We start from the raw sequence: 1,153,433 nt of genomic DNA, 5'->3' as shown, positions 1-1,153,433 counted from the left end.
AATTTGTGCCTCCTACCGTCTTGCTGGGGCTTCTCCTTTGCCCTTGGACGTGGGGTATCTCCTCATAGCCTCTCCAGTGCCTACTGTCTTAGGGGGTTTCTCTGACCCTGGACGTGGGGTATCTCCTTGCAGCCGCTCCTGTGACCTGAATCAAATCCCTTACAGTGGAAGTAAGAAATAGATTTTAGGCATTAGATCTGATAGACAGAGTGCCTGAAGAACTATGGACACAGATTCATGACATTGTATAGGAGGCAGGGAGCAAGGCCATTCCCAAGAAAAAGAAATGCAAAAAGGCAAAATGGTTGTCCGAGGAAGCCTTACAAATACCTGTGAATAGAACAGAAGCTAAAGGCAAAGGAGAAAAGGAAAGAGATACCCATTTGAATGCAGAGTTCCAGAGAATAGCAAGGAGAGATAAGAAAGCCTTCCTCAGTGACCAGTGCAAAGAAATAGAGGAAAACAAAAGAATGGAAAAGACTAGAAATGTGTTCAAGAAAATCAGAGATACCAAGGGAACATTTCATGCAAAGATGGGCACAATAAAGGAAAAATTGTATGGACCTAACAGAAGCAGAAGATATTAAGAAGAGGTGGCAAGAATACAGAGAAGGAAAAAAAAAAAAAAAAAAGAATACACAGAAGAACTGTACAAAAAAGATTTTCACAACCCAGATAATCACGATGGTATTATGCTCACTCACCTAGAGCCAGACATCCTGGAATGTGAAGTCAAGTGGGCCTTAGGAAGCATCACTACAAACAAAGCTAGTGGAGGTGATAGAATTCCAGTTGAGCTATTTCAAATCCTCAAAGACGATGCTGCGAAAGTGCTGCACTCAATATGCCAGCAAATTTGGAAAACTCAGCAGTGGCCACAGGACTGAATAAGGTCAGTTTTCATTCCAATCCCTAAGAAAGGCAATGCCAAAGAATGCTCAAACTACCGCACAATTGCACTCATCTCACACGCTAGTAAAGTAATGCTCAAAATTCTCCAAGCCAGGCTTCAACAATATGTGAACCATGAACTTCCAGATGTTCAAGCTGGTTTTAGAAAAGGCAGAGGAACCAGAGATCAAATTGCCAACATCCACTGGATCATCGAAAAAGCAAGAGAATACCAGAAAAACATCTACTTCTGCTTTATTGACTATGACAAAGCATTTGACTGTATGGATCACAACAAACTGTGGAAAATTCTGAAAGAGAAGGGAACACCAGATCACCTGACCTGCCTGTTGAGAAATCTGTATGCAGGTCAGGAAGCAACAGTTAGAACTGGACATGGAACAACAGACTGATTCCAAATAGGGAAACGAGTACATCAAGGCTATACATTGTCACTGTACTTATTTAACTTATATGCAGAGTAAATCATGAGAAATGCTGGGCTGGATGAAGCACAAGCTGGAATCAAGATTGCTGGGAGAAATATCAATAACATCAGATATGCAGATGACACCACCCTTATGGCAGAAAGCGAAGAAGAACTTAAGAGCCTCTTGATGAAAGTGAAAGGGAAGTTCTACATCTGAATAAATTTGAGTATTAGAGATTTAGGTAAATAGCAAAGAGACTGAACTTTTTCTCCAAAGCTGAGAGGAAGATTCTAGAGTGAAAACCAGAATATGTATTTCAGATATTTCAATTCTGTTTCAGCTTGGACAAGTTAAAATAGGTACCTGTTTTCTAAGTAGCTTATTTCCCCCTCAAATCCATCACTGGTCATTCCTGGTTGAGGGTGTTCTCTCCTTTCCAGACCCGAGGTCTCCCGTGGGCAGCGACAGGGTTTGCTGGACTCATGCCACATCTTCCTCATCGGATCCATACATGAGGGCAGAGCCTGTGACTCATTCTTCTTTGTATCTCTCCCCTAAAACTTCTTGAACTGGAAGCTCCCAAGTAAACAAGATCAGCAAAATCTGATCATTTTAGAACTTGATGTAAACCATGAATATCTGTTATACCATTCTCACTGCTTTGGTGTATAACTGGAAAATTTCATAATAAAAAGTGTTAAAAAAGACATCCAAGAAACTTCTGCTTCAAGATAGCCGACTAAGTACACGTGTTTACGTCCTTCTCTATGTATCCCAGTAACATGTCAGCAGCAGGGCTTAATTTTCAATGAAACTAATGAGGGTTAAGCTTCAAAGGCCCCCATTTACACACGCCCTTTCCAAGGTCCTGGAAGGTGCCTTAGTAATATGTTCATGTGTTTGTATTTTTTCTCCTCTATCACAGTTCTCCTTGTGTCTGGTAGTATTAGAGTGCTTGGAGTAATCTTGAGGTTCCAGTTAAAGGGAAGTTGAGTTTGAAATACAAGTTGTTAGAATTGAGTAGGAGGCTATTTATATGATTCACAGTCACTTATGTGAGTAGCATTTTACTGTTAACCATTGCTATAGAAGAATAGCTTCCAGCTATCTGCCTCCAGCCCACTGTCTGCTCTCCCAGGATTGTAACACCGAGGTGCAGGGCCAGAGGTTCTGTGGCAATATGAACACAGCCTATGTTATCTGTACCAGAAGTATGTATAGAGCCAGAAGCTATTTGTGGGAAATTATTCCAAATTTTATAATTCCTATAAATGAAACCTAATAGAAGCATCCCCAAATGTGACTACAATCTTAAAAAAAAAATTACAAGTTGTCAAGCTGGGGGGAAAAAAAATGAAAACTATCAGCAATAAAAATTTTTTTGATCAACCATAGTTGAAGAAAAACTGAATGATCTGTTCAGTTGATACAAATATGATAAAATAACTGTCACATGCAAAGAAAAGAAAAGAGCATCTAGACAAAAAGTGTAAGAAAAAAGTATTATAGAAATTATATCAGGTAGTAAAATAATAAACTTATTATGTTCTTTCTTGGGTTTTGTGATGTTTGTTGATTTTATGTTAGCATTCCAAGATGTGTAATTTGTTGTGGTTCTTTTCTCATTCTAAATAAATACTTAACTTTCATACTTATATTTGTATTCACATTTTATATTTTTTCTCTTAATAGGGACAGAAAAATTCATCTCCCATAAGGCATGGACCCCTGAAATTATAACTGGGGACTTCAAAATCCCTCTCTCAGCAACTGATAGAACTAAAAATCATAAAATGAGCAAAGATATAGAAGACCTAAGCAGTACAATCAAACAGTAGGATCTAAAGGACATTTATAGAACACTCTACCCGCAACAGCAGAATGCACATGTTTTTTCTTCAAGCACCAATAATAGACCAAATGCTAGGTCAGAAAACAAATGTTAACACATTTAAGAATTGACATAAGTATGTTCTCTGACCTTTATGGAATTGAATTAAAAATCAATGAAAGGCAACTGGAAATTTTCCAAATACTTGGAAATTAAACACCACACTTTAAAATCATACCTTGTTTGAATTTCCTGGCAATCCCTTGGTTAGGACTCCACTTTCACTGCCAAGGACCTAGGTGCAATCCTTGGTTGGGGAATTAAGATCCCACAAGCCACACTGAAACATGCACGTGCACACACACACACACACACACACACACACACACATATATATATACCTTGTCAAAGAAGATCAAAAGAAAATTTTTAAAAATAAACAAAAAATAAAAAACCACAGAACTGAATGAAAACAAAAATACAACATATCAAAATTTCTGGGTTATTGCTAAAGTAGTACTAAGAAGATAATTTACACATTAAATATTCCTCAGAAAAATGTGACATATTACATTAGGAAAGTCTCATATCAATAACCTCAAGAAGTTAGAAAAAAAGAGCAGAAATCAATGACATTGGAAAATAAAATAAAACAAACAAATGCAACAAAACACTAGTTAATAGACTTCTAGCAAGACTGCAAAATAAAAAGTGAGAAGACATAAATCATCAATATCAGTACTGAAAGAGCTTATCATTATAATTTCTGCAATCTTTAATAAGGGGCTATCACAAACTTATAATTCAACAACTTAGAATAGACCAATTCTACAAACTACCAAAGCTCAAACAAGATGAAATAGAGTAGTCCTATAATCATTGAACTTGTCACTGTAATTCCCTGGGAAAAGAAAGGGAGAAGACTTCTTTGGTGGTCCAGTAGTTAAGAATCTGCCTGCCAATGCAGGGGACACAGGTTCGATCCCTGGTCCAGGAAGATCCCACATGCGTGGAGCAACTAGAGCCTGTGCTCTGCAAAGAGAGAAACCACAGCAACGAGGAGCCCGCACACCACAGTGAAGAGGAGCCCCTTGCTCACTGCAACTAGATAAAGCCTGGGGCCAATAAGTGTTCCTAAAAGGGAGTACATCCATGAATGTTAAGAATGGGAGAGTGTTCCCTCAGTTTGTGAGAGATGTTGACAGATATCTGTAAGACAAGAAGTGAGAGAAGAACAAGGTGGGGCAAACACTCCAGCCCAGAACAGAAAGAGAGGAAGACTGTGGTGAAGGATCACGGCAGGGGTAGTTGCTAGTACTTTCTGGAGAAGTCTAGCAAAGACACAGGTTTGCTAGTCATAGTTACAAGCAGAAATGGGAGATGCAGCACTGTCAACACTAGTGTTTCCCAACCATTTTTTTCCCCCAACCATTTTTATGTCATGGCACATGTGGGAAATAACAGTATATGTAAGGGATGGTTTTAAGAAACTGATTCTCAGATCACCAAATTTCATGACTTTCTCGCTAAAACTGATTTACCTGAGAAGGCATCCTGACTTATACATACTGGTTCTTGGTCAACTCTGTTTTCACAATAGCTCTCCCACCACTTTACCAAAGAGGAACAAGCATTTCTCAGAGATTCATTGCCCTGAATGCCAAGCAAAAGAATAATTTAACATTTATTAATGCTCTATTAATGTCCCCAGTCTGTCTCATTACAACATTGATTTCTAACAAATGTGACTTTTTGTGCTAGTAATTTTTCTTTAATCAATAAGAATAATTTTGAAACATTACCTTATGCTTATGAAAATAAAAGTAAGAGACATTAAGTTTGTTTCTAGCAGAGAACTATGATAGAATTGTCAGTGATTTTCAGACGCTTCCACTTCTGGATAAGATGAAGTAACATGTAGCAGGCACACCCTCCAGCTTTAAACAGCCCCGAGCTAGGAACGTGTGTGAGGCGATGGTTTTGGCCTTTTGCTTGTTTTGAGGCACTGACACCTGGCGATGGTTTTGGCCTTTTGCTTGTTTTGAGGCACTGACACCTGGCAGTAGAGAACAATGAGCCTGAAAGGCAGGAAGCAAGGGCCTTAGGTGTTTCTCTGGCTTGTTTGCTCCAAGGAGGCCAGCTGCCACGCTGCGAGAGGCTCTATGCAGGGGTCTGTATGGCGAAGAACAGAGGAGGCTCCCGGCCAAAAGCCAGGAAAGTACTGAGGCTCTTAGTGCAACAGGTCACAAGGAATGTAATCCCTCCAGCAATCATGTGAGTGAGTCTGGAAATGGATCTTCTCCCATCAAGCCTTCAGATGCTACCACAGCCCTGGTCTTCACAGAAAGACCCTGAATAATAGTGAAAGTGAAAGTCGCTCAGTAGTGTCTATTTGGGACCCTATAGACTATACCGTCCATGCAATTCTCCAGGCCAGAATACTGGAGTGGGTAGCCTTTTCCTTCTCCAGGGGATTTTCCCAATCCAGGGATCAAACCCGGTCTCCTGCATTGCAGGCAGATTCTTCACCAGCTGAGCCACAAGGGAAGCCCCCTGAGTCATAGGCAGCCAACTAATTCATAAACCATGCTCAACTTCCCGACCTATCAGTTCCGTTCAGTTCAGTTTGGTCACTCAGTCATGTCCGACTCTTTGCGACCGCATGAATCGCAGCACGCCAGGCCTCCCTGTCCATCACCAACTCCCGGAGTCTACCCAAACCCATGTCCATTGAGTTGGTGATGCCATCCAGCCATCTCATCCTCTGTCATCCCCTTCTCCTCCTGCCCCCAATCCCTCCCAGCATCAGGGTCTTTTCCAATGAATCAACTCTTCGCATGAGGTGGTCAAAGTACTGGAGTTTCAGCTTCAACATCAGTCCTTCCAATGAACACCCAGGACTGATCTCCTTTAGGATGGACTGGTTGGATTTCCTTGTAGTCCAAGGGACTCTCAAGAGTCTTCTCCAACACCACAGTTCAAAAGCATCAATTCTTCAGCACTCAGCTTTCTTTATAGTCCAACTCTCACATCCATACATGACCACTGGAAAAACCGTAGCCTTGACTAGAGGGACCTTTGTTGGCAAAGTAATGTCTCTGCTTTTAAATATGCTATCTAGGTTGGTCATAACTTTCCTGACCTACAGAAACTGTGAAATAATCGCTATTGTTTTTAGCTGCTAAGTCTTAGAGTAATTTGTTACACAGCAATAGATTAATTCAGGAAGACCGACCCAAAAGAGATGGGATCAATTTCATTTCTAACACTGCTGGAATTGGCCAAAGAATAAGCTTAAAATTCTTTATCACATAACTAATTACACATTTTAATTCTTTTTCTTCTATTTCTTGTACCCGTTTCAACTTTTCATTCATGATAGAATAAACTGCCCTTTTTCTAAGCTGCATCTATTCTTTAAAGTTTTCCAACTAAAGTGATTAAATGTAATAAAGTAAGCAGCCAGAGATACTTGCTTTTCCATCTAATGATAGAAAAAAAGAAACAAAAACACTCCATCTGGGTAGAATTTGATAATTAGCCATACCCAATTCCTGGACATCTGGCTTTCAAATGAAACTGAACATAGTAATGTCTGTTTCCCGGGGCATTCTTTTTATTGAAAATGCGATTTATTGTTTTGGTCTTTAAAAGGATAACATCAATGCACTTTAACATATCAAGTTAACAAAGATTTGTCTCAGTTCTTTTTACATATTACCATTGTGTTACATATTTATTATAGAACATTTGTAAACTACAGAAAATTACAAGAAGGAAAAATAAAATCTCACCATCCAAGATAACTGTTCACATTTTGATGAAAATCTTTTCAGATTTGGCTTTAAAAATAAAAGGAATTTCAGAATAACAATATTTTCCCTCAACAACAAGTTCTCATTAAGGACACAATATTTTAATGGATGAAATTTAATGAAGAATGTCAAACCATTTATTCCACTGAAATTCATATCCATTTTTCATATAAAGTGTGGCTTACGACAATGGATATTTTAGCCCTGACAATGTCTGAGGAGCTCAGGAAAATATCACGTAAGGCTGGAGCAGCCCTGGCGGCACATTGAGGGTAGCCGGGCTCAGAGAAGCAACATGTGTCTGCACCCGCTCTCCCTTCACGCTGCCTCTGCTGCTGCGGAATCTGTGTGTGTGTGTGTGGTAGGGGGGTGGCGGGGGGGCTCGTGGCCTTGCACTTGAATCCTTAATGAACTGGAGCCAACTCAAAGAAGTGCCAGAGAACTGATTGTTAAATTTCAGGAGTTTTGTGAGCTAGCTCTAAAACAAAGTCATTATTAAAAATTAAAGGATGTACGCTTTCAATTAAATAAATTCTATTCAAAGCTAAGGTCATAAATACATACAAGTCATCATTTTTAATCACTTACATTTTGCTGGTGCCTGTGTTCCTGAGGCTGTTTCTGCCTACTGCATCTACATTGCGGAAATGGGGTATAATGGTGTGCTGGAGGACATCTCTTCGTCCAGTGTTTTCACCTTGGTAGTCTGGAATCCTTCAGGGTGAGAGTATTTAAATCACGGAAACAGAAGAAAGCTCCAAATTTGGGCTCACATATTTTTGTTGATTGTATACTGACAGAGAAAATGTTAACAATGCAGAATAAAATTCTTAAAATGTTGTGTCTATAACTGTTGCACTGTGACCAGCACAAAGTTCAAGGAACTATTCCTCCAGTACTCAAAAACTATCATCAAATTAATCCAAGTCACTCAGGTCACTGATTAATGACCTGATTAAGTCAAGATCCAACATATATCTCTTGTTGTTTCACTTTCATCTCAATCATTAATGTTAATGAAAATATCAGCCAAGATTCTTGCAAAACTACATTTGTTCATTATTTACAATGGTATGTTGGCTACAGATAAGAAAGGGAAAGCCGCTCAGTCATATCCAACTCTTTGCGGCCCCATGGACTATACAGTCCATGGACTTCTCTAGGCCAGAATACTAGACTGGGTAGCCTATCCCTTCTCCAGCAGATCTTCCTGACCCTTCCAGATCCTCCTGCAGGAGGATAACCAAGTGAGCTACTAAGGAAACCTACAGATACCAAAGTTCAGCAAAAATCAGTGAAACATTTGATGGAAATCAACTGGTATATGGAATTGACACTAAAGAATGATGTAAATTTTATTAGTATTTGCAAACTATGTGTTCTATACCCTTTATATCTGTAGAGTTTAAAATAAATCTGCATGTGCGTTAATATGTGTGCTTCACAAAGCTGGCTGTTAATCATTTACTAATACACTATTGATCAGAGCAAATGCTTGCGTTTGCCCCACTCACCATAGCCTCTAGCGGATCCCTTTCAGCTACACACAGACTGATAAATAGGGAAAAGAACTGAAGGAAAAGAGCTAGTGGAAAGCAGAAAATGGAGGAAGAAAAAGAAGAGAAGAAAGAAAAAAGAAAGTTCTCCCTGTCTTGTCTTTCATCATCAGTCAGCAGCTCTCTACAAGATAAGAGACAAACAATTGCACAACTGTTGTGACCTGGAGTCACAAATATTCATGGGGTTAGCTGGTGACCCTACTTTTAGAGAGCCAGGGAGCCAGCAGTCTCCAGCAACAGTGACCATGCTAACGCTCGATCAGAGGTCCTTTTAGGGTTTTTTGCTTGTTTTTCACATTAAAAAAAAAATAAAGGTATAATTTATATACAGTAAAAGTCACCATAGAGTACAGTTCTATGAGTTTTGATAAATGCATACAGTCACACAACTACCACTGCAATCAAGACATAGAACATTTCCATCATCTCCCCAAATTCACTTGAGCCTGTTTGTGACCAACCCCTCTCCCCATCTCTAGCCACTTTCCCACCCTCTTGTTTTGTTTTCCAGAATGACACTAAGACGGACTCATACAGTACGTAGCCTTTTGAGGCTAGCTACGTTCACTTAACACAGTGTATTAGAGAGCAGAGTTAGGCTCACAACAAAATTAAGAGGACGGTACAGAGATTTCCCATATAACCTCAAGTACTCCCTACATGAATCACCTTGCCCATTATTAGCATCACTCATGAAAATGTTACATAAGTTTGTTGCCAAGTATGAATCTCCAGTGACACGGCACAGCCACCCAAAGTTGGCATTTGCCTCAGGGGGCATTCTTGGTACTGTACATTCTGTGGGCTTGGACGAACGTATAGTGACATACAGCCGTAACTGGAAGATCATACGGAGGATTTTCATGGACATTAGAACTCGTGCTTTGGTTGTACCCCCACCAGGGGCCGTCCTGGTGGCTCAGCTGGTAAAGAATCTCCCTGTAATGTGGGAGACCTGGGTTTGACTCCTGAGTTAGGAAGATCCCCAGGAGGAGGAATTGGCTACCCACTCCAGTATTCACACCTGGAGAATTCCATGGACAGAAGAACCAAACAGGCTATACAGTCCATGGAGTCGAAAAGACTCGGACATGACTGACTGACTCACACACACACACCCCCTCACCGCCCCTCAAGAAACAATGATGTTTCTCCACAGAGTTGCCTTTTCTAGAATGTCATATAGCTGGAATTATATAGTAGGAAGCTCTTCCAGATTGTCTTCTTTTACTTCAGTTCAGTTCAGTTCTCTCAGTTGTGTCCGAGTTTTTGCGACCCCAGGAACCGCAGCACGCCAGGCCTCCCTGTCCATCACCAACTGCCGGAGTCCACCCAAACCCATGTCCATTGAGTTGGTGATGCCATCCAACCATCTCATCTCTTACTTAGTTATAGGCATAATGTTTCCTTCATGTCTGTTAATGATTTGGTAGTTTATTTCTTTTAGTGCTGAATAGTATTCCGTTATATGAATTATTACAGTTAATTTATTCATTCATTTACTGAAGTACCTCTTGGTTGCTTCCAAGTTTTGGCAACTATGAATAAAACTGCTACAAACATCTGTATGTAGGTTTTTCCGTGGATTTAAGTTTTCAACTCTGCTGAGTAAATACCAACATGATTGATGGATTGTATAGTAAGAGTGGGTTAAGTTTTGTAGGAAACTGCCAAGCTGTCTTCCAAAGTGGCTGCACCATTTTGTATTCCCATCAAGAATAAATGAGAGTTCCTATTGTTCTACATCCTTGCCAGAATTTGGGGTTTTCAGTGCTCCAGATTTCGTCCTTTTAATAGCTATATGGTGGCACTTGTATCTTTTGTTTTTAAGTTTAGAGAATTCTTTACATATCCTGGATGCAAATCTTTTCATTGATGTGCATTTTACAAATATTTTCTCCCAGTCTGTATCTTGTATTTTCATTTTAACAGTTTCTTTTGAAGAGAAGTTTAACATTTTGAAGTCTAAATGATCAGATGTTGGTTTTTTTAAATAAAATATGTTTTTGGTGCTCTATCTAAAAAAAACTTGCCGGTGAAATGACAGCCTTCACAATGGGAGAAAATAACAGCAAATGAAGCAACTCAGAAAGAATTAATCTCAAAAATATACAAGCAGCTCCTGAAGCTCAATTCCAGAAAAATAAACGACCCAATAAAAAATGGGCCAAAGAACTAAACAGGCATTTCTCTAAAGAAGACATACAGATGGCTAACAAACACATGAAAAGATGCTCAACATCACTCATTATCAGAGAAATGCAAATCAAAACCACAGTGGGGTACCATTACACACCAGTCAGGATGGCTGCTATCCAAAAGTCTACAAGCAGTAAATGCTGGAGAGGGTGTGGAGAAAAGGGAACCCTCTTACACTGTTGGTGGGAATGCAAACTAGTACAGCCACTATGGAGAACAGTGTGGAGATTCCTTAAAAAACTGGAAATAGAACTGCCATATGACCCAGCAATCCCATTCCTGGGCATACACACCAAGGAAACAAGAATTGAGACACGTGTACCCCAATGTTCATCGCAGCACTGTTTATAATAGCCAAGACATGAAGCAACCTAGATGTCCATCAGCAGATGATAGGATAAGAAAGCTATGGTACATATACACAATGGAATATTACTAAGCCATTAAAAAGAATGCATTTGAATCAGCTCTAATGAGGTGGATGAAACTGGAGCCTATTATACAGAGTGAAGTTAGAAAGAAAAACACCAATACAGTATATTAACGCATATATATGGAATTTAGAAAGATGGTAACGATAACCTTGTATGCGAGACAGCAAAAGAGACAGAGATGTATAGAACAGTCTTTTGGACTCTGTGGGAGAGGGCGAGGGTGGGATGATTTGAGAGAATAGCATTGAAACATGTATATTATCAAGTGTGAAACAGATCGCCAGTCCAGGTTCGATGCATGAGACAGGGTGCTCAAGGTGCTCAGGGCTGGTGCACTGGGCTGACCCAGAGGGATGGGATGGGGAGGGAGGTGGGAGGGGGTCAGGATGGGAACACATGTACACCCAGGGCTGATTCATGTCAGTGTATGGCAAAACCACCACAATATTGTAAAGTAATTAGCCTCCAATTAAAATAAATTAATTAATTAAAAAAATAAAAAAGCTTGCCTCACTCAAGGTCACAAAATGTTTTTCCTATGAGTTCTTCTAGAAGTTTTATAGTTTATAAGTTGTATAATACATTTATGTCTACCATCTATTTTTGCTTATAGGACAAGAGAAGAGTAGACTTTCCTTTTTTGTTACTGTTATTCGACATGAATGTTGTAAACTACTCACTACTTTCCAGGGTTTAGTAAATTCATGAGGCAAGAAGCTTGGAGGAAGGCTCAGGTCTAGTCTTGTTCGACTTGAACTGGAGGGAATGGGAAGGCAGGCTAAGGGAAAGACGCCAAGGAAGAGAGGCATTGCTTCCTTTTACTCTAGTTGCAGGAATAAAAGGCTTTAAGAAAATTATTAAAGCAAGAAAAGTCTTCTATAACAGGACTCTGTCTTTCCTCCTACACTAGTTCACTCTCCCCTCTTTTAATGATTTGGTAGTTTATTTCTTTTAGTGCTGAATACTAAACTAACACACACACACACACACACACACACACACATACAACCAAGTGTTACTAATCTAGTATTCTGAGGCAGAAGAGAGATCAATTATCTTTGTCAAACCATTTTATCCTGGGACATAGAATGGAGGCCACTTTAAAATACAATAGCTTCATCTTTTCTTTTGTGTGCAATTTCATTTCCCAAGTAATAGGTTTTTTTCCTTTTTAACAGAATTTTCTTTCACCTAATCCTTTAAATTGTACCTGCAACCAAACAGTATGTGAATACAAAGGTGAGCACATATTAATTCTAAAATTGATTCCACTCATTGACTGTTTCACTTTTCTCAAATGCTTACTATAGTTTATTGTTTATGTTTCAAACTCTCTTACTGATCCATGCTGTCTCAGTAAAACATTGAGAGCATAGCATTACATTAATTTCCACAGCAACTAATATCATAAGCCCCAGATTATGGCTTTGTTACTAAATGTAGCAGATGGGAGATGGAGCTGAGAAAAACAAAGCTCCCTTCAAACCATGGTGTTTTAAAAACAGTTATTAAAATTGATAGATAAGGGAATACAGTAGTAGCTTCAAAGCAACTTGCATAATCTTTACCTAAATTTCTTATTTACTTCTAAGAAATGTGCTTAGGACCAAAATCTTATTTAATAAATTAACTCACAGGAGTTATATATGAATGAAGTAGAACATTTTGGCAAAATCTCGCCATAAGGAATTACTCAGATATATTGTTTCTATGTGTGTTGCTGGTAAATCGCTATCACAAACTGGCTTTTTGGGTATTAAACAAAGATGATGCTGGACTTGCCTTTAGTAAAAGAACAAAACGGCCCCTTTGGGTACCAGAATTTAATTTGTTTCTGGCTGAGTTTGGAGAAACACAATGCTCACCATTTGTTCCTGTTGGAGGAGGCAGAAAGTTGCAGGCAAGAAAAGGGTGTGAGGGCTCCATTACTTAGAACCTTCAAATCCTGATACTAGAATTTAGGAAAAGCAGTCCTACTGAGCATGGAGCTAAAGCCAAGAGAACAGGCCAGCTCTCAGATGAACTCTTATCCTGGACTGAAAAACTCACAGAGGGGAGGACGGCACCGAGGTCAGTAGCATGCACAGGTTTAGTCTCCACTTCTGCCTCACTAGCCCCTTGACTGAAAGCTCCTAGATTTAGGGGACCAAAGACTCCTGGGTCCTTAAGGTCCCCAGGGAACCATATGGGTGGGGTTATCCCAAGCAGGAGGTGACTAAAACTACCAGAGTGATAGCTGGACAAAGTGATTCTGAAAATCAAGGCAAATAACCTAAATAATCTTGTTCAAACATATAGCTGGCTGATGCAAAAGTGATCTTTTTTGGCTTATCTTAGATAACAATAAAAATTACATCATTTGGTAGGTATAGATGAGAATTAAAATATTTTTTTGGAAAAACATATATTAATATGGTTGAAGCTGTTAGAATATAATTATCCACAGCATTTAATAAGAGCAGAAGACAATGTCTAGAAGACGGACTTTGATGGAAAAATTATAAAGTGTGAAATCTACACATACCTTAATCTCAGGGGTAATAGTAAAAATGGTGACTTCCTCCAGTGGGTTGTTAGGAAGCATGTAATATTCTGAGTCAAATGGGGCTCTTTGAGGCAAGTGGCGGCTTTAATACACCCAGAATCCCACAACACCTTTCTTTAACTTTCTATCTTCAGTTTATTAGTGTCGAAGCACTGAAATTGGTGTCGAAGCAAGGTTTTTCTAATTAATATTATGCTAATCAATGTCAAAAGAGTTTGTAATTCATGGGCTCACAGAGCTTATGCTGATGCAAATTCCATCTTGTCATTCCACTACGTACTGCAGTGATGTGAGCTTTGTACTGGGCAAAGTTTCAAAGAGTTGGCAAGAAAATGAAGGGCATGCCCCAAAGAATGTCCTGCTTCAGTCTCCACAGAGGACAAATTCTTCAGGAGCATACCAGCTGCCACAGGAAAGCAGAAGCACAGAGTTCCCACCAGTGAGCCGAGAACCCACACTGGACAACTTGAAACTACATTAGTGTCTTGTGAAAACTCACTGTCAAGTTCTTGTCTCATGGTAAAAGACAAGTAGAATCTCTTCTTCACTAGAAAGAAATGTTCATTATATGTATATACATATAATTTAAATTTGGATTTTATTGTGAAGATAGACTACATTTTTAAGATTAGTACTATCTTAATTTAAACATCTATAACATGAGCTTCTTCTTTTGTACATTCAATGACTCTAGCTTATTTTCCCGAAGTACATCACATAGTCAAACATTCCCACCAAGCTAAGAATAGGAACAAGCTGTTAGTAAGAGGGAGTGATAGATGAAAACTAGACCTGCTAAGACTGAATGATTATAAATGATCCTGTTTAAAAAGGCAGAGATTCCTCCCCCACCCCATTCCACTGTGTCATATTATCTTGTAATAGTAACACAAATGCTTCTCTGATTTATAACAAAAATGGCAGAATTCCTTAGGTCTGGGGACTTAGAAATTCTCTCCTCACCTCCTCCCATAGTGGGGTCACAGATGCAACTCTCTTGCCCTCTGACTTTTTCCAAAGCAGATAATTGATTTTTTAAATATCATGCTTTTCTTGTTTCTGATTAAGCAAAATGAAAGTTTATTACAGAGGGTATGTTGACCGGCTATTCCTCAACTCTGGTGAAGATGGAGACGGGAATAGGGCTCAACTTCGTTAGAAGCACTTAAGGCTTGACATAAGAAGAATTTCCTGAATCCAGGAGTTATGAGTCACAGAGCAGAGACGCCGAATGTGCTTCTCCTGCCCTTGGAGAACTTGCAGGAACAATAAGGCATACATTTGTGAGTGGGGGCGGGGGTGCAGAATTCGCAGGGACAGTACGGCATACGTTTTGGGGGAAGCAGGAGGTGCTAACAGGAGTAATGGAATCAGGAATGCAAAATATTAGTTACAGAATAACAGGCTGCTCAGTTGCTAAGGAATCCTAAAAATAGGGCTGAGTGACTGGCTGAGACGGGTGGAGAGGAGTGTCGAGCAGCCCAGGCCTGACAGAAGCCCTGCAGCGCTGCTGCCGAGCGGCAGTAACGGAACAGCGATGGGCACGCGAGGCTGCCTGACCACTAGCTGGCCGGCGGAGGTGTTCTTGCCAGTGGCTGCCCTTTCTTCCCACACAGGCTGACCCGATGGACACAGACCTCAGACTCACTAGAAGGGCTGGAGGCTCAGGTCCCATAGAACAGAGGTCCAGAGCTCATCCGGGAATCTTGTCCATTTACATATCCCCAATTCCACTCTCATCTACTTTTCAGATGAATTCATCAGCTTGGAAATATTTGGGTAACAGGCTCACACCCATCTTTCCACAGTGTGTAAAGCTGACTGTTGAGGAATTGATGAAAGGATCTAAGGTTGGGTTCCCCAGATGGTACAGTGGTAAAAAAAATCTGCCTCCAATGCAGGAGATGCAAGAGATGCAGATTCAATCCCTGGGTTGGGAAGATACCCTGGAGTAGAAAATGGCAACCCACTCCAGTATTCTTGCATGGAAAATTCCATGGACAGAGGAGCCTGGCCTCTGTCCATGGGGTCACAAAGTATGAGGAGCAGGGTGAGAGATTTCATTTTGGAGGAAAGTAATTTTTGTTTTCATCCTTTACAGTTGGCCTTGCCAGTCTGATGATTTCAAGTCTGATGATTCCCTAAAAATTTTTTAAATAAAATATTTCACTGCATATCAAATAAATGGAGAAACTCCCTAGGGAATCTGCCTGCACATTTGTCATGTCCTATAACTGATAGCCTATCAATATTGTGCTATTGTTTTTCACTAAGAGAAGTTCCATTAGAGATAGTGACTTTCAACTGTTCTTTCCTGCTTGGTAAAGTTAAAAAAAATTCTACTGTTGCTATAAGGAAGGACTTAGCTCACCAGTGCACTTTTCCTTTTGGTGGTAAAACACGGTAGGAATGCTGTTTGGTTCTGTGTGGACACTGGGAACATGGCAGGAAAATGGAGAGAGGCTGGGCTGGGGGGATAAGCAGAGACATCACCTGAGAAGCAGAAGCCTCGCTCTCCTCCTCTGAGCAGGTGTTGCCAGAGGACACAGCAGGTTGGGTGCAGGTTCTCAGAATTCCTTTGATGTCTTTGTCCGTTCTTTTAAAAAAAACTGGCCCCCTGGAAGAAAGCTAAGGGCTGTTTCCACAGATTTCTACTTTAACCTTGATAGCAATATAATTAGTTCATGGACTTGGACGCTCAGTTAGTGACTTTCTGTTTGTGGGGTTACACAAATGACATCCTGACCCACAAGGAAAAAAAATTCTTTCCCTAAACTTTCACTGAGATTCATTGCTTTAGTTAAGTCACTATGTTTCCCTGAAAGGCTCTATTAAATTTAAAAACAAAAAAAGAAATCCTTGGTAGAAAGAACTATTATATTAGTATCAGACAGTATTACCTTATAATATGATGACAAGTTGATAGGGTACAGGATACAGAATAGATGTTTATTTTTTTTCATTTTTAAAACTAAATATAATTTAGATTCAGCAAATGTCAGCCCTTTTAATATTCAGTTTCATAAGCATTTATAAATATACACAGCCATGTAACCACACCATAACCAAGGTGATAACGAACACTTCCATCAGAGCAAAAAAAATTCCTCTACATCCCTTGTGTCAAACCCTTCTCCATTCCTTACAACCACTGATCTGTTTTCTGATCTGATAGATTTGTCTTTTCCAGAATGTCATGTAAATGGGTACATACAGTATATAGCCTTTTAAATCTGGCTTTATCATTTGGGAAGCCCAGGAGACTCAGCAGTAAAGAACCCACCTGCCAGTGCAGGACACACAGGAGAGGTGGGTTCGATCTCTGGGTTGGGAAGATCCCCGGGAGAAGGGCATGGCAGCCCACTCCAGTATTCTTGCCTGGAGAATCCCATGGACAGAGGAGCCTGGTGAGCTATAGTCCATGGGGTCGCAGAATCAGACACTGCTGAAATTTTTATGTATGGTATAAAGTAAGGTTCACTGTGTGAAGGCACCAGTTTCTGTGTATTTTTTGCCCACTTAAAGGGCTGTTATGAACTGATTGTGTCCACCCCTGCCCCCAAATTAATATGTTGAATCTCTAACCCACAATATCATTGTATTTGGAGATAAGGCCTTTAGGTTAAATTGATTATAACCTTAATTAAGGTTAAGTGGGGTCATAAGGGTAGGGTTCTTACCTAATAGTGCTGGTACCCTCGTAAGAAGAGGGAGAGATGAGTTCTCTCTGCCAGCACACACACTTAGGACAGGTCATGTGAGCACAAAGAGAGAGGGCAGCCGCTTGCAAGTCAAGAAGAGAGTCTTTACCAGAAACTGAATCAGCTGGCACCTGGATCTTGGACTTGCCAACTTCAAGAATTGTGAGAAAATTAATTTCTGTTGTTTAAGTCACCTAGTCTGTCAAATTTTGTTACAGCAGCCTGAGCAGATGAATACAGGTGAGTTTGGGTTGTTTTTATTTTTGTAATTATGAATAAAGCCATGATAAGCTACAATAGGTAAGTTTAAAAACATTTTTTTTTGGGTTGCGTCACATAGCATGTGGGGTCTTAGTTCCCTGAACAGGGATTGAAACCCGTGCCTGCCCCTATAGTGGAAACTTGGAGCCCCTAACCACTGGGAATTTCCAGTTTTTAACATTTTACTTTAATTTTTAAAAACAGCTAAATCGTTTTCTTGTGGTTCAGAATTTTAAACAGTGATACTGTAGCAAATCCAAGATAAGCTTGTTCAGCATTTACAACTTTTTATACTGCAGAGCACCAATTCAGTGTATTGTCAAATTTTCATGGTTTTACCAATCTAATAGGTGAAAAATATTGTCAGTGTATTTTAATTGAAAATTTTGTCATATGTTTAGAAGCCATTTATATTTTCTTTTCTGGTGAATCACTTATCTCCTTTGTTCATTTTTCTATTGGTCTTTGGTTTTCCATTCAGCATTTTATTTTTAACAGTTATACTAGGTTAGTAAGCTATGTGTTTATAATATGATTGGCAAATTCCTTTTTCAAGTTTCTTTCTTTTCTTTGTTTATAGTGATTATGGTATGTACTTTAAAAATATATTTAACGTTTTTGTGTTATAATTTAGAAAGGCCTTTATCATTCTGAGTATTTTCTCTCATTTTATCACTATCATGTTGACTACTTTTTGGTCAACATTTAATCCTTTGATCCATTTGGAATTTATCTTGGTATAAGGGAAAGACATATGAGTTGATTCTCCATGGATAGCTCATGTTTCTGTGCATCTTAGGACAGCTTTTGTTCCAAACTATCTTTTCAAGGGTGTTTGTGTCGTGATCAGCCATGTATATGTTAATTGCTCAGTCATGTCCGACTCTGCAACCTCATGGACTGTAGCTCACTAGGCTCCTCTGTCCGTGGAATTTGCCAGGCAAGCATACTGGAATGGGTTGCCATTTCCTTCTCCAGGGGATCTTCTTCCTGAACCAAGGATCAAACCCAGGTCTCTTGCATTGTAGGCAGATTCTTTACCATCTGAGCTACAAATCAGTTCAGCCGCAGGAGATAGAAATAGTGTCTCCATGTCAAAGGCCAGATTTGTTTGCTTTCCAAGATGATAAATATAATGTTCCCCTCTGGATTAGATTTTCTAGCCGTCCCCTTACAAGGTAGAGACTTTGCTAAACTCAGAGTTCCTCAACCATGACACAAACCCACTGTGTATGTAGCTTCCATCTGGACCAAACCTCTGCATTACTTAGGGAGCAAGACAAACTAATGCAATTGTGAACCTCATGCTTCTTGCTGTTCCATGAAGACAAAAGAAAGTCTTTTGTCTCTGACCTAGGAGTGTCATATCTTCTGATAGCATCTATAAAAACCTGGTAGGCTAACTTGCTAGCTTACGAGAAGGAGAAAACCTCAGGCTCATCACAGTTCTTGACAGGAATTGCCTCCATTTTTTTCCAATGGCTGTTTTCCTATTACTATTTTTTTTTTTTTTGGAAGTAGGGAATAGTTCCTCTTTTGCTGACTGATTCTAGGTGACAATTGTATACTGGATTTTTGTATGAGTTCAGGCTCATTTCTGAGCTCAGATTCTATCCTCAATCTGCCTATGTTTAACATCTGGCAGAATGAATTATCACTTATACTCTTCTTTCCCAGAATTTCCCTGGAACTTTCCATATGAGTGTTCTGCTTATGAAATTTAGAATCAATTTATCCAGTTTTTAAAAAATTCCTTATATTTTATTAATGACAGTGTCAAACTTATAATTTAATTTAGAGAGGATTACAATGTTGAGTCTTCCTACGAAGGAACAGGCTATGCCTCCTTTTCATTCAAGTTTTCTTTGTATACACGAGCTCTGTTGATTTCTGTACAAGAATTTTATACCCTGCTATTTAGAGAATTTTCTTGTTATTTGTTGTAGTTTTTCAGTAGTCTTTCTGGATTTTCAAGTTTTACAGTTATAGTAACTAAAATACAGATAATCTTATCTCTTCTTTCAGCACCTCTATATCCCTTCTTTCTGTTTGGTCTAGTACTTCAAAAATAATGTTAAATAATAACAGTGGTAGCTAATATTTGTCAAACACTTCCATGAACCTATCAATTACTTTATACCTATCAAGCTATTAATACCTCATGGCAAGGAACCTTATGATTTAAGTACTATAATTATGCCTATTTACAGAAAGGGAACTCAGCAGAGAAATATTGAGTAAATTAAGCAAGGTTGGGATTTGAACGTTGATAGTGGTAGTTGAATACCAAAGTCCACAAACTTTACCATTTACTAAAGTACCTCTTACAACAGGTGTGATGGAATAAGTATCCTTTGTTTGTTTCTGACTTTGATGGAAATATTTCTGGTGGTTTCCCATTAAGTATGATGTGGGCTTCAGGTTAAGGCAGATCTACTCAATCATGCTAAGGACTGAGAGTTTTTATGAAGAATAGATGTATATTTTTTTCAAGAGCTCTTCCAGCATCAATGTAGGTAATATTAGATGACTTTTCTTATAAGATCTATTATAATGAATTCAGTTAATGGAGTTCCTAAAATGGACTTACCCTTGCATCTCTGGAATGAAACCCACTTGACCTTGGTGATTTAGTCCTTTGATGTGCTGCTGGATTCTGTTTGATAATCTTTATGATTTCTGCATTGATTTTAATAAGTGAATAGGCATGGTTTGATAGTAGAACAAATTCTGGTGTACAGAAAGAAGGGAAAGTTTTAGTTGGAGGTCCCTTAGTGAAGATGAGGAGCACTTGGGTGATGGCATGCAGAGGAGCAGGGCAGCTGTGTGTTCTCATTAAAGGAACTTATGAGGAGATGGGGGGATTCCAAAACAGTTAAAAAAAAACATTAAGTAGTTACTCTACCTACTTTATACAAATTTCTTAAGAAATGGTTTCAAATCATTCAAAGACTATGTTCCTATACTTCTAATATTCTCCTATACCTCCCATTGTATGCTTTCTATTAAAAATATTCTAGTGGGCAGCAGGGAAAATCCAGCTGGGATTCTAGCCATGTTACTAGTTACTAACACACGGATCATCATTTGATAACTGAATCAGCCCCAAAACACAGTGGCCATGGTCCATACCTCTCTGCTCTTTAGTGAGTTACAAAAGCATAAATGAGAATAACTGAGGGGCCTTGACTAGACCAAAAGGCTCATATCATCATGGTGAAAAACTGAAGAAAATACCAGAATGAGAAAAGATGACAAAGTTGACAGATGTCCAAGTAATGCTATTAACTGCCCTTACTTCCTTTTTATAACCAGTTCTGCCTAAAATAATTCGGTAGCATAAATGTTCAGGTCCTTCCTTTCACCAAGAGGAGAGAGCTCAGTTCCCCCAAGGGAATGCTCTGCTGTTTCCCCAGGGTGGTGTTTGTTAGATAAGAGATTATGGGGTCATGTGCATCAGAATGCCCTAGGTGTCTGCCAAAAAGCAGGTGCCCACATCTTACTTGGGGTGAAACTCTGAAATATGAAGCTATTAAAGTCATATCATTCTGCTGCAGACAGTCCTAGGACCTCGTTTTCCAAACAGGTCCTTAGAGATGGTTGAGGTCCCCACTCTACCCTTTGTAGAATGAAAGCAAAATCTCACATTTTAAATTCATCACAACTCAGATCCAGGGCCCGTTTCCCACAAAGATGCTTACAGACAGCCTACGATACATTTATGCACACAATGCATATACATACTGTGATCATTTCAGTATTTTTATGCAGAGAAAACCAGACAAGTTGATTTTACTGAAAGAAATTCATCTAAAGGTAGACAACTGACCTTCCAGGACCCATGCGCTTCTCTGCATAAAGCCCTTGCATCTAATCCTAGATGTCAGGGATGCTAAATGATTGCACATCTCTTCACACATTTTAGCAGGTTGGACACTGAAGGGAAAAGTTCTGTGGGTGTCACTGTGGGCCATTACAGGAAGACAGCTGTCCCTGGCTTCTGGTCAACAATCTGCAATGAAAAATGAATGTTTCGGTACTTCTGAATAGTCCACTTAGTAATTTGGAAAGCAGAACCCATCTATTTGATGCTTACTAAGCATTTCTGGCTAGTAATTTGGACACATTTATTTTCTTTGACATTGCCTAATAGAGCTGTCTACTTCCTTCATGCATGTCGATAGTGACTGACTAGAGTGTGTGCATTCTGAACTCTACATAAGGTGTGTGTGCCCCACGGATGGAAGCAGACCACTGTGGGCAGCCAGCCTCGAAAGTTAAGTACCAGTTCTTCAGGAGCTATTCAGTGGGCATATTTGTTATTTTAACCTCTTAAGTTAAATCTCAGATCTTTCAGGGCTGGTCACGAGGAGTAAAAAAAAAAAAAAAAAAAAAAAGTTTTTGTTCCAGACTGTTAAAATACATTCCAGTTTAAAAAAATATTCAATTTTTAACTGAGTGGGAAAGCAAACACAAAAAGTCAGTTAAAAGGAACACTGCAATTGCTTTACCCAGGTTTCAATTTCTGAACCTGGAGAAAGTGGTGCTAGCAGAAAAATGTGACATAATTAAGACAACATAAATAGTTTGAAAACTGGAATAAGAATCTATGATAATGATAGTGGTGAACGAGGAGGTGGAGAAGAAGGAGAAGGAGAAAAACTTGGGAGAATTTTTGTCTATGATATTGTTAGTAACTGATTAGAAACGTGTGGTCCCTAAATAAAGAAAAGTAAAAAGGGCACATAGCCAGAGACAGGAAGAATCCAAGATCCATGCTTATATTTCATCAGTCCTTAAATTCATCCAAGAAATGGCATAAATGTTGTAAAAGGAAAGGTGAAACAGTGGATTTTCATTGGTGTACTCAAGTATGTACAGGTTCCTTCTAACTACTTGAGGACAGTAATTCTAGGAGACAGGCTGCTTTCACTGTAGGGGCATGTTTGTTACTCTGATTATAAACTTTGGCACAGCAAGTCTTCCCAAACCTGTCTTTACCAATTCATACCTCCCAGTTCAACACTTGACACTGTCAGCTTAGTTTTTCATTCCAAGAAAAATGATAAAGTCAAATATGACTAAAATGGCTCTTCAAATTTAGGAAAAAAGCTATTGGAATTTTATCCAGTTTCACAGAATTTTTGAACAGAGTATTGAAAACAGAGTAACTAAAACTTAGAGATGGATATAAATATTTCAATTATCCACTGTAATAAGTGTAGCTAATAAACATTCTTATTGTTTTGGGACTTTTATTTCAAGAAAAATTCCAAATGTTAAGTGCTACATTTTAAAGTGAGGGTTCAGTTCAGTTCAGTTCTGTCACTCAGTCGTGTCCGACTCTTCGCAACCCATGGACTGCAGCACGCCAGGCCTCCCTGTCCATCACCAATCCCAGAGATTACTCAGGCTCATGTCCATTGAGTCAGTGATGCCATCCAACCATCTCATCCTCTGTCATCTCCTTCTCCTCCCGCCTTCAATCTTTCCCAGCATCAGGGTCTTTTCAAATGAGTCAGTTCTGTGCATCAGGTGGCCAAAGTATTGGAGTTTCAGCTTCAGCATCAGTCCTTCCAAGGAATACTCAGGACTGATTTCCTTTAGGATGGGCTGGTTGGATCTCCTTGTAGTCCAAGGGACTCTCAAGAGTCTTCTCCAACACCACAGTTCAAAAGCATCAATTCTTTGGCGCTTAGCTTTCTTTATAGTCCAACTCTCACATCCATACATGACTACTGGAAAAACCATAGCCTTGACTAGACGGACCTTTGTTGGCAAACTAATATCTCCACGTTTTTAATATGCTGTCTAGGTTGGTCATAACTTTTCTTCCAAGGAGTAAGTGTCTTTTCATTTCATGGTGGCAGTCACCATCAGCAGTGCTTTTGGAGCCCAGAAAAATAAAGTCAGCCACTGTTTGCACTCTTTCTCCATCTATTTGCCCTGAAGTGATGGGACCAGATGCCATGATCTTAGTTTTCTGAATGTTGAGCTTTAAGCCAACTTTTTCACTCTCCTCTTTCACTTTCATTAAGAGGCTCTTTAGTTCTTCTTCACTTTCTTCACCACTAAGGGTGGTGTCATCTGCATATCTGAGGTTATTGATATTTCTCCCGGCAATCTTGATTCTGGCTTGTGCTTCATCCAGCCCAGCATTTCTCATGATGTACTCTGCATATAAGTTAAATAAGTATGATGACAATATACAGCCTTGACATACTACTTTTCCTATTTGGAACCAGTCTGTTGTACCATGTACAGTCCTAACTGTTGCTTCCTGACCTGCATACAGATTTCTCAAGAGCCAGGTCAGGTGGTCTGGTAGTCCCGTCTCTTTCAGAATTTTCCACAGTTTGTTGTGATCCACACAGTCAAAGTCTTTGGCATAGTCAACAAAGCAGAAATAGATGTTTTTCTGGAACTCTCTTGCTTTTTCGATGATCCAGTGGATGTTGGCAATTTGATCTCTTTTTCCTCTGCCTTTTCTAAAACCAGCTTGAACATCTGGAAGTTCATGGTTCACGTATTGTTGAAGCCTGGCTTGGAGAATTTTGAGCATTACTTTACTAGTGTGTGAGATGAGTGCAATTGTGCAGTAGTTTGAGCATTCTTTGGCATTGCCTTTCTTAGGGATTGGAATGAAAACTGACCTTCTTCAGTCCTGTGGCCACTGCTGAGTTTTCCAAATTTGCTGGCATACTGAGTGCAGCACTTTAACAGCATCATCTTTTAGGATTTGAAGTAGCTCAACTGGAATTCCATCACCTCCACTAGCTTTGTTCGTAGTGATGCTTCCTAAGGCCCACTTGACTTCACATTCCAGGAAGTCTGGCTCTAGGTGAGTGAGCACACCATCGTGGTTACCTGCATCGTGAAAATCTTTTTTGTACAGTTCTTCTGTGTATTCTTTTTTTTTTCTTCTGTGTATTCTTGCCACCTCTTCTTAATATCTTCTGCTTCTGTTAGGTCCATAGCACTTCTGTCCTTTATTGAGCCCATCTTTGCATGCAATGTTCCCTTGGTATCTGTAACTTTCTTGAAGAGATCTCTAGTCTTTCCCATTCTATTGTTTTCCTTTATTTCTTTGTTCTGATCACTGAGGAAGGCTTTCTTATCTCTCCTTGCTGTTCTTTGGAACCCTGCATTCAAATGGGAATATCTTTCCTTTTCTCCTTTGCTTTTCGCTTCTCTTCTTTTCACAGCTATTTGTAAGGCCTCCTCAGACAGCCATTCTGCTTTTTTGCATTTCTTTTTCTTGGGGATGGTCTTGATCCCTGTTTCCTGTACAATGTCACAAACCTTCGTCCATAGTTCTTCAGGCTCTCTGTCTATCAGATCTAGTCCCTTAAATCTATTTCTCACTTCCACAGTATAATGGTTAGGGATTTGATTTAGGTCATACCTGAATGGTCTAGTGGTTTTCTCTACTTTCTTCAAGTCTGAATTTGGCAATAAGGAGTTCATGATCTGAGCCACAGTCAGCTCCCGGTCAGAGATAGCACTGGTAAAGTCAGTGAATATATTTCCTTAAATTTTGACTATTTTCATTTGAGCAGTAAAGGAGTTTCCCAAGAAGAATCTCCAAATCTCTTGCTTTCAATTTGCTAAGGAAGGATTTGTTTTTGCTACCTCATGAAATTATAAAAACCCTATTGTTCTCCCCCCTTCTAGATAGAGTTTGCTATTGATACAGCATCATCAGAATCTGCTAAAATGACTATATGACAACATGGAGGAGAAATCAGTTCGGTTCAGTTCAGTCACTCAGTCGTGTCCAACTCTTTGCGACCCCATAGACTGTAGCACGGCAGGCCTCCCTGTTCATCACCAACTCCTGGAGTTTATTCAAACTCACGTCCATTGAGTCAGTGATGCCATCCAACCATCTCATCCTCTGTCGTCCCCTTTTCTGCCTCCCTCAATCTTTCCCAGCATCAGGGTCTTTTCAAATGAGTCAGCTCTTCACATCAGGTGGCCAAAGTACTGGAGCTTCAGCTTCAGCATCATTCCTTCCAATGAACACCCAGGACTGACCTCCTTTAGGATGGACTGGTTGGATCTCGTTGCAGTCCAAGGGACTCTCAAGAGTCTTCTCCAACACCACAGTTCAAAAGCATCAATTCTTCTGTGCTCAGCTTTCTTCACAGTCCGACTCTCACATCCATACATGACTACATGACTATATGGAGAAGGAATAAGATAGAGTAATACGTAAATAAACCAAGGTTCAAAATTGGATTCTTGAAATGTCTGCTATTACAATGATATCATGTATATGTATATATGCAGGTAAGACTATAAGAAGATGGGTGAAAATGAAGCCAAATGATTTCTTGGAAAGTGAGACATAGGAAGAATAATTTCTAGTTTAAAATTTCCTAGTTTAAAATTACTGTTCTTGTTATGTTGTTTGAGAAAATAACTTCTTGTACAAAGAATCAGTTGACTTCTACTGTGAAAACTATAAAATGTTTTTGAAAGAAATTAAGGAAGACATAAGTAAATGGAAAGCCATCCAGTATTCATGGATTGGAAGGTGTGATATTGTTAAGACATCAGTACTACCCAAAGTGGTATCCAGATTCAACACTGTCTCTATCAAGATTCCAAGAACATTATTTTCATAAATAGAAAAATTCATCTGAAAATTCATGTGGGATTTCAAGAGACCCCAGATAGTTAAACAATCTTGAAAAAAAAAAAAAGAAGAAAGTTGGAGGTCTCACATTTCCTGATTTCACAATTTCTACAAAATCCCAGTAATCAAAACAGTGTGATTATTGGAATCATGACAGACATATAAACCAATGAAACAGAATACAGAACTCAGAAATAAATCCTCTCATATATAGTCAAACAATTTTCTACAAGGATGCCAAGACCAAGGATGCTGAATGCGGAAAGGACAGATTTTTCAATCAATGGTGTTGGAAAACTAGACATCCATATGCAAAAGAATAAAATTGAACCCTTATCTTACACCATATATAAAAATTCACTCAAAATGAATCAAAGACCTAAACATAAGAGCTAAAACCATAAAACTCTGAGAAAAAACTGGGAAAATTTTTCATGACATAGAATACTTGACAATGTAAAACTAAAAACACAAGCAACAAAAGAAAAAATACAAATAAACTGAACTTCTTCAAAATTAAAAATATTTGTGCATCAAAGGACTCTATCAACAGAGTGAAAAGGCAACCCAAAGAATGGCAGAAAATATCTGCAAATTGTATACCTGATAAGGGATTGATATCTAAATTATATAAAGAACTCTTGTAATTCAACAACAACAAAATAAAGAACCTGTTTAAAAAATGGGGAAAGGATTTGCACAGATACTTGTCCAAGAAAATATACAAATGGCCAGTTAAGCATATGCAAGAATGCTCAACATCATTAGTCATTCAGTTCAGTTCAGTTGCTCAGTCGTGTCCGACTCTTTGTGACCCCATGAATCGTGGCACACCAGGCCTCCCTGTCCATCACCAACTCCTGGAGATTACTCAAACTCACGTCCATTGAGTCAGTGATGCCATCCAGCCATCTCATCCTCTGTCATCCCCTTCTCCTCCTGCCCCCAATCCCTCCCAGCATCAGGGTCTTTTCCAATGAGTCATTAGGGAAGTGCAAAGCAAAACCACAATAAGATAATACGTCACACTTATTAGGATGGTTATTAAAAAACGAAACAAAACAGAAAAGAATACATGTTGTCAAGGATGTGGAGAAACTGGAACCCTTGTGCATTGTTTTGGGGAATGTCGAATGGTGCAGCTGCTGTGAAAAACAGTATGGCAATCCCTCAAAAAATTAAAAATAGCATTACCACATGATCTAGCAATTCCATTTCTGAGTATATACCCAAAAGAAATGAAAGCAGAGACTGGAACAGATTTTTATGTGTCTATGTTCATAGCAGCTTTATTCCCAATATGAAAGTCACTCAGTTATGTCTGACTCTTTGTGACCCCACGGACTATAGCCTGCCAGGCTCCTCTCTCCATGGAATTCTCCAGGCAAGAATACTAGATTGGGGTGCCATTTCCTTCACCAGGGGATCTTCCTGGATTAGGGATTGAAGCAGCGTCTTCTGCATTGGTAGGTGGGTTCTTTACCACTGAGCCACCATGAGCCACCAGGGAAGCCCTTGTTCCTTTGCCAGTGGTAGAAGCAACCCAAGTGTTCACTGATGGATGAATGGATCAACAAAATGTGGTATATAATGGAAGGGCTTCCCTGGCAGCTCAGTTAGTGAAGAATCTGCCTGCAATGCGGGAGACCTGGATTTGAGACCTGGGTTTGATCCTGGGTTGGGAAGATCCCCTGGAGAAGGGAAAGGCTACCCACTCCAGTATTCTGGCCTGGAGAATTCCATGGACTGTATAGTCCATGGGGTAGCAAAGAGTTGGACACGACTGAGCAACTTTCACTTCACTCCCATACAATGGAAAATTATTCAGCCTTTAAAAAGTAAGAAATTTTGACACATGCTACAACATGGATGAAGCTTGAAGATATTATGCTAAGTGAAATAAGCCAGTCACAAAAGGACAAATCTTGCAAAATTCCTCTTATGGGGTACGTAGAGTAGTCAAATTTATAGAGACAGAAAATAGAAAAATGGTTGATAGGGAGTGGAGGAAAGAAGAAAAGGGAGCTATTTTTTTTTTTTTTAATGAGTTTCTATTTTTTATAGAGTTTCAGTTTTGCAAGAGGAAAAGAGTTCTGGGGAATACCCTGGTGATTCAGGGGTTAGGACTCCAGCTTTCATTGCCGAGGGGGGACCTAGGTTTAATTCCTGGCCGGGGAACTAAGATCCTACAGGCAGCATGGAGAGGCAAAAACAAAATGAAACGAAACGAAAAGAGTTCTGGTGGTGATGGTTGCTCAACAATATGAGAGTGTTTATATCACTGAACTTCACACTTAATTCTGGTTAAAATGGAGGAAGTAAGTAGAATGGGGACCAGCGACTTGCAGCAGCAACACCCTGACAAGACGGGTGCAAGGGACACAGAGCACTATCTCCAAAGGAAAATGATACACACACAGGAAATGCTCCAGACCACAGGAATTCAGGGAGGGAACTGGGAGAGGTGGAGCTGAAGTAAGCTTTGGAGACTGAGTAGGATTTGGTTCCACGGAGATAGGAGGCATTGAGGTGAGGGAACAGTGAATGAATTAGCTGTTAACGCATGCAGTTTCTCCATCTTGGCGCCCCTGGCAGCACTGATGCTCTGTGCCGTACTGATTGTGTTTGTGGGAGCTGTCCTGTCCATCGTGGGAGGCTTGGCACCATCCCGGGCCTCCACATACTGCATGACAGTATCCTCTTCCCCACCCCAGTTGGGACAATCAAAAATGACTTGCATTTGAGAACCACTGATGTATGGAGCCTGTCTCTGAGCTAGAAAAGATATCAGTTGGATCAGAACACAAAGTCCACTCATGATAGTATCTTTCACCTTTGTATTCCAAGCGTCGGTTTTGGCACCTGATACAAAATGGATGGTGTGTGTCTTTTTTGTTCATTCCTCTTTGAATGGTGCTGCCAAAAATTTGATTTGAAACCTTAAAAAGTTGGATAGAGAAAGCCTGGAAGTAGATGGACGATTTAGGAAGCTTCTGTAATAAATGAGAAAAGAGATATAAAGACCTAAACTAAGTTATGCTAAGTGAAATAGAAAATGGATGAATGCAAGAATCTGTGTGAGGGAAGACTGTACAGAACTTGGGGGCAGAGGACAATGCATCTGGCTGAGCTGGGTTCACCCAGAAGGGCCCTGGTCTTACTGAGAAGCAGGGAAATCAAAATATATATAAGCAGAAGTCTCTAAAGAGATAACTGAGTGTTGAGTGTGAATAGTTATTGGTTATCAAATCATCCAAAGAACTACAGAAAATAAGCAAGTTGAAAAGGAAAGCACCTTGAAGGTAAAGAAGGCAAGCAAATTTAGACTTTCTTTAGTTTTCTTGCAAAAAGAAAAGAGAAATATAAGAGGAAGGACAAGGAGATAAGTACTATAAAATTCATTTTTCTGTTTTGCTGTGTTTGCTCTGAAATATCAGCCTGAGATGTAAAGATGAATAATCTCTGATTTAGGATTCTGAAATCTGCATTTAAAGCTCAGCGTATCTCTTTAAAAAGCCCTAAGAGAATAAAAACTGTTCTTTTTATAATTCTAAACCATTTCCCCATTTTCATGGAGGAAATACAGACAAAGTAAGGGCAAAATTTCAGCATGAGGGCCTCCCCGCACCCCCCCCCCTCCCCCGGTGCATAGCCTTGGACTTCACTAAGCTGGTGAGCATCCCATTGTCATTTGAGAAAGCCAGCTGCACAGTTAGATAGAGTGAGCCTGTCTCTGCAACTCCAAGACTGTAATTATGCTAAAATGGGATCCTGCAGCAGTGAATATAAAGAGAAGCTTTGGAACAGCTCTCCTACACTAAACAACTTTATGGTTGAAAGGAAGCAATTACTGAGAACAAGATGAGGCTAAGTAAAAACAGCATAACTTTCCAACTTTTCTAACTTGGTTATTGACAGAATTGTGCTGACCTCAAACAGTTTTTGCTTTTTTTCCCCTGAAGCCATAATAATTCCAGTTTTCTAGCTTGAAAAAAAATTTTTTTTTTAAATTAACCATCTCCCTCACTCAATTTAAAGCAACTTTCTATACTGGCTTAACAATATCAGTAATTCTACCAACGTCTTTAGGTTCAGTTATCCCTCCCACCAAAACCTGGAGAGACACTAGTATCCAATTAAGTCCTCTACAACTTACTTGATGCAGCAACTCTACCTTCCCAAGTTATCACTGTCCAGCTAGGAGGCAAGTTTTCTGGGGACAGGACAGATATGAAAAAAGCAGAATATGAGGTTTCCTAATTATTTTTCTTCTCTGGTGACCGAAATTAGCAGAAATAGGAAATTGCAGATAGAACAGGAATAAATCTGAGGCTGGAAACTGCAAATGAGTACCACCTACAAAAGTGCATCCATCATGTTCTCATTCTGCCCCTGCTGTCTGCAGTTGAAAACATCCACCTTGAATTCCAAATCCCCGGGGTACATCAACAAGTTAACAGACAGCAAGGGAGTGCTTGAACAGACAGACTGGGTACATACAGATTAATTAGATAATTTAGCTCTCTCAATAATCCTAGAACCCAAAGATCAACTTTTACCTAAATTACAGGGATAGTTACCACCCAGTGATATTTATCACGTTTCTGGAGGTCTCAGCCAAGTATAAGAGAACAGGAAGAAATTGGAAGAGAAATACTGAAAAGAAAGTGACAAAGGTGTCATGATCTCTTAATGACAGTGATATAAAATTTAAGGCAATCAAAGGAAAAAACAATGAGGTCTACAGAGGGATATGAGTAAGGAGGCCAGGTATTATAATAAGCAGGTCAAACCAGTAAGTTTCTTACATATCACAGTAATCAATTATAAAATATGATGTAAAAAAGATTAAATAGGAGGAATTAAAAAATAAATCAGCATATGTCCATCCAATGTAATATATACAGCCATTACAAAGAAGTGGAAGTGGATCTCCATAAAGTGATTTGAAAGATACTCGGTAAGAGGAAACAGCAAGGTCCAGAGAGCATGTAAAGTGAAGCCATTCAGTCGTGTCCAACTCTTTGCAACCCCATGGGGGTCCATGGGATTCTCTAGGCCAGAATACTGGAGTGGGTAACCTTTCCCTTCTCCAGGGGATCTTCCCAACCCAGGGGTTGAACCCAGGTCTCTTGTATTGCAGGCAGAGCCTTTACTAGCTGAGCCCAAGGGAAGCCCAAGAATATTGGCGTGGGTGGCCTATCCCTTCTCCAGCAGGTCTTCCCGACCCAGGAATCAAACTAGGGTCTCCTGCATTGCACGTAGATTCTTTACCAACTGAGCTATCAGGGAAGCCCCAGTATGTAAAGGATTAAAGTAAATAAAATAAAATTATATATATATGTGTGCGTATATATATATAATCCATACATAAAATATGATATGCATGATTTATATGGGTACATGTATATATATATACACACATCTATGAATAATCTGAAAAAACATAACCAAAGCCTTTAAGGTAGTTATCTTAGGGGTGGGGGGCGGAGCTGAAATTATGGGTAATTTTCTCTTTCTACATTCTGTATTTCTCTAATATTTTCCCATGACAATCATGTATCACATCTGAAATCCAGAAAAAGCAACAAAGATAAAACTTTAAGAAAAAAAGTCTAGATTCTTCTTGAGTTCTCCATTCGTCAGAGGTGGGAAGTACTCTGGGCTCATCAGCTAGTCAAACACCTTCCTTTCACTGAGAATTTGAAAGCTCATCTCCTTAAGTAAGATTGAAATTGAAGATGGAATAGCTCCAGAAATGGAATCAAATGTTCTAAGATACCTCACAAACCCCCAGTCCCACCCAGCATCCTGGGTGCTGCGGATGATACAGGCGAAGCAAGCCGGACCAGCCTCTCAGGAGCTCCCTGCCTGCTCAGAAAACGGGGCAGAAGGGTTCCTAAATAGACACTGGCGGTGGGGCTGGGGGACAAAAGTTCTAAGGTTTAGTTCTTGAATGAAAGAAATTGTGTATTAATATTAATAAATCAAAATTTATTTTAAAATACAGCATTGGAAAATTCTCATTTCCTCTGGTGTTTAAATGATCTTTAAAAATATTTCTTTTGGTTATGTCAGTAAATCACATTTATTCTAGAAATTTACAAAATACTAAAAAGTATGAAAAAGAAATAAAAATAATCTATAATCATGTTTTCCAGAGATAATCAAGATTAATATTTTTATATACTCATATTTCCTTTAGTCTTTTTATCAATAAAAGTAACCTTAGCTATTTTCCTCTGACAACACCTGGTGAACAGTTTTCCATGCCATCTTAAAAATATTATTATATCAAAACACAAATAATCCATAATGATACACTAATGTAAAATTTGGGGGTAAGAAAAATTAGTTCCACTAGCACAAAGAATTTTTCTGTGTTATTTACTGCTGTGTCCTCAGTGCAGAGAATGGGAGCTCAATAAACATTAATGACTGACTCTCACTTGCCCAGGCAGGTGGTGCTGAAGCTTTAAGGTATATAAGAATTATCAGGGGAGCATGGAACTCTGCTCAGTGTGAGGTGGTAGCTTGGATGGGAGGGGAGCTTGGGGGGGAATGGATAAATGTAAATGTATGGCTTAGTCCCTTTACTGTCCATCTGAAACTATCCCAACATTGTTAATGGGCTATACCCAAATACAAATTAAAAAGTTAAAGATTTTTTAAAATGATATAAGAGAATAAAGAATTATCAGGGAGATTCCCTGGTGGTCCAGTGGGTAGGACCCAGCGCTTTCACTGCAGTGACCTGGGTTCAATACTTGGTCAGAGAACAAAGATTCTGCAAGTTGCCCTGCGAGGCCAAAAGGAAAAAAGAACTATCAGGAGACTTCGTTAATGCAAAATTCCCACATCTCAGTCTGAATCAAAGATGCTGATCCAGATATGTTCAAATATTTTTATTCCACCATCTTTGGGGAAGTCCAGGAGATTCTGATGCCAGGACCGCGCTCTGGGAAACACCGCTTAGGGCTAAATACATAGAAGCAGATTACTGGATCAAAAACATATTTTTTAAGATAGATACTTTCTAAGACTTCTGCTTTATATTGTTAATTCACCTTCCTGAAAGGTTTAGCCAATTTACCAGTGAACTATATTAAAGTAGAGTCCTCTCTGCCTTTTAATAAATAAAATTACCTATTTTGCTGTCTTTTACAAACAGTATGTATTTTCAGTTTAAAAACTCATTATTGATTTGATAGGGATGAGGAAGAGGAATTAATTTCTCACTAAAAGTTTAAAAACCTAACAAGAGAAAATCACAGTCATCTGTAGTCACACTGTCTCATATAAACTACCCCTACTTACCTCTTGGCATATCTGTTTCTGGTCTTTGTTGTTTAAAGGAAAAAAATCACGTTTTCATTAAAATGGCACGTGTTGGTTATAAAGAACATACATACTATGGAAAAAGTTATGTATAAAGGTAAAAAAAAGCCCTGGGTTGCACCACCTAGCAATAATTAGAGTTAACATTAGAAAAGCATGATTTTAGACATCTCTCTATGCATGCGTTGGAGAAGGAAATGGCAACCCACTCCAGTGCTCTTGCCTGGAGAATCCCAGGGATGGAGGAGCCTGGTGGGCTGCCGGCTATGGGGTCGCACAGAGTCGGACACGACTGAAGTGACTTAGCAGCAGCAGGTATGGATCTCTATAGACAGGTGACTAACAGAAGAAGGAATAGAGAGCTGGTTGGCTGGATGGAGAGCAAGAGTAAACTTTCATAAAAACAGAGTCATACTATACATAATGGTCGTTACACTGTCTGTGTCATCACCTGGGTTCTCTTCTGGGATTCTGTTAGCTGCTCCATGCCAGGGTTTACACTCTTCATTTGAGAGGGTGTTCTGTTCTTTGCAGTGGTTTGTAGGTTGGGTCTCCACAGAAGCAGAACCTGAGGGGAGGAAATGCTTAGAAGTGGCTGCATTTGGGAGGTGACCCCAAGAAGCACTGGTGGGGGGAGAAAGAACGCAGGAGGGCAGGCCGGGGAAAGCAGAAAGTGCAGGTCTTACTGAGCGGCCAACAGGAGCTCTGGGGGCCAGCACAGACATGAAGCGCGGTCAGCATGCACACGCTAGGGAGGAGCCCCTGCAGGGCAGTCAGCTTTGCTGGGAGGAGGCATTTACTCCCCACCACTTCTGCCTGCCCCCCAAGAGGCCATGTGCATTCTGCTGCTCAGAAACAAACAAAACACTCTGAGTTGTAGGTGCTTGCCACTGGAAACCCGAAAAGCAAACATGGTAACTACGAATGCTGAGGAGGGGTGGGCAAACCCTACACTGTGGTTTGGGATATTTTTCTCCACTTCATCCTGGAGCTCGAATCACTCATGTTTGCCAGAGAGTTAACACTATTGCCCCCTGCTCTATTTTATCCATTTCTCCCCATATCCATTTCCACTCAACCTCAGTCAGAAGATGAAAGACAGATACATATGGACTCAATATATTTCTCTCCAGATTTGGGAGTATTGGTGAGACTCCTCAGGATTTGACTGACTATCTTCAGTTTTTGGGAGTGGTAGTGAGCTTAGGAGCTGGGTTTTCCCATATATCTAGCTTCTATGTTCTGTTCGAGAAGCTGGTATCCCCTCTGCAGCCCTTTATAGCTCCAACTGCCCCATTTTAAAAAGCTTGTTGTACTCTAGTTTAAAAATATATACACAAATTCTTTAATGTCCTTCCCCTAAAAGGCAGAGGTAAATCCCTCTCCCCTGAAGTGTGGGGCTGAATTGTCTTCTAATGAACAGAATATGATGGAAGTGATGCTGTGTGATTAGGTCATGAAAGGCATCCTAACTTTCTTCTCTCTCTCATCATTTACTCTAAGGGAAGCTAGCCACCCTATTGTGAGCAAGCTCAGCAGTCCAATAGAGAGATCCTGTGGGTCTGATTCTGTGAACAGCCAGCAAGGAACTGAAGCCTCCAGACAACAGCTCATGAGTGAGGCTGAAGAGGGTCTTCCAACCCCATCAAGTCTTTTCATGGAAAACCTGGAGCCAGAATCACCCAGGTAAGCTGTCTCCAGATTCTTGACCCCCCAAACTTAAAAGGAAATGTAATTTTAAGCCACTAAATTTGGGGGTGATTTGTTAAGCAGCAATAGATGAATTATAAAATTGGCTAGATTTTCCATTTCCTGGTTAGATTCTTTTGGGTAAACTTGGGGCTGGCTATGAAACTACTTTTTGCTCTCCCTTTTTTAAAATACACAATTTAAATTCACCATAATACATCTCTGGAGTTAAGGCTTTTGTCTTGAACATGGCATAATATGCTAAACTTTGCTCTTTACTCCTTTCTATTGCACATAAGTCATAAGGGACCTGGGGAATCGTTCATCATTTTATTTCTTGGACGACAGTGAAGAGGGAAGCCATCCAGTCTGTCTTTTCCGTTCTCATTTTATCCATAAAGAGAACAAGGTTGCAGGTTAACATTTTTAGTTGACAACAGGTACTTTAACAAGTTCTAGACAAAGGAGAAGGAAATGGCAACCCACTCCAGTGTTCTTGCCTGGAGAATCCCAGGGACGGGGGAGCCTGGTGGGCTGCTGTCTATGGGGTCGCACAGAGTCGGACACGACTGAAGCGACTTAGCAGCAGCAGCAGCAGCAGACAAAGAAAGCCATCGATGCCATCTCCAAGAACCTCTTCACTTTTTTCTGTCTGCTTCTAGAACTCCTCTTGGATCCTCTGGATTGTCCAGTCTCTCAGGCACCAGCACTGCTACTGTCTTCTCTCTGGTTCAAGCTGATGGGAATTGATTGCACTTCTGGATCACAAGGCTCATAGTCTCCATATTCTCTGTTTGAAATCTCTAAGAAATATTTTTCTCCCATAAAGTTCACAGTGGTTCTTAACTCTTAGAAATAGCACATGAAGGACACGGAACAAAGGGCAGAATCAGACAACTAGGGAGATTATGACTTAATGAAATGACGGCAGAGGCTTCTCACTCAGAAACCAAATTAAACAGTTACTCCACTTGAAACAACTCTTGCAACTCAGGTTTTTTTTTTCCTTTTTGCAACTCAACTTTTAAAAAATTTCTTGCAACTCAGTTTTTATAGTAACTTAAATCACTTTAAAATCAAAATCTTCTTTTGAAATGTAAGAATTAGAGAATAGGGTCTCAAGCCACCCGTGATGACTTGAAAAAAAAATCTCCATTAGAAACACAAAATCATACATACTCTATGATATGAATCATGTGAAAAGTATGTGTATATGTGGAAAAAGATTAGGAGAACTAAAGGAATGTAAACAGCTATTTCCTTTAGGCTGAGACATTATAGGTAAACTTTTTGAAACCGTGAAATCGAAATCTTTCCGGAAGAAAGAAATATAACTACATATGCTTGGGTGGATTTCTGTAAACATGTGCTACAGAATTTTAAAAAGTAAACTGGGCTGGGGTTATGAAAGAGAGAGAATGAGACTATTCTTTCATTCTGGCTGAAGGAAGGCGTCTGGGCTGAGACCGCACTCGTGCTGGGGAAAAACTCCCTCTGCTTCCTTCACTTTTCAGCTTAACCCCATTTCACTATAATCTGCTTTTCTTCTCTCTTGATAGAAAATCCCCAAATTAGCTGACGTTTAATTATTTTGTCTGAACAAAAATAATGATAGTAAAGTCTGTAAAAAATGAAACCTGGTATGTATGTCCCAATTTAAAAATCAAACCAGCTTGCTGGCATCTCAGGGGCTAAGCCTGCTGTCACCTTTGGCTCTTAAGAAATGACAGCCTGCCTCCTCCTCCCACATCTATAACTCTGAGTGCGGAAATGACCTAAGAGAGATAGCAAAGCAGGCTGTGGAGCCATCTTATGACTGGAAAAATAAGTGGGCCTGCTTATTAGGTCTGTCTGTAAAACTCTGGTCTGTTACACCCCATTCATTAAAAAGGGTAGTAAGCACCACAGGTTGCATTACAGATGCGCACGTGGTTAACTTTAAAAATGTGACTATCTCCAGAAGGAATGACGCTTGGAGAAGGGCCAGTTGCTGGGCAAGGTCAAACTGTTCCCATCTGCCCTGGGAGCTGCTGAGCACTGATCTTTTATGCCAGATTTGAGCACTGGAGTCAGCAAGGTCTTTGTCATCTCTTGGCAAGCAGAGAGGGGGTGGAGGTGAGTGTCAGACCAGAGCAGTAGATCTCTATCCAGGGCACCCAGCCCTGACCTCAGTGCTTGAGCAGAGGTGATCTCACAGAGGCTAGGTTTGTTTTTGTTTTTCATCTTTTTCACTCTTTTATCTATTTTTTAAAAAATCAGTCTATCCCCCTCCTTCAGGATTCCCTGGTGGCTCAGAGGTAAAGAACCCACCTGCCAATGCAGGAGATATGGCTTTGATCCCTGTATCAGGCAGGTCCCCTGGAGAAGAAAATGGCAACCCACATCAGTATTCTTGCCTAGAAAACCCCATGGACAGAGGAGCCTGGCAGGCTACAGGCCGTGGGGTTGCAAAGAGTTGGACACTACTTAGTGACCGAGCATGCACACTGCCTCCTCCAGAATGTAAGCTCCAAGAAGGTAGGGAATGTTTGTTCATTGCCATATCCCCAGCACAAGTATCGTAGAAAGTGGTTTGGTCAGTGACTCATTCTGGGTATGGCTAACTCTGGGGAGGAAAGGAGTTGAGGGTTGCGGGGGGAAAGCAAAGTCTGGATCATAAGAATTAGATATTTTCCAAAGATTACCAGGGCCATGTGTCAGGAATCATAATCAAGAGAAGCCAGGGATAGAGCTGAGGATCTTGCTAACATGTGGGTTCTGATTCAGTAGGTTTGGGGTGAGGCCTGAGACTGCATTCCTAACAAGCTTCCAGGTGCAGCTGTTGGTCCAGGGACCACACTTGGAAGAACAAGATTCTAAATTCAAGTCTGCTACTGACTCCACGGAGGAGCCCGGGTACCCTGTGATGAGTGGGAGAGAGTGAAGAGAGTGAAGACCTGGGTGGGTCTGTGAGCAGCTTGGGGCGAGCACAGTTGGTGAGCAGTTCCAGCTCTGGCTTTTTTAAAGCCCCTGGCTTTGGGAGAAGTAAGGTCTTTCATTTTTAAAAAAATGAATAAATAACCTGTGGCTCATTTTCTTACGTCCCATTTCATGCTGTGACCTGACTTACTACAAAGGTCAGAATCTCTGTCTTTAAAAATGCAAGTGAAAATAATTAAAAATAAAAATTAAAAAAAAAAACAGAAAAATAAACATGGTTTCAGTGTCAAAATTTCTGGAACTCATCTAACCTATCAACCCACCTCTCTTTTCACCTTCCGCTCTTTTTTCCCCTATTTTTTTCTTACAAGTATCAATATCTCTATTCTGTTATTCCTGTCATTCTCAGATTTTAATTCCAAGTTTCATGATCCTATCTCATTAGCACTAGATACTTGATTTCTTAGATCAAATGTTTCCCTGCTTCAGTGTCTGTGGGCATATGCTCTACCCTTCTGAAAAATTCTCGAGAAATTCCTCACTAGGAATAGGACTTTCCTTACCTGCAGGCCAACCTTCATCACTGCAGCTACTTATTGTGGAAGAGACTGGCTGCTTTTCCCATGTCAGTTTCAGTAGATGAGGATTTAATGGTATGACCATGGTAGGTGGGTTTTTTTTGTGCTCTAAATTTTTTCCCAAGTATTCAGTAATAAACATTTATTACTTTTATTGACAGCTTCCCTGATAGCTCAGTTGGAAAAGAATCCACCTGCAATGCAGGAGACCCCAGTTTGATTCCTGGGTCGGAAAAATGCCCTGGAGAAGGGATATGTTACCCACTCCAACTGGACTCCTTCTCGGGCTTCCCTTGTGGCTCAGCTGTTAAAGAATCCGTCTGCAATGTGGGAGACCTGGGTTCGATCCCTGGGTTGGGAAGATTCCCTGGAGAAGGGAAAGTGGCTACCCACTCCAGTATTCTGACCTAGAGAATTCCATGGACTATATAGTCCATAGGGTCACAAAGTTCAGACAGGACTGAGTGACTTTCAGTTTCACTTCACTTTTATTTACAATCTTAAAAGAGGATATTTGTTATAAACATCCTTGGTGTCTTTTATAAACCACTATGGATATTGGAGAAGGCAATGGCACCCCACTCCAGTACTTTTGCCTGGAAAATCCCATGGATGGAGGAGCCTGGTAGGCTGTAGTCCATGGGGTCGTGAAGTGTCGGACACGACCGAGCGACTTCACTTTCACTTTTCAATTTCATGTATTGGAGAAGGAAATGGCAACCCACTCCACTGTTCTTGCCTGGAGAATCCCAGGGACAGAGGAGCCTGGTGGGCTGCCGTCTATGGGGTCGCACAGAGTCGGACACGACTGAAGCGACTTAGCAGCAGCAGCAATGGATATACTATTTTATCTAAATCCTTTTTGAACTTACATATATTCCTTTTTAACTTATAAGTTAAAGATTTTTATTTAAAAAAAAACTTTGTAAATTGACCACCTATGATAAAAATGTAATAATGTCTTTAATTTAGTAAAAACAAATAACTAAGTTTGTCATTTTAGAAATTTGTGTTTGCTATGTTTCTTTAAAATACTGAACGTTAGTTACAATCGTCATAAAACTCACAAATGAACATAAAACACCTAAGTACCGGCTTACTTAAATTTTTGTGTCTCAGCTTAAGTGGTGAAATGAATTACTCCAGAGAGACTGATGTCCATTTGGCGGCCGCCCCCTGCACAAGGCCATATGAGGGGCTGTCTGACCTGGTGGTGGTCAGCATGGGCCTTGGAGTCAGTGAGACCCGGGTTTGTGTCCTCACTTATCACCTTCTATGTCACTTTATGTACAATTTTCACCATTTTGAGCTGCATTTTTCTCACCTGCAAAATGGAGATAGCAATAGTACCTAACTCAAAAGATGAATTGTATGATTGTTGTGAGGATTATGTAATATAGTCTACAACATCCAGAGCGGAGGAAACTTTACAAGAAGAATGACCCAGAGGAGAAAATGAAAGGAGAGGTCCGACTTAGGTTAAGGGGCTGCACCCTAAGAAAGTACTAGCATCTGGCTCTGAGAAGTAGCTAAGGGGCCTGGTTGGGGGGAGGGACCTGCAGAGAAAGCTCTCTGAAGTCCCCTGTCCTCTTTGCCCTCATGTCTTACCCTTCACCAGCAGCCTCGGTGGACTTCACTGGCAGCTCAGATGGTAAAGAATCTGCTTGCAATGCAGGAGACCTGGATTTGATCCCTGGGTTGGGAAGATCCTCTAGAGAAGGGAAAGACTATTTGTTCCAGTATTCTAGTCTGGAGAATCCTGTGGACAGAGGAGCCTAGTGGGCTACAGTCTATGCGGTCGCAAAGAGTCAGACATGACTGAGCAAATAAGCGCATCTACTTCTACAACAGCCTCGGTGTCCTGTTCAGAGTTCATAGCACTAGGGCTGAGATGCAGTGAGGTGACTGAACTTGAGTCAAAAGATTGAGTTGAATTCTGGCTCTGCTGTTTACAGAGTGACCTTGGATAAATTGTATAACCACAGTGGCTTGCAATTTCCTCAACTACAAAAAGGGGTTAGTAAGATCTGCCCTGGGTATCTCATGAGAGTACTGTGAGAATTGAGTTAATGTGTATGAAACATGAATTATTACATCAGTGACTTTGCTTGCTTTGCCCTTGACTTTGGATATGTCTTGAAATAAACACTTAAGTAAGTGTTTCTACTGCTAGTCTTGACCAGGACGTATAACAGGTGACTTGTGTCTATAAAGGTCATTTACATTAGGAATGTTTTAAAAGTTTACTTCATTTATTTCTTCCCTCAGGGAACTCTCTGTTCTCTCCATGATAGAATCTTTATTCATCTTTTAAAAACTGTACATAAATACTATAATCACTTTAAAGTCACTAGTAGGAAAAACAGGTTTCTTCAAGACTCCATCATTTGCTACTAAGGGTAAAAGGTGACCTTGTCTGAAATACAGGATGTAATTATTTCAGCTTCTGAAAAAACTGTTCTTTGAACAGTCCTTTGCATGTTTATTTTAAAAGAATGGCAAGCTCTGGTGAGAGGGATGCCACAAAAATAGAAATGCCAATCTCTAAAGATATCAAGGCACTTTCAAAATGATAAATAATTAATTTTCACAGCATCCTTGATATGATTAATCTTATTTTAGAGATGAAGCAAGGGACGCCAAAAGAACTTAGAGGACCTGCCCAAGGTTATAAGCAGCTGTGCCTGGAACAGAAGCCAGAATGTAGCTTGGGGCTTCTTCCAACAAAAAGGTTTAGTACATTCACTGAGCATGATCTACTTCCTAGGTACCCTGGAGGCCTTTTCATCTAGGAACCCACAATCTAGTGGGGAACACACACACACACACACACACACACACACACACACACACACTCCCCTCATATAAAGCAAATAGAAATGAATACTATAATTAGATATCAAAATGTTACAAAAGTAGAAGAGGAAAAAATTAATTATAATCATGCAGAGGGGGAATCTGGGAATGTTTTTATAGAGGAGATGGGATTGACCCGAGGCTTGGAGAATCGGTCGGCATTGATAGGTGACATAGGAGGGGAAACAAAAGGACGTCCCTCCAGGCAGGCCACTCAGGTTTGAGATAATTCCCAGGTTTGAAAAGCAAAGGACACATTCTTACAAAATGGCAAGTAGAATTGTGGTCTATGCATAGAGTTGGGATCAGATTGCCAAGGATCTTGAATTCTAAATTGAAGAGGATGGATTTTGTTAGCCAGGATCACCCATCAGTGGCATTTGGGTAGGGGAGATACAAAGTATCTGTCCTAACAGGAACTGTGGCACCAATATCTAGGGAATCAATGAGAAGAAACAGCAGACAGGAAACCAATAGTAAGTTCTAATCACTGAACAAGTATTTGTGGGATATTTTATTGTTATTGTATACCAGTTGGAATGCTGGGCACTAGGGTTACCAGTACAAAGAAGACTACCTCTGCTGCTAAAATGAACTAGTGCTTACAGAACGGGCCAAGAAGCGCTGAGAGTGGTAGCAACGGGGTGCTTTGGAAGCGTGGACAGGGGTATCTAAATAAAGGAAGGCTGGGTGGGGGGAGGTCAACTAGGAGGTTGGGATTAACAGTGCAAACCGCTGTAAATAAAAGAGGTACAAACAGGGTCTAAATGAACTACACTCAGTGTCTTGCAGTAACCTACAATGGAAAAAAATCTAAAAAGCCATGTGTGTGTGTGTATGTTTGTGTAACTGAATCACTTTGCTCACTTGAAAAGTTGAAACTTTTCAACACTTGAAACTAATACAACATTGTAAATTAACGATATTTCAATTTTTAAAAAATGCAAAAAAAAAAAAAAAAGATTCTGTAAACTCAATAACTAACTAAATAAATAATGAGGGAAGACTTCCTGAAGGAGGTATCATGCTGTGCCATGCTTAGTCATGACATGCTCAGTCGTGTCCAGCTCTTTGTGACCCCATGGACTGTAGCCTGCCAGGCTCCTCTATCCATGGATTTCTCTGGGCAAGAATGCTGGAGTGGGTAGCCATTCTCTCCTCCAGGGGCTCTTCCCAACCCAGGAACCAAACCCAGACCTCCTGCATTCCAGGCGGATTCCTTACCAGCTGAGTTACTAGGGAAGCCCAAGAATACTGGAGTGGGTAGCCAATCCCTTCTCCAGGGGAACTTCCTGACCTAGGAATCGAACCAGGGTCTCCTGCATTGCAGGCAGATTCTTTACCAGCTGAGCTCCCGGGGAAGCCCAGGTTTCACTCTAGCTAAACCAAAACATGAGTCGGGCTTGGTAGGTGAGTGAGCCATGGAAGCACAGTGAGGTAATGGCACGTGAGAGGCACAGACCTGCATGGCAGCTTCAGGGAACGAGGGGTCCCGTGTGCCCGGGGCCGAGGCTGTGTGGGTGGTAAGCGAGGAGGAAGCTGGGAGGTGAAGCCAGAGGCCAGAGAGGCTGGAACAGGAGGGGTTGTGTGTGCTGGTTAAGGGGGTGAACTTCATCCTGAGAGCTTGTAGAGGACTTCTAAGTAGAGGAGGGACTCTATCAGGCCAGTCAAGTATTATTAAAGTCACTCTGGTGAGAGACTTTAGGGCTTGAACTATGTCAGTGCCAGGTGGTAAGACTAGAGGGGACTTTATAATTTGGATGAAGAGTTCAGACTAGCATACAGAATGAGATGAAAAATCAAGGTGAGGTAAACTTTGTGAGGTAGGTCAGGCAGAGAAGTGCAAGTCACTCAGTTGTATCCAACTCTTTGCAGCCCCATGGACTATACAATCCACAGAATTCTCCAGGCCAGAATACTGGGGTGGGTAGCCGTTCCCTTCTCCAGGGGATCTTCCCAACCCAGGGATCGAACCCAGGTCTCCCTCATTGTACGTGAATTCTTTACCAGCTGAGCCACAACGGAAGCCCAAGAATATTGGAGTGGATAGCCTATCCCTTCTCCAGGGGATCTTCTCAATCCAGGAATCAAACTAGGGTCTCCTATATTGCAGGCGGATTCTTTACTAACTGAGCTACCAGGGAAAGACAGAGAAAGACAAATATTATATATCACTTATATCTGGAATATAAAAAATAATACAAATTAATGTATTAGTCAAACAGAAACAAACTCATAGACATGTTTGTTTTCTAACAAACTTATGGCTACCAAAGAGGAGAGGGAAAGGGACTCCATATTAACTTCATATTAGGAGTATGGAATTAAGAGATAACAACGACTGTATACAAAATAGATAGGCAACAACGATTTACTATAGAACACAGGGAACTATATTCAATATTTTATAATATAATAACCTATAATAAACACATAGTTAATAACCTATAGGTAATTACATTACAATAACCTGTAATGAAAAATAATCTGAATCAATAATCACAATATATATATAACTGAATCATTTTGCTGTATATCTGAAACTAACACAATATTGTAAGTCAATTATAATTCAACAAGAAAGGGGGAAAAGGTAAGGTAAAAGGCTGAATTATGGATGGATATCAAGACCTCTGGGATTTGGAAGAAATAATGCGAAGCCTGACATAGAGTGGCAGGCAGGGCTCCAGGAAGGGTTGGGGCCTGCATGGAGGGTGGTGCTCCGAGTGAGAACTCCAGGGCCGGCGGGAAGAGGCAAGGTCAGCTCCCATAACCACGAGGAGACGGGGCTGCATCCGTGGAGGGCTGATTTTACCATATGCGTGGTAGACTGGCAGGGCTAGCTTACGAAGGGAGAAAAGCTCGATGAAACAAGCAAGAAAGAGACACCAAGACGTTTGAACACAGGTGTGATCTAATGTTATAACTTGAGGGAGTTAGGGGTGGTCGGCTTTTGAAGGTACTTGGGGTAACTTGGGAGATGGAGAGCATCTCTGATTGTCCTGAAAATCTGACTGCGCAATGTGAATCCTTTCAATTCTCTAATTACATGACCATATATTCTCAGGGGATAGCCGTGAAGAAATCTCCCCACCCCCAATAACAATCTTAGAGTATTAGCCATCCCTGGCTAATCTGAACTGAAGAGCTGCTGGAAAAGAAGGACTACTTCTGGAAAGCTAACCTCCTAAGGTGTAGAGAACTAAATCTCAGTGAAGAAAGGTCCTATGCATCTCAGTGAATTTTTCTGGGACCAGTCTGTGTATTCCTGATGAATTATTGCATACAGAGGCCAATGGTGTGGCAACTTTAAACCCGAGTGAGTAAAGCAAGTCTCGACAGCCAAACAAACAAAGCTAAAGGCTACATGCAACAGCAGCAATCTGACGTAAATCACAGCAATTTTTTTTTTTTTTTTGGAATCTGTCTACTAAAGTAAAGGAGATAAAAACAAAAATAAACAAACGGGACCTAATTAAACTTAAAAGCTTTTGCACAGCAAAGGAAACCATCAACAAATGAAAAGACAGCCTACTGAATAGGAGAAAATATTTGCAAATGATATGACTGATAAGGGTATAACCAACATATATAAACAGCTCATACAACTCAACATCCAAAAAAATGAATAGCCTGATTAAAAAATGGGCAGGAGAACTGAATAGAAATTTTTCCAAAGAGGAAATGCAGATGGCCAATAGTCACATGAAAAGATGTTCAACATTGCTAATCATCAGGGAAATACAAAACAGAACCACAATGAAGTGTCACTTCATACCTGTCAGAATGGCCATCATCAAAAAGTCTACAAATAATAAATGTTGGCAAGGATGGGAGGGTGAGACCATAAATTGGCGCAGCCACTGTGGCTCAGAAAACTGACAATAGAGTTGCTGTATGACCCACTCTGGACATATATCCAGATAAAACTATAACTGGAAAGGCCACGTGCATTTCTACATTCACAGCGGCACCATTTACAGTGGCCACGACATGAAAACAACCTCAGTGTCCATCAGCAGACAAAGAGGTAAGCAGGTGCGGCTCACACACACACACACACACACACACACACACACACACAATGAAATGCTCGCTTGCTCGCTCAGTCATGTCAGACTCTGAGACCCTGTGGACTGTGGCCCACCAGGCTCCTCTGTCCATGGGATTCTCCGGGCAAGAGTACTGGAGTGGGTTGCCATGCCCTCCTCCAGGAGATCTTCCTGACCCAGAGATTGAACCCACATCTCTTTACGTCTCCTGAATTGGCTGGCAGGTTCTTTACCACTAGCACCACCTGGGAAGCCCCGTATGATGAAATACTACTCAGCCAAAAAAAAGAACTAAATTTTGTCATTTGCAGCAACGTGAAAGGACTTAAGGGCATTATGGTAATTTAAATAAGTCAGACGAAGGAAAATAAATATTGTATGGTATCGCTTGTATGTGGAACCTAAAAAAAATACAACAATCAAATGAATGTACCAAGAAAGAAGCAGCTCACAGCAATAGAGAACAAACTGGTGGTTACCAGTGGAAGGTGGGAGGGCAACATAAGGGTGAGAGAGGGGGATATTGGGTGTAAGACAGGCTCAAGGATGTACTGTATAACATGGGGAACATAGCCAATATTTTATAATAACTGTAAATGGAAAGTAACCTTTAAAATTATAGAAATTAGAAAAAAAGAATTTAAAAAAGCACTAAGTAAGAGAAAGATATGAAGTCAAGTGGATTGTTTAGAAACTGACTAAGTGAATGGATCTGAGACCTAGGAAAGGTAGGCCTATCATGGTAAGATTCTTAAATCATAGGTAAGACTTGAAGAAAGACTAATATATCAGTTATGGGCTGAATTGTGTCCCCCCAATCATATGTTAATGTCCTAATCCCCGGCACTTCAGAATTCAATCCCTATCATGGGAGGAGAAGGGACAACAGAGGATGAGATGGTTGGGTGGCATCACTGACTCAATGGACATGAGTTGGAGCAAACTCCGGGAGATGGTGAAGGACAGGGAAACCTGGTGTGCTGTAGTCCATGGGGTGCAAAGAGTTGGGCATGACTTGGAACAACAACAACAAGGTAAAACGAGGTCATTAAGGTGGGCCCTTGTCCAGTATGACTGGTGTCCTTAAAAGAAGAGATTAGGACGCAGATGCACGCAGAAGAAAGGCCACATGAACGCAAGGGAAAAATGGCCATCTACAAGCCAAGGAGGGGCCTCAGAATGAAACCAGCTCTGCTGACACCTTGCGCTTGTACTTCTAACCTCCAGAGTGGTTTACACGTTTGCTGTTCAAGTCATCCAGTCCTAGAAAATTAATACAGTGCTCTATAAAACTCATACAGTCATTTTCTCAGGGCTGGAAGAACTCAAGGGCTTGGATCAGATCTAGAAGTTCAGCAGCCTGGAAACTGAGGTAGGAAGAGAGAGACCAGGGCAGACGGAGGCACACAGATCTAAGGATCTTTGAGTGAGACGTCTCCTAAGCCAGACAAAGCGTTTAGTTTTTGCCTCCAGTCATCTGCCGCTTTTTAAAAGTAGCTTGGTTGCACTTGGGACGCCTGGCCTAAGGGTGTGAGCCTTTTGTGATTAATGCTGATGAAAGATATAAGAGAAGATGATAGTTTTACATCCTCAAACTATCCCACTTCTGAGCAGCATTCAGAAGAGTGCTTCCTTCATGAAACTCTCTCCCCTCTTGGATTGTGCGATACCATAGTCTCTTCTGTTTCTGCTGGCTACTTTTGAATTTCACTTGCTGCCCTTTTGCTCCCTTTCTTGTTGCTCAGTCACTCAGTCATGTCTGACTCTTTGCCACCCCATGGACTGCAGCACACCAGGCTTTCCTGTACTTCACTATCTCCTGGAGCTTGCTCAAACTCATGTTCACTGAGTTGGTAATGGCATCCAACCATCTCATCCTCCGTCATGCCCTGCTGCTCCCGCCTTCAGTCTCTCCCAGCATCAGGGTCTTTTCAAATTCTAATCCTCAGATCCTCAGAGCTCCACTGTGAATCCTCTAGTCTTCTGTGCCTATCTAGTCCCTTGGTTTAAACACCGTGCATAAACAGATGACCCCAAATCTACATTGCTGGTCACTCCCTTGGGCCCCTGACTCATATAAACAAATGCATAATTGATGTTTTCTCCCTGGATGTCACACAGACATCTTAGATTTTGTGAGTACTAAATTACACTCAATTTTCCTGCTCAATCTTGTTCCTTCACCCATCCTTCCATTCTTAGTTACACATTACCACCATCCACTCTGTAACCCAAGCAAAGGTATCCTTGATCCCTTCCTTTCTCTAACCCAACCCATCAGCAAGTGCAGATCATTCTACTTTTAAAACACATCCCAGGACTTCCCTGGGATGTGGTACAGTGGATAAGAAACTGCCTGCAAATGCAGGGAACAGGGGTTTGATCCCTGGTCTGACAATATTCCACATGCTATATGGGGCAACTAAGCCCATGTGCCACAACTACGGAAGGCTGCACACTCTAGAGCCTGCACACTGCAGCTACTGAGGTCTGTGTGCCTCCAGCCTGTGCTTTGGAACAAGAGAAGCCACTGCAGTGAGAAGTCCGTGCACCAAAACGAAGAGTAGCCCCCACTTGTTGCCACTAGAGAAAGACTGTGAGCATCAGTGAAGACCCAGTGCAACCAAAAAACCCAAAAAACCATATTCCAACCTGTCTGTATCTTTTTTTTTTTTTTTGCTGTGCTGGCTCTTTGTTGCTGTGTGAGGGCTTTCTGGAGTTGTGGTGAGCAGGGGCCACTCTTCAGTTGAGGTGTGTGGGCTTCCCTCTTTGCAGAGCACAGGCTGTCTGGCCTGTGGGTTCAGTAGTTGTGGCTCCCAGACTCTAGATCATGGGCTCAGTAGTTGAGCCACTTGGGCTTAGTTGCCTTGCGGCATGTACGATCTTCTCAGACTAGGGACTGAACCTGTGTTTTCTGCATTGGTAGCTGGATTCTTCTTTGCTGGACCACCAGGGAAGTCCTGTCTGTATCTTTTTTTATCACCTCTGCCAACATTACAGTGCGTGTATGCGTGTGTGCTAAATCACTTTAGCTGAGTCCGACTCTTTGCGACCTTGTGGACTTTAGCCCACCAGGTCCCTCTGTCCATGAGGGTTCTCCAGGCAAGAATACTAGAGTGAGTTGCCCTGGATCCTCTTCCAGGGGATCTTCCCGACCCAGGGATCAAACCTGTGTCTTATGCCTCCTGCATTGGCAGGCAGGTTCTCTACCACTAGCACCACCTGGGAGGTCTAACGTTACACTACAAGCCAGTATCTTCTGTCGCCTGGGCTACCATTCCCACCTCCTGCTTTGCTCAGCTACTACAACCCAGTCTGCCCCCAGAACCAGGGAGCCACAGAGTGCAACATTCTCAGCAACATTCTCAGAGTGCAACATTCTCAGCAACATTCTCAGAGTGCAACATTCTCAGCTCTGAGTAGCCTGCTCTACCCTACCAGTCTAGCCCCACGCCGCTTTGCTCTCCTCTTTGCCCACTCCCTTAAAACCCTCTTCCGGTTCCTCTAATGTGTGTATATCCTAAATTGAGTTTCTTTGAAATGACTTAGGGGCAAATCGGAAGTGGGGGGCAGACCAGGGATCTGAAAGGAGTGAGGGCATGAGAAGAATGAGAAAGAAAAGAAGGGGCAAAAACAAAGAGCACATTTTTTGGAGATTGCTGTTGTAAGTAACATGTTTCTCTTCTGCTGAGAAGAATACAGAACGCCTCCCAGTGATGTTCTCTTAAAGGAGGGGAAGCTGGGACATGTGTATGCCAGCTGTGTCCCCCACTGTTGAGGGTTGCCTGGTGAGGCGTGGGGATGGGGCAGCGGTAATATCCTGGCGTTTCTAGGCTGCACTTGTGCCATTATCAGAGAAAGTAGAAAGATGCTCAGAGGCTTGGGGTGGGTGGCTGTCTGATGGATGCAAGTTTGAGCTGTCAGGGAGTGTCCATCACAGCCGTGGTTGAAACAGAGGAGGGCTGAGAAGATGTAATGTGGGGCACAGAGGAGTCTCCTCCTTCAAACTCCTTCTTGCACTGGTGACTCTGTGTATGCGGTTCCCTGCACTGGCCTTCTTCTCCTCCCTCTTCTGTGGGTCCTGGATCCCTTCCATAGCCTTTGGTCTCAGTTTAAATTTCACTTCTTCGGAGCTGCCTTCCCTGACCTCCCAGTCTAAGTCCTATTTGCTTTGGTAGTCCCTCTCATAGCGCCTTCAGTGGCCATGCCAGGGGTGGTGATTCTGTATTTGTGTGTTTCACGCCGAATCGGTCATTCACACAAGACGGTAACTCCGACAGAGTTGTTCATCTCTGTACACCCAGTCCCTGGCAGTATACCTGGCCCACAGTAGGTACATAACTGACAAAGAATGAAGAAAAGTGATAAAGCTAAATGTGTAGCCCAGAAACCTGCCCCAAGTCTTTCTTTAGGCAGCAAAGCCAAGGAGCCTGGTTCTCCATCAAGCCTGCGTCACTTCTGGAAGAGCTCAGGCTTCCTGGGGGAAAGTTAAGGGCAACAGAGAAACAGGGAAGGATGCAACCAACACTTGTAGAGCCTCCATGCTGGGTCAAGTCCTGCCTGGGTGAAGGGGACACAAAACTTGTGAAGACAAAGAACCTGTTCTCACAGTGTGGTCACGGGGGTCACAGAAACACGAAAATGGCAAAACAATCAGAAGACAGTAAAGCATGAGGCAAATGTGAGGCCACATCATGGTGAAAGATGAAACTAGATGCTTCTAAGGAGGCTTCTAATCTGTGAACCAAAGGCATTCAGAATCAAGTAGGGCCAGGGCCAGGGTGTTGGGAGGATCTATGGGAAATTCTTGAACTGTTTAAACTCCAGTGGTGCCTGAAAATAGTTTTGCTTACAGCTCTTCAGGGCTGCCCAGCACTTTGGAAGCAGGTTTCAGAGAGAGTACAGCTTTCCCTTTCCCAAGCTGGGGCAGAGTGTTGGTTCCATTCTGCTTTCCCTGTGGTTAATGAGTAGCCATGTAGGATTAAATGGGGGCGTACTCTCTTTAGTCTAAACTTTCATGATTTAATACAGCTTTTTTTTTTTTTTAATGGCAATTGCAAAAACAAAAACAAAAAATGAGGGATAACATTGAATAAAATTTTACATAATTTATCTCTAAATTTGCAACTCCAAAAGTACATTTTTACATTACAGATACTCTGTGGCAACATTCCTTTAACTACGTATCTACTAGTACAGGAGGTGAATGGTAGAAAGACCCTGAGAACTGAACTCCTTCATCACAGTCCCAAGTCTCTTCTAAAACTACTTTTCCTAAACCACTTCTCAATGTAGTCGCTCTATTTATGCCTGAAGTGCTCAGAAGTTCTTGGGAATCCAGAGATGGTATTCTGCAGGAGTGGCAGGGCGTGACGGGCAGTGAAGGAACTGGGCTCTGGGAACCAGGAGACCTGGTCTCCAGCCCAGGCTCTGCTGCCCCCTGGCTGAGCAGACTGCCCCTCTGAGCTCAGTCTTCCCCGCTGTGAAGTGTGGCCTGGCTTCTCAGATCTAAATGCACAGGAGAAACATGAGCGGCAGGACACTGTGCTTGAGTCTCAGAGCCAGACTATCTAGATTCAAATATGTGCAAATCAAAGCCACTTACTAGCTGTGTGACTCGGGGCAAATTGTTTATCTTTCTGCCTATTTTGTCATCTTTAAATGAAGTAATGATAGTTTCTGTTATAGGACAGTTATGAGGATTAACTGACTTTCTGTACATGAATAACACCAACTAAGAACTACGTAAGTTTTTGCTAATATTGCTCATTGTAGCACTGTTTGTAACAGAAAACTCTATTTTCCATTACAAACAGTAGGGAACCAGTTACATAGACCATCAAACAAGAATGAGGGACAGCTCTGTATGTTCTTATTGAAGATCTCCAAGTCACTGGTTAATTAAAAGAGCAAGGCACAAACCAGGGAAGAGCCTGCTGCCATGTGTGTGAGTTTATCTTTAAAGAGAACACAGACTTGGGCTGGTACGTGTATCAGTTCAGTTGCTCAGTCGTGTCTGACTCTTTGTGACCCCATGGACTACAGCATAACAAGCTTCCCTGCAGTTGTGTCTGACTCTTTGCGACCCCATAGACTGCAGCACAACAGGCTTCCCTGTCCATCACCAACTCCCAGAGCTTGCTCAAACTCATGTCCATTGAAGTCAGTGATGCCATCCAACCATCTCATCGTTTGTCTATCCCCTTCTCTTCCTGCCCTCAATCTTTCCCAGCATCAGGGTCTTTTCCAGTGAATCAACTCTTCTTAGCAAGTGGCCAAAGTATTGGAGTTTCAGCTTTAGCATCAGTCCTTCCAGTGAACACCCAGGACTGATTTCCTTTACGATGGACTGGTTGGATCTCCTTGCAGTCCAAGGGACTCTCAAGAATCTTCTCCAACTCCACAGTTCAAAAGCATCAATTCTTTGCACTCAGCTTTCTTTATAGTCCAACTCTCACATCCATACATGACTACTGGAAAAACCATAGCTTTGATTAGATGGACCTTTGTTGTAAAGTAATGTTTCTGCTTTTTAATATGCTGTCTAGGTGGGTCATGGCTTTTCTTCCAAGGAGCAGGTGTCTTTTAATTTCATGGCTGCAGTTACCATCTGCAGTGATTTTGGAGCCCAAGAAAATAAATTTTGTCACTGTTTCCATTGTTTCCCCATCTATTTGCCATGAAGTGATGGGACTGGGTGCCATGATATTAGTTTTCTGAATATTGAGTTTTAAGCCAACTTTTTCATTCTCCTCTTTCACTTTCATCAAGAGGCTCTTCAGTTCTTCTTTACTTTCTGCCATAAGGGTGGTGTCATCTGTGTATCTGAGGTTATTGATATTTCTCCTGGCAATCTTGACTCCAGCTTGTGCTTCATCCAGCTTGGCATTTCTCATTATATACTCTGCAAATAAGTTAGATAAGCAGGGTGACAATATACAGCATTGATATACTCCTTTCCTGATTTGGAACCAGTCTGTTTTTCCATGTCAAATTCTAACTGTTGCTTCCTGACCTGCATACAGATTTCTCAGGAGGCAGGTGCGGTGGTCTGGTATTCCCATCTCTAAGAATTTTCCGTAGTTTGTTGTGATCCACACAGTCAAAGGCTTTGGCATAGTCAATAAAGCAGAAGTAGATGTTTTCCTGGAATTCTCTTGCTTTTTTCAATGATCCAACGGGTGTTGGTAATTTGATTTCTGTTTCCTCTGCCTTTTCTAATCCAGCTTGAACATCTAGAAGTTCATGGTTCACATACTATTGAAGCCTGGCTTGGAAAGAATTTCTAAAAGGTCATAGAAAAACTCTTAACAGTAGTTATCTCTCAGGAGGAGATGGGTGGGGACAGGTTAAGAGAGAGTTAACTTACTATTTATGCTCTTCTACATGAATTTGTTGCTATGTGTGGGAGTGTATTTTTCAAGAAATAAGTTAGTTAAAAACAAAACAAAAAATGATACTGCTTGCTTTCAGAAGATCATTTTGAGAAATAGATGTGAGATAATGTATCTAAGAGCATGGTGAAAATTGGAAAATGCTCCGACAGTTTAATGCCTTATTAAAATAAGAGTGTTTGGGGCTTCCTGGGTAGCCCAGTGGTTAAGAATCTACCTGCCAGTGCAGGGGACACTGGTTTAATCCCTGGTCCCAGGATCGAATCCCTGGCCCCTGGTTGCCTGCCGTGGAGCTACTACGCCTGTGAGCCATAACTCCTGAGGCCCTGCACCCAGAGTCCGTGCTCTGCAACAAGAGGAGCCACCACGGTGAGAAGCCCCCGCACCACAACTAAAGTGGTCCCCGCTCACCGCAGCTCAATAAAGCCTGTGAGCCGCAACAAAGACCTAGCACAATCAAAAATAAAAATACATTTTAAAAATAAGAGTGTTCAGACAACCTAGAGGGGTGGCTTGGGGTGGGAGGTGAGAGGGAGGTTGAAGAGGGAGGGGACATATGTGTACCTATGGGTGATTCATGTTGTTGTATGGCAAAAACCAATACAATGTTGTAAAGCAATCATCTTTCAATTAAAAGTAAATAAATTAAAAAAATTTTTTAAATGAGTGTTTAGTTTTCATGATCCAGAAGTTTGAAATGTACAGGGTTGCTAAAGTAAATCAGTGTGGCTTTAGAGTGCTTGCCTAACAATGGTAATGTTAACAACAGTATCAACTAAAGATAGGAAGGAGTATTGGAGTATTAGTAGCTCTGTTTGGGCTCCCCGGTGGCTCAGACGGTGAAGAATCTGTCCACAATGTGGGAGATCCTGGTTCAGTCCCTGGGTTGGGAAGATCCCCTGGAGGAGGGAATGGCAACCCACTCCAGTACTCTGGCCTGGAGAATCCCATGGACAGAGGCATCTGGCTGGCTACAGTCCACAGCGTCCCAAAGAGCTGGACACAACTGAGCAACTAACACTTTCGGAGTAATTTTAGTAACACTGGTGGTTCCACAAAAATTAAAATTTCTCTTCTGGAAATTAATTTAATCTCCATTAAATTTTTCATTTAAATAAAGGGTAAGGGTCCCTCCCCAAGTCCCAAGATTTTTTTTTTTTTTTTTTTTTGCTTTGGAGTTCTATTTGGCAACTTCGGAAAAAAAATGTTAAATTCGCCAGTATTTTAAGTATTTTCAACCTTCCTCCCAAGAGGTATAACCATTAAGAAAATGTTCCCAAATTAGATCCCCTGCGTCTTTCATTAGACATCCCATTGGTGAAAGAGATTTATTTAAATGGAAACTTAGGAAAAAAAAAAAAACAGTAAGAAATGAAAGTGGTGGTTTAGTCGCTCAGTCGTGTCCAACTCTTGCGACCCTATGGACTGTAGCCCGCCAGGCTCCTCTGTCCATGGGATTATCAGGCAAGAATACTGGAGTGGGTTGCCATTTCCTTCTCCAGGTGATCTTCCTGACCCAGGAATCGAACCTGGGTCTCCTACATTGCAGGTGGATTCTTTACCAAATGAGCTACTAGGGAAGCCCCAAGGAATGGAAAGTAAGGTTAATTTCAAAGGTGAGGATTATATGTATGTGTTTTGAAACCAGGCCCAGAGAAGAGAAACCAGGTGGGGGTGAAAATTATGGCAAACTCTTCCTTCCCCCTCTCTCATTTCCTACAAACTGGAAATTTCAAGAAAACCCAGAGTTCCTGCCCTATGACTCGATTGTGAAAAAGGAGATTCTGTAATTGTGTGAAAGTTTGATTACACACCTCATACACAAAACGGATCCACAAGACTTCTCTGCCCTGGCGTTTGAGCCTGGGCACACAGATCAGGGTGCCTGCTTTCAAGGCACGGGCCTCTTGGCAGCAGTCTTCCCGTCGTGGCTGAGAAGGCAGAACCTCTGTGGGCTTTCTCTTCCCGGTGCAATTCTGCAAGCAGGCTCTCTCAGCACATGCCCCATCTCCCAGCACTTCTGTTCTGGGGTTCCTAAGCACCCCCTGGGGTCCCTGATAACTCAGTTTCCATCCCTACAGTCACCGACCCTCAACTAGAAAGCTGCGGTGCGGCTTTGTGGACATTGCTGGTCTTACCCCCAAGCAGTTTTTTTTTTTTTTTTTTAATTTTTTTAATTGGAGGTTGATTACTTTACATTATTGTGGTGGTTTTTGCCATACATTGACATGAATCAGCCATGGGTGTACATGTGCTCCCCATCCTGACCTTCCCTCCCACCTCCCTCCTCACCCAGAGCAGTTTCCAGTCTCGGGGGCGTCCACTGGGAGACAGGCTGGAGGGCTGCTTCTTCCCTACGCCTTCCCACTCCTGGACAAGGAGACATGGGCCTAGGTGACTCAATTTTCCTCCCCGCTGCAACCGTCTAAGCTGACTGCCAAGAGCCAACTTCCCCAGCAGGGAACTCTCCCTATCATTCTGATTTCTGAGGCTTGTCTGGAAAGCAAAATGCAGAAATGCTGACAGTGTATCCACACTTTCCCACTTCTCTCAGAAAAGCTCTCTTGCAAGCAGTGGCTGGTGGGTGCAGGGACTCTGGCCCCCTAGCTGCTCTGGGCAGCCTCTCACCTCCCCTCCCTGCAAAGCCCCAACCACTTCTGCCTGCTGGGCTGTGCGTCACAGAAACCTTCTCTTTCTCTCCAGGTTTGGAGAGAAAACTTGGGATGCTTGAAGAACAGTTATAAAGCATTCCTTCTCCAGTGACACAGGAATTCAGCCACAGGAACCTGCTGGTGTTGGGAAGGGGGCTTTGAGAGAGGCGAGCTCTTGGAAGGAGGCTGTCGGTCTAGGCACAGACAACTTCCCCGGAGAGACAAGGCAGAGCCACCACCAGAGATGCCCAAAGACCAAGAGTGGAAACAAAGAAACTTCTGCCCTGGAAAAACAACTGGCCACTGGGCTCTGATTTTCATGGGGTTCTTCATGACCCTGTGACCCCATGACCCCTGCCCCAGCCCCCCATCCCAGAGCAGACATTTCTGCAGCCTGGATACCTCAGCAAGGAGACTGCCAGCGAGACATGACAGGCAGCAGGGGACAGAGGTCCAACATTTAGCTCTGTTGTCCACTTTTGGGGTGCAAATTGTGAACCAGATTCAAAAATATATAACAAGGTCCGTGTTTAGGCCTTGTGGTCACTGAGATTATGATAGCTGATACTTTACAGGGCTTTCCAGCACCAGATACTTTATGTTTGTGAAGTCAGTCTTCATATCATTAAAATAACCATTGGAAGTGGATGATTTTATTATCATCCTCATTTTATAGTTGCAGAAACTAAAACTTGGAAAGATTAAATAGCTCATGTAGGATCACATTTGGTGAATTGTACCGAATATAACTCAAACTCCGTTTCTACACTTGGAACCACCATGCTGTTCACCTTTCCCAGGACTGCTGCTGGTATAGGAATATCTAAGGTTCCTGATTTTTGTTCTAAGAGATAGACATATGAGTAGTTTGGAGGCAAAAGAGACTACTCCTAGCTTTGTTGGGTTCTTCTGGGCTGTTGATGAAAAGAACCTAATATATGGAAGAGTTGAGATGAATTTTGGTTTTGATCTGGAAATAAAATGAATAGAGGAAAGCCAGAAAATACTGAGCAGGAAAGGAAGACAGAAAGGAGACAAAAGGGGAAGGTCAAGTAGGCTTCATCCATTCATTCAATAAACGAGTGTCTCCTATGTGTTAGGCAACATGCCAGCCACTAGGAACCAGTTGTTAGTGAAAAAAGAAGACAAAATTTTTGTCTTTGGAGAACTTGTAGTTTAATGGGGGAGAGTGGCCTTTATCAAACAATCATATATGTGAATTTCACATGACAACCCCTATTTAGTGCTGTAAAGGAAAATGTCTTGAGGCACAAAATGGTATAATAGGGGAAAATGGTATATAGCCTAGTCTATCTCCTGGTTGAATTGTGTAGAGCAAAGGTTTAATGCATTGCCCCTTTCAGGGGAAAGGTAGAGTTGATTCTGATGTTCTTGAATGAATAAATCTTGCAGACATGATAGTCATATCTGTTTTTCATTAGAGGAGCTTGAAAAGGGAACTACAATGGGTATGAATTCTTGCCTTTCAACCCTCCCCAACCTGCTCTAGTTTTAACTTTACTTCTCCTGGCTCAGTGCCCCTTGTCCTTCACTGTGCATCCTAGATCACTTTCCTTTCTCTTCAGTAACAGGTTCTCACTGGGCAACGGTCTCCTGAAGCACTCCTTTTCAACCATGCCACTCTCCCTTAGCTTCACAAAACCACATGGCAGCCAGCTGAGCAACCTCAAGTTCCCTTCAACCTTTGGTTTACCCCCAGGAGGCTTACCTGAAACCAAGGCTCTAATATTCTCCATTGTTTTATTTATTAATACTGATTTGGCTTGCCAGGTCTTAGCTGCAGCATGTGGGATCTAGTTCCCTGACAAGAGATCGAACCCAGGTCCCCTGCATGGGGGCATGGAGTCTTAGCCACTAGATCACCTGGGAAGTCCTCACCATTGCTTATTAAACTCATTTTCTCTTTAAAATTATCTATAGACTGTTCAGCATTCTCTTTTTCATTGTATACAGAATATACAATTTCTTACAGAAAGAAAAGTATACAGGAAATCTTATTTATTCTATTCTCCCTTCACTCCATGTAGGAAACATTGGAACACTGGAAATTCTAAGATAAAGATGTAAAACAACTAATTATACGACAATTGGAATATCTGTGGAAAATTCTGAAAGAGATGGGCATACCAGAGCACCTGACCTGCCTCTTGAGAAACCTGTATGCAGGTCAGGAAGCAACAGTTAGAATTGGACATGGAACAACAGACTGGTTCTGAATAGGAAAAGGAGTACGTCAAGGCTGTGTATTGTCACCCTGCTTATTTAACTTATATGCAGAGTACATCATGAGAAATGCTGGGCTGGAGGATGCATAAGCTGGAATCAAGAATGCCGGGAGAAATATCAATAACCTCAGATATGCAGATGACACCACCCTTATAGCAAAAAGTGAAGAAGAACTAAAGACCCTCTTGATGCAAGTGAAAGAGGAGAATGAAAAAGTTGGCTTAAAGCTCAACATTCAGAAAACAAAGATCATGGCATCTGGTCCCATCACTTCATGGCAAATTGATGGGGAAACAGTGGAAACAGTGGCTGACTTTATTTTTCTGGGCTCCAAAATCACTGCAGATGGTGATTGCAGCCATGAAATTAAAAGACGCTTACTCCTTGGAAGGAAAGTTATGACCAACCTAGACAGCATATTAAAAAGCAGAGACATTACTTTGTCAGCAAAGGTCCATTGAGTCAAGGCTATGGTTTTTCCAGTGATCATGTATGGATGTGAGAGTTGGACTATAAAGCAAGCTGAGCACCGAAGAATTGATGCTTTTGAACTGTGGTGTTGGAGAAGACTCCTGAGAATCCCTTGGACTGCAAGGAGATCCAACCAGTCCATCCTAAAGGAGATCAGTCCTGGGTGTTCATTGGAAGGACTGATGTTGAAGCTGAAACTCCAGTACTTTGGCCACCTGATGCAAAGAGCTGACTCACTGGAAAAGACCCTGATGCTGGGAAAGATTGAGGGCAGGAGGAGAAGGGGATGACAGAGGATGAGATGGCTGGATGACATCACTGACTCAATGGACATGGGTTTGGGTGGACTCTGGGAGTTGGTGATGGACAGGGAGGCCTGGCATGCTGCAGTTCATCGGGTTGCAAAGAGTTGGACACGACTGAGCGACTGAACTGAACTGAACTGATGTCATAGTCAATTTGTGTGTCCAAGGTAACATTGATTTTCAAACTATTTTATTAGAACAAAAAAAAATTGATTAGTTATAGAACTTTAGCCATTGGGAGTTATATTTAGTTGGCAACTGAGAGAATGATTGCTATTTTTGCCACTATTATGCTGTCACTGCTCTTTGCCAAGGATATTCTTTGGGTAGATGTTGAATGGAGTCCAAAGTGGTGGGTCATTGCCTCCTGACATGGACTTTTTGTGTTTGGATTTGGGGATTTACAGCCTCCATGGGAGTCAGCAGACACCAGGGAAAAAACACACATACTATTCCCATTTTCCCCTACACACAACCAGGGCATAAAAATAGACACCAGAAGCTGAGGCTGCATGTCCATTCTTTCCTTGCAAAACATATGGGGAGCTCTGGCATGAAGGAACCTCCTCACTACAGGGTGCCTAGCCCAGTGCCTCTCCAAACCTGAAGGGGCATAAAATACCTTGTTTTCAAAAGGACATATTTCCCTCCTTTCTGGAAATGTTTCCCAGCTGGAGGTGGGCTGTGAGACTTTTTAGAATATCCTGCTGGAAGCACTTGACAGGCACTCTCAGTGACTGTCCTGACCCCTTTCAGCCCGAGCTTTCACTTTGGTTCACTGCCTCATCCTGCTTTAGCATCTTCTAGGAACAGTCTTATAGGGATTTCATTATAGAGTAATGTCAAGTGGAAACCACTGTTCAGATAGAAAGTGATGCTTTCCTAAGAGTATAAGTCAGAGTAAGTAGCACGCATTCTGTCTCTCATTCAGGCACCATAATCAGGCAGCACTATTCACCTTTCTGGGGCTAGGGCTGGGGCATCTATATTGTTGGCTGTTCAGTTGCTCAGTCATGTCCAACTCTTTGTGACCCCATGGATTGTAGCATGCTAGGCTTCCCTGTCCTTCACTATGTCCTGGAGCTTGCTCAAACTCATGTTCATTGAGTTGATGATACCATCCAACCATCTCATTCTCTGTTACCCTCTTCTCCTCCTACCCTCAATCTTTCCCAGCATCAGGGTCTTCTCCAGTGAGTCAGCTCTTTGCATCAGGTGGCCAAAGTACTGGAGCTTCAGCTTCAGCATCAGTGCTTCCAATTCAGGGGCATCTATAGTGGGAAGCAAAAGAGCTCTGGACTCTGTTGTACGGGAGCACACTCTCTACCAGGGAAAAGAGAGACTGATCAAAATGATCTCACAAATCGATGAATACAACTGTGAGAAACATTGAGTGAAAGGCAGAGGGCCAGGAAAGTAGAGGTGGGTCAGGCAGGTCCATGGTGAGCTCAGACCCATGGACATCACTCTTCTGTGCCTTGTACTTAGCTGGCCCCTGCTTTTGTCCATGTGGCTGGCTCTGGACCATGGACACAGAGTGGGGCAGGGCCTTCATGGGGAGTGACTCATCCACACAGGCTGGTGTAAGTCTTTGTTTAACATGTGGTGGATGATGCCTGACCAGCCTCTTGGATCTTATGGAAACAGAGCCTGGACACTTAAAATAAGAGAAGTGTCCTTAAAATCTTTCTTGGCAGTATTTAAATGATTTCAACAGAGGATTTGACTAGAAAGTAGAACTAAGAGTCATTTCACTTAACAGAGATTTTAACCACATCATTTCATCTGGTCCACATGCCTGCCCCAGAGGTAGATATATTTTTTATCATGCCCATTCTTCAGGTAGGGGAATAGGCAGGATTGGTGTTTTAGCTATTCATCCCTTCACTTCCTTTACTGTAAAACTTAATACACTTTATTGTCATGACTTGATTGCATGCTTCCCTCACAAGACCTTAAGCTTTATTTATGAAGGCAGCTATAATCACCCCTATATCCTAAGAACTTAGCAAGTACTGTACATTGAAATAATTGTTTGTTGAAAGGATAAACAAGTGAATAAATGAACTATTACAAAATCTGTGTCCTGGAGGAAGAAAAAGACATTTCCAGTGGGATGTAACCAAACAAAAACCAAAAGATGACTTTGTCCCAGATGGGCTGGAATTCAAGACAACAATAAACTTAAGTGTCAACCCAATTTTTCTCATGCCTGAACTGAAAATCTGTAAAAGACATGTAAAAACACACAACACTTATCTTAAGCCTCTCCCACAAAATTACTACCTCCACCTCTGACTGTTGTCAGCCCTGCTGCCAAGAGACACAATGAGAACTCCCTCCCCCACTTCAATTTCCTGCTCTGCTTCATGTCAAGATAATCTGAGTATGGCTGTTTCACATATTGGAGTTGAAACCGGAAGTCCTGTGTGGCTGTTTTAGAAACATGACTTCAACAGGATGGAGGTAAAGTCAGAACAGTATTAGCTGTGCCCTATCCACCTCCCTTCTCCTTCCTCTTTCTTAAGAGGACTCCCTCCACCCTTTGCTATCCAGTTGCTATGTATAACTCACGCCCTGCTGGTCAGCACGGCCATCCCCTTGCTTTTCCATTGGCAGGGGAAAGGCATTTAGGCCAGAAGAATTAGCAAACAGCAAGACTTCAGGGGTCATTTGGTTTTACTAATTAAACTGGGGGCTGGGTGTCTCTGAATTTCACACTGAATCAGGTGTTCACCGTTCTAGGCTTTTTGCTCCTGGATCCAAATCTGAGTAATGGTGATCTGAGAGTCAGACCCACAGCATGTCTGCTTGTGGCTGGTAGTGCAACCCGCCCAGCTGTTCTACCACCACCTCTGTGATCACTGTTCCGGGGTGTTGAGTTTCCCACCCTAACAACTGTTCAAAGAACTTTGCTCGAGTCAGTTGTGTGAAACCATTTTATTGCTGCTAAGAAAGAGAGGATTTGGGGGTAGGGCTGGATATGACATACTTCATTAATGGTGCATTAAACAGAGCGAGGTTGCTGTTCTAGGTCTCATTTGGAGCCCACCCCAACATTGTTTCTGTTTGAATGGGAGAGTTATCAAGACAAGGCTAATGAAGTAGAGAGCCACAAAAAATTTTCCAAGTCCTTAATAATCTTATTTTAAATAATGAATACTTACAGGAAAAAAAAATTGGGGTTAACATAGAAGAGGTTGTGAATTTATTTCTTCAAAGAAAAAAAACTAGCAAAACAAATACATGAATATTTAAAATGTATCTACTTCTGATTATCCGCTATAAAAAATCAACTTATACTGGAAGTGATCAAAATACTGTAAGTGGATTTAGAAATAAAATTATAGTCACTGAGCTTCTGAATAGACCAGGAATCAGGAAAGCAGCTGCTAACCTCACAGTAACTACTTGTGTAACTGTAGGCAAGTAACTTCCCTCCTTTAAACCTCATTTTCCTCATTTGTAAAATGACAGGGCTGGGTTGGATAACTGGTGCTATTTAGAGCAATAAAATTCTCTGGTTCACAGAAATATTGTAAATATCTAAAGGAAGCCAGTATAATCTGTTGTTTCCAGTGAAGCAAAGTTGGCTTCTGAGCTGTCACTTAGAAGGAATTCTTAAATCACAGACCAGTAAGTAGCAATTTCAGTGAAACAATCTGTAACTGAATTTAAATAACATTAAAAAAAAAAAATCCAATCCTACGGGAGAATGTTGAAATGCACTGGCTATTTCAACATGACTTTCTGGTAGTTGTAATATTAATAATATCATTATAATATTAAAAAGAAAGATAACTCTAGTATCATTACTGTACCACAAATAAAAGATGAAACAAAACAACCCATATTATTAGTCAACGTGGGATTCTGCTATTTTCTATGCCATTGCAAAATGTGTCATCAGGAAAAGAATAACTGCTTGAAAGACCTCTAGAAGAACTAAGGCAATTGGAATGTTAGAAACTGTGTCTCTAAGCATTCAGGAGGTAAGGCTCTTCTATAATTTTATATCAAGAGTATTTCCCAGGTGAGGTCCCTGGTGTGCCTCAGAATCACCTAGGCTGTGAAAGTGTACATCCTCAGGCTCCATAAAGATGTGTGGAATTAGAACTCTAGAAGCTGAACATTTTAACAAACCCCTCATATGCAGGAGACAAACCAAAGGTCTAGAAATGGACTTGGGCTGGTGGTGGGGGGTGGAGTTCTTTACAGAAAGTACCACAGTGACCCTCAGAAGGAAGAGACTCATCCAGATTCCTACAAATGAGAAAAGATGTTTTATGTCAACTTCTGAGAATCCAATCAGGAATAAAACTCATTAGATCCCTTTAGAACAGAAGAGACCCAGACTTGGGCGCCTGCCTGGGGCCTGGTCTGGTGGGGGTGGAGGAGGACAGTGTTAAGAGCGTGGGCTCACAAGAAGGACAAGTCTGGGCTTGGGGTCCTGCTTCTGCTTCACTCTGAGCAAGAATGCAAGCTGGAGTATCAGGACAGGCACTTAGTTTTGTTACAACTATCCCAGCACCACATGACAGGGTCTCAATAGTTATTTAGGAAATGTTTGTACTACTTTCCTATTGCTGCTGTAAAAAAGGACCACAAACTTAGTGGCTTAAAATAAGAGAACTTATTCCCTTACAGAGCGAGGGGTCAGAAATCTAAAATGGGTTATCAGGGCTACATCTGTTCTGGAGATTCTAGGGGAGAATCTGTTTCCTTGTTTTCCTGGCCCTGGCTCAGATGGTAAAGAATCCACTTGCAATGCAGAAGCCCTGGGTTTGATCCCTGGGTCAGGAAGATCCCCTGGAGGAGGGCACGGCAAGCCACTCCAGTATTCTTGTCTGGAGAATCCCAGGGACAGAGGAGCCTGGTGGGCTACAGTCCATGACGTCGCAGAGTCAGACATGCTGAGTGAGCGACAAACACAGTGGCAGCCACTGAACGACGGAGGTCAAGGACACGCAGCGGAAGTGTGGCTCCGGAGACCAGGAGACCCTGGCAGAGTGAACACAACTTCCTCTCCAGTCCCCCTAGCTGGAGCCTAGAAAGTCAACGTCTGAGCTCAGCCACCACCTGCCCTCTTGACAGTTTGCCTTGCGTGCCAGTAGAAAGTCACAGGAAGATGGTCTCAGGTTCACTTCCATACTCCGAATAAATCAAAGTGCATGCAGTCACCAGCACCAATGAGGCATCCAGAACTCTGGCATCAGGAGAGCCTGGAAAACGTAGATTTCAGTTTTCTAGCCTCTGCTGTGGGAAGCACAGACAGTGAGATTGAATGCGTGGTGAGCAGCATTCAATCAGCCATATCCAAGTCAACCATATCCAAGCCAGTCTCTCTCCAGCATCTTGTTATTTGCTGTTTGAAATACGTCCCTTAGAAGGAAGATCCCCTCCTATGATGTGCTGCCCTGTAGAGCCTGAGAAACATTCTAAAACCCTTTTAATAAAAGCATCTAGATCACAGATATTCTCTGTATTTAAAACAACTCCTTTGGAGAAATTCCCAACTTTCTTTTCTCAAAGTGTTATAGATTATGCAATATACTTTTTAACTAAACATTTTAAAATATTTAAATTTTAAAAATTAATTTGTTTATTTTAACTGGAGGCTAATTACTTTACAATATTGTAGTGGTTTTTGCCATACATTGACATGAATCAGCCATGGGTGTACATGTGTCCCCATCCTGAACCCCCTCCCACCTCCCTCCCCATCCCATCCCTCAGGGTCATCCCAGTGCACCAGCCCTGAGCACTCTGTCTCATGTATCAAGCCTGGACTGGTGATCTGTTTCACATGTGGTAATATACATGTTTCAATGCTATCCTCTCAAATCATCCCACCCTTGTCTTCTCCCACAGAATTTGAAACACTGAAAAGCTAATATGGTGGCCTAGGAATTGTGAACCACAGTCTTAAAACAGGTCTTAACACAGTAGGTGCTCAGTGAATGTGTTTCCTTTCCTAAAACAGGGGTTGGCCAATCGACAGATTTCTCATGTTAGAACTGACTCTGATGAATCAGTTAACATGCATACAGCTAATTTAAACTGTGAGACTTAGTTCTCAAATCAGGATCTGGTGGGGGTTAAACTATGATCAAATATGCACCTTGTATTAAGTGGGTTCTCAATAAAGATTCTTTCTCTGTCCTTCCATCCCATATAGTTTCTGCTTAACAGAGCCAAAGATGGAGGGACCCCTTGATTTGGGGCTGCCCCAAACACATTTAGCCATATTTCAACCCCAAAGAACCACCAAGCCTACTATGCCACAGGGTTTTGGCCACTTTAGCCTCTTTGGTATAACTTTGAACATGGTACACAATTCCTAAACCCTGTATAATAATCTATCTAAGGGTGCGTGTGGTGTTCAGTCATTCAGTCGTGTCTGACTCTGCAACACCATGGGCTGTAACCTGTCGGGTTCCTCTGTTCCTGGAGAATGGGATTCTCCAGGCAAGAATACTGGAGAGGGGTGCCATTCCCTTCTCCAGGGGGTCTTCCTGACCCAGGGATCGGAGCCGGGTCTCCTGCATGTAGGCAGATTCATACCCGCTGAGCCACGAGAGAAGCCCCGACTAACACACTATCACAATCTCGTGTGTGGTGTGCTCAGCTGTGTCTCGCTCTCTGCGCCCCCATGGGCTGTAGCCCACCAGGCTCCTCTGTCCATTGGCTCCTCCAGGAAGAAGACTGCAGTGGGTTGCCATTTCCTCCTCCATCATAATCTTGGAACGTATCCAAACAAAATAAAACAACACAAGAGCAAACCATACAGGGTCCCTTGTCTTTGTTTTTCGAGGGAAGAAGGATCTGTTTTGACCTACAACACTGGAATTATATGATGTGAATTGGAAAATGACTATTCTTTGCAGAAACCAAAGTTGCTTTTTTGGCACCTAAACACACTACAAAACATCAATTCAGTAACCTATGTCAAGCAAAGCAGGTTTTTATATTTGGATTTAAGAATATTACATTCTTAAACTAAGTCTTCCGTTACATTAAATTTACATAGATGGATGTCACCTTTAATACTACGTAAAGTATAATTTCTGTTTAATCATGTCCATGTTTAAATAGGTAAAGATGTCTTCTTAACCTCACGCGTTGGGAGGATCCTAAACTGAACACAAAGCGCGGGGTTTTCGGTGGGAAATGAAGCGCAAGCTGAGAGCACTGCCACAGACTGCCGGAGCCCCCGAGCACACTCTGGGCTGGCTGGTCGGTGATGTGACCAGCCTTCACGGCTTCCTCACAGTGTGTTTGCAAAGGCCTAGCAAATCTGGCTCTGCGCCAAGCAATTGAGGGGCACATTTTTTCCTGTGAATCGAATGAAACACCCCTCAGCACACCCACCCATGGAAGGCCCCAGGAACAGCTGGGTGGAATTAAATGGCATTTATTCCTGTATTGGTTATGGCCACAAGCCAGGAATTCTATACCCAAGACGCATGCGGCTTGCAGCACACATGAGCAGCGGTATTGATTGTGACTGGAGCACCGCTCTCACTGTGGACAGGATGTGAATGATTAATTTTTCTATTAAAGAATTCCTGAAGGATATGGAGGAACTATTTATTTTTTTTTTTTGCTCTAGGCCTGGTTTTCTTGATACCCATGTAGTTCCCATGGGTCTACCTGAGAAAGGGGAGAAATGCACAATAATGCCATACATTCAGATGACTCACACAACTAATCTGGTCAGAAATATCCTCAAGGATCTGGTCTCAGACTCACTAAGTAATTATCTAGTGATTTCATATGACATTTTGAGCACTGGACTTACAGTCAGGACTCCATATTATAAAAATATATTTTCCCTCAAATTAATCTATACGTTCTTCTTATAGAGACTAAATGAACTGTAATAGCTGAGAATTTTTTGGGGAAAAAAAAAAAAAAAAAAGACTTATGAGGTAGGGACCAGACAGTCTTACCAGATGAAAAACATGCTACAAAGCTATAGTAAGCTAAGTGTTGTGATACTGGGTGAGAAGAGATTCTCAGGTGAACAGAACACAATAGACATGACAGGGACTTCTCTGGTGGTCCAGTGACTAAGACTCTGTGCTCCCAATGCAGGCGTCCTGGGTTCAATCCTTGATCAGATCCCAAATGCCGCAAGTCAAGACCTGGTGCATGACTTTATATATATCTCCTCCCTCTTTGGCTAATACACATTGTTGTATGGCAGAGACGAACACATCACTGTAAAGCAATTATCCTCCAAATTAAAAAAAAAAGAAGAGCTGATGCAGCCTAACAAATAAAGTAAATAAATATTTTAAAAATTCCCATATGGCCTATGGGAATTCAGTATATAATAAATATTGTAATTCAAATCAGTGAAGAAGGTATAGATTGTATAGGAGGTTAAACTGGGACATTTGGGGAAAAAGAATCTTCCAAGACTGAACCAGGAAGAAATAGAAATTATGAACAACCCAGTTACAAGCACTGAAATTGAAGCTGTGATCAGAAATCTCTCAAAAAACAAAAGCACAGGACCAGATGGCTTCACAGGAGAATTCTATCAAACATTTAGTGAAGAGCTAATGCCTATCCTTCTAAAGCTCTTTCAAAAAATTGCAGAGGAAGGAACACTTCTAAACTAATTCTACAAGGCCACCATCACCCTGATACCAAAACCAGACAAAGATAACACACAAAAAAGAAAACTACAGGCTAATATCACTGATGAACATAGATGCAAAAATCCTCAACAAAATTTTATCAAACAGAATTCAGCAACACATCAAAAAGCTCATACATCATGATCAAGCTGGGTTTATTCCAGAGATGCAAGGATTCTTCAATATATGCAAATCAACCAATGGGATACACCATATTAACAAATTGAAACATAATAACCGTACGATAATCTTAATAGATGCAGAAAAAACCTTTGACAAAATTCAGCACCCAAAATGGGCATAGAAGGAACCTACCTCAATATAGTAAAGGCCATATATGATAAGCCTACAGCAAACATTATTCTCAATGGTGAAAAACTGAAAGCATTTCCCCCTAAGATCAGGAACAAGACAAGGGTGTCCACTTTTGCCACTATTATTCAACATAGTTCTGGAAATCCTAGCTACAGCAATCAGAAAAGAAAAGGAAATAAAAGGAATCCAGATTGGAAAACAAGAAGTAAAGCTCTCACTGTTTGCAGATGACATGATACTGTACATAGAAAACCCTAAAGGTAGTATCAGAAAATTTCTAGAGCTAATCAGTGAATTTAGAAAAGTTGTAGGATACAAAATCAATAATAGAAATCACTTGCATTTCTATATACTAACAATGAAAAATCAGAAGGAGCAATTAAGGAATCAATCCCATTCACCATGGCAACAAAAAGAATTAAATATCTAGGAATAAACTGACCTAAGGAGATGAAAGAACTGTACACAGAAAATTATAAGACACTAATTAAAAAAATCAAAGAAGACATAAACAGATGGAGGGATACTCTATGTTCCTGAGTAGGAAGAATCAATATTGTGAAAATGACTATACTACCAAATGCAGTATACAGATTCAATGCAATCCCTATCAAATTACCAATGGCATTTTTCACATAACCAGAGGAAAAAATTTCACAATTCATATGTAAACACAAAAGACCCCAAACTGCCAAAGCAGTCTTGAGAGAGAAGAATGGAGCTGGAGGAATCACGCTTCCTAACTTCAGGTTTTACTACAAAGCTACAGTCATCAAGACAGTACTGTACTGGCACACAAACAGAAATATAGACCAATGGAACAAGATAAAAAGCCTAGACGTAAACCCATGCACCTATGCGTACCTTATTTTTGACAAAGGATGCAAGAATATACAATGGGGCAAAGATAGCCTCTTCAATAAATGGTGTTGGGAAAACTGGACAGCTAAATGTAAAAGAATGAAATTAGAACACTTCCTAACACCATACACAAAGATAAACTCAGAATGGATTAAAGACCTAAATGTAAGACCAAAAACTATAAAACTCTTAAAGGAAAACATAGGCAGAACACTCAAAGACATAAATCACAGCAAGATCCTCTATGACCCACTTCCTAGAGTATTGGAAATAAAAACAAAAGTAAACAAGTGGGACCTAACTAAACTTAAAAGCTTTTGCACAACAAAGGAAACTATAAACACGGTGAAATGACAACCCTCAGAATGGGAGAAAATAATAGCAAATGAAACAACTGACAAAGGATTAATTTCCAAAATATATAAGCAACTCAAACAACTCAATACCAGAAAAACAAACAACCCAATCAAAAAGTGGGAAAAAGACCTAAATAGACACTTCTCCAAAGAAGACACAGATGGCTAACAAACACAGGAAAAGATGCTCAACATTGCTCATTATTAGAGAAATGCAAATCAAAACTACAATGAGATGTCACCTCACACCAGTCAGAATGGCCATCATCAAAAAGTCTACAAACAATAAATGCTGGAGAGGGTGTGGATAAAAGGGAATGCTCTTGCACTGTTGGTAGGAATGTAAACTGATATAGCCACTATGGAAGATGGTATGGAGATTCCTTAAAAAACCAGGAATAAAACCACCATATGACCTAGCAATTCCACTCCTAGGCATATATCCTGAGGAAACCAAAACTGAAAAAGACACATGTATCCCATTGTTCACTGCAGCGTTATTTACAATAGCTAAAACATGGAAGCAACTGAGATGTCCATCAACAGATGAATGGATAAAGAAGTTGTGGTACATATACACAAAGGAATATTACTCAGCCATAAAAAGGAATGCCTTTGAATCAGTTCTAATGAGGTGGATGAACCTAGAACATATTATACAGAGTGAAGTAAGTTAGAAAGAGAAAGATAAATATCATATTCTAATGCATATACATAGAATCTGGAAAAATGGCACTGAAGAATTTATTTAAAGGTCAACAATGGAGAAACGGACATAGAGAATATACTTATGGACATGGGGAGAGGGGAGGAGAGGGTGAGGTGTATGGAAATAGTAACATGGAAACTTACAGTACCATATGTAAAATAGACAGCCAACAGGGATTTGCTGTCTGGCTCAGCAAACTCAAACAGGGGCTCTGTATCAACCTAGAGGGGTGGGGTGGGCGGGAGACGGGAGGGAGGCTCAAGAGGGAGGGGACATATGTGTACCTGTGGCTGATTCATGCTGAGGTTTGACAGGAAACAGCAAAATTCTATAAAGCAATTATCCTTCAATAAAAAATAAGTAAATTTTTAAAAAAAGAGCTGATGCAGCCTAACAAATAAGATAAATAAAAAATATTTTTAAAATTCCCATATGGCCTATGGGAGTTCAGTATGTAACAAATATTGTAATCCAAATCAGTGGAGAAGGTATAGATTGTACAGGAGGTTAAACTGAGACATTTGGGGGAAAAAATTAACTACAATGCTACTTTTTAGGATATACCAGCTCTCTCCCACTCTTGTCAAATCTGGATGGATTAAAGATTTAAACATTTAAAGATATGTAAGAGACTAAAAGCATATATAGGAGAACTTCTGTGTGTGTATGAGAGAGGCATGTGGAAGTAGAGAAGCCTTTCTAACACAGCTCTAAATCCTGGAGTCATACTAGAAAGTCATACTACAGGCTTCATCTGACTCCATGAAAGTAGAATAGACAGTTCATAAAAAAAAAATTCCTATATACATATAAAAATATACTCAACCTCATAAATAAAGAGAATACTTTTTTGTTTATCAGGCAACTCTTGAAAGTTTCAAATAATATTGGTGAAAGAATGAGGAAAGAAGGAGTATTTTCATATACTCGTTGAAAGTGTACATGATATACATTGTGAAGTCAATCTGACACTATCAATCAAATTTACAAAAACACGTAACATTTCCTCAACAACTGTACTTTGATATTATGGCAAAAATATGACAAGATGTTCATTGCAGCATAGCTTGTACCAATGATTATGAATGTAATAGAGACAATCTAATTGTGTAAGGGAAATAAGCTAAATTAAGATGCATCCTTGTGATGATGCAATGTTATCGAACCATTAAAAAAGCCATGAAAAATTACAAAATACATAAATAAATGGAAAAAACTCATGCTATATAAAAATGTTTAAAACATGTAATAAATAAAAACACGATCACAGGTATACATTTTTTCAAAAATGTTATATAGGTAATATAAAAGTAGGCATATGCATATGACATTTTTTTTTTGAAGTGAAAACTGTTAAGTGATTATCTTTAGGGAGAAGATCCAGGGAATGCTGTGTGTGTGTGTGTGTGTGTGTGTGTGTGTGTGTGTTTCTGTTGGGGGTGGGGGGCAGTAGGGGTGGGAGTAAGACATGGAGAAATTAGTAGGAATTCACTATGAAAAGGTTGATTTGAGCTAAATTATGACTTGTCTTGAATCCCAAGTTAAAGATTTGGAACTAGAACTGTATGTGATGGTACACAATTGTAGATGTTTAATACATTTTTTAAAAAATTTTGAGCAAAGACATTACCATAGCTGAAAACTGAAAGAAAAATAAATGATGTATAATGAAGACTTTTCATCCTCCCAGTTTGTATCTCCCCAATACAGGGAACCACTGGTATTTTTCTAGTATTTCCTTTGGAGTTTCTTTATATTTTTATAATCAAATATCACTATGAATATTTTTGATATATTAATGATGGTTATTTTTCTTTTTATACAGAACTGGAGTTATTACAAGTACTGATCAGCATCTTGCTTTTTTTTTTCAACTTTATGTTTGGGAGACCTTTCTGTATCCCTACATACAGATATGTATCCTCATTTTTTTTAATGGTGACCCTCTGTTTTGACATATTTATTCATGTATTTCTGGCAGGGCTGGGCTTTTCCCAGGTGAGGTGCTTGGGCTTCTCCCTGCAGGGGCCGCTCTTGCTGCATAGCATGGGCTCTAAGGCTAGCAGCTTCGGTAGTGGTGGCTCATGGACCTCAGCAGTTGCAGCTTCTGGGCTCTAGAGCACAGGCTCAAAAGTTGCGGCACACGGGCTTCATTGCTCCGTGGCCTGCGGGATCTTCCTTGATCAGGGATAGAACCTATGTCTCCTGCGTTGGCAGGTGAATTCTTTACCACTGAGCCACCAGGGAAGCCTCAGTATACTCAGTTTTTGTACAGATGTACAATATTATTGTACAAATTATTGTACAAAATTATTGTACAGATGTACAATATTCCATTGTAAGGATCACCAAAGCTTATTTAATTAGTTCACTTTTGTTGGCTGGATTGTCCCCCCCAAAATTTTTTTTTTTTTTTTTTTTTACAAACAATAGAGTTCTACATACTCCAAAGAATAATCTTTAAAATTGTCAAATTTAAGTAAACAGGGACATCAACATTTTAGGAGAGATACTGGCCATGAACTAACCAATTGGCTTTTATGTGTATGTTCCAGTTAAATATTAGCCCTGAAAAATCTTTTTGCATATAATCAAATATATCTGTAGATTGTGGAGTCTATAGAATCCACAGATGTAGTCTCAGAAACAGAACTGATGGACTAACTGCCAAACTGTCCTTCATAGGAGTTATGCCAGTGTATATTCTCACTGGATCTTTCTTTCTATACAACCTTGTCAACAGAGTGTTATCAAACTTTTGCCAGATAGCTGAAAAATAGTATTTCAGGATAGTTTTAATTTTCATGTTTCTTAATATAAATGAGGTGAAACTGAACAACTTTTCATAAATGCAAGGGACATTTGTGGGGGTTTTTTTCTAGTGAAAAAAATGTTTATCTCCTTTGCCTATCATCCTAAGTTATTCTATAGGCTGATATCTTTTATTTTTTTCTTGATTTGTAGGAGCTTTGATGCAATAGGGAGATGAACTTATTGTTCAGGATTCGAATTACAATCTCTGCCCCTCAGTTAACCAATTATCTTTAGACTTTACTTCTGGTGTTTTCACTCCATGCCAATTCTTTTTCCCTTTACAACTTCTTGATTTTAAGTCAAAATTAGGAAGCCTTCTCCTACTCCAAGATTGTAATAGAGTTATCCAATGTGTTCCTTTAATAGTAGTGAAGTTTTCACATTTAATTCTATGATCTACTTGGAATTTCTCCTGCTGCCAGCTGGGAGGTATGAATCTAACTATGCTTTCAAACTGCGGTGCTGGAGAAGAGTCTTGAGAGCTCCTTGGACTACAAGGAGGTGAAACCAGTCAATCCTAAAGGAAATCAACCCTAAATATTCATTGGAAGTACTGATGCTGAAGCTGAAGCTCCAATACTTTGACCACCTGATGCGAAGAGCTGACTCACTGGAAAAGACCCTGATGCTCGGAAAGATTGAAGGTGGGAGGAGAAAGGGGCCACAGAGGATGAGATGGTTGGATGGCATCACTAACTCAATGGGCATGAGTTTGAGCAAACTCAGGGAGATAGTGAAGGACAGGGAAGCCTGGCATGCTGTAGTCCATGGGGTCACCAGGAGTCAGACACTCTGAGCAACTGAACAACAAATGTAGTTTCACTGAAGATTTCTGCAGTTTGTCTTATACAACATCATGGCCATTTCCTGTACTGGTGAATAATTTGCCCGATACAAAGTGTTGGGATGTATTTTCTACCCAGTGTCTCTCTATTCATAATTGACATTTGTAACAGACTGCCCAGCTCTTCCCTCCATTCCTTGCCACAGGCCCTAACTTTGCTTGGACAACTCGCCTGCCATGATGTGTTAGGGTCATTAACCCAAGCCTGCTGTTCTTCTTCTCCAGGACTGGCTTCAGTGGTGGCATGTGACCTCTTTCTGGTCAATGAGATGTGGGGAAGGTCTGCTGGAAGGCTTCTAAGAAAATTTTCCTCTATTTTAAACTGAGACCAAGAGGGGAAAAAACAATCCCTCTTCCTCCATTGTGTTTACTTGAGAATCCCTGGAGAAGGACACGGCAATCCACTCCAATGTTCTTGCCTGGAGAATTCCATGGACAGAGGAGCCTGGTAGGCTACAATTCATAGGATCCCAAAGAGTTGGACATGACTGAAGCGACTTAGCATGCATGCCAGGCAGTGAGACAGATGCCTTCTACCTGTGAGAGGAGCCTGTTGAAGATGAAGTCGCCTGCTGTGTTTAGCTGAGCAGGACGATAAAAAGAATCTGAATCCAGGTTGCTGTCATCGAGATACTGAATTAACCACTTGCAGCCACTCTTCCTTTGGACTTCTTGTTAGATGAAAATAAATCTTCTTCGTTGTTCAGTAGTGAGCAATGAGTTGTCTTCTAATTGGAGCATCCTAATGCAGTGGCCCACAAGTGTTGCACATACCACGGAATCCACACCACACAAACACTGAGCATCCTTGACAAGAGTTCCTGTGTCTTCGGGTTTGTTGCTCCCCCTCGCATGATACTGTTTCTGACGTGTCTTCAGGGCAAGCTCAGTGCAATGCTACTACAACAGAGTTTTGACCAGAACATTCATGAAATTGAAAAAATACCGAAAACCGGAAAAACAGGTGTATAAAAACCCACATTATTCTAGGTTTAAACATTTGACTTATATTCCAAGCTGAATGTTTTATAATTTTACTTTCCTGTATTTAATGGAGCAAAATATCAGCAATATATTCACAATCTATATCTCAAAAAAAATTTTTTTAAACATTAAACTGTTCATATAGAGGTGCACAATTTTATTCCTTTTGCCTCGGGCTTCAACATGGCTTGGCCCGGCATTGTTGAATCCAGTTATTATTTAAAATTGTGCTAGGTTCATTATTTATTTTTGCATTAATCTTGATTTTTTCAAAATGTTGCATAAGAATAGTATTTTTCTTGATTATTGAGTTGTTTGGTGCTGCCTTAATTTTTGCGCCTGAGCTGAGAAGCTCACTCACCTTCTTCTAGTCCCAGGCACTGTGGTCGCCATGTCTCTAGGGCAGAGCGTCATGGGCAAAGCTTCTAGATGGTGCGGCCTGACTCTCTGCTGTCCAACTGTTGGGATTTACAGCCCCTCAATTCTAAAGGTGACTCATTTTCCAGAAACATTCTGGGTTCCCTCCTTCTATTTTTCTCCTTGCCTTACTCAGCATCTACATGTTTGGAAAAAAGCCTCCTGCATCCTACACCCACCCCCTCACCCACCCCACCTCTACAAAGAATCTCTGAATAAACCCTGACAGCGGTTTTGTGTGTGGAACTTTGACTTATGATTTAGAAATGCGAAAGCCAGTTGTTTATTTTGGATCAAGTCAGCAGATTGTCAGACCCAAGGCAATATATGTAAAATGCTCTTTGGAAGTTAAATTTATTTTTTTTACAATAGCAAGTGTTTTTCTCTTTTCTAACCCATAGGCAACTGAAGCATTTTCTGCATTCAGGCTGGGACAGGAGACATTTTCAGATAAATTACCTCTTGCTACACTCTGGAGACATCATTCATGCTGCTGCATCGGAACTTGCAAGGAGAGGGTATTTGGCAGGTTCTTACAGTGGACAGAAAAGGAAATTGAAAGTGTTTTTCCTAATATAGTAGTCATTGAGATAAAAGGTTTGGGCAAAGCAATTTTTACATTTAGGCCCTAGATACTTTTTAAAGATGGGATTCAAATTGATTGGTAAGTACTATGGCAGAAATAAATAATCGAAATCAGTGGGAAAATGTCAATTTCTCAGTTCACAGCATTTTGGAATGTCTGTTTAGCAGGAGGCTTAGAATGTGGCCGCTCCACTGTGCAGCTTGTGCAGACATGAGAGAGCCCATGGCTCAGCTGAGACTTTGAGCTCCAGTATCTTCATCTTCTTGCTGCTGCTGTCAGACGACAGCTTATTAGTATTTAAATCAGCTCATAAATATTTCCTGGAAATTCACAGTTGCTTAAGCTTCACCACTCTTCATTTCCAGCTCCCCTTCTTTAGTCTTAGTTCAAGCCTTTGTTTCTTGGGCTGATAATATTGCAGGAGGGTGGGTTTCATTATGTGTTCATCTTCTGATATATGCGGATGACAAAGGAAGGGCGAAAGTCCTCTTAGAGAAAAAGATGAGAAACACAGAAAAGATGCAGAAGGAAATTTTACTCCATTTCCTTTGTACAAATACAATTATCTAATGATGGACCAAGGAAGTCTGTATAAAATAAGAACAGCCCCAAAGCATATGTCAGCGCAATTTGATCTGAATGAATGTTTCTGTCAAATACTCTTGAAAAGCTTTGAAACACAGATGAAACATTTCACTGGGGTCAGGCCCTGGATGCTCCCACTGGGGAGATGGTTGCATGGTTACAAAACCTCTTCTGTTCAATGTAAGAGCTGTATTTCTAATTATAAAACAATGATGACAGAGAATGACCAGTTCCATCATGATGTTCTGTATAGGTCTTAGTATTCTGCCAGAGTTCAACCCTAATACCCATATACAATCCCAGTTCTTTGAAATGAGTATGAATAAAATTTAAGCAATAATAAATGTATCATATTTCATTGAATTTAAAAGATCATGGCATCTAAGTGCCATAATTGTATATATCCCTGAGAAAGAAAAAAGTGCTACTGATTAAAGTACGACATACTGTTGATTGTAAGTACATCCTCATTTCAGAGGTGTGGAAAAAAAAAAATGAACCAATGAAATATGTCTATTTTAAAAACAGCTTGTTCTGAAATAATAAAGATCATTTGGCAGTTGTATCACTTAAAAGAATGTTGATAATAGTGCTAATCTCTTTAGCAGGAATATATACTCTAAGAAGCAATGACCTTTCCAAAATCACATACCCGAGCGATGTGAGAAGCGCAAAGAGGCAAGACTCTTAGGACAGGCCCTGAAAGTCTGTCCAGGGTAGGTTACACTGACGGAGTCTTGTCATGGACAGTCCCACGGCAGTCAGTCCTGTTCTCCAAAAGTCTCCTAGAGACAAACTCCAGACAAAAACATATCTGCCAGGCCCAGGCAATTAAGATCTCATTTTGGGCTACAAAACACCCAATCCTATTAAATATAGCCTATAAACAACTTAACCTGTGATTCAAGACCCCACAAAATCTGATCTGAAACTAGTTTTTAAAAGTTTTTCCCCCTCCAACTTTTCTATATGTAATCCCATACTTTCACCAAATTAAATTATTGAATTTTCTTAAACACATTGTGCATTATCTCAATCCTCTGTCTGCTCATACCAGAGTTTCTCCAGCTTGGCTCTACTGACACTGTGGGCTGGATTATCCTTTCCTCTGGAGGGCTGTCGTGTGCATGACAGGATTGTCAACAGCATCTCTGGCTGCTGCCCGCTAGATGCCAATCACACTTCTTCCCAGCAACCAAAAATGTCTCAGACATTGCTGAATGTCTCTGGGAGTAGGAGGACAAAATTACCACTGATTAAGAACCTCTGCCTATACCATGCAGGAATAGGGAAAGAAAGAATGCAGACTTCGGTCTTAGATGTTCATGAGCTAGAGGACATTTGAATTTGGTAGCCACTCCTTACCCATACTCTCTTTCTAACAGTATCCCATTTTCTTTTTGGGAAACAACCTTTCCCCTCTGTATGCTGACTTGATGGGTCTCTAAATCTTGGAGACAGTGTCTTGCCCACCACCTCCAATTGGTGGACATGTGGAATTGAGCTTGGTCAGTCTAGCACTTTCTCTTAGGACATGGACCATCTTGAGCAGAGTGAAGGCAAAGATGCTAAAAAATGTTGGTTCAAACTGACTCCTAAGTGAGGGGGTTGAAAATCCCTTCTCTCCTTATATCTGTCCTAACTCCTATCAGGACAGGAGTTTCTTCCTGACTTGGGTTTCTATATTTCCATCCTCTTTTTATCCCTCTAATAAATGACATTTTTTGGGTTAAATATGCCAGAGCTGTATTCTGATCCTTATCTGCAAAGGTGCCCAATTGAGACACTGCTATTGATGAGCTTTGTGTCTTGAACCAGTCTCTTAACATCTCCAAACCTGTGTTTCTCTTCTGCAAATTGAGTGTAAAAGCTTTCAAAATTGCAAAAGATGTCTACCCCATAATCTCTGCCTCTCTAAATCTAGGTTCTGTCTTCGGTTCTGGCAATGAATGAGATACCGCCTCTGCCCCTGTGGGCTCAGTTTCTCCCTCTGACAAAATTAATGGCAGGACCCAGACAATACAACAAAGCAGATAAGCCATTCTGAGTAGAAATGCTTCCAGTCGGGCAAACAGTATTGGCTGAAGCTGGCCTTTATCCTGGGCACCCCTGTACCGCACTCCCTTCTGTGCTCACTCCTTGCTAGTGGCCTCCCTCCCTCCAGAGGGAAGAGAAGGCTCTCGTCAAGGAGCTTTACGCACTCAGTGTTCTGCAGCCCCCGCCAGCCGAGGACGCTGAAGTGTCTGAGATTCTGCAGTACTGCCAGGTTAGCAGCAGAAGCAAATCCGAGAACTCAGGGTCAGCGTTTTCTGTTTCTTTTCTGACAAACAAGGTCAGGTACTTCTTTGAGCACTCCAGTTCCAATGGCCGGGAAACACAAAGAGACAAAGAGGGCAAGGTTTTCCAGAAAGGCCGGTGGTGAGGCACAAGGTGGATTTAAGTTTCCAGCTTTTGTTGTGGGAGAAGAAAGTTCTCCTCATCCCAGGCCTCGCCTTTTCAGAGCGGGGGAAAAGGAATACAGGGTGAGAGCCTCTTTTGTACTCCTGAGCTTCCTGCGCTGAAGTGCCAGGTGCAGAACTGGGTTCCCAGGGGAGTCAGATCATCATTTTCTGTTTACGCCCATTGATCCTGAGTCTTACTGTTTATCACTACTGCCAAATCTGAGCCTTGAAACAGATGAAAGAGAAGGATGCACAGGCCAGTGAAAGAAACAGATGCTCTGGATTTCAGAGTATGCGAGAAAGCAGAGGTTTTGGCCAGATGAGAACCTCAGCTGACGGGCTGTGCGTTCTTTGTCTCTCCCCTAGCAACCCCCGGCCAGTTAAGCCCTTTAAACTGGAGGCAGCCTGTGTCCCCAAACGTCTCTCTGTGTGCCTTAATATTTCTAACTCTCCAGGTGTACATATTACAGTCTTTCCTTGTAACTGCTCCTGCTAAGTCGCTTCAGTTGTGTCCGACTCTGTGCGACCCCATAGACGGCAGCCCACCAGGCTCCCCCGTCCCCGGGATTCTCCAGGCAAGAACACTGGAGTGGGTTCCATTTCCTTCTCCAATGCTAACTGCATAATTACTGCTATTTTGGCTAATGAAGCAGGAGGATATAGGTATATTAGACAGGGCTGGGTGAGCCAAAATCCTAGGCCCTGGTAAAAAACCATCCCTGTTGAGCTGCCCCTCTTTTGTTAACTTGGTAAGCATTAAACACTCTGTTGTCTGAGCATTGGCTCCTTTTAAAAATGTTTAATGAAATATGAAACACTCTCCTTGGGCAGAAGAAAAGTGAGACTTCATTCCAGACCCCAGGTTTTCTATGTGACATCTTTACCTGGAGGCTCCACTGTTCACTGGAAATCAGCATGTCCAGAGATGGACTCGTTCAGATACACACTACTATATTTATCATAGATGGCCAACAAGGGCCTACTGTGTAGTGCAGGGATCTCTGCTCAGTGTTCCGTAACAACCTAAATGGGACAAGAATTTAAAAAAGAATAGATGCGTGTATATGTATAACCGAATCACTTTGCTATATACCTGAAACTAACACACCATTGTAAATCAACTACACGCCAATATAAAATGAAAAAAAAAATTTTAAATACAGAGAAAAAAGAAAAAATGAGGAACTGGGAATAAATCAATCTTTATCAAAAAACGAGCTCATATCCTTCACCCACAAACTTCTTTTCACATGTCCCCTCTCTTGGTGAATGGCATCAGCATCCCCATGGTTTATCCAGACACCTGGAATCTACCTACACCCCCCACACCACCCTGCTCACATTCCACAGGTCAGTAAGGCCTGCCTATCTATCAAAACCATCATCCGCTCCTTATCCCTCCTCAGTTCAGTGGCTCAGTCGTGTCTGACTCTTTGCAACCCCATGGGCTGCAGCACCCCAGGCCTCCTTGTCCATCACCAACTCCTGGAGCTTACTCAAACTCATGTCCATAGAGTTGGTGATGCCATCCAACCATCTCATCCTCTGTTATCCCTTCTCCTCCTGCCTTCAATCTTTCCCAGCATCAGGGTCTTTTCAAATGAGTTAGTTTTTCGCATCAGGTGGCCAAAATATTGGAGTTTCAGCTTCAGCATCAGTCCTTCCAATGAATATTCAGGACTGATTTCCTTTAAGATGGACTGGTTGGATCTCCTTACAGTCCAAGGGATTCTCAAGAATCTTCTCCAACACCACAGTTCAAAAGCATCAATTCTTCAGTGCTCAACCTTCTTTAGAGTCCAACTATATCCCTCCTGCCCCACCCTTATTTCAGGATTTGTCATTTCTCACCTGGGCTCTGAAAACAGACTTTCTTTGACTGGTATTTAGTTCTCCATCTGCTTTCTTTCACTCTACCCTTCAAACGGCTGCACACGTTACCGTTCTAAAACGCGAACTCATCTATGGCTCTCGCCTGTCTAATGCCTTTGTTTTGCAGTGAGTAATCCAATTCCTTGGCATCGAACATCAGTGGATTCTGGCCAACTTTTCAGACTCACATTCTGCCATTTCTTTTGTACCAACCACTCTGATCATGTCAAACTACTTGAAGTTTCCTAACTGGTCCATGACACTTCACACCTTCATCCCTACGTGCATGCTCTCCATTCATTCATTCCATAAATATTTACTAAGCATTCACTAAATATACACCAGTGTGCTTCAAAGCTCCAGAGATACAGCAGTGAGCAAGACAGGCAAAGTCAAGTCTCTATTGTCTTGGGATACCCAGTGAGAGGAAAAAGGCAACCAGTCTCAGATAATATAGGAAAACTTAATGTCCCTTTCTATTACACTTTATCCTCAAATCCCAGGCTCCTCCACAATGTAAGGGCTATTTTTAGGACTTTGGTGTGTATCTATAATATTTTGATGCATTTTCATACGTACAATTGTATACACAGAAATATATAATTAACTCACATAAACACCACATGTAAAATATCCTGGAACTTTCTTATTTTATCCAACAATATGTCTGAAAGGTATTCCACATCAGAATAAATAAATCTCTATTTTAGCTACATCGTATTTTAGCATGAAGGACATATTTCTTTTGACAGTATAATGATATTTTCTTAGGAAACCACTTCCTGTACTGTTTGTCCATGGGTCTAATAAGCTTCTCTTCTCCATCTAGACCAACCTAGACAGCATATTACAGCATATTAAAAAGCAGAGACATTACTTTACCAACAAAGGTACGTCTAGTCAAAGCTATGGTTTTTTCCAGTAGTCCTGTATGGATGTGAGAATTGAGCACCGAAGAACTGATGCTTTTGAATTGTGGTGTTGGAGAAGATATTTGAGAGTCCCTTGGACTGCAAGGAGATCCAACCAGTCCATCCTAAAGGAAATCAGTCCTGAATATTCTTTGGAAGAACTGATGCTGAAGTTGAAACTCCAATACTTTGGCCACCTGATGGCTCATTGGAAAAGACCCTGATGCTGGGAAAGATTGAAGGCGGGAGGAGAAGGGGACGACAGAGGATGAGATGGTTGGATGGTATCACCGATGCAATGGACATGAGTTTGAGTAAACTCCAGGAGTTGGTGATGGTCAGGGATGTCTGGTGTGCTGCAGTCCATGGGGTCGCAAAGAGTCAGACACGACTGAGCAACTGAACTGAACTCCACCTAGAAGCCAGACTAAGATTCATATGGGCCAATTAGCATCACAGGAATGGTGCCCCTATGTTGGCCAATCAACATCATCCCCAAGACTTTTGTTGTTTGCTAAGAGAATGGTACCCCAGGCCTTCTCTTGCCTTTGTGTCTACAACCTGTGAGCCTGAAACATTCGAACCACTATTATTACTTTCAGCAGTCTTCTCCAGAGAGCACCCTGGGACCTGATTTCATCTTATAATCCAATTCTATGTGTTTCCCATATTTTAAGTATACTTTACAATTGCTGACTCACAGAGAGCATTGCATTTTGCTTCTCAGGTTGGTTTTAGATTTTTAAAAAGTAAATCTTATTACTTCTCTTATTTGGTAACTAGCACCCCTCCACCTGCTTGCATGCTCAATCATGTCTGACTCTTTAAGACCCCATAGACTGTAGTCCACCAGGCTCCTCTGTCTGTGGGGTTTCTCAGGCAAGAATACTGGAGTGGGTTGCCGCTTCCTCCTCCTGGGGATCCTTCCAACCCAGGGATCGAACCTGCATCTCCTGTGTCTCCTGGATTGGCAGGCAGTTTCTTCACTGCCTGAGCCACTAGAGAAGCATTGCTTGTGGTTATCTATGTATTATTCTTTCTCTGGGACTCCTTACAGATCAACAATAACTGATTATTATCAATATTAAACAAAATATTCATTAATTAATCATTAATATTAAACACAAACTAATAACCATCTGGCTGGCATTTGGTTGTCATTGATAAATGTTTGCTGAATCACCTACAAGCAAACAGTGACCTTGCATTCACCTTTCCTGGATGGTCCCAGAGACTCTAGCACTTTTTAATGTACAGAATTTGTGGATGACCTTGTGATTGATTACCATTCAGCAAATATTTACTTCTTCCACCAGGATTCCACGAAAACTGTATACTTCCCCTCCCTTGGCTTCTGCTTCAGTCACTTCTTCTGGCCAGTGGGATATCAGGGGATGAGATGCAGCGGAAGCTTGGCGCGCCATCTCATCTCCTGCTTTTTTCCACAAGAGCCTGCCTCAGGTAGACGCTGGTTCAAGGATGAGAGACGCATGAAGCAGGTCTGGACGCAGCCCACAGCCTGGAGCCTAGCTAATCTGACCCCAGCTTCCCTGTGGGCACACTAGTGGGAGCAGATGTTTGCTGTTGTCTGCCACTGAGATTTCAGTGGTTTGTGATGCAATATCATTGTGGCAAGAGCCTACAGAAACACATTTGCCTCAGGACCAAATGAATGCTCCACAGCTGTGTTTAAAATGCATAACCAACAAGGAACCCCTGCATAGCACAGGGAACTCTGCTGGGCGTGACGTGCCAGCCCGGAGGGGAGGAGAGGTGGGAGGAGAATGGGTGCATGTATATGCATGTATGTGCATGTATGTGCATGTATACGCATGGCTGAGTCCCTTCACTGTTCACCTGAAGCTATCACAACATTGTCAATCAGCTACAGAGCCCAATACAAAATAAAGTTTAAAAATGAATGAATAAATACAATGAGAATAACAACTAAAGAACTAGATGAGTGTTTCTTACGAATGAGATTTTTGAGTCCCACCCTAGACCTAATAACTGATCATCTTGTTCTTATAAATCTGATTTTACCAAGATCTCCAGGAGATGCTCATGCTTACTACTGGGTTACAGCATTTATCATCATGCTATTTTTGTCAACGTGGAAAGAGCAGTAGGTCGGCACCCACAGAGTTGCTACATTGGCCTACAAAAAAAACAAAAAAACAAAAAAACCCCACAAACTGTTCTGAGAAATTTGGAGCTGTAAAGAAACCAGGAAACAAAAATTTCTCACTGAATCATTTCATTAAAGGGGTGAGAACTCAGATACTTAAAGGCTTCTTGAGGTGATTTATAAACATGGTATTTCTCAAAAAGCTATCTTTTCACACAGGTACCCAGTTAATATCCCCTGTTTCAATCTGAATAAGTTAAAACTAACTGGCCTGCAGAACATTAATAACAACCCAATAGTAAGTCAACATGTACTTATTAAACAGCAAGCTCTTCCTAAAAACATCAAACACTTTGGAAGACAATGGAAAAACCAAATATGCCAAAGACCCAGCTTGATTAGGCATGATCCCTCCATGTGCAGAGATGGGCAGTTTTAAGAAAAATAAGTGACACAGTTCTTGTCTTCCAAACGCTTTCACGGTATGACTGCTATCATTTCTTTAGGCAGCCAATCATCTTTCTCCCCAGTTGTTCTCTTTGGAACCCTTGATTCCTGTCTCACGGAGAGCACTTTTTTAGAAGCAAGAGAGAACATTCTCTATTCAACCCTGAATTCACCCCGGCGCTCTCAGCCCAGGTCTCTTCTTCAGTGTACTGCCTGCCTGGAAGTCCCACCACTCAGCAACTATGCAGTGACCAAGTTGCTAAATTCAGGTTCTGCATTCAATGTCCTAGCCCTACCCAGCCAGGAACGTGGATTTTGAACAAGAAATTTCATAATGGACCTTTCAGGTCACAAGCTCCATCGCTTGAGAAAGTATTTTCAGTAGCAGATAGAATGATAAGGTGGAACTCTGCAGGGAATCTCGCTCTGTGATTAATATGCCAGGGAAGCAAGCATTGATTTGTTATTTGCTCATCTGAAGTTCACCCGCTAACCTCGGGGAACAGTGACTCAAGTGACCTTCGGCCGCTGGCAACACAGAGCCCACACTGTACTTATCTTTCTAACAATCAATGGTGTGAGCCCAGCAAACAGTCCTGTGCCCCTCCCCGTATTACTCATCCTAACAGGGTTTTGCCCTCTGAGACGTTACTTCTCAAACAGACGCTAAGCTCAAATCAGGAGGTCATCCTTATTGTCTTATATGGACAGCTCCTAATGGCTTAAAACTTTGTGAAGTGCATGGTGTATTTCTATTAACAGAATAAGAATTGTGCATTTGATGTGTGGTTCGCTACCTAGAGCTCCCTTAAAAAATGTTTCACAACCATTACACAGCGCCACAGAAACAGTAAGCTTGTGGGCTGAACATCGCTGTAACTGTAGCTCTTGGATCAATTGGTATTACTTGGCAGTTCTGTTTTCGTTACCGAGAAGTCCCATGACTGAGCATTCAAGAGCTGCCAACAGCGATCCAAATGGCATGGCTTCAGGGAACTCGCATTCACTGCTGGATCTGCTCCTGGATTGGAATCACTGCTGCCATTTGTCCTCTGAGGCAGATGCTATTGGTATCCCACCCAAATCCTCTTTTTCTAGGCTGAAGCTCCCAACCCACTGCATTTACTGCGGGTGTTGGCTGTTGAAAGCAGCTCACAGCTGCCTCTGTCTTTGGGTACCTTCCCTTAGCCAGGGGGCACTCCCTTGTCCACAGAAGCCGAAGGTTAGAGCCACCTCCCACTGGGGAGGGTGGTCTGCGACCCGTGACTGCCTCTCAGAGTGGTACACAAGTCCAACCCCGTGCCTTAGGCAGAACACGCTGAGGGACAAGTCATGTTCCAGAGTTCCCTGCAAGATAAGACTAAGGCTAGACGTCTCCTGAAACCACACCTTTCCCTAACAATCTCCCCTCCCCAATTCTGCTTCCCTTGCTCCCTTACAGACTTTCCCCAAGATTGCTCTTTCACTCTGTCAACAAATTGCTCACCCAAGAATCTTGCTTGGGTAAGAATCTCTTGCTCCCAAAGAGCCTGTCCTAAAATATCTTTCCAAACAGAGTGAGAGATAGCTTCCTTAATGATAATTGCTATTGAGAACAAGGTATCAAAACTCTTCAGACGCACTTAAAACACCACTTGAAGTGTAAGAAGTTGCCAACTGGTCAGATGCAGTTACAACAGACACAGATCTGGATACTACGTACACAGACAGATGTCTTCATTTGAATTTGAATGGAAGTATACTAAAATCCAGCTGAGTCACAAATAGGAACTCATCATTCATGCAACAGTTACAGATATTAACCATTGGAAAATTCACCTCTGATAACGGATTGGAAAAGGATGCGAGTCACCTGTCATGCTCACACATTTAGGTAATAACAGTAACAACAGAATTTTCAGAAATAAGTGACTAAATAATAAAAGTAATTTAAAAAAGTTGGTATTTATTCATCCCAGGAAGGGTACTAGGTGTTTCATCCAAAAGCCTTGTTATTTTCACTACATAACTATGAACATCCAGTGAGCATAGGGAGAACCCCATTCAAGTGTGATTCATCAAAGGCATTTGTCTCTACAGCTGCAAAACAGTTAGAAGTTAGTGGGAAACTGCTACGATGGCTGGAGCATCTTCTTCTAAATGATCAGTCCTTGCCTTTTTGAAACAATTAAGGTAATCATCAGTTCCATCTTCTAAAGGCCCTTCTCCTTCTCATCCCAAGCATCTTTAGTCTCTTTCTTTTATATTTCAATTAACACACCACCTGTTCACTAGAAGCTGTGCTTTTAGCTGAGCTACTAAAAGCAAGAAAGCATTAATCAAACATTAGCACTTTTTTGAAGTCAGCTGTAATCTACAAGTGGCAGACAGTGAAGTCTTGACACGTAATTGCCTCTACCCTTTTTTGGGGGGAACTCATTTGCCTAGGATATTTACACTCTTTGAAAGTGCGAGTGTCAGTCGCTAGTTGTGTCCGACTCCTTGCAACCCCATGGACTGTATCCTGCCAGGCGCCTCTGTCCATGGGATTTTCCAGGTGAGAATACTGAAGTGGGTAGCCATTCCCTTCTCCCGGGGATCTTCCTGACCCAGGGATTGAACCTGTGTCTCCTGTGTTGGCAGGCGGATTCTGGACGATTGAGCCACCAGGGAAGCAAGTTTTCTTCTTTCCATGGGTGGAATTCTGAGTTTTTAGGTACATAGTTGAGCTTCCTTTGAGACACTGAGGGCAAGAAGAAATGTATTTATTAATTGGTTACATGTTTCAGAGAGAGACATATGTGCACACTCTGTCTTAAGAATGTCAGGTTGCTGGTAATGAACTCTTGCAGGCAGGGAGTTGGAAGGGCCTGTGTGTCTGGGCACCGCCCCACCTCAGATGCTGCTTGGAAACCTCTTCTCTAATGGAAGCAATGTCCTTCCTGTCAAATGAGAGTCCCTCTGTGTGTGCTGGGGTTTCTATCTCAAGGATGATGGACTAGTCTTTTCCCTCTCTCTTCAACATTCTCTCCCCTGGGGTAATCACATCAGAGTACAGGATTACGAATTTTATGGGACTTCCCTGATGGTCCAGTGATTAAGAATCCTCCTTGCAATGCAGGGGACATGGGTTCAATCCCTGGTTGGGGAAAAGATCCCACGTGCCATGGAGCAACTAAGCCCACACATAGTAATTCCTGAGCCTTTGTGCTCTGGAGCCGGTGCTGACGCCCGTGTGCCACGACTGGAGAGTCCACGCACAGCAATGGAAGCTCCCCTGTGCCTCAACTATTTGACACAGTCAAATAAAGAAATGAACTTCAAAAAAAAAAAAAAAAAGATTACTCATCTGAAAACACACACATTCCCCTTCCTTGATTCCAAATCACCCACTGGCTGATTTCATGCCTCCCCTTCCAGTGAAATGTCGATGTTCAGTCTTGCCATCTCCTGTTTGACCACTTCCAATTTGCCTTGATTCATGGACCTAACACTCCAGGTTCCCATGCAATATTGCTCTTCACAGCATTGAACCTTGCCTCCATCACCGGTCACATCCACATCTGGGTGTTGTTGTTACTTTGGCTCCATCTTTTCATTCTCCTCTTCATTCTAGTGCTTTCCTGGTGGCTCAGATGGTAAAGCATCTGCCTATAACGTGGGAGACCTGGGTTTGATCCCTGGGTCGAGAAGATCCTCTGGAGAGGGAAATGGCAACCCACTCCAGTACTCTTGCCTGGAAAATCCCATGGACAGAAGAGCCTGGCGGGCTACAGTCCATGGGGTTGCAAAGAGTCGGACACGATTGAGCGACTTCACTTTCACTTTTTCACTTTCTTCATTCTTTCTGGCGTTATTTCTCCACTGATCTCCAGTAGCATATTGGGCACCTACCGACCTGGGGAGTTCATCTTTCAGTTTTCTATCTTTTTGTCTTTTCATACTGTTCATGGGATTCTCAAGGCAAGCATACTGAAGTGGTTTGCCATTCCCTTCTCCAGTGGACCACGTTTTATCAGAACTCTCCACCATGACCTGTATCTTGGGTGGCCCCACACGGCATGGCTCACAGTTTCATTGAGTTAGACAAGGCTGTGGTCCGTGTGATCAGTTTGATTAGTTTTCTGTGACTGTGGTTTTCAATCTGTCTGACCTCTGATGGAAAAGGATAAGAGGTTTATGGTAGCTTCCTGATGGGAGCTGGGGACTGAGGGGGAAACTGGTTCTGAGGGGTGGGACAGGATCAGTAAATCTTTAATCCAATTATCTGTTGATGGGTGGGGCTGAGTTCCCTCCCTGCTATTTACCTGGGGCAAACTATGGTGGAGGTAGTGAAGATAATGGCGACCTCCTTCAAAAGGTCGCATGCATGCACTGCTACACCCAGTGCCCCTGACCCTGCAGCAGGCCACCAGTGACCCACGCCTCTGCTGGAGACTCCTGGACACTCATGGGCAAGTCTGGGTCAGTCTCTTGTGGGGTCACTGCTCCTTTCTGCTGGACCCTGGTGTGCACAAGGTTCTGTTTGCGTCCTCCCAGAGTCTATTTCCCAGTCCTATGTAAGTTCTGGCAGTTTTATGGTGGTGTTAATGGTGACCTCCTCCAAGAGGGCTTATGCCATGCCCAAGTCTGCTGCACCCAGAGCCCCTGTCCCTGCAGCAGTCCACTGCTGAGCCGTACCTCCACAGGACATGCTCAAACACAGTTCTGTCTCAGTCTCTGTGGGGTTCCTGGGTCCTGGTGCGAACAACATTTGTTTGAGCCCTCTGAGCGTCTCTGGCAGGAATGGGGTTTGATTCTAAATGTGAATTCGCCCCTCTTACCATCTTGCTTCTTGGACGAGGGGTATCTCCTTGGCCACTCTAGCATTGCACTGCTTGCTGCTCATTATATCTATACTGTGGGCAAGAATCACTTAGAAATGGAGTAGCCATCATAGTCAACAAAAGAGTCTGAGATGCAGTACTTGGATGCAATCTCAAAAATGACAGAATGATCTCTGTTCATATCCAAGGCAAATCATTCAATATCACGGTAATCCAAGTCTATGCCCCGACCAGTAATGCTGAAGACGCTGAAGTTAAATGGTTCTATGAAGACCTACAAGACCTTCTAGAATTAACATGTCAAAAAGCTGTCCTTTTCATTATAGGGGACTGGAACGCAAAAGTAGGAAGTCAAGAAACACCTGGAGTAATGGGCAAATTTGGCGTTGGAGTACAGAATGAAGCAGGGCAAAGGCTGATAGAGTTTTTCCAAGAGAATGCACTGGTCATAGCAAACACCTTCTTCCAACAACACAAGAGAAGACTCTACACATGGACATCACCAGATGGTCAACACCAAAATCAGATTGATTATATTCTCTGCAGCCAAAGATGGAGATGTGCTATAGAGTCAGCGAAAACAAGACTGGGAGCTGACTGTGGCTCAGATCATGAACTCCTTATTGCCAAATTCAGACTGAAACTGAAGAAAGTAGGGAAAAACCACTAGACCAATCAGGTATGACCTAAATCAAATCCCTTATGACTATACATTGGAAGTGAGAAATAGATTTAAGGGGCTAGATCTGATAAACAGAGTGCTTGATGAACTATGGACGGAGGTTCGTGGGGATCAAGACCATCCCCAAGAAAAAGAAATGCAAAAGGCGAAATGGCTGTCTGAGGAGGCCTTACTAATAGCTGTGAAAAGAAGAGAAGTGAAAAGCAAAGGAGAAAAAGATATACCAAAGGATATACCATATTGAAAGTGCTGCACTCAATATGCCAGCAAATTTGGATATACCCATTTGAATGCAGAGTTCCAAAGAACAACAAAGAGAGATAAGACAGTCTTCCTTAATGATCAGTGCAAAGAAACAGAGGAAAACAATAGAATGGGAAAGACTAGAGATCTCTTTAAGAAGATTAGAGATACCAAGGGAACATTTCATGCAAAGATGGGCTCAATAAAGGAAAGAAATGGTAGGGACCTAACAGAAGCAGAAGATATTGAGAAGAGGTGGCAAGAATACACAGAAGAACTGTACAAAAAAGATCTTCACAACCCAGAAAATCATGATGGTGTGGTGACTCACTTAGAGCCAGACATCCTGGAATGTGAGGTCAAGTGGGCCTTAGGAAGTATCACTGAACAAAGTTAGTGGAGGTGATGGGATTCCAGTTAAACTATTTCAAATCCTAAAAGATGATGCTGTGAAAGTGCTGCACTCAATATGCCAGCAAGTTTGGAAAACTCAGCAGTGGCCACAGGACTGGAGAAGGTCAGTTTTCATTCCAATCCCAAAGAAAGGCAATGCCAAAGAATGCTCAAACTACCGCACAGTTGCACTCATCTCACACGCTAGCAAAGTAATGCTCAAAATTCTCCAAGGCAGGATTCAACAATATGTTAACCATGAACTTCCAGATGTTTAAGCTAGTTCTAGAAAAGGCAGTGGAACCAGAGATCAAATTGCTAAAATCTGCTGGATTATTGAAAAAGCAAGAAAGCTCCAGAAAAATATCTATTTCTGCTTTACTGACTATGCCAAAGCCTTTAACCGCATGGATCACAATAAACGGTGGAAAATTCTTAAAGAGATGGGAATACCAGACCACCTCACCTGCCTCCTGAGAAATCTGTATGCAGGACTGGAAGCAACAGTTAGAACTGGACATGGAACAACAGGCTGGTTCCAAATAGGAAAAGGAATACATCAAGGCTGTATATTGTCATCATACTTATTTAACTTCTATGCAGAGTACATCATGAGAAACGCTGGGCTGGATGAAGCACAAGCTGGAATCAAGATTGCCAGGAGAAATATCAATAACCTCAGATATGCAGATGACACCACCCTTATGGCAGAAAGCAGAGAAGAACTAAAGAGCCTCTTGATGAAAGTGAGAGAGGAGAGTGAAAAAGTTGGCTTAAAACTGAACATTCAGAAAACTAAGATCATGGCATCTGGTCCCATCACTTCATGGCAAATTGATGGAGAAACAGTGGAAACAGGGATAGACTTTATTTTGGGGGGCTCCAAAGTCACAGCAGATGGTGACTACCATGAAATTAAAAGACGCTTACTCCTTGGAAGGGAAGTTATGACCAACGTAGTTATGACCAACGTAGACAGCATATTAAAAAGCAGAGACATTACTTTGCCAACAAAGGTCCATCTAGTCAAGACTATGGTTTTTCCAGTGATCATTCATGGATGTGAGAGTTGGACTATAAAGAAAGCTGAGCGCTGAAAAATTGATGCTTTTGAACTGTGGTGATGGAGAAGACTCTTAAGAGTCCCTTGGATAGCAAGGAGATCCAACCAGTCCATCCTAAAGGAGATCAGTCATGGCTGTTCATTGGAAGGACTGATGCTGAAGCTGAAACTCCAGTACTTGACCATCTGATGCAAAGAGCTGACTTATTATTTGAAAAGACCCTGATGCTGGGAAAGATTGAGGGCAGGAGGAGAAGGGGACGACAGAAGATGAGATGGTTGGATGGCATCACCGACTCAGTGGACATGAGTTTGGTAAACTCCGGGAATTGGTGATGGACAGGGAGGCCTCACGTGCTGCAGACTATGGGGTCGCAAAGAGTTGGACATGACTGAGTGGCTGAACTGAACTGAACTGAACTGACTGAACTTCCAGCGAAACTGGTAAGAAGCGCTGCCTGTAATTAGAATCTCTACTTTCACCTCTCACTCACTCTTCCTCCAGGGCCAGCTTGCAGTCCCACCTCTGCACTGACACTGCTCTTGTTGAATCATCAGTGACTGCTGTGTTGATGGGCCTGCAAAGGGTAGATACTTTTCTGTCTTTGTCTCATTTGGCCTCTGGTTAGCCGAAAAGTCTCTCCTATTCTCAGCAGTTTCCTGACTTCCATGCACTGGTCATATCCTGGTAAACTGGCTCCAAGTAGGGGAAAAACCCTGATTTGGAGCATTTTCCTCTTTTTACGGTGTAAATAAACACTCCCACCATGGCCAGTATCAAGCCCTCCGTGGTTTAACAGTGGCTCACACAGCCCCGCTTCCATGGACAGACCCTGACACTACTTTTTCCGAGTTTTCTCCTGTAACCTCTTATCTGCTTCGTGCATTTTGCTGGTCGTTCCTTCACAGTCAAAATTCTAAACATTGATTTTCTTTAGGTTTTGGATCTAGGGCCTTTTCGCTTTTCCTTTCTTCACAGAAGATATCAACTATCCACATGGTTTTCTTTCCTTTAAAAATAAAAAAAAGTTGCATCTATTTTAGGCAATCACATAACGATGGAAATTGTATTAAAATGAGTTTCAAGCCTGCCTCTGTCCCCATCTCCTCTTACCCATTTAGCCTTCAGGTAAACCCTTTTGCATTCTTCCTTGCGTGTTCTTTCAGTATTTCCATTTCTTTGTGCAAATGTATGCATATGAGTATGTGTGTATTTTTATTTCTCCCTTTTCTTACACAAAAGGCAGACTCAAACACTATCCTGTTTCTTGTTTTTTCCCCTTTCCCTTTATGCTAGAGCTTTTTCTGTACCAGTAAAGATACACCCATATAATTTAATAAATACTATCTGTATGCTGACCATCACTAAATCTGTTGTAAAGACTCTTTTCTGAGTTTTAGACTTTCCGACTGCTTGCCATGCCACGCGTGCCGCTCAGTCGTGTCTGACCCCTGGTGACCCCACTGACCGTAGCCCCTCTGGTCCATGGGAATTCCCAGGCAAGAATGCTGGAGTGGGTTGCCATTTCTCCATTCCAACTGACTACTTGGCCCTTAATACCTCAAATATGGCAAGCTTACTATGTCCAAGTTGAGACCCTTGTTTTCACCTCCTGTGGCGGGTGTTGCTTTGTGGGTCACACAACCCCCGTGAGCAGGTCAGAGCGCCCTTTCGCAGCTGCTGTGAGCTCGGAGTGCTGATGGCCCACAGCATCTGGAAAACTGCCTTCAGAGGAAGCGACCCACCTTATCCTGGAAGGTATCCTCAAAATCAACCACTCACTGATACCATTTAGGGACCCATGGATCGAAATTATGGATGGATCGTCCTGGCCAGGCACAATGAAAACCGTTTGCATTGAATTGTCTCATAACAGGAGGTCCCGATAAAGAAGGTGGTGCTGCTTTTGAAAACGAAACAGGAGAAGTTTGGAGGGGCCAAAAGCAGGGAGGAGTTGCCAGCCCACAATATGTCTTGTAAAACTAACCCGGAAGAATTTGGGAGGGGCCAGATGGAGGAGGGAGGAGATGACCTGTTCTGCCCAGAAACTCTCATGCTGGAATCCATCTTGGCTGAGAGATGCGCATGCCATTAGGAAGGACCCTGAATCAGACCAATTATGGGCCAAGCAAGATGAACGGCCACACAACCTGAAACTGACTCCATCGCCTAAAACCTGAGACGGTGAACCAGGCAGCAGAGTGATGCTCCTGCGTTCCCATACCCTGCTGCTCTTGGCCCGGGTGCCCCAGGCGTTTGCTTTGGGAGCATGTGTGTCTTCGGGAACAGTTAGACAAAAGCCCACTCTCAGGCCCTGAAATGGGTCCCCGTTCCTGCAACACCAGGACAGTCTGTCGTAATAGGGGACAGACAGCTCTGTAAGGAGGTGGATGAGCAACATAAGGCCTCCTTTGTTCCATTCTTTCCCCTTCCCCAACCTGCCTCCCTCAATTCTTTCATGCTTTTCCTGAAGAGCAATTTTCCTAATACATAAATATCTCCTACAAATCAATAAATCCAAAAATCCAATGGCAAAATTGACAAAGGATGTATCAGACTGATTACAGAAAATGTTAGAAAAATGGATCATAAAACTGGAAAATATACTTAATATTATTTACAATAAAATATACTAAGAACAATTTTTGGCTTATCAGACTGACAATGATTCAAAAGCTTGATACATATTGTAATGGCAACAGCATGAGGAAATACACATCTTCAGGTATTCCTGGAGGAAGTGTAAGCTGGTGGAACTCTCTGGAGGGCATTCGACACTGCAATCAAAATAGGTGTCACCTACAGGGTGACCCAGCAATGATACTTCCAGTTGTTCATAGTAGCGAAAGACTGGACATAACTTCAGTGTCTATAAACTGGGACTAGTGATATGAATTATAACACTCCCATGTAATTGAATATAGTCAATGGAAAAGAGAGTGTAAAGATATACAATACAGCAGGAAGAGGCGAGCCTAAGACTGCCACATCTGCATACTTCTTATGCTCTAGGTTTCCTCAGCCATCACCAAAAGGAAAACCTGGATGGGTCTTTGGTCACAGAGTTCATCCACAAAAGATAGTATATAGATTTAGAACTTGAGCTTTTGGGTCAGAGCTGCCTTTTGTGGGGTCAGTCACTGGGAGCAATAACACAGTGCCTCAACTCTCAGTGGGGAAAACCATGGCACTTAGATCAGCAAGTTGTGGTGAGGATTAAGGAAGGTAAGAGATGCAAAAGAACTTGAAACTGTCCATGGCATACAGAAAGGCTCGATAAATATTGGTTACTAGAGTAACAAAATAATTAGCAGATGCACAACTCTATAAAGATTCTGTGATAAAAGTCACCAAAATATCTATTATCTGCTAAAACAAGCTCCAAAGGGAAGTTGATAACAGTGACCCTGAATCACGTCAGGGTCTGACTTGAAGTGGGGTATCTAACTTAGGGTACATGGATGGACTTGGGAATGTGAATATACATTGAAACTGTAAATAACACCTTGAGCACATGGTGAGAGATTTCATAGTAGTGCTATCAGTAGAAATATTAAAATATAATGTTAATGACATTCATAATTTTCAAATTTTAGAAAATTTGTGATTTGTCAATAACTCCTTTTAAAAAAAAGTAAAAAGAAAAAAAATAGGTGGAAATGTAAAATGTAAGATAAATAAACTTGCGAATGAACGGAAACAGACTCACAGACCTAGAGAGCAGCCTTGTGGTTGTCAAAGGAGAGGGGAGACAGGTGAGGGTCAGATGGGAGTCTGGGGGCAGCAGATGCAAACTATCATATGCAGAATGAATAAACACTGAGGTCCCCTGTATAGCACAGGGGCCTGTAATCAATATCCTACAATAAATCATAATGGAAAAGAATACATACGTATACATGTGCAACTGGGATACTTGTTGTACTGCAGAAACTAAACACTGTAGATCAACTCTGTTTCAATATAATAACATTCTAAAAAAGAAGCAGGTGAAATCACTTTTATTTATCCAATATACCCTAATATTATTTCAGCGTGTACTAAATATAAAATGCTAGTCAGAGATCACTTATTTTCTTTTTCTCATAGTAAGTCTTTAGAATCTGGTGTGTTACACACATGAAGCCCAACGCAACTGGGATGAGACATCTCAAGTGCTCAACAGCCACATGTGGCTGCCGCAGTGGGCAGCTCAGGGCTATAATGTTTATCACATTCATTAAGAGCCAATGAACAGGGTGGATGCACTTCATGAATCCTATATTATTGCTTTCTTTTTAATGAACTGAATGCTCATTTTATGAACCAAACGCTTATTTTTTAAAACTGAAATTCTACATGAAAAGAGAATTATCTGTAATTCCACAATTAGAATTGTGGCAATTGTGGATGACATTAAACATTGAATTTTAAAGGTGAACTTGGTTAGAATCTTCAAGCTGTAGAGAAATTATTAACAGTTCTGTTTATTCCCCCCAAATATTTTCTGAGAATATATAAAAACTGATATTTACATAATATAGTCTATTAATAAGGAAACAATTATTGTACTATTCACCCTGTCCTACTGGTCTTTCAGTTAATAATATTAACATATATTGGAGGAGAAGGAAATGGCAACCCACTCCAGTGTTCTTGCCTGGGAAATCCCATGGACAGAAGAGCCTGGTGGGTTACAGTTCATGGGGTCACAAGAGTTGGACACGACTTAGTGACTAAACAACAATATATTTTGGAGGATTTTCTATATTAGAATATGACACATCACTTCATGCTTGTTTCAAATAGTTGTATGGTATTCGATTAAATCAACACATAAGAATTTATCTAACCAATCTCCTTTGCATGGTCCTTTGCTTCCACTTCTTTATCCTTTTTAATTTTACTGTTGTAGACACTCCTGAGATGATCATGTTTGTTGATATCCTTGTTCATATCATTATTTAGTCGGTATACATACTTTTGCAAGAGGTTCCTAGAAATACATTTAAAATGTTGATCAATTTGTCAAATTTCTCCCCCAGAAACTTACTCATTTATATTTCCAAGAAATGTAATGTCTATCTGACCTAACCATTTACTGTGTTTTATATATTTTTTCACTTTGCAAATCCACATAATAATGATATCTCAGTTTTGTCTTGCATTTCTGTAATTGAGTGAGGTTCTTTTTATGTTTTCAGCCATCTGTTTTTACTTCCTGATACCCTATTGTATAGGTTATACAATTTTATACAGCTTGCCTACTGTATTAATTTTTTCATGAATCCTTTTTCTGTTACATGTGAGAAGTTTTTAAAATTTATTTTTAATTGGAGGATAACTGCTTTACAATATTGTGTTGCTTTTTGCAGTACAACAACGTGAATCACCCATCAGTTCAGTTCAGTCACTCAGTCACATCTGACTCTTTGCAACCCCATGGACAGCAGCACACCAGGCATCCCTGTCCATCACCAACTTCCGGAGCTTGCTCAAACTCATGTTCCTCGAGTCAGAATCAGCCATAAATATACATATATCCCCTCCCTCTTGAACCTCTCTCCCATCCCCCCGACCCCATCCCACCCCTCTAGGTTGTCACAGAGCACCAACTTGAGCTCCCTGTGTTACGCAGAAACTTCCCACTGGCCATCTGTTTCACACATGGTGATGGACATGTTTCAATGCTAGTCTCTCAATTCATCCCACCATCTCCCTCCTCTGCTGTGTCCACAAGTCTGTTCTTTATGCCTGCATCTCTATTCCTGCCCTGCAAATAGTTTCCACAGTACCATTTTTGAGAACTTTTTCTTTAATCTGTCCTTCATCTTTTTATTTTGTTTATGCAGAGTTTTTTGGGGCCTTATTTAAATTTTACATTATTATGCAATCAGATTTATCAGTCTTTTGCTTTATCCCTTCTCTCTTCAGCAGATGTTTAGTTGTATAATTTTCCAGATGTGTTTACTATAGAAATACAAAGCAAAAAAGCTCAAAGTAGAAATTTGAAAAATGTAGAAAAGGGGATATAAGAGAAAAAGTGAACACTGATAGTCCCATTATTAAAAAGTAATCCTATTTTGTTGTCTCTAGTTTTTTAATGCATCAATTTTTCTTGATGATGAGTGAACTGGAGGTAGACTTCCCCAGTGTACAACAAGATGTGGTAGAATAATATTTTAAAAGAATTAATGTAATGTAATATTAATTAACATAAATAGTTTAATGTGTTTAATTAAAGCATATTATTAAACTTACTCAGCAAAGCTTGAATTAATTAATACGTGTTTAAAGACTAATGTTTTTTGCCCCACATCTGTCGCCACACTGTAAGGCAGCATTTCTCCTGTTTACGCTGACAGATGACAATCCCGTGGGCTGGGGATGAGGGAAAAGGGGAAACACTGCCGCGTGTCTTCAAGGGTCAGCCCTGTGCTAGCTCCTCTCTGAGCTAATGGGAATGGAGTGGGGCTCAAGGGCTGAGAGTCTTGACTTGTCTTCTCAAGGAGCGTCCCAGGGCAATGATGAAGGTCTGAGGTGGTCGCATGCTTTGCCCTAGTGGGCGAGTCAGGAGGAAGGAATCTCAGCATAGCAGGCTAGTCCCGAGTCTCTGGGAGCCCAGAGTGGCCTGGAGTGTATCCACACTTGTCTGAGACAGATACAGGAGGACCTCAAGGAGGCCTGGCAGACTAACAGATGCTTCTTCGTACTGGGAAGAGTAGCCCAAGAGCAGATGTCAGCGCTGTCCCGATATCAAAGGCCAGATGGGAACTCAGCAGCCTCTGTGGACGCCAGCAGGGAGGGACGCTGACGATTGGCAACTCCAAGGAACGAGGACATGGCAGGGGACGCCAGCATGGACAGTGAGAACCAAGGACCAGACGAGTCCCCTCCATGTCCAGATGTTCTGTCAATCTCCCTCCAAGTCCCCAGGGCAAAGGTGGGAGGGAAGGAGGAAAACCCTGAGTGGATTGAGTTTACCTGGAATCGATTTGTTTCCAGTTCTGCCATCAAGTAGAATGGGGACTCAAGACAAATTGGAGCCAGTTATGGAAATATAGGTTTTCACATCTTTGCATACCTGAATTTTATGGTCAGAAATATTACAAGCACTACAAAGATAAAGCTGAACTGAGACACCAGCAAAGGCCTTTGATAAAAGCACGACTGGAAATGTTTTCCACTCTAGAAACAAACTAAAAAAAGCCTCAGTCTTAGAAGGGATTCTAGACCATAGAAAAATCTGCAGACAGAAGGAGAGAAGTGGGATGATTTCTCTTTGCTGTGTGGATGAGTATGAATGAGAGTTTTGGTGACACTTCCAACAGTTGACAGAAAAATGTAGTAGAACAGCAATATGTCACTCTATTGACTTCATTTTGATGCTCTAGGAAGCATGGGCTCGTTTGTATTCAAGATTCACAGTATTATAATGAATCTACAGGAGGAAAGAGGGATTTGCAAATTCCTAACGTTCCGGTAATTCTCACTTCTGCTCAGAGACCCAAATGACTAAGCTCATCAGTGCACAGAGTTTAGAAGGAGGAAGTGGTGGCTGCATTCTTAACCCCAAACAGGTGCCTTCATTAAAAGCAGAGGTGTTCAACACTGGCTGCTCACTAGAATCTTCCAAGATGCTTTTGCAGCTGTGGGATGCTGGAGACCCCCCCGGAGGGCTTCTCTGGTGGATCAGCAATACAGAATCTGCCTGCATGGTAGGAGACATGGTTTCAATCCCAGGGTTGAGAAGATGGTCTAGAGAAGAAAACAGCAATCCACTCCAGTATTCTTGCATGAGAAATCCCATGGAGAGGGGAGTCTGGCAGGCTACAGGCCATGGGGTCACAAAGAGCCGGACACAACTGAGTGACTACACAGTAACAATAGAGGAGCATGGAGGAGGGGAAACCTGACTTTGCTTTGCTGAGCACCAGCAATTTGGATCCTCCTGTGGAAAATACTGCTGGTTGTCCCTTTATATTAGTATGAGATTTTCCAATTTCTAGTTGGGTTCATGGTCATCTAAAACAAAGGCTGTATTTCACAATGTCTTTGCATCAAGGTCTGGCCACTTGATTAAGTTATCCTGCCTCCTCTCACCTTTTCACTGAGAATTTAGAATATATTTGGCTACTAGTCGCAGAAAACCCAGTTCATGGTGGTTTAATAATAGGGTTCATTTTTTTTCTCCCATAACTATAGATCTGAAGGCTGGCAGCCCAGGGTTGAAGAAGAAACTCAAAGATGTCAAGTTCCAGGCTCTTCTTATATTTCCACTTTGCTATTCTTAGCATAGTGGTTTCCCACATCATGGGAAATTCTAGTGAGAATTTAGTGAGATTCTAGTGAGATTCTAGTGAGCAGCCAGTGTTGAACATCATGGTAGGTAACATGATGGCTGTCACAGCTCCAAGCACCAATGTCTTTGTGTAAGGCAGGAAGATGATGGGAGGGATGGCTCTAGCTAGTTCCGTCTTTTCTAATGTTAAGAGAAGCAACTACTTTCACAAAATTGCTTAGCAGACTTCCATATATATGTATTTTATAGGCTATAATTGTGACTTTTGGCCATCTCCAGGAACAAGAGAGTCTGCTCATGAGTATGGAAGTTTTCTAGCTTCTACACTAGGAGGGAGAAGAGGGATGGAATGAATGGGTCAGCCAGCTGATAGCATCCGACCATCATATTCACCTACCGCAGCTAATAAGTCATCATTTCTGCTCACTTCACCTGATGAAATTGCTCTTGAATTTCCATAGCCACTTCTCTAAATCAAAACCACACTGTAGCCTCCAGTTTGGCAAAAACAAACAGAAAACAAACCTGAACAGTCTTTATTCATAGTGTGCATTTGCTGTAGTATTTGAGAATGTTCAATTTTGCTATAAGCGGCTAAGACACTTCAGTTGTGTCCAACTGTGTGACCCCATAGACGGCAGCTCACCAGGCTCCCCCGTCCCTGGGATTCTCCAGGCAAGAACACTGGAGTGGGTTGCCATTTCCTTCTCTAATGCATGAAAGTGAAAAGTGAAAGTGAAGTCGCTCAGTTGTGTCTGACTCTTCGCTACCCCATGGACTGCAGCCCACCAGGTTCCTCCCTCCATGGGATTTTCCAGGCAAGAGTACTGGAGTGGGTTGCCATTGCCTTCTCCATTGCTATAAGAGACAAAACAAATAAACTGGATGCATATAACTCTTAAAAGGATAGAGTATTGGGACTTCTCTGATGGCCCAGTGGTTAAGACTCCATGCTCGCAATGCAGGGAGCCTGGGTTTGATCCCTTGTCAGGGAACTGAGGAGAAGGCAATGGCACCCCACTCCAGTACTCTTGCCTGGAGGACCCCATGCACGGAGGAGCCTGGTGGGCTGCAATCCATGGGGTTGTGAAGAGTCAACACGATTGAGTGACTTCACTTTCACTTCTCACTTTCATGCACTGGAGAAGGAAATGGCAACCCACTCCAGTATTCTTACCTGGAGAATCCCAGGGACGGGGGAGCCTGGTGGGCTGCCGTCTATGGGGTCACACAGAGTTGGACACGACTGATGTGACTTAGCAGCAGCAGCAGCAGGGAACTGAACCCCACATGCTACAACTAAATATCCTGCATGTCTCAACAAAGATAGAAGATCCTGTGCACCCAAGCTAAGACCTGGTGCAGCCAAATAAATAAACTGTTTTTCAAAAAAAGAAGGATGAAATATTGATAGTAAGTAAAGGAAGAACTTTTGAAATATAGGCAAAACTCATAGGATGTTTAAGAATAGAGAATGATTAAATAAGTAGTATGCGAAACTTTGGTAGACTGCCAGGCTCCTCTGTCCTTGGGATTCTCCAGGTAAGAATACTGGAGTGGGTTGCCATTCCCTTCTCCAGGAGATCTTCCCAACCCAGGGATCGAACCTAGGTCTCCTGCACTGCAGGCAGATTCTTTACCATCTGAGCCACCATGGAAGCCGGAATTCATCAGAGGTGTTAAAAATAGATATAGTAAGTTATTAACCTATGAGACATGCAGAGGATACAAAGAATAAATAGGAGACATAACAAACAGGAGAGTGGCTTACAGAGAGAAAGTGCTTTCAGTGGGGTGAGCATGACGCGTCACTCCTAATCAGTCACCCAGTGGTGAAACCCAGTATAATTAGGAATCCCTACTAGCCCTGTGTAGATGTGCAGAAGAAAACTTGTAGCTACAAGTTTGTAACTTGTAAAAAGCTTGTAGCTTCAAGTTTGAAAAGCTGCAGCTCTGGCCTATGTACTCGCCCTGTTCCCCTTCAGTATAGTGAGTGTGTCTTTGGCTTCAGGCAGCTTCCCTCCTGGGGCTCCTGCCCCAATCTTAGCTCTCATCCTTGTCGTGACCACACCATGGGGGGAAAGGCCAATGCAGGTGAGGAGACGGGAGAGGGCTGACGGACATAACCTGATTAGCACGATCCTTTCACTTGCTTGCTGCCTAGCCTGACTCTTAACATCCCTCCCCTGGCTTCTCACCGGGTGTCTTGGGTTGACTTCGCAAGGTGTGTGGCTTGAGCCTTTTCCTCGGCACTGTGAGTGTTCTGTGGGGTGGGAGAGCTCCGCTGGGAGAGCTCCCCCGCGTGTGTATTTGGAGGGTACATTACCTCCAAGTCAGGACACTATTCCTCTGTGTTTGCCACTTCAACACAGCCTCCATATACTACCACAGAGTAAGCCTTAAATACTGCACAGCTTATCAGGGTGAACCCCAGCTTACTACCTTTCAGCGTCTCACTATTGCCAAGAGAGGTGCCATCAGACTCTCCTGCAGGGTGTTGAGGACTGGGCTCCCTGAAAAGCAGAAATGGACTTGCAGGTGAGCATGTAGGAAATATTTTAGGAAGTGTCCTTGGGAGCCTTCTACACGCCTGATCACCTAACACTGACCGGTTATTAGGTTTGGTGGCCCTTGGGGTGGGCTGTGACCTCGGGTGAGTGCCGGCCATAGGGTGCTAGAGCGGGTGTCTAAGCAGCAGGGCACAGCCCTAGAGGACTTTACAGGGTGGGTCCCTGCCTATCTTTCCATCTCATCCCATCTTTTTTTTCTTCTTCAAACACAGTTATATTGTTCAAATACACTGCTCTCTTTCACCCTCCGTGCCTTGCCGCCTTGTTCCTTCTGCTCAGGATGTCCTGTCTGTCCACTGCTTCCACTCCTCCAGAAGCCCAGACCCACAGCTTCTCAAATGAGACCTCTCACCCAGCCGCCCACGGCACCTGCATGTAAGGCTGGCCCCGCTCCAATCCCCTGTCTGCAGTTCATCTGCTGTTCTGAACTGGCCAATTGTAGAAAGAAGTGATCTGAAGGCCTTGAATGAAATACAAGTGATGAGTGCTGGGACAGGAGGGACTGAAGGCAGTCAGCCTACACGTTCTAAAATACTTCCTCTCTCTGAACATGCACCTTACCTCCCACCCCACCCCCACCCCAAATCCAGTAATGAGAAACCTGGATTCATTTTGTAACACAAGACTGCACACTGTAGCTCTAAATTGTGCTTTAAAATTTTAACAGTAGGCTAAATTGAAAAACACATAGGGAGCATTTTGAAGATGCCCTGCAGCTGGATTTATTTTATGCTAGAGCAATTTTGCTGCCTGGCTGCTTCCTGCTGAAAGCGCAGAGGATGTGCTGAAATGCTGCCACTGTAAACAAAACTAGATCAGACAGAAGCTGCTCTCTTGCACTGACAGATCTACCTTGTAAGTTGCTGGCAGCGATGCTATTTGACAGGCATGGTGCTGGGAAGCAAGTGGCTTCCAAAATAAGAATTGAAAGGGAGGAATTCCTCAACACAAGCTTGAAAAATGTCAGCACTGGAAAGGACTTTAGAATTCATGTCGTCCAGCTTCCATAACAATAACTGAGGAAACTGAGGCCAAGGAAGGTTAAGGTACTTTATCCTACGTCACACAGCTAGCTTATGAGCAGCAGCCTCAACCAAAACCCAGGTTTCCTGGCTCTCAGTCTAATCGTTATTCTACTACATTGTATTCGTTACTTTTCCTTAGCATTTTTACTTTTGTTGTGCATTTCAGAGGATCATATGTAATTCTCATGATCAAAACAACTGACTACATAGGAATGGCTATTGGTTTGTCACTGGGAGGAACAGTTAAAAGACTTACTAATTGGACTTTGTATTCATTTCTCTCCTAATTACTTATTTAATTAAGGCATTTTGCTTTCATCATAAATACAGTCACATTTGATGAATTTTGACTGTGCTATGAAGATCCAACATATGTATGAAGTGTTGTCATTAGAACTTAGGAAAACCAAATGACTAATTAGCTTTGAGATATTTAAAGGTTAACCAGGAGCAAATTCATAAATTTTAGAATTATTCTCTATTTTGTATATTAATTCACACATGCATGAAAAACCATAAGGGATCTGTGTAAATTATGATTCATTATTTCTTTATGCTTTTTTTTCTCCCCTGGAGAAGGGAAAGGCTACCTACTCCAGTATTCTGGTCTAGAGAATTCTATGGACTGTAGTAGTCCATGGGGTCCCAAAGAGTTGGACACAGCTGAGTGACTTTCACTTTATGCTTTTCTTAGTGGGGAGGTGGGGGTGGCGGGGGGAGGATTAAAACCCCCAACGTGCCATTGAGTTAAAGCAATTTGTTTGGCATTTAACATTACTTTGTGTTCCTGTGACACATTTTCCTCCCAGCAGCTCAAAGTACTTAATACATATCAACCAATAATCCTCACTACAGCACAGCTAGAGAGAGTAGACAGCAAATATAATCCTCTTGATACACAAGGCCTGGAGTCTGCTTGAAAATCCAGTGTGCAATTGACTTGGATGCTAAATGCATGAGCAGAGTATTTGTGCACTGGTTGAAAACTGCTGTCCAACCCATATATGGCTAGTTTTTTTGCTTCTGGGCTTTTTTTCAATTGAGAATATATTGCAGAGTTTAAAAACACCAAACTGTTCTACATGGATTAACATAGGCTTGACTTTCATAGGATGTTCTAGGCTATCATGAAAATCATATAGAGTTATGGAATGTGTGGAATAAACAAACCAATACTAACAATAACGGTCATCACTTATTGAGTTCCTACTCTACCTCAGGTACACAGGCAGGTATTTTACATACATTCTTCAAATCCCCAAAACAAGCCTGCAAGACAGGCCTAGTTATCCCTATTTTTCAGATAAGCAAGGTAAAGAATTTAAGTTCTATCATCTAAAATGGAAGCACCCGTTAAAGAGACTCTAGGCCAGACTCCCCTGAAGAGGGGCATGGCAACCCATCCCAGTGTTCTTGCCTGGAGAACAGAGGAGCCTGGCATGCTGCAGTCCATGGGGTCACAAAGCGCTGGACACAACTAAACAACAAAACAACTGAACAACTAAACAACAAAAACAAGGCCAGACTCACTATTTAGACACATTTCTTCACCTTTCCCCCAGTTTGCCCTGCTCTCCTCCCTTTAGTCATTCAACAAACATTTACTGAGCACATACTTATGCCAGGCAGGCACTAGGCATTGGTATACGGTTGAGAACAAAGCAGTCAGATGTCCTGCCCTCATAGAGTTCAGCTTCTAGGCTGATGTCTGGATTTCTACAATGAAGTGGTAAGAAACAGAATAGAGTTAGGTGTAAGGCAACAAAGAGAACCAAAGACACATAAAAGATGGAGATTGCCTAACCAAATACTGATCTCAGAGTGGGAAAGTCTTATCCTTTTCACTTGTTCTCTCTAGTGATTTTATTTTGGTCGCTTTTTGTATAAGCTCAGCACCAAGCATACGGAAAGGAGGAGTAATATGCTTTGTAACAAAATGGCAGGGCTGTTAACTGGTCCATTATAGCATAGAATTTGAAAAATGCTCAAGGTTTAGGTGAAACATCCCCATAGAATAAGTTGCATCCAGAAAGGTGGAGCTGAGGTGGTAACCTACCATGTCTCTTCAGCATGACCCATGTCTCACCTACCCAGTCCACAAGCCACTTTCTCTGTTCGCTGACAACATCTGCCTCATCCTCCACTCCATGCCCTAGTGGGTTGAACAGTCTCTTCCCAAAATTCATGTCTACCCATCACAGCTCTCCACAACCCTCTGTCTTTTTTTTTCTTGGAGATATTCTCTGCTGTGTTCAATCCACACTTCACGAAGCTGTAGTTCCCGTTCTGTTGCCCTACCCCCAGTTCTATGCTATCTGCAAATAACTGCAGCTTTTGTTATCTGGTCATATCTGGAGTGGCTGAGCAGCTGGTGGCTCAGTTGTTAAAGAATCTGCCTGCCAAAGCAGGAGACCTGGGTTCGATCCTTGGGTCGGGAAGATCCCCAGGAGAAGGGAATGGCAATGCACTCCAGTATTCTGGCCTGGAGAATCCTGTGGACTGAGGAGCCTGGTGGGCTACAGTCCATGGGGTTGCAAAGAGGCGGACACAACTGAGTGCCTAATATTTTCACTCTCATACAACCTGTAGAGAGGACCACATCCCTCTTTCCCCACCCCCAGGTCATCCATCCAAGGGGCCCAAATGACCACCTCCAAACTGGCTTCTAATTGTGTCTTCTCATGAGGTCAGAAATACTGCCCACGGAGCTTCCTCCTTCCCTCTTCAGAAGTAGTCCGACACATGAAAAACAACTATGAGCAGGAATCTGTGGCCCTCTCCCCCCATTAGGGCCTTGTGCTGGCATCTGTTACAGGAGGGTTCAGGGCACCGGTGGGGAAATTCACACTGTACCTTGTCTGGCATTGCTAGAGCAAGCAAAGCCACATGGAATAGACTCTGTTCAACACAGGAAGACTCACTCACCTTTATGCCTTAATTAATCCTGGCACCAATTTCTAACCTTCTCCAGAGAAAACATTTCCTCCCCAACAGAGGCTCTCAGAATGCGAACAGGAAATTTACCTTCACCAAACGTGCACAGAATCCCATTTTTGTCTAAAACTTGCATAAGCTTTTAAATGAAGCTCCTATTTCTCAGGAAAGAACACTGTCATTGTTCTCTGGGGTGTATTGTTTTGCTGTTCCTATTATACATGCATTTGGGCCTGGAGGTTATAAATAAGATTCTGCTCTAGATAAGAAGGGCAGGAAATAAAATTAGGAATTACTCTGGACACCAGGAATAAAATTGTTGCAACGATAAGTAGATTGAGCAGTAATTACTCATGGAAATGATTTTGTTTCCAAGGAGAAGGACAGAGGGCAATTTTGAAGTATAGATGGGCAGAAAACAACTTGTTTGTAAGAAAAAAAAATGTACAAGACCTGATTCCTGATTTAATGATTCTCAAAGGGTGGGCCATGACACGTAACCATTAGCATGATCTGGGAACTTGTTGAAAATGTACATTCAGGCTCTATCTTGAAGCCACTGAATCAGAAACTGGGGCTGAGGACCAGCATTCTACACTTTAGCAAACCTTCCTGGTGATTCTGAGGCATGCTACTGTTTAAGAACCACTGGGTTTAAAAAAAAAAAACAAAACAACTCCTCTTCTGTATGGAGAATATTTAATTCAGGACACCTGGTGTAGGAAAAAGCTGAAGCAAAGCAATCAAAGGTCAATTTTGTTCCACTTGGGAAACCTGTCGCCCCCAGTTCTCTGGGTCAAGGCTGGGGAAAGCCCAGATGCCCCCGCTGGTCCCTTTAGAATTCAAAGGAGGGCTTCAGAGCTGAGCTGCCAAAGACTTTGTAGCCAGACTAATTAGTCTCTAGGAACTTCCTGTAAGAGTTTGAAGGGCTGGGCTGGAAACTTGCAACTGGTGAAGTGGAGGAAAATGGACCAACAACACTGCTGAAGTACCACAAAAGCCGGTCCTCCCCAAGAAGGACTGAAGGCAGCCTGTTTCTGTCTAGCAGGCTGTGAAAAGCCATTCCTTTGCTCTGATGGGAACGGGGCTAAAGGGAGTTTCCCTTCCAGCAAGATGTGAAGAATAAACCAAATGCTGGCCAGATCTCCAGCTGGGGTCCTCAGGCCGGCCATCCTGCCTGCTCACTGGCTTCTCCCTCCTGCGTGCGTGTGTGCTGTTGCCTCAGTCGGTCCAACTCCTTGTGACCCAGCGGACTGTGGCCCGCCAGGCTCCTCTGTCCGTGGGCTTCTCCAGCAAGAATACTGAAGCGGGTTGCATTTCCTCCTCCAGGGGATCTTTCTGACCCAGGGCTAGAACCCGAGTCTGCTGCACTGCAGGCAGATTATTTACCACTGAGCCATCAGGAAAGCCCTGCCTTTTCCTTCTATACTCCCCCCTTCCTTTTTCCTATGTTCTTCTTTCCTTCAGCGTGGTCAGAGGACTTGCTGTGAAGGATCAGCTGACTGTTGGGAGTACCACCGCTGGACACAGAATCTGGAGCTTGAGTCCACCATTGTAACCTCTTGGGATAGAACTAGACGCTGTCTAATGTCTTTCAGGTTTGATGTCTTTCTGCTGAAAATCTGCCATGGTGAAAAGCTTCATCCAGTGAGAAATGCTGTTAGAGTTCTAAGACCTCTCATCTGCCTTTGACAAACTCACTAGTTCACCCACTGCCTTCTGTCCAATGACATACTTTAACACCCCTTACCTTCTCAGGACTGTCTCAATTTTGAGGTCAATGGCTTACGTTTCTTCCCTGGAATTCCTCCATCGTGCATTCATTTGTGCATTCAGCAAAGGCTTTCTGAGCACTGACTTCATACTGTGCTCATATCTTTGGGTTCCAGGACTACTGCGGGGCAGTGACATGCATCTTCCTAATTCTCCATCTTTACTTTTGTGGCACCCTGCCCTCTGCCAGGGGAGAAGGCAATGGCAACCCACTCCAGTGTTCTTGCCTGGAAAATCCCATGGACGGAGGAGCCTGGTGGGCTGCCGTCTATGGGGTCGCACAGAGTCGGACACGACTGAAGCGACTTAGCAGCAGCAGCAGCCCTCTGCCTGGGGGTTCCCTGGTGGCTCAGATGGTCCCACCTTCCCTCAGCAGTCCCACCTAACTGCTGACTGCTTAGCTAACCTTCATAGTTATGTTAAAATATCTTCTCACTCTAGCTTTCTCTGTTCACCCTTTGCTCCCAAGTGTATGAATTGTTTTCTCCTTTGTGTCTTCCAGACTTTGTTTCTTCCTTCCTTTCTTTTTTCTTTCTTCCCTTCCTCCTTTCTTTCTATAGCACATTTCTATTTTAAACACCACTATACTTTTTTCCACTTACACATTTTACCCCACCCAGATGAAATATTTAAAGGTAGAAATCACACTTTGTTCACCATGTATCTGTATGTCTAGCTCATGCTCTGGGTATAGAAAGTAATGCTGAATTAAAGTATAGAAAGTAATGCTGAATTAAAGTATAGAAAGTAATGCTGAATTAACGCTGCACTGATTTAAACATTTATGGTTTCATGCTGTTTTTTAGCATAAAAAAATTGAAAGTCTTTTTTTCTAACTTGTCCACAGGTATTTATATTTAATTAGAGCAATATTCCTAAAAGTGGATCATAAATATATGACTGTAGTTATTTAATGGTCAAAGAGAAACCAGAAGTGGATGGAAGGTAACGTGGTAAAAACGTTGCATTTGGGACTCAGTTCTAAATACATCACAGACAAGTGGGAATTTATAGCCAAGAGGCAGGATAGCCATCATTGGATGGAAAATCACTGAGGGGCAACATGCGGGGTTAAGGGCATTCTGGCTAAACTGACCTATAACCGGGTCTCTGCTAAAGACAGGCCAGGGTGAACAGACATCTCCTGGAGGATAAGGGAGGAAGGGGAACCTGATCAGATGTGGAGGGTGATCAGACATGGACAATGAGGAGCTCTTGTTTAACTGACCTAGCAGGGTTCTGGCCACAACCAGATTTTACAGCTGGGCCTAGGAGAAGGTTCAGGGGCCTGACTAACGTTTGGTCAGGAACAGAAGCTTTGTCACAACCTAGAGAAAGAACAGCACTGTACTATGCTTAGTTGCTCAGTGGTGCCCGACTCTCTGTGGCCCCTTGGACTGTAGCCCGCCAGGCTCCTCTGCCCATTGATTTCTCCAGGCAAGATACTGGGGTGGGTTGCCATGCCCTCCTCCAGGGGATCTTCTCAACCCAAAGATCGAACCTAGGTCTGCATCGCAGACAGATTCTTTACCATCTGAGCCACCAGGGAAGCCATAATAACTATGAAAAATAATCCAAGAGAGCTTGATATATCATTCTCAAAAGAAAGATGTGCCTTGAACCAATAAAAATGTGTGGTAAATCATTTATACAATTCTTTCACATATTTTGTTGATACTATGGATGCAAAAGGGAACAAAGATAAAACTGTTTTTGGGCTCATGAAGCTTTTCTTATTATTGACAAGGTTGCTGCACATGCATTTCTAAAATCTGATTAAAGATTTTGTGTTTTCTGGGGTTTTATTAATGGGGTATGTTGGCACAGAAAAGTGAAAACTCAGAAGAGATATTAATTATATTATACATATAATTAATTACAAATAATTATTTATTCTCCATAACTTAAGGTTAGATTCTCAGGCTAAGTATTAAGTTGCTAACTAGTTCATAATTTGACCTCCTACATGGTTATAGCACCTTTAAAACCTGTCACTTGAGGATATAAATCAAGCTAGCTACTGCATTAAGGTATCTGTGTGGAAAAGAGTTATTTATATGCTTCTAAAGCACTGTCAGGCCAGAGAAAGCACATGAAAAGCCTTACAGTGAATTGCTGCCTGTCAGCGTCTGTGAAAGTGTTAAGTACCATTCAAGTGCCCAGTAGGGCTCCTGCTAACAGTGTTTAATTGTCCTACCAAATAACGGTGGCAATAGCATGCCATTCCCCCAATGAGTTTAACATATCATTTGCATTTACAGCGTAAAGTTGTTATTAAGGGCAGGATATTTTTGCAAGTGCAAATGTTGCATCTTCTCTTTTCCCTCTCTTGTAGTGGCACAGTATTTAAGAACCTGCTGCTCAATCACCTATTCACATTTATTCCTGGGAGAACCATGTTCCTGCCATCAGCAAATTTCTTTCTTTGGTTGTAATGTTGCCCCAACTCATCTAGGATGATGGGCGGCAGAAGCATGGCATTGAGCACCAAGATCCCTGGAAGTGTGTGCCTCAGTTTTGCCTGATCTGGAAAGGATCAAGCCCCAGAAAACTAGGTACCCTCTTCCTGTAAGACCTTGCAGGAAGGAGAACTCTGGTTCTCACCCTTGGGGCATTGGATTTTCAATGTGCCTATTGTTTAACATAGTCAACAAAAGAGTGCGATTTCAGTACTTGGATGCAATCTCAAAGACTACAGAATGATCTCTGTTCATTTCCAAGGCAAACCATTCAATATCACAGTAATCCAATATCACAGTAATCCAAGTCTATGCCCCAACCAGTAATGCTGAAGAAACTGAAGCTGAATGGTTCTATGAAGACCTACAAGACCTTCTAGAACTAACACCCAAAAAAGATGTCCATTTCATTATAGGGAACTGGAATGCAAAAGTAGTAAGTCAAGAAACACCTGGAGTAATGGGCAAGTACAGAGTACTTGGAGTACAGAATGAAGCAGGGCAAAGGCTAACAGAGCTTTGCCAAGAGAACGCACTGGTCATAGCAAACACCCTCTTCCAACAACACAAGAGAAGACTCTACACATGGACATCACCAGGTGGTCAATACCGAAATCAGATTGATTACTTTGCAGCCGAAGATGGAGAAGCTCTATAGAGTCAGCGAAAACAAAACCGGGAGCTGACTGTGGCTCAGATCATGAACTCCTTTTTGCCAAATTCAGACTTAAATTGAAGAAAGTAGGGAAAACCATTAGACCATTCAGGCATAACCTAAATCATATCGCTTATGATTATACAGTAGAAGTGACAAATAGATTAAAGGGACTAGATCTGATAGACAGACTGCCTGAAGAACTATGGACAGAAGTTCGTGACACTGTGCAGGAGGCAGGGATCAAGACCATCCCCAAGCAAAAGAAATGCAAAAAGGCAAAATGGTGGTTTGAGGAGGCCGTAAAATAGCTGAGAAAAGAAGAGAAGTGAAAGGCAAAGGAGAAAAGCAAAGACATACCCATCTGAATGCAGAGTTTCAAAGAATAGCAAGGAGAGATAAGAAAGCCTTCCTCAGTAATCAGTGCAAAGAAGTAGAGGAAAACAATAGAATGGGAAAGACTAGAGATCTTTTCAAGAAAATTAGAGATACCAAGGGAACGTTTCATGCAAAGATGGGCTCAATAAAGGACAGACATGGTATGGACCTAACAGAACCAGAAGATATTAAGAAGTGGCAAGAATACAAAGAAGAGCTATACAAGAAAAGATCTTTATAATGCAGATAATCACGATGGTGTGATCACTCACCTAGAGCCAGACATCCTGGAATGAGAAGTCAAGTGAGCCTTATTAAGCATCACTATGAACAAAGCTAGTGGAGGTGACGGAATCCCAGTTGAACTATTTCAAATCCTAAAAGATGATGCTGTGAAAGTGCTGCACTCAATATGCCAGCAAATTTGGAAAACTCAGCAGTGGCCACAGGACTGGAAAAGGTCAGTTCTCATTCCAATCCCAAAGAAAGGAAACACAAAAGAAAGTTCAAACTACCACACAATTGCACTCATCTCAGTTCAGTTCAATCACTAAGTTGTGTCTGACTCTTTGCGACCTCATGGACTGTAGCACGCCAGGCTTCCCTGTCCATCGCCAACTCCCAGAGTTTATTCAAACTCATATCCATGAGTAGGTGATGCCATCCAACCATCTCATCCTCTGTTGTCCCCTTCTCTTCCTGCCTTCAATCTTTCCCAGCATCAGGGTCTTTTCCAGTGAGTCAGTTCTTTGCATCAGGTGGCCAAAGTATTGCAGTTTCAGCTTCAGCATCAGTGCTTCCAATGAATATTCAGGACTGATCTCCTTTAGGATGGACTGGCTGGATCTCCTTGCAGTCCAAGGGATTCTCAAGAGTCTTCTCCAACACCACAGTTCAAAAGTATAAATTCTTCAGCACTCAGCTTTCTTTATAGCCCAATTCTCACATCCATACATGACTACTGGAAAAACCATAGCTTTGACTAGACAGACCTTTGTTGGCAAAGTAATGTCTCTGCTTTTTAATATGCTGTCTATGTTGGTCATAACTTTCCTTCCAAGAAGTAAGCGTCTTTTAATTTCATGGCTGCACTCACCATCTGCACTCACCCCCCAAAATAAAGTCTATCCCTGTTTCCACTGTTTCCCGCCCCCCCATTTGCCATGAAGTGATGGGACCAGAGGCCATGATCTTAGTTCTCTGAATGTTGAGTTTTAAGCCAACTTTTTAACTTTCATCAACAGGCTCTTTAGTTCTTCTTCACTTTCTGCCATAAGGGTGGTGTCATCTGCATATCTGAGGTTATTAATATTTCTCCCGCCAATCTTGATTACAGCTTGTGCTTCATCCTGCCCAGCGTTTCTCATGATGTACTCTGCATAAGTTAAATAAGCAGGGTGACAATATACAGCCTTGACATAATCCTTTCCTGATTTGGCACCAGTCTGTTTTTCTATGTCCAGTTCTAACTGTTGCTTCCTGACCTGTATACAGATTCCTCAGTAGGCAGGTGAGGTGGTCTGGTATTCCCATCTCTTGAAGACTTTTCCACAGTTTGTTGTGATCCACACAGTCAAAGGCTTTGGCATAGTCAATAAAGCAGAAGTAGATGTTTTTTTAGAACTCTCTTGGTCTTTTAATGATCCAGCAATATTGCCAATTTGATCTCTGGTTCCTCTGCCTTTTCTAGATCCAGCTTGAACATCTGTAAGTTCATAGTTCATGTACTGTTGAAGCCTGGCTTGGAGAATTTTGAGCACAACTTTGCTGGCGTGTGAGATGAGTGCAATTGCGTGGTAGTGTGAGAATTCTTTGGCATTGCCTTTCTTTGAGATTGGAATGAAAACTGACCTTTCCCAGTCCTGTAGCCACTGCTGTGTTCCAAATGTTGAGTGCATGTTGAGTGCAGCACTTTCACAGCATCATCTTTTAGGATTTGAAATAGCTCAACTGGAATTCCATCACCGCCACTAGCTTTGTTCGTAGTGATGCTTCCTAAGGCCCACTCGACTTCCCATTCCAGGATGTCTGGCTCTAGGTGAATGATCATATCATCATGATCATGAGAGAGAGACTGACCCAAGAGACTGACCCAGTCTTTCCCGTGGTGTCCAGGAGTCTCCAGTGGAGGCATGAGTTGGCAGTGGCCTGCTCCAGGGTCGGGGGCACTGAGTGTAGCAGTGCTTGCACTCATCTCACATGCTAGCAAAGTAATGTTCAAAATTCTCCAAGCCAGGCTTCAACAGTATGCGAACTGAGAACTTCAGATGTTCAAGCTGGATTTATTTATTTATTGTTTTCCATTTATTTTTATTAGTTGGAGGCACATTACTTTACAGTATTGTAGTGGTTTTTGCCATATATTGACATGAATCAGCCATGGATTTGCATGTGTTCCCCATCCCAATCCCCCCTTCCGCCTCCCTCTCCATCCCATCCCTCTGGGTCTTCCGAGTGCACTAGCCCTGAGACTTGTCTCATGCATCCAACCTGGGCTGGTGATCTGTTTCACCCTTGATAGTATAATTGTTTCAATGCTGTTCTCTAAAAGTCTGTTCTGTACATCTCTGTCTCTCTTTCTGTTTTGCATATAGGATTATCGTTACCATCTTTTTAAATTCCATATATATGTGTTAGTATATTGTATTGCTCTTTATCTTTCCAGCTTACTTCACTCTGTATAATGGGCTCCAGTTTTACCCATCTCATTAGAACTGATTCAAATGAATTCTTTTTAATGGCTGAGTAATATTCCATAGTGTATATGTACCACAGCTTCCTTATCCATTCGTCTGCTGATGAACATCTAGGTTGCTTCCATGTCCTGGCTATTATAAACAGTGCTGTGATGAACACTGGGGTACACGTGTCTCTTTCAGATCTGGTTTTCTCAGTGTGTATGCCCAGGAATGGGATTGCTGGGTCATATGGCAGTTCTATTTCCAGTTTTTTAAGAAATCTCCACACTGTTCTCCATAGTGGCTGTACTAGTTTGCATTCCCACCAACAGTGTAAGAGGGTTCCCTTTTCTCCACACCCTCTCCAGTATTTATTGCTTGTAGACTTTTGGATAGCAGCCATCCTGACTGGCGTGTAATGGTACCTCATTGTGGTTTTGATTTGCATTTCTCTGATAATGAGTGATGTTGAGCATCTTTTCATGTGTTTGTTAGCCATCTGTATGTCTTCTTTGGAGAAATGTCTGTTTGGATCTTTGGCCCATTTTTTGATTGGGTCTTTTATTTTTCTGGAATTGAGCTGCAGGAGTTGCTTGTATATTTTTGAGATTAATCTTTTGTCTGTTTCTTCATTTGCTATTATTCTCTCCCATTCTGAAGGCTGTCTTTTCACCTTGCTTATGGTTTCCTTTGTTGTGCAAAAGCTTTTAAGTTTAATTATGTCCCATTTGTTTATTTTTGCTTTTATTTCCAATATGATGGGAGGTGGGCCATAGAGGATCTTGCTGTGATCTTACATTTAGATCTTTAATCCATTTTGAGTTTATTTTTGTGTATGGTGTTAGAAAGTGTTCTAGTTTTATTCTTTTACATGTGGTTGACCAGTTTTCCCAGCACCACTTGTTAAAGAGGTTGTCTTTTTTCCATTATATATTCTTGCCTCCTTTGTCGAAGACAAGGTGTCTGTAGGTATGTGGATTTATCTCTGGGCTTTCTATTCTGTTCCATTGATCTATATTTCTGTCTTTGTGCCAGTACCATACTATCTTGATGACTGTGGCTTTGTAGTAGAGTCTGAAGTCAGGCAGGTTGATTTCTCCAGTTCCATTCTTCTTTCTCAAGATTGCTTTGGCTATTTGAGGTTTTTTGTATTTCCATACAAATTGTGAAATTATTTGTTCTAGTTCGGTGTAAAATACCGTTGGTAGCTTGATAGGGATTGCATTGAATCTATAGATTGCTTTGGGTAGTATACTCATTTTCACAATATTGATTCTTCCAATCCATGAACACGGTATATTTCCCCATCTATTTGTGTCCTCTTTGATTTCTTTCATCAGTGTTTTATAGTTTTCTATGTATAGGTCTTTTGTTTCTTTAAGTAGATATACTCCTAAGTATTTTATTCTTTTTGTTGCAATGGTGAATGGTATTGTTTCCTTAATTTCTCTTTCTGTTTTCTCTTTGTTAGTGTACAGGAATGCAAGGGATTTCTGTGTGTTAATTTTATATCCTGCAACTTTACTATATTCATTGATTAGCTCTAGTAATTTTCTGGTAGAGTCTTTAGGGTTTTCTATGTAGAGGATCATGTCATCTGCAAACAGCGAGAGTTTCACTTCTTCTTTTCCTATCTGGATTCCTTTTACTTCTTTTTCTGCTCTGATTGCTGTGGCCAAAACTTCCAAAACTATGTTGAATAGTAGTGGTGAGAGTGGGCACCCTTGTCTTGTTCCTGATTTCAGGGGAAATGCTTTCAATTTTTCACCATTGAGGATAATGTTCGCTGTGGGTTTGTCATATATAGCTTTTATTATGTTGAGGTATGTTCCTTCTATTCCTGCTTTCTGGAGAGTTTTTTATCATAAATGGATGTTGAATTTTGTCAAAGGCTTTTTCTGCATCTATTGAGGTAATCATATGGTTTTTGTCTTTAAATTTGTTAATGTGGTGTATTATATTGATTGATCTGTGGATATTAAAGAATCCTTGCATTCCTGGGATAAAGCCCACTTGGTCATAATGTATGATCTTTTTAATATGTTGTTGGATTCTGTTTGCTAGAATTTTGTTAAGGATTTTTGCATCTATGTTCATCAGTGATATTGGCCTGTAGTTTTCTTCTTTTGTGGCATCTTTGTCTGGTTTTGGAATTAGGGTGATGGTGGCCTCACAGAATGAGTTTGGAAGTTTACCTTCTGCAATTTTCTGGAAGAGTTTGAGTAAGATAGGTGTTAGCTCTTCTCTAAATTTTTCATAGAATTTAGCTGTGAAGCCATCTGGTCCTGGGCTTTTGTTTGCTAGAAGATTTCTGATTACAGTTTCGATTTCCTTGCTTGTTATGGCTCTGTTAAGATCTTCTATTTCTTCCTGGTTCAGTTTTGGAAAGTTATAGTTTTCTAGGAATTTGTCCATTTCTTCCAAGTTGTCCATTTTATTGGCATAGAGCTGCTGGTAGTAATCTCTTATGATCCTTTGTATTTCAGTGTTGTCTGTTGTGATCTCTCCATTTTCATTTCTAATTTTGTTGATTTGGTTCTTCTCCCTTTGTTTCTTAATGAGTCTTGCTAATGGTTTGTCAATTTTGTTATCTTTTCAAAAAACGAGCTTTTAGCTTTGTTGATTTTTGCTATGGTTTCTTTAGTTTCTTTTGCATTTATTTCTGCCCTAATTTTTAAGATTTCTTTCCTTCTGCTAACCCTGGGGTTCTTCATTTCTTCCTTCTCTAGTTGCTTTAGGTATAGAGCTAGGTTATTTACTTGACTTTTTTCTTGTTTCTTGAGGTAAGCCTGTAATGCTATGAACCTTCCCCGTAGCACTGCTTTTACAGTGTCCCATAGGTTTTGAGTTGTTGTGTTTTCATTTTCATTCATTTCTATGCATATTTTGATTTCTTTTTTGGTTTCTTCTATGATTTGTTGGTCATTCAGAAGCGTGTTGTTTAGCCTCCATATGTTTGAATTTTTAATAGTTTTTTTTCCTGCAATTGAGATCTAGTCTTACTGCATTGTGGTCAGAAAAGATAACTGGAATGATTTCAATTTTTTTGAATTTACCAAGGCTAGATTTATGGCCCAGGATGTGATCTATTCTGGAGAAGGTGCACTTGAGAAAAAGGTGAAATTGATTGTTTTGGGGTGAAATGTCCTATAGTTATCAATTAGGTCTAGCTGCTCCATTGTGTCATTTAAGTTTGTGTTTCCTTGTTAATTTTCTGTTTAGTTGATCTATGCATAGGTGTGAGTGGGGTATTAAAGTCTCCCACTATTATTGTGTTATTGTTAATTTCCCCTTTCATACTGGTTAGCATTTGCCTTACATATTGCGGTGCTCCTATGTTGGGTGCCTATATATTTATAATTGTTATATCTTCTTCTTTGATTGATCCTCTGATCATTATGTAGTGTCCTTCTTTGTCTCTGTTCACAGCCTTTATTTTAAAAGTCTATTTTATCTGATATGAGTATTGTGACTCCTGCTTTCTTTTGTTCTCCGTTTGCATGAAATATTTTTTTCCAGCCCTTCACTTTCAGTCTCTATGTGTCCCTTGTTTTGAGGTGGGTCTCTTGTAGACAGCATATATAGGGGTCTTGCTTTTTTTATCCGTTCAGCCAGGCTTTGTCTTTTGGTTGGGGCATTCAACCCATTTATATTTAAGGTAATTATTGATAGGTATGGTCTCATTGCCATTTGCTTTGTTGTTTTGGGTTCGCATTTATTCAGCCTTTCTGTGTTTCCTGTCTAGAGAAGATCCTTTAGCATTTGTTGAAGAGCTGGTTTGGTGGTGCTGAATTCTCTCAGCTTTTGCTTGTCTGTAAAGCTTTTGAATTCTCTTTCATATCTGAATGAGATCCTTGCTCGGTACAGTGATCTGGGTTGTAGGTTATTCTCTTTCATCACTTTAAGTATGTCCTGCCATTCCTTTCTGACCTGAAGAGTTTTATTGATAGATCAGCTGTCATCCTTATGGGACTCCCTTTGTGTGTTATTTGTTGTTTCTCCCTTGCTGCTTTTAATATTTGTTATATGTGTTTGATCTTTGTTAATTTGATTAAATGGGCCTTGGGGTTCAAGCTGGATTTAGAAAAGGAACAGGAACCAGAGACCAAATTGCCAACATCCACTGGATCACAGAAGAAGCAAGAGAGTTCCAGAAAAACATCTATTTCTGCTTTATTGACTATGCCAAAGCCTTTGACTGTGTGGATCACAACAAACTGTGGAAAATTCTGAAAGTGATGGGAATACCAGACCACTTGACCTGCCTCCTGAGAAATCTGTATGCAAGTCAAGAAGCAACAGTTAGAACCAAACATGGAATGATGGAGTGATTCCAAATTGGGAAAGGAGTATGTCAAGGCTGTATATTGTCACCCTGCCTATTTAACTTATATGCAGAGTACATCATGAGAAATGCTGGGCTGGTTGAAGCACAAGCTGGAATCAAGATTGCCAGGAGAGATATCAATAACCTCAGGTATGCAGATGACACCACCCTTATGGCAGAAAGAGAAGAAGAACTAAAGAGCCTGTTGATGAAAGTGAATGAGGAGAGTGAAAAAGTTGGCTTAAAACTCAACTTTCAATGAACTAAGATCATGGCATCTGGTCCCATCACTTCATGGCAAATAGATGGGGAAACAATGGCAACAGACTTTATTTTGTGGGGCTCCAAACTCACTGCAGATAGTGACTGCAGCCATGAAATTAAAAGATGCTTGCTCCTTGGAAGAAAAGCTATGACCAACCTAGATAGCATATTAAAAAGCAGGGACATTACTTTACCAACAAAGGTTCATCTATTCAAGGCTATGGTTTTTCCAGTAGTCATGTATGGATGTGAGAGCTGGACCATAAAGAAAGCTGATCACTGAAGAATTGATGTTTTTGAACTGTACTGTTGGAATAGATTCTTAAGAGTCCATTGGATTGCAAGGAGATCCAACAAGTCCATCCTAAGGGAAATCAGTCCTGAATATTCATTGGAAGGACTGATGCTGAAGCTGAAACTCCAATACTTTGGCCACCTGATGCGAAGAGCTGACTCACTGGAAAAGACCCTGATGCTGGGAAAGATTGAAGGCAGGAAGAGAAGGGGATGACAGAGGACGAAATGGTTGGATGGCATCATCGACTTGATGGACATGAGTTTGAATATGCTCTGGGAGTTGGTAATGGATAGGGAAGCCTGGCGTGCTGCAGCCCATCGGGTTGCAGAGTCAGACACAACTGAATGACTGAACTGACAAATTGCTTAACATGCATGTGATCAAGTCCTTGAGCTTTTTTCCTCTGACCCTCATCCTTTCCTATCACAAATATTCACAGGGTCAGGAAAACTCCTGGGCTTGCATGTTAGCTTGAGAGCAGCAGGATGAGGAAATGGATACTTTTTGCAAAAGGTCTCTTTCTGCCCATATATATTTAATTCCAATCGTGGTTTATCTATGTGAAGGATGGTGGAAAAAAATGAAATTATTTAAGTTTCATTTCTGATATGATTCATTTGGGGTGACTAGGAAATACTGTGCAAAGAACTCGTTTTATTACAATAAAAATGTTGGTGAAAAGTGAGAATCCAGGATGTAATCTAAGCTAAGACAGACCAGAATGTCTCTTGCTCTTGGAATCTAATCTATGCATACCTCTGCTATTAGCAGGAGGAAAGGGCTAGAAAAGAAAGTAAGGGAAGAAGTGAAGAGAATAAGAATTGGACAAAGCAATAGAAGAGACATCTCCATGCTGGCCTGGTACAATCACACTTAATACATGGGCTTTAACAAATACTGAAGATCAGTAATTAAATGTAGCAGGAACCCCAGGTCTGGTGCTCTTTCAAGCAGAAAGAAAGGGGCAGGCTAAATGAAACTAATCTACATTTACACCTAGGCCATGTGGGTTGTAGATTGCAGTTCCTTCAAAGTCTCCTAGGCCACTTGGGAGACACTCTGAAGGAAATATGGAGTTTTCAGCCACCAGGATTAAGACATGGATTAAAGGAGAAGAGAAACAGCTGTTGTTGCACAAGGAGGCACACTGTGGGGTGGAGGACAGGAAGGACAGAGACCCTACTGCAGGAAAGAGAACTGGTCATTGGACAAGAGTGGGAGCAAGACTCGGACAGAGCCATGGGGACTTCAAATTTTAACAGTTTAAGTCAATTAGATCTCTAAAGACCAGGAAATCCACATGTATTTAAACCATTCAAGCATTTAGATGAGGGAAGTAAAGGCTCCAAAGTATTTTATATAGAAAAATATTTGTGACAAAACTTTCCAAAGCTATCAAAACAGAAGAAACTATAGACCATATATGAATATAAGCAACACAGACAAAATGTCTGTCACCAGAGTCCAGCAGAACTTCAGAAGAATAGACTTCATTCCAGGAGGGCAAAGATCATTCTATACTAGGAAATGCAGTAATATAATTTCCCATGTTTCTCAAAGGAGTAAAATAATTTAGTCATCACCGTTGGTGCTAAAAAAAAAAAAAAGATAAATGTGACATATTTCATTATTTTTTAAACTGTGCTTAATAAAATAGGAATAGAAACTTTGTTAATATGTTTAAAATACATATAAAAAGTCAACATCAGTGTAAATTGGTGTAGCCATTATGGGAAGAAGTATGGCGTTTCCTTAAAAAAACTAAAAATAGAGTTATCACATGATCCTGCTGCTGTTTAGTTGCTAAGTTGTGTCCATCTCTTTGTGACATCATGGACCTGCCAGGCTCCTCTGTCCATGGGATTTGCCGGCAAGAACACTGGAGTGGGTGACCATTTCCTTCTTCAGGGGATCTTCCTGACCCAGGGATCAAACTAGTGTCTACTGCTTGGCAGGTGAATTCTTTACCATTGAGCCTCGTGGGAGGCCCCTAAGATCCTACACTCCTCAGAATATACTCAGCAAAACTATAATTTGAAAAGATGCATGCAACTCAGTGTTCACAGCAGTATGATTTACAATAGCCAAGATATGGAAACAATTTAAATGTCCATTGACAGATGGCCAGATAAAGAAGAAGTGGTATATACACACAGTGGAATAAGACTCAGCCATAAAAAAGAACAAAATAAGGCCATTTGATGCAGCATAGATGGACCTAGAGATTATCATACTAAGTGAAGTAAGTCAGACAGAAAAAGACAAATATTACGTGATATCACTTCTTTGGGGAATCTAAAATGACCTTATTTATGAAACAGACTCACAAACATAGAAAATAAACTTACAGTTATCAAAAGGGAAAGGGTGTGGAGGAGGGGTAAATTGGCAGCTTGGGATTGGCAGATGTAAACTATTGTGTATAATATAGACAGACAACAAGGTCCCATTGTACAGGGAACTATATTCAACATCTTGTAATAAACCATCTAGAAAACAATATGAAAAAAATACGCATGTATGTATAACTGAATCACTTTGGTGTATACAAGAAAACAACATTGTAAATCAGATATATTTCAATAAAAAATTTTTTTAAATAAAAAGCCAGCATCACACTTAAAGGCAAGATGAAAGAATAACTCTTGCTAAATTTGGGACTAAGACATAGATGCCCACAAACTATTCTTAGTTCTTAGATAATACTATCCTATATAATTATTAATTAATGAAAAGACAAAGAAATGAAGTTGTAAGACAAGAATTACTTGTGGAAGATTTGATTATTTAGAAATTCCACCACAATGAGTTGATTAAAGAAAAATAAGAAAGTTCAGTACAGTGGGTATTACAAATGCAATGAGACAACTAATAGTTTTCTATATGTAAATAGCTACTTATTAAAGTTTTAATTTTAGGGGCTTCCCTGGTGGCTCAGACGGTAAAGTTTTAATTTTAAAAATTCCATTTACAATAACAGTAAACACAAACCATTCAGGGAATGATCTAACAAGGAATGGATAGGAATGAAAAACAGATTCACACATCTCATACTTTCTGAGAACTGTTTTTATGGTCTTTACATTTTTCGTCTATGAGAAGGCTTGACTCTCGGCAGAGTCTACGACCAGTTATAGTGAAACTGTGCCTCTTTGAGCCAGGCTGTCTCGTCATCCCATTTTAGAAGAGAAAGAGCACTGTCCCCAGAGTCCAGACCCCAGAGACCTGACTTGCTCACTGACTATGTGACCTACAGAAGGTCCCTCACTGTGTGACCTCAGTAGCCCAGGGTTTAAGAAGAAGAGTGGGTCACATGTATTGAATCAAATGTCATAAACTGGAGCTCATAGATGTGCTTCATGTGACCTGCCTGAAATCATCTTTACTCAGTAAAAACTGGGATACCTCACATAAAAATCTGCATTCTCAGCTACCTTTGGAAATTTCATTGTGACGTGACAGGCCTGGCCTCTCCCATTGGTCCAATTAGCTGCAGCTGCAGAAGCAGCAGTCCCCTCATTCAGAGCCTGGCCCCAGTGTGCAGGCCCGATCCCCTGACCCTCATGGTGACACCGCCTCGGCCTCACGAGCCTGATTATTTACCTGACCAGCTGACCCTGAAGGCATTTTCTTGCAACCTGTGGTCATTCTGTAAGGCTTCTTTCATTTTACAGTTTAATGATTTTAAAATTCTATCAAGCTGTCAGTCTAGGAAATGTATTCCTTTTCCATATTACTTAAAAGCCTGGGCATGTGGAGCTACTGTGAGTGTAGCAAGCTCTGGCTCCATGGTGTTTTCTTTCTTTTTCCTTTGGCTTGTAGCAGACGATCCTTGGTTACCATGGTGATTACCATCCCTTAATGATATAGCTGCTACCGCACTAGGGATGTAATTTTCTTTAAACGTGGTGGAAAGCGTCAGGTAACAGGAGTAGGTATAAAAGCTTTCTCCCTTATCCGTCCCTGGGTGCTACTCCGTTACCACAAAGAACAAGAGCAGGCTGCTCATCAATGTCTTTAGACAAGCCAACACGAGAGGTGCTGTTGGGACGGAAATACCTTCCCTGGGTCCCAGCACACAGGTGGGAGTCCTAAGAAAAGCTGTTTTCAACCTTTGAAAAGTGTTCCGCGACAAGTCTCATGGGACTTCATTAAAATGATCAGTTTTCACAGCCAAGGCTTTTGACTCCAACCCCCTACCCAAAACAAGCATCTCACGTCCAAAGAGGCCAGCTCACCGGCACTCAGAGCAACTGACGCCCCTTAACTGCATGCTCAGGATCCCCGGTAGGGGGGTCTTGGGGTCCCTTCTGACTAGACGGAGGGCAGTGCTCCGCCTGGACCATCCAGGCCTCACTTCCGAGGCATCGGAAGAATGCTTGCTCTCTCCAGTGAAGCACCCCAGGCTGCCTCCTGGCGACGTCACTTTCAGAGGCAGGTTGGATCTGCCCGGGGCTGATCTGCTTCAACAGGTTCTAAGGTCCATTTTAAAACCATGGCCAGAGTATAACAGAAAAGAAGCAGGCTCACAGATAGAACAAACCACAGATAGTGGTTATCGGTGAAGGGTGGGAGGGGCAAGTTGGGGTGAAGGAGTGGGAGGCATAAACTACTGGGTATAAGATAGGCTACAAGAATGTATTGTATAACATGGGGAATATAGCCAATATTTTACAATAACTGTAAATGGGAAGTAACCTTCAAAAATTATATAAAATTTTATCAAAATTTTTAATATAAAGAAGAAAAATTAAAAAAAAAAAATCATGGCCAAATAGAAAACTGGGCTAATAAGCTGAATTTTAAAAAATTTATTATTTTCATTATGATTACTAGTTTTATTGTGGGAAGAATGCCTAACATGAGATCTAGCCTCTTAGATTTTTAAGTGTACAATATAGTTGCTATCTCTAGGTACAAGGCTGTATGGCTGTTCTCTAGGACTTGCTCATTTTGCACAGCTGAAACATAATACCTGCTGATTAGCAATTTCCTATTTCTCTCCATCCTCGAAGGTGAATTCTAAGAAATGAGTGAATAGATGAGAGTCTCCTCTATAGGATTTACCCTCTCTTTTCTTCTTCCCTGCCCCTTTAAATTTCCACAGCTAAACTTTGATTACAGTAAGTCACTGAATAGATAGGCAATAAAGCAACTAGAATCTAGGTAATAGGTACACAGAGGTATCCATTGTAAAATTATTTCAAGATTTCTACATATTTGAAATTTTCCTAATAAATATTAGGAAATAAATGACCACAGTAGAGTTTATAAATGGGTGGCCCAGAGGCCATGTATGGTCCAGACATGATTTATTTGCCCATCAAGATTTTTTAAAAAAAATTTTAATGCAATGTTTTTTTGCCAGTATGAAAAGCAAAAAAAAAAAAAAAAAAAAACTGTATAAAAATTTTTAAAAATTAAAAAAAAAGTCTGATGGCCAAATAAATCATATCTGTACCTTAATTGCCAACATTCACTGGATCATCAAAAAAGCAAGAGAGTTCCAGAAAAACATCTACTTCTGTTTTATTGACTATGCCAAAGCTTTTGACTGTGTGGATCACAATAAACTGTGGAAAATTCTTCAAGAGATGGGAATACCAGACCAACTGACCTGCCTTTTGAGAAATCTGTATGCAGGTCAGAAAGCAAAAGTTAGAACTGGACATGGAACAACAGACTGGTTCCAAATTGGGAAAGGAGAACGTCAAGGCTGTATATTGTCACCCTGCTTATTTAACTTATATGCAGAGTATATCATGAGAAATGCTGGGCTGGATGAGGCACAAGCTGGAATCAAGATTGCCAGGAGAAATATCAATAACCTCAGATATGCAGATGACACCACCTTTATGGCAGAAAGCAGAGAACTAAAGAGCCTCTTGATGAAAGTGAAAGAGGAGAGTGAAAAAGTTGGCTTAAAACCCAACATTCAGAAAACTAAGATCATGGCATCTGGTCCCATCACTTCATGGCAAATAGATGGGGAAACAGTGGAAACAGTGACAAAACTTATTTTCCTAGATCCAAAATCACTGCAGATGGTGACTGCAGCCATGAAATTACAAGACACTTGCTCCTTGGAAGAAAAGCTATGACCAACCTAGACAGCATGTTAAAAAGCAGAGACATTACTTTGCCAACAAATGTCGTCTAGTCAAAGGTATGGTTTTCCCAGTGGTCATGTATGGATGTGAGAGTTGGACTATAAAGCAAGCTGAGCACCGAAGAATTGATGTTTTTGAACTGTGGTGTTGGAGAAGACTCTTGAGAGTCCCTTGGACTGCAAGAAGATCCAACCAGTCCATCCTAAAGGAGATCAGTCTTGAGTGTTCATTGGAAGGACTGATGGTGAAGCTGAAACTCCAATCCTTTGGCCACCTGATGCAAAGAGCTGACTCATTGGAAAAGACCCTGATGCTGGGAAAGATTGAGGGCAGCAGGAGAAGGGGATGACAGAGGGTGAGATGATTGGAAGGCATCACTAACTCAATGGAGATGAGTTTGAGTAAACTCTGGGAGTTGGTGATGGACAGGAAGGCCTGGTGTGCTGCAGTCCATGGGGTCACAGAGAGTTGGACACGATTGAGTGACTGAATTGAACTGAACCTTACATGGCCTGTGGGCCACCCATTTGCAAACTTTACTTCGGTCAAATAGTTTCCAATATTTATTAGGAAAATTTCTGTATAGTCAAAGCTATGGTTTTTCCAGTAGTCATGCATGGATGTGAGACCTGGACCATAAATAAAGCTGAGAGGTGAAGAATTGATGCTTTTGAACTGTGGTGCTGGAGAAGACTCTTGAGAGTCATTTGGACTGCAAGGAGATCAAACCAGTCAATCCTAAAGGAAATCAACTCTGAATATTCATCGGAAGGACTGATTTTGAAGCTGAAGCTCTGATACTTTGGCTGCATGTTGCAAAGAGCCAACCCATTGGAAAGGATCTTTATGCTGGCAAAGGTTTAAGCCAAAAATAGAAGAGGATGGCAGATGAGATGGTAAGATAGCATGACCAACTCAAGGGACATGAACCTGAGCAAACTCCAGGAGATAGTGAAAGAAGGGAAGCCTGTCATGCTGCAGTCCAGGTTGCAAAGAGTTAGAGACTCATAGCAACTGAACTACAAAAACATATCTCTGAGTCTGCCTCTCTTTGTTGTATTCACTAGTTTGTTGTATAAGACTTTTAAAAATAATTGGTGTATACTTGCTTTACAATGTTATGTTAGTTTCTGCTGCAGCAGTGTGAATCAGCTGTATGCATACATATATCCCCTCCCTTGAACCTTCCTTCCATCCTCACATCCCACCCCTCTAGGTCATCAAAGACCACCAAGATGAGCTCCCCGTGTTATACACCAGCTTCCCATTAGCAATCTCTTGTACATATGCTAGTGGCCATGTGCCAGCCTGGGGCGTGTGTCCTCCAGTGTGCATGCGGCTGAGCGCTGGAGTGTGGGGATTGGAGAGCAGACAGGGCAGGGAACGCTGTTGACCCCGGGAAGACTTCTTAAAAATTCAATCAGTTGCAAGCATTTTAAAGGGCAAGAGACTTCAAATGAAAATCTAGACTTCCAGGTTTTCTAGAAAAATGGAAAGAGATTCAATATCAGGCAGCACATTCTTGCATGGAAACATTTGGCTAGAGCTGGGGAGTGGCTGTCCCCTCCCAGTGGGACATGTCCTCTCCACTTGGACAGACCCACTAGACATGCACTCTACATTTACCTTACTTGAACGGGCCAGCTTCTCAGCTGGTGACACTGATATAGAGCAACCTGGAGGTGGGGAGAGACATTAAAGGGTGGCGGATGTGTTTATGCATGCATGCTGTTGGCAGGAAAATGCATCCTTGTTTTGTTTGGTCAGGGGTGGGGGTGGGACAAAGCCTCCTCCTTGGCCTTCTGCTCACAGCCTCCTGAGATGATGTTCATTGCCAAGCCGTGAGGCTAAGTGGGCACAGTTGCCCATAAACAGCTCTGGGTGTGGCTACATAAAAAAAAAAAAAAAAAGGTCTTGGGACTAGCTGAGCAAGACTGCATTTATTTTAAAATGTTTGCTTTCTGACTAAAATGCCTCAGTTAGTGACCAAATAAACCATATCCTATCAATTTGTTGCCATTATCATTTATCATAGAGCTTCACTGTTGGATGCCAGGCAAAGACAGTCAAGCAGAGCTCAGCTGTCCTAGAGCCTAAATGGGATCTTTGCCTATCGCAATGGGAACAATCTACCTCTTTCACTTCACTTTCTCACATAAAGGTGGAATGTGGGTTAAAATATTTCCTCAGAGGCGAATGGATGCTTGTCCCAGTGTTCAGTGTTTCTAAAAACTGATTCTTTTCCTCTGCTTCTGCCTTCTCCTTTCAGGGATCCACACTCAGAACGATGCTTCTGCCTCCAGGGCCTGTTCTGGGTTGGGAGGTCCTAGTGTGAGAACCAGATCTATTAGACTCACTAATGATTAGTCACTGTGAGTGCTGCCAAGAGTATGGCCCATCCTCTTTGGTGATGACACTAACAGTGAACTCTGCTCCCTCTGCCCTTCTGTCTCTAGTGCTCTCTACTGAGCTTGGAATCAATTTCATCTTCTCCCTTGGACAACTGTCCTTATGCAGTCTGACCCCTGCACATCTTCCAGCCTCAAACTGTCCCACTCTTCCCCTTTCTGGGCTCCAGGCCTACCTTCCAGTTCTTAGATTCTTTCTGATTCTCAACCCACCACACCTTGACCCAGCCCTGGACCACGATTCCACCAGCTCTTGGCCTGGCTGACTGCTTCCCTTTTCTGGCTTCAGGTGGCAGACTCGCCCCCTCAGAGGCCTTTCCTGACCATCATCCCTTTTCACTTATACGCAACTTTTCACATTACAGCCTCATTTTTCCATTGTTCAGTTCAGTTCAGTCGCTCAGTTGTGTCTGACCCTGCAACCCCATGGACGACAGGACACCAGGCTTCCCTGTCCATCTCCAACTCCCGGAGTTTACTCAAACTCATGTCCATTGAGTCGGTGATGTCATCCAACCAAATCATCCTCTGTCGTCCCCTTCTCCTCCTGCTTTCAATCTTTCCCAGCATCAGGGTCTTTTCAAATGAGCCAGTTCTTTGCATCAGGTGGTCAAAGTATTGGAGTTTCAGCTTCAACATCAGTCCTTCCAATGAATATTCAGGACTGATCTCCTTTAGGATGGACTGGTTGGATCTCTTTGCAGTCCAAGGGATTCCCAAGAGTCTTCTCCAACACCACAGTCCAAAAGCATCAATTCTTTGGTGCTCAGGTTTCTTTATAGTCCAGCTCTCAATTCCATTGTAGGAATTCTCTAATTTCATTTACTTGCTCATTTCTCGTTACTGACTCTTCCACTTCAATGCAAGCTTCACAAAAGCAAGGCCCTTGTCTCTTTTTCACCACAGAATCCCTCATTCCTGGGACAAGTGTTTAATCTATGAAGGTCTGCACCCAGAATGGTGAGGGAATTCTATCAAGAGGCTGCAGTCATTAAGGCAAATGCTTTCAAAAAATCAAGTCTATACACATTACTATGAACAAAGCTAGTGGAGGTGATGGAATTCCAGTTGAGCTATTTCAAATCCTGAAAGATGATGCTGTTAAAGTGCTGCACTCAGTATGCCAGCAAATTTGGAAAACTCAGCAGTGGCACAGGACTGGAGAAGGTGTTTTCATTCCAATACTAAAGAAAGGCAATGCCAAAGAATGCTCAAACTACCGCACAATTGCACTCATTTCACAGGCTAGTAAAGTAATGCTCAAAATTCTCCAAGCCAGGCTTCAGCAATACGTGAACTATGAACTTCCAGATGTTCAAGCTGGATTTAGAAAAGGCAGAGGAACCAGAGATCAAATTGCCAACATCCGCTGGATCATCAAAAAAGCAAGAGATTTCCAGAAAAACATCTACTTCTGTTTTATTGACTATGCCAAAGCTTTTGACTGTGTGGATCACAACAAACTGTGGAAAATTCTGAGAGATGGGCATACTAGACCTCCTGACCTGTCTGTTGAGAAACCTGTATGCAGGTTGGAAAGCAAAATTTAGAACTGGACATGGAACAACAGACTGGTTCCAAATAGGAAAAGGAGTACATCGAGGCTGTATATTGTCACCCTGCTTATTTAACTTACATGCAGAGTACATCATGAGAAACGCTGGGCTGGATGAAGCACAAGTTGGAATCAAGATTGCCAGGAGAATTACCAATAACCTCAGATATGCAAGATGACAGCACCCTTATGGCAGAAAGTGAAGAAGAACTAAAGAGCTTCTTGATGAAAGTGAAGGAGGAAAGTGAAAAAGTTGGCTTAAAGTTCAATAGAAAACTAAGATCATGGCATCCGGTCCCATCACTTCATAGAAAATAGATGAGAAAACAGTGGAAACAGTAGCTGACTTTATTTTTTCTGGGCTCCAAAATCACTGCAGATGGTGAGTACAGCCATGAAATTAAAAGACGCTCACTCCTTGGAAGCAAAGTTATTACCAACCTAGACAGCATATTAAAAAGCAGAGACATTACTTTACTAACAAAGGTCCGTCTAGTCAAGGCTATGGTTTTTCCAGTAGTCATGTTATGGATGTGAGAGTTGGATTATAAAGAAATCTGAGTGCCGAAAAATTGATGCTTTTGGACTGTGGTATTGGAGAAGACTCTTGAGAGTCCCTTGGACTGCAAGGAGATCCAACCAGTCCATCCTAAAGGAGATCAGTCCTGGGTGTTCACTGGAAGGACTGATGCTGAAGCTGAAACTCCATTACTTTGGCCACCTGATGCGGAGAGCTGACTCATTTGAAAAGACCCTGATGCTGGGAAAGATTGAGGGCAGGAGGAGAAGGGGACGATGGAGGATGAGACAGTTGGATGACATCACCGACTCAATGGACATGAGTTTGAGTAAACTCCGGGAGTTGGTGATGGACAGGGAGGCCTGGCGTGCTGCGGTTCATGGGGTCGCAAAGAGTCGGACACGACTGAGTGACTGAAGCGAACTGAACTGAACTGAATACACATTACTGGTTCTGCCTTTAACAATGGCCTTTGACTATTTGTAATTTCTGGATGGCAATATTAAATTAAATCACGGGAGAGGAAGGCTGAGATTTGGTGGTATAACCTATTTCCTTAATGACTGTGGCATTTATAGCAAGGCTATGACTTGTGACACAAGAGACAAGGTTGCCATCTAGCGTCAGATGTGTAGTTGTGTGGCACTGCAAGAATGAAATGTATAGAAAGTGAACTTCCACAACCTGCTATAACACAGACCAGAATTTACCAACAGAGCACAATTCTCCACAGCATGTCTCTTAAGGGGCCCTGAATGTTCCAGTCTCATGGGCCTCTGCCAAGCTGTGATACTGTCTTTGTTAGCCACTAAAGAAATTCCAAGCAGCCAAGAGAGCTGTCGAGCTCAGCTTCACAAAGTCGCATAATCTCTAGACTGTGGTTTCTTAAATGCCACTTGCCTCCTCCACCAACATGTGCTGCTTAGAGAATAATTGAAATTAAAGAGAACAGCAATCCACTATCTCAGCTGCTTTTCGTCCTGGTGACATAGGAAGGATGCATCCTCAAGGCATAGGAACTCATGAACCATTTAGACCCTTAAGTGGTTGCAACCAAGCACGAGGTAGGCTGTGATGAAAAATCCTGGTAGCCTTAAGCTGGGTATTTCCCATTTTCCAGCCATGCTGAAGAATCTAAGACAAAGGGAAGCTGTGAAAAGAGGCCAGGTGAGGGTGGCATGAAGGAAACTCATTTAATAAAGAGACTTGGTTACAGGCTCCTAAAATACCACTCCGGGAAAATAGGTTATTAGAAATGATGGAAAATGGGTGGTGAGATGAGCTGGCGGATGGGAATAACCATGGCAACCAAACTATTCGTTTTTTTTTTAAATTTCACTTTCCTTGAGACTAAAACTAGATCAAGTGTAGGTCACTGCAAAAAACTTCAGCAGTAGTTTATGTCTCCTGCTACAAATTTCGCTAGCTTTTTTCTGGGCCTGCGAAGAAATGCTCTCCTAATACTGAAAACGTGTCATATATCTTTTGTTCTAGTCATATAGTCTGTGCTCTATATATTATCTTAATGCATATAGTGTTCTTTCTTTGTTTTAAAGTGTATTTTCTAAGAGTAAATAAGAAATAGTTCTGAAATTACAAAGCCAAAATTAGAATAACTTTTGGAAACCATCTACTCAAGCAGGAAAATGCAGGAATCTTTTTTTTTTTGTCATCCTAAGAGATCTAGGCTCTGTTCAAATCTCTACAGTGATAATACCTATCCTTCTGAAACTATTCCAAAAACTCGCAGAGGAAGGAACACTCTGAAACTCATTCTATGAGGCCCCCATCACCTTAATAACCAGATAAAGAAACTACCAGAAAAAGAAAATTATGAGCCAAGCTCACTGATTAACATAGACATAAAAATCCTCAACAAAATACTAGCAAACAAAACCCAACAATACATTAATAAGATTACATACCATAATCACGTGGGATTTATCCCAGGGATGTAAGGATTCTTCAATATATGCAAAACAGCCCATGGGATATACCACATCAACGAACTGGAGATGTTTTTATGGGGGCTTCCCTTCTAGCTCAGTTGGTAAAGAATCTGCCTGCAGTTCAGGAGACCCGGGCTCAATCCCTGGGTTGGGAAGATCCCCTGGAGAAGGAAATGGCAACCCATTCCAGTATCCTGCCTGGAAAATCTCATGGACAGTGTTGGTCCTTTAATGGACCAGAACCTGGTGGTCCGGAGCCAACGATAAGAAAGTAAGAGAGAGAAAGAGGCTGATAGCGCTTGTTGGTCCTTTAATGGACCGGAACCTGGTGGCCCGGAGAGTAAGAGAGAGAAAGAGGCTGACATCCCCTGGTTTACGGAAAGCCAATAGAGTCCTGTTCTTAGGGCTCGCGCTGCTGCGCGTGGGCACCGGGCGCCCTCTCGAGTGGGAGAAGGCACAGTGTGCCTTCTCGAGAGGGGCTTAGAAGCCTGGGCAAGAAAGTGAGCTCAGCGGGCCCCCGCGCTCCAAGGAATTAGCCAGAAATAGAGAGAGAGAGAGAGAAAGACAGAAAGAAGGAATAGAAAGAAAGAAAGAAAGACACGGGGACCAAAGCTCTGATGGAGCAAAGGTGTTTTAATCAACATGGCGTGGGCATATATACTGTCTTACAAGGTGGTTATTCTCAGCAAAGACAAAGATTAAAATTCCAGACTTACAAAACATAAGATGATCCCTATCAAAGAGAGAGTTGCGAACAATCACCTTTTCATAAGAAGAAAGAGGGTACTTATCACTGTAATGGGAAATGCCTGGATTCCTCAGCCCCGGGAAAGGCGTGCCTCTCCTCTTAATTCCTGAATATTCAGGAATCAATAAGGGCCAGAGGGTTCCTGACAGATCCAAAACAGCACACAGGAAGCCTCTGGTTAAATGCTTCCTGACAGGACAGAGGAGCACGGAGGGCTGCAGTCCATGGGGTCGCAAAGAGTCGGGCACGACTGAGCGACTAACACTTACTTCACTTACTTAAAAACCATATATTCATCTTAATAGATGCAGGAAAAGCTTCTGACAAAAATTCAACACTCATTTATGATAAAAACTCTTCAGAAAGTGGGCAAAGAGGGAACTTACCTCAACATAATAAAGGCCATACATGACAAGCCCACAGCTAACATCATTCTCATTGTGAAAAGTTTAAAGCATTTCCTCTAAAGTCAGAAACAAGGCAAAGTCCACTATTGCCACTTGTATTCAACACAGTTTTGGAAATCCTAGCCACGGCAATTAGAGAAAAAAAGAAATTAAAGAAATCCAAACTGAAAAAGAAATAAAACTGTTTGCAGAAGGCATGATACTATACATAGAAAATTCTAAAGATTCTACCAGAAAACTACTGGAACTCATCAATGAATTCAGCATAACTGTAGGATACAAAATTAATACACAGAAGTCTCTTGCATTCCTATATACTAATAACAAAAGATCAGATAGAAAATTTAAGGAAATAGCCCCACTTGCCACTGCAACAAAAAGAAATAAACATACTTAAGGAGGTAAAAGATATGTAATCTGAAAACCATAAGATGCTGATGAAAGAAATTAAATATGATGCAAACAGATGGAAAGATATACTGTGTTCTCAGATTGCAAGACTCAATATTGACTCAAATGACTGAGACTCAAAATGACTATACTACCCAACGTAATCTAGAGATTCAATGCAATCTCTATCAAATTACTAATGGCATTTTTCACAAAACTAGAACAAAAAATTTCAAAATTTGTATGGAAGCACAAAAGACCTCAAATAGCCAAAGCAATCCTGAGGAAGAAAAACAGAGCTGGAGGAATCAGGCTTCTTGACTTCAGACTATACTACAATGCTACAGCCATCAAACAGTATAGTATTGTCTCAAAGTCATAAACATAGCCCGATGGAACAGGACAGAAGCCCAGAAATAAACCCACACACCTATGGTCAATTAGTCTGTGACAAAGGAGGCAAGAATATATAACACCTTGGAGAAAAGACAGTACTTTCAATAAGTGATGCTGGGAAAACTGGACAGCTACGAAATTAGAATATTCTCTAACACCACACACAAAAATAAACTCAAAATGGATCAAAGACCTAAATGTAAGGCTAAACACTATAAAATTCTTAGGGGAAAACATAAGCAGAATACTCCTTGACATAAATTACAGCAATATCTTTTTTGATACATCTCCTAGAGTAATGAAAATGAAAATAAACAAATGACACCTGATTAAACTTAAAAAGTTTTGCATAGCAAAGGAAACCATAAACAAAATGAAAAGACAACCCACAGAATGGGAAAAATATTTGCAAATGAAACAATAGACAAGGGATTAATCTCCAAAATATATAAAAAGTTTATGCAACTCAATATTAAGAAAGCAAACAACCCAATCAAAAAATGGGCAGAAAACTTCAATAGACATTGCTCCCAAGAAGGCATACAGATGGCCAAGAGGTACATGAAAAGATACTCAACATCACTAATTATCAGAGAAATGCAAATCAAAACTACAGTGAGTTATCACCTCACAACGATCAAAATGGCCATCATCAAAAAGCCTATAAATACATGCACCCGAATGTTCACTGCAGCACAATTTACAACAGTCAAGACCTGGAAGCAATCTAAGTGTCCATCGACAGATGAATGGATAAAGAAGATGTGATATAAACGAAATAATGCCATTTGCAGCAAAATGGATGAACCTAGAGATTATCATACTAAGTGAAGTCAGACAGAGAAAGACAAACATATGGTATCATTCATATGTAGAATCTAATTTAAAAAAATGATACAAATGAATTTATTTACAAAATAGAAACAGACTTACAGGTATCTAAAACAAACTCATGGTTTCCAAAGGGGGAATGTAGGGGATATGGATAAATCAGGAATTTGGGGTTAACACACACTACCATATATCGGGTTGGCCAAAAAGTTCATTTGGATTTTCCCTACCTAGCTTACACAAAAAAACCCTAATGAACTTTTTGGCTACTCCAATATAAGATAGATAATCAGCAAGAACCTATTGTACAGCACAGGGAACTCTACTTAATATTCTGTGATAACTTATATGAGGAAAGAATCTCAAAAAGAATTAGTATATGTATTACTGAATCACTTTGCTGTATACCAGAAACAAGACAACATTATAAATCAACTACACTCCAATTAAAAAAAAACAAAAACTCTGCAGTTATAAGGAACTCACTATTCCGTGATGTAGCAATTCCATTATTAAACTAATTGCTGGAAAGTCCCTTCTCTATTTCCATTTATTCCCGTAACTGATATTTATTTAGCACCTACAATTGTGCTGGGTATTTCAGATTTAGTGGCGAACAAAATGAACTCAGTCCCTGAATGTACATTAGTTAAAATCTGCTTTACTATATCTTTGCTGTGGGTACAATGCTGGCAACAATGTAGAACAAGGCTGATGCTTTTTTTCCTATAGGAGAGTCTTCTACAGTTTGTAGACAAGCTTTAGAATTTTCCCTTACTAGCACAAATCGTGGAGTCAGGGAGGATTTCTCAGCTGCAAGCAAACAAACTAATGAACAAAAGCCCTGGCAAAGCATGCATCTATTTGAGACAAATGGAGCAGCTCAGTAAATTGAAGGGGCAGTGGAAGAATCAGGTCTGGAAAGAATAGTAAAGAGGCAGCTTTGGGAATCCAAACAGCAGAAACCAATGGACAGTCTTTTCAAGGTGCTGCTATTGTTTCAGCCACAACTGCTTTAGTCTTTTGTCTCTGCTCAGGGATCAAATTATAAGCAGAGAGACTCAGATTGGTCTGGCTTGGATACCATGCTCACTCCATGCTGGGAGTGGCAGTGGGAGCTCTTGATATTCACAAAGAATGAAGCAAAGTACATTCCTGCAAAGAAAGATAAAGGAACTGCTGCCAGAAGAGGACGAATGGGTGCTGGTGGTGAAACCAACAAATGACCACAGAGGTTACCATCGTAACCACCTGGAATGCTCAGATGCTCTGCTGTGTCCAACTCTTTGAGACCCCATGGACTGTAGCCCACTAGGCTCCCCTGTATGCGGGACTTTTTTAGGCAAGAACATTGGAGTGGGTTGCCACTTCCTCCTCCAGGGGATCTTCCTGACCCAGACCTAGGGATCGAACCCACATCTCCTGCATTGCAGGAGAATTCTTTACCACTGAGCCATCAGAGAAGCCCTAACCACTTGGAGACAGGGATGCAAGGAGGAACCTGGAGCTCCTCTCTTAGAAAGGAACATGTGACTGCAAAGCCTGATAGATTTATCTCATTTTTTATTAATAATCTCAGGTCTGCCTTACCTTCCATATTTGATGCTCAGGATCACCTAGATGACTTCTTCCTTGTTGGTTTTACTCCATCCTGGACTCATCATCCTGGGAACACAGGAGGAGCCTGCCTGGCAGTCATGATGAAAACTCAGATTTACCTTTTGAAACCCACTGACTGGGTCAAGCCCAGGCACCAACAGTGCCTCAAACTTTCCCCTTACTTCCAAAACAGCAAATTTACACACCAAGATTGTGATCCTCATCCATTCGTCATTTCCCTGTTTTACCCACAAGCATGCTGTAGAGCATTTTGTGAATGTAAATGAGCTTAGTTGGTTCCAAGTGCTCGTTCTTGGGAATCCAGCAGTGTTGATAAAAGTACACACAGGAACATTCGAGATTTTTTTCTGGAGATTAATGTGAAGACTAAATATCTGTATACTATTTTGTTGCTGGTTTTGTTGTTCAGTTGCTCAATCATGTCCAACTCTTTGTGACCACATGGACAGCAGCACGCCAGGCTTCTTTTCCTTCACTATCTCCCTGAGTTTGCTCAAACTCATGTCCACAGAATCAATGATGCCATCCAACCATCTCATCCTCTGTTGCCCCCTTCTCCTTCTGCCCTCAATCCTTCCCAGCATCGTGGTCCTTTCTAATGAGTAGGCTCTTTGCATCAGGTGGCCAAAGTATAGGAGCTTCAACTTCAGTATCAGTCTTACCAATGAATATTCAGGGTTGATTTCCTTCAGGATCGACGAAGCTTTAACTGTCTCCACTATTCTAGCAGATCCCAAGTTTTTTTGTAGATGACTACAGTATCCTAAATCATGTTTGCTGGTTCCTTCTGGGACTTGAAATAGAATTCACTTGGTGTTGTAAATCTACCAGTGTCATAAAGTCTCTTAAAGCTGCCAGATGTACTAACTCTTGTATTTACATGACCTAATTTCCTTCTGTTTTATTTGAATACCAGTGTCGGCTATGCCAAAGCCTTTGACTGTGTGGATCACAATAAACTGTGGAAAATTCTGAAAGAGATGGGAATACCAGACCACCTCATCTGCCTCCTGAGAAATCTGTAGGCAGAAGCAACAATTAGAACTGGACATGGAACAACAGACTGGTTCCAAATTGGGAAAGGAGTACATCAAGGCTGTATATTGTCACCCTGCTTATTTAATTTTTTGCAGAGTACATTATGGGAAATGCTGGACTGGATGAAGCACAAGCTGGAATCAAGATTGCTGGGAGAAATATCAATAACCTCAGATATGCAGATGACACCACCCTTATGGCAGAAAGCAAAGAACTAAAGAGCCTCTTGATGAAAGTGAAGGAGGAGAGTGAAAAAGTTGGCTTAAAGCTCAACATTCAGAAAAGTAAGATCATGGCATCTTGTCCCATCACTTCATGGCAAATAGATGGGGAAACAGTGACAGACTTTATCTCCTTGGGTTCCAAAATCACTGCAGATGGTGACAGCAGCCATGAAATTAAAAGACTCCTGCTCTTTGGAAGAAAAGTTATGAGCAACCTAGAGAGCACATTAAAAAGCAGAGACATTACTTTACTAACAAAGGTCCGTCTAGTCAAAGGTATGGTTTTTCCAGTAGTCATGTATGGATGTGAGAGTTGGACTATAAAGAAAGCTGAGCGCAGAATTGATGCTTTTGAACTGTGGTGTTGGAGAAGACTCTAGAGAGTCCCTTGGACTGCAAGGAGATCCAACCAGTCCATCCTAAAGGAAATCAGTCCTGAAAATTCATTGGAAGGACTGATGCTGAAGCTGAAACTCCAATACTTTGGCCACCTGATGGGAAGAGCTGACTCACTGGAAAAGACCCTGATGCTGGGAAAGACTGGGGGCAGGAGGAGAAGGGGATGACAGAGGATGAGATGGTTGGATGGCATCACTGACTCATAGACATGAGTTTGAGTAAACTCCAGGAGTTGCTGATGGACAGGGAGGCCTGGGATGCTGCAGTCCATGGGGTTGCAAAGAGTCAGACACGACTGAGTGGCTGAATGGAACTGAACTGATACTTCTTTGTACTATGGAGTCAGGGCAGAGCTGGCAGGAAGTCAGAAGTCAGTTCCAGCTGTGCTTCCAACACTACTTAACACACTGTGTGTGACTCTGGGCATAACCTCTCTGTGTCTCAGTTTCCTCATCTGTAAAATGAAATGAGTAGATGAGAGGATTTCAAGATCTTTCTCACTTTAAAACCATGACAGGAAATGACAAATGATATGATTCCATATGATGGTCCTGATAAAAGGATAAGGCAGTGACTTAATTAGCCAAGGACAACATAACTTTCATATTTAAATTCAAATTATTTTGAGCCTAACAGATTTTTCTAAATGCTCAAGATAAAGCAACCATCAATTCATCTGAAATAAATATGGTATATCTGATCTCAGTATATCTTGTTTCTATTTCTCCAGAAAATTGGCAAAAGATCTCTCCAATATTTACTGGTAGCAGAGAAATTCAGTCTGGGAGCTGGCAGCCAGATCCCATGGCTCTGATTATAAAATCCATACAGCCTACTAGAATTACTCTGAAGGTGTTACAGTGGGTTCTGTTTGAGCCTCTGTCTTGTAATGGCTGGATCAGAATGCCTCTTTTAAGAATAAACAGTGACTTCCTATACTCAACACAACCTAACTTGAAATATAAGTAAGAAGGTGGAGCTTGAGAAAGGTAAGAAGGAAAAAAAGAAAAAGGTCTTGGATGAAGGGTGTCCTGTTAGTTATATGTGTGTGTTGGGATCTGGTCCAAGACTCCTCTTAGGAGCCCACATGCTTAGAAATGCTTCTAGAAAGGAAAGCAAAGACTAGCGTGGGGCAAATATAGCCCATTCATTTCTTGTCTTGAGGTACTTGTTCATGTTGAGTATATGGATCCAGGGAAGCCAGACACACAAAGGAAAGCAAAAGGCACACGAATCAGCTGACTGGGTTCTGGCCTTGAGTTTACACCTTGAAGGACAGCGTTTGAATCAGACTTCCTCTCGGAGGACCGGGGCACTGGCTGAGGGGCCCAAGAGGAGACTGGGTTTGGAATTCCAAGGTGGCAGGCGGGGCTCAAGCTTTGAGAGCATGCAACCAGTGCAGATGCATGGGGCCTTCTGCTCAGAAGGACCCCGTGCCTCAAGTTTAACTCTCTGTGGTTGCCATCTTGAACTTTTTAATAACTTAATTTTGAATTTGTTTTATAAGTGAAGTTGGATGAGACAACAGAGCATGAATCAGGGACTTGGGGCCTCAGCTCATAAGTGATCTTGCTTTTCACCACTTCTGGCTAACTGCTTCATAGCTGCCAGCAACCACAGGTTGGGGCCTGGGTGTGAAGCAGGAAGGGCTGATGTCAGGCAAGCTCACGCCACACAGGGGCCACCTGTTGAGCTGTGGGACTGGGTCACACCCATGCGTCAGGTGTCCTCAAGCACGATGGAGTGCTTGCAACATCAATCAGCAAATAAAAACACCATGACAAGTCAAGAGAGGGACCGCAAAAACAAAAGGGAAAAAGCTTTTTCTTTTTTTCTATTTTCTGGCTGCACCTTGCAGTATGCAGGATCTCAGTTCCCTGACCAGAGATCACACCCATACCTCCCACAGTGGAAGCACAGTGTCTTAACCACTGAACCACCAGGGAAGTTCCTTTTCTGCCTTTTAAACAAGAAGACTCACCTTTTCATTTTTCACTGGGCTCCACAGATTATGCAGCCAGCACTGGTAAGAGGGCAGGTGATAACTGTCCAAGGAGTGAGTTAGCCTGACATCAGTACACAACAGGAAGGCAAGGCGAACACCAAATCCATTATGCAGACCCCATGAAAATCATAACACAGTTCTAGTAAGAATGCCACTATTATCTTAATTTGATAGAGGAGAAAACTGAAGCATGCTTAAGTACTTGCCAGTGTTTGGCTGGTGATGACAGCTGAGACTCGGGCAGGAAGCCTGCTTCCCGTGCTCCATGGAGCCCTGAGCTGAGCCGGGCTGACACGCTCATCAATGAAGTATTTCACGTGACTTTTCCAGATAGCTAAAAAAGGAACTCTCTACAAACCAAAACTTTTTGTTTTAATAATTTTGGGAGAACATTTGCCTTATATTTGTTACTTACTTCCTGCCTTATTAATTAATAGATTATCCTGAATACTTGGTTGTTGTTCAGTTACTAAGTCATGTCCAACTCTGCAACCCCATGGACTGCAGCATGCCAGGGTCTTTTCCAGTAAGTTGGCTCTTCACGTCAGGTGGCCAAAGTACTGGAGCTTCAGCTCTAGCATCAGCCCTTCCAGTGAATATTCAGGGTTGATTTCCTTTAGGATTGATTAGTTTGATCTCCTTGCAGTCCAAGGGACTCTCAAGAGTCTTCTTCGGCACCACAATTCGAAAGCATCAATTCTTCAGCACTCAGCCTCTTTATGGCCCAGCTCTCATATCTGTACATGACTACTGGAAAAACCATAGCTTTGACCTAAGTGGACTTTGTCAGCAAAGTGATGTCTTTGCTTGCTAATATGCGATCTAGGTTTGTCATAACTGAACATAATCTACTCTTTTTCAAGGATGACACAGTACCCTCATCCTAAGATAACTTTATTGAGTACTTTTTACGTATGTGGTGATCTTTGAAGACTTTTTTCTTTTTTTACAAATGTTAACTCATTTGAATCCTCATAACCCTATGAGACAATTATAGATGAAGAAATCTAAGTTAAGAGAGGTTAATAAACACACACACGTATCCATATATATATGAAATAGATAACCAACAAGGACTTACTGTATAGCACAGGGAACTATACTCAATATTTTGTAATAAACTATAAGGGAAAAGACCCTGATAGGGAAAAAGACCCTGAAAAAAAAAGACCCTGAAAAAGAAAATACACACATACACATATAAAATGAATCACTTTGCTGTACCTGAAACTAACACAGCATTGTAAATCAGTTATACTTCAATTTAAAAAATTTTCTGTTAAAAAAAGAGAGGTTAAGCTACTTGTCCCACTTCACCCAGCCAGCTGGTCACAATGGAACCCAGGCCCCCAGGCCCCAGAGCAGACCCTCTGAACCAGGGAAGGGCAGCAGCTTGATACTGTGCAGGGTAGAGTGAGGCTTTCTAGAGCTGTGTTCCCGCCCCTAATATCTTCAGACCAAGGGGTTATTTTACGTCGTGTCAACTTTTCAGGATATCTGCCTTGTTTCTCACTGTCAGGCAGTTGGCTGATAATTTTAGCTGGGTTTTGTTTCCAGTGCTCATATTTATCACCTGATAAATGCATGGAGTGCCTACTAAGTGCTATGTTGTATGGTTCCAACGTCCTCGAAGGGAAGAACTAGCCCATGTCCCAGCACTGTGTGCAAACTAGACTTTAACGTGTGCTGCACGGAGAGACAGATGCCCCTCTAATCAGCCTTGTGGACCTTATTGGTTGGCCTTGCCAAGGTGATCTGGGGTGCTTTGAGGTCTTTTGTTGGTTAATGTTCATTTGTTTCTTGATTTTCAGTGAAGTTTTTAATAGTGCTGGTAAGTGGCATGGCAGATATTGTTATCTGTAAGGGGAAAACACTTGGTATGAAATCTTAATTAGGAAAGCGGCTTGACAGAATTCATTTGCAGGGTAACTGCATTATTTTCATGGTCTTTACTGAATAGTGTTACAGACAATTTTAAGTGGAAAATCAAACTCCACTGGGCTATTCTGAATTATTCTTCCCTTACAGCTCAACTTGCCTGTAATACTTAGAATAATAAGCCTGAAGCTGGAAGGTACTTCATCTTTTCACCTGTATATCTACCTCCCAATGTCTTTACCTGGAATGTGTTAATTGTTCAATGGTGTCCAACTCTTTGCAACCCCATGGACCTGCCGCTCCCCTGTCCATGGAATTCTCCAGGCAAGAATATTGGAGTGGGTAGCCATTCCCCTCTCCAGCCGATCTTCCTGACCCAGGGATTGAACCCGGGTCTCCTGCACTGCAGGAGATTCCTTACCATCTGAGCTTGTCCTGACCCTTGCTCATACCCAAATATCACATAAGGCATATCCTAATTCTGGCTTTTATTACTATTTTAAAGTTTATAATCCAACTGGCCATAACTCTATATAAAGGCTTGAAGACCACTCCAATCTGATTCTTTTCTATTAACCTCATTTCAGTTCTTGGCCTTCACAGTCTTCTCAGGAAATGCTTCTACCACACCTGAGACCTTATTCTTCATGCCTGGCCCCATAATGGTATGCTGATTGGCAATCAGTTAGTAAGCCTGCGAAGGCTTGGCAGTTTCTGGGTCCTAAAAGTTCAGTCATCATGGAAATATCTAGAGCCTTCTGTGTGCTTTGGAACATTGGCTGATGTTTGGATAGGAGGAAAACAGGCAAGAGATGAGTAAATTTCTTGAAACATCTTCATCTGTTTTTAAAAGGCAAACAAATTACTCTAGACTACCACCTAAGTCAGAGTTTGCAAACTGATGATCCACAGGTTGGATTTGGGCCTTAGACATGTTTTGTTTGGTCTGTATCTTAAACTACAAAACTTTAAAATCAATTACTTTCATTTAAAAAATCAAGAAACTTCACCAAAAATTTTCCAGACCCCTAACTTCCTTTGAAAACTGAGGAATCTGACAGCACTGGACCCATGTTCCTGCATAGCAGCAGTTACTTAGCGTTGGGTAGCACCTGGCTGTTTTGGACAGCACAGGACTGTCCCCTTTCCTCATCCATTTGCTACCCAAATCGCTTACTTATGTTACTTGCCTGTGCCCTGGGGGCATTTGATTTTGTATATCCCCTACTATGAGTTAATGAAGGCTGTAAGCTCAACAGTTCAGGACCACAGCACCTCTACTTAATTTTCTGCTTAGTCAATATAACCTTAAAAATTAATATGGAAAAGTAATACATGCTCATAAAAAATTAAAACCATATGGAAGTGGAAATTCCCTGGTGGTCCAGTAGTTAGGACTGGCAAGAGCCTGAGTTCAATCCCTGATAAGTGAACTAAGGTCCCACAAGCCGAGCAGCATGGCTCAAAACAAAACAAAACAAAACAGCCAAAACCCCACAAAAAACAGAAGTGTATACAGTAAAAAGTGCACGTCTGGTGACTTCATTGATTCAACTCCCTTTCTTCACTCTCCAGAAATAATATTGGTAACAGTAACTTTTGTATTCATTTAGAAACATTCCATGAATGTGATGTTTAATCCAACTGAAGTTATCTACTTTTTGTAAAACTGTATCTGTATATAAATATTGGGTTCTATACATATGCAAAGAGTGCTATGGTATAGTAAAGTAATTATCTGTACAATTAACAAAAAATCTTGCTGAAATGTCCAAATATTAGAAAAAAATGTTTTGTTTTAAATTATCTGGCTAATTGCCTTAATTAGTCACCCTTTCAGCTCTCTCTCTGTGGAAGGATTCCATCCATTTATTAGACATTCACTCATTTTCTTCTGTGTCCAAGGTGCTCTAGTAGGTAAAGTGGGAAATGCAGAGATGAACTGAAAATAAGATCAATAATATTAACATAAGGAAGAAAATGACTACTTTTTTCCCAAAGAAATGAAATGAAGATATTAGACATACATGCCCTAGTTCAGTGGACCAAATCTAAGATTTGAGGGATTGCAAAAATCCCAGGAATAAGCCAAAACTGGAAAGATGGAGCAAAAGAAGTTCAGCTATGTAGAGAGAAGATGGGTGATGCAGACTTGGTAGGAGGTGGACCAGGAAAGCACTGAGCAGGGAAGTGAGGCACAAGGATGCTCAGAGATGAAGCGTGACTTGCCAGGGTGCAGACATGCAGGCATTGGGTCTGTGTTCAGGCAGGTAAAAACCATGCTGGGCATGACGGCCATTCCTCTTCACTCCCTAGTAGATTTCAATGACAATTTTACTAAAATGAGAGAGCTACTAAAGTAGAAATAAAGTTAGAGATGTGCTCAAGAGAGGTTTAAAGAAAAAGAAATTTTGCCTTTGAAGTCTTGTATCTCAGTTACCTGGAGACAATTTTTTGTTGTTGTTGAATATTCTCCTTGAATTACAGAATAGTAAAGGCTGCCAATCTTTAAGGAAAAAACCAAAGCCCATACAGTTACCTCAAGGCTTTTTTCTCTTGCAGTTTTTCAGATCAGGCAGTTGGGGCCTCTTGGAAATAGAAAATACTGTTTGCTACAGATCTGTGGTTACTTGTGGATGGAGCACTAAGAGGGACCCACAGCATATCCAGAATTCTTTCTAAAGAAGTATCACTCTTCAAAAATCCTTAATTAAAAAAAATTCTTAATTTTGATCTCCAGCAACTAGATGCTTTCATATGCTCAACATGGATGAGGAGTTTGAATTACGCAATTCTAGTTTTGACATATATAGTGGCTACCTAAGATACTAACACTGGATAAAGCTTGGTGAAGTCTACATGAGCATCTCTGAACTATTTTTGCAATTTCTTGTGACTCTTAAACTATTTCAAAATATGAGGTGTTTCCCGCGCCCCCCCCCCCCCCCCGCATGATATGACATATAGGGCCTTAGACCAGGGATGGAAACCCTGAACTGCTGGGAAAGTTCCTAAAGTTATTTTTCAAATGGTCACGTGACCAATTTTCATTTTGCTTTAAAATGCTGTATCTTTTGTTTTGAATGCCTCAGTTAGAGGTTCTAGCTTAAAGTCTTCTTAAATGATTTCATTTATAATGCTAACTGAAATATTAACAAAGTTGTTTGAATTATTCGAGCAAAAATATCTGTTATTAGAGGAAGAGCCTTTTATTTTCTCTGAGCCACAGAGGCTTGGGTTCTTCAATGAAAAACTTCACAGGCTAATAGGGCAGTCTCAATTTCTCTTTGCTTTGCTTTAGAACTTCAGGTATAAATAATGAATGTCTTCACAATAATCCCATTAGTCAATACTTTTGGATATTTTGTCTAAGTAGTATATGAAGAGAGCTGTTTAAAACATCAGCAGTGCCATAATTAACAACTATTCATATTAGTTTTCCCACCAGGATTTTCTATCCACAACACATGATTATACCAGTCTATACATATGTTATATTATATAATAAATTACATAAAGCCAAATAATGCCTAATTTTCTTAATTCTGTACATTTAAAGTGCTCTAAATCCACTTAGAAACACACAACATTCCTTTAAAAAATGTAATGCTTTGGTCTTCAAAATAGGATCCGCATGTTCCAGGAGATGTTCAGGTTGATTCACACTGTCTAATTTGAAAAATTTCGATGTGATCCAAAGCAGTGGTAATATCAATATACCTGGGCCAATGGTATTCAAAAGTCTTAGCCAACATTTCTCCACAAGAATCTCCATAATAAATTAAGAATTTTTTTCTGATATTCATATTTCTGGTAGGTAGTGACTGTTCTTTGTGAGGGACACATATCAGTAATTTACATATTTCTATAATTTTGTAAAAAAAAAAAAAATACTATGACCTTGTTAGTGAATCATCAAAGTAACTGCTCATCTTTTGCATTCAAGAAAACATGTAATTTCTAGTTAGAAAGGATCTTGATGTTATCCAGTCCAAATGACAGCCTATTGCTTGAATTTGCTTTTTGAAATTCTTACTAAGCATTCCTCCACTTTAGAATTTCATGCCATGATCTGCAGAGCCCCAGGCTCTCAGAGGCAGTGTTTCAAGGGCTACTATAGAAAGGAAGTGGGTGGGGGGGAACTGGGGAAAGTGAATGCTAACCTGGCAGAGATCCAGTTTTCCTCATTCACTCAGTGAACAAGAGCAGCTGGGTTAGCATCTGATTCACTTAATCAGCTTCTGCATCCGATTTAATTTGCAGAAAAAGTGTTCCATTGCTTAAAGAAGGGACTCTTGAGCTGAGTCTTAAGGATGTATAGGAGTTAGCCATGCAAAAATATGGCATTTGGATATAACCATTCTTAAATAAGCTACAGAGGAGTAATGTCAGAGAAAATGGCAGACTAAGGAACTCCAAAAATTCTTTATAAAAGGAATAAAAATTTTCAGTCGACTTTCCCCAAACTCTATATATAAATTCAAGGCTTGCAGCAATCTGACGAGTGTTTATTCAGGAAAAATGGCTCAGTCTCAGTAAAAACAGTGAGATTTGTGGCATTTTAACTTGCCTTCTTCCAATCCCCCTTCTCTAGCTTCATGGTAGCCTTGAAAACCAATAGCCTGCAATCATGTTGATAATTAGCCACCTGGAAGCCACTGGAAGTCGCAGAATGGAGTTGGACCTCTTTCAAAGCCTCATTTCCAAAGAATTATCATCGTCTAACTTTTGTCTGGTGGTCTCCAGAAGATCCTACTTGCAAGGCTATCTATATCTGACATGACTTGGTGTGGAATTCATCTACTGGGAAAAGCATTTTCCACAGGGGTGTTTGTACAAACAGTTAGTGGCAATTGTTTAACTTTTTGACTACCGGGGTGATAGATGAAATTGGGATAAACAGTAGGCTAACTGAAAAGCTTTAAAGGAAAATATAGGGAGAAAGATGTCCATAGGGACTTTGAAAAGCTCTAACATATTCCTAAGAATCTAGAAAGTCATGCATGTATGGGGCTATTTATGCCCAGAACTCCATGCATGCCGTGGCAAGGCCTAAGAAGGCCATTAGCTTCAGCGCTGGATAACCTTGAAGGCCTGCAGAAATAAACAGTGAAGGCTAAGGCAGAGTTGTTAACTTCCTGAGTGAGCATTGAAGGCATGCTCCAACACACAGGCAGCCTGTTGGCAAAAACTGGGAGATTGTTTTGGTTCCAGGTATTGAAGGAAATCTCTGCCCAATAATTAATTACCTGACTGCTAAGGTAACTGAGCAGAGACTGCAACAACCACATACAACAATGAACACAGACCTTGTTTTTCAGAAGAGTCACTGAAACAAACAAAGAGCAACAACAAATGCTGAAAGGGGAGAGAATCTGATTTCCAGAGTGGTCACAATTTATTATTTAGATGCTCCAATTTTTAACCAAAAATTTACAAGTATGCCAAGAAATAAGAAAACATGGCCCTTTGAACAGGAAAGAAGGTAGCAAATAATAGGAATTGTCCCTGGGGAAGCTCAGATGTTAAAATCACCAGAGACTTCAAATCAGCCATTAATAAATAAACGTGTGAAAAGATGTTCAACATCATTAGTCGTTGCTGCTGCTGCTAAGTCACTTCAGTCACGTCCGACTTTGTGCCGCCCCATAGACGGCAGCCCACCAGGCTCCCCCGTCCCTGGGATTCTCCAGGCAAGAACACTGGAGTGGGTTGCCATTGCCTTCTCCATCATTAGTTGTTAGAAAAATACAAATCTAAAGAATCATACCCATTAGGAGGGCCATGATAAAAAAAGGTAATAATAAATGTTGAAGAGAACGTAGGGAAATAGAACCCCTCATATATTCCTGATTGTAATGTAAAATGGTACAGATACTTTGGAAAACAGTTGAAAGGTCCTCAATAGCATTACTGTACAAACCAACCATTCCACTTCTAGGTATATACACAAAAGAATTAAAAACATATACTAAAGCAAAAATTTTACATGAATGTTGATAGCATCATCATGCATAGTGGCTAAACAGCCCATATATTCATCAACTGATGAATGGATAAACAAAATGTGGTATATGCATATAACAGAATATTATATAATCATAAAAAGGAAAGAAATACTAATATATGATACAACATGGATGATCTTTATGATGGTTTTATATGTCAACCTGACAGGATCACAAGGTACCAAGATACATGGCTAGACATTATTTTCACATGAGTCTGTGAGAGTGTTTCCAGGTGAGATTAGCATCTGCATTGGTAGAGAGTAAAGCAGGTTGTCCTTCTCGGTGTGGGTGGACATCATCCAGTCTACTGAGGGCCTGAACAGAACAGGAAGGCACAGGGAGGAAGAAGTTGCTTTTCTGCCTGACTGGTGAACAGAAACACTAGTCTTCTCTTGACGGTGGTCTGAAAATTGCACCACTGACTTCACTGGTTCTCAGGCCTTTGGATTCAGACTGAACTACCCCGTTGGCTTTCCTGGGTCTCCAGCTTGTAGATAGTGACCATGGGACTTGGGACTTCATTTATATGACATGTTCAGAATAGGCAACACCAGACAGACAGGGAGTAAATTAATGTTGCCAGGGGTCATGGAGTGGGGAGGGCAGAAAAGGGAATGGGGTGTGATTCTGATGGGCATGGTGTTCCTTTCTGTGGTGATTAAAATGTTCTGTAATTAGACAGTGGTGATTGTTGCCCAACCTTATGAACTGTATACTTTAAGAAGGTGAATTTTATGATTTGTTAATTATATCTCAATAGCTCAGTCAGTAAAGAATCTGCCTGCAATGCACAAGACCCAGGTTAAATTCCTGGGTCGGGAAGATCCCGTGGAGAAGGAAATGGCAACCCACTCCAGTATTCTTGCCTGGAGAATCCCATGGACAGAGGAGCCTGGAGGGCTACAGTCCATGGGGGTCACAACAGTTGGACATGACTTAGTGACTAAACCACCAATTATATCTCAATAAAAAATAAAATAAGCTCAACATTCAAAAAACGAAGATCATGGCATCCGGTCCCATCACTTCATGGCAAATAGATGGGGAAACAATGAAAACAGTGACAGATTTCATTTTCTTGGGTCCAAAATCACTGTGGATGGTGAGTGCAGACATGAAATTAAAAGACACTTGCTCCTTGGGAGAAAAGCAATGACAAACTTAGTGTATTAAAAAACAAAGGTATCACTTTGCCTACAAAAATCATAGTCAAAGCTATGATTTCTCCAGTAGTCATGTACAAGTGTGAGAGCTGGACAATAAAAAAGGCTGAGCACCGAACAATTGATGCCCTCAAACTGTGGTGTTGGAGAAGACTCTTGAGAGTCCCTTAGACTGCAAGGAGATCCAACCAGTCAATCCTAAAGGAAATCAACCCTGAATATTCATTGGAAGTACTGATGCTGAAACTCCAATACTTTGGCCACTGATGTGAAGAGCTGACTCATTGGAAAAGACCCTGATGCTGGGAAAGATTGAGGGCAGGAGGAGAAGGGGACGACAGAGGATGAGATGGTTGGATGACATCACCGACTCAATGGACATGAGTTTGAGCAAACTCTGGGAGATGGTGAAGGACAGGGAAACCTGGCAAGCTGCAGTCCAGGGGGTCGCAAAGAGTTAGACATAACTGAGCAACTGAACAACAACAACATATTGCATGGGCTTCCCAGGTGGCACTAGTGATAAAGAATCTGCCTGCCCCTGCCAATGCAGGAGATGCAAGAGACACGGGTTCAATCCCTGGCTTGGGAAGATCCTCTGGAGTAGGAAATGGCAACCTGCCATTTCCCAGTATCTGTCTGGGAAATCCCACGGATAGATAAGTCTAGCGGGCAACCGTCCATGGGGTTGCAAAGACTGGACATGACTGAGCACACACACACACACACACACACAAAACATAGACCACACTAAAATTATGTTAATAATGTGAGAAACTTTGCTTTTCAAACGTGACCTTATGAAAAAGATGAGTAACGAATGGAAGAAAAGAACAATAAGCATTCAATGAAGAGCATTCCTTGGTGGTCCTGTGGTTAGGACCGTGCTTTTACTGGCAAGGACTTGGATTCAATCCTTAGCTGGGGAATTAAGATGCCACAAACCTTGTAGTGTGGCAAAAAAACAAACCCCACAATAACAACTGCCCTGCCCCACCACCCTGCTCACAAATCCTGTTATACTGGCTAAAATAAAGGACTGGCTGTGGGTAGGCTGAAAAACACCCCCTCACAAAAGCTATCCACCTCCTAGTTCAGGGAACCTGAGACTGTTACCTTCCTTGATCATAAAAGGGGAAGAGTGTCTTTGGAGATGTAATTGAGTTGATGACCTTGAGAAGATTAACTAGGTGGGCCCGAAATGTCATCACAAGTGTTTCTATGAGAAAGACGCACAGGGAGATTTCACAGACAGAAGAGGAAGAAGAAATGTAACCACAGAAGCGGACATGGATGATGTAGCCACAGGCCAAAGAATGCAGGCAACCAGGAGAAGGTGGAAGAAGCACGAAGCAGACTCTCTTCCAGCTGCAGAGGGAATGTGGCCCCATGAACATCTTGATTTCAACCCAGCAATACTGATGTGGACTCTGGCCTTTAGAACTATGAGAGAATAAATTTCTATTGTTTTAAGAGACCAGATTCACAGGAATTTGTTTCAGTAGTCATAGGAACTAGTACATTGATCTCATCGAATGGCATAATCACTTTGGAAAATAGTGACAGTGCCTTAAAGTGTTAAATATGCACTGCTAGAAGATCCAATCATCCCACTTGTAGGGAAATGAAAGTACATATCCATACAGAAGACTAGTACATGATTATTCACAGAATATAGTTCCAAACTGGAGACAACCTCAACATTTATCAACAGGTAAATGTGTTAACAAATTATGGCATATACATACCATGAAGCCAACTATTGATGTGTACTACAATGTGGATGAACAACAAAATAATTATTTTGACTAAAGGCCAGACCTCGAAAAAAAGGGTACACTTTATAACTCCATTTATATAGAATTCTAGAAAATGCAGACCAATCTATGGTGACAGAAAGTGGATCAGTGGTTACCTGTGCAGGGAGGTGGGGCTAAGAGGGCATGAGGTGATAAATATGTTTATGATCTTCACTATGGTGCTGGTTTCACAGATATATAATCAGACAGAACTTATCAATTTCTATAGTTTAAATTTGAAATTTATTATGCATCAATAAAACTGATAAAAAAGTAAGCACATGCCAAAGGTCACACACAGGGAGCTGTGGTTACAGAAAAATGAGTTTCCTGGAGCTGATGACCCAGAGGTTGGAACTTAATTCTTTATTCAGTCTGGTAGTCTTGCCACTCTAATTTTGGGAATGAAGGCTGCCTTGACCAGGGTTAGAGTTTGGAGCTCTAATGTTCTAGAAACAGAAACACATTTGGAAGACTGGTCTAAGAGCCTCAGACATCCTGGGATATTTCCTATCCCACCTGATGACTGGTCCTTGAAGATGCGTGTGCCAGCACCCCCTGGTACGTGCAGAGTGGTGATCCAGAGAGACAGACGACACAGGCAGGCCAGTGCCAAAGCTGGAGCCATGGAGGCAGAAAACCAGGCTACAGGAGATGACTGGGGGTGCAGAACACGACAGTAGAGAGGGTAGAGAAGGGTCTCATTTGTCTGACAAACCTTAATTTGTGAGTGTGATCTCTAGCACTTCAGGGGCAAGAAAAACATCTAGAGGTAATCAGGGCACTTCCTGTCATTTCCTGAAGTGCTTCAAATATCCACAAATCATACTGATGTGTCCCCAAAGCACCTACTTAAAATAGCAAAGAAATAGTTTAGGAGATAATTTAGTGGATTGAATGCCAGAAGCACATTCTTGAAATATGCATTCCTCTTTGTATATGCTTGACTTCTTTTTGTTATTATGAACCATAGATTCTAGCTGAAGTGATTTGTCTAAAGCTCTGAGGAGGTATCTAGTAGGCCAGCAATGTACTGTTTCTTGTGCTATAGAGTCTGATACAATTCAACTGTGGAAACACATGCTATTTAGCTTTACAAGGTATTATTTTGACTTGCAAAACTGATTAGCCTCTTCAGCTCCAAGCTATTGATCATTTAAATCTTTTCACACCAAAAAAAATGAATTGGTTCTTTTTGTAAAATGTATGACAAATGCTATGATTGTGTGGGTTAGGATAAATCAAGCAACGTACTGGAAAATAAACCACATTAAACATAATTTAGTCTTTCATTTAAACAACAAACAGCAATGGTCTCCAAACAGCCATGTATTTGTTATGAAAGCAAACTTGGGTCTGCTCGCCTGGGAGCGGTAAGCCAATCTATTGCCACTGGGTTTTGGTGAAGCGAAGTGCAGTGTTTATTGTAGGGTGCCAAGAAAGGAGTGCAGACAGCTAGTTTTCAAAAGGCCCAAAGTCCCCAATGGCTTTCAGAGAAAGGTTTTTAGAGACAGGGTGAGGGAGAGGGGTTGTGAGGTATGTGATCAGCTTGTGGATATCCTTCTGATTGGTTGATGGTGAGGTAATTGGAAGTAAACATCCTCAATATTCAGGTTCCAACCATTCTGGGGTCTATCTGCTGGTGGTCAGCATAGAGTTAACTTTTCTCACCTGGTGGGGGTTTTAGTATCTGCAAAACAGCGCAAAGGATGTGGCTCAGAATATTATCTGTAGCCCTTGAGGAGGAACTAAAAGTCTGACTGTTTAATGGCTAATCTATTATTATTTTGTCTTGCTTGACTATTTTCCTTTCTTTCTGCATTTTCTCATTACTCTGATAAAATGTATTCTTTGAAACTCAGGGAAGGCCTAGGAGGCTAAAGTTTTTCTACAAGAGGCAGGCAGAGGACATGGGGAGAGGTCTGTCCTGTGAAGCACGCATAGGGTCATTCCTGGTTACGTACTGAAAATTAAGCCTGGTAGCTATTGTAAATCTATCAGTCAATTTTAATTTCTCCTGAATGGGCTTATCATTCCATTATTTCATGTGATATTTCTAACTGGTAACCATAAGTCATTTTTTATTATACTAAGGATTCTGGTGGTGATGAATGCGACAGTTGCCCTCTGGGTCAGTAAGATGGATTCAGGTGTTGCCAGGTGCTTGACTAGTTGAATGTGTCTCTTTCTGCCTTTTATAAGAGAGAGTTCAGTTCAGTTGCTCAGTCGTGTCCGATTCTTTGCGACTCCACAGACTGCAGCATGCCAGGCCTCCCTGTCCATCACCAACTCCCAGAGTTTATTCACACTCATGTTCATTGAGTTGGTGATGCCATCCAACCATCTCATCCTCTGTCGTCCCCTTCCCCTTCCACCTTCAATCTTTCCCAGCATCAGGGTCTTTTCCAATGAGTCAGCTCTTCACATCAGGTGGCCAAAGTATTGGAGTTTCAGCTTCAGCATCAGTCCTTCCAATGAACACTCAGGACTGATCTCCTTTAGGATGGACTGGTTGGATCTCCTTGCAGTCCAAGGGACTCTCAAGAGTCTTCTCCAACACCACAGTTCAAAAGCATCAATTTTTGGCACTCAGCTTTCTTTATAGTCCAACTCTCACATCCATACATGACCACTGGAACAACCATAGCTTTGATTAGACAGACCTTTGTTGGCAAAGTAATGTCTCCGCTTTTTAATATGCTGTCTAGGTGGGTCATAACTTTTCTTCCAAGGAGTAAACATCTTTTAATTTCATGGCTGCAGTCACCATTTGCAGGGATTTTGGAGCCCCCCAAAATAAATTCTGTCACTGTTTCCACTGTTTCCCCATCTATTTGCCATGAAGTGATGGGACCAGATGCCATGATCTTAGTTTTCTGAATGTTAAGTTTTAAGCCAACTTTTCCACTCTTCTCTTTCACTTTCATCAAGAGGCTCCTTAGTTCTTCTTCGCTTTCTGCCATAAGGGTGGTGTCATCTGCATATCTGAGGTTATTGATATTTCTCCCGGCAATCTTGATTCCAGATTGTGCTTCATCCAGCCCAAATGTAAGAGAGAGTACATTTTCTTAAATCAGACAGATTTCTTATTTCCATCATTTCCAGTTAGTCACTGAAATAGTTGTTTATTGGTAACTTTCAATAAAAATGATCATTGTCTTTATTTTTTGCCCCTATTTTATGTCTCAGTAGTCACTTTAAGTACTTGAAAGATATCTTCAAACACAAAGTACAAAATGGAAGATTTAAATTGTTTTTAATCTTGAGAAATCCAGAAAAGCAAGTCAAGAGCAGTGTATTGCCATAGGATTGGTATCAAATGGGTGATTTTGATAATTACCTCTGTTATTTTCTAATTTGCATAACTTACACGGCAAAAAAAGTTTGAAAATAGAATATTGTATGTATTTTTTGGCATGTGGACCTAGTTGAACTTTTGGTGCTCATGGGGCAGTTCTTTACTTTGTTACATTTAGAGATTTCTCTCTTCCAACCAACTCATTTAATGAGTGGTCCTGACCTGTGATGTCGCTCAGTTGTGTCCGACTGTTTGCGACTCCATGGACTGTAGCCTACCAGGCTCCTCAGTCCATGGAATTTTCCAGGCAAGAGTACTGGAGTGGGTTGCCATTTCCTTCTCCAGGGGATCTTCCCAACCCAGTGATCTAACCTGGGTCTCCCACATTCCAGGCAGATGCTTTACCGTCTGAGCCGCCAGGGAACCCCTGAATGGTCCTAGAAAACCCTTAATCAGCATCTTTCTCTTCTTCCTCAAGGCTTCAGAGCTCTACGCTTTTGGAGCCCCCAGGAAGCAGAAAGCCAATTGCCTTCTCAGAAAGACAGAAGCCTGAGCACACCTCCTTAAGCCTATTTATTTTTTCTTTCTTTCTTTTTTTTTAAGACCTCCAATCAAAGAAACTGAAGTTCAAAACAAAATCAATTGAAATTCTTGATTGAAATGAGATTGGGATAATAGTCTGTAATCTAGAACTGCTTTGTAAGCAGAACCTATTTTAGTGTCTGATTAGTCAGATCATTCACTCACTGCAGTTTTTTATCAGAGCAGAATAACCTATCTCCTGGATGTGAAAAACTAAACAAAGAAAAAAAGGTGGAGGAATAGATGAGTTAATCCTAGGAGACCAAAAATACACCTTGAGAGACGATAAATATTTCAAAGGCTGGCTTATACTCTTTTGTAGCAAGTTAATAAAGGGGCTGCAGTGCTTGGCTCCAGCAGCCGACCTGTGCTAGCAGGGTTTTCTCAGCTGAGAGCTGTCTTCTCTGGAGGACTTCAGGTTTGTGCCCTCTGGCCCACTACAGGTCCTGGTCTCTAACAGTCCCCTGCGAGCTGATCTGCTTGGCAGCAGGGACTTTGGCAAGTCCCAGCAAAGATGTCAGAAAGGAGCCATGAAAACATCTAACTTGGGATGAATCTTTTTGCTAGGTCGTGTCTGACTCTTTGCGATCCCATGGACTGCAGCACGCCAGACTCCTCTGTCCTCTACTATCTCCCAGAATTTGCTCAAATTCGTGTCCATTGAGTTGGTGATGCTATCTAATCATCTCATTCTCTGTAGCCCGCTTCTCCTCCTGCCCTCGATTTTTCCCACCAGGGTCTTTTCTAATGAGTCAGCCTTGCCCATTTTATCCAGTGAGTCGGCTCTTCGCATCAGGTGGCCAAAGTATTGGAACTTCCGCCTCAGCAACAGTCCTTTCAATTGCTGTTAAAATTTCACTTTCTGGCTGGAAACTCAAGTAGTTCTAGACCGGCTATCCTCATCTCTAAGCCCTGAGGGTTATGTTAAATACCCTGCCTGTGACCCTATCCATCCTCCAAAAGGAGTCTGGGTTCTAGTTGGTGACCTCAAATTACTATCATGAGGTTAACCCTTTATCATTCTTTTCACTAATCAGAACTTTCATATTTTAGCTCTTTAGCCCCTAAATTCTCAGTTTTGCTTTTAACAATCTATGTCTGACTGATACTTTGCTTGAAGGATAGAAAAAGAATTAATCACAAACCTGATGATTGAAAGGGGCTAGTGTCAGCTACAACGCAGAAAATCATCTGCTGGTTACAGAAGGCATCTTGGTGCAAAAACCCCAGAGTCACAAAAGCAATCTCTCTGGACCTCAGTTTCTTCATCTGTAAAATGAAGAGGTAGACTACTTAAAGTTTTGAGTTTTTTCTGATTTTAAGGATGAGCAGATTACTTTTAAATTAGGATGTTAGGGTCTCATATTTGCTTGTCATCACTCTTCTTCTCTCATTTTTATTGATTTCTCCTGTATTAGAAAATGACTCTTTATTAATTTGGTAGGCATTTATTAAACCTGATGTGAAGAGCCAACTCAATGGATGGAAGATAAAATGGTTAGATAGCATCACCAACTCAATGGACATGAATCTGAGCAAACTCCAGGAGATGGTGATGGACAGGGAAGCCTGGCATACGGCAGTCCACGGGGTCACAAAGAGTCGGACATGACTGAGCGACTGAACAAAAGCAAATATTTATTAGATGCCTAGACTAGACCAGGCACTCTTATGGCTGCTGAAAGTACAAAGACCTTGCCCTTAAGGAGCTTGTGGTCTAGTTAACAGATGCCCTTGTCCTTTCTTCCCCCATCTCCTGTGTTAGTAAATTATTATTATTATCTATCCATCTCATTCAGGATCCCTTCTCTGTCTCCTCTGATGGTTCCCCTTCCTTCTAGAATGTTTAATTAACACTAGGTATCAGTCATCCCTCTGTCCTTATTTCCCAACACTTCTCTGCTAAAGGCCATTAAATATAAATCTTCAAAAAAATGCTTATTCCCTTGATTTTGCTGACCTTTGGACCTTAAGCTATTCTGTCACACCAACAGTCAGGACAATAATGCAAGGCACAGACACGGAAGTTCTAATATTTTTTTACCGAGAAGATTCATCACATCTCCCTCAACCTGCACTAGCCACTTCCACTTCATTCTTAGCTTTCAGGTTTTAAAATATTTTTACTTATTTATACTGTTTTTGACTGTACTGGGTCTTTATTGCCGCTTTTCTGCTGTTGTGGTGTTCAGGGTTCTCATTTCAGTGGCTTCTCTCGTTGCAGAGCACGGGCTCTAGGTGGCCAGCTTCAGTAGCTGGGGTACTTGGGCTCAGGAGTTGTGGCGCATGGGCTTAGTTGCTCCATAACTAAGATGTGGGATCTTCTTGGACCAGGGATCAAACCTATGTCTCCTTCACTGACAGGCAGGATTCTTTACCACTGAGCCCCCAGGGAAGCCCCTTGTGTGTGTGTGTTCGTTGCTCAGTTTGTGACCCCATGGTGTAGCCAGCCAGGCTCCTCTGTCCGTGGGATTCTCCAGGCAAGAATACTGGAGTGGGTTGCCACGCCCTCCTCCAATGAAGCCCCTTAGCCTTTAGCTCTGTCTCCACTTGGGTCTCCATCCATCTCTCACACTACTCACTGAACCTGATTTCTGTACTAGCTTCCAAGGGCTGCTGTAAGAAATGACCACATACTGTGTGCTTTAAAACAACAGAAATGGATTGCCCCATGGTTCTGAAGGCCAGAAGTCCAAAACCAAGGTGTTGGCAAAGCCTCCCAGGACTCCTGGTAAGGCCCTTCTTTGCCTCTTCTGATTTTGGGGGGTCACTGCCAGTCCTTGGTTCGCCTCTCAGACGCATCACTAAAACCTCCACCTTCATTCTCACACGGCCTTCTCACCTAGGTCTCTGTGTGTGTCCAAATTTCCCTCTTCTTATAAGGACACTGGATTTAGGACTCACTCTAATTCAGTGTAACTTCATCTTAGCTTTATTACATCTGCAAAGACCCTATTTGTGTATCTCTCTGTCTCTCTTTTTCTCCTGTTGGCTATATCCTACTGGCTCTGTTGCTCTGGTGGAATCATTAATAATATAGCCTGTAACAAACATTTATTGAATGAATTAATTAAATGCAAAATGAACAAGTAAGTTTTCTATAGCTAGGGAGTGATTAGTGCCTTCCACTAATAGATCAAGCTCCTTTAACATCAATTTTATCAATTTATTCATTCTTCCAAGGCATTGACTTTAAACTCATTGTTTGGATTGCCATGAGCTTATAGTGTGAGTACTCTATCTTATTATGTGGTAAGATCTAGTAATTTTAAAAAATGATCTACGATATTGAAAAGACATGAGGTCAACCCAGGCTTCATTGTTTACTAAATATGTGATGTTGGATGCATTATGTTATTTCTCTGAGCTTCATTTCCCTCACCAAAAAAATGCAAGTCACTTCAAAGAATCATGAGGGATAAATAAGACAATATTTCTCAAGTTCTTAGCTGAATACATGAAGGTACTAAGTACCAAACAAATAGCCTCTTAATATTGTTTCTGCTCCACTCCAATATGAACTCCCCATTTTAGTCAAGTTGATCTGCTCACAGCTGAGATCCATTCCCAGTCTCACATCCTCCTAGAAATGCTTCCCCGCCTTTCCCTCTTCTTTCTCTTTTTTCCTTCCTCTTCTCTTTTTTCCCTTTCCTCTTCTTTCCTTCTTTACCATTTTTGAAAACTACATTCAAACCTGTTTCTATCATCTCAATCCTCATTAACCCAACCTGCTTCTCTGTGGACAGCATTTTATTTATACTGAAAATGTTAATTTCACTTTCAGGGAAAAGGAATAGGTGTGTTTCTCCAACACATCGGAAGACTGTGAAAATTAGAGAAAAAAAGGCACAACAGCTATAGACTTAGGGACACAAAGAATAATACTGTGTTGAGTTTACTGGATTTTCTTTATGTCCCATATATCCCAAACTTGGAGATGAAGAAACAAGTAATTTAGAAGTGCCAAAGATGCAGAGAAAAACAACAACAACAACAAAAGACTATATCCAAAGGACTCTTTATCCAAGGGACCAAGAAAGGGGATATCTGGCAAGACAGAAAACTTCTAGACAATAACAGCTTTACTCCAGCCAAATACCACAGAAAACACTAGGGCTTCACTCTCACCAAAGCCAGAAAAGGGCAAATGGGGCGCCTTGGCTTCCACACTTGTAAGGCTGTAATGAGACACCCAACATTCCCAGGGGCTTGGTGTCAGAGAAGGTCAGCTAGGGAACCTGGGCTTCCACCCATCTCCCTTTCCCTGCAGAGGTCTCAGAGGAGTCCTAGAACAGAGTTAAGACTTTCATCATTACCCAACAGTAATGAGGCCATTCCTGTTGCAGTGAACATGTGAAAATAAAAATGAAAAATGCAATACCATTTGTAAATGCTCAAAAAAAAAAAAAAAAAAAAAGAAAGAAAAAAGAAAAGAAACACTTAGGTGTAAATCTAACAAAACATGTATTGGGACACATCATGAACATGGATTAGAAGACTTAACATGATAAAGATGTCAGTTTTCTCCTACTGACATACATGCATAATTCCTTCAAAATCCCAGTAACGCTTTCTGTAGACCAAGACAAAATTGTTCCAAATTTTATGCTGTGCTTAGTCGCTCAGTCATGTCTGACTCTTTGCAACCCCATGAACTGTAGCCTGCCAGGCTCCTCTGGCCATGGGGATTCTCCAGGCAAGAATACTGAACTGGGTTGCCATGCCCTCCTCCAGGGGATCATCCCAACCCAGGTCTCCCACATTGCAGGTGGATTTTTTACTGTCTGAGCTGCAAGGGAAACCTAAGAATACTGGAGTGGGTAGGCTATCCCTTCTCCAGGGGACTTCCCAACTCAGGAATTGAATTGGAGTCTCCTGCATTGCAGCTGATCTACCAGAGAAACCCCCTCTAAATTCTATATGAACAGGTAATTGAAAAATTTTCAAAAGGAACAATAAAGTGGGAGGAAACGTCTATCCAATCTCTAGACATTACATAATGAAAATAACCAAGACAATATGACGTTGGAAGAGAGATAAACATAGATCAATGGAACAAAATAGAGAACTCAGAAATAGACCTACATATATATGCCCAGTTGTTTCTTGACAAAGGTGCAAAAACAATTCTGCAGAGAAAAGATAGCAAAACAAACTTCTGGCACAAGGGGATATTCATAGGCCAAAAATAAACAAATGAGAAGAGAAGAAATTTGACATAAGTCTTATGCCTAATACAAAAAGTAACTCAAAATGGATAATGACTTAAATGTGAAATGTAAAATTATAAAGCCCTAGGAAAAAAGCATAGGAAAAAATCTTTGGTACTAGGAGTTGGCAAAATGTTCTTAGCTTGACACCAAAAGTATGACCCATATAAGACAAAAAAAAAATGGATAAATTTGGCTCCATCAAAATTAAAAACTTTAAGGAATTCCCTGGTACTCCAGTGGTTAGGGCTTGGTGCTTTTGCTGCCAGGGCCGGGTTCTAATCCCTGGTTGAGGAACTAACATCCTGAAAGCCTCAAAGTGTGGCCAAAAAAAAAAAAATTTTTTTTTTTAAATTTCCTCTATACATGACCCTGGTAAGAGGGTGAGAAAAAAGCTACTGACTGAGAAAAAATATTTGCAAACTGCATATCCAAACAAAGTGGTAGTATCTACACCATGACAAGAATTCTCAAACTCAAAAAGAAAACACCAAACAAAATAGATTATTCATATATTGTTGGTAAGAAGGTAAAGTACATTTACTCTGGAAGGCAAGTTGGCAGTTTCTTAAACTAAATGTGTAGCTACAATATAACCAAGTAATCCAACTCCTGGGTATCCCAGAGAAATGAAAAGTATGTTCTTAAGAATATACTTAGCAATAAAAAGAACAAACTGCACTATTTTTTTAGTACCATATCCTAGCCCTATTTGCAGGACAGGAATAGGGACGGACTTGGGAACCCAGTGAAGCAAGAAAAGAAGGTTGGGACAAACAGAGAGAGTAGCACTGAAACACATACATTGCCATGTATGAAACAGACGGCTAGTGGGAAGTCGCTGGGTAACACGGGGAGCTCCCCCGGGGCTCTGGGACCACCTAGAGGGGTGCGATGTGAGGTGGGGTGGGAGGGAGGCTCTAGAGGGAGGGGACATTTGTATGCTTACAGCTGATTCACATTGTCGTACGGCAGGAAACCATACAACACTGTAAGGCAGTTATCCTCCAATCAAAAAAAAGGAAAAAGAAAACTATTGGTACTCACAATGACCTGGATGAATCTACAAAGAATTATGCTGAGTGAAAAAAGTCAATCTCAAGTTGTTACATATTATATGATTCCATTGAAACAACATAGCTTTAGAAGTGGATTACAGATTAGTGTCTGCCAGGAGTTAAGGAGGAGCTGACATCAGGAGGAGAAGGAGTATGTCTACAAAAGAAAACCTGAGGGATGCCCGTGCTCACGGAGATGGTGGAAATGTTCTGTATCTTGACCATATCAATGTCAGTATCCTGGTTGTGATTTTGTACTATGGCTTGGTAAGATACTGACATTGGGAAGAAAGGGTTTTTCTAACAAATGCATGTGAGTCCACAATTATATAAAAATAAAAGGCTTAATTAAAAGAAGCTATTATATATTTTAATATCTTCCTTATTGTCTACTATTGGTTCCAAATAAGATCATCTTGGCTTCCTAATAGGTTTTAAACTACTAAGAATAAGGACTATCTCACCACTGTGATCTCTGCCATGGAGTTTGCACAAAGTAGGTGTTAAGATAGCTGGGTGAATGAATATTGTTGAATGAATGCTCCGCTGTGCCTAGGACAGGTAGTTACAAGCATAAGACTTCATTTCTCAAGCTAGATGGAGGGAATCTGGATAATAGGTATACTTTTAGCACTGACAACATCCCTGCCATTACCAAGGAGAAGATACAGGAAACAAAGCAAGCCAGAGCAGCCCTAATATCCATGCCTAGATAATCCATCTTCAACCCACCTGCCACCCCACTGAAATGCTGAAGGAAGAGATGAGCTAAAGTATATATCTCGATAATCCTTCTCCTGCTTGGAGAAGCTGTGAAGAAAGGTGTGATATAATATAACTCAGCAGGAAGTTTATAAAAATCCAATGTTACAACAGGGCGTGAGTGCACGTTAAGTCACTTCAGTTGTATCTGACTCTTTGCAAACCCCATGGACTGTAGCCTGCCAGGCTCCTCTGTCCATAGGATTTCCTAGGCAAGAATACTGGAGTGGTTAGCCATTCCCTTCTCCAGGGTGTCTTCCTGCCCCAGGGACTGAACCTGGGTCTCTTGCATGCAGGCAGATTCTTTACTGTCTGAGCCACCAGGGGTGCCCAGAACTGAACAGAAGTGTCTGCCATCTCTTGCTGTGCCGTCTATGTGCTTCCCCAGTCTGGGTGAAGACCCCTAAAGGGGTTAGCTGAGCTGGATATAAGCCAAAACATTTTTAGGACACAATTAATAATAGTCTTTCTTCTGATCCATGTTCCTAAGGTTCAACTTAGGGAAATCAGGTCTTGAATCTTTTTATGTTTGTTGTTGCTGCTTAGTTTTTAGTTTTTTATATATGTCCATATTACATTAATAACTGTCTCAACACTGATGAGAGTAAAAATACTAATTGGATCCTAAAAGATGTAATGGCTAGTGACAATCAAATCAATAGAAGTGCACCTACATCGTGGCTAGCGGCATAGAGAGCTAAATTAAGATATAATTAGATGGGCATTTATAGATTAGATATTAATTTGTCTTTCATTAAATATTCCATATTATAGGACATTAATGAAGATGACTAAGACATAATTTTTTTCCTTTGACGAACTCACAGACTGGCAGGTAGACACATAAAAACAATTACAACACTGTAATAAAAGCTGTAACAATGGTGTGTTCATAGTGTTATGAAAACAAAGAGAAAGGAGAACCTAACTCAACCTGTATGTTCTGGCTAGTTTCTAAGAGTCACAGAATCCTGTGGTTTTAAAAAAAATCTGAGTTTGTTTCTCATTCCAAAATGGTCTCTTTGCTTAACTGTGAGAAATTACAGGACACCATGCGGATTTATTTATTTATTTATTTATAGTTTTGACCATGCGGCTTTAACATTTACAATCTGGCATTTCTAAAATCACCTGAACCTGCCTGAGGTCCAACTATTTCCAGGTACTTTCCTGAGAATCAGTGGATGAAGGTAAGAGCAAACATTTGGAGCCAGACTCCTTGAATTAAAATCTCAGCTCCGCTGCTTGTTACAGAGAAGGCAATGGCACCCCACTCCAGTACTCTTGCCTGGAAAATCCCTTGGACGGAGGAGCCTGGTGGGCTGCAGTCCATGGAGTCGCTAAGAGTCAGACACGACTGAGCGATTTCACTTTCACTGTTCACTTTCATGCATTGGAGAAGGAAATGGCAACCCACTCCAGTGTTCTTGCCTGGAGAATCCCAGGGACGGGGGAGCCTGGTCGGCTGCCGTCTATGGGGTCGCACAGAGTCGGACACCACTGAAGTGACTCAGCAGCAGCAGCAGCAGCTGCTTGTTAATGGCCAAGTTACTTAACATCTTGAGACTTTACTATCCCCAACTGTAAAGTGGAAGTAATAATGATACACTATGCCTTGCTGAGTTCTGAAACCACTCATGCTTTTAAATGCTATAGCATTTACGTCATTGCATTCTTATCCTATTACTTTCATTTACACGACCTTTAGCTGTATAATAATAATAATCCACTCAACTGTATGATAATGGTGATCCACAATTGGCTTGATTTTCTATCCACTATGTAAGAGAAATTTCAAATTTCTCAAAATTTTCATGCAACTTATCATGACACTATGCAATTTTCTAAAACATACATACCTATAAACACATTTGACCAGAAGCAAATAAACTGGAAGTTGTAGTAATTAGAATTCTGGCAGGAAATGGAGAGTATAACGCATTTGGGTAATTTGAGGAGAGTTTTCAAAAAGGACTATTGGGAACTTCCCTGATGGTCCAGTGGATAAGAATCCATGTTCTAACGCAGGGAACATGGGTTTGATCCCTTGTCAGAGAACTAAGATCCCACAGCACGGGGCAACTAAACCAGATACTGCAAAAAGAAAAGCCCTTGCTTGGCCGCTGGAGAAAGCCTGTGTGCCGCAGCGAAGGCCCAGCACAGCCAAAATTAAAACAGTAATAACCAAAAATAAATAAATAAAAAGGACTATTGACACAGATGCGGAGAGGGTATAGGAAAATCACAGAGGATAGTGGGGTGGAGTCATGGCAGGGAGCTAGTGCCACTCTTTCAAAAAATTTTTCTAAAATTGGAGGATAGTTGCTTTATAATGTTGTGCTAGTTTCTGCTATACAACAACGGGAATCAGCTATATGTATACACATGTCCCCTCCATCTTGACCCTCCCTCCTACTCTCCCATTGCACCCCCAGGTCGTCACAGAGCACCCCGCTCAGCTCCCTGTGTTATCCAGTAGCTACCCTCTAGCTAGCTGTCTCATACACAGTAGTGCACATATGTTAGTTCATGGCCACTCTTAAACCTGAAGGGCAAGGAGAGGGAGCAGCTCTCAGAATTCAGAGAAGGCCATTTGACAGGAGTTATGACCTTTGATGGGCTTCTCTGGTGGCTCAGACAGTAAAGAATCCACAGGTGATACAAGAGATCTAGGTTCAACCCCTGGATTGGGAAGATCCTCTGGAGGAGGGCATGGCAACCCACTTCAGCATTCTTGCCTGGAGAATCCCCAGGGACAGAGGAGCCTGGCGGGCTACAGTCCATGGTGTTGCAGAGTCGGACGTGACTGAGTGACTAGGCACAGCACAGCACATGACCATCGACAGGCCCACGGGACCCAGCAGAAAGATATGTAGGGGAAAGATACCCTGATCTCCCTTTCCCCTCTTGGTGATCGTTACAAGAATCCCCCTACCATTGACCAAGCCCAACAGCAGGCCTGACAGCAAGAGAATCATTGAGGCCATGCATACAGGTCAGCTTCCCAGAGCACAGAGCAGGGCTGAGATGAGTACAGTTCTGGAGGGCAAATGATAGGAATTAATGTAGAAGACTATTTTATGGTGAGATTCTATCGCAACAACAAAAATAACACAATGAGACAAAAAAACAAACTCAAGATTGGTTGACAGCTGGTCCCTAACTGGACTCAAACACAGAGAAAGATTTTCAGAGGCTGAGAAGCCTCTAGGAAGAGCATCCTCCTAAATGCTCAGGTCAGATGTGGCCCTAAGAGACAGTCACCAGGAAGGTCTTCTCCAAACGTACAGCTATGGGACAAAGGAAAATAAACGGAGAGGACTTCCCCAGAAGGCAGAGCCAGGGTCAGAGGAAAGTAACTCGACTGCCTAAGCACAAGGGCCTCATTCTTCTTCTTACTGTCCAGCAGGATGTAATATGGACTGTGAGTTTCTCATCTGTACCTTATCAAATGGGAGTTTTTTAAAGTTGCAGTTATCCTGTTTCTTCCTCCATCATCATATACTGGGTGGATCTGGATCAGATATCATTACTTCCAAACTTAAGTTTACCAAGTCATACGGAACCCCAGCCAGAACTATTGAAGAGGACTGGGGCGCACATGGAGATACTGGACTTTGACCTGAACACAGCTAGAGTTGTCCTCCTTGGGGGAAGAAGTAAATGTATTCTGCATGAAATGAATATGTGAAAATAAGGAAACATATGAATTATGCACGGCCAAGGGGATGGACTGAGGTGGACACCCTGGATGGACGACCAAGAGCCTTTCACAAACACCCTTTCCTTGCCTTTCTCTACTAAAGAGACAAAAAGCTAAAAATACACATCTTTCAGGCTCCCTTGCAGCTACAGAAAACATAATTGTGGTACTGAAATGTAGAGACTTCTAGAAATCCCTACGGTTGAGTTATTGTCCTCTTTCCTTAGACTATAAACATGATGCCTAAAGTTGGAATGGTTATCTTTTGACCATCAGGATGAATTTCCTGTGCTAAAGATGATAGAGCAAAACAATAGGTGAAGCTTGGTTTTCTTCTTACACTTAGCAAGATTTTTGGCCAATGTAATTAATGACTCACCTCATATAATGACTATGCAGTTGGTGCTTTTTTTTTTTTTTTACCATATAGCTCTTTAAAAGTCATCCATTTTTGAATTAAGATTCCTTTTGTTGTTTTTGTTGTCTTCATAACTTTTTCACTCCAAATGCATTAAGCAGATATACAGTAAGAAGTGACATTTTGACATTACAGCTTCAGACAAAGACATACTCTGATAAATCCTAACCATGAAAATGTTAAGTCACAGAATATCATATAAACCGATGGGAATATAAAAGTTACTTTTTCAAGGCTGTTTTCTAGAGGCTGTTCTGTCTTTCCTTACATGCTCTTTCTCATGCTCTTAAGACAGATACCTTGGCTGACACGTCAGCCTCAGCAGATGTTGTTCTGTACGCAGAACAAACGCCCTTATCTTCAAAGCCTTACTATCACTTTGCTGAGCTGTTACTGAATGCCAGATAAGTTCTCAATAAATATGCACTCTACATTTCTCTCAGCGTGCATGAGCTCTCCCTGCGCTCTCATAATCCTGGGTGTTTGTGGGAACTAATTCAGTGCAACACTGTAAGGTAGCCCAAATGTGAATTGTGCACCACACTGAGAGGGTTAAATGCATCACAATAGGGAAAATGCTGAGAACAATGACTACCGCATAACACAACCGGCGGCTTCACAAGTCCTGTGGAGCCACACAGGGCCCTGTGCTCAGAAGGGTACCATGCTGGGTTTAATGCTCTGTTGCTGCCATCTTGAAATTCTTAACACTTTTATCTTTAAATTCTTGTATTGTAAACAAACTCTGATGGCACAGTAGAGCGCACACAGGAGCAGAAGTGGTACTTGTAAATTTGTGTCTCCTCCACTCTTTGCTGCCTCATGTGCATGTTGGACCTGTGATACCCCATGAGCACAGAACTCTTGTGGACCCACCCATTGTGCACGGGAGTTGATCAAGTCTCAAAGCAAGAACAAAGTAAGCATGTTACTTCTACAATGGAGTAAGTGATGGCATTGACAGCGTCAGGAGAACATGCTTTCTGTTTGAACCAGAATTTTCTTTATGCAGAAAGAAGGGAAAGCCATTCTAAGAAGAACAACCAAGGAGCTCTATGGGCTTCCCTGATAGCTCACTGGTAAAGAATCTACCTGCAATGCAGGAGACCCCAGTTTGATCCCTGGGTCAGGAAGATCTCCTGGAGAAGGGATAGGCTACCCACTCCAGTATTCTTGGACTTCCCCTGTGGCTCAGCTGGTAAAGAACCTGCCTGCAATGCGGTTGACCTGGGTTCGATCCCTGGGTTGGGAAGATCTCCTGGAGAAGGGAAAGACTACCCACTCCAGCATTCTGGCCTAAAGAATTCCATGGACCATATAGTCCATGGGGTTGCAAAGAGTTAGACATGACTGAGCAACTTTCAGTTTCAAGGAGTTCTATCATATCTTTCTTCTTTACTGGTATTAACCAGCCAGACTAGGAAAGGAGTACGTCAAAACTGTATATTGTCACCCTGCTTATTTAACCTATATGCAGAGTACATCATGCGAAATGCTGGGCTGGATGAAGCACAAGCCAGAATCAAGATTGCCGGGAGAAATATCAATAACCTCAGATATGCAGATGACACCACCCTTATGGCAGAAAGTAAAGAGGAACTAAAGGGCTTCTTGATGAAAGTGAAAGAGGAGAGTGAAAAAGCTGGCTTAAAACCCAACATTCATGGCATCTGATCCCATCACTTCATGGTAACTAGATGGGGAAACAGTGGACACAGTGACAGACTTTATTTTCTTGGGATCCAAAATCCCTGCAGATGGTGACTGCAGCCATGAAATTAAAAGATGCTTGCTCCTTGGAAGAAAAGCTATGACCTACCTAGACAGCTACCTAGATACTAGGGATTCCCTGGTGGCTCAGATGGTAAAGTGTCTGCCTGCAATGCAGGAGACCCGGGTTCGATTCCCGGGTCGGGAAGATCCCCTGGAAAAGGAAATGGCAACCCACTCCAGTACTCTTGCCTAGAAAATTCCATGGATGGAGGAGCCTGGTGGGCTACAGTCCATGGGGTTGCAAAGAGTCAGACATGACTGAGCAACTTTTCACTCACTCACTCACACCTAGACAGCATATTAAAAAGTAGAAACATTACTTTGCCAACAAAGGTCCATCTAGTCAAAGCTATGGTTTTTCCAGTAGTCATGTATGGATGTGAGAATTGGACTATAAAGAAAGCTGAGCACTGAGGAATTGATGCTTTTGAACTGTGGTGTGGGAGAAGACTCTTAAGAGTCCCTTGGACTGCAAGGAGATCAAACTAGTCAATCCTCAAGGAAATTAATCCTGAATATTCATTGGAAGGACTGATGCTGAAGCTGAAACTCCAATACTCTGGCCACCTGATGTGAAGAACTGACTCATTTGAAAAGACCCTGATGCTGGGAAAGATTGAAGGCAGGAGGAGAAGGGGACAACAGAGGATGAGATGGTTGGAGGGCATCACCTACTCGAACAACATGAGTTTGAGTGCCAGGAGTTGATGATGGACAGGGAAACCTGGCATGCTGCAGTCCATGGGGTCACAAAGAGTTGGGCATGACTGAGCAACTGAACTGAACTGAACCAACCTACACTGAAAATTATGACACAGGAAAGAGAAGTATAGGGCAACCTATAGTTGCTTTTCCTTACAGTTTTCCTTCCTTCAACTGAAGCCTTAGGTAGAGAATGTTAATAGAACATGTAAGTATCAAGAAGCAAATAAAAAGAGTTGAGTTAGTTTTGTGTAGTGTTCCACAGTTCCGGTATGTACAAAATGCATATACATGTATAAACTACAAAATACAAATGGTGTAATTTCAGTAATCCCGTATACAAGTTAAATGCCCTTATATTTGCATTTAAAACTTGCACCACACAATATAAAAATGAATGGCAATAATTTCACATTTTAACTTTACTAATAAATGACCTTTTAATAGAGGGGAAAGAAAACAGAACTTTTCTGAGAGAGCTTATTCTATCTAACTTACTTCGTCTAGCTTAAGATCCAAATCCTGCAATATTCGTGAAAATACCAGATTCTCTCTCAAATCTGATGTCAGTGTGGAGGAAAGCAGAGAAGCAAGAGCCATAGGCTGAGATTATATAGAACCTGGGAGAAACCTGACTCCCTGCCCTCTGCAACAGGGACGATCACTCTCACGATGGATGTCACCTTGGATGTGGTGAGAGAGGCGGGGTAGATCAATGGTTGCTGTCTTACTTCTGTTGTTTTAAATTGTCCTGGGGCAGAGGCCAAAGGGGTACCATAAAACTGGCACAGGCACCCCAGTCTATTGGTAGGATAAAAAGTTTTGAATTCTAGGTTCTATGCCCAAAGTCTATGACTCGAATGAATTTAAGGCTTTGGTTAATAGCCCATGAATTGAAGCCTACTACATTACTCTAATGAATAACACAGTCAGGAAACACCTAAGTACAACTCAACTTCCTTGAACCTCTAAAATTCACACCAGCAGAAATAGGTCTCCGAAAGACATGCAGCCACCAGAATGGCCTTCCATTGTAGTTCTAGGTTATTAGACAAGGGAGATCTTCAGAAAGCTGGACAGGTGATCATGAAAATCTATGAGCAAAGGAGACTCCCCCAAGATCAGAAGCTGGGGCAACTGGCACGTAGACCAAGGGCAGCCGGCGCACAGCGTGCTCAGTCGCTCAGGTGTGTCTGACTCTTTGTGACTCCATAGACTGTAGCCCACCAGGCTCCTCAGTCCATGGAATTCTCCAGGCAAGAACACTGCAGTGGGTTGCCATGCCCTCCCCCAGATGATCTTCCCAACCCAGGAATCGAACCCAGGTCTCTTGCATTGCAGGCGGGTTCCTTACCATCTGAGCCACCAGCGAAGCCCAAGAATACTGGAGTGGATAGCCTATCCCTTCTCCAGGGGATCTTCCTGACCCAGGAATCAAACCAGGGTCTCCTGCCTTGCAGGCAGATTCTTTACCAGCTGAGCTACTCCTTGCTACTTCTGTCCAGCAGGAGCGAATATGTGCTATAGTCCAGGGACTTCTGTGTTCTCTCTTTTCCCAAATGAGAGTTGTCACTGAAGTTATTCTGTTTCCTCTCTGCTATTAAAGTATTATTATTTAAAAAATAATATTAAGGAGTTTCCTCTTGGTCCAGTGGCTAAGACTCTGCACTCCCAAGGCAGGGGGCCTGGGTTCCACCCCTGGTCAGGGAAGTAGGTCCCACACGTTGCAACTGACAGTTCACACACCCCAGCTAAAAGATCCTGCAGGCTGCAATGAAGACTGCAGCTCCTGTGTGCCACTACTAAGACCTGGTGCAGTCAAATAAGTACAGAAATATTTTAAAAAATAATATACACAAATATTGTTTATACATAAAGAGTTTCTTGACTTGGTTAAACATGGAGAGCTACATGTGAAGGGGGACGGTACAGCACCCACAGAACCTGGACGTGGAGCTGGTGGACGCACACAGAGGACATGGTTTAACTTCCCCTGGCTTGTTACCACCCACTGCCACCATCACAGAGGCTCACTGAGACTCTCCTGACGTCTTCTTTAAGAACTATTTACTTATTTATTTTGGCTGAGTCGGGTCTTGTTCTTTTTCTTTGTAAGATCTTTGTGCATTTGTTTGTTCTGACCGCTCTGGGTCCTCACTGCGGTGCAGGCCCCTCTCCGGCTGCAGAGGGGGCCCCTCTCTAGTTGGTGAGCAGGCTCCTCACTGAGGGGGCTCCTCTCGTTGCAGAGCGTGGGCTTCAGGGTGCGTGGGCTTCAGTGACTGTGGTACGTAAGCTCCGTAGTTTCGGCTCCTGAGCTCTGGAGAACAGGCTCAATTATTGTGGCACATGGGCTCAGCTGCTTCTTGGCTTGTAGGATCTCCCAGGAACAGGGATCGAACCCTCGTCTCTTGCACTGCTGGGCAGATTCTTTACCAGTGAGCCACGAGGGAAGCCCTCTATTGGTGTTTTGGCCAAAGGGGCTGCCTCTTGGTCTACAAAGCTGCAATTGAATGGCTCCGCCACCCTTTCCCAAGTCCTCAGAGTTGTAAAGGCCCATGGGGCCTATGCCTAACTGAGGAAAAGAAGCTTCCCCTTACCTGGGCATAAACGTGGCACTGCCTACATCCTCACCTCTCAGGGTGTCACAGAGAGGCCCCTATAGAAACAGGGCCTCCGCCAGCAGCCGCTCTCTCCATCAACTCAGCCCCACATCCATGGGGCTGCCCAAGGAACGCCACTGAAATTCTAACCCTTTACCCTACAGCTCCTTCCCTTTGGGACTTGGGCGCCTGCTTATTTCCTTTTTCAGCCAACAAAACAAAGCAAGCCTTCTGGCAGGCCTGCCGTACCAGATCAGCAGACAAGTCTGGTCCTGTCTGAATCCCAGTTATGAGTCACTGCAGAAAACAGACTGACCTGAATATTCATATACTCTATTTCAAAAAGCCTTAGGATCTTGGAGTGATTGAGCAGAAAACCAAGATTACTTGAAACTGACTTGCCATTTAATTTTTAGGGTCATCTATTGGAATTGAGCAGAAATAGTAGAGGAATATTATTTACTAATGAGCAAGGGGTATTTTGCATAACAGCAAACAGGATTTTTCATTTCAACTGAGGCCACAAAGTTGAGAATAATTCATGGCAAGTAGACCCATGTTTTTAGTAGAGGGGCTGGACCATCTCTACAGGACTTAGTAAGAGGTGACTCCAAACTGGCCCTGCTGCCTCCTCTAGGTTTAGTGAAAAGGACTGAGAACAAGGATTTCTTGGAAGTTCGGTGGGCGCTGGACTCTGTGGCATGGTCTCCCGTTCCAGCGGAAGGGAGACAGAGTTACCCCCTCCCAACTCCAGCCAAGTGAGTGGGCTCCTCTGTAATCCCTTATAAAAAGCTGTGGTCCTGGAGTAGCCCCTGGTTAGAGTGTTCACAGAAGACTAGGCTCTGGGCCTTGACCCCTGCCTGTAAACCTCTAAGGTTTTAGGTTCTCTGGGCCTGTCCCTGAAGCAGGCAAGGAGAACTGCTGCAGTGGAGGCAATGCAGGCTGTCCTTCCCTAGAGGGACAGTAGATCCCCTGGGCCAGAGTGACCAGTGTGAGATATTCTACTGGAAACAGGAGCTAGGGAGGTGGGGGTAAGCAGTTGTCTGGGGAATGCACTGCCCACATCAGTGCATACACAGTGCTCGTGTTATTTGAGGGCAGAGTTCCCAAAGAACCTCCCAAAAGAAGGAGCCAGCTTTAGTGCATCTGCCATGCAAGGGTCACTAATACCATGTTACAACAGCATCTGTCCAGTCAGTGTTTATCCCTTACCTATCTCCTCTCCCTGCTATCTCTTCCAGCCTTGGAGGAACCAAAGGGTGCATACAGAGTAGAAGAAAAGTGGAGGAGCCACGCTGGGGAATTGTGAAAACATGAAGTAGACCAAGCCCCTCTCCCCACTGTTAGTCTGTGGATGGTGGCAGGGAGAAGCTGGAGAGACCAAAGCTTTCATTTTATCTTACAGGATTTGTTAACACTGTACTAGAAAATAAAACCTTTTTAGCTCTGAAAGGGACTGCACATCTATGGGATCTGCTTAAGCTCTCATCCAGGGGATGAGCAGGGAAACCTGATGGGAGATATCTGAAGATCCAAGTGGGAGAAAAATAAAGGTGCTTCCTGCCTGCACCTCCTGGAGTCCACAATATTCCACAAACCTTTTACATTTGGAATACTGGGAAGAAACCGGAAGAAGTAGCTAACATGCACAGATTTCAAGTAAATGCCACACTGGAGATGAGCGGAATTGATGTTTGCGATGTTGTATTTCACTGTTAAAATTACAGCATTAGATTGTGCTGCATGCTAAGCCACTTCAGTCGTGTCTGACTCTTTGTGACCCCATGGACCACAGACTGCCAAGTCCTTCTGTCCATGGGATTCTCCTGGCAAGAATATTGGCGTGAGTTGCCATGCCCTCCTCCAGGAGATCTTCCTGACCCAGGGATTGAACCTGTGTCTCTTGCGGCTCCTGCATTGCAAGTAGGTTCTTTACTGCTGAGCCGCTGGGGAGGCCACAGAGTTAGATCACGAGGCATTAAATATGGCTCTTTCTCATTGTTTCTATCAATGACAACCAAAATTATTTCCCACTTCAACAATTCATTCCTTGAAGAGGAAAAAAATCTAAGAACTTGTTTTTTATACTTAACATTATATCATAACTATTTTCTAAATTATTTCATTTTCTTTGAGTGTAATTTTAAATGACTAAAAAAAGGAACATCCTAAAAAAAGATATTTTGATTACTAACCATTTTTTTAAAATAAATAACAAAGCATGTGGATAGGACTTTCCACATATTTTAAAGCTTAATTTCTTTGGTTATATTCCAAGAACCAATGGAACTCTTAAGTCTCATGATTATTTCACTTCAAATTTTTGACAAAATTATAACTGATTCCTATTAATTATGATTGAAAGTAATTTTTGTACTGTGAATTTTATGGCCTTTCTGGTTAGAAAAGGCAGTTTAGTCCAAAATTGTTCAATTTAAAAAATTTTCCAAATCAAGAGCTTGTAAAGTAACAATTTGTTCTTTGTGTCTTCAACTTTTGATTTTTAGCAATACATTATTTTCATATTAAATGGCTTGTGTTTATTTTCCAAAAAAACACTAGCTTATTTTACTCCTTATTTACATATTGTATGTGCTACATTAAGAGTAAATTGTCTTTAAAAATATTTTGTGGTTAAGAATGCTCACTTGGTAGAACAGCCATTTCCTTATTGTTGGCAATTTGTGAGATTTTATCATAGCATTCTTATAGTATTAATAAAAGACTCAGAGTTGCTTTAAGAATTCAAAGTAATTTCAATTCATCAGCTAGACAATTCTATGGAAGTAATTCATGCTACATATGAGAGAGACCGAGTGATGAAGTAATCACTTATTAAAATTCCCTCATATTTAATAACAAAATAATATTAAATAAATTATATGAGCAGAATAAAATGTGTTCATTATTTTGCTTATAAATGTATTTATAAAACAAATAAGGTTTCAGTTGTCCGAGAAGAGGAAAGAGATTAGCAATAATAATAAACCATGCCTGATCTAACCCAGTGATGCATAAATTTTGAACAGTGTCCTTACATAAGACTAATATTTAAGGACCTGCATTTAATATCGTTATTTTTAGTGTGTGCAGGATAATGCAGATAAAGGTAACATAATTTTAAAGTTTAACTTGAATTTTTGGCACTATATCTTTCAGCAAAGAACACTGGACTCTTTCCCCAGTTGCCTTTGGCAATAAACCCCACAGTGACTGATCTTCATGACCTCATCCTGGAATTTGGCTGGAGTGACCAGTTTTAATCAACCTGAAAATAATGCCTCTTTGTCTATTGGGAAACAAACGGCGACAGACTGGCTCTTTCTGCTATAACCATAGCTCATCTGACCAGCTTTGTCCATGAAAGCCTCAGAAAAGTATGAGACACAATTCGAGGAGTTAGTTGTGTGTGAAAATCTTAATGAACTCAGTCACCTTGTAATTTATTGGCCAAGAAGCAGCTGTCTGAACAGATTAGCCATTAAATCTCCGATGTGGGGCTGTTTGACCTCAATTTGCATGTTTGTAAAACCCGATTTTGCAGGATGTGGTCGGCTCTCTGAGTCAAGCGAGGAGCCTCTGAGCACTGCCCACTCCTGTCACAGTACCAGGCTCCAGAGCAGACGCCGAGTCAGTCATTAGAAGGAAACAAAAGGTGGCACTGCGTTCCTTTGTTTTACACAGCTTTCTTATATTAAAGTAGTCTTATACAAGTAGCATTTGCTCACTGGCTACTTTTGTTCTCTGAGAAGCTAAATCAACATTTAGCTGAATGTAGCGTTCAGCTACAGCAATGGGGAGATCTGTGGTGGGTAATAAGAACATCTTATATGGACTTTACAGTGTATTTATTTCTGAATATAGATATGACTGTTGTTGGGATTCAGAAAACTGAAAATAAAATAACAAAGACAGTCAAACAGTGTTGCCAAAGGAAATGCTTAGAAGAACCAGGCAGGTAAAAGTTGGGTTGTACAGGAGACAGCTAACGGACCTCCAGGATTAGTAACAGCATCCTGCTCAGAACACACACTGCACTTCCCAGGCTCCCTTGCAACCATGTGAAGCCATGTGCCATGGACTGAATTGTGTCTCCCAAATTCACAATTTGAAGCCTAATATGCCCCCACCCTACCCCACCAGCACCGTGTGACTGTATCTGGAGAAAGGGCCATTAGGAGGTAATTAAAGGTAAATGAGGTTCTAAGGGTGGGCCACTAATCCAACAGGACTGTAACCTCTAAGAAGATGAAGAGATCTTTCTCCACCAGGTGGGGACACAGGGGAAGACCCATGTCTACAAGGCAAGAAGAAAACTATCACCAGAAATTAATTCAGCCAGCACCTTGATCTGGGACTTCCCAGCCTCCAGAACTGTGAGATAAAAAATTCTGTTATTCGCACTGCACAGCCTGTGGTACTTGGTTACGGCAGCTTGAGAAGACTAAGATACCACGTAATAAAGTTCTGGCCAACGATGTATGAGCAGAGATGACAGGTGTGACTTCTGGGTTGTGCAGTTACAGAGAATGCACACACTTCCCCCTTCCTTTTCTCTTTCTCATCAGCAGGACCCTGTTCCTGGCGGTAGTCAGAGATCGTAGGTCACTCAGATCAGGACCATACTTCAGGGCTGGCTGAGCAACACCACAGAAGGGGCCTGGGGCTCAGACACCATGGGTCTGTCACCCTGGTTCTGTACTATTCATGCTAGAACTACATTGCATGAGAGAAAACCCAAATCATCCCATTTAAGTCACTGTTACTTTGGTCCTTTTGCTTCATGAGCAGAATCTATTTCTTTTTTTTTTTTTTTTCTGGAGCCTAGCACAGTGTCTGGCAAATAACCGTCACTAATTGAACACTTACTGTTTGCCAAATACCGCGCTAGGTGCCTTTAACGACCTCACTACACCCTTCGATACTATATCACCTCAGTTCTGAGCGTGAAGAAACCGAGTCTGAGCGTGAAAGCATGTCCTGTGGGCTATTAATTCCCAGGCCTGTCTACCTCTTGGTCACTGCGCGGTGATCAATAAATAGAGGAAGAACGGCCAGCGAGGCTTGAGGTTCTCTCAGAGAGCACATTACACGGTAACCGCAGTCCTGGAGGGTGCTTGGACTGCTGCTGCTAAGTCGCTTCAGTTGTGTCCGACTCTGTGCGACCCCATAGACGGCAGCCCACCAGGCTCCCCCGTCCCTGGGGTTCTCCAGGCAAGAACACTGGAGTGGGTTGCCATTGCCTTCTCCAATGCGTGAAAGTGGAAAGTGAAAGGGAAGCTGCTCAGTCGTGTCCGACTCTCAGCGACCCCATGGACTGCAGCCCACCAGGCTCCTCTGTCCATTGAATTTGCCAGGCAAGGGTACTGAAATGGGTTGCCATTGCCTCCTCAATGCTTCGACAGAGAACCCTTTAAGAGCCCCAGGACCACTCAGATCCTCGCGGGCCCCGCCCACCCCACTCTGAGGCCGGAGAATCTATTTCTTAAATCACATAGTATGTAAGTCAATTGAAAGGAATGGTTAAAGTCTTAAAAGCATTAAAATCCAAGTTTTAGGGAACAAAGTACATGCCAAAACAAAAGTAAACAAAAATATGTGTCTTAAGATAGACTGAACTAGTTTTCAGTTCTGGCTATCAATTTTCAGTCTCTTTTCTGGAGCCTGGAAAGAATCCTTAGAAAGATGGTACATCCCACCCTGTTCCAAGCTGTTCAAAGCATCCCTCTCACACAGCCCAACAAAGGTGACTCTGCTTGTCAGTCCCTGCAAGATTTAGATGTAGGGCTGGGAACACAGTGTTTAGGTCCCTCATTATTGCCTGTTGATTAACTGTGAAGACAGGAAGTTGAAAACCAAGGGCCATGGGTTTATGAGATGCCAAAAGGAGTTTGAGGGTCGATTGGTGAGAGTGTCCCTGGAGGGGACTAACATAGGACCACCTCTTATTGGTGTATAGATTGTGTGCTGCCAACCGTAAGGGAGCCCATTCACGAGGAAGTCAGAGATCTGCACGTTCTGATACTCTCCCAACAAATGTTAGTGAAGAGCTTCGGAGTTAAAGTTCTCTTTCCCTAATTTGCACACTGTTTCAGTAACAGCTGCATTAGCTATATTTTGGATGTGACAGGCTGGTTGGGGCTAAAGAGAAAAAAATGACCTTCCCTTTTGTAAAAATCAGTGAGGTTTGCAGTGTCAGGAGGGCATGAGTTTTAGAATATGCAAAGGAGTACCTTGTAGATCTTGAGACAGTCATGCGGAGGGGGAAGCCACCACAAGAAGACCAATGACATACAGGTGATAAGCGTGCTTAATTAGAAAGGTTCCTATATTTTCAGTCACTGCATAGGAAACCCCAGGCGTCCCAAATGGTGCTAGGGGGTTGGGGTGGAAGGAGATTTCCAGAATCCTATTTCAAACATTTAAAAAAGCTTATTTTATGTCAACATATTGTAAGAGTAGCTGTTGCATGTTTTGGATATTTCCAAAAGTTAAGGAGACAAGAATAGGGAAATGGCAACGCTTTGTGAAATTCACTGCTATATATATATATATTTACATTTCTTTTGATTTTCTTGCAGTTTTTTCCTGCTATATATTTTAAATATTATATGGCAGTTTATTGCAGAGGTTGTTATCTGGCTGCTCAGTCAAATTTGGCCTTGTAGTCATATTTTGCTGACATAGTATTTTTTAAAAATTGCAATTAGCTGTCAGTCTTTAAACAGAAGAAATTTTACAATAAAATTGGGAATTGAGGCTTTCTTCTTTGAAAACTGGAAAATGTGACAATACTGAGCTCATGCTCCCTTATGAAAATAATCAATGGAGCTGAATAAAGGCAGGCTCTTTTTTTTTTTTTTTTAAACTGAAGTGTAGTTGTGTAATGTTGTGTTACTTTGAGCTGTACATTAAAGTGAACCAGACATGCATGTATCTCTTCATATACATATATACACTCATATGAAAAGTGAAAGTGTTAGTTGCTTAACTGTGTTCGCCTCTTTGCAACCCCATGAACCTACCCCGTAGCCCACCAGGCTCCTCTGTCAATGGGATTCTCCAGCAAGACTACAGGAGTGGGCAGCCATTCCCTTCTCCAGGGGACCTCCCCAACCCAGGGATAGCAACCTGGGTCCCCGCACCGCAGGCAGACTCTCTACTGTCTGAACCACCAGAGAAGCTCCATATATTCATATATGTACACATATGCTTTTCCATTATAGATTATTACAAGATACTGAGTACAGTTCCCTGTGCTATAAAATGGGTCCTTACTGTTGTTATCTATTTTATACATAGTACTGTGTGCCTGTGAGTCCCAGACTTCTAAGTTAACCCCATCCTCTTTCCCCTTTGCTAACCATAAATTTGTTTTCTCTGTCAGTGAGTCTGCCTTTGTTTTGTAAATAAGCTCATTTGTATCATTTTTAGATTCCACTTAAAAACGATATATGATCCTTGTCTTTCTTGGTCAAGGCAGCCTCTTTTTGATGGAGTCTCTATTATTCCGGCCACCACAGTTCCCAGCTCCTCCCATCCGGCATCATTTATATTACCTGCCTGTTCCTATCAGCACGGGACTAGACTAGCCCTGTTAGATTTCATGTAGGGACTGTTTCCACTGCAATGGGGACCTATTCTATGGCTGATAGAGTATGTGCTCGATAAAGAGTCATTGAATAATGAATGAATGAATAAACTGATCCTGCTCAGGGTTCACTACAGTCTGATATCAGTGACCATCATCAGGCTAGAATAAGTTATGGTCCAGTGTTTTGATCATCTTACCTGAACCTCTGCTTCCAGCCAGAAGAGAGGCAAACCTTTGAAGCCAGATGTCATGAATCCAGCTTCAGTTCAATTCAGTTGCTCAGTTCTGTTAGATTCTTGCGACCCCATGGACTGCAGCACGCCAGGCTTCCCTGTTCTTCATCAACTCCTGGAGCTCACTCAAACTCATGCACATTGAGTCAGCAATGCCATCCAATCACCTCATCCTCTGTCGTCCCCTTCTCCTCCTGCCCCCAATCCCTCCCAGCATCAGGGTCTTTTCCAATGAGTCAGCTCTTCACATCAGGTGGCCAAAGTACTGGAGTTTCAGCTTCAGCATCAGTCCTTCCAATGAATTTTCAGGACTGATTTCCTTTAGGATGGACTGGTTGGATCTCCTTGCAGTCCAAGGGACTCTCAAGAGTCTTCTCCAACACCACAGTTCAAAACCATCAATTCCTCAGTGCTCAGCTTTCTTTATAGTCCAATTCTCACATCCATACATGACTACTGGAAAAACTATAGCTTTGACTAGATGGACCTTTGTTGGCAAAGTAATGTCTGCTTTTTAATACGCTGTCTAGGTTAGTCATAGGTTTTCTTCCAAGGGGCAAGTGCTTTTTAATTTCATAGCTGCAGTCACCATCTGCAATGATTTGGGAGCCCAAGAAAATACATTTTGTCACTGTTTCCACTGTTTCCCCATCTATTTGCCATGAAGTGATGGGACAAGATGCCATGATCTTAGTTTTCTGAATGTTGAGTTTTAAGCCAACTTTTTCACTCTCCTCTTTCACTTTCATCAACAGGTTTTTTAGTTCCTCTTCACTCTCTGACATAAGGGTGGTGTCATCTGCATATCTGAGGTTATTGATCTTTCTTCCAGCAATCTTGATTTCAGCTTGTGCTTCACCCAGCATGGAATTTCACACGATGTGCTCTGCATATAAGTTAAATAAGTAGGGTGACAATATATAGCCTTGACATACTCCTTTCCCAATTTGGAACCAGTCTGTTGTTCCATGTTCTGTTCTAACTGTTGCTTCTTGACCTCCATACACATTTCTCAGGAGGCAGGTCAAGTGGTCTGGTATTCCTATTTCTTTCAGAATTTTCCATAGTTTGTTGTGATCCACACAGTCAAAGGCTTTGGCATAGTCAATAAAACAGAAGTAGATGTTTTTCTGGAACTCTCTTGCTTTTTTGATGATCCAACGGATGTTGGCAATTTGATCTCTGGTTCCTCTGCCTTTTCTAAATCCAGCTTGAACATCTGGAAGTTCACGGTTCACGTATTGCTGAAGCCTGGCTTGGAGAATTTTGAGCATTAATTTACTAGCATGTGAGATGAGTGCAATTGTGTGGTAGTTTGAACATTCTTTGGCATTGTCTTTCTTTTGGGATTGGAATGAAAACTGACCTTTTCCAGTCCTGTGGCCACTGCTGAGTTTTCCAAATTTGCTGGCATATTGAGTGCAGCACTTTCACAGCATCATCTTTTAGGATCTGAAATAGCTCAACTGGAATTCCATCACCTCCACTAGCTTTGTTTGTAGTGATGCTTCCTAAGGCCCACTTGACTTCACATTCTAGGATGTCTGGCTCTAGGTGAGTGATCACACCATCGTGGTTATCTGGGTTGTGAAGATCTTTTTTGTACAGTTCTTCTGTGTATTCTTCTTAATATCTTCTGCTTCTGTTAGGTCCATACCATTTCTGTCCTTTATTGAGCCCATCTTTGCATTCAGTGTTCCCTTGGTATTTCTGATTTTCTTGAAGAGATCTCTAGTCTTTCCCATTTTATTGTTTTCCTCTATTTCTTTGCACTGATCACTGAGGAAGGCTTTCTTACCTCTCCTTGCTATTCTTTGGAACTCTGCATTCAAATGGGAATATCTTTCCTTTTCTCCTTTGCCTTTTGCTTTTCTTCTTTTCTCAACTATTTGTAAGGCCTCCTCAGACAACCATATTGCATTTTTTTTTCCTTGGGGATGGTCTTGATCACTGCCTCCTGTACAATGTCACGAACCTCCATCCATAGTTCTTCAGGCACTCTGTCTATCAGATCTAATCCCTTGAAACTATTTGTCACTTCCACTGTATAACTGTAAGGGATTTGATTTAGGTCATACCTGAATGGTCTAGTGGTTTTCCCTACTTTCTTCAATTTCAGTCTGAATTTGGCAATAAGGAGTTCATGATCTGAGCCAGTCAGCTCCTGGTCTTATTTTGCTGACTGTATAGAGCTTCTCCATCTTCTTTGTTCTGAGAGCTTAATCAATGCTATTTTCTCTCCCCGGCCCCCCCTGAGATCAGGGAGACAGTTTTTGCAGTAATACCCGACGAGCTTGTGGGACCTGGTGCTGCTCTTCATTTTTACTGAAACCTTTATTTTCTGACAGCCTGCAGTCCTATATTTAAGGTCTGAGCTAGGTGATTTCTGGACCAAGGCCTTATTGTTTATGTATCTTTATAAAGCTGCTTTAGATACTTTGGTCAAAAAAAGATAACTTGCCTGGTGACCTGATTTTGCTTATCAGCTTATTCAACAATTCTGTGATTTCAGTTATTTCCTCAGGAAACTGTGTTTGATTCCAAATGAAACACTTAAGTGTTTTATCTGCAAATAACACACAATGTGTCCCAAATGTATGGACTTTAATTTATGAGTCATTTAAGAAAAAGCACTGTTAAAGGAAAACCGGGGAGGGAGGAGGAAGGGAAGAGCAGACAAGAAAGGAGAGGTTGAGGTTGTTTTACCGTCTCAGCAGAAGGAACGGGGAGAGGATCCTGAACTAATAACTTAATCTTGAATTACAATGGGGTATACTGGTGTAAATACAATGGAAAAGCTCTTCTAAAATTAAAAGAAAATCATCAGTCCATGCTTTGGAGGTGAAACATCTCTGATTTTGGGGCCATTCTGTTTTGCTCAGTTGCTGTGGATTTGCTTCCTTGTAGAAACAAGGAAGAAATCCCTCTAGAGTTCTGCAGGCTGGTTGGTGGTAAACAAGCCAGGAAGGATTTTATAAACTCCTCCCAGAAGGATACAGTATATAAAAGAAATAACATTAAAATATTAGTAGCCTCATGGCCAAGATCGTTTATGTTCCTACATGCTAGGCATATCATTTTCTGGTAACTATTAATGGCTCTCTCTATACAATTCACGAAACAAGAAGCATTTCCTCCTCTCACCTGAGTGTGTTTCCGGAGCCTTGTTCCAAAGCCCAACATTTAAGGGAGAGAAAGGCATTCTTCTCATTATGAGAGCATTTATTGAGACTCTCTGGTATACTTACTAGCTAGTCAAGTGAGAGGCAGAGAGGGGTGATTCGAAAGGGGACAAAGGGGCAACAGACAATGCAGAAGAATCCTATGATGAAATAGCCCCCGATCAAAAAGCTAGTCTCTGAGGGCAAGTAAACTTACGCCTTTCATTCATCCAGTTCATTCACTCATTCCTTTATCCATTATTTGCTAAACATTTATTAATGTTAAACATTTGTTAAACATTATTAATTCATGTTGTATTTAGGCAAATACAACATGAACAAAATCAAAGACCTAGAATTGACTAGGGAAACAGTGCCTTGTACATAAAAGTATTCAATAATGGTTAGATATTATGTTTACTGGCTTCCCAGGTGGTGCTTGTGGTAAAGAATCTACCTGCCAATGCAGGAGACACAAGAGACATAGGTTCGATCCCTGGGTCGGGAAGATCCCCTGGAGGAGGGCGTGGCAACGCACTGCAGTATTCTTGCCTAGAGAATCTCATGGACAGAGGAGTCTGGCGGGCTACAGTCCATGGGGTCACAAAGAGTTAGACATGACTGAGATGACTTAGCACGCATTATGCTTACTAGAAAATCAAAAAGTTAGTATCATAGGGAGCTTCTACAAATTAATGAGAAAAGGAAAAACACAGAAAGTTGAGCAAGGATTATGGAAAGACAATTTAAGAGGAGAAAATCCTAATCCTCAATAAACATATAAAAATATGTCCAGCTGCACTGGAGGTCAGAGGAAAACACTGATTTAAACAACAAGATATTGGTTTCACACATCAGGTTGGCAAAATTTTAAAAGGCTACTGAGGATGGGGAGAAATAACTGCTACAACTTTGGGGAAAGAAATCTGGAGGGACCCATTAGAAATAAAAGTATACATATCTTCCTTGGGCTATGGTTCATTTTGGCTAGAACCAGGTGAGTGAGTGTTTGTGGGGAAAAGAACACAGGGTGAGAACTGGGTATGTGCTGGGGAGCTTGTATCTGCCATGGGAACCCCTGGCAGAATCTTACCTGGGGAGTGGAAAGTGATGAAGATCAGATGTAGAGCTTCAGAAGGATGCTCTGGCTGTGGTGTAGACAGTGATGGACAGTCACAGGGCTGGAGACAGGGAGATGAGTAACTGGCTGTGAAGACAAGTCCAGACATAAGAAAATGAGGGTCTGAAATGACAGCAGTGATCTGAAAGGAGTGGGTACTATCAAAGCACTCAGGATGCAAAGTCACAGGCCACCCACACAAATACCCAAAAGTAGGGTGGTACAGTGAGAGACTTTATTTTTGGGGGCTCCAAAATCACTGCAGATGGTGATTGCGGCCATGAAATTAAAAGATGCTTGCTCCTTGGAAGAAAAGCTATAACCCACCTAGACAGCATATTAAAAAGCAGAGACATTACTTTGCCAACAAAGGTCTGTCTGTCTAATCAAAACTATGGTTTTTCCGGTATTCATGTATAGATGTGAGAGTTGGACTATAAAGAAAGCTGAGCGCTGAAGAATTGATGCTTTTGAACTGTGGTGTTGGAGAAGACTCTTGAGAGTCCCGTGGGCTGCAAGGAGATTCAACCAGTCCATCCTAAAGGAAATCAGTCCTGAAAATTCATTGGAAGGACTGATGTTGAAGCTGAAACTCCAGTACTTTGGCCACCTGATGCGAAGAGCTGACTCATTGGAAAAGACCCTGATGCTGGGAGGGATTGGCGGCAGGAGGAGAAGGGGACAACAGAGGATGAGATGGCTGGATGGCATCACCGACTCGATGGACATGAGTTTGAGTAAGCTCCGGGAGTTGGTGATGGACAGGGACGCCTGGTGTGCTGTGATTCATGGGGTCGCAAATGAGTTGGACATGACTCAGTGACTGAACTCAACTGTGTGTTGGTACAATGCAGATGTCTCAGGAGGCAGAGATAGAACAGACTGAAGAAGTTCGGGAAACAAGTCTGCCGTAGATCAAATTGTGAGATAGCTCAAACTTACATTAAGCTCTTCCTCTTACCTTTCTGGTCTGAGCCTTCCTGCTATCCTGGATTACCCAGAACTCTGGACCACAGGGCGACCCTCAGGAGCGCTGCAGGCTTAAAAAGTCTCTAAGCTTTAAGCTGTGAGCTGCTACAGGGCCGGGATTGCATCCCATTCTTTACTGTGCCCCACCCTCTAGCTTATCTGTCACACAGTAGGTGCTCAATGAGTATTTGCTTATTTTGTGCTCTCCTTTATTTACTAAGATAATTGACTAAATCACCGAAATATACAAGATAGCAACTTAACATGTGACCTTCCTGGAGTCCACTTTAACCCAAAGAAATGGACTAGTGGTGGTAAAATTTCTGGGAGATGGAGAGCTTTTGGAATTGATGTCCTCCAAGACTGTTAAATCACACAGCACAGGCAAAAACCGGTATTAACTAGGATTTTTTTTAATGGCAGGAGAAAGTGCCACATTTGGTTATGAGAATCCAATGAAGTAATCTACCAAAAATGTAAGGTAGAACAGAGATTCAAGTCTGTCACAACACTTTCTGGCTCCACACAAGTCACATACAGACTGGCCGAGTCTGGGTATATTTGAGGACTCTGGTTTAGGTATATCAATCTGGTACCCAAGCATGGGAAGTTTACACTGACAACTCTCTAGCTTGGTCTACAATTTCAGTATTTCATATTGTAGCTGCTTTGGGCTTTCCACAATCCATACCTGCTTCAGGCTGATGAGTGACTCATTTGACTGTCTCTTTCTCTACCCCTTTGTATTCTCCCAGCACCACTGGGGCCAGGCCGGCAACGGTCCTCAGTGGGTCCACACTGGTGTGCACTAGTCTCTTTCATGTAAGCACCAGAACCAACTCCTGGAGTGCAGTTCAGTTCAGTCGCTCAGTCGTGTCCGACTCTTTGCCACCCCATGAATCGCAGCACGCCAGGCATCCCTGTCCATCTCCAACTCCCAGAGTCCACCCAAACCCATGTCCATTGAGTCGGTGATGCTATCCAGCCATCTCATCCTCTGTCGTCCCCTTCTCCTGCCGCCAATCCCTCCCAGCATCAGGGTCTTTTCCAATGAGTCAACTGTTCGCATGAGGTGGTCAAAGTACTGGAGTTTCAGCTTCAGCATCAGTCCTTCCAGTGAACACCCAGGACTAATCTGCTTTAGGATGGACTGGTTGGATCTCCCTGCAGTCCAAGGGACTCTCAAGAGTCTTCTCCAACACCACAGTTCAAAAACATCAATTCTTCAGCGCTCAGCTTTCTTTATAGTCCAACTCTCACATCCATACATGACCACTGGAACAACTATAGCCTTGACTAGAGGGACCTTTGTTGGCAAAGTAATGTCTCTTCTTTTTAATATGCTGTCTAGGTTGGTCATAACTTTCTTTCCAAAGAGTAAGTGTCTTTTTATTTCATGGCTGCAATCACCATCTGCAGTGATTTTGGAGCCCAGAAAAATAAAGTCTGACACTGTTTCCACTGTTTCCCCATCTATTTGCCATGAAGTGATGGGACCAGATGCCATGATCTTAGTTTTCTGAATGTTGAGCTTTAAGCCAACTTTTTCACTCTCCTCTTTCAGTTTCATCAAGAGGCTTTTTAGTTCCTCTTCACTTTCTGCCATCAGGGTGGTGTCATCTGCATATCTGAGGTTATTGATATTTCTCCCAGCAATCTTGTTTCTGGCTTGTGCTTCTTCCAGCCCATTTCTGGAGTACACCATTTCTCATGATGTACTCTGCATATAAGTTAAATAAGCAGGGTGACAATATACAGCCTTGACATGCTCCTTTTCCTCTTTGGAACCAGTCTGTTGTTCCATGTTCAGTTCTAACTGTTGCTTCCTGATCTGCATATAGGTTACTCAAGAGGCAGGTCAGGTGGTCTGGTAGAAACCCAAGTAAGACGGTAGGTTTGCGAGAGGGCATCCGAGGGCAGACACACTGAAACCATAATCACAGAAAACTAGCCAATCTGATCACAGGGCCACAGCCTTGTCTAACTCAATGAAACTAAGCCATGCTGTGTGGGGCCACCCAAGACAGACAGGTCATGGTGGAGAGGTCTGACAGAATGTGGTCCACTGGAGAAGGGAATGGCAAACCACTTCAGTATTCTTGCCTTGAGAACCCCATGAACAGTGTGAAAAGGCAAAATGATATGACACTGAAAGAGGAACTCCCCAGGTCGGTAGGTGCCCAATATGCTACTGGAGATCAGTGGAGAAATAACTCCAGAAAGAATGAAGGGACGGAGCCAAAACAAAAACAATACCCAGTTGTGGATGTGACTGGTGATAGAAGCAAGGTCTGATGCTGTCAAGAGCAATATTACATAGGAAATTGGAATGTTAGGTCCATGAATCAAGGCAAACTGGAAGTGGTCAAACAGGAGATGACAAGAGTGAATGCCGACATTCTAGGAATCAGAGAACTAAAATGGACTGGAATAGGTGAATTTAACTTAGATGACCATTTTATCTACTACTGTGGGCAAGAATCCCTTAGAAGAAATGGAGTAGCCATCATGGTCAACAAAAGAGTCTGAAATGCAGTACTTGGATGCAATCTCAAAAATGACAGAATGATCTCTGTTCCTTTCAAGGCAAACCATTCAATATCACGGTAATCCAAGCCTATGCCCCAACCAGTAACACTGAGGAAGCTGAAGTTTAATGGTTCTATGAAGACCTACAAGACCTTTTAGAACTAACAGCCAAAAATGGTGTCCTTTTCATTATAGGGGACTGGAATACAAAAGTAGGAAGTCAAGAAACACCTGGAGTACTAGGCAAATCTGGCCTTGGAATACAGAATGAAGCAGGGCAAAGGCTAGTAGGGTTTTGCCAAGAGAACCCACTGGTCATAGCAAACAGCCTCTTCCAACAACACAAGAGAAGACTCTACACATGAACATCACCAGGTGGTCAACTCCGAAATCAGATTGATTATATTCTTTGTAGCCAAAGATGGAGTAGCTCTATACAGTCAGCAACAACAAGACCGGGAGCTGACTGTGGCTCAGATCATGAACTCCTTATTGCCAAATTCAGACTTAAATTGAAGAAAATAGGGAAAACCACTAGACCATTCAGGCGGGCGGTTAGAGTGTCTAACTAGAGCGTCTTCTACAAGGCTGTGTATTTAATGCACAATAGCAGCTCAGCAAATGTCTTTGGGTTTCAGTTAGAATAAACCATGGAAGAGAGGAGAGCTTCAGTGTCCTCTGACTGGGTTCAAAAGGAGCTGCCTCTAGAGATAAAGCAGATGTTGAAATCACAAATATATTGCTGGTCCCCAGAGTAGCCAAGATTTGGCCTGCAACATCCTCCACTTTTATATACCTCATTCACATCATCTACTCAGAAATGAGTTCTTTGATAGTCAGTAACCATATGATCATCATGGTCATATGGTAACAGCAAGCTATTTGCTATTTACGGGTCAAGCAATATGCCTCATATTTATATGTTTTAATTTTATTCTCACAACAACCCAGTAAGCGGAATCATTAGTCTTGCTTGATCATTAAGTTAAGATTAGAGAGGCTACATGATTTGTCCAAGGTCGCTGGACTGGTAAGTGATGGAATCTTCTGGTCTGTAAATAAAACATGTGCTTGAGCCACAGCAAGGGGCTGTCTGTTGCCTCTCCCCACCCCCATCCCCACTCACATCTACATGCCAGCATGGCAGGCATTCTTCTTGGTGCTGGAAAGGTGAAGAAATATGAGTGAATCATTTATAGTAAAGTGTCTTTCATGTTTAGTGACAAAGGAATGTATGTAAGTGCTATGGAAAATCGAGGCCGAGATACCGAAATTAGAAGGGTGTCAGGAGTAGGGCAGTCTTTTCAAGGGAAGAGATCAATGAATATAGTGTTGGAAAACAGTAGGAGTGTTACAGGTAGAATACGGAGACAAGATTTGTTTGGGGAAATGCTAAGCATTGAGTTTGAATCCTGATTTATCTCTGCACTAGCTCTAGGGTTTCAAAAAAGTTACTTAAACTTTTTGAGCATTGATATACTCATTTTAAAATGAAGCAAATAATTTCTTATGCAGGAGTCTGATGAAAGCCAATGTGAAAACATAGGTAGAACACCTAGCTTGTTGCCGGGTATGCAGAAGGCATTTGTAAATGGCGGTGATGGTGGACAGTCGTTATTAACATGATCGAAGGAGGAGGCTTGTGGTAGAGCCCCTGGACAGGTGAGCCTGGTGGGGGGCTGCTGAGTAACTGGAGGCAGGAATAATGAAGCCTGGACTCAGGCAAAAGGAGAAGGGGAAAAGGGGCAGATTTGAGAGAGATTTCAGAGGTTGTAGGAGAAATGGAATAACCTGGGGATTGGCTAGATTATAAATGGAGGTAGAGAGAGGAGACATCTTCCAAGTCACTGCCTCAAATGCAGGGGTGGGGACCGCAGAAGAGAACAGATTTGAGCACATCCATTGTTTAAAGCCCACTACTCTGTAGGGTCAGGAGAGTCTTAAACCCAGTCACTTGGTGTTGACAAAGTGACTCTGAGAAGGGGCTCAGCATGATTGTTGGGGCTGGGAGGAAGATGGTGCCACATATTTCTAAGCTCTAACCTCATGTTCCAGGTAATATTTGTGATATTGAAGAAATGTTAGCATACTGAGACAGTAACCCCCCAATTATTTGCAATGACACTGTTTCCTTAGTTATAAAGCATCTTTTACTCTCAGGAAGATTCAGAATTAAATACAGAGACAAAGTTAGGATATCAATAATTCTTGTCTTAAGGGACTTGTGCATATTTGTTACTTGAAGTACTTGCTATAAATATTTAAGGGAACTGAGCCTATTAGAGTAAATAAGTAACCTTGCTTCCAATATAAATTTGTAGTTGAATTGTTAATTTGTGACTGGTGACTTTAAGTTGGAAAAATATAAGGATATGTTATTAAGTTTAAAAATAGGATTAGAAATCTTAAAACATTAAAGAGTATGCTTAATAGCCATGTATAAGAGTAATTTACATTCTTAAAATAGTTGGCTTGTTTGTTAGATAGTTGAGATACTTAACATGGAAATGAAATGTATAAATACAGCTTAAAATGTTTGATGGTATTTCTTTTTTTAATTAACTCAGCTTGTACATTAATTTAATATATTAATCAAGCCTTCCTTAAAAGTCATGTTAAAATTTGTTAGCTGTAAAAACCAAATGATAATATTTGTAAGTGAACTAAAACCTCAAAAAAGGCCTAGACTTTCCATTTTTAATATTAACATATAACTTATTAAAAAATAAAGTTCCTAAATAATCTTTCCTATTTGCAAATCCTCTCAAGGTACCAAAACCACATATAACACACTGACATGATATATGCCTAAGTTAAAAAGAACATTATGTTGCTCAAATAATATATATTTATATTGTATATATAAATATTTCTCTATCTAAATGTATATATTAAATATAAAGATATAAATAATATATAAAATATATGTTAATATGTACCTTATTACTAATAATGTATTCTAATATAACAACATATTCTCAATATATACTTTGTGTATACGTTTATATATTCTTTTTTCCTCTCATAGGAATAGCAATGGTACACAAATACTGCACACTAAGGGTTGGATGATCTTGTCTGAAAGCTCTTTGCCAGTAACCCAAGCAGAGAACAAGGGGATTTTGCTCCGTGAAGCCTAATTGCCTGCTGAATAAATAAACAGATGCAGTGCTGTACACTCAAATGAAGGTAAATATTGACCCTGACACCATATGTTTGCTGGGTGCCAACTGAAGTGTGCTCGCAGGTTTGATTAGTCAGGGGGTCCACCAGCCAGCAAGCAGGGCCTAAGTCACTCAGAAGCACAGTATGGGAAGAGACTGAAGTGTCAACAAGGCTCTCCTGTTGGTGTTTTAATCCACCGCTCTTTCACCAAAGTCTACTGGCGAAATCTGAAATCCAGAAAAGAAAAGTAGGATGGATATTGATTGCCCAATCTCTGCTGGTCCCCTGGGAGCCTTTGTTAAATCGGATTGAGGACGAGCACATCTCTGAGTTATTTCATCCTTATCTTAAGCAGGAGTGTCTTTACTCTAACGGGCCAGACCCGTGAGTGCGTAGGAAACAACAGCATGCACAATGGCACAGAGCCCCTTCCCGCACCCTCACAAGGAGGGTGATCCTGGCCCTGATTCTGTCACAGGCTTAGAACCTAAGTGAAGTTCATCATGTAACGAAGCCTGGAGAAAAGGGCTGTGAGGTTTTGAAAAGCTAGTTGCCACAATTTCCAAGGAACAAGGAGTAACTTCTGGAGCACCCCCTCACCCACCGTTGTTTCTGTCTCCCTTCCTGCTTCCCACATCCAGAGTGGCCACAGAAAGGGCAACGAGAGGGCGGGCTCCCGGCAGCCGCAGTGACTTCTGCAGGGGAAGAAATGCCTTCTTTTCTCCTCATCCTTTTTCAGTTAAGAACTCTTAGTAATAGATACTCCAAGAAATGGAATTTGCACATTTTAAAGATACACAAAATCATAGAAGCTAAATATTTTCGTTTAAAAATAGATAAAACTTGTTTCCAAGAAATGGCATAGAGCTCATAAGTAAGTGGTCCTTGAAAAATAGGTATGTAGGTTGATTATTTGGTTCCTGGCTATCCCATACAGTTAGAAACATGGGTGTGAGTTTCACACAGGATTACATTTGGCCACCTTTAACAAAAGGCAAACAACCCCAAAAACAAATAACAAGGGTTTGAACAGGTGGATATGCTGAGAAATCCAATAAGACAGAATTGTCAGAGAAACTGAGTCTCTACTCAAGAAGAGTGCATGTGTGCTGGCTTGCTAATAATGAGTGTAGAGAGCCTTGCACTGGCAGCTGCAACCTCATGATGCCTATACAACAACACATCCTCCAAGCCCAGAATACACATTTTTTTTCAAGCATGAATGGAACGTTCTCTAGGATAAATCACATACTAGGTCACAAAACAAGCCTCAACAAATTAAAGAAGATAGAAATTATTTCAAGCATTTTTTTCTGACTACAACAGCATGAAACTAGAAGTCAACCACAGAAGGAAAAAATGGGAAAAGAATGAACAGTGGAGACTAACAACATGCTACTGAAAACTACTAGGTCAATGACAAAATCAAAGAAGAAATTAGAAAACACCTTGAAAGCACAGCATCACACAGTTGATAAGATGTGACAAACGTAGGTCTAAGAATGAAGTTCATGGTGATATAGGCTTTCTTCAATAAAAGAGAAAAATCTCAAGTAAGCAACTTAAACTATCACCTAGTTTAGTTATTAAACCTAGTTCAATAATTAGAAAAAGAAGAAAAAACAAACCCAAAAGCAGCAGAGGAAAAGAAATAATAAAGATCAGAGAAGAAATAAATAAAATAGAGATTAAAAAATAGAAAAGATCAATAAAACCAAGAGCAATTTTCTTTTTTTCTTGATATATTTTTTTTTTTTTTGAAAATAAACAAAACTGACAAACTTCTAGCCAGGTTCACCAGGAAGAAAACAGAGAGGATTCAAATAAACAAAATAAGAAATGAAAGAGGAGAAATAACAACAGATTCCACAGAAATATAAAAAAAATCATAAGAGAATACTATGAACATTTACATGTCAACAAATTGGAAAACCTAGAAGAAATAGGCAAGTTTCTAGAAGCATAAAATCTGCTGAAACTGAGTCAAGAAGAAACAGATAACTTGAACAGATCATTAGTGAAATACAATTTTTAATAATAATAAACAAAACTGTGCAAACAGAAGCCCAGGACTAGAGGGTTTCACTGAGTGGTTCTGCCAAACATACAAAGAAAAATTTATACCTATACTTCTCAAACTATTCCAAAAAACTAAAGAGAGGAGGGAACACTCCCAAATTTATTCTGTGAAGCTCCCATCATCCTGTACCAAAACCAGAGAGACAGAGAGAGAAAGAAAGAAAATGACGGGTCAATACCTTTATGAATAAGGATGCAAAACTCAACAAAATATTAGCAAACACAATCCAACAATACATAAAAAGGATCATATGCCATGATCAAGTTGGATTCATCCTATGGATATGGTTCAACTTAAGCAAATCAATCAATGTAATATGCCACTTTTCTATTTTTTAATCGCTTAACAAAAGTTAAGACAAAACCCATATGATCATCTCCATAAATGCAGAAAAAAAAAGCAGCTGAAAAATTTCAACATCCCTTCCTAAAAAAAACTCTCACCAAAGTGAGTATAGTAAGAACATATCTCAATGTAATAAAAGCCATTTATGACAAACCCACAGCCAACATAACACTCAACAGTGAATAGTTGAAAGCCTTCCTACTAAATTTAGGAACAAAACAAGGATACCCACTCTCATCAGTCCTATTTAACATAGTACTGGAAGTCCCAGCCATAGCCATAAGATAAGAAAAAGAAATAAAAGGTATACAAATTGGAAGGGAAGAGGTAAAACTTCATGTAGTGTGCAGACTACTTGATACACTATATAGAGAATGCTGAAGTCTCTACACAAAAACTATTAGAAGTAATGAATAAATTCAGCAAGTTATCAGGTTACAAGGTTAATATACAGAAATCTGTTGCCTTTCTTTACATTAGCAAGGAAATAACAGAAAGAGAAATTTAAAAAAAATTCCACTTAAAATCATGTCAACAAAAAATTCCTAGTAACAAACAACAAAAGATGTAAAAGACCTAAATGCTGAAAACTACAAAACATTGATAAAGGAATTTAAAGCTGATTCATGGATATGAAAAGATATCTCAAGCTCTTGGATTGGAAGAATTAATATTGTTAAAATGGCCATGCTGCCCAAAGCAATGTATAGATTTAATGCAATCAAAATAACCATGTCATTTTTCACAGAACTAGAAAACACAATCCTAGGATTTATATGCAACCACAAGTGGCTCAGAACTGCTGAAGCAATCCTGAGAAAAACAAAGCTGGACACATAAATCTTGCAGACTTCAGACTATACTACAAAACTAGAGTAACCAAAACTCCATGATATTAACACAGAGACAAACATATATATGAATGGAGCAGAATAGAGAGCCTAGAAATAAAGCCACACACTTACAGTCAGTTACACAAAATAGCTGTGTAACTGACACAACTATGACCAAGAAGGCAGGAATACACAATGGAGAAAAGACAGTTTCTTCAACAAGTGATACTGGGAAGCTGGACAGCTATATGCAAATCAATGAAATTAGAACACTCCCTCACACCATAGACAAAAATAAGCTCAAAATGGCTTAAAGACCTAAATATAGTACATGACAACGCAAAACTAGAAGAGAAAACAGGCAAAATATTTTTGGACATAAATCTATGTTCAACATCACTAATTAAAAGAGAAATGCAAGTCAAACTATAACAAGGTATCACCTCACATTGGTCAGAATGGCTATCATCAAAAGGTCTACAAATAATAAGCGCTGAAGAGGGTGTGGAGAAAAGGAAACCCTTTACACTGTTTGTGAGGATACCAACTGGTATAGCCACTACGGAAAACAGTATGGAAGTTCCTTGAAAAAACTAAAAGTAGAGCTACCATATGGGCCTAAAATTCCATTCCTGGGCATACAGTCAGAAAGGATGAAAACTAATTCAAAAAGATACATCCACCCCAATGTTCACGCAGCAACATTTACAACAGGCAAGACTCGGAAAGAACCCAAGTGCCCATCAACAGATAGCTGGCCTAAGAAGATGTGACACTCACACACACACACACACACACACTCACACTGTCACACACACTCTCTCACACTCACACACACATTCACACACACTCTCACACACACACACACACACTCTCACACACACTCTCACACACACTCTCACACACACTCTCACTCACATGCATATACACTCACACACACACAGTGGAATACTACTCAGTCATAAAAAATGAAGCACTGCCTTTTGTAGCAACATGGATGGACCTAGAGAATATTGTTTAGAGAAGTAAATCAGACAGAGAAAGACAAATACTGTGTGATATCACTTGTATGTAGAATACAAAAAAATAATACAAATTAATTTATATACAAAACAGAAACTCAGAGACATAGAAAACAAACTTATGATTACTAAAAGGGAGGAGGGAGGGAGGGACAGACAAATTAACAGTATGGAATTAACAAATAACAAACTACCATATATAAATAGATAAGCAAGAGGATGTACTGTATAGCACAAGTTATTATATATTCAATATCTTACAATATCTTATAAAATGAGGAGGGTATCCAAATAGACTAGGTGGTAGGTACTATGATGAAACTCAAACAGGAATCTCTCCCTTCCTTAAAAACTTTACTCTTTGTGATGTAATCTGCTTAGCAGGGTCTTCAATACTTACTCTCTTTTTCTGACTGGCATTATTTTGATATATGAGGTAGAATAAGAGGGAGGCTGCTGGTTAAGAATGAATTGTCCCCTTTTAAAAAATTATTCATAGGTAACTAGAAATAACTTTATTTTTTTGAGAGGTAGATTCTAAGGCAATGATTCTCAAAGTGTAGTTCCCACCCAGCACCATCAGCATCACCTGGGAACCTGTGGGAAATGCAATTCCTCAGGTCCCATTTCAGACCTACTGAGTTCAAAACTCTAGGGGTGGGGCCAGAATCTGTATTTTAACAAGTCTTCCTGGTGGTTCTTCTGCATAGCCTTCAGGGGTTTAAGTAATTAAATTATGTATGTCAATGTTTTAAAGGTATTTTTTCTTTTTTCAAATTAGTTAACTTTCTGAAGTTTGGAAAATGCAAAAGTATAAAAAGATGACAGAAGACATAGATTGTTTAAATACATCTTCCTGAAGGGAATATGGAGCTTTAAACAGAATGTGGTGTCTGGCATTTTGGAGTGCATGTTTCAGCCAAGGGTGGGGGCCTGTTTAATGTATAGTGAGACTGCTTCTTCCAGGATGATATTCCTGCAGTCCATCACAGATGGTCTACATATTTTTATAAAATTATATCTACTCTGAATTTGTTTGTCATTTGACTCATCTACATGGGCTTATTATGACAGAATGTCATCCTGACCAAAGAAAATGTTTTCCTAAAAATCTCTGAAGAGAGATCAAAGGTTTTGACACGAGGCTTTAAATAGAGTATATTATGTTATGCAGATGTTGAAAATCTATATGATTTTCCTGGGGAGAAAAATATGTTTTAGTAGTATCTTGTTAATTTGTATCTCTGGATAGACAGCACAAGTTTTCCTCCAAAATCCTGTAGATAGTGTATGTTCAACTTTTTGAGACATTACCAAAGGGTTACCCAAGGTGATGCCATCTTACATTCACACCAGCAGTGTATGGAAACACAAACTGTCCCCGCCCTCGCCAATGCTTGTGCTGGTGTAGTGGCCATTCCCTTAGGACTCTAACAGCGTTTTATGCTGATCTGAATTTCACTTTCCTAATGACAAGTAGCACTGAGCATATTTTCATGTGCTTATTTGCCATCTGTCTATCTTCTGGTCCAGTGATTCCACTCTTTCTTATTTCAAAAGAAATAAAAGCACATGTCCACACAAAAACATGGATCCTTGCTATAGACTGAATTCTGCCTCCTCCAAATTTATATGAAAGTGAAAGTTGTGTCCAACTCTTTGCGACCCCATGGACTATATAGTCCATGGAATTCTCCAGGCCAGAATACTGGAGTGGCTAGCCTTTCCCTTCTCCCCGGGGTCTTCCCAATCCAGGGATGGAACCCAGGTCTCCTGCATTGCAGGCAGATTCTCTACCAGCTGATCCACAAGGGAAGCCCAAATGTATATGCTGACGCGCTAACCCCTAAGATAACTGTATGTGGAGACAGAACCTATAAGGAGGTAATTAAGGTTAAAAGGGTCATATGGGTGCGACTCTGATAGAACAAGTTTAGTGTTTTTGTGAGAGAAGATACACAGAGCTCACGCTCTCCCCAATAGCTCCTCACAAAGAAGAGGTCAGGTGAGCATGCAGTGGGATGGCAGCCACCTGTAAGTCAGGGGAAGAGGTTTCACCAGGAAAGAATCATGCAGGCATCCCGATCTTACTCTTCCATCATTCAGAACTGTGAGGAAATAAGCGTCTGTTGTTTGAGCCACCCAGTCTATAAACTTTTGTCTTGGCAGCTGGGGCTGACTGTTGGAAAATCAGTCACAGCAGGATTTGTAGCATTTATATTATTTGTAATAGGAAAAAACTACAAACCACACGAATGGATAAGCAAATTGTGGTATACACATGTTCAAAGCAATACTACTGAGTAAGACAAATGAACGAACTATTGATATACACAACATGGATAAATATACAAAAATTATGGTAAGGGGACTAAGGCAGACCAAAAAGAAGAGTTGGCACTGTTATTTCATTTATATAAAACTCTAGAAAATGTCAATAGCTGATTGTGACAGAAAGATCCGTGGTTGTCTGGGAGGTGAGGTGTGGTGAGGAGTGAGAGGGAGAGATTACAAAGATACAGAAGCCAACTTAGAGCATCACAGACAGGGTTACCAGATGGACCCTGAAGATGGTTTCACTTATATATAAGTCAAAACTTACAAACTGTGTACTTCAAATACACACAGTTTACTGTGTGCCAGTTATAGTATTTCTGGACCAAACGTGAGTCTGCTAGCCTGGCCGAAGTAAAACCAATCTCCTGATTGGTTTGTGGTGAAGGAAAGTTTGATGTTTTATTGCAAGGCACCTAACATAAAGCCAAGGTTAGGAGAACCAGTGGCTCATACTCAAAAGTCCCAGTGGCTTTCAGGGAAGGATTTTGATAAAGATTAGGTGAGGGAGAAGGCAGACCTCCTACTGATTAGTTAGTGGTGAAGTAACAGGGTGGTGTTTCAAAAATTCACATGATAAATCTTCTAGTTCTAACTGGTCTGGAGTCTAAACGCTAGTGGTCAGCAGTTAACTTCTTCCACCCTGTAGGAGTTTTAGTATCTTCAAAACAACTCAAGGATATGGCTCAGAACATTATCTATAGCCCTCAAGGAGGAACTAAAAGTCCTTGACTTGGTCTCCAGGCTAAACTGTTATTCTTTTGTCTCGCTTGACTGTTTTCCTGTGTTTCTGCATTTTCTCACTTCTCTGATTAAATTTTCCCTTTGGAACTTGGAAGGCCTAGGAGGCTAAAGCCTTTCTCAAGGGGCCAGGAGACACGAGGGTGGGGACTGTTCCCGGGAAGGCCCCCCAGTATCCCACTTCATTTCAGTAGCTCAATAGGCTATTAAACAAAGAAAACCTGTGGCACTCCTATTTTCTCCGGGCAACTCTGTGTTAAGTGGATTTTCTTTTCTCCATTTTGATAAATAATGGAAGAGAAAACACCTCATCCAGAAAAGGCTGTCATATATACAAGACTCCACAGCTTTGAACTTTCCCTTGTGAGGGCCTAGAACAGAACTCCATCCCACCCCAAAAAGCTAGCTTTTCCATTACCACTGGAGGTAAAGCAAACAAAATCACAGTACTAAAGAATATAAAACTGATGGCAGTAAACTCAAAACTGGCAAACAGATCAGGACACTTGGGACTTATCTTTTGTTTTTTCAAGCTCCAGTTCAGTTCAGTCGCTCAGTCGTGTCTGACTCTTTGCTTTGCGACCCCATGGACTGCAGCACACCAGGCCTCCCTGACCATCACCAACTCCCACAGCTTGCTCAAACTCACGTCCATCGAGTCGGTGATGCCATCCAACCATCTCATCCTCTGTCCTCCCCTTCTCCTCCTGCCTTCAATCTTTCCCAGCATCAGGGTCTTTTCTAACAAGTCAGTTCTTTGCATCCAGTGGCCAAAGTACTGGAGTTTCAGATTCAGCATCAGTCCTTCCAATGAACATTGAGGACTGGTTTCCTTTAGGATGGACTGGTTGGATCTCCTTGCAGTCCAAAGGGCTCTCAAGAGTCTTCTCCAGCACCACAGTTCACAATGGCCAGGTGTGGGAAGGCCCACAGGGACCACGGGGCACCTGAGTGGACAGCCTCGTGGTTCCAGGCCCTGGCTCTGCTGGCTCTATCAGTTTCCCCAGGGAGATCTGAAGGCATGCTCTATCTAGGAAGGGGCAGGGTGCACCAATTCTTTGGCGCTCAGTTTTCTTTACAGTCCAACTTTCACATCCATACATGAGTACTGGAAAAACCATAGCTTTGACTTTGTCAAAACCATAGACGGGCCTTTGTCGGCAGAGTGATGCCTCTGCTTTTTAATATGCTGTCTAGGTTGGTCATAGCTTTTCTTCCAAGGAGCAAGCATCTTTTAATTTTACGGCTACAGTCACCATCTGCAGGGATTTTGGAGCCGAAGAAAATAAAGTCTGTCATTGTTTCCCCATCTATTTGCCATGAAGTGATGGGACCAGATGCCATGATCTTAGTTGTCTGAATGTTGAGTTTTAAGCCAGCTTTTTCAAGCTTAGGTGGCTCTATTGGATATTGTGGGAAAGAATCAATCTTTCAATCACATTTGGTAATTTGGGTGAGGAATATTATATGACATAAAAGCTTCCACAAGAAAATACACTAAAATCTAGAATAATAAGATGTCAGCTCATGGGAGGCAAAACTTTGTCAGTGCAATCCAAAGCTGGACACACAATTTGGTTAGAACTTAAAACCTGCTTCAATTTGACAGTGAGCTTGAAAGACAAAACAGGGTTTGATTCTTAGCTTTAGGTTAAGTTCACACCAAATAGAGTGGATTTATTGCCCTTTGGGGGTTGTGCTAATTCATGTTTACAGAGAGGCTTTCTACAGAAGGTTCTTTGTAGCAAATCACTATGGGAGGAAATTCCTTCCAAAGTTGCATTGTGTATTTCCATTTTACTGTGCTGCGGATGCCAGGTTGTTGTTTTTTTTCTTCAAACTAGTAACGTCCTAGGCTTTAAGGAAATTTTTCACACTTGTGCTCCTTACCTTAAAAGTTGTAGAGGAGAGAACTCAAAACTGTCTGACGCCCGAACTCTTGCTCTTTCTAATAATACTCAGGATAAAGTAGAGAAGCTTTCCGGCAGGGCTGCCGTCAACAATGCCCGAGTTCTCCCTCTTGCTTCCTCTAACTTCCACTTGCATTAACTCACTCCTGGTTCCCAGCTGGAGAGCACAGATCGCACCTGCTCGGAAGGCCGGCGGGAGCCCGGTCTCACCCGCAGCCCAGCCTGGGTTGCTTGTGCACGGACAGGAGTGCCCACCAGGGGGCACTGCAGCCTCGGCGCTGCTGTGCCCGCCCGTCCTGGACAGAGCCAGAGGCGCGGAGGGCGTGGGACTGGGAGCGTCGCGCGGCGGGGTCCGCGTGGAGCCGCGCCCTGCCCCTTCCTAGATCACGTCTCCAGATCTCCCCGGGAAACCGATACAGCGAAGAGAGCCCGGGCCCGGGGCCGCGAGGCGGAGCGCTCACGCGCCGCGCGGTTCCCGTGCGGACCTTCCAGCACCTCGCCATTTGACCATCTCTGCTCCGCCCTCCATCCCCAGCCGAGACCCCGCCCCAGAAGGGGCGCCCCCTTCCCGGCCACTGGGTCCCGGCTCGGCTCCGGGGCCTTTTGCAGACACCCAGGCCCGGCCCAGCTGCACCTGGGCCGCTCCCGCCCGGGGCGCCACCCGTCGCACCGCCGAGAGAACTTTCCCGGGAGCCGCCGCGGCCTGGCGAGCCCCGGGGCACACCCCGCTCGCCCGCCGGCCGCGTTCCCAGCCGGGGCGCCGGCTCCTCCGCCCACCAGCCTCGCGACTGCCCGCTTCTCTGAATTTCCCGGGGAAGCAGCACCCCGCCGCCCGGGCAGGGAAAGCTTCAAGTTGGCCACGCACAGACCCGTGATGAACTCTGGGATCCCCAGACGGGAGCTGCGCCCCGCAACGAGCTGACCTCCACTCGCCGGTCGCGGTAAGGAGCCCGAAGCCCTTTCGGACCCTTTTCCGGCTTGTCGGTGCCGGTGGGCCGGGGAGGCGGCGGTCGCGGGCTGAGTGACCACCCTCGCCACTGCCCCTGCGGCGGGGCCGGGGCGTCGTGGGGGCACCCCGACACAAAGGAGCAGCGGAGTGCTCCGCGGCCGGCGAGCCGAACCGGGCGCTGCGGGGAGGGGTCGGAGCTGGAAACGCGCGCCCTCTGGGGACCCCGGAGGCGGAGGCGAGGCCGGTGCGCAGCCTCTGCGCTCCGGCGGGCGTAGGTGGAGGGGGCCGCAGGGCTTCTAGGGGCTTCCAGGTCCGAGCAGGGCCCGCAGCGCTCGTCCCTTCCTTTCCTTGCCCCTTGACCCCTTTGACAGGCGGCTTTTCTCGTCCCCAGGGCTGCGGGAGGGGCCGCGGCGCCCCCGCCTTCGGAGGAGCCGAAGCCGCAGGATGCGCGCGGACTCGCCGCCGCCCTCCGCGCCCAGTTCCGCCGGCGCTTCCCCGGCCGCTCCCGGGCGCTGACGCTTTCCCGGGCTTCCCCGCCCTCCTTACCTTGCGTCCGCGCCGCTCCGGACTCCGCCGGTAACGGGTGCTCTCGGCCTCGCCGCGGCGCGGACAGTCCGTTCATGCCTCGCGTTTGAGGGCAGGGGTGGCTCAGCGGCTGGGACGCAGCTTTCTCCGCTGGCCGAGGCCCGCCACAGCCGACATGGGCTGTTTCTGCGCGGTTCCGGAAGAATTCTATTGCGAAGTTTTGCTTCTGAATGAATCCAAGTTAACTCTCACCACCCAGCAGCAGGGCATCAAGGTAGGCACGGGTCGGGGGCGTGCGCCGGGGGAGGGGGTGCGCAGCCCGGGGAGCTCGCGGGCCCGCCGCTTTGTCCCAGCGCTGTCACCCGGGCGGGGCGGGCTGCGGGGCGTCTCCGCACGGTGGGAAGGCGCTGCAGCTAACCCCCGCGCTCAGGTGCGGGGTGGACGTGTCAGGCCGAGTTAACTTTGAGCCCTTCATGAAGCAAAGTAAGTTTGACGTCTGGCGGGATCGTCCGTGCACCAGCTCTCAGCTGCAATCCACCGTCCTGCAACTGAGACCCAAACTCTTACCTACCCCGTTCTCCTCCCAAAGCAGCCAGGGGCCCCAAAACTCCCAAAGAGGCGCAGAACTGAATACACAGGCGATCCTCGGCTTTGTTGAACGACTTGTTTTTTCCTTGATAGGATTACTGGGAAAGTAAAACAGCTCACTCGTTGAAACACATTTATTAGGTGGTTGTGATTGTGTCGCCTGTGTTTGTGGTTGGGTAATGTTACGTTTGGCCGGAAAATAATTTCCTTTCCCAAAAGCAACCTGGTTTTAGCCCCGCGTTTAAGTAAACATCTCTCCAAACGAGGTAATAAGTTTGCGCCTCTTTGTAGGTCATTAAAATGCAATTACCTCTGTTAAGCTTAAGAACCCAAACAAAAAGGCTATGGGAGCTTGCAGACGTCCACTTCCTTAATTTCGATGGGCTCGTGTTTACGGTTGACAACCTAAAGGACGCGCCTGCGCGCTCGTTTTTTGTCTCGCAACGAGGTAGCTACCTAGAGATGATCGCAGTCCCGTGTGTTCTGTTGTTTTCTCTCTCTCCTTCAGTTTAAAATCACTTCGGCATTTTAGAGACCTTAGCTGCTGAGTCTGATGAGGGGAAATCGTCCTTCCCCCGCCTCTCTCTCATGCAGCAGGCCGTCTGAAAAATAAACTAACGGCTGCCAATTGTGTTGTCCTTGTCTTGTCATCTCAGAATTTAATCCTAATGGCGTAGACTCTGGGCATTTCCTTGTGTGAATTAGTTTTTACATAGTTTGATACACACTACAGTAACTGTTCTCCGTCAAAAGTTTCAGCTTTGTATCATTCTTCGTATACAGAATTCTGATTTTACAGCTTTTATTTGTCAGAGAAAGGAGGTAAAAATGATCAGTTAAAGCCACAAGATAAAGTTAACCGTTTAGGAAATTGTTTTGAATATTGTTTGCCCTGTAATTGTAATAGGCAAAAGTCAATCAGATTCTCAGTGTTTCCTTTTAACCTCAATAGAAGACTCTTCGGGCAAGAATGTTCATTGTATACTTTTAGTTCTTTATGTTGCAACTCCCATTCCCCACCCCACCCCCCAACATGAAATCAGAGAAAGAACTTATAAGATGATGTAATATTCTTTGGTGTGCTGTGCAAATAAAATAGGCAACACTCACAAAAACATCATACATTTTTGATAACACATAAATTCTCTTTGGCTTTGAAACAATTAGAGAAAGATAACTCATGATCTGATACTAAAACAACAAAGCAATCTTTCTGAAGTCTAAAGTCATCTGGTATGTGAGCTTCCTATTTTATCATGAAAGCCCTATTCCTGTCAGCTGTGGAGCTTGTGCATTATTCTGTCAAGAGAGCAGCCAAGACTTGGGATCAAATAGAATAATATTGTCAAAGAAACATGAATCAAAAATCCTAATCCATAATTACTTTTTATAACCTGATGGTGCTTCTCTTGTTTTACAAATAGGTGGAAAATTGGTGAGTGATTCAAAGGCATTCACAACTTTATAATGGTGTTATTTTGGATATATGCCATTTAACTAAACAATAATTTAGGCATGCTTTTGTTGGAAGTAGTCATTTTGCAGCAGGCATGCCCTCTTTCAGTGTCACAAAGCCTGCCACAGTTATTTTGATGGCCATATGCGTAACACAGATGTCTGCTGAAGTTAACCACATTATCTGAGGCTACTGTGCTACCATAAAATGCATGTGTTAAGCACCTATCTGCTTGTGCCCGCGTGCCCAGCTGCTCAGTCGTGTCTGAGTCTTTGCACCCCGGTGGACTGTAGCCCACCAGGCTCTGCTGTCCATGGGATTCTCCAGGCAAGAATACTGGCCTGGTTTGCCATTTCCTTCTCCAATCTGCTAGTGGTATGTACTAAATTAAACACACACATATATACTTACAAATGGTATAATGTATGAACAGCATCTTACATGATATCCAAACACTGAATGAATAGTATGTTTGTGTATATTATTGTTTTGTACATAGGCATTTTCTTTAACTCCTACTTTAGTTTGTAAATGAAATAGTAAACAATTACTACAAAGTCAATAGCCAATAACTACTATTAGAGTGTTTTCCTTCCAGGATAGTATTCTTGATAATTTTGATTATCACTAACTAAAGTTAGTTAAGCATATGACATTTTCCCCTGAAATTGAAATAGAATTTTTTTCAAAGCTATTTTCTAATATTTATTTTGAGATGAGCCTTTTTCACATTCTATCTTAGATGAAGACATCTAATCTTGTGTTAAAATTACATATTTTAACCCTTAATGGAAGGAATTTTACTGATTCCTAAACAGTTCCTTAAGAATTTGCTTGCATTACCATTATAATAATGCATTATAAATTAAAAAGATCAGTTGTAGTAAATTGAAGTAGAAGGCATAGAAAGAAGCTTTGTAAAACATTTTTCCCCCTCTGTGCTATTTTGAAAAACACTGTGGATTTGTTTAAACACCAAGTGACTCATTGAAAAGTTAATTATAAAGTGATTTTTTTTTTCTGCCACTCCAAAGTTTTTCATTGACTTTAGGCAAAAAAAAAATCAACATATTTGTTCCCATGGGAAGCATTTCAGCCTGAAGACAATAGTTACACATCTTATATGTTCAGATTCAAGTGAAAATGAAGTCACTGAGTTCTGTCTGACTCTGCGACCCCATGGACTGCAGCCTACCAGGCTCCTCCATTCATGGGATTCTCCAGGCAAGAGTACTGGAGTGGGGTGCCATTCCCTTCTCCAGGGGATCTTCCCGACCCAGGGATCGAACCTGGGTCTTCTGCATTGCAGGCAGACGCTTTACCATCTGAGCCACCAGGGAAGCCCCTTGTTAAGATGAGTAGCATTTAAATGGAAAATAATTTTCTGTTTCAAAAATAATTAGAAAAATAAAACCTGGTGTCATATTCATACTAATAAGATATAGCTGTTTGCCTTAAGTTATTTTAGAGGTAACCTTACCTCATCAAACAGAAAGTCTTTTGCGTGCAGATTGTAGTTTGAGCCCTATCCAAGAGTTAAAAACCCAAGTTTATATAAACTGAATGTTATTGGTTGTGCGTCAAGCCACACAATAGCTTTTAGCTATTTGTTCTCTGCTGCTATCTCTGTTGTTTATTTTAGTAGGAATTTCTGCTGTGGTTGGTCTCTTAGTTTTTTGAGCAGTGTTTGTTCAGGAAAACTTTTGTTTTGTCCTTTGTAGTTTTCTGTACTGGGGGAGGTAGAAATCTTTCTTTTTGTTCTCTTGGAAAGCAAAACTTGAATGTGACTCAGACTACTTTTATTACTTGTCATTTGATTAGCAAAAGATTTTTAGGGAAAAAAAAAAATCACAAGGTTTTATGATTTAGTCCACAAAATTGCTGCTGCAACTGTGAACTAGATTAGTATTTTCATTTCAGCAAGATTTTAGTCCTCTGAGTAGTAATGTAATAAACACTGAGGTGCTTGTTTCTCCCTCAGTGTATTTGACTAAATTAATGAAACCAATATGACAGTAAGGTGGAATTTCCTTTAACTTTAAAAAAAAAGTGCTCTATTGAGATATATCATCCAATTCACACAGTTAAACCCATCCATTAACTTTTAAATGAAGTTACTTTCTAAATCATCCTGAGGTTCCTGAGGGAATGTTATGAATCAGTTTTGATACTTTGATCAGAAACTTCTTAATAAATTAGAAAAGCAGAACTTGGGGACTTGAATTATATGCATCTCTCTTACCAACAATTGTTTCTTACATTCCATTTAGATTGGTAAATAAAACATCTAAGAGGACTGAGAAAAGTGAAAAGCAGTAGTTTTTGCAAATCGTATTATATCCACATATACCTATATCTTTTAATACCAATGACATAAGCTACACAGTCAAGGACCTTCTAAACATAGGTTGAAGCAAGTAATAGTACCCCAGCATTTCTGGTAATACAAGATTGACTGTGGGTCTTGACTGGTTAGTAAGTTACGTGTGACTGGGATAGTACACCTCTTCCACTCTGCGTCTAGTTTTCTAAGCCTCAAACATGATATCTGTGCCGTAACTGTTTAAGATGAACTACTATATAAATGCTCCCTCAAAAATTAAAAAAAAAAGATTGAAAGTATTTTTTTCCAGCTTGATTGAGGTATAATTGACAAATGAAATTGTCACGTTTAAGGAGTACAACTTGATAATACCCGTATATATTGTGAAAGGCTTCGCACCATCTCACCATTGTTAACACATGCACATCTCACACCTTTCTCTTTATTGAAAACACTTGAGTTCTACTCTCTCAGCAAATTTGAGTTATATATTATAGCCTTATCCCCTATAGATACCATGTTATACCTTTAGATTTTCAGACTTAAATGCCCCCTCAATTTTACAAGATTTTTTCCTTGAAAAAAAAAAGATTAAAAATGCCATTTATTATCCATGGTTTTAAAGTGATTTAGTGGGGAAAGCGTTGTTTGTTACCTTTAGCAGATAATGACTAGTTATCCTTTTCTAGGGGCCTATAATTTTCTTGATTGATACTGGATCACACTTTTTGCAGCCCCATTAATATAATTGTCCTTGAATTCTACAATATTAAGCTTAAACTAACTTTAAGTTAGTTTAATTTCCAGTAGTCAGTATGGATGTGAGAGTTGGACTATAAAGAAAGCTGAGCACCGAAGAATTGATGCTTTTGAACTGTGGTGTTGGAGAAGACTCTTGAGAGTCCCTTGGACTGCAAGGAGATCCAACCAGTCCATCCTAAAGGAAACCAGTCCTCAGTGTTCATTGGAAGGACTGATGCTGAAGCTGAAACTCCAATTCTTTGGCCACCTGATGCGAAGAGCTGACTCCTTTGAAAAGACCCTGATGCTAGGAAAGATTGAAGGCAGGAGGAGAAGGGGACAACAGAGGATGAGATGGTTTGATGGCATCACCAACTCAATGGCCATGAGTTTGAATAAACTCCGGGAGTTGGTGATGGACAGGGAGGCCTGGCTTGCTGCAGTCGGACATGACTGAGTGACTGAACTGAACTTTGAACTAAATTTAAACTAATGCACAGCTTTTGTTGTTTTTGAGCATGGGTGGTATCTTAAATTATTCAGGCTGCTATAACAAAATACTACAGACTGGGTGGCTTATAAACAAGAGAAATATATTTCTCATAGTTCTAGAGGCTGGAGGTCTGAGATCAGGGGTTCCAGCATGGTTGAATGAGGGCCCTCTTCCAGGTTGGAAACTTATTGTGTCTTCATGTGGCAGAAGGGGCTAGGGAGCTCTGTTGGAAGGTACTAATCCCAAAGCCCACACCTCCTAAAGACCGTCACTTGGGGCTTAAGTTTCCAACATATGAATTTCAGGAGGACCCAAACATTTAGACCATAGCAGATGGTGATAAAATTAAATCTAAGTTGCAGGGTCAGAAGTTCAGACTCAACTTTCCATTAGATATATGGACAGTGGTTGGACAGTGGTGGTTTTATTATAAAACGAGATGGGAAACTCATCTTTTGTTCAGTGGTTCATGTCAGGTTGTATCTTCGTGGGGCCAGATAGTTCTTTGTTGTGGGATGCTGTCCGCTCCATTGTAGGATAATTAGCTGTAGTTGTAGCCTCTACCCAGGAGATGCCAGTCACACTGCTTGCCTAAGTTGTAACAAGGAAAAAGAACCCCAGATGTTGCCAAATGTCTCCTGATAGGTGAAATCACCCTCAGGTGAAAACCACTGCCATGGAAGGTAGTAGCTTCCCTTTTTCTTCTGTATTTGGTACCCAACCTTCCACACTATATGCAGACTAACTTTCAGATGCCTTCTTTTTTCTCTTTTGGAAGAGAGTTATGTGCCTCATAGGTTAGTGAAAACAATATGAAATCTGTATCTTTAACTTGCTTAATATTCTTAGACTAGCATGCAGTATACTGGATTGATGAGCTATATCATCAGACCACTGGATTTACATATTGGTACCACTGATTACTTATTAGATGTGAGGCCTTCAGAAAGTTACTTTTCTTCTCTGAATCTCAATTTCCCCATCTGTAAAATGGAAACAAAATAATACCCACTTCATGAATTCAAGGTGCCTTGCATGTAACACTCAGAAATTGTTGGTCTTGATTTTTCCTCCTCCTTTCCTTGTCCTCTTCTCCTTCTTTGAGTGCTTCATTCCTGTTTGCATATAAAGTCCAACCATCATTGTTTGCATTAATGTTCTACCTGACTAGACCTTCAGCAGTTCTGTGTACCCAGATGACTTGCTCTGTGGGTAGAACTGCGCAGTTTTCCAAACGTATCTGACTTTCTTGCACCTTTAGCTTGGGATTGCTGCTGAGTGGTACCCTTTTACCTTTCCTTAAGTACGCACTCATCTGAACTCATCCTTTCAGACCTAAACTGAGCATTCCATCTGTTAGAAAGCCTTCAAGGCAGTGTGCCCTGGCAAAGCCAAGTGCTTGTCTGTGCCTTGCACACATCCTGCTATAGCACTTATCACACTGCAAGCATTATTTCTAGATGCTCCTGTCTCCCAGAGAAGCCTGAGAGCCCTCACCTGTGATCCGCAGCAGCTAGAGCTGTAAGCACATGTAATAGACGCATATTCCCTGTAATTTGAATAGAAGAACGAATGGAGTATTACCACTGGAATAGGCCATGTTGAAAATCTTCTGGATAATGAGATTCCTTTGCCGTTTTATTTTTACTTGAAAAGATCCTAGAATAAAGTGAATCTTACTGTGAGAAATCCTGTTGCCAAGGTACTCTAATTTTTACATTGATAGTGGGTAGAAAATGAGATGGTGCAGTGAACTGAGTGCGCACAGGACATTGAAGATCTAGCTGATGAGCAGATCTTTCAGAAAACATGAGTTACACCATTTTTGTGTTACAGAAGTAACTCCTGAATCTTTCCTCTCTCTCTTCTAACACTGTCACTTTCCCCTTACAGCTTAGGAGTCTTGTGGAAGAAGGGCCTGTTTCAAGACGGGAGAACAGATCCTCACACTGTAGTTGCTTTTTTCCCTTGTCTCTGATTCTGTAAACCATTGGAGAACAGTGTCCGTTGGTCTCATAGTGTGGGTTTACACGATTGGGGACCATTAGCATAATTTTTAATCTAGCTGTACTGCCAGTTTTAGCCCTAAAGCTGCATAAACCTCACCTGACACTACTCTGAGGCGTAATGGGAAAGACAGGGTCAGAGTTAAATGCTGGGTTTTTATGGCAAATGACAGGTTTTCCATTCTGATGCACAATGGATTTTTCTGCAGGCCTGTTATAAACAGGACAGGTCAGATGTCAGACTTGCCAGAACCCTTCAGCTTCTCCGGGAGCTTCCCTGGCGGCTCTGGCGGTAAAGTATCTGCCTGCAGTGCAGGAGACCTGGGTTCGATCCCTGGGTTGGAAAGATCCCTTAGAGAAGGGAATGGCAACCCACTCCAGTATTCTTGCCTGGAAAAGCCCATGGACAGAGGAGCCTGGTGGACTACAGTCCCTAGGGTCGCGAAGAGTCGGACATGACTGAGCAACTAAGCATGGTGGCGCTGCAGCTTCTCTGGATTGACTTCCTTGGCCGAGCCTTGTCTCTGATATTTTAGCCACATGTAAAGCTCGTCCTTAGTGCTCCAGTCAGCCTGCTTTGGGTGGTAAGAGTAATTGCCATTGGCTCCTGCATCACAAGATTTGCTTCTAAGTCTCATATATTAAATTTACCCAGGCCCCTGTTATCAGTCGTTTGGATCTAGACTAGGTGTGTTAAGGTCAGGGACCAGCCTGTTTTGTTTGTGACTCAAAGCCTGTAACCACAGTTCGGAAAGTCTGTACCATTCTCAAAAATGTGGATTGCATTCCTTGCCCCCTGAACCATGCATTTCCTGTTGTGTTTTTTTTTTTTTTTTTCTTTTTTAAAGTGAAATAGTCCCTTTTCCTTAGTGCCGCCCATTGTTAATCCTTTTCTCTGTAACTGAACACTCTGAGTCCCCAGAGGCTGAGATGGCTCTTGTAAGTAATTTACTGAAGTCAAGAGGGGGCCTGGCAGTGGTTTCCAAATGGGTGAGAAATTTGTTTTCAAGGATATTGACGTGCCAAGTGGAGATGAATGCAGGCTAGGAGACCTGAAAGATGCTGAGCGCTAGACCCTATGGACAGTGCCTGAAAGGTCAGATGTCAGAGGAGGAATGAGCCAAATGAGACCAAGGCGGGGAACCAAATGTGGCCGCAGATTGTTGAGAAACACCATGTTCAAAGCACGCGAGGCAGCTCTGTCAGTGATGCTGAGCACGCCCGGCTTTGTAGGCATGGTGTCCCGGAGGTTGCTGAGAAAGTACCTTGTTTAGAATACATCTTTGCATAGGAACAGTGACGTGAGTGGGGGTCAATTTCCTGAGCTAGCCCACGGAGACTGTGAGTTTTTATTTTTTTATTTATTTAAAGAAAATCCAGCCCCCCCCCCCCCACCCCCGCCAATGTGTGTATGTGGCTGTGCTGGGTCTTTGGAGAAGCCCCCCTGTTTGAGTTTTTAAACACTTGGGTCCCACCTTGCCCTTCGTTTAGAGCTGTGTTTGAAAAGCAATCTTGGAGCCTCTCCTGCCTTAATTGTCACTTGTCAAAATTGGTTTTTATCCACCATTCTCACTGCTCCCACTTTGTACTGGAACCATCCTACTAACTGGGGTGCTGGGTGGTCATTTTTGGGCTCCCCGCTTCCCCTGCCCTGCCCTGTGTTTAAATCCTGAAATAACTGATCTTGTGATGGACCACAAGACTCTTCTTTCCTCATCCGTGAGCTGTAGGGTGGGAAAACTGCCTCATGGAATGACTACAAATTTGAGGAAAGAATTTTAGGCACATAGGCTAAAAGGTGCTTGTGTGGGCAGGCGAGTTCTTTACCGCTAGTGTCACCTGGGAAGCCCCCTAAAATGATAGCTGTCATTATGTGTGATCTGTTATTTGCCTTTTTTCCCCCCTCTGAATTCCAGTTTAGGATATCTTACCCACCAATCCTGCCCAAAGTGGTGCTCGATCTCTGAGAGGCATGGATGGGTTGGTTATTAGAAGTAGGGAAACAGATTGGTTCAATATCATAGATACCAGTGACTTCTCAGATCTCTGTATTTTTACTCACATTGTCCCAGCTACCACTGGGATGCTGAAACTCCGCATCTGTAGCCTTTGCATCAGGAAGGCCCTAGTGAGCCTTCCTGCCTTTGATCTGACTTGAGTTTCTGACTGCCTGCTGGAGGTCACAGTAGATGTCTCAGCCCTCCTGTTCCCTCCAGACTCTCTCTTCTGGTGCTGCCTAGTCTGGTGAATGAGGCCACACTCAGTCTTGATGAGTTAAGATGCTTTGATTCTCGGTTACAGAGATTTCATTGAAGATTCTTTTAACATGAGATTTATTTGCTCAGATCAGGTTCCCAGTTTCTCGTTATCTCTTCTGTGCTCTCATCCTGGGAATCAGGGTATATGCAGGTGGTAGCAGATGGGTAAATGGTTCTAGAGATGATACTTGTATGTGGCAGTATGTGAGATGGGAGTGGAGACAGGCTCTGTTGTAGGAGGGAAGATTCCTTCTCCCAAAGTTCACCAGCAGACTTGCCCTTGTGTCTTTTAGCAAAGAGTCTTGTGGCCGTTCTTGAACCACAGTGGCGATGGGGTCACTTTCAGGGTGACATATTCTGCTTGGGGTTGGGTAGGGGTAGAATTCTTTCCTAAGGGAAAGGGGAAGGGGTTCAGGCAGGAGGGAAGGTGGTTAGGATTCTGGCATCTGGGCTCTTCTTAAATTTCCACATCCTTCCAGATGTTGGAGTTCTACCACTTCAGTATGTTCCACGTTCGTCTCTTCTCCCTCCTCTGATGCCTTCTGCCCTGGTCTAGATTGCTCTCAGTCCTCAGCTGGATGGCTGCAGTAGCTTCTCAATCTCTTTGGCTTAGTTTATATTCCTGGGCACGAGGGCCGCACCCTGGCCCTTCATGATGGGACCCCACGTCTATCTGACCTTACTCCCACCAGCTGCCATATCCTTGTCATGGATTCTGCCCAAGCCAAGCTGCTTTCTAGTCTGAATTCTCTACCTTCGCTCTCACCCTGGTCTTTTTCTGCTTGGAAAGCCTCATCCCACCTCCTCTTGTTTGAGTGACGTCCCCGTTCTCATCAAGCAGGGTTTTGCTCAGGTGGCACTTTCTCTGAAGGCCCTCTCCTAATCTGAATTAAGCCTGCATTTCATTGCAGGAGTTTCTGTACTTTCCTGCCCACCTTGCCCTGGGAGCAATATCATAAGATGACGAGGGCGTGGGTCTTGGTCATAGGTAACTCTTGTTTCAGGTCTCCCTTCCGTGTGTTAGTACTTAACCACGGTCAAGTCACTACCCTCAGAGTCAGCTTCCTGTTCTATAAAATTAGGGTCAAATTCTCCACCTTATCCTGAGTGTTATGCATAACCCTTAGCCCCATGCCAAATGAGTGGGAGCTGTTGTGATAGACATGGAAAGCCTTGAGGGAGGGAACTGTATCTCTTTTAAGGGATCCCCAGGTCAAGCTGAGTTCCTGAGGAATCAATGAATGATTGTGGACTGGCTGAATTAATCTGAATAAGGAAAGGTACTTCCAGATTGATATAAGCAATGGATCTGAGAAGGAAAAGACATCTTTTCACCTTGACACTTTCTAGGTTCCCTGGGTACAAGTGTACCTACTTGACTCCTAGTTTGTTATTTAATTTTTAAAAACAGTTTTATGGAGATATACATGACATACCTTATAATTTACCCATTTAAGGTGTGTAATTTGGTGGTTTTTCATGTATTTATAGAGTTGTGCCACCTTCATCAAAATGAATTTTAGAACATTTCATCACTTCAGAAGAAATCTTATTAGCAGTCACTCCTCCATTCCTCCCAACCCTCCTACCCAGCTACTTCAGCCAGGCAATGCTCCAGCTAGGCAACCACTCATCTGTCTATGTAGATTTGCATATTCTGGACATTCCTTATAAATGGATTCATATAATATATGGTCTTTTGTGCCTGGCTTTCTTCACCTTGCATTCACTCATAATGTATGTATCAGTATTTCATGCCACATTATTGCTGAATAATAGTCCATTGCATAGATATACCATATTTGTCCATAGATATACCATTTGTCCAGTTGATGGATTTTGGCTATTACAAATAATTTTGCTATGAAGATTCATGTACAAGTCTTTATGTGAACATAATGTTTTAGTTTCTCTTGCGTATATGCCTAGGAGTGGAATTGCTGGATCATAGCAGCAATTAATAGTTTGAGGAACTTGCGAACTGTTTTCCGCAGTAGCTGCACCATTTTACATTCCCACCAGCAATGTCTGAAAGTGAAAGTGTTAGTTGCTCAGTCATGTCTGACTCTGTGACCCTCTGGACTGTAGCCCACCAGGCTTCTCTGTCCGTGGGATTCTCCAGGCAAGAATCCTTGTGTTTCCATTCCCTTTTCCAGGGGATCTTCGCGAGCCAGAGATCGAACCAGATCTCCTGTACTGCAGGCAGATTCTTTACCGTCTGAGGCACCAGCGAAGCCCAGCAATGTCTACGGGTTCCAGTTTTCCCCACATTCTCACCAACACTTGCTTTAATCTTTTTGATTATTATTAACCTTTTGGATGTGAAGTGGTATCTGTCATTTTGATTTGCATTTTCCTGAAAAATTAGTGATGTGAGCATCTTTTCATATATTTGTTGGCCATTTGTATATCTTCTTTGGAGAAATATCTATAGTTTGTCGATTAAAAAAACTGAGTTATTTTCCTTTTTATCATTAAGTGTTTGCCATGTGTGTATAGTATGTTGTTGTTCAGTTGTCCAGTCGTGTCAGACTCTTCTTGACCCCATGGCAAGTTTTTTTTTCTTTCTGTCAGATACTTGATTTGGAAATGTTTTCTCCTATTCTGTGGGATCTGAAAATTTTTTCATGATAGTGTGCTTTCATATACAAAAGTTTTAAATTTTTTTGATGAGTCCAATTTATCTTTCCTTTTGTTTTCTGTGTTTTGGGGATCATATTTGATTTTTCACTTACTTACTTACTTTACTTACTTACTTTACTTTACTTACTTACTTACTCAAAGGTTATGAAGATTTACTTCTGTTTTTTTTTTTTTCTAGGAGTTTTATGGCTTTAACTCTTACACTTAGGGCTATGATCTTTTCGTCATTCTTTTGCATGTGGATATCCAGTTGTCCTAGCTCATTTGTTGAAAAAACTAATTTTTTTAGTTATCAAAAATCAGTTGACAATAAATTAAAGGTTAATTTCTGGACTCCCGGTTTTATTCCCTTGACATACCTATCTATATCTCTTGTTTATTTTTACTAATTCCTTGGTAGGGTAGATGTGTATAATTCAGCAGAAAAAGCACTCCCAGTTAAAACAAATTTGACATTTAATATTTTGAGCAAAATGTCCTGTCAACTTCCTGGTGGCAGTAAAACATTGTATATTTTATCCACTCTTAAATCCACGGGAGCTTAGAAGAGTGGCAGGCGCATGGTGGTGCTCAGTAAATATTCGTCATATTTGAAGAAGGATTGATAGGAGGATTGTTTTAGTCATGCTGTTGTTGCTTTTGTAAATTGAAGCGTAGGTTGTTGAATATTTAGATTTCTAAAATCTTTTCCGTATAAGCTTTGAATGTTGCTGTTCATGTTGTGTGAAGGATTTGCCTTTGGTCCTTCCAGACTGTTTCTGTAAACTACTTGATGGAGGGCTGGAAAAGAGTATTAGCATATGTTTTATGAATAACTTTGTCAGTCTTGCTAGTTAATGGTGTAGTATGTTAGGAAAGTTAATGTCATTTAAATAGGTATGTGGATTTCATCTATTACCTTGCAACACACTGAGAAATTGCTAGATATTGATCCTGAGCAGTGTAATATGCAGTGTTCTCCCCTCTGGGAAAGTAATGTAGATGGCTGGAAGGTCATCACTTTTGAACGCCCACACCCTCTCTCATCCTCATGGCTTTCTTTCAGCCTTGAACTTCCAGGATTCCTAGTGTGACTGTGAGTTAAAATGGCTGAGGAAAGTGGTAGCACATCTTAGTGGTATTGAAACTGGTGTAATATTACACCATAGGGGATGTTAGTCCAGTTCCATGAAGCCACAGTTGCTCTCTAGGTTTTAACCTGCAATCACACTAGGAATCCTGCTTATTTAACTTGTATGCAGAGTACATCATGAGAAAAGCTGGGCTGGATGAAGCACAAGCTGGAATCAAGATTGCCAGGAGAAATAGCAATAACCTCAGATATGCAGATGACACCATCTTTATGGTAGAAAGCAAAGAAGAACTAAAGAGCCTCTTGATGAAAGTGAAAGAGGAGAGTGAAAAAGTTGACTTAAAACTCAACATTCAGAAAACTAAGATCATGGCATCTGGTCCCATCACTTCATGACAAATAGATGGGGAGACAGTGTAAACAGTGACAGACTTTTTTTGGGCTCCAAAATCCCTGCAGATGGTGACTGTAGCCATGAAATTAAAAGATGCTTACTCCTTGGAAGAAAATCTATGACCAACCTAGACAGCATATTAAAAAGCAGAGACATTACTTTGCCAACAAAGGTCCGTCTAGTCAAAGCTATGGTTATGTATTGATGTGAGAGTTGGACTATAAAGAAAGCTGAGCACCGAAGAATTGATGTTTTTGAACTGTGGTGTTGGAGAAGACTCATGAGAGTCCCTTGGACTGCAAGGAGATCCAACCAGTCCATCCAACCAGACCTCAGTATTCAGGAGGTCAGTCCTGAGTATTCATTGGAAGGACTGATGTTGAAGCTGAAACTCCAATAATTTGGCCACCTGATGCAAAGAGCTGACTCATTGGAAAAGACCCTGATGCTGGGAAAGATTGAGGGCAGGAGGAGAAGGGGATGACAGAGGATAAGATGGTTGGATGGGATCACTGACTCTATGGACATGAGTTTGAGTAGGCTCTGGGAGTTGGTGATGGACAGGGAGGCCTGGCGTGCTGCAGTCCATGGGGTCACAAAGAGTCAGACACGACTGAGCGGCTGAACTGAACTGATTCAAACACTTCACAAATCCCAGTAGATACGCAGGCTATAGGCAGTTTCCTCTGTGAAGAAAATCTCAAGTATCTAGAATCTAGATAAAACCACAGCCGTGGGTGACAAAATCTTTCACACAAACTGGTTGCTATGTGTTACTGCTTTTTTCTGCCAGTCATTCATCCTTTTGCCCAGTAGTTTGACTGTCTGGTTCTCTGCACCAACCCTGACTGTCCTCAGTTGAGGTCATATGTCCTCAGTTGGTGCAGCCCTGTGATGCCTGCCCCCAAAGGCGGCAGACACCAGGGGGAGGATGTGGGAGGGATGACATGCGTTACAAGAGAGTGACTTTCACTTACCCTCGGAAGGTAGACCAGGCACGGGCATGTAGAGTCATCTGATGCAGCCCTACCATCCGGCAGCTGAGGGAGCGGGCACCCAGTGAGGGGCAGAGGTTTGCCAGAGCCCAGTGCGAGGTCCCGGAGCCCTGCCTCGTGGTTTCCCGTCTGCTGATTTCTCCGTGCTCACCCGCCCTCGGTTTCTTTGCAGCCTGCAAGGAACAGCTGGGAGCTGATTATAGGGGAAGAGGTCAGAACTGATGGAAAATCATTTAGGTTTGCTGCCAATCTTGTCTCCTCTCATGCTGCCAACCCTTCCCGTTTCCTCCCTCTCCCCCTTAAATCAAGTCCTTCTAGGCCCGCATCTGGCTTGAGTGCCTTCTGCAGTCTCGGCATTTGGATTTGTGCAGCTCTCTGGGTAGATTATATGAGGGAGAGACTCTTTTGTCTCAAAGAATCTTTTTTTTTTTTTTTCCCCTTCCAATTTGGGAGTTTGCTTATGTGGAATTTCTTTTCAGAATGATACTAACTGCATTGCATTTTATTTTTTTTTTGACTTTCTGGAAGATGCTTGTTTATTTCAAAGGCCTAGAATAATGTATGGTTAATGGCCATGGTTTTAGAGCTCGTATCACTCAGAGTTTTTCCTTGGTTTCTGTTTTGTAAAGTCTTTACCTTGAATTCTTATAGCTCCATTCTGGTATCGCTCCAGGAAAGAAAATTAAAAACTGATTAGTGACCCTTCTTATTGCCTGAGGGAGGGTGCAAGAGAGGAAAGTAGAATGGTAAAATTGCTCTTTCGTTGAAATGTTTCAGATGGGCCAATCATCAGGAGGCTAATAGATCTTTCCCCCATAACGATTATTTCATGCATCTGCTGCTGTTTACAAGGGCACTTTGAGGTTGTGCAAATTTTCCGGAATTCCTCAGGGAGCTGGCTTCTTTTTCTTTCAGCTTGTGTTCTTACATAATGTTCTGGGGTAGTTATTTGAAGATAAATAGGTTTTGAGTGTGAGGGTATTTGGTGGTCTGGACCAGTGCTGTGTGTCTGTAATTTTAAATATGGATTTGTGAACTCACTTTTGTAAGAATTTATTCAGAGCTTGTGTACCCAGTAGCACCCAGGATTTCTGGTGGGGATGATGAAATAGAGGGAAGACTAGCCTTTTTTTCCTTCAAACATAAGTATGGGTATATTTAATTCTATCAAATGCATAAAAGATAGTAATTACACAGCCACAAGTCTTTTGTTCAATAATGATTTGATTCATAAGGATTTGAATGAAATTTACATAATTTTTACATCCATACTGTTGAATTTTTAAATACTGTAAGTAAAAAAGCCCCTTGAATAACCAATTCTTATGTTTCCTATTTATCCCTCTATGTATCCACACTTTAAAGAATTACAAACTGAACATTATACAGAACATGTAAGTCATGTTTAAAAACCTAAGTTTTAAAAATTGTTGTACCCCAATACGATTCAGAAAAGTCCCCATGCTGACAAGTGTGGTCCTAGGTGGCAAATTGGAGGAAAGGATGAAAGAGACAGAAGCAAGTTTTCTGTCTTAATATTTTACTAACCCTGTCAGTTAAAAATGGTGATGTCATGAGAAATGACAGTTTAGGTTTAATATGAGTAATGGAGTTTGCTTCACAGTTAAGAGAAGTTTAAATGGTGAAAATAAATTTAAGTTTTAGGTGGAAAGACAAATATTTACTTATAAAAACAGAATTCAATACAATTCATAAATAAGTACTGGATTATATAGTGGAGATGAGTTATAGACATCGTTATAAGAAATGATGTTTCTTACATACTGAGGTGGATCCGTTAATCAGGAAAGGTATTTTAGAAGAAGTGAATATAGATTCACCTGAAACCCTTGAGGCTAGATATGTTTGAAGGTTCAAGATCTTTCAGATTCTAGCAAGGTAGTATGGTATATAAATGATCCATTATGCAATATCCCTGGCCAGGTTTAGGGTGATACCTCTTAAAACAAGCACAATATTTTGCACAACTCATCATTTGAATATTCACAATAAGTGGGGGTAAATAGAGACTGTAATGTAAGTTGCCTTCTTCCAGATTTTGTCTCTGTATTAGTTAACTCTTATCTATTCATCTTTCATCTTGTCTGACTGTTTGCAACGCCACGGACTGTAGCCTGCCAGGTTTCTCTGTCCCTGGAATTTTCTAGGCGAGAACACTGCCATTTCCTTCTTCAGGGGATCTTCCTGACCCAGGGATCAAACCCCTGTCTCCTGCATCGCCAGCTCTGGCAGGTGGATTCTTACCGCTGGCGCCACCTGGGAAGCCCCAGGTGTGTATCTATTGCCGTGTGCCAAGTTACATCCAAAACTTAGCAACTTAGAGCAGACATTATCCCGTACAGATTCTCTGGGTCCAGAATCCAGGCGCAGCTTCACTGGATGATTCTGGTTCAGGTTTTTCTGAGGCTGCACTCAAACTGTGCCTGAGGCATCAGTCAAAGGGAAGCGGATGGTGGGTCTGCTTCTAAGCCTGTTGGCTTCTAAGCCATGGGCTTGTTGGCAGGTCATGGTTCCTCACCATGTGAGCCTGGGTGTCCCCACAGCGTGGTAGCTGGCTTGCTCCAAAGCAAGTAATCTTAGATGGAAAACCCAAGATGGAAGCCCGAGTTGTATATAACATCTGTTATTATGCTTATGTGGTATTTTGTTGGTCATACTAGCCAATCTTGGAGTGAGAGGGGACTGTATAAGGGTGTGAATACTGGGAGGCAGAGATCTGTAAGAGACATCTGGAAGAGGGACTGCCATAGTTACCAAGTGAGTTTTGGCATCAAACTTTAGATAAAGTTTTCAGTTTTTGTATCTTTTTGGGTTCTGGACTGTGAATTCCTATAGACTCTGGTGTCCTCAAAGTGATGATTTGTGAGGATGAACTGTGGCTCTGAAGGCAGTCTAGGACTGCAGGATAGCGTGAACATAGAGTAATGACTTTGGTGGAGGAAGACGAGGAGGGTCTAGGGAATACACAGACTTACGGTCTGCTCTGTGCCAGGCACTGTACCTGACATGAGGGATAAAAAGGTGAAGTAGGTGGCGCTAGTGGTGAAGAACCCACCTGCCAATGCAGAGGACGTAAGTGACGTGGGCTCCATCTCTTGGTCGGGAAGATCCCATGGGGGAGGGCATGGCAGCCCACTCCAGTATTCTTGCCTGGGGAGGCTATAGTTCATGGGGTTGCAAAGAGTCGGACACGACTAAAGTGACTTAGCAGGCAAGCAGACAGGCAGATACATTATTAAGCATCTGGAGCTAGAATTTTGATTTGAGAAAATCTAGAGTTTTGCTTTGAAGATATCCGTATTGTCTACAGTGAGAAAGACAGCATAGTTAGAAAGCCTGCATCGTGAGAGAATATAGACTCAGAAAATCTGCATTTCTCTGCCAGCTCCTTGATTTCCTATCTTGCAAAAGTCAATATTGTGGAGCCGTAGTTTTTTCTTTCCATTTGTGAAATTAAACTGCTGGTTATGTTATTCCATCAACATCAAAGTACTGTGAGGCTCAGTTGTTGTTCAGTCGCTCAGCTGTGGCCAACTCTTTGCGACCCTGTGGACTGCAGCACAGCAGGCTTCCCTGTCTTTCACTGTCTCCTGGAGTTTGCTCAAACTCATCCATTGTGTCAGTGATGCCATTCCACCATCTCCTCTGTCACCCCTTTCTCTTCTTGCCCTCACTTAGAGTTGGGCTCTTTGCATTAGGTGGTCAAAGTATTGGAGTTTCAGCTTCAGCATCAGTCCTTCCAATGAATATTCAGGGTTGATTTCTTTCAGGATGGACTGGTTGGATCTCCTTGCAGTCCAAGGGACTCTCAAGAGTCTTCTCCAACACCACAGTTCAAAAGCATCAATTCTTTGACTCTCAGCTTTCTTTATAGTCCAATTCTCACATTCATACATGACCACTGGAAAAACCATAGCTTTGACCATATGGACCTTTGTTGGCAAAGTGATGTCTCTGTCTCTGCTTTTTAATACACTGTCTAGATTTGTCATAGCTTTTTTCCCAAGGAGCAAGCATCTTTTAATTTCATGGCTGCAGTCACTGTCTACAGTGATTTTGGAGCCCAAGCAAATAAAATCTGCCACTGTTTCCACTCTTTCCCCACCTATTTGCCATGAATTGATGGGACCAGGTATTATGATCTTAGTTTTTTGAGTGCTGAGCTTTAAGGTGGTTTTTCCCCTCTCCTCTTTGACCTTCATTAAGAGGCTCTTTAGTCCTTCTTTGCTTTCTGCCATAAGGATGGTATCATTTGCATATCTGAGATTATTGGTATTTCTCCCAGCAGTCTTGATTCCAGCTTGTGATTCATCCAGCCTGGCATTTCACATGATGTACTCTGCATGTAAGTTAAATAAGCAGGGTAACAATATACATCCTTGGCATACTCCTTTCCCAATCTGGAACCAGTCCATTGTTCCATGTCCAGTTCTAACTGTTGTTTCTTAACTTGCATACAAGTTTCTCAGGAGGCAGGTGAGGTGGTCTGGTATTCTTAAAGAATTTTCCAGTTTGTTGTGATCCACACAGTCAAAGGCTTTGGCATAGTTAATACAGCAGAAGTAGATGTTTTCCTGGAATTCCTTGTGAGGACCAAAGGAAGATAATGGCTGAAAAAAATCTTGAAAATTTTAAGGTGCTCTGGAGTGTTGATTATTATTATATTGTGGTCCTGGCATTTATTAACTAGTGACCTTTGGCCTCAGTCTCATCACCAGTGAAATGAGGGTAATAATACTGTCTATTTCACATTTGCTGTGGTGTTTGAATGAAATAAAACATGTAAGAACTGAGAATAGTGTCTGGCACATGATAACATGAGAAATAACAAGTAAATATTAACTATTATTATTATGTCAGTATAGTACTAAGTGTGGTACAGTATAGTACTAAGCCTTATATTGATTAAAAGAAAAATGAAATGATGATTTAGAATGTCCTTAGAAAGTTTGAAATCATGAGAGAAATTACAGTTTTCCTTTAAATGCTTTTTTATTATTTGTATTTGCTGTCTGATTTATTGGGTTGGACAGAGATTACTTTGAAAACAACTGCCAGCTTCCTTCCTCCTTCTTTTCCTCTCTTTGTCTCTTTTTTTTATGTTGACCTTCATGTACAGCTTTTCACATTTTGAAGGTCATAGCTGAAAATAAATCCCTTTGCTTTTCCGGTAACCCAGTAGTCAGATTGCCTGTCCAAGCAGAAAGAACTAAGTTCAATTTAGAGCTAAGTTCACGTGATGAAGATGTGTTTCAAAAATGAAGCTTAGATATGGAAGCCTGGAAGAATTTACTCATTAAAATTCCTTGTTGGATTAAATTATGAGTAAAAAATGAGGACTTGCAATTTTGTTGATTTCTGTGATAAAGACAGTCTGTTATGATTTAGTCTTCGTAAGAATCTGAATAGCCTTCTTTTGTGGATCATGAGAACTTGCACAAATCATTATTTTCTGGAATCTTTGTCTGGCAAACCCTGAAGAACTTTCCCTTAGAATGCTTTTGTGCCATTACATGCACCCAGGGAGAGTGAGCCGTGAGAGTGTCATGGTAACATCAGTATTGACACGGGCATTTTGGTGACCCCCAAACAACAGCTATAAAGGAAGCCAGACCCCAGGCTGACAGCATATCAATTGCTTTATGCCACAAATTTCCTTTGTGAATGGTGGTGAAAGATCTTTGGCTTTTTTTGTGTTTTCAGGTTAAAAATTCTTGAGATTTCCCCCTGCTTGAAAATGCTGAACCGTATGTGGGTGTATGCTTGCGTGCACACACGAGTGTGTTTGTGCCAGAGGAAGAAAGATAAATGGCCTGGTGTTTACCATTTTAATATTTGGGTAGTTCTATTTAAGAGTAAATGCATGTAGAGGACAGACTTGTTGCCAAGGGAGACGGGCTACTGGGGAAGGATATATTGCGAGTTTGGGGTTAGCACATGCAAGCTATTATATATAGAATGGATAAATGACAGGTCTTGTGTATAGCACAGGGAGCCACATTGAATATTAATAAACCATAAATAAAAGAATATGAAAAAGAATATATGTATATAACTGAATCACTTTGATGTAGAGCAGAAACTAACACAACATTGTAAATCAATTATACTTCATTAAAGTAAATTAAAAAAAGAGTAAATGTATGATATTGCTCTCTAGAAAATCATTTTTCTTACTTTTAAATGTTTTCAAAAGATGATCAGTATGTTCTGAAACAACATTTTCTTTAATATGAGAATTGTGGCTACTGAAAACAGGTATCATATTCATCAAGATGGACATTGCTATACTTTAAAAAACCGTTATTTTGAAGAATTTCATTGTGAATTGATTCTTGCTCTAAAATGCTTCTCATTTAGTATAATTGGAAAGTTGAAAATGACAGGTTTTTTTTTTTTCCCAAGGGAAGGGTGATTTTATGTGTCAACTTGGTTACAGATCACTGCGTCCCCCTTTGCTTTTCCACTTGCTTAAGTCAGTGCTGAGTTGAGCAAAGCCAAGTTCCTGACAGGCTGCTGTGGTTTCAACACATGCCTCCCTCTGTTTTGCCTTTACCATAGGTATCTGTGTTCACCTTTGTCCTCAAATGGTTAGATAATTGTGTGCTTTCTGCCTGAGGTTGTGGTAGCAAAGTGACAACAAAATGTACCATTTCCCCCTACATTTAGCAAACTCTGCTGCTCTGAGTGGAATCCATGGCTTATTAGACATGCCAAGTCACTAGCTTTCTAAGTATGTTCAACTGAAAATGATGAACAAAATGACATAGACTGGCATGTTTTGAGTCTCGCTGCATGCATTTGTCAGAGTTTGTCTCCTATTTGTTGGCCAGTCTCTTCATGGAAGATTCATTGAAACCACTTTGGTCAATTTGATTGCCATTTTCTTGTGTTTAGGCTGTGTTAGATTCCTCTTGCAGGAAGAAAAAAGGAGTAAGAGCCAGTAAGAACTCAAATAGTTAGAAACATCTGTAAATTTTATATCAGTTACTAATAGATTTTGCACTTCCTCATAAATTAAAATTTTGGGGCTGAGAATAAATCATATACAGTCCACAAGTATGTTTGCTATTACATGAACCTGATATTTCTGGTTGTGTCAGTGCATGTAGGGGTAATTTTTTTTAAAAAGTCTTCAAAATTAATGAGACAACCTTGATTGAGAAATAGTTTCCTTACACAGGAACTTTTAGTTCTTAACTGAGTGAAGGATGAAGAAAGGATTCTGCAGACCCTGGGTAGTGAACATGTTAATTGCATATTCGACACAGGCATTTGACCATAAGTATAAATAGCCGAGTTTCCTTCTAGCTCTCAAAGTCTGATGTGTTGTGTCCAATGTGGCTTTCGTGACAGGTGCAAGTTTTCATTTCTATCAGTTGTGCCTGTGGTTTATCTAGTCTGGAGCTATAATCACCTTTTCATTACCCAGGCTTCACATATTACTATGGCTTGTTTGGTTCGCTGCATATAGTGGACAGGGCTCAGGAAAATCAACAAAATTTCCTGTTTTCAGCAACCTGAATGATTTGTTGGGGAAAGGAGAGTGGAACGCTTTGTTTTTTCTCAGACTCATGAGCATTTTGGACTTTCGGTTACTTCATTTTGGCGGGGGGTGGCGGTGGCGGGTAGGGAGTGGCAGAGGGTTATTATTTTCTTCTTTAAGGCTACCTCATAGATTAAGCCCATATGCCATTAAAAGTTGCCCATAAGAAAAAGTGAGCCAGTCCATTCAGTCGATGTTTTCACAGTACTTGTTATGTACCCAGATAGTTTACACCATATGAAATGTCTGATACCTAGTCGTCTTCAGTAAATGTTACCTTTTCCTTCTCTTTGACAGTAGTCACCTGTTGTGGGGAATACAGAATGGAGTATGATATTGAAGTGTGAGACCTGAAGGGTCTCATGGAGAAGTGTCTTGAATTTGACTTTTAAGGATAAGTGGGCTATAGATACACAGAAAGTGAGGGGTTGCCCTGTTGAACTGGGACAGTGAGGAGGCTGGCTAAACCTGGAGGCAAGGGGAAAATGCTTTAGGTTTATTTTTAAAGAGCATTCTTAAAAGACAGTGAAATAATTAATCTTAAATACTCTGCATTCTAAGGCTTAAAGGTCATGAAGATGTTAGGAGTCAAGTCTATTCGTTTCTCACACATGCAGCCTGTCTCTGCCTTGGGGCTCAGCTCCTGCTGTTCTTTCTGCCGAGAATGCTTTTCCCTAGAAACCTGCCTGGCTTAACCTCACCCTTCAAGTCTCTGCTCAAGTGTCTCCCCTCTGAGACCTTCCTTGAGCCCTCTGCATACATTTTCACTAACCCCTTCAGCTTTATTTCTCTTCACCACATCTACCCCCTTCTAACATAGTGGATCATTTACTTGGTGATTTTGTTTGTTGCCTCTTTTCTCCACTAGAATGTGTGCTTCAGGAAGCCAGGAGTTTTTTTTTAAGGATTTGTCCACTGAGATCTCCTCAGCATTGACTACAGCATCTGGCATGTAGTGGGCTCACAGTAAACACTTATTGAATAAACATCTCTTTTTACATGGGCTAAACTCATTTTGCTTCTGGCTCTAATGATGATGTATTGTGAGTGCCCCCACTCTCCTTTTAAGGATAGGCTCCCAACAGCTTCTTCCTTTTGGAAAACACCCTGACAGTAAGGGAAAAAGGTCTCCGTGGTACTGGATGAGCCACTGAGAAGCCTGTGTTTTAAAGACAAGGTACATTTTACTCAGAGTCCATGAACTTAAATCAGCAGTCTGATTTTATGAACAGTTACGTAGCTGAATTGTAATTTTTGCATCTATAGCAAAGATAGGCCTACTGGGATGGCCATACATGCAAGAAAGAAAACTCAGTTCTAAAAATGCATTTATTGTGGGGCTGTTTATTGTAAATGCTGATAGACCTTCCCTCCCATTTAACTCCTGAGTACTGAAATAGGGCAGTCCTAGGAAAAAGTAAGAAAAGGCTATTTTTTATAAAAAGATTCCTCCGTGTCTTCCTACATTGGGGAAAAAAGTAAAATTTTTTTCATATTAAATAATCATCCCTGTAGGGTGACTGGGTTGGATTAAGTCATCACTAAAGTCACTTTCCATCTTGAAAGCTGTATGATCCTCCTCTGTCTAAATATTCCACTCTGGCCGGTTTGTTTTATACACCACTGTATGAACTTGCTGCATGCATTCCTTAGCTTAGTGGCTTAGTTTATGATTGTCTGAGTACTCTAGAAGGGGGATTTCTGAATCCAAATGCTTGGAGATTTTTGAGGTTCTTGTTTCATAGGGCCAGATATTTTTTAGATAGGCTGCACTTTAAGATAATGGCTAATGCTTAGGTTATTGAGTTAGCATAGCTGTGATCTGTCCTGATCTGCCCTTGCCAGCCATGTGCTGAGTTTACTTGGTCCCTTGCCCTTCATTTCTTTCTACCATTCTTACAGGGTAGCGATGAAAATTAGCTGAGAATGCACCCTGGCTGCTATTATTATCACGATTATTTTATTTTGTACTTTTAGAGTTTCATGAACATAGAATATTAGCATATAAAATGTCCTTGTCAATTTGATAAGGAAAATGTGGAGTTTTTATAGTTTTTGATTACTTTTGAGTGCTTTTTTTCATGTTCATGATTATTTACATTTTGGGTTTTTTTTTTTTTTTTTTTGATGTTTCAAACTACTTTATTTCGGTAATGATTTTTTCTAAGTTTAAATCCATATTGTACTCACTACTCACTTTACATGTACTTGGTGTCCTTAAGATCACCAAACATAGCACAAAGAATGCACAGGTGGTTTTTGAGATACCATATGGATTTTTAAAACATGTGTGTATAATATGTGAGGATTATTCTGTTTTGGTAAAAAATTGTTTTTAGATCAAGTCTATCAATGGTTTATTAAATAAATAGATACATTTTTAATTTTAAAAGAAAATATCTTGCCAGTGGCTTGGGGAGTGAACCATTTTGGAATTTGGGCTCATAGCCTCATTCGTGCACTCAACAGGTAATAGCACTGGCTAATATTCTGACTACAGCCTCATCAGAGAACCTGAGCCAGAACCAATTTATTAAAAATGCCAATTCAAATCTGTCCTCAAACAGGGAGATAATTTTGAATGAAATCAGTTTCTCCTATTAGGAAATGTGAGTTTTGCTTTTTATGTACTTACTTTTGTTTTTTTCCCCCACTCTTGTGCTCTGAACCTCTTGCTGAGGCCTAGACATTTGTTGTTTTTTCATATCCAAAGATTCTTTTCTGGGATGAGAAGTTACTTTAGCGTAAGTTCACAGCTCATTAAATTAATTTAAGAAGCAACTGCTTCAGAGGTCCACAAACCAATAATTTACACTTAAGTGTGTGTTTACGTCTGAGAATTCATAGCAGGGGGCTAAAAGGGAGATTAATGAGCCTGGCAACTCCCTGTTAGCTTGCTCACCAGACCCCTCACCAGCAATGTTTCCACAGTGTTGCTGTTTTCTGGGATCCCATCAAGATGCCCTTCAGAAGATTAGAGACAATTGACTCTGCCTACAGAAATGAACCAGGTGGATGGAAGCCTGGGCCAGGCCTTTGAGAGAGCCTTCTGCTGCCCAGGTGGTCACAGCAGTGACCACCTTATGTGGTCACTTTATGTCAGGGCAGCCTGTGGACTTGAGGTTTTCAGAACACAGGTTGTCTGTTCCTAACCCTGCCTTTCTCTCCTCCTCAGGCCAGTGGGGCTGACCCCTGATTGCACAGTACAGTCAGTTGGAGGGAGTTTTGAAAATAATCAGATTTAAGTGGTCTGGGTAGGATCTGAGCTTGGATAAAGTTAAAAAACCTCCCCTTTGTGATTCAGGTGCACCCCATGACCAGGAGCCTAAGCCACAATCTGTTTCCAGACTTAGCCTTTCCAGTCTCCTCCCCTACCATTTGCCTTCCTTCAGTCTGTATATTTAAGGGTTGCTCTAGCAATAGCTCTGTCCTGCACTTTCAAACTTCAACCTTGGACTGCTTGCCCCTTTAAGTGATTTATTTTGGTGAATATTCACAGTCTGTAATCAGATACTGTAAGGGTACCTTGTTAGTTTGCTGCCCTGTTGGTCTTTGAATTTAATGATCTGTGAATTTCTACTCAAACAACTAGACTATCCAAGTCTCCTCTGTGGCATAGCCCCTGGTGAGAAACTCTTGGATTTGATATCTTAAAACTTCTCTCTGCGGGTGCTTATGTGCTGGTATAAGATTGAGATGACTTACTTCCTTTTTATTATTCCTGTTAAAACTTGGGTGGGCAACTTTTACATTGCTTTTTAATGTAAGTGAAGGTGGAACATTAAGAATGTATTTCATGAGTTTTGAATCAGTTACTTAGAGTTAATCTGAATTTCTGATTTTTCTCTTTAAGTGTGATTATATTCTAATAAAGCCTACAGTCTATAGAACTGCTTCATATAAAATCTCATTTACAGACAATGCATATTTGAAAATGTAGAAACTCTTCAAATCTACAGTTTGGAGGACTTTGTGATAAATGTCATATTTTTTGGCAACTCAAAGGAAAAATTTGCAAATTACTTGCACAGTGTCTTTAAAATATAGCCACTTGATAAGAAACTGTTAATATTAATGGTTCTGGGCAAAGTCTGACACTTACCTTCTATTGGCAGTTCATTACCTTTTTGAGATACTTAAAGTGATGGGAAGGCTTTGGAGCCCCGAGGGAAGCTGGGGTGACCTGTGGGAATGGTAGTCTTATAATAGAGCCAGGGCAGGGGCAGGCCTCAGCACACCGGCCGCCCTTGCTATGCGCCAGTACCCTCCACCCTATTATCACGCCACGAGTCCTGCTCAGCCATTGGTTGGTGCTGCACAGAGCCCCTCCCCCAAGCGACCAACGTCAGTGAGACGGTACTGGTCCTGCTCACCCATTGGTTGACACCACAGTGGGCCCCGCCCACAAACAACCAACTGTCAAGGAATGACCCTTAGTGAGGGGATTTAGTCACCGGAGTGGTGGTCTTCGGGTGGACAGTGAGGTAAGAGGAGGTTCCTAGCCTTCTCCCTGGGGCTCTTCCAGTTCACCCGGCCTCAAGCCAGCAGGTGAGCTGGGGGCAGGGAGCAGACTGTGTCCTGCGTCCTACAGGGCTCCAGAACCCTCGCCAAAGCCTCCAACTGACTGGACTCAGACCTTGAGGCGATGGTGAACCTCCCCCTCATCCCATCTCTTCGACCTGTTGGCGGCAGCCTGGGGGACCTGGTCCCTATCATATGGGCGGCCTGAGGAGCCTGAGGCTCCTGACTCCGGTTGGGTCCTGGGCGCCTGGCTCCCTCAGCGATGACAGCTGGGCAGGGTCTGGGAACCTGGCCCTGAGGAAGCCACCAGCTGAGACCTGCCTCCTCTTAGCCAGAAGGAGGACCTCTGAGGGGAAAGTTGTGCCTCACTCGGGGCCTCACCCTTTCTTGTCAGGACAGAAAATAACATTAGTTAAGAGATTTACAGAAACATCATTACCGGACTATGAGAGGACCTCTAGAACAAAGGATCTGGTACCAAAAAGTTTACAACCAACCATGCTCCTCCCTCACCTTTCCTGGCAAAGGGCTTTGCTGAAAGCTTTTGGGGAGTTTGGGGTTTTTAAGGCATGAGCCACCTGTCTATTTTCATGGCCCTCAATAAACCTGTCTCTGCTCCAGACTGCAACATTTTGGTATTGTTTGGCCTCACTGTGCATCGGGCACACAGACTTGTGTTTCAGTAACAGTCTGGGTGGGCTCAGAAGAGCCCCTGTGTTGGACATGGTCGGCCTCAGGTACCAGGACTTCATGCATCTACCTTAATCCCTGGTTGCATCTGGATCTGGCCAAGTCAGCAACCATGCGAGTCAGCCTAGAGATCTTTCTGAGCAGAGTTTGAGAGGAGATGCCATCGGGAACCTCCAGGTTAGTGAGCTTCATCCTGCACATCCTTATGTGCAGGACCCTCAACCATCCCTTGGGGCACTAACTGACGTCTGAAGGGCAAGCGGCCTTTAAGCCTTTCTCCTCCATGTCTGGATGGTTAAGTCTTTGCAAGTTAGTGCTTTTATGCCATCATTAGTCCCAGTGGGATGGGAATTCTCTTCTCTGGGCTTTAGTTTTCTCTGTCAGTTGTGAGGCCCGTGTGTTTTGGGGCACATGTGGGCCTTCCAGGTGGACGCACACACTAAGGTATCCAGGTGGCAATTTTCTCTTTTTTTAAATTTTTCTTTTTTTTTTTTTCCTCAGTCTTTTTAGCGGGGACCCGCTGGTAGGCTCTGTTAATGGTGAAGTCAATGTCAAGTAGGGTGGCGGAAGGGGAAAGGATCTACTACCAGTCTTTGTTTGTTGTCTCTTAACTCAGTTGTTTGCTTTCTTGCAGGAGAATCACTCTCTGATCTCACTGAGACTTTCATCTATTCAGTCTTCCAATGTTATATCTATAGTATCTTCCTTTATTGTCCAATCAAAGTAACTGGAATCTATAATCTCAATTTTGAGATCTGTCCTATATTTTTGATCCTAAATATGGGGTTAAAAAGAAAGTTGATATCAGAGATTTATTTTAAAACTTTATTTCTATAATATGTCCTGAAGTTAGTGCTCAGTCCAATCCCTTACATCTTTCACAGTCAGCCTGACAGTTAAATTCGACAATCATTAATTGGATTAAAACAACCTGGAAAATTCAATTACCCAGAAAACTCATTCCTTGAGCATCCTTTTAAATCAATATTGGGCCATATAGATGAGCTGGGAAGTCCTTGTACTCCTTAAAATAATTAGTTTATGTGTAAGACTTTTAGAATCTATCAAAATGGACAGTATTTATTAATTTTTAAACTAGTAAAATGTATTACTGAAGGTTTGATGTCCCATTGGAAATAATTTAGGATCAGACAGGAGTAATTTGTTGTACTGATATTTTATGTAAGGCTTGAGCAATTTTATTGTCTGGGTTTACGAGGCTGGTGCTTCAGGGGCCATTTATTTCTTCACTATGTGTTTGCAGGGTTTAACATATGATGCCCATTCGTGGGTGATAGTGTCTTTGTTAGGTCTTAGCGCAAACAGCGGAGAAGGCAATGGCACCCCACTCCAGTACTCTTGCCTGGAAAATCCCATGGATGGAGGAGCCTGGTAGGCTGCGATCCATGGGGTCACTAAGAGTCGGACATGACTGAGCAACTTCACTTTCACTTTTCACTTTCTCGCATTGGAGAAGGAAATGGCAACCCACTCCAGTGTTCTTGCCTGGAGAATCCCAGGGATGGGGGAGCCTGGTGGGCTGCCATCTATGGGGTCACACAGAGTCGGACACGACTGAAGTGACTTAGCAGCAGCATTGCAAACAGCTGTGCTTCATACAGACAGGCCTCACAGCTGAGAGGATGCACGGCATTGCCCCATCCTGTTTTGCCTTTTAAAAATATAAAGCGCTAGGGCTGAATTCTTTATTAAAGTAGCTAGAGATATGTGTGATAAAATGAAATATCTGAAATGAAAAGACTAATTAAGCCATATTAAAAAGTTAATTATTTGGCTAACAATGAGCTTGGCTAACAATGAGCTCACAACTTTATTTCTGAGACAATAAAGCTTGGAGAAAAGGAGTAATGTTCTAGTTAAAAAGAAGTCAGTACACATTACTCACATTATTTTCAGAAATTCTACAAATTTGAACACCTACCATGAACTTGTGAGACTGAAGTTTCCTGTCTTGAGTGATATATAGTATTTTATATATATATAAAATCATTATGTTTTACATCTGAAACTAATATGGTGTTACGTGTTATGTGTCAATTATACCTTCATAAAAAAATTACAACTTCTGAAACCTGAATTGAAAGGCAAAAAAATAACATTAATTAACAAAAATTAACATGGCAAACCAAGGCTAACTTTACTATAAAAAATAATAATATTTTGAAGTGTTGCCTCCTCTTCAATATTTTGAAAGAATTTGAGAAGGACTGGCATTAAATCTTTAAATGTTTGGTAGAATTCACCAGGGAAACTATCTGGTCTTGGAGATGGACTTGTCTGGATTGTCATTTGTCAGCTCTTGCTCTGGACTTTTCTTTCCAGCTTCTCCATGGTTCACTTCTGGCTTCTTCAGACTGCTTTGGCATACTTCTGCAAGTCTTTGTCCAAAGCAGTTTCCCTCTTTGCACTCAGATACTTCTAATTCAAGTCTGGGTTGGTTTTAACTCTTTCTAATATACTTTTTATTCAGGATAATGTTTATATATAATGTACATAAGTATAGTATATATGTGTATATATATATACACATATATACAATATTTTTATTGAGGATAACCTAAAAGGATTAGAAGGCAGTTAAGGAAATTTGAGAACTGTATCAGACATACCTGCTTCCTATATGCTGGTCTTGTGGCTGCAGATAAGACTCCCTTCTCCTTTCTTATTGAATCCCTGGGCACCAGTCAAGTTTCATGTGCTCAAAAGAAACTCAGACATTCAAAAGATGTCATAATTATTCTTGAAGAGATACTCTTGTATTATAAAATGGAATATTTAATGCCCAGTCTGAATAACCGCATATAAATTACTTCACCGGGTCGGAATTTCCCCCAAGAACAGCCAATCTCTTGATTCAGACAGGATTCATACAAGAGTGGATTTCAGCCTCTGTGCTGGGTTGCAGTCTTCATCCTTGTCATAGGGATAGCATGTCCTGTCATCTGCCAGGTAACAACAATTTGCTTCCTATTTTCTGGCAGTTGTAGCCCTTCTCTTCTGATCGCCATTGGTTAGAGCTTTTGAATGACATGGAGAAATGATGGTGAGTGATTAAAATACTTTTTGTGTTGCTCTTTCAAATATGATTAAATTGAAGTGAAGAACACCAGGTTAATAAAAGAGCTTTCTCTTCCTAACTTATTAAGAGTTTAAAAATGAAGAACGAATGTTAAATTATATAAAATATTTTTAAAACCACCAATTGATTTCTTTATTTAAATTTTACTAATGTGAATTGCACTATTATAAATTTCTTAAAATTAAAGCAATTTTATTTCTGAAGTCCTGCTTCCCTGGTGATTCAGATGGTAAAGAATCTGCCTGCAATGCAGGGAGACCTGAGTTTGATCCCTGGTTCTGGGAGATCTCCCAGAGAAGGGAATGGCAACCCACTCCAGTGTTCTTGCCTAGAGAATCCCCTGGACAGAGGAGCCTGGCGGGCTGCAGTCTGTGGGATTGCAAAGAGTCAGACACGACTGAGCAACCAAACACACACACACACACACACACACACACACGCACGCACGCACGCACGCACCTTATTGCTTGCCATTGAGTATAATTTGCAAATATTTTGTTTAGCGTAACAGCACTGTTCTCCCCACCCCTTTTAGGGGAAATTGCCCAGTATCCTAACACCCCTTTAAATGTTTGATAGAATTTGGGAAGAACCCCTTCTTGGTGTGGACTTGATGGGACATGTTGCCTTTTTCACATTATGAAAGCATAGAGATACGTGGCTGAAGCTTGAATTTGCAAAGACAGACAGACAGGTTAGAAAATTTTCATAGCTCTGCTTGGTTATCTAGAGTCCAGCAGCAGTAATGATGTGTGTCCTGCCTTGGCAGGGCAAAGGCAGCAGTAGAGGTGGAGATGTCAATAGCAGCATCCTAAATTCAGGACTTGATATAGGTAGTGACTTCTGCAGCTTGACCTCCTTTGTGATCACTCGGTGAGCTTGATTCTCCAGGTTTCCCATCTATTCTGTAAGCTGTCAGTGTGCTTTCAGAAAATTGCTTCTCTGCTTAGGTTTGCTAGAGTTGCTTTCTGTAGCTTGCAATCAAGAATCTGACTATTTAATAGCATAGGGGATGGACTTGGTACAAGTCCTATTATTGGTGAATGGACAGATCTTGATTCAAGTTGTAGTTCTTTCATAACTGGCTTTGGGCAAGTCGCATAACCTTTCTGAACCTCATTTGTTCAGAGGACATTCACCCAGAATGTCCTTATTCTTGCAGAATGGTAGAAAGAAATGAAAGATAATATATGCCAAACGCGTCATCCTTCAGAGTAGGCATTTGATGCATTATCAGTAATTAATATTATTTACAGAATGTTCTGTAACAGGTCAATGATCCCTTCTCCATAATTCTGAAATCCAAAAAGTTCTGAAAACTTTAAATAACTCATTTGATTGTAAAACCTGACCTGACTTGCAAATATTTGAAGAAAATATTAAATATGATGAGAGGCAATTAAATTTTTTTATCACATTATTATAAATATTTACTTTGGCTACAGAAAAATTGTAGCTGCCCAGACTCTCTAAAGGTGTGTGAAATATAGTACACATGCCCCATAGTGTCTTTCTGGGGAGTTTGGAATCTTGAAGCACATCTGGCCCCGTGGGTTTTGGATAAAGTTTTTGTGAGGGATTGTTGAGTTATACTGATTCACAGTCAGAGAGTGTGTCAGAATGGTCTGGGGAGTTTTTTTATTTGTTAAAAAAAAAAAAAAATCACTGTCCTCTAGTGATGAGGACATGGGCACTTTCCTCTCCTTTCCCTTTGCCTCATTTGTGTGTTCATGTGTCTGTATGTGTAGGGGAATGGTTTCTCTGGCTGTTTCTGCCAACATCAGAAAATTAGTTGGGGACATTTCAGTCTTTTTTCCATGCTTTGTAATACATTGCATAATGAGAGACTTACTGTTCTTTGTGTATGTTAAACTATCTGAAACTAGAGGGTTTTTTTGTTTGTTTTTTTCTATTCTTGAGGTTATTTTCTGAGTATGCCAATTTTTAGGGATGTTTTTTTTGTTTTGTTGGTTCCCATAAAAATCATCCATTGGTCAAAGAATTTTCAGGTGGTAACATTATGGATGAGAAAAGTAAGTATCTGTGGTCAATTTCTGTCTTTATTGTTACTTTAACTTTATTTTACAGAACATCATGTGTAAAGTTATAACAACTAAGTAATATTTTGTTGAAATAAAAAACAAATAGGGAGAGAGGAAGCATTGTATTTAAACATAGATAAATAATATACTCTGGGAAAATTTTCTTACCCTTAAAATAGAGAAATTCTGTGGCCTTTAATTTCCTTAAAACAGTCGTCTCAAAAATTTACTGTGTCAGTGCTTTGAATAAAAGGCAACTCAAATAGCCTGTCTTAAATCTTGAAGAATTTCAGTAACTAATCATATGTTGGCAAAAGTGATTGGTTTTAGATTTGGACAGATTCCATTAAGCAGTTATTTTGACAACTCTCCTGTTAATGCTGGAGAAATTGTTGTGCCTTTGGGCGAGCCTGAGAGCAAAGCTGTCTAAGTCAGTATGAGAAATGCTGCTCATAGCTTTTCAGAATGGCTAGGTTTCATCTCAAAGTAGAGTGATGGTCTCTTCATGCAGTTTGCCATTGGCGAGATCTCTTGCTCCCTTTGAGGAGAAAGTAGGCGTGATGAGGCTCGTGAACATTCCAGTGTTCTTCCCTGCTCTCAGTTATGGGCAGACTCCCAGGATGCGGCAGTGTGTGGTCTCAGACTTGTTTCCTGCCGCCAGCTCTGCTGCTCTTTTGGATGCTTCTTCAGCCTGGCCTTTATGTTCCTCGCCTCTTTCTTTCCCCCAAATCAGTACTTAGAAAAGGCAGTTTTAGGCTTTCATATAGCTTTGAGAAGTATTTTGATGTTATGCCCTAACTTTATTTGCAGGACACTTTTTTTTTTTTAATAATAAATTTTAGGTGTTCAGGATATGTGGGGGGGATATATTTTGACACCGCCAATGGTTTTATCAGTTTATTACATAAAAGGAAGTGCTTAACAAACTTCTGATTACTTTAAGAACACATTTCCAAATGTTTGAGGGGAAATATATGTGTTCTTTTGCCTGCATTCATGTCCGTTGAAAGCTGAGGGGCTGCTGCGGCTTCCCTAGTGTGCTGGCCCCTCGGAGAATGAGTGTCTGCAGAGAGTGAGGGGCACTGCTTTAGTGCTGGCCCAGTGTGCTCTGCCACTTAGGTAAAGGTGTTCATGCATGCTCACACCTACTCTCGCCTGCACACACCTGAGCCCCAGGTAAGGATTTTCAGGGAGTACATCACAGTGGAATGGTTTCCATATTTAGCCCTTGATGCAAAATTAGACTTAATTTGAAGTCAGAACTAGACTTTAAAATGCCTTTAGAAAGGCTGCCCTACCAGCTGTTGAACATGGCCCATGTTTCCTCTTGCTTGGGACCTATCATTCTATGTTCAACTCTGCATCAGACAAATAAGAAGGCGGCTTTGTGTTGTAATAAAAAAGAAAATGCACCTGAACCACTAAGATCAGACTCTGTTTTGAAGCACAGTTGAGAGAGGCATTGCAGAACTGAAGATGCAGGAACAGGAGTGGCCCCTGGAATTTCCTTGTTTCTCACATTGATCTAGTTCATTGTGCTAAAGTCAAATGCTGAGTACTCTCAGACCCAGCCAACCCGGCATTCTTAGGAGTGGCTAACGTTGTGTGGATACTAATTCCTTTAATCATGAGAGGAAAAAAACATATTTACCAAGTTGTGACATAGAAGATAGCATGGCTTGACAAATGAAGGTTGTGAAGTATCAGAGTAAGTATTCGGATGGATTGTAGGTTTTCTCTCTCTGGACCGTTTTGAATTCAGAATAAGTGTGTATGTGTGCATGCTCAGTTGTGTCAGGCTCTTTGCAGCAGCGTGTACTGTAGCCTGCCAGTCTCCTCTGTCCATGGAATTTTCCAGGCAAGAATACTGGAGTGGGTTGACATTTCCTTCTCCAGGGGAATCTTCCTCACCCAGGGATTGAACCCATGTCTCTTGTGTCTCTTGTTTTGACAGACGGATTCTTTACCAACTGTGCCACCTGGGAAGCCCCTTTAAGGACTATTCTTGTAGGTAAAAGTGAAGGTGGCAGGTTTTTTTGTTGTTTTTGGACCCAATAAATGTGGATTCAGAATCTCTCAAATGTGAAATTGAGTTACAGATGAATTCTTACTGTCCTAAATACACTGTAGAGTAATAATCCTTTTCAGTTTCCTCTGAGAATTGGGTTTGTGACAGGAAAGATGAAGCATTAGGAGTAGTGATTTTTTTCCCCCCCAGTCCATATGAAGATGTTAGTCTGAAAGACAGGGCTGGAAACGTGGTAGTACTAGACAGATGGGCATTTTAGCATCTTTCTCTAAAGAGATGGTAGAGAACAAAGCAAGTGTCAGCATAGAAATTGGTCACTGGAGTCTGTAGGCTTGATAGCTAATATATTGAATGTCACTAGGGAAATATTAGTCTTGGCAAGGCTATGGGGTGCCCTTCTTTATTGAATAAAATTAGTTAGGTTGCTGAAACTCATGAATCATGAATGAAATGTTAGAGCTAAAAATGGCCAGTAAATAACAGTGCTGAACACACATAAAGGTCATTTCCAGGTTCTTGCTGTTTGCTGTATGTGTTATAGTCAGTGTTCAGTGGGCCAGCAGCCTTTTTGTTTTAACTGAACTTTTGAGAGGATTCACATGCAGTTGTAAGAAATACTACACAGAGAGATGCGGTGTCCCTTTATTCAGTTTTGCTCAGTTGTAACTTCTTGCAAAACTATATAGTCCAGTATGACAGCCAGGGCATCAACATGGTTGCGGTCAAGACCCAGGACCTCCCCAACACCACAGAACTTTCTCTCAGTGCCCTCTTATAGCCACAGCCACATCTTGGCTGCTTCTCTGTTTCCTTAAACTCTCTGCCACAAATCTCCTTCTATAATCTTATTTCACAAAAATGTTCTATGGAGTCATTTGGATAGGCTTTTCCATGCAGAGTAAGTCTCTGCTGATCCAGCCAGGTTTTCCATGTATCAGTGTTTATTACTAAGCAGTATTCCATGGTATAGATGTAACCATAGTTTGATTAACTTTCCATCTGCCGAAGGACACTGGGTTATTCATGATTTTTGACTTTATGATTAAAGCTGCTACAAATATTCATAAATACATTTTATATATGAAAATAAAATTTTATTCCTCTGGGATAAATACTGAAGAGTGCAATTACTGGGTCATATGGCAGATGCATGTTTAGTTCTTTAAGAAGCTGCCAAACTGTTTTCCAAAGAGGCTTTACCCCTTTATATTCCCACCAGCAATGTGTGAGTGACCCAATTTCTCTGTGTCCTCATCAGCATTTGGTGGTGTCACTATTTTTATTTAGCTATCCTGTTTGGTATATAGTGATATCTTATGGTAGTTTTTGGTTATTTTGAACAGATAATTGTTCTTTGTAGGTTTAATTTGCATTTCCCTAGTAGCTAATCATATGGAATGTCTTTTCATATACTTATTTGCTACCTGTGTGTCTTCTTTGGTGAAGTGTCTCTTTTTGTCTTTGCTGATGTTCTAAATGGATTGTTTGTTTTGCTACTGTTGCATTTTTCTAGTGCTTCACATATTCTAGGTATTAGTCCTTTCTTTGGATATGTAGTTTGCAAATATTTTATCTCAGTCTGTAGCTTGTCTTTTCATCCTCTTTACAGGATGTTTTGCTAAGCAGAAATTATTAATTTCAATGAAGTCCATAGAAGTTTTTAACTTTCATTCTTACTTTCTATGTTTAGTCAAAGCCAGCCCTGAGGTCACGCCTTTTGTCCCTTCTTCACACCCGAAGCCTTTGGAGACACAGTCAATCATTCCCCAGTAGTGGAGCTCCCTTCTAATGGTCCTCATCTTTCATTCAACAGTTTCATTCAGAAAGTCAGATTAACTCCATTAAGACAAAGGTGACTTACAGTGAACGACCCCTAGGAGATTGCAGGCTAGTGTACAGGTGGGACGGCATCCCATGGTATCCTTCCCCTGAACAAGCTTCCCAACCTGCACTAGCCCACACCTGCACAACTCTGTCTGGGCTAGTGATGAATTTACTTCAAGGCCCTGAGGAAGATGGGAGCATTTCCCCCAGTTTATGTAACATCTTCCTAATGGCTCCTTGACATAAAAATCTGTCATAATTCTAGTATCTCTGTCATCTTGATATGGAAATCTGTTGCTTGTCTTTTTTCATTCTGTTGGAGATCTTCCTCATTCTTGGTATGATGAGTGACTTTTGAGCAAAACTTGGACATTTTTGTATTATGCTGTGAGATTCTGGATCCCATGTCAACCTTCTGGTTTTGACCCCACTGCAAAGGGCAAGTGGGGAAGTTGTCACCTACTTAACATCTGTGTTTCCAAGGGGTTCTTAGGAGAAGGGGCAAGAGGATTGAGCCTAGGGCTTGGCTTTAGTGTTCCACCATTACTCTGGGGCCTTAATATTTCTTTAGCATCTTCTGTGCAGTGGTTCTCAACCCTGTCTTCCAATTAAAGTCACCCAGTGAAGCTAAAATCAGCAACTGTACATGATGGTCTTCTGCCCTGAGATTTTAATTCAGTTGGTATGGAGTGAAGCTTAGGCAGTGGTATTTTTAAAAAGCTCCCCAGTTAATTGTAATGTGCAGCTGGAGTTGAGAGCTACCTTTCTGGAGACGAAAAGAACCTGAATGTTGACCATAACATTACGGCTTCTTACATTTTTAAAAGCCTTGGCCTCAAACTTGAAGTTTGGTTTATATGCATTCTCAGTGGTGAGTGGGAAGGAGGGAAGGTGTGAAAAGTTACAGAATAAACTTGACCCATCTTCCTGGAGTGCCAGTTCTGCCTGGTAGAATAATCAGGTTTTAAATTACCTTGCAAAAAAAGGACAAAAATCAAAACAGATTTTTTTTTTTAAAGAGCAGAATATAAAATTTTCATGCATTTTTAAAAGAAAAAACCAAACTAGGTAGGATTCTAGAGAAAGCACACACTAGTGGTGAGCCGCCCCAGCACCACGGATGGGCGTTGGCAGGGCTCCCTTATTGGGGTTACTTTGGTGGAATTGTTTTGAAATGCATGGTGAAGGCCTGGGAGGCAAAATACTGCTGTCTCTGAGAGATGTTTATAACTCATATTGTTGGGTAACCTAGGTGACTGGACTTATGCGATGTTTTATAGTATGAATCATGTTTGTTCAGAACAGTTTACCCCTTTTCATCATCTTTAGGTGTCAAAAGTATTCGTCCCCCTGAATATTTTTTTTGGTCTGAACCGCTTCTGCTCATTCTTAGAGCGTTAAAGCAGGGGATTATTGGATAATGAACACATTCTCAGCCTTTCTGTTTCCGGCCCTCATCACTGTCAGTGGAGATGAGCTCCTTTCTGTATGGCCACAGCGTGTAACACAGGCTTAACAGTCTTGTTGGGGACCTTTGCTATTTTGTGGGGATCCTTCTGACAGTTGAAGAATGCCATTTATTTCTGAATTGAGCACTCATTCCACACTAATAATTTTCTTTGTGGGAAGTTCTTGCAAAAGATGGGTGCTTCCTCTACAAGCTTGCTGTGGCAAAACTTACAAGTGTGTACATGAGTTGCTCTCTTTATCACATACTCAGTGAAAAATGAATGTTTTCTCCTCTTCACATTTTAACCTGATTTTCTGGCAGTAATTCAAAACTTGGTGGAATCAAACTCATATAAATTTCAACACTATAGAAACCATATAAACTTTCACCTCAGCATTTCTCCATTAAAATATAAGTTGGATACTTTGCCTTTACATTGAATCATGGACTTTTTGGTGATTGACAGTAGTTGTTTCAATTTATTCCTGAAGAATGAGCAAATGAAGTTTTGAAGAGGCAGCTCAAGTGGTTAAGAGCATAGGGACCATGGGCAAACTGGCTAGTTCTAATACCACCTCTGTTACTTGCTGGTTACTTAGCTTTTTTGTATGTCAATTTCTCCTTCTATAAAATGGAAGTAGAATTTTTCTGAGAATGACATTAGTTAATACATTGAAAGCTATAAAACAGTTCATGGTGTGGATGAAAAATGCCTGCCATATCAGTCAACAAAGAATGTTACAACTACCAAGCCAGCATTTACTGCAGCCATCCCCAACTGTGCACCTCGAGGGGATTCAGGATGTAGAAAAGTAGGATACTGGCCCTGGATGGTTAAGATGCATATCAAAGGAATGATTTCAATCAGCCCAGACTCTTGTATCTTCCCATACATAGAAAAGGGCTAAATTCATTAACTTGAGATATCTGGTTTTCTTTAAATAACAGTAATATTTTGATGGTCTGACTACCTGATTTTTGTTGCAAAAACTCCTATATATTCTGGCTCTTCCTTTACCTCTGCAGGGCAGTCCTCCAGAGCTGTCTGAGAGACTGTCTTCTGGGCTTAAGTCCTCAGTTTTGTCTGCCAAATAAAATATAATTCTCAGTTTTCAAGTTTTGTAATATTTTTTTGGTTGACAGTGACATATGTAAACAAGTGCTCAAATAATTGAGCCATTTTTATTGTTTAAATGGACCTTAAAGTACAGGTGGCTACAGTTTCTGCACACTAGACATATATATGGGAAAAATACCAATTCCAAATTGGGTGACAGGTGAATTTGTGCTTGTAGCTTCCTATGCCTGGGACGTTCTCCTCTCATGACTAGTGCACACTCAGCTTAGATATACCTTCCTGAAAGGACCATCCTTATTATTCTGCTCATTTCCTTCCTAATAATACCACTATTGATATGTATTTCTTTACTTGCTGTTGTCCATCTCCTCCACTAGAATATAAACTCCATGAGGGCATGTCACAGGCTGACTTTACGTTAGTCTGGCCTTCCAGCCTTGTTGTATTCTTTTGTTCAACATTGGAGACCTCCAGAATCTAGAAATAAGTGAGTGCTCTATAACCTTCCCTCCAGGCTTTTGCTTCCAGCTGTTAGCAGGAAAGCAATTTCTGGTCTCAATTCTGCCAGGTTTGCAGTCACTTACTAGAAAGCAGTTCAGCAGTTCCAGAGCCAGGTATTGTTTTGTCGCGCTCTGCCCTTGGGCGCTCTGAGCTTCCTCTAGTACAAATGCAATGGTGATGTTCTGATGATGAGGCTAGCGAGTTGTGACTCAAGCTGAGCAGGATAGTCTCTTGAAGAGTGAAGAGAAGCAGGACAAGAGTTCCAGAATCTTGAGCTCCACACTATAGGTGTCAGATTTTTGACTTTGCCAGGTTTTTGGTGCCTTGTTCTTACAGAGATGGTGGACTCTGTAGAGTTGTAACCAACCACAGATCTTAGACACCACTCATTTCACAAATCAAAATTATGTCGAGCAGCCCCTTTACTAATGAACAAGCCTTTTGTTGTATTTTAAAATAATGATACTTAAAGTGCTGAGCAGGAGTGTGAACTCGCAATAACAGAGTTCGAAATGCTAATGACTGCTAGGGTGTCAATAGCTAATATGTAAATACACAGTGTGCATTGTTTATACCAAAGTTTTCTTAAATTTCAGGAATTGTAATAGATGGGGCCTTCTCTGTTTCTTTTCCTACAGTATCTCCATCATTTAAAATAGTACTTAGTACGTGATAGTTGTTTCATGAATGAATAAAATTATTTCTGATAGAAAACTAATCTATATTCTGAACAACCAGTGTACAGACTTTTGGACTTTGAGGATTTGTGACTTGAAAAATTAACCTTTTAAAAGAAATCCATGAATATTTTAATTGAATATAGATGATTTGGTTATCAATCAAGTATCTAATTTGCTTAGGAGGCCATTTTATGAATATGGGAAACACATCCATTACCCATCCATATCTTAAAAATGCTGTGAAAATGACAGAAAAAATTTTTTAAAGAGAAAAAAATCTGAAAATTCTTTGCCAGTCCAGTGGTTAGGACTTAGCACTTTTACTGTGGAGGTCTGGGCTCAATCCCTGGTGGGAGACCTAAGATGCCACAAGCCATGCAACACAAAGATAAACTTTTAAAAAGAGAAAACCCATAAAATCCAAGAAATATATAGAATGCTACTGACAGATTAAAGCTATAGAGTAAGTTAGCAGCTCTCTAGGAGAGCAAAAATGGTCAAAGGGAGCTAGGATTGTTGTAGAGGTAGAGCCCTTTCTGGAGACCTACATCCCACAGAGGGAAGCAGCAGAAGCAGGTCAGCACCCTGGGGTGTTCATTGGAGATGAAGGCAGAACTCAGAGGCCGGGGCCTTTCCCAAGTTTCCGTCGCTTTTGCTCCAGGCTAAGTGGGCCAAGTGGTCTGTGCGCCGGGATCCTCCTGTCCTGTCAGAAAGCTTGGGGCTCCTGGAGGGTAAGCTGTCCCACCTCCCTGACAGCATTCCTGCTGCTCCCAGCAGTTGCCACTGGAGTGCTGGTGGTTTCTCAAGATTTCTTCAGGTACACAATGGAGATAAAACAGCTATCTTAAGGATTTGGAAAGTACTGAATAAATGAATGAAAACAACCCAGCATAGCACGTGGTGCTCGTTATGTAAAGAGCCCCAAGTTTGTATGAATACAGAATGGTCTATATTCAGTATGTAGAAACAAGTAAAGTGGTATGAGGACACTGGCCTTTCTCAAGTAGAGAAACACATATGAGTGAATTAATTTAGCTTTTTTCTGAGATCATTTTATGAGCCATGTTTCTTAACATAAAACTAGGATCATGTTGTCATAAATCATTTAGTATAAATAGCATTTGAAAATAAAGTTACAAGATTTATAGCTATTTCAAATAAACTCTCAATACATCCCTAAGTTTTTCTAATTCATTTGTTAAAGAAATATATCTAGATCCGATTATGCAGCTATTTCTTCAAGTCCCTGAACAGAAGAATGTCTACAAGAGAAATAACTCTCCTTTGAAAATCTATTGCAACAGAAACAATGAAATATGCTAATCTGATTTTTGGTATTATTTTGTTTGCAGTTTTAATGAAGGAAAAGATACGTGTTCTCAGGGCTCATTGAAGCTTTTACCTCCAAGAATATTCTTTAAATTCTCTTTATTTACTAGTAATTTGATCCAAATCCAGATGATATTCAAAATACCCCTCAGATGTTTTTAAGCATACTAACTTCTGCTTCAAGTCCAATTACTTTAATTAGGGCTCTTTGACTCAGTAGGCATTTCTTGCACCTCTGTGCTTTGCGATGGACTGAGAATACACCACTGAATAGGACAGAGTCCCTACCCTCTGGCAGCTTACATTCTGTTAGAGGCAGTACACAAACAGATGATTTTAATAAGGCCAAGGAGGCTAGAATACCTAGAATATGACTTTCTCAGGGAAGGAAAGTTAGGAGAATTCCACAGAAGGTCCAATAGCATGAAAAAAGATGAACTATGGCATAGCCCTGGGGAACACATGCAGGTGACAACAGTCAGTTCTGATTACTAGAACATGAAGCCAAGTGTAGACCACCTATGGGACTTCCATGGCGGTCCAGTGGTTAAGACTCGCCACTTCCAACGCAGGGGGTGCAGGTTTGACCCCTGGTTGGGAAGCTAAGATCCCAAATGCCTCGTGGCCAGAAAACCAACAGATAAAAACAGAAGTAATGTTGTAGCAAATTCAATAAAGACTTTAAAAATGGTCCACATTAAAACAAAAAAAAGTAAAGATTAGATGGCCATAAATGGCTTGGGGAAGCATGTGGGCCTGGAATGGGAGAACCTTTATGCTCTGTGTGCAGAGTTATGGAAGGTCATTTGAAGGGTTAATTAACTGAATTAATAGCCTTAATTCAGTTCAGTTCAGTCCCTCAGTTGTATCCGACTCTTTGAGACCCGACGACTGCAGCATGCCAGGCTTCCCTGTCCATCGTCACTCTGAAGCTTGTTCAAACTCATGTCCATCGAGTTGGTGATGCCATTCAACCTTGTTGTCCCCTTATCCTCGCACCTTCAATCTTTCCCAGCATTAGGGACTTTTCCAGTGAGTCAGTTCTTCACATCAGGTGGCCTAAGTATTGGAGTTTCAGCATCAGTATCAGTCCTTCCAGTGAATATTCAGGACTCATTTCCTTTAGGATGGACTGGTTGGATCTCCTTGCAGTCCAAGGGACTCTCAAGAGTCTTCTCTAATACCACACTTCAAAAGCATCGATTCTTCGGCACTCAGCTTTCTTTATAGTCCAACTCTCACATTCATACATGACTACTGGAAAAATCATAGCTTTGAGTAGACAGACCTTTGTTGGCAAAGTAATGTCTCTGCTTTTTAATATGCTGTCTAGGTTGGTCATAACTCTTCTTCCAAGGAGCAAGCGTCTTTTAATTTCATGGCTGCAGTCACCATCTATAGTGATTTTGGAGTGCCATGCCCCACCCCCCGAAGTCTCCCACTGTTTCCCCATCTATTTGACGTGAAGTGATGGGACCAGATGCCATGATCTTAGTTTTCTGAATGTTGAGTTTAAGCCAACTTTTTCACTCCCCTCTTTCACTTTCATCAGGAACTTCAGTTCTTCTTTACTTTCTGCCATAAGAGTGGTGTCATCTGCGTATCTGAGGTTATTGATATTTCTCCCAGTAATCTTGATTCCAGCTTGTGCTTCATGCAGCCTGGCATTTTGCATTATATACTCTGCATATAAGTTAAATAAGCAGGATGGTGATAAACAGCCTTGAGTTGCTTCTTTCCTAATTTGGAGCCAGTCTGTTGTTCTGTGTCCAGTTCCAACTGTTGCTTGTGGACCTGCATACAGATTTCTCAGGGGGCAGGTCAGGTGGTCTGGTATTCCCGTCTCTTGAAGAATTTTCCACAGTTTCTTGTGATCCACACAGTCAAAGGCTTTGATGTAGTCAATAAAGCAGAAGTAGAGTGATGAGGCTACTGATAGACATTTAGGTTTTCAGTGGATCTGGCAGGGTTGTGTCAGGGAAGTGAAATTGAGATTCAGAATTAAGGAAAACCAGGTTCAAAGCCTTGATGGCTCAGTGGTCAAGAGTCTTCCTACAACCCAGGAGACACGAATTTTATGCCTGGGTGAGGAGGATTCCCTGGAGAAGGAAATGGCAACCCACTCCAGTATTCTTGCCTGGAAAATCCCATGGCCAGAGGAACCTGGATGGCTTCAGTCTAAGGAGTTTCAAAGAGTCAGACATGACTGAGCGCATCTAACACATTCCATGGGGTTGCAAAGAGTCAGGCATGACTGAGCAACTATCACATAACACATACAGGTTGAAATTAAGGAGAACGTGGAGGCTTTGCTAGGAGACTTTGCAGTGGTCCAGGTGAGAGACAATAAGAACTTAAACTGGTACTGGGAGATCTGTTTGAAAAGGAAATGGGGGTGAGTTTTAAAAATCCTTAGGAGATAAGACTTGTAAGTTTTGGAAATTGAGGAAGGAGGTAGAGGTTAGGATGATTCCAGATTGCTGGCTTGCTAGACTGATGGTGGCTAGGGTACCCTTGGGCTATCCATGTTGAGTTGAAAACACTGTGGACATCAAAGTTGCCATCTAAGTATATTTTTGTAGCTGGAGAAAAGACTTCAGTTCAGTTGAGTCTCTCAGTCGTGTCCACCTCTTTGTGAACCCATGGACTGCAGCATGCTGGGCTTCCCTGTCCATCACCAACTCCCAGAGCTTGCTGAAATTCATGTCCATTGAGTTGGTGATGCCACCCAGCCATCTCATCCTCTGTTGTCCCCTTCTCCTCCTGCCTTCAATCTTTCCCAGCAACAGGGTCTTTTCCAATGAGTCAGTTCTTCATATCAGGTGGCCAAGTATTGGAGTTTCAGCTTCAAAAAAGTCCTTCCAGTAAGTATTCAGGACTGATTTCCTTTAGGATGGACTGGTTGGATCTCCTTGCAGTCCAGGGGACTCTCAAGAGTCTTCTCCAACACCACAGTTGAAAAGCATCAATTCTTCAGCACTCAGCTTTCTTTGTGGTCCAACTCTCATATCCATACCTCACTACTGGAAAAATCATAGCTTTGACTTCGGGAGAAAAGACTTAGAGAGCCTTTAGTGAAAGGTGAGAGAATCGTGGAAGTGGATACGACTGTACTCCAAGGAGAGCTTGGAAAGAGTGAGAAGGGGGCAGGAGAATGGGAGGGATGGAAGAGAATTGACCGAGGGGTGAGAAGGCAGAGAGAAGGACAAAGGCAGTAACAAAAGAGAACCATTAGGGACAACAGTGTTTAAAGAGTGGGCAGAGAAACAACAGGAAAACACAGAGGGATCCAGAACTAGAACATCCAGAAATAAGAAACTTATGTTACAGTAGTCACAGGAAGGAGAAGTCAGCGGTAGCAAACATGGCAGAGAAGGCCAGCAAGACACAGGCTGAAATGTATTCAGTGGGTTTGACATCTAGAAGAAATTGGTGTCTTTTGTGGGAACCAGGTGTAGTAGATTGATGGTGTCTGGCCTTGGCTCAAGAAAAGGAGGGGCCAGGAGGTCAAGATGTAGAAGGCCAGAACACCGGTATTCTTTCTAAAGAGAAGGAAGAATGCAACGAGGAGCAACTGGAGGGACTTCCATAGAGGCTAGGGAGACTTTTATTTTTTTAAAAGAATTTGAGTGACTAAGGCTGTAAAGAAAGAGTGAGCCAATGAGGACAAGATGGTGATAGACAGGAGGGGACAACAGACGGGAAGAGGAGGTGAGAGGTGGTGTCAGTCATACTGCGGAAGGAATGGAGTCCATCAAGAGACAGTCCGTGCTCTTAGATCAAAGGTGTGGGGGGAATAGAATTATTATTATTTTAACAAGGGAAAGCAGAAAGATGAGATAAATAAATAAATAAAGACATTTCATTAGAAGGCCAATCTGTTGTGAAAGTTTATTCCTCATATCTTTAAAGATGGTAATTAAGTACTAAGTTAATAAAAAAGTTAAAAGGTACAAAAATCATTGCTGCTTTTAAATTATTTTATATCATAAGTCTTATGAGCTGTTTTTTCCTACTAAGTAATCTCTGTAGAATCCCATTTTGATAAATTACATGCAATTATTGATCATCTCCTTTTATAAAGAACAGTACTATATCATCCGCTTTGTATTCCTGGTAAGATGAACATGATAACTCATTGCCGCACCACAGCAGAGACTTGTTTGTGGGTGATGATATTAGGTGCTCTTTATGTGATAGCCCAAGCTGTTCATGGTTTGTTAAAATGGGACTTGGAACTTTATTGGCAGCACAGTTGTAATGAAATGTAAATATCATTCCTGTGGACCTTCAACCTCATGTTTTTATTGCTTTTCTGAAAAGAGGAATGGATGTTTTTAATAAATACAAAGGCATTTGTGCATAGCATATTCAGCTCATGAGTTTTTTAGGTACTTACTGTGTTGCCCAGTACAGTGCTTGTCTGGGAGGAAGTTGGAAGAAATTGCGAGGCATCTGCCTGTCCTAGAAGGAGCTGTCAAAACAGAATGTGGGGTGGAAAGTTCCACTGAGAAAGATAGCTAGGATCCCAAGGCAGGAGAGCAGGGGAAGGATGGAGAGGGGAGAGTGTTTTAGGGCCTTTATTCAGGGAGATTTATGCAAGTAGTGGGTGATAAGGAAAGATAAGTCCAGTGTTTATATAAACATAGAAGGTCTACTAGTACCTCATTGAAGGTCTTCAGACAACTGGTCTACAGGCTATTAAGCAGGACAAATTATTTGGAGAATTGGAGTGAAATGTAAATGAAGTTTTATTTTGTTCTCAGTCTATCAGGTGTAGATTCAAGGTCTAGCCGTGGAGTATTTGGCAGGTGATCCAATGGTTAGGTTTTTCCTTGTGAGAACATAGACAGTGCCCTGTGACCACATGTGCAGACTCTGTTCTGATGGACATGGGTATAGGGCAGAGCTGAGTGGTCAGTCTGGGTGTTTGTGAGTCTTCCCTGCAACAGAGTCTTGCTGTGATGGACCTAAGTTCCATCCTGACCAGCAGTTGAGATTGGCCTGTTGCATCTCTTCTTTCAGATAGATTTCTAGGGCTTACCAGGAGGTTTGTGTGAGACTTAAGATTATTTTTGTAAATCCCCTTCCAGGCGTTCACAGGACAGCAGGGGTGACAAGACAGAAGAACAAATATCAATATGCAAATAGCTCTCTGAAGTGTGCCTTCCTTTCTGAACTGCCTAGCCTAATTATTTGCCTCTCCAGATTCATTCCCCATCCTAATCCATTCTGTGCTCTGGGATGCTGATTTGTGTGTCAGTTCATTTACCTTCTGGTCTCCTTGGTTCTGGTCAATGGAAGCCTCTATCAGGGTTGAGCCTGGAGGGCAGGAGAGTGAGGTGAGAATGTCTGTGCCCCTCAGCTCACCAAGTAGCCCTTTCTACTCACAGTTCTCCCAGGTTTTTAGCAACGCCTTCCTTTCCTTGTTCTGTGGAGCTCCGTGCGGAACAGCTCCCAGTGCTGGCCCACCCCAGGGTACTGTATCAACTCAGGTTGCCTCCTCTGCCTGCATCTTTGTAGACGCTCCTGATTAATCCGAGTCACTCTGTTGGTAATGTTCTTTCCTGCTGGGACCCGACCACTTTCTTTTCTTTTTCTGGAAATGATTATAGGCAGCTTACCCAGAAGGAGAGATAGGCTGCAATGAATTGATGTGGGAGACTGAGGCAAAAGTAGGGAGTGGCAGGGGACAATGGTCAGTACAGTTTTTGTAGCTGAACTCTGACTTTATAAGAGATGCCTGGGGCAGAGTAGATGCCAGATGAATTTTCTCCTAGCTCTCCCCAAAGGTTTCCTTGGTTCTTAGTCTTTTTCTGGCTCACTCTCTCCAGGGTCCTTGGATTTGTCCACCAGCAACACTGTTGAACTTAATTTCTTACTGCTTAAGTTCTCTGCCTGCAGTCTGTAGTTTAAACTTGTAGATGGCTTCTTCCCAGAAGAGTGCATTTTTTGTTGAATAAATGGGGAGATGAAGAACAAAATTTTTGCTTTGTACTTTGTCCTTTCAGAAGTCTTTGAGCTGAATATTTTGAAATCTGACATTTTCAAAACCAAAACCTTCTAGGAAAAACATAAGACATATCCAAATTGAGGGATATTCCTCAACTCAGTGCTTCTCAAAACTGTCAAGGATATCAAACTTAAGGTAAGTCTGAGAAACTATTATAGACCAAAAGCTAAGAAAATGTGATCACTAAATTTAATATGATGTTCTGGGTAGAGTTTTGGACATTAAGGAAAAACTAGTGAAATTTGGATTTTCGGAAATTTGCTCATAGAAATGTACCAAAGTTGATTCTTTAGTCGTAACACATACACCATAGCAATGTCAGATGTTAGCAGAAGAGGTGACTGGGTGCCAGTTTTATGGGAACTGTTTATTATCTTTGCCACTTTTCTTTAAGTCTAAAACTATTTTAAATAATTCCCTTAAAAATCAATCTTTAATATCTAAATAAGTTGATATTAAATCAAATACTTTAAGACATTTATGTGATTTTTTTTCTCTGCTGAGAAAGATAACATTTGGACCCAAAGTGAAGTATAGAGTTCATGAATCTTGTGCACGGTTCAGGCCTATTAAGATCCCTTATTTTTGTTTGGAATTTTTATTCATAATTCAGCGAACATTTATTATTACCTGTTTTGTTGTTGTTTTTTTTGGCCAGGAACTGAACTGGGTTATAGAAATAAGAGTAATAAAGACACATATGATTGGAATTGAGAAATAGGTAACTTTTGTGTTGTAGATATTTCCTTAATTCTGTATCTCAGATTTATTTTGTCTCAGCACATAATACTGTATACTCACATTAATTGCTCAAAGTTCTATGAATATAAGAGTATATTTTAAAAATTACACTTAGACCTAATAAAAGTATTATTTTATAGTTTATGTTCAGTTTAAAGAATGAGGCTAGATTCAGGGATTAACCTTAACCTTAGAGATTGAAATTATGAATTGGGAAATATTTCTGTTACAAATTTATTTGAAATAGTAATTAGCACAAGAAGGTACTTTAAAGTCTGAAAGAATTTTTAGATATTTCCTCAGAGTTAAGGTTTAGAGAGAAGGTGTTCTTTAAAAATCAGAAATTTTGTCAGAAACATTAAGATGATAGGGGGTAAAGAGCTGCGTTGAGTACAGTACATATGAAAGAAAAAAGTCTCCTTTCTCCCTCTTTGAGTTTCTCTTTAATTTGTCTTATTTCTAGTGAGAACATGCTCAGATTATGGTGTCTATCAAGTAGGAATTTGGCAATAATGTCAGTAGTACCTCTGAAAAGCTAAATAGTATTAGCAGTGATTCCAGATCAGTAGGATAAAACTGAAATTTAAGCATTACAACTGTGATGTGAACATTCATAAATGTTCTACATATAATAAGTTTATGCATAAAATAATATGTTCAATACTACCTTAAGTCCGTGCTGAATTTATTGTTTTTTGAAAAGTAAACTTTATTATTCAATATATTTTATGAAAGTTTTACTCTAAAAACTTGTATGCAAATACAGCATAAATAGTTTCAGTGGTTAAAGTGAATATTTGATTGAAGAGGGAAAACATTAACACGAACTTTTAGTAGAAATTGCTGAATGTGCATACAACTTTGTTAGGTAATAGTATAATTTTCAATTGTAAAGTTAATATTTAAAATTTGAGAGTCAGTAATCAAATAAAGATACAGATAAAGTCATCTACTACTTTTAGAAAATATATTAAGCAATTAGATTAGATTTGGAATGAACCCTCAGACTTGATATCATTCATACTGCCTTTATTGTTTCAAAAATTGAGTTGTCTTAAGGAAGGTATTGTACTGAAGAGAGGGGTAAAGACCATTGTTGTTAATTACTTTAGGGAACTTAAGTTGAAGACTTGTGTGTTGTTCTCCAAGGTTTAATTTTGAGCAATGTGAACATTAACCCCAGTGCAATTGATAAACTGAAGTCAGTGTTCTGCTTGACTTTTAAAATTAATGGTCTGCTGGTTTTATAAACTTAATAGTCTAATTAGTTTAGCATAGCAAACAACCCAAGAATTTAAAAGTTTACCTTGATAGCCTGGCTTATTAAGAAAGAAGAAAAAATGTCAACATGGTAAAATATTTTTAGAATTGGATTTTCTTAATTGCTTATGTTACTAAAGCTGAGTTTGCCTTTTGGTGGTTGTTGAGTCAAAAGACAAAACCAAGTCAAAGTTTGAGAGAAGGAAGGATTTATTCATTGCCGCAAGTAAGAATAACATCAGGGATCTTTCCCAAAGCAGTGTCTCCTCAAACAGAAAAACTGGGAACGTTTTAATCTAAGGGTACATCCCTATTCATGAAGGGGCTTGAGCGGAAGGCAGAGTCCAAGGTTTAGTTGATTATAAAGTCAGGAGGATCAGAAAATGATGGACATCATCCTTTCTTAGGTTCCAGTTGATCTGGGTTGAGCCAGATCAACTCCCTCTCTGGGGGTGGAATTTAATTCTGCTGTACAGCTCCTGATAGTGCTTTAGGCTAATCTTTACAATTGGTATAGAATTGGGAGTCTTTGCCACTGATTTGCTATCTTTGCTATTGTTACTTCTCTTGCCTGATAAGACTGATTCTGCATTCTTTTGTTCCCTTAAAATAATTATCACTGAGACCTGTTTAAGGACAAGCTTTGTGGCCAGGCTTAAATCACACAGTGGTTTAGGCCAAAAATGACTTATCTTAGGTCAAGAAAGCCATGCCTGGTTTTCTTCCTCTGGGGACCCCCCCTACCTATCTGTTTACACTTTTACAAATGTATTAAATTTCCATTGGATCTAGTCTGGACAAGAATTTTTTAAAATAAAATGTGGTTTTAAGTTATCACAGAGTTCAATATATACTTTGAAATTTGAAACATGGTATGTTGAGATAGAAAGGGAAGATGGTGTATCATATAAAGTTCTTTTAAAAAAGTGGTATGTGATACATGACTTTATATTTAAGATAAACTCATCAAGGCTTTCAAGGACATTTTCCCTACTTACCCTTGAAACTAAAGCAGGGAAGTAAGTGGTTTTTAAAGTTGACTTAAAACTCAATGTTCAGAAAACTAAGATCATGGCACCCGGTCCCATCACTTCATGGCAAATAGATGGAAAAACAGTGGAAACAGTGGCAGACTTTATTTTGGGGGGCTCCAAAACTGCTGCAGATGGTGACTGCAGCCATGAAATTAAAAGACACTTGCTCCTTGGAAGAAAAGTTATGACCAACCTAGACAGCATATTAAAAAGCAGAGATGTTACTTTGCCAACAAAGGTCCGTCTAGTCTATGGTTTTTCTAGTAGTCATGTATGAATGTGAGAGCTGGACTATAAAGAAAGCTGAGTGCCGAAGAATTGATGGTTTTGAACTGTGGGTGTGGTATTGGAGAAGACTCTTGAGAGTCCCTTGGACTGCAAGGAGATCCAATCAGTCCATCCTAAAGGAAATCAGTCCTGAATGTTCATTGGAAGGAATGATGCTGAAGCTGAAACTTCAATACTTGGCCACCTGATATGAAGAACTGACTCATTGGAAAAGTCCCTGATGCTGGGAAAGATTGAAGGTGGGAGGAGAAGGGGACGACAGAGGATGAGGTGGTTGGATGGCATCATCAACTCAATGGACATGAGTTTGAGTAAACTCCGGGATTTAGTGATGGACAGTGAGGCCTGGCTTGCTGCAGTCCATGGGGTCACAAAGAGTCATACAGGACTGAGCGACTGAACTGAACTGAACTGAAGTGGTTTCAAATTTGAAACCCAATCATTGTTATTCTAACAATATTAAGATTAGAGAGCATAATGAAGTTAGTGCTTTTGAAATAAGCTATAGCAGATAGTTGGCTGCCTCTGGCTATGCAGAAAGGTGGAAGTTTCTCTAATCAAGGACTCAGCTGAAAATCTGAATTACTTATCTCTGGTTTTTCTTACCCTGTTGGACCTATTAGAGAATGTGGGGGTGGGGAGTGGGGAGTGGGGGGTGGCGGGGAGAACAACTCTGGATTCATTTTAAGAATATGTATATATACATAAATATTTGAAAAACAATTTTACTGAGGTATAATATACAGTGAAATACACAAATCTTAAGTATATAGCTGGGTGAATTTTTACATATAAATAAAATATGTAAACACTGCCCAGATCAAGATGCAGAATATTTTCAGTTTCCAAGGAGGGTCCCTTGTGTCCCTTTTCAAACAGTACCTCTCTCCCCTTTCACTGACCTGCCCGGAAGTAAACCACTATTCTGACTTTCAGCACTGTACCTTAATTTACCCTCATTTTGACATTTCATAAGTAGAATAATAAAATATGTATTCTTTTGTGTGCAGCTTCTTTCACCTAGCATTATGCTTTGGGATTCTTTCATGTTATTGCCTGTAGCAGAAGTTCTTTGCTTTTTTCAATTTCTGTGTGATATTCTATTATATGAGTATAATACAATTTATCCATTCTGTTGACAGTATTTAGCTATTAGTATTTAGTATTAGTATTAGTTATTAGCATAACTATTCTGAACATTCTTATACATGTGTGGATGTGTACTCACTCATGTGTATAGCTAAAACATAGGATTACTGGATCACAGAGTAGGTGTATGTGTAGCTGCTAGTTTTCTGAAGTGGATATACCAATTTATGCTCCAAATTGCTCCATATGCTTGCCAAATCTCGGTATTATGTCTTATAAATTTTTGCTGTTCTAATGGTTGATTTTTTTCCCACCCTGTATGATTGCAAGTGGGTTTAGTTTTCCTAATGATTAACCATGTACTCACCCCATCAGGATTTCAGATTAAGAACTTCATTGTTGGTGATAGTTAACATATCTGTCTCTGGGTGATATTCTCATCTCTCCTAACTTATTTACAATTCTGTGGAATATTCTTTAATCTAAAAACTAAATTGTAAAGTTAAACACTATGGCCAATCCTTCTTGGAAAAGATAGAGAAAGAAGTGAGGAGAAGCAAATAACATGGTGTATATGTATGTATGTGTGTGTGTGTGTAAGTTGGACTTAAACAGTGAGGATGATTCATTACCTCCTCCTTGATGGAAAGGATCCGGTGTTATTCATCCACACACACATACACCTATCCCCCAACCCCCCCAGTGGCTGCCTGATCCTTCAGGGGAATGTTGCTATCTTGAGGACTGGGGATTAGTTTCTGCTGTTGGCAAGTTAGGTACTCATTGTTGGCAGGAGCTAGGTTAGCTTTCATGAGAAGTTCTTGTGTGGAATCCATTCATCGCCTCTGCTGCTGTCACCGTGGCCACTTCTAGTCTGTCTGTTGAGGATGTCCTGGAGTGGCTGGTGACAGAGGCTAACTGATACCTGAAGATTTGTACTTTTATTTACTTGATTACTGAGGGGACCTTCTTCAGTGGATGCCCTTTAGTGTATATTCACATTGGAGAAAAACATTTTTCACATACTATGATCATCCCGAGAGGTCCATCCATACACTTCTTCCCAGATCTCCTTTTATCACCTCTCCTAGTACTGTTTTTTTTTCTCCTCCGCCCTCCGCCCTCCGCCAAGTCCCTGACCATCCGTAAGGCTTCCCTGATAGCTCAGCTGGTAAATAATCCACCTGCAATACAGGAGACTCTGGCTTGATTCCTGGGTTGGGAAGATCCCCTGGAGAAGAGAAAGGCTCCCCACTCCAGTGTTCTGACCTGGAGAATGCCATGGACTGTATAGCCCATGGGGTCACAAAGGGTCGGACATGACTGAGTGACTTTCACTTTGACCATCCAAGGTAACCATTAGCCCTTGCCCATGACTCACCATAGATCCATAATTCTGGCTGTTTCTCTGTGTTGATAAAGTGGACGAGTGAAAGTAGTAGGTAGTCTGCTAGGACGACTTCTCTTCACAAGGTATTTCAAGGATGTTCTTTACTGGAGATGTGAGACTGCGGCAGTCCACTTCTGCTTGGTGCCAGATACTGAGGAAGTTTTCCTTCTCAGTCAGCTGACCATAAGGAATTCTCCATGAAGCTCTAGGTAGGGTAATACAGTAAGAGCGGGCATTAGAGGTGTCTGAGCTCATGTGATTTCTTACCTTGTGTAGACCTGATTTAGCCCAGTCTCTTTACACCATTGTCTTTTGATGATTGATTGCTTCTCTGCAAGCCCAACTTTATAGCCTGGTGAGTCAGATAACATTCAGATCATTACAGGCAGCTCAGGTTACAGTCACTTGATATCTTTTCCTCAGGCTCTGCTAAAGCCTAGTTGCAAGCCAGGCGTATTTTCTTAGGGCATGGCTTTGTTCCAGAACCTTAGAGATTTGTGCTGTGATTCTCTGGATTTTATTGGATGCAACTAATTCAGCTTGCTGCATCTTAAGACCCAAGTGGCATAGCAGTTGGTACTGAAGACCAGACATGCTGCATATAACCACATTTTGTGCTGGGCCCTCTAAGTAAGTTACTAACTCTCACCACTATAAGTAACCTATAAGTGTGTATCAGTGTGGTGAAAGTCACTCCGTCATGTCCAACTCTTTGCGACCCCATGGACTATACAGTTCATGGAATTCTCCAGGCCAGAATACCAGAGTGGGTAGCCTTTCCCTTCTCCAGGGATCTTCCCAACCCAGGGATCCAACCCAGGTCTCCCGCATTGCAGGCGGGTTGTTTACCAGCTGAGCCACCAGGGAAGCCCAAGAATACTGGAGTGGGTAGCCTATCCCTTCTCCAGCAGATCTTCCCAATGCAGGAATTGAACCGGCATCTGCTGCATTGCAGGTGGATTCTTTTCCAACTGAGCTATGAGGGAAGCCTGATAAGTGTGGTAGACATTGTCTTTAGTAAAATGTAAAGTGGCCCATGAAGTGTTGTGCTTCTTTCTTTTGACAGTAAGAAGTTCTGGGTTCAGCATCTTGCATTTCACTTTGGAGGGGATATTTCAACATGTTCTAGACCACTGTATTCTCAGAAACTTGACTGATGTAGCAGCCCTTGAATTTTCATGGTGTTTTTCACCATGAAGCTTGGGCACGTTATACTGAAACACCAAGGAATTTGTTGTGTCCTGTTCATCAAGTCTAGTCTGCATGGTGCAGTCAGTTCAGTGGACCAATTGTGATGATCTATATGGTGTCTTAGACTAAGCACAGTCTCTGTAGAGTAAGTATGGCAGAGCGGAGAGTTGTTCAAACCCTGAGGCAAGTATGTTGAAAGTATATTCTTAACCTTGACCCAAAAGAAAAGCAAATGGATTCTTGTGTTCCTTGGGTATTGCTAAAGCATTTTCCTGATGAGTAGCTTCCTCTCAGGTGCCAAGAGCTAAGTTTGGTCCAGAGAAGGTACCTCATTTGGTAAAGCCAGTTACACTGGAGCTGCTGTTGATGAGTTTACAGTAACCCACAGCCATTCTCTAAGATCTCTCTGTTCTCTGCATAGACCAAAGAGGTAAGTTAAACATGAATGTGATCCTTGAAAATTTCAAGTTTTTGGTAGTGATATTAATCTCTACAGTTTTCCCATGGATGTAATATTTTCTTTGGTTTACTGTCCTAATAGGGAGGTCACTTGGTCATTCCTATCACAATAGCCTATACCCCATGGTCATGGAGCCATTGTGGAAAATGTGTCAATGGTCAAATAAGTTTATTCAATAACACATTCAGAAACTGAAAAATAACCATAGAGTGGGTCCATGAACTTATTGGACTCATTGTGAAATGCAGGAGGCCAAAATATGTTTCACCTGACTACAACAAACTTAACTTTGACTGTTAGACAGTGGTATTTTAGGTTACTAGAATTTAGTGGAGCTCTAACTTTTCAAAAGTGGAAAGGTAAAGATTGCTGCCTAAGGGAATCAAAGCAAGTAGAATGTGTTTTGGTTATGCTTGTTTTTCCAGCTCCAAGATCATTTAGTGTACGTCTAAGAAGAGTAATCCTAGGAGTCGGTAAGGGCTAGCAGGTGAAGGAGTGGAATTCATTGTGGGCGGTTGTCTTTGCAAAAGATAATTCCTGTAGAGCTTGTAGTTGTGTGAGGAGGTGGTTTGGAAGAGTGTTGTTTGTTTTCACACATTCTTAATGCTTTCTAATAAGGAACCAGAAGCGACCTTCATTATATTGAAAATTGAGTTTCAACTGTGAAACTCAACTTGTGCCATACATGAATACATTTAGCACTCCACAAGCAAGTGAAATACCATTTGAAGTGTGAAACACTCTTATGGAAAAGATGTAGCTAGGTGTTTCTTTTTCTCATGAGAAATGACTAGTCCATAAAGAAATTTCAGAATTATTATTTTTTTACTCAGGTAAAAATCTAAATACAGTTGATTCATCTGAATCATTGAGCTCTGTGAATTGCACTGCTTGAATTCAGCCACTTGTGCTGCATAGAAACTGTCTTTGAAATAATTTTTGACTTCTACTAACTTACCTTACTAGTTGCAAATAAATGTGACTACTTTTTGCTTCTTTTGCAAGTTGATAAAATTGATTGGTAGTGGAGATGAAATTTGAATATAAATTTATATTCATTAAATTCATGTCTTTATGTGAAATTCTAGAGAAGAGGAAAAAACCCTGTAACCTAAGGCATCTGTTGGTGGTGAGATTTCCCTTCCTTCCACATCTCTCTGATTCCATTTTAGGTTTTTTGCCCCTTTATTCTTTTGTTTGTTTTGGTTCCTATTCTTAAATAAAATTTAAATAACATACTTTGTTCTTTAGTCATACATGATAGTTTTTCTTACTTAATGGTACTATGCTGTGCTTATTAATGGCGTTTTAAGTCTGAGACTTATAGACGACATAGTTAAAAATGGAAATAAAACAGGTTTGTAGTAAAATCTTGACATATAGTTTGCAAAGACTTCAACATCAATTCAGCTAGATTTGAACTAGATTAAGTATGAATCATGGAGTATTTTCTGTTCACTTGTGCAAGGTTGCTGTTTGTTTTGGAGTCCTAATTAGAAAATGGGATTTTCATCAGAAGCTTTTTCTGGATGTTTTTTCGTGCAGGGTAACTATATGGCAGAGGAAAACAAACACCAGTACAAAAACCACTGCTAGACTGATAGTTGGCTCATGTTCCCCCTTTTGGGGGAGTGGGTAAGATTTTGTCAGACTGAGATGAATGTTTCTTCCATGTCCTTCCTTACCCCGACTCCCACTGAGTTTGTCCTAACGTGCCTCCTCCCTGTTCTCCCTGGCCCACTGGTAGTGTGTCGCTTGTCAGGGAGTGGGGTCTACAGTAACTTGCTTTATCACTGTCCCTTCCAGGTTGTTTCTCTTTCCTTCATATATTCTCCTCTCTTACTTTGTCCTTACCTTCAACTTAATCTGTTCCTGACATCTGGGTCCCTCTGCAGTGTAGATTTTGACAGTTCACACCACTCTCTTCCCCTGTAACTGTCAGCGTTAATGACTCCAACATCCATTTGAATCATAATAACTGACATTTAATGAGTTCTTGTTCTGTGCCAGGTACTATTTTTAAATCATGTTTGTATGAAAATCAGTCCTCTGAGGTGTAGGTACTCTCCTTATTCCCATTTCACAGATGAGGTTATTTGCTCGAAGTCAGAACTCAACTAGTAAGTGTGGATTTTGAACTCAGGTAAGCTGATTCCGGAGTTCGTATTCTTAACCAGTACAATCCAGGACCTTTAAAAAGTGCTGATGCCTGAGACACTTGCCCAACTGATTAAGCAAGAATCTCTGGTGAGCGGGAGCCAGGTAGCTGTACTTAAGTCTCCCCAAGTGACTTAATTGCACAAAGTTGGGAACCTGTTGCTCTATATCTGCACCACTTAGTATGGTAGCTTCTAGCTGCATGTGTTTATTTAAATTTAAATAAGCTAGGTTAAATATAGTAAAAGCGCAGTCCCTTTATCTCCTTGGCACACTCCAGTGCCCCATTGCCCAGCGTGGCTGTGACTGCTGTGTTGGACAAGGTGGATTTAGACTGTTTCTGTCCCAGCAGCACTCCTGTTGGACAGCGCTGCTCTGCACTGTGACGCCTCTCACCCCTCACACTGCCTGCCTCCTCGACCCCGTGACCTTCACTCTTCTTTATAGTGGCCCACTGACGTGGCTAAACCCTGACCTTGTCATCTCCTGGAACTCATCTGCTTTGCAGAAATCTCATAAATCCCTCTTTGACCTGAGCCTCCAATTCTTGTTTTCTTTCCAGCACAACCTCTCCTCCTAGCCGTTTCCCAGGTTTTTCTTCTTTTTTCCAGGTCTTCCTGCTTTTTTCTATTCAGTTCTGGACCACATGATCAGTCACGTCCTGGACATTCCCTCCGTGTCTTCCGTTTTCTCTGTCCTTTGCTGCTGCACCCATGGCGGGCAGCTCTGATGCTGGACACAGAGCTCTCGACACTCCCTGGAATACCTCCCCCAGTGCTGCTGGAGAAAATCATCCGTCTGCAAACAGACGTTGAGTGTGGCTCATTTGGAGACTCATGTCTGCACAGCAGCCCTTTAAGTCATTCCTATATAGTTCCCTCTCTTCCTCCATAGTGGCTCTGACTGACCTTCTCACCCCTGGCACCCCATCGCCCACCGGTGCCAGCCTCAGCAGATGCCCCCACCTCTCGCCTGGAGGCAGAGCCACAGAGACTCCTGTGCTTCCTTCAGCTCCACCTTCACATGCCTTAGGACCTGCACCTATTCTTCTTCCCTTCCCTCATCTCAGGAGAGACCTCACTCTTTTCTAAGGCTCACCTCTCCCGTGGGTCACCCAGGCCCCATCTTGCTATATGGGGGTTTTGCCAAGTCTCCGCTCCAAAAATGTGAAAAAATAATGATACAAATGAACTTATTTACATAACAGAAACAGACTCACAGACTTAGTAATAACATTAATGAATGAGAATGAGGCTCTAGCATGATTCTCTATGGGGAATAAATACCTTGTTTGGGGATAACTTGAAACACATTCTTGATCTGCATGTGTGTGCTTCTGAATGGAGAGATGGAATCCCTAATAGATATTTGGGAACTCACTATCAAGATTTACTTTCTCCCTGCACAAAACAGCTTAATGCTTCGTTAATACCACTGTCAACGTTACTTGTTACCTATTGTCTCACTTTGCTGATGTGCCTTGAGCTCAACCGCTTGCCTCGCACCTGCCTCTAGCTGCCTCCCCACTGTCCCTGTAGACTGATTCATGGGACTTTCTGGATGTTTTTGGTTTTATCAGCAGCCAGGAAACATTTAGGACTACTGTGTTTTTAAGTCAAACTTTCTAACAAAATGACTTTTCATGAAATAGGATTTGGGCCCATTGTTACTGATATCTGAAAATGCTTACTTAGCAATTCATGGGGACTGTCTTTGTTCTCAGAGATATAAAGAGAACTAAATAAAACATGAAAGCCATGGCTTTTGAGGTGATTATAAGCTACTTTGAAAAGAATATATGTGTACCACTTAATTCTAATACAGGCACTAGGTGGTCATTGAGCAAAGGTGGGGCATTTTACAGAAAGTTTCATGAAGGAGGTGACTTGAGAACCTTGAAGGACAGGTGAGAATTTCAGCGGGCAGAGACGAGAGTGAGGCTGGAATAGTCCAGGGAGAGGTGCACCTGAGTCGTGGCGGTAAGAAGTAAGCCACATGCTGGCTTGTGTTGGATATTTCAGTTTGATTGCTACAAGGGTATATTGAGAGACACATTGAAGGATAATTTGAGCCACAGAGTAGAGTGCCAGCCTAAGTAGTAAAGATGTGGTAAGTAGTAGGGAGCCTTTCTGGACTTTTGTCAGAGGAAAAGTGTGAAGATGGGATGCTGGGAAGATGCTCTGGCAGCAAGAAGTAAATTGAAGGGTTTACTGGAGGGTGGAAGCTGGGCATCTGTGGCTGGTTGACTAGCGTAGGGAATACTGGGGCTTTCTCTTTTTAACTCTGTTGAAGTGATGGGAGGCAGGGGCTGCCCCTTGGCTGTGCCCCACTCTGATCTGAGACTTGAAACTGTGGCCTTTGGCTGTTCAGCTTCTTAGACTTAAGCTTTTCTTTAAATTTCTGCTAGTTCAGTCTTTCTGTCACCACTCTTCTCCACAAGTATTCAGTTATGTTTTAAATGGATACTCAAAGGTCAAGCAGTGAAAAGGAAGAAGAAGAGAAGCCATTTACAAAATGGATTATCAAAAGCTGGATGAAGGTCCAAAAGCATGTTTGATAGGAGCAGAGTAACCACATGTTCTTAGCTGAACCCAGTTAATGGCTCCAAGATGCTTGGAAATTCATGCCTGTAGGAGATGGATTTGAGGCAGTGGAGAATCTGTAATTAAAACATTAGTACTTGCCTAAATTTTGTATTTTAATAAGTAGAGATGAATTATCTACACTGCTTGGTGAAGTGTTCCTCAATTTTTAAACATTCAACTGATTCCTTTCGTATTTTGTATTCCTTTTGTATTTTTCTTATCTTTTTACCCATTGTTGCTTTTCTGTCATCAGTTCAAATGTCAACAAAGTGAAAGAGGCAAGCAATGTGGGCCCCCATAATGGATCCATTTCGAAAATGCTGGTGTGTGTGTGTGTGTGTGTGTGTGTGTGTGTGTATGTATGTATGTTTAACCATTCTTTTGGTTATTCCAGCTTGCTTTTGTGGCGAGATGATGCTTCTTGTAGCTTTCACTTGCTTTGCTATTTGCTTAGTGTTTCCTGACAGAACTATGTGTAGGCCTTTGTGGTTCTATCCATATTGCTCAGAGCACTGTTGGTTTACAATGCACTGTTTGTGCCCAACTTTGGTTTGGGGTTTGTTGTTGTTCAGTCACTCAGTCTTGTCCAACTCTTTGTCACCCCATGGACTGCAGACACCAGGCTTCCCTGTTCTTCACTGTCTCCTGGAGTTTGCTCAGACTCATGTCCATTGAGTCAATGATGCCATCCAACCATCCCATCCTCTCTCACACCCTTCTCCTCCTGCCCTCAATCTTTCCCAGCATCAGGCTCTTGTTTGGGGTTAGGATCAGATATATAGCTGGCTATTTGGACTGTAACTGCCAAAATGCTAAACACTGGGCAGTCACTCTCGGGTCCTCCACTTTGATGTTAAAAAGCTGTAAAGATCACTGGGGATTTAAGAATTTTTCGAGATATAGCTCTCCTTTCAAAGCTGTGGCCTGAGAGGCCTCAGAGAGGATTTCAGTGGCTAAAACTTGTGTTGTCTGATGGAACAGGCAAATGATGATATGTGAGTTTTCTTTCACTAACCTTTATTTTTGGTTATTTTAGGTGATGACTATAAAATAACAAAGTGTTGGTAGATTTGTATACTTCTACAGTATAGTGTACCCTGCCGTGTTTCTGATTAAGAACCTCTGTGGCTAGCATTTTTTTATGAGAACCAGAAGGAAGTATCTATTCTCACAGTTTGACTTCTTTCAATTTCTATTGATTAAACTTTAAGACATCAGATGAGTCCTTTTTCTTTTGGTTTCTTTTGTTAGGTGAAAAGTATCTAATTTATCTAACTTTGAAGGATCTTTCCTATCAGATGTTTGATGGAAATACAGCACATAGTTATATCTCTGTGAATAAATGATTTAGGATCCCAAAGCAATGGAAATCTTGGAAAGAGCAAAAATAATTGTGGATTGTTGGGACGTAGCAGTCTTGTTCCTAGTGTTCCTAGGAACCTAAGTTCTCTGTGCAAATGAATTGATCTTCCTCATCCTTATCAGTGAAATCAAAGAAATGTCTGTTAGCTCTACAAAATACCTTCATAACATCTAGATAACTGTTTGAAAAACTGGAGACTGTCACCTAGCCATCCATGTTGACTCAAAAAGGTGACTATCACATAGAATATATTAATGAACTGCCCTCATGTACCCTCATTTCCCCTGCAACAACCATAAATCAGTTTTACCTCATTCATACCTCATCCACTTCTCCCCTTCCTGTTATATTTTGAAGCAAATCCTAGTCATCATAAGGTTTCATTCACAAATGACTCAGTAGGTATGTATTTCTAGTCTAGTGTTCAACAGAATTTTCTGTGATGACAGAAGTATTTACTGTCTTTCTGTATTTACTTTCTGTATTTACTGTCTTTCTGTAGCTATTGAGTACTTGGAATATGGCTAGTGAGACTAAGAAAATAAAATTTTTCTTGTGTTTAATTTTAATTAGTCGAGAGTTAAGTATCCACATGTGGTTAGTGGCTATGGAACTGGAGACCATGGCTTAAGAAGGTAAGAGCTCTTTTCATGTAACATAATCCTGTTATCTTGCCAAGAATTTTAATAGTTATTCCTTAATATTATCAAATATCCAGTCAGCATTAACATTTCCACTTATTTCATAGGTGTGATAAATCGTGTATGTAATAGTTTGGATCAGAATACAGAAATAGTATATTGCAATTGGTAGATGTGTGTGTTTTCAAAACTGTAGGTTCTCTTTTTCTAATTTGTTAGTTATTTGTTGAAAATATGGGGTAATTTGTCCTTTCTAGATTCCGTGTCCTACTCATAGATGATACGGTCAAGGTTCAGGTGTGTAAGCTGTACTCAGAGCCAGGTTTGACTCCAAATTAAGGTTCAGAGTGGGGCTGCTGGGTCCAGAGTTTGAATTCTTAATCACTCTGCTATATTCTGTGGGCTTCCCTGAGGGCTCAGCAGCTAAAGAATCAGCCTGTGAAGCAGGAGACACGGGTTTGATCCCTGGGTTGGGAAGATCCCCTGGAGAAGGAAATGGGAACTACTCCAGTATTCTTGCCTGAAAAATCCCACGTACAGAGGAGCCTGGTGGGCCGCAGTCCAATGGTTTGCAAAGAGTTGGGCACAACTAAGCAACTAAGCGCACACCATGCTACAGTCTGTATTTCCCCTTAAACACGGAAGGTGAGAAATTCATCTTGGCTGCCTCTTAGAAACCTGAACATGTTTGAAATTACAAACTTAAATTTTACCAAGTGACTTTCCAAGGCTATTGGGAGAATGAAACCAGCTATGCTTGAAAACACTTGAGGACCCTTAACATAAGAGACTGTTAGAGAAAGTGTTACTTGTCTATGAAGTCAACTGCTTACTATTCCCGGATTCCTACTTGTGTTTTGTATGTCAGTTACTTTAAAACGGAATCTGTTCCTACAGGCCGCATTCTGAATATGACATTTTTAAGTTCCTTAGTATAGAAATTCTCTAAGAAACTTGTTTAAAAACTTTTCTATTCAGAGTGCCTCGTGCATTTTCTAGATTGTTTTTCTCATCTGGGTTGGGATTTGTCTGTGTCAACAAGATGGAATGCTGAAATGCACTCCTGGGACTGAATGCCTCTGAAGTATAGCAACTTGATAACAAAATCTGAGTGTCTATGTGTGCTGAAATTTTCCTGTTTTGTATGCTGATCTGATAACTACAAGTCTACATGCTAAATCTCTGTCAATCTTAGTGGCTGCTCTTCCCTCAAGACCACCCTTTCCTTCGTCAACCCAGGTGGATGTGGAGCCTGCTGCAACTCAACACACCAATGAGGAGTGGGTGCCTTCAGCTCTAATTCTTTTCACATGTATTGGATTAAATTGCTACCAAAGGCAGCACGTGGGGACATTGGCCTGGCTGATAAACAGGTCTGGAAAATGTGCCCAGTGCAATTGCTACTCTATGAAACCCCTTGCCAGTCCACCCACTCAGGACTTCCAGGCATCTCAAAGCCAACCTGCTTAGAAATACATGGTAATCAGTGCTATAGAGAAGTTATCAGGAAACGTTAGTGATAAGGTGTTGTGTGTGTGTGTGTATGTGTGTATGTATGTATGTGATAAAGTGTATTTCATATGTCTTTCAGTTCAGTGGGAAGAAATATAGAAGGAGAAAGAATAGTGAAAAGGAATGAAGTAAGGGAAGGAAAGGAAATTGGCAAGCCCTCTAGGACAGCATTTGTTATATCCAGTAAGCGTGCTCGTTTTCCTGCACACTGTATGCGGTATTTCTCTTTGTTGCCTAGCATCTTGTTTAAAAAATTTATTTATTTTTAATTGAAGGATAATTTCTTTACAGTATTGTGTTGCTTTCTGACAGACATCAACATGAATCAGTCGTAGGTATACATATGCCCATTCCCTCTTGAACCTTCCTCCCTTCCCTCCCTTCTTCCCACCTCCCTCCCCATCCAACCCTTCTAGGTTGTTAAAGAGCCCTGGGTTAAGTTCTCTGAGTCACACATAGCCAAATACTCACTGGTTATCTATTTTACATATGGTAATGTTTGTTTCCTTGTTATTCTCTCCATATATCCCACACTCTCTTTTCTCTCCCCCAACCGTGTCCATAAGTCTGTTCTCTATGTCTGTGTCTCCATTGCTGCCCTGCAAATAATTTCATCAGTACCATCTTTCTAGATTCCATATATATGTGTTAGTGTACAATATTTGTTGTTCTCTGTCTGATTTACTTAACTTTGTATATAGGCTCTAGGTTCATCCACCTCATTAGAACTGACTCAAATGTGTTCCTTTTTATGGCTGAGTAATATTCCATTGTTTATATGTACCACAGTTTTCTTTACCCAATCATCTGTTGATAGACATCTAGGTTGCTTCCATATCCTAGATATTATAAATAGTGCTGCAGTGAACATTGGGGTACATGTGTCTTTTTTAGTTTTTTTTCTTTAGGGTTTATTCCTAGGAGTGGGATTGGTAGGTGTGGATCATTGAAAAAGCGAGGGAGTACCAGAAGAACATGTATTTCTGCTTTATTGCCTATGCCAAAGCCTTTGACTGTGTGGATCACAATAAACTGTAGAAAATTCTGAAAGAGATGGGAATACCAGACCACCTGACCTGCCTCTTGAGAAATCTGTATGCAGTTCAGGAAGCAACAGTTAGAACTGGACATGGAACAACAGACTGGTTCCAAATAGGAAAAGGAGTACGTCAAGGCTGTATATTGTCACCCTGCTTATTTAACTTATGTGCAGAGTACATCATGAGAAATGCTGGGCTGGAAGAAGCACAAGCTGGAATCAAGATTGCTGGGAGAAGTATCAATAACCTCAGATATGCAGATGACACCACCCTTATGGTAGAAAGTGAAGAACTAAAGAGCCTCTTGATGAAAGTGAAAGAGGAGAGTGAAAAAGTTGGCTTAAAGCTCAACATTCAGAAAACTAAGATCATGGCATCCTGTCCCATCACTTCATGGCAAATAGATGGAGAAACAGTGGAAACAGTGACAGCCTTTATTTTTTTGGGCTCCAAAATCACTGCAGATGGTGACTGCAGCCATGAAATTAAAAGACGCTTACTCCTTGGAAGGAAAGTTATGACCAACGTAGACAGCATATTAAAAAGCAGAGACATTACTTTGCCAACAAAGGTCCATCTAGTCAAGGCTATGGTTTTTCCAGAAGTCATGTATGGATGTGAGAGTTGGACTAAAGAAAGCTGAGCGTCGAAGAATTGATGCTTTTGAACTGTGGTGTTGCAGAAGACTCTTGAGCGTCCCTTGGACTGCAAAGAGATCCAACCAGTCCATCCTAAAGCCAATCAGTCCTGGGTGTTCATTGGGAGGACTAAACTCCGGGAGTTGGTGATGGACAGGGAGGCCTGGTGTGCTGCAGTCCGTGGGTTCGCAAAGAGTTGGACACAGCTGAGCGACTGACCTGAACTGAGCTGATAGTGGTTTTATTCCTAGTTTTTAAGGGATCTCCATACCGTCTTCCCTAGTGACGGCATCGATTTACGTTCCCATCAGCAGTGCATGAGGGTTGCCTTTTCTCCACACCTTCTCCAGCGTTTATTGTTTGTAGACTTTTTGACCAGTGTGAGATGATAGCTCATTTGTAGTTTTGATTTGCATGTCTCTAATAATGAGTGATGCTGAGCATCTTCTCATGTGTTTATTCACCATCTGTATGTCTTTTGGAGAAGAGTGTCTGTTTAGGTCTTTTTCCCACGTTTTGATTGGGTTGTTTGTTTTTCTGATACTGATTTGTATGAGCTGCTTATATATTTGGGAAATTATTTCTTTGTCAGTTGTTTCATTTGCTTCTATTTTCTTCCCATTCTGAGGGTTGTCTTTTCACCTCGTTTAATAGTTTCCTTTGCTGTGCAAAAACTTTTAAGTTTAATTAGGTCCCATTTGTTTACTTTTGTTCTTATTTCCATTACTCTAGGAGGTGGGTCATAGAGGATCTTGCTGTGATTTATGTCAGAGAGTGCTCTGCCTATGTTTTCCTCTAAGAATTTTATAGTTTCTGGTTTTACATTTATGTCTTTAATTCATTTTGAGTTTATCTTTGTGTTTGGTGTTAGGGAGTATTCTAATTTTATTCTTTTACATGTCTTTGTTACCCAGTGTCTTTAAGGAAATGATCTTTAATGGAAAGGGTTACTTTACTGATAAACTTTTTTAATCTTTTTTTTTCCCCATCCCCCCTCCCCCCTCATAAACTGTTTTTAAGAAGTGAAGTTTTTAACAATTCTTATTTAAGTGTCTCCCAAGAATACAGTTTTCTGACAGTTTATATTTTCCAGTTGCACATATCTTTGGTGTTTTATGAATTATTTTGTTTGATTCTGTAGGATGGAATTGATACTTGACTTTAAATAAACATATTGGAAAGATTTTTGACATAATTAATTGCATATTCAATCTTGTATACTGTCTTCACCTAAGCTGATATACAGAATTTTAGATTACTGTCCAAAATTATTTTTTCAGTACTTTTTTTAAGATACCAGGCTCTGTCTTTAGAGTGTCTTGTTTTCTTAAGGCATATAGTTATGGATGAACAATATAGTTTTTAATATTTAAAATGACTTCCTTTCATATTTTGAGCCATCAACAAAGATATTTATAATAGTTTACATGCCTTGTTCATTTGTGAGGTCATGAAGGAGGGATTAGAGAATCCTATTACCATGACATTTCAGTTGACAGCTAATGCATCAGAGCTGCATTTGATGACCTCCAATATTAAAATCATTTTCTGTACACACACAGACACACACACACACACACACACACACACACACACACGTATTTTTGTAAACTTCTTAAAGAATTGGTTGTGAAGGAGGTAAGGTAACTTCCTTAGTTTCAAGTAGGAAGGTTAATGCATTATACTTGAACACAATTATATGTGGAATTTTTGAAGCCTGATAAAGATTTATTCAGTAAATTCAGTTGAAGTTTCATTTCAGTTCAGTTGCTCAGTTGGGTCCGACTCTGCGACCCCATGAATTGCAGCACGCCGGGCCTCCCTGTCCATCACCAACTCCCGGAGTTCACTCAAACTCATAGCCATCGAGTCAGTGATGCCATCCAGCCATCTCATCCTCTGTCGTCCTCTTCTCCTCCTGCCCCCAGTCCCTTCCAGCATCAGGGTCTTTTCCAATCAGTCAACTGTTCGCATGAGGTGGCCAAAGTATTGGAGTTTCAGCTTCAGCATCAGTCCTTCCAATGAATATTCAGGACTTATCTCCTCTAGGATGGACCGGTTGGATCTCCTTGCAGTCCAAGGGACTCTCAGGAGTCTTCTCCAACACCACAGTTCAAAAGCATCAATTTGTCGGCGCTCAGCTTTCTTCACAGTCCAACTCTCACATCCATACATGACCACTGTAGGCATATAATAGGGCAAATATCAACACCTACAAACCCCAGCTAGATCACAGCCTTTACCAGCTCATGCTCTCCCTACATTTGATGGTTAGTTTGTACTTGGTTATTGATTTCTTTATCTAAAATGGGTAATGTGATTTTTGGCAACATGGCAGCCAGATAAAACATGTCACAGTGGAAGAATCCCTGAAAGAAGTGTAATGCTTTTCCAGGAATGCTGTCTCTGTTATGTGTTTTCCATTTTCTGCTTGTTAATACTTTGCAAGACTGCTGCTCTAACACTTGAGAAAAATGAACCGAATAAACTTCCTTCTCACTGAGAAACTAAAACAAGCTCATGGTTGTGCCTTCAGAAGAGGCCAAATTATACCTTTCAGAGAGTCAGGAAAGCCACAGGATGGGTCATGGTCAAATGCTGCCCCAACGGTTCCTGAAGTGTGATCTTTGGACCTGCAGCAACTTACCTTTCAGAAGGTAAGTTGAAGGCTTCTTAAAAACCAAAGTTGAAGAGGTATGGTCATTTTTTCATACTGAACATAGAAAACTGAGAGTGGAGGCTGGGATCATCGCTGGGTGTGGTCAGGCAGCTTTAGAATGCTTGTGCCTTGGGATCATTGAAATCTGGTCGTTTTTATGAGGAGGCATGAAGTTAGGAGCCTAGGCTCTGAATGACATGGCCTGTGTTTGAATCTTGTCTTCATGATTTGCTGGCTGTGTGAGCAAGTTACCTGACTTCTCTGTCTCAGTTTTTTCTCCTTTGAAAATTGGGGTAACAGTTCCATCTTCAAGGAGTTGTTGTGGGAATAAAATGTGATGATCCTTGTAAAATGATCCAGAAGAGTGTCTGGTCCCATTAAGTGCTCAGTAATTTATGGCCATCATTAGTAGTAGTAGGAGGAATAGAAAATCAGGTTAGAAGGGAAAATGTAAGATGGAAAGATAGGGCAGAAGAGGCAGATCTGCAGGGAAGAGTCATAGGGGCACTGACTGGAAGGCGCTCTTGGGAGAGGATGGCTCTCATCAGCTCCTGGGGACTGCCCAGGGAGCAGGAACCTCAGTGATGCTGAAGAATGGTTCTGAAGCCTGTTTGGAAGGAGTAGGATTTGTAAGAGGCTTCCCTGATTCTCCCAGGTTTCTGGAGCTGGCTTTAGTCGTTACCATAGCATAGAGGGTGGGCAGAGCACAGGGCACATCCAGGCTCCCCAGGGGCATCCTGACCTTAGCAGATCCATGAGAAAAGTGACAGTGACGGCTGGCCTGGAGGACACCTTGTGGTGAAGCAGCATGTGCCAGCCACACAGAGGACAGCATCCTGTCATTTAATTCTCAGAGCCCTCCTGTGAGGCGATTCTGATTACCAACTGTGTTTTTGAAATGGAAAACCTCGTGCTTTGGGAGGTTGGTTTTCTGAAGTTACATGTTAAGGAAGTGGTAGAGCCAGGATTTGCATCAGGTCTGTCTGATTACAGAGCAGGGGCTTCCAGCTGTGGGGGAATCATGCCAATTTCTCCCCCTTCCCAGCAACTGGTGAACCACTTAAGATCTTCTCTTCCTGAGGTAGGGATGTGATGACCTAGACTTAGTGCCCCAACACTGTGGTATCATGGGAGGATCATAACAAGAGGAAGGTCATGGTGAGTTAGTCTCTATCGTTTGTTCTTTTCCTATATATTTGTTTGTTTCACGACTAAAGTGTCAATCTTGCAGCTATAAAATTGTGAGACTAATTTTAAGAATATCATAACTCATGTATCTATGCATATTTTCAGCAGATTTTGTACATATAATGGTATTCTCGTTATTGTTTAAAGAAATCAGTCTCACTTTAGATTTATTTCTTGTTTTTTAACTAAGAAATACTATGTTATTCATTGTTACTCAATGTGTTTACTAAGACTAGTCTTCAGATAATTTTTGGATTTTTCCCAACTTATAAGTAAGTAAGTGTTAGTCGCTCAGTCGTGTCCGACTCTTTGCGACCCCATGGACTGCAGCCCACCTGGCTCCTCTGTCCATGAGATTTTCCAGGCAAGGGTACTGGAGTGGGTCACCATTTCCTTCTCCAGGGGATCTTCACAACCCAGGGATCGAACCCGGGTCTCCTACATTGCAGGCAGATTCTTTACCAACTGAGCTACAAGGAAAGCCACCCTCAAATGATTGTTTGCAAATGTTGAAGATATTTAAAAAATGTGTTACATTCTCAGAAGGAAGTTCTAGAGGAAGCACTAAACTATGTAGTGCTATAATAATGTAATAATCATGGGAGTTGTTTTGAAGTGGATCATGTTCATTTTGAGACGTTCATCCTGAAACATTTGCAGTTATTCATTGCTTGATGTCCAGAGCAGTGGGCTTGTCACTAGTGTCTGGGTAGATTCTCTGCCCTTCGTCTGCTCATCCATCTGCCATTCTTTCCTGGCCCCACCTCTGTGCTCCCTCACTGAGAGTGGCTCTTTCCTTAGTTGTGTTGTGAACAAGCTCAGGTTCTTTCATCTTTCGAGAACTTGCAGCTGTCACCACCCTTTCCTCCCTGCCTCTTCTTTTCATAGACAGACTTCTCAAACTGGTGACTGGAGAGAGAGGTGAAGAGCCAGGAGAGAGACGTGTCAGGAAAGCCACAGGATGGGTCATGGTCAAATGCTGCCCCAGCGGTTCCTGAAGTGTGATCTTTGGACCTGCAGCATCAGTGTCACATGGGGACTTGTTAAAAATGCAGGTTCTTGGGCCCACCCCGGACCACCTGAGGAGGAGACTTTGGGGGTGGGCCATCCATCTGAAAAGACCAGCAGTGATTGCGATGCAACCTAAATTTTGAGAAGCACTGTATTACAGAGAGGTGAAGTGAGATGTGGGCCAGAGACCCCCACTGGCATTCCCGCGTGGGCACTTCTTTGTTCCCCTCGCTTGCCCCTCAGTCCTGTGCGGCCTTGTTCCTGTCCCCAGCACTTCACTGAGAGTGCAGGGAGCGGACAGACCCCCCTCCCGGCTCCCCGTGCTGCCGTGAGCGCTGGTGCCTGGGACGAGCCCCTGACCTGGCACGGGGGCTGGCTTCTGTTCTAGCCTCCTCCTCTTAAGCAGCTTAACTAGTCTGGGTGACTTAACTAGTCTGAGCCCTCGTTTCTCACTTGTTAACCACTAAAGGATCTCCTCAATCGGGTCTAAGGTTTTCTGTTTGCCTGTAAACACTTATGTATTTAGAATTTATAAATTAGCTTATATGTATTTGTTTGTTACTCTGTTGGTAGCTGTTCAGATTTAAGAATGTTATCTCTGGTTACCAAAACTGAATTTCCAGTGTCTGTTTCACTGGAGCCAGTTTATTAATGGGGCTGTCTGTGGGGCATTGACTCGCCTTGTGAGGGAAGCTGACACCTCATTTCAGACACATCAGTGGGAGACAGCCCTGATGCAGAGCTTGTGTTTGGTTAGCGCCTCATCCTTTGACCAAGGAACATAGCCACTTTTGAAATCCTTCTGTTGCATGATTCCTTCTCTTTTCTTGGCACCTCCATGCAGTTACCAGGCCTGTTGGTTTCTCCTCCAGCATCTCTTGCATCCATTTATTTACTCCTTCTCCTTCACAGTTTCCCCTCTGTCTCCCTCTCTCCATTTAACAAGTGGTTCCTAAGTCCCTTCTGCCTGCTAGACAATGCCCCAGTGCATCTGGAGGTAAACTGTGAGCACAGCAGGGAAGGGGGCAGATTGCTTGACACTGGAGAGCACTAGAGCATGGTTGGCAAATATTTTTTCTAAAGGATCAGGTAGGAAATGTCTTAGGCTTTGTGGGTCATGAGTACTCAACTGTTCCACTCTGCTGTAGACTGTATGTAAAATAATGGGGCGCCTTTGTTCTAATCAAAGCCTGGGAGGGGGGTGAGTTGGGGGAGCAGATTTGGCCGATGCACCATAGTCGGCCAGCCCATTGTGGAGACTGACGTAGGCCATAAAGAATACACAGTAAAATACATGTGTGTGTCTTTCTGTGTCTGTATCAAGTTGTGATAAAATGCTATAAAGAGAGTAAAGCAGTGTGAAGGGAATGAGGCAGGCTGGGGTGTGAAAGTGTAGGGAGTGTTCTTTTCTACCTAGGCAGTAAGAGGAAGCCCCTTCATCTGGAGAAAGTGGGGGAATGACCACAGAACCTGTGATGGGAGAGGCTTTCTGGTGGCGGGAACCCGATGCGGGGACCCTGGCGTGGCCGTGTGCTGAGCTTGCTCAGGGAACAGCATGGGGGCCAGACGGGCTGAGGTGACAGGGGCAAGGGTGGGCAGGGGCTCTGGGACAGCTGCCAAGGGGGTGTTGGCAGGAGCTCACCAGCAGACAGGGAGGAGGGGCTTTCCGGGAGAGGAGACGGCCTGTGGAGGGCCTGGGGGCCTGAGACGAGGCTCTGCTGAGGGAAAGGAAGAGATTCGGTTTGCCTGGAAGGCAGGATAGATAGGATATTTGGGAGTGAGAGGAGCAGTTTGATAACTTGGCGTTGAGACTGACTGAGAGAGAGCTAGCTTCTTTGCTTGAGCGGAGACCAGTTAGGCGGCCACTGAGGTTCAGACTGGCTGATGGTGGTGATGAGAGCCACGGATAGATTTGTGTCTGAAAATTTTGTCCTGATCACCAAGTGTCTGACTGGTGTGGTGGGGTAAAATGAATCATCAGGAAAATGCCAGCTTGTGGGACTGGGTCAATAGATTCGAATATCTAGAAGCATCCAAACCTATTTGAGTGATTTTCCTCATATTCCTCATTGTCTTTGGTTTTATAGATATGGTAAAAAATAAACAAATAACCCACTCCCAAACCCCAAACAAAAATAAGGTAGTGGTGATATTTTTCTGCCTATGAATCTGTATTCAGTTGAGTTCAGTTCAGTCGCTCAGTTGGGTCTGACTCTTTGTGACCCCATGGACTGCAGCATACCAGGTCTCCCTGTCCATCACCAACTCCCGGAGTTTACTCAAACTCATGTCCACTGAGTTGGTGATGCCATCCAACCATCTCATCCTCTATTGTCCCTTTCTCCTCCCACCTTCAATCTTTCCTAGCATCAGGGTCTTTTTCCAATGAGTCCGCTCTCTGCATCAGGTGGCCAAAGTATTGGAGTTTCAGCTTCAGCATCAGTCCTTCCAATGAATGTTCAGGACTGGTTTCCTTTAGGATGGACCGGTTGGATCTCCCTGCAGTCCAAGGGACTCTATAAAGAGTCTTCTCCAACACCACAGTTCAGAAGCATCAATTCTTCGGCGCTCAGCTTTCTTTATAGTCCAACTCTCACATCCATACATGAGTATTGGAAAAACCATAGCCTTGACTAGATGGACCTTTGTTGGCAAAGTAATGTCTCTGCTTTTTAATATGCTGTCTAGGTTGGTCATAACTTTTTTTCCAAGGAGCAAGAGTCTTTTAATTTCATGGCTGCTGTCACCATCTGCAGTGATTTTGGAGCCCAAAAAAATAAAGTCAGCCACTGTTTCCTCTGTTTCTCCACCTATTTGCCATGAAGTGATGGGAGCAGATGAGATGATATTAGTCTTCTGAATGTTGAGGTTTAAGCCAGCCTTTTCACTTTCCTCTTTCACTTTCATCAAAAGGCTCTTTAGTTCTTCTTCACTTTCTGCCATAAGGGAGGTGTCATCTGCATATCTGAGGTTATTGATGTTTCTCCCAGCAATCTTAATTTCAGTTTGTGCTTCATCCAGCCCAGCGTTTCTCATGATATACTCTGCATATAAGTTAAATAAGCAGGGTGACAAGATACAGCCTTGACGTATTCCTTTTCCTATTTGGAACCAGTCCGTCGTTCCATGTCCAGTTCTAAATGTTGCTTCTTGACCTGCACATAGATTTCTCAAGAAGCAGGTCAGGTGGTCTGGCATTCCCATGTCTTTCAGAATTTTCCACAGTTTATTGTGATCCACATAGTCAAAGGCTTTGGCATAGTCAATAAAGCAGAAATAGATGTTTTTCTGGAACTCTCTTGCTTTTTCAATGATCCAGTGTATGTTGGCAATTTGATCTCTGGTTCCTCTGCCTTTTCTGAAACCAGCTTGAATATCTGGAAGTTCACGGTTCACGTATTGCTGAAGCCTGGCTTGGAGAATTTTGAGCATTACTTTACTAGCGTGTGAGATGAGTGCAATTGTGCGGTAGTTTGAGCACTCTTTGGCATTGCCTTTCTTAGGGATTGGAATGAAAACGGACCTTTTCCAGTCCTGTGGCCACTGCTGAGTTTTCCAAATTTGCTTGTATATTGAGTGCAGCACTTTGATAGCATCATCTTTTAGGTTTTGAAATAGCTCAACTGGAATTCCATCACCTCCTCTAGCTTTGTTCGTAGTGATGCTTCCTAAGGCTCACTTGACTTCACATTCCAGGATGTCTGGCTCTAGGTGAGTGATCACGCCATTGTGATTATCTGGGTCATGAAGATCTTTTTTGTATAGTTCTTCTGTGTGTTCTTGGCACCTCTTCTTAATATCTTTTGCTCCTGTTAGGTCCATATCATTTCTGTCCTTTATGGAGCCCATCTTTGCACAAAATGTTCCCTTGGTATCTCTAATTTTCTTGAAGAGATCTCTAGTCTTTCCCATCCTATTGTTTTCCTCTATTTTTTTGCACTTATCACTGATGAATCTATATTATGTTTACATTTTCCTGGTTGAAAAAAAGAGCATAGATGTTTAATTCTTTATATGACTGAAACAATTTCTAACTGCTGAAGAAGGGGGGTCTTTTTGTGAGTTTGGTGCTTGGGAGGATTCAGACTCTAGTGGAGGTGCTTTTAGTTTCTGCTTTTCAGAGATGGGGATCTCTCCCCTGCTCTTGGATCCACTTTGCAGGGCCTTGGCTGGGTCTTCGCGAGGCATCCTGTGTTCCGGCCCCTCATGCCCAGTCAGTGCAAAAAGCCACCCTGTGTTTTTTCCCCTGATGACAACGTGGTTCTTTTTATTCTATGTTAACTTAATGGAAGTAAAAAATCCCATTCTAGGCCAGGATTTAGTAGTATGTTTCCTGAGGTTGTCTGTCACATATGTTTTTTCCAGTTCTTTTCTCTGTCAAAATTTAATGTTTGGCTTTGCCAGGTGGGATGTCTGTCATCTCTTACTTTTCATTTTCTTCGACTCACTGTTAATTTTGTTTTGTGGTCCTTGAGATGACCTGAATTGGGTGCTGAACAAGCTGTTTCCATATATTTACAGGGGAAACTGATGGTAACAACATCGATATAGAATAATTCAATGTGATACCCCTCCAGGCTGATGAGGGGCCCTGGCAGGCAGCCAGGTTGCCAGAGAAGGATTTATGCAAAAGCTGAGCTGGTGACATGTGTCCTGGAAAGAGTGGGATCAGAATTGCTGTCAGTATTAGCAGTCAGAGAGAGAATCTCACACAGCCTCCTGTAAGTACAGGAGAGTGTGGGGGAAGAAAAGAGGACCAGAGGAAGTCAAGCAGTTTGGGGGAGACACATCTTTCCCGTATGGCCACTCTGTCCATTTCTGAGAACAGGGACTGCAAACATAGAATCCTGGATTGTCTCCACTTTGTCTGTGTACGTGTGTTTGTTTAATATTCATCAACACCACATCTCCTGGGGCTTGGTGTCACAACCGTTATCCTCTGTCTGAGGCTGGCTGCAGCTTCCCGTGGAGACCAGCTTGTGGCTCCTTAATTGGCTGTGGGGTCAGCAGTGCTGACATGCACATTTCTACCATTGTCCCATCCCCCTTGCTTGACATCTTCCCACTCCCCAATTCATTTCCTATAGGGGAGGGCCCAGCAGAACCAGGAGGAATTAGGGGTCTTGCCTGGGAAATGCAGCCTGCTCAGGGATGTAGCTCCTTAGTCTGAGTCTTGTTCCCAAACCTTTAAGCCTTTGAGGGATGCCTTCACTTTATATTATTATTTTGAAGCATAGCTGATTTATAATATTGTGTTGGTTTCAGGTATTAAGTTGATGGAGGGAGAAACAGTTCTGTAGTTAGGCCTACTGCTCAGCAAAGTGCTACTAATGATTTCAGTACTCTTAGCAAGTCAATGGCACCCCACTCCAGTACTCTTGCCTGGAAAATCCCATGGATGGAGGAGCCTGGTAGGCTGCAGTCCATGGGGTCACTAAGAGTCGGACATGACTGAGCGACTTCACTTTCACTTTTCACTTTCATGCATTGGAGAAGGAAATGGCAACCACTCCAGTGTTCTTGCCTGGAGAATCCCAGGGACGGCGGGGCCTGGTGGGCTGCCATCTATAGGGTCGCACAGAGTCGGACATGACTGAAGTGAGTTAGCAGCAGCAGCAGCCTTTGCAGGCATTGGGAACGCTATAGTATTAAATGTGAGTTACGCTTAAATAGTACCCACTACTTCCCTGTTTTCCATGTACCACACATTGTGCATGATCTGAATCTATGAAGAACCTTTCCCCAAACTTTGGACACTAATCTCTTGATTGGTATGTTGTGTTGCTTTTAAAAGAGTGAAGGAAGAAAGCCTTCTGCTATTTGTGAAGAGCCACAAGGTCCTGAGAAACCTGTATGCAGGTCAAGAAGCAATAGTTAGAACTGGACATGGAACAACTGACTGGTTCAAAATTGGGAAAGGAGTATGACAAGGCTTTACATTGTCTCTGCTTATTTAATTTGCATGCAGAGTACATTATTCGAAATGACAAGCTAAATCACAAGGTGGAATCAAAACTGCCAGAAGAAATATCAACAGCCTCAGATATGCAGGTGATATCACTCTAAAGGCAGAAAATAAAGAGGAAATAAGAGCCTCTTGATGAAAGAGGGAAAAGCTTGGCTTGAAACTCAGCATTCAAAAAACTAAGATTATGGCATGCTGTCCCATCACTTCATGGCAAATAGAAGGGCAAAAAGTGGAAGTAGTGGCAGATTTTACTTTCTTGGGCTCCCAAATCACTGCCAGTGGTGACTGCAGCCATGAAATTAGAAGACACTTGCTCCTTGGAAGGAAAGCTATGACAAACCTAGATAGTGTATTAGAAAGCAGAGACATCACTTTGCTGACAAAGGTCCATATGGTCAAAGGTAGTTTTTCCAGTAGCCATGTATGGATGTAAGAGCTGGATCATAAAGAAGGCTGAGTGTCAAAGAATTGATGCTTTTGAATTGTGGTGCTGGAGAAGAATCTTGAGAGTCCCTTAGACTGCAAGAGATCAAACCAGTCATTTCTAAAGGAAATAAACCCTGAGTATTCATTGAAAGGACTGATGCTGAAGCTGATGCTCTAGTACTTTGGCCACCTGATGTGAAGAGCCAGCTCATTAGGAAAGACCCTGATCCTGGGAAAGATTGAAGGCAGGAGGAGAAGGGGGCAGCAGAGGATGAGATGGTTAGATAGCATTATTGACTCAGTGGGCATGAATTTGAGCAAACTTTGGGAGATAGTGGAGGACAGAGGAGCCTGGTTTGCTACAGTCCATGGGGTTGCAAAGAATTGGACATGATTTAGCGATTGAACACAGCAACAAAGTACATAAGCAAAACTGCAAAAACAATCGTGCTTTTTAAACAAAATAGGTCAGTTTTTAAGAATAAGCTTTTATTGATTTATATGGCTGCACCAGGATTAGTTAGGGGCACAAGCTGCATGCAAACTCTTAGTTGTGGCATGTGGGATCTAGTTCCCTGACCAGGGATGGAACCTGAGCCCCCTGCATTGGGAGGGTAGAGTCTTAGCCACTAGATCACCAGGGAAATACCTCCAAAATAGGTCAATTTTTAAAAATCTGTAGTTCCACCATATCTGTGTATATTTTCCATTCCTAATTTTACCTGTTGGTAATCTCTGCTATTCTAAGAGCTATCAGGGCTTAAAATATAAATTGTAGTGGCAGTCAAACAGAAGAGTTAGAAAAGAAAGAATGCACAAAGAAGAGAAATGAAAGACGACCAGAGGGACTTCCCCAGTGATGCAGTGGATAAGAGCCCACCTGCCAGTGCAGCAGACACAGGTTTGATCCCTGGTCTGGGAAGATTCCACACAACATGGAGCAGCTGAAGTCCATGAGCCGTAACTGCTGAGCCCACACCCTGGAGCCCAGAAGCTGCAACTGCTGAAGCTTCTGCACCTGGAACCTGTGCTCCAGAGCGCCAGAGGCCACTGCAGTGAGAAAGCTGTGCACTGCGGCACAGAGAGCCCCCACTCCTGGCAGCAGTGAGGACCCCAAAATAAATGAACAGGCAGAGAAGTTAAAAGGTAACCAGAAATGCAAAAAACAAAGAACAGTGCTGGGACTAGGGAGTGGAAGGGGTGATTTCAGAGAGGGCCTTATGTCATATGGGAGCAACAGTACCCACATCTTTTGTAGGCCAGAGTTTTATTCAGACTTTATTTTTTTTAATTGAAGTATAGTTGATTTACAATGTTGTGTTAATTTCTGTTGTACAGCAAAGTGATTTGGTTATCCATACACATACATTCTTTTTGTATTCTTTTCCATTATGGTTTATCATGGGATATTGAATATAGTTTTCTGTACTAGACAGTAGCACCTTGTTGTTTACCATTCTTTATATACTTGTTTTCATCTGCTGACCCCACCCGCCCAGTCAGGCCTGGCGATGGACAGGGAGGCCTGGCGTGCTGCGGTTCATGGGGGCCTCAAAGAGTCAGACACGACTGAGCGACTGAACTGAACTGACTGGTGCTCTTGACCGTGGAGGCGGGACAGCACAGTTGCCAGCATGAGCCGCATAGCCACTCGGCCTGGGGTCAAGTCTGGTTTCTTCCTGCCATATGTAAAGGCATTAGAATAGTTACTCTCTGCACCTTAGTTTCCTCATCTCTAGAATAAGTTGTTCTGATAAAATCTGATAATATTCAAAATGGGTAACAAAGCCTGATGCATACTATATGCAGGATGAAGGTAAGCGCTTTATTACTTAGCTTCATCCTTCTTTTTTTTTTTAACTTAAAAAGCATGATCTATATCTCTTCTTTTATTCACCTAAAAAAGAAATGAATTTAGCCAGGTATCAAAGTGTGCCTTTAGTATCTTTCAGTGCTGTGGAGCCTGGTTAGCACCAGAACACACTGTGCCTTTGTACAGCCTAGCATTATATGACAGGAGTGAGACCGTGACTGTGTTTGTGGTGCTTTGTGCTTTTCAAGAGGTTTTATTTGATCTTCCAAACCAGCCTATGATGTGGGTTGGACAGATATTATTAATGCATTTTGCAGTTGAGGAAATCGAGTTTGCCATGATTCAGCAGACTTACCTGAGATCACATAGCCTTGCCTAGAGCTGTGAAGATACTCAGTATTCTGCATCCCTTTGATATTACAAATAATCCTGTGGACTACCTGGTGTGGGAAAGTCTTCTCACTTTCAGCTGAGGGAGGGGGTCCTGAAAACATCCCCTGTTGTGTAATAGATCTGCTCAGATCCATCTACACTCTCCTTTCCTGTAGAGTGACACCCATTTTCTGGCCAGTCCCTGGGATTAGAGATGCACTGTCGGGGGTCACTGAGTAGATAAAATCAGGAAGTGGGTGTGGTGAGTTGTGCAGTGAATGGAGCAATAAGCTGGAAGGCAGGAAATGTGATCTCAGTGTCTTCATTGTTTAAAATGATGCCTTGGTGTTGAATGTTCTCTGAGTTTATGCATGAGGATTTAGGGCTGGAGAAGTTCAGTGGCAGTTTTGGGTCATCCAGCTAGTTAAAGCAGAGCCAGGACTAGATTGGGAGGATTTGTGATGAAAGGATTAGTTATCAGGACTGTCAGAACTCTCGCCAACCCAGGAAACCAGCTGTCACCATTTGTATTCCTTTATCAAGAAAAGCTTCAGTGTAGAGGTGTCCAATAAAAATATATTGTGAAACACACAAGTAATTTAAAATTTTCTAGTAGGTACATTAATTAATTAATAACATTTTGTTTAACCCAATAGATCTAAAATATCATTTTGACATATAATTAATATAAAAATTATTCTTTTTATATTGCCTTCAGAATCCAGTGTGTATTTTATACTTAAGCACCTCTTGATTTGGACCAGACATACATGAAGGATTCAGTAGCCGCATGTGGCTATGGCTCCATATTGGATGCATAGCTCTCAGGGCACAGGAGCTGCTTAAATGTACATTGTTCAGGCTGCTTTGAAACAGAGACCATGCCTCGTGGCCCTTGTTAACGTTTCACTGTGCGTTTTGGTTAAACTCCCTTGGAATGGAGAAACTGAATGGACTGTGCTTTAATAAGTGCCACAAAAGAATTTAAGTTTGTAAGACCTGTGATTTAGGAGTTGGTGATTCTCATTCTTGTAGTACATTTGCATTTCCTTTTAACGTATTAACTATTTCACTGCCCCTCCTCTGCCCCCACCCCCCCAACACAAAATCCAAGGAATTGAGAAGTTTTATTAGGTGCAGAGTACATCATGAGAAATGCTGGGCTGGAAGAAGCACAAGCTGGAATCAAGATTGCTGGGAGAAATATCGATAACCTCAGATATGCAGTTGACACCACCCTTATGGTAGAAAGTGAAGAAGAACTAAAAAGCCTCGTGATGAAAGTGAAAGAGGAGAGTGAAAAAGTTGGCTTAAAGCTCAACATTCAGAAAACTAAGATCATGACATCTTGTCCCATCACTTCATGGCAAATAGATGGGGAAACAGTGGAAACAGTGTCAGACTATTATTTTGGGCTCCAAAATCACTGCAGATGGTGACTGCAGCCATGAAATTAAAAGACGCTTACTCCTTGGAGGAAAGTTATGACCAACCTAGATAGCATGTTAAAAAGCAGAGACATTACTTTGCTAACAAAGGTCCGTCTGGTCAAGGCTGTGGTTTTTCCAGTGGTCATGTATGGATGTGAGAGTTGGACTGTGAAGAAAGCTGAGTGCCGAAGAATTGATGCTTTTGAACTGTGGTGTTGGAGAAGACTGTTGAGAGTCCCTTGGACTGCAAGGAGATCCAACCAGTCCATCCTAAAGGAGATCAGTCCTGGGTGTTCACTGAAAGGACTGATGCTGAAGCTGAAACTCCAATAGTTTGGCCACCTCATGCGAAGAGTTGACTCATTGAAAAAGACCCTGATGCTGGGAGGGATTGGGGGCAGGAGGAGAAGGGGACGACAGAGGATGAGATGGCTGGATGGCATCACCAACTCGATGGGCATGAGTTTGAGTAAACTCCGGGAGTTTGTGATGGACAGGGAGGCCTGGCGTGCTGCGATTCATGGGGTCGCAAAGAGTCGGACACGACTGAGCGACTGAACTGAACTGAACTGATGGTTTATTCAATCATTTTTCAGTTGGTGGTCCCCGAAGCTGGGGGATTTTATTTTGCCACTCTCAGTGCAGCGGTAAATATCTTGGCTATATAGCTGGTGCTTTTCATGTCCGTGAAATAGATCCTGCAGAGTCCGAAAAGACTGTCACTCTTGCACAACTCATGTTTATCATCCTAAATGCTATGTGTGTTTTTATTCTCTCCATCTACCTTTTACTTATCTTTTATTACACTTTGTCATGTTCACTCTTTTACTTTCTTTGGTCCATGGTCACATTTCTGCTCCGTTTTCTACCCACCTCAGCATGAAAATGGGCATTCTTTGCTTATCCATTTTTTTTAGTGGTTCTTTCCCCACTGAATAGTTTGAGAGCTGCTATAATTAAAAATTCCATATTAACAAACAGAAATTAGAGAACCCCCGGTTTGAGTTTTACCTAGCCAGTTTAGAATTTTTTGTTCTTATCCATTTATTACGTTTCTTCTTATTGTATGTCTCACAATAAACATTTATGCTATAAACTATAAATGAGTCCTATTAGCTTTATGCTTTATCCACAATGTGGATACATTGTGCCACTTCTGCCCTCTTTATTGTCCTTCATATCTTGAGTTCTGTCTCCAGTTAGAGCACAACCTCCAAGATTTCCTCAGGTCGAGTTCATTGGTTAAGCAGTGTCTTACTTTTTCATGCTCAAAAAAGGGTCTTTGTCTTTTCTGACAGGTGAGGAACAGCTGGGTTAGGCTTTTTCTGTTCAGTGAAAGTGAAGTTGCTGTCGTGTCCGACTCTTTGCGACCCCATGGACTGTAGTCTACCAGGCTCCTCCGTCCATGACATTTTCCAGGCAAGAATACTGGAGTGGGTTGCCGTTTCCTTTTCCAGGGGATCTTCTCAGCCCAGGGATTGAACTCTGGCCCCCCGCACTGTAGGCAGGCGCTTTACCCTCTGAGCCACCAGGGAAGTCCCTTAGTAGTCACTGTTTAACTGTGCTCTTGTTTGCAGTACTGCAGTCAAGAAATGTGATGCTCATCTGATCCTTTCTCTTCTGCAAATCCTCTGTTCAGCTTGTTTGAGTGACTTTATTTGTGGTCAGTCGTGTCCGACTCTGGCCCCATGGATGGTACCCCACCAGGCTCCTCTGTCCATGGAGTTTTCCAGGCAAGAGCACTGGAGAGGGTTGCCACTTCCTACTCCAGGGGCTCTTCTTGACCCAGGGATGGAACCCTTGTCTCCTGTGTTTCCTGCATTGGCAGGTAGATTCTTTACCACTGAGCCACCTGGGCAGCCTGAGCGGTTTCTTCCTTAGTCTCTGACTGCTGATGAGAAGCCTGAAGGGTACAGGATGGATAAAGCAAGTGTGTGAGTGTCAGCTGCTCAGTTCTGTCCAGCTGTGTGTGACCCATGGACTGTAGCCCACCAGGTCCTCTGTCCGTGGGATTCTCCAGGCAAGAACACTGGAGTGGGCTCCCATTTCCTTCTCCAGGGGCTCCTCCCGACCCAGGGGTGGAACCCAGGCCTCCTGCACCGCAGGCAGGTTCTTTACGACCTGAGCCACCAGGGAGCCCATAGATAAAGCAAAGTTGAGTTTATTGCTTACTGCAATGAGAGAGACCAATGACTGACTGTTTTTTAGAGGAGGGAGGACAAAGATGCGGGGTTTGTGAGGTTTGTTAGGGTCTGATTTTAGGTAGCCTGTTCAGAGCAAGGACATAGAATTAGATCAGGTTTTTGGTAAAACAATTTAAGACTGGTGGGCTGAGTAAGGGATATTGACTCTAATAAGGGTTAGTTGAGCCATCTATTGTTTAAATAAGTGGGTTTTTGGAAAGTTCCTAAAACAATAAAATTGTTTATAGCTTCATCTTCCTCGGTAAGAGTTTCTTGAAATAGTAAAGTTGCATTTACATAACTTAATAAGATGTATGCTTGCAGATGATTTCCCTTCTCAGTTAAAGTATTTCACAAGCCTAGGCATGTGTCATCTTTATTCCTCATTAATACTGTGTGCCTTCTCCATCTAGAGAATTATCCCTTCTTTCACCTCAGGGAGGTTTTCTTTTGTTTTGTCCCCTCCCACTTTCCCTTGCAGTTTATTTCTTCTCTGTTACTCATCTAGGAGAGCCTGTTTTCTGCATGTTCTGTCTTCTGATTATGTCTTTTATGTCTCTGTTATTTTCACTTATGCTTATCTGATCTTTCTGAATGTTCTCAGTAGTGATCACGCTCTTTCCCATTGTGTCTGTTGAAATCTTAATTTCAGAAGTCAAGCTGTTTGATTTCAGAAAGCCTTTTTTTGGTGTGTTCTAATAGTATCTTCTTTAAAATCCCCATTACCTTTTCTCTTTTATTATTTTTCATTTGTTTTTAATAGACACTGTTCTAGTTTTTCATCTTGGGTTCCCCCACTCAAGTGGCTGAGCCTTCTTACTTGCTATAATTTGAGTTTGTTTTGCAGTGGATGCCTCATTCTCAAATAGGCTAAGAGGGCTCCTGAACTGTGGTAAATCAAATACTGGAAGGTAAAAGTGTACGTGCGTGTGTGTGTGAATAGATGAGTATAAGCCAAGAAACTGAGACTCATCAACCGCGGTATCTGGAGGAGCTGCTAGATGCTCTAGTGGTTACCTCACCAGCATAGGGACCCTGGGGGTCTGCTGGAGTCACTAGAATGAGAAGCCCCTCCCAGGACCAGTCACCATGTCTTCTGAGATAGAAGCAACTGAGATTTCTGGCAAGGTCATTTTAGGGAGCTTTAAGATCTGTGGTTAACTAGGTCGATCCTTTGGCTCTAACACAGATTTTGAGAAACGCTCCCTAGGAGATTTGAGAGAATTCTGGTCTCACACCCCTTTTCTCACTTTCTCGGTACAGTGTGAGAGCAATTTGGAGCACGGTTTTAGAGCCAGACAGCCTAGGTTTCAATCCTGACTCTGCCATTTACTGTCTGTGTGCTCTTGGGGAAATTTACTTTACTTATGGGTTCTAATAGTCTTGTCTCTAAAATGAGGAAGATGATAACACCTATGTCCCTGAGTTGATATGAGGATTAAATGAGTCTCCTCCTTATGGGAAGATGTGGTGTTCTTAGATCAGTGTCAAGGGCTTGGCAGATGGGAAGTGTTAGCTGTAGTATCACCTCCAACTCACAGGGCTGCTGTCAGCACTGAGTTAGTTAGTATGTGTAAAGTGCTAGTATGTGCCAGTAAAAGTTAGTGTTAGCAGTTTTTTTGTGTGATTTTGGCTTATGTGACTTTGAATTATTATGACAGAACAAAATACTAACAAAGCCTCACTTTATCATTTTTTGATAAGTTTAAAAATATTTTGTTTATCTTCTTTTTGTTTTGGCTATACTGGGCCTTTATGGCTTTGCATGGGTGTTCTCTGGTTGAGGGGAGCGGAGGCTGCTTTCCGTTGCAGTGCTCACGAGCCTCACTCTCTTGCAGAGCTCCAGCCCTCGCTGCGCGGTCTTTAGGAGTGCACGCGGGCGCTCATTGGTTGGGGCCCTTGGGCACGCGGGCACGCGGGCTGTCAGTGGGTGCTGCACTCGGGCTCGGCCGCTCTGCTGCATGTGGAATCCTCCCGGACTGGGGATTGAACCTGTGTCCCCTGCACTGGCAGGCAGACTCTCGTCCACTGTGCCTCAGTGGATAAAGGGAAGTCCCCACTTTATCTTTTAAATTTGAAATTTCCCCCAAATTGAAGAAATTTTGTCAAAAAATCATATAATCTTAAAGTTAGAAGGCCGAGTGAATTTTAAGTATAAACTCTTATCCTCTTCACTCATAGATGCAGTTAACATGTTACAACATAGGCTTTATCATTATTTTTTCTCTCTTACTGAACCATTTGTAAGTTTAAAACCTGACTTCTTACCTCTGAGTGTGTTAGTGCCAATTACCTATAAACAGGGACCCTCTTCAGCACAATCTTGGCACTGCTACCAATATCAGGAAATGAGATATAGTCTAGCTACTTAATCCAAAGCCTCATTCAAATTCTGTCAGTTGTCCCAACATTGTCCCCTCTAGAACAAAATAATCCAAATCAGATTATTCGTGGTATTTTGTTAACATGTTGTTCAACTCTCCTTCAGTCTGGAATGGTTACTCAGTACTTTCGTGACCTTATTTCTGAAGAGACTACACCAGGTGTTTTGTACAATGTCCCTCAAATTGGGCTTGTCTCATGTTTCCTCAGTATTAAATTCAGCTTAAATATCTTTGGCAGGAAAAACACTGAAGTGGTGCTATATTTGTTGCATCCTATTTTAGGTAGTACTTGATGTCAATTGTCCCACTACTGGTGAAATTAAATTTGTTTGTTTGATTAAGGTAAAGACTGTAGATTTTTTTCACTGTAAAGTTTCTTTTTTATTCTTTGTAATAAGTATTTTGTGGGGAGATATTCTGAGACCTTGTAAAATATTCCATTCCTCCTCTGGCTTTTCACCCACTAATTTTAGCATTGCTGATGCCTCTCAGTTGAATCAGTCATAACCATGATGGTCATTTTCTAATTCTGTCATTTTTTCGGCCTTTACAAGTTGGCATTTTGTTATAAAGAAGTGTTTTGTCTTCTGTTTATTCATTATTTGTTTCTGTTTCACATGAACTCAGGGATTCCTCTCAGAGGATTATAATCTGATATTTTCACTTACAGTGGTGTTCAAATTGTCCCTCATTTGATTGGTAAGAGTTCCCTTCAAACTAACACTTCTGTTCTTTTGGAAGGGCCCCATCATTCTTTGAGCACGCCATTCCTTTCTATAATAAAAAATCATTTCAGGTCTTTTACTTCCCTGTCAGAGCCTTGACTTGGTCTGTTTTCTAAGGAGTAGAGAATGTTATTTAGAACTGAAGTTCCAGGCACGACATTGGTCATTGCCTTTCAGGTGTCACTGCTCCCATGCCCGCTCAGTGGGAAGGTCTAGAGAACTGGGGTGTATATGCACACACACACACATATATTAATCTGAAAATACTAAACCATGTATTTACACCACAAGATTCATTCTTGTTTTCTCCTTTGTGTAACTCCTTTTTCTAACAAGAAATCTGGCTCCTATTTTTCACAGTATGCTGCTGCTGCTAAGTCGCTTCAGTCGTGTCCGACCCTGTGCGACCCCATAGACGGCAGCCCACCAGGCTCCCCCGTCCCTGGGATTCTCCAGGCAAGAACACTGGAGTGGGTTGCCATTTCCTTCTCTAATCCCAGAGGGCACAGTCGTGAGCAAATCATGGCGGTGGCTTGAAGCCACTAAGCTTGGGGGTGTTTGTGACACAGTGATAGACAGAAATGCTAGATGAAAGTCTGAGAAAAGTCCATCAATGTGAAGAAGCTTTTATATATGAAAATTATACATAGTACCTTGAAAAATACACATTTTATGTTATTTAATGATTAGATGTAGGTTTAAGAAAATCTTTTTTTCTTACAAATTTCTTCACCTAGGGTGAAGGCAACTGAGTCAGAAGCCTTCCTGTGGTGGTAACAGTGCTTGACCTGAGAAGCAGTTACCACTGGTGCCTAAGGAAGGTCCCCTCCATGCCCCTGCTTCACTTTATCCTAATGGGCCTGAGCTGAAAAAACTTAATGTTATTTCTGCTTTTTCAGAGAACCTGAAATCTATTCTGTCAAAAATATTGAATGAAAATATAGTGACTTTTTATAGGCCTGAGATTAAAGAATGTTTTGAATGCTTCATTTCCCCTTTGTGAGGGAGTAAGCTGTTTGTCTAGAATGTAATAGTTATCATTCTGTGCAGCTGGTAAAAACTTGCCTTTCTGGTTGGTAATGTCATGTTAATCTGCAAAGGTGTTGTTACTCACTTGAAGAATCCTTTGTTCTGGTTGAAAGTCTTACTGATGGTATTTTCAAATAAACTTGTCCTGCCTGGGAGTCTTTTTCTGTGATCATAAGCCTCTTGTGGCTTTGTTCTTTCCAGAATATTGTTAAAATGTCAGTAATGAAAGTAATCTATCGCTATTTGCTGAAATTTAAGTGGCATATAATTTACCATCCAGAAATATGTCACAGGCATTTATTTACTGTCACTTGAAAGGTAAATTATTCAATTCTAACAATTAAATGAAGTTTTCTGAATGGAGTTATAAAAGGCCAGAAGCTTCCTTTACTTCTTTATTTTCTTCTTAACTGCTTCGTATTGATAGTTTTTGTTTTACTGATGATAGGAAACACAATTCTTGTCAGATTTTTTTTATTACATAAAGAAAACTGTGTATGTTTACATTTTATACATTAAAGTTGAATATCAAGCCCCAATTTTTTTTGTATCATATAAATTTCAAATATAAAATACTTATACCAAATTCAGAGCCTATTAATATTAAGTCTTTTGAAATTATATTAACACCAAAACAAATGTATATTTTTGAAATTAAAAGTAAACTAAGTAGCACTGAGGTTGGCAGGATGCCTGAATCCATTGTCTTTCTTCATGCTCGTGTCTGATGGGTCAAGAAAAATGGAGATCTTCATTGAGAAACAGGAAGAGACGTTTTCATAGGCCACCATATTTCTAATACTACATCCTTCCCTTCCTTGTTTGTTGGCCCTTAGTATTTATTCAGTAATCTTTTAGGGAGTTCCTACTGTGTGTGGATTATTGGACTCACATGCAGAGGAAGAGGTGTGTAATTCTCAGTACCTGCCTTCAAAATTTCTACATATTGGTGGCAAAGTTAAGAGAAGAATCAAATGACTTCAATAAAGGCAGAATAGCATAAGTCTCAGAGATGGACAAAAACAAGACACTTTGTAGGTCCAGTGCAGCTGAGGTCATAATGAGGTTGAGGGGATAAAGACAGGCCTTATGGAGAAAGTGGTATTTGTGCTGAGTTTTGAAGGCTAAGTGGAGTTTTGAAGAGGACAGAGAGGAGAGAAGATGTTCCACAAAAAGGGAACTGTACAGACAAGCCCACAAGATGTGGGGAGACCTCATGAAATTTCCTTTTCTGTTATTTGTGTTGGCACTCAACTCGTTCTCTCGAAAGTCTCATTAGTTGATGTTCCTTATCAATGACAATATTTTAATTTATTCATCATTCAGAAAATCCTTGGGCATGTTGCCAAGTGCTTTGGTTGTCGTATCTTATTTTGTGGCATCTCTGTTGATTTTGTCATTTTGGCAGAGATTCTTCTAGAAATTTTCAGAAAGAACTGGCAGGGTGCTAAATACAATCACATTTATGAGTTTCCTTTGCTAAATACTGAAGGAAGTAAAGTTAAAAAAATAAGTTTATATTAAACTTCAGATGAAATGAACTGTCTCCCTTGGAAGATATGTCTCCAGCGGTTCAAGTACTGGGGGCACATGACCTTCAGACTCGTATATGATGGCCTAGAATAGTTAGGTTTGCCTGCTCAGAGGGCTCAGAAAAAATTAAGAAGATTAAAAAGTCTTGAAGTCACTGTTTTGGCAGATGGGACCATGAATTGTTGGTGTAAACGTGGTCAGCATGTTGACAACTCACCATCATAGTGTCCTATCCTCTACATTTCCGTACTTAATACCTCATGGCATGTGAACCAAATCTACAAAACAATTATAGCTGTGAGCAAAAAAAAAGATAATGACTAGTTTCTACTAGGTATATTTTTCTTAAAAGATTTTTTTTTTATACAAGTAAGACATGTGCATAATTATCAGACATATGTACAAGAAAAAACTTCTGATGAAAACCAAGTCCTTCCCTGTCTCACTTTCTGGAAGTTTCTTATTGCTCCATAACCCTCTGGCTTCTTTGTGTTTCTTATAAGCCAGTCACCTGTTTCCTCCATAGAGGTGTTCTTAGTATTATATTCCAGGTGTGTCTGACTTTCCTCTGGCATTCTTATTAGTGTACTTTTTCCGTCTTATCAATGTTAATCACTTGCTGGCATGTAGTAGGTCCTCAATAAATGTTTGATTGAATGAGGTTATATTCCTTTCATAATATCCTTGATGATACTTACTTGTCCTTTTTTAGTAATAAATCCTGAACTGGCCTGTTCTTTGCCCAGGGTATTTCTGGTTTGTTCTTTGGCTCTCGTCAGTTCTCTAGCAGTTCTTAATTTCTTTATTCAAGAATGATTTTTTTGGAACTTGAAGACTTTGAATTCGAACTGCAACATATAGCCCACAGGCAGTCTCTGTGAAGGACCCATATGTGAAGAATGAAATTATCCATAAGTGTAAAAGCAGAAGGCATTGCAGTGGAATACAAACGACGGGGAGGGGAGCTGGAGGGGGTCAGTGGTGCAGGATGGGCAGATATGTAAGCTGGTGGTGTCATCTCACCCCAGGAGCTAATGTACTGCTGGCATCCAGGTTTTCTGAGTCTTGTCGTATTGCAGTATGATAATGAGAAGTTAAAAGTTTTTCATGTACATGTTTGCTTGAAGAAGTGACAGAAGTATAGTATTTCTGAGGTCCACCTTTCCAGGTGCATGTGCCGACACACCTGCAGTGTGCAGAAAGCTGTAGAGGGAATCATGGAACGTCACGCTTTTCCTTTGGTCAGCTCTGGATTCATTGCCTAGTACCACATACTTTCCTTGTGGTTTCTCTGTACAGGATAACGTATGCGAACGGGTAATATTTGTGAAGTATTTTTAGCACCAGATTCTATGTAAATGCAGGAGTGTCACAGAGGATTGACAGACTTACATTCTGGTTTTTGGGAATGATCATTTTGGAAACAGTGATTCCTGTGTGAAATTTTTGCAATCTCCATATACTTTCCAAACTTCTAAGCTGGTTTTCCAAGCTTGTCTTTGTGTATTTTCTTCATTAGTAGGGCATTTTCTCTTTTTTATGCTTTTTGAGTAGCATAAAAAGGCTGTATGTGAAAGGATATGGGTGAAAAGGCTAACATTTCTTGTAGAAATAGAAGTATAAAATGTTTTTATATAAAGGCAGCCTTAATTTATATGTATAAAAGATCTGTCCCATTTCAGTGCTGTAATTTTAAGCATCAATGTTTCTTCTTTTGTTCACAAAGCACTTCTTTACCTGCTTGGGATAGAAGAATTAAGTGAAGTTCTGTGGTTCTACCTGTTCCTGTCTGTGCCTGGATAGAAGAATAGACCCAGAGAAGAGATTAGTTCAAGGTGGAGCACTGGCTTGAATGGCAGCCTTCTGAAACTATTTTGAATAGGAAAGATGCATGTGCATTTTCCATAGCCTCTTGGAAAATAAGCTGATCTCAGTTAACCAGAGATTGTTTAAAAAAATTCCTGAGGCAAAAGACAAGTGTAAAAACAATTGAAAGTGAATACTGTAGCCCAGCACCAGGGCAGGAGAAGCATGTTAAGAAGGTTGTTAAGAAGCATGTTAAGAAGGTTGTGATGGACTCCAGGTTTAGTGGCTGTGATGCTAGGATGAGGAGAAGATCCAGATTACTGTCAGGTGATGTCTACAGAGCCTGCAGTGGAGAAAATCAGTTGCTTACCAAGAGGTTAACAGTAGCCAGGCAGCAAGTATAATAGAGCAACTATAGAATAGCTAAAGTTAAGCCTCTGTTAGTTTCCTCTTGCTTCATAACAAATTACCACTAATTAGTGGTTTAAACATAGACCTATTGGTTTTCTTACCATTCTGAAGGTCTAAAGTCCAGGATGGCATGAATGGGTTCTCTGCTCAGGCTCACAAGACTAAATCAAGGTGCTGGTCTCTTATCTGAAGGATCTGGGGAAGAAATGACTTTCAGAGTTTTTCAGGGTGTTAGCAAAATCCAGTTCTTGTGGTTGTAGGCCTCAGGTTCCCATTTCCTTCCTGGCTGTCAACTGGGGCTTACTCTCAGCTTCTTGAGGCCGTTTAACATGGCCCCCCTCCATCTTTCAAGTGGCAAGGACCTATGGAGTTGTTCTCATGCTTTAAACATCTCTGATTTCCCTTCTGCCTTCCTCTTTTGCTGTAGAATGTGCTTTGCTTATAAGGGCCCAAGTGATTAGGTCTAACATAATCCAATAATCTTCCCATTTTAATGTAAAAATTATGATACATAACACAATAAGAAGGTTTATATTTGGTCATACTTACTGGTTTCAGGGATTAGAGCAGGACTATTATGTTGCAGGGGAGGAGAGCACATTTTATAACTTCTATCTGCCACAGAGCCCAAGTTGAATTTTATAAGACCTACATGAAAAAAGTATACAGTTTCCTTGATGGATATAAAAGAAAATCATATAGGTTTCACTTTGTAAATATCATATCATTACCTCCCAGGTTATCTAGTCTGTCAATTCAATTTATCTCCAGTCAGATTCTTAACAGAATTTTTTATTAAATTGGCAAGTTGGTTCTAAACTTCCTGTAGTAGAGTAAAATGTCTAAAAATTGGCAGAGAAAAATTTGAAAGAGAATGATAGAAATCAACAAACTATATTAAACTAAAGTTAATAAAATCTTGAAGGATTGGTCTAGGAGTAATCCATGGCATAGAATGAGGATTCGTTTAGTAGATGATAAATTTACTTCAGTCAAAAGGGAAATGAAGGCCTTTTAGGTAAATAGTGGTGTAGTTGTCTATCCATTTGGAAACAAAATTAGACCCTCATCCCAAGCACAGAAATAGTTTCCAGATGGAGTGAAGAAATAAGTAAACTAAGTAAAATTGTATAGGTATTAGAAGTATTTAAGGGAATTTGCTTATAAACTTCAATTTAGAGAATAACTAACCGAAGTGCTAGGAAGCATTGGAAAAGACCACAATGCTGCGAAAGATTGAAGGCAGGAGAAGAAGGGGACGACATCACTGAGTTGATGGACATGAGTTAGAGCAAGCTCCGGGAGTTGGTGATGGTCAGGGAAGCCTGGCGTGCTGCAGTCCACGGGGTCATGAAGAGTCAGACGACTGAGCAGCTGAACCGAACTGAACTGATTAGTGTCTGGAAAATGCAAATTAAAATAATTAGTCCTTTCCTGTTTCTTGCTCAGTCAGATTGGAAAAGTTTTGCTCAGTCCAAATGTTGGCAAGGGCATTGAGACATGTACTGTCCTCGCATGAATGGTAATGGTCTTTTTGGCAGTGCCCATTTAATTTTAAGTAGGCCTATCCTTCGAAAGAGTAATTTCCCTAGCAGATTTTTACTGTAGTTAAAGACATAGGTACATGAGCACCAAGAGACGTTTTCTGGATGTGGCGTTGTTATTATATCAGAAAATGCCTAACAACCTAAAGATCCTTCATAGCAAGGGTTTTTGTTTATAAATTATCTAATGGATTTTGAACAAAAGACCAATTAAGTTTAACCAAAGTAATTTGTGGGATTTGTAAGAAGCACTGTCTTCTCCCAGTGTGTGATTTTATCACCTCTTATCACCCATTTTATATTTAATCAAAAACATTTCCCTTATATTACAATCTATTTTCTCAAAACAGTGCAGTGTTCTCATCTTACATGAGTATGTGTGAAATGGTAATTCTCTGAAGAAAGCCCTGCTTCATAATGTGTAACATCTTGGGAATTTCTTGTACCTGTCAGTGATGGGAAAAAAGGAAGAAAAAATCTATCTGTAGGTATACCATCAAAGTAGTTTCTTTTCGAGATTAATGAGTATATGGAGTAATGTTTGCTGATTAAATGGTTATGTGTGAATAATATTTAATATACTAGATGATAATCTTTAAAGAATATGTAGTGGGAAGGGGGAGAGATTAGATGTTTTAGATAGGTATAAGCATTTACCAGACAAGGGAAATATTTTCCTTATGTCTGTGTTTATGTGAAAAAGATTAAGTCTAATATCTAGACAAAGACATTTTTAGAACATTAACTCTGGTGGTTTTAATTATCGGATGGTTAGATAAGGACTGAAAATGAAAGCCTTGGTGATAGTGGCCAGGATGGTAGAGTAGGCTGACCCTGAGCTCACTTCTTCCATGGGGACATCAAAATTACAGCTATTTACAGAATAGCTGTGGGAATGACCTGAAGAGTTTCAAAGAAGATTTCCACAAGTGAAGATGTAAAGAAGGAGCCACAATGAGATGGATAGGAGAGACAAAGCTTCAGTATAATTAACACCCAACACCCTTCAGAAGGTGACCCACAAACAGGAGGATAACCACCATTGCTGAATTTTTCCCTAAAGATCAAGGGGTGCAGCCCCCACTTTGAGCTCCCCAGCCCAAAGTTTTGCATTGGGAAGGCAAGCCCCCAGAATATCTGGTTTTGGACACAGGAGAGCTAAAGGGCTATAGGAAACAAAGACTCCACTCTTAAAGGGTGAATGCAAAGCCCCATATGCTTTGAATCCCAGCACAGAGGCAGTGATCTGAAAAAACCTGGAGGAATCACACTCCCTCATTTCAAACTATACTACGGAGCTACAGTAATCAAAGCAATATGGTACTGGCACAAAACAGACGTGTGAATCAATGAGCCAGAATAGAAAACCTGGAAATGAACCTGTGCCATGAGCAATTAATCTATGACAGAGGAGGCAAGAAAATACAAGATGGGGGAAAGACCGCCTCGTCAATAATCTTGGTTAAACTGGACAGCTACCTGAAACAGAATCAAATTGGACTACTTTCTCACAGCATATACAAAAATAAACTCAAAATGGGTTAAAGATGAAAATGTAAGACCTGAAACCATAAAACTCTTAAAAGAAAACATAGACAATATGCCCTTCAACATTGGTGTGAGAAATATTTTTTGGAAATATTTTCTCAGGTAAGGGAAACAAAAGCAAAAATAAACAAATGGGACTGTATCAAACTAAAAACTCTTCACAGAAAGGAACTTATTAATATCAACAGAATAAAAAGACAGCTTACTGAATGAGAGAAGGTTATTTGCAACCAATATATCCAATAAGGGTTAATTTCCAAGGTGCATGGGAAACTCATACAACTTAATGTCAAAAAAATACAAACATCCCAATTTAAAAATAGGCAGAACACCTGAATAGATATTTTACCAAAGAAGACATGCTAATGGCTAACAGACATGTGAAGAGATGCTCTATATTACTAGCTCTGTATCACTAAGGGTCAGGGAAATGCAAATCAAAACCACAATGAGATACCACCTTACACAGAATGGCTGTCACAAAAAAGGCAACAAATAACAAGTGTTTATGAGACTATGGAGAAAAGGGAACCCTTATACATTGCTGGTGGGAATGTAAATTGATGCAGCCACTATGGACAATAGTATGAGGGTTTCTAAAAAAATTAAATATAGAACTGCCATATGATCCATCAGTTTCACTTCTGGCTATTTACATGAAGAAATCAAAAACACTGATTTGAAAAGCTATACGGACTCCAGTGTTCATTGCAACATTATTTACAATAGCCATGATGTAGAAGCAACCTAAGTGTTAATCGATACATGAATGGATAAAGATGTGTTGTGCATCTATACACAATAGAATGCTAGTCAGCCACTAAAAAAAGAAGCTTTGCTATTTCTGACAATATAGTTGGATCTAGAGGGTATTGTGCTAAAAGCAGTGAGTCAGACAGGGAAAGACAAATGCCTGTAGAATCTAAAACCAGAATAAACTAAGACAAAATGAAGATAGACTTGTAGCACAGAGAACAAATGGATGGTTGCCAGAAGGGAGGGGGTGAAATTGGTGAAGGAATTAAGAGATACAGACCTCCAGTTATGTAATAAATAATCACAGAGTATATTAATGTATATACATATGTATATGTAATTTAGAAAGATAGTACCAACAATCCTACATGCAGGACAGCAAAAGGAGACACACATGTAAAGAACAAACTTTTGGACTCAGTGGGAGAAGGTGAGGGTGGGATGATTTGAGAGAATAGCATTGAAACATGTACATTACCATATGTAAAATAGATGACCAGTGCAAGTTTGATGCATGAAGCAGGGAACCCAAAGCTGGTGCTCTGGGACAGCCCAGAGGGATGGGTTGGGAGAGAGGTGGGAGGGGAGTTCAGGATGGGGGACACATGTATACCTGTGGCCGATTCATGTTGATGTGGCAAAATAATCACAATGATGTAATTTTCCTCCAGTTAAGTAATCACAGAGATGTAATATACAGTACAAGGAATATGGTCAATAATGTAGTAGTAACTGTGTGTGGGAATAGATGGTTACTAAACTTATCATGGTGATCATTTCATAATGTACTCAAATGTCAAATCATATAGTGTCCTGGAAACTAATATTGTATGCCAACTATATTTCAATTAAAAAATAAAACATAAAACCTTATCAAGGAAAATTAGATAAAAATTATAAAAAGCTTTGGCTCTGTGTGTGTGAAAGTCGCTCAGTTGTTCTGGCTTTTTGTGACCCCATGGGCTGTATAGTTCATGGAATTCTTCAGGCCAGAATACTGGAGTGGGTAGCCTTTCCCTTCTCCAGGGGATCTTCCCAACCCAGGTTTCCCGCATTGCAGGTGAATTCTTTACCAGCTGAGCCACAAGGGAAACCCAGTTAAAAGTTGCTGTTTTAACTTTATGTATCTTCTGCATTAGTTGTGGGAGTAATGATCCTGGTGAAAATTGCTTTTTAAAGTGAGAGAAGTATGGGATTTTAACCAAAGTAAATTTTTTTGATGAATTTATTAGATGCACTTCATATAGGCTATTATCTTTATTAAAATAATAATTTTGTCTTGATATTTTACAGTCTTATAAGAAAAGCATCTCATTAATTTATAATATATAACAATTTAAAATTGTTTTTCAGAAGTATTTATTTAATACTTAAATCTCTTTGTAATTGAGGCAAAACTTAAAGAGGGAACTATGGGCTAATAAAATTGTTTCCATGTGAGCAAAGCTAATAAAAGATGAGAACTGTGGCTGTGTCCCACTGAGAAAGACAAGACACCTTATTAAAAAAAAAGACACAACCTGTGAATTATTTTTGCAGAAGTCAACGAAAGGTTCCATTGTCCTTGAACACGTATTTCGTCACATAAACCTTGTGGAGGTAGATTATTTTGGACTGCGTTACTGTGACAGAAACCATCAGACGGTGAGTACAGTGACTTCATATTAAATTTTCTGGTTGTAAATTTCATCATATCTCTGGCTTTTCTTGTAACTGACAAACTTAAACATGTTTTCCATTGCAATTTCTTTGCGTTTTTCCCTCTTCTGCCAGAAGTCTATAGAGTTGTAGGATTCATAGTTTGTATGTGTAGATTTCTTTATAGGTGGCTTGCATGGTTTCTGTTTTTTACAGTTATAGGGAGTACTTTTCTTTTGTGTTGTTAGGAGGACTGAATTAGCCATTCAATGTGTTAGGAGCCAAATGACTAATGTCTTGAAGTGATAGGTATTATTGCTTTTTAAAATTAAAAAAAATTTTTAATTGGAGGATAATTGCCTTACAATGCTGTGTTGGTTTCTGCTGGACAACAACACGAGTCAGCTATAAATATATACAAATCTTCTCCCTCTTGAGCCTCCCTTCTACCCTTCCCCCCCCAAAATCTCACTCCTCTAGGTTGTCACAGAACATCAGGCTAAACTGCTTGTGGTTATTATTGCTTTATAGGAAAGTAAATGGTTAAAGAGTATTTAAAAGAAATACAGTGTAAAAAGGTGCCTATCTAAGTTTTGTAAGTTGGACAAGGAATTATAAGATAAACTAAGTAGAGGTTTTCATTCATAAACTTGATAAAATAAGAGTAATAAAGGCAATCAAGCTTTTGGTGTTGGATGTCATTTGTTCAGGAGGATTTAACTCAAGATCTTCCCGACTGGTTGAATGGTAGAGAGTTATTAACAAAGTTAGCAAATTGGTTAGTGTAGATTCTATTTGGTTATAAGGTTGAAAAGCTCTCTAGGATGATGAAAGAGAAAAGATTTTGGAGGTGAGGGTTTTGAGATATGAAAGTATATTCATTAATATGACTTTCGGTTTAAAAGTCTAAGATCTTAACCTGAGCTAGAAAGTCTTATTATTCTTATAATGCTTATATGCTTACCTTAAAAATACCATATTTGACCTTTCTTTTTTTATATGCCTGTTGAAATAGATTTTCTCTTCTTTCTTCCTCAGTTCTCCTAGCCTCCATTGAGTCATCTGGGTCTGGGGTCTGTTCATTGTGGTTCACTGTTTATCTGAGTAGGGTTTCTTTGTTTTGTTCCCAAGAACATGGTAGGATGAGAAGAGGCAGGCAAATGGAATGCTGTTGATGGCAGTATGTTCTTGAGCTTTTTCCCTAACAAGCTTGTTCTGTTTCACAAGAAGATTTCACAAAGTAGGAATAAAAAATTGGGTGTGTTACTTAGCTTTCCATAGGAAGGAATTGCTTTCTAAGGGCAAGTGGTCATTAATATGTGCTTCAAAGGGAATGGACATATTCAGAAGGTCACTGAATTCTGTCTTGTATGACTGTAAGTCAACATAGCAAAACTGTAAATCCATACTGAGAGATTAAATTGAAGGCTATAGAAGATATCTTGTATTACATTCATATTTTTGAAATAGCATTTTTCCTAGCAGAGGGAAATTCAGTTTCCTGATCTTATCTAGTATGTCAGACCTTGCCTGGAAAGATTGACTGTCTTGCTAAAATTGTATAGACCTTATCTGTCTTTTTTTTTTTTTTTTTTTTTTAACATTCCAAAGAAAAAAATGTGAAAAGCTAGAGACTTTCAAACAATGGCTTGTATCATTGCAAAAGAATTAGGAAAAAAAAAAAAAAAAAAAAGAATTAGAAGGTGGTATTGATAGTTCAATATTTAAAGTTTTCTAGGGCTTGTTAAGATCAAAATTTATTTTTCCATTACCTTTATTTCTAAGGGTTGACATTTGTGATACAGGTTTAGGAGAAAATACATAATTTGAAGGAGAGAACTTACTTAAGGCATATTTTTTATGTGGTAAAAACAGATGTGTAAATCACATGATTTTTTGGCCTTCTGAATTTGTTTCTTTCCAGTAAACTCAGAAAAAATAGAAGTGATTTGTAAACATGACTTAGTCTTTGCATGTTCAAACGCATTGTCTTGTTTTCCTTTTAATTGTAGAAGTTGTGAGAATAAGGTCATGACAATTTACCCTTCCTTTAGGTAACTGTTTGATCAAAGCCTGTCATTTCTACAGGGTTGGTAGAGTATGTCTGGGAAGGAAGACATGATTTTGTTCCTGATGTGCTTCTCTTGGATTTTGAGATAGGTGTTGGGACCTCTCTTGGGAAGAAGCACAGGCAGCCTTGTCACTCTAGAAGGGCAGCCCCCCAGCTGTAAGTTTTTGAGGGGATTGTCAGTAAACCTCACTTCTTATTTCCTTATTTACTCTCTATACTAGTAGAAACAGCCCTTCGTATCCCATAGTTATTTATGGTAGATGAGAGTTGAAGAACAACCTGATGTTAGAATAGCACAGGACATGGTAAAAAGTCTTTGTCTTAAAAACAGAGGAATTATTTCTGTGAATATGCCTGAATTACTGTCCATTAGATTGGATTTTATTTATTGCTTTACTCTTTTTCTGTGCCCAGAAGTTTATTTTAATGAACAATGCCTGTGTAAGGATCTTGCATGTAATTAAGACCTACATAGAGAAGACTCTGAGGTCCTAATGGGGACCACTTTGATCAACTCTTGAAGCCAATACAAAGAGATTGGGAAGAGGAACTGAGGGTGAAAGGAAGAAAGAGGACAGGAAAAAGATATGGGAGCATCAAGGAAAAGCTCTCCCTCCCCCTCGGTCCATCAGGAGTGGATCATGCTTTGGGGCCATGCCTGAACTTTGGCTGGGGATGGGGGGAGTAGAGGGCTTTCCTGTGGCTCAGACAGTAGAGAATCTGCCTGCAATGCAGGAGGCAGCCTGCAGCACTGCTAGTCATCCAGGTGTGGTCAAAGTGTAAGGATGCATCTATGGGTGAGTTAGACTGGCAGTGGCTGCACAACTGACAAGGAAAGGTTATGGAGGGCTTTATGCCCATCTCAGGGAGTAGGTGCGTGTTGCATGAGAAGGTGGGCAGCTACCCTAGAGAATTGGGCAGCAACAAGGGGGCTTCCCTGGTGGCTCAGACGGTCAAGAATCTGCCTGTAATTCTGGATACCAGGGTTCAATCCTTGGGTCAGGATCCCTGGAGAAAGGAATGGCTACCCACTCCAGGATTCTTGCCTAGAGAATTCTATGGTCAGAGGAGCCTGGCGGGCTACAGTCCATGGGGTCGCAGAGTCAGACATGACTGAGCAATTAGTACATACATACATGCCTGATAGATATGTCCCTGTGACAGGTAGACCCCACGTTGCAGGGAACTTGTTTTCTCTCCTGGAGAACAGGAATAACCAACAGGCCTCAATCCAGATGAATCAGCCATCGCCATCATTGTCATCAATACACCAGCAACTGTTGAACATTTTCTTACGTTCATTACATACTCAGAACAACTGTTCAAGTTAAATATTGTTACTCTACCATCAGAGATGAAAAAAAGGAAGCTAAAATGGTTAAACAACGTCCCCAAGGTCACATAACCAGCAAGTGTTAAGATCAGAATTCAAACTCAAGTCTTCATGTCTTCAAGATCTTTCAGTTATTCAGTACAATAATATCCTGACTGGAATGCACGTAAGATGAGGAATTCTGAGGAAAGGGAGTTTCATGCCTGGAATATTAAATGAAAAAATTCAAATTTTATTAAACTGTATATTCCATGGAACCAAGTCCTGGGAAATTTATGTAGCAAATGCCTAGATTTAGGTGTTCTATATGTGTAAAGAGTACTTGTTGTTGTCCAGTTGTTCCGTTGTGTCTGAGTCTTTGTGGCCCCATGCCAGGCTTCCCTGTCCTTCACTATCTTCCAGAGTTTGCTGAAATTCGTATCCATTGAGTTGGTGATTCCATCCAACCATCTCATCCTCTGTTGCCCCCTTTCTCCTCCTACCCTCAGTCTTCCCCAGCATCAGAGTCTTTTCCAATGAGTTGACCCTGCGCATCAGTGGCCAAAGTGTTGGAGCTTCAGCATCAGTCCTTCCAATGAGTATTCAGAATAGAAATATGCCTTGTTAAGGCTAATGTCTCTCTGAGGTATAGCTGACTTGATTTAGAACACTCTAGGCTTCCTGATTTCTTCATTTCTCAGGAGGGGTCTGTAAAAGAATCTTGGGATAATAAAAATAGTTGTTCATGAAGACACATTTACTGAGACTGAATTAACACAGTGCCTCCCGCATTACCTCAGGCTTTCTTTTAGATGCACCATGGAGTTCATGTACTTGCAGTTTCTTTTTCTAAAAATAGCAATGGTGAAAGCAGCTAACCTTAGCCTGGATCTAGAACCTCCTTTCTGTTCTACTCTGAACTGGGTTATCAGGTTCATTCTTAATCCAGACTGGTCTGTGTGGAATATGTCCTTTTTATATCTGGACCTTGGTTCGACTTAGAGAAAATTTCCAGCCTTGATGGAAGCTGGATGTGAGGCAGTCTGTCATAAGGATTACAAGAACACATCAGTTTTGTCTAATGAGCATGCCACTCCCTAGCTGTAAATATTTAAAATTCTCGTCCACTATTAACCCTCAGTCTTGAACAGCAGAACTGTCAGGAGAGTGGACGCCCTCCAGTGTGTTGTAGGCCTGCCTGTCGCCAGTTGAGTGGCTGCTCGTGGGGACACCTTCCTGTTTCCCTCAGAGCCCGTGACCAGCAGCTCCACTTGGTGCGGCTTCAGTTCACGTGGGTACCAGCGCTCTCTGCTCAGTGTCCTAATCCCCAGCACCTGTGGCTGTGTCACTTCATATGGCGAAAGGGACTTGGCAGATGTGACTAAATTCAGGATCCTGTGATTGGGAGATTAACCAGGTGGGACCAACATAGTTACGTGTATTCTTACACATGAAAGAGAAGGCAAGAGAGTCAGAGGAGATGTGACAGTGGACACAGAGGTCAAAGTGGTGCATTTACTGAAAGGAGGCCTTGATACCAGGAAGGCAGGTGGCCTCTAAAAGTTGAAAAAGGCAGGGCAAGGATTCTCCCCAGGTTCTTCCAGAAGGAGCGCAGCCCTGCCTACACTTAAGTTTTAAGCCCAGAGTCTTAGTCAGTTTGGGCTGCTTTAACAAAGTACCGTAGGCTGGGTGGTTTAAGCAAGAAGCATTGATTTCTCACAGTTCTAGCGGTTGAAAGTCTGAAAGCAGAGTGGTTGGGTTCTGGTGAGGGTCCTTTTCCAGGCTTCAGGCAGATGACTGCTGAAATTATACCACGTAATTTCACATAATGGTATAAGAGCTTTCTTGTTAGAGCACGAGTCCCATTCCTCCCTGACCTAATTACCTCCCAAAGGCCCTACCTCCAAGTACCATCACCCAGGTGGCTCAGTGGTAAAGAACCCACCAGCCGATGCAGGAGATGGGGGTTCAATACCTGGGTCGGGAGGATCCCTTGGAGGAGGAATTGGCAACCCTCTCCAGTGTTCTTGCCTGGAAAAACCCCATGGACAGAGGAGCCTGGTGGGCTGCAGTCTATGGGGCCACAAAGAGTTGGACATGCCTGAGCACACACGGATACATATGGGATTGAGGCTTTAACATGTAAACTTGTAGTGGACACAGGCCTTCAGTCTCTTATACCCACTGAGATCATTTTGGGCTTTTGGCCTTCAGAATTGTAAGATAATAAATTTCTGCTGTTTTAAGCCACAAGTTTATGGTCATTTGTTGTAGCATCAAAAAGAAACCAATGCACGTGGCTACTGTGGGGAGAATTTTATTTTGCTTGCTCAGTGGAAGCATGAGGGCTTTCTTGTTTGGGTTCACTGCACTAGGCAGAAACCTGAGACACTGTTACTTCTCTGGGTAATATTAGCATATATCTTCCTGCAGGTGCCCAGAATTTCTGTGATTAGGACTGCGTGTGTACATCCACAGAAGTCTATGAGTACATTAGTTGCTGCTTCAAGGATTATCTACATTCCTTATTATGAGGGAGGGAGTGAGATCTGTTCAAGATAGGCAGAGAATTGGGATTTTAATATAGGCTTATTCACTTTAATAGTTGGGCAAGTTTGAAATTACTCTGAAGCTGAAAGGCAACATGAGCTGCCTTTGTTGTTATAAATGGAGTGTGAAGTGGTAGTGGAACAGATAACTGCCTTAGGAGCCACAAGATAGGTTGAGTCCTATGTCTGCTTTTAAGAAAGGTCAAGTCACTTCATTTTTCTCAATACTGAGATGCTTTCCTTGCCCTGACATTCAAGATTGTTGTAGGATCAAATTAGAGAACACTTGAAAGCTCGTTGTATATTATACAGTTTTAAACATTTTGAACACTTTTCCTGTTGAAACTAGGATGGAGGACTGGAGGAAAGGAGAGAAAATCAAATAAGCTCTGGACACCTCTGGAGATTTTTGAAGATCCGTTTTGTTGATATTGAAAGCAGTAATAAGAGTAAATGTGATATCCTATTACTACTTCTGGTTTTAAAATTAATAGTTATAATCATGTCCAACTTGATTTTAAATATTTATTTATTTTGCTTATTTGGGTATGTGGGTCTTAGTGTGGCATGTGGGATCTTTAATCTTCACTGTGGCATGCAGGATCTAGTTCCCTGACCAGGGATGGAACCTGGGCCCCCTGCTTTGGGACCCTTGAGTCTTAGCCATTGGTCCACCACAGGAGTTCCCATATTCTATTTTAATGTTAGTGTGAGGCTTCTCTACAAAGTACTCCTTCAAATGCAGATTTTATCTAGTTAGAGCTTTTCTCAGAATATAGAATTCAACCTGCCGGATCTGGTCCTGTAACTTTAGAAGTCAAAGGAGGAGGGAGACACCTTGCATTACAGATTCAGCCAGCACATGAATGCCCTTTCCCCCAGTGAACTCTTCTCTTCACTGAGACAATAAAAGCAATCAGATGGAAACTCCCCAGCTGCTTAACCCTCTGCACACACTTCAGTTCAGTTCAGTTCAGTCGCTCAGTCGTGTCCGACTCCTTGCCACCCCATGGACTGCAGCACGCCAGGCCTCCCTGTCCATCACCAACTCCCGGAGTTTACCCAGACTCATGCCCATTGAGCCCATGATGCCATCCAATCATCTCATCCTCTGTCGTCCCCTTCTCCTCCTGCCTTCAGTCTTCCCAGCATCAGGGTCTTTTCCAATGAGTCAGCTCTTTGCATCAGGTGGCCAAAGTATTGGAGTTTCAGCTTCAGCATCAGTCCTTCCAGTGAACGCTCAGGACTGATCTTCTTTAGGATGGACTGGTTGGATCTCCTTGCAGTCCAAGGGACTCTTAGTTGCTTCTTAATCATCCTTTTCCCTCCTCTCAATGGAGGAGCAGCAATGCCTCTCTTGTGGATTTTGCTTCTGCATCTGCAGCCTTCTCCTGTGTTCCCTTTATTCCATCAAGATTTGGGCATGTTCAAAAACACCTTTCCTTTTAAAAACACCCTTCTTCCACTTTCATGCACTCCTTTACTGCCATATTGACTCCCTCTGTGTCACACCTAAACCGCAGAAAGCTTTGCATAAATTCATTGCCTCTACTTCTCAGATCCCATTCATAAACTTGAACAGTTCAGCTTTGATACCCATCCTACACTGAAATGGTGCTCAGGTTAGTCATGAGTTGCTATATCCAGGTGAAACTTTAAGCCCTTATCTTCCTTAATCTTTCTATTGCATTGACTCAGTTCTTGAAATCTTATTTTGCTCTTCTGACAACACATTCTCCTTGTTTTTCTCTTTTTGAGTTTTCTTTTGTTTGTTCCTGTTCAGTCTTCTTTAGCATCACTTTTCCTCTGCCTTTTCCTGAAAACGTTTTCTTCAGTAGCCCCCTGACTTTATGAAGAGCATCGTGAACAGTGCAGTGGCCTGGGATGACTGATGACAACACATCAAGCGTACCTGGCCGGGGAGGGGAAGACATGACTTCAGGTTCTTCATGAGTCCAAGGGCCTGGAAAGGAACACCAGAAGTGTCTTTATAGGAATCCTTACTGAAGCTCTCCTTTTCCTGCTGTTGGTTATGTCACTCCTCCTATGTAATTTTATCTGCTGTATGATTTAAATTACTATCTAAAGGCTCAGTTTTTCCTCAGATTTGTATCACAGACTCAGACATCTCAAGGCATCATACTGTACAGCATACAGACTCTGCATTCAGACTGTCTGGGTTCATATAGCCTTTACTACTTGGAAGAACTGTGAGGCATTGGGTGAATCTCCATGCCTCAGTTTCCCCACTTATAAAGTGGGGATAGTAATAGTATCAAGTAATAGTATCGAGTAATAGTATCAGGGGTGGTAGTTCAGAGTAAAGGAGTCTGTAAACACCCAGACTACTGCTTTAAGCTGTATGGTCAGTGTGGCCTAAGTGTTAGCTCTTCTTCTGTCCTTCAATGACCCTCAGGTCCCTCCAGCCCCACATATTCAAAGCTGAAGTCATCATCACACCTCCAGACCTGCCCTTTTTTTTTTTTTTCAAATGTTCTCGAGAGTAATGATTTTCCAGGTTAAAGAAAAAAGCTATGCACCTTTGTAGAATTTTAGGTTGAGAATGAAAATTTTATCCTACATTTAAATAGATACAAGTTTTTGGTTTATCATAAGCACTGACATTGTAAAATCTGTTGCATTATTCTTGAGTGAATCTTAAATGTATAGTCTTAAATGTATATGTCATGGTAATTTTGGTACTGATCCTTAACCTTTAAAAAAGTTTTACATTAAAAGTCAGAGAATTTTCTTTATTTCTTTTATGTTTTTAAACTTTTATTCTACTTTCTTCATAGAATTTTCTCTTATTATATTTTATTAACAAACTATATTTATCCATAACAATGTTATATATAGAAATTGAAATTTTATTTTATTTTTTCTATATTGAGTTATTTTAATATTAATTTATTGCTCATGTCATTTAGTAGCTACACATTTTACCATTTTTAGAAATTTAAATTTTATTTATTTATTTATTTATTAGAAATTGAAATTTTAAAAGTTTATTTCATGAAATCTTAAGGCTTTATTAATGAGCCTTAAGAATATTTATTATTACTATGGCTATCAAAACAGCAAAGTATTATATATTTTAATAATTCTTAAACCTAAAAAGTAAACATTTACTGGAAGTGCATCTTGGTAAAATACTGGACTGCTTCTTCTCAGTTGGTTCACATACCCCTGGATGATTATAATATATTCCTGGTGTGAGACAGGGGTCAGCATCAATTTTATTCCTATTTCTCGTCTTTATAAGGATGGGCACGGAGTAACCTTATCTACTGAGGGAGGTAGATTGAAAAGGAAGGAGTTTTGATAAAGGAAGATCACTCAGTTCTTTGAACTCTCCTGAGTTATATGCTTCCCCCCACCCCCCCAAAAAATCACATAGTGATCTGTCATCTAAAATTATTTTCAGTAATCTGTTAGGCATCTCAAATGCACTGTAGTCATCACCATCCCCTCTCAACCTGCTCTGAGAACAAGGGTATCTCAGTCCACTCATCAGGTTATGCTTTAGTTTAGTTTGAAAACAAGGGATTCAAAACTTACTGAGTGGCGAACAGTTTGTAATCATTGGAGTAATTCAATTTCACAGTTTCTGGGAGATATATTAAAAATGCTTTACCAAGATTTATCAAAGCAGTATTTATTATGTTTTTTCTCTTTTACTTAGAGGCACCTGATGGAATCCATTTTGATTTGAAAGGATTAGGAAATTAAAAATTGTTCATTTTAATGAACATTTGCCAATATATGATTTTTGGTAAAATGCTTTTATATACTTGCATAGTTATATTTTCATCAGAATTGTGGAGCTGCAGATTTAGTTCATCCAATTTATGAAAAGAGTCCAACTTTTACTTTGGCAAAATCAGTTATCAAACCACTCAGCTAAACCAGCATGTATTCTGTCTTTTGTCAGTTTAAATAAAAATGTTAACATGTGTCCTGTGACAAGTATTTCACCTTGGGATTTGGTTTCTGGATGAATATAGACAGATAAGGCATGGTGTTTTGTCACTTAGATGTGATGGATTTACCGGGGCTTTGATTTGTTTTTTTTCTTTGGATCTCTATCTCCTGACCTAGCCATATTTTTATGTATTTTGATAATAGCTGGATGGTGGAAGTTGCAAGATCATTAAACAAAAATCACCATTCCTTTTGCTGTCTTGTTCTATAATATACCTGAGTTCAGAACAACCTTGCCAAGGAGCAAAATACCATACTTCTCTCACCTTGTCTAGTCCTCACCAGAAGGACATGTAAGGCTGGGAAAGAGAACACCCTGCTCTTCTGGTTTAATAGTGTTTTATTGAAGGCAACTTTGCTAACACTGGTATTTAAAAATATTTCTGTTTTTCTGCTCAAGGATTTGCCACATCCTGGGGCAGTGTTCGCTAGAGAATTTGAAAGGGTGAGAGGTGCCTTCCTACTGTAAATGGGAAAGGAGTGTTGTGAAAGGGGAGGGCAGTGGGGAGAACTGTGCCAAGTAGATCAGGTCTAGAAAGAGTGTGTGTGTGAAGAGAGCAAATCCTAAGAGTTCTCATCAAAAGGAGAACCGTTTTTTCTTTTCTTTTTATTGTGTGTGTATGAGAAGGTGAACATTAGCTGAACCTGTTGCAGTCATCATTTCACAATATATATAAATTACACCATCATGTTGAATGCTTTAAGTTAGTTTGTGTGTGTCAATAATTATTTATCAATAAAAGTGGTAAGAAAAATGTTTATGGAAATTGAGGATCCTGGAATTAAGCCCCTTAAAACTATCTGTTGTCTGTGTACCCTTTAGGATGTTCTTATGGTTGTATAAGAGGTGCCTGCCCTTCTTCTTGAATACCGTGGTGAATGCTGCTCTTCAAGCTAGGGTGTCATCCCTAAATCCATCGTCTCCCTTCTCAGAGCTGACGAGTCACCCAGTCTGTCAGTTCTTAATAACTGATGTGACTGTAATTAACCTTCCATAGGATCCTGTTGAGGGTGAAAAGAACCACCGTTCCTAGCTCCGCGGGGAGAGCAGTGTGTCAGCAGGACTGTGGTCACCTCTTAACCGTCCAGCCCCAGTCCCCAGCCCTGAATCCTGGCTGAGGTGCCAGCATGGTTTCTGTAGAAGTTTTCTTCCAAGACAGGATTGGTCGTCCTGTCTTTGCTCTTGCTCCCTCTCATGTTTTCCCCCTTGCAGTTGTAGTTTTGTTTCAGAAATACTACTTTAAGAATGTCTTCTCTGTGGCTTCAAATTCTTTAATGAATCCCTAAGGAAAAATTCAGAAATTCCTTAACAAGGGTTACAAGATCCTTTAAGAAATGTGGCCCTTTGTTGTTCTAGAGCTTTTCTTGCACTGTAGTTCTTCTCTTTAGTCCCCCAGCCATCCTCCACCCAAACCTGCACTGCAGGTTCATGAACACTGCACTCAACTGCCTGCAGCTCCTTACCTGTGCTGTAGTGTCTCGTGATATCCCCTCTGCTTCTCTGGCTTGATACCCTTCTTGTCTTTCATGCCTCGTTTTTAGGTGGTGATCCTGCTCTTCCTTACCATCTGATTGAGATGTCTTTCCTAAAGCTTTCTCTCATCCCCCAGAAATGCCCTAGGCTTACTCCTACCATGCATTGGAAATTTTTGTTGTTCAGTCGCGCAGTAGTGTCAGACTCTTCATGACCCCATGGACTGCAGCATGCCAAGCTTCTCTGTCCTTCACCATCTCTCAGAGTTGCTTAAACTCATGTCCATTCAGTCAGTGATCCCATCCAACTATCTCATCCTCTGTCATCCCCTTCTCCTTCTGCCTTCAATCTCTCCCAGCATCAGGGTCTTTTCCAATGAGTTGGCTCTTCATGTCAGATGGCTAAAGTATTGGAGCTTCAGCTTCAGTATCAGTCTTTCCAGTGAATAGTCAGGATTGGTTTTCTTTAAGATTCATTGGTTTGATCTCCTTGCAGTCCAAGGGACTCTCAAGAGTTTTCTCCAACACCACAGTTCAAAGGCATCGATTCTTTAGCTCTCAGCCTTCTTTATTGTCCAGCTCTCAAATCCATACATGACTACTGGAAAAAGCATAGCTTTGACTAGATGGACCGTTATAGGCAAAGTAATGTCTGCCTTTTAATGTGCTATCTAGGTTTGTCATAGCTTTACTTCAAGGAGCAAGAGTCTTTTAATTTCATGGCTGCAGTCACTGTCCACAGTGCTTTTGGAGTCCAAGAAAATAAAGTCTGTCCCTGTTTCCATTGTTTCCCCATCTATTTGCCATGAAGTGATTGGACTGGATGTCGTGATGTTAGTCTTTTGAATGTTGAGTTTTAAGCCAGCTTTTTCACTCTCCTCTTTCACTTTCATCTATAGGCTCTTTAATTCGTCTTGGCTTTCTACCATAATGGTAGTGTCATCTGCATATCTGAAGTTATTGTTATTTCTCCTGACAGTCTTGATTCCAGCTTGTGATTCATCCAGAGCGGCATCTGCATATAAGTTAAATAAGCAGGATGACAATGTACAGTCTTGATGTACTCCTTTCCCAATTTGGAACCAGTCTGTTGTTCCATGTCCGGTTCTAACTGTTACTTCTTGACCTGCATACAGGTTTTACAGAAGACAGGTAAGGAATGCTACTTTGTGTTTTTCTCTTAAATAATATTTCCCACCTGATTGAAAACTCCTTGATGATGGGGATTATGCCCCATTTCTTGCTCTATTACCACCTCTGCCACTGCCAACTGGGTGCTCTCTCACCTGGACAGATGGCAGTTCAGAGAAAGGGCACTCTTTGACAAGAATGCTTCTCTCTTTGCTTTTCTTTGTTTGCTGCCTCCGTTTCCCACTGTTCTTTGAATTTATTGCCTTGGGTCTCTTGAGAAAGGACGTTGTTGAGGAACTTTTGTTCATTTTAACTAGACTTCATAAGTATATTTATATATGTGTATATATATACACACATATATATATATATAAATGTTACTGAGATATTAGGAAGTTATGTTGAAAGTATATGGACTTGCAGGAAGTTACAGATGAGTGATATTCTTAGTATGCTGGAGGTTACTGAGTTCTATTCAGAATCTTCCTCTTTTGTAAGCGGTAGTATAGTATGTAGTAGAAGGAGGTGTATGAGACTTTGAGTTCAGGTAATGTCACTGGTGGCTATACAGTTGTGTTACCTATGATTTTTTTTTTAAGAATGTGTTCATAATAAATAGTATTTTTAATAAAATAGGTTTTTCTATTTCCCTGTAGTTTATGAACAGTTTCTATTAAGGAAGGAAGTGATACGATTTCCCTGGCAAGTCCAGTGATTGAGACTCTGCTTTCCAGTGTAGGGGACTGGATCTCTGGTTTGGGAACTAAGCGGTTTGATCTCTGGTTGGGGAACTAAGATCCCATATGAAGCGAAAGTGTTAGTCGCTCAGTCATGTCTGACTCTTTGCAACCTCATAGATGTAGCCCACCAGGCTTCTCTGTCCACGGAATTCTCCAGGCAAGAATACTGGAGTGGGTAGCCATTCCCTTCTCCAGGGGATCTTCCCAACCCAGGGATCAAAGCCCTGTCTCCCATATTGCAGGCAAGTTCTTGAGTCACCCGGGAAGCCCAAGATCCCATGCGCCTCAGGGCAGCTAAGCCGGCACACTACAGCTGGAGAGGCCCATATGCCGGAACTAGGGAAAGCAGCAACAGTAACCCAGGGCAGCCAAAAAAGAGAAAAAGAAAGGAAGTGGTGATGCTTTTCTGGAACCAGTTTCTGTTTAGAGTGGGTCTGATTTCTTCTGAGTCCAGTCACTTGCTGCATAGTGAGAATTCAGGAGCTGGCCTGCTAGAAAGAATCCCAGCAGAGCATGCTCTCTTTGTTGTGTATGTTGATTTTTTTTAAAAAAATTTATTTTTAAAAAATTTGTTTATTTATCTTTTGTGTTCATCAAGTCTTAGTTGCGGCATGTGGGATCTTAGTTCCCTGACCAGGGGTCGAACTTGTATTCCCTGCATTGCAAGGTGGATTCTTAGCCACTGGACCACCAGGGAAGCCTGTCTCTTTATTTTTTTGACGTGGTTTCAAAAATGCTTTTGAAGGACCTAGATTTTTCTAGGGTCAGCTCCATGGTGCATCTGAACCTAACCCTCTTGTAGTTCTTTTTCCCCCCATTCCTTTTCCCTCCCAGATGGTTGATCATAATAGACACAAATGTGTCTTCCATGGGTCATGTACTCTTAAGAGGATTTGATTGGGATGTGCCAGCTTACTGATAAAATGTAATGAAATAGTTTATCCCGTGGCTTCCATATATTTGTCTTCCAGATTGAGTAAGGTGAAAGACTAGATTCTATCTTGCACAGAGTTCTTTCTTCACTAATGGCAAGTAGTGTCTTTTTTCATCAAAAATAGATTAAAAGGAGAAACAGTTGAACACAGTAAAGGTACAAAATACTTTAAAATAAAGCTATCAGAAATGGTACTAACTTCACTATATATACACACCCATATACATTTGCATATGTAACGAAGTATGCGGGTATGCTGTGTTTTTTGTCAATGAAACAGGTGTTGTGTGATCAATTTCTGTGATCCACACCTTCTTAGTTGTTTAAGTGCATGACAAGAATATTGCCGATTTCATTACCATGAACATTTTATTAGACTGTCTTCTACCTGGTTGACTCAGAATGAGCTATGCAGGATGAAATTTCAGACGATTGATTGATTGGCTAATGGGGAAGCAGTGGTTTTAGAGTTAATGTTTCTAGACATTTTTCTGATTATCATAGGAAACAAGGTTTTTTTTTTTAATCTAGTGTTCTGATACAAACCTCTGATAAACTGACCTTGATTTAACCTTATTCAGAATCTTAAGAGGGTTTTCTTCATGAAAAAGAGATTTGATTGGAATGTGCCAGTAGCTTACTGATAAAATGCTTTATTTCCTATATTATTTTATCTTGAGATTCATTAAATTTAAAATATATTGCATGCACTAAAAGCTAAGATGACCAACTTGGTTATCAAAATGCTCATAGCTTTGGGACTTTGAAATGGTAAATATTCATGATGTGTGAAACAGCATGATACATAACTGTATGATCTTGATTACATAAAAATGGATGCTTAGTTGTGAGAACACACAAGTGAGAGCTAGAAGGACACATCAAATGATAAACTGCGTATGACTATGAATGACTGTTTTTTTGCTTCTTGTGTTTTTTGGTTTCCTATTATGCACATGTTAACTTTTAAGAAATAAATGTTATTTTTAAAAACCTTTAAAAAAGAAAAAAGCTAAGATGACTAGTTTGACCATTTTTGTATGACCTATTCCAGTAATAGAGGTACTCCAAAAATTGTTCAAAGTTGGGCAGGTACTTTCTTTGGGGACAGAGGCAAGATTTACCCACTTTCTCTTTTGGATTGTGAAATTTCAGAGTAACTTTTTTGTTAACAAAAGTATGCCCTTTAAAAGCTGATGATATATAGGAGCTTAATTTTTTAAGCAAAAATGATGCCCACCACTTTTTGGGGTTGCAGGATATTTTACAGAGAATATTTACTCAGAAAACTTTTTGCTTACAGTGTGATATCCTTATTCTTGTTGATGTCCCAGACCTGACCTGGGACTGTGATGAGATAAGAGCAAATGCTGTTTCTCATTTCCACTGAGTTACGCAGCAGATTCTTACTGGGTGACCACTGTGTCTCAGCAACTAGGATGCCGTGGTCAGCAAAAGACAAGGTCCCTAGTTTATACTCTAGGGAGAGATAAATTGTAAACATGTGTTCAAATATCACGTAGTGACAAATGCTTTAAAAATAACATAACTTGTGCCAGAGTGACTGGGAGGCTCCTTTTGTTGAGTGGTCAGAAAAAGTCTCTCTGAGATACCATTTAAACTGAGGCTTGAAAGTCAAGAAGTGAGGGGCTGTGGCAGGCAGAAGGAGCAGCTGTTCAGTGGCTTAAAACAGGGACAAATATGAAGTCTTCTAGAAGTGAGAAAAAGGCCAGTGGTGCTAAGCATCATCGTGAGAAGGAGGCTGACGGGTTGACAGGTTTGACCAATAGGAGGTCAGCCTGTGGTAGCCGCGGTATGTGGGAACCTATTGGAAGTTGAAGCTAAGAAGTGATAGCATCTGACTGAGGAGCTGGATTTGGGGAGTGGGGACTCAGTAGTCTGTTTTGAATGGGTAAAGTTTCAGATGCCCAGTGGACATCTAGGTGGAGATGTTAGGCAAGTAGCTGGGTTCCTGAGAGGACAGTGTCACATTTAGGATTCCCTACGTTTTTAGAGTTGTAAGACTTCAAAGTTTTTAAGGTCATTTAGGGAGAAACAGGGGCTTCCCAGGTAGCTCAGTGGTAAAGAATCCACCTGTAATGCAGAAGGCGTGGAGGTGTGGGTTTGATTCGGGAAGATCCTCTGGAGGAAGAAATGGCAACCCGCTGCAGTATTCTTGCCCAGAAAATCCCATGGATGAGGAGCCTGGAGGACGACAGTCCATGGGGTTGTAAAAAGTTGGACATGACCTGTTGGTCCTTTAATGGACCGGAACCTGGTGGTCCGGAGTCGACGATAAGAAAGTAAGAGAAGGAGGCTGATATCCCCTGGTTTACGCGGAAAGCCAATTGAGCCCTGTTCTTAGGGCTCGCGCTTCTGCACGTAGGCACCAGGCGCCCTCTCAAGTGGGTGAAGGCACAGTGTGCCTTCTCGAGAGGGTCTTAGAAGCCCGGGCAAGAAAGTGAGCTCAGCGGGCCTCCGCTCTCCAAGGAATTAGGCAGAAATAGAGAGAGAGAGAGAGAAAGACAGAAAGAAGGAATAGAAAGACACGGGGACCCAAGCTCTGATGGAGCAAAGGTGTTTTAATCAACATGGTGTGTGCATATATACTGTCTTACAAGGTGATTATTCTCAGCAAGTTCAGTTCAGTTCAGTTCAGTCACTCAGTTGTGTCCGACTCTTTGCGACCCCATGAATCGCAGCACGCCAGGCCTCCCTATTCATCACAACCTGCCGGAGTCTACTCAAACTCATGCCCATCGAGTCGGTGATGCCATCCAGCCATCTCATCCTCTGTGGTCCCCTTCTCCTCCTGTCCCCAATCCCTCCCAGCATCACTGTCTTTTCCAGTGAGTCAACTCTTCGCATGAGGTGGCCAAAGTATTGGAGTTTCAGCTTCAGCATCAGTCCTTCCAATGAACACCCAGGACTTATCTCCTTTGGGATGGACTGGTTGGATCTCCTTGCAGTCCAAGGGACTCTCAAGAGTCTTCTCCAACACCACAGTTCAAACGCCAATCAATTTTTTGGTGCTCAGCTTTCTTCACAGTCAAACTCTCACATCCATACATGACCACTGGAAAAACCATAGCCTTGACCACACAGACCTTTGTTGGCAAAGTAATGTCTCTGCTTTTTAATATGCTATCTAGGTTGGTCATAACTTTCCTTCCAAGGAGTAAGCGTCTTTTAATTTCATGGCTGCAATCACCATCTGCAGTGATTCTGGAGCCCCAAAAAATGAAGTCTAACACTGTTTCCACTGTCTCCCCATCTATTTCCCATGGGATGATGGGACCAGATGCCATGATCTTAGTTTTCTGAATGTTGAGCTTTAAGCTAACTTTTTCACTCTCCTCTTTCACTTTCATCAAGAGGATTTTTAGTTCCTCTTCACTTTCTGCCATAAGGGTGGTGTCATCTGCATATATGAGGTTATTGATATTTCTCCCGGCTATCTTGATTCCAGCTTGTGCTTCTTCCAGCCCAGCATTTCTCATGATGTACTCTGCATATAAGTTAAATAAGCAGGGTGACAATATACAGCCTTGACCTACTCCTTTTCCTATTTGGAACCAGTCTGTTGGTCCATGTCCAGTTCTAACTGTTGCTTCCTGACCTGCATACAGATTTCTCAAGAGGCAGGTCAGGTGGTCTGGTATTCCCATCTCTTGAAGAATTTTCCACAGTTTATTGTGATCCACACAGTCGAAGGCTTTGGCATAGTCAATAAAGCAGAAATAGATGTTTTTCTGGAACTCTCTTGCTTTTTCAATGATCCAGCGGATATTGGCAATTTGATCTCTGGTTCCTCTGCCTTTTCTAAAACCAGCTTGAACATCTGGAAGTTCTTGGTTCACGTATTGCTGAAGCCTGGCTTGGAGAATTTTGAGCATTACTTCACTAGCGTGTGAGATGAGTGCAGTTGTGCAGTAGTTTGAGCATTCTTTGGCATTGCCTTTCTTTGGGATTGGAATGAAAACTGACCTTTTCCAGTCCTGTGGCCACTGCTGAGTTTTCCAAATTTGCTGGCATATTGGGTGCAGCACTTTCACAGCATCATCTTTCAGGATTTGAAATAGCTCAACTGGAATTCCATCACATCCACTAGCTTTGTTCGTAGTGATGCTCTCTAAGGCCCACTTGACTTCACATTCCAGGATGTCTGGCTCTAGGTGGGTGATCACACCATCGTGATTATCTGGGTCATGAAGATCTTTTTTGTACAGTTCTTCTGTGTATTCTTGCCACCTCTTCTTAATATCTTCTGCTTCTGTTAGGTCCATACCATTTCTGTCCTTTATTGAGCCCATCTTTGCATGAAATGTTCCCTTGGTATCTCTAATTTTCTTGAAGAGATCTCTAGTCTTTCCCATTCTGTTGTTTTCCTCTATTTCTTTGCATTGATTGCTGAGGAAGTCTTTCTTATCTCTCCTGGTTATTCTTTGGAACTCTGCATTCAAATGGGAATATCTTTCCTTTTCTCCTTTGCTTTTCGCTTCTCTTTGTTTCACAGCTATTTGTAAGGCTTCCTCAGAGAACCATTTTGCCTTTTTGCATTTCTTTTCTATGGGGATGGTCTTGATCCCTGTCTCCTGTACAATGTCACGAACCTCCGTCCATAGTTCATCAGGCTCTCTGTCTATCAGATCTAGTCCATTAAATCTATTTCTCACTTCCACTGTATATTCTCCCCAGGTCGGTAGGTACCCAGTATGCTACTGGAGATCAGTGGAGAAATAACTCCAGAAAGAATGAAGGGATGGAGCCAAAGCAAAAACAACGGCCAGTTGTGGATGGGGCTGGTGATAGAAGCAAGGTCCGATACTGTAAAGAGCAGTATTGCATAGGAACCTGGAATGTTAGGTCCATGAATCAAGGCAAATTGGAAGTGCTCAAACAGGAGATGGCAAGAGTGAATGTTGACATTCTAGGAATCAGTGAACTAAAATGGACTGGAATGGGTGAATTTAACTCAGATGACCATTATATCTACTACTGTGGGCAGGAATCCCTTAGACAAAATGGAGTAGCCATCATAGTCAACAAAAGAGTCTGAAATGCAGTACTTGGATGCCCTCTCAAAAATGACAGAATGACCTCTGTTCGTTTCCAAGGCAAACCATTCAATATCACGGTAATCCAAGCCTATGCCCCAACCAGTAACGCTGAAGAAGCCGAAGTTGAACGGTTCTATGAAGACCTACAAGACCTTTTAGAACTAACAGCCAAAAAGGTGTCCTTTTCATTATAGGGGACTGGAATCCAAAAGTAGGAAATCAAGAAATACCTGGAGTAACAGGCAAATTTGGCCTTAGAGTACGGAATGAAGCAGGACAAAGGCTAATAGAGTTTTGCCAAGAGAATGCACTGGTCGTTGCAAACACCCTCTTCCAACAACACAAGAGAAGACTCTACACATGGACATCACCAGATGGCCAACACCAAAATCAGATTGATTATATTCTTTGCAGCCAAAGATGGAGAAGCTCTATGCAGTCAGCAAAAACAAGACCGGGAACTGACTGTGGCTCAGATCATGAACTCCTTATTGCCAAATTCAGACTTAAACTGAAGAGAGTAGGGATAACCACTAGACGATTCTCAGGAAAGATTGAAGATTAAAATTGCATACTTACAAAACATAAGATGATCCCTATCAAAGAGAGAGTTGCGAACAATCACCTTTTACCCTATGGCTTATAAAAAGGAAGAGGGTACTTATCACCGTAATGAGAAATGCCTGGATTCCTCAGCCATGGGAAAGGAGTGCCTCTCCTCTTAATTCCTGAATATTCAGGAATTAATAAGGACCAGAGGGTTCCTGACGGATCCAAAAGAGTACACAGGAAGCCTCTTGTTAAATGCTTCCTGACAATGACCAAGCATGTACATAGCAGCAGCAGGGAGAAATAGACTATAAATGCAGAAGAAGAGGGGCAGGGCTGCCGTATATATCTGGGCTAACCATGTAATTCTGGCCTCTGGAGTTGGGCACAACTATGTATAGTGGTCCTGAGCAGGGTACCCATGTCTACTTCATTGGATAACCTCTTAGGTTGGCTTGGCTTCTTTGTAACAAATTATATGGTTCCTTATATTCAGTTGCTTGAACAGAGTTTAAAAACAAACTCTAGTTCAATTACTACAGTTTCAAAGTATGGCAGATTTAAGATTTTATTTCAAGGTAAATCATGCTGCTGCTGCTGCAAAGTTGCTTCAGTCATGTCCGACTCTGTGCGACCCCGCAGACGGCAGCCCACCAGGCTCCCCTGTCCCTGGGATTCTCCAGGCAAGAACACTGGAGTGGGTTGCCATCATGATGCTTCACTTACCCACATGTTAGAAGTGTATAGGTAGCAACTTCATTTATCCAAAAGGTAGACAAAACTTACTGAAAAAAAACTAACGTTTCTTGAGTGATAGTTGCTCAGGCGTGTCCTACTCTTTGCGACCCTATCCATGGGATTCTCCAGGCAAGAGTACTGGAGTGGGTTGCCATTTCCTTCTACAGGGGATCTTCCCAACCCTGGGACTGAACCTGGATCTCCTGCATTGCAGGCAGATTCTTTACCATCTGAGCCATCAGGGAAGCCCTATAGCACTAAGGTAATATCTTAAAGTCCATTCAAGGATTCAGGACTTCTCTCATGAAATCTGTCATGCTTAAGACACTGTTTATTTTTATTTTAAAAAGAAATCCAAACTCATTTGTTGTTAGATATCCTGGCTCCTGAGAGATTAGCAACAGCTTATGGATGCAGTTGTGGAGAAGCACAACTGGAGATAGTCATGGCTTGACAGGAAGGCATGTCCAAGGGATGATCTGTGGGCTACAAGGAGGTATAATAGTTGGTCACTATAATCCAGCATGGTTCTATTAGTAACCAGAAAACCAACTCATATCTGACTGCTTTATTTCTGATAAAACTAGTATGTTTAGAATTCAGAAAGTTATACAGAGCAGTTGATATATTTGTGGATTAAATGAAAAAATGATGGTTAAATTGAAAGATAGTTTAGTTGACTACGCCTTAAGCAGAGAGAACTGATTTTTGAATGATATCAGTTTAGAAGGAAGTCTCTAGGTATGTGCTAGGGGTTACAGCATTGATACCACCTCCTAGGATAAAGCTGTGGAGGGCTAGGGCATGCTCGTCAGGTTCACAGATGATTTAAACACAGAGGAAACAGCAGGCCTGTTGAATGCAAGTGTAAGGATCAAAGAGACCTTGATGAATTAGCATGTGTTCCTGTTAATCATGGCTCTGTAACATTCACCTCAAAATTGAGTGACTTTAAATTAAGGCGGATTTCCCTGGTGACTCAGTGGTAAAGCATCTGCCTGCCAGTGCAGGAGACACGGGTTCCATCCTTGATCTGGGAAGATCTCACGTGCTGCAGGGGATCTGAGCCTGCGTACCACAACTTCTGAGCCTGTGTTCTATATCCCAGGAGCTGCGACTACTGAAGGCTGTGTGCCGTAGAGCTTGTGATTCCCAACAAGAGAAGCCACTGCAGTGAGAAGCCCGTGGACCAAAATTAGAGAGTAGCCCCTGCTCACCACAACTAGAGAAAAGCATGCGGCAAGGAAGACCCAGCACAGCTAAATAGATATATACATGAAGTTTTCTCTTTCAAAAAATATAAATACATTAAGGCAACTCTAGGACTTCCTTGGTGGACTAGTGGTTAGGACTGCATGCTTTCACTGCTGAGGATATGGTTTCAGTCCCTAGTCAGGGAACTAAAATCCCACAAGTCACATAGCACAGTCAAGGGAAAAAAAAAAGCGACTCTGTTCTTGAACCTGTGATGAGGACAGGGCTTGGTAGGGATAGCTTATCTCTGCATCACTATTTTCAACTGGAGAGGCTCAAAGACTGGAGGCTGCAGTCATCTGAAATCTTAGCCACGTGTCTGACTGTGGATGTTGGCACTGGCTTGGGCTTGACTGGTGATGGAACACCTACATGTGGACTTTACATGTTGTTGCTTGACTTGTTCACAGGGTAGAGTTTGGGTTCCCAGAGCAGGCATCCACAGGAAGATAGGGAGGGATGGGCAAAGCAGTATCACCTTTTATAACTAAGCCCAGAAGTCAGAGAGTGTTACTTTGGCTGTATTCTGCTGATTTGAAGTGAGGAACGGCCAGTCTGTATTTAAATGGAAGAGAGATTAGATGATCCCACTTGATGAGAGGAGCATCAACTAAATTTTCCCATGTTTTAAAGCATGAAAGTCTTGTCTTCCAGCCAAAAATTATTTATCTTCTTCCTACATATAAAATGCACTCACATCCCTCCCAAGGCCTTTCCAAATCTCATTTAGTATGGCATTGGACTCAGACTTAAGGTACAGGAGTTCATCAAATCAGACTCTTTGGGTATTGTTCTTCAGTACCTACAGTTCAGTCTTGTGAATATAGTTCCTCTTGATCTGAAGACCTGTGAATTAGAAGGTAAGAAGTATGTATCTACATACCCCAGATCATCATTCAGCATATATTGATGGGACACACATGGGATAGGATAATTGGTATTTGTTGTTGTTTTGTCACTAAGTTTTGTCCAGCTCTTTGCAACACCATGAACTATAGCTTACCACGCTCTTTTGTCCATGAGATTTCCTAGGCAAGAATACTGGAATGGGTTGTTCTTTCCTTCTCCAGGGTATCTTCCTGACTCAGGTGTTGAACCTGTATCTCCTGCATTGGCAGGCAGATTCTTTACTGCTGAGCCCCCGGGAAAGCCCATAATTGGTATAGACAGTTTCATTTAGAATGAGGGAAAACAGGAGGCACATAGCAGTTAGTAGGCCATAACAGTTCTGAAATCTAGCCAGGAGCATGCAGCCGTTTCTTTGATTAAAGCTTGGTCTTAACTGCTTGTGACAGTTGGCCCTGCCCTCTGGGCTTTGGGTTCTGTTCTCTGAGTTTTCCTTCCCTTTCTATGAGAAGTAAAGTGTGTTTGCAGCTGAGTAGTATTTTCAGTCTGCTTTTTGCCTGATGAAGGTTGGGTTCCAAAGGCCCCTTTGTGTATGATCTCTGTCCTTTCAACTAAAGCTGATATAATTTCTTTAAAAAAATTTGTGTATTTGTTATGAATCAATTTATAATCAATTCTATTTGACAAAGGCCATACAAATTACTATTTCTTTTTAAAAAGAATTTTTATTTTGTATTGAAGTACACCTGATTAACACTGTTATGATAATTTCCGGTGAACAGAAAAGGACTCAGCTGTGTATATATATGTGTCCTTCTCCAGGGCTTCCCTGGTGGCTCAGATGGTGAAGAATCCGCCTGTAACTCAGGAGTCCCAGGTTCTGTCCCTGGGTTGGGAATTGTCCCTGGAGAAGGGACTGGCTACCCACTCCAGTATGCTTGCCTGGAGAACCCCATGGACAGAGGAGCCTGGTAGGCTGCGTTCCATGGGGCCACAAAGAGTCAGACACGGCTGAGTGACTAAGCGCATGGGCACAACTGATTGACAGTGCTGGGATACTTCCAGGTGAACATCAAAAATGATTCAGCCATGCATATGCGTGTATCCATTTCCCCACTCCCTCCCATCCAGGCTGCCACATCACATTAAGCAGAGTTCCTGGTGCTATACAGTAGGCCCTTCTAAATATAGCAGTGCATACACGTCATCCCAAACTCCCGAACTGTCCCTTCCCCATCCTTCCCCGCCAACAACTGTTAAGTTCCTTCTCTAAGTTTTTTTCTGTTTTGTGAGGAGTTCATTTGTATCCTTTTTTTTCAATTGGAGGAAAATTGCTTAATAGCGTCATGTTGGTTTCTGCGATACAACAGTGTGAATCAGTCATAAATATACACATAAGCATCACTAGGAACAACGCTAGTGGAGGTGATTCAATTCCAGTTGAGCTATTTCAAATCCTAAAAGATGATGCTGTGAAAGTGCTGCACTCAATATGCCAGCAAATTTGGAAAACTCAGCAGTGGCCACAGGACTGGAAAAGGTCAGTTTTCATTCCAATGCCAAAGAATGCTAAAACTACCACACAATTGCATTCATCTCACACACTAGCAAGGTAATGCACAGAGTTCTTCAAGCCAGACTTCAACATGATGTGAACCGAGAACTTCCAGATGTTCAAGCTGGATTTAGAAAAGGCAGAGGAACCAGAGATCAAATTGCCAACATCTGTTAGATGTTTGAAAAAGCAATAAAGTTCCAGAAAAACATCTACTTATGCTTTATTGACTATGCCAAAGCCTTTGACTATGTGGACCACAACAAACTGTGGAAAATTCTTCAAGAGATGGGAATACCTCAGGTGGTCACCTGACCTACCTCTTGAGAAATCTGTATGCAGATCAGGAAACAACAGTTAGAAGTGGACATGGAACAACAGACTGGTTCCAAATAGGAAAAGGAGTATGTCAAGGCTGTATCTTTTCACCCTGCTTTTTTAACTTATATGCAGAGTACATCATGAGAAACGCTGGGAGGAAGAAGCACAAGCTGGAATCAAGATTGCCGGGAGAAATATCAATAACCTCAGATATGCAGATGACACCACCCTTATGGCAGAAAGTGAAGAAGAACTAAAGAGCCTCTTGATGAAAGTGAAAGAGGAAAGTGAAAAAGCTGGCTTAAAGCTCAACATTCAGAAAACTTAGCTTATGGCATCCAGTCCCATCACTTCATGACAAATAGATGGGAAACAGTGACAGACTTTATTTTTGGGGCTCCAAAATCACTACAGATGGTGACTGCAGCCATGAAATTAAGACTCTTGCTCCTTGAAAGAAAAGTTATGACCAACCTTGACAGCATATTAACAAGCAGAGACATTACTTTGCCAACAAAGATCCGTCTAGTCAAAGGTATGGTTTTTCCAGTGGTCATGTATGGATGTGAGAGTTGGACTGTAAAGAAAGCTGGGCACTGAGGAATTGATGCTTTTGAACTGTGGTGTTGGAGAAGACTCTTGAGAGTCTCTTGGACTGCAAGGAGATGCAACCAGTCCATCCTAAAGGAAATCAGTCCTGAATATTCATTGGAAGGACATATTTGAGGCTGACACTCCAATACTTTGGGATCTGATGCGAAGAACTCATTTGCAAAGGCCCTGATGGTGGGAAAGATTGAAGGCAGGAGGAGAAGGGGACGACAGAGGATGAGGTGGTTGGATGACATCACTGACTCAATGAACATGAGTTTGAGTAAACTTTGGGAGTTGGTGATGGATAGGGAGGCCTGGCTTGCTGCAGTCCATGGAGTTGCAACGAGTCGGACACGACTGAGCCACTGAACTGAACTCTCTCTTGAGCCTCCAGCCCGCCCTGCCTCCCATCCAGCCCGCTCGGTTCTCACAGAACACCAGGTTGAGCTCACTGTCTTATACAGCAGCTTCCCACTGACTGTCTGTTTTACACATGATAATATGTCATGTTAGATGTTTTGAAGGCTTAAGTTTTATGGTTACATTCATAATTTCCTGACAGCACTCTGGATTTGGTCTTTGCCCAGGAGCCATTTCTTAATTGTAGCATCATTTGCCATTTGATAAGTCTAAAAGTGAGAGAAATTTATTTTCAAACCTGTTAAATCCTGGTTGATATTTCACAGTCAGTTTTTAGCATATCTCTTTCCTCTTAGCTTTCCTTATAGGGAGCAAGAGAAGTCAGTCAAGACTTTCTCCAGTCTGCCTGGAAATTTCTTTGTCTGGATCATCCAGTTCAATAGGTGCATCTTTTATTTTCCATGATGCCCCAGGCAACAGTATTGCTAAACTTTCTGCCTGAAGAGTCAGGTCTTTCTTCCTGCTTTCAACAGGTTTCTCTTTGCTTTCCTTTAGCCCTCCTTGGGGGCTTCCGAGGTGGTGCTAATGGTAAAGAAACCATCTGCCAATGCAGGAGACTTAAGAGAGGCTGGTTCGATCCCTGGGTCAGGAAGATCCCCTGAAGGAAGGCATGGCAGCTCACTCCAGTATTCTTTTTTTTTCACGTCAGACAGGTAATGTGCCGATGTCGTAACAAGGTTTGGAGGGAGGCACATATCACGCAGTAGCGTGAACACCCAGTCATCATGCTCATGAACTACAAAAGGATCTCACTCCAGTATTCTTTCCTGGAAAATCCCATGACCAGAGGAGCCTGGTGGGCTACAGCCCATGGGGTCACAGAGGCAGAAGTAACTGAGCGACTTCACATGCGCTCATGTGTCGGGGCCCTAAGGCTTCCACTAATACTTTCCTTAAGGTCCTTCCTGCCACCTCATCATCAAAACATACAATGGAGAGTGACAGGAGTGGGGCCAGGTCAGGTAGGGCCTTACAGATCATCATAAGGACTTTGGGTTTTAATTTGAGTAAGAGGGGAAACAACTGGAGGATGTGGAGAAGAAGAGTAAACTGATCTGATCTGCATTTTTAAAGCATTCCTCTGAATGCTGAGGTAGAACCTGTAGTACCATTAAAGGAGTTAAGAAATGAATGGTGATGACTGCTTGGCTCTGGGAGCGGTAAGAATTTGTCAGATTCTATTTGTATTTTAACGTAAGCCAGCAGTATTTGCAGATTGATAGAAGAGATAGACAGTAAAGAGGCTTTGACTGCAACAAGTGGAAGAGTTTTGTATCATTTACTGAGATGGGAAAGACTACAGGAGAACAGGTTTTTCTGGAAGGGAGTAGAATCATCATTTCCTCTTTGAACATGTAAAGTTTAAAGATTCTAATAGGCATCTAAGCAGGAAGTTAGTTGGCTTTGGGGGCAATTCTGGTCTGGCTATGTTTGAGAGGTGTCATGTATAGATGACATAAAGCCAGGAGCCTGGTTGTAAGGTGTGAGCCCAGGACAATCCAGCCTTTCCTGGTTAAGGAGATAGTGAACACCCAATAGAGGAGGCTGTGAAGTTGTGGTCAGTGAAGCAGGAAGAAAGGCTGGAGGGAGAGAGCATGTGACAAAGGTATTTCGAGACAGTGGTGACAGCCCTGCACCTGTCAGTAGGGCTAACAATGGCTGCTGGCACTAGAGTGGGTTCCCAAGAGGCTGTGGGAAGCTCAGCCCTTGAGTGAGCTGTTATGATCAAATTTGGGAAAAATAGATAATACTGGAGAACAGCTCATGTAGCAGATATATTGCACTTGAGTGAAGGCATGTGATAGAGTGGAGATGGAGTGTATTTTGGATACAGGCATGTTTGAGTTTGAATCTCTGTTTCCTAATTGACCCATTGTGGAACTGTAGGCCACTACTCTGTCTCCACCTATAAAATGGGGATACAAGTACTTTTCTTACTTGTATAAAGGTTGTCAAAATGTTAGCATGAAAAAATAATATGCAGAACATCTAGTACAGTGCTTGGCACATAGTAGGTATGCAGATCATGTAAAATACCATTGGTTTCATTTTTCTTTTTTTCAAATTACAAATTAAAGTTTTCCATACCCTTAAGGTACTGGACCCAGCATCAGGAAACTTTAATGATTCCCTAACTCATTTACAATAAGATCTTGAATACATCACTAGGCCTTTCAGAGACTGAAATACCCCATCTGTAAATAGGGACTCATAATCCAAGCTCCACACTTTTTTTCCCCCCTAAGTGTTCACTAATCTGAGTCTACTCTGCAAATTACCCCCCTAGCCTACATGAAATTCCCAACACTTCCCTTAAGTCCATATTTTATAATTTGGGAAATGATTTCACATTCATCAGCTCCTAACAAGCCCTATCAACTAATTCATCTGCCCAGTACCCTGATGTGAGGAAAAGTCAAACTTCTGTTCTACTTGAACCTTTTCAGTTGAACTACTTAAATGACGTAATTAATCCAGAAATGGGCTTAAATAGTTCCAGACACATGGTAAGGTCAATAAAAGCAAGCTGCAGATGTTAAAGGGGCTTGCCAGGTGGTATAGCGGCAGAGAATCCACCTGCCAGTGCAGGAGATGCAAGAGATGTGAGTGTGATCCCTAGGTTGGGAAGATCCCCTAGAGGAGAAAATGGCAACCCACTCCAGTATTCTTGCCTGGAGAATCCCATGGGCAGAGGAGCCTGGCTGGCTACAGTCCATGGGGTTGCAAAGAATCGGACACAACTGAATGAGTGAGCACACACACAGTTGTTAAATCTCAAAGTAAATTCTAAGATTTTTTTGTTAATGGTCCATGTGTTACGTCTCCTAAATTGCGTCTCTGCAAATCCCGAAGTAGATAGGACGTTGCTGGGTACGGAGGGGATGCGTCCAGCAAGTCACCACTAAGTGGCGGCCGGGCAGGGGTGGGGGGCAGCGATGTGGTGAGAGCAGAGTATAGAACCCACTTGCCTACCAGGGATTTGTTTTAAAGTACGGAAGTAAAATGGGCAGATATGGGCTCAAAAGTGTGTGTGTGTGTGTGTGTGTGTTTCAATATGGGAGAAGTAAAATCATGTATTTGGCCAGGAATGATTCTGTGGAAAGGGAAGCTTTGATGGTACAAGGAAGAGAGCACAAAATTGCTGGTACCATGTTCCTGAAAAGGTGGGAAGGGATGGGCTTCAGTGGAGCATGGCCATTCCCCCACAGCAATAGCAGAGGAGACAGGGCCAGCACGGATGCAGACAGGCTGGGAGATGTTGTGAGAAGCCATACGTGTTCTCACCTGAAGACTTCAGTTTTCTCAGTGAAATAAGAAGGGTCATCAGCTGAGAGTGAGAAAGGCGGAAGAGAAAATATGGAGCAGTTATCCAGGCAAGTGAAAGAATAATATGTAGTAGGATTCTGGGGGGTGTTAGTGGTTCCTAATAATGACTTTAAAGTGAGCCCATCTATGGTTGTGTAATTTGAGTCTGCAGTTACAGTTAGCCTCTCAGGTGCTAGCATGGAGAAGGCGGAGAGTTGACAGGTGTGTGTTTGTTTTTTTCCAGTGGATATATGGAGGGAAGATTGTGCAGGGGAATTGAGGACAATTGTGAGTGAACAAAGATAATGAATCATGAGCAAAGTGAGGACGTGCATCGGAACAGGGAGGAAAGACTATGCAAAGGTAGTAGGAACTGAGTTGTATCCTGGTGGAGTCAGAATATGTGAGGGAGTGAGCTGGGAAAAAAGAAGTTGGGTAGTCAAGTGTATGAATCTTGAAATTGAAGTTTTGCATTCCTGTTCAGACAGTATTCTTGAAGAGTGGCTTGGTTCAAATCTAAAATAAAAGGAAGTTCAGTTCCTTGGGTCTGTTATTCTGTATTTTGGGGCAAGTTGTTTAATCAGTTTCCTCATTTGCCAGAGGGTAATTTTTGTAGTTTCTAATTCATAATTAAAGGGACTAAATAAGTGTGAACATGTAAAGTCTTCAATAATGCCTGGCACATGGTAAGCATTTAGTAGGTGTTAGCTGTTACTGTTGTTAGTTCTCTAAGCCTTAGTTGGTGCCAGGGTCCGTGGGAAAGAACTGAGGAATTGTTTCTGGGGCCAGTGACACTTCTTGAGTAGTCAGATGGTGCAATAGAATCCACTTTTGTTGAAAAATATGGCCCAGTTACGAACTGGCCCATCCCGCTCCCCATCCCCTCATGATGGCTTAATGACAAGTCTTGGTTTCTGTCCCTGCTATGAGTAGCTCTGTAATGGTGGTTTTACCTGAGGTTCCAAGGCTGTGATTGATACCAAGCAGCAAATTAAAATCAGTCCTGTGAATGTTGCTTGGAGGGCCTGAGATGTGTCTGTATAGGGACACTGGGACATGGGCATGGAAAAAGCCAAATAGCCATTGTCGCAGCCCTGGATTTCTGATAATGTATATGCAAATTATGTCAAGTCCTGGAACGCCCCAGGAATGACTTGCAGTGTCATTGTTTTAGATCTTTTTGGCGCCATTGTCACTTACAGATTGCTAACTCTTCATACTCCCTTAGATCAAGAAGTTATTTTGTTATATTGATACAGACTGTGTGCTTTAAAGCCTTTTTTTGGATCTACAGGAAACATTATTAAATACCATTGTGGTATTCTTAAATTCTTCAAAGAAGAGTCAGTATTATACTCAGTGTGAAATAAGATGTAGCAAAGTTCTTCTTACTCCATGCTGTCCATGCATTATCTAAAATGTTTTAGTCTTTATTCTATTAGAACTCCAGAAGACTCCAAAAGAACAGTTGTCAAATGAAAGGTTGGATCCTGAATTAAATATATATCTTTTGAAGTTTAGGATATTGATTTACTGGACAGTGTTAGAGTTTTAAAATACAATTCAGAGACTGTTACCTAGGAAATTGATAAAACTGAGACATCATCAGCCAAGGTGGGTGAAAAGATGCTCGGGCATTTAGCCGACTGTGAGAGTAGTAAGGAACTTGAGCCCATCTGTCATTTCTCTTTGGGTTGCATAAATGCTGTTATTAAGATCGACAGGGCTGAAGAGGTAAGACCCTCTAACTATTGGACTCTTGTACTCTGGCAAAGAGTCATTGCCAAGGAGGGCTTGTCATCTTCACTCCTCAGTGACTGGATATTGGGATTATACAGAGGAGCCTGGCGGGCTCCAGTCCATGGGGTCACAAAGAGTCGGACATGACTGGCCGACTGAGCACAGCGCAGCACATTGGGATTGTGGTCTGTTAATGTGCTCTTGTGTTAGGAAGCCCACTGTAGAAATCAGGATGAGAGAGCACGGTCTGTTTTGGTTAATTGTCACTTCATCTTCCTCCTGAATAGGATCCAGTCCAGCTTAGGAATATATACAGAACTATAGGATATGTTTGAAATAAGTGAGCAAGAGGAGGTGGGGGAAAGGAAGGGGGAGAGTGAGTGGTGGATTTTCTTAGAGAATGAGCTGCTTACATGTTGAGAGAGGATGAGAGAGATGGGGCAGACTCTCCTCCTGACTGTCTGGGTAGCAAGTACAGTTTAGGAAAGCTGTTTGGTAGCCCAGCATTGCAGTGGACCCTACTCGGCCTTCATTCCTCTTTTTTCCCGCACTCAGCACAGACAGAAAGACTGAATGGGCCACTTTTTTTTCCTTCTTCTTCTTTCTGGAAGTCTTTTAGAAACACATTTCTTTTTTCTTTCTTTAAAAAATGTTTATTTATTTATTTGCCTGTGCTGGGTCTTAGTTGTGGTATGCAGGATCTAGCTCCCTGACCAGGGATTGAACCTAGGGCCCCTGTGTTGGGAACATGCAGTCTTAGCCACTGCACCATCAGGTAAGTATCAGGAACATTGTTTTTTTTAACTGCATAGTTATAAGCTATCAGATGGCACTGACTTCAGTAAGTCCTCAGTTGTAAAGGACTTGGAGTATCTTGTTCTGTGTTGTCACTTAAAAATAGACCCATCAGCTTTAAGAGCAGTTGAGCTGTTAGATAACACTTCTGTAAAAACTTAGGGCTCTGTCTCCATTTCTGTATTTTGGGAAAGTTTTTTATTTGTGAGCACACTGTCCAAAGATTTTCTCTTCAGTGATGCCTCCCTGTGCTTAACCTTGAAGAGCTCCTTTTCTTTTTGCATTTGTCTTACATGTATTCATCTTATACAGATGAGTCTCACCACATTATACTGTATCAGTAACTCTGTGTGTCTGCTAGGCTGTGCGTGTCTCACGGTTAGGGAAAGCTCTCAGTCATTCGTGTTTCACTACAATCCTCAGGGCAAGATTTGACATGACATATAGAGAATATATGTAGTGGGCATTCCATAAATGGTGAGTGAATAAGTGTTATCCCAGTTTTAGAGCCTACATCCATTCTGGATATAGGTGAATATTCGAATGTAGACCCTAAAGCTGAAACTGGAATGCTGTGTTATTAGCAAATTCTGTGCCCCTTTTTCTCGCTGGTTATGGAGCAGCTGCCTGCTGTGTTTCAAGGTGATCACGCATGTGCTACATTTGATCTCTTGTTGATAATGAGTGATGACAAGGGCCATCATTGTATGGCTGCTTTGGTTCCAAGGTCATTTCTTTACCTTGGTTGAGTGTAAGTGGGTTTTACACTTTAAGATGCTAGCTTATGGAAACTGGTGGCTCATGTTTATTATGCGTGTTCTGGGGCATTTATCATCGTGTGACTTCTGTAATCCCAGGTTCTCTTTGGATCAAATGCCACACATGTGTGCGTATGGATGTATACCAAGCAAATTTAATGGCAGTGGGCAGCCTTTGGCTGAGTCTTGACTCTTCCCTTTTTTGCTGCAAAATTGTAATTTCCAAGTCCTCTTAGACCATTTTGCTTTTTCACTTCACAAGGAAAGATTTATTTTAAAAGTGTACAGATTACCATTAATTTGGAAATTTTTAATAGGTTAACCAGTCTTTCCTATTACATTTAGCTTAAAATTTCCTTCCTGTTTTCTTTCTCTGGCTTTTTAATGCCTGAAAGTCATTCTGGAGGGAAGAACAAAGAAAGAAACAAAGATTTGGTTTGAGGAGTCATGTTTGTGAAGTTTGTTTTTGGGGGGTGATTTTGTTAGAAGGACAGATTGAGACTCTCTTGCAATCCCTTTTTACTAGTTCTGAGATGAGATTAGACGGACTAGTAAGACCACAGCCTCTGCGCTCCCCCCTGTTTGCCCGAAGCACTGAGCACAGTGCCAGTTCAGTCACGCAGCCGCGTCCCTGTCCATCGAGCCGGTGCTGCCGTCCAGCCATCTCATCCTCTGTGGTCCCCTTCTCCTCCTGCTTCAATCCTTCCCAGCATCAGGGTCTTTTCCAGTGAGTTAATTCTTCACATCAGGTGGCCAAAGGATTGGAATTTCAGCTTCAAATAAGTCCTTCCAATGACTATTCAGGACTGATCTCCTTTAGGATGGACTGGTTGGATCTCCTTGCAGTCCAAGGGCCTCTCAAGCATCCTCTCCACCACCACAGGTCAGAAGCATCAATTCTTTGGCGCTCAGCTTTGTTTGTCGTCTAACTCTCACATCCGTACATGGCCACTGGAAAAACCATACCATTGACTAGATGGATCTTTGTTGGCAAAGTAATGCCTCTGCTTGTTAATATGCTGTCTAGGTGGGTCATAACTTTTCTTTCAAGGAGCAAGAGTCTTTTAATTTCATGGCTGCAGTGTTTTTGAAGCCCCCCAAAATATGCCATCTTTATGCCATGAAGTGATGGGACCAAATGCCATGATCTTAGTTTTCTGAATGTTGAGTTTTAATCCAACTTTTTCACTCTCTTCTTTCATTTTCATCAAGAGGCTCTTTAGTTCTTCTTCACTTTCTGCCATAAAGGTGGTGTTATCTGCATATCTGAGGTTATTGATATTTCACTTGGCAATCTTGATTCTAGCTTGTGCTTCATCCAGTCCAGCATTTCCCATAATGTACTCTACATATAAGTTAAATAAGTAGGGTGACATACTTCTTTCCCAGTTTGGAACCAGTCTGTTGTTCCATGTGCAGTTCTAACTGTTGATTCTTGACCTGCATACACATTTCTCAGGAGGCAGGTAAGGTGGTCAGGTATTCCCATCTGTTGAAGAATTTTGCACGGTTTGTTGTGGTCCATAGTCAAAGGCTTTGGCATAGTCAATAAAGCAGAAGTAGATGTTTTTCTGGAACTCTCTTGCTTTTTTGATGATTCAATGGATGTTGGACAGACCTTTGTCAGAGAAGTGTAAGGCCTAAAATTAAGGCCTAGTATTATATATGCCTTGACATCTGGAGAAAACTGGGAAAGCCTCTCATGGCTCAACTCCTAAGTCTCCTTCCAGAAGTGCTCCTGTGGGTAGGGTCTCCTTGCCAAATAACCCTTCAGAACCCCAGCCAGCTGATATCCTGTTTTTTCGTCCTGTGAAACCTGGAGCAAAGAAACCTCTACAGACCTTGGGGAGAATAAATGGGTGGTGGTGTAAGTTGTTTGTGATAACTTGTTATGGCAGCAATAGAAACCTGATGCAGGTGTTTATGGTTGTATGTGTTTTCCTCTGTTTTATCTTATTTGAAAAATCCAGGGAGAGTCAAACCTTTTTGTTTAACATGATTGGCAAGAAACAATCTACCCACCTAATGTTTCCATTTTGTAGGAAGCAGCTTTATCTAGGGGAGAAAGTCTGCTCTGTGTCCAACACGTAGCTGAGCATTTGGATTGATTTTTACTCTATTTGAATGAATCAGTGTTTCCCTGGGAACCATTTATTTTTTAACACCAAAATCACACCTTTAGTCATTGTGGACTCCAAAAGCGGTTCACTGATTATGACCTCTTCTTCAAATACCTTGCGTTAAAAGTAAGTTTTTCTAGACCTTTAAAAATTAAAACGTGATAAGAGCAGGATGATGAACATGTGTTATAAGTTGCTACCCGTTTATATTGATGTCTATGTGTGTTAGTCGCTAGCTCGTGTCCGACTCTCTGCGACCCTATGGACTGTAGCCCGCCAGGCTCCTCTGTCTGTGGGATTCTCCAGGCAAGAATACTGGAGTGGGTTGCCATTCCCTTCTCCACGGGATCTTCCTGACCCAGGGATCAAACCCGGGTTTCCTGCATTGCAGGCAGACGCTTTAACCTCTGAGCCACCAGGGAAGCCCTTTATATTGAAGGCTAGCATATATATTTGTCAAATATATAAGATGAGGCAGAAGGCTTCTTTTTCTTTCAGTGATTTTATTTCACAAAGGTGATGGGTAATCAAGTTTATTTATATTGATTACCTTTTGAAAAAGTAGGAAAATTTGAAACAGCTTTGTGAGTGGCAAATAGTGAGGATTATGTATACATGAATAGAGTTAAGTATTGTGATAAAATCTGTAATAAGATGATTATGATACTCATTTAGGATGAATGATTTTTTATTATATGTAAATAGGAATAAAAGGTAAGGGGATTATATAAAATATTATAATAACTATTTATAATTACTGGTACTGTTACATAGCAGAGTGAGCATTTCTGCCCTTGTGGAGGGGCAGGAAAAGGGGTGCTGGGCAAAGAGGTTCTCTGAGGCTCCTTTTGTGGTTTGTTATTCTTGACTGAGGGTAATCAAGAGAGAGTGAATGTTTTCACTGGACAAACACAAGAGTGCTAGGAATAAAGTGGTTCAGGTTGGACCAGCTCCTACCTCCATGCTGTGAGAGTTGCCCCTTCTTCATCCAGGAACATGATAAAATGCAAACTGTGGAAATTGGTTAGCTTGGCCCTTGGAACCACCAACATTTGGCAAGAAGAGTCGGGTAAAGGTTCCACCTTGCTGACTGCCCTGACTTAACAGGCGCTGGAATCCCTTTGACTGTGTCCCTCTGTGGGAACTCTGGGTGCTTCTGCCCGCTTTGTACTTGGTTTGTTCCTCCTCTGCTCTTCCTCCAGATGAGGCAGGTTTGTTTCTTTTTCTTTCAGTGATTTTATTTCACAAAGGTGAGATTTAAAGGAAGGCCTCTCGACAGGGCCCCAAATTCTCCCGTTACTGTCTAAAATTCTGTCCTCCAAAGATTAATTTGAATTAATAAGCAAGTATCTTAGACTGGCTAATGATACTTATTAAGAATGACCTTCACACCTTAATGATAATCATCATGAGCATGTGTTGCATACTTAGTGTGAGCCAGGGGCTATTATAAAGACTTTGCGTGACGTAATTGATTTAATCCTTCCAGCAAGCCTGTGAAGAAGGTTCAGAAAGAGATGTCCAGTGCTTGCATGCGTGCTAAGTCTCTTCAGTCATGTCCGACTCTTTGTGATTCTGTGGATTGTAGCCCACTAGTCTCCTCTGTCCATGGGACTCTCCAGGCAAGAATACTGAAGTTGGTAGCCATGCTCTCCCCCAGGGGATCTTCCCAACCCAGGGATCAGACCCATGTCTCCTGAATTGGCAGGCAGGTTCTTTACCACTGGGCTTCCCTGCTAGCTCAGTTGGTAAAGAATCTGCCTGCAGTGCAGGAGACCCCAGATCGATTCCTCGGTCGGGAAGATCCTCTGGAGAAACGATAGGCTACCCACTCCAGTACTCACGCTTCCCTTAGTGGCTCAGCTGGTAAAGAATCCACCTGCAGTGCAGGAGACCTGGGTTCGATCCCTGGGTTGGGAAGATTCCCTGGAGAAGGGAAAGGCTACTTACTCCAGTGTTCTGGCCTGGAGAATTCCATGGACTGTGTAGTCCATGGTGTCATAAAGAGTCAGACATGACTGAGTGACTCTCACAATTCTTTACCACTAGTGCCACCTGGGAAGCCCCAAGATGTCCAGTAACTGGTTGCAAGTTATACGTTGCTGAATGAAGGGAGAGAGGATGGAATCCAAATGGGTCTGCTCTGGGACTTGTATGTACCCTCACCCATTGAACTGCGCCTCCTCTCCTGGATACTTAATGAGGATTTGATTAGATTGCTTTCTTCCCTACTCCTGGCAGAGATACTTGTCAGGGATGGGACTGGAAATGAACAGAGAAGATTTTAGGGAGAGACATGTCTCTAGTGGAGTTGCTGTGGGGATGCTGGAAAGAGATTTGGCTGCATTCTCTGCAGCCAAAAACAGTAAGAAACTCACTCATTATCATCTTGATGTTACTGATCTTATAACCAACACAAGAATTCAACTAAGAACCCAGCATGTACTGTTTCTCTTCTCTGCTTCTCTCCAAACACTGACATCATTTCTCTTTTAATGTTCTAGCAGCAGAAAATTCTTATGTATGTTTGTGTGTATATATCATAAATCAAATGTTTTACTTATTATTTAAATGTAATTTAAAAAATAACATTTTGCAAATATTCTTGAAGAGAAGGCCAATGAAATACAACTAATTTCTGCAATTACTCTTTTTTTCCTCACACCAGTATTGGCTGGATCCTGCAAAAACCCTGTCTGAACACAAAGAACTGATCAACAGTAGGTATTTGATTTTAATTTTGTTGAAATTTGAAAATGATGTAATGTCCATGATTAGATGAGTGCAGAAATGGCTTTAAGACCACAGGTGTGAATATTAGCACCTCAGTGCTAGAATATGGAAATGGGTGTTTGTTTATACATTGCTTGGTCTCTGCAGACTCTGATTAGGTTTGTGTGGATAGGGACTCTGAGGAGATGTGAGTATTGAATTTGGCTTTTGGGGGCACCTGACCTGGACTTCTGTCTGTGACTTTTCCATTGTTTTTGAAATTTCACCTTCAGACAGAAAAAGCAGAGAGGCAATGATTTGAAAAGCAAGTGGGCATTGGATATATTAAAGTGCTTGAGTTTCTTGTGTTAAAGAGTGGTATTGCCCTTCACATTATTTACTGGCTCAATAATTAAGGAGTGCCCTCATAACCTGAAAGATTGCTATGAGTTCAGAAAGGATCCATCTATTTTGGTTTTGACTTTATCAATATGAATCCTACTAATTGGCTCAGAAATCTAATTAATGTTATATTCATTAACATTAATTTTCATGACTCAGATTTTTATTTATGAATGTACACATGCCCACACACTTGCAGCCCTTAAGTATGTAGAAGAGTAGTTATTTAAAAATCATATTTATTATTAAAATTATTAGTAAAATGTATAACATAAGATGTACCAAGTTAACCATTTTGGAGTGTACAGTTCAGCAGCACTAAATACACTCACATTGGTTTGCAGCCATCACCACTAACCATCTCTGAAACTTTTTTGTCTTCCCAAACTGAAACCATATCATTAAACTATTTTGCTGAATTATTGCTGATAAGACCTAGAGGAGTCTTCTGGCCTTTCTTACTCCATTCTGAGTCTGTACTTTTCCTGTGTGTTGACTCATTCCTTGGGGTAAAATGGGTCACATGGTGCCCTATGGACCCCACGGGCAGGAACAGAGCTGTGCCTCCGGAAGGAATTGGGAAATAAGAACTGCAAAATTGTCAGGAACTCAGCACGTACCATTTCTCTGAACATCAGCATCACTTTTGTTTCTCTCTGTGGTCTAGCTCTTTTTGCCCCTCCGTGTCTGTGGTGGAAAGCTCCACAGTTTCCAAGTTATAGCTCTAGCCACAAGCAGAGGTGAACTGGCTGTCTCTGAATTGCAACTCCAAACTCTTGGGAGGGTGTTTGGCCAGTTTGCATTAGTAGCTCACTTCAGTTCACTCAGCTGTGTCTAGGCTTTTCCAAGGTCAGTACAAACACAGCTGGTAGGGGGCCAGCATTCTGGATGAGAATGGGCAACAGGTTTCAGAGATGGGGCTGGTGGCCTATGAGATGACAAAGCACCCTCAAAATATATACCTTAGACATCAAGTTCTGCCTCCTCAGCCTACTCAAGAGTAAGTCCTAATCAGAAAGGGTTTGCGACCTGCCATGGATGAGAAGCTGCTCGGTATTGGAGGGATGACCAAAGCCCTGACCTTCTGACTTTTCATTCCACATGCTTCCTGAGTGAGCAAACTGCCTACTGAAGGCTGAGAGGAAGCAGGAGGTCCATGTGATTAGATGTGAATGCAGATAACTTCCATAAGGTAGCCTGGTATGAATGGTAGATGATCCAGTTTAACAAGCCTCATCCCTCAGGATCTAGAAATCTGCACTTTTCCAAAAGATTCAGGTAGAATAATAAATACAACAAATTCTTGTCCATTTCAACCACTTACTTAAAAGATACTAGTTTAAAAATTAGAAAAATTTTAGTATTTTAAGGCAGATTTCTATGCAAATGTGGAGAAAAATGTAAATTATTTGATTTAAGGTATATTATTCAAGTGTTCCTTTAAGAGCATTTGAAGTATCTGTTTCTTTCCATGGTATGAAATATTGTGTTTTTAATAACTATAATCTGTAATGCAGTTATAACTTTCTCATCCTAAATGAATGTCATCCTGTCAGAAACTTGATGTACAGGGAGAATAAAACACTGGTACTACAATTGACTGGAGGAGGGAACGGCGCCCGCTCCAGGGCGACGGAGCCTGGTGGGCCGCCATCCATGGGGTCGCACAGAGTCAGACACGACTGAGCGACTTAGCAGCAGCTGTATACAATTGAATAACACATAATTTTTTATTTTTTAAGATAGTTTGATAATTAATGAAGGAGAATGCCTCTCACATCTCCAGCAGATAAGTCAGAAGTAATATCTGTAAAAATGACAGAATATTTGCTAGTTACCAGAATTCTGATTGGTAGGTTTTGATTTAGATATCCTGAGCTAAAGGGAGGCTATTATCATTAAAGGCCTTGAAATCAGTCTTCACAGAAGGTAGATTAGAGGTAGATAGAAGCCACTTTTTGGCTTCTGTTTTGCTAGAGTAAAACATTATTAACCTACTTTACGTAAATGATTTCTTAAAGATAGACCTGGAAAGACATAGATCAAGATAATAATCTAGGAATTTGCTTCATTGGCACCTGATTTTTATAGTCAGTTTCAGATTAAGAAGCTGAAAAATACCTGGATACACATATCCTTGCTCCAGAATTTCCATTTCTTTAGCCTTCAGTTGATCTACAAAACAGTGATGTATGTATGAAGTATTTAATTTGTTTACTCTGAAGGTGTATGATTTTTTCCCCTGAGAGCCTGTGTGCAGTAGTTGCCAGCAAGCACTAAACTCTGCTACTGCTGCTGCTGCTGCAAAGTCACTTCAGTCGTGTCCGACTCTGCGACCCCATAGACGGCAGCCCACCAGGCTCCTCCGTCCCGGGGATTCTTCAGGCAAGAACACTGGAGTGGGTTGCCATTTCCTTCTCCAATGCATGAAAATGAAAAGTGAAAGTGAAGTTGCTCAGTCGTGTCTGACTCTTAGCGACCCCATGGACCACAGCCTATCGGGCTCCTCCATCCATGGGAGTTTCCAGACAAGAGTGCTGGAGTGGGGTGCCATTGCCTTCTCCGCACTAAACTCTAGGTAATTGCAAATGTGGTTCTCACTTTTGGGATCTTGAGTGAGTTGCTTTACCTCCTTGGAGCTTTTCCTGCCTTGCATATGTTACCAGATGCTTGCTGGGAATCAAATGTTAAGGAAACATTTTTGAACATTATCAGATACAATCAGATAGTAACTTGTGTATTTGGATGTGAGACATTTTATATGTACATGCGTAAAGGAGGGCTGATTTGGGCCAAAAGTCCTTAGAGAAAATTAGTACAAACTGAATGTTTTTAACTATATGTTTTTCAAACTTCTGCTTAACTGCTTATCACCAAGCACATTTGAACTGGCTAGGCTTGGTCAATAGTGTGGAATCTGTCATGTTCCGGGGAATAAAAGCAGCTCTAGAGTCTGGACAAGGCCTTCTTCCCTTTGTACACCATCTCAGCAGCATCTGTGCTCCTCCCATCCCCAGATATGTGAACGCTTGTGGCCTGCAGGCACAGGCAGACCCATCTGCTCAGTAACACAGAGCTTGATTGACACAGACAGGTTAGCAGAGGATGGACTTCCTAGCTCTTCTGAATATTTAATAATCAGTGCCTCCTTGACATCTGTGTTTAGGGGTGAAGTTATATTTGTCAGAAATAAAAACACAGTGATAAGTATACATAGAAATTGAACATATGGAATCAACTGTAGTGATAAGTTAGAACAAAGTTTCTTTTAAAATTTAGTTTCTATAAAAGCTCCAACATAAGGAGGGCCTTATACAGGAAGGCATAGGCTAGGAGAGAGAGGTAGGATGCTAGTGGTTGTCTTCTGTGTGCCATAGCATGTGTGTGTCATAATAATAATAAATAATAACATCACCTATATATTATAAATGTATTATGACTTTGTTACCTGTTGTTCTATGTGACTTCCTCTCCCTGGCTTCTAAATTTGTGACTTTATTTACTTAGTTAAAAATGAAAATACACTGTATGTCTGTTGTACCTTATCAGAGACTGCTCACTTAAACAGTTGCACAGTACCATGTATATGTCCTGTGGTTGATTTAAATAGTCTACCTGCTATGTATGTATGTATGTTAGTCGCTCAGTCGTGTCCAACTCTTTGTGACCCCATGAACTGTAGTCCACCAGGCTCCTCTGTCCATGGGATTCTCCAGGCAAGAATACTGGAGTGGGTTGCCATTTCCTTCTCCAGGGAGTCTACCTGCTGCTGAGCATTTAAATTGTTTCTAGCTTTTTGCTGATTTTAGGGAGTACTTTTTGCAATAGTTAGTGGTAGGAGTGCAGTGAATTTGGGGGTGCATACATCTCTTGGAGATCCTGATTTCCTTTCCTTTGGATAAACACCTAGTAGTGGGATTGTTGGCTTATATGGTAGCTCTGGTTTTAACTTTCTGAGGAACTTCCATACTGTTTTCCCTAATGGTTCCATTAATTTATGTCTCCGCCAACAGTGTACAGAGTTCCTCTTACTTTACATCGTCACAGCACTTTTGTCTTTTTGACAGTAGCCATTCTCATAGGTGTCCATTCTTATAGGTGTGAGGTAATGTCCTGATATGGTTTTGATTTGCATTTTCCTGATGATTAGCGACGTGGAATATCTTTTCTTGTATTGAATATCTTTGGCCATTTGAACGTCTTCTTTGGAAAAATATTTATTTAGTTTCCATATTTTAATTGGGTTATTTGTCTTTTGCTGTTAAGTTGTGTGACTTCCTCATATATTTTGTATTAACCCCTTATCCAGTATATGGTTTGCAAATATTTTTGATGAGTGTAATTTTTAATAGTTGTGTTATACTGCAGTACCACTTTGGCAAATTTATAATGTGAAATTTAATTTTTATTTCTTATTTTAGCTGGACCTCCATATACTTTGTATTTTGGTATTAAATTCTATGCTGAAGATCCGTGTAAACTTAAAGAAGAAATAACCAGGTATAGTACTGACTTTGCTTTTGACCAGTACATGTATGGCTTATACAAAAGGCTTTATTTAAAACAAATTGGAGTCAAATGTTGGGATGGTGTCTGCATGTGTTTTGTAAGCGTTTCCTGTGAGGGTTAAATTTAAACTCGTGTTGCATGAGGCAGTTCAGCGTCTGATGGTAGATGTGCTTGAACAATGACATGGACCTGGGTGACTTGATAATAGATTCTGCATCTGCTGTGATGGGATATTTCTGTATCGTTACTGTGAAGGATACAGTCAGCCTTTGTAGTTATGTAAAAGTAGCCATCGGTTCAGTTTAGTTCAGTCGCTCAGTCGTGTCCGACTCTTTGTGACCCCATGAATCGCAGCACGCCAGGCCTCCCTGTCCATCACCAGCTCCCGGAGTTTACTCAAACTCATGCCCATCGAGTCGGTGATGCCATCCAGCCATCTCATCCTCTGTCGTCCCCTTCTCTTCCTGCCCCCAATCCCTCCCGGCATCAGGGTCTTTTCCAATGAGTTAACTCTTTGCATGAGGTGGCCAAAGTACTGGAGTTTCAGCTTCAGCATCAGTCCTTCCAATGAACACCCAATGAATGTGTAAATGGAAGATACAAATATATTTTAAAATTTATTGAAGTATAGTTGAATAACAATGTTGTGTTATTTTCTGCTGTACAGAAAAGTTGATTCAGTTATTGTTGTTGTTGTTCACTCAGTCGTGTCCGACTCTTTTTGGCCTCATGGGCTGTAGCCCATCAGGCTCCTCTATCCATGGGATTTCCCAGGCAAGAATACTGGAGGGGGTTGCTATTTTCTCCTCCAGGGGATCTTCCCAACCCAGGGATTGAATCCACATCTCTTACGTCTCCTGCATTGGCAAGCTGGTTATTTACCAGCTATATATCACTAGCATCACCTGGGAAGCCATGATTCAATGATACATATACGTTTATATTCTTTTTCACATTCTTTTCCACATAGTTTACTACAGGATATTGAATATAGTTCCCTGTGCTGTCCCTGTGTGCTAAACAATGAGTAGGGCCTTACTGTTTATCCATACTATAATATACATAATAGTTTGCGTCTGCTAATCCCAAACCCCCAATCCAACCCTCTCTGCCCTTCTTCGCCCTTGGCAACCACAGTCTGTTTTCTGTGTCTGGGAGTCTGTTTCTGGTTTGTTTTAAATTCGTTTATGTAGGGACGATATTTTGATGCTGAGCTTGCATATGTAAATATAAACTTGAAGAGCTACTTACTTCTCTTTAATTGTTGTAGCTTAAATATTAGCTGTTCAGAGATTTCATTCATCTCTATAGAAAATGAAAAGATAATTGCTTTTAGTATTAAGGGAGAGAGAAAACCCAGTATTTTATAATGCATTACTTTACCTTTGTCACTGACTATCTCATTTCAGTTAAGGCAAAGTTTCTGATTGGTATTGATGATATTGTTAAAACAGTCTATGCCAGCATTTGAAAGTGGCTTATGAGGAGCAGACAATAGCGTTCTGTTTGCACTTATTCCACTAATGACCTGCCTACGTGCATTCGTGTGTGCTCAGTCATTTCATTTGAGTCTGACTCTTTGTGGTCTCATGGACTGTAGCCCGCCAGATTTCTCTGTCCATGGGATTTTCCAGGTAAGAATACTGCAGTGGGTTGCTGTGCCCTCCTCCGGGGGACCTTCCCAACACAGGACTCAAACTTGCATCTCCTGCATTGCAGGCGAATTCTTTACCCACGGAGCCACCTGGGAAGCCTGACCTGCCTCCATGTGGTAGCAAAAACAGAAATGTTTTCCCTGACTTACCTTTAAATGGTCAGTTTTCCTAATGAACCCATCCGTGGCTTGAGTAGAACCCAATGTGTTGTTCAAAGAACTGGAAACCATGCCTTTGGTAAGGAAGACAGTCTGTGGTTTTGCTTCTGTTCCATCCTTTTCTCTTCTTCCTTAGAAGTCTTATTCCTCAGACGTCCTTTTGTCTTGATTTGTCTCACTCTCACAGAAAAGAGAGAAGAAGGTCAGCTTTGGGACCTCTGCTGTTCTGCTCTCAAGTACTGTAACTAGGCCTCTTTGTAGAACTGTGTTGACATCTGCTTTCCAGTCTTCCATCGCTACATTGTTAACGAGTGCTTGGAAAGGCAGGACTGCTCTAGGCTTTCTCTGAGCAAACCTCTATGGGAGAAGGGACACTGTGCTGGGGAGAGGTTCAGGTGAGGGTCCTATTTACACTAGAGTTTCATGAATAGTCTTTGCAGTCAAGAGTGATTTCTAAGTTGAGGTTTATGGGGAACCTGAGTCCAAGTGATATAGAAGCACATTTGTATCTGTAAGTGATTAGGGACTTACAGGGCACAACATATGAAAATACAAGGGGAGTTCTTCATTTTGATGTTATCAGTGACTTCTCTGTGCCTCCGTTTCCTCACTTATAATATTGTCTCATGCTTTCTTGGTGGCTCAGAGGTAAAGAATCTGCCTGCCAATGCAGCAGACTCGTGTTCAATCCCTGGGTGGGGAAGATCCCCTGGAAAAGGAAATGGCAACCCACTCCAGTATTCTTGCCTGGGAAATCCCATGAATAGAGGAGCCTGTTGGGCTAAGGTCCAAGGGGTCGCAAGACTCCGCCATGACTTAGCATCCAAGCCAGCACTTCCACCACCTCTCTTGTAAGGTTTTTATAAGCATTAAGTGGAACAGTGTATGTGAAGCTCTTTTAAGTTGGTTGTGTTGGCTCACAGTTCAGTGAGTAATAAATGCTAGCACTGCTCGTTTGTTCTCTCTTTTCTCTGCCAGTTCAGTTAGTTACATGTTAAGTGAGGGTTAGAGTCCAAAAGAGTGCTTGATTTAGTGTTAAGGGAGAAAAAGAGTAGTGTTTTCTAATAATGCATTACTTCATATCTGTTCACCAAATACTGGTGATGTGTAGAAACTTCCTTCCAGAATCTTCTAATGGCTCATTAGCAGAATACATGGATTTGTTTGTAATGTACAACCCCACAATATATTGAATGCAACCTTTTTTCTCTCAAGTTTTAGACCAGATCACATAAAGAACCAGATGATATAGTTAGCTTACAGTTAGTGGCCATGATCTATGATAATTTGTTTTTATTGTGCAAAAACATACAGTCAAATTTAGGTAAGTTAAGTATGCATTTAATGTGCTACTATTATATACTCACTCTTGTTTAGTTACTAAGTCACGTCTGACTATTTGCGACCCTATGGACTGTGGCCCACAGGCTCCTCTGTCCATGGGGTTCTCCAGGCAAGAATACTGGAATAGGTTGCCATTTCCTTCTCCAATATACTCCCTCTTAGTATATCCTAAAGATAAAATCACTGATTTGCATGAATATGTTAATTTAAATGGTTAGGTGTAATAGACCTTAAAAAGGGAGTCAATTACATGAGATAATTTTGGCAAAAGCAAAAAGGAAACCAAAAGACAAAATCCCCCAACATAAGCTACTAAAGGTAAAGCATACTTGGGTCTGCATTTTCATCTTGAATTTTTATCTTGCTTCACTTCTTTGGAAAATTGTTTCAACCTACTCTGTATTGGCTGTTAGGTTTTTTAATTTTTGTTTCTTCATTTTCTCTCTTCTGTTTCTTTTTTTTTAAATTAAATTTAATTTTAAAAACTGGAAGTGTAGTTGATTTAGTGTTTCAGGTGTATGGTGAAGTGGTTCATTTATACATACATACATACATACATACATACATATGTGTGTGTATATATATGTGAGTGTATATATATATATGGGCTTCAGACGGTAAAGCGTCTGTCTGCAATGCGGGAGACCCAGGTTTGATCCTTGGGTTGGGAAGGTCCCCTGGAGAAGGAAATGGCAACCCACTCCAGTACTCTTGCCTGGAAAATTCCATGTACTGAGGAGCCTGGTAGGCTACAGTCCATGGGGTCGCAAAGAGTGGGACACGACTGAGCGACTTCACTTCACTTCATGTATATATATATCTTTTTCAGACTCTTTTCTGTTAGAGATTATTGCAAGGTACTGAACATAGTTCCCTCTGCTATACAGTAGGTCTTTGTTGTTTATCTATCTTGTATATATAGTTTGCAATTTGCATATGAAAAATAGCTATAGTAAACACACTTTTACTTATTCTTTCTATATATAGTTCTTTCGAAAAATCACACAATTTCATACATATTGTTACAGACCTCTTTCACCATCTAACCCATTTGTTATACTCCTGCCCTTGTGGATGGCCATCCAGCTTGTTTCATTTTAAAATTATAGGTAGTGCTGCATTAAGTACATAAATGATTATGTTAGACAAAGTATTCCAGAAGGATATTATATTTAGAGGGAAATTTTTTTTTAGGTGAATGAGATACATTAAAAAATAAGGTTCCAGACTATGAAAAATATAGTTAATAGAATCGCTTCAACTTGGAGTACCTACTGTTTGCTCTAAGATGTTTTCTGGTATTAAATGAAGTTGGGAGATTCTGAGGTCATATATCCTACCCTCCATTTTTATAAAAAGTTCCTGAAATGTCAGCCAGCTTCTTCTTAAACATTTTTAAGAGAGGAAACCTTACTGCTTCACAAAGCAGTAGGAAGTTCAATAAGAAAGAAAAGATCTCTGGAACTTCTGTCATCAGCACTAGGTATTCTTGCTGGGTTTATGCAGAATAGATCTAAACTCTTTTTGTCTTTTTTTCTGTTCTTTAAATACTTTGTGTCCTCAGGGCATCTGTTAAACTTATTTTCAATTCTGATTCAAAATATTATAACAAACTTCCATGTATTATGTATCCTTCATAACTCTGTTTTCTGCAGATTTTATCAGCATAATGCACATATTTGTTAAGAAGGCAGGCTTTGGAGTCAGGTTGGGTTTTGCAGCCTTACTCTGCTATTCACTGGTTGTGTTATCTTGAGAAGATCACATAACCTTTTAAAGTCTCAGTTTTCTCATCTGTAAAATGGCATTATTGTATTTTTTCTAAAAGATAATAGGAAGAATATATTAGATATTACAAGCAAACTTGGGGGTGTGTGTGTTCATTCACTCAATTGTGTCTGACTCTTTGTGACCTCATGGACAGAGGCCGCCAGGCTCCTCTGTCCGTGGGATTTTTCAGGCAAGAATACCGGAGGGAATTGCCATTTCCTATTCCAGGGGCAAAGTATCAATAACCTCAGATATGCGGATGACACCACCCTTATGGCAGAAAGTGAAGAGGAACTAAAGAGCCTCTTAATCAAAGTGAAAGAGGAGAATGAAAGGCTGGCTTACAACTCAACATTCAAAAAACTAAGATCATGGTGTCCGGTCCCATCACTTCATGGCAAATAGATGGGGAAATAATGGAAAGAGTGAGAGGCTTTATTTTCTTGTGTTCTAAAATCACTGCAGATGGTGACTGCAGCTATGAAATTAAAAGATGCTTGCTCCTTAGAAGAAGAGCTATGACCAATCTAGTCAGCATATTAAAAAGCAGAGACATTACTTTGCCAACAAAGATCCATCTAGTCAAAGCTTATGGTTTTACCAGTAGTCATGTATGGATGTGAGGGTTGGCCCATAACGAAAGCTGAGCATCAAAGAATTGATGCTTTTGAACTGTGGTGTTGGAGAATACTCTTCGAGAGTCCCTTGGACTGCAAGGAGATCCAACCAGTCCATCCTAAAGGAAATCAGTCCTGAATATTCATTGGAAGGACTGATGCTGAAGCTGAAACTCCAGTACTTTGGCCACCTGATGTGAAGAACTCCTTAGAAAAGACCCTGATGCTGGGAGGGATTGAAGGCAGAAGGAGAAGGGGATGACAGAGGATGGTTGAATGGCATCACTGACTCAATAGGCATGAGTTTGAGTAATCTCCGGGAGTTGGTGATGGGTAGGGAGGCCTGGTGTGCTGCAGCCCATCAGATCGCAAAGAGTCGGACACAACTGAGCGACTGAACTGAGCCGAACTGATTCCAGGGGATCTTCCTGACCTAGTGATTGAAACTGTGTCTCTTGAGTCTCCTCCATTAGTAGGTAGATTCTTTTACCACTGCGCCACCTGTGTAAAAATGGAAGTGTTTAGTAGATGGTAAGGGTAGATAAAATGAATTATGTTTGTAAATTACTGATTAAAAAATTAGGGAGGAGGACTTCCCTGGTGGCACAGTGAATAAGAATCTGCCTGCCAGTGCAGGGAACAAAGGTTCCATTCCTGGTCTGGGAAGATTCCGTTAGCTGCAGGGCAGCTACGCCCATGCGCCACTGCTGCGGAGCCCGCATGCCGCTAGGGCCCTCGAGCCACCACCACTGAGCTCACCTGCCTAGAGCCTGTGCTGAGCAGCAAGAGAAGCCATTGCAATAGAAACCCTCACACTGGAACCAAGAGTAGTCCCTACTTGCTGGAACTAGAGAAAGCCCACACACAGCAATGAAGACCCAGTGCACCCCCAACCCCACACACACACAAATCAGGGAGGAAAAGACCATCTTGGAGCCCTGAAGATAGGTCTTCCAGGTTAAGTCAATCCATTAATCAGAACATCCTACTACTGTCCTCTAGCGTGCATTTCTTGAATTTGTACATAAACACAGGATCCACTCACTGATTCACCCTCCATTGAGTAATATGTGGAGCATTGTTGTCCAGTGCCCTGAGGACCAATGAAATTTAGTAGTGACCAAGAGAGAGCTGTGGTTTCAGTCCTCTGGAGAGAAAAGACAGAGAATGAGTGAGTAAATGAGTCTGCCTGTTGCGTTGCTGGCAGACCTTGTGGCTTCCCCCTGTGGCTCAGTGGTGAAGAATCCACCTTCAGTGCAGGAGACTCAGGAGATGTGGGCTCAATCCCTGGTTGGGGAAGATCCCCTGGAGAAGGAAATCTCAGCCCCCTCTGGTATTCTTAACTGGAAAATCCCATTGACAGACTAGCCTGGTGGGTTACAGTCCATAGGGTCACAAAGAGTCAGGACACGACTGAGACACTGATCTTGTTGCCATTGAAATTTTAACTCTTCCTAAAAAAGAGAATCATGTTAGTTCCAAATAACTTGTTCATGATGAATACTTGTTCATGATGAACAGCTTCTAAAAATAAGTGTTTGTTTTTTAACATTTTATTGTGCTTTGTTAGAGATTGACATTAAGCTTGTCAGTGTATTATTATTATTATTATATCTGGTAATCAATATTCTTCTCTTTGTGAAGGTTAGTGTGTTTTAGCTTCTTTATGGGCTGAGTGACCTTCAGTTTAACATTCACTTCCGGGGTCCCTGTCTCCTTCTAAGTGAAGGTAATGGTTCTCAACACATTAGATTGGAGGCATGGATCACATTCCAGTATGGATGCAGAAGAAATTTGTGACCTTTAAAAGACTATCCAAATATAAGGTGATATTACAACTCTTTGCTCTTGTATTTTTATCATCAGTTTTAAGCTGCAAAAATGTTATTCCCAGTCTTTGCCATATTCCCTTGATAGTCAGTGGGCGAGTCTCCTGTTTTTCTTTTTCTTAAGCCGTGCATGCTGTTTCCCCCCTCTCACGTTTACTATTATGTTGTTATTTAAACATTCCCCTCTGTCCAGCACATTGTTTTATCCAGAATGATTAGGCTTCTCTGCTGGATTCAGAGAACAATCCTCCTGTGAAGGCAGGCAGACCACTTCTCTCAGGTTTCTCGGTGTCACGTTCAGCTGGCACCAGAAATCAAGCTTCTGCTTGTCCCCACATCTTTCAGTTTACTCAGCAGGGTCTGAAGTCATGGGAAAGTATGCTTCAAGCTGCACTGGTATTCTTTAAGCATTCTTGGTTGTCTTTGGCCCCAGAAATCTCAGAACCTCCTGTTTGGACTCCTCAAAGAACGGTTTCTCTCTGCCTCTTCTTTAAGCAAGTTTCCTTTGTGTGGTCTCATCCCTGACACTTGCTGAATCATCTATGGTCCTTAGCAGCTTGTACATCTGGGGTGTCAAGTCAGCTCTTTTCTATGAACATCACATAAACAGAAAACTGTGATGCCAATATTTCAGGTCCTTCTCTTGTGTTGTACTGGTTGTAGTCTTGTGATGAGGGAGGTTGGGGTGAAAGATGGAGGACCCCCCACTCCTGGGGCTCTTAATCTCACTGGGGTGACAGTGCATATACACAAGTGAAGTGAAGTCACTCAGTCGGGTCCGACTCTCTGCAACCCCGTGGACTGTAGCCTACCAGTCTCCTCAGCCCATGGAATTTTCCAGGCAAGAGTACTGGAGTGGGTTGCCATTTCTTCTCCATATGCACTAGTACAGTGATTTATATTAAAAGATAACAAGTAAATGCTTTATGCAGACTCTGCTTTGTACCAGAATATGTTCTGGATCAGCATTTTTTTCCAGTAAGGGTATAATATAACTCAGGTTATCATATAATTTGCTGTTCAAACCCTAACACTTGGAGCATGATGAAAAAAGTTCTTAATAATGGAGAATGTATAACAGGCTTAAGCTAAAACTGTCCTAGGCAAATTGGGATTTATCTGGTTAAAACCAGAGATAAACAAGGACTCAAGCATCCAGTCATAACCTTAATCAGAATGATGCAGGAGGGAAGACCTAGCAACTCTAAATCGGTAATTTAAATAAAGTGAAGTGAAAGAGAAAGTCAGTGTCTGACTCTTTGTGACCCCATGGGCTATACAGTCAACGGAATTCCCCAGGCCAGAATACTGGAGTGGGTAGCCTTTTCCTTCTCCAGGGGATCTTCCCAACCCCAGGGATCGAACCCAGGTTTCCCTCATTGCAAGCAGATACTTTATTTATTTATTTTTTCCATTTATTTTTATTAGTTGGAGGCTAATTACTTTACAATATTGTAGTGGTTTTTGCCATACATTGACATGAATCAGCCAGGGATTGACATGTGTTCCCCATCCCGATCTCCCCTCCCGCCTCCCTCTCCATCCCATCCGTCTGGGTCTTCCCAGTGCACCAGCCCTGAGCACTTGTCTCATGCATCCAGCCTGGGCTGGTGATCTGTTTCACCCTTGATAGTATACTTGTTTCAATGCTGTTCTCTCAGAACATCCCACCCTCGCCTTCTCCCACAGAGTCTTGCAGGCAGATACTTTAAATAAAATGAAATATTATATTGTACAGTGAGTCTCATAAATGGACAAAATTAGTTATGTATAATTAAAAGTAAGCCTTGAGATAAGAAAATGTTTAGATATAAAAATATGATTTTGCTGTATCATAGGTTTGTCTTATATGAAACTAATATGATGCTTCCTATGATAGAGATTAATGAAATTATTAGTTAAAAATAGTTTACTTGTCTTCTTTGATTTTGGTGAATTTTTAAAAAATGATATGGCTTAAAGATCTCCAGTATCTTCAAAAGGCAAGCTCTCTAGGGAAGTTTGAATAGATATCCTTTTTTTTCCTTTTTTTTCATGAATTTCTCAGGGGCAACAAAGGATGTTAATTTGTCCCCATTTTCATCCATCTGTCTTTCTGTTCATTCCTACACCCATCAAGTCACCAGGTATTTACTGAGTACTTGTTGTGTGCTGAGCCTGAGATACTGGAAATACAGTCATCGGTGGGATGTGGTATCTTCCCCTTTGTACCTGCTTGTTTTTCTGTTTCAGCTCTTTGTTTTCTCATCTCTTTGGTTCTCTTTCCATTTCTCTCTGAAGCAAAGTCTATAGAATTATGCCCCTCAATTTATTTGGCAAAAGATTTTTACTGTTCAATCAAATGTTGTAAAAGTCTTAGTACAGCAAGACAAATATGCATCTATGACCCATTTACTAAAAAAAAATACATCTCGGGAAAAGAGATTCCAAGTTAGCAATTGAGGAAGGAAGTAAAACTAACACAAGTTTCCAGTAATCTGTAGTAATTCTGGTTAAATGTCTCTATATTTTTGCATTTCAGTTCTGCTAATGTTACTTTACTCTGCTTTTCTCCTCTTCAAGAGGAACCCAGATGATTATAACAAAGTGGATTTGATGTCTAAGATGAGCATTCAGGGAGTGGAAAGTGTTTAAGTAGGGCTGGAAAAGTGATTGCAAGTTAGATAGTGGGGGTAGCCATTGGTAATGGCAAGAGATGTGGCTCAAGAAATAAGCAAAAGTCTTACAAGCTATCTTAGGGATCTTGAACTTTATCCTGAAGGCATAGGGAAGTCTCTTAAGGTTTGTTTGTTTTGTTTTATTTGTTTTTTTTTAAATCAAGGGAGTAACATTATCCCATTTACTTCTTGGAAAGGTTGTTTGTAAGAGAGATAAGTATGATTTGTGACAGGGTTGTGAAAGTTTTAGAAATCTCCTGGTTAGTTACCCAGACTAGGAGTTGGTGAACAGTGTATAGACTCCAAACAACAAATTTTGTGATTGAATGTGGGTGCCACGCCTTACACATTGCTCTGGGTTTCCGTTACTTGCGTGTCTTGAGGACTGTGGTGACATTAACTGAGCAGTGGGGAAACTGCAGGGTGTTAAGCAGGTCTTCACTCAAGGCTTTGGGTACAAATTTGAACAAATCCTTTACAATTATGCAGTGGAAGTGAGAAATAGATTCAAGGGATTTGATCTGATAGACAAGAGTGCCTGAAGAACTATGGATGGAGGGTCGTGATATTGTACAGGAGACAGGGATCAAGACCATCCCCAAGCAAAAAAAAATGGAAAAAGGCAAAATGTTTGTCTGAGGAGGCCTTACAGAGAGCTGTGAAAAGAGAAATGAAAGGCAAAGGAGAAAAGGAAAGATATGCCCATTTGAATGCCGAGTTTCAAAGAATAGCAAGGAGAGATAAGAAAGCCTTCCTCAGTGATCAATGCAAAGAAATAGAGGAAAACAACAGAATGGGAAAGACTAGAGATCTCTTCAAGAAAATCAGAGATACCAAGGGAACATTTCATGCAAAAATGGGCTCAATAAAGGACAGAAATGGTATAAACCTAACAGAAGCAGAAGATATTAAGAAGAGGTGGCAAGAATACACAGAAGAACTGTACAAAACAGATCTTCATGACCCAGATAATCACAATGGGGTGATCACTCACCTAGAGCCAGACATCCTGGAATGTGAAGTCAAGTGGGCCTTAGAAAGCATCACTACAAATAAAGCTAGTGAATGTGATGGAATTCCAGTTAAGCTATTTCAAATCCTGAAAGATGATGCTGTGAAAGTGCTGCACTCAATATGCCAGCAAATTTGGAAAATTCAGCAGTGGCCACAGGTCTGGAAAAGGTCAGTTTTCATTCCAGTTCCAAAGAAACGCAATGCCAAAGAATGCTCAAACTATTGCACAATTGCACTCATCTCACACACTAGTAAGGTAATGCTCAAAATTCTCCAAGCCAGGCTTCAGCAATACATGATCCATAAACTTCAGATGTTCAAGCTGGATTTAGAAAAGGCAGAGAAACCAGAGGTCAAATTGCCAACATCCACTGGATCACTGAAAAAGCAAGGGAGTTCCAGAAAAATATCTACTTCTGTTTTATTGACTATGCAAAGCCTTTGGCTGTGTGGATCACAACAAACTGTGGAAAATTCTTAAAGAGATCAGAATACCAGACCACCTGACCTGCCTTCTGAAAAATCTGTATACAGGTCAGGAAGCAACAGTTAGAACTGGACATGGAACAACAGACTGGTTCCAAATAGGAAAAGGAGTACGTCAAGGCTGAATATTGTCACCCTGCTTATTTAACTTATATGCAGAGTATATCATGAGAAACACTGGGCTGGAGGAAGCACAAGCTGGAATCAGGATTGCCGGGAGAAATATCAATAACCTCAGATATGCAGATGACACCACCCTTACACAAGCTGGGAGCTGACTGTGGCTCAGATCATGAACTCTTTATTCAAATTCAGACTTAAATTGAAGAAAGTAGGGAAAACCATTCAGGTATGACCTAAATCAAATCCCTTACAATTATACAGTGTAAGTGACAAATAGATTCAAAGCTGTATACTGTCACCCTGCTTATTTAAGTTACATGCAGAGTACATCATGAGAAATGCTGGACTGAATGAAATATCAATAACCTCAGATATGCAGATGACACCATCCTTATGGCAGAAAGCGAAGAACTAAAGAGTCTTTTGATGAAAGTGAAAGAGAAGAGTGAAAAAGTTGGCTTAAAACTCAACATTCAGAAAACTAAGATCATGGCATCTGGTCCCATCACTTCATGGCAAATAGATGTGGAAACAGTGGCCGACTTTATTTTCTTGGGCTCCAAAATCACTGAAAATGATGACTGCAGCCATGAAATTAAAAGACTGTTGCTCCTTGGAAGAAAAGTTATGGCCAACCTAGACAGCATATTAAAAAGCAGAGACATTACTTTGCCAACAAGGATCCGTCTAGACAAAGAAAGCTATGGTGGGGAGGGGGGATCGGGATGGGGAATACGTGTAAATCTATGGCTGATTCATATCAATGTATGACAAAACCCACTGAAATGTAGTGAAGTAATTAGCCTCCAACTAATAAAAAAAAAAAAAATAGAAAGCTATGGTGTTTCTAGTAGTAATGTATGGATGTGAGAGTTGGACTATAAAGAAAGCTGAGTGCTGAAGAATTGATGCTTTTGAACTGTGGTGTTGCAGGAGACTCTTGGAGAGTCTCTTGGACTGCAAGGAGATCCAACTAGTCCATCTTAAAGGAAATCATTCCTGAATATTCATTGGAAGGACTGATGCTGAAGCTAAAACTCCCAATACTTTGGCTACCTGATGTGAAGAGCTGACTCATTTGAAAAGACTCTGATGCTGGGAAAGATTGAAGGCAGGAGGAGAAGGGGATGACAGAGGATGAGATGGTTGGATGGCATCACCGACCCAATGGACATGAGTTTGAGTAAACTCCGGGAGTTGGTGATGGACAGGGAGGCGTGGCATGCTGCAGTCCATGGGGGTGCAAAGAGTCGGACATGACTGAGCAACTGAAGTGAACTTCTAGAAATTATCAGAGTAACATTTAAAATTCTCTTACTAAAAACTTTGTTGTGAGCATTTGGTAAAGAAATACGAAAATAAAAAAAAAAACTAAAAAAAAAAATAAAAAAGGAGGAAAAACACACACACACACACATACACACACACACAAAAGAAATACTTACCACAACTGACTTTTATAGTTAATTTCCTGTGCTTTCTCCCTGTCTTTCCCAATGACAGCAAGAATCACCTTACAAAGAAAGAGAGATCACAAAAACCAGCCTAAAGTGAGAGAGAGAGAGTGAGTGCTAGTGACCGAGGATGGCATTGACTGTTAATTGTATTGGTTCATAAACCTTTCGCCTCCGTCACCCACTGGGAGAAAGCCTGAATGGAAGGAGAAGGGGAAAACCTTAGCTTATGGTTGCATAACATCCTGATTTGGAGAGTTCTGGGGTCATAATTGCTACTGGGTTCCAGTTCTAGTCCTGCTACATAACTAATTATGAGATCTTGGACAAATTTTTTTTTCATCTCTTTGTGTCTGTTAACTTGTTCATCTGCAAAATGGAGATAATAATGGTACTAACCTCATTTTAAAGTCTTCAGTTATTATATGTGGCACTGTTATTATAAATGGTTTTCTTTCAGCAGATGGTATGAGCAAAGCCTCAGGTAATGGGCAGCATCTTAATAAATAGGAGGACTAATGGAATTATAATGATGTTTCTCTCCTGTATCCATGATTTTAGACTCATTAGGGAACACATAGCATGTTGAGTGGGTCCTTGTAATACGTTCATTCTAAGGAGAACATGTCATCGTGGTAGCATCAGTGGCAGTGAGGAGAATGGTAAGAATGGCTTGTATGTAGCATCCATATCCGCCTGATGAGGTATAGATACTTCTTGGTCTCACTCTTACCATTGAGGAGCCTGGTTGTTACATGAAATAGCCACTTAAGACAAACAGCTAGTGAGTCCTGGAGCTGGGGTGCAATCCAGCTGGTTGAACTTGAGACCCTTCGCTCCTTAGTCACTACCCTGATTGCCTCTGCAGTGTGTTTAAATAGTCCCTGTTCCCTCAGCAGCCCCCTCACAAAAGAGCAAAAATCAGCTACATTTTCATTAAAGGTGACAGGTTTCAGAGTCTGAACCTTCAGATCACAGTAGTGGAAGAGATCATTAATCTCTCTTTTCTGTTTCTTTTAGGTATCAGTTTTTCTTGCAGGTGAAGCAAGATGTCCTTCAGGGCCGACTGCCCTGCCCCATTAACACTGCTGCTCAACTGGGAGCATATGCCATCCAGGGTAGGTTTCATTTAAGCAGACTTGCTTCAGAGGTCTTGAGAAGGATGTTTGAATTTTTCTTGTTAAGCAAGTTTATAAACTAGATGACATTTTGCTAAAATTCCAGCTTTAATCAGCATGCCTTCAGAAGAGGTAAAAATGAAACTGGTTGCATATCCCTGATAGTAGGTCCCATGGAGTTTTAGTCATAGGAGTGGCATTGATTCTTGAGTCAGTGGAGAGTCTGAAAATCTGTTCTGTTCTACATTCTGCCCAAGTTGATCAATCCGTCATAGCTGCTGTGCCTCAGAGACCCCGCTGATTCCGAGCAGCTGCTGTGAGGACCCCACCGGGGCAGGGCCATCTCCGGTTCAGTGTGTTTTGCAGTCAGCACGCGTTGTCCGTTAGCTCTTGGCATCAACATGGCCGCCACATTGAGGGGGCAGCTCCAGGTTGCATTGTCGTTTTGGGGGCTGAAGCTGAGGCTGCCTTCTGTTTATAATTACTGAGCCTCTTCAAGGAATCAAGCTAGGTGTGGGGTGATGAGACACCATGTTCCTTGCCTGTGTAGGTCTTGCAGACCAGAAATAGTCTAGAGAAAATATTCCCAGAAAAATGCTGTGTAAATGAACTGGGGAACTGGGTTGGGCTTGGAAGCTGGATTAATGTAGGAAGAATTTTTATAAGTATAACATAGTGAATTCTCTGGTTTCATTTTGTTCTTTGTGTAAACTGTAGTGGGGTTATGTGCAACATCATATTCTATTTCCATGACCATTATTTGGGGCAAATATGTTTTGAACCACATGCTTTATCTCTTGGTGTCCTTGTCAGAGAGAGGATCTGGTTGTTTTTCACCTCAGGCATTTCCATTATGTGTGCTTTAAATTCTGTTTATAACATTGTACTTCATATAAACTGGTAAGGCTAAGTTAAATGAAAATGATAGCTGTAGTCTCACAGAAAGCAAAAATGTTATGTTTTTTAGATAAGATTTTGTTGATATTCTCTGTATATGCTCATCAGAGTTGTTTTAAACTAAAATTAGTTACCTTATATAAATTTATTAATAAAGCATTTGAAGAAAATGTTTAAGCATGATAGAAATACTTTTATTCCTGTATTTTTAGGTATTCCATTTTCCTAAAATGGAAAAAAATTACATTTTCTTTCTTTTTTAGCTGAACTCGGAGATTATGATCCATACAAACATACTGCAGGCTATGTGTCAGAGTACCGATTTGTTCCTGATCAGAAGGAAGAACTTGAAGAGGCTATAGAAAGGATTCATAAAACTCTAATGTAAGAAGCACATTTTGTTAACAGTAATCAGCATGTTGTACATTAGAGCCTCAGAACTTCATTTTATAACTGAAAGTTTGTATTCTCTGACCATTATGTCTTTGTTTCACATACACACATCCCTTCCCTTCCCCAGCCTCTGGTAACTGACATTCTAGTCTCTGTTTTTATGAGGTCTCCTTTTTTAATTCCACATATACAGTATTTGTCTTCATCTGTCTTATGTCACTTAGCATTATGCCCTCACAGTGTATCCATATACTTGAAAATTGCTAAGAGATTAGATCTTAAATGTTAGCACAACAAAAAAGATAGCCACACTATGGTGGTGATCATTATACAATATGTGTTTAAACATATCAAATCAATGTTATACACCTTGAACTTACATAATGTTTTGTGTCAATTATATCTCAATAAAGCTGGAAAAAAAAAGAATCCCACTTTACATTGCATCAACCATCATCTTATACTATTGACAGGCTTAAGAAAAGTTTCTTATTCTATGTTTGAACATTTTTCTTTTTGAAGATTTTTGGTTTTTTTTTTTTACTGCTTATAACACTAAAATGCTCATAGGAAACCCAGACAATTTAAAAAGGAAAAAAATAAGTGTAAAAGAGTAAATCCTAATACTTAAAGTCAGTATATTTTTAGTTAGTGGCCTTTCATAATTTCCCATAGAGAAAATTTATTTTGTATGAAAATTTATTTTATATAGAAAGTTTATTTTATATAGATTTATGTATGTATGAAATGAAATACATAAATGTATGTATGAAATGAAAGACATAAATGTATGTATGTATTAAATGAAATATATAAATGTATTGATGTATGTATGACATACATAAATGAAAGCATTCTGTACACACTATATTTTACAATTTTATATTTTTTTTCAGTCACCAGTACCTTGTGAAATTAATTTTTTTAAACTATGAGTAGATTTTATAACCACAAAAGCCTTCATGTATTCTGGATTTTCTGTCTTAAGTATGTAAATTCTTCACAGTTACAAGCAAACCCTTATTCAGTCTTTAGCAGTGAATCTGGAGATCATGACACCAGTGTGGCTTTTAACACCACATGCAGTTCTGAGAAGTATACACACTCCACTAGTAGGATTTTCAATTAATGACCTGCAGCATTGAAGTTATAATTTAATTATAGGTATTTTGTGAAATTTCCTATACTGATTAACTTTGCCTTTATTGCCTCTTATGTAACTTTCCCTCTTGAATTTGCTTGGTTTCAGAACTACCATACTTAAGAGAAAAAAATGTAGAGTTAATCTGGTCAACAAAAAAATGTTTGCCTAAAGGATTTGTTTCAATCAGTAGCAGCAGAAGTTGCAATCAGAGAAACCAGGCTCTCCGCCTTGTATTCTAGCCTTGTTCTAGAGTCCTGCATTTTAAGGTTTCACTGAAATGAGTGCTAAAAGAATGCCTGTTACAAAATTATGAAGGGCAGTGTATTTGGCACATTCTGAGAATACTAATTGTTCTAGGAGTTCTCAAGTACAATTATGTTTTGAAATTATCAAGGAGCTTTGACAAAGCACCTTGTCTGTTTTTTGTGATGGCATTGACAGCCTGGTGGTTACTCTTAAGAGGCTAAAGCTCAGTCAGTATTTGGTAGCTTTTTTGTATCTAATTTGTGGTAAACGTTCTTCATAGATTTCAAAAGTATTACTTTGCTGGGTTTTCCAGAGTACCATGGCTGAAACATGGGATTGCCTTGAAGTATTTTTTAATATTTAAAAACTCCTTTTGTTAATCATTAAAAATCTCTTTTCTCACTCATTCTCTCTCTCTCTCTCTCTCTCTCTCTCACACACACACACACAGAGTTCCACTTATCTGTGGAGATTCTTGGCAGATGCTTATCCTCATTAGGAATGAATGCTGTTTTCTGTATATTATCACCGATGAAGAGCTGGGGAAGATTTTAAGAAAAGTGACAAGCACTTTGTACTAGGAAAGTGACAGATATTTTTACAGTTTCTGAAGAACTGCACATGTGCTCAGGACATGCTGCTGGGCCTGGCTGCTTGTTGGGGAGCCCACTCCTCCTCCCACCACTGCTCTCCTCTGCTTGCTTCCCGATGGAGAGCTGCTGGAGCGTGGAGACATTTTACTCTTTGCAAAGGGGTGTGCTTTTTAATTTGAGTGCTTGTATGCTCAATAATCTCTTTGGGACTTCTGAAACTGAGACATTTTAATTATGTGGAGCTATTGGAATTGGCTATAATGAGCAAAACTAGATTTGGTAAATGAAACTTACAAGTATCACCTCAAAATATAAAATTTTGCAAAAAAAAAATAAATAAATAAAATAAAATTTTGCCACCAGGAAGGCAGGAGGCTTCTTGAAATATGAAGGCTTAAGTTTGCATTAGCACAAAGGATTATTTATTTTCCACTGAATATAGTGAAAATGGTTTATATTCCCTGTGAGTGCAGTAGCTGTAAGTAAAGTAAGGCTGTTTTGTTTTTATGCTGGGTGCAGGGGTCAGGCTCCTTCTGAAGCAGAGCTGAATTACTTGAGGACTGCCAAGTCCCTGGAGATGTATGGTGTTGACCTCCATCCTGTCTATGTGAGTAACATTTAATTAACACAGAATATTTTAAGCTGGTGACATTTTCTTAAAAAGTCACTGAAACTCCCAAAGGAAAGCAGCAGTCCTGTTGTTTAGTGAGCAGATGATACTTTTTCATCTGTGTTTTTGAACATAAAGAATCTTCTGCGTTGTTTAAATCCTAATGAGTTTTGCATAAAAGTCTGTGATTGTATTTCCGTGTGTAGAAAACAATTAACTGGCTTGAAAACACAATCTGGATAATAATTCCAGAGGGGTTAGCTAAATGTCAAAACAGTTTTAAATTAGTCTATAGTTGATTATATTAGACAGGAAACAGGAGTATTTTCCAAAAATAGAGGTTATGGCTGAAAAGCATTCATAAAATCACCTGCATGGCAAAGTAGACTTTAGGTAACAGTACATGTATAACTATTGGTGGTTTTATGTTGGATGTGCAGGTGTTATCAACATTAGGGTCTGCCTACTGTAGTTATTGCCATTGTATAAGTAGGAACATTTTTGCAGATTGTCTTCTGTGGCTGATGAAAGCTTTCTGAATAGGATCGGTGGACACTTTCACTAAATCTGCACTGAGTTTTCTGGATCAGGTCTTCAACTTTGAGACACTTTTCTAAGGTTACCAATTGGTTCTTCTATGCCCATGAGATTGGAATGTCATTGTCTTTGATTTTGTGAGTTTAGTTAGCAGTAAACAAATTTGATTATTTGAGAAAATGAATCAGATGTTTCATTTACATGAAATGAATTGCTAAAGAGTGTATGTAGATTGAATGCTTGTTAATTGAATTATGGACTCAGGACTCAGTTTTTAAGAAATCCTGATGATACTTACTGTAATGCAGGCACTAATTGATGTGTTCATTTTGTAATATGTCTTTTGCTCATAAGAGTCTCAGAGTTTCCCAAAACAAATCATTTCATATTATTTGTAAAAAACTAGAAGCATCCCTGTGTATACTGTTAATATGGCAATAAAAGTTACATATTTGGTAGAAGTAGTTGTTCCCTGATAAATTATAATCTAATCTCATTAAACCATTAAATGCTCCATCCTCCTGTCCTTTAAAACTACTTCTAAAACTTTGTGGAATAGTTCTCTTTTTCTCTTCTTGCCACATTAATCTTGTTAGGTTTTCAGTTTTTTAAAAAGTATATTTTATAGGGAATGTATAAAGAGAGTCTTCTGTAAAATACCTCTATATTTGCGTAATGTTTATCCTAATTCAAAAACCACATTTTCTGTGGGAGGTGGAAATTTATGGCAAATTAATCAGATTCATTAGTATCTTCCATACATTGCTTTAAAATTGAATTGAATAGAACTAAAAATAGGCTACAGCTGATTTTCTTTGAAAATATATTTATCTTATGTTCCTTGGGAATTTGGCTTTGCAGGCTGTTATTTGACTTTAGAATCGAAAAAAGATGAATACAAACTCAATTCCCTGACTGATATGCACTCTGTGACATTTTCAATTAGAATCACATTTTCTTACTTGGGATTTGTTATTGCCCAGAAATGAAAGGTTTCCAGTCTTTACGAGAAGAGATCGTATGTAAAAAGTTTTGAGCAGTCTTAAGTCACGAATGAAAATAGAAAGGCATATGCTGGAGACCTCAGAAAATCATGCAGGTGACTGACTGAGGTTTCTGGGGAGGATGGTGGTGAACCAGGCCTCGTGATTGTCCAGATCGGAGAGTAAGATCAAGATAAGTCCCTGAAAAGGGCCCTTGAGGGCAGCCAGTGGTTGTCAGTTCTTGGCTGCTCAGGAGAATCACCTGGAACATATATGTGTTTTTGTTACCTGAATTCCATCCTTACAGATTCCCATTTAACCTGTTATGATGGTACCCAGGCAAGAGCATTTTAAGGTCCATGGGGGAATTCCAGTTAATATGCAGCTGGGGTTGAACACCACCATAGAAGCAACATGAGTGAATCAGTCAGTGGCCTGATTGGTAGGTGGTCCAGGTTCTTTTAATGAACTGAGGTGACCAGTTAGAATACACTAAGAACAGTTTTCTTAAAAACTTTGGGGAAAAATGAGCAGCAAGTTAGCTACTATGATAGCTTAACTAGCTTTCTAAGCTGATGTCTTTGAAAAACCAGATCCAGTATTTATGCAACGGATAATGTGCATATGGCTAATTACAGTTTGACAGAGAGTCTTTACATGAATAAATTTATGGTTACAAGCGTATGTTTGTTTTTGCAGGGAGAAAACAAATCTGAGTATTTTTTAGGATTAACTCCAGTTGGTGTTGTTGTCTATAAGAATAAAAAACAAGTGGGAAAGTATTTCTGGTAAGTTTAACTTGAGGGCAGAATTGGTATTAAAGTTGTGCACTGTATGTATTGGGCTTATGGAACTTGAATGTCATTGAAAGTGTTGGGGAAAAGCAAACAGACATTTCCAGTGGTTGATAATAAATGAGTGAAATTGGGTAAAAGTTTTCTTCTGGTTCATCTCAGTGTATATGTTCTCAGTAAATTTCAGGTATTTTGATCCTAGACTCTCTTGTCCCTGGAGGCTGTATATAGTAGGATTTCCTATCCATTCCAGTGTGTGCTGGGGAACTGTGGGCCGGACTGCCCTGAGTTCTGACTCTAAATGAGGAAGGATCTGAGCGAGATTGGGGAGCCCGTAGCACTACACTGTGTCTGGAAAGGCCGCATTGCCAGGGCCTGGGGATGCCAAGCTCGCCTGCATACAGTGGAGAAGCCCAGCAGAGTGAGAAGGAAGTGTGTTTAGGAAGGTGTCCAGAGCAAAGGATATCCAGGGAACTCTGTACAGCCTATGTAGCAGCCTAGGAAGGGGCCAGTAGGAGCAGTCTTTTTTTTCCACTGGATACTTCTCTGAATTTCTGATTAATTCTTAAAAGCAGCAATAGCACCACCATCTGCTCTGTTTTTCAGGCCTCGGATTACAAAGGTTCACTTCAAGGAGACCCAGTTTGAACTCAGAGTACTGGGAAAAGATGTAAGTTTGTGCTTAGTGCTTGGCTTCCCTGAGACGGGAAGCTTTGTCTGCTCATTGATAACTTAGAAGACCGAGTAAAGTAAAATTGCCATGTTTTCTTCAGCTCCGGCCACATGGAACCAGGTTAATTGACTCATGTAAACAACTCCTTTTCAAGGAAGGGAAGGGGAAGTGAGTATAAATGAATGAGTTGGTAATGGAGAAATGTCACTTCAGTTTTAACTAAGGGGGAAAAAAATAACCTTTCTAGGGCACAGGAGAGAATAGGAGGTGATTATCATTATTCGTTCTTTAGTATTGTCTGTGAAGGTGAGATTCATGTAATCAGAAGGGTGCAACCTTAATGCAGGACAAAACATGTCCTAATTTTGTCTCAAAGTCAATTGAACAATCTATAGGAAGTCACACTTCTGTTCTTTCCCTAGTTGAGCATGGTAGGTAAACCAGATGAGAAATTCTAGATGCTTTCAAGGGAGTGTAAGCCAAGCGTGCAAAAATGCTGACCGTCCTGCTGCAGCTTGGCAGAGACCTCCAGGACTGCTTGGGTAGTAGGTACAGGATTTGTTAGAGCCTCAGGGTGCTCTCGTGCCTTGACAAGTAGTTTTAAGGAAACCGGGCAAAAGAAGACAAGAATATGAAAGCTTCCTTTTAATCTCCCTGTGAAAATAATGCTTCCTTGAAGTGCTGTTACTATAATTCATGTTTATGGGATATGCAGGTGAAAATATGATGTAGGAGAATCCACCCTTCTGTCTCTTTAGTACTAACTTTATGCTGAACAGAATTTTTAAGTGAATGCTATTGAATTGACTTTCTAATAAGATACTTGTAAAAAGAGGTAAACACAATCTGCTGATGCAGCCACGAACTAAGACACAGAAAGAAAAGTGGCTGCAACCGCAGTTGGAACATAATATCTGGCTTAGGGTCCTGCATGCAGCAGGTGCTCAGTAAATACTTGTCACCTGGTCAGTGAACTGATGGACTGGGATGGTGGGCTGCCAAAGCAGAAAACTTGGTACTGCTGCTTGTTCTGCTCGAAAAAAATGCAGTGATCGCTCCCAGAATTGTGTGACGTGCTATCAGAGTGTTTAGTGGGAATGTGATAGCAGGAATTCCCTGGCGGTCCAGTGGTTAGGACTCCACACTTCCAACTGCTGGGGCCTGTGTTCAGTCCCTGATCGGGGGAACTACAATTAAGACCTCACAAACTACATGGCTTTGAGAGGGGAAAAAAACAAAACATGATAATAAAATGGTAAGACTTTTTCATGGAAACATTGCTATTATTCAAAGTCATTTTCCCATTGAGACCTAACATTTTTGTGAATGAGGTCCTTCGGTGAACTCTTTGTACATTATTACTACACTGCCTTATAATGCCTTCTGCCGCCTTGAGATAAATGTTTGGTAAAGTTGCAGCTAACTTGAACTTTCAATTTCTTACATTTCTTCATAATTAGGCGAAAACAACAATAAAATTGGTGTCATTGTGCGATTTTTTATTTTTTAATGGCAGTCTCCGGGGGTGGCCTGGTCTCCTACACACACAGCTCCGGCCCTGTGCCCTGGCACTTCTGAGAAAGCTTGACCGCTCGTCACTGTGTGTCCTGAGGCCCCGTGTGCTCCTGGCTCTGTTAGTGGCTGTGGTCTTTAGTGAGGTGACAGAGCAGGTCCCGTGTAACTCATGCTTGAATCAAAGGGATTTAAATTTTTGTTTCACACATGAAAAGAGGCTTAACATCACTCATTATCAGAGAAATGCAAATTAAAACCTCAATGACGTACCATCTCACCCCGGTCAGAATGACTGCTATCCAAAAGTCTACAAGCAATAAATGCTGGAGAGGGTGTGGAGAAAAGGGAACCCTCTTACACTGTTGGTGGAGATGCAAACTAGTACAGCCACTATGGAGAACAGTGTGGAGATTCCTTAAAAAACTGGAAATAGAACTGCCATACGACTCAGCAATCCCACTGCTGGGCATACACACTGAGGAAACCAGAATTGAAAGAGACACGTGTATCCCAATGTTCTTCGCATCACTGTTTACAATAGCCAGGACATGGAAGAACCTAGATGTCCATCAGCAGACGAATGGATAAGAAAGCTGTGGTACATATACACTATGGAATATTACTCAGCCATTAAAAAGAATTCATTTGAATCAGTTCTAATGAGGTGGATGAAACTGGAGCCTATTATACAGAGTGAAGTAAGCCAGAAAGAAAAACACCAATACAGTATACCAATGCATATATATGGAATTTAGAAAGATGGTAACGATGACCCTATATGCGAGACAGCAAAAGAGACACAGATGTAAAGAACAATCTTTTAGACTTGGGGGGAGGAGGTGAGGGTGGGATCATTTGAGAGAATAGCATTGAAACATGTATATTATCATATGTGAAACAGATCGCCAGTCCAGGCTCGATGCATGAGACAGGGTGCTCAGCGCTTGTGCCCTGGGATGACTCTGAGGGATGGGATGGGGAGGGAGTTGGGAGGGGGGTTCAGGGTGGGGAACACATGTATACCCATGGCTGATTCATGTGAGTGTATGGCAAAAGCTACTACAATATTGTAAAGTAATCAGCCTCCAATTAAAATAAATTAAAAAAATAAATTTTTGTTTTATTAAATAATACACTAACCAAAGCCCACCATTTCCTGAGTATTCTGGCTTTGCAGAGTCTTGCTCCTTTCTCTACCACGGCATCTCTTTGTGAGGTGGTGATTTATATGTTAGAATAAAGTTGATTAATATGGAGGCCTAACTGTTAATCACAGATTAAATAAGCCCCCTGAAACCTATTACCTAGAACAATAATCACCATCAATTTGAAAAATGATTGAGGGCCTTATTCTGCTGGTTTTCTGGTCGACTGCTCCAGAGACTTAACTACGTGTGTTAAGTGCTGTTAGGGCCAAATTCAAAGATTGAGTTCCCAAAAGAATAGCAATGTCCTGTAGATAAAATATTTTCCTGGGATCGCACTGTAGCACTAATGCTGTCCAATTCCACTTTTAAATATTAACCGTGCCCAACATAACACATTAACATATTTTAATATTAACAATATTTAATGTGTACTTATGATCTGTCTATATATTGCTTTGCAAATAGCAAATAGCTGTCTGTAACTAAGTACTGGTTTTATAAAAGTTTATCCCTCTGACAGGTTCGGAAGCTAATTAGTATAAATACTTTTATGCATTATTTAAGCTTCCTAATAGGTACTATGGTTTAAAGAAAAATCTTACATGATGATTGTAGAAATCTGGGAGTTACACTATGAAGAAGAAAATTTAAATTATCTAGTAACTTAGATTTCAAAGGTAGTGATTATGATTATTACTTTGGTACACTCTCCAGATTTTTGCCCCATTAGAGTGAACATTTAATATATGTATATAGGCATGTATATATGTTTCATCTCCATGTGGTTTTGTACACAGTTTTTATACTTAATAGCATATCACAAATATTTCTCCTTTTATCATATATATTCATGTTGTGCCTGCATAATGTTCGGTTATGTGTTTTTTCTTAATGTTGCAGTTAACATTTTTTTCCTCTTCTTATATCTCATAACTTTTTTTTGCTGATAGAGGTGAAAGCTATGGAATTTTATGTTTATTTCAAATATGGATGTTTTGTTGAATTCTTTTGTTTTAGTCAGGAGTTTTAATTTGATACATACACATTTTATAGCTATATAGTTATATCAGTCACAGGTAAAATTAGTTTATACTCTTGTTTCTGTTATTTAATAAAGTTTTGTATTTTATAGTATTGGTCACAGCGTCTAGAAGAGTGTCAAGTGATCTAGCCATATAAAGAATTCTTGGTTGGTTTTTTATTTTAATGAAAACACCACTATTGTTTTACAACATGTATGTTAGCTCTTGGTTTTAAGAATGTGTTCATTACCTGAGTTTACATTTTTTAAAAGGTTGGATGAAATGGTTGATTTTCACTGAATGCCCTGAGAGCCAAGATTGCTGCTTGTTCACTCATTCAATAAGTAATGCTGATTTCAAAAATCCAGACGAGAGAAGATAGTGACTTGGACCAGAGTCATAATATTTCAAGTGCTGAGAAGCTGTTGGATCTGGATGCAGCCACATGGTTTTATGGATGTGGGGAAATATGACTTGGTGACTTAAATGTGTTTGGCACCAACTGCAGCAAGAATGGAGCTGCCATCAAGGGAGGTGGGGGAGGCTGTAAGTAGAGAGGCTCGGGGGGAAAATCAGGAGGCCCACTGTTAACATGTTGAGTCTCAGATGTGTGGTCGATGTCTAATTGGGGACCTTTGGGAGACATATGGGAGATAAAGTTAACATGTTGAATCTCAGATGTCTGGTAGATGTTTAAATGGGGACATTTGGGAGACATGTATAATAACATTCTTTATATTAATAGGAGGTAAAGTTGTTTCTGATTGGTAGCGGATTGAATGATTTGTGAAAATAGGGAGGAGTTTAGGATCATACCCAAATTTCTTGGTTTCATTAACAGGGGAGAATGTAGTCTCCACAGTAGGCCCAGAAGTTGGCATGTACTAAGCACATTGTTGAATAAATGGGGAAAGAAATGATGCTGTGATTATATTTACATGTAATACATCGTGGAACTGACCTCAGCTAAACCCACCCAGCGTGACAGGATGTAGAACCAAAAGGTTTCTGGCAGCTCTGGCCACAAGTAATTAGAACAACTTGGCTGAACTCTCTGCCTGCTTTTGGAAGAGGACACGGGAAGTGATGGTAGCCAGGAGCTGACACTGTTCGTCAACAAGCCCAAGAGGTCTTGGTTACACAAGCTAGGCATTCCTTTCATGCTTTAATTAGAACTACAGAGTTTTATTTATTTATTTTTTCTATTTTAATAAATTCTTTTTTTTTCTTTAAATTATTTATTTTACTTTACAACATTGTTTTGGTTTTGCCATACATTGACTTGAATCCGCCATGGGTGTACATGTGTTCCCCATCCTGAACCCCCCTCCCAACTCCCTCCCCATCCCATCCTTCTGGGTCATCCCAGTGCAACAGCCCCGAGCATCCTGTATCATGGACTGGCGATTTGTTTCACATATGATAATTTACATGTTTCAGTGTCATTCTCCCATATCATCCTACCCTCGCCCTCTCCCACAGAGTCCAAAAGACTGTTCAATACATCTGTGTCTCTCTTGCTGTCTCAGATACAGGGTTATCGTTACCATCTTTCTAAATTCAATATATATGTGTTAGTATACTGTATTGGTGTTTTTCTTTCTGGCTTACTTCACTCTGTATAATAGTCTCCAGTTTCATCCACCTCATTAGAACTGATTCAAATGTGTCCTTTTTAATAGCTGGGTAATGTTCCATTGTGTATATGTACCACGGCTTTCTTATCCATCCGTCTGCTGATGGGCATCTGGGTTGCTTCCATGTCCTGGCTATTATAAACAGTGTTGCGATGAACATTGGGGTACATGTGTCTCTTTCAATTCTGGTTTCCTCAGTGTGTATGCCCAGCAGTGGGATTGCTGAGTCACATGGCAGTTCTATTTCCAGTTTTTTAAGGAATCTCCACACTGTTCTCCATAGCGACTGTACTAGTTGGCATCCCCACCAACAGTGTAAGAGGGTTCCCTTTTCTCCACACCCTCTCCAGCATTTATTGCTTGTAGACTTTCGGATAACAGCCATTCTGACTGGCGTGTAATGGTACCTCATTGTGGTTTTGATTTGCATTTCTCTGATAATGAGTGATGTTGAGCATCTTTTCATGTGTTTGTTAGCCATCTGTATGTCTTCTTTGGAGAAATGTCTGTTTAGTTCTTTGGTGCACTTTTTGACAAACCATTAGCCAGACTCATCAAGAAACAAAGGAAGAAAAATCAAATCAACAAAATTAGAAATGAAAATGGAGAGATCACAACAGACAGCACAGAAATACAAAGGATCATAAGAGACTCTTATCAGCAACTATATGCAAATAAAATGGAAAACTTGGAAGAAATGGACAAATTCTTAGAAAAGTACAACTTTCCAAAATTGAACCAGGAAGAAATAGAAAATCTCAACAGACCCATCACAAGCACAGAAATTGAAACCGTAATCAGAAATCTTCCAACAAACAAAAGCCCAGGACCAGACGGCTTCACAGCTGAATTCTACCAAAAATTTAGAAAAGAACTAACACCTATCCTACTCAAACTCTTCCAGAAAATTCCAGAGGAAGGTAAACTTCCAAACTTATTCTATGAGGCCACCATCACCTTAATACAAAAACCTGACAAAAATGCCACAAAAAAAGAAAACTATAGGCCAATATCACTGATGAACATATATGCAAAAATCCTTGAAAAATAAAAACCATATGATTATCTCAATAGATGCAGAGAAAGCATCTTTGACAAAATTCAACATCCATTTATGATAAAAACCCTCCAGAAAGCAGGAATAGAAGGACCATACCTCAACATAATAAAAGCTATATATGACAAACCCTCAGCAAACATTATCCTCAATGGTGAAAAATTGAAAGCATTTCCCATAAAGTCAGGAACAAGACAAGGGTGCCCACTCTCACCACTACTATTCAATATAGTTTTGGAAGTTTTGGCTACAGCAGTCAGAGCAGAAAAAGAAATAAAAGGAATCCAGATTAGAAAAGAAGAAGTAAAACTCTCACTGTTTGCAGATGACATGATCCTCTACATAGAAAACCCTAAAGACTCCACCAGAAAATTACTAGAGCTAATCAATGAATATAGTAAAGTTGCAGAATATAAAGTTAACACACAAAAATCCCTTGCATTCCTATACACTAACAATGAGAAAACAGAGAAATTAAGGAAACAATTCCATTCACCATTGCAATGAAAAGAATAAAATACTTGGGAATAAATCTACCTAAAGAAACAAAGGACCTATATATATAAAACTATAAAACACTGATGAAAGAAATCAAAGAGGACACAGTAGATGGAGAAATATACCATGTGCATGGATTGGAAGAATCAATATAGTGAAAATGAGTATACTACCCAAAGCAATCTATAGATTCAATGCAATCCCTATCAAGCTACCAACAGTATTTTTCAGAGGACTAAAACAAATAATTTCACAATTTGTATGGAAATACAAAAACCTCGAATAGCCAAAGCAATCTTGAGAAAGAAGAATGGAACTGGAGGAATCAACCTGCCTGACTTCAGTCTCTACTACAAAGCCACAGTCATCAAGACAGTGTGGTACTGGCACAAAGACAGAAATATAGATCAGTGGAACAAAATAGAAAGCTCAGAGATAAATCCACGCACCTATGGACACCTTATCTTTGACAAAGGAGGCAAGAATATACAATGGAGAAAAGACAATCTCTTTTAACAAGTGGTGCTGGGAAAACTGGTCAACCACTTGTAAAAGAATGAAACTAGAACACTTCCTAACACCATACACAAAAATAAACTCAAAATGGACTAAAGATCTAAATGTAAGGCCAGAAACTATGAAACTCTTAGAGGAGAACATAGGCAAAACACTCTCTGACGTAAATCATAGCAGGATCCTCTATGACCCACCTCCCAGAATATTGGAAATAAAAGCAAGAATAAACAAATTGGACCTAATGAAACTTAAAAGCTTTTGCACAACAAAGGAAACCATAAGCAAAGTGAAAAGACAACCTTCAGAATGGGAGGAAATAATAGCAAATGAAGCAATGGACAAAGAATTAATCTCAAAAATATACAAGCAACTCCTGCAGCTCAATTCCAGAACTATGGAGTTTTAAAATTTGATTTTATTTGAGAACAATTCCAAATTTATGAAAAGTTGCAAAGATTAAAATGCTACAAAGAACAGGGTTGTATATTGTTACTTACATTCATTTGTTAGCATTTTACTCACTTTCCATTTTTGTTATTTCTCTACACATGCATACTACCTTCTGAGTGATTTGACTGGATGTTCCATGTGTCATTTGTCTCTAAATACTTCAGTGTGTATTTCCTAAGAATAGGAATATTTTCTCACGTGGCCATAGCATAGTTATCAACTTAATAAATTTATGTTGATAGAATACTTCTGTTATCTACTTTTTCTATATTTATATATAGAAATATACTTTTTCAACTTTGTTGGTTGACCTAATAACATTCTTTATATTAATAGTATTTTCCTGCTCCAGTGTAGAATCATCTTAGCCTCCTTTAATCTAGAACATTTTAGTAGCATTTTTGTTTTTTATGATGGATGGGGGATTTTTTGAAGAATACAGTTCTACCCCACTTTTTGAAAATACAGTTGACCTTTAAATATCAAGGGGTTTGAATTGCATGGGTTCACCTATAGATGGATTTTTTTCACTAAATAGATACTACAGGTACTTCTTGATCTGTGCTTAGTTGAACATGTGGAAGCAGAACCCTGGATCCAGAGGGCCGGCTGTGTAGGGGTTGGCACTGCTAACTCCCTATTGCTCCAGGGTCAACTGTAGACTTTCGTATTTGTCTGATATTTCACTGTAATCAGATGAGATTCTGCATTCTCAGCTGGAAAGCAGCCCAGGTGAAGTTGTGACTCTCCTGGGGTGTTACATCTATCTAACATTGACTTAGGACTCTTTCCTGATTAAATCTTTTACTATGATGCTTGCAAAATGCTGATTTTCTAGCTCTCCCACTGCCTTCATATTTTATTTTTAATTGGAGGAAAATTGCTTTACAGTGCTGTGTTTTTTTCTGCTGTACAACTTTAATCCGTCATAATTATGTGTGTATGTGTATGTATATATACACTTATATCTTCCACATTTATCAGTCAGTCCTTGACATTCTACTGTGAGAGCCTCACCTTCTCTCTTTTTTATTTATTTCTGTTATCAGCATGGACTTATTCCTATTTTTTCCAGTGGTTTCCAATGCACTACTGTACCTAGCTATTCTGGTGTTGTAATTGTCCTAGATATGGCCAATGGGAGCCCTTTTGACATGCCTCCTAACATTGTTTTGGTCATTTTCTCCCTTTTTTGGCATCTCATGGTATTTCAGGTACATCTTGTACCTACCCTGCATTTACCTTGTTATCAGTCATTTCTCCAAAGAGCCCTGGTTCCTTTTAGTGGGGGAGGGTCAAGATCTGGGTGTCAGTGTGGTCATTGCTACTGGGATGACTTTGCTTCTGGACTTTCTAGTGGACAATGCCAGGGAATACATGCATGAATATACATATATGTACAGGTATAAATACATACATTCATACACATGTGCGCAAATGAACATGTTTCTACATATTTTAGAAATCGTAAATTCATGCCATACCTCCAATTTCCATCCAGCTCCACAGGGCTTGCTCTTCTTTTCCTCATTTCATATTTGTATAGCCTTTCTTTGCCTTTGAGAACCTTAGCTCCCGACAGTAACACATTTACTTGTTTGTTTGGTCTTAAAATTACATCTCAAGCAGTGTCAGAATTCCTTTGTGCACACCACTAAAATTGACAGGTTTTTTTTGTTTCTCTCTAGTTGTGGCACCCAGGCTTAGCTGCCTCTTGGCATGTGGTATCGTAGTTCCCTGACCAGGGATCAAACCTGTGTCCCCTGCTTTGGATGGTGAATTCTTAACCACTGGACCACCAGGGAAGTCCCTGTATACAGTTTTGTGCTTTGTCCTTCTTTTAGTAATACCTCCTAGAAATCTCTATATCAGATCATTGAGAGCTTTCTTATTCTCTTGTACAGCTGCATTTACTCCATTGAGTGTCTATAAAATCATTTACTCAACCAATCTCTTATGCTGGGTCATTTGATAGTTCGCAATTATGTATTTTTCCTTCAGTCAATAACTTTGTGCATATGTATTTTTATATTGTTGGAGGACTATCTTCGGGGTATGTTCTCAGGAGTGAGAATGCTCAGTTAGAGGCTAAGTGTGAATATTAGGTATTGCCTTATTCCCATACCCCAGCCTTTACCCACAGTTTCTGTGCCATTGTACATTTCACCTGCAATGTATGAGTGAATCTGAACTATTTGTATTTTCCTGTAAAGGTTCAAATGTGTGACTCTATTGGTAACATTTGGATCCTGAGGCCGTATGACAGTTTGGCTTGGACTCTTTCAGACTCAGTGATGAACTATTTGTGGTCAAGTAGCACAATGTAAGCCCAGAACTCTCACTTCTCTAACTTTGGACAATTTCCTGAACAACACTGAAACTCCCTTTTGTCATCATTGAAGTGAGGATGATAAAATGGCTTACAGGGTTGTTGTGAGGTTGTACTGTGAATGAACCCAGTCCAAAGCTGGGCTTGTAGTGAGCACCTAGTCCATGTCTCTGTGTTGGAAGTGTCTTGCCCTCATGCACTTAGAGTTTTGCCCAGGAAAGGGCTCAGCAGCACTTGCTCTTGAAAGGTGAGTAGCTGATGCCACAGTATTAAGGGGAGCTCAGGTCTTTTTCAGGCCCATGGACTTTCCTTTGCTTCGTTTGCTACTATGTATGTTTTTCCATAATTCAGTGAGCCATTTGTTTGGAAGGAATGTCTAAATTCTGCTATAAAAATTTTCTACATTAAGAATATCAGTAGATAGTGCCAGGTATGCCTTCATTTTAACAAGCTTAAGTAACATTTGTTATTAAATTCTTTCAAACATTTGTAAGACTGGCAGTAAGGATTAATTTTCATGAAAAAATGAAACCTGCAAGTATAAGAAAGAAATGCTGACATTTAGGAAATTCTACAGTTTCTTTAAAGAGCAGATGAAGAAAAGATAGAGTAAAAACAATAACAAAAGCAAGCCATCTGGAATCCTGGATTTGCATCTGTGAATTTTTTCAAATAGGAAGAAGAGTAAGCTCAACAAAATAGTTTTCGAAGTTTACTGAAACATGATATAAACATTCTCTAATGTTTTGGCTCCTATTTTCTCCTTTAAATTTCTGGGAGGAAAAGGAAAAAGGGGAGATGCAACACAATCTAACACATCCCTTCAAATTCTTTAATATATATTTCTATGAACTAGAAAGAGTTATAAACAATTATTCATTAAGCAATTAATTCTTTGTAAAAGAGGTAAAAAGGTTTTTCATGTTTAGTATATAATTTGAAATACTACCCACATAGAAGACAAAAGAGTTCTGGAATATTTTTGCCATTTTTGTTTTTTTATTGTAAAATACAACATATATGTAGGAATGGAAATTAATCTTATTCTTCCAGTGCTCTGTTGAAATGCACAGTGATTTTTAATTCAAACCATATTATGTGCATTTCAAAAGGAATTTTAAAAATAACTGATGTGTGTGTAGGGGTGTTTCGTGTACAAAAGCCACAGTTCTAGAAATAAAGTTTTTGCTCATATAAATCAGGGAAAGACCAGCTACCTTAGCAACTCTTGGAGAATCACAGTGCAAAATTATATCACAATGCTCATTAAAAGGTCTGAGCATTTAACCAAACCTACTTGACTGTAGAACTCTTTTTATGCCAATATCATGAGACATTAATGTTTAAGAGTCACTTTTTAGAGAGCACTCTGTAAAGAAAAAACAAGATAACGTTAAAAGAACAAGATAAATTTTACTCGGTGTTTTCAAATTTCCTTCTAACTTGCCTTTCCAACTAATAGCAAGATTGATAGTTTTTTATTGCAGAACTTACTTGAATTCTTTATCTGGCTTTGCACTTGGAATGATAAAACAGTGGAAAATATGGGGAAAGTGATTAAAATATTGTGCCCACTGTCTCACATACACAAACATAATTTAATTTTACATTTAGGTTCACCATTTATAAAGATAAAATTTTTCAAAATACTTAAAATTTTGTGATATTTCTTTGATATTTATTTTTAGTTCAAGAATAAAGTTTTTTCCTTTCTACCATTTGCCTTCCTTTGCTTTATCAGTAATTAAGTTCTTTCAGTCATTTGCTATTAGTCCCCTGGTTTTTATTTTGTCTGCCTAAAGTAGGTTCACAATTGCCAAGTACATATAAATCTTATAGAAGTCGAATGTTTAAAAAAGATCCCATAGTACTGTAGTCTTGTAATCTTTGCACTTCTTTTTAGCCTCTCCTCTCTGTCTCTGTGGATCATTGATAAGGAGCTTCTCTGCTGTAGGCCTTTCCAATATTTATGTAATGATTGCATTTTACCACTGTTAGAAGTACTAATCTCTTCTAAGTATTTGATCTTTGCAGTGTCCCTTAGGTTACTTCAATTGACCTTGGAGATGGGATGAATATGTAATGACAGGATTGAGAAGATGTTTATCCCCGCAGTTCTAGGGAAGCTGGGGAAGGCAAACTGTCCATTTGTGGTTGCTCCCCAAGGCAGGAGCGAGGGACCAGCTAGAGTAGGGCTCTGTGTGGTGAGGCTGTTGGGCACGGGAGAGGCAGTGAAGCTGGAGCCCAGGGAGAGGTAACTGCGGAGCCTCTTACAGCATGAGCACCTCCATGACCCTGTCAGTAAACTCAAGGCACTTCAGAGAAGTCAGGCTCAAAACAGATTGATTTCTTCAAAGTCGCAAAGCGAAACAGCCAGCAAAGATGGGTAAAGAGTGAGAAAAACAGAGGGAGTTAGGTTGGGAATTCATCCATTTGATCTGGGTCCTGAATTCTTACAAATGATGGGATTGGGACTTTGAGTCCCGTTTACTTAGAGATCCACAGTATGATGAACTCCCATGTGTTATCTGAGTTAGAGGTGACTTAAGCTTGGTCTGTTTATAAAATAAAAAGAAGTAGATTGAGACCATAGCTTTGCTTCTGGCATGAAATGACTGGAGTTATGAAGGTATTTGAAAAATTTTGCCAAAAGCATGCATTGGATTCTTGGATAAAGTATTTTAGCAATTGGTTGGAATGAATTTCTGAAGTTAAGCAGCTACTTGTGTTTATATGAACGAATGGAAAGGTGCTAATTGTCCATGTCCTTTTGGAAAAGGTTTAGCAGGTAGGGAAGTTTTAAAAAGAAAGACATTTAAATATCACGTCAGTTACATTCATGTCAGCAGTTATTTTAAGTGGCAAAAATATATAGAATTTATTCAGAATACCTGGCTCTTTTTTCTTTTTTAATTTATTTATATCAACTCACCTTTTAGTATTTGGATCATTCTGCTAGCAGTGGGACAAAATCCAGGCAGCTGGTGTTAAAGCCCTGTATGAATGGGGAATGAGTTTATACTTGTCATTGCATGGGGCAGAAGTAATTAGGGGGCCTGCGGGAAACTCGTTTGTTCCTTTAATAAGTTTGTATCCAAGGAAATTTGCTGCCGCTGCTGCTAAGTCACTTCAGTCGTGTCCGACTCTGTGCGACCCCATAGACGGCAGCCGACCAGGCTCCCCCGTCCCTGGGATTCTCCAGGTAAGAACACTGGATTGGGTTGCCATTTCCTTCTCCAATGTGTGAAAGTGAAAAGTGAAAGTGAAGTTGCTCAGTCGTGTCCGACTCTTAGTGACCCCATGGACTGCAGCCCACCAGGCTCCTCCATCCATGGGATTTTCCAGGCAAGAGTACTGGAGTGGGTTGCCATTGCCTTCTTCGCAAGGAAACTTGGGAAAACCCAATCTTAAAATCTGGTTGGATCATTAGGTGATGATAGTTTTAAAAAATATATTAGATTTCCTGTGACCAGGTGTCTATGTGAAAAGTAAAAGAATGCAGATGTTTCTGTAAAGAATAGAGTGAATACCAGTCCAAGAAAAGTTTGAGGAGATTTACTTTATTTTCAAGTTTAAATGCTTTTTTTTCCCCTGTATTTTTGGAAATCTAGGTAATATATGTAATTAAATCACTTCGTGAAAATTCGATTTAATATGTCAATTCCACCTTATTTTTGGATGTTCTTGGTAAAACATGAAGGTGTCTCTGTCACAGAGTAGTCATCAGCAGCCACCATTTCATGTCAGTGACAATGCCCAGCATGTTGGTCCTATCTGATACACTTAGTGCTTCAGTTGCTGACAGAGAGATATATTGAGGAAGGTGGTAGTTGGGGCAAGGGAGGAGGAGCCTGGGGCTTCCCAGATAGCTCAGCTGGAAAAGAATCTGCCTGCAATGCAGGAGACTTGGGTTCGATCCCTGGGTGGGGAAGATCCCCTGGAGAAGGAAATGGCAACCCACTCCAGTATTCTTGCCTGGATAATTCCATGGACTGAGGAGCCTGGCAGGCTACAGTCCACAGGGTTGCAAGAGTTGGACACGACTTGGTGACTAACCACCAGAGGGAACCTGTCTTATACTGGCTTTTTTTTTTTTTTTTTTCCCACAAGACATGCTGCATCTTACTTCCCCAACTGGGCATAGAACCCATGCCTCCTGCAGTGGAAGCACAGAGTCTTAATCAGTGGACCACCAGGGAAGTCCCGTGTACTGACTTTATCTTATTTATCCTGATACACAGCCAGAAAAAATTATCTTAAAGTTAATGACCTGTGCATTATATATTGGATAATCCAGTGACTGTTATATAAGAAACTCTTAATAGTGGTTGCCTTTGGGGAGGGGAATTGGGGACAATGGTGAAAGGGAGATTTAGTTTTCGTTGTGTAACCACTTTGGTAACTTTTGGTGTTTTTACCACGTGTATGTATTTAAAAAGGAAAAGTGAAAGAAGAAAAATCCTCTCAGCATCTCCATCTCCTGACAGGACGCTTGGTCTCCCTGCTGCCTCCAAGGGGCTTCTGTGATTCCTCTGTGCCCCTTTACCACCTCCCCTCTGGTTTCTTTTGCTTTTGAGGCAGACACATTCTGAATTCATTGCCTTTTCTTACTCATCTCTACTTTTTAAATCCTTACTCCTTTCATGAAAGCCACTGAAGATTTCTCCCCATAAAATGCAGTGACCTCTTTTCAAACCCCGTGACCTTTCTGGGTCAGTTGAGACTTGCCCTCTCCCCCAACCTCTCTGACACCATTGCCTCCTGGTCCATATTGACCTTTCCCACTCCACCTTCATGAGCATCTTCATTGTGATCGCATCATTATCTGTGCTCTCTCCCTGAGCAGACTGTTTTACATTCTCGGGTAAAATCACCTATACCAGAGACACGACCTCTCTCCTCAGCCTGCCCTTGATATTTACTGGCCCACCAGGCATGTGGAGTTCCCAATTCTATGGGCGCCTCAAAATCAAAATAGCGTGAGCTATCGTCCATTCCTTTGCCATCCAAATCCCCAGTTCTTTCCACTTGCTATGTTTTAGTACTTTGCTGCACCCAGCTCAGAAACTTAGACTTGCCTAAGTTCCTCCCTCCACCTCACGAAGTTTGGAATTGCAGGTTGTCTTGCTGTAACATGCATAGATTGGCTCTGTTTCCATCACACTGTTTCATTTTGCAAATAAACTCCTAAATTGGGCAGCCTCATTCTAGATGGACTTGGGAGAAATTTCCTGCATATAAATGTTCTGTCCTTGCTAAAAGGATGTGTGAAGGGGGAAGAATCATTTCAGTTATTCCTCCGCATTGACAATTTTGTGTTTATGAATCCATGGAAACCTTATTCCACGGGCATTTCTGCATTTGTGACTTGAGTTTGATTTTTATTTGAAACTAAATTAGTAATTATGTAACTTCACAGAGCTTGTGGTTTATTATTATTTTAGTATGGATACTGTATTTTGCTTGGTTTTCTATTAAGTCACTTAAAAAAATAGTATATTTTCCTGTATAATTCAAATTACATCTATATTGCCTCTGTTTCTTATGTATTAAAATATATAAGTATAAAATAGATATTGTATATGTATAAAATAGATAAGGAACTACCAGATTAAAATAATTGTTAAAATTAATTGCATATCTAGTATATGGCACTTTACATCTGTCATGACATTTAATTTCTTTCACCCAGTAGTTTGATGCAAAAGGGAGTAAGTTGCCCAGATTACACTGCAGTGATGGTGTCGCCCCTCCCCGCAGCCCCTCTTCAGATTCCGTCATTTTAGTGTGGCCTGTACGTCCCTGAGAACATACAGTTGGGAACCCGATCTCTGCGTGTCTTCCTTCTGGGGAGCTGGTCTCCATGGTCGGTGTTGCCCCGCGCTGGCGCACACACTGTTGGCAGAGAGCGCTCGGTGCTCCCGTGCCACCGCTGGGCACTCGTGGGCACGGGTGACGCAGGAAAAGGCAGTAGAGGGGATGGTGCGGAAATTTACATGGAACTTACGTCTTGTAATTCTATCAAGACATAATTGTTCTTTTTTCTTTTTTTTTAATATGTTAACAATGATTTCTCTGCTTACTTGAATTTTTGGCACCTAGAAGGTGGCTGTCATCTGAAAAATGTTATGGTCTGTAATTTATATTCTCTCATTTTTTTTCTCTCTTAGTGCAGTGAAACCTCATTCTTTTTTGAAGCTCGAAGTAAAACTGCTTGCAAGCATCTTTGGAAGTGTAGTGTAGAATATCATACATTTTTTAGGTATGTTCCTTTGCCAAATAAATGAAAATTGTGTTTGCTTTTATAACAAGAATTCTATCCTTAGAAGAAATTTAGAAGTGTTTCTCTTTTATTAACTTTTTTACATGCACATGTATGTAGATTTTTTTGCTTGTTTATCAAGGATGACTGCTTTTTAGATTTCTGTAAAAGATAGCTTTGGTATTGGTGGGAGTTAAGTGTTCTGCTGTGGACACACTAAAGTTGAAATGCCTAGCCTGGAAATATGCAATGGGTGGCTGGGTATGCAAAGCTTACAGAAAAGACCAAGGTTGGTCATGTAAATTTTGTAGGCAATAAGCCAAAGGGATGAGGTCACCTGTGTAAACAGTAGAGAGGAAAGGGACCGCGCCGTGGGACCTTCCCGGCGCTCAGAGGACAGGAGCGTGGGGAAACGGCTCCTGTAAGGGAGGCAGATGTTGTGATGAATGAGGAGCTGGCATCCACCTTGTGTGCTCCTGGGAGGTCACTTAAGATGCAGGTAGAGACCTGACCACTGGGTCGTGTGGTTACTGTTTGTTTCACATTCTTATGGTGTAAAGATAAAATTAAATTTTATCAGGTAATATTATACATTAAACTATTTTTGGTTTTTAAATTTAAAACTAGATTAATTCTTCCCCTTTTTCCTTTTTGATTTACATAGAACATTTTTTTCCAAATAATACTATGCTAGAGGAGTAGCATTATAAAATGATCCACATCTTTTGAGGAGTTTGTATTCAGAAAGGGATGTAGCCCAGAACGTCTGAGACATTACCTCTCCATCACTGGGGCTGGGCCAAGAAACTCCACTTGGAGCTGTGTGTTGAATGTACGAAGTACGTTGAACTATGTTGAAAGTTGAACTAAGTATGTTGAAAGTACGAAGAAGAGTGAACCATGACATTAGATATGATTAACTGCCATGAGAACCTTGGCTTGGGTTGATGAACATAGTGACAAAGTTCCCAAGAGAATTTAAGTAGAGAAATTAAATTTATTCACAGCAAAAGCTTCCTTGTAAGGGTGATGATATATTTAATAGTCTTCAGGAAGTATGAGTATTTTGATATTATACCTGTATAAAATACTAGAATGTGGTTGTTGTTTCAACACTTAGCTTTGAAATGATCAATTACTATTTTTTGCCAATATGTAGACCGAGTAAAATATTTCAACTATGTGTTAAGCAGTATTGCACTGTTACGTATTTCTATGTAGTTTTTGCTCAAGTGTTACATAAGTATATTTGTAAGTCTTTTACTAATTTTCTTTTAAAAATTCATTAGAATGCCAGAAAATGAAGCAAATTCATTGTCAAGAAAACTCAGCAAGTTTGGATCCATGAGTTATAAGCACCGGTATAGGTAAATGGCATTTTTTTCCTCTGGGGTGTGTGGATGTGTATATGAATGTATATTTAACCATCCAGATGCATGCATACGTATTAAAGTTTGTGATCTGATTTTTTTCTGATTTTTTTCCACAATGCCAATGATTTTGATAGGCAATAACAGTTTATTAAACTTTCTTGACAAAAAATGATTTTCTAGGTTTAATGATTATTTAAAGAGTACATTAGCTTGATTAAGTATAGAGTTTTTAGAATGTAGTAGAGCTTACTATCTTCAGAAATTCATTTTGATCGAATTATCAGTTATCGCCAATTATGTTGTGATTATGAAACAAAGCAGATGTTCTGAATAGTAGTTTATTGGCATCCTTAGGATATTCAGTTGATTCTCTGTTGTAAATACAATCTGTGTATCATGGGTCAAATGTTTTCTGTAGTATAATGCCTACAATATAGTAATGCTAACAAGTATATGTTAACTTTATGGAGCAGTGTCAAGTGCCATGTATTATGCTAAATGTATCCCATTTATTGCTTCTTTAATCACTGCAGTCTTACTGATGTCATCCTCATACTGTGTGAAGAAACTGAGGCTCAGAGACAAGTCACTTTTCAGAGAAACCAGCCAGGAAGTGTTGACTTGGGCTCACTATCTGGCAGTCTAACTCCAGACAGAGCCTGTGCCTTCACCGGTTAGTCAGACTGTTAGCACATTGCAGGGAAAGCCCGATTGTCAAGCAGCCAGGCAGGAGCTTGTGAAAATGGAAAATTTCTATGTTTTGAAAAAGATTTGTTTTGTTTCAATTCATTCTATTAACTGGAGAGCCTGTGATGTCGAAGGCAGGATAATAGGTGCCCAGAGCTACAAAGAATAAGATTTCACCACCTTTGCCTTCGGCTTCCCTAGTGGCTCAGATGTAAAGAATCTGCCTGCAGTGTGGGAGACCTGGGTTCGATACCTGGGTTGGGAAGATTCCCCTGGAGGAGGGCATGGCAACCCATTCTTGCCTGGAGAATCGCATGGACAGAGACTGTAGACTGGCGGGCTACATGGGGTGACAAAGAGTTGGACACGACTGAGCAACTAACACCTCTGCCTTAAGATAGCTACAGTATTATTCAGGCAGTGAGATGGTTCCAGGCCCTCTAAAACCCAAGCAGGGTGCAGAAATGGGACTTGGGAGGCGGGACACTGTTCTGTCAGTCCATTTGAGACATCTCCAAGTGAAATGCTTAGGAGATTTAAAAATCAAACTGGGTCAAGTGTTTGCAAGATATGCCAGATTTTAATTCCTTTCTTTTACGAACCACTTTAAAAAAAAAATCTTGCTTTGAAACCAGGGATAATCAATAAAGGAGTGATTAATATTAAATCTTCAGTGCATTAATCTTTACATATTCACTTGGATGTTTTCTCATTTGCTGACTTAACACTTAAGTAGTATTATATTATAGATGTTCTTGGTATTTGTAGGAAAATATTTATTGAAATCTAAAAATTTAAACTTTAAGTTATCAAGGTTTTTCCCTAGATAGTGATATAATTACAGGAATTTAAGGAGAGAGTATTTACTTCTATATTAAGGAAAACAGCTGATAGTCAGTATTTGGGCTGTTCTTCCCATTGGGACATAACACATTTCAAGGGCTATCAAGTGAATGTGTACACCTGTCTCTTTGTCACTGAATGAAGCCAGTGATAAAGCATCTGTCTTAATATTCACAATGTCAAAATTGTAATTATGCTGTTTAACATACACTGTAGCTGGTTTCCACAAATTTACCACACCTGATTTTTCAAATTTATTGAAATGCAAATGCTGTCACTCTGGGAATTACTATTAGGAAGTTATTGGATTTTGCATATTAAATATAATTTCTTCCACAAAAATAATTAAAGGTAACCTTTGCAAATTGGAAGCTCTGCTAAATCTGTTCTTATTTTGTGGCCAGTGTTAACTGCTTCATAAATCTTAATGAAATTCAAGTCTCAGTGTCTGTATGTAGGAACCACCAACATTATGCATTTCCTGGAAGAAGGTTGTTTCATCCCACTACCCAGAGTCAGGCTTAGGCAGGGATGGGTCTCTGACTACTGGGTGGTCACCAGTACATGACTGTTAATTGTCAAAAGTAATAACGGCCAACCTTTAAAAAACACCGTATGCTCGTGCCTTTGTTTTGAGATGTTCTAGAGACATCCTAGAATGAAGGGAGAACTCTGGGAACAGAAACTCCTTCCTTTACCCTGTAGGCTTTCAGAGCATGGGGAATCGTGAACGGCATAACCAGTGTCTGTGGTGTGTGAGTGTAGCTGTCTATGTGTGTAACTCTACCTGTGTTTACAGTGGGGTGTGTGTGTGTAGGAGTGTATGATAGAGAAAGACAGAGTTCTAGTCTTTACTTTCTCTTTTGCATCTTAGGGCTTGCACAATACCAAGGAGATTCCAACATCTTTGAGAAAAACTAGTCATTACTTTAGAGGGGAAAACTTAATTTTAGTGGTATGTGACAGGCAATCCTTTCAGAAATTCAAAATTAAATTTTGGGGAAAAGATTGAGCTGAAATCTGACAGTCAAAGTCGTTTATTGCTTTATTATCAGATACCAGTAATCTGAAATAGAGATTGATTAAGTCTTTGGTTAAATATTTTGTTATATACTGCTCTCTCTTTCTCTGAGCCCCTTAAAAGCTAATCTTGCCTCTACCTGTTGTAAGTTTGTAGAGGACTCCTGGTTTGGATGAATGAATGAGTTGTGTGGAACTTACACTCTAGAAATGAGACTTAGACCTGAGAGGCACCCCCCCCCCCGCCCCCCAGTGCCCTGATAGCCTTCTTGCTGCAGTTTTTGAAGCATGAAAGAGACCCAGTTCTCCTGAGAACGCACTGTGTCACGTGCTTTCATGTGTTACTTGATTCAATACACTCAGTGACCCGTCCAAGGGGACTTATCCTCGTTTGTGTAGACAAGACATTTGAGCGCCCCCCCGCCGCCCCCCCCCCCCCCCCCCAGTCTAAGGTAACTGGACTAAAGCCCTTCAGCTAGTGAGCAGCAGAGTTGAGATTCGAGCCCAGGCGTCTTCTTCTCTTGCCTCTACCCAGCCAATGGCTGTTTGTAGCCTCACTTTGGAACTGAGGCAGGCTGCTGGCAGGGCCTCCCAGCACGGAATGGGAGTATGTGTGCCACAGGGCGAGGGGCGGGCACGTGGGTGGCACGGGGACAGAGCTCTGTCCTGTCACTGTGGACAGCCACCAGGTATGTAGGGACGCTTGTACCAGCACTGAAAATCTGCATTTGCCCAGTGCTTTTTGTTACAAGGCAGTACTGAGAATACCATACAGGGGTATTTCTGCTAGGAAATAAGATGAACAATAGAAATACAGACGAGGAAAATGAGGTTCTAGATTAACGAAATAGCCTCCTGAAGACCACACGTTTCTGGTAGAGCTGAGCTTTGAACCAGGCTTGTAGCTTTAAAGTAAATGTCCCTTCTCCTGAGCTGCCAGGCCGTGCCACCCTGGCCAGCTGGAGGGTAGAAAGCTTATTCCAGTCCTGGGTCCTGTGCAGCCTCTGCCAGGTCAGCTTTTGTCCCTGGACTTCAGTTTTATTAGTCTTGTGATATGATTTTCTCATTTCTCCTTTATTCCTGAGAGACAAGCCGTGAGGAAAAATTGAATAATAGAGTAAAATCTCATTATCAAATGCCTCAGTAGTCCACACATTAGGTTATGTTTTTAGGGCAAATATTTTTTCCTCCATGCAATGAAGTACAGACTATTCAAGTCTTAGATTAAGTCTGTTGCAAGGAGATCTTATCTTCAGACTCCAAATCATTTATAATAATGGAATTTTGCTCTCTATACAGAATTTTGAAAAGATTTTCAGGGGAGAGATGTTGCTATTTGTATTACCTTATGTACTACCTTTAGAATAGCTAAAACTGTTGAAAGTTCTCAAATAATTTTTAAAAATATATTTACTTGTATTTAGTTAGTAATTATGTGATTTTTTGTGATTGACATTGTTCTGGAAAATTTAGAAACATTCCTACTTAACATTCATAATAAGCCTATAAAGTCGTCATTGGTATTATTGTTGCTTTAGTAATAAGGAAGCTGAGATACAGAGAGTTTGAGTAATGTTTCCCGGGGTCAGAGAGCTAGGATATGACATAGCTGGAATTTGAACCCACTGTCCAGAGCTTCTTATTAACAATATATTAATATGTAACAACAGCGAAATTAAAGTTGATAAATGATACTTTTCTTATCAAATAACATTATTAGATTTCTATATAATACATTTTCACTATTTATGCAGGGAAATATAGTTAAATTTCAAGTGAAAGCAAACCTCTTAACTCTTTGCCCCTCAACTTGCTGCCCTCCCCCTGGTTTTCATGAAGTCTTGAATGTGGAGTATATATACTCATGGATAGAAACTCATTTTCACTCCACATAGTAAGTCACATCCCCAGTTAGCCTGATGAGAAATTGCTTGTTATGAATGTTTCAGGCCTCTATTTCTTATAAAAATGAATGGGGTAGTAAGGAGGGGAAGTTTTCACAGACGTGTGTAGGAGGTAAATTTGGCTTTTTTCAGTCTCATTTGGTCTCTTTTGGGGAGAGACCAATATATATCCTGTGCTTCTGCTGCTAAGTCACTTCAGTCGTGTCCGACTCTGGGCGACCCCATAGACAGCAGCCCACCAGGCTCCGCCGTCCCTGGGATTCTCCAGGCAAGAACACTGGAGTGGGTTGCCATGTATCCTGTAAATGTAGGATAAATAGGTTGAGGCCATTAAAAGACTTTTTCCCATTAGATGGTGCTTCTTATAGTGAATCAAAGTAGTCACTTAGAAATGCATTTTCTCTGTACCTAAATGACACTTTCCTTGAAATCCAAGAGTCATTTATTGGTTCAAATTCAACAGCTGTGGAATAAATTTTTAGTAGAATGAATGTTGACTAAAATTCAGCAAATTAAATTACAAGGTTCCTTAAGAAGTTTAGTTTATCCCCAGGGAAAGCTCACGCTGTTGCCTCCTCATAGACTCCTAAGGAAGTAGTGCTGTGCTGGGGGATTCTGGCTGCTCTGAATCTTCTGGGTACTTGCTGGCACAGGTGGGGTGGGCTGAATCAGTGGCTGGTTGTGTCACAGGGCTCAGAGCACGGTCTCACCAAGTGCCCCAGTGGGAGAGGCTCTCCGACCTGCCTCATAAGTACAGCACGAGGACGTGTCGATTCATGTAGAATCTTTGCCCTCAGTACTTGAACCCAACACAGTTTTATTATTTAGTTCTAGAGCTGACAACATCCGCATCCTCAGTTTCTAGCCCATCATTCTACTTAAATCCAAACCTGATTCCTCCTCTAATAAATTCTTTCTTTCTTGGTTCTCTCTCTGAAAAATCTTCCTTATGTCAGCTGAGGGGAAAAAAAAGTGCAACATGAGAGCTGTGAGTCAGGCTTTATTTGGTGCTTGTAGAGAGAAGACTGGGGGCTGAGCGATGGTCTTTCAGATAGCTCTGAGGACCTGCCCCTAAGGGAATGTGTGTGATCAAACACACATCTCTGTAGAAGCTTGCTGCTAGTCACGAGGAGCAGATGTCTCCATTAATGATCGTAGTGCTTTTCTAGGTTTGAGAAGATGCAAGAGATCGAGTTCATAAAATATTCTCCTGAGAACGTCTATCTGAAGGCCTGTTCTGCCATTTTTTTCCTGGAGCACAGAGTGCCTCAGTCCCAGTCTCTGTCCTGAATCCCTTTCAGAGTATGTTGACGGTCAGCAACTTTAGTGGCTAGTGGCTTCATTCTTGCAGAACCAGATGATGGGTGACATTCTTTAGCTGGCGCTTGTATCTCACCTAAATCTTTCCTGTTGGACTTTGTTACTTCCTTGCTTAACATTGCAATGAGAATCATTTGAAGGTCCTGTATAATCTACGTGAGTCTGTTTTTTTTTTTTTTTTCTTTCTCTCCATACACTGCAGATATTCTTTATGAGCTGTGCTTTAATTTTGTGGCTGTGTGGTCTTACCTGTGTTACTCAAAATGTTGTATTTTCAAGTGGCAGGACAGCACTACAGATGAGTCGAGATCTTTCTATTCAACTTCCCCGGCCCGATCAGAATGTGTCAAGAAGTCGAAGCAAGACTTACCCTAAGAGAATAGCACAAACACAGCCAGCTGGTAAGTCACAGAGCCCCCAACTCATCAGTGTAACCTTGCATTTCCTTTTAGGCTGTTGGTATGGCATATACTTAAGTGGTGACTGTAGCCTTGAAAGGTTTTAACTGTTAACACTAGAGTTTTCAATTTGACCCAGAAAATGTCCAAGCAATCAGAAATTATTCATAAGCTGACAGGTAATCAATTTGAATCACTGTAACTTGCTTAATGACTATACAAAATAATTCATTTTTTGAAGGGGTTAATAAAATCACAACTGAGCGATTTCTTAGTTTGGTGTACCTGAGATTAGAATTAAAACAAAGTCTTAGCAAAATTCATTAAAACCATACTGCTGGTGTAACAGTCTGTGAACAATTCAGTTGGTTTTCTATCGTCATTGGTTTCATTGTGCAGTATAATAAAGTGCATAAAATATACAAACATACATACCTATGCATGTAAACATAGATGTGTATGTATGTATGAGGGCTTCCCAGGTAGTTCAGTGGTCAAGAATCCACCTGCCAATGCAGGAGACTCCGGAGATGCGGGTTCTGTCCTTGGGTCGGGAAGATCCCTTGGAGGAGGAAATAGCAACCTATTCCAGTATTCTAGCCTGGAAAATTCCATGGACAGAGGGGCCTGGCAGGCTGCAGTCCATGGGGTCGCAAAGAGTCGGATATGACTGAGCATTACACATACACATGTGTGTGAAACTGAAAATCACTCAGTCGTGTCCGACTCTTTGTGACCCCATGGGCTATACAGTCCGTGGGATTCTCCAGGCCAGAATGCTGAAGTGGGTAGCCGTTCCCTTCTCCAGGGGATCTTTGCAACCCAGGGATTGAACCCAGGTCTCCCACATTGTAGGTGGACTCTTTACCAGCTGAGCCACCAGGGAAGCCCAAGAATACTGGGGTGGGTAGCCTATCCCTTCTCCAGCAGATCTTCCCAACCCAGTAATAGAACTGGGATCTCCTGCATTGCAGGTGGATTCTTTACCAGCTGAGCTACCAGGGAATCCCCACATATGTGTATATATATGTGTACACGTGCACACACGCACACAGTTTAACCTATTCTGTAGCCCCAGAAGTCCCTGCTATTTGCTTGATCACATCCTCACCATCTCCTCTTGTCCCAACTGGCAAAAACCCCGATCTGACTTTGTGATAATTATTTCCCTACTTTTCACTATATTTTTACTGCTTATGTAGCCTTCTCTGAACAAAGTAGTTTATTTTGCCTGTTTTTAAAGTATAATATAAATGAAATCGAGGGTGTTCTTTTAAAGTGCATTCATTTTTCTTGTATTGAGTTTTCTGTTGTATGACAACTTCTTTATTCATTCTACTGTTGATGTACATTGGGTTATTCAGTTTTTTTGTTTTTAATGCACACCACTTCTTAATAAAGCCACCTAATCCATCAGTTTTAACCTGTGTTCAATGCTCAGAGCTCACAGATTTTATTCTATAAAGTGATAGTACTGACTTTGGTTTATGGTTTCTTACAGATCACCCTTGTCTAACACTCTCCACAGGCTTTTCACATATATTATTTCACTTGAGCCTCACAGTAATCCTGGAAGGGAGGGCATGGCAAAGTCTGTGTTTCCATTTTATAGATGAGAAAGAACTGGTCCCAGTAGCTAGACAGGAGTGAGGCTGGGATGAGAGCCCAGATCTCCTGGGCCTTTTTGCCATATTGTATGAAATGAATGGAATTTTTAATAACAGTAATTAATGTCTGAACATTGTATGACAGCTGGCAAAGCATTATGACAGCCGTTGTTTCTTTTAATCCTCGTACCAAGCCTATGAGGAACATGTTTAAGTTTGCTCCACTGCTGCTGGCTGTGAGAATGTCACCTGACTTATTTAGAGTTTCTAGAGTGAAATTAAATCTGATTGTTGGTCCCCTCCTCTCACTGGGCTGAGCGGAAATTAAATTCTTTCTGATGTTTCTACAGTGGCAAAAATTAGACATGATTTAATTTTACAATAGATCACCGTGCCACATAAGTAATATCATTATCCCCATTTAGCTGTTGAGGAAACTAAGATTATAAAGGTAATTTAGCCAAGATTACATAATAGGCAGGTGACTTAGGACAGAAATTTTAGCCTTGAAATTTAATATCTTTATCTTAATATTTTGTGATTATCTTTGTATCTGATCAGTATTAATCCTTTGGATCAAGTGCGGTGTGCTATAATTGATAAGCAACTTTCAGATCATCTTGTATTTCTGAAACACCGGGCCTCATGAAATTATTCTGAGACCAACTGAGAATATCAAAAGCATTCCTTGTGTCAAATCAACATTTCATTCCACTTGAGATGCTGGAATCACACATGCTTTTTACACAAACCTGCTCAGGTTGCTCCTTTTCCTCTCCTCTTGTGCTCTTAGAAAAATATCTGCCTGTACAGCACTCTGTTTGTCTGTCTGTCTCTCCTTGTAAGCCTAAATTCCAAAAGCTGATTATTTTAGGGACAGAGGATTTGTCTGTTTGTTTCTTTGCTGGCTTGTGTAGAATCCAGCCAAGTGCAATTTTCACAAACCTGCCTGAATCTGTGTTGAGCCTCATGTTTTCTCCCTTTCTCCGTAGTGTTGCATTAAAACACATTCCTTCTAGGGTGAGGGCTTCCCAGGCTCAGTGGTGAAGATCCGCCTGCCAAGCAGAGACGGGGTTTGATCCTTGGGTTGGGAAGATCCCCTGGAGAAGGAAATGGCAACCCACTCCAGTATTCTTGTGTGGGAAATCCCATGAATAGAGGAGCATGTCAGGCTCCATGGGGTCACAAGAGTCAGACAGGACTTAGCAACTGAGGAGGAGCTTGAGCTGGGATGGGGGCTGAGGAGGTGGCCACGCACAGCCCAGAGTGCTCTAGGACAGCCTCTCAACATCAGGCCAAGCATCTTCATAAAACGTTGCACTTGTTATGCTTTTATTATTATAAAAGTACATGCTTACTTTAGAAAATTTAGGAACCTCCAAACCTCCCCATTCAAAAAAAATCTTTCATATTCAGTTCCATTCTCTGAATGTTCAATCACTAAGTCATGTCTGAATCTTTGTGACCCCATGGACTGTAGCAAACCAGTCTCCTTTGTCCTCTACTATCTCCTGGAGTTTGCTCAAATTCATGTCCATTGAGTCAGTGATGCCGTCTAACTATCTCATCCTCTGCTGCCCCCTTCTTCTTTTGGCTTCAGTCTTCCCCAGCTTCAGCATCTGCTAGTGCTGACACTATTTTATATAGCCTTCGGGTCATTTGTATATCTTTTCTGCAAAAATGATATAGAAGTGTTTTACAACCTACTTTTTATTTAATACTGTTTCATGAAAATGTTCTAACAAGTTTTAAGTGTTCTTGATACAACACCATTTTAATGTCGCTATGATTTTCTGCTACACAGATGCATAGACATGACATAATTTATTCAACTAGTCTTTAGTTTTTGGATATTTAAGCTGTTTCAAAACTTGAAGAATATAAATATAACTAAAGTGAATATCTTTGAAGTGATATCTCTAAGTATTCATGCTAATTTTATAACAGTGGTATCTTTTTATTAAAAAAAAAAAAAGTGAAAGTCACTCAATCATGTCCGACTCTTTGCGACCCCCATGGACTATACAGTCCATGGAATTCTCCAGGCTAGAATACTGGAGTTGGTAGCCTTTCCCTTCTCCAGGAGATTTTCCCAACCCAGGGATCGAACCCAGGTCTCCCACATTGCAGATGGATTCTTTACCAGCCGAGCCACAAGGGAAGCCCATTCAAAAAAAAAAAAAAAAAGAGCCATACAATGCTGTGTTTAAAAACTAAGACTTTGACTGTATGTACCTATCAGTTTTGCTTTTCAAGCCTGTATGCTGCAAAACTGTGATGTGTTCTGTGAACCCAGGGGTGACCCTGCCCTTGAGACCATGACTGGAGAAGGACCATTTAACAATGCCATTGATGCAGTGTTAACTTTAGTTGCTGTCATGCACAAATGAAGACTATTGTGGGGGCAGGGAGAATGCTGTTGTATGTGTTTTTGAATGTTGTATATTCTTTCTCCTCTAATTCAAATGTACTCTGCTTTGAGCCTCAGTTGAACCCAGCTGGTGGAGACCCAGTGTCTAAGGTCATGATGGGGTTTGGACTTGGAGCAGATCATTTGAAGAGGTCGCTTTTGTCTTCATGTTTATCAGTCACTTTCTGCTCCTTATCCTATCTACCAGGTCCCTTGAAGCAGGGCAGTTCTGTGTGAATCTGGGTCCCTGTGTGTAGAGAGGGGAGAAGTCATGGGTGAGGTGGAAGCCTCCTATGCTGAGAGTCAAGCCTGCCCTTTAAGGCTCTGCTGCTGAGAGGGGTGGAGGGGAGGCTGCTGTGAGGGTGTGGCCTGCAGGTCACTAGGTCACCCAGCCCTCCAGCGTCCACCTCCTTCCCCACCAAGCCCTTTCTACTGCTCCAGGCAGCTCTCCCAGGCCTGTCGCTTCTGATTCCCATACTCCCAGCTCCAGAGCTGCCTCCTCCTCCAAAGCTGCCTATTCCTGAGACTCATTCATGGGTGGCTGGGCAGGAAAGGAACAATTGCTTAAAACAGTAGGTTTTTATTATTATTATTCTTTTAACTAACCAAAGAAAAGCAAAAGTTTTACCTTAATTCTTGTCACAATTGCTTTAATTTTAATTTGAAAAATTTGACAATTAAAATGGTAGAAAGCTTATTTTAAAGCATAGAGAACGTTTATTTTATTAGATTGTACTGTGTTTCACAAAAATGGAGCTGTGGTTTAAAGGGGAGATAGATTAAAAAAAAAACAAACAACTCTTTAAGACCAGCTATGAATTTTCATAAATTGAATTCTGGTGTTCTCTCTAAAATAAAACTTTAGAACTACAGTTCCAAGAGTTATCGGCATAAATTCTCACCTCTTATTTAACATTTATAGGCACTAAAAAACAAGTTAAGATAGAAAGGGAATTTTAGCTTTTTGTTAGTTTATATCATTAATTTCTTTGAGCCCCTTTTTTGGGGGGGTGGGTGGGGCAAGAATACTGGAGTGGGTTGCCATTCCCTTCTCCAGGAGATCTTCCCGACCCAGGTTTTGAACCTGGATCTCCCGCATTGTAGGCAGACGCTTTATGACTTGTAACTGTAGAAGACATTCTTTTATTTCTTCTGAAGTTAAAGTAGTTCAGTCAGATTCAATCACTATTCCTCTTAACCGGTACCTGAGTTCTCTGATAATTTAAAAAGTCTGTTTGTTCATTTCTTGATCAGGAATAATAAATGCCCTGGTAGCTCAAAAGCCATTGTGGTTAGAATCCACTGAGATTAGGCCTTGGCACCTCTATGAGGAAGTGCATTCCAGAGTCAAGAGCCCTGCACCCGGCCTGCCTGCTGCCCCACCCAGAGGAGTTCAGCGCCAGGGCAGGCATCCAGAGCATTCCTGCAGATCTGCCCGGCAGAGGCGTTCGGGGTAAAGCAGGAGGCCAGATGGCAGGAAGGAAGTGCATGTTTGTCCAGCCCTTTCTCTGACAAGTTCTTGGCACCTCGCGTAAGTGGGTTCATGTCATAGAAGAGCTTCTGCTGTAAGAAGGGCAGTAAAGACAGAATGTTTAGCTATAATCCGTAATTAGCTATTTGAAAAGTAATGGGTGAAACCATTTACAGTGGATAAACAATGCTGCGATTGTCTGGTGCAGCATTTTGAGTTTTTAAGGATATCATACTGATGAACAGAGAAATGAATAGGTGCAGTGTAGTCCTTCAGGCAGTTGAAAAGCCGGTTCAGGTGACATTTTGGCATTCTGGAAGTCTCTGCAGACACAATGCAAAAGGGATCATGACAATGACTTGTGAGTGAGGACGGTCTGGAAACAGATAGCTCTTGCTCAGGCCAAGCCAGTGTTTCTTTGCAGGAAAGAGGACTCAGTGTTGCCAAATCTTCCACTGTCTTAAGGGAAGCATGGAATTTGGGTATTTATAGAAACTTTCCAGAGTTTTAAGTATTGGCAATTAATTTCATTTTGAAGAAAGTCTCTGTGTGCTAAATGAAACCTTCCTAAAGGGCCACTATGGCTTGAGGGCTGCCTCTTCGGAACCTGATTGACAGAGTTGGTATGAATGACCGGCCCACCTGCCCTGGGGTCTCTGTGGTTTCTGCAGCATCTCCTATAGGGTCCCTAAGTCAGCTTCTACAGTCCATGACTCCCCGCAGGAGCACTTTGTAGCTGGTAGGTGAGTTGGCCAGCTCCAGGGGTTGATGGTGCCACACAGCTCTAAAGCCCCTAGCAAATGATTCGCATGTGGGAAGCTGACCGACGCTTACTGGTGCCCTGAGCTGGTGCAGGCCAGAGCAGGAGAGACCGAGAAATGCAGGAGAGCAGCCCCGAGCAGGAGTGACAGTGAAGTACACTTTCACCATTTTGGTGCAGGAAAACTCCCTGGGCTGCTGGGAAATGGTAATGTCAAGAAAGTAATAATCACTCATTGAGCCCTTGCTCTGGTTGACATGTGCCAGATGTGAGGGCAGCAGAAGCCCAGCTTGACTTGTGGTGATCAAAAATATATTTTATTTATTTTTATTTTTTTTTCAAAAATACATTTTAAAATAAAATTTTTTTTAAGGCAGTCGAAAAGCCAGCTATGTGAGTAGAGACTGGTGTATCAGACTTAGCTCCATCTTGTAAATCGGGGTTCAGCCTCAGTCATTCTTGGACTAGTTGTGTGATGTTATGAAGTCACTTAACCATCCTAAGCCTCAGTTTCTTTGTGGGTCCAGTGGTGTTACCTCCTGCCTCACAGGTTGTTGTTGTGAGGCTCCTGCCTCACAGGTTGTTGTCATGGGACATAGCATCATGTTGGGAATGTGGAAGGGCGCTTTCCACATTCTTTAGTTTCTCTTTCAAACTTCTCTTTAGTTTCTTTCTCCTAAATCAAAAGCAGTCTTTCTATACATAGTGGGGACCAGTCTGTGAGTCCACCTGGCAGTCTTTGAATTATATTTATCATATAGCATCAGTTTCACATACAAAGGTTAATATCATATGGAGGAGGTGTGGCCTTTTGGGAGTGATGTGTGGACAGAGTCATTGAAGTTCAATGAATGGGCTTCAGAAAGAAACTGGTTACCACTGGATTGGCACCAATTTATTCTGGAAGATTAGGTATAAACAATATGAAGGAAGTGGGCAGGTCAAAGTGCTCCCTTTGGGGGCAAATATATTGCTTCCTTCTTCCCCTGCCTGCCCAAAGACCTCTGGGCACCCAAGGGCAGCTGTTGTCAGGCAGTATTAGGAGCCCAGAGCTGGGGGTTGTCCTACTTACCCTGTTCCTACTCCTCAGAGTAATCATTTTTCTCCACTTATTTTTAGCCCCTACTCCATGCTCACCGTTCTCCAGGCTGTCTAACCCCCTGGATAGTCTATGGCTGTGAGTTGAGAATAACAAACTCCTTACAGTGAATCCATAGTAATGAGATTGTATGCTGTTTTTAAGGTTCACATAGTTAATCATTTCATCCTCTGTGTAAGGTGGTTTTCCCTACTTGCGGTGATTAGGCACTAGGCCTACCCAAGTGCATTTTTCACATTGAGCCGACAATGGAAACAGAAGATAAAGGGCGAAGCTGAAAGGGCTCGGAGAGGGAGTCAGCGTTGGTGAGTGAAGAGGAAGTAGCAGCCACGGCTGTGGATCTGTGATTTCATAAGTCAGGTCACAGCCTCAACATGTTGTTAGGTGAGCAGCAGCCTTGCTTCTGCCGTATGAGCAGGCCCGTGGCCACGTTTGTCGTCACGAGAGACTGGGAGCTACCCAATGTCCACTAGTAGGGCACTGACCTGATAAAATAATAGATGTGTACCCCTGGGAAATACCATCTGTCTTTTAGAAGAAATCTGAGGGCAGGATTTGAATTTGTGTTGGCCGACTCTGTAGTCCCTCCACGTCTGCTGGAAAAGGTCAGATCCCCTGAGGAGCTCCCCAGGCAGAGGATTGTTAATAACTAATAGTCATTGAGCATCACTGCATGCCCTGCAGTGTACTGGGCACCCTGCAAGTAGTATTGCCCTCATTTCTTTTAGAAGATGCTCTGACTCACAGTGTACAGGTCAAAAGTCAGAGGCAAGGACTTGTCCAGCACCCCAGAGCTGGATATGAACCAGGTCACTGTGGAGAGGGAACAAAAAAGAAAGTGATAAATTGGCATCGATATGAAATGATTTCCAAGATACAGAATAAGCAAGGGGGGAAAAAAAGGGCAGGGGTAGTGGGTAGCAGCAGGCAATACACTCCCATTACATAAAAATACGATCAAAAATAGAAAATCAGAAATGGGAGACAGATATGTTTACTCTGTTCTTTAATAGTATTTGCATTTTTACCATGTTGTATTTGAAAAAAGCCCTTCAGATAATTGTCATGAGTGTCTTAAGTTCACAGTAATTTCAAATGTCCATTCAAGTTTCCAACAGATAGATTCTTGAAAAGCTCAGATGAGGACACTATTGTGCTAGGATGCATGCATGATAATTTATGAAAGATGTAATAGAACAGTACAAGATGGATCATCCAAGTTCAAATGTTAGGATTACTACTGTGCTGTAACAGATACAGCCCAGGTCTTCAAGGCAAAGGCACTAGACATGCTTATAGCTGTGCATTTAAATGTAAGCCTTACCCACTACAATATTGTAAAGTAATTAGCCTCCAACTAATAAAACTAAATGAAAAAAAAAAATAAATGTAAGCCTTAAAGTATAGGAAATTGCACTGTAGATCATCAAGTCAAAGGAGGAAGACTTATGTAGGACCCACATATGTTTCTGGATTAGATGAAATAGAGAATAGTCACTTGTGTTGTAGGCAAGGAAACTGAGGCCCGAAGAGGTGAAATGATTTGCAACTGTAGCAAGTTCTGGAACCTGGAGGTTATCTGGATGAGAATCAGTAGGCACTGTCTGGGAAAAGATTGATAAAATTGATAAAAATAGCTCTCACACCTACTGGGCACTTAATAGGCATTGTGAATTTTTGCATGTTTGTCCTCTCTAGGTCAGCTGAAGACAGGAAGGGAAGACATTAGTAAAAATTCTCATTTAAGGAAATTAGAAAAGGCGTTCTAACCCAGAGTGTAACAACTATGTGGGTAGTTTTGGAGATGATTTCTAGAAAATTTAGGGGAGTGTTAACTTTATTTTAGAGAAAGTGTGACTATGACTTTCCTCCTTCAAACTGGTAAGTCAGAATTAGGTCATCTATTGGGGGGTGGTCCAAATCTGTGAGCCCACTTTCTCTTCACCATAAGAATTCCTGCAACTGATGATATAAGCCTTTGCATTGAGAAGGCATGTGGGACAGTGGCAGGAAAAAAAAATGTATCTGATTTGAGTAGATTTGAATTCCTGGTCTAACTTGACTGTGACTTGTAACACATCATTCAGCATGGCTGAGCTTTCATCTCATTGTCCATGAAGTGAAGCAATTCTTTTGGTAAAAAGCTGTGAGGAAGGTAGGTGTTACCCTCATCTTACACATAAGGAAACTGTAGCTCAAAAACATTGAACACTTATTCAGAGTTACACAGATAGTAAGAGCAGCAGCAGAATTTGAACTGAAGTTTTTAGAATATAAAGGCACATCCTTGGAAAGTAAATGGAAAACAAAAAAGTGAAAAGTATTTTGAAAATAAGTATATGTCCTCTATTTTTCCACTATTGTGTGAGATTTCTTTACTTCACTAGATCTGCTGTTTCAGCAGGTATTTTTGAAGATAGTACATTTATAGAGTAGCAGCAAATCATTTTGTTTTTTATATCATCAAGTTGTTTACAGAAAATATTTAAGTTCTTTGGGACATTTTACCTAGCAAAGAGGGGAAATGACAGTAACTGTGTTAATTGCAAGGAACATTAGGTCCCAGAGTCTGGGGTATGTTTGTTCAAGGTTGTCTTCCCTTGTTGACACCCTTTTCTATTCTGCCTTGAAGCTAATGTTTATTTTCATTCTGTAAAAAATGTCTTACTATATGGAAGACTGGTTAGATTTTCTCTAAAAAGTTAATGTTTCCACTCTTTCTGGGAGTGTTTAGCATTCCATGCATAGCTATCAAAATTAAAAAAGCAACCAAGGCTAAAGGTATACTGTATATTCCAGTTAAATAGCATAGCTTTAGTGAGTTACCATAAATGACATTTTTGTTCCCTTTACTTTCTCATTCAACAAGAATTAATTGAACACTTGTTTGTCGTAAGACTTGTGATGTTGTAATTAATAATAATTAATCATTTGGCCTTCCAAATGATGGGAAATTAATCATTTCCCCATTTCTGGCACAGAGCTCCTTAAACACTTGGAATTTGCTAAGTGATAAGAACTTTAAACGTGAAAGGAGCGTCATTCGTTACTCATAACAAGCCCCTTTTCACCACGTCTGAGTTTATGGTGATGAGATGACTTCTGGGAAGCCCCAGACAAGGAGGGGTGCTAACTGCCAGGGGAACTAAACGTGAACAGAGGGTCAGAAACTTCTGTCTCATCTGGTGATGTCTCGGGAGGGGAGAGACACTGGAGGTTGAATCAATCCCCCATGGCCAGTAATTTCATCAATCATGCCTATTAATGAAGCCTCCCAAACCTAGAAAGGATAGGGTTCTGAGGGGTTGGTGAACATATAGATGTAGAAGTGGGAAGAGTGGTGTACTTTCAGCATGGAAGGTCTCTGTCTCTTTCCATGTATCTTTGCCCTGTGCCTCTCTTCATCTGACTGTTTTTGAGTTACATCCTTTTACATGTAACACATCAGGAATCTAGTAAGTAACTGAGGTCTGAGTTCTGTTAGCTAATTTAGGAGATTAATTTTAGAAGGGGGTCTTGGGAGTCTCTGATTGGTAGCCTGTTGGTTAGAAGCACAGGTGACTACCTGGACTTGCAACAGGCATCTAAAGTGGAGGCAAGAACCTAGAGCCTGTTATACAGAGTGAAGTAAGTCAGAAGAAGAAACACAAATTCTGCATAGTAACACATATATATGGAATTTAGAAAGATGGTACTGACTAACCTATGCGCAGGGCAGCAATAGAGACACAGACATGGAGAACAGACTTGTGGACACAGCAGGAGAAAGAGAGAGTAGGACAAATAGAGTAGCATCGAAACACATGCATTCAGTTCAGTTCAGTTGAGTCGCTCAGTCGTGTACGACTCTGCGACCCCATGGACTGCAGCACGCCAGGCCTCCCTGTCCATCACCAACTCCCGCAGTTTACTCAAACTCATGTCCATTGAGTCAGTGATGCCATCCAACCGTCTCATCCTCTGTCATCCCCTTCTCCTCCTGCCCTCAGTCTTTCCCAGCATCAGGGTCTTTTGCAAGGAGTCAGCTCTTCGCATCAGGTGGCCAAAGGATTGGAGTTTGAGCTTCAGCATCAGTCCTTCCAATGAATTTTCAGGACTGATCTCCTTTAGGATGGACTGGTTGGATCTCCTTGCAGTCCAAGGGACCCTCAAGAGTCTTCTCTAACACCACAGTTCAAAATCTTCAATTCTTTGGCGCTCAGCTTTCTTTATAGTTCAACTCTCGCATCCATACATGACCACTGGAAGAACCATAGCCTTGACTAGACGGACCTTTGTTGGCAAAGTAATGTCTCTGCTTTTTAATATGCTGTCTTGGTTGGTCATAACTTTCCTTCCAAGGAGCAAGCATCTTTTAATCTCATGGCTGCAATCACCATCTTCAGTGAGTTTTGGAGCCCAAGAAAAGAAAGTCTCACTGTTTCTACTGTTTCTCCATCTATTTGCCATGAAGTGATGGGACCAGATGCCATAATCTTAGTTTTCTGAATGTTGAGTTTTAAGCCAACATTTTCACTTTCCTCTTTCACTTTCATCAAAAGGCTCTTTAGTTCTTCTTTGCTTTCTGCCATAAGGATGGTGTCATCTGCATATCTGAGGTTATTGATATTTCATCCAGTCCAGCATTTCTCATGATATACTCTGCATATAACTTAAATAAGCAGGGTGACAGTATATGGCCTTGAATCTATTTGTCACTTCCACTGTATAATTGTAAGGGATTTGATTTATGTCATACCTGAATGGTCTAGTGATTTTCCCTACTTTCTTCAATTTAAGTCTGAATTTGGCAATAATGGAGTTCATGATCTGAGCCAGTCAGCTCCCGGTCTTGTTTTTGCTGACTGTATAGAGCTTCTTCATCTTTGCCTGCAAAGAATATAATCAGTCTGATTTTGGTATTGACGTCTGGTGATGTCCATGTGTAGAGTCTTCTCTTGTGTTGTTGGAAGAGGGTGTTTGCTATGATCAGTGCATTCTCTTGGCAGAATTTTATTAGACTTTGTCCTGCTTCATTCCGTACTCCAAGGCCAAATTTGCCTGTTACTCCAGGTGTTTCTTGACTTCCTACTTTTGGATTCCAGTCCTGTATAATGAAAAGGACATCCTTTTTGGATGTTAGTTCTAGAAGGTCTTGTAGGTCTTCATAGAACTGTTCAGCTTCAGCTTCTTCAGCATTATTGGTCGGGGCATAGACTTGGATTACTGTGATATCGAATGGTTTGCCTTGGAAACGAACAGAGATCATTCTGTCGCTTTTGAGATTACATCCAAGTACTGCATTTTGGACTCTTTTGTTGACTATGATGGTTACTCCATTTCTTCCAAGGGATTCTTGCCCACAGTGTTAGATATAATGGTCATCTGAGTTAAATTCACCCGTTCAGTCCATTTTAGTTCGCTGATTCCTAAAATGTCGATGTTTACTCTTGTCATCTCCTGTTTGACCACTTCCAGTTTGCCTTGATTCATGGACCTTGATTCATGGAGAAGGATAAGAGGCTTATGGAAGCTTCCTGATGGGAGAGACTGACGGGGGGGCGGGGGGAAACTGGGCCTTGTTCTGATAGGCAGGGCTTCTGGTGGCTCAGAAGGTAAAGTGTCTGCCTACAGTGCGGGAGACCCGGGTCCAATCCCTGGGTCGGGAGTATCTCCTGGAGAAGAAAATGGCAACCTACTCCAGTATTCTTGCCTAGAAAATCCCATGGACGGAGGAGCCTGGTAGGCTACAGTCCATGGGGTCGCAAAGAGTCAGACATCACTGAGCAACTGCACTCACTCACTTGCTCAGTAAATCTTTAATCCAGTTTTCTGTTGAAGCAGGGCTGTTTCCTCCCTGTTAATTACCTGGGGCCAAACTGTGGTGGAGGTAGTGAAGATAATGGCGACCTGCCTCAAAAGGTCGCATGCATGCACTGCTACACCCAGTGTCCCTGACCCTGCAGCAGGCCACCGCCGACCCCTGCCTCTGCCAGAGACTCCTGGACACTCCCAGGCAAGTCTGGGTCAGTCTCTAGTGGGGTCACTGCTCCTTTCTCCTGGGTCCCAGTGCACACAAGGTTCTGTTTGTGCCCTCCCAGAGTCTGTTTCCCGGGTCCTGTGTGAGTTCTGGCAGCTCTATGTTGGGTTAATGGCGACCTCCTCCAAGACGGCTTATGCCATGCTCAGGTCTGCTGCCCTCAGAGCCCCTGCCTCTGCAGCAGCCCACTGCTGACCCGTAGTTGACAGGAGACACCCAGACACAGTTCTGTCTCCGTCTCTGTGGGGTCTCTGGGTCCTGGTGCACATAAAGTTTGTTTGAGCCCCCTGAGAGTCTCTGTTGGGTATGGGGTTTGATTCTAAACGTGATTCCGCCCCTCCTACCGTCGTGCGGGGGCTTCTCCTTTGCCCTTGGAGGTGGGGTATCTCCTCACAGCCGCTCCTGCTCCGCAGAGCTGCATATGCATTACCGTATGTAAAGTGGGTACGCAGTGGGAATTTGCTATATAACACAGACAACTCAACCTGGTCCTCTGTGACAACCTGGCGGGGTGGGCTGGGATGGGAGGTGGGAAGGAGGTTCAAGAGGGAGGAGACAGACGTTATACCTGTGGCTGATTCGTGCTGATATAAGACAGAAACCAATGCAACATTGTAAAGCAATTATCCTCCAATTACAAATAAAGACGGGGGCAGTCTTATGGGGCTGAGCCCTTAAGCTGTTTGTTCTGATGCTACCCAGGTAGATATGACTGAACTGAACTGAACTGAGAAATTATCTAATGTAATACTCATATCCACTATATAAGAAGTTTGCTATATCTCCATTTTATAGATGAGAAAACTGAGATGCAAAGAAATTTGATACGTTGTCAAAGATCACACAGTGGGCTAATTGGCATAGCTAGAAATGAATCTGAGTTTGTAAGACTTGTATGCTTAACCACTTTGTCAGACCAAAGAGGTAAAAGACATACCAAAATCAGGCACGTTGTGGAGTGGAGCACTTTCTGTTGTAAGTGTCCAGGAAGATAGTTTGCTTATGACTAAAGGTCTGGTCTATGATGCTGTTATGAAGGACGCAAATTCTGAAGGACTGGTGGCCTGGGACAGAAGATTTCAGCTCCTGACTAGGAGGGGATGCTGGAGGGTTTTCTCAGGGTTCTGTAGACCCAGGACGTTTTGATAGACTAAATTTCCAGATTCTCTTTCCTGGAAGGAGCCTGCCTGTGATAATAGGCTTGCCCCTTCCCAATGGACTTTTTCCCGTTTTCCAAAAGAAAAGTAGTCATTTTTCCCACTCAGAATCTGTTATACTGTTTTGTGTTTAAATGTTCAACCTCCTGGGCTGATGTTGGAAAAGTAAAGTGACCTTGATTATCCAGTGACACATCCTTGTATGTCATTTTCTCACTTTGAGTTTCCGCAGAATTGATGAAGGACCCAATTGATTTGCCATCTAATAGAGAATTTGAAATACTTTTAGATAACATATCACTACTTGTAGAGTTATAGGTTTACATGTAACTTGGAAGTTCTTTGGGACACTGGTGATGTCCTTACGACAGTACTTAACAGAATAATATAAACCTCTACTTAATGTGAACAAGAAAATCTATTGAAATAAAAATAAGACTAGAATTGTTGCTAAACTGTTTTATTTTAGCACAAAATAATATTCTTGAATGGGTATGATCCAGGTTAATCATGGAGAAAACAAGACTATCCTGTTTATCTTATTAAGAATTACTTTTCAATAAAAACTTACTTTTTACATTTAATAATTACTTATCATCATTGATGTGGTATAGCATGCTGTTAGTAATTGTAATGATAACTTGGTTTAGAAAAAATATTTACCATGTCAAGCTTTATGGTCATGGGAAATCTTTTACTTTATTTCAATTTTTCTGTCATAAAAATAAGATATAGTGATGAATAAATACTTTCAAGCATAAAACATTACTTTGAGATATATTTTTGCAGAGGAGATGAAATTGAATTGCAACTATAAGGAGAATAAAAGATTGCTGTGAAATTTTCAACTGATAAGCTCATTTCATGTATTTTTGTTTGCTTATTTTTGTAATCAAAAATATTTTTTTAATTGGAGTATGATTAATTTGCAGTGCACTGTTAGTTTCTGTTGTGCAACGATGTGAATCAGCTGTAACACACACACACACATATCCCCTCCTTCTACACCCCATCCACCCCTCTAGGTCATTTCATGTATTTTTAAAATGAATGACTGTGGATATCAAAGTTCAATGGTATTTTATTACACTGGATATATTTAAGAGAGTCATGAAACAATTTCATTTAATTAATTTTTTGTTTAATATTTTTTATGAAGTACTATTGATTCACAATGTTGTGTTAATCTCTACTTATAGCAAAGTGATTCAGTTCTGTGTGTGTGTTCTTTTTAAAAATATTCTTTTCCATAATAGTTTATCATAGGATATTTAATACTGTTCTCTGCTATACAATAGGACGTTGTTTACTCATTATATGTCTTCAAGTTTGCATCTGCTAACCTTAACCTCGCCTACTTCATACCTCCCCAGACCCCTCCCCGTTGGCAACCACCAGTCTGTTCTCTGTGAATAAAGAGACTCAAAAGTTACATCTTTTTATTAAAAACTTTTAAAACATTGTTTATTTTAATTTAATATTGTGTTAGTTTCTGTCATACATCAACATGAATCAGACATAAGTATAAGTAAAAACAGTTACATTTTAAAATGTCGGTATTTACTATATGTTGCAAATGACATCCTTTTGATACTCTTTAAGCTTCTGATGCAAAATGTTAGATACCATCTTAAAAACATGCTCTGAGTGAATCATTTTCCAAATTCTTTTAGTGAGTACTTGTGTAAAAAGTTTGAAGAACACTGAGTTAAGGCCTCCTAGATATGAGCTCAACTATGGAAAAACCAGACAAACCGAAAATGTTCTCAATTTTGCCTTAGCAAAATAAACCTTTTAAAAGTGATCTTTACATACAATTATACGTATTTTGTGTTTGTATATACTTTATATGGGGCTTCCCAAGTGGCACAGTTGTAAAGAATCTGCCTGTCAATGCATGAGACACAGGGGATGCAGGTTCGATCCCTGGGTTGGGAAGATCCCCTGGGATAGGAAATGGCAACCCACTCCAGTATTCTTGCCTGGCAAACTCCATGGATAGAAGAACCTGGCGGGCTATAGTCTATGGGCTTACAAGGAGTCAGAAGTGACTGAGCACAAACACCCTTTATATACCACTGTAATGACATCAAATAAAACCTCTAAAGCAGTGGTCTAGCACACTCTTCTGGGGAAGGCAATGGCACCCCACTGCAGTACTCTTGCCTGGAAAATCCCATGGACGGAGGAGCCTGGTGGGCTGCAGTCCATGGGGTCTCTAGGAGTCGCACACGACTGAGCGACTTCACTTTCACTTTTCACTTTGATGCATTGGAGAAGGAAATGGCAACCCACTCCAGTGTTCTTGCCTGGAGAATCCCAGGGACGGGGGAGCCTGGTGGGCTGCCGTCTGTGGGGTCACACAGAGTCGGACACGAGTGAAGCGACTTGGCAGCAGCAGGAGCAGCAGCACACTCCTCTGGAACAGAACCAACTTTGTGTCTGGTGTGGAACTGTTCACCTGCCCTAGACCAACTGAGCATAAATGAGGGGCCTGAGAAAAGATGGCTGGAGAAGGTTTGCTCTAAACCGTGTGGCCCTGCTGGTGGGGGGGCGGGGGTGGGGAGCTGGTGGCCGCCGGGGAGGGGGAGTGGGAGAGCAGCGCCCGGATAGGATGTGAGCATTTATTCAGTTCTCCTCCGTCATACTGTGCTCTCATATCCCAGGAAGAAAAACTTGGAGACTAAGAGCTTTGCCACACCTCTTGCTTCCAGACAACCATTCACAGAGCCGTGTCGGCACTGGCCCTGGGACGGCTGAGAGGAGAGATAGGCACCCCTCTGCTGTTAGCGTGGCTGGCAGCCCCCCCAGCATACACAGGTGTGGATCACAGGTCCTCCAGATAGTACAGCCCCTTTGTTCTACTCTGAGGGCCTAAGGAGAAAACAGATGCTCGGACGTGCCTGTTTGGGTTTTGAAGCAGTATTCTGACCTACAAAGAAGGATGTTGGTGCCCACCTCTTGGTGTGTGTGCCTTGGTAGCTCGGGCAGAGGATGAAATGCCTTCGTCTCTCCCTCTCCCAAGCTGACCGTGTTGGTCACGAGGGAAGCAGAGGGGTCCAGGAGCGCGCTGGGTCAGGGAGGGAGAGACTGGGAGCAGACCAGCCAGGGGAGGGATCTTTCCTGCACAGACGTATTTTCCCAGCAGCTTTCTCATCCACACCCACTCTTTATTATCTACCCTCCAGCTTTCTAGCAGAATGCTTTGTTTGATCTTGCAGTTGACATGTAGCAAAATCAGTCTTAAAAGTCTGTATGTTTGTTGTAAAGAGGTAACTGTATTTAAATACCACCCTTAGGACTTTTGAATGCAGAAACATAAAGGCAGGGGTCTGGCTGCCTCTTTGGGATGAATGGGCTGAGGTCAGGCATTTGAACTTTAAAGAATTAGCCACTGTACACTGAAATACTTTTTATTTTCCAAATCATGTGTTTTGAAATTTAATTGCATTGTACATAATTTAATGAATATCAGTTTTGGCAAATATAAAACCTTTCCTGATGATAGGAAAAAAATATATATATATATAAAGTTTCCATGGCCATTTTACTGTTTGTAATTTGTGATGTTAGAAAAATATATTTTGCCAAGTTGTTCTGTCATCTGCCATTTTTACCCGTAGTACCCAGTTTATAAAGTTCAAAAACCAAAGCAAGGTGATTTTATACTATCAGTGTGAGAACTAGAGTTAAAATATATTTCCAGTTACTGAGATTCTTAATTCATAAATTAAGAATTAAGAATTCATTCTGAGTTCATCCTCCATGCCCACTCTAAATTCAAAGCAGTGGCAACATCTAAGTAACATCAGACATTTAAACTAAGTTTGGCAGTTATCAAATTGAGCTATGAACTTTGGTGGTGGTGGTTTAGTCGCTAAGTCGTGTCCGACTCTTGTGACCTCATGGACAGTAGCCTGTCAGGCTCCTCTGTCCATGGGATTCTCCAGACAAGAATACTGGAGTGGGTTGCCATTTCCTTCTCCAGGGTATCTTCCCAACCCAGGGATCGAACTCAGGTCTCCTGTATTGCAAGCAGATTCTTTATCGACTGAGCTATGAGGGACCTTGTGAGACTCATAATACTATTTACATATAAAGTGTTTTTGTAATTGAGCATCCCCATGTGAATTCAGTACCTCATCTTGAAATCTGGACATCACAGGGTGACTTTTAAGAATCTCCCCCAGATCAAACAGCTAAACAGACCCTGCGAACGTTGGTTCTGTTTCTGACGGCTGCTCTTCCTGCATGGAAGGCGAGGGTCGCTTAAGATGAGGGCACTGAACTGTGAACAGAGCCAGACTGCACAATAGCGTGGTCATGGTCCGCTGCACACGGGATGAAATCATTTGCATGTGGGGTGTTAAAGGATGAACAGATGAGCCCATGGAACGCCGAACAGTGGGCTGCAGTGCTGCCTGGCCCGTAGGGAATCGTGTGGGCCCATGCCACACTGTAGCGTTTAACAGCCCAGAGACAAAACAGTCACAGATCATGAGCTAGATTTGGCTCCTTAATAAACTGTAGCAGTCTCCTCATAAACTTATTCTTCTTCCTGTGACCAAGTCTCATGAGTAAAACCCTTGGGCTTTTGGGGGAGGGGGGTTACCACACCATGTGGCATGCGGGATCTCAGTTCCCTGACCAGGAATGGAACCCATGCCCCCTGCAGTGGAACGACAGAGTCTTAAACACTTGACTTCCAGGGAAGTCCCAGGCCTTTGTCTTTTTATGTGAATGATATGTAAGTTGAACTGGATGCTTCTAATTCTAAATGACCTTGCTAGACTTAATATGTTACGTAAAACAAAATACAGATTTACTTAGGAGCCTTGGTAATCATATGTGGATAACTGACTTTTGTTGTAGGTCAACTGCTGCTTTCTTTTAAAAGACTAGAAAAGAGTAGCATGCTATAGTGGAAGGCTGCGGTAAAGCCCTGAGAAGTAGCCCAGGCTTGTAGGGTATGGCTGCGTGTCGTCTCGTCTCCTGCATTTTCCATCCTGCCACATCCAGATTTTTTTTTGTCTTTGTTTTGACACTTTTTAAACCTAACATTACTATCCTCAATTTTCCCTTCTAGTGGGAAAAAAATAGCAGAAACAGAAAGACATGCTCTATAATAACAGACCGTCACTGAATACTCACCATGTATAAAACACTGTGCTGGAAACCACGGGGCCTCAGTGATACACCCTTCATTTTATTAAGAGTTTGAGGCCTTATTCACTTTTATTAGTAATTTTATTGTGTGTATTATAAATAGTTTTTGAAATACATATGTGGCCATTTGTGTTTCTGGATATTTTAGATGGAAAACAACTGTTTGCCCTTCTCTAAAAGAAAGAGTTGCCCCACATGGAGTGATTTGTATAGTGAAGGAAAACTGCCCTTAATGTTTTATTTCTTGACATGAGAAGTAGTTTAATAGTGGTTCACTTTATAATAATTTGTTTAACAGTTCACATATGTATGTTATATTCTTTTCTGGTGGTCTGTTATAATTTACAATGAAAAAAGAGTGTTGAAAACAATTTCTCCAGTCTCAAAATTTCTTCTGGAACAATGCCTAAAATTCCGTTGTTATCAATTAATTATTTTAGTTAATATTTGGCTTCTTTTTGTCTTTAAAATGCAACTGTTTTGTGACCAGTTAATACATGAAGACATGAGCCCTTTAGTGTAGTTGGTTTGTCAGATCACCACTTCTCTGTAGTTCAAGAATCTGAGCTTATGTAAGAGGGCTGGTTCTGGAAGGTAGGATAATGAGGGGAGGAAGAGTTTTGAAAAGGAAAGCAGTTAGTGCACGTCAGCAAAATGGAAACTCGGTAAGCCTAAAGGATACATAACCATCTCTCTCACCTTTGCAGATTTCAGTAAGCAATATTTAATTGCTTAGCTTTCTTCTTAAATGATAGTATGATAAAAAGAAAAACCTCACTCATTTGACGTAATTAGGACAATGGTTAAAATACAGTATTTTTAAAGTATAGTTACTACTTTCAAGTGCGTATTTACTAACATAAAGCTAATAAGTATTGCCTACTTAGAGTTTTTAAAGAACCCTAAATTCATGAATAAAAAGAGTAATTTATAATTAAGGTATGGATATTACATGAATGGATACTTAAGAAAATCTCCCTGTAAGTTAAGGCTTGTAAGTAGCTTTTTTTCTTACAGTTAGTTTTCCTAGTAAGGCTTTTTACACTTCAGGCTTGTCCAGTTCACATACTTACAGAGGAGGGAAATGCATATAAATAGATTTTTTGGGGGTTAGTAGTATGCTGTTTTGAATATTAAAAAACCATAAATTAAATTGGATTACCCTATCTAGTTACTATGTGTTTGACTGTGTTATATGACTGTTATGTTAGTAAAATAGTCTTGTCAGTGAAGCAGTTTATTTTGAAGACATTTGCCTATTGTGTTAGTCATTGTCTTAGAGAGCTTGTGTGTGATTTTTTTTCCCTGAAATTCTTTGAGAAAACCATAGATCTATGCTTGACCTCAAAAATTATGACTTAGGTATTGTGAATAACCAAATGTTGGTTTCTTTAAGGAAGTACACATACATATATAGTTTGAAAATTTTCTATTTGAAAATATTCCTAAGTTTTTGGCCTGCCTGTTTATTAAGCTTTTGCAAGCTTGGCAAAGAGACTCAGTGAAAGTGATCAAGCAGCCTCACTTTCCCCAAGGGTGTTAGACTAAGAAAAGACTGCTCAGCAGTATTACGGTTACCAGGGCTAGGGAGAGGAAGACTGAGATAAATTGGGAGATTGGGATTTACAGATACACACTACTATGTGTAAAATAAATAAATAATAAGGAACTACCATGTAGCACAAGGACTCTCCTCAGTACTCTGTAATGACCTACATGAGAAAAGAATCTAAGAAAGAGTGGTGTATGTATGTATAACTGATTCACTTTGCTGAACAGCAGAAAGTAACACAACATTGTAAATCAGCTATACTCTAATGAAAATTTTAAAATCAAACCACAACAAAAGACAAACAATAAAACACCAAAAAAAAAAAAAAAAAAAAAAAAAACCCCAAACCAAAAAGGGACTGACTGCTCAGTCAAAAGTGACAAGACTTGAAGCAAACCCAGGTTTATTCACCAGCTAGCTGCACAGGACTTCAGTTTAAGCGAAGCCTGCTTTCACTCGCGGCTCCTTCCACTGCTGTTATTGCCAGTGGCATTTGGGCTGGTTTCCTGCTGTGCCCCCATCTTCCCCCTGCCTGGGAGACAGCCCTGTGAATTTCCTTATATATATAGGATATATATATATATATATATATAAAGATGTGTGAATTTCCCTTATATTATAAATTAGTAATACCAGCTTAGAACAATGCTGCATTTAAAAAACAGGTATTTAAAACTATAAAAAAATATTGATATGGGGACACATCAGCTGTCTGGGGCACAAGTGCATTAATCCCTCTTGTCACTGTCTCAGGGCCATGTCACACGGAGTTCCCACTTTTGAGAAGCAGCTCCATAAATCTGCGCCTGCAATTTTGGGAATATGCCCTTGTGATTTTTATTAAGGGTTATGGCAAAATAGACAGTGACTGGCCACTCCAGTGTCTGATAGCATTGGGAGTTGTTCAGGGGGAGTTGGTTGTGTCCCGTTCATCCGACCATACTCTTCTCTAAATGCCTGAATTCTGAATGTTGCTCCCATGTGAGCTTACGTTTAATGCCACGTATCTTCAGGTTCACCTTTTCACTTCAGGATTCCAAAACTGGAACAAAATTCAGGTATTGAATCCATGTCAAACTGCTCATAATAATAGTTTATGGAGCGCTTATTTGAAACCCCTATTTGCTTTCTGTGTCTAAGGTGTATCCATTAATGTTTATCACTCCTAATGAGTAGCCAAAGCTGCATCCCAGTGTCCTGGAGAGAATTGCCAACTTCAGGGTGCTCACGCGTTTCTCTTGTTATCTCTCAAGGTTGGTTGCCCTTGACAGAGAGTTCTTCTCTTAGTTGACGATTACATGTTTTCCTCATTGGACATTCTTTTCACTTGTCTTCCAAAGAGTCTGTTTCTCCCAGTGTACCCTTAATTTAGACTGGCTCCCGAGGATGAGGCACAGGTGGCCATGGAAGGCTGTGCATTGTGGTGGTTTTGAGCTAATTCTCAGGAGCCAGACTGGTGGGTTTTAAAGCTGGGCCCTCGCTCATGAGCTGTGGGACCTTGGCAAACTCCTGTTCTTCTTGTCTTTAAAATGGGAAAAATCTTAGTATAGTAGAGGATTATTTTGAGGATTATACGAGTAAATAGACCAGAAGTACTTAGGAAAGCTTGGTGGCTCAGATGGTAAAGAATCTGCCTACAATGCAGGAGACCTGGGTTTGATCCCTGGAGAAGGGAATGGCAACCCACTCCAGTATTCTTGACTGGAGAATCCCAAAGACAGAGGGTCCATGGGGTCGCAAAAGAACCGGACACAACTGAGCGATTTTCACTTGGGACAGCACCCACCACATAGTAAGTGCTCAGTAAGTATCAGCTCTTATTGGTATTACAGACTTACCTTAGAACTTGAAAACTGTTAGCGGTGATTGTACTTTGGATTGAAGGACTTGACCCGTGGACATACAAGGTGGCTTTCTGAGGAAGACCCAGCTGCCTGCCACACAGCTGAACAGGGACTGCAGGCATCCGTCCTCCCGGAGGAGGGGGCTCGTCATCGGCGCCTGTACCTCTCACCCCTGCGGGCTCATCAGCCTCTCTCCCAAGAGTGGGACCCAGATTTCCTGGATGGGCTTGGCTGCTGTGCTGGATTTGATCACAGTTTCCGTTGTTGTGTCTACTGGGGGTGCCCTCTGCTGGTCCATCTAGCATGTGTGCAAATCTGGGGAATAACAGCTTTTAAAAAGTTAGTTTTAGCCTTTTAGGGATGTTTACATTAAAAAACACATTTGAAAACGTTTTTTTTTTTAAATGTGAGTGATACAAATCACATCTATATGAGTCTGTTTTTGCCATTTGCATTATGAGTTGGTGTATTTTCAGGTCTGAAATATTTGGGGTAGGTTTGATTGAAAATGAGGGTTGTCAATGGCGTGCCAAGAAACAGTAATTTTTTCACAACATAGTTGTCAAAAACCGATTGGAATGGCTTACATTCCAGTATAATAGTACTAAATATCTTAGATTCTTATTTAACGGTTTAAAGAATATCGGTGATGTGGGAACTTTGTAAACACTGAAGTCTCAAAATGTCCTATTTTAAAATGATGCCATAACCTAGACCTCTTGGACATTGTTATGTTCAGGGTTTAGTACATTTCAGGAAATATTATCTCAGATTTATTGAGCAATTCATTATGTATTTAGAATTATATTTTACCAATACAGTGTGCCATGATGTCCCTAAGTTTACATTAAGAAATGTTTTTTCTGTTTCTTTTGTGTTTTTCTGACCACTGCCTCCTTTTTTTTTTTCTTCTCCACTCTCTTTCTTTCCTCTACTTTGCTACTAGGATCAAACAGCATGAATCGGGTAACTGCAAATATGGAAAATGGAGAAAATGAAGGAACAACTAAAATTATCGCACCTTCACCAATAAAAAGGTCAGTCAGTTAACTGAAAGGACACACTGCTATCTGCTGTCACAGAAATGCTTTTTATCTTTTGTCAAGGTTAAGAAGCACTCTGGTAATTAACTGGTACTTTTAATGAAAATTATCTGTGGGCCAAAGAATGCCTTAAAATGCCAGTAAAATGTAAAGAATCAGGAGGTGTCCCTCTCATTTGAAGGAAATGCTCCTGCTGTCGCGTAGCACGATGAAGTTATAGATAGTCTGTGGTCTGCCTTCTCCACAACACAGCGAAAAGCCCTTGTGATTTTTTTAAATGGCATGATATAATGGACTAACTCAGAGGGACCTGGGAAGTAAAGTAGATAGTATTCATGTTTAATGTACTGCGTTCATTATAGCAGTGCACTGAACTGTGGCCCTGGAAAGAGGGTTTATAGCGTTTAGAGGTGCAGGGTTTCAGAAGGCAGTGATTGCATATGTATGATGTTATCATGGTCCTCTGCATCAATTTTCCCTGCAGCATCCCCCAGCGGAAGGACCTTCTCTTAATGTGTTATGTGGATTGTTTCCCTGAAAGATCAGCCTTGTTCTCTCTTCAGACACTGTTTCAGCGTCACTTTTTCCTATCTCCAATTATGTTCATGGAACAGGATGTTGCACATACAATGAGCTCTCTATAGAGAGCACAGTTTCGCTATAGAGAGTGCTCCATATGCATTGTGGAGAAGTCTAAGCAGTCGGAAATATGTGACCTTGAGAAACTTCTTAGATCATCTACTCCATCTTTTGTTAGTAAATAATGGTGTTTTCATTCAATTAGAGTGTTCCTACTTGGAGAAATATAGTGTATGATTTCTCAGCAAAATAATTCTAAGTTGTGAAATTTCTCAGAGTTGCAATGTTTTCCCCAAGGTTTTGCCTTCATTTTCTTTTGTACAGATTCATCCTGTACAGATTCTGTTTTTGGAATGATAAGTTCTTTGCTTTCATGTACGCTTTCTTCCTCTTTTCTCTTTTTGCATTCTTGTTTTAATTGGTTGATAACTGCTTTCCAATGTTGTGTTGTTTCTGCAGTACAACAGCAAGAACCAGCCATAAGTATACGCCCTCCCCTGTGGGCCTTCCTTCCCGCTCCCTGCCATCCCATCCCAGCCCTGGACTGGGCTCCCTGTGTTACATAGCAGCTTTCTACTCGCTGTTTTATACTAGCATTGCTTGCACTTTCATTTACTGTGCTTCTCTTAGCCTCATAGTTGTGGCTAGAGAGTCAGCTGAATCTGTATGTACAGGGTATGCTTATGGTAAGTCTGACATAAGAACGGCCATCTTGCATGAAATTCAGATCCCAAGCCTTTTTAGAGCGTATGGAAGGCGTTCAGTCCACTCCACAACTGCATTCTTGCCGATAGGACTGATACCTGAAGGACTGCCAAGTTTTCCCACTCAAGCTCCGGATGAGAAGCAGCTCAGAGACGGCATTCAGTTAATTTGCCCCTGAGACTTCATTCTGCTGCTGCTATCTCAGTTCCTCTTTCATCCCCTACTGCACTGCTCAATCTCCCTTTCTCTTTTCTCTCTGATTGATTAAGCACACTCAAACTTTCTACTGTATCTTTCTACATACCATATTTATTACTTTTCCTTCTTTCAAAATTAAAGTTTTACTTTAAAAATTTGATCTTCCAAATGTTTTTAAATCTTTTTAAGAATAACATAAATAAAATATACCTACTGTCTATCAACACTTGTGCTCTTTAACACGCGTTTGTCAAATATCTAATTTTTTAGGCTTTATAACTCCCTAGATGAATATCATATACTAGGGTACAAGTTTATTTCCATTTTTTTAAATGACCTTGTCATTTTTTCTCTCCTCTTTCTTTGCTGTTACAAAGAACTCTATGACTGTATTCCAGGACAACTAAATAGAGGATTCCTCAGTGACCTGGGGTTAAACGTGGATTGGGAGTTAAGTAGCTCTGTCTTCCTCTGAAGTGGAGGCTCCCAGGGAAGTGAGAGGTGACACACCCTCTCGCCTCCCCTGGGGACGGGAGGCTTTTGATGAGCCCCTGCCTTGTGTCTCCCAGTGTTTCTCAAACAGTTTGTCTAGGTTGAATAACAACTCAGTTATATTTACATTCTTAGGACAGAAAGATGATACTAGGTCAGGAAATAAGATTTGAAAGTCATTCTGATTTGGAAGGATGAAGCCAAGATACGGCGGAAGCTGGGGGCAGAGAAGGTCAGTTCGGGTGGCTTGAACCTGCCCAGAGCTGACCGGCCTGCACAAATTCAGACCCAGATCCAAAGCCAGCGGTCTCTGACCACTGCTGAAAGAGGGAGCCAGCCACACGAGCCAGAATATTCAACTTTCCTTTCTTGTCAGCCTTGTGTTTTTGGCTTGCTGGTTCCCCCTATTTTTTATCCTGCCAGAATTCTCCAGGCCAAAATACTGGTGTGCGTATCCTTTCCCTTCTCCAGGGGATCCTCCCAACCCAGGGTTTGAACCCAGGTCTCCCTCATTGCAGGTGGATTCTTTACCAACTGAGCCACAAGGGAAGCCCAAGAATACTGGAATGGGTAGCCTACCCCTTCTCCAGCAGATCTTCCCAACCCAGGAATTGAACCGGGGTCTCCTGCATTGCAGGTGGCTTCTTTACCAACCGAGCCATCAGGGAAGCCCCTTCCCATACTGCAGGTGGACTCTAGAAAGCTGCTTTTAACAATTGATGACTTGGCATGTAGTTGACTTACAGCAGTAAAACTAGGAAGAAAGAAGGGGCAAAGAGACCCCCAAGGTACAGCTGGAAAGTTTATTATTATTATTATTTTTTAGGCAGTCACTTTACATTTTTTCCTGGAATAAGTCACAGGTATGAATAAAAACACACATTTTAAAACATTTGTTAAATGATTTTACTGAAGAAATAAGTATGTGAGTTAATTTTCTTTATTTTCTAGTTAATTTATTTTCCACTCTTTTTTTGTTTGTTTTTTTAAATTAAAGCTTTAAGAAAGCAAAGAATGAAAACAGCCCTGATACCCAAAGAAGCAAATCTCATGCACCGTGGGAAGAAAACGGCCCCCAGAGGTAAAGAGAATCCTTGCTTTTATAAAGGAGAACAGTATAAATGTGGTTGGCAGTTGCAACTTGTTAAACAATGGAATTTGCTTTGTGGCTGGTGATGACTAACTATGGACAAGGCAGTCAGATTCCTAAATCAGCGTGACTGAGAACTTCTGAAGTAGAAGTCAACAGGATGTGTCCTAACGTGAAACTTTCTCCTGGAAAGACAGAAAGGAAAACTTGCATATACTGAGAAACTGTCTGAGAGGTGGTGAGGATGCTTAGGTGGTCATTTGGATACTTGAAATGACATATTAATGATAATTTCCCCAATTGCATCATTCTTGTTAAAACTTAAGTTGAAAACTACCATTGATGAATAGTGCTTTTCGTGGACCTTTATTCCTAGAAATAAATAAATATTTAGTTAATTTTGTTCACAATTACCATACCAGGGACAGAGCTGCTTCTTAATTTATTGATAAGTTGAATGATGGTTCCAGGTCTGACCACACGATGATTCAGATTCTAACTCTGCCTCTTTTCTGGGTACTTGGCCGCTTAACTAAATATTCTGTAGTTCTGTTTTCTTTTCTGTTAAATGGGTCTAATAACTGTACTTCAGTGACTAGGGTTGACCTGGAGATAAAATGAGATAATGAGTATAAAGCCCTCAGCTAGCATGTATAGATTCATCGCAAATGCAGATTGTTGTTACTATTGCCATCATTTGTGTGTGCTCATTTCTTTCGAAGTCCAGTGAGACAAGCCCATTTCTGCAAAGTGAAGACTTTCATGATTTATTTTACTAGATCTTCTTTAAATAAATCTTGTCAGGAAAGAGAACCATGTGCCTAAGACCCAGTATTCCCCTGAAAGTAGAGAATGTGCAGTTGTGAGCACTTCCCTAGGTCCAGCTTAGGGTATTGCTCCTCTAGGCCCTCTGCAGACATCCTTGACCATTCCTCTTCCACTCCAGCGGACTCTATAACTCCCCCAACGACCGCACGAAATCCCCCAAGTTCCCTTACACACGCCGCCGAAACCCCTCGTGTGGGAGCGACAATGACTCTGTGCAGCCCACCAGGAGGAGGTAAGCGGAACAGCCGTCGGTTTTAAATTTTTCAGCAGCAGTTCCAGATCCCAGTCGCAGTTTAACCAGGTTATTCTCATAGTGTCATGACTGTTTGTCCCTTCACAATAACAGAGAGCTTATGGGTTTTTTTTTTGTTGTTGTTTTTTGTTTTTTTGAGATGAAATAAGCTAGAGGTCCTGAAGCATTCTCTTAAAAAGCCAGAGTTTCAGAGGATGATTTCATAAAATATTGATGGGAACTTACTCTCTGTATTGTAGTTAAGACTAAATCTTTAAAAATATATATAATATTTTGAAAATATATATTATATAGTATGTATAATATGTATATATAATATATATTGGATTAACAATATACATTAATATGTAAAATATTTAAATGTTTTGACCTGAGAAGATAAGATCTTCATGACCCAGATAGTCACAGTGGTGTGATCACCCACCAAGAGCCAGACATCCTAGAATACAAAGTCAAGTGGACCTTAGGAAGCATCACTACAAACAAAGCTAGTGGAGGTGATGGAATTCCAGTTGAGCTAATTCAAATCCTAAAAGATGATTCTGTGAAAGTACTGCACTCAACATGCGCGCAAATTTGGAAAACTCAGCAGTGGCCACAGGACTGGAAAAGGTCAGTTTTCATTCCAATCCCAAAGAAGGGCAATGTCAAAGATGTTCAAACTACCGCACAATTGCACTCATCTCATATGCTAGCATGGAGAAGGCAATGGCACCCCACTCCAGTACTCTTGCCTGGAAAATCCCATGGATGGAGGAGCCTGGTGGGCTGCCGTCTATGGGGTCGCACAGAGTCGGACACGACTGAAGTGACTTAGCAGCAGCAGCAGCACATGCTAGCAAAGTAGTGCTCAAAATTCTCCAAGCCAGGCTCCAACAGTACATGAACCGTGAACTTCCAGATGTTCAAGCTGGATTTAGAAAAGGCAGAAGAACCAGAGATCAAATTGCCAACATCCATTGGATCATCAAAAAAGCAAAACAGTTTCAGAAAAACATCTGTTTCTGCTTTATTGACTATGCCAAAGTCTTTGACTATGTGGATCACAACAGACTGTGGAAAATTTTTCAAGAAATGGGAATACCAGACCACCTGACCTGCCTCCTGAGAAATCTGTTTGCAGGTCAGGAAGAAACAGTTAGAACTGGACATGGAACAACAGACTGGTTCCAAATAGGAAAAGGAGTACATCAAGGCTGTATCTTGTCACCTTGCTCTTTTAACTTATATGCAGAGTACATCATGAGAAACACTGGGCTGCATGAAGCACAAGCTGGAATCAAGATTGCCAGGAGAAATATCAATAACCTCGGATATGCAGATAATACCACCTTTATGGCAGAAAGTGAAGAAGAACTAAAGTGCCTTTTGATGAAAGTGAAAGAGGAGAGTGAAAAAGTTGACTTAAAGCTCAACATTCAGAAAACTAAAATCATGGCATCCAGTCCCATCACTTCATGGCAAATAGATGGGGAAACAATGGAAACAGCGAGAGACTTTATTTTTTTGAGCTCCAAAATCACTGCAAATGGTGACTGCAGCCATGAAATTAAAAGATGCTTGCTCCTTGGAAGAAAAGCTATGACCAACCTAGATAGCATATTAAAAAGCATTTAATATTTAATCATTTAATGTTGGAGACACTACTTTGCCAACAAACGTCCATCTAGTCAAAGCTATGGTTTTTCCAGTAATCATATATGGATATCAAAGTTGGACTATAAAGGAAGCTGAACACTGAAGAATTGATGCTTTTGAACCGTGGTGTTGGAGAAGACTCTTCGAGAGTCCCTTGGACCGCAAGGAAATCCAACCAGTTCATCCTAAAGGAAGTCAAGCCTGAATATTCATTGGTAGGACTGATGTTGAAGCTGAAACGACAATACTTTGGCCACATGATGCGAAGAACTGACTCCTTGGAAAAGACCTGATGCTGGGAAGGATTGAAGGCAGGAGGAGAAGGGGATGAGAGAGGATGAGATTGTTGGATGCCATCACCAATTTAATGGACATGAGTTTGAGCAAGCTCTGGGAGTTGGTGATGGACAGGGAAGCCTGGCATGCTGCAGTCCATGGGGTCACAAAGAGTCAGACACATCTGAGTGACTGAACTGAACTGGGAAGACAAGATCATGTTTAGAGAGATATCTCTTAGGTGAGGCTGAGTTACTGGCTCTCAAGAGACTGGTATTGTTGCTTAAACTTGAGTAAAACCCCTTTCAAGAACGGAGAAAGTGAGTCTTGTTACATGTTACCCAGCAGGTCAGATTGTCCATGTGAATGTACGTGTGTGTTTGTGCTTAATCAAGAAAAGAGAAATTCCCGTACAGCGGTTTTGAACCCTCTCTGCAAAGCAGGCTGGGCAATATGACAGGTCCAAGAGAGGAAGACCTAGAAATCACTTACTAGTGAAATTCATTTTTATTTCTGTCTGATGGGGACTATGTTTTACTTTGGCTGCCTACATGAGTGGTATTTTATAAGTGACTTGTAATTATGAGATGAATAGATAGCATCACCAACTACATGGACATGAATTCAAGTAGGCTTCAGGAGATAGTGGAGGACAGAGGAGTCTAGCGTGTTGCAGTCCATGGGATCATGAAGAGTCGGACACAACTTAGCAACTGAACAACAATGACAATAACCAAATTATGAGATGTTCCAGACATGTTTTCAGATAACCATCAAGATTCTTTCTGTATGCACTGTGGATTTAGAAAGCAGAGGTGCATCTCCTTTCTCTGCCCTTGTTGGTACTCACGTGCTGGTCCATCCCTGCTTGATTCCTTCTGCTTCTGTCAGTTTCCTAGAGTCTTCATCAGTAACTTGAGTTCTCAAGCCAGGTCCACTTCACCAAAATCCTTTGAAAGTTAAGAAAAGAAAGATCATCATCGTCACCCAGCAGGACTGAGAAGGGAGAGCCAGATCATAACCCATGATGATTAGACAGAATAATGAAAAAATAGCTGGCATGTACCATGTTCCAAGTACTGAGCAGTTTACTAGCTATGTATTATCTCATTTCAACCTTATGATACCCTACAGAAGTTGATGTAATGTGTACCTCAGTCACCAGGCCTTTCCAGCAGAGAAGGATTAAGGCAGGGATCAGTGCATGGGTGTGAGCAGGACTGAAGAACAGAAAGACCAAGAGTCTGTGGCCTGGATGCTGTGCTGCCCCTGGGCTGCAGGAGTAGCAGGAGAGATGGGGAAGTCACCCAAAGATTCAAAGCCGCTTCTGCCTTTGAGCTGGCCCTGGGAGCCTGTGCCTGGCGCTGACACCGCCGGGGGCACCACCACTGTAGGAATGACTCTTGCTGCTACTGCTGGAGAAGGCACCACCACGTCTAATGCTGTGGAAGCCTCACTTTTAAGGAATGCAACAGTAAGTGTACAGGTGCTGCCAGGAGCAAAATTGCCTCCTTTTTTCTCCCACCTTCAAGTCTCACCTGAGCACCTAAGTGGTGAAGAAGCCTAGGAAGATGTAATTTTCAGGCGTCTCGTCTTGGCAATACATGGGAGACTACAGCTAGGTCTGGATGGGACTGAGTACCAATGGAAAAATACCTGGCCCAGCTTTATTATCTCACTTTTATAGATGAGAAAACAGACTTGAGGAGAAAAGAGTAACTATTCCTTGCACACATCCGGAATTTGGGTCCACGTCTGTATGTCTGAAAAAGGCAGGGCTGATGAGTCATCATTTAAAACAGGCAGGGGAATAGATTTTCTGCTCTCCTTTCCCTTCCAACAGTTGGTTCAACTTGGAGAACACTTAAAAAACAAGTCAACATAACTGGGAAACACTATAAAGTGCATTTGTTTGTATATGTGTATTGAGGAGTTGTGGGTAGTGGGAATTACTAAATATTTTAAGAATCTGTGATGGTATGATTATTGTTAATAGATAGGTTTTTATAGATTCTTACCCTAAATTATTAGTGTACTTTTCTAGCATTCCCTAAATAAAATACACACACTGAGCAGATGGTCATTTTGATTTTAATGTTTAGAAGTGAATTTATCAGGTTTTTACATTACATATCAAAATTTATAGTATTTTTTCCCCTAAACTAATTTCTTGAAATAGTGGGAGCACACACATTCCCAAATCCAGACTTAATAATGTTCATACTGAATACAGTTTCCGCTGGCTTCCTGTGCAATGCAGAGACGTAATTGTGGTGAGTGGACACAGGCTCCTTTCATGGGTACCATCCAGGGGAAAGACAGTTTTGATTTTATAGAGTAGAGAATCTTTGTCTGAGCATCAGGGCCTCTGTCTGGTTCTGGTTGAAAAGTCTCTTATTGGGCATATGTGTTTTGAGGAGACTAGACATAGCTGACTGTTGGCCTCAAGAGCTGGAGCTTTCTTTGTTTCTTTCCACTCTAAATACCCTGTAATTGTCCCTGTCCTTCTTAGTCTTGTTTTATCGTCACACGTATTTGCCTTGCCCTTGAGCACAAATCCCTACATAGCTGAATCAAACTCTGACATTTAAAACTGAGATTTGTCATCAGCATGGAGGAATATCATGGACTTAAATTTAATAATGGAAAGTTCTTCTCTGCAATGCCTGGCCAGAATAACATGTTTTGCAAAACATATCAAAATTTTCTATTTTGCTAGTTGTTTGTCATTAAATGGATAAATCTATCAAATTCTGGTGGAGCCTAGAACCCTGGTCCTTAACCTTTTGGGATGATGAAACTCTGAGAGACTGATGAAATGTTGGATTCCTTCCAAAGAGGGGGAAAGTACTTAATTAAATACATGTATAAATTTACCTTTGCCAGCTCAATTGGTAAAGAATCTGCCTGCAATGCAGGAGACCTGGGTTTGATTCCTGGGTCAGGAAGATCCCCTGAAAAAGGAAGTGGCAAGCTACTCCAGTATTCTTGCCTGGACAGTGGAGCCTGCAGGCTATAGTCCATGGGGTCACAAGAGTCAGGCATAATTTAGTGACTAAACCACCACTACATAAATTTTCATAGAATTTTTCAACATTCATGGAGACCCTGAAGCCTGCTTGTTTAAGCAGTCTTGTTTTAGAACAGAAAAGCTATTATACTTCCTGGTCAATACAAGTTTATTTTTACCTCTATCCATATTCACACTCAAAAATGCTTATTGAGGGCATCTCTATGCAAGGCATGTGTTAACCAGCACTAGAGAAAGTCCCTATAGGGGCCTTGGGATGGAGTGGAGATGGGGAGTGTTCATAGAAAGGCTGAAAGGTCAGTGTTGTCAAGCACTGAGAGAACAGAAATGTGTGCGAGATGAGCCCAGAGAGAAAGACAGAAAGAAAGACAGACAGAGAAGTCAGACCTCACAGGACACCTGGCCTTTGTTGTGGATTTGAGTCATTATTCTGGTAGTTTTTCTAAGGGAGTGATAACACAGTTGCGTTAGTACTGGGTAAAAATGATGCTTACTGTTTCTGGGAGAAAGGTGGTAGTGGACATAGACCAGACAGCACATAGGTCCTGGAGAAAGAGGATGGGAACTTGTACCAAGGTGGTGATGTGGAGATATGAGGAAGTGGATGGCTTTAAGACCCTTTAAGAGGTAAAAGCAGTGGGATGAGAAGGATCAGAATGAGGGGTGAAGGAGTGACAGGTGTCAGCATGAAAACCAGACTTGTATAATTTCATGGATTGAGGTGTGATGCACTGAAATAAGAATCACCTGTATATCACAGGCTTAAAAGGGAAAACTGAGTTTGGTTGTTGATAAGTTGAATTTGTTATACCATTGAGAAGTCCAAGTGAGGGATTTACATGGATTGTTGAATGTAAGTCAGGAGCTACATTGGCTATCTGGACTGAAATATAGATTTCTTACAGATGTTAATTGAATATGAAGTAGAGTTGAGGTTGTCTAGATAGATAATATAGATAGAAGGCAAAGACAAGCCAATGACAGTGCTGTGAGAAAACTTCAGCATCTATTTGCCTTAGTTGAAGAGGATTAACTTGTAAAAGAGACAGAGAGATTATATCTATGTGAAAACTCATGGAACAGCATACTGGTTTGAAATTGGGAAAGGAGTATTCAAGGCTGTGTATTATCACCCTGCTTATTTAATTTATATGCAGAGTACATCTTGCAAGATGCTGGATGAAACACAAGGTGGAATCAAGATTGCCGGGAGAAATCTCAATAACTTCAGATATGCAGATGACACCACCCTTATGGCAGAAAGTGAAGAGGAACTAAACAGCCTCTTGATGAAAGTGAAAGAGGAGAGTGAAAAAGTTGGCTTAAAGCTCAACGTTCAGAAAACTAAGATCATGGCATCCAGTCCCATCACTTCATGGCAAGTAGATGGGGAAACAGTGGTTGACTTTATTTTCTTGGGCTCCAAAATCACTGCAGAATGGTGACTGCAACCATGAAATTAAAAGATGCTTGCCCCTTGGAAGAAAAGGTGTGACCAACCTAGACAGCATATTAAAAAGCAGAGACATTACTTTGTCAACAAAGGTCCATCTAGTCGAAGCTATGGTTTTTCCAGTGGTCATGTATGGATGTGAGAGTTGGACTATAAAGAAAGCTGAGCACTGAAGAATTGATGCTTTTGAACTGTGGAGTTGGAGAAGACTCTTGAGAGTCCCTTGGACTGCAAGGAGATCCAACCAGTCCATCCTAAAGGAAATCAGTGCTAAATATTCATTGGAAGGATTGATGCTGAAGCTGAAATTCCAATACCTTGGCTACCTGGCTGCCGAACGTATTCTTTGCAGTACATTGCAACGAACTGACTCATTGGAAAAGCCCCTGATGCTGGGAAAGAGTGAAGGCAGGAGGAGAAGGGGATGACAGAGGATGAGATGGTTGGATGGCATCACCAACTGAGTGGACATGAGTTTGAGCTTCCTCCAGGAGTTGGTGAGGTGGATAGGGAAGCCTGGCGTGCTGCAGTGCATGGGGTCGCAGAGAGTCAGACACAACTGCGTGACTGAACTGAACTGCACTCATTCCCAGAATGCTAGAAGCCAGGCTTCTGTCTCCTAGGCATGACAGTAGAGAGAGACTGTCCCTATAAGATATGGAAAGATACTAGGGAAAAGGTCTACAGATAGGCGCTTTCAAAAGATTCTCCAGTGAAATGGTGAGACTTCCCGTATTAGCTGTGCAGTGCAGTGAGGCTGTGTGTTACCATGCACTGCACCATCCAGAGGGTTCCAGTCTTCTCAGTGTCTAAAATATGAAAAAAGCCATAATCACCCGGCGTTTCGGGATAGCTTCTCTTTGGAAAGACAGAGACTGAGCCAAGAATTAGTAGTATGTGCAGGGGGAACTCACAGGAAATAGTACAAGAAACAAAAATTTCTAAAAAATATATACTTATTACCTTTAGAAAAGTGAAAACTGTGGTATTGAAAGAGTGAATAAGAATTTTTAGATTTTAAATTTGTGGGGTAGAATTTTAAATAATTAATTTGGAAGATAAAGTTAAGGAAATATTCCCCAAAGTAGAACCAAAACAAATCCATGGAAATAAGAATTATTATGAACAAACCTGACTATCAGCCATTTGATTAATGAAATTTCTGAGGGAAAAGACCCAAAAATTACAAGAAAGGAAACTAATAAAGAAATAACATAAGAAAATATCCCAGATTGGAATGGTTTAACTTTAGACAGAACCCACTGAGCATTTGGCATAGTAAATTGAAGAGTAAGATCGATACCAAGATCATTAAAACATTATAAACCAAGAGAGAATTTTAAAAATTTGGCATCAGAGAGGAAAATGGGAGAGGAAAAAACACAGATCATGACAAATAAATATCATCGCCTTGGACTGCTTCACAGCAAAAGCAGGGAAAGAAGATAATGAGGCATTGCCTCCAAATGCTGAAGGAAGATTAGTTTCAATTCAGGATTCTATGCCCAGATAAACCGTAATTATATGTGTATAAAGAAGACATTGTCAGAAATTTCATTCTAAAATATATATATACATATATGTGTCATATATAGAATGTATTGTGTATATTTAGTGTATATACACACAAACACAAATATATATATGTATATATATAGCTCAAACTACTGCACAATTGCACTCATCTCACAGGTTAGTAAACTAATGCTCAAAATTCTCCAAGCCAGGCTTCAACAATATGTGAAACATGAACATCCAGATGTTCAAGCTGGTTTTAGAAAAGGCAGAGGAACCAGAGATCAAAGTGCCAACATTCGTTGGATCATTGAAAAAGCAAGAGAGTTCCAGAAAAACATCTACTTCTGCTTTATTGACTACACCAAAGCCTTTGACTGTGTGGATCACAACAAACTGTGGAAAATTCTCAAAGAAATGGGAATACCAGACCACCTGACCTGCCTCTTGAGAAATCTGTATGAAGGTCAGAAAGCAACAGTTAGAACTGGACATGGAACAACAGACTGGTTCCAAATTGGGAAAGGAGTACATCAAGGCTGTATAGTGTCACCCTGCTTATTTAACTTATATGCAGAGTACATCATGAGAAATGCTGGGCTGGATGAAGCACAAGCTAGAATCAAGATTGACGGGAGAAATATCAATAACCTCAGATACACAGATGACACCACCTTTATGGCAGAAAGCGAAGAAGAACTAAAGAGCCTCTTGATGAAAATGAAAGAGGAGAGTGAAAAAATTGGCTTAAAGCTCAACATTCAGAAAACTGAGATGATGGCATCTGGTCCCATCACTTCATGGAAAATAGATGGGAAAACAGTGGAAACAGTGAGAGACTTTATTTTTTTGGGCTCCAAAATCACTACAGAATGGTGACTGCAGCCATGAAATTAGAAGACACTTGCTCCTTGGAAGGAAAGTTATGACCAACCTAGAGAGCATATTAAAAAGCAGAGACATTACTTTGCCAACAAAGGTCCATCTAGTCAAGGTTATGGTTTTTCCAGTGGTCATGTATGGATGTGAGAGCTGGACTGTGAAGAAAGCTGAGCACCGAAGAATTGATGCTTTTGAACTGTGGTGTTGGAGAAGACTCTTGAGAGTCCCTTGGACTGCAAGGAGATCCAACCAGTCCATCCTAAAGGAGATCAGTCCTGGGTGTTCATTGGAAGGACTGATGTTGAAGCTGAAACTCTGATACTTTGGCCACCTGATGCGAAGAGCTGACTCATTTGAAAAGACCCTGATGCTGGGAAAGATCGAAGGTGGGAGGAGAAGGAGATGACAGAGGATGAGATGGTTGGATGGCATCACTGACCCAATGGAGATGAATTCGAGTAAACTCCGGGAGTTGGTGATGGATAGGGAGGCCTGGTGTGCTGCAGTCCATGGGGTCACAGAGAGTTGGACACGACTGAGCTACTGAACTGAACTGATATATATATAGTGTTTATGGGCTTCCCAGGTGGCGCTCGTGGTAAAGAACTCACCTGTCAATGCAGGAGATGTAAGAGACACGGGTTCAATCCCTAGGTCAGGAAGGTCCCCTGGAGGAGGGTGTGGTGACCCACTTCAGTATTCTTGCCTAGAGAATCCGATGGCCAGAGGAGCCTGGCGGGCTACAGTACATAGTGTTGCAAAGAGTCAGACATGACTGAAGTGACTTATATATGAGTGTATATATATGTGTGTTTGTGTGTATCTGTATATATATATATATAGCTGCCATGACAAGAGGCCATGAGACCTAAGACTATGGGATTCATCAAAGGTGCAAAAGAAATTCCGTGGCTCATGGTGAAGGGACGTCTATGCAGCAGTGCTAGAAAGCAAACTGTCCAGTGTGAGCAGGACCGCAGAGTGCTCCAGAGAGAGTGTACATGGAACTTGCAGATTGTCTGTGTATTTATCCATCTCAGGAGGAGTTGTGCAGCTCTCTCAGAGATGGGGTAAAGTATTAGTGAGAAGTACGAGGAAACCTAAGCAGGCAACTTAAGTAGAAATCTCGGCAGTTACCATGTCTGAGAAAAATTTAAACCTATACACGAATGAAACTGTGTTCCTGAAACGCTGTTTAGATCAGTCATCTGTGAGCAATAGTTATGTAATTGTGTTTACAATGAACAATTCTGTCAACATAATGTTATTTGATATAATTATGTTGGGAAAGTAGGAGAAGGAAAGTTGTGAATGTGGCATTAAAAGAGTCATGTCTGCCCCGACTGGACTGTAAAGGCACATATAACAAAGGATAAGGACACGGAGACCAAAAAGCAAGAAAGAGACCTCTGTCAAGAAGTTTGGCTTTGCAGGAGAGGAGAGAGACTGGGCACAAAGTCGTGGGGGATGTGGAGTCAAAGTAGGTGTGTGTATGTTTGCATAGGAGAGACTTGAGGATGTGAAAAGCGGGTAAAGAAACTTGGCTCTGAGGACAAGTTGAATATATGTGAGAGACAAGAGCCGGTTGATGACAGTCACCGAGTAGGTAAAAGGTGTGGGGCCTGCACAGCACAGGTGAGTGGACTGACCTTACTTGTAAGGACACTTCCGTCAAAGAGAGGGTGATGTTGGTGAGTTTTATTTTTGGTAACAGGAAAAGGAAAGAGTTCCCATCCAATGGCTGGCTCCTTTTTGCTTTGGAAGGAGAACACAAAGTCATTTGCTGCAGCAGTGGTGCAGTGAGTCAGAGGGCTGCAAGGTGAAAGGAGTTTGAAGGCACTTTGAAGAAACTGAGAGTTCTTAGACCAGAGAAAGGTGGTTGGATTGCTGGGCCATGTTGTAGATCTGAGATTATGCACATGGATTTGTAGTGTAGTTGACATGAGTTTGAGTAAACTCCGGGAGTTGGTGATGGATAGGGAGGCCTGGCGTGCTGCGATTCATGGGGTCGCAAAGAGTCGGACACGACTGAGCGACTGAACTAAGATGCCCTTTTATGTAACCTCATCTAGCACTGCTCGCCAGCTTTTGAGGGCTGGCCCAGAGAACCTGGAGAGTTGGATTCACCCAGCCTTGGAGTTTTGTCATAAGAACTGAACAATCAGAGGAAGTTTCAAGTACTGGCATGCATGTTATTGTGATGATGAAAATCCAAACTGAGTCAGGGAGGAAATAAAAGTTAGCTGACGGAAAGTTGCAAGGTTGATAGACAGACAGTACTACTGAGGTCAAAGAAAGGTAGAATGGAAGTCATTGGACAAGCAACAATGGTAATAGCCAACATTTATTGAGTGCTTAGAGTGGGCCAGGTCCTACTGTGTGCATTTTAAATATATTAATTCATTTTATCCTCATAACAAGCCTGTGTTGAAAGTACTATTCAAACTGAGGCTCAGTAGAGAAGTCTTGTGTTTAAATCACACTACTTATCAACAGATGGGACGGGATTCACCTTTAGGACTACAGAACTCACACATTTAACCGGGATGCCCCACTGAAGCTGTTTGAAGGTAAATAGGAATTGGTGTTCAGGGAGGGGAGATTGAGGTTAAAGAACAAGGTTTTTGCAGGTGGTTACAGATAATAAACTCCACAGTGTGACCCTGATGGGGTTGCTGAGTTACACTAAAGGGGTCGTTAGGGAAGATGACAAGGTACATGGAGGCTGGGATGCTGGAAAGGGCATTCAGGTGAGAGCTGACCTCAGATTATGGCAGAACTTGGCTTGGTGGATCGTGTTACAGAATTGGGTTTGTTTGCCTAACTTGGAGCAAGCCAGACATTGAGACGCCAAGGTTTGCAGCAGAGAAATCGTTTATTCTAAAGATAGCCAAGCAAGTTGATGGGCGAACAAATCCAAAACTTGTCTCCCTGAAGATCAGACTTAGGTATATTTATGGGATAAAGAGGCAGGGTGTGTGAGGTGTGGGGAGAGGTGATTGGAGGTAAGAAGAGGGAGGTAATCGGTGTTTCTGCAAGAGTGGTCGAGCTTCATGGTTCTTCATGGCAACTGTTCAGAAGATGGCAGAGTTAGTGTGTTCTGAGGGTAGAGGTTTTGGCCCTCTAGAATCAAAAGATCATCCATCTGCCACTCACACAGGGCCAGTTGAATGGTCAGTGGTTTCAACCAGTTTGAACTGGGCAAGAACTAACTCCACGTTCCTGAAAAACAATCTAAGCAACCATTACTGTAGTGACCCATACATCGGAGGTGTTATCCATAAGGAAGCTAGGGAGTGGTTAGTTTAAAATCAACTAAAAGCAAATGAGGCAGGTTAGGTTTGGTGGGCCTAATCAGGTTAGTGCTCTGTTTCAATTGCAGATCTGGGCACTACAATTGAACTCTGTTATTGGATGAGTGGAACTTAACAGATAATTACTATTGCATCTGTTAATTACTTAATGGATACTTATGCACACAGATAATGGTGCATAAGTACTTGTGGACTGTTTGTAGCCCCTGCTAGCCTTGGCTTCTTGAGGCCAGTTGGTGTCGTTTCTGGGATCTGTTGTAGAGCTGGCATGTCTGTGTGACTCACGCGTTTGGTGACTGACGTGAATGGATGACTGTGTAGCGTGCATTAACTGAAGTAAAACTCATTCTGGTATGCTTTCCTTAGCCAGTTGAAAATTCATTCTCCTGAATGAATTCTTTTTTTTTTTCCCCCATAGGAAAGCCCACAACAGTGGTGAAGATTCGGATCTAAAACAGAGGAGGAGGTAAAAAAGCCAAAATGGAAGGAGGGTCAAGGGAGAGGGAAAGGGCTTAGCAGATCAGCACAGCTCAGACCTGAGGCAAGAGTGTGGGAAATGTTTGGTTTTATTAGTGACTGCTTTAAGGATATTGTACGTTTTTAAACTTTGAAATAACGATTTTGGCTACAACTGGTTATCAGTCTTCCATTCCTTAACATCTTTAGGAGTTTCTTTTTTTTTTTCCTGCTCCTTTTTGTCTTAGAGGAGCTATCTCCATAATCTCTCTCTCTTTTTTTCTTTTCTGTTCGTTTTCTTTCTGTTTTTCTTTTTGGTCACACCACACAGTGGCATTTGGGATCTTAGTTCTCTGACCAGGGATTGAACCCATGCCCCCTGCAGTGGAAGTGTGGAGTCTTAACCACAGGGCTGTCAGGGAAGTGTCTTGCTTATCTCTTGTTACAGTAAAACCATCCAGAACTGGGTGGTTGAATATAACAACAACCATATATATCTTTAATGAGTCTGTTGATTGAACAGCAGTTTGTTAGCTAGTTTAACTGGTCCTTGGCAGAATGGCTGTCAGCCTGGGACCTCTCTCTCTCCATGATCTCTGCGCCTCGTTAACCTAGGTGGCTGGGAAGAAGCAGAAGCTACCAGCCCTGTTAAGGGATAGTCCTAGAACTGGCAGAGTATCCCTTCCATCTCCTTCTATTGGAAAAATCAGTCGTAGGCCCAGTACAAATTCAAGGGGAGTGGAAATAAACTCTCCCTCTCTTCGTGGGGGTAGGGGTTTGACAGGACTTTGAGTCCATATTTAGACCACCCCAGGGGCTTTTCCGCATCAGAGTTCTATTGAAAATACTTGATTCTGTGGTCTTTTCTAGGAGCATGGTGACATTTACTTTAGTCTGCTTCCACATTTCTATAGACATTCAGATGCCTAGCTGAATTGAGAAGCTGACTGTGAGAGGGCTATGACAACTACTTATGTTTGAGTTGGTAATTTTATTGCAAAATTAAAGAACCTACATGAACCTTTCTGAAATTTTTCATTTGTCATAAATATGTTTTTTTTTTTTTTCTCTTATTTTCTTTTCAGGTCACGCTCACGCTGTAACACAAGCAGTGGTAGTGAATCAGAAAATTCTAATAGAGAGCACCGGAAAAAGAGAAACAGGTAATGTTAGAATATGATAGTTAACAGGAACTCTGAAGTCAGAGGCTGCCACTGATTGTAGAAGCTGTGTCCTATGAATTTTTACACCTGATTTTTCTCAGCTGTAAATAAGAAGAAATCTGGAATGATTCTTAAGTACTATTTTAGGAAACCTCAGCTCTTTGAACTGAGTTTCTTTGTAATAAGATGATTAAACAGTTTGACAGTGATGTCCCTTCTTGTTAATTAAAAAAAAAAAAAAGCAATGATCTATATTTAGGTACAGCATGTAGTGAATTTGCCTAAGAGTGGTTAGAAATTTTATCATTTGTAGAGACATTTCTCCCTGAAGTGTCTTTTAACATGACATCATTATCCTTTGCCCAACCAAAAAGCAAGACACTCATAGTTGCATAGTTTTAGTCTTATGTATATGTAAATGCAAATGTGTTTATACTTGTGCCAGGCACACACAATTAGGTGGGTAAATGCAATTAATTCATATTTTTAGGACTTAGTCTTAAGAGCTTGTTAGTAACATGATTTGACATGTAATCAATATTAGTGATGACAATGCATTGATTTAATCAGTTCTTCCTAATTCTGAAATATTTATTTGAAAACAAGTAATCCGTGATGAAAGAAGCGCAGGTTGGGGAGCTGAGGGATATAGTTATTGGTTACACAGTTTCTAGTCTGGTGGTTCTCAGCTGGGGACAGTTTTGTTTTCGCTCTCTTCCCTGAGGACATCTGGCAATGTTTTGGGATACTTTGGGCTGTCACAACTGGGGGATTGCTACTGACTAGGGATGCTGCTGGACATCCTACAGTGCACAAGACAGCACTCCACAAAGAAACATCTGGCCCCCGAAATGTCAGCGGTGCCACCACTGGGAAACCCGTTCTCATCTGATGTCGACTCTGGCGTGGCTGCTTTTTCTGGGTTGTCTCTTGCTGAGGACGTTGCAGGAGATGATCTCCAGGGTCCTTGTTTCGTGCTCAGAGCCCTGTGCGTGGCATGCATTGAATTTGCCTCCCTGTCTAGCTACCGCACCTATTTGATAACAGCCCAGACAGCCTTGTGAGAGTAGACCACTTTCTTAGGAAAACTTTCTATGTCGAGCCTTCTTGATAGAGATGAGCTCGCAATGTGTTAGGACACTTTTCTCAAGGAAATGATCCCAGTTTCTTCACCTATAAAAACCCGAGTGTGGACGGTAGCTCTCCCTCAGGTACCCTCTTCCCGCTCTAAAATCCAGTATTTCTGCACAGACAACACGAAACAAACGGAAGAACACCTCCCCCGTTTCCATGGACCTTTATCAAGCCAGTGCCTTAACAAATATATTTCTGTTTTGCTTGGTGTGTTCTGAGTTCGTGCATGCTAAGTCACTTTAGCCCTTCTCTTTGTGACCCTATGGACCAGGACCTGGTCCTCAACTTCTCAGAGCCAGCCTATTTAAAAACAGTGTCTTTTTGAGCCAAAAGTGCTAACGTGACATTTGCTGTTAAAATGGAACACTATTTAAAGGTTGCCAGCAAATTCCTAAATAGCTCATTTCTGATCTAGGGGCACTGGCTTCAATATTCCTAATAGGTGTTTTCTGCCTCTACCCCAGATTCATCAACAGTTTTTCAAATTGCCTTTTTTTGTACTGTATAAATGGTATATTTTAGAACGATGGTGGTTCTGAACGTTTAAATGCTAAAGTACTTTATAAGGCTCTTAATGAGAAACTGCTTTCAGTGCACACTGACACAAAGACTTGCAAGAATAATTTCTTTTACCTGCAGAGACCCTGCCCGAGGGCTACACAGGGTGGCAGTACCTGTAGAAGATGAGGTCTGGAGTCTGGCTCTGAGAGGCATAGCAGAGAGTGGGCGAGGGAAGCAGCTCATCTTGCAGCGCTGACCCCCACGCCTGAGCGTCCTGGTGGAGGCACAGCGTGTGGGGTGGTGTCGCAGATGACGCCGTCGGGGGCCACGACCCATGACGCAGTGCCGCCACTGCCCACTCCATCCCATTGCAGCCTTTACCATCTCGCCAGAACCCACTCCTTCTGCCTTGGGATGCGTGGGTCTGAATATATGAAGGGTTGTCTCATGATGTCTGACTTTCAACTTTGGGAGGAGAAAATGAATCTCTTCAACCTCAGTTGCCTTTCCTTATTTTCATCGGCAGGGTGACCCAGCCAAGCTCTCACCCGCGTCCTTTGTGCTTTCATTAAAGGACTCTGGTAACCCTAGAATGGGGCAAAGTGGGTCTTGAACATACTGATTTTCTGCTTCCTGCCAGCAAGGTCTCTAAATTCAGCTCCGGATGCTTTCTCACTTTGGAAATCAGAGCCTGCACCCGACGCCCCATTTTCTTGTCTCTCCATGGTAACTGTAGCCTGGGGCAGGAGGACAAAGACTGTGCACATTAGCTATTCAAGCACTGTTTTGAAGCCCATGATGTGTCCAGTGGAGCTCTGGAGAGACTCTCCAGAGAGACTTTCTGGAGACTGTGTGTGGTCTTCAGGATGTCATTTCCTCTGCCACTGCTTCTTGCTGGGTTGTTGTTGTTGTGGTTGCTTGTTTGCTGTTTAACCTAAGGAGGGTCTCTCATTTTAGGTTGAAGACAGTGCTGTGTGCACGCTGTGTTTTCAGCGTCTGTCCGCTGGGCTCAGGCTGCTTTGCTGTCCCACGGGTAGCAGTCTCAGCGTCTCTCGTTTTGTGTGAAGAGAAGCGCAAGCTGACACGACAGTGTCACAAATCAGCTTCATCAAAGCAGTGGTCGTGGCTTTGAACAAACATGGGAAAAACCACAATCCACCCTGACTCTGGAAGCCTAGTATTAGAAACAAGGATGTTGTTTAGACTCAGTTTTAGGAAAATATGACTGTAGATAAGCAACCTCCTCTGTTAGTTTTGGGCCTAGAGCTAGTGAGGCCAGATGGGTGAGGACTGTGCGATAACTGCAGGGTTTCATTCCACAGAAATTTCCAACAGCAGAGACTTAAGCCTCCTTTGTTTGGGAAATTGTTTATGTATTTCTTAATCCTCTTTCACTTTAGTTGTCTCTTTACTGTTTTCATAATCTGCATGGGTACCTGCAGTTTTCTAGATTTTGAGGTTTGAGAAAATAGTTTCTTCCTCTCTGTATAATTAGCTGGAAGTTGGAGCAGTTTCTTGTTACAACATCTAAGATGTCAGAGTCCTTATTTTCCCCTCAGTGTCTCTACGTACACTTTTGTCATCATCTCCCTTCTCTTGTCTCCCTTTTTTATACTATCTCATTATTTTCCCTCACCCAGTTCCCCCCTACTCTTTTCTTTTCTTAGCTTCTTTCTCACTCTTTCTTTCCTGTCCTCTCTGACATCTGTCTCTGTTTAGGAACCAGTGATAAAATGTCAAAACAAAAAGCAAAAACAAAACCCTAAGGGATGGGTCAGGGTTTTGGTTCTGCCTTGTCCTGCTGTTTGACCTTGGGCAACTCATTTAATCAGTGTGAACTTAGCTTTCTCATCCGTAAAATGGCGTGCGCACCACCTGATCTGCTTTCTCCAGTCACTGCAAAGACTGACTGAGCTGTGAGGTGCTAGCACTGTGGCGGGCAGGGCTGGGTATCTAATGTTGGCGTTGCTGCCTCTTCTTCGGCTGTCCCGACCTCTCCTACACCCTCTTTCTAGCCTTTTCCACTTTTCTTTTAACTTTGTCCTCCGTTTCCCCATCTTCCCTAACTTTACACATCTGTATTTTCAGACCACCTTTTTTTATCCTTTGATTGATGGGTAGGCTTTAGGGGTATCATAATCTCAAGAAATTTTATATAAAATTCTCCGTTTCCAAGCATACAGTTTTCTGGTGATGAGTCTGTAGATTTAATCAGATTCTTAAGAGGGTATCTGATCTCCAAAAAGTTATAAAGTGGTCATTATGATCTAAATAGTGAAAGATAGATTGATATCGGGAAATGGAGTTGATATTTTAGTTCACTGGTAGGGTTGAAATCTAAAAGGCTGCAAATTTCTTTTGAGATTACTTACTTTTCTATACTGATTTGTGAAAAAACCGGTTCAATTAAATTAATCAAATTAGAAATCTACCAAGTACAGAGAAGCATTAAATTAATGATCGTTGTGAGTATCAGATTGTATTAGTTTTTACTAGTTAGAATTTTGAATCTTACATGTAAAAATCAGAAGGGTCAGTTGGCTCCTCTTTGAACCCCTGGGATTTGAACCCCTGGGCTGTGCTTGGGACTTGCCACAGAGTATGCTGAAGGAGCACCTAAGAAGTAGATCTATCACAGTGAAGCCTTTCATAAGCCAGCTTTCCCTGAAAATACCTTGAGCTTAATAAAATATCCTTCACATTCAAAGGAACTGGTCTGCAAAATATCCTTTGTGCTGTTGATGAAAATCAGCTCTCCTTTAGGCATTCACTGGGATCTGTGGATTACTCAGTCATTAGCTTTGATGTGTTGCTAGGCTTTTAGGATTTGAAGTGGGAGATTTGGAGGAGTTAGGGGGCAGTGAGGCAGAGAACCAGTCTGGTGTTTTTTGCATAAGCATAAAAGTGGAAGTAACTCTGGAGCCTGGTAAGAATTAAAAGAGTAAGAAAAATGAGAGAAGCTGGGGGTAAGAACAGGACTAGAATAAATTGGCAACAGGGGACCATTTGGACCTTTCCCAAATTTCATTCTGAGCCGTTTGCATCATAATCACATGAATTATGTACATGAGGTAATATGTGTGCACATGTGTGCATGCGTGTGGGTGAAATAGAGCACAGAACAAAGAATGAGGGGGCCGTGCATTATGAATCTGTCCCTGTTTTGAAGAGCTCCGTGCCTAGAAGCTGGTTCCTTCACCCTCTGAGTTTTAATTTTCTTACATGCTAAATGGGATCATACCTGCGCTGCCTACCTCATGAGGTTTGTGAAGATCTGAGATAATGGATGTTCTTTGAGAAGCAGAAAGAGCCCTGCATCCGATTGATGAGGATGTTCAGTGCTGCTCAGCGTTACCTGAAGTCCCCACTGTATCTACAGAGTGGGGGCAGCTCCCTTTAACAATAGAGAAGCCAGTGTTTCTAACATGTGAGTTTATCCTGCCACAAATGTTGTTAGAGTTTCCTCCTGCTTTTTAGGTGTCTCTTAGAATCTGTATCTGAATAATGGATTAAGATGGTTTGAAGTATTTTAAATGTGTTCCACGAAGTCTTTTATATTACTTTTCTGAGAAAAGTAAGAAACCATCCTCTGTGGCCCTGCAGCTGACAGGGACGATACGGCTGAGGCAGGTGAATCTAGATCATGGCCTTGGTAGAGTTTTGTTGTTGTTGGAATCATAAAACCAAACATTACTGTCCCTGTGCCTCAAGGGGAGAGTATGTTCTGGATGTTGGCAAACTGAAACCCAAGGGTGTTTATTCCACATGGCTTGAAAACAGGTAACTGTTTCCTTGCAAGCATGCTTCCCGCCTGGTTCTTGTCCCTGATGGAAGTGTCTGGACTGCAAACCAGGTACAAATTGTGGGTCTGGAGTGGGCGGTTTGTACAAAGCCAATGGAAATGATGTTCCCTGTGCTACACACGTGGCACTGGGTTCAGATTCCACTTTGTTAAGCTGCATTAAGATTTAAACATTTGATACGGATAATTTAGGGATTCCAGAGCATAGTCCAAATTGACAGAGACGACGGTGGAAGCACAAAGCTACAGCAACAGAGAAATGTTCTCGGAGGACTGAACTCGAGGCAGGTTGAATGCTTATGAAAACCCAGGGAGAGGTGAGGAGAGGAAATTGTGCAGAGGGCAGCCCATTTTAGGAGGGAGAGCATAAGGTGTAAGTGGAAGAGACTGAAGCACCTTTAAGAGCAAATAAGATTAGTTTATTGATGATGGGGGGAGATGGGAAAAGCAAATGAATTTTTTGCTTGCTGGTCTTCAGGGAGTATGTTGACAGATGCCTGGAACCGATATAAATTTCCCTGGGGAAGAAAAACTACTGAAAAAAAAAAAAAGAAGATTGGTTTATAGCAGGTGATCCCAAAATGAGAGCTGTTGTTGAGAAACACAAGTCCACAATCAGCTGGGAACTGGAGAGTTGCTATTAGCGATGGAGCGGCCATGTGAAGCAATTGTCTGGAGAGTCATGCTGTATCTGAAGAGTAGATGTTTGTTTCAGAGTCTGGCTGCCTTGTAAATGCAGCACAAAGTGTAAGACATGGAGTTTTAAATCTGGAAAGGATCATCACAGTAATTCAGTAGATGAAGAAACAGACTTACCAAAGAAGGTTCAACGTTTTGCCCAGGGGTCTCTGAGTCAGATAACAACAGAGCTGGAACTAGGCTGAACTCAGGAGCAACCGGCATTGCTCCTTATCATTGAAAGCGTCATTTTACATTTGCTCTGTAAGATTGCTCAGGTTTTGTATTAAACATGGTCTTTTATCTCAGTGAAGGAGAAATGAATTAAGAACTGGTATAAAGGAATGTACTGTTAGGAATGAAACTGCCCTGGTGAAGGTAGAGGACAAAGTAAAATCCACGAAGATTTGTATAAGAATTCATTTGGTAATGTGAAGAATTTTGCAGAAGAAGCAGAACTATAATTGGGAAGATGGAAAGAAGAGACTAAGAATAGTCATTATCTTCATTATTGTTATCAAATGACTATATGGCATTTCATCTCCACAATCTTTTACAAACTTTAATTAAGTGTCAAATGCAGTTAAAATCTGAATTGCATGGATAGCCTGGAAAAGTAGGGTGTTGAAGTTTGGTGAGATATGAAGGAAGTATATCAGAACTCCCTTATTCTGAAATATTACTGGAGAATGCTCTGATCTAGAGCAACTCTCTTCCGTATACATTAACTAAAACACAAAAGCCGAGACTTCCTCGGTGGTCCAGTGGTTGAGACTGTACTCCCACTGCAGGAGCTGTGGGTTCCATCCCTGTTGTGGAACTAAGATCCCACATGCTATGTGGCGTAGCCAAAAAAACATAAAATGATGGAGAATTAAAAAAAAAAAAAAGCCTTCTTATGGTTAGGCTTCTTAGTCTAGCTGTTAAGTCTTCTTAGTTGTACTGAGGAAATAGACAAAATATGATATGTAGAGTTATGGCCTTAGTGGATACAGGAAATAAATGTTTAGCATTTTTGAGGTTCAACTTTAAATATAACATTTGGAAATGAATATATTCCCAGTAAAAATTGCAACGGACTCTTTCCCCCCTTAACACTTTCATGCCTGTAAAAAGTCAAAATATAAAACATTTGACTTTTCAAAAGGCCCTATATCAATATAATGCTTACAGTGTTTTTATTCTTCATAATTTAAATTCCTACATTAAAATTAAAATCTGTCAGTTAATATCCTTGGGACCCACATGTTCCGGAGACAGATGCCCTCTACCGGGGATGCAGCTTCATAAATATTCTAACAAGGAAATCAGCAAAACCCAATACTTTGTGTGGCCCACGACTCAGGAGAAATGAGACTCACAAGGCAGAACCATTATAGGATATGTGTTGTACATGTAAAGATTTCTTTAGTTACTTATGCATAAACAAAACAGTTAACTTCTGCCTCCTAAGGACTTAGTATTACAGTATTCTTGCCTTTAAGGGTAAGATTTTTTCTTTCCAAGTAACATCTGTATTTTCTGGAGCAGGTCAGTGATGGAAGAAATGACACTTTCACTCTTGTAATGAGGTACCATTAACCAGAGGCCTTTTGTAAGGGTGTAATTTCAAACTTCATTACGGACTAAGGCAGCCACACCGCCCATTACTCAGGAAAACGTGCTTTTGTTGTCACTGTGCAATGGGCCTTACATTTTTAATGCTCCTTGTTAGAATATTTATGAAGCTGCATCCCCGGTAGAGGGCATCTGTCTCCGGAACATGTGGGTCCCAAGGATATTAACTGACAGGGTTTCATTGCCCTCACTTTCGACTTTTTGATTAGGAAAATAGAAGTTAAAGGTATAGGCCACGGACTGAAATTCTTTCTGATGTAGTTCTTATTACTAGTAAAGTACTGGAAGGAGGAGTTTTCATTTTTGTTTTCAGAGAAAAGCCTCAGCATGAAGGTAACTAGCTAGAGTCCACAACAGAAGAAGGAACATATACTCCTTGTGCTTCCTTTGAATTGTCTAGGGAATGTTCCTCTAGCAAAAGTATGTTTGCCTCAGTCAGGTTTCACCCTTGCTGGTACACCTGACCCCTCAAAAATATTTAAAGGTTCGGACTTAACTGATTAAAAATAAAATTAGTGAAATTTAGTCCTGTCCATGAACTATGCAGTGATTTAGTTCAGAATGGAAGCTGCATCTAAAAGACTTCAGGCTTGGGAGTTGCATGGACCTGGTTTTATGTCTATCCCCGGGCAATAGGTGTGGGTTCCTGCGAGAAGGGAGATATCTCCTTGCCAGCCTGACTCCTTCCCACTGACCATCTCTTCCTAACTGTGGACTCCTCAGTCCTGGGCTGTGCAGGACACTTCTCCCCCAGCAGGCCTGGTTGGTCACTGGCCGTCACAGGGTACACGGAATGCCTCGCAGGTGTAGGTTTTGGCTATGGAAATACATATGCATGTGTGTTTGTATGTGTAGTCAAAATATGAAAAATAACAGTGTTTGTTTCAAAGAATTATTAATCATCATATGACTTTGAATTGTATATTTTCTCATATTTTTCTTTAGCTATTTCTCATATTCGTATATCTTCTCATATTTTTCTTTAGCTACTTCTCATACTCAGATTAATAACCATATATCTTCAATTTTAATTTCCTTTGCATATATCATGAGAGAGGGAACTATGTTCTTGAATTTGTGAAAAATACCATGACTGTATCCTGTTAGTAGTCAAATAATAGAAATGAAAGCTTTAGTGAGGAAATATATACAGTTCAAAGACTTGAAGTGTGTTACAGATAATTTTTTACTTAACACAATTCCTCTTTAATACAGAGAAATGTAAATAGCTTTTTCCTTTTAAGCTACTTTGTTTCTGTTTTTTTTTTTTTTTTTTTCAAGGCTCCAGTTTGCTTTCCTTTGTCTCTGTTTAAGTGGGATGAATATTTGTCACTGTCTCCTGATCTGCATTATAAGAAATACAGATATCCATCCCACCGTGCTGTAACAGGGCAACCAAAAGACATCTGTTCAGTGAAAGAAATGACTCCAGACCTGTCTATTCTTTTCATTTCTGTTCTGAAACAGTTATGCCCATGTAGTCCCAGTACTGGGATGATTACCGTGTGATGCCATCTGCTGTCCCATGTCTTGGGAGCAGCAGTGTAAGAAACACCCTGGAGTGGCTTCCTCAAGAACTTAATTCAGAGTTAAAGATTCAGATAACAGTTGTTTGATTTTTGCAAGAAATACTCATGGCTTCACAGCATCAGTGCATTCTAGATGTTATTTACACATGAACCGAGCACTTGCTTTAATTTAATACTTGTTTCCCCCTCTCCCCTGTAACTCCTCACCCTTGTTTTTAGAAAGATTTGATGTATCTGCAGACTTAGTGTGGTCCATGATGGTTATTCTAGGTCCATTCAGTATCTTCACACTCATAATTGGTTGCCATTACTTAAAAAATTAAAGAGTTCATTTAAAAAATATCCAGATTTGTAGATTATCTTTTAAAAACTGACAGGGTTGATAATGTCATCCCCTGATCTCACATGACAAGTGCCTGTGCCCCCAGGCCCCTCTCCCCGCAGCTTGGCTGTCCCTCATTCTGTACTCCCTGCCAGGACCCGGCCACCCTGAGTGCTCAGCCCTCATTCTCTCTCAAACACGCGAGCGGCGTAACCAGAATGTTCTCTGCCTGCCCCGCTGCCAAGGCATTATGCCACCGTATCTAACTGTTTGAGTTTCTAGCTTTCGATCTTAAAAATAGGGAACTGTACCTGGTACTTAATGAAATTTTGAAGAACATTGCAAAGGAGAACTATTCATTGCTGTTTTACTTAGATGTTTTTATAAAATGATTTTGTTTCATGATTTAAGATTGTTTAGCAGACAGTACTGTTTCTTTAGTCAAAACCTAAATATGTTTTAAATGAGTATTTGTTTGACACATGTCTCTTGACTAAAAGAATTTAAACGGGACGAAGCCTGAAAATAACCAATATACATTTGCATATTTGTATATAAATATTAATATATCAAAAATATAAACACTACCCACTTATCTACTTATGGGTATATTAATATTTAATACATTCTTAGCTTTGAGTGATTATAATAAAATTGCTTATTCTCAAATAGCCTTTCATTTCTTCAGTTCAGTTTAGTCGCTCAGCCGTGTCCGACTCTTTGCGACCCCATGAACCGCCAGGTCTGCCTGTCCATCACCAACTCCTGGAGTTTACCCAAACTCAGGTCCACTGAGTCAGTGATGCCATCCAACCATCTCATCCTCTGTGGTCCCCTTCTCCTTCTGCCCTCAATCTTTCCCAGCATCAGGGTCTTTTCCAGTGAGTCAGCTCTTCGCATGAGGTGGCCAAAGTATTGGAGTTTCAACCTCAACATCAGTCCTTCCACTGAATACCCAGGACTGATCTCCTTTAGGATGGACTGGTTGGATCTCCTTGCAGTCCAGGGGGCTCCCAAGAGTCTTCTCCAACTCCACAGTTCAAAAGCATCAATTCTTCGGCACTCAACCCTCTTCATAGTCCAACTCTCACATCCATACATGACCACTGGAAAAACCATAGTCTTGACTAGACAGACCTTTGTTGGCAAAGTAATATCTCTGCTTTTTAATATGCTGTCTAGGTTGGTCATAACTTTCCTTCCAAGAAGTAAGCATCTTTTAATTTCATAGCTGCAATCACCATCTGCAGTGATTTTGGAGCCCCCCCCCCCCCGCCCCAAATAAAGCCAGCCACTCTTTCCACTGTTTCCCCATCTATTTGCTGTGACGTGATGGGACCGGATGCCATGATCTTAGTTTTCTGAAACTAAGTTGAGCTTTAAGCCAAGTTTTTCACTCTCCTCTTTCACTTTCACCAAGAGGCTCTTTAGTTCTTCTTCACTTTCTGCCATAAGGGTGGTGTCATCTGCATTTCATTTCTTAATAACTTCTAAATAGCTTATTTAATAACTTTTTGATACCTTTGACACCTTTGACCTTTGTGATAACTTTGATACTTTTTGACAGCACATTTAGGATGAACTGATAAAGGTAACACATGTGTGGGTGTTAACTTTAGGTGAATGTTGTTTCTTTTCAGAATAAGGCAGGAGAATGATATGGTTGATTCGGCACCACAGTGGGAAGCTGTGTTAAGGAGACAAAAGGAGAAAAACCAGGCGGACCCCAACAACAGACGATCCAGACACAGATCTCGCTCGTATGTGCTCCCTCTTTATGCCTTAATTCACAAACTCAGGACTTTCGGTAGCATGCGGATTCCGGGGCACATTGGGCTGTCCCTTTTGAGGTCTTCTAAAGTGATTCAGCTTTATGATGATTATCCTACTATTTGTTTGTCATATTTACTTTGTTTATTGTGACACTCATCAACTGCATCTGAAGGGGTAGAAGTTGGAGCACAGCCAAAGCAAAATGTCATAAACACAAGGCTATCAAAATCATGTTTTATTTTGGTTTTTAAACAAAAGTGTATATTCAGCTGAGTAAGTAGGAAGTCTCCTTTGTTCTGGAGCCAGACTGTTGGTGAAATACCTGCTGCTTCTCTCCTCTGAAGCCTGGGTCCAGGTTGAAATCGCTGTGACTAACTTCCCATCAAATTACCATTTGTGAGCAGTTGTCAGTGAGTGAGTCATTATGTCCCAGTCTTGAGATCGGCCTGCTCCTTTTGTAGCTAGGCAATGCCAAGTGTGAGCACAATTATCCCATGATGATGAGGTTGCCAGTCCCCAGGTCAATTTTCTTTTGAACTGATCATGTTTACACTTAAATATTTGCATCATCCAGATTTAGACTCCCCACTCCCACCTCTTGCTCTGAAGCATCTCTTTCTTTTTTTGATGGGCAAGAAGTAGATTTATTAATATAGGGCACTTATGAGAGATATAAGTGGGCAGGCAAGGGGACTGTGCTCCAAGAACTAAGAGGGAAAGCAGCTTTATTTATTCTGTCTATGGGTACACACTTCATAGACTGAGTATGGGCCACCCCAGAAGGTGAGAGGCCCCAGGAGATGGGCATATCCCATATCCCATAGAGAGAATGTGACCCATTTTAGAAGGTGAGAGTGAGTGGCCCCCAAGCGTGCCTTTTTAAAAAATGCATACTTCTAAAATTTATCGTTTATTTGGCTGTACTGGGTCTTTGTTGTGCAGGCGTCTGGCTGCGGCGAGTGGGGGCCACACTCCAGTTGCAGTCAGCTGGCTTCTCATTGCAGCAGCGTCTCTTCTTGTGGAGCGTGGCCTGTAGGGCGTGTTGGCTTCGTGCTCGTGGCTCCTGCGCTCTGGAGCACAGGCTCGGGAGTTGTGGGCACAGGCCTGATTGCTGCACAGCGTGCGGGACCTTCCTGGGCCAGGATCGAACTCGTGTCTCCTGCTTGGGCAGGAGACATGGTTTACAGCTGAGCCATCCCAGGGAAGGCCCAGAGCACACATTTTTAAAATGAAAAGTGAGCTGGGACTAACTACCTGTATCCCTTTATGATCCTGGGTAGTTAGATGTCTCGTGTTGCCTACATGTGGGAGGAGAGACAGTGTCTCGGGTTTTCTTTATTTTCTCAGTGAAGGAATTACACTGACTGAGCTTTGAGTGATACATCCTTGCATTCCTGGGATAAACGCCCAATAAACCTACTATCCTTTCCATATATTGCTGGTTTCTATTTAATATTATTTTGTTAAGATTTTTTTCTACATGTTCATGAGAGATTCTGAATTATAATTTTCTTATAATATTTGTGTCAGTTTTTTTTTTTTTTTTAAACAGGGCTATGCTGGTCATTTAAAATAGTTTAGGAACGTTTCCTTGTTTTCTCTATTTTCTGAGAGTATAAAATTAACAGTATTCTTTCCATAAATATTTGACATAATTTACCCAGGAAACCAACCCTTCCATGAATTTTCTTTTGTGGTAAGTCTTAAATTACAAACTGAAATTCTTTAACAGATACTGGGCTGTTAAGATTGTGTCCGCTTGTTATGTGTAGGTTTTGGTAGTATGTGTTTTTAACAGAATTTGTTCCTTTTATCTAAGTTGTCTTTTAATACAAAATTTGTTTATAATAATACTTTTAGTGTCCTTTGAACATCTGTTGTGATATTACCTCTTTCATTCCTGATGTGGATAAATTGTTTCTTCTTTTAATTTTCTGCTTAATTTTGTTTTCTAGTTTTTCAAAGAACTAACTCTGGGTTTTGTTGATTTTCTTTGTCTGTTAACCTTTTCATTGATTTCTACTCTTTATTACTTTCTTTTATGTATTTTGTCTTTTATTTTCTCTTTTTTTCATCTTCTTAAGGTGACACTGAAATCCGTGATTTCTTTGACCTTGTTTGTTTTTAGTGTAGTGTGTTATTTAATTTCCAAGTATTTGGAGATTTTCTACATATCAAATTACTATTAATTTCTACTTTAATTGTATTTTGGTTAAAATCTGTAAGATTTCAATCATTTCAAATTTATTGAGATCTATCTTAAGAGGTAGCATATAGTCTTTAATGATGAATGATCTGATGGACTTGAAAAGAGTCATTCTCAGTTGTTGGGTGTAGTCTACAAATGTCAAGTAAATCTAGCTAACTGAGAGTATTGTTTGGATGCTCTGTGACTTTACTGATTTCTTTGTCTACTTTTCAGTCAGTCATTGAGAGAGATGTTAAAATTTCCAATACTTGTGGATTTTTCTGTTTTACCCTTTAGTTCTGTCAGTTCTTGTTTCAGGTTATTTTGAAGTTCTGGCATTAGGTACACACATATTTGTGGGGGAAAAAAAAGTTTATTTTTGGTCTACCTGATAAATTGGCCTTTTTATCATTATGATGTCCTTTATTCTGGTAATACTCCTTTCTCTATGTCCATTTTACCAACAAACTTTTGTGTGTATATGTATGTATGTACTTATATAGCCATTATACTTTTTTCATCCTCACTTTTTACATGGTATATGAAATTGAAAGTCACTCAGTTGTGTCCGACTCTTTGTGACCCTATGGACTATAACCTCTGTCCATGGAACTCTCCCAGTAAGAATACTGGAGTCAGTAACCATTCTCTACTCCAGGGGATCCTCCTGACCCAGGGGTTGAATCCAGGTATCCCACATTGCAGGCAGATTCTTTACCAGCTGAGCTACTGCTTTCCAGGCGGCGCTAGTGGTAAAGAACCCACCTGCCAAAGCAGGAGACATAAGAGATACAGGCTCTATCCCTGGGTTGGGAAGATCCCCTGGAGGAGGAAATAGCAACCTGCTCCAGTATTCTTGCCTGGGGAATCCCATAGACAGAGAAGCCTGGTGGGCTATAATCCATAGGGTCACAAAGAGCTGGACATGACTGGAGTGACTTTTATTTTAGGCCTGAGTATATCTTTATGATTAAAGCCCATCTCTTGATCTCTTGTAGATTGCAGTAATTTGTCTTAAAAATTTTTTTTAAATCTAGTATGACCATCTATAACTTAAATTGAGTGTTTAGGATACTTATGGGTCATATAATTATTAATATTTGGGGTTTAAACTTTCTTTTAAATCTTACATGATAAAAATACCAGACCAGAGAGAGGGTTATCTCAGAACAATGCAAATTGTATGAGAGAATCCTGTTAATAGTATGACATGTACCTTTCTGGAATTTAGTTTTTAAAACAAACCATAAAGAGACTTCACAAATGTTTGTGGTATGACTTCTAATTGAACTTGATTATTTGACTATATAGCTGATATAGCCAAAGTACAGTTAACAAAAAATATCTATTTGAAGAGTAATTCTTTCAGAAGTTGCTCTGGCTGCTGAGTTAAAAGCAGATTGAGAAAGGAAAGGAAGCAGGAAGAGCAATTAAAAATTTTTTTCAGTGGTCCAGGTGTGAGGTGGTTTTAACTCACAAAAGATTGTGGTGGTAGAAGTGAAGTGGATGAATACACATTTTGGAAGGAGAGCTAACGGGTTCATAGTGTGAGAAATAGTGTGGATGAACTTTGGCATTGACAGATTAAGTGAGTAGCCATGCCTTTTTGCATACTTCATCCATGAGATGGAGTGAGGTGGTCTGGTATCTGTGTTTTCTGTTTCATTACGTTTGAAAAACCAAGTTGGCGATCAAATGGAAATGTCAGGTAGGCTACTAGATAGAAGTGTTAAAATTCAACAAGATTATTCATTACTTTATTTAGGACATACTGGGCTCTGCCTTCTATTTGAGTCATGACATTAAAAACCCAAGGTTTGTTGACAATTAAGACAATATCTGATTGGTGCTGTTGTTAAGAACAGACCTATGTCTACATTCTGGGCCTCTGAATGTTAGGTTATTACCTTGTCTTCATGAACTTCTTAGTGTCCATGTATACAACAGATGATACCATCCTGAAGAGATTTTGCTGAACATTAAGTCACATCACATATGTCAAGTGACAGCATAAATACTCACAATTGCAATTAAAAGTTCTCCGGGTCTCAATGTATCTGTATAAACAAGTTACTTGATTTTTTTTCCCTTTGAAATGGGGAAGAACTGAGAAAAAAGAGCAGGTTGAGGACACTCATATTAAAACTAGAATTTGAGAATTTAGGAATCTCTAGGAACCACTACAGCTTTTCTTTTAGGTGAAAACATAGAGCAGCATCTGAAGAAAGTAATTAAAACTGTTCTTTAGATGTGTCAATATTTGTAAGTATATGTAGCATTTAAGATATTTAGTACATCACATACCTGTCAGTTACTCCCCTATTTTTGAATCCTGTTGTCCTGTGTGTCAATTGCCCATGTAGAGGTATCCACTGAGGATTTAGAATGTTATAATACATTGTTCACACATGATTCACTCATTGTTTTTTTAAATCTCCAATGAAAAACTAGAAACTTGTGTTCATTATTAAATACCAGAGATACACAGTTGTATAAAATACAAAATCCTTTCTCCTAAAACACATAAACTGAAATATGATTGGATATCATTTACTTGAATGTGGGAATGGTCCTATCAATTTATTTTTCAGCTTCATTGCCATGACATCGATGTTTACATATCATTGGGAAACTTATGAAACTTCTTTTCTGCATGGGTGAATTTTTTTATTCACTGGGATATTTGGAAAAGGCATGGAAGTTGTAACAATAATATCTCACAGGTTCAACTTGTGTGTGCACGAAGGCTCAGGCTCCCTCTGGTGGCAATAATGCCTTACTACTTCTATTGAAAAATAACGTGAAAGATGAGGTTGTCAGGGTGGAATGATGTTCCCAGTTAAACACAAAACAGAAGTCTGATGCCTGAAAGATTTAGCATGAAGTCCCTGGAAGTGACTCCTGAGTGATCTTCAGCAACTAGGTTTCTGGGCTCTGTGCCTTCCTAATCTTTTTGAATTCCAAGAGGAGGAGAGGGAAGGAGAAGATTTAAGACATTGCACAATCATGTCTATTCTGACCACTCAGGAATTTGATGAACAGTTACTGAGTTAAGTGCTCTGAATGTTTTAAATAAAGATGTTTTATAAAATTGATTTTTTTTTAGTAACACATTTTCAGCTCTAAATTTCCTACTATGGCAGTGATCACAAAAATAAGTCACATGCTGTCATATGTATTATTTTCAGTATACTGTATTTGTATACTATACAAAATTTGTATTATTTGCATACTATACAAAATATAGTATATTATCTACTATAATATGGGCTTCCTTGGTGGCTCAGATGGTAAAGAATTTACGTACAATGTGGGAGAGCCGGGTTCAATGTCTGGCTCCCCTGGAGAAGGGAATGGCAACTCATTCCAGTATTCTTGCCTGGAGAATTCCATGGACAGAGGGGCCTGGTCAGTTATAATGGGGTCACAGAGAGTCGGACACAACCGAGTGACTAACACTCTACTATAATATATAGCACATATTCTATGTTATACTATTTTCTAGATAATATAATTAGAGTGTTTGGGGGATGTAGAAGAAGACTATATAGAAAAAAGAAAAATTATTTCTATGATGTCTTATCAAAGAAATCTCTCTGAAAGGTAAATATTAATTTAAGTTATTGGTATAAGGTGTGTATAAGGGATGTTTTTGAAAAATACTGGGCTAATATTAGACAGCATGTGTGTGTTTTATATACATTGTAATATACATTGTACCTATGGAAACTCATGGTTCTATTTTCTTAGAAATTTATTTGGCGAGTTCAAGTAAAACACCTGCATAACTAAGGGCCTTTAAGTTAAGAAAAATAGCTGTTAAAATTCCACAGCTTTCAGAATCCACAAAACAATGTTGAGCGGCACATCATGAGGTCATTGATGAAATGCATGCATGATGAAATCATTGATGAAATGCATGCAAATGTCAGCATAAAAATTATTCAGTTCTCATCAGCATGTAACCTGTGTTTACATTTATTAAGTCACAGGTCATCTAGCAATTGGAGGATATTAGCATTTTTTTCTTTTAGCTGTGGGATTTTCCCCTGCCTTAACACTTCTGGAAAGTGCTGGCACTTGAGAACGCAGTTTGGTTAAATACATGACTGTTACATGCCATAGCATTCAAACATGCAGACCAAATTTCTGAATCTTTTAGGACCAGTATTTATGCCTGGGAGGACTAATGTTCTTTTAAGGTAAGTGCTCAGTAGCTCAGTTGTGTCTGACTCTTTATGACCCTACGGACAGACTGTAGCCCACGAGGCTTCTCTATCCATGTGATTTTCCAGGCAAGAATACTGGAGTAGGTTGCCATTTCCTCCTCTAGGGGATCTTCCCAACTCGGGGATAGAACCTGAGTCTCCTGCATTACAAGTGGATTCTTTACCCCTGAGCCACTGGGGAAGCCCCCTCTTAAGATAACACTTTTCCAGTTTTTCTGCGATGGGAATGAAAGGCATTTCTTGTGGCATTGCAGCATTAGTAACTTTTTAAAGAAGGGAAGTGTCACTGATTCACAGTGTTGGGTTGGTCTGAGGTGTACGCAGAGCGATCAGTAGCGCGTCTGGGTTTTCAGATTCTTCTCCCGTACGGGCTGTTACAAGATGCTGAATGTGGCTCCCTGTGCTGTGCCGCGGGTCCTTGTTTATTTTATATGCAGCAGTGTTTATATGTTAGTCTCAAGCTCTTAATTTATTCCTCCCCCCAATAGTAATTTTTCAAAATTTTTAATTGGAGGATAATCGCTTTACAGTCTTTGTGATGGTTTCTGCTGTATAACAGTGTGAATCACCCGTAAGTATAAAACCTGAAAACACCCTTATTTTTTTTTTCTTTTCTGATAATTAAGGCAAGAAATTCTCTTGGCTAAAAGAAAAAAAAAATCAGACAACATAGGAAAATGTAAATAAGAAAATACAATTAGGTGCAATTCCAACACTCAGAAATATCTGTTATCTGCTTTTTGTATTTTGCTCACATTCACCATTTTCCACCACTAGGCCTGGGGTTGGCAGTCTTGGGGAATGTGTCTTCCTTGCCCCTCATTTTGTCATTCTCCTCCCCTCCTACCTCCTGCTATCAAATTATAACATTTCCTTCATTCTTTTTAAGATTTAGTTAATTCCTGTTTCAGTGGCATTCTCTCCAGCATTATTCAGTACCCACATAATGGAACTTTATGGCCATTTGGCCTCTTCCTTCCTTCACCAGACTTCGGCTGTTGTACTGCCGTGTCATACCTTTGACCAGTGGTTTTTACCCTGGGATAGTCTTTCCTCCCAGAGGACATTTGCGAAGTCTGGGGACATTTTTGGCTGCCTCACTAGAGGGTGTTACTGGCATCTTGGTGTCAAGGCTGTAGGTACTACTGATCATCCGACAGTGCTCAAGACAGCCCCCAACAACCACGGATGACATCTGACCCCAGGGTCAGCAGTGCGGAGGTCAACATACCCTGCTCTGAAGACAGTCTCAGCACTGCACCGTCCTGAAACAAGTGTGATTCCCCGCAGAATTGCTTCCTAACCTAGATGCCATGTAATACTGACTTCCTGTGAGAATCAGATGCTGGTGTATAATTACAATGGAACCGTCTTTCATCTTTCTGTATATAAACAGAATAATAGTTTAGTGCTTTTCAATATTAGTACCTTCTCTGTGGCAGTGTGGCTGACTGGGCTAATGTATTGTCTAGTGAGCCAGATCAGCCACATGTAGGAAAGGCAGATTCCATATAGGAAATTCTTCCAAAGAAGCATTTTAAGTTTATTAAGCATACAATTTTATTTTTGATAACAAACTCTACCTTTAACAATACCATATTTTATATGTCTGAGACCAAGGCTTTGTTCCCTTTCTCTTATCTTCTGTGTTTTGACTCCTTTTGAGTGAATTAAAAGCTCTACAGATTTTTTTTTTTCTTTCTCTACAAAGGAAAAAACTACTTAGTTCAGTTGCGAGAAAGTAGTTTATTGTATTCTGTGGGCTCAGAAAGACCTAACAGAAAGTCTCAGAGGTGCCCTTATTAACTGGGAAAAATGAAAGCAATGATAATATCATATGCTGAAAGTGATATTGAGCCCAGAAATGCTGATACAGATTATAAATTTAAAATTCCACAGGAGAGCGTATCGGTGGCTTTATTTACCTGCAGGCATTTTAATTGTTAGGGTTTAGGTCTTTTCTTTGGGCCTTTGTTAGAACTTGGTTCTCTTGAAAGGACTGATAAAAGCTTATCATTTTCTCACTGGGGCAAAAAAAAATCATTCTGTGGCAACAGTTGCTGTGATCATAGATTTCTAGTTCTTACTGCTCTTATGGGGACCCTGAACACCGGAATGCTGGCTTTGAATTTATCATTCTAGAAAGTTAAACATGGTGGTACAGTTTCTATTCAAGTAGTTCTTAGAGAAGAAATTTGTACAGTCTACAGACGGGGTGGAGAAGGGCATGTGGGAAGATGGCAGCACGGGCCACAGACGTGTCCCAGTACTTGTGAGCCCACATCTCAGCCCAGAAATGCAATGTCAGGTGCAGTGAGAAAGGGCAGCGAGTCAGTGGCACACAGTCTGCCAGCCTGGCTGTCCCACCGTTTTCTTTTCCCTTGTGGTGTTGCTTCTACTATGTAATCACAGATCGCATCGGGACTTTTCCATATTAATACAATCAAGGTGAATTCTTTTGATATAACTGAGTAGTTAGAAGGACCAGAAACAGAAGCCTCAAATCAGTCTTCATTGTAAAACCACCACTGGAGAGTGTGTAGATTTGCCCCGCTACTGCTAAGCTCTTCATTAAATGGAGCCCTGGTTGTGGCTGATTTTCATGTCTTTTCTTTTTTTTCAGTCGACTAGCAGATAAATTGTCTGGTATTTTCGTACTAACCGTCCCACATTAGCTCTCCTTGTTCAGCCTTTCCTTGTCTGGTATCAGCTGGCAGAGAAGAACTTCACGGTCTGGAAACCAGTAATATTGCGGCTTTGCTGAAGTTAGAGATTAGATCATTGGACGAAGCATGTGTGCCGAGACGAGTGTTGTTCTTTCTATTTATAGGAGAAGTCCTGATATCCAAGCAAAAGAAGAGTTATGGAAGCATATCCAGTGAGTACTGTTTTTAAAACCCACATGGTTTGAAGGCACTTGTAAGGACACAGAGAGGCAGCCCCGGGTGAAGCCTGCGAGGTGGGCTTCACGGCCGTCACTGTGGGGGGCCCGGCACTCCATGGTGGCACCTCAGCAGGCAGCCCCGCCACCTCTCCCGAGGCCAGTCAGCCCTGCCTGGGAATGAGCCTCAGATGGGCCCCACTGTGCAAGTAAATACCAAGGAAAGGACGCCTGCTCCGGGAGAGAGAAGCAGATCCTTCTAGGGAGATAGGGGATGCTGGAGAGTCATCTACATCCTGAATAAAGAAAAATTGCAAGAGGGTAGAAGAGCTACCGAAAAGGTTTTCCTCCCATTTTTTCCTTAAACACATACCAGTTTCTTTGGTTTATTTTTTTAAGTTTTATTTATTTCTATATTTTAGTTTTTGGCCACAGCATGTGGAATCTTAGTTCCCTAACCAGGGATTGAACCCATACCCCCTTCATTAGAAGGCAGACTCCCAACCACTGGACTGTCAAGGAAGTCCTAAATGGACCCTAGTTTTCTTAATCTTCATTCCTGGCTTATATCTCTATTAGTTTTATTAACACTGCGTTATAAGACAAGATTCAGTTCAGTTCAGTCGCTCAGTCCTGTCTGACTCTTTGCGACCCCATGGACTGCAGCACGCCAGGCCTCCCTGTCCATCACCAACTCCCGCAGTTTACTCAAATGAGTCAGCTCTTCACATGAGGTGGCCAAAGTATTGGAGTTTCAGCTTCAACCTCAGTCCTTCCAATGAACATTCAGGACTGATCTTCTTTAGGATGGACTGGTTGGATCTCCTTGCAGTCTAAGGGACGCTCAAGAGTCTTCTCCAACACCACAGTTCAAAAGCATCAATTCTTTGGTGCTTAGCTTTCCTTAGAAAAGAAAGCTTTTCTTTTTGTTAAAGAAAGCTGAGACAAGATTAGAAAGGTGAAAAACTCACCTGCCGATTGTAAATGGTGTTAGTGTTTATGTCAAAACTTTCATTCTCTTGCTCATTCCCTTCTAGAAAAGAGCTTGTGGATCCATCTGGACTGTCAGAAGAACAATTAAAAGAGATTCCATACACTAAAATAGAGTATGTCTTTGAAAATCTATCTTAAAAAGTTTTATTAATATTTGTAACTGAGTAATCCATTCTTACTCTTCAGAGGTGTTCCTTGCGGTGCTTTGTCTTTACATTTTAACTGAAATTAAAAATAACTATAGAGGAAGAAGTAGAAAATGGTGTACTAAATTAATTATTGTCGCTCTATCCTGAGGTCACTCTCTCCTATAGCTGCCTGTTTGTGGGTGGCCCACTTGTCCTGGGTGTTTCCCACTAATTAAGTACAGCAGTACTGTATGATCTTCATTGGCTGAATCCACAGATTCAGACTGTAAAGGGGCATGGGGGTTTTCAACTTCGCTTAGGGCTGGTATCCCTAACCAAGCATTATTCAGGGGTCAGCTGTATGATAAAGTTTTATTTTCATTTTATGATGGAGGTAGTTTCCTTTTGTTAACTTATGAAATGAAAGCCATTTAGGCTTTCCAAGCTCAGAGAGATCAGGTTTTTAAAACGCTCAGTTATTACTCCTTCGCAGTTAGAATATTAAGGAAAACCCCAAGTCGGTCCCATTCTGACTTCCGGTTTCTCTTTGCTTGCTCAGGACGCAAGGTGACCCAGTCCGCATCCGGCACTCTCATTCACCGAGAAGTTACCGCCAGTATCGCAGGTCCCAGTGCTCGGATGGAGAGCGGTCTGTCCTCTCAGAAGTGAAGTAAGTGGGCAGGTGTGAGTACGCCATCACCTTCACGGCTTCAGGGTAGCAGAGTACAAGGGAACTGCAGTGATAGAAATGTTCTGTATCTATGGACATGGAGTATTTGGAATGTGGCTAGTGTGACCTAGAAACTAAAAACCTAATATTTTTAATTGTGATTAATTTGAACGTAAGCAGCAGTGTGTGGCTGGTGGCAACCATATTGGATAGCACAGACCTAGACTGTAATTATACTGAATTATGGCCTTTCCAAGGGCTTCCCAGCTGGCCCGAGTGGTAACAAAAAACCTGCCTGCCAATGCAGGGGATATAAGAAACACAGGTTTGATCCGTGGGTCAGGAAGATTCCCTGGAGGAGGGCATGGGCCTGGAGAACCCCATGGACAGAGGAGCCTGACGGGCTGCAGTCCATGGGGTCATATAAAGTCGGACACGACTGAAGTGACTCAGCATGCATGCATTGCCCTTCCAAACTGTGCACTGAGGCTTTTAGAAGACAGAAAAAAGGCATGAGCTATTCTATTTTGAATAATAAATGCACCCATATTAGAAATTGGCATAACAGTTTCTTTTTGCATTGATGGCATTTCATCTTTTCTTTTACTATAGCAAATATTATGTGTTACAGTAGTTCGTGTTGTTTAGTTTTTCTTTTGAGAAAAATAGCCATATTTCAGCTTAATATGATAAATGCTATGTTTTAAATGAATGTGTTAACAAAATAATTATGCATCCATTTATGAAAGTACTGTCTGTGTGTTAGTCACTCAGTCATGTCTGCCTCTTTATGACATCATAGTCGGTAGCCTGTCAGGCTCCTCTGTCCATGGAATTGTCCAGGCAAGAATAATGGAGTGGGTTGCCATTTCCTCCTCCAGGAGTTCTTCCCAACCCAGGGATCGAATCCGGGTCTCCTGCATTGCAGGCAGCTTCTTTACCGTCTGAGCCACCAGGGAACCCCATGGAAATTTGTGTACTTGATATTGCTGGGTAGGAATGTTAACCATTAAGCTCAGAATTAAGACTTAAAACTGAAATAAACATTAACAAATTGGGAGATAGACTAGCCCATCAGAGAGAGATATAGGTCAGGTTTTGTTTTTTTAATTTTTTGTTTGCTTGTAAAATGTAGAACATTGTTGTCCATAGCTCCACAGCTGGGTTTTTTTTTTAAATAAAAAAGAATACATGGCCAGTAAGTATTTCTCTAGGAACAAATCAAAAAGCCATTTATATACATACCACAGTAAGAAAAGCACATACTTATAATTTATTCTTGGTTCTTCTACTTATTTGCTGTGATTTGAGGTAAATTACTTAACCCGTTGAACTTAATTCAAAAACATTTATTAAATGCCTCACTGTGTAAAGCACTGTGGTAGTAACTATAAGGAATGCAAGATATCTAAAACCTGTTTACTTTGCTATAGGCTTTTTCCAACTCAAATTGTGCTTCTAGGTACTATCTCAGTCATTAATTCTAAAACTCACTCTCTGCAGTTCAAAAACCGATCTTGTACCTCCACTTCCTGTGACCCGTTCTTCAGATGCTCAGGGTTCTGGTGGTTCCACAGTTCATCAGGTAGGAAATAATAGGTTTTAAGAGGGTATGGTATTGATGACGAGGTTCCATGTTTTAAAAAATAGCATGTATAAAATGTGGAAGGAGAAGAAGGAGGGGTGTGTGGTCAAGACAAGGCACACCTGGGAAGTTCGAGGTTTATAAACAGACGATGTTTATAATGGACCAGTATCACCTTGATGTTTGCAGTGGACTGTTTGGATCATGGATCCCTCTGAAAGGCAATTATAACTACTGTCTTTTTTCCCATAAAAATGTGTGTAAGCATTCATTTCAAGCACATAAGCATACAATTCAGGAAGTTCATGGACAACCTAAGAACCCTGACTTCAGCATATCTATCATTCACTATGCTTAACTTGATTCATTTTTGTTGTTAATGACTTGCTGATGCTGCTCTGTGCGACCCCATAGATGGCAGCCCACCAGGCTCCCCCGTTGCTGGGATTCTCCAGGCAAGAATGCTGGAGTGGGTTGCCATTTCCCTCTCTGATGCATGAAAGTGAAAAGTGAAAGTGAAGTCTCTCAGTCGTGTCCGACTCTTGGCGACCCCATGGACTGCAGCCCACCAGGCTCCTCTGTCCATGGGATTTTCCAGGCAAGAGTACTGGAGTGGGGTGCCACTGCCTTCTCTGGTTAATGACTTGAGCCAAGGACCAATTTTCTCTTGATGCTGATGAAGCTGTTAAAGTGCTGCACTCAATATGCCAGCAAATTTGGAAAACTCATCAGTGGCCACCTCCAAAGAAAGGCAATGCCAAACAATGTTCAAACTATTGCACAGTTGCACTCATCTCACACACAAGCAAAGTAATGCTCAAAATTCTCCAGACCAGGCTTCAACAGTATATGAACCGCGAAATGCCAGATATTCAAGCTGGATTTAGAAAAGGCAGAGGAACCAGAGGTCAAATTGCCAACATTCGTTGGATCATCAAAAAAGAAAGAGAGTTTCAGAAAAACATCTACTTCTGCTTTATTTGCTATGCCAAAGCCTTTGACTGTGTGGATCACAACATACTGTGGAAAACTCTTAAAGAGATGGGAATACTAGACCACCTGACCTGCCTCCTGAGAAATCTGTATACAGTTCAAGAAGCAAACGTTAGAGCTGGACATGGAACAAGACTGGTTCCAAATCAGGAAAGGAGTACATCAAGGCTGTATATTGTCAGCCTGCTTATTTAACTTGTATGCAAAAGTTAAACATCATGAGAAACGCTGGGCTGGATGAAGCACAAGCTGGAATCCAGATTGCCGGGAGAAATATCAATAACCTCAGATATGTAGATGACATCACCCTTATGGCAGAAAGCAAAGAAGAACTAAAGAGCCTCTTGATGAAAGTGAAAGAGGAGAGTGAAGAAGTTGGCTTAAAACTCAACATTCAGAAAACTAAGATCATGGCATATGGTCCCATCACTTCATGGCAAATAGATGGGGAAACAATGGAAACAGTGACAAACTTTATTTTTTGGGGGTCCAAAATCACTGCAGATGGTGACTGCAGTCATGAAATTAAAAGACGTTTGCTCCTTAGAAGAAAAGCTATGACTAACGTAGATAGCATTATTAAAAAGCAGACATAACTTTGCCAGTAAAGGTCCATCTAGTCAAAGCTATGGTTTTTCCAGTAGTCATATATGGATGTGAGAGTTGGACTATAGAGGAAGCTGAGTACCGAAGAATTGATGCTTTTGAACCGTGGTGTTGGAGTGGGAAAGATTGAAGGCGGGAGGCGAAGGGGACGACAGAGGATGAGATGGCTGGATGGCATCACCAACTCGATGGACATGAGTTTGGGTAAACTGCAGGAGTTGGTGATGGACAGGGAAGCCTGGTGTGCTGCGGTTCATGGAGTCGCAAAGAGTCGGAGATGACTGAGTGATTGAACTGAACTGAACTGAACTGAGCAAGGACAGAAGAAGCCTGTGCCAGTTTAGGTTAGGTTCCCTAGGAAGAGATTCTGTGATGGAGGTTTGCATGGGGGAGGTTTATTGAAAAGTGCTTTTAGGATCAAAGTTGTCGGGGCATAAAAGATAGGCAAGAGTTTCACTGAGTGGTAGAGTCCCAGGAAAGGCATCAGATGGTCCCGTGGGGAGCTCTGGAGCCAAGATGGCCCTTCCGATTCCTCCCACCTGGAGATGAGGGGGCTGGACCTTAAACACTCACCATGTAGCGAGTGACTGGATAAAGGGTGCCCTGGGAGGGGGGCCTGACTATGGCCTGACCACCTTCAGTCCAGGGTGGGGCTCAGTTTTGAGCTGTATGGCAGCTGTCTCTCCAAGCTGCTGGGGAATGACTGCCTCAGTCTGGAATAGAGATCTGCGTGGTTAACCACAGCTTCCACTAAAATCTGCCTAATTTTTGATTAATCTGGGAGAGCTAATAGGTTGTCCAAACAATTCAAGTCGATAGCAATTAAAAAAAAATTACATTCATGACTAGTAGTTTAGACTTAACCTTCAGACAGGACCTGCACTGGTGTCTCTCCACACACCACTTGTGTGGCTTTGAACGTTGTTTAACTTCTAAGACTAAATTCTTTGGAATGTGGATAATAACTACCTCTTGAGGTTGCTAGGAGGATTAATAAGCCCTGTTATTTTTCAGAGCTCCTTTTTTTCTTGGTCTTAAATTTAAGTTGGCTTCAATACAAATGAGAATTTCATTGTATTTCTGCTTTTCTAACTAGACTGTCTAAGTCACTCAGTCATGTCTGACTCTTTGCGACCCCATGGCCTATACAGTCCATGGAATTCTCCAGGCCAGAATACAGGAGTGGGTAACGTTTCCCTTCTCCAGAGGATCTTCTCAGGGATCAAACCCAGGTCTCCCACATTGCAGGCAGATTCTTTACAAGCTGAGCCACAAGGGAAGCCCAAGAATACTGGAATGGATAACCTATCTCTTCTCCAGCAGATCTTCCTGACCCAGGAATCGAACCAGGGTCTCCTGCATTACAGGCAGATTCTTCACCAACTGAGCTATCAGGGAAGCCCCCAATCACCACTTAGGAATCTCAAAAAACTTACATGAAATGTTGAAAGAATAGCTGTCACTTTGCTGCACACGGGAACAACTCCCATTCATCTTCTGATCAATGGCACTGAATCTAAGCTTGTCTCTGGGACACCTTTGATTCTGAATTCAACAACTGTCTAGTGAGCACATCTAAGGAATGACAAGGCACTCACTGGAGCAGTCAGCAAACTAGAGCCCATAGGATAAATTAAGTTTGCAGCCTGCTTCTGTACGGTCCAGGAGCTAATTACTTTTGTTTTTAAAGGGTTGCTTGCAGGGAAGGAAAAACAGTATGCAATAGAGACAGGTGGCAGTCTATGACCTGGCCCTTGATAGAAGATGGTGACTCTTGGCCTTGACACATAACAGTGAACAGGTGAAACAAAACCAAAAACTTGGTAAGCACTGTGAAGAAACAAAGGTCTGAGTTAGAAAATAGACAGGTGACTTCACTTTAGATAGATATGGCAAAGGCCATCTCAGAAAGTAACCTGGAAAGTGGAAACCCGCAGGTGAGGAGGAACCAACCACGTGAGAACTCGTGGAAGGCTGATGGAAGCAGAAGGAAGAGCATGATAAAAAAGTGCTGAGGCTGGGAAGGGCCTCGGTGTCTGAGGTCTGAGCACAGTGAAGGCGGAGGAGGGCAGATAATGCAGAGCCTTGGACGCCGTGGGAAAAAGTTTGTTTGGATTTTGTTCTGTATTATTCTTTGTGCCAAAAGGAAATTGCTGATCTGATTGCCATGTGGAAAAAGGATGCAAGTGACATGGGGAAGTGGGAAAGTTGCATTTCCTAAGTTCCACGATGATGCCAGTGTTCTGCCAGTGGCCTAGCCTGCCTACACCTCATCTCACTTTTTTATGCAGGAGGCTGGTTAAAGTGGGATAGATTTGGGACTTTGATTCATTTCTCTTACGGTTTACAGACAGAATGATAGGTTCAACGCTTAACAAAAACGGTAGTGATTCTTCTATCTTAACTCCATATTCCCCTGCCCTGAGTCTCATGCTCTGGTGTCCTCCTCCTACCTCTCTGGTTATCTAAAAATCTTCTATCCCAAACAGATGTTTGACTCCAAAATTAGCTTGATTTGATGCAAAATTGTACAATCAGTGCTTCTTTGAGTAAAATTAAGCCAGTCCCATAACAGATAAAAGACAACTTCTTAGAGGGTGGCTTCAGTCCAAAGGAATCCCAAAATAATAGAATTCTGCAGTGTAGCTCATTATGTGTGGGGAGATACTTTGGGGGAAGTAAATATGCTTGTTTAGCCCAGATCTACTGACAGGTTAGGCCATCTGCAGAGAAGGCAGGAGCAGACAGGCTTGTTAGGCAGGGGGCGCTGTGGCCGCACCTCTGTTTCCCAGGGCCTACACCACAGCTGTGGGAGGGGCACGCGAGCCTCTTGAGCTGCAGCCCTGGGTGTGGCGCTCAGGGCCCGGGTCCTCAATCACACCTCTCCCTGAGGGCCCCCCCTTTGAGGGACCCCACCCCAGCCACCAGGGAGCCCTCAGTGATGAGGACACCCAGGGCATTGTGTTGGAGGGGTTTCTTCGGTACTACTGAAAATATAATCAGGGAAGATTAAAAATTATCCCGAAGTCCCCTCTCTTCATCTCTCTGCCCCTCCTTGGAAAAGAGGCCTGAGAGCCTCTCAGTGGAAATGACACTTAATTGGGGGAATGGATTGAGATTTATGCCTAATTTTCATTAACAAAATTTTTTATGCACATGTAACTTTTTAAGATTTAAACACATATTGTTTATCATAATTATTTAAATAAAGGGAATACTTGTACAGCCTGGTATCACACTTTTCCTAAATATAACTTGGTGTCTTAGTTATTTCTAATGCGTTAATAAAATTTACTTGGCTGTAGTTTCTTCTCTGAATCTTACTTTTTTTTCCAAATATTGTTTTCCAGAGAAGAAACGGGTCTAAAGATAGCCTGACTGAAGAAAAATCTCAGACATCTACAAGCAATATGGCTGGAAAACACACAGCAAAAACAATAAAAACTATCCAAGCTTCACGCCTCAAGATAGAGACTTAATCCCAGTGAAGGGCTTGGGATGGGGGTGGGAAGGGTATGTGTGCCACCTTTACTTTTAAACTGTGAATTATAATTATTGAAATATCTTGGACCTGCAGAAGTGTTTCTTCAGAAGAAAATAATGGAGTCTATTGCATCTTTTAAAGGTTTAATTACAGTATATTTGTGCCTAAGGGCCTTTTTATTTGGTAACTGGAAAGATGGTAGTCTTATAAAGCCTTTTTCATTTGATGCTGTTTACCTTCCTGGAAACTCCCAAGTATCTTGTCTGCCACAACCAAGACCAGAGGCTTCAGATCAAAGTTCTGGAATTGTGGACTGTGGCCAGGTAGCTATGCAGCAGTACACTAAGGGGGACGAAGATTCTTCCCTAGTCTGGGTAGATCTCTGCCTGGGCACAAGTGCATGACTGAGGGATCACTTTCACACTGCAGATATTTTTATTCACGTTAATGTTCTTTGTAATACTGTATTTTGTGGCATTAAGTTTCACTGGTAATTTGCAAATGTTAAAAAAAAGTGCTGCTTTTAATTTCTAGTGTCCTTGTCTTGTTATGTGCGGATTTTACTTCACCTCAGCTTATGAACTCATGACCTTCAACCTGAAAGGTCTGCCTGGCTAACTCTTCCAAAGCACTATTTCAGACCTTTCCTCTTGGCAGATGAATGCAGTCTACAGGGAAGACATACAGGATCTTTCATCTCCCCCTGACACAAAGGACAAACCTCGTCGTGGCTGCCATCAACCACCCATGTCCTTCCTTTTCTCCTGTCACTCTACCTATGGTCTGGAGCCCAGCTCCTTCAGCCTTCTCATCCCTTCTGCCTCATGTATTCAACAGATTCAACCTCTTCCTGTCAGCTAGACTACCATCTAAAGACAGCCAAATCTCACCACCAGACCCTTTTCAGCTACCACTTTGTTCTCTCCCATTTCATGATTCTGGAAAGGATTCTTGGTAGCCAGTGTGCTCAACTCATCTCCTAATGTGCCATCTCAAATACGGATTCTTCCCCACTGTTCCACTAAAGCAGACCTCAGACATTACCTTCATGTCACCAAACCCCAAGGTTAACTTTCAGGCTGTGCTCCATTATTTTTACTTTAATGCATTTCCCATTGCTCCTGCCATTCTGTCCTTTCCAGCTCCCCCTACTCTACCACATCGGCAATTGAGCCTCTTAAATCTGACCCTCATGGATCACACTTACTCCTGTGGCCAAATTTTATTCATATAGCTTAGACTACAGACTTCTCTGGTGGCTCAGACAGTAAAAGCATCTGCCTACAATGCGGGAGACCCGAGTTTGATTCCTGGGTTGGGAAGATCTGCTGGAGAAAGGAAAGGCTACTCACTCCAGTATTCTGATCTGGAGAATTTCATGAACTGTATAGGCCACAGGTCACAGAGTTGGACAAGAGTGAGCGACTTTCACTTTCTTTCAGACTACAGACCAGTGTAGTACCAAGGAGTCACTTAGATTTCTAAGGCGATTCAAATAGACTAGCTCAAAAAGCAACTCCTCCAGCTCATCTGTGAATGTACAAGACTACACACCTAGCAATCATTACAGACACATCCTTCATTACTAACTCCTGTCTGCTGTAGTTTCAACGATCCCTCTTCCCTAACTTTACCACCGCCCTTATCCAAGGTGGTCATCTCTGGCATAGACAGACTATGGCATACAGTAGTAGCCTCCAGTTGGCCCACAGCACTGCTTTTCTTGCAGACGTACATTTCCATCATGGCTTTCCCATGCTTTCAACAGAGCCTTACCGTGATCTGTCCCCTTTTATCTTTCAGTGAAAGAATGTTATGTTCTAGCAGTTAAATCGTAACACACAAACCTCCAAGAAGAACATTATTTTATTTACAGTCCCACTGCTTTATATGTACATTTATGGGCTGTCCAAAAGCACTATTTTTTAAAAGCAATCCTGGAAATTTTAAATACTCTAAGCAGCTCCTGAAGATCAAGTTGTCAAATTCCTCACCAAGGACAGCCTAAAAGAAAAAAATAAGGCACTCCATTTGACAAGTGAACATTTACTTCAAGACTTATAAACTCAGTACATACTTCTTTCCTGCATTAAGTCATGCACTTCTGGACTTCATACATCACCATAAAACATGCTTGAGGTCTGGCCAAGTGGTCTTTAAAATTTCAGCTGCTACACATAAAATCATGTAAAGATTTCATGATAAATGGCACGAGGGTATCCCATTTGCACTTAACAATCTGTTTACAGCAGTACTAATATTAATGAACAATTAACAATTTTAAACTAATACCCACCAGAGAAGGACCCCCGATCTAGAAAGATAAAATTCACGTTGCTGTTAACTGCTGTTATGACAACAACTATCAATAGTTCAAAACTATCACCCTACCTTAGGTCAACTTTGCACTTCCAGATAGTTAAGTATTCGGCTGGCAGCAGTCTATGCTTCCAGCGTCCATCTTTCACCTGAACAAAAATTAAAGCCGGTTAAGAGAAAGGTACACTTAACTTGGCAGAATCAAAACCACATGTGTAAATAATATGAGTATATGTTACTTAAGCAGCTCCTACACCGAAGATATCAAATACAAGGGTAGGAAAAAAAGCTGCGGAAGTGTTTGGTTTACGCCTTTTTTGACACCACATCCACTAGTTTCCAAAAGTGAATGGGCAACACAAAGGCGGTAAGAATACCACGTAAGGAATGCTGCGTGGCGCCGAGGTGCTAACCCTTCACTGTTCTGAAGGCAACTAAGCCCAGTTCTACATTTTCGTCTACGACTCAGAATCTAACTGGGTAAGGAAGGCTTAATTACTCTATTAGATGACTAAAACATTAAAACCTCGAGGCAACTGATCCTTTCTGTAAGAACATGAAAACTCACCTGCAAGGATGGTGATACTCATTTCCGCCAAATTCTGCACCATGACATAGTTATCAAGTTATCTACACCTGAAATGGCACTCTCGCGTGGACCTGATTTCACACCGCGACATGGTCGGCATACGTGCTGTACACGGTGAAGCCTTTCCCTTTCACACGCACAAAATCCCCGCATTAGAAATTCCCTGACACACAGTCGATAAACTCAAAAGCCCCCACCCCCATCGCCCCGTCTCCTAGCATGGAAAAGAAGACTCGGGGCCGCTTGGAGCCTCCTGAGGTCTCAACAACGTGGCGGAGGCCAAAGCAGGCCGCTGCCCTCTACGCGTTCAGGTCCCGGGAGCATCTTGCCCGGTCCGGTCTCGGCAGCAGCCTCCCAAGACTCGGGGAAGCCGCATGGTCCTGCGCGGCGCCCCGGCCCTCAGAGGCCTGGCTGCGGGACGACCCGAGTCACGCGAAGCTCCAGCAAACGAACATCCCCGCCGAGAGCCGAGGCTAGAAAGGATGCGCCCCCTTCCCACAATGCTTTTCTACGACTGGAAGGACCCACTGCTAGAGGCGTGCGGGGAGGGCGGACTGCACCATCGACACGCGCGCCCTCGCGAGACGCCGCCGTGTGGCCGGAGGGCGAATTGCTCAGTGATGGGCAGAGGGGCGGGGCGGCACCGGCAGAGTTGTGCGGGGCGCGGCTTCTCAGCCCGCGCGCCGGAGGAGTCCGGCGAGCCGTTCCTTCTGCGGGAGGGGAGGTTTTTCTTCCAGTGTGGATGCTCAACCACCCCTCCTCCCGGTGTCAAGAGCACGCGGTCCGCGCTGAGCTGCGGGTGTAGTCCAGAGGACCGGAGACCTCGTGTTCTGAGGGAGGAGAGACAGCTCACCGTCTCCAGCTGAGGAAGAGTAAGGTCATTAATTCCAGAAATATTTATTGGGTGTATACTGTGCTTCATGCTCTGTTCTAAATGCCTGAGAGCCAGGTGTGAATGAGACAGAGTTCCTGTCTCACATTCTGTTTCTGTGAGAAAGACACGAAACAGGTAACGTGCATCCCGTAAGTAAGTTCCTCAGTGTAAGTGCCAAGACGGAAACAAAGGAGGCGAAAATGTGATAGAGCCGCGCAGTCCGGTAGGAATCGAGTGCGAACCACGAATGTCGTCTTAAATTTTAGAAATGCACGTTAAAAGGAACAAGTTAAATTCAAAGTTGCAACCGGTGATAAGTATTATCATTTAAACATGCAGTTACTATACAATTATTAATGATATACATTGCATTCTTTTGTTCCTACGAAGGCTTCGAAATCCAGGGTATATATTTCTAGTACATTTCAATTCAGACGAGTCACTTTTCTGGTGCTCAGAAGCAGGCCCTGGTCAGCGGGGCTGGAGTCGTCGGAGGAGCGCAGGCTGGCATCAGATGCGGCGGAAGAGACAGGCGGGAACAAACCATATAGGGCTTTGTACCTGTGGTAAGGGGTTGGGATTTTATGCTGAAATTTAAAATTGATTTTTAGCACTGAAGGAAAGTGGAGGCGGTTCACTGGTTTCTTGCTGACAGCCGTAACTTCCGGAGGGATGGAGACTGTAGTGATTTGGACTATGTGGTTTCCTTGCACCTCAAGTCCTAGCAGAGAAGCGCCAGAGACTACAGCCCAGCACCTTTCTTTGTTTCTTTGAAGCTTATTGCAGGAAGAAGGAGAGGGGGAGGGAGGGAGAGAAAACAGGAAGGAGGGAGGGAAGGAAGGAATGAAAGGAAAAGAGGAAAGAGAGAAGTGAGGACAGGAAAAAAAAAAAAAAAAAAAGAACAGAGAAAGAGGAAAGAAAAGAAGGAAAGGAAGGAAGGAGAAAAGAAAAGGATAATTTAATGCCTGAAGTCCGGTGGTCATCCCACACGGACTAGCCTGAATGATAACATCACCACTGGGACAACAGGGGCAGGGACCATGCAGAAGTAAACATGTAATGACCATAAAAAGGTAAATAAATCTAAGACCTTCATTAGGAAGTCTGGGGAGAGAAAGGTTGGAGAAAGAGAAGGTCTCCTCAAAGAGTGTTATTTGGAGACTCTGAAGGGTACAGTTTGGGGATTATGGCGTATTTCAATCTTGCCTTCCTGCTAGGGAAAGTCAGTGAGAGGATATTTCTTTGGGCTGGAGGAGCCAGCCAACCCAGGTTTCTGTCCAGCTCTTTGACTTTTGGCTTCCCTGATGGGCAGATGGTAAAGAGTCTTCCTGCTGTGCGGGAGACCCAGGTTGAATCCCTGGGTCAGGAAGATTCCCCTGGAGGAAGAAATGGGAACCCACTCCAGTATTCTTGCCTGGAAAATTGCATGGATGGAGGAGCCTGGCAGGCTACAGTCCGTGGGGTTGCAAAGAGTCAGACACAACTAAGCGGCTTGACTTTCTTTCTTTCTTTGACTTTTGTGCTTTTGGGTAAGTGACCACCTCTCTAAGCCCAGGGTTCTATTTTATGGATAATACCTTTGCCTGTGGACCACATGCGTGCATGTGTGCCTGCTCCGTTGCTCAGTCATGTCCGACTCTTTGTGACCCCATGGGCCCACCAGAGGAGCCCACCAGGCTCCTCTGTCTATGAATTTGTCCAGGCAAGAATTCTGGAGTGGGTTGCCATTTCCTCCTCAAGGGGCTCTTCCTGACCAGGGACTGAACCCGCATCTCTCGTGTCTCCTGCACTGCAGGCAGACTCCACCTCTGCACCACCTGGGAAGCCCAGGTACCACATCGTGGTTGTCCAGTCATGTCCAACTCTGCAACCCCACGGACTGCAGCCTGCAAGGCGTCCCTGTCCTTCACCATGTCCCAGAGTTTGCTATGTACCACATAGATGAAAGATTTAAGCAAGGTTTGTTGAATCAGTTAACACTGTACAGTACATAGTGACACCCAATTAATGACTCTGATGAGCTATACTCTCCTTGTTTACTGCCATCCCAAGTATGGAAACTTACTGGGTTGACGTCTTAAGGAAGGGGGGTACAGTGCTGCTATTTTTCTTTTATTGTCTTGACATTTTGTTCCCACCTCATTCTTTCTCATCAGTCCCTTGTAAATCATCCCTAAACCCTGGATGGTTCAAGAATAGAAGGCATTTGTTTCCATTACTGGATTAATGTTAGTGTCGGGAAATTAATTCTAAATTCTTCATCTTCCCGTCTGCTTCGACCTCACATAGCCTAGGAAGGAAAGCTTGATAATTCAGCCATCGCAAGCAGAAAGGACGTGAGAAAAAGATAGGGGATATTTCCTACGCTGTTGGAGTGGAGGCATTATGGAAAGATGTACAAGCTACCTACAGTGTTAATGCAAGCGTGGAACAAACTCAGTTTCCTTGTTCTGATTGGTAGGCAGAATAATGGTCCCTCAAAGGTGTCCACATCCTAATTCCCAGAACCCATGAATATGTTCCATTATGTAGTAAAAAGGGGGCTTTACAGATGTGATTAATATGAGGGATCCCGCAATGAGGAGATAAAAAACGCAGAGAAAAAAAGTCAGAGAAATGTGACCGAAGAGAATGCAGGAGAAGGACTCAACCTTCCATTGCTAGCTTTGAAGATGGAGGAGGAAGATCTTTGAAGCCAAAGAGTATGGACAGCATCTAGAATCTGGGAGTGGCCCTCATCTGACAGCCAGCAAGCAAACACGGACCTCCTGTCTACAACTGTGTGGACTGAATCTGCCAACCCTCTGAGTGTGCATGAAAGCAGATTCTCCTCTGGAGTCTCCAGAAAAGAACATAGCCGTGCCGATGCCTTGATTTTAGTCCACTAAAACTCATGCCAGACTTCCTACCTACAGAGCTGTGATAATAAATTTGTGTTGTTTGAAGCTGCTAGATTTGTATTAATTTGTTATGGTGGCAAGAGAAAACTAATAAACCCTGTAAGGGTGGAGAGTGAGAAGTGGTCTGTTTTTCTTCCCCTGCTCCTTGTCCTGCTCCAATTTTCTCATCAGGAACACAGCAAAATGTTGCAGATAAGCTATGCACATTTCATTGTGAAGTGCTTAATCCATATAGGATTGACATTTTCTTTATGTTGGGAGTTAGGGATCTGATAGAAAATCCAATAGATATTAAATTATTTGAATACTAAATTTAAAATCATTTGTAATTTTCTTGGATTTTCTCTTTAAACAATCATATTATCTATGGAAGTGTTTTTCCTTTCTACTTATACTGTGTGTGTGTGTGTGTGTGTGTGTGTGTGTGTGTGTGTACATGCCCAGACTGGGACATGAAGGATATTGTTGACTAGAATGATAATAGACGTCCTTGTCTTGTTCACAGCTTTAAAGGAATGCTCGTAAAGTTTCAGCATGTATGTACGACATGTATGACATTTTATGCATTTTATCATTTATTGGGTTAGAGAAGTGTCCTATTTTTAGTTTGCTAATAGTTTTTTTTAATATATCATGAGTGGATGTTGAATTTTATTCAATGTTTTTTTCTGCCTCTATTGAGAGGAACACATGGTTTTTTCTTATAATGTGTTAATGAGGTGAATTGTGTGAATACATTTGCTAGTGTTGAACCAGCCTTACATTTCTGGGAGAAACCAAACTTGTCATTTCAAAAACTGTTCTGTTTAGAATTACTGCATTTATGTTTATGGACAAAAGGGGATTGTGTTTACCTTTCTCATACTGTCTTTGGTAGTTTTTTCATTTGTCTGTGTATTTAGATATCTGCATATTTATTTTTGGCTGTGCTGGGTCTTTGCTGATGTGCGCGGGCTTTTCTCCAGTAGCGACAAGCAGGGGCTACCTGTATCTGCGGTGCTCGGGCTCCTTGCTGTGGTGGCTTCTCCTAGCTCCGGGTTTACAGGCTTCAGTAGTCGTGGCACGGGGGTTTAGTTGCTCTGTGTCATGTGGGACCTTCCCAGACCAGGGGTTGAACTGGTGTTTCCTGCAATGTAAGGCAGATTCTTGACCACTGGACGACCAGGAAAGCCCCTCTTTGATAGTTTTGGTTAGAATTGTACAGATTGTTTGGGGCTTCCCTGGTGGCTCAGACGGTAAAGCGTCTGCCTGCAGTGCGGGAGACCCGGGTTCGATCCCTAGGTCGGGAAGATCTCCTGGAGGAGGAAATGGCAACCCACTGAGGAGCCTGGTAGGCTACTGTCCATGGGGTCGCAAAGAGTCGGACATGACTGAGCGACCTCAGTCGCTCATACACATAGTTACTTCTTCTTCTTGTTGGGCTCAGTTGCTCAGTCATGTCCGACTCTTCGCAGTCCCACGGGCTGTAGCCCGCCAGGCTCCTTTGTCCATGGAATTTCCCAGGCAAGACTGCTGGGGCAGATTGCCCTTTCCTACTCCAGGGGGTTTTCCCAGGCTGGGAATCGAACCCTTGACTCTTGCATTGGCTGGTGGATTCTTTACCATTACTCCACCTGGGAAGCTCCTAGATATCTACTTAATATTAGTAACTTGTCTCTGAACAAATTACAGATATTCTATGCAAAAACATTTACTGGGAGCCTATTTCCCTTTGTTTTTAATGGTAAAATTATAATGAGTTAGTTCTTAACCCAAACTAGTTTTAAAAATGTAACTAAAATATATTAAAGAAACCTCTATTAAATAAAAAACTGTAACAGTAGGCTGTAGCATCCATAATATTCCTTCCTGATCACCAGCCTATACAGTTATGAACAAATAGTTGCTTTGTCAGCAGTAACATAATCTCTTTTATTGTTACTGCTTTTCTGCTTGGTTTGCTTCTTTCTCCGTTAATCTTTAACATTTCCTTAGCTTTTTTGGTTCTCAGAATACAAAACTAGGGAGGAAAAAGGCAATAGGAAATATGAAAGGCACTGTAGAAATGTGGCAGAAAATGACTCACAGTGAGGGTGGTACGGTACTTTAGTGCTTCTTCCATCACCAATGGCATCTGTATGGAGTATCCCTTTCATTAAAATTCAGTATGCCTTGTGATTTGCTGAAAGATGAAGCTGGGAACATTTTTGCAGTTGTGTTTGTGATGCTACTCAGGGCATTCCCCATACCTTTGTTGTTATTGGTAAAAATGTGTTTTGGGTCCTAATAATATTTCTGTATAAATAGTTGAAGTTTTTTCAGTTTTTAGGATTTATTTTTAACTGGAGGGTAATGGCTTTACAATGTTGTAAATGTTGGTTTCTGCCATTCCACATGAACCAGCCATGAGCACACATGTGACCCCTCCCTCTCGAACCTTCCTCATAGCACCCCCCCACCCCCGTCCCACCCCTCTAGGTTGTCACAGAGCCAGGATTGAGCACCTGTGTTTCGCCGCTCTGATTCGGCCTTCCCGCGGGCCCTGCGTTTTGTCTATGGTGATGTTTATGTCTCAGCGCCGCTCTCTCCCTCCCCTGCTGTGTCCACAAGTCTGCTCTCTGTTCCTGCCCTGCAAAGAGGTTTATCAGTACCATTGTTCTAGCTTCCATCTATATGCGTTAATACATGATATTTATTTTTTTCTCTGACTTCACTTTTTTGCTGTTTTGTATGATATATGTGTTGTATGATGCTGGAGTACTAAATACAAGAGTTAATTTATTGGGAAACCATTAATCAGGAAAATGTTCTGTGGAATATGCCTATACAGTACTGGCTTTATAAAATTACTTGGAGACTTTTTCCTCTTTTTGTCTTCTCTGAAGAAAGTAATATAAAGTCAGCATTTTTTTAAGTAAAAAATAAACCTCACTTTAAGAATTATCTGGATCTAGAATTTTCTTTGTAGGAAGATTTCAAACTACAGAATCAGTTTCTTTAATGATTGAACCATTCAAGTTTTATCTTCTTTAGTCAGTTTTGTTAAGTCATTCTTCTGAGGAATGTATTCATTCCACCTCCATTCCGCCGCGTTTTGAAATTTGTTGATCCAGGAAGCATAGAGAGTCCCAAACAAAATCAAATGAAAGATGATTACACCAGGACACATTTTTAATTAAAATGTCAAAAAGTAACAATAAAGAAAAGATATTAAAAGCAGCAAGGGAAAAGCAACAAGTTACATACAAGGGAACTCACCTAAAGCTCTAGATGACTTTTCAGCAGAGACTCTGCAGGCTAGAAGGGACTGCTACAATATATTTTAATGTGATGAAAGGGGAAAACCTACAACCAAGAGTACTCTACCCAGCAAAGCTTACGTTCACATTTGATGGAGACGTGAAAAATTCCAAGGATAAGCAGAAGCTTACAGAGTTCAGCACCACCAAACCAGCTTTACAAGAAATGATGAAGGGGTTTCTCTAAGGGAAAAACCAAAGTCCACAACTAGAAACACAATTGTTGCAATAGAAAAAATAGGTAAAGGCAAATACACCATAAACATAGTTAACCAACTATGTGAAAAACTCATAGGGAGGTTAAAATACAAGTAGTAAAATCATCTAATCCACAATGAATAGTTAAGGGATACACAACCAAAAAGTTGTGAGATATGATGTCAAAAACAGTAATTGTAGGGGAAGGGGGGTAAAAATGAAGTCAGCCCTTGGATATCTGTTAAATTAGAAGTTACCCCTCAGATCATTGTTACCAAAATATGCAAATAGGCCTCTTTTTGGAAAGACTGGGCAGGTTTCAGCCTGCTGCTTCTGTGCTGGGCCTGAAGGGTTAGCCATGCTAAATCCGAGTGAGCCCTTTAGGGACTGTCTTTTAGAGCCCTGTGGCCTTGTGGGGCTCAGGGATGCAAGTCCCACTGGTTTTCAAAACTAGATGTTTTAGGTACTCATCTCTCAGGTGGAGGTCTTAAAAGTTGGAGCAGCAGATTGGAAGTCTCAATCCTTTATTCTTTAGGGAGAAGCTGGAAGGTATGAGCTCCCTCCTGGTTAGGGGTTGCTGCACCAGGGCTGGGATTATGGCAAGATTGTTTCTTAGCTTCTACTTGGTTTGATGTGGGTTTTTTCTCATTTGCCCAGTGAATAGGAGTCTGGTATTTTCTGGATTTTCTTCAGAGGAACTTGTCTTGTGTCCAGCTGTTGATTCAGTGTCTCTGGGAGGTTGAGGTGAGGAGCCTCTTACACTGGCATTTTGAGCCAGATCCTGAGACTAAATTTCTGATGTCAATTATTAGAAATTATTTTTCTAGCATTTCTCTTTGGTTCTTTTTCAGAGATGTAGGTTACTTATGATATCTTTTGTTCCTTTGTTATGTACCCCATTTTATTTCTCAAAAATATATGTGAGATTTATATTTAAATATAAACACACTCATTCGATATTCTCAAGGTCAGAAATTAAAGTAGTCTGTTTCAACTCACTGTCATATGTTATATGTTTTCTTATAGGTTGTGGTTTTTTTTAAACTGTAAGCATATGTTCTTTGGAAACTAAGCTGTGGTAATCTCTTGGGTGTGTTCCTCTAGAAAAGATTTATGTGTGGTGTTGCTGGGCATTTGGGGTACTTTTATCCGGGCTTCCCTGCTGGCTCCGTTGGTAAAGAATCCACCTACAATGCAGGAGACCTGGGTTGGGAAGATCCCTTGGAGTAGGAAATGGCAACCCACTCTGGTATTGCCTGGGAACTCCCATGGACAGAGGAGCCTGACAGGCCCCAGTCCACAGGGTCGTAGGAGTCGGACGTGACTTAGCGACTAAGCCACTGCTGCCCGGGAGGCCCTGTCAGACCGTCCCACCCGCTGCACACAGCATCGGCTGCGCGCTCCCCTGCACCAGGGAGAGCTGGTGCTGGTCATCTTCTCGGGAAGCGTTTCCCCCATTTATCCTTCTTAATAAAAAGTGGGATAACTGTCTCCACTATTTCTCTCTGTAGGGTGATTCACTCCCTACACCCTGTCCCATTCACTTACTATATGGGTGGGTACTTCTGTTTCCCGCTTGCTCAGGCCTTATGTCCTGTCCCCTAACTTCCAACTGATCCTGTGAAGAGTAAGCTGTAAGCCACCAGGGATAGGTCGGTAGATGTCCCAGGCACATACCAGCTCCAGAAGTTACTTTGGATTCATGCTATCTTTTATGTGTGGCCTCTGAGGTCTTCCCTTATTTTTCAGCCAACTCAGCCGTGCATTTAGAAAGATATTTTAAAATATTTTATCCAGCATTTTTAATTTTTGGAATTAGGGGACTTCTCTGCATATCTCCTGCCACATTGCAGGCACAGAAGAGTTTGCGTTTCTTCATCAATTTGATCCTTGAAAAGCCATCCAGCTTAAGCGTGTCAGAAGGCTTATCACTAATCCTGCTTTTTCTACTAACAACCTACCTGTAAAGGTAATAACTCTTCCCAAAATAATTTATAATTTAGAGCAATTCTCACAGAGTCTCTTTATTAAAGTAACTTGGCTAAATTTTTTGGCAACTTCACAAAATTATTCTGAAGGTCATTTAGAGCAAGAAACTAATGAGAATAGCCAGAAAAATTTAGAAAAAGAAGAGTAATGATGGAGGGCTAACTCCTTACCTAACTCTAAATATTAATATATATTCTGATATTAAATATTACAACATTCTCAACTTCATAAAATAATTAAGGGTTTGGCACAGGCACTCACCTATCAATGAAATGGAAGGTGTAACTCATAAACATTCATTCTGTATGTTAAATTTTAGTCTATCTTAAAGCAGACGTCACAAATCGGCAGAGATGGGAGAGCCTTAACCCACGTGTGTCACTGACCGGAGTGATCTGTCATTTGGGAAATAAAAAGAATATTACCTGATATAAATCAAAATAAGTCCTGTATAGTTTAAAGAATTAAATGGGAAAAAAACAAATAATAGAAAGGCTAAGTGAAAATATTTGTTTGGCTGAAGAGAGGACTTCCTGAGCTTAGCGTGTGGCTGCTTCTGGAGGAACCTGATTGCGGCGAGTGGTGGCGTATAGACGTCCCTCACTTTCTGACCAGGAGAGAGTGTTACCTTTCAAAATAGTAATCTTTATTTTAAAAGTAAATGGAAGGAGTAAGAAGATAATTTTGGTTTGGCAAAATTTAAAACTCTTTATCTTACATAATTAAGGACTTCCCCAATGGATCAGTGGATAAAGAACCCGCCTGCCAGTGCAGGAGATATAAGGGATGTGAGTTTGATCCCTTGGTTGGCAGATCCCCTGGAGGAGGGCATGAAAATGCACTCCAGTATTTTTGCCTGGAGAATCCCATTGACTAAGGAGCCTAGCGGGCTATAGTCCAAAGGGTCGCAAAGAGTCAGACACGACTGAGCAACTAAGCATGCACACACATCTTAAATATTAAAGGGAAAATTCCTTGTATCTATGGGCCAAATTCTTATAATAGATGTACTTTAACAGATATAATACTTAATAAAGTATTCATGTTAATCCATATAAATGCTGATAACCCAGTAGGGCCAAAACCAAGAAGAGATGTTTCACAAAAGAGAGGCATGAATTCTGAAACATATCGAGAAGTGTTAATACCTTAAGGAATTTTTTTGAAAAATACTTTTGTAACCCTATTCATTTGTATATGTAAACTAAATTTCCAGTTTTATTTTCTTAAATTCATTTTTTTAACTAAAAGCTAGGTATGTCTATGTTTAGAGAAGCTTTGTCTCTTTCATTTTGTTCTTATTTTAGGATGTGATTGGGCCTAACTTTTTTCCTGACAGAGTTTTTATTTTTCATTTACTAATCATTTTGCTTACTGTGTTCAAATGATGTGTTTGAATAAGATGTGGTACATCTTAACTTGGTTACCAGAGCCTTTATGTGAAATCTCTTCTGCATCACCATTTTAGAGAGCTTACAGAAATATTTTGTTTGTCAATAACAGTGATGCTGCAAGTGGTAGTTTTCCGTCGCTTGGAACAGTCCAATTCTTCGTGGCCCCATAGCCTGTAGTCCACCCAGCCTCCTCTGCCCATGGAATTTTGCAGGCAAGAATATTGGAGTGGGTTGGTATTTCCTACTCCAGGGGATGTCCCCACTCCATGATCGAACCTGTGACTCTTGCATCTCCTGCATCGGCAGGTGGATTCTTTAGGACTAGCACCACCTGGGAAGTCTCATGATACTGCAGAGAGACTGTTAAATGAATGCTACAAGAAATTCCTTAAGCAAGCCTGTACCGCCAGGTGGCAGTACAAGCCAAGCACAGAAGCTTCACTGTGCTTTACACACGCATTCTCAGTTGTTACACTTTAATTGGCATGAAATTAGCAATCAGATATCCTCATTGGAGTAGAATCACCCTCTTCTCCAGGTGTTTTTTAAAACCTAGGTTTTTATACAAGTTTTTCGGAGGTGATACTTCGATTTTTTAAAAAAATATCTGGTCACGTTGCATAGAAAAACCTGTTTTAATATGCTACTTTGAGTAGTTCAAAAGACCATCTTATGTATTCCAGTCTGGACACAAATGAAACACCTTTCAGTGGTAAAATTCCCTGTGCCACAGAAATGTATGTCCTCAGCCAACAAGGAAAATAAAGCTGGTGCTTTTAGTCAGGCTCCAGACTGCCAGGAAATATACATAGCAATTGGAGTTGAATTATTAATAGATACTTCTTTTGTCGGTTAGACAGCTCAGTCTGTCTTAATTTTTTTAAGTCAGGTATGACTTGGTTGCAGTGCTTAGTCACTTTCTGGAAATAAATAGTTGCTAGATAAAAATAGGATTTTTTATTTTTATAACTAAATATATGTGGCATGTGTTTCATATCCATACATTTACAAGGGTATCCTTAGGAACATCTGTTTCCAGATTAGTAACTTTCCTCTTTGGTGGTGCTAGAGTCTTTCTTTGGTGTAGCAGACAGCATTGGAAGGTCCTCCGTGAGACGCGTGCTCCTGGGAGGCACAGGACAGTTCCAACAGCACAGACCCCCAAACCTGGGTTTCTAATGAGTGGCTTTAGTTGTATTAATGTTAATGTTTGTTTTAGCCACTGAAAGAGAATTCTGAGCTGCTCGATTAGAGATTTGAAGCCTCACAGCTGAATAAATTAAATCCCTGAGTACTGAGGCTCAGCTTGAAATTGATCACACAGACCCTCAGTTAGGAATCTATGAAACATCATGGCGAGCCCAGGAGGAGCTGAATGATGGGAAGAGTCTGAGGGTTCTGATCCTTCAAACTTTAAAAAAGGTAAGAAGTAATTTCAGTAAACTCTGGTCTATAATAACTAGCATGGTTACAATTCCATAATGTACTAATAAGTGATTGGTGTGAGTCCTTAAAAGCTGCATCACTTGCTTATGAGAAGAGTTTAACACCCATCACAGTGAAATTTCTTTTTTTAGTAAGGCATCCAGACCTCGAGAGCTGGGGTGAAGAACCTAGCAACCTGAATTTAAACAAGACACAGCTAAGTCCCTTATTATGTTCCTCTGTCATTGTGTACATTGATAAGTAATTTAATAGCCACCAAGGGGATGTTGTTTAATAGGTTGATGTCCAATGGAGGGATGTTTCTAGGAATGCCCTTGGCCTTTTCCTTTAATCTTTTTTATTGTTGGTCTGTATGAAGATGTTGAAGGCACCCTTATAAAATTTGAGATGATATGAAGTTAAAGAGGGTAAATTAAATAGTCAGACAGAATCCTAAAATCTTAGGCTTGTTGAACTTGCTGAGTGTTAAAAGAATGATTTTGAAGAGAATATATGTAAAGTCCACTACTTATGCCCTAAAATCAACAGCATGTATATAGAATAAGTCATAACTTAGCTTTAGTATGCCTAGAAAAGACAAAAGGGAATTTGCTGGCAGTGAATATAATATAAATCCATTTGTACCATGGCAATCAGCAGTGTAAATGTAAACTTAGGTTTTATTAATCAAAAAGTGCTATGGCAAAGCAGAGATGTTCCCTCTTCCCCAGGCTGCACCATCCTGTCTTCACTTCTAGGTGCTGTCCCTCAGGTGGGTCATAGGCAGGCTCGGGACTGTTGGGGAACGAAGACCAGCCAGGTAACCGGAACAGCAGAGGCTGTGTTATAAAGGACGTGGCTGAAGGAACTGGGGGCTAGAAGGTGCAGCCTCAGAAGATGGAGTGATGCTGGCTCCACGTGTTTGAAAGTCCGCCCCGTGAGAGGGGGATTAGATGTGTTCTGAGTGATCCCAAGGGATCAAATTAAAATCAAGGGGTGGAAACCCTGGAGAGGCAGTTTTGAGTTTCATATAATGACTTTCGAATGGTTGAAAGCAAGCCCAGGTGGGAACAAACTGTTGAAGAGATGGTGATTTCTTCATCATGAGGCTGTTCAAGCATGGATGGGTAAGAACTTAGAAACATCTTAGCAACTGGTAGACAGTTAAATGCATTTAAAAATCCCTTCCGAGGTGGTCCAATGGTTGAGACTCCACATTCCCAATGTAGGGGGCACGGGTTTGATCCCTGGTCAAGAAACTAACATCCTGCATGCCATGTGGTATGACCTTAAAAAAACATTCCTTTCAATTCTGAGAGTTTATGGTTATTTTCTTAATGCATATTTTCTTAAGCTAAGAAAAGGCATCTTTAAAAGATTGAGCAATATTAATTTATCCCAATAATCCTAATATCTGTTATTTTTTCTTTTTAATGTCTTTAGTCAGCAGAGACAGTATCAGAATTTTAAATGTGACTTTTATTCCTGTTGTCTCAGAGATATGGTCAAAACCCCAATGGCAAGATAAACACAGTAGGTGCCAAGTACTTCCACATCCTAAAGAAATCACCTGAGCAGACTGTATTATATGGTTGGGCAACCAGTTCAGCCTGTATTAGCCCATCGCTAACCTCTAGGGTTGGAGCTTAAGCACTGGTGATGAAAACTGTTAAGAGTCATTGGCATGCTCTATAATACCCGTCCCCACCCCGAGGAACTGCTGGGAGAACCTGGTATGTGTGGAAGTTTGGGAGACTCAAGGACAGTGACACTAAGAGAGACCGCGGCTGGAGGTGCCCCTGCCTGCAGCGGCTCAGACGAGAGCGATTTTGTGGAAGCAGCTCCACCATCAGGCAGCAGGTGTGGCAAAGCTGCCTGTTCATTTTAAAAGGTTTCCCGGAGGGTGCACTGCCAGCAACAGAGGGCTGGTGGGGGAGACGGACCAGAAGTCAGTGAGAAGAGATTCGCTGCCTAGAGAGCCAGGCCACTAGGTGCAAAGCCGGGCTCTGCTGCTTGTTTGCTGTGTGATCATCGGCAGAGGTGGAGCAAGGAAGGTAAAAGAACCTAAGCCCGTGCACCTGCCTGCCCAAGTCTTAGGAAGATGGGAGCCAATTTGCATCAGAGAAGATTTTGGAATTTGGACAGCAAATGAAAGAGGCTTTTAAAATACCCAAGTAAGACCATTCTTGCAACTTAGATAAGAGAACTGTGGGACCTTCCTAAGTTCCCATTCAACGGGAGCAAAGGAGTCCAGAAAGCAGGTGTGAAGAGAGTGGAAAAGAGGATAAAGCTGTTCTCTGTGTGCATCTTGAACAGACCAGCTTAATAAATAGGTGAGCTGGCTACAGCAATGACTGGAAATGCCAGCTAGATTCTCGGTGTGGTTTTGTCACCAAATAGCAGTGTCAATAACAGGTCACCCTATGTCTCTGGGTCCTAAATTTCTTCATCTGTAGATCTCCAGTTCCTTTTAGCTTTGTAGTGCTGTTTCCATTTTATTTCACAACCAAGGTTTGGTGTCTGTGTATCTATCTATCTAATTTGGTATTGATAAATATTTATTTATATCCAGAAGTTTTTCCAGAGAAGATTTAACTGACTGAACTTTGATGTTTTTCCCTATTGGCCTGCTGACTGCATTTTGTGCCTAAATGTAGTGGTGAGATTATCTTCTGTGTATCTGGTTTGTCCAGTAGCTTTCCTCTCTGTTAAGCTTAGTGTAGATAAACTGTAGTAAGATATGGCACTGTGAGCACAGGCACTTTAAGCGTCTTACCCATATTAATTCTGCTGATGCAGTATACCTGTGATTTTTACATTTTATAGATGAAAAGGCACAGGCAAACTACATTCAAGGAAGTAAAAGGAATGGTCAGTTAAATGCAATTAAAAATTAAAGAATTCCTCAGATCTCTTGGAATTGATGAGATAGTTCTACATTTTCTTACTCATGTGTGCAGAAAAACTAGGCTTAGTTTGTCCTTGAATTTTAAGTCTCTTCAGAACACAGCTGCTGTCTAAGGTAATGTAATTATCTGTAAATTCCTGTCAGAGTCTCTGACATGCCCCGAAAAGGGTTGGCACAAACAAATCATTTCTCTAACCAGTTGGGCTATTTAAAATTATACAGTAAGGTGTACATTTCAGTTCAAATGAAAATGAGACACTGATTAGAACATCATAAAGTAGTCAGAATGAGTGGGCAACATATATCTTAATCTACTCAGTTCTTTGCTGGAATTCCTAATGCCAACGATTGCCCCATTTATGGCACTGAAGTCTGTAACCTGAAATGTCTTTGCTGTTTGTGTCCAGTTTAGATTTAAGTGATTGCTGAGTTTTCTTCTGTATCCACAATCCTTTGATTCAGCTCACAAGAGACATCATCTTTAAATCCTAGGTATAAATTCATCCATGGCAGCTTAAGCCTCTAAAATCTCAGTATTTAGAGCATCAAAAACCCTGTAAGAAAGCCATGAGAATATTTGTCTGTTACTGAGAGAGAATGGAAAGTTAAGTATAATAAAGTACCTTTCTTTAAAAAATACATGTATGTTCATTTGATTTCCTTTTTGTTCCCTCATAGTCAACAAGAGTCCAAAATGCAGTACTTGGGTGCAGTCTCAAAAACAAAAGAATGATCTCTATTCATTTCCAAGGCAAACCATTCAATTATCACAGTAATCCAAGTCTTTTCCCCAGCCAGTAATGTGGAAGAAGCTGAAGTTGAATGGTTCTAAGACCTGCAAGACCTTCTAGAACTAACACTCAAAAAAGATGTCCTTTTCATTATAGGGGACTGGAATACAAAACTAGGAAGTCAGGAGATGCTGATACCTGGAGAAACAGGCAAATCTGGCCTTGGAGTACAGAATGAAGCAGAGCAAAGGCTAACAGAGTTTTCCCAAGAGAGTGCACTGGTCATAGCAACATTCTTGTTGGTCACTTCCAACAACAAAAGTGACAACTCTCACATGGGCATCACCAGTCAACACCGAAATAAGACTGATTATATTCTTTGCAGCCAAAGCTCTATACACTCAGCAAAAACAAGACCAGGAGCTGACTGTGGCTCAGATCATGAACTCCTTATTGCCAAATTCAGACTTAAGTTGAAGAAAGTAGGGAAAACCACTAGACCATTCAGGCATGACCTAAATCAAATCCCTTACAATTATACAGTGAAAGTGACAAATAGATTCAAAGGATTAGACCTGATAGATAGGGTGCCTGAAGAACTATGGATGGAGGTTTGTGATATTGTACAGGAGGCAGTGATCAAAACCAACCCCAAGAAGAAGAAATGCAAAAAGGCAAAATGGTTGTCTGAGGAGGCCTTACAAATAGCAGAGAAAAGACGAGAAGTGAAAGGCAAAGGAGAAAAGGAAAGATATACCCATTTGAATGCAGAGTTCCAAAGAATAGCAAAGAGAGATAAGAAAGCCTTCCTCAGAGATCAATGCAAAGAAGTAGAGGAAAACAAAAGAATGGGATAGACTAAAGATCTCTTCAAGAAAATTAAGATACTAAGAAAAAAAGATACTAAGGGAACATTTCATGCAAAGATGGGCACAGTAAAGGACCAAAATGGTATGGACCTAACAGAAGCAGAAAATATTAAGAAGAGGTGGCAGGAATACACAGAAGAACCATACAAAAAAGATCTTCATGACCTAGATAAGCACAATGGTGTGATCACTCACCTAGAGCCCGACATCCTGGAATGAGAAGTCAAGTGAGCCTTAGGAAGCATCACTATGGACAAAGCTAGTGGAGGCGATGGAATTCTAGCTGAGCTGGTTCACATCCTAAAAGAGGATGCTGTGAAAGTGCTGCACTCAGTGTGCCAGCAAATTTGGAAAACTCAGCAGTGGCCACAGGACTGGAGAAGGTTAGTTTTCATTCTAGTCCCAAAGAAGTGCAATGCCAAAGAATGTTCAAATTATCGCACAATTGCACTCATCTCACACGCTAGCAAAGTAATGCTCAAAATTCTCCAAGCCAGGCTTCAACAGTATGTGAAGCATGAACTTCCAGATGTTCAAGCTGGATTTAGAAAAGGCAGAGGAACCAGAGATCAAATTGCCAACAGCTGTTGGATCATAGATAAAGCAAGAGAATTCCAGAAAAACATCTACTTCTGCTTCACTGGCTATGCTAAAGCCTTTGACTGTGTGGATCACAACAAACTGGAAAATTCTTCAAGAGATGGGAATACCAGACCACCTTCTCTGCCTCTTGAGAAATCTGTATGCAGGTCAAGAAGCAACAGTAGGACCTGGACATGGAACAACAGACTCGTTGCAAATTGGGAAAGGAGTATGTTAAAGTTGTATATTGTCACCTTGCTTATTTAACATATATGCAGAGTACATAATGAGAAATGCCAGGCTGGATGAAGCACTAGCTGGAATCAGAATTTCAGGGAGAAATATCAGTAACCTCAGATATGCAGATGACACCACCCTTATTGCAGAAAGTGAAGAGGAACTAAAAGAGCCTCTTGATTAAAGTGAAAAAGGAGAGTGAAGAAGTTGGCTTAAAACTCAACATTCAAAAAACTAAGATCATGGCATCCGGTCCCATCACTTCTTGGCAAATAGATGGGGAAACAGTGGAAACAGTTGATAGACTTTATTTTCTTGGGCTCCAGATTCTCTGCAGATGGTGACTGCAGCCATGAAATTAGAAGATGCTTGTTCCTTGGAAGAAAAGCTATGACCAACCTAGACAGCATATTAAAAAGCAGAGACATCAATTTGCTGACAAAGGTCCGTTTAGTCAAAGGTATGGTTTTTCCAGTAGTCATGTATGTATGTCAGAGATGGACCGTAAAGTAATCTGGGTGCCAAAGAATGGATGCTTTTGAACTGTGGTGTTGGAAAAGACTCTTGAGAGTCCCTTGGACAGCAAGGAGGTGAAATCAATCCTAAAAATTCATTGGAAGCACTGATGCTGAAGCTGATACTCTAAACTTTGGCCACTAGATGCAAAGAACCGACTCGCTGGAAAAGACCCTGATGTTGGGAAAGATTGAGGGCAGAAGGAGAACGGGATGACAGAATCGATGGTTGGATGTCATCACTGACTTGATGGACATGAATTTGTGCAACCTCCAGGAGTTGGTGATGGACAGGAAAACCTGGTGTGCTACAGTCCATGGGGTCACAAAGAGTCGGACACAACTGAGCAACTGAACTGAACTGAGCTGATGTTCCCAGAACTGCTCCATATTTGTGGTGGTTAAGGGATTGTAAAGAGTGATTATATATAGAGAAGTAAGAGCACTGAATTCTATTTATGAGGTCAGATTATCTTCTTTCTGCCTTATTAGACTATGGCCTCCAAGTCTAAAGATGTAGTTCAGTGATAATGTGGGACAATTGTATATGTAATAAATTGGCGGATAGCAGTACTCTTGCAGGCTTCTGGCACTATTACTTTTGCAACCCAGCATATTTCCTCTCCTTTCCTACTTCTTGAGTGCAGATTCTACTTCCTGTCTTCATATAGGGATCAGCACAAGAACTAATAGAGTCTTAGAGCTTCATTCACCTGTCTATGTGGTTGGTTCAGATATGACACATGACCCGAACAAGGCCAATGAGAGCCCTTGTCTAGGAGACTGTCCTATAATGCAGTCAATAAGGAAAATGGATTTTGCTTCTGTGTTCCTGAAACTGGAAGGATGTCTGTGTCTCCATCAGGCAGGCTCACTCACATGGATGCAGTAGGTTTCCCAGAGAGTGAGTGGTGCGTGAAGTCCTCTCGAGGCCCAGACCAGGCACCGGCACTTCTCTACTTCTGCCACATCCTACTGGCCAAAGTACAGGGCCAGCCCTGACTCAGACAATGAGGAAATAGTCGCTGCTTTTAATGGGAGGAGTTGGAAGCCAAAGGCATGAGCATAGGCAGGCATGGAAAAATGTGAGCACAGCTAATTTACTAAAAAATTGTTATGTGTGTTTCAAAAGTTTAGAAATTTCCTCAAGGTCACATGGCTAATAAGCATTAGAGACAGGATTTGAGCCTTAATCTTCTGACTGAAAATCTTGCTCTTTCAATGTTTGTCTTTAGTCTTGCTGATTGATCCATGCAGTCCAGATGTCACAACTTTATTAATAGTTTCTAGAGTCCTATTCTTAGATCACTTTTTAATGACTTGTAACTTATTATGACAAGTTCCTTATTATAGTAAATGTATTAACTTTCTATGAATAGGTCTTCTTGAGCCATACTTATAAGCATTTTTATCCATATTTGTATCCACAAGAAAAGGAAGTTCATATTTTCAACTTGCATCACAGCCATGATTTGAAATACCAAGTGTTATTTTTGGAGAATAGATAAAATAACTTGTAGTGTATAGAAAATTTGACCTTGGAGTACAAAATGAAGCAAGGCAAAGCCTGACAGTTTTGTCAAGAGAACACACCAATCATAGCAAACACCCTTTTCCAACAACCCAAGAGACCACTCTACACATGGACATCACCAGATGGTCAGTACCAAAATCAGATTGATTATGTTCTTTGCAGTCAAATGTGGAGAAGCTCTATACAGTCAGCAAAAACAAGACCTGGAGCTGATGTGGCACAGATCATGGAACTCCTTATTGCAAAATTCAGGCTTATATTGAAAAAAATGGGGAAAACTATTAGGCCATTCATGTATGACCTAAATAAAATCCCTTATGCTTATACAATGGAGGTGACGAATAGATTCAGGGAATTAGACCTGGTAGACAGTGTCTAAACAGCTATGGATGGAGGTTCATAGCACTGTACAGGAGGCAGTGACCAAAACCATTCTAAAGGAAAAAATAATGCAACAAGGCAAAGTGGTTGTCTGAGGAGGCTTTACAAATAGCTGAGGAAAGAAGAGAAGCTAAAGGCAAGGGAGAAAGGGAAAGATACCCAACTGAACGCAGAGTTCCAGAGAATGGCTAGGAGAGATAAGAAAGGAAAGAAAAGTGAAGTTGCTCAGTTGTGTCTGACTCGTTGCGACCCCATGGACTGCAGCCTCCCAGGCTCCTCCATCCATGGGGTTTTCCAGGCGAGAGTACTGCAGTGGGGTGCCATTTCCTTCTCCAGGGGATCTTCCTGACTCAGGGGTTAAACCTGGGTCTCCCGCATTGCAGGCGGGCACTTTACCCTCTAAGCCACTAGGGAAGCCCTAGGAGAGATAAGAAGGCCTTCTTAAATGAACAGTGCAAAGAAATAGAGGAAAACAATGGAATGCGAAAGACTAGAGATCTCCTCAAGAAAACTGGAGATTCCAAGGGGACATTTCATGCAAGGATGAGCATGGTAAAGGACAGAAACTCAAAGGATCTAATAGAAACAGAAGAGATTAAGAAGAGGGGTCAAGAGTATACAGAAGAATTATACAAAAAAAGGTCCTAATGACCTGGATAACTATGATGATGTGGTCACTCATCTGGAGCCAGACATCCTGGAGTGTGAAGTCAAGTGGGCCTTAGGAAGCATTACTATGAACAAAGCTAGTGAACGTGACGGATTTCCAGCTGGGCTATTTCACATCCTAAAAGATGAGGCTGTTAAAGTACTGCACTCAATATGTCAGCAAATTTGGAAAACGCAGCAGTGCCACCTGACTGGAGAAAATCAGTTACTTTCATTCCAGTGCCAAAGAGTGTTCAAACTACCATACAGTTATGCTCATTTCACATGTTAGCAAGATTATGTTCAAAATCCTTCAAGCTAGGCTTCAGCAACACGTGAACTGAGAGCTTCCAGATGTACAGTTTTGGTTTAGAAAAGGCAGCAGAACCACAGATCTAATTGCCAACATTCACTGGATCATGGAAAAAGCAGAGGAATTCCAGATATATACTTCTGCTTCATTGACTATACTAAAGCCATTGACTGTGTGGATCACATCAAACTGTGGAAAATTCTTAAACAAATGGGAGTACCAGATCATCAGTACCCATATGCAGGTCAGGAAGCAACAGTTAGAACCAGACACAGAACAAGTGACTGGTTCCAAATCGGGAAGGGACTACGACAAGGCTGTATATTCTCACTCTGCTTATTTAACTTACATGCAGAGTACATCATGCAAAATGCCAGGCTGGATGAATCACAAGTGGGAATCAAAAGATTGCCAGGAGAAATATCAACAACCTCAGATATGCAGATGATACCACCCTTCTGGCAGAAAGTGAAGAGAAGCTAGATCCTCTCATGAGTGTAAAAGAGGAGAGTGAAAAACGACGATCATGACATCTGGTCCCATCACCTCATGGAAAATAGAAGGGAAAAAAGTGGAAGCAGTGACAGACTTTATTTTCCTGGGCTCCAAAATCACTGCAAATGGTGACTGCAGCCATGAAATTAAAGACACTTGCTCCTTGGAAGAAAAGCTATGACCAACCTAGACAGCATATTAAAAAGCAGAGACATCACTTTGCCAACAAAGGTCTGTATAGTCAAGGCTATAGTTTTCCTGGTGGTCATGTATGGATGTGAGTGTTGGACCTTAAGGAAGGCTGAGAATCGAAGAGTTTATGCTTTTGAATTGTGGTGCTCTAGAAGACTCTTGAGAGTCCCTTGGACTGCAAGGAGATCAAACCAGCCAATCCTAAAGGAGATCAGTCCTGAATATTCATTGGAAGGACTGAGGTTGAAGCTGAAACTCCATTACTTGGGCCACCTCATGTGAAGAACTGACTCACTGGAAAAACCCTGATGCTGGGAAAGATTGAGGGCAGGAGAAGACAAGGGCAGCAGAGGATGGGATGGCTGGATGGCGTCACCGACTCGATGGACATGGATTTGACACACTCCAGGAGACAGTGGAGGACAGAGGAGCCTGGTGTGCTGCAGTTCGTGGGGTTGCAAAGAGTGCAACAGGACTTAGTGGCTAAGCAATAGGAACAATATAGTAATACTTAGAGATAATTAGCGCTTCCCTGGTGGCTCAGATGGTAAAAAATCTGCCCGCAATGCGGGAGACCTGGGTGGATAGTGGGGGAACACTTAGTTCAGGCAAGTGAGAAGCTGGAAGTTGATGAGAGCTGTTCAGAGAGAAGGCTGTCAGCAAACGGAAGGAAGAGACAGTGAGCCTCAATCCTGGAGGATTCTGAGGAGAGTGGTAGTGGGAGTGGCTGTCCTTTAAGCTGAGAAATCTTAACAGTGAAAGGTGAAAGCGTTAGTCGCTCAGTCGTGTCTGAATCTTTGCGACTCCATCGGGGCTGTAGCCTGCCAGGCTCCTCTGTCCATGGAATTCTCCCTGCAAGAATACTGGAGTGGGTTGCCATGCCCTTCTCCAGGGGAACTTTCTGTCCCTGGAATCTTTCCGACCCAGATATCCAGCATTGCAGGCAGGTTCTTTACCATTTGAAAGGCCCCATGCATGTTCCAGAGGCAGCTCTCTCAGGGGTTCTCACAAGGATGGAGCACAAAGAGCCTGGTGTTGTGCTCTAAGACTGTCCCATGTTGTGCCTCTACCAAAATAATTTAGCTCAAACCCTCTGTGAACGCCTACTTTAGAAGTCTGGGTGTTAGAATTCTTCCTCTAGAACAGTCCTAAGGGTGTTGGTGGAAAGGGATGGCCACACAGGCAACTTTGCCTCATGAAATTTAATGATTAAAAAGCATGATTGCTGTGAATAAAGGAAGATTAGGAAGATATAGAAACAAACAGTGTATAGAAACAAACAAGGTATAGAAACAAATAGTGAAAACTGAAAGAAGACAACGGTCAGAAACTTTCTGCAATTTAAATAAGGGCTTCTCTCGGAGGGAGCACTAGTGAGAACAACTGAAGATTTGCGAGCATTTTGGAGCTCATTTGGTTTGTTGTGGGATGACTGGAGCTCACACCTGGGATATGGGCATAAGAAAGGGAGTGTTCAGATGGTTTAAATGAGACGGGAGAAAGGGAAGGAGGACAGGTAAGAGGCATCTCTGGATTGGTGAGAAAGAAGATGGCTTTATGACTTATAAACTGATTCGTTGGGGTAAAGGGGTAAAGGTATGATTTTTAAACATTATACTAGCCTATACCTTCACCTTCTTTTCATTACTTTGATAAACATGCCAATCTCATCCCAGAATAGGTTCTGATTTTGGAATCTGGTGGTCAGGAAAAGACAGGATAGCAAAAGAACTGTAATGTGTTCTTCTTGGAGGAAACAACAGGGATTACACTCTGACAAGTTTCCTAAGTGATTTATTTTAAGAAGGTTTGTGCATTCTGTGTTTAGAAACACAGAGAAACTTTGAATGGAGAATCAGTTTCCCCTCTTGTCTGTTAGTCTGCATTCTGGCACTGGGTGACTGCCTCAATCAGGGAAATTTGGCCTGCAGTCAAGGCTGGAACTCAGGGCTGTGGGGCCTGACATTCCTGTACCCCCCATCTGAGACTTTATATCTACAGTCATCTGACTGTAGACTCTTTCCCCTCAGCTAGAGGTGCAGGGTTCTAACTATGAGGGTGAGAATTATGTAAAAGCCTGAAGTCAGTTTTCAGTATGAACCATTTGAGACAATAGACTACATTTTATGTTATAAGGGAAAAATAACCCAAGGAAATTAAAAGAAAACAGATCCATGGCCATATAGGACTGTCTCAGAAAGATTAAAATTTTTTTTTAGAGTTCAGGTAGGCCAACTCCATATAATCATTTTAAGCTTTTAAATCACAAGTTTGAGCTGTAAGAATGTCTTTGTTGGTAAATACAGAGGAAAGATAAGCCACTGGAACCATTTATCTTGCATTTGTTCAAAGCACTGAGTAAATTAGAGCAAATTTTAGAGTTTGGAATTCTTCTGTGATGTGACAAAAATCAAAGAGTTGTTGAATTTGTATTACATGTATATTTTGCAGTGATTGACCTTTCTTCTAAATCTGTAATTTAAAAGGGAAGGAAAAGCAACCAAACATGAAAGCAGTTTCACATTATTTACTTTCAAGTTCTGGTTGAAGGTATTTGAAAGATCAGGATGGTTTTCCATCTCTGGTGTTTTGGACATGCTTCCAAAAACCAATGTAATCTTCTAGATTGCATAATCTTCTATATTATTATTAATATACATGTTATTCTTTACAAAGTTATAGATAACTGCTGCCACCAGTTTTGCTGTCGGCAAAGGGGCATCTTTCTGTGGATGCTTCTTTTTATGGTTTCAGTTTCTGAATATTTATGTCATAAGCCAACTTTGCTTAAATATTTTTGAGTACACTTTTTATTTTGGAATAATTTTATATGCACAGAAAATTTACCAAGAGTGTAGCAAGTTCTCATATACACGTCACCTATCTTTTCCTAATGTTTACCATCTGTAAGTGGGTGGAATGGTGGCCTGCAGAATCCATGTCCATATCCTAAACCCCAGAACCTGTGAATGTTACCTTATTTGAAGCATCTTTGCTGATGTAATTAAATTAAGCATTTCAAGATGCGAGTGTTCTGGATTATCTGAGTGAGCCTTAAATCCAGTGACAGAGGTCCTTATAAAAGACACAAAGGGGAGGGACACACGGGGAGAAGAGGGCAAGGCTCATTTTGTCACTGATGTTCCCTTTCCGACCTAGGATCCTATCCGGGATCTCAAATGGTGCTACCTGTCAGGTCTCTACGGTCTTTGTTCTGTGCCAGTGTCCTAGTCGTTTTGTTTTTCATGACCTTGATGGTTTTGGCAGCACTGGTTGCATATTTTGTAGAACATCCCCCACTGTGTGTTTGTCTACTCTCTCTTTTCACGGTTAGACTGGATTGTGAGTTCTGTGAAAGAATGCCATGAAGGTGTAGTGCTTCTTTCATTACATCATGTTGTTTGTTGTTCAGTCGCCCAGACGTGTCCAACTCTTTGCGACTCCATGGACTGCAGCATACCAGGCCCTCTGTCCCTCACCTTAGTTTGCCTGAGTTCACGTCCATTGCATCAGTGATGCTATCCAGCCATCTCGTGCTCTGTCGTCCCCTTCTCCTCCTGCTCTCAATCTTTCCCAGCATCAGGGTCTTTTCCAATGAGCTGGCTGTTTGCATCAGGTGACCAAAATGCTGGAACTTCAGGTGTAGCATCAGTCCTACCAATGAATATTCAGGGCTGATTTCCTTTAAGATTGACTGGTTTGATCTCATTGCTGTCCAAGGGACTCTCAAGAGTTTTCTCAAGCACCACAGTTCAAAGGCATCAATTCTTCAGCGCTCTGCCTTCTTTATGGTCCAACTCTCACAACCGTACATGACCACAGGAAAGACCGTAGCCTGACTATTATGGGCCTTTGTCAGCAAAGAGACACCTTTGCTTTTCAGTACACTAGGTTTGTCATAGCTTTCCTGCCAAGAAGGAAAGAGGCACATTTACTATTACTTCTTAAAGGGTGTATATATCCACATGACTTGCCCCTGCTGATGTTAATCTTATCATTTAAATGTGGTAGAGTTTTCCAGGTTTCTCCATTGTGAAGTTACTATTTTCCCTTTCTATTCTCTATTCTTTGGAAGTAAGTCTTTAAGTCCAGCCCACACTCAAGTAGGTGGGAGATAAACTATACCTCCTTGGAGCAGGGAGAGGATGGTAGGTATTATGTAGAATTTTTCTGTAAGAAGTATGCCTTCCTTCTGTCTTCCCTGTCTTCAGTCATTTATTTATATCAGTATGTATATATATTTAGTCACTCAGGCATGTCCAACTCTTTGTGACCCTGTGGACTATAGCCTGCCAAGCTCCTATGTCTATGGGATTCTCCAGGCAAGAATACTGGAGTGGGTTGTTATGGCCTCCTCCAAGGGGTCTTTCCGACCTGGGATTGGACCTGCATCTCTTACGTCTCCTGCATTGGCAGGTGGGTTCTTTACCGCTAGCACCACCTGGGAAGCCTGTATATCAGTATAAATGCACTTATATTTATTGTATCATCTAGTTCTACATTGTGATCTAATACAACAACATTATTTATTTATTTTTTGCCCAAATTGTTCTAGCTTTTCTGGGTCTTATTGTTGTTATTTTTTTATTACATTATATGGTATTGATTTAAGTTTTCTTTTTGTTCCCTGGACTATTGCTGCATAACAAATTACCCCTAAGCTTAGTTGCTTAAAACAACAAACGTTATCTCAGGGTTTCTGTGGGTTAGCAGTCTGGTTGTGACTTAATCGAGTGCCTCCGATCCCTCACAAGTGTGCAGTCAGAGTGTCAGTGATCTTCTGAAGCCTCGACTGAAGAGGCTGACACACATGTTGTTTGTGCTCCTTGGGTCCTTGCTAGCTGTTGCATGCAGACACAGGCAAGGAACAGTCATAGACCACTCACAGCACAGCACCTAGCTTCCCTCAGAGCAGGGTGGGCAGGGGGAGGTGTGCTAAAGGTGGAAATCGTCATCTTTCTTGTAACCTGATCTTACAAGTGGCAGCCTGTCACTTTTGCTCACATTCAAGGGGAGGGGACAATAGAATGGCCTGCATGCAAGGAGGTGGGATCACTGGAGCCCATTTTAAAGGCTTCCCACCACACCCAGAATTCCGCTGTTGTAGTTGTTTGCTTTACTTCACTAGGATGGACAGAAGCAGAAGAGAAGGGGGAATCTTTGAAAAGCAAAACCCCACTGGATTAAATGTTTTGTTTGCAATAACTTTGGACATTGTATCACATACTGTGTGATATCTATCTCATTATTATTCATTTGCACATTTGTTTTTTCATTCATTAAGGAGTATGCAACAAGTAACTCATGAAAATGCAGTGTGGCTTGTGACATTTCTGACCCCCAGATGTGGTCTACCTAAAATCTTTGGAAAGTCTTTCTTTCTTTCTTAACTAGATAGCACCTGTGCACTTGTAGGTCGTTTAAGCCCAAACACTAAAGTGCCACTTCTACTAGCCGACATGTGAGCAGAAGTAGAATTATTAACTGTAATCAAAGCTAAATCGAAGCTAATTGTAAATCGAAGCTAAACTTTAAGTTGTTCACATTGAGTTCATTAAAAATTTCATAATGAACCTAGGGAATTATGAAGAATTACTGACAATAACACCAGTAAGTCTTCCATTTGAATTCAATTCACATTTAGGTCCTTAATCATTAAATAAAATCATTTATTTGTGTCTTCTAATTAAAAAAAATAATTCATGCTCCCTGCAGAACACCTGAAAATGAAGAAAAGCCCAAAGGAAGAAGTTAGCTGATTCCAGAGGTTATGTTCTTAATTATTACTCTATACTTTTGAAGTGAGCATGCGCACTCTGGGCCTTCGTTTCTGCATGGGCGAAATATAGGAGTAGTCCTAAATGTAGATGGTCTCCTATGTCCTCTCCTTGGTTGCATGTATGATAGAATTTTATCATATGCATAATTAACTTACTCAACGTCAAGATTTCTCTAATTCAAGAGTGAGAGCCAGAGAGTAAGAGGCAGAAGGAGTCCTTGGGACTCTCCAGGCAAGAACACTGGGGTGGGTTGCCATTCCCTTCTCCAGGGAATCCTCCCGACTCAGGGATCCGACTTGCATCGCGGGTCTCCTGTGCTGGCAGGTGTGTTCTTTACCACTAGCGCCACCTGGGAAGCCGTTATGTAATACAGGAGACTTAAATAATCAGTAGTCAGTGCAGGTTGGTCAAACAAAACCTATGGAAACAATGCAAAAATGATCTTACTTAAAAACTATTTTTATCATTGACAATGGACAGAAGTGTATTGTTTAGATGACCAAGTAAGTTAGTGGTTATAGATTCACCTACACTCTTGAAGAGTTGAAGAATTAATTGATGTCAGTAGTGGAACATGTATAGGTGATTAATTAGGGGAGCCGAAAAAGCATCTTACGGAGCTGTAAAAAAGGCATACTATACTTTTTAAGCAGTGTAAAGTATTTTAAGGATACATGATACTGTATATGATTTTCTTCACTTAACTGACTTTAAAATCAAACCTAGAAGTAAGATGTGAATCTGTTTTAACAGATACCTACTCAAAATGGAAAGCTACAATTTGAAAGCAAAAGGTTCATTCTGGTCTCACAAGGAACTGGACTATGACCAAAAATCCATTAGGATTCAAGTAGCAGTTTTCTGGATCTTGTTCTTTATTTCTCTGCTTCTGTATGGGAACTTGCCTCATTCTTTTTTTCATGCAAACTTTCTTTGCTTCTCTGTGCCTGGATGGAAAATGGCCATTCTACAGAATTTTTCAGACCAGGCATGCAGTGGAGAATGACTAGTGTTTCTGAGATTTAATTCCAAATATTCTGGAGGATGTGCAATTTCAGATAGATTTGTGGGGACCAAGAATGGCTGTATGCCCACTTTCCAGGAGAAGCCTTGGGGAAGGAATCAGACCCAAGCGGAGCTGCCACACGCTGTATGTCAGCAGCCAGCCACAGATGGCCTCACAGAGGTTCCTGGATCCCCTAAACAGGGCTCAGAAGCAGAGGGAAGAGTCACTGAACTCCCCAGGGCCCTGTGGACAGAAGTGCGGGAGGCCTTAGCGTGGTAAGCGAGGACCAGACAGGGCATCAGATGCCTTAGAAAGTAACCAACAGCATGATGCTGTAGATCCCTGGAGACTTAGATATAACCCAGGAAAGGAAAAGTATGAAAGGAAGAATGCCAAACCAACAGATTACATTTTAATCCCTCTAGTGACATGAACTTAAAAGGTAGAGTGAACCGTGGAGAAGATATATGTTGATAGCACACCTGTTTTGAGATGGTAGGACTTGCATCTGATACACACGGGGACCTGGAATGTCTGATTCCTCATGCAGCCTATTTCTGGACTACAGATTGCAGATACCTTCCAGAAATAGGGTCAAAGTCCCTTTGGGGGCAATGCTCATGAACCCATGCAGAGATAAGGTAAGTGCTCAAAAAACACCAGTGATCAGAAAACTGGACTGTAGTGAGGAGGCTCAGTAAACCCTTATATCCCTTCTTTCTCCAGACCTCCGGAGTCCAGAGATCTTGTAACAGAGGTTTTGGGAATGGAGTAACGGGAATGGAGGTTGAGGGGTCTGATCACACACCTGTCGCCAACAAATGTCATCAGCTTTTCACTTCTTGGGTGAAGTGGGCTCCTTAGTTCAGTAGAAGTAATGGGCTGGTTTGGGGGGCAGGTGGCAAAGGGATTATTGATGGGAGATGGGAGTATTTTATGGATGACCTCAGATAAGGAGAATATAAAGGAAAAAACTCACCCGGGGCGCGTTTTTACCTCTTCGCCTTTGGGCTTCCTTGGTGGCTCAGTGGTAAAGAATCTGCCTGCCAATGTGGTTGAGATGTGGGTTCAATACCTGGGTCGGGAAGATTCCCTCAAGAAAGAAATGGTAACCCACTCCAATATTCTTGCCTGGATAATCCCATGAAGAGGAGCCAGGTGGGCTACAGTCTATGGGCTGGCAAAAGAGTCAGACATGACCTAGTGACTAAATAACACCACCACCACCTTTGGGAACTCAGAGAAAATATCACTCCTACGGTCAGGGACCACTTGTCCACAGCAGTATTCATACTTCTGGGATTTGGATCCAGATCTGAGCCTGTGAGGGGTGTGTGTGTGTGTGTGTACACACGCACGCACGTGTGTGTATTTGAAGGGGGCATTTGGTGAGGGTGAGGAGTGATACCTGCATGTGGAGTAAATTTGCTTTGCGGGGATGTAAATATTTAATTCAGGAGGAGGATATGGTGGAACAATACCGTGGAGATTTATTATTTTATTTCTTCTGGCACATCTTTCCTCTTCCCGTTGGAGCAGATGGCCAGCTCTGAGCTCATCACCCCGGGAAGGGAAGTGACAGTGTAGGAAGAACCTCTCTAGAATTGTGTTCCCAAACCCTAAATCCTTAGGGAATTAAGAGTATTTTGGGGGTGTGGACAAGATATTTAGAAGCCGTAGGAGGAAGAGAACAGGCTTCCCCCGAGAGTGAAGAGAGATCTCCTCAGCTGGAGGGTAGAAGGGGAACTGGTTGAGCTTCAGAGAGGGGCTCCAAGCCCTGGTGCCTGAGTGCGTTCTGGAGGGTGGCCGTGGGATGCCCGGCAAGTGGGCCCGAAACAGCCTCCCATGTGTTCCTGTGTACCAGGGAGCCTTGAGGCAGCAGTTGCTCACATGTGGGGCCACACCTGTCCTTCTTGTCCTGTGGCCGTCTGTCCATGTGGTCTCTGCATTCTCTCCGTGATTTACACCAAGCAGTTTTCACAGCCCCGTGTGGTGAGGTAGAGCTCCCAAGTTTTTCTCTCTGCCAGGCTAGAGGAGTAGCTTATGTACCATGCCAGATACAGACGTCTGTTGGGGGCAGTCATGTCCCGCCTTCCTCAGTGTTTCTCAAGGTTGGTCTCTATTTGAGACCCTGATACCTCTCTGAGGTCTCACTCACTCTGATAACCAGGTCCTGGGACCTTCAGGTTCTTGGGTTCTTCCTCATCAATTTTCCTCTGCAGAAACCTCGGTGAGGCTCAGAGAAGCGTAAGAACTTGCTAAAAGGGAAAAAAAAAAAAAGTTTTATGGAAATACAGTTTACATGTTCTCTTACTTATATTGGGAATTCTCTATGAGTCACCCCCACCCCCAAGCCCATGGATTCATGACAGTGAATTATGGCCAGAGGTCTCTGGGTACCTCTCTTTGTGGCGAACTTGAATTTTTCCACAGTAACAGCTCTTTGAGCAGTCCAAGGGAGTTTTTTGGAGGCAAAGAGTTCAGGTTCTGAGACAGACAGGTTTTTTCCTACAGTATATCAAGATATGGCATTATCAAGCTCCACATCATTCCTTCTTCTGGACTTAGTATGACCATGGTCTGCACCAGCCTTGTCACGCAACGCATAAAGGAAAGTCACATGCTACTTTGGTCCTAAAATCAACATTTAAAGCAACAATTTACAGTGACAACTACCCTATAACTTTCTCAGATCTTCAGCTGAGCTTCATGCGAAGTAGATGACCCGTATTTAGGGACAGTGTTGTACTTTAGAAGTTTCTTTAAATTCTGCAATCATGTTCAATGTGGTGCTCACACTATGAGAAGTAAATTAAGGGAAGAGCACTTTATGTCTCAGATTAATCTCAATTTGGGCTGTAAATGAAATTTACACATTTACTACATTTATTATAATCCTCTCTCTTGGTAGAGAAAGTGCAGACAGTGTTAGATGTGGTTGAAAGTACAGAGAAATACCCAGGAGCTTGATCTAAAGGGGTATGCAGTTCTGCTCCTGAGATAACAGCAACTAGAAGGGAAAGACAGTATAAAGGTCTCCAGTGGTCTCATGCCATCTCTTGGTTTGGGATTCACTGTGGCCTCATTTTTGGGGCTCGTGTATTGGAAATATGTCTTCTAGTGCTCCAGGTCATGTCCTCCCAGGTAGTGCCCAGTAGAATAGAGTTTGTCCTTGTTGACAGTTCTAGAACATCTCCTTGGGTTTCTCATTGGACCTTGTTGATTCACATACTCATTCTAAGTTCATTATCACCACGAAGTGGAATGGATGGTAACAGGAAGGGAGTAGAATGTAATTCTTTGATTGATTATGTTTTAATTTTATATTTTAATTCTAGAGTCAGGGGTAGAGTTAACTCTACCTGTTCTGTCTGTAAGAAGACAGAATGAGGAAGAAGTTGGTTTCTCAGAGGAAAACTTTGATAATGCAATCTAGAAAAAGGTGAATGGATACTAGGGTAGAGAAATGACATCCTTTTTTAAAAATAGTATTTATTTTTCAAAATAGTTTTATTTATTTATCTTTTGACTGTGCTGGGTCTTTGCTGCTGCGTGGGCTTTTTCTCTAGTTGTGGGGAGTGGGGGCTCCTCCCCAGCTGTGGTGCATGGACTTCTCATGGCAGCGACTTCTCTCGTTATGGAGCATGGGCTCTCGGGCATGTGGGTTTCAGCAAATGCGGCTCCTGGGCTCAGTACTTGTGGCTCCTGGGCTCTCGAGTACAGGCTCAGTAGTCTTGGCACATGGGCTTAGTTGTCCTGGGGTATGTGGAATCTTCCCAGACCTGGGGTCAAACCCATGTCCCCATTGGCAGGTGGATTCTTATCCCCTGTACCACCAGGGAAATCCCTAAATATTTATTGATTTGTTTGACTACTCTGGGTCTTAGTTGTGGCATGCAGGATTTTTTAATTGCAGCATGCGAACTCTTGTTCACATGTGGAATCTTGTTCCCTGACCAGGGTTGAACCTAGGTCCCCTGCATTGGAAGTGTGGAGTTTTATCCAATGGATCACCAGGGAGGTCCTGAAAATGGACATTCTTAAAAAGCTTTAAAATGTTGGAAATTTCTAGGTAGAAGAATGATATTCCATTGTAAAGCTTTAGACAGTTGGTGAAAGGGAAGTAAGATGGGAAGAAGTCAGTCAAAGAAGCAGGGGACTACATCCAATGGGTTTAAGTTCAAGAAAATAGGGTAAATTGCATCCTGGGTCATGCCTGGGAGTGGGGTGGATAAAGCATAGAATTCAGAGCAGGCAATGAGGAATGAACTATTGGGTCCCTGTTTGAATTTTGGTGCAAAGTTGTTTTGTGTTCGTCTGTCAGTCCTAAGCCATTTCCTTTCTGGAGTGTTTCCAGAGGGCCTGAGACTTTAAGGGTATCTCACCAGAAGAGCTGGAATTTAGATGGATGGTTTTCCTTAAGCAGGATAAAAAAAATTCCAATGATTATTAGTAGGTTATAATGCTTTTACTTTGCTCTTTTACTGTCTCTCTCTTTCTCCTAATTAGGGTAACTACTAGAAAATCATGTAAAACAAGGGCAAAATTAGGTCCTCAAAGATCATTGGAGCTTTTTCCTGTATTTTTTTTTTTTTTGGCAACACAAAAATGGAAATGACCACAAAAATGGAAAAAATTGGAAAATGACAAAATTGAAGGCATATTTCATTTGCTTGGAGCAAAGACCAGCTTTGATATAGAGTATTTATATCATTTATTCTGAAAACAATTATGAGCTGATTTATTTGTTACTGAATTATTGTTTAAAACCATTAAATCATCCATTTGAGTTACTATAGAGTTTCTCAAAAGATGTATAAGATGAAAACAAGAACATTTAACATTCTGTATGCTACCAGGAGAAACAGTTTCATAGCACGATCTATACTATTATTGCCTTTAGAAACATATGTTATTCTTGTGTTGGATTGTCAGCAACTTGGACTGAGGACTTTTATAAGCAAAAATAAGAATGGAAGCTTCTTTTCTGTGAGAGTGTTGGTTAGTCTTGCATTTGTTTTGAAGATGTAATAGCTGCCATATGTTAGACCTATTAAATGAATGATGTAATTTAGGCTTCCTGTTGTCCTGCCAACTGCTCCATGCTGCCTCCTCACTTTTAGCGTGTGTTACTCCAATATGTCCATATATCACGCAGCAGTAGCTTCTTACACAATCATGTTAGTCCTTGGTCCCTTAACCCCATATATCACCTGTATAGGCTCCAGCTCCTTTTCTCCAGAATTAAAACTAATGAAAAATAATGGTAGACCTTGGCAAAGAGTGTGCTTGAAGGATGATAATCAACCCAATATTCTAGCTTGTGGATAGAAAACCGAGGAGAGGCTTGATGCTTAAGACAAAAAATACGATGTGTGATTAAGAGAATTCAGCCTTCTTCACAACATGAAAGATGAAAAACGCTTTATCTTTTGTGAAACATTAGATGGTCTGTTTCTCTACTCGAGTGAGTGAGATGTTATAATGAAGATGATGAGAACAAAAATAAAGTCATTTATAATATAGTGTATGGCCCTTTTCTTGTGCTACCTCTGATAGCTCCTCTCTGGGAAGATAAAGTATCTCAGTCTAAGTATCTCAGATATTTATAGAGCTATAAACTATATATTTCCCATTTTTATAAATGGGGAAACAGAGAGCCAAGATTGATTATTGACGTGCCTCAAGTTGCCATTTATTTATCATTTATTAAAAGTAAACATATGTATTAAAAATTGGAAAAAATCTATTATCAATTATTCTATAGGTTTAACTGAAATCTACTTATCAGCCTAAGTTGCAATGTGCTACAAATATCTTAGGACTGTTTCTGTTGCCATTTTCCAGTGAATAAATTGGTTAGTGAGACTTTTTTAAGCCTTAGAAAGGAGTCTTAGAATTTGCCAAGCAGCTTCAAAGACTTATGTCTTTGTATTATGTCTGATGTATTAAAATGTTAAGACTGTTTATTTTAACTCAGTATCCTAATATACTTTCAATATGGCAGATCTCTTTTTGCTACTTTGCGGCTTCATGTATTTCAATGTTTTTCTATGTTTTTTCTTTAAACTTAGGAACAGATAATTTTCTTTAATTTACACCTTTTGAATTGTCCAGCAGGACCTAAATTAATTCTTTCCTTTGCTGGGAAAGCCTAACAGTTGTACTCTTATGTAACCTGTTGGCTCCCACATGTCATCTTAATGAACTTCCCCATTTCCTACTGTTTTACAATCTGTCCCTTTGGCATCTTAAACTTCCTGCACCCTTCTTCCTTTGGTAAGCGTATTAGTTTGCTTGGGCAGCCATAACAGAGCACCACAGCTTAAGTGGCTCAAGCAGCAGAGATTAATTATTTCACAGTGTTGGGCTTCCCTGACAGCTCGGTTGGTAAGGAATCAGCCTGCAATGCAGGAAACCCTGGTTGGATTGCTGAGTTGGGAAGATCCGCTGGAGAAGGGATAGGCTACACACTCCAGTCTTGTGGCTTCCCTTGTGGGAGACCTGGGTTCGATCCCTGGGTTGGGAAGATCCCCTGGAGAAGGCAGTGGCTACCCACTCCAGTATGCTGGCCTGGAGAATTCCATGGACTGTGTAGTCCATGGGGTAGCAAAGAGTTGGACATGAATGAAGGACTTTCACAGAGTCTTGAAGTACAAGATCAGGTGTCAGCAAAATTGCTTCCTTCTGTGATGACCATGAGGAAAGGATTTGTTCGAGGCCTTTCTCCTCAGCTTGTGGATGATTATCATCTCCCTGTATCTCTACATCATCTTCCCTCTGTGTGTGTATCCACGTTCTCTCCTCTCGTAAGGACACTGATCATATTGAGTGGGAGCCTACTGTCATGACCTTATTTTAACTTAATTACCTTTATAAAGACCCTATCTCCAAATATGGTCACATTCTGAGGTTAGAACTTCAATATATGAATTTTGGAGGGACACAATGCAGTCCATAACAGTGTGAAAGAAGAACATAGAAATGTTCGATGTCACTTGGCATTTCTGGGATAGTGAGATTCTTTGGATCTCAAATATACAGATCTGAATCATCAGACAAGAAACATATGGATATGCTGCATAGTGATATTAGTTTTCTAGCAGTCGAAAAGCTAAACTTGGTGAGGGGTGAGGTTTACCCCCATGCTTATCAAGAAAACAATGCAAGTGGAGTTAGCAGAAGTGTGGAAAGTAGAGATCCTAAAACAGAAATGGGGAAGGAGAGCCTCCAGAGCCTTACATACCAAACGGTAGTGAAAGTTATTCTTTTTGATAATGTAGAGGTATTTTAATTCAGATTACAACACATTCATGTAAACCAGCTCTCGCCCATCACAGCATTTCAGCACAGTATTATGTTGAATATATGCTACCTTGTGGGAGTCAACAAAGTAATTTCTCTATTTTTTCAAGTCTTTACATGTAGCAAGAGCTCTCTAACTCATTATAAATGGTCAAACAGACCAAACCTATTTCTCTGGAGTTGTTATGCAGATGAGATGAGACTGTCAATAGTTTTGACTTTTAATGCCATGATCTCCTCCTCTGAATTAGAAGTTGTGATTGTACTAGAGATCTGAACTGTTTTTCATCATGACCCCATGAAATGACTTAGGGGAACCCTGGTGGGTGCTGAAATTCTAGAAATGGAAGTTAGCCTGAGGGTTGATCCTGGGGATTTTGACTCAGTCAACTCTATTGCTACGATTGCTGGTCTTCCAGATTAATTTTGGGGACAGCTCAGGGAGTGTGCTGAATGGGGGAAGTGAAGGGTGGAAGGGGGATGTCCCAGCCTTATGCTTCGTGAAGATTGACCTGGTCTCTTAAAGGATCACTCTGGATTAAGAATGCCAGACCAGTAGGATGAACCTGCTTCTATAGTGGTCATAGTCAGAGGAGGATACAAGGAAGGAAATGGGGACACCATCAGTTCCACGTAGCTGCTTCTGTGAAAGGTTCTCAGAAAGGCTGGCATGTCATATATTCAAATTTAAAATGTTTCCTAGAAAGTATACATTTCTGCGTACTGACCATTTTGCTTCAGTTGGTTCTGGATATGGATTATATTACATTTGATGTTTTAGCAGGATCTCAGCATTTCTTTTATTAATCTGCCTGGTGTTCTTTAGAAGTCACATTTTTGGAGTTTCACTTAAAATGGTGAATTTACCTTAGAAACAATGGGGATTACTGTCGAGTATTTTCTAAGTGGAATTTTCTTGAGCTATTATAAAGAACAGTAATCACTAATATGCCTAAACTGAGAAATTTCGCCAATAGGTAAAAATTGGTTGGCTTACCTCTCTTCTCAGAAAGTATTAGTGATTTCCTGCGGGAGGAAAGAAGTAGAAGAAAACCCTCCCTGAACTCTTCCCTGGTTTCCTGTTTTATTTCCTGTGTCCTAAAGAGAAATGCATCCTGTTCTCCTTTCCCAGTTTATCATTTCCTCTCTTATACTCCATCCCTGTACACCCACAGGGGCTGATTCTCACTTCCACCATTTCTGTTGTGCACTTCATTTATTTCTATAATCCTTCCACACGACTCAAAACAGTATATATGTGTGTATTCTTAGAGGTATCATCTCACTTGTGTTTTAAATTATAACACCAAGTGGAATTTTAATCAACCTTCCTAGGTCAATTAAATAAAAAGTTTTGGTATAAACCAAGAGTTGTAGTTACTGATATTTACTGAATTTTCAATAATGGGAAAAAGACTATGATTGTACATGATAATTCTTCATCTTGCAGGTTAGGGAATAGAATGATCAGAAGGCTCTCTCCTGTCAGTTTTATCCATGATATGAAGAGGTCAGTTCAGTGTGTATATTCTTCAGATTCTCAAGCGTTTTGCTTAGAGGAGGACCTGAGCTCCTTGTGCAAGTGTATTCTCAGGCCTTGGTTATGTGGTGAATATCTTGGACTCTTGTATTGACATTTTGGAGCCTTTTTTCCTTTTCTTTTCTTTTGAGAAGTAAGTTAGGCATATGCTAGAGTCAGTGGCTGTGTTAAGCTATATAGTTGGAGAGGAGACTCAGTAGTATTTGGAAAGGTCTTTTAGTGAAAGCCTTAGGAAAGTATCTGCTTATTTATTGGATCAGGGACTAAGGGTATTAGCCAGAAGGTTGTTGGAAAAATTGGCATTTATTCCTCTGGATGCTTATGTGAGGGCAGAGGGCTGAAAGGAAAATATTTACAGGCATGTTGATTGATCTGGGAGTGAATTGGAAAGCCTTGGTAAGGATAAACTGTTTTTAATCAATGGTAACCATCCTCAAGATGATAAAAACATGAGGAAGATAGGAGACAATACATCTTTCCTTTTTTCTTTTAACATATATTAATTTTTTTAAATTGAGAAATGCATTAAACATTGATACATCCAACCTCTGATTGAACCTTCAGACTTATCATATATAGGGGCTATTGAAGATTTATTGCACAATATAAAATTAAGCATATATAGTAAACTTGTTAGTAAATGACTTTTGCAGACAGGAGACTGCCACAGAGAAAAGTTGCACAACAGAAGGGGTTTTGGAAAACATATTTAAAGACATTCAAAGATGAGTGATGGGAACTGAAACACAAAAAGAGAAAAAATACTCTTCAATAAATAGATACACAGAAAATGTACTTTCTGAAATGAATAGATGTTTTGTTTTTTTTTTTATTAGTTGGAGGCTAATTACTTCACAACATTTCAGTAGGTTTTGTCATACATTGATATGAATCAGCCATGGATTTACACGTATTCCCCATCTCGATCCCCGCTCCCACCTCCCTCTCCACCCGATTCCTCTGGGTCTTCCCAGTGCACCAGGCCGGAGCACTTGTCTCATGCATCCCACCTGGGCTGGTGATCTGTTTCACCATAGATAGTATACATGCTGTTCTTTTGAAATATCCCACCCTCACATTCTCCCACAGAGTTCAAAAGTCTGTTCTGTATTTCTGTGTCTCTTTTTCTGTTTTGCATATAGGGTTATCGTTACCATCTTTCTAAATTGCATATGTATGTGTTAGTATGCTGTAATGTTCTTTATCTTTCTGGCTTACTTCACTCTGTATAAGGGGCTCCAGCTTCATCCATCTCATTAGGACTGGTTCAAATGAATTCTTTTTAACGGCTGAGTAATATTCCATGGTGTATATGTACCACAGCTTCCTTATCCATTCATCTGCTGATGGGCATCTAGGTTGCTTCCATGGCCTGGCTATTATAAACAGTGCTGCAATGAACATTGGGGTGCACGTGTCTCTTTCAGATCTGGTTTCCTCAGTGTGTATGCCCAGAAGTGGGATTGCTGGGTCATATGGCAGTTCTATTTCCAGTTTTTTAAGAAATCTCCACACTGTTCTCCATAGCGGCTGTACTAGTTTGCATTCCCACCAACAGTGTAAGAGGGTTCCCTTTTCTCCACACCCTCTCCAGCATTTATTGCTTGTAGACTTTTGGATAGCAGCCATCCTGGCTGGCATGTAATGGTACCTCATTGTGGTTTTGATTTGCATTTCTCTAATAATGAGTGATGTTGAGCATCTTTTCATGTGTTTGTTAGCCATCTGTATGTCTTCTTTGGAGAAATGTCTGTTTAGTTCTTTGGCCCATTTTTTGATTGGGTCATTTATTTTTCTGGAATTGAGCTTCAGGAGTTGCTTGTATATTTTTGAGATTAATCCTTTGTCTGTTTCTTCATTTGCTATTATTTTCTCCCAATCTGAGGGCTGTCTTTTCACCTTACTTATAGTTTCCTTTGTAGTGCAAAAGCTTTTAAGTTTCATTAGGTCCCATTTGTTTAGTTTTGCTTTTATTTCCAATATTCTGGGAGGTGGGTCATAGAGGATCTTGCTGTGATTTATGTCGGAGAGTGTTTTGCCTATGTTCTCCTCTAGGAGTTTTATAGTTTCTGGTCTTACATTTAGATCTTTAATCCATTTTGAGTTTATTTTTGTGTATGGTGTTAGAAAGTGTTCTAGTTTCATTCTTTTACAAGTGGTTGACCAGTTTTCCCAGCACCACTTGTTAAAGAGGTTGTCTTTTTTCCATTGTATATCCTTGCCTCCTTTGTCAAAGATAAGGTGTCCATAGGTTCGTGGATTTATCTCTGGGCTTTCTATTCTGTTCCATTGATCTATATGTCTGTCTTTGTGCCAGTACCATACTGTCTTGATGACTGTGGCTTTGTAGTAGAGTCTGAAGTCAGGCAGGTTGATTCCTCCAGTTCCATTCTTCTTTCTCAAGATTACTTTGGCTATTCGAGGTTTTTTTTGTATTTCCATACAAATTGTGAAATTCTTTGGTCTAGTTCTGTGAAAAATACCGTTGGTAGCTTGATAGGGATTGCATTGAATCTATAGATTGCTTTAGGTAGAATAGCCATTTTGACAATATTGATTCTTCCAATCCATGAACACGGTATGTTTCTCCATCTGTTTGTGTCCTCTTTGATTTCTTTCATCAGTGTTTTATAGTTTTCTATGTATAGGTCTTTTGTTTCTTTAGGTAGATATACTCCTAAGTATTTTATTCTTTTTGTTGCAATGGTGAATGGTATTGTTTCCTTAATTTCTCTTTCTGTTTTTTCATTGTTAGTATATAGGAATGCAAGGGATTTCTGTGTGTTAATTTTATATCCTGCAACTTTACTATATTCATTGATTAGCTCTAATAATTTTCTGGTAGAGTCTTTAGGGTTTTCTATGTAGAGGATCATGTCATCTGCAAACAGTGAGAGTTTCACTTCTTCTTTTCCTATCTGGATTCCTTTTACTTCTTTTTCTGCTCTGATTGCTGTGGCCAAAACTTCCAACACTATGTTGAATAGTAGTGGTGAGAGTGGGCACCCTTGTCTTGTTCCTGATTTCAGGGGAAATGCTTTCAATTTTTCACCATTGAGGGTGATGCTTGCTGTGGGTTTGTCATATATAGCTTTTATTATGTTGAGGTATGTTCCTTCTATTCCTGCTTTTTGGAGAGTTTTAATCATAAATGAGTGTTGAATTTTGTCAAAGGCTTTCTCTGCATCTATTGAGATAATAATATGGTTTTTATCTTTCAATTTGTTAATGTGGTGTTTTACATTGATTGATTTGCGGATATTAAAGAATCCTTGCATTCCTGGGATGTGTAGAGTCTTCTCTTGTGTTGTTGGAAGAGAGTGTTTGCTATGACCAGTGCATTCTCTTGGCAAAACTCTATTAGCCTTTCCCCTGCTTCATTTTGCACTCCAAGGCCAAACTTTCCTATTATTCCAGGTATCTCTTGACTCCCTACTTTTGTATTCCAGTCCCCTATGATGAAAAGCACATGTTTTTTTTGATGTTAGTTCTACAAGGTTTTGTAGGTCTTAGTTCTAGAAGGTCTTGTAGGTTTGTTTTTTTTTTTTTTTTTTTATTAATTGGAGGCTAATAACTTCACAACATTTCAGTGGGTTTTGTCATACATTGATATGAATCAGCCATAGAGTTACACGCATTCCCCATCCTGATCCCCCCTCCCACCTCCCTCTCCACCCAATTCCTCTGGGTCTTCCCAGTACACCAGGCCCGATCACTTGTCTCATGCATCCCACCTGGTCTGGTGATCTGTTTCACCATAGATAATATACATGCTGTTCTTTCAAAACATCCCACCCTCACCTTCTCCCACAGAGTTCAAAAGTAAGGTCTTGTCGGTTTTTCTCAAGGTAGATGAGACCTAAAAGAGATGGTTTTTCATTATACGGACTGGAATACAAAAGTAGGGAGTCAAGAAACACCTGGAGTAACAGGCAAATTTGGCCTTGGAGTACAGAATAAAGCAGGGCAAAGGCTAATAGAGTGTTTTCCAAGAGAACGCACTGGTCATAGCAAACACCCTCTTCCAACAACACAAGAGAAGACTCTACACATGGACATCACCAGATGGTCAATACCGAAATCAGATTGATTGTATTCTTTGCAGCCAAAGATGAAGAGGTGCTATACAGTCAGCAAAAACAAGACCAGGAGCTGACTGTGGCTCAGATCATGAACTCCTTATTGCCAAATTCAGACTTAAATTGAAGAAAGTAGAGAAAACCACTAGACCATTCAGATATGACCTAAGTCAAATCCCTTATGACTATACAGTGAAAGTGAGAAATAGATTCAAGGGGTTAGATCTGATAGGTAGGGTGCCGGAAGTACTATGGACCAAGGTTCGGGACATTGTAGAGGAGGCGGTGATCAAGCCCATCCTCAAGAAAAAGAAGTGCAAAAAGGCAACATGGTTGTCTGAGGAGGCCTTACAAATATCCAAGAAAAGAATAGAAGCTAACGGCAAAGGAGAAAAGGAAAGATATACCTATCTGAATGCAGAGGTCCAAAGAATAGCAAGGAGAGATAAGAAAGCCTTCCTCAGTGATCAATGCAAAGAAATAGAGGAAAAGAACAGAATGGGAAAGACTAGAGATCTCTTCAAGAAAATTACATACCAAGGGAACATTTCATGCAAAGATGGGCACAATAAAGGACAGAAGTAGTATGGATCTAACAGAAGCAGAAGATATTAAGAAGAGGTGGCAAGAATACACAGAAGAACTGTACAGAAAAGATCTTCATGGCCCAGATAACCACGATGGTGTGATCACTCACCTAGAGCCAGACATTCTGGAATGTGAAGTCAAGTGGGCCTTGGGAAGCATCACTATGAACAAAGCTAGTGGAGGTGATGGAATTCCAGTTGAGCTATTTCAAATCCTGAAAGATGATGCTGTGAAAGTGCTGCACTCAGTATGCCAGCAAATTTGGAAAACTCAGCCGTGGCCACAGGACTGGAAAAGGTCAGTTTTCATTCCAGTCCCTAAGAAAGGCAATGCCAAACAATGTTCAAGTTATCACACAGTTGCACTCATCTCACATGCCAGCAAAGCAATGCCCAAAATTCTTCAAGCCCGGCTTCAATGGTATGTTAACCATGAACTTCCAGATGTTCAAGCTGGATTTAGAAAAGTCAGAGGGACCAGAGATCAAATTGCCAAGATCTCTTGCATCATAGCTAAAGCAAGAGAGTTCCAGAAAAACTTCTACTTCTGCTTTATTGAATACACCAAAGCCTTTGACTGTGTGGATCACAAGAAACTGTGAGAAATTCTTCAAGAGATGGGAGTACCAGACCACCTTACCTGCCTTCTGAGAAATCTGTGTGCAGGTCAAGAAGCAACAGTTAGAACTGGACATGGGACAACAGCCTTGTTCAAAACTGGGAAAGGACTACGTCATGGCTGTATGTTGTCACCCCACTTATTTAACTTATATACAGAGTACATCATGCAAAATGCTGGGCTGGAGGGAGCACAAGCTGGGATCAGGAGTGCTGGGAGAGATATCAGTAACCTCAGATATGCAGATGACACCACCCTTATGGCTGAAAGTGAAGAGGAATGAAGGAGCCTCTTGATGAAAGTTTAAAAAGAGAGTGAAAAAGCTGGCTTAAAACTCAACATCCAATAAACTAAGATCATGGCATCTGGTTCCATCACTTCCTGGCCAATGGATGGGGAAACAATGGATACAGTTGACAGACTTTATTCTTTTGGGCTCCAAAATCACTGCAGATGGTGACTGCAGCCATGAAATTAAAAGATGCTTGCTTTTTGGGAGAAAAGCTATGACCAACCTAGACAGCATATTAAAGAGCAGAGACATTACTTTGCCCACAAAGGTCCATCTTGTCAAAGCTATGGTTTTTCCAGTAGTCATGTATGAATGTAAGAGTTGGACTATAAAGAAAGCTGAGTACTGAAGAATTGATGCTTTTGAACTGTGGTGTTGGAGAAGACTCTTGAGAGTCCCTTGGACTGCAAGAAGATCAAGCCAGTCAATCTTAAAGGAAATCAGTCATAAATATTCATTGGAAGGACTGATGCTGAAGCTGAAACTCCAATACTTTGGCCACCTGATGCAAAGGACTGACTCATTGGAAAAGACCCTGATGCTGGGAAAGACAGAAGGCAGGAGGTGAAGGGGGCAACAGAGAATGAGATAGTTCGATGGCGTCACTGTCTCACTGGATATGTGTTTGAGCAAGCTCTGGGAGTTGGTGATGGACATGGAAGCTTGGCGTGCTGCAGTCCATGGTGTCTCAAAGAGTCAGACATGGCTGAGCGACTGAACTGACCTTGAGAAAAGGTAGAGACCCAAGGTGAAAGTGTTAGTCGCTCAGTTGAGTTCAGTTCAGTCGCTCAGTCTTGATCAACTCTTTGAGACCCCATGGACTGCAGCCCCACAGGCTCCTCTGGCCATGGGGTTTCCTAGGCAAGAACACTGGAGTAGGTTGCCTTTTCCTTCTCCAGGGGATCTTGCTGACCGAGGGATGGACACCACTTCTCCTGCATTGCAGGTGGGTTATCCATTTTAAACATAGCAGTGTCTAAGTGTCGATCACAAACTCCCTGACAATCCCTTCCTCCCACCCTTCCTGATAACCATAAGTTTGTTCTCTTTCTCTGTCACTGTTGTTCATAGATTTTTTTTTCTTGAAATTCTTTCCTTTCTTTAGTTATCTACACCCTCTGGTTCCTCTTTTCATCCCTAAATCCCTTCTCTTGCCTCTTTTCTAGTTCAGTGCCTGCTCCTAATCTTCATAGCTATGCTCTCTGTCCTACTCTCTTTAATGTATTTTGCTAGTGATGTTGCTTCTTCACAGTCTTCCATCAGTTTTCTGTGGATCATTCTTTGATTTTAAATGACCAATCCAGTATTCTTTCTTAGTTACTGACCCTTAGTGCCAACCTCCAAAGTCCACTTCCTTTCCATGCCATGTTTTTGTACAAAGCTGATCATCTTTTTTATCAGCCAGAAAGTTGCATGATGCTTTTAATACACCCACAGAGCAAAAATCCTCTGACTTATCCCTGATTTGCTTCTTTGGAGTCCGGCTTTCTCTGTAGTTCCTGAGTCAGCTTTGCTTCAAGACTTTGGATTTTTGGTCCAATGGGAAGAGTCATTTTTCCCCAGTAAATAAGTACCTGTACTCACTATGTCACTTATCTACCAAGGTTCTAGTCTAGTGATCCTATACCTGCCTGATTTCACTTAGACAAATTTACTCTAGATGAAATTTTGACTAATAAATTTAGATTTTGCAGTCTCACACTGATATGCCAAGCTCACAGTTCTTTTCCCTTCCACTTAAATCTTGGTAGTCTATTTCTCTTACATAATATTGGCATAATATTATAGGCATAATATTTAGGCAAGAGTCACTACTTCTGTGGGTCAAAGAGTAGAACCTATGGAAATTTCTGGCTCTAAGTTAGAAGTCAATGGGCAAAAATTGGTCAGGAGGGTAGGGAAGGCGTTTGCAACTTTTAAGATTACCTGTTGCTGGCAGCTGCCACGTGTAAAGCTGGTACACTTAATGCCTCTTCTGTTTACATCTTCCTGCTTCATATGGCAGTTACCACCCTACAGAGCAGGGACAGTCAGGTCTTGAGACCTTGCAAATAAGAGTGAAGGAAAAGGATATTGGATGGAGAGAAACAGAAGGAAATTAAACCAACTTCCAGGGTTTCCTTGTTTTAGGTTTCAGGCAAATAATTTAATAAGCCTGATGTGCTTTCCTTTAAATATACCTTTGAAAATTTGCATAAATGAATTTCTGCAAATGAAGTGCTATTTCCAACATGCTGTTTAAAACTTGCTCTAGTATATTCCACTGGGTTACAAAGAATGCATAAAACATAATTACACTTTTAATTTCATAGAAGCTGTACTTTTTTAATAGCAATTTTTAAAATTTATTCCACACTTGATTTTATAATCATATATCAAATAATTTCTTTTCTTCCACCAGTCAATAGCTATATTAAAACTGTTTTCCTGAAGTTGGCTCAAAGAGAAAAAATCTGATCTTTCTTTTGGTTGATTTTCTGTTGAAAGTCAGGATGAGCAATTTATGCTTGAAGTGTACTCTGTAGCCCAAATCAGGCATACTGCACCAGATCCTTAGCAGATTTTCACTTCTCTTTGTGCTGGTATGTTTTATTCTTTCATGCCATCCAATTTTGTCTCTGATCCTCAGGAAAAAACTCATTAAAGGGTTTTCTTTTCTTTTTTCTCCCTTTTTTTCATTTCCCTGTAAGGAAGAGAAATTGGTGGAGGTAATGAGAAATGTGTAGTATTGTATTTACACGACACTAGGTCGGCACTTAGCTTGATGCTTGACTAATTCACAAAGCACGATCAGAAACTCACTTAATTCAGAAAAATGTATGGTTTTTGTTTTTTCTAGCATTTTAAGTATATTTCCTAAAACATTACTTGTGGCAGAAGAATCAAGCTAGGAATTACTAGTCATCAGTAACACCAGATATTCCTTAGTGTTGGCAGAAAAATTCAGGAAAGATACCTTAAAGACCTATACTAATTCAGCTTCATTGAAATTTTTACATTTTAGAACTTCAGATTAGATCCTGTTGTTTCTATAGGTTAATATTTGGCTGAAAAACCCTCACCACATTTCATCCAACAATGCAAAAATTAAAGGGTTTTGGTTTGGTCCGTCTGTTTTCTATTTCTGTGGCATACTGCTGTTAGAGATAACATTTAATCCATCTCTAAAAGTGCTATTTATAAGACAGGTGAAATTCTATTACTGCCAGTTTATAGAAGCATGAATTTCATACTGGCAAAAGCAGAGCTGAATGCAGCCAGCAGGTAGCCCTGTTTTCTGATTGTTTCATCTTGCAGGAAATGTCACCAAAGTATAAATTTGCTGTTTTGCTTAGAAATTATATGGTGTGCCTGGGTAGAGTCCACAGTGCATAACATAAAGGCTTGGAACAAATCACTGGGGTCTGGGGAACAAGTGAAAAGGAAATTTCATGTTGTAATCTAACTCATCAGGATTCATTTACTCCTTTATTAATAATGATACTAGTGAATCTTTTATTAATATGACACTAGCAAATCTTTGGTTGCAAATAGAGATATGTTATTTTCATGTGGGATCTTTTTCTAATGTAAAAAATGTAAGCCTCACTTTATGAGCTATTCTCAGGTCCACCTGAAAACATCATGGGTAATTATTTGCCAAGTTCTGACAGATTTCCATGTTTCTCTCCGACATAGTCCATTCTCCTATGGAACCCCAAATAATCTTAAAAAAAAGTTACTTCAGGTCATATCATTTGCTGAAAAATCCTTCAATGGATTTTAGTCCTGTTCAACTTGGAATAAGATATATACTTCATACCATGACCTAAACCGGCATTCTCATTTATTTTGGTCTTGGGATCCCTTTGCACTCTTAAATATTACTGAGGATCCTCAAATGTCTTTGTTTATGTGAGTTATAGCTATTTAGATTTGTTATATTAGAAATAAAAACAAAATTAAAAATGGAAAAATGTTTATTTAAAAACAGTAATAATATGCAGTAGTACATATCACACTTTTAATGAAAATAGCTTTTTCAAAACAAAAAATTATTGGAAAGAGTGGCATTGCTTTACATTTTTGCAAATTTCTTTAATGTTTGGCTTAACAGAAGATGGCTCAATTCTCATATCTACTTTTTCATTTAAATTCTTACAGTAGTAGCACATATCCATTGCTCAGGCCCACTTCATTCTGGTCTCTGCAGAGGAGTCTTCTTTCTCCACCCACCTCTGCAATCACCCTATATCCCATTACTTTGTTTTACTTTCCCCATAGCATTTAAAATTATAGAAAATTATATTATATATATATATATCTGTTTATTTTCTGTGTCTGCCCACTCCTTTGTAAGCTGCACTTAGACAAGGTCTTCATTTGTGTTATAAACCATCATGTATTAATAATGGTTTTCTATTGTTTCTTAACAAATTACCCCCACATCTAGCAGCTTAAAACAGCAAACATTTATTATGTTATAATTTCTGTGGGTCAGGATTTATCTGGGTGTGGTAGAGATGAGGGCTTCTTGCTCAAGATCTCTCTTGAGGTTGGGCTGAAGGGTTTGCTCTTGAGCTCACTCCTATGGCTGTTGGTAGACCAGGGCCACCTCCCTTGCGTGGCAAGCTGACTTTCTCTGGGATGACTGGTGGGAGAGAGAGAGAGAGGAGAATATGAATGAACCCAAAACAGAAGCTACAGTATTTTCATAATTTAATTTTGGAAGTGACATCCAATCTCTTTTACCATTTTTAGTCATTAGAAGGAAGTCACTACATCTAGTGACTCAAGGGAAGTGGGTTACACAGGATGGATAACAGGGAGTAGATATTCTGGGGAAACTGAGAAGCTGCCTACCATTAGCTGTATCCTCAAGGTCTAGTGTTATGTCTGGCACATAGTAGGTGCTCAGTACATACTTATTGAATGCCCATAGAGTACTCAGTCATATAGAAAAGGAAAGTGGCAGTCACTCAGTTGTGTCTGACTCTTTGCGACCCATTGACTGTAGCCTGCTAGGCTCCTCTGTTAATGGAACTCTTAAGGCAAGAATACTGGAGTAGGTGACCTGAGTAGGGAAGCCCACTCAGTCATATATTTATTGCCAAAGACTGTAGCTTTGTTTTCTTAGCAGAAGGGGCTTATTTGCTGTGGAAGGCTTTTCAAATCCATCCTATTATGGATAGATGACTCCTCTGGTTTGTTGTATCATTTAGGTAGCTGGTATAGGCCTACACTGGGGCTTCCCTGGTGGCTCGGATGGTAAAGAATCTGCCTGCAATGTGGCAGACCCAGGTTTGATCCCTGGGTTGGGAAGATTCCCTGGAGGAGGGCATGGCAACCCACTCCAGTATTCTTGCCTGGAGACCCCATGGGCAGAAGAGCCTGGCAGGCTGCAGTCCATGGCATTGCAAAGAGTCTGCCAGGATTGAGCAACTAACACTTTCACTTTCATAGGCCTACATAAAAGGGAAAATGTTAATTTCTTCTGTGGGATAAGAAGACTTGCTGATATCTTCTGTGGCTTAAAGTGAGAAATTGGGTGAATACATTAGTCTAGGGACTTCGATGTATTCCTGCAGGGGAAATAGAACTTCCTTGCCCAATAATGTACTTTTGCCCATTCTTCTTGTATAAAATGTTGTCATTTAGAGAGCTTCTGCTGTTGTGGGGCCATTGTTTCTCTTAATGTCTTCATTTGGCTTCTCTAGGGCAAGGAACACATGAATTGTCTGGTTGGCTGTATTTTTTCTAAGATTCAGTAATTCCATATTCACTAATTCTACCCACGAACAATTGTAATCATTTTCTAAATAAATGTAATATGCTTAATTAATTTATTAAATAGAATTTCTGTAGAATATCTCCATGTATCTATACACTGTAGTACTATTAGTATTTTATTTAGGTCTTTTGAAGGAAATTATAGCTAGTCTTCACTTTGAGTCATGGTATAATAACTTTGCTTTTACACTTGTTCCCAGTGCTGTGTACACTGGTTACATATTAGTACAGATCAGTCTTTTCAGTCTTTAAAATTGTTTTCATGACACTTTACTGAGACTACAGCAGGGGTAATTTCACCAAAACTGGGAAGAGATACTCTGCCCACAAAGATTATGTAGGAAAATACATGGAAAACAAATGCCTGACATATATACTCAGTGTTCATGTTTGTAACTCTCTTTCCTCAGCTGAAATTTGGTGGAACACCCCCATTTTCAGGTTAGAATGTTCTGTTTTTGTAGGCACATCCAGATTTTAATTCAGTCTCTATTTGCAACCTGCTAAGCACTGTCCTTAAAACAAAGAAGACAATAAGATTTGGCTGTCATTCTATTAGCTACTTCCAATCTCCATGTATTGAAAATATCCCTGGGGAGTTACAAGTATGACAAAACCCATAAAATACAAGATTGTTCAGCCTGTGTGGTCATCTGCACAAAGTTGCCATCAAACATCAAGATTTTTCACAAATTATGGAAGTGTTTTGAACCCCTGATTGTTGTGAAAGGAGAGGAAGTCTTAGTGAGAGTTATTAATGTATGGATAAGTTACTGAGGGTATTTGTAGACTCTTTAGGCTGTCTTAAATACTGTTTCAATTCAGTAAATCGATGATTCCCATGAAACAATATTTTCCAGAAATATTATGGGCAATTGGTTACTTTTTATGCTGCTTTTCAAAAAAATACAATTATTCATAATTTCTAATTATGAATATGCAAGTAATTGTAGTAGTCATATACTTACTAACCACACACTGAGATTTAAGAGATGTTCATATTTTGCATATTTTTTGTAGACTCTGTTTTTCTTTTTAATTAGGTTTTACTGTCATAGCTAAAACTCTAGGCTTAGCTCTTCTTCCATTTCACTATTTTAAAATTATTCCATTTTCATTCATATTTTTATTATTATAAAATGCATGGTTTTGCTTTGTGTTTATTAAAAAATTTTACATGAATGGTTTCATATTATATATATTAGACTTGTTTTTATGCTCTTTTGCCATGTCCGTGAGAGCATGCCCTGGGTAATCTGCCCAGCCCAGGACAAGGAAAAGCACAGACTTGGAATCTAGAATGGACGTGAAATCATACAGCTTTGTATCAAGCCTGGCCATGCTGGGCCTTTAGCTGAAGCCCAGATGACCCTGCAGACAAGTGAGCAAACAATAAGTGCCATTTTTGTTTATTGCTGAGATTTTGTAGTTGTTTTCTATGCAGCAGAAACTGACATATATTTTTACTATATATTTTATTAGGTATAAAAGCATGCAGTGTATTCATCTGTATTGTTCCATGTGGTTAAGTAGTTCATCCATTTCCATTCATTTTTTTTATGAGAGAGATTTAAATTTCTTTACTTGATTTTTTTTTTAATAATGTCTCTGGAAACTATTGTGTTTATATCATGGTATTTTATTTCTGTAAACCGAAAATATAGGTTCCCAAAAGCAGGTATTTAATGCTAGGTGCATTGTAATTCCTTCTGCCAATGGACCCCTACAAATAAAAGACAGGATAGTTATGAGTTAGGAGGTGAGGATTGTCTCATATAATTCTCTAATTAAATACTTAAAGATCTCAAGTATTGTTAATTCATGACATAGTTTACTTGGTATAATAACCAGAACAGCCAAGAGAAGTTTAAGACTATATTATAAAATTATTAGTACAGTTAGAAAAGCCATTCACTGTAATGTGTGGTTGGTGTACCTTTGCAGAGAAAAAAGCATTTAGAAAAATTTTACTAATAAAAATATATCTTGTACCACAGATGACAGTGTTTCTGAAATGTAGGAAGGCATTTCAAATATTGAGTTTCCTTCTCAGTATGGGTAACTAGGAGGCTTATAGTATCAAAATTATGTTTGTTTTAATCATGCAGTTATTTTACATTTGAAACAACAGATACATAAAACCTACCGCTCAGACCAAGATATGAGAAAGCTATTAGTGAAAAATGAAAAATGGACTGAAATGAGATTGGCCCCTTTTGGAATTCCATACTACAATTCATGGGAATAATAGAAACAGAATCCAGTGAATCAGAAATCTTCTAGGAGGTATGCTTTAGGAAATCTCTCTGAAGGGAACATTCATACCTGTAAATTTTAAGTAGATCGTAACTTCTCAGAAACCTTTATTTTGGAAAGGGATGAAGCTCATCCTTATTGTTTTTACTTTTTTGCTCTCGTTGAGGAGGAGAATGGGAATTGGCTAGATGACTGCCATCATTTCAGTTTTTAGACTCTTGAACTAACAATAATAGTTTTCACACATTGACTACTTAGTGTAGCCCAGAAATTGTGCTGTTTTTTTTTTTTTTTTTTTTAAGTAATCTTCATCTTCAAAAGAGCAAGGTAAGGATTGATGGGGCCCTTTTGCAGATAGTGAAACTGAGGCACACAGAGGTAAAATGTCTGACCCAAGGTCCATTGCTGTAAGTGAAGGAGGTTATATTGAACTCACATCCGTCTGGCTCTCTGCTTCTAATTGTATACCCATGCCCCCTTCTAGTGGACAGCATGAACTGAGTGGCTGTTATATGTAGACAATATATCCTATTATAAAGTGAACAGAGGAAAGCAATTCTGTTTTTAGGCCTCTTTCCTTGTTTGAGAAAAGCTGTAGGATGTCACTGTCTACACCTTTGAATTATAATGAATCTCTGTAGAAATATGCAAGTATATTTCGTCTGAGATGAAAAAGCCTTGAGTTTGGTTAAATGACTCTGTAACTTTGAGGAGATTCAGAAATGGGTTTGCTAAAGGAGATTCCCTGACTTTTTATGTTGACTGTAGCAGAACTGTTGTCTGGCCCCAAACATTTTTCCCATCATGTCCTCCAATTTGGTTCAGGTTTGAGGTAGAGAAAATGAGTTTGAGGCAAAATAGGCCTGTCCTTTGGTTTAAGAAGTCATGAGACCTAGTTTTGGCCAGAGGATGTGTGATGGGGCTCCTGGAAAAGAATCCTTCTCCAGTGAGACAAAGCTACCCTTCCACATGCTTCTTGTCTTTGAATGAGGTGGAAATGTGATGTTTGGAGCTTCTGTATTTACTGTGAGACCGTGAAGAACAAGAGAACTATAGAGATGCAGCTTAAGGTTATCTGATTATCAGTACTGACAGCTGGAAGTGTAAGCTGATGATTGAGTTGGCTCTTGAAGGTAGTCATATATTTTTTCATCTTTATTGTTGATAAAAACTATACCTCAGCTCTTCTGTTTATTAGATGTTCATAAAAAAGCTCTAGATTATATTAATTCAAATATCAAATTGTATATGTAGGTATAGTATTGACATATAAGTTTACTATAAACTTTCACACAATAATCCAACTAAATATTTATTGGTGATCAGGTCAGCAGATTCTTATCTTAGTGGTCTTTCCAGTCACTGTACAGTTTTAAGTCACAACTGGTAATAAATCATTTTAATGTGACTTTTCCTATGAGGCAGTGTGCTGTGCTGAGCTCTGCTTAGCTGCTCAGTTGCGTCCAACTCTTTGCGACCCCGTGGACGGTAGCCCACCAGGCTCCTCTGTGCAGGGGGATTCTCCAGTCAGGAATACTGGAGTGGGCTGCCATGCCCTCCTTCAGGGGGTCTCCCGCATCGCAGGCCGATGCTTTACCGTCTGAGCCACTAGGGAAGCCCAGGAATCCTGGGGTGGGTCACCTATGCCTTTAGATACTGGGGTGGGTTGCCATGCCCTGCTCCAGGGGATCTTCCCAATCCAGGAATCAAACCCAGGCCTCCCGCACTGTAGGCAGACTCTTTACCACCTGAGCCACCAGGGAAGCCCGGTGCGATGCAGCGCAGCGGGTGCTGCTCTCAGCGCATGGCTGCCACAGTTACTACGGGCGGCGGTCCTGCTCAGCCTCTGGTCGGCACCGCAACGGGCCTCTTGCCAAGCAACCAGCTGACAGGGAGGGACCTTCGTGGGTCCATTCGGCCGGGGGTGGGCGGAGTGGTGGTCCTCAGGCAGAGAGGGAGTGAGGTGAGAGAGGGATCCTGGCCTTCTTCCAGGGGCTCTCCAGTTCCCCGGCCTCTGGCCAGCAGGTGAGCCAGGGGGCAGGGAGCAGGCTGGGGGCGGTGTCCTGCAGGGCTCCAGAGCCCTCGCTAAGGCATCCCACCGACTGGACTCAGGCCAGTGAGGCGGCCCCAAACCTCCCTCTCGTGCCTACCTCTGCAGCCTGATGGCAGGGCCCTCTGCACGGGACGCAGCTTGCGAACATGGTCCCCACCACTCTGGCGGCCTGAGGAGCCTGAGGGCCGCTGGGTCCTGGGAGCCCGACTCCCTCGGGGATGACAGCTGGGCAGGGTCTGGGGACTGGCCCTGAGGGAGCTGCCAGCTGAGACCTGTCTTTTAGCCAGGACCGGGACCTCACCCTTTCTTGTCAGGACAGAGGATGACTCTCGTTTTTTAATTTATTTTTTATTGGAGGAATAATTGCCTTATACTGCTGTGTTGTTTTCTGCCATCCAACAGTGTGACTCAGCCGTAAGTATATAACCCCCTCGAGCCCCCTCCCCGTCCCCATCCCACCCCTCTAAGTGAGCTCCCGTGCTACACAGCCGCTTCCCACTAGCTGGCTGTTTTGTTTGTTGTTCAGTTGCTCAGTCATTTCCAGCTTGCTCTGTTTCACATATGGTAATGTATATGTTTCAGTGCCACTCTCAATTTTTTCCACTCTCTCCTTCCCCGGTTGTATCAACATATCCCAAAAACATAGAGAGACTTGTAAGAGTAACACTTCTTTGGTAGAGATGACCATGACCTGACCTCTGGAACAAAGGATCTGACATCAAAAAGCTTGCAACAACTAATTACGCCCCCTCCTTCGCCTTTCCTAGAAAAGGGCTTTGCCAAAAGCTTTCCGGAAGTTTGGGGTTTTTAAGGCATGAGCCTCCTGGCTTGTTGCGTGGCCCAACAATAAGTCTCTGTTCCTACTCTGACATGTTAGTGTTGCATGGCCTCACTGTGTGTTGGGCATAGGAACTTGCATTTCAGTAACACTAGAAGTATAATATACTCTTAAAATCTAGACCTTTAGTTGAATTTTGCATTTGGTTATATTCAGAATTGCCAACTACATTTTCCAATAGTCTTGATACTGCAGGAGCAAATAAAATGTCAAGATTTTCTCTTGACCAACAGAGATCTCAGGCCTGTATGGGACCCTTGGCCTTTTCAGGAACCTCCGCTTTTTTTTGTTTGGTGAAGTCCAGGCAGCAGTCAGTATTTACTGAAGGAAGTTAAGCAGAAGTAAACCTAAAGTGGATTTATGGAAGGCATGGTTGTGTTAGTGGAATGGCGCATGCTTATGAGAGAGAGAGACAGAGGACGAGAGACAAGAAGTACTGTGTGTTAGATCACACTCGTTAAAAGAAGAGGCCGAGACAGAGGCTTAGCTGTGTGTGGGTTGATGAGGAAGTGCTTTTCAGGACAAAGTAAAGGAAGCAGGATAAAGAAGGAGAAATTGAGCAATGATGAAGTGTTGGTAAAGTCTCGCCTTAGTCTGATTCACAGAGTGCTCTGAATCTAGGTTCAGCCTAGAGCTGTCCTGCCTTGAGGCAAGAGGACCAGGCTGTGAACCCCATATTGACCAATCACTGGCCATCCTCTGGGGTGGATATATTGGGGTGATTATGATTTAATTTCCAAGGCATCTCCTGCTGAGGCAGTGCTCTGGAGAAGTAGCTTTTCTTCACTTCATTTATTTAATCTTCCACTATCCTCTTCCCAAATCCCCATCCAATGAGGTATAAGGTCACAAGTGTAAGCTGTTAGCAATAGCAATTTCAGGAGTTTAGAGATGGGAATTATTAATCAAGGAATTTATGAGAGGCATCCACAAAATCTATTGCTTTTTACTTTTGGGCAGGAATCTGAAGTTTGAGGAAAGAGTTAAATTCAGTTCAAAACATACTTACTGAATGCCTGCTATGTGCAAGGCAATACACTAGGGCAAATGGGGTTACAATGTAAATGATCTGTTGCCTTTGAGAAGTGCACTGCATAAGAAATAACTAAACATACAAGCAGTATATCTATTCCTGAGATTGGCCTCTAGTTTCAGATTTGGTAATTTGTAAACTCTATAGGGCATTCCCTGGTGGCTCAGACGGTAAAGCATCTGTCTACAATGTGGGACACCCTGGTTCGATCCCTGGGTCGGGAAGATCCTCTGGAGAAGGAAATGGCAACCCACTCCAGTACTCTTGCCTGAAAAATCCCATGGACAGAGGAGCATGGTAGGCTACAGTCTGTGGGGTCACAAAGAGTTGGAAGCATCACTACAAGCAAAGCTAGTAGAGGTGATGGAATTCCAGTTGAGCTATTTCAAATTCTAAAAGATGATGCCGTGAAAGTGCTGCACTCAATATGCCAGCAAATTTGGAAAACTCAGCAATGGCCACAGGACTGGAAAAGGTCAGTTTTCATTCCAATTCCAAAGAAAGGCAGTGCCAAAGAATGCTCAAACTACCACAAAATTGTGCTCATGTCACACACTAGCAAAGTAATGCTCAAAATTCTCCAAGCAAAGCTTCAGCAGTATGTGAACCATAAACTTCCAGATGTTCAAGCTGGATTTAGAAAAGGCAGAGGAAACAGAGATCAAATTGCCAACATCTGTTGGATCATCAAAAAAGCAAGAGAGTTCCAGAAAAATATCTATTTCTGCTTTATTGACTATGCCAAAGCCTTTGACTGTGTGGAACAACAAACTGTGGAAAATTCTTCAAGAGATGGTAATACCAGACCACCTGATCTGCCTCTTGGGAAAGCTGTATGCAGGTCAAGAAGGAACAGTTAGAAGTGGACATGGAACAACAGACTGGTTCCAAATAGGGAAAGGAGTACGTCAAGGCTGTATATTGTCACCCTGCTTATTTAACTTATATGCAGAGTACATCATGAGAAACTCTGTGCTAGATGAAGCACAGCTGGAATCAAGACTGCTGGGAGAAATATCAATAACCTCAGATATGCAGATGACACCACCCTCATGGCAGAAAGAGCCTGCTGATGAAAGTGAAAGAGGACAGTGAAAAAGTTGGTTTAAAGCTCAACATTCAGAAAACTAAGATCATGGCATCCAGTCCCATCACTTCATGGTAAATAGATGGGGAAATGATGGAAACAGTGACAGACTTTATTTTGGGAGACTCCAAAAATCACTGCAGATGATGACTGCAGCCATGAAATTAAAAGACACTTACTCCTTGGAAGAAAAGTTATGACCAACCCTGACAGCATATTAAAAAGCAGAGACATTACTTTGCCAACAAAGGTCTGTCTAGTCAAAGGTATGGTTTTTCCAGTAGTCATGTATGGATGTGAGAATTGGACTATAAAGAAAGCTGAGTGCCGAAGAATTGATGCTTTTGAACTGTGGTGTTGGAGAAGACTCTTGAGAGTCCCTTGGACTGCAAGGAAATCCAACCAGTCCATCCTAAAGAAGATCAGTCCTGGGTGTTCATTGGAAGGACTGATGCTGAAGCTGAAACTCCAATACTTTGGCCACCTGATGCAAAGAGCCGACTCATTGGAAAAGAACCTGATGCTGGGAAAGATTGAAGGTGGGAGGAGAAGGGGTTGACAGAGGATGAGATGGTTGGATGGCATCACCGATTCAATGGACATGAGTTTGAGTAAGCTCCAGGAGTTGGTGATCGACAGGGAGGCCTGGCGTGCTGCAATCCATGGGGTCGCAAAGAGTTAGATATGACTGAGCGACTAAACTGAACTGAACTGAAGTTCCTGTAAGGTTACCTTCTATATTGTAGTATTCCTATAAAGGTAGTCAAGTGAATTTGAAAACGTCTGCTTTAAAATTAGATATAGATAAATTCTCACTCAGATTATGTCTAAAAATTATAGCCTATTAGTTGATATTAGTACCAAAAAACTGAGTTTACCCTTCAAAAGTTTAAATATTTCCACTCATGTGAGAAGAACAAAATTACATACTTTTGGAAGTGGAAGTTTGGTATTTTTATAGTTCATGTTTTTTTTTTTTTTATTTTGTTCCACTGAGTGAGAAGAAGTAATTGGCCTTTACGTGTTTCTCAGAGAAATCTGCTTTACTTTATTCTCTTCATTGTGTATACAAGACATGTTTCTGCTTGGCTACTACATCAAATATCTTGATGGTTATACAGAAGACCTTTTTTAAATTGAAAAAACTTATTAGTGGTTTTCTGGGAGCATTCTGACTGGTCATCTAACCTTGAGGTGGAAGGGTATGGTATATATACAAGGAATTTTTCCAAGCTGTAGAAAATTTAGTATTTTTTCTATGACATCAGGCAATAATAAACTGTTGTATTCCCTTCATTTTTCCAGGTCAGATTTTCTCCCACCCTGATCCACTGCCAAGAAACTAGATATCAGTCATTACTAAGGTTCTTTCCCTGCCACCTTATTCACCCAGAGGTTTTAAGAGTTCTTTACAATTCAGAACATTATATTCCTCAGTCTTTGCATGTGTGCATGCTCAGTCGGTTCAGTTGTGGCCAATTCTTTGTGACCCTATGGACTGTAGCCTGACGGGCTTTTCTGTTCATGGGATTCTCCAGGCAAGAACACTGGAGTGGGTTGCCATGACTTCCTCCAGGGGATCTTCCAGACCCAGGAACTGAATGCACGTCTCTGTGTCTCCTTCACTGCAGACAGATTTTTAACTGATGAGCCAGGGAAGCCTCATTCCTTAGTCTTTAGTCTTTTTTAATTTACTTTTTATTTTATATTGGAATATAGTTGATTTACAATGTTCTGTTAGTTTTAAGTATATAGCAAAGTGCTTTAGTTATGCATATACATATATCCATTCTTTTTCAGATTCTTTTCCCATATAGGTTTTTAAAAAATTTTTAATTGGAGGGTGATAACTTTACAATATTGTGGTGGTTTTTGCCATACAGTCACATGAATCAGCCACGGGTGTACATGTGTTCCCCATCCTAACCCACACTCCCACCTCTGTCCCCATCTCATGCCTCAGGGTCATCCCAGTGCACCAGCCTTGAGCACCCTGCCTCATGAATCAAACCCGGACTGGTGATCTATTTCACATATGATAATATACATGTTTCAATGCTATTCTCTCAAATCATCCCACCCTCGCCTTCTCCCACAGAGTCCAACAGTCTGTTCTTTACATCTGTGTCCCTTTGCTGTCTTGCATATAGGGTCATCATTACCATCTTTCTAAATTCCATATATATGCATTAATATACTGTATTGGCGTTTTTCTTTCTGACTTCGCTCTGTATAATAGGCTCCAGTTTCATCCACCTCATTAGAAGTGATTCAAATGCATTCTTTTTAATAGCTGCATAATATTCCATTGTGTATATGTACCACAGCTTTCTTATCCATTTGTCTGCCAGTGGACATCTAGGTTGCTTCCATGTCCCGGCAATTGTAAACAGTGCTGCGATGAACACTGGGGTACATGTGGCTCTTTCAATTCTGGTTTCCTCGGTGTGTATGCCCAGCAGTGGGATTGCTGGGTCATATGGCAGTTCTATTTCCAGTTTTTTAAGGAATCTCCACACTGTTCTCCATAGTGGCTGTACTAGTTTGCATTCCCACCAACAGTGTAAGAGGGTTCCTTTTTTTCCACACCCTCTCCAGCATTTATTGCTTGTAGGCTTTTGGATAGCAGCCATTCTGACTGGTGTGAGATGGTACCTCATTGTGGTTTTGATTTGCACTTCTGTGATAATGAGTGATGTTGAACATTTTTTCATGTGTTTGTTAGTCATTTGTATGTCTTCTTTGGAGAAATGTCTATTTAGTTCTTTGACCCATTTTTTGATTGGGTCGCTTATTTTTCTGGAATTGAGCTGCAGGAGTTGCTTGTATATTTTTGAGATTAATTCTTTCTGAGTTGCTTCATTTGCTATTATTTTCTCCCATTCTGAGGGCTGTCTTTTCACCTTGCTTATAGTTTCCTTTGTTGTGCAAAAGCTTTTAAGTTTCATTAGGTTCCATTTGTTTATTTTTGCTTTTATTTCCATTACTCTGGTAGGTGGGTCATAAAGAATCCTACTATGATTTATGTCAGAGAGTATTTTGCATATGTTTTCCTCTAGGATTTTATAGTTTCTGGTGTTACATTTAGATCTTTAATCTATTTTGAGTTTATTTTTGTGTATGGTGTTAGAAAGTGTTCTAGTTTCATTCTTTTACAAGTGGTTGACCAGTTTTCCCAGCACCGCTTGTTAAAGAGATTGTCTTTTCTCCATTGTGTATTCTTGCCTCCTTTGTCAAAGATAAGGTATCCATATAGGTTTTTAAAGAATATTGAGTAGAGTTCCCTGTGCTATACAGTAGGTCCTTGTTGATGATCTCTTTCATGTATGTGTGCTTCCCTGGTAGCTCAGCTGGTAAAGAAGACCCGAGTTTGATCCCTGGGTTGGGAAGATTTTCTCAAGAAGGGAATGGCTACCCACTCCAGTATTCTGGCCTGGAAAATCCCATGGACAGAGAAGCCTGGTTGGCTACAGTCCATGGGGTCACGAAGAGTCAGACATGACTGAGCGACTTTCACTTTCACTTTTTCACTGGGTGGCTCAGACAGTAAAGAGTTGCCTGCAACGCAGGAGACCTGGGTTCGATCCCTGGGTCGGGAAGGTCCCCTGGAGAAGGAGATGGCAACCCACACCAGTATTCTTGCCGGGAAGAGCCCATGGACAGAGGAGCCTGGTGGGCTACAGTCCATGGGTTCACACAGAATCTGACACGACCGAGTGACTAACCCTTTCACTTTCATTTTCATTTGTGTGTGTGCATGCTAAGTTGCTTCAGTTGTGTCTCACTCTTGGCAACAGTATGGACTGCAGCCCGCCAGCCCAATCTCTGTCCTTGAGATTCTCCAGGCAAGAATACTGGAGTGGGTTGCCATGACCTCCCTCAGGGGATCTTCCCAACCCAGAGATTGAACACACGTCTCATGTCTCCTGCTTTGGCAGATGGGTTCTTTACCACTACGCCACCAGGAGCATGCACATGTTAACCCCAAGCTCCTAATTTATCTTCCCCCGACACATTTCCCCTGTGGTAACCGTAAACTTGCTTTTGAAGTCTGGGAGTCTGTTTCTGTTTTGCAAATAAGTTCATTAGTATCATTTTTTTTAGATTCCACATATGTGATATCATGTGATATTTATTTTTGTCTGACTTACTTCACTTAACATGACACTGTCTAGATCCATCAATGTTGCTACAGATAGCATTACTTCATTGTTTTTATAGCCCTCAGTCTTTAGTCTTGACTACTCATGTCCTTCTGTGCCAAGACTGGGCATAAGATCTTTCCCCAGAGTTTCCATGGACATGATTCTTTCTATTCTATGCCCACTGCTGTTTCACAGGTTGCCTTTAAGAGTCCTCAGAAAGAGGTGCTTGGATCATGTGTGTGGAGGTGAGCTGTGGTCCCCCAGCTCTTTAAGAGGAGCTGTCCTACTTCCTTCTCCCTCTACCGCAAAGTCCTCCACTTTCTCTTCAATAATTCCTTCTATGAGTTTGATTTTGCATGTAAAATCCAAGAGGAGGTGTTGTCTGCTGGGTGCCCAAGCTTCTGTTTTATATTTGGACACAAAAACATTTGCGTCAAGGCAAGGGAACATATAAGCTTAGAAAACCTCCTTGGGATGGAGAGAGGAAAATACCTGTGGATGGGAGAATAAAAAAGCACATACTGATATTTAGATAAATTATTCAGCCTCTTTATTATTATTCTTTTTATTTAAGAGCTTATTATTTTTTGAGTAATTTTAGTTTTAAAATAAATTGAGAGAAAGGTAAGAAAATTACCCATTATACTTCCTTACCACACACATGTATAGCTTCTACCATTATCAATATTATTCACTAGAATGGTACAATTTTTTTTCTTTTTTACCAAATATAACCTTATATTATAGGGGACTGGAATGCAAAAGTAGGGAGTCAAGAAACACCTGGAGTAACAGGCAAATTTGGCCTTGGAGTACAGAATGAAGCAGGGCAAAGGCTAATAGAGTTTTGCCAAGAGAACGCACTGGTCATAGCAAACACCCTCTTCCGACAACACAAGAGAAGACTGTACACATGGACATTACCAGATGGTCAACACCAAAATCAGATTGATTATATTCTTTGCAGCCAAAGATGGAGAAGCTCTATACAGTCTGCTAAAACAAGACCGGGAGCTGACTGTGGCTCAGATCATGAACTCCTTATTGCCAAATTCAGACTTAAATTGAAGAAATTAGGGAAAACTACAAGACTTAGGTTTATACAGTGGAAGTGACAAATAGATTCAAGGGATTAGATCTGATAGCAGAGTGCCTATTGAACTATGGACTGAGGTTCATGACATTGTACAGGAGACAGGGTTCAAGACCATCCCCAAGAAAAAGAAATGCAAAAAAGCAAAATGACTGTGTGAATAGGCCTTACAAATAGCTGTGAAAAGAGAAGTGAAAGGCAAAGGAGAAAAGGAAATATATACCCATTTGAATGCAGAGTTCCATAGAATATCAGGAGAGATAAGAAAGTCTTCCTCAGTGATCAATGCAAAGAAATAGAGGAAAACAATGGAATGGGAAAGATGAGGTCTATTCAAGAAAATTAGAGATACCAAGGGAACATTGCATGCAAAGATGGGCTCAAGAAAGGACAGAAATGGTATGGACCTAACAGAAGCAGAAGATATTTAAAAAAGGTGGCAAGAATACACAGAAGAACTATACAAAAAGGATCTTCATGACCCAGGTAATCACGATGGTGTGATCACTCACCTAGAGCCAGACATTCTGGAATGCGAAGTCAAGTGGGCCTTAGGAAACATCACTATGAACAAAGCTAGCGGATGTGATGGAATTCCAGTTGAGCTATTTCAAATCCTAAAAGAGGATGCTGTAAACGTGCTACACTCAATAAGTCAGCAAATTTGGAAAACTCAGCAGTGGTCACAGGACTGGAAAAGGTCAGTTTCCATTCCAATGGTCACAGGACTGGAAAAGGTCAGTTTCCATTCCAACCCCAAAGAAAGGCAGTGCCAAAGAATGCTCAAACTACTGCACAATTGCACTCATCTCACACACGCGTAAAGTAATGCTCAAAATTCTCCAAGCCAGACTTCAACAATACATGAACCATGAACTTCCAGATGTTCAAGCTAGATTTAGAAATGGCAGATCAAATTGCCAACATCCACTGGATAATAGATAAAGCAAGAGAGTTCCAGAAAAATGTCTATTTCTGCTTTATTGACTATACCAAAGCCTTTAACTGTGTGGATCACAACAAACTGTGGAAAATTCTTCAAGAGATGGGAATACCAGACCACTTGATCTGCCTCTTGAGAAATCTGTATGCAAGTCAGGAAGCAACAGTTAGAACTGGACATCGAACTGGTAACAAATAGGGAAAGGAGTACATCAAGGCTGTATATTGTCACCCTACTTATTTAACATATACAGAGTACATCATGAGAAATGCTGGGCTGGCAGAAGCACAAGCTGGAATCAAGATTGCCGGGAGAAATATCAATAATCTCAGATATGCAGATGACACCACCCTTATGGCAAAAAGTGAAGAAGAACTAAAGAGCCTGTTGATAAAAGTGGAGAGGAGAGTGAAAAAATTGTCTTAAAGCTCAACATTCAAAAAATGAAGATCATGGCATCTGGTCCCATCACTTCATGAGAAATAGATGGGGAAACAGTGGAAACAGTGTCAGACTTTATTTTTCTGGGCTCCAAAATCACTGCCGATGGTGACTGCAGCCATGAAATTAAAAGACGCTTACTCCTTGGAAGAAAAGTTATGCCCAACCTAGATAGCATATTAAAAAGCAGAGCCATTACCTTGCCAACAAATGTCCGTCTAGTCAAGACTATGGTTTTTCCAGCAGTCATGTATGCATGTGAGAGTTGGACTATAAAGAAAACTGAGCACTGAATAATTGATGCTTTTGAACTGTGGTGCTGGAGAAGACTCTTGAGAATCCCTTGGACTGCAAGGAGATCCAACCAGTCCATCCTAAATGAAATCAGTCCTGAATCTTCTTTGGAAGGACTGATATTGAAGCTGAAACGCCAATACTTTGGCCAGCTGATGTGAAGGGCTGACTTATTTGAAATGACCCTGATGCTGGCAAAGATTGAAGGCGGGAGGAGAAGGGGATGACAGAGAATGAGATGGTTGGATGTCATCACTGACTCAATGGATATGAGTTTGAGTGAACTCCACGAGTTGGTGATGGACAGCGAGGCCTGGCATGCTGCAGTTAATGGGGTTGCAAACAGTTGGATACAAATGAGCGACTGAAGTGATAACCGTACATTGACCCACCTCAATTGCCCTAAGTTGATAGTTTACCTTAGAGTTCACCTTTGGCATTGAACATCCTATGGGTTTGGACAGATGTATGTATATATGTAAATAGATCCATAATTATGATATCATATAAAGGATTTTTACTGCCCTGAAAATCTTCTCTTCTCTGCTTATTCACCCCTCAACACCAAGAACCACAGGTATTTTTACTGTCTCCATACTTTTCTTTTTCTAGAATGTCATAAAGTTGGAATCACACTGTAATAGCCTTCTCATATTGTCCTTGCTCACTTTGTAGTATGTATTTAACTTTCCTCCATGTCTTTTTATATCTGAATATCACTTTTTTAAATGCTGAATAATATTACATTGCCTGAATGTTCCACAGTTTATCCATTCACATACTAAAGGACATTTTGGTTGTTTCCAGATTTTGGTAATTAGAGTAAAGCTGCTATAAACATCCATGTGCAGGACATGGATGTTTTTATGTGACACAGGTTTTTAGTTCCTTTGGTTAGATATTAAGGGACACAACAGCTGGGCCAAGTGGTAAAAGTATGTTTAGTTTTGTAAGAAATAGCCAAACTGTCTTTCAAAGTATCTGTACTATTTTGCATTCTTGTCAACAATGAACAAGAGTTCCCACTGGTCCACATTCTCACCAGCATCTGATGTTGTCAGTGTTCCAGAGTTTGGTCATTCTAATAGGTATGTAGTTGAATTTCATTGTTGTTTTAATTTGCATTTTCCTGATGACTTATGACGTGGAGCATTTTTTCATATGCTTATTTTTCATCTGTCTATCTTCTTTGGTGAGATGTTTGTTAATGTCTTGGACCATTTTTTAGTAGTTTATTTTCTTATTCTTGTATTATTTTTCTTCTTAAAAGAGTAAAAAACAAAAGGCATATTGATGTTTGATGTTTAATTGTTGGTATTTATTCTTTCAAAATGTATTAGGAATCAAAGATAACTGTTCTAGTCAAATGTCCTAACCAAAAGAAAGTTCTTATTTATATAACTTCTTTTCTGAAGAAGGTTAGAGAAGTTGAGCTAATAAATCAACTCAAGGTAGAAATAAAAGGATAAGAGGAAACTCTGTCTTGATGATGTGCGACCTTGCAGAAGCAGGATCAGTCACAGGCAGACCTATCATCTGTGCTGCAGTGGATCCTGGCGGGACTGGGGCTGGGAACTGGCAGAAGCAGAAACGGCTCAACTCTGGCACAGTCCTGGACCGCTGTGTTGGCCCTCTCTCTGTCCTGGTTAGGTAATTCCATTGGCTTTTCAGTGACATGTGTTTGCAGAAAAAGCATATAACATGGAAACCCAAGAGAGAGTGTACCTTTGAAAGGAATTTAAGGATATTATGAGAAATCATTAAAAAAAAAAATCAGATGACTTCTAAAGTTTCTGTGAAGTTTGTAGATGACTGTAATCCCAAATGGATAAGGTATGCAGAGTTAAATTTATTCTTTAGTTCTAGGTGTTTTTTGACATACCATTACACTCCTTCATTGCCAAATTAAAGAAATAGAGAAATCTGAATCTTAATAATTTTCTCTTGATTCCTAATATCCTTTTTTGCTGAAAGATATGAAAACCTTTGGGTAAAAATTGAGATCTTAATTAGATATAGAGATTGTTTACATGTATTTAAAAGAAAAATATTACCACACAGCTAGATGATGAGAACTTCTTATCATGTGTTTTCTCATTTTTCCTGTGAGTTAAAGTGCCTTGAAGAATGTGTATTATTAAAATAATGAATTCTGTTTAATTATTTTGTGTTCAGTATCTAGCAGGCTTTCCTAGTAGATGTGATTTCAGTTTTTCTTACCAGATTAAACAGCTGCTCTGCTTTTTCACAAAGCAGTGTGTTTATATTCCAAGATTTGTGATTTGATAGCTTGACTAGTCTTGTACCATTCTGTTGTTGCTAACTAGTTGCTTATACAGTTGTTGTATTTTGCAGGGTAAGACTGGAATTGGGACTTTAAGAAGTCTCTAATTCAGTGGTTCCCTTAAAATTTCCTATAGTTCCTTTAAAAATATTCAGATGTTTATATTCAAATATTCAGTTTTGAATCACAATCTCCAGGCACCCAATAATCTTGTCCCTCACTACTCTGTCAGAAATGGTACTACCTAAATTGTCTTATAAACCACATAGTAAATTGACAAGTATGGGGATACTGTAGCTTTATTTCTCATTTAACTGGACTTTTAAATATATGAGCAGAGAATTGTAAAATGAGAAAATGGCCTTAAAAAAAGACAGTTTAGTTTTAAAGGTTTCAACTTCATGACCTCTTCCTATTTGAAACAGAAGATCTTAACATATTATGAGGTTCTATGAAATCTTTCATGACTAATTGGAATAAAAATGCTGTTGTCCTCAATTGTAGTCTCATAAGACTGCCATCAGTCACCACAGGATAAAATATAGACTTACCCTTTTGTTTATGATGTTTAGTGGATGTTTTTGTAATATTTAGTATTTTTTCATCATTTATGTTGACATTTCTGCCAAGAGTTTTTTTTTTTTAATTTTTAACTTTCTTTGAATAAGATTTTGGTAAAATAAAGTGCAGAATGAAGATAAAGATATTGATATCTATTTCTAGAGGAGAGGGCTTCTTTCACAGCAAAATAATCTTAAAGTTTGAAAGTTTAAGATTTTATAATATGGACAAATTGTTAACCATAGCATTGATTTTTTTTCCCTCTAAGTGAGTAATCAGATTAGAAAAGATATTTTGTTTAGTTTTTGAATTCTATACATGTAATCATTTTATGTATTTCTGTACCTTCCTTTTACTGTTCAGTGATAGGGTTTTGAGATTCTTCTTTATTTATCCCCTAGTATATACCTCACTCCTTTCCATTGCCATAGGCATGGCAGAGTGTAAATATTCAAGTTTATTCATCTGTTCTACTGTGGATGGAAATTTGAATTATTGTCAAAATAATGTATTGTTACAAACACTATTGCTGTGACTATTTAAAAAATATTTATTAGTGTATAAATACCATAAAATTCACTCATTTAAAGTGTATATACAGTTCAGTGGTTTTTATTACATTTATAAAATTGTGAAAGTCTCACTAAAATTTAATTTTAGAACATTTCATCATGCTAGATGGAAACCCTGTACCTATTAATAGTCACTTCCCACCCCCACCTCACCTCTCCCTCAGTCCCTGGAAACCACTAATCAGTTTGCTTTCTATTTCTATAGTTTTGCCGTTCTGGACATTTCACATAAATAGAATCATGTGATATGTGACCTTTTGTGTTTGACTTCCTTCGTTTAACACATTTGTTTTCAATATTCCTCCTTATTGTATGTGTCAGTACTTCATCCTATCGCCAAATAGTAGTGCATTCGAGAGACCACATTTCGTCTGTCTTTTCCTCAGTTGATGGATATTTGGGTTTCTGCTGTTTGTGTACAAGTTTTTATGGGGACATAATTTTTCATCAGTTTCACATGTAGATACCTAGGAGTGAAATTACTGGGTTACATAGTAACTCTATGTATCATATTTTGAGGTACTGCCAAACTGTTTTGAGAGTGTCAGTATCATTTTATATTCCCATTAGCAATGTATGAGAGTTCAGTTTCTTCACCTCCTTGCCAACACTTATGATTGTATATCTTTGGACTGGTATCTCATTGTGTTATTTCCCAAATGACTAATGGTGTTGACCACTTTTCCATGTGCTTATTGATCATTCATATATCTGGAGAAAGACAGTATATTCAAACTCTTCTCACATTTTAAAATTTGACATTTGATTTTTATTGTTGAGTTGCAAGAATTCTTTATACATATTATATATATTTTCTGGAAACAAATCCCTAATCAGTCATATAATTTGAAAATGTTTTCTCTCATTCTGTCGATTGGCATTTCACATTCTTGATGGTGTCCTTTGAAGCATAAACATTTAAAATTTTAATACAGTCAAACTTATCTATTTTTTTTATTGCATATACTTTTAGTGTTACATGTAAGAAACCAAAGATTTCTTAATTCAGAGTCTCCAAAACAATTTTAAAGTTCCAAGGACTTATACCTAGGTTTTCCTCTAAAAACTTTATAGTTTTAACTTTTAGTCTTTGATCCATTTTTGAGTTAATCTCTGTATGTGGTATGAGATAGGGTCCAACTTCATTTTTGCATATAGATATTTGGTTATCCCAGCATCATTTGTTGAAAAACCCCACCGAATTGTCTTGGTACCTTTGTTGAAACCAATTGAACATAAATTTAAGGGCTTATTCTAGTTTCTCAATTCTATTCCATTGATTTATATGTCTGTTCTTGTGCCAGTATCATATTTTAATTACTGTAGCTTTGAAATCAACATATATTCCCTTTATCTTTCCACATTAGATTTAATAAACCTTGGGACTTCCCTGGTGGCTCAGCTGATAAAGACTCTGCCTGCAATGTGGGAGACCTGGGTTCGATCCCTGGGTTGGGAAGATTCCGTGAAGAAGGGCATGGCAACCCACTCCAATGTTCTTGCCTGGAGAATTCCCATGGACAGAGGAGCCTGGCAGGCTACAGTCGATGGGGTTGCAAAGAGTAGGACACGACTGAGCGACTAAACACATGGTAAACCTTATTTCATCTCAAATGTTTTACATTTTAGCAGTATAAAATTATGAAATTAGTAAATAAAGCAAAAATGAATGATGCTTATAATACCACCAGCCAGAGTCACTACTTTAGGACTTCCTTTTGGTCTCTTTTTAAGCAACATTATAAATTAGTTTTCAGTTGATCCACATGCAGTGTGGTAAGTGGTGACCTTATTTTTCTTCCAAGATAATCTTCATGATGTTCTTGTGTAATATTTAAGCTTTTTTTTTAGTAACATAGATATAATTGAAACACATAAACGTCTATTAATGACAAAGTGAGCTTTCTATTTGCAACTTATTTTTATGGTCTTCAATTCTGTTTATAGGGGGAGACAGTTTCTAATAACCTCTAAGCCATAAATTTCTAATGGAGTGGAATAACTGTCAGAGACAAAGTCAATACTTTCAAAGTTTACACTAATATTCTTTGAAATTAGAAATTGACCTTTTTTTGCTTTCTTTTTTTCTCTTTAAGAATAAATACAAACGAGTTTAGAAATTTGGAGTATATATGACATTTGAAATACAAATCTTTTGATCTCTGCTGAAAAATCATGTGTGTTGTTGTTTGTCTTCTTCCTTATTGATAATAGGTTAAAACTATAAATAACTTTTTTCTATAAAATATGGTTAAAAATTAGCACGATTGTTGTTTTAATGTTTAGTAGCATATATTGTTCAAATTACAACTTGAATAGAAGTGAAATATTTTAAAACTAAACACTAAGCAATTAAAAAGTTAACACTGTATTCTCCCACAATGCTTATGCTTAAAATTCATACTAACTTGCAGTGACTATGCATGTGAGACCTATTGTATGATAATTTCTTTTTTCCACAGAGAACAAATTGCTGACTAAAAATCAAGCTGCTGTACTAACTCTATGAAGTAGCTATGAAAACATTGCAGATTTTAAGAGTTTTTTTTCTTTTTTCTCTAGTTTTATTGAGAAATAATTGATATATATCACTATATTAGTTGAAGACATATCAAGTGATGATTTGATTTACATGTATTGTGAAATGATTTTTGTATAAGTTCTTGTTAAGATTATTCGGTTACACTTATTGTGTTCAAGCCATTTGGCAAGTTGTTGTTCTATCTGGGGTTGCTTGATAGGAAAGGTGGATGTTCCACATTAAATAGTACAGAAGTTTCTAACTAATTCCATGGGATCTATGTGCAGATTGTTGGATTGGCACATATTCAAGATATTTGCCACTTTTTAGTTTCCATCACCATAGTCTTTTCCATATTTGCTGCCATGGAGGTGGTATAGTATGGTATATAATGAAGGCATTGGCTCTGAAGCCTGTAGGGGCTCAAATCCTAGCTCCGCCAGTTGTTAGCAATGTGACACTGGACCAAGTATTAACTTTTCTGTTACACAATTTCTTTTCATCAGTGAGATGGATACTTTTAAAAAGTTCTCATGGGTCTCATGAGAAGATAAAATGAGAAGATGCATGCAAAGCACTTAGCAATTTCCAGTGGGCAATAAGGCACAGTTCTCAGAAGGTTTTTGCCTACACTTTATCTTTTTCTACTCTTAAGTGGTCTTAGCTTTGGGAAAATGGAAGGAAATACCTTCTTCCCCAGATCATGGAGATGGAGCCTGAGATCTACTTGATTCTTAGGAACAGCGGGCTTGTACAGTCTTGTGAAGTGAAGAGACGTTGAGGGAAGAATGGAAGAGATGTATTACAACACTAGGAAGATTCAACCCAGAGAAGGAATATACTGATTTGTGAGGAGTTACCTTTAGGGAAACAGCATCAGTGTGAGCCTGACATTTCCCCTATTCTGGTTCTTATCTGGTTCACCTTCTTCCTTGATTTAAGATGCTCTATGCTTTCGTTCAACAGTTGACCCTTGGAGAATGTGGAGGTTAGGGGCATGGAGCCCCCAGAACCAGTCAAAAATCCATGTAAAACTTTACAGTCATTCTTCTGTATCCACAGTTCCACATCTGCAGATTCAACCACTGAATCACGTAGTAATGTAGTATTTACTGTTGAAGAAAATCTGTGTATGAGTGGACTTGTGCAATTCAAACCCATTTTGTTCAAGGTCAACTGTACTTTGCTGTTTTTTTTTTTCCCCTTACTCCTGAAAGTTTACACATTAGCTGGTAATCAAGGATTTTACAACTGTGAAATTGTAGGTTTCCTTAATCAGAATTCTTACATGAATGGTCATAATTGGACTCAGATCTTCTTTGGGAAATATCATCTAATACAATAATGCTTCTGTGTTATTGTCATTTCCTTTACACTATAGGCAGTGACCATCAATCCAGAGAAAGATGCTTTGGGTAGATAGCCTGAGATAATTGCTTAGCATGGAACTTAAGGAAAAGTATGTCATTATAGGATATTTGGGTATTTAACCACTTTATGAAAATACCATATAGTTTCAATTCAATTCAGTTCAGTCACTCAGTTGTGTCTGACTCTTTGCGACCCTGTGAACGCCATGCACGCCAGGCCTCCCTGTCCACCACCAACTCCCGGAGTCCACCCAAACTCATGTCCATCGAGTTGGTGATGCCGTCCAACCATCTCATCCTCTGTCGTCCCTTTCTCTTCCTGCCCTCAATCTTTCCCAGCATCAGGGTCTTTTCCAATGAGTCAGCTCTTTGCATCAGGTGGCCAAAGTATTGGAGTTTCAGCTTCAGCATCAGTCCTTTCAGTGAACACCCAGGACAGATCTCCTTTAGGATGGACTGGTTGGATCTCCTTGCAGTCCAAGGGACTCTCAACAGTCTTCTCCAACACCACAGTTCAAAAGCATCAATTCTTTGGCACTCAGCTTTCTTTATAGTCCAACTCTCACATCCATACATGACCACTGGAAAAACCATAGCCTTGACTAGACGGACCTTTGTTGGCAAAGTAATGTCTCTGCTCTTTAATATGCTGTCTAGGTTGGTCATAACTTTTCTTTCAAGGAGTAAGCGTCTTTTAATTTCATGGCTGCAATCACCATCTGCAGTGATTTTGGAGCCCAGAAAAATAAAGTCAGCCACTGTTTCCATTGTTTCCCCATCTATTTGCCATGAGGTGATGGGACTGGATGCCATGATCTTAGTTTTCTGAATGTTGAGCTTTAAGCCAACTTTTTCACTCTCCTCTTTCACTTTTGTCAAGAGGCTCTTTAGTTCTTCACTTTCTGCCATAAGGGTGGTATCATCTGCGTATCTGAGGTTATTGATATTTCTTCTGGCAATCTTGATTCCAGCTTGTGCTTGCTCCAGCCCAGCATTTCTCATGATACACTCTGCATATAAGTTAAATAAGCAGGGTGACAATATACAGCCTTGACATACTCCTTTTCCTATTTGGAACCAGTCTGTTGTTCCATGTCCAGTTATAACTGTTGCTTCCTGACCTGCATATAGGTTTCTCAAGAGGCCGGTCAGGTGGTCTGATATTCCCAACTCTTTAAGAATTTTCCACAATTTATTGTGAGCCGCACAGTCAAAGGCTTTGGTATAGTCAATAAAGCAGAAATAGATGTTTTTCTGGAACTCTCTTGCTTTTTCGATGATCCAGTGGATTTTTTAAAAATTTACAAATATTTCTAAGTGCCTCAGCTAGGCCACAGCAGGAGGGAGACTGTGAAATTCAGACTAGTGAACAAGATCAACCCAACAGTAATAAAGTGCTCACAAAGCACTTTATTAAAGGCATAAAGTACATATCCCATTTATATCAGTATTTTCACAATTCCTTAAGATTGAGGGCTCCTTGTAGGAATCTTATTTGAATTGGAATTTCTTTTTTTTCTTTAATTTTATTTTTAGTTTTCTTTTTCCTGGAGAATTCCATGGACAGAGGAGCCTGGGGGGCCACAGCCCATGGGGTTGCAGAGTCAGACAGGACTGAGTGAGTAACACACAAGCAGGCCCAGTTTTTAGTTGGAGGATGACTGCTTTACAGTGTTGCGTTGGTTTCTGCCCATCATCAGCAGGAATCAGCCATAGGTATACATAATGTCCACAGCACAGAAAACTATCAACAAGGTGAAAAGACTACCCTCAGGATGGGAGAACATAATAGCAAATGAAACAACTGACAAAGGATAAATTTCTAAAATAAATGAACTCATGTAGCTCAGTACCTGAATTTGGGTTTCTGTGCTCAGTACATGTGTGCTGTGTGAAGGAATGAGTGAATGAGCAGACTTAGGTCAGTTTGGCACCACGCGTCTCTGAAGAGAGTTTATGCCGGTGACGTGTTAAGTCAAGAGTGACTTGAGTCTTACCTAGTAGTTTATGCTGTTCACTTGGAAAGCTCTGATGCTACTTTAACTTTCTTGAATCAACATTAGATATATTGAGGAATGCCATTATTAATGCACACCTTTCCTAATGATTGCTCTCTAGACAAGAATCAGGATTTTTCATGAATTGCTACTTTAAAGTCAGTCTTTATCTTGATTAAATTGAAATATGCAGTTTTAAAACTAAATTCTACATACCTGTGATAATGTAAATTACTTTCCAGAAATAATTTACTTACATCAACCCCAACTGATCCTTTCCATATTGAGAATCACACTGCAGAAGGTTTTTAATTCTCAACTCAGTGGTGTCAGACTTGGCCATGTAACAAGCTTTAGCCAGTAATGTGAATGCGAGTGATGGGTGCCACTTCTCAGCAGAGACTTTAAGAGCCATAACGTGGTTCTGCCATTATTCTTTCCTTCTACTACAAAATTCTTGTGTCTCAGCTAGAGTCTGATCTTCAGTCTTGATCTTGTAATGACGATGAGAAGAGATGCCCATAGTGAACATGAAAAGGAAGTAATTCCATTCATGTTGTTGTCCTGAGATTTTAGGGCCATCTGTTATCACAGAATAACTTAGCTAAGCTGTGTGATACAATGGCTTTTAATTAAAGCACCTATATGATTTATTGTCAAACCTGCACACTTTTGAGAGTTAAAGGAGGTTTTATGACCAACTTGTATAAACTGGTCCTGTCTCAACAAACAGAGGCTGTGCAGTCATCCTATTTCTATGGAAAACAGAGTGGCGCATGGGATAGTTCTGTACCTTTCTGTGACACTCTTACTCTCCTCTGTTGCAGTCACCTTGTTGGAGCTTACAATGAACAGATTTTGCTTTCTTGACTGACTCCCTTTTTTTGCTGAAGCATATCCTTCAAAAAGGTGCATGGGACATTCACTAAAAAACTTCTGGAGTCTAAACTGACTCTGTTTTTAATTTTCACACTTCCTTTATAGTTTGGCTTGGACAAAACTTTAAGTAAAAAAATATTTTCCCTTAGGTTTTGAAACATCGCTCTGTTCCGCTGTCTTTAGCATTCAATATCGCTGTTGTGAAATTCGATATCATTCTCATTTTCATTCTTTTATGTTGACAGGCTTTCTTTCTCTGGAAACTTCTTCTCATTGTCTCTGGCATTCTGAAATTTTGAAATGATGCATATTCTTTCATTGCTCTAGTCACTCAGCAGACTCTTTCAAACTGTAGGTTTTTGCTTTATAATTCTGGAAAAATGTCTTGTGCTCCTTCTTTGAGCTGTTCCATTGTCCTTGCTTCCTCATTTTCATACTCCTTTCATTCACTGGCCATCCTAGATCAACTCAAAGAGGATTTTTGTGGGTTCTTTTAAACCATTGTTTTTATATTTTCTGACTTTTTAGTTTTTTGTTCTGGCTTCTTGGTAATATCTTCTATTTTAACTTTCAACTACTTGATTTCTTTATTTTGGATATTTTATGGTGGCTAATTCCCAAGAGCTCTTTCTTACCCTCTGGTCATTGTGTAGGCTACTCATATTGTTTTATGAGTGCAATATCTTTTATTATGTCACTGGGGATATTACTTGTAACTTACTTGAATTTTGCTCTGCATCTGGCTTGCCTGTGTCTTGTTTTACCTTGCCACTCTTTTTTTTAACAGTTTATTTATTTTTGGCTGTGCTGGGTCTTCGCTGATGCGTGGGCATCTCTCTCCTTGTGGAGAGCAGGGCCACTCTCCAGTTGTGGGGCCGGCCTCTTGCTGAGGTGTCCTCTGCCGCTGGGGAGCACAGGCTTCAGTGGTTGCCGTGCGAGGGCTCAGCTGCTGCGGTCTCCTGGGCCCTGAGCGCGGACTCCAGTAGTTCTGGTGCACGGGCCTGTGGCTCCGCTGCACACGGGGTCCTCCTGGACCGGAGACCCAACCCGTGTCTCATGCACTGGCAGGCGGATTGCCCACTGAGCCACCCTCAGCTCTTTATCTTTTTCTTTTGTTATGGAGGCAGATTGATCAGGAAAGGATTGACTTAGCACACCTGAGGTAAACCCAACACATTTCACAGAAAGTCCTACCTTCAGAACTGGTCCTTGGCTGACTCTTGGAGGATAAATTCTGAGCCCCTGGAATATCCTACTTGATAAAATTAATTTTGTCTGCCTGAGACCTTGGGCCACACTGAACCAATGTGATCCAATAGTTTGTGCTAAAACTGATCTATGTTGACTGCCTGGTCTTGTACTGGAGAAGGGAGACTGAAATCTCAGTAGCTGAGGTTATTCATACAGGTACTGCTTGCCTGCATGACTGACTCCCAGTAAAAACCCTGGATACCCAGGCTCCAGTGAGCTTCCCTGGTTGGCACAACTCTACATGTGCCACATACTGCTGGGAGAATTGGTTGTATCCCTATATGACTCTACTGGGATGGGAAGTCTGGAAACTTATACTTGGCTATTCTTGGATTTCACCCCATGTACCTGTTCTCTTTACTGATTTTAATATGTCCTTTTATTGTAATAAAATATAGCTATGAGTATAACAGCTTTTCTAGTATTATAAGTCCCTCTAGTGAATCACTGAGCCTGAGGGTTGTCCTGGAAAACCCCAGCACAAAAGTGATTCTTACTTAACTCTGCATATTTTTAAGTAAGTGACTAAAATGCCCAAAGAGTTCTCAGATCATGAAGACAGGTTTCTTCATTTAGTTATAAGGTAGTGGTTCTCAAAGTGTTGTTCAAGGACTCCTGAGATCTCAGAGAAACTTGCAAGGAGTTCATGAGGTCAAAATTATTTTCATATTAAATATCAGACAGCTGTTTGCTTTTTCACTGTGTTAACATTCACACAGATGGTGCAAAGCGCTGGTGGATGAAACTGCTGGAACCTCTTGCCATGAATAAAGGTGATGGCACCAAGCCATACCATTATTCACCTCCACAAGTTATTGTACAACATGCTAGTTTCACTGGAGGTTAACCTTGGTGAAATAGCAAAGTTTATGAATTGAGTACACATTTTTTAACATTCTGTGTAGGAAAATGGCAAGTCTGCCTAGGACATTTCTGCTGCACACTGTATATAGTGGCTGTCTCAAGGGAGAGCATTAGTGCCATTATTTGAATTGAAAGTTGAAGTGATTTTTTTTTTCATGGAAACCATTTTTATCTACAAGAATGAATGATAGACAAGCTATGATCATTCAGAGTTGGATACCTACCAGACATTTTCTTAAAAATCAATAAAATGAGCCTGTCACTTTAAGGAAAACAACTCACAATATTTGTTGCCAATGATAAAATTCAAGCTTTCAAGAAATATAAAAGTTTGGAACACTTAAATTGGCCACGGGGAACTTGACAGCTTACCAATACTTATAGAGTTTTCTGATGATATCTGTGGTAATGTTAACAAATGTGATTTTTTGGATATTGTATAATGAAATGTGTCAACATTTGGAAGACCTCTATAACTCAGTGAGCAAAGATTTTTCTAAATGATAAATACATGATGTTACAAAATCAAAAGATACATTCAAAGTGCAAGATAGACCAATGGACTTTAATGGAACAGAGTACAAAAAGTTCACTGGTATAATTTCAGATTCTACCTAAAGATAACCTTTAGAAACTACTGATTTTCAAGTGGTGGTGGAGTTTCAGTCTGCACTTATCCAAAAAGGGTACTCAAATACTTTTTCCATTTTCCGACTATATATTAGTGTGAGGCTACAGTTTCTTCATATACTTTGACCAAAAAGTTGCAACAGGTTAAATGCAGGAGCAGATGTGAGAGCCCAGATGTATTTTATTACAACAGACATTAAAGAGATTGTTCAAACTACCACTCTTCCACTAAATATTTTTTGTTTTAAATAATTATTTCTCATTAAAAATATGTTACTTATGTTATATGGTGAATTTGTTGTTGTTATTTTGAAATAAATTAATAAGTATTTTTAAATTCCCAAATTAATTTCTAAAATGTTACAATTTGGTACCTGTAATTTGCATAATTTGGAGCTATCAGTAATTTTTGTGACTATAAGGACCCAGAATTTGAGATGTGCTACTACAGGTCTTAGAAGGAGGACCTGGTCTTTTCATTGGAATGCTCCCAAATGTTATTACTTGTCGATACATTTGTCTGAAATTGTTCATTTTCTCCCAGAGAGGAATTCCTCATTTCTTTGACTTCCGGCTATATGGTGGCATTTTGGGAGTGGTTCAGAGAAGGGGGGTTGCACATCCCTTAGTCCACTAGGGGACCTTGTCATCCTCTAGTTTTATCCTATGCCACACATCTCTCCTCCATTCTGTTTGGTGGCCATAACTGTGAGGCCTTTTTGACTTTATTTCTCCAGGGAATAATCTCTGCTCTCCTGTCGGGTTGGGAGAAAGACAGTAGATAAATGCAGTGGCTCCCTTTTTGTTAATATTCTTTCTTCCTTAAGGTTTTCCACAGTGACTGCATCACTTTACATTCCCACCAACAGTGTGAAAATGTTCTCTTTTCTCTTCATCCTCACGAACATTTGTTATTTGTGGTTATTTGTGTTCTTTTTAATGATAGCCATTCTGACATGTGAGGTGATAGCCGACTGTGGTTTTGATTTGCATTTCTCTGATGATTAGCAATGTTGAGCTGCTTCATCTTCTTTAATCATCTAAAAAGTCCTTTCTTAGATGCTGTTGATCCCTCTCCTCATATCTTTTTAGGCATATAGAAGGGTAAATAATGGCCCCCTCAAAAGATATCCATGTTCTAGTCTCTGGAAACTCTGAGTGTTCCCTTACATGGTAAAGACTTTGCATGTATGGTTAAATTAAAGATCTTGAAATGGGAGATCATCCTGGATATCCAGGTGGGCCCTAAATATAACCACAAATGTCCATTTAAGAATGAGGCAGAGGGAGATTTGTTACAGACAGGAGAAGGGGATGTGATTATGGGGGCAGAATTAAGATGATGCAGCCATAAGCCAAGGAACTGTGGCAGCCATCCTGAGCTGGAGGAGGCAGGACCAGCTTCTCCTCCAGGGTCTCCAGAGGCTGTGCCAGCATCCTGATTTCTACCCAGTGATACTGATTTCATATCTCTACATTCTGGAATCATAAGGGAATCAATTTCTTTTAAGTCACTGAGTTTGTGGCAGTTTGTTATTGTAGCTTCAGGAGGCTAACATAAGACATAGTTGTTTAAGTTGGCTTAAAACTCAACATTCAGAAAACTGAGATCACGGCATCTGGTCCCATCACTTCATGGCAAATAGATGGGGAAACAGAGGAAACAGTGTCAGACTTTATTGTTTTGGGTTCCAAAATCACTGCAGATGGTGATTGCAGCCATGAAATTAACAGACACTTACTCCTTGGAAGGAAAGTTATGACCAACCTAGATAGCATATTAAAAAGCAGAGACATTACTTTGCCAACAAAGTCCGTCTTGTCAAGGCTATGGTTTTTCCAGTGGTCATGTATGGATGTGAGAGTTGGACTGTGAAGAAAGCTTAGTGCCGAAAAATTGATGCTTTTGAAATGTGGAGTTGGAGAAGACTCTTGAGAGTCCCTTGGACTACAAAGAGATCCTGCAAGTCCATCCTAAAGGAGATCAGTCCTGGGTGTTCATTGGAAGGACTGATGCTGAAGCTGAAACTCCAATACTTTGGCCACCTCATGCTAAGAGTTGACTCATTGGAAAAGACCCTGATGCTGGGAAAGATTGGGGGCAGGAGGAGAAGGGGTCAACAGAGGATGAGATGGCTGGATGGCGTCACCGACTCAATGGACATGAGTTTGAGTGAACTCCAGGAGTTGGTGATGGACAGGGAGGCCTGATGTGCTGCAATCCATGGGGATGCAAAGAGTCGGACACGACTGAGTGACTGAACTGAACTGAAGGAATGCAGAGGAAGAAAAAAAAGAGTTTGTCCTTTTCTCCTCCTTGAGAATTCCAGACCCCCAATCTCCACGTCGAGAGTCCCAGACCCCTTTCTCTTCCTTGGGGACCCCCAGACTTCTTAACAACCTGCCTAGCAATTGACTCTCTCAGGATGAGATGGTTGGGTGGCATCACTGACTCATGGACATGAGTTTGAGTAAGCTCCGGGAGTTGGTGATGGACAGGGAGGCCTTGTGTGCTGCAGTCCGTGGGGTCACAAAGAATCAGACACAACTGAGTGACTCAACTGAACTGGTGCCATTTTAATGGGATTTTTGCAAGTTAGTCTAGGTAAATGCATGTGGTCTTCCAGCTACAACCAGAAGCTTTGCAATAAGTTTCTAATTGCCATAAGGATGAAGCAAGCAGGGGAGGATTGAAATTTTTCCAGACTAGATAACTTTCTGATGTTTTGGAATGACTCAGCTGCCTCCAGGGGTAGGGTTGGGGGTTGGGCTTTAGATTTCAGTCACTTGTTTTTTTGGATTCTTAAGAAAGGAAGCACATCCAAATGACTGTAACTTACCTGGGATTTTTAAAATAGCCAACAACAGGCATGAATTCTTGATCCAGCCCTAGAACTAGGAAGCCTTTGGAATATAATCAGGTTGGAGTAGGGGAATGAATTGCATTTCACATTTTCCATTGCCTGGGTGTGAGAACTTTTACAACTCTCCATTGAGACATATTACTTCTTTCTACGTGAATACCTTGTGAGCCTTTATGCAGTTTAAATAAAGAAAGGGATTGCGGCTTCCTCGCCTTTCCCTGTATTTGATGTTAATGATGCTTCCCATTACGTTGTCGTCTGCATATGAGCCAAAGAGCATGGAAAACTGAAAGGGAATAGTCATCAGGGGAGGTGAGGGCTGTAACAGCAGAGTGTAAGCATCCTGAGGACAGTGAAGGGACTGAATGACGGAAGTGAACACTGGAAGGGGTATCTTCCTTTTACAGACAACAAGTGTTTAGGTGGCACTCACAAAGTGTAAAAATCTCAATACAACAGCCTCTTTGGAAGCAAATAGTAACCTTCACCTTATCCTTGCTCTGATTTTACTTGGGTAATCACAACACATAATGTAATGCATTAGTATGGTAGGTACCTGAAGGAGTATTTTCCAAATAACTTGAGTTTCTGGACATAATGAGAAAGCAAAAAATTTAGCATCCAGAATTTACAACATTATAGCCTATGAAAAGACTGTTATTCAAATTGTCTTGATACATTATTAAAGAAATAAATCTCAGAATTTATAATAAAGTTGAGACTCAGATATTTTGTACAAATTAGATTTTTCTTTTCTTCACATGATTAGAATTGCTTGGGAATTTTTAGTGATAGATATAGGTTTTTAAAGAATAATGATGAATAAAAGATGACAAATAAAACCTAAATTGACAGGGTAAGCCAAATAAACAAAATTATATTAGACAGAAGCCAGAAAATGACCATTTTAGGCAGCATGCCCACTGGGCTGTAATTAGGTTTAATGCTATTTTTTTTCTGATACTTCAAAAGCTGTTGGTGGTCAGTGAAAGTTTAAAATAATCAGAGAAAAAAAATAATAAAATAATCAGAGACATATTCTGCAGTAATAAAGTTTATTTTTGCTATACAGAGACATAAATACAGATAGTCAGTCAATTCATTTGCTTAGTCGTGTCTGACTCTTTGTGACCCCATGGACTGCAGCACACCAGGCGTCCCTGTCCTTCACCATGTCCCGAAATTTGGTCAAACTCATGTCCATTGAGTCGGTGATGCCATCCAACCACCTCATGTTCTGTTGTCCCCTTCTCCTCCTGCCTTCAATCTGTCCCAGTATCAGGGTCTTTTCCAATGAGTCAGTTCTTTGCATCAGGTGGCCAAATTATTGGAGTTTCAGCTTCAGCATCAGTCCTTTCAATGAATATTCAGGACTGATTTCCTTTAGGATGGACTGGTTGGATCTCCTTGCAGTCCAAGGGACTCTCAAAAGTCTTCTCCAACACTATAGTTCAGAAGCATCAATTCTTCAGCGCTCAGCTTTCTTCACAGTCCAACTTTCACATCCATACATGACCACTGGAAAAACCATAGCCTTGACCAGATGGACCTTTGTTGGCAAAGTAATGTCTCTGCTTTTTAATATGCTGTTTAGGTTGGTCATAACTTTTCTTCCAAGGAGAAATGTCTTTTCATTTCACAGCTGTAGTCACCATCTGCAGTGATTTTGGAGCCCAAGAAAATAAAGTCTGTCATTGTTCCCTCATCTATTTGCCATGAAGTGATGGGACCGGATGCCGTGATCTTAGTTTTCTGAATGTTGAGTTTTAAGTCAAATTTTTCGCTGTCCTCTTTCACTTTCATCAAGAGGCTCTTTAGTTCTTCTTTGTTTTCTGCCATAAGGGTGGTGTCATCTATATACCTGAGGTTATTGATATTTCTCCCAGCAATCTTGATTCCAGCTTGTGCTTCATCCAGCCTGGCATTTCGCATAATGTATTCTGCACATAAATTAAATAAGCAGGGTGACAATATACAGCCTTGAAGTACTCCTTTCCCAATTTGGAACCAGTCTGTTTTTCCATGTCCAGTTCTAACTGTTGTTTCTTGACCAGCATACAGATTTCTCAGGAGGCACATCAGGTGGTCTGGTATTCCTATCTCTTGAACAATTTTCCATAGTTTCTTTTTCCATACAGTCAAAGGATTTGGTGTAGTCAATAAAGCAGAAGTGGATGTTTTTTCTGGAATTCTCTTGCTTTTTCAATGATCCAGTGGATGTTGGCGATTTGATCTCTGGTTCCTCTGCCTTTTCTAAATCTAGCTTGAACATCTGGAAGTGTATGGTTTCACATAATGGTGAAGCCTGGCTTGAAGAATTTTGAGCATTACTTTACTAGTGTGTGAGATGAGTGCAATTGTGCAGTAGTTTGAGCATTCTTTGGCATTGTACTTCTTTGGGACTGGGATGAAAACTGACCTTTTCCAGTCCTGTGCCCACTGCTGAGTTTTCCAAATTTGCTGGCATATTGAGTGCAGCACTTTCACAGCATCATCTTTTAGGATTTGAAATAGCTCAACTGGAATTCCATCACCTCCACTAGCTTTGTTCATAGTGATGCTTCCTAAGGCCCACTTGACTTCCCATTCCATGACGTCTGGCTCTAGGTGAGTGATCACACCATCGTGGTTATCTGGGCCATGAAGATCTTTTTTGTATAGTTCTTCTGTGTATTCTTGCCACCTCTTAATATCTTCTGCTTCTGTTAGTATCATCTGAAATATAGATAATACTGCCTAGTAATAAAAAAAACTGCTTCCCCCAAATGAATGACTCCCCTTAACCACCATGTCCTAGTTTCTTGACAACATTCAAAGAACTACCTAATATCAAGAACTGCATTGTTTGAAAACTTACCAAACACTGGTTAAGCTGGATAGTGTTCCTGATGAAAGTAGGGAAGAAAGATCGAAACTTCAGGGTTGGGGAGATCATGGTTGAATAGTGTGTGGAGTAATGAGGGTGTATGTTAACAGACGACTAGAGTACCAGATCCTTGGCTTAGAGAATCCATGGTTTCTTTCTTCTACTGTCTACTTGTTCCAGAGAGATCTTGTGTTTCCAAATAGTTCTCTCTGTGTGTGTATGACTGTATGACAATTGTGGGGGCGGCGGGGGGGGGGGGGATGAAGAGAGAGAAAGAGATGGGGAAAATGACAACAAGAGAAAGCAAAATGATACAATTTTAAAGGAAATGAGAAGTGAGCAACACAAAAGCATGGATATTAAAATGGAGCAAGAAATAGCATTAATAATAATAATAATTTAAAAAGTCAACCAGAAAGGTCTACAAAGGCCCTTATATTTATGTCTGATATTTTAAAAGCTATTCAGAAAAAGGCCAGTTGTATGTAAGATGCAAACATTTGTGGCTCCAGAGGTACAGATATATCCATGAGGTTGGGGACAGGCAGGAGAAGTTCTGATGGAGATGGCATCTTGTGATGTAATGAATGATATTCTCAGCAGAGTTCTATGGTACTCTGATACATTTTTCAGGGTTGTTAATTATCAGTGGCTTCATATCCAACAGAAATTCAGCAAAATCACTCCTACCAAGGGCTGTTACACTACAAACCATGTATACAGGTAGATAGAAGAACCAGAATCTGCTTCTGAAGCTGTTGTGCTCTGGAAAGAAACACATAGAGACAGATGAGCCTGCTCTGCTTTTGTGGCTCTGGGCTTCTTTGGTGCTTAATAGTGATGAAGGAACTAAATGTATTTACTTATATGGAGAAGGAATGACTTTCCACATAAGACAAAGAAAAATGGAAAATGCTCATTATATACATTTAAGCAACCTAGAACTTCCTCTTTCTTCTTCGTTAATTATATAATTCCAGATGTGGACTAGACTGGAGTCTTTTTCCTCTGGATGAGTGGCTCATAGAGTATGGATAAAATATAAATAATGTTTTGTGATCCATCTTGTGCTCCCGAGACAAGACCCAGTGGTCCAGAGCCACCATACTGCACAGCTTCACAGGCCATGGCATCATCTAAATTCAGGTTATGTGAATCACGTCCAGTTGTGCTACTTAGATGCGCTAGGAGGACCTTTGTCAAAGTAAGAGTAGGTACAAAGGTTAATGTTTTTCTCCATTTCAAGCAGGGTATAAAGCACATTGGAGAAGGAAATGGCAACCCACTCCAGGATTCTTGCCTGGAGAATCCCATGGACAGAAGAGCCTGGCTGGCTATAGTCCGTGGGGTCCCAAGAGTCAGACACGACTTAGCGACTAAACCGTAAGGCACATGGATGTTAGGTGAGGAATGCCTGCCTAAGTAGACTGAGTCCTGCTTTGTCACGAGAAGAGGCAGCACTTCCATGAACAGGTGGTAGAGGTGGGACAGCGGCACAGCCCAGGGCCAAGCCCAGTTGCTACAGGCTTTGTTAGAGTGATGGCTGTTGGAACTTCCTGGAAACACAATTTTGGAATTTAAAAATGTAACTTATAGAAATAGAAATAACTGGTCAACAATTTCACTTATCAAATAATGAAGGAACGAGTAAGATGAAAAGTTGATTATGATAGCACTTTGAGAAAGTAGGCATTTATAGGGAATTCAGTAAGAGAATCTTAGAATGAGAATGGTGAGTGCAATTGGAAACTGGTTAATGGTCTAAAAGGCAATAAACATATGAGTTATATTTTCTACCAGGAAGAAATACTTTGGATAAAATTTTTTAATATTCCTTTTACAGAATCAGTTGGGCACAGTCTTAACCTTTATTAGGAATTGCAAGGTGTCCTAATCACAGTGGAGCTGATTTAAGATTGGATGCTGTTAGGTTTTTAATACTAGTTTTTAAAAATTTTATCCTAAATGCATACATAAAATATTGTGGGTATGAGAGAGAGTTCTTAAGCACATCAACTCCTGTTGTCCCAGAACTTACCTCTTTGGTGATATAATAAGAGTAAGGACAAGTGTACTACTTGAGTGGCTGAACACTCCATAGGTGAGAGACAGGGAAAATGATTTTTCTCTGCTTATAAGGGGGAAGGAGACAGCTATCCCCCTTCTCTCCTGAAAATGTCTCCTTGGAAACAGAACAGGCCTAAATCCTTACTTCAACTCTTTCGTTTATAAATAAAATCTCTCCAGGAGCCAGGATGCCTTGTGTCTTGGCTTTTACCACCCAAGAAGTATCTCCAAGTTTTGGGGCTGTTTCCTCCTTGAAATTTAAATACCTCAGAAGGTAACACTCCAGGCTGGGCAGTAACTGTTTGGGGTCTTTTTGGATCAGAGCAGTTAACTCCATCATTAAGGAGACAAATAGTTGCAGATCTATGTGAAAAATGTTTCTAGGAGAAATGAAAGCAATTTTTTCTTCCTAAGATTTTTCTGTCTTTATTTTGTATACATTCCTGTATCTCAGGAAGTTGGAGCTATTTGCAGGAATAAATACTGTAGACCAGTGGTTCTTAAAATGTGGTCCCTGAACCAGCAACATCAGCCTTACTGGGAAATATTTTAGAAATAAAAGATTTTCAGATGTTAGATTACACCAGATTTACTGAATTAGAAGTACTGGGTTCAATAATCTGTTTAATGAGCCCTCCAGGTAATTCTGATGCAGGTCACAGTTTGAGAACTGCTGCCATGGACCATGTGCTTATGAGCTAGTCCTACTCTTCCTCTTGATTTCCTACAGCTGACTGCTCCCTGCCATACATTACTAATTCTTTACCAACTTATGAAGTCTATCTACTGCTATGTTAAGATCTACTCATTATAGTGAGTTTAGTGGTGACCCAAAGATCAGATTTACATGTGGGAGGCATTTTGGTGTAATGAGAAGGTTACGAGATCCCTGTTTCAGAAAGGGTTTAAAAACTGGATAAGCAACCACCTATTTTGGGTGATTTAAATATAGATACCATCAGCAGAGGGCTGGCCAAAATGACTGAAATTTTTCAGTTTCCTCAAGGCAGACTATTTGAGAGACCAACTAATAAAAGAATTTCCTGATTGAAGAGTAACTGAGCAGGATTATCCCTTGTAGATTCAGCATGCAGAAAGCAGACATTCAACGTATTTCATTTTATATTGCGTAGTGCATCGCTAGTACATTTAGGAAATAATCATGCCTATTTACACATGCTTCATAGATACTTCTATGCTTTTAATTGGTTGGAGTTCTGGTGTCATCTGTCTTGATGCCAGAATTGTTTAAGGTGTCCTGTGGTGTCTGCCACTTGCCTTCTACTGTCCTCATAAAGGTGACATCAGAATTCCCTTTATCTGTCAGCAGTGTAGCCTCTCACACAAAAGTGAGTTCAGTCTTGTAAGACTGTTCAGTCTTGTAAGACTTGTTCAGTCTTACAAGTGAGAACTCAAGGGGCCTAACAGAAACTACCCATTTGCTCAGAAATCTGTCCTTCTGGAAAATTAGTAAATGATATCAGATCATATAAAATTCAGTTTCTAAAATCCCTACATGATCTCTTGAAATTCCCTTCCCAGCTTTATGAATCTAAGCAAACAGAACATGTGGGACCCATTACCAACATTTCCAAAAGTTTTGTTATAGTTCCATGAATGTAAATCTGATTTGCTTGGCTTTCATGAGAAAGATCATAAAAGTTAACCCACAACAGAGAAGAAATGCATGGTAAGGAAAATATAATTGTCAGCATGTGTGCTTTTGGGCTGCACCATTAATGTTGCACCATGTGCCAAAAGCACATGTGCCATAACAAAAATGCGACAGAGAAAAAAAGAGACCTAAATTTAGGTAGCGCTCGTGCTCATGCTCAGGGGCTCAGTCGTGTCCGACTCCTTGCGACCCTGTGGGTTGTAGCCCGCCAGGCTTCTCTGTCCATTTTCCAGGATTCTCCAGGCAAGAGTACTGGAGTGGGTTGTCATTTCCTCCTCCAGGGGATCTTCCTGATCCAGGGATGGAACCTGTGTCTCCTGCGTCTCCTGCATTGGCAGGCGGATTCCTTATCACTGAGCCACCTGCAAAGCACCATATTGCCTAAAATGAAAGAGGGAATAATCCAGGTTAGTATAAATACTAACACATGAACCATAAATGCTTCCTGAGAATGTTTCCTGTTTCTCGCAATATGTGCGAATCACTCACTTTCATTAAGCAGAATTGTTTTTATGGACTGCTGAATTATTCCTTGCAGTACCATATTTTGTTGCTTCTGAGATTGGTTTGGAAGGGAACAGTCATTATCTTAAACATTGCCAGTGTTTATCCAGGTTTCTGTGGTAAATTTGTTGAGATTTTCAAAAGCTGTTCAAAATATGAATATCCAAATATGTGCAAAGTACACAATTTTTTTTTCCTTTTCTCCATGAAGGCTTGCTCTTGGGAGGGCTATTAAAGAAAACTTCTATTAGGGGAAACTTCCCAGTTATCATTTCTCCTATTCACTTTCCAATTCTGGTATCCATGCTCTTTTGATTTTGAGACTGTTCAACACATCAAGTTGTGGAGAATGACTTTAGCTCTTTAGTTTAAGGGAGCTTTTAGTTTGACTTGGTAGGCATGCAATACCGGGAAGAATAAATCCAATGATATCGCTACCAACCATCTTAGTTGGGAGAAGTGGTCTGGCCATATCTCCATTAAAATATGGAGAAGATTTTTGTGTGACATGACCTTGCTAGGTTAGGTGTACTTGCTGTGGGATGGTGCTTTACCTAAATGCAAATCCTTTAGTGTCCTTTGGATCGTGACATGTGATGCGAAGGTCTTGTCACTCACTCCAGACTGGCCCAGATCTGCTCCTAGAGCTCTGGTGTTCTTTCTTGAAGGTGTTTCTTTCTAAGTGAACCTGGAAACCTGCCTGGTTGGATGATGCTACTATACACTTCCTGTGTGTGTGTGTGTGTGTGTGTGTGTGTGTGTGTCCTCATTCCATGATCCTGGCTGAAGATTCAGATGCAGCTCTTTGAGAACTCCTTTGCTTTCTATACCCAAAGACAGAACACAGAATCTTTTTTATTTTAATGGTTTAAGAACTAAGCATCACAACGGGGAAAGAAATGAGATAATACCATGAACAAACTCCAAGAAGTTGAAAATGTTTAAGAAATCTCATGAAGTTTCTTGGCTCCTGTAGGCCCTTTTGTAATTCTTTATTTTTCATTGTCCATCTTGAAAACCAATTCTATGACAGCAAGTTTGTGTGTATCCTATGTACTAAGAACCCAGAAAACAAATCATGATATAGCAAAGGAAAAAAAGATATTGGTTACAGAACACATTTTACTAAAACAAACTCAACCAAAGAGCAGAGGGCTCATAGATTTGGCTATCAAATTAATATGTAGAAATCAAGTCTCTGTGTAGTAAGATTTCTTAATTAAAGCCGAGCCTAGGAAATGTAAAACAGAACCCATTTCTTACTGAAACGGAGCAGAATGTAACCTCAGTTGGTAGCTAAAAATAAAAAGGGCTGAGGTGATGACTGAGGGTGTCTTTGTCGATTTCAGCGCCGTCATAACCAAGATTTACAAATGCCACATTCTATATTGCCCCAAGGAAACCAGGATTATCATCTTCCTGTCTGTTCCATTGTCCTTCTGACTTGTGGAATTTGTATACTTGTCTACTGTAATTATCTATCCTTTCTCTCCAGCCAGTACAGTTTCAATGGCTCCTGGAAGGAAATATATTTCTTTGTGACTGTCTGGCACAGAGCAGTGTGTCCTTAAAGCCTCATACTGTGTTCTTCCTTAGGAAGAAAACTAATAATGCTAAATATAAAGTCAACTACAGCACAGTAAACCATTGACATTTTATGGTTCTGAGTTTTTATTCTTGGCAGTTGAAATATGCTTGGTAGTTAATTTTACATCAGGCTGCATCCCAAGAGTTTGTGTGTGGCAGCTTTAAATAGAGAAAATGAGTATTTTTAAAACAGCCCAGCAACTATTGGTATGAATCAAGTAATTTTGGGATACAAATGGATAGTGAATAAAATCTGTTCCATAATTTTGTTGAAACTACCTGCATCTGACATGAAAGTGGGCACTAAATCTGGAGCACATTTTCTTTGGCTCTGAGGGTGCCAGTAGGACCTTTTCCTCACTGAAGGACACCCCGCACTAAGCTTTTCTGTGGATTCCTAACATCACCCTACTGCCCAAGGTAGTGAAGTAGGGGGAGGCACCAAAGACTAATTTGACTTCTGATCTGGGGCATAAAAATAGAAGCTAGCCTGTAAGGAGTTGTTTGGATTAAATGAGAAATGTGTGTAAAACATACCACAGAGCTGGAGCAGCCTACTTAGCAAATGTCCTAGACATGCTTGTACCAGCTCTGTCCTTGGGCCGTTTATGTAAAGTTTCTGAGTCTCAATTTCTTTACCTGTAAGATTTAGAATGTGTGAATCATACTGAATCATTAGGTTTTAAGGACAAAGGGCCCACATGGAGTGAAAGCGCTGTTAGTCCTCACCAGTCCCAGCGAGTGTAGCTCTTCTGTGCTGGTTCCAGAAATGTTACCATTCAACCATTTCATTGGTAGGATAACAGCAGAAGCAACTTTATTTCATTATGTATTTTCACCTTGTCCTCCTGCCCTTTTTGTCTTACCTCCCTTTTCCACCCCAGGAAACTGCCTAAGACAGATCTCATCATTTTCATTCAGACATTAGAGACAGTCTCATTTTCAGCCATTAGAAAATCCAATCTTGTCTAAATGCAAACATATATCTCTCATTCTGAGAAACTTGTATGCAGGTCAAGAAGCAACAGTTAGAACCGGACATGGAACAATGGACTGGCTCCAAATTGAGAAAGGAATACATCAAGGCTGTTTATTGTCACCCTGTTTATTTAACATATGCAGAGTACAGCATGCAAAATTCTGGGCTGGATGAAGCACAAGCTGGAATCAAGATTGCTGGGAAAAATATCAGTAACCTCAGATATGCAGATGACACCACCCTTGTGGCAGAAAGCAAAGAGGACTAAAGAGCCTCACGATGAAAGTGAAAGAGGAGAGTGAAAAAGTTGTCATAAAACTCAACATTCAGAAAATTAAGGTCATGGCATCCGGTCCCATCACTCGTGGCAAATAGATGGGGAAACAATGGAAACAGTGACAGACTTTATTTTCTTGGGCTCCAAAATCACTGCAGATGGTAATTGCAGCCATGAAATTTAAAGACACTTGCTCCTTGGAAGAAAAACTATGACAAACCTAGACAGCATATTAAAAAGCAGAGACATTACCTTGCCAACAAAGGTCCGTCTAGTCAAAGCTGTGGTTTTGCCAGTAGTCCTGTATGGATGTGAGAGTTGGACTATAAAGAAAGCTAAGCGCCAAAGAATTGCTGCTTTTGAACTGTGGTGTTGGAGAAGACTCCTGAGAGTCCCTTGGACTGCAAGGAGATCCAACCAGTCCATCCTAAAGGAAATCAGTCCTTAATATTCATTGGAAGGACTGATGCTGAAGCTGAAGCTCCAGTTCTTTGGTCACCTGATGCAAAGAGCTGACTCATTGGAAAGACCCTAATGCTAGGAAAGATTGAAGGCGGGAAGAGAAGGGGACGACAGAGGGTGAGATGTTGGATGGCATGATTGACTCAATGGACATGAGTTTGAGGAAACTCTGGGAGACAGTGCGGGACAGGGAAGCCTGGTGTGCTGCAGTCCATGGGGTCGCAAAGAGATGGGACACAACTGAGTGACTGAACAACAACAGTCTCTCAATTAAAAAGCTTCCCCTTTCACAGCTTGCTCTTGTGAAACCTATGGTAGGCAAGGGGAGCACAGTAGCCAATAAGGTTACACTTCCTCAGCTTTCCACAGGTTTATCCCTGTCCTCAAGGCTTTTTGTGCTTCTTCCCCTGTGAGGGGGACGGATGGGAATGGATAGGTGAATCTGAAGGGGCTGGAGCTGCCCCATGCTCCTCCTCTCCCGTCACCCTGGGGAGTTCTTCGAAGCTTCACCGCAGGGGATCTTCCCTCTGCACTTCCTCGGTGCAGGGGGGGTTTTCTCACTGATGCGGTTAGGCTCCCCGCAGGTCCAGTCCTTGGGGTCCTCTGCAGCCCCCTTTTGGTATAGCGCCTGCTCCACTGGAGGATGTGTGCCTGCTCCCGTCAGCGGCTTTGCTCACCCTCAGTCGGGGCCAGCCGACGTCCCCAGGTGAGCGTGGTCATCCCAGCTCTGGCCCCCTGGTTCTGCGGAGGACAGCCAGGTGCTCTCACGGACTCCTTCCCACACGCTGTGCTGGAGCCCCTGGGGCCTCTTGCCCCAGGCGCCGCGTCCCTGTGGTCCTCACCTTCCCCCACAGGCTGGTGGAAGGAAGGTGGGGGGGGGCGGCTGATCAGGGATGACAGAGCCAGCGTGACGGGAGTTCAGCGTGAATGCCCTGATAGCTCTGTTTAAGTATGTCAACTCTTAGTGTATATGTACCACAGCTTCGTTATCCATCCACCTGCTGATGGGCATCTAGGTTGCTTCCATGTCCTGGCTATTATAAACAGTGCTGCAATGAACATTGGGGTACACGTGTCTCTTTCAGATCTGGTTTCCTCAGTGTGTATGCCCAGCAGTGGGATTGCTGGGTCATATGGCAGTTCTATTTCCAGTTTTTTAAGGAATCTCCACACTGTTCTCCATAGTGGCTGTACTAGTTTGCATTCCCACCAACAGTGTAAGAGGGTTCCCTTTTCTCCACACCCTCTCCAGCATTTATTGCTTGTAGACTTTTGGATAGCAGCCATCCTGACTGGTGTGTAATGGTACCTCATTGAGGTTTGATTTGCATTTCTCTGATAATGAGTGATGTTGAGCATCTTTTCATGTGTTTGTTAGCCATCTGTATGTCTTCTTTGGAGAAATGTCTGTTTAGATCTTTGGCCCATTTTTTGATTGGGTCATTTATTTTTCTGGAATTGAGCTGCAGGAATTGAGCTTGTATATTTTTGAGATTAATCCTTTGTCTGTTAATCCTTTGTCTGTTTCTTCATTTGCTATTATTTTCTCCCATTCTGAGGGCTGTCTTTTCACCTTGCTTATAGTTTCCTTTGTTGTTCTCAGCCATTAAAAAGAATTCATTTGAATCAGTTCTAACGAGATGGATGAAACTGGAGCCCATTATACAGAGTGAAGTAAGCCGGAAAGATAAAGACCAATACAGTATACTAACACATATATATGGAATTTAAAAAGATGGTAACGATAACCCTATATGCAAAACAGAAAAAGAGACACAGATGTACAGAACAGACTTTTAGACTCTGTGGGAGAAGGCGAGGGTGGGATGTTCTGAGAGAATAGCATTGAAACAAGCATTCTATCAAGGGTGAAACAGATCACCAGCCCAGGTTGGATGCATGAGACAAGTGCTCAGGGCTGGTGCACTGGGAAGACCCAGAGGGATGGGATGGAGAGGGAGGCAGGATGGGGGATCGGGATGGGGAACACATGTAAATCCATGGCTGATTCATGTCAATGTATGGCAAAAATCACTACAATATTGTGAAGTAATTAGCCTCCAACTAATAAAAATAAATGGAAAAAAAAAAAGTATGTCAACTCTTAACACTCTGAGTTATAATTCCGATTAATGTTCCTCTGTTAAATTATATAGTTTTCTTAGCAGCTTTATTTGCTCTGAGAGGTCACAATTAGATCTGTTTTTTGCTTATGTATCCTAGTATGTTTTCAGTGTCCAAAGGGGTAGTATTATATACTTTTTCTTTTTTTTCCCCCTCAATAGCTTTGTTTTGGATTTGACCTAGATCTTTTTCTGTTGCTCATATTTATGTGAAACTAATTTTCCTAAACTTTTAGAAGTTATGGCTCTATTACTCAAGGTAGTTTTCTTAGTTTTTAGTGCTCCCTTTAGTTTTTATGTTTTTGAAGTGTTAGGGCATATATTCACTTACTCTTTGAGATTTCCTGGCTGTGTTTCCCTTCCCCTACTTACCTGGGTCCTCTCTTCCATTTTTCTACATTGCCCAAATTTTTACTGAATTTTTACCTTATTCCAAGAAGTTTCTGCCTACTGTGGGGGTTTCTCTCAGAAGGAAATTTTGGCTGTCTGATCTTGACAATTCATGTGACCCATACCGCTTCAGTCTTTTTCAGACGTTACTGTAGGGTGTCTTGCAGCAGTCATCAGCCATTTATAGTTTGTTTGTTTTTTTTTTTTGACTGCACTGTATCTTTGCTGTAGCACATGGGCTTAGTTGTCCCACAGCATGTGGGATCGTATCCCCGACCAGGGATAGAACCCGCATCTTCTGTATTGGAAGGCAGATCCTTATTGGAAGGCAGAACCGCTGGACCACCAGGGAAGTTCCCATCCACTGTTGAGTTGGTCAAAATGCTCCCAGTCTTGGGTGCTGTTTTCAAATTGGCTGGTCTTGTTCCCCAGGGAATACCTGTACACTGTTTTGCTCTTTCATTTCTTAGACCCACAGACACCCCATTTCTTCTCTCTGTCTTCTCCCACATAGACACCCACGCCATGTGGATCTTGTGGATGCTGTCACTTTATTGTTACTGCTTTATTTAGGGATGTGGGGGTCTTTTTTGGGGTCTTTTTTGTGGTTTTTGTTGCAAAGTTGTCTTGTTCTCCCATCTAGTTGATTGCTCTTTTTACATTAAGATTCTTTACAAAAGTATTTTACTATATAAACATGAAATGATAGCCCTAGTAAAATAACAAATTAGATTCTTTTATGAACAACATGTTATGTTATTCTTTAAAATCAAGTGTTGTGATTCAATATAAAGGATAATGTTAAATTATTTATTCCCCAGTTCAATAGCCAGTAAGAACCAATGCCTAAATGTTTCTTTCATTAAGTCTGTTCTATTATAGAATTATATAAGTTGTCAGGAGTAGTGCAGGAGCCTGAAGCTAGGAATAGTGGAGCTGTTACCATCCCTAGGCTGGAAGCTACAAAAGCAGGGTGTGTGTGTGTGGTCGGGGGGAGTGGGTATTAATACTTCCTTGAGAGAACCAATGACTTTCTTTTGAGGGACACAGTCAAGTTGAGGAGACAATTCTCCTTCCAAGGAGAGAATTAGGGACATAATATCCTGACCATATTGTCTTCTCTTTTCAATTTTTGCTTGAGCATCCTTACTGGCTGAACACAAAATGTGTGAGTGCCTGTGGGGTAAGACTAGGGTGAAAGGAGAGATAAGGTGCCCGTATTAAACAAATATAAAATAGCCAATATACTATTTAATTGTCTCATTGGATAGAACTGTCTCAGGCTAAACTTGTATCCCCGTGTTATATGATACATTTGTGGCTTATAAATATGTCATGTTGATTTAACAATACAGCCTTCCCACTACTGAAACAGAAAGACAGCACTCTTCTTACCTGTACACTTGGCTGTTAACTATTAATAGATGAGGGTGAACTTATATTTTTAGCCCTACCTTCTCTCTCCTTCGAATATTATTCATTAAAAAATAAACCAAGGTATTTGGAAATAAAAGGCAAATTCAGAAAATCCAATTATTAGTTTATGAAAATTTTAAAGATCTTTTTACCCACCAATTTATATACATGCTCATAGCCAACTATGTCATGAACTTATTCTAGTATTGAAATGATAATACTTTATCCCAGCTCATCTTTGTTGACACATAATGATGACATCAAAAAGATCTTTTATCTGTTGTTACCATGATGATTGCTTAAGTATATGTATTTCTCAAGACACCTTGGGTTATGCAGCTGGTACCAGATCGCTCAAATCTCAGTGGCTTAAAACAGGAATACACCCAGTGAGGTCCAGCAGTAGACCTCTGCTCTTCACAGTTATTCGTGGTTCCCAAGTAAAGTGCGTTACCATCTCATGATACTTTCATTTCATAATGCGTTTATCTAGTCAGCACAGCAGGTGGAGAACTCTGAAGGGTCTCGTGCCAATATTTAAACATTCCTGCCTGGAAAAGGGCATGCAACACTTCCACTCATAACATTGACTAGAATTAGTTTTTAGACCCTGCCTGACTTGATGGACATGAGTTTGAGTAAGCTCCGGGAGTTGGTGATGGACAGGGAAGCCTGGTGTGCTGCAGTCCATGGGGTCGCAAAGAGTCAGACACAACTGAGTGACTGAACTGAACTGAACTGAATCCCAACTATGCCTGGAGGTACAGTATTATGTGTCCAGGAGGAAGACCTGGGTATTAGTGAGCATTGATAATGTCTATCAAAGTATGAGTTTCTCTTGTGTTGCAGGAGATCAAGACATCTTGTGAATTGCCATATATATATATTTTTTGTACATTCTCTTTGGATACTCAGCCTCTAATCTTAACCCTTTAACACCTGGTACCAAATTTCTTTCTTCCCCAGGTCAGCTATGGTGGAGCTTTACTCAGAAAGCATCCTAAATTCTGAATCTGTCTTAAGATGATCACATACTTCAACTTGAAGACTAAACTTGAAACAGACTACAGAAGACAAGGACTCCTTTACTCTAGACACATAAGGTTTTAATGAAAATGACTGTGAAGTACAGTAATCTAGCAACTATGAGAGATGTCACCCAGAAGATGAGAATGATTAAGAGATGCCACATGTTGCTTTTCTTCACAGAGGACACAGAGGACTATCCAAGGTATGCATTCAATACACATACCCCTAGGAGTAGGAGGAGGAGAGGCGATGCATGCTCAATCATGTCTGACTCTTTTTTTGGCCTCATGGGCTGCAGCCCACCAGGTTCCTCTTTCCATGGAATTTTCTAGGCAAGAGTACTGGAGTGGGTTGCCTTTTCCTTCTCCAGGGGATCTTCCCGACCCAGGAATGGAACCCACAACTCCCATGTCGCGTTCATTGGCAGGTGAATTCTTTACCACTGCTTCACCTGGGAAGCCCCTTATGCACAGCCCTGAATGATCTCCAAATTACAGAAAATGTGTTATTGTTAACTTCGGTTTCTTTGAGTCATCACTCTGCTTCTCAGTACGAAGAAAATTAGTTCCTCAGGAACTTTGACTCTCTCTGAAATAATTTGTATATTGATTGGGAGAACTGGTTACTGTATTTTTCCAAGTTCCTTTCATCATTTTTATTATTGTGTAGGCTGTGAAAATATTAATATGAAGGGACATGAAGATTAATATGTATAAATCTATTTAATATATTATTTATTATGTAGAAGTCAATACTAAATTGGATTTTTTGGTACTGAATCAATGCTCAGAAAGATTCAAAACTTTTAGGTCAAAAGGTGAAAATCCTCCTCTTCATTCCACTGAGCAGGGATACTAATTCCTAGGAAACCTTTTGGTGATAAGACATTTCCAAAGTGTTAATTAAGGAGCTGGCCCGTCCAAGTAAGTCCTTTGATTTTTAGTTTTATTGGAAACATCACAAACTATCTTGATGAAAACAACTTTCTTTTGCTTCCCCAACAGAATTCTTAGATTTCTGACTTGGCAAAGTGCAACCATTTTCATTACTTTCAGATCATTATTTATATAATTCTGTGCTAACCTTCCAGCATTTTTTGCCTAATGGTTCTTAAAGTCAACAGTCTGAGCAATTTGGGGAGATATTGTCAGTGTTGTGTGTTGAGGAATTAAGCTTTGATGAAGACCATTCCACCTCTATTTTTGCAATGCATGAAGAGAGAGAGTGGAATGGTCACTGCTAGGGTAGAAATCGGAAATTTTATTTATGGGAGCTCTAGATATGCACTTGGTAAGAAAAAACTAGCAACAAAATCAATATAAAGGAAATGCTGTCTTTCTAAGCTTGCTTGCAATTTCATTTTACTTTTGAAATATTAGATTTCAAAAATAATATTTTCTCATTATTGAAAAGTTAAATGCTATACAAATATTTAACAGTAAGTGAAATTCCTGTACCACCTCATTCTTCAGAAGTAACTCTCATATATAGTTTGTCTATATTCTTTATACTCTTCCAGAATTTAGTTTTTATTTTTTATGAGATTCTTTTCCTCTTCCTCCTCTTCGCTCTCCTCTGATGTCCTCCTCTTCTCCTCCTCTTCTCCCTCTTCCTCCTCCCCTTCATTCTCCTCTCCTTACTCCTCTTCCCTATATCTCCCATTCTCATTCCCCACTCCTCTTCTTCTCTTTCTGTCCTCTGAATTAACACCTGTAGTATTGCGGTTCAAAGATTCTGAACTTTCAGAATTTTAGTAGACTGTCAGTAAATGTTTTTCCAATTGATATGTTATTAATTACTCTGCCAAGTAAAGTTGTTTCAAGCAATACTGTCTATTATCTATCATTGGTCTTTATAAATCTTTATTAATTCTGTTTTAATTTAAATTTCTTTTAATTGTTAGGTTCAGCTCCTTTTTATAAGTTTATTGGCCCACAGAATTTTTTCTACAAGTTGCCTGTTGATATGTATCTTTTCCCTATTTGGTTATTTGCCTTTTTAAATACAAACTTCTATATAATGTTAATAGGCTTCCTAGGTGGCACTAGTGGTAACAAATCTGCCTGCCAGTGTAGGAGACACAAGAGACACAGATTCAATCCCTGGGTCAGGAAGATCCCCTGGAGTAGGGAATGGCAACCCATTCCGATAATCTTGCCTGGAAAACTCCATAGACAGAGGAACCTGGTGGGCTACAGCCCATGGGGTTGCACAGAGTCTGAGCACACAATATATATATATTAATTTGGTGATTAATATATTAACAAATACATTATATATATTATTTATTTATCATATATTATATATTAATTTGTTAAATATTATATCATATATTAATTTGTTAATATATGATATAATAAATTATATCATATATTAATATGTTATATAATTATATATTAAGTTAATATATGATATATCATATATTAATATATTAATTTGTTAATATATGATGTATTAGCTTATTATATCATATATTGATTTATATATTAATCAATATATATCATTATATAATATGTTAATTTGTTAATAGATGATATATTAACATATATGATATATAAATATGTTGCATATATTAATGTATATCATATATTAAATGTTTAATATTTTAATTTGTTAATTTGTTAATATATGATATATAAATGTTACATATATTAATATATATTAGAGATGTTAGACTTTTGTCTTTTCTGTGATTTATCTGTACTTTTTTTCTGATCACTCTGCCTTCTTTATTTTGAAATGGTATATTTTGCCTTGCAAAAGTTTCAGATTTTCATGTGAACATATGTGTCTATTATTTTATTGCTTCTAGATATCATATCATGCTTGGAAATACCTCTTGAATTCTAAGTTTATGACACATATTAGCCATTGCTTCCTTTAGTTTTTTGTGAATTTACTTTTTTGCCTTGTATGTAAATTTTGGATATAAGTCATGGATTCACTTTTCCAATTTGCTGTCCTTTTCCAGATGACTGGTTCATTGTACAAGCCTCTTCTTTCAGTAGTCCATTTTTCTCTCCACTGATTAGAAATACCATCCTTATCAAATACATTTACATATACTTGAGTCTATTTTCTTGTATTCTGTCTATTTCTGTGCTGATCCTGGGATGTTTTATTATTGTAGCTTGAATATATTTGAATATTTAAAGGGGCTTCCACTTTCCTTTGTTCAAGTTATAGACCCAAATTTAAAAGTACAATGGGAATGTTGATTTTTATAACACTGATTTATAGATTAATTTGATAAAAAAGATACCTTTAAGTAAGTGAATCATTTACCCCCAAACAAAATGAAACTCATTTTTCAAGTCTTCTTTTATGGCCTTCATTGGAATTTTATACTCTTTTCCTCATCAGTTCAGTTCAGTTCGGTTGCTCAGTCATGTCTAACTCTTTGCAACCCCATGGACTGCAGCATGCCAGGCCCCCCGTCCATCACCAACTCCCAGAGTTTACTCACACTCATATCCATTGAGTCCGTGATGCCATCCAACCATCTCATCTTCTGTCATCCCCTTCTCCTCCCGCCTTCAGTCTTTCCCAGCATCAGGGTCTTTTCCAATGAGTCAGTTCTTTGCACCAGGTGACCAAAGTATTGGAGTTTCAGCTTCAACATCAGTCCTTCAAATAAACATTCAGGACTGATTTCCTTTAAGATGGACTTGTTGGATCTCCTTGCAGTCCAAGGGACTCTCAAGAGTCTTCTCCAACACTATAGTTCAAAAGCATCAGTTCTTCAGTGCTCAGCTTTCTTTATAGTCCAACTCTCACATCCATACATGACTACTGGAAAAATCATAGCTTTGACTAGACTGACCTTTGTTGGCAAAGTAATGTCTCTGCTTTTTAATATGTTGTCTAGGTTGGTCATAACTTTTCTTCCAAGGAGCAAGTGTCTTTTCATTTCACAGCTGCAGTCACCATCTGCAGTGAATTTGGAGTCCCCCAAAATAAATTCTGTCCATGTTTCCAATGTTTCCCCATCTATTTGCCATGAAGTGATGGGACTGGATGCCATGATCTTAGTTTTCTGAATGTTGAGTTTTAAGCCAACTTTTTCACTCTCCTCTTTCACTTTCATCAAGAGGCTCTTTAGTTCTTCTTGACTTTCTGCCATAAGTATGGTATCATCTGCATATCTGAGGTTATTGATATTTCTCCTGGCAATCTTGATTCCAGTTTGTGCTTCATCCAGAAAATGCAGAAAAATCCAACAGAAAATTGGATTAAAGATTTACTGAGCATGGCCTCCCCCCATCAGAACAAGACCCGTTTCCCCCTCAGTCAGTCTCTCCCATTAGGAAGCTTCCATAAGCCTCTTAGCCTTCTCCATTAGTGGGCAGACAGACTGAAAACCACAATCACAGAAAACTAACTAATCTGATCACATGGACAGCCTTGTCTAACTCAATGAAACTAAGCCATGCTGTGTAGGGCCACCCAAAATGGATGGGTCATGGTGGAGAGTTCTGACAAAACGTGGTCCAATGGAGAAGGGAATGGCAAACCCATTCAGTATTCATGCCTTGAGAACCCCATGAACAGTATTAAAAGGCAAAAAGATAGGACACTGAAAGATGAACTCACCAGGACAGTAGGTGCCCAATATGCTACTGGAGATCAGTGGAGAACTAACTGCAGAAAGAATGAAGAGATGGAGCCAAACTAAAAACAACCCTCAATTGTGGATGTGACTGGTGATGGAAGTAAAGTCTTGATGCTGTAAAGAGCAATACTGCATGGGAACCTGAAATGTTAGGTCCATGAGTCAAGGTAAATTGGAAGTGGTCAAACAGGAGATGACAAGAGCGAACATCAACATTTTAGGAATCAGTGAACTAAAATGGACTGGAATGGATGAATTTAACTCAGATGACCATTATGTCTACTACTGTGGGCAAGAATCCCTTAGAAGAATTGGAGTAGCCATCATAGTCAACAAAAGAGTCCAAAATGCAGTACTTGGATGCAATCTCAAAAATGACAGAATGATCTCTGTTCATTTCCAAGGCAAACCATTCAATATCACAGTAATCCAAATCTATGCCCTGACCAATAATGCTGAAGAAGCTGAAGTTGAATGGTTCTATGAAGACCTACAAGACCTTCTAGGACTAACACCCAAAAAAGATGTCCTTTTCATTATAGGGGACTGGAATGCAAAAGTAGGAAGTCAAGAAATACCTGGAGTAATAGGCAAATCTGGCCTTGGAGTACGGAATGAAGCAGGGCAAAGGCTAATAGTTTTGCCAAGCGAATGCATTGGTCATGGCAAAAACCCTCTTTCAACAACACAAGAGAAGACTCCACACATGGACATCAACCGATGGTCAACACTGAAATCAGATTGATTATATTCTTTGCAGCCAAAGATGAAGAGGCGCTATACAGTCAGCAAAAACAAGACCTGGAGCTGACTGTGGCTCAGATCATGAACTCCTTATTGCCAAATTCAGACTTAAATTGAAGAAAGTAGGGAAAACCACTAGACCATTCAGGTATGACCTAAATCAAATCCCTTTCGATTATACAGTGGAAGTGATAAATAGATTCAAAGGATTAGATCTGATAGACAGAATGCCTGAAGAACTATGGACGGAGGTTCATGACATTGTTCAGGAGGCAGTGATCAAGACCATCCCTAAGAAAAATAAATGCAAAAGGCAAAATGGTTGTCTGAGGAGGCCTTACAAACAGCTATGAAACGAAGAGAAGCAAAAAGCAAAGGAGAAAAGGAAAGATATTCCCATTTGAATGCAGAGTTCCAAAGAATAGCAAGGAGAGGCAAGAAAGACTTCCTCAGTGATCAATGCAAAGAAATAGAGGAAAACAATGGAATGGGAAAGACTAGAGATCTCTTCAAGAAAATTACAGATACCAAGGGAACATTGCATGCAGAGATGGGCACAATAAAGGACCAAAAGGTATGGACCTAACAGAAGCAGAAGAGATTAACAAGAGGTGCCAAGAACACACAGAAGAACTATACAAAAAAGATCTTCATGACCCAGATAATTACAGCGGTGTGATGACTCACCTACAGCCAGACATCCTGCAATGTGAAGTCAGGTGGGCCTTAGAAGTGTCACTACAAACAAAGCTAGTGGAGGTGATGAAATTCCAGTTGAGCTATTTCAAATCGTAAAAGATGATGCCGTGAAAGTCCTGCAGTCAATATGCCAGCAAATTTGGAAAACTCAGCACTGGCCACAGGACTGGAAAAAGTCTGTTTTAATTCCAGTCCCAAAGAAAGGCAATGCCAAAGAATGCTCAAACTACCGCATAATATAATCTGGTGTCATGAAACATACAGCTGAAGGTATTTAGATGGAAGTGAGAAAGGAACAAGCAACAGAGAGGCTATCCACCTCAATCCCATGCTCAGGGACATAAGGACTGAGGGAGAAAATCAGTTTTTTCCTGCACAGTCATGACAGAGGGCTCTGCAGGAAGCAACGCCTTTAGGGCAATGCTGACTATGCTGTGTGTGTACATGCTCAGTCGTGTCCAACTCCTTGTGACCCCATGGGCTGTAGCCCGCCAGGCTCCTCTGTCCATGGAATTCTCCAGGTAAGAAAACTGGAGTGGGTTGCCATTTCCTCCTCCAGGGAATCTTCCTGACTTAGAGACGGAACCTGTGTCTCCTGCTTTGGCAGATGGATTCTTTACTGCTGAGCCACAGGGGAAGCCTAGGACCATGCCAGATTTCCTTTGGAGTAAGAAGATAAGAGAATCAGAGAAGGGGCTGGGAATGTTTGGGATCGTGACAATAATAGAGTCCCAAAACTCTAGTTAGTAAAAACATTCCTGGTGGGTTGGGTGAAGAGAATAGATGAGGAGCTAGCAGAATGTTATGGGGTTTCGAAGGTAGGAGATGAGGGTGTACCTAGCCATCTGGGGTTGCAGAGATAACATACACCTAAAGGCTATAGTGAGATTCAAGGCAGGATATGGTAGCAGCCTGAGTGTTTGGGGCAGGAACAATTGTGTGCTTGAAGCTCCCTCTTGATCCTGTTGACAGAGGAAGTGGATCTTTTGCCCTGTATCATAGGGTTGCATTCCCCTGAACTAGAGCACAGTCTGCTTTTGATGGGATAGGCTCTGCTTTGAACTTTGAATCTAAGTGGAATTGGGATTCTGGGGGAGCTTGTTGTTAGTTAATGTTGAAAGACAGCCACACCCCCACCCCAGCATCTTTGTCACTGTCTAGGTCGAAGGCATTGGAAGGATAGGTCTCAGATTCTGTGAACAGCCCTCCTTGATGCCTGATGTGGGGATAGGGTCATAAATGACTCTTGATCTGCTATTTGTCAGAGAGTAGGTAAGCTCTTCAACATGCTTATATAGGCATTGTTTAAATTGTCCCCTGAAGACTTAAATGGAAGGTGAGATTTTATGTGTGTGTGTGGTGGGGTGGGGTGGAGGGCAGTGATGTGTGAGCTTGGATAGCAGGCAGTCTGTAGCTTTAGTTCAGATATGTTGTTTCTACACACTTTACAGAAATGACAAATCATCTGTCTTTAGACATCTTTCATTCTGGGTGTGTATGTGTGGGTGTGAGGTTGGGATGATATATGAAAAAGAGGTACTACCTTCTAATTTTGTTTGTTTTAAAGATCCTAATGATGGATTTTCCCAGTTAGGTTCATACAAAATAAAAATGACTCATGGCCTCTTACCATCTTCAACCTTGTCTCATTGTTTGTCCTTGGATGTACAGATAATACTTAAGTGGATGCTTTTTTTTTCTTCAAGGTTTAACCTGACACTGGTATTTTCCCTTTTTACTTAAGGGATGTTATCTTGTAAAACAAAAACTGATCAAGATTATGGAGATGGATTTCAGTTCTCAACATTTCCCTGTGGTTGTGTCCAAATTTCATTGTTTATGGAAGAGTAGATATTATTGGAAGTCTTTTTTATAGATTGTGGTAGTACCCTAGTATTATTGTAGATGAGAGTTTTGTAACTAACTCAGGTTCATTTTGTTTATTTTAATAGACTTCAAGGAGGGTGGTTCTATACACATTTTCTCGTGGTGCCATCTTCTAGCAAGTCCTTGCTTGTGTGTCTTATTCCTGACTACATAACTGAGTGTTGAGATTTCAGAGGCTTTCATTTATGTCACTAGAGTATGTGTTGACTAAAATAATTATATTAATATCAGTAAAGAACCTGAATAACTAGGTGATATTGATGTTTGCACCTATTCATGCTGTGCATACACATTTTTAATTGAAGTTCAAAACCTTTTAGTGCATAGCATCATGAATACTGTGACTGATTTGAAATATTTAAAATATTTTCAAAATATTTTGAGGGTAAAATATTTTGCAGTTTTATTTGTTTTCTGCTGCTGTGTAACAAATGACTACAAGAAGCTTGAAATAATGTAATACTTTACCATTTACCGTATAATAGCTTACCATTCTGTGGGTTAGAAGTTCAGTATGGAATGCCTGGATTCTCTACTTAGAGTACCACACTGTGTTGGCCTGAATGAGTTATCTTCTGGAGACTCTGGAAAAATCTGTTTCTAAACTCATTTTTGTTGGCAATTTTTTTTTTTAAGACTGCGCTGTGGGGCTTGTAGAATCTTAGTTCCCTGACCAGGGATCAAACCCAGGCTTCCTGCAGTGGGAACATACAGTCCTAACCATTGGACTGCCAGGGAAGTCCTGGCAGAATTCTGTTCCTTGCAGTTGTAGAATTGAGGTCCTCTTTTCCTTGCTGGCTGTCAGCTGGGGGCTGCTCTTAGTTCCTGTGGACCACCTCTTTCATCTTCAAAGCCCAAGTGGTAGGTGGAATAATGTTCCCCATCCTCCTCCCCAGCCTCAAAGATCTCCATATCCTAATCCCTGAAACCTGTGAATATGTTACCTCATAGACAAAAGGGACTATGCAGATGTGATTAATTTCAGGTCTTGAGATGGGAGATTATCCTCAATTGTCTGGGTAAATTTGAGTAATCACAAAGGTCCTAATAGGAGAGAAGGCAATCAGAAGGCAGAGGCAGAGACAGGAGTGATGCAGCCAGGAACCAAGGGGTGCTGAAGCCTCTAGAAGCTAGAAGAGCAAGGGACAAATTCTCCCTTGGAACATCCAGAAGGACCAGCTGCTGACACTGTAATTTTAGCCTCTTCAGACTTAGCCTAGATTTCTGACCTCCAGAACTAATATAAGGGAATAGATGTGCATTGTTGTAAGTCACTAAATTTCTCATGATTTATTACAGCAGCAGTAAGAAATGAATATAACCTGCAATGGGAAATTTCTCCTCATTCACTCTCACTCACAATTTGAAGTCCTTTAACTTCCTCTTCTGATACCAGTGGATGGAAACTCTAGTTTTAAAAGGGGTTCACATGATTAGATCCAACCCACCCATATAATCTCTTAAATTTAAGGTCAACTTATTTGGGACCTTAATTATCTGCAAAATCCCTTCAGAGCAGAATTTAGATTAGTGTTTGAATAACTAGGAGAGGATGTGTGCACACCAAATGCCAGGAATCTTGGGGGACTGTCTCAGAGTTCTGCCTACCACAGAGATTAAAAACTTTAAAATATTTGAAGTATTTAAAGTATTTGAATCCTTCTCAAATACTGTCTTTTCTTACTTTAAGGTTTTTTTTTTTTTTTTCTGATCACAAAGCCTATTGCTTTACAATGCAATAATATTTTTTAGAAAGTTTCCATGGCACTAATTTAGTCAAAGGACACATGCAGTGAATTTACTTTGGAGACCTGCCTCTGGAATTTTTCATGACTACTCTTTCCCTCAGGGCAGAACTCATGATTCCTTGATGTGTTTTTCTATTCTAGTCATTATTTAAATTTCTCAGAGTTACTACAACCTGTAATCTCCACTTCCTTGATTTATTTAAGTTGCTAATGAAGTACATAGTGTATTGTTGATGTTTATTGAATGAATAGCAGTCTCTGTTCCACTTTGTCTTGTGGCTGTTTAGTGGGGTGTTTTGGCCTTTTCGCAGTCATTTTAACTCTCAGCTATCTCAGGCAAATAGAATTCTTTGTCTCTGCCTACCTCTATCACTTACCTATCCTAAATAACTTTTTTTCTAATTATCTTAAAAATTAAATTCCTTTTTTGGTTTGTGTTTCTTAATAAGCATCATTTCATCTTCTTTGTTTACTATTTTGCATTTTTTCCTATTCCAGTGAATTTTTGTGAATGGCAGGGAGTGTCCAATGAGAGGAAAATTACCTTCATTAGATGTTCCATCATAATTTATAAGCAATGTGTATCTCATAAACTAACATTTTATTAGGAAAAATAAAATCTTGTGCCCTATGAAAAGTTAAAAAATGAATTACACTTCTTTAAGAGACTGAGTGTTTTTATAAATATCTTCTTAATAGTCACTGTATAGTATTTTGTTTTCCACCTGGGACCAATGGAGGGACTCAGGTTAAAAGAAAAACATCATAAGGTTTTCTGAATGTGCCAGATGCTTTCCTTTAAACTTCTTCAATATTTCATGAGGAAAATTTCACAAAAAAATATGACATTGATTTATCAGCTCTGTCTGGGGCCTAAAAACATGAAGATTAAGAATAGAAATGTCTGAATAGTAGAATATAGTGAGGAGGTTTACTTAAATTAGTTACCTCTAACCAGGCCATCAGTGATCCTGCTCTGATGGAGTACTTAAGCACAAACACATTTCATTTAACGTGAAACCTAATCTTGCTAATTCGCCAAGAGAAAATGTCAGATTAGTGACTAATTTGCTTCCATCAAAATGTTTATCAGAACCTCATTATATCAGGGTATATGTAGCAAATATCATGGTTTCTGTATTTTTTAACATCCCAGTAGTACATCCTTGCATTATCTCACCAGTTATACTAATTGATAAATCATAGTGTGAATTTCCATTATACACATTTGAGAATTTTTAGTACTAAATCTGTAACTGAATAAGAAAATAGATAAAGAAAAAGCTAATTTATTATTGATGGTTACCTTTCTAAGTATTTTTATAAATCATATTTTGAGAGAATTCTGGGTCAATTGATTGCAATGTATGTGTTGAATTAATCCTTTATTACCACAATAATGCTGCATAAATACCCCAGCACTTCATGATTTATGCAACAACATGAAATTATTCTTATCTCAAAAGTTTATATTTGACTGCAGAGAGATCCAGCCCAGAACAATTAGGCAACTCTTCTTAAGGCTGCTAATTGGAGTTAAATCAGTTTTATGTGCCTTTCATTGTTCTTGGACCAGTTTCTGCTCCAGAGCACTTTCCTGTAGCAAAGAGCAGAAACTCTACAAGCATCATCCTCTGAGGTTCCTTTGGTCATGGTCAGTTGCATGGCCAAGCCCAGAATCCATGGATATAACAAACCCATGGAGGAGTGGGAAGGATAGGAGTAATTGAAGAGGAATCCAAACGATCTTGTAATTTTTTGTTCTTTATGAGAAATTATATGTATGAGAAATGATATGTGAGATGGAAAGGATCCGTATTTGTGAAATCATATGCAGATACACTGAATCACTAAATATTATCCCTTCTTTTCCATGGCATTCAATAAGCTTAAGAATAAATTTAAGTATAAATTTTCAAGTCCTTATTTTAGGACCTGAGATAAACTTTTTAGCAGCTATTTGCTTCATTTTTGTTTGTTTATTTACAGATGTAGGTATATCTTGTGGCTCAATAGAGCCCATACTTTTTTTTTTGTCTTATTTTTTCTCTAAGAATGAACGTATCTCAAGCAGGAGAGAAGAAATGGAAGAATGGCTGCTTCTCTAAACTGCTGTGCTAGGGCAGAATCCATATCTGTCTCTATTCCCTGCTATGTCTCTACACTCAGCCCAGTACTTTGCTCTTTGTAGGCTCTCAATAAATATTAAACTGATTACCAACTTACAAGAAAGTCCTCTTGTGTCCCACCTCTGTTTCTGCTTCAATTTTTGGTAATATGTACACTACCTGCGAGTTTTAGAACTAACACCCCAAAAAGATGTCCTTTTCATTATAGGGGACTGGAATGCAAAAGTAGGAAGTCAAGAAATACCTGGAGTAATAGGCAAATCTGGCCTTGGAGTACGGAATGAAGCAGGGCAAAGGCTAATAGAGTTTTGCCAAGAGAATGCACTGGTCATAGCAAACACCCTCTTCCAACAATACAAGAGAAGACTCTACACATGGACATCACCAGATGGTCAACTCCAAAATCAGATTGATTATATTCTTTGCAGCCAAAGATGGAGAAGCTCTATACAGTCAGCAAAAACAAGACCAGGAGCTGACTGTGGCTCAGACCATGAACTCCTTATTACCAAATTCAGACTTAAACTGAAGAAAGTAGGGAAAACCACTAGACCATTCAGGCATGACCTAAATCAAATCCCTTATGACTATACAGTGGAAGTGAGAAATAGATTTAAGGGACTAGATCTGATAGACAGAGAGCCTGATGAACTATGAACGGAGGTTCGTGACATTGTACAGGAGACAGGGATCAAGACCATCTCCAAGGAAAAGAAATGCAAAAAGGCAAAATGGTTGTCTGAGGAGGCCTTACAAATAGCTATGAAATGAAGAGAAGCAAAAAGCAAAGGAAAAAAGAAAAGATCTTCCCATTTGAATGCAGAGTTCCAAAGAATAGCCAGGAGAGATAAGAAAGCCTTCCTCAGCGATCAATGCAAAGAAATAGAGGAAAACAACAGAATGGGAAAGACTAGCTATCTCTTCAAGAAAATTAGAGATACCAAGGGAACATTTCATGCAAAAATGGGCACAATAAAGGACAGAAATGGTATGGACCTAACAGAAGCAGAAGATATTAAGAAGAGGTGGCAAGAATACACAGAAGAACTGTACAAAAAAGATCTTCACGACCCAGATAATCACAATGTTTGTGATCACTCACCTAGAGCCAGACATCCTGGAATGTGAAGTCAGGTGGGCCTTAGACAGCATCACAATGAACAAAGCTAGTGGATGTGATGGAATTCCAGTTGAGCTATTTCAAATCCTGAAAGATGACGCTGTGAAAGTGCTGCACTTAATATGCCAGCAAGTTTGGAAAACTCAGCAGTGGCCACAGGACTGGAAAAGGTCCGTTTTCATTCCAATCTCTAAGAATGGCAATCCCAAAGAATGCTCAAACTAGCGCACAATTGCACTCATCTCACACGCTAGTAAGGTAATGCTCAAAGTTCTCCAAGCCAGGCTTCAGCAATACATGAACCAAGAACTTCCAGATGTTCAAGCTGGTTTTAGAAAAGGCCGAGGAACCAGAGATCAAATTGCCAATATCTGCTGGATCATCGAAAAAGCAAGAGAGTTCCAGAAAAATATCTATTTCTGCTTTATTGACTATGCCAAAACCTTCGACTGTGTGGATCACAATAAACTGTGGAAAATTCTGAAAGAGATGGGAATACCAGACCACCTGACCTGCCTCTTGAGAAACCTGTATGCAGGTCAGGAAGCAACAGTTAGAACTGGACATGGAACAACAGACTGGTTCCAAATAGGAAAAGGAGTATGTCAAGGCTGTATATTGTCACCCTGCTTATTTAACTTATATGCAGAGTACATCATGAGAAATGCTGGGCTGGAAGAAGCACAGGCTGAAATCAAGATTGCCGGGAGAAATATCAATAACCTCAGATATGCAGATGACACCACCTTTATGGCAGAAAGTGAAGAGGAACTAAAAAGCCTCTTGATGAAAGTGAAAGAGGAGAGTGAAAAAATTGGCTTAAAGCTTAACATTCAGAAAACTAAGATCATGGCATCTGGTCCCATCACCTCATGAGAAATAGATGGGGACACGATGGAAACAGTGTCAGACTTTATTATTTTGGGCTCCAAAATCACTGCAGATGGTGATTGCAGTCATGAAATTAGAAGACACTATTCCTTGGAAGGAAAGTTATGACCAACCTAGACAGCATATTAAAAAGCAGAGACATTACTTTGCCAACAAAGGTCCGTCTGGTCAAGGTTATGGTTTTTCCAGTGGTCATGTATGGATGTGAGAGTTGGACTGTGAAGAAAGCTGAGCACCAAAAAATTGATGCTTTTGAACTGTGGTGTTGGAGAAGACTGTTGAGAGTCCCTTGGACTGCAAGGAGATCCAACCAGTCCATCCTAAAGGAAATCAGTCCTGGGTGTTCACTGGAAGGACTGATGCTGAAGCTGAAACTCCAATACTTTCGCCACCTCATGCGAAGAGTTGACTCGTTGGAAAAGACCCTGATGCTGGGAGGGATTGGGGGCAGAAAGAGAAGGGGACGACAGAGGATGAGATGGCTGGATGGCATCACCGACTCGATGGGCATGAGTTTGAGTAAACACCGGGAATTTGTGATGGACAGGGAGGCCTGGCGTGCTGCGATTCATGGGGTCGCAAAAAGTCGGACATGACTGAGTGACTGAACTGAACTGAACTGAACTGACACTCCCTGAGAATACAAGTTTTGTGTTCTTTATTGTGGTAAAATGTACATACCACACAGTTTACCATTTTAACCATGTTAAAATATATAATTCAAGGCCATTAAGTACATTTTATGAGAAGAATTTCACAAAAATGATGACATCACTGTATGAGTCCTGCCATGACCATCACAACTATCCAGTTCCAATACTTCTTCATCACCTTAGATGGAAATGCTATCCACGTCAAGCAGTTGTGCCCCATCCTTCTTGCGCAGCGTCCCTGGTGAGATCGAATCTGTCTCTGTCTCTGTGGATGTGCCTGTTTTGACCTGTCATACAAATGGGCTCCTACATATGTGGCTTTTTGTGTCTCGCTCCCTTCACTCAACAAAGTGTTTCAAGGTTTATCTATGGTGTGTAACATGCATCAGTATTTCACTCCTTTTTGTGGCTTTTCTGTTGTATGGCTATACCATATTTTGTTTATCCATTCATTAGTTATGGAATTTAGGCAAATGATATTTTATATACATGCTAATTGATTCTAGATGTTAGATGAAGTCTAATAGGGTAACAGTCTCTTATTTTTCTCCATACGTTATATGGGGAGGAATTCTTTTGCAGAACTTAGTTGGAAAGGGAAGAAGAAAAAACTGGAAGACTTCTAGAAAAATAATATGAACACAGTGTAGAGTTAATTCATGCCCAATTAAACTGTGATTTTTTTTTAACTTCAATCTAGATTACTATGATCAGATATCATAGTCATCTGACAGCAATTTGGTAGGAAATCAGGAATCAGCAGCTGGCTATTTTAATTGTGACTTTGATCTTGCATTTTTCCTTATTTGCTGTGATGTATCCCTTAATTTTCTCTGTAATAAAATAATAACAATATTCGAAGAGTACTTTCTTGCGTCTTCCCATGCTTTCTGTGCCAGTGCTTTCCAGCTTCGTCCTGCTCTCTTAAAATGTTTTAAACCCCAGATCATGTGAGATTCTGATTTAAGACTTAAAAATATTTCGCTCCTGGCAGGTTTATTACTCAATTAGAATCTGAAAGGGACTGCAGGACTATTTGATTATCCATAGAGTCCAAGAAGAGTTTAAAAGCTTGGGGAAAATAAGATATATGAATAAAATGAAAGGAATTGGCATTATGTAACCTGGAGAAATGAAGACTGAAATCTTTAATACATGAAGGACTATTATATAGAGGAGGATAAATGATTTTTCTCTGTCTTCCATGAGAACAGAATAAGACGAAATAGATTTAAGCTATGGCACACAGGATTTAGCTTCGAAATAAAAAGCTTCCTAACTCTAGGGAATGTAAGGCATTTTGTCAGTGTCCTTAAAAAAAGGGATTTAAGAAAAAGAAAGTGGAAGGAATACTTTTATTGTTAACATTGTTAATTAAGAGATACTCCTTGTGAATGTTTAGAAGAGGATAGAGATCTGCTTACTTGGGGTGGTCTTGGCTCCTAAAGAAAATAGAAAGCCCCATGCTATCATATTCCTTCCCAATAGCAGTGTCGGGCATAGTACTCTGCAGGCAGGACTTCTTAATAAAATGTAGTGAAATGTATAGGCCCTCTACTTAAAGACCAGAAAACAAAGGTAGTATAATAACTCTATGCCCTAAGATCAAGCAGCTGGCTGCTATTAGGATCAAATTCACACGGTTATTTAAGACAAAATGTAGATTTGAGCCAGAAAATACATTTCTACCTTTTTTATACCTAGAAAGTGAAAGTGAAGTCACTCAGTCATGTCCAACTCTCTGTGACCCCATGGACTGTAGCCTACCAGGCTCCTCCATCCATGAGATTTTCCAGGCAAGAGTACTGGAGTGGGCTGCCATTTCCTTCTCCATTATACCTAGAACATTGGATGAACAACCCTGAACTACAGACACAGGCGTACACCCTCCCTGCTATATCCTGGATGCTTGTACTATTTCTAGATTAACAATTCGGGAAGCTATGAATTGGTTAGGTGAGTCTGTGACTTGGTTCTAGACAGCAATATACATATAATACTGAGAAGTTTCTTTTAAAAATGATTAAAAATAATATATTCAGTATTTATTCATTGAGCTCCTATAGCATATGAGGAGTCGGACACTGAAGCGACTTAGCATGCACGCATGCATTGGAGAAGGAAATGGCAAACCACTCCAGTATTCTTGCCTGGAGAATCCCAGGGACAGAGGAGCCTGGTGGGCTGCCGTCTATGGGGTCCCACAGAATCGGACACGACTGAAATGACTTAGCAGCAGCAGCAATACATGAGGCATTACACTGAGTCCTAGGCAGTGCATAAAATGGAGAAGATGTCTGTGAAATAATGTGGAGATAAGCTGTCCCTTATTTTTTCCCAATGACTTAAACAGAAATTGTTTCCTAATTTAATTCTTTTTGTAACCTGATCAATGCCCAATTATACCACCCTGAACACACCTGAGCATCTGCCAATATAAAAGCTAAACATCAGGAGAAGGCAGATAGGAAAAAACAAATGGGAGCAGCTTTATGTTTTCTCTGAAGTATTGGGGTGCAGGTTTATAAACTCCACATCTGTTCCCTCTCTGGCATCTGCCTCTTCTTTTTTTACCCACGCTTGGGGACCAACCCGCTCTCCCACCCCTGCCCTGTACACTGCTTCCCTCATGCACTTGCCGTATTGCCAGCTCCTGTACAGGCTTACAACCTACATTTTCATTCTCTTGTCTGTTCAGTTAGCATAACTTCTATGGTCCTAAATGGAGAGTAATTAAAATGGCATTTGAAGATCTGCTGTGATGGTGTAGAGTGGGCCAAGGCACTTCAGGGCAGAGTTCCTCAGACTAGAGCCTGGGACCTAAATTTGAGGTATCAAGTCCAGAATTTTGTTTTAACTTCTATGACAGGAGTAAAGTGATAATAATTAAAATCTGCTATAGAATGAGGAAAACTTTCAAGGAACACCGACAGCAGGCACTGAGAAATAAAAGAGAAAAAAATTGTTAAAAATGCTAGTTACAATAAATGTATAAACCAGTCATCAATTATGTATAATTGCCAATAACATAAAAACACAATAGCAGTGATTCATCATTAAATACGCCAGATTAATTTTGCATAGATTTCAATTGAAGCTATTCATGTGATTCAGTTTTCACAAGTTCTTGGTTTTTTAGCATGATCTTCTGTCTGTTCAGAGCATATAAGACAATAGACAAGATGGTACCCTCCCGTGGAGTACCCACTGATATATAATTATTCACACCGTTTGGTTACTATTGCATAAGTAATGCTGGTTAAAAAAAAAACAACCAGCATATTTTTCTGATTGCCTTAGCTGCCTTCCTTGAAGGAAACATACTGGTTTTCAGGACTGGCTAATCTTGGCATAATAATAAATTGTTGTTAATGTTGAGAGAAATTTAATCAGATTACTTTCATTTTGGCAATTTCAGGATTTCTAGGTTCCACCTCCTGCCTCCCCAGCAAAAACTGAATGAGAATATTGGATTCTCTGCTCATTAGATACTTTGCTCAAGCATTACTTTTTTTTTCCCCAAATAAGATTTAACCAAACGATAATCAGAGATAGTTTCTCCCTTAGCCATCCTGCTTTGTCAGGCACTGTTTTTAACTTTGATAAAAGTAGTATTAAGTCTGTATTTTGATTTTAAGTTTAAAAAATTAATATAGGCACTAAAGGAATCACACAAAACTTTTGTTTTTTGAATTAACTTTTATGATTAAGGAAAGAAAAAAAGCAGTTAATGGCTTGACTATCAGCTAGGTCCTTGCTGACCCAATTAATGCAATTTCTTTAACCTACTAGTCTCTTTTATCTGTACTGAGCTGTGATTGTTTTGTCTGTCATCAATTTAATTTCTTTTCCTTTCCCTTGAAGGAGTTATTCCGGATTCTTAGCAGCCTTGCTGAACTGCAGGAGAACCAAGGACTTTTATGTATTCAAATTCTTAATTGTAAACATTGTGACAAGCATTGGCAGACTGTGATTTGGCAGAATTGGTGTGACGTCATAGAAAAGAATTTCCTTTGTTTTATTTAAAAGTGGTTTCCAAGTTTTTCCCCAGTAAGTCTGGCTTCTATCTTGAGCTCTAAGAGAGCCCTTTACCAGATGTCAGAACCAAGACATCATCTTTGACTTCTAAGGACTTTATCCAAGCTGACCTGGATTACTCCCCTTCATGAACTGAACACAAACTTCTTAAATAACACTCCATTTCTCCAGGCTAATGTTCTCCCTTTTTGTCCCATTTATCTTGCCCTGTCTATCCTCATCCTTTGTCTTAGGCAGAACTTTCTCATCTCAATTCCCTCAGCATAAAAGTGACTCTCAAACACTATTATCTCCTTAAAATATTTTCAAAAACTGGTATTGCTTCCCATCCTAATATCACCCTCTGTAAGCAGGCAAGTTACAGGTTGATGAATCTGATGTAAGTTATTGGGAAAATCCTAAAACAGAATATTAAATAAGGGTTTGTTAGCACTTAGGGAAAAAAGCCAGTGATAAACTGTGAGGGTGTTCATGAATTTTCTAAGTATGAATGGCAAACTAATCTCTCCCTTATATAGGTTCCCTGCATTGGGAGGTCAGAGAACCTGTATAGAGCATTTTGATTCCAGCAAGATACTTGAAGTAGTTGCTCAAGATGGCTTCGTGGAGACGATGTAGAAAACAGAACTGGGTGAAATGGCCCCATCTGTCAGAACTGCTATGGCTGCTCCATGAAATTATCTAATTTAGGAGGTGATTTTTAGAGCTGTGCCACAAGACTCTTAGTTGACGTAACTTCGATAAGCATTTTGATTTGTACTTTGGGTGAGTCATGGAAGGACCTTTTCTATTTCCTGTTTGATTGCCTGATCTTCAAAACCTCACCTCAGAAGTCTTCTGTCACCCTCCAATTTGATTCAGAGATCTCCTTTCTGTATCACTGTAGTAATTTTTCATAGAATCTTCCACATTATTCTGTAATTCCTTGCTTTCCTGCCTGTTTCCTTTGGGAGGCTGTGAAATTCTTCAGGGAAAAGACCAATCTTATTTAACTTTATATCCCACAGCGTTTGGTACTCAGTAAAGTATTTTTGAGTAGGTGAATTTAATGTCAAATTTAGCGTTACTTTCATGTAATACAAAAAAGAAAGTAATATAGTTAATAACAGGATTAAGATTCAAAAAGAGTTGAGTGACTAGAAAAATGGCTCCACTTTAATAAAGTCAGTACCTTGACTCCGTTGATTTTACGGACCACTTTTGATTGTCTCTTAACCTCTTGGTGTTCTATGTTTCCTCCCACAAAGCTTAATTTCATGGCTGATCATCACTCCCTTGCCTATCTTTTGCCTTGTCCTTTACAAAACCACAGTTCAGTTCAGTTCGGTTCAGTCGCTCAGTCGTGTCTGACTCTTTGCGACCACATGAATCATAGCACGCCAGGCCTCCCTGTCCATCACCAACTCCCGGAGTTTACTCAAACTCATGCCCATTGAGTCGGTGATGCCATCCAACCATCTCATCCTCTGTCGACCCCTTCTCCTCCTGCCCCCAATCCCTCCCAGCATCAGGGTCTTTTCCAGTGAGTCAACTCTTCACATGAGATGGCCAAAGTATTGGAGTTTCAGCTTCAGCATCAGTCCTTCCAATGAACATTCAGGACTGGTTTCCTTTACAATGGACTGGTTGCAGTCCAAGGGACTCTCAAGAGTCTTCTCCAACACCACAGTTCAAAAGCATCAATTTTTTGGTGCTCAGCTTTCTTCACGGTCCAACTCTCACATCCATACATGACCACTGGAAAAACCATAGCCTTGACCAGACGGACCTTTGTTGGCAAAGTAATGTCCCTGCTTTTTAATATGCTGTCTAGGTTGGTCATAACTTTCCTTCCAAAGAGTAAGCGTCTTTTAATTTCATGGCTGCAGTCACCATCCGCAGTGATTTTGGAGCCCAAAAAAATAAAGTCTGACACTGTTTCTACCTTCTCCCCATCTATTTCCCATGAGGTGATGGGACCAGATGCCATGATCTTAGTTTTCTGAATGTTAAGTTTTAAGCCAACTTTTTGACCCAACTGTCTTGGGTGGCCCCACAGGGCATGGCTTAGTTTCATTGAGTTAGACACGACTGTGGTCCTGTGATCAGATTGGCTAGTTTTCTGCGATTATGGTTTTAGTGTGTCTGCCCTCTGATGCCCTCTCGCAACACCTACCGTCTTACTTGGGTTTCTCTTACCTTGGACGTGGGGTATCTCTTCACGGCTGCTCCAGCAAAGCGCAGCCACTGCTCCTTACGTTCCAGGAGCGGTATCTTCTCACAGCTGCCCCTCCTGACAAAACCACAGCCATGGGTAAATCTGGCTCTGTACATGAATCCGTGGATAAACAGGACTGCAGACTAGTCTCTCTCTTGATGCCACTTATCTTTTTGTATGTCCCTAACCTCTTCCCTCTCCAAGTCTGTCAAATGACTATTTTGGACTTTTTTTCTCTCTCCTCAAACACTATCACCTCCCTCATTCTTAGTCTCAGCTGATGACCTTCCTTCTTTTTCACTAAAAAAATGTAAGTAGTCTGATGAGGATGTTCAAATCACTCATCATGTCCTGTGCACCCACGTAGTTTGCCTTCCTTTATGTTCCTAGAGATAAACTGTTACAATCAGACATAAAACTATCATATACACTGTCTTCCACCTCTTTCATTTACTGAAGAAAATCATCCCAGGAATTATGGGATTTCTTACAATGTGTTTTCTTTATTCACTTTTCTATTATGTCACATTCACAAGAGTATAAACATAGTCAGATGTAAATAAAAGACATTTATCCTCTCATTGCTAAACAAGTTAAGCATTAGGTTGTGTTAATAGTAAGGAGAAGAAGTAATCATTTTTCTATTTGTTTTACAAATATTTATTAAGTACCTCTTAAATATATACTAGTAACTGTCATAGTTTCTGGAACTACAACAGTGAACAAAACAGAAATCCTTGACCTCATGGAGTTACATTCTAGTGTATTTTATTATACATTGTGTGTATACATATAGCTGACTCACTTTTGTTGTGCAACAGAAACTAATACAAACTTGTAAAGCAATTATACTTTAATTTTAAAAAATGGATTCAGATAAGAAACATTAAAAAAAAAAAGAGGGCTTCCATAGTGGCTCAGTGGTAAAGAATCTACCTGCCAGTGCAGGAGATCTGGGTTCGACCCCTGATCTGGGAAGATCCCACATGCTGCCGAGCAACTGAGCCTGGGAGCCACGAGTACTGAGCCCGGGAGCCAAGAGTACTGAGCCCGGGAGCCACGAGTACTGGGCCCTGGGGCCACAATTGCTGGGCTGGGGAGCCACGAGTACTGGGCCCTGGAGCCACGCGTGCTGGGCCGGGGAGCCACGAGTACTGAGCCCGGGAGCCACGAGTACTGGGCCCTGGAGCCACGCGTGCTGGGCCGGGGAGCCACGAGTACTGAGCCCGGGAGCCACGAGTACTGGGCCCTGGAGCCACGTGTGCTGGGCCGGGGAGCCACGAGTACTGAGCCCGGGAGCCACGAGTACTGGGCCCTGGAGCCACGCGTGCTGGGCCGGGGAGCCACGTGTGCTGGGCCGGGGAGCCTTGAGTACTGGGCCCTGGAGCCACGCGTGCTGGGCCGGGGAGCCACGAGTACTGAGCCCGGGAGCCACGCGTGCTGGGCCGGGGAGCCACGTGTGCTGGGCCGGGGAGCCTTGAGTACTGGGCCCTGGAGCCACGCGTGCTGGGCCGGGGAGCCACGAGTACTGAGCCCGGGAGCCACGAGTACTGGGCCCTGGAGCCATGTGTGCTGGGCCGGGGAGCCACGAGTACTGAGCCCGGGAGCCACGTGTGCTGGGCCGGGGAGCCACGAGTACTGAGCCCGGGAGCCACGAGTACTGGGCCGGGGAGCCACGAGTACTGGGCCCTGGAGCCACGCGTGCTGGGCCGGGGAGCCACGAGTACTGAGCCCGGGAGCCACGAGTACTGGGCCCTGGAGCCACGTGTGCTGGGCTGGGGAGCCTCGAGTACTGAGCCTGGGAGCCACGAGTACTGAGCCCTGGAGCCACGAGTACTGGGCCCGGGAGCCACGAGTACTGGGCCCTCGAGCCACGCGTGCTGGGCCGGGGAGCCACGAGTACTGAGCCCGGGAGCCACGAGTACTGGGCCCTGGAGCCACGCGTGCTGGGCCGGGGAGCCACGAGTACTGAGCCCGGGAGCCACGAGTACTGGGCCCTGGAGCCACGTGTGCTGGGCCGGGGAGCCACGAGTACTGAGCCCGGGAGCCACGAGTACTGGGTCCTGGAGCCACGTGTGCTGGGCCGGGGAGCCACGAGTACTGAGCCCGGGAGCCACGAGTACTGGGCCCTGGAGCCACGCGTGCTGGGCCGGGGAGCCACGAGTACTGAGCCCGGGAGCCACGAGTACTGGGCCCTGGAGCCACGTGTGCTGGGCCGGGGAGCCACGAGTACTGAGCCCGGGAGCCATGAGTACTGGGCCCTGGAGCCACGTGTGCTGGGCCGGGGAGCCACGAGTACTGAGCCCGGGAGCCACGAGTACTGGGCCCTGGAGCCACGCGTGCTGGGCCGGGGAGCCACGCGTGCTGGGCCCTGGAGCCACGCGTGCTGGGCCGGGGAGCCACGCGTGCTGGGCCCTGGAGCCACGAGTACTGGGCCCTGGAGCCACGAGTACTGAGCCCGGGAGCCTCGAATACTGGGCCCTGGAGCCACGTGTGCTGGGCCGGGGAGCCACGAGTACTGAGCCCGGGAGCCATGAGTACTGGGCCCTGGAGCCACGTGTGCTGGGCCGGGGAGCCACGCGTGCTGGGCCCTGGAGCCACGAGTACTGGGCCCTGGAGCCACGCGTGCTGGGCCGGGGAGCCACGAGTACTGGGCCCGGGAGCCACGAGTACTGGGCCCTGGAGCCATGCGTGCTGGGCCGGGGAGCCACGAGTACTGACCCCGGGAGCCACGAGTACTGGGCCCTGGAGCCACGTGTGCTGGGCCGGGGAGCCACGAGTACTGAGCCCGGGAGCCTCGAGTACTGAGCCCGGGAGCCTCGAGTACTGAGCCCGGGAGCCTCGAGTACTGGGCCGGGGAGCCTCGAGTACTGAGCCCGGGAGCCACGAGTACTGGGCCCTGGAGCCACGTGTGCTGGGCCGGGGAGCCTCGAGTGCTGGGCCCAGGAGCCACGCATGCTGGGCCGGGGAGCCACGAGTACTGACGCCTGCACAGCCTAGAGCACCTGCTCCCAACAGGAGAAGCCGCCCCAGTGAGAAGTCCCACAACCAGGGAAAACGTGTTTGCCGCAAGGAAGACCCAGCAATGCCAAAAGCAAATGTTATTTTTTAAAAAAGAGCATAGGCTTTTGGAGAAGGAAATGGCAACCCACTCCAGTGTTCTTGCCTGAAGAATCCTGTGGACGGAGGAGCCTGGTGGGTTTCTGTCCATGGGGTCACACAGAGTCGGACATGACTGAACCGATTTAGCATAGCATAGCATAGGCTTTAGAATCAGAGAGGCAAGAATTTGAATCTTGGCTTACTTTGACCTTACTTATTTTCTTTGAGCCCCATTTTCCCCATCAATAAAGTATGGGCACTAATACCTACAATAAAAGATCATTTACTTACACTGTCGGGACCTGACTCATTCCAGATTAATATTCCTTACTTTAGGTATCTTAATTCCAAAAGAGCACAGTGATTTACAAAAGACATTTTGGTCTGATAGTTTTGGTATATAATATGAGACTTCAACTATGATATGAAATAAATAAATTTAATATGCATTGATGTCTTACAGAATCATTTTTATGAGTTAAATACCATGCAAATTACTAAAGAATTCTGTGTATCTGTAGATGATTCAAACGAAAATATTTGTTTATCTGTGAAAGGAAAATATGTATCACATAAAATATAAAGATTTAATGATATAAACATTGTATGTATAATCAATTTATTTTGCCTACCACATTTTTATTACAAAATCAGAATTTATAAACCATATTCATTTCCTTAAAAAATGGCTAAAAAGCACCTGGGAATTTTTTAGGCACAAGATTTATTTTAAAACATAAAATTTGTTCCTAATCTGCAGAAAGAAGTTTCGTAAGATCGCTGATCACTAGGATTTGCTCTTTCTGTAGCAGCCACAGGAGAGGTGGAGGAGGACATGGCAACCCACTCCAGTGTTCTTGCCTGGAGAATCCCAGGGACGGGGATTCCTGCCCCTGGTGGGCTGCCGTCTGTGGGGTCACACAGAGTCGGACACGACTGAAGTGACCTAGCAGCAGCGGCAGCACAGGAGAGGATGATACAATAGGTCTTCGGAAAAGATCAGGCAGAGCCCACTGCCTACTTGTACTTTCCTTCATTTTCAAGCTTCTCTCCCTTCCTGTGCATTTGGAGTAACTTCTGCTCACCAGTGAATATATTTTGTTCCATGGGATTTATGAAATTTCACAGCATCAAAGAATTATTTTCTAACCTTTCTTTGTGTTCCACACTGCCTTGTCCATTTCATCATCACCTTCCTGTCGTTTACCACCTTGCAGCAGTTTCTTTACTATTGAGCCACCAGGGAAACCCAAAAAACACCAAAAAAACAACTTAACTCAGCAGAGCGCATTGTAGCAAGTGACCTGTTATTATATAGCGTGACTAAAAATGGGCAATCATGAAAAACATTCTTTTAAAGTATAAATTATTATTTGAATGCTTACAGACTTTCAAATAAATTATCTTCAGTTATACCATGTACAGTTGATATGAGGAGCTCAAAAAATAGTAATGTGTATGAAGACTTCACACAATGTATCGTGTTTCAGTCACTAAGTCCCTACTCTTTGCAGCCCCATGGACTGCAGCATGCCAGGCTTCCCTGTCCCTCACCATCTCCTGGAGTTTGCTCAGACTTACGTACACTGAGTCAGTGATGCAGTCCAACCGTCTCATCCTGCCGTCCCCTTCTCCCCCTGCCTTCAGTCTTTCCCAGCATCAGGGTCTTTTCCAATGAATCACCTCTTCGTATCACACAGTGTGTATAGAGCACAAGATAACTGCTTAATAAATTACTTTAATTATTATTCTTGTAAAAGCAAGTTAGTGTATGTTTAGAGGAAAATTCCTAGGATTATAAAAGGATCAGTATAGTATGAGGCTTTTTTAAAAAGCTATCTTAACCGTGTGCATACAGTTGTATAGTCATATTTCCTTGAGTCCTCCGTGCATTATACATATTAACTGAGGAGCTTCTAGTTGATAAGAACCATACCAGTTTATCTTGGTTTTTTCCAATCTCTAATCAAGCACTAAGAATCTTGTAGGTGCATTCTGTTTGCACTGGATAAAGCTAATTTAAGTTTTCTTTCAGCTGGAGAAGATTGGGAGCTTCCAATGATTCTTGGAAATTATTAAATTAGGATTAATGATTATCTATACAGAGAATCTATATTGCATGGATTAATATTAGACAAGTTCAGGGATCTATATTATTCATTCATATATTCAGTCTGTCATCTTCAAATCACTCAATAACATTTATTGAGCATTTCTTACACCTTACTAAGTATACTAGGTTTTGAAAAATTAAAAAATAGCTTTTAGGCTCTATTATGATATATATTTGTGTTGGAAGACTGTATGTGAGACATGTGTGGGGAGTTTAGTTTATATGATCTAAGGAAGGAGACTAGATTATACATAGTTTTATCTTGAATATACTTACATACAAATGCATGCTTGTTTTAGGGTTTTTTAGTTCAAGTGATAGGAAACCCAATCCAAACTGGCTTTAGCAAAAAAGGGAACTTAATTGGCTCATATACCTGAAAAGCCCAGTGTATGTATTGCCTGAGTACCACTAGATCTGATGTATTGATGTAATCAAAATCAAATCACTCTTTTAATCTTTGTTTTGCATCCATCTGGAAGTTGACTTCCCTCTCAGGTAGGCTTTCTTTTAGAGCTGACCTTTAGAAGCTCATCCTTAAATCTTCTGTATTGCAGAAAGGAAAGAATTCTCACCCAGTGCCCAGGGCCAAAGGCCTGGAACCTTCTTACTGGACATATTTTCTTTGCTTAACCAACTACTGTGTTTGGGGTAGGTTGATGATGTTCTGGATGGTCCCTCAAGGATCAAATGTCCACCTCTAGACTTGAGGATGAAGTTGGTTTCATCTGAACCATTTAGTCTGAGAGCTGGTAAGTAGTACCTGGACCTGTTACTCAAGGAAGCGGGAATGCACGATGTGGAATCACACAAGGGTCCCCAGCACAGACCCTGTGACCAGTGTTCAGTCTGATGGGGTTGATAAGAGAGGAGGATGAGCTTCAGATTAACATTAATCTTAAATATTTTGCCATTTACATTGGTGATCAGACACCCTGTCTAGAAAAACTATCACTATACTTTCACTTTCTTTCATTGTATTATGAAACATTTCCTATTTTCAGTGTTTCAGGGGAAATGTATTTTTAATTCTTATCATAAGGGATTTTCCTATTTGCAAGTTATTTATATTGACACAAGATCCCTTTCCAGAAGCTCCAGGTCGACATTGAGGTTTTGATATGCATACCTGAATGAAAAGTGTTCATCTAAACATTCTTGTTCTTTGTGTAGACAGATGTGTCACTATCCATGAATGTTCATTTCAGACAAAGAATTTTCCCATTTTTACAGTATCCGTGGTCCCAAATCTCTCTCGAAACTGCTAAGGACACAGTCCTTATTATTTAAAAATAGTAATTACAATAAGAGCAAAGCAGCACAACAGAACTCCCCATCTACCTTTAAAGGTGTATTGTGAAGATGCCCATTTGGTTATTTTTCGAAGGAAAGAAATGTGTACTTGAATTCAACATTATCTAAGAATCCTATGCATACATTGTAGGCACCTTCACTCTACTAGATACTGTGAATTTAGAAACTCATATGATTTTCACAATGGCACCCCACTCCAGTACTCTCGCCTGGAAAATCCCATGGACAGAGGAGCCTGGTGGGCTGCAGTCCATGGGGTCGCTGAGTTGGACATGACTGAGCGACTTCACTTTCACTTTTCACTTTCATGCATTGGAGAAGGAAATGGCAACCCACTCCAGTGTTCTTGCCTGGAGAATCCCAGGGACGGGGGAGCCTGGTGGGCTGCCGTCTATGGGACGGCACAGAGTCGGACATGACTGAAGTGACTTAGCAGCAGCAGCATGATTTTCACAAAGCCCAGCAAGGTTGATCTGATCTCTGTCTTTCGCAAATCTCTGATTGCTCTTGACCTTGTTTACATTTGTGAAAGATGCAGTAAAATACTGATTGGCATTGGTGTATTTGGCTGGATCTTACCAACTGGTGGATACCATCAATGTTGTCAGCAGGATTTTCCCTTGGATGTGAAATTCTGTTGATTTTTATTCTGGAACAGTTCTTCTCAGAAAGAGGATCTTCTGTTTCCTGCCTGGAGAAGGCTAAATCTAGGAGTACTAAATACTACTAAGTCTGGGAGGCAGAAGAGCTTGGGAGTCTCACTGTTTTATGATGCAGATAGAATGTCATCCTCCAGTTTCCAGCAGGGCAGCACATCTCTCCGTCCTCTGTGCTCAGTGTTCCAGTCAAGGGCCCTCCGGTTCAGTAATTTGTTGGAGGTGGGAGATAGTAGAAATTTTCCGACTGACTTCAGTGATTTCTACTTCCATTTCCTAAAACTTTCCACGATTCTAGGATAAAAGTGGCTTGCTTCTCGTTTGTACCATGCTGTTGTAGACTTCATCTTCCCACCACTGCCTGCTGAGTCATTTCACCATTTCTCTATCCACTTTCTGTTTTCATATACTAATTGGTTCAGGATTATAGAGATCCTCAATTGTAATGAAGTGAAAGTTTTATTTCTGTTTTTTGTTACCTGTGTTTTTTGTGAGTGACTTTTAAAAGAAGAGGACAAAAATATTTTTACTATTTTGAAGACAGATGTCATCTAATTTATAACTCTGTTGACTTCATTGTCCTCATCTATAAAATGAGCTAGATGGCTTCTAAAGATGTAATTCCATCATCATTATTGTTTTTATATTAATATATGTGTGTGTATATTAGTTACATTTCTAGTTTATTGATTTAGGATAAATTTTTGTTGAGGAGGCCTGAAAAACGAAAACATCGTATGTGTTAACTAATTTTACTTCAGATGTATTTATTAATACAGTTGATTCCACTATGTTATACGATGTCCTATATAAAAGCAATTAGTTAATTGAAGCTTATTTTTTTCTTTATTTTTAGTTGGAGGATAATTGCTTTACAATATTGTATTGGTTTCTGCCACACGACACAGAGGAGCCATAGTTTTTTTTATATATATATCCCCTCTCTCCTGAGGCTCCTTCCCCTCTCCCATCCCGCCCCTCGATCGTCAGAGTGCCAGGCTGAGCTTCCTATGTTGTACAACGGCTCCCACTAGCCATCTTTCTCACACGTGGCAGTCTGTATGTGCCAGTGCTGCTCTCTCAATCCATCCCACCCTTGCTTTCCCCTCCCCTCTGTCCACAAGTCCATTCTCTATGTCTGCTTCTCCGTTTCTTCCCTGCAAAATAGGTTCATCAATGCTATTTTTCTAGATTCCATATTTGTCTGTTAATATATTTGTTTTTCTCTGACTTACTTCACTCTGTGTCACAAACCCTAGGTTCATCCACCTCACTACAACTGACCTAATTTCATTCCTTTTTATGGCTGAGTAATATTCCATTATACATATGTACCACGTCTTCTTTATCCATTCATCTATCAAACGACATCTAGGTTGCTTCCATGTTCTAGCTGTTGTTAAGTAGGGCTGCAGTGAACACTGGGTACACGTGTCTTTTTGAATTGTGGTTTTCTCAGGGTATATGCCCAGTAGCGTGGTTGCTGGGTCATATGGTAGTTTTGTTCCTAGTTTGTTGACAAACCTCCATACTGTTCTGTATAGTGGCTGTATCAATCTATATTCCCACCGGCAGTGCAGTAGGGTTCCCTTTTTTCCACATCTCCTCCAGCATTTATCATTTGTAGGTTTTTTTTTTTTTTTTTGATGATGGCCATTCTGATTGGTGTGAGGTGAATACCTCATTGTAGTTTTGATTTGCATTTCTCCAATAATGAGCGATATTGAGCATCTTTTCATGTGTTTATTGTCCATCTATATGTCTTCTTTGGAGAAATGTCTGTTTAGGTCTTCTGCCCACTTTTTGATTGGGCTATTTTGTTTTTCTAATGTGAGCCATATGAGCTGCTTATATATTTTGGAGATTAATCCTTTGTCAGCTGTGAAGCACATTTTTTAAATGGAGCATCATCAACAAAGCAGATCAAAGCATACAGGAAGGGAATGTGATTGTTTACTAATCGCTCTAGCATAAGATCCTTAGAGCTTTGAAGGAAGTGACTTTCCAAAGTGCTAAACTTAATTTTAGATGATAAAAAAAGACTTAGTTTTAAAATAGTTCAAAAATACTAACTTTATATGAAGCTCTAACATTATTTTTAGGTGAGCCATTTATTCTATGATTCACATGCTAACTCATGAGTTAGAAAAACAGTGATTTTTAAACCAATTTTAAAAGTTCTAGGCTCTTCCATTGTTGAATCTTGGCATGTAACAGGTTCATTTTGGAAATTTACTCTTAATAAACTAATTACAAAAATAATACAACTTAAAACAAATTTCAACCTATATTTGGAATTTGAGTATAATGCATAAGCCCAGCCAAAGGGACACATTTCTTATTTATATGTTTCTATTCTCTTTCCTCTCTGCCGTCCTCCCTCCATTTTTCCCCTTCTCTTACCAAATGCCTTTAGTTCTATTTTGTCACTAAGAAAAAATTTCTTCGTATCTGGCCAAAGGCCAAAGGTGAATGCCAAGCAAACTCAGTCACCTCTTTGAGGATTAATGATGAGATTTTTACCCAGCATGCTCTAGGTTTGCAGTGTTCGTTTTGCCAAGGTAAATCTCTGGGCAACCCAGTACTTGTTTGGGAGAAGACTTAAGAAAAGTTTAATCATTTGTGGAGTTGGTTTTTTGACAGGTCATCAGAAAACTGCTTTATTTAATCCAGATTAATGTGTTTAAGTAAGACTAAGGAAATAAAGAAAACTGTCTTTGGCAACAGGTTTGGGCAACAGGCAAATACAGGGAGTTCTTGAGAGAGCAACCAATAAGCATGTGCATCTCTGGGAAAAAAAAAATTCCATGAACGTATAGAGAAGCCATTTCTTCACTTATATGGATGTCAAGTGTGAATTGTTTCTAGACACAGTTGGATACAGAGGGAAAAATTGGGACCTGGCCTAGTTTTGCTTTGCTTTAACCTTTTATTTTGTATAGGGATATAACTGATTAACAGTGTTGTGGTAGTTTCGGGTGAGCAGAGAAGGGACTCAGCCATACATATACATGTGTCCATTCTTCCCCAAACTCCCTCCCATCAGGGCCTGGCCTAGTTTTATCATATGACCATAATCTCCAATAGCAATAACATCAATAAAACTAGGTTCACAGAAAATCCTTCTGGAACCGTTAGTGAAGACCTTGGAATAAAAGAGTAAAAGTGGAAATCAAATTACATGCAATATAGCTAGGGGAATAAAAATTGAAATGCAGGTACTTACCAAAAGCTAAATGGAGAAGAAGGAAATGGAAATTTTAAAAATGTTTCGAATGGACATGTGCTCCTACATGTGATGTCATCTAAAAGAGAGACCAGCTAAATTTGGTCATCTCTTAAAGTTCCAATGACTTATATTTCCCAGGAGTGACCAGGCCCTGAGAATCTGACTCATGATTACCAAAATACTTGCATGACTGAGGTAGACCCAGAATGATGGTTTATTTATTAACAAAGGAAAATATAACTACTTCGTGGCCTGGGCATACACGTGAAAGCATGATTAATGCAGTCTTTCCCTGTAGACAGACCTCCTTAAGACGCTTCAAACCATGGGAAAAAATACAGTGACTTCAGGAAAACAGTTATATCATCAATCTGTTCTTTGCCTAGAGTTAAACAACTTCAGAATCAGAGTTTGCTGGTGATCCAGGACTCAGAAGAGGGAGTTTTAAATAAACTCAGTGCACAGTGGCACCAGTCCAGACATATGTGATGTCTCCATCTCTTGAGAAGAATGGTTTTGCCAGATGGGCCAGGGCAGTCATGGTCTTATGGAAAATGCTTCCAAGATCCACTCAGCAACAGAGCTGCTTTGCAATGGGATTGAAATAAGTATAAGTAGACTTCTTTCCCGTTTACTTGGGTTTTCAGAACTGCTCAAACCTCATCCTTGAATATACTTCTATTTAATAATGGAGTGCTTCCGGCAATAGTTGTACTTCTCCCACTATCACTCTCTAGTACCCATCCATCTCTTTCTTCAACCAACCAAGCTGGAGAATTAAATGGTAGTGTGACTCAGACAGTAAAGAATCTACCTGCATTGCAGGTGACCTGGGTTTGATCCCTGGGTTGGGAAGAGCCTCTGGAGAAGGAAATGGCAACCCACACCAGTATTCTTGCCTGGAAAATCCCATGGACAGAGGAATGTCACAGGCTACAGTCCATGGGGCTGCAAAGAGTTGGACATGACTGAGTTACTAACATATACACACAGAGTAGAAGCCATCACCCATACATTTCAGATCATCACTGATGTTACCACACTGGCTGGTCCTCAGAATTGCAGTGTGGCTTGGTTGAATATAGGAATAGATGTTCCAGCATATTTCATTTGTTCAGTTCAGTTCAGTTCAGTCACTCAGTCATGTTCGACTCTTTGTGACCCCATGAATCGCAGCACGCCAGGCCTCCCTGTCCATCACCAACTCCTGGAGTTCACTCAAACTCATGTCTGTCGAGTCGGTGATGCCATCCAGCCATCTCATCCTCTGTCATCCCCTTCTCCTCCTGCCCCCAATCCGTCCCAGCATCAGGGTCTTTTCCAATGAGTCAACTCTTCGCATGAGATGGCCAAAGTATTGGAGTTTCAGCTTCAGCATCAGTCCTTCCAATGAACACCCAGGACTGATCTCCTTTAGGATGGACTGGTTGGATCTCCTTGCAGTCCAAGGGACTCTCAAGAATCTTCTCCAACATCACAGTTCAAAAGCATCAATTTTTTTTGGCACTCAGCTTTCTTCACAGTCCAACTCTCACATCCATACATGACCACTGGAAGAACCATAGCCTTGACTAGATGGACCTTTGTTGGCAAAGTAATGTCTCTGCTTTCATTTGTTACTTAGTCCTTATTCTTTACTCTGTAAATCAGAAAGGTATCATGGTTGGTGGCGGCGGGGTAGGGGGTGGGGAGCGGGGGCTGGGGTGGGCGGCACTCTATGATTAAAGATATCTGTTCTTCATCTCTTGAGTTTGCATTTGTTTGTATTTCAGGGTCTTTCTAAACCCATTTTGAGGCTATCAGCATTCCATTTTAATCTGAATCCTCCATATCCTCACTCTGATCAGTACTCTAGAGTGATATTCTTGGTCCTCAGGAATTAGTGTTAGCTCAGAGACATAGTGCAGTTGTACAAAAAGTTTGAGATTCACATTCCAGTTAATGCTATATATTTCTGTATAAATGGATAAGATAATAGAAAGAGATGACATTTATTGAGCACTTATTATGTATCAGACACTGTTCTAATTCTTGTTTCTAAATATTCTAGATGTAGTACCTCTTTCATAAAGAAGGTATCAAAAAGCCAACCTTTGGCATAAAGAATATTTTTGTAGGCCCACTCAGGGGCACGTAGAGCGGATGGGCAAGTCACATGTTAAATCTACCAAGTATTCCTATCTTGTGAAAAGAGAATTCCCTTCAGATAAAAAATGGGTCTGCAGGCTGAATGGCCAAAAGCAAAACAAAGTATAGAGACCTGCGTACACACAGGTCCACCTCATTCCTCTAACTTCTGTGTGGTGTTCTACTGATCTGATATTTCATAGTTTATTCACTACTGTTCCATTAACAGATATAGTTTCCTTATTGATTGCTGTTTCAAACAATACTTCATAAATATTTTTATATATCTCTGAGCATGTGTGAAGACTTTTCTAGAATTTGTATTGAAAGAAAGTTTTCATTATCAAATTTGTTCATATTTCTCCTCTATGTTGGAGGGTCTGAGACCCCACATCTTGTCCTACCTAAAGAGAAGATTCAAAGTAACCATAATGATGAACCATGGCAAGAAGAGACAGGGCTGTTCAGGAAAAATCAATGAATGGAAAATGAAACTCCTCCAAATAAATAAATGAATAAAAAACAACATGAGAAAAACAGCAACAAAACCAAACATCTTAACCAACAACCTTGTTCTATGAGTGAGTAGCAATGTCATATAGATACCAGAAAACTAAAAAAAGCTAGAATAGACAGATAATGTCCCCTAGAATCTGAGTAGGGAAAATTAAAACTTTAGAATAGACTCTCAACTTTTAAAATACAGATTTTAAAAACCTTAGCTTTCTAAGCCAAGTATATATAGCATATGGTTTTATATGGCCAATGCCCTCATCTCTCTCTCTTTTTTTCCCCTCTGAGAGTACAGAAAAACACTGTGTTTATTTCGGAAAGCTGTTTCAGCTCCAGTGTTGATTGACAGCAGTAGATACAAGGATTAATAAAAGAGATGTTCAGTGAGTCCCCAGCACACCAGCTAAAACAGGTCACATGGCGAGGTGAATCAGGCAGGTCTCAGCATCACCCCATGGGGTTTTGAAGCTGTGACTGAGAGTCAGAAAGGAGAATGTGTGTTTTCCCAGAAACACCGGTGTTTTTGACTTCTTTCAACCTAGACTGCTTGGTGGCATGGCCAGACTGCTGATGAGGTCTGGAGGGGAGAGTATAAAGCTAAAGTCAAAAACCCTACTGAAGTGAATTTATTATAGTTTTTTATTTTAAATGCATGGATGTTTCATGGTGAAAAATTTGAAATGGAAGATGTTAGCATAAAGTGATATGCTAGCCCTCACTCATATTTTAGCAGGTCTGCCTGATTTTTCAGTAAGGGTCAAAATGCCAGGAAATTTCATGTTACTCATATTCGTACTCATATCTTATTAATGATATTCTAAAAAAAAAAAACTAAAAAAACCAAACACCCCAATTAAAAATCTCATCCTAATAATGAACATCAATTGCTATATAGATAGCAGAAAACTGAAAAAAAAAATAGGTTAGATAATATTAATTTGATATCTCATATCATAGTAATACCACAAACACTTTATCATATTTTCCAGTAAAGGAGCTTTTATACATAATTAATTTTGATCTCATCCTAAATAATCCTAAGTCATCTGTTCACATTGCAATTAATAATGTTTTTCTAATTTTGTTGATGACTCTATACCTTTGTATATTATCGTTATTAATATGAATTTGTAAGGTCCATATTCAAAAACCACTGTATCTTCTTCAACTTGCCACTGCTTTTCTTGTTAAGAAAACCGAAAATTTTTTCCTTCATCTAGTGTAGGCTCTTGCTTGACATTTAATTCAGTTGTGTAGGCTCTGGTGAACTTATTATTTAGAGTTCAATGTTAAGATTCCCTCATCCCCCCCCACCCCTGCCCTCCTGCCTTCACCCATTAATCGCTGTTCTCTTTACAAAAATACCTAGCAAAAATAGCATGTATTATGGGCTGAATCATGTCCCCTCAAAAACACATGTTTGAAGTCCTAACTGCTAGTACCTCAGAATGAGACCATATTTAAAGATAGAGTCTTACAGAGGTAATTAAATTAAACTAAGGCTGTTAGGGTGGGCCCTGATCCAGTATGAGTGCTGTCCTTATAAGAGGAGAAAATTTGGACACAGGTACAAAGGAAATGCAGCTCTAGAAAGCTAAGGCAGCACAGATGCTTAATTCCCCAGACTCTCCTGCCCAAAACTCCTCACACATTCAGTCAGTTCAGTTCAGTCGCTCAGTCGTGTCAGACTGTTTGTGACCCCATGAACCGCAGCACGCCAGGCCTCCCTGTCCGTCACAAACTCCCGGAGTCCACCCAAACCCATGTCCATTGAGTCAGTGATGCCATCCAGCCATCTCATCCTCTGTCATCCCCTTCTCCTCCTGCCCCCAATCCCTCCCAGCATCAGGGTCTTTTCCAGTGAGTCAACTCTTCATGTCAGGTGGCCAATGTATTGGAGTTTCAGCTTCAGCATCAGTCCTTCCAATGAACACCCAGGACTGATCTCCTTTAGGATGGACTGGTTGGATCTCCTTGCAGTCCGAGGGACTCTCAAGAATCTTCTCCAACACCACATCAATTCTTCAGTGAAGCATCAATTCTTCAGTGCTCAGCTTTCTTTATAGTCCAACTCTCACATCCATACATGACCACTAGAAAAACCACAGCCTTGACTAGACGGACCTTTGTTGACAAAGTAATGTGTCTGCTTTTTAATATGCTGTCTAGGTTGGTCATAACTTTCCTTCCAAGGAGTAAGCATCTTTTAATTTCATGGCTGCAGTCACGATCTGCAGTAATTTGGGAACCCCAAAAAATAAAGTCAGCCACTGTTTCCAGTGTTTCCCCATCTATTTCCCATGAAGTGATGGGACCAAATGCCATGATCTTAGTTTTCTGAATGTTGAGCTTTATGCCAATTTTTTCACTCTCATCTTTCACTTTCATCAAGAGGCTTTTTAGTTCCTCTTCACTTTCTGCCATAAAGGTGGTGTCATCTGCATATCTGAGGTTACTGATATTTCTCCTGGCAATCTTGATTCCAGCTTGTGCTTCTGCCAGCCTAGCATTTCTCATGATGTACTCTGCATATAAATTAAAGAAGCAGGGTGACAACATACAGCCTTGATGTACTCCTTTTCCTATTTGGAACCAGTCTGTTGTTCCATGTCCAGTTCTAACTGTTGCTTCTTGACCTGCATACAGGTTTCTCAAGAGTTGGGTCAGGTGGTCTGGTATTTCCATCTCCTTCAGAATTTTCCACATTTTATTGTGATCCACACAGTCAAAGGCTTTGGCGTAGTCAATAAAACAGAAATAGATGTTTTTCTGGAACTCTCTTGCTTTTTTGATGATCCAGTGGATGCTGGCAATTTGATCTCTGGTTCCTCTGCCTTTTCTAAAACCAGCTTGAACACCTGGAAGTTCACGGTTCACGTATTGCTGAAGCCTGGCTTGGAGAATTTTGAGCATTACCTTACTAGCGTGTGAGATAAGTGCAATTGTGCGGTAGTTTGAGCATTCTTTGGCATTGCCTTTCTTTGGGATTGGAATGAAAACAGACCTTTCCAGTCCTGTGGCCACTGCTGAGTTTTCCAAATTTGCTGACATATAGAGTGTAGCACTTTCACAGCATCATCTTTCAGGATTTGAAATAGCTCAACTGGAATTCCATTACCTCCACTAGCTTTGTTCATTGTGATGCTTCCTAAGGCCCACTTGACTTCACATTCCAGGATGTCTGCCTCTAGGTGAGTGTGAGTGATCACACCATCATGATTATCTGGGTCGTGAAGATCTTTTTTGTACGGTTCTTCTGTGTATTCTTGCTACCTCTTCTTAATATCTTCTGCTTCTGTTAGGTCCATACCATTTCTGTCCTTTATTGAGCCCATCTTTGCATGAAATGTTCCCTTGGTATCTCTAATTTTCTTGAAGAGATCTCTAGTCTTTCCCATCCTGTTGTTTTCCTCTATTTCTTTGCACTGATCACTGAGGAAGACCTTTTTATCTCTTTTTGCTATTCTTTGGAACTCTGCATTCAAATGGGCATATCTTTCCTTTTCTCCTTTGCTCTTCACTCCTCTTCTTTTCACAGCTATTTATAAGGCCTCCTCAGACAGCCATTTTGCTTTTTTACATTTCATTTTCTTGGGGATGGTCTTGATTCCTGTCTCCTGTACAGTGTCACACATTATTAGATTTATTTGTCCAGTACATTTTTATACACAGATAAAAGTTATAATATAATTATTTCTCTTTCCAAACTCAACATAACATGACACACAATCTTCACTGGAATGTGTTTTAAACTTAGACCATCAAAATGAAATTGTCTTTACATAGGATTATGTATCATTTTAATACTGTCAGATCCCTCACTCTCTGGGACCCAAGGCAGATTTTGCCTCCACTGCATATATACTATAGAGTCTTCTGCTAGCATGAACATTCACTTTCTTCAGATTCTTTCTTTTCTACTTTAGTGGTGGCTTGCTATTTATTCATACTTTTGAGGGAAGCCTAGTATGACATGGCTGATTTGAGAATGTCTCTAAATTCACAGGGAAAAGATAATCACTATTATTGTCACTACCAATACAGCTCTATTTACATCTCTTGATATTTAGAAATACTTTATTCTCATGTCCTTTTGGCCACTGGATTAATTTTATAGTTTGCTACTCTGGGCAGTCCGGACAACTTACCTTTAATATCAAAGCTGTTTGCTTTTCTCTGTTTATTTTTTTGTCCATGTAGCATGTCATGTCCCATCAGCTCCAGACCAATTTGAGTGCATGAATGTATGACAGACAACTTCTTGTTACAGGTCATTTTTTTGTGCCGTATTTACCACCTAGATGTGAATTGGAAATAGGATAAGGAGATTCTAAAGCCCTTAGTTTTTTTTTTTTGTTGTTGTTAAAATAAAATATATTTGATAGATTGTTCAAATGAACACATCTCTTTGGATTAAAAAAATCCTTCACAAAATGAATTCTATATTCTTCCATTACTTAGTTTTTGAGTTTACATCACAACTGGATTATACACACACACACACACACACACTTATGATTAATGTGGTGAACACGTAGAATTTTGGTGTGTGACTTATGAGTGATTACTGATTCTTCACTATGCGAAGATGGAAGATAGCATGTTCCTGAGTGATATTTGCAAATATAAAATTATATGATTTCAAAATTTAATCTCTAAAAAATGCATGTATGCAGATTAATAGGATTTATAACCCTCTGCAACTGGGTCTGTGTTTTGGCAAGAAATAGTTTCCTTGTGTAACTAGTAGCTGCAGATGGTCAATAACCATCCAAGAGATTGAGAATTATTAACATAGATTTTCACAGTACCTTGTAGGTGTCATTCTTGTTATAAATTTGTATGACACAATAGGCCATGATGATGGGTTCACTTCAGGCTTCTCTGGGACTAAATATTTTGAAAATGATAGAAGCTGTTATATGTAGTCAAACGGTATGCTTTATCAACTTGAGTAGTACTTCTCTTTACCCAAGAAGATACCTTGTCAGGTAGAACTTCTTTTGTTGAAAAAGAAAATTAAAAAAGAAAGAAAGGTCAAATATAAAATATAATTCATCTGTTTATGTTTTCATGAAGAAACAAATGTCATTAGCCTGTGAGTTTTGTGAGCTTTTTACTTACTGGTTTCTTATGTATTTTACGAAAGATGTGGTTTAATGTTTGTGTTTGTGCCTGGAGTTGAATGTATCTGTGGTTTAATATGGGAGAAATCTAAGAGAATTATTGTAGAAGGAGATCAAACTGAAAACATCTAAATTTCCTCTTGTCTTGACTCTCTTATGTGGCTGAATGTGTATATATATATATAATATATGTGTATATTTCAGATCAGTGTTGGAAAAGGAGGAAGAATGTCATCAGCAGGCAGAAAATTTTGAGAATTTTTCAAATTAGAGAGAATGCAATCCTGAGATCCTGCAAGTTGAGAGTGACCTAACATAAAGGAGAGTGAGGTGAAGGAATTGCCCTTGTAATAATTAAATAGGAGCTAAATCTGAACAATGGAGCAATTCAGTCCTTTCACTTACCCCACTAAACTAAATGACAGGCACAAGTGAAATTCAGCGTCAGGGTAAGCCTGAAATGTATTTTCAAAATAAAGCCTTTAGGGGTCTGAGTGAAAAGGAGAGGAGATCATGTGGTGACATGAGATGCATACAGGCACAGAGGGAAAAAACAGAACAGACTGCTCTGCCAGGAGTTTCAAGCTCTGAAGTGCTTCTCTGCCAAAGTACACATCTTCCTAAGTTGGCAAGGGGTACAGCAGATGGATACCCAGCCTGCCTGCCCACCCATGCCCAGGAGCCTTGAGGGGTGTTGTCTGCTTGACCCGCCCTAACCGTTTATGTGAAAACCAAAAGCAGTCTTTTCAATTACAGTTGAGGCCTGCTGGAACATTGGAACTATATCACTGCAGAAGTAACCTATGCCAGCTATTAATGGACAACCACCCATCCCCAGATAGTTGATGAAAAACAGTAGAAGGAGCAAGATGAACTAGCAGGACTACTGATCTAAGGTTGTAAAATAAATATTTCAAGAAATAGATGAAAACTTAATAAGAAACACTTAAAAATATCTTTTAGAGAAAGTCAAATGGCTATTATCCATTAAAAGAAAAGCAAAGAAGGGGAAGGATGGGAGGAAAAAGAGGAGGAAAGTGGGAGGAAAAGGAAAAGATTGTTATGAAGATGAATAATAAGAAAACACAAATTGGTCCTAGAAATTAAAAATCGCAAAGGCAAAGTTGAAATAAATGCAAGAGTTGAAAAACAGAGTGAAGGCCTAAGTTAGTGTTCTGGACAATAAAATATTCTAAAATTTGGAGAGAAAAGAGGAAAAGATGAGAACAAAAATGAGTTAAAGGTTAAAACACAAGAATTTTAATTCTTAATGTTAAATACCTATAAAATAGGTGCTTTAGGAAAAGAGAACATAGGAAATGGAAGTGATGAAAAGGAACTAGAGGGATTTCTGTTGAGCTGAAGGTTTTGGGTCTTTAGATTAATAGAATGCCCTTAAATAGCTGCACTGTAATGAAGTTTCTGGTCTCCAAATTCAGTTTCTAGAGAAAATCAGTCAGTCAGTCAGTCATAGAAACAAATGGTTAAGAAAGGAGTAAGAGTCAAATTGTAATCAGACTTCTAGTTAGCAGCATTGGATGGTGGGGCAGTAGTTTAAGGAGGCTTTTTTTCTGTCTGTGAGCAGATGGAGAACTCCTATGCCCCTTTTATGCCCACTTAGAATAATTTTAGTCTAGCCCTGTTTCCCCAAATTTACTGATCATCCAGTCACCTGGGAAACTTCTGAAAAATTCAGATCCATAAGCATTCTAAGAAATATGGGTGAAATAGATCCAGGGAGTGGTTTATGAGTCTGTATTGTAAAATGCTTCTCAGTTGGGAAATAACTGGCTGAGCCCCTAGACACTGATGACTCAGCTCCATTAGCTGTTTGGTCCACGTGGGACTCAACTCCATGGACGTGAACTCCGATCTAGGGCTAATTCGTCCTTATTCTAGACCACAGTGCTGACTCAGTGTATTCTGTCTGAGGTCATATGTGTCTCATGGGGCCAGAACCCAGGCCACAACAATAATATTCATGGCTTCTGCTTTATTTTAGACTAAACATGTCCTAGATGACAAATTAACAAAAGACATGAAATATTTTTATAAATGCAACTCTATTAGAAACTGTTATTGTTCATTTCTGACCCACCAATCATTGACGGTTTAAGTTTCATAGATTGGATGAAAACAGTTAAACTGCAGCTGTTCAATTCACATGTAGTTAATTAGGTCCAATTAAATTAAAAATTAAAGATTTATCAGTTAACACTGCAGAATTTTCTTATTCATAGAAAAGTCCCTAGAGTTGCCTTTTACTTCTGTCGAATTTGTCATTAAGACACAGTGTCTTACACTGGCCATATCATCGAAAGTCACAGTAAGTAAAGAAGCAGCTTTTAGGATGTGGTACATGACATGAGAACTGAGAAGTAGGGTCAGGTACACAGAGGAATCAGAAATCCATAATCTTGTCGGATCACTCCAGTTTTAGTAGATCTTATTCACACTGTGGGTGATTGAATCCACCACTCTACTTGCATGTTTAAACACAGAGCATGCAGATTCTATGCAGAGAGCCCCTAAGAGAAGGTATGCCATTCCTACAATTGAATGCTGCAGTGTTAGGTGGTATGAAACTCAAGTAATTTTTTTAAATGTATTTATTTTTAATTGAAGGATTATTACTTTACAATATTGTGTTTGTTTCTGCCATACATCAACATTAAGTAATTTTTTTTCACTTCAAAGAGTTATTGTGAGAATTAGGAAAGAAAATGTTTGTGGGCAAAAGTGCATTGTGTGGTCCAAACACAAATCAGATGAGAACTACTTATATTAGCATTATTTTTATTGTTATTGAAGCACTGGAGGACTTTTGAAGCCTCCCTCTTTTCTTTCCTGTTTTATTTTCTTATTACACTCTAATACATGACATAAATCCATCAAAAATTTTCATCATATTCCCCTGCTATGACTCATTTCCACCCTATGACTTACCTCCAGTATGCTTCTTTTCTCCTTCTTCCAGTCTCCTTTTAAAGCTTCTTTTTCTGACTTTGTTTAATATTAAAGGATAAGGAAAAGTATGAAAATTGAAACATTTATGTAAGTCAGTTTTATTGGTAACTATTGTCCATTATGGCTGAACTGAGCCTGTCATTAGTTTATGAGGGTCCTGCCTAGATGGCAATATTTTCCCTGGAAGGTACAGATAGCCATTCATTTCTTTGATACACCTAATGGTTAAATTTTATTTTATTTTCATTTCTAATCAGGAAAGAGGGCTAAAATAAAATCAGGCTCCAAAGAAATTTCTGTGTTCAGCTAAGCCTATGTTGGAGTTTCCAAAAGATCATACTCCTCTTAGGTCTAATAAGTTAGAGGGAAATTTTTATTACAGTGCCTGGAACTTGTGGTGAATGTGATTAAAAACTGATTAAAGATCTATGAAAAGATGCAATTTAGATACTGGCTGTGATTTTAGAACTTAATAAAAATCATGACCTCGGTGCTGCTGAATTTCTTTCAAAAAGTAAAGAATATATTTGCTTTACCTCAGGAAAAAACAAACAAACAAATAAAAATGTAGTTTATTTGAGAACTTTAGAGACAGTCCCTGTGATCAGCTCCTAATGACTGTGTGTCCAGAGAAGAGGAGGCTAAGTGATCCTACTTTAAGCTTTTAGCCTTTAACCTTTTATGGTATTTATTTTATATATCTTAAAAGGTTAGCATGACATTATTCCTTTTCCTTTAAATTGAAGATACATTGAGTGCCATCAGTATACTATAGGAATATAATACTAATTTTATTAGAGAAAGAGGTGACATTTACTTGGTCTTCATTTAGAGAATAGTTTTGTAAATTATTCTTTTTAAGAGGGCAGGAGAAGTCAGGTTTTCCTGATAAATTTCAAGTTAGATCAACACACTGGCTCATCACCAAGAGATAAATTTGCATTGCATCTTATATATATTTATTTCATTATTGTTAAGAGAAAACTATTAAAAAATAGTCTGGTCACATCTTCCAGGTAATGAATGGTCACCTTGACTTCACTCTTGGCAGTTTGTCATTTGAGCTCTTGTATTTGAAAAATGTGTGGAACTGGCAACATCACTGGTGTGCAACTCACTCTGCATTTCCGTAAACTTATCAGAAGTGGATTCGATGTCCACAGACATATGTTAGAAGGAGTTTTTAAACTGTAGTACCATGGTAGCTTCATGATAGAAGCAAAATGATGGTGAAACCTAAAGTAAGAGTAGTAGCATAAATCAGGAGATGGAGGAGGGAAGGGAATTGGGAGACCTTCATGAAAGGAAATCAGACTGAGCCTGAGTCTTTAAGGATCAGGAACATTTCCACAGGCTAAGAAGGAGGTGGAGGAAATGTGAATTTCCAGCCTAGAAGCTGGAAAAAGGTGCTACCCAAACGGGAACTAGAAATCAGTTGAGTAGGGGTGGGAAACGGAAGAGAAGTGGGTGTGGTTGTAAAAGGACAACGGAACGCTTGTAGTGATGGCATTGTTAGTAGCTTGACTGTGTTGGTGGATATAGGAATCTACATACGTGATGATATTGTGTAGAACTACACACACACATACTAGTGAAACTGGGGAAATCTGAATAAGGATTGGATTGAATCACTATAAATATCCTGGTTTGATACCCTATAGTTTTGTAGTTATCTAAGACTGGAGGAAATGAAGCAAAGTGTATGAGAGATTTCTCTGTATTATGTCTTTTAACATTGCATATGAATCCTCAACAGAGAAGGCAATGGCACCCCACTCCAGTACCCTTGCCTGGAAAATCCCATGGACGGAGGAACCTGGTAGGTTGCAGTCCATGGGGTCGCAATGAGTCAGACACGACTGAGCGACTTCACTTTCACTTTTCACTTTCATGCATTGGAGAAGGAAATGGCAACCCACTCCAGTGCTCTTGCCTGAAGAATCCCAGGGATGGGGGAGCCTCATGGGCTGCCGTATATGGGGCCGCACAGAGTCGGACATGACTGAAGTGACTTAGCAGCAGCAGCATGAATCCACAATGATCTCAATGATGTTGAAACAAAAACAGTCTATGTGGGGCTGAAAATTGGTTTACATGGCCATATACTTGAGGGCAAATACAGTGTCATACATTTTTGCACTCCTAACCTCTAATGTGGTGACAGACATATGATAGGTGCCCAATAAATTATTGTTAAATTAATTAATGTGGGGAACAGAGAGTAAGGAGTCAAAGATGGTTGACATTTCTGGACTGAAATACTGGAAAGATGGTGATACTTATAAAGACATATAAAGAGTACAAGGTACAGATTTGAGTTAAGGTCTCACTCTCTTTTGCTTTCTCTCTCCCTTTTCTTGATGCATTGTATTGGAAATTTTAGTGGGATATCCAAGTAGAAATACCTAGAAAGCTGCTTCAAGTATTTTTATTCTTTTTAGTGTTCTTATTAAATAACAAATGTTCTAGGTATAAACTCTATGCTTCAGGGCTATATGTATCTCATTACATTTCTTGCAAAGGACTGAGTTAAGCTTTCACAGTTCATTTTCTAGTCTGTAATACTGCATATTCAACCTGACAACTCAAATTAAAATGTAGTTGATTATCACATTCCAAATAGTCTTCTCATTTTATAGCTGTAATATATTTATTGGTAATAATCTTAATCCAGGGGCTTCCCAGGTGACTCAGTAAAGAATCTACCTGCCAATGCAGGAGAGGTGGGTCCTATCCCTGGGTCTAGAATATCCCCTGGAGAAGGAAATGGCAACCTACTCTAGTATTCTTGAATGAAAAATCCCATGGACAGAGGAGGCTGGTGGGCTACAGTGCATGGGGTTGCAAAGAGTTGGACATGACTTAGTGACTGAGCACACACACAATCTTGATCCAGAGTTTAAATTCTTAACCCTTAAGTCAGAGGGCTTATCAGATGTTTTCCCTTAAATTTAAGGAGTTAAGTTTGCTTTTAATTAAATCAGTTAAAAAATGGACATAAGAATATTTTACCATGAAATTATAATATTAATCAATCAGTCCAGTTCAGTCACTCAGTCATGTCCGATTCTTTGTGACCCCATGGCCGTCAGCACGCCAAGCCTCCCTGTCCATCACCAACTCTCGGAGTTTACTCAAACTCATGTCCATTGAGTCAGTGATGCCATCCAACCATCTCATCCTCTGTTGTCCCCTTCTCCTCTTGCCTTCAACCTTTCCCAGCATCAGGGTCTTTTCCAATGAGTCAGCTCTTCGCATCAGGTGGCCAAAATATTGGAGTTTCAGCTTCAGCATCAGTCCTTCCAATGAATATTCAGGACTGACTTCCTTTAGGATGGACTGGTTGGATCTCCTTGCAGTGGACAAGTATAAATCTAGTTATATATACTTTGGTTAAATATTACTTTTAGCACCACTTGAAAGAAATTGTTGATTGTAAAACTAAGGTACAGGCTCTAGTATGACAGTCTACAAAGGAACTTTAGTAATCATCTATTTCTATGATCATAACAATCATAACAATCTTGAATAGCGGTCAGTATTATTCTTGACAATCTCTAGGAGTTTATATTACATATGCTCCTTCAGCCAGCGTTCTTGAGTTTTATCACCTGGTTGGTCAAAGGAGTTCTTTCTTATATTGAAATGCCATGACTTCTATTGGCAGAGACATATGTAATTCATCTTTGTGCTTCTGCAATCTCCTATTGTGTTAGGCAATGAGGCAGTGGCCCACATTGTGTGTGTTTATTGTGTTTTGTTTAGACCAGTGTCTAAATAAATGCTTTGATTTTATCCCATTTCTTCTCTGTCTAGGTCTTTTTTTATTTTTGGTTGCACTGGGTCTTCATTGCTGCATGGGAGTTTCTCTAGTGTCGGAGAGCGAGCACTACTGGTTATCGTGGTGCACCGGCTTCTTATTGTAGTCGCTTCTCTTGTTGCAGAACACAGGCTTAGGCACCTAGGCTTCAGTAGTTGCAGCTTACAGGCATTACAATGCAAGCTCAGTAGTTGTGGCCCGTGGGCTTATTTGCTTGGCGGCAGGTGGAATCTTCCCAGACCAGGATTGAATCCTGCATTGGCAGGCAGATTCTTATCCACGGTATCACCAGGGAAGTCTGTGTCTAGGTCTTTTAGAGAAAAAAGGCATAAAATCTGTCCTGATCGTAAAGATAATAATCAAGTCAGCTCTTAGTCTTCTCCAAGTTAAAGCTGGAATTAATTTAACTTTTTCTCATAGAACCTAATTTCCTTTCCTAATTAATCATCCTTTCCATTTTCCTCTGGATCTGCTTTAGCCTTCACACATCCTTAAAAATTTGTCACCAGTTGGACACTCTATTCCAATAAGAACCTCATGAATTTAAACATATCAGCTCGATTATTTCACGGCGTATGTACATTATTCTTCTTCCTCCAGTTTTGTTAGGCCACACAGCCCTGTGACTCTTTCTGCCACACTGTAGACTCACGAAAAATATTTGTTGAAGGACTGAATTTGCTAAAGATTTGGTCACGTTAACAGACTGTTCTCTGCGAGAAAATACTACCAGTTTGTGACCCTGTCTGGTCTCACATCCTGTTGATGTTAGTGAAAACAGTTCTTTCTACTTTTACACAAAGGGCAAAGGAAACTTATTGATAGACAAGGCTGTCAGAATCACCCACCTCTGACAGAAGTGCATTCTATCAGGCCAGGCTTACCTACCTAATCCTGTCCTCATGATACCTTCTTAGCAACAGATGCCTATGGTTGGATTCCTGATAAGCCTATTACATAAAGCCTGTGAAGTGTGATCAGGTACATCAGAATTCTGGGCTTCCTAGGTGGCTCTAGTGTTAAAGAACCTACATTGCTGGAGATATAAGAGGAGCAGGTTCCATCCCTGGGTCGGGAAGATACCCTGGAGGAGGGCATGGCAGCCCATGCCAGTGTTGCTGCCTAGAGAATCCCATGGACAGAGGAGCCTGGCCAGCTGCAGTCCATGGGGTCTCAAAAAGTCAGACATGACTGAAGCGAAGCACGCACATCCGAATTCTAAGAGTGAATGCTGGACTTACTCTAATACCTTTGTGCCATATTATAATATCATGTTAACTTTTTTGTTTTAAACAAAGGTATTATTTAGATTTTTAAATTTCCTGAAAAGCAGGAATTGTGTTCCGCCTTGGAACCTTGGGCCTTATACACGACATGCATATAGTAGGCATTGAAGTATTTATTGAACCAAAGGCTAAGGAACGATGTTTTCAACTTATGATAGTTTTATGAAAGTAGCATATTTTAAATTTACTAATAATAGCAAACAATAAATATTTGCCCACTGATTTTTAAGGTGATATTTTTATGCTATTGATATAGCAATTTTGGAAAATTATTATTTTAGCATTCCTGGGTTCTATTTATCTTATAGTCTGTCATTACACCAAATAGATTTTCAGCATTTTCCCAGTGTTTTTTTACACCAGGAGCTAGTTGACCCTTAGTGAGATCATGGGCTGTTCTCAGGAAGTCACAGAATCTGTAGCCCAGTGCTCTGGGCAGCTGTTTGGAGAAGAGGCACTAAACTATGGGTGACCCAGCATTTTTTACCTTTAGCCTCCCCTTGGGCACGTCCCCCTTTCAGATTTGATGTGATACTAAGAGGGAGACCAAAGCTACTGCAGAATCTGTATGATGAAAAGTGAGCTTATTTTTCTGTGGACAGTTGATATGAGTCATGGAAAACCCAGGGGAGTTCACAGGATGAAAAAGTTTAAGAAGTCATGAGGTGACCTCAGGCTGATGCTCATTGAATTCCCTTGACAAAAGATCCTTAAATAATACAGAGCAGTTAGCTGTTTTTAAATGAGTTCAGGGAAAACAATTTTCCCAGGATGTTTCATTGGAGACCAAAAGGTCACTCACATTCTGTAGTTACTAGTCATGTGCAAATCAATCTTTGGTTTAAGTGAGGACTGAATCCAGGGAATCTGGAATTAGAAGGACTAGATTTGTCCTGTTAATTGATTAGTCTTATTAGTTGAAAACTAATTTTATCATCAAGGTTTACAGTATGTCAAGTAAAACATTCAAATTTCTATTATCTTTAGCAGAAGTTCAGGATAATTCTAAATGTCTACAATCTATTAACAGTTGGCAGCATACTCGATTTGCATTTGTTGTATGCTTTTCTCTGTATTTTACATATCTCACAGAAAAGCTTCACCCAGACTCATGAACTCCACCATCCTCATAGTTAGAGTTTTCTTCTGACTTAGTTTATGCCTATTCCTTGAGGAAATTATTAGTAGCCTCCTGCCTATCATTCTCAAAAATGTTTTATAAAGAATACTTATTTGAATTCTAGACTGATGAGTCTTTGTTGAAATAACATAGACATTTTACCCTCAATATGCCTAATACTGAACCAGTTGTATTCTCAGAACTCCTCTCTTTCCTGTATTCCTTACACTTGTAACACTCCCTATCTCCTGTGATCTCCATCTGCCTGTTCTTCCTTCCTTGAAGTTCATGGCCCTCTACTCTTCTCTGAGTTGTTGCTCAGAAGCTTTCTGAGTACTTCTCCCCATTCTTTGAGGATTCTGGGGGGATCCTTGCTCATTGTCTCTTCCACATTACTCCCACCATCTATCTGAATTACTTTAATGTCCATGTATGTTGTTCTTATTGTTCATTTGCTAAGTTGTATACTCATAGACTGTTTGTGATCTCATGGACTGTAGCACACCAGGCTCCCTTGTCTTTCACTCACTCCCAGAGTTTGCTCAAATTCTTGTCCATTGAGTTGGCGGTGCTATCTAACCATTTCATCCTCTACTGTCCGTTTCTCTTTTTGCCTTCAATCTTTCCCAGCATCAGGATCTTTTCCAATGAGTTGGCTCTTTGCATCAAGTGGCCAAAGTATTGGAGCTTCAGCTTTAGCATCTGTCTTTCAATGAATATTCTGAACTGATTTCCTTGAAGATTGACTGGTTTGATCTCCTTGCTGTACAAGGGACTCTCAAGAGTCTTCTCCAGCACCACAGTTCAAAAGCATCAATTCTTCACCACTCAGCCTTCTTTATGGTCTAACTCTCACATCCATATATGACTACTGGAAAAACCATAGCTTTGATTATACATGCATATAACTGTGGCAAACACTGTTGGTTGCCTGTCCCAAACCATCAACTATTCCATTATCTTCCTAGAAAAATGAATTCTGCTTTTGTTCATGTGGAAGTATGATTAGCTCCAGGAAAGAAATCATGATTAGTCTAACTAGTGATTCTCATTCTTGGTTACCTGTTGGGATCTTCTTGGGAGTTAAAGAAAAACGCCACTGCTAGGAACAGTTTCAGAGTTTCTGACATAATTGGTCTGAGACAGGGCACAGATGTTAGTGTTTCTAATTTGCTGTTTACTCTGCAGGTAATTCTAATATGCAACCAGGCAAGACAGCCATGGCTCCAAACCCATTTTCCATTGGTCCAAAAGTATGCACATAGCCAAATATGGGGATTTCTGCTAATGTTTTCTGGAAAAGCTTTGCTTTCATGATTAAAAAAAGAATTCAAAGTCTCCTTTGCCCTTTACTTTCCATCTTTTTTGGATGCTGTCCTGTGAGGACACTTGTAGTTGTTTAGACATCTGGACATGCTGAACTGGTAAGTCAACCTGCTGAGGATGGCAGAGTGGAAAAGGATAAAGAACCTGGGTCTCTGATGTCACTGTTGAATCTATGAACCAGCTGGAACCTGACAGACTCTAGACTTTAGGTTAGGAAAGTGATAAATATTCTTAGATTAAAGTCATTGTCTGTCAGTTCTTATGTATTTTGTTGAAAGCATGCTTGTGATAGAGTGCTCCAGCTAACCACCTAGACCAGGAGTCAAAAACTTTTTTCTGTAAAAGGCCAGATGGTAAAAATTTTTAGCATTGTGGGCTGGTAGTACTGTTGCAACTACTCATTGCTGCTCTTGTAGCACAAAAGCAGCCACAGACAATATATGAACAAATGAATGTGGTTGTGTTGCAATGAAAAGTACTTATAGGAACAAGCAGACAACCAAATTTGAACTGTGAGCTGCAGTTTGGGGACTTCTGCCTAAACCATCATTAAGAAATGAGAGGGTGTCAGCTTCTAGAGGGCTAACCACATCTTTGATATTTTTCTGGCAAGATAAGATTAGCTCCCTTTGTGGAGGAGTATAGGAAATAACTGAAGAATTTGTAACTGAGTACAAGGGAGGCAAACAAAGTTGAATTATTAAGAGCCAGATTCAGAATGTAAAAGAGAACACCATTTGGAGGCAAGAATCTTAGAGAGGATTACCATGGAAGTTTTCAGTTCAGTTCAGTTCAGTTGCTCAGTTGTGTCTGACTCTTTGCGACCCCATGAATCGTAGCACGCCAGGCCTCCCTGTCCAACTCCCAGAGCTTACTCAAACTCATGTCCATCGAGTCGGTGATGCCGTCCAGCCATCTCATCCTCTGTCGTCCCCTTCTCCTCCTGCCCCCAATCCCTCCCAGCATCAGGGTCTTTTCCAAAGAGTCAGCTCTTCACATCAGGTGGCCAAAGTATTGGAGTTTCAGCTTCAGCATCAGTCCTTCCAATGAACACCCAGGACTGACCTCCTTTAGGATGGACTGGTTGGATCTCCTTACAGTCCAAGGGACTCTCAAGAGTCTTCTCCAACACCACAGTTCAAAAGCATCAATTTTTCAGTGCTCAGCTTTCTTCACAGTCCAACTCTCACATCCATACATGACCACTGGAAAAACCATAGCTTTGATTAGACAGACCTTTGTTGGCAAACTAATGTCTCTGCTTTTTAATAGGCTGTCTAGGTTGGTCATAACTTTCCTTCCAAGGAGCAAGCGTCTTTTAATTTCATGGCTGCAATCACCATCTGCAGTGATTTTGGAGCCCCCCAAAATAAAGTCTGACACTGCTTCCACCTCTCTCCCCATCTATTTCCCACAAAGTGATGGGATCAAATGCCATGATCTTAGTTTCCTGAATATTGAGCTTTAAGACAACTTTTTCACTCTCCTCTTTCACTTTCATCAAGAGGCTTTTTAGTTCCTCTTCACTTTCTGCCATAAAGGTGGTGTCATCTGCATATCTGAGGTTATTGATATTTCTCCCAGCAATCTTGATTCCAGCTTGTGCTTCTGCCAGCCTAGCATTTCTCATGATGTACTCTGCATAGAAGTTAAATAAGCAGGGTGACAAGATAGAGCCTTGACGTACCCCTTTTCCTATGTGGAACCAGTCTGTTGTTCCATGTCCAGTTCTAACTGTTGCTTCTTGACCTGCATACAGGTTTCTCAAGAGTGGATCAGGTGGTCTGGTATTCCCATCTCTTTCAGAATTTTCCACAGTTTATTGTGATCCACACAGTCGAAGGTTTTGGTATAGTCAATAAAGCAGAAATAAATGTTTTTCTGGAACTCTCTTGCTTTTTTGATGATCCAGCGGATATTGGCAATTTGATCTCTGGTTCCTCTGCCTTTTCTAAAACCAGCTTGAACATCTGGAAGTTCACGGTTCACGTATTGCTGAAGCCTGACTTGGAGAATTTTGAGCATTACTTTACTAGCGTGTGAGATGAGTGCAATTGGGTGGTAGTTTGTGCATTCTTTGGCATTGCCTTTCTTTGGGATTGAAATGAAAACTGACCTTTTCCAGTCCTGTGGCCATGGCTGAGTTTTCCAAATTTGCTGGCATATTAAGTGCAGCACTTTCACAGCGTCATCTTTCGGGATTTGAGATAACTCAACCTGAATTCCATCACCTCCACTAGCTTTGTTCATTGTGGTGCTTTCTAAGGCCCACCTGACTTCACATTCCAGGATGTCTGGCTCTAGGTGAGTGATCACACCATTGTGATTATCTGGGTCGTGAAGATCTTTTTTGCCCAGTTCTTCTGTGTGTTCTTGCCACCTCTTCTTAATATCTTCTGCTTCTGTTAGGTCCATACCATTTCTGTCCTTTATCAAGCCATCTTTGCCTGAAATGTTCCCTTCATATATCTAATTTTCTTGAAGAGATCTCTAGTCTTTCCCATTCTGTTGTTTTCCTCTATTTCTTTGCATTGATCGCTGAGGAAGGCTTTCTTATCTCTCCTGGCTATTCTTTGGAACTCTGCATTCAAATGGGAATATCTTTCCTTCTCTCCTTTGCTTTTCACTTCTGTACTTTTCACAGCTATTTGTAAGGCTTCCTCAGACAACCATTTTGCCTTTTTGCATTTCTTTTCCATGGGGATGGTCTTGATCCCTGTCTCCTGTACAATGTCACAAACCTCCGTCCATAGCTCATCAGGCTCTCTATCAGATCTAGTCCCTTAAATCTATTTCTCACTTCCACTGTATAGTCATAAGGGATTTGATTTAGGTCATGCCTGAATGGTCTAGTGGTTTTCCCTACTTTCTTCAGTTTAAGTCTGAATTTGGCAATAAGGAGTTCATGATCTGAGCCACAGTCAGTTCCCGGTCTTATGTTTGCTGACTGTATAGAGCTTCTCCATCTTTGGCTGCAAAGAATATAATCAGTCTGGTTTCAGTGTTGACCATCTGTTGATGTCCATGTGTAGAGTCTTCTCTTGTGTTATTGGAAGAGGGTATTTGCTATGACCAGTGTGTTCTCTTGGCAAAACTCTATTAGCCTTTGCCCTGCTTCATTCCGTACTCCAAGGCCAGATTTGCCTGTTACTCCAGGTGTTTCTTGACTTCCTACTTTTGCATTCCAGTCCCCTATAATGAAAAGGACATCTTTTTTGGGTGTTAGTTCTAAAAGGTCTTGTAGATCTTCATAGAATCGTTCAAGTTCTTCAGCGTTACTGGTTGGGGCATAGGCTTGGATTACTGTGATATTGAATGGTTTGCCTTGGAAACGAACAGAGATCATTCTGTCATTTTTGAGATTGCATCCAGGTACTGCATTTTGGACTGTTTTATTGACTATGATGGCTACTCCATTTTTTCTAAGGGATTCCTGCCCACAGTAGTAGATATAATGGTCATCTGAGTTAAATTCACCCATTCCAGTCCATTTTAGTCCGCTGATTGCTAGAATGTCGACATTCACTCTTGCCATCTCCCGTTTGACCTCTTCCAATTTGCCTTGATTCATGGACCTAACATTCCAGGTTTCTATGCAATATTGCTCTTTACAGCATCAGACCTTGATTCTATCACCAGTCACATCCACAACTGGGTATTGTTTTTGCTTTGGCTCCATCCCTTCATTCTTTCTGCAGTTATTTATCCACTGATCTCCAGTAGCATATTGGGCACCTACCAACCTGGGAGTTCCTCTTTCAGTATCTTTTCATTTTGCCTTTTCATACCATTCATGGGGTTCTCAAGGCAAGAATATTGAAGTGGTTTGCCATTCCCTTCTCCAGTGGACCACATTCTGTCAGACCTCTCCACCATGACCCGTCTGTCTTGGGTGGCCCCACAGGGCATGGCTTAGTTTCATTGAGTTAGACAAGACTGTGGTCCGTGTGATCAGATTGGTTAGTTTCCTGTGATTATGGTTTCAGTGTGCCTGCCCTCTGATGCCCTCTCGCAACACCTACCGTCTTACTTGGGTTTCTCTTACCTTGGATGCGCGGTATCTCTTCACGGCTGCTCCAGCAAAGTGCAGCCACTGCTCCTTACCTTGCATGAGGAGTATCTCCTCACGGGCTGCCCCTCCTGACCTTGAATGTGGAGTAGCTCCTCTCGGCCCTCCTCACCCACGCAGCCGCCGCTCCTTGGACGTGGGGTAGCGCCTCCCGGCCGCCACCCCTGACCTCAGACGCGGGGTAGCTCCTCTCGGCCGTTCCTGCGCTGTTGCACCCTGGCGCTCTCGGTCGCCGCCCCTGACCTTGGGCGATGGGTAGCTCCTCACGGCCACTGTTCTGCGCGGTCCGCCGCAGCCAGGTCACTAATAATTCTAGATGTTTTGTGTCATGGGTATAAAGAGAAGGAGACATTACCTCCATCAGCAATACACTTTATAGGACTTTTTGAAGCCTCAAAATCTATTTTGACTGAGAATCTCAACATTAGTTATATGGAGAAAGAAAAATTTGCTAGAGTATATAAAAGATGGTGGGCTTCCCTGGTAGCTCAGCTGGTAAAGAATTTGCCTGCAATGTGGGAGACCTGGGTGTGATCCCTGGGTTGGGAAGATCCCATGGAGGAGGGCAGGGCAACCCATTCCAGTATTCTTGGCTGCAGAATCCCCATGGACAGAGGAGCCTGGTGGGCTAGAGTCCACTGGGTTGCACAGAGTCAGACATGACTGAGCAACTAAGCACATAAATGATAGTGAGATGCCAAAAATCGGTCTCTGTGCACTGGTACTGAGTCAAATCGCAGAAACAGAGTTTTAGGTGAAGTAGCAAAGGATAGCTTTGTTGCTTTGCCAGGCAAAGTGGACGCAGTGGACTCTTACCCTCAAAAATTGAGTGTCCCAACTTGGGAGAATTTGATGAGAAATTTTATAGCAATGGTTCAAGGGTGGGGTTGCTGATAAGCATCAGGGTGTGTGCAAGGCCTCCTTTAATATGGCCTCAGGTGGTCTCTTGGTGTGCTTCTCTGGAATGAACAATGCTGACATCTTCCACTAGTTGGGTGTTTTAGTTCTACAAAGAGGGTGAAGATACTGTTGTGTGTGTCACTTAAGGTGGAATCAGGACCCGCCCCGAGGCTGCACTGTGGTTTCTTGGCTGGTCCTTGCTTGTCTCTACGTCCCCTCCTTTCCCTGATGAGCAGCTGTATGAAAGGCTTCCGTGCCCAGGAGCCCCACAGGGTCCTGTTTGGTCTCAGGAGGACAAAAAGGTCTAGGTAGGGTCCTGATTTATCAGGCTGGGCTTCTGTGGGTCCCCTAATGGATGAACAGGCTTTTCATCCTGTAGCAAATTAAAATGGGCTTCCCAGGTGGTGCAGTGGTAAAGAACCCGCCTGCCAGTGCATGAGACACTGGAGCCCCGTGTTTGATCCCTGGGATGCTCTGGAGGACGAAATGGCAACTCACTCCAATGTTCTTGCCTGGGAAATTCCCTGGCCAGACGAGCCTGGTGGGCTGCAGTCCATGGGGTCTCAGAGAGTCGGACACAACTGAGCACACACAACAGCAGATTAAAACAATGGGGCAGTTTGTTTTTTTTTTTTTTTTTCATTTATTTTTATTAGTTGGAGGCTAATTACTTTACAATATTGTAGTGGTTTTTGTCATACATTGACATGAATCAGCCATGGATTTACATGTATTCCCCATCCCGATCCCCCCTCCCACCTCCCTCTCTACCTGATCCCCCTGGGTCTTCCCAGTGCACCAGGCCCGAGCACTTGTCTCATGCATCCAGCCTGGGCTGGTGATCTGTTTCACCCTAGATAATATACATGTTTTGATGCTGTTCTCTTGAAACATCCCACCCTTGCCTTCTCCCACAGAGTCCAAAAGTCTGTTCTGTATTTCTGTGTCTCTTTTTCTGTTTTGAATATAGGGTTATCATTACCATCTTTCTAAATTCCATATATATGCGTTACTATACTGTAATGGTCTTTATCTTTCTGGCTTACTTCACTCTGTATAATGGGCTCCAGTTTCATCCATCTCATTAGAACTGATTCAAATGAATTCTTTTTAATGGCTGAGTAATATTCTATGGTGTATATGTACCACAGCTTTCTTATCTATTCATCTGCTGATGGGCATCTAGGTTGCTTCCATGTCCTGGCTATTATAAACAGTGCTGTGATGAACATTGGGGTGCACGTGTCTCTTTCAGATCTGGTTTCCTCGGTGTGTATGCCCAAAACTGGTATTGCTGGGTCATATGGCAGTGCTATTTCCAGTTTTTTAAGAAATCTCCACACTGTTCTCCATAGCGGCTGTACTAGTTTGCATTCCCACCAACAGTGTAAGAGGGTTCCCTTATGGGGCAGTTTTTGCCATGAAATCTGTTCTTTCTTTGAAAGAGGCACAAGCTAGCTTTAAGTCATCAATTTGCAACTGTTAGTTGTGAACAAATTATTTCATCCCTTTATGCCTCTGTTTAGCCTTATCTGTAAGATGGAGATTAATGTAGCGCATACTCAGAGTGTTGTTGTAAGGCTTAAGTGAAGTCACGTGGTGAAGCCTTGAGCACAGTGGCTAGCAGCTGTTTAATGCATGTTAGCTGTGATTTAAACCATTATTGGTTTTAAGCCCTTTGTATCTGCTACTGCGTATCTCCCCCTGGATTGCCCCATAGGTACTTCTAACTCCTGCTGCTTGCTGTCTCTCTCTCCTTCCCACCATATGCTCTTCATTTTTGCTAATTAGGAAAATGCCTTGGGCGTAGCATAAAGACATGTGGTGTGCCATGTGAAACTGTGTATTTGGGCTTGGATAGACTTAATTCATAGAATAAGCTGTGTGTTGTCTCGTTATCCAAGGAATCAAATAAAAACTGACCCCAACGTATTGATTAAATTTGGTATTGATAAAATGCAGACATTTTATCTGCATCAATATCTACCTATTGATAAAAATGCAGACATTTTTATCCTTTTGCAATTTAATGGTCCAGAATAATTCTGTTGCCAGTATTTTCTGATAGAAGGAATTACTCTTCCAGTCAGTGCAATCATGCTATTTATCAGAAGAAACTTTGGACAATCAGAATGGACTTCAGAGCTGTGTCCTGAGCCATCTGGCCAACACTAAGCAAGAAACTTCTTTGTCCTTTAGAGACTGAACTTTATCCCCAAGCACTAACAGAACTGGAGTAAATGTTAGAATTACTCAACTTTGGTATGTGAAGAATAACTTTCTGTTTATGCACATGAGGGGACATTTTATAAAGAAAGGAAGCAAGTATAAGCTGTTTGCTCCCTGCCTCACTGACCTCTTCATTTTAACCTTGCTCTTTTTAGTTGGGGGATGTTTTTACTCTGTTTATTGATATGTGTCATTGAATTCAAAACCTTTGATGTAATTCATTCATTTATTCAATATTGACTGAATGCCAATGGTCCTGTCACCATTTTAGGTGCTAGAATAGAAAGACATTTTTGCCCCAGTGGAGGCTGAGCCCTGGCCTTGAGATATGTTGAGGAGGAAGAAATTTTCATCCTAGGAATTGTCATCAGACAGATTAGCAGGAGAAAGTCAAGCAGAAGTTTAATAACATGTATACATGGGAGAGGCCCAGAAACAAGAAGTGACTTACCAAGATGGCCGAAACCCTGAGCTTAAATACAGTCTTCAGCCAAAGATAAAAGAGGATATTGGGAGTAGTGGTTTGAGACTTTCAAAGGGGAGGAAGGCAATTCACATGGATATGAAAAGCCAATATTTGGTAAACAAGTGTTTTCTGGGCCACATATGTAGACACATGAAGCACAGAGATGAATTTTAACAAACATATTTTGCTGGATTCCTCCCTGTCTATCACATTCAAACTATAGTGATCTGTGGTGACAGCTCCCTTCCTGGAACAGGTCCTCTGTCTACATTCTTTTGGGCAGTTAGGATGAAGGTGAAAAGAAACACTTCCTGAGTCTTCAGCTTCTTAAAAATAATCAACCTAGGGACTTCCCTGGTGGTCCGTGGTTAAGAATCCACCTTGCAATACAAGGGATGCAGATTCAATCCCTCGTCTGCGAACTAAGATCCCACATGCTGCAGAGCAACTAAGCCCCTGTGCCACAACTAACGCCCGAGGCAGCCGAGATGAACAAATAAAATAAATAAATATTAAAAAAAATCAACCTAAATTAATCCTTGTGCCAAAGAGATGCATTTTAGGGTGGCACATATTGCTCCCCTACTGGTATATGGTAGAACAGACCTGGGGTGCAGCACAGAGTAATGAGGCAGGAAAAAAGTTATTCCAAAGGGAAAACTTGATGTCAAATCTACATTTCTTTTTCTTTTTTTGTTTTGCTTTCCAAAACAAGTCACATATTTTTACTGAGTGCTCCATAGTGCAAAGAACTAGTAATAGTGAAATATATTATGTAATTTAGTATGAGAGACTATGATGTGTGTGTGTGTGTGTGTGTACATACACATGCGTGCGTGCTCAATTACCCAGTCGTGTCCGACTCTTTGCGAGCCCATGAACTGTAGCCCGCCAGGCTCCTCTGTCAGTGGGATTTCCCAGGCAAGAATATTGGAATGGGTTGCCATTTCCTTCTCCAGAGAATCTTATCAGACCAGGGATAGAACCCTTATCTCCTGCATTGTCAGTCAGATTCTTTACCACTAAACCACCTGGGAAATGCATGTCCATGAAAATGCAGGGAAAGGGGAGAGTGGCTGATTCTTGTTGATGTATGACAGAAAATCACAAAATTATGTAAAGCAGTTATCCTTCAATTAAAAAAATAAAGTGGCAAAAAAGAGAGGGGAGGGGAAATTCTGTTGAGGATCTGTAAGAATGTATTCTGGAAGGCATTCTTCTTTACAGCTCTGGAAATATAAACATGTCAGACATAGACGTGGAAATTGTTTCAATAGGACTAGAATCTACATTTCTTAAAGTGTCAAGAATGCCATAAAACAAATACCAGTTTTTCTATCATGCTTCTAACACTTTTCACTATAGCATTGAAATATTCCGAGCACCTATTTAACTCAGAAGCTATTATTCAGTCTTTTCTGCATGAAGGCAGTAATGATTCCTTGTAATACAGTTTATTATATGAAATTAGTAAATTCTTAGATCTCAAAACATACTATGTACCATAAAATCATGATATAACATAGTTAATCTACATTTTGAGGTTAGCTCAGTTCCCCTCAATTATCATTATAAAAAGGTTTCACCTTGAAGAAAGAGCAGCTTAATTTGTAAAACAGTCTATATGCTGCCTAACTTAAACAAAGACAGAAAAGCAAGAGGATGGGATGTGGCTTTGATGAAACACTGGCACAGAACACAAAGCAGCAGTGAGTCCTAAAGATAATTGCATTTCATTCTAATAATTACAGGTGATATTAAGTGTTTTAGGAAAGAATAACAGGGATGAATCAAGCCTGTCTTAGGCTAGCATTTTGATGGGAGTTTTTAAGCATTTCTAATTCCAAGTTAAGGAACACAAAATGTGGTATTTTTGGTTTTTGGCATGAATGCCTATGTTTATGGATACTATTTCTATATGTAACATGTATATGTTTATAGTATAACCATGTTCCTTTTCAAACACTTTATTAAACCACCTTCTTTTCCTTACCTTAATCGTTAGGCTTCCAGATCTCCTGATCCCGTACCCTAGCCAGTCAATGTCTTTCTCAGGAATTTTAGAGACGGGAACAAAGACCATTCTCCCTCTCTCATTCCGCATCGCTGAGGCTGTGAGATGTGTACTGAGAGAGTGTTGGCATCCACATTTCTTATCACATAGAAGATGAAACACGAGCCCAGAAGAAAAGAACACAGACGAGAGTCCTTGGTTCCAGTTGTCCTCAGGTTCTCTGCCAGACTTCTGTTCTTGAATTGTGTAAGACACCCTGCAATCCTGATTTCCTCTTTTTGGTTCAACTAGTTTGAGTTTCTGTCATATGCAGCCAGGCAATTTCTGACTATTGCAATCCTCACGACTACCCTGTGTGAACGCTTCAGTGACTGCAGGCTCTTCCCTCAACTGCCTGAACTCTGTTTATGTTTCTGCCTTCACACTCTGCACAGAGACCTTCCCCAGTCTCTCCTTTTATGAGGTTCAATCCTTACTAGCATCCAGCTCAAGTTCCACTTGCCGTATATATCTTTTCCTAGTTACCTGGCCATCCATTGTATTATCGACACTTTTTTTCTCATTAAATGCTCACTGATATTTTTCCTCAAACTGGATTTTAAACTCCTTGAGACCTGAGACAATATAACCTACCTTTGTGTCTCTCCAGTGCCTTAAACATTATATGTGCTTGATTTTGATAAAAATGATGTTGCCAACTGTTGTTTTATAGTTCTATGATAATTTTGAAAATACAATTTAAGTGGAAAATGAACTTAAATATAATGAACTCATGTTTGCTGAGTATAATTATTTTACTATTAGATTACATTAAATAGCAATAGTTCTTACAGGAATGTGCTTTATATAAAGATACTACTGTGTGATGTATGCACACACTGCTTAGCAAGGAGAATGTGTTTTGGGAAATAGGGCTGCTTACAATGTCATATAAGGCTGTGTAACGGCTGTCAACACTGTGAGTTCCTAGCATTTTATGTTGACAATACTTTCTCCATTCTCTTAAAATGACTTGAAGTCAAGACTGCTTCTGGGCCTGCTTTCTTTGATGTGTTTTTTTAAACAATGACAGATCAATTATCCCAAACCACAGAGATGTTTATATGGCCATTCTTAATGTCTCTGTATTTCCACCAATCCCTGAATTGTCTGCCTAGCTTCATCCTATGTTTCCACATCTATTTCTTTGAGGGTAACATCTGCTGCCTTACAACTTGTATAAATACAGCATCCAACATGCCTTGCTGTCCTTGGTGAAGTCCAACTCGATCACTTTCAAACATTTTGTGAGCCAATAAGAGTTAAAATCTTGACCAGACCCAAAATAATTGGTGGATATAAAGACTGCAGAAAGAGGAAGCCATGCAGAACGTACTAGCTATAGGAAAGCAAGCAACAGACTCAGCTAAGGGTTTTTTCAGTATGTCAGTTGTTTAGTCGCTAAATCATGTCGGTCCAACTCTTGGGACCCCGTGTACTGTAACCCACCAGACTCCTCTGTCCATAAGACTTCCCAGGCCAGAATGTTGGAGTGGGTTGCCATTTCCTTCTCCAAGAGATCTTTCCCACCCAGGAATCGAACCTATGTCTTCTGCATTACTGAAGTGAATTCTTTTACCACTGAGCCACCAGGAAAGTATGTCAGTATGTGTCTCAATTCTTGTTGGCTTAGAGCCTGTGTAGACAATACTCAGAGCATGGGGAAAATGTTCAATGATAGAGAACTGAAATAGAGTGTGTACATATATTAATATAGGTACATGTGATCTGGGAAAGCATTTCAGAAACAATTTGCTTTATTACAAATTAAGTGTGGATAAATAGCATTAAACCTGATAACATGAATAGAAAAAAGGAGAAATTAAAAGTAAATGTACACTCAATAACTTACAAGTTTGCCTTTTTTGTTAAATGCAAATGGAAGATTCAAAACTCAGGAGGTTGCTTTAGGCTTGTGCAAAGAAATGAAAGATGTTCAACATCGCGAATCATCAGAGAAAGGCAAATAAAAAATCACAATGAGATACTATCTCACACCTATAAGAATGGCTATCATCAAAAAGATCACAAATAAAAATGCTAGCAAGAATGTGGAGAAAAGGCAACTCTGTTACACTGTCAGTGGGGATGTACATTGGCATAACCACTACGGCAAAGAGAATGGAAATTCCTCAGAAAACTAAAAGTGGAACTACCATGTGATCCAGCAATTCAACTCCTGGATATCGATCCAAAGAAAACAAAAACACTAACTTGAAAAGATACATGCACCCCAGTGTTTGTAGCAGCATTATGTACAATTGCCAAGACATGGAAGCAACCTAGGTGTCCATCAAAAGATAAAGTGGTAAGAAGATTGGTCTTTTCACACACACACACACACATACACACATGAATATTACTCAGCTAAAAAAAAACTTTTCAAAAACACAGATGGACCTGGAGGATATTGTGCTTAGTGAAATAAGTGAGAGAAAGACAAATACTGTGTGTTATCACTTATATGTGGAATCTAAAAATTAAGACGAATGAATATAACAAAGCAGAAATAAACTTACAGATAAACAGAACCAACTAACGGTTGCCAGTGGGTACAGAGACACTGGGAAGGCACAAGATAGGTTTTGAAGATTAATGTGTACAAACTTCCAAAGTGAATGGTGAACGTGTTAGTTGCTCAGTCTTGTCCAGGTCTTTGCGAACCCATGGACTATAGCCCACCACGTTCCTTGGTCCATGGGATTCTCCAAGCAAGAATACTGGAGTGGTTTGCCGTTCCCTTCTCCAGGGGATCTTCCTGACCCAGGAATGGAACCCGGGTCTTCTGCATTGCAGGCTGACTCTTTACCATCTAAGTCACCAGGGAAGTGACTTACAAAACTTCTATGTATAAAATAATGTACAAAGTTCTATGTATAAAATAAATAAGCTGGCTGCCATCACCAATCTAGACCAGGTCATGGCCCCAGCAGCCCACTCCAGGTCTCACAGCATCCTGGACTGTCCCAGGAGTGAATAAATAGCTGTAAGAATGTACTGTATGGCACAAGGAATATAGCCAATATTTTATAATCACTTTAAGTGAAATATAATGTATAAAAATTTTAAAGCATTGTGTTGTACCCGGGGGCATACAGACTGAGTGTTGCTCTGTGTGCACTCTCATTGCTGGGCCAGTACAGGATGATGTGAGACCTGGAGTGGGCCACTGAGACTAGGACCTGGTCTAGACTGGTGGTGACAGCCAGCAGGGCAGCTTTGGGAAGGCTGCAGTACTGAGACTGGGCCGGAACCCGGCTTAGGAGCTCATCCCTAGGGCTTTAGCGTAAGTATTAATCCTCTGGATGGAATGCTGATACAAGAACTGCCAGCACTTAGGTACATTTTGCTAATACTTACAAAATCAAAGTGTACACATGCACCTTGCAATAAAGCGTAATAGGGAATTACTATCATTTTTTTCAAAGAGTTTAGAATCCATGGGTTTAAAAGCTGCTACAACATTGCAAACAGCTACAGGCTTAGAAATACAAATTAATTTTAATGATTGCCCCAGTGGATGGAAAAGAACATTGTTTTCATATGTAGCATCAGATGAACCAACTACTAATAAGGATGACAAGTCTAAGATTGACTTTTCCTTTTAATTGAAAATATGATAGGGTCTATAAGCAAGTATTCTGAATTATTTGCAAATTCAAAACCACTTTTGGTTTCTTGTACAACCTCCATTTCCGGAACTCTTAGAGGAAATACTTAAATGCCATTGCACTAATTTATGTTTCTAATTAAACTGAGATGCATAAAGCTGATTTGCATGAAGAATTAAATCTCTCTCTTTTTATTTTTTATTGTGTTTGCCTTTTTGAAAAATATATCTTTTAAAAATGTGTCTATTTAGGCCCGGCAGAGAGCGCGGCCAGAAGCGGACCGGGGCCTTCTACCCCCGGCCCTGCAGGCCCTCCGGCCTCTGGTCGGAGGTGAACCGGGGCCCCGGGCCAGTCCCGGGTGTGCTCTGCTGCGCGCTCGCCAAGGCGGCCCAGGACCCGAAGCGGCCGCGAACCTCTCCCCGCCCCACCCCCAGCGCCGCGACCTAATGGCGGCGGGCCCTCGGAGCCGGGATCCTGCCGACCGCTGGGCCTCTTCACGCTGCGCGGCAGGGCTTGGGCTCGGGCGAAGCCGCCTCCCGGCCTCCGAGAACGTGGCGCCGCTGGGTGTCGGGCGTGGCGGGACTAGAAGAATGGCGGCCGCTCCGACTCCGCGGAGGCCCGTCGGGCACGGGAAGGATTGTGACGCCGGCGCGCCCGCCCTTAGGCCTTGGGGCCGCGCGGATCCGCGGCCTGAGGTGACCGCCGCGTCCCGGTTGGGCGAGACCTCGCCTCGTCCGGACAGTGAGGGACAACGGCCTTAGCGGGCCCGCGAGGCGAGCGGAGCCGCGGTCCATGACGAGCGGAGCGTTAGCGGGCCATCGGACGGTGACCGTGATGTCAGAAGACGGAAGCGGCAGAGTAACGTTCCCCTGCGGCCAGCGGAAGGTGCCCATGGCCCAGCGGCAGGATTTACCGGCCGCCGCCAGAAGGCCTGTGTATGTAATTCGGAAAAGCTGCCCCCAACTCCCCCGCCACCCCGGCCTTTCAAAAGAAAACCTTCGCTGCGTCTAGGCCTCCCAGATGTAAAGCGGTTGCCGCCGGATGATAGTTAGAAAAATCACATGTCTTGTACATACCCATTTGTTTAAACAAAACAAAACAAAAACTATAGAAAAGAAACGAAATGGAGTTGTTTGATTACCTCTGGAAGCAACTTCCGGAGCCAGCGAGGTCCCCCGTTTGTTCAGTGGGTTGGAGGACATGGAATGGAAGACTTTGAGGAGGAAGAAGAGAAAGTTCTATGACAGACTGGTCATACTCAGAAGACGTTTTCACATAACCATTGTTTTGTGTGTGCATTTCATTCCTCACTACTGTATATATAAGTACTTTTTGGAAATATCTTTCTAGATGTTCTGAAGTGCCTGATATACGTTAAAAGTCGAGATAGTAAAAAGACATTTTGTAAATACCTTTTTAAAACTAATATGAAGTGTTGGGGGGCGGGGGGGTTGGCCAGACCACGTGTTTTGTGCACTGGTTGGGGGTCCCGGGTGGTGGGGGAGAGGAGAGGGAAGTGCAGACCTCTGTGTCAGTGTTTTTATGGTGAGGCAAGGTTAACCGTTGTCTTTTCTGTTCGTGCATTTTGTTTCATTTTGCTGTATATGTAGTGTATATAATGGACAAATGAATCCAAATTTACAACATCTAGTCTTTGTAGATGTTAAAGAGGTTGGCAGTGTATGACAAAAATAGAATTAGTAAACAATACATTTTGTACATTTTGTGTTAAAAGTTTCTAGGAAAGATTGTCTTCTGAAAATTTGAGCATTATAGCCCCCTGGGTATGGTGGAGAGGGGAGAGAAGGGAAGGGTCTTAGGCTAGAAAACTCATATTTTGAAGACAATTTCAGATTATAACTGTTACATGTGGCAGTTTATTCAAGACTGCTCTGTATATAGTGGACAAATTAAGTCCTTATTTAAAACATCTAATCCACCTAGATGTTTAGAAGTGCCCCACGTATGTTAAACGTAGAGGTAGTAAAATATCACTTTGTATTTATCTTTTTGCTCAAATTCATAGGAAGTACTGTCTTTGGGAATGTTAAATGTTAAACCAGCTCTGTGAGCAGTATACTGTTGTCTTCACTTGTTCAGTGGTTTGAAGGAGGTGGGAGGGTAAGAATTACAAAAGGTAATACGCAAGTTGTTTCTCCCTGGGCATTTTCAGATGAAACCATTTTTTGTATGTTATGTGCATTTTGTTTTGCTGTGTATCTAGTGTATATCATGGACAAATGAGTCCTAATTTTGTGACCTCTAGTCTCTAGATGTTAAAGAGGTTGCCAGTGTATGACCAAGTAGTAAAATTAGCACATTTTGTACACTTTGTGTTGAAATTCATAGGAATGCTTGTTTTTTGTAAATGATTGTTGATATGAATTTATTCAAACACCTCTAAGCGTTACACATGCCTGTACTTGTCCCCTGGATTGGTGATGGAGAGAAGGAGGTGAGGGACGGAATGGTTCAGGCCAAAATGGTCATGTTTAGAAGATACTTCAGTTTTTTTAAGTGTGTTTATTTTTGGCTGCGCTGCGTCTTTGTTGCGGCTCAGACTGCTCTCTGGTTGTGGCGCTCGGGCTTCTCATTGGGGTGGTTGCTTTTGTTGTGGAGCGCGGGCCCGAGAGCTCCCGTGGGTTCCGGGGTCACTCCCGGGCTAAAGCGCAGGCTCAATAGTCATGGTGCCTGGGCTTAGTTACTCTGCGGTGGTTGGGTCATCTCGGACCAGGGACTGAACCTCTGTCTCCTGCTCTGGCAGGCGGATTCTTTGCCACTGAGCCACCAGGGAAGCCCTGAAATTAAATCTTTTAAAGATTTTCTTCTGCAAGAACTATTGGCTCTAGATATACTAACCTTTACATTTCAAAACAATTTTTTTATCCCAATTTTGACACAGTCTATGAAATACTCTTAATAGTTCTAATAACAGTTATGTGAGCTGAGAGATCCTTCTCACAATTAAATGTTGAAAAAAGTGATTTGTCATCTTTTACTTGCCAGGAACACTTTATGTGACTTTAAATTGTATCAATTAAAAATAAAGTATTCTGATGACCTGATAAATAAGTTTGCAGAAAACTGATCCAGCAAATCTTGTAATCAATCAAGATATTACATTAATAAAATAGTATTATAAAATTATGTACCAAAATATAATTTTTGTATCATTTGTAAGTTAATGTTGTTACTCATCTATTACTATATCCTTATTATGTTTATAAATAATATATTTTTAAAGGAAATAGCTTTATATTTTAGTAACTTTACAGTTTCTTCCTTCTTTTTGAACAAGGGACCCTGCATCTTTATTTTGCACTGGGTTCCACAAATTTTGGAGCTAACCTTGCTCCCCACAGTGGTGACTCCTCCACTTCAGTATACTCGACCTCTCCTGCCTTTAGGACAATCCTTGCTTTGAACACAAAGGATTGAAGATACTTTGGCTTAACTCCCTAAGAGTCAGTATTAGGTCACCTTGTTTGTTAGTTTTTCTTTGATGACAACTTCTTTCTTTTGAACATTGTCTCCTCTATACCTCAGTACAGGTACCTGCGTTTTTCTGCTCTTTTCTCTAGCCTCACTCCTAACCCCTTTCCTATCACTGCCCCTCCAGGACAAAGGAAAGAAAATTGAGACATAGTCAAATGTTGCTATGAGGTTGATTATAGCAAATGTGGCGGTTTAGAGAGACTCAACTTTGAAGTAGAACCGTCTGGTTGAGTGGAACAGGTTCTGAAAAGGCAGATTATTTTGCTGTAGAAATCTCATAATTACTTGGCTTTGTTCCCAAATATATGATTTCTAGTTGTTTACCATAGTGTTATTCCTGTTTTTCATCATCATAGACTTTTGAGCTGGACATACGGCTGCCCAAAATAAAGGCTACATTTTCCAGCTTCCTTTGCAACTGTGTGTATCTCTGGTACCAGGTCTGGTCAATAGGATGTATGCTAAGATTTTAGCAGCACCAGGTAAATTTAGCAGGACTAGATAACTGGTGCATACTTCTTGCCCCTTTGTCTAGGATTCTGCTTGAAAAGTGAGTGTGACTTCTGGAAATCTAACTTAGTAGGAGGATGAAGGGATAATGAGCAGAAAACTAGACTGTTCTGCCATCAACCCATAAAAGCAAGTTTCTGTGATTTAGAAAAAAGCATCCATTCTGTAAGTCCTTTATTGCCAGATGCAGGAAAACTGTCATAATAAATTAACAAATCAGTTTTGAATATTATGTGAATGGTATCCTAGAGTTGTGCAGTGCGCCTTTTCCATGACAAAACACAATAGCTTGGTCAAGGAGGAACCTGGATCCCTGAGGACCACAGAGAAGGAAGTTATAGTATCTGCCCTAATACACCTGCAGGTGGACGTTTATGTGTGAGAGAAACAAGCTTTCTTGTTTAAGCTACAGTTAGTTTTGAGTGTCTGGTATTTGAAGCTGAATCTAAAACTGGTATGATGGCCTATGTATGTTGCTTGTCATTTTTTCATGTTCTGTGGCACAGTTGTTGCTCAAATCTTAGTGTTGATATAAATCACCTGGATATCCTATTGGAGTGCAGGTTCTGATTCAGTGGGTGTGGGCTGAGGTATTTCTAACAAGCTCCATGTAGATCACCATTTAAATAGGAGATATTCTTGAAACTACATTTACTGCTGTCTCTTTGTGGGTGAGGGAGACATGTTTTAACCAGTCATTGTTAAAATGTAGATCATCGACAAATTTTCTCAGGCCTGATGAGAAAAATACCACATAGTACATTGCTTCATTTCCATTTAGAATCCTTGGGAGAATATTTCTCAATGTGTAATCTGTTGATCTTCTGTATTTAAAAAATTAAAAAAAAAAAAAAAAACACCTTCATAGAGTAAGTGGAATTTGTTAGAACGGTCATACTCGTCTCAAGGCAGCTATGAAATGAGAACACCTGAGGATGAGATCTTGGGCTCCATATTTTTTAACTAGCTTTACAGGTAATTTTGAAGCATTCTAAACTTGAGAACTATAAGCTCAAGAGAAAGGAAACGCAGGCAAATGAAGCTATAAGAGATCTGGCCAGCAAGACTTCTAGGTGTATTTACTGCCTTGAAGAAATGCCATGAAGAAGTGGTGGGAATAGAAATTAAATGCATACTAGAGACCAGGAAGTCCCTTGGAGCCAGAGAGAATGAGCATGTCTATGGAATGTTGATACAAAACCAGCACAGGTAAATCCCAAAGGAATGTTGGCCAAATGCTTGTCACTGATGTTGAGAACTAAAAGACTGAAACCATCATTTTGACATTAATGTAAGGAGACCCATGTGTGCCGACAGATAGGTTTATTTTACTTGATATCTTGGGAACACAAAAGAAACTAAAACAAAAATTTAGAACTGAAAATTTTAACTCCAAGTAGCAGATTTATTCTACAGTTTGTTGTTGGGCTTCACTTATTACAGTTGAAAAATTACTCCTGGAAAACGCCTAACAAATCTACATTGTGCACAGTTTAGAAAAGAGATTTTGAAGATCGGGTTTAGAAAGAGGAAACATTTTGAAGTTTTTACAAAACATAAAATGGAAAGAGAATTTTCTCTGTAATTCTATTAGGCTTTGTTCCTAATGAATGTGGAAGTGCAATTCATCTTTAGTAAAACTTTAATGAGAGACAGCAGGAGTCTTGCCTCATGCTTTTTCAGTATGGAGCTTTTTTCAGTATGGACCTTCACTAATCCCCACTCTGTCCAATCCACCACCAGCTTTACACAATGACCCTCTAGTGAATGAAGTAGATATTTTGAACTGTCTCATTCACTCCAGTCACTTCTCCAGAACTTGAATCCAACCTACAGCATGTATAAAACTGGTCCAGTCTGGTAATAGAGACCTTATTCCTTCCCATGGATATTTTCACTCTTAGGAAGAAGATCCAAATTTATCTCCTCATATATTTTACCCATTGTATGTCAAACTTCTGAGGGCTGCTTCTACAGGACACCCCTTTAAATATTTAAAGAGAGCAATCAATCTACCTTCTTTCTTCAGGCTAAACATCACCAGTACCTTTGCATTTAGGTTGTAGAGAACAGAGGAACATTTATCACCTTTATATAGCTACTGTATGTCTATTAATACAACTCAAGGTCATATTAGTTTCTTTTTGGAGGGAGAGTCACATGTTGACTTATATTACATTTGCAGTTGAGTAAAATATTTATGCCTTTTCTACAAATGGTTCTGTAATATCACTGTCTCACTGTCTTGTACTTTTGCAGTTTGGTTTTTGAATTGGTTGAATTTCATCTTCTTTTGTTCCATCCAGCATTCTGGCCTTCTAGCTTTTTGCCTCTTATTTCTGCCATTCACTGTATTTGCTTCTCTTCTCAGCACCATGGTCTGTAGATGTGATGAACAAGAGTTCCATATTTTTAAACATGTCATTGGACAAGCAACATTCTGTGTTCTACCATTGGAAATCTCTTTTTAAGGCTAGCAATCATCCATTAATTAGTCTCTGATGTCACTTTTCTAGTTATAGATTATCCTAAATGTCCTAGTATCTGATTCACATTTCTCTAACTTGACTAAAAAAACCTTGGGGGAAACTTTATTAAATTCCTTTATACTATCTGGATGCATTTTCTATCTATAACATTTCTATCTATAACATATATAACAAGTCATTCCTATGAGTCCATCAAAATGTTTTTTCTAAATAACAATGAATTTTTAAAAAATTGACTTGTTTTTCGTGAAAATCTTTACTTTTCCACCAGGATGGAGGCGTGGTTGATGGTGGTGTGCAGGTTGTGAAGGGCCCTGTGACTCTTGCTAAATTGTTATGGCTGTTTTGGACACAGCAGGAGACTTCTGCTGTTGAGCAAAGAAGGAGCATAATTATGGAGCTGGCCAAAAAACCCAAATGAACTTTTTGGTCAACCCAGTACATCTAAGTATGATGTATGGGCTGGTGGCTGCCCAAACCCTGAGAGAAGCTAGGTAACCAAGGATCTGAAGGAATGAAGCTGCATGTGTAGTGTCCATAAAACACCAGGAGGGAATGCTGAAGCCCAGGCCGTCAGTTTTTTGTTAGGGCATATTTTCCTAACTACAGTGATGGTATTGAAACACTGAGGAAGCTCCTTGAGTATCAGAGTGGAGGCAACTCTTCATTCTTAAGTAAAAATCTCAGTCCTTGCAACTGCCTCGTTTATTCTACTGCTCTCATTGTGAGCAACTTTGAACGTTCATCTGTCCCCCTTTCTGTGTAATACATTCTTAGATATTTTTAAATAGTTTCCATGTTTTATTCAAGCTGAGCATTTCCAATTTCTGTACTAGAAATGTTCACTTAGTGTTATCAGAAATAAGGGAGTAATTCCTTCTGCAATAGAGTTTATTAAAAAAAATGTGAATTCAATTTTCATATTTTATTTTCATCTTATTTTTTGAGTCACTAGATTTTAATATATTAAAAACTTTCCCCCGAAAGGATCATTTTTAAAATTAAAAAAACAGCAGCAAATTTAAAAAGTATGAATGATATCTCCCTAAATTTTCTTTCTTCTGAACAAAGATTTTCGTGAAACAAAATCTCCATTAATTAAACCAGTGGAAAATAAAAAAATTATGATTATGTTACTAAAACAAGCTTGTGTCTGCTTGCTCACCTCACAGCAGAAGTAATCTACTGATACCAGGTTGTAATGGAGGAAATTAGAGGTTTTTTGCAGGTACCAAGTAAGGAGTATACAGGTGGCTCACACTTAAAGGACCAAAACTTCTCAATGGTTTTCAGAGAGGATTTTTAAAGGCAACATTTGGGGTGAGGGTTGCAAGGAGGCAGGACTTTCTTCTGATCGGCTGGTGGCAGCCTGACAGAGCGGTGATTCAGGAATCTTAATCAGCCTTCTAATTCCAACCAGTCTGAGATCTGTGTGCTTGTGTTCAGCCTCTAGTCACCATCCAATCCCTGGGTGGAGGTCTTGGTTCTTGCAGAATGATTAAAAGATATGCATTAAACTGTTACATATATCCTTTGAGGAGGAACTAGTGTCATTAATTTTCTTATTTAACTGCTTTTCCTTTGTTTCGGCATTCCCTCACTTACCCAATTAGTAGTTACTTGAGTAGGCTTTCTGGAACTCTGGGAAGGCCTTGAAGACTAAAGCCTTGTTCTACAAATGACAGACAGGGGACACAGAGGAACTTTTATACTTGGGAGGGCCCCAGAAGGTCCTGCTTGGTTTCAGTTCCCTGTTTCTTTGATAGTCCTCAACCTGAGGGAAACGGGGGGCAAGACAAAGAAGGAGCTGCTGCTGCTGCTAAGTCGCTTCAGTCATGTCTGACTGTGTGACCACCGGGCTCCCCCATCCCCGGGATAATACCTCGCAAATTTGGCAAGGGAACTTGGTTTTATGGGGACTCAGTTTCAATTAATTAAAATGGCTTTAGCATCACAATGTATTTGGTTTCAGCCTTAGTTTTCTGACATAGAATATTAGAAGGAAAATGTGTGCATGCTCGGTAACTCAGTTGTGTCTGACTCTTTGCGAGTCTGTGGATGGTAGCCTGCCAGACTCCTCTGTCCATGAAATTTTTCAGACAAGAGTACTGGAGTGGGCTGCCATTTCTTCTCCAGGGGGTCTTCCCAATACAGGGATCAAACCTGTGACGCCTGCATCTCCTGCATTGGCAGGTGGATTCTTTACCACAGAGCCACCTGGGAAGCCTTTTCAACACACAGATTTTGCAGTAGATTCTGCTATTGTCCCACTTACCCCAATGGAAGTAACTAAAAATCTGCAAAGATGGGCACAAGAAAGGACAGAAATGGTATGGACCTAACAGAAACAGAAGATATTAAGAAGAGGTGCCAAGAATATAAGAACTATACAAAAAAGATCTTCATGACCCAGATAACCACGATGGTGTGATCACTCACCTAGAGCCAGACATTCTGGAATCAGCCATAGGTGTACATATATCCCCTCCCTCTTGAAGCCTCTCCCATCTCCCTCCCCATCCCACTCCTCTAGGTTGATACAGAGCCTCTGTTTGAGTTTCCTGAGACAGACAGCAAATTCCCATTGGCTGTCTATTTTACAACCAGTCCATTCTAAAGGAGATCAGTCCTGGGTGTTCATTGGAAGGACTGATGTTGAAGCTGAAACTCCAATACTTTGGCTACCTGATGCGAAGAGCTGACTCATTAGAAAAGACCCTGATGCTGGAGGGATTGGGGGCAGAAGGAGAAGTGGATGACAGAGGATGAGATGGCTGGATGGCATCACCGACTCAATGGACATGAGTTTGAGTAAACTCCGGGACTTGGTGATGGACAGGGAGGCCTGGCATGCTGCAGTCCATGGGGTTGCAAAGAGTCGGACATGACTGAGCGACTGATCTGAACTGATCTATTTTACATATGGTGATGTAAGTTTCCATGTTACTCTCCCCATACATCTCATCCTCTCCTCCCCTCTCCCCATGTCCACAGTCTGTTCTCTATGTCTGTTTCTCCACTGCTGCCCTGCAAATAAATTCTTCAGTACCATCTTTCTAGAGTCCGTATGTATGTGCTAGTATATGATATTTATCTTTCTCTTTCTGACTGACTTCACTCTGTATAACAGGCTGTAGGTTTACTCAGCATGGCCATCTCGCCAGGCCCAGGTCCTGGAGAAGCTGTGCTGTTAGTAAACATTTTTTCCTGCTCACTTCCCACTACCTCTGACTTGTGACTGTTAGAAGAAAAATGGGTTGGAAAAGTAGAGACACAGGATAGTAAACTTAAAATGTTTTTTTTTTTTTTTTTTAAATAGTCAATCCCTTGCTTTAGCCCATGTTTTCTGCTTAATTATTCTCCTTTCCTTCTTTCATTTCTTGACTTTTGCCTTTATTCTTCTTTGATGTTTTTCCAGTCTTATCAAATCTATATGTTTTATTTTGTTACTGCAAATCATTTTTAGAAGCAGAGAGGTATTAATAAATAACACCATAAAATCTCATTAGCACTATATCACTTCTCCTTCACTTAGCACTTTATCTCAATGCCACGTTTTTTAAAAATCACAATTTCAAATTCAATACCAATCATTTCAAGTATTTACAACCTAATTGTAAAATCTAAGTGTAGATTAAAAGCAAAATTGATTACAAAGAAGTGGTGACTTGAAGTCATTATATTTTATACTTTTAATTTTATTTTAATCAATAGATATCATTCACCAGGGAATTATACATTTCTAGTCTTTTACCACCTTTATTAATCTCTTGCTAACAGTTGATTTCTTAAAAACAAATTCTTGCTGCAGTGACATTAGCATTAATTCCATGTTCTTTCTCACCCAGTTTTTAATGATGCTCATTTCTTTGTGATATGCTTTTCCTAAGAAATCTGGATCCTTAGTATTTTTCGCCCTTTGAGTGAAGGAGGTCTTCTAGACTGTTATCTGCACATTTCTAGGTCTGATCACTGACCATGGTCCATGGGTTGGTCTTTCAAGGAGACCTTTAAGAGCCTAGCTGAGGCTTCTTAGCTTGGGAGCTCCAGCCTGTACTCACATTTCCTCAGCTGCCCATCCTCCTCATTTACAAAACCCTGACTTTATTTCAAGAACACTGGTCCTGCTTAGGAGACCTATCAATAACTGGAATGTTTGGGCCTTATTTGGATCTCAGTTCAAACTCTAAATACACGACCTACACACATGGACATAGATACACTCATTGATACATATTTATGAGGTAGTTGGAAATATTTGAATACTAACAGGATATTTGTTGTATTAGTTCAGTTCAGTCACTCAGTCGTGTCTGTCTGTTTGCAACCCCATGAACCACAGCATGCCAGGCCTCCCTGTCCATCACCAACTCCTGGAGTCCACCCAAACCCATCTCCATTGAGTCGGTGATGCCATCGAACCATCTCATCCTCTGTCGTCCCCTTCTCCTTCTGCCCTCAATCTTTGCCAGCATCAGGGTCTTTTCCAATGAGTCAGCTCTTTGCATGAGGTGGCCAAAGTATTGGAGTTTCAGCTTCAACATCAGTCCTGCCAGTGAACACTCAGGACTGATCTCCTTTAGGATGGGCTGGTTGGATCTCCTTGCAGTCTAGGGGAGTCTCAAGGGTCTTCAACACCACAGTTCAAAAGCATCAATTCTTCGGCGCTCAGCTTTCTTCACAGTCCAACTCTCACATCCATATATGACCACTGGAAAAACCATAGCCTTGACTAGATGGACCTTTGTTGGCAAAGTAATGTCTCTGCTTTTTAATATGCTATCTAGGTTGGTCATAACTTTCCTTCCAGGGAGTAAGCATCTTTTAATTTCATGGCTGCAGTCACCATCTGCAGTGATTTTGGAGCCCAAAAAAATAGTCAGCCACTGTTTCCACTGTTTCCCCATCTATTTGCCATGAAATGATGGGACCGGATACCATGATCTTAGTTTTCTGAATGTTGAGCTTTAAGCCAACTTTTTCACTCTTCTCTTTCACTTTCATCAAGAGGCTCTTTAGTTCTTCTTCACTTTCTGCCATAAGGGTGATGTCATCTGCATATCTGAAGTTATTGATATTTCTCCCGGCAGTCTTTTTTTGGGGGGGGTGGGGGGGAGTACGGAGTTTATTTTATTATTCTGAGTCTGCGTTTTGTTCCTTAGATGTCCCCACTCCTGGATGGAGGTGACTCTTGTCACCTCCCTGGGTCATTGTCCCACGGGCCTGCTTTTGATTGTTTTCCAGGTTCAAAGTGCACTGAGAAGGCTTCACAGTTTTAATACTTCCTAGATGCTCAACTGAGGCAAAGTGACAAAATGGACCCCCCACCCCCGCCCGCTGAAAAAAAAAATAAACCCCAAGCCCCAGGCAGCTGCTGCTGCAGCCGTTATGAAAAAATAATACAAAGTCTTCTTAAAAAATAGATTACACAGAAAGAACCCAAAAGATAGAGGGGTGTGGGGAGGGGCAGGGGCTGCTTCAGCCACTGGCAAGGAGCCTGGGGAGAGGCCCGGAGAGGGTGCTGAGATGAACTTCAGGGGGCTGGGAGGCCAGGGGACTCTGCCCAACCCCCCTCTGCGGCGCCCCCCAGCAGCTCTGGCCCCCAGACCGCGGCTGCCCTCCCTCTCCAGGGACCCTCCCTTCACCGTGAGGCCTGGTACTTGCTTCTCACTAAAGTGGCTTCAATAAAGAAAGGAAAAGACCCGAAGCGAGTCAGAGCTGCTGTCTGGCCCCTGGGACTTACGCCCCATGGGAGCAGACCTCTCTCCCTTTGGGGGTTTGGATAATTATCTATACCTGCTGCTACTGAGGCAACCCCCTGGGGGGTTGACGGACCCGAAACTCTCTTGTCTGCTCCCGGGAACACGCGCCGGGAACACGCGTGATGGGCCACTGTTGGGGGGCGGCCTGTCCTCCAGCCCAGCCTCAGAGGAGCTGCAGACAGCGGAGTGTGCATGGGGGTGGGCCGCGGGAGGCGGGGGCACGTGCGGGACGGGGCGCAGCTCACACGGGCCCATGAGCTCTGCAGCTCATGCAGGCAGAGGCGGGAGGGGGCGGCCCCACCAAGACAGAGGTAAGGCAGGGTGAGGTGATGGTGTGTGTGCGGCCAGACCAGCTCTGGGGCCAGGGGCAGAGAAGGGGCAAGGCAGGGCCTGGTGCGGGGGAGGGTCAGGGTGCCCGCCGCCCCAGTGAGGGCGACACACCCGGGCCGCCTCCTGTAGAGGAATCCGGTGTCCCAGCAGTCTTGATTCCAGCTGTGCTTCATCCAGCCCAGCGTTTCTCATGATGTACTCTGCATAGAAGTTAAATAAGCAGGGTGACCATATACAGCCTTGACGTACTCCTTTTCCTATGTGGAGCCAGTCTGTTGTTCCATGTGCAGTTCTAACTGTTGCTTCCTGACCCGCATACAGGTTTCTCAAGAGCAGGTCAAGCAGTCTGGTATTCCCATCTCTTTAAGAATTTTCCACAGTTTGTTGTGATCCACACAGTCAAAGGCTTTAGCATAGTCAGTAAAGCAGAAATAGATGTTTTTCTGGAACTCTCTTGCTTTTTTGATGATCCAGCGGATATTGGCAATTTGATCTCTGGTTCCTCTGCCTTTTCTAAAACCAGCTTGAACATCTGGAAGTTCTCGGTTCACATATTGCTGAAGCCTGGCTGGGAGAATTTTGAGCATTACCTTACTAGCGTGTGAGATAAGTGCAATTGTGCGGTAGTTTGAGCATTCTTTGGCATTGCCTTTCTTTGGGATTGGAATGAAAACTGACCTTTTCCAGTCCTGTGGCCATGGCTGAGTTTTCCAAATTTACTGGCATACTGAGTACAGCGCTTTGACAGCCTCATCTTTTAGGATTTGAAATAGCTCAACTGGAATTCCATCACCTCCACTAGCTTTTTTTGTGGTAATGCTCCCTAAGACCCACTTGACTTCGCATTCCAGGATGTCTGGCTCTAGGTCAGTGATCACACCATCATGATTATCTGGGTTGTGAAGATCTTTTTTGTGCAGTTCTTCTGTGTATTCTTGCCACCTCTTCTTAATATCTTCTGCTTGTTTTATTAGGAACTTCTTTTTTCAAGATATGATAATTGTATTGTGACTTTGTTTTTAAAGGAGTCTTTAAAAGACATATATTGGTATTTAGTTTGGCTTCCCTGGTGGCTCAGTGGTAAAGAATCTGCCTGCCAATTCAGGAGATGTGAGTTCGATCCCTGGGTCAGGAAGATCCCCTGAAGAAGGAAGTGGCAACCCACTCCAGTATTCTTGTCTGGGAAATCCTATGGACAGAGGAGCCTGGTGGGCTACAGTTCCGTGGGGTTGCAAGGAGTCAAACACAACTGAGAGACTAAACAGCAACTGTTATATTTATAGATAAAATAACATGAGAACTGGATTTACTTGTGGGTAACCAAAGAAGGAAAGTTATGACCAACCTAGACAGCATATTAAAAAGCAGAGACATTACTTTGCCAACAAAGGTCCATCTAGTCAAGGCTATAGTTTTTCCAGTGGTCATGTATGGATGTGAGAGTTGGACTGTGAAGAAAACTGAGCCCCAAAGAATTGATGCTTTTGAACTGTGGTGTTGGAGAAGACTCTTGAGAGTCCCTTGGACTTCAAGGAGATCCAGCCAGTCCATCCTGAAGGAGATCAGTCCTGGGTGTTCATTGGTAGGACTGATACTGAAGCTGAAACTCCAATACTTTGGCCACCTCATGCGAAGAGTTGACTCATTAGAAAAGACCCTGATGCTGGGAGGGGTTGGGGGCAGGAGGAGAAGGGGACGACAGAGGATGAGATGGTTGGATGGCATCACCAACTTGATGGACATGAGTTTGAGTAAACTCTGGGAGTTGGTGATAGACAGGGAGGCCTGGCGTGCTGCAATTCATGGGGTCGCAAAGAGTCGGACACGACTGAACAACTGAACTGAACTGAACCAAAGAAGGAATGGGAGAATGGATGGTGTACAGATGAAAGGAGATTGGGCATGAGTTAGTAGTGAAGCTTAGAACTAGTTTCATGAAATGGAGTTTAGGTTTATTCGTCTTTTCACTGTGTTCTTATATAAGTTTAAAATTACATTTTCCACAGTAAACAAATATATGTCATTATGTTTAATGATAGCAAAATTTAAGAGAATAAAGATAAAGCATACAACCTCATTCCCATGGCAAAGTGCTCAGGGCCAGGGTCTCTCACCAGCCTCTGAGAGTTTGTATTGAACACCTTACCTTGATTGACATAGATGAGTTTTATTTCCCTTTTTAGTGATTGATTTCAGTAGAACAAGTGATATAATCATTAACTATGAGGTGAGAGAAAGTTTGCTGAGGGCTCCAAGGAAAGGTTGTGTTATACTTAAGAGAGAGACACTGGAGAAAATGGCCCCTTTTCCCTCTGGATGTGGTCATGGTTGGATATGTTGTCTGGAGCTATTGTGGCTATCTTGTGATTATGAAGGACCCAGCCTGAGAACAAAGTGGGAGAGAGATCAAGGATGAGAGCTGAAGATGAAAGTGCCTGGGTCCTAGATGATGCTGTTGAGCCACTGAAACAGACAACATTGGATTTTACTTATGCCTTAATTTCTTGTTATGCAAAATAGTAAGTGTTCTTATTGTTGAGCCATTTCTAATTAGAGTTACATATTTTTTTTCCTGCTGAAAGTGTTCTAAGTAGACTATGTGCACACTCTACAGCATAGACATTGCACTCTATACAGATATATAACCTAAAGATTAACAAAATATGACATGTAGTGAAATACTAAATAGCAATGAAATGAGCAAATTATAGCTCTACACATCAGCTTAGTTGAATCTTGCAAATGTACATTGAGTGAAAGATGTCAGATGTAAAAATTTCCATATAATGATGTGATTCCACTAAATAAAAAAACTAAAAATATATTGTTTAGGTACAGACGCCTGAGTAGAAAGAGTATAAAATAAAGCACTTGCATGAGAGCCTGGCTTCCTTTGCAGGGATGGAAGAGGGAGCAATAAGAGGGTGATGTGAGGGCTTCCAAAAGACTGGCAGTGTTCTGATTCTTTGCCTGGGTGGTGCTTTCACAAGTTCCTGCTTTATTATTATTGTTTTTTAAAATGTACATTTGATTAATTTGCTTTCCTGTATGCATTGATAATGGGGCTTCCCTTGTGGCTGAGCTGGTAAAGAATCCGCCTGCTATGAGGGAGACCTGGGTTTGAACCCTGGGTTGGGAAGATCCCCTGGAGAAGGGAAAGGCTACCCACTCCAGTATTCTGGCCTGGAGAATTCCATGGGGTCACAAAGAGTCAGACATGACTGAGCGACTTCACTTTCACTTTTATGCATTGATAATACTTCAAAAGAATTTTTTAGAAAGTCCTTATGAATGATGGTAGTGTAGTAGAAAATAAACAAGATTGCTACTCATCTTATTTGAGTATGTCATTGCCAAGGACTCAAGTTTCTATTTCTAGAAAATGGGAGAATTGAACCACAAGACTCATTTCTTACTGTAATTTTCTATTTTTCCATGATATGTCACTTTATTCTACCTTTTCTTCTTTCAAGTGTATTGGCTGTTGGTCTTGAGTACAGACCATGTGAAACTTGTGAATTTCAAGGTGCCATAGACGCTTCTGTAGTAAATTTAGGTGTGAAAACTACATAGTCTGTTAGAAAACTGTCAACTACATCTCTGGACAGGGCTAGAGGGAGGAAGTTCAGTCTTGTTTAATTGACTGCCTTCAGTTCTCAAATTGCTTTCTCTGTTTCATGTTATTCTGAACTGGGTTTTGATGATCCATTAAAATAAATCTCTTATTCTGTGTTTTCTTGGCAGGATGATATTTTGGCACAATCTTATAGCATCTGTTTCAGAGAGTTTCTCTGAGATGCTGTCACTCTCTGAGAGATTCACTGAATATTTAGGGAAACATTTGCTAAAGAAGAAAAGAAAGAGTACTTGACAATGTCTTCTGTAATACTGATTTTTTAGCAGAGTGGATTACCGGGGTTGAGAACTGGAAAATGTGAGGAATGATCTGAGTGCATCAGTTTTACTACATGGATTACATTTCGTTGGTTCATCCACCCATATCAGCGATTTCTTTTTTAATGGTTCAGGTTTAGGATAGTCTCCTCTTGCTGTGCTCTGCTTAGTTGCTCAGTTGTGTCCAACTCTTTGTGACCCTGTGGATTGTAGTCCCCAGGCTTCTCTGTCCATGGGATTCTCCAGGCAAGAATACTGGAGTGGGTAGCCATTCTCTCTTCCAGGGGATCTTCCCATCCTAGGGATTGAACCCAGGTCTCTTGCATTACAGGCAGATTCTTTACCATCTAAGTGACTGGGGAAGCCCAAGAATACTGGAGTGGGTAGCCCACCCCTTCTCCAGGGCATCTTCCTGACTCAGGAATCAAACTGGAGTCTCCTGCATTGCAGATGGATTTGTTACCAGCTGAACTACCAGGGAAGCCCAGTCTCCTCTTAGCTAATGATAAAGAATGAAGAGGTTTTACAGGTGAAATAAGGTAAAAGAAAAGAACTTCAGTTTGTTTAAAAAAAAAACCAAAACTTTGTTCATCGTTGGTCCTGGTATTGACAGGAAAAGAGCACTGGACTACTGAGGGGACTGGAGCTTTGCCATTACGGAGGCTGTTATACCTTCCCTGAACTCTGACTATAGCCTTGGCTGGAGCCCTGAGTTACAGAAAGCAGGGCCTTTGTTTCTAATGCGCCCTCTCAGTTCCTCTCCCCTTCCTCTTTAGAGTTTTATCCAGTTGCTCACTGATATTCTAACACTCCTGTTAAAATTCCACATTTTCAAAATCCATGTAGAGCAAAAACAAAGACATGAACCTGTTCACCAAATCCTCATCACTCCAAATTGTCACGTCACACATTTATGTTATTGCTTAGTCCCTAAAAGCGTTCAGATTTGGAATTTCTAACTTATAGAATCAGAAGACATTAGGGTAATAGCAGTATTTGACACTTCTTAAAGTAGAGAGCGCTGGAGAATTGATGCTTTTGAACTGTGGTGTTGGAGAAGACTCTTGAGAGTCCCTTGGACTGCAAGGAGATCCAACCAGTCCATCCTAAAGGAAATCAGTCCTGAGTGTTCATTGGAAGGATTGATGTTGAAGTTGAAACTCCAGTAATACTTTGGCCACCTGATGAGAAGAGCTGACTCATTGGAAAAGACCCTGATGCTTTGAAAGATTGAAAGTGGGAGGAGAAGGGGATGACAGAGGATGAGATGGTTGGATGACATCACTGACTCAATGGAGATGAGTTTGAGTAATCTCTGGGAGTTGGTGATGGACAGGGAGGCCTGGCATGCTGTGGTCCATGGGGTCAAAAAGAATCAAACACAACTGAGTGACTGAACTGAACTGAAAGTATAAAACAGTAGAAATTATACATGGAAACTCATAAGCATAGAGTAAATAAAAGGAAGTGGTTTTCATGCTAGAAATAGACTCACAGCTCTAAAATAACATAACTTTAAAGTTAGATTAAATGAACAGAAAATACTATAGTTGAAATTATAATATTTTTAGCATGTTTTTACCATTTGTCTCTAATCAAATGTTGTTTCATTCAGCTGTCAGATTAAGAAAGCTCTCCTAACTGGACCATAGATCAGTGGAGCATAGCACTTATTATTTTCTTTTGGGCAAAAATATAGCATTTTGTTGCTGATTATTAACATTCATTTTCCTTTTCAAACTTAAATCCAGTGAACGCTGGTTGCTGGATGGGTAAAGTGCACTCCTAAGTGGGTATAATTTCTATCCTGCTTACAGATAATCTCCCAGAAGCAAAGTGGTACAGCTAGGGAAGCACTGGACTAAGAGCCAGGGGGCCTTGATTCTGAACTAACTGCCTGTGTAAAAGTCATTTCACCTCTTTGAGCCTCAGCTTCTTATCTGCAGTGTGGCGAAAGATTGAGATAAATGATCTCTGGGTTTACGGTTGGGAGTGGAGAGCAGCTTGTCAATGAGTAGAAGCCTAAACTATGACTAAGCCAGGACTACTGCCAGATGAGTGCTTACGGGTAACATTTTATGACTCAGTAAAATGGCAACCCACTCCAGTATTCTTGCCTGGAGAATCCCATGGACAAAGGAGCCTGGTGGGCTACAGTCCATGGGGTCGCAAAGAGTCAGACACGACTGAGCAACTAACACAACACACACAAAATATTTAGTATTTAAATTGGTAATGCTGGAGGCTATTTGGCTTAAACTGATTTTTAAAATCACTTTTCATTGTTTATATAGCTGAAGGATCACTTTTTCAGCTTCAGCAATACGTGAGCCATGAACTTCCAGATGTTCAAGCACGCCAGGCCTCCCTGTCCATCACCAACTCCTGGAGTCTACCCAAACTCATGTCCATCGAGTCGTTGATGCCATCCAACCATCTCATCTTCTGTTGCCCCCTTCTCCTCCCACCTTCAATCTTTCCCAGCATCAGGGTCTTTTCCAGTGAGTCAGTTCTTCGCATCAGGTGGACAAAGTATTGGAGTTTCAGCTTCAGCATCAGTCCTTCCAATGAATATTCAGGACTGATTTCCTTTAGGATGGACTGGTTGGATCTCCTTGCAGTCCAAGGGACTCTCAAGAGTCTTCTCCAACACCACAGTTCAAAAGCATCAATTCTTCAGTGCTCAGCTTGCTTTATAGTCCAACTCTCATATCCATACAGTTTGAATTTCAATAGAAATGACACTAAGTTGTTCTTCAGTATATTCAAGCTAGTTATTTTTTCACTGATTTCATATGAGAATATAGTTTTATCCACTCCTTTGTTAACTCTTGATATTTGAGTCTTGAAACTTCTTGTCAATGCTATAGGTTAAAAAAAGTGGTATATTGATTTGCTTTTGTGAGTTTTTACAAAAATATATACTCTGGATACTCAGTTTCTTTGATATCTAATCCAAATTCCCCCCAACACTGTTTGCATTTTAATCATGTTTAGATATCTGTTTTTATTTAAAATTTAGTTAATATACATACAGAAAAGTGCACACATATGTGCAGCCTGATATCTTTTCAAAAAGTGTAATCATCATGCAAATCAGAAGCAAAAACTTCATCAGCACTCAGAGGCCCCCCTATAAACCTCTCCAATTATTACCCACATATCCCTTCCTCAAAGTGAAAGTCATTCAGTTGTGTCCGGCTCTTTGCAACCCCAGGGACTAGTCCATGGTCTTCTCCAGGCCGGAATATTGGAGTGGGTATTCTTTCCCTCGGAGAAGGCAATGGCACCCCACTCCAGTACTCTTGCCTGGAAAATCCCATGGGTGGAGGAGCCTGGTAGGCTGAAGTCCACGGGCTCCTAAGAGTCAGACACGACTGAGCGACTTCACTTTCACTTTTCACTTTCATGCATTGGAGAAGGAAATGGCAACCCACTCCAGTGTTCTTGCCTGGAGAATCCCAGGGACGGGGGAGCCTGGTGGGCTGCCATCTATGGGGTCGCACAGAGTCGGACACAACTGATGCAACTTAGCAGCAGCAGCTTTTCCCTGCCCCAGGGGGTCTTCCCAATTCAGGGATCGAACCCAGTCTCCCACATTGCAGGTAGATTCTTTATCAGCTGAGCCACATGGGAAGCCCAAAGAATACTGGAGTGGGTAGACTATCCCTTCTCCAGTGGATCTTCCCGACCCAGGAATCAAACCCGTGTCTCCTGCATTGCAGGCAGATTCTTTACCAACTGAGCTACCACGGAAGCCCCCTCTTCCTCAAAGGTAACCACTATTCTGATTTCAATCACCATAGACTAGCTTTTATCATTTACATAAACAAACTTATGGAGTAAGTTTGAATATATTTTGATGTTTAGCCATTATATATTTTATTTAGTCAGATATGTTTACCTTTCCTTTATGTCTTTGTAACTTGTTTAAGAAAACTTCTCATCTGAAACTCAAGTTGTCTTTTAAATAGATTTGCAGTTTTAATTTCCACATTTAGTTCCCTAATCCATCTGATCTTTTCCTTGTATGAAGTAGGAATATAGATTTTTTTCTTTCTGAAAAGCAAAATGTACCTGAAGTGCCTTGAACAGTGTGCTTCCCCAGTGATTCATGACATGCCATAGGACTACCTATTCTGTACTGTTACTTTATTTGTATATCCTTGTTAAAAGAACATGCTTTTATTATTTTTAATGTTTTGTTAGATGTAGCACAAAGTTCTCTCCTAACACTGTCTTTTAAAAAAAAATTCTTGATATTCATACAGCTTTCCAAAGTGAATCTTGTAGTTAGTCAAATTCTTTGCGACTTCTTGTTGGGATTTTTGATTGGAAATGCGGACTTCCCATGTGGCTCAGTGGTGAAGAATCTACTTACCTACACAGGAGACACGGGTTCGATCTCTGGTTCAGGAAGATCCCCTGGAGTAGGAAATAGCAGCCCACTCCAATATTCTTTCCTGGAACATTCCATGGACAGAGGAGCCTGGCAGGCTGCAGTCCATGCACACATTTATTTATAAATTATTTAGGGAAGAAAAATATTTTTTGAAATGTTGAATCATAACCATGAGTTGGTTTGCTTTTCTAATAACGTTATTCCTAGGCATTTCTCATTGTCTTGTTTTTTTGCTCTGAGTTGCACGTGTTGTCTTTTCTCTGGACGCAGGCATTCCCGTGCGCTGTCTCTCTCGTGTGTGGGCCCGCGTTCCCGGATCACGGCCGCGCGCGGTGTCTCTCTCGTGTGTGGGCCTGCCTTCCCGGATCACGGCCGCGCGCGGTGTCTCTCTCGTGTGTGAGTCCATGTTCCCGGATCACGGCCGCGCGCGGTGTCTCTCTCGTGTGTGAGTCCATGTTCCCGGATCACGGCCGCGCGCGGTGTCTCTCTCGTGTGTGGGCCCGCGTTCCCGGATCACGGCCGCGCGCTGTGTCTCTCTCGTGTGTGAGTCCATGTTCCCGGATCACGGCCGCGCGCGGTGTCTCTCTCGTGTGTGGGCCCGCGTTCCCGGATCACGGCCGCGCGCTGTGTCTCTCTCGTGTGTGAGTCCATGTTCCCGGATCACGGCCGCGCGCGGTGTCTCTCTCGTGTGTGGGCCCGCGTTCCCGGATCACGGCCGCGCGCTGTGTCTCTCTCGTGTGTGGGCCCGCGTTCCCGGATCACGGCCGCGCGCTGTGTCTCTCTCGTGTGTGGGCCCGCGTTCCCGGATCACGGCCGCGCGCGGTGTCTCTCTCGTGTGTGAGTCCATGTTCCCGGATCACGGCCGCGCGCGGTGTCTCTCTCGTGTGTGAGTCCATGTTCCCGGATCACGGCCGCGCGCGGTGTCTCTCTCGTGTGTGGGCCCGCGTTCCCGGATCACGGCCGCGCGCTGTGTCTCTCTCGTGTGTGGGCCCGCGTTCCCGGATCACGGCCGCGCGCGGTGTCTCTCTCGTGTGTGGGCCCGCGTTCCCGGATCACGGCCGCGCGCTGTGTCTCTCTCGTGTGTGGGCCCGCGTTCCCGGATCACGGCCGCGCGCTGTGTCTCTCTCGTGTGTGGGCCCGCGTTCCCGCATCACGGCCGCGCGCGGTGTCTCTCTCGTGTGTGAGTCCATGTTCCCGGATCACGGCCGCGCTGTGTCTCTCTCGTGTGTGGGCCCGCGTTCCCGGATCACGGCCGCGCGGTGTCTCTCTCGTGTGTGGGCCCGCGTTCCCGGATCACGGCCGCGCGGTGTCTCTCTCGTGTGTGGGCCCGCGTTCCCGGATCACGGCCGCGCGGTGTCTCTCTCGTGTGTGGGCCCGCGTTCCCGGATCACGGCCGCGCGCTGTGTCTCTCTTGTGTGTGGGCCCGCCTTCCCGGATCACGGCCGCGCGCTGTGTCTCTCTTGTGTGTGGGCCCGCCTTCCCGGATCACGGCCGCGCGCGGTGTCTCTCTCGTGTGTGGGCCCGCGTTCCCGGATCACGGCCGCGCGCTGTGTCTCTCTCGTGTGTGGGCCCGCCTTCCCGGATCACGGCCGCGCGCTGTGTCTCTCTCGTGTGTGGGCCCGCGTTCCCGGATCACGGCCGCGCGCGGTGTCTCTCTCGTGTGTGAGTCCATGTTCCCGGATCACGGCCGCGCGCGGTGTCTCTCTCGTGTGTGGGCCCGCGTTCCCGGATCACGGCCGCGCGCTGTGTCTCTCTCGTGTGTGGGCCCGCGTTCCCGGATCACGGCCGCGCGGTGTCTCTCTCGTGTGTGAGTCCACGTTCCCGGATCACGGCCGCGCGCGGTGTCTCTCTCGTGTGTGGGCCCGCGTTCCCGGATCACGGCCGCGCGCTGTGTCTCTCTCGTGTGTGGGCCCGCGTTCCCGGATCACGGCCGCGCGGTGTCTCTCTCGTGTGTGAGTCCACGTTCCCGGATCACGGCCGCGCGCGGTGTCTCTCTCGTGTGTGGGCCCGCGTTCCCGGATCACGGCCGCGCGCTGTGTCTCTCTCGTGTGTGGGCCCGCCTTCCCGGATCACGGCCGCGCGCTGTGTCTCTCTCGTGTGTGGGCCCGCGTTCCCGGATCACGGCCGCGCGCGGTGTCTCTCTCGTGTGTGAGTCCATGTTCCCGGATCACGGCCGCGCGCGGTGTCTCTCTCGTGTGTGGGCCCGCGTTCCCGGATCACGGCCGCGCGCTGTGTCTCTCTCGTGTGTGGGCCCGCGTTCCCGGATCACGGCCGCGCGGTGTCTCTCTCGTGTGTGAGTCCACGTTCCCGGATCACGGCCGCGCGCGGTGTCTCTCTCGTGTGTGGGCCCGCGTTCCCGGATCATGGCCCTTCCTCTGAGCCCCTCATGTACACGCTCTGTGTGGACATGTCCCCTTGCAGCCTCGCGGAGGCGCTGTCACTGTCCCTAAGCAAGTGCTCATGTTTGTGTTTTCTCTCTGGTTGTTTTGGATTTAAGTATTGTAACTAGGCAACCATATGACACAGATCCAAGATTCTGGAATTCCATGGGAAGCTATTTCCAACCGTGGCTTGGGTGGACAATTTGCTTACCAGGTCCTATATTCCCACAGGAAGCCCAACTTTGGGCCTAGGCATAGTTAAGAATTACATCACTTTGGTTTTCCACCACAGGGATGAGATCTGTGAACTGTTAACACTCCTCCTCATGTTGGTGTTGAAATACAGACCCCATCGTTCTGTTTACTCCCAGGATCTGCCAGGATCTCCCAGGATACCACGAGTTGCCAGAACTCAGCCTAAAATGACTACATTTCTGACACATGGGTATTTCTGATTATTCCTTTCATCCAGCTTATTTATATAAAAATAAATATAGTTTATATCTTTTATTTAGTATTTTATTATTGGAATGGAAGAGAGGACTTAAATCCTTAAGTGTACTTAATATGTCATCTTGACTTAAAAATATGTATGGCTGATTCATGTTGAGGTTTGACAGAAAACAACAAATTTCTGTAAAGCAATTATCCTTCAATAAAAAAATAAATTAAAAATACATAAATAAATAAATAAAAAGTTCCTGACTGCCCTCTCCCCCCAAAAAAATCTCCACAGTGTTCCCCTCATACAGACATGGAAAGAAATTACCTACAGGATTTCTGCATAAGAACACATTGTGTTTCTTACCATAAATCTTGTAACCGAAAGTTTTTTCTCTGTATAGGTAGATTATGGCCCAATTTGCCTCTCATTTCTAGCACCTGTAAATACAGTGTCTTAGATGTCCTGCAGTTAGTGAAAATATTCCTTTTCTTCTTTTGTCTCTCTTGACTATTAATCTTTTTTGAAGTGACTCTCTCAACTATTAATTTTATATTTCTGCATTATATAAATTTTTTTGTAGAATGAAGTGGCATATAAATAAAATGTTCATAATTATTATTTTATTAGTATGTCTATCAATAATGATAGATTATGACCTGAAGAAATATAAAAATGGTATTCCTCTTTGAATATGTAGAGTGTGATAGCTTTTTGACTGTAGGTGCTGCTTAAAAAGTGCTGATTGAGTGAAGAATTAAGCATGGGGAGTGTGACTCTCTCCATAACCCTTTACTTATTCTTCCCAGTTTCATCTATATGTCAAGCAGGCCGAGGGTAACTGTTATTGTAGAGGATAACATCATGTGGAGCTACATTTTCCTTACTAGAGCAAACAAAAAATCCAGACTCATTGTCAATTTCATTTAGCCTTCTTCCTCATGTATCTCCATTAGAAACCTGATTTGTTTTTTGTCACTTATTATAAAACATTTCTCAAAAAATTATTACATGCTCAAACACTATTGTGGGCCTCACAAAATGAACAGACATAGTCCTTGTCTCAAGGACCTTTTGGGTTAGTGGCGGGAGAACGCGTGTTGGCAGGTGGTTTAAGCTTCATTGGGCAGCTGTGCGGGCAGAAGTGGTCCCCTGAGAAGCCTGAAAGCACAGAGATGGAAGGGGCAGGGGGAGAAGGACAGTGGTGCTCAAGTCACTGCGTAGGAAACTGTCAACCTGGGGCAGGTGAGAGTTCAAGGGGATTGGGTCTTTAGGCTAGAAACTGACAGGTCCATGAGCAGAGTTCAGAGTTCCAAGGGCAAGAGTTGAAAGACTGCATTTGTCAATAAATGAATAGCTATTTTAACAAATTCTAAAAGATGATAGTAGGGTGTTGGAGGTCAGCAGGATGCCACAGGACATGCAAGGTAGAGGCTAGAGTAAAATCTTTGGAACAGTAACACAGGCACTACTGTCTTTGGTCTGGACCTGTCTCCCTGTCTGTTACACAGTTATGGACTGAATTGTGTCCCTGAAAAAATCATCTGTTGAAGCTGTAAACCCTCAGTGTGACTGTATTTGGAGATAGGGCCTTTAAGGAGGTGGTTAAGATTGAGGCCATCAAGGTGGGGCTCTAATTCAACAGGACTGATATCCTTGTAAGAATAGAAAGAGATGGAGGAATGTGCACACAGAGGATAGTTCATGTTAGGGTGCGGAGAGAAGGTGGTCACCCGGAAGCCAAAGAGAAAGACATGAAACTGTCCTGTTAACACCTTGATCTTGGGCTTCCAAATTCCAGAATTGTGAGAAAAGAAATTTCTGTTGTTTAAATAACTCGTCTATGATGTTTGGTTATGGCAATCTTAGCAAACTAGTATATATATGCTGTCTGCCTTTTTCTTCTTAAAATAATTAATCTGCTTCCGACAGTAGGTTAGTCCTTAATATCATCTGCAACATCTTGCACTTAGTCTTTTGCATTGGTTACCAACAATCATCAAAATGTATTTTTTAAGAAGTTATTTAACATCCTATTCCTGCCCTTCCTTTGCTCCTACCAGACGGCGTGTACAGTATGGTCTGAGAGCAGGGTCCCACACAGTCTGGGGACCCAGCTTCTTATTCTGTGCAAGCACTGGAGGCATTTATCTGCTTAGGTCTCCCTGTCCTCATTGTAACATGGAAAGAACCTGTCGCTTTCCATTTCACATATTTATTATTTCTTACTTTGCATTTCTATTCTCTACCTTTCTTTATCCTTCTTTTTTTTCTCCTTTTTATTTTCTAAATATATCTTTGAGAGCAAAGGAAAAAGTGGTATTCTCCAGTCTGACAATGGATACTTTCAAGTGTAGAGAAATTGTCATTTGTTAGAGGAAGTCATTTAAATGACATGAAAATACATCTATTTGGGACTCTAAAAAATGCCATTCTTTGACAGTTTTGGGAAGTCAGAAAAAAAAATCAAATAAAATATATCCCTGCTTAAAGCTTTGATAACATTGACAGCTTCTGCCAAATCAATACACAATGAAACATACACACAATGAAACAATTCCTTTCCCCATAACATAATTATTTTGTATTAATAGGTTATTAATAATGAATTAGGCACTGTCTAGAAGTGTCTTTTTTTTTTTCCTGACCTTAACCAGTAATGTTTCCCTGTAACTTTAATTTATTATTTCTAGCTCTTTCTCTGGATCTTGGCATAAAATATGAAATCTAGCTTCTACCTGACACTTCTTCTAACGTCTGAAGATGATTATATGATATACCAAATGTGCCATCACAGAGCCTATATTTTTGCATCTTGGCTAGAATGTCATGAGAGAGTTAATCATGTGCCTGGCTGAAAGTTAGATATCCATTCACTTTAATTAAATTCACATTAGTGAGATGTGTAGGGCCCCAGAGAATAATGTCCAAATTCCTTAGCTGGCATATACCTCACTCTCCTGCCCTAATCCATCTTGCACTTGCTGGTGCTTCCATTAATACTTGTGCTCCTACTTCAAGGACATGAGGCTAGGACTTCCCACCCCCTAGAGTAGTTATTTAAAAAATATTTCCCCTAAACATGCCATGTATTTCCACATCCGTGTGCCTTTGCATATGTTGGTCTTTCTACCTGGACTATCCTTCTCCTTTTTTGCCATTATTTTTCACAACACAACTCAAATTTTCTGAAAATATACCTCAATTCTCTGAGGAAGAGTTTATTTCTCTCGGCTCCCAGATCTTGACACTTAGTTCCCGTCCTCCTCCTTTCCACTTTTAATGTGACTTAGTATCTGAAATTTCTGAAGGCAGGAACCATCTCTTCTTTAATCTTTGTTTTCCTTGTTTGTTGAGTTGACCCTCGGTAAATACTGTTTGGACACATGTTGCCTAGAGAATGAAAGCAAGCTCAGACAAAGCTTAAAAACTAGACATTTTTAGAAGACAGCTAGTCTGATAGAAAGAAAAAAAAAAGACAACAGTGGAAGAAGTTGCCAGTAATGCAGGAGAAAATGTTTGGGAACATAACTAACAGTCTCAGATGATTCTATGTCCATGCACAGAGTGTTCAAAAGGAAATCCATTGACTCAGTCCAAAGGTGTATGGTAGCCATGACCATGTTTACTGCCAAATGGCCTCCCTGCACACCAACGCCTGCTTGCTCATTACCCTCTGGGAAGCACAAGCTTGACAAGGCTTGGAGCTATGCTGCCCTGAATCACTCACCCCCATGGTGGGAAGTCCCTGCCTCCCATCCCTAAGTATTAGCACATGTGCCTGTATTATGATAGCCCAACTTGTACCTCACCGTAGCTGGAATTCTGCTAATCATTATGTATCAAATATATTATTGATAGCTCTCTTTTTCAACTTCTCTTCATGCTGATTTCCTCTTGTTTCATCATGATTCCTGTCTTGCTTCTCTCACCCAATTTTCTCTCTTCCCTTTTATCTGCCTTTCCCTCTTTAAGTTCACCTAGATCAACAGCCTGACTGTAAAATTGAGGTGCTACTTGGCACTTCAGGGCTCTGAGAATGTGTCAATAACTGACACGTATAAACTTCTTCCCTTACTTCTTGCCCTTCCCTCGCTACCTCCGTGTCTCATTTACCTACTCAGGTTATAGGAATATCCGTGAGGAGGAGCATTTCCCTTACCACAGCCAACTGAATAAAGGAAGAGACAATAACCTAGACTCTTGTAAAGCAATATCTGTGCTCCAGAATAAAATCAAAGGCCTTGGGAAGATAAAAAGCTGATTTACTTCCATCAAAGAGTTTGATCAAAACTGGACAATCCAGAGGTACCTAGACAGTGAACCTCATCTCCAGAGTAGCCAGAGGCACAGAAGAGTCCTTCCTTCTCTCAGCATATTCTCACAGCTGCCTGTCTGGTTGGCCTTATGTGTAGGTGGCAGAGACTGCACTGTGATGACCTGGTATCCCAGACTGAAAGAGTAGGACTTCTCTCTTCATTCAAGAAAAACCACCAGGGTTCTGTTTTGCAGTGTGATTTATCTGTGAATGGAAGGAATAGAAAGCTGTATTCAGCAGGTAGCAAATGAACTCTAGAACTTGGTACACATGATCCAGATGCATGGATCCTTAGAGAGAGCATGCCTGGGGTGGAGGTGTCAGGAAAGAGAAAAGGATATAGTGTTTGCAAGGAGGAACTTAAGGTAGAAAGAGATGGGGAGATATCCTTCAGCACTTTTGTACCTCAGCCTGACCTTGGGATAGAGTTAGACCATTGTCTACCATTTAAATTATTGCCCAGAAACATGTCCCACAAATATAGATGTGAGCCATAATAATACAAATCCAGAATATCTGAAATGAAACCAAGACAACTAGACAGGATTTGAAAGTTTTTGAGATTTCAAGTGCTAGTAAGGTTGAGGAACAAGGAGAATGGGGATGTTCTTACATTATTGAAGGGAATGTAAATTGGTACGTTACTTTGGGAGGCATCTGGCAATATTTGGTAAAATTGAATATTTATGTAGTCTTCAATCCAAACATGTCACTGCTGAGCCTCCACCTTAAAGTAGAGGTTGGCAAACTTTTACTGTAAAAGATCAGATAAATACTTTCAGTTTTGCATGTCATATTTTATCTGTCACAGCTACTCAGCTCTGCAACTGTAGTGTGAAAGCAACCATTCATTGTTGTTGCTCAGTTGCTAAGTCATGTCCAGCTCTTTGTGACCCCATGGACTACAGCACATCAGGTTTCCCTGTCCTTCACTATCTCCCAGAGCTTGCTCAAACTCATATCTATTGAGTCGGTGATGCCATTCAACCATCTCATCCTCTGTCGTCCCCTTCTCCTCCCACCTTCAATCTTTCCCAGCAACAGGGTCTTTTCCAATGAGTTGGCCCTTCAAACCAGGTGGCCAAAGTATTGGAGTTTCAGCTTTAGCATCAGTCCTTCCAGTGAATATTCAGGACTCATCTCCTTTAGGATGGACTGGTTGGATCTCCTTGTTGTCCAAGGGACTCTCAAGAGTCTTCAGAACCATAATTCAAAAGTGTCAGCTCTTCTGTGCTCAGCCTTCTTTATGGTCCAACTCTCACATCCATACATGACCACTGGAAAAACCATAGCCTTGACTAGATGGACCTTTGTTGGCAAAGTGATGTCTCTGCTTTTTAATATGCTGTCTAGGTTTGTCATAGCTTTTCTCCCAAGGAGCAAGTGTCTTTTAATTTCATGGCTGCAGTCACGGTCTGCAGTGATTTTGGAGCCCAAGAAAATAAAATCTGTCACTGTTTCCCTTGTTTCCCAGTCTGTTAGCCATGAAATGCTGGGACCAGATGCCATGATGTTAGTTTTTTTGAGTGTTGAATTTTTTCACACTCCTCTTTCACCTTCATCAAGAAGCTCTTTTGTTTCTTGATGCCATAAGGGTGGTGTTATCTGGATATCTGAGGTTGTTGATATTTCTCCTGGCAGTCTTGATTCCAGCTTGTGATTCATCTAGCTCACATTTGACGTGAGGTACTATGCATATAAATTAAATAAGCAAGGTGACAATTTACAATCTTGACCTACTCCTTTCCTAATTTGGAACCAGCCTGTTGTTGCATGTGTGGTTCTAACTGTTGCTGATAAGGTGGTCTGGTATTCCCATCTCTTTAAGAATTTACCACAGTTTGTTGTGATCTACACAGTCAAAGGCTTTGGCATAGTCAATAAAGCAGAAATAGATATTTTTCTGGAACTCTCTTGCTTTATCTATGATCCATCAGATGTTGGCAGTTTGATCTCTGGTTCCTCTGCCTTTTCTAAATCCAGCTTATACATCTGGAAGTTCTTGGTTTATATAGTGTTGAAGCTTAGCTTGAAGATTTTTGGAGTATTATCTTGCTATCATGTGAAATGAGCACAGTTGTACAGTAGTTTGAACATTCTTTTGCATTGCTTTTCTTTGGGATTGGAATGAAAACTGACCTTTTCCAGTCTTGGGGCCACTGCTGAATTGTCCAAATTTGTTGACATACTGAGTGCAGCACTTTAGCAGCAGCATCTCTCAGGATTTGAAATAGCTCTGCTGGAATTCCACCACCTGCACTAGCTTTGTTCTTAGTAATGCTTCCTAAGGCCCACTTGACTTCACACTCCAGGATATCTGGCTCTAGGTGATTGACCACACTGTCGTGATTATCCAGGTCATTAAGGCCTTTTTTGTATAGTTTTTCTGTGTATTCTTGCCACCTCTTCTTAATATCTTCTGTTTCTGTTAGGTCCTTGCTGTTTTCTGTCGTTTATTGTGTCCATCTTTGCATGAAATGTTCCCTTGGTAACTCCAGTTTCCTTGAAGAGATCTCTAGTCTTTCCCATTCTATTGTTTTCCTCTGTTTCCTTGCATTGTTCACTTAAGAAGGCTTTCTTATCTCTTCTTGCTATTTTCTGAAACTCAGCATTCAGTTGGAAATATTTCCCTTCCTCTCTTGCCTTTTGCCTCTCTTCTTTCCTCAGCTATCTGTAAGGCCTCCTCAGACAACCATTTTGCCTTCTTGCATTTCTTTTCTTTGGGATGGCTTTGGTTACCGCCTCCTCTACAGTGTTATGATCCTCTGCCCAAGGCTCTTAAGGCACTCTACCAGATCTAACCCCTTAAATCTATTTGTCACCTCGTCTAAGAGATTTGATTTAAGGCAAACCTGAATGATCTAGTGATCGTCTCTACTTTCTTCAATTTGAGCCTGAATTTTGCAATAAGGAGCTTCATGATCTGAGCCATGGTCAGCTCCAGGTCTGCTTTCTTTTTGTTTTTGTTTTTTTTTCTGACTGTATAGAGTTTCCCCATCTTTGGTTGCAAGGAATATAATCGATCTGATTTTGGTGTTGCCTCTGGTGGTGTCCAGGTGTAGAGTCATCTCTTGTGTTGAAGGCAACCATAGACAAAATATACACAGATAAATATGGCTGTCTTCCATTAAACTTTATTTACAAATGCAGATGACAGGCCAGATTTGGCCCAAAGACATAGCTTGCTTACTCCTGACCTAAAGAATCATTTAATTATATACACACAAGATAAATACATAGGAACACATAAGAATGTTCATAACTTCATTGTTGGCAATAGAGCAAATTAGAAATAAACTAAATGTCCATCACTAGAAAAATGGGTAAATGGGTTGTATATATGTGCAATGAAATAACTGTATCAGACAATGAATAAATACAAGCACTCTGTATATTTCTTCTTTTAAAAATATTTATTTGGCTGTACTTGGATTTGGTTGCAGCACTTGGGCTTAGTTGCTCAGCAACATGTGGTATCTTATTACCCTGATCAGGGATCGGACCTGAGGTTCCTACATTGGAAGGTGGATTCTTAACCCCCGGACCAGCACTCTATATCATCATGGATAAATATCACAATGTTTAATCAAGAAGTATGCAGACAAAGTGATATAATTTATTTGAGTTTTACAAAATAATTGCACAGATTGTTTTAAGATATGTATATGTATAATAAAAGCATAAAAAGATTTATGAGAAAGACAAGCACAAAATTTAGAATAGTGATAACCTATGGCAGGGATAAGTTTAGAGATTTCAAGGAAGGGCACACAGGGTACTTAAACTGAAGTTTAATGCTCATGGAGGATCTACAAATGGTGTGTAAATGAGTGCTCATTATATCATATCCTAGACCTTTTTCTTTGTCTCAAATATTTTGTAATTAAAAAAATTTTTCTAGAGTTTTAAATTTTGAATGCCTTTGTGTTAGACTGCAGGTTTTGACCCCTTGTTGATAGACAGCTGCAATTACTTGAATCTTAATGTCTCATTCAGTGGTGCAACCTACATGCTCCATCCATGGAGCCTGTTTGACAGCACTTTTAATATGATAACATTTGTGTTGGACAATGAAAATGCTTTCACTAGCCTTGGTCTTCCAGCAGCACTTTTATTTGTAATTAAAATAGGTTGCTATGGATAATTGCTGGTTGAGAGGAGAAAGTGTTGTCAAGATTCTGTTTTGTTTTTTCATTTATTTGTCTTTATGTACTTTACCATTACTTCAGTTTTCTAGCCCAAATTCTATGGTTTATTTGTTGTTATCTGCATTTCCTCTTTGAACATTCTAGTAAGAGATCCACCAACAATCTTTGTCCCTTATTTCACATTTTAGATGGGTGAGTTTTGGTCACCAAGTCTCAAGTTAGGTGACTTTCTAGTTCTCCAGAGAGGATGAGAAAAATTGGAAATGCCTTCTACATAGGGAATTGATTAAGTTCAGATTTTTCCCACACTGGAAAGAAGCTGATTTGGATTCACAGTCATGATATGAGTCAGCTGCAGCTGGGAACATGTTGTCCACTTACAGTGAGCTGTTCCTTGCTTGGGAAAGGTGACAGACTGACCGAGCAGGAGAGAGAAGTGCTGGATTTTAGTGTTCAGGAATTGTTTCCATGAAGACATTCCTTGGACAGCCATTCACTTTTGCATGGCCCTTAGTCACAGCTGTCTGGGAAGGATTCTTGTTTTTGTCTCTGGGCATATATGACAAATAGTCTTTGAACTTGATAGCATTGAAATAGTCAGGACAGATTCTAGCCTACTGATTGTTGACATAGAAGTGAATACCATCAGGGCATCTCTCTCTCATATGTATCCTATAAGGGGAGGGCTGAGTTACAGTGAAAACTGGAAGTATATAGTTTGTATGGTTGTTGTTTCAAAATAGTGAGAATTCATTTCAGTATGTTTTGGCAAGCCCTTATCCAGCACACTGTCTTCCACTTTCTCCGCAGCTGCTCACTGCCATACATTTCTGATCCAAAATACAAAGCGGTCCAAAAAGTGTAGAACACAGTGAGCTGATCTTTCCACCAGGGAAATAACATTACAGGAAATACTAAATTGTTAGAATAAGACTTTTGTGGGAAACTAAATATTTCTGGATTTATAGAGATGATTGGTTCCCTACCTCTCTCAACAGCAGTTTATCTTCATTATTTAAAATTTGGGACCAACAAATGTGTTTTCCAACAAATATAACTGATATCTAATACATTTAATGTGGCTCATGAAAGTTGAAGTGGCAGCAAATATTGAGTTAGAAATTTTTAGAAATGTGAATGAGGGCTGCATGTATGGAGTATAGCATGTGAACTTAAACTGGTAATAAATGAAGGAGCAAAGTCTAGGAACATCTCAGCAACTCATAAGAAGACATGTTTGTAAGACATCAATAAGAAATATGTTTACTTCAAACATTACATGAATACTAAAATTTACGCAATAACTAAAATATGTTATCAAAATATTCCTTGTCAAGATGCCTTTCTTTAGGGTATGTACAAAAATAATTTAAAATTACCACATCAACGCTGTCTTCCAAAGAGTAGTCACCTCTTAGAAGAAGGAAGAGTACAGTGTATTGGTTAAGAGTGTAATGTTTGGTGCTAGGGTCCAAACTCACTATATAAAATCCCTGAGTAGTTTCTCTCTGAGATTTAATTTTTGAATCTGTAAAGAAAGTAATTGCCTCATAGATTTGTTGTGAGGATTTAATAAGATAATATAAAGCAGTTACAGTAACACCCAATCTGTACTCAATAAGTGATATCTGTCATAATTACATTATATAATTGATATGCAAATAGTAAAACTAAAACTGTTTTTCAAAGCTGATAAATATCCCTCTATAATGTAGCTCAATATTACCCATCATTTATCATGTCACATTGCTTTTTAATATTATAAAGGTAGACAATTTACTTCGGTTCTTGATTGAAAGAACACAGAATCTGAATTAATGAGATCTGGATTTAAAAGGTTTTTTTAAAAAAAATAAGTTTGGTATTTAGAATCGCCAAAGATAGTATTTTAATTAATTTTAAGGAAGAATTTTAAAGTAACTAATGTGTACGAACAACTGTAAACTATTGTGGAGGAGGGAATAAAAAAAATAGTTATACTTCCATAGTTATACATAATTTCTTTGAATTTATACCTTTTTAAATGCCCAAGAGAAGTTTGTTGAGAAATTTAAAATGTAAATTGTGTTTCCAAATCTTACTAATCATCACTACCCCGGGAGAGTTAAAGTTCATCATATTGTAGGGGAAAAATTGGATTAATAGTAAAGAGACTGGGATTTTCTTATTTTTCTTAGAAGAAATTTTATGTTTCTTGGTTGGTTGGTTTTGGTTTTGATCTCTCAGTTGGTGACTATAAAACTCTAGAAGTAGACTGGAAGAGAAGCAGAGATAATTTTGGAGGAAGTTGGGGCTGCTCTTGGCACAGAGTCAGTGGGAATTTATTTTTCAGTTGGGGAGGAGAGTCAGGAGGATATGCAGTGTCCTCTAAACAGATGTCAGCCCCTTAGCAAAATGGGTTCTCTACAGTCAGTACTGAGACACCACCCTCCTTCTTCACATGTGACTCTGCTGGAAAGAATGAGAGCAGGAAGGGAGGAAATGACTGATTCCATGGGACAGCCGAGACGTCTTTAGGGGACTGTGGCCTGAGAAACAAAGCATTATGTGTAAAATGAAAAGCTAGATATTTCACGGTTGTCTTACTTGGATCAAATTAGACAGTATGAAAGTGCTTTAAAATCAAAAGCTCCATGTATGAATATGAAGAACTTCAGTGTCAGGCCCACACAGTACTCTACAAACTTTCGTCTTTTGTGATGTTGGCAGTACTCTGTCAAGGTTCATCTGAGGATCTTGTTTTTTGGGAGCAGCTGGTGGCATAAATTCTATGCCCATTTTGTTGTGAAAGAAAGTGAAGCACAAATAAAATTGAATTAGAGTGACAAAAATCTCACCAATAGCTGATTAGCAGAATTGACACTTTCAGGTTAGTAGATTACTCTGCTCATGGCTCTTTCAAATTTAGTTTGTCTCACACAAATGTGTATTATGCCATATAAAAATCTCTTTTGAGAGTCTCCTCTGCCCCAGCCTCAAACATTTGGTTTAGTGGGGTTCAAACGAAGCCTAATCCCAGGGATGAGGGTGTGTCCCACATCTGTTTTGCATGTGCCACTGGTCTCTGGTCGCAGTGATTGGCTCAGAATTGGATACAAGGTACAAGGTGAGCCAGTCAGAGTTAATGACAGAAATCTGGTGATGCCATCTAAATGAGTTGGCTAAACTGGTTCAGGTCTTTTCTTTCTTTCTTTTTTTTAGAGACTTTGGCATAGAATAAAGCAGATACTGAGGAAAACAGGGCTGTGAAATAGAGACACAGTGTCCTAATGATATCATGTAAAACCCTGGATCCAACTATCCTGAAGCCAGATTCAGACCTCACATTCCTAATTATATGTGTCAATGATTTTATTTCTGTGATTAATTTATTTTGAGATTGGTGTCTGTCATTTCCAACAAGTATACCGTTATTTTAAATTTTTTAAAATTTTCCTCTGTTCCATTTCTTCTTTCCTTTTTCATTTTCCTTCCCTTTCCTTTTCTTTTCTTTTTTTTCCCTTTTGCCCTTAGTTTAAAGGTCTTTAGTAAGAAACTAAATACAATCAGATCATACAAGGACTTGAAAATTAGGATAACAGTGTTGGACTTTGTCATTTATACCCTGAAGTTTTTTAATTTTGGAAATAGCGTGATAGGGATGATCCCTCTGGTAGAAGTGCATGGTAGACATTGAAGAATGAAGAGAATGCATTTATGAACAGAAATTAGGGTGTTGTTCAAACTTACAGGGAAGAGTTCTGGCTGGCCTTTGATCATTATTCTATTAGAATAGAGATGTAGGGATAGATGTAAGTAATAATAAAAATATTTAAAGCCAGCATTAGTAGAAATGGTTAACTAATGAAATAAGGGAGATAAAGGAGAGGTGAAGATGATTCCGAGGTTTTGAGTATATGTAACTGGGATATTGATTGAAGAAAGGATTGTTATCAATTGAGAAATTGGAGAGTAAGCCAGCTGAAGGCTGCAGGAGATTTTATGTTGAGTTTTATTCTTGCTGAATATGAGTAGGAAGTCATCCTAATCAAAGTATCTTTGATACTGTGGGCCAGAACTGAGTCAAGGAAAGTAATCAGGTGAGGACAGATGTCTAAGACGTTAGCTGTGGGAACAAATACAACCACAAGGAAAAAGGAAGAGGGATGAGAAAATAGGAGAGAGGTGTCAAAGCTGAAAAGGTAGGAAGAAACCTAAGAGTTCTGTTGCTAAACCAAGGAAGATGCAAATTTTAAGACAGAAAAATTGACGGTATCAAATATTTCAGAAATGAAAAAGACTGCTATCTAGGCAATCTCCATCAACTAGGCAGGTTGGTTTCTCATCCAACCTGTTTATTAAGTTTTGGATAACTTCATAAATTAACTTTTAATAATACTTCATCAATAACAAATGCCTAATAGAACAGAATGAAACATAAACAAATAAAAAAACTGTTGAGCATTCATAAGGTCTCCTGATAGAGAAAATATCTGTAAATTAGTAGTAGACAAAAATTCATGGAAGAAAAGATCATTAGACTTGATCATTTAAAAATAATAACTTGAATAAAAAAATAATTAAAAAAATAAATAAAAGTAATAAATTGGTGAATGCACAAAAATTACTGAATAAGAAAGTATGTGTGGTAAAATATGATAGTCAGTTTTATAAGAAGCTAATGAAAAAAATCCCAAGAAAAGAGTACACTTAATTATATAAGTAATAACAGTAAAAAGACAGAAAATTAAGTATGGCCTATTTACTTGTTTCTTCTACTGTATCCTCCAGTTAGATTCTAAGTTCCACGAGGGCAGAGCCCATTTTCATGCTCTTAATGTTTTCAACTCAGTATTTATCACAGTACATCTTGGGATGGGATGGGGATGCTGCTGCTGCTTCTTAGATAGGAATGCAAGAAGGGAAAGAGTTTGGTGTGACGATGAACTCGGGTCACCTGTGTTGGCTTCGTGCTACAGTGGGACATCTAAGCTGAGGTGTTCAGTGCACATCCATCAGATTCTGGAACTCTGGGGAGAAGTTCAAGCTGGAGATACAGTTTTGAGATCATCAGCATATAGTAGGTTACTGAAAATATGCAATCTTTACCACCCAAAGGAAACTGTACAGAGAAGGGACTGGGAAAGAATGCCAAGGAAAACCAGCCTTTAAGAGAAAGGAAGAGGACACAAGGAAAAATATGGCAGTCTGTTTCCAGAGTTCAGGGAGGAGACTGCTTAGGGGTGTAGGGTATGTTTCACAAAAGGATGCATAACAGGAACATAGTGAATGCTCGAAAAATGTTAACTATTTTTTTATTATTATTGAAGAGTATAGCAGGATGCTTTATTAATATGTTATTGAATTCAGCTGGGGAAAGAGTGGAGCTGCAAAAGGAGACCCAATTGTCAAAGCTTTGTTTAAAGCTGAAGACAGGGAAGAGGAGAAGGGAGGACACGAGAGGCTAGTGCTGAGATGAAAGTGAGGTCGGAGGAGAGGAGGATGATACTTTAGCCCCATTACTGAGTGCTGCCTGGCGCCCGGTCTTGATCTTAGTGCTGTGACTGACAGTCCCACCCCAGCCCTACAAAGCACTGTGTTTATCCACATTTTACAGTGGAGGAAACTCAGGGAAAAAAGTTCCAGTAACTTGCCTCACATTTTCTGTTACTAAGCGGTGAACACAGATCTGACACCAGGCATTTTGACTCTTGAATCCCTGTGCTTAACCCCGTCTCTGTACAGCCTCTTAATTATGTGAGCAATCATAGTAAAATATTTTTCTCTCTTTTTTAAAACCAAATCTGAGTGTAGAAGTCTGTCTCCAAGGTGATCTTAGTGCACACTGCTGTTGTTTGATAGCACAAACTGCTTTGCAATGAATTGAAGACACCTGCAGGGCTGCAGATGTAGAATAATGCGGTCAAGACATCAGGAAAAGCCACAGAGCCTATTTTAGAGACTGTTTTTATCCCACACAGGGGATCTGAGCAATGACTCCATCACATGTGACCATGACTCTCATTTATCAGATGGGAATGCAAATCTCATCAGACTTTTTAAAGTGAGAAAATTCAGAATACCCACAATTGAAGTAAATGTCAATCATTTTGATTTTAGTGTTATTTGGTATAATTCTCAATAAAAATGTGAAATGATATTAAACATTTTATGGTAAGCATCTGGGTAAACTTTTATTAACAAACAAGCTTTTAAATATTGGCAGTTTTTCCTAAAATAATTACCAGAAGAATATTAAGAAAAATGCCTTTTGTGAGATTAAATTAATATAGTTATTTTTGTAAGGATAAGATAAGATAGTGCCTTATGGAATTGATCCCTGGGAGAGGCACTCTTATCACAAAAGGAAAAAAAAAAAGTTAGTTTTGCTCTTCCACAAAGTGTTGGATTGACCGTTGTTTTTATTCTGTTGCTAAGTCGTGTCTTACTGTTTGCGACCCCGTGATCTGCAGCACCCCAGGCTTCCCTGTCCTTCACCATCTCCCAGAGTTTGCTGAAACTCATGTCCATTGAATCAGTAATGCCATCCAACCATCTCATCCTCTGTCACCCACTTCTCCTGCCCTCAAATCTTCCCAAGCATCAGAGTACACGAGACTCAGCACTCAGGAAATTCTCATTAATCATTTTGTTTTCTCCACTGACCATACCTCCCCGCCCCACCATCCGCCCCACCAAGTAGCTTCTAATTCTCTCCATGAGCTCTTTTTTCATGCAGGCTTACTTAATTATATTTTATCCTAGCCCTTTCACTCTCTGAAGCCAACTGGCATTCCAGGGTATCAAAACATTTATGCTACATAATGTATGTCTCTTTAGGGAGGGATTTTTTGTCCTATTAAGAAAATTTTAAGTTTTCTCCATATTATAAATGTTTCTGAGAAACAAATATTTGCTATTCATAACAAATCTCTTACTATAAATAAGATAAAATGAAGGTAAAATACATTATATTTTTGTGGTATCTATGATTCTTTCGGCATACAACCCATCTGAAATAGACTGAATAACGGACTCCCAAATATGTCCCTGCCAAGTCCTTGCAAACTGTGAATGTTGCCTTATATGGCAGAAGGGGCTTGGCAAATGTAATTAAGTTTAAGATCTTGAGGTGGAAGGTTACCTAGGTAAGGAACCTTGTAACAGAGACTCTGGAAGAGTAAGGGTCACAGTTGAAAGTGATGTGATGATGGAAACAGAGAAGGGAGTGACGTGCTCTGAGGCTGGAGGAGGGGATGCAAGCAAACAGGTGACCCCCAGAAACTGAAGAGAGATGGGAATGAACTCTCCTTGCAGAGCATCCAGAAAAACCAGCCATGACAAATAATCTGCGGTGAGAGAGCGACTTATTTTGGGATCCTTGGGTCACACAATATGGTTGTCCACCATAGCTACATGACCGAGCCCCAGGAAAAACCCTGATTGCCAAGGCCAAAGGGAGCTTGTCTGGTTGGCAGTACTCTGTACAGTGTGTATTGTCACATATCTTTGTTGGGAGAAATAAGTGCTGTTTGCATGACTCCACTGGGAGAGGACCACTGGAAGCTCATACATGGAATACTCTTGACCTACGTGCCTCTTCCCTTTGCTGCCTTTTAATTTAGTGAATTATTTCAACCTGAGAGTGTTCTTGGGGAAACTAAAATTTGCCTCTGGTGCCAGAAGTGCACTTGAGGACCCCCAGCCTTGCATTAGGTGTCAGAAGCGAGGGTGGTCTTGGGTGCTTTTTCAGTCTTTGCACTGGCTCCTAACGCTCCTGGCTCATTGATGTTGTCTGCTTAGTTCAAGCTGTGCTGAGGTTTGGACTCTTCTGGGATGCTGTCTAAGGCTCAGTAAACAGCTACTCTCTTTCTGCCTTTGGGACTGATTGGAAGAGTTCTTTCTATCTTTGCTTTCTGCTGTCATCTCCCTGCCATGTAATTATAAGCATAGAGAAGGTAGGGAAATATTGGAGGTGATGGGGAGTGATCGGTTAGTTTTAAAAAATGCTGTACAGCCACATTTCTCTTCTAGAAAAATAATTACTAAAACTACAAAAAGAATCCTACAAAATACTCTTTCTTTTCTAGGTGGCCTTCTCATCCTCCTACTATCCACCCACCTCACCATGGGTCTGCATCCTGAATGAACGTGTTCCTCAAAGACTGTAACTCCCACACACCAAGCGGTATCTGGCTGTGTGGGTGAGATATTCTCCAGCCTCTCCAAAGCTGTATAGACAAGTCTGGCTGAAGTTACTGCTACCATCATTTGGGGCGTGCTGTTTGTTCCTACAGAAGATTTTCCATTCACTTCTTGCCTGGGATAAACCTCTGTTGCCTAAGGAAGTAGACAGTGTGAGCCGGGTCCTGCCATGAGCTACAGCCACAGCTTCCTCCTCCCGAGGGTCAGTGAGAAGCCTCCGAACTGCTCATGTCATGGGGGGAGAACAGTCTAAAAAACCCTAGGTCTTTTTAGGTTCTGTGTGACTCCACTCCATGGACCCTCTGGTTTCTGAGACCGTCTCAGTTCTCCCTAGTTTTAGATTAGTAGCCATGGTTTCTATATAGGAATGCAGTCTACCATGTGATGTGATGTCCATCTTTCCCTCAAGCAAGCCAAAAAGAAAAAAAAATGGTGCAGGTGTTCTTAAGTTCTTAGAAATTCTAGGATTGAGCAATGCCCTTCGTGGATTGGCTGACCAACAGGATATGGGAATTTAGGAAAGCTGCAAATGAGGAATCTTTCATATCAGAAAAAAACGGATCTTGGACTACTGGCAGTGATGGTATGGATGAGAAAGAATGTAGTCATTTCATCCTTGACCAAGACGGTAATATCCTCTCTCGATAAAGGGTTATAGGCAATGGATTAACTAGTTAATGGGTTAACTAATAGAAGAAACCAGGGAAATGTCCTAACAGATTTACCAACCATTAGGACTGCAGCAGTTGTAGCACCTGAATGAAGTCCTTTTGAAAACTGACCACTCAAAGATTGCTCCGTAATTACCCCATTTCTTTTCTTTGGGCTTCCTTTTCCTAAATGGAAATTGCTACTAATGGAACTAAGGAAAAGCATTCACATCCTCTCTGGGACAAGACTGAAAAAGGCAGTCTCCCTTTCTTGAGTGGCGAGCGTGATGGCCAACTACAAGTATCAAAGATGGAGAGCCACGGGTGGAGGGGGAAAGTGGACCAGCAGGTCTCATGGACCTGCTTGCATATATTCATTTCCATAGATCCCATTTCTACAGAGTTTTAAAGGGCTGGTGATTTTATTTTTAAATGGTAAAGAAATTCCTTCAAAGGTATAATCAGGAGAAGTCAGAGTTCTTCTGGGCATGAAAGATTGGCCCAGCCCTAGGACAGAACCATTTACCTCGTGGGACCTTGTCTGGTTAGAGGAAGTCCTAACTGACTCCTGTGAGTGATCTTCCTGCTTACTCAGGAGGGTGAGGCTTTATTCACTTGGCTTTGGGGCTTAACCCAAATCACTGACTCAATGGACATGAGTTTGAGTAGGCTCTTGGAGTTGGTGATGGACAGGGAGGCCTGTTGTGCTGCAGTCCATGGAGTTGCAAAGAGTCAGACATGACTGAGCGACTGAACTGAACTGACGTGGGGCTTAACAGGATAGAATCCAGGAACTGACACTGCCAGCCTTGGCATTAGTGGCTGCATCATTAGTGAATTATTTGACATTTTAGCAGGCACTGGCATGTGAATTTGGGGTTTTATATACCAGATATCAATATTTTAGCAATCTTTGTAAGAAGTCCTTTTCCTTTGCCAAATATTTGAGAGGAAAAATTCTCCTGAAAAGTTAAAATAAAAAAATTTAAAGGAGAAAGCAACATTTTATTGCTTAATGGAAGGAAGAAACTAATCTGAAAGTTTGGACTTCTGGAGAAAAGTGCTAATCTTTTTGAGTCCTATTTTGCACATTGCACATTGCTAATTCTTATACCCATTTCTGACTTGAGATCTAAGTCTAAACTTAGACACTTTGAATTACTCAGATAATGGATGTGACTGTATCTCCGTAGGATGGCTGTGGTATTTTGAGTATAGTGTTGAATTATTTTGATCATTCATGTTAATACATTCATTCAGTGTATTGTGATGCTCTCTTTCTCATCCACACTCATGTTTCTCTGTGTCCTAAAGAACATTTGTGTCTCAAGAAATTATCATAGTTATTTTTGTTGGAAGAAAGGAGCATTAGAGGACTGTCTATAGTCACCCTAAATTTGAGAAACTATGACTTAAACGAAAGTTACACAGATTTCTTTGTGGAAAGACTTCTCCAAAGTCTTCAATACACTACGTATATGCTTTGAATCTCTATCGCTTCCCTCTCTCTCTCTCTTTTTTTTTTTTTTGTGGTAGAATATCTGTTAATGTTATTCAGGATACTTTTCCTATAAGGAATTTGGGAAATACTACTCAGTTTAAGGATTCAAGATGCAGTTGGTTTAATCATAGCTAGAGGATTTTGGCCTCTCACCAGATGACTTGTGAAAGTAAAGCCCTAGAACAACTATTATCTCCTTTTTTGGAAGGTCATATGAAAGAGAGATATCTATTTGTCTCACAGTGCATCGTATACCCTCTTAAAGGAAGAGGAAAATGATCCGGGGGACGCCTGAAGGGCCCTGTAATTCTCTGGCTTTAGAATGCAGACTTTTAGAACATTTTATCAATTAATATACCTTTGAAAAGGTTAAACTAAATCTTAAAAAGCGTCTTTGTTATCCACTCTTTTGTAACAATTTCTCCAACAAAGTAGTGGTTAAAACAACAATGATATTGTATCAGCATTTGCATGAGTCAGCACTTCAGGAGTGGTTTAGCTGGATTGTTCTGGCTAAGAGTCTCTTACGGAGTTGCAGTTAGGATATAGGCAGAGACTTCTGTCATCTTCAGGCTTGACTGGGCTTGAAAGGTCTGCTCCTGAACGGTTTACCTATGTGTCTGTTGGCAGACGAACCCCGTTCCTCACCATGTAGGCCTCTCCTTAGCTGCTTGGGTGTCCTCAGGACATCACAGGCAGCCTCATCTGCTATGAGTGCTCTGAGAGAAAGTGAAGAGGAAGCCTTTGCCCTTTTAAGCTCTAGTCTCTGAAGTTGTGTACTGTCACTTCCGCCCTATGCTATTTTTTAGAAGTGAGTCACTAAGTCTGCTAAATCAAGGGGGGAGATTTAGGTTTCAGTCATTTATGGAAGAAGATCAGTGAATGGGAGCATATTTTAAAGCCAATACAGAAGGTTGAAATAATAAGGACATGAGAAAGGGGCAAGATAGGGCAGTGCCAGAATTATTTAAATTATTTAGTTGTGACATTGTCAAGGGTCTGCATTCCCTCCACCTTCTGTTCTGCCACGTTTGGTGCCTTGACTTTGTGCTCCAGTTAGACCCACACAGAGTTGCCGGATGATTGTGCAAGCAGTGGCTGCCATATCCAACCACAACAGCCAGCAGGAAAAACGGTTTTGTCTTTCTTGTGACATGGTTTTTGAGTAAGGAAACCTTTTCTGGAAGCCCTCAATGATTTCCTGTCTTAACTACCTGACCAGAACTGTATCACCTACTTAAATCACAGGCAAGAGGAGTGGCTTTGCCATGACTGGCTTACGTAAATCGGGATGCGTTCCTGGGCTAGGGATCAGGAAGCTTGTCCTCAGGTGGACACTGAAATAAACTGAGTTTCCTTTGCAAGAAAGAGGGGGAAACACTACTGGGTTGGCAATAAACTGGTAGTTAACTTTGGATCCTTGACCTCCTTCCATGACCGTCTTCTAATTACCACGCCTTGTGAGCAGGACAACAGCGCCTCTTGTGTGGAATGTAAAGGATTATACTTTAGACAGAAGGTCAAGCCCAGGTAGCCCCTCAGTAACTCTTGATATAATGCTCATTCTAGTTGAAAGGGGTAAAAATTCAGAAAATATAATCTCAAAACACATCTTTAATAATATGCAGTGTTGGTGGCAGAGAGGGGTCAGATTAAAGTCATCACTGACAAGGGAATCATATCATTGTTGGTGAGGTGAAGTGGACTGTTTCTTCTCCTTTTGTCTTAGTGACTGATAGAGTAAATTTGTCATTGTCCTTATGGGAGTCTAACATCTAAAGGGAAGTTTGGGGATGTGTATTACAAGGTCTAGTATTGCGTGGATTGTCGTACATTTGCTCCCCCGCCTTTTCACACCCTCCCTTTCTTCCACTGCTCTTGCTCAGTCAGAAACTGAGCAGGCCACTGGGGCTGCAGGCCAGTGCTCTGCTCTTGCCTCTCTATTATCCTGAGCCCTGCAGAGCTATTCAGGGTGATTTCAGCATCGCTCACCCAAAGGACATCTCCTCAGCAGGTTGTCATGTTTCATCTGTGCTCTGTTTTAGTCATTTCATGGAGTTTTTAAAATTGCTCAACAATTTCTCAAGACAAATTCAGGGGAACAGAAGAAAGAAGAAAGAGTAGAAATAATCTTCTCTTGGGAGAAAGGCTAAACTTGCTTAGGTACAAAGATATTTGATTAGATACTTTGCATTTAGTAGTTTTTTGTTTTTTGTTTTTCCACTCTTTCTCTCACTCTTTCTGCCTTTCTTCCACTTGTTTGGCTTTAAGGGCTCTGAGGGCTTCTGCTTCCCCATCATTCAGGGGGCGAGTGAATGACTGGGAGTGGAAAACTCTGTCTGGCACACAGAAATTGCCTTGACAAATTGAATAACAGCAGATCCAAGACACATAATTAATTCCTTAAAGACTTTGCCTGAACTGAAAATGTATAAAGATTGGTGTGCAGATTTCTCATTTCCTACAGAATGCTGTGTCAGTCACACACATGCTAAGAGAAAGAAAGGAAGATTTCTATTTAAAATCAACCTGACAGTGATTGGGGAATCTAACTTCAAAGTGTCTAAATATTTGTGGCCAGCTCAAGCTCTTCCTTACCAGCTGAAGCTCCCAGGTAAAGAATCAGCCTGCAATGCAGGAGACCTGGGTTCAATCCCTGGGTCAGGAAGATCCTCTGGTGAAGGGAATGGCAACCCACTCTAGTATTTTTGCCTGGAGATTTCCATAGACAGAGCAGCCTGGTGGGCTAAAGTCCATGGGGTAACTCACAAAGAGTTGGACAGGACTGAGTGATTAACACTTTGTAACCAGCTCCTTAGATGTGGTGAGGAAAGTCCCTTACTGGAGGCCAGGCCTCTGCAGAGGTGGTGACAGAAGTTGGCTCCAGAGGCTCTCAGGCTGATTTCATGGGGGGTGGGGTTGGGGGTGTGGGGAGTGGAGACTCAGGGACTCCCTAACCCATTGGCTTTCCCCTTTGAAAATGGATGGGCAAAATTCCTTAGTATCCTTCTGTTTGCCTTTCTTTGGATCATATATTTGCTCTAAATACCATAGCACTTCATAAAATATTCATATTATTTCACAATTACATATAATATTTTGTCAAGATTAATTTGGAACCAAAGGCATTGTAGGGCCCCCTAAGAAAGTTAAGCTGCTGGCAAAGACAGAAATAAATGTGTAATATAAAATGTTAGTACCATTTGCTGAATGTTCCTTTTCCTTTTGTTGTGTAGATGGTGGGAGCACCTCTACCATATTGGCCCTGATTGGCTCGAACTCTTGATAAGAACATCTATGTCTGTCTGTCATTTATCTCTCTCTCTGTAATGGAAAATACACTTATAAATGAAAATATGCATATAAAGAGTTCTGCATAAGATATAGCTCTAGAATAAGTTTTGTTTGTTTGTTTTTAACTGGAATACATGCTCCAGTGAGATTTTTCAGTGACTATGTAAGCTGGGTTCATTTTAAGGAATAAACTTCTGTGTTTTAACCTCTACATTTGTTCATTCTTAAACGGGCCACCTGAGAATGAGCCTGTGGTCTATGGGTTCTCTGTTCCCTTTTTACAGTTGCCTCCCTCCACTTTACTGATCCTAAATTTGACCATGATGCCTTGCTCAGGACTCAAGACTTATATATCAAGGTGTCAAAGGGAGAATTTGAGACTTCACAGCTCATAAGGAAGCATTATGTGAGGAAAATAAAGAGAAACTTCTAGTGGAAAGATCTGAAAGGAGAAACACATTATTTGCTTCAGGCTTCAGACTCAAGGGAAGACTCCATACCTTCCTTCTCCATTTCTTTTAGAACTTGAATTCAGAATCAGTTGATTAACCCAGAGACACAGATTAATATATGCATTTCAATTAAATATAAATTCAGACTTTTTTTTTCCTGACAAAAATGGTCTGTTTTGCCTAATTTGAAACTAAGAACTTTGCCATTTTCCTTTTAAGGGTATACAGTTTCTATAAATTAAAATAGCTAAATCTGAAGCTTCAAGATTTTGAGGAATATATTTAAAGCATGTATATTATATGCCAGAAATCATAACATTTTCAACTATCTAAATTTATGATAAAAATTCTAGATGTTAAAAATCTGTGGCATGTAGATAGTTTGCAAAATTCTTTGAGGGGATATTTGGGCAAAAGAATTTGAAGACTACTGCCTTAGAATGTCATATTATCTTAGGGTGGGGCAGAACAGGAGGAGTCCATCACAAAATTGTCAAGAAAGGAAGTCTTTGGCATTTACACCTTCTCCTCTCTCCACTCTGCCTTTCCTTTGAAGCTTTCCTCACAGAGATCTCTGGCAGCCAGGACTCCCCAGTCCAGGGCCCCATAGCACCAGACATTTTCATAGTCCTTGCACTTCCATCCTATTCTGGGTTTCATTTCTATAGAGCCCCGACCTCCAGGAGCAGGGATCTAAATGTTTAATTCACTTTTTATTTATTTGTTTCAGTTTATTTCTTTGTTTGGTTCACTGGGTCTTAGTCACAGCACAGGGGATCTTCAAACTTTGTAGCAGTATGTGGGATCTTTGTGCAACCTGAGAACTTTTAGTTGCAGCATGTGGGATCTTGTTCCCTGGCCAGGGATCAGAACCGGGCACCCTATTGGGAGCTCAATGTCTTAGCCGCTAGACCACCAGGGAAATCCTTTTAAATGTTTCTGCTAGCAACGTTCTATGCGGTTCTCTCTCTTTCCTGGTGGTTCTGGAAAAGTTACTGTCTATCCGTCTGTCTCTTTATCATCTATAACTATAAAACTCTCATAACTATATAGTATATAGCTCCTTATATCAGTCAGAATAGGCTCCTGCTGCTTGCAACCAAGGACCCTGCTGGTGATATTTTAAAGGTGAAGACGGGTGCTTTTTTCTGCTTGTGTGTTTCTTGGCTGTCAGCAAAATGACAAGCACGGAGCAGGTGCTCAAAACACATTTCTTACCTGAATAACGAGCTGATGCATAACAAGGTGTTAGTGGGTGATAATGACTTAAAGAGGTGATACTTCTAGCAATATTAGCCTTTAGAAGCAGGCCCTTAATGTCCCAAGGCACTAGTTGCAACCCATTAATAGGCCCTGAAATCAATTTAGTTGCTTGCTGCTAGCATTTTTTAAAATGAAATAGACTCAGTTATAACAAAACAATGGAAAACAGAGTGTATCAGAGGTAGGAAGAACAAGTATTATTTCACAATTATTTGTCTTGATTATGTTTACATTTTGTTTATATGTGCACCTGTGGGCATATATTAGGTTGTGTTGTTACTACGGGCCAGAAAGATTTGAAAACCGTAGTCGTAGGGTAGATGTTGCTATTGGTCATTGTCACATCTCCTGGCAGAAGATAAGAGGGAAGGATTGGGAGACAGGGTTCTGAATTGCCTCAATAATTATCTGTATCGTAAAACATAAGATAGGCCCAAGATAAATGTGAATATTCACTCATGCTCTTTAAGGAGGAAAGAGAAGGCAACAGTTCACAGTTAACCTCTCACTCACTTTCCCTTCACACAAATACTTTTTAAAACAGAACATATTTCTCATTCCTCTATTCTAGACTACAAAGTAGCTATGCCTATGTGAAAGGCTAGTAAACTAGTAAGCTCTGATGTTCAGTTCTCATGAACATTTTCCATATTATATAATCAGTGTATTTTCACATGTAAAATATTTATAGTAATATGCCAGTGTATCTGTACCTATCTTCTGTTCCCCTTCAGCTTAATTCATTTGTGCACTTTAGAACTGAAACAAATTTTGCATGTGTGTGTGTGTGTGCATACCTCTGATGAAAATGTACACCCAGGTGGCCAGTCTTATACTTCTGACCTGTGTCCTTGGGCAAGGCTGCCTGAAGTTTGAGAAGGCTGTCTGCAATGAGGGGACTGGGAAAGATTCTAAAAGAAATACACACACACACTCAAACACACGATAGCAACCATGGAGCTGCAGTTGCAGAGAGAAGCTCTCGTACCCAAATGCTCTTGAGCTCCAGTTCCCAAGACGAGGCTGTGCTTCGTGTGTGTCTGTGATCACCTCTTGCAGTGTTACCCGGGCCACTCCAGCCATTTTTCATTTGGGCTGCTGTCTTAGGTCAGGTTCCCTTGAGACTGATGCTGAAGCGACAATTCATGTGCAGGTAATTGACTGAGGAAGTACTCCCAAGAGAAGTTGAAAGGACGTGGAGAAAGCAATGTAAGAGAAGAGGAGAGTAAGTTGTGATTTCAGTGTGTGGAAGGTAGCTTCACCTCAGAGCTCTCTTGACCTGAGATCAGAAAGTTGGCCTTTCATTGCCCTGCACCATCAGCCGTTGGTTCAAGGCTCAGAGGGATGCAAACTCCCAAGCATGTCCAGCTTCCTGATTGTGCAACTCAATAGCTGGAGAATGTCTTTGAAAGAATGATCATTGATGAGGCCACAGAAAACAATCAACAAGAAAGCCAGCACAAAAGGGGTGCAGAAATGGCCAAAAGGATCCGAGGGCATCAGCCTGGAGTGATAGTATTTGCTAGCCCTGGTTTGAGTGGCTGGTTATCTGTCTTAAAGTGAAAAAGTGAAAGTGTTAGTTGCTCAGTTGTGTCCAGCTCTTTCCAACCCCGTGTGCTGTAGCCAGCCAGGCTCCTCTGTCCGTGGAATTCTCCAGGCAAGAATACTGGGAGGGTAGCCATTCTCTTCTCCAGGGGTCGAACCTGGGTCTCCTGCATTGTAAGTGGATTCTTTACCATCTGAGCCACCAGGAAGCCTATGTTTACAATTAAAAGGACTTTTGTTCATGCATGGACATAGTTCAGGAGAATAATCAAAAAGAGCACAATTTTTACAAAAATGGAAAGACCACTCTCTGAGAGCAACTTTAGGGCACATTCCTAAGTTCATATCAGAGAAAGTTACATGTTTAAACTTCTTTTTTTTTTGTGGGTTTTGTCATACATTGATATGAATCAGCCATAGATTTACACGTATTCCCCATATGTTTAAACTTCTTAAGCTTCTCTAACCACCTAAGATGGAAAGGTTCTGCCTTAAAGATGTATTCTGTAAGCAGAGAGGAACAGAAGCCAAGAACTCACTTTTGCAGTAAGTGTTTCAGCTAAAGACATACCAGTCCTTATGCTCAGAAGGCTCTTTATGCTGATCCTTGGATCTGAAGTGGGAATATGGCCCTTAGCCTAGAGCCCACTTTTGCACCTGATTGTCATTTCCATTTAAATTTTTTTTCTACCAATGAACTCAAATCTAAAAGTACTATTGACTACTGAAGAATCTTACATTTTTATACCTATGGATGGTTACATTCCATTTATCTCCTAATTCAAACTGGGCATGCTTTTAATTTTTAGAGTAAATCTGTGGCTTGACTTGAATTTATGATACCCTCATCCATCATAAGGTAACTTTAAGTGGTGATGTTATTTCAATGTGAAATATCTTATACTTCCCTTATCTTATCCTACCTTTTTGTCTTTTGTAGTAATAGCACTATCCCTGTAATCAGAGTCAGAGATGGGAAAAGAAGACCTTAGAAATTGCCCCTTCTCTACTGTGAAGAAGAAAATCTTGTTTTCAGCACCCATCCCTTCTTTTCCACCCTAATTTCTATTAGTTTCTTCTTTTGGCTTCTGGTTCTATGTCTCTTCTGGTCGTTTAGTGTCCTCATCTTATTCCCTGGTCATATAGCGCACTGAAATATAGACTCACCCGTCCCCCTCCCGCCTCCCCCCCACCCCCACCGGTAATCTGGGAAGTTGTCTGTTTGAATCTTCTTAAACTTCCTTTTCTCCCATCAAAATTAACCTATCCTGAGTTCTGTTTATACAAGGTTGTTCTTTCTGCTAGGTGATAGCTTGATGGTCTTGTCACCTAGTCTATGGTAATAGATTAAAGACAACATGCTAATTCTTCATCTCCTGAAAACAGCTGCAGATTTTAAGGGGAATATTCTTATGACTCCCTCAATAATGAGGCAGTATAGGAGAAAGTAAAATCTTACTTTTGGAATTAAATGGACATTGGATCAAATCCATCACTCTTCCTTATTTCCTAAGAGATCATCCATAGTTACTTAACCTCTCTGAACCTGCCTAATCTACCTTTTCACACCCATAAAAAAAAAAGGATACTAGTACTTTTCTTCCATATTTTTGGAGCTATTTACTTAAAAATGATAAAGAGTACCCAGGTTAGTGTCTGATATACAGTAGGTGTCTTACAAACTGTAGCTAATATAGTAACAATATTGTAAACCAAGTTATAAAACAATATTGTATTGTTTTATATTTGTATTGTAAATACAAATATTATAAAACAATATTGTATTGTTTTATATTTGTATTGAAATACAAATATTATAAAACGATATTGTAACTTCAAGTAATGCTGGTAATCTTAATGATCAAATATTTCTTAGATACTCTGTATAGAAGGAAAGAAATAAGTTGTACCTCTTAAATTAGATTCTCCTTCACCTATGCAGAATACCAGCTCTTCTCTAGTCTATATCTATATCCATTCATTTACTTATTAACTTATTTATGTACTTCCGTGGTCGCAAAGAGTCAGTAATGACTGAGCGAACAGCACTTTCACTTCCACTAGGTGCAAAAGGCCAGGCTGGGTCCTCTGAAGGATGCAAGATATGTGGTACACAGGAGCATCTTGGCATGTAATTGAGTGTGGTTTTTTTAAAATAAAAAGTCTAGGTATTTTGGATATTAAAAAGACAAGAAAGAGAATATCTCAATCCTCTCTGAAGTTTGTCCTTGAATGTCCAGAGTCAAACAAAAGAGGCACATCTATATCCTTTAGGAAAGTTCTGTGAGAGATCATTTTCAGAGATATAGAAACACTAGACTATAAATCAAGCTCTAATGGTAAGTAGGGTCAGTATATGGACACAGTAATCTGTATCAGACCAGTAGTCAAGGGCATCAGATGAACAGAGAGAAGAACAAGGCTCTGAGTGGGTGAAGTGAGGAGGTTCAACAAGCAAATGCACGTCTGCTTGAAATGTGACCAGAGAGACCCTAGCCAGTCTGCTGTGGGAGTTTCAGTCACTTACAGGGCCACACCAGACTGGATGGCAGAGTCAGAGAGAAGAGGCTGATGAGCAAAGAGCAGAAGAAAAAGGCTGCAGCGTGTTGCTATAGCAACTTGTACCAACTCATAAGCTGGGAAGAAAATTAAAGTGGCCAAAAGGTTTAAGATCTGCTCTAGTTTAAATACTGGCTATTCTAGCATGAAATTTACAATTTCAGAGAAGCTTAATGTACTAGATTTACATCTTTACAAGGCAGATGGTGCAGTGCTTTCACCCAAACTCTGGAGGCAGAAAGAAAGGAGATTACATTTTGTCCTTGCCTCCTATCAGCTGTGTACCTTTTGGCAAATTATTTGAGTTCCCACAACTAAGTTATGTTATGTGTAAAAGAGGGTGAAGACTAGAATTTGTTCATGGGATGGTTTTGGACACTGAATGAAAGGTTGTTTGGCTATGTCTTAGCACAGAGCTTGGCACAGAGTAGCTAGGCAATGAGTATAAATTATTTTGAGTTTGGATTCTACATGTATGTCTAGAGGTCTCCTCAAGCTTATATAATCTGACCTGTCATATGGTTGTACCTATTTTTATGTCTTTAGCTTGTCATAAAAATAACTTTTAGACCCTATGACTAAAGCCAAAAAGAAGTCAAATTGAGCCTGAAGAATAGCAGCACACTTATGACCCATTTAATCTCTTTGACATCTCATTTTCTCTCCTACTTGCGAATTATTTATGTGATCTGTACTTTGGGGAAGAAGTCCAAACACATCTCTGTCTCCCTCAGACTCCTGGAGGATTGGTCCAAGGTCCAGAAGGATTTCTGCCACATAGTGGATGCTTACTCGGGGTTTGTCTGGATGGATGGCATTGGAAATGTGGATAATACCCATGCAGATAATTGGGTTTTGTTGGGTTGAACTAGTGAAGAGGTAATGTTTCTGGGGAAACGCATAACTAAAAAATACAAAATAAAGAAAGTAAATAGGTCCTTATTCATCATTTTACTCAGAAAAACTCATCAAGTAGCATCTGTATGGCAGACACCACTCTGCACACTGGAGGTACTCAGAACAGTGGGTAAGGGGATGGTTTCTAGAATAAGGAACCAGTGTCGCTGCAGTGCTAATCAGAACTGACACTGATGGTGATAAAGTAGCATTCCGGAGATGCTCTTCTCTGCCAAGTGATGCCTGCTGCCAGGTGATACCTTCCTGAAGTATCCAGGACCAAGAAGGGGCTGGGTGATGGGAGGCCATTTGGGGGATGCCCAACAGGAGCTATATATGGACTTATTAAAAATTATAATTTAATATTTGGAAACTTGTATTTTAGAAACCTGGGTACACTAATGTATTCTGGCAGTGAACAAGATAGACAAGGTTCGTTCCTCATGGGCTTTCTTTTCAAGAGTTAGCGATCAGAGGGCTCATCTCCTGGGAGAACTTTGCGTTTCTTACAGTCCCAGAGGCCAGGTTCCTCAGCTCCCCAGCCTGGGGCTTTGATGGTGCCAAATAGCATCATGCTGAGACCCACAAAAACTTCCCAGGTGTGCTAGTGGTAAAGAACCCTCCTGCCAATGCAGGAGACATAAGAGACACAGGTTTGATCCCTGGACCAGGAAGAGCCCCTGGAGGAGGGGATGGCAGCCCACTCCAGTAGGCTTGCCTGGAGAGTCCCATGCACAGAGGAGCCTGGAAGGCTACACTCCATAGGGTTGCAAAGAGTTGGACATGACTAAAGCAACTTAGCCTGCACTAGACCCACACGTGGCAATGTTCTTATCCTTAGCACCTTTCATATTTTTTGAATTTTAATTTTGATACCATTTATAATTTACTTCAAATTTCTTTTCATGGAGAAAACCAGTTATGATAAGTATGTGGGTCCTTCTGAATTTTTCAGTTCTTAAGGTCTTTTTTGTTGTGAGGACACTCTGCTAACCTATCCCTCATAATAAAAACAGGAGACAATTAATTCCCATACATTGACCCTTTGTGATATTCCCTGTGAGAACTCTGATTATAGAAAAAAAGATGATTTAACTTAAACTCTTATAGAAAAGTGGCAAGTATTTTTTATTCAGTCTATATTTGTAAACATTTAAAATGCTTCCATGTCAGGAACTTTTTAAAATGATTGTCATTTTTTGTTGGTATCTGGAAAGAAAATTCAGGGAGGTAAATGGGCATTTTAACCATTAATTTCACTAGCTGAAGATAATTGAATTTAAGGAAATGAAAAATATAATATCACTCTGAAAGTGAAAGTGTTAGTCACTCAGACATGTTTGACTCTTTGAAACCCCATGGACTGTAGCCTGCCAGGCTCTTCTGTCCATTGACTTCTCTAGGCAAGAATGATGGAGTGGGTAGCTATTTCTTCTCCAGGGGATCTTTCTGACCCAGGAATCAAGCCTGAGTCTCTTGCATTGCAGGCAGACTCTTCGTCATCAGAACCACCAGGGAAGCCCATTCTCTGTCTGCATGCTCAGTCACTTCAGTCGTGTCCAGTTCTGCGACCCCATGGACTGCAGCCCACCAGGCTCCTCTGTCCATGGGATTCTCCAGGCAAGAGTACTATAGGACTGGGATGCCATGCTTCCTCCAGGGGATCTTCCCGATCCAGGGATCAAACCCATGACTCTCATGTCTCCTGCATTGGCAGGCAGGTTCTTTACCACTAGCACCACCTGTGAAGCCCAAAGCCCACTCTAGTCTACAACAAATTCAGTAATTTATATTCTCTTGTAATTATATATTATGTGATAACAGTAAATTACATTGTGCCCTTCTGAGACTTACTAAGTCAGTCCTATGCATGGAAAGAAAGAAGTCCCAAATAAAGCTGTGGTCCAGACATTTAATCCACAAGAGGTGAATTTTATGGTTAGAGTTGCAGGAATGATAACGCAGTGATGGCAGAGCTATCTGTATCCAGTTGTGCCTCCCATTTTCATCACAAAACTGTCAGATGAATTGTTACTGCTAGATCTGTTATCTGGCATTGACAAATAAAGACAGAGAACACAGCTTGGCATTGAGGCTCTGGGTGGAATTTGTATTAGAAAATGAAAACTTTGACATGTAGATGGGATATATTTGATATGTAAACCATTAGAAAAATATAAGTGGGGATTCACACAAAAGTACATTCCTGCTGTAACCTGCTGTTCAAGTATCCCTCTTCTCTTTTGGTGGTTTTAGATCATGAAGTCCTAGAAGCCTAACATGTTTGCTTCACATGGGGAGAGCAAATTTACACACCAATCCACTTCCCATAGTATCTTGAGCTGCGAAACACAGTTATAGAGAAGCAAATCTTATTCCACTTTGTAAGTGCATGAAGTAGTTCTTCTTAATACTCACTAAATCCTGTGATTAAACAATCATCAATATAAAAATTGAAATTGTTTCAAACACTAATAACAAAACCAAGCCCAGATGTGCAAATTAGTATTTTATTTGTTGTTCTGCATTGATCTAGGGAAGAAAGCCAGCTCTATGTACATCCTGCACCATCTTAGTTTCTCACAGTAATCTGTCCTCTATAAGAACAGATACAAGCTCAGCTTTTAATAGCAATTTTAAGAAATAAAACATTTCTCTGTTCTTTGTTTTTAAATTATAGGCTCATCATATTATATGTTCTCTAAAATTTGAAATTAGTTGAGATGTGTTAGCCTAAGTATTTGTCCTAAACAGTATGTGTGTTTCCTTTTTGTAGAAGTAGGTGTACTAAATGGCTTTCCTGTCCTCTCTCTTGTCTTTCTCACTCTCGATCCATCCCTCTTCTTCCCTTTCTTTCTTTTTCACTTTTAAACCAACAAGTATTTATTTATTGGGTACTCATTATGTAAGACTTGGTAGTCTATACTTTATTATTATAATATGCTAGGATGAGGTGAAAATGTAATAACTAATATTTATTTAAATGTTTATTACATTTTGGTTATTGCAATTATGGGGAATAAAACATGTTTCTGTTAAATCACAGGGCTCAGTACTTACAGATGGGGAAGGCAAAATTGCGTATTAATTTTTATAGGATTTTTGTACTTCTGTGGCATTATTCACATTCCTAAATAGGCACTTTTTACTTTGCAGTTCAGTTGAGTCTTTAAGGTAAATTATGCTACTGCTTTGCCTAAAACTCTCCATGGCTCTCTATTTTCATCTTAGTAAAAGCCAAAGTTTTCTCAATGGCCTCCAAGGCCCTACACATCCTGTCATGTTGCCTCTCTGAGTTCATTTTTACTATTTTTCCCCCAAGGTGATGGGATATGGCTAAAGTTGTATTAAAACTTTGAGTAAAATTCATAGACTTGAATCCCTTTCCTATTAACAAGAAAGAATTCAAAAGGTTAGTAAACATTTGATTCAAAAGACAGCAAAAGCAATCAGGCAATCACATTTTACTGATATTTGATTAGTGGGTATGTTGGTAATTTATATTTTCTTCTTTGTACTTTTATGTAATTTTCCACAATATCATTTATTAGATGTAAAATTAGTAAGGAAAAAATTTTGTCAATGCAGAATGAGATATTTAAGTTGGGAAAATGGGAGAGCAAAGTTAGAATAAACTCACTAAGCATGGAAAAGGAGAAAATATAATTCAATTTGTGGAGTCTGTGCCACTGTTTTGGTCATAATGGCATTGAAGTAATTAGGGAGAAGTTAGGATGCCAGAACGGCAGTCCTGGGGAAAGGTTGTCGGCTAGTATAAACACAACCCAAGAAAACAGACAGATAGATAGCATGTTGAACATGGGAGGCAGACACACAAATTTTATCAAGCATAGAAAATTAGATTACAGAGAAGAAACATGGGAAAATATGTTTGGGTTGAGGAACAAGCTCAAATCATCTTTAGGAAAAAGTCAAACAAGAGTTCACTTTTGGTATCATATATAGTGAGTTATAGTATCATAATGTGCTGGCAGAACACTTTCTACTCTCTCAGTACTGAATTAGTTGTCAAAACACTAGTGTTCCAATCCTTTTCCTAACGTTTACCAACTCTAGGACAAAGGGCAAATCATTTAATCTAACTAAACAATAGTGTCCTTATTTTAAAATTGGTGTACTAATATCTGCCCTTCCTATGTCATAAACTGTGGTGAAAATAAAATCTTATCAGTATAGGAAATGCCTTGAAAACCACAATGTGTTATTTAAATATAAGATTTCATTTATTATTAATAGTATTTACTAACACCTTTTAGAACCAGGTTTGAATCTAACAGAGTAACACCTATCCCTCAAGACCAATAAGAATTTAATAATAGTAAATGAAATGATGACAAAATTCATTGAATATTTAAAAAATAGATAGTATTTAATTGTGGGATCTTGGGCTGTCTGGGACTAAGAATAAGGAATCATATTGTTACCCAAAGAGCTATGACTTTCTTTCCATGCCCCTGTCCCCACCCCAGTGCCTAATAGATTTGCATTCAGTTTTGCATTATAACAAAATCCTTAAAAAGTACACAGGAGTATTTGCTCAAGATTTTTCAGTAAAAAACAAAGTGTAAAGGTCAGTCTGTTTGTTAATTGAAATTAAACGAGGCTAATCTTTGTCAAATGTAGGGAATACATGGAAGGTTATGGGAGGCAGGCCATGAAATATGTAAGTCCATCTTTAGAAAGTGAGCATATACATTGATTTAAGTGGTTGGTAGCTTGTCCTGTGTTGATTACCTATGTAAACATACACTCTGGATGTCAGTTGTTTCTGTGTTATAATGCTGGTGATTATCAAATTTGTTCAGATCTCTAGTCTCACGTTCCCAGCTGGAACCTGTTGGACAACTTCATTTAGAGGTTTCATAGGCATCTGAAACTTTAACATACCTAAAAAAAGAATGCTATTCAAAAAGACCAATTCAGCTGCTAAGCAGAGAACAGATTTCAGGGCAGGGAGCCTGGGAGGACCCAGGGAGACTGGTAGGAGGCTACTGAAGAGATCTACATGCAAAGATGCTGGAGACTTGGGCTAGGGTCATAGCAGTGGAGACAAATCAAAGTGACCACAGTACATTCCAGAGGTGGAGGGCAACTGAGAAATGAAGGATTATAACTAGGTTTGGGCTTAACAACTGAGTGAATGGTGTTCATGTATAAAGACGAGGAAGACTAGGTAAAGAACAGATTTCAGAAGGATAATCAAAAATTCTTTTTTTAGGTATGTTAAAGTTTTTGGTTGTCACAGATGGGGTGTGCTACTGGCATGTTCCTGGGGAGAGGCCAGAAACACTGCTCACATCATACAGGACACAGACCAGCCCTCTGTGACCCAGAATTATCTGGCCCCAGTTGGCAGTGATGCCTAAGCTTCAATGCCCTGAGATAACTCTCTTCTTCCTCCCTGTCACACCCATAGCACTGTCTTCCTTACCTGTTTTCTCCACTGCCTTCTGGCTCTACCTGGCAAATTACTGCCCCCAGGGGTTCTCTATTTCATAGCACTGAAACCACCTGATATTACTGATAGTTGTTTTTGTTTCATCTCTGGCACTCCCACCTAGAATGCATACTGCATAAGAAAAGAAGCATTTCTCTCTGCAAGCATGGAGAACAGTGCCTTAATATTTGCTGGTCCCTGTCCACCCCCCTCCCAACTCCCTGCCCCCAGCATCACTTATTTTTACTACCATCAGTTCCTGAGCTCCACTCTATGCATCTGTAAAGGGTTTGCTGAGGTTTTAAGGATAAGATGAGCATATCTGTTCCACATATCACTGGGTAACAAAATCAGCTGAAAGTGTATCAATTTGTTTTTAGGCCCCATCAGGTTGTCTTCGAATTAAAATGACGATTTCTGCAGCATCCCCGGAATCAGCACCATAAAGCAGCCTCAGAAGGCGTGACAGTGAGAGAGTCATTTCCTAGGCAGGTTGATAAGAAGTCTAGGGGTCCCCAAGGAGAGAGAGGTCTGGAATATTCAAGGAGGAAGAAAGGACAAACCTTTTTACTGTTTTCCTCCACATTCCTTAGGATTATACAACAATGATGTATCTTGCCTGAGGACAGTCTTTGGATTAAACCTTCCGGCCAACTCTGTTATTTTAAAATGTAAATTATGGGAGTAGGTCTGGTGAGGTCTTTACAACCTCCAGACATTCTTTGGATTCATTGGAGAGCATATAACTCCATGGCTAACGCTAGCAAGGGGGTACTCTCTCTGCCCCCTTCTGATGTCTATGTCAGAAGCTTTCTCTATCTCCTTTATACTTTAATAAAACTTTATTGCACAAAAGCTCTGAGCGATCCAGCCTCGTCTCTGGCCCCAGATTGAATTCTCCTCCTCCGGAGGCCAAGAGCCCCAGTGTCTTTGCGTGATTCAGAGACAACCTTTCAATAGCCAAAGCCATGCCCCAGAACCTTCTACTCAGTGGGTGCTCTAAGAGCTGTGCACGCAGATTGTTTTGCCTAGTCATCTTCTGCCTGAGTGACGACTTTCCTGGTGATTAAACGTCTTACAGTGTTGTTGGAGAGGATCTGATTTCAATGTACCATGATAACTGTATAAATATTGTGATGACTCTTCGTTTCATGAGGATGACATCCCCCTCCTGGCCTTGAGATGACCCCACGCTGGCCGTAATCTGAAGGCCACACCCATAGGGCTGTCAGCTGTAATATATCACCAATTATGCTTTCATTGAAATCACGCAGGCAGCAAGAATCATCAGTACAATAGAGAGCTGGGCCAAGGCCTGACTTGCTTTGAATCAGTAGGTTAATTTGTCTTTGGAATTAGAAAACCATGTTTCAACATATGAGTGTCTCTGCTTTTGGAAAGCTGCTGATTTTCCATTTGGTTTGACTTTAAATGATCAAATTTCAAGGAAAAGCACAGCTGAATCCCCGAATCTCACCAAATTTAGTTTTGCTGTAGCAGGACCTCATGCTAAGAAAAAAATAGAAAAAGAAAATCCCTCAAGGTTATGCTGACAGAAAAGCTAATTAGAATAAATTCATTCTAAGCCTTAATCACAGAACTGTCCATTGAAAAGAGCAAATTTTGAAACACTAAAATTGCTTATCATAAACATAGCTATTTAAATAGATTCTCTTCAATACCCTGTACTTGAACTAGGATTAACCAAGAGTTCTTATTTGGAAAATTTATTTTTATTACCATATTATTTACTAAAGCTGATTTACAGGTTAAAGTCATTGCACTTTTTAGACCTTTCTGTAAAAATTCCTCTCCCATCCCTTTATGCCTCATGAGAGTTAGATGATTGTGAAATGAGTTGTGAATGCTCCGGTCCCCTGAAAATTAAATGGGAAATCCCAACAACTTAGTTTTAACTGTTAAAATGAATGTATTTGCACATATAATTTTATTTGGCTTTAATTTTCTATTTTGATGTTCTAAACTTAGTGTACAGTTCTCGTGTTGTAAGCAGTCTTTCCTTTGGAAATATGGAATAAAGTTTTACTGGAAATCTTTCAGAATGATTCGTGAATGCCTGAGGTAGTGCCCAGAGGAGAAAGAAAAGGAAGGATTTACCCATTTTGTCTTTGTGCCATGAAACAATGGCTTCTTCTCTTTAAAGCCCTTAATTGTTTTCTCTACTCAATGTACAGTGTATATAGGATCTGTCAGCTGTCTGAGTATTGCTTAAGTTAGTGTCTTTGTATTATTTCCCTATTTAGTGCTGAACGTTTGTAATATAATTGCAATTAAAGCAAAAAGCCATCCTGATGACCCACAGAAATTAGTTGCAGCTTACCCTTTGTTTAGTTTTCCTGGGCTTTGGATGGACTCTTCATCTAGACAGGAAGATCTGGCTGCAACTATCACACAACAAAGCAAATCCTCTGCCTTGCTGGACTTCCTGTGTGATATCATGAGAGCTGGGCTGGTAGCTCAGTGGCAAACATGGGGAATCAATAAAACCGTTTTTCCACTGGAGTTCTAGGTTTTCTCCAATTCAATGATGGATTCAGTTAAGCAGTATTTTCCTTTCACATAGTAGAAACTTCATAGTGCTGGTGGGCTAGACTTTCATTAATGAAAAAATCCAGTAACCTTCAGATCCTAAGACACCCAAATTTTACAGGGCTTATAGAAGCCCAAACCAATGTCTTGAATGGCTGCCCCATGACAGCTGCTCTCTAAGCCTCTTCTTGTGTTTTCGGAGTTATTTTCTTAAAACATGCAGAGAAAGTCAAGTTTTAAAATAAGATTGTAGGCACTCCACATGTTAAAATCTTAACCTATGTTTCCTTCAGGCATTCTTTTCCCTATTTGTGTGTGGTTTTTTACTTTGCAAATAAGAGAGCAAATTGAGTTTTTCTCAATGTATTGCAGCCCCTCTTTTTCTTAATTTTTAATCTAAACAATGTATGCACCATAGTGAAAAATGAAATTATTTAGACTTGCTTATATTGAAAATTTAGAGTGTATCTTCAAGTAATTTTTTATATGTATATAAATAAATGTAGGCTATAAATGTGTGAGATCATTTTGATGTTATAGTACATAGATTGTTGACCCTCCATTCTGAGATGTAGCTTCTACCCTGTTTCATCAAATCCATACCATTCAATGTATTTATCCTATAGGGTCCCAGGCATGCTATTCTGAGCACATTGTTACTAGTAACTTAAGTGAGTACCCTCTATTATTATATTTTTTCCCTTCTTCTCTAATCTTTCATTCCTTTCCATCTGTCTCTTCCCTGTAGGTATCTGCAGTAATGTATTTACTTTTTTAATTTTATCATGCAAATTTATTAAATTTTTAATAAAAATAAGATACTTGAAACAAAATAATACTTTAATTCTGGTTCCTCCCCTATTAATTTCTAACCTTATAACCTAGAGAAAGATCTTTTTTTTTAAATTAAAAAAAAATTTTTTTTTATTAGTTCGACGCTAATTACTTCACAACATTTTAGTGGCTTTTGTCATACATTGACATGAATCAGCCATAGATTTACACGTATTCCCCATCCCGATCCCCCCTCCCACCTCCCTCTCCACCCAATTCCTCCGGGTCTTCCCAGTGCACCAGGCCCAAGCACTTGTCTCAGGCATCCCACCTGGGCTGGTGATCTGCTTCACCCTAGATAATACACATGCTGTTCTTTCTAAACATCCCACCCTCACCTTCTCCCACAGAGTTCAAAAGTCTGTTCTGTATTTCTGTGTCTCTTTTTCCATTTTGCATATAGGGTTATCGTTACTATCTTTCCAAATTCCATATATATGTGTTAGTATGCTGTAATGTTCTTTATCTTTCTGGCTTACTTCACTCTGTATAATGGGCTCCAGCTTCATCCATCTCATTAGAACTGATTCAAATGAATTCTTTTTAACAGCTGAGTAATACTCCATGGTGTATATGTACCACAGCTTCCTCATCCATTCATCTGCTGATGGGCATCTAGGTTGCTTCCATGTCCTGGCTATTATAAACAGTGCTGCGATGAACACTGGGGTGCACGTGTCTCTTTCAGATCTGGTTTCCTCAGTGTGTATGCCCAGAAGTGGGATTGCTGGGTCATATGGCAGTTCTATTTCCAGTTTTTTAAGAAATCTCCACACTGTTTTCCATAGTGGCTGTACTCGTTTGCATTCCCACCAACAGTGTAAGAGGGTTCCCTTTTCTCCACACCCTCTCCAGCATTTATTGCTTGTAGACTTTTGGATAGCAGCCATCCTGACTGGCGTGTAATGGTACCTCATTGTGGTTTTGATTTGCATTTCTCGAATAATGAGTGATGTTGAGCATCTTTTCATGTGTTTGTTAGCCATCTGTATGTCTTCTTTGGAGAAATGTCTGTTTAGTTCTTTGGCCCATTTTTTGATTGGGTCATTTATTTTTCCGGAATTGAGCTTCAGGAGTTGCTTGTGTATTTTTGAGATTAATCCTTTGTCTGTTTCTTCATTTGCTATTATTTTCTCCCAATCTGAGGGCTGTCTTTTCACCTTACTTATAGTTTCCTTTGTAGTGCAAAAGCTTTTAAGTTTCATTAGGTCCCATTTGTTTAGTTTTGCTTTTATTTCCAATATTCTGGGAGGTGGGTCATAGAGGATCTTGCTGTGATTTATGTCGGAGAGTGTTTTGCCTATGTTCTTCTCTAGGAGTTTTATAGTTTCTGGTCTTACATTTAGATCTTTAATCCATTTTGAGTTTATTTTTGTGTATGGTGTTAGAAAGTGTTCTAGTTTCATTCTTTTACAAGTGGTTGACCAGTTTTCCCAGCACCACTTGTTAAAGAAGTTGTCTTTTTTCCATTGTATATCCTTGCCTCCTTTGTCAAAGATAAGGTGTCCATAGGTTCGTGGATTTATCTCTGGGCTTTCTATTCTTTTCCATTGATCTATATGTCTGTCTTTGTGCCAGTACCATACTGTCTTGATGACTGTGGCTTTGTAGTAGAGTCTGAAGTCAGGCAGGTTGATTCCTCCAGTTCCATTCTTCTTTCTCAGGATTACTTTGGCTATTCGAGGTTTTTTGTATTTCCATACAAATTGTGAAATTATTTGTTCTAGTTCTGTGAAAAATACCGTTGGTAGCTTGATAGGGATTGCATTGAATCTATAGACTGCTTTGGGTAGAATAGCCATTTTCACAATATTGATTCTTCCAATCCATGAACACGGTATGTTTCTCCATCTGTTTGTGTCCTCTTTGATTTCTTTCATCAGTGTTTTATAGTTTTCTATGTATAGGTCTTTTGTTTCTTTAGGTAGATATACTCCTAAGTATTTTATTCTTTTTGTTGCAATGGTGAATGGTATTGTTTCCTTAATTTCTCTTTCTGTTTTTTCATTGTTAGTATATAGGAATGCAAGGGATTTCTGTGTGTTAATTTTATATCCTGCAACTTTACTATATTCATTGATTAGCTCTAGTAATTTTCTGGAAGAGTCTTTAGGGTTTTCTATGTAGAGAATCATGTCATGTGCAAACAGTGAGAGTTTCACTTCTTCTTTTCCTATCTGGATTCCTTTTACTTCTTTTTCTGCTCTGATTGCTATGGCCAAAACTTCCAACACTATGTTGAATAGTAGTGGTGAGAGTGGGCACCCTTGTCTTGTTCCTGATTTCAGGGGAAATGCTTTCAATTTTTCACCATTGAGGGTGATGCTTGCTGTGGGTTTGTCATATATAGCTTTTATTATGTTGAGGTATGTTCCTTCTATTCCTGCTTTCTGGAGAGTTTTAATCATAAATAAGTGTTGAATTTTGTCAAAGGCTTTCTCTGCATCTATTGAGATAATCATATGGTTTTTATCTTTCAATTTGTTAATGTGGTGTATTACATTGATTGATTTGCAGATATTAAAGAATCCTTGCATTCCTGGGATAAAGCCCACTTGGTCATGGTGTATGATTTTTTTAATATGTTGTTGGATTCTGTTTGCTAGAATTTTGTTAAGGACTTTTGCATCTATGTTCATCAGTGATATTGGCCTGTAGTTTTCTTTTTTTGTGGCATCTTTGTCTGGTTTTGGAATTAGGGTGATGGTGGCCTCATAGAACGAGTTTGGAAGCTTACCTTCATCTGCAATTTTCTGGATGAGTTTGAGTAAGATAGGTGTTAGCTCTTCTCTAAATTTTTGATAGAATTCAGCTGTGAAGCCATCTGGTCCTGGGCTTTTGTTTGCTGGAAGATTTTTGATGACAGTTTCGATTTCCTTGCTTGTGATGGGTCTGTTAAGATCTTCTATTTCTTCCTGGTTCAGTTTTGGAAAGTTATACTTTTCTAAGAATTTGTCCATTTCATCCAAGTTGTCCATTTTATTGGCATAGAGCTGCTGGTAGTAGTCTCTTATGATCCTTTGTATTTCAGTGTTGTCTGTTGTGATCTCTCCATTTTAATTTCTAATTTTGTTAATTTGGTTCTTCTCTCTTTGTTTCTTAATGAGTCTTGCTAATGATTTGTCAATTTTGTTTATTTTTTCAAAAAACCAGCTTTTAGCTTTGTTGATTTTTGCTATGGTCTCTTTAGTTTCTTTTGCATTTATTTCTGCCCTAATTTTTAAAATTTCTTTCCTTTGCTAACCCTGGGGTTCTTCATTTCTTCCTTCTCTAATTGCTTTAGGTGTAGAGTTAGGTTATTTATTTGGCTTTTTTCTTGTTTCTTGATGGAAGCCTGTAATGCTATGAACCTTCCCCTTAGCACTGCTTTTACAGTGTCCCATAGGTTTTGGGTTGTTGTGTTTTCATTTTCATTCATTTCTATACATATTTTGATTTCTTCTATGATTTGTTGGTTATTCAGAAGCGTGTTATTTAGCCTCCATATATTTGAATTTTTAACAATTTTTTTCCTGTAATTAAGATCTAATCTTACTGCACTGTGGTCAGAAAAGATGACTGGAATGATTTCAATTTTTTTGAATTTTCCAAGACCAGATTTATGGCCCAGGATGTGATCTATTCTGGAGAAGGTTCCGTGTGCACTTGAGAAAAAGGTGGAGTTGATTGTTTTGGGGTGAAATGTCCTATAGATATCAATTAGGTCTAGCTGGTCCATTGTGTCATTTAAGGTTTGTGTTTCCTTGTTAATTTTCTGTTTAGTTGATCTATCCATAGTTGTGAGTGGGGTATTAAAGTCTCCCACTATTATTGTGTTATTATTAATTTCCTCTTTCATACTCGTTAGTGTTTGCCGCACATATTCCGGTGCTCCTATGTTGGGTGCATATATATTTATAATTGTTATATCTTCTTCTTGGATTGATCCTTTGATTACTATGTAGTGTCCTTCTTTGTCTCTTTTCACATCCTTTATTTGAAAGTCTATTTTATCTGATATGAGTATTGTGACTCCTGCTTTCTTTTGGTCTCCATTTGCGTGAAATATTTTTTTCCAGCCCTTCACTTTTAGTCTGTATGTGTCTTTTGTTTTGAGGTGGGTCTCTTGTAGACAGCATATATAGGGGTCTTGTTTTTGTATCCATTCAGCCAATCTTTGTCTTTTGGTTGGGGCATTCAACCTATTTACATTTAAGGTAATTATTGATAGGTGTGGTCCTGTTGCCATTTACTTTGTTGTTTTAGGTTCACGTTTATACAACCTTTCTGCATTTCCTGTCTAGAGAAGATCCTTTAGCATTTGTTGAAGAGCTGGTTTGGTGGTGCTGAATTCTCTCAGCTTTTGCTTATCTGTAAAGCTTTTGAATTCTCCTTCATATCTGAATGAGATCCTTGCTGGGTACAGTAATCTAGGTTGTAGGTTATTCTGTTTCATTACTTTAAGTATGTCCTGCCATTCCCTTCTGGCCTGGAGGGTTTCTATTGATAGATCAGCTGTTATCCTTATGGGAATCCCTTTGTGTGTTATTTGTTGTTTCTCCCTTGCTGCTTTTAGTATTTGTTTTTTGTGTTTGATCTTTGTTAATTTGATTAATATGTGTCTTGGGGTGTTTCGCCTTGGGTTTATCCTGTTTGGGACTCTCTGGGTTTCTTGGACTTGGGTGGCTATTTCCTTCCCTATTTTAGGGAAGTTTTCAGCTATTATCTCCTCGAGTATTTTCTCATGGCCTTTGCAGTAATGTATTTACAGGTACTCAAAATATGCATGTAATTGTTAATAATATGCTCTGTTGTGTTTTAGTCTTTACACAGATAACATCATGCTTCCTCGTTTTTACTTTTCTCATAAATTCTCATTCTGTGTCTAATTTTTCTATTTGTTACTGCCCAGTGTTTCATAGAATGTACTCACTCCTCTTTAATTATCTTTTCCCAGAGTTCTTCCTGCTTCCCACTACCTTAATGGCCATTGTGTTCGTGTGCAAGGACCCTCCATGCACATACTCCCTATAGACCTAAGTGAGAATTTCTCTGACATGTATCCCAGGAGTGTGTATACTGTGTGAGGCCATACATATCGCTCCATTTTCTGGCTCTCATATATTTGTTGAAGTCCATCAATCCACTAGTAATCATCACCTCGCTCTTGTTCTCTTTGCTGCATATGTTTATTAATTGTGTGCTCCTAAAATTTTATTTTAGTGGAGTCTTAGAGAAAGACTGGAGGGAAATGCATGTGCACAACCCAACATTTGAACTGGAGCTCAATCTCCTTTTCAATGCAATTTAGTTAGCTTTGTGTGGTACAAACGTGAGGAACAAAAGAGAGATGAAAAGGCATTCCTGTTGATGGTAAGCTGTGTGCAATTGGCCATAACATTTTCTTTTTTGTTATTGTTGCTTTGTTTAGTTTTTACACTAAAATTTTTTAAAATTTGTATTGGTATAATTGATTTACAATGTTGTATTAGTTTCAAGTTTACAGCAAAGTGAATCAGCTATACATGTACATATAACCACTCTTTCCCCGGATAGGCCATTACAGAGCATCGAGTGTGCTATACAGTAGGTGCTTATTAGTCATGCTTTATATATAGAAGTGTGTATGTGTCAATCCACTCTTCCAATTTATATCCCTCTTGTGTGTGTGTGTGTGTTAAGTCACTTCAGTCATGTCTGACTCTTTGCAACTCCATGGACTGTAGCCCGCCAAACTCCTGTCCAAGGGATTCTTCAGGCAAGAAATACCTTCCCAACCCAGGGATCGAATGCACATCACTTTACATCTCCAGCTTTGGTAGGCAGGTTCTTTACCACTAGTGGCTCCTGGGAAGCCCATATCCTCCCCTTACCCACCCCAGCAACCATAAGTTTATCTGTAACTCTATTTCAGTTTTGTAGATAAGTTCATTTGTAGGCTTTTTTTAGATTCCACATATAAGCGATATCACATGTTATTTGTCTTTCTGTCTGAATTACTTCAGTCAGTATGAGAATCTCTAGGTCCAGCCATGTTTCTGCAAATGGCATTATTTTGTATTTTTATGGCCATAAACTTTTCTTTGAAACCCATTACCTACGAAGTAGGATGCAGACTAAAATGAAAGATTGTATCTAGCTAAACAGTAGGTGCTAGCAGTGACCACTGTTTCATAATTTAGAGGCAACAGGTTGACTTTCAGTCCAAAAGCATGACAGTATTTCTGAACCAGAACTCTGTTGCCTAACCTTACCCCCATCCCAAGCCTGTAGTCCATTAGGATTCCATTCTGAAGTTACTGTTTTTCTTCAGTGCTACAACAGACCGGGCCATGTAAGCCTTGTAAAGTACGACTATTTCAGTAGTTCATTTGCCAGGACTTTTCTTTCTATTTCAAATGGTTCTGTGATTGCTCTAACAAGCTACCTCTGGGAATACTGCTATGAAGTAATCAGAATTATGTTTTGGCGGCCTGTGATGTGGGTGGTTCTGAGACAGGCGAATCCAATTTATACTTAGAGCTGGATCAGGACTTTATAAAAAGGTGAATGAGTATCAGATCTGCCTACATCTCAAGAGCAATGCCCATGGCCACGTCAGCACTTTTTTAAATGAGAGTTTTCTGGGTAGAATCTGTCAGGGATGACTTCAGTTGGATTTGAACAGCCTCAGTGAAAAATAGCCAAGCAAACCCCAGATGACAAGGCATTCAGCTATATTTCAAGGCACATAACCTCCTTTTTTCCCATTCTTCATATCAATTAAATTATCCAAAGTCCAAATTCCTATTCTACAGTATTTAGAGCAGCTGTCCTACTTCAATCCCACTCTGCCTTGCCCAAATTGGACCTCAGCAGCTCGTAATTGCATCTCACTGAGATTAGTGGAAGTGACAGCTTGTGGAAGCATTGTGATCTTGGGGACTGAGCATTTGATCTGGGGTCACGATTCTCCTGACTGTTACCTGCAACCTTCTTATCTGTTCACCTGAGATAATGGCAATGCAAGTCTCCCTGAAATGTTAAAATTTTTTCATGAAGAACAATAAAATAATGTATCTGAGAGTTTAAAAAGTTTGCATTTCAAGTGCTATGGGCTGACTTGTGTCTCTGATGTTCCCTTCCTCCAACTTCATATGTCGAAGTTCTAAATCCTAGTACTTCAAATGTGACTGTGATTGGAAATAAAGTTTTTAAAGAGTTAAGTTAAAATGAGATTGTTAGAAAGGGCCCTAATTTAATATGATTAGTGTCCTTATAAGGAGAGGAAATTTGGACACAAAAGAGATACCAGAAGTGGCAGCTGGAGCAGACTGACACAGGTGCCTTCTAGTGCATTGGAGTATCAGTCAGGCATGATGGAGTCTAGATTTCTTACTGTTTTCTACATGTTTGCTCTCTTTAAAAAGGTTTCTTTACTTATGGCTTTAACAAGATGACACAAGGATTAGTTAAAAACTAAAACTGCTCTGTGAAACAAACTTCTTATTTTGCATAAAATATTTAACTGTAGCAGACATAGCAGCAAATGATAGATGATGAAGAGACAGCCTTGGCCCTAACAGTCAGTTCCTCACTGTGGTATTGGTATAGGCTTTTGCCAGGGGAGATTTTGGCCCAGCCTCTGGCATAGTCCTGCTCTGGATCTTCTTGTTCAGTTGTCCCATTCCGTATATCCCATTTGGATTACCTACAATTTAAACTATCCTCTTTGCTTCCAGCATCAATGAGGTTATTCTTGCTGGTGATCACCTACAGGATTTCCCACTCCAGTTACCTCTCCCTTTCACATAACTAGCTGGGGCACCATATTCTAATATGTCTCTGCTTGTGTTGCCAGTCACACTGAATTAACCCGAAGAAACTTGGTCATTGACTCAACTGGGTTACTGAGCTGCTCGCCTGAGAGTTCAGTGAGGATCTCTTAAGAGTCTACAACTATGTGGTCTAAAGCTCAGAAGTTACAGCAACCATGCTTTCCATTGTATGCAGCCCAAGCGGTGAACAGAGCAAAGCTGAGAAGCAGGGGGATTCCTAGCAGTGTTCGTGTCCTCAGTTCAAGTTGTTCTACATCTCCAGCTGCATTCTTAAGCCTGAGTTTTGTAAAATACTCTGATATCATTATAAGCTTTTCCTTTTCACTTAACTAGTTCAAGTTAGTTTTCACCATATATTTACAGAACAGCCTAATTAATACAGTGTCCAGCGTACCTACCTTCAGTGGCTCAAAGTTTATTTCTCAAGGTGTAGGCTTTCTATGCTAATTACACAGACTTGTATTTCAAATATTATTTCAATTTCTGTCTAAAACTTTTAAGCTACAGAAAAAGAAACTATGATAAACACAGCTTTGCCAAGAAGTTTCACCTTGACTGACCCAGGGTGCGGCAGTGGGGAAGTTTTAATAGGCCTTTTTGGCTTTAGGCAGGAAAAGGATGATCTGGATGTGGTCTGTGATGAGGCTCCATTTCTTGGCAAGAATGTCACCTCTAAAGATACCCAATCCTACTGCTCTCTCCTGACGCAAAGCGATCACGGAACTTTGTAAACTCGCTATCATTCCTGCAGCTTGTTCAGGCTCTATGGTAGAAACAGAAGTAAAATCTGAAAAAGACAGATTTTTACCTCCGAGGAGTTTTCAGTGTATGTGAGGAGACAGACAGGTAAACAAATAGCTACAGTGCCACCTGGAAGGTATTGTCATGGGGCAAAGGGGTAAGGAGGAAAGGATTCATTTGTTTGGCGTGGTTTATTCGAGGAAGGCCTCATGGAGTGGGTAGTGTGAGAGAAGATGGTAGAACTCTCAAGACAGAGGAGACAGGTGGCAACACATGCGATGGCGATGCAGATGGCTCAGCACGGCCGCTGCAGGCCTGAGTTTTGCAGGACAGGAAGTGAGAGGCAACAGGAGATGAGACCGGGGAGTAGGTCACACGGAATCCTGGGCCTTCACACCCCTGCAGTGGGAGCTGGAGCTTCCTCAGCAGATCTGTACTGCTCTAGCTTTCAGTGTATATAAAAATCTCCTGAAGCATTTAATAAAATTCAGACTCCTGAGTCCCATCCCCAGAAATTCTCATTCACTAGGGTCAGGGTGGCAGCCACAAATCTGTACTTTTAAAAAGATCCTTAGAATGACTAACATGTTGTTGGTTCCTGGAGAAATACCCTGAAAGACACTGGTATAGAGGATGGGAATTCATGAGAGGGTTTTTTTTTTTTCTTCTTTTTTTTAAGTGGGAATAGTATGATTAGCTTGTCTTTTAGGATAATCAGAAACAATGGATAAAGGATATGAAAGGAATGACAGCCTCCATGGAGAAGGCTGCTGCAGGGCCTCAAGGAGAGCTGACCAGGCTGGAGCAGAAGCAACAGATGAGAGAGCAAAGACCAAGAGGCAGGCAGGAAATAGAACTGATAGAGAAAAGTGATAGATTATCCTTAGGGAATCAACACACATGCGGGTATCTGGTTGGATGGGTTATGTCAGTAACCAGAATCGGCAACATAGAGTAAAAGCAGATTTTGAGAAAATATTGTGATTTCAGAAGTGGAATATTGAATTATACAAAATATGCCACTAGTTCGTTATTAGGGAATGAGAGCCGACTGAGTAGAATAGTTAAGAACAAAGACCACCTGGGTTGACATCCTGACTCTACTGAAGTATATTTAAATGTCAGAATGATATTGGTTAGTGTTTCCTCATGTTGGTTGGTTAGACTGTGTTTTCTTTTCTTCTGCTTTAGAAAGTGGAGAGACTTGATACTCCAAGTTCTCTCCTGGGATTGTGTGTGGGAATTTTATGTCATTGAAGACCACAGGACCTGCCCCTGTGGGGCAGTTTTGGATTCATGGTTAAGAGGAAGAAGAATTGACGAACTGGTATCAGGCTTGACTCTTAGTTCTGGGCCCCACCATCACTGATGGCCCGTGAAAATCAGGGGTTCTCACACCTGCAAGAGAAAAGCAGAAATTTCCTCAACTGGTGAGATATTACCTCCAACAATCAGAAGTATAATAAAAGTTAAGTTGAATGTTTCAGAACTGATGGGTTAACTTGACTGTTTCTGAACGTGGTTTCTGAATTATAACGTTTTATCTATAATGTAAGGAGATATACTGAGTAGGGGGGGAAACACTGGGAGCAAACTTCTATAAAATTAGAGCTTGCAGAGTATGGTGTCCAAGAGCCATTATGTAAATTGCTGGTATATTCTGAGTGGTAGAAACCATAATAAGCCTCCCAAGTTATCTTAATTTTACTTTTTTTCAGATACATTTTTTGAAAAGTGACCCTCTCAGCAAAAATGCAATGAGGAAAATATTTTCTTTGTCTTCTTTTTCAATGACAGCTTCAGATCTAAGGGAAAGCATTTTCTATTTATCTCTTTTCCTATACATCTCATAAGGCCTATTATTAAAAGATGTTTTTTAGGCAACAGTTCAGTTCAGTTGCTCAGTCATGTCCAACTCTTTGCAACCGTATGGACTGCAGCACACCAGACTTCCCTGTCCATCACCAACTCCCAGAGCTTGCTCAAGCTCATGTCCATCAAGTCTGTGATGTCATCCAACCATTTCATCCTCTGTTGTCCCCTTCTGCCTTCAATCTTTCCCAGCATCAGAGTCTTTTCCAGTGGATCAGCTCTTCACATCAGGAGTTTAAAGTATTGGAGTTTCAGCTTCAGCATCTAGTCCTTCCCATGAATATTCAGGACTGATTTCCTTTAAGATGGACTGGTTGGATCTCTGCCTCCTGTACATTGTAATGTATAGGACCTTGTATGTTGTCATGTACACAAGCATTGTAATGTTCATAACATTGTAATGTCACAAATCTCTATCCATAGTTCTTCAGGCACTCTGTCTATCAGATCTAGTCCCTTAAATCTATTTCTCACTTCCACTGTATAATCACAAGGGATTTGATTTAGGTCATACTTGAATGGTCTAGTGGTTTTCCCTACTTTCTTCAATTTAAGTCTGAATTTGGCAATAAGGAGTTCATGATCTGAGCCACAGTCAGTTCCTGGTCTTGTTTTTGCTGACACTGTAGAGCTTCTGCATCTTTGGCTGCAAAGAATGTAATCAATCTGATTTCGGTGTTGACCATCTGGTGATGTCCATGTGTAGAGTCTTTTCTTGTGTTGTTGGAAGAGGGTGTTTGCTATGACCAGTGTGTTCTCTTGACAAAACTCTGTTAGCCTTTGCCCTGCTTCATTCTGTACTCCAAGGCCAAATTTGCCTGTTACTCCAGATCTCTTGACTTCCTACTTTTGCATTCCAGTCCCCTATGATGTGAAGAATGTCTTTTGGGGGTATTATTTCTAGAAGGTCTTGTAGGTCTTCATAGAACCATTCAACTTCAGCTTCTTTGGCATTAGTGGTTGGGCATAGACTTGGATTACTGTGACATTGAATGGTTTGCCTTGGAAACAGAGATCATTCATCATTTTTTAGATTGCTTCCAAGTACTGCATTTCAGACTCTTTTGTTGACTATGAGGGCTACTCCATTTTTTATAAGGGATTCTTGTCCACAGTAGTAAATATCATGGTCATCTGAATTAAATTTGCCCATTCCAATTCATTTTAGTTCGCTGATTCCTAGAATGTCGACATTCATTCTTGCCATCTCCTGTTTGACCACTTCCAATTTGCCTTGATTCATGGACCTAACATTCCAGGTTCCTATGCGATATTGCTCTTTACAGCATTGGACTTTACTTCCATTACCAGTCACATCCACAACTAGGTGTTGTTTTCACTTTGGCTCCATCTCTTCATTCTTTCTGGAGTTATTTCTCTACTCTTCTCCAGTAGCATATTGGGCACGTAGCAACCCAGGGAGTTTGTCCTTCAGTGTCCTATCTTTTTGTCTTTTCATACCATTCAAGGGGTTCTTGTGGCAAGAATACTGAAGTGGTTTGCCATTCCCTTCTCTAGGAGACCATGTTTTGTCTTAACTCTCCACCACGACCCAGTCCATCCTGGGTGGCTCTATGTGGCATGGCTCATAGTAGTTTTTTTTGAATTGTACTATTTTAAAATTGAAAAGGTAAGAGGAGATTTAGAAAGAGAGATTAGAGTCCAAAGAACAGCTCTTTAATAATGTGATTTCAGACATTCTAGTCAACCCAAGGGTAGAAGGACTTTATGGTGTTAGAGCTCATGTCTAAACCCATTTGAAGCATCCTGCTTAAATCGCTTTGTTAATGTAGAGAATAGAAGACTGTAGAGTGCTTCAGGCAGTCTGCTCTGTGACAAGTGGCCAGAAACAAATCTACACTGAGATAGGCCTATAATAGGTCATAAGGTACCAGGTAGCCTGTACCTAACAAGTAACTCAGAACGGAGGCAGACGTACCTCTTCTCTTCAGCCCCCAGCTCCATGCAATCCTTGGAAGTCTTCCTGCAAATGTTTATGCTACCTGCATATCTGATTTGCATAAAAAATGTTAGGCCCCCTACACTAGCAGCTCCAAACGAGCTAATCTAATCTAACAGGATTAAAAAGCCTGTTACACCACCAAAGTTTCTCCCTAGACAGAGCCAACCTTGCTGAAGCCTATTACGAAGTCCACAAATGAAGAAAGAATTACAATGGAAAAACCCTGCTTCTTAGGATCAAAACACTGGATAGCTGAATATTCACTTAAAAATCAAGACCCATAGATGTCAATCAGTGAAGGATTTTATACACTTTTTTCTTGGACTTGTGAAATCTTTCTTTTTCTCTTTCTTCCAGATTTGGCTCTCAATCTTAGCATAGAGCATACATGTAGTGTTCATACAGATGACTCATTTTAGCATCTTAGCTAATAAGGAGAGCTATGTAAGGAGAGCTTTAAAAAACATGGCTTGTATTTTCACCTGTGTCTGCAAATGAGCACGTTTTCTCCTGGGACTTTGGGACACCTCAGATAGACTGCAGAGACTGGGCTGTGGTGCAAGCATATTATTTTATTTATGTATCGAACTCCTCATCAACATCTAGGCCCTCAGTTTACAAACAGATGAGATTGCACCACCACTCAGAACAAAAGTCACCAGCCCAAACAGTGCGGTCCTGTCTTTAATCTGTGTCTTTGTCTCTACCTGAGACACTCTCTGGGTTTGTGGAGAGAAAGTTGGGCACAGATGGGAGGGATGGGGAGAAGACGTCTAGGTCAGGAGAACATGTGCGGTTTCATGGAGTTACTAGGACTCTACCTGCTCTCTCCCCCTCGTTCCTGTGGTTGGCAGTATAATGGTTCCCTCGCAGGTGTTCACATCCTAATCCCTGGTCTCTGTGAATTTGTTACCTTGTGTGATGAAAAGGACTTTGCAGATGTGGTGAATCCTGGATTATCTGGATGATGCAATCTAATCTCACAAATCTTTGAAAAGGGAGGCAGAAGAGTGGGTCAGGAGACCAGACTCGATCAGTCATTGCTCACTTTGAAGATGGAGAAGGGGGCCATGAACCAAGAAATGCAGGTGGCCTCTGAAAGTGGTGACCAGTGCTCAGTATACAGCCAGCAAGAAGTTGGGGACCTTGGTTCTGTAGTTGAAAAGAACTGAATTCCTCCAACAAGTTGAATGAGCAGAAAATGGATTATCCCCTAGAAAGAAATACAGCCTGTGGACATCCTGCTTTTAGCCCAGTGAAGCCTTCTAGACTTCAGACCTACATAACTGTAGGATAATAAATTTGTGTTCATTTTAGCCTCCAAATTTGTGGTGATTTGTTACAGTAGTGATAGAAAATTAAGATATTCCTGTTCCTTCTGTTCATTTTATGATCACACCCATTTGCTGTCCTCAGTTATTTTTCTGGCTTGTCAAACAACATTTAAGATTAAAAATAAAATTAAAAATAAAAATAAGATTAAAAATAATAATAAAATAATAAAAATAAAAATAATAATAACAACCTTTGTGCTGTGCTATGTTTAGTTACTCAGCTGTGTCTGACGCTTTGCAACCCCATGGACTGTAGCCCACCAGGCTCCTCTGGGGATTCTTCAGACAAGAATACTGGAGTGGGTTGCCAAGCCCCCTCCAGGGGATCTTCCCAACCCAGGGATTGAACCCAGGTCTCCTGCATTGCAGGTGGATTCTTAATAGTCTGAGCCACCAGGGAAGCCTATTGACAACTTTTAATGAGTACTTAAAATGTGTCAAGCATTATGAAATATATTACCTGAGTTATGATATCTAACTTTCACAGTAGCAGTTGAGGTAGGTATCACTATTTTCCCAAGTTTGCAGGTGACTAAACCAAGACTTGGAAAGGTTACTAGCTCAGTGTCAGATTGCCATTTAATAAATGATATGACCTAGATATCAACTGGGAATGCTTTATTCCTCTGTTTCAAATAAGAATGACTGGAATGCTGACAGTTTCTCAGCTTGTGAAAATCTGAAGCCCTTCCCAGAAATTTGGTGGAGTATGACTTTCACATTCTTTTCAATAGCTAATGGAAAGCATAAGAAATTTGAGAATCATGAGGTTTAACTACTTCCTTTTGAAACTTGCCATCCTATATAAATTAAACGAAATCTCACTTCAAATTCTGCCACAAGTACAAGCATTTATTAAATAAATATTCACTAGCATGCAGGGCCAACATAGTTCATACAAATATGGATTAGCAAGTTCCAATATTTTATCCTTTAGATGCTCCAACCCACCTTGTACAAAAGGTTTGCTCAAGCAGATGTAACTACATTCCAGAGACAAGATTCTGTTACCTTTAGAGGTAGCACAAGCAACTATCAGTCCTCTTAAACTAATGGTAGAACACACAACTTCTTAGAGGTTAAAGCATGGATGTTGTGATGGTTACTTTCATCTGTCAACATCCTTACTGGGCTACGAGGGGCCCAGCTATTTGGTCAAATATTATTCTGGGTGTTTCTGTGAGGCTATTTTTGGATGAGTTTAACATTTAAACTGGTACAATGAGTGAAGTCCCATCCCCCTCTACAATGTGGAGTCATCGTTATCTAACCATTTGAAAGCCTGTGTAGGTTCACTCTTCCAAGAGTAAGAGATAATTCTTCCAGCCTGACCATGTTTAAAGCTGAAAAACGAAATGGAAAGTCGCTCAATCATGTCCAACTGTTTGCGACCCCATGGGCTATACAGTCCATGGAAATCTCCAGGCCAGAATACTGGAGTGGGTAGACTTTCCTTCTCCAGGGGGTCTTCCCAACCCAGGGATTGAACCCATGTCTCCCTCATTGCAGGCAGATTCTTTACCAGCTGAGGTGCAAGGGAAGCCCAAGAATACTGGAGTGGGTAGCCTATCCCTTCTCCAGTGGATCTTCCCAACCCAGGAATCAAACCGGGGTCTCCTGCATTGCAGGTGAATTCTTTACCAACTGAGCTGTCAGGGAAGCCAGTTCAAAGCTGAAGTCATTTTTTTTTCTCCCTCTGGGCTAGAAGGAAAACACTGGCTTTTCCTGTATCTCAAGTCAGCTGACCTTTGGACTGGAACTGTACATTGATTCTCCGGGACCTCCAACTTGCTGACTCACCTTGCAGATCTTGGAACTTGCCAGACTCCACAATCATATGAGTCTACCCTTTATAATCCTAGCAAACTCTGGAAAATTCTTAAAGAGATGGGAATACTAAATCACCTTACCTGCCTCCTGCAAAACCTGTATGCAGGACAAGAAGAAACAGTTACATCTGAACATGGATGAATGGACTGGTTCAAAATTGGGAAAGGAGTACATCAAGGCTGTATATTGTCACCCTGCTTATTTCACTTATATACAGAATACATCATGAGAAACTCTGGGCTGGATGAAGCACAAGCTGGAGTCAAGACTGCCAGAAGTATCAACAACCTCAGATATGCAGATGACATCACCCTTACGGCAGAAAGCGAAGAGGAACTAAAGAATCTTTTGATGAAGGTGAAAGAGGAGAGTGAAAAAGCTGGCTTAAAATTCAACATTCAGAAAGCAAAGATCATGGCATTCAGTCCCATCAGCTCAGTTCAGTTCAGTTCAGTCACTCAGTTGTGTCTGACTCTTTGTGACACCATGAGCTACAGCACGCCAGGCCTCCCTGTCCAACGCCAGCTTCCGGAGCCCACCCAAACTCATGTCCATTGAATTGGTGATGCCATCCAACCATCTCATCCTCTGTCATCCCCTTCTTCTCCTGCCCTCAATCTTTCCCAGTGTCAGGGTCTTTTCAAATGAGTCAGCTCTTCACATCAGGTGGCCAAAGTATTGGAGTTTCAGCTTCAACATCAGACCTTCCAATGAACACCCAGGACTGATTTCCTTTAAGATGCACTGGTTGGATCTCCTTGAAGTCCAAGGGACTCTCAAGAGTCTTCTCCAACACCACAGTTCAAAAGCATCAATTTTTCAGCACTCAGCTTTCTTTACAGTCCAACTCTCACATCCATACATGACCACTGGAAAAACCATAGCCTTGACTAGATGGACCTTTGTTGGCAAAGTAATGTCTCTGCTTTTTAATATGCTGTCTAGGGTGGTCATAACTTTCCTTCCAAGGAGTAAGTGTCTTTTAAGTTCATGGCTGCAGTCACCATCTGCAGTGATTTTGGAGCCAAAGAAAATAAAGTCTGTCACGGTTTCCACATCGATTTGCCATGAAGTGATGGGACAAGATGCCATGATCTTAGTTTTCTGAATGTTGAGCCAACTTTTAAGTTTAAGCCAACTTTTTCACTCTCTTCTTTCACTTTCATCAAGAAGCTCTTTAGTTCTTCTTCACTTTCTGCCATAAGGGTGGTGCTATCTGCATGTCTGAGGTTATTGATATTTCTCCTGGCAATCTTGATTCCAGCTGTGCTTCCTCCAGCCCAGCGTTTCTCATGATCTACTCTGAATATAAGTTAAATAAGCAGGGTGACAATATACAGCCTTAACATACTCCTTTTCCTATGTGGAACCAGTCTGTTGTTCCATGTCCAGTTCTAACTGTTGCTTTCTGACCTACATACAGGTTTCTCAAGAGGCAGGTCAGGTGGTCTGGTATTCCCATCTCCTTCAGAATTTTCCACAGTTTATTGTGATCCACACAGTCAAACGCTTTGGCATAGTCAATAAAGCAGAAATAAATGATTTTCTGGATGATTCAGCTTTTTCGATGATCCAGCGGATGTTGGTAATTTGATCTCTGGTTCCTCTGCCTTTTCTAAAACCAGCTTGAACATCTGAAAGTTCACGGTTCATGTATTGCTGAAGCCTGGCTTGGAGAATTTTGAGCATTACTTTACTAGTCCCATCACTTCATGGCAAATTGATGGGTAACAATGGAAACAGTGACATACTTCATTTTCTTGTGCTCCCAAATCACTGCAGATGCTGACTGTAGCCATGAAATTAAAAGACACTTGCTCCTTGGAAGAAAAGCTATAACATACTTGGAGAGCGTATTAGAAAGCAGAGACATTACTTTGGCAACCAAGGTTCAAGTCAAAGTTATGGTTTTTCCAGTAGTCATAATGTGAGAGTTGGAACATAAGGAAGATTGAGCACCAAAGAACTGATGCTTTCAAAGTGTTGTTGGAAAAGAATCTTCACAGTCCCTTGGACTGCAGGGAGATCAAACCAGTCAATCCTAAAGGAAATCAATGCTGAATATTCATTAAAAGGACTGATGCTGAAGCTGAAGCTCCAATACTTTGGCTACCGGATGTGAAGAGCCAGCTCATTGAAAAAGACACTGATGCTAGGGAAGATTGAGGGCAGAAGGAGAAGGAGATGCCAGAGGACAAGATGGTTGGATGGCATCACCAGCTTGATGGACATGAGTTTGACCAAGCTTGGGGAGATAGTGAAGGACAGGGAAGCCTGGCATGCTGCAGTCCATGGGGTTGCAAAGAGCCAGACATGATTGAGTGACTGAATGGCAATCCCTTATAATAAATTTCTTTTCACACACACACGCGCACACACACACACACACACACACACACAGCCTATTAGTTTTGTTTCTTTCATGAACTCTGATGGATATGAGTGCCATCCCTAATGGGTGCAGGGTATGATCCTCTCCAAAATCTTATGTCTTTTTGTATTAGTTTCAAAGTGATAAAGTACCACAAACCAGATGTCTTAAATCAGCAAAAAATTTATTCTCTCATTGTTCTGGAGACTAGAATTTGAAAATCAAGATGTCACCAGGGCCATGCTCTCTGTGAGGCTCTGGGTAGAATTCTTCCTTGCTGTTTTCTAGCTTCTGGTTTTTGATCCTTGACATTCCTTGACTTGCAGCTATATAACTCCAATCTTTGCCTTCACCTCCACATGGCAGCCTTCTTGTGTACATCTCTCTCCTCTTTTTATAAGAACACCAGTTATTTTGGAAATGGCCCACCTTACTCCAGCATGACTTTATTTTAGCTTACATCTTCAGCAACCCTATTTCCAGTTAAGGCCACATTCCAAGATACTGGGGGTTAAGATGTCAACATATCTTTTTAGAGAACACAATTCAATCCACAGTCCTTATTTATGCAATATTTCAACCAATTGATATATAATGAAGACCTTTTAATTTTACCACTGATTTCCATTTTTAAAAATGTATTGTGCAAATAAAGCCTTTAATTTCACCCAACAAAATCTAGTTTTGATGTGCTAATTATTGATGTCATACTAAAAAGCCTCAGATTAGACCACTAATTCATGGTGCATTAAGGTCAATAGTCTGCCTCTGGAGTTGAAATTTATACTAATTGGTGTATATACAATATTGCAGAGTCTACGCTGAAGGAGTTTAAATCTTAGAAGTTATAATGTTCTGTCTCTTTTGCTCGATATCAAGTTCAGCTGGACATACATATTTCTCTATTAAGAAATTCACTCCCAGAAAACACATTTTGCATCTGGTCAACTTTAAGCTGGTTCTCCCTATTTTTACTCACTCTTTCTAGCAGGAAATAAAGTTGTTCTTCTTGTCTCCTGCTTCTGTTGTTCTTGAGCATGCACTTAGGATCTCACTCTTTTTTCCTTAGCATTTCTCAAAGCGTATCCCTTCCCCCCAGATCCACTGTTATTCCTGAGAAGAATCCTCATGACTCTATTTGTTCATCTTTTCCACATGAGCATTTTAACCCAGGTCTCTCTGACTTTAAAGCCTGAGCTTTTAGCCATGATATTGTACTGGATCACATGTGTTACCCTATTTAACACCAAGAACAGTATGACTATAAAACAAGTACAAGAGAGCATGAAACCACTCGTAAGACTTGGGATATTTAGTTAAAACTTGATTGACAGTGATTAATTTAACAGCAGTTATATTACTGGGTTTTAGAGGAGAAATGAAACATAAACAAAATAATTTTGGAAAAGTCCTTGATTTTGTATTTAAATGGTAGAAATATGTATGTTTGAAATAACTTCAGTATAGTTTCAAGCAGCATGTCAACAAATGGAATTTAAGGAAATTCTAGTTATTGCTTTTTGAGCAGATGTGTAATTTTGGCTAAACCTCCATGCTTCACTTGCTTTCTCTGATGCTGGTAAATAATCTCTTTCCCTTAACTAGTATGAGTATGGAGATTCTATAACTATACCTCAGTGTATATTTATAATTCTATCTATGTGAGAGATACATATACATATATTTGTATATTGCAAATATGCAATATTTTTTGTAAACTATTTGCTATTGCTTAAATTATTCCCACTCATGGCTCCCACATATTTATTAGAGTCTAAGTGAATTACATATACCTATGCTGAGACCCAGTGTGCCATAACTATTTGCCCCTTAAACAGAAATGTTTGTGTATCTTTCAAAAAAGCCCAGTTTATTCATTGGTCTGCCACTCAAATATTTTGTACTTTTCATTCAAGTTGCTAGATCTATAGGGATAATAACCATCATGAATTCAAAATTGTGGTAAAAAGTTGGATGATACTTCAAGTTTAAGATGGCTTTGTGCTTGTAGTATGATTATAAGAATATGCCTCCGTAATCTCTCTTCAGAGGCTGTCATACAATAGGAAAAGCAAATTCAAGTGTCATCAGGGGCCAAGCAGCTAACACACAATAGAAATGGACTAGATGAGGGCTCTAGTAAACCTGGTTATGCATGATCCTCTCAAAACCAGCAATTGTCTCTAGTCTCATCTATAAGAGCCCAGAGTTGCCACTTAACCTAGTATTTTTTAAGCACAGCTAGAAATCTATACTTTTGTGTAAAATTTACAGACACTACATTATTGGCTCAATTTCTTTAAAAAATAAAATCCATCTGTGATTTTGGTCCATTTGTTGTGACAAAACCACCAGGTTGCAACTGGTATTCTACACTGATAATTAAAACAAAAAGCAAAACTTCCCCGTTGGTGCTCTATCCATCCTCTCTGCTTGGCAAAGAAATCTGTTAACAGTTGAATTTAGAATTTCTTAAACATATTTCAACAAAAATCTGTTTTTCTTTTGTTGAGGAGGGTGTATGAGGACATGATATCCATAACTTTTTTTTTTTTTTTTTTAGTTATTTGGTATTATGCATTTAGAGATACTCTGGGAACAGAAACCCTCTGCATGATCTCTGACTCCATGTTTCTATAAAGCTGTCCTTCTCACAACAAAATAAGACAAAGACTCAGCTCTCTAAGTTAAATTCTCTCTGAGTTTATGGTACCAGTGGTTTTTAAAATAGTGCCTTTTTGTTCCTCAGTGGAAAGAATAAATAAACCTCTGTAACTTTCTTTCCTGAGCTTTAGGGACTTGGGTTAGGAGCAATGAAGAATCACCACTTTAACAGGTACAGGGTTTCTTTTCTGGGTGATAAAAATGTTCTGAAACTAGATAGATGTGATGTTTATACAACATGGTAAATGTACTGGAAGTCACTGAATTTTACACTTTGAAATGCTTTAACTAAAGAATTTTGTTATGTAAATTTTGCTTCAATTTAAGCAAAAATGTCATTGCCACAGGGCCAAGATGCATCATTATCATTAGAGAGGTTTGCAGTGTCAGGTAAGGATGCTGTGTTTTCTTATTTTATTTTCTAAGTAGATAGCTCCATTTCTTAAGCTCTTATATAATTCTTAACCTCTCTAATATTCAACCTCTCTAATATATGTGTGGTTTCCGTAGTGTAGTGGTTACCACGTTTGCCTGATACGCAGAAGATCCTGGGTTCGATGCTGGGAGGAAACTGGTCCCCTCGTGGACTTCTCTGACAGCTCAGCTGGTGAAGAATCCGCCTGCAGTGCAGGAGACTCAATTCGACTCCTGAGTGGGTCAGGAAGATCCACTGGAGAAGGGATAGGCTACCCACTCCAGTATTCTTGGGCTTCCTTTGTGGCTCAGCTGGTAAAGAATCGGCCTGCAATGCAGGAGACCTGGGTTTGATCCCTGGCTTGGGAAGACCCCCTGGAGAAGGGAAAGGCTGTCCACTCCAGTATTCTGGCCTGGAGAATTCCATGGACTGTATAGTCCATGGGGTCGCAAAGAGTCAGATACAACTGAACGACTTTCGCTTCACTCTACTATTCAACCTAAATTTTTCTTGTAGATATTTAAACATTTCTGATCTATGTTTATAGATGCTGTGAACTGAATTGTGACCCCCTTCCCCCCCAAATTCATGAGTTGAAGCTTTAACCGCTAATGTGACTGTATTTGGAAATATTACCTTTAGGAGCTAATTAAGGTTAAATGAGGTCATAAAGGTGGAGACCTGATCCAATAGAATTGGTGGACTTTTAAAAAGGAAAAGATTCTCTCCCTCTCTCTCCGTCTCTCCCTAACCCCCACGCATGTGCTGAGAAAAGGCCATGTGAGCAAATAGCAATAAGTGGCCATTCTTAAACCGGGAATAGAGCCCTCACCAGAACTTAACTATGCTGGCATACTGATCTCAGACTTCCAGCCTCCACGCTGGGAGGAGATAAATTTTTGTTTTTAAGCCACCCATTGTATGGTATTTTGTTGTAGCAACCAGAGCTAAGCCTTTAAATTAATGAGAATTAACCAACTTGGTGCTCTGTGACAGTCTACTGGGATGAGGTGGGGTGGGGTGTGGAAGGAAGATTCAAGAGGGAGGGAACATGTGGCTGATTCATGTTGATGTATGGCAGAAACCAAGACAACATTGTAAAGCAATTATCCTCTAATTAAAAATTAATTAAAAAAAGAATTAACCAGTAACCACTGGGCTAGAGTCAAGTGTGGACAGACATAGCTCCACATTTAGATTCTTGCCCACTGCTTCTTAATAGAGATCAAGCTCTGAGCCTTTGGAATGGGAGCATTGATTCTAAGACCCTCGACTACCAGAGAACTAACCCTAGGGAGTATCAAATAGTGAGACCTCACAGAAAGGAAACCACTTGAATACAAGACCCAGCAACAAAAATACAAATCCAATCATCAGCAGACAGGGTTACCACCTTACTTAGCCTTGCCCATCAGAGGAAAAAAAAACAAAAAAACAAAAACTCAGCACAAATCTCACCCTCTATTAAGCTCACACAAACCACTGGACCAACATTAGCAGGGCAAAAACCAAAAGGAAGAAAGAATTCAACCTTCTTCAAGGAAGGACTTCAACTTTCCTTGAAGCCTGAGAAAAGGAGACCTCAAAAATAGTAACTTTAAAAAAAACAATGAAAAGGCAGATAAATACTGCACAAATGAAGGACCAAACTAGAAACAGAGAAGTCCAAATACAAGAAGAGGAAATAAGCAAACTACCTGAAAAAGAACTCAGAATAATGAGAGCAAAGATGATAAAAACTTTGAAAACAAAATGGAGAAAATGCAAGAATCAATTATCAAAGATCTAGAAGAATTAAAGAATAAGCATACAGAGACAAACAACAGGATTATGGAAATTAAAAATACTCTAGAAGGAATCAATAACAGAATATTTGAAGCAGAAGAACAAATCAGTGAGCTGGAAGATAAAATGGTGGAAAAAACTTCTGAAGAGCAGAATAAAATAAAAAGAATGAAAAGAGCTAGGATAGTCTCAGAGATCTCTGGTACCATATCAAATGCACCAACTTTTAAATTATAGGGGTCCCAGAAGAAGAAGAGAAAAAGAAAGGGTATGAGAAAATTTTTGAAGAGATTATAGTTGAAAATTTCCCCAACATGGAAAAGGAAATAGCCAATCAAGTCCCAGAGGCACAAAGAATCCCATATAGGATAAACCCAAGGAGAAACACACCAAGACACACACTAATCAAACTAACAAAGACTAAACACAAAGAATATTAACAGCAGCAAGGGAGAAGCAACAAGTAACATACAAGGGAAACCCCATCCGCTTAACAGCTGATCTTTCAGCAGAAACTCTGCAGGCCAGAAGGGAATGGCAGGATATACTTAAAGTACTGAAAGGGAAAAATCTACAACCAAGGTTACTGTACCCGGCAAGGATCTCATTCAAAATTGATGAAGAAATAAAAAGCTTTTCAGATGAGCAAAAGTTAAGAGAATTCAGTACCACCTAGCCAGCTTTACAACAAATGTTAAATGGATTTATATAGCCAAGAAATACAAGAGGAGAAAAAAGACCTACAAAATCAACCCCAAACAATTAAGAAAATGGCAATAGAACTATATATGTATCAATAATTACTTAAAGTGTAAATTGATTAAATGCTCCAACCAAAAGACACAGACTGGCTGAATGGATACAAAAACAAGATCCATATATATGCTGTCTACAAGAAATCCACTTCAGACCTCAAGACACATATAGACTGAAAGTGAGAGGGTGGAAAAATATATTCCATGCAAATGGGAAGCAAAAGAAAGCTGGAGTAGCAATCCTCACATCAGACAAAATAGACCTTAAAATAAAAACGATTACAAGAGATAAGGAAGGACACCACATAATGATCAGGGATCAGTCCAAGAGGAAGACATAACAATTGTAAATATCTATGCACCCAACATAGGAGCACCTCAATACATAAGACAAACACTAACAGACAAAAAAGGAGAAATTGACAGTAACACAATAATAGTAGGAGACTTTAACACCCCACTCACACCAATGGACACATCATCAAAACAGAAAATTAATAAGGAAACACAAGTCTTAAATGATACATTAGATGAGGTGGATCTCATTGATATCTTCAGGACATTCCATCCAAATGCAGAAGAATATACCTTCTTCTCAAGTGCACATGAAACATTCTTCAGGATAGACCACATCCTGGGTTACAAATCAAACCTCAGTAAATTTAAGAAAATTGAGATCATAGCAAGCATCTTCTCCGACCACAGTGCTATAAGACTAGATATCAATTACAAGAAAAAACTGTAAGAAACACAAACACAGGGAGATTAAGCAACACATTTCTAAATAACCAACATGTTACTAAAGAAATCAAAAGAGGAATTAAAAAAACCCTAGAAACAAATGCCAATGAAAACAGGACAACTCAAAACCTACGGGATGCAGCAAAAGCAGTTCTAAGAGGGAAGTTTGTAGCAATACAATCCTACCTCAAGAAACAAGAAAAACATCAAATATACAACCCAACTTTACACCTAAAACAACTGGAAAAAGAACAACACACCCCCTCCAAAAAAAATTAGTAGAAGGAAAGAAATCATAAAGATCTGAGCAGAAATAAATGAAAAAGAAATGAAAGGAACAATAGTAAAGTTTAATAAAACTAAAAGCTGGTTCTTTGAGAAGATAAACAATATTGACAAACCAGACTCATCAAGAAAAAAAGAGAGAAGAATCAAATCAACAAAATTAGAAATGAAAAAGGAGAGGTTGCAACAGACAATGCAGAAATACAAAGGATTGTAAGAGACTATTATGAACAACTATATGGCAACAAAATAGATAATCTGGAAGAAATGGACAGATTCTTGGAAAAGTTCAATCTTCTAAGACAGGAAGAAATAGAAATTATAAACAACCTAATTACAAGCACCGAAATTCAAGCTGTGATCAAAAGCTCCCAAAAACCAAAAGCCCAGGATCAGAAGACTTCACAGGAGAATTCTATGAAACAATTAGAGAAGAGCTAATGCCTATCCTTTTAAAACTCTTTAAAAAAATTGCAGAGGAAGGGATACTTCCAAATTCATTCTGTGAGGCCACCATCACCCTGACACCAAAATCAAACAAAGACAACAAGAAAAAAAAAAGAAAACAACAGGCCAATATCACTGATGAAAATAGATGCAAAAATCCTCAACAAAATTTTAGAAAACAGAATTCAGCAATGCATCAAAAAGCTCATACACCATGATCAAGTTGGGTTTATTCCAGGGATGCAAGGATTCTTCAATATATGCAAATTATCAGTGGGATACACCATATTAACAAATTGAAAGAAAAAAACCATATGATGATCTCAATAGATGCAGAAAAAGCCTTTGACAAAATTCAGCACCCATTTATGATTAAAACTCTTCAAAAAATGGGGATAGAAGGAACCTACTTCAACAGAGTAAAGGCCATATATGATAAGCCTACAGCAAACATTATTCTCAATGGTGAAAAAGTGAAAGCATTCCCCCTAAGATCAGGAACAAGACAAGGGTGTCCACTTTCACCACTATTATTCAACATAGTTCTGGAAGTCCTAGCTACAGCAATCAAAGAAGAAAAAGAAATAAAAAGAATCCAGATCAGAAAAGAAGTAAAGCTCTCACTGTTTGCAGATGACATGATACTGTACACAGAAAACCCTAAAGATAGTATCAGAAAATTACTAGACTTAATCAGTGAAATTAGCAAAGTTGCAGGATACAAAGTCATACACAGAAATCACTTGCATTTCTACATACTAACAATGAAAAACCAGAAAGAGAAATTAAGGAATCAATCCCATTCACCATGGCAACAAAAAGAATTAAATATCTGGGAATAAACTTACCTAAGGAGACAAAAGAACTGTACACAGAAAATTATAAGACACTAATGAAAGAAATCAAAGATGACATAAACAGACGGAGAGACATTCCATGTTCCTGGGTAGGAAGAATCCATATTGTGAAAATGTCTATACTACCAAACACAATTTACAAATTTAATGTGATCCCTATCAAATTACCAATGGCATTTTTCACAGAACTAGAACAAAAAATTTCACAATTCCTATGGAAACACAAAAGACCCCAAATAGCCAAAGCAGTCTTGAGAAAGAAGAATGAAGCTGGAGGAATCAACCTTCCTGACTTCAGATTATACTACAAAGCTACAGTCATCAAGACACTATGGTACTGGCACAAAAACAGAAATATAGACCAATGGAACAAGATAGGAAGCCCAGACATTAGCCCATACACCTATGAGTACCTTATTTTTGACAAAGGACTCAAGAATATACAATGGGGCAAAGACAGCCTCTTCAATAAGTGGTGCTGGGAGAACTGGACAGCTATGAAGAATGAAATTAGAACACTTCCTAACACCATACACAAAGATAAACTCAAAATGGATTAAAGACCTAAATGTAAGACCAGAAACTATAAAACTCTTACAGGAAAACATAGGCCAAACACTTGATGACATAAATCAAAGCAAGATCCTCTATAACCCACCTCCTAGAGTAATGGAAATAAAAACAAAAGTAAACAAGTGGGACCTGATTAGACTTAAAAGCTTTTGCACAGCAAAGGATATAAGCAAGGTGAAAAGGCAACCCTCAGAATGGGAGAAGATAATAGCAAATGAAACAACTGACAAAAGATTAATTTCCAAAATATACAAGCAACTCATACAACTCAATACCAGAAAAACAAACAACCCAATCAGAAAGTGGGAAACAGACATAAACAGACATTTCTCTGAAGATGACAGATGGCTAACAAACACATGAAAAGATGCTCAACACCACTCATTATGAGAGAAACGCAAATCAAAACTACAATGAGATATCACCTCACACTGGTCAGAATGGCCATCATTAAAAGTCTACAAACAATAAATGCTGGAGAGGATGTGGAGAAAAGGGAACACTCTTGCACTGTTGGTGAGGATGTAAACTGATACAGCCACTATGGAAGATGGTATGGAGATTCCTTAAAAAACTAGGAATAAAACCATCATATGACCTAGTAATTCCACTCCTAGGCATATATCCTGAGGAAACCAAAATTGAAAGAGATACATGTATCCCTTTTTTCATTGTTCATTATAGCTAGCTAGAACATGGAAACAACCGAGATGTCCATCGACAGATGAATGGATAAAGAAGTTTGGGAATATATACGCAATGGAATATTAGTCAGCCATAAAAAGGAATGCCTTTGAGTCAGTTCTAACGAGGTGGATGAACCTAGAACCAATTATACAGAGTGAAGTGAGTCAGAAAGAGAAAGATAAATACCATGTTCTAATGCAGATATATGGAATCTAGAAAAATGGTAGAAAAATGGTACTGAAGAGGGCAGCAATAGAGAAACAGACATAGAGAATAGACTTATGGACATGGGAAGGGGGGAAGGAAAGGGTAAGATGTATGAAAAGAGTACCATGGAAACTTACATTACCATATGTAAAATAGATAGCCAACGGGAATTTGCTGTATGGGTCAGAAAGCTCAGGGGCTCTGTACCAACCTAGAGGGGTGGGATGGGGAGGGAAATAGAGGGCAGTTTAAAAGGGAGGGGATGTATGTATACCTATGGCTGATTCATGTTGAGGTTTGACAGAAAACAGTAAAAAAAAAAAAAAAAAAAAAAGAATTAACCAGTATTCTCTTTCTAACAACTGCTATCTCAGTGTCCATAGAGAAACATACAAGGGAGCTACATTTCAAGGCAATGGAGAGCATCCAAAGTTGACAGGGAGTGACTGCATATCACCTGGTGACTTGGGACATTAGCTTTTAGACACTGTTGAACAGAACTTATGGTTTAGGTTATACCACGTGTAGTCACACGCTTTTCTAAAGGGCATTTGTGATCAGAGTTGCACTTGATATGATGTGAGGGTAAATTTGGGAAATGATGAATGGTCTAAGTGGACTTTTAAAATTATTTTCAGTGCTTTGTCCATGAAGTCTCTGTGGAATTTCTATGCAGTTAAGTCAGCTTTCCCGGTATCAGTTGGTGTCATTGGGAGGATATAGGAACTTAATGATGAAATAGCCACTGTTTTGCAAGGCTAGTAGTATTAGGCAAAGCCATAACTACTTATTCCTCCCACGTCTCCTCTTTATCCTTCCAGGCTGCCCAGTATTGGTCATAGCGGCAACATAGCTGCTGCTTGGAACACTGGGCAAGTCTGATTCCCTCACGAGGACATGGTCCAGCTCCCAGGGCTGCATGCTGTCTTTCACGTACCAGGGCGGGGTTTAATGCTGCTCTTCCCCTGGTGACTTCAGCAGTTAAGAGCTACAACCTTACTGTAGATTTTCAATGTTAAAGGAGAGAGATTACAAGGAAGTTATCTATTTGGTTAGCTTTCCATATGGGTGTTCCCAACTAGAAGAAGATTGCCAAGAGTTTAGCATGGCTACATTCTTCTGCAGTGTAAGTTGGGCCATGTTAGTACATGTAAAAAAAATTTTGTTTTGTTTTGTTTTGTATATTTGGCTGTTGCTTGAGGACTTTTTTAAAATTAATTTTTGTTGGAGTATGGTTGCTTTACAGTATTGCTAAGGACTTTCATTGCTCACATTGCCTCTACTTCTCTGAGCCTTATAGCTGCCTCTTCTATCCTGGAGTGTGAAGGAGGAAACACCTTAACACTGAGAGAACTCCAGTGATCCTTCACACCCCGAGGAGGGGATCATGTTCTCTGTCCCTTTAGAATGAAGCACACACAACCTGTCTTTCAGAACTGTTTACCTTGAATATATAGTAATAATTGACTTTTAATGTTTTGTTTAAAATGTCACTTTATGAGCTTCTCTTAAATAGTCAAGATAACTGGATGAAATTATTAATTTCTTGTCCAGACTAGTCCTTTAAAAGTGTATGGCTTATATATACTGTAATATTTGCTGAAAGAGCTTCTATTTAGTAATACTATATGATTAAATGAGATTGATAAACTTTTCAATTTTTTTCTTCCAGTTATATTAGGATAAAATGGACATATATCACTGTATAGGTTTAAGGTACACAGCATAATGCTTTCACTTATATACATCATGAAATGATTACATGTTCACAATAAATCTAGTGAACATTCATCATCTCACATAGATACAAAAAAGTATTTTCTTCCTTTTAATGAGGACTCTTAAGATTTATTCACTTAATTTTCATATACAGCATAGGGGAGTATTAACTATAGTCATCATGTGTATACTACATAACTAGTACTTATTTTTCTTATAACCAAAAGCTTGTATCTTTTTTTAACCAATTCAGCATAATTAAGATTTATACAATTTTCACACAACAGTTCTTTAGTTTAAATTTAGATAGATACTATCGTCCCATGATTCTAACACTAAAAATATAAACAGAACACACTGAACATGCTTATTCTTATCACTTCCTTTCCCCAGTAACTCATTTCTGCTCTCTCAGACAACCGTCTGGACTCATTTCTTTACATCCTTCTGGAAAGGATGTTTCTCATCCTTTTTTTCTGCAAGCCTTTTTCCATCACCACTCTGCTAAGGAGGCTTTGAAGACATTTCTTCCTGATTATTGGCTCCTCCTCTAATTTGAATACACAGGTATATTGTGTATCTGTTTTCATACTCTACATATAACTGTGCTCCTTACATAAAAATATTAAGATTCCTCCCACACAAGAACCAATTTTTACCCCTTCAGTGGTGATATGATATCACACCAACAAGAATGCATATTCCATACCTGTTTCATGCAAATACAAGCAAATACAAATGCATTTTATTTTCCTCCTTTCAAACAGGTGGTACCATACTACACACATACTAACCTTTGCTTTTTTTTACTCAAAATATCTCATGATAATATTTTTATAATATTATATTTAAAATATCCCCATTGTTTTTAATGGGTGCATAGTATTTAATTTTATAACTTTAAACTAATTTACTTAAGATAATTTAAATTTATTTAACTCCAGTGATGGATGTTTAGGTTATTTCCAATTTTTTCTGCTTTAAAAAAAAATGTTACAATGATTAGGATTATACACATCGAATATTGGGGTCTGTGGTAGATTAAAGATGTCATGATTTCTCTGACGCAGCAAAAGGGACACAGATGTAAAGAATAGACGTTTGGACTCCGTGGGAGAAGGCGAGGGTGGGATGGTTTGAGAGAATAGCATTGAAACATGTCTATTATCATATGTGAAACAGATCGCCAGTCCAGGTTCGATGCATGAGACACGGTGCTCAGGGCTGGTGCACTGGGATGACCCTGAGGGATGGGGTGGGGAGGGAGGTGGGAGGGGGGTTCAGGGTGGGGACATATGTCCACCCATGGCTGATTCATGTGAGTGTATGGCAAAACCACCACAATAATGTAATTAGCCTCCAATTAAAATAAATAAATAATTTTTTTAAAAAAGATGTCATGACTTCTCTGACAGTCCTCCGTCAGTAAGTGTGGTCTGTGCCTCATGCCACTGAATCATGGTGAACAGCATGACTGCTTGGCCGACACATGACGGTGGGGATGACGCTGTACTGTTTTCTGGGATCAGAGCTTACGAGACTTCTGTGTCTTCGAACGCCTGATGATGGAGCTGGTGGCCAGGGCGTGGGGAGGCCCAGACAGTCCCCGTGGAGTGGTCCACCTGGGGAAGGACTCAGGACCCTCGTGGTAGTTCCAACTAAGTTTCCAGCTGAAAGCCAGCAGCAGCTGGCTGGTCAGGCATGGGAACCATCCTCGATAGAAATAGCAGATAATGGAATAAGGTTTTTATCTTCAACTGCTCATCACCATTTGACATTAATTACAGCTATTTCTTGAAATATTCACTTCCCCTTGATTCAGTGGCACTGCCTTCTCATAGCTTCTCTCTTACTTCTCTGGGTACCATTTCTCAGACTCATTGTTTTATCCTCTTCCCTTCAAGCTTGTGATGTTAAGAGTTCCATGAGGCTTTGTCTTAGACTGTCCTCTTCCTCCTCCTCCTCTCCTTCTCCTTCTTCTTCCCTTTCTCCTTCCCTTTCCCCCTAATATTATGTGCAAGCAAACTCATATATACTCAAATCTTCAACCATTGGAAAGAGACAATTTCCAAATGTACACTTTCAGCACACACCTCTTTTCTGATGTTCAAGACTGTGTTTTCAACAACAAAATACCCACCTCAGTCTCTCTACTTGGGTGTTTTATTGATATCTCACATACAGCACATATAAAGCTGAATTCACATCTTAATTTTCCCCCAGTGTAATGGCACTGCTAGCAGAGAGAGAGACTGGGAAATCATCACCTCTCTTTCACTCTCCACATTTACTCTATCACCAAATCACTTTGTTTTTAACTTTTACTGTTTCTTGCATTTTCTACTTTTATCTGTCTCTACTACTCATTCTGCACCTAACCACAGCCACTTCCACCTGAACATTACTGCAGCCTTCTAACTGGTCCCTTAGGGTTCATTCTTTCCTCCTTGAATTTGTTTTCACTCAGAAGCCAGTGTAATCTTTTGCAATTGCAAATAAGATCGTATTATCCCTTGACTAAAAGCTTTCAATAAATATGCTCTCAGAATCAATATTAAGATGTTTAATATGTCTTCTAAGGCCCCAAACAATCCACCCTTTTGATTGCCTTAGAAAACCTATTGTCACCTTTCTCTGCGTTGGATGCAGTGAACTATATTGGTTGTCTCTTGATTATTAAATATAACATGCTCATACCTGACTCTCTCCATTCTTATATATGTCACAATAATAAACATATAATTGTGCAGTGAGTAGTTTTATGTCTATTGTCTTTTACAGGCTTTAAGCCCAGTTTGTCAGATTCCCTGCTCTATTCCCAGAATGTGACACAGGGTTTGGTACAAGGAACTAGGAAATAAAAGTTGATGTATCAATGAATAATGTTTTCTTTCTCCTGGCTTTTAATTTATAAATGTGTGGAAAAGATACAGCATGGTCCAGATAGCCTACTTCTCTAGAAAATTGACAGCTGTTTACAAGTCCATTCTTAAAATTGGGCCGTCATACATCCAATATTGCTGCCTTGAGTAAGAGAATGCTACTTCCTGGGGTCTTGCCTCAGAAGGACCGTACCTTCCTTGGGAGCCTGACTGTGTTCTCCTTCATGCCTCAGAGAGAGCGATAGCCTCCTTTTTGCATAATGAAATAGTTGCTAATAGCAAGGTGAGCACACTTAGCTGACTTCCCTGTTATCTGATCTGTGTTGTCCTTGGAAATATGTCAGTGACATTCTGTTTTCTGTACCAGCATGCCCCATCATCTATCAGCCTACCAACTCCTGGAGACATTTATATGCTTCATGCATGAATAATTTGACTATCCACAGGGAGTTTAAATTCCTGTCCAAAATGTAAGACATCTCACCAACCTTATAATTTCCAAGTGAATTCATTGTAAACAGAGGCTTTATACAAAGAATTGCACTTAGTGCATTATGTTCTGGTATAGTATGACTTAATGCATCTCTATTGATAAAAATATATATGCTTTTAAAATTATACTCATAATTGATTAAAAATAAGCCATTTCCCTAACTGTTTAGGGGAATATAAAAATATAGTCATTATTCTGTACAGGTAAATAAGAAAATCATCATGTGTAAGTGTTCTACTTGCACCATTCAATTAATTTCCGTTTTTTAACTTGGTATTTGAATGGCATAATAGCCTATGTATTATTTATTACATATGTCAAGACAAGAATAATTTTGAGGACTGTGCTTCCCATTGCTAATAAAAATTCTTGTGGGATATTTAGGATTTTACTGGGCAACATGATTAGCATTATCTTAAATCAATACTTGTTTCATACCAACTGTATTCTCCTTAGTGTTATTCGCCATGTTCCTATATGTAGAACAAAACTTTCTTAGACTGTAGTCTAAGAAAACCTAATGAAAAACATTTCAAGTTGTTTTTTATAGCAATATAACAGCTGATATGTTCTCATAGATCTGAAATTTAATCGTAAAATGACACAGTTATGTTTGGCTCCTGTTATCAAATATAATGCAATTAATAATTGATATTGGGGGAGAGGCATAGAAGATAGAATGGACATAGGAAAGGATGGATCATAACTAGCCCTGGAGAAATCAAAGCCTTCCCTGAGAAGATGATGAGTCTTCCAGGAATGTCACATCAGTTTCTCCTTGTGCGTAACACTCCCCACCTCACCCATCTTGTGTCGTTACTGCACCTGTCTAGTCCGAGCATCCCGAGTACTAGCCCGGGGCGCAGACCCCCGCAGCCCCTGCTCGGCCCAGACAGAGGTTAGAGAGGGAGCACTGCCCGTCTGGCCGTCCCAAGGGCAGAGCCCAAGCCCACCGCCAGAGCGGCTGCTACAGGAACGCTTCCTGTTCCCTGCCCCTGAAGCCTCTGAACTCAAGGTGCCTTTGACCCTTTCCACTTTCAAAGCTACTCCTTTCAAAATGCATTCCAGGCTGTGATCTTCTCCAGTATTTCTTCAGAATCTGTTTTCTTTCAAGGATTCCTCATCATTTTTGTTCTTTGCTTTCAGAACTTTAAAATTTTTTTCTGTCACTTTTAAGGATTTAGGGCAGAAGTGTCACAGCCTTGTGTTCTCAGGGCACCATCTTGATCCAAACTCCAGAGCATTCATTATTATTTTGAGAGCAGTGAACCACAAAATTATGTGTAAGACATGTTACAAATGTTTCCCAAGTGTTTCTGAAAGATTTTTTCTTTAAGTTTTTACATTTATATAATGTGTCTGAATATATTAAGCGTTTTCATATGAATTATCCTTTCCTTTCCTAACACAACTACTTTTCACCTTGCTGTTTTTAAAATGATGTCTGTTGTATGTTGGGTGATGCATAAGAAGTACAGTTAAAATATGAAATACAAGCCTTGCTGGATTTTGCTCTGGAAAATAGGCAAAAAGATATTTTCCTATGTGTTAGTTGGAAAACTGAGTTTAGGACAGAATGAAGGAGGGAGACACTGGAATCAGAAAGGCCAGCTAGTAGATTTCCACAGAAATATAAGCACTAAACTGATGAGACCCAGGATTAAAGTCAAATAGAATGGACAAGAAGATATGAAGAAATATTTCAAGGAAACACATGATAGTTCTTGGCGATGTTGGATGTGAGTGATGGGAAGAGGTAATCAAAAAAGATGCAAAGGTTTTCATTGTAAAGAAGACAGAGGTGTCATCTGTGAAGACGGAGAACTCTGAGGGAGCGTGTCCTATGCCCCGAGTGACACACTCACACTGGGACCTTGAACTAATTCCTATAAGCCTTGAAGTCAGAGTAAGGTGATTTCATCTTGGACCCCGTCCAAGGAAGTTTATTCCTGGAAGTCCTAGAAAGATTTCATTACAACATTGCTTTTCACTTACAACATGATTATGCAACTTGGATGTAACAGGAGAGTCACAAGTGAGGCTCCAGAGCACTTGCTTGCCCTGTAAAGAAGCCCAAACACCTGAAACCTGAAAGAAATTTTGGTGAGCCTATGAAGCCAAACTGATGAAAAGTTAGACTGCTAATAAAAATGTACAACATGAGCTGTACATTGATCCTGGGTTAGTTTAGGTTTATGTTCACTGCCCAAGGAACATTACCAGTCACTGTTAGTAGTAGGATGACCTGATTAAAAAAGACTGGGCAGATAAAATTGCCTGTGGGATGGTAGATATTTTTGGACTTCTCAGCAAGATTCCTGGAACCATTCTGTTTTCAGCATGTCCGGGTTTGACCTCCTCTTGCGGTCCTTGGAAAAATAAATACCACCAGGTATGGTAGGGTAGGAGAGCAGAGAGCCAGCAGGGGCAAGGCTGTTCCTGGCTCCAGATCCCCAGCAGGTCTGTGAACACATTAACATTACCCTTTTAAGATCTGTCTTCCAAGCTTCATCCCAAAGGCCTCTAAGGTGCTTTGGTTGCCTAATTTACACTAAACAGCAAGAGGAAATGCTCTGGGGCACAGCTGCCTGGCACACTCTCTTCTCTTACTCAATTATTGCCTTTTTTTCTTTGGCAAAAACTTCCATTCTAAAAGCAGTTTCTTCTTTTTAAGCTTGTTATCTTTTTCCCTTTGAGTGGTTGGATCTTTTGCTGCAATGTTTCAATTATACCGCAGGTTTTTTTGGCTAGCTAGAACTGGTGTCTGTCTTCCTAGTACAGTGGAGTCCCTTTTAGAGTATTTAGCAGTCAAAGACAAAAATTTCTGCTCAAAATGACTTCTTCTTAGATAAAGACTCTCCATCTGAAAGAGATAAGAGAACATGTTATCTAAGCTGTAATTCAAAGTATTGGGAATCACCACTTTAAACCCTTTTTCTGCCCTAAGAACTTACATGTCTGAATCAGGTCCTGGTAGATATTATCAGAAGCCCACATGGGCAACACATGGATCTACCCCTAAGGCTGTGAAGTAGGAGGCAGAAAAACTTAGTCTTTTCCTGATTTCTGTCATTCTTTTTTCAAAACTTGTTCTTTGGCTGATCATCCATATGTTACCTTTCACATTGCTTCAGCTTTCTTGGGAAATGGGAATGAATATATAGAAATTACTTTGAGAATCCCGACTTCCCTGGTAGCTCAGCTGGCAAAGAATCCGCCTGTAATGCAGGAGACTCTGGTTCGATTCTTGGGTCAGGAAGAACCTTTGCAAAAGGGATAGGCTACCCATTCCAGTATTCTTGGGCTTCCCTGCTGGCTCAGATGTTAATGAATCTGCCTGCAATGCGTGAGACCTGGGTTCAATCCCTGGTTGGAAGCTCCCCTGGAGGAAGGCTTGGCAACCCACTCCAGTATTCATGCCTGAAGAATCCCCAGGACAGAGAAGCCTGGTGTGCTACAGTCTATGGGGTCGCAAAGAGTTGGACAGGACTGAGCGATTAATCATACACCCACACTGTGATGATCATTATAACATAAACAGGTTCTATGTATCTTTGCTGATGTTCAAAGCTCTGGAAATAAACATCTTGAGTACAAATGTAAGGTTATATGGGTCATTTTGCAGTAATGATGGGAAAAGCTTGTTTATGAGTGGAAAAATTCAGATCTAGTCTTTTAAATATATTTGGTTTCAGCTAAGTTATTAAATCTCTTTGAAGTCAGTTTTCCGCATATACAAAATAAATGATTCAGACCTTATGATTTCAAAAGCCCCTACTAGTTCCCACATTCTTAGGAATCTTTGATAAAACTTATTATATGGAATCCCTTCATGAGAGTTACCCTTGCTGTTGTTCAGTTGCCCAGTTGTCTGACTCTTTGCGACTCCATGGGCTGCAGCATGCCAGGCCTCCCTGTCCCTCACCATCTCCTGAAGTTTGCCCAAGTTCATGTCAATTGCATCGGTGATATCATCCAGCCATCTCATCCTTTGACACCCCTTTCTCCTTCTTCCTTCATTTTTTCCCAACATCAAGGACTTTTCCCATGAGTCAGCAGTTTGCATCAGGTGACCAAAATACTGAAGCTTCAGCTTCAGCATCAGTCCTTCCAATGAGCATTAGGGGTTGATTTGCCTTGAGACTGACTGGTATCTCCTTGCTGTCCAAGGGACTCTCAGTAGTCTTCTCTAGCACTACAGTTCAAAGGCATCAGTTCTTTGGTATTCTGCCTTCTTTACGGTCCAGCTCTCACAACCATACATGACCACTGGGAAGACCATAGCCTTGACTAAACGGACCTTTGTTGGCGGAGTAATGTCTCTGCTTTTAAACACACTGTCTAGGTTTGTCATCGTTGCCGAGAAGCAATCATCTTCTGATTTCATGGCTGCAGTCACCATCTGCAGTGATTTTAGAGCCCAATACGAGGAAATCTGTCATTACTTCCACCTTTCCCCCCTTCTATTTGCCATGAAGTAATGGGGCCAGATGCCGTGATCTTAGTTTTTTAATATTTAGTTTTAAGCAGGCTCTTTCACTTTCCTCCTTTACCCTCATCAAGAAGCTCTTTAGTTCCTCTTTGCTTTCTGCCATTAGAGTGATATCATCCACATATCTGAGGTTGTTGATGTTTCTCCTGCCTATCTTGATTCCAGCTTGTAATTCATCCAACCCGGCATTTCTCTTGATGTGCTCGGCATATAGGTTAAATAAATAGGATGATAGCAGACATCCCTGTCATACTCCTCTCTCAATCATGAACCAATCAGTTGTTCCATATAGGGTTCTAACTGTTGCTTCTTGATTGGCATACAGGTTTCTCAGGAGACGGGTAAGATGGTCTGGTATTCCCATCTCTTTAAGACTTTCCACAGTTTGTTATGGTTCACACAGTCAAAGGCTTTAGTGTAGTTGATGAAGCAGAGGTAGATGTTTTTCCAGAATTCCCTTGCTTTCTCTGTGATCCAGCGAATGCTGGCAATTTGATCTCTGATTCTACTGCCTTTTCTAAACCCAGTTTGGATGTCTGCAAGTTCTTGGTTCACGTAATACTGAAGCCATGTGCTTGTGCTTCGTCACTCAGTTGTGTCTGACTCTTTGCGACCCCATGGATTGTAGCCTGCCAAGCCGTAGCATGCAAGATTTTAAGCATGATCTTACAAGCATGGGAGATGATTGCAATTGTCTGATGGTTAGAACCTTCTTTAGTACTACCCTTCTTGGTAACTGGGATGAGGATTGACCTTTTCCAGTCCTGTGACCACTGCTGGGTCTTCCAGATTTGCTGACATATTGAGTACAGCACTTTGATAGCATCATCCTTTACTGTTTTTTTTTTTGTTTGTTTGTTTGTTTTTAGGTAAGAATTTTAAGAATTTAATCTGTAACCTAGATTCTTTGCCAAATTTGTGATGGAATTATCAATCGAATATAATTATTGAGATTTTCCAAAGGTCTTTGTTCAGGTACCAGTAAAGGATCAATCTTAGGACAACCCTTGAATTCTGAAAAAGAACCATTTTGTAACACATCTAACACATCTGTTTTCTTTTTTTTTTTTTTCATTTTCACATGTCTGAAGTTGGGATATCTTAAAAATTAACAGTGTTTTCTCTTTGTCAATCTATGGCATCTTTAGGACTTGATGAAATGTGAGACATGCCCTGTTGTTCTTCCTGCATTTTCTTTTTAAAATAATTTTGTTTATTTTTGGCTGTGCTGGGTCTTTGTTGCTGTGTGGGCTTTTCTCTAGTTGCAGTGAGTAGAGGCTACTCTCTAGTTGCAGTTTGAAGGTTTCTCATTTGCTGTGGCTTCTCTTGTTGCAGAACACAGTCAACAGGGCATGCAGGCTTCAGTAGTTGTGGGCTCAGTAGTTGGGCCTCCTGGGCTCTAGAGCACAGGCTTAGTTGGTCCAAGCCATGTGGGATATTTTCAGATCAGGGATTGAACTTATGTCTCCTGCATTGGCAGGCGGATTCTCTATCACTGAGCCATTAGGAAGGCTCCTTTTCCTGCATTTTCATGACTTTTTCTGACTTTCCCTCCAAACTTCCTTACCATAATCAGCAAAATGCTTCCCAAGGACTCTGGCCACATTTCAATTGTATTAAGAAAGCTAATGCTTAAAAGAGAAACATAAAAGATAAACAGAGTTAAAAACATTGCTAAATTAAGGTATGTATAAAAGGAGACTTGGAAAACAGGCTAGTTTATAACCATATGAGACTTGGACTTTAGATCTACTCCCTGGACTCACTACACATGGATTCTTATAATCATATTTGGCTCTAAGTCCCAAACAGATTATATCTATCAGCCAATTATATCTATCAGCCAATATGTGACAAACAAGAGTCAAATCCAGAAGAGATGTTCACATATAATCTTATGAGACCAGGAGGAACTGGGAGGGATTCATAATTCTAGAGATAACCAAAACAGAATTACATCAGTTGTGATACCATCTTATGGTATCCAAACTAGTGAGGGTATTATGCAATGCCAAAGTGCAGATGCTCAGTCACTACCCTAATCATTCTATGTGGGCTCCTCTGAGTTGGAGTCAAATATTCTGGGATTGTCTCTTGAAGGAAAGCAAGTCTCAATCTGTCACCTTCCTCCATTTCTTATTAGACATTAGCTACATTTCCTCTAAATTTAACATGTCACTTTCCTGTTATCCATGTCCAGTTAACTGCTTCAGGTTACCTTTGATCAGGATGTACTGGTTATAACCCCACCTCCTCAAGGTAATAAGTATTGCATCTATATTTCCCCCACCATTTTTTCATGTATGGATATTAGTCACTGGTGAATAACTAAAATATAGGTGACTAGGGAGCCTCTTAAGTACCACCTGGGGAATCAGTCATTGTTTAGAAAATCAGGGTTGCAATTAGTTCATTGTGTAGTAACTTCTGCTTTACTTATGTATTCACTAAATAACAATCGATTTTCTCTCAACTATTTTACAAGCTTCTTGTTTTAACTTCTAGATGATCCTTAACCCTCTGAGGTGTCCTAGCTCCACATCCCAATTGAATTATGTGTGATAGAGTGTATATTTTAAGCCTTGTCATCTCAAAACATACTCTCCAAGCCTTCCCCAAGTTCCAAAGTGTAAATTTAGTCAGAGAAGAGAGAAAATGCAGAAAGAAAGGAAAAAAGTCAAGCAAAACAAAACAATAATAGTTTAGCTATTAATATTAAGTTAAGCAAGGACTGGTAATTCCTCCAGAATACGGATAATATTCTGAGCCATGTCCTTTGAGCTGTTTTGCAGATACTGAAACTGCCACCAGATGCAAGAGGTTAATTGTTTGCTGCCCACAGCAAGCAGACCCCAGATGGGTTAGAAACAGAAGGTTGATGATGTCAACTCCTAATTGCCTCACCATCAGCCAATGAGAAGAATGTCCATGAGCTGATCATGCACCCCACAGCCCCCCGTTCCTCACCTTATGTTTCCCTGAAAGCCACCAGTTTGGGTCTGAAGAGCACTAGCTGCTTGGACTCCTATGGTGCCCTGCAATAAATGGGCACCTTTACAAGCCAGTGTCAGTAGATTGGCTTTACTCTGCTCAGCCAAGAAGACCCAAGTTTGGCTCAGTAACAATGCTGCAAAAGCAAATGACTTTTGGGGGTTATAGCAAATATTAAAACATATTGTGCAGTCATAATTTAAAGAGGGCTACTCAGGGCTGGAAGGAAATATGAAACACACAAGGCACACGATTTGAAGAGAAAGCCAAAGTTCCAGATTCTCAGAGAGTGTGAGCAAAGGAAACACGTTCTGCTTAGACAAATATAAGGTTCTTGTACTTAGAAATGCTGGGTAGGATATGTAGCTCTAGTAACACTGGCTGAATGGCAAAGTACAGACATTTTCACTCTACCCATCTGAGCAACAAGAACAATCAATTCACTGTGTAGCATAACAAAGTATTTGGTACTTAAATACCTTAAGTGAATGACTTTCAGTGAGGGAACATATCTGAATAACTCTTACTATATCCTGAGAATGTGAAAGTAAGAGTGATGTTAGAAATATTGAAGTCTTTGGAGTAAGAGCATGTGATTGAAGACCTCATTTAATGGGATCTTTCCTGTGGACCTGCTGGTGGATGTGGAGTCTGGAGCTCTGGCTGAAGCCCTTCCCACATTTGTTGCACTCGTAGGGCTTCTCTCCAGTGTGGACTCTCTGGTGGGTGAGGAGTTTGGAGCTCTGGCTGAAGCCCTTCCCACATTTGCCACAGTGATAGGGCTTCTCCCCAGTGTGGACTCGCAGGTGGATGCGGAGGTCTGAGCTCTGGCTGAAGCCCCTCCCGCGCTCGTAGCACTGGTAAGGCTTCTCCCCCGTGTGTGAACAGCGGTGGATGTGAAGGTCTGGACTCTGACTGAAGCCCTTCCCGCACTCCCCACACTTGCAGGGCCTCTCCCCTGTGTGGATGTGCTGGTGGGTGTGCAGGTTGGAGCGCTGACTGAAGCTCATACCGACTCCCCACACTCGTAGGGCTTCTCGCCAGTGTGCACTCGCTGGTGGATGTCCAGTTTGGAGCTCTGAGTAAAGCCCTTCCCACACTTGTCGCATTTATAAGGCTTCTCACCTGTGTGGACTGAGTGATGAATGAGCAGACTTGAACTCCTGGTGAAGCCCTTCCCACACTTACTGCACTTATAAGGCTTCTCATCTGCGTGGACTTCACCAGCGGACGAGGAGACTCGAGCTCCTTGTGAAGCCCTTCCCGCACTGATCACATCTGTAGGGCTTTTCTTCTGTGTGGTCCCTCTGGTGAAGGACTAGCTCTGAGCGCTCACTGAAGTCCCTACCACACTGTACAGTTTCTCTGTACACATCTGTACATTTTCTCTGAAGGGCGGATTTTCTCACCAGGGTGACCACCTGGGCTGGTACATGTTTTCCCACAGTCTTGATGGCGACAGGGCTTCTCCTCTGTATGAGCTCTCTGATGATGATGACTGGCCACCTAGGATTTCCAACCGCAAACATCTTTGTGGTTATAGTCAAAGGGCTCCAAGGATTCTTTCAACTGGCCAGTATGGCAAATTGTCTCCCCTTTGAACAATGGCAAGACCACTTCTTTTACATCAGCCACAAGTTTATCTTGAAGGTTCTCTGAACAATGCTCAATGGGAGGACTTTTTCCCTCTGTCAGTTTCCTCTCAGTGCTTTCTTCAGGTACAAACAGACTTTTGCTTTCCTGAGGATCCTGGGGCTCATTCTTACAGAATGAGGAGTACTGGGTGGCCATTTGGATTGGGACTTTCAAAGATGAATATTCTTCACTCTCCATGTTTTTTTAAATCATCACTCTGAAGAGTCACCACACTGCTTGTGGTTCCTGGAAATATGAGAAGATACTTTTCTCCACTTCTGACAAGTAGAAAGATCCAGTTCAGGGTTACTTACACCTCCCTGTGAACATTCACAATTTAATTCTGACTCCTCATTACTGTACTAAGCCACCTTTTCCAAAATTTGCCAGCAGGAAAGCTCTTGAGGTGATAGATATCATAAGTACTTTATCTTCATTTTCCACAAAATTTTCATTCAAGTCTCCCGCTGAGACCAAGGGGCGGTAGTTCTCCAGCATCACAGCTCTGTGCAGCTTCCTGAGTGCTGAACAGAGTCCAGCAACCCCAGTCTTGCTTGGTGAAGTCCACAGAGGCATCCGTGAATGCTACCAGTTCCTGAAACTTGGTCATTTTCTCCTTTCAGGAAGGACAGATTCCTCTCATGTGGAATCCGATACCTGGAAGCGCAGGATCTGTTTTGAATAGCTTTACCAGAATTCCATCGCATCCAGTAGCTTCATTATAGTACTGCTTCCTAAGGTCCACTTGAGTTCACACTCCAGAATGTCTGGCTCTGGGTGGCTGACCACACCATCATAGTTATCCGGTTCATTAAGATTTTTTTTTGTGCAGTCTTTCCATGTATTCTTTCCACCTCTTTTTGATCTCTTCGGCACCTAATAGATCTCTACCATTTCTGTCCTTTATTGTGCCCTTTATTTGAGCAACATTCTTGCCTGGAAAGTCCCATGGATGGAGGTGCCTGGTAGGCTACAGTCCATGGGGTTTCAAAGAGTCAGACACGACTGAGCGACTTTACTTTTTGAGCAACATATTCTCTTGATATTTCCAATTTTCCTGAAGAGATCTCTAGTCCTTTGGCCCCTGTTGTCTTCCTCTATTTTTATGCACTGTATATTGAAGAAGGCCTTTTTGTCTCTCCTTGCTATTCTTTGGAACTCTGCATTTAGTTGGATGTACATTTCCTTTTCCCCTTGCTTTTTGCTTCTTTTCTTTCTTCAGCTCTTTGTAAAGCCTCCTCAGATAATCACTTTGCCTTCTTGCTTTTCTTTTTCTTTGGGATGGTTTTGTTCACTGCCTCCTGTACAATATTACAGACCTCTGTTTGTGGTTCTTCAGGCATACTGTTTACTAGATCAAATCCCTTGAATCTATTTGTCACCTCCACTGCATAGTCATAGGGGATGTGATTTGAGTCACACCTGGCTGGTCTAGTTGTTTTTCCTGCTCTGTTTAGGTTAAGCCTGAATTTTGCGAAGAGAAGCTGCTGATCTGAGCCACCATCAGTCCAGGCCTTCTTTTTGCTAACTGTATACAGCTTCTGCATCATTGGCTACAAACAATGTCATCAATCTGATTTTGGTATTGACCTTCAGGTGACGTCCACATGTAAAGTCGTCTCTCGTGTTGTTGAAAAAGGGTGTTAGCTGTGACCAGCGCGTTCTCTTGGCAGAATTCAGTTAGCCTTTGCCCTGCTTCACTTTGTTATCCAAGGCTAAACTTGCCTGTTACTCCAGGGACAGTTAACCCCAACCCCCTCCCACCCCCCACCCCCCACCCAAAGAAGCTGGACACAGCTGCTCCTGGGACATATGAGACAAGAAAAGGTGATCTGGACTTGGTGGGGAAGATCTGGAATGTGGAAAATCCAGATCATGTAGGTAGAGAAGGTCAAAAGAAATAAAGTAGAAAGAAACCTTACTTTAGGCAGGATAGGGAGTGGGGAGTTACAGAAACAAAAACCATGGACTTCAGGTCAGTGGTTTTCAAACTTAAGCCTGCATCAGAATCAAACCCCTGGAGGGTTGTTAAAACACAGATTGCTGGCTCCACCCCCAGAGTTTCTGATCAGTGGTCTGCTGTAACACCTGAAAGTGTGATTTCTACCACCACATTCACAGTGACGTTGATGTTGCTGTTTCCAGAGACCTCCGTCGAGAGCCATGTAAGTAAATTTCTCACTTTTAGGAGCTGTAACCTGTAGAAGAGTGTTTTAGCTCTGAAGTAGAATCAAATAGCAGAGGAATGAATGGGATATTTTTTCATGTCCTTTATAGTTGATTCCAAGATTGGTATTGGAAGGGACTGCCACTGGGGACAGTGGCTGCTGTCACCTCTTATTACTTTTATGTATCAGTACTGTGGGAAGATGGGTAGTTACTCATTTCCTCTGCTGCCTTTCCAGAGGACAATGAAAAATAGTCATGCATTTATTTATTTTTCCATTCAACAAATATTTTATTTAGTTCTTACTACATCCCATTCACTTTGCTAGAAGCTGGGGATCTAGTTATGAAAAAGAGAATAGACCAATATGTCTATTCATGGAGTTTGTATTCCAGACTGTAGTAAGGAGAACTCAGTGCAAACAATTCCCGTTGTCCAAGGAAGAAAGTTTAGTAATCAGATATTTATAAGGTTCACCTGCTCTATACCTAGCACCCTAATACACACCTGAGGCTCAGTTCAGTTCAATTCAGTTCAGTTGCTCAGTTGTGTCTGACTCTTTGCCACCCAATGGACTGTAGCATGCCAGGCTTCCCTGTCTATCACCATCTCCTGGTGCTTGCTCAAACTTGTGTCTGTTAAGTCCGTGATGCCATCCGACCATCTCATCCTCTGCCATCCCCTTCTCCTCCTGCCTTCAATCGTTCCCAGCATCAGGGTCTTTTCCAATTAGTTCTTTGCATTAGGTGGCCAAATTATTGGAGCTTCAGCTTCAGCATCCGTCCTTTCAATGAATATTCAGGACTGATTTCCTTTAGGATTGACTGGTTGGATCTCTTTGCTGTCCAAGGGACTCTCAAGAGTCTTCTCTAACATCACAGTTCAAAAGCTTCAATTCTTCAGCATTCAGCTTTCTTTATAGTCCAACTCTCACATCCATACATGACTACTGGAGAAACCATAGCTTTGACTAGATGAACCTTTGTTGGCAAAGTAGTGTCTCTGCTTTTTAAATGCTAGGTTTGTCATAGCTTTTCTTCCAAGGAGCAAGCGTGTTTTAATATCATGGCTGCAGTTACTATTTGCAGTGATTTTGGAGCCAAAAAAAATAAAGTTTGTCACTATTTCCATTGTTTCCCCATTTATTTGCCTTGGGTGATGGGACCGAACACCATGGTCTTAGTTTTTTGAATGTTAAATTTTAAGACAGCCTTTTGACTCTTCTTTTTCACATTCATCAAGAGGTTCTTTAGTTCCTCTTCACTTTCTGCCACAAGGGTGGTGTCATCTGCATATCTGAGGTTATTGGTATTTCTCCCAGCAATCTTGATCCCAGCTTGTGCTTCATCTAGCCTGGCATTTCTCATTATGTACTGTGCATATGAGTTAAATAAGCAGGGTGACAATATATAACCTTGACGTACTTTTTCCCCAGTTTGGAACCAGTCAGTTGTTTCATGTATGGTTCAAACTGTTTCTTCTTGCCCTGCATACAGATTTCTCAAGAGGCAGATAAGGTGGTCCGGCATTCCCATTTCTCTAAGAATTTTCCAGACTTGTTGTCATCCACACAAAGGCTTTGGTGTAGTCAATAAAGCAGAAGTAGATGTTTTTCCGGAACTCTGTTACTTTTTCTATGATCCAACGGATGTTGGCAATTTGATCTCTGGTTCTTCTGCTTTTTCTAAGACCAGCTTAAACATCTGAAAGTTCATGGTTCATGTACTGTTGAAGCCTGGCTTGGAGAATTTTGAGCATTACTTTGCTAGCGTGTGAGATGAGTGCAGCTGCATGGTACCTTGAACTTTCTTTTGCATTGCCTTTCTTTGGGATTGGAATGGAAACTGACCTTTTGCAGTCCTTTGGCCACTGCTGAGTTTTCCAAATTTGCTGATATATTGAGCACAGCACTTTTACAGCATCGTCTTTTAAGATTTGAATTAGCCCAACTGGATTCCATCATCTCCACTAGTTTTGTTTGTAGTGATGCTCCCTAAGGCCCACTTGACTTCACATTCCAGGATGTCTGGCTCTATGTAAATGATCACACCATCATGGTTATCTGGGTCATTAAGATATCTTTGTATAGTTTTTCTATGTATTCTTGCCACCCCTTCTTAATCTCTTCTGCTTCTGTTAGTTCCATACCATTTCTGTCCTTTATTGTGCCCATCTTTGCATGAAATGTTCCCTTGGTATCTCTAATTTTCCTGAAAAGATCTCTAGTCTTACCCATTCTGTTGTTTTCTTCTGTTTCTTTGCATTTATCACTGAGGAAGGCTTTCTTATCTCTCCTTGCTATTCTTTGGAACTATACATTCAGATGGGTATATGTTTCCTTTTCTCCTTTGCCTTTAGCTTCTCTTCTTTCCTCAGCTATTTGTAAGGCCTCCTCAGAAAACCATTTTGCCTTTTTTGAATTTCTTTTTCTTGGGGATGGTCTTGATCACTGCTTCCTGTATAATGTCACAAACCTCCAACCATAGTTCTTCAGGCACTGTGCCTATCAGATCTAATCCCTTCAATCTATTTGTCACTTCCACAGTATAATCATAAGGGATTTGATTTAGGTTCATTACCTCCACCATAGTTTGGCATCAGACCAAACAACAGGGAGGGAACACAGTCTTGCCCATCAAAAGAAAATTGGATTAAGGATTTACTGAACGTGGCCCTGCCCACCAGAATAAGACCCAGTTTCCCCCACAGTCGGTCTCTCCCATCAGGAATCTTTCATAAGCCTCTCATCCATATCCATCAGAGGGCAGACAGAAAGAAAACCCATAACAGAAAACTAACCAACCTGATCACATGGATCACAGCCTTGTCTAACTCAATGAAACTATGAGCCATGCTATGAAGGGCCACCCAAGATGGATGGGTCATTGTGGAGAGTTCTGAAAAAACATGGTCCACTGGGAAGGGAATGGCAAACCATGTCAGTATTCTTGCCGCAAGAACTCCATGAACAGTATGAAAAGGCCAAAATATAGTACACTGAAAGATGAACTCCCCAGGTCACTAGGTGCCTAATACGCTGCTGGAGAAGAGTAGAGAAATAACTCCAGAAAGAATGAAGAGATGGAGCCAAAGTGAAAACAACACCCAGTTGTGGATGTGACTAGTGATGGAAGTAAAGTCCGATGTTGTAAAGAGCAGTATTGCATACAAACCTGGAATGTTAGGTCCATGAATCAAGGCAAATTGGAAGTGGTCAAAGAGGAGATGGCAAGAGTGAACATAGACATTTTAGGAATCAGTGAACTAAAATGAATTGGAATGGGCAGATTTAATTCAGATGACCATATCTACTACTGTGGGCAAGAATCCCTTATAAAAAAATGGAGTAGCCCTCATAGTCAACAAAAGAGTCTGAAATGCAGTACTTGGAAGCAATCTAAAAAAAATGACAGAATGATCTCTGTTTGTTTCCAAGGCAAACCATTCAATGTCACAGTAATCCAAGTCTATGCCCAACCACTAAGGCAGAAGAAGCTGAACAGTTCTATGAGGGCCTACAAGACCTTCTAGAACTAACACCAAAGAAAGATGTCCTTTTCATCATAGGGGACTTGAATGCAAAAGTAGGAAGGCAAGAGATTCCTGGAGTACCAGGCAAGTTTGGCCTTGGGGTACAGAATGAAGCAGGGCAAAGGCTAACAGAGCTTTGCTGAAGGAGCACACTGATCATAGAAAACACCCTCTTACAACAACACAAGAGAAGACTCTACATGTGGACATCACCGGATAGTCAATACCAAAATCAGGTTGCAAAAAATCATATTCTTTGCAGTCAAAGATGTACAAGCTCTTTCGTGTCAGCAAAAACAAGACTGTGAGCTGACTGTGGTCCAGATCATGAAGCCCTTATTGCAAGATTCAGACTTCAGTTGAAGAAATAGGGAAAACCACTAGAACATTTAGGTATCACCTGTGGCTAGGTGAGAATAACAAACTCAAGATATGTGATAAACTAAATTTAAGATCAATAGGTTAGAGGGGAGAACCATCACATAGGCTGAAGAACCATCGGTTTGGCTTTTAGGTTCTGCTCTCTGGTCTATCATGAGTACCATATGCTTAAGATGAAGCCAGTACCACAGAGCACCACACAGCTTTATGCCCCATGACCCTGCTTTTTTTGTACTTCAAGGCCAAACTTGCCTGTCTTTCCAGGTATCTATTGACTTCCTACTTTTGCATTCTATCCCCTATGATGAAAAGGACATCTTTTTTTGGTGTTATTTCTAGAAGGTCTTGAAAGTCTTTATAGAACCATTCAACTTCAGCTTCTTTGACATTAGGGGTTAGGGCATAGACTTGGATTACTGTGATATTGAGTAGTTTGCCTCGGAAATGAAGAGATCATCCCGTCATTTCTGAAACTGCACGCAAATACTCTATTTCAGACTCTTTTATTGACTGTGAGGGCCACTCTATTTCTTCTAAGGGATTCTAGCCCACAGTAGTAGATATAATGATCATCTGAATTAAATTCACCCACTCCAGTCCATTTTAGTTTACTGATTCCTAAGATGTTCATGTTCACTCTTGCCATCTCCTGATTGACCATGTCCAATTTACCTTGATTCATAGACCTAACATTCCAGGTTTCCATGCAATATTGTTTTTTACAGCATCGGACTTTCACCATCAAACACATCCACAGCTGGGTATCGTTTTTGCTTAGGCCTAGCCACTTCATTATTTCTGGAATTATTTCTTTCCCTTAGTAATTGCCCTCCACTCTTCCCCAGTAGTGTACTGGACACTTTCTGACTTGGGGTACTTATCTTATGGTGTTATATTTTTTTGCTTTTTCATGCTGTTCATCGGGTTCTCACGGCAATAATAGTGGAGTGGTTTGCCATTTCCTATAACCTTTGACTCTGTGGATCACAACAAGCTGTGGAAAATTCTTAAAGATATGGGAATATACCAGACCACCTTGCCTGTCTCCTGAGAAACCTGTATGCAGGTCAAGAAGCAGTAGTTAGAACTGGACATGGAACAACTGACTGGTTCCAAATTGGAAAAGGAGTACGTCAAGGCTGTATATTGTCACCCTGCTTATTTAACTCATATAGAGAGTATATCATGTGAAATCTAGGCTGGATAAATCACAAGCTGGAATCAAGTTTGCTGGGAGAAATATCAACAGCCTCAGGTATGCAAATGATACCATGCTAATGGCAGAAAATGAAGAGGAACTAAACAAGCTCTTGATGAAGGTGAAAGAGGAGAGTGAAAAAGCTGGCTTGAAACTCAACAGTGAAAAAACTAAGATCATGGCATCTGGTCCCATCAGTTCATGGCAAATAGAAGGGAAAAAATTGGAAGCAGTGACAAATTTTATTTATTGGACTCCAAAATCATTGTAGATGGTGACTGCAGCCATGAAATTAAAAGACACTTGCTCCATGGAAGGAAAACTATGCTAACTTAGATAGCATATTAAAAAGCAGAGACATCACTTTGCAGGAAAAGGTCCATATAATAAAAGCATTGATTTTTCCCATAGTCATGTACAGATGTGAGAGTTGGGCTATAGGGAAGGCTGAGGGCCAAATAACAGATGCTTTCAAATTGTGGTACTGGAGAAGACTCTTGAGAGTCTCTTGGACAGCAAGACGATCAAACCCGTCAATTCTCAAGGAAATCAGCTCTGAATATTTCATTGGAAGGACTGATGCTGAAGCTGAAGCTGCAAGACTTTGGCCGCCTCATGCAAAGAGCCGACTCATTGGAAAAGACCCTGAGGTTATGAAAGGTTGAAAGCAAGAGGAGAAGCAGGGGACAGAGGATGAGATGGTTGTAGGGCATCACCAACTCAATGGGCATGAATATGAGCAAACTCCAGGAGATAGTGAAGAACAGGGTTGCCTGGCATGCTGCAGTTCATGGGGTCACAAGGAGTCAGGCACAACTTGGCAACTGAGCAGCAACAACAAAAGTGACCTCTTGGTTTCACATTGTGTGGGTGACAAGCACTCATTTGTGTGTTCTAAAGACTCCTGTGATTATACTTGGTTCTCCCAACCTGCTTCCCAGGGAAACATGCAGGGTGATGTCCATTTGGAAATCTAGCACATGTGCTTTGAATTCAGCAGAAATATCCTAGTACAGCTGTGTTTTGTCATTGGGCAGCAATATTTAACTAGCATGTTTCTATAAACAGAAAAAAAATTTGAGGTAAAATTTACAAAGAGACTAAATTAAAACATAGAGAAACAAAAGGAACTTAAAATTAAGGAATACCAAAGCTAGCAGCAAACTTAAAAAAACCATCTAACACACATTAAACCAAAACTATATGTTGAAAGTATAATAATCAGTTGATCAACCTTTTACTACACCACAATATCTCTTTTTGTCAGAGGGAAGCTAAAAAAAAAAAAAGACTTGAGCATAAATGTTCTTTCACTTCTGAAAAAAGTCATTAAATATTTTGTATTTTGCTATCATAAATGGTTAAATTTGAATGCCTTGACAATCTACATGGTGATTATTTGGTATAAACACTGTCAGGTGGTCAGGTAGTTGATCTAAGAGTGGACTGTGTTCCTTCTGGTGTGGAGACCAGTTAAGTGCTTGGCTCTGGAATTCAGACTGAGGTCGGCAAAAATCCCAGCTTTTGTTCTTAATCACCCACCATAAGGCAACTGTCAGAAAGAATTCATGCCTTTGGAGCCTCACTATAAGGATGTGAGTTTGCTTCTTTAATTGGCTTATTACATATGGAAAGGGTATTGGGCTGCAAAACAGGGTGGGGCCTACTGTAGCTCTGACAGTAAGTGTGAACTTAACTCTCTGGGTACCTACCCTTTTCTGTAAAGATCTGGATAAAAGAAGAAGCAACTATTTACATTTCCTTGAAAGTGGGGATGACACAGCTAGATTCAGTAGGTTGGGCAGATGGCATTTTAAGTGGAAACATCCCAGACCCTCCATTTTCCCCCCTCCTTCCGTGGTAGGTAGACTAGCATACCAGTAGCAAGAGAGGGAGGGACAGGACAGAGGGGCTCAGCAAGTTAACCAAGCCTCGCTCATCCATAGTCTTCTCTTGCTCAGGTCCTCCCCAATAACACAGAGGAAGGAGAGCAGACAAAACAGAGTTTTTGTCCTTTTACAAACATTCTTACAGCTGCAGATCATTTTCTTTCACCTTTCTTTTCCACTCCAAGCTGTCTCTGGTGTTCATTTTAACCTGATTTTACCTGCCTGGATGAGGAGGAGAGACCCTGTGTGATTTGTCCTGTTCTGCAGTTCCTATGGAAGGACTTGCATGTGAGGTCAGGGTGGCCTGTGTTTTGCTTCTTAAAGATTAATGCAATCAGCCTCTTCCAAGAATGTCCTCAAATCCCCTGAAGGTTCTTAGATGGTGCAGTTTGCATTTAGCTATTTACATTAGCAAAGACTGTTGTACAAATAGGCACTGGCAGCCTGTCAGTCAGGGCTCTGCTGGCTTCCCTTCAGAGAAGGACTCAGAAGTGTGAGTTAAATGAGCCCAGCAGGCACTTAACCTCTGGGTCTGGAAAAATCCTGACTCACAGAGTGATTTGGGAGGTGGGATGGCAGACCCATTTGGTCAAGAAGCTTGAAGCTCCTCAAAACATAACTTAGTAAAAATAGTGATGATTAAAGATAAGATGGAGCTATTATTCTGTGCCAACAACTGTCTAGTAATCCTCAGAGCAATTTGCTGTGCATTTTATTCCTGTTTTAACACGTGGAAACTGAGGCACAGAGAAAATATCTTGACTGATGTTTCAGAGTCCCAGACTATGAGTGGTGGCGTGGGGGGAAATGCATGCACTGTTCCCAGATCCTGTGCTTTTAGCCATTATTCCACATGACTCAGAAAATGTACTTGCTACCAGTGTGTCCGTTGGTCCAGACAGTTTCTGGAACAATTCAGTAATACTTATGAAAATAAACACTAATTAACTAATTCAGCAATTCCACTTACATCTACCTTAGGGAAATACACTCATTCATTCACCATGAGGCTTTGGTTATACCACTGTTTGTGTAAGCAGAGGTGCTAAATATGCACCAGTAAAGTATGGATGGATAAACTATAGTTCTTACGCTGTGGAATGGCATATTGACATTATAGAATGAAGCACAGTATGGAGACATCTTTAAGACCTATTGTTGAATGATAAAACAAGTTGCAGAATGAAGCAAATGGTATGATAGCACTTATGTTAAAAAACAAACACAATCTTGCCTATTTTCTCTGCATATATATAGGTGTGAAGGTATCTGGAAAGATACCAGCTGAATAATAACAATGGTTATTACTGGGAAGGGGCAGAAGGGAAGGTAAAAGAGATTTTAATCAGAGGGGCCTGGCCTATGTGTAAAGTGTTCTCTTTTTTCATGTTTTCTTATTCATTTTCGTTTTCACATCTTTATGTTTTACTTATGCAATTAAAAATAAATATAAATTGACAGGTGGATAAACATATAAATAAATAAATTTTTTAATGTATGTACAGTTGTGAGAGTTGGACTATAAAGAAAACTGAGCACCAAAGAATTGATGGTTTTGAATTGTGTTGTTGGAGAAGACTCTTGAGAGTCCCTTGGACAGCAAGGAGATCCAACCAGTGCATCCTAAAGAAAATCAGTCCTGAATATTCATTGGAAGGACTGATGCTGAAGCTGAAACTCCAATACTTTGGCCACCTGATACGAAGAACTGACTCATTGGAAAAGTCCCTGATGCTAGGAAAGGTTGAAGGTGGGAGAAGGGAACAACAGAGGATGAGATGGTTGGATGGCATCACCGACTCAATGGACGTGAGTTTGAGTAAACTCCGGGAGTTGGTGATGGACAGTGAGGCCTGGCATGCTGCAGTCCATGGAGTCACAGAGTCAGACACGACTGAGCAACTGAACTGAACTTCAGTTCTGGAAAAAAATCCAAGAGTCACAAAATGGTGGGGCTGGAAGGGATCCTAGAGATTTTTGTCTCACCAGTGAAGACAGTGGAGCTCTGGAAGATTATGTAGCTTGACTGTGGTCCCCCAGAGAGGCCTCATCATCGTGAGCATCATATACATAGCGGGGGTTACACCCCTCCCTCTGAGCCCAGCCACTAGTGCTCCATGGGCACGTGACCCTGCAGGGTGCTGCCTCACAGAGCCACCCAGACGTGGGTCCCATGCTCAGTAGCCTTGTGTATGTGCTCTACAAGTCCTGAGCATAAGCACTGTTGAGCTCCCAAATTAAGCAGCCTTTGGCCAGATTGTTCACAGACTTTGTGACAATTCTCCCACATGCATATTCAACATGAAGGAGAGTGTTTCTATATTTGAAACTACATTTTTTTTGTTTGTTTTGGGTGATTGTGTGGCTTGGATTTTTGTTTTTAATTCTTCTCTCAGAATAAAGAGAAGGAAAAATCCTACATTGCTTTCAGCTTGTGCAGCCTCCCCAGAGGTGTGAGATATAAACAGTCTGTTTCCTGTGTGGCTTTCCCAAGGGCACTGAACATGTGATGATATTTAATTGGCTGTTCCATGTCTTCAGTGCCTTGATACAACAGCAGATACGATCATGAAATAAGAAAGAGCATCTGTGGCTGAATCACAGAGAAGGGGAGCAGCTCGGGAGAAAAGAGCAGCTTCCACAGGCAGCTCAGGCCTCAGAGAGATGATATGAGAGGAGACGTTTGTGAGATTATTTTCCCCTTTTAAACAAAGCAGCATTTAAGAAGTCTGAGTTGGGAGGGACCACACTTGGTTACTTGTTCATATATTCTTCTCCCACTACGATGCAACCCAGGCATGGGTATGTTGGCCTGCTTTTAAGGAATAAACCTTGGTTGTTGTTTTCAAAGGAAGGGATAATAATAATAGTAACTACGGAGTATTTGTTTCTAAGTGCTTGTTTCTTTGTTTTTTAATAAAATTTATTTTTTAGGGCAGATTTAGATTTATGAAAGTTTGAGTGGAAAGTACAGAGATTTCCCACATTCCCCTATTATTAACATTTTTCATTCATGTGGTACATTTGTTACAGTTGATGAGTCAAATCGATATATTATTAACTGAAGTCCATAGTTTATATTAGGGCCCACTCTTTGTGGTGTATATTCTGTGGGTTTCGACAACTCTATAATGACGTGTAGCCACTGGTACAGATTCAGAAGAACAGTTTCACTGCTCTAAAAATCCCCTGTGCTCCACCGGCCTGCTCCCCACCACCAAACCCCTGCAGCCACTGACCTATTTACTATGGCTCATAGTTTTACCTTTTCCAGAATATATCCTTAGAATCATACAGTAGACCTTTATTTTTAAGATTAGGGTTTTTTTAAAGGTAAATTCACCCTTTTAGGCATATAGTTCTATGAGTTTTAACAAATGTGTACAGGAGTATAAGCACCACCACATTCAAGATATAGACTGCTTCCATCACCAAGCAGCTCCTTCATGGCCTTTGCTGTTAATTTTCTGATGTGCACTTTCAGTCCTCTCTACAGACCCTTGTGGAAGTGCTCTTGTCATAGCCATTTAATAATAAGGGATCTAGAAACAGAGAGGTTTCCTGATTTGCTCAGGGGCATACAGTTACTAAAGAGGTAGGGCTCGTATTTGAATCTTGGTGATCTGATTCCACAGGCCATGTTTTTTACTGCCTAGTTATAATGTCTTAATGTCCTACCTGTATGCTCCAAAAACAATGAATTTGTATTGTATCATACAACATAGTATTCAAAAGAATCTCCTAGTTCAGTTCAGTTGCTCAGTCATGTCCGACTCTTTGTGACCCCATGGACTGCAGCACCCCAGGCCTCCCTGTCTATCACCAGCTCCCAGAGTTTACTCAAACTCATGTCCATTGAGTCGGTGATGCCATCCAGCCATCTCATCCTTTATTGTCCCCTTCTCCTCCTGCCTTCAATCTTTCCCAGCATCAGGGTCTTTTCCAATGAGTCAGTTCTTTGCATCAGGTGGCCAAAGTATTGGAGTTTCAGCTTCAGCATCAGTCCTTCCAATGAATCTCCTAATTTACTAATAAGCATCCACCTCCTCTCCCAACAAAAAACAGAAACGGCTTTCTCAAAGTTCCAAAGTGAGTGACCAGATGGAACCAGAACCCAGGACTCCTGACTTTAAATAAATCCTCAAGAGCATGCTTTGCTCATAATAGGCACTTTATAAGTATCTCTTCATTGGAACTGAAATGTAGTCACATTCTCAGGGAAAATGAGGACAAGTCAGATGACTGTAAGTCTGAGAAGCACTAAGGCGCTGCCCATCTCCAGGCTTTGAGGCCACGTCAGTGTTCTCATCCGCGGCCCCGCCAGGATGCTGAGAAAAAGCCCTGACACAGCAGAATCTGCAGGGAAGGAGCACAACATTAGGACAAAGTGCCTTTGGGGCTTTGGGTTAGTGACGAGAGATACAGAAGAGTAGATTACAAATAGGAAAGTAGGAAATCTACACTACACAGCCTCACTTTTCCCCCTCCCTCCCCTTCCACCACCTTTTGGAGAAAAGTTTGACTGTTGACAGCCCATCCCTGAAGGTGGTCTAAACTCCTATCTCCTGACTGAATCCTGAATCAGATTATTTGGCCTCTCCATAGAAGGGATACTTAGAAAATGGTTCATGTTTTGCAGAATGTTAAGTCTTTATTATGAATATTCAGTGTGGGGAGGAAGGCTGATGGTTCTAGTCTCCAACAATATTTATGTAAGCAGTTAACAATGGCCTGTTGTATTATTACCTGTTAGTATGGCTATGATTTTTGTTTCCCTTGATTTAAACTTTTCCTAAGCCAGAGCTGAAGTAATCAAAGAAGTTTCCTTATTAAATGATAAGTATTGGAGTTAACATTACTTTTTTAAGCAACAGTATTTGTCAATTGGCTATTAACGGAGGCTATGCCAAGCTGGAAATGAGGAGGAGTATAATTAACAAGTTTTCCTGCTCTCAACTAGCTCATGGACTATATGAGAAAATACCAACAAATAACTAGACAGTAACCAGGTTTTCTCATGTTCGGACAAAAGCAAGTTTGGAGAAGAACATTCTGTTGACACTAGAGTATGTACAGGGGCTTCATGGATCTTGTTACATCATAAGGGAGGGATAGGATTTAAGTAAGTGGCTGAAACAATACCTGGTACCTAGAATGCTCTCAATAATTATTTGTTGAATAAACAAAGAAGGAAAATATGTATCTTACAGATGGAACAGTATGGGCAGAGGTGCAGAGACAGAACTGATTGAGGCCAGCCCGACCTGACCAGGGCAGAAAAACGTAGAACTGAACTGGGCTGGGTAGAGTAACACCCAGCAGGCAGCTGACATTTTACTGACACCTTCCACAGGCTGCCAACTATAGTAAGGATGACTCATCTCTCTGGGTCTCACAGCAGTCTCCAGAAATGAATTCTTACTATCTCTATTCATGCGTGTGACTATTTCAGCTTTGAGCAGTAAAGGAAGCTTCTTAAGATAACACACTCAGTGATCAATAGGTTAGTGGTTCACACCCATTCTGTCTGACTCTAAGGCCCACTTCTCTCTACTGCGTGACACTCTTTCTCAGGAGATGGGTTTGCAAGTAATGTGATAAAGCCTAATCACTTTTGTTCTTAAGGAGAAAAGGGATACAGGAAAGTGATTTAGGAAACTGTTCATTAGGCTACTTACTAAAGACAAGAGTATTAAAGGATGAGAATGGATACTGGGGGGCCCAGACAAAAAGGCTGAAATGAATAGTGGCAGCAGTGATGGGAATGGCAACTGTTAAAGCTATTTGAGATGAACCAAAGCAATGAAGCTTAGGAATAGATTAGACATGAGGGATGACGGATGAGGGGAGCAGTTCAAGTTAATCAAAAGATTCGAGGGCTGAAAGAGGAGAAGAAAATGATACTACCTTGGAACTGAAAGACGGTTCTGGGAAATAGAATCTTGTGGGTGAGGGGAAGATGACAAGCTCAATTTGGGACATGTTGATTTGGAAGTGATAACCGGAGACATAAATGGAAATATGCTACAGGCATCTAAAAATATGAGTCTAGACAAAGATCAGGCTCAAATGTAAAACGGGATACCTTCCGCATTGAATACAGACTCTGTCAACAGAGGAGTGCAGAACAGAGCTGATGTCACACCCACGATGATGCAGAAAGATAAAGAGAACCCAGGAGAGCCACCACACAGGGAGTAGTTGGAGAAGCAGAAGGAGAACAGAGCTGATAGGTAGCCAGACAGATAAGTGGGCAGAGAACTTGTCGTAAAGACGAGATGGTAGACAGGGTACGGGAAAAATGACTAGCTCCCGACACTGTCAAATGACTTAAAGACAGTGTATGAGTTAGAATATTGGCTGAGATTCTATAACTGAAAAATCAAAACGGCTGCATTAAATGGTTCACGGTTGGCATGTTAATTCCACAATCATCAGAGTCCCAGGATTCTTCTACTTTATTGCTCTGCCTCCTTAACACTGGGTGCAGCGGATTGAATATGTGTTTCCCTCAAAATTATATGTCAAAATCCCAACTGCCAGTGTGAGGTTATTATGAGGTGGGGACTTTGAGAGGTGAACTAGGAAATTATGGACTAATGCTCTTATAGAAGGACTCCAGAGAGCTCTCCTGTCCTACCATGTGAGGATACCACAAGAAGGTGGCAGTCTGCAACCTGGAAGAGGGCTCTTACCAGAACCTGGCTGTGATGGCATCCTTATTTCAGATTCCAGCCTGCAGAACTCTGAGAAATAAATTTCTGTTGTTTATAAGCTTCCTAGTTGATGCTCCATTGTTGTAGCAGTCTAAACTGGGCTTTGTTCTCATGGTTTAAGTCAGTTCCTCCAGTTCTTGCCACCACATCTGTATTCAAGTCTGCAGGAGGAAGGAAAAGAGGAATGGGAAAGGCCAAGCTTGGGAGCTGCACGTCTCAGTTCTCCACGACTGTTCTTGGTGCAGGGAATCTGGGATATGGAATCTTTGTCTGGGCAGCCACGTGCTCACCTGAGTCTCAGCTTCATACTTTGTAAAGAGGGAAGCATGGATATTGGGGAACTGTTAGCCATCTCCATCTGGAATGGAAAGGATAATACTAATTCAGAAAAGAGCCTTGAATTTGACAAGCGGTTGGCTATTTAAAAGTCCTATTAACTTTTCTTCCTGCCTCCAGTCTTACTGTCTTCCAAACCATTGTCCACGCAGCAATTAAAATTAGTTTTCCAAAGTGTCTCACTCCTCTGCTTAAACATCGCATTGACTCCTCAGCACTTTTAGGATAAAGCCTTAACCTCTAAGTGTAGCTAGGCTGTTGTGATTAGAATCCTACCTGCCTTTGAAGACTCACTCTCTTTGTTCTCCTCCCACATAGAGCCCATTACATCCTATGTTGTTCTCTCAGGGGCTTCCCTGGTGGCTGAGATGGTAGAGTTAGCCTTCAATTCAGGAGACCCAGGTTCGATCCCTGGGTTGGGAAGATCCGCTGGAGAAGGAAATGGCAGCCCACTCCAGGACTCTTGCCTGGAGACCCGCATGGACAGAGGAGCCTGGTGGGCCGCAGTCCGTGGCGTCCCAAAGAGCCGGACATGCCTGAGCGGCTGATTTCACCTGTTTCCTCACTCTGCGTCTCACACCGACTGGCATCTCCTCTCCCTCCCTCTCCTGTTACCTCTTCTTTGTATACCTTCCCCACTTTTGCTTGGGTTCTTCCGATCTTCTTTATAGCCTAGATAATGCCCCCACCAGGACACTTTCTTAGGTCTTCCAGGACAGAGTTCTGAGCTACATATTGTGGTTGTTCTTCTGTCACTCAGTCGTGTCCAACTCTTTGTAACCCCATGGACTGCAGCACACCAGGCCTCCCTGTCCTTCACCATCTCCCAGAGCTTGCTCAAACTCATGTCCATTGAGTCGGGGATGCCATCCAACCATCTCATCCTCTGTCGTCCCCTGTTCCTCCTGCCTTCAATTTTTACCAACATCAGGGTCTTTTCCAGTGAGTCAGCTCTTTGCATCAGGTGGCCAAATTATTGGAGCTTCAGCTTCAACATCAGTCCTTCCAATAAGTATTCAGGACTGATTTCCTTTAAGATGGACTGGTTGGATCTCCTTGCTGTCCAAGGGACTCTCAAGAGTCTTCTCCAACACAGTTCAAAAGCATCAATTCTTCAATGCTCAGCCTTCTTTATGATCCAACTGTCACATCCATACATGACTACTGGAAAAACCATAGCTTTGACTAGATGGACCTTTGTTGGCAAATTAATGTCTCTGCTTGTTAATAAGCTATCTAGGTTTGTCATAGCTTTTCTTCCAAGGAGCAAGTGTCTTTTAATTTCATGGCTGCAGTCACCATCTGCAGTGATTTTTGGAGCCCCAAAAATAAAGTCTCTCACTGTTTCCATTGTTTCCCATCTATTTGCCATGAAGTGATGGGACGCAATGCCATGATCTTCATTTTTTCAATGTTGAGCTTTAAGACAATTTTTTCACTCTCCTCTCCACTTTCATCAACAGGCTCTTTAGTTCTTCTTCACTTTCTGCCATAAGGGTGGTGTCATCTGCATATCTGAGGTTATTGCTATTTCTTCTGACAATCTTGATTCCAGCTTCTGCTTCATCCAGCCCCAGCATTTCTCATGATGTACTCTGCATAGAAGTTAAATAAGCAGGGTGACAACATACAGCCTTGACATACTCCTTTTCCTATTTGGAATCTGTCCGTTGTTCGATGTCCAGTTCTAACTGTTGCTTCTTGACCTTCATACAGGTTTCTCTGAAGTATATATGTGTCATATATACTTGTCCTGAAAGTACCCAGAGTGTCATGTGTATCACTTATCCAAATCTGCCTTGTAATGCTTGGCTTCTCTGTGTTACCCACTAAACTCGGCTCCTTGAAGAAAAAGAAGCCCCTTATGCAAATCTGAGTGCCTGGAGGTTAGCACAGTGACTAGTACAGAGCAAGAGACTGAAAAGTATTGGTTGCATGAAAGGAAGGAATAATTCTAATGAGAGAAAAACTTAAAAGCTACTATTTATTAAAGCAGGTGAAAACACTTTAGATTTCCTGCCCATTTTCTGTTGTTTCTTCGGCTCAGGCTCTGCAACATAATGAGGAACTTATTAATATGCTGACAAATAGCAAAGAAAACAAGTTACTTTTACAAGAAACATTAGAATGTGGCATTTATCTTACAACCTGAAATACTGCTGAATGTCATGATTCCATGTCTTAGAGCTAGTCAGATTGTTTTTGGCAATGCCCCTTTCAAGGGAGGGAAAATTGCCTATTGTAAAGGAAGCATCCACAACCCACTATTTAGCAGAGCTGTAAGAGCTTATTTGCTTATTACCATGACAACCACCAGCCCAACACTGCACATTAGTGTACTTGTCTAGACAGTACCAAATTCATCAGCACTTCCTCTGCTGTTTGCCTGATTTTAAACAGGCAGGTGTGGCTCCAAGGTGCTGCAGGGAAAGAAAAAAATTTTCTTTCCATGTGGGCACATGAGAGTGTTGAAGGTATCCTATGAGTGTCTAAATGGCTAGCATTGAAGTATGCACTAATTTGAAAGCTCTAGTTAGTCTGTGTTTTCCCTTTTTAATAAAACCTTACTAGAAATAAAGAACTAGAAATACATCCATATGGTCTGCCAACTGTGTCTAAAAATTATTTATATGAAAGAAGGAGCTTACTAACTTTCAAATTTATGACAAACTAAAAATCAAAAATGTCTTTTAATTACACTTTTTTCTTGTCAACAGTATTTCAACTCAAAGACACCCAAAGCCATAAACCAGACATCTATTGACTTAGAGTATTTGTAGTGCTCTTCAAGAGAGGAGTCTGAGCAAGACTCAGCCCTGTGGACCCAGTCTCTCAAGCCTTGTTAAACCTCTGGGCTGGGCCTTCCTTGGTCAGAGCCCTTCCTGAGACTTGGTCTTAAATCTCTGGCATGCCAGAAAATCAAATAGCAAGTGTCCTCTGGGAATATTTTGGAATGGAGGACCTAGAAAGAACACATGTATATTTACCCTGGAAATTGATGCAACCAGTAGTTTTAACTAAGTTCATGGGTATGAATAGAAACTTTGGATTCTATTTGTGTATAGTTAACTATGTGACTGGTAACTCTGTATGCAATTTATTCTAATTTGATAGTAAATAACTGATGTTAGGCAGGGACATTTGGCCCAGGCCTTATATTCACAAAGGGCAGCAAACTTAGAAATTTGACCTTGTCTCCAAATAAGCACATACAAAGAGTCAGAGATGTGCTGACAGAATTGGAACCAAACTGCATGCATCATGTACCTAAACTTGGGTCCCCTGCTGGACCATACTGTTTTGCAGAGCACTGTGAGATTGTAGAGTTTATAAATTCCATCATTATTGCATAGAGAGCACAATTATATCACATTAACTTGTGTGTGTAAAAAGCACTGTTTTTTAAAAACAAGTAAATAACATGGAAAAGAAAACATGTTTCACATGTCTTCCTTTTTGAAAATATATGCTGTTGTTGTTTGTTGTTCAGCTGCCCAGTCATGCCTAACTCTTTGTGACCCCATGGACTGCAGCATGCCAGGCTTCCATGTCCTACACTGTCTCCCAGAGTTTGCTCAAACTCAAGTGCATTGAGTCAGTGATGCCATCCAACCATCTCACCCGCTGTTGCCCCCTTCTCCTCATGCCTTCAATCTTCCCTAGTATTCAATCCCTTCCCTAGTATCAGGGTCTTCTCCAATGAGTCAGTTCTTTGCATCAGGTGGCCAAAGTATTGGAGCTTCAGCTTCAGCATCCATCCTTCCAGTGAATGTTCAGAGGTGATTTTTTTTAGGATTGACTGGTTTTATCTCCTTGCTGTCCAAGGGACTCTCAAGAGTATTCTCCAGCATCACAATTTGAAAGCATCAATTCTTTGGTGCTCAGCCTTCTTTATGGTCCAACTCTCACATCTGTATATGACCACTGGAAAAATCATAGCTTTGACTACACAGACTTATGTCAGCAAAATCATGTCTCCGCTTTTTTTTTTTTTGACATTTGATATGAGATTTATTCACACTTTAACATAAATTATTTGATCTGGGGGTCAGATATAATTTTTCATTTCAACAGGACTTTCACATGATTACAGTCACAAAATTGGCACTATTAAAAAATGAAATCAGAGCTAGACAAAGTATGCAGCTTTATGCCCATTTAAATCTCAACATGCACACTCCCCTCCCCCCATTCATGATCTTGGAAGAATCTGCTGTGAGCTTACTAAAATGCAGGTCACAGATGACTGTTTACAAAATAAAACCTCTTTTCCTAGTGCTACTCGTTTTGTTGTAGAAAAATATTACAAATAAAAATTAGCACTGTTCAAGGTGTTCATTTCAAAGTCACATATGATACACAGGTTCAAGCCATCTTTTCCTCATGTATAAAGACATCACAATACACAAAGTGAAGACTGAATTACTAATCAACCCCTTCCCCTTCAATATTGACACAGTTTACTATGCTGACATTAAAAATGAGAGTGAAGTAAAACATTTCTAGATATTGAGTACACTTATAATTTGTTCCTAGAGTGAAATTAAAAAAAAATGCTACAGAAACATGATGAAATTTATATTTCTTCCTGATACAAGAAATTTGTCTAAAAAATTTGTAATTATAAAACAAATTTGTTCTTATAAAGAAATGGCTAACTTTTTTCCCCCCATGGTTAAAATTCTTACTTGGAGATAACTCAAATTTTCAGTTGAGCTCTCTTTTCCTGGGGGGCGGGGGGGGGGGTGGGGAGAGGTGGATTGTTGTTAATATTATACAGCACATTCGATAAACCTAGGGATGTTTCAGAGGACTACAGCACACTGTTACAATCAGCCAAACTGTAATAGTTTCCTGTCTTGTGATTATGTAAATTTTAAAGAAAAGAGGTCTCTTACAAGCTATTTACAAAAGTTTACACTTCAGTGTTTCTCTCTCACACAGTTCAAATTGACTGATGACAAGCACTTGTCACATAATGTAGGCACATCTCCATTCTGTTGCTTCAGTGGAGGGGCGAGGTCTTCTGTGGGATCATGATTCTGGATTCCATTTCCTGCATAAGCGGGACTGTTTAATATACTAGTTCTTCCCAGCCATGTTTATGCCATACTGCGTTCTGTATATCTTCCCTGGTCTGAAGAGCCTTGTAAGCCCAAAGATGGTGCACCATATAGAGCTGCCCAATGTGGGAGAAGAACCCTCCCCTCGTTACCATCCTGTCTGAAGCAAACGGCACGAGCCCAGTAACTGCCCCATTGAAACAGGGTTCCTGGTTGGAGCTGGCAGGATCTGAGTTCATATATGTTCCATCCGGGCTGTGGGATGGGCTCATTCCAGAAACTGAACTCCACCAGCAGCTGACTCTTGAGAGAAGCCTGTTGCTTCTTGCCTTACGGAATTACAAAAATTCCTGATTTTCTTTGGGTTTATTCATCACCTTCATGAGGGCTGGATAGCCTCCTTCGTAACCCTAACCCTAACCCCAAGGTGAACAGCTTGACCCTGCTCACCATACCGCGTGTTCCAAGTCCACACCAAAGTACAAGGGTAATGTTTATCTTCATGAATCTTTGGCAACACCTCTTGACAAATTGTGTTGTATGCTTCTAGGCGTTCCGGTGTCACACTGTGAAACTGTAATTTGTACAGACTGCTGGTTTCCTTTTTGATTATGAGGTTAGAGTGAGCATCTTTCCTTCGGTCAACTTTCTGGACAAACAAGGATTTTAGCCCGCTGTCCTCTCGAGGTCTGTTGTTGGGAGATGTCAGTTTCCGGAGCTGGGGCAGCAGGCGGCAGGGGCTGGCCCGCCCGGGGAAGCCGCAGGCTGAGGCCGCTCCGGGGGCGCGCAGCGCTCCAGCCGCCCCCTTGCTCAGGTGCCTCGCTCCCATCGCCCGGGCGAGGTCTCTGCTCTTTAACATGCCGTCTAGGGTGGTCATAGCTTTTCTTCCAAGGAGCAAGTGTCTTTTAATTTCATGGCTGCAGTCACCATCTGCAGCAACTTTGGAGCCCAAGAAAATAAAGTCGCTCGCTGTTGCCATTTTTTCCCTATCTAGTTGCATGAAGTGATGGGACCGGATGCCATGATCTTAGTTTTTTGAATGTTGAGTTTTAAGTCAGCTTTCTCACTCTCCTGTTTCACCTTCATCAAGAGGCTTTAGTTCCTCTTTGCTTTCTGCCATTAGGGTGGTGTCATCTGCATATCTGAGGTTATTCATGTTATTCTCAGCAATCTTGAAAATATATAGTCTCATGAAAATGAAGAGGCCATGGTTCTCTTATGACAGAAGCCTCTGGGGTCAGGCATCGCTTTTATTAGTGTTTGGTCCCCTAAGTCTTTTTGCTTGACTTTATGACTTTTGGTGGATGCTTAATAAAACATTGGTTTAATACATGTATGAATGAATGAACCATGAATGTGAATAAACATGTTTTGGTTTCTAAGCAAGGTCCCTTAAATTATATACAAATAACTATTAAATATGCCATGGTTAGCTAATAAAAGAAATGTCATATCCAGGGAGCAAACCCAAAAGAGTTTGATATCATCTCATTGAACTCTATAGCCAGAGAATCACCTAGAAGAACATTAAAATATCTCTGATTGAGAAAGAACAGTGGGAGAAGTAAACTTGAATTAAGGGAAAGTGAATTGCAAAATATTTTATTTAAAAAATCATGTCAATGTATGGCAAAAACCACTACAATATTGTAAAGTAATTAGCCTCCAACTAATAAAAATAAATGGGAAAAAAATGAAGTTTTATTCTTCTCAAGTTAATGTAACTCAGAATAGACTGTGGTCTAATAGAGGTCAAGCTCTCTGTTTAATAATAACAGCAAGAAGCCCTTTGTGCTCTTTCCTCCAGCTGCTTTAACAAATTCCTGCAAATTTAGTGACTTAACACAAATTTGGAAAAGATCTTGATGCTGTGAAAGATTGAAGGCAAAAGGAGAAGAGGGAAGCAGAGGATGAGATGGTTAGATAGCATCACTGACTCAATGAACATGAGTTTGAGCAAACTCTGGGAGATAGTGAAGGACAGGGAAGCATGGCATGCTGCAGTCCATGGTGGTCACAAAGAATCAGACAAGACTTAACGACGAACAACAGCATGTTCCTAATAGTTTGTGTTATCTTGGGAATATCGTTTAAACCTTATCTCAGCTTCAGTTGGGAATGCATTTAGCTATAGGTAATAGAAAAGTTATTCTTCATTAGTCTCTTAAATAAGGGTTTATAGTCTCACATAATAAAATTAAAAAATAGGCTGTTGGACCAGTATTTTTTTCTTTTCTTTTCATTCCTGGTCACATAATGGCTGTGACAGTTCCAGTCCTCACAATCACATACAAAACAAGACGGGAGTGTGGAGGAGAGAGTCAGCTGTAGTTTAGCTCCTTTAAACGAAAACCAACACACATACAACCAAAAAAGATGTCCCAGAAGCCCTAGCAGATTTCTACTTCATGAGACACGAGTCTGAACTGTAGCACATACTCCTACAGCAGGACTAGGAAAAATGAATACCTAGACTGAAGCAGGGCAGTTTTTCTCTTGAACCCACTGAGGATTTTGTTAGCAATGAGGTTGGGATGATGGAATGAATGGATGTCAGATAGGCACCCAATTGTGTCTACCACGTTCCCACTTTGCAAAATGAAGTTAGTAACACCTAACCTACCAACTGTGTAGAGTCCTATGAGGTGTGTGTGTGTGTGAGTGTGTGTGTGTGTGTGTATGTTAGTCACTCAGTCGTGTCTGACTCTTCATGACCCCATGGACTCTATCCCACCAGGCTCCTCTGTCCATGGGATTCTCCAGGCAAGAATACTGGAATGAGTTGCCATTCCTTTTTCCAGGGGATCTTCCCAACTCAGGGATCAAACTTGGGTCTCCGTGAGGTTCTGATAGGCTCACATATGTGAAAGAGCTTTGCAGAATGCCTTGCAAACTATTGAGTAGTTTATTTTATGCACAAATTAGAGAGTATTCTATCCTACACTCAACTAAGTACACAGCAGGTACACAAGTATTTATTTAGATTTTATGTTGAAAAGTAAACTTACCTTCTACTTCTGACAGAGGACTGTTATAAAATAATGCTATACACTGTGTTGATATGGTTTTTTCTTCTTTTGGAATGTATAGATTATCACCATAGCAATAACAGTAACCATAACAGCAAAGACTATCAACACTGCATTACAATTTAATGACAGAAAGGAAGGAAAAATATCTTGTCATTTTTAGTTGTATGGGAGAGTTTTGGTAAGAACATACTGTTACTTGACCAGTAACATCTGTACTCCTAAGAAAACAACATGAAAAGCCAGAATATTGGTTTTATAGCTGATTGTAAAAAGTCATCATTCTGAGGCAGAGTGTCCTGGGGTGTCACCTGGAGATAGGGGCCATGTGGGAAAAACTCATATTTTGAATCATCCACATCACTTCCTGACTCTGGTCATTGCTCTTCATGCTCTAGAAGGAGAATGCTTTCTGGTCCCTCAGCTAGTGAAAGCAAACTGCAATGCACCCTTAGGTTCCCTCTCATTTAATTTTTAAAGACCAATTTATCATGCTGTGAAACTCTATTAAATACTAGGCTAAAACTTTATTAACTATAATTTGTTCTGCTAAAGCTAATGAAGGGGACAACAGAGAACGAGCTGGTTGGATGCCATCACCGACTCGATGGACATGAGTTTGAGTGAGCTCCGGGTGTTGGTGAAGGACAGGGAAGCCTGGCATGCTGCAGTCCGTGGGGTCGCAAAGAGTTGGACACAACTGAGCAACTGAACTGAACTGACAAAGATAATGTAGTTTATGTCAGTGGGGATAAAGGCTGGATTTATTTTCTTCATTTTGCTAAGCATTATGACTTCATGTAGATTTAGTCAATAGAGTATAATCCATCATCATCATGACATCTAATCCCTTATTACTTCAAAAGGAATCTCTAGACAATATTGATGTTTTCCTCCATAGATAAATTTATATTATCTCACCTGTAAAACGGACAATAGCTCCTTAATTATTCAAGAAGTCCATGTTCAAAAATATCCAGTTGTCTCCAATATACCTTTTAGATCTGGTTCATAATATATAGATATAAATTATATATAAAAATTGACCATATATGTAAATATCATATGTGTGTGTGTGTGTGTGTGTGTGTGTGTGTGTGTGTGTGTGAAAACCATGTATCTATATATGAAACATATGAATTGAATGAAACAGGAATTGGTTTACGGGATTATGTAGGCTGGTAAGTCTGAAATCTGCAGGGCAAGCTGGCAGGTTAGACACTCTCAGGCAGGAGCTTCTCCCTCAAGGAAACCTCAGTTTTGCTTTTAAGGCCTTTCAACTGGTTAAATGAGGCCCATCCACTTTATCCATGGATAATTTCTTTTCCTTAAAGTCAAGTGATTGTAGACATTAACCACGTCTATAAAATACATCCATAGTGATGCCTAGATCAGTGTTTAGTTGGAATCTGGCTGCTATAGCCTAGCCAGGTTGACACACAGAACTAAATTCCACAGTGCTGTTTAGCTTTTTCTTCTAGTCCTGTGGTGTCCTATATGGTGACCACCAGCTCCTAATAAGCACTTGAAATGTAGTTAGTCTGAACTCTAGTGTGAAATCCCTACCAAATTTAGAAGACATGGTACAAATAAAGAGTATAAATGATCTCATTAACAATTTTTTAATTATTTGGTTATCATTGTTTTTATTATTGCTTATATGAAATAATAGTATTTGAGGTATGTTGAATTAAAAATGTATTAACTACTATAATTAATCTTATCGGTTCATTTTACTTTTTAAAGTGGATGACTAGAAAATTTTAAATTATATTTGTGGCAACATGTATATGTGGGGAGGACAGTGCTACTCTAGCCTCTATATCTTCTGTAAGCTAGAAGTTAGACTCTAAAGATTTGGTTAGATTAAGCCTAAACTATCCCAGTAAGATTGCATTGTCATGGTACTTCATATGGGAGTAGAAAGTATTGTCTTTGTATATACTAATAGTGATTTAGAGCTTGGTCACAGGATTAACGTGATGAACATTGAATCTTCCGTGGTAAAATTAGGCTTTTCTCCTTGTGACCAGAAAGTAATCCACATGGTGTTACTTTGCTGCCATAAGAACATTCTGTTTCTAATCACCAATTTATCTAGTGATTTCAATAGCCATTGATAATTCTTGCTCAAATCAATAATTACATCAGAGATTTCAAACATAGCTGATGTTCAATTTTGCCATTTCTTATACATAAGTAATTATCATTAGTCCATCAAGTAGAGGTTTCCTGTTTAACTCAGATCATTTGCTATAAATACTTATTGAAAAGATTCTTGTCTCTTTTCTTTCATTCTTACCTCTCTCCTTCAATTGCCAGTTTTCAATGTAAAGAATTGATTTAATGTTTGCCATAAATGATGATATGTTCATTGGAGGGACTGATGTTGAAGCTGAAACTCCAATACTTTGGCCACCTGATGCGGAGAGATGATTCATTTGAAAAGATCCTGATGCTGGGAAAGATTGAGGGCAGGAGGAGAAGGGGACGACAGAGGATGAGATGGTTGGATGGCATCACCGACTCGATGGACATGGGTTTGGGTGGACTCTGGGAGTTGGTGATGGGCAGGGAGGCCTGGTGTGCTGTGGCTCATGGAGTCGCAAAGAGTCAGACACGACTGAATGACTGAACTGAACTGAAAGGATGATAAATTACTTTTTTCTTGGTTTCTCTTTTTTCAATATCATTATAAACTTGTGGACTTTCTTTACATACAGAATATCTTTCAGTCAACTTAAATCATTATTCTCTTTGATGCTTGAGTTTTTATATTTAAATTATGGGTGGCCCTTCAGTTTGGTTCCAGTATCCACTGACATAATCTCACTGATCCTGGAAAGCTTTCTTGCTTTCTGGGAAAGCAACATATCCCAGAGCAGACTCATCTTGTGCCTTCCTGCTCATATTTGAATCAATCATTTCTTTAAAAAAGCCTTGTATTAGGAAATGTGTTTTAGAAACTAAGATCTTGTGCTTAGAGTCACAACTTTATTTACTTGTAATTATATCTGAATTTTACGGTCATAAACTTGGGGTAAAAAAATGGAATTTAAAAAAAAAAAATGGAATTTTATTTCCCTATATGCAACCTGAATTTCCATTGATGTTAGTAAACTCTTTCCAATCCAATTAAATTCAGCCCCTTCTAGAATTTTCTTAGGCTTAGTTGGATTAAAATTCAATCAAATTTAGATCTCTTGTTTCTTGCAATCCTAACCTTTTCCCCAAAGATAGTATAGATGTCAGGGCTAGGAAACACGAGTGTTTTATGTTGTCCTAGAACCTAAAAGGAGGTGTCATATTCATGCATAGGATGCCAGCCTTTGAAAATAATAACACAGGATCCCTTTTCAGCAGCGTCCACACCTAAAATGTGTGTGTTCTCTCTGCTCCTTGGTCCCCTGGTCTCTGCAGACCACTCTGTGCTCTCTGTCCGAGCTGCGAGGAATTTCTAGGTCTAATCATCCACTCGCAACTGCTGCCACCTGCATCTGGATTGTAAGAAAATTTAGGATGCTCTTTCCCTCCCTCGGGGGCTCCCTCTGGGGCTCCCTCCGGGACTGTCTTTCTGTTCCTTACCATATATTTCTACTTTAATGCTGGCTTCTCTTGAAGTGTTTTGTCTCCTACCCAAAGACAATAAATACCACTAATTTTGGTGTAGGAGGCCAAAAGAAACACGAAGAAAGAAAGACTTGTGTTATTGTTTCCAAATATTACTTTGCTGCACATCACTTCGGAAAGATGTGCTATTCCCTGCCTTAGCGCCTACCCTTTCTCACCTCCAGAATTTTGCTCATGTGTTCTTTTTGCATAGATTGACCTTTCCCACTCCCTCCCAGGCTCTGTATATTCAGATCCACCCATTCTTCGGGCCCACACAAGCTTAGAAAATAGTCCTTTCTCCTTCTATTCTAATTATACTTCATTTCTACCTTTCTTGTTGAACTTATTATTTTATTCATTATTCATTCTATGAACATATATACTAAGAATTTTCTTCCTACCAAGGTTTGTGCCTTTAAAATCTGAACTGGATTGTATATTCTTTGGAAGGAGAATCAGTGTCTAGTTCATTGTTGTATTTCTGTACTCATCAAATATTTCTGAAGGAAGGAATGGCTCAATGAATAAGCATGTAAATTGCTGACCACCCAGACTGCAGGAACCTTATATTTTCTCTAGCTTCTAGGGCTCAGATGCCTAAATTCTTGGCTTTCCATACTTCTCATTCAAACCTACTTTCGTGTACACCTATTTTCTCTTTTTCCTTTCTAAGAGGAGAAAGAGATCCATTTTCAACCTCAGACAAGCCTTTCTACTCATCTTATGTCCAGAAAACATCTCCTAATTTCCCTAGAATCTTGATTCAGCAGTGGTCTCCTTTGCTCTATCTTTACCCTTTCTGTTAGCTCCTTCTACTCAGCATATAAACAGGCTCTCGTGTTTCAAATCTTTTAAAGCCCTCTCCCTCTCTTACCCTAAAATTCTCCTACCTGCCTCTCTATCTTCATCTCCTGTTATTGCAACCCGAAAGCTATGTTCCTGTCATACTGAAATATCTGACCCTCTATCTTAGTTCACCTGTCTTTTTTACTTTTCATATGCTCTTTTGCTTGAATATCTTCTCATTCTTTGCCTCCAAGTCTCAGCTCAAACATTCTCTCCTCTGAGGAGTCCTCTACGGCTCCCACAGAATAGATGGTTATAATTTCATCAGTTTCAACTCCCTTCTATAATTTCACCAGTTTCAGATGTGTTATAATCATCTGTTGATTTATCTGCCTCCTGTGAGTGATTGTGGGATCCTTGTGGGCAATTACATGGTCTTATTAATAACATGTATATTCCCAGTGGTTGGCTGTAGTAGGTCCTAAGGGCTTTAATTGATACACTGATTAATGAATGAAGCAATGAGACTGATTGTCTCATTGTCTATAGCTGCTCCACTGTGCCCAGGAAAAATCCTATGATAGTTCAAGCCAATGTGTGTTCCTCCTGTAGCCAGCTCTGGCAAGGGCACCCTGACCTTGGCAAGGTTGTGTCATGTATTGAGTAGGAAATCAACTAACTTTCTTGTTTGTGTAATATGCTGGCCAAAGGAAAGATGTCTGTGTGTGGTGAGGACAGCAAATGAAAAGACCTTCTGTGCAAGGAATGTTCCTCTCTTTCATTTCACAGGAGTTACCTCCTTGGAATGTAAACCCTAATTCAAGGAGGGTTACAACAAATCTTGCTCATAAGGGCTAGGACAAGTAGACAGTTGTGGAAATCTTTATTCCAGTGTCTGAACTTTCTGCTAAAGCAAATAGGAAAAGAAAAAGAAAAAAAAAACCATAATTATCCATCTTGGCTATAAGTCCTTTCTACCATTCATTGAAAACAAGTACTAGGGAAAAAAACCTAAAAAATAATCTAACAAAACCCATTCATTTACCCACCCTAATTCACATTTTAAAGTTGAAGACTCTAAGGTCCAGAGTAGTGGGAGCAGACCTGTCCAGGGTCTTGCAACCAGTAACTGACAAAACTGGTATTTGATCTCAGGTTTCCTGATATCCCACCCAATACCGTTTCCACTTCATTATACTAATTATATGCATAATTTCTATTATAAATAGAAAAAATACATGAAGAGAAAAAGAGATGACCACAGCAGCTGGAATGTATTATGATACTGTAAGGTAATTTAACAGCATACATATGATTCCAAACATTACTGCATTTGTCATTTCCTTATATTGATCTATGACCTGGTGTTGATCTTTCCTGATACTAAAAATATTTTAGTTTGAAATGATTGTTTCACATTTTGGTTCTTCAACTACAAAATACATGGTTCTGCTTTGGAAAGATCATGAAATCAATGACAGATTTAATATCTGATAATGAAGCACAGCATTTGATGATGAAATTGCCAGATTACCATTAGATAGATGTTAAAAGCTGGGAAGGGTCTGAAGTTTTACCATACTTACAATCTTTCAAGTCAGCTTCATGGCTGCTGATGAAGACACAAAACCCCTGGGTTAGAATCATAAGACTTTATCAGTCCTGGCAAGAGCAATCGTCGGAGTGCATTTGCATTTGCACTGGTTTCCTAAACCCCAAGTCCTGCAGGGCAACACAAAGAAGGCTGGCTGACAGTAGCATTCACAGTGGGTTGGTGTGGCAGAAGAACCCGGAGGTTAGGGAATCTGAATCTTCTATAACATGTAGCAAGGCTGACTGCCTTTTGCTGTAAAAGGAGATACCATCTCTATCTCCAAAGGCTGCCTGCTGCACAAACAAAAAATATCCCTGGAAAACTCATCTGAAACAGAGATTGTCAGAACCTCTACTTACAAAACATGCAAAACCAATATGGACCCACAGAATATTCCCTTGTACTAATACCTGCCTGCTCATTTCTTTACAGTCTTGGCTTCTGGTGAATTTTTCCATGAGTATGCCAGTCTATCAGCCACTCTGCTTAATCTGGCTGAGAGAAGCTGGGACTGAATCTGCGAATTAGTCTTACACAGCATTTAATTAAGGATACTCTCACCAAAACTTCAACCAACAGGATGAGGCCATCTGCTCTGCTTGCTTTAATCATGCACCTAGGGCTCAGACCCACTTAGCTAAACAAATCCCATAAACCATCAGTGTCTACTGTAGAAAGTATCAAGTGGTTTCTCCTTGAATTGCTTGGCCTGAGGCATTAATCCGGGTGCAGTAAGATGTATCAGCGATTGGACAGATTCCATCTTGGCCTGCAAGGAGGAAGGAAGTCTAGGAAGATTCTGGCCTCCAGACTAACTCTGGCCTGTGGATTGAGACTGACCTAAATGCCTTCCAGCACCAAAGTGAGGCATCAATCAGTTCAACTAAAGTCAGGGGGAAAATGTGTATTGTCTTTTTTAGTTGAAGGATTCCTTTTGTAGGGAAAACTGTCTTGAGGGTGCCCATGAAGAACAAGTCAGTTCTCCCTCTGAGAATTTTCCCTGAAGTAACCTTATTTTGGAGAGGTCATTGCAACTGTCTGAGGACTACATGATCTAGAAGTGGTATTTCTTTCAACACTTTCAGGTCTCCTATGACAATCTCTAAGGTGCAAAGCACTGTGTTCTAAGGAAGGAGGCAAGTTAGTGCCTGGCTTTCACAAAGAAATACAGTCCTGAGCAAGCTGCTGTCGTTTACAATCCTTCGAGCCCCCCAGATGGGACAGACTTCAGGCAGGGGCACAGGCTGTCAGTGCTTCATAGCCAGTGTGTCCCCATGGCCAGCCCACAGTTCCAACTTGACTTATAGTAATTGAGTCTAATCCTTGTTTTTAGAGGAACTGCCTGAGTGTGTTCAACTTTACCTATTTGTCCACAATACCGTCTAGATGGCATTCATCCAGTCTATGGAATGACTGAGTATCAACTATGCGGCTAGGAGTAAAGAGATCCAGAGAGGCTGGCAGATATTTTGCATGGAAAGTGCAGAAGCTGGGGCCTTTATAAGACTTACAGAGGTTGTTTATGTCTACCACTTTGGCCTGTATGGGTCAGTTGGCAAGCAGTGTACCCAACCAAGTGACCATTATCCTTAGGCCATCACTGGACCATGTAAAACCCACAAGAGAACAAGATGGTAGCATCAGAATTAAGTTTGGATTCTCTAGGTTCCTATTAATCTGGCTGCCACCAAGAAGTTGCACCAGTCAGGTTGGCCTAAGGTTGCCATTAGGGAAAAGAGAGAAGTATCAAGTCCAGAAATGTCAGGGTGGAACCTCCAGTTTTTAAAACAGATGTACGTAATTCCTGATTATTACCCAGAACATGTCTGAGAGAAGATGATTCCTTTCCGGGGGTAGCCACATTCAGTGAACAAACCTCCTTGTTAAAAATATTGTAGACCAGGAGGTGAGACAGGTAGAGTCAGAAATCTTTGGGCTTTGTCCTTTGAGAAGGTCAACACTCCACAGTGCAACAGGTCTATGGATGGTAGGGATAGTGAAAAGTCCATTGAATACATTGACAACCAGCCCACTATAGGGTGGTTTTTGCAGTAAAACTCATGTATTTTCAAACTCTAAAAAGCAGAAAACATGACACAAGTTAGTTTTAAGTGCCAAAATGGTATGACCAAGATCAACTGGTGGGACTAAAACAGTAACATGGGATTTTGTAAGCATTTCAGAGGAAGAGAGGAACTACCAATAGCCCCAGGAAAGAATAAAAAATCCAACTTAGTCTTTCAGGAGCAGATGGAGATACATGCATACAGTGTGGTCTCCTTCACCTTGAGACAGACAGGTCAGCTTTTGCCAGGAATCACAAATCTGGCATGTAGCAGTAGTTTTGGAATTAGAAAAAGTGTTTTTGCTTTTCCCAATCTATGATGGTGGACATGTTTCCATATCTGGTAAGACATGGATCTAGATGGGAAGAGTATCAAAGTGCGTGGTGCAGCTTGATTACAGTTGTCTCATTGAAGAACAAGCTCTTACTGTGGTGTCTACATGAGTGACCCAAATGGTTGACAGCAGCTGTAATTTATTTTTGCTATTCACGGCCCCAAAGAGGGGCTTTCCAAAATGCTAGGCTGTTAGTAACAACCCAAGAGTCAACAAAAATGGAGCAAGGTTCATCAAAGGGAGTATTGGACAAAGAACAGACTTGAATCCTGACCATTGAGGAGAGCAACCATGTCCACTATTGATTCTGCATTTGTGGCATTGAGATTGAAGTACCACAGCAGCACTTGGACACGTTTGGTTTTAACTGGACTGAGCCATGGGTGAGCCAGTCATTTAGGGAAACCTCTGTGCATTGTTGATCTCATTGAACTAGTGGCTTTGCCTTAAGCAGTGTCAGTTTAGTTCAGCTTCAACATCAGCCTTTCCAATGGATATACAGTATTGACTTCCTTTAGGATGGATTGGTTGGATCTCCTTGCAGTCCAGGGGACTCTCAAGAGTCTTCTCCAACACCACAGTTCAAAAGCATCAATTCTTTGTCTCTCTGCTTTCTTCACAGTCCAACTCTCGCATCCATAGATGACCACTGGGAAAACCATAGCTTTGAATAGGCGGACCTTTGTTGGAAAAGTAATGTCTCTGCTTGTTAATATGCTGTCTAGGTTGGTCATAACTTTTCTTCCAAAGAGCAATTGTCTTTTAATTTCATGGCTGCAGTCACTATCTGCAGTGATTTTGGAGCCCAAGAAAATAAAGTCTGTCACTGTTTCCATATTTTCCCCATCTATTTGCCATGAAGTGATGGGACCAGATGCCATGATCTTAGTTTTCTGAATGTTGAGTTTTCAGTCAACTTCTTCACTCTCCTCTTTCACTTTCATCAAGAGGCTCTTCAGTTCTTCTTTGCTTTCTGCCATAAGGATGGTGTCATCTGTGTATCTGAGGTTATTGATATTTCTCCCAGCAATCTTGATTCCAGCTTGTGCTTCATCCAGCCCAGCGTTTCTCATGAAGTACTCTGCATATAAGTTAAATAAGCAGGGTGACAGTATACAGCCTTGACATACTCCTTTCTGTATTTGGAACCAGTCTGTTGTTTCATGTCCAGTTCTGACTGTTGCTTCCTGACCTTCATACAGATTTCTCAAGAGGCAGGTCAGGTGGTCTGGTATTCCCAAGTCTTTCAAAATTTCCCAGAGTTTGTTATGGTCCACACAGTCAAAGGCTTTAGCATAGTCAATAAAGCAGAGGTAGATATTTTTTCTGGTACTCTCTTTCTTTTTCGATGATCCAACAGATTTTGGCAATTTGATTTCTGGTTCCTCTGCCTTTTCTAAATCCAGCTTGAACATCTGGAAGTTCACGGTTCACATACTGTTCAAGCCTGGCTTAGAGAATTTTGAACATTACTATGCTAGTGTTTAAGATGAGTGCAATTGTGCAGTAGTTTGAGCATTCTTTGGCATTGCCTTTCTTTGGGATTGGAATGAAAACTAACATTTTCCAGTCCTGTGGCCATGACTGAGTTTTCCAAATTTGCTGGCATATTGAAGGCAGCACTTTCACAGTACCATCATTTAGGATTTGAAATAGCTCAACAGGAATTCCATCACCTCTCCTAGTTTTGTTCATAGTGATGCTTCCTAAGGCCCACTGACTTCACATTCCAGGATGTCTGGCTCTAGGTGAGTGATCACACCATTGTGATTATCTGGTTCATGATCTTTTTTGTATGGTTACTTGTATTCTGGCCATCTCTCCTTAAAATCTTCTGCTTCTGTTAGGTCCATACCATTTCTGTCCTTTATTGTGCCCATCTTTGCATGAAATGTTCCCTTGTTATCTCTAATTTTCTTGAAGAGATCTCCAGACTTTCCCATTCTATTGTTTTCTGTTATTTCTTTGTACTGATCGCTGAGGAAGGCTTTCTTATCTCTCCTTGCTATTCATTGGAACTCTGCATTCAAATGGATATATCTTTCCTTTTCTCCTTTGCCTTTCACTTCTCTTCTTTTCACAGCTATTTGTAAGCCCTCCTCAGACAGCCATTTTGCCTGTTTGAATTTCTTTTCCTTAGGGATGGTCTTGATCCCTGCCTCCTGTACAATGTCATGAACCTCCGTCCACAGTTCTTGAGGCACTCTATCAGATCTAATCCCTTGAATCTATCTGTCACTTCCACTGTATAATCATAAGGGATTTGATTTAGGTCATACCTGAATGGTCTAGTGGTTTTCCCTACTTTCTTCAATTTAAGTCTGAATTTGGTAATAAGGAGTTCATGATCTGAGCCACAGTCAGCTCCTGTTATTGTTTTTGCTGAGTGTATAGAGCTTCTCCACCTTTGGCTGCAAAGAATATAATCAATCTGGTTTCAGTGTTGACCATCTGGTGATGTCCATGTGTAGAGTCTTTCCTTGTGTTGTTGGAAGAGGGGGTTTGCTATGACCAGTGCATTCTCTTGGCAAAATTCTATTAGCCTTTGCCCTGCTTCATTCTGTACTCCAAGGTCAAAGTTGACTGTTACTCCAGGTATTTCTTTTGCACTTTCTACTTCTGTATTCCAGTCCCCTGTAATTGAAAGGACATGTTTTTTTGGGTGTTAGTTCTAGAAGGTCTTGTAGGTCTTCATATAACCATTCAACTTCAGCATTATTGGTTGGGGCATAGACTTGGATTACTGTGATATTGAATGGTAGTGTAATGGGGAATGAAGTTTCCCCCAGGAGGATGGCTGTCTTTTCTTCATGTCAAGCCAAGATGCTCCTTGGGCTAGCTTAGCTGTATCTTGCGCATTTCATTTTCATTTGACGAGTGAGGCCTGCTGTGATGTGCCATTCACATCCTGTTAATTGTTGTGTCTGAGTTGATGCACTACATAATGGATTATCAGCCTAAAGAGTTACAAGGACTCCATGGGTCAGGTGTTCAGTGTCAACAGGAGCCCAGTAGCAAACTAAGAGCTGCTTTTCAAAAGGGATGTGCCCAGTAACTTTCTCAGAGAAGTGATAGGTCCAGAACCGTAAGAGTGCCCCTGGTGGAAGATTCTAGATGGAGGCATCTTCTGCCAGAGGCTTCAGCGGGTGGAATAATTGGCCAGAAATGTATAGCTCCAAGAGGCCATTAAGGTTGTAAAGCCCTATTTGGGATGGGCTAGAGAGATGATTAGAAAGCAATTTACAGTTTTTTTTTTTTTTTTTAAAAAAAACACTTCTCTACATGCAGGTTTTACCAATCAGAATTCGTTCTGGAACTTATGGGACAAAATGTACAAGCATATAACATATTAATTCTCTTAACAGTGTCAGTTGGAAAACCAGCAACAACAATACATTGAGTTGGTCCAAATGCCCCATCCATAAAGTCACGTTAGCTCCCTGTCCCACTGTGGGCCCTGCCAGTACTTAATAGTAGAATTTGGATGTCCCTAACCCTCATGGAACTGGTAGAATGGTGAATTGGGCATCTGTATCCAACAGTCATAAAAGTTTTAGTCTCTCTCCTCCCTGAAATTTCTCTGCATACTCAAATGGGTCTATCTAGCCACTGGAGACAAAGAGACCTTGTCTCATCTCTAATCATACTTTCTTTTAAAGTCCTTTAGCCTGGAGAGAAGGGAGGGATCAAGGGGCAGGGAGGGAGAAGATGGCTCTGTTCCAGGAAACACATCTTTGCAGTCACTTTCTGGTTAGAGTGCCTTGGCAGTGAATCATGGTTCCATCAAATGAACTTCCAATGTTTTGGGCTCACTTAATTCTCTGGGTTGAAAGATGAGATCATCATGGCAGATACCATCAGATCAGTTTGGGGTGCCTTCTGACTTAGCTGTGACTAAGCTCAGACATATTTGCTCCCGTTGCCTGATTGGGCTTGATTCTTTGAGTGATGCTTTTTTATTTTAAAGGATTTCTCCTTAATTTGGGGCATTTCCTGATCCTTCATTGTAATAAAAGCTCTCAAATTTTCACCTGCTTTTAATGTATGATCTAGGAGAATTTTCCAGGGAGGTAGGGCCAATCATAAGAGTGTATCTAGATTGCTTTGGGTAACTTTCTCATCCTCTAGTGAGTTACCTTTGTCAGCATTATAAACCCAATATAGGGCAGTAAGCCCTCATATACACATCTGTAATTTCTTACAGGAGTTTGTCTATGGCAGAATATGTGGGTGAGGTAACTGAGTTTAAAGGACCAGGAATGAGTTGGACAAATTCAGTAGCTATTCTATGTCTAGGTCCTCTGTTCTCTAACACAGAGGGATAGCAGGAGGAATGGGGTGCTAGCCCTCAGCCTAGGAGCTGAGTTCAGGTAAGGTCTGGACTGTTTGTGTCATAGGGTCAGACACAAACATGTAATATTTATTTTTTGAGCTCATCTGTTGTTAGGTAAGAAATTTAATGAGGGAACTGAGCTTAGAAGAGAAAGAGTGTATATAAGGGGACAGAATCGGGACTCAAAGATTGAAATCATAGTGGGAACATGATATATTTGGGTGCAGATTGGGAAGAAGTCTCAGGAACATTGTCTTTATGGGCCAGTGGGTGTCAGGCTCTCTTGGAGGAACAGGTTCAAGATAATCGTCTCTTACTGGTCTTCTGAAATAAAACGTTAGCTGGTTTCCCTGAGTTCAGACTCTCCCCCTGCCAATACCGCTTCCTTGAGGCTGCCAGAGTTCCATTTGTGAAACCCAAACCTTATTGTGTTGGTGCACTGCTTGAAAACCCTTCTTTGGGCTTCCACTGCAAAATAATAAGTCTGAACTCTTTTGTAGGGCATGTGACGTACTTCACAAGTTGGACTGTCTGCTCTGCAACCTCATCTCTTACGTCTCCCTAACATGTACCCAGTGTTCTAGCCACATGGAATTATATGTTTTCCCCTGAATACACTGGGCTCTTTTATGCCAGTTTGCCTTTACTGTCTTGCCTGGAATGACCTTGCCTTTCTCTGCTTGGAAAACTACTAGGTTCAACTAGTCTCCCCTCTAAATGGTTCTCTGGCCAGCAGGCCGCGCTCTTGTGGTATCACATGCACGTGGATTATGACGCCGTGGTATCGCAGAGGCTCTGCCTGTGTTGCCACCAGACTGTGACCTTTCTGAAGGAACTTGTCTTATTGATTTTTGTAGCCCTGCTACCTACTCTAGTCTTTTGCATATAGTGGGCACTTATTCAATATTTGTTGAATCCATTTATATCTTTATGATGCACATGATTATTTCCTTGAAGCAATTTCATTTTATCATGTTAAAAAAAAAACCAGATAAAGACCCAAGATTTTAGATTATAATAAATAATAACACCAATCCATCAGATACAATATTAATGACTTTATACTAGATATCCATTTTTCATTTCCAAAGCAATCAACAGTAACTGCTGTAATTAAGCACTCTAATCTTTAAGGTTATTAAGTGTGAAATTAAGCTGAAGTCATCCAAGGGACAGTAGGTGAACATTGTTTTAGAGAATGAATGTTTATGGATTTTTTTTTTTAAAAGAGATACATGTCACACATATACAACAGAGGTTCTTTTCTGCTATACTCTTTACTTGTTCCCCAAAGCAGCACCTCCAACATTCCACACAACCTTTCTCTTCATTCCTTGCCTAAAAAACAAATATCCAAAAGGAATAGAGATATTGTGTTGATGTATCCATCAATACAAAAGATATTTATGGAAGCACTATTTGAAATGTTGTCTGAAGGAACATTTGGAAAACATTCTTCTTGTGCGCTTGGTAAGGTATTGAATCTCCAGAGGATGCACAACATTTATTCTTCCTGAAGAACAATTTGACTTGACCATTTTCTGGAAAAGCACAGAAAATGGAAGATCTTGTTACCTTGGAGGAATAGCCTGGTTGCTCAGTATCTCAATCACTGGGTGACTAGTTTGTGAAAACATTCTTTGATTCTGCTGGAGACCCTTCATGCTAAATATTATCAAAGTGTAATTAAGAAAAAAACGGCATCCCTTAACAATCCTTCAGATGGCTTCCCTAGTTTGACTCAGCAGTAAAGAAAACCAGCTGCTAGTGCAGGAGATGCAGGTGGGGACACTAGATTGGGAAGATGCCCTGGAGGAGGAAATGGCAAACCACTCCAGTATTCTTGCCTGGAAAATCCCAGGGACAGCGGAGCCTGGTGGGCTACAGTACATAGGGTTGCAAAAGAGTCATAAGCAACAGCAACTAAACAACAACAATCTTTCTGATGTGATACACTGATCTTCAGATTCCCTGACACTAAACTGCAACCATATGTAGGGTGCAAACCAAAAGTGCACATCCCCTGCACTGATGAATATTGTACAATGGTGCCCACTTTTCCACAAGGAAAAACTTACACATTTAGAGCAATAATAGTCCTTCAGTCTATAAGAAAGTCACCACCAATCAACCACATTTTCCCAGTGAGGATGCGGAAGTCTGCTACTAATAAGCAGTTAGAATTGGTTTTCAAGAAAACATTTGTTTTCTACTTAAAAGTAGACTTTTAAGAGTAAACAAGAGTAAACTCTTGTCCACAGAATTTATCTTCAAATAAGAAAATAAATCCTGGTTATGAAGAAGGAAATCTAACAAGTACTCATTGAGTGTTGTAACATGTTTTGTACATGAAGTCATTCAGTACCACTTTTAACCTTCTTCCAACTTGTCTTCTTCCACTAAAGAGGCTTGAAAGATAAAAATTATAGTTGCATCAGTTCAGTTCAGTTCAGTCGCTCAATCATCTCTGACTCTTTGCGACCCCATGAATCACAGAATGCCAGGCCTTCCTGTCCATCACAAACTCCCGGAGTTTACTCAAACTCATGCCCATCGAGTTGGTGATGCCATCCAGTCATCTCATCCTCTGTCATCCCCTTCTCCTCCTGCCCCCAATTCCTCCCAGCATCAGGGTCTTTTCCAATGAGTCACTTCTTCACATCAGGTGGCCAAAGTATTGGAGTTTCAGCTTCAACATCATCAGTCCTTCCAATGAACACCCAGGACTGATCTCCTCTAGGATGGACTGGTTGGATCTCCTTGCAGTCCAAGGGACTCTCAAGAGTCTTCTCCAACACCACAGTTCAAAAGCATCAATTCTTTGGCTCTCAGCTTTCTTCACAGTCCAACTCTCACATCCGTACATGACCACTGGAAAAACCATAGCCTTGACTAGATGAACCTTTGTTGGCAAAGTAATGTCTCAGCTTTTTAATATGCTATCTAGCTTGGTCATAACTTTCCTTCCAAGGAGTAAGCGTCTTTTAATTTCATGGCTGCAATCACCATCTGCAGTGATTTTGGAGCACCAAAAAATAAAGTCTGACACTGTTTCCACTGTTTCCCCATCTATTTCCCATGAAGTGATGGGACCAGATGGCATGATATTAGTTTTCTGAATGTTGAGCTTTAAGCCAACTTTTTCACTCTCCTCTTTCACTTTCATCAAGAGGCTTTTCAGCTCCTCTTCACTTTCTGCCATAAGGGTGGTGTCATCTGCATGTCTGAGGTTATTGATATTTCTCCCAGCAATCTTGATTCCAGCTTGTGCTTCATCCAGCCCAGCGTCTCTCATGATGTACCCTGCACATAAGTTAAATAAGCAGGCTGACAATATACAGCCTTGACGCACTCCTTTTCCTATTTAGAACCAGTCTGTTGTTCCATGTCCAGTTCTAACTGTTGCTTCCTGACCTTGCACACTCCCTTGCAATTAGACTACAGACATGTGACGGAGGTGCTACCAGTCAGATGGCCCTGAATAACATTTGAATACTAAAATGAGAAACCTGAGGTTTTAGTCTTAGAGAGAGAGTAAATCTTCTGACATGCAGTGGAGTTGGAAGCTGATTCTTCTGAAATAGCTGTGGTAGGAGTTGTGGTGTTCATATCTTAACATGCTCAGTACTAAATTTGGGGTGGCAGCTCAGCTGGTAAAGAATCTGCCTGCAATGGAGGAGACTCTGGTTTGATTCCTGGGTCGGGAAGATCCGCTGGAGGAGAGATAGGCTACACATTCCCGTATTCTTGGGCTTCCCTGATGACTCATCTGGTAAAGAATCCACCTGCAATGTGGGAGACCTGGGTTCAATCCCTGGGTTGGGAAGATCCCCTGGAGAAGGGAACGGCGACCTACTCCAGTACTCTGGCTTGGAAAATTCCATGGACTGAATAGTCTGTGGGGTCTCAGAGTCAGACACAACTGAGCGACTTTCACTTTCACTCTTTCTTCATGATATGAATTGGAAGTTTTTCCTGCCTTCATTGTACCTGGCTTGGTAGTATCCAAGTCTGGTTCTCTAGACCACATGGAGATTTGAAAGCTACCAAAAATCCCCTTCTGTTTCAACAAATTAGTGTCTTGTATTGTTTGTGACCAAGAATTCTGCTTGTCTTTGGTGTACTAAACACATATTCCCTGCTCTTTGGTATATTCTGGAAAGGGAGATACATATTAAGCACAGATGGAATGAGAAACATACAATTGCAACTGTGGGGTTAAAATGGAAGAAAGTATAGGGAGATATGGGCCTTCCCAGGAGGTGCCAGTGGTAAAGAAGTCATCTGCCATTGCAGGAGAGGTAAGAGACACGGGTTCAATCCCTGGATCAGACAGATCCCCTGGAGGAGGGCATGGCAACCCATTCCAGTATTCTTGCCGGGAGAATTCCCATGGACAGAGGAACCTGGGGGGCCATAGGCCATAGGGTCGCACAGAATCGGACACGACTAAAGTGACTTAGCACGCACCCATAGGGAGATGTGGAAAATGATGGGATTGAAGTTTGAAACTGTGGCCCTGCTTTAATCTCCCAGTCCAAACACCCATCAACTCGCTTGCAATTTAGGATTAGTGAGAAACAAACGAGCATCTTGCCTCAGTATGAGCACTGCTGGATGGATCTCTTCTGAAAATATAGAGACGCTTGGGCCTTTTTTCTCATTAAATGTCAAATGATCTGATGTTGCTATTCATAAATATGTATCATGGCAGAGTACTAAAACAGTTTAAAGCAAAGGAAATTCGAGTCTGCATGATAACTATATAATATACATATCCCTTAGCTCTAATACAGCACCATTATTCTCAAGTCTGACCAGATAGGAAACAGTTAATGAAGAATCTTATGTTTCTTCTCTGGTTATTAATTAACTTAAGTACAACATAGATGTAAAAAATTATAATGCATTTATTGAACTATTCATAGTTCTTTTTATAGTGCTCTATATCTTAACCTTTTTCTACTTTGTGGAATTAATTTATTTTAACTAATCTATACCCTATGCACCTACCCACTCAAGGCTACATAACTGAACATTGTGTGCTAAAACTTACCTGGAGAGGAATATAAATAGTAGATGCAAAATTTATACATGGAATTCTATACACTTTTGAAATATGAGATCCAAATTTGATGAACTTGCTTGGTCACATTCAAGTCTGAAATATAATAAATTTCACATAAAAATCTTATTAAATTCCTAACAGGATTGTAGCCTCACCAGTTTTAACATAAATCTGCCCACTCATCTATTTCTAAAGATAGAAAACATAATGTACTTGAAAGAAAATAGGCTTTGAAATCAAATAGAACTGTGTTTGCATTCCATTGTTGCCATTTACTAGATCTATGGCCATGATCATATTACTTAATTTCTCTGAATATCACTGTAAAATGGGAAGAGTAATACCTACTTTACAAGACTTAGATATTAATAAATATTAATATTTCCTTTCCCTTTTCCCCTAATTACCACTCCCTCCTCTGGCTTCTCAGAATTTCTGGAAAATAAGTGTTCATTTCATTAATCTGTTAACTAATTTTAAAAGCAATTGTTTATCTATATGCATGTGTTTTTGTGTACAGTTACATGCCATCCTAAAAGTAAACTCATAAAATACTTTAAAATGCACTTGTAACTAAGAAATATCTGTTAGGAAAGTAATTGATTAGGCTCTTATTTGTCATGTGACTTCATAAAATAATGATTTTATTAGATTAAGTAAGAACTTGAGATTTTTTTACTCAGAGAACATATTGAGTTACTCCAGACTCCTCCTAGGAAATGTAAAACAGTAAGAATTAAGTAATTTTTTGAAACCCCAAAACTATCTGTGACAGGTTATACTATACTCTTACAAAGAAAGATCAGTTCAAATAAATATATATTTTATAAATTATAAATAATAATGAATAACTTTACATCTGATTATGAATCAAATAAAGTAGCACATTTGGAACTGTATAGTATATGCAATATTTTTCTTGAACTACTTGTAGCATTCAGATATGTAACAATTAGATAGTATTCTTTCTTAGGGAATAAGTCTATTAGAGAAAAATAAAAGATAAATATACATGAGAGTTTTAATTGAGTCAGAATTTGTTGTTGTTCAGTCACTAAGTCGTGTCCAACTCTCTACAACCCCATGGACTGCAGCACGCCAGGCTTCTCTGTCCTCCACTATCTCCCAGAGTTTGCTCAAATTCATGTCCATTGAGTTGGTGATGCCATTCAACCATCTCATCCTCTATCACCCACTTCTTCTCCTGCCCTTAACCTTTCCCAGCATCAGGGTCTTTTCCAATGAGTCAGCTCTTCACTTCAGGTGGCCAAAGTATTAGAGCTTCAGCTTCAGCATCAGTCCTTCCAATGAATATTCAGGACTGAGTTCCTTTAGGATGGACTGGTTGGATCTCCTTGCAGTCCAAGGGACTCTCAAGAGTCTTCTCCGGCACCATAATTTGAAAGCATCAGTTCTTCTGCGCTCAGCCTTCTTTATTATCCAAATCTCACATCCGTGCATGACTACTGGAAAAACCACAGCTTTGACTATATGGACCTTAGTTGGCAATGCAGAAGGAAATGGCAACCCAGTCCAATATTCTTGCCTGGAAAATCCCATGGACGGAGGAGCCTGGTAGGCTACGGTCCGTGGGGTCACAAAGAGTCAGACACGACTGAGTGACTTCACTTTCCTAGTTGGCAAAGTAATGTCTCTGCTTTTTAATACACTCTCTAGGTTTGTCACAGCTTTCCTTCCAAGGGGCAACCATCTTTTAATTTCATGGCTGCAGTCACCATCTGCAGTGATTTTGGAGTCAACAAAATAAAATCTGTCACTGCTTGCAATTTTCCCCCATCTATTTGTCATGGAGTGATGGCACTGGTTGCCATGATCATAGGTTTTGAATGTTTAGTTTCAAGCCTGTTTTTTCACTCTCCTCTTTCACCCTCCTCAAGAGGCTCTTTAGTTCCTCTTCACTCTCTACCATTAGTGTGAATTTAGTTAATTACAATTGTCAAGGAGCTTCATCAGCTACTGGATTGGGCAGTAGATAGAAAGACGGATATATATGAACATACATGGTTTTCAGTTTTATAATTTTACTTTATTCTTTTTTTTTACAGATTACAGTTCTCTGTTGATATTCTTCATCTTGTCATCTATGTTTTGCACACACTAATGGCAAGTATCTTAAAATCCTCGTAACTACAATTTTTTTTTCTATTGATTTTGACTATTTGATCTTGTTGCCTGGTATGTTTGGCATTTTTAAAAATTATCATTATTTCATGGTGGACAGTGTCTATGTAGAGTAAATTTCAATTTCAAGCTGTGAATGATTTTAGGGTCCTACCGAGAGTATTTTCTTTAGATTTTGGCAGGCAGGCAGAATAAAGGCAGATCACCTTCATCCAGATAGGAAACAGATTCGGAGCTGAGTTTCAGTCTTTGTAAGGACTGTTCAATTTCTTATCAGCCTTACTTCTAGGATGTAGCCTTTCTAGGTGTCCCAACTGACAGTCTGGGGGTATTTACCAGGGTTTTGTCTCCCCAAGGCTCTATTCAGCTTCTGTCTCAGATATTCTCCCAGTCTCTGCCTTGCTTCTAGTTTCTCAGTTTCTCAGATCTACTGTAAATTTACAAATACCTTCAGGGAAAAGTAACACTAAATTTTAACCTCGTTATTCCATATTTCCCCTCACTCCAGGGTCTTGGATTCCTAATCTTCACTGCTTCTGTAGTTCTCTGATGCCTTCAGAGAGTTGATTACCATTTTTCCCCCAGATTCTCTGGGGAAATTTTCAGTGGGAGGATTGGCCTAAAACAAGCTGGTATATCCTAACTGAAATCAGCCTATGCTTCTATAGGTGTACAATGATATATAGGCAACTCTTGCTAATACAGAATTTGATTAACCTATTTGCAAATTAATTGTGGTTTAAAAATAATAAAAAGTACATTAAAATATATGTATATACAGAAAGTATTTCATATTTCTAACATGTTTTCATACTAGAAAGGTTGTTGGTGCTGTTTAGAAAGCAACACAACCTACATAATTTTGCAGCAACTTAGGATCATTTTGCTCTGTCAAAAAAAAAAAAAAAGGTATATATAAACATTTTTTCCTCCTGTAAACAGACTTTTCTGTGTCCCAAACCATAGCCGGGCAAATAGCAAAGGCAAGCTAGATCGAAGTAACTTCCAATACCAGAGTCAGGCTGTGATGCTGAACAAATTAGATGAGGAGAGAAAGGAACATGAAACTAGTTATATCTCTTGCCCTGCCTGCTTCCTGTTTTTATATGTTAAAAAAAACAAAAAGCTCAGTTAAGAAGTACCAGAAACAGACATTTTAGTAGAGTAACTGTTGGTATTTGGTTTTCTCAAGAAATTTCTTTGATGTTTTTTGCTCCTAAATATTTGTACTTTGATTTGTTTCACATAGTTGGATTTAGATTAATAAATATAAATGTGTCCCTAAGTATGATGACATTGGTAACTTTAACTCAGAGTACATTAAACCTATTTTAGACCACATTTGTAAGTTTCTTTTTTCATGTACATATCCATGACTTAAGCAACTCATTTAATACCAAAGAAAAGCACTGGTTTTCTTTAAAAGAAAGGGTATAAAAAAAGTGGAACTAAAATGTGTGTATCAAGAGTTGTGTTTCATATTTCACACTCCTGATCAGTCATTAGATTTCATAATTCCTCACAGTCCCAAGCAGAAGTATAGAAATAATGTCACAGAGAAAGCACATGAGTCTAACAGTACTGAGCTTTGCACAACCCCAGAAGGTACTGATATTGGCCTGTGTGCATAATGACTTCTGAAGTCCTTATGGGGCTGAAGCCCTGTGTCTAAGGCCAACATCTTGTCTGTTGATTCTCAGTCCTAACTATGTATCTGAATTATCTAGGGAGCTTTGCAAAAACTTTTATTCCAGTCTTACTGAATTAGAATCTGAAAGATTGGGACCCAAAGATTTGTCTGTGTTTTTGAAAGTAATCCAGTTATTTTTACAGCACCACCACGTTTGGAAACTTCTAGTCAAATCATTCCTCCCTCTGTTTCTAAGATGTTACAGATTTAGAGTTTTGTTGTTCTCAGGTATCATCTTCAACTGATGATTTTCCTTATCTTTTTCAATAATCCATTTTAATCCTTGACATCTTTTATCAAAATATTTTTCATATCTTATCTAATAACATTAATATGCAATTGAAGTTTTTGTTAGTCTTAAACAATGGAGAGAGACAGATCACACTTACACAATTTCTTATTATTAAATACAAAATATTTTAAGTGGAAATTACTAAAACTAGTATATCTTTGATCAGTAATATGTGTACCAGTTTTCTCTCTATTAAAAAATAAAGCAAACTGAGCTTTCCATTTCCTCCTTTACCGGGGTAAAAGAAATTGGTATTTATCATTTTCATACATAGTTTGGCAATTGTTCATCTTGGAGACCTGCTGTGGATATGGGTACAGTCCCGGGCAAGATTTACAACTTCTCCCCTGGATTTTCAAGGGCCAGTGAGAACTCACCGGACACCATTAGAACCGTGGCAATTGTCCAAATATATATACATAGTCGATCCTCATTTGCTGAGACTCATTTGCAACCCCCAAGTCTATCCTCACGAAGCTTTTCCACTCATGTACAGAGGAGTAGAGTAGTGAAAAATTTGAGTGACTGGATGTGCACATTCTCAGCTAAGATTGGCCAAAGCAAGTTCTGTCTTCTTGTTTTTGTTCTCATCCGATCAACAGGTGGTCTCTTTCTGGTCTATTTAGTGCCTTTGTTTTGCATTTGCATTTTTGTGTCTTTTTTTTTTCTGTATGATGATTTTGCTGTTTAAAATGTCCCCTAAATTTATTATTGAAGTTCTGTCTGATGTTCCTAGGGGGAAGAAGCTTGCATTGTGCCTCACAGAAAAAAAACACGTGTACTGGATAAGCTTTGTTTAGGCATGAGTTAAAGTGCTGTCATTGTATAGTGCTGTTTTATATTTCTATAAAATAGGGTGTCTATAAGCATGAGTTGACTTACATATATTGTCAAATGATTACCACATTGATTTTAGTTAATATCTGTCTTCTCATGTAATTACAGAGAAGAAAAGAAAAAATACTTTTTTCCTTGTCAGGAGAGCTGTTAATATTAAAATTTACTCTGTAACAACTTTCACATATACCATGCAGGCAGATCCCCTGGAGGACAGCATGGAAACCCACTCCAGTATTCTTGCCTGGAGAATCCCATGGAGGGAGGAGCCTGGTGGGCCGCGGTCCCTGGGGTCACAAAGAGTCGGACACGACTGAGCGACTGAACCAGCGCAGCCCAGCCCAGCAATGCTAACTATAGTCACTATGTTTTACATAATGTCCCCTGCACTTATTTATAACTGGATGTTTTTACCTTCTGGCCATCTTTATCCTATTTGCCCACTCCTCATCTCCTGTCTCTGGTAACCACAAATTTCATCTCTTTTTCTATGAGTTGTTTATTATTACTTTTTTGTGTGTTTGGTGTTTTTTATTTTTAATTCCACATATAAGTAGGATCATGCAATATTTGTCTTTCTCTGTCTTATTTCACTTAATGTAATGCAATTAGATTCATTCAATCTGTCCCAAACTGCAGAGTTCCTTATTTTTATGACTGAATAGTATTCCATTTTATGTATCCATATCACATTTTAAAAAATCCAGTCATTTGTTTGCGGGCAATAGACTGTTTTAATGTGGCTATTGTAAATAGTCAGTTTGTCTTAAATTGTCTCTCTGAAGACAATGGGTCCTTTTTCCCCTCTAGCTGCTTTTAAGATTCTTTTCTTTGTCTCTTATTTTAAGCAATTTCATTCTGATGTGACTAACTGTGGTTTACTTAGATCTTATCTTGTTTAGGCTTTATGAATCTTCTTAGACCTGTGGATTGATGTGTATTTTCTGATCCTTTTGCTCTGTGCTAGCTGATCCAGCTTCTATATTACTAATCATTTCTTCTGTTCTGTCTTACCTTCTTTGAATTCTTTACCTGCTTTGAATTCTTTATTTCCTTGATTGTGTTTTTCAGTTTTAGAATTTCCATTTGCTATTTTATAGACATTTTCTCTGTTGAAAAATTTATCTTTATTAATTTTCCTCAACATATTTATAATAGTTTAAACAAATCTTTGTGCAGTAATCATTGTATGCCTGGTAATTCTCCTTGAGTGACAGAAAGCAAATAAGAACTAAAGAGCATCTTTATGAAAGTAAAAGAGAGTGAAAATGTTGGCTTAAAACTCAACATTCAGAAAACTAAGAGAATGCATCTGGTCCCATCACTTCATGGCAAAGAGATGGGGAAACAATGGAAACAGTGAGAGACTTTATTTTGGGGGGCTCCAAAATCACTGCAGATGGTGACTGCAGCCATGAAATTAAAAGATGCTTGCTCCTGGAAGAAAAGCTATGACCAACCTAGACAGCATATTAAAAAGCAGAGACATTACTTTGTCAACAAAGGTCCATCTAGTCAAAGCTGTGGTTTTTCCAGTAGTCGTGTATGGATGTGAGAGTTGGACTATAAAGAAAGCTGAGCACCGAAGAATTGATGCTTTTGAACTGTGGTGTTGGAGAAGACTCTTGAGAGTCACTTGGATTTCAAGGAGATCAAACCAGTCCATTCTAAAGGAAATAAGTCCTGAATATTCATTGGAAGGACTGATGCTGAAGCTGAAACTCCAATGCTTTGGCCACCTGATGCGAGGAAGTGACTCATTGGAAAAGACTCTGATGCTGGGAAAGATTGAAGGTGGGAAGAGAAGGGGACGACAGAGGATGAGATGGTTGGCTGGCATCACTGACTTAATGGACATGAGTTTCAGTAAGCTCCAGGAGTTGGTGATGGACAGGGAAGCCTGGTGTGCTGCAGTCCATGGGGTCGCAAAGAGTCTAAGATGACTGAGCAACTGAATTGAACTGACAACCAAAGTTATTGTTAAAATTACATAGGCTATAGATAGCTTTTCTTCAGAGGTGATTTATTTTTTTCTCCTGAAGAGAAGTTAAAGGATAATCACCTCAATCCAATCAAATATGGAGTTGGCTCAAGGGTGAGTTTTAGACTTGTCAATTTCCAGTTTTTTCTTAATATTATGGCATTACCCAGGCTTCCCAGGTGGCACAGTTGGTAAAGATCCACCTGCCAATGCAGGAAATATGGGTTTGATCTCTGGGTCAGCAAGATCCCCCAGAAGAGGAAATGGCAACCCACTCCAGTATTCTTGCCTGGAGATTCCCATGGACAGAGGAGTCTGGCAGGCTACAGTCCATAGGGTCACAAAGAGTCAGACATGAATGAAGCAACTTAATACGTACACATTAACTAATTATTTTAGTTAATTAGTTTATTTTTTTTTCTATCACTAATTCCCCCAGAGTTTGGCAACCCACTCCAGTATCTTGCCTGGAGGATCTCATGGACAAAGGAGTCTGACTTGCTGCAGTCCATGGGGTCGCAAAGAGCCAGACATGACTGAGCGACTTCACTCACCAGTCTTTAGTAGAATCCTAACCAGACAAATACCTCTGAAACAAAGAAAAACTGGCTGTGAGTTTTAAGACCTTCTTTTCTCCAACGCTTGCACAGTTTGGTCCTGTAACTATTAATTAAAATTATTTAAAGGTATAAGCACAAAAGAACTGCAATGGCAGATTCCACACCTGTGGAATCTGAAAAATATCAGATACTAAAAGAACTAAGAAATAGCATTTATTGTGCTTATGTATATTAGTCCGTTGTTTCCTGAGGAGATAATAAGATAAGCCAGCCAGGAAATTATTAACGTGATTACTCAAAACAAAACTCTGCAGCACTTTGTCTCAAAGTGACTGCACTCACTCCCACTCTCTTTCTCTCACTTTTGCTCTGTGGTAACCATAGCAACCATTTCCTTTCAAAGAGGTCAATTACTAAAAAGAGTACGATCTATATACCATGCAATGTGATCATCAGTAAGGTGTACTTTGGACAATATTCATTTTTTACATAAGTTGTTTTTAAGGCTGTGGACATGTTCTAAAATTGGAGGTTAAAATAAAGGAATGAAAATCTATAGGTGTATCTAGAACAATCAAATGGAAATGACAAATTAGAATGTAAATGGTCAGTTCTTTTTTTTTTTAACCATTATCACTAAACTTCACAATTTAGCCTCAAACAAAACTGTGAGGATTTCTAATTTGCAAAAAAATATTTTAAGTGTTATTAAGTTTGTTTGTTGAAAAAGGAACAACAGAGAGACTTCTTTGTGCCTCTAACATATATGCCATGTGTCTCAAGATTATTTGAGAGAAGTCTGTAGATAGACTTGCCCTCAGGGGGCCAGCCCTGCCACTTACCACCTAAATAAGCTTTATGGGCCTCAGAATCTTAGTTTGTAAAATGAAAGTGATAATACCTATTTCATATGTTGACTCTCAAAGTCAAATAAGATACTGCATGTGAACACAAAAGGTAAAGTACCTATAAAATGAAATACAACATAGTAATTAAAAGCTAGCATTTTGAGTTAGGCTGGCCTAGATAAAATTTGACTCAAAAATGTACTATTGACTACCACCAAGTTACTGAATTGCTTGGATCTTTAGTGTTACACCTACAAAATGAGATTAAGTCATACTCAGCTGTAAGAAATTGTGACACACACAAAAAGTCCTAGGTAAGGTATGTTATTATTAATGTTATACAAATATGGTACTTATGCAGCATATGGTACAGATAGTAACTATACTAGACTACCACTTAAGCTATATATTGAGTTGGCCAAAAGTTCCTTAGGGTTTTTCCTTAACATCTTACAGAAAAACCCAAACCAACTTTTTGACCAACCCTATCAAACCAGTCAATCCTAAAGAAAATCAACCCTGAATATTCACTGAAAGGACTGATGCTGAAGCTGAAGCTCTAATACTTTGGCCACCTGATGGGAAGAGCTGACTCATTGGAAAAGACTCTGATGCTGGGAAAGATTGAGGGCAAGAGCAGAAGGTGGTGACAGAGGATGACATGATTGAAGACACTCAATGGACTTGAATTTGAGCAAACTCCAGGAGATAGTGAAGAGCAAGGAAGCCTGGTGTGCTGCAGTCCACGGGATTGCAAAGAGTAGGAGATAACTTAGCAAATGAACAACAACATAGAAATGCAAGTTTGAGTTATGCAATGTGAGAATGAGGCACTGGAGAATGTTAAGGATCACATGTGCTTGCTTGGCATAGGTATGATTTATTAAAAGGGAAATAAAGATAAAAGGTTTGTCTTATAAAATTTCAAAAACCTGTTACTTTTATTTTTATTTTTTTTTATTAGTTGGAGGCTAATTACTTCACAACATTGCAGTGGGTTTTGTCATACATTGACATGAATCAGCCATGGAGTTACACGTATTCCCCATCCCGATCCCCCCTCCCACCTCCCTCTCCACCCGATCCCTCTGGGTCTTCCCAGTGCACCAGGCCTGAGCACTTGTCTCATGCATCCCACCTGGGCTGGTGATCTGTTTCACCATAGATAACATACATGCTGTTCATTTGAAACATCCCACCCTCACCTTCTCCCACAGAGTTCAAAAGTCTGTTCTGTACATCTGTGTCTCTTTGTCTGTTTTGCATATAGGGTTATCGTTACCATCTTTCTAAATTCCATATATATGTGTTAGTATGCTGTAATGTTCTTTATCTTTCTGGCTTACTTCACTCTGTATAATGGGCTCCAGTTTCATCCATCTCATTAGAACTGATTCAAATGAATTCTTTTTAATGGCTGAGTAATATTCCATGGTGTATATGTACCACAGCTTCCTTATCCATTCGTCTGCTGATGGGCATCTAGGTTGCTTCCATGTCCTGGCTATTATAAACAGTGCTGCGATGAACACTGGGGTGCACGTGTCTCTTTCAGATCTGGTTTCCTCAGTGTGTATGCCCAGGAGTGGGATTGCTGGGTCATATGGCAGTTCTATTTCCAGTTTTTTAAGAAATCTCCACACTGTTTTCCATAGTGGCTGTACTAGTTTGCATTCCCACCAACAGTGTAAGAGGGTTCCCTTTTCTCCACACCCTCTCCAGCATTTATTGCTTGTAGACTTTTGGATAGCAGCCATCCTGACTGGCGTGTAATGGTACCTCATTGTGGTTTTGATTTGCGTTTCTCTAATAATGAGTGATGTTGAGCATCTTTTCATGTGGAAAACCTGTTACTTTTAAATCCTTGGCTTAAATTGGTCAATAATATGTTGATTATAATATAGAATTAGGTTTTGTTTTGTGTTAAAAGTAATACCAAATCAGCTTTTCTTCATGCTCCCTTTTTAAAAGTCATGTTTAATGAAGAAATTAATACATACTTCTCATTTTGAAATATTTTTATTTTCAAAGATAATATTTATGACTTTTGCTTATGTCAAAATAATAGTAAGAATATCTAAGCCACAGTATATTACTCTCTTAAGAATTAGAGTAGGACTTCGCAAAATAAAAACCATTTCAGAGGCCAAATTGAGATTTCATCTAATTGAAAAAATTAGCCTCTATTTTTTTAAAGTTATATTTACCTTTTGTAAACTGGTCATTGTTTCTCCAAGACCAGGCATCAATGAGGATAAGACTGAAAAAGGATCAGATCACTGCCTCTTATTTTAGTTATTCATCCCCGTATAGAAAACAAAATCCTTTATGATAATCCCAGTCATCTGAAACTAAGGAAGGCTGCAGCCAGGTCTGAACTTCAGTTTAGCACTTGCATCTCTGAAAAAAGGCTTCTCTGATGTCAAGAGAAGAATAAATATACGAGGAGAATGTTAGTCCTCCTCCAGAAAACTCTTAGAACTCTTTTAAGTCCTTTCTTCAGGAGTTGATGAGATTGTACTTTGATACTCCCCAGCCTCTGAGACTGGATAGAAGGCCAAAGACAAGTTCAGGTATAGGTAACTTGCAGGAGGAAGTCCTTCAATAGAATTTGAGGAATTGTACACCTAGTAGTTCCTATTTTGGGTGTGTCTATATACAAGGGATTTCAAAGCCCTTGTTGAAATAGGTGGGGCCTGAGTTCAAGAACTCAGAAGGAGCAATCTATTCGGGACTTCTTTGCTATAGGATCAGGAATGGCAGCTGACTGAGCACATAACAATGTCTTCTAAGCCGGGGTTGAAGACAATTCATGTGTAGTGGAACCTGTATTCATAACTTTTATTTTCTCAGTGGTACTCAAAATTCCAGTAATATAAGAGGCTATTTCACAAGTAATCTGAGATCAGGTCTTGCAGAATAATAGGCAAAGGGCAGGAGAACATAGAGATTAAGGCTGATGGCAAGAGAGGGATTGAAGTGAGATAACCTGGGTGCAGACTGATTAGAGAGGAAAGGAATGTCTAGAGGAATCTGAAGTTTAGGAGAAAATGGAAGCAAAAATTAAGGGGTGCGGGTCCAGTGTTCATTCCACATCACTGTACTATTTTTTCTCAACAATGTGTGGTTTTTCTCCTCTACAATTAATTTTTGTAAGGCTGCTTGGATTTTCTTTTCCCAGTGAACACCAGGAATCAATTCCCTCAATTAATTTACAGAGTATTGACCAGATAAGCCAAGTAATTTTCAATAAGTATGCAGTACTTGTAATGCAGTTGAAAAAATTACTTCAGCCAACATTCAACCTTACCTGTCAGTGTTGAAACGTACTTATAATGCTCACACAATTCAGGAACAACTTTGTACAAAAGAATATAAGAAACTCAATATGTATGAAACTTGTTAAGAGGGAAACCATTTTCAGCAAAGCAAGATCCTCATTCATTCTTTGTGGTGATGGAAAGGCTTATGAAATTTCAGCACCAGAAACTGCATGACACAGAGGCTATACTGCAGCCTGTGTGTTGAAAGTTACTTCTACTTTATGAATTCCCTCAAGTAAAATTGAATTTCACTGTTTTATAAACTTAAAATGAATCTGTGTGAAGTTTTTCAGAGTGACGCTAACAGAGATTTACCCAGGGAATCGTAAATCAAAAGGCATGATTATTATAACAGTGCGTTTGGAAATAAGGAAGTTTCAGATGCCCACCACATATCAGGCATTATAGGAATGAAACGAGTTGTACGTTTGATTTTGTGAAATCTGGTTTATGGGTCAGGAAATGAAGGGTGACTTACAGGCCAGCACAGCACTTGTGACCTGGTTATATCATTGCACCACATCAGCAGAGGGTTATTAATTCCTGATCCGCAACTGCTACTAACTACCTCACATTCTATTCTGTATACGTTTCTGCTTCTTTTTACAAAACAGCTTCTGTTGCCTCATGGACTCTGCACACGTCTTATTGCCTGCTTTTCACCTATGTATCTACTATTTTCTCTCTAACTTTCTCTTTCTCTCTGCCTCTCCTCTCTCTCCCATCTGGGTCTATTTATATCTCTGGCTGAAAATTTATCTGGTTCATCAATATCTCATTCAGATTTCCTTAAGAGATTGATTTGATTGGTTCCTAGATCCCTGTTGTCCACATTAGTCATAACTTGCATCCCCAGTTGCTTCATAGATTCTAGCATATTTTGAGGTTGATTGCTATTTTATCAACCCCTCCAATATGGACATGCTTATGCATACATGCACATCAGGCACAGTCAGCAAGGTGACAAAATTTATGTATATTCACATATATTGCATATGTTGACATTACGTAACATGACTTTGACAAAGAAGACTTTAGGAGGAGGGACAGGCTGTAGCAAAAACCCCATCGAAGGGAACTACGGATGTGGCAGGCTTTTCAGTGTAATCACAGAATCGCAAATGGACATCGGTTTGTCCAGAGCTGTCTAGGTCTAGACTATGGTGACTGGCCTAACTCAGTTGGAAGATACAGCTAGAACTGAGAACCTAAGGATAGTAGGAAGAGATTGTATTAAAAAGACAAGACACAGAAACTGAATCTTTATTATGTAGTAAATTAAATGGCATTAAAAGGTTTTTAGCAGCAAGATGAGGAAGGCAGAGTTTAAGAAAGGCCAATCTGACAGTGATAACAAAGGATGGAGTGGAGAGTGAGAACCTGAAAGAAGGAGGCTGCTTGTAATTAAAATTATTATAATATAATACTTCTTCCTCAATGAGCAGTTCTTAAGTGCTCACTATCTTCCAGCAATGTCACAGGCTGAAAATAGAAAGGTTTAAAAGGCGGCATGGTCCTGCCCTCATGCAGCTCACATTCTGGCAGAAGACTCAAAAAATGAAACCACTATTATAATCTGATCAGTAAAAACTATCATAGGAACAGTGTAGATTTCAAGGACAGCATGTAAAAGTGGTATCAAATGCTGACCGGAAGTTCAAGGAAGGCTTCCTGAAAGGGAATATTATCAAAAACTGAGACCTATGAGCCAGATAAAAAGTACCCAAACAGAGGATGAGATTGTGGAGAAAAAGGGGTGGGGTATTCAGTTCTAGGCCAAAGAATAATTGCTAATCAAAACATTTCTGCCTGATTATCTGATATAATTGAGAATAAAGTTTTTGGTTTTCTTTTAAACATCAAATGTTCAGCATTTCAACGAAAGTTGGAGATAAAACCCTGAACAAAATAGACATGCCTCCCTCCCTGGCAGAGAATTGCAACAGAGTGGGGAGGGCAGAGGAGCAGTTATTGTAAGTGTGGAAAATATTCTGAATAGCAGAAGGACCTGAGATGGAGCCCCACTGGAGGGGAAACTAACATAGTCTTGGGTGCCACACAAGTAAAATTTTGGTGGCATTCTTATAGATAACTAAAGGTTAGCCAGGTGAGGAAACAAGAAGATTCTTGCTCCAGACAAAAAGAAGATAATGTGTACGTGTTTAGAGGCAAGAGAGAATACAAGACTATTAAGAGGTTGTGAAGCAAGAGAAAAAGTCACCTCTAACCTTCCGCAAAGGGGAAACTGCATTTACGCTTTATTTAGTTGAATAATTGAGAGTAAAAAGCTTTGTTTTGTTATCATGATGAGCCTTTTCTTCCTTTAAGCACCATCTTGGTGGGTTAACTTCACTCATGGAACCGCTGAGTCATTGTCTATGGAAATTTTTATAAACTTATAAAATGTAAGGCATGTTGCAGAAGTTTCTAAATTGTCCTTGAAAGTTTTTTTTTAAATTCTTTAGGTTTCTTCAGAACTTCTAAACATAAACATGAGACTTTCACTCAGTTATTTCAATTCTATCTAATAAAATTGATTTTAACTTCTATTGCTTTTCCTATAATTGTCTTTAAAACTTGCTACCTTTAAAGTGACACTTTGTTAAAAAAATCAGATTAAAAAAAAAATATATATTTTTATGAAGTATAAATTTTTATAATATGGTGAAACTGGTTGAATTGTTTTAATCAACATGGATTTACATAATATTTGGTAACTTTCGGGCAAGATCCCTTCGTGTTTATTAGTTATTCTTAAGAGTCATCTGAAAGAAAGGTTAGGATTGTTATTCTCCAAAGATTGAATAACCTGATGGGCTGTAATAAAGTTAGAGATTTTTTTCCATCTTATAAGAGAGTTTGCACTAAAATTGAGCCTGGTATGAAGAATCTCAGACTTTCCAGTTGTTTAACATTGAGTCAACAACTGTGAGAGATGTAAGACTTTATTTAAGGGTTATTTTTAAGCTGAAGTCTATAATCAGATACATGAAATTTTTTTTTAAGATAAATGAGATTTAATTATCTTACAAGCAGCTTTGTAAAGACATCAAAATTTGCCAGCCCACATTTTTTTTTTTTTTTTTAAATAGACTTTCCAAGTTGCAAATTCCCCAGCACAGTCTGTTCCCTCTCCTCCAGCCAAAAGCCACATCAAGTCTGGCTCTCCGTGGAGGTCCAAGCAGGCCCAAGGCAGGTCTCAGGGCTCTACTTCAGGAAGCATGGTCCTGGGGGTCCTATTCCAACACCAGAAACCTGCTACCAAAACTCGTCTACCTACCCCATTCATCCATACACGTTAGATCAGGCTTGGGACTTAGTCCACCATTTGGTCCACTTCTGGGGATAGAATCAGAGGCAGCCACTCAAACTCATAATAGAGAAAAACAGGTTCCTCCCTCAAAATAAACAATTAAATAAATAAATGGGGCAAACTTTTGGTTTGGCACCAGAATCCAAGTAGTCAGGGTTAGAAGGCCTGAATTAGATGCTTATTATTCTTCCCATGTTGGATCAAGAATTCAAGGCTAAGTTGATCTCTAGGGCTGAAGATTGTAACAAACTGAGTAATTCATTCTCCACCAATAGCACTTGGTGAGAAATTACTTTTCTCTTCTTTTTTCGTCTCTATGTCCTTATCAAGATGCTGATACCCTATGACAGAATATGAACACACAATTGTAGATCTATCATCCATGGAGAAGCATTGAAGGCCTATTCCTTCTCTGCAGTGGGTCTGTCATCCTTCTTGATGAAGGGTAGCACACATTTTAAAAACCACATGAATCTCCTCTTTCTGCCTGTATGGAGATGTTCTGGGATAGCACAGAATCAAACTGTGTTGTTGTTAAGGCTTTATCATCAGAGGTAGCAGTACCCATCCATAGTGAAAGCTGAGCCTACGTGCTCTTTGACCCAGAGGTGCGAGTGGTGGGACAAGCCTAGATACAGGCAGCTATTCCTGTCCCTAATGTATAGGTACATGTATACTCTCTCTACCACAGCCTTTTGTTTTGAAGTTTCAAACTTTCAGAAGAGAGGCAATAATAAGATAATAATATTCATATAGTCTTGTCCTAAGCTCACCAATTGTTAACACTTTTCACATTTTCTTAATTTCTTTCTCTCTGCTCTCTCTACAATAAACACACTAACATTTAGTATTCATTCAGTTATTAATTCATTTATTTGCTAAAGCATATTTGAGAGCTAATTACAAGCCTTGTGATGTTTTATCTCCAAATACTTAAGTGTATGTGTGTATGCGTGCTGAATTGCTTCAGTCATGTCTGACTCTTTGTGACCCTGTGGACTGTAGCCCGCCAGGCTCCTCTGTCCATGGGATTCTCCAGGCAAGAATACTGGAGTGGGTTGCCCTCTTCTAGGGGATCTTCCCAACCCAGGGATTGAACCCACATCTCATAAGTCTCTGGCATTGGCAGGTGGGTTCTTTACCACTAATGCCACCTGAGAGGCCCCACTTAAGTGTATATAAAAAAAGTCTTACATAAACACAGTACAGTTATCACATGAAATTTAATATTCATCTGTACACAATTCATATTTTAATTTCATCAACTGTCCCAATAAGGAACTTTACAGTTTTTGTTTTTTTTTTTAAAATCACATTTCTCATCAGGAATACTATGTAAGGGATACTATGTCCTTCTCAATGTGTCAGTCAGGGAGCTCACATTTAAAAGTTACTTGATTCTTTTTTATTACCTTCTGTATGGTTATGTTATTTATTTCATATAGCTGAGTTCATTTATTTCTGTTTGAATTGGATTCTGGATCCTCTTATCCTTTGTTATGTAACTTTATTATTAAATAAAACATTAATATGGCTCAAAATTCAAAACTATATAAGGTGGTGTAACCAGTGAAATCCTATCCCATCCTCTATAACTTCTACTTTTTCCTATGAACAACAGATTTCCTATATGTAACAGATTTCTTCCTATACACAACAGATTTCATTATTTTATTATTGTTTAATGTAGTTCAAGAGGCTTCCCCGGTGGCTCCGCGGTAAAGAACCCACCTGCCAATGCAGGAGACATGGGATCCATCCCTGGGTCAGGAAGATCCGCTGGAGAAGGAAATGGCAACCCACTCCAATATTCTTGCCTGGGGAACTCCATGGACAGAGGATCCTGGAAAGTTACAGTCCCTGGGGTCGCAGAAGTGTCAGAGACTAAATAGCAACAACAATGTTGTTCAAATTGCTAATTGTATCTTTTGTTACATCTGGATTTTGAGTCATAGTTAGAAATGTTTCCTTACATTCTGGCCTTGAAGGAATTTACTGGTGTTTTCTTCTAGTGTTTTTATAGTTTTATTTTATTTTTAACATTTAGATCACTGATCTATTTGCAGTTTATTCTTGTGTATGTGAGTTAAGGTATCTTTTTCCAACAGACTATCCAGGTGTTCCAAATCATTTATTAAATTATCTATTCCCCTAATGCTTTAAGATATCACGTTCAACATATACTAAATTTCCACATGCTATCTCTTTCTAAATTTTCTATTTTGTTCTGTGACTCTAAGGATTGATGTGCCAGTATCACATTGTATGAATTCTAGAGATTTCAGTTTAAATATCTAATGAAGTAGTTCTTCCTTCATTTGTCTTATTTTTCTTATCTCATTTCATCTCAAATTATTCTTCACTAAACCTTTCCTGACCACTTCAGAAGGGGTTTCATAGCAAGTTTGGAACCAACTTGTTAGTTCCGGGGTGGGAGGGGAAGGATTACTAATTTCACTGGGGTTGCATTACGTTTATAATCTATGGGGAAGTCATATTTGTATGATCTTTATTCATCTTATTCAAGAACAAGGAATCTTTTAATTTATCAAGTATACTTGTGTGTCACTGAGAAGGACTTTCACAAAACTTGTTAAGATTATTTTTGTATGTTTTATCTTTTGTGTCTATGTATTATTTTTTTTTAATCTTCCCCTTCTAAATGTTAACATTAATATCTATGAGGGACATAACATAAAATGACATTGAAGAAATTGTATCAAGAAATATAACTGATAATATTTCCAAGGGATTTTTAGGTGATAGGGCTATTAATAATGCTGAATATTCTTGCTTTGTGACAATAATAAATATTAATAAGCATTTAAAATGCGACCTTGTCTTTCTCATCATAAATGCTCTCATTATAAGAGCATCAACATAAATGGTCTGAGCAATAAAAGATAAATAACATCTCTCCTAAAAAGGGAGAACCCCAAACATTAGAATATTATCAAAATGAACATGTAATTAAAAGGAAGCAGATAAAAGCATCAGGAAAGAAGATCATTGTAAAGATGTGTACAGCATTTAGACATAGCAATTAGCTGTCTAGTGAATGTGTATTTTAGACAAAATATTCACTTGGTTTCTGTGACTCTCTATCAATCTGGATTTCTTAATACCTCTCTGAATTAGTCTTCTCTGCCTTTGGTAACCACTTCTGTCAGTTTTTGCTAAGATCCTCTCTGTTTAAGGCTTTTACTTTGGAAGTGAAGTGAAGTGAAGTCACTCAGTCGTGTCCGACTCTGTGACCCCCATGGACTGTAGCCCCCAGGCTCCTCGGACCATGGGATTTTCCAGGCATGAATACTGGAGTGTGTTGCTACTTCCTTCTCCAGGGGAGTCTTCCCGACACAGGGATCGAATCCGGGTCTCCCACATTGTAGGCAGACGCTTTACTGTCTGAGCTACCAGGGAAGCCCCCTTTCCTTTGGAGGGTTCACCTATTTCTATAACTTCATTTCCTATCCAGATTAAATAAAACCCCTACTATTAGACTTTACCAAAGTCACAATTTCTTCTTCTGACCTCTGACTGTATGACTGGTAACAATGGCACTTAATAATTTCCATGGACTTGCTCCACAGTTATATTAAATTCACCTTTCCTAAAACCTGATTTACTTCTGAAATCTTTTAACTTTTTTCTTCGACACATCATTCTCCCAGTTTTTGATTCCACTGTTTCATAGTCATTTGTAATCAGTCAACAAATCCTGTTAATCTTCCATCATATTATTTCTTGCTTCTGTTATTTCAACTTCATTCTTAGGGTCATTGTCTAGTCTGGTCCAGTTTTGCTCAGAGGGCCATTGAAGGAGCCCACCCTCGTGTTAGGGGAAGCACACTGATTGAAACCGCCCACCCTGGCCAGGCCCCATAGTAACCATTTGCATGAGTTGTTTTATGACAGGAGATCCTGATAAGGAACACGGAACTAATAAGCCACCACCAGCCAGAAGAGTTCGGGAAAGGTTGAGAGGAGACCCTGCCTGTCCGTCCTCTTCCCAGAATCCCTCTCGCTAGCATCCGTCTTGGCTGAGCGATGCGTGCGCCACCAGGAAAGACTCTGAATTAGAATGATTGGCCAAAGACCACCCGGAAACTAATCCCCATCACCATAAAAACCCAAGACTTCGAGCCACTGGCAGAGCAGTTCTCCTGGGTTCCCTTACCCTCCTGCTCTCCACCCGGGTGCCCTTCCCAATAAAGTCTCTTGCTTTGTCAGCACATGTGTCTCCTCAGACAATTCATTTCAGAGTGTTAGACAAGAGCCCAGTTTCGGTCCTTGGAAGGGGTCCCCCTTCCTGCAACAAATGGCAACTCTGGTGGGGACTCTTCTTCACTGAGACTGACATCCTGACTACTCGGGGTACTCAGGGGCCAGCTTGCCTGCCAAAGGACCAGACCCAGCGGCCGCAACTGGGACCCTTTTGTCCCTGGTCTCCTCCTGACGCGGACAACTGGCCAGAGTGCCCCGACCGGTAAGGAACAAGAGACTTTATTGACCTCTCTCCCCTTCCCTCTCTCTTTCCTCTCCTTAGGCCTTCCTTCCTATCCTTCCCGTTTTTCTAGTTCCCTGGTCCTGGACGCAGGAATCTGGTCGAAGGGCCTCAGCCTGAGCTGTGGATTGGAGACTGATCACCTCCTCTTGGCAGAGAACTCGAATTTTCTGGTCTGGTTTCTGGTAGGGCCGAGTTCCAGTCCTCCCTTTTCTGGAAGCCCAGGGAAAAGTCCCGTAACGCCTGGGTGTCTGCAGGTGGCAGGAGACGTCTGTAAGGCCACCCCTTTTGCCCCCCTTTCCCGCCTCCTCCTCTTCCTTCTTTCAACCTGGCTTCCTTTCCTCCTTTTGAAATCTTTGAAGACATCTGAAGTTTTGTGTCTATAGAAGGTTTTCTGAGAGACTGTATTCTTGTATTTAAGGGAGTGTCTGATGAGGACTGCCAGGTTTATATGTGTGTGTTTTAACTCTGTTCTGTGTTGTGATTTGTGATGGCCATTTTGCTTTGTCTGGCCACCATTTAGACCTGCCACCATTTTGTTAGAACTTGATTTTCTTTCCCTGTGCCTTGAGACAAGGGCTCTCAGGATCACTTATCTAGACCATCTCTAACTCCTGAGACTGAGAGAAAAAGGAAAAAAGCCTTTAAAAATGTTATTTATTTAAATTTTATATTGTAATATCTAATTCATGACCAAACTTAGAAAATGAAGCTAGATCTTGCTCTGTGTCTGTCTAAATATGTCTTGGTATGTCTTTGTCTCTGGGTAATATGTTTTAGGTTAATTTGTAAATGAGCTCTATTTAATTGGCTTAAGAAAAGGTAAGCACTTACGAATCAAATAATTCTAAATTAAACAATAGATTTCAGGTTCAGGTGAACTGGGAAATATTCAGTATTAAATACCTGATATTAATGTTTGTTTGTTGACCTATCTAATATAGACATGTCTTAGAGTAATTAACATCAAGTAGAATATTTTCATTGGACCTAGGTTTAATATAAGTTAAGTATTATACCTGTTACAAGTTTGTCAACAAGGAAATTACCTTGAGTGAAAAAACTTCTAAAAAATGTAAATGAGGTATGAGTTTGTATATAAACTCTATTAAGAATAATTATTCTTTAAGAATAACTGTCTACAATAGTCTCCCCAGATTGGCGTAACTTGAATTTCTAAGGGTTGTGCTAAACTAAGTATTGGAAGTCTATTAAATAATTAGGTCAATTCCAAATGAAATAAGATATTGAAACATTTACTACTAAACACTGATTTCCTTTTACAGAAAAACTAAAGAGATTTGGGACTATAAATGAATAATATTTGATGCCATCCTAAAATGTTTTAAGAAAGCAAGGGTTTTAGAAATTATCACTGGTATTTATGCTCACCAATCTATAAAATGCTAATGTAAAAGTTAGCTCTTGGTTGCTAAAGGAAAGCAGGAAGTGTGCTTTCAGTAAAAAAAAAAAAAAAAAAAGATATGAAAAATACTAAAAAGAGTTATGCATGATCAGGATTTTCTAAAATTGGATTACAACTAGTTAGATAAATGGATTTTGTTAGGAATGACAGGGTCATAAGAAAACTGGTTAGAGCCAATTCAGTCCAAGATGGCAGAGCTGACTCTCACTAGACCTTGAGCCTTGGTATTTACGCCCATTGTGACATATCAACAAGCTAAGTGATACACCCATCAACATTGACTAAATCTGACCAAATATTCTAAATGCTTTTAATTGATCTTTTCGATAAGACTTCCTAAATCGAATTCTTTTGAAGTTCCTTTGACCTCTAGCTAACTTTGGGGTGCTTCAGAGGGCCCCTGAAACATCCCAAAGAAAGATATTAAACTGTGTTTATTTGGTTGGTTAAATTACATGAAAAAGATTATCAAATGAGCAATAAATCTGCTCATGTTATAATGTATGGTAAAATTACTAATACAGATATCCTAGAAATTATATGGAGTTCTTAACATTTTGATATGTCTTGGTGTTCTAATGAGAAACCTGATGACTTCACAAAAGTTAACAAAGGACTGAATGAACCAGCGAATATGTTTATAATTTTTATGGTTTCTATCTGAAAAAGTACAGGTTTGAATCTTGTGATTTCCAGGAGTAGGGAAAACCTTCCTCTCAAACTAATTATGAAAATAATTTGGTAAAATTATATGTTATAAACAAAACAATTATATTTTCTCTCTGACTCCTCCAGAAATTTGAAACTCTTAGGTTTCCAGTAAGTTTATCAAGTGAGCTAGGAAGGTTATCTCACTAACAGGTACAAAAATCTCAAGGAATTTTTGAGACCTTAAAAAGGGAAGAGTTCACCTAGATTTGTTAGGCAAAATCTATGATAAGCCTTTGGTGTGAGTTTCCCAGCCCTGGTTTATATTAAAAGTTCAGTCTGAGATTCCATAAGTGTTTCAGCAAAATAAAAAGTCTATAATCAGTTATGGTTATATAAATCATCAGACCAAAATTAGTGAAAACAGACCTATTTTGCAAACAAACTAGCCTTAATTTGGTTGTATTTGATAAAAATGAGGGTAACTTTAGGGAGAAAAAGATATTTAAAAATATGTTAAATCCCAGTTTGTCAATGGAGGTCTGCATGTAGTGAGACTCATTTCTTGGATAGTTCTTTGCTGTTATGTGATATTAATGCAAAATTTAATTTAATTCTTAAAGAACACCCTAAGTTTATTTCTGAAGCTTATCTCAGTAATCTATCTTTGGATGAAGATCAGATGCCTCATGACCTGCAACCAGGACTGGAAAAAGACATAATTTAAGGGACTGTCTCCAACTTGGATGGAAGGACTTTTTATCAGGTACTCTTGACTAGCTCATGCACAATGAAACTGAAGGGAAATTAACTCTTAGATTAATTCCCACTTCCAAAGGCCCCTACACTGGGTTGGTCTATAGAGAAAACAGCCGACCTGATCTCGCCTTAAAATGATGCTCAAACAGGAGAAACTACAGTACACCAGGATGAGAAGACAATGACATCAGAGGTAGACAGCTTGCCCAAGATGCTGGACCTGATTCGTATGATCATTTATGTTTTCTTGACTTCTTAGACCTTTGCATATAAACCAAATGCTTTTCTATCATAGGCCTGATCCTATGCTAGTTTTAGAAATCAATCAAATTGTTGGGTTTGTGGCCAATTACCTGTATCTAGTTCTGGGTTACCTTGGCAAATTTCTCCACTACAAGACTCTAACTGGTTGGCCCTGAGGAAATTTACTTAAAAAAAAATTATAGTCATATTCCGGTCACTGTGATACTACCAGACAGGATCCCCTCACTGGGCCAATTAATAATGCCTACTCTGACTCTGGCCATAAATTTGAGCCTTTTTCTATTACTCAAGCTCAATCAGAGCAACAAGAAAAGTTTCAGCAAAGGAGAAAGAAATCTCCCACAATTATGAGATGGATTTATATAGATAACACTAGGCTATGGTAATTTAGGTTTAAAGTCTCCTCTGTGTTGAAAACAATTAAACCATACTAAGGATAATCAGTCTAGTAACACTAGAAAACTGGGCTATGTGCCTTATAGACGGTGGTGCCAATGTATAATTTCCCTGAAAGATAAAGATTCGTACAGAGCAGACTAAGTCAGATGACCTGAGATGTACTGGGCTACATCTAATGGAAGCTCTTAACTTAAGTCTTACTTGTGACTTTACTAATACTGCTGGCTATGTTCTTTGTATTTCACCTGTTTTACAAAATTGCTGTTTCTTACAGTGCCAAATGTGTGACTGAGGCCTCTGATAGAATAATATATAGTTCCCTATGAGATCGATGATGGTAACAGTGTAACTCTAGATAAAAGCAACAAGAGGGAATGTTTTCCTGGACCAAGAGGCTAGTAAGACAGGTGGTCCAGAGAATTTTGGATATTGTTTTATGGCCTAGTCCAGTAACAGCACATTGAGTGGTCTGTCAACAAAATCTTTGCCAAACCTGAGAATGGACATGCTCAGCACCATGGGATAAAATGGTCATGAAATGCCCCCCTCAAAATCATGGTCAAGTTTATGAGCCAAAAGGGGCTCTGCCAACTGAAGGTTGACACTTGCCATCTGCATCTACAGAGATTAAATCATGGCCACTGCAACTGCTGACTTTCAACGGCCCTGAAAGGAGTTCAAGGTGAAAATCAGGAATGAGGCACTCTGTGCTCTGAAAAAACTGGCGGAACAGGCCTTCAGATAGTTAGATCTTTTCAGGAGATTTTATGAGTCCCAATTCTTGCATCTTCTCATACCTAGAGAAACACTGACATCATTAATGGTGACATCTGCTTTGGCTAGTAAGGAAAATTTTACAATTAAAAGTCAAAATAGAGTACTCAGCTATGGTTCAGACACCCTGGGAAATAACTAGGTGTTACTATGGGTGAAATTTCAGATTAGACGTTGTATTGCTAGACACTTGAGTTTTCTGAGTCATGGCAGGCTTGGATGCCACCATTCTCCAAACAATGTCTGCTGGAAGCTAGTAACTTCTACCTTACTTTTTATAAAACTAGGCAACTGGCCACCTGGCTAAAAGTCTTCCCCAAAGTGCCAGGTCCAGACTGGGTTTCAGGCCTATTCTTCTAAAAAGAAAGAGATTTATTTTGTCTATTAAAATTCCAGTTATCCCTCCTCCAGCTACTACTAATTGGGTCTGTTACAACAAAATGGCAGACCAAGGGATTGAGATTTTAATCATACAAGGCTCAGATCTAGGACTTGGAACTCAGGAATACTTCCAATTCAGTGTCTCTTCTCCAAGCTGAGGCAGTCCTATGCCCTATTTTGACAGGAACTTATCATACTCATAGTTGCCCTGTTCCCTAAATTAAAACTGAGCAAGACTCTGTGGGGTGTTGACTCTGGAGTACAGATCTGCTGTGTGTTCTCCATTTCTTGTCTGAAGGATATGGACTTCATTCAGCCTCCTTGACCTTCCCTGAGCTCCAAAGGGTGGATTCAAACAATTGCTAATCAGGGAAGGGAGGGGATACAGAAACAGAGGAGAAACAATCAAATGGTGGTACAGCCTCCAGACAGGGTCCTGGTTCCCACTCAAAGAAATATGCATAACAGTGTCTTTGAGTTCTTCTACAGAACTGGAGCCCCCACCCAGGTGGAGGATGGTGACTTCAGACTGAACACAAGAGTCCTGGGGCACAGCTCTGTTGCCTCACCACCACCAATCAAAAAGGGTCACAAACCCTGCAGCCCTCACCCCAAATGTTGCCTTCTGATTCCAGGGACCAGAGATGGCCATCCTGTTAGGTCTCCTGTTTGGCCCCTGTCTATTTCATCTCTGAGAGGAGCCAACAGTTTCAAACTAAATTGTTATTACAAGGGTGAATGCTGGTTTCAGATGTGGAGCACCCCAACTTAGATCAGGTAGAGAGAGACTTCTGCTCTGCTAGGCAGGCCAACGCCCAGGCACAGCAGGAAGAAGTTACAGAGGAAAGAGACCTCTGCCCCAATTCCCAAGAAGCATCTTGAGTATGAAGTCTCTCCGGGGGGGAGCTGTTAGGGGAAGCACACTGACTGAAACCACCCACCCTGGTCAGGCCCTTTAGTAACCATTCACATGAGTTGTTTTGTGACAGGAGATCCTGGTAGGGAATACGGAACTGATAAGCCACCACCAACCAGAAGAGCTCGGGAAAGGTCTAAAAGGAGACACCGCGTGTCCGTCCACTTCCCAGGATCCCTCTCACTAGCGTCCATCTTGGCTGAGCGATGCGTGCGCCACCAGGAAAGACTCTGAATTAGAATGATTGGCCAAAGACTACCAGGAAACTAATCCCATCACCATAAAACCCGAGACTGTGAGCCACCGGCAGAGCAGTTCTCCTGGGTTCCCTCACCCTCCTGCTCTCCACCCGGGTGCCCTTCCCAATAAAGTCTCTTGCTTTGTCAGCACATGTGTCTCCTTGGACAATTCATTTCCGAGTGTTAGACAAGAGCCCAGTTTCGGTCCCTGGAAGGGGTCGCCCTTCCTGCAACACTTGCAGTCCACTAAATATTCTGCAAGATATTTTGCATTTTCAGAAAAAAAAAAAAAAAAGATTTGAAATTATTTTTTCATATACACTTTATATATTTTAAATATAAATTAACTCTAATTAAAAATTTGTTTCAAAATAATTTTTGTCCTCTAACACATGCTGAAGACATGCCAGTTTGCTTTGGTTAGTGTTCAAGTAGTTGGCTGTACCTTAGCTGATATTTTTCATACCATTGGTTTTTGATTTTTTATATTTATTAAATTTTATTTTTAAAAGTGCTTGCTGATGTTGTCCCTTGTCATCTCTTACCTGGAGCTCTGTGATATCATACTTACTGTCTTTCCTGCTTCCCACCTATTATTTCAACATTCTCTTCTGCATGAGGTACCAACTCCATTTCTTAGAAATGTTCTGTTCTCTCTAACGTTTCAACAATAGATCTCACACTAAAAGTCTTTGACTACTTAATGATTCACCTGTTTCTTTTGCCCAAAACAAATTGTCTCCCTACCGTCCCTTCCAACACTGTATTTGACACACTACTGATGTTTTTATTCATTAGATTCTTTGCCTTCATACCATCCCACTTAAACTCATGCTTAGCCAAATTTTAGTTTTCCTTTAAGGCTCTATGCAATTCTTCTTCATCAAACCTTTCCTGACCACTCTAGGCAGCACTGTCTTCTCCTAACTACCTATAGTAGTGCTTCTTAGTCAGAGTTACTCATCGGAATCCTCTACTTTACATTAAAAAAAATTTTTTAAGGGTAAATGCTGGTGGTCTCTGTCTCTAGCTCTGTCTCTAGACTGTGACTTCCTCTGAGAAATTTGTGTTTTAAAGCTCCATCAGTGATCAGAGATAGCTGCATAATTTGCAGGATTCCCCACAGAGCAAAAATTCAGAGTCCCTTGTTCAAAAAGCAGGGAGAAATGCCATTAAAAGTACTAAAATACTAAATACTATAAAGCTTTTTCCTTTATTCCCCGTGTCTCTTTCTCTCTTTAGTTGCCATGATAGTTTTTATTAAGGTTGTTATTTTTTAAAGTACAAAATTTTTAATCATTTGAATGAATTTTATTGTTTATATTGCACAATGCCAGTTTTAAATACAAATATAAGGGTGTCTAAATTAATTTAGCTCCATAGCTTATACACGCAAATGTATTTTTTCTTATCAGAAGAGTGGAAAACCTCACAAACTAATTCAACTATTCTTTCAGTTTTGTTGCATACACATTCTATCAACACTCTCACCTTCCACTTACTGAGAAGCAAAGATAGACTGAAAAGAAAAGGACTCATGAAAAGCTTTAACTTTCTCTTTCCTATTACATCACTGTTTTATACCTAAGTGTTTGGCGAACACTGGGAAGTAACACAAATAAGAAAGGAAATTATATGATTCCATGATCTCCATTACTTACTTCCTGCAATTTTTGGCTTGAACAGAAAGTATAGTCTCTTGGGGCTGTCAGAACCACTCTCCCTCGATACACACACACACACACACACACACACACACACACACACACACACACTCAGTCATGTTGCAAAAGCAAAAACAAATGAAAAATAAGAGGCTTAGTTCTCCCTATTGAAAGTACAGGGAGAGACTTCTTCCCTCTCTTTTCTGAGAGCGTTTACTTTAGAAAACTTGCCATTGCAAGTTCTTTCTTTTATCCCCTTGAAATGTATATAAATATTTTAGAAGCTAAAACAATCCTTTTGCCAGCTCTATACCTCAAGGAATGTCTTTCTCAAAGACCTGAGCATATTCATTCGAAATGGAATCTCAAGAAATAGTCCCCTAGCTCCCAGTTTCTACGGGAGGATAGGCTGCCTGGCTTCAGCTTCCTCTCCCAAACTACCTCCTGTGGCAAAGACATGAGAAATTTATTTTTCCTTTGGATGAAACCAAATATTTAATGTCAAGGTCATCCCAATTTTCAGATGAATTTAAGATGAGCTATATATGACAAATAGTGCTGCCAACTCCTCTTACTTGAGGACTAGCTTTTGTTTATCTTGTAATTATCTCTTGTGCTGTTCTTAGTCCGCTCAGTTCTGTCCAACTCTTTGCAATCCCGTGGACCATAGCCCACCAGGCTCCTCTGTCCATGGGGGTTCTCCAGGCAGGATACTGGAGTGGGTTGCCATGCCCTCCTCTAGGGGATCTTCCCAACCCAGGGATTGAACCCAGGTCTCCCACCTTGCAGGCGGATTCTTTACCATCTGAGCCAGCAGGGAAGCCCAATAATACTGGAGTGGGTAGCCTATTCCTGCTCCAGGGGAGCTTCCTGACCCAGGAATTGAACCAGGGTCTGTTGCATTGCAGGCGGATTCTTTACCCACTGAGCTCCCCAGAAAGAATTGTCTCTTACTTGGCTGTAAAAAAAGGTGAAATTTCTTTCTGTCTTTGCAGTGTCCCTAGTGCATTGCCTGTGATTTACATCACATTTTGGTTGAATTCTTACTTAATAAAAAAGGTTTTTTTTTTTTTTTTTTTTTTTTCCCTCTTCTCCCTTTGAGGAAAGGTTTTATGGGTTGGGAAAAGATTTTTTAAAATATACCTCCCCAATAATATTCACAGTCAGTGAACTCCCATGAACTCCACCAAAATTCTGTGGTCATGGAGCACTGCAAACACTATAGGCAAGCGAGGAAGCAACAGATAAGACATACACATCATGCACGTGCGCCATTGTTCCACAGGACTTCACTGATAAACACACATTTAAAGATATAATGATTAAGGACCTCAGGATGGCAACAGCAGGGCATTAAGCCAAGTGTGGGACCTTTCCAAGCATGGGGGCCTATGTTTGCAGAGATTGTATGCCCAGGAAACCTGCTCTATTGGTGATTTTAATATGAATTCCTGATCAACAGTCACAACTTACAGCAAATATTGTCTAAACCACTGGACTTCCACTCTAATAGAATGCTTTATAAAATGAAAATGCCAATGACTTCTTGGCTTGCTTACTACTTTTTAAATTTCATTCTATTACATATAAAAGTCCACCAGGTTCTAAGAAAATGACAAAATTCTTTCATTGAATTTCATTATATCTACCTTTAGAGAAGTACACATTTTGCTTGGTCTTGGAAACATTTTATTTACAAATAATTTCCCAAGAAAATAACACTTTTCCTGGTTCACAGTTTATGGAACCAGAAATAAGTGACTATAACTTCTGGACAAACATATCAAAAATAAGTGGTATCAGGCCCAAGTATTTTTTTTTTATTCTTCAGTGGAGATATGGACCTAATCTCAGACCTTCATGTAAATATTTGCACATACAGTATTAACACAACAGCAGATTGAAAGCATGTAGGAAACCTAGGCACTAAAAAGAGTAAGACTAGAGCAGAGGGAGAAAACAAAAGAGAAGAGTTTTAAAATAATTGTATGATAGAGTCAATTGTCTCAGAGCAAAAGATCATCACCATCTGTCAACCTCATGTGGGATTTAACATTAGATAATGCCAAACCTCCCAGGAAGTGTTAAGATAGCTATGGTATTCTCTACTGACCAAAGTGTAAAAATTTTAAATCCATTTCCAAAGATTTTTGTATTTCATTTTTAGAAAATTGGGAGCTTAAATAACTTAATTTCCGATTTTTCTATGGTCTTATGTAAATAGGAGTTTACCTGTCTTTCAAAATCCAGTAGTACCAAAAGAACTAATCTTTTCAAATAACCATATCATTATACTCTTCAGGTCAAAATATCTAAGTTAAGTCATTAAATTTAAGGGGAAAACTGTTAATTTTTAATTAATAATTAATTAATAACTAATTAATTATTTAATTAGTTCCCAGTAATCTGTGCTTAATATAAAATTCCAAATAATAGCATGGTGTAAAAGTGACAAAATGAATGCTTTCTGTGTTTCTGGCAGCCTTGATATCTTCTTTTCAGTTTTTACTTTCTGAACTTTATGCACCTTTCTTAGTGCTCCTTTTACTTCGACTACTTCCCTTCTTCCATAAATGTGTTCAATTGAATTGTATAAAATCTGCCTCTTGCTATTACGCTCTTCTTTTTCCTAAGAAAATCACTTTTTCTAAAGAGGATGAAAGTCCCATCCTCATCAGGGCCTTTGCATTTGCAGGGCTATTCTGACTCATTCAGGCTGCTCCCAGCTCTAGCATTTCAATTATCTTATTTAGCAGTCTCATTTCATTTGAACATAAAGCTGGCACAATTCTGGACTCATTTGACATCTGAAGCACTGCAACCAGCAGCCCTGCTACTGGCCTTCCCGATTTCACTGCAGAGACTCTGAGAGCTCCAGCATGATTATCAGCTTTATATTTAGTATGAGAAAGTATGTATATTTAAGTGACGAACTTCATAAATTTAAGGGAAGACAGCCCATCTAGAACATGGTACTTGTAAAGTCTGGACTCCTGCTCAAGTTGTCTTCTCTTGTCTAAATTCTAGTTTATATATAAGCTTGATCCTAAAAGTGCTAACACTTTTCATAGGAAAACAATTGGGTCAGGATTACTCCACCTAATTTTAAGCTATAATTAAAAGTTGCAATTGCAAGAAGATAAAATGTCACAGTATAAATATAAGCTCTGAGCTTTTTAAACCATTAAAAAAAAAACTTGAAATATTACTTAATTTACAGTGTTGTGTTACCTTCAGGTTATGAGCTTTTCAGTATTTTTTCTCTGGCATCTGCATAGTGCCTGGCTCATAATAAATGCTCAAAAAATAAACGTTTGTTGAATGGGTGAATTTTTGAATCTCAGTTTTCTTTCCTAATCTGTCCCACAGTCCATGTGTATTTCTTAATATCATTAGTGAGTTTTTACTTTATTTATTTATTTTTGCAGACACTACTACTGTGTTTTCTTGTCTCCTTAGTAAACACTGTCATTCCTTAGACTCTACTTTTTTTTTTAGCAGTATGGATCCCACTCATTCTTCAGTTTTTAAAATTATTATCCAATTTTACAGCAGGAACAGCAACCCCCTAAATGCAGTTTAGTTCTTATTTATCAATTTGGTAGTGTTTTGAAAGGTTTCATACGAGGTAAAGTTATCTGTGAAATGTGATTTTTTTTTAATTGAAATATAGGTGATTTACAATGTTGTTTTAATTTCCACTGCTCAGCAAAATGGTTCAGTTACACATACATATATATATAATATATATAGACATTCTTTATTGATATCCTTTTTCATTATGGTTTATCACAGAACACTGAATATTGTTCCTTGTGCTCCCCTGTAGGGCCTTGCTGTTTCTGCATCCTGTATGTAATAGTTGGCACTGCTAATCCCAAACTCTCAGTCTTTCCCTCTCCCGTCCCATCTCCCTGTGGCAACCGGAAGTCTGCTCTCCACATCTGTGAGTCTGTTTCTGTTCGGTAGATGGGTTCACTGGTGTCATGCTTTAGATTTCACATGCAAGTGATGTCATATGGTATTTTTCTTTCTCTTTCTGACTTACTTCACTTAGTATGATAATTTCTTTCCATCCATATTGCTGAAAATGGCCTTATTTCATTCATTTTTATGGTTGAATAGTGTTCCATCTTACATATATAGAAAACATCTTCTTTATCCATTCATCTGTTGGTGCACATTTAGGTTGTCTCCATGTTTTGGCTGTTGTGAATGGTGCTGCTATGAACATAGGGGTGCATGTAAATTTGTGAATTATAGCTTTGTCTGAATATGTGCCCAGGAGTGGGGTTGCTGGATCATATGGCAACTCTATTTTTAGTTTTTTAAGGAACCTCCATACTGTTTACCATAGTGGCTACATCAGTTTACATTCTCACCAACAGTGTAGGAAGATTCTCTTTTCTCCATATCCTCTCCACCACTTATTTGTAAACTTTTTGATGATGACCAGTGTGAGATGGTACCTCACCATAGTTTTGATTTCTGCAGTGGGATTTTAAGCTTCTTGAGAGAAGAGGGAAATGCTAGAAGCCCCTTTGTTGTACTTACAGGTCATATCAAAGTATTAGGCAGTTAATAGGTAGTCGTTATATTCTGAATATTTGACTGATTAAGTCAAATGTGTCATCTATTAGCAGTTACTCATTAATTCCCCAAATATTTACTGGGCCAGACTGTGATACCACAGTTGGTTTGAGCAGGCACTTTTTTCAAAATATTTTCCTTTGCCATGACTGTCCTTATATGCTCTGTCTCACAATATGACAAAAAACAAAATTATTATTATGTAAAGAAACAGAAGCCCTGAATCTTGTCTTGGCTCAGCTTTCTTGACTCAGTGACTTTGGGATGCCAGTTAATATAGTGGTGTGGTAGACAAAATGAGTGCCCCTCAAAGATGTCTGCATCTCATCCCCAGAACTTACGTGACAAAAGCACTTCGCACATCTGATTGCCTGAAAGATTTTGAGTTAGGGAGACTAACCTGGGTTTTCCAGGTGGCCCAATGTGATCACAAGGGTCCTTAAAAACAATGGAAGAAGGAGGCAGAAGGATAGGAGAAGGAGGTTTGAGAACAGAAGCTAGATGTGAGAGAAAAAGAGAAAGAGTTGGGGAGGGAGGAGGAGAGGGAAAAAGAAAGTGAGAGAGGGCTTGATGATGCTGTGCTGTGGCTTTGAAGCCGGCCCTTAGCAGAGAAATGCAGTTGACTTCTAGAAGCTGGAAAAGGCAAGGGAACAAGATTCTTCCTGAGAACCTCCAGAAGGAACGCGGGCCTGCTGATATCTTGATTTTAGCTCAGCAAAAGTCAGTTTGGACTTTTGGCTTCCAGAACTCTTCAGATAATACATGTGTATGGTTTTTAAGTTTGATAATTGATTACAGCAGCAATAGGAAACTACTGTGGTTATTTTTCAGGCTTCTCTGTTCAAAAACACTGCTTTGCCTCAGTTATTCTATTTCCAAATGAGAATAATGAAAGCACTTTCCTCTTAGATAATTGCTTAGTTATGCTTGACTTTTAATAAATATTTGCAAGTATTCTGTTTTCAGGTGATTTTAAAACATCAATTGTAGCTGTCATTTATGTATTTTTAAGCCATTTAATTAGCTACTCCTGGAAGAATTAGCTACATTTTACCAAAGCAATCTACTCTCAGAGGTCTTAGTATAATTTAAGGATGAGTCATTTTTTAAACAAAAATATATATTACTGGATTTCAAGGTTAAATATAAATTCTTTGATTTGAATATTAATAATCATTGTAACAGAAACTTTACCTCCTATTCAGTTTAGAAAAACATTTTTTAAAATCCTAGACTGTAAAGGACAGGTGAAGCTAAATCAAAAGGATGATTCAAGCAACTGTGGAAAAACTTTGATGTCAAGAGAAATGGTTCAGAATAATTCAGATTGATTGTCCACACAGCTTGAATTTACCAAATGAAAGCCAAGTTTCCCCTACATTCCGCTGTGCAGGCCTTCTTTGTGAAGCAGCATCAGCAAAATCACCTTGATGTTTCCTACAGGAATCAGCAGTCTTGAATAGAATATAGCCATGAGGTGGCCAGTCCACTCCCTGACTGCTGACATACTCATTTTATTTATTCTTGTGTATTCATTTAATAATGATCCATCTGTGCTTCCCTGTCTATTCATACAAAGTGGGAAGATTAAAAGAGAGCAGGTTTTTCTCTTTCAGTATAGAATAGAGCCATAATATGGTGGAATATCAATACCTCTTTATATGTCATTATAATGCTACTTGGACCAAAGATGTTTATAACTTATAACTGTCTTAAGGCAAGACAATTCTTTATATCAAACTTTTATATTGAATTTTGAACAGAACACTTACTAATCTGTTTTCTGTTAAAGATGGATGCTATAGATATCACTGAATTCAGAAATTTTTTATGATAGGTATTCACTTCTCAACTTTCCTTGATAATATTGGGTGTATAACATTATGCAAGAGAGTGAGGAGAGTTGCTAAAACCTAATACTTTGTCCATCTAGTCAAGGCTATGGTTTTTCCAGTGGTCATGTATGGATGTGAGAGTTGGACTATGAAAAATGCTGAGCGCCAAAAAATTGTTGCTTTTGAACTGTGGTGTTGGAGAAGACTCTTGAGAGTCCCTTGGACTGCAAGGAGATTCAGCCAGTCCATCCTAAAGGAGATCAGTCCTGGGTGTTCATTGGAAGGACTGATGCTGAAGCTAAAACTCCAATACTTTGGCCACCTGATGCAAAGAGCTGACTCATTTGAAAAGACCCTGATGTTGGGAAAGATTGAAGGCAGGAGGAGAAGGGGATGACAGAGGATGAGATGGTTGGATGGCATCACTGACTCGATGGACATGAGTTTGGGTAAACTCTGGGAGTTGGTGATGGACAGGGAGGCCTGGTGTGCTGTGGTTCATGGGGTTGCAAAGAGTCGGACATGACTGAGCAACTGAACTGAACTGAACTGAACACTTTTCAAAATGAAAAAAAAGTAATTCTGTTGGGAAATGCCCATATTTCATTTGAATTTTTGCACCCACTTAACCGAGTGGCTTGTGGGGATCCTTGTGATTTGATATGGCTGGTTATAGTTTTTAAACAGTACCATACATCCTCTTTCCCTTGCAAAGGTCCATTTGTACCCTTTGTACAGTGATGTTTAACTACAAAGAGCTAGGAAAACTGAAAATCAGAAAGAACCAACAAATAACAAGAAACACATCACAGAAGAATTTTCTAATCCTAATGTGGCTTTAATATGCTCCAGTTTAGCCAACTGCCAACCGTATTACAAATGACACACATAAAAATAAGTTACAGTTGCATCACCAGCAGAAATGAGTTTTATTTGTTCATTTTATTCAAAGGGTTTTGTCTTGCTTTCTCCTCTCCCTTCTTGTTTCTTTTCTTTTTTCTTTCTCTTATTTTCAGATGCTGAAAAGTTACCAAAATATTTTTTTCTACTAGTCCTGTGACATCTAACCACTTTCCTTTTCAGATTATGTAGATATTATTCATATAAGCAAAGTACCTTGGAGAGAAGAAACCTTGCTTTGCTCTTTTCTCACAAGGGCCCTATTAGAGCAGAATCTAAGTTGTTACCTACTTTGCTAAAACCATCTGCGAGAGACTGTTAGGGTGGTAGGTAAGTATGCATTCATGCAGGCCATAAAAGCTTATATAGTCATAAAACCTGGACTGTAAAATAGACGCTAAGCTATCAGTTAAATGTGAATCTCTTATTGTCAATCCATTAAAAAAATATATTGGTTCAGAGAAACAAGTAGTTTCCTTATACCTGAGTCTAAAGCAAATTATTTCATGTTAATAATAAAAAATAACTCTCTTTTTCTCTCTCTCTCACAGACACACATAGACATACATAATACACACAAACTGTTGGGTATCTGTGTTGATGTGTATGTAGCTTCAGAATGTTCTTGCACTGAGATCACTGGGGAATACCACTGTCAGATGAGGAGCGGCTGGAGAACCTTGATCAGAGAACACTACCGATTGGAACGAGGGAAGACGGATAGCGAGGGGCTATCTGGCAGGGTTGAGACTATGAGATGGAGATGAGTTCTGAGGCAGCCGGTCCACTGGCTGCCACTGGTTCCATGTGGTCCACTCCAGTATAGAAAAGTCTAATCATTTTTTTCCCTGTAAAGAGATTAACATTACCAAATCTCCAAAGATCCTAGTTCCCCGAAAGTGCTATCTCCAGGTACAACAGCATTACTTGCATGTTGTACCTTGATTGCATATACTTCATACCAGGTTTTAAGAGCATTGGATACCTGATGTGTCCGGGGCCAACTAAGAAGAATGGAGGAGCTTCTCAGACGATCACATCTGAGGAACGCGTGACTGCGCTAGTGATATTTGGAGCAGAAAAAGAAGCAATGAGGTCATGCTAACTGTCTGTAAACATTTAGGAGAGTCATGTTGAGGACTTTTTCTATATAGTTTAGGAGGCCAGGAAGGAAATGTTCTTGTTCAGAATGTTCTAAAACTAGAACATTCTGGAGACTGTTCTAATGAAATGGAAGTAGACACTGAGGACAGATATTTTAACAAATGTAAGAACGGACCCTCTAGTAATTAGAGTTGTTTGAAAATTAAATGAGATTCTTTGAGAACTGCATAAGCACCCTGTCACTGGAAGCAAATGCCCAGAAAGCGAAGGACCGTGCATGCAAGATAGAGGCTCTTTCAGAGGAAATGGGACACGTGGCCTCTAAGGTTCTTTCCAGTTTCTGAACACCCTCATGGAAAAGTAGAAATCTCCATTTATTTTTCTAGCACTTGCCTTCATCTTCCCTCTGCATCTTCTTTTTTCTACCTTACCGTCTCCTCCTTGTAGTTTACATGTGAGAACGAAGGGGACTCAGGAAGACATAAGAGTGCTTTAGATCGCATTCCCGCCCCAGTGTTGCTTCTCAGCTTCCCCATTCCCACTCATCCCTACTGATAATCCACGTCTTCCCCAATCTGATAGGATGTGCAAGGACAGGCACAGCTTCAAGTCCTCTATCCTTCCACCAACTCACCACTTCAAGCCACTTCTTAGGTATAAATTCTGGTGTCATCATGCACCTATTTTTACCAACAATAGCTTCCAAAGCTTGGAGTAATGATTAGTCACTTTAAGATAGAAATGAGTTATATCTGAGTGCAACATCTCTTGGGTTTAACAAAATCATGCTTCTTGTTAATGAAGAGAATTGTGATGGATATTTTGTGGTCTAAAGAGTCTGTATTAAAGGAAGAAATGAAACAGGATTATTGCTAGGAACACCTCCTCTTATTTCTCTCCAGGAAGATAGGATTCAGCTTCTGGCCTTCAGTTTCATGCACATATCTGATTTCTGTCTAGGCAAGCTGCTCAATGACTCCACAGCTCCACGCCTGATGGTAGCACCAAGGGAGCCCTGAGACTATAAGGCTTCCCTCGGCTGGGACAGTTTCCCCATTTCCAGACACACCCGGCCTGAATTTGTGGAAAGTAATTTTGTTCCGGGGTAGTATCATTGTATTTCTTTATAAAAATAAGTGGAATTAGTGATGATTGCTGCACCTTGAAAAGTGTAACTTTTTGTTTAATTCCCATCATTGAATATCCTTTGCCCTAATAGTTCTCAAACCAAGCCCTGTGGTCTTTATAGATAATTTGCAACTGAATAAGATTTGCAAATGCTTCGCATTCTATTATTCTTGATGAATCACATACACATTAATATATCAAAGGCCAAGAAGTTCTGCAGGAAAAAACATTTTTAAAAAATATGTTTAAACTAAAATTTCCTCAACTTATTTAGTCATGCAAACCCTTTTTTTCAAAGACCATTAGTGATGCAGGACATCATTCCTCTTCTGGATATAGATGAGAAATGCAGCATCAAAACAGACCAAAGCTGGAGAAAGCAGTGGCACCTCACTCCAGTACTCTTGCCTGGAAAATCCCATGGACGGAGGAGCCTGGAAAATCCCATGGGGTCGCTAAGAGTCGGACACGACTGAGCGACTTCCCTTTCACTTTTCACTTTTCACTTTCACACAATGGAGAAGAAAATGGCAACCCACTCCAGTGTTCTTGCCTGGAGAATCCCAGGGACGGGGGAGCCTGGTGGGCTGCCGTCTATGGGATCACACAGAGTCGGACATGACTGAAGTGACTTAGCAGCAGCAGAGGAAAATGCTGTCTCACTGGGAAAAGATCTGTTTGCTTCTTTCCTACCCAACATTTGGTTCTTTCTACCCAGTGGGTTTCTATCATGGCCACCGTGGGACAGGCCAGCCTGAATTACTCCTTTGCTGATTCTGGGTCTCATTTCACCAGCCAGGTTTAGACAGAGACAGCAAATACATTCTGGAAACCAATCAAAGGCCATAATCCATAGGCCTCTTGGGGAGCGAGAAGGTGACTGGCAAGGACCAGAGAGTAAAAATGAGGCTTGGTCAAGAGGAATGACTGTGGCTCTGTACAGAGTCAGCCTTGACAAGCTCTGGGCTGGCTCAGAGTCTCCTTCTTTGGGTGCATCTGAACCGTATTGTTCTAGCCTTCTGGGCAACTTGCCCTGGCTTGCTCTTGCCACCTATGTCAAAGACCATATCGCCATGTATCTGTAGTGGTCATCTTCTTCCCACATCTTTGCTGGTCTCTGATGCTATCTGGTTAAATCAGATTCTGGGGCTGAGAAGAGAGAAGAAAGCTGAGAATTCAGCATTGACTTGAAACAAGTTGTGCCAGAGATTATAAACTCTTTTATTTTGGTGGCACACTGGTTTCCCTAAACTTCATGAAAGGCCAGAAGCCATGAATCTGATGACTGGACAAAATCCAGGGGGAAGCACACTGCCATGTCAGGGGGGAAAGACGCAGCAATGCTTATAAGGGGGCACAGAATATTCTTCTGCGTCATAGGACAAGATACGGGTTTAGTCTAGATGCGAGACTGTTCTTTCCCTTCTTGATAAGGAAAGCTAGCAGAAAGTTTATTTAAATCACTTCTTGAGCTTTTATCTTTTTGACAATATACTGGAGAAACTTTGAAAAACCAGTTCCAGCTGATACACATATATGTATTTTTTGATAATGTAAATACAACAGACACATTTTAATCCACCCTGCACGGCTTTGAGTGAATATACTTCAAAAAAACCTTTGTTCTTTAAGAGAGAAGGCTTTTTTCCCCTCTAAACAGGAATGTAAATGTCTATTTTACTATAAATAACAAGCTTGTTTTTCTTTAATGAAAAATGAAATACGAGATAGGCTGATGATGAAGTATTTGTCTTGCAGTCTGGGCATTTTTATTTTTAAATATGGTCCTCATCCCCTCCCTGTAAAGTCCCAGCATGTTATAATAAGGGTTGTAGTCAATATGCAACCTGGTTGGGAAGAGGGGTTTTAGAACCCAGTCCAATCTTTATTTTTTTAACAGAAGAAGAGTCTGAAGCCCAGAAAGATAAAGTGACCTGGCAAAACTCACATATTTAGTGACAGAAAACAGGCTTATAAACCTGGACTGGAAAACTGTCCAAGTGCTGGGTGCCTCAGGAAGAAACCAACAAATTAAGGCCTGCCAATTAAGGGCAGGCAGCAGAGTGATACCAAGGAGATCTGCAGCAAGAGTAGGGAGAGCATGAAGATAAGAACAGGAACCTTACTGGTCTGTGGCTTATTTAGGTCTAAGACTTAAATGAACAATTGTGTTCTGCCAAGAATAGTTTTGAATAGTTTCTACATAGAGGACCTTATAAGGGACCATCAAAGGGAACAAGATGGGAAGGCAGAGGGGGCGAAAGTGAAGCAATGGTTTTCATCATTGTCATTAGCTGATTAGCTCAAGTTTGGTGAAAACCCTACCCTGAGTCACAGGAGGGGATTACTATTTGCTCCATGTCTTTTTAAAAAAATTAGTGAATGTTAAAAGAGTTTGCTCAGGAGACTGGGGGAGCTGTGTCTTAGTGGACAGGAGTCTAAAGTACACTGGAATTTACTAAGAAACCTGTTTGTAAAAATTATTACGTATTGCCATTTTCTTACAAAAATATATTTTGGAAAGTTGTATACTGTCAATTAAACAGCTTTTGTCTAAGCTGGCTCAAGCACTAAAAAAAAAAAAAAAAAAAAAAACCAAAGCTAGTAAAGCCTACATATAACCAAATACCTGGTCTTAAATGGCCTCAGTAGACATCTTCACTAAAATCTTGTATTTTGCATCCACCTAGCTGACAGGGTTAAGGATAATAATGACCAATTACATTGAATATTTGGGTCAAATAATCTCCTATTGTATATTTTCCCCAACATATAGAATATATATGGGGTAATATTAAAAAGATTTTTTTACCTTTTAAGAAAATTAAAATTTCAAATTACAAAGCAATAAGACAAGAATTTACATAGGACCCCAAAGTTAGTGCATCTTCCCTAATCCATCTCTCATGGGACCAGTCAGCACAGAGATTTAAAATGGAGATATTGTAACCAATTACATAGTTGGTAACTCTATTCAAAGTGTCACCTATAGTTTGGGGGTTGTCTCCTGCTAATATTGCAGAACAATTAGGCCTTTTTAACACAAGTTCATACAAAGCCTGAAAAAAATGTGTCCATTAAAAAAATATGGTCCTTTGTTTCTCTACACCCGTGTACTTGAATTTTCCATTTATTGTGTACATGACAGGAAGTTTGCGTTTTTTCTCTGCTTTACTCATCAAAGTATTATTTTTAGAGATAATTTAGAACTCTCAGATGCCCAGAAAATTTATTTTCAGCTCTCTTTTACAGAAGAGTCAAAAGCTTCATATAGTTAAGTATAAATAAAATTAATCACTCAAAATGTAAGAGAGTCTAATTTGAAACACACATTCTCCAAGTTATGAATATGTTCCAAAGTTCGCAGAGAATATGATCACATCTGTAAGGATTGCCATTCTCCAGCATAGGCAGAGGTGAATTAATGCCCTTCGATCCTGGTAGCTAATAAATTGCTTTAGGTTAGGACATTTTTTTTTTCACTTATTTTTATTAGTTGGAGGCTAATTACTTTACACTATTGTAGTGGTTTTTGCCATACACTGACATGAATCAGCCATGGATTTACATGTGTTCCCCATCCTCAACCCCCCGTCCACTTCCCTCCCCAGGTTAGGACATTTTGAATGAGTTCAATTTTAAAACTCACTGGTCACACTCATAAGCTGACAATTCCACATACTGTAGAATTTTCTGTCCTCTCCTTATGGAAATCCAGGGATGTAGCCCTGGAAATAGGAGTGAAGAATTTAATAATATGGAATCAGTTCCTTAGTGTATCAAGTCACTTGTCTTCTCCTTGGCTGTCCTTGAGATCTACCTTTTTATGCCTAAAATATAAAGCAACGCCTCTCCTGTCTTGGTCTTGTCTGGCCGCTATAACAAAATACCATAGACTTATAAACAGCAGGAATTTATCCCTCACAGTTCTGGAGGCTGGAAATGTGAGGTCAGGCTGACAGCATGATTGTGTGAAAACCCTCTTCTGGAAAGCAGACTTGTCACTGTCAGATAGTGGAAGGGGCCAGGTGTCTCTGAAGCCTTGTTTATAAGACATGAATTCCATTCAGGAGGACTGCACCTTCATGATTTAAGCACCTCCCCAAAGCCTCAGCTCCTAATATCATCTTGAAGGGCTAGGATTTCAACTTATGGATTTTATGGGCACTCAAACATTCAGACCAAAACACCTCTCATCCTTCCTTGCACTGGCAGCCTTACCCTTTTAGGCTACAGAACTCTTAAAGTTCAAAGAATAGTACTTGAGTTCTAACAGTGTGCCGTGAAAACAGATATGACCCAATTCTTTAAGCTTAAGAGAGAATGAGTCCAAATTTCATTACAAAGTTCTTTAATTTTTTTCTGGAGATCCTGAAAGTGAGGCTGTTTTATTTATCTATTGCAGCATAACAAATTGTCCCAAAATTAGTGGCTTAAAATAATAATAATCATTGACTACTTCCCATAGTTTTTTTGAGTCAGTTAGGACATGGTGGCGATGGCTTGCCTCTGCTGCACAGTGTCTGGACTCTGCCCTGGAAAATGGGAAAACTAAGAACAGGAATCATCAGGCTGGCGTGCCCACATTTTTAGGGGTTGATGCTTGCCTGTTGCTTAGCTGAGGCTGTTGCTCAGAATACACACACCCATGACCTTTCCATGATGCATGAGCTTTCTCACAAAATGATGGTATGGTTCCATGGGAGGCCTCCTGTGAGAAAGCAGGAGCCAGATGGAAGCCATATTGCCATTCTGGACTTAGCATCAGAATTCACGTAGCATTCCTTCCATCACTTTCTACTGGGTGAGGCACTTATAAGCCATCCACCAGGTTCAAGGAGGAGCATAGACTCCATTTCTTGATGGACATGTATCAATGTCACATTGTAAAAAGAGCATGAGGGATGAAGTATACACTGGTGGGGACTTCTTGGCAAAGTAAAGTGAAAGTCGCTTATTCATGTCCAACTCCATGGACTATGCAGTCCATGGAATTCTCCAGGCCAGACTACTGGAGTGGGTAGCCTTTCCCTTCTCCAGGGGATCTTCCCAACCCTGGGATCGAACCCAGGTGTCCTACATTGCAAGCGGATTCTTTACCAGCTGAGCCACAAGGGAAGCCCAAGAATACTGGAGTGGGTAGCCTACCCCTTCTCCAGGGAATCTTCCCAAGCCAGGAATCAAACTGCGGTCTCCTGCATTGTAGGCGGTTTCTCTACCATCTGAGCTATCCTATCAAATAAATATTCACAAACAAAAACACTCATTAAAATATTTTCCGTGTAGCCGACTTGACTGAAGCTTGCAGCAGTGGACAGAATTTACATTGCTGCCAAACAACTTAGAATATGAAGAGCCCTCTGCATTCCTTCCTATGTTCCAGGGCTCTCTTCCATGGTTTCCTCTGTTTTCTTATCTACCCCTTCTCTCTCAGGAGTGAAAACTTTAAATGTCTTCCATTTTCTTATAAAAATTAATTCATGTTAGCTCTGTTGAATCTCTCTAAACTCTGTACTCAGTACATAGACTCTCTGTGTGTGTACAAAGACCCACTAATGTATTCTGCTAAAAACTCACAGGACATCTAATTCTAAGCCTCACCCTTCCCTCCTCTACTTCTTTCTGCAAAAAGAAAAGTGAAAGAGATTTAGTCCTTTATATATATGAGTTACTCCCTACTTCCACTCCTAGCTTCTCCATGGAAAGGCAGAAGTTGCCATATTCAATTGTGGTTTTAAATAACATTTTCCCCCTCTGTATTGCACTAGCATGCATTGAATTGCAGCCAGCACTATCCACTTAAGTTTTCCATCTCTAATTTCCAAAACATTCATGAAAAGCTTCAGCCTCAGACTTTATGAATATACCCCAGAACAGAGCTTCTGAGGCAAAAATCACCATTCAGTCAAGAGACTCTCCAGTCCCTGTTTATAACAAAACCAACTTGGTATATTCACTTTTGTCTTCTCTCCTAGAGCACAATGCTGGGTCTCTTTGGGCTCCCTTTCCAAAGTCTATCCTTTTATCTTAAGAGCTTTTAGAAATTGATTGACTCAGGAAAGGCAATATCTACATATGATGGAGATGCTCTCTGAATAATTTCTTACTAGCCAGATTCTGGAAGAATATTGCTTCCCATATGGCAGCTATAATACAAATTCCAACTGTTTTCTCCACAGTTATGTCCTCACCACTTCCATAACCCACTTCTTAGCAAATCTGCCCAGACCCCTTCCTTTCCATCTCCACAGCCCTGCTGAGAGGGAGTGTGCCATGTGATCCCACACACTTGCCTACAACGTAAGGGATTACGGCGGATAAGTGGCTCAAACTCATCTAACCAGATGGTTTTCCCAGGACAACAGGATAGGACTAAAAGATAGTAGCTAAAATAGCCTGAGCCAGGCAGAACAAACCTCTCAACAGTAGCAGAGCACAAAGTAGATGCTGAGAGATATCATATGGATGCAAACCATTTGGCTTCCAGAACTAAAAGAAATCTGGTTCCCCAGGACCATCTAGTTCCTGCTTCCAGGCCTTGGGTAGGTCTGCCTCTTGCTCTTACCCATGGTTTGGCTGAGATGTTGCCAAAATAAAACCATAAGCTTGCCTGACTGCTTCAACCACTTTATAATCAAGTGAACAGATTATTCTACATAAAATATGAGAAAGAAAATAGAAAGATATTTTTATTTTCATTAATTTACTTACTGTCTTCTGGGCATATATATGTCATCAGTAGTGAAGAATTATAAATCAAGGAGTTTCAAGAAAGTATGATTGATGTTCCTGTTTGGCATTCTAGGATATTTAAAAGGATCAGACATACTTTAATACTGAATGAAATGTCCTTGTGAATTTATCCCAGGTAATCAAAGAAATTTCTCAAAAACTGGTAGCTGAAGTAGCTAGTAAAGTAGCTCTGAAGATATTTTGCATAAATTAACACTTAGATGCTGAACTTTATTTGAAGGAACCCCATAGCAGGGCTTTGCAAGATGCTAAAGAATATGCTACTCGAAAATTTTCTCAAGAAATCTCTATCAGTTCCTTAGGGTGAGTGTCACAGCAAAAACAAACAAACAAGCAAACAAAAACAAACTTGTAAAGCATTTCTGAGAAATGTGTGTCCATTTCAAGAAATGAGGTCAAAGGCATTAGTAAATTAATTAAATTAAATGAAGTAAATTAAATTAGTAAATTAATTAAGAAATGTAATGAATTTGAGGGAAAGCTAAGTCACAATTAAATAAGGATTTGGACTCTGTATGAAGCTGCATGTGTAATTCTTTATGTGAGGAATTTTTCCCACTGACTGACAATGGACCATGTAATGTACAAACAGGACATGGTTCAGAGGAAAGGAAGTGGGCGGTACACTCACCAACTGCTAAGCAAGCTACTTAGCTCATTGAGCCTGTTTCCTCATTTGTAACCTGAGGATAACTGCCTTATTTACTTCAATGGGATACTTCAGGGTTTAACAATATAGTGCATGTAAAGCACTTGGCACATGCATTGATGTGATCAGTAAATCCCATAATACTTGTGTAGTAGTTGTTATCTTCCTTATTACAACTCTATCTGGAAATTCTGGTGCCATTTTCTTGGCATACAGACAGCCTGGTGTGCTGGCTAGAGACTAGCAAGCCACTTGCCTCTGATCACCCACACCACTCTGGTTTCTGGTGCTTGTATGTGTGTGTGTTTGCACACAAGCTAAATTGGTCTTTGCTTAATCCGATAGTTTCTGCCATCAGGCTTCAGTTCTTTGGCTTTCTTTGCCTTGCTTTATTCATGAGCAAAACAAGAAGCTGTTTTAATATTTTGCTGTCTACCTTTAAAATTATGGTGGAGGGTTCTGATAGAATGTGGTCCACTGGAAAAGGAGATGGCAAGCCACTTCAGTATTCTTGCCTTGAGAACCCCATGAACAGTATGAAAAGGTAAAAAGATAGGATACTGAAAGATAAACTTCCCCAGATGGTAGGTGCCCAATATTCTACTGGGCATCAGTGGGGAAATAACTCCAGAAAGAATGAAGAGATGGAGTCAAAACAAAAACAACACCCAGTTGTGGGTGTGACTGGTGATGGAAGTAAAGTCCAATGTGTAAAGGGCAATATGGCATAGGAACCTTGAATGTTAGGTCCATGAATCAAGGCAAATTGGAAGTGGTCAAACAGGAGATGGCAAAAGTGAACATCAACATTTTAGGAATTAGCGAACTAAAATGGACTAGAATGGGTGAATTTAACTCAGATGACTATTATCTACTACTGTGGGCAAGAATCCTTTAGAAGAAATGGAGTAGCTATCATAGTCAACAAGAGTCAAAATGCAGTACTTGGATGCAGTCTCTCGACAGAATGATCTCTGTTTGTTTCCAAGGCAAACCACTGGATATCACAGTAATCGAGTCTGTGCCCCAACCAGTAATGCTGAAGAAGCTGAAGTTGAAAGGTGCTAGGAAGACATATAAAACCTTCTAGAACTAACATCCAAAAAAGTTGTTCTTTTCATTATAGGGTACTGGAATGCAAAAATAGGGAGTCAAGAGATACCTGGTGTAACAGGCAAATTTGGCCTTGGAGAACAAAACAAAGGAGGTCAAAGGCTAACAGAGTTTTGCCAAGAGAATGCACTGGTCATAGCAATCACCCTCTTCCAAGAACACAAGAAAAGATGCTACACATGGACATCACCAGATGGTCAATACTGAAATCAGATTGATTATATTCTTTGCAGCCAAAGATGGAGAAGTCAGCAAAAACAAGACTGGGGGTGGGCTGTGGCTCAGATCATGAACTCCTTATTGCCAAATTCATACTTATATTGAAGCAAGTAGGGAAAACCACTAGACCATTCAGGTATGACCTAAATCAAACCCCTTACGATTATATGGTGGAAGTGACAAATAGATTCAGGGGATAAGATCTGATAGAGTGTCTGAAGAACTATGGACAGAGGTTCATGACATTGTACAGGAGTCAGTGATCAAGACTGTCCCCAAGAAAAAGAAATGCAAAAAGGCAAAATGGTTGTCTGAGGAGGCCTTACAAATAGCTGAGAAAAGAAGAGAAACTAAAGGCAAAGGAGAAAAGGAAACATATACCCATCTTCATGCAGAGTTCCAGAGAATAGCAAGGAGAGATAAGAAAGCCTTCCTCAGCGATCAACACAAAGAAACAGAGGAAAACAATAGAATGGGAAAGACTAGATATCTCTTCAAGAAAATTAGAGATACTAAGGAAACATTTCATGCAAAGATGGGCACAATAAAGGACAGAAATGCTATGGACCTAACAGAAGCAGAAGATATTAAGAAGAGGTGGCAAGAATATACAGAAAAACTATACAAAAAAGATCTTCATGACCCAGATAACCAAGATGGTGTGATCACTCACCTAGAGCCAGACATCCTGGAATGTGAAGTCAAATGGACCTTAGGAAGCATCACTACAAACAAAGCTCGTGGAGGTGATGAAATTCCAGCTGAGTTATTTTAATCCTAAAAGATGATGCTGTGAAAGTGCTGCCCTCAATATGCCAGCAAATTCAGAAAACTCAGCTGTGGCCACAGGACTGGAAAAGGTCAGTTTTCATTCCAATCCCAAAGAAAGGCAATGCCAAAGAATGCTCAAACTACTGCACAATTGTACTCATCTCACATGCTAGCATAGTAATGCTCAAAATTCTCCAAGCCAGGATTCAACAGTATGTGAACCATGAACTTCCAGACGTTCAAGCTGGATTTAGAAAAGACAGAGGAACCAGGGATCAAAATGCCAACATCCATTAGATCATCAAAAGAGTAAGAGAGTTCCAGAAAAATATCTACTTCTGGTTTATTGACTATGCCAAAGCCTTTGACTGTGTGGATCACAACAAACTGTGGAAAATTCTGAAAGAGATGGGAATACCAGACCACCTGACCTGCCTCCTGAGAAATCTGTGTGCAGGCCAAGAAGCAACAGTTAGAACCGGACATGGAACAACAGACTGGTTCCAAATCGGGAAAGGAGTACGTCAAGGCTGTATATTGTCAGCCTGCTTATTTAACTTAAATGCAGAGTACATCATGAGAAATGCTGGGCTGGAGGAAGCACAAGCTGGAATCAAGATTGCCAGGAGAAATACCAATAACCTCAGATATGCAGATGACACCACCCTTATGGCAGAAAGCGAAGAAGAACTAAAGAGCCTCTTGAGGAAAGTGAAAGAGGAGAGTGAAAAAGTTGGCTTAAAACTCAACTTTCAGAAAACTAAGATCATGGCATCTGGTCCCATCACTTCATGGGAAATAGATGGGGAAATAATGGAAACAGTGACAGACTTTATTTTTTTGGGCTCCAAAATCACTGCAGATGGTGACTGCAGGCATGAAATGAAAAGATGCTTGCTCCTTGAAAGAAAAACCATGACCAACCTAGACAGTACATTAAAAAGCAGAGCAATTACTTTGCCAACAAAGGTCCGTCTAGTCAAAACTATGGTTTTTCCATTAGTCATGTATGGATGTGAGAGTTGGACTATAAAGAAACCTGAGCACCAAAGAATTGATGCTTATGAACTGTGGTGTTGGAGAAGACTCCTGAGAGTCCCTTGGACTGCAAGGAGATCCAACCAGTCCATCCTAAAGGAAATAAGTCCTGAATATTCATTGGAAGGACTGATGTTGAAGCTGAAACTCCAATACTTTGGCCACCTGATAAGAAGAACTAACTCATTGGAAAAGACCCTGATGCTGGGAAAGATTGAAGGTGGGAGGAGAAGGGGTTGACAGAGGATGAGATGGTCGGATGGCATCACTGACTCTATGGACATGAGTTTGAGTAAGGTCCAGGAGTTGGTGATGGACAGGGAGGCCTGGCGTGCTGCAGTCCACGGGTTTGCAAAGAGTTGGACACGAATGAGAGACTGAACTGAACTGAACTGACCCTTTAAAATTCCCAGCAACAGAACAGACTTTTGGACTCTGTGGGAGAAGGCGAGGGTGGGATGTTTCGGGAGAACAACATCGAAACATGTATATTATCAAGGGTGAAACAGATCACCAGCCCAGGTGGGATGCATGAGACAAGTGCTCGGGGCTGGTGCACTGGGAAGACCCAGAGGAATTGGGTGGAGAGGGAGGTGGGAGGGGGGATCGGGATGGGGAATACATGTAAATCCATGGCTGATTCATGTCAATGTATGGCAAAAACTACTAAAATATTGTAAAGTAATAAGCCTCCAACTAATAAAAATAAATGGGAAAACAATAGGAAAACAAAAAGAAAAAAAAAATAAAGTAAATTACATCCCCCCCCCAAAAAAATTCCCAGCTAAACAATCATATTTCTGGACCTCCCTTAAATTGTCTCAGTCATTAAACTATTTCATGTCAGACATTACACAGGGAATCAGGCATCAGTCGGACTAGATGGAATAAAGTGACCCAGCCAGCTGGCAGAATGTTTTTGGAGTCTTCCCATACTTTACCTATGGCCCTGACAGTTCTGGAACTTGGACAGTCTTAAAATCACACACCTTGCCCTCAGTATGTTTACTTTTTCTTTTTTTAGATTACTCAGAGCAATACAACCAGCATTTGAACTTAAAAACTGAGCCCAAAACATTTTTTGTTGCTAAATACCACTAGCATACATATCTTGGTTAACATGCAACAATAGTGAAGCATCGTTGCATTTACTCCTGAGTGTCCCCACCTCCCTTACATTTCCACTGTCCCCTTTAAAGAGAAATGTGTGTGTTTACATGATATACAATTCAAATTGTACAACAGGTCATAAAATTAAAAGTGGGCTACCCACCTCCCTCTCAGAGATAGTCACTGTTAGTTTCTTGTGTAAAATATACACTTAAACACACAATATAGCATACATAAATATTCTCAGCCAAATTTCCTGGAGAGAATTTACCTCTCTAAGGCATCAGTTGTGTGTAATAAATTAACTTTTCTCTTAGGCATCAGGAAGGTTATTATGTGCCATCCTTGGGAGAATTGAAATAATTACAAATAATTTTCTGTGTGCTGTATTTCAGACAAGGAACTCTAGCTGAGAAATGCTTTTATTTAACAATCTAGTTTGCAGATTATATACATGGATACACATGGAGCTGCTGTCTTCCTCCTGCCCATTCTCATCCATTTCCATGCTCTTCCTCTTGTGCTCTTTTCTTTTCTTTCTTTTTTACTGAGTTATAACATAAGTTAGAAACTGTATAAAGTGCACCTACTTAAGTATACAGCATGAAGAGTCTTGTATTTGTGTATACCCATGTAATCACCATTCAGATGATGATACAGAGCATTTTTATCGCTTTCATACCCTCAGAGTCAATCTCTAGTATCGTCACTACAATTCATCCTGCCTGTTTTGAAACTTTATATAAACAAAACCATATTTATATTTTCCTTCTTTCCCTCAACATATCAGGGAGATTTTCCATGTTGTTGTGTACGTCAGTTATTGTTTTTATTGCTGAGTATTATCTCATTATGTTAATGGATTCACCTGTCGATGGACATTTGGATTGTTTCCAGTTTGCGGCTATTTTGAATAAAGCTGCTAGAAACAGATTCACACGTGTCTTTTGATGGTTACAGGGGAAACGCCAGGGAGCAGACTGGGTCGTAAGGTAGCCTGTGTATAGCTTTAGTAAACATTACCCAACAGTTTTCCTAAATGGTTGTTCCAACTTTGTTCATTCTTTTTAACAGATGAATAGTGTTGTATGATTTTTCCATGATTTCTTTAAACTACCCGACTCTTAGGAGAAATACAAGTTGTTTCCAAACATTTGCTATTACAGCATGTTTCAGATATCATCCTTTTACATAATCATTTTCACATATACAAGTTTATCTATAAGAAAATTTGTAAGAAGAATATTTGCTGGATCCAAGGATATATACATTTTTCATTTTAGTAAATATGAACTAATTGTCTCCAAAGTGTTTCAACTAGTCAACTGGCAAAATTGGACATTGTCTCACCTCATACTCACAGATAGAGTATATCATAAACTGTTTTGAACTTCTCTGTCCAATGGGTATAACTTATAAATTATTTGTGGCATTCATTTTAGTGTTCCTTATGATAAGTGATATTGAGTGCACTTTTGTAAGTTTAAAAAGCATTAGTATTTCCTTTTCTGTGACTTCTTTTAAAATATACTAATTATTCTTTTGAGTTGCTGGTCTTTTATTGATTTATAGGAACTCTTTATACATTAAAGAAATTAGTCTTTTCTCTGTGATATACATTACAAATATTTCCCCTCAGATTGTTGCTTGTCTGCCGTCCCTGATAATAACCGAAAGAGCATTTTGAAATATCCTTTATATCAGTTTCTAAAGCATACTACAAAGCCTTAGCCTACCCTTTCTTTCACCTCCCACAAGATGGGTCTTGATATTATTAGTGAATAAAAAGTTTATTGTCATTTATGCCCTAAATGCATTCTATGGATTATTAAGAGCAATCATTCCCTAATGCACACTCCAGAGAACTGAAAGGAAGCCTGTATACAAAAAAGCAATTAACAGACACACAGAACGTGAGCATGGCTGCTATCTTAACAATTTTAAGACAAGTTGCAGTCTAGAAAGATTCTGTGTTAGGGTTACTTGTTCAGCTTTGAAAACTGTTTATATGTGGTAACCAGATGCCTTATGCTTCCTTTAAAGCAGTCCAAAGTAAGACAGAGACTGATAATCACAGCACACTTCTCCCAAATCCTTGGTCAATTTAGACTATGCCATAAAATGCCCTCAAAATGAGGCATTATTCTAAATAGCTGTATCAGTGAGATGCTTCAGAACGATCAGTCTCATTCCTCAGGATGATTTCTCATCCCCCCTGACCTCGTCCATTAAAATCAAAGCATCATGACCTTACAGGGCACTCACTTTCTTCTCCATCAGATTCTTTGCGGCCAAGTACTGTTTATTATTTGTATCAGTTTCCTGTTGCTGCCATAACAAATTGCCACACATTTAGCAGTTAAAACAATACCCATTTTAAAAAAAATCTTATAGTTCTGCAGGCTAAAAGTCCAGGTCACCATAGCTTGGCTGATTCCTCTGCTTTAAGTATTGTAAGACAGATATCAGGGTGCCAGCAGGGCTGTGATTTCTCTGGAGCCTTTGGAGGTGAATGAGTTTCCAAGCTCATTCAGGTGGCTGGCAGAATTCAGCTCCTTGAGATTGCAGAGGTTGCTGCTCCCTCTCCAGCTGTCAGTGAAGAGCTCCTCTTGGTTCCTTCAGGCCGCCTGCCTTCCTGCTTTATTGCCAGCCCCCATCTCCAAACCCAAGCAGGGACTGACTCCTTCTCATATTTTGAATCTCTCTGAATTTCCCCTTCTGTGATACCTTGTTGCAGCTAAAAGAGGTTCTCTGCTTTTAAAGGCCTATGTGATTAGGTGGGCACGACTGGATAATATCAAATCATCTTCCCTTTTAAGGCTTTAATTACGCCTGCAAAATCCCTTTTGCCATGTAAGGTCACATATTCAGAGGTTGTGGGGAGAGGACACAGACATCTTTGAGGGGCCATTAATATGCTTACCTTACATATTGTGCTTTTTCTTCCTCTCTCCCTCTTTCCCTCTTTATTCCTCTCTCTCCTTCTCTTTATTTTTTATTCACAGCATCTGGCACAATGCTGGGTTCATAATGTAAGGAGAATGAATATTGACTAGTTGAGTGATCTTTTTAGAATTCTTCACCTTGAGGCGTTAGTCTAAATTCTCAGAATATATATTGAATCCAGAATTTGTCAGCTGGTTTATAAACTGCCAGAATATCAGAGTAGAAAAAACACAAGGGGCTTCTCATTAGCTTTCTCCTGCAACCAGGGATGGAGGGCCTGCCTGTTCCAGGAGGGTGGTTTTGTGTTTCTTGATCTAAGCAAACACTTAGGGCTGTTTGTGCTATGCAGGGCTCTGGGGACAGAACAGATAGAACTCTGCGATGACACAAGCCAAATTTGGACTCATCAGGGTTTTTAGAAAAACAGAGAAGAATATTAGACACTCGATAGAAAGCACTGTATTTTGGAACAAAGAAATACTGTGGTAGAGGAAAAACTTTAGATCATTGTTACCTTGTCTTTGGTTATGGGGTCTTCTTGGCAGAGAGCAGAGATATCTTTGTATGAGAATTTGATCACAATCTACACAGAGGCAACTGGGAAAGACAAATTCTCATCTTTCCCCAGCAAATTTCACTATAGATAAATCCTTATGATTAAATATTCTCAGTGGGATAAATAAACATCTCCAAATTTCTTAAGCAAAGTGATTTTGACTAATACTTTAGCTGCCACTTCTTGGTTGGTATAAAGTAAAAGCACTATATCATTATTGCTTTTTTTTTTTTTTTTTTTTTGCAATGGTCAAAGACTGATTTCAGTTCAGTTCAGTCCAGTTCAGTTGCTCAGTCGTGTCTGACTCTTTGCAACCCCGTGGAATGCAGCATGCCAGGCTTCCCTGTCCATCGCCAACTCCCGGAGCTTACTCAAACTCGTGTCCATCGAATCAGTGATGCCATCCAACCATCTCATCCTCTGTCATCCGCTTCTCCTCCTGTCTTCAATCTTTCCCAGCATCAGGGTCTTTTCAAACGAGTCAGCTCTTCACATCAGGTGGCCAAGGTATTGGAGCTTCAGCTTCAGCATCAGCCCTTCCAATGAATATTCAGGACTGGTTTCTTTACGATTGACTGGTTTGATCTCCTTGCAGTCCTTTAGTTACCTTAAAATACTATTTATATTTATTTTAGAGAATTAGATGTTTACTAGAGTTTTTATGTATGTTTACAACACAGTCTTCCCCTAGGCTGCACCTTCCTTGAGCAAAGGATTCATCTTTAACCCAAGAACATAGTACAGTGTTGGGCATATAGCAGTTTCTTTCTTTCTTTTTTAATAAAGGCTCAGAGAATCAAATGAAAGTTACTTGCACTCTAACTTGCACACACCTACTGAATGTTGGGGCCCATAACCAGAGACATATGGATGATGTATAAACATAAATGATAGTCGAAAGAAGATGTGCTTCAGTGTGGCAAAATTCTGGAATTATCAATACTATGTTGACTTTAGTTGAATACAGATAAACACAGAACCTAAAATAGATCAAGTGAATGTCATTACTCTGCTACTGAAGAGAAAGTAAGCAGCAGTAACCATTAGTAACAAGGTGACATTACCTAATCCAAAACTGCCATGTAATGAAACTCAACATCGTTTGTGTCCAACCTCAGTGATGAATAACATGTAACAAGAAAGATTCATGAAAAGGGACATTTTAGGAAAGTAGCATCTTTCAAGTTCTGAGTCAAAAGTTATTCCAGTTAGGTTCTTCTTGGGAATCATAGCAACCCCCTGCTCAGAGGGTGTGATTATAATTTCCATTAAGAACCAGGGGCATCCATGTCAGTGTTTAGTGAGAAACTGGATGAGGTAACTTGGTTTTGCAGCTGTCTGTGTGGGACCTGTTCCTCTGTGTGGGACCAGACTAAGTATGCTCACCAGGTACATAAAGAAGTTCTCCCAAACCGAATGATGATTTGCTTATGGCAGCTGAACTTCCAGACTTTCAGAAATAAGAATATTTCTTAGGTAGAAATTGCCCTTTAAAATAAAGCTTTGCATATTAATGATGGGCATCTCAGAATCACTTCTAAAATTCAGTGAAACAAGCCTTGACAAAAATGACAAAAGAATAGTATTTCAAGCTACTGAAAAATTCCAAAATAAAAAATCCTCCATCCTGTCACCTCTGATTGCTTATCAGGAATGCAGAAGTGAGGAAATGGCCAAATAGTGTGATTGAGATAATAATTTTACAAATCATCACAGTTAGAAGGCAAAAAAAAGTATTTCATTTAAACAGAAGACTCCACTTATTGATTTTTATATAATAACTACATTCTAAGCCTTAAAACCCAAGGGCTTTAGAGTGCTGGAACTAGAGGGATTTGGAGTACTTTCCAGCCCAAATCCATTGTGTTATAGGTCATGGAATTCCTGAAGTGAAGTGAAAGTCACTCAGTCTTGTCTGACTCTTTGTGACCCCATGGACTGTAGTCCATGGAATTCTCCAGGCCAGAACACAGGAGTGGGTAGCCTGTCCCTTTCAGAGGATCTTCCCAACCCAGGAATCAAACCAGGGTCTCCTGCATTGCAGGTAAATGCACTGCATTTACCAACTGAGCTGTCAGGCCTCTCAAACTTTTTCTAATTACAGTATTTTATAGTGGCATTTTTAACAACCTATACATTAAACTATTTTAACAGCTGATAATTTATTTTTAAATCATTTTGTAATCATGATTCTTTTGCTTTTTTAGCTAAAACTGGTCATGAAGAATGTTTTAGGTATTTTGACATAATTTTGATTCATGCAAGAAGGATAGGGAAATACTAAATATTGATGGCACAGTAAAATGCTGCCTCTAACATGTCCAACTGCTTTAAATATGTATACATTACATGTGCACATAAAAGAGTGGGAAGCCTCTAGTTAGACAGCCCTGCTTTCAAATGCTGTCTCTGTCATGTAGTAACTATGTGTGAGCCCAGCAAATTATTTACTCAGTAATCCCAGATCTGTTAAAATGAGTTAAAAATGACTGACTTAAAGAATTTTGTGAAGTTTAAGAGGAATTATGCAGGAGAATGTATCTAACACAGTACCTCTCAAAACATATAGCTTAATAGCTTCTTCTTCCATTCCTTCCCTCCACCATCATTTATCTGTCTTCACCTACTACTTAAGCACATTCTGTATCATTTCGTGATTTCTAAATGAATTAGTCCTATTCTCCTAATAGCTATGCCTTCTAAGGCTCAGTCATGTCTGACTCTTTGCGACCCCATGGACTGTAGCCTGCCAGGCTCCTCTCTCCATGGAATTCTCCAGGGCAGCATACTGGAGTGGGTAGCCGTTCCCTTCTCCAGGATATCTTCCCAACCTGGGGATCAAACCCAGGTCTTCCGCATTGCAGGTGGATTCTTTACCATCTGAGCCGCATGGGAAACTCCCTAATAGCTATAGGAAACAAATTTTTTAACATCAACATGGATAAGAAAAATAAATTTAAATACTTTTGTTCTTCAGGTGGAAACAGATTTTTCTATATTAAATATTTCTTTCCTGGCAGAAGAAAAAGTTCCCATGCATGAGTTTTGGAGAATACTTTGAAAGTACCCATTCAAGTTACGCTATAGGACTTTTTTCTGTTGCTTGCCCAGGGAGAGGGGATAATTGGGAATAATTCATTATTTTTCCTTCCTGAAGTCTAGTGAAATTAACATCAACTTCATTTCAACTTTGGCACTAAATCAAATTTGAACTTGATATGGTTAAGGAGAGAGAAAAATAATTTTAACACCTCAAATGAATTATAAAGGTAAGAGCTGCCTTTAGAGCCTAAAGAAAGAAACTAGCTTGTTTTATAACTCTCCACAGGTTCTGTGCATATTTGAAGTTGAATATTGATAATTTATTAAACATTTAGTAAAACTTCATTTTCTTGAACCAGTTGACCACTTAAAACTTTATTTTTGAAGAAAACATGTGCTCTTTTGTATTTATACATTAAGCAGATATTTTACCTACTTTTTATGGTTTTATGTGAGATATCAGGGATCCAAAAATTAAAAGTAGTAATCCCCAGTCTGGTGATAAGACAGGCAGACATGGTGAAGTCTTACAATACAACACAGCATGCACTACATTAGAGCAACCCTGCCTTTCTGGTCTCGTCTTTATCCCTCTTTCTTCTGCCACTACCCTCTAGCTGGTGTGACCTCAACCACACTCTTCCTCTCCTTGAACACACCCACTGACCTATGCCTCGGTACCTCTGCAGTTGCCTCCCCCCGCACCCCACAGGAATATGTCTCCTCCAAATCCTTCAGTGGCTGGCTCTATTTCATTATTCAGGTCTTAGCTCAAGTGTCACCTTTGTCCCCAGTCAATCTTTGCCACATCATTTTTTTAATTCTTTATCTAAAAATGCCTTGCTTACTAATTTTTTATTTGTATCTTGAATATGTAATTGTAATTGTAGAATTAAATTTCATTAAGACAGTTCCTGGTCTATCTTGTTCATGGCTCTATCTCCAGTGCTCAGCCCTCTGCCTTGCTCACAGTAAGCAGTACTCAATAAATATTTATTGAATCGAATGAAGGGTGCCATGAGGAGTAACTGGGGCTGTCAGGCAAACTTCACACAGAGGGTAATGCTTGAGGCTTGAAAGACCATATTTAAAATGTGGGATTAACACCCAAACTGGGGACTGTTTAGAAGAGGGATTTCTGGAAGTGTGACCATTTTCATAAACAGAACAGAAGATGGTCCTGTACTTCCAAGATAATAACTTTGGTTTTGGATAAGGTGAGTTTATGATGCCTATGAGTCATTCAGGTAGGGATGTGCCATGAACACTTGGACAAAGGAGAAAAGATCTGTCTTGGAGACAGAGGTTTCTGCTACTTTTTTGCCTTGTAAAGCTACTCAGGACAGTTGCCTGCATAGGCATAACTCTTTCAGGGACTGCTTTAATAATTTTTCTATAATTAGCAGCACATTTTGTGAAAATTACTGACAATAGGCCGAAACCAAACTTTGAAATATAAAGCTAGAGTTTTAAAAGCTTAACTTTTGTTTATCTCATTAACTTCTCTTATAAAAATATATTCATATATTTTTAGCCTAAAGTTTATTCATTTTCATTTTTTTAATATTCACATATTTTAAGCCTAACTCAAGTTGAAGCATCAAAATTCCTGACTGCATGGATTCCATTTATATATCGTCATGTGTGTCCTTGAACCCCTGGGGTAGGGGAGAAGTTTAAAGTATATTGAAACTTATGAAAATTTGACAAAAAGAATTCAGGACATTTTAAACTATAAAACTATAAAAAGTAAATTTGTTGACAGAGGGAACCAAGAAGTTTCTGAACTTAGCAACCAAAGAAGAATTACCATTTGTATGATTTGTGACAGAAAGAAATTTTCTTCCCTTGTCCAGCTCTGCGAGGGAAAAAGCCCTTCCCCACCCCTTTCCTGGACCTTCAGCTCCTCTCTCCCACCAGGAAGGACCCTGACTCTCTGCAGAAGTCAGTAGACTGTCAATCTGAACTTGAGGTTGTGAGGGGGGAGCACCAGAACTCCAAGGGGGACGAGAGGAGGAGGAGCAGGAGAGGGAGAGCTGAGGGTGCCTCCTAGACGAGGGAAGGGGGGAGGCCCAAGCAGAGAGGCTTTCAGATGTCCGTCCAGGTGGAGGAGGCAGCTGAAGAGACACGACGGAGAACCAGCTTGCACAACCCTCTGCACTGGTGATCTTGATTGTCTAAACCTAAGAATTCTCTCTGTACTGAGTGTTTAACCCTTTCACCCCTTCAGGGCATAGTTAAGGGATTACAGCTGGATGATTTAAGGCTCTGATCTTTTGGTGCAAAATGAGGCAAGGATGCAAATGAAGACCTGGCAGTTTTTCTTGGACTCTTCAGATTTCAGCTTCCTAATATGCACATTCTCAGAAGTCTCAGGAAAGTCTCACGGGACTTCCCAATCGCATAGTCAAATTTTCACTGTTTATTATGATGCTTTCCAGAATCAACCAAAATGGAACTTTACACTTTTTAAAAATGATTAAAAACTCTAACAAGGTATTTAATTTAGAATGAAAGAACAAAAATACACAGTGCCAAAACCAAGATGAACTTGAGGTTATGAAATCTGTGTACTTTTACAACAATAGGTATGTAAATGAATATATGTGTGTGGTATGGGTGGAGAGCTGGGGAAGAGAACCTTAGTTTTTCAGTTCTGTTTTCTGACAATATGTTATTACCAGTTTTTGGTGGAGTAACTGGCATATGATGTCATTCAAAACCATTTGCAAAATAAGTTAATCATTTCAGAGAATCTCAGACAGTTTTAGGGCCAGTTTATGTGTTTTTTTTACAAGCTGTTCTGCCTGTAGAACCATCTCATTTCTGTAAATTGCCAGAATTTACAGGGTAGAAGAAGGAAGATGAGTTGATGTAAAGGTCAAAAGAAGCCAGAAAGTGGGGCTAAGAAATTAAGGGGAGTCAAGAAGTGAAGGACTAACCAGGGTCCGTTGAGTCTGGGAATTTCTAGGCCTCCGCGCCCAGCAGAGGAAGTACAAGAGCGTGATGATTAAGAGACAGAACTCTAAAGTCGGACTTGTAGAGTTCAAATCCCAGCTCTACTCTTTACAGTGCGTTAAGTAGTTGGCTGACTTTCTCTTCACCTCAGTTTTTCATCTGTGAAATGAGGATACTGATGTTACAGCATTGATACAAGGTCTCTGTAAGCGAACTCCCTGCCCGTGGGGAATGCTTGCTTCCAAGTGCTTGTCTCTGAGTACCGGAGGGTTTTCGGTGAAAAAGTAATGCAGTCTAGTCATGATTTCGATAGTCCAGTGTTACTAAGTGACTTCTTTCAATATTTTTGCCTTCTTTCTCATGTTAAATAGGAATAACAAAATCTGTTTCTTGAACCTTATAAGATATATTTTGGAAGATTTTCACAAGATAATACAGAACAACAAAATATGGGAAAGTGTTATTCTTAAATTCAAACACTTTCTTCGTACTTTGCATGTGTATTCCCATGTATTCCAGGGCACCGCAACATCTGATGTCTGAAAATTGTGGCAAGAGTTTACCTTCTTGAGTATCTCCAGAGGGAGAGGGAGTAAATAATGCCAGTTTTAAAAAAAGAAGAACCTCATACTAAAGACAAAAAGTCTTCGGGCTTCCAGTCAGCTGTTTCTCTCTTTGGTCAGCCTCGTCCTTCCCTCTCCACTCTCCTTGAGTGGTCAGGTGAGAAGGGTGATGAGGCGAGGAAGGTGCCCCGAACTACAACCCTGGGTACCTCAGGTGCTGTTGAGTCCTGAAGTCTGAGGGTGACCATCCCACCATGAAACGACAGAACTTGGTTTAGCTATCAAGGCACTTAATTTCAAAAATAGATTTAGTACGTATAGAATTTTGTTTTAACCATGGCACAATAGCAAGGGATATTTAAGCCTGGAGACCTTTTCTTGTTACTCCATGTCTTAAACAAGATGAACGCTACCTTCATATGATAGTATATGTTCTGTCAGCTTTTTAGAGCACATTTCTGCATTTTCCCAGTGTATCCACTGATTACTCTAATCAATTTTAAAATTCACAATTTCCCATGGAGGGGGAAAAATTCTTCTTTGTTAAGGTTAATTAGCTAACACACACACACACACGCACGCGCACGCATGTACACATGTACACACACACACACTGGGATCTTTAAAATAAATTCCCTATATTTGTTTTGGAACAGCATTTACCACTCATATTATTTTTAAGGTTTTACACCACCATTCAGATAAGTTTTAAGGCAAGCAGAAGGCTAATTTTAAAATATGTTTTATATTTTAAACATAAAATGTTTTGCATAGCAGGATAATCTGAATAAATCTTCCTTTGAGACATTCCTTCCATTTATCTCTCTTGTTTCTACAACAGCCAGCTTGTTCTTTACCTACAGGAGGAATAACAACTTTTCCAGGTATTTTCAATTATTTCCAGATGTTGGACAAAATACAAGATTGAGAGAACCATGATTTTCAAAAGTTATTCATCTCTTACATTTGTCTTTTATCTCTCAAATGCTATGTCCATCATTATGTTTGATAGAGTGACGTAAATTAGAAGTTATCCTATATCCACTTTGACATTCATATTTCACGTTTCCCTAAATGTAAATCTGTTTTTCTTCCTTTCATTGCCAATGTCCCCAACATCAATGGCTCAGTTCTTATCTTGTGAGCCTTCCTGAGATTTACTGTATTCTCAAACATGAAGGCACGTTTCTGAGCTCACTTTCAGTACGGGTTTGTCAGTGGTGAAGTGAAGGATCCTCATCTGTGCTTCCTTCAGCAGCTGTGTAAATACAGCTGGAAACTTGCAAGTGGACAGTGTTGATTGTAAGTTGGCTTCCTTGTGTGTTTTGGAATGCTGTTCTGAGAACCATGAACCCTCGATTTCAGATGAGCCTTCATGTGCATATTTTATGTATTCTGGGTTTGGACAAAGCCTTGCCCTTAGTAGACATGTTCTTCATTAGGCCCAGGCTTCTTCTTGGATTTTCTATTCATAGTTTACAATATCCTGAAACTGGTAACAAAGAGAAACCTTACAAACCCTTTACTCTTCTGGGTGCTTGGTATCATGAGGGTGTATTAGTCTGTTAGGGCTGCAATAACAAAATACCACAGGCTGGGTGGCTTAAACAACAGCAGTTTACTTCCTCACAAATCTGGTGATCCAGGTGTCAGCAGAGCTGGTTTCTTTCAAGATGATCTCCTTGACTCGTAGGTGGAGCATCTTCTCCCAGTGTCTGTACACGGTCTTCACTTTGGGTGTGCCCCTGGGTCTTAGGGCTTCCCTGGTGGCTCAGTCAGTAAAGCATCTGCCTGCAATGCGGGAGACCTGGGTTCTATCCCTGGGTCGGGAAGATCCCCTGGAGAAGGAAATGGCATCTCACTCTAGTACTCTCGCCTGGAAAATTCCATGGATGGAGGAGCCTGGTAGGCCACAGTCCATGGGATTTCAAAGAGTTGGACACAACTGAGCAAGTTTACTGGTTCACTGGTTCACAGAGTCTTAATTTCCTTCTTATAAGGATGCAAGTCACACTGGATTAAGGCCTACTCTCATGAGGCATTTTATCACACATGCTCAGGCATTAAGTCATGACTGACTTTTTGCAACCCCATGGACTGTAGTCTACCAGGCTCCTCTGTTCATGGGATTTCCCAGGCAAGAATACTGGAGTTTGTTGCCATTTCCTTCTCAGTGGATCTTCCTGACCCAGGGACTGAAGCTGCATCTCCTGCATCTTGTGCATTGGCAGGCAGATTCTGTATCACTGAGCTATCAGGGAAGCCCCATTTCACCTTAATCATCTCTTTAAAGACCCTATCACCGAATATAGTCACATTATGGGATACCAGGGGTCAGGACTTCAATATATGAATTTTAGAGTGGACACAATTCAGCCCATTAAAGGAAAGATGCGTAAGGAAAAGGGAGGTTGTGATAAGAAAATTATACAAAGCTTGCTGTTGGGATATTGAATGTGTGAGTTCTATGCTCAACAGGTACAGAGATGAGCTCATTTCACTTCCTTCTCCTCCCAGATCCACTCTTCTTGTATTTCCTATTTCAGGAGGAGCCATCGTCATCTTAGCAGTCATAAAGCCAGAAACCTGGAATCATGTTGGATTCTTTTCTCCAGTTAATCCCCGCTACTCTGTTAAATCCTTCATGAGTTGTGCAATTCTGTCTTGGAATGTAATTTGACTTCCACCCTCATCTCCTTTCCCATGGTCTCTACCTTAATTGTGGATATTTATAATTAGTCACCTGGAGTACCAAATCCCCTAATTTATCTTATTTCCCCAATTATGCCCTTTCTCCCTACTAAAATTTATCCTCCAAACTGCTCTAATACTTTAAACCAACAAAGGTCCATATAGTCAAAGCTATATTTTTTTCCAGTAGTCATATATGGATTTGAGAGTTGGCCCATAAAGAAAGCTGAGCACTGAAGACTTGATGCTTTTGAACTGTGGTGTTGGCAAAGACTCTTGAGAGTCCCTTGGACAGCAAGGAGATCCAATCCTAAAGGAAATCAGTCCTGAATATTCATTGAAAGGACTGATGTTGAAGCTGAAGCTCCAATAATTTGGCCACTATATAGTGGCCATATAGTGCATATAGTGGCCAAAAGACACTGGTCCTAGAAAAGTTTGAAGACAGAAGGAAAGGGGGACAACAGGATAAGACTGTTGGATGGCTTCACCAACTCGATGAATGTGAGTATGAGCAAACTCTGGGAGTTGGTGATGGACAGGGAAGCCTGGTGTGCTGCGGTCCATGGGGTGGCAAAGAGTTGGACACTTCTGAACTGAATTGAACTAGGGGGAAAAAACCTGGTCATGTCAGTTTCAGATTAAATTTCTTCAATGATTCTATAGAGCTTTAAGCATGGAATTCAAATATCTTAGTTCTAACATGCAATATAATTCTTTCCCTTCAGTCTGATGGTCCCACACTCACATGAGTGAGCCCTTATTATATCCAGGCAATTCAATACACCGATTGGCTAAAATAATTAGTATCTACTCCTTAGGGTCACCTTCCCTGGAATCTGAGCGACTGAACTCCCTGGAATCATGGGCTGTATGGGAGAAGAATGGGGACCAGGACAAAATCAGGTTTCATTAAGAATGTGGAAGAGGAAAGAGACAACTGGTGTCAGGCAGGTAATCAACAGTGTCTTTAGTCTGTCCCTTCATGGAATTTGCAGCCTAGTGGTGAAGAATAAAGTCAAAGTCACAGGGCAGTACGATAAGAATGATTGCAGAGTTTTGCACAGGGTGCACATTGAGCATGAGGAGGAGATACACAACCTAAATTTGTGAAAAATGAGCAAGAGTGAACACACTAACGAAGAGGGAAGAGGCACGGTGGCAGCAGGAACCACAAGTGAAAAAACTAAAGAGTCATGCAGTACTCACTGGGGAGCATCGTTTGGGTTGACCAGAGAGGAACTAGAGATGAGGCCAGAAGGAGAGGTGGGGCAAATCACCATATGTCATGTAAGTTTTATTCTATAAAGTTACCTATAATACTTCTATTATAGTCTATAAAGCTACTGTGTATGTAATGCTAACTATGTGGTAAACATGGTATGCAGTTCTACTTAATACAGCACTCTGGGTTTAGAATGTAAACCCAGCTTAAAGATGAAGAAACTCAGACTAAAGGGTTAAACATTTATCCAGGGTCATATATGCTTGGCTGTAACCACTTTTATACACAACTTTTCACTTAGAATTCAAACTCACCTAACTTATTACATAAAGCAATGACAGGCTTAAAAATAGTTTTCTTGCAGGAATATACATTTGAGATACATTTTATATGAAGATACATTGAAGAACCACATATCTAAGAGAGATGGAAGGAAAACCTATATATGAAGTACATCTTCTCCTTTGACCACGTCCTCTGACGGGCTCTTCTTTGGCATATGTGTTAGAAATAGACTACAGCAGTCAGGTTCTGATGCACGAGACTTCTGTCGGTGATTGTCAACAGTCATCGATCTAACATTGTACAGAGCAATATTGAACAGGAACCTGGTATGTTAGGTCTATGAATCAAGGCAAATTGGAACTGGTCAAATAGGAGATGGCAAGAGTGGACATCAACATTTTAGGAATCAGCAAACTAAAATGGACTGGAATGGGTGAATTTAACTCAGATGACCATGATATCTACTACTGTGGGCAAGAATTCCTTAGAAGAAATGGAGTAGCCATCATAGTTAACAAAAGAATCTGAAATGCAGTACTTGGATGCAATCTCAAAATGACAGAATGATCTCTGTTCATTTCCAAGGCAAACCATTCAATATCACAGTAATCAAAGTCTATGTACCAACCAGTAATGCAGAAGAAGCTGAAATTGAACAGTTCTATGAAGACCTATAAGAACTTCTAGAACTAACATCCAAAAAAGATGTCCTTTACATTATAGGGGACTGGAATGCAAAAGTAGGAAGTCAAGAGATATCTGGAGTAACAGGCAAATTTGGGCTTGGAGAACAAAATGAAGGAGGTCAAAGGCTAACAGAATTTTGCCAAGAGAGTGCTCTGGTCATAGCAAACACCCTCTTCCAAGAACACAAGAAAAGACGCTACATGCGGACATCACCAGATGGTCAATACTGAAATCAGATTGATTATATACTTTTCAGCCAAAGATAGAGAAGCTCTATACAGGCAACAAAAACAAGACTGGGAGCTGACTGTGGCTCAGATTATGAACTCCTTATTGTCAAATTCATACTTAAATAGAAGAAAGTAGGAAAAACCACTAGACCATCCAGGTATGGCCTAAATCAAATTCTTTATGATTATACAGTGGAAGTGACAGATAGATTCTAAGGATTAGATCTGATAGACAGAGTGCCTGAAGAACTATGGTTGGAGGTTCATGACATTGTACAAGAGGCAGTGATCAAGACCATCCACAAGAAAAAGAAATGCAAAAAGGCAAAACGCTTGTCTGAGGAGGGCTTACAAATAACTGAGAAAAGAAGAGAAACTAAAGGCAAAGGAGAAAATGAAAGATATACCCACCTGAATGCAGAGTGCCAAAGAATAGCAAGGAGAGATAAGAAAGCCTTCCTCAGTGATCAACACAAAGAAACAGAGGAAAACAATAGAATGGGAAAGACTAGATATCTCTTCAATAAAATTAGAGATACCAAGGGAACATTTCATGCAAAGATGGGCACAATAAAGGACAGAAATGTTATGGACCTAACAGAAGCAGAAGATATTAAGAAGAGGTGGCAAGAATATACAGAAGATCTATACAAAAAAGATCTTCATGACCCAGATAACCATGATGGTGTGATCACTCACCTAGAGCCAGACATCCCGGAATGAGAAGTCAAGTGGGCCTTAGGAAGCATCACTATGAACAAAGCTAGTGGAGGTGATGGAATTCCAGCTGAGTTATTTCAAATCCTAAAAGATGATGCTGTGAAAGTGCTGCCCTCAATATGCCAGCAAATTTGGAAAACTCAGCTGTGGCCACAGGACTGGAAAAGATCAATTTTCATCCCAATCCCAAAGAAAGGAAATGCCAAAGAATGCTCAAACTACTGCACAATTGTACTCATCTCACATGCTAGCATAGTAATGCTCAAAATTCTCCAAGCCAGGCTTCAACAGTATGTGAACCATGAACTTCCAGATGTTCAAGCTGGATTTAGAAAAGGCAGAGGAACCAGGGATCACAATGCCAACATCCGTTAGATCATCAAAAGAGCAAGAGAGTTCCAGAAAAATATCTACTTCTGCTTTATTGACTATGCCAAAGCCTTTGACTGTGTGGATCACAACAAACTGTGGAAAATTCTTCAAGAGATGGGAATACCAGACCACCTGACCTGCCTCCTGAGAAATCTGTGTGCAGGCCAAGAAGCAACAGTTAGATCTGGACATGGAACAACAGACTGGTAGGCTGTATATGGTCACCCTGCTTATTTAACTTATATGCAGAGTACATCATAAGAAACGCTGGGCTGGATGAAGCACAAGCTGGAATCAAGATTGCTGGGAGAAATATCAATAACCTCAGATATGCAGATGACATCACCCTTATGGCAGAAAGTGAAGAAGAACTAAAGAGCCTCTTGATTGAAGTGAAAGAGGAGAGTGAAAAAGTTGGCTTAAAACAGCATTCAGAAAACTAAGATCATGGCATCTGGTCCCATCACTTCATGGCAAATAGATGGGGAAATAACGGAAACAGTGACAGACTTTATTTTTTTGGGCTCCAAAATCACTGCAGATGGTGACTGCAGTCATGAAATTAAAAGATGCTTGCCCCTTGGAGGAAAAGCTATGACCAACCTAGACATCATGTTAAAAAACAGAGACATTACTTTTCCAACAAAGGTCCATCTACTCTAAGCTGGTAGCCATCCAGTAGTCATGTATGGATGTGAGAGTTGAACTATAAAGAAAGCTGAGCACCAAAGAATTGATGCTTTTGAACTGTGGTGTTGGAGAAGACTCCTGAGAGTCCCTTGCACTTGAAGGAGATCCAACCAGTCCATCCTAAAGGAGATCAGTCCTGGGTGTTCATTGGCATGACTGATGCTGGAGCTGAAACTCCAATACTTGGGCACCTAATAGGAAGAACTGACTCATTGGTAAAGATCCTGATGCTGGAAAAGATTGAAGGTGGAAGGAGAAGGGGATGACAGAAGATGAGATGGTTGGATGGCATCACCGACTTGATGGACCTGAGTTTCAGTAAGCTCCAGGAGTTGGTGGTGGCCAGGGAAGCCTGGCGTGCTGCAGTCCTTGGGGTTGCAGAGTCGGACATGACTGAGCGGCTAAACTGAACTGAATTGATAGATCAAACGTCTTAGTTCATGGTCTCTTCCTCCCCGCCTCTGCTGTAATGTGTCTTCCTCCTTCTTTAATTTACTGCCTTTTGGTCATTCTTCACCAGTTCAGTTTTAAGCATCACTTCCTTTAGGAAGCACTGAATCTTTATAAAGAAGCCTTTGTGTTCACCGTGTACCCTCTGTAGAACTCTAGAATTGTCCTTATCACAATGCGCCATAACTTTGGCTTTGATTGTTTCCCTATCATCTTAACACAGTTGATAAATTCCAAAATAAGGACATCGCCTTCTTATTTTTCCTCTTTCCTAAGAAAGCCTCAGTTTTGCTCAGGTCTCTGTACCTCGTGCATGCAGTCCACATAGCTAAAGAGAAGCCAGCTCCTTCAGAAATGGATCTGATTGTTTAACCAGCGATTATCCCCCAGAGGTGAGCTTGACCCTCAGAAGAATATTTGACCATGTGTGGACACATATTTGGTTGTCCTAACTAGAGTTTGCGATGGGCATCCAATTAATAGAGGCCAGAGGTGTTGCTAAACATCCTGCAGTGAACTGGATGGTCCCCTCTATCCTCCTCATTGGTTCCCTTGTCCCCATCGAAGAGTCATCTGACCCCAGATGTCAAAACATCCCTGAAGTTGAGGCATTTTGGTTTGTCAGTGTTTGTATGAGTTTGTTTCCTAACTGTTAATGGTGGCTGGATGAATATAGGCCCTAAGTAATGAATCATACAGAAACAAAGGACTGATAAACCATGACTGGGAAAGAAATGGGATGATAAAACTAGAAAGTTAGATTGTGGTCACATTGTGGAGAATTTTAAGTAGAAGAGTAAGTATGTATGGTCTTTGTACTATAATGGAGCAGGGATTAAAAAGCATTTCAGGACAGTGGATCTACCATGTCACCCACAGGGTAGATGGGAGTGAGCATGACAGCCAGGAGCAAGTGAGACAGCTATTGCTACATTTCTTGGGTGAGGTGACATGGTGGGTGCCCCATGCATGTGCCTAGTGGTTAGTGTAGTCTCCTACACTCAGAAGACTCAAGAAGGTTTCCTATAGTTGGTTTGCAATGCTTTTCTGGAACACGGTAAGTAGATTATGATTCTGACCCATTCTTCTTATTTCTTGAAAAATCCGTGTCACCTAGATGTCTGTGATTACACATGAAGAAAAATTAGCATATTATAATTTCCAAATTTCCCTGTGTTTTGAAAGGACATCATCTTAGGTAAGTTTTGCGTAAACACTAAAGTCAACGTGTGTCCGAGGAAACCAGAATTGAAAAAGACACGTGTACCCCAAAGCTCATTGAAGCACTGTTTACAATAGCCAGGACATGGAAGCAACCTAGATGTCCATCAGCAGACGAATGGATAAGAAAGCCGTGGTACATATACACAATGGGCTATTACTCAGCCATTAAAAGAATGCATTTGAATCAGCTCTAATGAGGTGGATGAAACTGGAGCCTATTATACAGATTGAAGTAAGTCAGAAAGAAAAACACCAATACAGTATATTAATGCATGTATATGGAATTTAGAAAGATGGTAACGATGATCCTATATGCGAGACAGCAAGAGACACATATGTGAAGAACAGACTTTTGGACCCTGTGGGAGAAGGTGAGGGTGGGATGATTTCAGAGAACAGCATTGAAACATGTATATCGTCATATGTGAAATAGATCACCAGCCCAGGTTTGATGCATGAGATAGGGTGCTTGGGGCTGGTGCACTGGGATGACCCTGAGGGATGGGATGGGGAGGGAGGTGGGAGGGGGGTTCTGGATGGGGACACATGTACACCCATGGCTGATTCATGTGAATGTATGGCAAAAACCACTATAAGAGTGTAAAGTAATTAGCCTCCAATTAAAATAAATGAAAAAAATAAACTCAATGTGTGTGTGGTGTGTATGGAGAAATGCTTTCTTGTAGAAATAACTTGAACATATTTTCCTGGGATAGATTTTTGGTCCATGTGGCAGAGCTCTCTCGGGTTTCAAATCTGACTCTGAGGTTAATGCCTAAGATCTGTGTTGGGGTGCCCTTTACCAGCTTCCTGGGGCTTCAGACCTACAGAGGCAGCCCCCAGGCTTCTGCCCTATCCCACTGCCCCATTTACTCCACAGACCTGCCTTCCATCATTTTCTGGGCAGGTGAACACTGGCCCTGAAGGCATTGGGAAAATTCACTGAGACTTGTTTTTTCCTTTTGTTCCTAGTTATGGTTCCAAGGTAAGTTTTCTTGTGGTCCTTAGGAAAATATCTGATGTTTTAGATTGATTCAGGGAAGCTCCAAGTGGGCCCCTTAAACATTACACCCACTAGCAGTCTAATCAGTATTTGCTGCTACTTTTGTAGTGAAATGTTTAAGAACTTAGTTTTTGTAGGTCCATCCGCCCTTTCTTTTGATTGCTATAATGGAAAACATTGCTTTCAGTGATCAGAAGTAAAATGTTGATGGCAAATTTAGAAGACATTATGATCCTTCATATCTTTTTTCTTGGCAAAGCAATTGAATTGGGAAATAGTACTGCCCTCTAACATGTGACAATTACCATAAAATTATATCCTGTTTGGTTGGCAACAAAATCAGTTTGTTCGAATTTGTAGCAAAAATCTGAGCTTTTAAATTACTGTAAAAAAGACAGTCATATTTTAAGTAAGAAACATAAGGTTTTTTAAAAAAATCAGAAATGCAAAGAACCTCTTTTAAAATGCAATCTCCAGTTTTCAAGAGTACGATTTCAGTGGGGCTGAGAGTGGGAACCTACTAAACCCTTCTGGGAGAAGGGAGCACTCGGGGAGGGTGTCTTGTGCTGATCACACCAGACCTCAGCCTCTAGCTGTCTGTGCACGCGTGTGACCGTGCACGCACGCGTGTGTGTGTGTGTGCGTGCCCGTGTGTGTGCGCGCGCAGCCACAGGGCCACGGGGGTGCTCGGGCTGCGGGCTCCCTCGCTGCCGGGAGCGGGGCGCGCGTGCCCGGCGGGGCCGGCCCGGGCCGTGCGCAAACGCGGGCAAGGCGGCTCTATGTGTGTGCGGCTCCGCGCCGCCGCGGGCCCCATTTTCTGCTCCGCTCCGGACAGGCACATAAAAGGGAAGGCGGCTGCCGCCGGTCGCCGTCCTCTTTCCCTCAGATGCCCTCTGCTGCAGGTTTATTATTACAGTACGGGCCGCGCCGCCTCTCCCCGGGGCCCTGGCCAGCCGCCGGGCTGTGCAGCGCCCTGGCCGCCTTCACGCCTGGCGCGCCCCCAAACCGCCTCCTCCGCCTCCTTATTTGTCTGAAAAGCAACCGCACGTCGAGGCGGAGAAGCCCGCCAGGGGCGGGAGAGGCCGGGCCGGGTGTGTGCGCGCCGCGCTCCGGGGGCGGAGCCGGGGCGGCGCGCGGAGCCGCGGGCCCCTTTGTCCCCGGGCCCGGCAGGCGCGGGGGGCGGCGCGGCGCTCGGGGTTCCCGGGGTGCGGGGTGCCGGGGCGCGCGCGCCTTGGCAGCCTGCCGACCGGGCCCCGAGTCGCCGATTCCTGCCGAGTAAGCAGTCTGGCTCCGCCGCGGCCGCACAGTGGCAGCGAGGCTGGGGTGCTGGCGCGGCGCCAGCCCATCAGAATTAGCTCATTGTTCACTAGCACACTAGCAGCAGAGAGAGAGAGAGAGAGAGAGAAACTGACTCTTAGAGAGAGACACACACTCTTGGAGAGACAGCGCGAGGCAGGGAGACCTTCCCCCTCCTCCTTCTTCCAAGGCTGCACTTCTTGGAAGTGAAGCCGGTTTGGGTTTTGTTTCCCTTCCCCCTCCTCCCTCCTTTTCCTCCACCCCTTTCCCTCCCCCCGCCCCCTCCCCCACCCCCTCCCCAGTTGTCTTTCTAGCATGATACCCTTTTTCATCCACATTTGTGTTTCAGGTGTAGAGAGGAGAGAGTGAACAGGGAACGGGGCTTTTGTCTGTAAGTATATGCCATTCCCATCCCCGGCCGGGAGCGCTGCTTTCTCTTTTGTGTCGATTTCTTGCCGTTGCTCTTTGCTGTACTCCAGCCCTGCAGAGTTCATGCTTCTTCCCTCTAAATTTTAAAGAACGGAAGCCTGTACTTAGAGAAATTCTGGCATTTTGGTCCCGCTGCATTAAGGCTGGAATTTGACTTGGGTGTTTTTTTTTTTTTTTTTGTTCCTAATGCACAAGTTAAGAGGGAGAAATCTGTTGGGAAGGGGTGGGGTTTTTCGCTTGTCGGTGTGATTAATTTTTGTTCTTCTTGCTAATAAAGCATTGTTAGGAACTGTTTTGTTTCTTTGCATTAAATGCACTCTGGTGCATGCACACCCCCCTCCCCTTTTATAAAGTGGATTTGTGTTCCTCCATCCTTAGTCTTTATTACTCTTTCAAAGCTGCTGCGCCTCCAAGGGTCTTTTCAGGCATTCGATCTTGCAACACTTTTTTTCTGCATTTTCTTATAAAGCAGCTGAACTTTGGGGGAGGGATGGCTTAAAAATAAGTGACTGCTTTTTGCTTGATGATGATAATCTGATTTGCATTTCTGTGTGTCTGTAATACCATTATAGGAAAACTCGAAGAGCTTATAATACCCTGTTAGAGAACTTTGTTTCTCCATTCATCTTAATTTTTGTCATAACTTATGTTAACAAAAGAACTGTATTCTGACACGAGGGTTGAGAGGAAAATCACCGCAGCACGGATATTAATGTTTATTTGGTTTAGGGAGAAGGGCATAATGGTGTATATTCCTGACTTTCCCCCCTTAGTGTAGTTTTTTTTTTTTTTTTTTTAAACACGGAAGGTTATGTAATGCAGTGCCATTTCCAAAAATATCCACTCTGAGGCATTACACTACACGGTGGAAGGCTGATTCGTATTCTGCTGTCTTGATTGCAAATATACTGCCAGTAGTATGTCTGGGAACAAAGAGCGGCCAGAAAACAATCTATTTTTATCACTTGGTTCTACTTTTAAGTTATTAAACCTTTTGAACTCCCTCAATTTAAAGATGAACCCAACACTAAGAATAGCCCAGGACTCTGCAAAGCCAGGTACCAGGGATTCCTTTGTCCCCTATTTAAGCCTGCAGACCGATTGAAAAGCTCTTTCAGAAGCCCCAGTGGTTACAATAATTTGCATGTAACTGAGCTTAACCACAGAAAATGATTATTTGTCTGTAACCTCTAAACAACCATTTCTCATTTGCTGACCTATGGTAAGGCAATTTGTCTACTGTATTTAAACATATTTTGCAGGTTGGTTGGTCTCCTTGGACTGAAGAGAGGGAGGGTGCAAGGCCAAGACTGTTAAGGATTCTCAAAATGGTAAGAATTGGTCATCAGAGGAGATTCTCAATTGCTTCTTACTAGTCTTTATTCTTTTTAAATATCAACCACCCACCTTCATCTCCCCTGAACCCTTCATTGTTTCTACCCGATATGACCTTTCAGAGGTTCCTATCCAGCCTGGCGAGCTTCTGCAGTACAGCAATTTATATTAATTGGATGTGATGAATTCGGAATAAGATCTTTTGATTTTCAATCATTTTGAATAGAAAACTGAAATTCCTTTCAGAAGTGAAAAATTTTTAACTTAAACAACAGAAACTGTCCTGTTCTTTAAGAAGGGTGATAAATTGGTGACATGCGTGGAAGAGGTGGCAGCAATGGGGCTCAAACAAAGCAATGGGTCTTCTAGTAGAGAGAGCCAGAACTTATCCCAAGAGTAGGAGTCTGTGTCCAGCTAATCCAACAGCTATAGTGTATGCTAAAGCGGTATATATATAGAGCATGGACTTTTATGTTAATGCATGCTATTGTCTCCCAAATATAATTACCGTTTTATTGTTGTTGATTTATAACTTCATTGATGAGAGACATCTGCTCAGATTTAGAAGATAAGCGTGTTATCCTCTAAATGAAGGTGTAACTATTTCTGACAAGCATTATGATCCACAGAGGAGGCAGCTTAGTGTTCGATGATGGATTAAAGAAATAGATGAAATACACATTAAAAACAGTTGAATACATGTATTAATCTTTTTTGAAAAATTTCCTCTCTGGAAATGAAGTTGAACTGAAAAAAAGAACAGAAATGTCATGAAACTTTTTAGTTAAGTACAGCATGTCCTACTGCAGATGTTTATGCTCTTTAAAACACTTCTTTGCCACTTTGAATGTGTGGTTTCCAAATTTAGTTTTCGTTTTTTCTTTTAAAGGAGGGAGGAATTTAATGAATCAAAATTGAATCTGATATACTTGATGTTTTTTTTGAGAGCAATCCAAGTATAAGCTTCCAAGGAGAAAAGTGAGTCAGAAGCAGTTAAATGAATTCTGTTTGAATTCTGTTAATAAGTAAGCTCTTTATTTTTTGTGTATGCCTCACTTGTCATTTCAACAGGTGGGTGTCAAAGCATCAAATAAAATAGATCTTGCTTGGGCATAGGTTGATAATGACCAAATTAAGGAACTTAAGGTAGAAGGCAAAAGGGATAAACAGAAAATTAATCAGTAGGTTTTGTGCAAATGGTTCCTAAGTAGATATTAAATTCCTAACTATCCATTGTCACAGGGTTCTAGGATGGTAATAAAATAACCCACTGCAAATTATTTTTGTTTATTCCTTTATCTTTTCCTGTGATTGGCCACGTCACTTTGTCCTGTGGCTCTTTATCCCAGAACCTTACCCTGGGATAAAGAGGGTATGAAGATTCATGTGTGTTGTAATGTCAGGTGACCAGTTTGGTTAAACATCAGTCTGACCACTGATTCTGCCAAAATTAGTCCTATAGATCAAGCTCAAAGAATAAATATCATGTTTCCATAGTAGTGAGCGAAGTAAGCATGTATGCCAAAGCCAAGAATGAAAGTTGGAACGATTCGAATGCAGAAGAGCAAATTCGAATTATTGTTACATGTTGTCAATTTCTTACAGTTGTCGTCTATTTATGGTGGCAGAATGAGAAGTCAGTTTGTTGCTCTTGGAAGGATTTTTAGTCATGGAAAAATTCTCACAACTTTTTGGTGATCCTTTCATCAAGATGTCAGTCCCTTTTGGCACAAACCCATTGCCTGAAATGAAACCACTGACAGTTATTGTCTGTGGGTGATTCCAAGTAACTTTCTAGCAATTTTCTTATTCCGGGAGGTCTGAGCTCTTCAGTGTTTTCACAGACTAATGTAAAAAAAAATAAACTTAGGTTGTATTTTTTTTAAAACTGATATTAGAGGTGTCGTATACCTCCTTTTCTCCTTTTTGGAAAAGTAAAGTTATTTTCTTTCCTTGATTAAAACAGGAATTACTTTGCTGACCTGTGTAACAGGCTTACTTAAAGACTTATCACTAGGGAAGCAGTAGACTTAACACCTGGTCACCTCTAGAAAATATATAAACTTTTGTATCTTTTCTGTGAAACATATCTTTCCATTTGTATAGAAACATGGATTTCCATATTTTAAAACACTAAAAAGCTAATTTCAGTGTTATTGACCTGTTTAGTAAAGGGCTTAATTCCAAATATAAATTTATAATCAACTCATTTCAGAGTAAGAAATTAACTAGTAGACTCCAGGATCCAAAACAGAATGGTTCAATATTTAGACATTTGACATACCCTAAAATGATGTTTCACAATGATAACTTTTTGCATTATCAAAAAATACAACTGCGTTGTTAATCTATGAGGCGCTAATCACATTGTATTCCGTATAGGGGACCCTTTGGGCACAGCTCCAGGGGGCATCATTTACATAGGCAACAGTGCATCTGTGGTTGTGCATTTTAGGAGTACTGTTATAAGTTTTAATTTTGAGTGTGGTTTGCCTCATCTTAGTTTTCTAGAGTGTTCTTTTTCATAACATCCCCCAGCTTTTTCAGTTTTCTAGTAAGCATAACTTTTCTAGCACCAACCCCCCCCCCCCCCCCCGCCACATGTCTTTGCAATTAACAAGATACTGTGAGTCTGCAGAAATCTTCAGCATTTCTTTAATTTATATTTGACTTTTTGTTTAATTTCTAAGATTATATTTAGTATTGGTCCTTGGGATTTACTTAGTTGTTTTATTTTAAAGGTACTTGCTTCAGATACATCACCGAGAAGAAAATATTTCAAAAATAAGCAGATGGTCTTACTGAATAGTTTGAAAAAATAAATTATTTAATTCAGTGTCAAAGTTTAGTCCTGATTTTCAACATGACTACCCTTTGTGCTGTAAACTTGCCTCCTAGTATGAATGTGCCATGGATTCACAGTGGCAAAAGCTTGGGCTCATTATGTTTTAACAGAGACCTAGGGATTGGAACAATTTTAGATTCTCTCTAAGTCTGATGCTGAGCTTTTCAAAATGATGAGTTGACTCCATTGTACCGTTCATAGAGCTTTGCTTTCTGTACAGTCTGTGAAGTGGCATTCATGAACTTACAAGGAGACTCTTTCAATAATCTCTCCAGTAACATAAGGTTTTCTTGTTAAAGAAAAAGAGAAAGATTGCAAAGGGATGAGGTGCTGTTGGTAGCTGTGCCGTTGGGTTTTGGAATGTAAATTTACAAGTTACTCAGGGATTTTTTGATTGTGGGGATGCTGAAAAGTACCTAGGAGAGTAATTTTAGATGGTACTGTCTTCTCTTTTACCAGTGCTTCTAGTGCATTGTGAGGAGAGAATTGGGAATTGTTTGGGGAATTGGGACAGTAGGGATGGTCTACCTGGGTTTAGCCCCAGTCCCGCTTCCTCTTGAGCTAAATAGATAAGTCAGGCGGAGGAAGGTATTTGAGCAGAAATCTTGGAATAAACAGGTATTTAAAATATCATTCTATTTTTTTGTTTGTTCTATTTTAAACTGATGCAATTCTTAAAAACTGGTGTGTAAATCAAATCTTCATAAATACACTGAAAGAAGTCTCTTTATTTTAAACCCTAAGATGAATGATTTTCCCGGGTGGTGCAGTGGTAAAGAATCTGCCTGCCAATGCAGGAGGTGCAGGAGACCTGGGTTCGATCCCTGGGTGGGGAAGATCCCCTGGAGTAGGAAACGGCAACCCACTCCAGTATTCTTGCCTGAAAAATTCCATGGGCAGAGGAACCTGGCTGGCTGGAGTTCATGGTGTCGCAGAGTCAGATGTGACTGAGCGCGCACAGTCTAAGATGAATACTTTAAAATAGGAAAATACACTTCTGAAATATGAACACTTTACTAATCCAAATGAATAAAAGATGATGAGTTTTATACATTGTGTTCACTTACACTAGACTGACTAGGAGCGTCCCTGCTCTTGCACATATGTTTTTAAGTGCTGTTTCTGGCTGATAAGTCTTTTAGGACCTTATCCTCACAACCAAAGTGAAATGGAGGGTTAGGATAATTATCTGAATCGTTATGCTTAACACAAAATAACTTGATTTTGTCTGATTCATCTTGGTTTATTCAAAATGTTGCTGGACTGAGGCAGGAGTGGAAGGGATTTGCCTGAATGATCTGAATAATTCCTTTGTTATACAGGAAAAAGACTAGCAATAAGGAAATCTTAGTAGTGAATCCAATTTGAATATACCAGAGGAAAATGTAATGGATGTAGCTGGACTGTATCATCTGAGTTGATCAAGATATATTTTAAATATTCTGGCTTTAAACCACTCCTTTGCTTTATATTGGAAAATTAACCATAAGTCTCAGTCTACATCTGTAGAAATTATAGTTCCTAAAAATCCTATTTCTTGGATCTAAATCTATCTGAAATGAGTATTTCTGGACATGTTTTGCAACTATGGACAGCTTCAAGAATCTCTCATCTCAGTGGGTTAAAAAACAGCAGTGATCCTGAAATTGATCTGTTAGTGCATGACAGTATTAGCAGCTCTAATGGTTTGGGATTTAAACATTAGCATGGCACTCAACTAAATTCTAAATATCAATTCAGTTATTAGTAGCAATGACATGGTATTAACCTGGTGTAATACTAGATTATACTGTCCTGCATTATTTGTTAGTTGGATCACATGCATTTCTTTCACTGACCAGCTAGATTATAATAGACTCCCAGAAAGTTTAAAAACTTCATATGCAGTGTTTAATGAAATATTAAATATATGTTAGAAGCTCAGTAAATATTTGGTCCATACATGCTAATATCTGTTAAGTTGGACTTTTAAAAAATTCATCCTTAATGACTTAATCTTGTTTAGTTTTGATGGACTAGAAGTAAGTTTTATCCTTCCATTCTTCTAAAGAGCTAGGAAGTTGAAGTGAATGTAATGTTAGCTTCCACAGCAAATTATTTTCCATTATTTATTAGAAGAAGAAAAAAATTATGATTAAGCCATAAAGCCACTTGTCAAAAAAGAGTGTCTTGCGGTTGCTCACCTTTATCAGCATTTAGAGCCATCCTCTGAACAACCCGGTGTGATACTAGCCCTCTAGGTTTGATGCAGCTGTGGTACTCAAAACTCACAGCAACTTTTTCCTACAGTCCTAAAAATCCCCTCTGGGATCCAGGAGAACCTTTGCTGCCAGTACTGGAACGTTAAAGCCTTTACTTATTTCCAGTATGATCTCATTCTGTGATATCATGTAAATGATCCCAAGAAAACAAAGTTGCCATGTATGGACGCCCTGAAGAAAATGAGAAGAGTTAGCAGTAGGATTGTACATCTATTCCTGTGTCAACTGAACAAGCATTTTTTTTTTTTTTTTGAGTATTTCCTTTGTGCCAAGTTTGTTGCATTATGGAATGTAGATTTATATTTTATTTGTGGCAGGAAGACTGATATGCATGATGAACTTAATGTCTTGCGATATAGTCTAGTGCTAAATTGTAAGATGCAGAGGAGTGGTATCATTGGAGACTGGGAATTGGAGGTGAATGCTTTTTTTAAGGAGGTAGAAATTAAGCTATACCCAGAGATGACAGATACATGGTTTGTGTGCCGTTTCTGCCTCCTCCTCCACTTGTGGCAGACATTGCTAATCAGTGTCTTAACACACAGTATTATTATTATTCATCCTGAAAGAGATTTCCAAATCTTCACTGTCTTGTTACATTAACAACTGATTGGAGCCAGCACAAAATTTGAAACCTAGAAGGACCTTGAGAGCAGGTACTGTGCCTTCTTGACGTTTTCAGGGCTTAGCATCAGTCCTTAATAAATATTGAGTGACCGAAGGATGGGTATATTTAGATGAGAGAAAAGCATATTTCTGGTGAAAGAAATATGCTTATTAGAAAGGTATGCTTACAGGAGTGAGCATAATAGATGTTTACTGCATTAGTGAATGTCCTCCTCCCTATTTCAGGACTCTGTGCTCTCAAAGACAGATCTCACACACTAGACCTAGAAGTCAAGGACTCCATGGGCCGAGCTAGAGGCAGCCACAGCTCAGGCATCTTGGAGATGGCCCCAGGCTCTCACTCAGGTTCCAGCCTGTCTCAGGCTCTTTGCATGTTGATTGTGCCCAACAGAAAGAAAGCACACGTGTTCATTCACATACACCTTATTTATTGCTGCCTCTCACTCTCCTTGGGCAGTGGTAGGGTGGTAAGAAGAAGGAAGGTCCCGAGCTGGAAGCAATAGGGAAGGGAGCACGCTTAACCTCTTTCTTGGGAGAAGGTGGCTGCACTTCCCCTGGTAAATGCCAGAGGATTCCTTAGTGTCCACTTGGCCAGAGAGGGTGATGGTGTTGCGCCAGCTGGGAAAGCAGGCCCCATGCTTCCCTTTGCGGCTAGCTGTGTGCTAATCAGTCGCAACCACACAAAACCAGCTGGTTCTCTCTACTACTTCCTGATTAGACAGATGTACGTATTCAGAATTCAAGCCAGCGCTTACATCATCATAATAAAATTGTTTACAATTTGAGGCCTACGGGCTGTTACTAATTTAGACAATAGTTTAGTGACCATCATAAGGGAATCTCATCACATGATACCCAAAAGTTGGGGAAAGCCAAGACCAAGAAGGATTTTTCTGGAATCTCTTCTGGAAACAGGACAGACTCAGAAGGCATCAGCTGCAAGGTTTTCGATATGAAATGATTTTACCAGTTCTGGACCCTTCAGGTGCGGTTGGCCTCAGCCCCTAGGCAGTAAGTGACACACACAAGCGCTGTTCCCTTAAATTCCTTATGCCTACTCCCACATCATACTTGTAAATATTTTTTTCAACTTGTGTTTTAAACCTTCATAAACTGAATCTCTGTGGCTGAGCAGCCATTCCGGTAGCTGTGTGAACTCGCGTTTTATTTCTAGCTACTGTAGCATTTATTTTCTTAGAAGGACCAGGCCACTTGTTGTTCTGAACGTGCCCCAGGAGGCCCTCCTCTCCGTGCCTTTGCTTACTCAGTCCTGGAAAGAATGCTCCTCCTGACAAAATAAAGCTCTTCTTCCAGACTGAATTTAAATGACAACACCTCCAAGGAACTCTCCCCAGGACATCTAGCAGGAATAGTCTCGTGCTCCCTTGTAGACTGAACACACACAGTATCCTGCTTGCGGCCGGCTTCTCCGAATGCATTTCTACCCTCCAAGGCTGGAAACCTGACGCAAACACTGACCACTAGTCGGTGAACATCGGACCTCTTTTTATGGTGCAGTTGAAGCTGTGATGCCTCTATTTCCCCTTTTCCTGTATCGGGATGGTGAGTTCAGTTGTGGAACAGTTGAGAGGGAACTCGAGAACAGCTAGTGAAATTGGCTGGCATTCTTTTCCTACAAAGTGAAAGGAACCCCTAACCTTCATGGACCTTGGAATAGATTACACCTCCATGAGCCAGTCTAACCACTGCTCCAATACCTGTGTGGCAACTGGCACATCCTTAGGAACCAACAAATGTCTGTGGAATAAATGAGTGAGTGAGCTCAGAAATACGTGGAGATCTCTTATTTCTGGGCAGAAGCAGGTGGCTCATCTTGAGGTTTACAACTCGTAGTAGCCCAACACTTTGCAGGGGTGTGACAGTTCTGATTTTTTAATAAAACGTAGGACCCAGGAAATTAAGTCACTACACACAGGGGATGAATTTGCTGCTGAAAACCATCTCTCACTGAATAAAGAAGGCTTAGTGTTAGGGAGGTAAGAGGGGAGAGTTAACTGAAATGTCAACACGATACAAAACCAGCTCCTCAGTTCTGCGCTGCCTTCTCCACTCTTTAGACAGAAGAGGCCCTCAGAGTGTCCAGAAATTTAGTTTGGTGTGGTCTGCTGGAAGGGGACTCTCACCTTTAGGGTGGGGTCACACATCCATCCCGAGTCCTGCTGCGGGATGTCGCTCTGCTTCAGGTGATTGGTGAGGTGTTACCAGCGGTCCACAGTTTGCCTCTCAGCAATCTGTCAGTCATGACAGCAGAGCATCATCTGCTCTGGTTTCACAAGGTGATGAATTCTTTACAAATAAAATAATTGCCTGTTATTATCTCAGAATGGTTTCCGATCTCAGCCTTGTGCCTAAGAAGTTGCTCAATTGTGTCCAACTCTTTGCCACCCCATGGACTATATAGCCTGCCGGGCTTCCCTGTCCATGGAATTCTCCAGGCAAGAATAGCGGAGTGGGTTGCCATTCCCTTCTCTGGGAGATCTTGCCAACCCAGGGATCAAACCCAGGTCTCCTGCATTGCAGGCAGAGATGCTTTACACTGTCTGAGCCACCAGGGAAGCCCTAGATTTATCTAGCTGGAGGTATTTTTAAACCCTTGATTTTAACTGTGCTTGTTCAGTATTCATCCTAACTCCCGTAAGCTAAAATACAAGCATCATGCCTGTTTGAAGAGAAGGGAAGGATATTTAACAGAATGCGGTCAATGAAAGGAAGGTCTGTTTGCCCCTTTTATGCTGAAATTGGGAACCAGAGCCATTGATTGGAAAGAAAGGGAGAATAGCTGAATAGTTGTTGCTGGTGAAAATATGAGCCAGAGACCTGTACCAATAAGTAATTAAAACAAGAGGGAGATTCATAACGTGCATGAAGTTTTGGTGTGGTTGCCCAGTTCTAGCTCTTGTCCCTTCTCCACTCCAGCCCTTACTCAGATCACCATCGCACACCGCTGTCCTTTGATTACTAGGGCAGGTAGCAGCCTTCCTGTCTGAATTGTGTTTGATACAATTCCAGCAGGGAAAAGTACTGCAGTCCACTGACCCAACAGGGGGAATTTACAAAAGTTGTGTTTAAAATGGATCCAGGCATTTTGTGGTCTCTTGTTGAAAAAAGTCAGTGTCAGATATAGTAGAAATTAGGAGAAGATACTGGGTTTGGCAGCCAACATTCGAAACTGTCAAGGAAAAACTGGATTCTGTGGTTAGATGAATAAAACTAAGATACTTAAAAACGTGACCCAAGTAAGGGATTGTTATTAAGTACTTTTTCAAGAAGGACTATTTCTTGCCCTTCGTGAAGTCATCATAGTGAAAGTTACCAAAAAGCTTATTGAGACCATGCTGGGAAAGTCTGCCGTTGTGCACATTTGCCAGGCAGTTGCTGAGCCTCGGTGTACCGTGGTGCCCTGTGGGTTTGGCAGCACATGTTTGAGCATTTAGCCTAGTGCCTGCTGCCTTGTGGGGACAGTTAACACTGGCTGAAAAGAAGGAATACTGGGCAGAGAATGGACCTACTATTTGAGACATGCAATCTCATGGACTTTCTGAGATAGCATCGTTATGAGAATTAGAATTTGAAAAGATGAAGTCGTTAATTAACCCGCTTCCCTGGTGGCTCAGAGGTTAAAGCATCTGCCTGCAATGCGGGAGACCTGGGTTCGATCCCTGGGTTGGGAAGATCCCCTGGAGAAGGAAATGGCAACCCACTCCAGTATTCTTGCCTGGAGAATCCCATGGACAGAGGAGCCTGGTGGGCTGTAGCCCACCAGTCCATGGGGTCACAAGGAGTCGGACACAACTCAGCGACTTAACTTTCACTTTCACTTTTCCTGAATAGATACCCCAAGATTTGGTGGCTTAGCTCTAAAAAAAAACTTTTTTTTTTTTTAAATGTGTTTTCTTTGCTGTTTTAGTACTTGCAGCCCAAACTAATGGGGAATTGTCTTTCCTAAGATGTGTATTCTCTGGAGTTGAAAGCTACCTACCAAATATTCAATACTTCATAGAAAATAAGTACTTAGTAAATATTTCTTGATTTTTTTGATTGGATAATTAATACATATACTCAACCAATTTAGTTAATACAGCACCAAAAATTCTGCCCACATCTTGGAGCCCTTCTCATGTTTGTAATTTTGATCTTTTATTACCTGGATTTGATTGTTTCCAAAGCCTGAATGCTCTGGGCCCTATAAAAAAAGCTGTATAACTGAAGCTCCATTTCACAGTGCCCTGTGGAGACTTGGGTCTAATTATACATCGTGGAATGCCTCTGGCCCTTGTATGTTTTGCTCGCTTCTTGATAATAGAATCTTAAATTATTCTGATCTTGTTATCAAGGTCTGGGAGTCAAGTCTCTACATCTTTTCATTTCATCTTCATTAAGCCTATTCCTTTTTTTTTTTTTCATGAGGACTGCTTTTTAAACTTTAATTTTATTATACAGGCTTAACTGTCTACACTGTCACAATCAATTCAATCAGAAATGGTTTTTGGCATCATAGAAACAATTCATCTGATAATTAATGTGAATTTTTACCCAATTGATCAATGTTCTTATGTTCTTTAGACAAAACCAGAGGTTCATCATGTCTTTGAATGAATGAATACAGTACTCTACATGTGGTTTGGGGATCACAAACCACTTTTCTTGTTACATGCTATTTGTTACCTTCATGATAGTAATAACTAATGGTTGGCTTGTTCCCTGGTCCCTGTGTTTCCATTTTTGTCCTTAGAACTGACTGCATTTCTTAGACTATGTTAATTAAAAGTTCCCAACTGGAATCAGGTTAGATTTGTTTTTCTTTCTGAATTACCATTCTTAATAGTTTATACATGCCTCTCTATTCTAATAAGTATTTATTTTCTTCCTCTTCAACTAGGATCACTTTACACTTATATGTAATGTATGGTTTGCATAGCTGCGTATTATTGATCAAGAATTTAATTCTCCTTTGACTAAACAGTTTGTCTTGAAATTGAAATTTTGAAAAGCAAAGTTGCAGTGAACATGATTTCTAATGGCATTTGTTGAAAGAAAGATATTCTGAATTAGGTTGTCCATTGCCAGGTCATCAGAGAAGTTGCTTGAGAGTTTATTTAGAGGTCATATTAAAACAATTTGGCTTCTCAGCAAATACCCTTTGTAATTACCTGCAGTGTTTGCTAGATATTTGTATTGTGCTGAACATTTCCTTCCAGGGAAAACTGAAAAAAGACAAAACTGGTGATCAGTGTTGCTTGGGTTTAATTAGATCCACAGTCGTAAGGTGGCCAAGTGAGAGTTGCTGCTCTAAGAGTTGTCTTTCCCCAGTGACTGTGGCAACGCTTGGATGCTGGCGAGCACGCCCTCTGTGCCCTGCAATAGTGCTGGGTTTTTTAGGCAAGTTATTTTTTTTTTAATTAATTTATTTAAATTGGAGACTAATTACTTTACACTATTGTGGTGGTTTTTGCCACACATTCACATGAATTAGTCATGGGTGTACATGTGTCCCCATCTTGAACCTCCCTCCCACCTCCCTCCCCATCCCATCCCTCGGGGTCGTCCCAGTGCACCGGCTCTGAGCGCCCTGCCTCATGCATCGAGCCTGGACTGGTGATCCATTTCACATCTGATAATATACATGTTTCAATGCTATTCTCTAAAATCATCCCACCCTCGCCCTCTCCCACAGAGTCCAAAAGACTGGTCTATACATCTCTGTCTCTTCTGCTATCTCGCATATAGGGTCATCGTTACCATCTTTCTAAATTCCATATATATGCGTTAGTATACTGTATTGGTGTTTTTCTTTTTGGCTTACTTCACTCTGTTATTTTTGAAGGGCAGCTGTTTATCAGAAAACACACACACAAACGAAAACACAGCTAGCAGAGAAACAAATATTTTTGAGAAAACTACTCTTGATAGTAGGTGTCAGCAATCCAACTAACTTTCATCAGAAGGGCACTAAGTAGAGATGCCCAGCACCTACTTAGGGGCTGAAAGCAGGCCCCACTGCAGGTGGCTCCGGGGAAATAGCGGAGAAGACTGGTGTGGACAGACCGTGTTCTTTGAGAAGAGAGGCTGCGTGTGCATCCTGTCTCCTCCATTTCTTGGATATGTGACCTTGGGCAAGCTCCCTGACTGCAGAGCGTCCTCCTCCGTCAGACGGTGAGGCTGACCCAGGCCTGCTTGGTCCATCTGTGCCCGCCCTGTTGCCGTGGCCTTACATGTACTGATGCATTTCACCCTTTCAGCGGCACCCTGAGGCTTAAAGGGGTGTGCCTAGAAAATGTGCCTAAAAGTAAAAAAAAAAAAAAAAATTATAATGAACTTCAGTGTGCATTTCCCACAGAAAACTGTGGCTCTCCAAGTTTAAATATTCTGCCAGTGTGGGTTCCAACAACGCTTATGTCTTGCTCACAGTTCTCTTCCTTTGGAGAAGTGTAGTTTTGCTGATTGGTTTACCATGGAAGAAGAACTGAAGGAAAAAGCCCCAAAGATGTCAATATCAGTCTTCTTTTGTCTTCTCTTGTCTCAGAATGCAGTCAGGATTTAGAATGAAGTTCTGAGTTTCCAATGCTGTCTTTTTCATGCTAATTAGAATACGAGTGATCCCTTTCCCAGGGAATTTGGCCTCCTAATTTGGCATTCCTTTTGCAGTCATCTTCATGATTCTGCAGGTATTTATTGGTGACTCCCGGTCCCAAAACGCCTCATCCATTTGGGTGGATGGCCACCGCCTGTGGCCTTCTCTGCTTCCCGTGTCACTGCCAGGCTGGCCTCTGTCAGGGAGAAGCCGCCGTCTGAGTCAGCCCGCGCTCAGTGGGGCTGAGCACCCAGGTGGTGGGCAGGGGCACATCCATCCTAACCTTCTTCTGTTCCTCTGTGCTTTTAGCTTTTTGCCAGTTTTCATAAAGGACACTTTACCAGGAGCCTCGTAGTGCCCTGAGCACTTATGGTGTGCACATACAGATCTGCCTATATTTTCCCCCTCTTTAAAGCCAAATTTCTTAAAAGATAATCAACTAGTATCTGATTTAAACAAAGTTTAATTACATCCTCTCCATGATCGAAACCACTTCCCCTCCAAATTTGGTGATCTGTTGTGATGCTGTTTGCTGTTGAAGAGTTATCTAGTCTTTAAATGACCAAGACGGTACACGACAAGCACTGAACTGTGAAATGACTTTTGGTAAATGCTGAGCAGTTTGCAGCTGCCAGCAGAAGAGGGTGCATTGATGGAAAGAGTGAATAACTTCTTTTGGAATGAGCACTTTGGGAGAAAATGCAAACTTTCTGGAAAAGTCAGTCTTGCATATGTCAGCAATAGGAATGCTTTGAAATTGTTCATAAGCTCCTCAAAAGCAACTGGCTATCTCATTATTCACCCAGATCAAGAAAAACCCCAAGTCCATATGTCCAGATAAATATTTATTCACTAGCTTTTAATTTAGGGCTTTAGGGAAAAAAACCCTGAGTTTCGAGGACTTTTTCTTCCACATTGTTGGTGAAGACTTTCATAGATTTTATTGAGTAGCACAGTAACTTTAGAACAAGAAGAAAGAAAAATTAGCATTCTTGGTGAGTAGAAATCAGACTTCTTATACGAAGGTGAAATGCAGTATACCTAAAATTACTCAAACTGGCTAATAAAAGCAAGTCTAGATGTTTCCTATTAACCTTGGAATGTGCTTGGAAAAGGTCCTGCTAATTCCAGATGTCTAGTATTGGAAAGGGTATCAAGAGCATGACTCATTTGTGGCAGAGAATACAGTTCAAAAATTCGCAAGTGCAGTTTGGTGCACTCGGGCCCAATATGGTTTTCTTTTCTTCCTTACAGTATTCCTTGGTCATTCTGTCCGTCAGTCTTTTGCTCTCTTTCTTTCTTCCTCTCTTCCCTCCCTTCCTTCCCTTTCATCCTTCCTTCTCCTACCATAAAAGTAGGAGAAACATTGCAAAATGTGGTGTTTCTAATTTCTTGGTTGCAAATGAAAACCAATTTATATAAGGGAATAAGGTGGTCCAGACTTAGAACTTAGATGTGTTAAGTAAATATTTACTCTGGTTCCACTCCAGGGAGGTAAAAGATTTTATTAACATATTTGTTGAGGTCATGGGGCTAGGAAAAGCTTATGCTGTGCTTCAATGCCTAAGGGGCCTTTTTTTTTTCTTGCTAGTTAACAAAGAGCAGTATTTTTTATCCTGCTGAAGAGAGCAAATGTCTTATTTTTGCGGCCTGTACTTTCTTATTGTTCACTCACAAACTGCTTAATCTCAGACCAGAGTTTTAAAAAGCTGCTTTCTTTTTTCCCTTTGTTCAGAAAATCTCTTCTTAGATATCCTTTATGAGATTTGTTTCCAAGCTTTCTTCTTGTGCTTTTTCTCCCGGTTTACTTTGGGCTGTTATCAGCTGTTTGTATTTTGTTTTGTCTTCATCACTGAAAAGAAAAATCGCCCATTAAAAGTCTAGATTTGAAGTGTTGAACTTAATTCCTTGAGTCCAGTCCACAATTTGGCTCTGCTTAGCGTACCAGGCTGACCTCCAGCACAGGGGAGGGTGCCTTGGCAGAAATCTGAGAATTCCTCGATCAGTAACTCCCTTTTTTGGATTTATGGAGCCTTTACATGGATTGCTTTGTGCTAAGCATATTCCTATTGGAAAGGAATGAGGCTGGGATAAGAGGAGTTTGCACAGCACAAAATGTTTGCAACTGACCTCCGGTTCAGTGTGCCGGGTTCACCAGCTGCTTCTGCACCCTGCCTTGAAGCACACACCATCCAAAGCCCCCAAACTCCACATCATGAACGGTTTCAAGCGGTGACAAAGTTGCCACAAATGTTAACCTTTTGTGGCTTGCTTCTGACTTGATTCCTTGCTCTGCTTTAAGTCTTTGTTTTTATTCTTAGAAATCAGATTTAAAAAGACTCAGCAGCCAAACGGGCAGAATATTATATTGTGGTACAGAATGACTGGGAAAGCTCTTTGTGCTGACGATTAATTTCACTTGTAAACACTTTCATTTTGTTGCCAGTGAGGAGACTTCCTTTTCCTTTCTCTGCCTAGTTGAAATCTAGAAATGAGATTCCACAGCTGTCAGGCTCCCACATATTCGTCAGCGGCCTCTCAAGATGGCTTCACAACAGGCAGAGTGAATCTAGAGGATTCCACTGTTAAAACTCTGAACACAGCTTGTTTCAAACACCCCAGCTCACAAAGGAAAGAAATGAATCTTTTGCCTGCCTGACATGGCATCATGGGCATTAATATAATCTGCTGCATAAGAAGAGTAAAATGTGGACATTTTCTGTGCCCATAGTAAACATATCTGCCCCCCAAAGCAAAGTTAATTTGATGGGCTTAATTGGCTTGTGTGCTGTGAACCACAGTTGTCTCCCCTACCCCCATTTCTACAGGTTAAGAACTTATCAGGCCATAGGAAACCAAGAGTGTCAGCAGTGTCCTAAAAGACCATCCCTTCCTTTCCAGTAGGAGGGCATTTGTGGTTGAGTGCAATAGTCAAGTGTTTGTAATGCTTTCTCTGCAATTATCCACTGGTTACCACAGCCAGCTTTTGTGTGTGTGCGCGCGCGTGCACGCGCACACATGCGCACTTAAATTAGATCCCTGCATGTTTCACTTAGTTCTTGAACCAGAATGTTTGCCAACTTAGGGACCAACTGACACATTTATTTTACTTTCTAGACTATGCAGAGATGACGTCCAGTATCTGAATGACCCAATGTTCTGCATATTTTTCTTTTTGTCTTCTAGTTGCAGCGCATTTTCCCCACTGTGTACTCCATCTCCAAGCAGCATTCACAGGGTTAGGTAGGTCTCTAGAGAGACAGCTCAGCGCATCATCTTTTGGCACCATCCAATATTTGATGTAATACTGTTCAGAGAAAATGATCCTTGTCACTCATTTATGGTTTCAGTTTACATTCTGCCCTCTCACATGACTAGTCACACCTGGGAGCAGACCAGCTTTTGAGGGAGATTCTTAATAGGGCCACTTCAAAGAGTATTTGCAGAAATGCAGTGCATGTGTGTGCACAGAAATTCTCCTGTATTACAGTACTGGGTTTCATAACCTCCCAGCCAATTAGGCAGAATAGAAGATGTACACACATGCGCATGCGCATGTGCACGCGCGCGCGCGCGCACACACACACACACACACACACACACAGTAATTGGCAGAGAGATTATAAAATATACTCCTTTGCTGCTCAAAGAATTAATTATGCACGTTGGACATCTGCTGCTCTGGTTCACTCTTCTAATTGCAGGGGGTGGGCACCTATCTTTGATAAATCATAAAAGGGCCATTGTTTAAGCACAAGTTTAAGAACTCCACCAAGGGTAGAAAATAATTATAATTATGGTTGTTAACAACCAAGCCATGCAGCATCTTCATCACGGTTTTCTCAGAAGGTATGTTAACCGGTAAAGTAAGCAACATATATATGTGTGGTGCATTTAAACTCCAAATAAAGCCATGATCCTGCCTTTGAAGACTGTTCTCATCTAACAGTCTCCCCAAAGAAGTACTGATAAAGACGGTGAGTAGAGGGAAATATGAATTTAGAAACAGGTAATAAATAGATATAATTCAAAATTTTCATGCAATATGGTAGAAGTGATAGGAAGCATGTCAGTTAGATTGATTCTGTATATGGACTATGTTGTTATTCTTTAGTTGCTAAGTCGTGTCTAACTCTTTTGTACCCCATGGACTGTAGCCCATCAAGTTCCTCTGTCCATGGGATTTCTGAGGCAAGAATCCTGGAGTGGGTGTCCATTTCTTTCTCCAGGGATTAAATCCACATCTCCTGCGTTGGCGGGTGAATTCTTTACCGCTGAGCCAACAGGGAAGCCCTAAATTTTGGTTTATTTCTTACAAGATATTCCCATGTGCTTGCATTTCTGAGATGCTCACACCACCACCTCTAAGAGAGAATTTGATGAAGATGATAATTGGTCTTTATGAAGAACACAAACTTGAATCCAGAAAACTGAATATATGGGAAACAATTTAAGCCATGTGTCCACTTACCGAGCATCATTTGACATATACCAAGAAGAATGAGCAGCCTTGGGGTCCAACAATAACAGGTGAACTACAAAAAGATAGATCAGCTTACCCTTTTCTCTGACCTACATGTCATCAGCACTTGAAAGCCTCTCAACCTTCCATCTTCCTTGGCTTGCATCTGGCAGCCTTTACATACCCTTGCAAATCTGCTCACTTCCACCCTCATTTCCTCTGTTTACAGTGCTACTGGATGTCTTGCTAAATGTTGGTTTTGTTTGTTTTTTAAATCTATTGATAGATATTCTGACAACTATTATATTTGACATAACCTATACTTTTTAAAAAATTGCACCTAAAGCAGACTGTATTCATTTCTAGTCAAAGCTATGGTTTTTCCAGTAGTCATGTATGGATGTGAGAGTTGGGCTATAAAGAAAGCTGAGTGCCAAGGAATTGATGCTTTTGAACTGTGGTGTTGGAGAAGACCCTTGAGAGTCCCTTGCACTGCAAGGAGATCAAACCAGTCCATCCTAAAGGAGATCAGTCCAGAATATTCATTGAAAGGACTGATGCTGAAGCTGAAACTCCAATACTTTGGCCACCTAATGCAAAAAACTGACTCACTGGAAGAGAGTCAATCTTTCTGCTGGGAAAGATGGAAGGCAGCAGGAGAAGGGGATGACAGAGGGTGAGACGGTTGGATGCATCACCGACTCGATAGGCATGAGTTTGAGCAAGCGCCAGGAGTTGGTGATGGACAGGGAAGCTTGGCATGCTGCAGTCCATGGGGTCACAGAGAGTCGGACACCACTGAGCAACTGAACCGAACTGATTCCTTTCCTAGGGCTGTCAAACAGAGTACCACAGACTAGATGACTTAACAGAAATGTACTTTTTCACAGTTCTGGAGTCTTGGAGTCTGCGGTCAGGGTTGGTTTCTTCCGAGGCATCTCCCCTTGGCTTGCCGATGGCTGTCTTCTCCCAGTGTCCTCACGAGGTCTTCCCTGTGTGTATGTGTGTCCTAATTTCCTCCTCTTGTAAACACACTGGTCATATGGAGTAGGGTCCACCCATATGACCTCAGCTTAACTTAATTACCTCTTTATATACCCTATCTCCACATACAATTTGAAGTATTACGGGTCAGGACTTCACATATGAGCATCAGGGGGAACACAGTTCAGCCCATACCACATTTAAATCATCTTTTAGATTGTTAAGTGATGTTTTAGAGGATCTGTCACCCCTACTGTCCCTCTCACCTGCTCCTTGATTTGAGCCCCTAGGAGACAGGAACTCTTATTTCTCTTCTGGTGGTATCCAGAGTCTAACTGTCGGGCACACTGCAAGTATTTTACAAACTTTTGTTGAATGCCGGCAAGCACAGAAGTATTCTGAGTTAGAGAATAAAGATAATGATTGTCATTGATATTTTTTCTCTTCAGTCATTCATATTCAGTTCAGTTCAGTTGCTCAGTCGTGTGTGACTCTTTGCGACCCCATGAATCGCAGCACGCCAGGCCTCCCTGTCCATCACCAACTCCTGGAGTCCACCCAAACTCATGTCCATCGAGTCGGTGATGCCATCCAGCCATCTCATCCTCTGTCGTCCCCTTCTCCTCGTGCCCTCAATCTTTCCCAGCATCAGGGTCTTTTCCAATGAGTCAGCTCTTCGCATCAGGTGGGCAAAGTACTGGAGTTTCATCTTCAACTTCAGTCTTTCCAATGAACACCCAGGACTGATCTCCTTTAGGATGGACTGGTTGGATCTCCTTGCAGTTCAAGAGACCCTCAAGAGTCTTCTCCAACACCACAGTTCAAAAGCATCAGTTCTTCGGCACTCAGCTTCCTTCACTGTCCAACTCTCACATCCATACATGACCACTGGAAAAACCATAGCCTTGACTAGATGGACCTTTGCTGGCGAAGTAATGTCTCTGCTTTTTAATATTCTGTCTAGGTTGGTCATAACTTTCCTTCCAAGGAGCAAGCATCATTTAATTTCATGGCTGCAGTCACCATCTGCAGTGATTTTGGAGCCCAAATAAAATAAAGTCAGCCACTGTTTCCACTCTTTCCCTGTCTATTTCCCATGAAGTGATGGAATCAGATGGCATGATCTTAGTTTTCTGAATGTTGAGCTTTAAGCCAACTTTTTCACTCTCTTTCCCTTTCATCAAGAAGCATTTTAGTTCTTCTTCACTTTCTGCCATAAGGGTGGTGTCATCTGCATAGCTGAGGTTATTGATATTTCTCCTGGCAATCTTGATTCCGGCTTGTGCTTCATCCAGCCCAGTGTTTCTCATGATGTACTCTGCATATAAATTAAATAAGCAGGGTGACAATATACAGCCTTGATGGACTCCTTTTCCTATTGGAACCAGTCTGTTGTTCCATATCCGGTTCTAAGTGTTGCTTCCTGACCTGCATACAGATTTCTCAGGAGGCAGGTCAGGTGGTCTGGTATTCCCATCTCTTGAAGAATTTACCACAGTTTATTGTGATCCACACAGTCAAAGGCTTTGGCATAGTTAATAAAGCAGAAATAAATGTTTTCCTGGAACGCTCTTGCTTTTTCGATGATCCAGTGAATGTTGGCAATTTGATCTCTGGTCCCTCTGCCTTTTCTAAAACCAGCTTGAACATGTGGAAGTTCATGGTTCACATGTTGCTGAAGCCTGGCTTGGAGAATTTTGAGCATTACTTTACTGCTGTGTGAGATGAATGCAATTGTGCAGTAGTTTGAGCATTCTTTGGCATTTCCTTTCTTTGGGATTGAAATGATGTTGGTGATAGAATATTGGAGTTATTAGAATAATTGGAATTATTGGTGACAGAAGCAAGGTCCAGTGCTGTAAAGAGCAATATTGCATATGAACCTGGAATGTTAGGTCCATGAGTCAAGGCAAATTGGAAGTGCTCAAACAGGAGATGGCAAGAGTGAATGTAGACATTCTAGGAGTCAGCAAACTAAAATGGACTGGAATGGGTGAATTTAACTCAGATATCCATTATATCTACTACTGTGGGCCGGAATCCCTTAGAAGAAATGGAGTAGCCATCACTGTCAACAAAAGAGTCCTAAATGCAGTACTTGGATGCAATCTCAAAAATGACAGAATGATCTCTGTTTCCAAGGCAAAGCATTCAGTATCACAGTAATCCAAGTCTATGCCCTGAGCAGTAATGCTGAACAAGCTGAAGTTGAACAGTTATATGAACACCTTCAGGACCTTTTATAACTAACACCCCAAAAGATGTCCTTTTCATTATCGGGGAGTGGAATGCAAAAGTAGGAAGTCAAGAGACACCTGGAGTAACAGGCAAATTTGGCCTTGGAGTACAGAATGAAGCAGGGCAAAGGCTAAAAGAGTTTTGCCAAGAGAATGCACTGGTCATAGCAAACACCCTCTTCCAACAACACAAGAGAAGACTTTACACATGGACATCACCAGATAGTCGACACTGAAATCAGGTTGATTATATTTCTTGCAGCCAAAGATGGAGAAAATCTATACAGTCAGCAAAAACAAGACCGAGAGTGGAGTGTGGCTCAGATCATGAACTCCTTATTGCCAAATTCAGACTTAAATTGAAGAAAGTGGGGAAAATCACTAGACCATTCAGGTTCAGGTATGACCTAAATCAAATCCCTTATGATTATACAGTGGAAGTGGGAAATAGATTTAAGGGACTAGATCTGATAGACAGAGTGCCTGATGAACTATGTATGGAGGTTTGTGACATTGTACAGGAGGCAAGGATCAAGACCATCCTCAAGAAAAAGAAATGCACAAAAGCAAAATGGCTGTCTGAGGAGCCCTTATAAATAGCTGTGAAAAGAAGCAAAGCAAAGAGCAAAGGAGAAAAGGAAAGATATACCCATTTGAATGCAGAGTTCCAAAGAATAGCAAGAAGAGATAAGAAAGCCTTCCTTAGTGATCAATGCAAAGAAATAGAGGGAAACAAAAGAAAGGGAAAGACTTGAGATCTCTTCAAGATAATTAGAGATACCAAGGAAACATTTCATGCAAAGATGGGTTCAATAATGAACAGAAATGGTATGGAGCTGACTGAAGTAGAAGATATTAAGAAGAGGTGGCAAGAATACACAGAAGAACTGTACAAAAAAGATCTTCACGACTCAGATAATCATGATGGTGTGATCACTCACCTAGAGCCAGGCATCCTGGAATGTGAAGTCAGGTGGGCCTTAGGAAGCATCACTACGAACAAAACTAGTGGAGGCGATGGAATTCCAGTTGAGCTATTTCAAATCCTAAAAGGTGATGCTGTGAACGTGCTGCACTCAGTATGCCAGCAAATTTGGAAAACTCAGCACTGGCCACAAGACTGGAAAAGGTCAGGTTTTATTGCAATCCCAAAGAAAGGAAATGCCAAAGAATGCTCAAAAAAGTCATTCATATTAGAGTCTTCAAAACACCACAGGTATAGGAAAGAATGAAGCTGTTATGTAGGTAGCATTTCCAATAATCTACCACCCTTTCCCAAAACCAAAAAATAAAAGTTTATTCCCCTTTAGGTTTCTGTGTCCAGGGATGTGCTGAGTTCTTCAGAGACCAGTCAGGCAGGTGTTAAGAATGTAAATGAGATTCTTCTATCTCTTCCATTTTGGGGTTAAAATTCTGTCTCTGAAGAAGACTATATGAATTTATCACAAAGCCAAAATTACATTTATCTTTCATAACACCTATGATGATTATGATTCACATACTAAAAAAAATGCCTAATTAGAAATGCCTTTGGTCACTTTATAGCTAAGCTGACATGTGGCACAAAAGCAAATCTGAGGTATGGAAGGAAGTTTACTGAGTCGTGAGTTGCTAACAGATACTCATGTTTCTGAGTTCATTGGCAAATATCATTGGCTGTTTTTCTTTAAAAAAGGAAAGTTCTTGGAAAAAATTATAATAAGTATTGTGACTAAGTATAACAATTTCTGAGAGACAAGCTATTTTCCCCTACAGATCCAGCCTGGGTTGCTTTAGTATTGATGCTTTGAACCTAGAAGTTAAATGCTAATGTTGTGTCATTTTGTTAAAATAGTATATCACAGAAAAGCAGAAGAATACGTATATAACATTTAGTTGATTTTGCTTTTCATTGCATCCATGTGCCTATTAAGCTTATATATGTATTTCTATCAGTGAGATAGAAATTTTGGTTTACAGTGAGATATTTTTTCTTGCTAATACCTGTCATGTTTTTAATTATACTTAAAGCGTGCCTTTAAAATCAGTAATACAGAGATGTCATCAGCTTTTATCTGTTTATATTAAGTGACCTTACAGTGGATCCCAATCTGAGATCTCCTGAAATTTTCCAGAGTGGGATTTTGTGTGCTGTGACTTTCTTTTAAGCCTCAAAGCAAAGCATGTGTATCTAAGATTGCAGTTTTGTTTTCTTCACCCATTCCTGGTTAAAGAGAATGTTGTGGTGGCTGTTTGTCCCAAACGAGGCAGATGGTGGAATTTTACTAGAAGGAGCTGAGCAGAGGAGGGGAAAGCTGAGCAAGAGGAAGGAGTTTGAGATTGGGGGAACCTCATGGCCCAGAAAGCAGGCCCAGTCCAAAGTCAGAAAACAAGCCCAGTTTTTGCAGGATGAGCTTTCCAGTATTTAAGACCTAAATGTGTATGGTGGCTGTGGGCTGGTGTAATTTTGAAAGAGAGGTAGTAGGCAGTTTGCATTCTGGAATAATTTGAGGGCATCTTTAAGGTGCCAATAACTGAAATCCCGCTTTAGAACTGGGAATCTGGCTTGAGTTTGAGCCCTATCCTGTACACTGTGTGACCTTTCTGAGTTGCAGTTTCCTTTTCTCTGTAATGATAAGACCTAGTCAAAATTTATAATCAGGATAAATTAGGTAATGTACACAAAATTGCTTTGTTCAGTGGCATGTGCCATAAATGCTACTGGAGTTGAGCAAAGATAGTTTCTGTTAGACTGTCCCACAGAACCTGCACAGCCATCCACATTTCATGCCTCAGACCAGATGGATTGACTGGGACATTGATATCGTTGCGGTGAGCCCAATGATTAGGCTACCACATCTAGTGCTTTCAGAAACAAACCAAAAAAAGATACATAAGTCTCTTTGATAACTGATTAATGAAGTGAGATTCTTAATGTCATTTATTAAATGTAAAGCTTATTTACAGCATTTATAGAATCAGATCTTCAGGGGATCTCATCTAATTTTCTCCCCTCCCTTCAAGAAGGGCTGTATCAAATGTAAATTAGCCCTGACAGATGGTGATTGGATTCAGTTTCTAAATTTCTTAAGGAAGATTTCACAGTTTTCCTCTCTAAATTCTTTCAGTAATTTAACAATTCTTATGCCAAGTTTTTCCTTACAGCTGACCTAAATCTGTACTTGTAAGTCCTTCCTTATCCCCCTCCTCCAGTCTTTTCCAGAGATAGAGAACAGCTGGCCAGCAACCTTCTTATGATAATAACCCTTTTCAGTATTGAAAAAAGAGTTACTCAGTTGGACTCAATCGCTCCATCTTGTCCACCCCTGCTCCACCCTCCACCCCCCGTTCATTAGCTAGTCTTGTCTTCTCTGAATCACTCATGACGATGCCGCCATCCCTTGCCCTGTCCCTGTCTCAGACCCTTGATACTTCCAAGCAGCTGGGCAGACATGTGGCTCTGGGGAGGAGGCAGGCTGCTGCTTCCTCTGCTTCCTATGCTTTATGCATCATTGAGCCTTCTAATAAATGAATCAGGATAACCCTTAACAGTGTTGGGCGAGTACATGGCACATTTATCTCATAAACATGGAGTTCTGCAAGGATACTAATCACAGGTTGCTTTGAAAATTGGGCCTCCCCAGTGCCTTAGTTTGCTTAGCCAGTCAGGCCATGACGCTACCACTTTGCATGCTAAAGATAACACTGATTGATATCTCTGCTCTCTTGAACTTAGTCTTAGAAGACACTGAGCTAAAACTCTCCTGAGTGTAGAGTATGCACACTGACTGAAAGAGAGAATGGGCTTCTCCAGCTTTCTCAGTTGCAATTGGGAAATAAGTGACCAATGAGGACAATTGAGCTCATTAAGCTGATCCCAAGAGGTTTCAGAGTGGCTCCTGTTTTTAATCTGAATGTGTATGCTTCTTTGTCTCTCTAGGTTTATTACCCAGAGCTTTCTATCTGGGTCTGTCAAGAACCATTTCCAGACAAGGAAATGGAGGGAAGGCTTCCTAAGGTAAGATCGCCAGCTGACATTTTGTTAAGGTGTTTTGTTTTTTTTTTTTAATATAGAAACAAAAACAGCTATTCCTCATTTTAATACTCATTACTGTCTACTATAATAATCCCCTTATGGCAGAAAGTGAAAAGGAACTAAAAAGCCTCTTGCTGAAAGTGAAAGAGGAGAGTGAAAAAGTTGGCTTAAAGCTCAACATTCAGAAAACTAAGATCATGGCACCTGGTCCCATCACCTCATGGCAAATAGATGGGGAGACAGTGGAAACAGTGTCAGACTTTATTTTTTTGGGCTCCAAAATCACTGCAGATGGTGACTGCAGCCATGAAATTAAATGATGCTTGCTCCTTGGAAGGAAAGTTATGACCAACCTAGACAGCATATTAAAAAGCAGAGACATTACTTCGCCAGCAAAGGTCCGTCTAGTCAAGGCTATGGTTTTTCCAGTGGTCATGTATGGATGTGAGAGTTGGACTGTAAAGAAAGCTGAGCGCCAAAAAATTGATGCTTTTGAACTGTGGTGTTGGAGAAGACTCTTAAGAGTCCCTTGGACTGCAAGGAGAGCCAACCAGTCTATCCTAAAGGAAATCAGTCCTGGATGTTCATTGGAAGGACTGAAGTTGAAGATGAAACTCCAGTACTTTGGCCACCTCATGCAAAGAGTTGACTCATTGGTAAAGACCCTGATGCTGGGAGGGATTGGGAGCAGGAGGAGAAGGGGATGACAGAGGATGAGATGGTTGGATGGCATCACCGACTCAATGGACATGAGTTTGGGTAAACTCCGGGAGTTGGTGATGGACAGGGAGGCCTGGTGTGCTGCAATTCATGGGGTCGCAAAGAGTCAGACACGACTGAGCAACTGAACTGATAATAATCCATTAACCTGATACCGTAATCCAAAACCTATTATCATCTTGGAAATAACATGTAGTACAAAAAAAAGTAAAAGAATATCCTGATATCCTGTGACTCTTACAGTTCATATTATCTTTCTTTCTTGATGCCTGAAGTCCAAAGCAAATTTTCATTTAAGAATCATGGAACCAATTTGTCAATTATACATTTTATAGGTTTTTTAATTTGTTTGTTCCATTCTGATATAGATAAATCCAAATATGAATATATCTAACTAAAAGATCTCTTAAAAGTATAGATGATGATAGTTTTTTCTGGTAACAATACCTGACTATCTGATAAAATTACCCACGAAACAAAACAGAAAGAGTATTAAAAAGCTGCTATATTTTTTCTTCTAAGTTTTAGGCCCAAAAGTATTTTCTATAAACATGCTTTTATTGCTCAGACATTTTCAGTGTGACAGTTTTCTGCCGTAAGAAAATTTGTAAAATTTACATTTTATTTTTTCAGCAGTATTTCAAAACAACAACAGAAACATTTACCAATTTTTACTGTAGATACCTTTGAACTTTGCTTGTTACGGTAAATTTCAATTTGACCTTAAGCAAGGATGATTGTATTTTTTACCACTGATGTGTTGATTCTGTAATTTAAAAAAATAGACACCATTGAAAATACAATTTCCATTTAAAAATTTCTTAAGTGTAATTGACCAATGGAGAGGACTCCCCAGCTATTACTGTCATTTCAACTTTGGTAAACTATCTTACTTGCCTTTAATGGTTTCAGCAATTTCCTACCTTTTACTGACAGGCAGACATTAGTTAAAGAGATTATGTCGACTGGCAGTTTGCACTGAGAGAGAACAGTCCTAAATCACTTTGAATCTTTCAGAGAATTTCTGAAGGTCAAGGTCGAAATCACTGGCAAGAAAGTACGTGAACTAAATGATTTGGTCCCTGCCTGGGCTAGACTTTTTCTGATCTTGTAGAGTTGGAGTGGAAGTGAGCTAAAATACAGGCGCTTTATTTAAAACACACTCACACCCCACCACTGCACCACCAGGGTTGCAGTAGTCTAGACATTCTTTGCTGGACCATCTCAGGGCATAATTTCCCTGAGTAGCTGAGGGTAAGATGTGATCATGGAAGGGACAAGGGGGAGTATAGCCTTTTTATGAGTGCCTGCCCCATTCAGGAGCCCAGAGTTCATGTCTTTGATACTGGTAGCATCAACCAGACAAGCGAGACTGGCCAAATTCCTCAGTGAGGTCAACAGTGCCTCCATTTCCTCTTGAAAGGCCATCTGAGTCCTAGGCCTTGTTGGCGTTGAGATATGCTCCAGGGGGCTGGTGGATCCTGGAATTCAGGTCTTCTGTTATTTTGAGTTCTTTCCTCTCTAAATTTATGAATAGTATTTTAAGCATAATATATTTGTCCTTTTTCTAGCTGTTGCCTTCTGGAAAAGTACATCTTTGCATAATCATAAGAAAAACAATCCTGGCTCACTTGGCCCAAAACACATTATTGAGTAACTGGGGGACTCATGTACTAACAATTATTGGCAGGGAGAGCCACCCAGGAGCACAGTCTCTGGGGGCCCCTGGACACGTATCTGTATCTCCTCCTCCAGTCTTTTGGTTTATTCAAGTTCCTCAGTCCTATAGGGACCATTATATGGGGATGACGGAGGGAAATAGCACAATTTTTGCATAAAATTCTTCCAAGGTCTAACTTGTGGAAATAAGACATCTTCCTGTCTCCTCTTTGTTGCAGAAGCTTGAACTTCCTTCAATGGGGGCAGAGATATCTTTTTTCCTTTCTTTCTCTCTCTCTCTCTTTTTTTTTTTAATGAATAGGAGGTAGGGACTGAAGTCTAGTGAATTCCAGTCTCCAAAGGAAGGATGCACAGAATTTTGGCTCCCCAGGGTGTCTCATATCAGAACTCCCTGCAAGGTTTGTCACCACTGCTTTGCTGTCCTCCAGTTACTTGGGTGGCTCCCATATAGCATGTTAATTTTAGGGCAGGCTCGAGGGACTGCTTTTGTCCCTCTTGCCTTAAAATCTAATAGACTGTTCAGTCCATAGTAGGCATGCAGAACGTGAATAATGAAGGAAGGACACATCTGAATATTTGGGGGTCTCGAAAGAGAAAAAAAATACTAAAAGTGGTAAATTCAAATCTGAAATAATCTCCTTAGAATTTTGTTTTCCTGGAAGAACTTCTTTCCAAATTAACCATATCCCACCCAGCTCCCACCCATCTCCCATCCATTTTGCTGTATTTTTTTTTTTTTCATGGAAATATGAGAGTAGTGAGACTGAGATATATAAAGACTAACTGATGTTCTGTATATTCACTTAAGAGTAAGTCTGAAGTAGGCAGTTTTAAGGCCAGCCGTGATGTTAAGTGAAGTGTGTTGCAAACTTTTGATTTCCTTTTCTAGGCCTATGATAGTTAGCATTGAATTCTTCATTTGTCTAAAACTTGTTTGTCATATCCTGAACCATGATGCTCACTGGTTGATATAGGAGGAGAAACAAACATTATTTTAAAGACATTGGGTTTCAAAGGATTTCTTTTTTAAATAGTGGGATTGCATGCCAAAATTTCAAAATTGAAATTATTTTCACAAAACAAAGGAATTGCTCGAAATAATGCTTTTGGATATTTTTCTGGATCCTTTAGGGCATGTAAATGATGAATAAAATTTTAGTTTAACTTTCTGGTTTGGCCCTTTTGGCATTTAATGATACCAAAACAACCTCTAAATCACAGACTAAGACTGGAACATTAAAGTACATACTGAGTAGATTTTATATACATTCTGAAAATGTTACATGCTCTAAAAGTCTGAGATTTTTGAAAAAAAATTTAGATAAAACAGATGTGTAATATGAGAACACTGTACGGTAAGTAAAACTTCTTAAAACTGAATTATCTGTTACATTTAGTTCACTCTGGGGTTGCTGAGTGAACCGAACAATTTGGTTTCAAGTTGTTTGGACGTATCTGATTTCTGAATTCTTCAGTTCAAGTTCAGTTGCTCAGTCACGTCCGACTCTTTGCAACCCCATGGACTGCGCACCTTGCCAGGCTTCCCTGTCCATCACCAACTCCTGGAGCTTTCTCAAACTCATTGAGTTGGTGAAGCCATCTCAATCCTCTGTCGTCGCCTTCTTCTCCTGCCTTCAATCTTTCCCAGCATCAGGGTCTTTTCCAGTGAGTCAGTTCTTCACATCAGGTGGCCAAAGTATTCGAGCTTCAGCTTCAGAATCAGTCCTTCCAATGAATATTCAGCACTGATCTCCTTTAGGATGGACTGGTTGGATCTCCTTGCAGTCCAAGGGACTCTTAAGAGTCTTCTCCAACACCACAGTTCAAAAGCATCAATTCTTTGGTGCTCAGCTTTCTTTATGGTCCAACTCTCACATCCATACATGACTATTGGAAAAACCATAACTTTAATTAGATGGACCTTTGTCAGCAAAGTAATGTCTCTGCTTTTTACTATGCTGTCTAGATTGGTCATAGCTTTTCTTCCAAAAGAGCAAGTGTCTTTTAATTTCATGGCTGCAGTCACCATCTGCAGTGAGTTGGAGGCCAAGAAAATAAAGTCTGTCACTATTTCCATTGTTTCCCCATCTATTTGCCATGAAATGATGGGACCGAATGCCATAGTCTTAGTTTTTTGAATGTTGAGTTTCTTAAAAAGATTCAAATATGGTAATTTGTAGACTACAAAGCATGATTATCACTTTAACCCAAGTACCTATATCCAGTCAAATTGGCTTATTTTAACTATCCTTTTAGAACACGTGGCCTTAACAAAAAGAAAAAAAAAAAATCCCAACAGATCTTTTAAAACCATAATGGATTTTTTTTTTTTTTTCAAGAAAATTCCTATACTTAATGGTTAGGCTAAAAGAGACTCTTGTCATATGCTCACTGTTTTCATTCCTGAGTGGGGCATGACATCTAGTTGTGCTAAGACCTTTATTTTGTATCATTGCTTGGGCAGATGGGCCTCATTGTCCTGTCCTCCTGCTGTTTGATTGTGGTGGGGATCTCCTCCCTGTGGGTGCTCAATGGGTCCTCAGTCACAGTGTATTTGGATTCTCCTAGTCGGATACATAAAACCTCACTCATCAGGATTGTGAGGATAGACTAGAAGAGCCCCAGTCAGTCCCAACTAGCTGAGTCTCCCGCTCTTCTGGCCCTGGTTTCCCTCTTGTCTCCTCTCTTCTGCAGCTGCTGCCTGCCCACCCCCAGCCCACATGAGTTCCCTCCCAAACACTCCCCTGTCTTTAGTACCCACTTTTGGTTCTCACTGTAAGGCCTATAGGGCCTGGGCCACTTGCTTCTAGAATAAAATGTTCACAAATTCTATTTGTTGCAGTTGTGATATGCTTTAAATACTTTTTAACTATTATAAAACAATTATCCCTTTCCACCACAGCCATTCAACTCTTAAAAAAAAAAAAAAAAAAAAAAAAGCATTAACACTCCTAGGAACCTCTCACCCAGTCTTCTGTCAAGCCATATTTGATCCCAGAAACTGTTTTTAGAAACCTGACTTTGGGGAATGCTGCCTCCCACACGGCTGGGCTCAGCCCTTAGAGAAGCACTTGATTCTACTGCAGCCAAGGCAGCTAGTGTTTAATGACTTCATGCCCTCACAGACCTAATATTTACATTCAGGTGAACTGTGTTTAATATGTAAACTCTGCAAAATGTTGGGAGTTCAGGGATAAAAGTCGGGAGGAAGAAGCAAAAGTGTTCAAGTGGTTTTAAAAGCATGACTCAGTGTGATTCTTTTTGTGTGTGTCTGTCTGTGTGCTCTTCAGGGAAGACTTCCTGTCCCCAAGGAAGTGAACCGCAAGAAGGATGGCGAGATCGGGGCTGCCTCCCTGACTCCCCTTGGCAGCAATGAACTCCACTCCCCAGGAACCAGTTACCTCCACTCTTTTTAATCACCTCCATTTGTATTACATATGGTGTGTGGGTATTGATGAGGTCATGGTATCATATATGGGATTTTTTTCTGTGTAAATCATCAAGTATAAGAAGAAACTATGGGACTCTGAGCCTTGCTTTAGAGATTTTACAGTGGACAAATAGGTATCATCAAACCAGTTTTTAATCATTCTGACTCAAGTGAAAACGCTCAGAATTTCACACTGTGAATCCACGTTTACAACCCTTACAGGTGGGCCTTCAGGCCTGGTTTGCTACGACAATGTCTTCCACAACTCAGACTCCCTCTGCTCTCCCACAACCGGTCCACTTCTGCCTTTTCACTCACACAGCTCCTGACTGCTTCTTGCAGAGGCTGAGAGTCCCCTTTTTTTTTTTTTTTTTTTTTTTTTTTCATTTAGACGTAACAAGCCTAGTAGTTTATGTTCATCAATTGTCTGTATATCTCTATATTTTACCCATGTACTCTTTTGATGTATAGAAGTAGTTTGAAACTCATTGTTTCCTTGTGGTAAGTGACCGAGATGCTGCCACAGGACCTGAGACACTGATGAATGGTGCTATTTTGGACTTTCAACATGCTCCTTGGCGAGGTAGCTCTGATGGAGTTATTTTTTATTTTCATGTTCTAAGAAGGTGTTGGTACTCTGTTTCCCTGAATGTCGTTCTCTAGACTGGACTGACCTGTTCTCCTCGTGTCTTCAGTGTGGCTTTCTTCGTCAGCGTTGGGGGTTGAGCGAGGGCCGCCGCGGAGCAGGAGACCCCGGCTCACGGGCTGGCACTCCCGGACGCGCAGTCCCTGTAGCGGGAGCAATCACAAAACTGTAATTTCCTTACCAAATCTCTTCCTTTCGGTAGCCTCGCCTGCCTAACTTAGTGAACGAAAAGCAATAATTTGACAGGCGTTTTTAGGTGTCTCTTTTGGTTCTTTCATTTGCAAGAATATTCAGGGGGAAAGGGGCAAACTTTTTTTTTTTTCCCCCTTTTTATAAATGCCCTCTGGGGGGGGAAAAAGAAATCCCCCAAATTAGCATCTCAGTAGGAACATGAAAGTTACACCTTTCCCAAAAATTAGGTTGAAGAAAATGTCTTTACCAAAAAAAAAAAAAAAAAAAATTCTTTTTTTTTTTAAAAGGCAGAGCACTCTTTTTCAACAGTCCTGATAAGCAAGGTGTAGATTTTACATTTTTGTCCTTGCTCCCAATGAAATGGATAAACAAAAATACAATCAGACAATACCATCTACTCACGGAATGTTGTTGTGTTAGCCAGTCTGAAAGCCCACCTTGATTTTTATATAACTGTCTTTTAGCTCTTCCTTTGACAGGGCAGGCTTCGTTCTGAACTGTTCCGCTTCTGACTGTTACACATCGACTGACGCATGCGCTGCACTTCTTCCTTCTCTTCTCGCTCCCCATTGGCCTGAGTTTCCTGTGCATTTCCCCCCTACCTCCTTTGTTAGAGTAGGTATATCCGCTGTGTAAATAGAGCAAGAAAACAGTATTCTGCATCTGTGGCATTTACGTAGAGTTGCAGTTGTGTACTGCTGAATATGCAGGCTTTTGTAACAATGTGATCTTTACTGATGCACTCACGACAAGTACCCAATGTATTTTAGCTATTTTAGTAGTATTTGTTCAATAAATATGCAAGCTGTATGGTAACTGGCTTGGCTCATCATTGGAAAGGCCTACTTTTGAATACTTTCACTGTCTCATGTTAATTCATGTGCTCTCAGAGACCCAAAAGTAGATCCAAGGGCAAATATCAAAAGAGATAGAATCAGCTCTGCCTTTCATGCATTTTTGCCTTCTGAGGGTTTTATGAGATGAGGGCCTAGGCAACGGCTCATTAGGATGGTATTTGTAGAGCTGCCTATGGATACAAAGGAGAATTAAACCAAGACCCTTTTATTTCTGCACTTTTGTTTTGCTCTTTCAGTGCCCTCCCTCACACCTCAAAACAGTCTTTTTTGCCCTTGCCATAAAGACTTACTCTGTGGGGTTTTTAACCCATACCAAAAGATACCTAGCCTTGCTTCTTCATGGAATATTTGCATATACTCACAAAAGTGTATAAACGTATAAGAAAAGTCTTGTAAGTGGGTAGAATTTTGAGATAGAATTTTAAGTCTTGAATTCACATGTACCCAGCTACCTGTAAACTAGCAAATGATAAGATAAGCATCACCAGAACCTTCTGGAGGTGTCCTGGGATGCTGAAACCCAACAATTCAGGGAATTTATTCTCTCCCTGTGTATGAGAAATGCCAGCTGGTCCTTCCTCATCTATTATCAGTGAAACTTCAGTTGGGTTTACATATTAATACAAGTTGTTAAATTGACTGGTAGTAAACCCTACTACCTAGCTATTTGGGTTTCACCAGAACGGGCTAAGAAGCAGATGTCTAAGAGCCAGAGAGAGACCGGAGAGGAGCCAAAGATAGCACTGCCCCAAGCTGGGAGTTCAGGCTTTGGAGAAAGGGGATCAGATGCTGTCTGGGGAATCTTGGTTCTTGACACCTCTGTTTGTGTCAGGAGGGACTTTTAAATTGGGGAGTTGCTCTTGAAATTAATGCATATCTCAGATTTTGGTCAAGATTCTTATTTTATCTTAACACTTAATCTTATTAAGAGAAAGGAGCTTTAGGGCAGAATTGCCTACCAGATCATTGGAATCTTCTCAACTTGGAAGAAAACTGTTAAATGGGGCTACACTGTTTTGGTAATCCCACCCGAGGTAAGTACTTCTAAATGTAAGAGAAGTGCTCTTCAAATACAATTACCTCTCATCTTATAATGTTACTATTTTCCTCACTCAGGAGGCTCCCATCACTTATATGTGTTATCACAGCTGTGAGGGGTTTCATCTTGCCTTCTTGCTCTTGTTAAACTCAGAACAGAAAACGTGATGAGACCAGGCCAGGGGGATGGTAGTCTGGGTTGCTTTATGCCCCTCTATATTAATCTTTTGCCACATAACAACCGCACTTGACACCTTGGAACAGCAGAAGATTTTTGTCTCCTGGATTCCGTTGGTCAGGGGTCAGGAGCAGCTGAGCTAGTGGTTACGGCACAGCATTTCTTCTGGGTTTACAGTCAAGAGGTCAGCAGGCTGCAATTATCTGAAGGCTTAACCAGGGCTGGAGAATCAGCTCCCAGTGTGGCTTGCTCACATGGTTGTTGGCAGGAGAATTCAGTTCTCCCACACATGGGCTTCTCCACAGGGCCACTCAAGTGTGCTCATGACCTCTGGCTTTCCCCACAGTGAGTAATTTAAGAGAGAGCTGGGAGCAAGCCATAATGCCTGTGACCTGTTCTCAGAAGTCACCATCATCCATCATACTCTATTCATTAGAAGTCACTAAGTATAGCTCACAGTCACGGAGAGGGAATTAAGCTCTACCTCCTGAAGGGAGGAGTAGCAAAATATTTGTGGACACATTTGAAAACCAGCGCACCATCTGAAGTTAAAGCCTCAGGGTAATTGTAGGCCGGGGGCTGAAAGTGAGAATGGCTGATAGTAGACTCGTAGTTGTTTCTTTGATTGATGTTTTGCAATCCTTGGAGCTCCAGAGACTGAAGGCAGAAGAGGAGCGCATCCAGGAGCTATAATAGTTTCTTAACCCAAGTGCTATTGACTCTGAAAGGAATATTTAGAAAATGTTATCGGAAGCTATCAAAACAGGGACGCTAGAATAAATGATGTTTAAAGTTCCATCCAACTCAATGGCTTGGGTTCGATGATGACTACTCCCTTGTTCCCTATGAAGCTTGAAACACTAGATAATTAACTATGCATTTCAACGTAAATTTGCAGGATCCATGTTGTGAAGATCAGCTACAACTTGTTCAGGGTTATTAAAGCTATGGTTTTTCCAGTAGTCATGTATGGATGTGAGAGTTGGACTATAAAGAAAGCTGAATGCCAAAGAATTGACACTTTTGAACTGTGGTGTTGGAGAAGACTCTTGAGAGTCCCTTGGACTGCAAGGAGATCCAACCAGTCCATCCTAAAGGCAATCAGTCCTGAATATTCATTGGAAAGATTGATGCTGAAGCTGAAACTCCAATACTTTGTCCACCTGATGTGAAGAACTGACTCATTGAAAAAGATCCTGATGCTGGGAAAGATTGAAGGCAGGAGAAGTAGGGGCCAACAGAGGATGAGATGGTTGGATGGTATCACTGACTTGATGCACATGAGTTTCAGTAAGCTCCAAGAGTTGGTGATGGACAGGGAAGTCTGGCGGGCTGCAGTCCATGGGGTCCCAAAGAGTTGGATGTGACTGAGTGACTGGACTGAACTGAATAAGCTGCTGATGTGGAGCTAAGTAACTGGAGCACTGGCCAGAGTCAGAGCAGGAGACCCAAACTCTGATTAAAGACTGTGCTTTGTTCTCTCTCTAGAGGTAAAAATATTACCCTGTGGACTTTGCGCAGAGATTGCTAACCAAAAACCATGGACTAGATAGGACCTGCAGACTTGTTTTGCCTGCAAAATGTGTTTTATGAAAATGTTGATTTAATTTCCACCATTTACAAGTTGGAAGATTTCACATGAAAATGCAGGTTTGGGGCTTCCCTTGAAAAATGAGAGCTGAGTAGCAGCCTCCGTCTCTGATGAGGCATGGCCCCTCACACATCCAGTCCTCACCCTGCTCATCTCGTACCGTCTGCTTTGTTCATTTACCTCGCCTGCCTCACTCTGTTGGCACTTGAGTTTGCAACAGGAATCTTCTAATTTCAGAGGTGCACCCACAAATGGTCAGAGGACCCTCTAAGATCTTTGATAGTTGTGAAGGCCAGACTGGAAACAGACAGGGCTGCTGCAGGTCCCTTTGCAGCTCCAGGCCCTCTTCTCAACTTTTGAATTACCCTCCCCCAGTGACTGAGAGTCCCAGGCTAAAACACCCTGGACTGGGTCAGGTTAGACTACTATAGGTCTGAAAAATGCATGGTCTTCAAACCAGGGTATTATGTACCTCAGGGCATGTGAAGTCTTTCCCAGGAGTCTATGCTCATAGGTAGTTTTAAGGAAACTCGTTTCTAGATCCTCTATGCATACTGGACTGCTGAGAATGAGCCTATGTTTATAATAGTCCTCTCCACATTATTTTAAAAAAGATATAGGTCTCACATATCCCAATTCTTAATATAATACGTTGTCCTTAATATGACACAAAAACCGCAGATATGGCAAAGAGGAAGGTTGCTTTAACGATTAATCATAAATTCATTATGCTTTGGGCTTTCCCTTCGTATACACACATTCAAAGTGATAGATTAGAAAACATAGAAATGAGGTGTTTGGATTCATGGGATTTCAGAATTCAGATAATATTGGTAAAATGCAGGGATGGAAATAATGACAATTTTTATTTAATGCTTTCTCCTCCTGACTCTTGTCGAAAAATGCCTTGCTGTTAAGAGAGAGTCCTAAGAGGGGGAAGCAAAGAGAAAATCAGTAGGAAACAGTGAATACCCAAAATGGCTTGTTCATGTGATTTTAAGCATTTTTCCCCCCACTGGTCTCCATACTCATCCCTAGGATATTTCTTAACCTGGGAAGAAAGTAGCCTAGAACAGCTACAGCAGTATAAGTTTGCATTGCTGATTATTTTAAATGTAATCAGGATGCCTTTTGAAAATACTCAATTTTTACAAGATAAAATGGGTAAAATTCAAGGATTAAAAAATTTTCATATGGTCTCTTTCAGACTTGATGTGCATTAGTTAATAAAACTGTCAAAACCTGTGGTATCAAACCATAGCATAAAATACTTGTTTCAATTATATATATAAAAATATATATATATATATATATATAATTTGTTTCAATTATAGTCAATTCTCATCATATCCTATCTTATAAAATGTTTAATATGTTTTTCATAACATCATTAAAAATATTAGTGTGTTGCTAGACTTATTAGAAGCCTAAAACCCTTCTATTATTTGTGGTGCTTCTCATTTTTTCACCAGTTCTTATTTATCCTCCAAAGTCAATCAGCAGCATTCAATAGCCTCATTCAGTTTTACTAGAGACATGTCATGCCTTTCATCATTCTTCTTACTTGATTGAAGAAAGTGTATGGATAATTTTATTTTTATAACTTATTTAAACATGGAATAATTAATTATATTAGGTTCATATCATTTTAATTATGATTGGTTTCAGTGGTCAGTTTCACAATATAGACTTAATTCTCATTCATTTTTTATAATAATCCTCAAAATAACTATCTGAATTGAAAAGTGAATTCAAGGTTTTTTTCTACAGAGAGTGTATCTGATTTGACTAATAAGGTTTGACAGTGAAGACTGGCTCTGCCAAAGATGTTTATGATGGACAAGTTCTGTTAATGGGCTAAATCTGCAACTCTGAGGTAATGATAATATGGTTAAGGCAAGAGATATCATAAAAATATTTGATCAAAAAGCATTGTTTTGACAAAAGTGTAATGAAATTAATATCTATCTATTATTCCTTTCATTTCTGAAGACATGGGATTTTAAAAGGTGGGTTTAGGTGAAAGTGTTACAACATAATTAGAAATCATTTGATAAATCTTTGCAAAGATCTTTCTTCCCAGAAACTGAGCAAGTGAATTAGATTTTAATGATGAGGACAAATCCCTTTGCAAGTCAGGGTGCTTTCCAACTCGCCACTTATAAAAAAAAAATGCAGAAGGGCCTAATCAAGTTGTCAGGTGAAAGAAGATTAAAGATATGTTTTGATAGTAGATCATCTTATGAATTTTGGCATATAACATGGAAGGAGTTCAAAGAGTTCAATTACATTACTATCCTAAAACACTTTCAGCTCCTACAGTTTACAGCTTAAAAACATACAAAAGAAATAGAATTGATAACCCATGTCTCCTTTTAGCATTAAGTAATATTCATCTACAGATGCTTGAACTAATTGAAAAAATTCATCATCTTTTTAAGGTGTATTTTCATTCTAATTTCAACTTTTGTGTTTAATAATAAATATAATATATTTATTTAGTTTTAGTTAGTAGTGAATTGCTAATGATGCTAATTCATAAAACCAGCTTGTTTTAATGCTTACAGTTTTATGATCACAGAACATAAAGGTTTCTAAATTTAGATACATTTTTTTACTGCAGATAAATGTGCTGGGTGATCAATAAAATCTTATAAAGATTTTATTAATTACAACTCTTGGAACTGGAATAAAAATTTAAGTTCATAAAAAAAATCAAATTTCTGCAAGTTAAAAACTTGTTTTTAAAAATGAAGTTATGGATTATCAGTTGCCACGGTGTTTAGATTTGTTTGCATACATTTATGAAAGAAATTCAACTTTTATGTTAGAACAGAAACATTTACAATATATTTCAAATTATAACCTTTGAAAGTATTTAAACTTAGGATGAAAAACTACTGTTAACTTAGAAATTGCATGATGGAAATACTCTATTAAGATTCTCTTTTCCAAATTTTTAATTTTAATTTTTTTTTTGCATTTTGGCCACCCTGCACAGCATGTGGGATGGTTCCCTGACTGGGGATTGAACTCAGGCCTTCCCAGTGAAAGCACCAGTTCCTAACAACTAGGCCACCAGGGAACTCCCAAGAGTCTCTCTTTTTTTAGAACAAAAATATTTTAACATCTCTGAACTAGATAACCACCTCTATCCTGGGCTTTGAGGAGCTCACTTTTGGCCAGAAATACTTCTCACCCGGCCACAATGCCTAAATCCTCCCATTATTCTGCACGGAGAAGCCTTGAAGTTTGCTGGCCATGAACTTAGTGCGCTTCAGGAAACAAGACTCCCAGGGAACACGACAGGAATGAACTTTGATGGGGAAAGGAAAGAAAGATCGAGACTACCTGGTCCCCTGAGCCCCTGACTGCACGGGGAGACAGGAGGAAGTTCTCAGAGCTCGGTCTCCCTGGGCTGCAAGTTCACCGCGTCGGTAATTATCCTTAGAGCCTTTACTTCATTCATTTGATTTTCAAGGTCAAATCTCTCTAGTGGTAATCCTTTTCTTGCAGAGTCTTTTAAACACTTCTGTATATCTCTGTCCAGCTGCGTCAGCGGTCACAGGAGAAGGGGACCTGGGTCGGTGAGAAGTGGGATTGTACCGCAGGCTTCCAACCCTCGAGTCCTTGGGACCCCAGCAGCCCTGGAGCAAAGCCCATAGAACCTTAGAGGAGAAAAATAGGATCTCTTTTCTTTTATCGTGTGTGTCCATTAGGCTAACCTCTGAGCATAGCTACATAGAGGCAACACGCGATTAATCTATTCCTTCTCACGGTACACAGTGCCATTAACAGCTTAGCTATTTCACTGAGAGACACCTGGGTATGTGAAGGCCTCATGGACCAGAGCATCTTAAGAATGCATTAATTTGTGATTCCTTCAAGTTGGGCAGCTTTAATTATTAGTTGGAACCTTTTTGAGCCCAACACATCTCTTACTCTCCACCCACCCTGTGGTCCTAGCTGAGTTCTCAGCGCTACAGAGACTCAGGGGGCCCTTTGCTTCAGCACAACCGCCTTTCGCGTCCCGTTCCTCGGCCTTTTGCTCCTCCAGGCAGAACTGCCTCCGTTCCTTTAGCCAGTTTCCTTGGGATCCGTTTTCTGGAGCTTTCACCACCCCTACTGCCCTCTTGCAAGAACCCTTGTCTGTGGCTGACCCAGCTCCTTTTGAAAAATGGGAGCCGCGGTCTGGGAAGGCTCCAGGGCGGAGGCCCCGTCAGGACACGCCGCGCGGCCCGCGGGCCGTCAGGGTGACCTGGGACGCGGCTCAGCCGAGGCCCCGGGCCCGCTACTGACCCCGTAGCTGCTGCTGGGCCACGTGTGCCCTGCTCCCAAGTCTCCTTGGCCTCCTCCCCGGGCCGCGAGAAGACAGGAGACAACCGCGGCTTTGCTCAGAGGCCCTAGGCCTCCTCCTGTCCCCCCCTCTCCCCGGGCTGTTTGTGCCGAAGATTCTGGATATCTGGGCGAGGGGAGCAAGCAAGGGTACTTCCTCAGGCCTCTGCGGGAACCCCTCCCCAGCTCACGCCTCCAAATCCCAAAGCTAGCTTCCGAAAAACGAGTGTTCCCTGCAGAGCTGAGGCGCACCGCTTTCTCAGAGAGAAGGGTAACTGGTATGCTCTAATTTGTCATTAACAGCTAGGATCTGCTTTGTCAGATGTGATCATGAGAGAGCATTTGATGTGCGTTCTTGTGGAGGAGGACTGGCTCCAAGGGACATTTAAAAAGTGTGGTAGCAGCTCCTGGGAAGAGTGTGAAAAATAGCCGCTTGCTCATTGTCTGTGTAGGACACTTGAGTGACTGTCACTTATATCGTTTCACATGTGGCTCCTCTGCAATGATGCGATGCGAGGTCAGAATCGTTATCTCGGCTCAGGAATAATTAGTTGCCCACGGTGAAATAGCTTGTCTGAGATGGCAGAGCCTCTTCCTTCATCTTTATACTTCCCACGTGCTCATAAGTGGCTGTTGGGAATGTAACACAGTGTTAAATGTAGAACCTGCATGTTACTCATCAATCCTACACCTAGGTGTATAGCCAAAGAATTGAAAATATGTGTACACAAACAAATGTACATGGCAGCATTATTCATATTCACTAAAAATGCCCATAAGTTGATGACTAGCCAAGCAAAATGTGATATATCCATAAAATTTAATACTGTATGGCAATAAAAAAAGCAATGAAACACTGATACATCTACAATATGGATAAACTTGAACACCTTATACCCAATCAGTCACATAAAGTTATATGTTATATGATTTTATTTATATTAAATATCCCAGATAGGCAAATGCAGAGAAACAGAAGGTAGATTAGAAGTTGCCAGGGATGAGGAAGGAGAGAATGGAAAGTGATTGCTAATAAATATGAGTGATTACCATGTTCTGGAATTACATAAAGTGTCATGGTTATACAATCTTCTGAATGTACTTAAAACTACTAAATTGTACATCTTAAAAGGATGGGTTTTATGATATATTACTTATATCTCAGTTTTTAAAAATACAGTAGTAAAAAACCAAGCTATCCAAATAGAAAATGGCAAAAAGCATGAAAAGAATTTCAACATAGACAATATATAGATGGCAAATAAGATTTGAAGATTATTCAACATCATTAGCCACTAGAGAAATGCAAATGAAAACCACAATGGGATACCACTATACACCTAATAGAATAACTAAAATGAAAATAGTGCCAACATCAAATGCTGATGGGGGTGAGGAAAAACCGCATCCCTCATACATTGCTGGAGGGTGAAAAGGTTCAGTCCCTGTGGAAAACAGTTTGGCAGTTTCCTAAAAAGTTAAACATGCAACTAACGTATGACCCAGCAATTGCACATCTCTTGAGAAATGCAAAGTTCTGTTCATGTAAACACCTAAGCCTGAATGTTTACGGCAGCTTGATTCATTATTCCCTCAAAGTGAAAACAACCCAGATGCCTTTCAAAGGGCTGGCTAAATAAACTGTGTATACCCATATCATGGAATACTATTCATAGAATAAAAAGAAATGAATTATTGATAAATGCAACAACATGGATGAATCTTCAGAGAATTAGGCTGAGTAAAAAAAAAAACCAATCCCAAAAACTTATGTACCATATGATTCTATTTATATAACTTGTTTGAAATGGCAAAAAGTGGACAAAGAGATAACAGAAAAGGGGCTAAAAAGAGGGCGTGGGAATGATCAAGTGATTAAAAGTACAACATGAAGGATCCTTATATTGATGGAAACCTTCTGCATCCTAACTGTCTCAACGTCATCATTCTGATTGTGATACTGTGCTACAGTTTTGCAAACTGGGTAAAGAGTACATAAAATCCCTCTGCATTAGTTCTTCCAACTGCATGTGAGTGTACAATGATCTCAAAATAAAAAGTTTAATTAAAAGAAATAGAGGAGTAAAAAAGCATTGAATGACTGCAAAATATTCAGTTATGGCAAACTTTCTTATCTATTACCTTATTTTACATACTCTGAGTAATGCTGTGATGAACCTCTTTGTCCCCAAAAGTATATATGGTCGTGTTTCCATATTATATTTTGCCAAACTGCTTTCTCAAAAACTGGTATCAAGTTACACTCTTATCAACAAGGTAGGCACAGGTGCCTGTCCTAGGGTATACTCACCAGATTTGCAGTATTTGCCTGGTTTCCTATCAACTCATTTTGTAAGAGTAAAGAAGTACTTCATTGCCTCTACTGGCTTATTTTTTTTTCATATTAGGGAGGATGAACATTTTTAAATGTTTACAAATCATTTGTATTATTTTATGATTAGTCTACTCATCAAGAATCAAGGGATTCCTCTGACTCTTCACGCATGAAGCAATGGGCACAGGAAACATGAGCTGGTTAAAAATTGATCGTAATTTTTTAAAACGTGGAGTAAAAATAACAGATTTGGGTGTTAGGGAAATTCTGAGGTGAAATGTAAGCTCTAGGAGCTAGTGATGGACAGGGAGGCCTGGTGTGCTGCACTCCATGGGGTTGCAAAGAGTTGGACACGACTGAGAGACTGAACTGATAACCAAGAAATGGGGAGAATGAGCAGACATAACTGGGCAAGGTCAGAGATGGGGACCATACATGATTTAAGCCTGGGAGAAGTCAGGAAGTGATGTCTGTACAGATAGAGGCATTAGAGCAGGAACTTCCTAAATAAAGAGCTAGTTGTAGTCTTTCTCAGAGGAGAGAAGGGGTCCAGGGGTGGGTAAATATACAAAAATCATGCAAGAATCAAATGGCATAGAAATACAAATGGCAGGAAGCTAGAGAAGTAGCCCAGGGCACAATCTTAATCCCAGAAACAAGGTCCTGTTGTATCTTTTAAAACAAATAGAGAATGAGGGTTGTTTGAGGGTGTGTGTGACTACTGCTGTCAAGTGGAGAATGGGAAATGTCAGACTGGTGGATGTTTGGTTCACCTGAAAAAACATGAAAGCAGGAAATTACACTGCTTGTAACAGGAATAAAGGTGCAGCAGAAGAGCATTTCACCATTTTTCTTAAAAAGGACAGAGTTAGAAATTAAGAAAAAGTGATTTCTCCAGACCAACCTCCTCAATCTGTAAAACCGCAAGGCTAGAGAACCCTTCTGTGACCACCCGTGGATAATCATGTCTAAATTACACCTACAAGAAAGGAAAAGGGGCCAATATTACAGAATCTGTGTGCTGGAGAGGACAGAGACCTCTCTGTATCTGATCTTCCACCCTCAGCAGGAATCTCCTCTGAAAGCTCAGATAAACCTCTGATAAGTCCACAGACAGTTTCATCTTGAATACTGACCTTGGCAGGAATTTATTTCAGCAGAAGATAGCTTCATCTATTTTTATAATACTATAATTGCCAGAAAATTCTTTTTCTGAGTTGACTATTTTCTTATTTCTCATTCTTACCCGTAAACTCTAGTTCTCCCTCTGTAATTACACAGAACAAGGACAATAATAGTTTATATTTCATTAGTGCTGGCTATTTGACACTATGTACATTATATGCATTATTGTTCCCACCGCAACCTTAAAAATAGGTAGTTTTTTTTTTTAATTATCCCTGCCTTATAGATGAAGAAATGGAAGGCAGAAGAGATTATGTAAAATTCCCAAGTTGGTGAATGGGGACAGCCAATATTTGAGCCCAGGGTTTTTTTAGTTCCTGCTAAGCTGCCTCACGGGTCTGAGCCCATGCCTTCATAAGAGCCCTGTCCGTTTTGGAAGCTAGCTCCTCCATAAGAAGTACAGATTTCTGCCACTAAAATATTGTTGAATCTGCCTCTAGAAACTTCTCCTTGAAAAGTATGGTCAGATGACATAAAAGGATAGATTGTATGAACTGTTTTGTGCTTATTTACTGATAGATGTTTGCTTATTAAATGTCTGATAGACATGTGGAAGAATTTGTTTGGAGATCTGCTTTCATTATAACTTAGTAGTGACTTTGCAGGGAGACAACTAATCTCACCCATTTCTGTTATCTGCTAAAATATCTGCATTATCTACAAAACCAAACTAAAAAGAACCTCAGTGAATGATCAAACTGGCTCAGGACAGCCAGCAACAGTTGGTTCTAGAGATAGGTTTCCGAGAGTGAGGAGGATACGCCAAGGGACCTGACCTGTGGAGGTCAGTGGAGGGAAGTGACAGGCTCCCTCTCTGAACACGGACCTCTCTGCTCAGTTCCAAGACTGTAGCCGCTCTCAGCAGACTCAGCGTCCTGAGACCAGTGGAGCGTCAAGAACTCAGCCTCCAGCCTTCATCATTTTCACACTTGCTGCTGGGCCATCCCAACTTTGGACAAGCTGATGTGAGATTTTGGTTCACTCAAGGCTAGCTTGTCTATGTATAAAAGACTATTCAGGTGTTGATTTTGTTTTCAAAGATTGATATTCACTTTATTAAAGTCACTACTTTTTAATAACCTCATTCTTCCTCAGGTTCTAAATTCAGTTTATAAATCCTGCTATTCAAGTTGTGCCTAGCAGTTTTAGCAGTTCCTCTAAAGGCCTTTGAACAATATTTGATCCATTTAAAACTAGTTAATTAAATACTTTCACATATTTTACATTGCATATATAAATTTAATATATTTTATTTCCATTTAATTTGATTGCCTGATTGGCAGACTTTCCAAGTACTAATTATTTCATATAAATCTAATAAATTCAGTTTATAAATATCATGAACCCTGAGTTAAGTGTTGAAATATTGTATTATATAGTTAGTAAGAATTCCACTGCAAACCAGACATCTGAATCAATTACTTAGACAATTTACATTGAAATTACAAAGCTGTCATTCAAATGCAATTCCCAAACATAAGTATGTAAAATATTGAATTTTAAATTTTCTTGATGCAAAAATATTAGCATTATTGGGTTTTAATTTTCTAAGATATTTCTCTACTCAGTTTTCAATTCTGAGACTGAAAGATGCTTACCTTTTAAGGAGGACAAGTAGCATCCTAGTTAACTAATAACTAGAGTGTTTAATCAAGACCTTGATGAAATGCAATACACCTTTTTAATACTTGATTCCATAACTTTAAGACTGATGTGCCATGTATCTACATTTTTGGATTCAAGTCACACACATTACGTCTTTTTTCCTGAGTCTGCTCATAGAAATCTATTAACTCCCCATTCATGTGCCAAATTGACCTCATGGTTGATTCTTTGTCTCCCAACATCTATCTATATACAATCATCTCCCTGCCCAGGCTGAAAGACTTCTGACCAGACCAGATCCCTGCATTATTTTTCATTGACTTTCTAAAATTACAAATAATAAGATGAATTTTGGAGGTCTCCCCTGTGATTTGAAGTTGTAGGTGATATGAAAATTTTACTGACAATCTTATTTTAACATAACCTTAGGTTTTTATCTTGTCAAACTTAGGCGGAAATCATTTTGGATGCTAATTCTGCCATCTTGTCCAGTTTCACGTCATCCTTAAATGTGATAAACTTCTCATTCTTATCTGAGATGCTGATGAGAGTGTTGACTGGAATGGAACACGCGTGGAACCTTGGGACATCTCTCTTCAGCTTGTCTCTGGTCTGTCAGTCAGCTTCCTTCAGAGATGTCATGCCTGTCTGCTCATGGGAATCATCTGGGGAGCTTACCAAAACCTGACTTCTGGAATTCACTCCAGGGCCTAAAGGGCCGTGGCACAGGCATCTCGGACATTTAACAGCTTCCTAGGCTACTCTTAAGCAACTGTTTCAGCACTAGTCTAAGGATTAGCTTTTGCCACTGCTGCTGCTTTTTCCCTGACTTGATTACAAGGACAGAACTTAGACTTTGTCAAGTGCCTTGCTTAAGTCTAGCCTCACTAGGTCTAAAGCACCCCCATCTACCTGTAGGGGAATCATAGCCGTAAAAGGAAACCGTATCTTGTCATGACTTTTCCTTATGACATAGACTGGCTCCAAACGTTTGCCTCCTGCCTCACCTTATGCTCAGGAAGAATCCCCTGAGAAAGATGTTAAATGGACTAGTCTTCAGCATTTACCATAGTCTCCCTTTTAAACACTTAGGTCCGGTGCTCGCTTCCGCAGCACATGTACTAAAATTGGAACGATGCAGAGAAGATTAGCATGGCCCCTGCGCAAGGATGACACGCAAATAACGTGAAGCGTTCCATATTTTTCAGAATATTGGAAATAAAAGCAAAAATAAACAAATGGGACCTAATGAAACTTAAAAGCTTTTGCACAACAAAGGGAACTATAAGCAAGGTGAAAAGACAGCCTTCAGAATGGGAGAAAATAATAGCAAATGAAGAAACAGACAAAGGATTAATCTCAAAAATATACAAGCAACTCCTGAAGCTCAATTCCTGAAAAATAAATGACCCAATCAAAAAATGGGCCAAAGATCTAAACAGACATTTCTCCAAAGAAGACATACAGATGTTCTAACAAACACATGAAAAGATGCTCAACATCACTCATTATCAGAGAAATGCAAATCAAAACCTCAATGAGGTACCATTACACACCAGTCAGGATGGCTGCTATCCAAAAGTCTACAAGCAATAAATGCTGGAGAGGGTGTGGAGAAAAGGGAACCCTCTTACACTGTTGGTGGGAATGCAAACTAGTACAGCCGCTATGGAGAACAGTGTGGAGATTTCTTAAAAAACTGGAATTAGAACTGGCATATGACCCAGCAATCCCACTTCTGGGCATACACACCGAGGAAACCAGATCTGAAAGAGACACGTGCACCCCAATGTTCATTGCAGCACTGTTTATAATAGCCAGGACATGGAAGCAACCTAGATGCCCATCAGCAGACAAATGGATGAGAAAATTATGGTACATATACACAATGGAATGTTATTCAGCCATTAAAAAGAATTCATTTGAATTCTAATGAGATGGATGAAACTGGAGCCCATTATACAGAGTGAAGTAAGCCAGAAAGATAAAGACCAATACAGTATACTAACGCATATATATGGAATTTAGAAAGATGGTAATGATAACCCTATATGCAAAACAGAAAAAGAGACACAGATGTACAAAACAGACTTTTAGACTCTGTGGGAGAAGGTGAGGGTGGGATGTTCTGAGAGAATAGCATTGAAACAAGTATACTATCAAGGGTGAAACAGATCACCAGCCCAGGTTGTATGCATGAGACAAGTGCTCAGGGCTGGTGCAGTGGGAAGACCCTGAGGGATGGGATGGAGAGGGAGGCGGGAGGGGGGATCAGGAAGGGGAACACATGTAAATCCATGGCTGATTCATGTCAATGTATGGCAAAAACCACTACAATATTGTAAAGTAATTAGCCTTCAGCTAATAAAATTAAATGGAAAAAAATAAAGAGAAACAAAAGAGAAAAAAAAAAAAAATAAACACTTAGATCCTTCCCTCCCTCTGTATCGCCCCTCCCCCACTGAATCCTCCACCTCTGTCCTTGGTCTCCATGGTTAGTTTCTCAATAATTATCTGTGATGAATCACTGATCCTATCGTCAGCTTTCTTTTATCCACGAATATAAAATTTGCAGGTCTGAAAAAACAAGCATAAACAAAATAGGTATATATTTAAAAAAATAAAACCATACCGAAATGAATTCCAGCATAAGGATGTGAAAAACAGGCTCTGGATCAATGACTCTAGTTGTCTTCAATACTTAAAAATAACTTGTCCAGTTTTTATCTGAATTGTACTTTGGCAAAATGATCTTTCTGTATTTAAGGTTGCTAATAACTTTGTTGCTGCTACCATTCTTTTTGTGTTCTTATTTTCTGGTATTCCCCAAAGCCTGACCCTTTGCCCCAGCTGCTACCTACCCCTCTCCACACCCAAGCCCTGCCCTGCCACTGTCGACACTCACTGTCCATTCTTTCTAGTTTAGAATAACACTCATAATAGAAATGCATTTTATCTTATGGAAAACACTGTCACAGAACATGATCTCCTGTATGAATATCCTTTCCAAATCCCCAGTTTGTATGGGCATCTGAGACTACCAATCTGAGATGCGTGACTCTAAATCTCCCTGGCCAACCACCTATCTTGAAAATCTCTACTTCCAACTGGGAAAAATATTTGCTAACATGTCTATGATAACCTCTTCATGGAGGGCTTTTTCTGGGTCCCTTTCCTGGTCCACCCTGGCCATAGTAGAACATCCTCCTGGCTCAGAGCTCCGTTCTCCCTACATCCCCTTTCTTCTGAACCTCCCTCACTTCACTCCATTTTCTGCTTTATCCAAAAGCTCAAACTTCTTTATTTTCCCTCACAAAAGGCTTTAATGGCCCAATCAGTAAGAAGCTTGACTCTTACCGATTAAACATGAGCCCAAATCTTCAAATACAAAAAAAACTATCTTTACTTTCCCAGTAAGGCAGTTTTCATCCTCAGAAATACAATTACTTGATCCACTGCCTGGGATGAACAGGGCACATTTGTGTTCCATCCTGGGAAAGGTTACTTTACGTCTTAGAATGTGGCAAGAAATTAAAAATGAGTGAGATTTTATCCCCACAACATGTTTATTCATATCCTGAATTTTATGTCAGCTCGCCTTTATAGGTGAGTGTGCAGATAGGTGGTAAGAAGGTGAGTGGGCATGGCGGGGAGGTGCTGGGTCAGGGGAAGGAGAGGATGTGGGCAGGAGGTGGCAGGCTGGGGATTAGAAAGTAGGAGTACCGGTGGTACTCTGCAAGCTTGAGCCTTCCTAGAGCTGGGAAGATACCTGCAGCACGCCAAACCTCTTAGAATTCTCTTGTCCATTATATCATAAAACCCACCACTTGAATTCCTTCCTTCATTCTTTCTTTCCCTTGTGTTTGCAAGGAAGCACACTGATTTTCCTTAGTACACTGACTGCTTATAAGAGTTCTATGATTCCAGAGAGAAACAGGTGATTCTAAGTAGAAATAAATAGCACCAAGTTTTTGTAAATTCGTAACTCTTATTATGACACTAAGCAAAGAATTTTACAAGGTAAATTTTAGCCTCATCATAGCAGAAGCCATCATATGCAGAGAAGATTGCCAATAATGGAAATGAGACTCAGAAAATATAATAGCAGTGTTTTTGAATACTATGGAGTTAAATGGAAATTTTGAATAAACAGATAATTGGATTTATTATTCTGTAATAGAGGAATCATGGTACTAGACAGAGTATAAAGGTGTCATCTTGTGGTTCTCATTTCAGGGTTAACAGCAGCAGTATTGTTGACGAAAGTAAATGGAATTATGTTCATTTAAAAAGCATCTACACAAAATTGTCAATTAGAAAATCTTTGTCGAGCATTATTGAATGTATTTCCTTGGTCTCCTGTAAGATCTCATTTTTAGCAACTTTAAGGAAGAGAATGAGGTTGGTAGTTACCATCTACCACCCACCCACACTCACAAGCCACCCAATTTCAGGACACCTGGAACCACCCATAAGGACTGGTATTAAGTTCAGGGAGGTTTTTTTTTTTTTTTTTTTTAATTTTAGAATTTTTGCATATATTTGCATGTTGACTTTTAAACATATGGACTCATACATACAAAAATAAGTTTGATAGCATCCTGCTGTTTTGGTGGCCAAACTCGATTCAAAGAATTATCACGTGTAAAGAAATCTAAATTGATTAGATCCTGGAGTATAGAAGAAAAGAAATATATAGAGAGACACAGAGATTTAAGGAAACAAATGGACTATATGAAAAGAAATTTACACCATGAATGGTCTAATTAAATCTACTTAAAAATATTCCTTTGTTAATAGCCTGTATCCAATTCAATAACAAAAAGGTGGGTTTTTTCCTCACTCCTCAACCTGGGAATTCTGGGAGATTTCCTGAAGCTTATTGTCACACCGCAGAACCATAGGAAAGAGTCAGATGTAGACAACTGTGGAATCATGACATCTTAATATCATTGAGAAACATTTTTATGTTGACTGCTCTCATTTCATGGAAAAGAAAGTAAATGTAAAGCAGTTAGTTTCAAAAGCAGTAATTATGGAGTAGGATTTCCTTAGCTTTCAGTTTCCTCTGAAAGAAGAATGTCTTATGTTTTGGTCTCTTACCAAATGCCCATTATTGACCTCCCTTGTTTCCAGAAGTCACATAATATCTGTTGCTGTGTTTTCAGAACAGATTTCTCTCCTTTCTTCCAATCATAAAAGCAAAACATAACTGTAAAATCAAGTTCAAATGTTCAGAGAGGGTGAAAATGTTCCAAAATCACATAGGCAAGTAATAACCTATCTCCCAGATCCTTCTGTTTGCATATATAACCTATTACACACATATAATTTGTTTTCAAAAGCCAAATTGTTTTAGATGTACTGCATTAAACTTGCTTTTTTTTTTGAACTTAACACATTGTGAATGTTTTCCATTCCTGTTTATGCATCTCCCTCTTGTTTTGAATGTCTGCTTAATACTCTGTTTTTTTTAACTATGTCATAATTTAATTACCATACTGATAGACTTTTGAGTTGTTTCCAATTATTCATTACTATAGACATTTCCATAATAATCATACTTATGTAAATTACCTTTGTGCCTGTATGTGGACATTGCAATGAAGAATAGAGGTAAGACTGTTTTAAGAAATGAAATTGTCAGGAGAAATACATATAATGGAATATTACTCAGGCATACAAAAGAAGGAAATCTTGCCTTTTGTGACAACATGGATGGGTCTAGAAGGAACTTTGCTAAGTGAAATAAGTCAGACAGAGAAAGATAAATGCTGTATGATTTCACTCATATGTGGAATATAAACCAACACACATATTAAAATAGAAACAGACAGACACAGAGAACAAGCTAGTGATTGCCAGACAGGAGGGCGTTGTGGATTGTATATAACAGGTAAAGGGGATTAAGACATACAAAACTTCCAGCAATGTCATGGAGGTGGTAATGTACAGCACACGGACTATAGTCAGTAAAGATGGAATAACTTTGTATGGATTTGGGGACTTGTTTACTAAGCTTATCATGGTGATCAGATTATAATGTATATAAGTGTTAGATCACTATATTGTACGCCTGGGACTAATGTAATATCTTATATTGACAGTACTTCAATACAAAAAGAAAAAGAAAAAATAATCTTTTGTGACATGTGAAAATAATATGAAATTCAAATACCAGTATCCAAAAATAAAGTTTTACCTGAATTTTAAATAAAAGCTATTACCCTGCCCTAAGGATACAGTCTTAGATGAACCCTGAATTAGAGATACTCAATGTTATAAGGTTATAGAAATGAAAAAGATAGATTTCTTTTAGGGAAATCTCCAGAACCTATGAATATGTTACTTTACATGGTAAAAAGGACTTTGCAGACATGATTAAAGATCTTGAGATGAGGTTTCTGGGAATATTCATATGAACCCAGAGTAATCACAGAATTCTTATAAGAGGCAGACCAGAGGGACAGCAAGGAGCGGTGTGATGGCAGAAGTGGAGAGAGATTTAAAGATACACGCCTGCTGCCTTTGAAGATGGGAAGAGTGTGGGTGACTTCCAGAAGCTGGGAAAGCCAAGGAAACCGCCTCTAGAACCTGCAGAAGGAGCACAGACCTGCCAATCGTTTAATGGTAGCCCAGTGAAAGCCCTTTCAGACTTCTGCCTTCCAGGATTATAAAGGTATAAATTGGTGTTGTTTCGGTTTGGGGTAATTTGTCACCACGGCACCAGAATGCAGAGGATTAGAGTCAGTTAAATGGAAGATAGTATTTCAACTGACTTTGATGTATAGCTAGGATTCTGATAGGAATGAGAAATGGAGCTCTCAGCAAGAAAGCAGCATGGGCAAAAGGCACAGAGGCGAGAAAGTATCAGATGTGTCTGGTAGATATTAAAAAGCATGGGAGCCACTAAGGAAAGAGAGCCTGGGAGACACAGAAAACAATAGCTGACCTTACATGCCCTGTGAGCAGGGAGTGCTTAAATGACCTGAGAGAGGAGGTGGAGGGGATCCCTCCGTGTCAAGGCCTAGGAAAAATAATATGTGTCTGGTGGCTCAGCTAGAGTTAAGTGAAGGGTGTGGGAGGGACACTCTACCAAGGGGAATGGGATGGCAAAGAGCAAGAATCCATCACTGACAAGAAGGGGCAGGGTAAGGAGCTGCTGGGTAGAGAGGAAGCAGGGAGGTTCAGGGCAGGCTAAAGGATGCCTCTAATAACAAGCCAAGGATTGTGACCTTCTGCAGGGAAACACTGAAGGAGTTTGAGGAGACTAGTAATAAGAGCTGTAATTTGTATTCCTTTGTTCCCTATAGAATGAGTGTGCAAAGCCACGTCATGTCCTTTAGCTGCTCCAGGGGCTGGCTGGTGAGGGGAATGGACAATTTTTGAGGCAGGGAAAGAAGAGTAGCGTCAGGTTTTTTGGCTGCAAAACTCACATCCTCCGACCTTATTTGGTGTGGCATGCAGACAGCTGACTTGTGTAGTCTGGAGGCTTGAGTGGCCCTGTGGGATGGGTGGGACATTGGACTAACCCTTGTGAGCCACTTGGTATAGTATCAAGAACCCTGAGCTAGAAATCAGGGAACCTGAGTTATGCTGCTAAGTTGCTGATGAGAGGCAGAGGGCACTGTTGGGTGAATGGTCTTCTCGAAGACATGGATCCTTGCTGAAGACTGAGGGAAAGAAAGCAGAATGCGTGACCACAGAAGGATGAGGACACTATGCTTTGCTCGTCCATGCAAAAGTATAGCAAAGTCGTGTGCAAATAGCCTAAAATAAGCAACCAGCCAAATTCTAGCATATCATGAGAAAAATAACTGGGCTTCAAACAGTTGCAAAGGGTTCCCCCTGGAAATTTGCATTTTGACCAGCATTAATTTTCAGATTTCAAGGGACTCACCATATGAGTCATCATCCATTAGGCAAGAATTCCTGAATCAGCCGTAGGCTAAGTAGTCTTCCAGCTGTAGCTGTGACTAACACTGGAAATCAAAATTTCAAGGGGAATCTAGAGTCACCATTCAGAATTCAGTCTGTGTATTTGCTTGCAAATTGTTGGAATATCAGGCCTCTTCCTTAGACTAGATATGGGGCAGAGGATTCAGTAATATAGAGTTCATTCAAATTCAGACACTACAACAGGGGAGTGACTTGACACAGGAAAGTCCTTTGGACAGTGAAATATACCAGAAACACTGCCTTTCTGCCCTGGAAAATGTTGATGGTTTTGTTGCACTGGAATTTTCCTGGCAGATTTAACTGAACCATTTCTTTTGGTCCCATCTAGCTTTATACTTTGGTGAATCAAATTGGTCTCCTTAGATGCCATCTTCAATCAATGAAACTGAAGGTGAACCTGGGGCAATGCCAGGTAAGTTGTAGCATAAGAACAAGAGCAAAGGGAGATCACTCAATAGAAACAAGATCATTTTTTAATACATTGTGGTTGTTGTTATGTATCAGTGAATTGAAGAAATAAGCCTGTGCCAACCAAACTTATTACTACATAGCCATTAATTGTTCATTGCTAAGAGACAGCTTGCTTCCGACCTGAATATCCAGAACTTGCTTTCTGCTGCCATTAAACATAACTGCATGGGCATCCTTTATGCTTATGCCAAGAATATTTATTCTAGAAAGTAAAATTCAGAGAACTCTGAGGAACTTTGAAGTAGACAGTAGAGCAAATAGTAGGTCAACATTCTGACATGGAAAATTCTGAAAGACATGGGAATACCAGACCACCTGACCTGCCTCTTGAGAAATCTGTATGCAGGTCAGGAAGCAACAGTTAGAACTGGACATGGAACAACAGACTGCTTCCAAATAAGAAAAGGAGTATGTCAAGGCTGTATATTGTCACCCTGCTTATTTAACTTACATGCAAAGTACATTGTGAGAAACGCTGGCCTGGATGAAGCACAAGCTGGAATCAAGATTGCCAGGAGAAATATCAATAACCTCAGATAAGCAGATGACACCAATCTTATGGCAGAAAGCAAAGAACTAAAGAGCCTCTTGATGAAAGTGAAAGAGGAGAGTGAAAAAGTTGGCTTAAAGCTCAACATTCAGAAAACTAAGATCATGGCATCTAGTCCCATCACTTCATGGGAAATAGATGGGGAAACAGTGGAAACAGTGGCAGACTTTATTTTGGGGGGCTCCAAAATCACTGCAGATGGTGATTGCAGCCACGAAATTAAAGGACGCTTACTTCTTGGAAGGAAAGTTATGACCAACCTAGACAGCATATTAACAAGCAGAGACATTACTTTGCCAACAAAGGTCTGTCTAGTCAAGGCTATAGTTTTTCCAGTGGTCATGTATGGATGTGAGAATTGGGCTATAAAGAAAGCTGAGTGCTGAAGAATTGATGCTTTTGAACTGTGGTGTTGGAGAAGACTCCTGAGAGTCCCTTGGACTGCAAGGAGATCTAACCAGTCCATCCTAAAGGAAATCAGTCCTGAATATTCATTGGAAGGACTGATGCTGAAGCTGAAACTCCAATACTTTGGCCACCTGATGCAAAGAGCTGACTCATTTGACAAGACCCTGATGCTGGGAAAGATTGAGGGCACGAGGAGAAGGGGACAACAGAGGATGAGATGGTTGGATGGCATCACCGACTTAATGGACATGGGTTTGGGTGGACTCCGGGAGTTTGTGATGGACAGGGAGGTCTGGCATGCTGCGGTTCATGGGGTCACAAAGAGTTGGACGTGACTGAGCGACTGAACTGAATTGAACTGATGTCAACATCCTGGATACTTTGCGTAATTTTTTTGGCCACTATTAACACAAAGAATGAAGCACTGGAAAGCTGCCAGAGAAATGATCAGTGATGTTGGAATGCTTTGCCTTGAGTGTGTTTGAATGAAGTGGTGGATGTCCCAGAGGCAGTTGGGAAGTTGAGTGCAGAAAGCAGATTTCTGTGCAGCAAACCAGTCATCACTCAGCCATGTTCTTCCTGCTGGACCTACCAGAGGCTTCCTTCATTTTCTGATTTTGAACCTGCAGTCCTTCCCACCACACCATTCCACTGAACCCTAATTGAAGTCTCTCTATGGAAATCTTCAAGGAAGTTAGCATCAAGGAGACAGCCTAGGATTTTCAGAAAGATAGTCAGTGAAAACCAATGTGGTGTTTGCAGAGAAGAGAGAGGATCAGAATAAAGAGGAGAAAGGCTGGTACCCTGATGGTGATGTCGCCTGTATTTCCCTCTTTTATTTTTTGAGACTTCGGGGCCTAGATGTTAATTGCATTTTGACATCTGTATTAACCCCTGAATTGTGTCCCTCCCAAATTCATAAGTTGAAGCACTAGGCTCCAGGACCTCAGAATACAACTGTATTTGGAGATAATTTTAAAGGGGTGACTGTGAGGTTATTAGGGTCTCCTCGTGTGGCTTACAGGACTGGTGTCCTTACAAGAGGCTGGAGAGGCACCAGGGATGTGTGAGCAGAGAGAGCCATGTGAGAAGGCCCGCAGCGGGAAGGTGACCATCTGCAAGCAAAGGAAAGAGGCCTCAGAAGAAACCAGTCCTGCTGACACCTTGACTTCAGACTTCTAGCCTCCAGACTGGGAGAAAAATGAATTTTGCTTAAGTCATGCAGTCTGTAGTATTATTTTATGGTGGTTCTAGCAAATGAAGACAGCTCCAGTGTTGGCAAACTCTAGCTTTTTGGGTAATTTTTCCTTTTAATTCAAACAACGACAGTAAAACAAACAAGCCCCTCCCCCCTCCAGAAATATTTATATATGTATGTATATATATCAGTTCAGTTCAGTTCAGTCACTCAGTCATGTCCGACTCTTTGTGATCCCGTGAATCGCAGCACGCCAGGCCTCCCTGTCCATCACCAACTCCCGAAATTTACTCAAACTCATGCCCATCAAGTCAGTGATGCCATCCAGTCATCTCATCCTCTGTCGCCCCCTTCTCCTCCTGCCCCCAATCCCTCCAAGCATCAGGGTCTTTTCCAATGAGTCAACTCTTTGCATGAGGTGGCCAAAGTATTGGAGTTTCAGCTTCAATATCAGTCAATCCAATGAACACCCAGGACTGACCTCCTTTAGGATGGACTGGTTGGATCTCCTTGCAGTCCAAGGGACTCTCAAGAGTCTTCTCCAACACCACAGTTCAAAAGCATCAATTTTTTGGCGCTCAGCTTTCTTTACAGTCCAACTCTCACATCCATACATGACCACTGGAAAAACCATAGCCTTGACCAGACAGACCTTTGTTGACAAAGTAATGTCTCTACTTTTTAATATGCTATAGAGGTTGGTCATAACTTTCCTTCCAAGGAGTAAGTGTCTTTTAATTTCATGGCTGCAGTCACCATCTGCAGTGATTTTGGAGCCGTATATATATAATGATAGTGTGAAATCCCATCCTGTGCTTTGTGGAGATCTGGTGTTCTCATATTCTCTACCCTTACCACCCTGGTGAATTTTGAGAATTTGCTTAGAAATGATTTTCTGTTCCATTAAATGATTTGGTCTGCCCCGCACTCTTCAGCTTTCTTGCTCTGACTGATATTCCTTGTTTACTAATCATTCATCTTTTGCTATCTCATAACTTGTGAAGTGAAATTTGCTCAGTCATGTCTGACTCTTTACGACCCTGTAGACTATAGCCCACCAGGCTCCTCTGTCCATGGAATTCTCCAGGCAACAATACTGGAGTGGGCAGCCGTTCCCTTCTCCAGGGTACCTTCCCAACCCAGGGATTGAATCCAGGTCTCCCGCATTGCAGGCAGTTTACCAGCTGAGCCACAAGGGAAGCCCAAGAATATTGGAGTGGGTAGTCCATCCCTTCTCCACCAGATCTTCCCAACCCAGGAATTGAATCAGGATCTCCTGTATTGCAGGTGAATTCTTTACCAACTGAGCTATCAGGGAAGCCCAATAAAGATATAAACACCATCTATTGGGGTCTTAAAATGTGAGAGGCATTGCCCTATCGCTTTACAAAAATTATCTTGATTGGTCTTCATCACAACTTATTCTGAAGTAGACTTCCCTGGTGACTCAGACTGTAAAGAATCCACCTGCAATGCTTGGCAACCCACTCCAGTGTTCTTGCCTGGAGAATCCCCACGGACAGAGGAGCCTGGCGGGGTACAGTTCATGGGGTCACAAAGGGTCGGACACAACTGAGCTACCGAGCACACACACAGGCAATGTTACCTTCATTTTTTAGGTGAAGATACTGTGTTTAGAAAGTGAAACAATTTACCCATTAACCTCACCTCTCAAAAAGAGCTGTTTTCTTTTTTAACCTTTACTCTCTTTACTTTTTCCTTCCTAAGCTGATTCCAGGGCTCTCCTTTTGTCTAAGAGAACATGATGCTGACCATATCTTTCTTATATGGATACTGGCATTCCTCTTAGCCAGGATCATACATAATGATAGTTTGTTTTTTTCCCAGGAAAAACCTATTATCCTGAATTGATTTTGGAAACATAAATGGTTTTAAGGTTAGCAATTTAATTAATTTGGATTAAGATTCAGTGAGAGGCTAAAGAGGCCACTACGGCCACTGCACCGCCATGAGAGGACCAAGTTGAACAAGAGACTGTCTCTGCTTCAAGGATTATGCATTAGTACTGTCAACAGAAGCCACCTCTTTAGGAACAAATTCCCTGTACATGGGCAGTATGGGGCACATGCTCTCTGTTAAAGGTTTCAAGCAGGATGCTTTGAGGTGCTAAGCTTATTCTTGGTGCTCTGAGAATAGGAAATGAATTCCACCACATCATCCATTTCAAATGTCATCTGGAAACAATTAAGGGCCAACAGCTCTTCCAAATAACTCACAAGTGATACTCTTGGCAAATGGTGGTCAAATGTTTGTGGAGAAGAGAAAAACCCACTCTTTTCTAACCAAAAATGAAAATACAGTAATAGCTAAAAACAGCTCCTCCTTAAATGGTCTTTTGCAGAAGGGCCAAGGTGACAGGCTGTGCAGGTAGTCAGGTAACTAAAAGCACATACTCCATGGCAGTCACTAGTCTAAGTAATCCCCAACTTATTGGCAAAACACCAAGGAAAGGAATTAGCGATTGGGCAATGATAAACCATGGGCAGCCAAAGGGTGAAGCTATTAAAATTTCTTGGTTTGGAAAATGAGGTCAAGAAATGTAGCATTGCACAATAGCATCTTATTTTGAAAGAAAAAATACTTATATACCATTCAAAAAAACTAATAATCACTAGTCAATACTTGTAGTGGGCAATATGTCTCTGGTGAGAATGATGTTATTATTTATGTGTATTAATTTTTTAATGTTCATAGTCTTACGAAATCTGCTTTCTGGGTGAGGGAAAAAAGAGAGTAGCATGCTAGTGTGGCATCATTCCAGTGTGGAATCCAACGGGATCATCCCAGTCATGGCTGTGTTGGGATCATCCTTAGATGATCTTAAGTATCATCCTTAGATGCTTTGGCCTTTGTGGACCCCTTCTCTATTTAAAAGTTAAAATTGAATTTCACAACTTCATTGGTATAAAGACAAACACAATTCAGACTAGATTCGTTGTTGTATATTCATATTCAGTATAGTCTCTTTCCCTTCTGATTTTAAAAGAAAGTAAAATGACATTTTTGGAGGATCCTAAAAGTATTAATATGACAAGCTCTAGGCACTGTCCTAAATGGATAGGTCTGCCCGTGCCCAACTGAAAATACTCTTTACTTGACTCTCTTGCAGCTGAATATAGCCTTGTGACATCAGCTCAGAGTTTCTTGGAAATTCTGGAAGGGGTGACGCTTCCCTCTTCCTTATTCTTTCTGCCTAGAATTAAGGACGTGAAACTCACAGATACAGCAGCCATCTCGTAACAAGGAGATGATAATGTTTTCTTATTAAGGAGAGTAGAGCAGAAAATAGAAGAAGTCTCACTTCTAAGGGCACTTTGACTTGCAGCATTAGACATACATCTGGTTAGATAAGGGGGGCGGGCAGGAAGATAAATCCTACTTGTTTAAACTGGTGGGGATTTGGCTTTTTGATATGAGTAGCTGTCTTCTAACTCGTGATGCTGCAGGGCCTCAGCACCATTCTCAGCATTAAGTGCAATGTCAGGACTTTACATAAATCTGTTCCAAAATCAGGAAGCAGCCTGAGGACCTGGAAATATGTGTAATATCTACTGGCACAGAGAGTGACTACAAGACTTACTAATTCTCTGAGAAAAATACAGAATGAAGAAGTTTTGCCCTTTCCAGGTGTGATTACAAAGCTGATGGACCCTAAGAAATCATACTTACTTAAGAAACCCACAGAAGCCTTCAATTAATCATGACACACGGGACCCTGAGATCCAGGCTTCAGCTGCCTACACTCAACTGATAGGCCTGTAGTTACTGAGGGATCTTAAGGGGAAGAGTATGATGGGAAAGAGAATGTACTCCATTTTTTCAGTGACATTTGCCTGCCAGTAAGAACCCCTTGGTGCTGGGGTAAAAAGCTCCAGGGCCTATACAGAAGGACAGAGATCTCTGCGGGAGAAGGTCAGTGGACAAACTTGAGGTGGGCTCCATTCCTGCTCTTTCATAATCCCAGGAGCAGGCAGTAAGGTGTTCCTGGATCCTGGAGTTGAGCTGGGTGCCCTAGCAAGTCTGTAGCAGCAAGTGAAAAACAACTGTGTGAACTAAAAAGCTGTATGAGAAAAGTTTCTTGCTGGAATTCATAGGGTAAATGAGTTAGAAGTTGAAGATGTGAAGAACAGTAGTCCCTGTGAGTCTATTATGAGAAAGTCAGACAACTTATCTTTAGATAAAATACTTTTGGGAATACCCTACCCTACCGGGGGCTGGCAACTAGGGTAGTATTTTTTACAAATTCATTTTTATTTATAATATTTTTGTCACTTTTTTTATTCAACAAACATTGATTCACTGCTAGTGTGTGACTGATGCTGAAGCTCCAATACTTTGGCCACCTGATGCAAAGACCTGACTCACTGGAAAAGGCCCTGATGTTGGGAAAGACTTAAGGCAGGAGAAGAGGGAGTGTGACAGAGAATGAGATGGTTGGATGGCATCACCAAATCAATGCACATGAGTTTGAGCAAACTCCAGGAGACAGTGAAGGACAGGGAAGACTGCCATGCTGCGGTTCACGGGGTTGCAAAGAGTCGGCCATGACGTAGTGACTGAACAACAAGTGCGAGTCAAACACTGAAAGAAACAGACTACATCCCTGCGTTCGGGAGGGTGAATGAGCTGGTAGTGTAAGAGAACACAGCCCTGCCTACGGCTGCGCAGCATTTCTCCCCACCTCCTCCAGTCACCGGGAAATTAGCGGTCCTGTTCAGCCATTGGTCAGTGCTAGTGGGCCCCTCCCCCAAGGGGCTAACTGCCATTGAGTGACCGTTAGTGGTTCTGTTCAGCCATTGGTTGACACTGGGCCCCGCCCACAAGCAACCGTCAATGAGCTAGCGATCCTTAGTGGTTCCATTCAGCCAAAGGTGGTGGTCATCGGGTGGAGAGTGAGGTAAGAGGCAGATACTAGCCTTCTCCTCAGGACCCTCCAGTTCACCCTGCCTCGGACCAGCCTGTGAGTGGGGGGCCCAGAGAACAGGCTGGGGGCTGTGTCCTGCAGGGCTCCAGAGCTCTCACCATAGCCGCCCACTGGTGGGGTCCAGTCCTTGAGGCAACAGTGAACCTTCCCCACCATTCCTGTCTCTGCGACCTAATGGCAGCACCTTCCGCATGGGATGCATCCTGTGGGACCTGGTCTCCACCATATGGGCGGCCTCAGGAGCCTGCGGGCCAGTTGGGTCCTGGGCGCCTGGCTCCCTCAGCGATGACAGCTGGGCAGGGTCTGGGGACTGGCCCTGAGGGAGCTATCAGCTGAGACCTGCCTCCTCTTAGCCGGGACCGGGACCTTGGAGGGGCAAGCTGTGCCTCGGGACCATCCCCTTTCTTGTCAGGACAGAAGATAACATTCATTAGCTGGAGATTTACAGGAACATCGTTACCCGAACATGACCTGACCTCTGACACCAAGAAGTTTGCAACAACTAACCAGGTCTCTCCCAAAGCTTTGCTAGAAAAGGGTTTTGCTAAGAGCTTTGGGGGATTTGGGGCTTTTTAAGGCATGAACCACCTGTCTCCTTGCATGGCCCTCAATAAACCTTTCTCTGTTCCAAACACTAATGTTTTCGTATTGTTTGGCCTCCCTGTGCCTTGGGCACATGGACTTGCAGTTTCAGTGCAGTAGGGCAGATCAGATGAAAGCGAAGACAAAAGCTGCCAATAGCTGTAAGGAAAATAAAATGGAGGATGGCAGGTAGTTTGAGGATTTAGAACAGTGGCTCCTAAACTTGTTTGCATTATCAGAATCACCTGCTCAGGTCAGTCGTTCTGTCGTGTCTGACTTTGTGACCCCATGGACTGCATGCAGCACTCCAGTCTTCCCTGTCCATCACCAGCTCCCGGAGCTTGCACAAACTCATGTCTATCGAGTCAGTGATTCCAAACGTATCACCTGAGGATCCCCTGAAAATCACCCGAGGATCTTTTAAAACTCCCAAGGCCAGGCTGTACCTCAGACCAGCCATAATCTCTGACATGAGATGTAGGCACCAGTATATTTGGAAGAGCACTATGATTCTAACGTGCAGACAAGTCTGGCAACCACTGATATGGAGGAGGGGGGTGGCCCTCTTCCTCTAAAAAAAATAACAGTATTCTGAGTAGAGCCCCACAAAAATCACACTGCTCAAAGTGGGAGCTTGTTAGAAAAATATAACCTTGGGATCCACCCCAGAATTATTGGATCAGGCTCTCCTTTTAGCAGGATGCTCAGGTGATGGTAGATACAGCAAAGTCCAAGAAACCCTGCGAAGCAGTTGTCCTCTGAGTGTGGCCCACAGATCAGTATCACTAGGAATGTGTTGAAAATGCAAATTTTCTTTCCTATTCCTGACCCACTGAGTCAAAAATGTGGGGGGTTGGACCCCACTGACTGTGCTGTAACAAACTTATCAGGTGCTTCTGATGCACACTGATGTTTGAGAAACCCTGACTCAAAATAGGAGTATGTTTTCTACAGATGAAGATGAGTGGATGTCAACAGCATGGACTCATGAAATTCAGATAAGCTGTTAGGGAATCATGATTGAAAAGACGTGAGAACAAAGATTGGAGAGGTAGCCCAGGAAGAAAATTGAAGAAAATTGAAGGCCCTCAATCTTCTTCCAAAATGTACCTCAAAGGTGATATGTATAAAAATGCTGCCAGGTGAAAATTTTTTTATCCTTCTCTGTATGATTGACCTCAAAGAAAGTTAAAAAAAAAAAAAAAACAACCCAGATTCACCCTTCTTCATTTGGGATTTGCAACCCCAAACGGGCCATCCATCTGCATTCTCCAACTTGTTTCTTCTTTTTATTCTCTGGATATCTATTTTCAGACATTTGATTCACTCCTAAAGAATAAAGGTTTACTGAAATTAGAAGTACTCAGAGAAATGAACTAAAGACTCTAGAAAATCTGAAAAAAATATTTTCAGCATTACAGAATTTATAGTCTTGCTAGGTAACTGTTAGCAAGAGAATAGAATTCATCTGTATGTAAAGGCTCTGGTTTGTGTGATCAAAAGTCAGCTGAAATAGATGAAATTTTTTTTTTGTCAAGATAAATTGTACTCTACCATTTCTTGATGAAAGGATGCATTATAATTCTATAGTTGTTCTGAAATGAATTATTTCAAGAGGGCTTTGGTCTATGTGTGTTATGAAAATATAGTGTGAATATACATATGTGTATATGTGCAAACAATTCAGAAACAGGAAAATATTAGTTTTCTCTTGTTGGTAGAATTTTAGATAATGGGTAACTTTTCCTTTTATAAAGGCACATTTGTATCTTCTACAGTAAGCATGTATAACTTGTACAGTAAGTTTCTTTTTCGAGAAGAAAAGTTACATTAGAAAGTAAGTAGAATAAAGTTCTGCTCCATATGATGGAAATAAAACCTACAGAGGCCCTGAGCAATGAGCTACCAGTACTGGAGGGGAACTCCAGGCAACCCCACTCTGCCCCTGGGCTGCCAACCTCATTCCAGTTGATCCCCTTTTTATCCACTTTTATACCGAGATTCTTTATAAGCTTAAAAATAGATTTGATATCAATTTAATGTTTAAAAATCTCTGACCTGGCTCCTTGAATGATCCTGAAATGACAGTTTTTTAAACTGCAGTCTGGACAGGACAGGGGGAGCTCCTATGGAGTAAAGCCATCCTGCATTTTTGAGAAAAGGAAGACCCATTTGCTTTCCTTGTCAGATGCAGAGATGGTAAGGTGGACATTCACATAGGAAGATTATGTGGACATCCATCCACTGTGTTATGGTTCTCCAGAGAAATAGAATATATATATATATATATATATATATATATATATATATATATATATATATACACATACATGCACACACATACAAATACATGGGCTTCCCTGGTGGCCCAGATGGTAAAGAATCTGCCTGTAATGCCAGAGATCTGGGTTTAATCCCAGGGTTGAGAAGATCCCTGGGGTTGAGAAGGGAATGGCTACCCACTCTAGTATTCTTGCCTGGAGAATTCCATGGACAGAGGAGCCTGATGGGCTACATTCCATAAGGTCGCAAAGAGTTGAACACAACTGAGTGACTTTCACTTTTGTTTTATATATATACATACATATGTATTTGTTGTAAGGAGTTGGCTCATGTGATTATGGAGGCTGACAAGTCCCCAGATCTACAGTTAGCAAGCTGGAGCTCCAGGAGAGCTGCTGGTATGGTTCCAATGCAAAGGCCAACAGACTTGAGATCCAAGAAAGTCACTGTTTCACTTGAGGTGCAAAGGCACCTCAAAGGTGCCTGGAAAAAAAAGGATTTTCCAGCTTGAAGCCAGTCAGGAAGGAGGAGTTCTTTCCTATTTGGAGAGTATCAGTCTTTCCTTCTACTCTACTTCTACTCTTCCTTCTACTCTCTTCTACTTGCCTTCATGTGATTTGAGGTCCACACCCTAGGAAGGGCAATTTGCTTCACTAAGTTTATTGATTTAAATATTAAACACATCCAAAATCACTGTCCCAGAAACACTCAGAATAATGTTTGACCAAGCATCTATGAAACTTATGACCCACTCAAGCTGACACATGAAGGTAACCATCATATTCACTTAGAAAATTGTGACCTAGACGGAGGTCAGACCACCTGTAAAGGACCTGAGCTTTTCCTGAATTACTTACTTTTTCCCCCCAACAAATTTGCTTTCCAGGCTGTTCACCAGAACTGGCCCTGCTGGCTCCATTAACAGAGTCTGCAGGGCTTGAGGCCAACCTGAAGACTCTTCTTGGAGAATCATCTCCCTCTAATGCTATCTGGGGCACGAAGATCTGGCATTATCATCAAAGTACCCAGAAAGACTGGGCATTCATGGTTATCTGGCATCACCTCCTTTGCTCCCCTCCATGGCTGGCCTGCTGCTCTGAGAAGCGTGATCCTGTAGAATGTAGAGGAAAGACGAGCAAGTCTGGAATCAAGAGACTTAAACCCCAGTTCTGCTCCTTATTACCTTTGTTTCCTTAGACAAATAACTTTTTAGTCTCTTTCTATCTATCTGTGACATGGGAATACCCACAGTTCTCATAAGATTTTGTGGATCTTAAATTAGTACTAATCATCAAAAGCTATACAAATGGCACTTCCTATTATTTTTAGTAGCTAGAGCTAAATTCGTATGAGCCATTGACACTACTATTTTTACATTGTAATGAATATTTGGAGTGTAAACTTCTGGAGGACAGAAACCAGACCACATAGTTGTATAGTAGGTAGGCAGGTAATATCCTTCATACAAATGTTGCTGATGACAAAAGAATAGTTTTTTAATCCTTTTCAATTGGCTTAAATTTCCTTATTTATGGCACACTAAATATGTCTTCACAGAAAAAGGATTGCCAGATAAAATTCAGAATGCCCAATTAAATTTGAATTTCAAATAAATAATGAATACTTTTTTAGTACAAGTATGCCCCATGCAAATCATTTGCTGTTTATCCAAAATTCAAATTTAACTAGGCATTCTGTATTTTTATTTGTTAAATCTGGCAACTTAATCAGAAAGGCAGTTGGCAAAATTTCATGTTAAAATTGAACATTAACATTTTCTTAGGTGATGAATATTTAAAATATACTATATGAAAAATACTATAAGAGTTTTTAATGGTCATACAACTGCTTGGCATTTAAAAATGATTTACTTAAAAAGCTAATGGACCTAAATATGTTATAACCTTACCAGTTTCAAAATGAGGACAAGAATATTTAATGTACAGAACTAATTCCATGTTTACCTGGGATTACATGCGAGAAAGTTCTTTGTAATTAGGCCCTGAAAAAGCGTCTCAGAGGAGCATGGACTTTGCTATCTTTGATTCTCACTGTTGTCATTTATTGCTGTGTGACTTTGGAAAATCTACTTAACCTCTCTATGCCTCATTTTCTCATCTATAATATAATGGTGAAAAGTCGCTCAGTTGTGTCCGACTCTTTGCGACCCCATGGACTGTAGCCTACCAGGCTCTTCCTCCTTGGGATTTTCCAGGCAAGAATACTGGAATGGATTGCCATTTCCTTCTCCAGGAGATCTTCACAACCCAGGGATTAAACCCAGGTCTCCCACATTGTAGGCTTTACCGCTTTACCGTCTGAACCACCAGGGAAGTCTCCTATAAAATAAAGACAATAGTAAAACTGACCAATAGGGGTTTTATGAGGAGGAAAAAATAAAATACATATGTAATGCTTCATGCATAATAAAACAGTTCGTATAAAAACACTTAGGTTAAAAAAAAAATCTAGAAAGTGACCCATTATAGAAAATCACTAATATGCTGTAATTTGCAGGGAAATATGGTCCTAACTCCAAGTATACAGACAAAGACCATATACAGATATGGTCAAGGCGATGATATTCCCAGTGGTCATGTACGGTTGTGAGAGCTGGACCATAAAGAAGGCAGAATGCCAAAGAATTGATATCTTTGAACTGTGGTGCTGGAGAAGACTTCTGAAAGTCTCTTGGACAGCAAGAAGATCAAACCAGTCAACCTCAAGGGAAATCAAACCTGAATACTCATTGGAAGGACTGATGCTGAAGCGCCAGTATTTTGGTCTTCTGATGCAAACAGCCAACTCATTGGAAAAGTCCCTGGTGCTGGGAAAGATTGAGGGCAGAAGAAGAGGGAGTCAGAAGATGAGATGGCTAGATGGCATTACCAATGCAATGGGTATGAACTTGGGCAAACTTCAGGAGATGGTGAGGGGTAGGGAGGCCTGGCGTGCTGCAGTGCATGGGGTTGCAAAGAGTTGGAAATGACTGGGCAACTGAACAACAACAACAATTCCAAGTATAAACTCTTCCTGTGTCTGAAGTTTCCTTAGAATAGGGCATGTTTTTGCTCCTGTGCCGTCAAGTGCTCAGCCCTTGCTATTGACAGGATGGGCTAAGACATGGGCCTCTCACTACCGGTCCTCTTAGTGAATACTAAAGGTGGCAACTCTCTTCCTACTCTGAACATGTCCTTACAGGCTTTCCTGCAAATGTAGCAAGCTTCCAAAGGTTTATATCAGTCCATATCACTGTTTTAACTTTGAAAAGAGCATTAATATCACCATCAGGAAAATACAGCATGTTTTACAATTGCTGCCTTAACCTTAGAAATCAACCTGATGGGGATACAGTCATGCTTCTTGTTACCTCAGAGCCTTGGCGTGCTCCCTCTGCAAAAAGAAGCTGAAAGAAATCATTGAGCATCAGGAGCTCACCTGTGAGGTCAGGTCCTCAGACCGCTAGGCTTAGTGAGGCACCGGAGATTGTAGTGGGCTTGCCTGTCTTGAGAGGGTTTGAAAGGTTAGGTTTAAAAGCTAAGATTATAAGGTAAAAGACTGTACATCTTTTTCTTTTGGTAGATTCTAGGTTTCTCATGGCTGATAAATATTTACATTAAACTCATGACCAATGAAAATATATGCTCTCAAATGTTCCCTTAGGAATTATTCAGGTTTTCCTGGTACTTCATGAAGAGAAGGAATGATTGGATCACAGTCTACAATTTTTCTCCCAAGGTTCAAGTTTATTTGATTAACTAGGTGATCAACAGCCATTTGTTCCATTAATTATGTTCTCTCTTGTTAATACTGTTATCTTAAATTCCACAGTTTAAAAAGGAAATATTACTACTTCGGTATAGAGGCTTGCTTTATTGTATGAATCGCCAAGTTTTTAAAATAGAGCTTTTAAAAAAAGATGAGATTGATAAAGTTAAGACAAAAAAGGGAGTTGGACTCTCAAACTCCTTCTTTATGGCCAGCTCTGCCTGATGGCATCGTGCCTTCTCACACCCCCTCTTCCCCACCCACTCACATTTTACTGAGCAGCTGTGCCAGGATTTCATACAGGAAAGGCTTTATGCCACATGGTCTTTTCAGACATCACATCTAAATCATCTTCATTAGCCTTGAAAACTTGGATCCCTAGCAGGGTTTCTGGCACCCCAGACAGCAGAAGCCCTGTGTGTGAGCTTGAGGCATGAAGCCACAGCGGCAATGGCATCCTCTGGTTGAAATGCATTTTCAACAACTTGTGTGCCACTGGATGCTGCTTCTCTCCTCCTTTTGGTGAAAGGAAACTTCAAAAGGCTTGGGTGTATGAGATTTACAATGCATTGTTGAACAGAGGAAATCACGCGTCCTTTGGAAATTTCCTGGTGTTTAAGGAGATGTGCGAGGGTCAGGTTTTCTAATGTAAATATCAGAACCCTTGACTGTATTTGTTGAAGTAAAGGGACAGAATATCTAAAATCAGGATTATGGATGGTAAGCAGGCCTCTCAGGAGTCAAAAGACCAATGATCTTTTTTTTTTTTCTTGCTTCAGTATCAGCTGGGAAGTCAGTCTTCTGGTCTCTTCCCAGTTCTCTCCTGATTTTTCTAGTCTCTCTCCAGTGTTTTGTGTTTAGAAAGATTCTTTTTTCTCTCCCTGAATTATTTGTCTATAACCCAGGCCACAAGGGAAAACATCAAGCTATCAGAATCCATGCTGCTGGAAAACTTACTAGGTGAAAAACTCATATGGCTCCCACACATAAATGTGCAAACTTGAACAGATTTCATGGTCCCTGAGAAGCACCCCTAACCCCAGAATCAGCTCTGTGCTTCTCAGTCAATGCTAACCCTACTCTTACCCTAAAAGTATTGCTTTTCCAGGATAATAGTAGTAATAATAATACTGATAATGATAACAGTTGACATTTAGCCAGAGCTTCCTAAATGTTGGAGGACTTGCTAACTCATTTAAATGTCTGTGTAGCTTCCTTTAAAGTCTTCCTGGAAGTTTTGAGAGCTTCTCTGAGGATAACATATTTTTGGATTTAGGATAAAACTGTATTTTATTAGAAACAATACTTAGAATTTTGGGAGAAAAAAGTCAGAAAATATGAATAATCAAGACAAAAGGAAGAGTTGAAAGCACCCTCCATCGCTTGCTCTGCATTGTTCACCAGCAGTGTCCCCAGGGAAGCAGTGCTCCTCCAGGGCAGAGGCCAGGAGGAGGTACCCTCCCATGCAGTGGGTCAGAGGTCCCCGTGGGCTGGATGCCTCCCAGGATTTGAGGACTGAAACTTGGAATCCTAGCCCTGGAACTGAAGCCTCCATTCCTGCACTCATCCTCGCCCTCCCTCCCCCCGCCTGGAAAAGTTAAGGAGAGGGCCAGGGTGCCAGATATCTGCACAGGAGGAGTTCAGGTATAGGAGGCTAAGATGTATTTGTGATGGGCAGCTGGGAAGCTTGCCTTAGAAGCTGCATTTGCACACAGGCATACTGCATTTACTCAGAGAATATTTAAGAAATGGATATAACTGATGTTGGATGCTGACAGAGACTGTGATGGGGCAAAAATCCTCCTATGATAACCCTTGATGTTGGCTGGTGGTTGACCCCACAAGGGAGAGAAACTTCATAGCACTTGTGTCCAGTGAGCCAAGAGAGAAGAGGTAGCTGGGAGGCAGGAAGAGGCAGTTGGGGCAGAGAAAGGGGCCCAAGACAAAGGCTCTTATATCATCTGCCTGCCTGGGGCTGGTTCCCCCAGGACCCAAGCAGCGCAAACTCAGCTTGCTTTCTTTGTCCTTAATGAATTAGAAGGAAGTCAAGGAAGCCTGTGTGATTGTAAGTCAGGGAAATGGAGTGGCTATTAAAAGCTTGCAGCATCAAACTTTCCCACTGGAACTGAGCCAACCTAGGGCAGATGTGTCAAGCATCTGCTTTTGGCTGCTTTCCTCGCTCACTCAAGGAAGGGAGCAGGGGTAAGCAAGAAGGAGGTGCAGAAAGCTGCAAATATTGTTGGTAATGTTGCATCCAATCCCGAGTGGGGAGACCAACAGGTAAATGGTGCCCCACTTACTTTAGAGAACAGTCTGGAAAACAAGAGCAAAGACAGAAAACCAAACAGCTCTCTGCATAGGAATGAGGGGGGAAGGGGGTGAACTTGGTGGAAAGTCAGGGCTGCCTAGAGGCAGAACAAATAACCACAGGCTGGAAAAGTACAGTGGAGGGGAAATGTGGGCTCGGCAGATTCCTCACAGGGTTCAGGGTGATTTTCCTTGGCATCCTATCAATTCTGTTGCTGCTGCCTCTGAGTTGGACCATCTCGTGCTCTAAGTAAGCACATTCTCCATATTTTCACTAATGGGGAGTGGGGAGAGCTTTCTGAGGCCCACAGGAGGCCCGGGAACCATAAAGGAAAAGGTTGACAGATTGGAATAATTAAAAAGTCAAAACTTCTACTCGGCAAAATCAGCTCACGTGAACAAATTTAAAAGTCAAATGAAGACTGTGGGAAAATATTTGCAACACATAGAAAAGACAAAGAGTTAACATCCATCAGAGCTAAAAAGCTCCTCCAAAACAGTATATAGAAAGATGAAAGTGGAAAAAATGGACAAATGATAAGAGGCATTTTAGAGAAGAAATTACAAAGAGACAATAACATTTGAAAAATGCCCAAACTCACTAATAGCTACAGTAATTGAAATTAAAACAATAGTTCTTTTTTTTTCTGGTTAAGTTGGCAAAAATTGAGTAAGTTTTTGATGATATATAGAATAAGAAGATAAAGCCCTTCACATATCATTAATAGGTGTGACCATTTCGAAAGAGAATTTGGTAGACTTTATAAAATTTAAAATAAACACATTTTCTTTCTTTCTTTTTTTTTTTTAAATAAACACATTTTCTAACCAAGCAGTCCCACATACAAGATTCTGTTTCAGAAAAGCTCTGCTTTTAGTTTTAAGTTTTAGTTTAAGAGGGAAAGAGGTGTGTGTGTGTGTGTGTGTGTGTGTGTGTGTGTGTGTGTACACACTGTAACAGCCAAAAACTGGAGATAAACTAAATGCTAGAAAAAGAGAAGTGGACAAATAAATCAGAGAACGTTCATACCAAGGAATATTCCAGGACCACCAAAAAGATGAGCTGGATCTGAATGTATAGACATAGTATGTTAAACTGAAAAAAGGACTCAAATATACTACATATTTATTATATATATAAAATACATAGTATATATGTACATATATAGTATAATCCTATTTTATGAAAATCAAAGCAAACATTTCATCTGTGTTTGTATACACAGTATAAAGAAAAAAGTGTATACGTAGGAGACATACACACCCCAAACTAATAAAAGTGATTAGATATCAGGGGATGAGGCAATTAACTAAAAGAAAATTGTTATATTTCTGTGTTGCTTGAATTTGTTGCTATAGTCTCTGTTACTCTCTCAGTTAAAAAGCACAATGAAGTGATGTAAGCACATGCATTCACATACAGACACAGGTGCATTCCTATTACTCTCCTATGGTAAGCATCATGCGTAAGAACATGGTATATAGAACAAAACCCTTTGCTGTTTTTTCAAGATTGCTGACTGGCAGTAACTGTGGAGACAGTTCTCAACTGAGAACAAAAGAAACTGGACGCTGTCTCCCCCACCCCCACGCCTGATGGTAAGATGACACACTTCAGCAGGACCTCAAGCAACGTTCCCCACACTTCATCTCAGAGTCTACAAAACAGCAAGAATTCTTTAGAATTCCTGCCTCATTAGAGTCCTTGTGAGGTCAACTATGTAGAGTATTTGAAAAGCGGTTGGCAAACAGTAGGTGATAGTAGATTTTATTACTGAAGTGGTCAGAATCCTAGTGTGAAAAGAGGGGGATTTCAGCTCCTGTCTGCTTTCCCAAAGGCTGAAGTCTTCTATTCCTGCTTTATTGACTATGCCAAAGCCTTTGACTGTGTGGATTACCACAAACTGTGGAAAATTCTTAAAGAGATGGGAATACCAGGCCACCTGACCTGCCTCTTGAGACATCTGTATGCAGGTCAGGAAGCAACAGTAAGAACTGAACATGAAACAATGGACTGGTTCCAAATAAGGCTGTATATTGTCACCCTGCTTATTTAACTTATATGTAGAGCACATCATGAGAAACGCTGGGCTAGATGAAGCACAAGCTGGAATCAGGATTGCTGGGAGAAATATCAATAACCTCAGATACGCAGATGATACCACCCTTAGGGCAGAAAGTGAAGAACTTAAGAGCCTCTTGATGAAAGTGAAAGAAGAGAGTGAAAAAGTTGGCTTTAAAAAAAAAAAAGAAAGAAAGAAAAAGTTGGCTTAGAGCTCAACATTCAGAAAACTAAGATCATGGCATCTGGTCCCATCACTTCATGGCAAATAGATGGGGAAACAGTGACAGAGTTTATTTTTGGGGGCTCCAAAATCACTGCAGATGGTGACTGCAGCCAATCCCACTTCTGGGCATACACACCAAGGAAACCAGATCTGAAAGAGACACGTGCACCCCAATGTTCATCGCAGCACTGTTTATAATAGCCAGGACATGGAAGCAGCCTAGATGCCCATCAGCAGATGAATGGATAAGGAAGCTGTGGTACATATACACCATGGAATATTACTCAGCTGTTAAAAAGAATTCATTTGAATCAGTTCTAATGAGATGGATGAAATTGGAGCCCATTATACAGAGTGAAGTAAGCCAGAAAGATAAAGACCAATACAGTATACTAACACATATATATGGAATTTAGAAAGATGGTAACGATAACCCTATATGCAAAACAGAAAAAGAGACACAGATGTACAGACCAGACTTTTGGACTCTGTGGGAGAAGGTGAGGGTGGGATGTTTCGAGAGAACAGCATCGAAACATGTATATTATCTAGGGTGAAACAGATCACCAGCCCAGGTGGGATGCATGAGACAAGTGCTAGGGCCTGGTGCACTGGGAAGACCCAGAGGGATCAGGTGGAGAGGGAGGTGGGAGGGGGGATCGGGATGGGGAATACATGTAAATCCATGGCTGATTCATGTCAGTGTATGACAAAAACCACTACAATATTGTAAAGTAATTAGCCTCCAACTAATAAAAATAAATGGAAAAAAAATACATATATACATACATATATATATATAAAGACTACTGTTTTGCCAACTGTTTTATGGGAAAAAAGATGCTTACTCCTTGGAAGAAAAGATATGACTAATCTAGATAGCATATTAAAAAATAGAGACATTACTTTGCCAACAAAGGTCTGTCTAGTCAAGGCTACGGTTTTTCCAATAGTCATGTATGGATGTGAGAGTTGGACTATAAACAAAGCTGAGCACAGAAGAATTGATGCTTTTGAACTGTGGTGTTGGAGAAGACTCTTGAGAGTCCCTTGGACTGCAAGGAGATCCAGCCAGTCCATCCTAAAGGAGATCAGTCCTGGACTCTGTTCTATGCTGATTTTGCAGTATGTGTCTACTTATAGTAGGAGGAAGGCTTGCAGAAAAAAAAAAAAGGTCAGGAGTTTGAGGTCAAGAAAGGTGTGTGTAGTTCCTGAAATAAGGGCATTATGCTCACAGTTCCCTTCTTCTATCTGCCAGTCTCTATTCCTTCTCTTTGCTCCTGAGGAGACATTTCCTTCCCTCATTCATGGAGTCATATAGATTAACGGGATCCTAGGTAAAGGAATTAGTTCACCTTTAAGGTGAAAAGGATCAGGAGAGCTTTTTGTTATTGTTGGCTTGTTCATTTTAAAGTACCGTACTTTTAAGGCAATGGGCTAGAAAGAGCACTGAAAATGAAATCCAGAGATCTAAGGGTCTGGAACAAATATCTTAACCTTCCTTGTGCTCAGTTTCCTCATCTATAAAATCTTGCATTAGTACAATTAGATAGATTCCTAGATTTCCTCTAGTTCTTACATTATTTCAGCTTTACTTGATAGAACTGAAAGGGACCCAGGCTGGCATCTAGTCAAAACCCTTACCCTATATAAGAATATTAGATGGGAAAAGTCAAGAGATATATTGAATTTCATGAACGAAAGTCTTTATGTCTTAGAATAAACTGAAACTTTCCTTGAAATATAAATTATATAGATTAAAAAATGGTTTCCTCCAGCCATGTTACCCGTTCCTTCTGTATGTGACCACAGCATTTATCTATCAAAGGACTCTGAGCTGGACTCCAGGGTGAGGTTCCCAAAAGTTCCCTGAAGAGGAGCATAATGGCTCTGCACCCCTGACACACTTCAACAGAGACCAGGGATGCTCAAGGGTAAACACTATTAGGATTAGGTTATGCTAGTGGCAGCAATGGACACACTCCTAAATCTCAGGAGTCTGACAAACACAAAGGTTTATTTTTTGGTCATGTGAAGTATGTGGGTCAGCACGGCTGTCTATCATCCAGTGACTCAAGAGTCCAGGCTCTCTCCATCTCGTGCTGCAAACATCTCACTCTGTGCCTCCGAGGGCATCCTTCATGGGAGGAGATGGATGGAGAATGCACACTGACTGCTCAGATCCTAGGTCAGAAGTACCACATCCCTTCTGCTCTCATTCTTAACTACTGGAACTCAGTGACAAGTCTCCAGCTCACATGAAAGTCCCCTGGAACGTGTCAGAGAGCACATGGACAGTCAGTAAGCACTAGCTGTCTCTGACTTTCCCGGTCACTCAGGGGTAAAAAATCCACCTGCCAATGCAGGAGACGGGGGTTCGATCCCAAGGTCAGGAAGATCCCCTGGAGATGGAAATGGCAACCCACTCCAGCATCCTTGTGTGGAATATCCCACGGACAGAAGAGCCTGACTAGCTACAGACCATGGGGTGTCAAAAGAGATGGACGTGACTTAGGGACTAAGCCACCGCCTCTAGCTGTCTCTGGATGACTCAACCAGGGACATAAAATTACCAAGTGAAGAGCTGTTCCCTGCCTCTCATTTTTGGAACGGGAGGCCAAAAACCTCAGTTTTTAATTTGAAACATTTTTAAACTTCTCAAAAAAGATGTTAGTTTGGGACAACTGAGGCATCTTGCTAGGAAGTAGGTCTTCTCAACTGTAGCTCATCCCACATAGAGATGGAGCTGCCTTTAAGTGGCAGCGCGCTGTCTCTTCACAACATCTTGAGGACAACTACAACCCTCGTATCATTGTTCAGAGGAAATGCTGCCAAGCCGGGCTTCACATGTTCTAAGTGGGCTCTGCACTCTACTTTAAACCTAAACGCAGGACTCTCTATTTATTCTGGTCAGTGTCATCCTGTTATTTTCAGACACTTGCTTCAGCCTTCTGAATTTTTCATTCTATCATTTATCATAATAGCTATTTCTTCAGAATTTGCATCCTACACTCCCTGGATGAGTATGTCTTCGGTGTCTACATCCAAGTTCTTGAAAAATATAGGCCAAGGGCAGAGCCTCCAGTGGAACCCCAGAGACACCTCCCCGAGGGGCATCACAATTCATTAATAAGCACAGTGGGTCCATTTGTTCCACTAGCTTCGGGTCTTCCTCACTTACCACACTATCAACCAATTCACATTTCTCTGAGTTCTCAAGGATGTCTTGAGGTTTCATGACTTGCTTGGATGAAAACTGAATTCCTTGACCTACTCCTAATCCTTCATAGTCTACTTGTTGATGGCATCACCCAGCCATGTGCTGGAAGCCTGGGCACAGTCCCGGATCCTCCCCCTCCTTCTCCTTCAGAAGAGAACTGGTGGAAAGCAGGAAGGTGCTGCTGGCCTTCTGGACTGCTGCTCCCTCCTGGTGCCCTGACAGCGGCCTCTAAGCATCTCTGCAAGTCTCTGGTCTTTCCTCCTCCTGTCCTTCCTCTTCATCCTCACTGGAGTTCTTTCAAAACTGTGGGTCATATTCTCTAACACCCCTGAATAAAACCATCCACATTCTTCAGTGTAAGGGCAATATTAAAAAGACTTAAGTAGTTGAGCATGAGCAACAATCAAAGAGAAGGCCAGCAGGAAAAAAGTGGGGCAGCCCCCTAAGGGCTCCTAGAAGCTCCGCCTCACAGCTCCATGCAGTGGTTTTAGCAGACCCCGCATTTGCATCTCAACAGGGTAGTTCTCTTTTCTCCATCCTTTCAAAGCTCCTTCTTAGAAAAGGCCTTGTCTCCTCTGAGACTGGAAAGCTGTTCTTGCGTCATCATGCATTTTGTCCCACTCTCTGGCTTTTGGGAAAAATTGGCTAGTCTTTCGGGCTTTACTCTATTGAGTCAGAACCAAGGTTTTAGCATTCAAAAATAAATAAATAAATACAACAAAAGCTACCCCCCAGCTTCTCTCCTCGCCTAAGCGCCAGGCTCTTAGAACTGAAAGCTTTCAAGGCTTGCTTTTTATATTCTCAGCCAGAAATTGGGCTCTGTTCTGACTGGATCCTTTTGTGTCTTTTCTTTAGGGGCAGTCAACCTTCATCTCTTGGTCTGGATAAATGGTGAAAGAGTCACAAGGTGAAAAAAGAAAAGATTTTCTGAGAAAGAAAAAGACTTCTCATAGTATTTCACAATATTATTCCAATGCTTTGTTGATCTGTCCACCAACTCTACTAAATTCAACTCCATGTGGGCAGGGACCAATGTTTGATTGACTTCTACTTTCCCAGTGCCTAAGATGTATTAGACACTCATTAAATGCTTATTGACTGAGTGATTAAACCAGTGACCAAAGGGTAAACCATATCTATGGCATTTTGCTAATTTTCCAGTATATTTTATAAAGAAGGAAATGGAATAATTTGACTTAGTTCCTCTGTTTTTGCTTGGCTCAGACTGCACAAATAGGAAAATGTATTGCTTCTTTTGAACAGGTTTTCAGAAACCACAGTGATTTCAAGACCACATCCATGGCAATCAATTTTTGTAGGGAAAAAAAATTAGAATGTGTGCATAAGGAAAGAGAAAATGTAATCACAGTATTTGCAGATAGTGGCTAATTCTTGTGTACTAAGAATGCATAATTTTTCAAATAGAAAAAAAAAGCATTTTGTTGTTTTCTCATCTTTATGATTGTTTTCTCCTATTATTATTTAATTCATGTAATTTTATAAAAGTGAATCAGTAGCTTTGTCTGGATCCCTCTTCTCAAAGCCTGCCCAACTTACTGGACTTCCCGTCCCCAAACTGGGCCTTAAGAATGGGTATATTAACATAACAAGTAAAATTGTATTTCTAGGGTGCTAAGTATCAGACCTTCTTAACTGTTGTTTCTAAAGGAACTATTTTTCTCCTTTATGTGATTCCCTGCTTCCTGTATGTAACATTTAAAAACGGATGATCACTGCCCCTGCATGGTCACTAACAGATCACCCTGGCTCAGCGCCACAGACGGGTGCACACAGCTGGTACCACGCCCCAGCAGTCGCTGAGTTCTGGATCCAGGATTTGAATGACTGCTCTACCACTTGCTTGGCGGGAATTACTTCTTACTCAGAATATGAGTGGAGTATTTTATAACGATGTTGAAGATAACACCAATTGTGGATTGACCTGGTGACTCACTACCTGGATCCCTTTGATCTCCCTGAAAGAAGAGGTGGATGAGAAATTAGGTGTGAGACCAGCCCAGGCACAAGCCTAGCCCAGGGCTGCCCCAGCCAACCTGGCCTGCTGGGGCAGTGGCCCCTCCCCCGCTCCACTTCATGTGCTTTTCTCCAAAAGGCACAGCCTTTGCAGCCAGAAGCCCTTGCTGAGTCCCCTGAGGGGTTATGCTTCCCCATCAGAGGGGCCCACAGGCTCTTAGGGTTCATCCCTGGGTCAGGAGGCCTTTTGCTCCCCCATCTCCAAGGGCTGGATCGTCACACAACTAGGCAAGCTATGACAAGTACAGGAGATTTTCTTAATGCATCGCCTGGCTACTATATTAACTGTGCGCGTGTGTGAACAACCAAATATAGTGGGTTTTCTTTATCTCCTGGTTCCATTTTTATAACCAGTTCTTGAAAAGACTTTTTACTCATTCTTAGTTCAGAAAAGAATTAGGCCCACTTCGCAGTTCAGCTGTTTTCAATTATGTTACTCCACCCACTCTCTGTTTTTCTGGGCATTCGTTTACCCACTGAAGGATTTATAAAGCAGCCCTCTGCTCTTTCCCAGCCGCTACGGTCACACTGCCTCCACACATCTAATAAGGACCTCAGGGAGCTTGCTAGTTCTGCATCAGAGACTGTGCCAAGTGGAACATAAGCCCCTCTTCTTTCCCACCTACCCCCATTCCCAAACATTTGTTGGTATATGAATATCAGCCCACAGATGATATTTTGCAGGAATCAAGATGTTTCTTCATATCTTTAAATCAGCTTAAATCTGCCCTGAGCCCTCCTCCATCAGGGCTGGAGGGAAATACAATTTCAATCATTATTGGGACTCCCTACTTTCAGGACCTGGGCAAAGGAACTTAACATGTTGCTCAAGGACACAGGTTTGTCCCTCTGGTCATGGACCATGGTTTCCTTGCTGGCTGCTGCTGTGATGCGTGTTGTTTCAGTCCAGCTGGGGCCATCGGCCCCCGAAGCCATCCTCAGGTTCACCCTGGAACCAGGGAAGGAGGCCCTTTGACCGAGGGCCATCTTTTTCCCAGAGGCTGTCCGCTATCATCCTTGGGTCTATTCTCTCCCCAGGCTTCTGTTGAGGAGCAGTATGTGAACCCCACATTACAGAGGTGCTGACCCTCATCCTTCACCATTTTGGGAAATCTCTCTTTCCCTTGAAAAGTCACCATCTTGACTGTCTTTCCTCTCTGGGACACCTGGCACAATTTCTTGAGAGGGATTGAGCATTCACAAAAAGCCGAAAAGGCCTTTGATGTCAAGTTTTCTGGTGTGCAAAATCCCTGATGCAAGCAAAGTGTTAGAAGGCTTGAAATGAGAAGATGGAAAAATACTGTGAGTCAATTATTTGCTCAAATATTATCCTGTTTGCTCTTTTTTAGATGAATAAACTCTAGTTAAGAGAACCACCTAGGGGAGACCTGGCAGGGAGGAGAAGGCAGTTGTGACACACAGACATCTGTAGCCGGGCCAGGGAGAGGCATGGGAGTTGCTACAGGCAGCGATTTCTCACAACACCCCTGCGCTGAATGTCTCTATGAGGCATCTGGACTCGACTCTTCTCTGCTGCTCCACTAGTATTTCTTCCTTTGTACCTTGCTTGTCTCTTTTTCTTTATTCATTGCGTTTTTCTTCTTTTTCTTTCCTTGACATAACTTCAGGTTGGCCTTACTGTACAGTTTGATGTTCCTCGTTAAGGTTTCCAGATACCATGAAGGACTGGTTGCTAGTCACTGAGCCAACTTCATAAGGAAAACAGCCCAGAATCCAGTCATTGTAATATTCAGATGACCAGATCAGATTGAATGTGATTAGAAGGTTGAGCAATCACCCTGCAAGTGTTTGAGCCAGTTTAATGCATAACTGTCTCCTTAATTATGGAGTCAAATGCAACATTAGCTTTTAGCTACAATCTGGGCTTCTCATGCTGTTTCCATGATTGCTATCTTCTTGCCTTCTTTCAACTTGTAGCAAAAGGGAATTACTGGGCCATTGTTTTCCATTTCCCTTATTTTCCATATTTATGCCAGTAAAATATTTATAAATGTTTAAGTTTGTGAAAGCTGTTTGGTGGTTTCGTTTGCTAAGTCGTGTCTGACTCTGTTTATTGTACTTCTTTTATCTACCTTTGTTGTAGAACATCTGCTTTCTTTCATATGCTCATTACGAAAAAAGTTTTTGAGTTAAATGTACCATAAGCTTATACAATTTTGCAGTACATGATTTCCTGTGTACTTTTTCCTATCAAAAATTGCTGTTCACTTCTTCAGTCCACATTTTTTATTCTATAAAACAGAGGTCAACACATTATTTCCTGTGGGCCAAATCTAGGCCATGGCTCTAGTTTTGTAACTAATGTTTTGCTGGAAGACAGCCATGCCTGTTCTTTTAAGTACTGTCTATGGCTGCTTTCATGTTGGAGTGCCAGAGCTGGGTATTCATGATGAAGGCTGTCTGACATGCAAAGCCTAAACTATTACTACCTATATTTTTCCAGAAAATGATTGTTCATCCTAGCTATGGTACAATAACCAAAAATTCTTTCCATTGCAGAATCTTAGAAATTCAGAGGTGGAAAAGGTATGAGCCTAAGAATTGCACTTTACAGAAGATAAACAGGCCCATGCAAGAGTCAGCTTTTACTGAATGCTATTATGTGCCAAGCACTGTGTCTTAGGAAAGACTATCTCATTGTCTACAACCAGTGCTATTATTTCTGGGAGAAAGACTTTAGAGTCTAAGAAGAAAGTCGTTGCAACATTCAGCCTCCAAGTGAAGAAATTTCCTGGAAATCCCATAGAAAGTAAATGTCAAAACTAAAGCTAGTGCCTGGTTTCCTGTTCTCCCATGGTGTCTATTAAAAGTAAAGATGTTTATTGACCTTTGTGTTCTGTGACCCAGGGAAGAAGAGGTCTTCTTCACATGTCTTTTCTAAATCTTGATTGAAAATATACTGCCCATTGGCTGGGGTAAGACATCTGCTCTAGCATGTCTGGCACCAGTTTTTTTCTTGGGTGAATCACACAACTATGGCTCTGTTCCCTGAGAATTTGCTTGAAGCTTGACTTAACCTGTTTAAAATCTGCAGAAAGTGGAAGTGGACTACCTATTAGAGCCCCCTCTATTCCCATGAGGCAGGCATCCTGGTGGCTCAGACGGTAAAAGAATCTGCTTGCCATGCAGGAGACCTGGGTTCGATCCTTGGGTTGGGGTGGTCCCATGGAGAAGGGTATGGCAACCCACTCCAGTATTCTTGCCTGGAAAATTCCATGGACAGAGGAGCCTGGAGAGCTACAGTCTATGGAGTTGCAAAGAGTAGGACTTTTTCTCATCAAGTCAACTTGTGTCTTAGCCTTCCCTGTGTACAAAGAGTAGAACAGGAATGACCATGTGGAGGTCATAAAAATTCATAACTAACATTTCCAACAGAATGTTGGCAACAGACTGTAAGAATGACTGAGTCCACATTAAATTAAGCTTTCATGGATGACACTAATACTTGCAGCTTCATGATCACTGGGGCTCCACATAGTCAGGATCCCCAGGGCCTCAACACGAGGGCCTGGTCCACTGCCTTAGGGACATATACTTCTCAATTTTTAGTCAATCTTACCTTTGTGTATTAACACCTCAGTATTTGTAAGTTTGTTCTCTCTTCAGGTTTCTGATATTGTCCTTCCTAAATATTTTTCCTGAAATGAAGGCCTTCCCAGTCCTAAATCCAGGCTTCTAACTGCTAGAGAAAGTCCCCCCAACTGGGCAGATGATAGTCTCCAGAGAAATATGGTCCTCATCTTCAGCTGGGAGCTTGGAGTGGAACAGCCTGTCAATTTGCTCTGTTTCCCTAGTCAACTCATGTTCCGATTTCCCCCTCAAAACTCCCCCCAAACTTCTGACTCCCTTACCTATCTCATCACATTGGAACTTGCCAAATTTCTACACTGACTTGCTCTCACATCCCTTTCCTTTTTTAAAAAATTATTTTTTTATTGGAGTGTAGTTGCTTTACAGTGTTTCTGCTGAATGGCAAAGTGAATCAGCTATACATATATATATCCCCTCTTTTTTGGATTTTCTTCCCATTTTGGGGATTTTCTTCCCATTTAGTTCTCCACAGAGCATTGAGTAGAGTTCCCTGAGCTAGACAGCAGGTTCTCATTAGTTATCCACTTTATACATAGTACCAATAGTGTACATATGTCAATCCCAGTATGTCCCAGTTCGTCACACCCTGCCCCGTTCCCCCCTTGGTGTTCATACATTGGTTTTTCTCTTTCACTGCAGCACTGTTTACAATAGCCAGGACACGGAAGCAACTTAAATGTCCATCAACAGAGGAATGGATAAAGAAGACGTGAGACATATACACATGGAATATTACTCAGTCATAAAATAGAATGAAACTGCATCATTTGTAGAGATGTGGATGGACTTAGACAGCATCATAGAGTGAAGTAAGTCAGAAAGAGAAAAACAAATGTATATTAACACATTCTATGTGGTCTAGAAAAATGGTACAGATGATCTTATTCCCATCTCTTTCCTGATTTGCACCTTGCATTTGAAAAGTAGACCCCCCTCCTATGAATGGTCAGATGTTCCATAGGTTTTATCTTTCACATCATGTCTCAGCATCTCAGAGAACTTACAGTGACTATTTCCCCAACCTCAGCTCACCCGAGCAGCAACCTAGCATGTCAATTTGTAAGAAGTGGAAAAACATCCCTGGAGTAAGTTGCTGTAGAAATACCATATCAGTTAATCCAGGTTTCCATGTATTATAATCATAAAGTATAAATTGGTTTTCCTCCTACTGAATAGAAATTGAAACCAAACAAAATAAAACAAGCAAATTCTCCTCCAAGTGTGAGCACCACAGATGAACTTTTTTCTCGTGATCTTCCATTTTGCAGGATGTTGCCACCAACACTGAAATCTGTCAACACTATCATTTGGAGTCAGCTGAACTGCTTATACCACATACAGGGGAAAAGCATAAATGTGTGTTTGGCTTCCATGAAATTAATGATAAATGAGCTACTAAAGAGAGAGCAAGAGGAAAATTGAGAGCTGAGAAAATAACAATTTAAATATTATGAGCAATTCTGCCTGCCAGTCTCTTCACTGCTCACATGACCTACAATAGTATTGTCCAGGAGGAAAAAAATGAATCCCTGGAGTATGTACTACACCCATCTTTATCATCTCATATCTCATCTCACAGACAGTGAACTCATCTTTGTTGTCAGCATCAGTCATCATGGTGATCAACGTTATTACTATCAGAGCCGGGCAAGAATACTCAGGATGCATGGTGAGTATTCAGCATCATTGTCTCTCCTGCTTTGTTAAATGCAGGAGAAAATCCTTCTTCTTATCTTGGTATCCCATAATTTAAAACCCTGTAGGATTGTATTTTGCATGTTTACACTGTGTTATATCCCCTACATTATTGTGTGTTTTACCTTAGAGGAACTTTTATGCCAAACCACGTATATTCTATTCTATGTTCAATTTAAGAAATTCTTTAGAATTACTTTGAAAAAACATGATTATCACTTTCCTCTTTGATTTTACAACTTAACCCCCAATATTTGCTGTGATTGCCTACAGCACAGAAAGTAATGTTGTTTTCTAAGACAGAGTGTTTTATTACCTAATAATTGTACCTAAAGATGTTACCTTATTTTTTCAAAATTACAGTAGAAAGCAAGAACTAGAGAATAACTAGGAAACTTTTTGTCAACATAAAATCCAGAAGAAAGAACTCTAAAACATATTTTAAAGAAAATCTGTAGCTAACATATTTATTTCCATCCTTAGAGAGTTGGAGTGATCTAATAACCCTAAATCTAATCCTATCCCAACCCTAATACTCTATCAAGTCTAAAAGCCAAGAAAAGAATAGACATAATAAATTATGTACAAAGTTTAATCCTATATTAACTTAATAGATGTCACAAGAAAAAAATAGATGTTTAAGAAAAAGATGTCATAAACAAAATCAATAAACGAAAGATCAGGAAACATATTTGCAATATAGCCCCCCAAATTTAGCATATGTAGTTGTATTAGTTATCTAATTCTGCAAAATAAATAACCCCCAAGCTTAGCAGCTTAAAACAATACATATTTGTTACTCACAGTTTCTGGGGATCAAGAAGTGAAAGCGAAAGTCACTCTGTCATGTCCGACTCTTTGCAACCCCATAGACTATATAAGTCCTTGGGATTCTCCAGGCAAGAATACTGGAGTGGGTAGCCTATCCCTTCTCCAGTGGATCTTCCTGACCCAGGAATCAAACCATGGTCTCCTGCATTGCAGGTAGATTCTTTGCCAGCTGAGCTATCAGGGAAGCCTGTGGGTCAGGAATCCAGGTGCAAATGAACTGTGTCCTCAGCTTTAGGGTCCCTCACAAGATTGCAGTCAAGATGTTAGCCAGACTGCAGTCTCATTTGAAGGCTTGAGTGGGGAAGAATCTGCTGCCAAGCTTATATTAATGTTTGCAGCATTTATTTCCTTGAGGAATATAGCAATAAGGGCCTCAGCTTCTCATGGGTCTTTGGCTGGAGGCCACCTTCGTTCCGTGCCAGGTGGCCCTCTCTATCAGAGAAAGCACATGAGAAGAGCCACAGAAAGAGTATGAGCAAAATGGAAGTCATGGTCTCTGTGACATAATCACAGAAGTGGTATCCTGTCACTTTTGCTATATACTAGTCTTTAGAAGTGAATCACTAGATACAGCCCACTCTCAGAGGAGGGGATTACATAAGAGCATGAATACTAGCATGCAAAGTCATTGGGATCCTTTCTGGAAGGCTGCCTTCTACAGTAATATACAAATTGCTTTTACATACTAGTTAGAAAAAGACAACGGAATTTAAATGTGAACAAATGATAGAAATAGGCAATTCACTGAAGAGGAAGTCTATAGTAGTTGTGAAAAAGCAAATTAAAATGGCAGTGAAAGACTCACATTAATTCTCAGATAAGACTCAGATAAATGTATAAATATGCATTGCTAATGAAAATATGAATTCTACAGCCTTTTGGAAAGCAACTTGTTAGTATCAATTAAAGTCAGAAATATATCTTTCCTTTGACTTGGTAATCTAATACATCAAATTAAAATCAAGAATTCACACACACACACACTACACACAAACCATACACATACATGCTCACTGTAGTATTATCTTGGTACAAAAAAAACTGGAAACAAAATGGATAGCCTTCGACAGGTAGCTAGTAAAATAGAGAGAGATATGTGTATATGTAATATTATGCAGCCATCAAAAAGGATGAATTAGAGGAAGAGAACGAATGCCCACCCCTCAAAAAAGGAAGATAAAGAAAAAAAGAAAGGAACAAAAAGCAAATAAAGATGGTAAAAAAAAGGGTAACTATGAGAATAGCATGCATTTATATAACATTATATTTATTTGTGGCTATGTGAACAAAGAAAATAGATATAAGTTTTAATGCATAAGTTCTGTGTTAAGTGGAAGAATTTCCATTATACATTTAAAATATGAGACTACTTTAAATATTGACTGATAACATATAGTACACATATGATGATATAAGCCTAATAACATATGGGAAAATACACAGCAAGTTTTTAACATCAGTTACCTGGGCTGAGTTTATTAGAGGAAATGGTGGAAGAAGAGGATAAGGAGGAAGCTGTCCAATAAAACAAAAACAAATCTTTATTTACACCTAAAAGTGATATGATAAGCAGGTATAATCTTATCTCATTATATACTGAGCTAAATATATATTGGGCTTCCCTGGTGGCTCAGAGAGTAAAGAGTCTGCCTGCAATGTGGGAGACCCGGGTTCGATCCCTGGGTTGGGAAGATCCCCTGGAGAAGAAAATGGCAACCAACTCCAGTATTCCTGCCTGGAGAATCCCAATGGACAAAGAAGCCTGGCAGACTATAGTCCATGGGGTTGGGAAGAGTCGGACACAACTGAGCGACTTCACTATCTTTTCAAATATATACATATATTTGTACATATAGAAGTACAAGAAAGTCACTGGAATGTTCATAGTGGTTGTCTTAAGATTGAGTCCAATAATTTTTATTTTCTTTCTCATAGCTTTATATATTAACTTTTTAAAAGAGCCTGTATTATTTATGTAATTGGAATGAAGTGAAATTTATAGATATGTACTTACACACATATGAATACACCACATGGGTTATATATAAATAGAAGCTCTGTGAATGAGGTGAATTGACCAGCAAGATTTCTGTTCAGAGGAAAGGAGAAAGGGCATTTTATGTCAAAGGCACAGTATAAAGAGAGATGTTGACTCAGAAAAGCAATAAATCATGTGAAGGGGAAACAAAATATCTGATTGGCTCATACCAACCAGGAAAGAAAGTAGTAAGATTCTATGTGTAGGCTGGAACCAAATTAAGAAGGACTTTGAAGACAGTTCAGACTTTATCTACTAATAGTAAGCAGTGGGGAGCAGCATTTGAGTTTAAGGTGATATGATAAAAATCTGTTGGAAGATGAATCTGGCCCTGGTGTTCTGGACAGAATGGTAAAGAGTGGCCCGGAGAAGGAGTGCTACTGAGGTTAATTATATAGACCTAGCATGAAGCAGTGAGAGCCGGAAGTGGGTTGTGTCTGGGGAAGAAAGTGACACACTCGGCACTACAAAAAGTGGCTTAATGATGGGTTCCTGGCAAGGAGATTTTGAGGATAAAAGCATCTACAAGCATCAATTACACCAACACACAGCCCTTGTTCTTACGCTTGTGTAACAGAAGATGTGCTGGCGTTTCTGAAATAAATAAGAATAGCACATTTTGTATACATAAACACTTACTTAAGGACTTATACATTTATTGTCTAGCACTTACCTTTAATTTATAAGAGCTTACACATTTACTGTCTAGCACCAGGGCTTCCCTGGTGGCTGAGACGGTAAAGAATCTGCCTGCAATGCAGGTGATCAGGGTTCCATCCCTGGGTTGGGAAGATCCCCTGGAGAAGGAAATGGCAACCCACTTCAGTATTCTTGCCTGGAGAATTCCGTTGACAGAGGAGCCTGGTGGGCTACAGTCCATGGGGTCACAAAGAGTTGGACACAACTGAGTGACTAACACTTACTTACTTACTTACTTACTTACGTATCTTTACAACAGTCAAGAAGAGGTGGAGAGAAGAAGTGATGTCCCACTTTCTCAGATGAAGAAGAGAAAGCTTCAAAAGAGAAAAAATACTGCCCAGTCTTACACAGCTTAATTTCAACCTAAAGATTTGACTAAAATTTTCTCTTTGAGTTGGACTTCAACCTTAGCCTTTGGAAGACCTTCAAGGTTTTTAACATTTCTGAAAATATTTCTGATAAACAATAATATGAACCATCAAGGTATAATAATATCTAATCTGTGTTAATATCTAGCCTGTGTAATGACAGTTAAACAAACAGGACACACTAGTTAAATTTACTATCAGTAACTGAATATTCACTTTCAAAATATAGGAAAGCATCCCAGACACAAAGAGAAAATCTACTTATGTGTTTACATGTTGAAATTAGAGCAGTCTATAAAATTCTGCAATAGCTCATTATGACTGTGAAAATTGTTAATTTTATGTAGAATAATTTTAAGTTGTTTTGTAAAAATAGCACTTTCTTAAAGCAGTGCACAAAGCCTCAGTTTGTGGCATTGTTTCATCACAATTATATCTTCTGGTATATGATAAGTTTTTACCTTAGTAAATTTCTGCTAAATAGAAAAAATGAAATTAAATCCTCAATGGCAACATCACTATTAGCAGTCTCTGAGTCTAGCAGAACTGTAAATATTGTTCCTCAATTAACCTAAGTGGAAAGTGACTACTTTGCATTGCAAATTTACAGCATAATGACCAGAGGATCAGTCCAGTAACTGACATTACTGGGAAATTATTGATTCTCTAACATAATGTCCAATTTAAAAAAAACTTTGTCAACTAAAAGCTTTGATATCAAAATTATCAAAATAATTAAGTTGTTGTTGGACTAGAAGCATCCATTTTATGATGAACTGAGGTTTCAAGTAGCCTTAGCTTTGTTGAAATTTGACATGAACATTGGTCCACAGAACACTGCCTCCCACTGATCTGGCTCCTATAATCAGCTAGTAACTGTGAGAACCAGGTTCAAACTCAGTCACTGACCTCTTGTGCTCTTCCCCACTAGGATACTTGCTTCCACCATCCAGGAAAGGGATGGACACAGAGAAAGCCTTAGCTTTCCAGATTATTTGGAGAGTACTGTTTCTCTTATTATCAGTGTCCCCTCAAAGCCTCAGCGTCAGTAGTGGGACCATGGCCAATTCGAGTCCCTCAGAAATATAACTTGCATTACCTTCTGAGCAAAAAAACCTATGTGATATGTCAGTGTTAACTGATTTGAGTCTGAAAGGGAGTCGATCCTGGCTTAGATTCTTATGCAATAACCAACAGTATTATCCAGAATAAACTCTGACTGACCTAAACTAATTTCTTGGAAAGTGTTCTAGGTATTTTCCAAAAAAGACTAGTATAGGAAGTTAGCCAGCTTGGCAGTGTTTATCCAAGAAACCTGCCAAAAGTCTGGCCTGATTTGCCAGTGTCAATATTCTAGAGTGCAAACATATTCTTGTGCAAGGGACATTATGTAAGCTAGAAATTAATCTTAGTTCATTCATTGTCCAAGGAGGATGCTACAGAAAGAAGCTCAAGTAGTAGTTCCAGAATCAAAGTATGGGCCTCTCCGGTGAAGCTCTACATAATTGCCTTTACAATAAGGGAGGAAAGCCCTCGGAGAGCTTGCTTGAAACAGTGTTGAAGGCAGTGATGTGGGGGACTGCTGGTGGAAACAAGAGGGGGCTATTTTCTTCTTCATATCTTTTTCCGAACTAGAACTAAATATGTGATCAAAGACCTTTTTGCATTCAGCCAGAGTGGGTTTTATTCCAGGTATCCTCTGTCTGTAGCACAGCAGTAATGACCAGAATAAAAGTGGATTTGAAAAGGTCAGTCCTAGCCCAGCATTATTAATCAAGAGAATATCTTTATCCCTTAAGACCTTATAATAAGAACTGAATCACAAGTATCAATATGGATGTAAGGATAATACCATACTATTAAGTCATGTCAAGACATATCATGATGTCAATCATGATATACCAGGAAGTCACTGTGAAATGTTTAGGATGATAATTTCTCAGTACTGTCAGTTTCTAAGCAGTAGAATTGAATCTTCCATGTTATTGGCAATTTGGGTAAGTCATTTACTGGGGCTCAGCTGCCTTACCATCAAGTCAAGGAGATGGGGTGAGGCTGGTCACAAATCCGAGTTTTGGATGGATCACTGAATAAGAATTTGTCCAGTTTACTTTGTTGACAAAGGCCCCTTCCTACCCACGGCCCTTCCTTCAGGCATTGGAGTAAATAGAGTCCATCTCTCTTTATGGCTCACACTCAAAACTCAAAGACCAGAGAAGAAAACTGAGAAAAGATGGAGAAATATCTTCCTATGGCCATGGCCTCATTTCCTTCTGGTCTGGCTCCCTGCCTTTGAGCTCCAAAGAATGTGGGCAAATGTTTGTGCTTGTGATTGATTTAATAGGAATAAAAAATGATGAGACAGTTCAGATTGCTCTTGTTAGTCCAGAGATCAGTTTCCAACTGCATTTCTACATTCTCTAATGTAATGGGCTTGCCCAAGAGAGAAGAGAACAAAGAAATGTGTATGGGAGATGGTCATGATCTCTGTCAAACCAAGACCACCCAGTGGACTAATGGAAGGACAGAAGCCAGGCAAGGCCACAGGATAATATTGCATGGACTGTCTACTGAGATGTAAGTAATGCTACTCCCAGGATCTCGTTTCTCCAAATACCCCATCTCTTCTAATACCAGAAACTCTCTTCCCTTCATTTATTGTATTTCTGCAGCTTCTTCTGAAACTGATTCCTTGTTCCTTTTCAATTTTGTATCTTGTTATGGGTCATTTCTCTTACACTAGAGATGCTAAAGCCTGCAGATTCTGCCGGAAAGTGACTCATAGATCTCATTTGTGTTAAAAATTTAAAACCTCATGGAGTTTGGGCCAAACACAAAATGTTAGGATGTTTGAAATTGTATGAAAATATAGATAAAAGACTTTAAGTAAATAGCATAGTGACTAAAGACATTAGTGCTAGTAATAGCTCTCACTTATTGAGGACCAACTATGTACTTAAAGGTACCAATGACCAAGTTTCATTAGAACAGTATCTGTTAAAAGATAAAAAGATGGTCTTCAAAGCCAATGGCTGGATCTTTCCCAAGTGGATTCTGTAAGTTATCTAAGGACCTCAGGAGCCTATTTGTGTGTATGTGAGCCTTGACACTGTCACTGGAGATGGAATCATAAGGGTTTTGAGTCTATCCAAAAGTGATAGTGGTGGCTGGTTGATAGTGAGCCCTGGTGACCACTGTGGTATGGAGGATCTCAGAGGGGAGAGGTGGCCCAGTTCTGCCCCATGACCTGTGGGTTTTCATGGCTCTCAACTTCACAGCAAGGACTGGACTTGAGAGTCCAGAGTCAGCTAAGTCAGAGTTGGTGAACAATTACATAATAACACAGGCTTCCCTGGTGACTCAGAGGTTAAAGCGTCTGCCTCCAATGTGGGAGACCCGGGTTCGATCCCTGGGTTGGGAAGATCCCCTGGAGAAGGAAATGGTAACCCACTCCAGTATTCTTGCCTGGAGAATCCCATGGACGGAGGAGCCTGGTAGGCTACAGTCCATGGGGTCGCAAAGAGTCGGACACAACTGAGCGGCTTCACTTTCACTTACGTAGTAACAGGCTTGCTACCAACAAGGGTGGAAACATGCCTTTTTAGGTGCTTCCAGCAACCAACCACTTTTGCCATTTTGCCTCCCCTTCACTTCTAGCATAATTTTAAATAATAATATTTAGCATATATTTAGTGCTTCCTTTCTTCCAGTCTCCTGTTAAAAGAATTTACATGTATTGTCTCACCCAAATAACAATTCACAAGGTACCTAATATTATCACTCTGTATTCACTGATATGAAAATTGATATTTAGAGAAGTTTGGTAACTTGCTGAAGGTTACACGGCTAGTAGATGGTGAATCTACAATGTCTAGCTTCCAGTTATACTATGATCACACCTGCCTCTAAGAACAATTCTTTTGCTCTACCACTGTGCGTTCTGTCCTTTCTTCTGTGTGCCTACACTATTTCTTATGCAATTTCCCTCTCTCTTGCAGGTTAATAAGTAAGAGTACAATTTTGAAATATTGCATCCCACTCAGAGAGTTTGGACAGATCACTAGAATATATTGTGCTCCAAGTAGAGATGTCTCCTTCCCCTAAGAGGGGCACACAAAGTGTAAACTCTTTCTTGTGATCAGGCCAATCCACAAATATTTGTGAGGGTAGGAAACCCAAGTCATCCAACAATCAAGCAGAGAGTTCAATTGTAATAGATACAGTGAAATATGATACGTTATAATTATGACAAGAGGCACTGCAAGATCCCAAACTACCTCCTCAGTTATTAGTCTTGCTACTTCAGTTCAGTTCAGTTCAGTCACTCAGTCATGTCTGACTCTTTGCTACTCCATGAATCGCAGCACGCCAGGCCTCCCTGTCCATCACCAACTCCCGGAGTTTACTCAAACTAATGTCCATCGAGTTGGTGATGCCATCCAGCCATCTCATCCTCTGTCATCCCTTTCTCCTCCTGCCCCCAATCCCTTCCAGCATCAGGGTCTTTTCCAATGAGTCAACTCTTCGCATGAGGTGGCCAAAGTATTGGAGCTTCAGCTTCAGCATCAGTCCTTCCAATGAACACCCAGGACTGATTTCCTTTAGGATGGACTGGTTGGATCTCCTTGCAGTCCAAGGGACTCTCAAGAGTCTTCTCCAACACCACAGTTCAAAAGCATTAATTTTTCGGCACTCAGCTTTCTTCACAGTCCAACTCTTAAAACTCAACATTCAGAAAACTAAGATCATGGCATCTGGTCCCATCACTTCATGGGAAATAGATGGGGAAACAGTGGAAACAATGTCAGACTTTATTTTTGGGGGCTCCAAAATCACTGCAGATGGTGACTGCAGCCATGAAATTAAAAGAGGCTTACTCCTTGGAAGGAAAGTTATGACCAACCTAGATAGCATATTAAAAAGCAGAGACATTACTTTGCCAACAGAGGTCTGTCTAGTCAAGGCTATGGTTTTTCCAGTGGTCATGTATGGATGTGAGAGTCTTGCTACTTACCAGGGCACTAATAATACACATGTATTAATATAGTTCTGGTTCCAGGGACATGGTAGATTGAGCTAACTAAAGTGTAATGTTCTCTTAATGCAGTTGTACAGAAATGTTGAATGAAGTAGAGTTCAAAACTTTTATATCACAGCAGAGCTCAGAAAAGGAAAATTGCCACATGCCAGGGATGAAGCGCGAACCCTGTCAGACCTGTGCACAGCTGACTGACTGCTTTCCTAAGAGCCTTGATGCAGAGGCCCCAACTCTCTGTGTCTTATGGCTCTGCCATCTTTACCATATAATTTTCAAAGTCACTGTGCTTATTTTCACTAAGCTGATGAAGGATAAGAGCACAGAGGATAGCCTGTTGGAAAGTATTATGGATCAGAACTAGAAATAGCCTATAGTACTTCCACTAAACTTCTGGTGAATTCACTTCACAGTGGCTGGGAATATATGCTAGATTGTACCAGGAGGAGGAACAGGAGGAACTGTGTTTGGAGATCAGTGTATTGTATAATGCAATACAAGAACGTTGTGATGTAAGCCAAATAACCTTATGTTTAGAAACATTCTGGATAAATAGAAGTTGGGAAAAAAGGTGCAAACTCTAAGCCTCAGTTGCTTACATTTTGATGAAGAACAGATTGAGAAACTTTTAAATAAATTAATGGTGGAAAGTCTTTGTCTCTGGGTACATTCTCTTTTTACATTATGCTCATAGGTGTAAATGGATTCCATCTCTTCCAACAGGTGATGCTTGATATCCAATTTTATAGCAAAGGAGGACGCCTTACTTTTCCATTAATGGCTAATAAGTATATTTCTGGATTTAGGAAAACATGTTTTCCTTTCACTACTCAAAATTGGCATGTATTTGTTGCCTTCCTTAGAAAGCTATGAGTGCATATAAATCGGGAGGTTGAAATATCTGCACGCTTTAGAGATAAGTGAGTTCAAGTGTCAAGGCCAAATTATAGATGTATTCAATCCGATGAAAACATTAGTTTTTCTATTTCTGAGCATATTTGCTTTGTAGTCATTCAAATAAGAATTTAGTTTTGCACATAGCTAGAGGGTCGGCTTGATTTTTCTTAGTTTGCCCTCACAGCCAAGCCCAATTCCACTCACTAGTCTCTGTTGCAGCTTGCTGTAAGTGGCTACCTGTGAGCATTCCAAGTACAACTTGGTGGAATCCGTAAGAGGATGGGCAAGTATTGTCTTTGGCCTGCCACAGGCAGGGGGTTTAAGAGCTATCGCTACTCTTTAATTGTGCCTAGATATGTTATTAGAGTAGGACAAAGCCTAGGAAACTAGAAATCATATTGGAAAGGTTTGAGATACAGAGCTAAAGTTGGGGGAGGGGTCAGCATCTTACAAAAGTGTTAGTGATATACATGGTTTGAATCTCCATACTCTTCTGTTTGTACATTGGGAGTAAAGCCATTGGGTGGGGCTTCAGAGTGGCTCAGATCTGAGAACAAACACTGACCCATCATTCTCCACAATTGGCTCTCACTCAACCATCTGAGGGGACTTTGGGATCCCAGGCAAGGGAACATGTCAGATTCTTTCATGATTCCATTTCTGTCTTTGTCAGAAACTTTACGGAGGATTTTTCTCAAGACCACAGCTGCAGAGGGGTTGTTTCAGGTCAGTGAGAAAGAGGGATCCACTCCTTGGAGTAAGACTAAATAAAACTGTAAAGTCAAAAAGGTTGCAGTTTTCACAACGATCCCTGAGAAGACTCAGGGAATTCAGGGCCACTGAACTACTGTCAGCAACATGTGGTGTGGACCTGACCTGGGATTCCCTTACAGCTGGAGCAAAGAACAAAAGACCATGACGGAGCTGTCCTTTCTGAGATCTACAAGTGGGTGTCTGTGATTCTTCCCTGTGTTTCTATTTAAATTTTCGTCATTTGGTCTTTATGAATGGACAGATGTGAATCTGATCCTGGCTTTAACTTTTTCTGGAGCAACAGGTGAATAGATTGCATGTCTTTTCTGCTAAACCTTGAGACAGATTCAAAACTAACCTTGTGAGAAGAGAAGGAACTAGCAGAGCCCTCAGCCAGTGTGAATCCTCCACTTGGCGTCTGGGCTGGAAACTTCTCTCAACCACACTGTCAGTATTGTCAATCCACAGGCCTTTCCTCCTGAGTTCTGCCTTCAGTTATGATTTTGCCCAGTGTTTCTTCAGCATTCATTGACTTTTATTATGGTATTTGGCAAAGTTGCTTTTCACAGATGTGTTATTCTAAATATAAGTTTTCTCTTAAGCTATCTAGGAAATAGGTTTTTCCATGAACTGAACCACGGGTCTAGAGCCATCTTTTTGGTTGTGTTAGATGGATGGGTCTCCCCTGCACCTGGAATTACCTTGCCCTTGCATGTACCCTTGTCTTTTGTTTGTAGTGGAATATGAAAGTGGTTGTATGTGCAACAGTAATAGGTCTGACATCTTGTTTTAATTCTCATTTGTCCTTCCCTTTCTATGATAGGTTTTTGCAAGCCCTGCATTATCAAAACATGGATTTGATAATATAACCTGTGTATATTACATGCATTCCCCATAGAAATAGAAAACTTAGAGAACACAAGCATAGGTTCTTCAAAGGTTAGGGATTATTTCACAGAATCTTTTCAGCTCTCTAACATTTCCTTTTAGAATTAAGTTACTGCAATATTCTTCACAGAAACTGTGAGCCACTTCCCATTACATATGTTCTGCTTCTTGACCATAGGAAATCACATTTTTAGTTGGGTATGTTGCTGCACAGCTAAAGGCACAATTCTCAGCCTTTCCTGCAGCTGATTTTGGCTGTGTCATTAAGTTTCAGCCAATGAGATATAAATGTAATTCTTAAGTCAAGTTTGGGGATAGAATTCCCTTAAGAGAGTTTCCTCTATTTGCTGTCTGGTAAATGTAATTAGAAGACATGTAGGGGTTTTTATGAACAAGGATCACATCATAGGGATTACAACACAGAGGCCTGGAAAGATTGTGGGTTCCTGATGACTCTGTAGAGCGAACCCATCAGCCCTAGACCTTTGTACTTCTTTTGTGTGTGAGAGAAATAAGACACATCTATATTGTTTAAGTCACTGTCATTTTAAGATTTTCTGTTATACACTGCTGGTCCTAATCTTAACTCAGAAACATCTCCCATCCACTTAATACCATTGATTCAGGGATCCATGGACAAGTATAATAGTAATTTTAATAATAATTTTAATAATACTTTTCAGTCTATGACTTTAAGGATAAAATGGCAAAAGTGTCATGACTCCAATTTTAAGAGTAAATTGTACAGTAATTTCTAACAGTCAGGAAAAAGTAGACCTCAGAACCATCACCCTTATTTTCTTTCTTGCCCTTTCTATCAAGTGTAGGATTATTAAACTCATAACCCAAGAGAAAGGCCCATGGCTACATAGGCTCTGTAGCTTTACATCCCTCATTTCCATCTTACACCATCCTACTTCTCTTCTTAGCACATGTGAAATTAAATTGTTTGCTACTCAGTCAAGATTAGAGAACGTTTGCAAAGTTTGTTTCCTGGGCTTGGAAATGAATTAATGATTTTGTTAATAATTAATGGGTTCTAGAAAGGAATATTTGTTCAAATAAGAAATCAATCCATGAAACAAACTGCCAAAAGTTTATTATAACAGATTCAAAGTTTATTATAAGAATGACCTCTGAGCCCTTCCTTGTTCTTCAACCACATACAACAAATTTTAAACTTTGTTCTTAGTTATGGTTGTTTGAATTGTGAATATTAAAGTCACCAGCATGTCAACATTCAGAAAACTAAGATCATGGCATCTGGTCCCATCACTTCATGGCAGATAGATGGGGAAACAATGGAAATGGTGGCAGACTTTATTTTCTTGGGCTCCAAAATCACTGCAGATGGTGACTGCAGCCATGAAATTAAGACACTTGATCCTTGGAAGAAAAGCTATGACCAACCTAGACAGTGTATTAAAAAGCAGGGACATTACTTTGCCAAGAAAGGTCCATCTAGTCAAAGCTATGGTTTTTTCAGTAGTCATGTATGGATGTGAGAGTTGGACCATAAAGAAAGCTGATGCTTTTGAACTATGGTGTTGAAGAAGACTCTTGAGAGTCCCTTGGACTGCAAGGACATCCAACCAGTCCATCCTAAAGGAAATCAGTCCTGGGTGTTCATTGGAAGGACTGATGCTGAAGCTGAAACTCCAAAACTTTGGCCACCTGATGCAAAGAACTGACTCATTGGAAAAAGACCCTGATGCTGGGAAGATTGAAGGCAGGAGGAGAAGGGGACAACAGAAAATGAGAGAATTGGGTGGCATCACTGACTCGATGGACATGAGTTTGAGCAAGTTCCGGGGATTGGTGATGGACAGGGAAGCCTGGTGTGCCTCAGTCCATGGGGTTGCAAAGAATCAGACATGACTGAGCGGCTGAACTGAACTGAACAGCATGTCAGAAAAGAAAAGACAGAGAACAGAGGCTATTTCACCTTTTCAGAAAGGTGAATAAAGAAGGAGTCATATGTTCACTTAAGTACACTCTGTTTCTTTAATAGGCCCAACTCAATTCTCCTTTTCTATTTACATAGAGTTGAAATTAGAAGCATTCTGTAGATCGGTGGATCTATTTTAACTAAAAAGTCTAAGATGATGATACTATATAAGGAATGTCTGACTCCCGCTTGGTAATATTGACAGGCCTTGAAATATGTTAATTCTCTTGAGTCCATTTGTCCCCAAATAGTGTTTCTCTCATTGCAAGCATATGGTGGTGCCATATTATTGGCAAAGATTATTTTGTTAGAGTCAAAAACCTATAAAGAACTAAGTAAGTGTGGAAAAAGCTTGGGATATCCTTTTTCTAGAGTGAACTGCATCTGAATTATAATATCTGCTTCTTTCATGATCATTCACTTCTAGCCCAATTCCTGATACCTCTGAATGAATTGGCATAACACATGTAACCTTTATGTCTTAGGCCACTTAATTGATCATTATAATATATTCAGAGAGAAAGGGGATAAAGATACCTTTCCAATTAGAATGAAAACCAAGGTATAGTCAACTATTGATTATGTGTGATGGCTTAACTGTGGTTAAGAAGAGCCTTTATATCTAAGCTTTGATCTTTTCATTCCAGGCAAGTCAACAGTCATCATTACTCAATTAGTACCCAGTCATCACCCCTGATCAGATACCTACTCCTCACCTCAGCCTCGGTGCCCAAGTTGTTCCAAAGCAATATAATATAGCAGCAGCAATCATCCTAGGTAACATAGTAGGCTGTTCAGTAGCACTCAACAGGCATCTTTAAAGCCATGTACTGTATTCACTTGGAGCTTCCCAGGTGGCTCAGTGGTAAAGAGTCTGTCTGCCAGTGCAGGAGATGCAGGGGATGTGGGTACAGTCCCTGGGTCAGGAAGATCTCCTGGAGAAGGAAATGGCAACCCACTCCAGTATTCTTGCCTGGAAAATTCCATGGACAGTGGAGCCTTGTGGGCTATATAGTCCATGGGGTCACAAAGAGTCAAACATGACTGAGTGACTGAGCATGCACACACTGTACTCACTCATTTATTCTTTACAATAACACTCTGAGATTCTACTCTAGAGATAACATCACTGAGACAAGAGATTAAATAACTTGCTCAAGGTCACTCAGCTACTAAATGATACATCACCAGTCGTCTGACTTCAGATCCTGTGGTCCTAACCATTGCATACACTCTCTCTAGTAAAGCAAATAAAACAAGGAAAGCATGTTGGAGAACATTCTAATAAAACCTGATCTCATCCTGCATGGAGCCTATCTCTTCTCAAGTTTCAGAAGTGTTACTATCTGATTAACAGTTGCTCTTAGGTGATAATTCTTAAAGAGAATATTAGCAAACCTCTTTGGCCATGTATTCCACTTAGGAACTTTGCTTAGTGAAAGCAAGTATGAGTCATGCATTGAGAATTATGTCATCCTCAAATGAGCATCTCTCTCCAGTCTCCCCTCTGCTCCAGGTTCAGCCCTTTGAAGGAATGTTAGTATTTATCATTCTCTGAAAACGCTCCCATCCTTTCCAAGTATTGCTGAATGAACATGCCAAATGCATTTCTCTGCTCTTTAAATGAATTTCCTATACACTGTATGCTAATAACTCAAGGAAATATTCTATCACTTTTCTCAAAGGAAATAAAATGTCTTTGACTCTGCTTTTTTCAATCTCTTGTTCTTAGTGTGATACTTTCCATCAATTCAGTTCAGTTGCTCAGTCGTGTCCAACTCTTTGCGACCCCATGGACTGCAGCACGCCAGGCCTCCCTGTTCATCACCAGTTTCCAGAGTTTACTCAAACTCATGTTCGTTGAGTCAGTGATGCCGTCCAACCATCTATCCTCTGTCATCCCCTTCTCCTCCCACCTTCAATCTTTCCCAGCATCAGGGTCTTTTCCATTTAGTCAGCTCTTCGCATCAGGTGGCCAAAGTATTGGAGCTTCAGTTTCAGAATCAGTCCTTCCAATGAATATTCAGGACCGATTTCCTTTAGGATGGACTGGTTAGATCTCCTTGCAGTCCAAGCAACTCTCAAGAGTCTTCTCCAACACCACAGTTCAAAAGCATCAATTCTTCATTGTGCAGCTTTCTTTATAGTCCAACTCTCACATCCATACATGACTACTAGAAAAACCATAGCCTTAACTAGATGGACCTTTGTTGGCAAAGTAATGTCTCTGCTTTTTAATATGCTGTCTAGGTTGGTCATAACTTTCCTTCCAGTAAGCGTATCTTAATTTCATGGCTGCAATCACCATCTGCAGTGATTTTGGAGCCCCCCCCAAAATAAAGTTTGCCACTTTTTCTACTGTTTCTCCATCTATTTCCCATGAAGTGATGGAACTGGATGCCATGATCTTTGTTTTCTGAATATTGAGCTTTAAGCCAACTTTTTCACTCTCCTCTTTCACTTTCATTAAGAGGCTCTTTAGTTCTTTTTCACTTTCTGCCGTAAGGGTGGTGTCATCTGCATATCTGAGGTTATTGATATTTCTCCTGGCAATCTTGATTCCAGTTTGTGCTTCTTCCAGCCCAGCATTTCTCATGATGTACTCTGCATGTAGGTTAAATAAGCAGGATGACAATATACAGCCTTGATGTACTCCTTTTCCTATTTGGAACCAGTTTGTGTGATACTTTATAAATTATTAAAATTCAACCTTTTTTCCTAAAAGGGCTAAATTAACAAAAAATGGTTCATTTGGTTTTATTTAAAAATAGTAATTAGGTAAGCTTAGTAAATCACCAGTATAATGAATCTGGTCCTGGAAACCAGACTGACTTAAGTGACATGCGTCACATACAGCCTCTGGAAACCCTACCTATGAAGAAGCAAAATGCTTTATAAACACTGCGTCTGTGTCTATCTTTTGTTTCATAGATTGTAACACTCAGAGGCCTTCTATGACATAGAATCTATATTAACCTTTACTTTTCCAAATGAGGATAATGAAAACGAGTAAGTAAGTGACTTGTCTAAGGATACACAGTTATTTAAAAAGCAGAGACATTACTTTGCCAACAAAGGTCCGTCTAGTCAAGGCTATGGTTTTTTCAGTGGTCATGTATGGATGTGAGAGTTGGACTATAAAGAAAGCTGAGCGCTGAAGAATTGATGCTTTTGAACTGTGGAGGAGACTCTCGAGAGTGCCTTGGATTGCAAGGAGATCCAACCAGTCCATCCTAAAGGAGATCAGTCCTGGGTGTTCATTGGAAGGACTGATGCTGAAGTTGAAACTCCAATACTTTGGCCACCTCATGCAGAGTTGACTCACTGGAAAAGACCCTGAAGCTGGGAGGGACTGGGGGCAGGAGGAAAAGGGGACGACAGAGGATGAAATGTCTGGATAGCATCACCGACTCGATGGGCATGAGTTTGAGTAAACTCCGGGAGCTGGTGATGGACAGGAAGGCCTGGCGTGCTGTGATTCATGGGGTCGCAAAGAGTTGGACACGACTGAGCGACTGAACTGACTGACTGACTGATAGTTATTGGCAAAGCTGGGATTCAAACTCTGTCTCTTAGCTTTCTTCCAGTGATCTTGCCATTTCCTTGTCTCTCGGGTTAGTTTAGGTTATAGAAAAGGCCTCTTCTGAAATCCTCAAGGGGTGTTTAGGGTGAGATGAAGACTAGGAAAGTGTCACGTGCTCTTGCTCAGGAATCTCAAGCTCAACTTTCAGGAGCTAAAACAAGTGTTTACTCTCCTACTCTCAAGAGCAGAGCTGTAGGCTCTACTACTTTACGTTTTCTAGAATTCCCAGGAGAATGTGGGATGTGTGGGAATACAGAGCATGTTATTGTGCATCATGGCTCTGCTGCTTAGACACATTGATTAAAGATGCTACCTTGACTCTGCAAGTCCCCATTGTGTTCTATTTTTTGGTTTGCAGCTTTTGTTCTAACTCAGCTATAGCTCCTCTCAAAGCATCCAAGATTCTAACTCTTAGAACTCCCCCAGTCCCTGGGCCCATACTCCTTGCATATTATTAATCCCTAGACCCTACCTCCATCCCTCACCTTGTGAGTCCTTTCTTCCCAAGTTTGCTTTCAGTTTTTACAGCTAGTCTATTTCTTAGCATCATCACTTCCAAACCAGTCACTGGTTATCTTAGAAAGAAAGAAGGTCCTCTCCTTGTAGCCTCTGACATTCTCCAACTGACCTCTCTAGACCCTTACTGGATTCTTGCTGTGAATGAAACCCCAATCTATGCAACAATAGCAAATTAGAATTTCATCCATTTCCCTGCAAGTCTGGCTCAAATTAACTTTAACTTCCTTCTTCTCCATTTCTCTTTCTTTGGCATTGTAGGAGGAACACTGGGCTTGAAATCATATCATTCCAATGCAGTGATCTAGCAGCCTGAGTTTTAGGGAAAACAGTTCATTTTTATTGAGACTCAGTTTCCTCATCTTTGAATGAGAATGAATGACAACAGCTCTAGCTACTTCAATGGATGATTATGATATGGCAAGTGAAATCATAGATTTCATTGTTCATCATTAAACAAATATTGGCACCTATTCAGTGTCAAGATGTGGCTAGGTTGGGCATAACCAATTGTAACCAAACAGACAAGTCATTGCCATCTCAGTTATGGAAACCATTTGTCACCTGGAAACCAGCATGCCATTATTATTCTGTATAAATTCCACCTCCCAGAATTTCCTTGCCTCTTCAGGGTTATTGATTAAAACCTCAGGTTCCATGACAGACTTGATTGAAGCTCTCACAATACACATTAGAGCCCCAGCACATGTTTGACCAGAAGAATGAAGATGCAGAAACAGAGAGAATGTATACAGAGGGTACCAACCCCACATCTTCTCTGAAAAGGCTGAGAGACTTCTCAAAGAGCTTGCAAATGAGAATGGGGTGGGATGGGCTGAGGTGGTGACGGAGCTGCCATCTGGCTTTGCATCTCAACCAGCCTAGCCTTGGCTTCGTGCGCTGTTCTTTGGATCCCACCTTGCTGCATGTTTCAGCTAGCACAGACTCGGGGGTGGAGGGAAGCAGCAGCAGCAGCCGTCCTAACCACCTCAATCTGTTTCCCAGACGTTGCCTTTTGGTTTATCTTAGAATACCTCAGAGTATTCTCTCCATTCCTGATGGTCCCTGAAAGATTTTTATTTGGAAGCATGAGCATAAAAGCAGGACTCTCATCTCCTACACCCCAAAACAGCAAAGGAGAGAAAAACTTAGTAGCTATCTGTCTATAATGTGCATTCCCCTAGATTTTGCAATCAATGCCAGTTTTCTTGCTGCCAACATAGTCTGTATACATTTAGGCACTATATATTGAAGGAATACTTCCAAAATACAATATTACAGGTTTTCACTTATTTTCTTCAGCCTAATTTATAGTAGAACCAATTTGTGTCAGCAGTTTTGGGTACTCAGCAAAAATTCAGACTTTGAGAAATATCTTTGCATGGAACTAGTTGTATGTAAGTTAAGGACCTGTTAAACTGACTGAGTAATTTTTTTCATTCTCCAGCTTTCTCCAGTGCCAGCAGATTCTGACATAAATATTTAGCTTGATGCTGATTTTGAAGAGGCGACATCACTGCAATTCAGGGTTTTTCCATGAGAAAGTCTATATCATTCCTTCTTATAAGTAAATCAATACTTACACAATCATCTGAAATCATTCCTGGAGCCCATACAGATGATAGTGACAACAGCCAATGAAGCAAGTTTTTTAAAAAAGTGGGGATGAAAAGGTGAGAGATGTATCAAAAGTATCCTCATGTTAGAGGCTAGTAGTATAGAATATGGTTGTACAAAAAGTCAGTAAGTAAAGGCACATTCCATGCCTCAAGAAAACAAGGATCTTTCTGAGTCTTAGAAAAAGAAAAAGGAAAAGTCACTGCACCCCCAGTGCAGTCACCCCCAGTGACTTCAAACTGTCTACCTCATTTCTTAACAGAAGGTACCACCTGCGCTAAGAGCTGAAGTCATCTTATTGTTGTTGGGTTGCCAGGAAACCTAAGTTTGTGTGGTGAAGGCCCACCAGGCATGGAATAGACTCCAATGAAACCAAAACTATTCTTTCCAAAGTGCTACTTAGCCACCATATCTTAAGTGAGGACCCTTAAGAAAAAGAAGTGTAAACCATTTAAACAACAAAGACTTACGTTGTATCCAACCTGTGTCAAGGTGTGCCAGTGTCACAGGGATGGGACAAGGAATCAACATCCACGCTCTGACCTGTGTCTCCATAGCAGGAAAGATTATCCAAATTTTTCATATTCAGAGTCAGTAAGACATTTCAGAGAAAGGCAATGAACATTGTTTATTGACCTTACTTAAGCATTTCATACCAGTGTGTCTGGCAGCTTTGGGAACTATTGTGTAAGTGGGGTTACCCAGAAGTGATTGCCAACATTCTGAGAATATTTCATGATCAAGGATTTGGCAGATTCACTGAGTGGCATTACCCTTAGCCCTTTCTTTTTTATAAACCAGATTTCAACTCTGAAGCAGACCTTGGATAATTATCCCTTTTGAAAATGCAGCCCTGCTTGGCAACCCAAGCAACTCACGTCAATGCAAGGACCCATTTCCAACCCTCCAATCAGCTCTCCCATTCCCACAGGCTGCCACGTCTCACTGATACCTTTGAGATGAGTAAACCTGGGCTGATGATGAAACAGTTCTTGCACACAAAGGAAAAGCTGCACAATCGACTACCTGTATTGGCTCAGGAAAGCATCAGAGGTTGAACATTAGGCTGAAGAGTGAATATCAAGTATCAAGCCCTTTTGGGAAAATCCCAGACGTGGACAAGATCCCTTGGCAAGAGCACAGGGCAGAGAGCCTGAGGCTGGGGCTGCCTGGAGGCTGACTGATATTTGATCCTTTAAATAGACAAAGAATTCAAATCCAATCAGCAGACACTCTCCAGACAGAGAGCAAGCTGTGTGTCCAGGAGCAGGGTGCGTCAGGGCAGGTTTCAGGTGGATATCTTTAAGCCTGTGACCAAAACGGTCAGAGACAGGATTGCTGGCCATCACTCCGGAAGGTGTTTGGGCTCCAGAGGAGAATGCAGGGTAGACTTTGGAATGTTGGCTTTGTGACAAACCAGCTAGGTGGCCTTGAGCAAGTTACTTGACCTCTGAACTGCCTCTATAACAATGAGAGCACCCTCATAGGGTTATTATGGGGACTAAAGGAAAATTGGCTGTTAAATAGAATCTCAGACATAGGAAAGTCTCAAGAATGGGGAGCTAGAACAGTTAGAGAATTCAGTTAACAAATTCGTTAAGTGTCTATTTAAAGCCAGATAAATATAATAAATTCAGGACCTAGGGACAGATACCTGATTTATGCAGCACACTGGAGAGAGGCTTTTTAGTAGACTGTGAACGTGGGGCAATTGAGGATCCAAATGAGAACAACAAAAAAAAGGTTGGCTGTGTACCTCATCTCATACACAAAAATCTGTTCAGCATTTATTATAATCCTAAACGTAAAAGGCAAAATTATAAAGCTTTTAGAAAAATGTATGATAATACCTTCTTGAGCTCAGGAGTGAGTCTGATGAGAAGCGAGGACATTGAGGGGATTTCTGGGTCCTGGCAAATTTCACATTCTTCACTTGAGAGATGGCTCTGTGGTTGTGTACTTTGTAATTATTCTTTAAACTGCATATAGATGCTTCATGCACTCTTTTTGGTGTATAATCTCTCTTTTCTTTCACATTCTCTGTGGCTTCCATGTTTCCTATATACCATGGTCAGACCATTTAGAGGGCAAACACTATTTTTTAGCAGAAAAAGAAATTGAATACATTAAATACTTAAACACAGTAAAAAACAAATATTTTATGTTCATGGTAGCACAGTTAGGCAGGCTGTAAATACACAGAGACTTTGTTTGACACAGTTCTAGTTTCCGTATCAGTCAGGCATGCCACAAGATGTTAACTCTCTTCTTCTTTAAAAATTTCATTAACTACTTGTGCCCACATTCTGCCCTAGTCTTTATCACACATAGTCCTCAGGCCTTTCCTGCTTGCAGTGCCTCTTCCCCCCAAGTCACAACTTCTTTCCTGCTTCAAGTCTTTGTAGCCAAGTTGTATTTGCCGGTTGGTGGATAAATTGCCAGCTACTCTGCTTCATGATACAGTCACTTAAATGCCTCCTCTTCTTTCTTCCAATTTGTCCCTCTTTCTAGATCACCAGGCCAAAATATTGATTTAGGGAATATATTCCCATCTTGCGGCCTTATCTTACCCTCATGTGCCTATTCATTTTAAAATAGCAGATTTAAAATACATATTTACCTATTTACCAGAGCATGTTTGGGTCTACATTTAGAAACATTGAAGTAGAATCAATAAAATAATTAGCAAAAGAGTAGTTCTTTGTATTACCAATGTTAAACACAATGTTTTATGCTTAAGAAACATTTAAAATAAATATTTAGGAAATTCATCATCAGATGAAGTATTTAAAGTAAGTTAATGCTTCTCTGATGGCGCAGCAGTAAAGAAGCCACCTTCAATACAGGAGACACAGGTTTGATCCCTGGTTCAGGAAGATCCCCTGGAGAAAGAAATGGCAACCCACTCCAGTATTCTTGCCTGGAAAATTCCGTGGACAGAAGAGCCTGGTGGGCTACAGTTCATGGGGTTGCAAAGAGTTGGACACGACTGAGCGCACACAGCATACGTTGTCCAAACAGAGACAATACCAACTGGAATCTAGGGGCACTAAATTGGGCACTAAATCTGCCTAACATATTTATTGGTTATTTATTTATTATTTAGTGTTTTATATGAATGCTCTTATTTTAAATAGCTTAGTTTTTAATAGAAATGCAAGTTATTGGATAGACCTGGTATTCTCATTATTACTCCTCCCCTACCTAGAAGAAACCTACTCAGTTACTTGCCCTCCCCCCCCAACACCCATATTGACCACTATCCAGTTTGTAGCAAAACTATCTAGCAGGAAATGATCGATTTCTCAGTGCCTAGAAGGAAGGTGAGAGACAGCAGGTGACATGATGGCTCTCATGATTTCCCCTCCACATAACGTCCAAAGCACACCTTGCCTGACATTATTCCTCCCACGTCAGTGTCTGATTTTGTCTGTAACCCTGCTCCTCACCTCAATAATCTGAATCCTGGATCTTCTAGAATTGATTTTTTAACCTACTCCAGTCCCGCCTCCTTCTTCAGGGGATGTACCCAGAAAGGATGGGTAAGTGCTGCCTGCAAGGTGCCCTGTTTCCCTAACCCTGGTATAGAAATCAGACAGGGGGAATGAGAGGAAAGACATCATCAGCTGTGTTACTAGGGAGGTCAGACTGGGCAAGACAGATCTCACAAGGACTGAGATCAAGGAGAGGCTGGAAGTCAGTTGCCATGAAGTGTGGGCTATAATACTCATGGTCCAGGCAATATGATGACCCTTGCAGATCTTCCCAATGTGTGCATTTGAGTGGCAATGTGTCTTTTCAGAGAAAGATAGCAGAATAAGATAGCATTCCTGAGAGGATAGTGGATAAAAAAGTCATTCATTCATTCACTTGTTGATTCAGCATCTACATTGTTCCTATATTAGACCAAAAATAAAATAAAAGTATAAATCGTGATCTAATAACAACATGAGAGAGATCACCGGTAACTACTATATGAGAGGTGTTTTTTTTTTTTTTTTTTGGTCTTTGTTTGGCTTTTAGAAAAGGAAAGAATTTTTTTGGGGGGGGGGGTCCTAAGATGGCTGAGGAATAGGACAGGGAGACCACTTTCTCCCTCACAAATTAATCAAAAGAACATTTGAACACTGAGCAAATTCCACAGAACAACTTTTTTTTTTTTTTTTTGTAGTTTTTTTTTTTAATTTTTTTAATTTTTTTTTATTAGTTGGAGGCCAATCACTTCACAACATTTCAGTGGGTTTTGTCATACATTGATATGAATCAGCCATGGATTTACACGTATTCCCCGTCCCGATCCCCGCTCCCACCTCCCTCTCCACCCGATTCCTCTGGGTCTTCCCAGTGCACCAGGCCGGAGCACTTGTCTCATGCATCCCACCTGGGCTGGTGATCTGTTTCACCATAGATAGTATACATGCTGTTCTTTTGAAATATTCCACCCTCACATTCTCCCACAGAGTTCAAAAGTCTCTTCCGTATTTCTGTGTCTCTTTTTCTGTTTTGCGTATAGGGTTATCGTTACCATCTTTCTAAATTGCATATATATGTGTTAGTATGCTGTAATGTTCTTTATCTTTCTGGCTTACTTCACTCTGTATAAGGGGCTCCAGCTTCATCCATCTCATTAGGACTGGTTCAAATGAATTCTTTTTAATGGCTGAGTAATATTCCATGGTGTATATGTACCACAGCTTCCTTATCCATTCATCTGCTGATGGGCATCTAGGTTGCTTCCATGTCCTGGCTATTATAAACAGTGCTGCAATGAACATTGGGGTGCACGTGTCTCTTTCAGATCTGGTTTCCTCAGTGTGTATGCCCAGAAGTGGGATTGCTGGGTCATATGGCAGTTCTATTTCCAGTTTTTTTTTTTTTTTTTTTTCTTTTTTTCTTTTTTAATTTTTATTATTATTATTATTTTTTCCCAGTGGGTTTTGTCATACATTGATATGAATCAGCCATGGATTTACATGTATTCCCAATCCCGATCCCCCCTCCCACCTCCCTCTCCACCCGATTCCTCTGGGTCTTCCCAGTGCACCAGGCCCGAGCACTTGTCTCGTGCATCCCACTTGGGCTGGTGATCTGTTTCACCATAGATAGTATACATGCTGTTCTTTTCAAATATCCCACCCTCACATTCTCCCACAAAGTTCAAAAGTCTGTTCTGTATTTCTGTGTCTCTTTTTCTGTTCTGCATATAGGGTTATCATTATCACCTTTCTAAATTCCATATACATGTGTCAGTATGCTGTAATGTTCTTTATCTTTCTGGCTTACTTCACTCTGTATAATGGGCTCCAGCTTCATCCATCTCATTAGGACTGGTTCAAATGAATTCTTTTTAATGGCTGAGTAATATTCCATGGTGTATATGTACCACAGCTTCCTTATCCATTCATCTGCTGATGGGCATCTAGGTTGCTTCCATGTCCTGGCTATTATAAACAGTGCTGCGATGAACATTGGGGTGCACGTGTCTCTTTCAGATCTGGTTTCCTCAGTGTGTATGCCCAGAAGTGGGATTGCTGGGTCATATGGCAGTTCTATGTCCAGTTTTTTAAGAAATCTCCACACTGTTTTCCATAGCGGCTGTACTAGTTTGCATTCCCACCAACAGTGTAAGAGGGTTCCCTTTTCTCCACACCCTCTCCAGCATTTATTGCTTGTAGACTTTTGGATAGCAGCCATCCTGACTGGTGTGTAATGGTACCTCATTGTGGTTTTGATTTGCATTTCTCTGATAATGAGTGATGTTGAGCATCTTTTCATGTGTTTGTTAGCCATCTGTATGTCTTCTTTGGAGAAATGTCTGTTTAGTTCTTTGGCCCATTTTTTGATTGGGTCATTTATTTTTCTGGAATTGAGCTTCAGGAGTTGCTTGTGTATTTTTGAGATTAATCCTTTGTCTGTTTCTTCATTTGCTATTATTTTCTCCCAATCTGAGGGCTGTCTTTTCACCTTACTTATAGTTTCCTTTGTAGTGCAAAGGCTTTTAAGTTTCATTAGGTCCCATTTGTTTAGTTTTGCTTTTATTTCCAATATTCTGGGAGGTGGGTCATAGAGGATCTTGCTGTGATTTATGTCAGAGAGGGTTTTGCCTATGTTCTCCTCTAGGAGTTTTATATTTTCTGGTCTTACATTTAGATCTTTAATCCATTTTGAGTTTATTTTTGTGTATGGTGTTAGAAAGTGTTCTAGTTTCATTCTTTTACAAGTGGTTGACCAGTTTTCCCAGCACCACTTGTTAAAGAGGTGGTCTTTTTTCCATTGTATATCCTTGCCTCCTTTGTCAAAGATAAGGTGTCCATAAGTTCGTGGATTTATCTCTGGGCTTTCTATTCTGTTCCATTGATCTATATTTCTGTCTTTGTGCCAGTACCATACTGTCTTGATGACTGTGGCTTTGTAGTAGAGTCTGAAGTCAGGCAGGTTGATTCCTCCAGTTCCATTCTTCTTTCTCAAGATTACTTTGGCTATTCGAGGTTTTTTGTATTTCCATACAAATTGTGAAATTATTTGTTCTAGTTCTGTGAAAAATACCGTTGGTAGCTTGATAGGGATTGCATTGAATCTATAGACTGCTTTGGGTAGAATAGCCATTTTGACAATATTGATTCTTCCAATCCATGAACACGGTATGTTTCTCCATCTGTTTGTGTCCTCTTTGATTTCTTTCATCAGTGTTTTATAGTTTTCTATGTATAGGTCTTTTGTTTCTTTAGGTAGATATACTCCTAAGTATTTTATTCTTTTTGTTGCAATGGTGAATGGTATTGTTTCCTTAATTTCTCTTTCTGTTTTTTCATTGTTAGTATATAGGAATGCAAGGGATTTCTGTGTGTTAATTTTATATCCTGCAACTTTACTATATTCATTGATTAGCTCTAGTAATTTTCTGGAAGAGTCTTTAGGGTTTTCTATATAGAGGATCATGTCATCTGCAAACAGTGAGAGTTTCACTTCTTCTTTTCCTATCTGGATTCCTTTTACTTCTTTTTTGCTCTGATTGCTGTGGCCAGAACTTCCAAAACTATGTTGAATAGTAGTGGTGAGAGTGGGCACCCTTGTCTTGTTCCTGATTTCAGGGGAAATGCTTTCAATTTTTCACCATTGAGGGTGATGCTTGCTGTGGGTTTGTCATATATAGCTTTTATTATGTTGAGGTATGTTCCTTCTATTCCTGCTTTTTGGAGAGTTTTAATCATAAATGAGTGTTGAATTTTGTCAAAGGCTTTCTCTGCATCTATTGAGATAATCATATGGTTTTTATCTTTTAATTTGTTAATGTGGTGTATTACATTGATTGATTTGTGGATATTAAAGAATCCTTGCATTCCTGGGATAAAGCCCACTTGGTCATGGTGTATGATTTTTTTAATATGTTGTTGGATTCTGTTTGCTAGAATTTTTTTAAGGATTTTTGCATCTATGTTCATCAGTAATATTGGCCTGTAGTTTTCTTTTTTTGTGGCATCTTTTTCTGGTTTTGGAATTAGGGTGATGGTGGCCTCATAGAATGAGTTTGGAAGCTTACCTTCATCTGCAATTTTCTGGAAGAGTTTGAGTAAGATAGGTGTTAGCTCTTCTCTAAATTTTTGATAGAATTCAGCTGTGAAGCCATCTGGTCCTGGGCTTTTGTTTGCTGGAAGATTTTTGATGACAGTTTCGATTTCCTTGCTTGTGATGGGTCTGTTAAGATCTTCTATTTCTTCCTGGTTCAGTTTTGGAAAGTTATACTTTTCTAAGAATTTGTCCATTTCATCCAAGTTGTCCATTTTATTGGCATAGAGCTGCTGGTAGTAGCCTCTTATGATCCTTTGTATTTCAGTGTTGTCTGTTGTGATCTCTCCATTTTCATTTCTAATTTTGTTAATTTGGTTCTTCTCTCTTTGTTTCTTAATGAGTCTTGCTAATGGTTTGTCAATTTTGTTTATTTTTTCAAAAAACCAGCTTTTAGCTTTGTTGATTTTTGCTATGGTCTCTTTAGTTTCTTTTGCATTTATTTCTGCCCTGATTTTTAAGATTTCTTTCCTTCTGCTAACCCTGGGGTTCTTCATTTCTTCCTTCTCTAATTGCTTTAGGTGTAGAGTTAGGTTATTTATTTGGTTTTTTTCTTGTTTCTTGATGTAAGCCTGTAATGCTATGAACCTTCCCCTTAGCACTGCTTTTACAGTGTCCCATAGGTTTTGGGTTGTTGTGTTTTCATTTTCATTCATTTCTATACATATTTTGATTTCTTTTTTGATTTCTTCTATGATTTGTTGGTTATTCAGAAGCGTGTTATTTAGCCTCCATATGTTTGAAGTTTTAACAATTGTTTTCCTGTAATTGAGATCTAATCTTACTGCACTGTGGTCAGAAAAGATGACTGGAATGATTTCAATTTTTTTGACTTTTCCAAGACCAGATTTATGGCCCAGGATGTGATCTATTCTGGAGAAGGTTCCGTGTGCACTTGAGAAAAAGGTGGAGTTGATTGTTTTGGGGTGAAATGTCCTATAGATATCAATTAGGTCTAGCTGGTCCATTGTGTCATTTAAGGTTTGTGTTTCCTTGTTAATTTTCTGTTTAGTTGATCTATCCATAGTTGTGAGTGGGGTATTAAAGTCTCCCACTATTATTGTGTTACTATTAATTTCCTTTCTCATAGTCGTTAGTGTTTGCCGCACATATTCCGGTGCTCCTATGTTGGGTGCATATATATTTATAATTGTTATATCTTCTTCTTGGATTGATCCTTTGATCATTATGTAGTGTCCTTCTTTGTCTCTTTTCACACCCTTTATTTGAAAGTCTATTTTATCTGATATGAGTATTGCGACTCCTGCTTTCTTTTGGTCTCCGTTTGCATGAAATATTTTTTTCCAGCCCTTCACTTTTAGTCTGTATGTGTCTCTTGTTTTGAGGTGGGTCTCTTGTAGACAGCATATATAGGGGTCTTGTTTTTGTATCCATTCAGCCAATCTTTGTCTTTTGGTTGGGGTATTCAATCCATTTACATTTAGAGTAATTATTGATAGGTGTGGTCCCGTTGCCATTTATTTTGTTGTTTTGGGTTCACGTTTATACAACCTTTCTGTATTTCCTGTCTAGAGAAGATCCTTTAGCATTTGTTGAAGAGTTGGTTTGGTGGTGCTGAATTCTCTCAGCTTTTGCTTATCTGTAAAGCTTTTGAATTCTCCTTCATATCTGAATGAGATCCTTGCTGGATACAGTAATCTGGGTTGTAGGTTATTCTCTTTCATTACTTTCAGTACGTCCTGCCATTCCCTTCTGGCCTGGAGGGTTTCTATTGATAGATCAGCTGTTATCCTTATGGGAATCCCTTTGTGTGTTATTTGTTGTTTTTCCCTTGCTGCTTTTAATATTTGTTCTTTGTGTTTGATCTTTGTTAATTTGATTAATATGTGTCTTGGGGTGTTTCACCTTGGGTTTATCCTGTTTGGGACTCTGTGGGTTTCTTTGACTTGGGTGGCTATTTCCTTCCCCATTTTAGGGAAGTTTTCAGCTATTATCTCCTCGAGTATTTTCTCATGGCCTTTCTTTTTGTCTTCTTCTTCTGGAACTCCTATGATTCGAATGTTGGGGCGTTTCACAGTGTCCCAGAGGTCCCTGAGGTTGTCCTCATTTCTTTTGATCCTTTTTTCTTTTTTCCTCTCTGCTTCATTTATTTCCACCATTTTGTCTTCTACCTCACTTATCCTATCTTCTGCCTCCATTATTCTACTCTTGGTTCCCTCCAAAGTGTTTTTGATCTCATTCATTGCATTATTCATTTTTAATTGACTCTTTTTTATTTCTTCTAGGTCTTTATTGAACATTTCTTGTATCTTTTCAATCTTTGTTTCCAGGCTATTTATCTGTAACTCCATTTTGTTTTCAAGATTTTGGATCATTTTTATTATCATTATTCTAAATTCTTTTTCAGGTAGATTCCCTATCTCCTCCTCTTTTGTTTGACTTGGTGGGCATTTTTCATGTTCCTTTACCTGTTGGGTATTTCTTTGCCTTTTCATCTTGTTTAGATTGCTGTATCTGGAGTGGGCTTTCTGTATTCTGGAGGTCTGTGGTTCCCTTTTATTGTGGAGGATTAACCCAGTGGGTGGGGTTGGACAATTGGCTTGTCAAGGTTTCCTGGTTAGGGAAGCTTGCGTCAGTCTTCTGGTGCGTGGAACTTGATTTCTTCTCTTTGGAGAGCAATGGCGTGCCCAGTAATGAGTTTTGAGATGGGTCTATGTGTTAGGTGTGACCTTGGGCAGCCTGTATGTTGATGTTCAGGGCTATGTTCCTGCGTTGCTGGAGAATTTGCGTGGTATGTCTTGCTCTAAAACTTATTGGCTCTTGGGAGGTGGTTGGTTTCAGTGTAGGTATGAAGGCTTTTGGACAGTCACTTATTACTTAAAGTTCCATGTAGTCAGGAGTTTTCTGGTGTTCTCAGGTTTTGGGCTTAAGTCTCCTGCCTCTGGATTTCAGTTTTATTCTTCCTGTAGTCTCAGGACTTCTCCAACTATACAGCCCTGATAAGAAAACTTCTAGGTTAAAGGCTAAAAGATTCTCCCCTGTTAGGGACACTCAGAGAGGTTCACAGAGTTACATGAAGAAGAGGAGAGGGAGGAGGGAGATAGAGATGAGCAGGAGGAGAAAAAGGGGGACTCAAGAGGAGAGAGACAGATCTACGCAGCTGTCTGTTCCCAGAGTGTTCTCCGTAGCCCAGTCACCTACAAAGATTCACAGAATTGGATTGGGAAGAGAAGGGGAAAGGAGGAAATAGAGGTGTTCTGAGGTAGAAAACAGAGAGTCAAGATTGGGAGAGAATAATCTTCGGTTTAAAAATAGGGCTTCTCTTCTTCTTCTTCTTTTTTTTTTTTTTTTGTAAGGTTATAGTGTATTGAAAATGAAAATTAAGGAGTAGTAGAGGAGTACTAGAGGACTTTAAAAGAAATAAGAGAAAAAGAAAAATAGAAAATAGAAAAGAAAAAAGAAAGAAAAAAAAAATTTTTTTTTCCCTAATTAAAAAAATCGTAAAAATCTATGGAAATGAAAGTTAAGGAGTAATGGGGGAGTAATAGGGGATTTTAAAGGAAAATAATAGAGAAAAAATAAAAAAAGAAAAAAAAAAAGAGAAAAAAGTAAAATTATATCTAGGAGTTTCTCTGGAGCTGTTGGGGTCAGTGTGGGTTCGGCTCAGTTTCAGATAGCTCCTCGTTCCAGCTTACGCTTCTCGATATCTACAGGCCCCTTCCGGTGTAGTCGGTGTTTTCTAGAGGGATTTTAATCTGTTGCACCAGTCCCTTCTGAAGCGGTTCCCCTTGTTTATTTGGCTTCTGTTTGCCGGTCTCTTCAGAGCCTCATTTCCGCCCTGACACAGGCGGGCGGAGGTGGACTCTTATTCAGGTAGCTAGTTCTGTCGCTCTGCGGGGAGGGGCTGGCGCCGCGGGGACGGGCTGGCGCTGCTGGGAGGGGCTGACGCTGATTTCTCCGTCTGCGCTGCTCAGGCTCCCGGCTGTTCTATATGGAGCGCGCCCCGCGCTGCGCAAGGTTCCAGCCCTCGGGTGTTCCACAAAAGCGCGGAGGGAAAAGCTGAGCCTGCTGTCAGTGCCTTCCCCGTCAGAGCGGTCCAGGCAGCCAGGGGCTTGGTGGGCGCACTCTCCCCAGGTGTGGCGCGCCCACTCCCTTCCGCGGACCCGGTCTCAGTTTCCGCTGGCGCCGGTCGGGTGCGCGCGCCTTCTGCCCTCTGCGTCCCCAGCCCCAGTCCCCGCCCGCGCCGGTCGGGTGCCTGCGCCCTGTGTCTCGCCGCGACCTTCCCCTCCCCCCTGCCTCCTGCCTCCGGCGGGGCTGGGCCGGTCCGCAGCCTGCGAGCTCCTCTCTGGACCCTCTCGGTCTCTTTGTTCTGCGAACGGCCGGCAGTGTGTTCGGGCCGGCTAATTTACTCTCTCTCTTTTGGTCTCCCACAGTTCAAGTTGACAACTCACAGAAGCTCCCTCCGATTGTCCTCAGGGCACTCAGGCCCGGACCCTACCCCAAGCAATGCCGCCTAAGACTTCCCGGGACGGATCTCTGTCCTTAGCTCTTTTGTCTCACTTTTTATCTTTTATATTTTGTCCTACTTCCTTTCGAAGACAATGGGCTGCTTTTCTGGGCGCCTGATGACCTCAGCTAGCGATCAGAAGTTGTTTTGTGAAGTTTGCTTTCAGTTATTCTTTTGATGAATTTGAAGGAGAGAAAGTGGTCTCCCTGGCCTACTCCTCCGCCATCTTGGCTCCTCCACCAGAACAACTTCTGAATGCTGGCAGAGGACATCAGGCACCCAGAAAGGCAACCCATTGTTTTTGAAAGGAGGTAGGACAAAATATAAAAGATAAAGAAAGACAAAAGAGGTAGGGATGGAGATCCGTCCCTAGAAGGGAGTCTTAAAAAAAAAGAGAGAAGTTTCCAAACACCAGGAAACACTCTCTCTGGTGGGTCTGTGGTGAGCCTTGGAACCTCAGAGGGCAAAATAACTAGGAGGAAAAATAAAAAAATAAAACCCACAGATTACATGCCTAACAGCAACTCCCAGCAGAGCAGCAGCCCAGACACTTGCATCCCCCACTAGCAAGTAGGGGAGGGACAGGGAGGAGCAGGCTGCATTGCTTAGGGTAAGGACTGGGCCTGAATGCCCTGAGGGCAATCTGAGGGAACTAGCTTGAGATAGCAACCCAGACTGTGGGATAGCTATCCCGCGAAAAGCCCTAAGCTTGCCAGGAGAAATATTAATAACCTCAGATATGCAGATGACACCACCCTTATGGCAGAAAGTGAAGAGGAACTAAAAAGTCTCTTGATGAAAGTGAAAGAGGAGAGTGAAAAAGTTGGCTTAAAGCTTGACATTCAGAAAACTAAGATCATGACATCTGGTCCCATCACTTCATGGGAAATAGATGGGGAGACAGTGGAAACAGTGTCAGACTTTATTTTGGGGGGCTCCAAAATCACTGCAGATGGTGATTGCAGCCATGAAATTAAAAGACGCTTACTCCTTGGAAGGAAGGTTATGCCCAACCTGGATAGTATATTAAAAAGCAGAGACATTACTTTGCCAACAAAGGTCCGTCTAGTCAAGGCTGCGGTTTTTGCAGTGGTCATGTATGGATGTGAGAGTTGGACTGTGAAGAAAGCTGAGTGCCAAAGAGTTGATGTTTTTGAACTGTGGTGTTGGAGAAGACTTGAGAGTCCCTTGGACTGCAAGGAGATCCAACCAGTCCATCTTAAAGGAGATCAGTCCTGGGTGTTCATTGGAAGAACTGATGCTGAAGCTGAAACTCCAATACTTTGGCCACCTGATGGGAAGAGCTGACTCATTGGAAAAGACCCTGATGCTGGGATGGAATGGGGGCAGGAGGAGAAGGGGACGACAGAGGATGAAATGGCTGGATGGCATCACTGACTTGATGGGCATGAGTTTGAGTAAACTCCGGGAGTTGGTGATGGACAGGAAGGCCTGGCATGCTCCAATTCATGGGGTCTCAAAGAATTGGACACGACTGAGCGACTGAACTGAACTGAACTGAAGACACCGCCAGGCCCGCTCACAGAACAAAGGACTGAGCAGAGCTTGTCGGCTGCGGACTGGCCCATCTGCAGCTGGAGACAGGCAGGTGAGGGCAGCCAGAGCTGGAAGGGGGCAATTGCAGCCCCAGGGAGGCATCATCTACCAAACTGCAAGCAGACTTCTTTGCTAACCAAGACTTCCTGGTATCCTGGACGGGCGACATCCGCCGGGAGGGTTGCAGCCAGAGATCAGCTCCCCAGAAGAAACACAGGGCACACTTGAGAAGGCATGCCTGCTGTACAACCAGAAAACCGAGCGGCTGGGACGGGGGAGGGGATAAGCCACAGCCTTCAACTGGGGGCGACTCCACGTGCCAAGCACCTAGTCACCTGAGCTGCTTGGACCTGGGACGGGAGCAAAACACAGGCCCAACCAAGTCTGCGCCTTTGTGGAGTACCCGAGAACCTGAACCTGAGTGGCTTAGACCTGGGAAGTGCATGCAAACCAGGGCCGGCATCAGACAGCTCCTGGCAGAGTAACCTAGAGCCTGAGCAGTGCAGACTGGGAAAGCACACACGCCGTGAGCGGGGGCAAACCCAGTGTGGTTGAATCACTGTGAGCACACACTAGTGATATTTGTTTGTAGTATTCTTCCCTCCCCACAGCACGACTGAACAAGCGAGCCAAAAAAAAGTGACCACCGCACCCCTTGTGTCAGGGCAGAAATTAGACACTGAAGAGACCAGCGAATAGAAGGAGCTAAAATAAACAGAGGGAACTGCCTTGGAAGTGACAGGTGCAATAGATTAAAACCCTGTGGTTAGCACCGACTACATAGGAAGGGGCCTATAGACCTTGAAAAGTACAAGCCGGACCAAGGAACTATTTGAAAATGAACTGACCCCACACTGTCCGCAACAGCTCCAGAGAAAGTCTTAGATATATTTTTACTATTATCATTTTTTAAATTAAAAGAATTTTTTCTTTTGTTTTTTTTCTTTTTTATTTTTAAGTCCCCATTACTCCTTTAATTTTCATTTTTATAACCTACTATACTTCGCAAAAAAAAAAAAAAAAAAAAAAACAACCCTATTTTTAAAGCAAACTTCATATATATATATATATATATATATATATATATATATATATTATAATTTTTGTGACTTTTTAAAAAATATTGTAATTTCGAGAATCTAATCTCTACTCCAGATTTTTAATCTTTGATTTTTGGTATTTGTTATCAACTTTGTACCTTTAAGAACCCAATCTTCAGTACCCATTTTTACTTGGGAGCAAGATCACTGGCCTGATTGCTCTCTCCCCCTTTTGATTCTCCTTTTTCTCCACCAGGTTGCCTCTATCTCCCCCCTCCCCCTTTTCTTCTCTACCCAACTCTGTGAATCTCTTTGTGTGTTCTGGGCTGTGGAGAACACTTAGGGAACTGATTACTGGCTGGATCTGTCTCTCTCCTTTTGATACCCCCTTTTATCCTCCTGGCCACCTCTGTCTCCTTCCTCCCTCTTCTCTTCTCTGTGTAACTCCGTGAACATCTCTGAGGAATCCAGACTGTGGAGAGCACATAGGGAAGTGATTACTGGCTAGCTTGCTCTCTCCCCTTTTGATTCCCCCTCTTCTCCTCCTGGTCACCTCTATATCCCTCCTCCCTCTTCTCTTCTCCATGTAACTCTGTGTACCTTTCCTGGTGTCCCTCACTGTGGAGAAACTTTTCATCATTAACCTAGATGTTTTATCATTGATGCTGTATGGATGGAGAAGTCTTGAGGCTACTGTAAGAATAAGACTGAAAATCAAAGGCAGGAGGCTTAAGTACAAATCCTGAGAATACCAGAGAACTCCTGAATCCAGGGAACACTAATTGATAGGAGCGCATCAAATGCTTCCATACCTACACTGAAACCAAGCACCACCCAAGGGCCAACAAGCTCCAGAGCAAGACATACCACACAAATTCTCCAACAACACAGGAACATAACCCTGAGCCTCAATATACAGGCTGCCCAAAGTCACACCAAACCCACTGACATCTCAAAACTCATTACTGGACACTTCATTGCACTCCAGAGAGAAGAAATCCAGCTCCACCCACCAGAACACCGACACAAGCTTCCCTAACCAGAAAACCTTGACAAGCCACCTGCCCAACCCCACCCACAGTGAGGAACCTCTACAATAAAGAGGAACCCCAACTGCCAGAATACAGAAAGGCCACCCCAAACACAGCAACATAAACAAGATGAAAAGGCAGAGAAATGCCCAGCAGGTAAAGGAACATGATAAATGCCCACCAAACCAAACAAAAGAGGAGGAGATAGGGAATCTACCTGATAAAGAACTCTGAATAATGATAGTGAAAATGATCCAAAATCCTGAAAACAAATTGGAGTTACAGATAAATAGCCTGGAGACAAGGATCGAGAAGATGCAAGAAAGGTTTAACAAGGACCTAGAAGAAATTAAAAAAAGAGTCAATATATAATGAATAATGCAATAAATGAGATAAAAAAAAAACACTCTGGAGGGAACCAACAGTAGAATAACAGAGGCAGAAGATAGGATAAGTGAGGTAGAAAATAGAATGGTAGACATAAATGAAACAGAGAGGAAAAAAGAAAAAAGAATTAAAAGAAATGAGGACAAACTCAGAGACCTCTGGGACAATGTTAAATGCCCCAAAATTCAAATCATAGGAGTCCCAGAAGAAGAAGACAAAAAGAAAGACCATGAGAAAATACCTGAGGAGATAATAGTTGAAAACTTCCCTAATGTGGGGAAGGAAATAATCACCCAAGTCCAAGAAACCCAGAGCCCCAAACAGGATAAACCCAAGGTGAAACATTCCAATACACGTATTAATCAAATTAACAAAGATCAAACACAAAGGACAAATATTAAAAGCAGCAAGGGAAAAACAACAAATAACACACAAGGGGATTCCCATAAGGATAACAGCTGATCTTTCAATAGAAACTCTTCAGGCAAGAAGGGAATGGCAGGACATTCTTAAGTGATGAAAGAAAATAACCTACAGCCCAGATTACTGCATCCAGCAAGGATCTCATTCAAATATGAAGGAGAATTCAAAAGCTTTACAGACAAGCAAAAGCTGAGAGAATTCAGCACCACCAAACCAGCTCTCCAACAAATGTTAAAGGATCTTCTCTAGACAGGAAACCCGGAAAGGGTGTATAAACTCGAACACAAAACAACAAAGTAAATGGCAACAGGATGATACTTATCAATAATTACCTTAAATGTAAATGGGTTGAATGCCCCAACCAAAAGACAAAGACTGGCTGAATGGATATAAAAACAAGACTCCTATACATGTTGTCTACAAGAGACCCACCTCGAAACAAGGGACACATACAGACTGAAAGTGAAGGGCTAGAAAAATATATTCCATGCGAATAGAGACCAAAAGAAAGCAGGAGTAGCAATACTCATGTCGGATAAAATAGACTTTAAAATAAATGCTGTGAAAAGAGACAAAGATGGACACTACATAATGATCAAAGGATCAATCCAAGAAGAAGATATAACAATCATAAATGTATATGCACCCAACATAGGAACACCACAATATGTAAGACATATGCTAACAAGTATGAAAGGGGAAATTAACAATAACACAATAATAGTGGGAGACTTTATTTTTTTTCTCTGCATTTTATTTATTTATTTTCTATTTATTTTTATTAGTTGGAGGCTAATTACTTTACAATATTGTAGCGGTTTTTGTCATACACTGACATGAATCAGCCATGGATTTACATGTATTCCCCATCCTGATCCCCCCTCCCACCTCCCTCTCTACCCGATTCCTCTGGGTCTTCCCAGTGCACCAGGCCCGAGCACTTGTCTCATGCATCCAGCCTGGGCTGGTGATCTGTTTCACCCTAGATAATATACATGGTTCGATGCTGTTCTCTTGAAACATCAGTGGGAGACTTTAATACCCCACTCAGGCCTATGGATAGATCAACTAAACAGAAAATTAACAAGGAAACACAAACTTTAAATGATACAATAGACCAGATAGACCTAATTGATATCTATAGGACATTTCACCCCCAAACAATCAATTTCACCTTTTTTCTCAAGTGCACACAGAAACTTCTCCAGGATAGATCACATCCTGGGCCATAAATCGAGCCTTGGTAAATTCAAAAAAATTGAAATCATTCCAAGTATCTTTTCTGACCACAATGCAGTAAGATTAGATGTCAATTACAGGAGAAAAACTATTAAAAATGCCAAGACATGGAGACTGAACCACACGCTGCTGAATAACCAACAAATCACAGAAGAAATCAAAAAAGAAATAAAAATATGCATAGAAATGAATGAAAATGAAAACAAAACAACCCCAAACCTATGGAACACTGTAAAAGCAATGCTAAGGGGAAGGTTCATAGCAATACAGGCTTACCTCAAGAAACAAGAAAAAAGTCAAATAAATAACCTCACTCTTCACCTAAAGCAACTTGAAAAGGAAGAAATTATGAACCCCAGGGTTAATAGAAGGAAAGAAATCTTAAAAATTAGGGCAGAAATCAATGCAAAATAAACAAAAATCAACAAAACCAAAAGCTGGTTCTTTGAGAAGATAAATACAATTGACAAACCATTAGCCAGACTCATCAAGAAACAGAGGGAGAAAAATCAAATCAACAAAATTAGAAATGAAAATGAAGAGATCACAACAGACAACACTGAAATACAAAGGATCATAAGAGACTCTTATCAGCAACTATATGCAAATAAAATGGACAACTTGGAAGAAATGGACAAATTCCTAGAAAAGTACAACTTTCCAAAATTGAACCAGGAAGAAATAGAAGATCTTAACAGACCCATCACAAGCATGGAAATTGAAACTGTAATCAGAAATCTTCCAACAAACAAAAGCCCAGCACCAGACAGCTTCACAGCTGAATTCTACCAAAAATTTAGAGAAGAACTAACACCTATCTTACTCAAACTCTTCCAGAAAATTGCAGAGGAAGGTAAACTTCCAAACTCATTCTATTAGGCCACCATCACCCTAATACGAAAATCTGACAAAGATGCCACAAAAAAAGAAAACTACAGGCCAACATCACTGATGAACATAGATGCAAAAATCCTTAACAAAATTCTAGCAAACAGAATTCAACAACATATTAAAAAGATCATACATCATGACCAAGTGGGCTTTATCCCAGGGATGCAGGGATTCTTCAATATCTGCAGATCAATCAATGTAATGTACCACATTAACAAATCAAAAAATAAAAACCATATGATTATCTCAATAGATGCAGAAAAAGCCTTTGACAAAATTCAACATCCACTTATGATAAAAACCCTCCAGAAAGCAGGAATAGAAGGAACATATCTCAACATAATAAAAGCTATATATGACAAACCCTCAGCAAACATTATCCTCAATGGTGAAAAATTGAAAACATTTCCCCTAAAATCAGGAACAAGACAAGGGTGCCCACTCTCACCACTACTATTCAACATAGTTTTGGAAGTTTTGGCCTAGCAATCAGAGCAGAAAAAGAAATAAAAGGAATCCAGATGGGAAAAGAAGAAGTGAAAATCCCACTGTTTGCAGATGACATGATCCTCTACATAGAAAACCCTAAAGACTCTACCAGAAAATTACTAGAGCTAATCAATGAATATAGTAAAGTTGCAGGATATAAAATTAACACACAGAAATCCCTTGCATTCCTATACACTAACAATGAAAAAACAGAAAGAGAAATTAAGGAAACAATTCCACTCACCATTGCAATGAAAAAAATAAAATACTTAGGAGTATATCTACCTAAATAAACAAAAGACCTTTATATAGAAAACTAAAAAACACTGATGAAAGAAATCAAAGAGGACACAAATAGATGGCGAAATATACCATGTTCATGGATCAGAAGACTCAATATAGTGAAAATGAGTATATGACCCAAAGCAATCTATAGATTCAATGCCATCCCCATCAAGCTACCAACGGTCTTTCTCAGAGAACTAGAACAAATACTTTCACAATTTGTATGGAAATACAAAAAACCTCGAATAGCCAAAGCAATCTTGAGAAAGAAGAATGGAAGTGGAGAAATCAACCTGCCTGACTTCAATCTCTATTACAAAGCCAGTTGTCAAGACAGTATGGTACTGGTACAAAGACAGAAATATAGATCAATGGAACAAAATAGAAAGCCCAGAGATAAATCCACACACCTTTGGACACATTACCTTTGACAAAGGAGGCAAGAATATACAATGGAGAAAAGACAATCTCTTTAACAAGTGGTGCCGGGAAAACTGGTCAACCACTTGTAAAAGAATGAAACTAGAACACTTTCTAATGCCATACACAAAAATAAACTCAAAATGGACTAAAGTTCTAAATGTAAGACCAGAAACTATTAAACTCCTAGAGGAAAACATAGGCAAAACACTCTCCGACATAAATCACAGTAGGATCCTCTATGACCCACCTCCCAGAATATTGAAAATTAAAGCAAAAATTAACAAATGGGAACTAATTAAAATTAAAAGCTTCTTCACAACAAAGGAAACTATAAGCAAGGTGAAAAGACAGCAAACGAAACAACAGACAAAGAATTAATCTCAAAAACATACAAGCAAATTCTGCAGCTCAATTCCAGAAAAATAAAAGGCCCAATCAAAAAGTGGGCCAGAGAACTAAACAGACATTTCTCCAAAGAAGACATACAGATGGCTAACAAACACATGAAAAGATGCTCAACATCACTCATTATCAGAGAAATGCAAATCAAAACCACAATGAGGTACCATCTCACGCCAGTCAGAATGGCTGCTATCCAAAAGTCTACAAGCAATAAATGCTGGAGAGGGTGTGGAGAAAAGGGAACCCTCTTACACTGTTGGTGGGAATGCAAACTAGTACAGCCACTATGGAAAACAGTGTGGAGATTTCTTAAAAAACTGGAAATAGAACTGCCATATGACCCAGCAATCCCACTTCTGGGCATACACACTGAGGAAACCAGATCTGAAAGAGACACATGCACCCCAATGTTCATCGCAGCAGTGTTTATAATAGCCAGGACATGGAAGCAACCTAGATGCCCATCAGCAGACGAATGGATAAGAAAGCTGTGGTACACTGACACAGTGGACTATTACTCAGCCATTAAAAAGAATACATTTGAATCAATTCTAACGAGGTGGATGAAACTGGAGCCTATTATACAGAGTTAAGTAAGCCAGATAAAGAAAACACACCAATATAGTATACTAATGCATATATATGGAATTTAGAAAGATGGTAATGATAACCCTATATGTGAGACAACAAAAGAGACACAGATGTTTTGAACAGTCTTTTGGACTCTGTGGGAGAGAGTGAGGGTGGGATGATATGGGAGAACGGCATTGATACATGTAGATTATCATATGCGAAGTGAATCGCCAGTCCAGGTTCAATGCATGAGACAGGGTGCTCAGGGCTGGTGAACTGGGATGACCCAGAGGGATGAGATGGAAAGAGAGATGGGAAGGGGGGTCAGGATGGGGGACACAAGTACACCCATGATGGATTCATGTCAATGTATGGCAAAACCAATACAATATTGTAAAGTAAAATAAATAAATTAATTTAAAAAAAAAAAAAAAAAAAGGAAAGAATTTTAAAGGGACCAGAATGGCCCAAAAATGTTTTATGGAGAGGTGAAACCTAAACTGGTGCTTAAAACTGAGGATTATTAAGGAAGGTAGGGAGGAGAGAGCATTTCAGAGAGAGGAAAAAGCATAAACAAAAATAGAATGCAGGGATGTGACTTGATTATTTGTAAACAGTAAAGGGACCAGGAAAGTTGATGATTGTAGAAGGACACAATGAGAAATTAAGTTGAATCTGAGGGTAGCCTGCCAGGTAGAAACCCATGAGGCCTTTTCTATGGGTAACATGGAATCTTGGAAAGTTTTATCTGACAGTACAAGGCAGCAAGATTCAAGGAGGAGACAGAGAGACCATCTAAGATTCCAGACAAAGATCATGTGACAAAAGTGCCAAGGAACAGAGGGAACCTTGAGAGAACTGGAGCATACTTTGCCTGTCCATTCCATTGTAGAGTGGGGAACCAGAAGAGAAAACAAAGTATAAATGCACATCAAGCTGGGGCAGTGAGACAGAAGAAGCAGACCCTGTTGTGTGAAGCACATTGAAGGAGTCTGTACAGATGAAAGATTCTGATCATACTTAGTGCCAGAGGGCAGCCTGCTCTCCTTTTGACCACTGGTAGCTCCACAGAGCCCCTGTTTTCCTCAAATGCAAGTTCTGCCTTACGCTGAGATAAATCATATGTAGTATTATTCAGGAAGATCCTTGCCCTAACTGATTGTTTTTTGCTAGATTCACACTATCTTTTCAAGATGAAACATATCAGGAAGGTATCGAGATTAGGAAGAAATTTTAAAATAATATTTATTTCACCTTTATCTCATATTTTTATTTCAATTTTGCAATGTTTTATCATGTGAAAAATATACTAGAACTCTGGTGTGTATGGGTATGTGAAATATATAAATAAATATGTATATATATATATATATATATGAAATTCTCACCCTTCATGTTTTAGCTCTAAGAGTGAGTGATAGAGTAAAGGTAGCTAATGTATTATGGAAATTACCCTGGAGGTCAGTTCACATCAGCTTGAGTTATACCCACTATCTAAAATATAGCATATGTGGGAAGGTGACTCGTGTTATTAACAAGAACAGAGCTGGGAGGGAGTCTCTTCTGAGCTCCAGATGAGGACCCTAGAGGCTGAAGTGAGCCTTTGCACCAGTAACACCAGGGCCAAAGAAAATCTCTGTTTGTGGAGGCACCAGCCTAGATTCAAATATCAATTCATAAAAATCTCTGGTGAAGAAAATTTTAGTTTCTATTTGCTATAAATCACTTTTTAAAACATTTTTATAACGTTTTTATGGGGCACCCTTTTTGCATTTATTATAAAGATTTTCTTGTATATGTGCATGTATGTAAAAGAGAGTTTAATGGATTCCTACTTATCTATTACCTAGATTCAACAAATACCAACATTTTGCTATACTTCATCTAGCCCTTCTTTCCCTCTTCTTTGAGTTTTTGATTGCGAGCATTTTAAAGCAAATCCTGACATCATGTTTGAGCTATGTTGCCAACTATTTTCCAGGTAGGAATAAAAATAAAGACATTGTCTTATATAACTAGGGCAGGTTTGTTACCCAGACAAATTTATCAATAATTTTTTATATCATCTATCTGTCCATTTTCATATTTCTCTGTCTAAAAATGTTGTAGAGCCACATTGTGGTTTGTATTAGGGCCTAAATAGGATCCACATGTTTGATGATAATGTATTTTACTCTTCATCTCCATTCTTTTAAATTGAGGCATAATTTATGTACAATGAAAAGCACAAATCTTGAGGGTACAGTTTAATTTTTGACAAATGCATACATTTGTGTGACTCATACCCTGATCAAGATACAGAACATTTCCATCACTCTGAAGAGTTTTCTTAAGTCCCCTCCCAGTCAATTCCTACCCCCTACCCCCGAGGCAGTCACTGTTTGTAGACTGGCTTTAACTGTTCTAGCACTTTATATGAATGTTATTATAGAGTATATACCCCTTTTGTTTCTGGCTTTTCTTTCCCTCCGCTTAATGTTTTTGGGATTCACCCATATTTTTTCTTCTATTAGTTATATATTGCTAATTTTTAAAAAACTATTGCACTGCATGGAATACCATGGTTTGCTTATCCATTTACCTATGATTAGGTTGTTTCTAGTTTGAGATTAATATCAATAAAGGTGCTACGAACATTCTCTTTTAAGTCCTTTTAAGGATATAAGTTTTCACTTTTCTAGAATAAATACCTGGCATTGAAATTGCTGGATCATAATATGGTAAAATGTCTAAAATGTACATTATATAAAATATTAAGACGTTTTCCAAAGCATTTGTACCTTTTACATTCTCATCAGCAGTGCATGAGAGTTTTGGTTGAATCACATTCTTGTCACTATTTTGCATTTTCAATTTTTAAAAATTTTAACCATTCTGGTAGGTGTATAGAGGTTATCACTAACTTTTCAAATCATCAGTTCACATTCTAGCCATTATTTTTTCATTTGTTTGCTTTGCTTCTTAAAGAAATTAATTGAGGAGATCTGAAAAATGTTCTGTATTTGACTGATTGCTTCTTATGGTGTAGTTTAATTTATTCCTGTATCCCCTTCATTTCCTGTGAATATATCCAGTGCATTTTATTATTTTGTGTTTATGCTTTTATCTGGTATAATTTTACTTCTGCTTGAAAGACTTATTTGTACATTTCTTACGGGTACTGTCTATTGGCAATGAATTATTTCAGCTTTTGGATGTATGAAAATCTTTTATTTTGCCTTTACAAGATATTGTAGTGGAATAAAGAATTCTAGACTGGCTGTTTTTCTTTCACTACTGTGAAGGTGTTGCTCCATTGATTGTTCTACCTTAAAGACAAAAAATTAAACAAGATTTGAAACAAGAAATCTGCTATCATCCTTGCCGCCATTCCTCAGTGTGTATATAATGCACCTTTCCCCCTCTAACCACATTTTTGTATCACTGGTGTTGAGACATTTGACTGTCATTTGCCATGGTGTAGTTTTCTTTGTGTTGCTTGTGCTTGAATTTATTGAGCTTCTCAGATCTGTGGGTTATAGTTTTCATCAAATTTATAAACTCTTAGCCATTATTACTTCAAATTTTTTCTGTCTCCTTCCACATTTTCTCCTTCAGGCTCCAATCATACTTATCTTTGGGTAGTTCAGTTTGTCCCTCAGTTCACTGATGCTCTTTTTTGTAAGTCCTTTCATTTCTGTTTCATTTTAGAAAGTTTATATTTCTCTCTTTAATTTCATTAGTCTTTTCTTCTGCAATGTTAAATGTAATCAATTTTATCTAGTATATTCTTAACTTCAAACCTTTAAATTTTCATCTCTAGAATTTTTATTTTTATATATACTATATCTCTCTTAGTATCTTGAAACTTTTCTCTAGCTGTTGACCATGTAGAATAGTGTTTTAGTAGCTCTGTCAATGTCCTTGACTTACTAATTCCATCATCTCCATCATTTCTGAGTTAGTCCATTTCAGTGAACTTATTTTTTTCCCGCTCTTTATGGGTTGTATTTTCCTGCCTCTAAAGATGCCTGGTAATATTAGATTGGATGCCAGACATTGTTAATTTTTCTTTAGTTTCCTAAAAATATTCATGAGCTTTGTTCTGGGACACAATTACTTTACTGCAAACACTTTGTTTATTTAGGTCTTGCTTTTAAGCTTTTTTAGTGGGGCCCAAGCAACACTTAATCAAGGTATAGTTATGTTTCACTACTCAGACAAGACCTTCACTAGTGATATATCCAGTGCCCCATGAATTATGAGGTTTTCCATTTTGACTGATGGGAATCAACACTATGTGTAGCCCTCTGTGAGCTCCAGACAGTGTTTCCTTGAAGCATGTTAGTGCTTCTTTCCCTGGGCTCAGGTGGTTTTCTTCCATAGATGATATGATCAGTACTTAACTGAATTCTCAAAGGGAACTCTCACGATCTTGCATTTCTCTCTGCTTCTGTACCCTACCTAATTAACTCCAGCTTGGAGTCATTGGCTCCTTGAAACACCCAACTCCATCTCCAAAGCTAAGACCACTAACCTCTGCTCGGGTCTGCCCTTGCTGAACTGCAGTCCAGTCTTTCTCCAGGCAGTAATTCGGGCAACTGTAGAGCTCATTTCATTTGATTTTGTTCCTCAGGCATCATTGTTCTTTGTTGCTCTATGTTCAATGCCTAGAGAGACATTTTCCCCATATTCTGCTCATTTTTTGAATGGTTCAAAGCAGGAAGATAAATCCATGCCTTGCTATACCATCTTGATCAGAAACTAAATTTCTATACAAATTTTTAAAGTCAGCTTTATGGGATGAGCAGCTGAGACACAGAGAAGGCAAAAAACAGACCCCAAACCACACAGGCCAGTTAAAGAGGAAAACTGAAAGACAAGATTCTTACCCAGAAAAGTAGCCCCAAGTACTTTCTCCTACATAGTGTGAACTTGGAAATAGCTTCACACATTTCACTCGAGTCTTTCAGGGGAATTAAGTGAGGGCTGGAAGATAAGGATGTAATGGTTAGAATGAATCCTAGGGAAGAGGAAAGAAAGATGAAAGTAATGGCACAGACCTCAGCCTTGGGTTATGCAGTTTGTTTTTCTACTCTGTCTTTTTTCCTTCCAAAGCCTCTGGAAGCTTATCTTGACTTCTCTGCCTTCTAGGTAAGAACCTAAGGCCATTCCAGTGTGATCTTTCTGTAAATTCAGTGTTCATGCAACAGTACAGAACATATATAAAGACACACACAGAGGTGTGGTCCTAAAGAGCAGATTGTTGAATGACTTGCAAAATGCACCCAGAGGCATATAGTACTTGCTGTTGTAACATTGGATCCAAATCAGCCAATCCATGGCAAATATTTTTATTTCTAAATCTTTGGAAACTAATATGGGCAGTGGAATGACCTGATAACACCCTGAACATCAGAAAGGTTATTATTTATACCCAACTTTTGGAAGGCTTGAGTGCAGTTATTACCACCAAAATCTAGAGATTCAGCCAGGATGGTATATAGAGAAAATGAAGACAAAAACAAAGGGTGAGAGATTCCTAGACAGAAGATTGTTAAGAAGCATGATCTTTTACTCACTGGTAGATATTTGTAGGATTTTAAACTCCATGTTAGCATGCAGATTTATTCATTACTGTTACTATTATCATTAAGTGGACCACAGACAAGTGTTACCCTCTAGGAGACGTGTGTTGGGACATGAGGATTATCCTGAGTGACCAGGCTGGGAGCCCTGGTGTTCAGCAAGGCTGATATGGGCAGACTGTCTGAGAATATCCTGCCAGAATATCACCTCCCAGGGAAACACAGAGCATCTATCATCACTTACAGAAATCTTTTTTGGAATTATTTGTAATGACAAAGTTTTGTACTGTGAGAAAACCAAGTCTTCAAAGTACCCTTTAGCTTACTAAGAAACCATTGGTTATGCAGTGGTAGCTTAGAAAGCTGAAAGAAAAATAGACCATCCTGGCAAAAAGCAGTGAGAGAAAGTGATTCTGTTTGAGTGTAGCCATGATGCTGATTTTGAGAGGATCAAATAAAACTATGGAGCTAAGGGATTCCCTAGGTACCTTTCTTTTGCCCAGATTCTCAGCTTGGTCTTGTCTGAAAATGAGAGATAAATGATGCATCATTCAGTTCAGTTCAGTTGCTCAGTCATATCCAACTCTTTGCCACCCCATGGACTGCAGCATTCCAGGCTTCCCTGTCCTTCACCAACTCCTGGAGCTTGCTCAAACTCATGTCCATCGAGTCGGTGATGCCATCCAAACATCTTAACCTCTGTTGTCCCCTTCTCCTCCCACCTTCAATCTTTCCCACCATCAGGGTCTTTTCCAATGAATCAATTCTTTGCATCAGGTGGCCAAAGTATTGGAGTTTCAGCTTCAGCATCAGTCCTTCCATTGAATATTCAGGACTGATTTCCTTTAGGATGGACTGGTTTGATCTTGCAGAACAAGGAACTCTCAAGAGTTTTCTCCAGCACCATAATTCAAAAACATCAATTCTTTGGTGCTCAGCTTTCTTTATAGTCCAGCTCTCACATCCGTACATGACTACTGGAAGTCATGTATGCATCATATGATTTTTATGATGTATCATCAGTTCAGTCACTCAGTCGTGTCCAACTCTTTGCGACCCCATGGACTGCAGCACGCCAGGCTTCCCTGTCCATCACCAACTCCTGGAGCCTGCTCAAACTCACGTCCATCGAGTCAGTGATGCCATCCAACCCTTTCATCCTCTGTAGTCCCCTTCTCCTTCTGCCTTCAATCTTTCCCAGCATCAGGGTCTTTTCCAGTGAGTTGGTTCTTCACATCAGGTGGCCAAAGTATTGAAGTTTCAGCTTTGTCATAAATTTCTAATTCTACAGTATCACCATTTATGCAGAAAAGGACTCATTTTTCTCTCTAGAATTGTCAAACTAATCTTCCTAAAACACCTTTTGGATCAAGTCACTCTTCAGTTCGAGATTTTACAGTGACTCGTCTGCTTACTAAATGCAGCCTAGGTCATTCTGAGTCTTACTTTCAAAGTTGTGAAGAAGAGGTCTCAGGTCCAATCTCAGCCTTGCTTATTTCTCACTCTTCCCGGAGAGAAGGAACATAGAAAGCTGTGTTAAAAATCCACTACATGCAGAGGATTGGTTGACATTTACATTTTTACTTAATTATCCTAATTTGAAAGGTGTCTACATTCAGATGAAGATTGAGAGCCTCAGCAACTTGCCTAAATTCACAGAGCCAGCAAGAAAAAGCCAGGATTATAGAAGCCAAGTTTGCTTAATTCCAAAACTCAGGGTCCTTTAATTGTATCTCACAGCCTGTGCACCATACTTCTTTCTTTCAGTATATAAGTAATGAATGAATACAGCTCATTATAAAATAGTTAAATATATTATTTTGTAGGAAAATATGTGAAAGTCCCCACTCACCCACATGGAAATCTCAAATGCCTCCCACTTGCAAACATTGCTAACAATTTGGTGTTCATCTTTCTAGTTTTGTTTTAGCATTTATAAATATGTATGCACAAATATACAATGAGATTTTTTAAATATATAAATGAAAAAAGTTCTCAAACTTCTTTTACCTAATACTCTTTCATGGTGATATATTCCTAAAGCATGTATAACTCTATCTCAGTGTTTATAATACTTACATAGCATTTCATAGTTTGGATGTTTAATCTTTATTTAGTCACTGAGAAGCACTGGGGATTTTCAAATAAGTGTCTTTATAAACATATGTGAATCTTTTAAGGTAGATAACCAAATAGGAAAAGGAGTAAATCAAGGCTGTATATTGTCACCCTGCTTATTTAACTTACATGCAGAGTACATCATGAGAAACACTGGGTTGGATGAAGCACAAGCTGGAATCAAGATTGCCAGGAGAAATATCAATAACCTTAAATATGCAGATGACACCACTCTTATGGCAGAAAGTGAAGAGGAACTAAAAAGCCTCTTGATGAAAGTGAAAGAGGAGAGTGAAAAAGTTGGCTTAAAACTCAACATTCAGAAAACTAAGATCATGGCATCCAATCCCATCACTTCATGGCAAATAGATGGGGAAACAGTGGAAATAGTGTCAGACTTTATTTTGGGGGGCTCCAAATCACTGCAGATGGTGATTACGGCCATGAAATTGAAAGACGCTTACTCCTTGGAAGGAAAGTTGTAACCAACCTAGACAGCATATTAAAAAGCAGAGACATTACTTTGCCAAGAAAGGACCATCTAGTCAAGGCTATGGTTTTTCCAGTAGTCATGTATGGATGTGAGAGTTGGACTATAAAGAAAGCTAAGCGCTGAAGAATGAATGCTTTTGAACTGTGGTGTTGGAGAAGACTCTTGAGAGTCCCTTGGACTGCAAGGAGATCCAACCAGTCCATCCTAAAGGAAATCACTCCTGGGTGTTCATTGGAAGGACTGATGTTGAAGCTGAAACTCCAATACTTTGGCCACCTGATGCGAAGAACTGACTCATTTGAAAAGACCCTGATGCTGGGAAAGAGTGAAGGTGGGAGGAGAAGATGACAACAGAGGATGAGATGATTGGATGGCATCCATCACCAACTCAATGGACATGAGTTTGGGTGAATTCTGGCAGTTGGTGATGGACAAGGAAGCCTGGCATGTTGTGGTTCAGGGGGTCGCAATGAGTTGGACATGACTGAGTGACTGAACTGAACTGAATCAGAGGTAAAATGCTGGCTGAAAGTACATACATGTCTTGCTCTCACTGTACTTAGTTAATCTAGTACTTAGTTAATCTGTAGTCTGGTTTCACCTCCTGGATTATTATGGAAGTTGATTATCTTCTTAACTTTTTTCATCACTTGCATATTTTGTTCTGCAAATTGCTTATTAATAAGTTTGAGTTGGCTCTTTTGAGAGGGGGGCCAGTTCCTTGTCATTTTCTTCTTGATTAGTAAGTCCTGCCTTCATATTATGGATATTATTTTTTGTTATTTGGACCCTAAATATCTTCTCTCAAGTTGTCTCCTATTTCTTAACATTCTTTATGCTGTTCTTAGTCAAGTCAATTTAAACTTGCATCATAAATTTGTTATGAGTTTAATTTAAATTTTAAGAAGTTTAAATTGGTATGTGGTCAAGTATATTAATCTTTTTTCTTTATAGCATCTGGGTTTGGTATCTTGCTTAAAGAAAAACTCCTTTCATCCTAACCAGTACCATTGGCCAGGATAATGATATAACAATTATTCAAATTTCCCTCTAATGTATATTTTGTTTATAATTTATGTTTGTGTATGATATTTCCGGGTGCTGAATTTTTTTTTCCCTAAAAACTGAAGGTTCCAGAGTCTCTATTTCTAGACTACATAATCTGACCGACCTTCCTACTGAGAATAACTAAGAGCTAGAGAAAAATGTTACAGTCTTAAAGGCACCAAACAACTAACTGTTGAGTAGAGGAGAATAGAACTTCCAAACTAATGAAGGAGGAGAAATGGAGTGATAAAAGAACATGAGTTATTATTCATTTCACATATACTTGGAATTGACTTATTAATATATTATTTAGGACTTCTGTATCTTTGTTCAAGGTGAGATTTGCTTACTTCTTTTCTCCATGTCAATCTTTTGTGCTTTGGACATAAGGGTTTTGCTAGCTTTAGCCCAAATTAAGAAACCTTCCATTTTTTTCTATCTTTGCAAAAGTGTACAAATTATGTGTTCTTGAGAAATTTGGCACCTAGAATCTACGGAATAGCAGAAACTGTCTCCTTTTATGGTATAGATCTTAGAGTGTCTTTTCTATTTTTCACAGGTTTGTGTATTCTTCTGTTCTTTAGACAATCTGGAAAATGCTTTCCCATAAAACTTTCATAAGCATTTTCTTGTAATTTAAAAATTTTATCCACAATTATAATTATATCTTTTTTCTCATTTCTGCTTTGTTATTCTAGGATCCAATGTGTCAGTAGAATATCTTGTGCCAAATTGATGCCTATTTCTTTGAGGTAACTCTAGCTCTAACTCTAAGAAAATCGTAAGATTCTCCTCTGTGAGTTTTAAGATTTTCTATCATTTATCATTTCTATCATTCTTGCATTTCGCCAGAATGTATAGAAAGAAGACACTTTCCCTATTTATCCTACTCAGCACTCAACCTGCTCACCATTTAATGTAAAAATTCTTTTCCCCTTGGATTTCCCCTGGCTCCCATCTTTGTTTTATTCTTTATATTCTCTTTTGGGATGGAAATGTGAACTTTTAATCTATCCTTCATACCACTTAAATTTTTTTTCATACTTCCCAAATATTTTGCCATTTTGAGGTGTTTTCTTAAAGTATTTTTACTCACTCTCTTTCACCAGTGTATATTCATTTCTTGCTTTTTAAAAATCACATTTTAAAAAATGTCCATGGTTTAATAGAGTAATAACTCTTCTTGTTTTCTGAATGCAATACCTTCTTCTCTTAAGCTTCCATAGATGTTAGTTATGCTAACTTTAAGATATTCATGTGTTTGTTCTGATAATTATTTAATGTGTTATTTTATCTGCTCTGTATCTTTATCTTTTGTACTTAGTTTTCTTCCAATGCTCTGTGATTATTAGTAACACCCTCCTCTTTGCCCTTGAGACCTTTATTTGTGTTTTTATGAAATCTGTTCCTGACACCCGTGTCTGGTGAGAAAGAAGAATGTGCTGACTGGTGGCAGATGTTGTGGTTTCATTTTTGGTTCTAGGGCCAGTTTCTTTTCCCTTTTCAGGGCTAAATAAGTTCTAGTCCAGGGATTGGCAAGCTAATTCTGTGAAAGGACAGATAATAAATATTTCAGCTTTGTGGGCCACATGGACTCTGTCTCCATAATTAAATTCTGTGGTTGCAGCACAAAAACAGCTACAGACACTGTGTAAACTAGGGGGCATGACTGCATCCCAAAAAACATTACTCACAAAAATCGATGGCCAGCCTACAAGTTTGGCAGCCCCTGATTTAGACCATGACTTCAAAGATGGCAGTGACAGTTCTCTTAACTAGTCCTGAGTGTGATAAGGTGCTGAGCAGTGGTGAAAGTGAATTTTAGCTAGAGAAACCCCAACATAATTGGGCAATGTTTGGGGCTGTGTAACTCTAGAATTTGACTCTACTGAGGGCTTCCCTGGTGGCTCAGCTGGTAAAGAATCCACCTGTAATGCAGGAGACCTGGGTTTGATCCTTGAGTTGGGAAGATCCCTTGGAGAAGGGAAAGGCTACCCACTCTAGTATTCTGGCCTGGAGAATCCCATGGACTATATAGTCCATGAGGTCACAAAGAGTCGGACACAACTGAGCAATTTTCACTTCACCTTTCCTTCCTTATCCTGGGGTGTGGTTAATATTCCTTCAGAAATTTCTTTTCTGCTTAAAATAGAGTGAAGTCTGTTATTGGAAACTTGAAAAGTCTGATTTATACTTTGTCCTCCTTACAGTACAATAATACCTCTCAATTTATGTTCAATAAAGGTGCTGATTTTCTTGTACGAGTGTAAATTAGTTCTATCTTTAAAATTGTTTTCTGTCACCTTATGCAATGTATTCATTCTATCACATCGTTTCAGTATCACTCAGTTAGTTTGTATGGAATTTTAAACAGTGAGTAATTATTCTCTTTAGTTTTTACCTGAGGATCTTGTGCCTTTGACTCTTGTAGCACATATTCCTCAGTCTCCTCCTAATGTGTAATGCTCAACTTATATATCCACTATATCTCACTTGTGTACAAAACTGGGCTGAGTGTCACCACCTTCGTGAAACCAGCTCATATTTCATTAATATGTCTGTGCTCTGAGTTCTCAACATGGCTAACTTTACATGAGCTTGTTCTGAATTAACCTACTGTTTAAAGTAGTTAATATAATAACAAGATCTAATATTTATCGAGCCCTTACTGTGGCCTTGACATTATTAAAGAAACTTCAAAGTATTGATTCATTTAACCCTCATTACACTCTGAGGTGGGGCTACCCAGGTGGTGTGAGTGGTAAAGAACCCACCTGCCAATGCAGGTAGACATAAGAGATGTGGGCTCAATCCCTCGGTCGAGAAGATCCCCTGAAGGAGAGCACGGTGACCCACTACAGTGTTCTTGCCTAGAGAATCCCATGGACAAAGGAGTCTGGTGGGCTGTGATCTGTAGGGTCGCAAAGAGTTGGACTGCTGCAAGCAACTTAGCATGCACGCGCACTCTCAGGCAGCCGTCACTATAACCATCCAAGTTTTGTGGACTTTGATGATTCAGAATCGATATAACTTGGTTCTTGCAGATCAATTATCTTACCATGTGTTGGTCATATAGTTACTGTGATGTAACAGTCAAAGTTCCTCTAACCCACCTGGTTCGTCCAAGTCTAAGCAAAACATAGTCACTTTCTTCCCTGAGAAGTTCCTAAGACATCAAAGTCTTATATGGCTGTGCCAGTCAGGGAACATCCCATCTGGGTCTGTAGGCAGCCAGCAGTTATCAGAGGTGGCCCTTGGTCCCAGGTGAAAGACACAGCTCCTCTTTGACAACCCATGTGCTAACCAGTTAGTGGGCTTTGGTAGAGATCATGAGCATAAGGTCGTGACACTCACTCTGTTTCTGCTCATTTTCAAAAGAATATGAGTGACTTGAAACTAGAAAATAGGGTACTCATTTTCTTTCAACTTGCCACTTTCCAAAACAAAAATAATAACAGTAAGTATTTAATAAACACTAATAGAAAATGCAAAGAATCTCACTTTATTTCAATGACCACAAAAAGGTGAAGATGGTTTGAAGAACTAGCTAAAAGCCATGGGTGGCAGAGTGCTGCAAACCAGAAGGTTTTGATTCATAGGATTGATGTATGTAACAAGTCTCATTTCTAAGTAAACAAAGGCAGACAGAGGTGTTTCTGTCAAGAAACATGATTATTCCCATTACAGCATGTAAGGTTGTTTGACACCTTATGAATCATAAATATCAGAGACAAAGGACCAGATCATCCCTTGCTTCATTTGGGAAATTATTAAATTCTTTGCTACCACTTTATTACCAGATTACATTTGTTGGCAAGTTGAGGTGTGTATATGTGGGGAGAAGGAAAGGGGAGGTGATTCAGGAACGGAGCATTATAGGAAGGGTGGAAGGGTAGAGACTACCTACAGATTTTTGTCTTCTCTCTTTCTAAAGAGTCTTTAACAGTTCCAAATTTGCCTCTAATTTGTAAATATTTCACTTTTAAGCCACCATGATACTTCCTCTTTAATTTCTTTCTATCTTAGAAGATAACTCTTACATTATATTGGTACGTATTTATTCTTCTTTACTGTCTCCATTGGCTCCTCGTTGCTTTCCCTGAAGTTTCAGAAGGGAAAAGATATGGAGATAGAGGCAGAGGTCTGATAGTATAGAATCATCATGGACATCTCTGGTCTTGGGGATGGAGGGAAGTTTGTGATGCTCAGTCATTAAAACTGAGCACAAACTTCAAGAAGGCAAAAATAGATCCACAGATGCAGAAAACAAACTTATGGCTACTAAAGGGGTAAATTAGGAGTTTGGAATTAATATATACACACTATTATATTTGGGCTTCCCTGGTGGCTCAGATAGTAAAGGATCTGCCTGCAATGAAGGACACCTGGGTTCAATCCCTGGGTTGGGAAGATCCCCTGGAGAAGAAAATGGCAACCCATTCCAGTACTCTTGCCTGGATAATCCCATGGACGGAAGATCCTGGTAGGCTATAGCCCACGGGGTTGCAAAGAGTTGAACATAACTGAACGACTACTATATATAAAGTATATAACCAACAAGGATCTACTGAATAGTACAAGGGACCATTTTCAATATGTTGTAATAACTTATAAGGGAAAATAATCTAGAAAAGAATATATATGTATATATATTGGGGCCTTATATGAGTCACTTTGCTGTACAACTCTAGCACAACACTGTAAATTAACTATAGTTCAAATTTAAAAAAAAGAATTGCATTACAGTGGTGCCCTGCCCCCCCCCAAAATGAAGAGTGATTCTTCTAGGCTGTAAAACCAGAGGTCTCAAGGGCATGCCTCTGGGCATGGGCTTCTAATAAGTACAATTTTGGAATTATTTCCCACACCAGTGAAGAAAAATCCATTTCTTTGTCCAGCCTAAGGGAAGCCTTTGAGAAGAAGCAAGCTACCACATGAAGGTCCAGATGTGTACCCATGTCAAGGGCCCTAGCCTCCGTGGAATCCAGAGGGGTGAAACGTTTGCATTGTTTTCAAGATGGAAATTGCTGTTAATCTTGACCTCTGAGGGAAAAGAGAAACAGGAAGCCATCAGGAACACAAGATAATGTGCTGAACTTTGAAATTACAACAGGAAAATTCACTGCATGAGTTGCCCTCTGAAGGCTGCTTTCATCATCCCTTGTAGAAAACAAAAGGCATCTGTGAAAAATGCACTAAGTCGTATATGTTTGCTCACAGTGTTAACTGTAACTTGGGAGTCTAACTTCAGTTGTTCACTCAAGTAAGAGGATCTGGTTTAAAAAAGATATTTCAAATACACCTTCTTGTTCTTGCTTTTCATTCTCTTACAAATACCTTGTGTTCTGTTATTCCAAGATGGATAGCAGTGTCTCATAAAGTGTTTCCATAAATATGAGAAGCTACGTTAATTCATGTCATGCTTGCCAATTCAAAGGACTTCTGAAACCTTTTCTGTTAGCATAGTGAGAGTATTAGACCTGGGGTATTAGCTTTCCTAGGGACCGATTGGGCTTCCCAGGTGGAGCTAGTGGTTAAGTACCCACCTGCCAATGCAAGAGACATAACAGATGCAGGTTCAATCCCTGGGTTGGGAAAATCCTCTGCAGGAGGGCACGGCAACCCACTCCAATATTCTTGCCTGGAGAAACCCATGGACAGAGGAGACTTTCAGGGCTACCGAACATAGGGTTGCAGAGTCGGACATGACTGAAATGAATTATCATGCACAGGGACTGACTATGAGCAAGTAAAGTGATGCTTCTGTTCTAAATTTTATTTTTTTAAAAAGAGAGGGAGTGGACTTCACCAGAAAATATAAAGTCCCTTTCAAATAGTCTGATCTCAAAGCTCATGCTTGTTGATGCTTAAATTACATAACCTGTATTAAAATATAAACTATGAACACAGGGCCTTTGTTCTGTTCACTACAGGGTCCCTAGAACTTAGAAGAGTGCCTGACTTCTATTAATGATAATTTGTTGAATGAGGGATGGATGAATGGATAAACAGGAGGCATTTGTTCATAAAGAACTGTGATTCAGGCAGAATTATTATGTTGAACATGGAGCAAGGAAGACTCAGCTTTGTTCATCTCAAGGCAAAGAGCCCCACAGGAGCCGAGAATTTAAGAGGAGTTTCAGTCCAGAGAAACAGGCCCTTCGCCTCTGAAAAAAATGCATCCTGGTTCTATGGAACCGAAATGGAGACATGAATAAGATGTGCATGGCGACAAGAAGGCCTCCATTCCAGGGGCCAGATAAGTGCCAGGTTTAAGGACTGGCATGTAAAGTGATGAGTATAAATGTGGAAAAATAGGAGAGTGATTAACCCAACTTACTCAGTCAGTAAAGAATCTGTCTGCAGTGCAGGAGACCCAGGTACAATCCCTGGAGAAAGAAATGGCAGCCCACTCCAGTATCCTTGCCTGGAAAATCTCATGGACAGAGAAGCCTGGTGGGCTGCAGTCCATGGGGTTGCAAAGAGTTGGGCACAGCTGAGTGACTGACACTTATTACTTACACACAAATATGACATGAAAGATCTGATGGTCAAAGTGACTGTAGCAATATGTACTGTCTCTGTGGAAGCAGTCTTTTTAATTGCTGGCATTGGTCAGATCCCTTTTCAGATCTTTCATTTTTAAATGAAGAGAGAGTGTATTAAGGAGTATGAGAAATAAGAAACTGTCTAAAGAGAAAATAAGTTAAAGAACTCATTATTGCTTTATTTGGAGGAAACTTTCCAATGTAGAAATAGAGAAAATAAGTTTTTTTAAAATTTATTGTAAAAAAAAATTCTGGTCACAGAGATAAGTTAAGAAATGTGCAGTCAGGAAGCAGGGTGAAATACCCTGAACTATGCATACAATGTTTTTCAAAATTATAAACTCATTTGGAAAACAGTCCAGCAGTTTCTGAAACAATTAAATATAGACTCACTGTATGATCCATCAATTCCATTCCTAGATATGTTTCCAAGAGAAATGGATATACACATCCACAAAAAACTTACACATGAATGTTCATGGCAGCATTGCTCATAATGACTTAAGAGTAGAAATAATAGAAATAACCCAAATATATATCAGCTGACAAATGGATAAACAAAATGTGGTATATCTACTCAATAGAATGTTATTCATCAGTAGAAAAAAATAAAGTATTGACTATGCTACAAATGAATCAACCTTGAAAACCTTATGCAAAGTGAAAGAAGCCAGCCATACAAGGGCATATATTTTATGATTGCACCTACATAAATATACGGGATAAGCAAATTCATGAAAGCAACATAGGTTCGTGCCTGCCTAGGTGTTGACAGGGGGAGGTGGGGAATGGAGAGTGGCTGCTAAAGGGTATGAGACCTCTCTGGAGTGAGGAAAGACACTTTAAAAATAGATCATGGTGATGGTTGCACAACTCAGTGAATATACTAAAAATCACTGACTTCTACACCTTAGGTAAATTGTGTGGCATTTAAATTTCATCTCGATAAAGCTACTACATTTTTTCAAAGAGTAAACATTCATCTGAAGTGAAGGGGTCTATATGCAGCCAAGTAGAGGCCAAGAAGTTACCACAGGACCTCTTACCAGCTCTAAATACTATTATTCTCTGACTTTGACCCACAGATATATCAGACTTAGATATGATCCAAAAACTAAGGAAACTGGACTTTTCCAAGGGGTCATGAAGATCTCTTCACATAGACCATAAGGAAAGAGTCTTTACTCTGAATGCCTGCACTTAGATGCTATTGGAAACCAGTGAAGATTCAACTTGACTGTTGGGAAGTGCGAAGTCCTATATTCAGAGTCCAAGTCAGATTCTCTCTTTCCTAAATGTCTGTCTTTTATTCCAGTCTACTCTTCCTTCTCCCACTCTTGCAATCCACTACATAGAAAAGACCCTGTGATCTTTTAAAATGTAAATCTTCCTATTTAACTTGAAGTCTAAATACCCTGTCCTACAAGTTTCATGTTAGCTGACCCTGCTTCCCTCCCACTCTCTTCTACCCACAAGTCCAGCAGCCCTGGCCATTCTCTGGTTTCCTGAGCTGCAAAACTTGTTTCCAGCTTAGAACCTTTGATTAGCTCTGCACTCTCCCAGGAGTTCTCTTCCTCCCGACTCTCTGTCATTGGAGGCTTCTTGCTTTCACCTCAAACCTCAACTTCTCCTTAGCATGTCAGTCATGAAGAGGATACTGATTTATCCTTGGGGCTTGTTGGGTATTAGACATTCAATAGTATATATTGAAAAAATGAATTGCCAATTTCTTCATTTTGAGGAGCTATGATATTTACCTCCATAAATAGGAGGATCCCCATTTTATAAAAGTATAAGTAGAGATGTGGCCTGTAAGAGACTGCTTAGCAAGCAGAGGTGAATTTTGTTCCATGTGAGGATAATGTATTGGGAGAGAAAATTAATGATTCTCCATGTATTTCCTGTCTCCCACTCTGCCAAGGAGGTGATCAGGCTTTGCATTTCTGTGTCTCAGAGATTGCGGCTGGGTTGTTTGAAGGCAGCTGTTCTTCCTGTATTTGGATATCCTTCCTGTATTTCTTCCAGTTGAAGAGCTGATGCTGGTGGGCTGGCAGGGTGGGGGAGAAGGGGAATGACTTTGACAAGACCTGGTCTGAAAAAGAAAATTCCAGCAGACTGAGGATGAGACCCGGAGCCATGGAGAAATGTGTCCAGTGTATTGCAAAAACAGGAGAAATCAAGACTTCAAAGGGATGGGTCCCAAGTGTGACTCAGAAGGCCGGGGCTTTCCTGCCCCAGCACAATTTCACCTCCCTGGGCAGGTTACAGGGACAGAAAGTTGAATATTAAGAGCTTACTAGGTTTAGGCTGTGATGATACCAGTGTGCCCATGATGTATAGAGATAAGAAAGCTTTATTTGGTAAACTATGCTGTCATCTCCCCTTGAGGTTGCAAAAATCAAGTGAAAATGAAAACCATCCATTTCTCTGAAGAAAAGATCACACATTTGGGTAAATATTTGACCAAACTGACACGTCCATTAGGAATCTATTCAAACCACTCAGGGCACAGCAAACATCTGCTCCAGACATGAAGAGACAGCAGAAGGAGTGAGGTGTCCTACAGGGAAAATCAGAGCCAGTGCGTTTTACAGAGTGCACCTCACAAGGACAGACGGGTGTGTATTTTTAAGTAAGAGTGTAATTTCGTTTTCTTAGCTGTTGGCTCAGAGGTGTCCAGCTAAAGATAAATCTTTGCCACTTTCCCAAGTTTGCCTGAAGAGAATTGGCCGAGTCAGTTAATGAGCTGTTGAGAATTCAGCACCCTGGGTGGCATCTTTTTAGTGAAGTTCACTGGGCAACTGATGCAGCTCTGTCTGATTCAACGGTTTGTCTTCCCAAGGCATGTGAGGAGCTGGTTTAGAGAGCCGGCTCCTTCTCCTCACTCACTGCAGGCTTCCTAGTAGGAGTCAAGTGGCCTCACCCAGGAATGTAGAGAGGTTCTACTCACATCACCAGTCCTCTGGAGAAGGCGGCCAATCTCCTTCAACGAGTGGTGGGAAAACAAGACTCTGCCAATATTTAACTGGTGAAACTGCTAAAGTGAGATCCTAACTAAGTTACCGTGAGAGCAGTAAATATTTAAGCAAGATTTATGAGGTAGCACATTCCTGGGCAGCCAAGGTTTCTACTGCCATCCAGTTATCGGTAAGCTTAGAGCTGCAGATTGTCTCACGCACTCATGAACTGGAATGTCTATAAAAATGGCATTTTCCTGTCTTCAGAAATCCCTGATAAGTCCCAAACTTTATCATCAACATGAAAAAGCATACACTGTTGCTCCTCCCTTGCTGGGTTGGTTGTCTCTGCCCCTGGCTCCACTCAGCATTTTAGTAGAAGGACCCATCGCTTCTCGGCCTTTTGGCTAAGATCAAGTGTAGTAGAAGGACCTACATCTGCCCTCTCCCAGTGTGTCAAGCTTCAAGCATGCTGCCTTTCAAGCAGGACACCACATTTGATTATTCTATAAACTAAGCTGGATACTCAGCCCACCTGAATATTAGACTGGCCCCAAAGAGCACACAAGACTCCTGCCCATCTTATAGGCTTTGTCTCTGACCTTTCCCCTGAGAGAAGTCTCCAAGTGGGTGTTTCGTAGACACATCAAATGCAGTCTAATCAAACCCTGAGTCCTTATTCTCCTCCAGAGGGGTCCTCTACACCAGCATCCTTCTCTTAGTGGCACTCACATTCCCATTTCCCTAAAAATGATCACATCACCTGACTCTTCTTTACCTTCATTTCCAATATTCATTCTACCGTATCTAAGAGGTCCCCACTACAGACTTTTTTTCCTGCTGTCTCTTTTCTCCCACAGTCCCCAATCCAAGAACCTGGGCTTCTAGCTCAGTCTCCTGGATGATTCTGTAGTCTGCAGTCTGTCTCTGACTCATATCTTCAAAGCCCCCTCCCAAGTAATTCTTCATCTATTTTCCATTGTTAAATCATTCGAGCAACAAATACTAAATTCATATTATGTGCTAGGTATTGTTCTAGGCATTGAGTATACATTGCAAAAATATACATATGCACAGTAATTATTCTTTTAGAGCTCATATTTATAATGGAAGGGAAACAAATGATAAACAGGTAGTAAATCAGATAGGGGAGAATGATGTAGGGGAAAAGGAAAGCCTTTAGTAAGAGGCATAGGGAATGCTAGTGAGGGGGAATTGTAACATGTTGGATGGTGAAGGAGGTGCTTTTGGGAAGGCGCTATTTTAGGAGAGACCTGAAAAAAGTGAATGAATGAGTGCATGAGTCGTTTGAACACCTGAGAAAAGAGCCATCCATGATGCAGCCATGAAATTAAAAGATGCTTACTCCTTGGAAGAAAAACTATGACAAACCTAGACAACATATTAAAAAGCAGAGACATCACTTTGCTGACAAAGGGCTGTATAGCCAAAGCTATGGTTTTTCCAGTAGTCATGACAGATGTGGGAGTTGGACCATAAAGAATGTCAAGAGCTGAAGAATGGATGCTTTCAAACTATGGTGCTGGAGAAGACTCTTGAGAGTCCCTTGGACAGCAAGGAGATCAAGCCAGCCAATGCTAAAGGAAATCAGTCCTGAATATTCACTGGAAGGACTGATGCTGAAGCTGAAGCTCCAATACTTTGGCCACCTGATGTGAAGAGCTAACTCATTAGAAAAGACCCTGATGCTGGGAAAGATTGAAGGCAGGAGGAGAAGGAGGCAACAGAAGATGAGATGGTTGGATTGCACCAGGGACTCAATGGATGTTAAGTTTGAGCAAACTCCAGGAGATGGTGAAGGACAGGGAAGCCTGGCATGTGGCAGTCCATTGGGTCACAAAGAGTTGGACATGACTTAGACAGTGAACAACAAATGGAGCAAGAGCTTTAAGTGCCGAAGTCCTGAGGCAGAGGCAGGCTTGGTGTGCTCAAGAAGCAGTTAAGGAAGCCAGCTTCCCTGGAGCAGAATGCGATGTGAGAGAGTAGTAGGTTATGAGGGTTGCAAGAGGGCAGGAGGCAAGGCCAGCCAGTATAATGACTTGTGGGTTATTGTAAGGACTTTAGCTTTTATTCTAAGTGAGGCATAGAGCCACTGGGGGTAGGGTTTGAGCAGCAGTCCCATTAGAATTTTAAAAGAAACACTCTGGCTACTTTATGGAGAACCAAGGGGAGATGGTAAAATGATGAAGCCCAGTTAGAAAGCCATTACATTCTTACTGGTTGAGAAATGATGGTGGCTTGAACCAAGGCTGAGTGGCTGGGGTGCTAGGAAATAGTTGAATTCTGGAAATAGCTTGAAGGTAGAGTGGTTAGAATGTGCTGACATGTTAAATGTGTGGGGAGAGAGCAGACTCCGGAGTCCTCTACCTAAGTGAGTGAACACTTAGGTAATGGCTGGAACATTCATTTATTGAGATGTGGAAGACTGGGGAAGAGAAAGTTGGTATTGGGGAATGAGAGTGAAAACCAGGAGTTTGTTTTTGGACATGTGAAGTGTGAAATGCTTTTTTAGATACCCATGTGACAATGTCAAGTAAGCACTTGGATGTGTGAATGTGGAGATCAGAGGAGTGGTTATGTCTGGATACGTATATTTGAGAGGTGTCATATTGATGGTAGTGATGAAACTGGATGAGATCGCAGGGGAGTGAGTGGTGGGGGCATTGTGTAGAGTGTGCAGCGTCTCTGGGGATTTTTTCATTGTCTACAGATAATGAAAGCCTTTTGCACCTTAGGCTGCTCCCCAAGGCTGACTATAACCCAGCCTGACCTGGCTGTTCAAAAACTTGGGCTTTCCTTTTGTGAACCCTCTACATAGTTACTACTTTCATCTCCTATGCCCTGAGTCCCCGGCATACCCGGCACATTTTTTATTCTAAGCCTTAAATAATACCCACCGGAAGAGGTCCATTTCAAATCTCATCTTCATTTTCTCATTTACCTCCCCAAATATTCTTTGAAAATCTACAGAGTTAGGTGCTGAAGATATAGCAATAACAAAACACTTTCCAGAAAGCCTTTGGGCCTCATTGTTTCCTCCATTTTCTATAGAAAACAAATCCAAAATTTTTAAATTTGGCATTATGGTACGGGTTCTACGGAAGGCACTGGGACAAAATTGGAAATAAGAGATAGTCACAGTCTACTGCAGAAGCAGGCAATTAACATGACATTACAAAAAAGCATATCATCGAGAAGATGTTGTGGTAGGCAGAATGAGGGCTCCCCCAACCCTCACCCTGCAAGATAGCCATACCCTAATCCCCAGAACCAGTGAATTTTTGTTAGTTTGCATGGCAAAAGAGGAATTAAGATTGCAGATGAAATGAAGTTTGCTTTCAGTTGACTTAAGATGGGAATGTTTTCCTGGGCTATCCAGATAGGCCCAGTGAAATCACAAGGATACTTAAAAGTGGACGAGGTAACAGAAGGGAAGTGTCTGAGAAAGATACATGACAGTGAACCTTATGTTGTTAGCTATGAAGGTGGAGAAAGGGAGGCACAGACTGTAGCCTGTGGGTGACTTCTAGAAGATGGAAAAGGCCAGATCATGGATCCTCTGCTAGAGTCTCCACGAAGGAATGTAGCCCTGCTGGCACCTTGATTTTAGCCTCATGAGACCTGGATTGAACTTGCGAACTACAGAACTGTAAGGTAATAATACGTGTGTCTTGTATTAAGTCCTTAATGTTCATGGTAATCTGTTATGGTAGCTGTAGAAAACTAACTGAGCAATTGATGGGGACCTAAGTCTTTCACAGATGTGTGTTCTCTTCCCCAATATAAATTGCCAATTCCCAAAGATTAGAAGCAGTATAAATAGCTTTAAAAATTCCCTCTTTTAATCCTTATATTAACCAGGGTTCTTTTGGTTGTAAGTAAGAGAAAACTGCAAAAATCTTCTTAATGTGGAAAATGCTCCATCAACTAAGAGTTCTGGGGCAGCTCTAGCTTATGACACAGCAGAAGAGATGGTCAAATGATTCTGACTTTGCCAGAAATTCACCTCTCTTCCATGCTTTCCTTTCTAATCCCTTTCTTCCCAGATTGGCTGTCCTTAAGTGTGGGCAGCTCCAGGCTCACCTTCCACAGGCTTAGCAACCCCCAAAGGAAGTAGGAACCTTGTCCCTAGCTCTAGAAGTTGAAACTCATCAGATTTACTTGAGTCACCTGCCTGACCCTGCTCTAATCATAGTGACCAAGGAAGGACTGTGGTCTCCCCAGCAGTCCACAGTCAGGTGCTCACCCCTGAAGATCAGGGTCAGCCTCCTCTGTCCCCAGTGTGTGGAGAAAGCAGGGGAGGGCCCTCCATGACCCTGCTTTCCCTGTAATGCCAGAACAGGGAAGAGGTGCCAGAAGCAGACTATCAGGGAAGTATACACGGACTTTGAAGTCAAATAGATTCAGTTTCAAATGCCATCCTTGTCATTTCCTAACTGGGTGTTTATCAGCAAAGCTTCCAACCTTTCTGAGCCTCAGTTTCATCATAAGTACTTATGTAGTAGCGTCTGTCTTGAGCAGTCCTTATGCCTTTATCTGCATAAAATTGGCTAGCACTGTGCTTGGCTGGACAAGTTACCCAGGAAACATAGGTCTCTTTCCCTCTCCTCATTCAGTGAAGCAGCCTGGCAGCTTCTACTGGACACCCCTACCCTGGCTCACATTTCTCTCGTCTCCAGAATGTTTTACTTCTCTCCCTGTTGCCACCTTGAATCTACCAGATCTTCAGGGGAGTTCCTGGCTGTCTCAGAATCCTTCATGATTTTCTAGCTGCAAGGTAATGCTCTTCAGTTACTTATTGAGAAGCCGTGACCCCCTGAACTCCTGCAAGAGGGATCCCTGGCAGGAGATGGCTGCTAGGACCTTGAATTCTGCAGTGGCAGGAAATTATAGGTGCTAACTTGCACACAGAACTGCTTCCACTTCCCTCACAGCCTAAAGCATCCTGGTGCTGTGGTGAGAGGGGGATGATGCTTTCATCTCATTTCAAGGTGGAGCCAGCAAAAACAGAATTTGCTGGATGTTCAGCAAGTCAGTAGGGAAACTGGGAGTAGGCTCGGGTGGTTCTCAAAATTATCAACTTCAGAAAAAAAAATCTATCTGGCACTGTCCCCAGAGCTATCACGTTCACTATCTCATGTCTTACCTAAGCTATCACTACCCACGTCAAGGGCTAAAACAGGATTGGCAGAGACTTGCACAGAATTCCAACCACTGCTGGTTCATTTCCATGACTCAGGACAGAAAGACTAGGAAGGAGTAAAGAGAGCATCTCCAGATCCTTAAGATCTGTCATCAGTTCCTTACTTGCTCAGTTGTTTTAGGTCTGGCCTTATTTTATAGACTGGTTTAGACACTCTTGACTCCAGACCTCAACCGTTCCTGGTAGGTAAATATTGTTAGACCTTCTGAGCCTTGATGAAAACAGTTTTCCTCATCACCCACATGCAGCCAGAAGATAGAAAAACTTCTAAAAATTCCATTCTACTAGAAACCAAGTGGAAAATCACATTGCAGCCCTGTTTCCAAGCCAATAAAGATGAACAATTCAGTAGTGAGTAGGATAGGGGAAGAGAGAGGGGAGTTTGGAGGAGAATGAATAGAAGGAAAGTGAAAAGAAAACCCTAAAGCTATCTTCAAATGTCAGGGGACAAAATGAGATTAAGTTGCCCAGATGCACAGCATGAAAACATTTAGTCATTCCCCTAAATCTTTAAGCATAAATAATAGGCTTCATATTAGTCTACCCAAACTAGGCAAAAATCTCATTAGCAGGTTTATTTTTTAAGAAAAGCAACAAAATCTCAGCAAATATGATTAACTTACACTAAATCTACTTCCAAAGGAAAATGTCAAGGAAAGAAATGAGATTAATTGGAAGATGAGGGGTAAACTAAGAGAGGGCTGCAGAATAAATGCCATCTTCGAAATCTAAGAGAAGATGATGGAAATGGTTGGTTTTGGTTTCACAGAGACAAATACTCAATTTGCTTACTGCACCAGTCTTCATATTCCACAGTTTCCTCCTGAGGGAGCAGGAGGATTTTTAATCTTATTTTGCATCCTCAGCTTCACAGAAGGAAAGCAATATGGTGTACTGTTGAGGGGGGAAATGACAGCAGACTGAACGTTTAAAGCAAAACTTGAATTGAGGTACTTTCATGTTAGACTTCCATCAGAAACTGAGTGAGATTTATGTTCATGTGGATTTAGGGGCAGGGAAGGTCACAGCCTCACTTCTTTCTGAGATAAGCAAAATTTAATAGCAGTTCTTAACATTTCTTGACCCCATATCCTTTGGGGACATTCTTTCCTTTGAGCTTTGCAAATACCATACTCTTTCCCTCTATGCTTTCTAGACAGTCTTCTTAATCTCCTATGGAAGTAACTCTTCTCTTCTTGATGCTCCCCCAGGGTTTGATCCAGGACTTTCCCCTTCACTGTGCTTTCTCTCCTGGGGTTCTGATCCACTCCTACAACCTCAGTCACTGTCCTTGTGTTCAGGGCTGTCTTCCTCTCTGAGCTCCAGAGCTGTATAACAGCTGCCTCATTGGACATCTCCACCTTGGTTCCTCGGGGCAGTGTGTCATTCAAATTCTTTAACTTTCCTTCCAAAATTGCTGTTTTTGGCCCTCCTGCCCCAGTGAATAGTTTAACTATTCTGTAATAGAAAACTGGGCAACATCCTTCACATCTTTTTCTTACCGATTTCCCACATCCACTCAATCCTCAGATCCTGTCTGTTCTACCTTTTAAATATTTCTTAATCCATCCACCTTGTCATATCCATCTTGCAACCTCCTTTGTCCAAACTGACATCAGGAGGCAGCAAAGAAGTTAAGAGAACTGTCCCTCGGGCCAGGTTTAAATTGCAACTCTATCTTATATTACTCTTGAGCAAGTTATTTAACTGATTTATCTTTCAGCTTTCTCATCTATAAATTGATAACACAAGTTGTTGCAAAAATTACTGACAATACATGTGGAGGACTAAGAAGTGTGCCCAGCATAAAGCTCAAGACAATGTTCATTGTGGTTACGACAATTATTACTGCTATTTTTTTTTTTTTACTGCAATTACTATTGTACATCTTGATAACCAAATCTCTCATCTAACAACATCTCCTTATATTTGCTGATACTATTCTCCAATCCTGCAATTCTGCATATAACAATAAGACTTATGGTTTCTGAAGGCAAATTCTATTGTGATATCACCTTGATTATTCAGTTTCCCTCAGGATAAAATCCAAATCCCTGAACATAACTTAAGAGCTTCTTCATTACCTGGATTATCCCTGCAACTATTTTGCATCAAGTCCATTTGGACATCTCTGATATTTTTCACATGACAAATGTGCTCCCCCTTCTTCACATGAATAACTTTTGCTCTCCCATAAATTCTCCATTGGTTGCCCCTTGCTTGTATTGGAGAAATAAAATGGGAAGCAAAATCTGCCAACCCAGAAAACCTTCCCACAAAGGCAGTAGAGAAAGAAAACAGTTCTATTATTGAGTAAGTGTGAAACCAGAATGTGATGTGAAGCACAGGCAATCTACTAGAAGATGGTGAAGACAGAAAGAAATCTCTCACCCTTTTTATAGCCAAGTAGATGCAGCCCATCACATAGATGTTTTCAAGATAGATAATAACCAGTCTACAAGCAGGAGGACTTGACAACATCATTTCTTACACATAGTTCATTCCTAGTTTACCTAGTAATTGGGGTGACCGTCTGAGTTAACTAATTGGCTTTACCCAGAAGAAAACCAAACCTCTCATACTTTTACGACAGGAGCAAGTTTTACAGCTTGGAGCAACATGCCCACCCAATGTAGGCTTTGATTCTCCCTTAGAAACTGGGAGGCAGACATGCTATCTCTCTTGATGCTTATGTTTCAAAAAGATAGCTCCCAAGTCTTTGAGAAATACATTCTCTAAAGCTGACAAACATCTATCTAGTTTTCAAGGGGGTTTATATATATTTCAAAGAGAGGAGAAAATACTTAACAGCTACAAGTTTTCTAAGGTAAATGCTCTGAGTTAAAAAAAGGTGGCGGGGGGTGGGGGGGAATCTCTTCCCTTCTTTTCAATAGGGAGAACAGAGCCTCTTAATTTGTATCTATTCTTACATCTGCACCAGAACAGGCTATGAGCCACCATGTCTGCCCGCAGCGCTCTTTTCTTCCCTTGTATTACACCTGAAGCACCGTTCAGGGTTTCATTCATGTATTGTTTGGTGAGTGCCTACCCAGTGCTGGATACTGGCTACACTATGGTAAACAAGCTGACATGGTCTTATCTGAATGAAGCTTACAGTTAGTGAGGGAGCTAGACAAATAAACAACTATATAATATATTTATTAGGTTTTCCTTTCAAGCAAAAATTTTACTACATCACTTAAATAGCCTTTCTTTTATTAAAAACCTTTTATACAGTTTTTAAAGCTTACTTTCCACTTATAGTCATTACAGAACATTTGTTCTATTCCCAGTACTGTATAATACATGCTTGAGCCTGCCTCAAGCCCAGTGATTTGGGCTTCCCATTCTCCTACCCTGATGCTGCCCTTCCCTCCCATCTCCCCATTGAAAACCACCAGTTTGTTCTCTATATCTGTGAGTCTGCTTTTTTATTGTTGTTGTTATTTTCCCTAGTTTGTTGTGTTTTTTAGATTCCACATGTGAGTGATAGAATTTAAAATGTGATGAGTATTAAATGGACACATTGCTTTTGAATAGAAACATTTTGTTTAATGATGTAATAAATACATTTCCAGATCACCGTAATTTAAGAGGTTTCTTGGACAAATAAAAGGAAAACTTAGGATTGGAGTGTGTCTCTAAACCCCATCGAGAGTGACTGCCTCTCATGGAGGCCGGATGGCTGAGAGTCAGGGAAGTGCTTCATGCTGCTGTTGTCTGCCCCTCTTCAGAGGGTAAGAGGATGGTGTAAACAAACTTCTTCCGAAGCTGAAATATTATCAAGGTTGATGCAAGTTCAGACAGTCAAGCCGTATGCTCTAAAACTAGTGTTCTGTTTCCCAGGACACTAATTAGGGCAAATATTCAATTTTCTAGATGTTGGCTAATTGGTAACCTCAACCAGGACAATATATTTCATCTCAGAACTTGTGAGAAAAGAAAGGGTTGGAAATCAGATTCATATAAGAGGAAAAAAAGGCAATTCATATCCAATCCCAGTGGGCCTGTTTCCAGGAGTCCTGCCCATGTTGGCAACATCTGAGCCTGATTTTCACTCTTATTCTGTATCCCAGCCAGAGATATGTCCCACTGCTCTCCAAGATAAGTTCCGTCACTCCATTCTACACCTTAACTTAATATATATTTTTAACATGTTAACTCTGATCCATTCAAGGAAGCTCCCTCCTTGGAAGACAGAAGGATCGCATAAACAACAACTTTGAAGCTGATTTTGGTCGTCTGAATGAACATCTTTAAAAATAAACACCAGGGGTATAATGCTCTGAAACTGTTGTTACTGTTTAATTACTAAGTCATTTACTACTCTTTTGTGACTCCATGTGACCCATGGGGTCACAAAAGAGTAGCCCGCCAGGCTCCTTTGTCCGTGGGATTTCCCAGGCATGAATACTAGAGTGGATTGACATTTCCTTCTCCAAAGGATCTTCCTTATTCAGGGATCAAATCTGTGTCTCCTGCATTGGCAGCCAGATTCTTCACCACTGGAGCCGTCAGGGAAGCCTCTGAAACTATAATAGTGCCCTCTAATTCCCAAGTGATGGGCTTGAGAGGGAAGAGTTCAAAGAGAAGCAGTGATTCAGAGAGCATCAGAGTCACCTATAGAGATTGGAGTTTCTCATTTATCAGGCCTGGGTTGGAGGCTGGGAATGTGCATTTCTACCAATTTCTCAAGTGTGGCTGATCCTGCTGGTCTAGGGGTCAAACTGAAAATCACTGCTTGACGTTAGTAGTTGTTAACCTTGACTGTACATTAGAATCATCTTGAAGGCTTTAAAAAAATACAAATGCTGGAGTACTGTATTAGACCAATGAAGTCAGAATCCCTTCAAATAAGGCCCTCCATCTGTTTCTTGTAAAGTGTCACAGAGAAACCAGGGTTGAGAACAACCATCTATCTTTCATGAGGCCCTGGGAAAGCAAGCAGAGAATGAGGAGAAAGTGGGAAGGGTAGAGTGTGAGCATGAGTGAACACACTCTCTGAATGTATAGGAAGGTATAGAGATGAATCAGAGAATGGTAGATTATGATTACATGGTGTAAAGCTCTACCTCTGACAAGCCCTAAAACACTTGTGAGAAACTCTTCCTCGGGGACAGACAATAAACAGACATGAGAATACAATATGATAAATCCCATGCTGTGGGAGCAGGAACCCCAAAGTGGGTCACTAAGATCAGTCTAGGAAGGTGAAATGAGGAGTTGGCACTAACCTGGTAGAGAAACAAAGGCAGTTTAGAGAGAGAAAAGTGCAAGCCAAGGTATAGAGGTTGGTTTGGAGGGTCTGCAAACCTTTCAGGAGAGCTGTAGCATAAAGTGAGAGGCAGGTAGAGCTCAAATCCTGAAGCACTCACATCTTATAAGTAAGGAGGCAGACATTGATGGACTTTAAATAGCACAGTGTAGAATAATGAGGTAAGATTTACATTAGAGATAGGTCACTTTGTCAGTGATGAAGAAGTTAGATTTGAGAGCTAACCTGTAGGCAGGGTCACATTTAGGGTGCAGTTGAAGTTACAGGGGAGATATATTTATATTTTAAAATTTATTGAAGTATAGTTGATTTGCAATGTTGTGTTAATTTCTGCTGTACAGCGAAGTGACTCAGTAACACAAATATATTTGCACTTTTTTACAATTCTTTTCCATTGTGGTTTACCACAGGATATTGAATATAGTTCCCCGTGCTGTACTGTAGGACTTTGCTTTTTATCCATTCTATATAAGAGATTGCACTTGCTAATCCCAAACTCCCAATCCTTCCCTCCCTACCCCCTCCTCCTTGGCAACAACAAATCCATTCTCTATATCTGTGAGTCTGCTTCTGTTTTGTAGATATGCTCATTTGTGTTTTATTTTAGATTCCACATATAAATGATATCATATGGTATTTATCTTTATCTGACTTACTTCGCTTAGTATGATAATCTCTAGGTCCATCTATATTGCTGCAAATGGCACTATTTCATTCTTTTTATGGCTGAGTAATATTCCATTATTACAACAAACTGTGGAAAATTCTTAAAGAGATGGGAATACCAAATCACCTCACCTGCCTCCTGAGAAATCTGTGTGCAGGTCAAGAAGCAACAGTTAGAACCATACATGGAACAATAGACTGGTTCCAAATTGGGAGAGGAGTACGTCAAGGCACCTTTGTCATCCTGCTTATTTAATTATATGCAGAGTACATCATGTGAAATGCCTGGCTGGATGAAGCATAAGGTGGAATCAAGATTGCTGGGAGAAATACCAGTAACCTCAGATATGCAGGTGACACCACCCTTATGGCAGAAAGCAAAGAGGAGCTAAAGAGTCTCTTGATGAAAGTGAGAGAGGAGAGTGAAAAAACTGGCTTATAATTCAACATTCAACATGAAGATCATGGCATCCAATCCCATCACTTCATGGCAAATAGATGGGGAAACAATGGAAACAGTGCCAGACCTGACTTTCTTGGGCTCCAAAATCACTGCAGATAGTGACTGCAGCCATGAAATTTAAAGACATTTGCTCCTTGAAAGAAAAACTATGACAAACCTAGACAGCATATTAAAAAGTAGAGACATTACTTTGCCGACAAAAGTACATATAGTCAAAGCTATGGTTTTTCTAGTAGTCATGTATAGATGTGAAAATTGGACTATAAAGAAAACTGAGCACCGAAGAATTGATGCTTTTGAACTGTGGTGTTGGAGAAGACTCTTGAGAGTCCCTGGACTGCAAGGAGATCCCACCAGTTCACCCTAAAGGAAATCAGTCCTGAATATTCAATGGAAGGACTGATGTTGAAGCTGAAACTCCAATACTTTGGCCACCTGATGCGAAGAACTGACTCGTTGGAAAAGGCCCTGATGCTGGGAAAGATTGAAGGCAGGAGGAGAAGGGGATGACAGAGGATGAGGTGGTTGAACGGCATCACTGACTCAATGGACGTGAGCTTGAGCAGGCTCTGGGAGTTGGGGATGGATGGGGAAGCCTGGCATGCTGCAGTCCATGGGGTTGCAAAGAGTCGGACCTGACTGAGCGACTGAAATGAACTGAATATTCCATAATATATATATATATATATATACACACACACACCCACATACACATATACTACATCTTCTTTATTCATCTATTGATGAACAATTAGGTTGTTCCTATGTCATGGTTATTTAGTGCCACTATGAACACAGGGGTGCATATATCATTTTGAATTACAGTTTTGTCTGGATGTTTGCCCAGAAGTGGGATTGTTGGATCATATGACAGCTATACTTTTAGTATTTTGAGGAACCTCCGTACTGTTTTCCATAGTGGCTGCACTAATTTATATTCTTTACAACACTGTAGGAGGATTCCCTTTTCTCCACACCCTCTCCAATATTTGTTATTTATAGACTTTTTAATGATGGCCATTCTGGCCAGTGTGAGGTGATACCTCACTGCAGTTTTGATTTGCATTTCTTTAATAATTAGTGATGTTGAGCATCTTTTCATGTGTCTATTGGCCATCTGTATGTTTTCTTTGGAGAAATATCTATTTAGGCCCATTTTTCATTGTTGTTGTTATTGAGTTGTATAAACTGTTTGTCTATTTTGGAAATTAAGTCCTTGTCAGTCTCATCACTTGCAAATATTTTCTCCCATTCTGTGAGTTGTCTTTTCATTTTGTTTATGGTTTCCTTTGCTGTGCAAATGCTTATAAGTTTGACATGGTCCCCATTTTAAAAATTTTTTATTTTATTTCTATTGCCTTGGAAAACTGACCTAAGAAACCATTGGTGTGATATCTGTCGGAGAATGCTTTGCTAATGTTCTCATCTAGGAGTTTTATGGTACCATATCTTATACCTAGGTCTTTAAGCCATTTTGAGTTTATTTTTGTGTATGGTACAAGCATGTGTTCTAACTTCATTGACTTGCATGTGGCTGTCCAACTTTCCCAGCACCACTTGCTGAAGAGACTGTCAGGGAAGATCTATTAAGGGTATATCTTAAAGCAGAAACACAGAGATGGGGAAAAAGCAATGAATTGGAGAGATTTTTAGAAGTGAATAACCCAAGACTTGGTGATTGATTTGAGATGGTGTATGAAAGATGGGGTAGATCAGCATGGTGCTGAGCTTCCAGCACTGGGCAATGTGGAACAATTACAAGAACATTGAAGGAGAAGCATATATGGAGATGACAAGTGCCATTTGGATAACATTGAATATTGAGACTTCTGTAGGTTATCTAAGTGGAAATGTCTAGTTAATGTTGAGCCAGAGAAAATTATTCACAATTCTCATTCAGAGAGAGAGAGAGGGCAGAATCACAAGAGTTGCTGATAAAAAACCAGCAGGGCAGTACAGTCTTGGAAACTTGAGGTGATGCCAAAATTTCAGGGGAAGACAGAGCAAGAGGGGTCAATGAAAGAGCAGCAGTGTGTAGTGGAACAAAAGTATTTATGTGTGAGTCATCAACCCTGTATGTTGCTTTTCCTCCACTTCTCATCCATGGCTGAAGAAGAAATGTGCATTTGGCCCTTGATTTCTTGCTTCTTCCCTCTTCCAAATTAGTAAGGAAAGCAGAGGCAGAAAGGGCAAATAAATCTACATAATAAAGAGATGGATGGAAGAAGAATGTGGGAGTATAAAGAAGAGTCTTGTCTCTGTAGCTCAGGAAGAGAATTTTGGAGATTGTGGTTTGAGAGGTTCTAGACCAGCTATGAGGCTTAGGGAAAGTGGTAAATGTTATAGGAATCTTTGATAAATATGGCTGAATTATATTCCCTTTAATATTCTTAGAGGAATCTAAGGCTAAATGACTTTTAATTGTTCTGAACATCTTTGGCAAAGTCTCTGAGTAGAGACTGAGCTACATGACACAATAGATTTACTAGGGTTGTAAGGAATCACTTTCATGCACTGGAGAAGGAAATGGCAACCCACTCCAGTATTCTTGCCTGGAGAGTCCCAGGGATGGAAGCCTGGTGGACTGCCATCTATGGGGTCGCATAGAGTTGGACACCACTGACGTGACTTAGCAGCAGCAGCAGCAAGGAATCACTAGAGATGTGGGTAGCACCCAAAGGGAAGTAATGCCACAGAAACCAACAAGATGTTGGGGTAGTTCACAGTACTGAATACTACTGACAGATCAGACAATCACGTCAGCTTTTGCTAATGCAGTTTTGGAAGGAATTGGTATCCATGGACAATGAATGAATGACAGATAACGAAGTGGGACAGTTGGTTTGATCCACTTGAATGATAAGCTTTACTGATAAACGAAAGAATTAAGAATACCTAATGGGAGATAAGACCACTTGCAGTGAGACATCAGTTTACGCGTGTATTGAATACAAAGTGATTGATCAGAGCAGGTGTTTCAGTTCAAACACTCTTTCTCTTGCTCTTTAGCCAAAGACCAGCTCCTCTTCCCTGATGACTTGATCCCTGAGCCACTTATCTCATTATCATTGATCTACTGTAGATTACCCTCATGGAATAATGCTAAAGAAAGAGTAGCAAATAAGAAGGAATTTGGTTCTTTTCCAGGAGTATTTGGGATAGAAGTTCCCATGCTTTCCTGTGTGAATACTATAGCTGTTTTGTTGTTTTCTTCTTTTAGTTTAGAGGTTCCCTCAGAAAAAAAGTTATTATAGAAAATGTTAAAAATGAAATCATCTGACTGCCATTCTCTCTTTTAATTAACAAAGTTAATAATATATATATGTTTCAATAGTAAAAATTATGTCTCTACACAGGTTAGGGGCTTCCCAGGTGGTGCAGTGGTAAAGAATCTACCTGCCGATGCTGTATCTAGTTGCTCAGTCGTGTCCGACTCTTTGCGACCCCACGGACTGCAGCCCACCAGGCTCCTCCATCCATCTGGATTCTCCAGGCAAGAATACTGGAGTGGGTTGCCATTTCCTACTCCAGGGGATCTTCCCAACCCAGGGATTGAACCCAGGTGCAGCAAACATAAGACCTGCAGGTTTGATCCCTGGGTCAGGAAGATCCCCTGGAGGCAACCCACTCCAGTATTCTTGCCTGGGTAATCTCATGGAAAAAGGAGCCTGGTGGGTTACCGTCCATGGGGTCACAGAGAGTTGGACACAATTGAGTGACTGAACACACACAGGTTAGCTTTTGTACACATGGGAAATGAAATGTCTCCAGCTTCCTCTGAGTGAGGCAATAGGTTCTTTAAAGAGGAAGATTTACTTATGAGGAGAAACGTTAAATTTATGACCATCCTAACAGTCTTACTTGCAAGTTCAAAGCTCTTCTTTGGTGACTTCTAGTCAAGATCACCTTGTCTTGAAAGCTGGCTTGTCGATATTGTGCTAAGAAGGTGGCAAAAATATCGTTTCAACTATTGTAATAGAGACCATGTTCTGCTATTAGATCTCCGTTCCTTAGGGTTTGGGATTGCCCTATCTCAAAATGTCAGACCAGTGTAACACAAAATGTGATCTGTAGACAAGCAGCAGAGGCAACACCAGGAGTGTGTTAGAAACGCTAATTTTCCCATCTCACTACAGATCCACTGAATCAGAACTGCCAGAGGTGGGGTGTTGTAAGGCCCAAGAATCTATATTTTAACAAGCCTTCCATGTGATTCTTGCATCTGCAGAAGTGTGGGAAGAACTGCACAGGCTCATAGGAAGGAACCCTGTCTTAAAGCATGTTAAGTGTCTTCCTTTGTCCCTTGAAATCCATTCCACTGCATTCTCACACTGCTGGGTCCTAAGAAGCAGATCCTTATTGATGGTATCAGCAGTATCCTAGAAGGATTGATTGATAGCACCAAAAGGAGAGGGTGTGAGAAGAGTGTGGTCTGAGATGTTTATTTCTTCCCAACGCCCTTCCTGCAAGGTCATCAAGGGCTGATGGCTTCCTTTCACCGAAGGTCACAGCTTCTTATCAGTTAGCTATCTCCATACAGCTCTCCATGCCTGAGTTTCCCTCCTCTCAACTTTTCTTTGTAGTGGTGCTGATGAATTCCCCACCACTGCTAGTATTTCCAGGAAATCACACTATCCCTGGACCTTTCCCTGGGTTTAACTCCATCTACCAGATAATTTGTAAAAAGTCACTTTTGTAATACTTCCTTTAAATCACCTAACTTAAATATGCCTTCCCTTTCCTTTCAGAACTCAGAGAAAATCCATATATTGCCAATACCTAGCATGATGATTAAATATTTGTTGTAGGAACAGATGAAGGAAAATATAGATGGTTCTGTCTTATGATGAACCAACTTATGATTTTCTGACTTAACAATAGTACAAAAGCAATATACACTCAGTAGAAACTGTACTTTGAATTTTGATCTTTCTAATGGTCTAGCAACAAGTGGGACAACACCTTCTCATGATGCTGGGCAGTGGCAGCTCCCAGTCATGAGACTGTGAAGGCAAAGAACTAATACACTTATTATCTGTATCCATATTCTGATTTTCACTTTCAGTACAGTATTCAACAAATTAAATGAGATATTCAACACTTTATTGTAAGATAGGATTTGCATTAGATGATTTTGCCCAACTACAGGCTGGTATAAGTGCTCTGAGCACACTTAAGGTAGGCTAGGCTGCTAAGCTATGATGTTCAGATTAGGTGTACTAAATGCATTTTTGTTGTTTTGTTTTGTGTTGTTTATTCCTGGCCACACTACATGGCTTGCAGTATCTTAGTTCCTTGACCAGGGATCAAACTTGTGACCTCAGCAGTGAAAGAATGGAATCCTAACCATTGGACTTCTAGGGTATTACCTTAAAAGCATTTTTGACTTACAGTATTTTCAAATTATGATGGGTTTATTGGAATGTGGCCTCATCATAAATTGAGGAAGATCTGTATGTATGGAAAGGCATAACCCTCTCCAAGAGCAACAATCATTAGTAGCTTAGAGACTGTATACTTTAAAAAATAAATGCCAATAGGCTACTTTGAAAATGTACTATGGAAACATGGGATATGGATTTGGATAGACATGAGTTCCAACGTATAGGCTTTGGGAGGTACTGGCCAGAATACTACCCTAATGGATTAAATGGGAGGTGATTTATCCCAGAGACCATCAAGATTCACTGCCCTCAAAAATTTGAAAAGTGAAGTAGGTGAGCACAGTCACAAGGAATGGGAAAACTTGATAGGCAATTCAAAAATAATGACTAAACCTTCAGGAGTTAGCAAGTATGGCTGGTGGGAGACGAGAATGTGAGAGTGGAATATTAAATCCTGGCTCTTTGGGGTGGTCCAAGGGTGGTCAGCCGGGTCAGGCTTAGGATGGGGCAATATTAGGATAAATTTCTAGTTCTTGGCATGGTGCCATGTCTGTATTGTTACTCAGCAGACATAGTGAAGAATGGCTATTTTCTTTTCTCAAAGAAGAGATCTACCAATGTCAATTCCCCCATCTTAATAGAATCTGCTCATCCTTCTTGTTCACTGATCTATGGCACATTCCTTAGCCTTTTCCAGCAGTGAAAAGTACAGTCAATATGAATCAAAAGGACTTGGAAGACTTGGCATTTGGGGACCTGGTATACAACCCCACCCCGTACTCCATCATCTTATTTTATTTCCCCTAGTTCGAGCTTTCAGGGCCATCTGTGAGGACTGATCACTATGTAAACAAATACAAATAGATGGACAACTGACATTACTTAGAGTTATGATATCCTGGCTCTGTATTTTATGTATTTTAAAAATTCTTTTCTAAGAGTAACTGAATTTACCCACCAGCTTATCAAAACAGGCAATCCTTGAAAGTTTTTTTTTAAAAAAGAAAGTTTCCATCTGCAGCATAATGCTGTATATCCAGACCTGCTTCTTTTATCACTTCTTTCACCCAAAGTTCCCTCAACACATCTTGGATCAACTCTTCAAATTTCTATTCTGGCTCACCACATGTCAAATCTTGCTAAGCAAATGAAGAAACAACACTCAACATATCTCTTCCTGTCAACGGCAACATCTGCGTTTGAGTCATTAAAGATGAGATCCTAAATTCTATCCCACTCTTTACACTCATATCACACTCTAAGGAATGTATACAAGCACTTTCCCTTATTATTATGGATTGAGGTATGCAGGGCTCAGAATCAGTGCTCTTTGGCTTAACATCTTGTGCCTTGATTACTAATTAAAGTAACATCTCCAACTAATTCAACCACATGATGCATGTCCTGCCTGACAGGATGCAAATTTAACTACTCTGCTAGACACAGGATACCTTCTCCTGCAGATGGTGAAACTGTAGTCACTAGCATGAAATGTCATCTGCTTAAGTCATTTTCACTCCAGAATAGTAGATTCTGTAACATTACCTAAGTTTTGTACTTCAGTTCCTGCAAAGATTGTTTCTACTTGATGACACTGAACACCAGCAGATCCTAAGTTCTCATAGTGGGAAAGTTCCTAAAGCCAACAGAGTCATCATGCCCAAAAAATGACGCCTAGTCCAGGGAGACATGAAAATATGTAGGTAGCTGGTGTTAATGTGGCTCAGCTGGTAAAGAATCTGCCTGCAATGTGGGAGACCTGGGTTTGATCCCTGGGTTGGGAAGATCCCTGGAGAAGGGAAAGGCTACCCACTCTAGTATTCTGGCCTGGAGAATTCCATGGACTGCACAGTCCATGGGGTAACAAAGAACTGGACATGACTGAGTGACTTTCACTTTCACTTTCAAGACCCATCTGAATAAATGGTGAGTGAGGAAACTACCCTCTCCACCTAAGAAGCTTAATAGAACAGTTGTTTTATACACATTTGAAACTAAGCTATTGGCTTTTAAAAATTCAGTAAGAAAAGAAATATGGAGAGTAGCTGATTGTACGTTCATGTTTTATTTCCTCCTGCCCACTTAACACCAAGTGTCCAGCATATAAAATTATTCATCACACATCAACAATCTCCTAATGGAAGTCCAACTGTCACTTCAGACTTAGCAAGTCAAAAACTGATCTGATGACTTTTCCCTTTATGTTATTCTCCTTCTTTTGACTTTGTTATCTCAGTGAATGGCAACCTACTTACCCAGATGTTCAAAGCTAAACTCTGGGAGACGTTTCCATCTACAACCAATCACCAGGCCCTTTTTTTCCCTCCTTACGTGATATTCCTCAAACCTTTCCTTTTTTATTTTCAGCCTCCATTGTCTTCGTTTTGTTCCTCAAAATGTCTCACCTATGATGACATATCCTTCTAATTAGTCTGACTCCAGACTATTGCCCTTCAATTAATTATCCAATTGTAGGTCAATCTGGCTTTCTGAAAAATACAAAAATGATCCTTGGGCTTAAACATCTTCAGTACCTCCTGTGTCGAAATGTATTTTTTAGAGACCCAAACCCCTTATTATGGCACACAAATTGCTTTATAATCTGGCCCCAGTCTTATGCTGTCACCTAATTTTTTGCCGTTTTCAACATTCACTTGATACTCAAACTGTACCCAACTACTTGCAGTTTCCTGAACAAGGACTAATCTCTCTAGCCTTCAGGCCCCGGCTTGGATCTCAGGTGGGCCATCTGTGACCCCCAGAGCATACCAGGCAATATCTGGAGACATCCAGATTGTCAGGGGTCAGGGGGTGCTACTGATGTGTAGACAGCACAGTCTCTGCAACAAAGAATAGCTCAGCCCCAAACGTCAAAGTTTCCAGGATTCAGAGACCCTGCCCTGCTCCATTCCTTCTCTTGTGTGGCAGAAATTGCTCATTATTCACAGTATCCATTCTTCATTTTCATTTTCTCTTAATCATCAAACCTCCCAAGTTTAGCTGGGCTGCATTCTCCAGCTTCCCTTGCAAGTGTAGGCCTGTGTGCAGTTAAAGGTTATCCCAGTAGGCCTGAGAGTTCCATCCTTAGAAAGCTCTGCTTGCAAGACTGACCATTTCGCTGGCATCTGGAAACTCAAATTTTAGGTGGATTCCCACCAGTCCCTGATAGGAGTGGATCCCTATGCCTAAATGGTATGGAAATATATAGATTATGCTGAATTCTTGCTTTTCTTCTGGGAGTCTGGAATTTTGGCACATTCTCCAGTAGAAAGTGACATGACCAGTTCCAATAAAAACCTCTGGGACCAAGTCTCTACTGAGCTTTCCTGGCACAGAGCATTTCATACATGTTACCACAGTTTGTTCATGGAGGAATTAAGTATACCCTAAGTGACTTGACTGGGGAGTACTTTTGGAGGCTTGCAACTGGTTACCTCTGTACTTCACCCAAAGGGCCTTTTCCTTTTGTTGGTTTCTCTTTTTCTTTTCTTACAGTAAATGTTGGCCATGAATTTAACTGCAGGCTGAGTTCTGTGAGTATTTCTGTATCAAACTGGAAGAAGTCTGGGAACTCCTTACAAAACATGTGACTAAATTCTGGCCAGGAATAAGTGCATATAAGTCAACTTCTGGGTTACATCGTTTAAAAAATTGAATCATTCTTCTTTCTCTTTTCCTTTGTCCTATTCACTGGATTGTAGATGTGTTATTTGCCAGCCAGCTTCAATCAGGTGGATGAGAACCATACCCTGAAGCAGAGATTGGCAGACTTTTTCTCTAACCAGGACTTCTAATCTCTGTTGAAACTATTCATATCAGCCACTGTAGCACTAAAGCCTCCAAAGACAACATGTACACAGGTAAATATAGCTGTGTTCCTGTAAACCTTTACTTCCAAACAGCAGAAGTGGGCCAGATTGTCTGCATGTCGTGGTTTGCCAGTCTCTACCCTAGAGGACAGAGAAAGAAGGTGATGAAAGACAATCCTCCTTGGGTTTAACGCCTATAATGTGGTCACCCCCACATGATATCCATACAAATGTCCTCTTGTGTTCCCGTCTAGTCCCGTATATATCAAAATATCTATCAAAACAAATACATGTCTGAATTATCTCTCCACCCCATTAGTCTTTAAGCTCTTGAGGGCAAGGGCCATTTGTCCCCATATCTTTAGTGCCCATCACAGTGCTCACCATGTATGAGGACTCAAAATAAATTTGTTGATGTGGTTAATTAAGTGTGCTTTTTTCTTAACGTTCTTTACTAATCATTCCCTGGCAGTGCTGCTGGCAGATGAATGAAGGCAGTATTACTCATCCGGACAGAGCTCTACTCTGTAGCACTCTTGTAAAGATTTCCAGTCTCCAGGCTACAGCTCAGAAAGATGCTCAACAGCGCACATGTCTCACTTCAGAGGTGCCCTTGTTCTAACCTTACAAAGCATTTACAGACCTTACAAACCTTACAAATGCACTTACAAAGCATTTAGTGCAATAGAACAGGGTATACACTGAAAGAATGTTTATATCTCACAGCCAGAATCAGGTTCAGCATTTTAAAATTTTACCCAATGCCCTTTGTATTCATTGATCAGGGGACAATGCTTCCTCTTCTGTGAAAACAAAGGTACCAGAAATGTCCCAATAATTCAGGGTCTCACTTTTTAGGAGTGTTTTCTAAGACAGCCAAAGGACAAATGATACCAGCGGGACTTGTCTTCCTTGTGAGAGACAAAACTGCTCACTTGTTGGTCAGAATTTCTGGTTCTTCTACATACTCCAAATCCTGCTCCACTCTCTACAATGGAGTTCCAAATACCGTCCTATAAACCCTCCTCTAGTTTTGGAAACAGCCTCATTGGATATGTTGAAGCTATAGCATCCTTATTTACACAATTCCTCTTACATTAGTCCTCTAACATCCAAACTTATGTGAGATAAAGATTTGATTGTAACTGGGAGCCATCAGGTACAGCTCAGAAGATGTTTTAAGGGTAGGCTGTCCAAGGGCAAAGCTTTGGGTGTACTCTCTGCAGGCTGTCAGCTCCCGTGACTCACCAGGCCATCCCTTGCAGTTCTGATCTAGCACATCACTACCCATATGAGGCATTCTCTGATTCCAGATGTTCACATAGCTCCCGTCATGGCTGTCTTTCCTGGTACCTGTCTGCACCAGTGAGGTGGCACCACTGAAGAAGTCAACCCACCAGCCTCTTTCTGGCCTCAGTGTCTCATGAGGCTGCTGGGACATATACCTCCTTTGGGTGTCAGATATTGGCTACTTACTCTCTGTGATAGAACAGTTAATCCAAGGACAGCAAGACTTTCTGAAACCTAAGATGAATATGAGCTACATATTCAGAAATATTTGTAAATATTTACAAATTTGAGCTTATCTTGGCCATTCATAAGACAAGGGAAGCAAATGTTATGTGAAAGTGGTAGGTCAAAGGACTGGGCAAAGCCTGAGACTGAAATGGATCTGATCCCAAATAGACAATGTCCAGCAAAATAACACAAAATTATGTGTTGAAAGAAAATGGTGTGAAATTGAAAGAGCATATGGTGTTTTGGTCAAAGTTTATGAGAACTTGGAGTGTCATCCTTAAATCCAAAGGGAGAGGTAAGTAAGTGCCTAGAGATTATCTGAACCTGTATCAAATACAAATCAAATTCTTTATCTTGCATCATATAAAAAGGTAATACAAGATGATGAAACAACATGATAAATCAACCCAATCTGGTCTGTTGTCCTAGGCTTTACTTAATTCACTGTTTCTACCTATCTGAATAAAATCAGAGAATTTTTCTTGTGTGAAAGCCTTAGTAGCCATCCACCATTCAATTTCAACTAATTCTAGAGCACCTACGACAAATCTGTTTCTACTCAGAAACATCCACTGTCCTCCCTTTAGCCTCTATTTTCACAGAACTTGTCTGCCACTCACAAGAAGACCTTCGTGACACACAGCCTGTGTTACTCAGTGTTCCTTGATATGAATTATTTATTATCTCACCTCGGTGATACGCTTCTTGAGATCAGAAGCCTTCACCAAAGCAGTTAGCTTAGCACAGCTATGTTCAGCTCAAGGAACCCTTGCTTGATGGGTGGGTTCTTAAGGATTGCAGAACTGAAGAAAAGCCAAAATAACAAAGACCATGACACAATGGACATGAAAGACGTGAAAGCCAATTTGTACAGGAACTGGGGCCTCCTGAGGAGTTTCAGGGCTCCTTCGTCAGAAGTTCCCAGATACCAGGCCAGAGGCAGACAGTCCCAGGGCAGGAGCTCCTTGGCTGCCCACTTTCCCAGTTCAGGAGAAAGTCCTAGTCCAAGGCCCCAAACTCGCTGTCCAGAAGGAAAACTCAGAACTGTGCCGTTTGACAGGTCACCATCCAGGACAGAGCCCAGACTCTAGCAGATGTTTGCAGTGACCCAGGCATGGATAGGACATTCTGCAGGGGCTCTTGGGTCCCAGCACAAGGCCAGGAAGGGTGTCACATGGGGCCTGAGAAAAACCAGATGCTTGGGAAAGAAGTAACAGGAGATGTAGAAATACTGTATGGTCTAGACTGAATGCTTCAGTGGTCTCAAGATAAACAAAGTAGGCCAAGGGTGAAATGTGTGCACTCAGGCAGCTTTCCCCAAGAGACTTCCAGCTCCTATCTTCAGGAAACAGCAAAGCCTCACTTCTGTGACCACAGGCAAACTTGGCATGCACGTTCTTGCTTTCTTTCGGCCTCATCAGTGTACTTGAATTTATAGGACGGCACATACCCATCGCAAGCATTTCCCCAGATTCTTGGCCCTGATCTTGGGATATGTGGAAAGGAAGTCTCTACAGGCATTTCCTTCCTGCAGGAGGTGCTAACGAAAGTGGCTTCCCTTTCCGAGGAGGGGTCTGTGTTCTGGGGCTCTGCTCTGACTGTTTGCTCTCCTCAGATATTCCTTGCAGGTGGGTAAATGCTGAGAGCCACATATTCACTTCAGATAAGTTTGCAAAGGCCCAGGGAGGACCGGCGCGTCCCAGGAGAGGCCGGAACCTAATGGTGCTTTAGCCCGATGGTGTCAGGGAACGCTGTCGTTCATGTGGGCATGAGAGACAGTCAGCACAAATCTCTCGTTTGACAGGCTAGGGAAACAGTGCTCCAAAACTAGTGCTTGCAAACTTGTCTCTCAGCATTGTTTTCTTCCCATCAGGTTCTGAGGATCCGTCCAGGCTCTGAAACTGTCATAACAAGGGTCCCGTGCAGCTGGGCTCACCCGTCTGTGCCTGAGATACGCCAGAGCATTGTCTCAGCTTTCCCAGGGCGAGTTCCTGCGTTGGCTTTGTTTCCAATCATCCTGTTTCTGACCCTTACTTTGATCCTTTGGCTCATGTCCCTCTCCAGCCTGATGAACTTTTTGACTTATTATTCTTTTGACTTGACTTAACTGGACTTTTAATCAACTTTCTTCCTCCTGATAGTCCTATGTATGTGCCTGTTGGCACCCTTCCAGGGCCCCCTCCCACCCTTGCAGACTCTTGTTCAGAGCAGCCCCGATTGGAGATGAGCTAATTCCATCATTCCTCCCACATCTGGCTGCCTGGGAGGCTGTAGGAAGCAGCTCTGCACAAACACATGCGTAATTAAATTATACTAGAAAGTCAGAGTCTTTAGACTTAAAAGCCCCACATTGTCCATCAACAAATAGACTATCATAATATTTAGTCTATTGACTAACCAAATTAATGTTGAAACCACCAAGTTCTTTGAGAACCACAGGTGGCAAGTGTCAAAGAATTGACCTCAATGGGCAAATAAACTTTTTAAGTCCTTGAAGAACATCTAGGCTTGTGATCCCAGGCTTACAAATTAGGCTTGTGCTCTATTAGTACAGTGTCAGTATATAGTGGTAGTAGAAAAAAAAAAAAAAAAGGAAGAAACACAAGTCTTCTGGAGGAAATTGAAAATGTATCCACCTGAACATAATTTAAGTAAATGCTGTGAGTACTAAGCAATGCCTTTCAGATTCTCAGCTTTCCAGGAAGACATATGCAAATACCTGAGTCTGCATTCCCAAGATAAATTCTGTTTTCTGTGCCTCTCAGACCTAATATGTGAATTTAAGGACTGTAAGTGAGCAGTAATGCTATGTATTTATTTATTGGCCACACCACATGGCATATGGGCTCTTAGTTCCCTAACCAGGGGTTGAAACTGCACCCCCTGCATTGGAAGCATGGAGTCTTAACCACTGGGTTGCCAGGGAAGTTTCTCTTTGTTTTGAGTTACTATTTATATTGTAACCCAGCATTCCCTCTATGATGTTCCAGTCTACTCAGCGGAGAATAAAGCATCTTATAATTTCTTCTTTTGGGCTTGTGGTTCCCACTGTACCTTCTACCCAAGGAATTTCCCCTCATCTCTGTTTTTCCAAATTCTCCTTGAAAGACACAGAAGGTCCTGCCTCTTTCTTGAAGTCGTCTATGATGGTACCAGACAACCAGGTTTTGTTTTTGTCTTTTGAGCTCTTGTACTGCTCATTGTTCTTCCCATTCTTCTAGCATTGCTTGATTATATGAACCAAATACTAAGGCTCATGAAAATTTACCTGGGGATACAGATCAACACACACATGCTTTCTATAAAAATACAGTTCCTTAGTTAGGAATCTTAGCTCTCAGAGTAAACATAGCTTCCTTCTAGAATGGGTTACAAATTGGAAGCTCATGGAGCATATTCAACACAAGAAGTCAGGTGGTTTTTTTTTTTTTTTTGCCCTACACAGTGTTGGGTGGTTCAATGTTTTAGTAAAGTCAAATTATTATTTGCTCAATATTTTAAAACAGGGAATTTTCCTCTCTCTCTCTCTCTAGCTTTTCTTCAGTCCTCTGAAGAGCTGCCAGTGTTGGGGTCTCCTGACTCCCTGTAGGAGGAACACCCACTCTGGGTAGAGTCAGCACTCCTGTGGCTCCAGTCCTTGGAAACTCGTTTTTCCACAGCACTGACACTAAGGACCCTCTGCCTTTTGTCCTCCTCCAAGCATCTCACTTCATTCGCCTTATCTGTCTTGGCTCCATAAGCATCAGAGCAAGGTCTCTCATCACGAAATTGTTTTTACCCACAGTTTCACCTAACTCCTTGATTTCTTCAGATTTTAGTAGCCACTTTAAACTTCCTCTTGTCTTCACTTTAGGTGTCAACCTTCTCTTACTTAGCTCATTGGCTGCTGAGAATCTTCAGAACTTCAAAGCAACTTAATTTCAAAAGCTCCTAACTACATATTTTGAAATAATCTGTCTTAACTCTCTCAGTTATGAAACACTTCTCATTCACTTTTCCTCCCTAATTCTTTTCTTAAGAGAAACTGATTTATGATCAACGTTGCCTGTTCCATTCAGTTTGGTATGAATTAGAAAGAGCAAGGTGTTAGCATAACCACCCCTGCCCAGGTCCCTACAGAATGGAGAGTGGTTTATTTTTCAGTACAAGTGAGAGACATCTTTTACCAGCTTGAGGGTCGTGTTGTCATACACATTACGGTAAGTCAGCTCCAGGAAGCAAGAATTCATCCCTCCATGGGCCACACAATTCTGAGGATCTTCCCTGTGAATGAGACCTGGGAACCAACCTGGCATTTGCAGAAATTAAGCCTGGAAACCGGCTATGCAGCTTAGACTGTTCTCTCCCTGATCCAGTCTGTAAATATGCAGTCAAATCTCGTGACTCTCTGAGCTAATGGCGTTCAGCTACTGGAAGGTCTTTGGAGGGCAATCAGGTGCTATTAAAAATATGCTAATGGCAGCTTGTGATCTAGCAGCAGGACCCCAGGATTTGGGGTTGGCATGGCAACTGCCAGCAGATAGTTCACGCAGAATAGGAACAACGGAAAGAATTAGAATGAGCTGCTTAAATGCAAGTGTTGATGAAAAATGTGGAACACAGTTGAGGACTAGAGAGAGTCTGTGCCCTCAGCAGCAAAAACCACACACACACACACACACACACACACACCAGAATACCTGGAAGTGAAATGAAGACATTCCCTTCCGCTGTGGCCGTGGAAAATGAGTCAGCCATTAGAAAGAATTTTGTATTTAGCCTGATGGTTTTATAGCAGACCTATGACCTTGAAGAAATCTGTGTGTTTCATGTGAAAGAAGTGTCATATGTGTATGTGTCTCCCCGCCAAGGCTGAAAGAAGAGGTCTGACAGGGAACAGCTTTTAGCAATCTCTTGTATCAGAGGCAGTACAGATGGCAGTTTTTGCTTTTAGCTTAACTGAATGTCAAAGAAAAAGGGGGGGGCTCCCTCACAAACACATATCCAACCTGTAGAAAGAGTTGGAAACTGGGTCTTGCATCCAGGTGCATGCCAATTACCATGAAAGCCTAAGACATGTTTAAACATGTGTCATACGTGTGCACTCCATTATTTACACGTGCCCTGCACTCTCTCCCCTCTGTGTCTGAAGCTGGAAATTTTACAGTAATTCAGTCTGCCACTGTGGGCTTGAGACCACGAAACAAGATTCTTTCCTGCTTTTCCACTGTGAAGAGTCAACAGCGTTGGAAATGATTTCCCATGGCAGAGATGGACAGAAAAACAGGCTGAGTTCACTGTCTCCATTAGCCTTGCTAGCTGATGCAGTTGAGGGGAATGACAGAATAAAATCATGCGGAAGGGAGCTAAGACAGGCAGGGATGGGAATGGCTCCAGGAAAACAGAAGTAATATGTCTGCAGCCATCACAGACACCCTCACAAGCCGAAGATGGAAATGAAGCCATCTATTCAAAATCACACATATCTTTGGGGGGCAGAGGGAAAAGGAAACAGAGAGGTAGACAGACCACGAATTAAGTGTGTTTGGGAAAATAGAAGGGATCCTGGGAAAATCTGTAAAAGTTCAAAGCACAATCCATAGGTAGAAAAGCAGGAACAGGGCAGAAAAGGAGTTTAACTCCTCGAAGATTCGTGTTTCTTTTTTTTTTTTTCATTTATTTTTATTAGTTGGAGGCTAATTACTTTGCAATATTGTAGTGGTTTTTGTCATACATTGACATGAATCAGCCATGGAGTTACATGTATTCCCCATCCCGATCCCCGCTCCCACCTCCCTCTCCACCCGATTCCTCTGGGTCTTCCCAGTGCACCAGGCCCGAGCACTTGTCTCATGCATCCAGCCTGGGCTGGTGATCTATTTCGTGTTTCAATTCACACTGCCTTAGCTTCACCTGGAACTTCAACTTTGGGAAAAGATTGTGTCATTTGACAAATATACTTTTCCAATGACTTAGGCATAACTTCCTTTTCTTAGTCACTTCCTTCCTTCTCTTTGATACAATAGTCCCTTAAAGAAAGACCAGGAGAGAAAAGCTGGTGGAAATGCTTGTAACTTGAAACAATTGCTATTGTCCTAGACGTGGTCAATCTAACAGCGACTGACAGGTGTTCTGCCACTGGAGGGATGGACCTAGGTATGGCTTCATATAAACAACACCTGGGAATCAAGGTTTTGTGGGGACAGCCTGAAGCTTATATAATTGGGGAAACCACATTTAAGGAAAAAAAAAAAAAAAAAACAGAATTATGATGCAAAATTGCTACGACCCTCCTAGAGCCTTGGAAAAGGTCTGGGCAAGTGAGGAGCCATGTCAGATGATATTTACTACCTGCTATATATTATTATGTCATCACCTGTGGGGGCAGGGGAGGGCCTTTCTATTGAGGGGTCCTTAGGCAAGAAAAAATATAGTCTATTTATTCTTTTTAATTTAAGCAGTCAGCCAAGATGTAGCCTGGGCTTAAAACACCCGTATTGTTGTCTGCTCATTAGACTAAATTCTACATCCTGTACTGCTAATAGCACTTCCTGAGGAAATGGCCTGGAATTCCAAGATAATATCGCTGAGAAACCAAGTGACTTTAAGGTGACACGCTTATTTCTAGAGCTGCCTACATGGCCATGGTCTGTCACTTCAAATAAGACATAATCTCTTGGTCTTGTAGCAATGGTGATGTGTGTGGTGTAAAACTGCAAGAAGCCACAAGGTTCATCTTGAATCCTTCTAGATGCCAAAGGCAGGCAGCTCATTGCTTAGAGGATAAGTACAAATTTAATTAGTGCTATTATAGCATGAGACTCCTGAAGAGGGATGTGATAAGAAAATAGAGCTCTAAGGTGATAGTTTGTTGTTCAGTCACTCAGTCGTGTCCAGCTCTTTGTAACTCCCTGGACTGCAGCACGCCAGGCCTCCCTGTCCATCACCAACTCCCGGAGTTTACTCAAACCCATGTCCATCGTGTCTGTGATGCCATCCAACCATCTCATCCTCTGTCGTCTCCTTCTCCTGCCTTCGATCTTTCCCAGCCTTAGGGTCTTTTCGAGCGAGTCAGTTCTTCTCATCAGGTGGCCAAAGTATTGGAGCTTCAGCTTCAGCATCAGTCCTTCCAATGAATATTCAGGATTGATTTCTTTTAGGATTAACTGGTTTGGTCTTGCTGTCCAAGGGACTCTCAAGAGTCTGAGGTGAAAATAGGAATCTGTTTTTTTTGGGAACTCAGGAGCACCTGTGCTTCAGTTCCACAGGAATTTAAAGAGGTCATGGAATTTCTGTCTTCATCAGGGAATGTCTGTCTTCCTGCGGGGCTTCTCTGAGGGTCCTGTTTCCTCTGTTTGCTGGTGTCAGGCACAAAGGATGTGAATGGATAAGGACTTTCTTTTGCAACGGCGCCCTCTTGTGGGAATCTCATTATCTTGCAAGGGACAGGACTATCCACCCATCCTGCGGCCCTACACAAGGCACAATTGTGAGGATACCCAATGTTTCCTATAAAGTCTCAAAGACCAAGTCTCATCCAGCACTGATCTCTCCTGTATCTCCTTGCTGTGGTTGAGCTGGTGTATTTCTCAATTCTACTGTGTTATGCTTAGTCACTGAGTTGTGTCTGACTCCTTGTGACCCCACGGACTGTAGCCCGCCAGGCTCCTCTGCCCATGGGATTCTTCAGGCAAGAATACTGGAGTGGGTTGCCATGTCTCTCTCCAAGGAATCCTCCCAACCCAGGGACCGAACCAGGCTCTCCTGCATTGCAGGCGGATTCTTTACCGTCTGAGCCGCCAGGGAAGCCCAAGAATACTGGAGTGGGGAGCCTATCCCTCCTCCAGGGGATCTTCCCAACCCAGGAATCCAGCTGGGTCTCTTGCATTGCAGGAGGATTCTTTACTGTCTGAGCCACAAGGGAAGCCCAAGAATATTGGAGTGGGCAGCCTATTCCTGCTCCAGGGGACCTTCCCAACCCAGGAATCCAGCTGGGTCTCCTGCATTGCAGGAGGATTCTTTACCAGCTGAGCTACCAGGGTTAGCCTTCTCAATTCTATTAGAGCCTCCCTACTGATAACCCGGGATTCCCTGGTGGCTCAGACGGTAAAGCGTTTGCCCGCCATGTGGGAGACCAGGGCTTGATCCCTGGGTCGGGAAGATCCCCTGGAGAAGGAAATGGCAACCCACTCCAGTACTCTTGCCTGGAAAATTCCAGGCAATGGAATTCCAGGATACCCAATGTTTCCTATAAAGTCTCAAAGACCAAGTCTCATCCAGCACTGATCTCTCCTGTATCTCCTTGCTGTGGTTGAGCTGGTGTATTTCTCAATTCTACTGTGTTATGCTTAGTCACTGAGTTGTGTCTGACTCCTGAGCCTGGTGGGCTACAGCCCATGGGGTCGCAAAGGGTTGGATACGACTGAGCGACTTCACTCACTCACTCATACTGATAACCCAGTTCCCCGGGAGGCAAAGTGAGTATCCTTAGCACAAAGTGCTTGCACCTTTCTCGTTCATTCTCCTAAATTCAGAAAACCCTGAATTAATTTGTCCCTTACTTGTCTATTTCCTGGCCGTCATCCTTCATTTCCCCCAAATCTTTCAACTTACTTTTACTTCCAGGCTCTCTCATACACTGTTTTCTTCATCCGAAGCATGTTTCCGCCTAACCGTCTCCCAGTCTTAGCGATTCTTCAGATCTCAGTCTAAAAATCTGGAGACACCTGTTCTCCCCTCTAAGTCTGGAGTTGGGGCATGTCCTGCAAGCGGGAACAGTGCTCTTTACTGCCCTAACATAACGTTTACTGGGCTCCATTATCATCTTTTTATTTATCAGCATTTCCCACTAGTCCAGGCTCCCCCAGGGCAGAAATTCTGTGTTTCTGTTTTGTCCCTGGTGGTGACACCAGTGCCCAGTCTGTTGTCTGTCACTTAACAGGCGCCAATGGGTGTTGGGCGATGAGTGAATGAGTGGCACACGATGAGACCACGCTGTAACACCGCACAGTGCATCAGTGACCACTGATGCACACATTGACTACACTTCCTGAGCAGCAATCACCAAGTCAGTAAACAGCTACGCAGCACCTACTGTGTGCCAAACGCAGAAGTGGACACAGTGTGGAAGGAATCAACAGAGAAACCAGTAGGAAGTAGAACATAGCAGTGGGTGTGGGAGCGGAGTGGGCGGGGGGCGAGGATGGTGTCCACAGAGCCGAAGGAGAAAGGGGTCCACGGGGGAGAGGGCTGATCTGCTGAAACTCCGCCTGCTGAGAAGGCAAAATTCTCCAAGGCCTTTACCACTCGGGCGGTCATTGTTGAAAACATTATCACGAGCCGTTTCAGATGAGTGGTGAAAATGACTGGCTTGCTACTTTTAATCACGTTTCGGTGCTCCTATGAAGAATGAGGGAGAGCAAGCCCTTTTGCATCTATTACAAGGAAGGTCCCTGAGCAGGTTTTTGCTTTTATTAATACTTGGCCTTCACGTGGCTCCTGTAAGAGGCTCTGATTTGACCGGCCCTCCAGTCAGGACCACCGTGGCCCTTCATGCCCGCCGCGGCTCCTGGCCTTCTGTGAACAATTAGCCTCCCTGAGTTCTCATCAGGCTGAGCAACGATCTAAGACTGTGCGAGCAGGCTAATTGCCGTGAACGACCAAAGAAGGCTCCCAGCACTGAAGTGTTACCATGAGCTCTAAAACCTGCAAATCATACGATAATTATTCCTGAAGCGGCTTGGCAGCCCTTAAGTATAATTATCATGTAATCTGCAAGGCATGTAATGTTTTCGAAACAAGCATGAATGGGAAAGAAAGCTAATGAGCCTGTCTCTTTTTTATTAGCGCGGCCCTGTCTGAGGTCAAAGGGACCGAGGTGGAGACAGGTCATGCCCAAGAGCGCCGCCCTGTGCTGGCAGGGCTGTCACTTCGTAACTATCGGGACAGGCTTGTTTGTCTGTCCGCTCAAAACAGGGATTCTGTTCCTGCGGGCTTTGTTTCCTCTGCCTGGGGGTCGCTCCCTGCGGTGAAATACGCGCAACATTCAAGAGAGTCTTAAGGATTTTAAGGTGAACTCAGAACAGATTACCTTTGTCAGGCCTGGTGGATGGAGGCTTTTCGGTTTGCTTAGACTGCCACGTGGAAAGGGGGCGATCAGGGTAGACAGGCCCGTAAAGCCTATGGGCTGTGCTCCTGATCCGCTACGGCCGGGGACTTCCTCCTAGAGAAGAGCATGGTGATTGCCTAGCTCCTCGGGAGCCCTCGGTGCCCTGGTGTGAAATGGGGCAACCATGTTTAAGAAACGAGGCCCAGCACAGTTTCAGAGCCCAGCGCAGGACACCAAGAAAGGCAAACGGCGTGGCTGCCTGGGGAGATATTAAGTGAAAGGTGATTTTGAAAACTGCCCCCCGTCTCCAGGCGAGCAAAGCTCATTTAGCTGCAGCACTGACGAGGGGGCCCACCTGGGTGGGATGGTGGTGGGAATCCCTGGATGATAAGGTCCGACAGGGCAGAGGCTGTGCCTTCGTCCTCTCAGGATTCCGGGACACAGGCTCTGTCTCACAGAGGGAGCTCAAGAGTAGCTGAAGCCCTTGAGCCATAAAAAATCTTGACTCTTTCCAGAGCTCTTGGCTTGTAGCCAGTTGAGACAGTGGACTAGAGAGAAACGAGAACAGGATTTGCTGGGGGGGAAGCTACCACCTCCGTCTCAGCGTGTTATCACATGTTCTCCTGCTCGTGCCCAGCCCCCCACACCCCTGCCCCAGATCTGGGGGAGCTCCCGTCTAGTCCAACCAGGGCAGGAAGATCTTTCTGTTCGGGTGTCTAGCCCCTGGTCAGCCGGTCAGCCCTCCAGGACAGAGCAGTCCAGTCCGATATAGGACAGTAACTTAGTCTCACAACAGAAGACAACATGTCAAGAGTGGATTTTTAAGCATAAAATTATATTATTTGGTTTATTTTATAAACCTACCTAGAAAAACAAATACAGAAAAGTAGACGGAACTGAAAAAGTTACCCAGAATCACTGTAGCCTTTGATAATATTTTTTAACATATTTCTTTATCTCTTTTTCTATGCAATATTTTGTTTTTTTCCTATAATTGTGGCATATGAATCTGGCTTTAAAAGTCATAATTGTTTCCCTGTAATGTTATTATATACTCTCCATAAATACTTTTTATGGTTGTACTGTGACAGGGTCATAGTTTATGTCCCCACTATTCTATGATGGCACCATGCTATTATTGCCAGTTTCTCACCATTTACTAATAGTGCCATAAAGAATGTCCTTAGGCATATAGCATTTTCTTTCTTTAAAATTATTTTCTTGGAAAAAAAAAAAAATAAAATTATTTCCTTGGGAAAACTTTTATGACCTAGGGTTGGACAAAGGATTCTTAAAATTTCCAAATGTCACCGACATAGGGTCTGTAAAAGAAAAAATTAGTAACTTGGACCTCAGCAGTTTAAAAATGTGCTTGGCTTAAGATACCACCAAGAAAATAAAGAGACAAGCTGTAAATGGGGAGAAAATGTTTGCAAATCACTTTTCTGACAAAGGTCATGTGTTCAGGATATATTTTTTAAAAGATCAAAACTCAACAGTAACAAACAACCCATTAAAAATTGGGGAAAAGACTTGAAAAGAATCTTTCCCAGAGAGGCTATAAGAATAGCAGATGTAAACACATGAAAAATGCTCAACATCATTAGCCATTAGGTAAGTGCCAACACAAACATCAATTAGATATCAATATACCCCTATCAGAATGGTTGAAAGAAAAAATACTGACAAGGAACTGGAACTTTCATACATCGCTGATAAGAATGCAAAATGGTATAGCCACTCTGAAAAACAGTTTTGTGATTTTGTATGAAGTTAAACAGACTCTAACCACTGACCCCGAAACTCCACTCTTGAGTATTTATCCTAGAGAAATGAATACTTATATTGTTCTCACAAAAGCCTCTATACAAGTGTTCACAGTAGATTTATTTGTAATAACTAGTAGCTGGAAATATCTCATATCCTTCTATGAATGAAGGCATAAGCAAATTGTGGTATACCCATACAATAGAACACAACTAAATAGTCAAAGGGGGAGAAAGGTAACTATTGATGTACTGAAAAACTTGGAAAATTTTTGAAAGCATTATGCTGAGTGAGAGAAGCTGGTCTCAAAAGCACAAAGGAAGAATGAAAAAAAGAGGCCGACTACCCCAGATTGGTGGTGGCAGTTTTCGTAGGCAAGGAAAGTTACAGAAGAGGTTGGTCTTGGGTGACTGTAAGATCAGTGGATCTCCCAAGCTGGAGGCCTTAAAGTCACATGTACCTTCCACATAATCTCTCGGGGCTGCATGCTTGAAAATGGCTCCAGCTGTGGGAACTGTGGGTGGGCAGAATGAACATTCCAAGGAGGGAAAAGGGATGGAGCCTCCAGTTGCCTAGTTTCAGTTTACAGGTCAACAGACAGTCATGTCTACTTGATGACACCCTCCATCAATATCTAGTTTGAATGTGTGTCAAGAAATCTGCTCCAAGATATTAACAAGCTGAAAAGTTCTTAATAAGCTTTGCTGTAACTTGGAATGTTAAAAGTGCATTTTTTCCCAAATTTATTTAATTATGTTCAAATAAGAGTTGAAATAATAGATTTTTAAAACTGTTAGGCACTTGAAATATTCCTTATTACTTACCACCCTTACAGATGAGAAGACTGAAGCAAGAGGCATCTCACTGTTAGTTTGTGCAGAACTGTTGTCTGCCGAAAATCCTGCCTCCCTCCTCTTCCCTCTGCTCTTGAGTGGTTCTCCTCCCTGGCCCCTAAAACTGTAGAATTTTTTTCTGACTGGTTGGGCAAACTTCCAGTTGGTCAGATAGCCTTCTGGTAACATGGACTGAAAACAAAGAGAAGATATACTTGCTAAATTTTCAGAGCACTCAAAATATATGAGGGACAAGTAAAATTACCACAGGCTTATCCATTTTACTTTTTATTGTACACAGAGCTAGAGAAAATCTAGAAGGGAAGAGGTGAGAATTGCTTTGTTTGCCTGCTACACTCTGGATACCCCCATTTTATGTCAAAATTTGGTTTGGAGAAGTAACAGTAAAATGTGATAATGACTTAATTCTAAAATCAACTGAGGGAAGTATTTCAGGAGAGGCAAATAGATTTGTTGTAGGGAAAGACGTTTTCCAATGAAGTAAGGGGTTTGATGTTGGAAGAGATCAATTATAAATGAGTTACTCCTATCTCTAACTTGGCTGTACCTTGGCTTATGAGTGGGCCGTACTTGTATGAATGTCAGCTGGTAACTGGCAGTTAATGTTCAGTGAATGAATGATATTCTTGCCCTATGAAATGTCAACAAAAACTTTTAAGAGTATTGAGTGATATCTCATTTCAGTATAGAGAAGAATTTTCTTAAAATAGTCTTATTTAAAAGTGAAAAAGGAAAAATTTTTAAAAAAAAGAATGGTGTATCTTGCAGAATATTTACTCTTGTATTCCTGTGCTAGCAGAGGCCAGAAAAGCACTGATAAGGAATCTAGTGGGTGGTATGAATATACAAAATCTAGGATCCCTTCCAACTCTAAGATTCAAAGAGTCTATGGTAAATATGTTATCTTACATTGTCTCATATATTTAAAATTATTCAAAATTTATTCTCTTGTTCAAAACTCTATTTCTGTCTTCAATTTCTATCTTTCTTAAATAAAAAGATTTCATAAAAATATTGATGAAATTTGAAATAGTTATGCTATATGAATATATATTATATCTATCTTATTTCTATCTATCTATCTATCCCTGCTGCTGCTAAGTCACTTCAGTCGTGTCCAACTCTGTGCGACCCCATAGATGGCAGCCCATCAGGCTCCGCCGTCCCTGGGACTCTCCACGCAAGAACACTGGAGTGGGTTGCCATCTCCTTCTCCAATGCATGAAAGTGAAAAGTGAAAGTGAAATTGCTCAGTCGTGTCCAACTCTTAGCTACCTCATGGACTTCAGCCCACCAGGCTCCTCCATCCATGGGATTTTCCAGGCAAGAGTACTGGAGTGGGGTGCCATTGCCTTCTCCGATCTATCTATCTCTAAGCTAGGATAAATATTCATATATATATATATATATATATATATATATATATATATATCACATATATTCATGTACTCCTATGTATGAAGTGATTTTAGAAACTCTAAGATCTCAATTATATAATCAATTGATTCAGGTATCAATTGATTTCTTTCATCCACCATAAATGATAAGTGCCAAAGAGTGACATGTGGTCATTAACATCAGCTAAATGCCCTAAGTGACTATCTCTCATTCCATTTACTACCATAAGGGACTGTTTATTTGGTGATTCTGTCTACAACTTGGGAATGATTCTAGCCACCTTTTAAACTTATGTAAATGTGCATCTATAAGCCTCAAGTAGAGTTCATATTTGAACTTTTTTTTCACATTAGCCTCTCTCTCAAGGAAATAATAATGATAATATGATAAATATTTGTAAAGGAATTTAGAGTTTTTAAAGAAATTTATGTACATATCTGATATAGTGCATTTTATACCTTGTTACAGCCTGAATACAATCCTACTGTGATTGTGTGTATATGTGTGCTTAGCCGTGTCTGACTCTTTGCGACCCCATGAACTGTTGCCCATCAGGCTCCTCTGTCCATGAGGATTATCCAGGCAAGAATACTGGTGTGGGTTGCCATGCCCTTCTCCAGGGGATCTTCCCAACCCAGGGATCGAACCCTGGTCTCCTGCATTGCAGATGGATTCTTTACTGTCTGAACCACCAGGGAAACCCTACTATGATTACCATTTTATAGATAATGACACTTAAAGTCAGTGCAGTTGAGTGTCTTGCCCAAAGTTACTCAAATAGTAATGATTGAATTGGGACTGAAAAACCAGTTTCCATAATTCGACAATCCTTCCCCACTACACTAATATTGATAAATGTTCTCAGCAGTTTCTTCAAAGAGGTAATTGAGTTAAAATGGGGTTCTTTGATTTCTGTTTGAATGCTTTTCACAATGTCGGAATGTGATAAATCTAAGTACTAGAGAAATAGGACCTGCAGAAACCGACTGATTTACAGAATTTTTCAAAGCCCCTTTACAAAATTGTAACATGATGTATAACTTTTTAATAAATATAATTGGGAAGCATTCAAATGTTGGCAAGATCTGCTACTACATAATGAAGTGACAAATCAAAGTGTGGTATAATCTCAAATAGGAATATATAATGATAGCATCTATATAACTCCAAAATAACCGCTTTTTTAGAAAATGACATTGCAGAGGCTAATTTTTAAATTTTTCCATTCATTGGTCACATTTTGGACATAACAGAGGCAAAGTCTCTATTTAAAAATATAAATACTCATACGAAAATTGAAGAATTCAGCCCAGTGTATCTGGCTTTCCTTGCAGTTATTTTTATATTTGATTTCAGGGTCTGCTCTTTGATCTTAAACTTCTTGAGCACAGACTGTATCTAGATTATATTTTTCTCAAGACACTGTTTGGAACAGAAGAGTGGTCTAAAGAACGTGTACTGAGTTGAATAAAACATGAAACAAATGGGCTTCCACGGTATTCTACTCTATGATCTGTGGTAAATTTCCAAAGCTCTTTAAGTTTCTCATCAAAATGAGAACCATTCCTTTCAACATAGACAACCACTCCTTGAAATCATTTCATCCCATGACTTGAGAACATTTCTCTCCCGGTTTCCAGCTCTTCCTTTTGCTTTACCTTTCTCTTTAATGTTGGTGCTTCCCAGGATCCTCTTTTCTACTTCCTTCTGATCTCTTTCCCCATTATCCCTGGGTATCCTCATATATGAATACTCCCCAGATCTTAATGAGCAACTCATATCTTTCAGTGGAGTTCTAGATCTATATATCTAGCCACCCACTGGATAGCTTCACATCTGCACTTGAATACACAAACACCTAAAACTGAATTTATTCTCTTTCTTCACGGGGGTCTCCTCTTACCATGTCCATCATTTACTTAGTTTTCCAAGCCAAAGCCCCTAGAATCCTTGCCTCTCTCTGCCCCTCACTTCCCATCTTCTATGAGCCCCAATACCATGTCCATGACATATTCACAAGTTCTGGGGATTAGCATGTGGATACCTTGAGGGCCATCATTCTGCTTACCACATGATCCATCAGCTTATCTTTACTAAAATGAAATGGCTTTGTCTTTCTACCTTTGTCTCAATCATCCCATTGTATCCAATCCATTGGAAGGATTGGAAGATTGTGACCTGGGTGAGCTCTCTGCAGCAGGGTTGGTTCCTGACAGGCTGATTGCTCAGGGTTGTCTGCTGACAGCATTCTTAGAAGCTGGGGCAACAAGCTCCTTTCTTGAAGGAAGAACCATATGGTGTATCTCCAAGTTCATCAAAATTCACTCTTTGAGCCATTTAGATTCACTTCTTCACAACTGTTTTGGGAACAGCTCCTCTTGGATTCTGGTGAGTCTTTCTGTCTGGGAGAGTTTCACAATAAGTGGTGGGGAAAAGCACAATTCTGACCACTGCTGCAGATCCCGACTGACACTCATCTTCTCCCTCCCCACTAGCAAGCCTAGACCCCTGTCAGCCCTGGCTCACCTCACGGCACAATGCAGATCCTGTTTTTGATCAAAGCACTTGTTCATTTAGTGTTATGCAAGTTGTGCCCACATGAGTTACTCAGCATATTCTCTGCCCCTGGTGTATACTTGTAGCCCTGCCTCTTCTGATCAACTGGGATCAATTACTTTAGCCAAGATGGTGACTTCTCTCCTTTCCTGCTGATATCTGTATCCCTTTGTGGGAGAGTTCTTCTACTGAAGACCAAGATTTCTAACCCTGCAAAGGCAAGAGCCTTATGAACAGGAGGCACCCATTTCTCAAATGGGTCATGGACGTCAAGGTAAGTGTGGTCACTCTGGCTTCTACCCCGTGGCTGCTAGATCTTTTTGGTCTTCCTAATGATGCAGCACTAAATGAAGTTTTTGATTCAAGGTATGTCCTGTGTCCTGGAGGATGGTCCACCATGTTCATAAAGTATCACCCTCAAGCTGGCATTTTAGCTGTACTTTGAGAAGGCTATCCTACTTTCTTCCCAGAAGCTTCTTAGTGTGGAGTACGGGATGGGACCAGTGAATCCCGCGGTCATGAGCCCCTTCCTGTGCTTCAGGTAATGTGAGCTCACTGATTTGCCATAATGTTTTGTGGGGCTCCTGGGTCCATAGAACAAATACTCTGCAAGCTCTTGGTTAATAACACTGGCTGAAGCCCTGCAGGTTGGAAAGGCAAACCCACACCAGGAATATGTGTCTAGTATGATCATGAATCACTGGCCCTTTCAGACTAAAAGTGGCCCAATGTAGTCAACTTGCCATCAGATGGTCAGTTCATCTCCTCAAAGAATGGTGCCATATAGGAGTCCAAGCTGGTCTCTGTTCATGGCAGGCTGAACATCAAGTGGCAGTGGCAGCAACACCAGCCTTTGTTAAGGGGGCCCTGGCTGGCTGGGTCAGGAAGGTCCCCTGGAGGAGGAAATGGCAACCCACTCCAGTATTCTTGCCTGGAGAATCCCGTGGACAGAGGAGCCTGGTGGGCTGCACTTCATGGGGTCGCAAAAAATTTGGAAAACTCAGCAGTGGCCACAGGACTGGAAGAGTCAGTTTTCATTCCAATCCCAAAGAAAGGCAATCCTAAAGAATGCTCAAACTACCGCACAATTGCACTCATCACACACTCTAGTAAAGAAATGCTCAAAATTCTCCAAGCCAGGCTTCAGCAATAGGTGAACTGTGAACTTCCAGATGTTCAAGTTGGATTTAGAAAAGGCAGAAGAACCAGAGATCAAATTGCCAACATCCGCTGGATCATAGAAAAAGCAAGAGAGTTCCAGAAAAACATCTATTTCTGCTTTATTGACTATGCCAAAGCCTTTGACTGTGTGGATCACAATAAACTGTGGAAAATTCTTAAAGAGATGGGAATACCAGACCACCTGACCTGCCTCTTGAGAAACCTATATGCAGGTCAGGAAGCAACAGTTAGAAGTGGACATGGAACAACAGACTGGTTCCAAATAGGAAAAGGAGTACATCAAGGCTGTATATTGTCAGCTTGCTTATTTAACTTATAGAGTACATCATGAGAAATGCTGGGCTGGAAGAAGCACAAGCTGGAATCAAGATTGCCAGGAGAAATATCAATAACCTCAGATATGCAGATGACACCACCCTTATGGCAGAAAGTGAAAAAGAACTAAAAAGCCTCTTGATGAAAGTGAAAGAGGAGAGTGAAAAAGTTGGCTTAAAGCTCAACATTCAGAAAACTAAAATCATGGCATCTGGTCCCATCACTTCATGGGAAATAGATGGGGAAACAGTGGAAACAGGGTCAGACTTTATTTTGGGGGGCTCCAAAATCACTGCAGATGGTGATTGTGGCTATGAAATTAAAAGACGCTTACTCCTTAGAAGGAAAGTTATGACCAACCTGGATAGCATATTTAAAAGCAGAGACATTACTTTGCCAACAAAGGTCTGTCTAGTCAAGGCTATGGTTTTTCCAATAGTCATGTATGGATGTGAGAGTTGGACAGTAAAGGAAGCTGAGCGCCAAAGAATTGATGCTTTTCAACTGTGGTGTTGGAGAAGACCCTTGAGAGTCCCTTGGACTGCAAGGAGATCCAACCAGTCCATCCTAAAGGAGATCAGTCCTGGGTGTTCATTGGAAGGACTGATGCTGAAGCTGAAACTCCAATACTTTGGCCACCTCATGAGAATAGTTGACTCATTGGAAAAGACCCTGATTCTGGGAGGGATTTTGGGGCAGGAGGAGAAGGGGATAACAGAGGATGAAATGGCTGGATGGCATCACTGACTCGATGGACATGGGTTTGGGTAAACTCTGGGAGTTGGTGATGGACAGGGAGGCCTGGCGTGCTGCGATTCATGGGGTCACAAAGAGTCGGACACGACTGAGCGACTGAACTGAACTGGCTGGCTAGGCCCAGGCATAGCCTCCATGTCTGTCTTCACGGCTGCTGCGTGCATATTCCCGTGTGTTGGTAGTGGAGTGACTGATGACACGGCCTTGCTGGTGTTATCTGGTTGAGTCATTTTGTCTACTTTGTGGCTGAGTGTCTCTTCTGTGTAGTTGATGCCCTGTGGTAGACTTTAAACTGTGATAGAATGGTCTGTTTTTGCCCACTCCCTTCTGTGCTTTCATGGATCTACCTAGTCCTCCTTGTCTCCTTATTTTTCTAATCTTCCTGCTTTCATGCTCCTGACCATCTGGCTAGGCCATTTGCCTCTACCTACGAGTTGTACATATATTCTAACTTGGGCCATTTCTCTCTATACAAATTGGATGACCCCTTGAAGCTTTGCTTATTGGAAAGATTTTTCCTTGCTACAGTTTTGGTTCTCAGGGAAGGTGTACAGGATATCTATTAGGGAGTTTCCTTGATTTCCTTGCAAGGACTGTGGAAAAAAGAGAATGGAAGCAAGATTAGGTAGGGGGAGATGGACAGATTGTTATGGGCCTGATGGCAATCTGATAGGAAACTCTGGAGCTAAAATGATCTGTTAGAGTTGTGCTATACTGTTCTATCATGGCTGGGCCTTCATATCTCCATCTCAATTAATCACTGGGTCTAGGCTGCTCTGAGAAAGGTGTGATTCTGTCAAGGAGTTTCTGTGAGGCTGAGTCAAACCCTGAACAGTTTGACAGCTGAAGGTTGCAACTGCTGACACTCCCAGAATCTGGACAACAAGTCTTCTCTTGTAGGGGAATTGGGTGGCACACTTCTGTGTCCACACACAATCAGAGAGCCTGAACTCAAATCCTGTCTGTCTTATTACTTCCTGGGTGATCTTGGATAAATTAATTAATTGTTCTGTACCTCAATTTCCTCATCTGTTAACTGGAAGTCACAGTGTTACTTATTTCCTAGGGATATTGTGAAATTCTAGGACATAATTCATGTAAAGCACATTATATGAATCACTAGGAAGAGTCCAGTGAAACTCAGCTATTATTATTATTTTTTATTAGAAAACTAGATCAGGCTATGCATCATAGTTCTTCCAGAACCTTTATTGTTGGATAGCTATCATCAGACCTTCTCCTTTTAAAATGTGTTCTATTTTTCTTTCTGAGTTTAGATGTAGGATGTTGTTGTTTTTGTTCAGTTTCTCAGTCATGTCCGACTGTTTGCAACCCCATGGACTGCAGCATGCCAGGCTTTCCTGTCCTTCACCATTTCCTGGAGTTTGCTCAAACTCATGAATCAGTGATGCCATACAACCAACTTATCCTCTTTCATCCCCTTCTCCTTCTGCCTTCAATCTTCCCCAACATCAGGGTCTTTTCCAATGAGTTGGCTCTTCACATCAGGTGGCCAAAGTATTGGAGCTTCAGCTCCAGCATCAGTGCTTTCAATGAATATTCAGAGTTGATTTCCTTTAGGATTGACTGATTTGATCTTCTTGCTGTCCAAGGGACTCTCAAGGGTCTTCTCCAGCACCATAGTGTGAGGGCATCAGTTGTCACTCAGCTTTTTTTTATTGTCGGTTCTTGCATCTGTATTTTGACTACTAGAAAAATCATAGCTTTGACTAGATGGACTTTTGTCAGCAAAGTAATGTCTCTGCTTTTTAATATGCTGTCTAGGTTGGTCATAGCTCTTCTTCCAAAGTCAAGCGTTTTTTAATTCCATAGCTGCAGTCATCATTTGCAGTGATTTTGGAGCCCAAAAATATAAAGTCTGTCCCTGCTTCCATTGTTTCTACATCTATTTGCCATGAAGTGATGGGACTAGATGCTATGATCTTAATGTTTTGAATGTTGAGTTTTAAGTCAGCTTTTTCACTCTCCTCTTTCACTTTCATCAAAAGCTCTTTAGTTCCTCTTCATTTTCTGCCATAAGGGTGGCGTCGTCTGCATATCTGAGGTTATTGATATTTCTCCTAGAAATCTTGATTCCAGCTTGTGCTTTATCCAGCCCAATATTTTGCAAGATGTACTTTGCATATTCATCAAATAAGCAAGGTGACAATATATAGCCTTGACATACTCCTTTCCCAATTTTCAGCCAGTCTGTTGTTCCATGTCTGGTTCTAACTGTTGCTTCCTGACTTGCAGACAGGTTTCTCAAGAGGCAGGTTATGTGGTCTAGTATTCCCATCTCTTTCAGAATTTTCCAAATTTGTCCACAGAATTTCCACTGTGTAATCTACACAGTGCTCAAAATTCTCCAAGCCAGGCTTCAGCAATACATGAACTGTGAACTTCCAGATGTTCAAGCTGGTTTTAGAAAAGGCAGAAGAACCAGAGAGCAAATTGCCAACATCTGCTGGATCATAGAAAAAGCAAGAGAGTTCCAGAAAAATATCTCGTTCTGCTTTATTGACTCTGCCAAGCCTTTGACTGTGTGGATCACAGTAAACTGTGGAAAATTCTGAAAGAGATGGGAACACCAGACCACCTGACCTGCCTCTTGAGAAACCTATATGCAGGTCAGGAAGCAACAGTTAGAACTGGACATGGAATAACAGACTGGTTCCAAATAGGAAAAGGAGTATGTCAAGGCTGTATATTGTCATCCTGCTTATTTAAATTGTATGCAGAGTACATCAGAGAAATGCTGGGCAGGATTAAGCACAATCTGGAATCAAGATTGCCAGGAGAAATATCAATAACCTCAGATATGCAGATGACACCACCCTTATGGCAGAGAGCGAAGAACTAAAGAGCCTCTCGATGAAAGTGAAGGAGGAGAGTGAAAATGTTGACTTAAAGCTCAACATTCAGAAAACTAAGATCATGGTAATCCAGTCCCATCTCTTCATGGCAAGTAGACAGGGAAACAGTGGAAACAGTGACTGACTTTATTTTGGGGGGCTCCAAAATCACTGCAGATGGTGACTGCAGCCATGAAATTGAAAGACACTTGCTCCTTGGAAAGAAAGTTATGACCAACCTAGATAGCATATTAAAAAGCAGAGACATTGCTTTGTCAACAAAGGTCCATCTAGTCAAGGCTATGGTTTTTCCAGTGGTCATGTATGGATGTGAGAGTTGGACGGTGAAGAAAGCTGAGTGCTGAAGAATTGATGCTTTTGAACTGTGGTGTTGGAGAAGACTCTTGAGAGTCTCCTGGACTGCAAGGTGATCCAACCAGTCCATCCTAAAGGAAATAAGTCCTGGTGTTCATTGGAAGGACTGACGGTGAAGCTGAAACTCCAATACTTTGGCCACCTGATGCAACGAACTGACTCTTTTGAAAAGACCCTGATGTTGGGAAAGATTGAAGGCAGGAGGAGAAGGGGATGAGAGAGGATGAGATGGTTGGATGGCATCACCGACTCAATGGACATGAGTTTGAGTAAACCCCAGGAGTTGGTGATGGACAGGGAAGCCTGGCGTGCTGCGGTTCATGGGGTTGCAAAGAGTAGGACACGACTGAGTGACTGAATTGAACTGACACAGTCCAAGTCTTTAGCATAATCAAGGAAACTGAAGTAGATGTTTTTCTGGAACTCTCTTGCTTTTTCGATGATTGATCCAACAGATGTTGACAATTTGATCTCTGGTTCCTCTGCCTTTTCTAAATCCAGCTTGAACATCTGGAAGTTCTCAGTTCCTGTTCTATCGAAGCCTAGCTTGGAGAATTTTGAGGATTACTTTGATAGCATGTGAGATGAGTGCAATTGTACAGTAGTTTGAACATTTTTGGTACTGAAATGAAAACTGACCTTTTACAGTCCTCTGGCTACTGCTGAGTTTTCCAAATTTGCTTGCATATTGAGTGCAGCACTTTAACAGCATCTTTTAGGGTTTGAAATAGCTCAGCTGGAATTCCATCACCTCCACTAGTGTTGTTCACAGTGATGCTTCCTAAAGCCCACTTAAGCTTACACTTCAGGATATCTGGCTCTAGGTGAGTGATCACACCATTATGGTTATCTGCATCATGAGGATCTTTTTTGTACAGTTCTTCCATGTATTCTTGCCACCTCTTCTTAGTATCTTCTGCTTCTGTTAGGTCCATACCATTTCTGTCCTTTATTGTGCCCATATTTGCATGAAATTTTCTCCTGCTATCTCTGATTTTCCTGAAGAGATCTCTAGTCTTCCCCATTCTGTTTTTTTCCTCTATTTCTTTCCATTGTTCACTTAAAAAGGCTTTCTTATCTCTCCTTGCTGTTCTTTGGAACTCTGCATTCAGATAGGCATATCTTTCCTTTTCTCCTTTGCCTTTCACTTCTCTCCTTTTCTAAGCTATTTGGAAGGCCTCCTCAGAGAAACATTTTGCCTTTTTTGCAGTTCTTTTTCTTGGGATGGTTTTGATCACTGCCTCCTGTACAATGTTATGAACCTCTGTCTATAAGTTCTTCAGGCACTCTAAGAGATCTAATCCCTTGAATCTATTTGTCACTTCCACTGTATAATCATAAGGGATTTGATTTAGGTCATACCTGAGTGGCCTAGTGGTTTTCCCTACATTCTTCAATTTAAGTCTGAATTTTACAATAAGGAGTTATCTATACTGTATTTAGATTCACATCTCTGGAGTAGTCTGGCATTTTCCTTGCACACACAGCATCTCTTATATGCAGGAGGCTTGCATTTCTTCTTGCAGCTAAAGGATATGGCAAACACAGTATGGAGTCTTGGGGCAGGCTGAGTAGGGGATGGTGGACATCATCGTTTTCTCATGACCCCAGATGGTGACTGGCTCTCCAGTGAACTCCACCTCAGCTATCTGTGAAGAGGAGCCTTCCATCTGGCATGTACTCAGGGTTGGTTGATTTTAAATAATCCCTAGCTAAATATCATCTTTTGTAAGGAGCCTAGGCACCTTGGATTTAAGCTGAGTAACCATACTTTGTTAAGGGATCAGACTGGCCCCTAGTGAAGGAAACAGTGAGGCCAACAGCCCCAGAGAGGAGCACTCCAATCTAGCATCTTAGGTAAAGCCCCTAGGGCAGCGGCTTTGGGCTGCAACCCATAAAATGCAAAATCATTTTATTTATTTAAGTGGATGTGACCAGTTTTTTTTTTTCCCCTTTGAATGAGCTAAAGAAATATAAAATATCTGAATGTATTAATATTTAACTTAATAATATTACATTATTCTTACATAATCTTACTGTTTCAGAAAACTTTTTCATTTGTTCATGTATTGTTTTTTTCTGGAATACAATGTAGAAAGAGTGTGTATTTGGTTGTGTGTCTGGTTGAAACACAGCCTTAGGGAGAAGAGACTTATAATAAGAACAATTACCCTGACATTCTTAGTCCAGAAGCCTTACTTTTCTTTCCTTTTTTTTTTTTTTTTTTTTGAGGAAGGGTTTGAGACATTTCTCTTAATCCTGCCCTTTTCATTCATCTTCTGTTCATCCTACTTGGGATAATCAAGAAAGAAAACATTTGCTTCTGTCCCTCCGATGCCCCTTCTCAGTTTCAGGCCGTGCCCAGTAGAGTCTAGAAGCCTGGGCTACTCCATCTCTCTCCTCGGGGGCAAAGCAGTCAAGAGTGAGCTGGGCTGCTGGGTTCTGGGGAGGGGTTGGAGTAGCCTTCTTACCTAAGATAGGTGACATCTGTGAAAAAATTACAGAAAATCTCCTTTGGATCCTCAAACCTGGGTTGCTAGGCAGAAATCTGGAGCCAGTGTGCAGAGACAAACAGTGTTTAAAACAAAGTAGGGAAAAAAAAAAGTAGAGGAGGAAGGGTTGATCTTGCAGTGTTGAAATGGGAAGAGGGGAGGTTAAGGGGAAGAATTCCCAAAATGAGAAACAGCCATAGTAAGGCTTCATGATCTGAAAATGAGAAAAACTAAAAATCTGTAAGCTCTTTCCTTATCTACATATTTACATATTTTAAATATGACCGGAAGGAGATGACGGAGGTGTGTGTTACATGGGCATATCTGTTTCCAAATTATGTAGCTAACTGTACATTTCAGTGCATATACATTTTACTTAAAAAAAAAAAAAAAATAGATCCCTCCCACCATGTGAGGGTACAGTGAGAAGGCTCCAGCTATGAACCAGGAAGGAGGTCTTTACCGGAGAAGGAGACCATGCTGGTACCTTGATCTTGAACTTTCAGCCTCCAGAACTATGAGAAATAAATTTCTGTTGTCATATATACATATGTCAAATATATCTATATCTATATCTATATCTATCTCTCTCTCTATATATATATATAGAGAGAGAGAGAGAGGGAGAGAGAGAGCAACAAAAATTTATTTCTCATGATTCTGGAGAGGACCATGAGAATTAAATTAGACATCAAGAGGTCCTCTTGATAAATTTAGACCTTGAGGTCCTCTGGTAAAGACCTCCTTCTTATATATATATATATGACAACAGAAATATATACATAAAATTGAATAAGAGTGGGAAGTGTATGGGGCTTCCCTGGTGGCTCAGATGGTAAAGAATCTGCCTGCAATGCAGGAGACCTGGGAAGTGTATGGCGGTACATATGGGTCAAGAATGGCTGATTATAAAGGCTGGATGATGGGTACATAGGGATTCATGATATTATTCTGTTTACTTTGTGTTTGAAAATTTTCACAGTATCTCAAAAGCCATTAGCAGTCTTCCTTATTATTAATTCACCCAAGGGCTGATATTATGTTTTTCTCCATAACCTGTAACCAACATGGAATCACTGAATGGGCTACATTTTTCCACATTCTTAACTGCTCCCAACAGCCAAGTCCTGAAGTCAAGATAGACAAAGGTCTCCAGGAGTGGTATAGCTACCACATTTACACTGGACAATCAGAATAGATCTAAAAGAGACAATGAATTTGTGTCTGAAAAATTTATTACATCCAGCATTCTACAGATCTCTTTATTTATTTATTTTAATTAGAGGCTAATTACTTTACAATATTGTAGTGGTTTTGCCATACATTAACTTGAATCTGCCATGGGTGTACATGTGTCCTCCATCCTGAACCCCCCTCCCACCTCCCTCCCCATCCCATCCCTCAGGGTCATCCCAGTGCACCAGCCCTGAGCACCCTGCCTCATGCATTGAACCTGGACTGGCCTCTTTAATGTCAGACCTTTCCAGAAGTCTGTGGAGGTAAGAAGAGACTTATGCTTGTTATATCTGTGTGCCTTGATAATTAAGGAGGCAATAAGACTTGTAGCTACCTACCAAGTACCTGATGTTGTCAATGATGACTGAGATGGTGGGATGGCAACAGCTGGAAATTCAGCACACGTGGTTTGCTCTAACGGGAAGCCACAAACTAATCTTTGAGACCCAACACAGCATGAAACTTGCAGAATTGCTTTCTCAGAGCTAAGAATATAAAGGCTTGCTAGGGAGGAAATGGTCCCCTTCATCTACCTCCTCATTAACAGGTCCAGAGTGAGGGTGTGCTGCCAGAGGCTGATCTGGTTGCCTAATGACATGAAGTAGAACTGGAGCACTGATGTGAAATTATGTAACAGAAAGGCGTTGTAGTCTTGAGTCTTCAAGTAACTACAGTACTGGACAATCCATCCAGCTAAGTTATACTTTCATGAGGTAATTTGGTTGTATTTTAATGGTCCCTTTTATTTCTAAAATTACATGATTCATTTGCCATAGTTAAAGTTTCACTCACCCATTACATGAGTAAATTATCAATAAGGCAAAATTGTCCTCTGCTCATGTGTGACCTAATTTTTTTTGTTGAAATATAGTTGATTTACACTACTTGTTCATTTCAGATAAGAGTCAATCTCACAAGGAGAGAGAATAATAATTACTTCTATGTCATGATTTAGGGCATAATGAGATGGAATCTGAAGTTTGCAAAACCTCACTAGCTCTAGCATTTCCTGAAATTACAATAGATTTGTCTCTTTATACTTGGGAGATTCCTCAAGACTCCGTTATTAAATGGAAATGCACTTGTAAGAATATTCAGCCCTTAACACCGATTTAAAACTTTATGAGAGTAGTCTATTAGGTAGGGCTTTGGGGCAGGAGGAGAGGAAGGGGTGAAGAAGAGTAACACAAGTGTGAATCCAGTACACTTCCTGAAGGATGGATTAGTTGTTATAGGACAGGGAATATAGGGGAATTAAGGTGAGACCGTTGTTTGGGGAAACTTGAACCAGTTGGAGTCAACATGAATTTTAGCACCTCTCAAATTCCTTTCATCTCTGTTATGGACTGAATATTCGTATCCCCTGAAATTCACATGTTGAAACTCTAACTTCTAATGCTATGGTATTTGGGGATGAGGCCTTTGGGAGGTAATTTGGGTTCAATGAGGCCATGTAGGATAGGACACTTATGATGAAATTAGTGCCCTTATAAGAGGAAACTTGAAACGAGTTTACTCTCTCCGTATATACACACAGTTTACTCTCTCTCTCTCTCCATACATACCAAGGAAAGGCATGTAAGCATACAGTAAGAAGGTGGATGTCTGCAAACTGCAAAGACAACTCTCACCAGAACTGGACCCTATTGGATGAGATTGTAGGCTTTCCAGCCTCCAGCACTATGAGAAGGTAAATTTTTAGTTAAAGCCTCAGTCTGTGCTACTTTGTCTTGTCAGCATGAGCCAACTAATACAATCTCCTTTTAATCATGTAGCCCCTTTCCCTTCCAATGTTAGCCATGAACCAATTTGCCAGAGTAAACATGAAAGAAATGTCCCTAAGATATCTGTCCAGGATTATTCTTTAATGTTATTCCTCAAGCAGAGGTTACCAGGCTAGTTTCCTTGTGGTACTGTTGCTGACATTGACTACTTTCAGAGTCTATTCAAACATGGTGGTTACATTTCTTAAAGAAACATTTCTTTCTTAACCTGTCCCACGTGTGAAGTGGGTTTATTAACTTGATATCTATTGGAACTGAAAAGACATATTTTTTTTAAAATTATCAACATTTTCAAACAGGTTCCAAAGTAAAGAGAATGCTACAAAGAGAACCCATATACCCATTACCCAAATTCAGTGATTACCAGGATTTTGCTGCTGAAGATTTTGAAAAAAATACAAATGAGTGACAAAGGATTTTATTTAGCATGATATGGGGAAAGTAAGCTCAGTATTTTGTGGGGTGTGAATATACTATCAAGTTAGAGAAAAAAGCATATATCTAATTCTTCTTCAACTATATGCAAGGGTAAATTTGACCCAAGCTTTAAAGACTTAGATTCTTTAATAAAATGCAAACATTAAAATTCAGTGATAAATCTTTTTTTTTTTTTTTGACTGCACTCTGTAGCTTGAGGGATCTTAGTCACGTACCCTCAGCAGTGAAAGTGTGGAGGCATAACCACTGGGTCACCAGGAAATCCCCAAGAAATCTTTTCTCCATCAGTAGGTTCTTGATGTTTTTTTCTCTTTAGAAGATTCTAGGAGAGGATTTCCAGGAGAGGGTTCCACAAATAGATAGGTTCTTTCTCTTCATTTCTGAGTTCATCTGAACACTCTTCTGAGGGAGAAATCTAGGGACATTCATTCTCCGACTCTTTGCGACCCCGTAGACTGTAGCCTACCAGGCTCCTCTGTCCATGGGATTTTACCAGGCAAGAATAATGAAGTGGGTTGCCATTTCCTTCTCCAGGAGATCTTCCTGACCCAGGGATTGAATCTGGGTCTCCTACATTGTAGGCAGATGCTTTACCATCTGAGCCACCAGGGAAGTCTCATTCTCCCCACCCTACTGCATTCTCTCATAGATTCTACCTGATTCTTTTTATGCTGCTGCTGCTGCTGCTGCTAAGTCACTTCAGTCGTGTCTGACTCTGTGCGACCCCCATAGACGGCAGCCCACCAGACTCTGCCGTCCCAGGCAAGAACACTGGAGTGGGTTGCCATTTCCTTCTCCAATGCATGAAAGTGAAAAGCGAAAGTGAAGTCGCTCAGTCATGTCCAGCTCTTAGCGACCCCATGGACTGCAGCCTACCAGGCTCCTCTGTCCATGGGATTTTCCAGGCAAGAGTACTGGAGTGGGGTACCATGGCCTTCTCCAGATTCTTTTTATAATCACAACTAAATCCTAACTTGATTTTTACAGCCTACTCATACTGGCCCCCTAACAGCATCATTTCCCTAAAATTCAACAAAGATGTGTGCCAAGGGACATATTTTTATCACTTCTATCTTCCAAACAGTATAGGGGTTCTACTTCCCAGTAAACTCAATTTCCTCTGCTTCAAGACCACAGATTGGACTCATATGTCTCCCTTTGGGTTGCTGCTTTCTTCCTTGCCTCCTTCAACCTGCCTTGCTGTGTTCCCAGAGGGTAGTCTTCAGGGTTGTGACATGGTACTTTATCTTCAACACCCTTTTGCTTAGAAAGTTCTTCCCTGTGAGCTTTTCCATACCTCTTCTTCCCCTTTTACTGTGTGTCTCTTTAAAATTACAACTACTTAAAAAACTAGTAGTCATATATGGATGTGAGAGTTAGACCATAAAGAAAGCTGAGTGCTGAAGAATTGATGCTGTTTTGGAGACGACTCTCGAGAGTCCCTTGGACTGCAAGGAAATCAAACCAGTCAGTCCTAAAGGAAATCAGTCGTGAATATTCATTGGAAGGACTGATGCTGAAACTCCAATACTTTAGCCACCTGATGTGAAGAACTGACTCCTTAGAAAAGACCCTGATGCTGGGAAAGATTGAAGGCAGGAGGAGAAGGGGATGACAGAGGATGAGATGGTTGGATGGCATCACTGACTCGGACATGAGTTTGAGCAAGCTCTGGGAGTTAGTGATGGACAGAGAAGCCTAGTGTGCTGCAGTCCATGGGGTTGCAAAGAGTTGAACATGACTGAGTGACTGAAATGAACTGAAAAAACAAGTAAGACAGTCTGTAAGAGGTGATCTTCCTCTTCTCCTCAGTCATTCTCAGCATGAGATAGCATATGCTGTGTGAGTTATACAGTGCATTTGCTGGCCTAATGTACTCACATTTTGGTGCTGAGCTTTAGTGTTTGTGAGAGGTTTAGGGGGTCCTAGATATTTTGAAGGCATATCCTGTAAAATATTCATTTAAAATTTACACTCTGAGACCTAAAATGCCACACTTATTTCAATTTTCCTCCAAGTGCTACATATATAGTGTTTGATATTTCAGGTAACAGTTGGGATATTCTACAGTGATATGATAGTAGATAAGAAAAAGAGGAAGAATACAAAATAGTCGATAGCAACTTGATAAGAAAAAGAAGAAGAATATAAAATAATTGATAGCAGCTTTCACAGTCTATTTTTTAATTTTTAAGTATGAGCATTGTCTCACATGAACCTGCTAACTCAACCTCTGCTCTGATTACTGCAATTACAGTTGTTCACAGTTGTATTGATATATTAAAACTAATGACAGTCAAGGAGGGGCTAGGGCAAAAGATAGTTTTCTAGTACCACCTTGTGACCAACTTATTAATATACATTTTAAGCCAATTACTATGTAGGCAGGAAGGTAGATACATATAGAGAGAATTAGCAAAATAAATATTTTTGATGTGTCTGTAATTATACACGTAACAAATGATAGAGTTGGAAGAAATTTCACAATTACTGAACACTTAGGTAGTGGGGACAGATTTCACTACATAGATTTTGACATGTAGGACTTAATTTCTTTGTAATTAAGTTAATCTCAGTTAATTCAGTGGCCCCTAGGCGTGTTCTTAAACTCTGGATGACTTAAGCGGTGTCGTGACATTAGAAAATGTGGTTTCTGATCTTTTGTCATCTTATTACTTGTCCTGACTGGGCACAGGAGGGCCGAGAGGAGCTACTCCACGTTCAAGGTCAGGAGAGGCAGCCGTGAGGAGATACACCTTGTCCAAGGTAAGGAGCAGCGGCTGCGCTTTGCTGGAGCAGCCGTGAAGAGATATCCCACGTCCAAGGTAAGAGAAACCCAAGTAAGACAGCAGGTGTTGCGAGAGGGCATCAGAGTGCAGACAAACTTAAAACCACAGTCACAGAAAACTAGCCAACTTGATCACAGGACCACAGTCTTGTCTAACTCAATGAAGCTAAGCCATGCCGTGTGGAGCCACCCAAGACAGACGGGTCATGGTGGAGAGGTCTGACAGAATGTGGTCCACTGGAGAAGGAAATGGCAAACCACTTCAGTATTCTTGCCTTGAGAACCCCATGAATGGTATGAAAAGGCAAAATGATAGGATAATGAAAGAGGAACTCCCCAGGTTGGTAGGTGCCCAATATGCTACTGGAGATCAGTGGAGAAATAACTCCAGAAAGAATGAAGGGATGGAGCCAAAACAAAAACAATACCCAGTTGTGGATGGGACTGGTGATAGAAGCAAGGTCTGATGCTGTAAGAGCAATATTGCATAGGAATCTGGAATGTTAGGTCCATGAATCAAGGCAAATTGGAAGTGGTCAAACAGGAGATGGCAAGTGTGAACGTCAACATTCTAGGAATCAGCAAATTAAAATGGACTGGAATGGGTGAATTTAACTCAGATGACCATTATATTTACTGCTGTGGGCAGGAATCCCTTAGAAGAAATGGAGTAGCCATCAGGGTCAACAAAAGAGTCCGAAATGCAGTACTTGGATGAAATCTCAAAAATGACATAATAATCTCTGTCCATTTCCAAGGCAAACCATTCAATATCACGGTAATCCAAGCCTATGCCCCAACCAGAAATGCTGAAGAAGCTGAAGTTGAGTGGTTCTATGAAGACCTACAAGACCTTTTAGAACTAACACCCAAAAAAGATGTCCTTTTCATTATAGGGGACTGGAGTGCAAAAGCAGGAAGTCAAGAAACACCTGGAGTATCAGACAAATTTGGCCTTGGAGTATGGAATGAAGCAGGACAAAGGTTAATAGAGTTTTGCCAAGAGAACGCACTGGTCATAGTAAACACCCTCTTCCAACAACACAAGAGAAGACTCTACACATGGACATCACCAGATGGTCAACACTGAAATCAGATTGATTATATTCTTTGCAGCCAAAGATGGAGAAGCTCTATACAGTCAGCAAAAACAAGACCGGGAGCTGACTGTGGCTCAGATCATGAACTCCTTATTGCAAAATTCAGACTTAAATTGAAGCAAGTAGGGAAAACCACTAGACCATTCAGGTATGGTCTAAATCAAATCCCTTATGACTATACAGTGGAAGTGGGAAATAGATTTAAGGGACTAGATCTGATAGACAGAGTACCTGAAGAACTATGGACAGAGGTACATGACATTGTACAGGAGACAGGGATCAAGACCATCCCCATGGAAAAGAAATGCAAAAAGTCACAATGGTTGTCTGAGGAGGCCTTACAAATAGCTGTGAAAAGAAGAGAAGCGAAAAGCAAAGGAGAAAAGGAAAGATATTCCCATTTGAATGCAGAGTTCCAAAGAATAGCAAGGAGAGATAAGATCAGCGATCAATGCAAAGAAATAGAGGAAAACAACAGAATGGGAAAGACTAGAGATCTCTTCAAGAAAATCAGAGATACCAAGGGAATATTTCATGCAAAGATGGGTTTGATAAAGGACAGAAATGGTATGGACCTAACAGAAGCAGAAGATATTAAGAGCAGGTGGCAAGAATACAGAGAAGAACTGTACAAAAAAGATCTTCATGACCCAGATAATCATGATGGTGTGATCACTCACCTAGAGCCAGACATCCTGGAATGTGAAATCAAGTGGGCCTTAGAAAGCTAGTGGAGGTGATAGAATTCCAGTTGAGCTATTTCAAATCCTAAAAGATGATGCTGTGAAAGTGCTGTACTCAATATACCAGCAAATTGGGAAAACTCAGCAGTGGCCACAGGACTGGAAAAGGGCAGTTTTCATTCCAATCCCAAAGAAAGGCAATGCCAAAGAATGCTCCAACTACTGCACAATTGCACTCATCTCACACGCTAATAAAGTGATGCTTAAAATTCTGCAAGCCAGGCTTCAGCAATACGTGAACTGTGAACTTCCAGATGTTCAAGCTGATTTTAGAAAAGGCAGAGGCACCAGAGATCAAATTGCCAACATCCACTGGATCATCAAAAAAGCAAGAGAGTTCCAGAAAAACATCTCTTTCTGCTTTATTGACTATGCCAAAGCCTTGACTGTGTGGATCACAATAAACTGTGGAAAATTCTTAAAGAGATGGGAATGCCAGACCACCTGACCTGCCTCCTGAGAAACCTATATGCCGGTCAGGAAGCCTCAGTTAGAACTGGACATGGAACAACAGACTGGTTCCAAATAGGAAAAGGAGTAGGTCAAGGCTGTATATGAAAAAAAAAAAAAAAAAAAAAAAGGGCTGTATATTGTCACCCTGCTTATTTAACTTATATGCAGAGTACATCATGAAAAACGCTGGGCTGGAAGAAGCACAAGCTAGAATCAAGATTGCAGGGAGAAATATCAATAACCTCAGATATGCAGATGACACCACCCTTATGGCAGAAAATGAAGAAGAAATAAAAAGCCTCTTGATGAAAGTGAAAGAGGAGAGTGAAAAAGTTGGCTTAAAGCTCAACATTCAGAAAACTAAGATCATGGTATCTGGTCCCATCACTTCATGGCAAATAGATGGGGAAACAGTGGAAACAGTGTCAGACTTTATTTTTTGGGGCTCCAAAATCACTGCAGATGGTGATTGTGGCTATGAAATTAAAAGACGCTTACTCCTTGGAAGGAAAGTTATGACCAACCTAGACAGCATGTTAAAAAGCAGAGACATTACTTTGTCAACAAAGGTCCGTCCCTAGTCAAGGCTATGGTTTTTGCAGTGGTCATGTATGGATCTGAGAGTTGAACTGTGAAGGAAGCTGAGCACTGAAGAGTTGATGCTTTTGAAGTGTGGTGTTGGAGAAGACTCTTGAGAGTCCCTTGGACTGCAAGGAGATCCAACCAGTCAATTCTAAAGGAGATCAGTCCTGGGTGTTCATTGGAAGGACTGATGGTGAAGCTGAAACTCCAACACTTGGGCCACCTCATGAGAAGAGTTGACTCATTGGAAAAGACCCTGATACTGGGAGGGATTGGGGGCAGGAGGAGAAGGGGACGACAGAGGATGTGATGGCTTGTTGTCATCACCGACTTGATGGACATGAGTTTGAGTTAGCTCCAGGAGCTAGTGATGGACAGGGAGGCCTGGCGTGCTGCGATTCATGGGGTCGCAGAGTCGGACAGGACTGAGCGACGGAACTGAACTGAGCTGCCCAATGCCTGCAGGTCTGGTGTGTATTTCTGCCCATTCAGGCCCTCTGGCACCGGCATCTGTGTTCTGTGCCACTTGAATCCCGCCTGCCCAGATACCCTCTTCACCTCTCTTCCCAGGGCTCCGCCTGAGAGAGGAGGAGACAGGCTGGTCCAGGGTCTCCCAGACCAGGTGGAGCTTCTGTTTTGTCCTCCTGTAGGAGGATAGAGCTCAGGATCCTTTTTATTTCTTACTTTCTTATTTTTTAAAATTAAGAAAACACTTCTGTCCATGTTGTGCAGTATGCCGGATCTTACTTCCCAGACCAAGGATTGAGCCTGTGCCTGCTGCAGTGGAAGCATGTAGTCCTAACCACTGGACCTCCAGGGAATTCCTTCAGGATCCTTCTCAGCGACTCACTAGCATGTTAGTACATGACTTCTTGCTCCCCGTTTCCCCATTTCTTCCACCTCCTAGCCCCTAACAACCACCTTCCCACTCTCTGTTTAATTGAGTTTGACCTAATTTTTTTTGTATCTTAAAAAAAAAATCACCTTTAAGTGCTTATAATTCCACATGCAATGTTTGTGTTTCTCTGTCTGCCTTATTTCACTTAGCATAATGTCCTCCATGTTTATCCATGTTCTTGCAAATGATAGAATTTCCTTATTTAAAAAAAAAATATTTCCTTACTTTTAAAAAAATGTGAATGACATCCCATTTTGTATATGTATATGTGTATATATATATATGTACATATACACCATATTTTCTTAATCCATTCATCCATTGACAAACATTTAGGTTGTCTCCTATAAGGAAGGATGTTTCAGTGAACATGGGAGTACAGATACCTTTTTCAGGTAATAGTTTTGTTTCCTTTGCATTTATACTTAGAAGTAGGATTGCTGGATCATATGGTGTGAAAAGTGTGTGAAAGTGTTAGTTGCTCAGTTGTGTCTGACTCTGCAACCCCATGGACTGTAGCCCGCCAGGCTCCTGTGTCTATGGAATTCTCCAGACAAGAATACTGGGATGGGTAGCCATTCCCTTCTCCAGGAGAGCCTCCCAACCCAGGGGATGAACCTGGGTCTCCTGCATTGCTGGCAGATTCTTTACCATCTGAGCCACCAGGGAAGCCAAGTTGGTATTTCTCTTTTTAATGTTTGAGAGGCAACAATTCTTTTGTCCACAGAGGCTGTACCAGTTTACATGTCCATCATTCATGTACCTGTTGGTCGTTTGTATGTCTTCATACACATGAGGAAATGCTTTTTCGGGTCTTTTGCCCATTTTTACTTGGGTTATTTGTTGTTTTGCTATTAAGTTATGTGAGCTTCTTGTATGTTTTGGATGTGAACCCCTTATGGGATATATGACTTGCAAATATTTTCTCCCATTTCATAGGTTGCCTTTTCCTTTCGTTGATCGTTTCCTTTGCAGAGAAGATTTTTAGATTGATGTAGTCGCACTTATTTTAATTATTTTTTTTTGCTTTTGTTGCCTAATTCAAAAAATCCAAGGCCAATGTCAAAGAGATCAGTCCATGTGTTTTATCCCAGGAGTTTTGTAGTCTCATGTCTTGTTTAAAAGCTTAATCCATTTTGAATTGATTTTTCTGTATAGTATAAGGTAGGAATTCAGTTTCTTTGTTCTGCTTGTGGTTGTCCAGTTTTCTCAACACCATTTATAATTAGAATACTTCTGTAAGGAAGAGCTGTCCTTTCCCTCATTTATTGATATATTCAATTATATATTAATATTACTTTCAGCTCATGGATGTTTATTTTATGGGTTATATTCTAATACTATCATTATTTTATCAAATTATACCAGCACTAACTCTTAGGAAGGAGCTCCTTGAGGTTGTCTCCTGTGTTCTTTTGATAAGAACACTGTTTTGAGCAATTCCTTGCTTTCTGATATATAAAGATGATTCAGGTGCATCTTGTTCTGTCCTTTCCAAGCCCTAGAATCAACCATTTTTTTAGGGAGCCTGGGTTCCTTTTCTTAAAGAGTGGTATTTAGAAAATAGGATCTGAGAGCTAGGTGAACTCAAAGGTATCAGGGTGTCATTGCTTCCAGGCCATCTCAGTGTTTACACTCACACATACACACTTATTTTTGTCTATCTATCCCTCTCTGTGTATATATTAAGACCCAGATACTGCTAATTCCAATGTAATACCACAGACCTCATTCTGATTTTCCCTCTTATTTGTAATTCCTTCTTCCAAAATCCAGCTGCAGATTACAGAAGAGGGAAAATCACAGGAGGAGGAAAGTAAATCACTTCTGTAAACATTCCACTGGCTAGAACTTAGCTATTTGGCTTCACAATTTCAAGGCAAAATTAGAGGCAGACACATGAGAGGATATGGTAGAAATACGGTCTAGTGTTCTTAGAAAGAAGAGGAAAAACATGAAAATTTATGAGTATGAACATTCTTTGCCATATACGTGGTGCCGGACAAATATTGTAATTTTCAAAGTGTGCTATGAAGTGGAAAAGTTTGGGAAGTACTAATCTAGAGAGACTCAATGATTTGTAACAATTAAGGATCCACTACATTTCTTCCAATTAAATGATGTTATCTAATTAGGGCTGAGCACAACAATTTTACTATTATTATTATTAGGGAATACTTTTGAAAAGTAAATAATGGAGTTAGTGGAAAAACATCAAAACTTAAGTGTAGTAAGTAGCTCAAGGTTTCAATTCAGAACACGTATTTTTACCTTAATCTCTAAGACAAATAGAAATCTGAGTGTTTATGTATATAAGTCTATTTGTTGTGTTGGGTTTTTGGGTTTATTTTCGAAACTATCATTATTTGTGACTCTGTGACACCCTGGGGAATCTGTAAAAAAGTGACTAACATGGTAGAATAATAATTACTCTTTAACAGATACTGGGTTGCCAGTTCAAATTCTATGTGGATGTATGAGTGGTGTGGTTTTTTCTACTTTAGTAAAGGAGACAGTTACTTTCTGTGGCCTACTTTCTAATTTCTTATGAAATCTTAATGCACCTTCTGGGAATTAAAATATTCTACCCTCAAAGATAGCTGTTCTTCCCCTTTTAGTGTAACCATATCTCTGTTATTTGCTTGTGGAAAATTAGACATATTTACTTGAGATAAATTATCTGAACTAAACAGATCTGCAAGTTAGTACCTGGTATAAGGGACTATTTAATTAATAAAGAATATTTGATCATTCAATTTGAACTTAAATTATAGTTCATTTTAAAACATAAAAAATCACATAACAACTCTGTTTATCTGGAGGGCCAAGAATGACTTTTATGAAGAAGGAAAACCAGTATACCTATGCCTTCTGTTATTATGTAGGAAAAAATAGTATTAGATTCAAAGTCTTGTAGGCTATTTTTTTAAAAAACAAATTTACTGAGGTATAATTGACTACAATAGTACATATATTGGCAGTGCATCATTTTAAAAGTTCTGAAATATGTGCACATAAGTGAGACCATCACCCAAATCAAGGTAATGAGTACACCCGTAACCCAGACTTTGCTCACGCCTCCCTGAAACCCCTTCCTGTCCATGCTGTGCCTAGGCAACAACTCATCTGCATTCTGTCACTGCAGATTAGTTTGCACTTTCCAAAGTGTTGCATGAATGAAGTTATATAGTTGTACTCTTTTTGTCTGACCTCTTTTTTTTTTTTTTCTGTCTGACCTCTTTTATTTGGTATATTTATTCTGATGTTCATCCATGTTGCTTGTGTGTAACAATAGCTCATTTTTTTTATAGTTGGGCAGTATTGCACCGTATGCCTGTATCACCATTTCTTTATCCATACACCTGCAGGTGAATGTTTGTGTTCTTCCCAGTGTTTGAGCTATTATGAACAAAGCTGCTATGAACATTTGTGCTCTTGTCTTTGTAGATACATGCTTCTGTTTTTCTTGGGTAAACACCTAGGAATAGAACGGCTGGATTTTGTGGTAACTATATGTTTTGTGTTCTAATTAACTAACTTTGGCTCTGCTCAGTCTTTGCTGCTATGCATGGGTTTTCTCTAGTTGCAGAGAGTGGGGCTTCCCCTCCAGCTGTGGCATGCAGGCTTCTCGTTGCGGCACTTCAGTAGTTGCGGCTCTCAGGCTCTAGAGCATAGGCTCAACAGCCGTGGCACATGGGCTCAGTGGCTGGGCAGCATGTAGGATCTTCCTGGATCAGGGCTCGAACTCATGTCTCCTGCATTGGCAGGTAGATTCTTTACCACTGAGCCACCAGGGGAACCCTGTGTTTTATTCTTTAAAGAAACTGCCATACTGTTCCAAAGTGCTTTGTTTGCCATCTTAAAATATGAAAATTCCAATTCCTCAGCTTGCTCTCTGATAATTTGTAAAATCAGTTAATTTTAGATTTAGACATACTGATCGGTAGGTAGTGGCATCCCTTGGTGGATCTAAGATGCATTTTTCTAATGATGAATGATGTTTAGCATTTTTAATGTATTTATTTTCCACCCATATATCTTTTTTGGTCAAGTGTCTGTTCAAACTTTGCCCAAGTTAAAAAATTTGGTTGTTTGTTTTCTTAGTATGGTATTTGAGGGTTATTCATATATTCTAGACATATCTTTTATCAGATATATGATTTGTAAATATTTTCCCCCAGTCTGTGTTTTATGTTTTAACAATGTCTTTGAAAGAACAAAAGTTCTTAACTTGGATGAAATCCAATTTAGCAGTTTTTTACTTTAATGGTTTGTGCTTTTTGGTGTTATATCTTAAAAAAATCTTTGTCTAACCCAAGGTCACAAAGATTTTCTTTGATGTATCCTTAGAGAAGTTCTATAGTTTTAGTTCTTATACTTAGGCAATGCCTATAATCCATTTTGAGTTAATTTTTTGTATGGAGTGAGATAAGGTTTGGAATTATTTGCATTTGTCCATTCAGTTTCAGCACCATTTGTTGAAAAGCTCAGCTTTCCTCCAGTGTGTTAGCTTTTACCTTTGTCAAGAATCAGTTGTCCAAATATATATGGGTTTATTTTTAAACTCTATTTTGTAGCAATGTTTGTTCAAATTTATGTCAGCACCACACTATCTTGTGAAATGTAGCTTTTTACTAAGTTTGTAAATCAGATTGTGGTAGCCTTCAAACATTTTTTTCTACTTAAAATTGTTTTGGGTATTTTAGTGCATTCCCATATGAAGCATCAGCTTGTTACTGTTTTAGAAAAAAGTTGTGCTGGGTTCCAGAAAAACATTTATTTCTGCTTTATTGACTGTGCTAAAGCCTGTGACTATGTGGATCACAACAAACTCTGGAAAATTTTGAAAGAGATGGGAATACCAGATCACCTGACCTGCCTCCTTAGAAATCTGTATGCAGGTCAGGAAGCAACAGTCAGAACTGGACATGGAACAACAGACTGATTCCAAACAGGGAAAAGAGTACATCAAGGCTATATCTTGTTACCCTGCTTATATACGGAGTACATCATAAGAAACGCTGGGCTGGATGAAGCACAAACTGGAATCAAGATTGCTGGGAGAAATATCAATAACCTCAGATATGCAGATGACACCACCCTTATGGCAGAAAGTGAAGAAGAGCTAAAGAGCCTCTTGATGAAAGTGAAAGAGGAGAGTGAAAAAGTTGGCTTAAAGCTCAACATTCAGAAAACTAAGATCAAGGCATCTGGTCCCATCACTTCATGACAAACAGATGGTGAAATGTTTTTTGGGGGCTCCAAAGTCATTGCAGATGGTGACTGCAGCCATGAAATTAAAAGATGCTTACTCCTTGGAAGGAAAGTTATGACCAACCTAGACAGCATATTAAAAAGCAGAGACATTACTTTGTCAACAAAGGTCCGTCTAGTCAAGGCTATGGTGTTTCCAGTGGTCATGTATGGATGTGAGAGTTGGACCACGAAGAAAGCTGAGTGCCGAAGAATTGATTCTTTTGAACTCTTGTGTTGGAGAAGACTCTTGAGAGTCCCTTGGGCTGCAAGGAGATCCAACCAGTCCATCCTAAAGGAAATCAGTCCTGAATATTCATTGGAAGGACTGATGCTGAAGCTGAAACTCCAATACTTTGGCTACCTGATGCGAAGCACTGACTCATTTGAAAAGACCCTGATGTTGGGGAAGATTGAAGGCAGGAGGAGAAGGGGATGACAGAGGATGAGATGGTTGGATGGCATCACTGATTTGATGGACATGAGTTTGAGTAAGCTCTGGGAGTTGGTGATGGACAGGGAGGCCTGGCTTGCTGCAGTCCATGGGGTCACAAAGAGTCAGACACGACTGAGCGACTGAACTGGACTGAATTGATGCTGATAAGAGGAGAATTGCTGTCTTATTTCTACTGACTTTTCTCATCCCTGAACACAGTATATGTTTTCATTTGTTTAAGTGTTTCATTTTTCTCAGAAATATTCTCTTGTAGTTTTAGGGTTTTTAAACAATTTGGAGTAGGATAATTTTCTTTGTTTCTTAGACATGTTTTGTTAGTTGTTTTAGTTGCTCTTAGACATGTTTTGCAGTGAAAAGTGAGGTCAAAATGAAAGTGAAACATAGCACTTCAACTCACCCCTCACTGGCCAGAACTAATCAAATGTTCCCACCCAACTGCAACAGGGCCAGGCAGGACAATTCTGAGACATCCTGGAAAGGAAGAAAACCAGAAATATTTGATGAAATCATTGTTGACTGACATATCCTTTGTTGCCTATGCAACAGTCATTCTCCACCCTTTTTTACTTGCTATGAGAACATAAATTCAGTCCATTTTCTTCTAGGTGACCACACTGTTCAACACAGACCAGACATTTCATGTTTGTTGTTCAGTCGCTCAGTTGTGTCCTACTCTTTGTGACCCCATGACTGCAGCACGCCAGGCTTCCCTGTCCTTCACCATCTCCCAGAGCTTGCTCAAACTCTTGTCTATTGAATTGGTGATGCCATCCAACCATCTCATCCTTTGCCATGGTAATCCCATTTTTCTTTGCTGGTTGTTGGGTTAGCCATGTTCTGACTAGGATACAAAAGCTATATACTTCTGGAACTTCTAGGAAAGTTTATCTTAAAAGAAATATCAGACAAGAGGCACTTATCTTGTCTTTATCTCGGGCTTTGTAATGATTTGCTTACTTGGACCTGCAACCAAAAGGGTAATGTCAAGCCCTAAGGAGGCAGGCTGGTAAGGTGGACAGATTCTGCATGACTGACAACATCGGTATGCAATGTTGAAATACTCAATCCTGGAAACACCCTATCCTGTGACTTTATTTGGGGCTTTTTTTTTTTTTTTTTTAACTTGGGTTTCCTGTTACTTGAAGTTAAAAGCATCTAGCAGTTAGTGCTGACTGTTAAGGATGAGCCAAGAATTGAACTAATTACTTCATTTGCATAAGGGTAATATAGTCTAACTTAATTCCTATAATATTAATAACAATGTGGGTCAGGAAGATCCCCTGGAGAAGGAAATGGCAACCCACTCCAGTATTTTTGCCTGGAAAATCCCATGGACAGAGGAGCCTGGTGTGCTACAGTCCATGGGGTCACAAAAAGTTGGACATGACTGAGCACGCGCACACACATAGGGAAGGTAAGTCCTTCCACAGACCATAACTATACAGTGGTAAAAACAAACATTAAAACTTTAGGTCTCTCTGACACTAAGTTCAACTTGAAATCATTTGTAAATATTCCATATCTTCCCTAATTTTAATTTTTTCCCCAAAGCGTATATATAAAGTAGAATTGCAGTGTTTCACCCTAAGCACCAGAAATTTCTAGGAGTATGCAAAAAATGTTAGATAATGAAGAATCTGATTAACCTTATAATTTATTGATATATAATATAGGTAAATATTCTCTTTTATTTCAACAAACATATTCCCTACTCTTACTAGGTGCTGCTGCTGCTGCCAAGTTGCTTCAGTTGTGTTTGACTCTTTGCAACCCCATAACTATAGCCCACCAGTCTTCTCTGTCCATGGGATTCTCCAGACAAAAATACTGGGGTGGGCTGCTCTTTCCTTCTCCAAGTAGGACTATGAATATTTTGGCATTTATTCCAAAAGAAAAGAAAGAAGGAAAAAAGAAGCACACATCAGATCAATGCTTGATATTTACATCTTATGTCAAACTCACAGAAATCCTATAATATAGTATTAAAATACCCATTTTATGGATGGGAACATGAAGCTAGGAAGACAAAGTAACTGGTCAAGTCACAAAGCTTATAAATGATGGAGCCAATAAACAGTGGAATAAAGAAGTTATGGAGGGAGATTAAATATATGTCTGACCCCACATAAAGTATTTTCAGTTTCATCACAATATTCAAATATTATCTTCTATTTATGATTTGTCCTGGAATGAAACTAGGCCTCATAATCAGCTGGGCCTAGTTTCCATTACCTCATTAATTATTGCTAATTAATAAACCTTGGACCAGTTTTAACCTCATCCAGCCAGTTTCCTCATTTGTATCTGAGGTAATATAACTACTTCATATGAATTCATGAGGATTGGAAAAATAAAAACAGTGCCCTGGGCACTTAATAAATTGTGGGCAATATTATTGCACAGCTAAGGAACATAGGATACACAGAAATCAACATAGTATTAATAGAAAATGTCCACACAGTTCACTGGTAATGCCAGGACCAGGGTACAGGACCCATTTCTGCTTATCAAGAACTCTTTCTAGCGGCCAATCAAATTGATTCAGTTCAGTCACTCAGCCATGTCTGACTCTTTGCGACCCCATGGACTGCAGCACAACAGGCCTCCCCATCCAACACAAACTCCCAGAGTTTACTCAAACTCATGTCCATCAAATCGGTGATGCCACACAACCATCTCATCCTCTGTCATCCCCTTCTCCTTCTGCCTTCAATCTTTCCCAGCATCAGGGCCTTTTCAAATGAGTCACTGCTTCACATCAGGTGGCCAAAGTATTGGAGTTTCAGCTTCAGCATCAGTCCTTCCAATGAATATTCAGGACTGATTTCCTTTAGGATGGACTGGTTGGATCTCCTCGCAGTCCAAGGGAGTCTCAAGACTCTTCTCCAACACCACAGTTCAAAATCATCAATTCTTTGCCACTCAGCTTTCTTTATGGTCCAAACCTCACATCCATACATGACTACTGCAAAAACCATAGCGTTGATGAGATGGACCTTTGTTGACAAAGTAATGTCTCTGTTTTTTAACATGCTGTCTAGATTGATCATAACTTTCCTTCCAAGGAGTAAGCGTCTTTTAATTTCATGGCTGCAGTCACCATCTGCAGTGATTATGGAGCACCCAAAAATAAAGTCAGTCACTGTTTCCACTATTTCCCCATCTATTTGCCATGAAGTGATGGGACCAGATGCCATGATTTTAGTTTTCTGAATGTTGAGCTTTAAGCCATTTTTTTCACTCTCCTCTTTCACTTTCATCAAGAGGCTCTTTATTTCTTCTTCGCTTTCTGCCATAAGAGTGGTGTCATCTGCATATCTGAGGTTATTGATATTTCTCCCGGCAATCTTGTTTCCAGCTTGTGCTTCTTCCAGCCCAGTGTTTCTCATGATGTACTCTGCATGTAAGTTAAATAAGCAGGGTGACAATATACAACCTTGAGGTACTCCTTTCCCTATATGGAAACAGTTTGTTGTTCCTGTCCAGTTCTAACTGTTGCTTCCTGACCTGCGTACAGATTTCTCAAGTTACTTTACTAGCATGTGAGATGAGTGCAACTGTGTGGTAGTTTGAGCATTCTTTGGCATTGTCTTTCTTAGGGATTGGAATGAAAACTGACCTTTTCCAGTCCTGTGGCCGCTGCTGAGTTTTCCAAATTTGCTAGCATATTGAGTGCAGCACTTTCACAGCATCATCTTTTAGGATTTGAAGTAGCTCAACTGGAATTCCATCACCTCCACTAGCTTTGTTCATAGTGATGCTTCCTAAGGCCCACTTGACTTTGCATTCCAGGATAGCTGGCTCTAGGTGAGTGATCACACCATCGTGATCATCTGGATCATGAACATCTTTTTCGTATTTCTTCTGCGTATTCTTGCCACCTCTTCTTAATATCTTCTTCTTCTATTAGGTCCATACCATTTCTGTCCTGTATTGTGCCCATCTTTGAATGAAATGTTCCCTTGATATCCCTAATTTTCTTGAAGAGATCTCTAGTTTTTCCCATTTGCTTTCCTCTATTTGTTTTCCCTATTGTTTTCCTTTATTTCTTTGCATTGATTGCTAAGAAAGGCTTTCTTATCTCTCCTTGCTATTCTTTGGAACTCTGCATTCAAATGGGTATATCTTTCCTTTTCTCCTTTGCCTTTTGCTTCTCTTCTATTCACAGGTATTTGTAAGGCCTCCTCACACAACCATTTTGCCCTTTTGCATTTCTTGTCCTTGGGGATTACCTTGACTCTTATACAATGTCATGTACCTCTGCCCATAGTTCTTCAGGCACTCTGTCAGATCTAATCCCTTGAATCTATTTATCACTTCCACTGTACAATTGTAAGAGATTTGATTTAGGCCATACCTGAATGGTCTAGTGGTTTTCCCTACTTGCTTCAATTTAAGTCTGAACTTGGCAATAAGGAATTCATGATCTGAGTCACAGTCAGCTCCAGGTCTTGTTTTTGCTGACTGTATAGAGCTTCTCCACTTTGGCTGTAAAGAATATAATCAATCTGATTTCCGTATTGATCATCTGGTGATGTCCATGTATAGAGTCTTCTCTTGTGTTGTTAGAAGAAGTTGTTTGCTATGACCAATGCGTTCTCTTGGCAAAACTCTATTAGCCTTTGCCCTGTTTCATTCCGTACTCCAAGGCCAAATTTGCCTGATACTCCAGGTGTTTCTTGACTTCCTACTTTTGCATTCCAGTCCCCTATAATGAAAAGGACATCTTTTTTGGATGTTAGTTCTTGAAGGTCTTGTAGGTCTTCATAGAAACTTTCAGCTTCTTCAGCATTACTGTTTGGGTCATAGACTTGGATTACTGTGATATTGAATGGTTTGCCTTGGACATGAACAGAGATCATCCTGTCATTTTTGAGATTGCATCCAAGTACTGCATTTTGGACTCTTTTGTTGACTATGTATGGCTACTCCATTTCTTCCAAGGGATTCTTGCCCACGGTAGTAGATGTAATGGTCATCTGAGTTAAATTCACCCATTCCAGTCCATTTTAGTTCACTGATTCCTAAAATGTCGATGTCCACTCTTGCCATTTCCTGTTTGACCACTTCCAATTTGCCTTGATTCATGGACCTAACATTCCAGGTTCCTATGCAATATTCCTCTTTACAGCATCAGACTTTACTTCCACCACCAGTCACATCCACAATTGGGTGGTGTTTTTTGCTTTGACTTTGTCTCTTCACTCTTTCTGGAGTTATCATCTTATCTGAAAGATGATCTCCAGTACCATATCGGGCACCTACTGATTTGGGGAGCTCATCTTTCAGTGTCCTATCTTTTTGTCTATTCATACTGTTCACGGTGTTCTCAAGGCAAGAATACTGAAGTGCTTTGTCATTCCCTTTTCCAGTGAACCACGTTTTGTTAGATCTCTCCACCATGACATGTCCATCTTGGGTGGCCCTACAGGGCATGGATCACAGTTTCATTGAGTTAGACAAGGCTGTGGTCCTTGTGATCAGATTGGTTAGTTTCCTATGATTGTGGTTTTCAGTCTGTCTGCCCTCTGTTGGAAAAGGATAAGAGGCTTATGGAAGCTTCCTGATAGGAGAGACTAACTGAGGGGGAAATTGGGTCTTGTTCTGATGGCAGGGGCCATGTTCAGTAAATCTTTAATCCAATTTTCTGTTGATGGGTGGGGCTGTGTTCCCTCCCTGTTATTTGACCTGAGGCCAAACTACTGTGGAGGTAATGAAGATAATGGTGACCTACTTCAAAAAGTCCCATGCATGCACTGCTACACTCAGCGCCCCCAGCCCTGCAGCAGGCCACAGCTGACCCCCGCCTAATCAATCAAATTGATTAGGATTCCTAGGATTATGAAGAAAATTTGTAGAGGATAAAGATGATAAATCTTAATTACCGATTCTATTATATAATATGGAAATCAATAAATATTTATTGTATGACCATACAGTTCTTGCTGCTGATCAAATATTGACAAACAAGATAGGCAAGTTTCCTGCTCTTAAAAGGCTTATGTTGTAGAGGGAAGAGCAAATAATAAATATATAAATAAAGTAATTTCAAACAACAGTAAATGATAATGGATTACTGTGGGAGAGCCTATCTAAGTAAGGGATGGAATCCTGGCTTTAATGATGAGAAAGAGGCATCCATATGAAGTATTGGGAGGGAGACTGTCATGTGCAGGAGGAAACTGTTCAAGTGGAAAGTTTCCCTGACAATAATGAACTTCATGTGTTCAAGGGACAGGAATGAATCAGTGCATTTGAGCACTGTGAGGATGAAAATGGTTACAGATGAGCCTTATGGAGGTAGACAGATGCCAGATCATGCAGAGTCTTAAGGGTCTTAGTAAGGAAATGAGGGTATTTTAGAGTTGCAGTGGGGACTGATAGGAGTGCTTTGTGTAGGGGTGTTATCCTACTTGGCTTGTACAGTTGTCTCTCTGTCTGCAGGGATTGGTTCCAGGACCCCTTGAGGATACAAAAATCCAAGTCCCTTATCTAAAATGGCAGTGAGTGAAAGTCGCTCAGTCGTGTCCAACTCTTTGTGACCCCCATGGACTATACAGTACTGGAATTCTTCAGGTCAGAATACTGGAGTGGGTAGCCTTTTCCTTCTCCAGGGGATTGTCCCAATCCAGGGATCCAATCCGGGTATCTTGCATTGCAGTCAGATTCTTTACCAGCTGAGCCAAAAGGGACTCCCAACAATACTGGAGAAGATAGCCTATCCCTTCTCCAGGGGATCTTCCAGACACAGGAATCGAACAAGGGTTTCCTGCATTGCAGGCAGATTCTTTACCAACTTGAACTATCAGGGAAGCCCTTAAAATAATAGTAGTATTTGCATATAACCTATACACATCCTGTTATATACTTAGAATCATCTCTAAATACATATAATACCTAATAGGATATAAACACTATGTACCTAGTTGCAATGCATAGTAAATTCAAGTTTTGCTCTTTGGAACTTTCTGAATTGAAAAAAATTTTTTTTGGTTTAGTGGTTGGTTGAAACAGTGGATAAGGAACTCAAAGATACTGAGAACCAAGATATTTTTAATGTGTTTTAAAAAAGATCATTCTAGTTGCTTTCTGGAGAATGGATAATAGGAAGACCAGAGTGGAAGCAGTGTGGCTGGGTTTAGGTTTGTGTTAGTGTAACTGTATAAACGTAAATGGACATTCTCATAATCTTCCTGGACTTCGCAGACTAAAGGGTCCATCTTCCTATTTATTCCATTACCTCACAGAGCACTTACAACTACCATTTAATCTTTTTTTTTTTTTTGTTTATTGCCTGTTTTTCCCTTCTAGGGTTGCCAAATAAGGCCGCTCAGTTGAATTTGCATTTCAGATATTGAGTAATTCTTTACTCCTAGTGTCCTTGTGTTCTCAGTCGTGTCCAACTAAAGACTGTAGCTGGCCAGGCTCCTTTGTCCCCGGAATGCTACAGGCAAGAATACTGGAGTGAGTAGTTATTCCCTCCCCCAGGGCATCTTCTCAAGCCAGAAATCAACACCCCTGCATCCCAGGTAGATTCTTCACTGTCTGAGCCACCAGGGAAGGAAGCCCAGAGAATTCTTTAGTCTGTGTGCTCCCAAATACTGCATGGTAAAGCCCTATGCTAAAATTTTGTTCTTTATCTGACATTCAGATAAACGGGGCATCTTGTACTTTTACTTAACTAAACCTGGCAACATTACCCCCAATAGAACGCAAACTCCTTGAAGGCAGGAACCCCTTCTGTCTCCCAACTGGTTTCCCAATGTATACCCAGGACATGGAGTAGGAGCCCACACATGCCTATTGAATGCATTAACAAAGGATTTAACTACAGAGCGATCGAACAAGAGCCCCTCGGTGAGGGTGCAGGTGAAGACCGGAGACAACGGGGAGAAACATAGGTGTCGACCTGCAGACGGGTGCAGCGCCACCGGGCCTGGGCGGCCTGCGCGCTGAGGTCACGGGCGCCGGCCCCGGTGACGTCATCACGGCCGCGCTGTCCGCCGGGCTGGAGCTTCATTGGCGCCGGCACCTCGCCGGCTGTTGTGGAGACCGAGGGCTTTCTGGTGCGCCCTGCGCAGTGCAGGCCGCCTGTGAGGCCGCCCGGCCCCGGCCAGGGCCCCAGAGGCCCACTCGCGCGGTCGTTGGCTGTCAGCCAGCAGGACTGGCCGCTTTACCGCGGGGAGAACGTCTCCTCAGGGCCATGTCTAGGCCGAGCAGCGTCTCCCCGCGTCCGCCGGCTCCCGGTGGGGGCGGGGGCGGCCCCGCGCCCTGTGGCCCTGGGGGCGGCGGCCGTGCCAAGGGGCTGAAGGACATTCGTATAGACGAGGAGGTGAAGATTGCAGTCAATATCGCTCTGGAGCGCTTCCGCTATGGGGACCAGAGAGGTGAGGTTCCTGAGCGGGACCCCGCCGGCTGCCCCACCTCCCGGAAGCCCGGCCCCTCGGTGGGCAGGGGCTGCCTCACGCGTGGGAGGGAAGACGGCTCCGCGCAGGCGAGGAGGGCGGGGGGCGGAGGCCGGCGTGGTCGCCCTCTCCTGGGATGTAAAGAGCCGCAGAGTGCTGCGGCTCAGCCGAGTTTCCGGACCCTTCGCGGCGTCCGAAAGCGAAAAAAATCAGGTTGCTCCGTAGCGGGAGGCATTTCTTTCCCTAGGGAGAGGCCTTCCGGTAGCTTTGCCACAACTTTTAGGTATTGTTTAGCCCCTGCTTTTTTTTTTTTTCCCCCTAAATTGAGGCAGATTTAGTTTGAGTTACGGAAGTAGGGGAGCGGAAGGAAATCGTAGAGATAAATGAAGTGGCAACATGTAGTCCTTTGCTTAAATCCTGGAAGCATCACTCTATTGAACAGCTAAAAAAAAAAAAAGGAGTTAGACTCCTGGTAGACAAAACATCTTCCACACCTCTTAAGGTTAGAAAGCGACGTGAGTCACGCAGTGCAGAGCCAGCAGCCGATCTGTGATCAGTACAGTATATATTAAGTGCTCATTCTGATTTGCTGGTCTAAGTACAAGACCCCCTTACTCTGGAAGCTTAATTAAAAGCGTCTTAAAGAAAAAGAAGAAAAGAAAACAGATGTGACGCCCCAGAAATACGCAACATATCCAGTCTGAGATAGTAAAATATGAATTCTGTGCAGTTTTGAAGGCAAACACAATGGAATCTGATGCTGAGCGTTCATAATTCTTGAGCATATCTCATCATTGAAGGAAATAAGCATTTTGTTAATTAAACAAGAAGTAAGATAGTAAACTTGTCAGTTTTTATAGGAGCTCAAGCAGCACAAGTAAGAGTAGTAATCTTTGGTGAACATCAGAGTCCTTTATCATATTTAGGTTTAAGTGTTACTAATATCAGAATTCTGGTAGATATTAAGTGGTTAATTAGTACAGATATATCTGATTATTACACTTTATTGTACTTTGCAGATTTTTTAAATAGTTGTTTTTTTCTTTTTTAAACAGTTGAAGGTTTGTGGCAATTCTCTGCTGTCAGATGATGGTTAGCATATTTTATCAATAAAGTATTTTTAAATTACTGTGTATACATTGTTTTTTAATACATAATGCTGTTGCACATTTAATAGACTACAGTGTGGTGTAACCATAAATAGGCCCAGGAACAAACCAGCATAGGCCCTGGAAACCAAAACAATTTGTATGACTTGCTTTATTATTTTTTATTATTTTATTTTATTATTTATTATATTTGTTTTATTGCAAGAGTCTGGAACCAAACCCACAATCTCACTGAGGTATACCTGTATCTACTTTTCACATAAAATATGGTAAATGTGATTATATGCTTCTATGATTTTTTCAAATTTTATAAATATATGTGTACTGAAATACCTTGAAAGAAATTGCCTATCAGCAAATGATGCTTTGTGGGTTGTTTTTTTCTTTTTTTCATGTAGAAATGGAATTCCCTTCTTCTTTGACCAGTACAGAAAGAGCCTTTATTCATCGATTGAGTCAGTCTCTTGGTTTGGTTTCTAAAAGTAAAGGGTAAGCTGATAACTTTTCTTAATTAGAGAAACTTTACTGAAAAAGAGAAATGTTTTTGACTAAATAGTTAATACCATTTTAGATTCACGTCCTCAATTATATTGTATATAGAAGGTCTGATTTATGTTTGTACCAAAGTCAGCTCTTTGCTTTTCTTCCTATCCCCCTTTTTTGGTTTCCCTGATTGGGAGAGGGTGGGAGAAGAAGGTAAATTTTAAGATGTGAGCAAAATGGTTTAAAAGTTGAAGTTGATTGCATTCAGAAAGATATTTTCTTTTTTTATAGAAACCAAAACTCTTTTTTTTTTCCCTTGAAGAATGGATAGCCTTAAAATAATAAATACAATTATTAACAGAACTTATCTTTTAAAGCTACTGTACTATAATGGTATGCTTTAGAATACATGCTTATTGTTTTCTTTCATACCAAGTCACAAAGCTGATTAGAAATGATTAAATAAAATGGAACTTATGTTCACTCCTGAGTAGAGATCTTTTATTTTTAATCTCCTAGAATTAACTTTGTTAATTTAGCAAATTAGTCTTTCTGGTTTTTTTTTTTTTTTTTTGTGCCTGGTATTATGGTTCCATTATACCTATTTGAGAGATATGGAGAAAAGGGCAAGAAACCTGGATTCTACTCCCAGGCTGTCAGTGCTTCATTCTTTAGTTTGATCATGTCCTTTAACTTTAAATGCCAGTGTTTTTTTTAATGTAAAAAAATGAAAGAGTTAATCTCTTTGTGCTAGTTTAGATTCTGTGATCCTGCAGTTTATTTTGAGCTTCTTATATGAGTTTTAAAAACAGATCACAGAATTACTGTGTGATAATTTACAGTTGTTTTTCTGATCACTTTTTTTTATATCCTTTCTTTTGAAATGAAGCTATGTATGTTGGATTTTGTTTTTCATCTCCTCTTAGAGAGTTGAATTTACTTTGAATTGTTTTTTTTTTTTTTTAAATAACTTCACCTTTTGGTGAAAATACTCTTGTTAGAATAGCACTTGTTTTATGTTCTTTACTATATCCTTATGTTTTCTTAGAAATTCCAGTCAAGTATTCCCATACCGCAGATTTCACCTCCTTATAATTTGTGTCATTTTTCCTGAACTGGTATCACTATGTTTTGGTTCTAAGAGCACACTTTTCTGAGGTTTTAATTTGTTCATAAATAAAACAAAATTGTTTCCTATTCTTCTTAGTCCAAGTTAGACAAAATGAAACTTACAAAGTGAACTTGTTAAAAACTTGTAGAGGGAATAGATATAAAGTATATGAAAGCAGGTTTTCCAAGTTGAGGTTTTTAATCTTGTGATTGCTGAAGGTGCTGCTTAATAGGTATACACGTATTTCACTTGGGCTTCCCAGATGGCTCAGTGGTAAAGAATCTGCCTGCCAATGCAGAATATACAGGAGACACTGTTTCGATCCCTGGCTTGGGAAGATCCCCTGGAGGAGGAAATGACAACCCACTCCAGTGTTCTTGCCTGAGAAATCCCCTAGACAGTGGACCCTGGTGGGACATGGAGTCGCAATAGTCCAACACGACTTAACGACTGAGCGTGCGCACATGCGGCGTGCATGCAAGTATTTTTCTCACCCTGACCAGGATGCTGTGTCCTACAAGGCCTTCCTTTCAGATATGAATTATTGCCTCCCTTACCTTCTGCCCTAGAAGATTGAATGCTGCACTCCCCCTCTCTTCCCCTAGCTAAAATAAGAAAAATGGGTTAAAAGTGAGGAACCCTGTTAGTGAAGTTTTGGAAATCCATTAAAACCCTGTGATGTACAGAAATAATAGTAACAGTAGCTAATATTTATTAAGTGCTCTTGTGCAACAGGCATTGTGCTAGGTGCTTTAAGTAAATTATCATTTGATCCTCGCAATAGTCTTGTATGGTAGGTTCTACTTTTTTAATACGTGATTCCTATATAACAGATGAGGCAAGTCAAGCTTAGAGATATTAGTTTTCCCAAGTTCACACAGCTAGCAAGTGGCAGAGCCAACAATCAAACATAGTTAATGTTTAGCTAGTTTTTGTTGTTTGTAGTGAATTCATAGCAATGTTTTAGGAACTATGAGTAGTTAAGAGGGAAATATTAGATAATGCTCATTTCGACAAGGAAAAAAAATTGTCACAAACATAGTGTGACATGGAAATAATTGTGTTTAGTGACAAAATTAACTCGGTTTATTATTTCTGAGCTAATCATGAAAAGGCACAGATTTGTGTGGTGTAAACTTCAATAAATTTGTAAATTTGTATTACAGTATTGAAGGTAAAATGGTTTGGAGTTAGGTCTTTGCATCTGTCTGCCTGTGCTTAGTCGCTCAGTGGTATCTGACTCTTTGCCACCCTTTGGACTGTAGCCACCAGGCTCCTCTGTCCATGGGATTTTCCAGGCAAGAATACTGGTGTGGGTTGCCATTTCCTACTCCAGGGGATCTTCCTGACGTAGGGATTGAACTGGCATCTTCTGTGTCTCCTGCACTGCAGGTGGATTCTTTACCTGCTGAGCCATTGGGGAAACCCCTCTATCTGCCTAGTGGAAGTATAGATTAAAGGGAAATGAAATTAAGTATTTGCTAGACATTAAACAAATGTGTATTATCTTTGTGAAGTGAAGTGAAAGTTGCTCAGTGGTGCCTGACTCTTTGTGACCCCATGGACTATACAGTCCATGAAATTCTCCAGGCCAGAATACTGGAGTGGGTAGCCTATCCCTTCTCCAGGGGATCATCCCAACCCAGGAATTGGACCAAGGTCTCCTGCATTGCAGGTGGGTTCTTTACCAACTGAGCTATGAGGGAAGACTTTGTATCTTTGTATAGAGACATTAATTCCTTGGTGGCTGAGAACTTTTAAGTAGTGCTTTCAGATTTTGGCTCTTCAGCAGATTTTTAAACAATTCTCAGGTTTGTAAAGTGGGGAATAGCCGTATGGTTGTATTTGAGGTAAATTGTTCAGTAATATACTGTGTAAATGCAACATTTATGTCGTGGTCCATGAGCGGGTTGGAAAAGAATTTCCAGACATGAGACAGAATGAGAGGGAAATAAAGTTTATTAGAGTGGGGGAGCCTGTTAGAACAGTGGGCTGGCCCAAGGGAGAGCTGACATTGAACAGGTCCTTGGTCTATTTTTATAGCCAGGGCCCAAGGAGTGGGATAGGGGTCTTGTGGGTCATTTGCTGATTGGATGAGGCCCGTATACTGAGTCGGGGATGAGTAAGGCAAATACTTTTTCTCTGTGGGGTAGAAGGGGAGACAGGTTATGCTGCTCAGGAGGACCTGAAATTTGTTAATAGTTACAGCATGGGTGAGGGAGGGAAGGACACTAAGGGTCTGGTTTTTCTGTTCCTACATTCCAAGGCCCTCCTTGGTTTCATCTGCTCTTTCATCCTTGGGTCACCACAATTTATTAATATTAAAATTGCATCAAATTTGATTAGTTATATCATCATTTCTTTAAAAGGAAGAAGCTATTGAAATATCAGAACTTCATTATAATGTATGATTACTTTTCCCTTTGAAAGTTAGAAGTTACGATGTTCTTACCTGTACTTTCAGTCCATCTATACTTAAATATGGCATATGTGGCTTGCATGCTACTATATTTTTAAAACTTCTTGTGAACTTCACTTATCTAGCATCTTTCCCACATTTTGCAGGTTTCTAGTTAATTTTGCTTTGTAAAGGGACTACTAGATTTTCATGGTAGTGTGTTACCTTGGAATGAAATCATGGTGAGATTTCATTGTATTAATTTACTTAGTAGGACAGCTGCTATATAGAATGTTTTCATCTGCACAATAACAAAGTGAATATTTTGCCAGAATTTCACTAATTTTTGAATTATATATCAGTGCCACTGTGGTGTTGAATGGTATAGGAACAGCACTAATATTGACAAGTAGAATTTTTTACTAAAACATAAAAACTAGTAAGTTGGTATTACCTTTCTGTCCACCATCTGTGTTCAGACCAAATTTAGTAAATTTTAAATGCTAGTGGCTAAGTACTCCCACTGCTTAGTATGAGTTATTTTTATACATTGTTTTTCTGTCTTTTGCAACCCCATGAACTCTGTAGCCCACCAGGCTCCTCTCTCCATGGAATTTTCAAGGCAGGAATACTGGAGTAGGTTGCCATTTTCTTCTCCAGAGGATCTTTCTGACCCAGAAATCAGAGTAGCATCTCCTGTATCTCCTCTTTATCACTGAGCCACCAGCGAAGCTCATTCTTATACATTAATTCTGTATGATTATTAGGCAATCTGTGTTAGGAAAGTTTCAACCTAACCTGTTAATTTAGTTGTTAGCTTACTGAGGAAAAGTGTGTTTTCCTCAACTTTGTAATCCTGACCTCTAGCATAGTGCCTGGCATACAGTAGGTATTCAGTATATGATGAATGATTGAATAAAAGAGAATTAAAAGTAAAATCTAGGAAAACTTTCCTGAGATGATTTTTAAGAAAATTACAACATCTTGGAACTGATAGACATATTCGAGATTTGAAAATTAATGGTTCTACTGTGTCAGAGAAGTAAATTGATTTATTTTTGATCGCATCGTTACTTGAAAGATTATTACTAGGTGAACAGAAGCCTCCTGACTCTTGCTCTAGTGCTCATTTCAGCACACTCTGGCCTTCTATAGTTAAAATTTTATGAAGTAAATGAGAGAGAAGGGGAATGAGTGACTGATGGGAAAAGAACCTACTACGGAGAACATCTCTAGAGTCCAGTAATTCTAATTTACCATGGAATTGACTAAAATTTCTAGATAAGTTTAAATTTTAATAAGTTCATCTTTATGTCATCATTTAAGCATCACTAAGCACTTGTTCAGGAGTAGATGATGGCATAGAAAGGTTATAATTCATGGAGGAATTTTCAGAAGTTAAAAATCTTGGTAAATTGAAGACCAAGACTTAGAAAACTTAGATAGCTGAAACTGTATAAGTTAATCTTTGGTTTCATGTCATTTTATAGTGAAGGTATTGTTGAAAAAAATTTAAATCTAATGAGAATTAGAAAAATTATACATGCATTTTTCATTGTATTTGTGGCTTTGTTCATTTTTGTAAGGTGATAGTGGCATTAACAAATTGTAAAAATTTTATTATAAAGTTTTGGTTAACTTTTTTGGTATAAGAAATGATATTTTTCCCTGGCTATGATAATTGCTTTCATTTATTATATTTAGTATGTACACAGTAACAGATACTGCCCTTTATGCATTATCTCATTTAATCATGTTAATAGTTCTTTGAGGCAGGTGTTATCATCATCATCATCTTAGGCTCAGAGCTATTACACAATTTGCTTGTGGTCCCACAGCTAGTAAGTGGTAGAGGTAGGATTCAAATCCAAGTCCATGTGCTTTCAGAGCCTGAGCTCTTTACCAATACTACATTGTACTAGATTATAGACATGTATTATTAAATCCTTCAAGATACATCTGAGGACTTCCTCTGTGTGTGACATTGTACTTAGTACTCTTGAAGCTACAGAAGTCATCAAAGATATAATTAGGACTCGTTGAAGAATCTGGTAACTTGAGAACAGTTGTATATCATCATTACCTTATAATCAAAACTTGGAGTCAGAAACTTTGAAAGATTTCTTTTTATTTTTTTTTTCCCAGTATACAGCTTATCAATAATGCTGATTTTTTGGTTCAGCCACTAAACTTGGCTTTCTTAACAGGTTTTTCATGGGAGTGTGACATTACCAGCATACTGGGAAAACACTCAGTGGGATATATTAGTCTGGATCACTGTCATAACTGGACCACCATGGCATTGTCATTATCATTTTTAGATTCTGTTGTTCAAATTGATTTTCTCCCTCTGTATATTTCCCAGCATGTATTAGTTGGTGATGTTTCATCCACCATGAAGCCTGCTAAGACAAACTTTCAGGGTAAGTAAGCCTTTTTTGCTGATTAAAACTGGATTTGCAACATTTTTAAATTTTAATTGAAAATGGTCCTGTGGCCGCTTTAGCACTCAATTCCTCTTTACTGAATTTTTTGGAGATTTTCAGCATCTTATCTCAAAGCATTTTGATCTTTTTCAATGTTTTGCTTGAGACATGTTTTCTAAGTAGCCATACATCATATGTGAACACATTGACTTATATAGTAAATAAATGATTTTTATTAATATTCAGAAAGGGAGCAAATAGATACCTAACTGTGAAGAAGAAAGATGGATCAGAAACAGCTCATGCAATGATGACCTGTAATTTGACTCATAATACAAAACATGCTGTTAGGAGCCTAATTCAGAGATTTCCTGTCACCAATAAAGAGCGTACTGAACTTCTGCCTAAAACAGAAAGAGGAAATGTGTTTGCTGTTGAAGCTGGTATGTATTTTCTGGGGAGATTCCTTGTTTATCCTTTTATTGAATGACTATTCTTTTTCCACTTAACATTTAAAATTTTTTAACATTTTAAAACAACATTAAATAAGATTTCTTACTGTGAATAAGTTTGTTTGAAATGATTAGAATTTGTAAAAGTTTTGTAATGAAATGCAGTATTAAGGCATGTCATTAAGTTAGACAGGGTTTTTGTTTTTGTTTCTTTTTTTACATGTTATAGTAATAGCTAACCATTTATTGAGCACTTATTGTGTGCTGGACAGCATTGTAAACTTGATATAGAGCCTCATGGCAACCCTTCCAAGGTGAGAATTTCCCCTGTTTCACAGGTGAAGAAACTGGGTTCAGAGAAGTTTAATAATTTGTTCAAGGCCGCTCAATCAGCTAGTAAACTGCAGAGCTGGGGTTTGACTCCAAGGTCTGGACTTTACTGTTATATATTATGCTGCCATGATACACTACGAGTGGAATTTTGAATTAGAGCTTCAGCTTCTGCGAAGAGATTGGACAGAGTCTTCAGTATATTAACTTGCTCAGAAGTAGATAAATATATATATTTAGGTTATAAAGTGAAGTTGTAATTTTACTGTTTGGAAAAATAATTTTCCTAATGAGAAGTTTATTTCTTTTATTATCTCCAGTGACAGAGTTTCTATTGGTGAAGTAGGTTTGCAGAATGTAGAAAATGCATGGTCCTAGCTATCAAGGAGCTTTATTAATAAAAATACTTTCACACAAAAAAATATTTTAAGTTATGTGAAGAATATAAAACACATCATGCCTTTTTTATTCTTACCTGCTTAAATATAGATGTTGGCTAAAATGCACAATTAGGAGATTTGTTAAGCATTAAAGCCTTAAGTTTACACGTTATTCTGTTTGATCACGTGCTAACTTCAAGAGGGGTTTTTTCTTTTTCATATGTGTTTTCATACTGCATGTAATAGACTTTACAAGTATAATGTATATTGTTTCCTACTCTAAAATTTTGTTCTAATTGATAGAAACAAGTTTGAGAATCATTTTAGGATATCAAAATTGGATTTTATTTTTAATGATTTTTGTTCATTTTAAAACATTATACACTAGGAATACTTCTGAGAAGTTTGCCATCTAATTGATATCAAAACGTGTAAAGTGTTCTCTAAGAATACTGTGTAGGAGTTAAGCAGCTGAGGTACTGCTTGCTAATTTTATGTTGACTGAGTAGAGAAGAAACACTTAGAAGGTACTAATTACTTACTTATGTTTTTAACTGTATTGTTGATCATAAATTTTTTTTTGTTCTCTGATTTATTTTCAAAGAAAATCGGGAAATGAGCAAGACAAGTGGGCGACTCAACAATGGCATACCTCAGATTCCAGTAAAAAGAGGAGAATCTGAATTTGATTCTTTCAGACAATCTCTGCCAGTGTTTGAAAAACAAGAGGAAATTGTTAAAATAATTAAGGAAAATAAAGTAGTTTTGATTGTCGGAGAAACTGGATCTGGAAAGACTACACAGGTTTGTTTCTAGTTTGTTGTTTATAGAAGAAGAATATTTTACTTCATGTGATAGTTTTGCATCAAATTTATACTACATGTACAAAGTAAACATAATTATAGTTTTTAAACTACTAGTTTGGCTGAAATTTAAAAATTCATGAAATCCAGCATTTGCATAGGTATTGAGAAAACAACATCTTCTGCTCTTTTGATAAAAGTATAAATTGTTTTGAAGGGCTGATTGATCATTTTTATGAAAATTAAATTTATATACTCTTTGACTCAGCATATGTTTGTCTTTGCAAAAGTATTTGAGGATAGATGCTCAGTACAGTGTTCTTTTATAGCAAGCAACAACATCAATAATAACAAACCTAAAAAAGCTGGACATTATATATAATCATATTTGTTAAATTATAGCACATCCATTAGATGGAATGTGCAGCTGTTAAAATGGATTAGGTAGATCTGATATGTTGTTAAGTGACATCAGCAGATTACAAACATTAAGTATAATAATGACTTCATGGGAATAAAAGCCTGTTTATATACACAAATATTTTAAGTTGTATAAACATATTTTCCCCCCAGAAGAGTTTATGAGAAACTTACCAGTAGTTACTTTTGTGGAGAGGAGTGTTGGTAATGGTAGGGGTTGGTAAGACTTTTACCTTATATTTTAAATCTTTTTGACCTGTTTGAGCTTAATTATATAAGAGTGTTTGCAGTCCTTCTATTAGGCTATTTCTGATTTCTTTATACTTTTCACTATTTAAAAGAGTCCAACAGAATTTTATTTCATTGACTTTATAGGATATTTTGGAGAGAATTGACATTTTTGCAATATTGATTATTCCTGCCCAGGAATATGTCATATTTTTTTAGAATGTTCCCATCCTTTATGTTTTTTAGTAGTGTTTTATAATCTTTTTCATGTAAACCTTAACTGTTTCTTTATACTTTTGTTTTTAAGTGTTTTAGTTTCTATTGTGAACAAAATCTTTTTAAATTACATTTTTTAGCTGATTATTAGCAGTTAACATGAAAGGGTTTTTTTTTTATGTTTGGACATGTTACATAACTTTTTTAGTTCTAATGATTTTTCAGTTGACATAGATTTTCTGGATATACAGTTATGCCATCTTAATAGTACTTTAAAATTTGTTTCAGATTCCTCAGTTCCTTTTAGATGATTGCTTTAAAAATGGTATTCCCTGCCGTATATTTTGTACTCAACCAAGACGATTAGCAGCTATTGCTGTGGCTGAAAGAGTTGCTGCAGAGAGGAGAGAAAGGATTGGTCAAACAATTGGGTATCAGATTCGTTTAGAAAGCAGGTAAAGACAATTCACCTGTAACCTTTTATCATTCTTAGAAAAGACTAAATATTTGTATTTCACTAAACATAGAGAATGTGTTGAAAAATGAGGTGGTCATTTTGCTTCAAGTAAGTTTGTGAACAGAACATTGAGGTCATGTCTAAACTTATTGAGGTTTTGAATAAATAAATAGTTTGAAAAGAAATCCTGTTTCATAGTTTCATGATAAAGTGCAAGTTGTATCACCTCTTTGAGTCTTAGTTTCCTCATCTGTAGTATGCAGTTAATGAAAGCATCTAGAGCACAGGTTTGATGTGAAGTTTACAGTAAGCACTCAGTAAGTGTTAGTGACTGAATTCATTATTATTATTATTATTGTTATTGATATTAGTAGTACTTAGTAGTGCCTTCTTGACAGGTAGTACCATTTCTTTGCTCACAGTTATTTGGGTATAATGATTCAAAAAGCTGATCTCATTTATGATATACTGTTTTCCTCAAGTTAAAAATGTTTGGGATCTTAAAAACAATCTCTTTGTACTCTTTAACAAAATAATTAATTAATAAAAGGCTATTAGTAATAATAAATTTGGGATACTATCAAACATAAAATATGTATTTCATATAACTTTGCTAATAAAGCATGTATACCAGTACACTAGATGTATATGTATACCAATACACTACACATATACCAGTGAACTAAAATGGACTGGAATGGGTGAATTTAACTCAGATGACCATTATATCTACTACTGTGGGCAAGAATCCCTAGGAAGAAATAGAGTAGCCATCATAGTCAACAAAAGAGTCCAAAATGCAGAACTTGGATGCAGTCTCAAAAATGACAGAATGATCTGTGTTCGTTTCCAAGGCATACCACACAGTTGCACTCATCTCACACTCTAGTAAAGTCATGCTCCAAATTCTCCAAGCCAGGCTTCAGCAATACGTGAATCATGAACTTCCAGATGTTCAAGCTGGTTTTAGAAAAGGCAGAGGAACCAGAGATCAAATTGCCAACATCCACTGGATCATCACAAAAGCAAGAAAATTCCAGAAAATCATCTGTTTCTGCTTTATTGACTATGCCAAAGCCTTTCACTGTGTAGATCACAATAAACTGTGGAAAATTCTGAAAGAGATGGGAATACCAGACCACCTGACCTGCCTCTTGAGAAATCTATGTAGGCCAGGAAGCAACAGTTAGAACTGGACATGGGCAGCAGACTGGTTCCAAACAGGAAAAGGAGTATGTCAGTGTTGTACATTATCACCCTGCTTATTTATCTTATATGCAGAGTTCATCATGAGAAACGCTGGGCTGAGTGAAGCACAAGCTGGAATCAAGATTGCAGGGAGAAATACCAATAACCTCAGATATGCAGATGACACCACCCTATGGCAGAAAGTGAAGAAGAACTAAAAAGCCTCTTGATGAAAGTGAAAGAGGAGAGTGAAAAAGTTGGCTTAAAGCTCAACATTCAGAAAACTAAGATCACCACGTCCTGTCCCATCTGTTGGCAAATAGATAGGGAAAGAGTGGAAACAGTGGCTGACTTTATTTTTGGGGACTCCAAAATCACTGCAGATGGTATGACTGCAGCCATGAAGTTAAAAGACACTTACTCTTTGGAAGGAAAGTTATGACCAACCTAGAGTAGTCCAGTGGCTAATACTCAGTGCTCCCAATGCAGTGGGCTTGGGTTCGATCCCTGGTTGGGGAACTAGATCCTGCATGCCAAAACTAAGACAAGCCAAATAAATGGTCCTACAAGACCTTCTAGAACTAACACCCAAAAAAGATGTCCTTTTCATTATAGGGGACTGGAGTGCAAAAGCAGGAAGTCAAGAAACACCTGGAGTATCAGACAAATTTGGCCTTGGAGTGCGGAATGAAACAGGGCAAAGGCTAATAGAGTTTTGCCAAGAGAACACACTGGTCATGGCAAACACCATCTTCCAACAACACAAGAGAAGACTCTACACATGGACATCACCAGATGATCAATACGGAAATCAGATTGATTATATTCTTTGCAGCCAAAGATGGAGAAGCTCTATACAGTCAGCAAAAACAAGACCGGGAACTGATTGTGGCTCAGATCATGAACTCCTTATTGCAAAATTCAGACTTAAATTGAAGCAAGTAGGGAAAACCACTAGACCATTCAGGTATGGTCTAAATCAAATCCCTTATGACTATAAAGTGGAAGTGAGAAATAGATTTAAGGGACTAGATCTGGTATATAGAGTTCCTGGTGAACTATGGACAGAGGTTCATGACATTGTACAGGAGACAGGGATCAAGACCATCCCCGTGGAAAAGAAATGCAAAAAGGCACAATGGTTGTCTGAGGAGGCCTTACAAATAGCTGTGAAAAGAAGAGAAGTGAAAAGCAAAGGAGAAAAGGAAAGATATACCCATTTGAATGCAGAGTTCCAAAGAATAGCACGGAGAGATAAGAAAGCCTTCCTCAGCGATCAATGCAAAGAAATAGAGGAAAACAACAGAATGGGAAAGACTAGAGATCTCTTCAAGAAAATTAGAGATACCAAGGGAACATTTCATGCAAAGATGTGTTTGATAAAGGACAGAAATGGTGTGGACCTAACAGAAGCAGAAGATATTAAGAGGAGGTGGCAAGAATACAGAGAAGAACTGTACAAAAAAGATCTTCACGACCCAGATAATCATGATGGTGTTATCACTCACCTGGAGCTAGACATCCTGGAATGTGAAGTCAAGTGGGCATTAGAAAGCATCACTACGAATAAAGCTAGTGGAGGCGATGGAATTCCAGTTGAGCTATTTCAAATCCTGAAAGATGATGCTGTGAAAGTGCTGCACTCAATATGCCAGCAGATTGGGAAAACTCAGCAGTGGCCACAGGACTGGAAAACGTCAATTTTCATTCTAATTCCTAAGAAAGGCAATGCCAAAGAATGCTGCAACTACCACGCAGTTGCACTCATCTCACATGCTAGTAAAGTAATGCTCCAAATTCTCCAAGCCAGGCTTCAGCAATACTTGAACTGTGAACTTCCAGATGTTCAAGCTGGATTTAGAAAAGGCAGAGGCACCAGGGATCAAATTGCCAACATCCGCTGGATCATCCAAAAAGCAAGAGAGTTCCAGAAAAACATCTATTTCTGCTCTATTGACTATGCCAAAGCCTTTGACTGTGTGGATCACAATAAACTGTGGAGAATTCTTAAAGAGATGGGAATACCAGACCATCTGACCTCTCTCTTGAGAAACCCATATGCAGGTCAGGAAGCAACAGTTAGAACTGGACATGGAACAGCAGACTGGTTCCAGATAGGCAAAGGAGTACGTCAAGGCTGTATATTGCCAGCCTGCTTATTTAACTTCTATGCAGAGTACATCATGAGAAACACTGGGCTGGAAGAAGCACAAGCTGGAATCAAGATTGGCGGGAGAAATATCAATAACCTCAGATATGCAGATGACACCACCCTTATGGCAAAAAGTGAAGAGCAACTAAAAAGCCTCTTGATGAAAGTGAAAGAGGAGAGTGAAAAAGTTGGCTTAAAGCTCAACATTCAGAAAACTAAGGTCATGCCATCTGGTCCCATCACTTCATGGGAAATAGATGGGGAAACAGTGGAAACAGTGGCAGACTTTTATTTTTTGGGGCTCCAAAATCACTGCAGACATGAAATTAAAAGACGCTTACTCCTTGGAAGGAAAGTTATGACCAACCTAGATAGCATATTAAGAAGCAGAGACATTACTTTACAAACAAAGGTCCATCTAGTCAAGGCTATGGTTTTTCCGGTGGTCATGTATGCTTTTGAACTGTGGTGTTGGAGAAGACCCTTGAGAGTCCCTTGGACTGTGAGGAGATCCAACCAGTCCATCCTAAAGGCAATCAATCCTGGGTGTTCATTGGAAGGACTGATGCTGAAGCTGAAACTCCAGTACTGTGGCCACCTCATGCGAGGAGTTGACTCATTGGAAAAGACCCTGATGCTGGGACGAACTGGGGGCAGGAGGAGAAAGGGACAACAGAGGATGAGATGGCTGGATGGCATCACCGACTTGATGGACATGAATTTGAGTAAACTCCGGAGTTGGTGATGGACAGGGAGGCCTGGCGTGCTGCGATTCATGGGGTCGCAGAGTCGGACACAACTGAGCAACTGAACTGAACTGCACTGAGAAAGCATGTTAAAAAGCAGAGACATTACTTTGCCATCAAAGGTCCATCTGGTCAAGGCTGTGGTTTCCAGTAGTCATTTATGGATGTGAGAGTTGGACTATAAAGAGAGCTTAGCGCCGAAGAATTGATGCCTTTGAGCTGTGGTGTTGGAGAAGACCCTTGAGAGTCCCTTGGATTGCAAGGAGATCCAACCAGTCCATCGTAAAGGAAATCAGTCCTGAGTGTTCTTTGGAAGGGCTGATGTTGAGGCCGAAACTCTTAATACTTTTGCCACCTGATGTGAAGAACTGACTCATTTGAAAAGACCCTGATGCTGGGAAAGATTGAGGGCAGGAGGAATAGGGGACGATAAAAGGTTAGATGGTTGGATGGCATCACCGACTCAATGGAGATGAGTTTGAGTAAACTCTGGGAGTTGGTGATGGACAGGGAGGCCTGGCATACTGGGGTTCATGGCGTTGTGAAGAGTCGGACACGTCTGAGTGACTGAACTGAACTGAACCAGTACACTGTTATGTTGGTAATACTTACTAAAATACTAAGGATACTAGCATTTTAACATGGCCATGTTTTAATTGCAAAAAAGATTTGTAATTGTAGTTTTTTTTTTTAAAAAAGGGTTTCTCCAAAGACACTTCTGACATTTTGCACCAATGGGGTACTGCTTCGTACACTGATGGCAGGAGATAGTACATTGTCAACTGTGACTCATGTTATTGTGGTAAGAATAATTAAATTTAAATAGCTAATTAAGATTTTAGAATAGGGTATAAGTGAGAACCAATTTTTTTTTTTAAAACAGGCTGTTCTAATCAAGTTACTTTTTATTTTCCATAATTATTAGAAATAAATATTTATATTAAGTAAAGATATTCTTGCCATCAGTTTTCATGAGTGAAAATAGATAGCTTTGTAAAAAGTGCTTTTTATATGTAAAAATGTTACATGTATTTCAAGAGTCTCCAGAATAGAGAAAGTTTTCTTTTTTCTCTGTGCTTAGTCATCTATTTTCTCTTCCATATCTTAGGAGAATACTTAAAGTCAGTTAAATTACTGGTTAAGCTGCTAAATTAACTAGCTGCTGATGAAATAAGTAGATGAATTAGCACCTTATTAAAGAATTCTAAGCTTTTATCCAGTTTGTGTCAGAAAACTTAGATTAAATTCTATAAGCTTGTGATAAGCAGCTTTTGGAGTTATTAGTTCTCTGCATTCAAACCACAATATGCACCTGGTCCTGATGCTAACAGAAGTATATTTAAATAGATTTTATATTTATTAAAAGTACATTAAATTAGACTGTACTAATTCAGAATTTGTTTTAGTTTCTACAGTTTTACATTCTGTGGGAAAAAGGGCAATACGTTACCCACAGAAGATTGTTAATATCTGAGTAGTTCTAAATTGTCCGTATAACAAAATTTTCACTAATTGACTGTGTCCACATTTAATTTTATTTAGTGTGAAACTCAGCAGCTCCATAGTTTTAAAGACTTCACTTATTTTATGTTTTAACTGTTCCATGGTTTGTTTTTGTTTACTGCAGGATGAAGTACATGAAAGGGATCGATTTAGTGATTTTTTACTTACAAAATTAAGAGATTTACTGCAGAAGCACCCAACTTTGAAACTAATTCTTTCTAGTGCTGCCTTAGATGTAAATCTTTTTATTAGATATTTTGGGAGCTGTCCAGTGATATATAGTAAGTAAAATTATCAGATTTCTTCTAGGATTTTACGAAAGAATTCTTTTCTGGCTTGATTTTATTTATTGAAATAGAAATATTAAGGAATATTCTGATGTATAGGGCATCCTTTTCTGTTTTCTCTGAGATGTGCTTAATCAGTCATCTCTATATATTTTCATCCTCTCCTTTTTCACTTTTTGGTATTGTGTAGTGAGCCAGTTTTCTAGTCTTAAAAGAATATATGTTTTAATTTTGTATTCCTCTTTAAATTCTGTCTTACAGCTTCACCTTTATTGCTAGACTCTTTCACAGAGTAGTCATAGTCCCATGTTTATTTCCCATGTATTTCTGAGTATGTTGCCACTGAACTTTTGTCCTTGTCCTTTAATAATACCTGATTTTTCCACCAATCTTTAACAAAATTATTAATTTTCTTCTCAAAAATTGAAAAAGTTGTGTTTACCTCAGTTCAAACATGTAGGATGTAGTTTATTATATTGAACAGCTACTTTTATATTTCCTAATATGAATGTACCATGATTTATTTAACCATTTCTTAATTTTTAGACATTCACATTGGTCCTGGATCCTTCCTTTTGCCAACTATAAACCTTGTTGTTATGAGCATCCTTATACATATATTCTTATATATGTATATATAGGTGCTCTTATTTCTGAGAATAGATTCTTAAAAGTGAAATTGTTGAGTAAAAAGTATGTCTGTTTTTAATTTTAACAATTAGGTTTTGCCATTTTGCTTTTCCAAAAGGCTGAAATGATTCACATTTCTGCAGTTTATGGGGCTATTCATTTATGCATTCTTAACAGTATTGTTTTGAAACTGATTTAATTGCCAAGCCTATTATTCAAATTTTATATAAAAATCTTACTTAAATTGCTGTAGTATTTCTTGTAATCATTCCCCCTTTTTTTGTGAAATACTTATATTCCCATCATCTGTTTGCCAGCACTGCTTCCTAAGTCTCATTCTGTATTACAGCCTATACTTTCTTGGTCTCCTCTGTGGGCTTCTTTTGCATGGTGCTTAAATATTGGTATTTTTGAGGATTATTCCCATAATCCATTCTTTTTTTCTCTTCCTCTCTTCTTTTCCCTCCCCTTCCCCTCCTTTCCCTTCCTTTTTTGACTTCTTTGCTTTTTCTCTTTCCTGCTCTATGCTGCTCTCTACTTGATACTGGGAATGCATAGTTTGTTTCCCTGGAAGATCTCATTCTTACCCTTGACTTCTACTTTCTCTTTTATGGATGACTCCTGAATCTTTATTTCCCAATTCAACCTGTTCTCCAGAGCTTTGGACTTAGGAAGTTTATAAGCAGTTCACATCTAATATGCGCTAACTGAATACTAATCCTTTCTAAAAAATATACAAGCAACTCCTGCAGCTCAATTCCAGAAAAATAAATGACCCAATCAAAAAATGGGCCAAAGAACTAAACAGTTCTCCAAAGAAGACATATAGATGGCTAACAAACATATGAAAAGATGCTCAACATCACTCATTATCAGATAAATGCAAATCAAAACCACAATGAGGTACCATCTCACGCCAGTCAGAATGGCTGCTATCCAAAAGTCTATAAGCAATAAATGCTGGAGAGAGTGTGGCGAAAAGGGAACCCTCTTACACTGTTGGTGGGAATGCAAACTAGTACAGCCACTATGGAGAACAGTGTGGAGATTCCTTAAAAAACTGGAAATAGAACTGCCATATGACCCAGCAATCCCACTGCTGGGCATACACACCGAAGAAACCAGAATTGAAAGAGACATGTGTACCCCAATGTTCATCACAGCACTGTTTATAATAGCCAGGACATGGAAGCAACCTAGATGCCCATCAGCAGACAAATGGATAAGAAAGCTCTGGTACATACACACAATGGAATATTACTCAGCCATTAAAAAGAATGCGTTTGGTGCTTGCTTCGGCAGCGCATGTACTAAAAAGAATGTGTTTGAACCAGTTCTAATAAGATGGATGAAACTGGAGCCTATTATACAGAGTGAAGTAAGCCAGAAAGAAAAACACCAATACAGTATACTAACACATATATTGAATTTAGAAAGATGGTAACGATAACCCTATATGTGAGACAGCAAAAGAGACACAGATATATAGAACAGTCTTTTGGACTCTTTGGGAGAAGGCGAGGGTGGGATGATCTGAAAGAGTAGCATTGAAACATGTATATTATCATATGTGAAATAGATTGCCAGTCCAGGTTCGATGCATGAGACAGGGTGCTCTGGGCTGGTGCACTGGGATGACCCAGAGGGATGGGATGGGGAGGGAGGTGGGAGGGGAGTTCCGGATGGGGAACACATGTAAACCCATGGCTGATTCATATCAATGTATGGCAAAAACCACTACAGTATTGTAAAGTAATTAACCTCCAACTAAAATAAATAAATTTAAAAAAAATAAAAGAAGAGGAATATATAAAATAAAAAATCTGCTTCTTTTGTGTTGCCTGTTTTAGTTAATCATACCATTGACCAAATCACCTAAGTCACAACCTATAGGACTTTTTGTTCATAAGACCAACCTAGACAGCATATTAAAAAGCAGAGACATTACTTTGCCAACAAAGGTCTGCCTAGTCAAGGCTATGGTTTTTCTAGTAGTCATGTATGGATGTGAGAGTTGGACCATAAAGAAAGCTGAGTGCTAAAGAATTGATGCTTTTGAACTGTGGAGTTGGAGAAGACTCTTGAGAGTCCCTTGGACCGCAAGGAGATCCAACCAGTCAGTCCTAAAGGAAATTGGTCCTGAATGTTCATTGGAAGCTGCAGCTCCCATACTTTTGCCACCTGATGTGAAGAACTGACTCTTTGGAAAAGACCCTGATGCTGGGAAAGATTAGAGGCAGTAGGAGAACGGGACAACAGAGGATCAGATGGTTGGATGGCATCACTGATTTGATGGACGTGAGTTTGAGCAAGCTCCGGGAGTTGGTAATGGACAGGAAAGCCTGGCATACTGTGATTAATGGGGTCGCAAAGAGTTAGACATGACTGAGCAACTGAACTGAACTGAAGGCACATAAAATTTATGCATCTGCTAAATTTTGGCAACTAACATTTGACATGTATAAAACCAGACCCCAACTCCCATAAGCCAACTTGTTTGTCTTTAGCTTTCCTTGTCAACCTCAGAGAATGACATCTTCCTCTATCCAGGTTTTTAAGCTAGACTTTTAAGAGCTGTGGTTGATGCTTCCTTATCATTCCTCCATATTTAATCTAATACTGAGTTCTGTGGATTTTACTTCCTGTCTGTCTAGAGTCTCTGTCTGCTTCCATTTTTACTGTCACCAGTCTTATTCAGGCCATTGTCCTCTTCAGCCTGAAGAATTTTAATTGCCCCTACCTAGTCTGTTCCATCTACTCTGCTCTGTTTTAAATCCATTCCCCAGGTTTCAGCCAGAGTGTTGTTTTCTGAAGTGGAATTTTGATGATTTAAACACTCTCATGAGCTTAAAACTTTGAATGACCTTTACCTCAGAATAAAGACCTAAACCCTTAATAAGACTTGTTTCTTCAGCCTCATCTTGAACTATAGCCCCCTCTCCACATCACTTCTCACATCATGTTCCAAATAGCTTGGCTTTTTAGTTCCTTGAGAACACCACACTCTTTCCCACCATAGGACCTTTGTGCATACTGTTTTTTTTTTTTTTCTTCTTCTTCATATTATACTCTTTCCTCTTTGTGTAGCTTAGTTATTTTGTTTACCTCCTTCTCTTGGTTCTCATTTTTCTCGGTGAAGATGTTTTTCTTGTCTTACTCAGGTTCTCCTATTATGTACTGTCATGGTATCTTGTACTTCTCTCTCATAGGACTTTTCACAACTTTATTTTTACATTGTTGTTCTGAATTACTGGATTAAGGTCTGACTGTCCTGCTAGACTGCAATCTTTAAGCTTCAGGAGAACAGGAGGAACTCTGTTTCTACTTGCCATTTATATTCCTAGTACCTAGTATAATGCCAGACACACAAGTGAATAGCAAACACTTGAAAAAACATGCAAATAAACAGGTGTCTATCAAAGTTATATTTAAAGGGCAATATGAGGATTACTTGATCTATGGAATTGCCTTTGGATTAATACTCAGATTTATTAATTTGAGAATCTCATGTTTTTATGCAAATTATCTCTGAGATGCAAGTTGACTGTTTAAAATACTCCTATTGTTTAGTACAGGGAAGACCATTTGAAGTAAAAGAAATGTTTTTGGAAGACATTTTAAGAACTACTGGATATACAAACAAAGAAATGTTAAAATACAAAAAGGAAAAACAGCGAGGTAAGCTCTTTATCAAATATAAAAGAAAATTACTATTGATACTGACATTTTAGAGTACTCCAGTCTTATAGTGTGCAGATACAAGGATACTTGAAAGTATTTCTCTCTGTGTATAGTTGTAGAATATTATATTAGACTACTGTCCCAAATGGACCTTTTATATTGTGGTTTATGTCCACGAGTTATAATCTATGGAGAGGAATTGAAAGGGAATGCCAGAGCTGGGTAGGCTGAGTGTCTGCATCCAAAGATTCAGCCACTGTTTTAAGTAGGGAGAAGATGATATGCTGGCTGTCCCCCAGCATATGTTACAGAGTGGGAGCGAGAGGCGGGTGAGGAAATGCAGAGTTGTGAGTGATGAAAGGCTCATCTTTGTTATAATTGTGAAGTTCTTCAAATCTTGATATTGTTATGAATTGCATCCGAATTTTGAATGTAGCATGACCTGCCTATTAATACATCTCTTATGATTTATGCTATATGTCCACTTTTGAATTAAGGTTAAGTTCCTTCTGGTTACTTTTAACTACATTATTCATGATGGAAGACTTCAAGTTTTGATTCCTTTGTTTAGTTAGTATAACTTTGGACAAATAATCTTAACTTCTTTGGATTCTTTGCTTGAAAAAAGCAATTAGCAATGCCTGTTTCACAGTGCAATGTTGAATCACTAATATGTACATTATAAAATTTCTTGCTCTGATCATAACTTGTATCTCAAACAACTAGCATGGTGGTAGAAGTTCAGTAAATGATTTCCTTCAAAGTGCCATATGGATATTAGTCATTGGTTTAAACAATATTTGTCACATGGATAAAATACTGTTCATTAAATTATGTACTTATATAGAAGTAAACTTCTTACCAGTAGATGAACAGATGAAGTTTTTTAAAGCAGTTTCATGTCTCCTTTTGGTTCAGCATAACATGTTTTATTGAATGTTTCTAATTAATTAATTTTTTAAAGTAACTTTAAAATGAGGCCAACTTTTAGGTATTTTCAAATTCACTTAATTTTTTTAAAGAAATGTGTTTCATAAAACAAAGAATGTGTCTACTTATTTTCTTTGGTAATTAATTTAGAGGAAAAACAACAAACCACACTTACAGAATGGTACTCAGCTCAAGAGAATACTTTCAAGCCTGAATCTCAGAGACAGAGAGCTATCCCAAATGTGACTGAAGAGTATGATTTATTGGATGATGGTGGTGACGCTGTCTTCAGTCAGCTGGTAAGACCTCTGTGGTTTTACACTGATAGTTTGAGAGAAAATTGTGTAAACAGTATTTTATGAGATTATAATTTTTATTGCATTATTAAAGCATAATTCCCTTACTTTATCTTAGACTACAACACATTTTTCAGAATAACTTTCTATAAACTCTTTTTTTCAAATAATGAGACATCTTTTATTGTTTCATTCTGAGTTAAATTATTTCAATATTTTCTATAAATTGTTTCAAGAAAATAGTTATAGTTATTATGTATATACATTATTATTGCTTGATATTTTAATCATGTCAAAAATTTAAGGACCTATGAGCTAAGCAATGTAAGATTAGCTAAGTTAGGAAAACACTGAGAAAAGACTGTTGGTATTAAGGCAAGTATAATCAAGACCAGTGTTTCCACCACAAAGCTGCTGCTGCTGCTCCTGCCAAGTCGCTTCAGTCATGTTCGACTCTGTGCGACCCCATAGATGGCAGCCCACCAGGCTCCCCCATCCATGGGATTCTCCTGGCAAGAACACTGCAGTGGGTTGCCATTTCCTACTCCAGTGCATGAAAGTGAAAAGTGAAAGTGAAGTTGCTCAGTCATGTCTGACTCTTTTCGACCCCATGGACTGCAGCCTACCAGGCTCCTCCCTCCATGGGATTTTCCAGGCAAGAGGACTGGAGTGGGCTGCCATTGCCTTCTCCCCACCACAAAGCTATGTGACTGTAAAGTCAGTTACACATCATAGATCTCAGTTTCTTCTTCTTTTCTCCCTTTTATTTTGCCAGAAAATCTTTCTACAAAATCTTTTTTGTAGACATCCTGCCAACTCATCCCTCACTCTCCACCTCTACCCCCTAGGCTGGGCTTCTGCTACTTTGGGTTCCATGAAGTCTATTTGAAAACAAACTAATGAATTTCCTAGGTTCCTTCTGGTCTTTGATTGTGGTTTAGAATTCTTAAGGGCTTCCCTGGTGGCTCAGATGGTAAAGAATCTGTAGGCAGTGTGGGAGACCTGGGTTCAATCTCTGGGTTAGGAAGATCCCCTGGAGAAGGACATGACAACCCACTCTAGTATTCTTGCCTGGAGAATCCCCATGGACAGAGGAGCCTCACAGGTTGCAAGAGTCGGACACAACTGAGCGACTTTCACTCAGAGTTCTTAAAAAGGCATTGGCAATTAGATTAATGGCTGGGACTGTATATTTTTTAGAAAAGGAATTAAACTGTATTGAGCATGAGAATGCAAATATGCTTGGCAGTTTTCTCCCATTGTTTAAAGTTCTGATGAATCCAAATGAACTATTCTTGTAAAGAATGTATACTTTTAAAGAATGTTTAAAAATTGTTATTTAGTGTTGGGAACATCCATTTGGTTCAGTGAATAGCATTTTGATCCTGTAAGTTAGTGATTCTTAAGTCTGGCTACATATTAGCATCTCCCAAGGAACATTTAAAGTCCTGTGGAATCTGGCCTCCATCTGAAATTCTGATGTACTTGCTCTGGGGTGGGACTTGGCTTCAGTGTTGACAAGCTCCAGGTGATATTTCCTCTGTGGTACAGTTGGAAGGGAAGACCACTGATCTGTAGGTATATTTAGCACATTGTGTCAGAAGCACAGTTAATATTGTGACTGGATCATACTGCTTTGTTGACAAGCTCATTCTCAGATAAAAGATGAATGTGAAAACAACATACAGTATTGGGAATGGTAATGTTTATGATGAAAAGACAAACTTTTATGTCAAATCCTTTGATATAACACTGTATGACTAACAGTTCTTATGGTCATTATGGCCATCTTGTGTTCTTTGCCAGCAAAGGTTAAGTAATTTACAATTTTTGCTTCTTTTTGAAGACAGAAAAAGATGTGAATTGCCTTGAACCATGGTTAATAAAGGAAATGGATGCTTGTCTTTCTGACATATGGCTGCATAAAGATGTTGATGCCTTTGCTCAGGTCTTTCACCTTATTTTAACTGAAAATGTTAGTGGTAAGTATAAATTATTTCAGTTTTTTAAATTACTCTTGCAGTTATTTATTATGATAGAGATATAGTTTAATTCATAAAATTCAAAATTCACTTTTTGTTCATGACCAATAATTTGTTCTTTTGGAGTACTTATTTCAAATATACAAGTGAGGATTTTTTTTATTAGCATAGTAGAATAGATATTGTACAATAGAATAGTATTGTATTAAATCAAGGATTCTTAGCCTAATGTCTCCAGAACAGTTTTATGGGGTCTGTAAATATATGATAATTATATGCAAAAGTATTTTTATGTGTATAAGATTTGTGATATAAATATACTCACCCCAAAATCACCCCTCTTCCCCCTTGAAAATCCAGATATCTTGGATTTTCAAAGAGATTTATGATTTCAAAACATGGAAAAATATTACTATCTTTTGCTCTAGATTATTCCTTCAATAAGTGAAAAATTTTAGTATACCTTTAGTTATTTAGGCTCAAGTTCTGATTCACATGTACCTGCATTATATCATGTGACGTATTTTCACTAATGATTTATTCTGATTTCATTAGTTGAATATAATGGATATTAATAATCAGAGGTGAGTTTTAGAACCCTAAAGGCTTTTAGACAAAAGGTAGAATGATGGTAATGGAACGTCAGTACTGAAAGGGACTTAGGTGTCAAATAGTTTATCCCCTCACTTGAACTTCTCAGCATTATTATAATTGACCACTCCCTTCTTGAAACATGTTCTTCAGTTTACTTCTGATATTCCATAGTTGATTTATTTTCTTCTCATCTCCCTGACTGGTAGGTCTTGGTTTCCTTGGCAGGATTTTTTTCTTTTTCTTGACCTCCAAATATGGAATGTCCCGGCCCCCAATCCTTAAACTTTACTTCTCTTTACACTTACACCTAAGTTGAATCTCATCTAGTCATAGCTTTAAATATTTATTTAAAATGACTCCTGACTTTATGTCGTCTCTAATCCTGACCTCCCGCTTCACTTCAATATACCTCACTACTTGACATTTCCAGTTGGAAGTCTGTAAGGGGAATAAAGCTAGATTTACACCAAACAACTTGATTTTCTATCTCCTAATCTCTCTCTCAACCTGCTATTTTGTGAATGTTCCTCTAGTGATCATTATCAGTTTCAGACCCCATTAAAAATGCAAGTGCCTGGCCATCCCAGGCACACTGAATCTAACCTTACTGTACTACCATTCACCTAGTTGCTAAGGTAACAAAATATAAAATCATCCTTGACTTTGCTCTCATACCTCACGTGTAATCCATTAGCAAATCTTGTTAGTTTTACCTTATAAATAAATCCTGAATCTCACCATATTTTACTGCCTATACTGCTGCCATCTAGCCCAAGCCAGCGTTTTTCTCCTGGACTGTTACACTGACCTGTTAACAGCTTCTATTCTTACGTTACTTATAGTCTGTTCTCCAGAGAACAATCGGATTGATCCTTTCGAAAAGGAAATTGGATCATGCCACTTCTCTTCTCAACTCTCCAATGGCTTTCAATTACACTTTGAATAAAAATCAAAGTCTTTTCCCCTGATTTAGTCTCTGATAGTCTTTTTAAATCTCATTTTCTACTGTTTGCCTTGTTCACTGTAATTTAGCCACTCTTATCTTCTTGCTCTTCATATATGCTGTCTCATTCCCATCTTTGGGCCTTTGCTTTTATTGTTTTTTTATGCTTGAAATGGTCTAATATGGTCTAATATGGTCCAATGCCTACTTCATTTAGGTTTCTATCCATAAGTTAGGAAATTTGAACTCTGAGACACATTGCTTTAAAACATTTATGAAACATTTTAAAGTATTTTTGTATTATCTTTGACCCTCTTTTTAGATATTTCTTTTGTGACTACTAGATTATTACTTTGATAATGGTCATCTCTCCTTTATAGTTTTATTGGACATTTTTCGGAGCCCAGTATTCTAATGTCTTAAGCCACGTGTAGTGAACTAAAATAAATGTTAGCATATCTCTATGAACAGTAATTTACTTTCCATATTTTTATTTCTCTTCTAAAATCTCAATGCTTAATTTTAAGGTAACAGAAGTTGAAAATACTTCATGTGATCCAGGAAACCTTTGGCTTCATAGATTTCTTTTTAACTATGTCAATTTTCCTGTGTGATCTTGTGTAGCCAGGTAGTAATTAGCTGGTTTAGTAGGACTAGGCATTCCGTGGAATGCTGGATGCTAGTCATCTTTTGCTGTGTAAGAAATGATTCCCAAACTTAGCAACCTAAGACATTTATTATTTTACATAGTTATTGAGAGTCAAGAATCTGGGAGTGCTTTAACTGAGTGGTTCTGGCTCCTAGTCACTTGTAGACTGATAGTTAAGCTGTTGGCAGGGGTTGCAGTCATCTGAAAGTTTACTGAGACTGAGGATCTGCTTCTAAGATGGCTCACTCTTGTGGCTGTTGGTCAGAGAACTCAGTTTGTCTCTGCTATTAGCAGAAGGCCTCTGTTCTTTGCCATCTGGACCGTCCATAGGATTGCCTTGTTCTTCTCAGAAAGTGACAGCTGGCTTCTCCCAGAGTGTGTGATTCAAAAGGGAAAAAGGAAAAGCAAGCAGGAAACTGTAGGTACCTTTCATGTCCTAGTCTCCAAAGTTGCATACCCTTTTTTCCACTTTATTCTATTTGCTAGAATCAGTCACTTAGTCCTGCTCACATTCAAGGAGAGGCGAATTAGGCTCCACCCCTTGAAGGAAAAAGTATTAGTGAATTTTTGGTTTTCAAACTCCCACGCTTATTTGTACCCCTAATTGAATTGAATTACTACATTGAAGTAGTAATTCTCATATAGTGAACGTAAATCATAATCTTTGCAGATCTTTTTAATAATGCATATGCTTTCCCACCCCAGACTACTGAATCTGAATCTAGAAGTAAGGCATAGCTATCTGTGCTTTCAGAAATAAAAAGCCTGAGGTAATTCTCTTATAAGTCCCCCTGTCTACCTTAAGAACCATTGGTTTATATTAATATTTGATACCATGTTTTAGAGGGTTGTTAACCTGTTTTACTATAGAGGGTTTTTATCAGTAGTGATTTCTTTCTGAAATTAGCAATTTTGTACTTTATGAACATTAGTTCTAAGTAATTATAATATATCGCATTGCTTGAAATATATTTTAAGATGGAATTTAAATTCAATAAAAGTTTATTTTTTTTCTCATGGAGGGTTTTATGGGAAGTAAACTTTCTGCCAGTGTTACTCTCTTTAAGCATCTTATAAGATGACCCTGGATTGATGGGGGAATAAAAGCAAAATAAAAGGATGTAAAAAAGTCATTTTAAATTTTTCATTTGCCCTTTTAAGCTTTCACTACTAGATTCTGATGACAATTAACTTTTTAATTATATCTGGTCATTTGATTAAGGCAGAATCTAGATTTAAGAAGGTTACTTAATAGTTCAACAAGTTAGTAGCTTTCCTTTCTGTTTTGATTAACACTATCTCTCCTCCTCCTGCCTTCCAACTTGTGGTACTTACTTTATCCTGCTTATACTAATGACACATCAGTATCAGATCTTGGATGATCTGAGTTAAGGCTTATACAGTGCTGTTATATATTTAGGTAAATGACCATGTCCTAGGTTAATTCTCTTAACATTCAAGTAAATTAAAATGTATTTAAGTAATTTGAACATTTAACATTTACATACCTTTTCTTTCTTTTAGTTGATTATAGACACAGTGAAACCAGTGCAACAGCTCTGATGGTTGCTGCAGGACGAGGTTTCTCAAGTCAAGTAGAACAGTTAATTAGCATGGGAGCCAATGTTCACAGTAAAGCATCAAATGGCTGGTAATTTTTAATTGCATCCATCCTTTGTATACCTTTGTATAGCTACATATGTCTTTTTTGATTTCTTGTATTTGCCTTTATATTAAAAGCTATTGTGAGGGGACTTCCCTGGTGGTCTAGTAATGAAGACTCTGAACTTCCACTGCAGGGGACATGGGTTTAATATCTGGTTGGCAACTAAGATCCCGCAGACCATGCAACACAGCCAGTAAATAAATAAAGTTGCTTAAAAAAATAAAAAAGAAAAACTTAAAAAAAAAATGAAAGCTGTTGTGTAAAATTGCTCATACATCTCTACTTTAATTGATGAATGAATAACTTTGAGTAACTAGTTTCCTAATTTTGAGAACATTATTTCTCTTTTTTTAATTTGATACCTTTGAATTTTGTCAGGATGGCTTTAGATTGGGCTAAACACTTTGGTCAGACTGAAATTGTGGATCTTCTAGAATCTTACAGGTAAAACTTTTTGCTATTTTTAATTCAAACTCCTTTTGAAAAAGGTTAGCCATATAAATCATAGAATGTGACCTATAAAAGCTATTTATAGTATCTTATCCAGCTATATATATGTTTTTGTAGTTCTGAGAACATTTTCTAATAATAGTTTTCAGTTACTTTGTAGGTTGCTAATAAGATTTCCAAGGCAAACCATTCAGTATCACAGTAATCCAAATCTATGCCCCAACCACTAACGCTGAAGAAACTGAAGTTGAATGGTTCTATGAAGACCTACAAGGTCTTCATAGAACTAACACCCAAAAAAGATGTCCTTTTCATTATAGGGGACTGGAATTCAAAAGTAGGAAGCCAAGAGATACCTGGAGTAACAGGCATATTTGGCCTTGGAGTACAGAATGAAGCAAAGCAGAGGCTAATAGAGTTTTGCCAAGAGAACACACTGGTCATAGCAAACACCCTCTTCCAACAACACAAGAGAAGACTCTACACATGGACATCACCAGATGGTCAACACCAAAATCAGATTGATTATATTCTTTGCAGCCAAATGTGGAGAAGCTCTATACAGTCAGCAAAAACAAGACCTGGAGCTGACTGTGGTTCAGATCATGAACTCCTTATTGCCAAATTCAGACTTAAATTGAAGAAAGTAGGGAAAACCACTAGACCATTCAGGTATCACCTAAGTCAAATCCCTTATGATTATACAGTGGAAGTGACAAATAAATTCAGGGGATTAGATGATAGACTGCCTGAAGAACTATAGACAGATGTTTCTGACATTGTACAGGAGGCAGTAACAAGACCATCCCCAAGGAAAAGAAAGGCAAAAAGGTAAAATGGTTGTCTGAGGAGGCCTTCCAAGTAACTAAGCAAAGAAGAGAAACTAAAGCAAAGGAGAAAAGGAAAGATATAAGCATCTGAATGCAGAGTTCCAAAGAATAGCAAGGAGAGATAAGAAAGCCTTCCTTGGTGATCAATGCAATCACATAGAGGAAAACAATAAAATGGGAAAGACTAGAGATCTCTTAAAGATAATTAGAGATACCAAGAGAATATTTCATGCAAAGATGGGCTCAATGAAGTACAGAAATGGTATTGACCTAACAGAAGTAGAGGATACTAAGAGGTGGCAAGAATACACAGAAGAACTGTACAAAAAAGATCTTCATGACCCAGATAATCACGATGGTGTGAGCACTCACTTAGAGCCAGACATCCTGGAATGTGAAGTCAAGTGGGCCTTAGGAAATATCCCTACGAACAAAGCTAGTGGAGGTGATGAATTCCAGTTGAGCTATTTCAAATCCTAAACGATGATGCTGTGAAAGTGCTGCACTCAGTATGCCAGCACATTTGGAAAACTCAACAGCTGCCACAGGTTGAAAAGGTCAATTTTCATTCCAGTCCCTAAGAAAGGCAATGCCAAAGAATGCTCAAACTACCACACAATTGCACTCACCTCACACACTGTTAAAGTAATGCTCAAAATTCTCCAAGCCAGGCTTCAACAGTATGTGAACCGTGAACTTCCAGATGTTCAAGCTCGTTTTAGAAGAGGCAGAGGAACCAGAGATCAAATTGCAAACATCCATTAGATCATCAGAAAAGCAAGAGAGTTCCAGAAAAACATCTATTTCTGCCTTATTGACTGTGCGAAAGACTTTGACTGTGCGGATCACCACAACCTGTGGAAAATTCTTAAAGAGATGAGAATGCCAGAACATGAAGTTAAAATATATTAAAACATCTATTATTCAGGAACACAAAATATTTATTTGACTTGGGTTTTTATTATATTACATCTATAGATTTAGTGTTGAATATTTATTGGGAATATCAGACCACCTGACCTGCCTCTTGAGAAACCTATAGGCAGGTCAGGAAACAGTTAGAACTGGACATGGAACATGGACATAGACATGGAAAATTAGAGTTAGGGTTAGGTTAGGGTTAGGACTAGTTCCAAATAGGAAAAGGAGTACATCAAGGCTGTATATTGTCACCCTGCTTATTTAACTTCTATGCAGAGTACATCATGAGAAATGCTGGGCTGGAGGAAGCACAAGCTAGAATCAAGATTGCCAGGAGAAATATCAATAACCTCAGATATGCAGATGACACCACCCTTATGGCAGAAAGTGAAGAAATAAAGAGCCTCTTGATGAAAGTGAAAGAGGAGAGTGAAAAAGTTGGCCTAAAGCTCAACTTTCAGAAAACTAAGATCATGGCATCCAGTGCCCATCACTTCATGGCAAATAGGGAAACAGTGGAAACAGTGTCAGACTATTTTTTTGGGCTCCAAAATCACTGCAGATGGTGACTGCAGCCATGAAATTAAAAGACGCTTACTCCTTGGAAGGAAAGTTATGACCAACCTAGACAGCATGTTAAAAAGCAGAGACAATACTTTGCCAACAAAGGTCTGTCTAGTCAAGGCTATGGTTTTTCCCGTGGTCATTTATGGATATGAGAGTTGGACTATAAAGAGAGCTGAGTGCCGAAGAATTGATGCTTTTGAACTGTGGTGTTGGAGAAGACTCTTGAGGGTCTCTTGGACTGCAAGGAGATCCAACCAGTCCATCCTCAAGGAGATCAGCCCTGGGTGTTTATTGGAAGGACTGATGCTGAAGCTGAAACTCCAATACTTTGGCCACCTGATGCAAAGAGTTGACTCATTTGAAAAGACCCTGATGCTGGGAATGATTGAGGGCAGGTGGTGAAGGGGATGACAGAGGATGAGATGGTTGGATGGCATCACCGACTCAATGGACATGGGTTTGGGTGGACTCTGGGAGTTGGTGATGGACAGGGAGGCCTGGCGTGCTGTGGTTCATGGGGTCACAAAGAGTCGGACACTATTGAGCAACTGAACTGAACTAAACATCTATAGATTTAGTCTTGAAAATTTATTAGATGAAGTAAACATTTGATGTATGAAATTAGTTTTGTCATTTTAATTTCATTAAATGATAATGTAGTGTCTCAAAATTCTTGGCAGATCCAAATGCTAATGCTGATGTGGTGAGTTTTGTTCTCATTTCATTAATTGCACCCAGAACTTGCAGTCCTTTTAATTCTAACACTTTGAAAATTCCATTCTTATGGTGTTAGGTATAGCTTACTGGTTACTACAGATTATCACAAAAGCAGTTATCTGGATAATATTTTAATTATCCCAGCTAAGTCAGATTTCTTTTTGTTACATAGATCGTGATATTATCAATTATAAATTTAAAATATTTAAATTAAGTTCATTATGTTTGCTGGATTGATAAAGTTTATAGCTTTAAACAACACAGAAGTAAAACAATAAACTTGAAATGTTTTGTTTTAAAGACTTAAAATTTTAAGTCTTTAAAGTCTTAAAAATTTAAGACTTAAAAATTTTAAATACTACGGGTATAAAGTTGCAAAAGATTCATATTTTTCCTATTGAAAGCAGTCTTATTTTTCTGTTAAGCTCTTTAAGAGACATTGAGCTGAACTGAACTTTCTAGAAATCATATTGATAATTGCTAGTGATGGCAGTAGTCTATATTTTTACATACAGCATGAAGAAACAAGTGGGTTATTCCAGTAATTTCTGCTGATGCTGGCTTTTGGGAAATAGCACAATCAACCTACTTTTAGTTTGAAGTGAAAGTCGCTCAGTTGTGTCCGACTCTTTGCAACCCCATCGACTATACAGTCCTTGGAATTCTCCAGGCCAGAATACTGGAGTGGGTAGCCTATCCCTTCTCCAGCAGATCTTCCCGACCCAGGAATCGAACCAGGGTCTCCTGCATTGCAGGCAGATTCTTTACCAACTGAGCTATCAGGGAAGCCTACTTTTAGTATAGGAGAACCAAATTAACAGTCATGTTAAGCTGGCACCTGTACAGTTCTTTTATTTTTAATGAGAACTATTTTTCAGAATATTGTTTATAATAATGAGTAGTTAGAAACAACCTATTAAAATATAAGTGATGACCAAAAGTTTGTGTTTTTTAAGTTTTATTGATATTCAATTCACATATCATATAATTCACCTACTTTAGTGTGTATTCTAGTGGTTTTTAGTATGTTCAAAGAGTTATGCAATCATCACTACAGTCAGTTTTGATAACATTTGCATCACCCCAAAAAGAAACCTGTGCTCATTTGAAGTCCTTCTTTTCCTCAACTTTCCCAGCCCTAGGCAACCACTAATCTACTTCCATTTTCTGTAGATTAATATTCTGGACAATTCATATAAATGGAATCGTATAATCTGTGGTCTTCTATAATTGGCTTCTTTCACTTAGCATAATGTTTTCAAAAGTCATCCATGTCGTAACATCCTTTTGATGACTTAGTAATATTCTGTTTTCTGGGTAGACCACTGTTTGCTTATTCACTCATTAAATGATGAACAGTTCATTTCCACTTTTGGGATGTTATGAATAATTACTGGTATAAATATTTGTGTACAGATTTTTTTGTGGACAGATATTTTAATTTCTTCTTGTGTATATTCCTGGAAGTCTAACTGCTGGGGCACATGGTAACACTGTTTAACATTTTGAGAAACGGCCACATTGTTTTCCAAAATGGTTACGTCATTTTACATTTCCACTCAGGTTCCAGTTTCTTCACATCCTCTCTCACACTTATTATTTGTCATTTGGTAATAGTCATTCTCATGGGTGTGAAGTGGTATCTCATTGTGGTTTTGAATTTCATTTTTCTGATGACTAATGATGTCATGTGCTAGTTGGCTGTTTATGTATTTGCTTTGAAGTTCTTGTCTTCAGGTTGAGCTTTTTAAAAAGCATCTGTTGCCAAGTTTTACTTTGAATAATATACTTGAAACCAAAATATGAATTACATTATAGCTAGAGCATTAATTGTCACTTGACCTTCTTAGAGTATATTGAAAATTTGAAGGTGGACATATGGGAATAATTGACAAGGGTTACTCTTTTTAATGGAATTTGACTTGGTCTATTTTTTTTTTTTTTTCCTAGTGCTTCTTTGGAATTTGGAAATCTGGATGAAAGCTCTTTGGTTCAAACAAATGGGAGTGATCTCAGTGCAGAAGACAGAGAGCTTCTGAAAGCTTATCACCATAGTTTTGATGATGAAAAAGTAGACTTGGATTTGATTATGCATCTTCTATACAATATCTGCCATAGTTGTGAAGCTGGTAAATGAGTATTGTCTAAAAGAACTGGAACAAAAATATATTCTTTGTTTTAGAAATTAATATTTTGTATATATAAATTTTTATATGATTCCATTGATAATAATGCACTATCTCTTTAAATGTCATAGGAATTAGAGCTTATCAGTACTTGAAAACAGATATATAGTTCATTATATCTAGTTGTTTTTATTGATTCTTGTTTTACAAAGAGATTGAATGTTAAAAAAATCATTCTTCTTCAAGGTGCAATACTGATTTTTCTACCTGGATATGATGAAATTGTTGGTCTGAGGGATCGCATCCTGTTTGATGACAAGCGGTTTGCTGATAATGCACATAGGTAAAAGCTAACACTTTGCATTTGTTACTTTTAATAACAGTTAGGTATCACAGTGTATTTTCTCTTAATTGTCAACAGATATCAAGTCTTTATGCTTCATTCAAATATGCAAACATCTGATCAAAAGAAGGTATTAAAAAACCCACCTGCAGGTGTTCGAAAAATAGTAAGCTTCATACAATCTTCATTTTTCCATTTTGTTAGTCATTGGTTTTACATTCATATTAACTATGATATAAAATTCTATTGCAGATCCTTTCTACCAATATTGCCGAAACCAGCATCACAGTCAATGATGTTGTCTTTGTTATTGATTCTGGTAAGGTGAAAGAGGTATGTATGAATAAATTGCATTTTTACTTAAATGAAGAAGGTTAAGTTCCATAACAATAAATATTTTTATGAGCAGAATTCATCTTAATGGGGAAATTTCTGGTTCTAGGATGAATTTGACATAGTAAATGTTGGTTTCACTGAAGTGAATATTCTACCTTAAACAATTCAGTTTGTAGGGTTTGTCGTATTATTCTAACAGTTTAGTTTCTCCAGCTTCCCTGTGGCTCAGATGGTAAAGAAACCGCCTGCAATGCAGGAGAACCAGGTTTGATCCTTGGGTTGGGAAGATCCCCTGGAGAAGGAAATGACAACCCACTCCTGTATTCTTGCCTTGAGAATCCTATGGACAGAGGAGTCCATGGGGTTGCAAAGAGTCGGACATGACTGAGTGACTAACACACACACACACTAATTATTAGGAAGAAAATGAAGCATTTGGCTAGTAACTGAAAGTTTTGTTGGTGTGGAAATTTGATTACATACTTTGTATGTTTTCTTTCTACTTATGGGCATGGACTCTGTCCTTGTTCACTGTTACATGTCCAGTGCTCTGCATGTAGTATTAATGGGTATTCAAAAAATATTTAGTTCAAAGAAACTCTCTTTACTTCAAGAAAACAAACATAAAACCAGGCTTCAGCAAATGATGGCTACCAGAAGAATTGGGCCCATCAACTGCTTTTGTAAAAATAAGTTTTATTGGAATAATGCACGTTCTTGTCCACTTTTACCCATTGTCTGACTGCTTTCATACTGCAATGGCAGATTTGAGTAGTTGCAACAGAACCCCTCTGCAAAGGCTAAAAAATTTCTGCTAACACCTGATATAAATAAAAGTCAGTGTTTATTTCCTTGTAGTATTGCAGTGCCCACCAATTCTCAGTATCCCTAATTTTGGTCAGTCCTTTCATGAAAGAATTGAAAATTTTTGGTTTTTCAAGGAAATAAATGCTATCCATGTTGGGAAAACAAATCATGTCTGCTCTAGTGGATATAAATGATCATTTTTAATGTGAAAAGAAGTTACCTTTGTGTTATTAAGAAAACTGATGATAGTGTCAAAAGTTATTTTATACACAAAATTGATAAATGTAATATTTTATTAAAAACAAAATAAGCAGCATCTTTTCTAAAAATGTCATAATAAACTATTAAGAGAACCCATTTGTATTTATTTATGTAGTTATTTTATGAAAAGGAAGGTATAAAGTCACTAGAGTGTATATATTCTAGTTGGCAATGAATTCTTTTAAAATATTTCTCTATAGTAAATTTTCACTTTAGTAGTGAAAATACGGGGTTAGTAGTGGTTCTTTTTCACTTTCTCTTTTGTAACATTCTGGATAGGCTAATACATTAGTAGTTCAGCAGGAGATAAAATGGATGGGGTTGAAAATTCTTCATTTGGGAATAGGATTACTTTAGTGATTATTACTGTTCTCTCTGATCAGCTCCTGAAAAGTATTTCAGAAAATGTCTTTCCCTGATGAATCCTATTCCCCACAATGATGTAAATCTGATAGAAAATGACCTTAAGAGAATAGATCAATTCTCTCCAATCTTGATGCTTTTTCAGAACTGACTGCCATTATCCAAGTGTAGTAGAGTAAAACAAATAGCTTAGCAAGGCACAGCATGAGGAAGTTTTACAGCTCTTCAGAGTTTAGTTTTTCTTCTTTTCTCTTAGAATGATTATAACCAGAAATCTGGATTTTTTAAAAAAATCAGTACCCTGTGCTAATTAGTCAAAAGGGACTCTGAATTAAACTTGGCATGTTAAAATATATTCATAATGTTTTCTATCTCATCTTAAATACCTTTTATGTATTAACATGAAGGTGATTTAAATATTACAGAAATCCTTTGATGCACTGAATTTTGTTACAATGTTAAAAATGGTATGGATTTCCAAAGCTAGCGCCATACAACGAAAAGGCAGGTAATGTATATTTAATGAACATTCATTCAATTCCCATTCAAATGGGAACATATTTAATGTATATTCTACTTTCTATAAAATGTTAAAATCTTCATGTTTGTCTTAATTTTTATATTATTTTTTCAAAGCAGACCATTTTAATACTTATTTTAAAGTCAAATTTAGGTTATATTAAAAGTAAAATTTTTGCCTGTATAATCTACACGCAGAACATGTAAAAAATTTGCAAAATGAAAATAAAAGCAATGTAAGATAAAACTAATTTCTGTACTATACAAAAAAACTCGGAATAAGTCAGTTAAATAAAGATCACTACATTAACCTCATGTATACCACATGTATCTCACATATATGTGAAGAAACGCAAATTAATGAGGTACTAGTTTTTGCTTATCAGATTGGTATTAATGAAAATGTTTAAGTTGGAAAAAGCATAGGTCAGTAGGCTTTCATAGTTTGTTACTGGAAGTGTAAATTGGTGTGACTTCTTCACAGGATGATTTGAAATTGTTTATCCAGATCTCCCTTTTTGCATTGGATTCCACTTTTCATAATTTATCTTGAGTATACTTGCACATGTGTGCAAAGATATATGTTTAAAAATGCTTTTAGGCAGTATATTATTAGTAGTGAAAAATCTGGGAACACTGTAATGTCCATAAATAGTGAAGTGGTTAAGCAAATTATATTATTGCCACATAATGTCTTACTAAGTAACTGTTAAAAGGAAATATGTAGATATATGTGTCTTATGTGGATAAGTTTTCAGAAACTCGTATTAATTGAAAAAGTAAGGTATAAAGCATATATCTAGTATTTTCTTGTGCTAAAAAGTATCTGTATATGTTTACATATGTATTTAGACATACATTGTCAAAGCAGAGAACAATATTAAAAAACGGGTTTTTGACTGAGAAGGAGGACAAAACAAAAGATTATATTATCTAAACTTAGTTGATAAAGCAGCAGCAGAGTTTGAGAAGATTGACTCCAATTTTGAAAGAAATTTTGTGGGTAAAATGCTATCAAATAGCATGGCATGCTTCAGAGAAATCATTTATGAAAGGAAGAATCCATAAATGTGGCAGACTTCATTGTTGTGTTATTTTAACAAATGCCATAACTTCCAGCCTTCAGCTGATCAGCAGCCATCAACATTGAGGCATGACCCTCCACCAGCAAATAGATTATGACTTTGAAGGCCCAAATGATGGCTAGCATTTTTTTTAGTGATAGAGTATATTTAAAATTAAGATATACACATTGTTTATTTAGATGTAATGCTATTGCATGCTTAATGTACTACAGTATAGTGTAAAACAACTCTTCTGGGTACTTGGAAACCAAAACATTCTTGTGACTCGCTTTGTTGTGTGTGTTACATCGTTTATTGTTATGTTGTTTGTTATTATGTTTATTATGTGTGCTTTATTGCCATAGTCTGGAACTGAACCTGAAATACCTCTAAGGTATGCCTGTAAATAATTCAAGAGGTACTCAGGAGAGTAATATTGGTGATTGTATGTTCAGGAGGTGAGGGGTAGGGAATAGAGTGGAATGAAGGATGTCTTACAGGTTTCTAAGAAAATTTTGTGGATGGTGGTGCTCTTGTCAGGTGAAATGTGAAAAGTGGTGATATGAGGACAGTTAATTTTTGATTGTGTTGAGTTTGAGTTGACTGTGGAAAATCCAGGGGGAGCTAAGAGGCTTCTGAAATACAGGTCCAGATTAGGATAATGAGACCTAGATGGGTGAAATTTGAAGTTATGAGGATTATTAATTTCACTTGGGAGAGAGAGTAGAGTAAGGAGAGCAGAGATCTGAGGTCTGACCTCAGAAGAACACCAGCATTTAAGGACTGTGGAAGGATAGGAATTTCTTAGAGGAGGCTAGTTAGGTGGGAAAACTAATGTGTATGTAGTCAGGGAAATGGTGAAGGAAAGAATGGTCCAACAATGTCAGATTTTCTAACTTGTATCACACTGTGTTATAGTTCTGTTTTTCTCTCTGGATTGTGAACTTTGTGGGAATAGGGATATTTCTGTATCTCTGTCACTTGATATTAGCCTTGCTATTAGCTGACACAAGGACATTAAATGAAATTAAAAGTCACTGCTTTTCTTCAAAGTATATTTCTGGTACTTTACAGAACATTATGCAAGTCTCTGATGATGAGGTAAATGACACTCCTTTAAAGTTGTATAAATGCATAACTTCCACAACTCTTATCAGTGGACCTAAACACAGTGCTTGGTATCAGCTTCATAAAACTGATTAAATTTAAATTGCTATATATTTATTCATACTTTATTTTTTATTCACTTTTATTTGTGTGTGTATATGTATATATGTATTAAATTTTTTACCATTTTCTAGAAGTATTACTTGTCAGGTAGATATAATTCATGAATCTCACTTGTAAATGAAATAATTGAATTTCACACCTACGAAGTATCTTTTCAAAGGTTAGGGGATCAGTATCAGAGTACAGATTGAAATTCAGATGTCCTGATACTGGTTTATTGTTCTGTCTCCCAAATCACATTGCTTTTCCAGTTTCCCTCTTATGGTTTTTATTCCTTGTTTGAGCCTTAATTTTGTGTTTTAATTTTAAGGGCAGGGCGATGCAGACCTGGAATTTGTTTCCGGCTGTTCAGTAGACTTCGATTCCAGAATATGTTGGAATTTCAGACTCCAGAGCTTTTGAGGATGCCATTACAGGTGGAAATTTACTAAATTTACTAAATTCTGTTTGTGGGTGAGGGAGGAGAGGGATCATTTCAACTTACACCGATTGGACCTAAAAACAAATCAATTTATAAAATAAAATTCTAAAATATATATTATGGAGGGTCATTATATAAAACTAATATTTTTTCTATGAGAAAATTTAATTCAGAAATCTCCAAAATTTTAAAGAGCTGCTTGAGTGCATTTCAGTTATAGTATAGTTTGTAAATATACTGTTCTTTTTACTGCACCATTTTAGGATTCTGGCAACCACATCAGTGTTCACCTTTTAAATTCTCAATGAGAATTAGAAATGAGAAGTAGAAAACAAATAATTTCTGCTTCTCTCAATGAGAAGTAGAAAACAAATCATTTAAGGTCCAAAAGATAATACCAAAATCTCAGTTCAAGTTGCTGAGCTTACCTTGTTAGTTTTGTAACTGAGTTCACTGAGATTTCCTGGTCTATATCAATTATTTTCCTTTTAGTTTTCTGATTTAATGGAACAATCAAACACTGTGTAGTTTGTTGGGAAAACTATCAGAAGTACATTAATTTGATTCTTTGGTGTGCCAAGCTACATGCTGGCTTCCAAATCTTAAAGAGACACTGGATCATATTATTGGCATCCATACACCTGGATGACTTCCCACTTCTCCATGCCTATGTGCCATTATTTTCTGTTCTTCTTATGATGGAATGCAGAATTCTTAACAAGAGCCTAAATCATCTCTTCTGCTTGTGTCTCTGGTTTTAATTTTTAATTCATACCTTTCCTCTTCTCTCTACTCATACTAGTAGCTTCAATTTTTCAAGCACATTTTGTTTCTTTGTATCTCAGGTCCTTCATATGTGCCATCCCCTCTCCATAGAATCCACCACATTATTCCTTTTCTGATTAACTAATCTTTACATAGGAGTTAATGCAGGAGACTTAAGAGATACGGGTTTGATCCCTCGATCAGGAAGATCCTGTGGAGGGAGGGCATGGAAACCCACTCCAGTATCTTTGCCTGGAGAATCCCTTGGACAGAGGAGGCTGGAGGGCTAGAGTACATAGGGTCACAGAGAATCAGGCACAACTGAAGCTACTTAGCACGCACAATCTTTACATCTTAATTTGTGTCATTTCTTTAGGGAATTGTCTTTGACTTCCCATGACCACCTCCTCTTGCCACTATCTTGAACCTCATGTTTACGTCTTTAGTTCCTTTTATCCTTCATTATCACAACTGTAATTAAGTAGTTAATTATATAATTATTCTGTTTTTCACACACAATGAGCATCCATGAAGGCAGTGTCTGCCTATGCTCTTCTTTTTTTCCAACTTGATGTGTAGTGCCTAGCATCTATCAAGCACTTAAATATTTGTCGAATGGAGAAAAGGTTGTAGAATGCAGTTTAAAGGGGAAAAAAAGATTTTTGGACAGTGACTATTATTGTTACATATAAGGACTATGTGAGAAGACACTGCCAGCAGGGACAGTAGTGATCTTGATAGGAGTAATGGGAGATGATTATTAAGATTCTCACACTAAAGTATGAGCCCGTCTTTCATAGAAAGATCTTTCATGGAATGACATTGTTTCCTTTGCTGGTCATTTTAATCAGGGACTCTACTAGTCTCTGTTGGGGATCTATAATTTCTATGATTTTTAAAAAAATGAAAATCAGCTATAAATGTCAACATTCAAAATTATTTGCTCTTTTTATTTACAGGAACTGTGTTTACATACAAAGCTTTTAGCCCCAGTTAATTGTGCTATTGCTGATTTCCTTATGAAAGCTCCTGAACCTCCACCAGCTTTAATTGTAAGAAATGCTGTACAAATGCTTAAGGTTGGTATCTTTATAGACTTATTTTACCTGACTATTTTACTTGAAGTTTAAACCAATTGATAATATGTCTTAAGTAATTTTGTACCTTACCAAATTATCTTAATAATCATGTATTTTAAATAATGCTTTCATGGTAATTATAGTAAAACAGTAGGTATGGTTCATTTTTACATGATATATTTGAAGCAGAAAATTTTTTTATGTCTCATTACAAGCTATTGCTTGTAATAGCAAAAGAAAATTTATGTTCTTGTATCTTGCTTATGGATTTTTAAGTATAGGGTTTGATTAAATAGTTTTGATCATGTCAATTTATATTTTATATCCTTTTATTTAGACAATAGATGCAATGGATGCATGGGAAGATCTCACTGAACTTGGGTATCATTTGGCTGACTTGCCAGTAGAGCCACATCTTGGTAAAATGGTCCTGTGTGCTGTTGTTTTGAAGTGTCTGGATCCCATCCTTACAATTGCCTGCACACTAGCTTATCGAGATCCTTTTGTCCTGCCAACTCAGGCCTCTCAGAAACGTGCAGCTATGCTTTGTAGGAAACGTTTCACTGCAGGAACTTTCAGTGACCACATGGCACTTCTCAGAGCATTCCAGGTAATATTATTGTCATTTTATTTTTGAAATGTTGCTAAACACATTTCTAGAGTAAGCGTAACAAATTAAAAAAAGTAGATATGATTCCATTAATTTTATTTCATTATAAAGTCATGTTTTATTAATAGCTCCAAAGAATACCTTCCTACTACTACTATGTTAAAATTGTCATGTTTTTCTCTAGTTTCTTTCATTTTCTCAATTTTCTCCTTGTAGAAATATGTGTATATATACATTTTTTACTTTTATGTATATTTATTTTTTTATAAGCTCAAATTCCTTATCTTTAATCATATCTTATTCAGGAATGCTGTAAAATTTTAGTTAAGAAGCAACTGTGTATTACTCAAAGTGTATAGAACAAAACTTAGAAGAAAATCATTTTGAATTTAATATCTATTTATTGATTTTTCAGAGTATATCTCTTTCTTGTGTACTCAAGACAGTATACTAAGAATTTAATTTTATAAAGCAAAATCCAAAAATCACTTAAAAATTTTAAGATAATAATGGTGAGAAATTGAGGAAAGTGATAAATGGGAAAGAAAGGATAAGAATAGTGAGCCTGAATAAAGGAAATGATATTGCAATTAAAAAAATAATAATTGTAAGCTCTTTGGTGGGCATTATTGAACAGAGGTTGATGCATTGCTATTAATTGGGTATATCAGATACTATATATCATAATATTAATTGATAATATTGTAATCAGAGGAAGATTTGGAGTGGAATTCCTTTCTAGTCTGTATTTTCCCCAGCTTTTCAGTTATATTCTGAAACAAGAGAACTCATTTTCAAAGAGAAGCTTTACTATCCTACATATAGGTAATTTCTAGGAATCTCACTTTGCATTCTTACACAGAGTAGGAAGTTGATATAAAGGTTATTTTTAGAGGCCTAGAGTTACAGGATTCTTAGATATAATGGTATTATGATGGCTTAGTTGGAAATCTCTCATACTTTAGTGGAGGAAAACTAGCAGGCACATCTATAAAGGTGAATATTTTTACATAGCTAGGTATTTAGGTTAACTGATACTTCATTATTGTTAGAACTTTATAAACTCAGTGACTTTCATAGCATCATAGCTTTGAGTATAAATTATCTAATGATAATTCTATTTGATTACAAAGTCTTAGATTTTGTTTTATTTATTTATTTATTTATTATCATTTATTTTTATTAGTTGGAGGCTAATTACTTTACAATATTGTAGTGGTTTTTGCCATACATTGACATGAGTCAGCCATGGATTTACATGTGTTCCCCATCCTGATCCCCCCTTCCCACCTCCTTCCCCATCCCATCCCTTTGGATCTTCCCAGTGAATTGTTTATCTTAAAAAATGAGATATAATTGACATATAACATTATATTAGTTTTAGGTGTAGAGCCTGATGACAGTATTTGTATATATTGTGAAATGATCACCACAATAAGTCTAGTTAACATCCATCACTATGTTGTTGTTTAGTTGCTAAGTCGTGTCTGACTCTTTGCGATCCCATGAACTGCAGCATGCCAGGCCTTTCTGTCCTCCACTGTCTCCTGGAGTTTGCTCAGACTCATGTTGATTGAGTCAGTGATGCCATCCAACCATCTCATCCTCTGTTACCCCTTCTCCTCTTGCCCTCAATCTTTCCCATCATCAGGGTCTTTTCTGGAGTTGGCTTTTTGCATCCGGTGGCCAAAGTATTGGCGCTTCAGCTTCAGCACCAGTCCCTCCAATGAATAATTACAGTTGATTTCCTTTAGGACTGACTGGTTGGACTGCTGTCCAAGGGACTGTCAAGAGTCTTCTCCAACACCACAGTTCAAAAGCATCAATTCTTCAGCACTCAGCCTTCTTTATAGTTCAAATCTCACATCCATACATGACTACTGGAAAAACCATAGCTTTGACTAGATGGACCTTTGTTGGTAAAGTTATGTCTCTTCTTTTTAATACATTGTCTAGGTTTGTCATAGCTGTTCTTCCAAGGAGCAAGCATCTTTTAATTTCATGGCTGCAGTCACCATTCACAGTGATTTTGGAGCGCAAGAAAATGAAATCTGACACTCTTTCCCCATCTATTCGCCATGAAGTGATAGGACCGATGCCATTATCTTTGTTTTTTGAATATTGAGTTTTAAGCCAGCTTTTCCTTCTACCTTCATCAAGAGGCTCTTTAGTTCCTCTTCACTTTCTGCCATTAAAGTGGTATCATCTGCATATCTGAGGTTGTTGGTATTTCTCCCAGCAATCTTGATTCTAGCTTGTGCTTCATCCTGCCCAGCATTTCAAATGATGTACTCTGCATATAAGTTAAATAAGCAGGGTGACAGTATACCATCTTCTGCCCAGTTTTGAACCAGTCAGTTGTTCCTTGTCCAGTTCTAACTGTTGTTTCTTGCCCTACATACAGGTTTCTCAGGAGGCAGGTAATGGGGTCTTGTATTTCTATCTCAGTAAGAATATTCCACAGTTTGTTGTGATCCACACAAAGGTTTTACCATAGTCAATGAAGCAGAAGTAGATGTCTAATGGGAATTCGCTTACTTTTTCTATGATCCCGTGTATGTTGGCAATTTGATCTCTGGTTCATCTGCCTTTTCTAAATCCATTTTATACCTCTGGAAGTTCTTATTTCACATACTGCTGAAGCCTAGCTTGAAGGATTTTGAGCATTACCTTGCTGGTGTGTGAAATGAGTGCAGTTGTACAGGAATTTGAACATTCTTTGGCATTGCCTTTCTTTGGGATTGGAATGAAAACTGACCTTTTCCAGTCTTGTGGCCACTGCTGAGTTATCCAAATTTGCTGACATAATGAGTGCAGCACTTTCACAGCATCATCTTTGAGGATTTTAAGTAGCTCAGCTGGAATTCCATCAGCTCCCCTAGCTTTGTTCATAGTGATGCTTCCTAGGCCCACTTGGCTTCAGACTCTTAGATGTCTGGCTCTAGGTGAGTGACCACATCATTGTGGTTATTGGGTCATTAAGAGCTTTATTGTACAGTTCTTCTGTGTATTCTTGTCACCTTTTCTTAATATCTTCTGCGTCTGTTAGGTCCTTGCTGTTTTTGTCCTTTATTGTGCCTATCTTTGCATAAAATGTTCCCTTGGTATCTCTAATTTTCTTAAAGAGATCTCTAGTCTTTCCCATTCTGTTGTTTTCCTTTACTTCTTTGCATTGTTCCCTTAAGAAGGCTTTCTTATCTTTCCTTGCTGAAAATGTTTTTCTTGTGATAAGAGCTTTTAAGGCCTATTCTCTAGTCTGTTAACTAAAATTGTGATCATTTTACAATACATACACGTATTGAATCATTATATTATGCACCTAAAGCTAATGTTATAAGTCAATTATGTCTCAATAGAAAAAGTTACTCTTGGGGACTTCCTGGTGGTCCAGTGGTTAAGACTCTGTGCTTCTAGTGCAGGGGGTGCAGGTTTGACCCCTCATCAGGGATCTAAGATCCTACATGCTGTGTGGTGCAGCCAAAAAACCAAAATTACTCTCAGATGGTCTTATTTACAAAATAGAAATAGAGTCACAGATGTTGAAAACAAGCTTATGGTTACTAAAGGGAAAAGGAGGAGGGAGGGATAGATTGAGAGATGGAGATCGACATGTATACACTACTATATATAAAATAGATAGCTGTTGAAAGCTTGCTGTATCGCACAGGGAACTCTGCTCAGTCCTCTGTAATGACCTATGGGGAAAAGAATAAAGAAGAGTGGATATATGTATGCGTATAACTGGTTCACTTTGCTGTGCAGAGAAACTAACACAGATTGTAAATCAACTATATTCCAGTAAAAATTACTTAAAAAATAAATGTTCTTGTCAAAAATGAAGAAAATTACTCTCTTAGAAACTTTATAGTATACAATATAGTGTTATTAACTATAGACCATGCTGTACATTACATCCCCAGGACTTATTTATTTTATAACTTGAAGTCTGTACCTTTTAATCCCCTTCACTTGTTTCACCCACTCTCCACTCCCCTAACCTCCCCCCTCTTGCAGTCATCAATCTGTTCTCTATATCTATGAGTATGTTTTTGTTTGCCTGTTTTCTTTATTTGTAAGAGAATTATAAAAAGAAGAATTGACTTTTGAGTGGTTAATATAATGATTTTCAGTGACTTTGCTGCCTAACTGAGAGTGATGTGTCTTTTGTGTAATTTTGTTTTTATAGGCATGGCAGAAAGCTCGAAGTGACGGGTGGGAACGAGCCTTTTGTGAGAAGAATTTTCTTTCACAGGCTACCATGGAAATAATCATTGGCATGAGAACTCAGTTGCTTGGTCAGCTTAGAGCGTCAGGTAAAGTTTTCCTCCAGAGAACCTGTTTCAGCTACTGGGAGTGCCCTGCCTGTACCTTATAGCACTTCTGTTAACTAACGCCATCTTGCATTGTCTTTATAACATTATCATGTTGTCTGTCTTTTGTTCATAAACTGCTTTGTATTAACTTTGTAGACTTCTGCATGATGTCAACTTTATTTGTTGATTAAAAAAATGATATTGTAGAAGCTGTGGGTGATAAATAAATGAATGATATAATGTTGGCAATAAACAATTTATATTTTTTGGGAAAATAGATTTAGGTATGGTACTTGTTATATTTTATCACTATTAATAAATAGTTTTTTGGAAGAGAAATTGCTAAAAATTAAGTAGATTGATATGAATGCTGTCTTTTATATTTTTGGAACATAAAACAACTAGTAAGCACGTGAAGACGCTTGATTTTTTTTTTTTAAGAGAATGCCAGTTTTGCTATATCATTTTAGAATTGTTTCTTTGAATTTCTGTTTGAGTGGCATTTTATCTTGAAGAAATAGAAGAAAAGTACCTGAGCCTGGATTCCTAGAATAGCTCAAGTGCCAAAGTGATATAAGGCATGAACCAGAGGATTTAGAGTTGTTTCAAATATGGGGAGATATGAAGGACTATTGAAATTCAAGCAAGAATACTTTATATTTATTTGACTTCACTTCCAGGATTAGTGTCTATCACAACCAACATGATATTAATACCATTCAGCAGAGTATTTTAGGTTTTTAGGTATGATTTTAGGATGCTTCTGATAACTGTTTATGTAGAACTTTATTGCAAGAGTGTGTATTTTCTTTTTAAGTCCACAACTTCCCAGTGTATCTACTGCTTACTTTAGTCTAAGTAAACCTAAACTTTCTTAGAACATTGCTTCTGTATGTTAAACTTTTCAGAAGATATATTATGAATTATTGTGAAATTTGAATCATTAAACTTGCATCTGTTACAAATTATTTTTTTGTGTGAAAACCACAAATTTAAAAGTATATCTTGTGAAGTAAAAAAAGTTGGTGTGGTTTCTTTTGTCTTTCTAGGTTTTGTGAGAGCAAGAGGTGGTGGTGACATTCGAGATGTTAACACAAATTCTGAGAATTGGGCTGTTGTTAAAGCTGCATTGGTTGCAGGCATGTATCCTCATTTAGTTCATGTGGACAGAGAGAATATAGTATTGGCAGGGCCAAAGGAGAAAAAAGTACGGTTTCATCCCACTTCAGTTCTCAGTCAGCCTCAATATAAAAAGGTAAAACTTTTTGAATGCTTTTTGGCCTTGAGGTAAAACTTGTCTGATTTAAATAGTTGAAAATCAGTGAAAAATGTTCCCAATACCAACATGCTTTGCAAAATTAATTAGTTATAAATGTACAATTCAATACTGAAACAAAACTTTGATAGAATCGAAAGAAGTAATGTGTTAAGTATTAAGGGACTTTTGTACGAACTACGTGAGCAATGATTTGCTTTAATTCTTGTTTGAGTAGTAATATATGCATCATCTATTTTGCTGAGGGACTTTATACATTTTAAAAGAACTACCAGTAAGTTAAGTGATAAATTCAGTTAATAGTTTTAAAATTTATCTTCCGAATAGATTCCTCCAGCTAATGGTCAAACTGCGGCAATCCAGGCACTGCCCACAGATTGGCTCATTTATGATGAAATGACCAGAGCCCACAGAATAGCTAACATCAGATGCTGCTCAGCAGTGACGCCTGTCACTGTGCTGGTGTTCTGTGGGCCAGCAAGGCTGGCAAGCAATGCTCTTCAGGAACCTTCATCTTTTCGTGGTAAATATATTGCGATGGAAGTACAAATCTATTTGAGAGAAAAATCTGTTTTTCTTCTTATTGAACCAAACAAAATTTGAAATTATAGAAATTTATGTGGTAGTAGCTCCCTTTTGATGTATTAAGACTAATTAAAAAATATTAAACTATACCACTATTCTTGAAATTGATTTCTAAGGTAGCTTGATATTGATTTGTACATTTTTGATTAATCTTGCTGATAGGAAGTTTAGTTTTTTCTTCCACTTGAATTTAAATGATAGTTTAACATAAATAAAGGTAATTGTTTAAAAGAAATGTTACCCATAATCCTACTAACTTTATGCAGACACTTTTTAATATTATATATTTTTTTCTGTGTGTTTAAATATTTTAGGTATTTCACCCATACTGTTATTTTATATTCTATTTTCATTTCACAAAATACAAAATATAGAAAACATTTTTAATATTTTATATTAATGATTGGAAAATATTCTGTCACATTAAAGTGACAGAATGCATTTAAAATATTTCTTTATAGTTGGATATCTTGATTGTTTTCAATTTTTTGTTATTTGGTGTTTCAGCAAATATTTATTTATGTCAATTATTGTGCTGAGCATTGAGGATGTAAAAATTTGAGAAAAAGATTTGAGAAATTCTGATATTTAGAATTTGAGTAGAGAAATAAAGAATGGCCAGATGTTGAGTTTTAATTTGTGACCTACTAGAGATGGAGAAGGCAATGGCACCCCACTCCAGTACTCTTGCCTGGAAAATCCCATGGATGGAGGAGCCTGGTAGGTTGTAGTCCATGGGGTCGCTAAGAGTCGGACTCGACTGAGCAACTTCCCTTTCACTTTTCACTTTCATGCATTGGAGAAGGAAATGGCAACCCACTCCAGTGTTCTTGCCTGGAGAATCCCAGGGATGGGGAAGCCTGGTGGGCTGCTGTCTATGGAGTCGCACAGAGTCGGACATGACTGAAGCGACTTAGGCAGCAGCAGTGTTTAGAGAACTCTCCACACAAATTGTTAGTATATAAGGAGGATTTGTTTAAATGCAGAGTATCTGTATTGGCTTACTTTTTTTGCTGTGATGTTAGATAGTAAAAGTGAATTTTTTTCCCTTTCCATACGTGTTTGAACAGCTGATGGTATTCCTAATGACAGTAGCGATAGTGAGATGGAAGACAGGACTACTGCTAATTTGGCAACTTTAAAACTTGATGAGTGGCTCAGTTTCAAACTAGAGCCAGAGGTAAGTTGCTTTCTAGTAGTGTGATAGATTCCTTTCATTCAGTTGTATGAATTATACACGGTGTGATGAAAATTGTCTCTTTAAAATTGAGCCCTTAGCGTGAGAGAATAGAATACATCTTGTTTTTCAGTTTTCATAGGGCCCTGTTACATTCTCTGACATGTTGCGGTTTATTCCTATAGAGGATTTGAAAAACCTAGGTGTCACTCAGTATTTGAATATGGTGATATTTGAATATGTTTGTGCATGTTAGAAAATACTGAGTATTTGGGTACACAAGAAATTCTTTTATATAACTCTGTTTAAAGGGAAAGATATTAGGTCATTCTGTTTTCTCTTTACATGTATCTCTCAAGTAGGAAAGATGAATGTTTGTTATCAAATTAAAATTATTGACAAAGCCTTCCCTTAATTCTATCTTTACTTTTAAAGATCATTTTATATCCTTTTGGGGAACAATATGAACTTTCAAAAGTTGATACTGGCTAGTGCTTACTTTTTTACATGCATTACCTCATCACTTCAAGCTACTGCAGTCTCCTTTCCATTCCTATCGATTTTTCACTTCACTGAAACTGTCCTTGCTGAGGTCGATGCTGTCTCCTCCATGTTGTCAAAGCCAGACTGCTGTTCTTGATAAATTTGGCCTTTCCCTCGTAGTTAACACTATTGCCCATACCCTTCCCCATTTCCTTCCTCACCCCTGTCCAACTTCTTTGTCACTAGTTTTTATACTACTACTCTTTCCTGATCCTTCTATCTAGAGAGGCTGTTCCTTCTTAGGTTCTTTCATGTACTCTTTTGTATGTGCTTGTACCTTAAATGTTAGATGTTCGCCAGTAGTATGTTCTTTACTCTGTCTCTGCACAGTTTCTGGGGACCTTACCTCTGTGTGTAGATTTGGTAATCATTTATACATTGATAACTTCCAGGTACATCTTATCTGTATCTCTAGCTTAGGATTTTCTCTGTATGAATTCAGCTGCTTTCTGGACACCATCATTTGGCAGTAAAATAAAGTATGAGTGAAATTAAATGTGTTTTTTTCTTTATTTACTCTGCTGTTACTTTTCCAGTATTAATCACACTTTACCACACATTGTTTTTCTTACTCTCATCATTGGACTGTGTAACTTGATTTTGTGTCTCTAGTGCCTCAAAATGGTAAAGAAGAAATTTTATTTCTTTCATGCAACAAGATGAATGAAACTGATAATGAAATATATTAAATGTGAAATGTGTTCTTTGGAAACAATTTCAGACTAATAAATAATTGTCTTGCAAGTGTGGTACATATTTTGCTGTTACCTATTTGAACTGGGGCTCCCTGATAGCTCAGTTGGTAAAGAATCCGCCTGCAATGCAGGAGACCCTGGTTCGATTCCTGGGTCAGGAAGATCCACTGGAGAAGGGACAGGCTACCCACTCCAGTATTCTTGGGTTTCCATTGTGGCTCAGCTGGTAAAGAATCTGCCTGCAATGTGGGAGACCTGGGTTCAGTCCCTGGGTTGGAAAGATCCCCTGGAAAAGGGAAAGGCTACCCACTCCAGTATTCTGGCCCGGAGAATTCCATGGCTGTATAGTCTATGAGATCGCAAAGAGTTGGACCCAACTGAGTGATTTTCACTTTCATTTGAACTGAAAAAAAGCTATTTTATTACAGGCAGCCAGTTTATTGCTGCAACTTAGACAGAAGTGGCACAGCTTATTTTTACGTCGAATGAGAGCTCCATCCAAACCTTGGTCTCAAGTTGATGAAGCTACTATAAGAGCAATTATAGCTGTTTTAAGCACTGAAGAACAGTCTGCAGGCTTACAACAGCCATCTGGGATTGGCCAAAGGCCAAGACCTATGTCTTCAGAAGAACTTCCTTTGGCATCATCTTGGAGGTCAAATAATAGTAGGAAAAGTTCAGCAGATACTGAATTTTCTGATGAGTCTACTACTGCAGAAAGGTAAATTTATAGCATTTTACTAAAATGAGATATTTTCTCTAGGAAATAGTTATTTATCATAGAATCACATGCTTTTACAATATTTAAAAATTACTTATAATCTGAGATAGGCAAAAAGGTTGCAATAAAATGGGAATAATTTATTACTTTTAAAACATAATTCTTTTAAGTGTTAGATAATACGAAGAATTTCAAGCTCCTGGGGTCTTGAATTATTTAAAAAGGATTTTTTTTTTTTTTTGTCAGGAAAAGCTCAAAATGTTTAATTTTCAGAATTTATAAATTTAGGGTCTATGAAAAAGATAACAGCATTTTTTATTATGCATTTTAGTTCATATATGTCAAGTCATATCTTTCCTAGATGCCTCACAGCAAAAAGTGTTGGCTATGGCCATTTAGAAGAACTGTCTCCTCCCAAGTCTTACCTAGATATTAATAAAACTGATTGGTTTTTGTACAGAAAAGTACTTTATTCATTTGTTCATACAGGGACATATTAAATGCTTAGTGTTCTTGGTGTGAGGCATATAGCAGTGTATAACAAATAAAAAACAAATCTCTTCAGAAAGGTTACATTTTGTTGAAGAAAGGAATGCATATATTAAAAAAGGAAATTTACTGTCTTGGCAAAATTTCTTAGAATTTAGCTAAATTCTTTTATCCTTTCTATCATTTGGCAGTTAGATGTGAATTTTTTATTCTATGATTATTGAGAGCTCTTATATTGAATCGTTTTTCTGAAATGTATTTGGTAATATGATAGTATTTATAGTGAATGGTTGGCCATGATTTAGAAATATTTCTGGTTGTAAAAATGTTTGTTAGAACCCAATTTGTTTTTCTTTATATCAGTTAAATTTTTTTTTTTTACCCTGATAGAATGGATAACAGAGACAACATTCTTGCCTGGAATGCTAGTTTGAACAATATAGTAGATATTATCTCTATGCTAAGAATATTATTTCATTGTTAAAAATTGAAAATAGAAATAATGGAAGCATAAAAGATATGTGATGCTTATTGTTTTTCAAGGATCAGATGGAATATTTAGTACCTACTGTCTTTTAATCAGATTTTACTTATTTGAATGAAGCATAAAGTCATGTTATCAGTTAAGACTTCAGTAAAAAGTAATAATACATGATGGTTTCCAAATTTTTCATATATAACATTTTAGGAATAATTCAACCAATTGCTTATAATAATGTGTGTCACTAAACCTTTTTCTGTGATGTAGATACTGCCAAGAAAAAAGAAAATAGTAAAAAAATACATTTTCTACTTAGATACTCCTCACTTTTTAAAAAGATTTTTCTAAAAATTTCCTTGAACAAGGGTTATTTCAAATACGTGAATACATTTGTGTAGAAATTGTGTGGTATACTTATTTATAGACTCCTCTGTAAAATATATATATATTCAGAGAATATATCTATTCAGATATATATATATATTTAGAGAATATATATATATTCAGATATATATATATTCAAAGAGACTATTTATACACATGTGTTTATATACATACATACTATACACATACATTTATGAGAAAATTTTTCCTATTTTCTTTATAAAAGTAATATATACTCATTTAATAAAAATTAGAAATGCAAGAGAAAATCATAATTTAAGTGTAATATTAGTTATGCTTTAGAAACTGATTATCTTATAAATTCATTTTTTCTCCTGTGATAAGAGTATCTGCCATTTTCCTTTCTTTATAGGTTGTAACCTTGCTTTCTTTATTCTCTTATCTGTTGAACAGTGAGATAAAGAATTTCATGTACTTTTAGACTTTGTAGTTTTATTAGACAAGGCCTGAAACTGATGTAGCTTATTGAGGAATAGATTAAGGACTCTTCTGAAGATGTATTTTTGAATGGAGAATAATCTTTCTTTATAATCTTTCTGGAATTGCTTCTTGAAGAAAAGGTATTTATAGTTAGAGTTTTTACAGTAGGATGGCAAAATATAGATCAGATAATTTCTTTTAGTAAAAACATTTTATTAAAGTTATTTTTAAAAGCTTAAGAAACTATTAAAACATGGAAATTGCCCATATCCCATTATAAAATTAAACCAGTGTTTAAATTGTCATTTTTTACATAATAATTTGCTTACAAAGAATAAACATCTTTTCTATAAGAAAAATGAGATATAACTGAGTTATCAGAATTCTTTGTTCCTCTTAAATGAAAATGTAGGTGGAAGGTTTTATACAAATGCTTTGTTTCTACATGTATGAAATTTGAGGGGGAGCCAAAATTTGGGGAGGAAGAGAGAGGAAAGCGAGAATAGACCACAGAATCAAAGATCAAATTGGAAACTGCAAAAGTAGGCATTTGGTTCTATTGGAAGCATCATTTTTTTTTAATAAGATATTACTCTCAAATAAGTTCTGTTACCTAGTTTTCAGGTAGATAATCTGCCAAGGTAAGAATGATGGAATTTTAGAGGTATAACTTGATAATTCACTGAACTTCAATTCTTGAAGACAAAAGCCCTGAAAAGTTGGTTTTTTATATTTATCAAGTTCTTAATAATTATTCACATGTTTATTTATTATATATTTTTGTTAGCATTTTTAGGCTTTAGCTATTTTATTTCATTTGTGAAAGAAATATTGAATTCAAGATATTTATTGAAAGAGAAGCAAATTGTGGGGATAAGCTATTTAAACTTATTTTGAAGGCAGAGTAATTATAATTGCAAGACTTAGTGGAAGTTTATGAACTGTTTATGACTTATTCTTTTTATGCTCTGTTTAATTATTATATATAAACACAGCAAAGTAAATGATTGTTGTTGTTCAGTCTCCCAGTTGTGTCTAACTCTTTGTGACCCCATGGACTGCAGCACTCCATGCCTCTCTGTCCCCCACCATCTCCTGAAGTTTGCCCAAGTTCATGTCCATTGCATCAGTGATGCCATCCAGCCATCTCATCCTCAGACGATTTTCACCTATTTGCTGTATCTACCCAATTATTTTTTCCTTGCTTTCTTTCTTTCTTGTTCACGTATTTCAAAATCAGTCTCTCATATCATGTCATTTTACTCCTCTGTATTTAGAATTGTATTTCTTAAAAAACAGAGGCACTTTTCCTTTACAATCAAAATCTAGTAATCAGTCCCAATAAAATAATCATTTTCCCAATTCTCAAACTATGTTTATTTGAAACAGCATTTAGGGCGGACTCAACTCATGCACTGTGTTAGGGTGTCTTGTTTCTTGAATCTCTTGTGATCTAGAGCAGTTTGTTCCTGTGTTGACTTTTCTTAGGAAACTAGGTCAGTGGTATGAGATGTACCACATTCTGGATATGTCTCTTTTTATTGCTATCCCCTGCATATTTCATGGATGTGGTTAGCTGTCAAGGCTTGATTAGATCCAGTATTTTGGCAAGAACATTTTTTTTCTTTTGGCAGGAATATTTTATAGGTAATGCTGTGAACTTTATATTATACTGCTTTAGGAAGTACTTAATGTCTTCTTTGTTTTTAATGTCTGGTTTTCCACTGAGATGTATACTTTAAAAAAAATTATAAAATTCTTGACTGTCATTTTTGCTGCATTTATTCATAGAACTTTAAAACAGAAGAATCTTAGCATTTAGCCAGTTTAATCCCTTTATTTAACAGCTAAGGATATTAGCTAAATTAAATTAAAAGAGAAATTAAAAGACTTGCCCAGGATCACCTACCTCATTAGTTGTAAATTTAGTTCTGTCTGAAAATCTTCTCTTCTGACTCTAGTCCAGTATTATTTCCATTTTGCCATGCTGTAATTTTTAGTATGCTTTTGAAATTTGTTTGGTTTTAAGATATACGCAAGTGGAAGAGGAGTAGGTGATTTTTTAGTAACGGCCATTAGCATAGATGTGTTTAAATAATTTTAAAATGGTAAAGACATTAGGCATCGATATATGACATTATAATTGTTTAGGATTTCTTCTAGACTGTCATAAAAGATGTTAGGAGTTTTGTAAGGGAAATAATACATGGGTATCTAAATTAAAAATTTTTATAGGTTGTTTTTAATGTATTTTTGTATTGTTTTTAAAAAATGTAATCTTTTTAAGTGTACCCTAATAGTACAATCCTTTCTTCTAAGTGTAATAGAAGAATGAAACTACCTTTTTAAATGCTATTCCATATATCACAGAATCATTGAACTTTGGTTTGAAATGGAGTCTGCTTTGTATTATGATCTTATGTGTAACTGATCTTTGCTTCCTTCTTTTTACTCAAGAGTACTGATGAAATCTCCAGCTCCAGCACTACACCAACCTCAGAAGTATAAAGATAGAGGAATTTTGCATCCTAAACGAAGCACTGAGGACCGGTCAGATCAATCTTCTGTGAAATCTACAGACAGCAGTAATTATCCAAGTCCTTGTGCTAGTCCTTCTCCTCCATCCTCAGGAAAGGTAGAGTATCAGGGATTTGTAGCACATCTGGTGTTACTTATTTAAACAAAATTATAAATAATTCTACTTTTAAATCACTGATCATGGCCTCTGTTCTAGATACAAATAGAAGTTTGCAAACAGTAAATGTTTTTGGTTTTTCCTGCTTGCCAGGTATTTTTGGTCGGTATCATCCAAGGAAGTTTTCATACTAGTAGACCATTCCCTGATGGCATGTGGCTAAGCAGTTCATGATTCCCTTTCTGTACCTTTAGAACCTTTTTTTTGTTAAATACAAATGACAAGAGGAATTTCTTAAATTAATTTTGATTTGTACTTTCAGAATTGAAAACAATCTTTCATTCTTAACTGATTTCTTCAATTCAGTGGTTATATTAAAAATACAACACTAGATGGGGTTAGGAAGATAAGGAAATGTTGATAAAGAATTGAGAACTATGTATCTTTTATAAAGTTTATGAAATGAATGATTTCAACTATTTAGAATAATTTTAATTTAACACCTGAATAAGTATTTGGTTAGTGTTTTTTAGCTATGTGATGTAGTTCTGGTGAAAATGTCTGCTAAAATACTATTGTTAAATAAGAGGAAAAGAAATGTTTTTGCAGATTTATATTCTTAGGTTTTAAGAGTATTTTTGGTTTTAAGTGCCTTTATTAAGGCATAATTTACATGATAAAATTCACCAATTCAAACTGTTCAATTCAGTGAGTTTTGACAAGTGTATGCAATCATGAACTGTACTATAGCCTCATGGATAGCATTCCCATTACCCTCGGATTCTGGCAACCACTAAGCTGCTCTTTGTTCTTAAAGCTTTGCTTCTTTTTGGAACTTCCTGTAAAGGAAATGTGTATAACTTTTTGTGACTGGCTTACTTCACTTTTGAAATTCATTTGTAAATTATTGAGTTTATTATATTATTATTATTATATTAGTTATATTATATATAATATATAATGTTATTATATATTTTATATTATATTAATATAATATAAATATATTTAATTATATTTGATTTATATTAAATTCTATTTATATAAAAATTATATATAAACATATAGATTATAAATTATTTACATATAAATTATATATAAACAATATATAATTATAATTTTATATAATTGATAATTATATTATATTTAATTATATTAAATTATATTTATAATATTTGAATTATATATTATGAATATTATAACTATTAACATTAATATAATTATATTAATATTATATATTACATATAATATATCATATAATAGTATATATTATTTATATTAGTATAATGTATAATATAAATTATATTTTATATTATATAGTATATGTTATATATAATATACTACATTACAATATAACATAATAATTTAATATTATATATTAATATTATGTATAATATAATATACTAATTATATATAATATATATTAATAATATATTAATTATGCAAGTAGAAGATAATTAATATAAGTGGAATATTAATATAATTATATTAGTTACATATATTATTGTTATAATTTTTATATTATTAGTTTATTACTTGTTATTGCTGAATAGTATGTATTCCATTGTGTGGATATATCCTGTTCAGTTCAGTTCAGTCACTCTGCTGTGTCTGACTCTTTGTGACCCCATGGACTACAGCACACCAGGCCTCCCTGTCCATCACCAATTTCCGGAGCTTACCCAAACTCATGTCCACTGAGTCGATGCCATCCAACCATCTCATCTTCTGTCGTTCCCTTCTCTTCCCACCTTCAATCTTTCCCAGCATCAGGGTCTTTTCAGATGAGTCAGTTCTTCACATCAGGTGGCCAAAGTACTGGAGTTTCAGCTTCAGCATCAGTCCTTCCAATGAACACTCCTTTAGGATGGACTGGTTGGGTCTCCTTGCAGTCCAAGGGACTCTCAAAAGTCTTCTCCAACATCACAGTTCAAAAGCATCAATTCTTCGGCACTCAGCTTTCCTCACAGTCCAACTCTCACATCCATACATGACCACTGGAAAAACCATAGCCTTGACTAGACAGACCTTTGTTGGCTAAGTAATGTTTCTGCTTTTTAATATGCTGTCTAGGTTTGTCATAAATTTTCTTCCAAGGAACAATAATCTTTTAATTTCATGCCTGCAGTCACCATCTGCAGTGATTTTGGAGTCCCCCAAAATAAAGTCAGCCACTGTTTCCACTCTTTTCCCATCTATTTACCATGAAGTGATGGGACCAGATGCCATGATCTTAGTTTTATGAATGTTGAGTTTTCAGCCAACTTTTCACTCTCCTCTTTTGCTTGCATCAAGAGGCTCTTAAGTTCTTTGCTTTCTGCCAAAAGGGTGGTGTCATCTACATATCTGAGGTTATTGATATTTCTTCTGGCAGTCTTGATTCCAGATTTGTTTATAAACAGTATGTTCATCTATTCACCATGCATGGACTTTTGGATTGTTTCTACTTTTTGGCTATTATTAATAATATTCAGGTACACATCTTTATGTACAGATGTGTTCTCTGATCTTGGGTACATACCCATGAGTGTGTTTGTTGGGTTGTGTGGTGAGTGTAACTTTACAAGAAACTACTCAACTGTTTTCCAAAATAGCTGCACTATTTTCTGTCCCCTTCAGTAATCTTTGAGGATTCCATTTGCTCAATATTCTTAACAGTACTTGACATTACTAGACTCTTAATTTTAGCTATTTAGGTGTATAGTGAAGCGCCATTGTAGTTTTAACTTGCATATTCCCAATGATTAAGTATTATATTGACCATCATTTCACATGCTTTTTTCCATTTCTGAATCTTCTTTGGTGAAATATCTGTTCAAGTTTTTGTTAAAGTTTTTTAGGTTGTTTATTGGTTGTCTTTTTTTATTTAGTTGTAAGAGTTCTCTATACAAGTTTTAATTATCTGTGTTGTAAACACTTTTTTCAATAGTCTGTGCTTGCATTTACATTTTATTAATGGTTTCTTTTTTTGTCTTCATGTAACCCACCATTTTATTTATTTATTTAAGAGTGTTTTTAACTTTTTTTAGTTTTTAACTTTTTATTGAGGTATACTTAATTTACAATATCATATTAGTTTTAGGTGTACAACATAATGATTCAATATTTTTAAGGATCATACTCCATTTAAAATTTGTTACAAAATAATGGTTATATTTTCCTGTTCTATACAATGTGTCCTTGTTATTTATTTTTAATTTTATTTTTATTTTATATTAGAGTATAGTTGGTTTACAATATTGTGTTAGTTTCAGGTGTACATCAAAGTGATTCGGTTATCTTTTAAAGAACAAATGCTTTTAATTTTGATGGAAGTCCATTTAATTTATTTTTAATATTTCATCTGTATTTTCTATTACAGTTCATATTTTTTGTGTCTAAGAAGTCCTTGCCTAATCAAAGATTCCAGAGATTTTCTACTGTGCTTTCTTCTAGAGATTTTATAGTTGGAACTCTTTGCATGCTGTACCTCACTTAGTCATTATGTATTACCCTTTTAAAATATTGCTGGATTTGATTTTGCTCCATCAAAAATTTTATTAAATGAGGGATCTTTGTTTATGAGGGATGCTATTCTCTAGTTATCTTTCCTTGTGTTATCTTTGTATGATTTTGGTATCAGGGTTGTGTGGTTATGTTCTGGTTAGTGGGGAAGTGGTCCTTTGACTTCAATTTTTGAAAGAGATGTATAGGCTTAATATTATTTCTTCCTTAAGTGCTTGATGGAATTCACTACTTAAGTCATTTTTACCTTGTCCTAATGTATCTTGAATCAGTATTATGCCCTTTCAGTTATAGCTTGAGAACCTTGCAACAGTATATTTATATTATTACCCTTCAGTCCTTTGTTGATATTGGTTTCTTACATTTTATTTCTACATGTTACAAATGTCAGAATATATTAGTTTTTGTTTTACACAATTACATTTATATCAAAAGTCAAGAAAGTGTCTTTTATATTAACTAGGGCAGAGGGCGGTTTTTATTCTGGTACGAATTTATTTACAGCACTAGGGATCCTTCCATGGGCTGATGTGCTAGGTATTACACATTCTTTCCATTCTGTCTGGGAAAAAGATGAAATATTCCCAAACATGTATGAGCTCTAAGAAATCTTTTTCTTTGAATTTTTCCTTGCTTCAGGTCATTGTTTCTTACTATGTTCAGGTCTTTACTTAGCCAAACACTTGTGAGGACCCCTTCTGTAGTTCCCTGTTTTCTTCCCATGCAGCTCCCTTCCATCTGGTACACTGCCATGCAAAATCTAGTTAACTTGGCCTCTAAAATGTAAGTTCAGTGAGACCATTGGATTCCATTTGTGTTTCCCTTCCTGCATTGTCACCTGGAAACTGTATCCAGGCAGTAAGCTGAAGCAGTTTTTGTTTTGTTTTCAGTCTTTGCAAGTTTATTAAGATATTTTCTGAAAGTACATTTGGAGTATAAATCGGAGTTTACTATTCTGAATGCTCTGAAAATCAGGACTTGGTTTTGGTTCTTTCACCTCACTTTGATTGAGTCTTGTGTAAGTTTTCAGCCATGATAGAGCTACTTAAATTTGTTGAATATTTGGTGAAATATTTTGGTTTATATATTTATAAGATGTTATTTAATTGAGCCTATTGATTTTGAAAGGTCAAGTTTCATTTCAAGAATTTATGCATTCTTTTTTAGGGCTCAAAATCTCCTTCACCAAAACCAAACATGCCTATTCGATACTTCATAATGAAGAGTAGCAATCTGAGAAACCTTGAAATTTCTCAACAGAAGGGTATCTGGTCCACAACTCCTAGTAATGAGCGGAAGCTAAATCGAGCCTTTTGGGAAAGCAGCGTGGTTTACTTGGTATTTTCTGTTCAAGGATCTGGACATTTCCAGGTGAGCCATCCTGAAACAGTAAAAGGACATTATTCTGGCTGTAGATTAGATCAGTTAAATCATAGAGGTTAAGAAGAAGCTGGGTTTTTATTGCATTGGAACGTAAGAATGCATTGTGCTTGACTGAGGATGAGGAATATATTGCACCTCTTCAAAGGAATGGTATAGAGGGATCCCTTTGTTTTTGCCTTGTTTTCCCACAGTCTCTCCAGATAAACAAGTTTTCCTTCTAAGGACAACTTAAGATTTCAGGTGGATTAAAAGTAATGAGTAGTGTGACTTTGTGATAAAATGTTTATTTAAATAGTGCCAGAGATTAGTCCGACCATCAAGAAACTAAGTGTGTTTCTTCACTCAGCTTGACTTGATGTATATCTGAATTTATAAAATAATGGATTTATTATTTGATATAATTATCATTTTTTGAACTAAAAACCTGAAAGTTAGATTGTATTCATATGGTAATGGAATAAATGTGGGTTTAGAACTATGATACATTATTTAGAAAATATGTGTTTGTATTTAAAATTATTTTAGAAAGCTGAAATCGGTCTTTCCTCTAAAATTTTCTAATTCATCTTATAAGAAATACTTAATGAGTGTCTTTCTGGAATTTTGTTAGATATCTATTATTTTTATATTACATTGTTACCTTAAAAGTACAAAAACCTCAGGGCTTTCTCAGATAAATTGAATTTAGAGGTCTTAATATCATCCTCCCCTTTTCCCTCATTTTACTCACAGGGATTTTCTAGAATGTCTTCTGAGATAGGAAGGGAGAAGAGTCAGGATTGGGGCTCAGCTGGACTAGGAGGAGTGTTTAAGGTGGAGTGGATACGGAAAGAAAGTCTTCCCTTTCAGTTTGCACACCATTTACTCAATCCTTGGAATGACAACAAGAAAGTCCAGATAAGCAGAGATGGGCAGGTATACAATGGCATTTAATGTTTTTCTTCCACTCTTTGTTTTGTTTGGCTGTTACTGAGTGACTTGTTTGAGGAACAAATGCAAGAATACAAATTGTATATTCCCTGTGCACATGGGAAGATAATGGTTCAATTTGTAGAAGAGTTAGTTAAAAACCTACCTGCAAAGGTGCCTGACAGAGCTCTTTTTTTTTTTTTTTTTTAGAACATTTTGTAAACCTGACTTTGCTCTGTCATTGTATATATAATCTTTCATGTCAGTTCTTGGAGGTTCCTATTGTCTAACTAACGTGATATAATAAAAAACCTAGTGTAATTCTGAAGTAATTTCACTAAAGTCTAAGGATAAGAACAGTATCTAAGTTCTTTATGGATTTAACTAATGATATAAATAGCAGCAATTTTATATTTTTGTGGCTTGTTTTATTTGTGTTATGCCTTGCCTTCATGATACTGCTGATAGGCATTTTAAACTAGTTAAGGTGATAGGAATTAACATATATATATATTGATGACTGTGCTAGTTTCTTTATATGAGGTAGTTCAATTCTTAAGCCTAAAATAAGTTATTGACCAAGATTTTTGTAGGAGAAAATAGATTCAGAGAATCTATTTAGAGAGCTATCTAGTTATTTATTTAGAGAGTTATCTAAGGCTACATCTAATACTTCATCTGAACAAGTGTGACTCTTCAAATAACCGCATGAAAACTCTTAAGGTTCTTTTTAAGTGCACATGGTGTCACAAGAGGACAATAAATGACATTCTTTTCAATTATGTAAGAATATTTTAATTTTTATTCAATAATAATTTTGAAATCAATTTCATTCCTTAAGAATATTACATAGTATCTAAGAATCTTTCTTGAAGGAAAAAACGCAAACATCTAAAATGCTAAGTATTAACATAAACGTTTGGAAGTACAAAAGCTGAGTACTTTTGCTAAATCTTCATGAAAACAAAATTCACTATTTCCTGGGAGAAGAAATTCCAGAAGAACTCCCCAGAAATTTTTCACCATTTTGTCATGGGCAGTTGTAATATTTGCAGGTTAACTGCAACCTTGGATGTTGGGAAGTCAATTCTAAATCTTCATGAAAAGCATTAGAGCAGTGAAGGCATAACACATGATTTTAGTAGAAATATGAAATTTGATTTTCTTACATTTTTATCAGTATAGGTTTCAATCTAGTTGTTTTTATGTTTATTGTGACTTTTGGTTTATCTAGGAACTAGAACCTCAGGTTGGTGAACAGTTGCTCCAGTTATGGGAACGCCTTCCGTTGGGAGAAAAAACCACAACTGATTAATAATTCAGGTTATACCATACTTAACTTTGAGTACAGGCATTATTTGTTATCATTAAGGAAATCTTTCAGATTATTTATATTTTCTTTTTTCCTTCTTTTTTTGTTTTTGACTCTTTCAGAACTCTTAGCTTTCAGAAGAACATCATGCTTCCTTATAACCACTGAATGCACTGACGTCCAAAAACTGAGATGGGGTTGTGTTATGAATGAGCTTTTCTGGTTGAAAGTGTTTCTTGACGACCACCATCTTCATATAAAAGAGAAAAGGATAATTTAATTTTTATAGTGATCATAGGGAATGATTATGTGTTTGTTAAAATGTTTATAATTGAATGAAGTAGTTGTTTATTTAACACAGCAGCAGTCAACATATTTAATTTGAAGTTAAACAGTTGTCTGAAACACTGACTTAGATCTCTTAATTGGTGATTTGTTTTAATGCAAGATAAATTGTTTACTTTTAAGAAAAGTCTGATTTTATCTGTCCACCTGAGCACTATTATAGAAGAGTCAACTCTAAAGATTTATCATTAAAAACAAAGAAAAGCAAATGACCAAAATGTAAAAATGTCCCTTTAAAAAAGTACATGCTAATTAAGGACTATTCATTCTGCCATTTTTAACCTGAGGTACCTTAAGGAAAAAAAAAAAAAGAAGAAAGAATCTTCTTGTTCTGCAACTATATGAAACACAGTAAAAACTGAAGAAAGGCAGAATTCCTTCCTGACTTGAATCACATCAGATTAAGTGCTTAATAGAGGTGCTACCTCTATTAATCTGATGTGTCCAAACCATCCTTTCTCCTACATGACAATCTTCACATATTATCTCTGATATAAAAACAGTGATTATGAACTCTTCATTTTGGCTAGAGAAACTTGATTTAGACAAGTTAAAGATTTAAGCAAGTTATACAAGTTGGAAAAAAAATGCTTGTAACAGTTAATGGTAACTTGGTTTCTGTATTTTTCCAAACTGAAGCTCCCAAACAACATACAATGTTTTCTAGTACTTTTTATCCTACTTATGTTTCCAGGTAAGATTTCTCTCTTGCTCCTTTTTTTTTTTTTTTTTGCATTTGTGGTTTAATAAATGGAGAGTAACTTTTTGTAAACCCATGTTAGTGCCAACTCTTACCTTTCTTTGCCATCTCAGAATTATTTGGTTTGATCTCTTTACCACAGTTGTCTATAAAATTTCCTTAGAGGCTTTCTGAAGGGAAATGGAAGTTCAAGGAGAAATGAAAGAATTGTATTGGTTGCTGAGTTCTAAGTGAAACAGGTTTGATAGCACTTCTCATGATGCATTTGGGTCATTGCTATGTAACAAAAAACCAACATGAATCTAATTTAAACACAAAAAGAGTAAGTGTTCTGCTTCTTTATTTAAGAGTAAAGAAGTGAAAAGTCATTCATCAACATAAAATCTTGGGCACTCTTCTCTGCTTTCTCTGGGAAAGCATTGTATGTTGGTGCATTAGTTTAAAATGCTGGCTGTAACTTTTGCCTGTACTTGTAGTTACTGGGATTTTGTTTGTTTTATACTTTGAAACATACCTGTAAATTGAGCCTGTGTGAATTATGTTCCACTATATGTATATTACAGTTCTTTTCCTATTAGAGCAAGTTGTGGTTTTCTGATAATGTATACATTTATTTAGGTATATATTTAGCAGTTCACAGTATTCTAATCTGGAAGTAAGAGCTTCTGAAAAATAGAACTTGTTTCAATTTCCACCTGTTTTCTAATCTCTATCCCTGTATGTAAATAATGAGTTTGTTGATATTTAAGATGAACACAATTTGAATGTAATTAAAATGCTGTTTTTTTTTGAGAGAGATGAACTTTAAATATACTTATTAAATGAAATTCTATTAAATCATTTAGATTTTGCTATTTCTGACATTATCAATGATCAACAATTATCCCTTGAGATATTAATGAATTTCATACACTTTGAAAAATACTAAATTGCAGTAGAAGGTGATGGCCTCACATCAGTACCTTTCCCTAGAAAAAAAATTACCTTATTATGATAGGGGCATGAGAAAAATCCCAAGACTTGTTTTAACATAAAATCTTCTGATTATTAATAGGCTATGTAGCTGTCCACCTTCTGTTCTCAAGACGATGCATTATGTACTATGCCATTGTATCCAGCCTACCACTTATCACTCTACCAATTACAGCAAAGATAAACAATAAGGAAAGAATAATCTCAGTTGAGTACTTCAAGGAAAGACATGTTCATTTAAGAATTTGTTCTCAGAGACTCATTCTTCACCATTTAAAATCTTATATCCTGAGACAGAGAAAATGTTGAGAAATAAGTCAAATGAACTTTACACCTGAATCAATACCAGGGTGAAAAGCTGGACACATAATTCACAGGTGACCACACGTCTTGGTCTGAGCAAGCTTCTCATACACAGATCCTCGCTGTGCTGCTGAGATCTCCATGATTGCTGTCTACCCAGAGGCCCACACAGTGCCAAGCCCACACAGTGCCAAGTGTGGCCAAGGCCACTGGGTGCATCATGGTCTTTCTAGCCAAATATGAATTTCTACTTGGCTGTCTAATAGAATCTCAAATTCGGTATATTCAAAATTTAGCTGTAATTCTTTCACCACAGTCTGTTCCACTTAAAGTTGTCCTGTTTTTGATTAGTGCCACTTTCATTCTTTTAGTTGTTCAAACCAGAAAACTTGGAGTTATATGTGATTCCTTTATTTCTGTCAATTTAATCCATCAGAAAATTTTCTTGGGTTCAGCTTCAAAATATATCTAGACTCCAGCTGTTTCTCACCACATGTGTCACAACTGCTCTGGACTGAGCCACCTTCATTCCTAAGATGTCTTCCCTTCTTTACCCCTTCCTCATGCTACCAGTCTATTTTCAACACAGAATCAGTCTTTAAAAACATTGAATCAATTTATATTATTCTGTTTGCTTAAAACCCTGCAGTGGCTCCCCAATTCACTCAAAGCCAAAGTCCTTATAATGGCATGATGATCTGGTCCCCTTTTATGAGCTGGTTCCCTATTCTCTGACCATCTCTCCTCTGCTCTCCTCCTCTATGCATTCCACTTTAGCCACGTTGACCTCTTCATTGTTCCTTCAATATCAAGTACCTTCCAGCATCAGAGACTAGTTTTCTTTCTTCACTCTACCTGGAATGCCTTTCTCAGAATACCTGTTTGGCCAATTAGTTATGTCATCATTTAGTGTTAGCTTTACTGTAAAGTTTTTTTTAAAGAAACTATATCAATAACTTCAGATATGCAGATGATACCACCCTTAAGGCAGAAAGCGAAGAGGAACTAAATAAAGATTAAGGTGAAAGAGGAGAGTGAAAAAGCTGACTTAAAACTTAACGTCCAAAAAACTAAGATCATAGCATCCGGTCCCATCACTTCATGGCAAATTGATGGGGGAAAAATGGAAACAGTGACAGACTTTATTTCTTGGGCTCCAAAATCACTGTGGATGGTGACCGCAGCCATGAAATTTAAAAGACACTTGCTCCTTGGGAAAAAAAGTTGTGACAAACCCAGAGAGTGTATCAGAAAAGCAGAAATATCACTTTGCTAACAAAGGTCCATAGAGTCAAAGCTATGGTTTTTCCAGTAGTCCTGTATGGATGTGAGAGTTGGACCATAAAGAAGGCTGAGTACTGGAGAATTGATGCTTTCGAATTGTGGGGCTGGAGAAGACTCTTGAGAGTCTCTTAGACAGCAAGGGAATCAACCCTGAATATTCATTGGAAGGACTGATGCTGAAACTGAAGCCCCAATACTTTGGCCAGCTGTTGCGGGGACAACTCACCCGAAAAGATCCTGATGAAAGATTGAGGGCAGGAGGAGAAGGGGATGACAAAGGATAAGATAATTGGATGGCATCACCGACTCGAGGGATATGAGTTTGAGCAAGCTCCAGGAGATAGTGAAGGACAGGGAAACCTGGCATGCTGCAGTCCATGGAGTTGCAAAGTGTCTTAATAACAACAGTTTAACTATAAAAATTAACAAACAGTAAAATCAAATGTTTCTTAGATATACAGCTCTATGACTTTTCATACATGTACAGACATATGTAATTTATACCACAATGAGGATACAGTTCCCTCACCTCCAAAACTCCCTCATGCTATCCTTCGTAGTTACATACTCCTCCCACATTTAACCCCTGCCAGCTGGTCTATTCTCTGACATTCTAGTTTTTTCCTTTTGAAAATATATTAAAAAATTATACATATAACCTTTTGGGTCTGTTTTTTTTTTTTTTCCCCCCACTCATCTTAATGCCTTTATTTATTTATTTTTTTACTTTTTTTTCCATTTATTTTTATTAGTTGGAGGCTAATTACTTTACAACATTGTAGTAGTTTTTGCCATACATTGACGTGAATCAGCCATGGATTTGCATGTTTTCCCCATCCCAATCCCCCCTCCCGCCCCTCTCTAGGTCTTCCCAGTGCACCAGCCCCTAGCACTTGTCTCATGCATCTGACCTGGGCTGGTGATCTGTTTCACCCTTGATAGAATACTTGTTTCAATGCTGTTCTCTCAGAATATCCCACCCTCACCTTCTCCCACAGAGTCTAAAAGTCTGTTCTGTACATCTGTGTCTCTTTTTCTGTTTTGCATATAGGGTTATCGTTACCATCTTTCTAAATTCCATACATATGCGTTAGTATACTGTATTGGTGTTTATCTTTCTGGCTTACTTCACTCTGTATAATGGGCTCCAGTTTCATCCATCTCATTGGAACTGATTCAAATGAATTCTTTTTAATGGCTGAGTAATATTCCATTGTGAATATGTACCATAGCTTCCTTATCCATTTGTCTGCTGATGGGCATCTAGGTTGCTTCCATGTCCTGCCTATTATAAACATTGCGATGAACATTGGGGTGCACGTGTCTCTTTCAGATCTGGTTTCCTCGGTGTGTATGCCCAGCAGTGGGATTGCTGGGTCATATGGCAGTTCTATTTCCAGTTTTTTAAGGAATCTCCACACTGTTCTCCATAGTGGCTGTACTAGTTTGCATTCCCACCAACAGTGTAAGAGGGTTCCCTTTTCTTCACATCCTCTCCAGCATTTATTGCTTGTAGACTTTTGAATAGCAGCCATTCTGACTGGAGTGTAATGGTACCTCATTGAGGTTTTGATTTGCATTTCTCTGATAATGAGTGATGTTGAACATCTTTTCATGTGTTTGTTAGCCATCTGTATGTCTTCTTCAGAGAAATGTCTGTTTAGATCTTTGGCTTATTTTTTGATTGGGTCATTTATTTTTCTGAAATTGAGCTGCAGGAGTTGCTTGTATATTTTTGAGATTAATCCTTTGTCTGTTTCTTCATTTGCTATTATTTTCTCCCATTCTGAAGGCTGTCTTTTCACCTTGCTTATAGTTTCCTTTGTTGTGCAAAAACTTTTAAGTTTCATTCGGTCCCATTTGTTTATTTTTGCTTTAATTTCCAATATTCTGGGAGGTGGGTCATAGAGGATCCTGCTGTGCTACATGTTGGAGAGTGTTTTGCCTGTGTTCTCCTCTAGGAGTTTTATAGTTTCTGGTCTTCCATTTAGATCTTTAATCCATTTTGAGTTTATTGTTGTGTATGGTGTTAGAAAGTGTTCTAGTTTCATTCTTTTACAAGTGGTTGACCAGTTTTCCCAGCACCACTTGTTAAAGAGGTTGTCTTTTTTCCATTGTATATTCTTGCCTCCTCTGTCAAAGATATGGTGTCTGTAGGTATGTGGATTTATCTCTGGGCTTTCTATTCTGTTCCGTTGATCTATATTTCTGTCTTTGTGCCAGGACCATACTGTCTTGATGACTATACACCACATTAACAAATTGAAAGATAAAAACCATATGATTATCTCAATAGATGCAGAAAAAGCCTTTGACAAAATTCAACATCCATTCATGATAAAAACTCTCCAGAAAGCGGGAATAGAAGGAACATACCTCAACATAATAAAAGCTATATATGACAAAGCCACAGCAAACATTATCCTCAATGGTGAAAAATTGAAAGCATTTCCCCTAAAATCAGGAACAAGACAAGGGTGTCCACTCTCACCACTACTATTCAACATAGTTTTGGAAGTTTTAGCCACAGCAATCAGAGCAGAAAAAGAAATAAAAGGAATCCAGATAGGAAAAGAAGTGAAACTCTCACTGTTTGCAGATGACGTGATCCTCTACGTAGAAAACCCTAAAGGCTCTACCAGAAAATTACTAGAGCTAATCAATGAATATAGTAAAGTTGCAGGATATAAAATTAACACACAGAAATCCCTTGCATTCATATACACTAACAATGAGAAAATAGAAAAAGAAATTAAGGAAACAATACTATTCACCATTGCAACAAAAAGAATAAAATACTTAGGAGTATATCTACCTAAAGAAACAAAAGACCTATACATAGAAAACTATAAAACACTGAGGAAAGAAATCAAAGAGGACACAAATAGATGGAGAAATATACTGTGTTCATGGATTGGAAGAATCAATATTGTCAAAATGACTATACTACCCAAAGCAATCTATAGATTGAATACAATCCCTATCAAGCTACCAACAGTATTCTTCACAGAACTAGAACAAATAATTTCACAATTTGTATGGAAATACAAAAAACCTCGAATAGCCAAATCAATCTTGAGAAAGAAGAATGGAACTGGAGGAATCAACCTGCCTGACTTCAAGCTCTACTACAAAGTCACAGTCATCTTAATGCCTTTAAGCATGATCCAAGTCATGTATATCAAAGTTTACTTCTTTTTATTGTGAATAGTATTCCATTGCAGAGAATGTGCCACATTTTATATTTAACCATTTATTTGTCAAAGAGTATGTAGGTTGTTTTCCATATTTTATTTCCATTTTTATAAGTAGAACATTTAAATATTTGTGTACAGTATTTTGTGTGGAACATGTTTCCATTTCTTGAGTAAATACCCAGGACTGGAATTGCTGGATCATATGGTAAGTTTATGTTTTATTTTATAAGAAGCTGCCAAAGTGTTTTCCACTGTGACTATACCATTTTGCATTCCTATCAGTGCTGTCTTAAGAGCTCCTGGTTGCTCCACATACTTAACAGCACTTACTATTGCTAATACATTTATTTCCACCATGCTATCTGCAATAGTATCTCTTCATCATTTTTCAGTTGTAGCTCTCTAATGACTGTTATTGTTTGCCACCTTTTCATGTGCTCCCTTAGTCTGTTCAGGTTGGTAAAATAAAATATTACAAACTGTGTGGCTTGTAAACAACCAAAATTTATTTCTCACAGTTCTGGAGGCTGGAAGGGCCTCTTCCTGGTTGCAGGCTGCTCACTTCTTGCTGTGTCCTCACATGTTAGAAGGGGATGAGCAAGCTCTCTGGGGCCTCTTTTATTAAAGCACTAATCCTGTTCATGAGGGCTCAGCCGTCATCACCTAACCACCTGCTAAAAGCCCCAGAAATATTTCTAGTATCATCACATTGGACATTAGAATTTCAAAAGAAGAATTTTGGGGGCACACAAACATCCAGCCTCTAGCCATCACCCATACATCCTCTTTGGTGAAGTGAGTGTCCAAGTGTGTTGACTATTTAAAAATTAAAAAGGCTTGTTTTCTTACTCTTGAGTCTGAGGCTTTCATTATGTTTTTAGAATACAAGTTCTTTGTCAGATATGTGATTACATTCTTTTCTTTATTTGTAGCTTGTCTTTTAATTCTCTTAACAGTAACTTTTTTTTGTATTTTTAAATTGTGATAAACTATAACTTACCAGTTTTTCTTCTTTTATGAATCATGATTTAGGTGTCATTTCTCAGAATTCCTTTACCTAATCCGTAGTCATGAAGATTTTCTCCTGTTTCCTTCTAAAATTTCTTTAGCTTTATATTTAGATTCATGACCCATTTTGGGTTAATTTTTGTGCAAGTTGTGATATTTAGGTTGAGGTTCATTTTTAATGCATATGAATGTCCAGTGGTTCCAACACTATTGTTAAAGACTTTATCCTTTATTGTCTTTGCACTTTTAACAAAAATCAGTTTGCCTATTTCTTTGGCTCTGTTTCAGAACTCTCTATTATGTCCCATTGGTTTATGTATCTGTCCCATCACCAATACTGAAGTCTTGATTATTGGTATATTAGGATAATTTTTAGAAATTGGATAGTGAGGAGTTTCACCTCTAAGATTGGGAGTAACATGAACCTTTACTTTCTTTCCTGAAACAAACAAACAAACAAAAAGACAAAATACATGAAGTTGCAGTTTTCAAGACACTGAACATCAGGTGAAGGACAGTAATCCCTGAGACGTAGGAAACAAGGTGAGTTCTACAACTGCCCAAGTTTAACTGCCTCAGAGAGTTTCCAAGTTGTGGCCTAGGGAGGGCAACTGAAGCAGAAGTTGAGAGTTTCTGAGTTGAGGAGACAGAGGTTACAGTGGGGAAACCAAAGCAGCTAGAGTTCCTAGAGCAGAGTAGCAGAGGGTAGAACTGCAAAGCCGGCGAGGCCCAAACCCTGCAGTAGTCTCCCTGCAGTACTCATCAGAGCGCTTCTCAGCGCATGCACACAGAGGTTACCTGAGGTGAGGAGCCACCTGAAAGGACTAAAGGAAGTGGTGCTCGGTGCTTGTAATGGGCCAGGAATAGTATCTCTTCCCACTAGCCAGACTTGTAAAAATACAAAAGAAGGCAGAAAAGAGGAAAAAGAACACACAAAAATAGCAAATAGAAAACAAATAATGAGATGATAGACTCAGACCTAAAAAAATCAGTAACCATATTGCCTCACAATCCCAGTTAAAAGGGAAAGCTTTTCAGACTGGATAAAGAAAAAGACTCAATTACATGATGCCTATAAGAACTGTACTTTAAAAATGAAGATACAAATAGGTTAAAAGTTTTAAAAATGAAAGAAGTTATACCATGTTACTATTAGTTAAAAAAAAAAAAACAGACAAACTAGAAGGGCAGTAATATTCAGAACAAAGACTATAAACAAGGGATAAAGACAGTAATAATAGAATCAATTGACATAATAATGCTAAATATTTAGTCACTTAATTGAAAGAGCTTTAAAATACTTAAGTGAAAGGTGATAAAACTGAAAGGGTAAGTTCATGGTATTGTCAGATTTCAATACCTCTCAGTAACTGATAGAGTAGACAAAATCAGCAAATATATTGTAGACTTGAAGAGCCATATCGAACAACTTAACCTAATTAGTATTTACAGAACTTATCACCCAACAGCAGCAGAATATACACTCTTCAAGTGCACATAGAATATTTATCATAATAGACCACTTTATGGGCCATGACACAAATCTCAATACATTTATTTTATTAATTGATTTTATAAGTATGGTAAGAGCATTTAACTTTGGGTCTACCCTCAACAAATTCTTAAAGGCACAATACAATAATGTTAACTACAGGCAGTGTTGTATAGCATATTTGTAGAACTTACCTGCAATTCCCATTCCCCACCTAGTCCCTGGCAATCACTGTATTCTCTATGATTTTGTCTACTGTAGATATAAAGTGGAATGATGCAGTATTTGTCCTCCTGTTACTAGTTTATTTTATTTAGCATAATGTTCTCCAAATTCATTCATGATATGTTTGGCAGAGTTTCCCCCATTTTTCAAGGCTGAATAATATTTCACTCTAGGATGGACAGCATTTTCTTTATCCATTCATCTGTGGATAGAAATCTGTGGATAGGTTGTTTCTGTATCTTGGCTATTGTGAATAATGATACAGTAAATAGACTGCACATATCTCTTTGAGATCCTGATTTCAGTTTTCTGAATATATCAGAAGTGGGACTGCTGGATCATAAGATAGTTTTATCTTTAAAAATCTCAATAAATTTAAAAATGATTCAAATCATGCAATGTTTTCTTTCAATAGACTTAAATTAGAAGTGAGTAACATCCTACTTTAAACCAGCTAGAAAAAAAAATGTTTTCTCACTAGTTTCCTCTAAGCTCCAGGATTGATTCTCATTGGATCAACTGGTCATGTGCTTCTTGTTCCACCAATTACTATGCTAATTGGCCAAATCTGTGTCAAATATTCACCCCAAACACATGGGCCAAGAATAGAAGAGAAATGGCTCTCTAAAGGAATATCAAAGTAATATTACCAGAATAAGGATTCTGGGGAAGGCAAAATTATTAGCTATCCACTACCAAAAGCTACTAGAATTAATTAGTGAGTTTAGTGAGGTTGCAGGGTACAAGGTCAGTATTAAAAATGTACTTCTGTTAACAAGAAACAATTGTAAATTAAAAGAAATGGCATACCAATAACATTAAAAATATAAAATACCTAAGAATAACTTGCAAGAGATGTGGAGAAACTTACACACTTAAAAGTAGGAAGTAGAGGTGCTGGTAAGTAAGTGATAAAATGTGTCGCATAGGATGAAAGTTACCTTTGGGGTCACCTCTAAGAATCTGCTGTGTGTATCCTTCAAAAACTGTGTAACTTAGTTGCAAGTAACACGTTCTGCTTATACTGTGAGAGGATTTACAGGATGTCAGAACACAGGGACTTCGCAGGTGGCACCAGTGGTATAGAACATGCCTGCCAATGCAGGAGACAAGAGATGTGGGTTTGATCCCTGAGTGGGGAAGACCCCCTGGAGGAGGGCATGGGAGCCCACTCCAGCATTCTTGCCTGGAGAATCCCATGGACAGAGGAGCCCGGCGGGCTACAGTCCACAGAGTTGCAAAGAAGCGACTTCGTACATGCCCACGTCAAAACAAAGGATTTAGAAAACTGATGAGATTGAATAACCAGATATGGAAATGGCCGGGGGAGTGGGTAGATGGAGTTACAGCTAAAGAAAGGTCAGTCCAGGATTTTAGCCCGGGCTTTGCTGCTACTGGACACTGACAATACCAGATCCCACTTCTTTCTTGGGTGATTTTTCCAGTCTCCCCTGTATCTTTGCCACACCCTCTCAAGAATCAAAGTTGGTGGGATCAAATGACTAGCCAAGCGGGTACCCTTCCTGTCAAAGAGTAGGAAGCGGGAGGTTCTGGCCTCTTCTGCCACAGAAAGTGGGACCCTGCCTCCTACCAGCCCTAATATAATGAAGTATTCCTCCCAATAACAAGGAGGTTTGAATTATGTTTTTTTTTTTTTTTTTTTTTTTTTTAAGGGAGACATAGATCTGTTATAGCACCTTCTGATTCCTGATGATTACAGGATCTTTTCTCGTTTTCCCAGTGGTTGAAATAATGCAAACAGTACAGGCTCTTACTAAACTGCGGCCCTTGCATGATTGTATGCAGAATTTTGGTACGTGTAGCTTTCTCACTGGGGTGGGGGGAAGAATCTCAAAGGGGCCCACAATGTATTTAAAAAAAAATACTACGTGGAACGTTCTATAAAATTACTTTCTCCTAATGAGAAAATTTCCTTTTGTTTGTATTAATTGTCACTGGTATTACTTCATTTCTTCCACTAGATGGCAGTGTTGCATGGCGTTCTCAAACCAATCGCAAGTATACCAGACATGAAAGAAAAAGTGCATTTAAATGGCACGTTTAAGTGGCACGTTATCAAGATGATTTTAGGGTTGGAAAGAATTTAAGAAATCACAAAGTTCATGGTTGTTTTTTTTTTTTTTTTTCTAAACAGGTGAAGAACCTGTTGCCCCCAGGTTAAGGGAGAGGTCTGACTGAAAACAGGTCTTTGGAAAAATCTGAAGAATACCCTGATGGGAAGGAACAGTTGAAGCTTGGGCTCTTCAGTCATAACATACTGTACAGATGTGCCTCTGGCCGCTGAGGGACTGGAGTGATACTAGTTGTGGACTTTGACTCTTTGGCACTGAAACATTTGTATATTTTAGTTACATTTGTGAAGAAAGCCTGTCTTTCTCCCCTGAGGCAGAAGGGATCCTAGTAATACCCAGAGGCTTTGGTTGAGGAGGGAGCTTGCCCAGAGCCTTCCTTGACTAAGCTTCCTTACTGCCTTCACATACCTTGCAGTTATGTGCTTTATGTTCTTTCCACAGCCCAAGGTAACCCAATGTATATGGAATATTGATGACACATAAGGAACATACTATATACTGATGTTTGGATTCCTCCTCAGACATGAAGAGAGAGGAAACTCAAGTCAAATGGGGAGACCACTTGGGCAAGGTGGCTGTATGGATTCTCTGTAATATCCCTTCAGTTCAGTTCAGTCGCTCAGTCGTGTCTGACTCTTTGCAGCCCCATGGACTGCAGCACGCCAGGCTTCCCTGTCCATCACCAACTCCTGGAGTTTACCCAAACTCATGTCCACTGAGTTGATACCATCCAACCATCTCATCCTCTGTCGTCCCTGTTCCTCTTGCTTTCAGTCTTTCCCAGCATCAGGGTCTTTTCAAATGAATCAGTTCTTTGCATCAGCTGGCCAAAGTAGTGGAGTTTCAGCTTCAGCATCAGTCCTTCCAATGAATATTCAGGACCGATTTCCTTTAGGATGGGCTGGTTGGATCTCCTTGCTGTCCAAGGGACTCTCAAGAGTCTTCTCCAAAACCAGAGTTCAAAATCATCATTTCTTTGGCACTCAGCTTTCTTTATAGTCCAACTCTCACATCCATACTTGACCACTGGAAATCCCTATGTACAGACCACTAAAAAATTATGCGGAGGAGCCATGGCATGTGCTCAGGACCCACATCTGAGCACCCAAAATTCTTTTTTTCCTGCATGTTGTGAGGCTTACAGGATATTAATAATTTCCCTATCAGGGCTCAAACCCAGGCCCATGGCAATGAAAGCCCTGAGTCCTAACCACTGATTTGCCTGGGAATTTTCCTTTCCTCCCAGAATTCTTGAAGTGCCTAAGTCTCCAAAAGATGTGCTATTTTCCCCTCCACTTCCTTATTTTCTTTTTTCTCTGATCCTTTCTAATTTTGGTAATACTCTCAGCCACACTTTAGCCAAGACCGGAACTAAAGTGCTCACCATTTACACTTCTTTCCACTAAAGCTAATAATATTGAGTCAATAAAGTATCTTTTAAAAGAGCAACCTTTTCATTTGCACTGATAAATGTATATAACTGATTAAGAGAGCTTCTGGCTTGGTGAACACTTGGAGATGTGGGGAGAGTGAGCGGCGCACCTGAAAAGAGCCTGGAAGCTTCGTGTCCCATCCCATACACTTTTCTCTCTGCATCTCGTCCATCTGGCTGTTCCTGAGTTACATCCTCGTAGAATAAACCAGTGATCTAAAACAAACGAGGGAGGAGCCAAGATGGCGGAGGAGTAGGATGGGGAGACCACTTTCTCTCCTACAAATTCATCAAAAGAATAACTGAATGCAGAGCAAACTTCGCAAAACAACTTCTGATCGCTAGCTGAGGTCATCAGGCGCCCAGAAAAGCAGCCCATTGTCTTCGAAAGGAGGGCTGTATAGTTGGAGAAGTCCTGAGACTACAGGAAGAATAAAACTGAAATCCAGAGGCAGGAGACTTAAGCCCAAAACCTGAAAACACCAGAAAACTCCTGACTACATGGAACTTTAAGTAATAAGTGACTGTCCAAAAGCCTTCATACCTACACTGAAACCAACCACCTCCCAAGAGCCAATAAGTTTTAGAGCAAGACATACCATGCAAATTCTTCAGCAACGCAGGAACATAGCCCTGAACATCAACATACAGGCTGCCCAAGGTCACACCTAACACATAGACCCATCTCAAAACTCATTACTGGGCACTCCATTGCTCTCCAAAGAGAAGAAATCAAGTTCCACGCACCAGAACACTGACGCAAGCTTCCCTAACCAGGAAACCTTGACAAGCCAATCGTCTAACCCCACCCACTGGGTTAATCCTCCACAATAAAAGGGAACCACAGACCTCCAGAATACAGAAAGCCCACTCCAGATACAGCAATCTAAACAAGATGAAAAGGCAAAGAAATACCCAACAGGTAAAGGAACATGAAAAATGCCCACCAAGTCAAACAAAAGAGGAGGAGATAGGGAATCTACCTGAAAAAGAATTTAGAATAATGATAATAAAAATGATCCAAAATCTTGAAAACAAAATGGAGTTACAGATAAATAGCCTGGAAACAAAGATTGAAAAGATTCAAGAAATGTTTAATAAAGACCTAGAAGAAATAAAAAAGAGACAATTAAAAATGAATAATGCAATGAATGAGATCAAAAACACTTTGGAGGGAACCAAGAGTAGAATAATGGAGGCAGAAGATAGGATAAGTGAGGTAGAAGACAAAATGGTGGAAATAAATGAAGCAGAGAGGTAAAAAGAAAAAAGGATCAAAAGAAATGAGGACAATCTCAGGGACCTCTGGGACACTGTGAAATGCCCCAACATTCGAATCATAGGAGTTCTGGAAGAAGAAGACAAAAAGAAAGGCCATGAGAAAATACTCGAGGAGATAATAGCTGAAAACTTCCCTAAAATGGGGAAGGAAATAGCCACCCAAGTCCAAGAAACCCAGAGAGTCCCAAACAGGATAAACCCAAGGCGAAACACCCCAAGACACATATTAATCAAATTAACAAAGATCAAACACAAAGAACAAATATTAAAAGCAGCAAGGGAAAAACAACAAATAACACACAAAGGGATTCCCATAAGGATAACAGCTGATCTATCAATAGAAACCCTCCAGGCCAGAAGGGAATGGCAGGACGTACTGAAAGTAATGAAAGAGAATAACCTACAACCCAGATTACTGTATCCAGCAAGGATCTCATTCAGATATGAAGGAGAATTCAAAAGCTTTACAGATAAGCAAAAGCTGAGAGAATTCAGCACCACCAAACCAGCTCTTCAACAAATGCTAAAGGATCTTCTCTAGACAGGAAATGCAGAAAGGTTGTATAAACGTGAACCCAAAACAACAAAGTAAATGGCAACGGGACCACACCTATCAATAATTACCCTAAATGTAAATGGGTTGAATGCCCCAACCAAAAGACAAAGATTGGCTGAATGGATACAAAAACAAGACCCCTATATATGCTGTCTACAAGAGACCCACCTTAAAACAAGAGACACATACAGACTAAAAGTGAAGGGCTGGAAAAAAATATTTCATGCAAACGGAGACCAAAAGAAAGCAGGAGTCGCAATACTCATATCAGATAAAATAGACTTTCAAATAAAGGATGTGAAAAGAGACAAAGAAGGACAGTACATAATGATCAAAGGATCAATCCAAGAAGAAGATATAACAATTATAAATATATATGCACCCAACATAGGAGCACTGCAATATGTGCGGCAAACACTAACGAGTATGAAAGAGGAAATTAATAGTAACACAATAATAGTGGGAGACTTTACTACCCCACTCACAACTATGGATAGATCAACTAAACAGAAAATTAACAAGGAAACACAAACCTTAAATGACACAATCGACCAGCTAGACCTAATTGATATCTATAGGACATTTCACCTCAAAACAATCAACTTCACCTTTTTCTCAAGTGCACACGGACATTCTCCAGAATAGATCACATCCTGGGCCATAAATCTGGTCTTGGAAAATTCAAAATAATTGAAATCATTCCAGTCATCTTTTCTGACCACAGTGCAGTAAGATTAGATCTCAATTACAGGAAAAAAATTGTTAAAACTTCAAACATATGGAGGCTAAATAACACGCTTCTGAATAACCAACAAATCATAGAAGAAATCAAAAAAGAAATCAAAATATGTATAGAAATGAATGAAAATGAAAACACAACAACCCAAAACCTATGGGACACTGTAAAAGCAGTGCTAAGGGGAAGGTTCATAGCATTACAGGCTTACATCAAGAAACAAGAAAAAAACCAAATAAATAACCTAACTCTACACATAAAGCAATTAGAGAAGGAAGAAATGAAGAACCCCAGGGTTAGCAGAAGGAAAGAAATCTTAAAAATTAGGGCAGAAATAAATGCAAAAGAAACTAAAGAGACCATAGCAAAAATCAACAAAGCTAAAAGCTGGTTTTTTGAAAAAATAAACAAAATTGACAAACCATTAACAAGACTCATTAAGAAACAAAGAGAGAAGAACCAAATTAACAAAATTAGAAATGAAAATGGAGAGATCACAACAGACAACACTGAAATACAAAGGATCATAAGAGACTACCACCAGCAGCTCTATGCCAATAAAATGGACAACTTGGATGAAATGGACAAATTCTTAGAAAAGTATAACTTTCCAAAACTGAACCAGGAAGAAATAGAAGATCTTAACAGACCCATCACAAGCAAGGAAATCGAAACTGTAATCAAAAATCTTCCAGCAAACAAAAGCCCAGGACCAGATGGCTTCACAGCTGAATTCTACCAAAAATTTAGAGAAGAGCTAACACCTATCTTACTCAAACTCTTCCAGAAAATTGCAGATGAAGGTAAGCTTCCAAACTCATTCTATGAGGCCACCATCACCCTAATTCCAAAACTAGACAAAGATGCCACAAAAAAAGAAAACTACAGGCCAATATCACTGATGAACATAGATGCAAAAATCCTTAACAAAATTCTAGCAAACAGAATCCAACAACATATTAAAAAAATCATACACCATGACCAAGTGGGCTTTATCCCAGGAATGCAAGGATTCTTTAATATCCGCAAATCAATCAATGTAATACACCACATTAACAAATTGAAAGATAAAAACCATATGATTCTCTCAATAGATGCAGAGAAAGCCTTTGACAAAAATTCAACACTCATTTATGATTAAAACTCTCCAAAAAGCAGGAATAGAAGGAACATACCTCAACATAATAAAAGCTATATATGACAAACCCACAGCAAGCATCACCCTCAATGGTGAAAAATTGAAAGCATTTCCCCTGAAATCAGGAACAAGACAAGGGTGCCCACTCTCACCACTACTATTCAACATAGTTTTGGAAGTTCTGGCCACAGCAATCAGAGCAAAAAAGAAGTAAAAGGAATCCAGATAGGAAAAGAAGAAGTGAAACTCTCACTGTTTGCAGATGACATGATCCTCTATATAGAAAACCCTAAAGACTCTACCAGAAAATTACTAGAGCTAATCAATGAATATAGTAAAGTTGCAGGATATAAAATTAACACACAGAAATCCCTTGCATTCCTATATACTAACAATGAAAAAACAGAAAGAGAAATTAAGGAAACAATACCATTCACCATTGCAACAAAAAGAATAAAATACTTAGGAGTATATCTACCTAAAGAAACAAAAGACCTATACATAGAAAACTATAAAACACTGATGAAAGAAATCAAAGAGGACACAAACAGATGGAGAAACATACCGTGTTCGTGGATTGGAAGAATCAATATTGTGAAAATGGCTATTCTACCCAAAGCAGTCTATAGATTCAATGCAATCCCTATCAAGCTACCAACGGTATTTTTCACAGAACTAGACCAAAGAATTTCACAATTTGTATGGAAATACAAAAAACCTCGAATAGCCAAAGCAATCTTGAGAAAGAAGAATGGAACTGGAGGAATCAACCTGCCTGACTTCAGACTCTACTACAAAGCCACAGTCATCAAGACAGTATGGTACTGGCACAAAGACAGAAATATAGATCAATGGAACAGAATAGAAAGCCCAGAGATAAATCCACGAACCTATGGACACCTTATCTTTGACAAAGGAGGCAAGGATATACAATGGAAAAAAGACCACCTCTTTAACAAGTGGTGCTGGGAAAACTGGTCAACCACTTGTAAAAGAATGAAACTAGAACACTTTCTAACACCATACACAACAATAAACTCAAAATGGATTAAAGATCTAAATATAAGACCAGAAACTATAAAACTCCTAGAGGAGAACATAGGCAAAACCCTCTCCGACATAAATCACAGCAAGATCCTCTATGACCCACCTCCCAGAATATTGGAAATTAAAGCAAAAATAAACAAATGGGACCTAATGAAACTTAAAAGCTTTTGCACTACAAAGGAAACTATAAGTAAGGTGAAAAGACAGCCCTCAGATTGGGAGAAAATAATAGCAAATGAAGAAACAGACAAAGGATTAATCTCAAAAATATACAAGCAACTCCTGCAGCTCAATTCCAGAAAAATAAATGACCCAATCAAAAAATGGGCCAAAGAACTAAACAGACATTTCTCCAAAGAAGACATACAGATGGCTAACAAACACATGAAAAGATGCTCAACATCACTCATTATTAGAGAAATGCAAATCAAAACCACAATGAGGTACCATTACACGCCAGTCAGAATGGCTGCTATCCAAAAGTCTACAAGCAATAAATGCTGGAGAGGGTGTGGAGAAAAGGGAACCCTCTTACACTGTTGGTGGGAATGCAAACTAGTACAGCCGCTATGGAAAACAGTGTGGAGATTTCTTAAAAAACTGGACATAGAACTGCCATATGACCCAGCAATCCCACTTCTGGGCATACACACTGAGGAAACCAGATCTGAAAGAGACACGTGCACCCCAATGTTCATCGCAGCACTGTTTATAATAGCCAGGACATGGAAGCAACCTAGATGCCCATCAGCAGATGAATGGATAAGGAAGCTGTGGTACATATACACCATGGAATATTACTCAGCCATTAAAAAGAATTCATTTGAATCAGTTCTAATGAGATGGATGAAACTGGAGCCCCTTATACAGAGTGAAGTAAGCCAGAAAGATAAAGAACATTACAGCATACTAACACATATATATGGGATTTAGAAAGATGGTAACGATAACCCTATATGCAAAACAGAAAAAGAGACACAGAAATACAGAACAGACTTTTGGACTCTGTGGGAGAATGTGAGGGTGGGATATTTCAAAAGAACAGCATGTATACTATCTATGGTGAAACAGATCACCAGCCCAGGTGGGATGCATGAGACAAGTGCTCCAGCCTGGTGCACTGGGAGGACCCGGGGGAATCGGGTGGAGAGGGAGGTGGGAGCGGGGATCGGGATGGGGAATACGTGTAAATCCATGGCTGATTCATATCAATGTATGACAAAACCCACTGAAATGTTGTGAAGTGATTGGCCTCCAACTAATAAAAAAAAATAAATGTATATAACTATATCTAAAATTCAATGTTGTGTCTTAAATTTCAGTAAGCTACTGTGAAGGTCACTATGATGGATAGTTCTTGACTCACAGTTCACTCTCCTTTCTGCCCAGGATGCCGGCTTTTCTGTCCTCTGACTTCGTGCTGGGTTTGGCCAGTGGGAGGCAACAGCAGGAAGTAGGAAGGTGAGAAGATAGAGAGCTGAGAATTTACTTCCCTATGCCTGTCTTCTTCCAGGTGGCGCAGTGGTAACAAATCTGCCTTTCTGTGCAGGAGACGCAAGAGACACAGGCTGGATCCCTGGGTCAGGAAGAGCCCCTGGAGGAAGAAATGACAACCCATTCCAATATTCCTGCCTGGAAAATTCCACAGATAGAGAAGCCTGGTGGGCCCAGTACATGGGGTCACAGAGAGTCGAACACAACTAAGCGCGCGCACACTCTGTCTGCTAGGTCACTGGGTAGCTTCCCTGTGTCCTTGATCCTTTGCTAGAGGTCGTACTTTCTGTCAGATAACTCTCTCCTGCAGTTGGTTAGCTCCTGTCACGTAAGTCTCTCCTGTCACTGGGACTTTGTGGTTTCCAGCAACTTCTTGTTCCTTTGGGTCTAGAGGTGGCAGTAGCCTCCTGCTCTTGCAAGTCATCAGGTACTTCATTCTCTCTTGTTTTTTTCTAACCCTGCTTTCTCCTCTGTAAACAGACCCTTCAGTTCAATCTCTTCAATCTTTTCATCTGTTCTTACTCAAAAACCCTGACCTGTTCAATGAAACTATTCAATTTCTATAGTATGAGATTCCTTATAAAGGTCTGTTTGTGATGTTGGATTTCTGTGTGAATTTTCAAGTTAGAATGTTAATGGTCAAGTTTTATTAGACTGAGTTTGAAAACATTTATTAACCTTAAACATTAACCTTTAACCTAAACATTATTTAAGGTTAAATAATATCTTTGAGAGACAACATTATTTGAACCAAATTAGAGAGGGATGCTCAGAGCTGAGTCTTACGTCCTTTGATATTGGGAAAGGGACAGATTTCAAAATCTAAGATAGTGGATTAGAAAGAACCTCACTAGTAACTTTACCTTGATGCTATAAGGAGTAATCATATGGGTCGATCAAGGAGAAGTAGTTGACTGCGCCACATTTCCAAAAATGACGTATTCCAAAAACAACAAAGGAGATGATGTTGAAAGGTACTGAGTGCCTACAAACTTTATTGTTGAAGATCTGCTGGGATAGCTTTCAAAATGGCCAGGATCCTAAGAGAATACCAGCATGTTTATATAACAGAGAGTTAATGAGTCTTGTAGGAAAAGAATTTATATTAAGCCTAGGTTTCTATGTAAAGGCCAAAAGAAAAAAAATTAGAAAAACAAAATCTCCAAGAAAGGAAAGTGAAGTTTGTGTCAAAGATACTCTAAAGCAGATAGTTTTGATAATAAAATGATTAAGAAGTGAAATAGGGTACTAGTCACTGCTATAATATCTTGAGGAAATGTCTGATTTCTGATTTGAACTTAGAGAAAGAGGAATAATGAAAAATTTCTGAAGTTATTTTCTTACATGCATAGTTTACTCTAATTCTGTTTGATTATTTTTCCCTATTATTGTTAGATCTTTATGTCACTAACCTAAACACTTTTTTTATACTAAATAAGAAAAGGAACTGGTGAAGCAAGCCTGGAGATTTCCCATGATTTTCATGGTTTAGGTAATTTCTGTTTTCTGTATCCTGAGATGATCAAGAGTTGATCGGAGGTGAAAATCATGTTGAAAATCTTTGTCATTGGGTGAGTTCTTTTCATACTTCCGTGATTTCCAATATACACAAGTTATATAATGTCTTATCATTATTTCCTATAGAGAGTCTGCTGTCCAAAGACAAAGTATTAACCTCTGCCTTTTCTTATCTGTGTGACTTGGGGCAAATTTCCCAATGTTTTCAGGTTTTGCCCTTATAAAATGCAGATAATGTACACCTCATAAGGTTGTTGTAAGGATTAAATAATATTTCACAGAAAACACCCGATTTAGAGTCTGGGACTGAGAGAGTGTCCTAATAATACATTGTTGTTGCTAAGGCAATGATGAGAACTCATAAGTAACATGATCATGCCACAAAGAATGCTTCTTTCACTGAAGGATTTTGTCCCTCCTAGGTGGTAGCCCACTCATGACATCTGTTACATTATTCTACATTCTTAAAATTAGCTAGCATAGCATTCTGCTGGACATTTTATGGATGGGAATGATTAGAAATTTTATTTTTGGTTCATATAATGGCCTCTGAGCATATGGAAGCCTCCTAATTCACTGGCAATGAGTTCATAAACTCTGCTGGATCTACATCTGTGAACCTACAGTACACATCCTCTGGGCATTTAAAACAAACTTTTACTTGGTGATAATTAATAAATTAATAATTGGAACTAAGGGAATGTAATGTAGCATGCAAGGAGAAGCAGAAGCAGCAAATCAGAAATTCATGTGTCTATAAGGGACATGCTATTAGAACAAAAGGAAAGTTTGAAGGGTGATTTGACCTTGGCTAACACACTAGCGTGTTAGATTGATTATTTCCCACTCCCTTGTGATGATAAAATGAGTCTCCTTCATTTAAGCACTGATCACTGATGCTATGGAAGTTATCTTGGTTTATTAAGCTAGTGGTATTATGGGAACTCCTGAATTATTAATGATTAGTGCTTAAGTATTAAAGTCATACAGAATACATCTGCAGCCTTTTAAGGAAAAGTGATGTTCACCTTTTCTTTGAAAAATTGTTGCTGTGCAAAGTCTTATTCCTCTATATAATCCCTCTCCTTTGGTAAGGAAGATCTCTGTATATAGTTTCATAATCATTCTCAATAAGTTATCCCATGTTCAACACAATTGTATGCACCCAATGGTGAGTTCAATGCATATAGTGACTTTTAAAGGTCTTCTCCAAGTTGTTTTGCATTAAATATTTTTTTACAATAATTCTTTTTAAAGTTCAGGGACCAGGAATCTTTGTTTATCAGAGATTATAGATTGTAGTGCCCTTCAGAAAGAGTCATGGCTTGAGAGTAAGTCTGTCCTAGTAAGAATAGTACCTCTGGTTTCATTAATTTCTTTTTTTTTTTTCATTTATTTTTATTAGTTGGAGGCTAAATACTTTACAATATTGTAGTGGTTTTTGCCATACATTGACATGAATCATTAATTTCTTTTGAAAAATGGAGAAAGCAGTGAGAGAGGTACATGAAAAGAATGTTGTTTTGATACCTTTCCTTTCTTTCTTTTTTTTTTCTGTGATAAACTTCTAACTGTGATCAGAGGCCATGTGAAAGGCTTAAGGTCCACACTGCCTCCTACCCACTATTTCCACTGGATGTCTCCAAGGAAACAAATTGCCAAGGTCACCATTTGGGTTCCCCCTTCCCCCATTCCTCACCCCCTTCCACTTTTGATTTCCTGGCTTAGCAAATGATACCCCAGTTTATTTAGAGGCATATGCCAGGAGCTGGGGGTGATTCTTAATCTGGAGACATCCTTCTGCTTCACCTTCCACAACCACAACTGACCAATTTACTTCATATCTTTTGAATGTTTCTCTCCATCATCAATGCCCTTGATAAACTATCCTCACATTTTACCCATACTTCTGAGCCATCTACTTGGTCTCTCCATTTCCACTTTTCCATTCCAATCCATTTTCTGCCACTCAAGCGATCCTTTAAAATCATGTTGGATTACATCCTGATCTATTTCAGATCTTTGCAGTGGGCACAAAGTCTGTCTGATCTGGCCCCTGCTTGTCTGTCCAGGTTTGCCTGACATCTCCTTTTCACTGGCTGCACCCTGTCTTAAAGTCCTTCAGCTGAGAGGTGTTCCTCCCCACAGCAGGGCTCACTTCAGTCCACATCTTCAGATCTCAGAGCAAAGTTCCTCCTGGAGCCTCCTTAGATAGTTCAGGCTTGGTCAAATCCCCATTATGTGCCTTTATTGCATAGCTATTTTCCCTTGGACATTTATGAGACATATACCTTGCGTAATCTTTTTTCAGTGTTTGCAGTTTCTCTCCTCTCTGCTTGCACATTTCTAAGATAGCTCTAGGGGCTTCTGAAGTAAGAATGTGAACAATAAGAGGACACCATTATCTTATCAGGCATACCCTAACACAATGCTTTATTTGTGCTAGACCTAAAATTAGGAAATAGAAGGAAACAAATGAGTGAACCACTTAATCAATTTTAAAGGATAAAAATAGACTCCAGGGTAGAGTAAAATCTAGGACAACAGTGTTTTAGAAAATAAAATTGAAGATAATAAATAATGCCAAAGACACACAGTAAATGAAGCCCTTTTCAAAGCAAAAAGGCTAAATTAAAAACTTTCAGGCAGTTCAGGGAATTTAAGAAGCATATCATCTTGTTGAGCAACTTGTGAGTAGGGGGGAATTCAACATCTGTTTGGAAACTTTTTTTCTATTTAGGTCTCACAAAACCAAGTCCTGTCATTTAAGTTTCAATCCTTTGAAAAAGCAAGCCTTTAACAATAAAGGTGCCTTGCTTTATCAATTTCCTTTCACTTGGGATGGCACTCAGGGTGCAAATGATGTGTAAGGAGGCTGCAGTTCTCTCCTTAAGCTAGTTGAAGATAATAAATAATGCCAAAGTTGGTTGTGTTTCCATGGGGTCACTAGTGTGCTCTTCAGCATTTTTAATTCTATCATGGATCAGACTGGGGAGGAGGAAAGGTAGATTCTTCTTTTTTTTTTTTCCACCCTGTTGTCTAAACTTAGATATGTCCCATTTCTGAAGCATTATCATTTTTGGAATTGAGGAAAGAGAGCTGAATTGAGTCATCTAAGTTTACTTTCTGCTGGTTGGGTGTAGAAGCCTTGTGCATGCCCCCCCTCCCACATCCAGGAGGGCGTATCTGTTTGAGACTAATCCAGTCTTACAGGCTGAATGCTCTGAAGCAGACAAAGCAACTGACAGACAAATGATCATCCCCATTCAACACTGCTATAAAGTATAGAAAATGCTTCACAGCTGATCTAATAAAAGAAGTTATCACTGCTTTCCAAGTTCAATCACGTGCTGACATCGCACACGGCACTGAGGCAGGTGCTGACGCGCATATTGTTTCACTTCATTGTTGGCATCATCGTTTCCCCAAAGTTCCAGTGGGAAATTAAACGATGCTGTAAGCCATTTGTGGGTGAAATTGCTGCCAAATGCTTAAAGGAGATTCAGAAGTTTAATTCAAGACTGAAGTGAACCTACCTCAAATGCTTTTTCATTCCAGTTCAACTTGTGTTGTTTTTGCCTCATTCCTTGAATCTTCCACAAAAGGTCTCAAGTCTGAGACCTTGTCACTCTGAGCACTAGAACAATGAAGACATATTTGAAATCTACAAACTCTGCAAAGACACCAGGACTGACCTACAGGTGTCAAAACGTCCATTTGTTACACTGATTCAGCTAAGAAGTTTGCATCCCAAGACTTGAAATTTACCAACTGCTTATAAAACCCTTAAGAAAGAATAGCCAGAGATGAGATGCACGCAGTAATATTTTATGACACGGGAGAAGTGCATCTCTGAAGCATAACTCTTAGTCCTCCATTTAGATGAGATGTTGACAGAGGAGCCAGAAGGAAGATCAGGTATGTGGGGCTTTCTGGATGACTGGACCTCAATATATATCTCTAGTCATATTCCAATTCCATATTTTAAAAAAACCCCTTTTAAGGCTGCGGGTCAGAGGACTTACTACCTCAGTTTTTAACCCTTACTCCAATTCACTTGAAAAGGCATTTGAGCCCAGAGATGATATAATACTGCCAAGACAGGTCAGAGGCCAAGCCTGAAGGCACGCATATGATCTGGTATAAGGACAGGAGATGAAAGTATAACTGAGGAGTCTCTAACATAACCACCAGGTCCCTTCACTCCCCTTCCTCAGTAAGGAGTTGGGGTGGGCGCCAGAAGAGCTTGGTTCTTGTCTCTCCCTGCCTCACAGCGTAAAGCTTTAGCTTCTTCTGAATGTCTAATACAAGCCCCTGTGATGCCATTTCACTGTCAGGATGCTTTCCAAGGGGGCAAGGAGTTCACCAAGTTCAGCTGGCAGCAAGAATGGAAGTTACCTCCTGGGGAGAACAGGGGGAGAGCCCCAGCAGAGTGGGTGTTCCCGTCGGACGCGCTCAGGCCCTCGGGTCCCCTCTGCCTCCTCCAGTCACGAATGGAAGTTATCCCCGGAGAGAACAGGGAGAGAGCCCCAGCGGGGTGGGTGTTCCCGTCAGACGCGCTCAGGCCCTCCGGTCCCCTCTGCCTCCTCCGGTCACGAATGGAAGTTACCCCCGGGGAGAACAGGGAGAGAGCCCCAGCGGGGTGCCTCAGGTCCCCTCTGCCTCCTCCAGTCACGAATGGAAGTTACCCCCGGGGAGAACAGGGAGGGAGCCCCAGCGGGGTGGGTGTTCCTGTCGGACGCGCTCAGGCCCTCGGGTCCCCTCTGCCTCCTCCAGTCTGGGATGAGGGCCTGGATGCCCAGTGTGCGCGGCCACAGAGCACAACCTCGAGGCACAGAAGGGGTCACAGCTGGTGAAGGTATGCCACGCTTTTCCTAAAAGGAAAGTTAGTTCTTTAGTAGCACGGAATCTAGTACAGCAGCGTGGATAAGGAACGTTTTCTATTCACAGCAAGGACAGCTCTGCCTGTGCGCACACCTGCATGTGTGCATGTGTGTTTATGTTGTGGTAAAATAGCATATAACATAAGCTTTTCCATTTTAACAGTTTTTCAGTGTACAGTTCAGTGGCACTGGATACATTCACAGTACTGTGCAACTGTTACCTCAGCTTTTCCTCATCCTGGATTGAAACTCTGAACCCATTAAGCATTGACTCCTGATCTTCCCTTTCCTCAGTCCCTGGCAACCAGTGTCCTCCTTTCTGTCTATATGAATTTGACTCTTCTAGATACTTCACAGAAGTGGAGTCATACAATATTTGTCCTTTTGGGGCTGGCCTGTTTCATGTTTTTAAGGTGTATCCATGTTGTAGTGTGTGTCACAGTTTCTTTTGTTTTTTAAGGGTAAATAATATTCCAGTTTGTGTATGTGTGTCTGTATACATATATAAACACATATGTATGCGTCACCATAATTTGTTAATACGTCTGTCAATAGATACTTGGTTTGCTTTGGTCTTTTGGCTATTGTGAATACTGCGGCTATGAATATGAGAGCACAAACGTCTGTTTGAGAGCTTAATGTTGTTACCATGAAAAACTACATATCTACAATTTGGGGTTGGAGCATTATGTATTCTTATTTGGGTTAGCATTTTCATCCTTGAAGAGTGTCCCAGCACGAGAGAAAGGAGGATATTCCTAATTGTTTGACTAGAAAAACTGGGCCTGGCCTGGTACTCTGAAGCACAGAATTCATGAATTAATGCTACTTTCAAAGGTTTCTCTGATGACAAAATCTTTCTGAGTGGTATGCTGCCAGTCAGCTTTCGAACGTGTTGGTTGGTCTGACTTTTCAAATCTTAACTGATGTTCTTGATGTTTGTTGGCCGGAGGGTAGTTTAATCAAGATAAATTACCTGCTTCTGGGAAAGACGAGGCGGATGCCGCAGGGCAGCCGGACCTGGGTTTGGAGGACCGGGTTTGGAGCTTCTTTTCAGCGTGGTGTTCTTCTGAAGATGCAGGATACCCTAGACCAGGGCCCTGGCCGTGGCTGGGCAGCTTGGGGTGCAGATATCCGCCCGCACGATGCAGCGAGCCCGCACCAGGAAGCAGCAGGAGCGGTAGTAGTCGATTCTGGTGGCGCAGCTCCAGTGGACATGACGCAGTGAAGGTCTGGCATCTGGTTGCAGTCCTGGCCGAGCGCAGTGGCCTTCTCGCTGGTGAGACTCTCGGGTGGGAGCATCACCGGCGCTGGCTCGAAAGACCTCGCAGAGGCAGGCTCCTAGCGGAGTATGGTGTGAGTCTATTTTCATTGGGCAGTGGGCTAACGTGTGATAGAGACCTTACATAAACGTAAGGATTTTTGTACATTTTCTGTCTCTGGTTCCAGGAGCACACCATCTTTATCTAGTCATCTACTGGTGGGCACTTGGGTTCTATGCCTTTGTTTCTGTGAATAATGCTGCAGTCAATATAGGGGTGGTGTGTATTTTTTTGAATTGGTATTTTCATTTTTCTCTGGATAAATACTCAGAAGTGAAACTGCTAGATCATAAGCTAGTTCTATTTTTAATTTTTAGAGGAATCTCCATTCTCTTTTCCATAGTGGTTGTGCCAGTTTACATGACCATCAGCAGTATACCTGGGCTCCTCTTTTCTCTGCATTTTTGCCAACATTTATGGTTTGTTGTCTTTTTGCCACTAGCCATTCTGGCAGCATGCGGTGATCTCACTGTAGTTTTGATTTGCATGTCCCTGATGGTTAGACATCATATTAACTGCATATATTAAAAAGCAGAGACATTACTTTGCCAACAAAGGTCTGTCTAGTCAAGGCTATGGTTTTTCCAGTGGTCATGTATGGATGTGAGAGTTGGACTATAAAGAAAGCTAAGCGCAGAAGAACTGATGCTTTTGAACCGTGGTGTTGGAGAAGACTCTTGAGAGTCCCTTGGACTGCAAGGAGATCCAACCAGTCCATCCTAAAGGCGATCAGTCCTGGGTGTTCATTGGAAGGACTGATGCTGAAGCTGAAACTCCACTTATTTGAAAAGACCCTGATGCTGGGAAAGATTGAGGGCAGGAGGAGAAGGGGACAACAGAGGATGAGATGGTTGGATGGCATCACCAACTCAATGGACATGGGTTTGGGTGGACTCTGGGAGTTGGTGATGGACAGGGAGGCCTGGCGTGCTGTGGTTCATGGGGTCGCAAAGAGTCGGACACAACTGAGCGACTGAACTGAACTGATGGTTAGTTACATGGATCACACTACTTCTGTTTGGTGTGTTGTATTCATTTTTCTGTCTTCAGGAGAGCTAATATCTTAGGCATTTGCTTCTGGCTTGCTATTGTTGTTGCTGATACCAGGAGAAAATGGGAAGATACTTTCTCACCCCTGAATATCCACACCAACTAAACCCACTGTAAAATGACAGTGGCCATGGTAAAACTTTCTCAGAAATGAAGTGATACTTAAAACAAACTGTTGCTAAATGATTAAAATAAAATGAAGAGCACTTTCTGACATTACGGTAACTATTTCTTGTAGTTTTATCTCAGTAGTAAAGACGCATACATGTGCAGTGTGTGCTCAGTCACTCCAGCTGTGTCTGATTCTTTGCAACTCTATGGACTCTACCCTGCCAGGCTCCTCTGGTCATGGGATTCTCTGGGCAAGAATACTGGAGTGGGTTGCCATGCCCTCCACCAGGGTATTTTTCTGATTCAGATCCATTATTAATCAAGAGAAAGGTCAATTTAATAGCTCATAAGTGGCATATGTTATAAAAGGATGTCTTCAAGATTGAATAAGAAAACATTTTTTTTTTTTTTTACACCTCAGGGGCTTTAATGAACTTAATTTATGTATCAGACAGTTTTACATAGTTATTGGAGTATAGTTGCTTTACAATGTTGTGTTAGTTTCTGCTGTGTGGAAAATATGTTTTTAAAAAAGTAGATGCAATATTTGCATGTAAGAATAATGGAAAATATGCACATACTTATAGATGTTAAATATGAGTGCAACTGGGGTAATATTCTTTTTTTTTGGGGGGGGGTAATATTCTTAAAAATATGTTGTATTTTTCTTTTTTGTCTCCTTGCATGTATTTTTCTTCTACAGCCTGAAGGACTCATGGTGGGGATGAACTTATAGGATTGTTACAGTAGGAATATAAAGAGAAAGAAGGAATTCACATTCAATTTCTGCCATATGAAACAGGATTTTGCATTATGGCAACAGGCTTGTAAGACAAACTTTATTGAGGAAGAGACAATTTTCTCAAATTTAGCACATCAAGAGCAAAACAGGGGGAGCTTGGGTTAGAGTATCAGAGTTTCTTCAATAAAGGTAAACAAAGATAAATGCCCGTCTGTGGCTATTCCTTGAGGCCATACGCCTCAAGGATGAAATGAAATCCTCTTGTCAAGAGGGATTATGGAATAAAGACAGAGGAGAGAGGCAGAGTAAATGGTGAGGAATGGAGCTTTTTCTGCCATGTCAGTAAACAGAAGATATCAAGTCATTAGAGGCTGCAGCCACAGACTGTGGTGAGCTCGTGAGCCTGAGAGAACTCAGCAAAGAAGGAATACTTGCCATCTAGCAGACATCAGACTGCAACCACTCCCAAGTGGCTGAACCCTGAGGAACCTCAGGATACGAAAACATAGGATACTGGTCACAAATAGCTGAGGTGCATATCAGAGGGATGATTTCAGTAAACCCAGACTCTTGCATCTTCCCATACACAGGAAAGCACTAAATTCTTTAACTTGCAATTTCTGGTTTTCTTTAACAGTAATCTATTGATGTTCTGATTACCTGCCCTTTGTTGCAAAACTCATATATATCCTAGCTCCCTCTTCTACTCCTCAGAGCAGTTCTCTCAGTGTTACTTGAGATGCTACCTTCCAGGCTTGAAGTCCTAAAAATTCCTGCCAAATGAAAGATAACCCTCAACTTTTATGTTGTGAATATTTTTTAAGTTGACAGTAAAGAATGAGAGACATCCCAGTCTCTCCTCTCTGGGCTAAAATATGTTAAATAATCTAAAGGAAATGACAAGATCCCTGATTGGTATTTTGGTGTGGGAGTAGGGGATTAATTTTTCTAAGTTACAACCTAATTTGTGGAAGTTGTTGTTGTTTAGTCTCTAAGTTGTGTCTGACTCTTTGTGACCCCATGGACTGTAGCCCCCCAGACTCCTCTGTTATGGGATTTCCCAGGCAAGAAGACTGGAGTGGGTTGCCATTTCCTTCTTTAGGGGATCTTCCTGACCCAGGGACTGAACCCACATCTCCTGCATTGGCAGGTGGGTTCTTTTCCACTGTGCCACCTGGGAAGCCCCAATTTGTGGGAGAGACAACATCAAATTAAACTTGGTGACTTAGTGGGTTTAGTTGTAAAAGAGGGGCTAAGCTTGATTTTCTCACTCATCTTTGGTTCATGGCCTAGACAAGAACCAGATGCTTCCAATATTCTTTTGGAATGACAGAAAATTTTGCTATTTGCTCTAGGTTTGAATAGGGGAGAGTGAGGGGGAAGTTACCATGTAGCTGAAGTTTGCAAGGCAGAACCCGTGGGCCAGGATCATACAAGAGACACACACTTCCAGGTGCCAAGTAAGCCAATAAGTAATGCTAGGCCCAGAAGAAGCCAAAGAGACCAAGCTACAGACTATACCAGGAGTATGTTTGTGTTGTAAGTGGTGGCAGAGGGAGAAGTGGCCAGTCTGAGTAGTGCAGTTGATCTAGAGAAGCAAGAGGACACCACTTAGATTATTAGATCCTTTTGCCCATTGCATGAGCAGCGCCCCATCTGAGGACAAGGGTGGAGGAGGAGTTCTGAAAGCCTGGCCTTGGTCTGAGCCTGAGAGTCCCCAGTAGACGTTGGCTGTATCTCCAGTATGATCCCAGGAGGGATCAATGAGTTTCTTCAAGAGTATGATCTTACTTCAGAGTGTGATCTCAGACAGACAAATGACTAGATTGGACTGAAATGTAGATGTCTTCCTTCTGCTACCAGCTAGTGGGTGCTTCAGCACTTTAGAAGAGTTATAGGCAGGATTTTAAAACTACATTTTTTTCTGCCCATGTCAATCAAGGGTGGGAAATTGACAGCCTTAATAAATCAGTAAACACTCTTTAACTATATAGTATGACAAATGACAGCCACAACAAATTGAAGTGAGAAAACCCTTGACATTTTTAAATTCTGGAAATGTATTGTGAAAATGCTGAACACCTTGGGGGTTGATTCTGACTGTTGTCCACTAGGTAGGGAATATGGGCCACTGCTCCTGAGGGCAGTGGTATAGAGCTGAGAGTGCAGGCTTTGGGCTCCAATCCAAACTGCACTGTTCCCTGCACTGGAATGTGGCCAGGTTGCATCTGTGTCCCTGTCTGAACATGGGAAGGACCAAACATCTTCATAGGGTGGCTTTCAGACACATGGGTTGATATGTGTAATATTTAATAAGTGCTGCACTTTAATAAGTGGCACAGTGGTAAAGAATCCACCTGCCAATGCTGGAGACGCAAGAGGCGTGAGTTCAATCCTTGAGTCAGGAAGATCCCCTGGAGTAGGAAATGACAGCCCACTCCAGTATTCTTGCCTGGGAAATTTCATGGATAGAAGAGCCTGGCGGGCTATAGTCCATGGGGTCACAAAGAGTCGGACGTGACTGAGCGTTCTTGCATGCTCAAATATTCCCTTTCACTAAAAATGTGGACTCTCTATTGCCTCATGTGAAAACAAAGTTGAGAACTGTCTAGGAGTAAATAAATCATAGAGGTCTTGCTAGGGGAGCTTCTCTGTGGGGCATACCTTTTGAGCATCCTGAGTCTGTATATTTGGCAGCAACTTTATTCTAAATCTTCAGATTCTTTAGTTGATAGTGAGTCATTCTTTTACCTGGTTATAAAAGAGCAGAAAAAAATACTATAATATGAGTAGTTCATTAAGAAGAATTCCACTGTGTTTCATCATATTAAATTCCACTTTCAGAGATCAGAATATGATCATAAGACTTAAGAAATCAGTTACGAATTAGCTTAGTATGTATGTATTTAATGTCACATTAGAGCTCATTTCATGGTTCGGTATAACTTCCCTTAGTATTTAAGTGTTCTGTATAACTTATTTTGGGCTTCCCAGGTGGCACAGTGGTAAAGAACTCATCTGCCAATGCAGGAGACATAAGAGACCCAGGTTCAATACCTGGGTCAGGGAGATACCCTGGAGAAGGGAATAGCAACCCTCTGCAGTATTCTTGCCTGGAGAATCCCATGGACAGAGGAGTTTGGTGGGCTATAGTCCATGGGTCACAAAGAGTCAGACAGGACTGAAGAGAATTAGCACGCATAACTTATTTTGCATTTCTTACCCATGGGTTTTTCTAATGTGAAGAAATTCACTGACATAATTTCTTAAAGGGGATGAGCTCCCTCAGTTTTCCGCCACACTGTGTAGAAATTCCTTTTATTTGTAATTAAACCACCTCTCTCAAACAAAAATGTTTCACTTTGTTTTCAGACAAAAGGAATGAGGAAAATGCTGTTTTTGCTTTCATGATGCATACTAATCTTTGAAATGAGATAGTTTGAAAGTAGCCTGGCAACTGAGCTAGATTATTTACCAAAGTTCAGAAGGCATTGTTCTTTACACACGAGTGAAAAACAGATGATTTCTTAAAATGACTGTGTACTGCCTATCACTGTGAAATCCAAAGCCCTCTCCCAGGGGTTAGAATTTGGGGACTGTTGTCTTGGACCAAATTTCTCAGTGAGGCTTCTATGCATTTCTGAGTCCTTGTTAAGTACAGCATATAATGTGGATATTCTGGTCCTTACTTTTCACTGGGAAATTAAGGAAAGAAGCTCTAGATGAGTAGCAGTTTTGAACTGAGTGGTTGCCTGCGAACTGACTCACTGGAAAAGACCCTGATGCTGGGAGGGATTGAGGGCAGGAGGAGAAGGGGACGAAAGAGGATGAGATGGTTGTATGGCATCACTGACTCAATGGACATGGGTTTGAGTGGACTCCGGGAGTTGGTGATGGACAGGGAGGCCTGGCGTGCTGCGGTTCATGGGGTCACAAAGAGTCGGACACGACTGAGCGACTGAACTGACCGAAGTGATACTCGGTATACTTCTTGAGAAGAATGAACTGAAAAACAAAACCTGTATATGTTAGCAGACAGTTCTCCTTGTGCCTCATGCATTTCTGTATTTCTTGTGAGCAGAGGCACTGAGTGACTTCGTTTTGTTTTCAGTGTTTGTCTTGACTTAAAGGAAAATACACAGCTTAAGAGTTGTGAATTTTAAATTTTATTCAGGGTCTTCCTGAAGACTGCAGCCCAAGAGGCAATCACTTAGCTCTGAGAAAACTGCTCTGAAAAGATAGGGGAGAAACCAGTTTATACCTGACTTTTGGCTAGGGGCTATGTACAGTCAAGCATACATCTTGACAAAAGATTATTGCTAATCACCAAAAACAGATATCTCAAGTGAATGACTTTAGTGCTTTTCTATGTATGAGAAGATGCAAGGACCTGGGGTCAGATACACATCTAACTATATAAGGGACCTCCTTGTCCAAAGCACAGAATGCCTCATCCTGTTATCCCCGTTTCCTCTCAGAGTTCACTGTGGGTCAGCAGTGGGTTACCACTTATTGCTAATGGAACTAGGGTGGTGAACAACACACCTTGTTCTTTCTTCACATTTGTATAGCAAACAGCCTTGGAAGACAGAGACAGTGTCTCCCTCTGAAACAAACGAGAGGCAAGCTTACTATCCTTGTGAAAAAGCTAAGGTTCCTGCAACACACCCTGCTGTGTACAGGTGTCCCTTGACTCTCTGCATTGCCTTCTAGGAACCAGGGCTCAGAGAGCTGACACAAGAAAAGTACTCTGGCCACTGCTGTTGCTGTGAGTAACCAAGTGTTTTTACTCTGACCCAAGAGTTTTTTGTCTTCTGGCAGGACCTGTAAACTGTGGCAGACTAAGAGTGAAAAAGAAATGAATCTCCAAAAGAAAGCTGGGGTGCATTTAATTACCTAAAAAGGAAAAAGGATACTGCACAAACAATGACCAAATATCTGCTACTCTGACAGGTACTTTGGTATCAGTGCTCCTTGCCTCCTGTTGATTTTCTTGCTTAGCATCTCTCTGCGGGGAGCCGGCCTGACTGCTCAGGCCCCTTCTCGGCCCTGAGAGAGATCAAAAGGTCCCTCTCTGTCCCGCCACCCCTGATTTGTTAAAGTGCAAATTGGCCTTTCTCACCTCCCTCAAGGAAATCGCTGCAGCCACCATTTGCCCATTTTCCTGACTCTGATAAGATTATCGGGCTCCTGTGAATGGCTTATGTCTAGGTAGTCTTTACCTGATTGTAAGACCCTGGTGCCATGCTCTGCTGGAGTTAAGATAAAACTCCTGAGCTAAAACTAGTGTCTGCAGTTCTGCACGTATGCAAGTCTTTGATCTAAAATTTGGTGAGTCCTGTTAGCATATATATGTATGTTACCCCTCAATAAAGTCGTCGGAATCAGTCACAAGCTGACTCCGTCCCTCTCAACCCCATCTTTCTTAGTCTTTTTATTTCTCAGGTGCTCTGGTGATTGCGTCCTAGACCTGTTCATCTAGCCGGCAGGCCCGGCATCTCTCCTTGTCCAAGTCCTAGTCTTCAACCAAGGCCAAGCAAAATCTCTGCAGCCTAGGAATGGCATCAGAACTCTGGTTCTGATTCCTAGAAAAAGTGCATCTTTTCCTAGAAAAGTGCATTCCATAAAGTAGGCATTCAGTAGATATTTGTTTAATCACTTTGATTTGTGCTCTTCTATGTCTTTTGGCTATAAGATCTTGGAGGACAGAGAGTATAGTATCTGGGATTTATTAAACTCTTTAGCAAATGTGGGTATACCAAGTGAAAAGAATTTTATTAGTCTATAAATATGTGTTAAAATTAACTATGTTGATAAATAGCTTATTCTGGGGTTCAAACTTATATCACAGGAAAAAATCACTTGCAGTAATATAAAATAAAGTGTAAAGTCTTCCTTTGGTAAAGTACAAGCTGTGTTCTTCTCTGTTCTGAACTTTTGGGTCTTGCAACTTTTGGCTGTATCCTTGTGAAGAACTTTAAGATTTAGTGTGTGAAGAGATATATACAGGGAAATTTTTTTACTTAAAATATTTCACTGGAATTTTGGCAAGTTTGCTAAGAAATTAATAATAAAAATGAAAAAATGAATAAAAATGGAAAGGTGGTCTTTGGTTTCAATATCTAAGAGCTATGACCATAAATCTAGCCTTGGTAAATTCAAAAAAATTGAAATCATTCCAGTCATCTTTTTCTGACCACAGTGCAGTAAGATTAGATCTCAATTACAGGAAAAAATTATTAAAAATTCAAACATATGGAGGCTAAATAACACACTTCTGAATAACCAACAAATCACGGAAGAAATCAAAAAAGATTTAGTGTGAAGAGAGATATATACAGGGAAATATTTTTACTTAAAATATTTCACTGGAATTTTGGCAAGTTTGCTAAGAAATTAATAATAAAAATGAAAAGATGAATAAAAATGGAAAGGTGGTCTTTGGTTTCAATATCTAAGAGCTAATTTGACCACATATGTGGCTCAAGGTAAACTTCTCTTTGTAAAGATCAACTTGGCATGTCTCAGGACAAATCTTTTTATGATCCTCTCTAAGATCATGGACCTCACTTGAAAGTACTCCAAACCATGAGTACCTCTTTTCCATACTCATATCAAGATTCCATTAAAACCCCATCTCTTCCTTTATTCTCTGAGGTTAATACTTTATAGACCTTAAAGCTCTAAATGTTTAATCATTCTTTTTAGAGCAATTATTTAAAATGATGTGGATTTCCAGTGGGTACAATGATCTACTCAAAGGAATCAGATCCGAAGCAGCTTGTTTTTGCCTTTGGCAGAAATATGTATTCTGAGGCAAAGACCAGCAGATTTGTGGCTCTCTGGAGTAAGAGCAGGTCCTAAGATCTCAGAGCACAATCAACAGGAAGACATAACCATATATTCAATAAGATATTGTTTTGTTTTTATAAAAGCCTTCATTTTAATACAGATAACCACAAGGGAAAAGTTTAGGAGTTTTAATAAGCATGCAGAAAAAGTAAAACTGGAGCATTTTGAGCTTGAAGATAGTGAAAACATATAGAAACAGAACTGCTATGAAAGCAGTGGTTTCCAAATCTTGTGGCACATTAGGATGACCTGGGGCATCTTTAGAAACTGCTGGTGCCTGGTTCTGCTTCTCCAATATTGCAGCTCTTTTGGCCTGGGGGTGCCAGCAGGGTGTTAGGACTTTTCCACGTGACTCTAGTGTGTAAGCAGAGTTTGGGAACCACCATGTCAAAGAGTGTTTCCTCAAGAAGGTCTCTTACGATCTGTGACAGGTTTTAAAGGACATTAGTGACCGGTGGTGGGCTCAGTAGTGGCCCCCCAAAACATATGTCCATTTCCTATGGTACTTTATTTGGAAAAAGGGTCTTTACAGGTGAAATTAAAGATGACAAGTAAGGAGATCATCTTGGCTTATCTGGGTGGGCCCTAAATCCAATGACAAGTGACCTTTTAAGAGGTAGGCAGATTAGACAAAGAAGGGAAAAAAGGGCTTGTGACCATGGAGGCAGAGATAGGAGTGATGCACCCATAAGCCCAGGAATGCCCAGAATCTGGGAGAGGCAAAGAGTGGACCCTAAACCCTCTGGAGGGAGTGTGGCCTGCCAACATCTTGATTTTGGACTTTGGGCTTCTAGAACTGTGAGAGAGCAAATTTCCATTGTTTTTGGTGACTTGTTATGACAACTCTAGAAAACAAATACATTATCTAATGCTGCTGTAGTAGCAGAGTAGATGCTAAGATGAGGGATGCAGTTGACGGATGCTAGCTTATTGCTACACATGAATTATGGCCACAGGGCAGCTTTGTAATTCAGGTTCACATGTTCCCATTGTGGGGAGTTCTGCTGGAGTTACAGCTTGGCAGGCCATTGTTTGCTAAAGCAAAACCTCCTCAGCCTCAAATATCTTTTACATTTGTATCATTTAGGAATTTTACAGTTGAGACAGAGTGTTCAACTGACCTCCTCCAAACTGGCAGATAGATGATTGACTGAGATGTCCTAGTGGGATGCTCAATAGCTTAGGTCAAGGATTAAATAGTGGAAATGGGACAGAATTCTTTACATACGGCAGCTCTGTCCGCTCCACGTGGGCTGCATTCTCAGACAAGCTCGGTCCTTTGAGGGCAGAGAGGAACAACTGCAGACCTGTGTCCTCACGGCAGTAGCTGCCTCTGCCTCAGAAGTGTCAGCAGACCTCTCCCAGTACATCACTGCAGGTAGTGGTCAGAGGCTAGTCCCCATGGGCGTAAAGAGTGAAGAGTACACGTGTCTAGACATATGCTGATGTTCCTGAATATGTGATTCTATCTCAAGGCTAAATTTTAATGATTAGGGGATCTTATTTACAGTAATTTATTCTTATAAGTAGAATACTTGTATTTTATTAATCTTTACTATTGTTTCTTTCATTTCTTTTTCATTTATTTCTGCTCGGATCTTTACGATTTCTTTCATTCTACTAACATTGGGTTTTTTTTTCTTCTTCTTCTTCTTCTTTTCGCAGTTACTTTAGGTGTAAAGGTAGGTTGTCTATATGATGTTTTTCTTGTTTCTTGAGGTAGGATTGTACTGCTATCAACTTCCCTCTTAGAACTGCTTTTGCTGCATCCCATAGGTTTAGAGTTGTCATGTTCTCATTGTCATTTGTTTCTGGAAATTTTTTTATTTCCCTTTTGATTTCTTCAGTAACCTGTTGGTTATTTAGAAACATGCTGTGTAATCTCCCTGTGTTTGTGTTTCTTACACTTTTTTTCTTGTAATTGATATCTAGTCTCATAGCATTGTGGTTGGAGAAGATGCTTGATACAATTTCAATTTTCTTAAATTTACTGAGGTTTTTTCCTCTGATGGACAAGGCTGAGTGAGGTGGTACTCCTGTCTGCTGATGATTGGGTTTGTATTTTTGTTTTGTTTGTATGAGGCATCCTGCACGGGGTGCTACTGGTGGTTGGGTGATGCCAGGTCTTGTAATAAAATGGTTTATGTGAGTTCTCAGTATTTGATACTCCCTAGGCTTAGTTCTCAGGTAGTCTAGGGTCTTGGAGTCAGTGCTCCCACTCCAAAGGCTCAGGGTTTGATCTCTGGTCAGGAACAAAGATTCCAGAAGTGGTTTTTTATGGCATTAAGGGAGAGTAAAACAAATATCCAAAAATGAGAAACCAAAGATGAACCCCATACAAATGGCAGTTACAAAATCAGGCAGATAATAATTAAAATAATGGAATATACACATATACATATACACCTATGAGTGAAGTGAAAACAGTCCAACAAAAATAAAGTACAGTAGATTGATCCAGTGAACAAAGGAAATAAAAAATTATATTTACCAGTTAAGAACAAAACTAACTAAAGCACAAACTGGAAAACAAAGCTAAAGCAAGGTACCAAGTGGGGAATAAAGCAATGAAAACAAAACTAACAAATATGTTGAGAGAAAAGGAAAGAAAGAATAGATATTCAAAGTTAAATAGAGGTACATAAAGAAGACTTATATACATTAAAGATTAACTGCAAGGAGAAAAGAACAGTAGGAAAGGCAAATGAAGGAATAAATGTAGAAAAATATAATAGGTTTAAAAAAATTAAAATTATAAAAGAGAGAAAAGAGAAAAAATGGAAGAAGAAAGAAAAAAGGGGAAAAAAAGGAAAAGTCCACAGAACTGCAAAAGCCTAATGTAGAGGCAGAGGTTTATAACAACAATAGAAAGTGTGACTGGATAAACAATATACATATATACCCATAAGCAAAATCGAAACAGTCCAACAAAAATTAAGTACAACAGATTGACCCAGTGAACAAAGGAAACCAAAAATTATATCTACCAGAATAAAACAAATTAAAGCAAACTGGAAAACAAAGTTGAAGCAAAGTGCCAATTGGTGAATAAAACAATGAAAATAAAACTAACAAACATGTTGAGAGGAGAGGAGAGAAAGAAAAGAAAGAATACATATGCAAAGTTAAATAGAGGTAGATAAAGATTTATATACGTTAAAGATTAACTGCAAGAGGCAAAGAACAGTAGGAAAGGCAAATGAAGGAATAAATGTAGAAAAAAAAATAATAGGTTTAAAAAAATTTTAAATTAAAATCAGAAAAAGAGAAAAGAAAAAGAAAAAAAAGAGGGAAATTCCACAGAACTGCAAAAGCCCAACATAGAGGCAGAGGTTTATGACAAAAATTAAAAATGTGACTGAGGCGGGGAAAAAAGCTCAAAAGCTTAAATGGATTTCTTAGTGCCAATAACATTGACAACTGCAACAGAGGGGGCAAAGAAGGTAAAAAAAAAAAAAAAGAAAGAAAGAAAGAAAGAAAAAAATCCAAAAGAATCTACAGAACAAGTCAAAAATGGAAAATAAGAGATGTTTTTCTTGAGTCCCTGCTGTCAGAGTCCTTTCCATCGCTGGGAAGCCCAGTCCTCCTCACCTCCCTAGGATGCCCTCCGACACCGTGCTGGTCTCTGGGCCTGCTGCGGGGGCAGCTCAGGTTCTAGTCTGGTCTGACTCCTGTGTGTTCTTGCCTCCAATGTCCGCAGCTATCAGAGCTAGTGCGTTTTCTTCTGCGGGAGCTCTCAGTGGCCTTTTATATCTCCCACAGACACAGTCTGCTTAGCTGATGGTGTGGATTTACTCTGCACCTTGCCCAGCTGGTGGGCAGGGTTTGGGTCGCCTTCCTTAGCCCCACTGCCCCTGGGTTGCAGTTGTGGTTTCATCTCCACCTCTGCATGTGGTCATCCACTGGGCTTTGCTCCTGAGGCTGCCCTGGAGGGCTTGGGTTTGCCCCTTTGAGGGCCAGGCGCGGAGGTGGTGCAGCTGTCTGGGTTGCAGGGGTTCTGGCAGCACCAGGGACTCAGGGGGGGTGGCGGCTCGGGCAGCAGGAAATAGAGCGCTCCAGAAGGGCATGGCAGCCAGTGTTGGCCATTACGCTCCAGTGCTGCTGCCTGGAGAACCCCCCCTGACAGAGGAGCCTGGCAGGCCACAGTCTACAGGGGCGCATCGTCGGACAGGACTGAGGAGGCCCTGCACGCGTGAACACACGGCTTTTTTTGCTTGGCTTGCGGGGACCCTGGCGGCGCCAAGTGTGCAGGGACACGGACGGCCTCCGAGGCAGGAGTTAGGGCCCGATCAGAGTCTTTCTGCGGCCTCTGGTAGCTGGTGCTCAGAAGGCCTCTGGCCAGTCTTTCTCCGAAGCTCCGCCCTTCAGGCACTTAGCGGCTCCCTTGCCTGGGGGCCTTCTCTGTAGTTCTGTAGTCAGGCCCTTAAAGGTACCCCCTGGGCGGGTCCCGGCCTATCGTTCAGTGCCTCAGGCATTTGATGGGCCAGACTCTGTTGTTCAGCCTCCAATGCTGGCTGTGGAGAGAGAGAGAGGCTGTGTGAGAGAATAGACCCTTTGTGTTTGAGCTACTATAATGTGTTTCTTTATATGTAGCTAAACCTACTTCTAATCCGCACTGCTACCCCAGGCGTTTCAAACTTGCATCTTTGCGTGTTGAGCACACACAAAGGTAGCAGGAGATCATCACTGTTTTCAAGGCGCTCATAAGCTGGCGTGAAGGGCAGAAACCTGCACAACTCACTCTGGCACAAGGTAGAGTGGCAGAGGTGCAGGCGAGAGCGCAGAATGCTGTAGGCGTTCAGAGGAGAAAGAGGCGTCAGGTTAGTCACGGGGCACATGTGGTGAGACTCAGCAGAAGATGGATCGTGAAGGAAAAGAATACATTTTGTGAAAATGCGGGAGGCAGGAAGGGAAGGCTTTCGAAGCAGAGTGAATAGCATGAGCAAAGGGGAATACATGGTATCTGTTGAAGGAATGCTGTGTTGTCTAGATTGGTGACGTTTCTGCCTGAAGAGGAGTAGGGAAAGGTGAAGCTGGAGAGTTAGGTTGAGGCTACTTCTTTTTTTTCTTTCTTTTTTTTTTATTAGTTGGAGGCTAATTACTTCACAACATTTCAGTGGGTTTTGTCATACATTGATATGAATCAGCCATAGATTTACAGGGGCGTGGAATGTCCATGTGTTAGGGTCAATGTATTGAAAAATGGTAACACGTTATCTTTTTAAATTCTATGTACTGGAGTTTCTCCATCAGCCAAAGCATACAACTTCCTTTAGAGCACAGACATTAGAATTCTTTAAGGGTTTCCGTTGAAATGAAATGAAAACCAAGTATTAATATTTAGCTTATGATATTCAAAATAGGATTTAGCGGCAAGACAATAAGCTCGGGAGCTAAGTTTTTTCTTAAAAGGAGGATTGCTTTCTGAATTCCTTTATCAGGCTTAGAGCAGAGCCCAGGGCTTCTGAGGGTAGATCTCTGCTACAGTGTTTAAAGATTCACCTGTGTCTTTTGTTGTCTATGCCTGGAGGCTTGAATCAGGAATAAGGCAGAACAGGGCTTCCCAGTCCAGTGGGTGAGAGCCTGTCTCCTCTCTCCTAGTTTTCAAGAAAGCTTGGCATGACCTGAGGTGGCCATGCCCTTGGCTAGTAGCTGTGGCACCTGGCTGGCAGTTTCTCACATGGACGGTTTTGTATGTGGCTTGAGCAAAATGGAATCAGGCACGCTGCCTATGCTTGGCTTAGGAGATGCTCTGCAGTTTGGACTCCACCAGCCAGCTGCTGGGCAGGTATGTTGCTACCCATTGTGGCCACGTGGCTTCCGATGCTGCAGGGGATTGCATAGGGCTGCGGGAAGCTCATCTTCCAGGTGCATGGGAGTGTGGGGTGTGACCTGAGGGTCATAGTTCAGAGGCAGAGAGGCCTGGCACAGACTCCCACTAGACCCAGTTATGGCAGTTTTCCCACAGATGATATATTTTTGCTCAGCTGCAGCAGATGCACTCTTTCATGGTGCCCAAGCTGTGGGTGGAGAGGCTGCTCTAACAGTGCATGCGTCCTGTTCAAGTTAGCTTTACCGTTAATTAGCACACATACTTGCATTTGAGGTGCTTTTACATAATCACTTACGATTTCAATATCTCATTTGTCTATAAAAGAAAAGAAAGAGCTCACAGATTCTTTAAATGTCACTATTTGAACTGTTATAAATTTTTGAAGTTTTATACAATCCCAGATTTTGAATAGTTGTAGAATATTTGATGTAAAAAAATGGTTCTAAATGTATCACATCTTTGTGGGAAAAAAACTTTCTCATCAGGGTCAACTTTCTGAATTTGAAGAGCTCATCATTAAAAACTTGGTTAGAAATTACTTGTACTTATTTGAGGGATAAAAACTGATACACAATTTGTGCATAAAGAGTCACACCCAAGTTTCTCTTAAAAGATTGAAAAATAGTTATGTATTTTATACAAATTCAAATTCAACAGCTTTCTTGATTCCTGTCTATTTATCAAAATTATAATTATAATGTAATATATTTTTTTGTCTATATGATTAAACTATAATGTAATATATATTTTTAAGCAGGCCATGTATAGATGTCCCCGTCTTCTCCAGTGTGCAGAACAAAGATGGTGAACTTTTATGATTGTTATGAAAAAAGACAAGAAGCATTGGCAGAGAGAAAGAAAAGTCTGTGATCCCTCTGTCCCCTCTCTAAGGCTTAGAAAGAAGGGAAACCAATGAGGTCAGGCATCAAGGATTACAGAACTAGCCAGATAGGCATGTGAGGCCTAAGATACTAGTTCTAGTAGTGAATGGTCTCAGTTATGCTATGAGATGCTGCAGGATTTAAAAGCAGCCTTGCAGCTGGCCACTACGAACATGGAAAGTGCAGATGGTACCCAGCAGCAATGGTGTAAATGGACAGGCCTGTGGCAGCCCTTCTGGTTTCATGGACTTGGAGTCATGAGCAAGGGATACAGGAACCCCTCTCTGGCCCAGGGAGGGGACGTGGAGGTGCCATCTGTGATAAGACCTGATGGAGGCCTGGAGTGAGAACATTGAGGTTACCATCTGTGGGGCCGTCTAGACGGGGGACAAGCCGCTGGGACAGGAGACCTAGAGATGGGTCCTCTCATGTCACCTCCAAGCAGTCAGACTTGACTGACTGTATCACGGAGCAAGGGCTTGCTGCCCGATAACACGTAGAAGCCGATACCGTGGCCCTGGCTTTTGAGAAGAGGATGCGCTTTATCACAAGGTCCACCAGCAAGGGGACAGGAGGCAGGGGCAAATCCATCTCCCTGATACGGGTTTGGTCAAACTTTATGAATTAGTGAAGGACGGGTTGGTATGAGGAAGCACTGGCAGGTCAGATTTTGACTGGGAGGATTTTAAGCGAGACCATTTATGATAAAGTCGGAAAAAGGGCTTTACCTACGGATCTTCCGGAACAATGGACCCCTTCCTCCTCCTGAAGAAGAGCTGGCTTACAAGGCCTGGTTGTGTCCCAGGCCTTTGATTCCCTGGTGAGGAGAAACTTGGGTGCCTGGAGGTATCTCAGGTCAAAATATCCCTTTCTGCACATGCTCCAGTTACATGACTCACAGTTTAGACTCAGTGCCCCTGTAAGATGACTTTGACATCCTGTTATTGACATGATAGGGCCAGACCAGACCAGAGCAGTGTGAACTGGTCTGTGATGGTTACAGTTGCACCCGTGGGGTCAGGCAATCCAGCCACTCAGCAGCAGGGGCCACTGGACTCAGAGGATGCTGTTGTGGTCTGACAGTCCCTCCTTGCCGCTACCAGAAGGGCAGGGTAAGTGTCTTTTATCTATACAGTGGCCATCTCAGGGAAGTCGGAAGTAAGGGAGCAAAGGCTAAAAGACTGAAAATTTGATTATAAGGTCTGTGCCATCCAAAAGAGATCAGGGAAACTAGCTGTTGCTCTGAGGCTAGCTTTGCGTAGACTATTTAAATGTGATCATTTAAACTGACTGTTTAAGATCAAAGACAGTGAAATATTACTAATGGCGCATCTAAATTATCCATGCTCCTGAGCTTGCTGGGAGTTTGATGAGGAAGATCAGGTCAGTCTTACAGAAAGAAAACACTAAGCTCTTTGGTCACATTGGATTGCAGTGTGAGTAGATGAGTATCCACTCTCCCCAGCCGAGGACTTTCAGCCTCATTTGCGAGGGAGAGGTGACTTTAAGCGTTTGTTGGCCTTAGTGGCTCTCTCTGAGCTATAGACTGGAAAGACACCTTCTTTCCCCTTCCGTTCTCCTGAACCTCCATACTCTTCCAAGATGGACACATGCTACTGGAACAAGGGCGTCCTCACTCCTCCCAGCAAACCAAAGGAAAACCTCTTTTTAATTCAAATGATGCATTTTCCTGTTAGGAAATAGTCTGGTCTAATAAATATGCTTATTAGAGCTTTTATTTCTGTTCACCTTATCTTTTCTTCCTAAATGCTAAAATATACTAAAATACATTAGGTGGCAGGAGAGTGATGAATCCCCTTATGTAAAGTGGCTATAAGTAGAGATTGTTTGTAAAAAGTTGGCATTGAGACATCACCAAAAGCATCCTCTCAGGTCTGCAGGAAGGATTTTGGAAATGATATGTGATACATTAATTCTAACTTACTGCTTCCCACATACCATGGAATGGAATACTCACTTTTTTAAATGCTGAAAATATTGGATGATTATTTCTAATGTGAAACTTTTAACATCATAAAATATGCATTGTGAAATGCCTGTCATATATATATCTGTTGGGTTAGTAATCTCTAGGATAAAGGCAAATAAATATGAAAGCAGAAAAATGAATGTTGTAAGGGAGCCAGGCCTGTCCCTGAGGCTCCTGGTGTGTCTAGGCCGCTCCCACCAGTGACACGAGTTTTTTGCTGAGGATTCTGCCTCTTAACTGTCCTGCTTGCTCTGCTGTCCTCCTTGAGATGCATCTTACTGCGTGCCCTTTCTCTTGGAACACTCATATTTTATCACATACTGTATGGGAGTCATGTACTAAATATCTTTGTGATCTAGAAAATGTGATTGCTAAAATTTTTTTTTCTTTTAAAAAAGTGAAGAGTCCAGTTAAGATGCTCAGACTTCAATTATATACAGAAAATGTGACTACAGCTTCTTAGCCATTCTCTCTTAAACTACACCACTGATTGAAATGTTATAAGGAATAGCTGGTCCATGAAATATGATTAAGAGTGACAGATGCTTCAATTTTAAATAAAAAAGGTCAGATCCTTAATGTATCACAGAATCCTAGTTGAAAAGGTCCTGTTTTATCAGCCTGCCCATCTCCTTTGTCTCCCGGATTTTCTTTATTTTAAGGACACGACGATGCTGTTGGTTTAGGGCAGGGTCCTCTGCTGTAATAGCAGTAATGGAAGATTAGGGAGAAGTCTCACATTGACGATGCAATCTTTCCTTTATTCTGACAGTCTTGTATTTGAATGCGAAAGGGTCAGTATGTTCACTACGGAAATTAATGATGAGCCTTTTTTCCCCTAGAAAAGAAAAGGAGAAACATTAAAGTTTCAGATGATAATTGCTCTTTGACTCTGGACATGAGTCTTTGGAGAAATTCCCTTTGGTAAATGCAGTTCACTGCCATGCAGTGGAAAAGGCCATCAGAAGCTTTCATAAAGAAGCTAATAGTATAGAGTAATAACTATTTTGCCAGGGCGTTGGGGGAATTCACCAGAGAGGTTCTGTAAAGTGGTTTAGAGATGAAAAGTGCAATATAAATGCTAAGTAGCCACATGTTTTTTCTGGGAAGAGGTGCAGCAATTGTAACCAGGGTTCCGCTCAAGCTGAGCTGCCTGATGGCCACCTCCACACTCATACTTCATGTTGAGAGAATCACCTGCAAAACGTCCAACAGAGCATCTTCTCCCCTGCTACCACAATGTAAGCCTTTTCCACAAAACTTCGGGCAGCTCAAGTCTCTGAAAGCTTTTGCATGATTGTGAAGAAAAAACCAGCACAAGATACTTATATAGTAGGTGCTCTGTTGATTTAGTTTTGTTTAACCATTGTTTGCTGCTGCTGCTGCTAAGTCGCTTCAGTCGTGTCCGACTCTGTGCGACCCCATAGACGGCAGCCCACCAGGCTCCCCCGTCCCTGGGATTCTCCAGGCAAGAACACTGGAGTGGGGTGCCATTTCCTTCTCCAATGCATGAAAGTGAAGGGTGAAAGTGAAGTTGCTCAGTCGTGTCCGACTCTTAGCGACCCCATGGACTGCAGCCCACCAGGCGCCTCCGTCCATGGGATTTTCCAGGTGAGAGTACCGGAGAGGGGTGCCATTGCCTTCTCCGACCATGGTTTGCGGGAGCCCTTTATTCGGGTGCTTCTCAGTGTCTCCAGGATGTCAGCACTAGATGGCGCTCCATCACTGCAGAAGACTGGCCCCACCAGCAGTGCTGGCAGGGATGGGAATCTCACTTTGTGATTAGCCAAGGATGCAGATAAGCAGAGGTTTATTTTAAGCCATTTTCGTCTTGTTTTCCTTGATAAGAAATCCTGACCTTTTTATTCTGGAGGAGATGGGGTAGCCAGGGACCTACTGTCTGACTTTACCTCTGCATAAAGCAAATGCAATTTGATTTAATTCTCACTTTGAGGGACAGAGTGCCAGGCTGCTGGCAGCTCTGTCTCACAGTGTGTGGTATCGGTTAATGGGCTATGATGGCATCCCCCCTGCCACTGACTCTATTTCACGTGAGCATTCGGAAGGTGACTGGAGAGACGGAGGTGTGTGATCGATTCTCACGATGAGAGTATGTTTACTAGTCTTTCCTTCTCTGAAAGCTACTGACTTTAATTTTCATCAGAATGAAAGTATTGGTTTTCTTATAGTCCTTGGAAATTCCCATAATGGACTGAAATGTTCTCTTGCCCATTAAAAAACAGTTTTCAATGATTCAGACTATTAATATGATTTTTAAGATAACTGAACAGTTAAACCTTAAGGTAATGTCTAAGAGCGAATGCTTAGCAGAAGAGATTACTGGCTTTCACAATAAATAGAATTATTTTTGTGGGCACAGGGACTATTCCCTGCAGCTTCCCATTGTCTACAGGTGCTGTGAGGAGATGTGTTTTAATTCGTTCATTGTGTTATGATCAGTTTGGTGTTTAAAACGTTCAGTTCAGTTCAGTTCAGTTCAGTCGCTCAGTCATGTCCGACTCTTTGTGACCCCATGAATCGCAGCACGCCAGGCCTCCCTGTCCATCACCAACTCCTGGAGTTTACTCAAACTCATGCCCATCGAGTCGGTGATGCCATCCGGCCATCTCATCTTCTGTCGTCTCCTTCTCCTCCTGCCCCCAATCCCTCCCAGCATCAGGGTCTTTTCCAATGAGTCAACTCTTCGCATGAGGTGGCCAAAGTATTGGAGTTTCAGCTTCAACATCAGTCCTTCCAATGAACACCCAGGACTGATCGCCTTTAGGATGGACTGGTTGGATCTCCTTGCAGCCCAAGGGACTCTCAATAGTCTTCTCCAATGCCACAGTTCAAAAGCATCAGTTCTTTGGGGCTCAGCTTTCTTCACAGTCCAACTCTCATATCCATACATGACCACTGGAAAAACCATAGCCTTGACCAGATGGACGTTTGTTGGCAAAGTAATGTCTCTGCTTTTTAATATGCTATCTAGGTTGGTCATAAATTTCCTTCCAAGGAGTAAGCGTCTTTTAATTTCATGGCTGCAATCACCATCCGCAGTGATTTTGGAGCCCAAAAAAGTAAAGTCTGACACTGTTTCCACTGTTTCCCCATCTATTTCCCATGAGGTGATGGGACCAGATGCCATGATTTTAGTTTTCTGAATGTTAAGCTTTAAGCCAACTTTTTCACTGTCCTCTTTCACTTTCATCAAGAGGCTTTTCAGTTCCTCTTCACTTTCTGCCATAAGGGTGGTGTCATCTGCATATCTGAGGTTATTGATATTTCTTCCGGCAATCTTGATTCCAGCTTGTGCTTCATCTAGCCCAGCGTTTCTCATGATGTACTCTGCATATAAGTTAAATAAGCAGGGTGACAATATACACCCTTGATGTACTCCTTTTCCTATTTGGAACCACAACATTCAGAAGGAGTTAAATCCTTTAAAGAACTTAGAGGACAAAGGAAATGAGTTCTTCACCAGAATAAAGGCCTCTGAATGATTGCCTGGTTATTTATACATTTGTCCCTTATTGAGGCAATCGTGGGGCTTCCCTAGTGGCTCAGATGGTAAAGAATCCATCTGCAAAGCAGGAGACCTGGGTTCAATCTTTGGGTCGGGAAGACCCCCTAGATAAGAGCGTGGCAACCCACTCCAGTATTCTTGCCTGGAGAATCCCCAGGGACTGGTGGGCTACAGGCCATGGAGTCGCGAAGAGTCAGACATGACTGAGTGACTAAGCACAGAGGCAATCCCAGGGGGCCCTAGTGGTAAAGAACCCGCAGTGAGATTCCTTAGAGCAGATACTCAGAAAGGAAATCGGGGAGGAGAAATTCTTGAAAGAAAAACCAGAGGAGCTACTGAAGAGGCTAGAAGTAGCTTGACCTAAGAGAAGGGAAGAAGTTCAGGTGTGTGTTAACACCACAGATCTTAACCTGTGTGCTGGGACACCCCAGGGAACTGCAGCAAACTCGCAGGGATGCCCCATGACTGATTTTTGAGAGAAACAGAGCATCACCTGTCAGAACCCAAGCAAACCACTTCAGAGTTTCAGTACTGGATTGCGCTCATATTCCTTTAAATGACATATTTCTGCAAGGCTGGTTTTATTGCAGTTAAGGGGATAAAAAGCAAGCACTGTTTTAACACCACCGAAGCAATGGACATGAAATTGGACAAACTTCGGGAGATGGTGAAGGACAGGAGTGCCTGGAGTGCTGCAGTCCATGGGGTTGCAAAGAATCGGATACGACTGGGCGACTGAGCAACAAAAATTTAAAAATCAACATGTAATAGTGAAGGTGACAGTGTCTGATCTGATTCCAACACCTGAGGAGTTGTGCAGTGTCCAAAAATGCTCATAGATACCTCGTTTGTAAGTGACTGTAGTTTACAAGTAAGTGAAACCATTTTTTTCCCCCTTCAGTTTATGTGTATTATTTTTTCAACTGGCTACTAAAATTGTTAGGACGTAAATACTTATTTGGTGTTTTGGATCTAACTACTCAATGAAAGGAACTATTAGGTATTTATTTTGGCATGGGGGTCCATGAAAAGAATTACTGAGAACCTTAGGGTATCATGACCTTTGAGAAAATTTGAGCACTTCTGGGTTAACTTTTAAGTGGCTCCTCCATCTTCCTTAAGTAGTGGCGGACATGCTCCATCTCCAAGCCTTTGCATTCACTGTATCTCCATGTGGCTTGTACTTCCCTCAGATACCTGATTGATTGAATCCATCACTTGCAGGAAGTCTACTCAGATCTCATGTATTCACCGAGGCCTCCACTCATATTGCTCACCTCTCCAGTTCTCACCTGCCCGTTCTTATTCTATTTTTCCACCATGCATATCACTTTTTAAGGCACTAAATTATTTAGTTGTTTGTTATTTTTATTATTGTCTACTCTCTCACTAAATTGTGTCATATGGGAAAAGTTCTTTATTTACTGACTTGTAAATTAAAAAAAAAAAGTGTTTGAAAGAGTGCCTGGACACAGAGTTCTTCGTAAATATTTATTGAAATAGTGAAAAATTGTTGGTGGTATCTCAAGCCTGGTAAAGCCATGTTTCCCATATATGTTTTTATACAAAAAGTTTAAAAAATCATACAGATAAAAATACCTTATTAAGAACGAGCTCTTCCTTGCTCAGAGATATTTTGTGGTTCACGTACTGGAAGGAAAGTTAACTGAGTCACGTTGTTGTTGCTACTTAAATAAATTCCTGTGTTTTTACTTTATAGAATGAGAAAGTAAATGAATCCAAAAGTTCTAATTTTGCTTTCCATAGTTCTTCATTCTTTAAGATTAGCTTAATATATTCCAAAGCTATACTTATACAATTCCTTTCATTATCTTCAGTAGATGTGATCTTTAGTTCTGTGAAAGAATTAAGAAGTATCTGTGATGGTTCACTTAAAACTTGAGACCTCTCTGAAGTTAAGAAAACCTCACAGAGGTACCAGGCCCGCTATAGTGAGGGTTGGAATCATTACAAAGAAATGAGGGAAGAAGGTCAGCTAAACTTGGTTGATTCAAGGTAGAAAGATTCCATGTTGACTCAGTGTATCCATTTTCTACACTGCATAACATGTTACCATAAGCTCGGTGGCTTCAAATAACACACATGTATGACCTCACAGTTGCTGTGGGGTGAGAGGCTGTATATGGCTAGCTGGGCGCTCTGCCCAGGCCCTCACCAGACTGCAGTCAGAGTGCTAGCTGGCTCATGCTTTCAGGTGAAGGCTTGACGGGAAAGAATGACTCCAAGCCTGCTTAAGTTGTTGACAGAATTCATTCCTGTGGCTGAGTGACTGGGGACCCCTGCTTCCCAGTGGCTCTTGGCTGGAGGCCCTCTTGGATTCTAGAGGCCGTGCAGTTATCGGTCATGTGACTTTCTCCATGTCTGCTTTCTGACCTGCACTTTTTTTCCCCTCTTGGGTCAGGCTGCATGGCATGCAGGATTGTAATTCCGTGACTAGGGATCCAGCCTGTGCCCCTTGAGCAGAGTCTTAACCACTGGACCACCAGGGAAGTCCCCTCCATGGCTGGTTTCTAACATGGCTGGTTGCTTCTTTAAGGCCAGCCAGGGACTCTCGCTAAGACAGAATCATGTAACATGATTGTGGGAGTGACAGCCCATCACGTTTACTATATTTTATTGGTTAGAAGCAAGTTATGCATCTTACACTCAAGAGGAAGGGATTTTACAAAGCCATTAGCATCAAGAAGTGGGGATTATTAAGGTCTCCCTGCTATATCAGGTGGCAGAAATGGAGCACTTCTTTATTTTCTGTAAGAACTCTGACTCCTGTTTACCACGTCAGCTCTATATTAGACTAATGCCCTTTTCCTTGCCTGTATTCTCTAGCAAGAGCTATGGAAAGGCCACTGACACGGCTCCTGGTGTGAGTTCATAGTGAGGAAGCCCTTCAGCCCAGGCTGCTCTCTGTGCCCCCTGAGGCCCCCTGACCGCCTCTGCTGAGGCTTGCTAGCCCCCTTATCTGACAGAGGTGGTTCAGCTTTAGGCTCTTTGCTGCAGGAACTCTGTGTTTGCTAAAAAATAAAGGTTTGAAAATACATTCCCTTCTGTGAGTTTTAGGCTTCATTATTTTATGTTTATTTTTTTGAAGGTTAGTTGTTACATTTGTGATCTAATGAAGTACTACCTTGGAATCAATGATAACATGTTGTGTCTGGCAAAGCGTGTTTAGATATATTTAGATGATGGGACCTAACACATCTCATACGTTTTCTTATCACAAATATAAAAACATTACCTAAAAACTCTATAGCTTACCCCTATTCTTATCTAATTTGAACGTCTCATCTATTTTATTGCTAACAAGAGGTACTCTCTTTTTATCAAGACAGACCGCAGTAATAGTGGTGAGCAGCCCAGTGGAGCTGCCTTGCAGCTATGCTGGATCACCCTGGATAGACACTGAATCTTCTGCACCCTTCTTTCCTCGCTCTTAGAGTTTCTCAATAGTCTCATCCATAAAACAGCCTTCAGTCCTTGGAAGGGTACAGGAGGGGCAGGTTGTTTTGTTCTCACTGGCTTAAGAAATGTTTGGGCAAAAACGTGACTCAGGAATGCAGG

At 40.4% G+C, this 1,153,433-nt stretch overlaps 3 protein-coding genes, 1 long non-coding RNA gene, 5 other non-coding genes and 3 pseudogenes across 14 annotated transcripts; 6 read left to right on the top strand and 6 right to left on the bottom strand.

Moving 5' to 3' along the window:
* Positions 1–166,883: 166,883 nt before the first annotated feature.
* On the top strand, positions 166,884–166,955 carry TRNAC-GCA (transfer RNA cysteine (anticodon GCA)). Its single transcript has one exon. It is a non-coding gene; the product is annotated as a tRNA-Cys (tRNA).
* Positions 166,956–199,649: 32,694 nt separating this feature from the next.
* Positions 199,650–453,816, top strand: EPB41L4A (erythrocyte membrane protein band 4.1 like 4A). Of its 3 annotated transcripts, XM_061158195.1 has the most exons (23): positions 199,650–199,896; positions 295,130–295,234; positions 332,147–332,198; positions 337,014–337,092; positions 351,229–351,326; positions 352,487–352,607; positions 355,119–355,206; positions 357,429–357,517; positions 358,130–358,193; positions 374,539–374,630; positions 375,920–375,997; positions 382,057–382,178; positions 406,207–406,297; positions 409,275–409,358; positions 410,314–410,427; positions 422,976–423,023; positions 424,099–424,176; positions 435,400–435,519; positions 444,780–444,827; positions 445,868–445,936; positions 446,511–446,621; positions 448,125–448,206; positions 453,156–453,816. In XM_061158195.1, exons 1-23 carry the CDS (start codon positions 199,798–199,800, stop codon positions 453,282–453,284), a joined length of 2,061 nt encoding a protein of 686 aa, XP_061014178.1. In that variant the 5' UTR covers positions 199,650–199,797; the 3' UTR covers positions 453,285–453,816. The 3 variants fall into 3 exon arrangements, with proteins under 3 accessions (XP_061014178.1, XP_061014179.1, XP_061014180.1); XM_061158196.1 differs by lacking the exon at positions 410,314–410,427; XM_061158197.1 differs by lacking the exon at positions 435,400–435,519.
* On the bottom strand, positions 202,935–203,006 carry TRNAC-GCA (transfer RNA cysteine (anticodon GCA)). Its single transcript has one exon. It is a non-coding gene; the product is annotated as a tRNA-Cys (tRNA).
* Positions 321,403–321,507, bottom strand: LOC133067577 (small nucleolar RNA U13). Its single transcript, XR_009695352.1, has one exon. It is a non-coding gene; the product is annotated as a small nucleolar RNA U13 (small nucleolar RNA).
* Positions 453,817–455,137: 1,321 nt separating the features above from the next.
* LOC133067137 (uncharacterized) lies at positions 455,138–456,760 on the bottom strand (annotated as a pseudogene).
* Positions 455,839–455,975, bottom strand: LOC133067553 (small nucleolar RNA SNORA13). Its single transcript, XR_009695335.1, has one exon. It is a non-coding gene; the product is annotated as a small nucleolar RNA SNORA13 (small nucleolar RNA).
* A 112-nt stretch (positions 456,761–456,872) lies between the features above and the next one.
* Positions 456,873–658,120, top strand: LOC133066788 (uncharacterized). 2 transcript variants are annotated; one of them, XR_009695203.1, is made up of 4 exons: positions 456,873–457,069; positions 523,605–523,829; positions 549,926–550,190; positions 652,974–658,120. It is a non-coding gene; the product is annotated as an uncharacterized LOC133066788 (long non-coding RNA). The 2 variants fall into 2 exon arrangements; XR_009695204.1 differs by having other exon boundaries at positions 456,873–457,074.
* A 56,476-nt stretch (positions 658,121–714,596) lies between these two features.
* Positions 714,597–716,202, bottom strand: LOC133067136 (zinc finger protein 239-like; annotated as a pseudogene).
* A 20,631-nt stretch (positions 716,203–736,833) lies between these two features.
* On the bottom strand, positions 736,834–737,766 carry LOC133067135 (protein NipSnap homolog 2-like; annotated as a pseudogene).
* An 89,028-nt stretch (positions 737,767–826,794) lies between these two features.
* Positions 826,795–860,108, top strand: NREP (neuronal regeneration related protein). Of its 2 annotated transcripts, none has more exons than XM_061158194.1 (5): positions 826,795–826,816; positions 827,187–827,228; positions 828,529–828,597; positions 852,529–852,606; positions 858,315–860,108. In XM_061158194.1, exons 3-5 carry the CDS (start codon positions 828,595–828,597, stop codon positions 858,438–858,440), a joined length of 207 nt encoding a protein of 68 aa, XP_061014177.1. In that variant the 5' UTR covers positions 826,795–826,816; positions 827,187–827,228; positions 828,529–828,594; the 3' UTR covers positions 858,441–860,108. The 2 variants fall into 2 exon arrangements, with proteins under 2 accessions (XP_061014177.1, XP_061014176.1); XM_061158193.1 differs by lacking the exon at positions 826,795–826,816 and adding an exon at positions 827,034–827,052.
* A 13,405-nt stretch (positions 860,109–873,513) lies between these two features.
* LOC133067479 (U6 spliceosomal RNA) lies at positions 873,514–873,621 on the top strand. The gene has a single exon (XR_009695271.1). It is a non-coding gene; the product is annotated as a U6 spliceosomal RNA (small nuclear RNA).
* Positions 873,622–1,039,138: 165,517 nt separating this feature from the next.
* Positions 1,039,139–1,103,703, top strand: YTHDC2 (YTH N6-methyladenosine RNA binding protein C2). 2 transcript variants are annotated; one of them, XM_061158191.1, is made up of 30 exons: positions 1,039,139–1,039,511; positions 1,041,037–1,041,127; positions 1,047,303–1,047,499; positions 1,048,823–1,049,022; positions 1,050,174–1,050,340; positions 1,055,128–1,055,230; positions 1,056,056–1,056,212; positions 1,060,419–1,060,526; positions 1,061,610–1,061,758; positions 1,063,602–1,063,737; positions 1,067,448–1,067,574; positions 1,067,968–1,068,033; positions 1,073,025–1,073,203; positions 1,073,447–1,073,543; positions 1,073,622–1,073,709; positions 1,073,796–1,073,876; positions 1,075,736–1,075,818; positions 1,078,434–1,078,539; positions 1,080,269–1,080,388; positions 1,080,726–1,080,998; positions 1,085,185–1,085,311; positions 1,086,361–1,086,566; positions 1,086,915–1,087,110; positions 1,088,243–1,088,352; positions 1,090,016–1,090,308; positions 1,094,561–1,094,738; positions 1,099,407–1,099,610; positions 1,100,355–1,100,537; positions 1,101,766–1,101,854; positions 1,101,966–1,103,703. In XM_061158191.1, exons 1-29 carry the CDS (start codon positions 1,039,328–1,039,330, stop codon positions 1,101,844–1,101,846), a joined length of 4,290 nt encoding a protein of 1,429 aa, XP_061014174.1. In that variant the 5' UTR covers positions 1,039,139–1,039,327; the 3' UTR covers positions 1,101,847–1,101,854; positions 1,101,966–1,103,703. The 2 variants fall into 2 exon arrangements, with proteins under 2 accessions (XP_061014174.1, XP_061014175.1); XM_061158192.1 differs by lacking the exons at positions 1,039,139–1,039,511; positions 1,047,303–1,047,499 and having other exon boundaries at positions 1,041,039–1,041,127; positions 1,101,966–1,103,702.
* Positions 1,103,704–1,153,433: the final 49,730 nt, after the last annotated feature.

The sequence above is a fragment of the Dama dama genome, chromosome 12 (genome assembly GCF_033118175.1).
Source record: "Dama dama isolate Ldn47 chromosome 12, ASM3311817v1, whole genome shotgun sequence".
Classification (NCBI taxonomy): Eukaryota; Metazoa; Chordata; class Mammalia; order Artiodactyla; family Cervidae; genus Dama; species Dama dama.
The sequence above is the reverse complement of the archived record's forward strand: the minus strand, read 5'-3'. Positions and strand labels throughout refer to the sequence as shown.

Excerpts from the sequence above, each read along its gene's own strand:
- EPB41L4A (XM_061158195.1), top strand. The coding sequence starts at position 199,798 with ATGGGCTGTTTCTGCGCGGTTCCGGAAGAATTCTATTGCGAAGTTTTG. Across the intron at positions 435,520-444,779 it reads TCCAGACACAGATCTCGCTC|GAGAAGTCCTGATATCCAAG; the intron begins GTATGTGCTCCC and ends TTCTATTTATAG. Across the intron at positions 444,828-445,867 it reads GAGTTATGGAAGCATATCCA|AAAAGAGCTTGTGGATCCAT; the intron begins GTGAGTACTGTT and ends ATTCCCTTCTAG.
- NREP (XM_061158194.1), top strand. Across the intron at positions 852,607-858,314 it reads TGGAGGGAAGGCTTCCTAAG|GGAAGACTTCCTGTCCCCAA; the intron begins GTAAGATCGCCA and ends TGTGCTCTTCAG.
- YTHDC2 (XM_061158191.1), top strand. The coding sequence starts at position 1,039,328 with ATGTCTAGGCCGAGCAGCGTCTCCCCGCGTCCGCCGGCTCCCGGTGGG. Across the intron at positions 1,086,567-1,086,914 it reads GTCAGCCTCAATATAAAAAG|ATTCCTCCAGCTAATGGTCA; the intron begins GTAAAACTTTTT and ends TCTTCCGAATAG. Across the intron at positions 1,099,611-1,100,354 it reads AAGGATCTGGACATTTCCAG|GGATTTTCTAGAATGTCTTC; the intron begins GTGAGCCATCCT and ends TTTTACTCACAG.